The sequence below is a fragment of the Microcaecilia unicolor genome, chromosome 5 (genome assembly GCF_901765095.1).
Source record: "Microcaecilia unicolor chromosome 5, aMicUni1.1, whole genome shotgun sequence".
Classification (NCBI taxonomy): domain Eukaryota; kingdom Metazoa; phylum Chordata; class Amphibia; order Gymnophiona; family Siphonopidae; genus Microcaecilia; species Microcaecilia unicolor.
Genome location: NC_044035.1, coordinates 159,683,198 through 160,683,734, shown reverse-complemented (window position 1 = coordinate 160,683,734; position 1,000,537 = coordinate 159,683,198). Strand labels below are relative to the sequence as shown.

General features: G+C 43.7%; 3 protein-coding genes across 7 annotated transcripts in view; all 3 read right to left on the bottom strand.

The window, feature by feature from the left end:
* The window catches only part of ADAMTS14 (ADAM metallopeptidase with thrombospondin type 1 motif 14), a 372,712-nt gene extending 189,939 nt beyond the window's left edge, over positions 1–182,773 (bottom strand). The window contains exons 1-8 of the mRNA XM_030204905.1: positions 182,515–182,773; positions 179,655–180,040; position 179,176; positions 143,213–143,333; positions 119,337–119,363; positions 68,268–68,289; positions 49,980–50,003; positions 5,128–5,147 (exon numbers count right to left, since the gene is read on the bottom strand). Coding sequence (XP_030060765.1) covers positions 5,128–5,147; positions 49,980–50,003; positions 68,268–68,289; positions 119,337–119,363; positions 143,213–143,333; position 179,176; positions 179,655–180,040; positions 182,515–182,602 — 689 coding nt within the window. The 5' untranslated portion in view covers positions 182,603–182,773. The remainder of the gene's footprint in view (positions 1–5,127; positions 5,148–49,979; positions 50,004–68,267; positions 68,290–119,336; positions 119,364–143,212; positions 143,334–179,175; positions 179,177–179,654; positions 180,041–182,514) is intronic.
* A 152,341-nt stretch (positions 182,774–335,114) lies between these two features.
* PALD1 (phosphatase domain containing paladin 1) lies at positions 335,115–849,854 on the bottom strand. Of its 5 annotated transcripts, none has more exons than XM_030203509.1 (20): positions 849,728–849,854; positions 588,063–588,278; positions 572,111–572,213; positions 571,402–571,581; positions 536,931–537,095; positions 535,396–535,556; positions 524,941–525,016; positions 522,387–522,538; positions 508,167–508,263; positions 505,765–505,869; positions 483,322–483,417; positions 474,264–474,398; positions 468,615–468,731; positions 466,123–466,302; positions 461,716–461,913; positions 458,481–458,621; positions 453,914–453,985; positions 447,322–447,462; positions 384,978–385,133; positions 335,115–335,786 (listed from the first exon to the last, which is right to left on the bottom strand). In XM_030203509.1, exons 1-20 carry the CDS (start codon positions 849,739–849,741, stop codon positions 335,637–335,639), a joined length of 2,655 nt encoding a protein of 884 aa, XP_030059369.1. In that variant the 5' UTR covers positions 849,742–849,854; the 3' UTR covers positions 335,115–335,636. The 5 variants fall into 5 exon arrangements, with proteins under 5 accessions (XP_030059369.1, XP_030059370.1, XP_030059372.1 ...); XM_030203510.1 differs by lacking the exon at positions 849,728–849,854 and adding an exon at positions 757,419–757,466; XM_030203512.1 differs by lacking the exon at positions 849,728–849,854 and adding an exon at positions 720,127–720,296.
* Positions 849,855–922,973: 73,119 nt separating this feature from the next.
* Positions 922,974–962,953, bottom strand: EIF4EBP2 (eukaryotic translation initiation factor 4E binding protein 2). Its single transcript, XM_030203506.1, has 3 exons — positions 962,673–962,953; positions 939,251–939,427; positions 922,974–925,429 (listed from the first exon to the last, which is right to left on the bottom strand). Exons 1-3 carry the CDS (start codon positions 962,803–962,805, stop codon positions 925,398–925,400), a joined length of 342 nt encoding a protein of 113 aa, XP_030059366.1. The 5' UTR covers positions 962,806–962,953; the 3' UTR covers positions 922,974–925,397.
* Positions 962,954–1,000,537: the final 37,584 nt, after the last annotated feature.

Sequence of the window (1,000,537 nt, the reverse complement as noted above, 5' to 3'; positions counted from 1 at the left end):
GAGCACTTTTAGTGGGTACCGCAGTGCACTTAAGGCAGGCGGACCCAGGCCCATCCCCCCCCACCTGTAACACTTGTGCTGGTAAATGGGAGCCCTCCAAAACCCACTGTACCCACATGTAGTTGCCCCCTTCACCCCTAAGTACATTTGTGGGTAGTGGGTTTGGGGGGGGGGAGTTGGGGGGGCTCAGCACCCAAAGTAAGGGAGCTATGCATGTGGGAGGTTTTTCTGAAGTCCACCGCACTGACCAGGTGCCCAGCTGGTGTCCTGGCATGTCAGGAGGGCCAGTGCACTATGAATGCTGGCTCCTCCCATGACCAAATGCCTTGCATTTCGCCGGGTTTGAGATGGCCGGCAGTTTTTTTTCATTATCACTGAAAAACAAAACCGGCGAACTCTGGCATTTGGCCGAGCTAAACCGTATTATCGAAAAAAAAGATGGCCGGCCATCTTTTTCGAAAATATGGTTCCGGCCAGCTGTTGCACCGCTGCCAAAATAGATCGCCGGCGACGTTTGATTATGCCCCTCTAAGCGATATTCTACAAACAGGCACTCAAACAGCATAGCACATATTTATAATGAAGGGGGGGGCATGGTCAGGCCATAGGCAGGGTAGATACTTAGGGGCCATTTTACTATGGTAGTGTTGGTATGTGGAATTGCCACGCACTGAGGCCACTTTTTACAGCAGCAGGGAAAAGGCATTTATTGTATTGGAGTCATTAATGGCCATGTGCTAATATCAAAATTAGCATCCGACCATTTACTGCCCGAGCCCTTACCATCACCTATCTAGTAGGTAGTAAGGGTTCATGTGCTAACCTGGAGGTAATGTGCCTACGCTGCCAAATTACCACCAGGAATGCCTATTCCCTGCCCCCCTGCGCTAGCACATGGCGAACTCAGAACTATCGCCAGGCACCTGGCCAAGCCTGGCAGTAATGCTGTTTTGCCATGCACTATCCATGTGGTAGCTCTACCGCCGCTTGGTAAAAAGGCTCCTAAGGCAGGCAACTTACAAAATACAGTAAGTTGCCCACTTGCATGCCATGTTCAGGAGCCCTCATTTACGCCTATGGCAGGTGTAAATGGCGGGGCAGGACATACAAATGTACGTGCTAGAATTTAATAAGGATTTTTGGGCTATGTTAGTTACCTGAAAGCTCAATTATATGCTGCTTGAATAAAAAATATTCTACAATCTGTTTTCAGTCTTCTGGTTATTAGTTTCATGGACTGCCCTCTTATATTTTTTAAAGCTGTCTTGCCATTAACTGACAAGGAGCATTTGTAAAGGTGGTTTGCTATTAGTTAATCCCTATGGTCTCCTGATTACTCTGTTTCCTGCCTACTTTACTATTGAGTAAAAAAAAAAAATTCTCAAGTGTTTGATGGAGCACTTATTACACAAAAACTTATATAATGAAAAGTGGCGTACCTACCTTATATGCCACCTGAGATGGGGCACAGCCCAACCCCCCGGACACTGCACGTATGCACCCCCAACCCAGGCTGAGCGCACCCCCACTTCCAAGCAGGGGGTGTGCGGAGCAGGCACATGGCTGTTGGCTATGCTGGTCTCCTGCCTGGAACAGAAAGTTGACCTCAGAGGGAGCAGGGATCCAGCAAAGCCGACAGCCGTGCACCTGTTCCATGCACTCCCCTGCTGCTGGCACCTAGGGCGGACCACCCTGCCCCGCCCTAGGAATGCTAGATATAATGAATACCATTATAACCACGTGTAAATTTCTGTATCAAAGAAGGAAACCAGTCATGAAATGTTCACACATCTTGTTTTCAGTTTGTTGTCCCTCTTCCCTTATAAAAGTCTGTTCACAAGCACTATGTGGTCCACATGTTAAATGCAGTGCTGCATGTACCTTTGCTGAGGCGCATTCTGTCCCATCCAGTGGAGGACCCTTTTTGGTTTTGCAAAAGTATGGGTTATCTGGGTGGCTGCACCATAGTTGCTTGCAAGGGTCAAAGGTCCTGAACTGCAGAACAAAGAATGGTTTTGTCATTTCAGTAGTAGAAATTGTTACTGGCACTCTCCTTCCTCCCCATTCACTGAGAGAATGTACTGCTTTGTGAATAAACATGTCTAATTGTAGATTTCATGCAGATGTACCCATGCATATATGATAGAGAAATTCATAGATCAGAAGTGATAGTGGTACTGGGGAAGATATAGGAATGTACAGAGATAAATGGAAAACAATACATTATCAGGTTAAGAATTCACAGTTCTATTAATAAGCAGGAGATTATGGGGCTCATTTTCAAAAACAAAAAACAAACAAAAAGAAAAGTCCAGAAAACATGATAAGGTTGCAGTTGCAGATGGGTGTTTTCTCTCAATAATGTCCAAATTACAATTTTCGACATGCTGATTTTAGATGTTTTCTCCACAGTTCATCCAAATTTCAAGAGGGTTGTGTTGGGGCATGTTTTGGGTGAGACATGGGGGACACTACAAGAGCATATGTTTTTTCTGCAATAACCAAATAAAATGAAAATATCTAGGTCCAAATTAAGACATTTTGGGCTAGACCTGTTTCAGTCAAAACTAAGTGATCAAAAGGTGCCCTAAATGACCATTGGAGGGAAGTAGGCGAACTCTTCCTTACTCCCCCAATGGTTCAGAGACGCCTTCCCGCCCCCCCCCCTAATTTGTTACCGTGAAGTACATATCAGCTCTATGACAGCTTCAGATAAAATGGCCATTCTATTAGAGCAGCAGGCAGGTCCCAGGAGTAGCTAGTAGTCGATGCAGTGAACTGTAGCGAAGGGGACTCAGGCCCATATCTCACTCTAACTAAATACCTACTGTAACTACATATAGGTGACACCTGCAAATTTGAGAGCTATTCTAGAGGTGTAAGTTGGGTACAGTAGGTATTTTTCTGACTCCTTGAGATCTCACAACATGCAACATAGGTGGTTTATACTGAGATGGGTACCTTCTTATGGTGAAGTCCCTGAGTGCCCCCTAGGCTTGCTCCCACTGCTCTGCTAGGATGTCTGGTAGCCAATCTACTAAGAATGATGCCGCCAAGACATCCCAATGCTGTCTTTTGGACGTTTTTCTCTTGGTAAGGGGGAGGGGTGATGGGGAGGGGAGTGACGGGGTGTGCGACGGGGGAGGGGGAAATGTAGACAGGGGGTCCGGAGGGGCGAGGGCGTTGGAAGGGGTGGGGCGGATGATAAGTGCAAGGGGGTGGTGTGGGGTGTGAAAGGAGTGGGGCATAAATGTGTCCTCCTTTGGTGGGGACAATAATATGGTAACCCTACCTCTACTCCCTCTCACTGTTCCTGTGTCTGTTTTTTCAGTGTGATTTCACTTTTGTTTCACTGAGTACAATTGCAGAGCTGCCAACGTTCCCCATTCCAGGAGGGAGACCTTTTGCCCCCGCCCACTTGTCCTGGATTTCTGTCAACCTTCATCCTGGTGCATTATGGGACCTGCAGCACTGATTTCAATGGATAGAATCATGGACTTCAATACTACACTGCTTTGGGATGCAAGTTTAAAATCAGGACTGGCCAATAATCTCCCTCCTGGAATGGGTACTTGGCAGCTGTGGTACATATCTGTATGTGGGAAGCTTTCAAATAAATAAAAAAGCTGTCAAATAAATTTAAAAAAAATCGTTTATCCTCCACCTTTTAAGGTACTGCCTATCCAACTACAATAGCTTTAGACTTTTTACAGATGCACCATATAGGCAGTCATAAGCGCTTGTTATTGTTTTTATGTAGAAATATCTTTATTGTCATAAGCAAAAATAAAGCCATATAGCATAGAACTGAAATCTACAATACAGCATTGCAAATAACAAAGCAAGGACTTGAGCAATGTCAAAAACATTTTGACTATAATCCTACCCCCTTTCACAGACCCCTCTCCAAGCCCCCCCCCCCAAACTCCTTTTACACCTCCCCTGATCCCCTCCTAAAAGAAAGAATGCAAAACAATATAAACCTCACAAGTTTGCTAATTTTTTCAGTAGCATTAGCTATTGTTTTGGACTAATCAATATGGTGGCAAGCTGCACCTACTGGCTTCAGCCCAGATAATGGACCAGATAGGCTCATGTCATTTCCAGTCATCACATCTCCTTGTCCTATGTGGATCCAACCTCTAAGAGTACTACCCCACCCTGGGGTCCACTGTGTACTAATCAAGGCCAAGGAGGGAGGGTCTTACAGTTCCCAAGCTGGGGAGCATAACTTCCTACCAGGAATAGCTGAGTGTGGAAGGTGCAGCTGTTCTTGCCTGAGCCAGCTCTGCCTGAACTTGAGACCAGAGACTGAGGGACAAAACTGAGGGACCTGAACAGCCTCCTGAGTTATGTACAACCCTATGTATGAACTTATGAGAAATAATAAAAGAAAAAGTACAGCAATGACTTATATTCAAGGCACAAATACTTACTGCAGTCTAGGGAGCTCTGGAGAATACTTGCAAATACACCTATTACAAACCAAAAGGACCCCTTTTATCACCCAGCGGTAGAGCTAACCGCTGGGTTTCGCATGGCAAATCGGCCCTACCACCAGGCTCGCCCAGGAGCCTGGCAGTAGTTACGGGTTTGCCGAGCACCATTTCCGGGTAGCGGGTGTGCCCAGCAGTAATCAGTCAGTGCTGCATGCTGCCCGATTACTGCCGGGTTACTGCCGGAGCCCTCACAGCCTCCTAAATAGAAGGCAGCAAGGGTTCCAGCAGTAGTACATAACCGTGTGGCAATTTTTTTAATTACTTCACAGTTATTTATTGCCTCCTTAAGAAAAACACTTTATTGTGCGGCGTGTGGCCTTGGCACACAGCAATCCCATGTACCGACACCAGAATGGCCACATTTTATCACTGCTTGGTATAAAGGCCCCAAAATGTAACAAAATCCTAATTTTGCTGTAGTCTTTTTTCAGTTCAAACAAGCCTTTTTCTTGTATATTTCCCTTCATTTCAAAACAAACATATACCCTCAGTATCTCAGACTCACTAAACTACAGTGCAGATGCCCTTCAGTTCTTCTTAAGAGAGGCTGTCTGCCACCTTGTCAGAGATCGATACTGCCTGCAGTTCTACTTCATCTTCATGTATTTGCTTGTGGATATCCACCAACTGGTTATGGAAATTCCCTAGCTGTTTAATAACCTGCACTGCAACAATAATAAGAGCATTGCTACAGCCCTGCAGGGTGCTTGATATCCTCAAACCATCCCACTTACATTTCTAGCAATCAGGAGGTCATACTCACAGCGGTACACATTTTTGTAGCCCACCCCAAAATCAAAGCGGCACTGCTCATCCATGGGGTAGTTGACTTCCAGGCAGCTCAGGCAATTTGGGCCACTTGTGTCAAAAGGATCATCCAGAAGACAGTCATAGGAACTGCAGCAACACAGGACAGCAAACAAGCAGGTTCAGAAGGTAGCAGCCACTTCTTCATAAATTCATAATTTTACTCTGTGAAAACCTTGCACTACCAGGTTAACACATTACAGGCAATGCAAAATGGAATAATCATAGTGATACGGAGGGTATACGATCTAACAAGGAAGTGAGATAAAGGGCTAGATTCTGTCAATGGCACCCTAAGATAGGAACCGAAATTCTGTGCTTTAAGGGGTCTTTTTACAAAGCTGCGGTAAAGGGGGCCTGTGCTAGCATCAACATGTGTTTTTGACGCATGCCGAGGCCTTATTTACCACAGAGGGTAAAAGGCTGGCCATTTTTGAGGAAAAGAAATGGCTGTACACCCCTGTAAAAATTCCTGGCTACGCCACTGATAGTGACTGATCTGGTTCAGGGGTGCCCTGATCATTAAGCCACCTGAGGCGGGGGCCTCAGATGGCACTCTTCAGGCATGGCATCTCAGGGGTGGCTTTGCGGCGTTTTACCTTGTCATGGTGATGTTTCAAACCCAGCAGTGGAAGTGATTTCCATTTGCTGCCCTGCCACCATTGGAACCCGCCTCTTCCTTTACTGCAGCCACCTGAAGTAACTTCCTATTTTGCTTAGGCAGTTGCAGTAAAGGGAAGAGGCGGGTGCCAGCGGTGGCAGGGCAGTGTATGGGAACCGCTGCTGCTGCTGCTGGGTTTTGAACGTCACCATGATGAGGTACAACACTTCAGAGAGAGGGGCCGCATCTCGGCCCGGGAGGACGGCATGTTAGCTCTGCCTCAGGCGGCATCTTGCCTTGGGCCAGCCATGATCTGGTTCTTCTATATTCACATCCTTACATACTGTTACATATATGTGCAGGATACCTTCATAACGGCACATACAAAATCCATACTTATGTGCACTCCCATACATCCAATGCACGTATGGGGGCAATTTAATAATAAGATGCCAATGTGAGAAGTCCATAAAGGACTATTTTAAGCTTATTTTATAAAGGCAACACCAGAACCTGCCCCAGCAGCACACCAGTGCCACACGTAACTTTTACCTGCTGTAAAAAAGATATAAATATGCATGTCCATTGCACACCAGTGCCCCCACGTAACTTTTTACCTGCTCTAAAAAAGATATAAATATGCATGTACATTGCAGCTCTACCCCCACTCCACAAAAACTGCACCTCTGGGAACATCAATACACAGACTGTAAAAAGGCAGATGCAATCTGTGTGCATATTTTTATACACAAATGCAATCGTGCAACATTATAAAGGCCCTTTTCTGGTGTAAACAGTCTTTCTTGTTTCTGGAATGCTGTGCAGTATGCTCAAAATATCATATTGTATTATTTGACACAGCACTCCCAATTTCAAATACTTTTAGAGCACTGTATTGTGTTCTATGGACTTCTGATGAAGGTGGTAAAGCCGAAACACGATTCAAGTCGAGTCCTGTTTACAAGGTTTCTACAATAAAGAGCTGTTTAATTTTGGACCCATTGCTTGTCTGCCTAGTGTTTCCAACAGTATATTGCTACCGGTTTGTGACCTGTGGGATCCTTTTTGGTTTTCTCTTTTTGTGCTTTGTAAAACAGGCTTTATAGGCAGAAGAAGCTTATAAAATTGCCTCCACCTTGTATAAAACCAATTTCTATACACAGGCAAAATAGGTTATATTACAGAAATACTGAATATGATACAGTACTAATTTCTGTAAAAATTAATGATCACCCTAGAACATGAAGACATGACCAACAGGGGTTTACAATGCAAGAAGATAAAAAATGAATGTTTTATTGTTCTTTTCACTTCTTACATTTGTTCCAAAGTTCCCAAGTTCAACACTTTATAGGGCTTTATTTCTCCAATCACAGGTACTCTCGGCTGCTCTACAAATGTGCAAGATGTGAATTTTTTTGTGTTCAGAATTACTGCATTCCTTATTTTCACTTTATCATTTTGTCACTCACTATTAAAATTCACAGCAGAATACCACAGCATAAAAAGAATGAAGCCACCAAACGGCAAAGACAAAAAATGTTACTTATCTCCTTAACCAGTCTGTATAAAAATGTTTTTCTGATGCCATTCTTTGTCCCTCTATCACCTGACTGTGCACCGGTTTTGACAGTACTGTGTCAAGGACTTAAGCTGAACAGTGACAAACTTTTGAAGCTACAATAGCACGAGACTACCACTAGGGGTGCCATTTTGGATACAGCACCGGATAGGGCAGGAGCAACTGGGGATCGCTCCTGCCTGATCACCACTGGACCACCATGGAATCCATTTAATAGGTCCTGTCAGGAGGTGGGGGACTCTTTGGGGTGGTGGAGGGCTTGGGAATCAATCGAGGGGGTGGGGATGTGCTCCAGGAGGGTGGGGGAATTTAATCAGGGGGGAGATGTGCTCAGGGAGGGGGGAAAGCTCTGAAAGCTCTCAGTCTCCAGCCTGGAAACTATACGGCCTAATGCTCCCAGGCAGTAAAATAACCCTCATGATTCCCTACACTCTCACCACTTTATGATCAATCACTGACCACGGCCTTGTTCGGCCAGTTCCAGCCCAAGCTAAATGGGAATCCACTCATAAGTCAGCTTTTTTCTACCTAGCCCTTCCCTGTGGAAGGTACGTGGAAGTCCTTACCACAATCACAATTGGGTAGTATATATTTATTGAAGGAGACCTTTCCATGATGCAACCTTGAGTGAAAATATCTCCGGTTGAGTTTGAATTACTCTTTGGTTCCTATGAAATGGACTATTGAAAGTTGCTTTGCGATAGTTAAGTAGAATTAATCCTATGAAAATAAATATTGAAATTCAGTTTACTGATATTGATGATATTGAAACTTATTGAAGAATATTGATAAGTATTGATAAGTATTGGAGAAATGTTGTTAGAAATTTTTTTTTTAATTTTCATAGTTTGACCTGATGAAAACTGATAGTGTTCACCTTTTTTGAGGAGTCAGAACTGTTTGACAAATACCTCTGAAAGTCCACCTCTGAAGGTCCATATTGAAAATTTGGTTTATCTGGATAGCTAGGTATAAGTTGCTGACCTTCATAAATATATATAAAATAGGCACATTTTGTTTCTTCGACACATTCGCTTTCTTATGAAATCAGCCATGTGATGGGGAGGCACTTCTCTTACCTGCTCTTCCTGTTACCAGTGATACTTCCCATTTATTCAAAACCCTCTGAACCACCCAGTGCACTGTAGAGATCTATGGAACACCACTGCAGGCCAAACAACTGATATGAGTTGACTGCATGGGCAGGAGAGACACCATGGAGAGCAAGAGTGGATTAGAGAAGCCCTGGACCCACTGTGCTGCCATCTCTACTCTCCTGCTGTCAGTTAAGATTTGGTTACCCTGGGGTAGGAGTGTAAATACAAAACTGGCTCCTGGACAGCAGAGGAACTCACTATGCCACTGGTGCTAAGGCTCACAGGAAGAGTTTTCTGGCATCCAGGACATGGACTGCATTAGGGAATAGGAGTATTTCACTGGAGGATTCAGAGGTGGATTAGTGGTGATAAGGGTGAAAGATAAGCTATTCCCATATTCCTTGATTTCATTGAAGAGTTATCTAAAATGTCTAAAATAGTAGATTTATTAGCTGAAAGAACAAAGGACTTTTAGAACGGTGGCACTGCTACAGATCTGCTGCCTAACAGAGATTGCTATAGGTTCTCATCTGTGCTGAGTTTCTTGAGAAGTATCTCAAGTGTTCTATTGAAAAAAAGAGTCTGCATCAATTTATATCAAGGGTTCTTGCCTTAGTCTTGAGACACATCAAGATAGGTTTTTAAGATATGTACAATAAATATGCACAAGATATATTTGCATGCAATGGTGCAGTATATGCAGACTTACCTCATATATATTCATTGTAGGTATCCTGAAAACCTGACTGGCTTGCAGTATCCTGAGGACCAGCTGAGAACCCCTGAGCTATATTGATACCAATACATGGAAGACACAGGGTACTCCCTCTCCAAGCAGTGCCTTTGCTAGGAAGTGGCTAGTGAAGAAAATCTCTGTGTGTGCATATTTCCAATGATTACTATTGTGAATCATACAGACAATTGCTGTCTGTATGGACTGCACCAGACTTACATGTAGCTTTCACTCAAATATCTGCATCGAAGTACTCTAGTACAGTGTTTAATGCCAGAACTTCATCCAGAGTGATTGTGTGGCTTTTGCGATTTCACTGGGAGATGGTCAGTAGATTTCCGCAAGCTTAGAGAATCTTGAAAGACTATTTCCCCCTACTGCCAGAAAGACCCAGACACATGGCTTGTCAGATGATCCCTAAGTTCCAAGATGATGGAGTATAGATTGGATTTGTACACTGTATTTTCAGAAATGTTGAGGCCCTTTTTCTAAAGGGTTGACACATGGCAATAGGCTTGCCAAAGGCCAATCCAGGAACTACTGCCGGGCTACCGCAGGAGCCCGGCGGTAGTTCCCACCCCCAGCAAATGCCATTTCTGGCACTATTTTGTAGAGCTAGAGCTTACTTGGCAGTAATTGGGCAGTGCCGCGCGCTGCCTGGTTATCGCTGGGTTAGCACAGTGGTTCACTTACCGCACATCCATTTCTTTTTTTTTTTAAACCCAGCCTTTTACCCACTGCGGTAAAAGGGGGCCTCAGCATGTGTCAAAAACACGCACTGACAATAGTGCAGGCCCCCCTTTTACTGCAGCTTAGTAAAAGGGCTCCTATCTGCATAAGCATGGAACAATAGTGTGCATATACACTTATAGGGCCCAATATTCGAAAAAAGCTCAGTTCCTAAGTATATGCTCCTAAGCTAGGCTCCTAAATTTGTGCCCTATTTTCAGCTAAACTTAGCATAAGTCTTCAGCAGAAAATTCATCTTAAAGTAGGATCTTAAAAGAGAGGCTCTTATCTAATTAAGTCTCGCTGAACGGGCCCCAGATACTGCTGCTGAATATCCCCTCTAACTGCTAAAGTTGAAACCAGCTATTATCGTTTATTCATTTTACTATACCGTCTCAAATTGTAGTTACAAAACAAAACGGTTACATATTAATATAAAAGTAGTAATAAAAACATAAAAGAACTCCATCAAATTGATAGGAAAGCAAACTAAAACAGCCATTCTTAAAAGATAAAACACCATTTTGCTAAACAGCCATTCATAACAAATACATGGCTAACATAAATTTTTACTGCATAATCAATTCTACCTAGTGTTGCCGTTTTATCACAGATTATTTTCGACCGTCTCCTGGAATAAATACGTTTTCAAAAATTTTCGAAATTGAATGTAGGACTCTTCCAATCTAAGATGTTTTGGGAGACAATTCCAGAGAGAGGGGGCCAAGAAAAAAAAAATGCTGAATTTCTATTAGACTCCTATCTAGCCTTCTGTGGTGATGGGATAATCAATCTGTTATCTGTAAGTGAACGAAGAGTTCGCCTGGGCGAATATGGCAGGATAAGATTTGATAGATACGATGGAATTAGTGAATATAGTGCTTTGTGAATCAATGTAAAGATTTTAAATTTTATTCTGGATTCAACTGGAAGCCAGTGAAGTTGATATAAAAGTGGCATCATTCTGTCGTATTTTGAGGCCCTGCAGATGACACGAGCTGCAGTGTTCTGTATCATCTGTAAATGTTTTATATTATCTTTGTAAGTCCTGCATAAACACTATTACAATAGTCCAGGCGTGTTGTGATATATGCATGTGTTAGTGTACATAATGAAGCTTTGTCAATTGAGTTTCTAATTGAGCGTAGTTTTCGGAGATGTGTGGCTTATCCGGGGCAGAGCTGGGGCACAGTCAGCACTTGGCTTGAATATTCAGATAAGCTAACCAGGCATAAATAGCAGTCCTATTTTTGTCTAGTTTAACTTATCCAGTTAAGGGCTGAAAACTGGCACTTATCTGGTTAAGTGCCGGCTGGTCACACATACTCAGATATTTAATACTAACTACCACTAGCTACTGCCCCCTACATATATAGTCTTGCCATTCATTTGCCTAGATTTATGAGCCTAGTGCTGAAAATTAGTGCTAAGCTCCTAACTTGTCCTAAACACGCCTGTTGCCTCCCACTTTTTATGCTCCTAATTTAGGAGTTTAGGGCTAGATTCTATATATGGTGACTGAAAATTCCACATGGAAAAAAATATATGCCTAGGCGTATTCTGTAAAGTACTCCTAAATTTTATAGAATAGGCTTAAATATCCATGCAGTAGGCGCAGAATGGGTGTATTCTATAACAACGTGCATAGATTTTAGAAATGCCAATGTCCCACCCATGGCCACGCCCCTTTTCAACTACATGACTTACAATTTATGCATACCACATTACAGAATACGCTTAGCGAGTTGTGTGCGTAAATCTTAATGCCAATTAGTGCTAATTGCTTTTTAACATCCAATTAACAGTGCTGATTAGCTAACCAATTACTTTACGTGCATTGTTATAGAATGAGCTTCGATGTCCACACAGAAATTAAGGTGCCATATATAGAATCTCGGGGTTAGTGACATTTTAAGTATAATTTTAGGCACTGTGCCCTAGTACATTTTCAGATGCCAATTTAGGAACTTACCCCTTCATTGTATAACTTGGTGCCTAAATTAAGTGCCAACTGCACATGTTGGTATAGAATAATAGCACTCATACATGTCAGAGGTGCCAATAAGCGGCCGTTACACATGTTGTAGCGCTATAAAAATGCTAAATAGTAGTAGTAGTAGTAGTAAATGCTAGGCACTATTCTATAACATATAAACCAGTCACTTAGCGCACAACTGTGAGGGAGTATATACAGGAGTGAAGCATGAGCAGGCCACATGCATGTTGCAAAGCGACACAAATAAGAACATAAGAATAGCCATATTGGGTCAGACCAGTGTTTGCATCTAGCCCAGTATCCTGTTTCCAAAAGTGGCCAATCCAGGTCACAAGTACATGACAGAATCCCACATAGTAGCAACATTCCCTGCTACTGATCCCAGGGCAAGTAGTGGCTTCCCCATGTCTATCTCAACAGCAGACTATAGACTTTTCCTCCAGGAACTTGTCCAAACCTTTTTTAAACGCAGATACGCTAACCACTGATACCACATCCTCCGACAATGAGTTCCAGAGCTTAACTATTCTTTGAGTGAAAAAATATTTCCTCCTATTTGTTTTAAAAGTATTTCCATGTAACTTCATTGAGCGCCCCTGGTCATTGAACTTTTTGAAAGAGTGAAAAAATCGATTCACTTCTACCCGTCCTACACCACGTCAGAATGTTGTATACCTCCCCTCAGCTGTCTCTTTTCCAAGCTGAAGAGCCCTAACCTCTTTAGCCTTTCTTCACATCGAGAAGAGTTACATCCCATTTGTCATTTTGGTCGCTCTTCTTTGAACCTTTTTTAATTCCAATATATCTTTTTGAGATATGGTGATCGAACTGAACAAAATACTCAAGGTGAGGTCGTACCATGGAGTGATTCAGAGGCATTATAGCAGGGGCGTAGCCACGGGTGGGCCTGGATGGGCCTAGGCCCACCCAGTTTGGGTTCAGGCCCACCCAGCAGCGGAGCGGAGGGAGCAGGCAGCGCTGATCCTGCATCTGCCTCCTTCTCTCTGACGGCAGCGCTTCCCAGAAGCTGCCTACCACCGCCACGATCTACCTCCTCCCTCTGTCACTCTCAACAGCAGCAGTAGCGTCGCGATTCAAACACGCTGCCTCCTGCTTCTAACCCGGAAGCGTCTCCTCTGCTGAGGAGATGCTTCGGGTTAGAAGCAGGAGGTAGCGTGTTTGAATCGCTATCGCTGCTGTTGAGAGTGAGACAGAGGGAGGAGGTAGATCGTGGCGGTGGTAGGCAGCGTCTGGGAAGCGCTGCCGTCAGAAAGAGGGCGGGCAGGTGGAATGGGAGGAAAGGATGCATGGGGGTGAAGGAGAATCGGCTGGACACATGGATGGGAGGGAGAGAGGAGAGTCATGGGATGGATGGATGGAGGTGGGGGTCAGGGGAGAGAGGAGAATTGCTGGGGATGGATGGATGGAGGTGGGGAGGCAGGGGAGAGAGGGAGAATTGCTGGGGATGGATGGATGGAGGTGGGGCAGGGGAGAGAGGAGAATTGCTAGGGATGGATGGAGGTGGGGGCAGGGGAGAGAGGATAATTTCTGGGGATGGATGGATGGAGGTGGGGGCAGGGGAGAGAGGAGAATTGCTGGGAATGGATGGATGGAGGGAGGGGACAGGGGCAAGAACAGAATTGCTGGGATGGATGGATGGATAGGGGCAGGGGAGAGAAGAGAATTGCTGGGTATGGATGGATGGAGGGGAGAGGAGAGTTGCTGGACATGGGTGGATGGAGGGGAGGGAAGAGGAGAGAGGAAGGTTGCTGGACATGGTGGATGGAGGGGAGGGCAGGGGGCAGAGGAAGGTTGCTGGACATGGATGAATGGAGGGAAAGGGCAGGAGAGAGGAGGCTGCTGGATATGGATGGAGGAGAGGGAAGGGAGAGAGAAGAAATGCTGAACATGGATGGAGGGGGAGGGAAGCGTGAGGAAGGAGATGAGATGAGGGAAAAGGAAGAGAGGAGAAAATTGCACATGGATGAAGAAAATAGGCAGAAGCTGGATGCACGGACAGTCAAGTCTGCGGAGGACCCAGAGCAAGAAAAGAAGAAGAAAGGCAGAAAGTAAAGAAATAAATGGAAAGGAAGCCCTGGAAACGGAGTAAAGAGGACAGATAGCAGCAGAATCAGATACTGGGCAGTATGATCAGAAAAACAAAGTCACCAGACAGCAAAGGTAGAAAAAAATCATTTTATTTTCATTATAATGATTGGAACATGTCCACTTGAGAGTCAGGTGCTCAACATTAAAAGTTTATATTTATTTACTTATTTATGGCATTTTATCCCACATTAAACATGAATTAGATTGGAACCTGGGATCAGTTAATGTTTTTTTTCCTGGAGAGAGTAATGCATTGCCTCCTCCACCCCCCGGTTCTCTCCCCAGCTATAGCCAGCTCTGCAATTTTGAGGGGAGGTGCACAGGTGGACGCGGGGGGGGGGGGGGGGGGGGGGGGGGCGCAGAGGAGGGCCGGGGAGAGAGCCTGTTGTTAAACATTTACCAGCACACCACTGTCTAGTGCCCACCCATCCAACCTGTTGGCCCACCCAAAAATTGACTTCTGGCTACGCCACTGCATTATAGTATTCTCGATCTATTTACCATCCCTTTCCTAATAATTCCTAGCTTCCTCTTTGCTTTTTTATAGAATACTATCAGTTGCATACATTGCATGGTGCTCTTAGGAGTGCCAGCTTAATTCAGCCATTAACTTGTCGCAAGTGCACCTGTATTTTGGTGTGCCAACATGGCTTTGTGCTATTATTCTACAATGGCTTAGGTGTACCATGAAACCATAGGTGTTCTTCAATGCAAGGCCTGGGGGCCAATGGTGGTCCCTGGAGACCTCTGGGGCAGCTCCCATCATCATTATGGTTTCAGTTGTGTTTCTTTTGTTTTTTGCTGATACTCTGTCTCTTCTCCATAGCTCATGACCAAAAGGAAAAAGAGTTGTATGCTTAGAGTACAAGGCATTTCTCACTACTGTACGTGAAAAGATGCATTTGGAAATGCTCACCTCTGTAAGGATACCCCAGTGCAAAGTTTGAAGGGAGCTGGTTGGGTTGGATGGTGTTGACATGCATTGATCAGCTGTGTCATGGCCCTGTATGAAAGATACTTGGTGGCTCTGCTTCAGCTCATGTTGATCCAGAGCGGCCCTGACATAAAAGTTACTGAGACCACTGCATTATACAATTGGTACTAAGCGTGCCCTATTGTGGCACCTACATCTTGGTGCCAAGTTATAAAATTGCTCCCTTAACTCTCAAAAGAAGAATAAATCCTTTGAATATGGGGCCCATAGGTTTTTATTGTCTGCATGCAAACAATACACACACTCTTAAATGAGAATAAAATGTTTGGAGAATACTTACTGTATATATCGGTTGAGCTCCTGTTTGCTGCAGCGGGACCAATGATAGCGATGGAATGCAGCCTGCACTAGAGGTGCCATAATGCTGCCCATGCTGGTCTCATCAGCACAGCGGTTCCCTTGGCCATCGTGTTCCATACCTAGCCTGTTAAAAAAAATAAGTCCGAATTTTAAACTAAAGTGATTCCCTGACAGTCAAAACATTTACACATATGTACAGGTTATCAGCTGATTGCTGAAGAGAGTACCATTATATTCTCTACACTCCACATCTGGTTGTACTTATATTAATAGCTTCACCCAATCCTCCATCCTCCAAAGCCAGCACTGCACCAAGACCATTATTCTACTCAGAAGAAGCCAAGTGAAACAGACATGCAGCCTCCCCATTTGGGCCATTATTTATTTATTTATTTATTAACTACTATTCTTATGGAGATGGTTTGAAACATTCACTCATCTGTGCCCTAGTAAAGAATGGATTTTCAAGGGCTTCAAAAATGCTACAAGTTTCTTCCTGTCTCAGAACTATATGATAACAGGAAGAGAGTACAGTCTTCCTGCCAGCAGAAGGAGTGGGAATGAAAGAGCTGCATAACCCAGTCTTTGTCATACAAAGACCTCCTTTCTACCTTTCTCCCAGTTCATATGGTCTTTCATGTATCCTCTTTCCTCTCATTCTTCCATCTCTGCAGCTTCATACCACCTTCCTCTTCCCCTGTGGCAATGCCACTTCCTCCCCTCTTCTTAGCCTCTCAACTTCCTCTGGAGCAATGGAAGCCCAACCCTTCATAATAGTGGCATCTGCTTTGGCTCTGCTGGTACAAGGTGCTCGGACTTGCTAGTTTTTCAAAGTTGTATACCGTATTCTACCTACATTATTCACCAGCAAGTGGTAAGCAGCTTTGAAAAGCAGTAGTCATGAATTACTGCAATTGAACTATCAGAGTGATGGCCAGTGCAAGGGTATTAAACTCCCTAGCAGGCTTATTTTCGAAAGAGAAGGGCGCCCATCTTTCGACACAAATCGGGAGATGGGCATCCTTCCTCAGGGTCGCCCAAATCGGCATAATCGAAAGCCGATTTTGGGCGTCCTCAACTGCTTTCCGTCGTGGGGACGACCAAAGTTCACGGGGGCGTGTCGACACCATAGCAAGTCAGGACTGGGACGTGATTAAGAGATGGGCGTCCTCGGCCAATAATGAAAAAAAGAAGGGCGTCCCTGATGAGCACTTGGCCGACTTGGTCCATTTTTTCTTGCGACCAAGGCTCAAAAAGGTGCCCACAACTGACCAGAAGACCACTGGAGGGAATCGGGGATGACCTCCCCTTACTCCCCCAATGGTCACCAAACTCCTCCCACCCTAAAATAAAACTTACATTTTTTTTTTTGCCAGCCTCTAATGTCATACCCAGCTCCATGACAGCAGTATGCAGGTCCCTGGAGCAGTTTTAGTAGGTGCAGTGCACTCCAGCCAGGCGGACCCAGCCCATCCCCCACTACCTGTTACACTTGTGGTGGTAAATGTGAGCCCTCCAAAACCCACCTGAAACCCACTGTACCCACATGTAGGTGCCCCCCTTCACCATTAGGGCTATGGTAGTGGTGTACAGTTGTGGGGAGTGGTTTTGGGGGGGCTCAGCACCCAAGGTAAGGGAGCTATGCACCTGGGAGCAATTTGTAAAGTCCACTGCAGTGCCCCCTAGGGTGCCCAGTTGGTGTCCTAGCATGTCAAGGGGACCAGTGCACTACGAATTCTGGCTCCTCCCACGACCAAAGGGCTTGGATTTGGTCATTTATGAGATGGGCACCACCTATTTTGTAGACGGTATGCGCTTATGTGCTGATCCTGCACTAATCAGTTAGTGCACGGTAATGTAGATGTGGTAACTGATTAATGCAGAAACACCTACTCTCTGCCCCAGACATGCCCCTTCTGCGCTATTTTCTAGCACGTGGTTTGCTCATGCAAATCCAAAATTACCACAGGACGCCTGAGTGCGTCCCATGGTAAGCCATTTTAAGCTGCGTTAAGCGCATGGCAGTACTTACCGCAGCTTAGTAAAAGGGCCCCTGAGTGGTTGAGTGAGGAAGAAAAGAGGTTGTTGGGAGGAAGTGAGGGAGAGAGGTTGGGAGAGAGAGAAATTGGGAGAAGGGAAAAAGAAGTTGAAGCTGGGAAAGAAATCAGGCAGGTGATATTTTTCCCCCCCACTTAGTAAGCTTTGGGTATAGCTGTCAAGCACTGCTCATGGACACAGCAAAACATTGCTACAAACCGCACATCCCTATCACATTCAGCATATTTGATTGCTACAGCACCTTGAACAATTAGGGACCCTTTTACCAAACCGTGGTAAAAAGTGACCTAGACATCCTTACACAGGTCATTTCCGCGTGCTAAGGCCATTTTTACCGCTGAGGTAAATGGCTGATATTTCTATTTCTGTATTCATAGCCATGTGCTAATTTTCCCCAATAGAGTGTGACCATTAGTGTGTAAGCCCTTACTGCCACCCTTTATGTAGGCGATAAGGGCTCACACACTAAGCATGCGCTAATTTGATAGCACACAGCAATGTAGCTGCGCTAACTGATTGGTGTAGAACACACCCACTCTCCACCCCCAGACATGTCCCGCAGCACTAAAAAGTAAACGTTTTAGCACACGGGTAGTGCCGCATATCCAAAACTTACCATGGGACATCTCAGTGTGCCCCATAGTAAGCCATTTTTACTGAGTTATGCACACATTAGTGCTACCACAGCTTAGTAAAAGGGATCCGTGAAAGGGCATTTTCAATATGACATCCAAACTGTAGACATTTTGGTAAAAACATCTAATTTTCTCATCCTGAACATAGCAATTTTTCGAACAGGATGTTTGTGTGCTTAGTACATATTTCTTTAGGTACTATTTAAAAAAAATCCTAGAGAAAAATGCACAAAAAGAAGCCGTAGGGATGGCTGTGTGGCACCATTCCTTGTAATCTGGCCATACCGACATCCCAGCAGAGCAGAGGGGCAGCTTAGTGGTCAGTACAGAGGACTTCACATAAAGGGACCCAGGTACAAATCCCATCTTAACACCCTTATTTTGTATTGCGAGCCCTCCAGAAACACCTAAAAACCTACAGTACCTAACTGTACACCACTACAAAAGCCTTCAGGTCTGCAGGTGTTTCTTATCTGTAGATACAGTTGGTATTGGAAGGCTCACAATTTCCATCACCAGTTTACTAGTTACAGTAGGATATGGACCTGGATCCCTTTCTCTACAGTCCACTGTACTGACCATTAGCCTACTCTTGGGATCAGCTCTATGCTCTACTAGGAATGGCCATAATATCTGAACTTGTCACAGAACCTGGTATGTTCTGTCACTGTCACATTTTGGGGGGGGGGGGGGGGGGGTCAGTGACACTAACGGATTAAGGGAGGGTCATGACTTAATCCCTTCAGTGGACAGTGGGTCAATTAGGGCACCCTTTTGTGACTTAGTTGTGACTGAAACAGGTTCCAGAGAAAAAGTCCTGATTTTTGCCCTAGACATTTTTATCTTGTTCCATTCCTGGGAAAATGTTTAAATTCTGGCTCACCTAAAATCCCGCTGAAACACGCCCCCTTTTGATTTAAATGAACTGCAGAGAAAACCATTTTGAATCTGAGTTTCAAAATGGCAACCTGGGACATTTTCCATGAAAAACTCCATCTGGTGCTTTATGCCTTTTTTTGAGATGTTTTCCTCTTTTAAAAATTAGCACCATAATATTTTCAAAGCACTTTGGGAGGCTAAGTTCCATAGGTTTCTATGGAACTTTGGGAGGCTAAGTGCTTTGAAAATATGCCTCTTACCTGCTTATAATCGAACGAAAAAAAACGCCCAAGAGTCGACCTAAATCGGGAGATGGACGTTAATCTCACAAAACGAGTAAATCCATATAATTGAAAGCAATGTTTCAGTGCGCCCGTGTCGCTCGTACGTGGACGTAAAAACGTCCAAATAAGAGGCGTGTCGGGGGCGTGTTAGGGGCGGTGATACGACGTGGCCGGGTACAACGTATAACGAATAGCGAAAGGGCTCTGGTTGAGCGGGAAGATGGGCGTAATATGATGGACCCGAAATAAAAGCGACCAGAGCAAGGGGGAAAGCTTCTTTAGACCCATTAGCGATTGTGTGTAGTTGGAGAGTGGCGATATTGTTGGTGGAAGAGCTGAAGTGGTGGTTGCAGAGAGAAAGCCGAGCGTGTTGAGTACCTGTGACGGTCGTCTGTGTGCCCTGCCTCTTTTGTGTCATACCCTTTCACCGTTCCTTACTCCTACTCCTTTGCTCCATCGCCCCCTTCCCCTCCCCCTATCCCTCCCCATTCACTCCTCCCACGTGTATACTCTATTCCCTGACCTCCGTTTGTCTCTGTGTTCCTGTACTGTTTGGCGAGTGAGTGGCCAGAGGGCGTGGTGGCTGGAAGTGACAGATCTGTGTGTGTTGCTGTTTGTTTGACTACTAGTCCTAATACTTGCACTGGTGGTGGGGATATGGATGCACTTAATGCACTTGTGGCATGCATGCTACACGAAGAGGCCACCCACCGCAGGAGGTATTCACGGCCCCGAGTGTTTAGGCCCCGCACCACCTTCCTACACCTCACTGACCAGCAGTGTCTAACAAGGTTTTTGATAGGGCCACCATTCGTCAGCTGTGTGAGCAGCTGACACCCCTCCTTCAGCCCCAGACACGTAGGAATAACCCCATCCCTGCCCACCTCAAAATCACTTCCGCTCTCTCTGTCCTGGCCACTGGCAGTTTTCAATCCGTATTAGCTGCTAACACAGGCCTCACCCAGGCTTCTATTTCACACTGTCTCACCCAGTTCCTGGATGCCTTCATGACTCACACCTCACACTACATCACTTTCCCCCCCCCCCCCCCCCCAGGCCCTGCACAACAACATGGCCGCCTTCTATGCTGTTGCTAGATTCCCCTCGGTCATTGGTGTGATAGACTGCACACACGTAGCCCTCAGACCCCCCCCCGGGCACACGAAGCCACCTACAGAAATAGGAAGGCATTTCATTCTATGAACATGCAAGTTGTATGTGATGCCCAGGGGGAGATATTAGACGTGTGTGCCAGGTACCCCGGCTCCAGCCACGATGCCTACATCCTACAGCACTCGGGCATCTTCCGCAGGTTCGAGTGAGGGGAGTTCATTGGTGGATGGCTACTAGGTAAGTGCAACATACATGTACCACCCATACTAGACCTCCTCCACTGGGCAACCCTCCGCCCTGGCTTCCTCCACCACAACCCACTATCCAAATCCCCCCGCCCCCCCTGTACCTGCTCCAAGCGATACACACTCATCTATCTCATTCTGCTTTTCTGCAAAGGTGACCGAGGCTACCCGCAGAGGACATGGCTTATGACCCCCTGATCCACCCACAACCAGGGCCAGAAGAAACCTACAACAGGAAACATCACAGCACCCGGGGGATCATTGAGCGCACCTTTGGTTATATTGAAAAACCGCTTCCGCTGTCTGGACCGGTCTGGAGGAGAGCTGCTCTACAGTCCAGAAAAGGTGGCCAAGATCTTTGTGGCGTGCTGTATGTTACACAATTTGGCCCAGCGCAGAGGACAGCCTCTCCCAGAGGAGCCACAGCCACCACCAGAAGAGGCCCCAGATGAGCTGGAAGAGGAGCCCCCTCCACCCCCAGCCCACAGAGCAGAGCTCAATGCCTACCAGCTTGGCGTAAGAGCAAGACAAAGACTCATTGAAACAAGTTTTAGGTGAATGTAAGTGAACATTTATTTTGTACATACAGTGCATATGTGTTTGGTCAACCCCACCACCACCACCACCACCACCCCCCTCCCACATCCACCCCCCTCCCACCAACCCTCACCCTACAGCATGTCCCATCATTTTCCCCTTCCCTTCCCCCGTCCCCTCCTACCCCTCCCACGCCCTTCCTTTGCAGCTGGTGCTGCATGGGAAGTCTCTTCTGAGCTGCTGCTCCCAGTGTCCTCCTCCCTATCCCCACGGCAGCCTGCGGCTTCGGCTGCACCGTGGAAATCGGGCCACCTTCTTGCTTCTAGTGGTCTGGGCACAGGACCCAGAATGGGAGCAGATTTCGCGGGTGCTGCAGGAGTGGGTGCGGAGGCTGAGGAGCGCAATGCCCACCTCTTAGCTGGTGGTTGCTGGTGGTCAGTGGAGGAGGATGTTGATGGCAGGGGCTGCTCCAGCAGCACGGGGGCTGGAGTAGGCGCGGTGCCCTGAGGGCACAGGTGTTGGATGCTCTGCTCCAGCCGTCTCAGTTGCTGGAGCACCTCCTGGTGGCCTTCACGGTGCGCCTGGAGGAGTTCCTGGTGTGCTCGCTGCTGTGCCTCCAGTGCTTGGCGCTGCAGCTCCAGTTTCTGCTGGCGGTACTCCTCCAAGCGCACGTTGTGGCGGAGTAGCTCCGTGGCCAGCCGCAGGAGTTGCCTCCTTTGGCCAGATGGCCTCTGGCGGGGAGCTGGGCCCTCCTCCTCCTCAACAAAGTCCTCCGGTGCTGGAGGTGCGGCCTCTGCTGGTGCAGGTGGTGGTGTGGTGGCAGAGGCTGGACAGCTGGTGCAGGTGGTGGTGGACGCGGAGGATGCACAGCTGGTGCAGGTGGTAGAGGCTGGACAGCTGGTGCAGGTGGTGGTGGACGCGGAGGATGCACAGCTGGTGCAGGTGGTGGAGGTTGGACTGCTGGTGCTGCAGGCTGTGGAGGTTGAGGCTGGACGGATGGTGTAGGGCGTTGGCCTTGCAGGCCACTAGGGCCAGCCTCCTCTGAGTCTTCACCTGTATAGCACAGAGTGAGGAATAGTGTTGGTGCAAATAACCCACTTTTGTCTTTCAGCATTCATATACATTGGTATGTCCCCCAACCTGATGACCCAGCAAAGAGATGGTGAGGAGGAATGGAATTGACACGGGTACGAAAGAGAGAGGCCCGCAGGCAGCTGGGTAGAGGTGGTGGATGAGCAGCCAAGAGAAGGACACCACTCACAACGTTATGCTCAGCTGTTAGTTTGTATAATTGTTAAATTGAACAACATTGCAGCATGTGTTGTGTTACTACTGACTTGCTAAACTGCATAGAACTGCTTTATGACCCCCATTACAGGCTCCTTCAGTTGAATGCATGTGGCCCCACACTCAGTAGAGCACAGAGGTCACAGGAGGAACTAGGCACAGTTTGGTAATGGGAAAATAGGAGGGAGAAGTAGGGAAGGACGGCCCCCAGAGTTCTGCCACAGTAGTAACCTACACACACCCATAGGAGCCAACTGAAAAGTAGTATTGGGGGTGCTAAGCCCAGTGACCAACACTCCTCCCTGCACAGCTACATGATCTTTCCTCAATATTGGGGGTGCTCACACACACACACAGCACCCACCCTGTCTGCTTGCTCCTATAACACACATGACCACTACCACTACTCAAATAGAGCTTACAATTAATTCTATAAATATGGGCACACAGGACAAGTAAGAGGAAACCCAATGACAACGGTAGGGATAGGGAGTAAGAGTAGACAGCTAGTGAGTAGGGGTTACCAGGTCACAACAGCATCATAAAGGTGGCATGTTAATATACATAAAGACAGCCAGAGATACTTCCCCCCCCCCCACCCACCTATCTCCCTCCCCCTCCTGCCCCCCACTCCTCACCTCCCTCCCCCTGACCCCAACTTCTATAACACAAGTGTACTGCAGCACAACAGATACCCCAACTGCATAATGAAACACCTACCTGAGTCCTCAGCCTGGCCCGAGGTGTCCATGGAGCCAATCCCGTGGATGCCCTCCTGGGGTAGGAGGGAGTACACCATCAGCTCCATGGGTGTAAGGTTGGCAGTGTCATTGCCTGGGGGATTGGCCCCCGCCTTCCTCCGAACATCCCTCCTCAGCTTCCGCCACTTCCTCTTGCAGTCCTCCACGTCTCTCCCAGCATGGAAGACAGCATTCAGGCTGTCCCGTACTGCCTCCCATTCCCGCTGCTTTACTGTTGCTGCCAGCCTCTGCCCTGTGGGAGCAAACAGACTCCGGTGCCGCTGTACAATTTCTTGCACCAGGAGCTCCACCTCTGCCTCGAGAAAATTACCCTTCCGGGTCGGCGGCATGCGTGGTGGCATTATACCAATGGGGTTTTCGAAAATACGGAGTGGGCGTTTATATAGGCGCCAAGAACGCCCATTGAGACGGGGGAATAGGCGTTTCTGATTTGGGCGCTACTTTTTCAATTATCACATAATTCCTAAGCGTGCCCAGCTCAGATAGCGATTAGGAACACATGGTTTCGATTATGAGTAGATAAGTATGGGCGTCTCCACCTGCCTTCCCTTTCTTCATTGCCATTTTACCTGCCATTTCCTGCACTTAGACCTTGCCCGATGTTCGTAATAATCAGTTACAGGGTTTTACCCTCACTTATATGAAGGGATGTGTTTAGCTAAGTATGCTTGGGTACACCTGTGTATTTAGGGGGGGGGGGGGAAATTATTGTTGGCCCTCAGCCACCACGCCTTCCGTTTCCTGTCTTCCACATCCCTGATGCTCCCTTTCTTCTCCCATTCTCTCTGCCTAGTTGTAGCAGGCAGTGTGTGGGGGCGAACAATTTAGTACAGTCGGCCCAAATCAAACACCCCTCGGTGAGGGTCATTTCAATCAGGGAGATGTGCAGCTAATGTTCCAGAAGATAAAAGGCGCACTACACAGTCTTGAAACAGACGTTCATGGTAAGCTCTCATTTGTCTGCCACCTCTTCTCTTTGTGCTCATAGTCAAGGAGTGTGCATTCACTGTATGTATGTAGTCTGGAGTCAGATGTTAGGTAGGTCTCTTTTCACCAGGTTCCTGTGCACTGTACTGTGGGGGTTGGCAGGTTCTCAGTGGTGTGGGCCAGCTGTTGGAGGTGCTGTATTGGTTCCCGGTAGCTTCCATCTTCCTTGTTTATGTGGTGTACCCCAGTCCCCATTTATGAAGTGGCCACCCATTCTCAAGGTCCATAGGCGGGGGAGGGGAGAATGATTAATGCAATGGATGTGTATAGCACATTATGGAACACCTTCCTAAATTGCTCCATAGGTAGTAGGGTAGGGAACATGCACATTACATTGTTTTTAATCGGTAGCCTGGACAAAATGATCGAGGTGGCTACAGGTAGTGCCACTGAGGCCTATGACGTGGTGGTGAGGGAAAGGGGTGTGTGTACAGGTACCAACCCAAAGTACTGGTGGTGGCTAAAGCCTGGTGGCTGCTGTGGCCTAGTGGTTAGAGCACCAGCCTTATAATCATAAGGTTGCTGGTTCAAATCCCACCTAAGGCAAGTCAGTTCAGGGACAAAGTTTGACACAAACCCAGAATACTTGAATGTAACACACCTTGATCGACTAGTGGAGAAAGTGTGATCACACGTGCAAATAATGAGCACCATTTTTATTTGTGCCCTTCCCTAACACAAGTATTACATTGCAACTGTGATGAAGTAACCATCCATCTATTGGGTTTCCCATTGTTTCCCTTTTGCTCCTCAGCATTATATACCATAGCTGATGTATTCAATGTGAAAATATGAGCCAGCTGTTTGTAGGTCCTTCTTGGGCCCCCCCCCCCCCCCCACCAATGTGGATTGTGGGTAAGGATATGTGTCCATCAGACAGCAAACACTGTGTATGTGGTACCTGGAGTTATGTGGAAGTGTGTACCTGGCAGATCACACGTGGTACACTATTAATCTCTTATTGATGGCACTCTGTATTGTGGGTCAGTATGGTGGAGGGGTGGGAGGGAGAGAGAGATGCTGGCTGGCCATTTTTATTAATGAACACAAATATCCATCCAGCCTCCCTGGCCCAACCCCCCTGCACATATGGGCATGCAGGTTGGAATGAACAGGTGACGTTCTGTATGGCCAACATTCTCAGACATACATCACCTTCTCATTCACACAGCACATTTAATGCTATGCATATTGCTGCCTCCTTCCTCTCAACTCAACAGCACCATTTGGTGATATGTAATGCACAAGGGAGACAAACACACACACACACACTGATAGTTATATTGTAACAAAACATTTATTTCCCCCCACCCCCACCCCTACAAAATAAGCCCCAACAATGCCCTCCTCCCCCCCACAACTCCCCACACAACCCCAACAATTCCCTCCCCCACCCCCCACAGAACCCCCAACATTTCCCTCCCCCCACACACACAACCCCAACATTTCCCTCCCCCACCCCCCACAGAACCCCCAACAATTCCCTCCCCCCACACACACAACCCCAACATTTCCCTCCCACCCACACAACCCCAACACTTCCCTCCCCCACACACTCCCCACACCCCCAACAGGCCCCCCCTATTTCAATTAAGGGCGGCCACGCCCTCTTAGCAGGCCCTCTGTAGCAGGCAATGAGCAGCCCCAGCAGTACCCTTAGTGGGCCCTGGAGCTGCTCATTGCCCTGCCGTAGGGCTCTCACCTCCTGCAGCAGCTGGTGCTGGCCAACTATAAGCTGCTGCTGGCCATCTACCAGCTGCTGCAGGAGGCGGACCACAGTAGCTGGCCCAAAGGCTGGAGGTGGGCCAGGGGACACGGAAGATGGCCCAGGGGACACGGAAGCTGGCCCAGGGGATGGAGGTGGGCCAGGGGAAACGGACGCTGGCCCAGGGGATGGAGGTGGGCCAGGCGATGGCGCTGCCTGAGGGGAGGGAGAGGCCTCACACGGAGCTGCAGGTGGGGAGGGGTCCTCATGATTGTCCTCATCTATGATGAGGACTCCCTCCTCCGAGTCCTCCTCCTCCTCCTGGTGGGCCGCCTCCTGGCCTGGCTGCTACTCCTCCTCCTCCTCCTCCTCATCCATGTGCTCCTGCTCCTCCTGCTCCTCCTGCTCCTCCTCCTGGAGGTGGTGGCCCTCCTCATCCTGCCGCTCAGCTTCCTGCTGGTGGAGCCCTGTGTATGTAAAAAGGAGTGTGATTGAGATCAGTGCATACACCATGGCTTGCATAGTGCAGTAGCTGGGTGGCGTGAGGCAGGGGATGGGGCAGGGTGTGGTAAGGCGTAGCCTATGCCCATGGGGAATGAGCTGCATCAGATGACATGAAACAGAACCCTGGACCCTCCTCTGACACACACCACGCAGGACATGTGGCCATACCAAATTCATTGCTGACCAGCATGTTTGCATTGTGAGATGCAACGAGGGGTTGATGGGCAGTTGTTGTAGGAGTTATTGGGGGGGGGGGGGCAGTGGGAAGGGTGTTGAGCACAATTCTTTTATGTGATTTAGGCCATAACATGCAGTAAAAGTAGGGCCTCAGGCAGCTGTACCAGGACACAGTAATCAGCCACCACAATAAGGGGAATAGTAAAGTGGGGCATATCATCTCATTCATCTCGGGGGGATGGTCGGACGTTGCAAGCACGCTCATGGGAGAACCCCTGCAACCTGCATCCTTGATCTGGGACAGATATGGTATTACTAGGTGGCTATTAGGCACATGGGAAATGATATTGTACAACACATTTGCTTTATTCATGAAATGTATGTAGTAATGTGTACAGGGTTCCTGTTTTGAATACTTACGGCGAGCCCTGAGGTGCCTTCGCACCGCCCGGATGAGGTCGGGCCTCTCCCGCCTCACCCGGCGGAACCGCCTCCTTAGGGACTCGAGGTCCCGGTGGACTCCAAAGCGTCTGTAAGATATAAGTTTGTAGAGCAGGGGTCAGGGGTGTTGGTCCTTTTTGTCCTCTGCACACATTCATTTGCTATTCACATACCAGAGAGAGAGGGTCTACAGTGTTGGGGGGGGGGGGGCACCTCCATTGGTAGTAAATCATAGGAGCCACCTTTTTACCATTTTGGGGGGTGGAACCCCCAGTGGAGATGACCCCTCCCTCCATACATATTTGATATTGATTGGGGGTGGGGTGGTGAAGCACCCACAGCAGCCACCGAGTTGGTTCCTATGCAGATGATGCCAGAGAGGTGGGCATGAGGCCAGACAATACCGTTTGTATACATTATAATGTATGCTTGTTAAACTACTTTATATGTGTTATCATGACCATGTTATAAAGTATGGTATAGGTTTCATTGGTCTCATGCTTCCACTATTCGGAGGCGTTGTAACCCACTGGCTGCAAAGAGGGGTTGGAAAATGTGGCCTTCACATAACTAACGATATTTTCACATAACACTAATAGCATAGTCACGATACTAACCTAACGAAATACATTCTTGTAGGTAGGGATGTGGGAATGGTGGTCGTTTAAATAACATACAAATTATTAGTGATTGTGCATATTCCTATATTACTCATGATCCTTGCATGGACACTCCAGTTACTGCTGGTAACATTGATGACGGAGCTGTTATGTGTGTAGGTACAGGAGGGGAAGGGGGTTGGGCCATAACCTTACCTTTGTAACCTTTCCTGGATGCGGGACCAGGCTCGCATGGCCTGCAGCCTGGGGGGCAGGTGGTGGTGCTGTATGAAGAGGGTGTGGCGGTGCCTTAGGCACAGCCTGACGAGGAGCAAACTCTCCTCCTCTCCGAAATTCGGCTCTCGCCGTTGTGCCATTTTTCCACGTGTTGGAAAAGAAGTGCCTTATATAGACGACCTTGCGTGAGGGACGTCGTTTCATGCACAGCTCCATATATGGATGACCATTCCATATATGGCCCCTATCAGCACGTGGACGCCCTCGTAAGCATAGACGTCTTTGACGTGCACATGCCTGCAGGAGTGTGAAACGTGCCTTATATAGATGAGTATGACGCACCCCACCCGACCCTTTTCACATATACACAATATGCATTTACTGCATGTTCAGTAGGTGTACAGTGCATGCAGATCTGGACATTCAGATGGGCACATATGATGAAAGTATGGGTGGAGCAGCATGATATGTCTGTAGTTGACACATATATGCGTTCCTCATATATTTCCGTACCCGGATGGCCTGAACAACATGTACTGTACTTGCGATACACCTTTGTACATTATTTTACACACCACGTGATTTGGTCATTTGCACCTGCAATAATCGACCATCTTAGGGCGCCCAATTTAGTCACGCTTATGCGCTCGTCATTTGATTGTTTTCTTACAGGGATAATCGATTATCGAAAAACGCCCATACTATTTTTCCATTATACAGGTCTATTTTTGGATGTTATCGTAAGAACGCCCTAATTCGTACTTGGACGATCTTTCCATTTTGCCCCTCTTAGTGTGCTAGATCAATTAGTATGCATTAAAAAGTTTTAACCTCAAGTCACCGAAACCAAAATCTCACAAATTAATATTGCATAAACAAAAAGCAAGCAATAATATTTAGAAATACAAATGTGAAATATACCACTAATTTATATTTAATATTTCACAGACCACAATTTAATAAATTTTCTTAAACAAAATTGAATAAAAAGAGAAGTGAGGGCTCAAAAGCTTTGATGCCTCACAAAGCTCATTTACAATGTCGGCATCCAGCCAAAACCATTTTCATCACTGCCTCTAAATTTCCCAAGTCTTTTACAATCCTTTGACATGCATCCCATTGTGACCAAAATATCACTATTTCCAACCTTCCAAAAACATTTAAGTTAAAAAAAATACAGCCATCTTATGATGAGATTCGCCATCCTCTCATATGAAAATTCAAGTACACAAACACTTATCCAATATGTGCAGTTCTTTATCTCCACTTGGACTCAATTCTGAAAGACAGTGGCAGTGTTCCTTTGATTGGACTATTTGACAGATGAATGTAAAATGCATCAGTATGCTTTTAAAAGCTATGGGCCATAGGGTGCATGAACTCACATTTTTTATCTTTTCTGTCTACTATAAGAGTTGTTTTTTGGAAGTAAGTGAGAAATTGATGATGCATGCTTTAATTTATATGTTTGAAACTTTAATTTTTATTTTTTGAATTTTTAATCGGTAGCTCCCTGAGGAAGCCAATTGAAGGGTAAAACCACTGAACCGGTCAAAGCAGTACACCTGTATACATGATCATATTGATGCCTGTGAAGGAACAGCTCTTTGGGTTCCTTTTATGATAGCAGAGCAACCTCATGGGAAGATCTGCACATATAGGATATGTGTTTGTGCATTTCAATTTTGATATGGGAGGATGAGAAATCTAATAAGATTGTTGCATTTTTGAACTTAAATGTTTTTGGAAGATTGGAAATGCATGATATTTTGGACAAAATGGGATTAGTGTCAAAGGATTGAAAAAGACTATTGGGATATTGAGTGGCAGTGATGAAATGCATTTTCGCTTCATGCCTGCAATATAAATGAGCTTCTTGAGGCACCAATGCTTCTGAGCCCTCATTTCTGAATTATCTTTAGATATTCAAGCAGACATTTGGAATGCCTCTCTAAAACATTTTCTTGATCACCTAGCCCCCTTGCAGTTTATAGTATCCTCCTCACGTTGAAAACAACTATGGTATCATCACAGTCTTCAACTATTGAATGACACATATTGAAAGTTGAGTGTGATTGGCGTAAGTTCAAAACACCTGATCATCTCCAGCATTATAGGGTCCAAAAGAAACATTATGAGTTCCAGTTAACAAAAGCCAAAAATAATTATTAATCTAATCTATTTGGGAAGTCACCTAACCCCACTAAACAACTATTTGATTTATTTGCTAAATCGACACATCCTAGAACCTCCCTCCCCTCTGGGATTCCAACAGCACGAACCTAGCGAGGCACTTTCAATATGACATCTAAATCTGTTTTCCGCAAAACATCCAAAAATCCAGTAGCGAACATGGTTATTTTCAAACCTGAAAAATGATTTTTCTAGATGTTGTTGTGCTCAGTTCATCTATCTTTTTGGATCATCTTTGAAAAAAAAAAAAAAAAAGGTACAAGTGAAAAATGCACAAAATCAAGCCTTTGGGATATAGGAGGAGCCAGCATTCTTAAGAGACTGGCCACACAGACATCCCAGCAGAGCAGTGGGGTATCCTAGGGAGCAGTGCAGTGGACTTCACATAAAAGATCCCAGGTACACATCTCACCATTACCACCTTATATTGTATAGCGAGCCCTCCAAAACCCACCAAAAACCTATGGTACCCAACTGTACACCACTATAATTGCCCTTATGCCCTCATATATAATTGCCCTTATATATAGGTACCATAGGTTTTTGGTGAGTTTTGGAGGGCTCACACATTCCACCATGTGTACTAGTTACAGTGGGATATGGGCCTGGGTCCCCTTCTCTACAATGCACTGCACTGATCACTAGGCTACTCTAGGGACCTGCTTGCTTCTCTAATAGGCCTGGCCATAACATCTGAAGCTGTCATAGAACTGGGTATGTACTGTTTCTTTTACATCTTTGGGGGGTGGGGGGTGGGAGGGAGTCAGGAATCACTGGGGGAGTAAGGGGGGCCAGTGGTCATTTAGTTATTTGGGGCACTTTTTTGTGACTTAGTCATTATTAAAATAGGTCTAGCCCAAAACATAGGTTTTAGCCCTGGACATTTTTGCTTTGTTCCATTATTGCAGAAAAAGATGCAAGTGTTTGGAATGCCCAAATCCCATCTCCAAGATGCCCCTGACATGTCCCCTTGTGATTTGGACAACTTCAGATGAACTTCATAGAAAAACATCTTAAAATGGGTTTTGAAAATAGCGATTTGGATGTTTTGAGAATAAAACCATCCAAATGTTGCTTTCTGCCACTTTTTAGATATTTTTCTATTTCATAAATGAGCCTCCTAGTATCATATTTATCTTTCAAAATTACTAAGAGTCATCTTTCCCTACCCTTGAGAAACCTTTTCTTTCTCGCCTCTCTCCTCCATTGTTCCAGTCTCGACATGGTGTCATTTTCATCTTCTGACTTCTATGTCATTAAAGAAACTTATTTTCTCCATGAATTGACTGGATCTAATTCCTCCAAATTGGTTAAAGGTCTCTTCCTTGGGTCTTTTGCCAATTATTTTACAAATTGTTTTCTTAAGTCTGTCATCAGGACAGGTGCCAGTACCATGGAAAGCTGCAGCTGTCCAGCAAATATTGAAGAAACCATCACTTGATGTTACACTCCCAGCTAATTACCGTCCAGTCTCTACTATTCCTTTTCTCTCAAAGATACCAGTACCAACCCATACTTCTGCCACCCTCCCCTAAAAAGGGTCCCGTGTAGTTTACAACATTTCAAACAATTCAATTTAAATAAAAGAAAATACAATCAAAAATATAAACTAAAATACAGAAAATTCAATTAAAACTACCCATCTTTAGACTAAAATTGGCATTTCAACAACTTCTCTCCCATGTGGAATTGATTCATTGCTTACATCTGAGACAATTAGGCTTTTGTATGGGTCACAGTATGCAGACCACTTTGGATTCTCTTTTGAGTGAAATATACAGAAGTCTAGATAAAGGTTTGATTACCTTCTCGGTTTCCATAGACTTATTGGCAGCCTTTGATTTAGTTATTCATTCCCTTCCTTTCCAGAGGCTGCCATCAATAGGGGTATCAGGTATAGTTCTTGACTGGTTCAATTCTTTTCTTAAAGATCAAACCTTTTCAGCAACTGTTACAAGTATTACCTCAAGAAAACAACAAATCAAGCGGAAGATATCCAGAAAGACCAGACTGAAGTGATAGATGTTAAAGCCAAAATGATTTATTAAGACCCTAATAGATCATTTTGGCTTTTAACATCTAAGACTTCAGTCTGGTCTTTCTGGATATCTTCTGCTTGATTTGTTGTTTGGATTTGTGGGAGATTTGGACTCTCCTTGTTGTTTTTGGACAAGTATTACCTCTTCATCTTTTCCGATAACATGCAGAGTTCTGCAGGGATCTATTCTGTCACCTAGTCTATTTAACATCTTTTTAGATCCATTAGGAATGCTTATTCAGTCTTTTATTATTTCTACATACCTTTATGGTGATGACATCCCTTTGGTGTATCATACTAACCCTACGGCCATAGACCTTCACCCTTTACAGTCATGTCTGCAGGCTGTAGCAATGTGGCTGAAATATCTTTAACTGTTGCATGCTGGGTTTCTAACCATTTACCTCCACCTGCTATTGTTCCTCCTCTTTTTGGTCTACCCCAACCACCGGTTGACTCTTTTAGATATTTGGGCGTTATTATCGACTATCATTTGATTTTCGCTATGCAAATTTCCTCTGTACCTTTGAGCTGGCTTTAATGCATTAAAGTAACTGTATTCAGGTTATCCTTTCCTTACCTCAGACGTTCTATAGCATACATCTAATAGCTCTATAGAAATGATAAGTAGTAGTAGTAGACTATATACCTTATACCATGCTCATGTGAACTCGTGATTAGACTACTGTAATGTGATCTTTGTGGGCAATTTACCTTAAAAAGATTGTAATCATTACAAAATCATTACAGAAGTAACTCATTTTTTTTGTCAAGCCAAATGTAGGGATCATGTTACTTCACTACATTGGACATGTACATTGGGCTTCCTGTTTGTTCCAGGATTCAGTTTAAAATCATGTTACTAACTTTCAGAGAGCTTTGGATTGGTACCCCACCCCAGACTATCTGTTTAATCTTACTATACCTTACGTATCATTGTGGATTTTGTGGCCATTAACCCTGGAATTCTATATATCGTGCTGAGATTTCCATGCAAAAATCGAAACATATTCCATAACAATGTGCAGAAGCTAATTGGTTAACAAGCTAATCAGCACTGATAATTGGATGTTAATAACCAATTATCAGCACTAATTGGGATTAATTAGAATTTATGCACACTACTTGCTAAGCATATTCTGTAATATGGTGCACGTAAATTCTTAGTCACATAGTTGAAAAGGAGACATGGCCATAAGTGTGGAATGGGCAGATTGTGGGCATATCTAAAATCTAGGAACATTATTATAGAATACACCCACTCCATGCCTAATTTAGGCGTCAAGACTTACACCAGGTTTTACTTGGCATAATTGGCCGTGACTAAATTTAGTTGCGTTAACTGGCACTCAGTGCATGTAAAGTTTGACTTATTCTACAAAGTACAACTAAATTAGGGCTTACTTTATAAAATACACTTAACCGAATTTCATTTTGGCGCTGAATGTCTAGGCATGATATATAGAATCTAGTCCTAAATGACCATTGATTAGTTCTCCCATCCCCTTTACAAGTACATTGGGAGTCTACTAGAGCCAGTGCATTTTCTTTATGGTACCTACTCTCTGGAATGCTTTGACCTTGGGACTTCGCTCTGAAATGTCTTACAAACAATTTAAAGTTGATCTGAAAACTTACATTTTTGCTGATATTTTTAACTCTCATTCAGGAATGCTGGGTGGGGAATGATAGGAGTAACCACTATGCTATGTTCTCTCTCTTTGTTGGGATGTATGTATGCCTTTCCTATTTTTATTGGAGTTAATTTTCTGTGCTGTTGTTGATTTTATTTTGTACATCACCTAGACTTGGCTAGTCCAAACTTGGCGATTAATCAAATGTTGTCAATGCTCAACAAATGAACAATTAAAATAATTGAATGTTTGGACAATTCATAACATAGGAAGAAATGTACATATTCCAAAATAAGCATGACTATATCAACGTGGTGTTAAAACATTTCACTGCTGAGTTGAGCTTATTTTTGCTTAAATATTCTTATAAAAACTTAAATGTACAAGCATATACTTTAAGACATTAATGTCATAACAGTATTAATGAACATATGCATAGATACAATGGGAAAACCACATTATAAGTAAAATATGCCACTGTGCTTAATAAAAATTTAAATTACAAATAAAACTAAAACATTCATATTTATCAGAGGAACTACAATTCCAATTCCAAATAAAACTAAAACATTCATATTTGTCAGAGAAACTAAAATTTCATCAAAAAATAGACACACTGAAAGAGGTAAAAAATAAAGATATAATACACTGATAAACTAAACCACTTAATATTTGCCAAGCACCTCATGAGCACATTAAATTATAAAAAAATTATAAAAAGGTTGCAACATTATTCTGGTTGACTGCAATTTAACTAGAAGACAGATAAATCTATTTTGTCATTAAGACCTGCAGGAGAAACAGTGTTCATCTCAAAAATACAGCTCTGTTCTTTCTGTAACAGCAATGAATCCACATCATCTCCACGCCATGGGGTATTAACAACTTGATAAATAAAGAATCTGAGATCGGAAAAAGAGTGTGAGAAGTCCGTGCAGTGTTGGACAAGTGGGGCAGTAAGGTTACTTCTATGTTCTATCATGCGTGTTTTGATTTTCCTTTTTGTCTTTCCCACATAAAGTAGTGAGAATGGACAAATGATGATGTAAACAACTTGTTCTGTATTGCAGTCTGTATGATTTTTTTTAACAAATAAGTCTTACCAGAGTGTGGATGTTGAAATTCTGTAATATCCAATGATGAAGAACAAACTGAACAACCACCACACGGATGATGGCCTACCTCTGAATGGCTCTCCTCTGAGTTCAGCTGAGCAATAGGATCATGTAGTGTTGACGGAGCAATAATTTCTTTGATGTTTCTTCCATGGATAAATGCTACAGTCACTTTCTTATTGTGAAAACATTGATGGCCTTTGAGAATATGCCAGTTCTTGCTTAATATCTTCTTAATATCACCAGAAAGGTTCGAAAATCTTAAGCTGCATATAATGTCAGGTGAATCCTTGTCAGTGCATGGTGAAAATAAGCCTTCTCTGTCTACTGCCCTTGCTTTGAAGAAACCCTTCTTAATACAGCGCAAAGGATAACCTCTATCTTGAAACCTTTTCATCAATAGTTTGGATTGTGATTCAAATTCTTCAAAATTACTGCAAAGTCACCTTAAGTGCAAAAATTGAAAATAGGGGAGGTTTTCCTTGAGGCTTCTGTTATGGAAACTACTGAAGTGGGTTTTTTAAATAAATTGATGTGTCAAAACCATATCTATTTTTCTTGATGCTTATATCTAAAAATGGAATGAATTCCTGATGGTAATGCATAGTAAATTTGAGATTTGAATCCAATGTATTGAGCCAAGCATGGAATTCATCTCCAAAACATCAAAATATCATCAATATAGCATTTTCATAGACTTCCTCTTTAAAGGAATGTGATTCTAAAAATTGTTGTTCAAAATGTGCAACATACAGAATTGCAATGTCGGGAGCCATGGTTGCTCCCATAGCGATATCAGTACTTATTAGCTTGTTAAGCCAATTAAGTTATGAACAGTGTTACAGAATCTGCACCAATTTTGGCGCCTAAACCTAAGCGCGCTATATGGAATCTAGGGGAAAGAGTGCAACTAAATCAACCCAATCTATTACTCAGGAACTTATATGCAATTACCATAATGTATTCTTCTCTACCATGTATGTACGCACCTTAATGCAATACCACTTTAATCATTATGCCGAAAATGACCTATCTATAATTGATGACCTAACATATGTTACAATCCTATCTATCACTCAGGAACCTATATGCAATACCATAATGTATTCATCTTTACCATGTATGCACGCACCTTAATAAAATACCATTTGTAATTTCTGTTAACCGGAAATGGCAATCGCCACTACGGCAAATGTAGGCCACATTGAGCCTTTAAATTGGTGGGAAAATGTGGGATACAAATGCTACAAATAAATAAATAAACTATAAGGGGGGGGGGCATACATCTAGTCAGGGCATGGGTGTATCCCACACTTAAATGCATAACTTATGGAATACTTAAATTACACACTAAAGTGCAACATTTATGTGCTAACTTTTATGCCTGCCTTTTACATGGCATAAGTGATAGCATCTAAATATTGACAGACTAATGCCAAATTATGCTTAATTCTGTAACATAGTCTTGGTGCCCTGCCCAGACTCTATAGAATTCATACTATTCACTGGCCCCTTCAATTTGGAATTAACAGAAAATTATGGCCTCCGTGTCATGTTGGCAGCATCTCTATCTGTAGTTTTCAAAATGGCTGACATACACATGTTTGTGCCAACACTTATACATGTAAGTTGGTACTTTTCAATTTATATATGTACATGTTGGCACTTACACATGTATGTACCCAGATATGTATGTGTTGGCACTTACACATGTATGTACTCATATAATCTCCATTGGTATTTTCCATGTTTAGAGTTGAAAGGTGGATAATGCTGCCACACATATCACCACAATAAGTGTATTTCTGCTTGTATTTCAGAACAGGCTGTATGTCAGATCCTGTTCTAACATACTACCAAAACTGCATACATCCAGACTTGGACATGTCAATTCCAATTTCCACATTCTATCTAAAATGGGGCTTCCTTATGTGTTGGCTCCAAATAATGGGATTAGGAAATAAAGTTTTATAGTGCAGGAAAATGTTATTTGTGTGTACAGGGGAGGGGAAGGGGGCTGTATTCACAATCAAAACAGATGCAGAAAGTTTTACTATAAATCAGAGGCATGAACAGGATCAGTTCCAGGCTTCAAAGCAACAGCTGTCATCACTGTAGACAGCCTATTCTAGCCTCCTATCCCTGGGGTTAGATGAAAATATAATCCAAGAATATGACCAGATAATTACAGGTCATCAAGGACAGATTGAACTATTTAGGATGTTGGCTCACAGCATATGAGGATTTGTAGTCCTGATTTACTAAAGAAAAGTCATTCATCAAGTGAGATGGACGCTTCAAACCAAGCCTGGCTCAGTCTGCTGTGGTGAACCTCCACTCAACTGGTAACGTGATCCAAAGTATGGTTTAGGCCTGCAGAACTTCAGGATAGGCATGGAAGAAGTCTAAGGTACTTATTTCCTGAAATGTGGTAAGATTTGACAGTTTGTGTGGGCTAACGGCCTTTGTTAACAAGGGGTAACTGCAAAGCCTTTATGTAAACTGTTAGAGGTGTTCCCAACATTTTGCCATTCAATAAATGATGAAGAAAGTTCTTTACCATAAGTTAATTGAATGGTGGATAATAATGTAGGTAGCTACACCTATTCAGGTGACATTAACTGCACCACGTTATCTGCCACTGTGGCAGTGTGGCTCACAGCTGGCTGCAGGATCTTATAGAAGTGTGGCACAAACATACACAGATTGCAGATAAAAGTAAAAAGTAGTTTATTTATGTACACAAAAGGGGTTGTAGTCAGCTCTGTTACTTCATAGGCTTAGTCCTTTAAAGTAGAGTCTCTCTCAATACAGTCCCAATCCCTTCAGAACACACATTAAATGTATACACTTTAGGAATACCCTTCATGATTCTCTCCTACCTTGGCAGTCTTCTTTCCATATAGATAATGAACTCCTGCAGACTGACTGGACAGATACAGGAAAACCAGGAGAACCCTTAGGCGCAGGCTACTCCTCTTCCCTGGCACGGGTCTCGGGTACTGTAGCCTACTCTCTCTCTCTCTCTCTCTCTGTATTGATGCTAGAAAGTCTTCTCTCAGGGCTGCTCCCTAGAGGCATCTTGACTCAGGCCTCTCTTGCTACTTCCTTGGAGACATCTTGCCTTGCGGCCTCCCTGATCTGTTCTACCTCAGGGCATTTAACCCAGGGGCATAGCCAGCCTTCCGTGGGAGAGGGGTCCGAGCCCGGGGGGAGGGGGCACATTTTAGCCCTCCCCCCGGCGCCGCCCCCCCACCGCCGACATTGCCGCCCCCCCTCCCGCCGCGAACCCGCCGCCGCTGCAGCCTACCTTTACTTTTGCTGACGGGGGATCCCACTCCCCGCCAGCCGACGTCTTCTTCTTAGTCGCTTCCCGCTCTTCAATTTGTTTGCTGACGTCCTGCACGAACGTGCAGGACGTCAGACTCAGAGAACAGAACTGTTCTCTGAGTCTGACGTCCTGCACGTATACGTGCAGGACGTCAGCAAACAAATTGAAGTGCAGGAAGGACTGAGAAGACGTCGGCTGGCGGGGAGTGGGATCCCCCGCCAGCAAAAGTAAAGGTAGGCGGCGGCGGGGGCGGGTTCGCCGGGAGGGGGGTCCTGGGGTGAATCTGCGGGGGCCCCGGCCCCCTCAGGCCCCACATAGCTACGCCACTGATTTAACCACCTCCCTGCCTGAGCTCCACCCCTCTGACTCAGCAAGCGTAATTCCACCTACCCTAAGGTGGCTAAGTCTCTGTCTCCATGAGAGAGTGATCCTATGGGACCCAGCCATGCACCACCTACTCCCTCACAGCCACATTAACAGTTAATGCAGAGCAACTACTTCTGTGTTAATTATAAGGCACATTCCCTTCCCATTCCACACCCCTCTTCCCATTAGGCAGTCACATGCTAAAATTAGTGGCAATAAGGGGGCATGGGCATAAATATTTGGAATAGTACTTCGTGTACACTTACTTGTGCACATACCATGCACAGATGTCAAATTTCCACTTAAGCACTATGCTGTAAATATGTCTCTATCTTGCATAGCATGTATTTACACGAGAGGCATACACATGGACAGAGCCTGGGTGGGACTCACACTTAACGCACTAGGGCCGCACATTAATCATGACTAATGCCACAATTAATGCATTAATTATTAATTGCAATTTAAACATTTAATCATGACTAATAATTAACCACCCTCCCTCCGTCCCCCGCATGGACATGCGGTCGGTCCAGCATCTCTCCCTCCTATCCCAGACTGCTGTCGGCTATCTCTCTCCTCCCTTTCCCTCTCGGTTTACCTTTCATTTTTGCCCTGCAGCGACAGCTGTATTGAAACACTGCCTCGGCCTGCACTGGGTCTTTCTCTCTGACCCAGCCTGCCCCCTTCTGATGCAACTTCCCATTTCAGAAGGGGGCAGGATAGGTCAGAAAGAAAGGTCAGATGAAGGCCAAGGCAGCGTTTCAATACAGCTACAGGGCGGAGACTTATTCAAAATGAAAAGGTTAAACCGGTAGGAAATGGAAAGAAAGGGGAAGGGAAAGTCGCCAGTAGTCCTGGAGGGGAGAGAGAGATGCCGGACCGACCAAGCATACTTGTGTGCAGGCAGACAAATGGCAAATAGTCCAAAGATAAGAAAAACATGGTCTCACTACATAACTCAACTGCCTCTGCATCAGGGGCGTAGCCACGGGCGGGTCCGGGTGGGCCTGGGCCCACTCAATTTCGGGTCAGGCCCGCCCAGCAGCAAAGTTCCTGACAGCGATTCTACTCGCAGGCTCCGCTCGCAGTCGCAGCGATTCCCACACGCTGCCTGCCAGTGCCGGCTGCCACTCAATCTCCTTGCGCTACTAAGCGCTAACCCGGAAGTCTCTCCTCTGCAGGACAGACTTCCGGGTTAGCGCTTAGTAGCGCAAGGAGATTGTTGAGTGGCAGCCGGCAGGGAATCGCTGCGACTGCGAGCGGAGCCTACGAGTAGAATCGCCATCAGGAACACTGCTGCTGGGCGGGCGGGTGAGATGCTGCAGGTGCACGGGGGGGGGGGGGAGGGATGATGGGGGAAAGATGTCGCATGGGGGAGGGAAGACGGGGGACACAGCAGCTGCACAGGGGGAAGGGAAGATGGAAAGAAAGATGCTGCACAGGGGGGAGGGAAGATGGAAAGATGAGGCTTGGTTGGTGGGTGAGGGAGATGCACAGGGAAAAAGGGAGAGATGCAGCAAAGGGGTGGAGGAGTGAGGAAGGGAGAAGTCTTGGCTGTGTATGAGGTGGAGGGGAGGGACACATGCTGCATACAGAGGGGATAGGTGGGGAGGGGGAGAAATGGTAGGCATAGGGGTGGAGAGGAGGGAGAAATGGTGGGTATAGTGGTGGAGGGAGGGCGGAGCAGAGAAAATTTTGTGCCCACCCACTTTGGGCTCAGGCCCACCCAAAACTGGCTGTCTGGCTACACCACTGCTCTGCATACTCAAAAGCAAGTCCAACCAGTCTCCTAAAACCTTACACCCCTACTCTCATTTCTGAGTAGCATTGACATACAGATGATTTTTTTCACCTATGCAGCATCATTCAAACTTCTTTATCCTTTAAACAGAAATTCAGGTTTGCAATAATCTTATCCCATTTATCATCTATCATCAACTGTTGCAGTCTTCCTGTTAAACAAGACTGAAACCAGGACAGGGCTTCTCTCCAATCCCCCAAGCAGATAATCTACCCAGTGGTCTTCATTAATTTTTAAGTAGGGGCCACGTTGGATTTTAATGAGCTGAAGGAGAGCTACCAAAAATCTTCCCAGGTGGGGCTACCACACTGCAGACCAGTGTGTGTCAATGAAATCCATACCCACCAACCCACCCTCAAACTTCACTGGGGGGTATCCTCAATGTTGTGAGCATTTCCAAATGATTTCTCTTTTATCTATTGAGAAATGCCTTGTCCTTCAAGCATGCGGCTCTTCCCCCATCCATCTTCCCCTTTCTCCCCTGAACAATCAACAGAAAGATAATGGGGGACACCCCAGATGTCCCGCGGGCCACTATGAAAGAACACTGATCTAGCCTGTCATGGTCTACATTGTCAAAGTCAGTGGTAAGATCTAAGGACACCTCTATATTTCCATGCCCTTATCCGTTCATCTAAGCAGGAAATCAACCAGGAACATACGTGCTGCCTCTGCACTATGATCTACAGGAAACCAAACTGACCACCTAAAACAATTTTATGCTCTTCCAGATAATCAGATAACTGGCTCAGTACAACCTTCTTATGTAAGTTACCTAAAAAAGGTAGATGCAAAATCGGCCTATAACAATTAAGATCAGAGGTCCCTTATTTTTTATTGAGGCTGGATCACTGCTTCTTAAAATAAAACCCAAAATAACTGATTATTACTGCCTGTTGCAATAGACACCTTCCTGGGTTCACAGAGTATTAACGTTCCAATTTTACCAGTCATCTTAATAAATAAATAAACACAGGGCACACCACTATATTCTTGAAAGTGTCACTAGCCCAGATTATCGCTTAAATATGGAAGAGCTCCACGTTACCCTTGCTGAACTGCTCAACACCCAGCTTTCAAGCATACAGACTTACACATGCCCAGTCTCGTGTGCAATCACAAATGCAGAAGAGAATCCATCCTCATGGTTTAGAGTACAGCTGCGAAGTGGGTGGCACATGCCTGTCACAGGGGCATAACCTGAGAAAATAAAGAAATGAAAAAAAAAACATTAAAAACAAAAGTCCTAGAAAGAGTGAAAAAGAAAGGGTGAAGATATCAGATAGAAAAATGAGAACAAATATCAGAGGAAGTAAAAGATAAAAGAAAAAAACATCTTAAAAATGGGTTTCGAAAATAGTGATTTGGATGTTTTGGCAAAAACAAATGTCCATCTGCTGCTCTGTGCTGCTTTTTGGATGTTTTTCTGTTTCAAAAATGAGCTCCTTAATGTGGTAGAAGATGAACACCTTAATTCTGAACACAATGGTTAATCTAACGGAATATAAAATTCTATATTCTTAGAAAATCACATGATCTGCTGTGAGATAAATTCTTCATATTTGAAATGCTTGGTTTAAATTCTTGAGAGAGGAGTTTGCTATACATACAGATTCTGTTAAATGTTTTGGGAATTTTTATTTTGGGAGGTTTATGGGCAAATCAGGAAGAAGAACTACAATCATTGTATAAGATGCCTAGTTTCAGTTTTCTTCCATGTTGTATTTTCTTAATCTTACTGGCTAAATAGCATATCTACACGGAAAGAGTGTAGCAGTTTCTATGTTTATAACCCTGGATAATTAACAGGTTCCTGGTGTGGCGGTATAATTGGTGGATCTGACAGTTCAGAAAAGCTTTTCAGATAGGCAGGTATTCCCCTTCCTGAGCCAGAGGACCGCACATACCTGATCGGGGAGACACCCTGTACAGTACCTTGCATACCTGCAGGACCAAAATCTTGCCTAGTCAGGAACACAGCGTGATCATGGTGTTCAGCATGGGCTGGGTCTGAGTGCTGTTGAGAGTTGGCCCAACGACACACCTGCTCCAAACTCCGAGATGGGTTTCCTCGCTCTATCAAGCCAACTGACTGTAGAAGGAACATTACATGGAGTTAATGGAGAATATACAATTTGTGATATACACATTTTAGCTGCTTTAAAGAATGCATACTTCCATAATGGACCCTATTTACTGACATGTGTTAGGCATTTAACACGGGTTTTAACGTGCGTTATGCCGTTAACTCATGTTAAAAAAAATGATTGTCAAATACCAGAAATGCACGTTAACCCCCTGATTCTATATATGACACCCTAATTTGCACACCTAAATTTGGGTGCATGCCCAAGATGCATGCATAAGTTAACCGATTAACAAGCCCTTAACTAGCAATAATTAGGTGCTAACAACCCATTATTGCAGTTAATTGGCATCAATCAGGATTGTGTGCGCTTCTGCCTGCACTCTATTCTATAAAGCGCAGTGCCTAAATCCCATGGCATGTATCTTTAAAGGGGGTGTGACCAGGGTGTGTCAGGGCATTTCAAAAAGTTATATGCGCAATTACAGAATACTGCCTGAGCGCGTCTAACTTGTGTGCCAGCATTTGCACTTGGTTTCAGCAAGCGTAAGTCTGGTGCTCAAAGTTAGGCACAAGATCAGGGCTTAAGTACCCTTTACAGAATCGTGCTTAGCGCCAACTTTTTCTCCATACCCATTTTTGAGCGCCATTTACTGAATCTAACCCTAAATCCCATGTTATGTACCCAACTCCTGATTTTATGTTAACAAAAGGAAAGGGGTGGAAAGGGTGGAACAGATGATAATGTGCCATAATATATGCTGATAGCATGGCAAGCTGTTAGCATTACTGTATCGTTTGTACTATTTATCATATTTTGGTTATATGATTGTTCTACAGTAATGTTAAATGTATATATTTTTTTGCAGTGTATCATGTATGGTGCTAAGATGGTGGATTGGTGATATTACTAGTAGATGACTTCGGTTAGTGTAATACACTAAAAACTGAGCACTTATCACGATATTTAACATATATTTAGTTTTAATTTTAATTAAGGCAATATATATATAAAAAATACAATCAAGGTTTCTTTTTTTTGGTAGACTAGAAGACAATAGGAATTGAAAAGGACTATAACCCAGGATAATTTTATGAGCTTTAATAAGGCGCCACAATGGCATCACAGAGTGCCAGTTCCATACCAACTAAGTCGTTATAGAAATACTACCACAGAGCAGCTCTGGCATGCCAATGTTTAGGTGCGACCACTTATACCAGGTCAGTTCTAGCATAAGTGAGCATGCCTACGAGCACCACAAACCATCAAGAAACTCCAGACAGCCCAGAACACTGCAGCCAGATTGATATTTGGAAAGGCGAAATATGAAAGTGCCAGACCCCTTAGAGAAAAACTGCATTGGCTCCCACTGAAGGATCGAATTGCATTCAAAATCTGTACCTTAGTTCATAAAATTATTTATGGAGATGCCCCATCTTACATGTCAGACCTAATAGACTTACCAGAGAGAAACAACAAAAGTTCATCACGCACTTGCTTAAACCTTCACTATCCCAGCTGTAGAGGACTTAAATACAAATCTATACATACATCTAGTTTCTCATACATCTGCACACAATTATGGAATGAATTACCGATCAACATAAAAACAACACACGACACCCTTCCGAAAATTACTGAAGACCTACTTATTCATAAAGACATACAAAAAAGATCCCCCATAACGATCTGACTCCCAAATTACCCCAATACATCTATTATGGAACTCTCCAATTTGTTTATTTGAAATACATCCTCATTACTGAATATTATTATTGAATACTATATCTTGTCTTGATATCATTATGTTATGTTTTATCTAATTACCCACTTCCATTCCTACATGATATACCTATGCACCTTTATTTGTAATGATTCTGAAATTATTATTCCGTTAATATGATTGCTATGATATTTTTATGCACCTTTTCTGTATTTATATTCTGAAATTCTTATTCTATTAATGTGAATGTCGTAACATTTTGTAAGCCACATTGAGCCTGCAAATGGGTGGGAAAATGTGGGATACAAGCGCAGCAAATAAATAAATAAATGAGGCGAGCACTGCTTAGAGCATTCTACAAATTACTTGCATATATTGGTGCCACGCCTATGTTTACACTCCCCTGCAGTTACTTACCATAAATTGCACTACCTTATAGAAAGTGCCTAGTGCACTTTGGTAACGTGAGTGAGGGCAGGGACAGAACCCGGCTTAAATGGATCCACACAGCATGGCTAAGGTGAAAGAAAACAATATTTATTAAAAGTATCAAGTAGGGGATCCTGTTCCATTCACAAGTGGAGGGAGAAATAAACCCCAAAATATTCCTTAGACATAACAATGTTCTCCAGTGACCTGCTCCTGCAGGGCCTCAGTATATATTACTGTTTCTCAGCATGGCAGCACACTACTTGTCTCTGGCCTGGTTCCCCAGAGTTACTAATGTAGTCTCTAGCAATTACTCGTATCAAAATTAAAATCCAAATCTGCAAGGTTCCAATTTGAACTTGGCCTATCTGACTGTAGCAGTTTCAGTTCACAAATAGGTGGTGGAGGCATATGCCATGGGCGTAGTTCTTTCCCTCTGGGCCTCCCTCAACCTAGCTGTGGCCTTATCTTTTATACTTCCTGGACCATACTAGCTCCTGTCCTCATCTCACTTCCCCCTGGGCAGAAGTCTTAAGGTGGTTCTGAAACTGTGAGGGAGTGTTATCAAGGGGAAGTGGCAGCGTCCAATAGACTCCCTCACATACACATACAAGTTAACATACAAATGTTAGAACCAATTAAAGTGGCATTTAGTTTTGTAGGTCTAGGTGCCAGTGTACCCTTCATGTCCTTTATTAATTCATAGAATGGATACAGAACAGGCAATAGCATTGCATGTTTTCCTATATTGCCCTACCCAGTGCTGCCTAAGCCATTAAAGGGTAAAAGTGTAATTCAAATTCTAGGCCCGCTCAGTCATAAGTACATAAGTATTCCCATACTGGGACAGATGAAAGGTCCATCAAGCCCAGCATCCTGTTTCCAACAGTGGCCAATCCAGATCACAAATATCTGGCAACATCCCAAAAAGGTTCAATACATTTTATGCTGCTTATCCCAGAAATAGCAGTGGATTTTCCCCAAGTCAATTTTATAATGGTCTATGGACTTTTCCTTTTGGAAGCCGTCCAGACCTTTTTTAAACCCTACTAAGCTAACCGTCTTTACCACATTCTCTGGCAATGAATTTCAGAGTTTAATTTCACACTGAGTGAAGAAACATTTTCGCTGATTCGTATTAAATTTACTGCTTTGTAGCTTCATCGCATGCCCCCTAGTCCTAGTATTTTTGGAAAGAGTAAACAAACTATTCACGTCTACCCGTTCCACTCCACTCATTGTTTTATAGACCTCTATCATATCTCCCCTCAGCCGTCTTTTCTCTAAGCTGAAGAGCCCTAGACGCTTCAGCATTTCCTCATAGGGAAGTCATCCCATTCCCTTTATCATTTTCGTCACCCTTCTCTGTACCTCTTCTAATTCCACTATATCTTTTTTGAGAAGCGGCAACCAAGAATTGAACACTGGCCTTAATGCAGAGACTATCAATAACAGTGCCAACCAGCAGCACCAAATAGTGATGGCAGGTTGTTAGCACTGTGGACTACCAATTCAGTTCACATAGGCCAAGGCATGGCTTTCAGATCACAACCTGAGCTAGATTTGAAATGGTGACCTCCTGCAGTCCTAGGACAATCCACTCCTCTTTCAATTCATGTTTTTGAACACTCAGCACTTTCAAGCTGCTTCTCTGCAAAAATCGTCAAACTGTCCCAGAACTGTTTCTAAAATATTTATATAATTCTGGGATCAATTTTTAAGGGTTTAGGGATCCTTTTACTAAGCCATGGTAAAAGTGGCCTGCAGTAGTGTGAGCGCATCTTTCGGGCACGCACTGGGCCACTTTTTACTGGGAAAAGGGCCTTTTTTTAAGGGGCCAGAAAATGGACATATGCTAAAATTGAAACCAGCACGTGTCCACTTTCGGCTTGAAACTGTACCACTACCCACTGACCTAGCGGTAACGTCTCACGTGCTACCCACGCGGTAAGCATGCAGCACGCACCAACTGCTGCTTACCGCCAGGTATGCAGACAGCAGTAGAAAATAGAAAATTCTTTTCTGCCGCGGGGTCCAGCTCGTGCCAAATTCGGAATTACCGTATGACTTATGCGCTAGCCGGGTGGTAGTGCTGATTTAGCGCACACTGCACGTGCGTAGGCCCTTACACAGCTTAGTAAAAGGGCACCTAAGTGTCCTAAGTTAGACTCCTAAATGAGTCTCTGAAAATTCATTAGAGCTGAGTACCTAAACTTATGCTGAAAAGTTCATTAAACTACTAAATTTAGGAGCTTAAAAGGTGGGTGGCAACAGGGATGAATTCAGAGCAAAGAACAAAAGTTAGGAGCTTAGTAGTGATTTTCAGCATTAAATACCTAAATTACCCACTCCCACTCAGAAACATTTACAAGGAAATTATAGGAAAAAAGTAGCCCGCAGAGCTACCACCTGTGGCCACAAAGCTAAAAAGAGCTTGTGCCTGACCTGTGGGGGTCTAGAGAAATCAGGAAATATAAATAAACGTTGACTAACAAACAAAGCAGCTCTACAGTTGAAATGACGTCTCAAAATCCAATTGCGATCAGGTTCAAGGGCTTTATTTTTTTGTTAAACCCCAATGTGGTATTGATGTTTACCTGCCGGTATCCCAGTATGATCATTCGGACTAACACAATGTTGATGTGGACCCCCAAGGATTCATCATGGTAAATTTCATCTACCTAGGATGAAAATAAAACTGGTTTAAACAGAATCAGAAAAGCCTTGTTGCACAATATCTAGTGACAGAGTGGCAGAAAACAGAGCACTTCTTTCCAAAAGCTGCACATGCAAATATATTATCAATATAATGTACTTATATGTTACAATAAATGGGCACACATGTATATCATTGTACATCTATAATCAATAACAAATACATCCCAGAGAGAGCAGACATATAGTAAAAAAATATGCAGGCACATGACAGCTGTATTGTATGTTAGACCAGTGGTTCCCAAACCTGATCCTGGAGGCACCCCAGCCAGTCACGTTTTTGGGATATCCACAATGACTATTCATGACAGAGATCTGCAGGAGTGTATGCAAATATCTCTCATGAATATTCATTGTGGATATCCCAAAAACCTGTCTGGCTGGGGTTCCTCCAGCACCAGGTTTGGGAACCACTGCGTTAGACAAATGCTCTCTTTCATGTCTCACTCTTGTCTCATTCAGATCAGTTGAGTAGCTGTCCAGTGGCCTCTTCTTTATACATCTGGCGCATCGCACAACAAAAGCTCTCGTGCCCAATTTTGAGTAATTTTAAAAGGCATTTACACAAGTAAACCAGTGTTTTATGCCCAGATGGCCATAAAACAACTTGGAGTTTATGCCCCTAAACGTATGCACATAATGGCAGTTCTAAAAAGGGCATTCATTTAAATAGGGAAATAAATAAAAATAAAACAAAACATAAAAAAGAAAATAAGATGATACCTTTTTATTGGACTAACTTAATACATTTTTGATTAGCTTTCAAAGGTAACCCTTCTTCTTCAGATCGGAAATAAGCAAATGTTGACAGATATCAGAATATAAAAGTGAAACACAAAAGCATTCCAATGACACTCTCACAGGAAGAGGGTTGGGTGGGTTAAGTTAGTCCAATAAAAAAGGTATCATCTTATTTTCTTTTCTATGTTTTGTTTTATTTCTATTTATTACCTTTAAAAGTGGACCAACACGGCTACCACATCACTTTAATCAGTTAAATAGGGGAATGCGTAAATAATGGCAGCATCAAAAAGTAAGTCTGTATTCCATAGAGGTCACACATCTGGGCATGACCTTTATAGAATAGGTCCATATACTGTAAAAAAAAATGTAAACATCCATAGGCAGTGGGGCATCCAGTGATCTGTGCATGAATGTATGTGACATATGCGTTGATGTCACAGGTGTGAAGAATCTCACAAATGACTGCAATTGCTTGACTACCAAATTCTGGACCCACTGACACCGTTCTCTTGGTCAGGTTGTTCCTGTGACTGGAACACACATTGTTCCCTGTACTGGCCAGAGCAGGGACCATTTTAGAATGAGAAGGTCCTGGAAGAAGGTGAGCATCAGATACAACAGAGACAAGCATCATTCTGCAGAGAGATAAGCTGCAACAGAGGCGCAGGGCTTGGAGCCCTAGATAAGATATATAAGGGAAATAGATGTGTCTGGAACTGAATTCATGTGAAAAATTGGTACAAGTGGGTTTGATTGGCAGATACACCAGAGACAACACCAGTACATACTCACAGCAGGATAGGACTGGGGCTGGGAAAGGGAGAGAGGGGACATCACATGTGGACAGGACACATATGACCCAACAGCACTCACAACTCTGACAAACACCATCAAAAGACATCTTTTGATGGTGCTCACCAGAGTTGGCGACATACATTCGAGTCAAGTTTATAATTGTATTGTTATTCCAATCTGATACACAATTCTGAGGAACAGTGGTGCTTCTAGAAATCACCATAGATACAAACTACAGGGACTCCTGAGGCAGGCCTGAGCAGCCCCGAAACACGACGAGTCCAGTTTTTAGCAATAAACTTTTGATGTGAACTCTTTGAATCCATTAGAGGTTGTCGTCATCATCCTTCTTGTCTCCTTCGCTTTGCCTGTTTGCTTGACCTGTGCGAAGTTCTTCTGTATTTGTCACTTGCCATCTAATGTTACACAGTGGCAGAATTTAATATATGCCACCATGGTCCTGGAATGTCAGAAAGCCAGCTGGGCTTGCCCTTTATGATGGAGAACATTCCAGAAGATCTGGGAACCAGTTTGGACAGCGATGCTGCCATCCTACCTACAGTTGGATTTTAAATTGTTGATTGACTTTGTTTAATTCACTCTTGAACACACCACTTCATTATTTGTTCCAGATTTGGATAAGAGCTACCAAGTTTGGAAATATAGTTAGGTTTCAGGAACAGAGCCTGGGAGAGGGGGAGACTTATAAAACTGTTGGATTGTTGTTAAGGGAGTTCAGAATTATGTAAGGACCATAACATATTTTTGTATCTGTTTTGGTTTGAAAGTATGCTTGTTTTCATTAAAGAAAACATATTTTAAAAAGTTAACCAAATTATGTTTACTGGAGAACCATATACACTATAAATAAATACCCCACATTCAGAACTTCCATGTGTGTATTTAAATATACATTTTGATGCGTGGTATTTCTCTTTGACAGGAGTGCTTTTCATGAGCTAAAGAGACACATACACATGAGGTAAAGCTTTCTCATTTTATATTTTAGAATTGATACCCCATTTTGAGCAGTCACTGCTTTAATTGAATGCTTTAGACAGATGTTTAAAAACACAGGGAATGAGACTGAGACCTGCAGAAGCAGAAACTACTGTGCCCAAGTTTTCAACATTCTGGGGCCCTTCTACTAAATTAAGTTTTGCACTGACTGCACCTTAACAGCAAACACGTGGAAAATTCAAAGGCAGGGTGGCAACTGTTGGGGGTGTGTCCAGCATGTCCTCTGCAGTTCTCACACAGAAATGTTCATTAGCGCATATTATCTCTGATAGAATTAGTGCATACACACTTAGCACCTAGTATTAAGAAGGCATTAAGTGAACCCACACTAACTGCACAAGTGACAGTGTGTGGTATGTACCCTGCATCGACTACAACATGCTATCCATGTCCATTCTTCACCTATGTCCCACCTGGTTCACAAACAGTTACAGTTATTTTTCTTATATTCCACTAATTCCATTTGCATAGTTCATAGCAGATTACAGAAAAACTCTAGTCCACAAAATGCCTAGGATGTAACATATTTAAAGAAAACATAACAAAGCTGACACCCACTATTTCCTATCCATATATTGAGAAAACAATGAAGTCTTAAGGCCCCCTTCTTAAACATATCATAAGATAATTAAAACCATAAATTGATAGGCAAAGATTTCCAAAGCTTGGCTACCCGGTACACAAACAGACATATAAAATGTTTCTTCCCAGGGATACCCTTGGGACTCGGAAAATCAAACAGAAGGGAATTATGAGTATTATATATCTTTCTTCCTAATATGTAGTGTACGAAAGATATTAAATATTGCAGTACTAATCCCTGTGCAATTTTCCACAACATACATCCTAGTTTAAAAATTGTTTTGGCCTCAACAGGAAACCAATGCAGTTTTCTGTAGCAAGTTGTAATTCTGTCTGATTTTCTAAGGGAATAAATCAAATGAACCGCCACATTCTGGATTGTTTGTAGCTTTTTCAATAAATATTTTGGCAGTCCCAAATAGATAATATTACAGTACTCCAGTCTACTAAGAATTAGGGACTGAACTACAAGTCTGAACTGATCAATTGATAAAAATTTGCGAATAACTCTTAGCCTTCTCATAATAGGAGTGGAGGAGTAGCCTAGTGGTTAGTGCAGTGGACTTTGATCTTGGGGAACTGAGTTCAATTCTCACTGCAGCTCCTTTTGACTCTGGGCAAGTCACTTAACCCTCCATTGCCCCTGGTACAAAAAAATAAGTACCCGAATATATGTAAACTGCTTTGAATGTAGTTGCAAAAACCGCAGAAAGGTGGTATATCAAGTCCCATTTCCATACAAAAAGGATTCTTAACAAGGGAATTTATTTGAGGTTCCAAAGTTAAACTGCTATCCAACATAGTACCCAAAATATCTTTATAGATTGATTGAGAGTAAAGCTTTCCCCATCAATGATCAGGTTAGATTTTAGTTCCTGAATCGGCATCGTTTGTATTAACAGAAACTTAGTTTTGTCTTTATTTAATGTCTAATAATGGGAAGACATCCAATTGCAAATAAGTGAAAAACATAGAATGCACTTGACATACAAATTCGTATTGTGCTAATTGCTCAACCACCATGGGAACAGTTAACACGCTTGTGTGGTAGTAGTTAACGTACGCTAATTGGCATGTTAACTGCTTAACACACTTCAGTAAAACATCTCCTCTCTGGTTAATGCCTACTTGTTTCACAGTCCTGCCACCTCTAAAGAGTTTGAAGACCTCATCTGACCTGGAGGCAAAGGGTTAAAATTAAGTGACTTGGCAAACTTTGAAGAAACTGCAATTGGCAAAGAAAGAAAAAAGATCAAGGTGGTATTCCCATCCTTCTGAGCCTGCTATCATATATCCCATTTGCAACTACCTTTCATGCCAAGAACATAGTGTTGATTGTCCCAGCAATGCTCTAGGGACAAGATGCATTTCATACGGAATTAGCACCAAATAAAGAAACAAAGATCAAAACTCAGTTTAGGTAGTCTCCATGGTTGCACTTATATACAATTCCAAAGCGCTCACACAGTGTGTCCTTCACCCCTTCCTGCAAACTCATATTCAATTGACGTTAGAAACTTCTCAAGATTAGCTTCAGACTAGCTGAGCAGAGTTGTTTACGAAAGAAGAAAATAGAGTGTGAGAAAAAGAGAGAAATAAAAGAATTACATGGAAATTTGTATGAGCATTTTTTTTTTGTTACTAAAGGGTGTTAAGCTCTTAACATGACTTTAGCACAGGAAAACAGGCTATCACATTAAAGCATTTTGCAATATTCTGTCTGTTTTCGAATGCTAAGGGGTGAATTCTATATATGGATGGAATGGAGGCGTGGCCTAATGGTTAGGGTGGTGGACTCTGGTCCTGGGGAACTGAGTTCGATTCCCACTTCAGGCACAGACAGCTCCTTGTGACTCTGGGCAAGTCACTTAACCCTCCATTGCCCCAGGTACAAATAAGTACCTGTATAAGTAAGCCGCATTGAGCCTGCCATGAGTGGGAAAGCGCGGGGTGCAAATGTAACAAAAAATTAAAAAAAATAAAAAATATGACACCAAAAAAATCAGTGCAGTAAAAGTGATATTCTATAAACCAAGCTTAAAGTTAGGCACAGTTTACAGAATAGCACTTACACCCAGGAATCAAGGCTAACTTTAGGTACGGCCAGTTACACCAACTGAAATGTAGTGTAAACATACATGCCTAAATCAGGCGCATATCCCCCCTCATTCTATAACAGCACGCATAAATGTTACGAACATCCGTGCTGCGCTCACGACCCTCCAATTTTTGCACCCCATTTTTGAACTCACATGTAAAATTTACGCGTATATTCCAATTAATTCTAATTAGTTCCAATAATTGCTTAACAAGCCAATTATCAGCACAAATTAGCTCATTATTCAATTAAATTGCGCACACACATTGGACACGCGCCGAAATTTGCGTGTGTAATTTTTAGAATCTTTTATAGAATTAGGGTTTAAGCATGCATTAACTATTTTTAAAAACTATTCTTCTAGAGGGGATGTGTCATATGCAGAGAGAGGGCATTCTGTCATGTTCCCTGTCTTTGCAGAGTATGGGCATCGGAGGATCAGACGGCCATCTTGGATTTGGGCATATTCCGGGGTTTGGCGGCCATCTTAGAAGAGGGCCTATTAGGCCAGGGCAGCCATCTTGGAGTGTGGCAGCTTCAGGAAGGAAGCCCTTATTTGGTCATAGGGTGTTTCTGATGGGGGCTGCCATCTTGTTTTCAGCTGTGCTTGGTTGAGCCTAATTCCTTCTCTATTTAAGGCTCTGCCCTCAGTCCATCTGTGCTTCGGCTTCTACTCAGTTCGCTGGATAGTTGCAGTGCTTCTGGATCTACTTCTGACTGCTGCCTGGTACTGACCGCTGCCTGTTCCTGGACCTGCTATTAACCGGTGCCTGGTACTGACCTTTGCCTAGCCCTGGGTTTGCTGTAATCTGCTGCTTGGTCTAACCCTGTGGACTTTGTGCTGGACTTTGTTCTCTCTGCTGCTGGCTACTCGCACTCAGGAGCTCAACTCCTGGGGAACGGTGGGAGGCACAGGGAGGACTCAGGGTTTTGGCCGACAGCCTGGTGAGGGATTTTCTTCATCGAGTACAAGGGCTCACCTCTCCTGGAAAATACATTACACATTCCTGCATTATCTGGCAAGTGCATTCAGATTAGCGCATGCTAACTGGATAACGCAGGGTTAATGTGGGAGGCGGTAAGTGCTCCTGAGTTAACTTTTTGCAGGTCTCGCATGGTGCTGATAACATTAATGCAAGACTTAAAATTATTTTTTTTAAAAGGCCTTAAAAAGTGGAACATTAAATCTGGGCTTAGTGCATGAGAAAGTCCTATGTTAGAATATGTTAAGTTCAAATTTCAGCACACTTTAGTAAAACGGCCCCTATGATTGAAAAGCATCTTATAAGTTGGTTTATAAGGAGATCATGTGATGCAGTGAGCTCAGCAGCTGGGTTATTCTGCAGCTCCGGGAGCCCTCCTCTTCTATTTGTGCTATCTTATGCTATTTTTTGACAAGCAAACTTGACCCACTTACCGCTAATTCTCCATGGACTGTGTCAGGCACACCAAGTAGAGATGTGAGCCCTTGTGCCCGATGGAGGAAGAATTCCCACCGAGCTGTCGGCCAACCCAGAGTTCCCCCTGTGTCTCCCTCCGTTCCCCAGGGGTTGAGCCCCTAGGTGCAGGAAGCCAACAGCAGGAAAAACTGAGTCCAGAACAGAGTCCATGGGGCACAGCCAGGCAGCGGGCATAGAAGATCCAGGCACAAACAGTGGTCAATACCAGGCAGCAGACAGAAAATCCAGGATCAGGCAAAGGTCAATACCAGGCAGCAAACAGTAGAAAAACCAGAAGCACTGCAACTACCCAGAGAACTGAATAGAAGCCGAAACGTGGGAGGACTGGTGGCCTGGCTTTAAATAGTGAAGGAATTAGGCCCAAACATGCACAGCTGTCTTCAAGATGGCTGCCCCAAACGGAGATGCCCTCAAGCCCAAACATGGGCTTCCTTCTTGCGGCTGCCCAACACCAAGATGGCCGCCCCTTCCTAAGACGCCCACCTCTGAGATGGCCGCCCTCTCCTGGATATGCCCAAATCCAAGATGGCTGCCATCTCTTCAGATGCCCATATCTTGCGCAGGCAGGGAACATGACAGACTGCATGGAAAAATTGGGGAGAAATGCTACGGCCAATAAACCAGTGAAGCAGGAAAAGGGACGCACACACAGCAGTGAACCAAAGATGGTGGAGACCCTGCTCTCAGTTCCTGCAGCTTTTTCTGACACACAGTTAGCGCAACTTACGTTGGTAGTGGACAAAGCTCTTGAGCCCAGACTGGGTGCACTATCCCACAAAAAGGACTCATTCCAGGCTGCCTTGGATGGCATTGCATCCTATGCTGGCGTGCTCGAGACACGACTTTGTACCCTGGAGGATGATGCGAATGAACTGAGCTCCATAATGGCGCACCTTGAACAGCATGTCTGGGATCAGGAAGCTAAATTGGAACCTAGAGAACCATTCCCCCAGGAATGATCTCCATACTATTAGGCTGCCAGAGCAAGTCCCAGAGCATAATCTCACCACCTGGCTCGATGACTGGCTGACAAAAGAATTGTTGCTCGCTGACCATATCCTGGAACAACTCCCTTATTTATTAAAAGGACAAAAAAACACCATTGAAAAAAAACAGCACAGACTCAAAACTCCTAAAAGCAAAGTATCCATTTAACTCAGTTCCGTAAGTCACTAATTTTACAGTTCCTTGAAAAAAGCCAAAAAACGGGACTCAATCAGTACTTAGCTTTGCCTATAACAGCTATTTGACATTGCTTGTAGGATCCACAAAAATCTTCATAACGTCCCTTCTCTCCAGGCTTGACTTCATAAATCCTTTTAATAAATAAGGGAGTTGTTTTCCACCATTGTTTTTTTCAGACGGACTGAAGCCAGTCCCCATTGAGGATTGTTAAAAGGTCTATGACTTTCCACGGGGTGGTTGAGGCTTCTGTTTGTTTAAATTATTAATCCTAACCAAAGGTCCACTTTAAAAATTCTAGAAGCAAAGGTATTGGGATTTACTGAGTGGTACAGGTAAAATGAACTCATTTGGAGACTGCTCCACAGAGCTATTTAACTGCCAATGCACAGAGGTGAACATGTGGGTGGCAGCAGTACCAGCTCTGTATGGGGTGGGCTGTCAAAAGAGACCTTACATGGCCTGGAGATGGATACCCTGCATGGGTCATCCCGAGAAGCCCTGAGTAAGATAGATGAAGCTTCTGAGCAAGCCACTAAGCTTTTAAGTTTGTACTCTTATTTAATTCTCTGTAAGCCACATTGCGCCTGCATGAGTGGGAAAATGTGGGATATAAGTAACAAATAAATAAATAAATAAGAGGCTCTACACAGGCTGAAGCTGCATTAGGCATGATGGCTGTCAGAAGAGGCACTGCATGAGTCATCAGAAAAGTAGGTGGAGCTTATTTAACCTAGTTCCTGAAAACTCCAGATTCCGTGGCCTTTACAGTGACCACACAATTACAGGAAAACGGGGCACAATTAATAACTGTAAATCATTAAAGCCGCTAGCTGCTGCCTTCTGGGTTTTCTGAGCCATAAAACTGGAGTCTTGTTTTTATTTCCTCCATATAAATTTGCCAAAGGCCTTGTTTAAATAATTAATATCCACTGCCATGTGATAGTGCTCATGTTGCTATGTAGAAGACATGTGTTCAGTTGCATGCCCAGTTTCTGCTCCATATATTTTGGCAAATAGAGAATTCCTATTATTATTTAAAGTTTTCATCTCCAATAGCTAAAATAACCACATCTATGGACACTACATCTCACCCCACAGAGAAGTCATCGGAAAAAAGAGTGAAAGATTAGAATGACTTCAATAAATCATGAATTCTTTCAAACATAACTAGACCTCTGGTTACACTTTCATTCCTTCAATTGACTCTTCTACATTGCTTTCTCTCAGGAGATGGGAACTAACTAGCTCTTTGAATACTCATCTGGAGCATGCACACTAGTCCTCTCATGGTCTTACCTTTTTCTAATTTTCCATGCTGAATGGGTGTAAAGTTTGAGGATACACCTCAACAGAACTAAGATATACTATTCAGAAGAAATGAATGCAGTGACTCTACATCCATGTGTGATGGAAACCACTGAGCTATAAAATGTAGCCAGACTTTCTGCTAGCTTACATGGATTTCAGTCAAAATTTAAAAAGCCACAACTTTTGATCCAAGGTAATCTTATAAGCCCTGGATGCTACAGTAAGGCTTTAATGACTTAATTCAAGGAAGTTGAATGGAGGCATTACTGCAAATAATAGATTTATAACTATGGTGACTTAACAAGTCAGAAATGCTATAGTGAGGCTTGACCTTATCATCTTGATTATGTATCCATAGTGTTTTTTAAAGCTAGGGATGTTATAGGCACATTCACATTGTTCGCAATGAATAAATGTTCATCATGACTTTATGAACCAGAAAGGTAACGGGGGGGGGGGGGGGGGGGGGGGGGGAGGGAAGGAACATGAGTATTTACAGGGTAATTGTGAATAGCCCGCATTGCTTGCAATGTATGCCAACACTTTTTGCCCATGCAGGTTGTAAAAACCTTTCAAAGGGAAACTATGCATTATTTCTCTGAAAAGTTGTAGATGTAAAGCATATACTCTAAAAGTGGCCATACACTTTACACTTATTTTATGTGTCTTGTTTTCCCCTCCTGACTTAAATATGCCTACAGGAATTCAACTATTTAACCAGGAACCTAATTATCATCCAAGCAATTTTATCCAGGCAAATACCTATTTACCTGGAATTTTCAAAATTATCCTCACAATTATTTATGCATCAGTTAAATTTGTAAATCAAGAATATGGGTTTTTAGAAATTATCTATATAATAATTTGTAACTCTGCTTCCCTGAATGGTTGGCTGGCTGGGTTCGTAACAGCATGCTGATGTCAAATCGCCTCCAGTGCTCCCTTCCCTCTCAGTGTCCCGCCCTCACGTAAAGATGAAATGACGTCAGAGGAGGGTGGGACACTGAGAGGGATGGCAAGGGAAGGCTGGAGGCGATGCGAGCCCAACCTGCCGCCACTGCGACCTCAGGTAAGATGAACGGCTTAAAGGCAGGGCGGCAGGAAGGACAGAGTCACTGGCCATGAAGGGGAGGGGAGAATCGCTGGACATGGATGGGATGGGATGGGAGGGCAGGGCAGAGGAGAATCGCTGGACATGGAGGAGATGGGAGGTGAGAGAAGAATCGCGAGACATGGATAGGAGGGCAGGGCAGAGGAGAATCGCAGAAATGGAGGGGAGGCCAGAATCGCGGGACACAGAGGGGATGGCAGGGCAGAGGAGAATCGCTGGACATGGAGGGGAGGCCAGAATCGCGGGACACAGAGGGGACGGCAAGGCACAGGAGAATTGCTGGCTATGGAGGGAAGGGGAGAATCGCAGGACATGGATGGGATGGGAGGAGAGGAGAGGAGAGAATCGCGGGACATGGATAGGAGGGCAGGGCAGAGGAGAATTGCTGGACATGGAGGGGATGCCAGAATCACGGGACACGGAGGGGAGGGCAGGGCAGAGGAAAATCGCTGCACATGGAGGGTGGCCAGAATTGCGGGACACGGAGGGGAGGGCAGGGCACAGGAGAATCGATGGATATGGAGGGGAGGCCAGAATCGCGGGACACAGAGGGGAAGGCAGGGCACAGGAGAACTGCTGGACATGGAGGGGAGGCCAGAATCACGGGACACAGAGGGCAGTGTTGCCAGGTGGGCGGTTTTACCGCCCAATTGGGCGGTTTTCCGCGACCCGCCGCGAGAAATTTTTGCCCGCGGCGGGTTGCGGTTTTTTGGGCTGGTTTTTGTGCTTCGGGCGGTTTTTTTAGGTGGCTTTTTCGGCCGCGGTGGGCGGGGTTAGTGACATTTTTGGGCGGGGTTAGTGACGTGGGAGGCGGGGTTAGTGATGTGGGAGGCGGGGTTAGTGACGTGGGAGGCGGGGTTAGTGACGGGGAAGGCGGGGTTAGTGACGGGGAAGGCGGGGCCGATGACGGTGGCGGCGGGGTTGATGACGGCGGGGGCGGGGGTGATGACGCGGGGGCGGGGGTGTCAGGGGCGGGGTTTGAGTTTGGGCGGGTTTTGGGCTGGATTTTGGGCTCCTTAGGCTGGAAAAATATTTTCCACCTGGCAACCCTGACAGAGGGGACTGCAGGGCAGAGGAGAATTGCTGGACATGGAGGGGAGGGCAGGGGAGAGAGGAGAAATCGCTTAGACAACAGCCTTCCTACGGCCCATTTCATTTTTCACGAAACGGGCTTTGTTGCTTGAATAAAAATTGTATATCCATGGTGACTTTTCAGACTTAAAGAGTAGATAATATCCAAGAAGAGGAGAAGGTTGGTAAAAGTTTATTAACACCATATTTTAGTTCCATTCTAAACCACCCTGAATCCCATATGCTCCTCCTGAGCTGATACAAGTAGAGCTATTCTGTGTGGAGGCCCAGACTTTCTCATTCTGAAACAGCATTTATATTTTAATGAGAATTCACTAATCCGGAAAGTAGGGTTTTAGAAGAAATAATTAAATATTCCCTTCTTCCTGAAAAATGGCTGTAAATGCTTTCTGTTATACAACCAAGGGCTATTATGTCTTCACAAGGAACCTGATCACCCCACCCCTGACCCCTCTTCAGAATGCTGCAAAGAGCCCACCACATTCATCTCTTTCACACCCATCTCTGAACTTCATGAGCAGCCCAAATAAAATCACCATGTTTGTTTTACTTTCTTCCCCTTATGGCCTCTCCAAACTCTGAAACTCAAAGAACCTAACTACTCTCCCATACCTCCACAGACCCATCAAACTCTGCAAGGAGTACAAATGGGTGGTGATGGGGAGGGGGAGAAGGAAGAATCCTCTCTTTCTTTTTCTATCCTGATTATCAACAATGGTGAGCTTGCTCTCATGTCTCTTTTTTCTAAAGGAACCTGCAACAGAGGTTTCTCATTTACTCATCCCTGACCTTCCTTGAACTCTGATATCTGCAAGGAGCCCTAACCATATCGAGTACTAAATTTAAAATGAATCGGAGAAAATATTTCTTCACTCAATATGTACAGTGGGGGAAATAAGTATTTGATCCCTTGCTGATTTTGTAAGTGTGCCCACTGACAAAGACATGAGCAGCCCATAATTGAAGGGTAGGTTATTGGTAACAGTGAGAGATAGCACATCACAAATTAAATCCGGAAAATCACATTGTGGAAAGTATATGAATTATTTGCATTCTGCAGAGGGAAATAAGTATTTGATCCCCCACCAACCAGTAAGAGATCTGGCCCCTACAGACCAGGTAGATGCTCCAAATCAACTCGTTACCTGCATGACAGACAGCTGTCGGCAATGGTCACCTGTATGAAAGACACCTGTCCACAGACTCAGTGAATCAGTCAGACTCTAACCTCTACAAAATGGCCAAGAGCAAGGAGCTGTCTAAGGATGTCAGGGACAAGATCATACACCTGCACAAGGCTGGAATGGGCTACAAAACCATCAGCAAGACGCTGGGCGAGAAGGAGACAACTGTTGGTGCCATAGTAAGAAAATGGAAGAAGTACAAAATGACTGTCAATCGACAAAGATCTGGGGCTCCACGCAAAATCTCACCTCGTGGGGTATCCTTGATCATGAGGAAGGTTAGAAATCAGCCTACAACTACAAGGGGGAACTTGTCAATGATCTCAAGGCAGCTGGGACCACTGTCACCACGAAAACCATTGGTAACACATTACGACATAACGGATTGCAATCCTGCAGTGCCCGCAAGGTCCCCCTGCTCCGGAAGGCACATGTGACGGCCCGTCTGAAGTTTGCCAGTGAACACCTGGATGATGCCGAGAGTGATTGGGAGAAGGTGCTGTGGTCAGATGAGACAAAAATTGAGCTCTTTGGCATGAACTCAACTCGCCGTGTTTGGAGGAAGAGAAATGCTGCCTATGACCCAAAGAACACCGTCCCCACTGTCAAGCATGGAGGTGGAAATGTTATGTTTTGGGGGTGTTTCTCTGCTAAGGGCACAGGACTACTTCACCGCATCAATGGGAGAATGGATGGGGCCATGTACCGTACAATTCTGAGTGACAACCTCCTTCCCTCCGCCAGGGCCTTAAAAATGGGTCGTGGCTGGGTCTTCCAGCACGACAATGACCCAAAACATACAGCCAAGGCAACAAAGGAGTGGCTCAGGAAGAAGCACATTAGGGTCATGGAGTGGCCTAGCCAGTCACCAGACCTTAATCCCATTGAAAACTTATGGAGGGAGCTGAAGCTGCGAGTTGCCAAGCGACAGCCCAGAACTCTTAATGATTTAGAGATGATCTGCAAAGAGGAGTGGACCAAAATTCCTCCTGACATGTGTGCAAACCTCATCATCAACTACAGAAGACGTCTGACCGCTGTGCTTGCCAACAAGGGTTTTGCCACCAAGTATTAGGTCTTGTTTGCCAGAGGGATCAAATACTTATTTCCCTCTGCAGAATGCAAATAAATTCATATACTTTCCACAATGTGATTTTCCGGATTTAATTTGTGATGTGCTATCTCTCACTGTTACCAATAACCTACCCTTCAATTATGGGCTGCTCATGTCTTTGTCAGTGGGCACACTTACAAAATCAGCAAGGGATCAAATACTTATTTCCCCCACTGTAATTAAACTCTGGAATTCGTTGTAGAGAATATAGTAAAAGCGGTTAGCTTAGTGGGGTTTAAAAAATGTTTGGCTAACTTCCTAAAAGAAAAGTCCATAAGCCATAATTAAAATGGACTTGGGAAAAATCCACTGCTTATTTCTAGGATAAACAACATAAAATGTATTGTACTGTTTTAGGATCTTGCCAGGTACTTGTAACCAGGATTGGCCACTGTTGGGAACAGGATGCTGGGCTTGATGGACCTTCGGTCTGTCCCAGTATGGGAATACTAATGTACTTAGTTCTTATCCCCTCACTTTTCCTTCTCCTTTCGTAAAAGTTACAAGGAACTCAAGAAGGATGAACTCTCTCCCACTCCTCCGCCAGCCCTTATATTTCACAAGTAAATACCTGCAACAAATCCCTTTCTCCCTCACAGGTCAACATCATAAATGCTTCCAGAATCCCAGTGATAGCAATTTCTTCACACATCCTTTTTCCCAAAAGGGATTGACACAGTTCCAAGAGAATTACAGAGCCAGGCATTGTGGATCCTGCCAGCTCTGATTTAAACTGCCAAAAGAACTCTAAGTTACCTCACCATCTCAGCTGAGAGGATTTGTGAATGAGAGTGAGAGAGGTCAGAGCAGGTAAATGACAGAAATCTAGCAAGGGCTGGTTATTCGTATTTAACTAGACTTGTCTGAACAAATCAAAAGATTAATCCATTTTCATGTATTTACTTTCTGCACGTTTTAACTTCAGTAGAAGTCAAGAGAGGAAAAATTACAAAACATAACAACCATGTGTTTAGCTTGCTAAAGTCTGTGGCACCTTCCTTTCTGGCTATTACACACAAACAGAAAGATACTCATTGGTGCGGCTCAGGGATACACTGAATTCCTGATTCCATTTATGTGGTGGTTTGATTGATTACTTCTGAAATACCTTAGTGTTTTTTTCAGTGTTCCCAGTAAGATAGACAGTCTCTACATCACACACAAAAAATAAATAAATAAATAATGACCAAAATCCTGATTAGCCAGCAGCAGTGAGCAGATAGAATTAGTCTTGGACAGTCAAAGCCAAGCCATGTCCAGGCACTGGATTTGAAGATCTGGGGCCATGCCAGCATATACTGGCTGCCAGTATAAGAAACTTATGCGGGCTCCAGCTGAATATCAACCAGGACCCACATAAGGAAAGAAGGTGCCCTCACCATCTCCAAGTCCCCATCCTTCCCATGATATGGCTCTCCCTTCCCACCCCCAACAACAGAAGGCCCTGACCAAGCCCCCAACCCCCTGTACCCTCATTGGCCCTCCTGGGCCTACCTTGTATAACCCTGGTAGTCTGGGGGAGGGTGCTCCTACAGGCAGAAGCGATGCACACTCACTCCTGCCCATCAGGCTTCAATCACAAAATGGCCATTGCAACGTCCAGATCTTGAGAAGGGAGAGGAAACCAGAAATTCTGATGCTGCTACCCGCAAGTAAACTGAGCACCGGCCAAAATTCAGACTGGTGTCTGGTTAGCTTGGAGGCTAAAGTTAGGCAGCCTTTTTGCTGTCCTAACTTTAGTCACTTACTTAATCAGTTAGTGGTCTGAATATCATGCTGACTGGTAATGTATCGTCCAAGCTCTGGCCAAGGACCATTCTAGTTCTCCTGCTATGTTAAATTGCTTTGAATATTGACCAGAGTGTGAATACTAGTTTCCTTTGTTATCCCTAGAGGTAATCTGACAACAGCAGGGTTGAAGATGGTTTCTGATGGTCAGGATAGCCATGGTAAGCTTCAATACCTAGTTCCCCTATCCAAAACAACATTGTGTTTAGTTAATTTTGCACCAATTGCCTTATTCAAAAACACACTGAAGCTGCTTGACATTTTGGTTATTCCTGCAGGAGACAGATATTTTTTTATCCTTGACTTAACTCATTGCCCTGCTACCAACGTGCTCTTATCCTATATAATACAAATTATGGGGCCCTTTTACCAAGCTGCAGTAAAAGGGGGCCTGTGCTGGCGTCAGCGTGAGTTTTTGATATGCACTGAGGCCCCTTTTACTGGAAAAAAGAAGCATAAAAGATTTAGCGTCCAAACAAGGAACTGTTTTCTGCGAAACCTGGTCCCCTTTTTGGGATACACTCACCCCAGTGGCCCGAAGTAGAATCTTGAATTTATGAGGGGGGCTATGGGAAGGGTAGATAGGTAGGGTAGACGGGTAGGGATTGGGGTGGGGAGGGGAGGGGAAAACAAAGGAAAGAAATAAGAAAATGTTTGCTAACATTGTTACATGTTAAACTTGATGTTGATTTCCTCGGTGGTATATGTGAACATGGCAATCTAATATGTTATCTGTTGATCTATCAATAAAGATGATTAAAAAAAAAAAAAGAAAAGAAATAGCTGTGCAGCAAGTGAACTACTTGCCGAGCGGCCATTTTGGGGGGGCATTGAGGGAGCAGTAAGGACTCCTGCACTAACCTGGCGGTAACCGTGCAGCAGGCAGTACTGCACAATTGCTGCTGGGTACACACTGATGCTACAGAAATAAAAATATTTTTGTTGCGCCGGAAGTAGCATATGCTGAGGTGAGAACTACCGCCGGGCTGCTGCGGTAGTTCTGGATTAGCGAGCAGTAGGCTCCACAGCTATCTGCTACATACTAGACGGTTCTGTTTCCAGCAGAAAGCCACTTATCTGTATGTGTGGCGGGGGAGGGGGTAAAAGCAAGCATAAGGCTAGTGGAAGCAGTGGGACATAAAACACATTTGAAAAAAATGTTCCAAGTGTGATCATCGCATTTCCAATTAGATTTATTAGACCACAGTGAACCAGCATAATTTTGTAATGGATCATTTTTAGCTGAACGAGATTTATAAAATAATGAAGTGGTATAACCTTGTGAAAAGCCAAGAGAACAAAGTTTCACCAAATCAGAACTCTTAGGGCAGGTACTAGGGAATCTAAAAATTGAGGAAAATCAATGATGAAGTTAATACCAGCAAAAAAATTCTGATTGAGGCAAACGATATTTCTCCATGAGTTGAGCACATTTACAATGCCCAATTGAGGTTCATCTCAAACCTTGCTGAATATAGTTCTGTACACTTTAATGCCAACTTATCCCTCTTCAGGTAGCTACTAGTTGTCCTGCTGATCAAAAGTTCATTCCAACATACAGTTTTACTTTCCAGCTCCCTTAATGCTCTGGGTTACTCGCTGCCACAGATTCTTTCCCAGCTGCCTCAATTCTCTCCTTCCAATTTTAATCAGTTGAGGAAATACAGCAGCCAGTAAACCCCTCACCTTAGCACCGGCAGCCTGGGCGAATGCAGACACCTTCATCCTCTCCTCCTTACTCCCTTCTGCCTTCTCCCATTTTATCCCATTCCATCTCTTCCTCCTCCACCCAGGGCTCCCTCAGCTGCTCCTTATCCCCCTGATCAGAAACCATCTCCCAATCCTGCCCCTTCCCCCTCTACTTCCTGTATTGGGTCAGGTGCATTGTGGGGATGGTAGTCCCTAGCCTTACTCCTCATTCTAATCAATCTCTTACCCACCAGGGGGCGAGCTTCCTGCCTATAAGGGATGTGTGCCTGCCTCTTTAGCTCCTTCCAGGGCTGCTCTTGCTTTCTTTGAGGTCATCCTCTCAGCAGCCCCTTACACCAGCTTTGTTGCAAGTAGAGTATTGTCCTGATTTTTGGATTAGAATATTCTGTTGAACCCTATGACTGCAGTTTGTTAAATTCAAATGTAAGGGAAAGTAGTTGTGGAGGAACTGAACGTGAACCTGATGAAATATGATCTTTTTCCAGTTTATAGACTTCTCTCTCAAGCAAGGAGAGACAAGCTTGAACTTGTTTCTTTTTCAAAGCAGAGTAACTAAGGATTTCTCCCTGTAGACAGGATTTAAAAGCTTCCCAAGTAGTATTAATTGAGGGAATTGAAGAAGCATAAGTACCAAAGAAGTATTTAATGAAAAGATTAATTTTTTCTATAAAAGCAACATCAGAAAGGAGTGATGTATTCAATCTCCATCTGCCAGTTGGTTTAGTGTGTTGAATATTTAGGTGCAAAGATACTAGAGAGTGGTCCGAGATAGTGATAGGAAATATATGAGCAGAAACAGTCAATAGTAGAAGGGACTTGGATATGAGGAAAAAGCCAATCTTGGAGTAAGATTGATGTGGGGAGGAAAAAAAAGTGAAGTCTTTGTTAGTGGAGTACATTGATCCCATGAGTCACATAATGCCACATTTTAGGAGGTCTGTAGGAGCATGTAGATTGCCTGTTTAGAATGATGTCTAGGGGCATAATAAAGTCACCTCTGTTGAACTATATTCCATAAGGATTTCATGAATAGATATTAAAAAAAGAAGAATCAATATTTGGTGCATATAAGTTCAGGAGAGCAAAGGATAAAGAGCCAATCTGAATTACTGCAATGATCCATCTGCCATCGATATCACACACATTGTTGGAGACGCCTCTCTTTTTAGAGGTGGCTGCAGAAAAAAGATGAATACCAGCCAAGGAAAAAGATGTTTTCCAACAGTCCTCCAAGTTTAGATGAGTCTCTTGAAGAAACAGAATGTCAATCTTTTTATTATGAACATAATCTTTCTCCCCGATTCTATATAGTGCGCCAAAATCCAAACATATTCAATGCATGCAACTTAATTGGCTTAACAAGCCAATCAGCATTCTTAACAGTACTTAACAAGTAATAATGAGCATATTCTGTAACACACTGCCTAAATAATGCATGCAGGCAAAAAGGGGCATGGGCATTTTGTGAGCATTCCAAAATTTACGTGTGTTGTTATAGAGTATGACCCTCTGCACCTAAATCTATGCACCGGGATTTATGCCACATTTTCGCTGGTGTAAATGAAGGCATGTGGTTTTAGGCACTAGAATATTAACTCAGTGTATTCTATTTACCACATCTAAATGTAGGCACCACTTATAGAATACACTTAGATGGAAATGTTTTCTGCGCAGATTTTCTAGGGACCATATATAGAATCTGGCCCTTTATGTCTCTTTATTGGATGATTAAGGCCATTGACATTCCACGTGGCAAATTGTAAAGAAGTCATGTAGTACTATTGATATGACAATGATATAAAAAATTATTGAGATTTGAATCTGTGAAAGAAAAAGATTAATGGGCATTGAACACAAAACCTGTGAAAAAAGGGGTTAGAATAGTACACATTGGAACCTGGTACATAAATAAATCCATTATGAAAACCTCCCAAAAGGACTTTAGAAAAAAGTGAGTACTAACCAGAGGCACAAACATATAAGCAGCCCAAAACAAAGAGCAACCGCATTTAAATGGGGTTTGAATTATTTCCCTCTTAATAGTATTAGAACCGACTGAGAAATAGTACATAAAAGAAAAAGATATTATATTTCTAACAAACCACGATAGGCATCTTCACAGTATTCGTAACTGTAGATGAAGTTTCAAGGAAAAAAGGCTAGCGAGTAAGGAGCATTTGATAGGAGAAACCTCTAGAATCCATTTGCAGAGTAGGTCCGGATCAATGTAGGTTACTGTGTGATTATGATGAGTAATTTTCATTTTGCAGGGAAAAAGAAGTCCGAATTGTGCATCAAGATCTTCCAGATCTTGTCGCTGAGTGAGGAAAGATTTCCTTTTCACTGCGATGTTAGCAACTAAATCAGGCACAAGATTTGCCGACCTTGGTGTAGAAGAGATTGCTTTTGGCCTCAAGAAGAATCTGAAGAATGTGGGGATAATGAAGAAGGCACACCGCAATAGGCCTCAGGCATTTGGCGCCTTGTTGCAGTCTTGATGGCATACGGTGCACTTTCTCAATCTCCAGAGCAGTTGAAAATTCTAGGTCTAAGAATTTCAGAAGCCAGGTTTCAAGGAAGGAGGAAACATCTGAACCCTAGGCCCCTTCAGGTAGATGTTATCGGCCAAATCCTCCAAGTCATCCCTGAGTCTGGCGATCAGGGTTGAGTTGTTAGTAACTTGAGGGATCACTAATTCAAGCCTCATGGTATGAAAGATCCTCAATGGATTGCTGTGAGGAGGCGATCTGGGAATACAAGGTCTCTAGTTCTTGGCACATGCCATGCAAAATCGCCATATGGTTGTGCATGAGCTCCTTGATACTGCATTGTTCAGTGACAACCGGGTCTTCTGTTGACTAGGCCCAATTGACTTGTCTGGAGATGGTGGATTTGACTTAACATAGTAACACAGTAACATAGTAGATGACGGCAGAAAAAGACCTGCACGGTCCATCCTGTCTGCCCAACAAGACAAACTCATATGTGCTAGTTTTTGAGTATATCTTACCTTGATTTGTAACTGTCATTTTCAGGGCACAGACCGTACAAGTCTGCCCAGCACTATCCCCGCCTCCCACCACCGGCTCTGGCACAGACCGTATAAGTCTGGCCAGCACTATCCCCGCCTCCCAACCACCAGCCCCGCCGGAATACAAGGTCTCTAGTTCTTGGCACTTGTCACGCAAAATCGCCATATGGTTGTGCATGAGCTCCTTGATACTGCATTGTTCAGTGACAACCAGGTCTTCTGTTGAAGAAGTGTGACTAGGCCCAATTGACTTGTCTGGAGATGGTGGATTTGACTTCAGTCTTTTAAGGTTGGAATTCATGTTGAAACTGCTGTCCGATTAGGTTTTTATTTCATTCTGAATATGTTGATAGAGCACTATAAAGTGTTGAGTTAGAGATTGATGTTTGTGAGGGGAGGATATAGTTGAGAAATGCAGACCTGGTGTGGAAGCATGAATATCAGGCAGCCATTTTGTGCAAACCGGAAGTCCGGAATTTATCTGTTAAATTTAAGGAGATGTGATGAAACTCTGATGAAGGTTAAATAGAAGAGGTCAAAGTATTAAATGATGATTGAACGAAGGTGAATTGTTACATGAGAGAGGTTTTGTATGTAGTTGTTTGCTTTAAATTCTTTTATTGTATTATATATATGAAAAATTGTAATCTGCCTAGAACATTTACAATAAGTGCAAAATAAGAATTTTGTATAAATAAATAAAGCAGGATACACTTGCAAGGGAGCACCCCTATAGCTAAATTAAGTACTTCAATGTAAGCAGAAGGTCTGGGCAACACATCAAGTTAAGTGCTAGCATTTACTTTTATGTGTGTTCAGTTTCTGCCAAAACCGAATCTGCAACTGAAACTGACCGGTCGGTTTCAGCAGAAACTGAAACCGTAAAAAACCCGCCCCTACTCCCCCACACCTGACCAAAAAAGCTCCCTCCCAATCCACTCCCCCTTCCCCCCCCCCCCCCCCCCCCCCGGCAGTGACCCCCTTCTCTCTCCACCTCCCTCCTCTCTGTACTGGTTCCATTTGTAAAATAGATGCTGGGACCTCCTGCAGCAGTCTCATAAGGCTGCTGCAGGAAGTTTCAGCAGCCACTGCGATGGAGCAGCAGCATGAGGCAGGAATGAGTGGGGTTTGTTCCTGCCCCTGAAGATACCACCATCCCACTGTGCCTTCCTAGGTGGGATGGTGGGGGGGGGGGGGGGTGATCGTGAGAGGGAAGGAGTTTCGGATTTCAGCCAAAAATGCACAGGCATTTTAGGTCAAAACACGAAACCGGATTTTGGTTTGGTTTCGGTGTCGAAACAGAAATTCGGTTGGCCTCTAATGTGTGTATATTCAGTGGAGGTGGCTGTTTTAATATCATTGCTGAATAAACATGTATGCTGCATCTCCACATATATTAGATTTGCATTTTCTGTGTCTAACTTATGCTTAGAGGTTATATGCAGACTAGCTGAATTTTGCCATTCTACATTGCAACTCTTCTATCAGCTCCCAGTACATCCCTCACGCCACTCTTTTTGTATACAGACAAATGTAAGAGCAGATTAATTTATGAGGTGGCACTTATCTGTATTACCATCAAGGATATTTTTTTAAAGTTGCTTATTTATTTATTTACTGTATTTGTATCCCACATTTTCCCACCCATTTGCAGGCTGTGTGACTTACATTGTTCCGTCATGGCGATCGCCATTCCGGGGTATCCACTCACAACTCAACTACTGTATTTGCATTTCTTTTCGGTTCAATCATATGAAATTCTGTTGTCATGAAACCAAAAACTTATAAAGTAATATCTAGCGTGCTTATATTTACTGAACACTTATGCAGTCAGCACTGCCAGTTGTCTTCTTCATAATGGGTTTGGAATATCGGGGCCACAGATTTGTACATTCTTGCTAATTTCTGCTTTATTAGTGAGAAAAAAGCAAAAGAAACAGGAGCTCTGGTAAAAGTGAGATGTTTGACAGAACTCATGGAGAGAAACTGCTGTCTCCTGGCACAACAATGACTCATTGTGACACATCCATGACAACCCCTAAACAATGGGTAAAAACACAGGCTCTGAATAACAACACTGATGCACTGGGGAGGGAATACTGAACACTCTCCCACCCCAGGCTTTAACCACAACTTAAGCATAGCAGGGGTGGGAAGGGAGAACAGAGCATGTCAGAAAATGCCTAAACAGAATCACAATTAACTTCAGACCGAGGTATTATATCCTACAGGAAACTGCTGGGATTTCTGCTAAGTAAGTAGATGACATTAAAGATTCACAGCTAAGGTTAAGGATTAGGGGGATAAAAGCAAGGCAAAAAGAACTCATAGACACAGTTACTCTTTCCTTGGTGCCAAATGTAAAACTAAAAAAATAATCCCATGCTTCTACAATAAATTTGCATCATATGTGTCAAACCAAAGGACAGCTCTTTTTCTAAATCATGCTAACAGTTCCTGGCACAGCTAATGCATTGCAACCCATTCATTTTGAATGGGCTTTGTCGAATTTGCTGCGTGTTTTAGTAAAAAAGACCCTAAGTTATTTCAATGCAAATTCCAAGACAAATCAATTCTGCAGTCTCTTGGATTTTCATATATCTTTTCCTTAGCCTATAGAAACTATCCTAAAGGTTCCTTTTCCGTTATGGATGTTTCTTTCATGTAGCGTAAGAGGTGTTTTTTTTAAGGATTAAGCACATAGGTAGTGATTTGGGAAAAGCTATCACAAATATGTGTATGGCTGCTCCCATTCTATGTGCCACTAAATCTAATATAATAAAACGCACCCTCAACGTTCTGAAGCCACGTTCTGTGAAGCCGGAAGCTTGAAGCCGGAAGTCTGAAGCCTGAAGCCTGAAGCCTTGAAGCCGTGAAGCCATCTGACGTCACTCCCAGGCTGAGGCTGAAGGGTTCGGGGATTCGTGGTGTGAAGCCTTCAAGCCAGCCAGCCGTCTCTGCCCCGCCCTCGCGACAAAACAAACAAATCCGGAAGCGAAACGTCAGGGAAGGAGGCGGCGCTCCCGACGTCTAGCCTTCCCTTCGCTGTGTTCCGCCTTCAAAACAAGGCGGAACACAGCGAAGGGAAAGCTAGACGTCGGGAGCGCCGCCTCCTTCCCTGACGCTTCGCTGCACGAACCGCCACGGAGGTAAAGTTAAAAAGAATTAAAAAAAAAAAGGGATGCATGGATGCGAAGGGGTGGGGGGGCATGGATGCGAGGGGGGGCATGGATGCGAGGCATGGATGCGAAGGGGGGGGGCATGGATGCGAAGGGGGGGGGAGAAGAGGGCGGGCCAGGCTGGGACATGGGAGAGAGCGTAGCATGGATGCGAGGGGGGGGGGGTCATGGAAGGGCGAGAGGGGACTTGCTGGAAAAGGATGAATGGAGGCGGCAGGGGACAGAGGAGCATGGATGGGTATGGATTAGGAGGGCAGGGCACAGGGAGAGAGGGGAATTACTGGAAATGGGTGAATGGAGGGGGCAGGGGACAGAGGAGCATGGATTACAGAGCAGGCCTCAGGCAGAGAGGGGAAATGCTGGATAGGGAAAAATGGAGGGGCCAGGTGACAGATGAGCATGGATGGGCATGGATTGGAAGGGCAGGACTCAGGGAGAGGGGAATTGCTGGATAGGGATGAATGGAGGGGACAGATGGGCATGGATGGATATGGATTACAGAGCAGGCCTCAGGCAGAGAGGGGAAATGCTGGATAGGGAAAAATGGAGGGGCCAGGTGACAGAGGAGCATGGATGGGCATGGATTGGAAGGGCAGGACTCAGGGAGAGGGGAATTGCTGGGTAGGGATGAATGGAGGGGACAGATGGGCATGGATGGATATGGATTGCAGAGCAGGCCTCAGGCAGAGAGGGGAAATGCTGGATAGAGAAAAATGGAGGGGCCAGTTGACAGAGGAGCATGGATGGGCATGGATTGGAAGGGCAGGACTCAGGGAGAGGGGAATTGCTGCATAGGGATGAATGGAGGGGACAGATGGGCATGGATGGATATGGATTGCAGGGCAGGCCTCAGGCAGAGAGGGGAAATGCTGGATAGGGAAAAATGGAGGGGCCAGGTGACAGAGGAGCATGGATGGGCATGGATTGGAAGGGCAGGACTCAGGGAGAGGGGAATTGCTGCATAGGGATTAATGGAGGGGACAGATGGGCATGGATGGATATGGATTGCAGGGCAGGCCTCAAGCAGAGAGGGGAAATGCTGGATAGGGATGAATGGAGGGGGCAGGTGACAGACAAACATGGATGGCCATGGATTGGGAGGGCAGGGCTCAGGGACAGAGGGGAATTGCTGGAAAAGGATGAATGGAGGGGGCAGGGGACAGATGGCCATGGATTGGAAGGGCACGGCTCACACTCTCTCTCTCATATACAATGTCTTTCTCACTCTCACACACTCTGTCTCACACTGTATCACATTCACTCTCTATGTGCCACACAGTCACTCACACACTCGCTTGGTCTCATACACTCACTCAAACAGAGAATCTGTGTCTCACACACACTCTCTCTCTCGCCCACACACACACACTCTCACTCACACTGTGTCTCACATACACACTTGCACACACTCTCATTCTCACACACACACTCTCTCACAAACACACTCACACCCAGACTCACGCTCTCTCTCACACAATCACACTTTCACTCCGACTCTCAAACAGTCACTCTCACATACACTCTCCCAAACATACACACTCCGAGGAAAACCTTGCTAGCGCCCGTTTCATTTGTGTCAGAAACGGGCCTTTTTTACTAGTACATGTATATTTTCCATGGCCTTATATTTATTTTATAAAAGGCTTCAACGACCCTTTTAATAAACTACACTGCAACTTTAGAAGACCCCAACATAGATGTCCTAATTTAGAACATAGGAATAGCCATACTAGGTCAGACCAATGGTCTATCTAGCTCAGTATCCTTCCAACAGTCACAAGTACCTGGCAGAAACCCAAATAGTAGCGACATTCCAAGCTATTGATCCCAGAGTAAGCAGTGGCTTCCCCCATGTCTATCTCAATAGCAGATTATAGACTTTTCCTCCAGGAACTTGTCCAAACCTTTTTTTAAACCCAGATATGTTAATCACTGTTACCACATCCTCTGGCAACAAGTTCCACAGCTTAACTATTCATTGAATGAAAAAGTATTTCCTCCTATTTATTTTACAATTATTTCCATGTAACATCATTGAGTGTCTCCATTGTACTTTTTGAAAGAGTAAAAAATTGATTCACTTTTACTCGTTCTACACCACTCAGGATTTTATAGACCTTAATCATATGCCCCCTCAGCCATCTCTCTTCCAAGTTGAAGAGCCTTAACCTCTTTAGCCTTTCCTCATATGAGAGGAGTTCCATCCCCTTGTCATTTGGTCACTCTTCTTTGAATCTTTTCTAATTCTGCTATAATTGAATGCAATACTTAAGGTGAGGTCGCACCATGGAGCAATAAAGATGTATTATAATATTCTTGGCCTTATTTTCCATCCCTTTCCTAATAATTCCTAGGATCTTATTTGCTTTTTTGGGTGCGGCTGCACACTGGGCAGAAGATTTCAGCATATTGTCTACATGACACCTAGGTCTTTTTCTTGGGTACTGATCAGGTAACTATGATTTGGATTATTCTTCCCATTGTGCATCACTTTGCATTTGTCCACATTAAATTTAATCTGCCTTTTGGATGCCCAGTCTTTCAATTTCCTAAGGTCATCCTGCAATTTTTCACAGTCCCCATGTGTTTTACAACTTTGAATAGTTATCTGCAAATTTAATCACCTCACTTGTCATTCTCATTTCCAGATCATTTATAAATATGATAAATAGCACTGGTTCAACTACAGAGCCATGCAGCACTCCACTATTCACCTTCCTCCCTCTGTTTTCTGTCGAATAACAAATTCCTAATTCCATGACTTTAATTTTCTCAGGAGTCTCTCATGAGGAATTTTGTCAAAAGCTTTTTAAAAATCTGGATACACTACGTCAACCGGCTCACCTTCATACACATGTTTATTCATGCCTTCAATGAAATGAAGCAAATTGGTGAGGCAAGACTTCCCTTGGCTAAATCCATGCTGACTCTGTCCCATTAAACCATGTTTGTCCATGTGTTCTATAATTTTATTCTTTATAATAGTTTCCATTATTATGCCCAGAACTGAAGTCAGGCTTAACAGTCTGTAATTTCCCGGATCACCCTAGAACCCTTTCTAAAAATCATTGCTTTGGCCACCCATCAATCATCAGGTGCTATGGACAATATTAATGACAGGTTACAGATCACTAACAGCAGATTAGCAATTTTATGTTTGAGTTCTTTCAGTTCCCTAGAGTACATACCATCTGGTCCAGGTGATTTCCTACTCTTTAATTTTGCAAATTTTTTTCAATGTATAATTTTTATTAGTAAAATACAAAAAGTAAATAACATGCCTATTCTTCAGCAAAAAATACAACAGTACTAATCCCTCCAATTCTCGATTTGGTTCAATACGTCTTCCCGGTTCACAGGATTTCTTTCAGTTTCTCCGCATCGTCACCCTTGAAAACCTTTTCTGGTACAGGTAGATCTCTTACATCTTATTCCATAAAGACCAAAGTAAATAATTCATTCAGTCTCTCCGCTATGGACATCTTCCCTGAGTGCCCTTTTGCTCCTTGATGATCTAACAATGTGTCTTTTCACATTCTCTTTTAGCCTTCTTTATCAATGCCTTGCATCTATATTGCCAGTGCTTATGCTGCTTCTTATTTTCTTCATTTGGATCTTTTTTCCATTCTTTGAAAGATGTTCTTTTGGCTCTAAAAGCCTCTTTCACTTCACCTTTTAACCATGCTGACTGTTGTTTGCTCTTTGCACCTTTGTTAATACGTGGAATACATCTGGTCTGGGCTTCCAAGATAGTATTTTTAAACAGTGTCCATGCCTGATTTAAAGTCCTAACCTTTGCAGCCAATCCTTTTAGCTTCTTTTTAATCATTTTCCTCTTTTTATCATAGTCACCCTTTTGAAAATTAAATGCTGTCACAATAGATTTCCTTAGTGATTTCACTCCAGCTATCAGCTCTAATTTGATCACTGTTTCCCAGTGAACCAACATTGTTACCTCTTGTACTATGCCCTGCATTCCACTAAGGACTAAATCTAAAATGGCTCCCGCTCTTGTCGGATCCTGCATGAGTTGCTCCAAGAAGCAGTCATTTGTTACATCTAGGAATTTTACCTCCCTAGTTTTCCGTGATGTAACATTTATCCAGTCAATATTGGGGAAATTGAAATCACCCATTATTATAGTGTTGCCCAATTTGCCAGCTTTCTTAATTTCTGTAAACATTTCCTCATCTTTACAATACATGTCAATAATTGAAGTATAAAAGAGGAAAAAGAAAAGAGATCAAGCCATGTGTTTATCTGACGTGAAGCTGATTTGACTATGGGGGATGATGTCTGGGAGATGTTTCTAACTTGTACCAGTGGGCCCTTTAATTTTCTCTTGGCAGTGTGGCACTGCACTCTGCCAAGGCTCTAGCCTGATATATTCAGTAGCAGGAGCTGAGGACTTCATATTCATTTACTCAGCACATATATGTCTGTTTGTATATGCGTAAGCAAACAGACATGTATGGACAGACAGACAGACAAGACTGACTGATGCAAAACACACTTTAAAAACTATACGGATTGTATCAGACTGTTTAAATTGCTAAACAGCCCAGTACTATCCATATAATTGTGAACTGGGTTGAAGGAAGAGTGAAGGTGTCCCTAAAAATTATCTGGATAGGAGTGATATTCAGCAGATCTAAACTACATGGATGGTGCAGGCACCATGTTGCATATACTGACTAAATTAAACACCAGTGCCAGCACTGAATGCAATGCAGTGACTGTGCCAATTGAATACTGACCCCTTGGGACAGGGTATGATACATACCTGTAGCAGGTGTTCTCCGAGGACAGCAGGCTGATTGTTCTCACGACTGGGTGAAGTCCGCGGCAGCCCCCACCAACCGGAAAAAAGCTTCGTGGGACGGTCGGGACGCAGGGCACGCCCACCGCGCATGCGCAGCCGTCTTCCCGCCCGTGCGCGACCGCTCCCGCCAGTTGAATAACTAGCAAAAGATGAAACACACAACTCCAAAGGGGAGGAGGGAGGGTAGGTGAGAACAATCAGCCTGCTGTCCTCGGAGAACACCTGCTACAGGTATGTATCATACCCTTTCTCCGAGGACAAGCAGGCTGCTTGTTCTCACGACTGGGGTATCCCTAGCTTTCAGGCTCACTCAAAACAAGAACCCAGGTCAATTGAACCTCGCAACGGCGAGTGTACAACAGAAATTGACCTACGAAGAACAACTAACTGAGAGTGCAGCCTGACCAGAATAAATTCGGGTCCTGGAGGGTGGAGTTGGATTTACACCCCAAACAGATTCTGCAGCACCGACTGCCCGAACCGACTGTCGCGTCGGGTATCCTGCTGGAGGCAGTAATGTGATGTGAATGTGTGGACAGATGACCACGTCGCAGCCTTGCAAATCTCTTCAATAGTGGCTGACTTCAAGTGGGCCACTGACGCTGCCATGGCTCTGACACTATGAGCCGTGACATGACCCTCAAGAGCCAGCCCAGCCTGGGCGTAAGTGAAGGAAATGCAATCTGCTAGCCAATTGGAGATGGTGCGTTTCCCGACAGCGACCCCTAGCCTGTTAGGGTCGAAAGAAACAAACAATTGGGCGGACTGTCTGTGGGGCTGTGTCCGCTCCAAGTAGAAGGCCAATGCTCTCTTGCAGTCCAATGTGTGCAACTGACGTTCAGCAGGGCGGGTATGCGGCCTGGGGAAGAATGTTGGCAAGACAATTGACTGGTTAAGATGGAACTCCGACACCACCTTCGGCAGGAACTTTGGGTGGGTGCGAAGCACTACTCTGTTGTGATGAAATTTGGTATATGGAGCATGAGCTACTAGGGCTTGAAGCTCACTGACCCTACGAGCTGAAGTAACTGCCACCAAGAAAATGACCTTCCAGGTCAAGTACTTCAGATGGCAGGTATTCAGTGGCTCAAAAGGAGGTTTCATCAGCTGGGTGAGGACGACGTTGAGATCCCATGACACAGTAGGAGGCTTGATAGGGGGCTTTGACAAAAGCAAGCCTCGCATGAATCGAACGACTAAAGGCTCTCCAGAGATGGCTTTACCTTCCACACGATAATGGTAGGCACTAATCGCACTAAGGTGATTCCTTACTGAGTTGGTCTTGAGGCCAGACTCTGATAAGTGCAGAAGGTATTCAAGCAGGTTCTGTGCAGGGCAAGAACGAGGTTCTAGGGCCTTGCTCTCACACCAAACGACAAACCTCCTCCACTTGAAAAAGTAACTCTTTTTAGTGGAATCCTTCCTAGAGGCAAGCAAGACCCGGGAGACACCCTCAGACAGACCCAACGCAGCGAAGTCTACGCCCTCAACATCCAGGCCGTGAGAGCCAGGGATTGAAGGTTGGGGTGCAGCAACGCTCCGTCGTTCTGCGAAATGAGAGTCGGAAAACACTCCAATCTCCACGGTTCTTCTGAGGACAACTCCAGAAGAAGAGGGAACCAGATCTGACGGGGCCAAAAGGGTGCTATCAGAATCATGGTGCCGCGGTCTTGCTTGAGCTTCAGTAAGGTCTTCCCCACCAAAGGTATGGGAGGATAAGCATACAGGAGGCCGGTCCCCCAATGAAGGAGAAAGGCGTCCGACGCTAGCCTGCCGTGTGCCTGAAGTCTGGAACAGAACAGAGGCAGCTTGTGGTTGGTCTGAGAGGCGAAAAGGTCCACCGAGGGGGTGCCCCACGCTCGGAAGATCTTGCGTACCACTCTGGCATGGAGAGACCACTCGTGCGGTTGCAATACTCTGCTCAGTCTGTCGGCCAGACTGTTGTTTACGCCTGCCAGGTACGTGGCTTGGAGGAGCATGCCGAACTGACACGCCCAACGCCACATCCCGACGGCCTCCTGACACAGGGGGCGAGATCCGGTGCCCCCCTGCTTGTTGACGTAATACATTGCAACCTGATTGTCTGTCCGAATTTGGATAATTTGGCAGGACAGCCGATCTCTGAAAGCCTTCAGTGCGTTCCAGATCGCTCGGAGCTCCAGGAGGTTGATCTGCAGATCCTTTTCCTGGAGGGACCACAGACCCTGGGTGTGAAGCCCATCGACATGGGCTCCCCACCCCAGGCGAGATGCATCCGTCGTCAGCACTTTCGTGGGCTGCGGAATTTGGAATGGACGTCCCAGGGTCAAATTGGTCCGGATGGTCCACCAGAGCAGTGAAGTGCGGCAACTGGTGGAGAGGCGGATGACATCTTCTAGATTCCCGGTGGCTTGAAACCACTGGGAAGCTAGGGTCCATTGAGCAGATCTCATGTGAAGACGAGCCATGGGAGTCACATGAACTGTGGAGGCCATATGACCCAGAAGTCTCAACATCTGCCGAGCTGTGATCTGCTGAGACGCTCTGGTCTGCGAAGCCAGGGCCAAGAGATTGGTAGCCCTCGCTTCGGGAAGATAGGCCTGAGCCGTCTGGGTATTCAGCAGCGCTCCTATGAATTCCAGAGACTGAGTAGGCTGGAGATGGGACTTTGGGTAATTGATCACAAACCCCAGCAGCTCCAGAAGTTGAATAGTGCACTGCATGGACCGGAGGGCTCCTGCCTCCGAGGTGCTCTTGACCAGCCAATCGTCGAGATATGGGAACACGTGCACTCCCAGCTTGCGTAGATACGCCGCCACCACCACGAGGCACTTTGTAAACACTCGTGGGGCAGAGGCGAGCCCAAAGGGCAGCACACAATACTGAAAGTGCCGTGCGCCCAGGCGGAATCTGAGATACTGTCTGTGAGCTGGCAGTATCGGGATGTGAGTGTATGCGTCCTTTAAATCCAGGGAACATAGCCAATCGTTTTTCTGAATCATTGGCAGAAGGGTGCCCAAGGAAAGCATCCTGAACTTTTCTTTGACCAGGAATTTGTTCAGGCCTCTCAGGTCTAGGATAGGACGCATCCCCCCTGTTTTCTTTTCCACAAGGAAGTACCTGGAATAGAATCCCTGCCCTTCCTGCCCGGGTGGTACGGGCTCGACCGCATTGGCGCTGAGAAGGGCGGAGAGTTCCTCTGCAAGTACCTGCTTGTGGCGGGAGCTGAAAGACTGAGCTCCCGGAGGGCAATTTGGAGGCAGGGAGGCCAAATTCAGGGCGTATCCGCACCGCACTATTTGGAGAACCCACTGGTCGGAGGTTATGAGAGGCCACCTTTGGTGAAAAAATTTTAACCTCCCTCCGACCGGCAGATCGTCCGGTACGGACACTTGTAGGGCGGCTATGTTCCCATGGATCCAGTCAAAAGCCCGTCCCCGGCTTTTGCTGTGGAGGCGCAGGGGGCTGCTTAGGCGCACGCTGTTGACGAGAACGAGCGCGCTGGGGCTGTCCCTGTGCCTGACGAGGCCTTCGGGCCGGCTGGTTGTACCTACGCTTCGCAAAAGAATAGGGTGCAGCCTGCCGGGCCCGGGAAAAACGTCCACCTGTGGAGGTGGATGCTGAAGGCGCCCGGTGGGAGAGCTTGTCGAGAGCGGTTTCCCGCTGATGCAGTTGGTCCACCATCTGCTCGACCTTCTCACCAAAAATGTTATCCCCCCGGCAAGGGACGTCGGCCAGCCTCTGCTGGGTGCGGTTGTCCAGGTCAGAGGCGCGCAGCCATGAGAGCCTGCGCATCACTATACCTTGGGCCGCAGCACGAGATGCCACGTCACAGGTGTCATAAATACCCCTGGACAGGAACTTTCTGCACGCCTTCAGCTGCCTGACCACCTCCTGATAAGGCCTGGACTGCTCCGGCGGGAGCTTCTCGACCAGGTCCGCCAGTTGTTGCACATAGGTCCGCATGTGAAAGCTCATATAGAGCAGGTATGATTGGATGCGGGTCACGAGCATGGAGGATTGGTAGGCCTTCCTCCCAAACGAGTCCAGAGTGCGAGACTCCCGCCCCGGGGGCGCCGAGGCGGTATCCCTCGAACTCCGTGCCCTCTTGAGAGCAGAATCCACGACCGCTGAGTCATGGGGCAATTGGGGCCGCATGAGCTCTGGGTCAGAGTGGATCCTGTACTGGGACTCTGCTTTCTTGGGAATGGTGGGGTTAGTTAATGGTCGCACCCAGTTCCGAAGCAGCGTCTCCTTTAGGACATTGTGCAGCGGCACCGTGGAGGACTCTCTAGGTGGTGATGGATAGTCGAGGACCTCGAGCATCTCGGCCCTCGGCTCTTCCACAGAGACCACGGGGAAGGGAATGCTGATAGACATATCCCGCACAAAGGAGGCAAAAGAGAGACTCTCAGGAGGTGAGAGCTTCCTCTCCGGTGAAGGCGTGGGGTCCGAGGGAAGGCCCGTAGACTCCTCTGAGGAGAAATATCTAGGGTCCTCCTCTTCCCCCCACGAGTCCTCATCCTCGGTATCGGACATTAGCTCATGTAGCTGAGTCCTGAACCGTGCCCGGCTCGACGTCGAGGCACCGAGGTCTCGGTGTCGTCGAGCGGTGGACTCCCACGCCGGCGGGGACGGAGCTCCCTCCATCGACGTCGACGGGGACTCCACCTGCGTGGCGGTCGAGACCGGCGCCGCAAGCGGCGGCGGTGTCGACGGCCCCGGCGCCGGGCTAGAGCTCACCGGTGCCACAGTCATCGGCGCCGAGGGCGCAAGCACCCCCGGCGCCGGCACAGCCTGGCGCATCAGTCCTTCCAGGATCCCCGGAAGGATGGCTCTGAGGCACTCGTCTAGGCCCGTTGCCGGGAAAGGCGGTGGGGCCGGTAAGGGTGTCGGTGCCGGAAGCTGCTGGGGGCCAGGAGACGGCACCGAGGTGCCGGAACCCCGACGCGTCGGTACCTCCACAACCGACGGAGACCTCTCCTCTCGACGATGACGCTTCGGCGTCGCCTCCTCTCCGACATCCGGATGCACCGAGGGCGACCGGTGACGGCGCTTCTTATCTTTCTTCCGATGCCCGTCACCGGTGCCGGAAGGCATGGAGGAGGAGGAGGTCGATCCCCCTCGGTCTCGAGGTACCGGGTCAGACAGGGTTCGGTCCCGTGGCCCACGAGCTGAGGGAGTGACCGGGGCCGATTGCCCACGCGGCCTCTCCCCCCCACTCTCACCGGCGGACCGGCGGGCCGACGGGACCTGTTCTCCTGGGGTCGCTGCCATCGGTGCCGATGTCTCGGGCATCGATACCGGTACCGAAGGGCCGGCCGTCGATACCGATGCCGTCGAGGTCGACGTCGAGGGGCCGGCGCAAGTTCCAAAAAGACGGTCCCGCAGAACTTGCCTCGCAACCTGAGTCCGTTTCCGGAGACCTAGACACAAAGAACACAACTTGAGATTGTGCTCCGGCCCGAGGCACTGGAGGCACCAAGCGTGGGTGTCGGTCTGCGAGATCGGCCGGCCGCAGCGACCACACTTTTTAAATCCACTCGGGACCTTCGCGGACATCGACGGAAAAATCGCGTCGGCGAAGTCAAAGTCGTCAATGGTGGCTGGAATCACACCACGGAAAAAGAAACGACCGAGCGACCACTAGGCCGCAACGTGGCGTCCCCGCTAGAAGCGAGGGAAAAAGGGGAGCGCGTGCTCCACACGCGCAGGTTTTTTTTTTTTTTAAACAAAAAGGGAAACCGTAACCAGAAGCAAAGCGACGATCCGCGTAAACGCGATCGAGAAAATCCGGCGGCTGAAAACAGAGAGAGCGGCAAAAGCACAACTCTCTCCAGTCGCGGAAAAAAAGGAACTGGCGGGAGCGGTCGCGCACGGGCGGGAAGACGGCCGCGCATGCGCGGTGGGCGTGCCCTGCGTCCCGACCGTCCCGCGAAGCTTTTTTCCGGTTGGTGGGGGCTGCCGCGGACGTCACCCAGTCGTGAGAACAAGCAGCCTGCTTGTCCTCGGAGAATGCAATTATTTCTCCTGAGAAATAAATAAATTGTGTGTGAGGCCTTCTCCTGTCCCTTGAATTGCTTTCATGGTGAAAAAAAATGTTTCTAAAGCTGAATAGAGACTCTCAAATTTTAACATCTTTTCAAAAGTACAAAGCATCTGTTTGGTATTAAGAAAGAAGCCTTGGAAAGGTATAGCATATGATATTGTAATTTTAACTACTTCAAAGGTCATGAAAGCCTGTTTTGGTTATATGCTGTATAAAGGCAACTCCAAGCAAAAATTGCTGAAACAAAAAATAAATATAAAAAGAATACAATCCAGGTTTCTTGACTGTGCTCAAAGCTTAAATTTTATTTAAATGCTTACTTTGGCAAAAACTGCACCTGAATTACTACTTTTTAAATGACCAGAATATGTAACATAGGCCTTCCTTAAAACTACACCCAAATGCCACAATTTGGCAATGTTTAAAGAGTGCAAATCTTGTGCTTGACATCAATTCTGCTACCAGGCAAAAACCTCAGCATAACATATTGAGGTAGCTCAAGAGCTCAAGATGTGACTTTGGCTTAATCTTAAATCTAGATCTTTATTTCTGGGGAAGGAGGAGGGAGACTGAGGATTGCAAATGAAGTGAAAAGCAGTAACTAGTTGCTCTTTTCACAATGACACTTCCTGGCCCTTCAAAGAGCAGCACTGGAATTAACTCAATTTATTTAATCTACAGGTATAACAAGCATGTTGGTTCTATGATAAGAGGCAGAGCTGAATGGACAATGACTATGCATGATGGCTCCCTGATGATAGCCAGACAGAAAGCAATAAGGGGCCCTTTTACTAAGCTGTAGTAAAAGGGGCCTGCACTAGAGTCAGCATTTTTGATGCGTTTTGCGGACCCCTTTTACCGCAGCAGATAAAAAGCTATTTTTGAGGGAAATAAATGGCTGCACAGTAAGTGAAACACCACGTACGACCATTTCAGGGAAGAGAGCCCTTACCACCACTCATATTCATACCCTTAGGAGGAAGGGAGACAGGGCCCTTGTTTAAATGGTCAGATTCCAGAATCATGATTGAAGGGTTCCAGAAGGAGCCTGGTGTATGGCCTGTGGCCCAGGAAAGTCAATGCAAGGACTGGACAAGGTATATTGGGAGGATATGAAATACCAGAAAAATCCCGGGGTAATTTTAAATAAAGATTCCTGACGTCTGGATCTCAGCCCTGGTTTCAGTTCAGCTGGATGCCCAATGGAACAGGATGAGAACAACTAAGTTAAAAAAAATTAGCAGGAAGCCAAATAAAGGGAAATTTTAAAGAATTCTAGTAAATGCACTTGACCCACATCACCTTCTTTGCCCATATTGCTGCTTATCAGTCTTCTCTTGGTTTTGAGGACCACAGGACTCAGAGGAAACAACTTCTGTGAAATCCCCTTACAGGGATTAAAGAGATGAAAAGAATAGCCAAAGTGCATTGAAAAGGGAGAGAGCTGATGTCCCTGCATGAGGACACTCTGGAAAGATGGTAACTGAGGCAGGAAAGTACCAGCTTCCCATCCTGTTTCATCTCCCACTGTGGTCATCTGTAGGGAAGTTTATTTCCTTCCATGTGCCAGTGTTCCATAGGCTCTTGGGGAACAGCCAAACTCCATGTCCAGAGCTTTAGGCTGTGAACAATGGGACAGAAACAGAGCACAGAAAAGAACCAGAGGAGGGCATGTGTTCAGGAAAAAAAAATTTTGCCTCTATAACTCTGGCTGGGAATTCTGCCGTCAGCTACAAAAAAAAGACTGCAGAAGGAGACATCTTCCACCCTGTTTCCTACATCTGAAGCATTTCCTACACTTAGATTCGGCCATAGACCGTGCGGCCGTTGCAGCGTTTGCTCACATGCAATGACAAGCTCGGCATTCCACCATCCACTCACTTTGAAGGAATACAAGTTAAACCATTCCTCGGACTGCAACACCAGTGGAGTGGTTTACATCATCATATGCCCCTGCCCGATGATATATGTAGGGAAGACTACGCAAGTGATTAAAACACGCTTTATTGAGCACAGAAGCTGCATTGGCCGTCAAGTCATCAGTGCCCCTTTAGTCCAACATTGGAAAGAAGAATATCACGCAATTGCAGCAGTGGTGTAGCTACAGGTGGGCCTGGGTGGTCCGTGGCCCACTCAGGCCCACCCAACAGTAGCGCACGTTTAGCGGTAGCTGATGGGGATCCCAAGCTCCATCAGCTGAAGACTTCCCCCTGGTGGTAACGAAAATGCTACTCTCCATAATACTGGCATCTGTGCCTGCTCAGTTTTCAGCACATGCCTGCTGCAGACTGCCAAGGTGGAATGAAATGTTTTCCTGCCAGCTGAGATATATTTTTGGGTGGGGGGGGGGGGGGGGGGGGAAAGGAGAACACTTGGTGCCCACCCACTTCTTGCCTAGGCCCACCCAAAATCTGTTGTTTGCCTACGCCCCTGAATTGCAGATTTAAAATTCTTGGTGTTTAAAGTTCTAAAAAGATCATGGAGAGGTGGAGATTTCAACAACCAGTTACTAAGGGAGAAACAGAGAGCTATTTTTGAATTGAATTCATTGAGCCCACGAGGGCTAAATGCAGCTTTAGAATTAGTACACTTTCTTTAATCATCCAGTCATTTTAAAAGCAAGATTTGTCAAAAGGATTTCAACAATAATATTTTTATATTTTTATACATATTTTTTCATAGTTTTTATGCATAGTAATCAAGTTTAATTGTCTGTTTTTATAGAGATACTTCCTTAGATGAACCCAACAACCTAATTCATTTTATATTATTGGCTCACTTTCGTATTCAATTCTAATGACATATTTTTATTGTTTCATTTCATTGGCACATACAATCTTTTACATTACCACTGACCCATACGTTCTCCTTTTACAATCAGCCAATTTGCACTCTGTATTGATATTTATTCGCTTAGACCATTATAATTACTTTATAATTCATGATGCTTCCGAAAATTTTATATCATGTATTTAGTGTAATGTCCTTTTTCAATACCAATTACACCATCATATGATGACAATATATACATTCAGTTCCATGTCAGCATCATTTAGATTATCCTTTTATTTTTATTTTTTTTATTATTATTAGTAGTAGTAGTAGTATTTATTATTTATTATTATTATTATTGGTCTATAATGGAAACCTCTGTAGTTCTCCATATTATTGTTCATAATGTTTACCTGAATAATTGCCATGCATGATGCATTTTTCTGACATTAACAAAAATCAAGTTTTCACATGTATTTGTGGGTTAGTTCATACCAGTTATACATCTTTTAATTTTTTTTTAAATCTTATTCTCATTCATTATGTATTTATATGGGATATAACTTCTTATTGATATGCTTTACAACAATTTAGTAGTTTTTTTTACATGTACTTGTTGTGTATTGTCGAAATGTAGTGTTACAGATTCAATTTAGTGATATTTTTCACATCAGATCATGATCCAATGTGCATTGAAGATGATTTTATTTGTACAAATCAATGATGTTTAATATGAGTTTATCTATTCAGGCATGAATGGAATGTGAGGTGACTCCCTGTCTCCAAGTTCATAACATTTGCATCATTGCAATATATACATATATTTTGTATGCATATATTTTTTTTTCCATTTTTTATTTTTTTATTTTCCATTTTTCTATTTTTTCTATTTTTCTATATTTTATTGTTAATATCTTTGTTATTTACTTTTTCACAAACCCACATAGGCTATTAATTCCCCTTTTTTTTAACAGCAAGAGATATTGATTGACAAATATTTCTCTATTTTCAATCCGGGTCTCATAGGAAGTAAGACTATGCATTATTCATCAGTTGCTCATGTTACCAACACCTGAAGACTTCTTGAAATGATTTCTATTAGAAAGATTTCTATTTTCAAGTTATGAACTTCATGGGTGCAATGCCCAGAGATTCATAAAAAGATTTTATTAGCGAAGCGAGCATCAAATTTAGGTCCCATGGCATAGAGGGTTCCATAGTGGGGGGCATTACATGAAGCATGTCTTTCATGAATGAACCACTATATAGGCTTGTGATGCTGGAAGGTTATCCACCAAACCATGATAAATTGACAGTACTCGGAAGAGTGTTCTAACAGAAGAGGTCTGATGTGAAGAAGTTATAAGCGGTATGAGCACTGCAGTTTATTTGTAGAAAGACCCATAACAGGGTCATGGACATTAGTAAGGAATCAGACTGAAAGGTTTCCAAGCCCCTATTAAGATGTCCTAAATGTGCTGTGGAACCTTAAGAGCAGAAACTAGAGACTGTTCAATTTCCAGGCTCGGAGGGCTAGAGACTTTAGGTGTGAATGAAGAAGGCAGCCCTCCTGTTAAATCAGTAGTGATAGGAACTGAAGCAACTCACAAGGAGGTAGAATGGTGCTCCATCACCTCTGGAACTTGTGCAGAGCTCTTAGTATGAGAGGAATTGGAGAATAAGCATAGAGGAATGAGCAAGTTTATAGAGTTACCAGAAGACAAGTGGAGAGGTACCAAAAATCTAACCAATAGTGCCAGGAAGTACTCTCCAGAAAACATAAATTGAGTTCACCAGCAGAGGTCCCAACTAGCTACTCTGCAGGTGAGCATGATTTCTTTCCTGGAGACTGTTGTATTTCATGAATTAATCCTTGTGATATTTCACCTGCTTGTTTTGTTTATTACTTCTGATGCAGTCATTTGGATAAAACATTGCCATTTTGGATGTTTTATTCTCTTAAATTTTAATAACCTGTTCACAGAATAATTACAGTGTTTTTTGTTTTTTGGAACTATTCTGTTTGTCTTCTGTTTTATTTGTGGTCCATTGCATCTACATTTTTTCATATAGGGCATCTGGACCTAGATGTTATTGGGGGGAAGGGAGAAGAGAACAATAGCAGAGACGTTTTATATTCCGTTTTTTGGAAGAAATCTCAATCTGACATTTTTCCTAATCCTAAAAGAAAGAACTCAAAAGTCACTGCATCCAGGGACCACTTAAGGACAAAGCACTCTGGTGAGTTTCTCGTGTAACTGATTCTGTAGCCCAGATATAGGAGTGGCCTAGTGGTTAGGGTGGTGGACTTTGGTCCTGAGGAACTAAGTTCAATTCCCACTTCAGGCATAGGCAGCTCCTTGTGACTCTGGGCAAGTCACTTAACCCTCCATTGCCCCATGTAAGCTGCATTGAGCCTGCCATGAGTGGGAAAGCGCGGGGTACAAATGTAACAAAAAATATATATATATAAGCAGCCTGTATCTCTACCTGGTTGGCTACAGCAGAATCCAAGACTCTGACTGCTTCTCTGCAAAAGCGCAGGAAGTCTTTGTCCCCTGGCTTGTACATATAAAGCATTGCCTTTTAAGTGTCTTTTTGAATAAGTACAGAGGAATTGTGATGGTGGAGAAGGAACATCCGTAAGACATAGAAGAATGCCTTGAGTTCCAACTGGTTCATATGAAGAGTTGTCTCATATTTTGACCACATTCCATACAACTGTTGACTGTCAAGATGAGCTGAAGAGCTGAGGAAGATGCTGGGCATGGGAAGAGCTAAATATATGTTCCTAACATTTCACTAAATTCTGAGCTCTGAGACAGCATTTCCATCTCAGCATCGTCAGATGATGTCACCCACTTGTGTGTTGATTCAGTTCGACTTATGGTTGGAAAATCAACTTTATATGCATTCATGTGGAGGTTTTATGAGCATAAAGTCAATTTAGTGCCCACATTCTTTATATATATATATATATATATATATATATATATATATATATATATATATATATATATATATTGTAAAGGTGCTGAGCGTCTCTCCGCCTCTGGGACTATTCGCCTTTCTCAGCCTCCTCTATCATACATTTCTTCTCCAAAAAAAAACAGGAAAACCACAGGATCAAACAATAACTTTCCTTTTATTTTTTATCCTTCAGCTAGGTAGAACCCAGCCCGGGCTTCCGCCGCTGATTCCCCTCTTCCCCCTTTAGTCTTGGGAGAAGCAGCGGACCCTTCCAGAAAACCTATCCGGGCCGGTCAGGTTTATCAGAACACTGCCCCCCCTACAGCCTGGTTTCCTTAAGCCTAGTTCCGGCAAGTACGGCTGGCCCAAAACAGCTCAATATAACTTGGCTTTAAATCCACAGTTCCTGTAACCAAGCTCTCAAAACAGTTCAATATACTTTGGGCTTTTAAATCCACAGTTCATGTATCCAAGCTCTCAAAACAGTGCAATATAACTTGGCTTTTAAATCCACAGTTCATGTAGCCAAGCTCTCAAAACAGTGCAATATAACTTGGCTTTTAAATCCACAGTCCATGTAGCCAAGCTCTCAAAACAGTTCAATATAACTTGGCTTTTAAATCCACAGTTCATGTAGCCATTGTGGACTCAAAGCCTGGGGTCCCTCCCTCTTGGTCAGTCTCTCTTTCTCACCTGACCTCCTCCCGCTTTGACCCCTCTTTCTTTGGCCCGGATCCTCTCTTTTCCAGGGCCCTTCTTACTTCTATGCCCTCCTCTGGGCCAGGGCAGAAATGTCCATGGGCTCCTCCAGGGCCTGCTCCTGGGCGGTTACCTCCATCTCCCAAGGCCCCCCTTCCCTCTCCTCTTTCTCAGGAGCCCAGTCCATGCTCTCTTCGCCCCACCTTTCTCCCAGCTGCTCCTCCTTTTCCTCATTAACCTTTTCCCACCTGTTCCCCCTCCCCCAGGTTGTAGAATTAGTATTTCTCCTTCCCTGGCAGCCCCCCTCTGGCGCCTCATGGGAGTACGCCCTGGTTTGTCTCCCTTGTACCCAAAGTGGATGCTGGGAGTTGTAGTTTCTAATTTGAAGTCTTCTCCTGGGTAAAATCTGCCTGTAAGTGCGAGACTCCTCTGGGGCTTTTTGGGGTTTGCAGGGTCGTTCTCCCCCCTTTTCTTCCTGCTCTCTACTGTTCTCCACATATTCTTTACAATATATACTTTTCCAAATGAAAAGTGCAAACCAAATAGATATCCTCCAGTGAAATGACATACTTTAAGCATCCTCATCATTCTTTCTGATTTACAGCATTGTTGAAAAGCTGTTCAGGTAATCCTGCCAATGTATGAGGACCTATTCCTATGTATTTATTATTATTATTATTATTATTTTCTTGATGATCTTGCCTTTCTCTGAAATTATTCCCCAGTTCTCTAGATCATTATGGTTAGTCAGAAACCTCTTCTGCACCAAACTGTAATTCCTAAGCAGTGAGGCTGGCAGGCCATGAAATTGGTTGGGGAGGATTTTCCAGTTCTAATCAGATTAAAGTGGCAGGAGATAATGGCTCATGAAAAAAGAAACTGATAAGCAGATGGGAACATGGGAATGACACTTTTAGGCTTATTTTTGAAAGAGAAGGGCGCCCATCTTTCGACACAAATTGGAAGATGGGCGTCCTTCTCCCAGGGTCGCCCAAATTGGCATAATTGAAAGCCGATTTTGAGCGTCCCCAACTTTCCATCGTGGGGATAACCAAAGTTCCCGGGGGCGTGTCGGAAGTGTAGCTTAAATGGGGCATGCTTAACACATGGGCGTCCTCTGCCAATAATGGAAAAAAGAAGGGCAGCCCTGACGAACACTTGGCTGACTTTACTTGGTCCATTTTTTCTTGCGACCAAGCCTCAAAAAGGTGCCTGAAGTGACCAGATGACCACCGGAGGGAATCGGGGATGACCTCCCCTTACTCCCCTAGTGGTCACTAGCCCCCTCCAACCCTAAAAAAAAACTTTAAAAATATTTTTTGCCAGCCTCAAATATCATACCCAGTTCCATCACAGCAGTATGCAGGTCCCTGGAGCAGTTTTAGTGGGTACTGCAGTGCACTTCAGGCAGGTGGACCCAGGCCCATCCCCCCCCCCACCTGTTAAACTTGTGGTGGTAAATGTGAGCCCTTCAAAACCCACCACAAACCCACTGTACCCACATGTAGGTGCCCCCCCCCCCCATCACCCCTTAGGGCTATGGTAGTGTTGTACAGTTGTACAGTTGTGGGGAGTGGGTTTTGGCGGGGTTTTGGGGGGGCTCAGCACACAAGGCAAGGGAACTATGCACCTGGGAGCAATCTAGGAAGTCCACTGCAGTGCCCCCTAGGGTGCCCGGTTGGTGTCCTGGCATGTCAGGGGGACCAGTGCACTATGAATACTGGCTCCTCCCACGATTAAAGGGCTTGGATTTGGTTGTTTCTGAGATGGGCATCCTTGGTTTCCATTATCGCTGAAAACCAGGGACAATCATCTCTAAGGTTGACCTAAATGTTAAGATTTGGGCTTCCCCGACTGTATTATCAAAACGAAAGATGGAAGCCCATCTTGTTTCGATAATTCCGGGTTTCCCCGCCCCTTCCCGAGGATGTCCTGCGAGGATGCCTCAGGAAAACCTGGGCGCCACGTTTGATTATGCCCCTCTTTGTGAAGCTGCTGAACAAAATCTAGACTCTTTCATGTTATTTGGAAAATACTGTGCATCTTTTTTTTTGTTACATTTGTACCCTGCGCTTTCCCACTCATGGCAGGCTCAATGCGGCTTACATGGGGCAATGGAGGGTTAAGTGACTTGCCCAGAGTCACAAGGAGCTGCCTGTGCCTGAAGTGGGAATTGAACTCAGTTCCTCAGTTCCCTAGGACCAAAGTCCACCACCCTAACCACTAGGCCAGTCCTCTTAAGTAATTTTTGTGACAGTCCCTATCCCCTTTTCCAAAATATAGCCCATCACAATTTGGATAGTTTGATTTAGGCTGCTATTTGTGAGGATGGGGTAAGGTGATTAAACTCCGGGGATTAGTGTTGAAAAAAGCAGTGCTAACCATCTAAGTCATAAACACACTCCAGAGATGCCTAGTTTATATCAGGCTAAATTTAAGCACTTTGGGAGTTATTCTATCTAGAAAGTGTCAACATAAAGGTACTTGTCTCTAGGTATGGGAATTCCAGTATATGTATCAATACTGTATAACCTTTCGTGCAAAACATTATGATTGCGTTTCTCCACTGTTGCAACATCTTCATTGGTTACCTATCGAGTTTCAAATAAAATATAAGATTCTTGCAATGACAGATAAAATCCTGCACACTTCTACTCCTTCCTACTTGGTCTCTTTGATTGTTCCCTACACTCCTTCTCATACCCTTCGTTCACTTATGGATAATAGGCTTGTGATACCTCACCCTTCTAAGGCACGATGGGAGTGTACTCGATCATCTGTTTTTTTCTTTCTTGCACCTGCCCTCTGGAACTCGCTTCCCCAATATTTAAGGTTAGATGACTCTTATACCTCTTTCCGAGCCTCCTTGAAAACCTATTTTTTTCAGGCTGGCTCTTGGACTGTAATGTCCTTACTGGTTAGATTTCTGAAGATTTAAAACATTTTCTGTTTCAGAGCTCTAGATAAGCTTATAGGCTGCAGGGGATAACTTTAAAACAGAGACTAGGGATACGCATTTGTTTTTGGACAAACAGTACAGCCCAATAAATCAGGACATTGGGTTCATATACCTTTAAAGAACAAATTAATGAAGGGCTAGTTAGAGCTAATTCCTCATTCCTCCCATTCATTTTCAGGGACAAGTTGTGCTCACAGGGAAGGGAGAAGGCAGACAAACCAGAGCAACTTTGGGAGGAGAAGGCAGAAGTATGAGGCACTTCACCAATCATGCTGAAATCTCTGGCAAGCAAACAAACCTATCCCTGCTACCATTCTCCCAAATCATACGGCTGATGATGTCATCAACACCTGACTAGAAAAGTGGAACAAAGCCACAGCACAGCATCTTTTTCTACCTTGTATTCAGACAGAGAGAAATGTGCTGGATAGAAACTTGAAAAAAATATATTAAGGCCTCGATGCTCAAAAGTCCCTGTTAAATACTGCAGCTGTAGTTGAACTTACTGATTTCTAAACAGCAACCAATGCTCAAAGGAAATCGCACACAAATGAGATGCACGGAAAATCTGCAAGTGGCTCGGTAGAGAAAGCACCTAGAACATGCACAGAACAGCCTCTCGATAAGAATCTATGTTCTGCGCGTGCCCAGGTATCATTTTGACCCGCTGCTCCGTTCCCCTGCAGTGTTCAACTTACTTGCTTTCCCTCTGGCTGCCTCCACGATTTTGTCTGTGTGCTCGGGAATCTCCTCCTTGCTTAAGGCTCACAGCTGACATCATAGGGGCTTTCCTCAGCCGATAGGCTGTCTGCTTTTGTTTCTCCGCCCCTCTATTCTGTTCTCTGCTTTCTTGCTCCTCCTGCTATTGAAAAACGCAAGCAGACTACACCAAACGACAGCTCCAGACCTGCTGTAAATTCTAGCACATTAAAGGTAGGTGCTCCTTTATTTATTTATTTATTGCATTTGTATCCCACATTTTCCCACCTATTTGCGGGCTCAGTGTGGCTTACAATACATTGTGAATGATGGAAATACAATTTGTTACAGTGCGATTATGGGTTACATTGTGAGGAGTTTTGGGAAGACAAAGTCAAAACATCATTTGGGGAATAGAACAATGGAATGTAACAATGGGGAGATGATAAGGCGATAGAACAATAGCAAGAGAACATAGGGTATGATAATTTTTTATCTGTGGGTAGAGTTTTAAGTGTGGTGAAAATATGGGGGAAGAGAATTCTGAAGAGAGTGTATTGGTGCATTTCTATTAGTGTGTATGGTCTTCATGTGTTTTGATCCTTGCAGTAAATTTTCTCAAAGAGATGAGTTTTCAAAAGTTTGCGGAAGTCGGTTAATTCGTAGATTGTCCTCAGGTTCCGTGGCAGTGTATTCCAGAATTGCGTGCTCATATAAGAGAAGGTTGATGCATGCAGTACTTTGTATTTTATGCCCTTGCACTTAGGGAAGTGCAGATTGAGGAAAGTTCGGGAAGATCTTTTAGCGTTTCTGGGTGGCAGGTCTATTAAATCAGACATGTATGCAGGGGCTTCACCGTGAATGATTTTGTGAACCAAGGTGCATACTTTAAAGGTGATGTGTTCCTTGAGTGGGAGCCAGTGTAATTTCTCACGTAAGGGTTTTGCACTTTTGTATTTTGATTTTCCGAAGATGAGTCTGGCTGCTGTATTCTGTCTGGGCTGTTTGAAGTTTCCTCGGTATTTGCTCTTTGCAGCCTGCGTATAGTGAGTTGCAGTAATCCAGATGACTGAGTACGAGTGATTGCACTAGGCTGCAGAAGACAGATCTTGGAAAGAATGGTCTTATTCTTTTCAGTTTCCTCATGGAGTAGAACATCTTTTTGGTTGTGTTGTTCGCATGAGTCTCAAGTGTTAGGTGGCGGTCAATGGTGACTCCAAGGATTTTTAAAGTTTCTGAGATTGGCAGATTTAGTTTAGGTGTGTTTACAGCGGTAAATTTATTCGTGTTGTATTGGGAGGTAAGTATGAGGCATTGAGTTTTTTCTGCGTTCAGTTTCAATCGGAATGCATCTGCCCAGGTGTTCATGATGTATAGACTTTGGTTGATTTCGTTGGATATTTCGTTAATGTCTTGTTTGAAAGGGATATATATCGTTACATCATCGGCATATATGTAAGGGTTGAGGTTATGGTTTGATAGAAGTTTTGCCAAGGGGATCATCATTAGGTTGAAAATAGTTGGTGAGAGGGGGGATCCCTGCGGTACATGGTGCACTACACGGAATACTCATTATAATATTAATGAGCTTGTTGTAATGCATGTGCATAGCATTCTCTGTAGCTGCTACGGCAAATGGTTAAAGCCCCGCAAAACCCCTTTGTGCATTAGATGCTACATAATGTTTGCTTTACACCAGCTACAACTGGTCTAAAGCAAACATTGCAAGCATGGTAAGCTTTGTGCATTGGCCAAAATCTCACAACAGCACAGAGAAATCCCTGAAATAAACAGGCACTAGCACACTGGTTTTCCCTCAATGTCACAGCAAAGTGATTCCTGTAAGAATCTCTAAGGCTGTCTGGCTGTGGGTCTACTCTATAGGCAGTGGTGTGCTGGAGCTGGCTCGCACCGGCTTGCAAGAGCCGGTTGTTAATTTTTTCTGAATTTTGCGAGCCGGTTGTTAAGCCCGCTCCAATGCAGTGCAGCAAGAGGAGAAAAAGATCCATAGCACAGCGGGTCACTTCCACCTCCTGCACAAGCTTAGACCAGGTCTAAGTTTGCTCAGGAGGAGTGATCCGCTGGGCCGTGGTTCACTTCCTCCTTGATGGGGGGGCTTAGCAGGGGAGAGGAAGAGAGAGTGAAGCAGAGCCTCTGCAGTGGCTGAAAACGAGAAGAGGCAGAGAAAAGGTGAGTGTTTTCTCATGCAGTTCCTCCAAACTGCTAAAAGCAACCTTATTATTCAGATTCTCAAATTGTGTTACATTTACAGACTCCACTTGGCTTCAGTGTTGATTATGAGATCACAAATGACATCACACACACGGCATGAAACATTTCAATTGCATCCCATGGTTCCAAACATGGCTGCTCTCTTAGGGATTTGGTGGAGTGGCAGGGAATCAGGTATTAAAGATTTAAAATACAATGTTTGTTGGTAAAGGATAAGTATTAGGGTTGAGATGATGTAACGTTGTATATTTTTGGGTCTGCGCAGGTCTCTTCTTCAGGTGCTGAAGAAGCCTGAGGAAAGCACCTACTGTAAATAGTTCCACATCTTCACTTCATCATCATCATCACTTTAAAACTGGTCAGTTTTGCTGATAATAATTATATGTTTTCCTTCCACAACAGATTTTTTCTTGGTAGTTAAAAGTTCTCTTGAAACAGTCTGTGTAGAGGGTGGACGTGGCTGCAGCAAAGGAATGCTCAGAGGAAGTAATTGGTCAACGGGTCAAATGAGTCGAAAATGTGCTGGTTAGATGGGTCATGAGTCTAATTTTGAAAGCTGGATCACATTTTTAATACACAAAGACCTATATACTGAAGCTCAATTTCAAATATTACCTCACAAAGTATCTATTACAGTAGTCATTTCTAAGTGAGAACATTTGGGAATAGCATTCTCCTTCTTAAATAGCTACAGAATTAATTGTCATTGATTATATTCAATATATTGTGGGTGAGTCATGGATAACAGGTCATGTAATTGGTGAGTCATGAGTGGGAGATTGGGGGCAGAGTAAAGGGATGAATCATAAGCAGGGGAGTGGATACTGGGGACAGAGTGAAGGGTGTTTGGGGCAGACAAAAAGGGAGAGTGTGCCATGGGGGGGGGGGGGGGGGGTCATGGGGTTTTCTTCCTGCTGAGCACAGTAAGGGAAGTGCAGTGACGCTTTGGGTGCACCAGGGTTTTTATTTCTTTTTTTTTGGGGGGGGGGGGGGAGAGAGAGCCTGTTGTTAAACATTTATCAGCACACCACTGCCTATAGGCACACACTGCAAAATGTGTGCACTGCAAAATGAGAGGAGGAGAACATTTTAAAAACAGGGTGACTGGCCCAAAGAGAAGCCAAATCAAAATTTTGCCATGCACATCCCTATTGGGCATCTTTTTCAGCTGATCTTAGATACTTATATTATGGGTGGTAACTTAATACATTTCTTGATTAGCTTTCGAAGGTTGCCCTTTCTTCCTCAGATCTAATCAAGAAATGTATTAAGTTATGTCCAATAAAAAAGGTATCATCTTATTTCTTTTCCATGTTTTATTTTGTTTGATTTCTATTGATAACCTTTAAGAGTGGACTAACACGGCTACCACACCTCTCTACTTATTATGGGTGGAAAATAGGCTCTTAATACACATTTAGGTGCCTAAAACTGAGGCTCCTAAATTTAGGACAGGATTTTTTATGCTTAGATACCAAAGAAGCCCTTTTACTAAAATGCTCTAAGCCCTATTTTTGGGCCATAATAAATATGGGCTTAGCAAATGGAAAAAATCCCATGTTACAACATGGTCAACCTATTTCTCAACATGTTTTAGTAAAAGGGACCTAAGTTAGATGCCAAGGGCTTTAAATCAGTACTATTTATTTAGATTTTGCTCACACCTTTTTCAGTAGTAGCTCAAGGTGAGTTACATTCAGGTACTCTGGATATTTCTCTGTCCCAGGAGGGCTCACAATCTAAGTTTGTACCTGAGGCAATGGAGGGTTAAGTGACTTGCCCAAGATCACAAGGAGAAGCAGTGGGAATTGAACTGGCCACCTCTGGATTGCAAGACTAGTGCTTTCACCACCAGGCCACTCCTCCACTAACATCCCCCCCATCCTGGCCCTGCCCATTTTTAAACTTAGCAGCTCTGCAAGGAACATTTTTTTATTCTGGAAGATCTCAGCACCTAGACCTTTTGAATATTGACCTTATTAGTATTTTATCTGCTTATCCAAAAAGAATGGGGGACATTGGAGTTGGAAGTGGTAACCCCATTTGCTTTGAGGAGCATTGTTTTTCCTTAATACCATATAGATCTGCTCCTATGGCTTGGCAATAATATATGTTAAGTAGGTAGTGATTTTCTATATCTTAAAGCTGAAGAAATTAAGGTACAGCTGATTTTGGTCTCACAAAAGGAAAAAGCATTATAGCATTCAGGATTGGCAGGGGCCCCCCTTCCAGCCCCAAAGCCAAGCACATACCTTAATCACTTAACACAATAATCCAAGAATGGAGACATACAGAAATGTGGAAAATACTATGAGAGAATGTTGATTTCACCTAAGGCCAGATAGATGATCCAGCAGCTAATGTTGTGTGCTGGCTTCCATGCTTGTCACAGTTTATATACCTAGTGCTTGTCCAAACAACAGTAAGCACAGTTCAAAACTTAAACCTTTGAGCCAGAGGATCAAGAGCCAATTTCTACTCTTATGGCAACACTTACAGTAATTGTGGTCTAGAAAGTACCAGTGAAAGCAGCGGCACCCTGCACGGCAGTTTTCTCTCTCAAAAACAGGAGACTGCGGGAGTATTTGGCTTAGGGGATGTGTGATGAGAGTTAGTCTGCTCTGGTATTCTTACAGGATTCATCAGAAGACTCTAGATTTTATAGTTATTACCAAAATATGATCCTGCTTTTCCATCATTATTTTTTTCTCAGTGCTTTTCTTTCTAATCAACTGAAAGGTGCTACATGAACATTACTATAAATGGGGGTTGCTTTGATTAACCACAAGTGCAAGTCACCTCCACACTGCTTCACTTAAGGAAAAGGTAGACACACTGGGGTGAACTGTCCTATCTAGAGATCAGTCTTTCCCCTCGTTGGGCCACTGATGTAAACAAAGAATATGCCCCCTCTGAGTCTGTCCTCTTATAGACACAGGTTCTTGCAGGCCAGCAACATAGAAATAAGTGCTAGCTCCTGAGCGCGTGTGTATTTAAAAAGGGCACCCCTCATAGTACATCGGGATGCACACTAGGGATCAATTTGTCAAATAAGTCTAGACTAGCCAAATAAGGAAATCACTCCCTTATTGGTCAGACTGTGTGTCCTGATGCAGTGTTAGAAGAGGTCAGGCACTATAATTTTCCAAGATGGTGGAATAAAGAGAGGAACACCACTGGATAACTCCCCATACCAGGTATGTATAATTGTTCTGGGGTGAGGGGAGGGGGGCAGTGTCTAGTCTACCACTCTAGGGGCTCTGTGGTGCCCAGGGTGCCTGGAGCAGGGGTGGCCCAAACCAGATATACTGGGGTAGGGGTCACAGGAGTCCAGTGACCACTGAGGCACCAGGGAATTTTTGGGAAGCGGAGCAGGGGTCTGGGTCTCAATGTGCCACTACAGAATCTTTGTGAGGTAGGGGACTGGGGGTGCAGGTTAGGTAGTCTGGCTAGCCTTGTTGTTTAAAATGTTTCCTTTCCTGTCAGTGTGTGAGCCAAATCGCACATGGGGAGCCAAATTTTCTAATAGTGTAACTTTTTAACATCACTGTAATTTGAATGCAATTGAAGAGGTAAGTTCCAAAACAGGTATATTTTTTTTTCAAAAATGAATTCATACCAGAAACAGACTGACTCTATAGATAGCCATAGGATGAGTGAAATTTGCACTAAAAGGCCTTTTTCAAAAAGTATATGATAATCAGTGAAAAAAAAAAGTACTTATGTTGGATAGAATTCTTGAAAATAAAAACTTGCATTTGTCAGATTTTGGAATTCACCTCTTCAATTAGTTTACTGTATGCATGTGTAGCATGTGTAGTGTGTGCATTAAAACACTACATTGAAGGGCAGAACCCATTTTGCTAATGCATCGCTTACTGCATCAAGGCCCAGGGTTCTAAGAAAACTGAACATAATTTGCAGGACATGCCAGCTGTGATCTTTCATATACTGGGCGCAAAGGGTGGCACATATGTTAGTCTATGTACAAATGTAAACTACAAGCTGTTTACAGTTAACAGTAAATAAAACATGATGCACAACTAATCAAAAGAAGCAAATCCACATTCTTTCTCCTTCCCCCCAACAGCTTTTCACATCTACCACCTCAGAAAGAGGAAAGAGGAACTGTGCTGTCGGCCGAATCACGGTGCTGAGTATGCAGGGCAGTTTGAATCTTTCCCTGTCAGTAATGTAGTGCAATTTTGACCATCCCCCACAGCAAGGTCTTGTGCCAAGGATATGCTTGGAAGGAAATTCCAGGAGTCTTTCCAGCCAGACACTCTTATTTTAATCCCTCACACTTTTGAGTTATTCAACCTTCAGCTCACTACAGCACTGCATCAGTCTGAATTATAGTTACGTAATGCAAGGTTCCACATTAAGAGTCACTGACCAAGAAAGGATCTAGGCATCATCGTTGATGATACGTTGAAACCCTCTGCTCACTGTGTGGCAGCGGTGGCTAAGAAAGCAAATAGAATGTTAGTTATTATTAGGAAAGGAATAGAAAACAAAAATGAGGACGTTATAATGCCTTTGTATCGCTTCATGGAGTGACCGCACCTCAAATATTGTGTGCAATTCTGGTCACCGCATCTCAAAAAAGATATAGTGGAATTAGAAAAGGTACAGAGAAGGGTGATGAAAATGATAAAGGGGATGGGACAACTTCCTTATGAGGAAAGGCTAAAGCAGCTAGGACTCTTCAGCCTGGAGAAAAGACGGCTGAGGGGAGATATGATAGAGGTCTATAAAATAATGAATGGAGTGGAACAGGTAGACGTGAATTGTTTATTCTTTACAAAAATACTAGGACTAGGGGGCATGCAATGAAGCTACAAAGTAGTACATTTAAAATGAATCAGAGAAAATATTTCTTCACTCAATGTGTAATTAAACTCTGGAATCTGTTGCCAGATAATGTAGTAAAAGCAGTTAGCTTAGTGGGGTTTAAAAAAGGTTTGGATGGCTTCCTAAAAGAAAAGTCCATAGACCATTATTAAAATGGACTTGGGGAAAATCCACTGCTTATTACTAGAATAAGCAGCATAAAATGTATTGTACTGTTTTGGGATCTTGCCAGGTACTTATGACCTGGATTGGCCACTGTTGGAAACAGGATGCTGGACTTGATGGACTTTTGGTCTTTCCCAGTATGGCAATACTTATGTACTTTATCCTTCTTTGTCAACACTAGAACCACCTCAGTCAGGTCTGTCGTGACTGATGGGATAAGAACTAATGTTTAGGTGTTGCCGGAGGAGGAGGTGTCTTGTTGGCATCATGGCTGCAGAAGTTTTGGTGAATCAGGGGGTGGAGCCAGGAACCAGAGTGGTTGGTGCTGGGGGCAGCTTAAGCAGATTTTTAAATCTTCCTCTCAAATATCAGGCCTTTTGGCAGCTCTGTGCTGAGGTCTGCTGGCCTGCAGCCTTCTTGCTGATGCTCTCAGCCTCTGCTCTATAAATCCTTTATACCACTGCTAGTATTTCATTTCCATCAACTTTTTAGTCAGAAAATGCAAACAATAAGTGGCATTGGGAAAATGCAGACAACAAAATTATGCTAAAGTGGGGAGTGATGGAGGCAAGGAATGGGATTTGAAGTTCAAGATTCCACAACATCCAAGTTCTGGTGCATAAGCTGATCCCTTCTGCAAAGTCCTGTTATTTCACAGTAGTTTGGACACTGCCTTACAGAAATTGCTGATGCTATGGCAGATTCATTAACTGGAATGCTCAAGTCTCCTAAAGAGCTGCTGCAAATTCAGGGAAGATATTTATTTATTTCTCTCATTTACTATCCTGCATGGTCCAAAGTGTTCTTGGCACATCACAATAGCAATATACACAATTTAAAAACACAATTGAAATGGAAAATAAAAACATACCAATAACATAGCATCAAACCCACATTTCATCAGACCTTATGCAATTAAGATAATTACTTCATTGGTCATAGGCACACACTAAATTGCACCTGACAGTATATTCTCACACAGTCCATGTTAGATGTCAGATAATTGCTCACTCTATCCACAGCCACATCATTACTATGTCCTGGCTATTACAGAAATATTGAAGCACCCTGTAAAATCTTCACTACAGTCATTGTTGGGGCAGGTGGCTTAAATTGGGCTCCAGGGCTTTATCCACTGCCGCAGTGACTTGTGCTAATTGACTGTCAATAAATGCAACTGCGGAGGTTGATGCCCCATCCACCATTTTGTCTTCACTTCCCCTGGCCGTCTCCTTATTTTTTTATCACGGCTTTACCAACCATCTCTTTCCCAGGCCACACTAAAAATTTGTCCATAAAGTCCAAAGAGCAGGGAAGAAACTTTTAGATAATATCCCAATGTTATAAAACCCCAATAAATAGGAAGAAAAGAGTGAGGCTCCCAGAGCATGAGATAACACAGCCGCTGTGCTCTATGCATCACATGGTCTCCGGGTCCAACTTTTATAATTCCTTCAGTTTAAATTTTTGGCAAGTTGTACTGGATTGGAGAAAACACAGGAACATGAGTATCAACAATCTTTGGATACTGGTACATGGCTGAAATTGTGGAATGGGAAACTGCATATCACACGATCGCCAATAATATTGTGTCAGTATTTCTTGCACACAAGACTTATTGGAGTCCTTATGGTACAGCCAAAATATAGAAAGACTCTGATAACAAATGTTGGACATGCAGGTCTGTCATAGAAACGCTTTCTCGTATGATATATTACTGAGATAGTATCTGGAATAAATTACTCAAGTTTTGAATCTCCAGGAACCCTTTACTTTTAAGATTGTAATATGGAAGTTGACAGGTATGATAACTTCTTTGTCTTATGCTGATGCTTGATTACTGGATTTTCTGATTGCTACTGCGCTGAAGTTAATAGTAATGAATTGGAAGAATACCAGTGTCTTGACAGAAAATCAGTGGTGGAATACTATTTCTTTGCATCATAAATATGAGGGAGCGGCACACAAAAAATAAAGATTAAGTATGGGTCCAAGTCAACAACCACGGGAAAAATTAGATGCTTCTGTTGCTGTTGTTGATGAAACTGTACCTGTTTTGATTGTACTCTGGCTCGTATTTATTGCTGTCAGTGTTTTACTTTATTTTATATAGGTAATAAATACAAATAAAACAAAACATAGAAAGAAAATAAGAGACCTTTTTTATTGTACTATCTTAATACATTTTTTGATTAGCTTTCGAAGGCAATACCTTCTTCAGATCAGAAATAAGCAGATGTTTTTTTTGTTAAAACAATAAAAGATATTTGAACTAAATAAAATAAAAACTTTCCCTCCCTTGCATTCCCTGGTATTACATTTACTCAGTCAATCTTGAGGTTGCTGAAATTACTCATTATCTTTACATTGCCAACTTTGTCGACTCTCCTAACTTTTGTTAGCATTTCATCATCTGTTCATTCCAGTCAGCCAGATAGCATTTATCACCCAGTTATTCTCTTCCCCTTCACACTGGGAATTTCTATCCATAAAGATTTTGAGTGCAATCTGTTCCCTGAAGAACTTTAATCCTGTTTGACTCAACGCCCTCTTTAACATACAGTATCATCCCTCCACTAATTTGATCCACCCTTTCATTGGGATATAATCTGCACCCCGGAATTATAGTGTCCCACTGATTATCCTGCTTCCACCAGGTTTCTGAGATGCCAATTATATCTACCTCTCCATTCAGCAATATACAATCAGACTCTCCTGCCTTACTTTTTAGACTTCTAGGATTCGCATACAGGCATTTCAAAGTATGTTTTTTGTTTTTTTTTTTATAATCTGCCCAGCAGCTGACAGGGATAATTTAGAATTTTTCAACTCTGTTTGCTCTTTACTAAAATACCTAAACTACTTTTCACTTTATTGCATCCTCGCTGTTGTGATCTCTAACTTCTCTGTTTTGTTAGTATCCTTCAATGATATTGTAACCTCACTCCAAATGCTGCTTAGCGACTGTCAGCCCCCCCCCCCCCCATGTACTAAATTAAAAGCTGTTCTATCTTTTTTTGAAATGTTAGCACCAGCAGTTTTGTTCCACCCTGGTTAAAGTATAGCCCATTCTTTCAGAATAGGCTTTCTCTTCCTAAAATGCCATTCAGCTTCTAGCAAATCTAAAGTTGTCTTCCCTACACCATCATCTTATCCATGCATTGAGACTGCAGAGTGCTGCTTCTCTCTAAGGTCCTGTGTGTGAATAGGGATTATTACTGAGAATTCCACCCTGGAGTTTTGAATTTCAATTTTCTTACTAAAAGCCTAAATTTGGCTTCTGGAACCTCCCTCTCTTCCTATGTCATTGGTCATCTTATGTACCACAACAGCCAGCTCCTTCCCAGCAACATTTAAAATCTTATGAAGATGACGTGTAAGGTCCACCACCCTCACACCAGATGGACAAGTTACCAAGCAATTCTCGCATCCATAAGCCACCCAGCTATCTACATTCCTAATGATTGAAACAACAACTACAATAGCAATCCTAGCCCTTCTTTATTCCTGATCTGAGGGACTAGGTTCTGCCTTGTACTTTTTGAAAAAGTGAAAAATTGATTCATTTTTACCCATTCTACACTACTCAGGATTTTGTAGGCCTCAATCATATCTCCCCTCAGCTGTCTCTTTTCCAAGCTGAAGAGCTGTAACCTCTTTAGCCTTTCTTCATTTGAGAGGAGTTTCATCCTCCTTTATCATTTTGGTCACTCTTCTTTGTACCTTTTCTAATTCCGCTATATCTTTTTTGAGATACGGTGACCAGAATTAAATGCAACACTCAAGGTGAGGTTGCACCATTGAGTGATACAGAGTGATATACATGTTGGTGAGAGTGAGATAAAACTTTCAGAAATGCAATCACTGGCAGGTAGATTCTTTCTCTAACCAAGATGTGTATAGGTGAGTTTCAAGCCAAGGGAAAAAAATTGCCTGCATAGAAGGTGAAGTTATACATATTCTATATATTTTCCCTCTTGGTTCTGGGCCTTGTGGTTGGTGAAAGCTTAACTGGAGGCCTTGGGCTTAGCTGGCTAGAATCACTAAGCTCTCGCCTTGGAGACATAGCTCCTGGAATTGTTATTTGCATTCCCCCTAATGCAATGTCTGTGTTCAAATTGCCTCGCTTTCCCCCCCCCCCCCCCCCACCCCTCGGATCAGACATCAGTGCTACTGGAGTTGGCAGGAGTCAGGCAGTAGCCACAAACTAGAATACTTGGAGTGTTGGCATGTACTTCCTGAAATGCAGGAACGCACAAAGCCATAATGAGCTAGGTGAGAAGTTGAGGACTGTCACCATGCTAACTTCTCTTTTCCCATTTCATGTAAGGTTTTAGGTAAACCCAACAATTTTATGGCTCATTTGCCAGACGTGGCTTTTATTTTGAACATTTTTCATGAAGTGCCCCCCCCTTCCACCTAGGGATTTTACAGAGATAAAAGATTATTTTGCTGGAGTAAACTGTTTTTTGTAGGAAGAAAATGAAGGGGCTATCACTGGAAGTAAGTTTCAAGTTTATTTATGTTTTGATATACTGCTCAAGAGAGAAGTATCTGAGCAGTTTACAATTAAGAATTAACAAAATCCAGTAGGAGAATATGAAAATGAATTGATAAGAAAGAGGCAGTCAAGGACAGTGTTATAGCATAAGAGACAGAAAAGACACACACACACTTTCAGTAGTGGCTGATACCCTGATCACCAAGAGAGGCAAAACTAGGAAGAGAATTTACCAAGTCCATATAGAGTGCAGTTTAGTTATGGAATGCATCACGGAATAGAAAAGTTTTTAGTTCCAGTTTGAAGGTTGAGTGAGAGGGTTCTGGCCTCAAGGATATTGGCAGGGAGTTCCAAAGTGTAGGGGCTATTATGCTGAAGGTTCTTGTTTGAATGGTATATAGACCTATAGTGCGGAAACAAAGAATTGTTAAACAGTTGTGCTGTGATGACCTAAGAGATCGTGAAGGGGTATAGGGAGTCAGTAAGCGAGAAAGATACAGTGGTTGTCCTGAGTGATGAATTTTATGGGTGAGAGCAAGAATCTTGTAGGTTATCCTGTGGGCAACTGGCAGTCAGTGTTCATGGTGCAGTAAAGGAGTTACGTGGTCAAATTTGCGTGAAATAGTAATAAGTTTAACAGCTGAGTTTTACACAATCTGTAGGCATCGGACGTAAGAAGAATGGGCACCATTCAGGAGGATGTTGAAATAGTCATGTTTACTGATAACGAAAGCATGAGTTAGTACTCAAAGAGCTCCCTGAGAGAATACACATTTTACGGAATGAAGCATCAGTAGTTTATAAAAACAAGAGTGTACAATATTAGATATTTATGGTCTGAAGTTAAGGTGCTGATCCAAAATGACACCCAGAACTTTGATGGTTGATTGAAATACAATTTCAGATCCTGCAGTAGTAATGGGAATTACTGGTGCAGGGTCACCTTTCATATAAAACATGACACTATGGGGCTCATTTTCAAAGAACTTAGACTTACAAAGTTCTATAGGTTACTGTGTAAACTTGTAAGTTTGTAAGTCTAAGTGCTTTGAAAATACGCCTCATTGTGTCTTGTTGGGATTGAGTTTTAGTTTATGAGATGACAGCCAAACAGCAATGAGATCAATCTTATTATTTACTGCAGTAACATATGAAGTTGAGTTATAGTCAAGAGTGCCAAAGATCTATATGTCATATGTGTAAACATAAGGGGTCAGATCCAATGATTGGATGAAGGCAAGTAATGGGGGCATAAATATTTTGAAGAGTGTGGGAGTGAGTATAGCACCTTGTGCCAGGGGCCACATAACTAGTTAGCATGGAGGAGTCTCATTCGTTATCGGAATTAACCAGACAAATTGCTCCAACAACTAAGAACGGTCAAGCATCACTACCCACAGAATTGAGAAAGAGCTATCACCATGTCAGTCCTTTCCACGTCCGGCAGCTGGAATAAACTGCCAGCACAGGAGAGCAGACGATACAAGCTATAATCTGATACCTCAGTAAGTAAATAAACAATTGTTGTGCCCAAATTAGAGGGGACAGCAGGGGCAGAACATGCAAATTGTTGGCTCTCACTGCTGTGAGAAAAATCACATTCCACTATTATTTAAGCACATAAATGATATCCTTCAAAGCTGAAGAATGAAAATGTATGTATTGGAATATGTACATAGTGCAAGGAGATGGCAGGAATGTGTTCAGTGGAGAAGACAAAGTTCACCACAACCAGAAAGGACTAAGGTTTTGTCTCATTATTTGGCTTCAGAGCTACTTGTGTGTTCACCAGAACAGAACAAATTTCAGGTGAGACCTCGTGTTATTGTTTCTATCTAATTCTTGGCCTTTAGGGTGAGAGGGGAGGGGTGTCTGAACTGCAGTCCATAGGCTCTATGAACTGGAATAATAAAGAGCTGAAATTTAAAAAAACACAAACGGATCTAGCAGGTATACTACCCATGTAAATAGAGACAATAAAGGCATGCAAAATTTTGAGGAAGAGAGGCAGCACCCATAGAACGCAGCCCAGAAGTGGAGCTGTACTGGCAGAAAGGTGCTAGCTAGAGGACACAGATTGAAGGTGAGACAGCAGCAGAGAAGCAGCACACAATGGACACAGCCTGCAGGCAGGATAGCAGTGAAGAGGCAGCACAGAAGACACAGCATAGAGGTCAGGTGGACACAGGAAGACAGTGCTCAGAAGACACAGCCCAAAGGGAGATGGCAGCAGCAGATGGAACTAGGCAGCTCAGGTGGAGTTGTGGGGTCCAGTGGTGGAAGAAGCAGAGGTGGCAGAGAAGCAACCCCTCCAGGCAGGAGGCAGACCCAGCAGTTGAGAGGTGACAGAACAGCACCCCCTCCAGACAAGAGGGAGGTCCAACAGCTCACAGACAGCAAAGTCACAAATCAGGAGAGTAGGATCTTTGAGAGGTGGAGTTTTGGGACCAGACAGAAGAACAACAGAGGCAAGCCAGGCGCCACAGATCTTCCCAGCACTTTCAGCAGCCACTAATCCAATTGTACTCCAGCCTAAGGGTGGGTCTTGGGGCATAGTGGGGAAAGAGAATGGGGAGAATAACTAGTAATGGGATACGGAGCGGGGGGGCAATGTCACTATTCCTTATTTAGCTGATAATGTTACGCTAGGATAGGTACCACAAATAGTCTGAATGGTTAACTGATGTCTTCTAGGAACGTCTCCTATTATATAGGAGATATGTATTGTTCTTTAAATTGTTTTATTTCACAGAGTTTAATATAGAGCTGTACTGAATAGCATATTTTACTATTTGGCTGAATACGACTAATGGAATTGAGCTTTAACATAACAAATAATAAAAGAAGCAACGTGAAATCAGAGATCAATTGTTTTATTTAGTAGGATTTAGCATAGTACAGCCCCAGATTGTTCATATTCAAATTTAAATCACTATTCGGACGGATACAAATAATGTATTCGGGGCACTATTCGGGGCTGAATTGAATTGAATATGAATATAAGGTACAGACCTAGTTTAATATTTCCACTATTTCATTGCCCTATCAGTACTCACCATAAACATAGGATTGTCTAAACTGAATAAACATTTAAATATTTCTATCCAGCCTTGTTCACAGTCACACAAGTCTGAATTTTTCTCAGGAGGAAAGGAGGGAAATCCCACCAGGGAGGCCCCAGACCCAGGGATGCCCTCAAAGAGGAACTATGATCATATTCAGAAAGGGCAGGATAGGTAGAGCTGGCTGTTATGCGCAGAGATCGATGTCTCATGCCTTTTGTCTTTTTATTGTTGCTGCTGGTCCCAGAAAGCAGCAGTGGCCAGGGTGTGAGGGGTTGGAAAGGGAATGTCAGGGACCTGGGGAAGGGGCAGAAGATGTCAAGAGTGGATAGGGGAGGGAGAGTAGACACACTGCATGGAAGGGGGGAGAGAGATAGAGAAGGGATGGAGATGTTGGATGGAAGAGGCTGATGCTGTGGAAGGGAAGAGACAAGGGAGATGCTAGATGGAAGGGGGAGAAATGCTGGATGTAGGGGGAGAAAGGAGAAATGCTGGATGAAAGGGGTGAAGAGAGTGGATGGAGGAAGGAAAGGGAGGGGAAATGCTGGATGGAGGAAGGAAAGGGAGGGGAGATGCTGAATGGAAGGTAGAGACAGAGAGTGGAGAGAGAGAAGGGATATTCTGGATGGAAGGGGAAGAAAGAAAAGGGGGAGTTGCTGGAAGGGAGAAGAGAATAGAGTTAGTGAAAGACTGGGGAATAAGAGGAATTCAATTTAGGTCTTATATACCACTAATATCCCCTGTTTAGGGTTCAATGCAGTTTACAACATTAGTAGAACAACAGTTACAGTTTTATAAATAACACAAGAACAGTGCTAGACAGACTTCTACGGTCTGTTCCCTGAAAATGGCAAGGACAAACCAAACGCGGGTATACATATAAAGTATCACATACCCAGGGGAATTCAGACTCGTTAACCTACACTCTGAGTATTATACTGAGGGGAGAGGTAGAGGGACGCCATGAAGTTAAAAGTTGGTTTAAGAGGATAGAGGGGAGGGGGGTGGGGGAGGGAGGAAGGGGATATAGTTTTGGAAAAGAAAGATTCTATGTAAATTGAAGAGTTACATACAATAATAGCTTGGAGAAGTTTGTTTATTGAAGAAAATATTCAGTAGTCGCGTCTGTAAACCTGGTTGGGTCTTAAACGAGGTAATAATACACAGAGCAAAATACGAGACACAATGTTTGGAGTTTAATATGGAAGTTTATGGGTTAAGATAGAACTATTTGTTATCAGACTTTTATTGTTTAATAAAGGATTGCTAGTAATGAGTATTCATCCATAACAATAGATAATACATAAATGTTAAATACAGAAGAGGGTTTGGGGGGAGGGAGGGATAAGTGTTATATTACAAAATTTGATGGCTGTACGTAAAGTTGCATGTTTGAAATGTTGTTCCACTGAGCTCTGTACAACTGTTTTGAGACTGCTATGTTAAGGTGGATTTGTATTCTTGGAGTTGTCATCAATAAAAACTGTTGAAATATAAAGTATCACATACCATGTAAAATGAGTTTATCTTGTTGGGCAGACTGGATGGACTGTACAGATGTTTATCTGCCGTCATTTACTTTGTTACTATGTTATATTGCTACTGCCACTGGAAAGCTGCATATGTACACAGTAACATTTATTACTGGAAGAACTTTTCCAAATTACTTGGAGCCATTTTACGAAGCCACGCTAGAGGCGCGCTTTTTAGTTTGCGCTAACTGTGTAGATGCCCATAATATTGCTATGGGTGTCTACACTGTTACAGCGTGCTAAGTTTTAGCACGCACTAAAAATGCTAGCACACCGTAGTAAACAGGGCCCTTGGTTGGATCTGACTGATGACTCAGTTGTTTTTTCTTTTAATTTTTTATTTATTTTACTTAATTACATTCACATTTATCAAGTAAATGTAAGGAAAAACAGAAATTAATATAAGGAAAAAAAAATATTTTCTCTCAACAATATATATATAATTGTCCACAATTGGGGGATCCAAGATCAGGAAAACAATCTCAAAGAAAATAAGAAAAACACCAAGTGGTTAATCTTACAAATTCATATTTTCTGAGGGAGGAAGGTTAATCGGTAATTGCAGCCGGTACAGTGGTAACTAAAGGAAGTTGCTGCAGAGGGTTCTTCATCTGTTCTTTTAACTCCACAAACTCTTGTAATTTCTTGGGTTCAACAAATAAGTAATAAGGAAATAAAACACTTACAAGGGAATCGCTCTAGGAAGGTCCCACCTAGGGCAATGATTCTTGGCTTAAAAGCCAAGAGTTCACACCTCCTAGTCTGCGATTCCCTTGATATATCAGGAAATATATTTATCTTTGAACCCAAAAAACTATCAGCCATGTATCAGAAATACAATTTCAAAGCATTGTTCCTATCTAAACCAAAGGCAAAAGTCACTAGTAATATAACTCTCTATATAGGGTATTTTAGGAAGATTTATCATTCTCAAGTTATTTTTCCTTAATTGGTTCTGCAGAAGTTCCACTTTTTTACAAGAAACATGACTGTCCTTCATTACCAGATTAACTGATTTTCGTAGAGAAACCATTTCCGTAATCAAAGTCTCTATTTTTATATCTTGGACTTGCACTTTGTTAGGTAAGTGTTGATATAATCACATATTTATTCCTGAAAAATGTTTGACATCTGAAGAAGAGAATTATTCACACTCTGCAGCACTTCCCATAGTGCGTCCATTATGACATTTTTTTGGCTTCACCAGGTCCAATTTCTCCACAGAAACCACTCCAGATATCTTCGGGGGGGAAGAGCTCACTCTCCAATCCCCCAGCTGGTTTATTATCTGGAGTTAATGCTGCGCCAGGACCTCCTCGGATCGCGTGAGAATCCTAACCCACTTCAGGCGTTTCCACTGTTGACCTCCATAGCGAAGCGTTACTGTTTCCGGGTCTTGGAGAGGTCATGCCAACAGGGGGACTCAAAGTCACTCCCTCTCCACTGAGATTCGGCGATAAAGCCTTGCTGTTCCCCGAAGCAGGAACCGATATCCCCGACGTAATGACCCCGGATCTCTCCAAAGTAGACTGAGAAGTGGTGGGAACCCCAGCCGTGTTCGAGAAGGACAACATCACGGCTTTGCCTTTTTTCTTCCCCATTCTCTGGGGAGCGTGCCTACTTCTTCAGGTATTCTGGTGTAAAACGGGAACTCAACTAACGTACATCCTCCCTCGACACCATCTTGGATTCTCCAGTTTGGGACACTCTTTGTCTGGTTTCTCCTCAGAGGCCTGTCTGATATGGGTAACCCTTCAGCGTAGCCCTCTAAGTCATTGAAACACGGAAGCCCCTCCACCACTTACAAGGTGGTGTCCCTTCGGAGGGGTGATGACTCAGTTTTTAAAAGACTGCAGCTAGCTGTCTTCAGGGTAAATGCAGTTCTGACTGACCATGACCCATATTCTATTTATCTGAATTAGAGTTGTGAGTGGGAGCTGACTAGTTCTGTCCTTTGCATGCTGACTCAGTGCTCCAGATTCTCCCAACAATCAATGAGAGGCGGGAGGGGCAATAAGGTTGAAGGAATGTCTTAGAAGGCAACATCTGGTGCCCAGATAGAGGTTATATCCCACCAGCCTGGCTGTGGCATTTTAATGAAAACTACAACTCTCGGGAGGGGGGGGGGGGGAATATTCCAAGGAAAGGAGAAAACCTGCACTAATGGCAGCTCTAGCACTGAGAACCCGAATGCAAAGTCAAATGAATCATAGACCTTTAACGAGTGCTGAAGTAAGCTCAGCTATTACAAAATTAAAACAGAACAAGGTGACGGGTCCTGATAGGCTTCCAGCTGAATTATATGAAAGTCTAGCAACTCACTTTGCTCCTTTTTTAACGTAAGTGTTTAATAAGGTCACTGAAGCCCACCGTTTACCTGAGACTTTTTACTCTGTGACTATAACAGTTATCCCAAAAGATCAGAGAGATCCCACTAACTGTACCAATTATAAGCTTGCACAAAAATGGGAAAACTCTATATTACCTTCCCAGCATTTTTGCCAGATAAAGTTTGTAAAGAATGGGAAAAGGTTATTTTGGCTACAAAAGCGACAACCTTGGAGATGTACTCATTTCTGGTCACCCCTTTTTCAGTTTTCTCTACCTTCTTAAAATAATCTGCATGGATGATTTAGTCCTCACTAAAGTCATTGTGTACATCCTTTCCCTATATAGTTTATATTAGCAGCTCAAATACGTAGGGCCTTGTTTACTAAAATGTGTTAGTGTTTTAGTGTGCCTACACTTATGGGCTCATTTTTGAAAGAGAAGGGCGCCCAACAAATCGGAAGATGGGCGTCCTTCTCCCAGGGTCACCCAAATTGGCATAATCGAAAGCCGATTTTGGGCGCCCTCAACTGCTTTCCATCGCGGGGACGACCAAAGTTCCCGGGGGCGTGTTAGAAGCATAGCGAAGGCGGGATTGTGGCGTGCTTAACACATGGGCATCCTCGGCCGATAATGGAAAAAAGAAGGGCGTCCCTGATGAACACTTGGCCGACTTACTTGGTCCATTTTGTTATAGAACCAAGCCACAAAAATGTGCCCTAAATGACCAGATGACCACCGGAGGGAATCGGGGATGACCTCCCCCTACTCCCTCAGTGGTCACTAACCCCCTCCCACCCTAAACAAATGTTAAAATATTTTTCCAGCCTCTATGCTAGCCTCAAATATCATACCAGCTCTATGACAACAGTATGCAGGTCCCTGGAGCAGTTTTACTGGTACTGCAGTGCACTTCAGGCAGGCGGACCCAGGCCCATCCCCCCCCCCCCCCCACCTGTTAAACTTGTGGTGGTAAATGTGAGCCCTTCAAAACCCACCACAAACCCACTGTACCCACATGTAGGTGCCCCTCTTCACCCTTACGGCTATGGTACTGTTGTACAGTTGTGGGAGTGGGTTTTGGCGGGGTTTTGGGGGGCTCAGCACACAAGGCAAGGGAGCTATGCATCTGGGAGCTTTTTCTGACGTCCACTGCAGTGCCCCCTAGGGTGCCTGGTTGGTATCCTGACATGTCAGGGGGACCAGTGCACTACGAATGCTGGCTCCTCCCACGACCAAAGGGCTTGGATTTGGTCATTTCTGAGATGGGTGTCCTTGGGTTCCATTAATTCCGAAAATCGGGGATGACCATCTCTAAGGTTGACCTAATGTGGAGATTTGGGCGTCCCCGACCGTATTATCGAAACGAAAGATGGACGCCCGTCTTGCTTTGATAATATGGGTTTCCCCGCCCCCTTCGCCTAGGAAACTTGGGCGCCCCGTTCGATTATGCCCCTCTTAGTGTATGCGCTAAACATGTAGGTGTCTATAGGGATATTGTAGGCTTGTACAAGGTTAACGCATGTACATGGTTAACGCACATTAAAAATGTTAACGAGCCTATAACATTGCTTAGTAAACAGGACCCTTGAGGACTTAGTGGATTGAGATAGCATTTCCCTTCCTGGTGTACTGGAAACTCTCTCTGGGATTTGTTTCTTTTTGTCTCTGGTTCACCTTTATTGTTGGTTCCTTTACATATAACAAGTTTCTGCTCTTATATTGAAGCTTTACTTTATAATTCATGTATATTTTTTTACAAAGCTATTTGGTTGATGTACCCATATCTTAATGCATTGTTTATTATGTTTCTAATAACAATAAAAATTATTTGAAATAATAAAATAAATACCACTCTTTAGGTTTCACTAACTCCTTAGCAAAATATTTAAAAACTTGAGCAGCTGTTAAAATAATTTCAAAAGGAAAATGAGGTTTATGAAATTGCTATGTCTGTGTGCCCCCTAATAACTTTGGCATCTGGTGTACTCCCCACACAAAAGTTTCAGGGTACATCGGAGGAAGATGAGGACTGACAGTGTATTTTTCTTCAGCTCCACATGCAGCATGAAACTTTATTTATTTAGAACATTTCTTATAACCCCATTTGATAAAAACATCAAGAGGCTTTCGGGATGGTGATTGATCAGTGGTGTGTCACCTCAAGTACACTGACCCACTTTCTCCTCTTATTTTATTTTTTAAGTCTATTTTAGTCTATCTATGCAACTAAAACTCAAATCAGAAAAAACACACTCTCATCATCTCATCCCAATACAATACATACAAACCCACAAACCTCAACACCCCAGGATACACCCTCCCTATCTCAGACAGCCTGAAAATTCTCGGAGTAACAATCGACCGAAACCTATCACTTGAGACCCAAGCTAAATCCACCATAAAGAAAATGTTTCTCTCAATTTGGAAACTCAAACTTGTGAAACCATTCTTCCCGAGGGAAATATTTCGCAACTTGGTACAGTCCATGGTACTAAGCCACACAGACTACTGTAATGGTATCTATGCGGGATGCAAAGAACAAATTATAAAGAAACTTCAGACCGCCCAAAACACAGCAGCAAGGCTTATATTTGGAAAACCGCATTTTGACAGTGCCAAACCACTCCAAGAAAAACTGCACTGGCTTCCATTAAGGAACGCATTGTTTTCAAAATCTGCACGACAGTTCATAAAATCATTTACGGCGAGGCACCGGGATACATGACAGACCTCATCGACCTGCCAATCAGAAACACCACAAAATCAGCACGATCATACCTAAACCTCCACTACCCAAGCAACAAAGGCCTCAAATACAAATCCACTTATGCATCTAGCTTTTCCTACTTGAGCACACAACTGTGGAACACACTACCAAAAGTAATGAAAACTACGCTCGACCACCTGAATTTCCAGAAAGCATTAAAAACAGATCTATTCAGAAGGGCATATCCCACTGACCCAACATAAAAAACCTGGACACTTGCGACACAACGTAAGCAAAGACCATAACGGACATATCCTAACTCTTCCTCGCCATCTCTAAGTTCTCCCCAATTGTCTCTAGCATACATGTAAGCTCATTCTACCATGAAATCACCTTGTAATTGTTCTTACATTGTATTTGTTCATACCGGAATCGGTTAACGCCGTTTATGGTACTATGTAAGCCACAATGAGCCTGCAAAGAGGTGGGAAAATGTGGGATACAAATGCAACAAATAAATAAATAAAATATTGTGAGTGTTTTCTTTTTCTTTTTCAATTCTCTGTTGTTTTATGAATGACTCCTTTCCTATAAAATTTGCCGTCCCCCCCTCTTCTCGTGCACCTCCTGGGTCCTGAAATGTTCCCACAGCCGCACTGATTCAAGCAAGCAGCTTCTATTTGCATTCAGAGCCTTCCCTTGGTCACATCCTGCCTGTGCAGCAACAGAAAGTTGCATCATAGGAAGCAGGACACGGCCAAGTGAATGCCCCAAATGCAGGCAGAAGCTGCTTGCTTGAATCACTGTGGCTGTCGCTTGTCAGTGAAGGCATGTTTCGGGACCCGGGAGGTGCAGAGGGAGAGGGAGAGATGCTGGAAGGACCTAGGGGGAGGGGTAGGGAGACAGAGACAGCAAGAGAAATGCTGTCTGGACCAGGAGAAGAAGGGAGAGGGACTCAAGAGCTGATGAACTCATCCATGGAGAAAAGACAGAGAAAGAGAGATGCTGGATCTGCTTGAGAACAGGAAGGAGAGAGAGGGGAGAAAAAAATTCCGTATCTGCCAGGAGGAACTCAAGAAATGCTGAACTTATCAGGAGGAGAGATGCTGGATCCAACTGAGAAGGGCGGGGGGAAGAGATGCTGAATCTGTCAGGCGGAGGGAGGGGAGAGAAAGAACCAGACTAGTCCTGGGGGTGGAAAGGGAGTGAGACACAGGACCCATGGAGGGAGGGAGAGATGCCAGACCAAGAGGGGATCAGGGGAGAGACAGCAAGAGAGGGTGGATTGTGCAGGAGGAAGGGAAGAGAGAAGGGATGGACAGGGACAGGCACACAGAAAAGAGATGCTGGGCATGGAGGTAGTATAGGGACAAGGACATAGAAGGACATTGAATCGTGTGCAGCTCCAGTGCCAGTGAGGGCAGTGCCATCCTATTACAGTACATTCTCAAGCTTTCTAAAAGCAGTTCTCTGTATCAGCAAACACCCGATATCAAGAGAGAGCACTCACAGTGCAAACCAGCAAAATATCGCCGATTCATGCAAGCATCCCACAGCCCACACCACTACTGAATATGGAGATGCCCACAGATATCACCAGTTCTGTAACAGGCTGTGATGAGTCTCTGCACTCTGTACTTAAGTAAGAATACACAGCTGGTATTTGAGGTGCTACTGCTCTCATCATGGCTCTCCTGTGCCACAAAGTTTTTACTACAGTAGAAAACAGAATGGAACTAGAATTTCAAACAACAAGAAATGTTCTTATTCTGCATTGTGTGGTATTTCAATAATATACATGGCACATGATAACAATTCACTCTTTCTAACATCTTTTAACATTCTTCCTGCCATTCCGCATCCTGGAAAAGCTGCCAAGTTAGCCCGAGGTTCCACAGATGCATAAGAACCAGTTCTGTGGGTGCCAGTGGGTGCTGAGCACCCTCAATATTGAGCAAGTTCCCACATAATGTCCAGGGAGGGGTCATTTGTATTCTCTGCATCCCCAACCATATTGAAACATAGGTGCCTATATTTACATGAAACAAATGTTTCATGTATATTGGATAGAGTGCTAATCATTATTTATTATTTATTTATTTATTGCATTTGTATCCCACCTGTTCCCACCTATTTGCAGGCTCAAAGTGGCTTACAGAATGTGGATATGACATAATCATTTCGTGATAACAGGTACAATTCTTATAGTTTGAATGTTGGTAAGATAAGATAGGCATAGTCGTTTCATGATAACAAGTACAATTATTACTGTTTAAAGATTAGGTAAGGGAGGATAGACGGAAAGTGTTAGGTAAGTTAGAGGTGAGCTGCAGTAACTGTGTGGATTGTTGAAGTAGTTTTGTAGGCTATGTATTTTCCTTATAGGCCTTTTGGAAGAGATGAGCCTTCAGAGATTTGCGGAAGTTAATTATTTCGTAAATAGCTTTCAGGTCTGTAGGTAGAGCAGTCCACAGCTGCGTGCTCAAGTAGGAGAAGGTGGTGGCGTGTGTCAGCTTGTATTTTAGTCCTTTGCAGCTGGGGAAGTGCAGGTTGAGATATTTGCGGGATGATCTTACAGCGTTTCTGGGAGGCAAGTCCACAAGGTTTAGCATGTAGATTGGGGCGTCTGTGTGTATAATTTTGTGTACTATCATGCAGATCTTGAACTCAACGCGTTCTTTGAGTGGGAGCCAATGGAGTGTCTCTCTTAGGGGTTTAGCACTTTCATATTTATTTTTTCCAAATATGAGTCTGGTGGCTGTATTCTGGGCTGTTTGGAGTTTTTTGATAGTTTGTTCTTTGCAGCCGGCGTATAGTGCATTACAGTAGTCCAGGTGACTTATTACTATTGACTGTACCAGGGTGCGGAAGATATGTCTCGGGAAGAAAGGTTTTAATCTTTTACTTATTAAGGGGTCCTTTTACTAAGCTGCTGTAAAAAATGGCCTTAGCACACCCTTGCGCAGGTTTTTCCTCACGTGATAAAGCCATATTTACCACAGTAGTAAAATGGCCAAATTTCCAGTTTTTGTGTTAATGTCCAAGCGCTAATGTTGCACATGCAAAAAGAGAGTACATCCACATCCAATATGTAAATGATGCCTTTATTTTTAAAATACTTGACGTGGTTCCATGTTTCACCCATGCATGGGCTGCATCAGGGGTTACACTACACCAGAGAGGAGCGCCTGGGATATACACTCCAAATCTAAGGGCCCTTTGCAAAGGCATGACAAGCCTACCACGGGCTTGCCGTGTGCCCATTCGGCTCTACCGTTGGAAGTAGTTCCCACCCCCACCCTGTGCCATTTCCTACATGACAGAATTTTTTTTTCAGTGGCATGGACACCCGAAGGTAATCAGCGCTGCCCGGTTACCACCAGGTTAGCACAGGAGCCCTTACCCACCTCCTAAATAAGACGTAGTTAAGGACTCCCCCAGGAAATGGCTGTGTGGCAAGTGTTTAACTTACCACACAACCATTTCCTTCCTCTATCTGGAAATGTCCTTCTACCAGGCAGCAGTAATAGGAGGCTTCGGCGTACAGCAAACCCATGTGCTGATGCCACCACAGAGCCCCTTTTACCACCGCTTGGTAAAAGGAGCCCTAAATGTGTTAGAGCACAGCACAACAGCTTGAAGCACAACTAAGTTCAGGCTGTTTCCTTCACAGCTGTTAGAGCAGAGACCAGTATGTCTACTGCTGCGGCTGTGAAAGAAACAGCCTGTGCTGAGCACTAACAGATTTAAATTAGGAGTGTGTATCCCAGGCACTCCTTCCTGGTGTAGGGTAACCCCTGATGCAGCCTATGCATGGGCGAAACGTGGACCTTGTCAGGTATTTTTAAATAAAGGCATGATTTTTATATCTTGGATTTGGGATCTGCTCTCTTTTTGCGTCTGCTCTGTTGCAGATCTTGTGGCTTCTTTGTGGACTCCAAGCGCTAATGTTGCCATTACGGCTCAGCCATTAAAAAATGTGTGCATTTGTACTTACCAACATCCATTTTGTAGGCAGTAAGGCTCACATACTAGTCCTGCACTAACCAGTTAGTGCACTGTAACATAGATGAACTGAATAGCACAGGAATGCCCACTCTCCACCCCAGGGTGTGTAGCTGCTATGGGGCCACAGGGCCAGGGCCCCGTAGATTTGGCCCTGGACCCCCTGCCAACGACCCTATCAACCCCCCCCCCCCCCCACCGCCAACCCGTCGTCAACTTGCCGTCGCCGTCTGCTACCTTTGCTGGTGGGGGGCCCCAACCCCCGCCAGCCGAAGTCTTCTTGCTTTGTTTGGTTTCTGAGTCTGTCTGACATCCTGCACGTACACAACATGCAGGACGTCAGACTCACAGAACAGAATGAAGCCTTGCGATCTGCAGGGCTTCATTCTGTTTCTGTGAGTCTGACGTCCTGCACGTTGTACGTGGAGGATGTCAGAGACTCAGAAACCAAACAAAGCAGGAAGACTTCGGCTGGCGGGGGGTTGGGGGTTCCCCGCCAGCAAAGGTAGGTGACATCACGGCAGGCGGGCCACAGTTGTTGGAGGTGGTTCTGGCAGCGGCGGGGGGGGGGGGGGGGTCGGCAGTGGCGCCGGGGGGAGGGGGCTAAAATGTGCCCCCTTACCTTGGCTCTGGACCCCCCTAACGGCGGTCCAGATACGCCCCTGCTCCACACACAGACATTCCCCCTTCAACAAAAGTTTTAAATAGTTTTAGCATGCAGTTGGTGTGCCAATTTTTTAATTTACTGAAGGAAGCCTGAGCGCATCCACATTAAGCTATTTTAAGCTGCGGTAAGCTCATGTTAGCGTTTATCACAGCTTAGTAAAAGGGCCCCTAAAAGAAAATCTAAGCAGTTTACAAATTATAAATTGCAATGAGGAGATATTAACTAAACAAAGACAAGAGGACAAGTAGTGAAGGAACACAGGACGAGGGACTGAACAATAGGAACTAAACTAGTGGATATGAAGGGTGAAGAGGGAAGCTACAAGGACATGCCATAGCACACCAAGAATAGTTCGGCCCTAAGGATGAATAACCTCATTTACTCCTGAGGAAATGCCAGACCAAAATGAACTTCTTAAAAGAGGATCATTTCCGAGGTCAAAGGGCAAAACGTTCCACAGACCTGGAGCCAGCACACTGAAGCATGACTTCAGGTGAAGTCTAATTTTAAAGTGAAAGGGATGGTCAGAAGGTTATGCAGGGAAGAACGAAATATTCTATGTGGCAAAAAAAGTATCAATATGCAAAACAAACAGAGGGAAACCAATAAAATGCTGCTGGTGGGTAACAGTATCGTAAACGGATCTGGTATATGGCTACCATTCCACCAATGATATCATACACACTGGCTATAATTGGACCATCACTGGCTATGGTGTCACCAATGACACATGAATTGATTACTCTTTTCCGATCACAGTTATTCCAAAGTATACAGGAACTAGCAAGGAAGCAGCTTCCAGAAATATATTTGGTAGAGGGACAGTATTAAAGGATTTGCACTTTTGAAATATTAAGTGGACACACAGAAAAGGCATTTTAGTTTTATAAATAACAAATATAACATGTGAAGGTGACCTATGGAGACAACTTGCTCCAGAAGTGGCTCCCTCAACAATTAAAGCCAAAGGACTAAGTGCCACCACTTCTTCACACTGAATTTTAGTTTATGAATGAAAACAGATGAGTTCCCAGGCATAATTATTTTTTAAACAATCAGACTGGAACCAAAATGTAACCTTCTTACTGTTTGTTATGTTTGTATAAATAATAATTTTTTAAAGGAAAACTATAAAACTCTTTAAAAACCTTACTATGTTCATAAGGGTTAGGACGTAGTTCTGCACATGCTCCTTCCCATGGAAACGCACGATTGAATCATCTACCGCCAGCAGCACCTCCATGTTGTAATCCTCCTTTGTGGCATGCCTCTTTCTGCGCTCTGCTTCCCCAAGCCTGCTCTCAATCAGGTCTAGTGAATTTGGGAGCTCGCCCAGGTCAAAGCTGGAGACTGGAGGGAGGAAAAGAGGTGTTAGGATGCTTTTTAGATCCTCCATTTTTATTTTTAGGTTTATTTTTATGCAACACCACAGTGGTTCTCTCTCAGCAAATAATTCAATGCCTAACCTCTACAGCAAAACATGTAATAGGAAGAAAGGATATTACCAATGGTGACATCTAAAATCAGGTAGAGTCTGCACTGCCTTGGCAGTACGAAGGAAACCTGAAGAAATAACATAAACCTGGAGATCTTATCTACTGTATGTTCTTTAGAATATCAATTTGCCTCTTTCTCTCCTACTGATGAATTTAGGAAAGTTTGGATTACACAGCACCCTTTATCCACAGAAATTCCAACATACTTGTACAATTCAGTAACATACTGCAGTCATCGTAGTTGTCTATCAGTACCCTGGACTGAAGAATGAGCAACAGAGGCTGACATTCAAAAGATTGTCTGGTACACAGACAAATCTCGGCCTTTCAAAATTCTGCTCTGCTGACCAGGTAAATTTTGTCTGGTCTACTCGTGGGCCACACCAAACTTATCTAGTTAAGAGACAGCACTTTGCATGTTCTGGGCTGGGGTTTTAATTTAGCTGAGTAGTGCTGTATATCAGTACTACCAAGCTAAGGGGCATGGGCTAATGTTAAGATGTCCCATGTTATGCAATGAGATCCAGTTACTAATTGCTCTTGTTAACAGTAAAATAACACAAAACTAGAAGAACCAAATAAACCACAAGTACCAGGCAAAGCCAAAAGGAGTGGGAATGACCAGATGGATGAATGGGATGGTCTATCAATGATTTGCTAGTAGATGACTTTTTCAGGAGAATCAGTGATAGACCATCCGTTCATCCATCTGATCATTCCTACTCCTTTTGCTTTGCCTTTAACAGTAAAATAACACACGTTAATGTAGTCCTTGTTGATAACAGGTCTATAGCAAGCTAGGTGCAGCCGATGCGGCCGAACAAGGTGCAAGGGAAGCCATCTAACCGGCTTCCCTTGCACTGATGTCCCCAAAGTAGGCTGGGCACGAGCACACTGCATCAGTTGGGGGCATGTTGCACAGGGCGCGTTTGATGCTTGCAATGCTCCTGTTGATAACTACTCCCTCCCCCCCCCAAAAAAATGTAATTAGGTAAATCAGGCCACCAAAACAACTATCCTGTAAGTTTACAGATAAACCTATCTGGATAACTTTAACTGGTAATATTCAATTGTTGGACTTATCAGGTTAAGTTCACTGAATATCTTGTTAAAAATATCCTGATAGTTTATAGGGATAAATTTGACAAGTACCAATCCACCTTATATCAGTCCATATATATCATTTAATTTGAGCATTTATATTACACTTTGCCCAAAAGAGTTCCAAGCAGATTATAATTATTATTGTTATTATACCCAGTCAAAGAAGGAAATAAAACTGTGGCAAAACGTTTAAAGAAATGGGTTTCGAAAATAGCGAGTTGAACATTTTGGAAAGCAAACATCCAAATGCCAATTTATGCCACTTTTTAAAAGTTTTTATCTTTCGAAAACGAGCCCCAAAATAATTTGCCCAAGGTCATACAGAGTCAGTGGTCATACAGTGATTTCAGATCAGAAAATTTATGCACATAAAGAATGTACACTAAATTATGTCTATACATATAAAACCTCTGAATTATTGTGTATGAAGCTGATTTATACATATTAAAACATTTTATGAGCTTGAAGCAAATTTTACACACATTCTTTTCTGAAAGGGCTTGAAAAAAATGTCCAAATTTCAGTAAAAACTAAGGGGGGTCTTTTACTAAAGCTTAGCTTGAGTAATCTGCAGCAGGGCCCTTTTATTCCTATGGGCCCTGCTGAAGATAACTCGAGCTAAGCTTTAGTAAACATCCCCTAAATAAATAAATTCATAAAAATGAAATGAAAACAAATTACAATTTCTTCCATGCATAGAGAAGAGTATTGAAAAAAGACAGGAACTAAGTAGCTTCCGCAGAAATAAAATAGAAATTCAGCTCCTCCTACGAAGAAACAAGGGGTAAAAGCATGCAGAGCATGGCTTATGGAATTCTTTCTAAGCCCCTCTGCATGTATATGTGCTAGAGCTGTACCGAATATTCGTATTCAAACCAATTTGGCCCTGAAAACATTATTTGAATATGAATAATCCAGGTCTCTACTGTGCACACTCTCCCACCCGCTGCTCTGGACTCAGGTCTGTTTTCTACCGCTGATACTAAATGTCATTATCAATCTGGCCGATGCTCAGTTTGCCCCAATTCATTCAATACTGATATTTTCAAACATCCAACTACAGGTCAACAATATTTTATTAATCATCTCTCTGTTATTTACAAAATGTGGTTATGTCATTATATGTCTGTGTAAGTTATTATATATTGGTCAAATTATGAGGCAAATTCATATTAGAATGCTGGAGCACAAAATTAATTTAAAAAGACAGAACCTTGCCTGTCCTTAACTATAGTTTTAATGACTTGAAATCTTTGGGATTAAGGATGATTCATACCTCATGGTAGGGGAGGCAATTTAGATAGAAATTGTTACAAGAAAAACATTTAATTTTTGAATTAAATACTCGGCGGTCCTTTTACTACAGAGCGCCAATGGATTTAGCGTACGCTAATGATTAGTATGCGCTAAATGATAAGATGCCCATTACATTCCTATGGGCGTCTTATCATTTAGGGGTCCTTTTACTAAGCAGTGGTAGGGCTAACGTGCGGGTACCGCTAGCGCCCTGTGGTAGTTTCTAAGCTGGCGCACGCTGTTTCCCGCAGTAGAAAATATGTTTCTATTTTCTACCGTGGGGGGGGGGGAGGGGCATTCCTGGTGGTAATCAGCAGCGTGTTTAATAGTAGTAGTAGTAGCCACATTGGTGCACACTGCATGAATACCGCGCTGATAATTCAATGTGGAAGTAGCACCTAACGTTCAGTGCCATATATAAAATTTCCCCCATGCCACTTATGCGCACTATCACAGAACAGAATATCACAGAATATATACTATATTTAAATGTTTTATCCATTTTGTGCTATCTTGTAAATTTTTGTTTTATTGTAGCCGAATTGAGCCTGCTAACAAGTGGGAAAGCGCGGGTTGTACTGGTGTAGGCACATGTTTGGGATGTGCGCAGGTCCATTTCCAGCACGCCTGTAAAAAAAAGACCTTTTTTTGGCCTAAAATGCACGTGCGACAAAATAAAAATTAGTGAGCGTCCATTTTGGGCCTGAGACCTTACTGCTACCCATTGACTTAGCAGTAAGGTCTCACATGTTAACTGGGCTGGTAATCGTCAGCGTACATACACTGCCGATTACCACCCGGTTAGCGCCATGCGGTAGAAAATAAAAAAAAATATTTTCTTCCGCATGTATCGGACACATGTAAAAAATTGGAATTAACGCCCGGGGCACAAGGTAGCCAGGTGGGTAGTTCCAAATTGATGTGCATTGGACGCGCGTAGCTGCCTACGCGCCTTAATAAAGGGCCCTTAAGTGTCCACTTACCCATGAGCATGTAGGTCATCTGTAAGTTCACATGAGCAAGTGGCGCTGAAATATGAGCACCCAATTGTGCAATTTTGCAAAGCATTCTTTGCTACTTTTGGATTCTATCATATATACACAGATTCTTGAGGCAGGCGCTTTAGCTGAAACAAGGTGCCACGTCGAATCAACATTTTTAGTACCATCTCATTCATGTAATAAAGTGTATATGACATTTTCCAGCTCCCTGGTATTATTCAGTTGCGTACCAAGGGCAGGGCGGTGGGGGCAGTCCGCCCCAGGTGCACACTGCAGGAGGTGCAGGGAGCAGCCGCGTGGCTCCACCGGTTCCCTGCTCTTTCTGATATTACTCCCTGTTCCAGGGCGCAGAACCGGCAGAGCCAACAGCCGCGCAACTGCTCCCTGCACCCCCAGATGGTTAAGAGCGATGCACTTGGGGGAGGAGGTGGAGGTGATGCGCTGGGGGGTGTCATTATTTGTGAAGGGGTGATTTCACTGGGGGTGAAAACACCGGGGGGGGGGGGGGGCACAGCGTTCATCTGCCCCATGTGGCAGCCAACCTAGGAACACCACTGGTATTATTGGAAGAGCTGTGTTGATCACGCTACTCTTCTGTCTGACCAAGTACTTCTAGTGGATCCTGTTACATTATGGATACTAGCATAATTCCTCAGTTTTCGCGCATAACTTTAGGCACGAGAATTATGTTGGCTCATGGCTGGTGTAGAGTGCATACCTAACTCTAGGAAGTGTAGATTGCTTAGATGCAAGTTCTATATCAGACTGGGTTGTGAAGCACTGATCTATACTATGTGGAGGGAATGGCTATAAATGGCATTCAAAAATTCATGACTGGAAAAAATTGGCACCAAGCACGATTCTATAAAGAGAGAGCACCCTTTATAGATTTGTGGCTTAGCTCTGAATCCTGTTGCCTAACTTTAGGAACCAACAAAAAAACAAAAACCCAGAACAAAACTACAGTACAACACAAAACAAAAATTTTCCTTGCTCATAAAGAAGCTCTAACGGATGAGAACTGCTAAAATTTTCAATTTATTGAAAAAAATATTTTGTATATAAAATGGAGCTCTCATCCAGCCCCCCTCCCACATCCAATGAGTGGTAACAGTTGAAAAGCATAATAAAGCCCGAAGGGCACAACTGTCTCTTTTCGCCCCCCCCCCCGCCACCGCCCCTCCCCCGCCACATTTGACCCCCCCCCCTCCCGCCGCCGCCAACCCTCCCCCGCCGCCACTGTCATGTACCTTTGCTGGCAGGGATCCCCAACCCCCGCCAGCAGAAGTCCTCTTCAGCACCGGTCTCCGGTGCGTTGCTGATCTGGATTCTGTTTCTGTGAGTCCTGACGTCCTGCACGTTCCTACGTGCAGGACGTCAGGACTCACAGAAACAGAATCCAGATCAGCGAACGCACCGGACTCAGAGACTGGCGCTGAAGGGGACTTCGGCTGGCGGGGGTTGGGGACCCCCACCAGCAAAGGTACCTGGTGGGGGGAGGGTTGGAGACGGCGGGAGGGGGGGTCGAAAAAGGACGGGGTCAAAAGTGGCAGGGTCGGTGGTGCAGGGGGGGGGGTGGCTAAAATGTGCCCCCTCACTTGGGCTCTGGTCTCCCCTCCCGCCAAAGTCTGGCTACGCCCTGAGTGCAACGCTGTGCAATAACGGGTATAACCAAAAAAATAACAATAATGGTTCTCTATCTCATGAGCGCCTACTCAAAGGTAATAATCGTTCTCTTATATAATAGTCCAACCAGTCTGCTGTAGAGTTCCAATTTAAATCTTTACTCCTGAAAACTAATAGTCCGTGTACTTCTTCAATAGTTTTCAAAAAAATATTTGAAAGGATAGTACTCATCTCAATAAAATTCATTTATTGGTTGTTAGCACACAATTGTTGACAGTTAAGGGCTCGTTACTCAATTAATTGCGGATGTATCTTTGGTGTGTGCACAAATTTGGGCGTGCAAATATGGATGCCATATGTTCATTTATTTACTGTCTTTTTAAGGAATTCACTCAGGTGGGGTACAGTAAGAATAAATCAAACATAAGCAATAGGCAATTAAAGGAGTAAAAATATTCAGATAACAATACAAAGGCATAGTATGCTACTTATAATGTCAACACAATACGTAATAAAACATTTTAATAGACAGCACAGGGTATGAAATGGAACATATAGGGGCCATTTTACAAAGCCGACAGGCGGGCTGAGTGGGGATCACGTGCCAAATCGGCACTACCATCAGGTAGTGCATGCACCCAGTGGTAATCCCAAGTTTGGTGAATGCCGAATCCCGCAGTAGAAAATATTTTTTCTATTTTCGACTGCAGGAGCATTCCTGCCAGTAATTGGCAGCGCAGCCATGTTGGCACACGTGCATGGTTACCACACGGGTAGTGCGTGAGCCCTTACCGCTAAGTCAATGACCGGCAGTAAGGGCTCATGCCGTAAATAGGCGTGTGCTAGTTTTAATTTTTGTGCACCCAATTTCCGGCCCATTAAAAATGGCCTTTTTCCCATCCACGGTAAAAAGTGACCCAGCGTGAACCCAAACACGTACCCACACTACCGCAGGCCACTTTTTACTGTGGCTTTGTGAAAGGACCCCATAGATAGGTAAGAGAATAAGAGGAGTTAGAAAATAAGAGGGTTAAAGTTGCACATGAAGTCAGAGAGGTGCTTAAATATGATCTCAGCTAGGATAGGCGTGGATAAATATGTCCTGTTGCAGTATGTGCAGCCCACTTCACTTCTTGTGTATGTGTGTGAGAGTAACAAGTTAGTTACTTCTTCCATTTAAGGCTTGGTTGAACAGTCAAGCTTTCACCTGCTTCCTGAAGCAGAGATAGTCTTGTGTTAAGCAAAGCCTTTCAGCGAATGCATTCCAGAGTGTGGGGCTTCTCCGGAGAAGGCTCGCTTGCGGGTATCACATCAATGTAATGTCCTTTGGAGAGGGTGTGGTTAGGGATACTCCTTGGGAACCTTAGTGTACTTGGAAGTGTATAGAGGATGATCCTGTTCTTCAAGTACTCTGGGCCATTCCTTTAAGGGGCCTTGAAGACAGTGGCGTATCAAGGGGGGGGGCGGTGGGGGCGGTCTGCCCCGGGTGCATGCCGCTGGGGGGGGGGGTGCCGCACGCCTGCCGGCTCTTTGTTTTCATGCTCCCTTTGCCCCAGAACAGGTTACTTCCTGTTCCGGGGCAGAGGGAGCATGAAACGAAAAGCCGGCAGGCACGTGGCACCCTCCCCCACCGGCGTGCACCCGGGGGGGGGGGGTTCTTTCCGCGGGGATCGGGAATTCTTTCGCCGGGGGGATGGGCATCATGCTGTTCCGGGGGGGGGGGGGCGCTGCACCCGGGGGGCGGGGCGCATCGGCGATCCGCCCCGGGTGTCAGCCCCCCCTAGGAACACCACTGCTTGAAGATCAGACATAGAGTTTTAAAACTTAGCCCTGTATAGTACTGGTAGCCACAGAAATTTTTGCAAAGATTGTGTGATGTTGTCACATTGTTAGTCTTGCTGCAACATTCTGAATCAATTGGAACTGGTGCAGACTCTTTGAAGTCAGACCAGCATTACAGTAACCCAGTCTTGATGTTATCATGGCATGCACAATATAGAGAATCCAGGGATAAGTGCTAACATGCCAAGCATGTCCCCGATCCACCCATGCCGCTCCTAGGTCCATGCCCTCTTGCAGTTGCACACTATGGAAATTGCACACATATTTTGTAGAATACCGACTAAGGTCAGTTACGTAACTGCTAATTAATGCCAATTAACCAATTAGAGCTAATAATTAGTTGATACAGCCAATTTGCTTCTAATTATTCAATTATGTTACATGCATAACTAACATTATTATATAACGTGGGTACAGAATTTTGCACGCTATGCATCAAGTTGGGTGCACAACTTTATAGAATGAGGAGGTTCTGTGTTTAAATGCTACAACTTACATGTGGGTTTTTTTCCCCCCAAACAGGTGCCATTTACAGAATTACCCTATATGTTTTCTGAGAACCTGATTTTATGCATGAATATTCCTTGGGCAATTTTCTAAGACCATAAACACTGTTCTGTACATTTAAATCACTTCTAAAAAGCATTCAAGAAGGTACTACAGCAAATTATGATAGAGTAGATTTATCTTTCAAGAACACCATTGGGAGTAGTTAAAATATTTTATAAACAGAACATTGCTAGAACAGAAATTAATTCCATAGCCAGGAACATGTTGCAAATTGGAATTACAGTTGTGCATCCCAGTTTTCCACTGGTCTGTATTTTTTTGCAGAGGACAAGTATGCACTGGTACCCAGAACACAAAGCGCACACAGCAGATTCCCTTTCCATGTCTGTTCCTGAAAAGCCATTGGGTTGGAAGAGAAGTATTTCTAAATCCTTCTCTTTTGGCAGAATGAAATCCAGCTGTCAAGAGACGCCACTGTCATTATCCCTCAAACGAATACAATGCCCATCATACATTCCAACTGACTGCAAAGCCAGCCAAAGCCCTGGAGGCACCAGCAGCTGGGAAAAAGCTTTTGTTTGCTCCTGGTAAAGGCAGGCTGACTACATAAAGCCACAGACCCACCAACATTTCAGAAGCCACAATAAACACAGTCATGGCATTTTAAGGTAGTGAATAAAGAGTGCAGGTGCCTCTTAGGACAAAAACAGCATGGGAATAGGGGAAAGGATTTATTTTATTTATTTATTATATTTGTATTCCGCACGTTCCCACTAAAAGCAGGCTCAATGCGGCTTACATAGTAATAGGTAAACAGAATTTGTTATGTAAAGTAGGAAATTAAGTATAACATAATAGAAGGATGGATGGGTAGTAAATGGATGGGTATGCAGGTACAGACAGGTGATAGAGAGAGGAGGGTAAGGTGGAGATAGATTCTGGGTCAATGTCGTTTTCCCTCTTCAGTATATGTAAGGTAGATGGGTTCATGAGATTAATCTGGGTCTTTGGGTAGGCTTTGTTTGAATGAGTGGGTTTTTAGTGCTTTTCTGAATGGTAGGTGGTCATGGATCTGCTCGATAGATCTAGGAGAGCGTGTCCCATAGACGGCTGCCCAGGAAGGAGAAATTGGATCCATAAGTTTTGTACTTGAGACCTTTACAGCTGGGGTAGTGCAGGCTGAGGTACTTTCATGAGGATACAGAACATTTTCTTGCTGGAAGGTCGACCAGATTATCTTATAGTTCAGAGATTCTCCGTGTATTATCTTGTGGATTAAAGTCTGGGCTTTGAAATTGATACGTTCTTTGATTGGGAGCCAGTGCAGTCTTGCTCGGAGAGGAGTTGCACTCTCAAAACGTGATCTGCCAAAGATTAGACTTGCTGCTGATAAGAAGTAAGTATTTTGAGCGGTCTGAAGTTTTTTTAGGATATAGGCTTTGCAGCCTAAGAAAATACTGTTGCAGTAAATCAGCATGGGTAAGTACCGTGGATTGCACTAAATCCTGGAATGTTTTCTGGGGTAGATCTAGTTTTACGCATTTCAATATCCACATCATTGTGAACATTTTCTTTGTGGTGGATGTGGCGTGATTGTTGAGGGAGATGTGGCTGTCTAGTGTCACCTCCAAGGATTTCAGGTTTTCAGAAATGGGGATTGTAGTGCCGTAGATGGTGAGATTCGATGGGGGAATTGTGGAGTGCTGAGATGAAAGGCTTCCATCACTCTGACCCCTTCCTTGAGGACCCCGAGCTGGAAGGTGGTTTCTGGTCCCTCGGGTTGTCCAATCCAGCCTTTTCTCTTTTCATCCCAGGAGTCCCAGCTCGCTTCTTTTTCCTGGTAGAGTTCAGACTCTGGCTGTACTTGGCAGAAGGTTTGGCCGCTTCTACAGCACTCTCTGGGGTCAGTTTAGGGTGCCACCTCACCCACTGTGTTTTTTCTTTGTTCAATTTCATCCTAAAGGCGTTGGCCCAGGAGGTTAAGATGTTCATGCCCATGGATATTCTATCAGAGATTTCTGTTAGGTTTGATTTAAAGGGAATGAATAAAGTAACATCATCAGCATAAATGAAAGGGTTTTAGACCATGTCTGAATAGGGCTTTGGCTAGTGGGATCATCATTAGATTGAAGAGTATCAGCAATAAAGGGGATCCTTGAGGTACTCTGCAGATAGGTGACCAGGGGGATGAGATATCAGTGGGTGATTTAATTTGATAGGATCTTGAGGTGATGAATCCTTTTATCCAGTTAATACTGTTACCGCCGATTCCAGTTTGTCCAATAATTTGGTTAGTATGTTGTGATCTACCATGTCAAATGCACTGGATAAGTCAAATTGTAGAAGGAGGATGCTGTTTCCAATGCAATTTCTTGTCTGAATTAGGATGTTAGGGTGAGTAGGACAGTTTTCTGTGCTGTGGGCTGGACGGAAGCCCGATTGTGACTCATGTAGAATGGAGAATTTTTGTATGTAGTCGTTGATGGGAAGGAAGGGCCAGGAACAATCACATAAATAGTGTGAAGGGCAATTCTATATCTGGGTGTGTGCACTTATGTGTTTCTTGCACAGCTAAGTGGCACCTTAATTGGCATTTTTGCATGCAAATGTACTAGGCACTCTTTTATAAGGTAGCGTTTATGCTAACAGGTATCTGTGGGCTAATTTCATGACCTGCCTAAGATAGGGATGCAGGACTAACAGTTTGCTCTACCTCCTCCTCCTACTCCAGGGTTCCCTTGATCACCGCAAGTCATTCTTTATTGTGAAATACGGGAAGGTCATCTTAGAGGGGTCTTGGTTGCCCATGGGATTCCAATCTACTGTCACAGCCCTAGCTTGTGCTGCTCTAAGGGGCTTATTCTCTGACTGGGCTCTTTTAAAGTTCTCTTTGGTTCATTCGCTACTCCACTTGAGCAGACTATCTAATAGGTCTGGGGTGTCCAGATTGCTGTCTTCACCTGGCTCTGGATCTCCATCCACTGAAGCTTCTAAATTCAGAGAACAATGCAGTTTTCTCCAACCGCCACTGACAGCGAGATTTTGGCAGTTTCTGGGCTTTCGATATACAAGTCAGGATCTTCCAGTGGGAAGATCTCAGGGAAAGACTCCTCCTCCTTCTTTGGGCCAGTGATCAGCTGGGCCCAGATGGCTCCAAACTTTGAAAAATCTCGACCCAGAACTACTGGGTAGGATAGCAAGGGCAAGACTGCTACTTCCAGCAGAGCTTGCCCTACTGGTACTTTAAAGGATATTTGAGCTGTAGGATACTGCCTCTGGTCACCATGTACACATGCCAATGTCACATTCTGCTCACAGTTCAATTGCAGTCGGGGGGAGTATTTTTCTCCAAACGAGCATCTTGAAATTGCCAGAGTCTACTAGTGCCCTTACAACTCAATTTATAATACACAGTTTCTGCTCTCTGGATGAAAAGCATCCACATTGCAACTGTGTGTAGATACTATATTCATATCCATGGTTTCTTCAGCTAGATCCTAGAAGTCCCTGGCTATATGACGCCTTCCCCCCACACCTGAAACAGATGGAGGAGTAAGGATCCTGCAACCGGGTCAGAGGTGTGCAGTGTGTTAATGGGGATGAGGGCTTCCATCACTCTGACCCCTTCCTTGAGGACCCCGAGCTGGAAGGTGGTTTCTGGTCCCTCGGGTTGTCCAATCCAGCCTTTTCTCTTTCATCCCAGGAGTCCCAGCTCGCTTCTTTTCCTGGTAGAGTTCAGACTCTGGCTGTACTTGGCAGAAGGTTTTGGCCGCTTCTACAGCACTCTCTGGGGTCAGTTTAGGGTGCCACCTCACCCACTGTGTTTTTTCTTTGTTCAATTTCATCCTAAAGGCGTTGGCCCAGGAGGTTAAGATGTTCATGCCCATGGATATTCTATCAGAGATTTCTGTTAGGTTTGATTTAAAGGGAATGATAAAGTAACATCATCAGCATAAATGAAAGGGTTTAGACCATGTCTGAATAGGGCTTTGGCTAGTGGGATCATCATTAGATTGAAGAGTATCAGCAATAAAGGGGATCCTTGAGGTACTCTGCAGATAGGTGACCAGGGGATGAGATATCAGTGGGTGATTTAATTTGATAGGATCTTGAGGTGATGAATCCTTTTATCCAGTTAATACTGTTACCGCCGATTCCAAGTTTGTCCAATAATTTGGTTAGTATGTTGTGATCTACCATGTCAAATGCACTGGATAAGTCAAATTGTAGAAGGAGGATGCTGTTTCCAAATGCAATTTCTTGTCTGAATTAGGATGTTAGGGTGAGTAGGACAGTTTCTGTGCTGTGGGCTGGACGGAAGCCCGATTGTGACTCATGTAGAATGGAGAATTTTTGTATGTAGTCGTTGATGGGAAGGAAGGGCCAGGAACAATCACATAAATAGTGTGAAGGGCAATTCTATATCTGGGTGTGTGCACTTATGTGTTTCTTGCACAGCTAAGTGGCACCTTAATTGGCATTTTTGCATGCAAATGTACTAGGCACTCTTTTATAAGGTAGCGTTTATGCTAACAGGTATCTGTGGGCTAATTTCATGACCTGCCTAAGATAGGGATGCAGGACTAACAGTTTGCTCTACCTCCTCCTCCTACTCCAGGGTTCCCTTGATCACCGCAAGTCATTCTTTATTGTGAAATACGGGAAGGTCATCTTAGAGGGGTCTTGGTTGCCCATGGGATTCCAATCTACTGTCACAGCCCTAGCTTGTGCTGCTCTAAGGGGCTTATTCTCTGACTGGGCTCTTTTAAAGTTCTCTTTGGTTCATTCGCTACTCCACTCGAGCAGACTATCTAATAGGTCTGGGGTGTCCAGATTGCTGTCTTCACCTGGCTCTGGATCTCCATCCACTGAAGCTTCTAAATTCAGAGAACAATGCAGTTTCTCCAACCGCCACTGACAGCGAGATTTTGGCAGTTTCTGGGCTTTCGATATACAAGTCAGGATCTTCCAGTGGGAAGATCTCAGGGAAAGACTCCTCCTCCTTCTTTGGGCCAGTGACAGCTGGGCCCAGATGGCTCCAAACTTTGAAAAATCTCGACCCAGAACTACTGGGTAGGATAGCAAGGGCAAGACTGCTACTTCCAGCAGAGCTTGCCCTACTGGTACTTTAAAGGATATTGAGCTGTAGGATATGCCTCTGGTCACCATGTACACATGCCAATGTCACATTCTGCTCACAGTTCAATTGCAGTCGGGGGAGTATTTTTCTCCAAACGAGCATCTTGAAATTGCCAGAGTCTACTAGTGCCCTTACAACTCAATTATAATACACAGTTTCTGCTCTCTGGATGAAAAGCATCCACATTGCAACTGTGTGTAGATACTATATTCATATCCATGGGTTTTCTTCAGCTAGATCCTAGAAGTCCCTGGCTATATGACGCCTTCCCCCCACACCTGAAACAGATGGAGGAGTAAGGATCCTGCAACCGGGTCAGAGGTGTGCAGTGTGTTAATGGGGATGAGGGCTTCCATCACTCTGACCCCTTCCTTGAGGACCCCGAGCTGGAAGGTGGTTTTCTGGTCCCTCGGGTTGTCCAATCCAGCCTTTTCTCTTTTCATCCCAGGAGTCCCAGCTCGCTTCTTTTCCTGGTAGAGTTCAGACTCTGGCTGTACTTGGCAGAAGGTTTTGGCCGCTTCTACAGCACTCTCTGGGGTCAGTTTAGGGTGCCACCTCACCCACTGTTTAATAAACAGGAGTAGCCCTTCAAGGAACTACGCCTGGAAGATGTCTCTTGCTATCTCCGGGCCCGTCTTGCCTTCCAGTTGCAGTTATCTCCACATCACTTCCTTAAGAAGAAACTCCGGGGGGAGGGGGTGTCTCTTTAACTTGCAGAGACCCCTTCCAAAACTGCTGCCAGTAGGCCTCTTGGATGCAGCCTGCCCACTCCAGAACGGCGGCCTTTACTTCTGCATAGGGTGGCCGTCCCACCGGAATTGACATCTTGAAATGCAGTTTGGCTGTTGCTGGTTAATAGATTCCCCCAAATAAGCTGTCCATGATGCTTCTGGTCAACCACCAGGTAGACGGTTCTTTCAAAATTGATCAGGAAATAGTCCAGGTCACCTCTGGTACCATCTTTGGTAACACCAGGAACAGAGCATGTAACCTGGAAGTGCGAAAGGCATGAATCACTTGGGTCAGAGAGTTCTGTTGGGCTTCTAGAGATCTCTGGGACACCTGCTGGTGCTTCCATTGCCTCTTACTACTTGTTGCAGATGCTGCTAACCTTCCACTAAGGTCTGGAGTAGCCTTTTCAAGTTTTTGCTGTGCTGGCACTAGCTATAATCCCCCCCCCCCCCCCCCACCAACTAGCCCATTTTGCTCAATGTTCCAGCACAGTACAGCATCTGTATAAGGCCAGAGCTCAGGATCCTGGCTTCCCTCTTGCAGGATAAGCTCCAATCCCACCACTGCCACAACATGTGATAACGTGAGCGAGGGTTGAGGGTTGGCATTCAGATTATACAGTCAGACAAGGTTACAAAAGTAAAGCAAACTCTATTAACTCAAAATCTGAGGCCTGCTACACTAGTGTGAAAAAGTCCTGCATCACATGTTCAGAAAATCATGTTTTCATTTATTCTCTTTCTGCTATGAGTTAATGAAACCAAATTCATATACAGTATTAAGTTCAGAAGTGAGTGTAAATTCAATTTTGCATGTACTTAGCATTGAAATGTTTTATTTAGCGCCATCTATCCTATTTTTTGAGCCATGTATAGTATGATGCTAAGTGTATTATGTACATCACAAGGTCAAGCGTTAGAGTACCACTGTTAAATTTATTTTTACTTTTTATTATTTTTTTATTAATTCTGTGGCCCTGAAAAGGAGCATTTGAAACAATTATCAATTTTAATACTTGGTTAAAAACTAAACCATATTCATTGGTCAGAAAACTCTCAACACCACCGGTTCATTTTGATCCGAAATGCATCAAATTTAGAAGCTCCTAATGGAACACCTAATGGAACACCAACGGAAGGGACAAAAACCATTACGGATGCTGAAAATATCAGAAAAACACATACAACTGATGCAAAATTGAATTCTGAAAATGGCATATGATATGCAACATTTTCTACCTTACACTTGGGCAGAAAGCTGGTCTGAGATGAAAGTTATCATTATTGCACAGGTGATGCAGGACTTTTTCACACTACTGTATTTCACAGGCACAGAAAATGAGGGGTACATTGTCTTGCAATTCAGAGAAATCTTTACATAGGACTGCAGCTGACAGGCCCCATAACATGCTTATACAGTCTCTCTTGGGTTGCACCAATGCTGGTCTGGCTCCAGCCAGGCCTCAATGATTCAAGGTAAGGTTGGCCTACCTGAGCCAGGTTATGGTGGCTACAGATAGGTAGTGAAGCATACACTGTGGGCCCACTTCTCCCTTCCCTGGGCCTTCTTAACACAACTCTGGCCCCACCTTTTATACTTCCAGGCAGCTGTCCTCCTAGGTCCACCTCTCCTGTGTAACTTCCTCTTTGGGCAGATCTATGGGGCTGAAGGTGGTCCTGACTCGTGACGGAGTATTCTTAAGGGATAGTGGCAGCGTTCTATAGACACCCTCAGAGGGGGTATAACTGTTAGAGGGGCATTCACAGGGGAGGAACCAGTAATGTTAGAGGGGTGTTCATAGGGGAGGAGTGAATAGGAGCCAACTCTGTGGATGCCAGTGGGTGCTGAGCACCCCCAATATTGAGCAGACTTCTTCATTATGTATAGGGAAGGGCAATTTGTATTTGGTTTGGCACCCCCAATAATTCTGAAATGTCGGCACCTATGTAGGAGCAGCAAAAATGTTAGAGAGATATTCACAGGGGAGGAGTGTGTAGCTGTTAGAAGGGTGTTCACAGGAAGGGAGAAAGTTTCTTTACAGGGGTGTTCATAGGAGAAGAATGTTTTACTGTTAGTGGAGTTTTCACAGGGGAGGAGCTTGCAACTGTTAGAGGGGTGTTCACAAGAAAGGAGCATGTTACTTTTACAGGGATGTTCACAAGGGAGGAACGTGTTACTTTTAGAGGAGTGTTCACAGGAGAGGAGCATGTTACTTTACAGGGGTGTTCAGAGAGGAGGAACGTGTTACTTTTACAGGGCTGTTCACAGGGGAGGAGCTTGTAACTGTTAAAAGGGTTTTCACAGGAATGAAGTGTGATACTGTTAAAGGTGTGTTCACGGGGAGGAGCGTGTAACAAAGGGGTGTTCACAGGAAAGGAGCGTGTTACTTTTACAGAGGTGTTTATAGAGGAGGTGAGTGTTACTGTTAGAGGGATGTTCACAGGGGAGGAGCATATAACAGAGGGGTGTTCACGGGGAAGGAGCATGTAAATGTTAGAAGAGTGTTCACAGGAGAGGAGTGTGTGACAGACAAACAAGACAACAGAAGGCTACATTGGCTAGGCAACTAACCTGGATCACATGCTTGGAGGGCAGCTATGCTCACCACTAATCTCACCCTTCCCTACCCCATCTCCACCCCAAAGTATCTATCATCTGCCCACCCTTTCCCTACCCCTTCTCCCAACAGTTTCAGCATCTCCCCATCTCCCTGCTTCCCTTCCCCCTTCTGAGCCTACCTGATCCCTTTTTTTCCACTCACTGTCATTGCTGCATCTGCACTGCCACCAAGTCCACTCCATCCTGTACCACTAAACAAGAGTCCGCTCAGCCAGTGTGGAGCCTTGAGAATGCTTAAGTACTGTACATTTATCCCCTAGGAACTTCCTGTTTCAGAAGGCGTGGCTGCAGGGGCGTATCTGGACTCCGGCGGTAGGGGGGGCCAGAGCCAGAGGGAGGGGGCACATTTTAGCCCCCCCCCGCCCGCCGCCGCCGAGCCACCCACCGCCCACCAATGACTCTCCTCCACCCCCTCCCGCCGCCAACCCTCCCCCGCTGCTGTTCTTACTTTTGCTGGCGGGGGACCCCAACCCCAGCCAGCCGAGGTCTGCTTCCACCTGCCGCTGCCGTAAAAACTTCTTCTTCAGCCGGCGGGGGGACCCCAAACCCCCGCCAGCCGCCCCGCGGTGTTTAAAATTCATCTTCGGCCTCCGTGGCCGTGCTGCTGTGATAGGCGCTGTTGAATCCACTTCGGAGTCTGACGTCGCAGCACGTACAACGTACAACGACGTCAGACTCCGAAGTGGATTTCAACAGCGCCTATCACAGCAGCACGGCCACGGAGGCCGAAGATGAATTTTAACACCGCGGGGCGGCTGGCGGGGGTTTGGGGTCCCCCGCCGGCTGAAGAAGAAGGTTTTACGGCAGCGGCAGGTGGAAGCAGACCTCGGCTGGCGGGGGTTGGGGTCCCCCGCCAGCAAAAGTAAGAACGGCAGCGGGGAGGGTTGATAGCGGTAGGGGGGTCCAGGGCAAAATCTGCGGGGGCCCCAGGCCCCTGAGGCCCCACGCAGATACGCCCCTGCGTGGCAGGCAGCAGGCCTTGAGCGTGAGTGGATGCTCAAGGCCCCTTGCTGGCAGTACTGACTTTTGTTAAACGATGATGACTGCCATGCTGGTGCTATCTCCAAATTGTGCCGTTCCTAGGAAAACATCTAGACCACCTAGTAGTCAGGCTGGCCCTGCTTATATTTTTTCCTCTCTCGTCTGAAATCACAAGTAGAGACCCAGCATAAGACTGAGATTCTTCTCACTCCTGTGGCGCTCCACTGAGAATCCTCTGGCAGTTCACACTGATAGGAATCCTGAGGTCACAGAAGCTCTCCAGCTGCAGATTAACATTCTTGGGAAACTGCTATGCTTCTGAAAACCAATCTACTTCTATCACAGATTTCAGTGTGGAGGTTATACTGGAATGAGGAGTATGATGACTCCCTTCCTCTAGGAATCAAGATCCGACTCCTGCCTAGAGCTGCTTATTTATTCTCCAAGCATTTTGCTCCCTCTCTGTCAGACTTGTGAGTTCTTGTACCAAGTAGAGCACTGCTGAGCCCGGTACTCGGACCAGGTTCTGCTTGGCGGCCGGACAACCCCCGGATTTCACCTGCGCTGACCACCGTTCCCCAGAGATTGAGCCCCTAGATGTGGACGGCCTGCAGGACTTACGAGACTGAGCTGGAAGCGGGGTGGTGAACGTATCAGCCAGGCAGGCAGCAGGTCAAGAGAGTAATCCAGGTACAGGCAAAGTCAGTAGGCAGGCAGCAGGTCAAGAGAGTAATCCAGGGACAGGCAAAGTCAGTAGGCAGGCAGCAGGCAAGAGAGTAATCCAAGTAGAGGCAAAGTCAGTAGGCAGGCAGCAGATCAAGAGAGTAATCCAGGTACAGGCAAAGTCAGTAGGCAGGCAGCAGGTCAAGAGAGTAATCCAGTTATAGGTAAAGTCAGTAGGCAGGCAGGGCAAGACAGTAATCCAGGCACAGGTAAAGTCAGCAGGCAGACGCAGGCAAGAGAGTAATCCAGGCACAGGTAAAGTCAATAGGCAGGCAGCAGGCAAGAGAGTAATCCAGGCACAGGTAAAGTCAATAGGCAGGCAGCAGGCAAGAGAGTAATCCAGGCACAGGTAAAGTCAATAGGCAGGCAGCAAGCAAGAGAGTAAGTCAGCAACGAGGGTCAAAGTAGAGAAGAAGCAAACTACTGAGCAAGTAGCACCTACCAAAGTAGAAGCCGAAGCATGGAGTTCAGGAAGAGCTCAGCTCAGTGGCGATCCTAGGTCGGCTGCCACCCGGGGCGGATCGCCGCTGCGAACCTCCCCTCCTCGGGTGCAGCGGCGTCCGTCCCCCCCCCAGGGTGCAGCATGACCCCCCCCCCCCGGTGCAATGACACCCCCCTCCCCGGCACATCAAGCCCCCCCCTGCGCAATGACACCCCCCTCCCCAGTGCATCAAGCTCCCCCCCCACACACATTTTTGGCTGCTGGAGGGTGCAGAGAGCAGCCGCGTGCCTGTCAGCTCAACTGGCTCCTGCTCCCTCTGCCCGGAATAGGAAGTAACCTGTTCTGGGGCAGAGGGAGCAGGGAACCAGCGGAGCCGACAGGCGCGTGGCTGCTCTCTGCACCCTCCAGCAATGTGCGCCCGGGGCGGACCGCCCCCACCGCCCTTGCTACTCCACTGGCTCAGCTGATAAAGTGCTGGCGTCTGACATCAGCAGGAACCAGCAGGGAGAAGGAGCACAGCCATAGGACAAAGAGCAGGGGAAGGAGGACCGGAAGACCAATAGGAGAGAAGCAAGGGAAGCCAGGCAGAGGGAGAGCAGACACAGGTGGGTGGGAACAAAGCAATCAAGGAGCCTGGATGCAGGCAGAAAGAGAGTAGACACAGGTGGGTGGAAGCAAAGCAATTAAGGAGCCTGCAAGCACCCGCTCTCTGAACAAACCCAGAGAAGAACTACATACACATGGCTCAGGGCTGTGCCAGTCAGTGTGCGTGTCGACGGAACCCCACGCAGCCCGAGAACGCCGCTTGCGTTGAGGTAGGGGACATGACACTCTCCTGCAGCTCCCGGGACCCAAACTTTGGGCTCTGGACTGCATCCACAGAGCAGAGATTCTGGGTTACATCACTTTAGTCAGTCCTCTCAACCAGTATCCGAAAACCATTATACCTCCTTTCCAAAATTAAATATCTGTGAGACGCACATACCTGCAAGTAATGGACAGGGATTTTTAGGACCTCTTGTATGTTTGTTGCAGTAGGACCCCAATTACAGGGAACAGAAATAGTATGACAGGATCCAGGGCCAAGGAAGAGAAGCTAGAATTTTCTACGCTCTGTTAGGTTTGAGCGAATTTCAACCACGTGGGTTTAAAGCCCATTTTGCATAAGTAGGAACAGGGACATCCAAGTTGAGATGTTCATAATTTACAAGCATTTTACAAAAGGCTCCACTGAATGAGGAGCTTTTTGTAAAATACATATAAGGTCATGGGAAACCGTGTGTATTTGGTGGCACCTACAACAAGAACAGCCATTTTACAAAATAGAAATTCAAAGAACAGCATCAACTGAGGCTTTGTTCTTGATAATGCTGGCTCTTACACATATAGAAGGCAGGTTTTGCAAACTGCACTTATAAGTGCTAATATTTACACATGTAAGCAGCATATTTTACTGAGTATCCATGGAGAGAAAATTAAGGGGCCAAGTTCCAAAGCTCAATTTTTTGTTATATTTGAAGTGGAGTACTGTGACACTGCTACTAGGTAATGCAGCAGCCATTTTGAGGCCGGACCTATGAAGGGCAGGAGCGAATGAGCATTGCTCCTATTCATATGCCCCCTGGATCACCAGGGAGCTTTAAGGTAGGCCTGGGGGAGGCCTAACAGGGTAAGGGGTGGGGGCTTTGTTTCAGGAGGTGAGGGCTCCGGATGGAATTACCCATTTGTTTTGTGGGGGGAGGAAGGGAGAAGATTAGGATGGGGATTGGGACAGAGGGCACCAGACAGCAATCTGGCGTTACCTGGAAGATAACTGAGTACCGACCAATATTTAAGACTGGTGCCCGGTTACCCCTGTGGTTAAAGTTAGCACAGTTTTTTTGTGGCCTAACTTTAGCTGCTTACTTAACCAGCTAGAGGCTCATCCGTGGTAAAACCCTTTGAAAATTAGGCAAACTCATATAAATCAGCTTTTTACAGGTCTAAGTGGTGCCTAACACTTCCCAAATGACATCTTTATATTATCTGGCTTAAACAGGAGCTGCCCAAGGTACTGAACATTGTACCCACAAAGGTTTCAAACTGCCTATTTAAAAATGGTAATATTGAGCCTCCACACAGGTCTTGCAGATTGTTAGGTACGTTATACCTATTGGACTGCAGGCTGAATTTCCAAGGGGAAACCCTTTTGAGTAAGTATTTGTACTCTAAGTGAAGACAGATCATTTTTAGATCTGCAATGGCAAATTCATTATTTTTTTTTCAATTAAACATTTCTAATATTTTTGTATATCCAGAGATGACTGAAATTTTGCTCTCAGCCCTAAAATGTTTGTGATCCTACAACTCTGATCAATTATAACATACTGTATCTCATACATAAAGTTCTTTTTTCTGGTCTCTCTTTTGTATCTTAGTTCTCTGCTAGTTCCTTGTCAGCCACAGGGGTCCTCATATTCTGCAAATACTAACCAACCTTTTATTCCTTCTCTGTGAAATCATTTTTTTTCCTTTCTGTAGGGAATCAGCTTCTTGCTATGTCGCACCTTCTCTTTGGAACTCACTCCCTGTGGACATTCATTGTGAAACCTCACTGCCAAAGTTTAAAGTGCTTTTAAAAACGTGACTATTCCAACAGGCTTTTTCAGAATTTGAAGTCTGAGATTCCTTCTTCTCCTCCCCATTCTATGTTCTGGTATATGTTGTTTATGGTAATTACTGTTGTGCTACTGCACATTTCCACATCTTAATGTTTAGGCCCAAATAGCAGGCCTATCTTTGGCTGTATATTGGCTTGGCCGGTTAAGTTTCAACTAGTCAAAGAAATCCAGATATCAATGCTGGTCACCGGAAGTGGCCCAATATTGAATATCCAGGGTCAGCGCCAAGCAAGGGACTTAGGTGACCTACCTCCCGCAGACTGAATATCAGCCAGTTTGTGAATAGTGCACTCGTTTCCTGGAATAATGCACAATCTTTGTGAATAATGAACTATTTGGCTCTGCATTCTACTTCTGGTGTGGCATTCTTCTGTATATATGAGTCAAATAGACGAACAGTGGATCAAAAAAAGAAGTCCTCTCACAAATGGTGTTCCTAAACAAGGTCTTTATTCAAACCAATAAAAAATGGCCCGACATGAATCGTGTTTCGGCTGTAGTGGCCTGCTTCAGGGGTCTATTAATCTTTGATGCAAAAAAACTGGTAAAACAGATGGCTCACAATCAATTGTATTCAAACAGAGATATCAGACATCCTTGCCACAATCAATGCAAGAAAGGCATTGACAATGTTTGCATATATTGACATGCTTTTCAACTTGTGCTTTCTTCAGAGATTCTCCACATGCGTTGCAGGTAAAAAAAACATTATTGCAACAGAATAATCAAATCTTTTCCACCTGAAAGCTGGTTGATTCTTCAGCTGCTCATGTTATTTCCAGATTAGGACCTTCAGACACCACCACAGAATACCGTTACACTGGCGCATTGATTGTGGCAAGGATTTCTGATATCTCGTTTGAATACAATTGATTGTGAGCCATCTGTTTTACCAGTTTTTTTGCATCAAAGATTAATAGACCCTGAAGCAGGCTGCTACAGCCGAAACACGATTCGTGTCGGGCCGTTTTTATGATTTGAATAAAGACCTTGTTTAGGAAACACCATTTGTGAGAGGACTTCTTTTTTTGATCCACTGTTCGTCTATTTTGACTCTCATTTCTCCTGGGAGAGATCACCTTCTGTAGGTATTTTATTCTTCTGTATATCCTGTTCCAATTCCAGTAGTTGCCTTCGATAGTATCCACATGGGTGATACTCGATTGAAACCGTTCCACTCTAGTAACAACAGAGTTCACTACTTCTACTTTTGCGGCTCTCATCTCAGCAGGTGCACATATTTTCTCCTTCTGTTCCGCTGGAGAATCTGTCACACTCACATTAGGCCCAGGGAAGTACATTTGTCTTCAGATTCACCTGCCCGTAAAACCTTCGCTGGACATATTTCATTAGTGATCCTTAATAGTTGAAGGGGCAGAAACCACAGATTGCCTTTAACTTGTTTAGGCATAATTGTGAAGTGCTTTCTGCTGATCTCTAGCCCTGAGAACAAAAAGTTCTAAATCAGATTTATCTGCTTCAAAGTCTGTGATGGTAAATTCAATCAAATTCTATCGAACGCTGCAGTGCTATTATTCCCCACTAATGGTATTCCACTCCTAAGTGTGCTGGCCACTTATGGAGGTTCACTGCTCCCCCCAACAAGGAGAGAGGTTGCACAAATAGCTAGTGACCATCTGATGGAGACAATGGGAACAAAAGCTCCAGGTCCAGTCCTTCTTGCCCTGTTGGGATGTTTCCTATGACAGCAAAAGTAGAGCGTTTTACAGTTGAGCTCTTTGTTCTTCTATTTCAAGGAAGCCATATAGCTATATTTCTCTTGGTTCATTACTCAGCGACAACATAAGAGATTTGTTTGACCCTGATGCAGGCTTTGATGCCGTAACACGGCCATGTCGGGTCTTTATTTAGCCACAGTGGCGTAGGAAGGGGGGCGGTGGGCGGTCCGCCCGGGTGCACGCCGCTGGGGGGGTGTCATCTCCGTTGGTTCCTTGCTCCCTCTGCCCCGGAACAGGTTACTTCCTGTTCCAGGGCAGAGAGAGCAAGGAACCAATGGCGCCGACGCAGCTCCCAGCGACGTGGACTCGGGGGAGGATCGGTCCTCCCGCCTGCCCCTCGCTTCTAAACTAAGTAAGAATGCGCTCCGGGGGAGGGATGCGCGCCGAGGGGGGGTGCCGTGCTGCACCCGGGGGTGGGGGGGTGCGCAGCGGCGACCCACCCTGGGTGTCAGCCGCCCTCACTACGGCACTGTTTAACCCTTAACAAAGACTTCCTGATTTCCTCTTCAACGCTCCTCCCGCTCTTGCGTCCAATATAATATTTGCTCCAGTTTATTTTGGTTACCCCCCCACTCCTAAACTGTCTGGGGCTCTCCAGGACAGATTTGGAAACCACTGCTTTAGTAATTTCAAAAATATATATGTGTGTGTCATTTTTGTTGGCGCAAAGTACCATATGACAAAGAAGGTGCAAACTGACTGCTGTAGATACCTTTCTTTCATAGGCAAGAGAGCATTTGTGCTCTTGTTTTGAAAATTAGTGCAAGGTTTGCACGTAAAAAATGCCCACAGACTTTATAATATGCAGGTAGCTTCAAATTACCCCCAAAGTTATTATAACTTATACAAAGCATTTCCCATGAAATACATCCCCGTTTGCAATCCAGAGGAACGTGTAGCCACCTAAAGGAAATAAGTCCCACTGGACCAGACTGCATAAATACTGATTTTCTAACACAAAATTAAGGACCTGTGAAACATTTTTTCACCGTTGTTTTTTTAAAATCCTATGTTCTGTTTTGGAATCAGAATTCTGCAGTAATGAGTCAAGGATAACATGAAAGGGTAGAATGAACACTCCCTAGAACACCAGAAAGGCAGATTCATTCATCTAGCACCCATGTAATGAGCATTGAGAAGCAAGTTTTGAGGCCATTATTACATTTGGAAAAGCAAATTACCTCATTGTTAATACACAGAATACGAGCACCTCCTGAGAAAGCTGCTACAGCTTATCTGGGGGTATGCAGAAACACAGACTTCCTTTTTTTGCTTTCCTGAGATAGACTACATGGCAGCTGCTTTATAAAATAAGTCGAATCTGCTAACACTCACACCGAGATCTGACAGTGCAGAACGTAACTCAACACTATCCGATCCACAAGTCTCCTTCTGCAGAGTGCTTGGTAATTCAGACTTTCTATTTGTGCAGACCTTTGCCATGAACATTTGTACCATTCAAGCACTGCTGGCATAGGGCAAAGACTTAATGTGCCAGCTGCAGCTAGTCACAATCACAATACCTTCGCTGTGTCAGTCCTGAGGGACTCCTAGTCTCTCTTGCGCCTGCTGAAGGCTGGTTCTCCGGTACACCACATGTTCTCGGCCACTCTCCTCTTTCTCCTGCTGCCCCCTCTCCAGAGGTTCGATGAAAAACTCGCTGCTGTCTGTCCGAATCAGGCCAGCTAGAACCCACCAAATAAGTACGTTAAATGAGGCAAAGGTTTGAATGATGCATTATAAGAACATAGAGTAGCCATACTGAGTCAGACCAATGGTCATGTAGCCCAGTATCCTGTTTCCAACAGCGGCCAAGCTAGGTCACAGTACCTGGCAGAAACCAAATCATGGCAATATTCCATGCTACAATCCCAGGGCAAGCAGTTGCTTCCCATGTCAGTCTCAATAGCAGGACTATGGACGCTTCCTCCAGGAACTTGTCCAAACCTTTTTTAAACCCCGATATGCTAACCACTGTTGTCACATCTTCCAGCAAAGAGTTCCAGAGCTAACTGGTGCTGATGTTGCTGCTCTGGGAGAACTGTGCTTCTTTTGTACTGGATATGGCCATGTGAAAATATCTAGCATTATGTTCCACATGCTATTCTATAGCTAGCTATCACATATCTCTAATAGTGCATAGTTTGCATATGGGCATATACTCATGGTGGAGTCTGGGTGGAGTGTGGGCAGTGATGCAATGTTAACACATAACACAAAATACCATATCCTCCTCGATATTAGTGCTATTTTACCAGCAGGAATGGCCTCCTGGCCAGGTTACAAAGCGCTTAACTGGCTATCCAAGAATACTGAGAGGGAAATAGCCAGTTATCTCCTGCTGAATATTGCTGGTTAAGTGCTTAGCGGATAACTGGTTATATTGTGCAATATAATGGCTATCTGCTAATATTCAGCGCATCAACCAGCTAAGTTGGCAGCCAAATCAGGGCCGCAGCCACAGCAGGCCTATCTTTGGCTGGTTTTAACTTAAACAGCCAGCACTGAATATTGATTTGGCCGGTTAAACTGCCAAAAATAAAACAAGCCCGTGATTCAATATCCAACTCCACCGCTGAATGCCGGAGATAGCCCTGCGGTTCTGAATATTCAGTTACACACATATCTCTGGAACACAGGCACATATATTTAAGCCAGCTCTATGGCTGCCATACATGCTCATGCCTAAGAGAATGCAAGAGTATCTACCCAGCTACACTAGTATTCTATGAAGGAAAGTAGGTGTCTACATTCCTTTATAGAAAATGGACCCATCAGGTGCTCTCTGAGCACCTATTATAGGTGCACAGTTATAGAAGTACACCCCATATGTATGTTAAAACATTTTAATGTGCGTTTAAAATTGTTTTATTTAAAACAAGTGTATGCAAAGAGCTGAAAGAGTCCAAAAACTGGGGGGAAAGTCCAAACACACTGGAAACAAATTAAAAACTTTTGCCCTGGGTACATCCCTAATACCTACAAGAGAGGTTAATTTGGATAAAGAGCTCTGATTAGCTCTTTCACTTTGCATAGCCATTAAACAGATGACCAATTTGAGCCAGGCCTGATTTGTCCATTTCACAGCTGCACTCATGACTCCCAAGTTCTTAGTAAGAAGTGACACTAGATGTCCATAGACAGAATGGGGCAATATTAAGACTTGTTCAGCTGATCTCCGACTGCCTGAAGCCATGTTCTAGCCCTGCCATAACAAGGACTATTCACAGCCTTAGTAGTGGGCACCAGCCAAACTAGGGTCTTTGCCTAACACAGACCTTATTGGGGAAACAAAGCGGCCTAGAGGGTGCTGCCAGTCAGAAACACATGCACTGGAAATTCATAAACAGTAGCTCATTTTGAAGACGTGTTTTAAGACAGATAGAAATACAAGAATAATTTGTGATTGTTTTCTAAAGATCCATCAAAAGCCAAAAAGTAGATGAACAGAAACGCCAATGAGCTGTACAAATGCTTCTTTACTAAGTTCACGGAGGAAAGGCCTAGCAAAATATGCCCATGGGTACTAAAGTCTATGGAATTGAATGATACTACTAATCATTTCTATAGTGCTACTAGATGTATGCAGCATTGTATACATTATAGGCAGGTACTTTCTCCATCCCTAGAGAGTTCACAATCTAAGTTTCTATACCTGGGGCAATGGAGGGTTAGTGACTTGCCCAAGGAATCAAACCCACGTTGCCGAGATCAAAGCCTACTGCACTAACCATTAGGCCACTACTCCACTTAGCTTAACATTCCAACTGTTTTCCAATGACAGTGTCTTACTTACAGTAAAGGATAATTCAAAGGTATAACATAACATGCATCACATTCAAGGCACTAAAAAGCCAACACTTCACCGGGCTTTGATCTTTCAACAAAATATATTCTTCCATTAACAAGCATTGGCCCATCCATTCTACATTTCACTAAAATACTTAAGAGGGGAAGTTACCAATGTGGACTAAGGGAACAATGCACATTTTTCCCTAAATATAGCAAGTTAAATGGCAAAATTGGGAATTATCTCCCATATTCTATATATGGCACTCAGATTTGAGCACCTAAATTCGTGTGCGCACCCAAGATGAGTGCTCAGTGTAATTAACGAGCCCTTAACTACCAACAGATTGGGTGCTAGCAACCAATTATTGAGCTTAATTGGCACATTAAAATTTGCATGCGTATCTGAGTGGCGCATTATCTATAGGCTTAGCATCTAACTCTACTGGTGCATGACTCAAAAGAGGGTGTGGCCATGGGCATCAGGGGCTTTCTGAAAAGTTGTGCACGTAGCTATAGAATACAGTCCTCAAGTGCAACTTGGGCGGCACATTTACACCAAGTTTCAGTAAATAGTCTGGTTCCTAAAGTTAGGCTCAGGATTTGGCACTAAACACAATTCTATAAATGGTGCTCACCCTTTATAGAATCATGCTTAGTACTGATTTTATTTGGTATCCAATTTGTCCTTAACATGTGATTTGTTTTTAAATTTAGATTTTGCTCACACCTTTTCAGTAGTAGCTCAAGGTGAGTTACATTCAGGTACTCTGGATATTTCTCTGTCCCAGGAGGGCTCACAATCTAGTTTGTACCTGAGGCAATGGAGGGTTAAGTGACTTGCCCAAGATCACAAGGAAACAGCAGTGGGATTTGAACTGGCCACCTCTGGATTGCAAGACCGGTGCTCTAACCACCAGGCCACTCCTCCACTCACTCCTCTAGTGCAAATGGAGGAGTGGCCTAGTGGTTAGGGTGGTGGACCTTTGGTCTTTGGACTTTGGTGGACTTTGGTCCTAGTGAACTGAGTTCGAGTCCCACTTCAGGCACAGGCAGCTCCTTGTGACTCTGGGCAAGTCACTTAACCCTCCATTGCCCCATGTAAGCCGCATTGAGCCTGCCATGAGTGGGAAAGCGCGGGGTACAAATGTAACAAACAAAAAACAAAAAAAACAAAAAACAAGTACTAATGAGATGCCAAGCATACAAATGCATGTAAAGGAGCTCACTATTATACAACATGAATAACACAGGTTGCATTTGATCTCATAGCATTTGGCCTGATGCTCTGAAGGTGCAACTTAAAGAGGCCAGTGTTGAAATCAAAACCCTCTCAGTCCTTGATCCAAACCCTCCCAACCGCTCTGATCCAAGACCCTCCCACTCTCCAAAATTAGTCCTACAACCTTCACCTATGATTCCCCACCACCTGCAAGAGCTTCAATGGGAAGGGGCCTGTGTAATGTCTTTTGGAGAGGGGTGTGGTTAGTGAAGTCTTTGGGAGGACCTTAGTGTCCTTGGAGGTGTGTAGAGTGTCACCCTGTTCTTCAAGTACTCGGGGGTCATTTCCTTCAGGCCTTGAAGATAAGAGAAATACTTTATCATGGAAAGGTCACTTCGCCTTCATAAAAGGGCTAAACCAAGGGTCTCCCAAAATAACAAGCACTATAAAATAAATACAGTAAAAAATCTTTCCCCTAGTTAATAAAAAAGTAAAAACCATCCTCGATCCTCTGTGTGACCTGTATCATACAAAATTACGTGCAATCAATTGAAACTGCGTGAAATGTTGCGTAAAATACTTATCTTATTTGAGATCACTTGGGATCTAGTTAGGGACCTGTAGGGAATTCACGATCATGTCTGATGGATTAGGTAATATTTTGTCTGCATTTTTTGGCAGCTTTTCCTCTGTCATAGGCAGTAAATCTCTGTGCTATAGACTGTAAAAAATTGATTCAGTTGTTATCCAATCTGTGTTATTTTGTAAACCATGTTATATATGTAAGCCGCATTGAACCTGCTAATAAGTGGGAAAGCGCGGGGTATAAATGTTACAAATAAATAAATAAATAATAAATATCAGACCTAATACAGGAGCACTTAGCATCTCCTAAACAGGAATCAGTAACCTCTCCTGCATTCATTTTTTTTTGCAAGTCCTGTGCACTAATGGAAAAATTAGCGCAGGACCTGCAAAAAAATATATATTTTAAAAGCCCTACATACCAGTGCATTAAATCTGGGCTTAGCACACAGGAAACTCATGCATTAAAATGTGTTAACCCCAGATTTTAATGCATTTTAGTAAAAGGGCCCCAAAAGGAATAATAATAAAAGGCTTGTCTTGTACAATCCTGTTGGCACTGATGTTGCTATATACATAGCATGCAGGATTATTATCATGGTAAAATAAAAACTTCCTCAGTATTTATTTATTTTATTTATTTATTGCATTTGTATCTCACATTCCCCCACCTATTTGCAGGCTCAATGTGGCTTACATAGTTTTGTTAACATTGTCATTACAGGATAACAGATACATTTAGTTTTGTGCAGAGATTAAGTAAGGGAAGAAAGAAGAAGGAAGGGAGTGATTAGGGTAATTATAGAAGTGGGCTTTCTTATCTGATTGGGTTGGTGAGGTGGATTAGTGTGGCTAAAGGTTCTCATTGTAGGCCTTGTGAAGAAATATGTCTTCAGAGATTTGCGAAAGATAGTTGTTTCGTCGATTGCTCTCAGGTCTGTGGGCAATGCATTCCATAATGGCATGCTTATGTAAGAGAAGGTGGTGGCATGCATCAGCTTGTATTTTAGTCCTTTACAACTGGGAAGTGTAGGTTGAGAAATTTGTGGGATGATCTTGTGGCATTTCTTGGAGGTAGGTCCACAAGGTTTAGCATGTAGATTGGGGCGTCTGCATGAATGAATTTGTGTACAATCGTGCAGATCTTGAAAGTAATGTGTTTCCCTCAGTGGGAGCCAGTGGAGCTTCTCTCTTAAGGGTTTTGCACTTTCATATTTAGTTTTTCCAAATATGAGTCTGGCAGCAGTGTTCTGGGCAGTTTGGAGTTTTTTGATAGTCTGTTCTTTGCAGCCCGCATATAGTGCGTTGCAGTAATCCAGATGACTTATTACCATCGACTGTACTAGGGTACGGAAGATGTATCTCGGAAGAAAGGTTTTACTCTTTTTAGTTTCCACATGGAGTAGAACATCTTTTTCGTCGTGTTTTTCACGTGGGCATCGAGAGTGAGGTTTCAATCAATGGCGACTCCAAGAATTTTCAAGTTTTGTGAAACAGGAAGAGAACAGTATGGTGTAATTATGGTGAAGAAGTTTTTTTGTGTTATGTTGTGAGGTGAGTACAAGACATTGTGTTTTTTCTGCATTAAGTTTTAGTTGAAATGCATCTGCCCAGGTGTGCATTATTTGGAGACTTTGGTTGATCTCGTTGGTGATTTCATTAGATCATGTTTGAACGGGATGTAATTGTGATGTCATCTGCATATATGTAGGGATTGAGGTTTTGATTGGCTAGCAGTTTGGCTAAAGGTATCATCATCAGGTTGAATAAGGTTGGCGAGATGGGGGATCCTTGGGGTACTCCACATTCAGGTGTCCATGGGGGTGATCTGTCTGTGTTCGTTGTTACTTGGTATGATCTTGTGGTCAGGAATCCTTTGAACCATTTGAGAACTGTGCCTCCTATTCCGAAGTATTCTAGTATATGTAATAATATTTCATGATTAACCATGTCAAAGGCACTGGACATGTCGAATTGTAGGAGGAGTATGTTGTTACCAGTTGCAATTGCTTGTTTAAATGAGTTCATTGCGGACACTAGAACAGTTTTGGTGCTGTGATTTGACCGAAATCCTGATTGAGACGCGTGCAGAATTGAGTGTTTATTTAGGTATTCAGTAAGTTGTTTCGTCACTATGCCTTCCATGAGTTTGGTTAAAAGTGGAATAGATGCTACTGGGCGATAGTTGGTTAGGTCCATTGTGCTTTTCTTAGCATCTTTCGGTAGCGGAGTAAGTAGGATGTTTCCTTTATCCTTCGGAAAGAGCCCATTTTGAAGCCTGTGATTACGTGGTTCGTGAGGTCTGTTTTGAAATGTTTGGGTGCGGATCTTATTACACTATTAGGGCAAATGTCTAATTTGCATTGCGATTTGGCGTATTTTCCGAGCCAATGTGAGATTTCATTTGATGAGAGCGTGTCAAAGTTGGTCCATGATCGATCTGATGGGCATTCCCGGATTTTGGGTCTAGACATTCAAGGATATTTGTGTACTCTGTTATATTAGTAGGTATCATGAGTCAAAGCTTTATGATTTTTTCCTTGAAGTATTTTGCGAGATTGCTTGCTGATGGGGTATCTGTGTTGTTGGAGGTAACCGTAGTAGTATTTAGGAGATTGTTTATGAGTGAGAAGAGTTTGTGTGTATCCTTGTAGTTTGGTCCTATTTTGGTTTTGTAATAAGTCCTTTTATTTTGTCTGATAGTGTATTTGTATTTTCTTTGTAGTTGTTTCAGTCTTTAAGTGTGTTTTCGTCTTTTTCTGACCATGCTCTTTCTAGTCTTCTGACCTGTGTTGTTAGTACTTTCAGTTCTTCGTGAACCATGGTATTGAGTTTTTTTCTATGTGAGGTTCTGGTTTTGAAATGGCACTACAGTATTGTTCTGCATCTGTTATCCCATTTCTTGAAGAAATGGGCGTGAGTCTGTGGGTGTTGTCCATTCGGCGGTGTAGAATTGTTGCCAGAATATAGTGGTTCTATTTTGCCTCTCTTAGTATAGGTTTGTTGTTTTTGTTTTGTTCTTTTTTGTTCTACATGGAGGGAGCGGTTTGCACTGTAGTATCGGACCATGGCCTGGCTGTCCATTTATCTCTTGGCAGTTATCTCACTTTAAATGGCAGCCTCCCAAAACAGGCACCAGACCATTTGACCTTGTGTTCAAGTGAGGCATCTTTCTCAGAAATTATCTCACCCAGTGCCCAGTCCTCACTGAAAATGCTTTGCCCTCCTGTTCATCTGATCAGGTGGTTCATGGGCTTCAGTCTTCGACTCCTATATTTTACAGAAGCTTGGTATGTTCAGAACCCTACATTTTGCTTTCGGTCAGTGTTCCCACCATTTTAAGCTCCTATTTTTGCTTGTCGCTGGTGTCTCCAATATTTTAGCCTCTGGATTTGCATTATTAGAATTTACCACCTTTTGAAGAAATTCACCCAAGGTGGAGTACAGCAAGAATAAGTAAAGGGTTCCTTTTACTAAGCCACGGAAGTGATTCTTGACCAGCAAATGCAAAGAAGCTTATATATATATTTTTTTTTTTTTCTGTAAGCTGTTACAGCTCCAGTATACCCAGTGCAAAAAAAGACAGCAGATGTAAATTCTCAAATTGGACATATTCCAAACACTAAAATTAAAATAAAATGATTTTTTCTACCTTTGTTGTCTGGTGACTTTGTTTTTTCTGATCATGTTGGTCCCAGTCTCTGATTCTGCTGCTCTCTATCTGTTCCCTTAACTCTATTTCCAGGGCTTCCTTTCCATTTATTTCTTTACTTTTCTCCTTTCTTCTTCATTTCTTGCTCTACATCCATAGGTAAAAGATGGGTCCTCTGCAGACTTGACTGGAGGAGGTATAGAGTGGATCCGTTTTTGTCTATTTTCTCCATCCATTTGCAGTTTTCTCCTCTTTTCCCTTTCCCTCATCTCTGTCAGTATGCATCTCCTTCCTCTTTCTCCCTCTCATGCCATCCCCCACCCATGTCCAGCTATTTCTTCCCTCTCTCCTCCCCTACATCCATGTCATACTCAACATCCTCTCTCTTCCCTCTCGCTCCTACATGTTCATCTCACTTTCCTCACTCTTCCTCCCTTCCATCCATGTCCAGCATTTCACTCTCTCCCTTTCCCTCCATCCGTGTCCAGAATTCTCACTCTCCCTAAATCCATGTGCATCTCCTCCTCTATCTTTCTTCTCCCCTCACCATCCATGTACAGCATTTCTCCTCTCTCTCATCCCTCCAATCCAGGTTCATCCACTTCCCTCCTCTCCATCCATGTCCTGCTTTCAACTCTGTCCCCTGCCCCTCCATCCATGTGCATCTCCTTCATGTCTTCCCTCTCCTCATCCCATGTCCAGCATTTCTCCTCTCTCCCTTCCCACTCCATGCGTGTGCCTCTCCTTCCTGTCTTTCCCTCTCCTCAATCCATGTCCAGCATTTCTCGTGCCCCAATTACCCTCCATCAATCCATGGTCAGCATACTCTCCTCTCTCCCCTCCCATCCATGTCCAGCGATTCTCCTTGGTCTTATCCTTCCCTCTCATCCATGTCCAGTGAGTCTCCCTCTCTCCTCTTCCCTCCCATCCCATCCATGTCCAGCGCTTCTCTCTGGCCTCCCCTCTCATCCATGTCCAGCGATTACCTTTGCCCTATCCTTCCCTCTCATCCATATCCAGTGATTCCCCTGCTCTTCCCTCCCCTCCATGTCCAGCGATTCTCCTTTGCCCCCTATCCTCCCCCTCCCTTCCATGTCCATGTCCCAGCCTCCATCTGCCCCCGAGATCGTTCCAACCCCCAGCCCCAACCTGCTGCACTCAGCTCCCCGACTTCCGTTTGTGACCCCTGCGTTGAAATCTTCTACTTTTTACCTGACGTCACAGTGGCGAACCGGTAGTGAAAGCAGCAGGTAGGCTCACCTCCTCGTCGCTTCCCTTCCCTCTTAGCGTCCTGCCCTCACGGAAAGGAAATTACATCAGAGGAAGGCGGGACACTGAGAGGGAAGGAAGCAACAAGGAGGCGAGCCTGCCTGCTGCTTTCACTGCCGGTTCACGCTGCAACCATCGGGTAAAAAAGTAGAAGATCTCACATAGGGGGCACGAACGGAAAGTCAGGGAGCTGAAGGCAGGCAGGTGCCGGTACACAATACCACTGCGTACCAGCACAAAAAAGCACTGTATGTGTGTATATATATATATATTTTTTTTTTTTTTTTTGCTAAGCATGGCCTGTTTTTTTCCTTGTGTAACAGGGATGAGGGATTCAATTCATATGAGGTTCTGGATAGAAATCTGTAGCAGTCCATCTTTTCCGGCTGAAAAAGAGCTTTTCACCCCCTACGCTTAATAAAAGACAGACACCCTTGATCCCTGGAGGTATGCTGGTGCTGTAGAGCATTTGTAATATTAACTTTCGTAGGTAGGTTTGGTGCTGGTATAGCATGGTAAGCTTCTGAAGATCTATGTGCAAGGTTTTGTCTTATATCACACAGTGTCTGGTAGTAGAGGGATTTGTTTTGCTATCACTGATTTGATACCAGAGTTGTATGTTGAGTGCAGGGGCGTATCTGGCCTCCGGCAGTAGGGGGGGCCACAGCCAGAGGGAGGGGTACATTTTAACCCCCCACCCCCGCCGACCCCCCCCAGCCGCCACCATTACCGGACCCCCCACCGCCACCAACGACTCTCTCCCACCCCCCCCCGCCAGCCCTCCCCTGCTGCCGTTTCTTACTTTTGCGCGTGCGACGTCAGACTCCGAACTGGATTCAGCCGCTCAACTCCAGCACGTCGGCCACGGCGGACGAAGAACTTGAAAGACGTCACCTCGGGTTGGCTGGCGGGGGTTGGGGTCCCCCGCCAGTTGAAGAAATATTTTTAAAGGCCCAGGAGGAAGCGGACCTCGGCGCAAAAGTAAGAAACGGCAGCAGGGGAGGGCTGGCAGCGGGAGGGGGCCAGGGCGAAATCTGCGGGGGCCCAGGCCCCTATGGCCCCACGCAGATACGCCCCTGGTTGAGTGTAAAGTGACGGCAAACACAGAAGAACAAAAGACCCTCTTTGGTCAATGCAAACAAGCACACTCAGTGAAGGTAACAATAAAGATGATAGAAAAACGTCCAACGGACTCAAGGAGTTCACATCAGAGGTTTTATTCAAAGTAAAAAAAATGGACTCGACACGAATCGTGTTTCGGCCACAAAGGTCTGCTTCAGGAGTCCCTGTGATATGCAAGTATGAAACTTCCAGTGCTCTGCAACGTCTGAAAGCAATAACCTAATCACTGGAGTATCATAAATCTGAAGCGCAGTCTTCAACAACGCATGTCAAATCCATTTTTTACTTTGAATAAAACCTCTGATGTGAACTCCTTGAGTCCATTGTACGTTTTCCCATCATCTTTGTTGTCACCTTCGCTGTGTTGCCTGTTTGAGTTGTAAAATGAAACATTCTACTTCTGCTCTGCATGCCTTATGGGGAGAATTTGTTTGATCTGGGAAGACCCATATGAATGAATAATAATAGCCATGTGAATGAATAATTATGTACAATTGACTTCTGTGTGAGTACTTGTGCACCTCACTCCTGCCTTGGAAGTGTGCAGCTAGGTGCTGGCGGTTGCCAGCACAGGAGGGCTCAACCTGGTGGAACGAATTGGACAGTTTTCTTTGTGTGTGGCTTGACTCAATTAGGTTGTTGACTTTGGTTTTATGTGTATATAATATATAAATATATGTAGTTTATGTATTTTCATGATTTTATAATAACTTAATTGCTTGGCTCCTGTCAGTTTGCTGTCTCTATCACTCACAACTTTACTCCCTGATTGTAGCTCTGAGGAGTGAGGGGGGCGCCATTTCATCCTTCACCTCAGGCAGCAGATTGGCTTTAGCTGCCCCTGAGGACACCTATAGGAATAGAAATATATATCTGCTATTTTGGAACAATCGATAAAAACGCTACGGAGAGAGCCACATTACTAGTCTCCTTTGTATTCAAACAAGACCTTAATGCTACTTTAAGACTCTATTTTAAACACTCCAAAGAACTCTTTGGGGGGTGCAAAAATTTGGGTCTATCCAGACGTTACTAAAACAACTCAAGAAAGGAGAAAGATTTTCTTGTCTATGAAGCATGAAGTATTGGAACTCGGGGGTACATTCTTCCTTGCCTATCCATATACATGTTTGATACGATTTGGAGAGACAAAGTACATATTTTACACACCTGAACAATTGAAAGCATTCTAGATTTGAAAAAGTTAAAATAATGTTGGATAAAGTAAGATTAGAGGCACCACACGTAGCCTTTAAACCTATTCAATTTTTTCCTATATACTCCTATGTTATTTTTTATTTCACGTCCCCCACTGTATGTGGTCTACGAAAGCTGATGTAACTTAATTTCTGTGATAATTATTTTTCTTACTGATATTTATTTACAGCTGTGTTCTGTTAACAAGTGAATGACATTGTAAAAATGTTGTTAAAAACTACAATAAATAAAGAATTTAAAAAAAAGGAATAGAAAATCATTTCATTCCATGGACATGCAGGTCGTGTGTGATACCCAGGGGGAGATTGTGGGATGTGTGTGCTTACTACCTATATACTCCAGCATTCAGTAGTCTACCACAAGTTTGACCAAGGGGAGAGCACCAGCAGCTGGCTCCTAGGTAAGCAGTACAGGGATTCCCAACCCCCATACCCACTCCCCCCTCATAACTTTCCCCACACTGCCTTCCTCAAGATGTCCCATAACCCACACTCCTATCCCCAAATCCCAAGGTCCCCATATCAGCCAATACACACCCATGTCTATGATTCCTGTTCCCCTCACAAGTGACAGAGCCTACCCCCAGCGAACCTGCCTATGATTCCCATTGTCCACCCCTCAAATGAGGCAGAGAAGGAATACAATAAGAGCCATAAGAACACCCACACCATCATCAAACGGACTTTTGGCCAGCTCAAAATAGATTCAGATGTTTCGACATTACAGAGGGGAGCTCCTCTACAGCCCAGAAAGGTCACTAAGATCTTCATGGCCTGCTGCATACTGCACAATTGTGGACAGCAAAGTAGACAGCACCTGCTAGAGGACACATAGCAGCATCCAGAACAAGAGGATGATGCTCCCCTCCTTGCCTGCCTACAGAGGACCACACCAGCTGGGGGTCCACGCCAGACAAAGACTAGTAGGTAGAAATTTCAGTATTTATTGTGTGCTCACCATACTTTTTATATCCCCCAACATCACCACCGCTTCCAACTCTCCCCTCCACCCTCCTCCCCTCAGCACACCCCCCAGAGCTCCCTCGCCCCAGCACACCCCCACTCCTTTCCCCTCAGCATACACTACCATATCATGGTAATAGGTCCTCACATCCCTAACTCATCCTCCCCCTCCCTAGGGGGTCCATCTCTCTCTCTAGCTGCTGAGGATGGTCCAGGCGTTGCAGCAGTGCAGGCAGTGTCAGAGGCCTCCCCTGTGAAGTGCCACTGCCCTCAGAGCTGTCAGTAGATGCAGCTGCCACTGCTGTCCCTTGAAAATCTAGCCATCTGGTTGGCTCTGTGGCTGAACTGCTGAGCCCAGCACCCAGCAAAGCAGCATGTGATGGCCCTGATGGACCTGGCCTCAAAGTTTACCCACTGGCCTAGGGTCCAGTGAGTCCCATCTAGGGCGCTTGGATGGCGGTTGCTTCTCAGCAGCTGAGGCAGTTGCTGTGAAGCTGGGCTGGGTAGTATAGACTCTGGTGTCACTTGCTGCTGATGTGGACAGTGCTACCACAGAAATGGTGGCCTCCCCGGTTCCACTGGGAGACAGGCACCTACTGGATGGGTAGTGTGCTGGACAAGACCTGAGTGTAATCATGGAGATCTCACTGGATCCCCAGAAACTGCTGCCAGAAATTTTGGCTAGCATCCCGGCTCTCCTGCTGCATAGAACACAGCACATGCAGGCAGTCCTCTTGGGCCTAGAGCCTCTGCCGCTGAACTTCCACACCTTCATGCAGCAGCTGTAGCTTCTGGAACTGCTAGTCATCCAGCTGCACATTTTGCCCCAGCAGTTTGGTGACCAGCCACACCTCTATGGATCAGCTGTGGCTTCCCATCTATCTCCTCAGCCTTTACAGGGACATGTGGCAATTCCAGCCAGGGGGATGGGCTCCACTAGTAATTGTTCCTGCTCTTCCTCCCCTGCATGCGACCCCTGGCTGGTGTGCTCAGCGTGCTGTTCTGCTACCATAGTGCCCTCCTATGACCCTTCTGCTGCCACTGGCTTCCCCTCCTCCTGATGAGCCTGTGCTGGCTGCTGGTTTCTGGCCTCTCCTGTGGACTCTGAGTCCTCAGCTGCATATGGAAAGTAGAAGAAAGGTGTCTGTTGAACTAGCTAACCAGAATATCTGTTACAGCCTTCCTGAACATACTCCACCATCTGCACCCATATACCACAGATGATGAGGACTACCATTGTCATATCACCACACGATGTATGACTCCACATCCCACAATGTAGGAACCAAGGGTTATGGTGCACAGTGTACCTCGGAAGCCAGGATGACAGACAGCCACACAGCCAGATGGGTAAAGGAGGAAGGCTAGTGAGAGTGGTCTTGAGGGCACAGTGAGAGGGCCAAAGATGCCTTGAATGCACAAATAGCCACTGGTTGGTGATAGTCCAAGAAGGAAGGGGGTGGGGGAAGGCACCCAAATATGACAGATATAGGGGCCCTACACGCAGTGAGCTGAATGCTCCCAAACCTAGGCAATAACCACTAGTCCTTGCAGAATTGTTAGGATATGGGCCCTGATAACCAGCCTTTCACCTTCCCCTCACCTATCTGAAAACCTCTAGTACAGTTGGGTTTCCTATCAGCCCCCCAACACTGTCTAAGATGGATGGAGCAGACTTAAATAGAAAGAGCAGCCTGCACATCTTAATTCCCCAAAACGTACCTGACTCCTCAGCCTGTGTGGAGGTGTCTTGGGTTCCCAGACCATGAATGCTCTCCCTGGGAAGGCGCCTGTGCACCATGCGCTGCATAGGGATGAGGTTCACAGTGTCCGCATCCAACGGGTTATCTCCAGCCTTGTGCTTTATCTCCCTGTTCAACTGTCTCCATTTTTTTTTTCAGTCCTCCACATCTCGATTTGCATAGTAGACCGCATTAAGACTCTGGAATATTGTTACCCATTCTCTTTGGTATAAGCACAGATTGTTTGCCCCTTTGAAGCAACTATATTGGAATGGCATGCCGTGATCTTCTTCACCAGGAGCTGAATCTTAGCATTGTTCAAGTTGAATTTCCTGCTAGGGTGATTCGTTTTGGATGCCATAGCAAGTGTGGGATGTGGAGGTTTGAAAATCCCTAGATGCACATTTTTATAGGGCAATATAGAAGGTTCAGCTTGCAGCCACTTAAACATTTTCAGGATAAACTTTTTTTTTATAATGACCCACACTTGAAAACATTTTGGGGAGAATGACATCTACATAAAGCAAGTTAGATGCCATATTTGACCCTCAAAATTGCTCTAATTTTGCTGCGGGAGGTGGCTTATCATCAGCCTGGAATTTTCAAGACTTGGGAAACTAACTCATTTGCTCTCCATTCTGTCTCCCCAGCATCAGGCAGCTGAACCCTAGAAGCCATGAGCCAGCTGGAGTCTCCATTTACTGCTGTCTCCAAGCAAGCAGAGACCTCAGAACCTACCCATCCCTTTCTGGTACTGGGATGAGCTGAGACATAGTCTGCCTTATGTTTCTGCTAACAAAGAACTCCTTGCTTTTGGCAGGACCTGGCTACAGGACAAGATAGAGCACAGGCATTGCTCTGCAGGAGCACAAGGGATAGCAGTGGACTTTGAAATACACCATTTATGGCAATTGATGTATTTATTGCTTTAATGTGAAACTATGAAACTGTGGGGATATGTGCAGATTCTCCTACTGTCGAGACACCTATTTGTGGCTATCTCCCTGTGAAGCTGGGGGGGAGGGGGGATTGAGTCCTTGGGAATGGGTCTGTGCACCATGTGCTTCGCAGGGCTGAGGTTTCAGAGGGTCCACATCTGGCAGCTTGTCTCCAGCTCTGCGCTTCATATCCCTCTTCAGCTGGGTCTCTTCTTTTATTTTTTGGCAGTCCTCCACATCTCCATCTGTGCAGTAGACCATATTTAGCTTGTGGCAAGTGGCCACTAATTCCTTGGGTTGAGCTTGACAACGTCCAGCATCCTTTGTTTGAATTCCTGTCCTGGCCCTCATGTTCAGTAGACCCTGAGGCCTGGGCCATTGTCCTAGCTGTTGGATTCCTTACAGCTGCTGTCGGTGGTAACAATAACCTCTGGGGGCTTGAATGGTTCCAGTGGGAGGGTCATGCACCTGCTGGGGGGGATAGTATTCTTGACAAGGCCTCAGTGTCTCCTCAGCCTCTACAGGAGCATCTGGCAAATCCAGCCAGGGGGAAGGGGTGGATTCTACCAGTATCTGTTCCTGATCTTCCTCCCCTGCAGCAGCTCTTGGCTGATGCCTATACTATACCCTTGCCCTCAGGCCTGCTGAACACAGAGTAAACTCTAGTCTGTGCAATGGCCAAGCATACCTGCTGATTTCTACATGACTGGTTGCTATTATGAAGCAACAGACATGTCTATAACAGTTTCTTCCTCTCCTCAGGTATATATCCACCATATTTGTATATAGCTATTTTCCCCTTCCCTCGCCTGCATTTTATATGTTATTTTAAATATGTAGCTAGGAAGCATGCAGGTTGTGGACAAGGCAACATGCTGAACAGAGAATAAACTCTAGTCTGGGCACTGCCTAGGCACACAGGCTGGTTGGTACCAGACTTTTGGCTAGTGGGAGGCAACACACCTTTACTTTGATCGGCTGTATGTAGTCTGCAAAATGGGTGTAGGTTTGCAGGGCAAAGGGGGCATATAGGGCTTGACCCCTGCTGCAAGCCATCAGGCACAGACAGAGAAATGCTTAGAGTGTGTCAAATGTGGCCAATATCAGTAGCTACTGTCCCCTTCCTGGGGGCACCAGTGCAAATGTCTACCTATCATCTTTGTCAAAGGACACCTGTGATGGGAACTTAGTTCCAGGCTCCAGCACAGCATGCTAGTTTGCTACACATGGTTATGTCATGTACCAGCCATCCCCGTTAATGCCAACTGTCCTGCAGACCTGATATCTGTTGTCAGCATTGGTATAGTTTTATGCATTTATTGTGAACCACCCCAGGGGACATATGGCTACAGGATGCAGTGGTGTGTAGGTGGGCAGGCAGCCCTATACTGTGATCCTCAATGCTGTTTCTCTTAATTGCTTTGCTTTCTCATGTCTAGGTTACTATAGCTACATAAGAGCAGAATAGCATTGGTCAGATCAGCTGGGCACCCTCCCCCCCCCAACTCCCCAGAGGGATACTGGCTTTGCTCTGAGTGTTGGGCATCTGTGAGTGGGGCTTTTCCTGAGCTGAGACGTTAGGCAAGATAGTCACCTGCCAGCTTCTTGGGGCATCCCAGCCCCTCAGGTGTTGAGGAGATGCTCAAGGAATCTGCCCGAGAGAGAAGTGCAGGAACTGGCAACATTGCCTGCACATCTCTCTCAGACAGATTCCTTGAGCATCTCCTCAACACCTGAGGACCAGGTGACCAAATGGCATGAAATGTATCCCCCTGTTTACTAAGCTGCACTAGCAGCTGCCACGCAGCAATGTTGACATGACCCATTCACTTCGAATGGGCTGTGTCAACATTAGCATGCAGTAGTCACTAGCGTGGCTTAAACAGGGCAGTTAACGTAGACAAATACTAAGTGATGCACATTGGGAAGAAAATGCTGAAATCTTTTGCCCAGTGTGTGACAATCACCAAAAACGCAAACAGGATGCTAGGCATTATTACAAGAGGGATGGTAAATAAGATGAAGAATACTACAGTGCCACTGTATTGTTCCCTGGTGCAACCTCACCTTGAGTATTGCTTTCAATTCTGGTTGCCATATCTAAAAAAAAAAAAGCTAAATTAGAAAAGGTTCAAAGAGCAATCAAATGATAAAGGGGATGGAACTCCTCTCATATGAGGAAAGGCTAAAGAGGTTAGGGCTCTTCAGCTTGAAAAGAGATGGCCAAGGGGAGATACGGTTAAGGTCTACAAATCCTGAATGGTGTAGAATGAGTAGAAGTGACTAGATTATTTACTCTTTCAAAAAGTACAAAGACTAGGGACACTCAATGAAGTTACATGGAAATACTTTTAAAACAAATAGGAGGAAATATGTTTTCACTCAATGAATAGTTAAGCTCTGGAACTCATTGCCGGAGGATGTGGTAACAGCGGTTAGTGTATCTGGGTTTAAGAAAGATTTGGACAACTTCCTGGAGGAAAAGTCCATAGTTTGCTATTGAGATAGACATGGGGAAGCCACTGCTTACCCTGGGATTGGTAGCATGGAATCTTGCTACTATTTGAGCTTCTGCCAGGTACTTGTGACCTGGATTGTTCACTGTTGGAAACAGGATACTGGACTAGATGAACCACTGGGTAGTTCAATGTACTTAGTGAGCTGCTGCCAACATTCCCATCAGTATGTAGACGTGGGGCAGCATACTGGTGCGGGGGGGGGGGGGGGGTAGATATATGCAGCCCCTCATTTCAGCATGGAAGAGTTAGTGGAGGGGGCTCCATAATTAATTGTCATTGGAAATTCTGCACATTTTGAGTTTAGCAATGTTGTGTTATTCTTTCATATAAAAATTCAATAACGTGTATATCAAAAACAAAAGGAACTCACTGTATTTGACTCTGCCTATGTATTGTGCTTGCATATGAGTGTTGCTATGATCCAGGGGTGCACTACTTCACTCTCCTTTTCAGGCTGCTCCTTATCGATATCTAAGCCCTCATAGAGACATTATGAGGTAGCAGGTGGTGTGGAGCTTGAAATCTCTCAGGAGTTCTAACTCCAGCACAGAAACTTTGGCTCCTTGTGCAGAGAGCAGGGTTATATATGTGCAGAGGTATATGCACTTTTTGCAAGTGAATGGAACGTGTTGCTATTGCAGCGAACGTTTTCTCAATGTGGGGATCAATACCACCATTGCACGTTTTGTGTAGTGTATTTCCGATTGGCGATGATGTTCATCTCTAAATGTTTATAACATTTGCAGTATATCTTCTTATTAAACATTTTTAGTGTATTTTTGAATATCAGAAAATGTTTATTTACTTCTTCATGTTTTCTATAAGCGTGCCCTTTACAGAACTTATATGCTCCCTTACAGAATAGAGCATAGTGCACTTGTGTGCTTAAGCACCACTTAAGGTGCCACTTAAAATCTGCATGTGCCCAGTTATAGAACTGCCTTTCACATGTATAGTGGCCAGGGCTTTTTTGAGGGGGGGGGGGGGGTATTGAGTACCGGCGGCACCTTTTCCATTGTCTGCTAAAATTGACCCATGGATCCCAAGTTTTAATGAAAGAGCTCAGGCTCTACACACCAATTCTGCCTTGTCATAGATTCTGTGATTGGTTGCAGGGGGTCTGGCTATTGTGGCAGGGGCGTAGCCAGAAAACAGATTTTGGGTGGGCCTAGGCAAGAACTAGGTGGGCACCAAGTGTTCTCCCCCACCCCCACCACCAAAAAAAAAATCTCAGCTAGCGGGAAAATGCTTCTTTCCACCATGTGCAGATACTGGTATCGTGGAGAGTAGCGTTTTTGTTACCATCAGGGGGAAGCCTTCAGCTGGCAGAGCTTGGGATACCCACCAGCTACCACTAAATATGTGCTACTGTTGGGTGGGCCTGAGCCCTAAGTGGGTGGGGCCCACCTGTGGCTACGCCACTGTATTGTGGGGTGGGTCCCTCAGTGATCACCCCACCCCCAAAGGGTGGCCTGGCATTTGAGTACTGGCACCTTTTTTGCTAGAAAAAATGCACTGATAGTGGCTGAAATTTACAGTCCTCCCAATATTTGAAAGCATTTAACCGGCCAGGATCAGCACCTGGCCTGTTAAATGTCCCATAACCGGCTATCCGGCAATATTCAGCGAAGGATATCCGGCCATCTCCCGCTGAATATCGCTGGTTAGCGGCTAGTAGATAGCCGGTTATATTGGGTGACGTGGAGGGGCATAATCGAATAAAAACGTCTATCTCCATGGGCGTTTATCTCCGAGAATGGGTCCGTGAAGGGGCGGACCGAACCGTATTTTCGCAAAAAATAGATGTCCATGTTTTATTCGACAATTTGTGAGCTGGGCGTTTTTGTTTTTCAGCGATAATGGAAAATGAAAGCGCCCAGCTCAAAAACGAATAAATCCAAGGCATTTGTCGTGGGAGGGGCCAGGATTCGTAGTGCACTGGTCCCCCTCACATGCCAGGACACCAACCGGGCACCCTAGGGGGCACTTTTACAAAAACAAAAAAAAAGGTAAAAGAGCTCCCAGGTGCATAGCACCCTTCCCTTGTGTGTTGAGCCCCTCAAAACCCACTGCCCACAAGTCTACACCATTACTATAGCCCTAAGGGATGAAGGGGGGCACCTACATGTGGGTACAGTGGGTTTGGGGGGTTGGACGACTAATAAGCATTAGCTGTTACAATTGTAACAGGTAGGGGGGGGATGGGCCTGGGTCCACCTGCCTGAAGTCACTGCACCCCCTAACAACTGCTCCAGGGACCTGCATACTGCTGCCAGGGAGGTGGGTATGACATTTGATGGTGAAAATAAAAAGTTGTGAAACATCATTTTTTTGTGGTGGGAGGGGGTTAATGACCACTGGGGGAGTCAGGGGAGGTCATCCCCGATTCCCTCTGGGGGTAATTTGGTCATTTAGGGCACTTTTTGGGGCCTTATTCGTGAAAAAACAGGGTCCAGGAAAAGTGCCCTAAATTCTAGCTACAAATGCATACTTTTTTTCCATTATCGGCGAAAGGCGCCCATCTCTGTTCGGGTGATAACCATGCCCCAGTCCCGCCTTCACCACGCCTCCGACACGCCCCCGTCAACTTTGTACGCTTCCGCGATGGAGTGCAGTTGAAAACGTCCAAGTTCGGCTTTCAATTATACCGCATTATTCGTTTTTGTGAGATAAACGTCCATCTCCCGATTTAGGTCGGAACTTGGGCGTTTTTCTCGTTCGATTATAAGCAGGATAACCACCTATCTGCCGATTATCTGCCCCACTTTAGCAGCTATATTTGGTCGCGTGAATACATGGGATTTCTTTGGCCAGTTAGACGATAACTGGCTAAGTATGACTATCAACATAGCCAGTTATCTTCTAAGCAGCCAAAAATTAACCCGATATTTAATGCCTGTCCCTGGAAATGGCCCGGCATTGAATATCCAGGTTTAGCAGTGACCGCAAGAGTTAGCCGGGCTAACTCCCACGGTTTGAATATCAGCCCCCATTGTCCTCACACCTCCAGTGACCTTGACTGATCTTCCCTTCACCTATCCCCCCCACTCACCCCTCCTCTCCTCCCCCCTTCCCGCCTCACATTCACACTCGTTCCCCCATCCTTTCCTGCTGTTGCACTACCTTTGCCTAATCCATTGTAAATCCCATTTCTTCTATCTGCTGCCTCTGTTTTTGCTGTAACCTAGGCTATTATTAAAACAATACTTCAGCATATCCCATCTGATATCCTATGCTTCCCCAATTTAACATCTAAGCATTCCACTAGCATTACTTGTATCATAGCCCCCTCCCATTGTCTAATTATGGGAGGGTGTTATGTTATGCCAAGTTCTTGTATTCTGACTATACCTATTCAGTTCAATGACGGATTACAGTAATCAAGAGCTGGACCAGAATATCCAGGAGCTCCAAATACAGTAGTTAAAACAAAGACTGAGCAGTGGATAAACCCGCCTTGCAGAATAAAAAAAGCTTTTAAATGTTTTCTAAATTGAAGATAATGAGTAGAAAACCTCAAAAACAACAGAAGCTGGTTCCATACGTTAGCCAACTGATACTGAATAGACAATGTGAGATGTTTAATTGATTTTAAATTCTTATACATTGTAAATCTTAGTTGAAAAAGATTACAAGTATTGTATCTAGTGTGGTTCTATCCAGTGAACTAAAATACATTTCACACCAATTCCACAAACATTTTCTAATAATATCTATTGACGTCACAAAAATTAAAATAATAATAATAAACAGGATTTTTCTGGCAGCACTATATGCTGACCATGGCTGCTGGATTTTTTTTAAGTAGTTATATCTTTGGCATACTACTGAATATATAACTCCTTTATGAATATCAGGTCCTTTGCTACTACATGGATGGTTCAACTATTGCTCCCAAAAATGATTCATTTAATTTATCAAAACATAAAGCCACAAAGTTCTAGTGAATTATATATGCCCCATCCCTGGTTGTGCTGCATGAACTCAGCTCTCTGTTCTATTTGTCTACTCAGCAAATGGATAGAGCATTTAACCTTACAGACTATTCACCCCTGGGAATGTCTGCCATCATCATTACATTCACTGGGATCATTGTTGTTTGGTGGTCTCAGCTCAGCCCCCTGGAGTAGAAATGAACAAGAGGATAAGATCTCTATTCATAATTCAAGACCCTGGTAGGTAGTCTCTGCTCAGAAAGAAACAGCATGGTCTGAGCCAGTGAGGACCCTGAACTCGCCCTTAGGGACAGCCATGTCTAGAGATCAGGGTCAAGGTCTCTGATAGGTGGGGGGTGGGGGTGGGAAGGAAAGCTTGTATCACAACTTCTGGAATGTCATCTGAATACTGCACATCTTGCAATGTTAAACAAAACTACCAACCATACTTAGCAAAGCATTCTATAAAATCTCTGAGTTTATCACTGAAGAAAGGGAACAATTTGCCTCCCTTCGCTCCTCTCCCTCCCAACCTTCCCTACTGATTGGGCAGCTAATTGTGTCCCTTTGCTGACATAAGCAAGGATAGAAGAGAGATTGATGAGATTAAGGGAACTGATTCATGAAGGTACCAACATTTCAAAATGACTTAATGCCAAACACAATGTACATTACCCCTACATGTACATAAGTACATAAGCACCGCCATACTGGGAAAAGACCAAGGGTCCATAAAGCCCAGCATCCTGTCTCCAACAGCAGCCAATCCAGGCTTCAAGAACCCGGCAACCTCCCCCCCCCCCCCCCCCAAAAAAAAAAAAAAAAAATTAAAATTAATAATGTTCAATGGACTTTTCCCTCAGGAATCTGTCCAAACCCCCTTTAAATTCCGTAAGGCCAGCTGCTGTCACTACATTCTCCGGCAACGAGTTCCAGAGTCTAACTACATGCTGAGTGAACACAGTGAAGCTCGCTCAATACTGGGGGTGCTCAGCCCTGAGTGAGGCCCCGATGCTCACAGCTTACTGGACCTGTAACATTTGATTTGATTTGACTGGTTTTAGCCAGTTTTCTGCACACGTTATTCAGCGTCTAATGCACAAAGGGGTTCTGTATCACTTTTACAGTTCGTGATAGCAGCTAGGGATAATTCTATGCAAATATACTACAACAAGTTCATCTGTAGTAAAGTGAGCATTCTGTGTGATGCATAGATGTTTCCGAGCAACAAGTGCCTACCTTTAACGTCCAAAATTTTACGGCAGGTCTGGAGCTGTCGTTGCCTGAGGGTGACTTCTCGGTGGAGCAGTCTGCTTGCATTTTAATAGTATTTGCATGTGTGTGTGAAACATGCCATATGCATGTGTGTCCAGTGTGTAAAAGTAGTGTTAAAAGCTGTCATGGAACAAAATAAAAAAAAAGGAAACTCTGAATGTGATGTTGCTGGATGCACTCTTTTTTTCCTGGGCATGCCCAGAACATCAGCGCTTACCAGGAGACTGTCCTGCACATCTGCTAGGCCCTTTCCCTACCAAGCCGCTCGAAGAATTTCCATGCATCTCATTTGCATGAGATTTCCTTTGTGCATCGGTCACTGTTCAAAATCACTAAGTTCAACCACAGATGTGAACGTACATGGTGTTTAACGGTGACTTTTGTGCATCGGGGTCTGAGCTGACTGCTATGCTCGAGACACAAAAATAGTTGATAAACCTGAATAAATCAGGCCCTAAATCCTGTTCTCTCTTGAACATCAGACACCATCCCTGCATCAGGAAGCCTCTCCTTTCTCTTTGAGGATAAAGTATGTAAATTCCTTGTGGGGTCTGAACTAGGGAAGGGCAGCCCAAAAACATACATCCCATGTCACTTGCAGCATTATTTGTTTTGATTTGTTTTGGATAGTCTTCATGTTCATTTCAGGGGCAATGTCGTTAAGAGTGCACCCTTTTTACAACTAGTGTACACTATTACTGGCAAACCCCCAAATTCTATATATGGTGCTCAAAACTTTGAGTGCAATTTGGGCATGTGTCCAATTTGCACATGCAATTTAGTACATAAGTACATAAGTAATGCCACACTGAGAAAAGACCAAGGGTCCATCGAGCCCAGCATCCTATCCACGACAGCGACCAATGCAGGCCAAGGGCACCTGGCAAGCTTCCCAAACATACAAACATTCTATACATGTTATTCCTGGAATTGTGGATTTTTCCCAAGTCCATTTAGTAGCGGTTTATGAACTTGTCCTTTAGGAAACCGTCTAACCCTTTTTTAAACTCTGCCAAGCTAACCGCCTTCACCACGTTCTCCGGCAACGAATTCCAGAGTTTAATTATGTGTTGGGTGAAGAAAGATTTTCTCCGATTTGTTTTAAATTTACTACACTGTAGTTTCATCGCATGCCCCTAGTCCTAGTATTTTTGGAAAGCGTGAACAGACACTTCACATCCACCTGTTCCACTCCATTCATTATTTTATATACCTCTATCATTAATTGATCAACGAGCCAATCAGTGCCAATAATTGGGCGCTAACAATCAATTATTGGTGTTAATTGGCAACAATTAGAACTTTACGTGCGATTCTTCCTAGTTGGGGTTCTATAAAGATAAAGATGCATGCATAAACTTTCCATGCAGATCTGAAAAGGGGGCATGGCCATGGGAGGGGCATGGGCGGATCATGGGCGTTCCTAGAATTAGGCGCAGATCCTGACGCTAAGCACTATTCTACAAATAGTGCCAGACTTAGAGCGCCACTTATAGAATAGCGCTTAGCACTCATTTTTATCAGTGCCCAATTTAGGAAACCATTTACAGAAACTATTCCAAAATGTCATGTGTCGCTGACATTTCCTATAAGTTTTTGCAAATGACAGAGCAGAAAAAAGTGGGGTCGAACCACAAAAAACCCTTCAGCCAAAGTGATGAGCCCACAAGGTCTTCATTAGGCACCACAAATAAAAGAGAGACCCGACACAGAGCCGTGTTTCGGTGGGAAAAACACAACCTGCTTCAGGGGTCACAAGCACACTGAAATAAAAAAACAAATAAAAGTGTATAATACAAATTTAAACAACATATTATACAAATATAAATTTAAAAAAATAGTCTGAACAACCATGACAGACGTAAGATCCACAAGTAAGTCTCCTGAGCGGAAGTACTGCTATTAATGGCCTGCTTTCTCAAGGCCTTTTCGCGCAGACACAGAATAGGAATAAAGCCTTAATGAATGAAGTGGTAGGTTGCAGAGATGGCATTTCTTTAGAATTTTAAATAAAATATTCTAGCATAGCACAGCCAAAAATAGCAATGAAACCTCCATCACCTATAAAGACGACTGTGGGTATTTATCGTGGAAAAATAAAGCTGAATTTAATAATATTCTATTAGTACTCAACAGGGCCTATGCACATGTATATGAGGAATTATTCAAGATGCATGAAGCTAGTGGAAACAAAACACATAGAGGAAAATATTCAGTCAGCGGCAGTCAATGTTTCTTTAAATGCTGGCTGCTGCTAGATAAATCAGACCCACTTATCTGGTTACTGCCACTGAATTCTGGCTCTGGGGTGGCCAGAAGAAGTTACCCAGGTACTGCTGAAATCCAGCGTTGGCACCCAAATAAGAAGATAAGAACAGCCATACTGAGTCAGACCAATGGACCATGTAGCCCAGTATCCTGCTTCCAACAATGGCCAATTCAGGTCACAAGTACCTGACAGAATCCCAATTAGTAGCAACATTCCATGCTACCAATCCCAGGGCAAGCAGTGGCTTCCCCCATATCTATCTCAATATTTTGACAAGTGAAGTTCAAAGTTACAAAGTTATCTATGTAGAGGTAAGCAGATACTTTTTTTGAGGGGATACTGAGTACCGGCACCTTTTCTATTGTCTGCTAAAATTGACCCATGGTCCCCAAGTGTTAATGAAAGAGCTCAGGCTCTACACACCAATTCTGCCTTGTCATTAATTCTGTGACTGGTTGCAGGGGGCCTGGCTATTGTGGGGTGAGTCCCTCAGTGATCACCCCACCCCTGAAGGGTGGCCTGGCATTTGAGTACCGACACCTTTTTTGCTAGAAAAAACGCACTGCTTATCCTACAGTATGGTATTTCTGCTGCATTTGATTCTGTAGATCAAGGATTATTACTGAGAAAATTTAGTGAATTTGGTCTGGTGGGTCCAGTCCTGAATCAGTTTAGGGGAATTCTTATGTAATCATCTTATAGTGTCTGAAAAGGTGGTGTGGTTGTGGGGTGCCTCAGAGCTCCCACTGTCACCCATGCTATACAATCTTTTTATGAGCTCTCTTGGATCCATCCCTCTTAGTGGCAGAGAGAACGAGTTTTCCTGTGCAGACAGTATTTTATGTTAGTGCCAATAAGTTCTACTCTGGATGATACTTTCATCCGAGTTTCTTGCTGTATGGACAAAATTCAGAAATGAGCTTTAGAAAATATGCTTAAATTAAATCCAAATAAAACCAAAGTGTTTTGATTTTCTAAATCTCTGCTACCTATTCCTACTACTATATTGTTGGCAAGTGGTAAAGCTCTAAAGGTGGATAAAGAATCCAGGATTTGGAAGTAATTTTAGATTCCTCACTTAGTCTTGAATCACAGATTAATAATCTGTGGAGTCGAACACTTTTCTGTATGCAACAACCACGTCTCATCAGCTCTTACTGTTTTGAATCGTACTTTGCATTACTTGTCCAGATGCTGGTGCTGTCCCATTTGGTCTATCATAATTCTATTTATGTTGGAGTAAATGTCAAATGTTTGTATAAATTACTACTGATACAAAATACAGTTGTACGGTTAGTTTTCCGCTTGAAAAAATATGATAGTATCTCACAATATGCGATAAGACTTCATTACTTCCTCTTAAGGCATGTATTGTTTTTACAACTGTGTTTTTTTGTTACATTTGTACCCCGCACTTTCCCACTCATGGCAGGCTCAATGCGGCTTACATATACAGGTACTTATTTGTACCTGGGGCAATGGAGGGTTAAGTGACTTGCCCAGAGTCACAAGGAGCTGCCTGTGCCTGAAGTGGGAATCAAACTCAGTTCCCCAGGACCAGAGTCCACCACCCTAAACACTAGACCATGTTCTGTATAGCAGTAATTCAGTATTGCTTATTCAATTCTTTTCAGATTCCTTTTTTATCTCCTCTCAAGTGTGTGATAGCCTTCTATTAAAATTTCCAGCAGTTAATGACGTATGGTTAAAGTGTCAATTGGATGCTATGTTTCCTGTTCAGGCAGTTGCCATTTGGAATGCTCTTCCTTTGTGCATTCAGTTAGAGGTGAATTATATGCAAATGGATAGGAAGTTGAAAACTCTTTTGTTTGATAACTTTTAAGAAGCTTTTTTGAATTATTTGTAATTCCTCATGTTATTTTGAGCTTATTACTTTGTGAACCATCTTGAACTTCACATTGGGATTAGTGTGGTGTACAAATTGCAGATTACATTAGATTAGCAGGATTCACTTTACGGTGTACAATGAAGTTTGATTTCTGCTGCCTCAAGTATTATTGTGTGAGCAAAACTAACCCATTTGGAGATATTACCCTTTGTAAAATAACAGGGTCCAGATATTCAAAAGGGGCGGACAGGATTGACAAAAGGCAGTCCTATCTTTGCCTACTTAGCTATGTGAATACTGGCACTTTCAATGTATATACTTTTAGCCAGCTTGAGGGAGAATAATTTTTAGATAGCCAATGTATGTGGGTGAATTTCCTCTATACTGTGTACATGTTTTGCATGCCATCAATTTAGTGAATCATCAACAAATGCTTAATCTTATCATGCAAACTATATATTTTTTAGCACTCACATTAAAATATTTGGTGCTCCTTATTGTCTTGCATCCCCCTCTATAAACCAGATACATTTTGCCTTGGTGATTACTACTATTCGTCATGGAGTTATTGTTCATCATGGAGTCCTAAACAGTTGTCAAACTAAAATTTCTTAATAAAGTTTTCAATCCTCCCTCTTTTTTTAACTTACAGAACTTCTAAAGAATATCCCATCCAGAAAGGAGCACTTCTTCTGAGATATTATTTTGGACAACCATCTGGATGAATAGCAAGAAATAACATTTCTATTTCATGCAATCCATTTTATATTTTCCCTAGTAGCATATTTTTTATTTTATTTTAGAAAATTGGATATGCTGTGTTATGATACGCTTGGATGAACCTGAAGTAAAAAGAGCAGCAGATCATATAACTTCGGCACCTCAATCCTGTTTTCTCTTGCAATTTGCTGATGGAAAGTGATGATCAGGGTTTGGAATATTTGGGTGAATTCCTAGAATTCTGCTTAACAAGTCAGAAATTTACCAAAGCTAGAAGAGAAGGATGATGGAAGCTGATTAATTCAACCTGTCACCCCAAAGGAATGAATGGAGCTAGTAAAAGAACTACCCAGTAACCAAGTTTCATACAAGGCTGCCCCTACACAATGCGTTTTCTTGCATTGAGAATTTAGCAGTGAGAATGGGAATTACAACAGTACAATTGCGTTAGTAAGGTATACACAGAGTCAGGCAAAGTGAAGAAATAGCTGGAAAGTTATCAACACAAATGCTCATAGTCTAGGCAATCAAATTTCAGATCTGAAATTGTTCCTAGCAGATGTACACCCAGATATTGTTGCTATCACAGAAATGTGGTTCGATGTGTCCTATGAATAGGAAATGGGATATACCAGGCTATCATCTGTTCATAACGGATAAGGATAGCAGAAAAGCAAGATAAGCAGCTTTTTATGTGGAGAAAATTAATATCCAAACTATATAAATGCAGGGGATGTACAGGAAGAAAGAGACATTGTGGGCTATCTTAGGATTGTGTAATATTATATCCATCTACACTGGTGTGATCTTTAACATGGATGGAAGAGCTGGACAAAGGTCTGGCTGAAGACATCAAAAATGTAACATATATAGTAACATAGTAAATAACGGCAGACATAAAAACTGGATGTTGACAAATACATAGGACAAGATGGGATATATCCTAAGATATTATAGGGAGCTCACAAGGCTCCTGGTAGGTCCACTGAAGGACCTTTTCAACCACAGATATGAGTCTTTAAGAATGGAAAAAGATGGATGTTGTCCCTCTATAAAATTGGTAATGGACAGGATGCTAGAAATTATAGTTAAACTTTAAGAAAACAGGAACTTTCCTCTCCTCCTCCTCTTATTTATATTTGTAAGTTTAGAGCATGGATAAGAAGCTTTAGCATTCGGTAAAGAACTTGCTACTAATTCACACTCTTCTGTATTGTATTTTTCAGTTGGAACAAAGTATTTCTCCATTCTTCCTCCACAGAAGGAAGACTAAGAACACCTCTAAGATCTATAAGAAAGCCTCAGTTCCTCTAGAGATTGTCTTTTGCAAGAAAGACCCTGGTAGTAATCTATTTTTTTAATGAGGGGGAGGGGCTATAGTTAAAAGTAGAACTCAGGTTTTGTGGAATTTTTTAGTAACCTTGTGCCCCTTAACTCAAGAAATACAGTTTCCCAACTGGTAGAGGAGGAAGTGAAGGAGTGGATATACGTCCGGTTCTATATGGGGATTGAGAAAGGAGAAGAAAACCCAACAAGGATGTGCCTATGAGGTACACAGGAAGAGGAAATGAGTAACTTAAAGAGTTCAAGACCAAGCAATGGATCTCAGATACAGAGAGAAATCCAATTCATATAACAGGAATTTTATCATTTTGTCCAAGGCCAGCAAGAAACATATAGGACAATAACATACCGAATCAGGGAATATAAATTCATTAGTTCACTGATTAGACTTACATTATGGATGTTACCAGTGAGAACTGTACCAAGTGCTATATTATTTCTGTTGAACAAATACTTCAGTACAGTTTTTATACTAAAACACCACACTGGGGTTTAGACCATGTATTTCTAATCTTTTGGGCTGTAAGTAGAAATATTATCAGAAATTAGGGAGGCTAACAAACTGGGCAAGTCAAAAATAATGGGTGATTTCAATTACCCTGATATTGACTTATGTCAGGCCTGGCAAACACTTGATGGAGCTCTGCAGAGAAGACCAAGAGGCTGTGGGTTATAAAAGATTATGGTAAATCTCTGCAATTCTGCCAAGAAAAGGTCATAGGCACCATGTGAAGTACTTTTGTGCATGAAAGAGAAGTGGGACTTGGGTGTGATCGTATGTGATGATCTTAAGGTAGGCAAACCATAGAAAAGGTGACGGCAAAAGCCAAAACGATATGTGGGTGTATAGGGAGTGGAATGGCAAGTAGGAAAAAGGAGGTGATGATGCCCCTGTATGAGACTCTGGTGAGACCTCATTTAGAATATTGTATACAATTCTGGAGACCACACCTTCAAAAAGATATAAACAAGATGGAGTCGGTCCAAAGGGCAGCTACTAAAATGATCAGTGGTCTTCATCATAAAGCATATGAGGACCAACTTGAAAGTTCTCAATATGTATACTTTGGAAGAAAGGCAGGAGAGAACAGATATGATAAAGATTCTTAAATACCTACGTGGCATAAATGCACAGGAAGCGAGTATCTTTCAGTTGAAAGGAAGCTCTGGAATGAGGAGGTATAGGGCGAAGATGAAAAGAGATAAACTCAGGTGTAATCTAGGGAAATACTTCTTCATGTGAATTTATGGAATTGCCTCCTGGTGGAGGTGATAAAGATGAAGACTGTATCTGAATTTAAGAAAGTTTGGGATAAGTACATAGGATAGGAAAGGATAGTAGATGGCATTGATGGGCAGACTGGATAGGCCATATGGTCTTTATTTGCCTTCATTTTTCTCTGTTTCTATGATTCAACTCTCAACACCCAGTGCTGGACAGAAAGAGGAGAAGAAAAGAACAAGCGGTAACATATTTAATAGTATATGTATGAGTAATCATAGACAGTTCTAGTGGTATGCCCTTCACTGTTCAAGGTGCCACAAACCATTTAAGTACAAGCAAAATAAGTTATAGGGTTTGCTTGAGATCACATGAAGGCAATTCTATAACAGGACACCTGAATTTACACACCTCTTGCATCCCTAAATGAACAGAATACTAGCACTTACACATGTTAAGTGCAAGCACGCACCTAATCACTTTGTAACAGTGTGTGTAAATGCAAGGATGGTACACGCATGGGTGGAGCATGGGCGTGCCTCCCACACACACCTGTGATTACATAAAACTGTAAATTCCATGCATCCCTGCTGCATTTATACGACCACAGATCTATGCTGATGCAACTCTGGGCATGGAACTGTGAGATTTCTATTCCGCGTGATTATTATTATTATTATTACATTTGTACCCCGCACTTTCCCACTCAAAGCAAAACAAATCAAACAATGCTAAACAATGATCTAAACAATGCTCAGCGGATAACAACATAAAACGTATATAATAAAATACAAAATATATGTAGGTGCCCAGATGCCATCAGAGAATAGGTGCCCATTTACAGACTTGCCCCCCCCCCTCCACAGTATCACATTTTGCAAGGCTAAAGAGTCAGAGAGCCTGATTTTCAAAGTGAGTTATGCATTTGCCATTTTTTAAAGTTATATAAATACCAGGAAAAAAAGGCCCGTTTCTGTCACAAATGAAACGGGCGCTAGCAAGGTTTTCCTCAGAGTGTGTGTGTTTTACAGAGTGTGTGTGAGAGTGAGTGTGTGATACAGAAAGAGTGAATGTGTGAGTGTGTGTGACAGAGAGAGTGAGACTGTGTGTGAGAGTGTGTGTGTGTGAGAGAATGAGAGTGTGTGCCAGGGGCCCCCTCCCACCCAGTTTCAGGGTCCGCCTGCAACCAATCCCTCCCAGTTTCAGAGTCCAGCACCCCTCCAAGTTCCAGGGTCCGTTCTCCCTCCCTCCCTCCCTCCCTCCCACCCACCCAGTTCCAGGGTCTTTTCCCCCCCCCCCCCCCTCCCTCCCAGTTTCTGGGTCTCTTCCCCTCCCTCCATCCATCCCAGTTTCTGGGTGTGCCTGGCCCCCCAAGTTCCAGGGTCTGGTCGGCCACCCTCCAAGTTGCAGGGGCCGGCCACCCTCCCACCCAGTTCCAGGATCGTTGCCCCCCTCTCTCCCTCCCTCCCAGTTCCAGGGTAGTTGCCCCATCTCTTTCCCTCCCCTCCCCTCCAGCCACCCACCTGCAACGTTGTGAAGCGGACTCCGTGGCTTCATTGAAGGGCTCGTAATTTTCGTCAGGTTCGTCGCTCTGTAACCATCTGTCAGCCCCGTCCTCACGCCTCTGATAGGTACGCCGCCCTTAATGTCAAAACGTGATGATGTCAAGGATGTCAAAACGTGATGATGTCAAGGATGTCAAAACGTGATGACATAGAGGGCGGCGGACCTATCAGAGGTGTGAGGGCGGGGCCGAGATGGTTACAGAGCGACGAACCTAACGATCCTTACGAACCCTTCACTTGAAGCCACGGAGTCAGCATCAGAATGTTGAAGGTGCCTTTTATTATAGTAGAGAATACTGGGCTAACACACTCATATAATAAAGCGCCAGCTGGCTTTTGGGAGGAGCCAAGGGAGAGCTGGCACTTACCATTAAACACACAGAGGCTACAGCTTATACACATGGAGGAGTGGCCTAGTGGTTACATCACTGCAGGGGCGTAGCTACGGGTGGGCCTGGATGGGCCCAGGCCCACCCAGTTTAGCCTCAGGCCCGCCCAGAAGCAGATCCAGTTGCCGTGACCGTCTCCCACCCCTGCCGCAGCGCTTCATTTAATGTTGTCGGCGCTGCTGTTAGTTTCCCACCCCCGCGGCGGCGCTTTACACTTTACCTGATGGCAACGCTACAGATGCAGCGCTGACGTCCGACGTCCTGCTCCGGGCCTTCCACGCTGATGTAACTTCCTGTTACGGAGGCGGGACGCGGAAGGCCCCGGAGCAGGACGTCGGACGTCAGCGCTGCATCTGTAGCGTTGCCGTCAGGTAAAGTGTAAAGCGCCACCGCGGGGGTGGGAAACTGTAACAGCAGCGCCGACAACAACATTAAATGAAGCGCTGCGGCAGGGGTGGGAGAGGGTGAGGAAGTCAGTGGGGTGCTGCGTGCTGGCCCAGTAAGGGGAGGGAACAGAAGGGTGCTGGACTTGCAAGGGGCAGAGGGTTGGAGGGAAGGGAGAGAGGTTTTGGGATTTGCAGAAGGGAGGTTGGAAGGAAGGGGAGAGGTTTTGGAATTTGCAGAAGGGAGGTTGGAGGGAAGGGAAGAGGTTTTGGATTTGCAGAGGGGAGGTTGGAAGGAAGGGAGAGAAGTTTTGGGATTTGCAGAGGGGAGGTTGGAAGGAAGGAGAGAGGTTTTGGGATTTGCAGAGGGGAGGTTGGAAGGAAGGGGAGAGGTTTGGGGATTTGCAGAGGGGAGGTTGGAGGGAAGGGAGAGGTTTTGGATATATAGGGGGGTGGAAGGAAGGGGAGAGGTGCTGGATATGCAGGGAGGTGGAGGGAAAGGGGAGAAGTGCTGGATATGCAGAGGGTTGAAGTGAAGGGGAGAGGTGCTGGACATGTATGGGAGTTGGATGAAAGGGAAAGAGGTGCTGAACATGTAGGGGGGCTGGATGAAAGGGAGAGATGCTGGACGTGTGTGTGTGGGGGGGGGGGGGCTGAAGGAGAGGTGCTGGATATGCAGATGATGATATGCAGAGGGAAGGGAGAGAGATGCAGGGAGAAAGAGCCAGATGCATAAGGGGAAGGAAAGAGAGGAAGAGAAGCTGGTTGGGGGTGGGATCTGAGAGGAGAGGAACACATTGGTGTGGAGGAGGGAGAAAGGGGACCTAGGGAAGTATACAGATACAGAAGGGAGATGATGGGCATTAGGTGGGAGCATGGGGACAGGGACACAAATGTGAGATGCTGTATGGGGATGGCACATGGGCACAGAGGGGTAATGCCTGACCAAGGGGGGGGGTATAGAATAGAGATAAAATGCTGGACACTGGAGAGGGGGGTATATGGACACGGGGGGGGGGGGGGGGGGGGGAGATACCAGACAAGGGAGAGAATAGGAATGCAGAAGGGATATGCTGGGCATGGGGTGCATAGGTGCACAGAGGAATGATGATGGATGAGGGGATATGAACACAGGGGAGATACTGAACAAGGAAATATAGGAAAACAGAGATGAGAGATGGATGATGGACATGAAGAAAGAAGAAATATCAAATAGGAGACCCTGGCAAGTGAGTTAAGAGAAGACAGAGGGAAGCAGAAACCAGAGACTGGGACCAATATGATTTGAGAAAAAATGACCAGACAACAAAAAGGTATAAAAAATATTTTTTTTTTCAATGTTGTGAATATAATATGTTGGATTTGGAATGTACATCTTGCCAAAGTTGATGGTAAACATGGCTGGGGTCCAGGACAGAAATCTAGGAAAGGACCCCAAAGTAGGGTTACCATATGGCTCCAGAAAAAGGAGGACGGATTGAGCCAGCCGGGTTTTACTTCCATTGCTTTCCAAGCAATGGAAGTAAAACCCGGCTGGCTCAATCCGTCCTCCTTTTTCTGGAGCCATATGGTAACCCTACCCCAAAGTCCATTACCAGGCTGCTCCTTCAGCTTCCAGCATGCAGGCTTTCTCTGGCCAAGGAACCAAGCACAATTGCCCTAGTTCCATCCCCTAACACCACCCCTGGCATGTGCCATCTTTATATTTTGCACAGGAGCAAGTGCCTTTCTTTCTTGTTTCTCTGGTGTTGTACTACATGCAAGGTCTAGTTTCTTGGGGTTTCCGTTTAATTTATATTTCTAGAGTTTGTGGTCACTTATTCTGTATTTGGCATTTGTGTCTTGTGTGTGTGACTGAGGTATTCTGTTAGCATGAAGTTTCCATGTAGCATTCTGTAGTAATTTGGCTTGTTCAGCTTTCCTGATAAATGTATTTGTATTTTAGGGCCCTACTATAATATTTAAGGCACTTCTTTTTCATAGGTAGGATCTTTGTTTTTGGAAGTTAGTGTTGGCATGGTAGATTTGCTCTAGGTTCTGAGTGACTTTTGTTTTATAGATTTTTTTAAAGTTAATTTATAATATGTCTGTAATTGAGATTACACTAGAAAACAAAATTTCTTTATATGATGAGTTTTATGGAGAATTGTCCTTGCTGTGCTCTGTATCCATTGTTGGTGGACGGCCAGGAGGTTCTCTGGATGCAGAATGTGTTTGGCTTCAATACCATATATGTGTTGGAGGACCATGGCTCAGTGGGGCTGAATAGTGCAGTCTATTGTACTTCCCTTAGCTCTCAATTGGCCTGCAGCCACTGAAGCCTGCACTGCAACCCTCATTGAAGTTATGGGGAGTGGGGTAGGGACAGAGCATGGGTTCATCAGGTTTGCTGTTTTTTTCTTTTTCAAAAAAGTTGGCAACTCTAGTGCCCACCCATCCAACCTGTTGGCCCACCCAAAAATTGCCTTCTGGCTACGCCACTGCATCACTGGTCTTGATATCCAGATGTGCCCAGTTCAAATCCCAGTGCTGCTCCTTGTGATCTTGGGTAAGTCACTCAACTCTCTACTGCCTCAGGTACAGACTCAGGGGCCCTTTTACTAAGCCACGTAAGCATCTACGTGCGCCCAACGCATGCCAAAACCAACGCATGCCAAAATGGAGTTACCGCCCGACTACCGCATGACTCTTGCACTAATTTCATTTTTGGTGCACGTCTGAAAAATATTTTTTATTTTCGGGCACGCGTAACGGACATGCACTTGGCGCGCATAGGTCTTTACCGCCCGGTTACCGCGCGAGTCTTTACCACTAGGCCAATGGCTGGCGGTAAGGTCTCAGACCCAAAATGGATGCGTGGCAATTTTGATTTTGCCACATGTCCATTTTCGGCAACAAAAGAGGCCTTTTTTACAGGAATACCAAAAATTGGGTCAGCAAGCGCCCAAAACCCACACCTACACTACTGCAAGCCATTTTCAGCGCGCCTTTGTAAAAGGACCCCTCAGATTGTAAGCCCTTCAGGGAGAGGGAAATATCAAGCATACCCAAATGTAACTCACCTTAAGCTACTAGTGACAAAAGTGTGAGCTAAATCCAATAAATATTTTTTTTAAACAACATTTCAACACCACTGATTTAAATAGAAAGCACCTGTGCTGGGTTGAAGAGCAGGCCCTGAACTGCTGAGTTTGCAGTTCTGTACTCTTCTCATATATCACAGTTCCCACCCAAATTGTGGAAATTTCTTTCACTGTTTTCTTAAATATGTACACACATTCCCAGACTCTCATTTCTTAAAATTAAACTGCAATGTCTCTATGTGCAATTAATTCGACATTCTTATACACAGAAAGCATTAAAAGAGGCAATTTGTTGCAAATACGACAAGATCCAGCTTCAGGCACTGAACTGCCTTTATTCAGGTCAGTCAACTCCGGTGGCAAATCTCTTGGTCTGGAAGCTCTGTTTGGTCCAGTCTTAGGGAACCACATCAAGCAACCAGAGGCCTGAAGTTGTGTGTGTCCAGGCCAAGCAAAATGCAAGTTACTATGAAACCCTTGGCAAGCACTTGCCTGAGCTAAGAGAGCCCAGCTAGGTTAGACACTGGAAAAATACTTTCTCCGCTTTTGTGCTTCCTCCTGTGCTGAAAATAAACCTCACATTGTGAAGATGACTGTATTTCTGGCAGCAGGAGGGCTCAGCTTGGAGGGCAGGGACAGCAGGATGAACAGGGCAAGAGGGAAAATGATGTCAATCCCAGTTCAAGCTATATAGGGTAAACAATAACCTATGTACTTATGTCCCTCATACCCACCTCCTATAAAAGCTGGCACAAATAGGTGAAGTTTGCAACTACTGCAAGAGCTTGGCTGGAGTAGGATAGAATATGCTTTAATACATAATATAAAACAGGCACAAAGTAATTTGTTCCTGACTCTTATTTACTAATCAGAAGGATTCAAGAGGAGCATAAGGGGATGTAAAGCTACCAAATGCATGAAGTAAAGGAGGAAACAGTGGCTGCCTTATCTTACCAGTCCGTCACAGTTGCTGATGGCTACAGCAGTCCCTGGCATGCCGGTTATGTTTCCGGTGAACAGGCATTCCCTCCGAATCGGCTGCCGGAAGAGCTCCCGAAAGTCCTCCTGCCACTCAGCTGAGGCGCTGGGGGCCACCAGGCGTTGATTGGGCCTCAGACACAGATGCACTTCCTTGCCAAAGACTGTCAGATTGAAGTACACCCGCTGCTCCTCTGCGGGAGTAGCCATCCGGTCCGGGGCGCTGCGAGCAGCTCTTTTCCCAGAGTGCTGGGAGCTCCGTGCGTCTCCGACAGAGACCACGTGAGACAGGTACCGTCCCTGGTGATCTGTGCTAAATGGGACAATCACGTCGTATTCACTGAGCTTGCCAGAAAAGCGTCCTATTAGGAATAAACAAATACAAAAGAGACCTTTATCAGGGTTTGCAAGGAAAAGGCCTCTTCAACAATTTACAGTCAGTCAGTAGCATCCTAAGTTGGGAACAGGGTGTTTTAAGAAGCGCTATTGTCTGCAGCACTAGGTGTAATAAATCCTGACACATTGTGCAGTGGTGGATACCTCTTACAATCAGGCTTATGGCAAAATACACTGAAAAACTCTCCCTAGAACAGAAATGGCTTTTTAAAATAGATGCTCATACAAGGCTCTTGTAATGGCGTTTACTTCTGTAGGAAGAGGAAATTCTTTTAGTACATATGGGAAAGGTCTATGGCTGCAGATAATAATCACCATCATTATCATCTCATATCTGAATGTCTGATGCTCACAATAAAATATCAACTGTTCCATTTGCAAGCAGCATTATTTAAAATAAATAAAGTAAATAAAGTTTATTTGAGAGGAAACATTTTGCGAAACTAGGTTCTCTTCTATTTCTGGCAGTGTGCAAAAAGGATGTCTGTTACAGTATTGTTGGCTGACATCACCTGCAGTCAGCGCCTGGATTCTGTACTGATCTTGTGTTATTCTGCAACGTTCACTAAAATGTACAATAACTTCAGAAGGGGAAAAAAACTGGACTCAGCGTTAGGCTTTCACAAGTGAGTCGCGATAGGAGGCTCAGCAACCAAATCCTGTGCCCGACAAAACGAGCATGTTGCAGGTCTGCCACTGTGCATACAGGCAAAATCCAGTCGCATGATAGATAGATAGATAGATAGATAGATAGATAGATAGATAGATAGATAACCTGGCAGCAATCAAAAGACAAAACAGTGAGCCAGGCTTCCATAAACCAAAACAGAAAAGAAACATAACAACTTCCTATTAGAAAGTGGTTCCAAAGTGCCTATTAGGACAATCTGAGTTTCCCCTTCCCAGCGCAGCCGTCATCCCCGTTTGGCCATCTGTATTGTATACAGTGTATTTATTTAGTTTTTAGTGTAGAAAAATGAGCACAAAATACAGAGTTTAAAATTGCTGTTTCTACCAGCTATAATAATTTTAAGCTGTTTTAGTGATATTCAATTGTTATTTCATGATATTTATATCTACACATGGGAAGCTTTCAAATAAATTAAAAAAAAACTGTCCAATAAGTAAAAAACTACTAGTACTACTACTATTTAGCATTTCTATAGCGCTACAAGGCGTACGCAGCGCTGCACAAACACAGAAGAAAGACAGTCCCTGCAAAAAAAACAACAACTTTTGTCCTCCACTTTTTAAGGCACTGCTGCTTGAAACAGCTTTAGACTTGTTACAGATGGATCAACAATATAAAAAAAAAAAACGACAATGTGGATGCAGCAGCTCATAGGTTTGCTTGCTTTGTTTTGAGTAAACGGGGATGACAGCTGCGCTGGGAAGGGGAAAGTCAGACTGTCCTAATTGGCTTCATTGCTTACAATGGACTAGATAGGCTCACTCCCACTCCTGTCTATTAAACCTCCTTGGTGCAGACCTGCACAGGAAAAGTCCCAAACAAGCGCTGGAATCAGGCTATCAACAACCTTTGATTTCAGCTCCCCTTATGCTCACAGAAATACCTCCTCTCTGACAGGAATCCAGAACAAATATGGTATTAGGCGAGATGTTTCACTTGATCGTGTGCTCGTGTGTGTTTTAAGTTGTACTTTGACGTGCATGCTGGAATCCGCTCAAACTATGAGAGGGGCGGACTAGAAATAAATAAGATGGGTTTAAAAAAATGTTTGAGGCAGGGTCGCCTGGGAGCAATGTGGGGATACCATGTAGTCTCTCTGTCTCGTCTTAAGAGAGTAATCAAGATATAAGAGAAAACGAGAAAAAAAAAACATTCCTGCACACAGAAGTAAAAGAATTCCTCAGTACTTGCCAGACCAGAGGAGGTTCCTTTTTATTTAAACAAGAATTAAAAGCAAAACTTTGCAATGATAACCTAAGCTTGTGCTGAAAGCTGAAGTATCTGATGCATGTACTCTGCATACAGAGGGAGAAAGAGAAAGTGTGTGTTTTTGAGAAATCTTTCACTGTATAATATGCCATATGATGACTGTTGTGTGTGTGTTTGTGAAATATCTTTCTCTGTATATTGTGTGTTTGTGTTTAACGATATAGTAGAACGATACAGTGTGTATAACGATCCCGTAGAATATCACATAGTTGCATAATATGTATAGAATATATATACTATAAGATAAGATAAACATGCATACATAAAAACATACAGTCTCTCTCTCCCTGTACAATTTATTATCTCCCAGTTAAAACTCTTCCACAAGCCTAAGGGCAGCTTTGTTGGAAAGAAGAGGGCAGTGTTTGCCCTGCTTAAAACTGAACTTTTCTATTATTTCCTTCACTGACGAAGCTGAGTCACGGACCTTTGCAGGTTTTAAGTCTCTAGTAGTGCCAAAGCAACATTTTAAGCCCATACCTTCTGTCCCAGCAGCAGCTGCTGCAGCCAGCCAGCGACTGCACGTTAAGAAGCAGGAGACAGCTCCATACATGTAGAAAAACTCCATTGGGTGCTGATGAACAAAAAAAACAACTTTGCGCCGTATACAGTATTCTTCCCGGTCAAATAACAAGAAACCCCGTTAGCTGTCCAGGAGGTGGGGTGGACTCCCTTCCCCCTTATTGCTCTTTCCTCCCGGTTAGCTCTGGGAGAGAGAGACAGATCTTTCAAACACTAAGCGGAGGCAGCCGGGCGTCTAGGAATCAGCTATCCTCCTACTGCTGCTGCTGCTGCTGCAGACTGACAGAGCCAAAGAGGCACAGACTCAGGGAAGGAGCGAGAGAGGCTGAGACTGACTTTGATGTAGGCTTTTTGGCCCCAGTGAACTGTGTTGACCCGGGCCAACCCTCAAGTATACAGAAGCTCGGCAAAAGGAAGGAGAAGAGGGTGGGAACAGGAAGTTGGACAAGGATGGAAGGGAAGCCTCTGGGTAGCAAGGTCACTTCTAAGGTCTTTAGCTTGCATTTCACTGGGTTTGGGGGGAGGGGAAGGCGAATGTAGAGTGTGATATGTGAAAAAACAGACTATATACAGACATGTCATAAGCATGTTATCTTGCCAATCACTGTAAAACACAGCATCATACAACCTTGTAAATGTAATTGAATCAATATAATCTCTAACAGCTGTTAAATTTAAGCCACATGGAACCAAAACTCGTTTTTGGATAATTGTAGGATACAAGCATGAATAAATAAATAAATAAATAAATAAATATTAATTAAAAAAATCTCTCCCCCCCCCCCCCCCCCCCAAGCACACAAAGTCTGGACTGAGGGGTTTTTTCTTTAGGTAGAATTGCCAGTCACTTAACTACCTCTTGAGGCTCCCAGCCCCCAGAATAAAGATGTAAAATTGAAAACTGCTCATAGCTTCCAAATTCAGATCTCCTGATGTCTCTCTTCTCTCAGCTCATGACCTCATATATGACTATGGCCTACAATAGCTCAGCATGTTTCCAATGATAACTCCTTTAGAGATGGCAAAGAATAGACCACTAAGCTATTTATTTATTTATTGCATTTGTATCCCACATTATCCCACCCATTTGCAGGCTCAATGTGGCTTACATAGTTTTGTTATGACATTGTCATTCCAGAATATCAGATACAGTTAGTAGTGTGTAGAGATTAAGTAGGGAAAAAAGAGGAAATGATTGGGCGGGTGATAGTAGAAGTGGATTTTCATAACTGGTTGGGTTGGGAAAGTGAATTAGTGAAGCTGTTGGTTCTCGTTGTAGGCCTTGTTGAAAAAGTGTGTCTTCAGAGATTTGCAAAAGTTATTTGTTTCGACAATTGATTTCAGGTCTGTGGGTAGAGCATTCCATATTTGCGTGCTCGTGTAGGAGAAGGTGGTGGCATGCATCAGCTTGTATTTTAGTCCTTTACAGCTGGGGAAGTTCAAATTCAGAAATTTGCGGGATGTTCTTGTGGCGTTTCTGGGAGGTAGGTCCACTAGGTTCAGCATGTAGATCGGGGCATCTGCATGGATAATTTTGTGTACAATCGTACATATCTTGAACGCAATGCGTTCTTTAAGTGGGAGCCAGTGCAGTTTCTCTCTTAGGGGTTTTGCACTTTCATATTTCGTTTTTCCAAATATGAGTCTGGCGGCAGTATTCTGGGCTGTTTGGAGTTTTTTGATAGTCTGTTCTTTGCAGCCCGCATATAGTGCGTTGCAGTAATCCAGATGGCTTATTACCATTGACTGTACCAGGGTGCGGAAGACGTATCTTGGGAAGAATGGTTTTACTCTTTTGAGTTTCCACATGGTGTGGAACATCTTTTTCATTGTGTTCTTCACATGGGTATCGAGAGTGAGGTTTCGATCAATAGTAACTCCAAGAATTTTCAGGTTTTGTGAGACTGGAAGAGAGCAGTATGGTGTGATTATGGTAGAGAAGTTTTTTGTGTTATGTTGGGAGGTGAGTACAAGACATTGTGTTTTTTCTGCGTTAAGTTTTAGTTGGAATACATCCGCCCAGGTGTGCATGATTTGGAGGCTTTGGTTGATCTTGTTGGTGATTTCATTTAGATCATGTTTGAACGGGATGTAGATTGTGACATCTTCTGCATATATGTAAGGATTGAGGTTTTGATTGGCTAGCAGTTTGGCTAATTAGGTCATCATTAGGTTGAATAAGGTTGGTGATAGAGGGGATCCTTGGGGTACTCCACATTCGGGTGTCCATGGGGGTGATCTGTCCGCATTCGTTGTTACTTGGTATGATCTCGTGGTTAGGAATCCTTTAAACCATTTGATTACTGTGCCTCCTACTCCGAAGTATTCTAGTATATGTAATAGTATTTCATGATTAACCATGTCGAAGGCACTGGACATGTCGAATTGTAGGACGAGTATGTTGTTACCAGTTGCGATTGCTTGTTTGAATGAGTTCATTGCTGAAAATCAGAGACAACCATGTCTAGGGACGTCCATCTCTAAGGACGACCAAATTTAAGGATTTGGACATCCCTGACGGTATTTTCAAAAGAAAGATGGACGTCCATCTTGTTTCAAAAATATGGGTTTCCCCGCCCTTGGATCGGGATGTTTTGCGAGGACGTTCAAATCGAAACGTGGACATCCCTTTCGAAAATGCCCCTCCAGATGATGTTAAAGAATAGGCTGTCACTGCACAGGGAATTCTGCACAAGTTCTGCTCTGTATAATTGCACAGAATTTCCCCAGTAGCACAATTATAATGCAGGGCATACAATAGTTTCATTTAAACACAGCAAAGCCATACACAGGCACAGATCCCATATTGTGCAACTAGTCTGGAGATCTGAATAAGCAATAGGCAGTGTAGGATTGTTTATACATTTGAGCAAAAGCAGAACAAAATAAGTGTCAACAAAATCCCTGTTCGTTTGCTTGCACAAGTTTGAAATAGCATAACTTTTGTCCATGTACCAAAATGCAAAATCACTTCATAGAAGTCCAGTTTGTGTGAAACATAGCACAAAACACCTGGAAACATGTAAAAACATTAAACATTGAGTGATGCACTCTATTTTTCACAGGAAGTGGACTTTTGTGGCATCACTTCGCAGTAGCAAACTTAACTTTAGTTTGAAGTTCACGTCACATGAAAATGTTAATTTGGTATTAATGAGTGGGATACGATGCAAATTCATGAGACGTGTAGCAGGATGCCAAAATGTGCCTTCCCTTGGCTTAACAAGAGGAATGTTCTGGGTCCCTGCTCCAGAAGAGTATTCCCTGGAAGATGATGCAACGTGGGGTGGTCTTGTATGTCAAACTCTCGAGTGTTCCCTATGAGTTTGGAGGCAATAATATGAAGCAGTGGAAGGAGGGGTTCAGGGGCCTTCTGCCCCAGGATAAATTAAGAGAATGTGAGAGGTAAACAGGAGTCTCCATTCACATTTGACCACAGGAGACAAAAGAGTTTTCCTATTCAAGAGCTCACCAGAGACGAGGATGAGTGAAGGTTAGAGACAGGGTCTTCCGGATCCAAGATGGCGACTTGTTGAACAGCCTAAACGGACGCACTCCTGACCTGCTCGTGAGCTAACCTGGTGGTGAACCTTACCCGATTGTAAATGGGTAAGAGGAGAGGCAAAGTCCGAGAGGCTCCCCATGTATCGGGCGGGATGCCCCAGTCACGCCAGACGACGCTGGAGCAGTTCTGTGTCGGGTCTGGTCCCATGTCGGCATCGACTCCTTCTCCCCGTACTGGCACTTCGGCGCTAGACAACAGCGTAGACGGGGCTTCCTTGAGCCCCGTCGAGCGTGCAGCACCCCCGCAACCCGGAAGTGAAGCGTTCGAAGCAAGTCCTGGAGCCAGGGCCACAGAAAGAGAGCCGGGCGAACAGGGAGGGAGCCTGCACGAACCGACAACTGGAGCCCAAGCTCGTCCAAGATTAACAGCTGCTCAGATGTTAGAAAAAACAGTGAGTACCTTGGAGCAAGCTTCTAAGGCCCCTCTTCCGGATTTTTTGGTTGGGAATATCAAAAAACCTGCTGTAGTGACATTAGAGTCACTGTGGGACTTAACTTCGACTACTCAATCAGCTTTAGAAAATTTAATTCGGAAAAATATGGAGACCATAAAAGTCCTTTCAGAGACAGCATTAAATCAGATACAAACTAATATAACCCAAGCTTCTGAGGTTAAAAAATTGACAGAGAAAACTGAAAAATTTGAACTTTTGGGCCAATCCTTGATTAAAGACAAGAATTTTACCTCACGACGCCTGGAGTATTTGGAGAATCAATCCAAAAGATTGACTTTGCGTTTTATAAATTTTCCTCGGTCTCCTTTGGTGGTACCAATTCAAATGGTTAGAAAATACTTTATGGAGACTCTGGGAATGCCGGAGACTTCGTTGCCACCTATAACACGTGCCTATTATATTCAAACTGGTGGGAAACCACCAGAAAATTTACAACAAGGTGCAATGAATCTTACGGCATTCCTAGAGTCCTCTTTAGAGGTTATTACTCAACGAACCACATTATTGGTAACTTTTGCGATGGAAATGGATAGGGACGCAGTCCTTAAGCTTTCTTTGAGGCATTTAGACTCCATGTTTTTGGGTTCAAAGATTAGAGTTTTCCCTGATTTAGCTAGAGATACTCAACAGAGACGTAAGATTTTTTTATCTTTACGTCCTAGAGTTAATGCTATAGGCGCAGATTTTCTTTTACGATTCCCATGTGTATGTAGGATAAAACTTCAGTCTAAGCAATATCAATTTTTTGACCCAAAACAGTTGGAAGATTTTTTGATAAGCAGAGAAGAGGTAAATGTACAAGTTTAGTCACATATGCAACACTGTATGGTAGAGCTGAGTCACCCGATTGGGAAATAAGCTGTTCTTTTGGATTTAATATATTTTGGTATTATATTGTATTTCTTAATGTCTTGGATCGATTACCTAAATTGTGGACGTTAGTATGAATATTATTTTCGCAATGTTCATTTGCAGACTCTATTTGTTTCTTTGTAATTTTCATACTTGTGTATTATCACTCATAAGTAAATATTATGAATGTTAAAATTGATAAATAAAGAATTAAAAAAAGAGAGACAGGGTCTTCCAGTAAGGAAAGACAACACTCTAGGGTCTTTGTGCCAGAAGAAGGAGCACATCTGGACCGATTCACTTTGAAAAGCTGGCTGCAGCCTCAGAGGAAAGGTTGATACTCTGGAAGACTCAAAGCTGATCTGCATTGTTTTGTCTAGTTCAGTCCCAGTTAATATTCCAGATTCATTTCTAATTGATGACATCAAGCTTCTGCTCAGTAAGGAAATTCAATCTTTGGGTGTCCTGATAGATTCATTGTTGAATATGAAATCACAGGTAGCAAAGATGATTAGTACTGTCTTCTTCAAACTAAGACTTGTATGAAGGCTGAAGGACTATTTATCCCCCAAGAATTTTCACCTAGTGGTTCAAAGCATAGTTATGCCTTTGATTTCTGGAATGCCTTATTGTTAGGTTCACCAAAATACATTCTACAACCATTACAAATTGCCCAAAACACTGCAGCGGGTACCCTTCTAGGAATGAACCATTCAGATCATATTACAACTGCTCTATTTTCTTTGCACTGGTTGCCTATTGCTTACAGAGTACAATATAAGATTGTACTGTTAGTATTTAAGGTGATAACCAACAAAATCTCTCCAGTAATCTCAGCAAGATTACATTTACATCAGCCCTCTAGGTCCCTGAGATCTGCATCATCTACTCTGCTTGATGTTCCCTCCTTTAAGACTGTTTTTCAAGAAAAATACAGGAATTCAATTTTCTATATTGCTGGACCTAGATCGTGGAGTTCCCTGCCGAACCATCTCCAAACCATACACAATTTAGGCAAATTTTTAAAAAGTTCTATCAATAGAAATCAAACAAAATAAAACATGGAAAAGAAAACTTAATACATTTCTTGATTAGCTTTCGAAGGTTGCCCTTCTTCATCAGATCGGAAATAAGCAAATGTGTTAGTTGATAGTATATTATATAAGTGAAGCTTCAAAGCATTTCAATGACAGTCTAGCAAGGTGGGGGTGGGTGGGAGGAATGCAAGGTACATCAAAGCATTTCATTTCATTGATAGTCTAACAGGATGGGTGTGGGTAGTTGAGAGGAGAGTGATAAATAGAGAAATACAACTTTATGGTTTATAATGGGCTAGAAAACCCAGATCCTTGTTAAGTCCTGTCTGTTGGGTGTCAAAATATTCAATCATTCTGACTTCAATGGTCTTACGTTCCTGTATTGTTTTGAAGTTACCTTTCAGGATTCTTACTGTGACATCACTGGTGCAGTGTCCTGGTCCTGTAAAGTGTTGTCCCACAGGGGTGGGAATCTGACTGGCACCAACTTTCTTCATGTTGTGTCTTCGTCAGATCGGAAATAAGCAAATGTGTTAGTTGATAGTATATATAAGTGAAGCTTCAAAGCATTTCAATGACAGTCTTGCAAGGTGGGGGTGGGTGGGAGGTATGCGTGCTAACCTAGTAGAGTTAGACTCCATGCTTTAAACAGTAGCACGCAGCCAGATGAGTGTGCAAATTTTAACAGGTGCCAATTAACGTCAATAAATCTGCACCCTAGTTCACAAAATCTGCACCCTGGTTCACAAAATCATTCACGGCGAGGCCCCGATCTACATGGCAGACCTCATATACCTACCAACCAGAAATGCAAAAAGGTCATCATGCACATACCTAAATCTCCACTACCCAAGCTGCAAAGGACTAATATATAAATCAACATATGCATCCAGCTTCTCCTACATAAGCACTCAACTATGGAATGCACTACCAAACATCATGAAAACAAAGCATGACCTAACAATCTTTTGGAAATTATTAAAAACCAATTTGTTCAAAAAGGCATACCATAACGACCCAACCTAAACACCGGAACCCCACAACACAATGAAACTCATACAAGAACTGGACAAAACTTAACCCTTCCTCTTTGACTACCCAATGTACCCATCACTTATTGATCCTTAATGCAATTACCACTCTGTATTTCATACCCAATGTACTCTATCACTTATTGATCCTTAATGCAATTACCACTCTGTATTTCTCATACCGATATTGGCAATCACCATCACACTATTATGTAAGCCACATTGAGCCTGCAAATAGGTGGGAAAATGTGGGATACAAATGCAACAAATAAAAAAAATAAAAATAAATAACTGGTTGTTAGCATCCAATTATTGACATTAATTGGCTCCTTAGCCAATTAATTTGCACGTGCAAATCCAGGTGCCATATATAGAATCTGGGGGAAACATGCCAGCTCAATGGCTGACGTAAGTGCTCACATCTCTTGGCTCTTTTGTAATGGAGTGGAGAAGCAGCCTAGTGGTTAGTGCAGTGGACTTTGATCCTGGGGACTGGGTTCATAGGCGGTCGGTGACTGAGCTGTTTGGGGAGACTAAAGTGGGTGGGGTTAGATGAAGTTATAGGGCGGGGCTAAGATCAGGGTATGGGACAGATGGAATAGAACAGAGTACGTTAAAATGCTTGCAGTGAGGGGAAACACCTATGTCAGCAGTAAAACGATAGTGGAGAACATTTGAAAACTGCTAAGAACTAATCCTTCACTGTGTGGTTCTGGTGCAGCTCTATCAGCTGTCTCCCCAGGACCGCTGTAATATGCATACTGAATTCAATCCAGGAATTATGTGCCAAAAAAATGAATACAGTGAACCAAACAATACAACCTATTAAACAGGACAATACTTGCAGTATTCTGGAAATATATACAATTATTTATCACAGATTTGTAAGTCCTCCAGAGATAGGAAAATACCTAATGCATCTTAATATAACTCTCACTGAGCTACAATTGAAAAAGGCATGAAGTAAATCCAAATCCAAAATCCAGTACCAGGCATACTGTGAAGTAATACAAAACCCAACAAAAAATCACTTAGGACCCATAAAGCAATTCTACCATAACACTAACCTTCAGGAGTCATCGTAAATTGCAGAGGGCAGAACATCATCAATATACCTATTAGAAAGCTAAACAAGCTGGATTAGTACAGATCAGTCCTACACAGACACTCAATGCTAACAGAATACTCAGCCTTTTTCATACATGATCACAAGTAGACCCTAATCAAGTATAGAATAAGTAACCACAAACTAAAAATTGAAATATGTAGACAAAAATTAAACTGAACCTCAAGAAGCCATACTCTGCATACAATGCAAAACCAAAGAAATAGAAACAGTGACACACCCCTTTGTACTGTGGAAAATCTAGAGAGCAGATGTAAATTTCAAAAAACTAACACATTTCAATTGCTACATTAAAAATTAGCAAATAAAACAAAACCAAAAAATAAGGTGATATCTTCTTATTCAACTAACAACATTTTTGGCTAGTTTTCAGAGGCCAAAAACTCCTTCTTAAAGTCAGGATGAGCATACTGTTATAGCAGTATACTGTCCTAACCTGTGGGATTAGGTTTCGGTCTCCAAAAGCAAGTCACAATAATGTATTTAGCCACCTTTTTTTATTTTTTTATTTTATAACTATTTATTAACTTTTAAAGTGGACTAACATGGCTGTCACATTACTTCATCCTAAATTAAAAATAAAATTATTTTTTCTACCTTTGATGTCTGCCCATTTAATGTTTCTAATTGTGTTGGTCCTGGTTTCTGGTTACTGCTTCCAAGTTTTCTTTTAACTCTCTTTCCATGGGTCTCCTGTCCATGTGTCATTTTTTTCTCTTCTTCTGTCTTCTTCACCTCTTCCATAACAACTATCATCAACACTAATCTGTTCCTTTCAGCTTTCTTCCATTTTTTTGTTACCTAGCCATTCAGATTTCATTCATATTATCCAGTCTTCCTCTTTTTACTGCATCTACCTACAGCTTTTAATCTCTTTTCCTCACTCTGGCCCTCCGATTTTCCTTTCTCTTATTTCCCAGTCTTTCACTAGCTTTTTCCTCTCTCCCACTGCCATTCAGCATCTGCTCTCTCTCTACCTCTGCCATCTAGCATCTCCTCCTTTTCTGTATCTATCACCTGCTATCCAGCATTTCTCTGTCTCTCTCCCACCACCACCATTGCATCTCCTCTCTCTACCCCTTTCATCCAGCAACTCCTCCCTTTCTGTTTCTATTATCTGCAATCCAGTATCTTCTCTCTCACTCTCCCACCACCATCTAGCATTACCTCTCATCTTTCTCTCCCACCTGCCATCCTGCATCCCCTCTCGTCTCTTTCTTTCTCACCCCCCTCCCGCCAGCTAGCATCCCTTCTTGTCTCTCTGCCCCTACCACCATAAAGTATCTTGTCTCTGTCTCTTTCCCTTACCCCCACCATCCAGCATTGTCCCTTCTCTCCCCCCCCCCCCATGCAGTATTGCTTCTGTCTCTCTCACCTCCTGTCTCTTCCTGAAACCAGCATCTCCTCTATGTTCCTCCACATACCCCATACCCCTGTCATCTAGCAGTGCCTGTCTGTCTCTCTCTCTCCCCCAGCATGCAGCAATGCCCATTGTCTCTCTCTCTCTCTCCTCTACTCCCCACACCTGCCATCCTGCATCCCCTCTCTTGTCTCTTTCTTTCTCACCACCTGGTTCTCATGGGATGGTTCTCCTGGACCCAGAAGCACATGACCCCCATTAAGAGCAGCAGACAGGGAAGCGCTAGGCGCAGGCATCCCCCGAACACAGCCATCTGCTCGCACAGTGTACACCGAAGAGGAGGAAACGTTCCAGCGGGCAGCGGGATGAGGCAGCAGAGAATTCAAGGGGGTGCGTGCAGGCTGGGGGGGGGGGGGAGGCAGGCCTTGTTGTACCTCTGCAAGCTGCCACCGGTCCCGCGCTAAGCAATGATAGAAGAGCGCGGGATCAGACTCTACAGCACCGCTAGCACTTCCTGTGATGGTTCTGCCTCTTCCAATATAAACTTCCGGGACCAGCACAAGAAGCGCTAGCGGCGTTGCAGAGAGCCGGGTCCTACGCTCTTCTATCATTGTTTATGAGCGCGGCGGGTCCGGTAGCAGCAGTGCAAGGAGCCAAACTCTGTTGCAGAACAGGGGTGGATGGGAGGAGAGACGCAGCGGGTCCGACAGGCAGGGAAGGTTGCGGTTCAGGTTGGCCCAAGCCTCTTATATGGGGCACCTATGACTGGGTTCAATCCCGATGCAGCTCCTTGTGACTCTGGGCAAGTCACTTCACCTTCCATTGCCTCACGTACAAATAAATACCTGTATATACCATGTAAACTGCTCCATAGGGCCCTTTTACTAAGCCACACAAGCGTCTATGCACGCCAATTATAGAGTTACTGCTTGGCTACTGCATGGCTCTTGCGGTAATTTCATTTTTGGTGCACATCTAAAAAAATAATTTTTATTTTCTGGTGCGCGTCCGCTAAGTGTGCCAAGTGGCATTTGGTGCGTGTAGGTCATTACCGCCCGGTTAATGCGTGAGACCTTACAGATAAGTCAATGGCTGGTGGTAAGGTCTCAGACCCAAAATGGACACGCGCCAATTTTTATTTTGCCACACATCCATTTTCAGCAAAAAATTTTAAAAAGGCATTTTTTGCAGGCATGCTGAAAAATGGATCTGCGTGTGCCCAAAACATGTGCGTACACTACCGCAGGCCATTTTTCAGCGCACCTTAGTAAAAGGACTCCTATGTTACCTAAATGAAAGGCATATATTTTTGCTATTACATTAGCATTTGATAAAGGGGAAATGGGACTTGATATATTGCCTGTCTGAGGTTTTTTTTTTGCAACTACATCCAAAGTGGTTTACATATATTCAGGTACTTAATTTGTACCAGGGGCAATGGAGAGTTAAGTGACTTGCCCAGAGTCACAAGGAGCTGCAGTGGGAATTGCACTCAGTTCCCCAGGATCAAAGTCCATTGCACTAACCACTAGGCCACCCCTCCACACATAAAGAAAAGAAGGCACCTAAGTTGCTTTATAGAATAGGCTCCTACCAGGCACCCAGTTTTAGATTTGCCCCTGAAAGTGCCCAAATCTATGAGTGCTTGCAAAGGGTGCAACAAGCAGTGAAGTGAACTGTCTTTCCAGGAGATCCCTAAAAGAAGGAGAGAAAGTTACAGCAGAGTTGATATTTATGACCCCAACACAAGGATCAATGGAACAAGCAGATCCAGTGCAAGGACCATTAATTGTATTTACTTTGGCTACATAAAGGACTTTATTTCTTTTTGCTTTTTCCTGCTGGCTGTATATACTTATTTTTATGGGAATTACAGATTAAAGGATATTTTTATATAATAAAGAGCCACAGTGTTATTCTGAGTTTTTGCATGGTCTGTTGTTTTGGTTAGCAGCCAACATCTTGACAGTAATATTCGCCTGCCCATTGGGACTCTTTTGGTTTCTCGCTTTCTGTGCTGGGAATGTGTTTGTGCAGGAGTTGGTCCACTGCGGCCACAGACAACTAGACACCTTTTATAAATCTTTTGTAGCGGCTTTGGGGCAACTCTTACACCAATCAGAAGAAGACCAATTGAATGAGTGCAGAAAGCATGCTTTGCAGCCCATTTTCACAGCAAAGAAAATTACACCTTGAATTCTGTTGAAAAATCATAATGATCAGGTGGGGCCAGAGTTGATGAATATATGAAGTTCGATAAGCAAGTCCTAAGCCTTTCAAAACCTTAAAGACAATCACAATTAGTTTGAATGAATTCTCAGCTGTACAGGCAGCCAGTGCAGGGTTATTTACATTGCACCACTCAGAATAATTTTAGCTGCTCTGTTTTGTAAAATACCAGCTGCTTTTCTAGCAATCCATGTGCACTATTAATGTGATTAATTTGTTGTTTTTTTTCCAAAATATTTTATTGGTTTTCCAAATATAATAATAACACAGTACAATAATGGAAAGGATTTAGGAGCAAAGCAAAATAAGGGGGGAAAGAAAAATAGAAAAGAAATGTCTAGGTGTCTGATATATAAGTTCCTTACGTGGGGCATACGTTAAATCTGAAAAGTCTGAAGGTAGTTTTCTACTGGAGACTAGACCTTTTTTGTACAGATTGCTGTTTGAAACTTCTCTGCCATGGGAAACTCAAATTTTTGATGTTGTAGAATTGTATTCCACCAAAAGTGAACATTCAATAGTTGTGCAGATTTCCAGTTTTGTAAAATATGTCTTTGAGCAATGGAAAGGAGAATATCTAGTAATTTTTGTTGTGACATTGACAAGTCAGAAGTTTTAGAGGCAGATCTAAGGAAGATTAATTTGTTTTTTAATTTTAACTACAATTACATTTTTTAATCATGATCTAAATTTTGGACTCCCATCTGTTGTCCAGTATTGCTTTCTCTTCCCTGCCAATCCTATTTCACCTTGCTATGACATAGCAGATAGAAGTAGCATGGACATTCGCTGCCAGAAACCATATGACGAGCCAGATATATGTTAAGATAAATGCAGGTGGGGATGCTGGACCTGTGTGCTGGGAGGTGAGGGGGGGGGGGGGTCAGCAGCAGGAGAGGAGAGAAGCGGGTGTCTGTGTGTCAGAGGTAACCTGTTTAATAGCAGAAGGGGAGACACTTGGGTGTATGTACAGGGGAAGGATGCAGCAGGAGAGGAGAAAGGTAGGAACCCATATGGAGGGGAGAGGGAGCAATGTGCAGTGGGAAGGGAGTATGTGTATGCCACTTTTCATTATACTCAGCAGGCTTGAAAAATTTCCGTGCAGTCATCCAGCCCAGAGACAGACTAATCATATGATTAAAATTTTTAATATCACGATTAATTTTGATTAAAAGTTTTCATCGTTGTCCACCCTTAATTGAATAGTATGTTGTGAAGGATAATCAGCCACGCTGAGCATCTGTTCAAATGGATGTTTTAGGTCAACGGAAAAGCATGTGCCCGAAATGCATACTATGATTAATCATGATTAATCGTACGATTAAAAATGTTTTAGCACACTATTAATTGCAATTAAAATTTGTAATCGTTGCTGACTCCTAATTATTTCACAATCACCAAGTTAGGATAGAACCACTGTCTGCTTTACTTGCCTAACATCTGATTAAGAAATAAAAGAAAATAAAGGAAACCCCCTCACAAACCTTTCTAATCATCATCCCAAAATGTTCTCCCATATTAATCCCAGAGCCAGTCTGGATTACCAAACTATAAACATCTCTATGCAATGGGAGAATAGCACTCTCAGCATTCTCATTATTGAGTCTAACGGTAGGGAGAGACTGGCCTAATCCCTGCACTCAGAATATCTCAGTATTATTTGGGTTGATCTTCTACAGTTTGACCCTATCAGAACATGTCTTCATCTGATGACTGGCCTTTTCCTTTCACAATATCCCTCACAAAGATATCCAACATTCTACTCATTACCTTTTTTAATTCAGCATTAAAATTTATCACTACATTTTATTGGTTATTATTTATTTTCAGCTCATGCCTTTTTTTCAGCTGTAGCTCAAGGCCAGTTACATTCAGGTAGTTTCCTGTCCTTCAGGGCATAAATCTAACCCCCTGTTTACCAGGGGCGTAGCTAGATGAGACCACGGGGGCATGGGCCCCCGTAGATTTGGCCCTGCCCCCAACCCCTTCGACCACCCCTCCCGCTGCCAACTCTTTCCCGCCGCCGTCGGGTACCTTTGCTGGCGGGGGTTCCCAAGTCCTCTTCTCCGGTGCGGCCGCAAGATGGCATGATCCTATCTGGCCCATTATACGGGCTGAAGCCAGTGGGTGGAGCTTGCCGCCTTGTTGCTTTGTTATGAATCACATTTGTCCACATACACTATGTGTTAACATTTACCTCACCACATTTTATGACGACAAGCTTACAGTTTATTTTGGAAGAATTATATCATATTATGTTGTTTTGTCATTTTACTGGACATGTTTTCATGATCTTTCATGCTCACTCATTCCTAGTACTCTTATGCTTTTATGTTTGATAACTTTCTATGGATATTTAGATTGTACATTTTTATCGAATAATAATAATTATGATTTAATTATTTTTTTGCATGTCACTATGCATGTATGAATACATTTGTGTTTATGTACTTTTTCATGATTTTGTTTTAACTCATTTATTCTGTATGTCTGGTTTGACAGTGTAAAACCCCTGATACAGCCTTGGGCGAACCATGGCCATGTCGGTTATTCTTTTAATAAATTATTTCTCTCCACATCTTTTGGTCTGCTTCTTGCTGTTTGATGTCAAACCTGTCTTTGGACAACTCCCAGCCCGTCAGGTTTTCAGGATATCCACAATGAAAATGCATGAGATAAATTAGTATAACTGTGTTTCCAACGTATACAAGTTCAATGCATGGAAAATCAATGTGGATACCTTGGAGGCAGCCTGGCTAACTCCTGCAATTGGTGATGAGACTGAGTATTCAATGCTGGGCTGTTTCCGGTGACCGGCATTGAATATCTGGTTTATTTTTGGCCGGTTTAAACATACCAGCCAAGCCAATAATCAGTGCTGGCCAGTTAAGTTTAAAGCAGCTACAGATAGGCCTGCCGTTTTGGTGGTCAAATTTGGCTGGTGATACTCTAAATATTAGCAGATAGCCAGTTATATTGCATGATACAACTGGTAAACTGCTAATTGCCAGATTCTATACATCGCACCTAGCGTTCCGCATCTAAATCTAAGCACATTCCATAACAATGCATGCAACTTAATTGGCTTAACAAGTCAATAAGCGTTAACAGCATTTAACAAGCAATAATGAGAATTTACACGCATAACTCACCAAGCGTATGCTATAATGAACTGCGCCCAAATTCTAAAGCATGCAATTCAAAAGCCATAACAGAATATTGTAAGCCACAATGAGCCTGCAAATAAGTGGGAAAATGTGGGATACAAATACAACAAATAAAAAATAAAAAAATAAAATAAAAAGGGGCATGGCTATGGGTGGGAAAATGGGCTTTTGTGTGCATTCCCAAATTTAGGTGCGTTGTTATAGAATATGGCCCATTCCACGTAAATCTATGTGCAGGGATTTATGTCATTCTTTTGCTGGTATAAATGGATGTGCGCAGTTTTAGGTGCTGGGATATCAACTAAGTGTATTCTATATACCACGCCTAAATCTTATAGAATACACTCAGGCGAAAATGATTTCCACATGGATTATTCAGGCGCCATATATAGAATCTCTCTCGAAGTGCTGACCGGGAATATTCAGTGGGAGATAACCGGCTATCTCCCACTGAAAATTCACAGATAGCTGGTTAAGCGCTATTTAACCAGCCAGGAGCTTGAAATCCCAACTGACTGTGGAACAATATCGCAGGGATATTTTTTACTTCTCCCTTTTAGCTTTAATTTAGGAAGCAAAAAGTTTTTGATAATATTATTTGACTTATGTGGAGGGGGCGTTTTCGATCGGGGATGCCCATCTCTAAGGGCGCCCATCTCCAAGGACGGCGCTGCGAAGGGGCAGGCCCGACCGTATTTTCGAACGAGATGGGCGTCCATCTTTCATTTCGATAATACGGTTGGGGCCAGCCAAATGCCAGAGATGGCCGGATTTGAGATGGCTGGCCTCGGTTTTCACCGATAATGGAAACAGAGGCCAGCCATCTTAAACCCGGCCAAATCCAAGGCATTTGGTCGTGGGAGGAGCCAGCATTTGTAGTGCACTGGTCCCCCTGACATGCCAGGACACCAACCGGGCACCCTAGGAGGCACTTCTAAAAATTAAAAAAATAATAAAAATAGCTCCCAGGTGCATAGCTCCCTTACCTTGGGTGCTGAGCCCCCCAAACCCCAATCCCCACAACTATACATACCTATCATAGCCCTAAGGGGTGAAGGGGGGCACCTACATGTGGGTACAGTGGGTTTGTGGTGGGTTTTGAAGGGCTCACATTTACCACCACAAGTTTAACAGGTGGGGGGATGGGCTTGGGTCCACCTGCCTGAAGTGCACTGCAGTACCCACTAAAACTGCTACAGGGACCTGTATACTGCTGCGATGGACCTGAGTATGACATTTGAGGCTGGCATAGAGGCAGGCAAAAAAAAATTTTTAAGCTGTTTTTTTTGAGGGTGGGAGGGGGTTAGTGACCACTGGGGGAGTCAGGGGAGGTGATCCCTGATTCCCTCCGATGGTCATCTGGTCAGTTCAGGCACTGTTTTGGGACTTGGACCTGAAAAAAAAGGGACCAAATAAATTGGACCAAATTCTCGTCAGGGACGCCCTTCTTTTTTCCATTATCAGCCGAGAGCGCCCATCTCTTAAGCACGCCCCGGCACGCCCCTGTCCCGCCTTCACTACCCTTCCAACACGCCCCCGGGAACTTTGGCCGTCCCGGCGACGGAAAGCTGTTGGAGCCGACCAAAAGTGGCTTTCGATTATACCGATTTGGCCGGCTTCAGGAGATGGATGGCCATCTCCCGATTTGGGTCGGAAGATGGCCGGCGATCTCTTTTGAAAATAAGCTGGTCAGTGTAATTCCCAGATGATTGTTCTGGCTTCTTGTTGACTGGTATTTGCTTAGAGCTGTAAAGTGGTAGCGGGATAAAAGCCGTGACGTTAATGTTAATCTATTTGTATACAGTGGAGGCAGTTCATGCAAATAGATCTCATGCATATTCATTGGAGAAATCCTGAAAACCCAACTGGATTGTGGCCCTCGAGGACCGAGGTTGGACAACCCTGGTCTATAACAACTTTAGGCTGTTTCTTTTCTGGCTGTTGAAAATTATGGATTGAGGAAGGATAAGAATAAGATCTGTCGCTGGATCAGTTTGGTGGTGGGGGAGGAGGGCTGCACGACAAGTAGTGGGGTCAAATTTCTGCTGAATCCACCATTTCATTTGTCCTTCTCAGCATGACAGCCTCAAATTTCTCATAAATCTTTGCTATCAGAAAACCCTTACATGATTAAAGTTATATAATACTGGAAGTTTATCTTGGCCAAGGATTTGCTGATGAGTACAGAAAGGCAATGTTTTGGCCCGGTTCCATTCACTCATTCTGTCATGCCTTTGTTAAGCAAAAGAAACTCTTAAAGTTTAAATTATGCTCCACTTATCTTATGCAAAGCAGTGTGACATTCAAGCTCTTATTTCACAGTACTGCTCTGTAAAAAAAAAAAATGTAAAAAAGCTGAAAAACATACAGGTCTGGTGCCACTGCTGATGTCTACGAAAAACCCACAGAGTTCTGTGAGGCAGTTTCCTTGATTTTCAGAGGACAGTGGCTCTCTGCCCAAAACCTCACTACTAACAGTGGGAAAAAATCCAAACAAACCAAAATCCTTCAGTTCACCCAATGCCAAAATAGCTCCACAATCCAGTCAAGGCAAATCTGTTCCAAAAGTCAGTCATGCTTGGCAGATCGTACATAGGAGAAGTAACAAGAAGGTGCTAACAATTTGAAAACTGGAAAGCTCATATACTCTCCCCACAATACATCACTTTTGTTCTTCCGTGTTAAGTGAAAAGAGGGTCCTTTCTAGGACATGAGGCATCTAAAAGACAATAAGAAGAGTTCTAATGAACAGAACAGTGATGATCCTTGGTCGGTTGCCACCTGGGGTGGATCGCCGTTTGGCCCCCCCCCCCCCCCCCCCCCCCCCCCCCCCCCCCACCACCACCACCAGGTGCAGAGTCATCCGTCCCTCCCGGGTGCAGCACGAAACCACCCGGCGCATCAACCCCCCCTCCCCGGCTTATTACCTGGGAGCATTTTATGAAGTCCACTGCAGTGCCCCCTAGGGTGCCCGATTGCTGTCCTGGCATGTCAGGGGGACCAGTGTACTACAAATGCTGGCTCCTCCCACGTCCAAATGGCTTGCATTTGGACATGTTAGACTTGGACGTCTTTGGTTTTGAAAATCGCCGAAAATCAAAGACGTCCAAATCCAAGGACGTCCATGGTATTTTCGAAACCAAAGATGGATGTCCATCTTTTTTCGAAAATGACCTTCTCTCCGCCTCCGAATTTGGATGTTTTACAAAGATGTCCAAATTCCAACTTTGATGTTTCTTTCAAAAATGCCCCTCTAAATGTATTTTTCTCTACTGGAGAGAAGAAGCAGTTGTGTCTTTACTTCATTAAGGGGCACTTTTACCAAGGAGCAGGAGGACTAATGCACGGATAGTGCGTGCCCAATCGTTACTACCACTGGGGTAGTGTGTGCGCCCAGTGGTAATTCCAATTTTGGCAGATGCCGAATCCCACGGTAGAAAATAATTTTCTATTTTCTACCGCAGGGGGCGTTCCTGGTGGTAACTGTCAGCCCACATTGGCACACACTGTATATTTACCACGTGGGTAGCACACGAGCCTTTACTGCTAAGTCAGTGGTGGTAAGGGCTCAGGTCGTAAATAGGCGCACACTAGTTTTAATATTAGCACAGGCCCTGTTCCCGGCCCATTAAAAATTTGCCTTTTTCCAGCTGCGGTAAAAAGTAGCCCAGCGGGCACCTAAAAGATGTGCCCACACTATCACAGGCCACTTTTTACCGAGGTTTGTAAAAGGACTCCTAAGGAAATATTATGTTCTTACCTGATAATTTTCTTTCCTTTAATCATACCAGACCAGTCCAGACTAATGGGTTGTGTCCATCTACCAGCGGAAGGAGACAGAGAAAATAGTTCCAATTAAACTGCCCCTTAAGGGTATCGTGCAGCCTGGAATGTTCAGTATTTCAAATAGCCAAGCAATGGTGCTCTGAAGGTTAGAAGAAAACACAGTTAATACCAAACAGGCAAACTCTTGGAGCCAATATGCAGAACCTCACTGTTCCTGCTTGGCCAAAGGCAACTGCAACCTCCCCTCACAGTAAAGTAAGCAGGAGAGAATGGTTCATACTGAGCTTGCCCAAGCACATAGAGATCTACCCCTGAATCCGGGGAAAGAACTCTGTGATCCTAAGTAACAGGAGTCATACAGAGCTGGCACAACAACAAGTGGCAGGAGATTGAATAGAGAAGATGAAGTAGGCAGTGCTGTAGGACATCCCACCGTATTGAAGTCGTGGAACAGCCTGGGATACCTAAAGGAAACAACACTCTGACAGACTTTAGCCAGGGAGGGCATCTGGACTGGTCTGGTATGATTAAAGGAAAGAAAATTATCAGGTAAGAACTTAATTTTTCCTTCCTTGTCATCTATACCAGACCAGTCCAGACTAATGGGATGTAGCAAAGCAGTTTCCATAAGATGGGGGGGGGAGGGGAGAAAAGAAGAATGCAGAAGGTTGAAAAATCAGTAAAGCTATACACACAGCAAAAAAAAGATCAGCAGAAAAGGATTCGAATATCCGAACCACCAGGCTACCAAAATGGAACAGTTACACGCTAGAAAAGGAACTGAAGCCGTAGGACGTAAAACAAATGTCCTGGGCAAAAGAAAAATTATGTACCCCTGTCCCGAGAGCAGCAAAAGAAGCAGCAAGAGATACTCATGACAAAGGACCCCCCCCCCCCCTTGGAAGGAAGACAACAGTCATATCCGAGCAACAAGGAGAAGAACTGTCTATCCTAGACCAGGATCCACTTCTCCAAACCCCGGAAGGAGAAAGACTAACTCCCAAACCTGCCGGTCTGCCTTGAGTCCAAGATGGTGGGATGAAGCGACCCTAAGAAGTACTAGGAGTACGCAACCCCAAACAGTGTGCCACATTTCATAGAAGAAAGGAAGCAAGGCCCAGGAACCACCCAGACCCGCGCCTAGTGAGAGAATCAAACTCCACAGAACAAGAAGAGACTCCAGAGTCGAGAGAACCAACTAACTGGAGCACTAGTCTCTCCAGGAGAACCATAAAGAAAAGGGCAGCAGCATACCAGGTTACAACCATAGAAAGAGAGTACTCAACTAGCTTGCTCTGGACTTAGGGATGGAAAAACAGAGCCAAGAGAACAAAAGGCGACAAAAGGAAAGAGAGTTGAGAGCCACACTGTGGGGAAAAGACCCCCAAGGTGCCAAGTAGCCACAAAAGGAGCAGAGAAGAATTCAAACTCCAGCAATGGAGAACCTTCTTGCCAGCCACCAAGAAGCTACGGCAAGAAAAGATGCCACAGGAATGGTAGCTAACAGGATAACTAAACTGCGGTATGCCACACCTGCCAAGAAGTTACTGTATCCAACCCACAGAAAAGAGCTGGGGTTGACTGACAAAGTGAAACAGTGCCCAACAGGCAAAGGTGAAAATACGCTCCACAGTCAGAGACTGAACTGTGCCCAAGGGACAGAAACGAAGCTGTGTTCATCAGGCAGAGTAGGATCCATGCTCAACTTGAACAAACGGATTTGCACTCAAAGCACACAAACTGAGCCACGCACCACGGGCAAAGAAAGAGTTGCATACCTCTGGCAAAGATAGAAGTGCACTGAACATGCAGAGAAGAAGCTGAGAGTAATAGACAGAGGATGAGCAGTGCCCTACTGAAAGAGCTGGATGTTAGAGGTACCTGCAGAACTGAAGCTGCGATAGTGATGGAACTGTGTATAAAACGCAGACAAGGAACTCCTTTCCACATGCAAATGAGGAGCTGCACTCCGGATGCTAGCAAGGAGGTGCGCTCCTGACACTGGTGAGGAGCTGTGCGCCAGACACTGGCAAGGAACTGCGCTCCACACGCCGACATAAAGCTGTGTAGCACCTGCAGTTACAGAGCTGTACTCCACATACCACCCTGGAACTTCATCCAATTTGCAGAGAAGAGTTGTGCTAAACACACAGAGATGGAGCTACACTCAACAGGCGGTGAAGCTGCACTCTGCACGCAGACAGGAAGCCGCATTCCATTCACAAAGAGAGAGCTGCATGCCACACACAAAAAAGGAGCTGTGTTCCACAGGCACACACAGAGCCGTGTTCTACACACAGACACAGGACTGCGCCCCACACTGAGACCTGCAGAGAAAGAACTACACTCAACATGTGACAATGGAGCTGAAATTACATACCCCTGAGCTAAAGCCAACCTGGAACTGTGGAACTGTGTCCAACATGCAGCGATGGAGCCATGCCCAACATGGAATGGTGGAACTGCATGGAATAATGAAACTGTGCTCGACATGCAACGATGGAGCTGCGCTCAACATGCAGCGATGGAGCTGCGCTCAACATGCAGCGATGGAACTGTGCTCAACATGCGGCGATGGAACTGTGCTCAACATGCGGCGATGGAGCTGTGCTCAACATGCGGCGATGGAGCTGTGTCCAACAAGCAAAATGCATAGATGGAGCCCTGGGGAAACAGTCAGAGAAGAAAGTGCTGCCAGGAGGCCAACAGGAAAGGAGCACAACTTGTGAAAATGCAGACCTGGCGCTACACTCCCCTGGCCCAGAGGGACTAAAACTACAAGAAGAGAAAGCCCCATGCCCCAAGAGACACTCTCGGCCCCCAAGTGGTCTCTGAGCCACAATAACTGCCCTCCTAGGCAACCGATACGGAAGAGCAGTCAACGTAGAGAAAGAACTCCCGCCAAAAGGGAGGTAAGCATCACAGATCTGGAATCCTCAGACTATAGGGAGCAAAATGCAGCCGTAAGGCAGTGAGGAAGAAACAATTCTCGCCAGGCCAGGAACAAAGAGGAAGCTGGCCACTAACACCAAACTGAGGAAAAACCAGCTAAGGGAGAATCAAACTCCACACCTAGAACAGAGCCACATCCCTGCAGAAAAGTAGAGAAAAGCAAAGAGCTAAGAGGCAATAATCCAGATGCGCAGCAATAGATCTGCTTCTGGGGCAAAGTATGTTGAGAACTGGATACCTTTTCACATATGTGTTGTAACTCATATGACTGTAATCATATGACAAGGGAATCCACATGATGGCTCCATGAATCCTCCAATGTCATTGCTAAAACAGCTGTTTTTGAAAGTGTGTGTGTGAGCTTTGATTCCACTGATATTAGATTCAGTAAAAGCAAAATAAATGGACAGTTATTGAAAATGATTTAACTGGGCAGGGCTTATAGACCTGAACAAAAAGGTATATACCTAGTGGAGTGAATTGCCGTTTAAAGCTATTATTGGGTGAGTTTTGTTTCCTATGCCAAGTACATGCAGGGTAATTCTATAAGGGGCACCTGATTGGTGCATATTCTATAAAGGAAAATAGGAGCCTGCTTTCCTTTATAGAGTACTAGTATAACTGGTTATATATAAGCTGAGTGGGAGTCCTTCAGTGGGGATGCTGCTTCATTACTATAGTTTCAATAGTGATGGACAGACAAGCTCTGCAGGACTCAGGGAACCTGCCTGTCTCTAGCAGTTGAAAACACAATATTGAAGCAGCATCCCTCCCCCCCCCCCCACCCCCCCCCCCCACCCCCACCCCCAGGCAGCAATGCAGTTGGAGGACTCCCGCTCAGCTTATAGGAAACAGTTTATAAGCATGTATACATCAGTGGCGTACCAAGGGTGGGGCGGTGGGGGCGGTATGCCTCAGGTGCACGCTGCAGGGGGGGGGGGTGCAGGAAGCAGCCGCATGGCTGTTGGCTCCGCCGGTTCCCAGCTCCCTCTGATGTTACTTCCTGTTCTGGGGCAGAGGGAGCAGGGAAGCGGTGGAGCTGACAGCCATGCAGCTTCTCCCACCATCCCAGAAGGTAAGAGCAATGCAGGAGGGGAAGGTTTGGAGGTGATGCACTGGGAAGTGGGGATGACGCTGCACCCGGGGGGTGCGCAGCGGCGATCCGCCCTGGGTGGCAGCCAACCAAGGAAAAACCACTGGTATACACTTAGATGTGAGCACCTTTGCCAGCCATACAGCTGGAGTAAATTTGTGCACCTAGTTTCGGGAAACACATGCATGTAATTTATGTGTGGAAATGTGTGCTCCATCCACACTGCTCCAATGCTCCATCCATGTGTATACTCACCTTGCAAAAAGATGCATGCTGTCGCACATATGCATGTATTTATAGAATCAAATAGGACAAAATCTTAACGTGCAGGGGCCTTAAACCATGTCCAGAACTGTTCCCAGCATCATTATTTGAAGCTGCTTATGAAGTGAGAAGACTTAAATTGAACCTCTTCCCTGAAGAAGAAAAATGAAATCTGGCCATGTCGGCAGAGGACCTGACTGTTTTTGAAGCTTGAAGCTAAGTAGTTTTATTTTTTATTGCAATGCTATTCAAACAAAAAGTTCTTGAAAAATCATTTCGGATCAATGATGATTTACACTCTGCTGTTTAAGATAAGTTGATTCTGCAGCATTTGTGTTGTTATTTCTGAAGATCCATACTACATGTGTTACAAATGTATTTACAGAATAGCACATAGCTAGGTATCTAACACGTATGTTCATATGTGTGCACAAACATGCATCTATGCTGGTATCTAAACATTTATGCATATAACTGGTATGTAAATGTTAGGTCCTGCTTTATAGGTTTATCCCGATATTCTTTTTGAAGATGCTCTGAGTATTTTTTCCAAGCTTTAAAGCAACCCAGACAACAGCTGAATATATGTTTTATGGAAAGAAATATTTAGAAAAACTTGCCTTACTGTCACTATTTGACAAGTGGAGGCTGAAGCATCTCGGAGCTGAATTGAGCCCCGTATGAACAGAAATGCATTTAAATACTTGAAACAACTATCTTTCGAAAATCTCTGAAGACATTCTTCTTCAACAAGGCCTACAATGAGAACCTACAGCCTCACTAAATCACCTCACCAACCCACTCAATTATGAGCGCCTACCTTCTATAACTACCCTAATCACTCTCTTCCTTCTTTCTCCCCTTCCTAATCGCTACACATTACTAACTGTATCTGATCTGATATCCTGAAATGACAATGTTAACAAATCTATGTAAGCCACATTGAGCCTGCAAATAGGTGGGAGAATGTGGGATACCAATGCAATAAATAATAATAATAATAATAATTCACCTATTCACACGTACAAAACACAGACCCTCAACAAACACAGAATAAGTGACCGCAAAATAGAAACAGAAATATAGACAAAAACTGAACTGGAAATCCCAAGAAGCCAGATTCTGCATGCAAAGCAAAACTGGAGAAATAGAAATAGAAATGGATTTCCTATTTGCAATGTACAAAATATAAAGACATCAGAGACACATTTATTTATTTATTTATTAGGATTTGTTTACCGCTTTATTTGAAGGAATTCACTCAAGGCAGTGTACAGCAAGAATAAGACAAACATAAGCAATAGACAATTACAGCTGTAAAAATATTCAAATTATGGGATAGTATGCTACATTACAATTCCAACACAATACACAATAAAACAATTTAATAGACAGCATAGAGTGTAAGCAAAGATGGAACATATAGATAGATAAGATAGAGTAACAGGAGTAAGATAATAAGGGACATGTTAAAGAGAGTCGCAAATGAGATCAGAAAGGTGTTTGAACATTATCTTCCAGAAATTAAAAGAGGCACTCAAAGACTCCTCCCCCCAAAAAAGAAACGAGTAGGAAAACCTTGCACAATTCTGGGGTAAACAGGTGAAACAGCAACTATAGCAGTAAAATATTTTATAACCTGTCATCGAGCAAGAAATATGACCTGACCAGGGCCAATATGGACCCGAACCAGAATCTGGGACTTGTCATTATTATCCTCCCCTATACACTGTTGAGTCAATATTCAGACACTTTATTGCAGACATACTACCTTTGTTTTTACAGACATTTCAATTAAAGGCCCTTTTACTAATGCATTAAAGCATTTTGCAGTATTTTGCCTGACAGCGGGCAGTAACCCGCACGTTACTAATTTTTGGAACATATTATTCGAGGGGTGTGTCATGGGTGGAGGCGGTATCCAAGAGGCGGTTAGTGCTCACGTGTTAACTGTATGCAAATATTGTATGCTAATGACAACATTAAAATATTTTTTAAAATCCCCCCATGAGTGCAGAGTTAAATCTGGGCTTAGCACATGGGAAAGAACACACTACCCAGATTTTACCGTAGCTTAGTAAAAGGACCCCTTTTTTTATTTGGGGCCCCTCCCATCCTCAAAGTGGACTATAGATTATAGATGGACTTGTTACTCATGCATGTCTTGATTATAATTACTTTACCATTGTTTACCTTTTCTTGGTTGTTCTTGAAACTTCAATTAAATAAATGTTATATCTATTCAGTGCTGAATCCAGATAGTGAGCAGCCCTGAATATAGGTAGAGAATGGTGACTACTACTGATTCAATGGATAGTTGACAATATTGAGTCACTGTCTGAACAGCCATGCAGTTAAAGTTAGAACAGCATTACTGACTATCTGTAGTCTATAAAACAATGTGGAGTGGAACAGGTAGACATGAGTCGCTTGTTTACTCTTTCCAAAAATATTAGGACTACGGGGCTTGCAATGAAGCTACAAATTAGTAAATTTAAAACAAATTGGAGAAAATATTTATTCACTCAGGGCCCCTTTTACCAAGCTGTGGCAAAAGGGGCCTGTGCTGGCAATGGCGCATGTTTTTCATGCTCGCCGAGGCCCCCTTTTACCGCAATGGGTAAAAGGAAAGTCTTTCTTTCCTGCAGGAAATGTCTGCGCAGCAAGTAAAGCACTTACCATGCAGCTATTTCGGGAGGAGAGCCCTTACCGCCACCCATTGTGGTGGTAAGGGCTCCTGCGCTAACCCAGGGGTAACCGGGTAGCGTGTGGCACTGCCCGATTACTGTCGGGTAAACCCCGGTGCTACAAAAATAAATATTTTTGTAATGCCGGATATGACGGAGCACTTGAGATGGGAAGAACCAGTTTACAGAGGACACAATGCATTATTCACTATCTTCCAGAAAATTTCCAGGCCCACCTTTGCCTTTTGTCTTTTTAAAAGTTATTTCACGTGAACCCTTTTCTAGTAAGTTTCCTGGTGATGGCCATCTCTTCCAGACATTCTATTTCCTCACAACATTTTTCAGAGGTGCAAGAGCTCCCGTCACAGAGAAGTGAATGAAATGCCTGTTACACTGAATGAGTCTTTTCTTTGTGCTGTGAAGAACTGCAGCACAGTGTAGTCTAAACGACACATTATTCTAAGACTTGGTCTGTTTCACAGTATAATTCCTGAATGCAAAAAAAAAAATCATCTCAGAGTAAGGCAGGCTTTAAAAGCCTCTGACTCCTGTGTATTCCATGCTGCATGGGCCTGGTATGTTTTAAAACATTTGCTGAAGGTCAGTTGGAAATATTTTATTTATTCAGGATCACTTATATGCTCCCTACATCGATCATCTAGGTGGCTTACAATCAAAATTCATAACAAAATACTGTGCATTAAAATAGTACTAACAAAGGTGTCCTTTTACTAAGCTGCAGTAAAAAGTGGCATTAGCACATTCTTTTAAAATTAAAAAGGAGGAAAAAGACCTCTAATGTTCCAGTGTGGCAGCAAGCAATCAAATTTTTGTGCCGGCATATATTGGACTCCAATCATATCATTGTACATAAGTACATAAGTATTGCCATACTGGGACAGACCAAAGGTCCATCAAGCCCAGCATCCTGTTTCCAACAGTGGCTAATCCAGGTCACAAATACCTGGCAAGATCCCAATATTTTTATCATTGATCTAAAAAAAAACCTCCTTAAATTTTTTTTATTCTAATTTCTTGTAATGTTCCTTTATATATTGTGCACTCAAACTTCTTCCTATGTTATAGTAATTTACTCAAACATTAAATAGTGCATATAGAGCACTTAGCTTTTGATTCTTGTGCCCAACGGGTGTAGTGGAAATGAATTTTAAAGATTGTTTTTCAACTCTGCCTTGACCGACCAGTGCATTCAAGGTCTGTATTTTTGATTAGAAGTAATTCTGTTTAAAGATGATTAACTTTGATTGTGTGAAAATAAGTTGGAATGTAGAAGATAAGACACAGCTCTAATTAATTTGGTATGTGAAGGGGGAGGTGGAGCCTATTTTCGAGTTCAGATTGGCCACCTGGACGGAAATATGTGACCACATTCCCACAGTATGGCTTGTTTCTCAAGCATTCTGTAATTTTCCTTAGCTCTGAACATGAGTTCTAAACCTAATAAAAAAGGGGGGCCTCTGGCAGTGAAGTGGGAAGCCCATCTGTGGGCGGATGCACTGCGTAGAACCAGACTCCTGGTCAAAGAAGCTCCTGGTTTTCACTGTGAACAGGGCCCCCCAGCTGATGATAAGAGCCTGGATGATATAAGGATCAGTGATGATTGTTTTATTGCTTCTTTTCCTGGTCTAGGAACTCCTAGCATTGCTTAGATGTAGGGACCAGTGATGTAATGATTGTTTATAGATAGATTTTCTTTAATTATAGATAGAATGATTATAGTTATTGTTTCTTTTCAGTTATATAGCTAATAATTGTATATATATCTTAATCATTGTAGATTTTGGCACCTCTAATAAAAGTCTCATTTACCTAATACTAATCCAAAAGAATCCACAGTAATTACTGAGTAGTCTGTGTTAGTGAAACAGGCTATAAATCAATAGCAGTATAATGGGGCTCTCCGTTTCACTTTCAAATAAGCTTCATCAGGGGACTAAGGGCCCCTTTTTTTAATGGCAACATGTTATTGGACTCAAACCAATAATTAGGCAAAACTTCAGCAAAATATCAAATGTATACACAATCTTTAAAGTTGAAGACTCATAAATGTTTGTAGATCTTATAATAGATATCTAATTCAATATCCCACTAAATTAAAAAGGAGGAAAAAGACATCAATGATTAAGTCTGCAGGTTGATCCCCTTTTTATTATTTTTATGACATACAAATTCTGTATGTTGTTCCTTTAAGGGGTCTTTTACTTAGGCACTCTGGCGTTTTTAGCATGCATTAAAATAGGCATGCACTAAACGCTAAAGACGCCAATGTTATCCTATGGGTGTCTTTAGCGTTTAGCACGCACCTATTTTTAATGCGTGCTAAAAACGCCAGCGTGCCTAAGTAGAGGACCCCCTCAGTTTCCACTGATGTCTCATCCTTAACAGTCTTGTTTGCATGAGATGGAGACTGGCTCACTAGCAACTGGTTAGTTTTGAACACCAGTAAATGCAAAGTTGTTCACTTCCTCCCCCTTCAATCAGCAACTGTTTCACCTCCAGTTATTGAAGATGCCACCTTGCATTTTCAGGAAACTGCATCGGTCTTAGGGGTTACTTTTGATCACAGGCTTTCCTTTCAATTGCGTATTAACCCTGTGGTCTCTCAGCTTTCCTCGTACTGCATAGGATTAGATCCTTTCAGTCTTTTCTATCTATGGGGAAATTAAGAACATTGCTTTTGTCACTGGTTATATTCAGGATCAATTATTGTAATTCCTTCTGTAATGGGTTCCCTCAATCATCACTTCATCTCCTATAAATTTCTTCACTATAAATAAACTGCTTCATAATGCAAGCAGATATGATCATGTATCCCCCTTTTTACAAATGGAACACTGGCTTCCAGTTTTGGTGCATATACAATTAAAACTACTGATAGTTTATAGTTTATTAAAACTTGCTATACCGCCCAACTGACTCGCAGATCAGGGCAGTTTACAATCTAAAATAAAACAGTTGAAAATTAAAGAAAATGAAAAGAACTACTACAATATATGGACAGGACAGGTTTTTACAGTCAACAAGAAAAACATACACCCAGTTTGCAAAGGAAAGAAATCAAAAGAAATTAGTGGAGCAAATGGTGGGAAACACACTGCATACCATATCCCGTGACCCAGAGCTAAATTAACTTAAATGCTTGTTCAAATAACCAGGTTTTAAAGCTTTTTAAAATTTTTTGAAAGATGATTCTGATCAGATGCCAAGTGGAAGAGAATTCCATTGGAAAGGGGCCTAAAAATAAAATGCTCGATGGCGAGTAAATTCCAATTGGGCTTGTTTCAGATTTGGAAGGACTAACCGGTGATCATTTATGGAGCGTAACAAACATACCAGAGAGTATGGAATAGTGAAGGTGGACAAATAGTCAGGGATGCCGATTCTATATGTTTTAAAGTGAGAGTGTCAACAGTTTGAAAAAAAAGCATTATTCTACTGGAAGCCAATGCAGGTCTTGAAACAGAGGGGAAACGTGATAGAACTTGTGGGCATGGTAGATGAGTTTAGCAGCTGCATTCTGTATTAATTGAAGTCTTTTGATATTGATACGTGAGCCGTCTAGATAAATTATATTACAGTAGTCGAGCCTTGAAATAAGTAGTGATAGAACAAGGGAGTGAAAAGTTTTCCTGTCAAAAAATCTACGGATGGATCGTAAATGGTGTAGAAAAAAAGAAGCTAGATTTACAGAGTGCAGAGCTTTGTGGGGTGAATGTTAAATGAGAATCCAGAATAACACCCGGGTATTTGAAGGATTCAACCGGGTTGATGGGTGCATCATAAAGTTTTAAGAAAGTAAAAGGAACAGATAAACCACCAGAAAACCAACATGCAACCATTTTGTCTTTATTCAGCACTAATTGGTGGTGTGTTGACCAGTCCTATATTCAAGTAAGACAAGCCTGCAGTGGACCTAAGTTTGGATTATGTGGAGGGGCATAATCTTCATGGGCGTCTATGTCCGAAAACGGGTATGTGAAGAGGTGGGACAGACCGTATTATCGAAAAAGATGGGCGTCCATCTTTCGTTTCGAAAATACGGTTTGGACGGACCAGATGCCATGGATTTGGTCCCTTCTGAGATGGGCGTTTTTTTTTTTTTTTTTTTGCGATAATGGAAACTAAAAACGCCCAGCTCAGAAACGTCCCAATCCAAGCCATTTGGTCGTGGGAGGGACAAATGTACAACACTACCATAGCTCTTAGGGGTGAAGGGGGCAACTACATGTGGGTACAGTGGGTTTTAGAGGCCTCCCATTTACCACCACAAGTGTTATGGGTGGGGGGGGGGGGGGGGGGATGGGCCTGGGTCTGCCTGCCTGAAGTGCACTGCAGTACCCACTAAAAGTGCTCCAGGGACAGGACTTGTTGCTGGTGTATAACCTTGGCACAGCAGTTGACACCTGAAGACTAATCTCGCTGAAAACGTCCTTTATTTGAATAAACACCTTTACTCACAGTTAACTGCAGATCAGAGGTTGTGCCCCACTGGCAACGAGTCTTGCTGGTACTGAGATTAGCAGTAGGTCTGAGCTGGCAGAATGGTGTACAATGTCCTCTTTCAGCAACATTCAAGGTAAGAACTAAGTTCTGTAATGTGGCTAACACATGAAAGGGATCTAAAAGTGTCTTACACAAATGGTCACTACCTCATGGACTACCGGAAACAAAACAGGGCACACTCTGACCCAGTAAGCAGAGGGAAAAGCACCATGGGAGTAGAGCCTACCAACTACCAACATCGTGAGCATTTAACACAAGCTAGTGGAATCACGGAGCCCAATACCCTACACCCACCACAATGATGTGACTCTGCAGTGCCCTTAACAGAAAAGGTGTCACACTCACCCAAGACCCACATCAGAACCAGGGAAAGGCTGTCAGATGATAGAACACATTTTGCTGTCATGGAGGTGGGTATGGCATTTGAGGCTGGCATACAGGCTGGGAAAAAAAGTTTGTAAAGTGGGTTTTTGTTGGTAGGAGGGGGTTAGTGGCCACTGGGGGAGTCAGGGGAGGTCATCCCCGATTTCCTCCAGTGGTCATCTGATCAGTTGGGGCACTTTTTTGGGACTTGTTCGTGAGAAAAAATGGTCCAAATAAAGCGGACCAAATTCTCGTCAAAAACGCCCTTCTTGTTTCGATTATCAGCTAAAGACGGCCATCTCGCCTCGGCCAATAACCACGCCCCAGTCCCGCCTTCACCACGCCTCCGACACGCCCCAGTGATCTTTGTTCGACTCCGTGACGGACTGCAGTTGAGGCCGCCAAAAATTGGGTTTTGATAATACCGATTTGGGCCCCCACGGGAAACGGATGCCCATCTCCCAATTTGGGTCGAAATATGAGCGTCTTTCTCTTTCGAAAATAAGCTGGATAGTCTTACTTCTTGTGAGACCCGGATTGGAAACAGAGAAACGCCACTGAATATCCATGGTTAGCTCCGTAAAAACTATTTAAACAACCAGGAACCTTTCCTGCCAATTTAAATTGCTTTGAATATTGACCCCCCCCCCCCCCCCCCCCCCCCTTGTTTTTTGAGAAAGATTTTTCTATCCCTTGATGTGTAGGGTCTGGCACCTGACCCTTCCTCTTCTTACCCTCCCATTCCCATGCACCCTATTTACTGCACTATGTCCCCGCTCCCTGTTTTTCTAATCCCTTGGTCTTCCCTCATGATTCCCTGTCTTTGTGTTTGTTTTTAACCCTTGCTGTGCTTTTAGTTTTGTAAGCTGCTATGTTATGCACGTATGAGCATTTATAGGAGTATAGCAAGTATTTGTAATAAATAAATAAAGCCCAACTGCTAAGGGGAAAAGGCACAAAGTAAACAACCACTGGTGATGCCAAATGACTTGAACTCTTATTCCACTGCATTATATGGATTTATAGTCTTGCTTCTCCTAGAGAAATCTTTAACTCAAAATCACCATGCTGAGACTGACCCAGCCTGTATCTGATGACCTAAAATTATATACATTCACCTTCATCTAAAGGTTGCATAGGGCTGAAGTTATTGTCAGATGAATGGATAGTGGAGTGTGGAAATTGTTCTGGAAGAGGAAGAAAGCCATAAATTAAATAGAGACTTGAAGGGGAAGCTGGTTTGTGTGTAACACACGTGCAAACTTAAAAATAGCAGGCCACAAAACCAACCAGTTCACATAAATGTCATACTGTTCTCATTACAGCCAAATCGAAAGAGCGGATGAAGCTGCCATGAAACGCCAGGTCAGAGAGGAGAGAGTGCAGGAAATACTCCTGGCCTCAGTGCAACCTCGGATTTTCTTCCAAAGTCACAGCTGGTTCATTACAAACCTGGTGTACATATAATAGGAAAATGCATATATCATCAGTTCAAAAGACCTGCCTGCTTGGAAAATATGGGAAAAAGAAACCTTGGAAAATTATGTACTGCCCAGACGGGGAATGAAACCACTAAAAGATGCATGATAATTAGGACAAGATCTGTAATGAATACAAGATCGGATGTCCCCTACTACAATGCATGCTTAACTTAGCATAAACACACAATAGGGAATAATTTACTTTGCCATTATAGCAGATCAAAGCACAATGAACTCACTCAATAATAAACTCTTTATTTCTCATTAAAAACAAATATTTATTATGTCAGGAAAGAAGTTAGAAGACATTTAAGCATGTCAGATATGTGCTGGGTGGTATAGAAAATGGATATGGAATATTTAGCACTTCTTACTGCATGATGTACTGAGAGCACATGCTGGCTGCTGGTGGGAAACAGGACTTTGGACTGCTGCTTTGCTGAGAAATTGTGTGCCCTAAACTTTAAAAGAAACAGAAAGACTGTTTATTTCTGCACATGGTTGAAAGCTTCAAAACGGGGAGAAAGATTGTGAGTTAGATTAATTATTGCAGAGATGCCAAGATACCTAGTTCTAGGTTGAAAAATTTGGGGCAGTCCTGGATTTCTGACCACCCCAGGCACTACAAATCCCACACTGCTTTGGGATGTAAGTTCAAAACCAGGACTAGTCAAAAAGTCTCCAGCCTGGAACTGGGTAACTTTGCATCTCTGGGAGTATAGTTTACTTATTTATTGGTATTTATATCCCACATTATCTGAAATAAGATTTTCAGTTCAATGTGGCTAACATACAACTAAAGTATTACAGTGAAAAAAATATTAATGAACATGTAGTTTACAAGCGTAATTAGTCATGACAGGCAAACGAAAAAGTTATAGGAGCAGTCATTATGGGTTAGATTCTATGAGGAGTAATTTCAAAGCACTTAGGCTTACAAAGTTGCATAGTAACCTATGGAACATTGTAAGTCCAAGTGCTTTGAAAATGAGCCCCTATATATCACACCTAAAAAAATCAACACCAAAAACAAATATGCCCCCTTTTCAACTCTACAGGGTCCTTTTATGAAGCTGGGCAAAAGGGGCTCCAGTCACTAAGGTCTTCCCAAGAAGTATCCCTAATCACACTCTCTGTCAAGGACATCACATGATGTGACACCCACCCATGAGCATAGCAGCCAACTTTTAAAAATTATTAGGGTGCTAAACCAAATAGAAATTACCTCTCCCTGGACACAGTCAATGGGTTTGATCAGTACTGGGGGTGCTAAAGCACCCACAGAGCTGGCTCCTATGCCCATGAGCCTTCTCTGGAGTAGCCCACACACTCTAAAATGCATTGCCAGAAAGGCTTCACTCAGTGCAAGACTCTACTTCAGGAAGCAGGTCAAATCCTAGCTCTTTACCCAAGCCTATAGCGAACAACAAAATCAACTAACTTGCTAGTCACACACACACACAGACATACAATGGCAGAACTTGCTTATCCACTCTTTACCTAGATCATATTCATGCACCTTTCTGACTTCATGTGCAACTTTCTTTAAGTTTAGTCCCCTTATGTTCTGTCCAATTTATCAGTCTAGCGCCTAAGGGGGCGTTAGTGGTTTTAACACGCGTAAATGGTTTATGCGCGTTAAACGCTAACACGCCCATACAAATGTATAGGCGCAATAGCATTTAACGTGCCTTAATTTTACAGGCACATTAGAAATGCTAATGCACCTTAGTAAACATACCCCCCCTATATGTTCCACCTCTGTTTACACCCTATGCTGTCTATTAAGATGTTTTATTGTGTACTGTTTTGACATTGTAATTAGCATGTTATGCTATAATATGTATTGTTATTTGAATATATTTGTCTTCAGTAATTTTCTATTACCTATGTTCAGCTTATTCTTGCCGTACACTGCCTTGAATGAATTTCTTAAAAAAAGGCTGTAAATAAATCAATTAATTTGAAATAGATCCTTTCTGTGTACTCAGTTCTCATTTCTCCAAAAACAGAATTTCTTGGTACTTACTATATTCAGTGCTTACTATACCCTCTTTAACAGGGAGAGTGGTCTTTTTAGTGACCGCCGTCACTAGCGCATCTACCTTAGGAAAGGCAAACAGTGAAAGATGAGGCTCCCCCACAGGGTAAAGACGAGACATAGCCTGGGAAACATTCAGGGCCCCATCCGGCTCCATCCACTGCACTGTAATGAGATCATTAATAGCCTCATGCAACGGAAATGTCTGGGAGGGTTTTCTAGTGCTGGACATCTTAACGTTAACAGAAGCGGCCGCTACTGCCTCCGGGTCTTCAATATTGTGAACCTGCAAGGCATCAGTAATAAGAGAGGGAAGCTCTTCCCTATGAAAAATCCATACTACGGATTGATCATCCTGTTCCTCTTGCATAATCTTTTCCTCTTCTAGTTCCTCCACCCCAGAAGGTCTGGAGGAACCCTCCGCTGCCCCCGCCAGGGACCGCGCAGGAGAACGCGCTCTCAGCGAATCTGCCGTCGATATAGAGTGGGCCCTCATACGCTTCAGCAGGGGGGCGTCCCCCGCAAGCGAAGACAAGGCTTCTTCCTCCTCATCAGGAACTGTAAAATCATGAGCTGCTACAACTGCAGACTGCAAAGGTAATTTCCCAGTCAGTAAGAGAGGCCTGCCTCATTAAAAAGGCTTGGTGCTGAATTCCTTCAAAAAGGCGGTAAATAAATCCTAATAAATAATTCAGGGAAAAAAGTACTCCCCTGTTCCCCAACAGTGGCAAATGTGGCAGTTGGAGCCCCTCGATGCTCTCTGAGCAACAAAACCCCCTCAGAGACACTGGTTGGCATTCTGCCTACGGGCTCCGCTGGAGGAACCGCATGGTCGGGCTGATCCGGCGCTTCCAAAATGGCGCCCGCATCACCATTGGGAGCGTGGGAAAATTCCGTATCATCCACCGCCACCCCCAGAGCCGCCAAGCCTTCCAGGCATGACGAGCTACACAGCCCTGCCGCATTATGGCGCTTGCCATAGCGCGAGCAGCGCTTCACAGTTTCTGCTGCCAGAACTGCAACGAAACAGCGCTAACCCTAGGGGAAGAGGAAAAATGGCGTGACTCACCCATCCGTTGCTACGCCCTCAGCTGAGCTCCCCAGAGGAGCCAAGCAGCAGCTCAGCGCTCCAACATCCGGTCCAAGGAGCTCAGGTCTGGCAACGTACTGTGCTCTTTTTTTTTTTTTTTTTGCTGTGAGGAAGGTCCGGGCAAACAGCAAGCACAGCACAGAAAGACAGCAGAAGAAACAGAATTTCTGGGTAAGGCAGGGACTTACAAATAGGTATGCTTCATAGTGGGTACCAGAAGCCACACAACCCAAGCTCAACTGGACAGACCAGGAGCCTACAACTTCCCAGGAGCTGGTAAGATCCGTCTAACACCTGCTGGAGATAGAGATATACTAAAGAGGGAAGGACCTGGGATCTCTGGGTCAGTGCCTTCTTTTAATGTTCTCTATCTCCACCTGCTGGTAGATGGATACAACCCACCAGTTCCTGGATTCATCTGCTGCTGAAGCTAAAGAATTGAGTTTACGTGTCTATCATGGGGAAAATTATAACTGGGGCCCAGGAAGGTGGAGCTATTGATCCTACACTTGACCAGCTCAAGGCTGGCACTGCTGAGTTCACTGAAGAGGACAGTCGGGGCCCTGAACTTTGTCTGGGTGGGGAAACATTTGCCCATAAATATCAGGAACTTCTTGAAAGTTTATTTTGTGAACTGGCCACCAACAGACTGACTAGACTTTCTGGTAGCAAGGGAGACCTCACTATCATACTAGCCCCACCAGAGTATCTCAGGGACCAGTGTTTGGAGCCGGGATGGGGAGGAGAGAGAAAAATGTCGTGCCTAAGCTGCTCTAGTATTGGATTTGGGCTCCAGTACCTGGCAATGGTTGAAGCCAGGAGAGATGTTTGGGTTAGAGATGGACAGACCTAGGTGCAAAATTCAGAATCTTGAATTGAATTTGGAAGAGAATGGGAAGCCAGTGATGCTGAAGGAATAACAGAGTGATTTGATCATACATGCTTGCAAGGCAAAAAGTCCTGAAGGCCACATTTTGGAAGGACTGCAATCATTTGAGATGAGTACAGGAATTTCCCACATAGACAGCATTGAAATAATCTAGTCTAGATTATATAAATGCATATAAGAATGAGTTGGGTTAGTGCATCACGTTCAAAATATGCTCCCTAGTTCACAAAATCATTCACAGAGATGCACCAGCATACATGTTAGACCTGATAGACTTACCACCCAGGAATGCCAAAAGATCATCCCGCACATTCCTTAATCTGCACTTCCCTAACTGCAAAGGTCTGAAATACAAACTAACGCACGCGTCAAACTTTACCTACTTGAGCACACAGATATGGAACGCATTGCCGCACAACTTAAAAACGATTTACGAATTAACGAACTTCCGCAAACTACTGAAGACCCATCTCTTTAATAAGGTATACCACAAAGATCAACCAATGTAAATATACACAACTTCTCCACATATATTCAGAACTGTCTCACAATATCTGCTTGCTATACTACTATCTTGTTTTTTCATTATCATGATGCCCAAGAGCCTTCTGTAACACTAAATGTCTATTTTCTAATTTATTTCCACTATTCATGATTATTGTAAGCCACATTTAGCCTGCAAAGAGGTGGGAAAATGTGGGATACAAATGCAATAAATAAATAAATAAATATTCAAAATTCATGAAAAGCAAGAAAACAGGTTTTCACAACAATAAAGATCTATCATCAAAGCACAATTCATGGTCAATAGTTAACTCCAGGTATCAATAGAAGTCTACCGTGGTTATAGAGGAGCCCATTAACAGGGTACTAACTGAAGGAAAGAAGGGTTTCCAGTAATCCATGAGACTATGATTTTGAGAACCAGCTTATTTAAAGTCAACCAGTAAGTGACAGCTTCAATAAAGAATGTAATTGGGTGAGATCTGGATTAGGTTTATAAAGGAATTGACTAAAATGATTTGTTTCTAAGGAACAGAGGAGCCCAAGCCTGGTCCTAGAGCACTGCAATCTTGGTCATTTTATTACTGTTATGATGTTAACAAAATTGTAATCTCTATGTTAAACTGTACCTGGTGTACACCACTTCGGGTGAATTTATTTATTTAAAAACTTATATTCTGCACTATAACAACATTGTAGGTGGATTACACATATTACATACATAGTCCCAAATTATGCACATATATTATCCATATAAATACAAAAACATCTCTAAATAAATCTTTTCATAAAGGCGGTTAATAAATCCCAATACATAAAATATAGTGCCAGCCCTCCATCAATTTGATTAGCTCTATCGTTTCAATATCACAGTGTCCCATTGTTCATCTTCCTTCCACCAGGTCTCCAAGATGCCTGTCATGTCAATACCTTCATGTGGTGTCTTACATTCCTACTCTCCAATCTTATTTTTAAAGGCTGCCATTGACATGGAGACAGTTTAAAGTAATCTCTTTATTTGTATTCACAACTTGACTAGCAGTTGATGGGGGTAATGAACAGAACATCAGAATGAGGAACTGCAATACAATGGAGTCTTTAATACGTTCCGTGATTCCCAGCATCTTAACATTTGATTACCGGAGTTACAATGGTTCTGTTGCATTCTTTTGCATCTAATCTTTTAATTTTCAAAGACAGAACAAGATTCTTTGAAGCAAATAAGCCAGACATTATGAAACATTCTTGCTATCCCTTTGTTCACTGACGAATGATTTGCGGTTTATTGGCTTTTGTTTGACACTGGCAGGGATGAATAAGATTAAATGTGGTTTCTTGGAACGAGGAAGATGTAACTATTGCTCATAAGTGTGCCCAAACTCAGTCATAAAGTTCACTGCTAAGGCATGATGTCACTGACCTTTCATTAGCAGTGTATAGGAAAGCAGCAGCCTTTTATTTCCAACAGAGAACATAAGCTGGTTTCTTTATCAACTGAATAATTAATATTATGCAACTCTTTTTTTTCCACACTTTGATTGGAAAAGGGAGCACATCTGGGAGCTGTCAGGCCACCATACACCTCGTAGGACTCCCAAGCTTTTTTCTGACAGGAGGGAAAACTTACCTCAAGGTCATTAAGGGTTGGGACCTTCTTTTTGGTTTCAGAATCAAAGACTTACTCCAGTTTGGGCTGTTCCAAAATTTAAATATTTTACTGGTGCATTTGTTAAATTATAATCACTGAAGTCTTTGCACACACTGCCTCATTATTAACGATGAATAGTGGTCAATCAAATGCAATTACATTCTAAATATTACTAGCAAACAACCCTGACCTGTTACTGAAGATGTTGCAAGGGCACGAAGGGGTGAAAGACTACTTGCTAAGAATCTTTTTTTTTTTCACTAGAAAAGCAAATCTTCAGCTTTATCATAAATAACCAAACACTGAGTAAAGGTCTAGACAAACCGCTGGCAGCCAGAGGAATTGAATCTGTGGCTTCTTGACATTCCATCTTAGCTCCTCACCACAGATAGTCTTCTTCCCTTTATCTGCCTCCCCACAACATCGCTCTCCCTTCCCCCTCATCTTTGTCATTTGCCTTGTGAGGTTCCTTATCTTTCCTCTTCATCACTCCCTTGCCTGTTCTTTTTTCCCATTACCCGTCTGCAAGCATTTTTTTTTAATAATAAAGAGACAGGCTAAAGGGTCTGAAGTGTTGAGCTGGGCTTTCAGTTTTTGCTCTCTAGTAGGCAGATGATCAAAAGCAAACGCAGGCGCTAGAGGTCAATAGTGCCCTACTAGAGCCTGCATTTTCTCCCGTCCTATGGTCACAGCTGGTCAGCACGTGTAACAATGCACTGGCCAACTCTGAACGCAATGAGCATACAAATGCGTGCTAAACAGGACATTACCTTTTCCTCCCCAATGCTCAGCGTGCAGTGCACCAAACATGTCAGAGTAAATATAAAAAAGAGATTAGTCTTATTACTTGTCTGCTGCCGATTTGGAAGCACAAATCAGGACATGTGCTGATGTCATTAGCCATCTTTGCTTTTAGTACGTCATAGCACTTATCTAGAACAGGGTTCTGAACCAAGTCCTCGGGATCTACCTAGCCAGTCAGGTTATCAAGATGCCCATGCTTAATATGTGTAAGATAGATTTGCATACAATGGAGGTAGGGCATGCACATTTAACTTGTGAATATTCCTTGTGGATATTCTGAAAACCTGACCGCCTGTGTATGCCCTGAGAAGTGGGTTGATCTAGAAGCATCATAATTCTGTGCTTTGATTGTTTGACAGCAATTTGTTTTAAGGAATGCAAACCGAAGTGAGAGAAAAAAATTCTCAGATATAGGAGGTGATTTTAGAATGTTTAATAAATTATCATATGAATTTGCAGATTTAGAAAAGTTATTGCATAGATTTAAAGGAGGAACATTCAGGACGTGGTTTGGGTACTCCTTGAAGGTATATATGTATTCTATATTTTCAATGGCACTGCACATATACCTGGGAAATTTTCAATGCTTACCAGTATGTGCAGGCACAAAGGGCTAGATTCTATATATGGTGCCTGAAAAATCCACATGGAAAAAAAGTACGCCTAGGTATATTCTCTAAAGTACACTGTGACCACCTACTACTACTACTACTTATCATTTCTATAGCGCTACTAGACGTACGCAGCGCTGTACACTTGAACAAGAAGAGACAGTCCCTGCTCGACAGAGCTTACAATCTAATTAGGACAGACAAACAGGACAAATAAAGGATAAGGACAAAGAGTAGCAAGATTCCAGAACCCCAAAGAGTAGTAAGATTCCACCTGCTGCTAGTAACTCTCCTCTGCTGACTCCCCCACAAGGTCTTCCTCATCCTCCACCTCCTCTTCCTCTGATGTCATTTCCTCTGGATATTCTGCTACTGATGCGCTCTCTTTGCCTTTTCAATATGATTGTCCTTCTTTTCAGGTTCCTCTGCAAGGCCTTCAGGTGCTGCTCCCTCCTTGCCTTGGGACATCTTGATGTTGTGATGGTGTGTGCTGCTGACATCAGAAACATAGTAGGAACTGGACCCTTTCTCCTGTTGAGCAGACTACTTCTTGTGAGTATGGTCACAGATCTCCATTTTTTCTTCAGGTCCTTAGCATCATGATTTTGATGGTACACTGTACTGAGGCACTGGCATATGCCAGTCCAGAAACAGACATGATATCACATGCGTTAGGCATGTAACACACTAATTTGGCCCCTTCTTCAGCACACATGCCAAACTGCCCTCCTGTCATACATTAGCTGCTTGCCCCACCCTTCCACTTGCAAGCTGGCATTTCTCTCTCTCTCTCTCTTGCTTTCTTTCCTTCCTCCTGTCCCCTTCCTGGGAATCCATCAAGTCTCCCTCTCTCCTGTTTCCCCCACAGGTCCAGAATCTCTCCTTCTTCCTCCTTCCCTCACAGGTCCCAGCAATATTTCCTCTCCACCTTCTGGTCCCATCACTTTCTCCCCCCCCCCCCCCAATCCCCAGGTGGTACTACTACTACTACTTATCATTTCTATAGTGCTACTAGACATACGTAGCGCTCTACACTTTAAACTTGCCATAGGTCACCGGTAGTGGCAGCGTTCAAGACAGGCTGCCTCTGGCTGGACTTCAGGGCTTTCTCTCTGTGGCATCCTGCCCACTGGAAACAGGAATTTGAGTCAGTGAGGCAGAACATGGCAAAAGGAAGGCCCCATGGGTAACCTGTCTTGAGCACTGCCACTACACATGACCTATGGAAAGTTTAAATAACCACCTGCGGAGGGGGGTTGAGGAAATGATGTTGGGACTCAGAGGGAGGCAGAGAGTAAATGATGCACATAACCCCACTCTAGAAACTGCCCCAGCTCCGCTCCCGATAATACCATTGATTTTAATGTCATATACGGAACATAGATAGATCCTCACCAAATAAGAAATAATTTTCATCCCACAATCCTGCACTCCCATTCCCCACTGATTTCACATTCCTTACTAGCTCCCTCTTTATCTCCTTTCCTCCCTCCTCCTCCCATGCCCATTATCTCCCCCTTCCTCCTCCCCAGGTCCAACATCTCTTTCCTTTTTCTCTCCCCCCCCCCCCCCAATCCAGCTATATTCAGCATTCCCTCTATATCTCCCTAGTTCTCCCTGTACAGACATTGTTCTTTGCTGGCATCTCTCACTACCCTCCCCCCCATGACTCGCCAACCCCCTTGCTATTGTGGGCAGCAGCACTGAACCACACTGCAGGGCCAATATAGAAAGCTGGCTCTACCATGAAATTCTCACTGCAAAATTACTGCAGTGTACTATAATGAATGAGCATGCAAATTATTGCTGCATTAAAATCCCTTATATGGCAGAATGATCCTGCACAGTGCATTGCGCTGCCATTTTTCAAGATGGTGGAACCAGAGGCAGGAGTGAGTGGTCATCACTCTTGTCTATGACACACAAATTATTTTGTTGAGTTGGTGGAGGAAAAGGAGAAAAGCCACTAAACACCAGGGAGTAGGGGATATTTTGAGCCAGTGGGGGTCAGAGGTACCTGGAGGGGTGGGGTGTGTAGAGGTGGTACCACTAGACACCAGGATTTAATTATTATTAGTCAAAAAAAGGGAGTTGGGTCAGGGGAAGGGATAGGCAGAAGGTTTTTGGTATGCAGATAGGGGGGATTAGATTATTGTGTCAGGGGGAGGAAGCAGGGGGGGCAATGTAAAAAGGTGTCCAGGACAGGTGGTTGGTCTGGGAAGAGAAAGGGGGTCCCAGTATACACCCAATCCTCTTAACCAATCCTTCTACGCTGCTCTGAACCTGGAAAAAAATTTTATGTTAGTCGTACAGCCAAAACCTTTAAAAAATGTATATCATATAGTCCATGTATTTAAAAAAGGAGGAAGGAAGGCCAAATGACAGCTGACATGGTTAAAAAGTTGGTGAAGGAAGCTATTAGAGCTGAAAGAAAATCCTTCAGAAAATGGAAGAAGAATCTGACTGAAAATAATAGGAAACAGCATAAGGAATGTCAAGTCAAATGCAAAGCGCTGATAAGGAAGGCAAAGAGAGACTTTGCTTCAGTCTTCACCGAGGAATATGTGGGAGAGATAATAGTGCCAGAAATGATATTCAATGCTGATGAGTCAGAGAAACTGAAACAAATTTCTGTAAACCTGGAAGATGTAATGGGGCAATTTGACAAACTGAAGAGTAGAAAATCACCTGGACTGGATAGTATACATCCAAGAGTATTGATAAAATTGAAAAGTGAACTCGCAGAGCTATTGTGGGTAATATGTAATTTATCTTTAAAATCAAGCATGGTACCGGGAGATTGGAGGGTGGCCAATTTAACACCAATTTTTTAAAAGGGTTCCAGAGGTGATCTGGGAAATTATAGACTGGTGAGCTTAATGTTGGTGTCAGGCAAAATGATAGACAATGTTATGAAGAACAAAATTACAGAGCATATATATAAGCATGGATTAATGAGACAAAGCCAACATGGATATAGTCAAAGGAAGGCTTGCCTCACCAATCTACTATATTTCTTTGAAGGGGTGAATAAACATGTGGCTAAAGGTGAGCTGGTCAATATTGTATGTCTCGATTTTCAAAAGGCATTTGACAAAGTACCTCATGGAAGACTCCTGGGAAATTAGAAAGTCATGGGACAGGAGGTAATGTCCTATTATGGATTAAACTGTTTAAAAGATAGAGAGTAGGGTTAAATAGTCAGTGTTCTCAATGGAGAAGAGTGGATAGTGGAGTTCTGCAGGGGTCTATGCTGCTGCTTTTAGCATATTTATAAATGATCTAGAGATGGGAATAATTAGTGAGGTAATTACATTTGCTGATGACACAAAGTTATTCAAATTTGTTCAGTTGCAAGAGGATTGTAAGAGGACCTTATGAGATTGGGAGAGTGAGCATCCAAATGGCAGATAATGTTTAATGTGAGCAAGTGCAAAGTAATGCATATGGGAAAGCAGAACCCAAAATATAGTTACGTGATGCAAGGTTCCACATTAGGAGTCACCACCCAGGAAAAGAACCTAGGTGTCATCGTAGATGATATGTTGAAACCCTCTGCTCAATGAGCAGTAGCATCTGAAAGCAAATAGAATGTTAGGAATTATTAGGACATGAATGGAAAACAAAAATGAGGACGTTATAATGCCTTTGTATCACTCCATGGTGTGACCAAACGTCAAATACTGTGTTCAATTCTGATCACCACATCTCAAAGATACAACAGAATTATAAAAGGTACAGAGAAGGGCGACGAAAATGATAAAGGGGATAGGACGACTTCCCTATGAAGAATGGCTAAAGCAGCTAGGGCTCTTCAGCTTGGAGAAGAGATGGCTGAGGGGAGCTATGATAGAGGTATATAAAATAATGAGTGGAGAAGAACAGGTAGACGTGAATCACTTGTTTACTCTTTCCAATGGTACTAGGACTAGGGGGCACGCAATGAAGCTAATTAGAGCTGTACTGACTAGCATATTTTACTATTCAGCCGAATACAAATAATGAAAAATATTATTTAGCTGACTATTAATACCAAATGGGCATTGAGCTTTAAATAACAAATAATAAAAGAAGCAAAGTGAAATCAGAGATCAAGTGTTTATTTCAGTTACATTTAGCCCCGGACTATTCATATTTGAATTTATATCACTATTCGGCTGAACATGAATAAAGTATTTGGGCACGAATCGAAACGAATATAAATGCAGTACATTTGCTCCATTACACAGAAAAAAACTGGAAATAAAATAAAATACAAAACAAGACAAAATAAAAACAGAACCAGACTTGAAAAATGGCAACAACTGCTCTTTGGACCCTGCTGTAAAGGTGTGCGTACATTCATGCATGATTCTTTTTATTGTGTTTTTATTGTTATTTTTTTCTTTGAATTGAATTAGGATAATGAGCCATATACCAATAACATATATACATGGAATAATTTCAAAAAATTAAACGTAATTTATTTATTGGGATTTATTAACCGCCTTTATGAAGAGAATCACCCAAAGTGGTGTACAGTAGGTACAGTTTAACATCAAACTTACAATTCTGTTAACAGCATAACAATAGCAAAATGTACAAGTATAAACATAAATACAATGAAAGATGAAACTTGAAAACAGCAAATTTAAACCTAATAAGATGACTACCTTGAAACAGGATCAAAAATTAACACACTTAACAGCACTGAAATTCAAATAACAAAGATATGATGCAAGTATAATAGTGATGGAAATCTAATAAGCACACAATTAGAACATTCAAGTAATATGCTATGACACTAATGCTCAATATAATCCACTATGAGAGGGGGACAAGAATCCCAATTATTCCAAGGAAGCAGAAATTTAAAGAAGCAACATAAAATAATAAATCAACAGGATGAACATCCAGTAATTATTAGAGCTCTCAAAAACAGAGATAACTGAAACTCCACTAACAGCAGCTCTTTTGCCTTCTAAGAAAACATGCCGTTGAGATGCTTCATAAAATACAAACTATACATTTACAAGGATATCTCAACTGAAACTTAGTACCCAATTCTGCAACATTTTGATGAAGGTTCAAGAACTGCTGACACCTGGCTTGGGTATTTTGTGTATGGTAACCAGAACACCTTTCTTTTTTATTTTTTAAGCTTACACTCTGGTGGAACACACACACATATGATACACACACAAGTGTAGATACTATTTAAAAATGCAGACCACCGAGAAGCTGTGCTTTCACATGTAACGCCACCTTGGACCTGAGGGAAAATTTTGAACTTTACAGGTAGGCGCTCCCTTCTGTGCATTGTATGAATATGTCTGTGCATAGCACAGAATGCTTGTTTTAATATTAATGATTCCGTTTTAATACATTTGCATCCTAGTTTTCAGCCACTGCTTTCATAAATGCCGTAAGCAATGAAAATGGTATGGGGTTTGCATCATAAGACGTAGAGAGACTTGAGGACCTGAGCATGTATACCCTGGAGGAAAGGAGAGACAGGGGTGATATGATACAGACATTCAAATATTTGAAAGGTATTAATCTACAAACTTTTTCCAGAGACAGGAAGGTGATAGAACTAGAGGACATGAATCGAGGTTGCAGGGGTGCCAACTCAGGAATAACGTTTGAAAGCACTTTTTCATGGAGAAGGTTCATTTATACCTGGAATGCTCCTTCAGGAGGTGGTAGAGATGAAAACAGTAACAGAATTCAAAAATGTGTGGGATATAGCACAAAGGAATCCTGTATAAAAGGCATGGAACCAAACAAGCTTAGCAGTGGTTAGATGGCAAACACCAGCAACTGGGAAGCAAAGCCAGTGCTGAACAGATTTCTATAGTCTGTACCCTGATCATGGTGGAAAGATTTGGATGGGCTGGAGCGGTGCTTCGATGACAACATCAGAAGTTGGAGAACAAAGCCAGTGTTGGGGAGGCTTCTACGGTCTATGCCCTAAAAATGGCAAGGTCAAATCAGTATCAAGTAAACATATATAGTATCACAGCATACCTTATGCTATGAGTTTATCTAGTTGGGTAAACTGGATGGACTGTACAGGTCTTTATCTGCCACCATTTACTATATTACCATGAAGCCCATTCCATCCGGCTATTCTACCCGCTACCACTCAGAGTGGCAGTCATTTACCGCCCCCCTGATAAATCCTTCCCTTCCTTCCTTACCGACTTTGATGCTTGGCTCTCTGTCTTTCTTGACCCCTCATCTCCGTCCCTCATTCTCGGAGACTTTAACGTACATGCTGATGACCTATCCGACCCCCATGCTTCTAAGTTCCTCACCCTAACATCCTCCTTCAACCTCCAGCTGTGCTCCACCACCCCTACTCATCGTGACGGCCATTGTCTTGACCTCGTCCTCTCCTCCTCCAGCTCACCCTCCAATTTCCACGTCTCAGCTCTTCCTCTCTCCGACCATCACCTGATCACATTCACACTTCTTCACCCCCCCCCCTCCACCCCGTCCAACTTTAACCACCACCTCCAGGAACCTCCAGGCTATTGACCCCTCCACCTTATCATCTACTATCTCTAATCTCCTCCCCTCCATCATGTCCTCCGAAACTGTCGACAAAGCGGTCTCCGCCTACAATACCGCTCTCTCCTCTGCTTTGAACACCCTTGCGCCATCCATCTCCCGTCCCACAAAGCGCACCAATCCCCAGCCCTGGCTGACTCCTTGCATCCGTTACCTTCGCTCCTGCACCCGATCCGCTGAGCGCCTCTGGAGGAAATCTCGTACCCTTCCAGACTTCCTCCACTACAAATTCATGCTATCCTCCCTCCACTCCTCCCTATTCCGTGCAAAACAGGACTATTACACCCAATTGACCAATTCTCTCAGCTCCAACCCTCGTCGTCTCTTCACCACCCTTAACTCCCTCCTAAAAGTGCCCCCCGCTCCTACTCCCCCTTCTCTCTCTCCTCAATCACTGGCCGACTATTTCCGCGACAAAGTGCAAAAGATCAACCTTGAGTTCACGACCAAGCCACCACCTCCTCTTCACCCTTTAACCCTCTCCATCAACCAACCTACCCAGGTCTCTTTCTCCTCTTTTCCTGAGATCACCGAGGATGAAACTTCCCGCCTTCTTTCCTCCTCGAAATGCACCACCTGTTCCTCTGATCCCATCCCCACCAACCTACTCAACACCATCTCCCATACTGTCACCCCCGCCATCTGTCGCATCCTCAACCTCTCTTTCTCCACTGCAACTGTCCCTGACACCTTCAAGCACGCCGTTGTCACACCTCTCCTCAAAAAACCTTCACTTGACCCTACCTGCCCCTCCAACTACCGCCCCATCTCTCTTTTACCCTTCCTTTCCAAAATACTTGAGCGCGCTGTTCACAGCCGCTGCCTTGACTTTCTCTCCTCTCATGCCATCCTCGATCCACTTCAATCCGGCTTTCGCCCTCTGCACTCGACAGAAACAGCACTCTCTAAAGTTTGCAACGACCTGCTCCTGGCCAAATCCAGAGGTCACTACTCCATCCTCATCCTCCTCGATCTTTCCGCCGCATTTGACACTGTCAACCATGATTTACTTCTTGCCATGCTGTCCTCTTTTGGGTTCCAAGGCCCTGTCCTCTCCTGGTTCTCCTCTTATCTCTCCCACCGCACCTTCAGGGTACACTCCCATGGATCTTCCTCCACTCCCATCCCACTATCTGTTGGAGTTCCCCAGGGATCTGTCCTTGGACCCCTTCTCTTCTCAATCTACACCTCTTCCCTGGGCTCGCTGATCTCGTCTCATGGTTTTCAGTATCATCTTTATGCTGATGACACCCAGCTATACCTCTCCACACCTGACATCACCGTGGAGACCCAGGCCAAGGTATCGGCCTGTTTATCCGACATTGCGGCATGGATGTCCAACCGCCACCTGAAGCTGAACATGTCCAAGACCGAGCTCCTCGTCTTTCCTCCTAAACCCACTTCTCCTCTTCCTCCACTCTCTATCTCTGTTGATAACACCCTTATCCTCCCTGTCCCATCTGCCCGCAACCTCGGAGTCATTTTCGACTCCTCCCTCTCCTTCTCTGCGCATATCCAACAGACTGCCAAGACCTGTCGCTTCTTCCTCTTCAACATCAGCAAAATTCGCCCTTTCCTCTCTGAGCACACCACCAGAACTCTCGTCCACGCTCTCATTACCTCTCGCCTTGATTACTGCAACTTACTCCTCACCGGCCTCCCACTCAGCCATCTATCCCCCCTTCATTCAGTTCAGAACGCTGCTGCACGTCTTATATTCCGCCAAAACCGATATACTCATATCACCCCTCTCCTCAAATCACTTCACTGGCTTCCGATCAGTTATCGCATACAATTCAAGCTCCTCCTCCTTACCTACAAATGCACTCAGTCTGCGGCTCCTCACTACCTCTCCACCCTCATCTCCACCTATGTTCCCGCCCGTAACCTCCGCTCACAGGACAAAGCCCTTCTCTCAGTACCCTTCTCCACCACTGCCAACTCCAGACTCCGCCCATTCTGCCTTGCCTCACCCCATGCCTGGAACAATCTTCCTTTACCCATACGCCATGCCCCCTCCCTACCCATCTTCAAATCTCTGCTTAAAACTCACCTCTTCAATGCTGCCTTCGGCGCCTAACCACTCGAGATATATAAAATACCCCAATCTATCCACCCTATCAGACTAACTGTTCACTCGTCCTCTAGATTGTTCACTTGTCTTTAGATTGTTTTCTTGTCTTTTAGATTGTAAGCTCTTTGAGCAGGGACTGTCCTTCTATGTTTAAATTGTACAGCGCTGCGTAACCCTAGTAGCGCTTTAGAAATGCTAGTTAGTAGTTAGTAGTAGTAGTAGAGCTCAGATTTGAAAGAGAAAAATGTATAAAAAGTGGCATAAATTGGCAGATGGACATTTTTCTCGCCAAAACATCCAAATCAGTATTTTCAAAACCCATTTTCCAGATGATTTCTATGCTGTTCATCTGCAGTGCATCCAAATCTCAAGGGGATATGTCAGGGGCATGTTAAGGGTAGGATTTGGGCGTTCCTAAGTCTTGGACATAACGGAACAAAGTGAAAATGTCCAGGACTAAAACTAAGGTGTTTTGAGCTAGACCTGTTTTAATTAATTTATTTATTTGTAGTATTTATACCCCGCTCTTTCCCGCTCGATAGCAGGTTCAGTGCGGCTTACAATGTATGGGTACAAAGTATCACAGAGATAACATAATGTATGGGTACAAAGTATCAAAGAGGTAATACAATGTATGGGTAAGAAGTATCACAGAGATAATACAATTGTATAGAGAAGGACAAGAGGAAGAGATGTGAGGGGAAGGATTTAGTAATGACTAAGCTACAAAAAAGTGTCCTAAATGGAGGAATAAAGGAATGACCTTCGAACTCCCCTAGTGGTCACTGACCCCCTCCCACCCTTCAAAGATGTGAAAGAAACAGTACGTACCAACCTCTATGACAGCCTCAGATGTTATGGCCAGTCCTATTAGAGCAACAAGCAGGTCCCTGGAGTAGTCTAGTGGCCAGTGATGTGCACTTTGGAGAAGGGGATCCAGGCCAATTATCCACTCTAACTGTTACACTTGTGGTGTAAAGTGTGAGCCATGCAAAACCCACCAAAAATCTACTGTACCCAGATATAAGTGACACCTGCAGGCATAAGGGATATTGTAGTGGTATATAGTAGGTTTTTGGTGGGTTTTAGAGGGCTCACTATACAATATAAGGGAGCAATAGTGAGATGTGTACCTGGAAGCTTTTAAATGAAGTCTACTGAAGCCCTAGGGTGTCCAACTGCTCTGCTGGGATGTTTGTGTGGCCAGTTTACTAAGAATGCTAGCTCCTCCTATATCCCCAATAGCTCATTTATGGTGTACAGTGAGAAGTGAGAAGTAGTAGCTTGATTTTGTGTGCTTTTCACTTGGATGGGCTTTTTTTTAATGAAAATGGTCAAAAAAGATAAACATATTTAGTACAGCGATGTCTAGAAGAAGGCCATTTTCAAAACAAAAAGATAAACATTTTGCCAGTTCAAAAATGGTAATGTTCTGTATTCAATTTCTGGATGTTCTCAGCAAAACGTTCAAAGTTGGATTTAGACATCATATTGAAAATGCCCCTCTATATGTTACTATTGGGCTCATTTTTGAAAGAGAAGGATGCCCATCTTTCGACCTAAATCAGAAGATGGACATCCTTCTCACAGAAACGTCCAAATCGGTATAATCGAAAGCTGATTTTGGACGTCCCCAACTGCACTCCGTTGCAGGGACGGACAAAGTCCAAGGGGGTGTGTCGGAGGTGTAGCGAAGGAGGGACTTGGGTGTGCCTAACACTTGGACCTCCTTGACCCATAATCGAAAAAAACAAGGATGTCCCTGATGAGCACATGGACGTTTTCACCCGGAAGAATCCACAATTCCAGGAATAACATGTATAGAATGTTTGTACGTTTGGGAAGCTTGCCAGGTGCCCTTGGCCTGGATTGGCCGCTGTCGTGGACAGGATGCTGGGCTCGATGGACCCTTGGTCTTTTCCCAGTGTGGCATTACTTATGTACTTCTTACGACTAAGGCACAAAAAGATGCCCAAAATGACCAGATGACCACTGGAGAGAATCAGGGATGACCTCCCGTTACTCCCCCAGTGGTCACTAACCCCCTCCCACACTCAAAGAACATCTGTAAAAATATGTCGTGCCAGCCTCAGATGTCATACTTGGGGTCATGACAGCAGTTTGCAGGTCCCAGGAGCAGTTTTAGTGGGTGAGTGCACTTCAGACAGGCGGACCAATCCCCACCCCCCAACCTCTTACGTTTATGGAGGAAACAGCAAGCCCCCCAAAACCCACCACAAACCCACTGCACCCACATCTAGGTGCCCCCCTTCACCCGTAAGGACTATGGTAGTGGTGTACAGTTAGGGTTACTGGGTTTTAAGGGAGGTTTGGGGGGGGCTCAGCACACAAGGTAAGGGAGCTATGTTCCTGGGAGCATTTTATGAAGTCTACTGGAGTGCCCCCTAGGGTGCCCAGTTGGTGTCCTGGCATGTCAGGGGGACCAGTGCACTACAAATGCTGGCTCCTCCCACGACCAAATGGCTTGCATTTGGTCGTTTCTGACATGGGATGTCTTTGGTTTCGAAAATCATCGAAAATCAGAAACGTCCACGTCTAGGGACGTCCAAACCTAGGGACGGCAAAATTTAAGGATTTGGACATCCCTGACAGTATTTTCGAAACGAAAGATGGACATTCATCTTGTTTCGAAAATATGGGTTTCCCTGTCCCTGGATTGTGACATTTTGCAAGGATGTCCAAATCAAAACTTGGACGTCTCCTTCGAAAATGTCCCTCCACGTAAAAGCAGCGCTGAAACCATTTCAGCATTAGGCACACAATAATGTATGGGCAAAACTGGCTAAAACTGGGCAAAATGGAATGTTACAAGTCTGGTAAGCTTTGAGCATTGGCCCCAGAGAGAATGTGTCTTGTAAATATTGTGTTACTTAGCTCTCGACATAATCGGTTCCTCTATTTAGAATAAAAGACAAATCCATCAGAACAGTAAGCATTTGTGCGAAGACCACATTTGTGAGAAAATCAGAGTAAAAAAGTGTGTCATTCTCCACCAGAGGGCCTTGAAGATTATTCTTCCCACTTACATCAAAGAACCTCTAAGCCTGTACATAGACTGACATGGTAGACCAGAGATTCTTTTGTTAATGCATTGAAATTTCACTTTTGCTGAGGGAAACTACTTGTTTTGTTTAATGTGGTTGATATAATGCATACCACAGTCCTAGACTCCAAGTATGGTTTTTTGGAGAAAGAATAATGAAAACTATGTTTCAGTTGTTAAGAGATTTTATTAATTGTATGAGTCAATCAGTATGTTGGGTATTGTACTGTGTGCATTTAAGACAAAAAGAACGTTGACTGCACTCAGTGATGTACCAAAGGGGGGGGCGGTCCTCCCCGGGTGCACGCCGCTGGGGGGTGCCGCGGCGCGCGCCTGTCGGCTCCGAGTTTGCTAACTTCGCTCGTTCCCTGCAGCTCCCTCTGCCCTGGAACAGGTTACTTCCTGTTCCAGGGCAGAGGGAGCTGCAGCGAACGAGCGAAATTAGCGGACTCAGAGCTGACAGGCGCGCGCCGCGGCACCCCCCCAGCGGCGTGCACCCGGGGGGGGAGGTGTCATTTCACTGGGAGGGGCGCGCTGCACCTGGGGGGGGCGCATCGGCGATCCGCCACAGGTGCCATCCAGGCTAGGAACGCCACTGACTGCACTGCTAGACAACTGAAGGTTTTTGTTAAGGAACATCATTAGAGAGTCATGGGATAGGAGGCAGTGTCCTATTGTGGATTAAAAACTGGTTAAAAGATAGAAAACACAGAGTAGAGTTAAATGGTCAGTATTCTCAATGAAGAAGGGTAGATAGTGGGGTTCCCCAGGGATCTGTGCTGGGCCTGCTGCTTTTTAACATATTTATAAATGATCTAGAGATGGGAGTAACTAGTGAAGTAATTAAATTTGCTAACGACACAAAGTTATGGAGAAATTGGGTCCTACCTGCTAATTTGCTTTCCTTTAGTCCCTCCGGACCAGCCCAGCTGAACTGATGGGTTGCCTTCCAGCAGGTGGAGAATGAGAACAATGATTCTTGAGAGAGCCAACAGGAGCCCAGCACAGCCCTCTCAAGTCTCAGTATACCAGTAACAAAGCAGAGAAAAAAAGAGAGCATATCTGTTCACCGCTGGGTTATACAGCCACCCATACACAAAGAGCAATGTGCATAGTGGCAATAGGCCACCGTATGAGAGTTAATAAATATAACTTTGTGCATGTACAGAACTGATTAATACAGAACTTTTATTTTTTAACAGATATAATATTGTTGATCCCCGAAAGAGAGATGAATGAATAAGAAAAAGCCATCAAAGAAAATAGAAACAGCTAAATACAAACAGCTAAGGGTGGGAGCTGGGCCACTCCAGAGGGACTAAAGGAAAGCAAATTAGCAGGTAGGACCTAATTTCTCCTTCTTTATTATCCCTCTAGACTGGCCCAGCTGAACTGATGGGAAGTACCAAAGCAGTCCATTAAGGGCTAAGAGCCCCACCCAATGCACCTGAACATCCATTCTGAAATTCTTAACAAAGGAATGAATGAGGACCATGTAGCTGCTTTGCAAATATCCACCGGGAAGACTAAGGAAAACTCTGCCCATGATTCTGCCTGGCCCCTCATAGAATGAACTTTAATTCCCTCTGGAATTGATTTATTGTTAAGAATATAAGCGGAGCAAATTGTCTTCTTAATCCATCTGTAAAGTGTAGTCTTAGATGCAGCAAAACCTCTACGATCACCATCAAGCAAAACAAACAAGTGGTCGGATTGATGAAAATCATCTGTTTGCCTTACATACTCTTTCAACACCCTACGGACATCTAACATATGCAAAGATCCCTGTTCCACTGGTCCTTTGTAAGATCCCAAGGTTGGTAAAACCAAGGACTGGTTGACATGAAAAGCCATCCAAACCTTTGGTAAAAATGAGGGAACTGGCCTCAAAAGCACTCAATCTGGCAAAAACTGCAAAAGAGGATCCCTGCAGGATAAGGCCTGCAACTCTGACACTCACCTTGCAGACGAAATGGCCACAAGAAACACAGATTTTAAAGTAAGATCCTTCAGAGAAGAAGAAACTAACGGTTCAAAAGGAAAATGAACCAAAGCAGAGAGAACCAGATTAAGTTTCCAAGAAGGAAAAGAGGGACACCTGGGATGACGCATAACATTAACTCCTCTCAGGAATCTAAGGATATCCAGATGACTACACAAAGACTTGCCCTTTACTGTTCCCAAAAAGGAAGCTAAGGCCGCAAGCTAAACTTTAATTGACTCTAAGGCCAAACCTCTATACAAACCATCTTGAAGGAAATCCAAAACTTGAGGAATGGAAGCCTTTAAAGAATGAATTCCACAATCTTCACACCAGTCCTCAAAAATCCTCCATATTTTAATATAAGCCAGGGAAGTACTACTACTACTATTTAACATTTCTAAAGCGCTACTAGGGTTATGCAGCGCTGTACAATTTAACATGGAAGGACAGGAAGTAGATCATCAATGGGAACGTAGCATAGTGTCTATGACTTGCACCGAATAACCACGCCTCCTTAACCTAGCCCTTTCAAGAGCCAAGCCATAAGACAAAATCATTCCAGATTTGGCATGACCAGTGGCCCTTGGTATAAAAGTCTACCCTCCTCTGGAAGCCGAAGCTTGGGCTCTATGGGAAGGCGCCTTAGATCTGTGTACCAGGGCCGTCTCGGCCTATCCAGAGCTATCAAGATCACTAGACCCGGATGACTCTCTATCCTGTGTAGAATTCACCCTATTAGTGGCCAAGGAGGAGATACATAGAGAAGGTCCATTGGTCATCAATACAGTATCCAGATCTTCCGAGTTCCGTTCCTTTCTGTGACTGAAGAAACATGGAACCTTGGCATTCTGGAGAGTCATCATCAAATCCATCACAGGGCAGCCCCACTTGTGAACTATTACATTAAAGGCTTGTGAGCTTAAAGATCATTCCCCGGATCCAGGGATTGGCAGCTGAGGAAATCCGCCTGCATAGTGAGGACTCCTGCCATGTGAGGTTTTCAGATCTAGGATATGAATCTCTGCCCACTGCATAATGACTTGGGTCTCTTGCGCTAGGGTGGGACTCTTTGTATCTCCCTGTCGGTTGATGTATGCTACTGCTGTAGCATTGTCTGATAATAATCATACTGCTTTGCCCTCAATGAGGTCCTGAAAGTGGATCAGAGCCAGGCAAATTGCTCTGATCTCCAACAGCCTCTCAGACTGGCATCTGTGATTACTTCGATCCACTGAGGAGAGTCTAGCAAGCACCCCTGAGATAAATTGCTCGGCCGAAGCTACCAGCGAAGATCCTGACGTACCTTGAAAGGCAAGGGCAACCTGACATACAAAGAATCTGTCTGAGGAGACCATCTGGAGAGAAGAGGGTTCTGAAGACTTCTCATGTGTGCTCTGGCCCACTGCACTGCTTCTATAGATGCCACCATATACCCTAGAACTTGAAGATAAAGTCGAACACAGAGAGAAGGTAATCTGCGGAGAGCAATCACCTGCTTCTGAACCTTGAGAATGTGTTGTACTGGAAGAAACACCCATCCCTGAAGGGTGTGAACATGACCCCCAGATAGTTGAGAGTCTGTGAAGGCACCAAACTGCTCTGGAGCGGATTGATTACCCAACTTACAGATTGTAAGAATTGTAAGACCTCCACGGTGGTCTGACTTGACAGAATAAGAACTTCACGCTGGTCTTTGTTTTTTTTTTAAACCGCTGCAGTGCTCTGACAGGAAATCTTCTCCCCTCTTTCTTTTCTTTTTTTTAAAGAAACATGGCCCTTCCCCACGGTTCTATAGAACCCTTCCCACAAAGGGGAGTAGACAAGCCTTCTGATTTTAAAGTTTAAATTTACCAGAGCACGGAAGAAGGCTTGGGGTGAGAATAAGGAGGAGAGACTTGAATTCGGGGCTAATTTTCACCCAAGTGTACACTCCAGAGGCAATAGAAAAAAAAACCCATGGGTCTTCAGCCTCGACCAGAAAATGCTTATAACAGTGCACAGATAATTTAGAAGTATCTTAAAAAATAAAGAAAGATAAACAATACAGTGAAAGAGAGACTGAAGGGCTCACCACATCTTCCACCTGCTGGAGACTGAGAATACTGAGGACTTGAGAGGGCTGTGCTGGGCTCCTATTGGGTCTCTCAAGAATCATTGTTCTCAACCTGCTGGAAGGTGAGCACAACCCATCAATTCAACTGGGCCGGTTCGGAGGGATGATAAGGAATTGTAATTTTTCACAATCGTCTTGCGATTTAACAAGAGGATCTTATGAGACTGGGAGACTGGGCATCTAAATGGCAGATGACATTTAATGTGAGCAAGTGCAAAGTAATGCATGTGGGAAAGGAGAACCCGAATTATAGCTATGTAATGCAAGGTTCCACATTAGGAGTCACCGACCAGGAAAGGGATCTACGCGTCGTCGTTGATGATATGTTGAAACCCTCTGCTCAGTGTGCGGCGATGGCTAAGAAAGCAAATAGAATGTTAGGTATTATTAGGAAAGAAATGGAAAACAAAAATGAGGATGTTATAATGCCTTTGCATTGCTCCATAGTGCAACCACACCTTGCATATTGCGTTCAATTCTGGTCACCATATCTCAAAAAAGATATAATGGAATTAGAAAAGGTACAGAGAAGGGCGACGAAAATGATAAAGGGGATGGGACGGCTGGAGTGGCTAGGGCTTGTCAATTTGAAGAAAAGACAGCTGAGGGGAGATATGATAGAGGTCTATAAAATAATGAGTGGAGTGAAATGGGTAGACTTAAATCGTTTGTTTACGCTTTCCAAAATACTAGGACTAGGGGACACGAAATGAAGCTACAAAGTAGTAATTTTAATATAAATCGAAGAAAATTTTTATTCATTCAACTAGTAAAAAAGGCCCGTTTCTGCCTTTGATGAAACGGGCCCTAGCCGGCACCAGTCTCCCTTCCCCTCCCCTTACGGTTGTGTCCCTGGTGGTCTAGAGGTACCTGTTCGGTCGGGGCAGGAAACAAAGACCCCCTCTTTCCTGCCCGTAGCGGTGCTGGTAGGTGCCTTGCTGCATCGTGTTGGATTCCGGCTCTCGGCGTTTCAAAATGGCCGCCGAGAGTTGAAGTCTCGCGAGGCAGCTTCAACTCTCGGTGGCCATTTTGAATCGCTGAGAGCCGGACTCAGACACATTGTTGCCGGGCAGCTAGCAGCAGCTCTCTGGACCAGGAAACCAGGGGTTCCTTCGTTCCTGGCCGTGCGAACAGGTACCGCTAGACCACCAGGGATACTGGCGTAAGGGGAGGGGAGGTAACAGGGGGGAGGGAAGATGATGAGTGGAAGATTTTGCTATCGGGTGCGGGGCGGTATGTTGAAAGGGGCAGTGCGATGGGGCGAAAGGGGGCGGGGTGATGGGCACGTCATCGGCTGCAGGTATGTTTTGGAAGGGGAGGAGTAGGGATACTGCTCCCCTTGCGTTGTTTTGCCACGCCCTCAACGTCATCACGTGTGACGCGAGGGCGGGGCATGCAGACATGGTGAGTGTTGTGGCTTCACCAACATGAAGTTACGAACCGGTGTGTGAGTGCCTGCAGTGACGTCAGTGTCCTCAGAACATTGAGGGTGCGTTTTATTATAGTAGATGTGTAATTAAACTCTGGAATTGTTGCCAGAGAATGTAGTAAAAGCAGTTAACTTAGCGGAGTTAAGAAAGGTTTGGATGGCTTCCTAAAGGAAAAGTCCATAGACCATTATTAGAATGGACTTGGGGAAAATCCATTGCTTATTTCTAGGATAAGTAGCATAAAATGTATTGTACTTTTTTGGGATCTTGCCAGATACTTGTGACCTGGATTGTTCATTGTTGGAAACAGGTTGCTGAGCTTGATGGACCTTCGATCTGTCCCAGTATGGCATTAGTTATGTTCTTAAGTACTTATAGTATCATTAGATATGGTGAGTCTCCACTAGCTAAACATTTTTGGTTTTGCCTTTTTAGGTGCCCTTTTACTAAGCTGTGGTAAAAAGTGGCCTGTGGTTGAACAAGTGAAATTGGCACACGCTGGGCCATTTTTCTTACCGCAGCTGGGGAAAAAGGCTTTTTTAATTGGGGCAGTAAATGGCCGTGCGCTAAAATGAGAAGTAGCATGTGGCTATGCTACTCGTGCAGTAATCATGTAATGTGTGCTAATGTGGCTGCGCTGCCGATTACTGCCAGGAACGCCCCTGTTCTGACCTGGTTGTACAGCCTGCCTCATCAATCACAGCACTAACACAGTCTACTCAACAATTACTGTGGATTCTTTTGGATTCATATTAGGTAATGATTGTTTATTTTTAACTATAGATAGGCATTTTTTCTTTTCAATTATATAGCTTAATCATTGTGTATCTTAGACTCTCCATTTGAAGTGAACCTCTAATAAAAGTCTCATTTACATCACTGGTCACTACATCCAAGCAAAGCTAGGAGTTTCTAGACCAAGAAAAGAAGCAATAATACATCATAATATACATACATCACTGGTCACTACATCGCCCAGGCTTTTTACATCAGCTGAGAGAAGCCCCTTTTTCAGTGAAGCCGGAGTCTTGTGACCAGGAGTTTCTATGCAATACATCTACCCATAGATGAGCTTCTAGCTTCACTGTTCAGAGCTCCCCTTTTTTTATTAGGCTTAGAACTCATTTTCAGAGTTAAGGAAAATTACAGAATGCTTGAGAATTTCTCTGTTTTGGTAAACAAGCCATACAAAATATTCTTGAATATGGGATTGTGGTCACATGTTTCTCTGTTCAAGTGGCCAGCCTGAACTCGAAAACATGCTCCGCCTCCCCCTTCACATAGAGCCGTGTCTTCTTCCACATTTCAAATCATTTTCACACAAGCAGAATTTTAAACAATCATTTTAATGAGAGAGTGCACTGTCAGTCACGAGTTGAAAAGCAATCTTTAAAATCCTTTACAGCCCCCCATGGTAGAAATTGAAAAATATTTTTTACCGTTGGAAGCAGCACATGCCAACTTCAAAATTTCCGCCAGGTGCCCATGCTACCCAGGCAGTAGTGTTGATTTGGCACGCACTACCCACACATTAGCCCTACCACAGCTTAGCAAATGGGAAACAGCGCACGCTAACTTTGAAATTATCTCTGGGTGCCCATGTTACTTGGGTGGTAGTCGTCGATTTGGCGCATGCTACCCAAATGTTAGCCCTACCACAGCTTAGTAAAAGGGCCCCTTAGTGTATAAACCTTTTTATTGAAATTTGGTAACACAATATGACAAAGAAGTATAAATGAGCCATGGAACACATTGTGACAAATCTAATCAACTGCCATGCTTAACACCCTCCCCCCCCCCCCCCCCCCCCCCCATGCACTGGTGATAGAACATTGTAATATAATTGTTTATACATAAACCGTAACTCTCTGAAATACACTGTATGCAGAAAAGAAAGTTATCAATGAAAACTTCTGAATCTTCTCCAAGTGTTGTTTTCTTACTTTTCCTTTTCATTTCTTATTTATTTACCGCCTTTTTGAAGGAATTCACTCAAGGCGGTGTACAGTAAGAATAGATCAAACATGAGCAGTAGGCAATTAGAGCAGTAAAAATATTCGAACAATACAAAGTATGGCATGGTATACTACTTGCAATGACAACACAATATGTACTTATCCTTTTCAGAGAAACCTTAACAAATCCTCCTTTCCCTATTCAAATATTTATTTATAGCACTTTGATACACCACAATTGATCCCTGAGGTGACTACTTTGCACTGTCTCTAATGGGCTCACAAGCTATGTTATGCATTGTACCTGGGGCAATAGAGAGCTGTGGGGTCCTTTTACCAAACTGCAGGAAAAAGGGCCCCCACTCCTAGCGCAGGGCCCTTTTTCATACACGCCAAGGCCCTTTTTAGCACAGCAGGTAAAAAAGCCCCCAGACACACATGGCCATGCGGTAAGAAAACTTTTACCATCCACTGAGGTGGCGATAAGGGCTCCCACACTAACCCGGCGGTAACCGGGCAACACATGGCGATGCTCGATTAGTGCTGGGTTACCACCATGCAAGACATTTCCAGAGGTTTTCTCTGAAACTAATACCCCTGATATTATGACTTTTTTGAATGGTTCCTGATGAAGCCCTGCTGTGGGTGAAACGAATCGGGCCCCGTTGAAAGAGAAAGAAAGTCAGCAGTTATGCTGCGGGGTAGTCAAGCCAGCATTTATTGAGCTAAGTAAAAGTAGACCATGCTGTTGCTTGAAATGTTTTTGACTCAGTTATCTTAAGAATAATGTTTGAAATTTGAAATTAAACAAATAGGGAATATATACCCCATGAAAGAAATCAGATCACGGACACAAAATCTTTCTTAGATAACAGTGTATCGTTGATCAGACCTTGGTGGGAGCCTTGGTTTCTGAGGGTATTTCCCATTTTTGTCACATTTATTCTACACAACCTGTTGGATTGTGTTGGGCTGTTGTTCAGTTTTGTATTGTATTAGCTTACCTATTTTTGATCAACAGCTTGTACTGTTGTTCTTTTGAGTACTTTATATCTACCCACTTTTTAGCATATCAGAATCAAGATCTTTTCTTCCTAAGCAGTTTAAGAGAGTTAAGTACCAAGCTCCTAGTTCTGGATGACAGAGATTGTATATATGTCTCCCAAACTGAAATAATTTTTTTTTTCATCTGTTAGAAAGTCTAGCCCATTTCTTTCCATTAACATTAGATTATGTAATCTATTGTGCCAACTCCAAAATGAAGGAGGATCTGCACTCACCCACACACTAAGAATAACTTTTTTACCAATCAACCCGGCCTTCCCCTGCTCTATAAAGTCCCTGTCTGGCTCAAGGAAAGAAAATGGTAGTTGGGTTCCCTAATTAATACTCCTGGTTCCCTTTCAAATCTGGTCATTCATATACTCTCAAATTCACAGACTGGCTATTCTCCTCACAGAATGACTTCACCAATTACTAGTCAGTTATTAAAATCTCTGCAGGGATGCAGTAATTCCTCTACTAAATAAAGTAACTGTGATATCCCTTTAAAAAAGGGGGAGCAGTGGTACTTCAGGATCGCTCAGCTTATGAACAAGAGATCTACAGACAATTGAATAATACAATTGAATAATACAAGAGATTATGTATATCTTGATAATGATCCCACTGATATGTTGAAAACTTTTATTTTTCAGTTGACAGGGGCGGCTTATGCGGCGAATTTAATTACTCAAAAAGAATTCCAGTTCCTTAATACGAACACTCCCAGTGTCCCAGTGTTCTATACGTTACCAAAGTACACAAGACTTTACAGAGTCCACCGGGACGTCCGATAGTCTCGGGAAGAGGCTCTTTACTCGAACCTCTTTCCATTTACATTGACACTTTTTTGTTTTACAACAGATAGCAATTTCCCCAGTAAGGATTGGAGTCAATAGGAAGCGGATTCTGTTCCAGTGTGTCACGTACCCGGGAACCTAGGCACACTGTCAGGCTTCTTCCCCGGGAGCACTGGTTTCGTGAGTCCTTGGACCACTACCGTGGAGCGGCAGTGGCAGGCAAGATCACCTACAAGGTAGAGATAAGACAAGACTGGACCGGAACTCCGGACTGGAGTTCTACACTGGAACACTCGGAACTGGAACGCACCGGACAGGTGCGCACTGGAGTGGGGCCCGCTGGACTGGACACACTGGAGTGGCCCCACTGGACAGGAACATACAGGAGTGAAACCCGCTGGACTGGAACACACTGGAACGGAACTGGAACACCCTGGACCTAGGCTTCACCTACACTTGACTGCCTCCCCCTCGGGTTGAGCCCTCAGGTTCTGGCAGCCGGTAGGACTTACAGGAACAACAGGAAGGAAGGTCCAGGGGTGCCCCCTGGCACCTAGGCGAAGGCAAGGCAGACAAGCAGGAACTGTCCGGGTTCTGGCAGTCAGCAGGAATCAACACAATGACTAGTAGACTGTACCCAGGCTAATAGGAACGCTATACCCAGGCAACCAGTCATACACAGGTACATACACAGAGCAAAACTCAGGAGACTTAGAAAAGCTATACACCAGCTAACAACAAAGCTGTGCCCAAGCTAACAAGTCATACACTGGAAACATGCACAGAGCAAACTCAGGGGACTTAGTAAAGCTATACACCAGCTAACCACAAAGCTGTGCCCAAGCTAACAAGTCATACACAGGAAACAAACACAGAGAACTAGCAGAGCTAGGCACAGGCTACAAACCAGACGGAGCTAAGCTGGCTAATCTAACACTAGGAACAAACACAGAGAGCTAGCAGAGCTAGACACAGAAGGGTAGGAAACCCATAGAGCAAAAAACACAGAAGGGCTGAAACCCTACAGAGCTATACACACAGAAGGGCTGGAAACCCACAAGCGATAAACACAGAAGGGCTAAAACCCTACAGAGCTATAAACACAGAAGGGCTGAAACCCTACAGAGCTATAAACACAGAAGGGCTGGAAACCCACAAGCGATAAACACAGAAGGGCTGAAAACCCACAGAAGGGTAGGAGACCCACAGAGCAAATAACACAGAAGGGCTGGAAGCCCACAGAACAATAAACACAGAAGGGCAGAAAACCCACAGAGCACAAGACTTAACAGCACACTAACCTCGGGACCTAAGGCACTGCGGAGGAAATGGCAATGCAAAGGCCAGGACTGTAGTTTCCAAATGACTAATAAAGCCCAACACCAGAGCCACAGGTGCCGCAATCACCTTGCAACCAAACAGAGGCTTGACACTCAGAGCAGGCATCCCATAGAAAGTGACAGCGGAAGCCATCTTGGATACTGGCAGAGAGGAAGAGGCGGCAGCCATCTTGGAAGAGGCAAAGCCCACACAGGTGAGGTTCAGTAGTGCAATCAGCACACAGAGCCAGAGAGAAACTAAGACAGAGACAGACACAGAGACAAGCAGAAGCCAGCACAGCCACTGACTCCCAGAAACAGGGTGAGTATGAGGGTGGTCACGGCCACAGACGTGACAGTACCCCCTCCTCAAGACCCCCCTCTCGGTCTCCCTGAGGAGGTCAGGTGTCCAGGGGTAACTGTGGTGAAACCTTCTGATCGGTTTCAACCCCCAGACATGGATCACTGGACTGGAAGTCACAAAGAAGTTCAAAACTGGCAGACAGGGGCGGAACTTGTCAACAGGAGGCTCCTTCCAATCACCGCTGGGCCAACTCAGGAACTTGGATGCATCAAGAGGAACCATGTTCAAAAGGGACCCTTCTCTGAGGGAACACAGACTGAACTCAGGAAGCAAACCGGGACTGGGACCCGGACTAGAGTCAAGAAGCAAACCGGAACTGGGACCCAGGCGGGCGTCAGAAGCTTGACTGGAACTGGAACTCAGAGCAGGCTCAGCATCTTGGCTGGAAGTGGAACTAGGAACAGACTCAGCATCTTGGCTGGAACTGGAGCTCGGAGCAGGGTCAGCATCTTGGCCGGAACTGGAACTTGGAACTGGCTCAGCATCTTGGCTGGAACTGGAGCTCGGAGCAGGGTCAGCATCTTGGCTGGAAGTGGAACTTGGAACGGACTCAGCATCTTGGCTGGAACTGGAGCTCGGAGCAGGGTCAGCATCGTGGCTGGAACTGGAACTTGGAGCAGGTGCAGCATCTTGGCTGGAACTGGAACTCGGAGCAGGCTCAGCATCTTGGCTGGAACTGGAACTTGGAGCAGGTGCAGCATCTTGGCTGGAACTGGAACTCGGAGCAGGCTCAGCATCTTGGCTGGAACTGGAGCTCGGAGCAGGGTCAGCATCTTGGCTGGAAGTGGAACTTGGAACGGACTCAGCATCTTGGCTGGAACTGGAGCTCGGAGCAGGGTCAGCATCGTGGCTGGAACTGGAACTTGGAGCAGGTGCAGCATCTTGGCTGGAACTGGAACTTGGAACTGGCTCAGCATCTTGGCTGGAACTGGAGCTCGGAGCAGGGTCAGCATCTTGGCTGGAAGTGGAACTTGGAACGGACTCAGCATCTTGGCTGGAACTGGAGCTCGGAGCAGGGTCAGCATCATGGCTGGAACTGGAACTTGGAGCAGGTGCAGCATCTTGGCTGGAACTGGAACTCGGAGCAGGCTCAGCATCTTGGCTGGAACTGGAACTTGGAGCAGGTGCAGCATCTTGGCTGGAACTGGAACTCGGAGCAGGCTCAGCATCTTGGCTGGAACTGGAACTCGGAGCAGGCTCAGCATCTTGGCTGGAACTGGAACTTGGAGCAGGTGCAGCATCTTGGCTGGAACTGGAACTCGGAGCAGGCTCAGCATCTTGGCTGGAACTGGAACTCGGAGGAGATTCAGCTGCAAGGCTGGGCGCCCCCCTCTGGCCGGACTGGGACGTCTCTCTAACATTAGCTTCAGGCAGCGTCTGCCGAGCAGGGTTCAAGAGGAGACGGCCCTGGGATCCCCAGAGCATGCTAGCAGGCTGAAATGCAGAAAATGGGTTTCTCCGGGCCCCAAGCCGTTGAACACATCTTCTCTCAGCTATTGCTTCGGACTGAACAGGAGCTGAACCGGGACTGGGACCCGGACTACAATCAGAGTCTTGACTGGAGCGGGAACTCTGGACAGGAGCTGAACCGGGACCGGGACCCGGACTGGTATCAAAAGCTTGACTGGCAGGGCCCCTCAAACTGGACTCAGGAGCTTGGCTGGGAGCGCCCCGCGAACTGGACTTTAACTGAGGCTTGACAGAACACACCCTTTGGACAGGGATCGGAGGCTCGAGCGGAAGCGCCACTCGAACTGGCCTTCGGAGCTTGATTGGAGGTACCCTCCAGACTGGAAGCGGAGGTGCCACCTGAACCACCCTGTGGACTGGCATCGGAGGCTTGGTTAGAAGCCCCCCTCGAACTGGACTTAGTGGCTTGACTGGACGGGTCACTTGAACAAGAACCGGAGACTTGACCCGAAGCGCCACTTGCAAAGGAATCTGAGGCTCCATCGAAGGCTTCCCTCGGACTGGACTGGGAGACTTCAAAGGGCGTGCCACTTGAACGAGGACTGGAGGCTCGACCTGGAGCGCCACTTGCATAGGAATCTGAGGCTCCGTCAGAAGCACCCCACGGACTGGACTCAGAGGTTTCAGAGGGCGTGCCAGTTGAACGAGGACTGGAGGCTCGACCTGGAGCACCACTCGAACAGGAATCCGAGGCTCCATCGAAAGCCTCCCTCGGACTGGACTCGGAGCCTTAAGTGGCATCGTTACTTGGACTTGAATTGGAGGTTCAGTATGAAGCATCCCCTGGACTGGACTCAGGCTTTTAAGCGGCCGCGCTACTTGAACTGGGGTCAGGGGCTTGGTCCGACGCCTCACTCGGCCTGACCTCAGAGACTTGGTCAGGACCGTCCCTCGGACGAACTCAGAGGCTTAACTGGTGGCTTCACTCGAACAGAATTCGAAGGCTCTGCTTGAAACCCTCCTCGGACTGGACTCAGCGCTGGTGGACTGTAATCCTGAATAGGAACTAACCCGCTATGGTACCGCAGGCTGCTCTGCTGAGGAGGCCTGAGCGGAGGAATTCCCCGGCGTCTTCTTTCGGCCTCAGCTTCCGGAGTATCCCGCAGAGCTGGCTCCTCCAGAAGTCTGAGGCGGTAATCCCAGAGCGAGATAGCAGGATTCATGTCAGAAACTGGGCTATGGCGGACCAGACGCCACCAGAGACGCTTTCTTTCAGCTGCTGCTTCAGGAGTATCCTTCAGGGCAGGATCAGACAAAAGTATTTCCCGGTAATCATGGAGCGTCAAAACAGGGTTCAGAGAAAAAATTGGGTTGGAGGAATCCACACCATAATCAGGAACTGCACTGGGGCTGGACCCTAGATTGTCCATTGGAACCAAAGTCATGGGCAGGAAGCCCAGCTGGACGGATGATTTTGCCGGACTCATGGCCTTTGCATTCTGTCACGTACCCGGGAACCTAGGCACACTGTCAGGCTTCTTCCCCGGGAGCACTGGTTTCGTGAGTCCTTGGACCACTACCGTGGAGCGGCAGTGGCAGGCAAGATCACCTACAAGGTAGAGATAAGACAAGACTGGACCGGAACTCCGGACTGGAGTTCTACACTGGAACACTCGGAACTGGAACGCACCGGACAGGTGCGCACTGGAGTGGGGCCCGCTGGACTGGACACACTGGAGTGGCCCCACTGGACAGGAACATACAGGAGTGAAACCCGCTGGACTGGAACACACTGGAACGGAACTGGAACACCCTGGACCTAGGCTTCACCTACACTTGACTGCCTCCCCCTCGGGTTGAGCCCTCAGGTTCTGGCAGCCGGTAGGACTTACAGGAACAACAGGAAGGAAGGTCCAGGGGTGCCCCCTGGCACCTAGGCGAAGGCAAGGCAGACAAGCAGGAACTGTCCGGGTTCTGGCAGTCAGCAGGAATCAACACAATGACTAGTAGACTGTACCCAGGCTAATAGGAACGCTATACCCAGGCAACCAGTCATACACAGGTACATACACAGAGCAAAACTCAGGAGACTTAGAAAAGCTATACACCAGCTAACAACAAAGCTGTGCCCAAGCTAACAAGTCATACACTGGAAACATGCACAGAGCAAACTCAGGGGACTTAGTAAAGCTATACACCAGCTAACCACAAAGCTGTGCCCAAGCTAACAAGTCATACACAGGAAACAAACACAGAGAACTAGCAGAGCTAGGCACAGGCTACAAACCAGACGGAGCTAAGCTGGCTAATCTAACACTAGGAACAAACACAGAGAGCTAGCAGAGCTAGACACAGAAGGGTAGGAAACCCATAGAGCAAAAAACACAGAAGGGCTGAAACCCTACAGAGCTATACACACAGAAGGGCTGGAAACCCACAAGCGATAAACACAGAAGGGCTAAAACCCTACAGAGCTATAAACACAGAAGGGCTGAAACCCTACAGAGCTATAAACACAGAAGGGCTGGAAACCCACAAGCGATAAACACAGAAGGGCTGAAAACCCACAGAAGGGTAGGAGACCCACAGAGCAAATAACACAGAAGGGCTGGAAGCCCACAGAACAATAAACACAGAAGGGCAGAAAACCCACAGAGCACAAGACTTAACAGCACACTAACCTCGGGACCTAAGGCACTGCGGAGGAAATGGCAATGCAAAGGCCAGGACTGTAGTTTCCAAATGACTAATAAAGCCCAACACCAGAGCCACAGGTGCCGCAATCACCTTGCAACCAAACAGAGGCTTGACACTCAGAGCAGGCATCCCATAGAAAGTGACAGCGGAAGCCATCTTGGATACTGGCAGAGAGGAAGAGGCGGCAGCCATCTTGGAAGAGGCAAAGCCCACACAGGTGAGGTTCAGTAGTGCAATCAGCACACAGAGCCAGAGAGAAACTAAGACAGAGACAGACACAGAGACAAGCAGAAGCCAGCACAGCCACTGACTCCCAGAAACAGGGTGAGTATGAGGGTGGTCACGGCCACAGACGTGACACAGTGTGAGCAGAAATGGATACACCGCTTGAACTCATTGGCTCCAGCGGGTCTCAATGGAAAAATTGAATGGGGCCACTTCTTTTAGTTATAGAGACCTGGTCCCTTTAAATATAAAAGACTAAAAGTTTTTTCGGTTGTGGGAGTGACTGTCTACAAGCTGATTGGTCAAGTCTTACCCTGGCGTCTGACGCAACTATACATTTAAGCCATAACGGCCATTTTTTTCTTTTACTGGCTCGCCGAAGTTAAAGGTTTTTTAGAGTTAAGGTTCTAAAAGAAAATTGTTTGTTAGTTAGGAGGAGTGTTAAATTGTAAGGTTAGGAGTTTTCACTATATTCCTTTCTTTATAGATCAACGCAGACCACGTGACCCTGAGGCAGATAACGAAACGCTGGCCACCGTTGGTCGTGGTCAAATTCAGCGTCTTGATTTGAGCTAAGTGTTTTGTAAAGTGATAATTTATAAGCAAAGGACAAGTAAAAGAAAAGAAAAGTATTAAAGAATAATTTGTATAGGTGACTGCCTATGATGAAGCAGCCCAGCCCCTGTGAGCTTTCAAATTGTGTAGCCGGGGGCTTCGTGAGGCGTCACCTGTATTATTTATAAATTTAAAATTTAAAATAAGGTCAACTTAATCACCAGTAGATGTTTTGACTGTTCCTTTCCATCAATTCATAGTGTTGTTCAAACAGAAAAATTGGAGGGATTTACCTTCATTCTATGTATTAATTGTTGATTATATCCCTTTAATATGGCATCACCATCAACTTCAGTGTTCTGGCACCAGCCTTCAAACAACAGCAGTGCACATGAGCTGCCTCATCCCACAACTCATAAACTGCAGTAACAAATGGACAGGCCCCTTCTGTATGGTTCCGACTCCGCTTCAACTATTTGAGTTAGTCTGCTCTTTTAAAAATATTTCTTCGCAAACACTCTAAGAGTGAGGTTCCTTCAGTATATTCCCTGTCTCAGTTCAGCCCCAATAGGAACTCTTTAAGAGTCAGAAATTATTCAGAGTGTTTCTGGACTGATATCACTGAAACAGAATTTTCCCTGGAGTGTGAAACTTGTCAGGGCTTTGTTCTCTCACACACAACCGCTTGAGAGCTCACTAAACCACCAAGAGGCTCTCCACAGTCTCACACAGTTCTAGCTGCTCTTCTCATGCACTTACCAGTCTGGAACAGCTAAACTAAACCTCACTCTCACTCACACCCGTGCCTTGGTATCTTCTGTCAACCGCTGATACCAATATAATCAAGTTTAAAGGTATTTTTTGGCGTGACAGGAAACCTCAAAGAGGCATATTTTCAAAGCACTTAGCCTTCCAAAGTTCCATAGGTTTCTATGGAACTTTGGAAGGCTAAGTGCTTTGAAAATATGCCTCAAAGTGTACACATCCAGTCAGTACCTTGCTTCCCTCCTAACTGTCCACAGCTCCTAACAGAATGTTTTACCTTCGGTTACCAGGGCAACGCAGAGAGACTCAGCAAGCAGGTGTGACATCCACAACATTCAGCAGTCTCTGTACTACATTTACTTTCACATATTAGCAAAAAAACAAAACAAAACAAAACAACTTCCATGATGAACCTACAATTACTTTTCTTTTTAACAAATTATTTTTTAAAGTCCCTTTACACTTTAGTGAAACTGGTGTGGTAAGCCACCCCATAGCGATGCCTAAGGATGGCCTTTCAATGGGGTGTCAAAGGGGGGAGGAACTATGATTTGGAGGGAGCATATGCCCCCCTTGCCCCACATAGCAATGCCTATGAATCTAACCCATACCCACATTCCATTCCCACCCATCCCCACAATTAATCTCCTCCATCTCCATCCGTACCCACAAGAGTTGACTTTATTGTGTTCTTGCTCACAGCCCTCTGTTTCCTCTCAACCCAAAAGCCGACCCTGTGGTTTTTTGGATGGCGTTCACTATTCAACCAATGAGTGTTTCAAGCCTCAGTCTGAAGTCAACAGAGATTATGACTAAACTCCCATGACAACTTCTTCCATTCCCATAGAAATCCCATGATAACTTCTTCTGTCCCCGTGGGATTCCCACAATCCCCATTCCTGTGAAGCTCTCTAATTCTGACTTCCAGGTAGCTGCCAAGGTAAGCAGGGCTGCATTAAGACAATGGAAAACTAAGCGGGTCCCAAGGATTTGAGAGCCCCAGCCAAGTCTGAAGTCTATATTGTACTGCTTTCTAGTATGCCCAAACTATAGGACAGAGCAGCTAAACATTTTTGGAAAGTCATAACTAGAGCCGTAGCGAGGGGAGCTGACACCCGGGGCGGGTCGCCCCTGCGCACCCCCCCCCCCCCCGGGTGCAGCACGGCGCACCCTCCTCCCGCTGGAGCGCACCCCCCCCCCCCGGAGCGCATACCTGCAGCGAGGGACGGGCGGGAGGGCCGATCCGCCCCGACTGCACGTTGCTGGGATATGTCGGCTCCACGCTGGTTCACTGCTCTCTCTGTCCCGGAACAGGAAGTAACCTGTTCCGGGGCAGAAAGGGCAGTGCACCAGCGCGGAGCCGACACCCCCCAGCGGCGTGCACCCGGGGCGGACCCCCCCCCCCCCCCCCCTTCCTAAGCCACTGGTCATAACAAAGCTCTCCAATCACAGAAACAGAGGAAATGATGGCAAATAAAGATCATATGGCCTACTCAATCCCTTTGCATCTTCACCCTATGTCCCTTCTTTTCACAGCTTCCTTTCAATTGAAAGAGGCCTGCCTCCTGTCCATGTATGCCATAGAAGTATTTAAATGTCTCCCCTTTCTCACGTCACTTAAAAGTATGTATATTGACAGTGCTTCTTTTTTCCTAGCAAAAAGAAGTGAATCTCTCATGAATATTCATTGTGGATATCCTGAAAACCTGACTGGAGTCTCAAATGTAGCTCAGTCATGTCGTTGGTGACTAGTGGAGGCAGGAGCTATCCCCACTCATAGGAGCCGACTCTGTGGGTGCTGTGGGTGCTTGAGCACCCCCAATATTGAGAAAATTCCTTGTATGTGTCCTGCCTCCACTAGTCACCAACAACATAACTGAGCTACATTTGAGACTCCAGTCAGGTTTTCAGGATATCCACAATGAATATTCATGAGAGATTCACATGCAATAGAGGCAGTGCATGCAAATCTCTTCCATGAATATTCGTTGTGGATATCCTGAACACCTGACTAGCTGGGGTGCCTCCAGGACTAGATTTAGTAACCAGGGGCATTGAAAACTGCCTTCACAACATGCAGAGTCAAACCCAGCTCCTGTGCCTGTGAGCCACCAGGCCATCCCTTTATTTTCCAATCTTTTAGAGGATGCTTGTCTCCAGGTAGTTCCTGTTGTCTCCCAGAGCATTCCTGGTAACTGGATGCCTTTGATGAAATGACTGTGGGTGAGCACACAATGAGAATACATTGCTTCCTGACAACCAGTTATCCCTGTCCTCAGCTTCCTTTCATCCCAGATGGTTACACTTAACTGTCTTAAGCTTTTAACCTTTGCCATAATACTCACTGCCCCCAAGCATGAGCTTTCTTCTGTGCACAGGGAAATCTTTCACAGCAGTGCATCTTGCACATTTAAGGCTCTTGAAAACCAAGATAGTCACGTCAGCCTACTATTACTTTCATTGAGCTTTACGTTTTTATTTGTAGCAGAGCCCCAGAAATTATTCCTATGTGTTTAGAATGAGGAAACTTCTAGAATCCCTGCTGCTGATGTCATCTGTATTTAACTGCTGTTATATTCTATCTTTCATTATTCTTGTATTACTATAGGGGGAAGTCTCATATTTATAGTCACCGGGTAATCTTATCTTTTTGCTCACTCAATGGTGAGAGCCCTTTTGTGACAATTTGTAATCATTGACAAGACCCCCTTCCACCCTTTAAATGCTGATAATCTGAAATAAATTCTTCTTTTTTTTTGTTTTTTTTGTTAAACTTATCTTCTTTTTTCTGTTTTTTCATATATATTTAAGATTGTCAGCTCAGCTGCTGTTATTGGCAGTTCCTACTGCCGTTCTTATGTGTATCAATCTGCTCACATAACAGCGCATGCATATATATCTGCTCATATATTCACATAAATAATGGCAGGCTCTTTCTGGTGCGGGTAAATATCTTCACACCATATTATAGAGTCTTGACTTCCCGAATCTTCGTACACCGATAGGAGCCTGTTTCCCTATCCAGCTTTGTCAAGGGGGATACTTGAATCTCGGGTCTCACTCCTGCACTTCCTTACAAGTATTTTACAAAAAGTTCCGCATTCAGTAGGACCTTTTCTAAAATACTGTTGGAACTGAGGATGGCCTTTACTTGTCAAAGTTTCAAACTTAGCTACTGACTATTTGTCATAAATATTCATAATTAAATAATTAAATCACATTCTTAAAATGAGGAGTGGCCCTAGTGGTTAGAGCACTGGTCTTGCAATCCAGAGGTGGCCAGTTCAAATCCTGCTGCTGCTCCTTGTGATCTTGGGCAAGTCACTTAACCCTCCATTGCCTCAGGTACAAACTTAGATTGTGAGCCCTCCTGGGACAGAGAAATATCCAGAGTACCTGAATGTAACTCACCTTGAGCTACTACTGAAAAAGGTGTGAGCAAAAATCTAAATAAAAGATGACTACTTATTCACTTATCTTAGGATGACAACAGAGACTTGGATTTGTAAGGAGATCTGAGAATGCCAGCTCTGTGGTTTTAAAGACTACCTAATGGAATTTAAATCTCACTAAGGGGTTCTCTTACAAAGCCACGGTATTGTGGGCACATCTTTTAGGCATGCGCTGGGCCATCTTTTACCACAGCTGGGAAAAAAGCTATTTTTTAATGGGCCTGCGCTAATGTTAAAACTAGCATGCACCTATTTATGGCCTGAGCCCTTACCGCCACCCATTGATCTAGCAGTAACAGCTCACACAATACCCATGCGGTAACCATAGAAACGTGACAGCAGATAAAGGCCATATGACCCATCCAGTCTGCCCATCCTCTGTAACCCCTAATTCTTCCTGTTCCTAAGTGATCCCACATGCTTATCCCATGCCTTTTAAAATTCTGGAACAGTCCTCGACTCCACCACCTCCACCGGGAGGCCATTCCATGCCTCCACCACCCTTTCTGTGAAATAATACTTCCTTAGGTTACTCCTAAGCCTATTCCCTCTTAACTTTGTCATATGCCCCCTCATTCCAGAGCTCTCCTTCATTTGAAAAAGGCTCTCTTCCTGTACATAAATGCCCTTGAGCATGCTGGCGGTTACCACTGGGAACGACCCCCATGATAGAAAATAGAAAATTATTTTCTACAATGGGGTTCAGCGCACACCAAACTCGACCCCAGTGGGAGTGCCAATTGGGCGCATGCTACCCATGCATTAGCCCTCCTGTTCCTTTGTAAAAGGGTCCCTAAGGAATGTGAATTTAGAGAGAAAAGCAATAGCCCAGAGAAGGGGAGATGGAGAGATTTGGAGGTGTAGGGGGAACCAAAGGCTTCCAGCAACTTAGAAATGCACTTGGAGAGAAAAAAAAACTATCGCATTGTGAAGTTGGCAACCATTTCATCTCATATACATGCCACTTTTATGGTAATCCTACTTAAACATTGTCTGAAAATGAACTCCTTTGCATATGTCTGATTTATGGTTCCCTGAATATCCTTTTCTCCTTGGGAGCCTTCCATCTCTCCCTATATTCTGGACCTAATTTGAAATGCCTGAGCCATCCCCAGTTCCCAACACACTATCATTCTTGTATTATGTGGGTCAGCAGCTAATTCTTATGACACCATTGGACCCCAAAGGTGATTCAAAAGTTGTTGTTGTTGTTGTTTTTTTTAAATAAATGATAATAATAAACTAGTGAGCAGGCACTGTAAATATAAATGATGTAAAGCAGAAAAATCCTGCATATATTTCCTTACTAGAATGCTGTCCCCCTCAATCTATCAGTGCTAGATGGGTGCTAAGCAATATTCCATCATCTTAGTGTGGAATTTGCATTATGTGCAAATGTAAAGGGGGCGTCATGTGGACAGGGCATGAGCATCTCCGACAATTATGTGCAAATATCATAGAATAGTGTCATTTGTGTGCAAACCTCCTAATTCTATAAAGGTCGCCAAAAATGAGTGTGCAAATTCAGGCATGTGCCCAATTTGCATGTGCAATTTAATTGAATGAGCTAATTAGTGCCAATAATTGGCTTTTTAACAAGCAACTATTGGCACTAATTAGATTTAATCGGAATTTATGTGCCTAAATTTTATGTGTGAGTAAAAAAGGGAGCACGGAAATGAGAGGGTCATTGGTAGAATGGAAGTGTTCCTAGCGTTTACCGTGTTGTTATAGCATAAGGGGGGATATGCACAGTGGTGTGCTGGTAATTTTTAACAACAGGCTCTCTCCCCGGTCCACCTCGGCGCCCCCCATCTACCACTGCGCCCCCCCCCATCCACCTCTGCGCCCCCCCATCCACCTCTGCGCTCCCCCAAAATTGCAGAGCTGGCTATAGCCGGGGGGGGGGGGGGGGGGCAATGCATTACTCTCTCCAGGAAAAAAAATTAAATGTTCCCTGGTTCCAATCTAATTCATGTTTAATATGGGATAAAATGCCATAAATAAGTAAATAAATATAAACTTTTAACGTTCAGCACCTGATTCTCAAAGTGGACATATTCCAAACAATATAATGAAAATAAAATTATTTTTTTCTACCTTTGTTGTCTGGTGACTTTGTTTCTCTGATCATGCTGGCCCAGTATCTGATTCTGCTGCTCTCTATCTGTTCCCTTGACTCCATTTCCAGGGCTTCCTTTCCATTTATTTATTTTCTTTCCTCCTTTCTTCTTCATTTCTGGTCCTCCGCAGACTTGCTTACCTCGTGCAATGGAGCCGGCTCACCCCGAACAACAACCGGCTCACAAGAGCTGTCAAAATTTAACAAGCGGCTATTGCGAGCCGGTGCGAGCCGGCTCCAGCACACCACTGGATATGCACCAAATTTAGGTGCATACATTTGCAGCATGTTTCAATTGGTGGAAATCACCACGCCCAAAGTTAGGTGCGATTCCTGGGTGTAAGTACTATTCTATAAACTGCGCGTAACTTTAAGCACGGCTTAGAGAATAGCACCTTTTTCAGCACCATGTGTAGAATTCATCCCTGAAGGGCCACATTTAGGCACATGCATTTATGCCTGCCATAGACATGGTGTAACGGGAAACACCTAAATATTGAAGCATAAATTCTGACTTAAGCTCGCATTCTATAATGGAATCTGGTCACCCAGATCATGTTATGGAATTTGCACTTCCATCTTGATGCCTAACTTTTGACGCACTTTGCAGAATTGACCCCTATAAGTACAGCTTTGCAGAGAAAACTTAAGAGCATGCTTTTCAAAATGTTAGGTTTTTTTTGTACTAAGCTGCATTAATTTATTAACGTGTGTTAACTCGAGTTAAGCACATTTTTAGTAAATAGAGAGTGGAGGAGTAGCCTGGTTAAAGCAGTGGGCTGAGAACCACTGCTGCTCCTTGTGATCTTGGGCAGGTCACCTAACCCTCGATTGCCTCAGGTACAGACAGATTGTGAGCTCTCCAGGGACAGAGAAATAGTGACTGTATCCGAGTGTAACTCATTTTGAGCTATAAAAAATATCCTCTCTCTTCACATTGACAATAATGGGACTTGCATTAATTAAATTCACAAAAAGAATAAAGAAACATATAACCAGAAAATGTTTCTCTTAGACTTTTAGAAGTCGGTCATCATCAGATATTGCTATAAAATCAGTGGGAAAGAAAATACCTCAGATTTACCATATGGAACCCTAATAAAAGGGTAACCAACAATTCATCACAGGTCATTAAAAAAACTCCTCAGTTAAACAACATCAGATGTAATGGCTTAAATCATGTGAACACTGACAACCAATACTTGTGCTAAGAAAAAACAAAATCTTAGTTTCATGACTATTTGACCATTTAAATTGTATAGTTCATGTATTTTTTATTTATTTGGATTTTGCTCACACCTTTTCAGTAGTAGCTCAAGGTGAGTTACATTCAGATACACTGGGTGTTTCCCTGACCTTGGAGGGCTCACAATCTAAGTTTGTCCATGGGGCAATGGAGAGTTAAGTGACTTGCCCGAGATTGCAAGAAGCAGCAGTGGGATTTGAAATGGCCACCTCTGGATGTCAAGACCAGTGCTCTAACCACTAAGCTAATCCTCCAATCCAACTATTCAATCAATATACTTAGCTCTGGCAATTTGTCCCGACAGGGTTCCCTGTTTTGCCGATCTGGCTGCCGCAGGAGAGTGATCACACTTCTACAGCACTGCTTACAATAAAATAGCCAGTATGGTAAACAGAGCCATAAAAGTATACATACAAATTTTAACTGTGTCCAAATCCCACCCCCTCAAACAGTTCTCTGAATCTAGATAAAAGTACCCTTTTACCCAGAAATGGCATGTAAAAGCACTCTTTTTTTTAATACTGTTTTTATTAACAAGAGTAACAGACAAACATTTCCAACCGTCCATGGCAACGCAGTTTCCAACCTTTAACACAACTCCCATGAAAGAGGGAAACCAAAAGCACTCTTTATGGAGGTAATTTACCATATTTATTTATTTTTTTTAATTTATTACATTTGTATCTCACTTTTTCCCGCCTATTTGCAGGCTCAATATGGCTTACATAGTTCCAGAGAGGTGGTTACAGACTCCGTATATGTTACAGATTCCATATGCTGTCAGAAGTTCCAGGGATTTTTTATTATTACGTTTTCCCTCTTGTAAGAAGGTGTTTTATAAATCCATATATTCATCAAATTTTCCTTATTTAGCAACAAAATGGTGGAACTCTCTTCCTTTATAAAACAGTTTTTATAGCTTTTGTAGAATGCTGAAAAACTTTTTATTTAGTAAATTTTAATGTGATAAGATGTGATTGTACTGCTATATAAATTGGACCAAATTCTATAAATGGTGCCTTAAAAATCAGTGTAGAAAAACCATACAGTTAGCGTGATTATATAAATTATGCCTAAAGTTAGGCATAGTTTATAGAATATGCTTACATGCCATTCTTGTGACTAAATTTTAGACACACCCATTAGGCCACCTAAAACCAGGCCTAAATACCTGCGCCTAAGTTAGGCGCAGATCAGGTATATTCTACAATAGTGTGCATAGTTTTTTGAAACGCCCACAACCCACCCATTCCATGCTCATGGCCATGCCCCCTTTTTGATTGTGTGCATTATTTATGTGCACCGTATTATAGAATATGCCTCGAAAGTTGTACATATAAATTCTAATTAAAGCCTATTAGTGCCACTAATTGGTTGAGTACTAATTATCAACACTGATTGGCTTGTTAATCAATTAAGTTGTGTGCATAATTTGGCTGTACAGCCAAATTAATGTGCACAACTTAAGACACCATGGGGTCCTTTTACTAAGGTGACTGAAAAATGGTCTGTGCTAGCGTAGGTGCGTGTTTTGGACTTTTTTGGCTGAAAATGGACATGCGGCAAAATAAAAATTGGCGCGCTCATTTTGGGTGTGAGACTTTACCGATAAGGTCTCATGCATTAACCGGGTGGTAATTCTCAGCGTGCGTACACTGCCAATTGCCGCCCATTTAGTTCTGCGCGTCATAAAATAAAAAATATTATTTTCTGACGCACATAGCGGATGTGCATAAAAAATGGAATTACTGCCTGGGGCATGCAGTAGTTCCAAATTGACACACATTGGACACACGTAGGTGCCTATGTGCCTTAGTAAAAGGGCCCCCATATACAGAATTTGGGGGATTGTGATTGCTTATGCTTTGATGTTCTTACGTAAGTCAAATTGAACTTATGATATATATGTGGGGTATAAATATCAAAGTAAAGTCATTCTCTAAGGAGCCACCTAGATTTACACACATAAATGCTGCCATTTTAATCATTTACATGTATAAATGACCATTTCCCAGCTTTGCGCTAGTCTGTAAAATTGCAGAGCGAAGCAATAGTGCATACTTTGCAGGTGGGCATTCCTATGGGCAGAGTTTGGGTGGAGCATAGGTGGGGTGTATATTTACATGTGTAGATAATAAAAAAATGCATGTAGATTGTAATATCTTAACAATCAAGGCATGAGCGTTTACAGCAGCTCTATGGTCATACCTAAAATATAGGTGCATTTTTGACCTATTATGGTAGCATTCTATTAAAAAGTAAGTGCCTTGTTTTATGTATAGCAGGGGTTCTCAACCCAGTCCTAGGGATATATCTAACCAGTCAGATTTTCAGATACTCTCAATGAATATGCATGAGATAAATTTGCCTGCACTACTTCCATTGTATGCAAATCTCTCTCATGCATATTCATTGTTGGTATCCTGAATACCTGGCTGTATAGGAATGGCTCCATGTAGGAGCATTCTTGGCATCTAAAAATAGATGTCCCTTTATAGAATTATCCCTTGCCCCCCCTCCTAGTTCTATACATGGCGCTCAAAATTGCGCAGACAAATTTGGGCTCTAGCACAATTTAATTGCTGAACAAGCCAATTAGTACCGATAATTGGACACTAACAATCTATTATTGGTGCTAATTGGCAATAATTACAATTTACACATGTATCTTAATAGTTACTATTCTATAAAGATGCCTGCATAATTTTTTACATGTGGATCTGAAAAGTAGGTGTGGCCATGGGCAGGTCAGGGGCATTCATGGAATTTGCGTGCAGTATTACAAAAAGAGACCGATCCATGCCTAATATAGTTACAAGGATTTACATTTGGTGTAAATTCTTGCTCCTACAATTCAGCGTAGTTCCCAGCGCCAAACTCTATTCTATAATTCAGAGTGCCCTTATAGAATAAGGCTTAGTGCTCATTTTTTTTCAGTGCTATATACAGAATCTAGCCCCACATGTCAGGAACCATTTCATAGATCAGTGGTTCTCCTCCCAGTTTTCAGGATATCCACAATGAATAAATATGAGATATATCTATATGTAGATTTATCTTATACATATTCATTGTGGATATCCTAACAACCAGAGTCTCTGAGGATTGGGTTACGAGCCGCTGTTACAAGACATTCCAAAGTTAGGACCAGTGTAAAGGTGAAAGGGTCCTTGGCAAATATTCAGCCTACTTTACATCCACTTTAGTCCCCTAGATTCTTCCGGTTCTCCCCCCCCCCCCCCCCCCCCCCCCCCCCACTCTTATGATCACTCAATAACACTTATGCATTTTTAGAGGATGGTTTTAGAAGAAAAGTGGTTCTTTGAGTTTGAGTGGCTGTCAGGGCCTATTGTTTTACTTTCACTGCAGCTGATCTTTGCTGTCCTACCCACCCCCCCCCCCAAAAAAAAAAAAAAACCTGCCACTTTAGGTGACTGCTTAGTCTGCTTAATGGTTAAACCAGCCCTCTCCAAAGTAACCCAGGGGTCAATACTGAAAAGCAGTCATCTGGATAGCAGCCCCTGATATCAGGATGAATGCAACTGACAGATTAATAGATAAAGGGAAACCTTGTTCTCAGCATAGGTAAAAGCGGTTAGCATAGCATAGCAGGGTTTAAAAAGGGTTTGGACAAGTTCCTAAAAGAAAAGTACATAAGCCATTATTAAGATGGACATGAGAAAATTCACTGCTCATTCCTGGGATAAGCAGCATGTTTTGGGATCTCGCCAAGTACTTGTAACCTCGATTGGCCACTGTTGGAAACTGAATACTGGGCTTGGTGGACCATTGGTCTGTCCCAGTATGACAATGCCTTCAATTCTGCCTCTTCTTGCAAATTAACTTTTGACCACACATTGAGTTGTCCAGCCAAAAACTAGCCAATCACTAGGCCCAAATTTTTAAATGGCAAACTGTATTCAATTATCTCCGGAACCTAAACAGATAAATCATTTTGGTTATTGACCTCTGATATTATTTGTCCAGAGAAGCAGGTACAGATTACCCTTGGTTTCCAAAATTACCATCTTCTCAATTGCCCTCTTAAGCATGGAGATGGTAATAATTGTCCCACCATAACCAAATTCATACCATAGACACATTTATAAATTTGCCAAGCAATTTTAAACTGAATATGCGGTTCCACTCTCAACAAATGTAAATTTTCCAAAAGAGGACTGACTTCGCTAAATTTTCCTAAACCATAGATCAGTCAAGCAGCAGTATTTTGCAAAAGCTGAAGATGACGCAGTTGCTGTTTACTAATATTACAATATAATGAATTGCAATAATCAAGTAATGAAATTAAAATTGCCTGTGCAATTATTCAAAATCCTCATGAACTCAGAGATGCTCTAACAGGCTACCACAAAAATGCATTAAGGGCTTATACTGTGGGGGGGGGGGGGGGGGGAAGTCACGTGATGCCGTGCTAGGAGAGTGGGGAGCTCCCAGGTCCAGATTGCAAAACACACCCTCCACGAGCAGCAGTTTGATATCTGAGCCAGTATTTTAGAAGTATAGACTGGGTAAAGCAGCGGGGCACTGAAAATCAACTTACTCTGAGCTATATCCATGTCCGCAAAGTCACAACAGTGAGAGAAAGAAAAAGTGCAACACAGCGATTCCAAGATGGCGGCGGGAGAGGACCCCTGTAGTTCCTCTGTAAGCTCTGCATGGGTGGCTGAAGTTGTCTCGGAGGTGAAAAAGGCTATTGCGGAGTCCTTGGATAAGCATTTACAAGAGGTGGAGGACAAGTTGGATACCGTGGAAGGGAAATTAGAATCCTTAAAAGGTGAATTTTCTACACATTGTCAACATGTCTCTGACCTTGAAGACCAAGTGCAGCAGCTCTCTACATTGAATAACATGTTGCAAGACAGAATGAAATCACTGGAGGACAAGGTGGATGACATAGAGAACCGTTCCTGGAGGGGGAATTTATGCTTGGTTGGCCTCCCAGAGAGCATTGCAGAAGCGGAATTGAGGCAGTTTTTGGAGTCTTGGCTGGTTTCTACTCACTCTGGGGCTGTGGTCGGAGGTGGGCCCTCTCCGCATAGAGCGGGCGCATCGACTAGGCCCTAAGAGGCAAGGGGAAGCGCGACCACGGGTGGTCATATTTAAGATCTTAAACTTTGTACATAAAACTGAAATTCTGCAGGCCATAAGAAGGAAGGGCACTCTTTCCTACGACAACAAAATGGTATTATGCTTTCAGGACTTTTCGACTCGGGTCTCGGGCCTGAGACGAGCATACACCCCTGTTTGTGCTGAATTACATCATAGACATATGCAGTTTGCTTTGTTATACCCAGCCCGATTTAAGATCTTCACAGAGGGAAGGCCTCAATTCTTTGATACACCCGAGGCAGCCCAGGCCTTTTTAAAGGATCTGCCTACCTCTATGGATATGGCTTGATGGGGAAAACTGCCAGCTGCAAGCAGAAGAGCGGAGTCTGAGTGTTTTTCGAATTGGACCTTTGAGGACTCATTGTGCTGGTTTGCATACCCTACGAATGGAAATGTTAAACAAGATTGTTCCTTTGGACGGTGAGATATGTGTGGCTTCAGATGGGTGGATTTACATATTTTACTTAAACCTAAATTATGGACGAGGACAATGCAAAATGATGTGGTCATGTATATTGCACAGTCACAGTCACGTAAGGGAGTTGAGCTTTGGATTTTTCTTGTAAGCGAATTGTTGAGGCTATGTTTATTAGGACCTAAAGCCCAGTTGAAAGGTTCTGCTGATTGAACGCTCTGGTGTCCCGAGTGGGTGACTAAGAATGCTGAGGATGAGATATGCTGTGAGGTTGGAAGCACCGGTGACCCGAGCTGCTGAACAAAACGGCAGCTTACGAGGATCAAACCTGTTTTGTGTTTGCTAAGTGGACTCACCTGTTATACTTGTACTCATATCACAACTTAAGGGTACTGACTGTAGAAGCTGGAGTGCATATCGCACAGACCAGATTAAAAAGTTTTTTTTTTTTTTTTTAAATATAATCTGGAAGTTTGAGTCCTGCTTTACCTCGTAGGTTTAAATTTATTTATTTATAACATTTATACCCCACATTTTCCCACCCATTGGCAGGCTCAATGTGGCTAACATCAGTCCGTAAGGCATTTGCCAATCCGGTAAATAAACAAACGAAGTATGGTAAGGTGAATAGGTAGGAAAGTAATTACAAGGGGAAAGGGAAAAGGGGGAAGGGTAATAGAGCCTATAAGGTCCATAAAGTAATTGTAATCCAGGAGTTATGGATTTGGGACGGGACCATTAGGATAAGCCTTTCCAAATGCCTATTGTGTCTATGTTAATGCTGATTCAAGTTGTAATAGTTTCTAAGAAGGGTGGGTTGGGGATCCGGGGGGTGGGGGGGTTTCTCACATGGGACCCTGTCCAACAGTTGATTGGACACTATCGGTAAATGAGGTATGAAGGGGTTGAAAATGGGATTGGGAGAGTAGTGCTTTGTGGGGGTTTAGGTAGGGGGAGGGGAACTCTGGACGTGGTGTGGTTGTTTGAGCGGGGTTTTTTTCTCCTTGGAGTTTTTTTGGGAGGGTATGCATGAATGTGGGGTGTGTGCTGCCGTGTCCAATGAATGTGTTCAGTTATGTGCTAATCGGGGAGTTGCTGGCTGGGACGACCACCCGATTGTAAAGTTATTAGGTTCATTCATGCATGCTTTTTTTTTTTCGGATCACATTACTTGATGCCGGTCAAACTGGTGTCGTGGAATGTGAATGGAGGCTCCTCGCCCATTAAAAGGCAGAAAATTCTGCAAACTCTGAATCGTCAAAAGGCTGATATCGTTTTTTTACAAGAGACCCACCTGTTGTCTTTAGAGCACGCCCAATTTAAGTGCTGGTGGGTTAGCCATGTGGTAGAGGCCCCAGCAGTAGGCCGTAAAGCTGGTCTCCTGGTTCTCTTTTGGAGAGGTTTGGATCTAGTGACACATCAAACATGGAGAGACCCTCAGGGTAGATCTGTTGGTGAAGGTTTCTGTTAACAAAAAATCCCTTTTACTTTGTAATGTATATGGACACAATGTCTATGACCACAGCTGGGTGAAGTCCATATTACGTGAGGTAGCTGGAGTTGTGGACATACGCATCATTATGGGGGGTGATTTCAACATAGTTCACGGCCCTGCTTTGGACAGGTCTAAGGAGCTTGGGGGAGAGGCTGGTTCGGTAACAAAAGGCATTCCATTGTTGTGCTCTAGTTTAGATTTATTGGATGTTTGGAGAACATTGCACCCTCTGGATAGAGACTATACGCATCTATCGAGGGCACATGGTTCGCAATCCAGGATTGACTATTGACTTTTGTCCTCAGGGCTGTTTTCCTCTGTAGTCTCGGCTGGAATTGGAGTGTACGGTGTCTCAGACCATGCCTACATCTGGTGCTCAGTAGATCTGAAGGGTCCAGATGGCAATCGGTATGTATGGCACTTCCCACCTAAATTATATTGGGACCCAGCTTTTCGAGACTTTTTGATGCAAAAATGGATGGATTATCAGCTTCACAATGAAGGTTATAGGGACCAACCAATCATATACTGGGAAGCGGCTAAAGCTGTGTTGTAGGGAGAGAGAATGGCCCATTCTTCCTTTAAATGCAAGGCAGCAGACAGAGAAATATTGAGATTAGAAAAACAGTTGGTGCAGACGCGTCGTCAGTACGTAGAAACATCGACAGTGGGGTTGAGAAACTCGCTACTTGCACTTCAATCCTCTCTCCAGGAGCTCCTTCATGAGAGGGCGATGAAGTCAATTCGGTATTATAAATATCAGCTATATCGTCACGGGAATAATGCTGGGAAACTTATGTCCCATTTGATTAAGCAGGCCGGGGGCTCCCGTTCCATTGCTCAGATAGATAGGGGAGATGGTACTAAAGTACGAATGGATTGAGACATTGCTGTAAGTTTTCAAAAGGTTTTATCAACAATTATATGCTTAACCGGGGATATAGCTTTAGATGGGGAGATATACTTGAACAGTTTGGATTTACCTCAGTGTGGGGTGGAGGCCTTAGCTCGGCTCAATGCCCGAATTGGGGAACATGAGGTTGCTTTTGTGATCCAGCAAAGTGCCTTGACCAAGACTCCGGAGCCTAAAATACTTACCAGTACATTGATGACATTTTTATGATTTGGACTGAGGGGGAAGAAACTCTGAAACAATTTTACAATTCCTTCAATACATACCATCCTACAATCAGATTCAAAATTGACTACTCCCCAGAAGAGTCAATTTTTTGGACACCACAGTCTCAATCAGAGATGGATACTGTAAATGGGACCGCTGCGCCAGTAGAGGGAGGAAGGAAGTCTCCTCCCCAAGATTAATCCAAGCCCCACAAATTGCCACCAGCAGATACTTTCAATTTCTTTTCTTTTTATTTTTGTTTCCAAGTTACAAACAAAAGCTTCAGTCCAGCCCTGGGTTAGGGCTGCCCCAGGCAGGGTAGTGCTGCCCCTCACCCAGCAATCCAAAATCTCTGACCTTTCTTGAGGGCTGCAATAGTCCCCTTTGGAAATACTTCCTTTTCACCGTACGTATCACAAGCAGTGCTGGCCCAAAGTACGTATCACAAGCAGTGCTGGCCTTCCAGCAAAATTGTTCCCTCCTGTCCAACCAGGGTTTCCAGCTCCCATAGTTCTTACACAACAAACAGGAGCAGCTGGGGAACCAGGCTTATAACTCTTCCAGTCCTCTGCCCTTCCCCCCACAGCAAACAGTTCAAATCAAAACAGGCTTCTTCCTTACAACAGGTTTTAAATCAAAACTTTTAAACACATAGCTTTCCCCCTTTAGGTGCTACCTTCCTCAGGGCTCTCCAGCTACCATTCCATCCTCCTTCTGCTTCTGGCTCAGCAGCCTTAACCCCCTCCTCCACCTGCTTCTCACCCCACCCTTCCCTCTACAGGTGGGAGGCATCATGTATTGATTACGGAGCCAGGGAACTGGGCTTCTTCCTTTTCCCTCCCTCTTGTGGTCAGAGTTGGTATATACCCATCTTGTCTATCCCTGGGGCTCCCTTTGCTGGGACGATCAATGCATTCTGGGAGACGTAGTTCAGGATTTTGTTGTTTCATTTTGTACCTCTGGGCTGTAGCCTTGTCACAATATATGCAAACATCCATATACAAGAAACCCACAGACAAATGCAGCTACCTCCACAACTCCAGCTTCCTCCCTTCACATATACAAAGATCCATTATTTACAGCCAAGCCACAAGATACCACCGTATCTGCTCTGACCCAGGGGACAGAGACAGACACCTTGAAATCCTGATTGCATCCTTCAAACAGAAAGGCTATAACCCCCAAATAATCTCCAAGAATATTGCCTTCTCCCCTCAAAACACCCAGGGAAAATCTGCTACAGTACAAAGAAAAAAAAGCCACAGACAGAATCCCCCCTTATAGTGACATACAACCCAGAGCTGGAAAAATTAAGAAAAATCATAAAAGATCCGCAGCCTCTACTCCAGGAGGATGAATTACTGAAAGAGATATTCCCATCCCCACCAGTGCTGGCCTTCCGACAGCCACCCAACTTAAAAACACAAGCTAATTAGAAGTAAGCTCCCAACACAGACTCAAAAATAAAAGAATGGCACACATCCTTGCAATATATCCAGCTACAAACTATGTCAAAACATTTCGCAGGATCCCCATGGTCATTCACAAAGGAAAAATATTCAACATTAAGGAATCTTTCAAGTGCTCATCTTCCAATGTGGTATATATCATTCAGTGTAAAAAAATGCAACAAAGGCTGCTACATTGGAGAACCAGTCAGATGTTAAAGAAGAGATTTAATTTACATAGACACCATATGAAAAATGCCAGTACCAATAAAGATGTCATGCCTGTGGGGCAGCACTTTACAAAACTAGAACACAGTACCAGTGACTTCATGGTAAGAATCTTAAAAGGGAACTTTAACACAATACAGGAACGTAAGACCTTTGAAGTCAGAATGATTAAATATTTTGACACCCACCAGACAGGACTTAACAAAGATCTGGGTTTTCTAGCCCATTATAAACCATAAAATTGTACTGCTTTGAAAATTGTACTGCTTTGTCACCCTCCTGTCTCCATGCATATCTCCCTGTCCCTCTTCCTGTCTCTCACCTATCCACCCCCATCCTGTTAGATTGTCACTGGAATGCTTTGATGTTTCACTTATATATACTGTCATCTACCAACATTTGCTTATTTCCGATCTGACGAAGAAGGGCAACCTTCAAAAGATAATCAAGAAATGTATTAAGTTATGTCCAATAAAAAAGGTATCATCTTATTTTCTTTTCCATGTTTTATTTTGTTTTATTTCTATTGATTACCTTTAAAAGTGGACTAACACGGGTACCACACCTCTCTACTCGAGCTGAATTTTATAAACTTTTGTCACCATCAATTGTGCCAACCTTGCAATCTTTCTTTTCCCAATTTGTCTCCTCGGGGGAGCTCCCATAATCTCTACAGTTGGCCCAAATTATTTTATTGCCAAAGCCGGACCGGGACCCCACACAACATTCCTCCTATAGGCCTATTTCTCTGTTGAATACGGAAACAAAATTATTTGCAAAAATACTGGCAAATAGGTTGATCCAGGTGCTGCTGGATGTGATAGCGGGGCCGCAAGTGGGATTTGTTCGTGTAAGGACTATAATTCAAAATATGCGAAAGCTTCTCCTGTCGATGGAGCATATAGAAAGGACGAGTCAACCTTCCCTGTTGGTTAGCTTTGATGCGGAAAAGGCATTTTACTGAGTGGTTTGAGGATTCCTTTTTGCGGTATTGCATCATTATGGTATATCTGGAGGGTTTTTGGAGGTGGTTAGTACTCTTTATAAGTAACCTAGGGCAAGGCTACAGGTTAACGCAGTATTTTCCTTGGAATTTGAGATTTGTGGCGGCATTCGTCAAGACTGCCCATTGTCACCCCTGCTCTTTGTCTTATCGTTAGATCCATTGATTAGGGAGATTGGTAATAATCAGGATATCAAAGGAGTTCATATAGGTTCTCAGGAGTTTAAACTCTCCACTTTTGCGGATGACTTATTAGTACATATTGTTGAGCCTCAGGCGTCCTTGGAGGTGCTGATGGAGAGCATTGGTGAATATGGAGATTTCACGGGCCTTAAGCTGAATCCGGATAAATCCTTGGCGATGCCCACCAAGGGCTGGGTGGGACCCTTTCCCTTGCAATGGGAAGTTCGCTCCTTTCGTTATTTGGGTATCCAATTACCAAAAATTACAGCCTCACTATATCAGGTCAATCTCTCCGCATTAATGGATTATACGCGCGCGTCATTGACTAAATGGGCACACTTCTCTTTGACGATTCATGGTAGAATCCAACTTTTTAATATGGTACTATTTCCTAAGTGGCTGTATGTCCTTCAGTTATTGCCTATTAAATTACTAAAGAGGGATTTGGCTGCTTTGCAGAAGTTGCTCTCTCGTTTTTGTTGGGCGGGAAGGAAACCGAAGGTGTCTTTTAAATACCTAATTGGCTCTTGGAGATATGGTGGTCTGGGTCTCCCAAATTTATGTCTTGTTCATTGTCCATTAACAAACAACAACATCCCAATACCATCATGTTTAGGGACATGATGTTTGTTTATTCTTTGTCCATTTCAATATTATTAGTTCGTCGAATATCTGATAAATGTATCCAAGAAGTATGACCTTCCAGACGGGCAGCGGTCTGAGTAAGGGCCGTGATAGCAAAAGGCCCTACATACACAGGATCCTTCCATGTTTTATGTGTAAAGTTCTTTCGTAGTACTAGATCACCTACTTTAAAAGCACAAACATCATTAGTAGTCCCTGCCTGTGATGCTACATTTGTTCGGATCATATCACTTGTCAGGTTCAACATTGGTTGTAGCTTTTGCCAGTACTGAGCTGTGCTATCAGTACTTGCTGTCTGCATCGGGAAGAAATGACGTCCTGTCTGAATTTGGAATGGGGACAATTTAGTACGCCCATTAGGTTGGGCCCTTATTGTCATCAATGCTAATGGCAATACATCAAGCCATGTATATAATTTTCCCACCATTTCTTTAATGAGAGATTTTAATAAGACTCTCAATTTTGTTTTTAAAATGCCATTGTAGCGCTCCACCAAACCATTGGAGGTGGGGCGATACACTGATACTTTCCTGTGTGTTAAACCCATAATCGTTTCCATTTCTTTCAAAACACTGTTATTAAAATGTGTCCCGTTATCAGAAATTATTCTAGACGGACACCCATGGCTTGGCATAATGTGAGTTACCAGGCATTGTACCACCTCATGTGCTGTCTCCCTTTTACATGGAAATGCTTCTATCCACCTTGAAAAAGTATCCACCCAAACTAACAAATATCTTTTTCCCTGCACTGGAACAATCATATCAGTAAAATCAATATACCATTCTTTTGCTGGGCCTTCTGGTATTGGAAGTGTCCCAGGCGATATTTTAGGACCTCTTTTAGGTATGTTAATATTACAGTCTTTATAATTATGCCTGCCTGCTCCGACATCTGGGAGATTGGATATTAGAAGAGCAAAGTTACACGCCGCGCAGTTATGAGGCAGCATATTATTCTCCATGGCATGTTAATTTCCTTCTGCATTGTTCAACGGGCCTTTTACCGCCAGAGGTTCATTGTAGTGTAATACTTCGATCGCTGAGACAGGTGTAGCGTTATTTGGTACCACTTCTGGGGGGGTCATCCTGAAGTTTCGGATCAGTTACTGATTGTGGGTAATTTGCATTTTTCCCCAGGGCAGGAAAATGGGAGCTTCAAACGTTGTGAGAAGAGGGGTTGTTTTTGTTGCAACATGTGCTGGGTAGCCAGGGCAAGATGCTTGCTTGGAACACTTTGTGTACGTGGAAGGTTGCAGAGAATAAGGATTTTCTTGCATATAATCAACTGAGGCACTATATTCGATCCTTGGACTTGCCTGCTTTGGCTTCTGCTCTAAGTAAGGGTTTATAGATGTTTTTTGACAAGTTTAGGGAGGGGGGATTGTCGGTGTCTGCCCTATATAAGGTGGTGTGGGCTGTTTTGCCTTCTCGGAACTACGGGGACCTTAGTGCTAAATGGTGTAGAGATTTGGAGATACCGGGTGCCTCGGTGGAACCGTTGACTCTTGTTAAGCGTATTCCAGAGATCTCGGTAAGTGCGGAATTGAGGGAGTGTCAGTTTCGTACTTTACATAGAGCATATCTTATGCAGGACCAACTCTTTAAGATGGGTGTGTTAGACTCCCCAACATGCCAGAAGTGTAGGCAAGATCAAAACTCATTTTTCCATGCATTTTGGGGTTGTCAGATAAGGCAGTTCTGGCAGGGTGTCTCTGGCTATCTTGCCAAGTTGCTGGGACGAGTAGTACCCCTCTCTTCTGTAGGATTTTTATTAGATAAATATGAAGTTTTCCATATTCCAAAGCGTTCACAGGCTTTGTTTGTCCGTAAAGCAAGAGTTATGGGTAAGAGAATTAATCTAGGGGTATGGGTAGGGGAGGAGGCCCCTTTCTTTTGGGCTTGGAAGAATCATATGCATGCTTTGATGCTCCTGGAGCGTCAAGATGTCCGGGCTCCCCCATACGCTTGAAGATGTTTCGTGAAGTGTGGGATGTGTACATTCATTCCCTGCCACATAGGGCCAGGAGCTTGATTCTTAATTCAGATTGACTATATATGCTTTGTTGCAGGGGTGCGAGGAGACTCTTTTCAGAATGGGTTGAATATTTTTGAGGTTTTGGATGTAAGCAGTGAAGTATGGTTGAGTAACGCACTCCCCCCCCTTTTTTTTAAACTTGATCTGCTTGAGTAATAGTGCATAGAAGAGGGGATGGGTAGTAAGTTGGGGAGGGGGGGGGAAGAAATCTGTCAAACAGCGCTTGATGACAAGCTTAGTGCTTCGTTTGTACTTAGCTTATGCTGTCTCTTACCCACTGTATCTTGAATTGGTTGGCGATTTATTATGCTGTGTCATCAATAAAATTGTTTACAACTAGAAGTTGAGGGAAGGGAGGGTTAGGGGAGGGGTAAGGGTGGGAAGGAAAAGGTTAAACTGTTGATGGTATGATTGCTATTCTGTTAATATTTGGAAGATCTGGCTCTGTAATATGTGATTTGTAGAGCTTGTTGGCTATCATCAATAAAAAATGTTGAAACATAAGGGCTTATACAGTAATTTGCCTGTTACCATGTGTTAAATTGGACATTATAGCATTTTTGCATTTTATACTTAGCGTGCATTGAGTAACACAGAATCAACACAGGAATGATTAGCGACTCCTAAACAGGAGGTAGATACCCTCATTAACTTCCAGCAGGTACTTGTGCACTAATGGGGGCATTAATACACAACCTGCAATAGAAAAATAAGGGATAGAACAGAGGCTGTCTAGAATGTCAGTTTCCACTTACTGAAAACATTGACATTATTTTATACCTCTAATTCAGAGTTGCACATAACCAAGGAGCAGAGAGAGTAAATCAGAAAACAGCATAAATTGTAGATGGAAGAATTTCATAAATGAAGACCAAATGTCTTCAAAGTACTAAGCAGTTTCTTTGGAGGAATGACTGATTTAAGGTCTTCGACATAAGACTGGAAATTTGGTGCTCAGTCAAGTTTCAAATGTAATGCAATCGAGTTATATTTTAAACCAGAACCAAAATTGAACTGAATGGAGTTAAAAAGTTCCACATTCCAAATGTAGGGAAGGCAGAACTGAACTGAAATTTGGACGTGAACTTCTGATGTTCTTCTTAGAGTCTGCTGTACATCAGGCGAGAAGGTTGAAATATGGCTGTGCCAAACTCGATCTATAAAAAAGTCACTCTTGCTTTGACCATAAATTTGGAAAAGCATCTGTTTATCATGTGTAATCTTGAAGCTATAGATGGCTGGCCTTTTTATACTATGAGTAATATGTGAACTACAACAAAGTTGGATTTTTGGGGGGAAGGGGGAGGAGGAGTGATTTTCAAACTGTCCGCATTGGGCCATAACCTGCACGTCCACTCACTTTTAAATTTTCACAGATGCTTATTCAGAAAAGACGGCATATGTAGATTTGAAAAAAACAATTTCTGGATGTTATTACCTTTCCCTGCATTAAACATACCTCTAGGAGGCAGGAGGGAGGTTGCATATGCAGAAGGCTACATCTATAGGCATGCACAATGATAAAACCTAGAATTTACGTTTGCAACTTTCTAAGCATATTCTGTGAAGTGGTGCGTGTAAATTCTAATGTGTGGATCTCATAAGCTCCATCTCTGGCCGTCTTCAAATCTAAGCTAAAAGCCCACCTTTTTGATGCTGCTTTTAGCTCTTAACCCTTACTCACTTGTTCAGAACCCTTATTTTATCACCCTCACTTTAATATTCTCTTGTCTCTTGTTTGTCCTATTTGCCCTAATTAGATTGTAAGCTCTGTCGAACAGGGACTGTCTCTTCATGTTCAAGTGTACAGTGCTGCGTACATCTAGTAGCGCTATAGAAATGATAAGTAGTACTAGGAGGAGGAGGAGTGTGGCCATGGTGGGGGACGGGCATTTCTAGAAACTACAAGTACTGTTATGGAATACACCCAATCTGCGCCTAAATTAGGCACGGGCATTTACACCAGGTTTTAGTTGGCACAAATGGTTGCACCTAAATTTAGTAATGGGTCCAGGTGCTACATGTATTCTATAAACTGCGCTTAGCATTAGGCATGAGTTATAGAATACTGCTAAGCATGTTCTTTTTCTGCACTGATTTTTTTTTTTGCGCCATATATAGAATCTAGTCCCTTGAGGGCAATTTGAGTGGCCTAGTGGTTAGGGTGGTGGACTTTGGTCCTGGGGAACTGAGGAACTGAATTCAATTCCCACTTCAGGCACAGGCAGCTCCTTGTGACTCTGGGCAAGTCACTTAACCCTCCATTGCCCCATGTAAGCCGCATTGAGCCTGCCATGAGTGGGAAAGCGCGGGGTACAAATGTAACAAAACAAAAAAAAATTTCATAAAGTGGCACCTATCTTGAGCCCATTCTATAAAGGAAAGTAGTCGCTTCCCTTCCTTCATAGAATATTAGTGTAACCGGATATATCATGTGCATATTTAGGCACAAGCACTTATGGCAGTCCTAGAGCTAGTGTACATGCTCTTATCTAGATCCAGGATATATGTGTGTAACTTATAGTAGTCAATAAGATAAGCATGTAAGTATATGCACCGCCCACACTCCAATTAGACTTCTCCAATATGAACACTCACTTGCATACTACACACCACCAAAGATATACATAGAATATTGGGTAACTGGATTATTGTTAGTAATATGCATATGTGTACAAATACGTGCAATGTAACAGAGAGAGAGAGCAAAGCACAAAAAAGCCAAGAAACAAAACAAAAAGCACCAAGGGCCTTCAAGAAAAGGGGAATTAAAGTCTTTAATCATATATGTCGATGATTATGGTTCCACTATGTATGTATATGCATGTGTACAAAAACATTTTTTTTTTTAAATTTTTTATAAATTATTGTTTTTATGTTCAATATAGACCCCTGACGCAGGCGCTGTGCGCCGAAACACGTATCATGTCGGGTCCATTCAAGCAGTGTTTCATCAACATATATGATTAAAAACTTTAATTCCCCTTTTCTTGAAGGCCCCTGGTGTTTTTTGTTTTGTTACAAATATGTGCATACATGACTAGAATACCGGCATTTACATGCATACTTGCCAGTTAACTTTAGGTAGCTCCTTGTGGAATGACCCACTTTGAGGGTAGTTTTATAACAAAGCGTCTGGTTTAAAAGGGAGTAGGCGCCTACTTAGGGAGTATTTTGTAATGACACTTAGGTGTCTATGCATCTTAATCACACTCACCATACAGATGCAGACAGTTACACCTCCTCAAGAGCAGGTGCAACTGTCATAAGAACATAAGTGTTGCCATACTAGGACAGACCGAAGGTCCATCAAGCCCAGCATCCTGTTTCCAACAGTGGCCAATCCAGGTTACAAGTACCTGGCAAAAGCCCAAAACAGTACAATACATTTTATGCTGCTTATCCTAGAAATAAGCAGTGGATTTTCCCTAAGTCCATTTTAATAATGGCTTATGGACTTTTCTTTTAGGAAGTTATCCAAACCATTTTTAAACCTCGCTAAGCTAGCTGCTTTTACCACATTCCTTGGCAATGAATTCCAGAGTTTAATTACACATTGAGCGAAGAAATATTTTCTCGAATTTGTTTTAAAATTTACTACTTTGTAGCTTCATTGTGTGCCCCCTAGTCCTAGTATTTTTGGAAAGAGTAAATAAGAGATTCACGTCTACAGATTCCACTCCACTCATTATTTTATAGACCTTTAGCATATCTCCCCTTAGACGTCTTTTTTCCCAAGCTAAAGAGCCCTAGCCACATTAACCTACTACTACTACTACTACTTAACATTTCTAGAGCGCTACTAGGGTTACGCAGCGCTGTACAAATTAATAACTAAGGACGGTCCCTGCTCCGAAGAGCTTACAATCTAAAGGACGAAATGTCAAGTTGGGGTAGTCTAGATTTCGTGAGTAGAGGTGTTGTGATTAGGTGCCAAAAGCGACATTGAAGAGGTGGGCTTTGAGCAATGATTTGAAGATGGGTAGGGAGGGGGCCTGGCGTATGGGCTCAGGGAGTTTGTTCCAAGCATGGGGTGAGGCGAGGCAGAAAGGGCAGAGCTTAGAGTTGGCGGTGGTGGAGAAGAGTACTGAAAGGAGGGATTTGTCTTGAGAGCGGAGGTTACGGGAAGGGACGTAAGGGGAGATGAGGTTAGAGAGGTAAGGAGGGGCTGCAGATCGAGTGCATTTGTAGGTTAGTAGGAGAAGCTTGAACTGTATGTGGTATCTGATCGGAAGCCAGTGAAGTGACTTGAGGAGAGGGGTGATATGAGTATATCGGTCAAGGCGGAAGATAAGACATGCGGCTGAAGGGGGGATAGGTGGCTAAGTGGGAGGCCGGTGAGGAGTAGGTTACAGGCGTCAAGGCGAGAGGTAATGAGAGAGTGGATGAGAGTTCGGGTGGTGTGCTCAGAGAGGAAGGGGCGAATTTTGCTAATGTTGTAGAGGAAGAAGCGACAGGTCTTGGCTATCTGCTGGATATGCGCAGAGAAGGAGAGGGAGGAGTCGAAGATGACACCGAGGTTGCGGGCAGATGAGACGGGGATGATGAGGGTGTTATCAACTGAGAGAGAGAGTGAAGGGAGAGGAGAAGTGGGTTTGGGTGGGAAAACAATAAGTTCAGTCTTGGCCATGTTCAGTTTCAGGTGGCGGTTGGACATCCAGGCAGCAATGTCGGATAAGCAGGCCGATACTTTGGCCTGGGTTTCCGCAGTGATGTCTGGTGTGGAGAGATACAGCTGGGTGTCGTCAGCATAAAGATGATAGTGGAAACCATGAGATGAGATCAGGAAGCCTAAGGAAGAGGTGTAGATTGAAAAAAGGAGGGGCCCAAGGACAGATCCCTGAGGAACTCCAACAGAGAGCGGGATAGGGGAGGAGGATGAACCATGAGAGTGTACTCTGAAGGTACGATGGGAGCGATAAGAGGAGAACCAGGAGAGGACAGAGCACTGGAACCCAAAGGAGGACAGTGTGTCAAGAAGTAGGTTGTGATTGACAGTGTCAAAAGTGGCGGATAGGTCGAGGAGGATGAGGATGGAGTAGTGACCTTTGGATTTGGCGAGGAACAGGTCATTGCAGACTTTAGATAGTGCCGTTTCCTGTTGAGTGTAGGGGGCAAAAGCCAGATTGAAGCGGATCGAGGATGGCATGAGAGGAGAGAAAATCAATGCAGCGACTGTGAACGGCGTGTTCAAGTATCTTGGAGAGGAAGGGTAGGAGGGAAATGGGGCGGTAGTTGGAGGGACAGGTAGGGTCAAGAGATGGTTTTTTGAGGAGTGGTGTGATAACAGCATACTTGAAGGTGTCCGGGACAGTTGCAGTGGAGAGAGAGAGGTTGAGGATATGACAGATGGTGGGGGTGATAGTAGGAGCGATGGTGCTAAGTAGGTTGGTGGGGATGGGGTCTGAGGAACAGGTGGTGGATTTCGAGGAGGAGAGGAGATGGGCAGTTTCCTCTCGGTGATATCAGGAAAAGAGGAGAAGGAGGCCTGGGTTGGTTGGTTGAGAGAGTGGGTTATAGGATGAAAAGGAGGAGAAGGTTTGGTGGTGAATTCGAGGTTGATCTTCTGGACCTTGTCACGGAAGTAGTCGGCCAGAGATTGAGGAGAGAGTGAGGGGGGGTGGGAGCAGAGGGCACTTTGAGGAGGGAGTTGAGGGTGGCGAAGAGACAACGAGGGTTAGAGCTGAGGGAATTAGTCAATTGGGTGTAATAGTCCTGTTTGGCGAGGAATAGGGAGGATTGGAAGGAGGATAGCCTGAATTTGAAGTGAATGAAATCAGTATGGGTGCGAGATTTCCTCCAGAGGTGCTCAGCCAAACAGGCGCAGGAGCGAAGGTATCGGGTGCAAGGGGTCAGCCAGGGCTGGGGATTGGTACGCCTTGTGGGATGGGAGATGGACGGTGCAAGGGTGTCTAGAGCAGAGGAGAGAGTGGCATTGTAAGTGGAGACAGCTTTGTCAACAGATTCGTAGGACATCAATCCTTTCTTAATAGGGAAGTTACTATCCCCTTTATCATTTTTGTTGCCCTTCTCTGTACCTTTTCTAATTCCACTATTTTTTTTGAGATGCAGTGACTAGAATTGCAAACAGTATTCGAGATGGAATCGCGCCATTCCTTTTCTAATAATACCTAATGTTCTATTTGCTTTCTTAGCCACCACTGCACACTGAATTATTCATACGCACATATCGATTACCACAGTGGTTCCCAAATCTGGTCCTGGAGGTACCCAAGCCAATCAGGTTTTCAGGATATCCATAATGAATACTCAGGGGAAAGATTTGCATACCAAGGAGATAGTGCATGCAAATCTCTCTTATGAATATTAATCGGTCCATGGTGCGACTGCACCTCGAATATTGTGTTCAATTCTGGTCACTGCATCTCAAAAAAGATATAGTGGAATTAGAAAAGGTACAGAGAAGGGTGACGAAAATGATAAAGGGGATGGGACAACTTCCCTATGAAGAAAGGCTGAAGCATCTAGGGCTCTTCAGCTTGGAGAAAAGACAGCTGAGGGGAGATATCATAGAGGTGTATAAAATAATGAGTGGAGTGGAACGGGTAGATGTGACTCGTTTGTTTACTCTTTCCAAAAATGCTAGGCCTAGGGAGCATGCGCTGAAGCTCAAACTAGTAAATTTAATACGAATTGGAGAAAATTAATTACACTTAATGTGTAATTAAACTCTGGAATTTGTTGCTAGAGAATGTGGTAAAGGCGATTTGCTTAGCGGGGTTTTAAAAAGGTCTGGATGGCTTCCTAAATGAAAAGTCTATTGACCATTATCAAATTGACTTAGGGAAAATCCACTGCTTATTTCTGGGGTAAGCAGCATAAAATGTATTGAACCTTTTTGGGATCTTGCCAGGTATTTGTGACCTGGATTGGCCACTGTTGGAAACAGGATGCTGGGCTTGATGGACCTTTGGTCTGTCCCAGTGTGGCAATACTTATGTACTTATTTTGGATATCCTGAAAACCTGACTTGCTGGGGGTGCCTCCAGGACCAGGATTGGGAACTACTGGATTAGCATATTTTATAATATATGCACATACTTGCAAACTCTATCTTCAACCCAAACTCCATCCCTCTACATCAGTGGTTCCCAATCCTGGTCCTGGAGACTCCCCAGCCAGTAAGGTTTTCAGGTGATCCACAATGAATGTCCATGAGAGAGATTTGCATGCAATGGAAGCAGTGCATGCAAATCTCTCTCATGAATATTCATTGTGGATGTCCTGAAAACTTGACTGGCTGGAGTACCTCCAGGACCAGTCTGGAAACCACTGCTCTACATACTTACCAGCAAAGTATGCACCATCATGCCATGGAATACAGCAAGAACAATGATGGCAGCCAAAAGTGGGATGAAGGAAGCACTTTACTGGAGCTACTTAAATGACCCGACACAGGCCGTTTTCGGCAAATTTGCCTGCGTCAGGGGTTGTTTTGAGCACAGAATCAAAATCAAGTAAAAATCACTGCAGTATCAATTGAATCTCCCCAAAATCATTGTAGAGCGGTGAAGGAGACATTGAAAAACACTGTATTGCTCATCCCCTTTGTTCCTGTTCTTTGGATTCTTCGATATTATGTTGCTCAATTCCATTATTCCTTCATACGAATGTAAGAACATAAGAATAGCCAAACTGAGTCAGACCAATGGTCTATCTAGCCCAGTATTCTGTTTACAGCAGTGGCCAATCCAGGTCACAAGTACCTGGCAGAAATCCAATTATCTTGGTTACCTTTTTGTTTAATATTTATTTATTTATTTATTTATTGGGATTTATTTACCACCTTTTTGAAGGAATTCACTCAAGGCGGTGTACAGTAAGAATAAATCAAACATAAGCAACAGACAATTACATCAAGTCATGGTGCATACATTTACACTGGTTGGTATTTGATAAGAAGCTGCTTACATGCTTATATATGGCCACATGCACGTAAAACAAATTTATAAAATTACCATTACTCAATGTATGTCACAGATATAAACAACCTCTCACCTTACACAGTAGCTCTGAGAAGTTGACAATAAATATTAAAATGCACAGAGGAAAAAGCCTCAGTTAACCCAGACCTGCTAACAAAGCTATTATTGGTCTATATGGGTTTAATGTCTCTTTCCTGGCATAAAAAACCTCTTGCTATTTATTGTCAATAAATGTGAAAATCCTAATTCCAAATTAAACAAAGCAGTGCTTAGCTTAATATCTTTTACCATTGCTCCAGTCGAATAGTGGCCAGTGTTTCGAGATCTGCGTCAGAGACTTGAGATGTTCAAAAAACAAGAGGTATGAATATTGAAAATTAAGGGAGCTCAGTCTACACTGCTGCTCTCACTTCTCTCCATATGGTCACTGTGATCTTTTTTTCTTTTGCGTAAATTTGTTTAATTATATTTCTCAAATGACAAAATACAAAATAATAACAGTATTTCATAAGCATATGACATCTGAGAAAAGAAAATGAAGGAACAATTTCAATACCAATCACACCTGGTTGGTCACGACCTACAGTGGGGGAAATAAGTATTTGATCCCTTGCTGATTTTGTAAGTTTGCCCACTGACAAAGACATGAGCAGCCCATAATTGAAGGGTAGGTTATTGGTAACAGTGAGAGATAGCACATCACAAATTAAATCCGGAAAATCACATTGTGGAAAGTATATGAATTTATTTGCATTCTGCAGAGGGAAATAAGTATTTAATCCCTCTGGCAAACAAGACCTAATACTTGGTGGCAAAACCCTTGTTGGCAAGCACAGCGGTCAGACGTCTTCTGTAGTTGATGATGAGGTTTGCACACATGTCAGGAGGAATTTTGGTCCACTCCTCTTTGCAGATCATCTCTAAATCATTAAGAGTTCTGGGCTGTCGCTTGGCAACTCGCAGCTTCAGCTCCCTCCATAAGTTTTCAATGGGATTAAGGTCTGGTGACTGGCTAGGCCACTCCATGACCCTAATGTGCTTCTTCCTGAGCCACTCCTTTGTTGCCTTGGCTGTATGTTTTGGGTCATTGTCGTGCTGGAAGACCCAGCCACGACCCATTTTTAAGGCCCTGGCGGAGGGAAGGAGGTTGTCACTCAGAATTGTACGGTACATGGCCCCATCCATTCTCCCATTGATGCGGTGAAGTAGTCCTGTGCCCTTAGCAGAGAAACACCCCCAAAACATAACATTTCCACCTCCATGCTTGACAGTGGGGACGGTGTTCTTTGGGTCATAGGCAGCATTTCTCTTCCTCCAAACACGGCGAGTTGAGTTCATGCCAAAGAGCTCAATTTTTGTCTCATCTGACCACAGCACCTTCTCCCAATCACTCTCGGCATCATCCAGGTGTTCACTGGCAAACTTCAGACGGGCCGTCACATGTGCCTTCCGGAGCAGGGGGACCTTGCGGGCACTGCAGGATTGCAATCCGTTATGTCGTAATGTGTTACCAATGGTTTTCGTGGTGACAGTGGTCCCAGCTGCCTTGAGATCATTGACAAGTTCCCCCCTTGTAGTTGTAGGCTGATTTCTAACCTTCCTCATGATCAAGGATACCCCACGAGGTGAGATTTTGCGTGGAGCCCCAGATCTTTGTCGATTGACAGTCATTTTGTACTTCTTCCATTTTCTTACTATGGCACCAACAGTTGTCTCCTTCTCGCCCAGCGTCTTACTAATGGTTTTGTAGCCCATTCCAGCCTTGTGCAGGTGTATGATCTTGTCCCTGACATCCTTAGACAGCTCCTTGCTCTTGGCCATTTTGTAGAGGTTAGAGTCTGACTGATTCACTGAGTCTGTGGACAGGTGTCTTTCATACAGGTGACCATTGCCGACAGCTGTCTGTCATGCAGGTAACGAGTTGATTTGGAGCATCTACCTGGTCTGTAGGGGCCAGATCTCTTACTGGTTGGTGGGGGATCAAATACTTATTTCCCTCTGCAGAATGCAAATAAATTCATATACTTTCCACAATGTGATTTTCCGGATTTAATTTGTGATGTGCTATCTCTCACTGTTACCAATAACCTACCCTTCAATTATGGGCTGCTCATGTCTTTGTCAGTGGGCAAACTTACAAAATCAGCAAGGGATCAAATACTTATTTCCCCCACTGTATATAACTTCAGTGCTGCCAATTTTAATTCCATCTTGTGGTGAGATCTTTTAGAGAGCATTACAAAGGAAGAAACAAAAAAAAACCCAAAATAATCTCCAAGAATATTGCCTCCTCCCTCAAAACACCCAGGGAAAATCTGCTACAGTACAAGGGGAAAAAAACCACAGACAGAATCCCCCTTATAGTGACATACAACCCAGAGCTGGAAAAATTAAGAAAAATCATAAAGGATCTGCAGCCTCTACTCCAGGAGGATGAATTACTGAAAGAGATATTCCCATCCCCACCAGTGCTGGCTTTCCAACAGCCACCCAACTTAAAGCACAAGCTAATTAGAAGTAAGCTCCCAACACAGACTCAAAAAGAAGAAAATGGCACACATCCTTGCAATACATCCAGCGGCAGACTATGCCAAAACATTCCACAGGACCCCACAGTCATGCACAAAAGAAAACTATGTAAAGGAATCCTTTACATGCTCATCTTCCAATGTGGTTTACATCATTCAATGTAAAAAATGTGACGAAGGATGCTATATTGGAGAAACGAGCCAGATGCTAAAGACAAGATTTAATTTACATTGACATCACATGAAAAATGCCAGTGCCAGCCAAGATGCCACGCCTGTGGGGCAGCACTTTACAAAACCAGAACACTGTACCAGTGACTTCATAGTAAGAATCCTGAAAGGTAACTGTAAATCAATACAGGAACGTAAGACCTTTGAAGTCAGAATGATCAAATATTTTGACACCCACCAGACGGGACTTAACAAAGATCTGAGTTTTCTAGCCCATTATAAACCATAAAGTTGTAATGCTCTGTTTGTCTCCATGCATATCTGCCTGTCTCTCACCCATCCACCTCCATCCTGTTAGACTGTCACTGAAATGCTTTGATGTTTCACTTATATATACTATCATCTACCTACTACTAGTACTACTACTACTACTACTTAGCATTTCTATAGCGCTGCCAGGGTTACGCAGCGCTGTACAAGTTTAAACATGGGGAAGGACAGTCCCTGCTCAAGAGATACCAACATTTGTTTATTTCTGATCTGATGAAGAAGGGCAACCTTCGAAAGCTAATCAAGAAATGTATTAAGTTATGTCCAATAAAAAATATATCATCTTATTTTCTTTTCCATGTTTTATTTTGTTGTATTTCTATTGATTATTTTCTGATAAAACTTTGATGGACCCTTGGATCCACTGCAGGAGATCAAGGATACCCATATTACTCTACAAAAAATAGAGCAGTTAATGGCTGTCCAGAAACAACTAAAGATATGTTTGTTTAAAAGAGCTTTCACTTAAAAATAAGATATAATGAAAGTTTTGTTTGGGTACAATGTTAGATGACTTTACGAAGGAATGGTAATGTTCATGTAAAGGCAAACAAACCAGAGTGGAGAAATCTGGTTCTTATAAAATGTCTTCATTGAGGTAGGCAAAAGAGTCTTGAAACATCAGGCCTAAGCAGACTCAACACAGGCAGTGTTTTGGCTCTACTGCCTGCATGAGGAGTCCAATAATTCTGTGAGAGCAACAAGAGTGATATTAAATGAATGCTATGATATTCCAAATCACCTGATGAGGAAAATAAATTACTGCAACTGTGAAGAGAATAGTTTTGTTATTGGTTTTATTAATCAGTTATTATGTGTGTTTTATTTTGTAAGCTGCTTAGAACTGATAGATTTTGCGGAATATAAATTTAAAAAATAAATAATTAAAATACATTTAGTGGAAGCAGATGTGGACCTCCTGACACAGCCAATTGCAGCTTTATTTCACTGTATGAGGGATGCCTGACTTAAAAGCAACTCCTTACCCCGCAACAAATAGTCCAAAGAGGTTCCCATACAGTTTATGACAGGAATAATCAGGGGTTCTTTTGAGGGGGTACTTGTACATAAGTACATAAGTATTGCCATACTGGGAAAGACCAAAGGTCCATCAAGCCCAGTATCCTGTTCCCAACAGTGGCCAATCCAGGTCACAGATACCCAGCAAGATCCCAAAAATGTACAAAACATTTTATACTGCTTATCCCAGAAATAGTGGATTTTCCCCAAGTCCATTTAATAACAGTCTATGGACTTTTCCTTTAGGAAGCTGTCCAAACCTTTTTAAAACTCTGCTAAGCTAACCGTCTTTACCACATTCTCTGGCAACGAATTCCAGAGTTTAATTACACGTTGAATAAAGAAAAATTTCTCCGATTCGTTTTAAATTTACTACACTGTAGCTTCATCACATGCCCCCTAGTCCTAGTATTTTTGGAAAGCATGAACAGACGCTTCACATCTACCCGTTCAACTCCACTCATTATTTTATAGACCTACTGAGTACTGGCATCTTTTCCATTGTCTGTAAATTGACCCATGTATCCCATGTTTCAATGAAAGAGCTCAGGCTCTACATACCAATTCTCCCTTGTCATAGATTCTGTGACCTGTTTCAGGGGGCTTGGCTATTGTGGGGTGAGTCCCTCAGTGATCACCCCACCCCTGAAGGGTGGTCTAGCATTTGAGTACCGGCACCTTTTTTGCTAGGAAAAACAAACTGGGAATAATAGCTAACTTATGGGAATTTATCATGGGACTGTGCTCATTTTTTGGGACAGAATTACCCCTCTATGCCTTTTGAAAACCCTTAGGTCAAAATCTTTTCTTTGGTATACAATGAAGGTGCTGAAAAAAAGAGAGGGGATGTAGGAAATTGGAGGGAAGTTGGCAGAAGCTTAAAGATGTCTCTTCTAGAATCATTAGGGGTAAGCAGATTAGGGAATATAAAAATGATGATAAGGGAAAAGAAGAAAATATTCTTTTCTAAGCTGGTTATTGATAGCTAAAATTCCATAGTGAAACTCTTTAAGGTACTGAAAAGTTTAACTTGTGCTCCCAAAGTGGTGTTAGGTAAGAACCTCCAGGCGGAAGATTTTGCTAGTTTTTTTAAAACAGAAAATTGCATCTGTTTTAAATAGTATACAGAACAGAGTTTCTTTGCCAAACAACTATTAAGAATTTAGTCAGAGGGAGCTGATTTTGTTGGGGAGAAAGAATTCTCTGTTTTCTATCCTTTATAGCAATTAAAACTCTGATTTAGAAATACCGGTATGCTAAGGGTAGTTGTCCATTAGATCCACGTCCAGTTTCCTGAGAAATTAATTGAATGGATAGCTCAGTTTGTCATCCAGTTTCTAAAGGAAGATTGTTATTGTATTCAGCTGGGTTAGCTTTTGTTGAGTCCTCTTTTGAAGAGGGATGGATTAGATGACAAACTATATTTATATTATTGCCCTATGACAAACATTCCTATTTTTAGTAAGATTGTGGAGGCAGCAATGGCTGTACAGCAACAATATATTATGGATTTTAGAGCTCATGCAGTCAAATTTTGCAGTCTGCACAGTACAAAGACTGTGCTGGCTGCTTTGTTGTCAGATCTAAAGAATTATTTAGATAAAGGCCTCCAAGCTCTGTAATGTAGCTGGATCTATAAGCAGCTTTAGACTCGGTGACTCATGACTTGATAATTTACAGTTTTGCTGGGGCTGCTGGTGCTGTCCTGAATTGGTTCTCAGGATTCTTGTAAAATAAAACATTACAAGTTAGCTGACATGGGTTATTATCAGCAGCTCAGTTGATGTCACAAGGTGTTTCACAAAGTTCGCCTTTACCATCTATTTTGTTTGATTGTTACTTCATTTCATTGAGAACTATTTTGAGATCTTTTCAAATTCTTTACTACTCTTTTGCCGACAATATTCTCCTGATTTTCCCTTTTCAAACTACTTTGCCAAGGTACATATGATTTTTATGTATAGGTAAGAACTTCTCAACCCAGTCCTCAGGGCCAGGCCATCGGGTTTTCAGGATATTCATAATAAATATGCAGGAGATAGATTTTCATGTACAGCCTCCTTGGTATGTAAATCTACCTTATGCCTATTTACTATAGATATCCTGAAAACCTGACTGGCTGGGTGTGCCTCGAGAACTGGGTTGAGAACCCCTGCTCTAGATCATTTGAGTAGTTGGACGAAAGAGCATCCTCTGAAAATAAACCCAGAAAAAAATGAAGGTTTTATGTGTAGAAGGCTGAAATATTGAATGTCCTGATATTAATCCAAGTTTGATCAGTGTCAGAATTCATAAGGATAGCCATACTGGGTCAGACCAATGGGCAATCTAGCACAATATCCAGCTTCCAACAGTGGCCAATCCTGATCACAAGTACCTGGCAGAAACCCAAATAGTAGCAACATTCCATACTACCAAATCCAGGGCAAGCAATGGCTTCCCCTATGTCTATCTCAATAGCAGACTATGGACTTTTCCTCCAGGAACTTGTCCAAACCATTTTTAAACCCAGATACACTAACAGGTGTTACCACATCCTCTGGCAATGAGTCCCAGAGCTTAACTATTTATTAAGAGGCCCTTTTACAAAGGCGCTGTTTGGGCCTGTTGGTGCTGGGTCTCAGAACCAGAAACCCACCACCTCACCCATACAAATTCCCCAACTGATTTCTTAGCACCACCGGCCTGGTAAGTAACAAAAACAACTACAAACAAGAGAAGCTTCTCACATTACCAAAATGTATTCTTACCCAAGAACATGAAAAATAAGAAATAATAGAAAGTTAGGAGTAGCACATAAGAAGCAGGGTAGTGAGGGAACATAAAAAGGGGGGGGGGGGGGGGAGCCATGGAAATGGTCGCATATTCCTTAATCTATTGAGATAGACTTAAGGAAGATTTTCATCGACCACCTTTGTCTTCCAGACCATGCAGTTATATAGGGTTTCTCAGCCCAAAATACAAAGAACTGTTTTTTTTCAGGACCACATCATATGTCATGCAGGATATGTCATTTGTTTCTTACAAAAGGCACATAAAAATATATATTGCATTTCCTTAAAAGGCACATCCTCAATAAAAGCAATCTTTACTTCAAAGGATTCAGGACTCCGTTCCCACCGACCCCCCCCCCCCCCCCCCCTGCAATTGTCCCATCCTGTCCTGACTACAGGATTCTTGTCTCTCTCTGCTCTGCCAGGTACCCCGCCCCCTGACACTTGGAAATAGTTCTGCCACCTAAAAGTCTCCAGAGGCTCCTTTGAACACACTCATCAAACAGTGAATGGCATTACTCATTGTCTCTCAATTACCTGCTCAGAGGAAGCTAGGGAGGAGGTGGGGTATTTGCTTGATACCTGGCCTTGCTTAATATCATTGTAATTCACAGAAAAAAAAGAAGCCACCTCTTATTGTCTATAGACTACTTCTTAGATATTAGATATTTAGCAGTACTGAAACTGATTTGTCTAGGCCTTCATAAGTATGCCTCCACCAACAGCGCATAAGTGCCTTTGCACGTCCAGCGTGCATCAAATTGGCATTACCGCCTAGCTACCACGTGCCCTGGACAGTAATTCTGAATTCTGCATACACCGAAATCACGTGGTAGAAAATTGCCTACCACCTGGGTAGCACATGAGACCTTACCTCTAAGTCAATGGGTGGCGGAAAGGTCTCAGGCCAAAAATGGATGCACACTGGTTTTTAATTTTGCCGAACGTCCATTTTCCAGCCCCTTAAAAAAAAGGCCGTTTTTTTCAGGATGCAGTAAAATCTGGCCCAGCATGTGCCCAGAAGATGCACTCACACTGCCACAGGTCACTTTGTGCCGTGGCTTAGTAAAAGGGCCCCTTAGTGAAAAAGTATTTCCTTCTATTTGCTTTAAAAGTATTTATATGTAACTTCATTGAGTGTCCCCTAGTCTTTGAAAAAGTAAAAAAACAAACAATGGATTAACTTTTACCTGTTCTACTCTACTCAAGATTTTGCAAACATCAAATCCCCCCTCAGCCATCTCTTTTCCAAGCTGAAGAGCCTTAACCGCTTTACTCTTTCCTAATATGAGAGAAGATTCATCCCCTTTATTATTTTAGTCATCCTTCTTTGAACCTTCTCTAATTCCACTATATCTTTTTTGAGATACAGCGATCATAATTGAATGCAATACTCAAGGTGAAGTTGCATCATGAAGCAGCATTATAATGTCCTTGGTCTTATTTACCATCCCTTTCCTAATAATTCCTAGCGCCCTGTTTGTTTTCTTGGCCACCACCACACACTGGTCTAAAGAATTTGGCATATTGTCTAAAATGACACCTAGATCTTTTTCTAGAGTGCTGACTCCTACAGTGGCCCCTAGCATCAGGTGACTATGATTTGGATCATTCTTCCTAATGTACATCACTTTGCATTTCCACATTACATTTCATCTGCCATTTGGATGCCCAGTCTTCCAATTTCCTAAGTTATTCCTGCAATTTTTCACAGCCCGTATAGGTTTTAACAACTTTGGATAGTTTTGTGTCATTTGCAACTTTAATCACCTCACTTGTTCCAATTTCCAGATCATTATACTGAGGTCTTTTTCTCCACTATATTCTTTAACATTGATGCATGACTGACCTTGAGATACAGAACAATATTGATGTAGAAATTATTTGGGTGCATGTTATGAAATAGATTTCTACAGATTCCATCAAATAGAATCACCCATTATTATACTGTTGCCCAACTCCCCAGCTTTTCTAATTTCTGTAAACATGTCTTCATCTATCTGTTCGTTCTGTCCTGGCAGACTGTAGTACAGCCCTACCATTATACTCTTTCCCTTCACAAATGGAATTTCTATCCATAAGGATACCATGCTGCTACCTGTTTTATGTAGAATGTTTATTTTGTTTGACTCAATTCCCTCTTCAACATATAGCACAACACCCACTCCAAGTTGATTCATTCTATCATTGCAATATAATTTGTACCCTGATAACACACTGTCCCATTGATTGTCCTCCTTCTTCTCTGAGATGCCTATTATATCTACCACTCCATTTAGTGCCATAACTCTCCCATCTATTTTTTAAGCTTCTGACATTTGTATACAGACACTTCAAATTGTGTTTTTTCCTTGCATCTACAAACTGCTTAGAAGTCAACAAGGATAATTTGGATCCTTTTAATCTGCTCTCCCCTTAAACACTCCTGGCTTTCTGTCACCATTGTTGAAACCTCTTTTTTGGGATTCCCTAAATGTTCTGTTTCAATAGTATCCCTCAAGGATATCCTATACTGAACCATCCACTCCTGGGTGACTGTCAGCTTTATCTCCAGCAGCCTGGTTCCATCCTGATTAAGGTGGAATCCATCCTTTCAGAATAGGTTCCCCCTTTTCCAGAATGTTGTCCAGTTCCTAACAAATCTAAATTCCTCATCCCTGCACCATCATCTCAAACATGCACTGAGACTTCAGAGTTCTGCACGTCTCTTGGGCCCTGCATGTGGAGCAGAGAGCATTTCCAAAAATGCTACTCTGTAGGATCTAGATTTCAGCTTTCAACCTAAGAGCCTAAATTTGGCTTCCAGAACCTTCCTCCCACATTTTTCTATGTCATTGGTACTCCGTGTACCAAGATAACTGGCTCCTCCCCAGCACCATCTGAAATCCTAGCTAGGTTATGCGTGAGGTCCACCACCTTCGCATCAAGCAGACAAGTGACCAGGTGATCCTCATGTCCACCAGTCAGTCAGCTGTCCACATGCCTAATGATCGAATCACCTTCTACACAGCTGTCCTAACCCTTTGTGTGCAGTGAATCCAAAATTGTAGTGGTGTTATTGGACTCCAAATTGAATATGGAGTATGATAATGAAGACAATCTTTTATACATTGAAATTAGTTTGTCATATTAGACCTTATTCAGAGAATAGGCAATTGCAGTTAATCATTCAATTGACTGTTTTGACACATTGTGATTACTATAATTTCACCTTATTGGAGCTGCCAAATAAATATTTATCCAGACTGCAAAATGTGGAAAGGAAATTGATTGGGGGGGGGGGGAGAAGGGTTCAGAGCTGATAGAGCCAAGACTTATTTGGCTGCATTACATTGGTTCCCAATAAGAGAACGGATCATGCTTAAATTGTTATGGCTTGTATTTAAAATATTACACGGGTTGGCACCTGTGTATATTAGTTTCTCTATATATTTATATGTACTGCTGACTGAATTTGTTTAAGTTTACTTTCCGTAAAGGACTTCAGATTACAGGATACCAGAAATAAAACTATCTCAGGACAGGGTCCAGTGGTTTGGAATGCCTTGTTTATCATCTTTAAGGATTTCAGACATATCTTGCAAACATGGCTACTTCAAGAATTTTTATGTAATTAGGTCATTTATTGATGTCTACATTTTATGTTTTTTTTAAACTTTATTCCTGTATGTGAATTAGGAATGAGATTTACTTGTATAGAATATTTATTATGTGTAATCCACATTGAACTATTCATGGTAAAGCAGACTAAAATGCTCATATCAAATTAATTTAAATAATAATTTACTTATTTCATGCATTTGTTATACTATCTATAATTTTGCTAACTGTGAATATCTGCCATGTCAAATAAATTGCATAACCTCTCCCCCATCCAAGGTCTCTGTCCTCCCACTTTATCCCATTGTGCTTTACATAAATACATTCACTGGAGGCTTAACATATGCTTTATATACTACCAGTAGACAGTTCAATCATTACACATCACGTCACAGAACTATCTCAAATCTACTGCTTCATACCCTGCCCCTCTCCCAAGGTTTTGAAGGAAGAATAAACAGGAAGGAGCTTAGATTCATGCAAAACAACAAAAAGGTTTCTCTTAACATAAATTTTCTGTAAATGCTTGAGACAGCTTCAATAAGACGGAAACACTTCTTCCCTTAGATAAGTCACATGACACCACCATACACATCTTTTCTAGAGATCTGTTAGGCAGAGAACATTAAACAGGATTAGGATAAAAGCTTTGGTTGTGAACATATATTTACAAATTTTTATGTTGTTTATTCATATTAATAGCAACTTTATAACTTCATGGACTCCAGGGATAGCCAAAAATGAAGGAATCCCTGCAGCTGTGGCCACAGTTGTACAAGAATACTGGAATGGAGTCCAAATTCTCTGCATGCCAAACTGAAAATAACAGTGTAAAAACTATAGACATTGAGAAACGGAGAACTAAATTCCTAGTTCTTCCAACATAGCACTATAATATTATTTTGTCTTTCAACCAAAGAGGATTCTACTATTTAAGTATTTTGAGGCCGAAAATATTGAAAATGTCATGTTCACAGTCTTTGGGATGTGAATATCTCATGAATAAACGTATAGTATCTTCAGTTGCCTCAGGAACACATTTAGTACAATATCTGGCTACTACTGTGATGCTTCCTTGTATTTTGGCGCTTTTTGGAAACTCATATTAGTTTTTACATGTGTGCGTTGTGTACTATCACTTGCTATTGCATTAACAGCGAGCTTCTAGAAGGCACAGCAGAGCCTAGCTCAGTCTTCATTGATGTCTACATTGATGTCTACACTCCTAGCACATCTCTTCATTTATGGTCTTAATTTTGTCACAGCTCTGCCATTCATTTTTCTCTGATGCACCTTTTCTCCTGGCAGGGCCCGCATCGGATGGTGTGGCTGCCTCTGGTGTCCTGTGATGAGGTGCTTCCGGATTACTCCCCTAGGGCGTGCACACACACTGAAGAGCTGCCCTTAAAGGGGCAGCATGCTGCTGCTCCAGGGAGGCAGCTGAGGATCTACTTCCATCCTCTGGGGTATTTAAGGGTGGATCCACCTTCCCTCAGATGCCTTTGCAATGAGGTCTTCAGCCCTAGCCTTGCATCATGTGTCTGCCTTGTTTGGATCCTGCTTTGTCTCCGAGTTCCTACCAAGCTACAGCTCTGCCTTATCTTTGAGTTTGTGCCAAGCTCCAGCCCTGCCTTGTCTCCAAGTTCCTGCCTCTTTCCAGCTTTGTTGTGTCCTCAGTGACTTGTTTCAGTCTAGTTTGTCTTGCTTGTTGCCTTGTCCAGTCCTGTCTGGATACAGTTCTTAACTTGCCCTTGTACTGCCTGTCTGGACCCGTTTTTAGCCTAGTTCCCTGTCTTGCTTTGTAATATCTGGGTTCCAGTTCTAGCCCCACTGTCTTGCTTTCCTTACCCTGTCTGGATCTAGTCCTTGTCCTATCTAGCCTTGCCCTGTCTTGTGTTGCTATTTGTGTCCAGATCCAGTTCTTGTTCTGCCTTTGCAGGCATTGTCTGGACCCAGTTTTAACCCAGTTCCATGTCTTGCCTTGTTCTGGCTGGGTTCCAGTGCTATCCCTGTTGCCCTGCTTTTCCTTGCCTCGTCTGGATCCAGTTCTTGTCTGTCTTGCCTTGTCTAGCTGAACCTAGCCTTGTCCTGCCGTGTCTAGTTCTGCCTTGCCCTGCCTAATCTTGTCCAATATAGCCTTGTCTTGTCTTGTCCTGCCTAGTCCTGTCTGCCCTTGTTCCAGTCTTGCTTCAGTTCCTGCCTTGTGTAAGCCCCAGGGTACTTGTCTGCCGCAGCTCTGGTTGCAGTCCAAGGGCTCACTGTTCCTTGAGTTCATGACAAATTTATAGTCAACTAGTAAAACATGCCCGTTTCTGACACAAATGAAACGGGCGCTAGCAAGGTTATCCGAGTTCCAGCTTGGCCCCCTCCCTCCCCCCTCCATGCCCCCATCCCTCCCTCTCCTCCGAGTTCCAGACCCCCGCACCTCCCTCCCTCTCTCTCCCCTCTGAGTGGCAGCCCGACCTGCGTTGCCCGCCCTCTTCTCCCAGTCCTCCGCCTGCCCCTCGCCTTCCTGCATGCCGATCTAAATTTTAAAGTTCTTACGTCGGGGTCCGCCAGCAGCAGTAAAAGGCAAGCAGGCACAGCGCTTCAGCCTGCCTTCCCTTCTGTCTCAGTTCGGCCTCTGGTCCCGCCCTCATTTCCTGTTTCTGCCCTCACAAGTGTTGCCCCTACAGAATTCTTTTGCTCCATTACAGCACTGTGATGTTCCCAAAAATAAAACTGAGGTGGAAGAAAAAGCAATGAAGGTGGAACAAAAAGATATGAAGAGAGGGGAAGGGGAGAGAAGAGAATCGCTGGGGATGGATGGATGGAGGGGGGCAGGGGAGAGAAGAGAATTGCTGGGGATGGATGGATGGAGGGTCCAAGAAAGCAAAAGGGCAGACGGTCTGCAAACTCCAAGACGGAAAATCAACAAAGCAGATTGTAATGAGAAAAATGAAATTTATTAATGAATATTAAAAATTATATACAAAACAGCCTGACACAGGCCTGCAGATATATAAAAAAAATAGTAATTTGTAAGAATTACTATATACAAATACATATGTGTTTCTATATTGTATATCAATTACATAAAGTAAATATAACATGAAATAAATATAACACAAATATCTCACACATATAAATGACTAAAAATATATAATAATGGTGTACTTTTGCATATGTTATACTAATTATATTAAATAAGTATAACACAAATATATCTCACACATATAATAACTAAAAAAGTGTACAAAACAGTTTTTTGTATCAATTTTTAAATAAAAAAGAGCAATGTAATTAATTTATCATAAATAAGAAACCATTTCACAAATATGTCGCACACATATAATAAATAACTAAAAAGATAATAAAAAGATATACAGTGGGGGAAATAAGTATTTGATCCCTTGCTGATTTTGTAAGTTTGCCCACTGACAAAGACATGAGCAGCCCATAATTGAAGGGTAGGTTATTGGTAACAGTGAGAGATAGCACATCACAAATTAAATCCGGAAAATCACATTGTGGAAAGTATATGAATTTATTTGCATTCTGCAGAGGGAAATAAGTATTTGATCCCCCACCAACCAGTAAGAGATCTGGCCCCTACAGACCAGGTAGATGCTCCAAATCAACTCGTTACCTGCATGACAGACAGCTGTCGGCAATGGTCACCTGTATGAAAGACACCTGTCCACAGACTCAGTGAATCAGTCAGACTCTAACCTCTACAAAATGGCCAAGAGCAAGGAGCTGTCTAAGGATGTCAGGGACAAGATCATACACCTGCACAAGGCTGGAATGGGCTACAAAACCATCAGTAAGACGCTGGGCGAGAAGGAGACAACTGTTGGTGCCATAGTAAGAAAATGGAAGAAGTACAAAATGACTGTCAATCGACAAAGATCTGGGGCTCCACGCAAAATCTCACCTCGTGGGGTATCCTTGATCATGAGGAAGGTTAGAAATCAGCCTACAACTACAAGGGGGGAACTTGTCAATGATCTCAAGGCAGCTGGGACCACTGTCACCACGAAAACCATTGGTAACACATTACGACATAACGGATTGCAATCCTGCAGTGCCCGCAAGGTCCCCCTGCTCCGGAAGGCACATGTGACGGCCCGTCTGAAGTTTGCCAGTGAACACCTGGATGATGCCGAGAGTGATTGGGAGAAGGTGCTGTGGTCAGATGAGACAAAAATTGAGCTCTTTGGCATGAACTCAACTCGCCGTGTTTGGAGGAAGAGAAATGCTGCCTATGACCCAAAGAACACCGTCCCCACTGTCAAGCATGGAGGTGGAAATGTTATGTTTTGGGGGTGTTTCTCTGCTAAGGGCACAGGACTACTTCACCGCATCAATGGGAGAATGGATGGGGCCATGTACCGTACAATTCTGAGTGACAACCTCCTTCCCTCCGCCAGGGCCTTAAAAATGGGTCGTGGCTGGGTCTTCCAGCACGACAATGACCCAAAACATACAGCCAAGGCAACAAAGGAGTGGCTCAGGAAGAAGCACATTAGGGTCATGGAGTGGCCTAGCCAGTCACCAGACCTTAATCCCATTGAAAACTTATGGAGGGAGCTGAAGCTGCGAGTTGCCAAGCGACAGCCCAGAACTCTTAATGATTTAGAGATGATCTGCAAAGAGGAGTGGACCAAAATTCCTCCTGACATGTGTGCAAACCTCATCATCAACTACAGAAGACGTCTGACCGCTGTGCTTGCCAACAAGGGTTTTGCCACCAAGTATTAGGTCTTGTTTGCCAGAGGGATTAAATACTTATTTCCCTCTGCAGAATGCAAATAAATTCATATACTTTCCACAATGTGATTTTCCGGATTTAATTTGTGATGTGCTATCTCTCACTGTTACCAATAACCTACCCTTCAATTATGGGCTGCTCATGTCTTTGTCAGTGGGCAAACTTACAAAATCAGCAAGGGATCAATACTTATTTCCCCCACTGTATATATATATAAACTGCTGTTTATATCAACTATAAATGATCATAAATAAGGAGCCATGGAGGGGCATAATCGAACGTCGCCGGCCAAATAGATCGCTGGCGATCTATGTTGGCTGCGGCGCTACAGCTGGTCGGAACCGTATTATTGAAAAAGATGGCCGGCCATCTCTTTTTTTCGATAATACAGTTTAGCCCGGCCAAATACCGTGGAGTTCGCCGGGTTTGAGATGGCCGGGTTTGTTTTTCAGCGATAATGGAAAGTTATGTCGGCCATCTCAAACCCCGGCCAAATTCAAGGCATTTGGCCGTGGGAGGACCCAGCATTTTTAGTGCACTGGCCCCCCTGACATGCCAGGACACCAACCAGCCACCCTAGGGGTCACTGCGCTGGACTTCAGAAAAGCTCCCACGTGCATAGCTCCCTTACTTTGGGAGCTGAGCCCCCCCAACCCCCCCCCCCCAAACCCACTACCCACAAATGTACTGCACCCACTAAAATTGTTCCAGGGACCTGCATACAGCCTCTAGGACTTATTGCTGCTGTATAACTTTGGCATACCAGTTCACACCTGAAGACTAATCTCTCTGAAAAAGTCCTTTCTTGAAATAAGCACGTTTACTCACAGTTAACTGCAGATCAGAGGTTGTGCCCCACTGCCAAAGAGTCCCCTGGTACTAAGATTAGCAGTAGGTCAGAGCTGGCACAATGGTGTACAATGCCCTCTTTCAGCACCATGCAAGGTAAGAACTACGTTCTTTAACGTGGGTAACACAGGAAAGGGATCTAAAAGTGGCTTACAAAAATGGCCACTACCGCATGGACTACAACAGGAAACAAAACAGGGCACACTCTGACCCAGTTAGCAGGGGGGGAAAAGCACCATGGGAGTAGAGCCCAGTACCCTACACCCACCACAATGCATTGCTAATGTGACTCTGCAGGGCACCTAACAGAAAAGGTGTCACACTCACCCGAGAGCCACATCGCAACCAGGGAAAGGCTGTCGGAGGATACAACACATTCTGCTGTCATGGAGGTGGGTACGGCATTTGAGGCTGGCATACAGGCTGGCAAAAAAGGTTTTTAGTTTTATTTTTTTAGTTTGGAAGGGGATTGGTGACCCATTCCCCATTCCCTCCAGTGGTCATCTGGTCAGTTGGGGCATCTTTTTGAGGCTTCGTCGTGAAAATAAAAGGACCAAGTAAAGCCGGCGAAATACTGCTTAACGCTGCTTTTTTTTTTCCATTATCAGTGAAAGCCGGCCATCTGGTAGCCACGCCCATGCCCGCCCATGTCCCGCCTTCGCTAATCTACCGACACGCTCCCTTGAACTTTCGCCGGCGAAGCAACAGGAAAGCGGCGATGCAGTCAAAAATGCCGCTTTCGATTATACTGATTTCGCCGCTTTTAAAAAATCGCCGGCCATCTCCCGATTTATGTCGGAAGATGGCCGGCGATCACTTTCGATTATAAGCTGGATAGCTACTTAATCAAACGTAATATGTCCAAATTCAGAACTAAATTCAAGGCAAAACAAGACACCCACCTACACAACGATCCTCTACTGTCAAAGTATGTCAGATTTGATGAAACCAACTAGAAAATATAAAAAATATATATAAAAAATATTTTAAAAAATGAATCACAAACTTTAAGATTGAATCATTAACAAAAATAATAATAATAGTTAAAAATAATAGTTAAAAAAAATAAAAATAATAAAAATAAAAATATAAATGAATAATGATCTAAGTATCCAATGAACTCACATGTACTGAAGACCGCAATCATGAATCTTCTAGTATATATATTGAAATAAACAGCTCAACCGCATAAATCAGAAAAATGTGCTGACCTAAACATAAACATATTATTTTAAAGACATGTGGTATCACCGTATTTAAATGTACTATTATATATTAATATAATGTGTGTATATATGATAATTTTCCAAGCAGTACTGAAGTTATAAAAAACGTTATGTGTCAATCAAGTGCTTTGTAACAACGTTGATAACTAGAATACTATGGTGTTGCACAAACATTATAATGTATCGTTGCTATGTGTCACGATGGTGACTGTTTCCTTGTCGGTGCTCACCTCACCCTCTGGTGGCCAGAACTGGTGGCTGCTATGGACTGTCTCATGTTCCAGATTTCAGCCCACTCTACCCACATGTAGATGCCCCCCTTCACCCATAAGGACTATGATAGTGGTGAAGAGTTGTGGGGAGGGGGATTTGGGGGGGGGGGGTCAGCACCCAAGGGAAGGGAGCTATGCACCTGGGAGGTATTTGTATATATATATATATTTTAGAAGTGCCCCCTAGGGTGCTCGGTTGGTGTCTTGGCATGTGAGGGGGACCAGTGCAGTACAAATGCTGGCTCCTCCCATGACCAAATGCCTTGGATGTCGCCGGGTTGGAGATCGCCGGCATATTTTTCCATTATCGCTGAAAAACAAAACCAGCCATCTCAAACCCGGCAAACTCTGGCATTTGGCCGGGCTAAACCGTATTATATAAAAAAAAAGATGGCCGGTCACCTTTTTCGATAATACGGTTCCAGCCAGCTGTAGCGCTGCCGCCAAAATAGATCGCCGGCGACGTTCAATTATGCCCCTCTGTGTTACTGACTGCCATAGAGACGAGCGAGAAGTGTAAAAGGTCATTTGATACTGCAATTGTACTCACCTGCCTGTGCCTACAGCTCGTCTCACACCTCCCAGGAAGAAATCCTATTTGTCCCGCTGCAGGTACCTGCTCCATTTCCTCGTCCTCCATTTGTATGGAGAGAAGAGATGGAAAGGGAGAGGGAGGCTGAGTGCCAGATACATGATAGATATTTCATACTGCTGTTTGACATGCTATGACTGCTCCCGTCTCCACCTCCACCGCCTTATGACATGGATAGAGAGGCTGTTGTGATGGCTTCAGTAATCCTATTGCAGGTCATGACACATATGTCCATATACACCCATTTATGGAATGCCTTACCTTTTACTTTAAGGAAAATTAGTTTGTATTTTCTGTTTAGGAAGCACCTAAAGACTTTCCTTTTTAAGAAATAATTGAATTAAGAAATGTAATATTTTTTTAAATTTTTACTTTTATTTTTTATTTTAATTTTGTTTTTTAAATTATTATATGTAATTCCCGAAAATTGGCCGATCTCTTATATTGTCAATCCACATTGAACTTCGCAGTATTTGTAGACTATATAAGACTAATCTGTATTTGTATTTGACAATCGTACAATCTGACATGAACATGCTCCCCTCCTAGTGGATCAGTAAAGATACCGGACACATTGCAGAGGAGGTGGGGGCAGGAGGTAGCCTATTGGTTAGAACACTTGACTTATCATTCAGGAGTGGCTGGTTCAAATCACATCACAAGCACCCATCACACCCTGAGCTGTCCACCTCACCTGCTTACATTTTGCACTTAGCTCCTTAGGGAAGGAGGCCTCCCCATTCTAAGAGGCATCCCTATGCAGGGGAGGAGGTAGCCTTATGGTTGGAACTAGAGACCTACATGGGAACGGGGATTCCCACAGGAACGGAAACAGTTCTGTGGGGATCCTTTGGGGATGGAAGCAGTTCCTGCGGGGTTCCCGTGGGGATGGAAGCAGTTCCTGCATGGTTCTTGTGGAAGTGTATGCTGCACTTGAGCCAGCCTTTCACCTACCGAGTACCAAGTTCTTTGAGTGCTGTCTCCTCCTCCTCCTCCTCGCTTTAACAGCATAGATGTGGAAAGTCTCCATTAAGGAGGTGGTAGAAATACAAATGGTGATGAAATTCAAAAAGGCATGGGATGAACACAGAGGATCTCTATTTATTTATTTATTTATTTGTTGTATTTGTATCCCACATTTTCCCACCTATTTGCAGGCTCAATGTGGCTTACATTGTTCCGTCACGGCAATCGCCATTCCAGAGTGAGAAATGTAAGTGATATTACATAGAGAACATGAATAACAAAATAAAATTAAGCAAACAGGTATAAAGAGATCATATTCGGAATAATAGATAAAGTGGTAATGCGTTAAAGTTCATATGAAGGATTGTTGTGGTATGCCTTGTTGAAGAGGCAGGTTTCCAGTGATTTCCGAAAGTTGGTTAGGTCGCGCTGGTTTTTCACATCAAGTAGTAATGCATTCCATAGCTGCGTGTCTATGTAGGAAAAGCTGGATGCATGTGATAATTTGTATTTTAGTCCTTTGCAGCTGGGGAAATGGAGATTTAGGAATGTGCGTGCTGATCTTTTAGTATTCCTGGGTGGCAAGTCTATGAGGTCTGACATGTAAACCGGGGCATCACCGTAAATGATTTTATGAACCAAGGTGCAGATCTTGAAGGTAATACGTTCTTTGAGTGGAAGCCAATGCAGTTTTTCTCTTAGGGGTTTGGCACTCTCGTATTTTGTCTTACCAAATATGAGTCTGGGTGCAGTATTTTGGGCTGTTTGAAGCTTCTTGATGATTTGTTCTCTACAACCAGCATAGAGTGCATTGCAGTAACCTATACTTGACACTTAGATGATGACTCTGGCTGTGATGAACTAGGGCAGATACCGGGAGACCTGTACAGTCTGTGTCTCATATATGGCAATCTGGTTTAGGATGGGCTGCAAAAGGTTTAGACAGCTACTTTAGTGGCTGGAACATGAGGACAGTGCTGGTCAGGAACCCTTGACTGATCATACAGGGGTGGTGGGCTCAAATCCCACCACCAATTCCTGTCACCTTGACCCATTCACTTCACCCTGCACTGCTCCAGGTACAGCTGACCAACACAATCAGGAGCTTAACGTGTGTGCATAGTACACTGCTTACTTTTTGTACTTACATTTATTTATTTCATTTCATTTGTATCCCACATTATCCCACCTATTTGCAGGCTCAATGTGGCTTACGTAGTTTTGTTATGACATTGTCATTACAGAATATCAGATACAGTTAGTAGTGTGTAGAGATTAAGTAGGGAAGAAAGAGGAAGTGATTAGGCGGGTGATAGTAGAAGTGGATTTTCCTAACTGGTTGGGTTGGGAAAGTGAATTAGTGAAGCTGTTGGCTCTCGTTGTAGGTCTTGTTGAAGAAGTATGTCTTCAGAGATTTGCGAAAGTTATTTGTTTCGACAATTGATTTCAGGTCTGTGGGTAGAGCATTCCATATCTCTGGGGAAGGAGGCATAAGCATTATATTGTACTGTCAAATGCTCCCAGACCTCCTGTATTTTAGGTAGGATCTCTTCCTGTGGTTTGGGAGGATGAAGTACCACTTTTCCTTCTTTAGGAAGAGCCTGGCCTACAGCAAGGTATCAGTATAGCTGAAGTTTGGCTGCTGACATCTGGATGCTATTTTTCATACTGTCTCCTAGCATATGACATCATTACACACCGACATCAAATCAGTACTGAAAGATAAGCGCCAATATTTTAGCGATTCCATAAACAGCATGGAAATTTAGGTGGATTCTATAAATGGCACAGAAGCTGCCTAAGCGTATTCTGTACATGGTGCGGAAATTTAGCTGGGTTCTATGAAACTGCCGTTAAGCATAATTCTATAAATTTTTATTTTTATTTTTATTTTATTATATTTGTATCCCACATTATCCCACCTCTTTGCAGGCTCAATGTGGCTTACAATTCATCGTGGATACTGGAAATAGAAAAGAATGTACATTTGGTTTTACAGAAAGTGTGCAGCCTTTAAAGAGTTATATTTAGTGGCTATTTTTTTCCATGCCAATTTTTCAGCGACTTTAGAGCCGGTGGTTGGGAGGCGAGGATAGTGCTGGGCAGACTTATACGGTCTGTGCCCTGAAGAGCACAGGTACAAATCAAAGTAGGGTATACACAAAAAGTAGCAAATATGAGTTATCTTGTTGGGCAGACTGAATGGACCGTGCAGGTCTTTTTCTGCCGTCATCTACTATGTATGTTTATGTTACTAGTCCATATTGTGAATTTTCCTTTTCTTCCCAGAGACAGTATGTGATGTTACTAAGGGTTTGGAGGTTCTTGACTGAGTCCTAGTCCTAAAGAAGAGAACCAGAAAAACTACAGGAGTCAGGGGAAACTCTGTAAAATGTTGGCAAAAACTGTGGAAATTCTCTGTGGCCTTCAGGAAAATACATTAGCTGCTGCTCCTCTGGTATCAGAAAGAAATGGGAAAAGATCTCCCATGACATCAGGCAGTACTGAGAGCAAACAACTTGCAGTGTATAAATACAACATATATTTCAGTTCTTCTGGTTTGCATAGCACCTACTCAACTCAAGACAGATTACAAATCAAGAAGCTGGAACAGTCCATATAAACCATATAAAACCAGTAATTTTAAAGTAGTAAAACTGAAACAGGTGGGAAATCAGGAGACGAAAGGCAAATTTTGGTTCCAAACAAGGCAACTTTATTGCTAGCAAGTGAACAGCACCGAGTAGCCTCGGGACACTGTGTGTCATAAATCATCTGACACTTACATTTATACTTCCCTACTGGGCCTGCGCATTTGGCCCCTTACACGTCACCACTATCATGCGCAGTAAACATTTGTAGTTCTTACAGTACAAAATTGTAGTCCCAGTACGTACACACGTCATAACACTGAAATGATACTGGCAAGAAAAACGAAACTCAGCAGCTTATTCTGTACACACACAATGCTCCTTTCTAGCACAGGAGATAAGGTGCGGCTCAGGAATGCAGGGGGGTGTCAGCACCCTCCAAGGTCGCCTATTCAGATGGCGTTGCTACGTGCAAGCTGGTCTTGTATAGGCCTTGCAAACTACCGTTACAAGCTATATATCTAATAGCCCTGCATTCTGTCTGTACATTAGTAAACAGCAAACTTGTCTTGTTAGTAAACAGTAAAACTGGATAAGGCACAAATGTCCAGTGCAGTAATAAGGTGTGGCCAAATAGCCAAAAGCAGAGGTAGAGTGCATAAGTAAAAGTCCATCAGTAGGCACAAAACATGAGGTTGTCCTGTTGCTCAGTAGTATTCAGGTAGTACCGGCGTTCCACTCCTTCATTCCCCCCTTTTGATACTTGAACATCCATTCTGGTGGAGAGTATCACCTCCATGAACCCTAAAAAGGAAAGAAAGGACAAGGATAGTTAGCGAGGGAGGCAACAAGCGAGCCCTAAGCCCTTGCGCAGCCGTTGGTTGCTTCGCCGGGGTTGAGACGGAGGGCCCCTAGTGGAATCCCCCCCCCTTTGTAGCCGGTCTTTTGCTGGCACAAGGGTGATGGCCCATTGAGTGACTCAAGGGGTTCAAAGTGCACATCAGCCACAAGGTGCTTCATCGTCAGCTTCATCAGACTGGGGAATGGGGGAGTACATCTGGAGAGCCATAAGTTGGGCAGCAGCACGGCGGTCAGCGATGCTTTCCATGGTGGAGCGGAGACACCTGAAAACTAAGGGGAGAGACAAAGGTATTATTAGGCAAGACAGCAAGAACAGGCCACCCATGACGAGGAGGCCTTGCAGGCTCCCGGAGGTTGGGAGCCAGCTGGTGAGGGAGGAAGTCCAATCCCACGCACTGTTCCAGGTCTGGACGGGGACGTGGGCTAGTTTGACCATCCGGTCAGTTATCTCCCTGATGACATGGCTCTGGTCATCAATCTGTAAGCAGCAATTACTGAGGTTAAACTTGCCACACACCCCGCCCTCCTGGGCTAAGAGGTAGTCAAGAGCCAAGCGATTTTGGTAGACGGCGGTAATGAGCTTAGTGTTCTGTCGAGCTAGGATATTGAGGGCCAGGGCAGAATCGTTAGTGAGGATTTCGAGTACGGCCTGTAGGCGAATAATGCGATTCAGCATGTAGATAGGGGTGCGGTACCCGTATGTACCATCTTCAGCCCATGTGGCCGGTCCATAGTAGTGAATGATACGTTCAGGCGGCCACTCGTTGTCCTTCCAGTCTCCAATCTGGACTTTGGGCTTGATGATTGGGAAAGACCGTTTTCGTCGGGTAGGGTTATCAGGCCCCTTTTCCACGTATAGGGGGATACCCAAAGTTTCGCCGACTTGTATGGGCAGAAGGAAAAAACTAGGTCGGACCGTGCCCAAGAGGCAGGTACCGTACCAGAGGGTCGGGAGTTGCTCATAGGCCCTGCGTCCGCAGATATAGTAGTAGCCCGCCGGGGCTACCCACTTGAGGGAGGCGTTCCCTCCGTATGTCCATGTCGTGTTCAAGGTGGGTTCTGTCCAGATAGGCTCCGGGGCGGGCAGGTTGTCCGTTTGCCACCAGGTCGTCCGGCTGCCATTATACTGAAGAACCCCCGTACAAGCAGAGTCTCCCACTGGTACAGAGTAACGCTTCGATGGCGCTCGACTAGCGCAGAGGGTACCTATGATATTTGTTCTCAGGGCCCATTCGTATGGCTTCGGCCGTTGGGGAAAGGTAATGTTAGTGGTGTTGAGTGCATCCCATGTGTGTTGTCGAATCTCTCTCGCTTCCCAGGGCCATTGTTCACCCATGTCGGTGCCTCCACAGACGAAACAGTTGGCAATTCCGAGGGAGAGGGCGATGTTTTCAGCCAAATTGAGGAACATATTTCGGGCTTCTGGGGAAATGGGGAATTTAGTCTCGGTCTGCTCAGCACGAGCAATTTCATCAAATACGTCTTGGTAACCGACAACAGTAGTCTGGTAGTGCGTAGGAGGCTTCGTTTCGAGACTCTGATATATGGTAATATATGTCAACGGATCCATTCCTCCGCCGTCAATGCCGAGGCCCCACGTTCCTCTCCAGGGCATGTCGTGTCCTCGGATGGGCCAGTCTAGGGACACATAGTTACCAGAACCTCGACGAAATTCACCCAGGCCGGCGCATCCGGCATATCCTCCTCCCGTATAAGCACATACTCGGTCCCAGCCCGAGGCTCGAGTGTCGCCGGCGCATGGGAGCCACACCCACGGGGAGCAGCATCTCATGTCTGGACTGAAGGGGCAGACATACTTGTGGTCCTTAACGTATGCCTCTCGCCAACTCTGGCTACCACACTTGCGAGACCAAGGGTGCTTGTCCATGGCGGCACAGACGTCGAAGGTGAGGGTTGCTACAGTTTGGATGCCACCGACAAGGATACGAGTGGAATTAATGTAATACAGAATGCCATCTCCCTCGACTCCCGGAGGTCCGGCCACATACGCAGGGAGTCCTACGCTGAGGGTGACATTGTAGTATCTTGGTTTGGTAGGGCTGTGGCAGATAGTGAGATTTCCTTGGAGGCATCTGTGGAACTGTTGGAGGCCATTCGGAGTGATGAGGGCACAAGTCGGGAGAAACTGGCAATCGCCTTCCGGGGGCTGCGTCTGGTGAATGAGGGTAGTGACTAGGTGATATCCTCCCTCTATACGGTGGCGCACGAGGCGCAAACATTCAGTGCAATTCAGGCTCAAGGGGTAATAGCTCGGGACTGAGCAAAGGAGGAGTAGTAGGCTCAGCATCATATATGCGGTGGAAGGTATCCGAGCCTTTGCAGCAAGAAGATGATTAGGCCCACGATTATGGCTGCGATAAAGAGAGAGCCAAAAACGCAGTGGGTCCAGAAACTGAGTTCCTGTTGCTGGGCAGGCATGAATCTGGTGGTCACGTCTTTCTTAGAGTCAGCCGTAATGGAGCGTCAGGATGTTGGTGCGCAGTCCAACGCTTCAGGGAGCTGCTAGTGGGAGCAGCAGGCTTCAATCGGGTCCAATGTATCCACACTGGGCTTCCTGCAATTTTAACAGCGGTGGAGGTCGTTAGGAGAACAAGGGAGGGCCCCTTCCATTTTGGCTTTAGGCAGTCAGATTCATCCCACTCTTTTACCCAGACCTCGTCTCCCACCCTGAACCTGTGCGTAGGATTGGTGAGGACCAAGGGAGCTACTCTTTCAGTGTACTGCTGGATGTCTTGCACTACCTGGTGTAAGGCTCTCATCTGTTTCACTAAGGAACTCTCACCCTGTATCTGCAAGGAGTCGGGAAAGGAGGGTAGTGGTGGTGGCCTAGCATACATCATCTCGTAGGGAGTAAGGCCGGTAGCCTTGGGGGTACACCTAAGATGCAGCAAGGCCAATGGAAGCAGGTCGGGCCATTTGGCTTTTGCTTCTTGGCATAGCTTGGCTAGCTGGTTCTTCAGGGATCGGTTAGCCCTCTCCACTACTCCACTGCTTTGGGGTCTCCAGGCACAATGCAACTTCCAGTCGAGACCCAGTCTGGTACTGAGCTGTTGTGTTACTTCGCTGGCGAAGGCGGGACCGTTGTCAGAGTTTATCTGCTTGGGGAGACCGTATCTGGGTAGGATTTGATGCAGCAGTAGGGAGGTGACTTCTTTAGCCATTTCCGTTCTAGTAGGCTGGGCTTCAATCCATCCGGTGTAGGTACACACGGCGACGAGGATAGCTTTGTAGCCTTGTGCCGGGGGCATGTGTGTGAAGTCAATCTGGCACACGTGGAAAGGGCTGGTGCCTCGGAGAACATGTCCTGGCATAGGGCCGGGCCCCGTTCGAGGGTTGTTGCGGGCACAAGTCGCGCATCGGCTGGAAGCGTTTTTGGTCCACAGGGATAGTTTGTTGATGTAATAGGTCTTCTCAAGTAAGCGCCCCAGGGCGTCCCTTCCCAGGTGGGTGCGGTCGTGAGCCTCCTTGGCCACCGTCCAGGCCAAGGCTTCGGGTATCCATATGCGCCCATCCTGTAGTATCCACCAGCCATTGCGTGACTGTAGACCCTCTTGTTGGGCCCATTCCGTTTCTTGGGGGGTGTAAATAGGGGTCTCCGTAGGGAGCTGGACGACGAGTACGGGGTCAGGAGGGTGAGAGGAGTAGGGGAGCTGACTTGCCCTTTTTGCAGCGTCGTCTGCCCGCTGATTTCCCCGGGCGATAGGGTCTGTTCTTCCAGTGTGGGCCCTGCAGTGCATCACAGCCACCTTCTTCGGCTTCCATACCGACTCGAGTAATTGGCAGATCTCAGCGGCATTTGCAAGTCCTTTCCCTTCTGCTGTCAAAAATCCCCTCTCCTTGTACAAGGCTCCGTGCACCTGGAGGGTGAGGAAAGCGTATTTGGAGTCGGTGTAAATGTTAACAACTTTTCCTTCAGCCCACAGGAGGGCTCTGGTGAGGGCGATTAGCTCCGCTTTCTGGGCTGATGTTCCGGGTGTCAGAGCCATAGCCTCGATCACATGGTCCTCAGATACCACCGCATAGCCAGCTCTTCGAATTCCCTCTATCACCTGGCTGCTTCCATCGGTAAAAAGGGTGATGCCCCCTTGCCAGGGTTGATCCTTCAGGTCAGGTCTGCTCGAGTGCACAGTGGCCATTACCTCTTCGCAGTCGTGGAGTGGTGGTTCAGGGGCCGGAAGGAGGGTGGCAGGATTGAGGTTGGTCGTGTCCAGGATCCGCACCTCCGGATTTTCGCACAGGAGGGCTTGGTATTTGACCAATCGGGAGTTGGTCATCCATCTGGGTCCGTGGCTCTCGAGTAGGCCGCGGATGGTGTGGGGTGTGGTCACAAAAAGTGTTTGGCCGAATGTGAGTTTATTGGCCTCGTGTATCAGGAGACAAGCAGCCGCAATGCTTCGTAGGCAGCCCGGCCATCCTCGTGCCACGTTGTCCATGCTCTTGGAGAGGTATGCTACAGGGCGTTGCCAGGTACCGACCAGTTGGGTAAGGACTCCAAGTGCCAATCCCTTCTTTTCGTCGATGAACAAGTAGAACGGCTTAGTCACATCTGGCAGTCCGAGCGCTGGTGGGGCCACAAGGGCCTCCCTGAGGTCCTGAAGGGCTTTCAGTTCGTGTTTCTCCCACTGGAGATTTTGGCCCTCGAGTTCAGGTCCTTTCAGTTTGGCGTACAAACTGTGGGTCAGGATGGCAAAATTGATGATCCAAATGCGGCAATATCCAGCGGCTCCGAGGAGTGCCCGTAGTTCCTTCTTATTTGCAGGAGTGGGTTGGTTGCGGATGGCTTGGGTCCGGGGGATACCGAGCCTTCGGGTGCCTTCTCGGAGGCGAAACCCCAGATACTCGACTTCGATCTCGCATATCTGTGCCTTCTTGCGACTGGCCCGGTACCCCTGGGCTTCCAGGGTTTTCAAGAGGTAAAGGGTGGCTTCTGCACAGTCCGTGTACGTCTCACGGGCCACCAACAGGTCATCCACGTATTGGACGACCGGCCCGTACTCGTCTTGGTACGTTTTCAGGTCCTGGGCAAGCTGGTCACCAAAGAGGGTGGGGGAGTTCTTGAACCCCTGAGGAAGCCGGGTCCATGTATATTGCTGCTTGGTTCCCGTCTGTAAGTCTTCCCACGTGAAGGCAAACAACTTTTGGCTGTCAACAGCAAGAGGGATGGAGAAGAAGGCGTCCTTCAAATCAATGACACTGTACCACTTGGTCTGAGATGGCACTTGGGCCAGGATGGAGTATGGGTTTGGTACGAGGGCAACTATGTCGGCTACCTGGTTGTTGACTTTCCTCAGGTCCTGGACGGGTCTGTACTCGGATGTTCCTGGCTTCTTAACGGGCAACAATGGGGTATTCCATGCGGATCTGATTGGTTTAAGGACTCCCTGTTGAAGGAGTTTCTATAGATGTGTGTGCATACTATGCCGGGCTGCATAGGGGATGTGGTATTGTCCTTGGTTGACAACTTGAGCATTTGGTTTGAGCTCAATCCAGATGGGGATAGCGTTTACGGCCAGTCCGCCGGGGTTCAATTCCGCCCATACATCAGGCACTTCATCCATTATGGCCCGCCTCTGCTGGGCGAAAGGGGTGTTCTGGTCGTAACGGCAGTCGCCGGGTCCCACAGTTGGGGGAGCGTGTAGTCTCCATTCTTCTCTTACTGGACAGATAAGTGTTACTGGCCGATCTTCAAAGCGAGCTTCCACTTCACCCGTAGTCTTGAACTTCAGGGTGGCCTGGAGCTTACAGAGTAGGTCTCGACCAATCAAGGGGACCGGGCATCCAGGGATGTGTATGAACTGATGGGACACCATCGTCCCTCCGATCTGGACTTGGCGCTCTTTGAGGAGGGGGGCCGCAAGGGATTTCCCGGAGGCTCCCACAATTGGTATAGTTTCTTTCGTGGCTGGGGCTATGGCAGTGGTGATAACAGATCGCTGGGCCCCTGTGTCTAGTAAGGCCTTCATAGATTCTGTCCCCACCCGAATTTCCACCAGAGGGTCAGTGGGGACTTTGCCCTCCCGGTTTCTTCATGCTGTGCCGTCTCGGGTAGCGTCCACAGCCATCTGCCATTCCCTCCGGTCATCCCGTCCTCTCTCTCTTCGGCCCCTTCCCCGGCCTCGCCTAGGGGCCCCCGTGCGGTCGCCGGTCTCCTCCTCTCTCTGCCGGTCCCATGATTCCTCTACTCTCGGGTTGTCCCGTATCTCCTCTGGACAATCAGCCCACCAGTGTCCTTCTTGTCGGCAATTTGCACACTGGTTACGCCCTATGGGGGACCGCGTTCCTCTTGTTCTCCTGCCCCTCCCCTTTGGTCTAGACCTCATTCGTTCTTCCAACACCGTAGCCAATACATCTGCCTTCTCCCGCATCCGTCTGGTCGATTCCTTCCGGGCCTCCACCTTCTCCTCCTGGTCGCGATATCCGAACACGCGATCAGCTATAGCTTTCAGTTGGCTTAGGCTCATCCCTTCGAACCCCTCCGTTCTCTGTAGCTTTCTTCGTATATCCGGTGCTGACTGGCTAACAAAACTCATAACCACGGTTGGGAGGTTCTTAGGGTCCTCGGGATTTATCGGGCTGTGCCTCCTAAATGCTTCCATAAGTCGTTCAAGGAAGTCCCCTGGACTCTCCTCCTTTTGTTGGACTACACTGTGGATTTTTCCCATGTTGGTAACCTTCTGCTTCCCCTTCTTTAAGGCGGCCAGGTACGCCTGTTGGTATCGGCGGATAAAGGTTTGGCCTTCGGCAGTTCGGTAATCCCACGTGGGGGCAGCGATGGGTGCCTCCGTTTCTAGTAGGTTCTGTAAATTGGCATGGGCCGGATTCGCATCCCGGATGGCTTGCTCCATATTTTGTTGTAAAAGTCGGCGTTCTTCAGAGGTCAGGATGTGGGCGCTCAACTGCCTAAGGTCGGCCCAAGTTGGATTGTAGCTGTATATAATGTCTTCCACCAGCTCTATCAGCTGCTCGGGTTTCTGGTCGTAGGACGGCCCATGGAATTTCCAGTTATACAAATCGGCACTTGAGAAGGGAACGTGACTATAGACTGTTGATTCGATGGGCTGGCCCCCCCCCTCTGCCGGGTTAGGGGTATAGGTGGTGGACTGTCGGACTGGGAATAAGTGAGAGGTTCCCCCTTTTCGGCTGGACGGAAGGGCCTGTTGCGGACTCGATTGGGGGAACCGAGTAATGTTCTTCACAACCCGTGTACTCTTCCGTGTGGTTGCGAGGCCAGGTGACTCAGGTGAGGCTGGGCGGGACGTCTCCCCGGCATCCGACTCTGACCCGGAAGTCTCGGCGTCAGCGGGGCCTTCTGCTAGGCCCGTAAGGTCAGGGTACATAGGAGCATAGGGCGGCGGCGCGATGTCGTCTTCGTATGCTTCCGCCGTAGCAAGTATCGGGGCTTTTGGAGGCTTCTTCTCGGCCAAACCCTGAACTTTCCCTGCGGTCTTCTTTGGGGGTTTTTTTCTAGAAAGTGTGTTGGTAGTACTGGGCGTAGTTCCTGCCTTAACTCTGGTAGCAGGGGGCGTGGTCTCAGTGGCTTCAGTGCTAGGGGCGGTAGGCCGTATGGGGGCGGTCCCTGCGGCCTTCGGGACGGCAGCGGTTGCCGAGCTTTGGAGAGCGAAGGCATGGGTCGGCAGGGTTCTAAGTTTGGTTTTCCGGCCTTTTCTCTGCTTTACCAACATAAGGGCGGCCTTTTCTACCTTCCGTTGGGCCCAGGCCGGCGGATCCCGGACTACGTCCAACCACGCTTCTATGTATGGAATGTCCTCGGGACAGCCTGGGTTTCCCTCAATTATAACAATATTCATGACCGCCGCCACTTTTTCATACTCGAATGACCCTTCCGGGGGCCATCCAGCAATTCCTAGCCCTGGCCACATAAATTGACATCTCTGTATCATCCCGGCCCTGCTACATTTATCTAGGTCGAACACTTCGCTAAAGTGTTCCGTCATTAAATCTAACGGTGAAGACCCACCCCCGCCCATCCTAACCTGAGTGCCAAAGGACAGGTGACGGACAAAGGGGGAAAGGGGAGGTGGAGGAGTAAGGGGTCTCGTTCCACCAGACACAGAAGGGTCAACACTCGGCCTGACCAGGACGCGGTCGCCCGGCCTGGAACTGCAAGCCCACTCACACACTTTCATACGCCACAAGAAACCCCCCCGTTCGTTCGCCGCTCGGTTTCGTCGCCGGAGCCTAGTGAGTTTCGGGACCTAGTCGGATACCAATAGTCCGTATTAGTCACTGGCTAAAAGAGGGTGATCACGCCTCTTCTTCGGTCCTTACTGGGCCGGTCACTACGTAGAGTATACTCGCCTGTCCGCCGGGGTCGCAGGCCGCGCCGTCGTGCGCTTCTCCCTGAAATGGAAAAAGGTGCCTTGTCGGAACCACACAGCCCCCTTTACAGTCAGGCGGAGTGGATCGGCCCTCCTCCGGGAGATGGACGCTGAAATCAGCGGTGGCCACTCACCACCTCCTCGGGTGGGAATCGATGACCCGATCCGACTGCAGTGGGGGAGGGGAAGAATATAATCCGATTCCCCTTTCTACTTCTGTCCCATCTGGGTCGCCAATGAAACAGGTGGGAAATCAGGAGACGAAAGGCAAATTTTGGTTCCAAACAAGGCAACTTTATTGCTAGCAAGTGAACAGCACCGAGTAGCCTCGGGACACTGTGTGTCATAAATCATCTGACACTTACATTTATACTTCCCTACTGGGCCTGCGCATTTGGCCCCTTACACGTCACCACTATCATGCGCAGTAAACATTTGTAGTTCTTACAGTACAAAATTGTAGTCCCAGTACGTACACACGTCATAACACTGAAATGATACTGGCAAGAAAAACGAAACTCAGCAGCTTATTCTGTACACACACAATGCTCCTTTCTAGCACAGGAGATAAGGTGCGGCTCAGGAATGCAGGGGGGTGTCAGCACCCTCCAAGGTCGCCTATTCAGATGGCGTTGCTACGTGCAAGCTGGTCTTGTATAGGCCTTGCAAACTACCGTTACAAGCTATATATCTAATAGCCCTGCATTCTGTCTGTACATTAGTAAACAGCAAACTTGTCTTGTTAGTAAACAGTAAAACTGGATAAGGCACAAATGTCCAGTGCAGTAATAAGGTGTGGCCAAATAGCCAAAAGCAGAGGTAGAGTGCATAAGTAAAAGTCCATCAGTAGGCACAAAACATGAGGTTGTCCTGTTGCTCAGTAGTATTCAGGTAGTACCGGCGTTCCACTCCTTCAAAACGAATAAAAGTTCAGGGTGAAATTTGCAAAAGCTCTCTAAACAAGATAGTTAAGATAGCTATCACAGTCTTTCTAAAAGCTGAATAATCCTGCTTCTGTCTTAAGGACATTGAGAGTGCATTCCATGCCAGCGCAGCCTGATATAAAAATGAAAAAGTGGCAGCTTTAAAAGACTTAAATCTATTAACAGCTGGGAAACTTAATTTGGCCTGATTTTGCAATGTGGGAGAGTAAAGGGACAGCAGCAGCAGTTCATGAAATTTACTTGGACATGCAAAGTTACCAAATCTGTCAGACTAGGAATGCCCCTGAATTATAGCATGGCCCCATCATCATCCAGCACTGCCAATATTATTCTAAAAACAATTTTGTACTAGATCTATAAATTTAATGGGAAATAAGTTATTTTTTTCAATTTTAGGCTAGCTCCATAAGCAGGTAACTCTGGCATCCGATAACAGCTGAGTCAAACCTACAGAATTTTAAAGATTATCGCCTGCATCTCGAATCAGGTAGAAAACATCCTCCCGTTTCTTGATCCCTCTGAAAAGATTATGGCAATGTCCTTCAGGAAGTATAGATGAGAATGTGGGACTTCCCCCTATCTCTCCCACTTAATAACAGGTAGGCAGATATAATATATCATGTCCCGAAGGCTCCTATATTCAGAAAGCAGCGCCTGCATCATCAGTCTGTGATTGCTAAATCCACTATCAACAGTGCCAATAAGGGCCAAATTTTATAATTTCCAGGGTTTCTTTATTTAAAAAAAAGGTACAATATAGTGGTCCCTATATTCAAAAGGGTTTAATCAGGCAGGAGAGGCTCCTGCCCTTTTACACCCCGCTGAGCAGGCCACTCAACAATATTTGGTGGCATTAAAGCAGTTAGTGGAACAGCCACAGAACAACAATACTGTGCAATATCTCAAACAGAAAATAACAATGGAGAAGACAAACCAACAAGATGTGATCAAAGTGTTTTATTACCAACCTTCACACAATTCGACTCAACACGGGCTGTGTTTCAGTTAAGCAGTCTGCATCGGGAGTCTGAACAAATGATGATTCTAAAATAAAACAAAGCGTAATCGCACTTAAAGGCAAGAAGCCAATGCATACTGTTGCAGAAACTTGATCTATATCAGCAACTGTGCTGAAAATAAATGGGAATGATAGCAATACGTGTGCCAGGGCACTTTTTACCACAGCGGGTAAAAATCACCCCCAAAAATGGTCATGCGGTAAGATAATCCTTACTGCATGGCCATGCAATAGGGAGCACTTACTGCCACTTACTGAGGTTACAGAGTGTTAGAAATGACATGCGCTCTAGCTAGAACCACCACCAGCGGCCGCGTTGGGCCAGTGGTAGTTCTGGGTTATAAACATAGAAACATGACAGATAAAGGCCATATGATCCATCCAGTCTGCCCATCCTCTGTAACCCCTAATTCTTCCTGTTCCTAAGCGATCTCACATGCTTATCCCATGCCTTTTAAATTCTGGAACAGTCCTAGACTCCACCACCTCCACCGGGAGGCCATTCCATGCCTCCACCACCCTTTCTGTGAAATAATACTTCCTTAGGTTACTCCTAAACCTATTCCCTCTTAACTTTGTCGTATGCCCCCTCATTCCAGAGCTCTCCTTCATTTGAAAAAGGCTCTCTTCCTGTACATAAATGCCCTTGAGATATTTAAACGTTTCTATCATGTCTCCTGTCTCCCAGCTTATACATGTTGAGGTTCATAAGCCTGTCCCTATAATTTTTGTATTCAAGACCGCTTATAATTTCATAGCCGCCCTCTGGACCGACTCCATCCTGCTTATATCTTTCCGTTAGCAATCGGTAAGCCTTCTTTGGGCTTACCACCGCTTTGTAAAAGACCCCCTTAATTGCCAAGGTCATATTTTATCAATAACTCAAAAACATTTCTTTAAATTAAAACAAATTCACTCCATCAAAAGGCTCGACCAAAATGCCATCAGAAAACTGTCTCATGCCTTCATACTGTAGTGCTCTTTTCATGGGTCTCAGACAAAAACATATGAAAAGCCTTCAGATTAATCCAAAACACAGCTGTTATATTAATGGGTTTTGGACGCTCAGGAGACAAGACAAGGGAGCAGAGGTGAGATATGTACCTGGGAGCTTTTTTATGCAGAGAAGTGCCCTCTAGGGTGCCCCATTGCTCTCCTGGGATGTCTGGGGGACCAGTCTTCTAAAAATGCAGGCTCCTCCTACATCTAAATGGCATGGACTACATCTAAATGGCATGGATCTCTACATTTTGTACATTCATTTTTTTTCCGAAAATGGACCAAAAAACAAAACATCCAAAGCACTAAACCTAGTTCGAAACAGTATTTTCAAAAAAAAGAAAAAAAAAAAAAAGATAGTGTTCTTTTTTGAAAATGACCTTCTTTCCTATTTGGATTTTAGATGTTTTGTACAAAACGTTAGATGTCATATCAAAAATGCCCCTTTATGTAACTTTGTAAGTCTAAGTGCTTTGAAAATAAGCTTAATATATAATGAGTTGTTAACCATTCTGATTGGATATCCAGATAGGATGGTATATCAGATCTAATAAATAAAATAAATTTCTCCTCCCATCAACACCTGCAGCCCAGCATTTTCCTTCTGTCTCCACCATGCTCCAGCATCTCCTCTCCCTTCAAAACTTTGAGTTGCACCGCTGAGGTCTATTTAGGATTCTTAAGAGAGTATGGTGATTGAACAACAATTTGGACTCTGAAATAAATTTGCATGCACTGCCTCATTGGTATGCAAATGTGCACCATGCATATTCAATGTGGGTATCCTGAAAACCTGACTGGTTGTGTCTTGAAGACTGGGTTGAGAACCCCTGCTCCAGGGCATGCAGGTAGTGTTTTTAAAATTTCTGCAGTTGTGGGCCCAGTGAGATGTGGTAGCAGTGGGAAGGTTAAAATCTGAAAGCATTGGTGTGGTATCAGGATGACAAGGAAGGCTGAGGAAAATGTATCCATAGTTCAGTTTTGGCCTCTGAGCTGTAGTTTGGTGACCCTTATTATAGAGCTTTCTTTCCTCCAAACAATGTTTCTGTCTTCCACATTATTTATATTCCTTCCAGGGCCAGTGCTACGGAGCAGCTATGGACACTGTTTGATGAAGACTAATTACGTGTATTTGTTAGCAGGCAATTGGGGGTCCTTTTACTAAGGCACACTGAAAAATGGCCTACGCTGGTGTGGGCACATGTATTGGATGCGCGCAGGTCCATTTTTCAGCCTGTCTGCAAAAAAAAAAAGGCCTTTTTTGGGCCGAAAATGGACATGGTGCAAAATAAAAATTGCCGTGCGTCCATTTTGGGCCTGAGCCCTTACCACCACCCATTCACATACACTGCTGATTACCGCCCAGTTAGTGCCACCCGGTAGAAAATAGAAACTATTTTCTGCTGCACATTTTGGATATGTGTAAAAATTAGAATTACTGCCCGGGGCATGCAGTAGCTGGGCGGTAGTTCTAATTTGATGCGCATAGGTGCCTACGTGCCTTAGTAAAAGAGTCCCTCAGTTCCTTATGTACCTTAAACATGTTTGTGCATGGAAAACTGATTTCACATATATTAACTTACAAATTAACATGCATTAACTTCAATTTGCATATATTAAAATGTTTTAATGCATGTTTAAAAAATTGCATGGGTAAAACCACCACAAAATTCACAGAGGGAGCAGTCATTGGGATGGGACTTTTGTTCAGGGCATGGATATTTAGGTCAGGAGGTAGAGTTCCTCTTTTGTTGGGTGCCACAGCAGGCCAGACTACTGTAGGCAGCTTTCACTTTAAGAAAAATAATTGGTACATTTCCACTGCTCTTCCTGTCCATATTGAGGCAAAGAGATAGGCAAACGTCTTGAAGAGAGATCAGCAAACAGTTCAACATCTCAAGAAAAAAATTTGGAAGATTCATGACACCTTTGAATCCTTTCTTCCTTTCCAATCCTGTTGATGCTCTCATTCCCACCCCCCAGCCCCCTAACTTTTCCACTCTGTGACATTATTGTCTATGACCCATCCTTATTACCCTGCAGAATCCCACAGCGTTCTCCCACTTGCTGATGATGTCAAACGATGTCTCCTTATTCCCCTTACTTCGGTATCAACAGTTGTATGGAATAGAAGAGAGAAGAAGTGGATTTGTTTGCATCATCGGAGGCTGGAGGTGGAAGGAAAAGGAATTTGATGGCATCCATAGGCATAGTAAAAGGGAAGACACATCTGAACTGCATTTTCTGCAGTTCATTTGAGAATCTAATTAATTTACCTAGCAACTCTGGGGGAAAAAATAGGAATTCTGCCAAGCTGAAATTCACCTGGTTAGAGATTTGCTTTCAGAATATTTGCATACCTTTACTATGGTATGTCCTGGGACAGAATGCCATGCCATGCCATGCTGATTTCAAGAACTGCAGTATGAAATGCAATGGTGACAGATTCTGCCCATTGGGTCTTTCTTATGGCCATCATGTCAATATTATTATTTGTTGTATTTTTATCCCACATTTTCCCACCTATTTGCAGGCTAGGGGCCCTTTTACTAAGGTGCGCTACAAGGTGGCCTGCACTGCTACTAGTGTGTGGATTTTCCATGTGCTGAGGCCACCTTTTAATGCGGTGGTAAATAGGCTGAATTTGTATATCGCCAATAATGGCCACATGCTAATTTTTCCATTAGCACACAGACATTAGCACGTGAGCCCTTCACTAGACCCATTTTCCAGGCCAGTGGTTCCCAAACCTTTTCAGTTCATGGCACCCTTTCTGTCCGAGCAACTTCGCGGCACCCCCCACAACTTCTGCCCCCCCCCCCCCCAAGCCACACAGGTCTCCATCTTTTTATCTGCACAAATATTTCAGTGCTAGGGTGTCCCTATAACCAGCCCATGCAAATAACACACGGATTACGATTTATAACAAATTACTATTCTACCTATAAAAAGTTATTCCATTATTATACTTCCTATTTGTACATCTGTATGCTGCACAAGCCAGCATGTTTAAAAATATAAGTCAGATTAAATAAAAAATGCTACCAACAATAAAGAATGACATGTGCTGTCGGCTCTGTTGGTCCTCTGTCCCCGCTGACATCAACTTCAAGTTCGGGGGGGGGGGGGTAGAGGACCAGCAGAACTGACAGCACACATTTGAAGGCTGCTGCAAGTCCTGCGTTTGCTTTTTTGTTGTTGTTGTTTTTCTGCTGCTGCTGCACTGCTGTGTGAAGCAGGAGCGTAGCCAGACCTCGGCGGGAGGGGGGCGGTCCAGAGCCCGAGGTGGGGGGCACAGTTTAGCCCACCTCCCCCAGCCGCCGACCCCCCTGTCACTTTGGATCCCCCCATCGCCGACCCCCCCGCCGCTGCCGCCGGTGGTGGGGGGATCAGCAGCAGGAGGGGGGGTCCAAAGTAGAGGGGGCCAGGGCTTAATCTGTGGGGGCCCATGCCCCTGTGGCCCCACCTAGCTACACCCCTGGTGTGAAGTAGCAGTCCGGGTGGGAGGGAAGTCAGGATTTTTCTGCGGCACCCCAGAGAGGTCGCTGCGGCGCACAGTTTGGGAAATGCTGTTCTAGGCAGTAAGGGCTCAGATGCTAATCACAAGCTAATGGGTTAGCACACGGCAATGCCCACATGCTAACCCATTAGTTCTGAACTCGCCCACTCTCCGCCCCCAAATACGCCCCCAGTGCTAAAAATGATCTTTTAACTTGTAGGAAGAGCGCGTACATGCCAAAACTTCCGTGGGATGCCTCAGCCCACCCACAGTAGGTGTTTTTAACCTGCGGTAAACAAGTAGTAGTGCTTGCCGCAGCTTAATATAAGGGCCCCTTAGTATCTTAAAGAAAAATAAATTCATACAGTGGGCTAAAAAATGGAAACTGACTAATTTAATATCATCCTAAGGGCCCTGTTTACTAAGCAGCGTTATAGCCACGTTAACATTTTTAACACGCGTTAACCATGCACGTGCCTACAATATCCCTATAGGCGCTTACATGGTTAGTGTTGGAATGTATTGTATTTTACATGCATTGCCTGTCACCTATTATTTCTCTGTGATTACTCTGTGACCTCTGATGTGAATTACTTAGAGAGGTCACACAGCTATGCAACTTCCTGTGGGGGTTAGATGCAGCACATGCAGCACATGGAGCACATGGAGCTCATGATCTCTCCTAACCTGAGAGGATCTATGGTGGTGTGAGCATCCATTACCATCTAAGCACATGGAAGGAGCTGATAATACAAATGTATAGTAATATGTATATATAAGCCTGTCTGATTATAATCTAACTACAAACTGTGAGTAAACAGATGTTTTGTTACTTCAACTTTAAAGTGACTCAGCAGTGAATTATTCAGGGGTGAATGAGAGAGAGATGAAGAAAGAAATTAACATTTCTAAAGCTGAAGCTGTGTGTATAAAATCTGCTAATTATTTACTACAAATAATCCAACAAAAGGGTTATGGGCCCAGGGTCCAGGAATTGAAAAAGAAGAGAAATATTACCAGGCAGAAAAAAAGGCCACATTTTTCTCTTAAGTTTTAAAGGAAAGATTCAGTCTGTCTCTCTCTCCCCCCACACAGCAGACAGAAGGCTAAGAAAATGGCTGAGGGAGGAAATTCACCATTTTTCTATTCTCTCAAGGTGCCTAGATTAACTGAGTTTAATTATCAGCAGTGGGAACTAAGATTCATATGTCTCCTTCGAGCAAAAAGATTAAATATATGCTTAGACCAAGACAGAACAGATGAAAATATGGCTGAATGGGACAATGCAAACTATTATGTGAAGTGCATGCTTTTGGAAGCTCTCTCAGAGAAACAAGCCATATTAGTGGAGGGAAAAGATACACCAAAGGACATTTTATATAAACTGAGAACTATGTATGCAACTACATATGCAAAGCAGCAACCAATTTGGTTGGCAGAGTTGAATGAAACCAAATTAAGGGATAAAAGTAAATGTAATGATCACATTATGCATCTTATGTCTTCATTTCAAAAGCTAGAACTTTCTGGAATTCCCATGTGTGATGCATTGAAAAGAGCATTTCTTTTTACCTCACTATCAAAGAAGTTTGATGTTTTTAGGTCTGTAAATGAGGCCATTGAAGGGCAATCTTTTGAACAGACAACATCAAAACTAAGGCAGGAATGCATAATAAATGATTCTGAGGAGATGTGTTCTCAAAGCAAGTCAGAGAGAAATGAAACAAATTTCTTGGCAAAGAACAGAGGAAGGCGGAGCTATGGGAAAACTCCACCCAAGGGCAAGCTGATTTGCTACTCATGTGGAAAGGAGGGACATGTATCTAAATGGTGTAAGGAAACACAAAACACTCCCTCTAGCTCACCTAAGCCAATGGAACTAAAGAATTTTCAAACCAGGAAATGTATGAAGGACAAAGATAAACACAAGGGCTTTCTAATGGCAGAAAAATCTTTGACTATGGTAAATAATAATTCAAATGAAAGTACTTGGATTTTGGATTCAGGGAGCACATGCCATTTAACCAATTGTAAGGATTTCTTTCAGGAAATGTGTCCAGAGGAAGGTATTCTTAAAACTGCAAACGCAGGGACTGCTAAGATCCAAGCAAAAGGTATTGGATTCTTAAAATGCAAAGTGTCTAACGAAGTTAAAGAAATTCCTGTAAGTGATGTCTTGTATATTCCCCAAGCAGTTTGCAATATGCTTAGTGTATCTACATTAGATAAGAAGGGATTTGTGATTCATTTTGAAAACAGTAAGTGCACAATCTCTAAAAATGATGAAGTGTATGCTGAAGCTTTTATGCATAATGATGTTTATAAACTGAGCATTTCAGGTGAAGCCTCACATATGGCGCAAGTAAGGAAGAATGATGGTAAATGTAGTCTGGAAATCTGGCACCGCCGCCTGGGACATCGTGATTCTAAGGTGATCCAGGATCTTCACAGTGGGCAACTAGCCACCGGCATTCAGATAAGTGCAGATGCTGGTAAAATGGAGAAATGCATAGACTGTGTTACTCAAAAAGGTGTGAGACCCTCATTTCCTGCATACACAGGAAATAGGAGTAATAAAGTGCTGGACTTAATACACAGTGACTTATGTGGACCGTTTAATATCCCATCATTGGGAAATAACAGATTTGTGCTAATATTCTTGGATGATTTCTCTAGATATTGTGTGGCCTATTTGCTGAAAGAGAAAAGTCAAGTCACAGACATGCTGAAGAAATACGTAGCCATGGTGAGCAATAAATTTGAAAGAAAACCAAAGGTTCTTCAGACCGACAATGGTGGTGAGTTCACTTCACAAAGCATGCGCACATTTCTAGAACAAGAAGGCATTCAGCATATCACAACAGTAGCTTATACACCAGAGCAAAATTCTGTTGCAGAGAGAAAATTTAGGTCACTTGTGGAAATGACCAGATGTATGCTGTCAGATAGCAATCTCCCTAAAAGACTATGGGGGGAAGCCATTCTCACAGCAGTGTACCTACAAAACAGAATGCCAACTAAAGGCGCTGAGCGCACACCACATGAGACATGGCATGGTAGGAAGCCAAACCTGTCACACATAAGAACATTTGGAAGTACAGCATATGCTCATGTACCAAAGCAAAGAAGGCATAAGCTGGATTCCACAACAGAAAGGGGCATTTTAGTTGGCTATGCTCCAGGACACAAAGGATATAGAATTTTGAATCTGAAAACTGGCATTGTTGGCATAAGACACGTTACATATTTTGATGAAAACAAAAGGGTTGATAAAGGCTGGATTATCCCAGATGAGCCTTATCATCCAGAATATGAAACTAGAACCATAATAGACATGCCAGTGTATATAAATGCCATACCAAGGCAGATGTCTGAAAGCAACTCATCTGTATCTAACGAGGAACAGGCAGAGGAAGCAGACACAGAAAGGATCATTGAAGAAGACAGTACAGTTGGAGAAGGGGAATCAATTGGAGAAGGACTCTCAGATTTAGAGGATGCGGAAAGGTCAGACCAACCTGTTGTCAGACGCTCATCCAGGGAAAACAAAGGTGTTCCACCCCTAAGACTGTCTTACCTAACAAAGTCAGCAGAAGCTCAAGAGCCCTTAACATGGGATGAGATTGAGAAAATGTCAGCAGAAGAAGCTGCTGAATGGCATAAAGCTGCACAAGAAGAAATTGATGCATTGGATAAAAATAATACTTGGATTCTTACAGAATTACCTCCTGGCAAGAAAGCTATAGGATGCAAATGGGTATTCAAGTTAAAAAGGAATGCACAAGGAAAAGTGGAAAGGTATAAAGCCAGATTAGTCGCAAAGGGATATCTTCAAAAATATGGAGAAGATTTTGATGAAGTGTTTGCACCTGTAGTGAAACACACGACAATCAGAACACTTCTGAGCATTGCAGTCTCAAAAGGCATGCAAGTCAACCACATTGATGTGAAAACAGCATTTCTTCACGGAGATATAACTGAAGACTTGTACATGGAACAGCCAACAGGTTTCATAAATACAAAACAAAGACAGCTAGTGTGTAAATTAAACAAAGGTCTTTATGGATTAAAGCAAAGTGCAAAATGTTGGAATGATAAATTGCATGAAATATTGACAAATTTAGGATTTAAGCAAGGTGAAGCAGATAAATGCTTGTACACTAGGTGCACAAATGGACAATATGCATACATTTTAGCTTTTGTTGATGATCTGCTCATTGCAAGCAAAAGTGAGCAAGAGTACAAGGACATTGTAAAATATTTAAACCTCAATGTTGAGATAAAAGAACTTGGTAATGTGTCATACTATCTTGGTATAGAAATTGAGAAACAAAATGATGGTTCTTATCTTCTAAGCCAGAAGCAGAAAATAAATGAGCTTATTGAAAGTTTAGGTATGCAAGATGCCCAAGTTGTAAGCACTCCCATGATCACTGATTTTCTGAAGGATGAAACAGTAAGAGAACCTTTACCAGATAACATCCAATATAGATCAGCCATAGGTAAGCTTTTATATCTAACTACCACATACAGGGCTGATATAGCAAATGCAGTAGGAATTTTGAGCAAAAGGGTCAGCTCACCTACCAAATCAGATTGGACTGCAGTTAAAAGGATGGTAAGGTATTTAAAGGGTACCATTGATTGTAAATTAAAGATTTCAGCCAATAGTAATCCAAAACTAATATGTTACTGTGATTCAGATTGGGCAGGGGATCATTCTGATTATAAATCCACAAGTGGATATGTGTTTATGTATGGAAATGTACAAATTTCATGGGCCAGTCATAAACAAAGTATTGTGAGTTTGTCTTCTACAGAAGCTGAATATGTGGCCGTATCGGAAGCGTGCAGAGAACTGATGTGGATTGAAAAACTTTTGCTGGATTTTGGAATAGCTGAAAAGAGACCAATCCAGATAATGGAAGATAATCAGAGCTGCATCCGACTGTCACAGAATGACAAGGTTCAGTCACGCACCAAGCACATCGCAACGAAATACCACAACGTGCGAGAGTTGGCGAAAGAAGGGGTCATCAGTCTACACTATTGTCACACCAGTGAGATGACAGCTGACATCATGACCAAACCGTTACCCAGAGAACATTTTGTGAATCTGCGTATAAAGCTTGGACTTTGTATGAATAAATAATTGCATGACAGTTATGCATGAGAAGGGGTTTGTTGGAATGTATTGTATTTTACATGCATTGCCTGTCACCTATTATTTCTCTGTGATTACTCTGTGACCTCTGATGTGAATTACTTAGAGAGGTCACACAGCTATGCAACTTCCTGTGGGGGTTAGATGCAGCACATGCAGCACATGGAGCACATGGAGCTCATGATCTCTCCTAACCTGAGAGGATCTATGGTGGTGTGAGCATCCATTACCATCTAAGCACATGGAAGGAGCTGATAATACAAATGTATAGTAATATGTATATATAAGCCTGTCTGATTATAATCTAACTACAAACTGTGAGTAAACAGATGTTTTGTTACTTCAACTTTAAAGTGACTCAGCAGTGAATTATTCAGGGGTGAATGAGAGAGAGATGAAGAAAGAAATTAAGATTTCTAAAGCTGAAGCTGTGTGTATAAAATCTGCTAATTATTTACTACAAATAATCCAACAGTTAGCGCACATGCTAAGTGTAGGCGCGCTAAAAACACTAACTTACCTTAGTAAACAAGGCCGTAAATCTCTTATAGAAACAGCTATTTTATTACTGTAGTTAGGCCAACAAATATTTCAAAGATTGATTATCCTCTCTAAAAGCTACCTTTACAAAGCCCTGCTAGCGATTTCTGGTGTGGATATAGAATGAAGCCCATGGGAATTGAATGGACTTCGTCGCATCTGCCGCATCAGAATCGCTAGCGCAGCTTTGTAAAAAGAGCCCTACAGGACTTGTCAAATCAAAAAGCTGCAAAGAGTGGTCTGTGTTTTATGCAGCACAGCAGCAGGCCATGTGTGGAATACATTTTGGAAGCTATATTATGGTTGAGTTCAACAAGAATAAAAAAAAAAAAACATATGGAATCTGCCAGATTTGTTTTTTAATTAAAACAATTTTAATTTCTGGTGTTAATTCACTTAAGGGCCTGATATACAAAGATTTTCCCATGTTCGCTCCATGGGAAAAATGCTTAGAACACAGGGCCCTTTAATGCAAAGTTGGCACTTGATGAAAGTAGACTGTAAGAGACAGGAGGACAAAATCTTTCTGCTTTAATAAGCTCTCACCACTTCCATGCTCAAGAAAAATCAATACAATACTATTTCCCCCCATTGATCTTTGCCTTTCTTCTCTTTCCCACTATTTCAGTTGTCTAAGACACTTGCATGAAACAGAAGCTCCTTTCTTCACCTTTGCCTGGGCCTTCCTGCCAGGTTTTCTGGTGTGGTTTTGAGAAAGTGAAAGTTAGTGCCACTCTGACAACAAAAAATTATTATTTTTGAGAAAACAAAACATTGGGCTGGTATGGCATAGCTTGGGCAAATGCTCAACATATATAGAACATTATATTAACCCTTTCTCTATCTAAAAGAAGGTTTCAAAGTCTGCAGCTTCATACAGAAACAGCAAGACACAGAAGACTGGAGTCAAGGGGAAAGTGGAGGTGTGTAAGATCATGGAATCAAAAACAAAAAACTTGGAGAATGAAAAAGAATTTGGAGTAGGCTTTAGGGGTTAGAGGGTGGAGATGAGGGGAACAGTAGATAGAAAAGAAAGGCCAAAGAAGAAACTGAAAAAAGGAAGAAAACAAAAAAGCACACAGATGGAGAAGGGAGAATTGGGAAATTGTGTCGAGGCAGTCTTTAAGGATTTTTAGTGGTAATATCTGTCAGCCCCGGATTAACCATTAAGCAAAATAAGCATATGCTTAGGGCACCAAGGGACGGAGGGTACCACAGAGTGTTTTCCCTACCTATCATGTCCTTAACTCTTTCACTGCTCTCTGCCTCGCCCATTATCCAACAATAATGTAAACAGATCTGAAGCTGATGGACCCAGGTCCTAGATAACTTTCTGACAATCTTTGTCTCAACATATACCTAGAGTTCAATATGTTTGATTGTCTTACCAACCTTTTTCTTCATGAATTTCAGTGTTTTTCTAATCATTATAAACAAGCCTTGACAAATTATTATTAAATCTAGGAGCCAGCAACTAAGACCTTTCTTGCTTCTCCTTCCTCACCCTTCCAGCATTGTCCCCAATGAAGTTTGGGGGTGGGGGGGTGAATGGAATCCCCTCCCAGATTAGCAGTAGCTTGTCTAGAATTGTCTTACTAAGGTTTTTTGTTCTCATATTTTGTCTCTGTGGGCAAAAGAAACTTTAGTAAATCAGTTCTGTAAGGTGCTCTGCTAATCATTGCAGAGTCAACAGTCTCCCTTCCCAAAGCATGTTGTCAGCTGTGTGACAGCACCCTCTAGGCAGTTGCCTCTTTGATTCACTTATCACCATAGGCTGCCTCCCCATCAGTTTCTCTCTCATACCACCTTCCCCAGCCTTTCCGTCTGTCTGTCTCATACATCCTTCCCACAGCCTTTACCCTGTCGCACCCCCCCCCCCACACACAGCCATCATTTAGTCTGCCTCCTTCTTGCTCCCCCTCCCACAGCCTTCACTCCATTTCTTTAGTGCCCCCCCCCCCAAAGGCTTTTACCAGTTCCTCTATGGTTCTCTGTCTTATAGGAGCAACCATCTCTTGCCTCATAGGACTTGAAACTGCAAGACTACCCAAACTTCCTGCACTGCGTGGCTCAAATATCTGAAGAGCTCAATCGCTGTGCACTGCGTGGCTCAAATATCTGAAGAGCTCAATCGCTGTGCAGAGCCTAGAGAAGCAGTTTGAGGCAGCGAATGAGGCAAGAGCTGGTAGCTGTTTTAAGACAGAGAGGCAGAGAGAAATGGGTAAAGGCTGGAGGAGTGAAGGTGAAAGGGGATAGACTTAGGGGGTAGAGATGGAAGCAGTGGAGACCAAGACTGTATCTGGATTCCAAAAAGCATGGGACAAACACATAGTACCTCTAAGGGGAAAGAAGAAATAGTGGATGGTAAAAGACCTCTAAAGGAGAGGAACATATAGTGGATAGGCAGACTGGCTAGGCCATATGGTCTTTATCTGCTATCATTTTCTATGTTTGTCTCACTCATAGGCAGGCGTACAACTGGGCCAGTGGTTGCTGGAAATCCCTGGAGGATCTGCATTGCCTGATGCAGCCTATCTCCACAGCGTCTAATCTGCTGCTCCTTCCTCCCACCTGGAGGGGTTGCAGGTCTTCCACCTCTGTGCTGCTAGACTGTGCTGCCTGAGGCTATCTATAGTTGGTCTGTCTGTGTTGCTGGACTTCTTTTTCACTTGGAAGGTCAATATTCCAGGTGCCTCTCAACTACAGGACTGCACAGCTTCACCTGAGCTCCCCCGAGGCTGTTCTTTCTCTGTCTGCCTCTGAGCCACAGCAGTCTCTCCTTCTGGACTGTCTGCTGTCTGGCAGGGCACTCTAGGCCTTTGTGACAAACTATTACAGGCTGATGCCCAGAACTCCCGCGGTAAAGCCAACAGCGCAGAACCCATACCACTGGAACAGGGCAGAAAACTAACTCGCTTATTCTCAAGTGAAAAAGGTTTTATAAGAACATAAGTGCTGCCATACTGGGACAGACCAAAGGTCCTTCAAGCCCAGTATCCTGTTTCCAACAGTGGCTAATTGAGGTTACAAGTAGCTGGCAAGATCCCAGAACAGTAAAATAGATTTTATGTTGCTCATCCTAGGAAATAAGCAGTGGATTTTCCCAAATCCATCTTAATAATGGCTTATGGACTTTTTTTTTTTTAGGAAATTATCCCAACCTTGTTTTTAAACCCTGCTAAGCTAACTGCTTTTACCACATTCTCTGGCAGTGAATTCTGGAGTTTAATTACATGGTGAGAGAAGAAATATTTTCTCTGGTTTGTTTTAAATTTTCTACTTAGTCACTTCATTAATTTACTACTTAGTAAAATTACACAGCAGTATGCGTGCATGTAAACATGAGTACCAATAAGGTGGCATATATTTATAGACATTGGTGTATCCCCCATTGGCATTCCCCCCATCCAAGCAGTTCCTCCTCCTGAATACCAACAGTGTTTCACCTAACGCTACCTTCATCAACCCCAGCGTTTTCCCTCTGTTGCGCCTCTGTGGAAACATGAAGTTATGTCAAAGGAGGGGTGGGGCGCGGCAGAAGGAAGACAACCGGGCTGATGCGGTAATGTTAGGTGAAATGCTGTCTGTGTTTTGGAGGGGAAAACTGCCTTTAAAGATAGATGGGGGAAGGTGGCCTGAGACAGAAAGAGGAATGGAGCTGCCGGCTCTTCTTTTTTCCCTGCACACGCACCGCCAGATAAGCTGTGGGCCAGCATAACCAATAGGGTCAGTGACATCACAGGCTCAAGCTTCTGGCGTCCTTTATCTCCAGCGCCTTGGGCCAGATCCTCACCTGGTCCATAGGTTAAGCTGGCCCTGGCCGAAAAGCGTTTTAACGGATGCAAGGCACCAAAACGGGGAAGAAATGGCATATCTGCGTGGAACTGAGTTTAATACATTTTTAGAAAGGGCTTAAAAAAGATTTTTATAGTTATGGCCCAGCTATCTTATATCCTGCCGATACTCCAAGAACAGGGGGTTCTCAACCCAGTCCTCAGGACTCACCAATCCACTCTGGTTTTCTTGATATCGACAATGAATATCCATACAATGGAGACAGTGAATGCAAATTTATCTCATGAATATTGTGGGTATCCTGAAAACCTGACGGGCTTGGTGTGTCCTGAGAACTGGGTTAAGAATCCTGTCCTAGAGTAAGTACTCTGCAAGCGTTTACTCCCAGCAGGGCTATATCTAACTTGAGACTACCTCTTCTTCAGGAAGCAGCTACAAACCTTGTGTGAGTGATTACTGCACTGTCCCTCAGTCTCCCCCTCTCCATGGATTCCAATGGAGGACCCTAGAGCATGACTTCAAAAGACTGGAGCAATCATCCACTCTTTTTAACCATGAGTAACAGTTTACCAAGACAAAGGACCCTTTTTACTAGAGTGTGTTAAGCAGTTCACACAGGAATTAGCACATACTTGTTAGTGCACATTCACACCAATAGTTAATGCAACGACTTCACACTAAGGGGGGACATTTTCAAAGTGAGCTTCTGTGAAGGTGGGTTATATTTTACTGTTCATCCTGGTTATTAGTAACTAGGTGCACTTTTACTAAGAACATAACTACTGCCATACTGGGAAAGACCAAAGGTCCAATAAGTCCAGCATCCTGTTTCCAACAGTGGCCAATCCAACAGGCAGATGATCAAAAGCAAATGCTGGCGCTAGAGGCTGTTAGCACCATACTAGTGCCGGCGTTTGCTATCGCCCCATGATCAGAGCCCTCGAGCGTGTGAAACAACGCGCTCGAGGGCTCTTTGCGCAAGTAGCATGCTAATGCATGCTAAACAGGGCTTAGCGCATTCATCGCCAATGATCAGCAGTCAGCGTGCCAAAATTTGGGTCGCTGGCTGCGGCAAACCCTATGCCAGCTCCGAGCTGGCGTTAGGGTTTGCAGATCATTGGGGAGGAATGGTGAGCCCTGTCCAGCATATAAGGGAGCATATATATGGTCTGTAGCCCCGCCCAGCGCATCCCAGGATGCACTTGGAGGGGCTGGGCACTGCCATTTTGCGGCGGCGTCAACCCCCCCGTTGCTCCGGGTAGGGGTAGTCGGGGCCTGGTGGTCCCATGGACCTCAGCCCCCTGTGTTTGACAGGTTTGGGCTTTTGACAGCCCAGACCTGTCAAACAAGTGCGGGAGGATTGTGCTGAGCGCATGCTCAGGCACAATTCGCCCACACTTCTACCCCATGATCAGAGATAATTGCGCTGCTTAAATTTGCATGCATTATCTCTGATCATAGGTCTAATAGTGCCCCACGCTGTTCCAGCGCTATTTTAGAGCGCTGTTTGGAACAGCGCGGGGCTTTTGATCATCTGCCTGCAAGTCACAAATACCTGGCAAGATCCCAAAAAAGTACACAACATTTTATTCTGCTTATCCCAGAAATAGTGAATTTTCCCTAAGTCCATTTAATAATGGTCTATGGACTTTTCCTTTAGGAAGCCATCCAAACCTTTTTAAAACTCCGCTAAGCTAACCGCCTTTACCACATTCTCTGGCAACGAATTCCAGAGTTTAATTACACTTTGAGTGAAGAAAACTTTTCTCCGATTCGTTTTAAATTTACTACATTGTAGCCTCATCACATGCCCCCTATATATGGTTAGAGCATGAGAAAAAAAAACTCACCACAAAGCACATTGCAGCATTTTGCCTGTTTTCATGCGCTAATCGTATGTTACCTATTTTTAAAGGGGGCATGACACGGGCAGAGAGTGGGTGTTCCTGAGTTATCCACCTAACACATTCTGGCTAGCGCATGCTAACTGAATAATGCAGTTAATGCTGAAGCACACAATGCCCCCTAAATAGGAAGTGGAAAAACCCCAGCACTAATTTTTTGCAGGTCTCAGATGCTAATGGGAACATTCACATGACATCTGCAAATTAAAAAAAAAAATAGCCCCATTAAGTGACATATTAATCTCCCTGTTTACTAAGCCTCGCTAGCGGCTGCCGTGTGCTAATGTCGACACAGACAATTCACTCTGAATGGGCTGTCGGCATTACTGCGTGGCTTAGTAAATGGGGGGGGGGGGGAGGGAGGGGGTAAATCTGGACTCAGCGCTCAAGAAAATTCCAGATTTCAGGACACTTTAGTAAAAGGGCCCCTAGGTCTCATTACAGAAAATGGGACCTGTGCTAAAGTATCACGAGTTAGTACTTAAAATGACCTATCTTAACAGTAGCCTATACTGATAACTTCCTTCCTAAAGAGGAAATTTTATGAAGTTATGTTCACATCTATATGGCCACATACTATGTAAATGGATTCTTATAAAAGAGGTGAGCACCAAGGCATGACAGCACTTCCTCTGCCGGTTAAGTGCATACAGAGGTAGAGTTTGAAAGCATTAAACAGAATATAAATATGCTAATCTAAGTGCACATTTAAGCAGAGGCTCTGCAGTTGTTGCAAGAGGGAAATAAAGGGGTCCTTTTACAAAGGCACCCTAAAAATAAGCACATGCTAAATGCAGGAGATGCTCATATATTCCTATGGGTGTCTCTAGCATTTAGTGCATGCTAATGATTAGCACGCGTTAAAAATGCTACTGTGCCTCAGTAAAAGGACCCCAAAGAGAGGTGAAGACTGCAGGGACCGAGAGCTAATGAGATGTTGCTCGAAGACTAGCTTGAACAGGCAAGTTTTAAATAGTGAAAGCTCAGTGATAGGAAGAAAGTATGAGACGCACCGTGAAAACAGTAACTGATCTTTAAACAGAATGCCTATATGAAATGTTCCAAAAAGTGTCTGAGGCCTATTTTATAAAGACAACATAGGTCCAGAACCAGTCACTGTAGTGTGCAAATGCCAATGAACACATTTGCATCTGCTCTGAATCGGCTATAAATGTGTACGTGCATGCTAAGCATTTATCAAATATTAAGTACATTACAATGCCATCCCTGCTTTTTCCAAACAGTGATCCTGAGAATGCCTACATATGACATGCCTATAAATATATGCCACCTTGTTTGTGCTCATGCTTTGATGCACGCATACTGCCGTGTAATTTTACTAAGTAGTAAATTAATGAAGTGACTAAGTAGTAAATTTAAAACAAACCAGAGAAAATATTTCTTCTCTCACCATGTAATTAAACTCACTGCCAGAGAATGTGGTAAAAGCAGTTAGCTTAGCAGGGTTTAAAAAAGGTTTGGATAATTTCCTTTAAAAAAAAGTCCATAAGCCATTATTAAGATGGATTTGGGAAAATACACAGCTTATCTCCTAGGATGAGCAACATAAAATCCGTTTTACTGTTCTGGGATCTTGCCAGCTACTTGTGACCTGGATTGGCCACTGGTGGAAACAGGATACTGGGCTTGAAGGACCTTTGGTCTATTCAAGTACGGCAGCACTTATGTTCTTATAAAGCCTTTTTCACTTGCAATACAGGCTTTGCATGCATAGAAACCTTTATAAAAGGACTCTGGTAAAGGGCAATTCAATAAATGGATGCCTACTACATTTAAATCTGATATCTGAAATTCATAGGCTGCCTGGCATCTGATTGAAATATTTTAATTTTGTTGTCCAATTTTGTTACATTTGTGTTGAGTTTATTTTACTACTAGTAAAAAAGGCCCGTTTCTGAAAGAAATGAAACGGGCGCTAGTAAGATTGTCCACTAATGGTAATTATGTTTTAAGTGAACTGTTAGGAGAATGTGTGAGAGAGAGAGAGAGAGAGAGAGAGAGAGAGAGAGAGAGAGAGAGAGAGAGAGAGAGAGAGAGAGAGAGACAGTGTGTGATTTAGAGAGAGACAGAAAGTGTGTGTCTGTCTATGTGAGAGTGTAGTGTGTGTCCCGTGTGCACCAATTATGTTCTCCCCCCTGCATTCATCCATATGCAGCAAACGTCCTCTGTGCCCTGCCCCCTCCATCCATCCATGTGCAGCATCTCTCCCCTGCCGCCTCCATCCATTGTGGTGCAGCAATTCTCCTCTGTCCCTTGCCCTCCCCCCCACATGTGCATCTCATCTCTCCCCTGCACCTCCCTCTGAGTTGCAGGCCCCCTTCCCTCCCTCCCATTTCCAGTCCCCCCTCCCTCCCCTCTCTCTCTCCTTTCCCTCCCCCCCTCCGAGTTCAAGGGTCGCCCCTTCCCTCCGAGTTCCAGAGTCGTCCCCTCCCTCCCAGGTCCAGGGACCCCCTCCCTTCCAGTTCCAGGTTGTGGAGGAAGGGCTGAAGTAGCTCCCGCGTTCTTTGTTAAGGAAGGGCTCAGTGGCGAGCTAGAGGTAAAGCGCCTCCCACGTAGCGTGTGGAGGAAGGACAGAGCTAAACCAGCTCCCACATTGCGTGTGGAGGAAGGGCTGAAGTAGCTCCCGCGTTCTGTGTGCAGGAAGGGCTCAGCGGTGAGCGAGAGGTAAAGCGGCTCCCGCGTTGTGTGTGGAGGAAGGGCTGAGAGCTAAACTGGCTCCTTTTCTTTGCACGTTTCTCGCCTCCCTGCTTCGAACAGTAACATCTCCTGACGTCAGGCAAGCAGGCTTCTACTGCGGGAGAGTGACGTTAGGAGGTGGTTACGGACGCAGGCAGACACTTTGGAACGTTGCAGGAGCAAATTATTATATTAGATATTGATGTTTTATGTTATTGAAGGGATTGTGTATGCATATTTTGTAATCTACCTAGAAGTTTAGATAGTGTGGAATATAAATTTAAATAAATAAATAACTCAGGGGCCCTTTTACTAAGCCATGGTAAGCACTAATGCATGCTTATCGCTGCAAAAAAGTGGTTACTGCGTGGTTGCGCTCAAGTATCCCACATTAATTTTTGCATGTGCGTGTGCGTCCATGTGCTAAAAAATAAACTATTTTTAGTGCTGGGGGAAGGTTGTGGGGTGAGAGTAGGCATGTTGTGCGCTAACAGGAAGATCATTGTAGAAATAGAAATATTGCCCATTTCACCCACAAGTAAAAATGGTCTTAGCACTCGGAATGACACATGTAAAGGTGCACTAAGGCCACTTTTTACTGACGCTTAGCAAAAAGGCCCTTAAATAAATGCTTAAAAGCTGCCTATTGGGAACCTATTCTATAAAGGAAAGTAGGTGCGAATAGATCAGAGAGTGCCTGCCACTGACAGCTACAGCTACCATCAACCAGGGCTTCTTAACATCACAGCTTGCCTTTAACAGCAATTACAGCACTGCTTCAGTGAGTTATTGAACCTTTGGATGCTTTTCCATTTTAAATCGCTATAGCATTTAGTAACACCATCAAACAGTGAGTAGATCAGTGTGAATGCCACTAAGGTGCGGTGCCTAAGGGGTGAGCCAAAGGGGCAAGTCATTCCCCTTTATGTGCAACTTTGAAAGCAACGCTGAGGAGTTTATCTATTTAGGATTGTCTGGATTATAACATCGAAAAAATTCATCTAGATTCCTTTATTCAAGGTAAATTTAAAGAATACTACCCTATATGTTTAACATGTTTTAGGTTCTGATCTAGCTTGCTCAGATACACCTCAAGCTTAACAACTTACTGCATTTATAATCCTGCCTTTAGTTTTAACTCAGAAAACTTTACTGAATAATTAATGTGTATGTTAACTTTATCTCAATTTCTGCAACTTCATTTGTCACTTTCAATCTCAACCAGCCTCACAGAAAATGGTTCTACTTGAGAAATGGTTCACATGTTTCATATTCTGTATTTGGCTCTTCAGTTCTCTAACAACTGCCACCTCAGAATTTCTGAGGTAAAGGTGAGATCCCCCAAGAGACAAGTTATCCAGCAGTAACTTACAATCAAAGAATCATAGGGATGACCTCTATCTCTACACTCAACAAAAAATGATCAACATCATCACATTTCTAATACACAAACCTAATGATCAACATTATCACACTTCTAATACACATAAACCCAATCGTCAAATAATACATACTAAACCACATATAACATGAACAAAATCTTATGTTCCCATCCCCATAGGATGCGTTAACGCGAGATCTGTTGTAAACAAAACAGACATTATTTTAGATCAAGAAAGAACTAGGGCTTGCACTAATAACAGAAACATGATTACATTTTACAGACAACCCAACTCTACTTGACATCTACATCTTACTAGACATAAAAGAAGACCGGGGGGGGGGGGGATAGAAATTATATATAAATCATTTTTTAAATTCAAATATCCCAAAGTCTAACTTCCAATGTAGAAATCCTTGCCTTATTATATCTTCAGCCAGGAAATTGGAATGATGCTGCAGAGGCATTCTCAGACTTCATATCTAATCAATAACATTTTATTAATAGGCAACATTAATCTACATTTAGAGAAATCATACGACACTAAAACAAAAGATCTGTCAGAACCCCTTGAATTATGGAACTTTGTCCAACCTAAAAGGGCCATGTACTCATAACAAAGGTCATATACTCGATTTACTAGCTTAAAACAAATTTGTAAATCCTATTAACCTCTTTATATTTGTGAGAGACTGGGAGCCAATAATTTAGTCAGATCATAGTAGATTACTGTTTAAAATCAATTGGAAAGAAGCTAAGAATAACATAAATACCAGACATAAACCTATTACATGCAACACTAGAGGCAAAATCAATATTCTAGAATTTTGGTCCAAGTTTAATGAACATCACACCAACTCAGCCCTGACATAGACTCTGACAATTGTTTTACTAAATTGGGATGAACTCAGCAAAACTATTCTAGATGATATAGCTCCTATTAAAACAAAATTCAGACTGAATAAAAAGTTATCTAACTGGTTTAAACAAGACATATTAGACATGAAAATACAATGTAGAATACTGGAGAGAAAATGGATGAAATTAGAAAACAAAATTATTTGGAGAAATGAAATCAGAGCTTATAAAAATAAGCTAAAACTGATTATTATGAAAAATTGATAGGAGGTGAATGTATAAATACCAAAAAACTATATGCCTTGGTCAAAAACCTGTTGAATACTCAATTAGTATCCCCCGAATCAATCTATCCCTTCTGCATCTCAATTGGCTACATACTTTGAACAAAAAATTTGTAAGCGTAGACAAAATGTATTCCAGTTGACTAGGGAGTTTGACAAGTTTTTAGAAGAACCTACTGATTTGTCCTCTGCAGCAGATAGAATATGGTCTGACTTTTCCAAACCAACTCTTCAGAAAACCAAATCCCTCCTCAAATATTCCTCCTCACATTACATCCTGGACTCATGCCCAAGTTATATTCTAAAATCTGCCCCTGATTCCTTTATAGAGTGCCCAAGATTACACTTATCTTACTTGTTTACGTATTGCATCTTTCCTCAATCGAAGGGTAATATCATGTTAACTCCCATTCCTAAAAACCCATCTGGAAATAAAAATGATGTGTCCAGTTATAGACCAGTGGCATCCATCCCACTGACTGTCAAATGAATGGTGAGAATGGTAGCCCAACAACTTATGGAATTTTTATATTCCTTCTCATTATTATACAACTCACAGTCTGGCTTTAGACCATGCTATAGAACAGACAGTTCTAACAACTCTAATATCAAACTTTAGGAAGGAAAAAGAGCAGGAAAATATTCATTTTACAATTTGACATGTCTAGCGCACTCGATATGGTAGACTATGATATTCTACTAAGCATTCTAGACAACAAGGACATTGGTAGAAAAGTGCTTCAATGGTTCAACGGCTTCCTCAAGTTGAGATCTTATTAAGTGAAATTTGCAGTTTCCATCTCCCCGCCGTGGTCTCCTATATGTGGAGTACCTCAAGGTTCTCCTCTATCCCCTATTCTCTTTAACATCATTATGGCACCACTGGGAAGGAATCTAGAAGCAAGTGGCTTTAACACCTTTATTTACACTGATGAAGTAACCACTTACTTACCATTTAATAATGATATTAATAAAATTCTGAACAGCATTAAATCAGGAGTGGACGTAATGGAATCATGGGCATCAGCATTCAAACTTAAAATTAAACAGGGAAAAAAAAATTTCTAGTCTTAACAGATCCGTTTCATTCCTACCTTACTAAAGAGTCTTTTGGTGTTATTTCAATAAATCCTTACTTACTAGTACTTTGGCATCTCTCTTGTTCTTTGGCAGAGCCAATCCACCCTACTCTTTGATTCGTATTACTAAAGTATTCACCACAGGCAAATGCAAATATCCATTAGAATATGAAAATCCTGGGTATAATGCTCGATCAACACCTTTCTTTTTTGAGCCTCAAGCATCAGCAGTAGTAACGAAAGTCTTTAAAGCTTTATGGCAACTGAAAAAACAAAAAAAAAATCAGACCTCTTTTCTCTAAAGAATTATTCAGAAACCTAGTTCAAAGTACTGTCCGTTTTTGACTATTGCAACGCAGTTTATGCGGGCTGCAAAATAGTGAAATTACAAACTGCTCAAAACATAGCAGCAACACTTGCTTGTAATGTTTCATGATTTAATAAAGCCTCACCGTTGCTTCATTCATTAAACTGGCTTCCGATTAAAGCGAGGGTAGCATATAAATTATATGTATTTGCCTTCCAAATCATTTATAGATTGACACAGATTACATGCTTCCCTTAAATGAACTTTCCGATTGTAATTCCATCCGAGGATCCAGGGACTTCCTACTTCACTAACCCAACTGTAAGAAAATTATATATAAATTGGTGCTCTCAGTTGATTTTTCATATCAATGTACTAAGTGATGGAATTCACGACCAAAAAACATCAAGGGCATCCCAGATTATATGAGATTCTGGAAATTACTTAAAAAAAAACTTTCATTTTAAAAAGTTCTTACAACAAAAAGATGAATTCTAATCCAATCTTATATGGTCCTAGAATATTTCTGTATATCTTTCTTAACACTAAACTGAAGTTTAATCATTCCGTAACACTGTGAAAATTTGCATGTTTTCTGTTTTGACATAAGATTTATTGTAAAATACATTATGCTTAATTGCAGTCAACTATTGTATCTGTAAGCCACATTGAACAAACATTGTTTGGGAAAATGCGAGATATAAATGTCAAAATAAATAAATAAATGTATTTAGGTGTGAGCACTTACTCTGGCAACAGAGCTAGTGTAAATGCTCATACCTAGATTTGGGAGATATACACATAAGTTACAGTAGTCAAAGTTACGTGCATTCATGTGCGCCCTGTCTGCATGAACACCTACCTGAAAAGTACATGCTATCGAAGATATGTATGCACTTACTGAATAGTGCATAGCTGAATTATTGTCATTTACACATGTGCTCACACGACAATACTGGCACTTATGCATGTATTTGCCACCTCACTTTAGGCAGCTCTTTAGAGAATTACCTCCATAACGGTTTTATTAATCTGCAATGGAATACTCCAAAAGATTTCTGGTTTTCTATTTTTTATTTTTTAAAGGTGAACAGAAAAATCTCAGCAACGAGAAACATTTCCTAATATGGCATTTTAATTTACAGTTCATGTTTTTTTAAATTCAAAAGAATTCTACAAGTTGTTTTTTCTTTTTTCATATATTATATATAAAAAGGCAGTCTGTTTAATTTTTCTTTTGTGACCTGTCTTTTAAGGCAGTCGTTTCTCTTGTAAAAGCAAGAGAGACATTCGGCATGAAGCGTGTGTGGTGCTTTCAAGGTGGGGTGGCATGTGGGTCTCAAACAAACTCTCCACGGAAAGGAAGTGAGGTTGTGTTTTGCTGCTGCCAGCGCTTGCGCAGTCTGGATAGAGGCTGATCCTCGAGGTTCTCAAACTCAGCAAACCCTAGCCGATTCAGGATCTCATAGATTCCAGCTCTGGAGGCAACCTGAAGAGAAAGAGAATGAGGAATAAAAGCTTAGTGAACATTCTGAGGAATAATTCAACATTTTCTTATCCTCCCCTCTGCAAATCCAGGGGTCCTTTTACTAAGGTGCACTGAAAAATTGCCTGCAGTAGTGTAGGCGCATGTTTTGGCCGCTTGCAGGATAATTTTTCAGCGCACCTGTAAAAAAATGCCTTTTTATTTTTTGGGCCAAAAATGGAAAGTGTGGCAAAATGAAAATTGGTGTACATCCATTTTGGGTCTGAGACCTTACTGCCAACCACTGATTTAGTGGTAAGGACTCACACGTTAACCGAGCGGTAATGGTCAACATGTGTACAAATAGCAATTACCACCCACGTGCCAGAAAATACAAATATTTTCTGATGCACGTAAGGAACGCACGTCAAAAATGAAATTTTCGCTCGGGCCGCGCAGTAGATGGGTGGTACCACGTGACCTGAACAATAATTTCATTTTGGGCACTGTTAGGCGTGTTGGGCACTTGTAAGCACTTACGCGGCTTAGTAAAAGGACCCACGAATTCCCCATTTTTCAGCTTGCTCTCATCAGGGAGCCATTGTGCATAATTACTCTACTTACTACTTCTACTACTACTTATTTCTATAGAGATACAAGGCATACGCAGCGCTGCACACCATACACAAAAAGACAGTCCCTGCTCAAAGAGCTTACAATCTAGATAAGACATGAGACTGACACAACAATTAAGGGTAGGGGAATAAAGAGGTGAAGATAAAGGATAGGGCAAGTGAGCAGTGGTTAGGAGTCAAAAGCAGTGGTAAAGAGGTGGGCTTTAAGTTTGGACTTGAAAATGGCCAAAGAGGGGGCTAGACGTACAGGCTCAGGAAGTTTATTCCAGGCGTGAGGTGCAGCAAGAAAAAAGGAAAGGAGTCTGGAATTAGCAGTAGAGGAGAAGGGAACAGATAAGAGAGATTTATCAACAGAACGGAGTACCCGAGGGGGGGCGTAGGGAGAGACAAGAGTGGAGAGGTACTGGGGAGCGGTAGAGTGAAAGCACTTATAGGTCAATAAGAGAAGTTTGAATTGAATGCGGAAACGGATAGGGAGCCAGTGAAGTGACTTAAGGAGAGGGCTAATGTGAGCATAGCGACTTTGGCGGAAAATGAGTCGCGCAACAGAGTTTTGGACTGATTGAAGAGGAGAGAGATGGCTAAGAGGGAGGCCGGTAAGAAGCAGGTTACAATAATCTAGACGAGAGGTGACAAGAGTGTGGACAAGGGTTCTGGTAGAGTGCTCAGAGATGAAGGGACGGATTTTGCTGATGTTATAGAGAAAGAAATGACAGGTTTTGGCAATCTGCTGAATGTGAGCAGAGAAGGAGAGAGAGGAATCAAAGATGACCCCAAGGTTACGAGCAGATGATACAGGGAGAATGAGAGTGCCATCCACAGAAATAGAGAAAGGGGGGCGAGGAGAGGTAGGTTTAGGGGGAACTTCTCACCCAGCTCTTATCACTCTACTTACTGCATAGCTTCTCTCCTTATTCTTTCCCATAGGTCACTTTCATTAGAACATCAACATACACAGCCCCTCTCATTATTTTTCCTTCTGTCTCCCACGTTGACTGGTTATACTAAAATGTTCCTCTTGCAGGTGTCAGGGCTGGCATTAAAGGGTGGCAAACCAAGCAACTGCCCTGGGCCCACATGCCACAGGGGGCCCCAAGCCTTCCTCAAGTTGAAGGAGGCACAGCTTTGTCACCCTCTGATCACCATGCATATCTCTCTGTCCCCCATCCTCTCAGCCCTCTCTGTTTCTCACCTAGCCCACCCCTCCCTCATCCCTTCAGACTGTCACTGAAATACTTTGATGTTCCACTTATATATGCTGTTACTTATCAAAATTTGCTTATTTCTGATCTGATGAAGAAGAGCTATCTTTGAAAGCTAATCTAAAAATGTATTAAGTTAGTCCAATAAAAAAGGTATCATCTTATTTTCTTTTCTATATTTTATTTTATTTTATTCTATTTCTATTGATTAAGATTATTATAGTAGGCAATACATAATTTAAAATGTAAACTTAACAATTCTCTTTTCTAACCTTTCTATGTTCCTTTGGTGAGGGGGCAGGAGGGGAGCAAATGGGGAGGTTACATTTTATTTATTTATTTGTAGCATTTGTATCCCACATTTTCCCACCAATTTGCAGGCTCAATGTGGCATACATTTGCCGTAATGGCGGTTGCCATTTCCAGGTAACAGAATCACAAATGGTATTGCGTTAAGGTGCATACATACATGGTAACATACATGGGACATAATATAAATGGAACAAATCATGGTGTGTGTATATATATATATATATATATACCATGTGTATACATGCATGTTAAAGAAGAATACATTATGGTATTGCGTGAAGGTTCCTGAGTAATACATTGGATTGTAACATACATTAGGTCATCGACTATAGAGAGACCCTATTCGACATAAGGTTTAAAGTGGTAATGCTTGATCATTAATAGCAGAGTGTTTAGTCAGTCATGTGATAAAAGTTTGGTTTTGTATAGGTCATATTTAATGTTATTACTTAGTATTTAAGATGAGTATTTATGGTATGCCTTCTTGAAAAGATCTGTTTTCAGTAGCCGTCGGAAGATGGTTAGGTCTTGCGCTGTTTTTATGGCCTTCAGTAGTGCGTTCCATAGCTGCGTGCAGATGTATGTGAAACTGGTCGCATATGTGGATTTATATTTTAGCCCTTTACAGTTAGGATAGTGGAGATTGAGGAATGTGCATGGTGATCTTTTTGCTTTCCTAGTAGGCAAGTCTATAAGGTCTGACATGTAGGTCGGGGCTTCCCCGTAGATGATTTTGTGGACCAGGGTGCAGACTTTGAATGCAATTCGTTCTTTTAGTGGGAGCCAGTGTAGTTTTTCTCTTAGGGGTTTGGCGCTTTCATATCTCGCTTTCCCAAATATGAGTCTGGCTGCTGTGTTCTGAGTGGTTTGAAGCTTCTTAATGATTTGTTCTTTGCATCCAGCATAAATGGCATTGCAGTAGTCTAGATGACTTAGCACCATTCATTGTACTTGGCTGCGGAATACTTCCCTTGGGAAGAAAGGTTTGATTCTTTTAAGTTTCCACATTGAGAACATTTTCTTTGCTGTATTTTTCGCATGGTCTTCAAGTGTGAGATTGCGGTCAATTGTGACTCCCAGAATTTTCAGGCTCTCTGAGACCGGAAGTGTGTAGTCTGGGGTGTTTATGGTATCGGGTTTGTTTGTGTTGTATTGTGAGGACAGGATGAGACATTGTGTTTTTTCTGCGTTTAGCTTTAGTTGGAATGCGTCCGCCCATGAGTTCATTATTTGGAGGCTGTGTGTGATTTCATTTGTTATTTCGGTTAAGTCTTGTTTGAACGGGATGTATATCGTGACATCATCAGCATAGATGTACGGATTGAGTCCTTCGTTGGATAGCGATTTGGCTAAAGGTGTCATCATTAAGTTAAAAAGGGTTGGTGATAGCAGTGATCCTTGTGGTATTCCACATTCAGGTTTCCATGGTGTTGACGTTTTTGAGTTTGAAATCACTTGATAAGATGTTGCTGTTAAGAAACCTTTAAACCACCTTAGTATGTTTCCTCTAATCCCGAAGTAGTCTAGGATGTTCGGGAGTATTTGGTGGCTGACCATGTCGAACGCACTGGACATATCAAATTGTAGGATTAGCACATTGTTTCTGGTTGCAATTAGTTGTTTAAATTTGGTTATGAGAGTGGTTAGCACTGTTTCAGTACTATGGTTGGATTGAAATCCTGATTGTGATTCATGTAGTATTGTGAATTTGTCTAGGTAATTGGTGAGTTGTTTGGTTACCATACTTTCCATTTGTTTTATTATCAGGGGGATGGATGCTACTGGTTGATAGTTGGTTTTTTCATTTAATTTTTTCTTTGTCTTTGGGTGTGAGTAATATATTTCCTTTGTCCTTGGGGAAAAGTCTGTGTTGTAGCATGTAGTTCAGGTGTGATGTAAGGTCTGTTATAAAGCGTTTGGGGGCGAATCTTATTAGGCTACTGGGGCAAATATTCAGTTTGGAGTGGTTTTGGAGAATTTGTTGAGTGCTTGAATGATGGTTTCTTCGGTTAGAAGTTCGAAGTCATTCCAGGTTCGGTCTGCTGGGTATTCACCGGGAGTAGGGTGCAGGCAATCCATGAATTTTTCGTGATCAGTGGTATTGAGTGGTAATGTGGATCGGAGTTTTATAATTTTCTCATTGAAGTATTTGGCAAGTTGGTCTGCCGATGGGGTGTCTGTGCTGGTTGTGGTGACCGGTATGGTGTCTATTAGTTTATTCATGTTGGTAGAGTTTATGTGCGTCTTTGTAATCTGTTCCTATTTTGATTTTGTAGTATTCTCTTTTGGTTTGTCTTATTGTATATTTGTATTTTCTTTGCATTTGTTTCCAGGCTTTGAGTGTATGTTCATTTCTTGTTTTTTGCCATGCGCGTTCGAATCTCCTGACTTGTGTTTTTAGTTTTTTCAGTTCTTCATTGAATCAAGGTATTGAGCTATGTCTTCGTGTGGTTCTTGTTTGTAGTGGTGCAATTTCATCTAGTATGTTCCTGCATCTGTCGTCCCAGTTTTGGAGATAGTGTTTGGAGTCTGATTAGTAGTATATCAACTTTACTTGATATACTACTAATCAAAAGTTATACCAAGGCGGTCTACAAGAGAAACAAAGGCAAATAAAACAAAATATATGGAAAAAAAGTCAAGCAGATAAGCAAAGTCAAGTATATAACCAAAGGTCCATTAAGACCAGTATTCGGTTTCCAAAAGTGGTCAATCCAAGTCACAAGTACCTGGCAAGATGCCAAAAGAGTAAAACAGATTTCATGCTGCTTATCCCAGGAATAAGCAGTGGATTCAAAGTCCATTTTAATAATAGTTTATGGATTTTTCTTTTAGGAATTTATCCAAACCTTTTTTAAACACTGCTAACTGCTTTTAACACATTCTCTACCAATGAATTCCAGGTTGTGACATTAATGTATTACCATCTAATAATTTAAATTAACATAGGGGCCCTTTTACTAAGCTCATGCAAGTGGAGATTGGGCAAGGCGCTACGTTACATGCATACCCCTGGAACACAGACGCACGCACCGATGTGCTTGTGCCTAAGTTACAGGTGTGTCTCTCCAGCTGGTACATTAGCACTTTATAAAGGGAAAAAAACCCTTTCCTTTAGAGAAAGGTGCTTACATATACTGTAGCTGCCCAGTTCTAGAATCACCCTCTGCAAGAGACTCTAAAAAGAGATATATTTCTCAATATAATAAAAAGCTAAAGCGCAACTACTTAATGAATACAGCCCAGCTTTTCCTCTCCTACATATGCTTCTTAGATGTTTAGAAGCCACTATTGAACCAGTTGTGTTAGCTTTGGCACAATACTGAAAAAGCTACAATGGCTTCTTATTTTGCAGGAATAAAAAAGCAGCACTTTGTACTTTTTGAAAGAGTGAAAGGAGTCTCACATCTTATCAGTCTCAAGTTCATAAAGACCTGGGGACACTCAATGAAATTACGTGGAAACACTTTTAAAACAAATAGGAGGAAATATTTTTTTCACTCAAAGAATAGTTAAGTTTTGGAATTTGTTGCTGAAGGATGTGGTAACAGCAATTAGCGTATCTGGGTTTAAAAAGGGTTTGGACAAGGTCCTGGAGGAAAAGTCCATAGTCTGCTATTGACAGACATGGGGAAGCCACTGCTTACCCCGGGATTGGTAGCATGGAATCTCGCTTCTCTTTGGGATTCCGGAATTTTGCGAATCTGAAATTCTAGAATCTCGCTACTATTTGGGATTCTGCCAGGTACTTGTGACCTGGATTGGCCACTGCTAGAAGCAGGATACTGGGCTGGATGGACCATTGGTCTAACCCAATATGGCTATTCTTATGTTCTTAGAATTCAGACACTTTTTCTATAAAAGAAAAAGGCAGTAGTCATCAATCAGCCTTTACGTGGCCTGTGCGCCACCCTCTTTTTTTTCTGGACACAAACAGTAACTAACGAACCACGTTAAGTATTTTGCAAGTGGAAGAAAAATGTAGAGAATTTTATAGTGCTACTTCTTTGCACAGTGTATGGTATAATCCTTTTCAACTGGAACCCATGTACTTGAATTTAATAAGCTCATGTTAAAAGCGGACGTCACTTGTTTTTATACATTATTTTCTCTTGTTTTAGAAAACAACTTGTGTCTGGATGCCTTACTGTTTACATATCAGATTCACAAGGGATGGGTGGATTTGGACTGAGTGTAAGCTAGCTGTGATATATTGTTTGTATCTCCCATGGAAACAAGTTAAGCTTTTAGCCACAAGCTATGTTTTCTGAAAGCTCTCATTTGTTTTTTCATCATTGTATATTCTCTCTGCCTGTTACAAAGAACAGGGACTGACCATGAGGAAAATGTCTTACAAAATTGTTCAGGTAAAAAAGTATGTTTTTTCTTTTAAATAACTAATGTTTATGTGGGCCTTGTAATTGATGTGTAATTTGGGTAGAATGGGGGTAGAGTTGAAATGGATGTATACACTTTATACAATAACAGGGGAATTCTATATATGGCACCGAAAGTTAGGCCAAAAACAGGGCTGGCTCAAGGGACTGTGGCGCCCTCCCATTGGTGTGTTCCCCATTGGTACATCCCCCATTGGCATTCCCCCCAGCCAAGCAGTTCCTCCTCCTGAATACCAGCAGCGTTTCACCTAATGCTACCTTCATCAGCCCCAGCGTTTTTCCTCTGTTGCGCCCCTGTGGAAACATGAAGTTATGTCAAAGGAGGGGTGAGGCGCGGCAGAAGGAAGACAACGGGGCTGATGTGGTAATGTTAGGTGAAATGCTGTCTGTGTTTGGGAGGGGAAAACTGCCTTTAAAGGTAGATTGGGGAAGGTGGCCTGAGACAGAAAGAGGAACGGAGTTGCCGGCTCTTCTTTTTTCCCTGCACACGCAACACCGCCAGATAAGCTGCGGGCCAGCGTAACTAATAGGGTCAGTGACATCACAGGCTCAGGCTTCTGGCATCCTTTATCTCCAGCGCCTTGGGCCAGATCCTCGCCTGGTCCATAGGTTAATATGGCCCTGGCCGAAAAGCGTTTTAACGGATGCAAGGAACCAAAACGGGGCAGAAGTGGCATATCTGTGTGGAACTGGGTTTAATACATTTTTAGAAAGGGATTTTTATAGTTATGGCCCAGCTATCTTATATCCTGCCAATGCTCCTAGAGCAAGGGGTTCTCAACCCAGTCCCCGGGACTCACCAATCCACTCTGGTTTTCATGATATCGACAATGAATATCCACACAATGGAGGCAGTGAATGCAAATTTATCTCATGAATATTCATTGTGGGTATCCTGAAAACCTGACGAGCTTGGTGTGTCCTGAGAACTGGGTTGAGAATCCTGTCCTGGAGTAAGTACTCCGCAAGCGTTTACTCCCAGCAGGGCTATGTCTAACTTGAGACTGCCTCTTCTTCAGGAAGCAGCTACAAGCCTGGCTCTTCTCCCCCAAGCATTTAATACATAGGGTGACTGACTATATACCACACTGTAATATAGTCCACTTCTTTATATCTTGTTTAACTGCACAAAGAACTTGCCTTCCTACTATTTTCCAAAAAATAGTTTCGGTTCAAAGTGGCTTACAATTTTACAGTTACACTTTTACAACTATTTATCCCAACTGACTCTACAGGGCCGTCGAGAGACAGAGATGGGCCACTGCCGCCCCCTTACCTTCCTGTGTCTTCTCCTCCCTCGGTCTGTCACTGTAGTGCTCATGTGTGCCGAGATCTAGGTTACTGCGTTAAGCCAATCACCCAGGTCCCGACACACAGGAGCAGGAGAGAGAGACCCTGCTGCCAGGCCCCCCTTGGAGCATGGGCCCAGGGAATCTTGCCCCTCTTTCTCAGTGGACCTGTACCATCCACCTTGACCCCATCTATATATCTGCACTTGGCCCCTCGGCTACATGATAAGCTGTATTGTAGAAAAGCATTAGCTTTATACAGTGCATTTTTTCTAGTGAAAAAGGTGTCGGTACTCAAATGCCATACCACCCTTCAGGGGTGGGGTGATCACTGAGGGACTCACCCCACAATAGCCAGGCCCCCTGAAACCAGTCACAGAATCTATGACAAGGCAGAATTAGTGTGTAGAGCCTGAGACCTTTCATTAAAACTTGGGGACCATGGGTCAATTTTAGCAGACAATGGAAAAGGTGCCGGTACTCAGTACCCCCAAGTATCCCCTCAAAAAAGCCCTGGCTTTATATCTATGTTATACGAATGTTCTAATGCAAACTTATTAGATGTTTCATTAGTATTATGCTAAAATAGTATCTCTCTGTTATTTGAATTTCAGTGCTGCTAAAAGTGTTTATTTTTGACACTGTTTCATAGTAATCCTACTATTAAGTTTTAATTTGCTTTTTTAAAGTTTACCTCATTTATTGTATTTATGTTTATATTTGGTCACTTTTACTATTGCTATGTTGTTAACAAAATCATAAGTTTTATGTTCAACTGTACCTGCTATACACCTTAGGTGAATCTTTATAAAGGCGGTTAATCCCAATAAATAAATAAATACACTTACGTGCCCATTTATAGAATAGCGCCTAAGTATTTTGCATGGATATGTGAAGGGGGCGTGACCATGGGTGGGTCAGGGGCATTCCTTTAAAATATACACAGTGTTATACAATAGTGCAGATCAAAATTTACACCTGGTTTCAACTGGTATAACTCCTTGTGCCCAAAATTGGGCGTGGATCCCTGCACTATGCTCTATTCTATAAAGGGCGCTGATCCTGGACCATTATGTTATATTCAGTGCTGAATTTTTTGGTGTTGAGCGCCATTTATTGAATGGAGACCTTTGCAAGTACATGCCTAGAATATATGAATAAAAATGCACACTATTTTTGGAGCAGTTTTAATTTGGTACCTCTGAATTTACATGCTATTCCAGCTGGTTTACAAAGGTCACACAGGTAGATGTAATGGGGCAATTTCACAAATTCAAAGCAGCAAACTGCTTGGACCAGATGATATACATCCCAGAGTATGGAGAGAATTGAAAAATTAAATTGAAGAGCTATTGTTAATAATATGTAATTTATTTCTAAAATCAAGCATGGTACCGGAAGATTGGAAGATGACCAATTTATGCCAAATTTTAAAAAGGGTTCAGAGGTGATCCGAGAAATTATAGACCAGTGAGTCTGATGTCAGTTCCAGGCAAAATAGTAGAGACCATTATAAATAAGAAAATTACAGAGGAAATACATAAGCACAGATTAATGAGACAAGCCAACAGATTTAGTCAAGGGAAATCTTGCCTCACCAATGTACTACATTTCTTTGAAGGGGGTGAGTAAATATGTGGATAAAGGTGAGCCGGTCGATATTGTGTATCTGGATTTTCAAAAGGAATTTGTCAAAGTACCTCATGAAAAATTACTGAAGAAATTAGAAAGTCATGGGATAGGAGGTAATGTCCTATTGTGGATTAAAAACTGGTTAAAAGAGAGAAAACAAAGAGTAGGGTTAAATGGTCTGTATTCTCAATGGAGGAGGGTAGATAGTGGAGTTCCCCAGGGGTCTGTGCCCAGACCGCTGCTTTTTAACATATTTATAGATGACCTAGAGATGGGAATAACTAGTGAGGTAATTAAATCTGCTGATGACACAAAGAGGGGCATAATCGAACGGGGCGCCCAAGTTTTCCTGAGGACGTCCTTACAGGACATTCCCGCGAAGGGGCGGGGAAACCCTTATTATCGAAGCAAGATGGGTGGTCATCCTTTCGTTTCGATAATACGGTAGGGGACGCCCAAATCTCAACATTTAGGTCGACCTTAAAGATGGTAGTCCTTAGAGATGGTCGTCCCCGGTTTTCAGCGATAATGGAAACCGAGGACGCTCATTTCAGAAACGACCAAATCCAAGCTATTTGGTCGTGGGAGGAGCCAGCATTCGTAGTGCAATGGTTCCCTTCACATGCCAGGACACCAACCGGGCAACCTAGGGGGCACAGCAGTGGACTTCAGAAATTGCTCCCAGGTGCACAGCTCCCTTACCTTGTGTGCTGAGCCCCCAACCACCCCCAAAACCCACTCCCCACAACTGTACAACACTACCATAGCCCTAAGGGGTGAAGGGGGGCACCTACATGTGGGTACAGTGGGTTTGTGGTGGGTTTTGAAGGGTTCACATTTAACATCACAAGTGTAACAGGTAGGGGGGGATGGGCCTGAGTCCGCCTGCCTGAAGTGCACTGCACCCACTAAAACTGCTCCATGGATCTGCATACTGCTGTCATGGAGCTGGGTATGACATTTGAGGCTGGCAAAAAATATTTTTAAAGTTTTTCTTAGGGTGGGAGGGGGTTAGTGACCACTGGGGGAGTATGGGGAGGTCATCCATTATTCCCTCTGGTGGTCATCTGGTCAGTTCGGGCACCTTTTTGAGGTTTGGTCACAAGAAAAAATGGACCAAGTCGGCCAAGTGCTCGTCAGGGATGCCCTTCTTTTTTCCATTATCGACCAAGGACCCCATGTGTTAAGCACGCCCCAGTCCCGCCTTTGCTATGCTTCTGACACGCCCCCGTGAACTTTGGTCGTCCCAGCGATGGAAAGCAGTTGAGGACGCCCAAAATCGGCTTTCGATTATGCCGATTTAGATGACCCTGGGAGAAAGACGCCCATCTTCCGATTTGTGTCGAAAGATGGACGTCCTTCTCTTTCAAAAATAAGCCTGAAAGTTATTCAAAGTTGTTAAATTGCAAGAGGATTGTGAAAAATTGCAAGAGGACATTATGAGACTGGGAAATTCAGAATCCAAATGGCAGATGATGATTATGTTTTAAATGTTTATTAAATTTCATATCATACTTCAAGAAAAGAATCTTAAATATAAATTTTTCAAATAGTGGGATAAATCCAAGTGAAGAAAAAGGATATAATTTTGGAAATTATAACAAAGCCTAGTTCAGAAAATGAAAAATTCAGACCACAATTGGAGAGAGCCCAAGAACAGAAAATATAGAGAAACCTTTAAAAAAATAACAAAAAACTTCCTAGAAAGTTTAAGGCACTGAGAACCCAACCCAATAATAACAGAATTCTCTGTAAGTTCACATATTCACACTGATCGCTCCTACGCCTGATTTCCTGCTCGGAATGAAGATTTGCAATTGTACATAAACTACATACGAAGCCTAATGCAGCTGTATCTTACATATGCATAGAAATCTAAGAAAACATTTAGCACCAAGAGCCTCCTGCTTCATAACAAGAAACTGTTTCCTATGCGCCTGAATTTACATACATCTGGAAAAAGTCTAATCTTATGTCCAAGAAAATTCACATTTTGAAAGCAAAAATGCAAACGCACCACTAAGTCTTTGTCTTGAGCAAACACAAATGACACAATTAAAGTTACAATCCCAGCCACAAAATCTCTAGAAGTTGCAAAAGGCCTGAAACATCAAGTGTAGAAACCTCAGATTGTATAGGCCTCACTTGAATTTTCACTACTTTTCAAGGTACCCCCTGATTTCTTTTCTAACTCTCTAAATGATCAAGCCAACACAGCACTCCATTCTACAGTAAGGTCTTGACACTTGCCCTCAAGACCTTTCACATTTATCCCTCCTCCAACCACCATGCATGGTTCATCCCTGGTTTCGACTCTGTAAATCATTCTATGCTACTTTCTCATCTTATGGTTCTCGCTCTATCAGGCACAGTTATATAATGGTTCACTTCATTTCTGTCTCACTGGTCTTTCCAGGTAAATATCTCAAATTCCATCTCTTCTAAACAGGAATTGCATTGTGGTGTCCATCAAGGATCCATTCTCTTACCTCTTCTTTTCATTCTTTTCCTTAGCCCATTAGTTTCTTTGATTCAATCTTTTGGCATTTCAGTCCATATTTACGTGAACAATATTCTTTTGCTTTTCCCTATAGCCCTACTATCCCTTTCTCTCACAACCTGCAAACTTGTCGGGATTCAGTTGCCTTGTGGTTAAAAGATCATCATCTAGTGCTTAATACTGCTGGTTTTCTGGTGCATTTACACTACCATTCACACCCATCCAGCTGCTCGGAGCTCCTATTACCCTTGTACCCAGTTTTAGTTACTTAGGTGTCATTCTTGACTCATTCTTGTGTTTCTTACCACCAATTTCTTATCTGTCAAAGGTTAGTTTTCTAAATTTCCGGAAAGTACGGGCCACTTTGAACTGCTTAAAGGAGATGGTACTATGGAGTGACAGTGGAGATTGTGAGCAAGAGAAAAAAAGAAAGCACAGTGTCTGGTGGATTCTATGTAGGCAAATTTCGGACTTGGGAGAATCAGGCGATGATCTTTGACCGAACTGTGGAAAAACACCATCAGACAATGGTTTATTTATAATCTGGCAAATAGACGGTCACATTCATAGCAACATATAGTAAATGATGGCAGATAAAGACCTGTACGGTTGCTAAGTTAGCTTAAAAGTGAAAGGAATGGATCCACGGAATATTAGTGGAGATTAGGTGCTGACGCTGGTAATTTGGAAACAAAACCGGTGCTTGGCAGACTTCTATGGTCTATGCCCTGATCGTGACTGAATAGATAGGGATGGGCTGGATTTTAAGAGGTTTCAACATTAGCTTCACAATTTATTACAAGAAGAGTGCTGTGCAGACTTCTATGGTCTGTGCCATGTGAATGGCAAGGACAAATCAAACTCAGGAATACATATAAAATATCACATACCATGCAAAATGAGTTTATCTTGTTGGGCAGATTGGATGGACCGTACAGGTCTTTATCTGCCATCATTTACTATATGTTGCTATGAATGTGACCACACGAGTAGAATGGAGAAAGGTACAGCTTCTTGATGATGGGGTTGATATATGGAATGAATTTGAATTGGTGCATGATAAGGAGATTGAAATAATAACTTGCTCGATTACTCCAACACTGTCCGTGCGTGATCCTTGTTCAAATGGAGTGCTGTGTGTGATGTCCCAAGAGGTTGCACCATCTATTTGCCAGATTATAAATAAATCATTGTCTGATGGTGTTTTTCCACAGTTTTGTGAACAAGCTACCATAAAGCCATTTTTGAAACATACAGGGCTTGATCCTGCAGAATTATCTAATTATTGACCGATTTCAACTATTCCATTTCTGGGAAAAATTGTGGAGAAAATAGTTGGATGAATTTGTGGAGACAGTTGATGGATTAGATCCTTTCCAATACGGATTTAAACATGCTCATAATGTTGAGACACTGTTGATCTCTACTGTATATTATTTAAAGTGAAACATGGATGTGCTATTGTCTAGTATCCCTGGATGTTTCTGGTGCGTTCGATTCTGTTATTTTGGAATTGATGCTTGATATGTTACAAGGTTTAGGGGTTGCAAGATGAGTATTGTAGTGGTTTGCTTCATATTTGATGGGAAGGTTAATGATAGTGAGGAGCAGATTGCAGGTTTCAACATCTGTACAGGTTGAATGTGGAGTTCTACAGGGATCAGCCCTGTCAGCACCGTTATTCAATATATATTTAGCACCTTTAGGTAAAATGTTTCAGTCACTAGGGGTTAACCATCGAATTATGCAGATGGTGTTCAATTTTTCTTTCAATATTGAAGTGGGGAGAAAGTTTAAATTTGCAGCTGAGTAGATATATGGTAGGACTGAAACAGTGGATAGAAGAGAATGGTTTAGTTTTAAATATGGCGAAAACAGAGATAATGATTGTGGGATGGGAAGAATAGAAAGAGTGGCCTGCGACTGTTTGCTTGGGAGATATGAGTGTTTTGGTTAAGAAAGAGATGAAACTGTTGGGGGGTAATGCTGGATCATAAGCTTACAGTGAAATCCCAGGTTGCTAATGTTGTTCAGACAGCCTTTAGACAACTACATAGGATTTTTAGATTAAAATCTTTGCTTACTTTTTATGATTACTGTTGTATGGTTTAAAGTATGATTTTGATGCGACTGGACTACTGCAATGCCTTGTATGTTGGTATGGCTGCTTCAGGAGTTAAGGGCATTGCAAATACTCTAGTATGCTGCTGTGAGAACAACTGTGGGTTTATCTAGATTTTTACATGTGACACCTGCTCTTAAGCAACTACACTGGCTTCCAGTGGCACAAAGGATTCACAGTAAGGTGCTGACAATTGTTCATCAGGCGTTTTTTTTTGCTTCCGCCCCATCTTATCTGAAACAAGCACTGCAGGTGTACCATCCCAGACGTATGTTAAGATCAGAATCAACTATGCGTATTTCTGTCGATGTAGTAATGCAATTGCGATATGCTGAAACAAGACTATGGCTTTTGTGTCAGCTGGAATTTCCTTGTGAACGAACTATCTGTCCAGCTTCAGCGATGCTCTGACCTTAAGCAGTTTAAAAACTTTTGAACACAAAACTGTGCTTCTGCGTTTTGGCAATTATATACAAGTCTGCAGTTTGATGCCGAGTAATGTTTTTGTATTTGTGGTTGAATATGAATGTTTTTATGGAAACCACCTAGTTATAGGCGGTATGCAAGTTTTTTAAAATAATAAACTAAACTACTGGTACAACATAACATATATTATTTAAGAGCGGCATAGTGTTTTCTGGAAAGTTCAGGAAATTTTTTATGCACTTGTGAAAAACTTCCCTAGGTGGCAGAGAATAGACATGTGCAAAATTTGAAATGTAATGTAAATATGCCCGATGGCAGATCGACTCGCTATTAAACAAAAACCAAAAGATCTGCTGTCTGCTATATAAATCATAGTTGATCATTAATAGAATATAAACATAAGTATAGTAGTGGTTTTTTATGCCAGTGTTGACAGTGAGGTTATTTGACCCGTCATAGCTTCTTCAAGTCAATTCAAGATTTAGAAGCTTTTTGAGGCTTTTTCCACTACCTTAGCGTGTAATCAGTGATTAGTCATTTTTTGACAGCAAAATTTTAAATGAGCAAATTCAAAGACCTAGCCTTGTTTTTCATAAGTTCCAATCTCCAGTGAATCGCCATTTTGTCTACCACTAGAGAAGACTGAGTACTTTTAATAGTTTTTACCTTTTGATCCAAATTTCAGTCCATATTTACGTGAACAATATTCTTTTGCTTTTCCCTATAGCCCTACTATCCCTTTCTCTCACAACCTGCAAACTTGTCGGGATTCAGTTGCCTTGTGGTTAAAAGATCATCATCTAGTGCTTAATACTGCTGGTTTTCTGGTGCATTTACACTACCATTCACACCCATCCAGCTGCTCGGAGCTCCTATTACCCTTGTACCCAGTTTTAGTTACTTAGGTGTCATTCTTGACTCATTCTTGTGTTTCTTACCACCAATTTCTTATCTGTCAAAGGTTAGTTTTCTAAATTTCCGGAAAGTACGGGCCACTTTGAACTGCTTAAAGGAGATGGTACTATGGAGTGACAGTGGAGATTGTGAGCAAGAGAAAAAAAGAAAGCACAGTGTCTGGTGGATTCTATGTAGGCAAATTTCGGACTTGGGAGAATCAGGCGATGATCTTTGACCGAACTGTGGAAAAACACCATCAGACAATGGTTTATTTATAATCTGGCAAATAGACGGTCACATTCATAGCAACATATAGTAAATGATGGCAGATAAAGACCTGTACGGTTGCTAAGTTAGCTTAAAAGTGAAAGGAATGGATCCACGGAATATTAGTGGAGATTAGGTGCTGACGCTGGTAATTTGGAAACAAAACCGGTGCTTGGCAGACTTCTATGGTCTATGCCCTGATCGTGACTGAATAGATAGGGATGGGCTGGATTTTAAGAGGTTTCAACATTAGCTTCACAATTTATTACAAGAAGAGTGCTGTGCAGACTTCTATGGTCTGTGCCATGTGAATGGCAAGGACAAATCAAACTCAGGAATACATATAAAATATCACATACCATGCAAAATGAGTTTATCTTGTTGGGCAGATTGGATGGACCGTACAGGTCTTTATCTGCCATCATTTACTATATGTTGCTATGAATGTGACCACACGAGTAGAATGGAGAAAGGTACAGCTTCTTGATGATGGGGTTGATATATGGAATGAATTTGAATTGGTGCATGATAAGGAGATTGAAATAATAACTTGCTCGATTACTCCAACACTGTCCGTGCGTGATCCTTGTTCAAATGGAGTGCTGTGTGTGATGTCCCAAGAGGTTGCACCATCTATTTGCCAGATTATAAATAAATCATTGTCTGATGGTGTTTTTCCACAGTTTTGTGAACAAGCTACCATAAAGCCATTTTTGAAACATACAGGGCTTGATCCTGCAGAATTATCTAATTATTGACCGATTTCAACTATTCCATTTCTGGGAAAAATTGTGGAGAAAATAGTTGGATGAATTTGTGGAGACAGTTGATGGATTAGATCCTTTCCAATACGGATTTAAACATGCTCATAATGTTGAGACACTGTTGATCTCTACTGTATATTATTTAAAGTGAAACATGGATGTGCTATTGTCTAGTATCCCTGGATGTTTCTGGTGCGTTCGATTCTGTTATTTTGGAATTGATGCTTGATATGTTACAAGGTTTAGGGGTTGCAAGATGAGTATTGTAGTGGTTTGCTTCATATTTGATGGGAAGGTTAATGATAGTGAGGAGCAGATTGCAGGTTTCAACATCTGTACAGGTTGAATGTGGAGTTCTACAGGGATCAGCCCTGTCAGCACCGTTATTCAATATATATTTAGCACCTTTAGGTAAAATGTTTCAGTCACTAGGGGTTAACCATCGAATTATGCAGATGGTGTTCAATTTTTCTTTCAATATTGAAGTGGGGAGAAAGTTTAAATTTGCAGCTGAGTAGATATATGGTAGGACTGAAACAGTGGATAGAAGAGAATGGTTTAGTTTTAAATATGGCGAAAACAGAGATAATGATTGTGGGATGGGAAGAATAGAAAGAGTGGCCTGCGACTGTTTGCTTGGGAGATATGAGTGTTTTGGTTAAGAAAGAGATGAAACTGTTGGGGGGTAATGCTGGATCATAAGCTTACAGTGAAATCCCAGGTTGCTAATGTTGTTCAGACAGCCTTTAGACAACTACATAGGATTTTTAGATTAAAATCTTTGCTTACTTTTTATGATTACTGTTGTATGGTTTAAAGTATGATTTTGATGCGACTGGACTACTGCAATGCCTTGTATGTTGGTATGGCTGCTTCAGGAGTTAAGGGCATTGCAAATACTCTAGTATGCTGCTGTGAGAACAACTGTGGGTTTATCTAGATTTTTACATGTGACACCTGCTCTTAAGCAACTACACTGGCTTCCAGTGGCACAAAGGATTCACAGTAAGGTGCTGACAATTGTTCATCAGGCGTTTTTTTTTGCTTCCGCCCCATCTTATCTGAAACAAGCACTGCAGGTGTACCATCCCAGACGTATGTTAAGATCAGAATCAACTATGCGTATTTCTGTCGATGTAGTAATGCAATTGCGATATGCTGAAACAAGACTATGGCTTTTGTGTCAGCTGGAATTTCCTTGTGAACGAACTATCTGTCCAGCTTCAGCGATGCTCTGACCTTAAGCAGTTTAAAAACTTTTGAACACAAAACTGTGCTTCTGCGTTTTGGCAATTATATACAAGTCTGCAGTTTGATGCCGAGTAATGTTTTTGTATTTGTGGTTGAATATGAATGTTTTTATGGAAACCACCTAGTTATAGGCGGTATGCAAGTTTTTTAAAATAATAAACTAAACTACTGGTACAACATAACATATATTATTTAAGAGCGGCATAGTGTTTTCTGGAAAGTTCAGGAAATTTTTTATGCACTTGTGAAAAACTTCCCTAGGTGGCAGAGAATAGACATGTGCAAAATTTGAAATGTAATGTAAATATGCCCGATGGCAGATCGACTCGCTATTAAACAAAAACCAAAAGATCTGCTGTCTGCTATATAAATCATAGTTGATCATTAATAGAATATAAACATAAGTATAGTAGTGGTTTTTTATGCCAGTGTTGACAGTGAGGTTATTTGACCCGTCATAGCTTCTTCAAGTCAATTCAAGATTTAGAAGCTTTTTGAGGCTTTTTCCACTACCTTAGCGTGTAATCAGTGATTAGTCATTTTTTGACAGCAAAATTTTAAATGAGCAAATTCAAAGACCTAGCCTTGTTTTTCATAAGTTCCAATCTCCAGTGAATCGCCATTTTGTCTACCACTAGAGAAGACTGAGTACTTTTAATAGTTTTTACCTTTTGATCCAAATTTGCAATTTTTTCCTTTAGTATACTTGCCTCAGATTCTATCGCCTGTGATTTAGCTAAGGATTGAGAGGCAAATTGTACAAGAACTCCACAGAACTTATGCACAGATTCCATTATATGCCAAATTTCTTCCAAGGTGACAACTGAAGGCTTGACCAAGGTAGTAAAAGATGGCAAAGAAGCCTCAACAAGTCCGTCAACTCTCAGTATAGGGTGATCTCCAGATTTCCCTGTTCCTTGAGGCTCAAACACCGTTTCACCAAGATCAATCACCTGAGTACTCCCCCCAAAGCTGGGACCATCATTCCAGGCCTCTCCTGCACCTGACTCCCAGCCAGAAAATTCATGGAGCACAGCTACAGCATGTCAGTGTTGGCAGCCATCTTGGATCTCAGCAAATGTTGTTTAATGTGAGCAAGTGCAAAACGATGCATGTGGAAAAGAGGAACCAAACTATAGCTATGTGATGCAAGGTTCCACATTAGGAGTCACCACCCAGGAAAAGGATCTAGGTATCGTCACTGATAAGTTGAAACCCTCTGCTCAGCGTGCAGCGACGTCTAAGAAAGCAAACAATGTTAGGAATTATTAGGAAAGGAATAGAAAAAAATGAGAATGTTATAATGCCATTGCATCGCTCCATGGTGCGACCGCACCTCGAAAACTGTATGCAATTCTAGTCACTGCATCTAAAAAAAACAAACAAAAAAAACTATAGCGGAATTTAAAAAGGTACAGAGAAGGGCGACAAAAATGATAAAGGGGATGGGATGACTTCTCTATGAGGAAAGGCTAAAGCAGCTAAGGCTCTTCAGCTTGGAGAAGGCTAAGGGGAGATATGATAGAGGACTATAAAATACTGAGTGGAGTGGAACAGCTAGGTTTGAATCATTTGTTTACTCTTTCCAATAATACTCTAGGGGGCACGCAATGAAGCTACTAAATAGTAAGTTTCAAATAAATCCAACAAAATACTTCTTCACTCAACGTATAATTGAACTCTGGATTTCATTTCCAGAGAATGTGGTAAAAGCAGTCAGCTTAGAAGTTTTAAAAAGGTTTGGATAATTTCCTAAAAGAAAAGTCCATAAGCCATTATTAAGATGGACTTGGGAAAATTCACTGCTTATTTCTAGGATAAACAGCACAAAATCTGTTTTACTGTTTTGGAATCTTGCCAGATACATATGACCTGGATTGACCATTGTAGGAAACAAGATACTGGGATTGATGTACCTTCGGTCTGTCTCAGTATGGCAACACTCATGTTCTTATGTAGGTACCTTTTTAAAATAGTTGACATTTTGGACTTATACCTAGGTGACCTCTTATAAAATTATCCTAAATAGGGATTTTATAAAGGGTGTTTTATACGTAAATTCTGTTTATACATATAAAGGACCGAGTTCTATAAATGTTGCCAAAAAATCGGTGCCGACTAAAAAAAAATGCTCAATGTTAGGCATAGTTTAAAGAACAGCGCTTACACTGGAAAGCACACCTAACTTAAGATATGATAATTTACACCAACTAAACCCTGGTCTAAATCCTTGTGCTAAATTAAGCGCAGATCCCCCTTATTCCATAACAGTGTGCATAAATTATAAGAAGAATTTTCATTTAAAAAAAGCTTTTTTTTTTTTTTTTTTTTTTTAACTTAGCTTAAATAGCTTTTCTTCTTTTCAAAAAACAATTGATCATCTCGGAGACTTTTAATCCGACATTAACTCATTTTTAAATGAAAATTTGTTTTGAATATTAAATAAATTGACTGTTGGTTTAAATGGATTAAAATATGGATCAAGTGACGAATACATGTCCACCATAAGACTGTGCATGGCTCACAATTATAGCCAAAATGGTGGTATCATAAATATCTGATTGATCCTAAATCAATAATACCTTTGAAGTATGTAAAGTAGTATTGTTGAAGATACACATGGAGTTGGGTAATTTGAAGTAAAAAATATATGAAGAACCCCCCTCCTATGAAATATTTTGGATACCGTGAAATTGGATAAATTATAAGAAGGCCACTGATCCACCCATGGCCACGCCCCCTTTTTGATGCCTCGCATAATGAAGCACATAAATGTGTGCATCAATTTTAATTGATGCCAATTAGCACTGATGAATGTTAGAGCTCAATTATCAGTGCTAATTGGCCCATTGTTCAATTACATTTGCACACACAATTGTTAGCGCCACTTACAGAATTTGGAAGAAAAGGCTTATTATAACCTTACCTATGGGTTATGTGCATAAAAGTGCATGAACACGTGTCCTATTACTGGATCTTTAGAAAAGCAGTTAAGACTGTCCTATTTTGCAAGCATCTGTTCAACAAATCTTGATTTTATTTTATACTGTTAATTGTCTTAACTGTGAAAATTTTGCTTATTATGGTTTTATTATAATTCCTGGTTTGTCCCAGTTTTCTTAATTGTTATCCACATAGAGCTGAATACGTTAATTGTGAACCACAAAAGCTGAGATGCTAAGTTATGTAATGATGTGCTACTTTTACACAATTCAGGTGTATGCATGCTTGAGGGTGAAGTGTGGATGAAGTTGTGGTTTATGCGTGAACATCTAGACCTGCTTCTGTACAGGTCTATGGCTTCTTTTTAACCACAATTTCTGCAGGTTTGGAAGGATAAACAGAATTGAAATAGGCTTCTATTTGGCCTTCACACTGAGGCAACCTGTTATTAAATTACCCTCCACGTGTCTCTACAATGCTGCATACACATCTGGCATGGATAAAAGTCCTGTTCCCTGTAAAGCAATTTTAATCATTACTTCCATAAATAAGAGCCGTATTACTGAAAAGTAGAGTTCCAAATACTTATTCCAGATCACATGGGCCTAGGGCTAAAAGGGATTACAATAATGGAGGAGCAGTCTAGTGGTTAGAGCACTAGGCTGGCCACAAGGGAAGGCTGGATCAAATCTTGCTGCTGCTGCCTGTGATCGTGTGTCAGTTACCTCCATTGCCTCAGGAAGAAAATTATATTGTGAGCCCTTCAGGGATAGAGAAATACCTAGTGTACCTGAATATAACTCACCTGAGCCACTACTAAAAAATTACTGCGCTAAATCCAAATAGCTTAAAATTAAATGAAAATAAAATATCTAAAAATTAACTGCCATCACAATCTCTTATTAAAAATGTTCTACCCCCTAAGCATCCTGATGACTAAGAGAGCCCTGAAGCACTTACTGTGAACGAGCTCTTCCCTTTAATTATAGCATCCTCCTAGTTGATAAAAAAAAATCAGGGTTTTATAAATTTATAAAACAAGCTTTACCATGAGAGAAATGTAAAGCTTTCAGGCTTGCATGGGCTTCCTTCTGCTTGCAAAGCAAATGAAAACCAGCCGATTTTAAAGAGAAAAATCACAAGAAATCCTCTCTTCAAACTCCCCCCCCCCCCCCCAATGCCAAAGCAGAGTTTGTTTGTGCACCATTCTCTGAGCATTGGGAGGGCATAGCAAATGACCTCATTATAATATCCGTTTGACTACATTTAAATACAATTTGCGGCCATCTCTGGTACATACGTTGTTTCCTGCGCTAAAGTTCTCTGAACGTTCTGCTCAGTTTAATGTTGCCAAATGATCTTAAGATATCAAGGTGGTTTACAACAGTAAATAGTAAAATTAACAGGACACAAAAACCCCAAATATATATGACAGAGATTGATAATAGGGAATATGGGAGGGGTATGCATAGCACAACAAAGTTCAGACCTATGACATCATTGTAGGTGAAACAGAAATAATTGAACACATAAGGAGAAATGGTAAGGAGAAAAAGGGAAGCATTAAAACTAGAAAAACAGAACAATAAAATTTAGCTGCAAGTAGTAAGGGCCAGATTCTATATGTGGAGCAATAAGTAGCACACATTAAATACTGTATGCAGCCAATTTATGTGTGCTACTGAATAGAGTAATAAGCCCACAACCAATTATCATCACTAATTGGGAATTGGAATTTATGCGTGCTTCATTTTAGGTGTATTCTAAAACGAGGCACATGTAAATTCCAACGTGCGTGGCTGAAAAGGGGGCACAGCCATGGGAGGAGTATAGGCATGTCAGGGACGTCAAACAGATTTCTGTGTGTTGTAGAATTCGGGGAATGCACGTACATTTAGGCGTGGGTATTTCCGCCAGGTTTTCAGTGGCCCCTGGCCTATGCGCTACTCTATAAACCGTGGCTTACTGTAGACCCGGTTTACATAATAGCACTATGCGTGTAATTCCGACGCCTTATAGAATCCGGCCCTAAATGTGTAAGAGGCGACTTTGCAATCTAGCAGGCCGATGCTCAAAATGTAACACCAGTGCTAGAGACGATTAGCACTGCGCTGGCATTAGTGAGCACAGAATGCTCAGAGGGCTCTAGCGTGGGAGACAATATGTGTACCAAAGATTAGCGCAAATAGCATCCAAATGTAGTCAAACGGATGTTAATGAGGTCATTTCCTATTCCTTCCCATTGCTCAGAGAGCAGCGCACAAAACAGAGCCAAAACCTAATGCCAGCTTAGAGCAGGCATTAGGTTGTTTGAAGAGGATTTCTCACTCTTAAAATCTGCCAGTTTTGATTTCTTTTGGAAGGGGAAGAGAGCCTGTGCAAGCCTATTTATTTAAGATTTTGCTCACACCTTTTTCAGTAGTAGCTCAAGATGAGTTACATTTGGGTACTCTGGATATTTCTCTGTCCCAGGAGGGCTCACAATCTAAGTTTGTACCTGAGGCAATGGAGGGTTAAGTGACTTGCCCAAGATCACAAGGAGCAGCAGTGGGATTTGAACTGACCACCTCTGGATTGTAAGACCAGTGCTCTAACCACTAGGCCACTCCTCCACTCCTATAAGCATCGGTACTAGGAGATAAATGCGAGCAATCATGAAAGTGCAAGCACACATTGGCGCCCATTTCCTGTGTTTGAATATAAGCCTCCCATGTGTAAAAAAAAAAAAAAAAAATTGAAAAGCTTCCATTCCATTCCTGGCATTAAGTCCTACTTATTTCCAGTTGGAATCAGAGCGGGTTATAAAACAAACACAGTTAAGAAAATTACTTAGATCATGTGTATTTGCTACACAAATAAGTTTACAATACTTTCTGAAAATTCAAGTATATATCTATACTTCAAATATGAACTGGAATCGAATTCAACCATTTGGTAGCAAAATAGGTAAAAGAGCTGTCATGAAAGTGCTTGAAACGAACGTTACTAACAGCCGGAAGACCTAAATTTTAAAGGTAAGTTAGATCGAGTTGAAGAGCTAGTTGAGTATGGGTCTCATTTTCAAAGCACTTAGACTTATAAAGTTCCATAGGTTACAATCCAGCTTATAATTGAAAAAGAAAAACGCCTATACTTCAACCCAAATCGGGAGATGGGCGTTTTTCTCGCAAAGGCGCCCAAATCGGTATAATCGAAAGCCGATTTTGGGCGTTTCCAACTGCACTCCGTCGCGGAAACGAATAAAGTTGATGGGGGCATGTCGGAGGTGTGGTGGAGGCGGGACTGGGGCGTGGTTATCAGCTGAGGAGAGATGGGCGTTTTGACCGCTATTTTGGGTCACTTTTTTTGGACCCTTTTTTCTCACGAACAAGTCCCAAAAAAGTGCCCCAACTGCCCAGATGATCACTGGAGGGAATCGGGGATGACCTCCCCGGACTCCCCCAGTGGTCACTAACTACCTCCCACCCAAAAAAAAAAAAACACTTTAAAAACTTTTTTTACAGCCTGTATGCCAGCCTCAAATGCCTTACCCACCTCCATGACAGCAGAATGTGTTCGATCCTGTCACAGCCTTTCCCTGGGTCAGATGTGGCTCTTGGGAGCAGTACAGGGTCACATCAGCATTGCATTGTGGTGGGTGTAGGGTATTGGGCTCCGTGATTTCATTAGCTTGTGTTACAGTCTCACGATGTTGGTAGTTGGTAGGCTCTTCTCCCATGGTGCTTTTCCCCCTGCTTACTGGGTCAGAGTGTGCCCTGTTGTGTTTCCTGTTGTAGTCCATGCGGTAGTGGCCATTTTTGTAAGCCAGTTTTAGTTCCCTTTCCTGTGTTAGCCACGTTAGAGAATTTAGTTCTTACCTTGAATGTGGCTGAAAGAGGGCACTGTACAGCATTCTGCCAGCTCTGACCTACTGCTAATCTCAGTACCAGGGAGACTCGTTGCCAGTGGGGCACAACCTCTGATCTGCAGTTAACTGTGAGTAAACGCGGTTATTCCAATAAAAGACGTTTTCGGAGAGATTAGTCTTCAGGTGTCAACTGGTGTGCCAATGTTATACAGCAGCAACAAGTCCTAGAGGCCTGCGTTTATGCTGGTCCCTGGAGCACTTTTAGTGGGTACCGCAGTGCCCTTCAGCCAGGTGGCCCCAGGCCCATCCCCCCACCTGTAACACTTGTGCTGGTAAATGGGAGGCCTCCAAAATCCACTGTACCCACATATAGGTGCCCCCTTCACCCCTAAGAGCTATGGTAGTGTTGTACATTTGTGGGTAGTGGGTTTTGGGGGAGGGGGGTTGGGAGCTCAGCACCCATGGTAAGGGAGCTATGCATGTGGGAGCTTTTTCTGAAGTCCACCGCACTGACCTAGGGTGCCCAGTTGGTGTCCTGGCATATCAGGGGGGCCAGTGTACTACGAATCCTGGCCCCTCCATCGACCAAATGGCTCAGATTAGGACGTTTTTGAGCTGGGCGTTTTTGTTTCCATTATCGCTAAAAAAAAAAAAAAAAACGCCCAGCTCAAAAACGTCCATTTTTTCAAAAATACGGTTCGGTCTGCCCCTTCACAGACCCGTTCTTGGAGATAAACGCCCATGGAGATAGGCGTTTGCATTCGATTATGCCCCTCCACGTAACTTTGTAAGCCTAAGTGCTTTGAAAATACGCCTCCACGTCACTAAAGATATATGATCCCGAGGGCAATAACCATAAATAATTTTCAGTATCAATCAAGTCACCTTAAAATCTATATGGGCACAAATAGGCAGCAAACGCAACTCTTTCAACAAGGGAGTGGCATGATCAAACTTCTTACAGCAAAATATTAATTTAGCAGCACAATTATGGATGCTTACATACAAGGCGTTACAATAATCAACCTGAGGCATAATAATTGCTTGGACCAGTACTCTAAATTGGTCAGGAAAAAAAAAAAGGACCTCACTACCCTCAGCTGCTGCAACTTAAAAAAGATCTTTCTACTTAGACTTTTAATCTGACATTCCATCGTTAATTGCGAATCCAGTAAGAAAACTAGAACCCTAGATGAGGTCTCAAAACCCAGATGTTCCCCTGTCATAAGCGTGATGACTTTGGGTTTATTTGAAGGAGGAGGCCTAGTGGAGGAGTGGCCTAGTGGTTAGGGTGGTGGACTTTGGTCCTGGGGAACTGAGGAACTGAGTTCGATTCCTGGCACAGGCAGCTCCTTGTGACTCTGGGCAAGTCACTTAACCCTCCATTGCCTGCCACATAGAGCCTGCCATGAGTGGGATAGCACGGGGTACAAATGTAACAAAAATAAAATAAAAATAAAATTTCTTGAAGAAGTGCTAAAATATAGAAACTTAGTTTTGCAGTATTAAGTTTTAACAAATTTGTAAATGCCCATAAAATGTGTTTTTTCTATACAGTCTACAATTAGACTATCCACAGCAGAACACCCAAACAGCAATGGCACCAGAATAAAAATGTCATCTGCATAGGAAGAGTCGTATTACTGAGAAGAATTCAACAAATTTCCCAAAGAGCTCAATTTAAACAATATAGGTGACAAAGATGAGCCCTGGGGGTCTCCATAAATTGGACTCCAGATATTAGAGATTCCTGGTTCTTCTTAGCACAGTACCTTCTATTTTTAAGAAATTCCATAAACCAATTCAGGACAACTCCTGAAAAACCAAGCTCATTCAATTTATTTAATAAAAGGGTATGGTCTACTGTATCGAAGCTCCAGATACGTCGAATTGTAGTAGAACTGATGTAACATTTTGGATCACTTTTTAACCTTGGTAACTAATGTTATAAGCAGGGATTCAGCACTGTGCATTGGCCTAAAATCATACTGAGAACAATGAAGACATTGAAACAAATCCAGAAATGACATTACTTGGGATGCAACCAAGAATTCCACTAGTTTGACTAACCATGGTATACTGGATATGGGACGGAGGTTGGACACAGCAGACAAGTCAGCACCTGCAGATTTTGGAATTGGCGTTAATATGATTTTTCCTAATTCTGAAGGAAAATGACCTTCACTAAGCCTGTTATTTATCAATAATGTCAACCACAATCAGCTCTATAGGAATATTTCTCAGCAAATAAGAGGGACAGTGATCTAATAGGCAGTATTTGCAGGCCAGCATTTTTAACTTTGATTGAACCTTTCTCACCTGAGCTCTATTAAAAAAGGTCCAGATACGATCAGCAAAAATATTACTACCATAATTCTCACCATTTCCAAAAATTCCTTCTGAAAAATCAAGAGGCTCTTTTACTAAGCCGTGTAAGCGTCTATGCGCGCCCCACACGCGCCAAAATGGAGTTACTGCCTGGCTACCACGTGGCTCTTGCGGTAATTTCATTTTTTGCACCCATCCGAAAAATAATTTTTATTTTCAGACGCACATATTTTAAGCGCGCCAAGTGGCATTTGGCGCAGGTAAGTCATCACCGCCCAGTTACCAAGTGAGACTCTACAGCTAGGTCAATTGCTGGCAGTAAGGTCGCAGATCCAAAATGGACGCGCGGCAATTTTGATTTTGCCGCACATCCATTTTTGGGAAACATTTTAAAAAGGCCGTTTTTACAGGCGTGTTGAAAAATGGATTGGCGCACGCCCAAAACCCACGCCTACACTACCGCAAGCCATTTTTCAGCGCACCTTAGTAAAAGGACCCCCAAATCCTGGATACAATAAGGCTGACCTTAAAATTCTCAACTTTGTCTACAAAATACCTAGCCAGCTCTCCCGCAGAAGGCTGCTGTTTGTCAGATAACTGGGTAATTACAGAGGAATTTGTTCAAGTATTAAATATTCTAAACAATCTCTTCTGATCCAAATGATCTTCACCAATTAATTTATGTTGGAATAATTTTTTGGCCTCGGACACTGCAGACTTGTAAGTTTTTATCATTAATTGCCAAGTTTTCTTAATTTGTGGATCAGAAGAGTTCCTCCACGCCCTTTCTAATTTTCTGCAAGATCTCCTCATTTCCCTATGCGAATCTGTATACCAAACAGATCTTTTACCGTGGGGTTTTTCTTTGCCTCTTCTTCAGGAGACTGATCTAAGGGATGGTGTAAAAGCCAGATCTGCGGGATCCCTGGGAGCTTCTGGATCTGTTAAGAACTACCTTAAGACTGGAACGGTTCTTTGATTTGACGTCCACCACTGCTTTATGCAGCGATCAGTAGTCATAACCCAGCGCTTTGGCTCTCTAGTCCTCTATTTCCAGGTTCTCCTGGGCCCCTTGTCGTGCACTATCAAGGAGGTTTAATAGACTGGAGTGAAAGTGAGCCTATCTAGCCCATTGTAAGCCTTTTGGTTAAACTCTAGTTGTAAGCTCCAACCTTCACCTGGAGGAGGAAGGATGGAGAAAACTAGCCTGAACCTCTTTTTCCTTACATGGGTTTGGTACTATAGAACTCAATTCCCATTAGGGCAGGAGCTTGACTTTTCTCCTGCATTCTGAGCCTTCTGCAAATTGGCAGAAAAGAGCAAAAATATGTGTGTGTTTATTTGAATTTGCTATACTGTAAACATGGCATCATCACCTTTCTCTATCTCATGGCTTTCCAAATAGGGAAAGCCAGCTGCATAAGTATTCACACAGAGTATTCTGCTACCAGAGATAAGTGGCATTCCTGCAGCACACAAACACCATCATGACTTCCAACACTAAGTTGATCTCTATGGCTTTGGTACAATAACTCTTAGGGCCTTTAGTAACCTAGGTCACAACTGCCTTTTTGGAGGCATTCGGAGCGGGATCTTAAACAATATGTGTACTTTTATGTTTTCAAAAGTTCATGCGTTGTTTTATTCACATATATGTACCAACAGAAAAGGAGATGTGACCGTGTGTGTGTTATTTTCTCTTGGCAGAATATGCTTACTGGGTCTCCCCTGAAATAATTTTGTGCCAATTGGATTACATGCTCCTTGGCAGGGACTGTTTGCTGGGTATCAGCTGGTCTCAGTGCTGTACTATGAGACTGGGTTCTCTGCTCCCTGGCACAGATTATTGAGTTTTCACATTGGTTCTGTTGGGTGTCCTAAGCCATTATAGAATACTAGAGTTAATACTTTGGAATGCCTGATGCTAGGCGCAGTCACTTATGTCATAAGTGGGTCTGTATGCCTAAGGGCACCTTCTAACACTCTTACCACTGCTTGTTAGACTATTGCAACTTGCTTCTCACAGGTCTCTCACTAAGCCATCTCTCTCCCCTTCAATCTGTTCAAAATTCTGCTGCACAACTTATATTCCGCCATTGTCGCTATGCTCATATTAGCTAGCACTCTCCTCAAGTCACTTCATTGGCTCCCTATCTATTTCCACATACAGTTCAAACTCCTACAACTGCATTCACTCTGCAGTTCCTCAGTACCTCTCCCCTCTTATCTCTCCCTTGGAACTCTGTTTATCAGGTAAATCTCTTTTATGTATACCCTTCTCCTCCACTGCCAACTCCAGACTCCGTGCCTTTTATGTTCCTACACCATACACCTGGAATAGACTTCCTGAATCAGATCTGGCTGCATTTAACTCCTAACCCCTATTCACTTGTTCAGTATCATGTCTGTTTTATCATTCCCACCTCAAGTAATTCCCTAATCCCTTATTTGTCCTGTTTGTCTGTCCCGATTAGATTGTAAGCTCTGTTGAGCAGGGACTGTCTCTTCATGTTCAAGTGTACAATGCTGCGTACATCTAGTAGAAGTATAGAAATAAATAGATGCCATATAGAAGTTGTAAACATTGCTCGGTGAACTGCCCCTGACATGCCCATGCTCCACTCACAGCAATGCCCTCCTTGCAGTTGCACACTATGGACTAGGGTCTATTTATGGCGCCTGAAAAATCGACACTGAAACAATTTCCACCTAGGTGTATTCCATAAACTGCACCTAAATCTAGGCATGGCTTATAGAACATGCCTAGCGGCTATGACAGCGCATAACTCTGGGTGCATCCATACCAGTGCCTAAATTAGACACGGAGAAGGCATATTTTATAACCCTGCACGTAGTCTTTCGGTATGCCCATGGCCTGCCCATTCCATTCCCATAGCCACGTCCCCTTTTCATCAGCACGCATTAGAATTTATGTGGGCTACTTTACAGAATGCGCTTAGCAAGTAGTGCGCATAAATTCTAATTAATGTCAATTAGTGCTAATTGCTTCATCTAATTTTTGGCACCGATTAGCTCATTAACCAATTACCGTATTTTTCGGACTATAAGACGCACCGGACCATAAGACGCACCTAGGTTTTAGAGGAGGGAAATAGGAAAAAATTTTTTTTTCCTTTTTCCCTCCTCTAAAACCTAGGTGCACCGGTGCGTCTTGTCCGAGTTTGGGATCGCCCTCCCCTACTCACGTCAGCGATGTTCCCTGGTGGTCTAGTGACGTCGGGGCAGGAAAGAGCCCCCTCTTTCCTGCCCAGCGTGCTGCTCTCCGTCCTCCTCCGTCCTCCTGTATGCTGCCTGATGGTCTCGGCGAGATTCAAAATGGCCGCTGACGTGAGTAGGGGAGGGCGATCCGGAATCGCTACCTTCGGACTATAAGAAGCACCCCCCATTTTCCTCCCAAATTTTGGGGGAAAAAAGTGCATCTTATAGTCTGAAAAATATGGTAGGTTATGCATGTTGTTACAGAATACGCTTCGATTTCCATGTGGAACTCTCAGCACGATATATAGAATCCGGGGATATGCGACATAGGTGCATTTTCTTTTGTAGAAGAGCACCTAGCACTTACCCAACATAACATCCAATTTGTCACATCATTCATGCGCGTAAGTGCGTCTATTCTATAAATCAGTGCGGACAACTTACATCCTTTACAGAGCTGCACAGATCTCAAAGAATTCCACGAACATTTCAACAATTTCTACCCCTAAGAACAGTCTTCACTACAAAACTGAACTTCTTAGATACTACCATGTGCACCAAAAACGGACATATAAAATTGCCTCCTATAACAAAGCCCATCGGCTGTCACAAATGTCCATACAACTCCAAACTTCCAGGCCAGTCGCACTCAAAAATCAGCAACTGATAGTCAAACTATCCAATACCATCACATCCGTCCAGATATGGACTGCTCACTTTGCCCCATTTATGGAGAATTGAAACTAAAACAAACTGGACATGGCTTATTCGAACCTGAAAACAGCACCACTCAAAAAGCCAATGTTTTCACCATTTCAGCTTATGATCCAAACATCAAGAATTTTCAATTTAATGTTGCTGCAAATGAAACACTAAAAGACATTCACTAAACCATCTATTAAAGACTCCAGAGCCTAGTAAAAGTTTGTGACCTCCCAAATGTAATAATGAGAATTACAAGTTCTTACCATGGCACCCATACTTAATTGAAACCAGTCTTTTCTCATTCAATAAAAGGGCATACATTAAACAATTTTATGATTCTTGAGACACAAAAATCAACAGCATAGGAACAGTAAGTATTTCTTGCTCTAATTCTGAATTAGTCTAAGTGAACCCTTTGTTTCTTGGCTAATTAGAATCAGGTGCTTAAATAATTAGGTAACAAATCAACCATTGCAGATTAACTCTGCAGGACTGAGTCCGAATATCCTGTCCTATAAGAAAATCTAAAAGGTTTTGAATTTGATCGTCAGCATAAAAGTCAGGTGACAGGAAAGCTCTATCAAAAGACACAGGCATTGTCAAATAAGCTATTATGGAGCGGAGGAAGAAGAGACAGATGCCTGTTTATTATGTATTAACAACAGGGCAAAGAGGGAATTGTTTTCTACCACATTCAGCTGGCTTTTTGTAAAATACCCATGATATTGAGAAGGTCCTGACTTTTTCTGGCTTAAATGTCCTAAATAAAATGGGGCTTCACATCTACAAACAGAAAAAGGCCTGACCAGACACTTGACACAATTAGAAAGATAAAATATAGGTCAGATTGTTACTAATATGCTGGAAGGACAACTGCTGACATATTCTGATATTACAATTTTCCATGATTCTGCTGAACTTTCACAAAAAAGGTAATGAATAATGTTTTCCTTCTGATGCTGATAACTTGTGATTGGTTCCTGAATCTAATGATGATGTGGCATTGATTGCTTATCAATAAAAAGAAGAGGGCAGAAGTGTATGCTGCTTTTGACACTGTTGATCACAGCCTACTCCTTGATACAGTGTCCTCACTTGGATTTCAGGGCTCTGTTCTTTCCTGGTTTTCTTCTTATCTCTCCCAGCGTACCTTTAGTGTATACTCTAGTGGATTCTATCCCACTGTCAGTTGGTGTACCTCAGGGATCTGTCCTGGGACCTCTTCTTTTCTCCATCTATACTTCTTCCCTTGGTACTCTGATCTCATCTCACGGTTTTCAGTATCATCTTTTACGCTGACTCCCCCCAGATTTACCTCTCCACACCAGAAATTACAGCCGAAATCAAGGCCAAAGTATCAGCCTGCCTGTCTGACATTGCTGCCTGGATGTCTCAGCGCCATCTGAAACTAAACATGACCAAGACTGAGCTTCTCATCTTTCCCCCTAAACCAACCTCTCCTCCTCCCCCATTCTCTATTTCTGTGGATAACACTCTCATCCTTCCTGTCTCATCAGCTCGTAACCTTGGGGTCATCTTCGACTCCTCCCTCTCCTTCTCTGCACATATTCAGCAGACTGCTAAAACCTGTCGTTTCTTTCTCTATAATATCAACAAAATTCGCCCTTTCCTTTCTGAGCACACTACCAGAACCCTCATCCACACTCTTATCACCTCTCGCTTAGACTATTGCAACTTGCTCCTCACAGGTCTCCCACTTAGCCATCTATCTCCTCTTCAATCTGTTCAAAATTCTGCTGCACGACTAATATTCCGCCAGGGTCATTAAGCTCATATTAGCTCTCTCCTCAAGTCACTTCACTAGCTTCCTATCCATTTCCGCATATAGTTCAAACTTCTCTTTTTGACCTATAAGTGCATTCACTCTGCAGCTCCACAGTACCTCTCCACTCTCATCTCTCCCTACATTCCTCCCCGGGAACTCCGTTCACAGGGTAAATCTCTCTTATCTGCACCCTTCTCCTCCACTGCTAACTCCAGACTCTGTTCCTTTTATCTTGCTGCACCGTATGCCTGGAATAAACTTCCTGAGCCAGTACGTCAAGCTCCATCTCTGGCAGTCTCAAATCTAAGCTAAAAGCCCACCTTTTTGATGCAGCTTTTAACTCCTAACCCTTATTCACTTGTTCAGAACACTTATTTTATCATCCTCACTTTAATATTCACTTATCTCTTGTTTGACCTGCTTGTCTGTCCTAATTAGATTGTAAGCTCTGTTGAGCAGGGACTGTCTCTTCATGTTCAAGTGTACAGTGCTGCGTACGTCTAGTAGTGCTTTAGAAATAAGTAGTAGTACTAAGTGTATCTTTGAGCCAGCCCTGTAGAATCTCTGTATGTGTGTGTATGTATGTGTGTGTGTGTGTGTGTGTGTGTGTGTGTATATATATATATCTATTGTATGTGCTTTATTGCCATTTCACTTGACCTCTTCAGGGGAATTTAGGATAAAGAACTGACAGGTTCCCTGGTGGGGGAGGGCATATAAAGATCAGCCTAACCCAGAACATTTTCACCTTCTTCCTTACCCCCCCCCCCCCCCCCAAGTCCATCCTCCAACCTTCAGCTATGTTGTCAGCAGTGTCAGCCACTGAAGCAAGTCACTGCCGGCCGGCTCCAGAAGTGATTACTGTGCTGCCTCCCACCTCCTCTGACACAACTTCTTGTTGCTGCGAAGGTGGGATGCAGCACAACAATCACTTCTGGAGCTGGCCGGCAGTGACTTGCTTCAGAGGCTAATGCTGGTGACAACATAGCTGATGGCTGAAGTACCGAACCGGGGGGGGGGGGGAGGTAGGAAGAAGGGAATAGTTACCAGACTGCATGGGGGGGGGGGGGAATAGTGAGGAAGAGGGGAAGAACTGCCCCAGACTTGGGGTGTAGGGTGGGTGGAGGAACCATTTGCGTGATAAAAATTGGGGTGGCAAGCCATTTTTCTGGGGTGCCACTTGTCACCCCGTAGTTTACGTTTATTTATTTTATGTCACTTTATGGTAGTGTTTATAGTTTCACACACCATACAGAGCTGTGTATGGAGAGTACCACATGATGTATACAGCTATATAGTGAGCCGCACTATAGCGGCAAGTCTCACTGATTCAAATGCTCGGCTATGGTTGCAGCCTATACTGAACTCTCCAGGCTCTAAACAAATAAATTTAAAGATTTAAATATATATCTTTTTATTATTAAACGAGTGCTTCTTCAGTAAATATTGTTTTGTTATCATAGAGATGGACCTTTCTGATAGACTGGAAGTCTTCATGGCACCATAAGCCAACAGAGGCATAACTGGGTTAAAAGCTCAAAGAAGAAAGGGATAATTATAAGACCAAAAATCGAAGTAGGACAGTACCCCTCCTCAAACCATACCCATGGAAGATGTTCAGTATTATGTTTGCAGTAGTAACTGGGGAGAGTGGCCAGTGTATAGATGAGGTAGATTTTGTATTTGTGATCAAAGATATGTATGTCTGATTATATATATATATATATATATATATATATATATATATATATACATATATATATATATATACACACACACACACACCGCTAGTTTACTCAAGCTTTTGTGATTAATGTATTTTAATGAAAATAAGGCCTGCCCCTCATTTCTCTTCTATAATATCCCACATCAGAGCTTTCAAAACTTGTCAGGTGTAACCCTATAATCCATTTAAACTGGTACCTGCTAAAGAAACCCAAGAATTATTATTTTAAGGCTGGCTCACTGAAAATACTACTCAGCCCAGCGGCATTCTAGGTCAATTTCCCCGTGACCAATTTTGGGGGAAATTTCCCCCAAGTCGTGTCACAGACTTCCTAGAAGTTAGTAAACAAATTGGCCACCGTAAGCAACTTCGAATTTAATGAAAAATGTAGCTGGACTCATTTCATGGATGGGAAGAAATAATGAGTGCAGCCAAATGAAAGCTTGAAGGAAGAGAGACATATTGGCAAAGACAGATGTGACCCAATCAAGCTGTAATTTGGAAACAATGTATACAAATTCCAGTCTCCCCTGTTTTAAATCCAGCTAACTAAACCGCAAAGCAAGGGCACGTGCACCAGTACACAGATCAAGAAGCCAGATGTAATGAAGTCTGAGGTGCAGAATCAGCCAGCTGACTTTTAAAAAACTTGGAATGGACATCATTCTAGGAGAAATTGCCCAATGGAACCACTGGTTAATGTACAGAGTCTGGACAAAGTAGAGTGCTTGATAGGAGCTATGCAAAGTTCACATTCTTAAGCCTGGGTTTACATAGTCCAGCTGTTTACATCCAACAGCTGTCAGCTTGCAGATTCTGACGGCATTGAATAACAAGATAACACAGATCCCTGCAACATACGAGGAGCAGGAATCCAACTGCCATGAGGAGAGAAAAATTGGGGCAGCACTTTAATGTGCATTTTTTAACAAAATTTTTTTTATTCTTTTCAATCTCCAAGTTAATAGTTATGAAGAACAGAATGCTCTTTAGCTACTGACTAAATATTGCTAAATCAGCTATGCTTTATAAAAAACCAAAAGCAAAAACAAAATAAAAAAAAATTGGGGGAAGTGCATGCTTGGAGTGTAGCAAAAAGACAAATTTATGTCTCCTCCAATTCCTTACTTTCCATTTCCAGCGGACCTCCAGACCCCTCCTATCCCTCTATCCTGTGAGCTTCTAATCTTTTCTTTCTCCCTTGCACCTCATAGCCAAGGTGGGATCAAGTGCAGGAAGTGAGCCGGAAGACTGAGCCAGTGTGTTCCTATGGGTACCACAGTGGCCACGCCCCTGGCTTCCTGGAGGAGGCGGAGCCTATGAATGCACATTGGCTTGCCCTCCTGCTGTTAATACTACTACTAGATACTTGGAGCAATTGAGTGTATCAGTAGTTTGGGGCCAGAGAAAAGTGATTGTAGGTCCCATGGTCTCCTTCCCAGTCGGACCATTCTCTCAGCACATATACAATGGTGTTCTGTATGAACAGAATTGCATGAAGTTTGTTAGGAGAAATTTCATTCACATTTGTTCACAGAGAATGCCCCTGATACACATGCCCATACAGACACATGATATGACTGCAATAGATGCTTTTAACATTGAGGAAAAAGCAGACTTAAAAAAGGCATTAAATACAAGGTGACATTATTTGAGAAGTTTGAATGTGAAGGGGAGAGGGAACACTATTTCATGATAAATATCCTATGGAATGTATTGCTGCTTTTATGAAATGCATATTGGATGCAGTGTTTTTGGTTTTGTTTTTAAATGCCTTTATTTCTTCAAACCACCGTTAGGAACAGTTCGAAACAATTCAATATTCAGCCCCCATGGTCAGCATCTTTTTAAAACACTGGCTGAAGCAGTCAAAAAATATTCTTACATATTTAGCGCCAGTATGTGGATAGTGACCAGTGCGGACTACTATATAATAATTCTTACCTCCAACGTTCTATGGGTCTTGCTGCCTGTGTTCGCGACTTCTTCGAAGTTGGTGTGCTAGGCTTCGTAGCACAGGCTGATGTTACCGTAGCCATTATGATGTAACCCGCGAAAAAAGAAAAAAGAAAAAAAAACACATGCATGCCTCACAGCTGATCCACCCCCCCCAAACTGGCTCACGCATATTTGAACCACCATACAGCTCGACAGCAAAAGAAAAAAAAGTGGTTCGAGCCTGCCTGACGCCACTGATGCGCTCAACAGCCGCCCTCCCGACTTACCACAGTGGCTCAAGCCTGCCTGCCTCGTGAATTAGCCGCCCTCCTGGTTAATGAGTGACGAGTCACGACCCGACGAGGTAAGTGAAGAAGACTTTTAAAATTTGTAGGGAGGGGGCCTGGAACTGGAAGGGAGGGACAACGATCCTGGAACTGGCAGGGAGGGGGGACCCTGGAACAGGGAGGGAGGGGACGACCCTGAAACTCGGAGGGAGGGAGGGGACGACCCTGAAACTCGGAGGGAGGGAGGGGATGACCCTGAAACTCGGAGGGAGGGAGGGAGGGAGGGAGGGGGGCCCCTGGCACACACTCTCTCTCACACACCCTCTCTCTCTCACAGACACACTCGCACCCAGTCTCACTCTCTCTCTTTCACACACACAGGCACATTCACTCTCTCTCTCTCACACAGAGTCACTCTCACACACACTCTCTCAAACATACACACTCCGAGGAAAACCTTGCTAGTGCCCGTTTCATGTGTGTCAGAAATGGGCCTTTTTACTACTATCCAGATAAGGCACTCCATTCTAGAACTTATCCAGCAACGATAACATGCAGTCTGCTATCCAAATAATGTAAGCTATCTGTCTTGTTATCCAGGCAGAAGAATGAATGCTGCCACTATCTGGATAAGTTCTGAGATTGTCCTGGCTCCACCCCAGCACTATCTGGATAGCACAGAGATGGTCTGTAAGGATATTCAGAGGAACTATCTGGATAGTCTGTAACAGGGACGGACTGACAGTGATCTGGGCCCCTGGGCAATAAGGATCATTGCCCCCCCCTCCCCACCACCATCCCCATCAGATCACTGGTTCCGCATCTGTTCTTTTTGTTACTATGTACTTCCTCTATGAATATACAACATACTTGTAAGGTCTCCATATTTTGTAAACCTGCACTATATACATTTTTTTTTTTAAATTAAAGATGTTATGAGTTTTCTCAAAAGTTAGATGGTTAGCTCCTACATATCAGCTTTCAACACACACACAGCCTTCTTTGACTTCCTCCATTTATAGCACTGACTGGAAGGGGACATTACAAAACAACTTCATGCACAGTTTTGAACAGGCAGCCATGAAATAGACTATTAGCTTCTTAGAATTCTCACTCCCCCCCTCCACATCTTCTGATTTCTACATTACTAAGTTATTTTTAGTGTAAATAGAGAGGAACGTTTCAGGAGAGATGGAAAAGAAACTGGAGGGAGCACAAGAGTGGAGGGAAAGCAGAAGGATGGGAGGAGGGGGTGATCATCAGGTGAAGATGGAATGAGCAGGAGAAAATGGGAGGGTGTAAGTAGAAAGGAACCTTTCAGGGGCGATTGAAAGGACTGGAAACTGGACAAAGCACAAGAGTGGAGGGAAAGCAGAAGGATGGGAAGAGGGGTGATCAGCTGGTGAAGGAAGCGGGAATGAGCTGCAGAAAAGGAGAGAAACCTTTCAGGGGAGATGGAAATGAAACTGAACAGAGCACAAGTGGAAGGAGGGGTGATCACAGAATAGGAGCTACAATGAATTGTGCACAATGCAAATGGAGAAGGGTCTTTTTTTTCTGACCTAGTTGAAGAACGAGAAGTCAAGCTGCTGGCAAGTTCACCACAATTACTGTCCTCAAGGCTCAAGCTTGGTCCACTAATGCTGGAACTTCTCTCTGCTGCGGCCCGCCTTCGTGGAAGAAGGAAGTTACCTCAGAAGGTTGCGGGACAGAGAAGTTCTGAAGCCAGCAACATCAGCCAATGCATCTCAAGGAGGTTAGATGTATCTGCTGGTGCTGCCCTGCCTGCACAGAGGAAACAAGACAGAAGGGGGGTTCGGAGATGAGAACGGAGCATCGAGCATGGGAGAGGGAGAGAGAGCGATGGATCATCTCGGTTGAGAGAGAGAGGGGTGTGGGCATGTAGCATGTTATGTGGGAGGTTAGCACTGGGCTCCCCATTGCTGTGGGCCCTTAGGCACTGCCCGGTTACCCAAATGGTCAGTCTGCTCCTGGTCTGTAAGGATATTCAGAAGCACTATCTGGATAGGGCAGAGGTGGTCTGTTAAGCTATTCAGAGGGGCACACAGTGCAGAGATAGTGTAAGTCAGTGATCCCCAAACTTTTTATTATGGTGTAACCCCTAACATATTTTTCCATGGTTTCAGTCCTCTTAATATCAGACTCCCATGTATGCACACATTAGTTCCTACATTGTTGGGAGACTAACAGATAGCAAACAAAATACCACTAAAAGCCAATGCTTTCATTCTGCAGATCCTGGAAACTGAACTGGCTGAGAAGACCCTAGGATAAGTTGTAAGGCCCTGCCCCCAAAACAAATGTTCCCAAGTAACATTGGGAGCATTGCTCACTGATGCCCCAATGCTCAAAACTCCGATGCTATACAGAACAGCGTTGGAAATATAGCGTTGGGACAACTGCCTAATGCTCAATGATAATGGTATGCAAATACAGGCACACTGTTAGCGTTGGGCATTGGAAAGTTAAGGGTGGGAGGGCCATTTTTGCCTGGTGCTTGCATTCAAGAGTGGTGTATTGAGCACAGCTCTTTTGCGCATGCCCAGTCAAACCGAAGAGCAGGAGCCTGCACCGAGAAGTGGAGATAGGCAGGGAGGAGAGCTCCTGTGCTGCTTTTGGGTGTTCCTCCTCAGGGCTCCAGCATTCTGCTGCCATGTTGCCCATATAACAGATAGCTCTCTCGCCCCCTCTCACACTTTGGGGGTGTTTCCCAGCTACTTCACAAAGGATTTTTGGCTTTGGAGATCAGCACAGGCTGAGGACAATACAAATGAGCCATGGTTATCTCTGATCGTGCGACTGCAGGGTACGCAGGTATCCAAACGTGGGAGAGAGGGAAAGAACACACGAGGACCAGTGTCACTGCTTTAGGGCAGTTGATCTGCCAACTTTGTGTGAGGGGGCAAAGGCCAGCTGGGCTGCTTCTGGGCACTACACTGGCTCAGCACAAACACCCTAACGCCAGTTCCGAGCTGGCATAGGGTTTGCATAATTAAGGGTGCCCTTGTTCAGCGCGCTGTCCTTCAAGCATCAGTGGGCATAGGAAATGGCTTCATTTGCCTACATTAGCTTGCTATTTGCATTGTTGTCCTGCGAGCTCATTGTTTCCCGCAGTAAGGGCCTTTGAGCATTGTGTGCCGGTAAACATGGGCGATCGTCTGGCACTAATGGCCTCTAGCGCTCGTGTTTACTTCTGAGCATCAGCCTGTGAATTCTTTCCGATGGATGTGTATATGGGTTGCCTCTGGGTGTATCTGTGTTGTCTCTGACCTGGAGGGGAGGGGCAGTTTTAACTGAATGGAATCCAAACATTCCGCCAGTTTGGAATAAACAACAAGACACGTAAAGGGCACCTAAATGTGGGCGCCAACTAATTATAGAAGTAAACATACTCGCATGAATCATTTCACAAATTGGCACTCCCGCGTGTATGTGTTAGGCACTATTCTATTATATTGACGCCATAGTCGCATGGCGCATAGCAGCAAATGGGCTGTACCAGTAGGTGGAGCATGAGCATGTCATGGGTGTTCCGCTAAGCAATACGTGCACTTTCTATATCAGATGTGCACATTGCAAGGCACACAAGTGTGCCAGCTTATGCCCGTCATTGACCCGGTGTAAGCTGTCACACCTAAGTTTCAGCATGCCAAAGTGTTATGATTGTGGTCGTGACCCCTCTCAAACTTACCTTATTTCTGGTGGTCAGCTTCTTAGCTGGCTTTTGTCTGTTCTTCCTGAGTCAGCTCTGTCTCTGTGTGCTGGCTGCTTCCAGCGTGGCTCTAATTACTCCACTAGACTGCACCTGTGTGTGTTGCCTGAGTTAGCTCTGTCTCTGTGTGCTGGCTGCTTCCAGCGTGGCTCTAATTACTTCACTATACTGCACCTGTGTGTGTTAAGCCTCTCTGTGCTTCAGTATGCTCTCTGCCTGTGTCCTGTAGTGGTGACATCATCAGTCAGGGCCTTGATAAGGAAGTGGTGTTCTTCCATTCAGGGCCTTTGCAAACGCAAAAGGTCCAGGTTAGTGTTTGTGCAGTTTGCACTTCTGCCTTGTCTTGCTTGCCTTGAATCCTATCCTTATTCCAGTCCTGTTGACTCCCTTTCCTTCCTGTCTGAGAACCCTGTATTCCTGGTGCAGTTAGCACTTCTGCCTTGCTCTTGTCTGGGTGCCTGGTGGCACTTCTGAATCCAGTCTGCTTTTGGCTTCCTTTCCCTCCTGTCTGAGTACCCTGAACCCCTGTCTGCCCTGCTTTTGTCTAGGTGCCTGTGGGCACTTCTGAATCCTGATTCCTGGTGTTCCAGCCTGCTAGTTCCAGTAACGGTTTCCCTCCAAGTCCTGCCGGCTGCCTGTACTCAGGGGCTCAACTCCTGGGGAATGGCGGCTATGTGTAGGTGAAGCCTGGTTCTAGTCCCGTGTGTTCCTGTCCAGTGCGTTCCTGTCCAGTGTGTTCCACATCAGTGCGTACCAGTCCCGTGCGTACCAGTCCAGTGCGTTCTAGGCCAGTGTTGGTTGGTGGGTTTTGCCTGCTGCTGCCTCTCCTTGTCAGCAGCCCAAGGGCTCACGATTACTCCAGAGTGGAGGTTTAGATATGATCGTGCAGATTTTGTGGAGTTTCTGGTTGGCAGGTCGATGGGGTCGGTCATGTATCCCAGTACCGTGCCGTAACTAATTTTGTGAACAGTCGTGCAGATTTTGAAAGTGATGCTTTCTTTCATTGGTAGCCAGTGCAGTTTTTCTCTGAGTGGTTTGGCGCTGTCAAAACATGTTTTTCCAAATATAAGCCTGGCTGCTGTATTTTGGGCAGTCTGAAGTTTCTTTATGATTTGATCCTTGCATCCCGCATAGATTCTATTACAGTAATCTGCGTGGCTTAATACCATGGACTGTGCCAGGTTACGAAATATTTCCCTTGGGAAGAATGGTTTTACGCGTTTGAGTTTCCACATTGAGAAAAACATTTTCTTTATGGTGGACTTCGCTTGGATCTCTAGTGATAGGTTACGGTCGATTGTTACTTTGAGAATTTTCAGGCTGTCTGAGAAAGGGAGGGTATATCCTGGGGTGTTAATGTTTGTGGGTTTGTATGTATTGTATTGGGATGAGATAATGAGACAGTGTGTGTTTTCTGTATTGAGTTTTAGTTGGAATGCATTTGCCCATGAGTTCATGATGTTTAAAGCTTAGTTTGATTTCGTTGGTGATTTCCGCCAGATCATGTTTGTATGGAATGTATACTGTAACGTCATCAGCGTAGATAAATGGGTTGATAGGGTGGATAGGGTCTTGGCTAGTGGAGTCATCATGAGGTTGGAAGAGGATTGGTGATAGTGGTGATCCTTGCGGTACTCCGCAGCCTGGTTTCCATGCTGACGATATGTTTGTTTTTGATTTCACTTGATTATGTCCTTGTGGTTAGAAAGCCCTTAATCCAATTCAGAGTGCCACCACTGATTCCAAAGTATTCTAGGATTCCTAGCAGTATGTTATGGTTAACCATGTCAAATGCACTTGACATATGAAATTGGAGGAGGAGAATGCTCTTGGCCTATTGCTATTTCCTGCTTGAATTTGGTTAGGAGAGTGAGTAGTACTGTTTCGGTGCTGTGTAGGGGTTGAAATCCTGATTGTGACTCATGTAGTATAGTGAATTTGTTTATGTAGTCATTGAGTTGTTTGGTCACCAGTCCTTCCATGAGTTTGACTACTAATGGGATAGAATATGATAGATAATGTGTATTGTGCATGATTCAGTTATTATTATGCCTATTAGTCTACCCTTTGGGGGGGTAGATATTAATAGATCTTTGCAAGTAAAGAACTTAGGGGTTCTACTGGATAGTATGTTTTCTTTTAGAACCCAAGTGCAAGTGTCAGCCCACAATGCGTATTTCAAGATGTGCACGCTCTGTAAATTGAAACCTTTGTCATGGAGTGATTTTAGGAAAGTAGTTCAAGCCATGATTGTTAATATGATCTATCTAGAGCTGCCAAATCATTGTATTCAGGCACTTCAAGTAGCACAAAATTCAGCAGTGTTTTTTGTTATTTGGGTTGGCCAGGTCAGAGCATGTGACTGTTTACCTTACACACTTAAAGTAGTTGCCTGTAAAGTATCGTCTCCTGTATAAACTGTTGCTGCTTACACACTGCACTGTACCAAAATTCATCTGCCTACTTGAAGGAGGCTGTAGCACGATATGTGCCAGTACGTGGATTAAAGTTGCAGGAGCAATGTACTCTTGATGTGCCTGCTTTTCCACACTTCTGCCTGGACTTGACTAGGGCTGGTGCGTTTTCTGTAGTGGCACTTCAAACTGCCCTTGAAGTCTGACTCTCAACTTATTTCTTTTAAGAAGAATTTGAGAAATTACTTGTTTTATTTGGCATATTTTGTACCTGCCTGATTTCTGTTACCAGTTTGAGCCTTAGGACTTATCTTTTGTATTTTCTTAGAGATTTTTCTTTGATGATGACCTTGCTTATTTGTCTGTTTTTATTATGTATGTTTTTTTGTACTCCTGCCTTGGATAAAGGCAGTCTATAAGTAAATATTCTTATATATATATATATATATATATATATATATATATATATATATACATACACATACATACACACACAGTGAAACCTCGGTTTTCGTTGAAAACAATCAGCGAAATCCGAAACCGATGAAAACTGAGGCAATTAACGAGGATGGCCAAAATCGGGAGAAGGACGGCCAAAATTGGGAGAAGGACATCCATCTTCTAATACAAATTGGGAGATGGACGCCCTTCTTTTTTGACGAAATCCGAGGCAACCAACGAAAACCGAGACAAATTTCTCGTCGAAAAATCAACGAAATCCAAAACCGACGTCAACGAAAACCGAGGTACTACTGTACATACACACACGTCTTTGTCTTTATGTGCATCAGTACAAGCTCCCTGGCTCTTCTAATTTGATTACAATATAGAGAACTTTTTTCAAGCCTCCTTTGGATTTAAAGGGCCTGATATCCAAAGCTACTTCTCCTGCTACCCAAGGTAAGTAGTGCTGACTGAGGCCATATCTGGATTTTGAGCAGCATTATTTGGATAGTGCTGTTGAAAATTCCTGCAGTCCACCCCAGCACTATCCACTTAGTGCCAGGCTGGATCTTAGGACAGAGCTGGAATGCATCAGAGGACCGGCAATATTCAGCCTAGTATCAAGAGAGGAAAAATGCTCTTCTAAATTGCCTGGGTAGTGGCGATGAATATGTGCCGGTGGCCATCACTATAACAGCTGAAATAAATATTTGAATATCTGTTTAAATGCTGATGGGTGTTTAAAAGAAACAAACTCTAAAACTGCTAGCTGACTGCTTTCTTTTTGTAAATTATGTGAAGCCTGGCTTTCTGAGAAAGCCTTTGGCTAATTTACTGTTTGTATGCTTTATTAATATGTTATTCATTTTCTCTATTTCTTTTTTTTTTATTATTAACTTAAAATGTTTTTATTGGTATCAAAAACAGAAATAGTACAATCCAACAAGCCAGAAACAAATAAGTAAAGAAAAAAGACGAGATATGAAGACTCTGATACAATGTTATACCAAAATATCATCAACCCTCCCCAATTCACCAGCCCCCTCCTTATCCCCCTCCCATTGCCCTGTCATTTTTTCTATTTCTTGTTTTTTTATTTGCTTTCTGCATCATCTTGTAGCTGAAATTAATTGGTGATACATACATTTTGCAAAGTCTATACATAAAATATATGTGTGTGCATGTCTTTGAATAGGTCTGTGTATGCATGTGCTTCAGTGAATGTATATCTGTGTTTTTCTGTATATGTGTCTGTGTGTATATTTGTGTATCAGTGCTATTTCTGTGTGTGACTGTGACAGAGGATGGGAAAAGTGAAGGGCAGTTTGAATGCATCAATTCTCTATCCATTATGTTCCAATGTATCAGTGTTTGTATGCTAAAGGTGCTGAACTGCCTCTTCTGTCGAGACGCATTGGGACATTTTCTAGGGGACTATTTCTATGGAACCCCATGTCCAATCTGGAGTGGAAGAGTTACCTAGAGGTTAGAGCACCAGTCTTGACATCCAGAGGTGGCTGGATCAAACCCCACCGCTGCTCCTTGTTAACTTGGGCAAGTTACTTAACCCTCCATTATCTCAGATACAAAATTAGATTGTGAGCTCTCCAGGGACAGGGAAATACCCACTGTACCTAAATATAACTCACCTTGAGCTACTACTGAAAAATGTGTGAGCAAAATACAAATTAAAAAATATATATATGTTTTCCAGCTCAATGTGTCTTTTCCTCAGCACCAAATTTAGGGCCCCTTTTACTAATCCCTAGCGCACCATCATATCCATATACTTTTGTAGCGCCAGAGTGTACCCGGAAGTAATCGGGCAGTGCAACACACTTCCCAGTTACAGTCGGGTGTTAGCGCGGGAGCCCCTACCACCACCTCAATGGGTGGCGGTAAGGGATCTTCCACGAAATGGCCATGCGACAAGTGCTTTATTTGCCACACAGCCATTTCCTGAAGGAGAGAGAGACTTCCCTTTTACCTGCTGCAGTAAAAGGGGGCCTTGGGGCACATGAAAAGTGTGCCAACGCCAGCGCAGGCCCCCTTTGCTGCAGCTTGGTAAAAGGGGCCCTTAGTTCTTTTACATTAAGTTTTCAGACAGTTGTTTTCTCCTAGTTCTCCTATGTATAATTTATTTCCAAATTTCTGTTCTGTTTGAAAGAGGAGGATGCCAAAAAAAGTTGGGTTTTATTCTTCCTAAGTATAGGTACAGTGGCAGTCCGCTTTTCTAAGAAAAATCTAGAGCAAAGTTGATAGGCCTCAAATATCTCCAGGTTACCCTGTAATTTACTAAATTAAGAAAAGCGTTGAACAAGACTCATCCAGGCTGCATCATTATCTCTAGACTCTGCCTTCCTTTTTCTGGTATAGATATTTAAAAAGTCAAACAAGGACAGGGCCAGGTCCTCTCCACACCCTTAACACCGTTGTTGCTTTTCAAAACACATTGTGATGAGAAAGAAGGTTACAAGTAAAGTTACATTATTTACTGAAGGAGTAGTGAAAACTGCAGCTGGGAAGAGTTGTTTTTCTTAAGCCCCTGCAGAAGTTGCTAGACAGGAAGCACACTGTTCAAAAAGATCACCTATTGCTCCTTAATAAAGCAGTTTCAATGTGTGGAGGGAATGTAAAAAGGCATGAGAGTTAACACACACAATAACTATGAAAATATAGGCAGGTTGTAGGACCCAAGACTAATCCAATTGTTAGCATAGTGGTTTATAACACTTTTTAAAAACTTCTTTCCAAACTAAACAGATGTTGGAAAGATGTCACAGACCATTTTACATAGAATGTACAAATCAGAGTTGAGACATCCAGGTTGAGATGTGCTCAGCCTCAATTCCAGCGGTATGTTAAAAAAGGCTCTACCAATGTAGAGCCTTTTCTAAAATACCCGCAAGAGTACACATTTGTTAGCATGTCCAGCAGGAGCAGCCATTTTGGATAAAATGAGTGGCACAAACCCAGAAGTTTCCACATGGAGGTGCTGGCACTTCCACACAGAAGTCATGATTTTGCAACTTCCATGTCTATATGGCACTGCCTCTATATATAGTGACTCCATTTTATAAACCTACAAGTAAGTACCTCCAATTAAATAGCGAGACTGCAATTTTAATTTGGTTACATGATTATTAATCTGATAAACCTCAACGGTGAAGCTTGGCGCTTTTACAGCATCAAGCATCATCCACCGACCTCCTCATTGGCTCTTTCAAATACCATTTATTTTTGCTTACAACAAAATATCTTTTTCTTTTTAATTATCTTTAAAGATAAAAATTTAAAGATATCTTGAAGAATGTCAGCTTAGGGGGGGGTCCGAAAAAGGGTGTTGGATTAGTCTACAAGTTTAGGTGGTTACAGGCAGCAGAATGGAGAAGGCCACTGGGACCATGGCCCTCCCAGTATTGTGTCCCTCCCCCACAATTAGAGAGCTTGGGGGAGGGGGGCAAGAGACTGGTTTGCTTGGCCTTTCCAACCAAAAAGGTGATCTGCTTGAAGAAGAGATTTAGCTATTGAACATATATGTACAGTGGAACCCCGATATAATGTGCCCTGCAAGAACACAAATCTGCATATAACATGATCATATCTTGGCTCCCCTTTTCTTACATACAGCTCCCTCTGTTGTCAACATTGTCTAGCTACACCATGCCTGTATGAAAAACACTCCAATCACTGTTTAGGTTCGCCTTGAGCTCTGTCTATGCAGTGTCGGTGTGAAAACTACTTCAGGTGAACACCGTCTACGTGGCTGAAGGCCACTCCCATGGAGAAACCCATCTTGTAAGCGGAAGTCTTTCATTACTCAAGAGAAGTTATCTGCACTCAATCAACTGAAATCTGGTAAGCAAGAAACTCAGCTGGCCAGAGAGCTTGGCATCAGTGGTTCAATTGAGTTATTTTTCTAGTGACCCCATTATAATGCGATTCCACATTTAATGAGATGATTTTTATGAATCCCAATCATCGCGTTATAATCGGGGTTCCACTGTAAACGTTATCCATCTAGGTGGTCCGCACAAATAGATGTTTCAAGTTACACAGAGATAGCATCACTGAATGTATATATCTGACAGCATGTAAGATAGATGTTTCAAATTATACATTCTCCATGTAGCTGAGCAGCTTCATACTTGTGTACATTTTTCACATTTTTCTGTCTAAAAATACAATTAAACATGCATTAAAGTAGGAGTTTGTTTCACTATCTACACACCATACTCTACATTTTTTAGGTGAAAGAACTGTACAAGTATTCAAAAATAAGCTAAAAATCCATAAGTAGACAAGAAATGCATAAACTCCACACCCCCTCATACTTTCCTACACCTCAATCCAGAGATTTTCAACCTTTTTCATCTCACAGCACACTGACAAGGCGCTAAAATTGTCAAGGAACACCATGAGTTTTTTTAAGGATATGTGTCCACTCCACCCCCTTCTCACTCTATCTTGCCCCCATGAGTTGCTCCCTCCTCTAATCACACTTAACTTAAAAAAAAAACAAAAAACACTAGTCTATAATATTATTTGATAATGGAAAGATAAAAATTTAAGAGCTCCTAAGAAATGAGAAAAAAAATCCAGGAAGAAAAATCCAGTAGGGAACTGCAGGAGAAAGAGGTTTCAACAGCAGCTTTGATTGACACTTCAGTTACCTTGACCCCAAGAAGAAAAACAATTTTGGATGTCCCTGACGCTGGTAGTCTATGAATATGCGAAAACTGAGCATGCGCAGAGTACCTATATTGGTGGCTCAGGAAGCAGTTGCTGACTTCCAAGCTGTGCTTAGGAGCAACTTGGCACCTTCGGGGATATCTTCAGCTGGCAGGGTTTAGGGATTCACGCCAGCCACCACAGCCACTGAGAGTCCCACGGCACACCTGCAGACCATCCATGGCACACCGGTTGGAAATCGCTGCCCCAATCAAACACACACACACACACACACACACACACACACACACACACTCTCTCTCTATGTAAAGCCACACACACCTACACCCACTACAAACCCTTTCTATATATGGACACTGATGCACAAATCCCGCATACACACTTACCACAAATTCCCACACATCTCCACTCACCAGCCTCCACAAACACACACCCTATGCTCCTACACACCTCCACCTACCTGTCCCCCTACTTCTCACACATTTATCATACACTCTCTCACAACCACATCCCCACATCTTTTTACATCCATCACACACACAAATACTCTTATCCATAGCTATCAACTCTCATACCTCCTTAAGAACCCTCACCCCCCCCCCCCCAATCCCACCAAGGCTGTGGAGTTGGAGTTAAAAGCAATCTTGGGCAGAGTCAGTCAGTAAAAATGTACCTACTATGACTCCAGCTTCAAAACAAAAACTTGCAACATTATAATACATGGTAAATTTATCATTTTATACTCAAGTATATATATTTTTATCCTGGATCTAGAGTACAACTCTGCCCACCCTGACAAAAAACAAAATCCTGCACATACCCTACCTAAATCCCCTGCACCGTTTGAACATGACATCCACCCCAAACTCTCCCACACCATTTGTACATATCTATGTTTGTTTGTTTTTTAATTTATAGAAGTTTATATATTGCCCTAGGGGTCATATTTGTGTTGTCAAAGCTAGGCCTCTGCATGCTTTCCCTACTTGTCTATATTTTCAGCTGAAGCTCTGCCTATGTTCTGTCTGTGAAAGACACCAACAGATAATGGCTAACGTGCAGACCTGCCAAAGGACGGCATGAAAAACAGATCACAGATAAACTGTTTATACTCTGGAACAGCAAGCACAGAAGAGCGGTAAAGGTGTTTCATTTTTTTTAAGCAAACTTCAAACAAGATTTATCTAGAAATAAGAAAGCCCAGTTGCATTACATCCTCTAGCCTCCTTTTAATAAGTGGAAGAGTAGCCTGGTTAGTGCAGTGGCCTGGGAACCAGGGCAACTGGAATCGAGTCCCACTGCAGCTCCTTGTGACTCTGGGCAACTCTTAAACCCCCACTACCCCAGGTACAAAATAAGTACATAAGTAAATCATATGCAACCACAGAATGGAAGTATGCCAAATCTTATCCCCCTTCTCTTTCCCTCTTAGGTCAGAGCCAGAAGCACAGTTCCTTACCTCTTGCATCCAGACGCTAAAAGGTCTCTGCCAGGAGGTCTTCTTCTCTAGATGCAGATAGGCATTGAAAAGGATCAGGTAGATATAGCGCTCTAAGTACTGAAGACTCCTCAGCTGCAGCAGACACATCTCCTCTTCGCTCTTGGCACTCTTTACCTGGCAGGAACAAAGAACTCATCAGCAAATGCATGAAAGATACACTCAGTTTCTTTTCTCATTTTCCTGTAGGAAGATTTTTATTAAAATCCAAAATTAGTACAGCAGCTGTCTACCCATTTATCACCCTTACTATACTAAACTGGGGGGAGGGTCATCAATGCTGTCCTCGGGACCCACCCAGCCAATCAGGTTTTCAAGGTATCCACAATGAATATGCAGGAATAACTTTGCAAGTACGCCTCCGTCATATGCAAATGTATCTCGTGCATATTCATTGTGGATATCTCAAAAACCTGACTGGCTGGATGTGTCCTGAGGACTGGGTTGAGAACCACTGCACTAAATAGAAATGGGAAAAAAATATCAGCCCTAACAATCAAAGGCATTTATGTAGTACAAAGGTTTCCTAAATGTATTCAGACATTGGACTGAATATCACCGCTGCTGCTGACCTGCTGTACACATAAAATCGATGCCAGTTGCTACCCAAATAGCGGTGATGAATAATTGAAACACTGTGGCTGGTGCTTAAAACAAATGGGCTAATCAAATATAGGACTAGATTTATTACATAGTAACATAGTAAATGACAGCAGATAAAGACCTCTATGGTCCATCCAGTCTGCCCAACAAGATAAACTCGTACGTACTACTTTATATGTATACCAGACCTTGATTTGTCCTTGCCATTTTCAGGGCACAGACCGTAGAAATCTGCCCAGCACTAGCTTTGCTTCCCAATTACCCGGTGTTGCCACCCAATCTCCGCTAAGCTTCTGTGGATCCATTCCTTCTGAACAGGATTCCTGTTTAACCCACACATTTTTGAATTCCGTTACCGTTCAAAAAAGTGTGAGATAAACACAAAGGATTCCTGTTTAGAAGGATGAATCCACAGAAGGCATAACAACCTTTATTAATGCAAGTTATTAGAAAATATGTCCCACTGACAATAACAGGACCTATTTTAAATAGCATAGCTGCATCAATGCAGTAACACAAGTATTACATCTAGCCCTTGCCTAAATAACTGGCTCTTTTTAAAAGAATACAAAACAGCTAAATATACTCAGAACGCAGAGTAGAGTGTAGAGATAAAGTACAAAGAGAGGCAAGTATAAAGGATAGGAAAAACAACCAGAGTCAGTTAAAGTAGGGCCAGCGCTAGGGTCTTTGGCGTCCCCCGCCCTGGTCCAGCCCAGCATCTCCTTTCTCACGTCTCCCTCCCCACTTCTCCCATCCACCCCCTTTTTCAGCCCCAGCATGCTCCCGTAATCCAATGCTCTGGTTACCTGGACAAAGAAAGACTCAAATGGTGGAACTCCTTACCACCCAAAATAAGAAATATACAGGAATATGCTAGATTCCACAAAATCCTCAAATCGTTCCTATTCAAACAAACACTCAAAGAAAAACCATATCTCAATAACTATTTATTACCTGAATTGGTTATTACTCTATTTACCATTCACCTTCTCTTTGCTTCATACACAATTTCTCATTCATAATAGATTTTCTAAATGTTAAACATCCATAGCTATCCCAGTACGTTTATGACATTGTATTGTAAAACTGGATTCTTACAAATAACTTTCTTATGCATTATTCTTTGTTATGTATCCTATACTGTTTATTGTAAGCCACATTGAACTCAAACTTGTTTGGTATAATGTGGGATATAAACGTCACAAATAAATAAACACTGTCACAACCACGTTCAAATTTCTGTATTAGAGAAAGAAACTATGGATCAGGCAATGTTCATGCATTTAAATATTTTTATTTCCTGGATTTAATAGATTTTGGATAAACTATGCCCCGAAGTACTGGAGAAAATGTCAAGAAAGGCTATATAACATGGCAACTGTAATACTATAGGCTTATAGGTGTAATGGGCACCATAGGGTTAATGGGCAATTTTAAAAAGCCAGTTCTGTGCGTAAAACAGATTTGCAGAACTTGCTTCTTTCGAAAAGGCATGGACTCTGTGTGCCAAAAAAATATATACACACAGCTTCCACATACATACGTTTCCCCAAATTTGAATAAAGGTACTCCAATGGGCAGGGATGTGGATGGGTTAGCATTTATACATATACTTTGCAAAATGTATGCGCACATAAAATAAGCTGAGATATCTGTGCATACTGAATAGCAAGTGTAAATATGTGCATGTACTTTCCAAGGGGTACCTTAATGGCTGTTATTGCAGAAGCCCTATTTGTGATTCACACATGTAAATACCAGTATTTACATATGGGCATTATTTATATACGTAAAGCCCAATTTTAGAAAGTCAGTATTTACACTTGTATAACTGCACTAACGTAGACTGAAAGGGGCTGTAATCTGTGTGGAATCAAAATCTATAGGTGCATTTCCTATTTCAGATAAGAGATGCATGTGCATGTCCCAATATATCAATGTTGGGATGCATAGCTGCTCTTGCATGTGTAGGTTTGTAAAAAGTGCTTCTTTGTATCAGCCCTTTGCATAAGGGATAAAACCCTCCAATGCCCCATTGCTTATTTCCCCTTCTAAAATGAAAATAAATAAGGATTGTAGCCTCTAGAATTAAATGCATACATATGCAACTTAGCTGGTGTTTCACAACCAGGGCTTTTTTTATGCTGGTACACACTGGTACGGCGTACTGGCACCTTTTTTCCTCCTGGCGAGTCCTGCACCCTTCCTCTCACTCCCCTACTTACTACTACGTTGGACTCGGCAGCGCGAAAGGTACAGGCAGCGATCGAGAGAGGCTGGCTGCAAGTCCCGCCTATGTTGTTTCAACTTCCTGTTTCCGCATAGGCGGGACTCGCAGAGGGAAGCTCTGATGCTGCCAGCCTCTCTTAATCGCTGCACCATTTGCATTGCTGAGTCCGCTGGCAGCCATTCTATCGCTTTGCAGTGGAGGAGGAGGACGGGCTAGGAGAAGGAAGATGGGCTGGGGGAAGAAGAATCGCTGGACATGGATGTGAGGGGAGGGCAGGGAAGAGAGGAGAATCGCTGGACATGGATGGCAGAGGACGACAGAGGGCAGAGAAGAATTGCTGGACATGGATGGCAGGGGACGACAGAGGGCAGAGAAGAATCGCTGGACATGGATGGCAGGGGACGACAGAGGGCAGAGAAGAATTGCTGGACATGGATGGCAGGGGACGACAGAGGGCAGAGAAGAATCGCTGGACATGGATGGGAGGGGAGGTCAGGGAAGAGAGGAGAATCGCTGGACATGGATGGCAGGGGAGGACAGAGGTCAGAAGAGAATCGCTGGACATGGGAGGGGAGAGCAGGGGAGAGAGGAGATGCTGGACATGGATGGAGACGAGATCATGAGATAGAGGAGAATTGCTGGACATGGATGGATGGAGGGGTTGGCGGGGAGAGAGGAGAAATGCTGGACTTGGATGGAGGAGGGAGAGAAAATGTATTGCTTTATATGGATACAGGGGAGGGAAGAGGAGAAATGCTGGACATGGATGGAGGAGGGAGAGAAAATGTATTGCTTTATATGGATACAGGGGAGGGAAGAGGAGAAATGCTGGACATGGATGGAGGGGAGGAAAGAAAAAAGAAGAAGATGCATATGGATGGAGATGAGGGAAAGGGAAGAGAGAAGAAAAACTGCACATGGATAGAGAAAATAGGTAAAAGCTGGATCCACGTTAATTCCATGGAGGAGGACCCAGCTTTTACTTATGGATGTATGGCAAGAAATGAAGAAGAAAGGAGGAATGTAAAGAAATAAATGGAAAGGAAGCCCTGGAAACGGAGTTAAGGGAACGGAGAGCAGCAGAATCAGAGCCTGGGACCAATATGGATAGAAAAGTAAAGTCCAAACAAAAAAACAGCACCACAGGCCTTTACAAATGGAACACAGTTCTTTAATGAATGAGCCTTGACAAAAAGACCCGACACGGGCCGTGTTTCGGTGACTAGCACCTTTGTCAGGGGTCACAGTGATGACATGGAAAACTTGGGGAATAACTCGAATATATTCCTCTACAATATATTATTCCGTTTGGATACAGAAAGTGAAAGTGCCTTGTTGCTTTGTAGCTTTTACTATATGAGACGTGGGGACCCCTGACGCAGGTGCTAGTCACCGAAACATGGCCCGTGTCGGGTCTTTTTGTCAAGGCTCATTCATTAAAGAACTGTGTTCCATTTTTAAAGGCCCGTGGTGCTGTTTTTTTGTTTGGACTTTAGTTTGTACTTCGTTCCCTCTCTTTTGTTATATAAAAAATAACGTCACCAGACAACAGAGGTAGAAAAATTCATTTTATTTTCATTTTAGTGTTGGAATATGTCCAATTTGAGAATTTACATCTGCTGTCTTATTTTGCACTGGGTATACTGGAGCTGTAACAGCTTACTGAAATTATTTATAATGAAAAAAAAAAAATCACTATTTTTTTCTCCTATACTAGTATAATATTTTCAATGATGTCTGTTTATATGCACCATGGCTGGTATAAGGGGTGTGGCTATCACAGGGGTGGAGCCATATGTGGTGACCCCGCCCATGAGTACCGGCACCTTTTTTTCTACAAATAAAAGCACTGTTCACCAGTGGCGTACCAAGGGGGGGGGGGGGGGGGGGGCGGTCCGCCCCGGGTGCCAGTGGGTGCTCCGCTCCCGCCGCCTCCCGTGGTCGTTCCCGTGGCGCCGCACATTTAAAAAACCGGCGAAGCAGCGTCGCAGGCAGCGCCTCGTGCCCTGCTTGTAAAAAAAAAAAAAAAAAATCAAATCTCCTTCTCCTCCTTGTCTTGACGTCGACTCGGGCCTTCCAATCAATTTGATTGGAAGGCCCGAGTCGACGTCAAGACGAGGAGAAGTAAGGAGATTTGATTTTTTTTTACAAGCAGGGCACGAGGCGCTGCCTGCGACGCTGCTTCGCCGGTTTTAACGGGACTGAGGTAGGGAAGGAGAGGGGCGGAAGGGACTCGGGTGGGGGTGTTCAGAGGGGAGAAGGGGACTGGGGTGGGGATCTCAGAGGGGAGAAGGGAAGGGGAAAGGAGAAGGGGACTGGGATGGGGGTGTTCAGAGGAGAGAAGGGGACTGGGGTGGGGGTCTCAGACAGGGGAGGGGAGAAGGGGACTGTGGTGGGGGTCTCAGACAGGAGAAGGGGACTGGGGTGGGGGTGTTTAGAGGGCTGGAACTGGGGGCTGAAAAAAGGGGCAGAGAGAGGGGACAGATCCTAGATGGAAGGGGGAGCGAGAGGGAGGGCAAATGGTGGATTGAAGGGGCAGAGAGAAAGGGCAGGCAGTGGATGGAAGGGACGACAGAGAGGGCAGACACTGGATGGCAGAGAGAGAGAGAGTGAAGACAGATGCTGGATGGAAGGAAGACGGTGAAAAGAAGATGAGGAAAGCAGAAACCAGAGACAACAAACTGTAAATAAAATATATTTTTTTATTTTTTTTGCTTTAGGATAAAGTATTGTAGATGTGTTAAATGTTTATAATAGAACATGTAAATAAGGTAATCTTTTTATTGGACTAATTTTAATACATTTTGACTAACTTTCGGAGAACAAAACCCCCTTCCTCAGGTCAGGATAGGATACTGTAACAGCACTATACTGTACTGACCCGAGGACGGAGGTTTTGGCCTCTGAAAGCTAAACGTATTAGTCCAATAAAATGGTATTATTTTACTTTCTATATTTGTTTTATTTCTATTTGTTAATTTGTAAAGTGGTGATTGGTACTTGTTAGGTTTTTTTTTTCAAATTTACATCTGCTGTCTTTATATTTTGCACAGTACTAGGGGACAGTTTCTGTTTCTGTGGTGTTGCATTGTATGCAGAGTCTGGCATTGGGGGTTCAGTTTAATTTTTGTCTAAATAGAAAGTTTATGATTACTTATTCTATAGTGGATTAGGGTGTATCTGTGTTTGTGAAAAAGACATGGCTTTCAGTTGGCATTGACTGTGCAGGATCTACGATCTGTACTATTCTGTCTGGTTTCGTTTTACAATAGGTGAATTGATGTTCTAGTGCTCACTGTAGTGTTTAAGATGCTTTCCTTTTCCTTGTGTGACTCGTAGAAATGACTGCTTATGGTATGGTAGAATTGCTCTATAGGTCCTGAGTGTTTTGTATTCTCGGCATGCCTAGTACTGGATTGGGGGGGGGGGGGGTGTTAAAAAATGACCGGCCCCGGGTGTCAACTACCCTAGGTACGCCACTGCTGTTCACAACATACATGTGTAAGTTCTGATTATACCTACTTGCATGTGTAATTTACACATGTAAGTTGCCAAGTTCCTCTGTTTAGTTTTTCAACACTTATCTTTGCAAAATGACTGCTCTCCCTGTATGCACAAGAACATTCACTTTGACTAAACAGTGCTTTGCAGTGGTTTAAGGAGCAATTTCCAGATTTTGGACACATCACAGATCTCATATGAGAACACCTACTGATCTCACTCAAAAAGTGTTTGAATAAATTTTCTGACAGATACCCCTGAGGCAGGCAGCTGTGCACCATAACAGCTTTGAATAAAGTGAAGTTACTTTTATGGGTACAATCAAATAAATTGGCATTTCTTTTTTTCTTTCAGTTTGATAAGATTCCAACTGAAAAAAAAAAAAAAAAGAAATGGCTTCTTTTTGCATTGTTTGGCTTGTGCTATTGTGGGAACCCTTGCCTCCTTCCTTTTATGCCTTTGCAGCTTCAAGACTTCTGCTGGGTGCATCCAAACTGACAAGAAGCACAGCCACTCCATTACAGCCACTGAATGCCAAACTCACTTGCTCAACTGGACAGCCTTTCTGCCACTGAAGAGGGTAAATATTGGTTTGTGAACCTCCCCAGGGAAAAAAATGTTGGTTTGTGAGCCTCCCTGCTCATTCTGTTTGGAAAGTGACAACTTTCTCACTTTTCAAAAGCAACAGAAAGCAGAAAAGGCAGAGGTCAGTGCCTTGTTTTACTTCGCAACATTACAACTTGCTGTTTTCCTGGGAAACACAAATATAACCAGTGATTAAGCAAAGTTCTTCATGAAAACAATGAAAGAAAACAAAATCCCCTTCTTTAGTAACTTCAGTAAAATATACAGACCTCTGACCCTCTCCGAACGCATGAGCACACCACACACCCTACCAGGCATATAATGAACAATATCATCTCTGGGCTCTTGCTGTCCAGCCCCTCCTCTATAATTTAGTACCAAGGAGGTCTAATGACAGGAGATGGCAAAGTCTATCTGGCTCATTATCTAGGCTGAAGGCAGCAAGCGGAGCTTGCCACCATATTAGTCATAGCAAAACAATAGCAATCTTGTGAGGTTTATATTGTTTTATAAAAACTCCTAGGTTTTGCATTCTCTGTTAAGAGGAGATCTAGGGAATGCGATGTAAGGGGAGTGTGTGTGTGTGTGGGGGGGGGGGGGGGGGGGGGGTTAGGGAGTTTTCAAGGGGTCTGTGAAGGGAGGAGGGTTATATTCAAAATGTGTTTGTCAGTGCTCCAGATCCTGCTTTGTTATTTGCAATGCTGTATTGTGGATTTCAGTGCTGAGCTATATGCATTTATTTTTACACATGATGACAATAAAGATATTTTTATATAAGAAGAATAGAAAACGCTTATGATTGCCTATGTGTGTGTGTGTGTGGTTTTTTTTATTTGACAGCTATTTTTAATTATTTGAAAGCTTCCCATATGTAGATATATATCATTAAAAAAATTGAAAATCACTTAGGGACCCTTTTACTATGCTGCAGTTGTCCTTGGCGTGTAGATTTGCCATGCACCAAGGCCACTTTTACCGTAGAAGGAGGGGGGAGTTTAAAAAAAAAAAAAAAAAAAAAAAAAAAAAGGAAATGGCTGTGCAGGAAATATATACTTGCTGTGTGACCATGTCCTGGGGGAGCCTTTACTGCTTCCTATTTAGGACAAGATAGGGGATCCTGCACTAACCGGGTAAGCCCCCAGCGGAAAAAATAATTTACAGTGCACCGGAAATGGTGCACAGTGGGGGCGACACTACCACTGACTCCAGCGGTGAGCCGGCAGTAGCTCTACCACCACTTTGTAAAAGGGCCCCTAAAACAGCATTAAAAATTACTGTAGCTGGTAGAAACAGTAATAAACTCTGTATTTTCTGCTCATTTTAATACACTGTTCTATACAATACAGTAAAACCTGGCCAAATCTCAGTGAGGATATCCTGTTTCCTAATGGGTTCATCTTAACTGTTGTTGTAATCTGCCTTGGGAAGCTTGGTGTTATTAAGATGGAATATATTGAAAGTAAAATTAAACTCTCTTTTCATCGGGGCACATGGAATATCTTTACTTCATCTCTTTTGTAAAAGTTTACATTTTAGAAACATAAATGGATTATTCTGTTTTGAGTATGTGTCAGGGACAAGTGGTTTTATAAGTCAAAATAATAAAAATAAATATTTTGTTTCATGCGTCTCTCTCATTTGTTTAAACATAACTAAATGGGCTATAAGCCCCTAATGCAGTACATTGCTTTTCTTGTATTTTGTTCTTGTGATGACACATACTGTGCCAAAACTGAAAACGCTTATCTCTTCTTTCTGGTGGATAATAAAAGGAGCTTACTGTGAACACTATCCACCCTAAAAGGTTGTTGTGGGGATGTACATGAAGAATTGTGATACTGCATAAATAAATGTGTATTTTTGTTCCTAATCATGCATCCAAAGGTTATAAAATTCTTTCAAGAAAGGCAGTTAATTGTTTAACTTATAGTGGAACATAACCACAAAGGTATGGTATGGTCGCATTCAATATGGTAATACTAAAGCCCAGCTAAGGAACAGGTTATTTTGAGTTAGACTTCACTGGACCAAACTTAATTTTCTTGTGCCATCACCATCCAGTTGGATAGGCAGTGCCTTAAAAAATGGAGGATAAAGGATTTTTTTTTTTACATTTATATCTCACATTATCCCAAGCAAACTCATGTTCAATGTGGCTTACATTTAAAAATACAGTAAGACAGAATAACAGAATTCAGTAACACCATGGGAACAAGTAGATGGATAAGTCTGAAACATTTAACAAACTTGAGATTAGCATGTATACCCAACTGGGCACTTAAAAGTCTGTCCTTTAATGATGCCACATGTTCAGAACTCATAGCTATAAGTATAGACAGCTATTCAAACATTATCACATGCACACTCCCCAACAGGCATCCATACACACATTGCAAAAGTAAAAAACTTCAACTGAGTACATCCAAATTTATTTTGTTATTTCCTCTTTTCCATCTTCCAAAATTACAGACAGCAGATATATAGATCAGTAGGACCCAAAGCAGTCCAAAACAAATGAAGTCAGAAAACACAGTTTATACCTAAGTGTTCAACCACCCTTAGGTTTCATCTTTGGGTTTAACAAGCGATACCATGTGCATGTAAGGGATGGATAAACAAATTAAAACCAAAGTTTTAAGCAAATGCCCAAAATATGTAATATTTAGTAGCAATAATGAAACAGTGATGGAATAATCACATAGCAGGCAGCCAACAGATTTATTTTCCACTGAAAATAATTCGCTTTTTTTTTTTTTTTTTAACTTGGAGGCTAATAGTGTGCTACTTGCATTTACATCCAGACTTTACATAGAAATAAATATATACAACAGAACTGGCACATTTAGACTGACTTTAGACTTCTGCATGAAAGTAGCACTTTATACAAGGTTTACAAGGTCATGGATACACATTAAAGCTCATATAGCAGTGATCTAAAGTTTCCTTTTTTCAACTTGCTTCCTTTCAGCTGGATGTTACTTAGCAGACAGGCCCATGGGTTAAAAATAAAATCACTAAAGGACAGGATGAGCTAAATAAATCTAAAATAAACAAACACAAAATAGCTTTCTTTGCTGACAATGTCTTAACTTAGTACATGAACCTCTTTCTTTCCTGAATTTTGTTACAAAATAAATTACATAGTAATATGATCATAACAGTAGAAGTTCCCATACTGGATCAGACCAATGTCCATCAACCCCAGCATCTAGTTTCTAACAGTGACCAATCCGGGTCACAAATACCTGACAGAGTCCTAAAAAGTGTCATGATTCAATGCTACTTAACCTCAGGAAAACGCAGTGGCTTTACCCTGGTTTACTTTAATAATGATGATTTATAGACTTTTCTTCCAGGAACTTGTCCAAACCTTACTTTAAACCCAGCTACGCTAGCTGATTTTACCACTTCCTCCAGCAATGAGTTCCACAGCTTAACTATGCATTGAGTGAAAAAATATTTTCTCTTAGAGTCTTACTTATCCGACCTACACTTATCCAATGTACTGGATTATCATTTAGATATGCACCAGTTTCACCCCCCCCCCTTTCCTGGCATCTTGTTTAGTTCAACAGCAGCAGTGCTTAGGTAAGATTCTTGGGCCCAATAAATTTGAAAGTTCTTGATACTGCTTCCTTTATTGAAACACACATTTGGTATGCCTCTCTTTTATCCCTCATCCACTTTATCTGTATCATCTGACTTTTCAATTATTTGACAACCGGTCAGTCCCATTTACGCTGGATAATCAAAACTCTACTATATTTGTTTTAAATGTACTACTAATTGGAGTGTCCCCTAGTTTTTGTACTTTTTGAAAGAATAAACAATCAGTTTGCATTTACCTGTTCCACTCAACTCAGGATTTTGTAGACCTCTATTGTAGTCCCTTGTTAGCGTCTCTTCTCCAAACTGAAGAGCCCTAACCTCTCTAGCTTTTCCTCATGAGAGTTGGTCCATCCCTTAATCATTTTGGTAGCTGTTCTCTCTGCCTTTTCTAATTCTGCTATACATCAGCACAGCCAGGGCAGGAGCAACTGGGGATCATTCCTGCCCGACCACGACTGGACCACTCGGGAATTGCATGGTAGGCCTTTTCATGGGGTTGGGCCTGCTTCAGAGGGGGAGTTGGGGGACATGATGGGGGTGGGAAATTTGCTTCGTGGGGGGGGGGGGGGGGAGGAATAGATCTGACAGCCCTGTTAGATTTGCCTGGGAGCGTTGGCTCACAGCTTTGAGGCCCAATGGTCCCTGGCCACTGGAATAACACTACTTGTGAGCTACTTTGCAAGCAGCGTTATTGTTTTACCACAGGATTCAACAACCTGCAGGACTGCTGAATCCCATGGCAACTTAAGCTCACCTTTTACCATACCTCAATAACTTTCCCGCTCAGTATTTTATGTTTCAACAATTTTTATTGATGATTTAGCATATTATCATTACCAACAAGGTCCACCAATAAACTATTTGTCAATACATACTGAACAAAGCAAGGTGGAATTCTATCATCAAAATTTTTAACATTTTCTCCCCTCCCCAACTTAAGCTATTAAACTCCCTTCCAGATTATACACATATCAATTAGTTGAAACATTTTGGTAGTCCCTCAAATGATAACCATGTTATGTCGAATTACACTGCTCCCACTTAAGTATGTGGTGGGGAATGGAGGGGTCTGGGTATGTGCTTCAGGGTGTTCTCCTCCTCCCCATTGAATCCCCTCCTTTCCTCCTCTCTCCTCTTTTTAACTTTTTATTCTGTCAATGGGGCTTGGCTCCCTGTGACACCTGGTTCTGACAGTGGTAGTGTGCTTCTTCATATGCTGGGAGAGTTGGGTACTGTGGGGCAAAAGTTGCTTCTTCTCAGCACTAGCTTTCTTCCTGATGGTGAAGCCTGACTACCCACTACCACTTTGCTCCCTAATGGTGCCTATTCTGCAAATAAACCTATGTGTACAGATGGACAGCTGGATCGACCCTCCCCAATGACACTATAGATGTAGCAAATCAGGCCTAAAAAGGTAGCCTGATGAAGCCAGATGCTTGGAATATTACAAGTAGCCTGTCATCTTGATTGAATAAAGAGTGGTATGGGGAATGGCCCATGCTTAAGGCATTCAGGCCCAGCTGTCAAAGTGTGGTGGAAAGGAACATGAGATCCACAATTTGTTCCAAGGAAACATCTAATACTAGGGAGAAATCGACACTCATTGTTGACTCTCCAGAGCTTCATAAAGGCTTGGTCAGACCACAGGAGCCCCAGAAAGGGAAGCAATTGCATTCCGTGTTGATCCTAACAAGGGGCTCCATTCTATTTATTGCCTGGGTAACTTCATGACATCTCCCAGATGTCAGCCCACAATGGCAGAGGGCATTGGTTATGTCATGATAAATACAGGCTGCAGTAAGGAGCAGCAGCAGACAGGAAGGAAGAGAGGGTGGCGGAAACGGACCAGAATTGCTGTGAATGCTTCTGGATGCCAAACTGTTCCTCAGTTTCAAACTTAGAACCAGTATTTCTGATTGTCCATCCAACATTTCGAACTCATCAGTTCAAGAATGGAACTCTTCAATTTCTTTATCGTACCATCAATCATGCCATCCTTTGGGTTAATGGCGCATTCCATGATCAGTTTAGTGAATTTGGTGCCACTGCAGCACTGTGGTCCAGCAACCCACAGCAAAACTATGGGATGACTACAAATTGTGTAGAAGTCGTCATATCATAGCATGTACTTTTGTGCCATCAGTACAAGAGGGCATTTATATGTGGCTGTGGCCCCATAAGCACAAGAATGGCTACACAATTACCTTAAAGTAACCTGCACTTGAATGGATTCAGTGCTGGCAGAGGGTCTTTAAATTTAGGGGGTAAATATTTAGCCACCGGCATTATTCCCAGATAGTCAATGCCAGGCTACGTGTGGGCTTTGGAACTTATCTGATTTAGGTGGTACCGGCTAACACATGGCCGGGTAAGTCGATATTTATAACTTAACCAACCATGGGTTAGGACTGTGTTTTATACAGTTACCATGGCTGGTTAAGTGCTGAATACTGGCACTTAACTGGCCAAGAGCCGACCACACCCAGAATGCCCCCAAAATAGCCGGCTTTCACTTGGGCACCGATTTTCAGTGGCGATAACCAGTTAAGTGCCGCTGAAAATCAGCAGATAGCCTCAAACACGCAAATTAACTGGGCAGCGGCCGCTTCTGGCTGGTTAAATCGTTTTCAATATCAACCTGTAGGTTCCTAAGGGCCCCTTTTACAAAGCGGCGGTAAGTCGAATGCAGGCTTACCGCTTGCTAAAAAGGAAGTACTGCCAGGATACCACAGCAGCCCAGTGGTAGTGCTCATCTCCAGCGCACCATCATATCTGGCACTACAGAAATATATTTATTTTTGTAGCGCCAGTGTGTACCCAGCAGTAATCGGGCATGCCACGTGCTACCGGGTTAGCGCGGGAGCCCTTACTGCCACCTCAATGTTTGGTGGTAAGGGATCCCCCCCCCCCCCCGAAATGGTCGTGTGGCAAGTGCTTCACTTGCCACATGGTCATTTCCTCAAAAAAAGAAAGATCTATTACCAGCTGTGGTAAAACGGGGCCTTGGCACGCATCAAAAACATGAGCCGACACCAGCGCAGGCCCCTTTTTGCTGCAGCTTGGTAAGAAGAGCCCTGAGTTTGGCTGAAAATGGGGTGCAAATTTTGAGGCCTAATTTAGGAGCATAAATTAGAAGCTCAGGGTTTTTTTGAATATCGGACGACCCCCTTGGTAATCAGATAAGGAACAGGATCTGGATGTTAGATCGAGTGTTGGCTTTGTGAGAATCAGAGAGAAAATGGCATGGCCTGAAATGACCTACCAGTGGAGATGTAGAGATCAATATTCTTGAATGAATTCTGAGCATGTATGTAAAAAAAACCTGCTTCAAGTTCAGGCAAATTACACAGGAGCTGGGAAATTGGTGTTGGATTGAATAGAAGAACTCATATACTCATGTACTAAAAATGACACTTTCACAGAGAAGTCAATTTGATCTTTCTCTGCCATCATGTACTGTGCTACTATATCATCACAAGAGGTTGACCTTCTATAAATACTGCATATAGAAAATATATTTAGTTTGATTACACAGATGTGCTACTATTCTATTCCAGGGCCCCCATAATTACATCCTGAGTAGGTGGCAGGTCTCGGAAAAACGCTCCTGCACTTTTTTTTCTAACAATAATCAGGAGTAGTGGTGTTTTTCTTCTGCTGCTATCCTAGCCACTGTGACCTTGCTTTGAATTTGAAACGAATAATATAACCTGCATCATCAAACTCAATCCTCTTCCTAAATAAGGAGGATCAGCGTCTCAGACCAATGACATCATTTTGTATCATATGAAATGAATCAACATCATTAGTTACGCGAGTTTCCTTTAGGATCTCAAATTCAGAATCATGAAGGTCAAAGGTAAGTGCCATCAGATAAATATACCACAGGTAATCTGAAAATCAGACTGACCTGTAGTTCCTGAGCATTGGCACTTGAAAACCAACTGCCTCTGAGATGAAACAGAATTCATCATGACAGACCCAAAACTGCTGAGCCTGCTACGTTGATTGTAACCTTTGTACTGAAATCTGATAGGGACTGGGGTCTTCGATTATTTTTCACAAAAAAAAGATGGTTTACTCTTGAATAATAAACAATATTTCCATATGTACAAAAGATACGTAGAAGTGCAGAAGAGATTCTTTGAGGTTGAGACTTGCGGTATTACAGCTGAGCACTCTTTTCTTTCTTAAATTTCTTTGCAAGTCTGTTATTAAGTATAAGTCTGTTAAATATACCTTCTTTCAACCAGCACAACTGACCACTTTTCTGGCAGCAAATTGATCCACAGGTACAGTGGGTGTCATGAGTACGGTACCTAATGTGTCATTATACTTCCTGTGAGAAGATTATTTTTGAGTTTTGCTTATTTAATTTCTATTTTTCATTTTACTAAGTTTCTTGACTTGAGTGCCTTATATTTGATGATTTCCTAATTGGTTTGTTCTTGGGGTTTTTTTTTTTCTTTGAACCATGCTACTTTTCTTTACAAGTGTTCTTGCTTAGTTGTTCATAAATTTGCACGTTCATAAATAAGTAAATTATTATTCATCATGACTACAATTCATGGTGTATCATGGCTCATACCTCTCCCTTCCTCACTGAAAAAAGTGGAGAACTACCAACCAGAAGATGTAAAGGAAGGAACTTTCCTGCGGAAGAAACAAAGCAGCTAAGACTTCCTCAAAGCTGTACATCTCCTATGATTGCTCTCGAACAGAACAACCCTGAGTAGTGACCAGTTTCCCTCAGGATAAACTTTTGACCTTGACAAACATGCTAAGGCAACTTCTTTAATGAAAAGCTAAGGAAAACAGAAAATACAAAAAACCCTCTCTGACAGAAGATTGCAATATAAAAGGACCTCAGCAGGAAGGAAATATCCAGCAGCAGCAGAAGGGGCCTTTTTACTAAGCCGTGTTAGACATTAACACATGCCTAATGCAGAAAAAAATAGACTACTGCGAGACACACTACAGCATCATGTGGTAGTTGTTCAATGTGCACGCACTAAATAATTTTTTGTATTTTTTTTTTAGGGACCGTGTCAGGGGTGGAGAGTGGGCATCCCTGCATTAACCAGTTAGTGCCTCTACAGAACCATGCGTTAACTGCTTAGCGCATGAATAACGCATGAGCCCTTACCGCCTAAAAAAAATAGGTGGCAGTGCTGCTGCGTTAGGTTTTTAAAATGGCAACATTAGCGCATGTCTATACAAATATAAATAGTAGGGATACTTGTTTGGGGTCTGACTGAAAAAATCTGCCAATGATGAAGCAGTCCTGCTCCCGTTGCCTAATGTAGCCAGGAGCTTCTTGAGACTTTTTCCTCCTTGTATACTCACAACACTCCGCAGTTTTTTTTTTAGTCAGACCCCAAACGAGTATTCCTATATTTGGAGGAGTGGCCTAGTGGTTAGGGTGGTGGACTTTGGTCCTGGGGAACTGAGGAACTGAGTTCGATTCCCGGCACAGGCAGCTCCTTGTGACTCTGGGCAAGTCACTTGACCCTCCATTGCCTGCCACATTGAGCCTGCCATGAGTGGGAAAGCGCGGGGTACAAATGTAACAAAAATAAAATAAAAATAAATATTTGTATAGATTTGGACCATAGGAGCCAACTTTTCAAAATGATTGGGGGTGCTGAATTTCTTTTTTTTTTTCCACAGGTGGTGCATTCCCCTCCCCCTCCTCTCCCCCTCCCTCTGAGTTCCAGGCCCCCTCCCTCCCCTCCGAGTTCCAGGCCCCCTTCCCTCTCCTCCAAGTTCCAGCCTGGCCCCCCTCCCTCCTCTCCGAGTTCCAGCTCCCCTCCCTCCCCTCCAAGTTCCAGGCCCCCTCCCTCTCCTCTGAGTTCCAGTCCCCCCTCCCCTTCCCTCCAAGTTCCAGCCTCCCTCTCCTCCGAGTTCCAGGACCCCCGCGGCCTCCCTCCCTCTCCTCCGAGTGCCAGCCCGACCTGTGCTGCCCACCCTCTTCTCCCACAACAGTCCTCCGCCTGCCCCTTGTCTTCCTGCGTGCCACCCAGAATTGAAAAGTCATCTTACCTCGGGGTCCGGCGGCAGCAGTGAAAGGTGAGCAGGCTCTGCGCTTTAGCCTGCCTTCCCTTCTCTCTCAGCTCTGCCTCTGGTCCCGCCCTTGCGGAAACAGGAAATGAGGGCAGGACCAGAGGCAGAGCTGAGAGAGAAGGGAAGGCAGGCTGAAGCGCCGAGCCTGCTCACCTTTCACTGCTGCCACCGGACCCCGAGGTAATTTGACAAATTCTGAGCGGCACACAGGAAGGCGAGAGGCAGGCGGAGGACTAGGAGAAGAGGGTGGGCAGCACAGGTCGGGCTGGCTGGGAACTTCCGTTCTGGGCTTCCGGCGGGTCAAATATTGGGGGTGCTCGAGCACCCACAGCACCCACAAAGTCGGCACCTATGATTTGGACTACTTTGGGGGGGGGGGATCTCTCCCTTGTTTATTGGTGTAGTTAACATTAGCACATGGCTATTAATATAAAAAAGAGAAACTGAACTGCTGAGAAAAGAAAAACCATGCCTAAATGGAAAAGGGTCTGGGAACCCTTTTTAAACAGATGTTCTGGATAAAAGAGACAACATTGGAGAGGAAGGACAGATGAGGGGGGAGGGGGGGAGGGATTTGGGATAGGAAGTAGGTGAGATTATCCTGTTTATAATAAAAAAAAAAAAAAGAAGTTTGAAGTAGTATAAGGTATGGTTTCAGCATGGTTCTGATGTACAGGGGGGTGTTTATGTGGCACTCTACCTTGGATTTAGTAAATGTGTGGCATATTATACTATTTTCATTGTTATTTGTTTTGTATTTGGATGCCTATGCAATGTTGTGCTTATTCATGCTCAATAAAGACTTCTATAAATTAAAAAAAAAAAAGAGAAACTGAAGTTTTTATGGCCATGGTAAAAAATGGCCTTAGCACATAGGAAAGACCAGCAAAAGGGCATGCTAAGGCCTTATGTGGTGGATGTTAACAGATGTATTTTGTTGATTGCTCTTTTATGTCTCCATTGTTAACTGTGTTGTTTGCTCTTGGGAATTAATAAAGATTTAGTCTTCTGTAGTGTTCTTTGTTGAGCTTTTCTCTTAGGGGTCCTTTTACTAAGCTGCGGTAAAAATAGGCCTTAGCACAGTGAAGTGATGAGGAGAGGGCTAATATGAGCATAACGATACTGGCGGAATATTAGTCGTGCAGCAGAATTTTGAACAGATTGAATAGGAGAGAGATGGCTAAGTGGGAGACCTGTGAGAAGCAACTTGCAATAATCTAAGCGAGAGGTGATAAGAGTGTGGATGAAGGTTCTGGTAGTGTGCTCAGAAAGGAAAGGGTGAATTTTGGTGATATTATAGAGAAAGAAACGACAGGTTTTAGCAGTCTGCTGAATATGTGCAGAGAAGGAGAGAGAGGGAGTCGAAGATGACCCTAAGGTTACGAGCTGATGAGACAGGAAGGATGAGAGTGTTATCCACAGAAATAGAGAATGGGGGAGGAGGAGAGGTTGGTTTAGGGGGAAAGATGGCGCTGAGACATCCAGGCAGCAATGTCAGACAGGCAGGCTGATACTTTGGCCTGGATTTCAGCTGAGATTTCTGGTGTGGAGAGGTAAATCTGGGAGTCATCAGCATAAAGATGATACTAAAAACCATGGGATGAGATCAGAGTATCAAGGGAAGAAGTATAGATGGAGAAAAGAAGAGGTCCCAGGACAGATCCCTGAGGTACACCAACTGACAGTGGGATACAAGTAGAGGAGGATCCACTAGAGTATACACTAAAGGTACGCTGGGAGAGATGAAAACTAGGAAAGAACAGAGCTCTGAAATCCAAGTGAGGACAGCGTATCAAGGAGTAGGCTGTGATCAACAATGTCAAAAGCAGCAGATAGAATAGAGACCTTTGGATCTGACCAGGAACAGATCATTAGAGACTTTAGCAGATTGAAGTGGATCAAGAATAGCTTGAGATGAAAGAAAGTCAAGGCAACGGCGGTGAACAGCACGTCCAAGTATCTTGGATAGGAAAGGGAGGAGGGAGATGGGGTGATAGTTGGAAGGACAGGTAGGGTCCAATGAAGGTTTTTTTAAGGAGTGGTGTGACTACGGCATGTTTGAAGGCATCAGGAACAGTGAAGTGGAGTGTACTGCCTTGCTGAGAGAATGCAAATTGTGGCCTTGCAGGAGCAGGCCCAAAGAGGAGGTTCCTAGATCTAAGAACTGGTTTTACGTTTATGTTCTCCCATACCTGTGAACCTATTGTATGGTTCCATTTATCAGGGCTCTGGCCGCTCTCTTTCACATTATCACGAGGAAGAATATGTAATAGAAAGGTAGAAAAGCAAGAACAGTATTAGGAAGAGCTTATAGACAAATCCACTAGTAAAAAGTACTATATTCTTAGAGTTTCACCAGATCAAAATTAAAAAAACAAAACTCTAGTCAAGGATGGCATTTAAAAATGACAAATCTATGGGTGCTGTCCTTTCATCACTCTGACTTCACATAATTTCCTTACTCACTCTTTCAGTTTTGTAGTGTTGGTGGCCTATGTAGAATGGGAATGCTGACCTAGTGCTTTGTAGACTATCTGGAATGAATTTCTAGCACTCTTTACCGCCTGCCTCCCTGCCAACTCTGCTGACATCTTTGCCTCTAGAGGCCCATTCTGCTACAGAAATGTTTATCATGGCAAGATTGCATTCTTCTGCAGTACACACAGTCAGCCAGCCGGCCTGCCAAAGTAACCACAGGGCTGCCTGCAGGGCAATGTGTAATATTTAAAAGAGAGGGAGTGGGGTAAGGAGGTGCGATGCTTCTAATTGCATTGGGATGGCAGCACACAGCGGCCAGCGTACATAGCTCTCATCACAGCAGGATGGGAACAGAGTTATAACCACTGTGACTAAGTTTCTATCACAAGCAGGCTTAAAATATTTGCACAGAAGACTTTAGCTTGTTATAAAGAGGGATTACTATCCTGTATGATATTCTTATATCTTCTTAACGAGATAAAGGTGTGATCATTTTCAAAGCACACAGACTTACAAAGTTACATAGGGGCTTGTTTCATAGGTTACTATGGTACTTTTGTATGTCTAAGTGCTTTGAAAATAAGCCCCATAAGATAAAGCACAATCACAGAAAAGTCTTAGAAAGACTAAAATTAGCCACTATAAAAGCCTTTCCCCACTCTAGCTATCTCTGTCAAGTTGAGTGACCTAATTTGATTGTCTTACCCTCTTTATTGAATTTTGTAGTTCTTTTTCCATACTGTTTATTTTATGGTTTTTTATTGTTTTTTTGATTAGAGTGTAAACAGTCTAGTTCTGCGAGTCAGCTTGGGAGGTATAGCAAGTTTTAATAAACTATAAACTTAATAAACTATATATGTGTGAATGAGCTATAACTGTGAAAGCTGATGAGAGAAGAAATGGCCTAGTGCAATGCTTCTCGAAACCCTCCCTGCCAGTCATTTTCAGGTCAGTCACAACAAATATGCATGAGACAGATTTGCATAGAATGGGTCTCTGCTATATCCAAATTTCTCTCATACATATTCTTTGTGATAATCCTGAAAATCCAAATGGCTTGGCGTGCCTTCAGGAGACAGTTGAGAAGAACTGGGCTCACTGTCGATGTTAAACAACCTAGGGCCAGGGCAGAAAGGTAAGACAGGTCCTAAAGCCCACCCAAAATAGCTGGATTGATACCATGCTGCTGCTTCTGATATATATGTTGCATCTTCAAGTAGGTCCTTCTAAGGCAGAGGTTTTCAACCCAGTCCTTGGGGCACACCCAACCAGTTGAGGTTTTCAGGATATCCCCCCAATGGTAAGTAAGCCCGTATGTTACCTTTATTTATTTATTACATTTGTATCCCACATTTTCCCACCTATTTGTAGGCTCAATGTGGCTTACATAGTACCGGAGAGGCGTTTGCAGACTCCGGTGTAAACAAATACAAAGTGATATTGTGGTAAGCTAAAGTTCATGTGGCACAACCACATTAGGGCATCGTCTAATGGAAGATTTGTGTTATGTCCATTACGTTCTTTAGTTTTGTTGTGTTGAGAGATCAGGCATTTATGTCGGCTCGGTAGGGTATGCCTTTTTAAACAGGTTGGTTTTTAGTGTTTTCCGGAAGTTTAGGTGGCTGTATGTAGATTTCAAGGTTCTTGGTAAATCGTTCCACAGTTGTGTGCTTACGTAGGAAAAACTGGATGCGTAGGTTGATTTGTATTTGAGTCCTTTGCAGCTTGGGTAGTGCAGATTTAGGGACAGGGAAGGTACATATGATGCACCTGTTTTAAAATGACACCCTTTGGGCCAGATTCAGTAAATGGCACCCAAAGTTAGACACTGCAATAATCCGTGCTAAAATAGTATTCTGTGCAGCACGCCTTTCACGGAATATTAGCTTGACGTGCTTCTGAAACATAACTGGGCGCAAGCACTTGTGCCTGCCAAAAGCTGGTGTAAATGCTTGCATTAAACTGATGCAAATGCAGGTATTCTATAATACTGTACCTTATTTATTTTTTTTAAATGTATATTCCGCCTACAACTAAGCGGATTACAACAGCACATACATACATAATCCAGTTTAAACAAATAAAATTCAAATCAATACAAAACAAAAATATAACAGATTGACCTCATACTAACACATACAAATGTGGTCTCAGCAAATTAAATTAAAAAAAAAAACTATTTTACTGCAGCAATGCACAAAGTTTAACACATTAGCTCCATGTCTGCACACACACAGATGTCTCTTCAGTAATTTATGAAAAGATGTCATACTACTACACAAAATAATAACTCTCAGGTAGTGCTATTCCAAAACTGCAGACCAGCAAGTGAGGACACTGAATTCCAAGTACAAACATATTTTGCAGAATACAAATCTCTGGTTACTAGCAGCATCGCATGGTCTGACCTCAAGGTCCTTAATTTCTGGCAACACCCTTGACACGCCCATGCCCCTCCCATGATGAGCTGCTCGCTATGAAATTTAGACACACATTATAGAACAGGGCAAAGGGCAGATCTTTACATAACTAAGTACTCCCAATTAAGTGCTTGTTAACACCATTTATTGTTAGCAATTAATAAGTTTATGCGTGGATCTGGGATCGATGCCCAAAATTTGGGTAATCTATTCAGAATCCGGAGGTTTGTGTCTCACTGCCTCAGTCAACCATTTAGGTTGGAAGTTCTCTGGGTCAGGGACTCTGCACTAAAGTTTCAGTCCGCAGAAATGTGCCAAAAGATGTTTATTGCTACATAATGTCGTATTCCAAGCAGACACAAGAGAATTTGATATAGCACCAAGAAGCCATATGTGAAGAACAAAAACCTGAGTGTATTCTGGATGAATACATTAGTGCTCTATGCACACCAGAGGTGTGCACAGGGATGGGGACAACGGGAAACTCGCAGGAATCCACGGGGATGGGACAAAAAAAGTCATTACTATTGAGGAGATGGAAGGAGATGGATCAAAAGTGGGAGGAAATGGATTGCAAATGAATGGGGGTGGGAGAGAATGGGGGACCAAATTATGTCCCTGTGCATACCTCTGCACTCGAAAACTTGACACCAACACCTCGGCTAAAAAAAATTTAAAAATGAAATATGAGCTCACCTTGATGAAAACAGGTGTGTGTGTTCAGCAATTTTGGCAACAAGGGAGATCACTGATAAACTAGTGAGAATATTTTTGAGCATTTTGGCAGATATAGAGGTGTATTTTCAAAGCAAAGCACTTAGCCTTACAAAGTTCCATAATAACCTACAGAACTTGTTAAGTCTCAGTGCTTTCAAAATGAGCCCTATAATCTCCACTGAGCTAGTCTCATCTATGTGAGAATGCAGCTGAAACGAAAGCAGCATTTCAAGATGATGTTTGCATTGGTTGTACAGGTCATAATCACAACCAAAACTGAAACTGATTAAAAAAAAAAACCTTAAAAAGTCTTTATTGGAAAACAGCTAAAAGATGACTATCAGGGGCATTTTCGAAAGAGAAGTGCCCATCTCCCAACACAAATCGGGAGATGGGCATCCTTCTCTAAGGGTCGCCCAAATCGGCATAATCGAAAGCCGATTTTGGGCACCCTCAACTGCAGTCCATCGCGGGGATGACCAAAGTTCACGGGGGGGGGGTGTCGGAGCCGTAGCGAAGGCGGGACTGGGGCGTGCTTAAGAGATGGGTGTCCTCAGACGATAATGGAAAAAAGAAGGGCATCCAGATGAGCATTTGGTCGACTTTACTTGGTCCATTTTTTTTCACGACCAAGCCTCAAAAAGGTGCCCAAACTGACCAGATAACCACCGGAGAGAATTGGGGATGACCTTCCGTTACTCCCCCAGTGGTCATTAACCCCCTCCCACCCTCAAAAAACATCTTTCAAAATATGTCATGCCAGCCTCAGATGTCATACTCAGGTCCATGACAGCGCATGCAGGTCCCTGGAGCAGCTTTAGTGGGTACTGCAGTGTACTTCAGACAGGCGGACCCAGGCCCATACCCCCCCTACCTGTTACATTTGTGGAGGAAACAGCGAGCCCTCTAAAACCCACTTTACACACATATAAATAAACAGGTGCCCCCCTTCACCCGTAAGGGCTATGGCAGTGGTGTACAGTTGTGGGTAGTGAGTTTTGGGGGGCTCAGCACACAAGGTAAGGTAGCTATGTTCCTGGGAGCAATTTATGAAGTCCACTGCTGTGCCCCTAGGGTACCCGGTTGCTGTCCTTCCTGCCCTGCACTGAAGCCTAATCACACAGCAATAGCACAGCTGTGGGTGGGAACCAACCAGATTGCACACATCGGGAAACACTTTTCTACTCAGAGTGGTTAAAGTTTGGACATGCCTACTGGGTATATGACATAACTAGACTACGGGTGTAACATAAGATGCAATTAAATGTCATCCCATGAGGAAAAAGCTATTAAACTCTCGGAGCAGCTTAAAGCAGGCAAGCTGTCCCACTCCTCGGTGCTAGTAGTTCTGACATTCTTATATTCAAAGGCTGCCAAAGAAGCAAGGGGAGCTCAGAAACAGATTCCCCTAAAACATTATCCTTTGGCAGTCCATTGTGAGGTCTTTGAGCAGGGACTGTCTTTCTTATATATTTGTGCAGTGCTGCGTACGCTTTGTAGCGCTATATAAATGCTAAATAGTAGTAGTAGTAGCAGTATGACAAGGAGATTTGATGAAGACTTTGTGCACATTTAATGGTATTCACATTTTAGAGGTGAGAGTCACTACATCCAGAAGAAGAAATGAAGAATTCCATGCATTCGTATTTGTACCCCATAGCACTCTCCTAAACCATATTATTAAACATTTTCCTGCTTTGTGCTTCTATCATTCCCATTTGTTCCTTTGTGTTTCTAGCATATGACACGTTACATTTTAGTTCTTTGCAGAGAATGACACGTGGACAAGGTCCTGCAGTAACCGTGGGGCAGGGACAGAGCATGAGAGGACGGGGTGAGGATGGGGAGATATCCCGCAGGGACAAGGCGGGGATGAGGACAAACTTTGTCCCCGTTTCATTCTCTACTTTGAAGGCTGATAATGAATTGGACAGTTATTTATGTTCGAGTGATACAGGCGATGTTTCCATTTTTTGGAAAAGCAAGCAAAAGTGCTGGCCACAACTGGCAAAATTTGAATGGAGGATCCTGTACATCCCTCCTACCAGACCATCTTCTGAGAAGACATTTTTTTTAAAATTTATTGATTGATTTTAAATTACAAGTACATCAACTTGCAAAGGAAAAACAGAAAGCAACAATCTCATGTAACATTATAATGCACATATCTACCTAAAATGATAGAAATACATTCTTCCTTAGACCTCTATTACTGAGAGACGTTAAGAAACATGAGGAGACATCTGAATCAAATAATATTTTGTATAACTCGGCTTGCCTTTAAACCCACACATACTATTAGTTGATAAGTGATGTTATTACAAAACAGGTGCCTGGACCTTTTTCATTTCTAGGAAAGATCGTAGCTGTGAAGGATCAGAGAAAACATATTTATTCCCCTGAAAGTTAATCCTACACTTACAGGGGTAAGCTAGCAAAAACGATGCACCCAAAGCTCTAATATCATTTCTTAAGTCCAAAAATTGTTTCCTTCTGTCCTGGGTTGCCTTCGCAACATCTGGGTAGATCCATATTTTCTGTCCATAGAACATTTTAGTGGAATTTTTGAAGTATAATTTAAAGACATGGTTTAAATCTTGCTCAAACACAAATTGAACCAATAATGTTCCTCTATCGGTTATCTCCATATTGGAATCTTCCAGGAATGCAGTCAGATCATGGGGTTCCTGAGGGTCCCCTTGTAAATTTCTTACAGGACCTGTATTCAAACCTTTTTTCAGAGGTAAATAATAAATCTTATTATATGGGGGTAAATTTGAAGCTGGTATCTGCAGAATTTCCTTCAAATACATTTTGAATAACTCATCTGATTTTATCAATGAAGAAATAGGGAAGTTCAAGAGTCTCAAATTCAAACGTCTATTATTATTCTCCATTAATTCAATTTTCCAGTGAATTATTTGTTTGTCTTTGATTAGAGCTTCTACTGAAGATTTTAAACTATTAACTTCAATTTGTGTCTGTTGAGTTTGAGTGTTAGTATCGTTTTTTACTTTTTCCAATGAGGCATCAAATTTTTCTAGTTTACTCACGATTGTGGCAAATTCATTAGTGGATTTAGTCACTGCTACCGTCAAAGCTTGAACCGCTTTCCAGACTTCCGTTAATGTGACCTCTCCTGGATTTTCCTGGGACTTTGAGTCCTCCCCGTCGGAACTCCGAGGTAGCTTGCCGAGCGAAATCCCCCTAGCAGCGCCTTCCGCATCCAGCGGGGTTTCCCCACCTCGGGTTGAAGCAGGGCAGGGAGGCGGGATCAACTCCGGCGGCGTGAGAGAAGCCTCATAGCCCAGAAGCGCCGACGCTCCTCCATCAGGGCTTAACATCGGGCTCGCCAAACCAGTCTCTGGTGGGATATTCTGCAAGAAGTGATCGAGAGTTTGCTGAATTGGGGTCGAGGTTATTGCCTTCGGCAATAGGCTTTTCGTCGCACCCTTCCTTTTGGTATGTGGCATATTTCAAAGAGGAAAAAGTTTTCAGCGTTCTCAATCAACCTCGCGCAGCATTCAGGCGGCCATCTTGTAACGCCCTGAGAAGACATTTTCTATTGCAGGAAGGACTGGCGAAGACAGGAGAACTAGACTGAATCCTGAGATTGTTGATGACTTATTATTCATCCACAGATTAAAAAATCGTCAGTGCTTCACAGGGCATATTTCTCCGCCACTAGGGCATACAGAATGGGTTGTATTTTGTACCCATGGACATTTTAACTGGGTGGATTAGAGTTCCTTAGGGTAATAGAAGTCAGCTATTGTTGGGGTTAGAAGGGTAGAGGGTGGGGGTTATTATAGCTGCTCACTGTTACTATTGCTTTCTATTTGTGATCTATAAACAACAGTGGCACAGCATATTGTTCTTTTTTTATACTTTAATACAAAAATTTAAATATAAAATCATAAGTGTTTGAGGCTTCTTCAGATGAGGACAGAGCCCGCGGGAACGGGGCGGTGATGGAAACAGGGACGGGGACAAAACCTGCGGGGACAGGATGGAGCTGGAGACAGAACATGCGAGGATGGGGTGGGGACAGAGAGAGAATCTCCCTGTCCTCTACACTATGTTATCTGTATAGTTACCGGGGTGGGTTTGATGTTAGCCACATTGAGCCTGCAAATTGGTGGGAAAATGTGGGGTACAAATGTGTTAAATAAAAATAAAAAATAAACCCACGGGGACAACCTTTGTCCCCATGTCATTCTTGAGTTCTTTGTTAATATTTTAGCTTTTCTATCAATGTTTCAGCCATGTAATTTTCAGGGGTTAATTTTATAAAGCCTTTTCAAAGTATAAAACCTGTTTTGCACAACGAAATGGGCTTTTACAAAACTGTGTGTAAAAGTAGGTGCACAATTCTTTTATGTGTATAGACATTCTCAGGGACATAGCTTAAGTGAAACTTTGGAAGAGCAATGATGTACATGCATATTTTATAATATATGGAAGTGCAGGCTAAGAATGCATGCACACATTTACACCTTTCTCAGAGTAGGTGTACATTTGTGCAAGTGAATTTATGCACTATTGATTCTGGGAACACGGGTGTTTACACTGCCTTTATAAAATAGGCTTTAAAAAGTGCCTTTCTGGACTTCTCACAGAAGTATCTGGTTGTAAAATGACCCCTATTATGTCTCAATTAAGAATGTGATCGGCGTATTACTGTACCCATCAGCCGAACTTTACCAGCTGAATACATGCTACATGAGCAAGAGGTAAAAGGCTGCTGGGTCTACAAGGCTTATGCACAAGATCTGGCACCCTTATGACTTCCAAACCTCTGCTAGTCCACAAAATGGCAATAGATGATTTGAAAATAAAATCTACAATCAGATTTAACAGTCGCCCATCAGATCTTAATGAGGCACCTTCCAAATGAGATATCAATAGTAACCAAACGTTTCACAGGCTGTCAGCACCAAAGGCTGTAACAGGGTCATAATGGGCATCTAGAAACCCTAATCAACAGGATGAACAAACAACTGTATCTAAAAATGATGTCTTGCTACTGAAGACAAACAGAAGTTTTAGAAGCAGATCATTGCTTGCCTTTGAGAAAGTGTTTGACTGCAGTTGAGTGAAATTCCACTCACTGCCACTGGAAGCACAGCTCTACACTCACAGCAAGTCATTTTAGGAAATTGCAACTCAATAAATTAGAAAGGACGGGTTGACAGGTTTAGCACGTAATTGTGGCTAACATTAATTTAATAATCCTAAACCTTTAACTTTCCTTTTTTCCTGTTTACTAAGCCACGTGGCGACACAGCCCGTTCAAAGTGTCGGCATTAGTGCACCACCACCCGCTAGCACAGCTTAGTAAACATGGGTACTTGTGTACAATTTCTCTGGAATGTTTGATCCTGGTTTCCTGCAACCTATTCCACCACCTGTGAGGCTTCAGGAAGGGCAGGTGGCACAAAGCCTTACCCCCATACACACAGTTCAAACCTGCCATAGATGTGACCACAACATGCTAGATAGAGCAAAATTTAAAAACAGAAAGAAAAATGTTGGAGCACTATATTGTTGTTCATGCAGTTTTGCTAAAGGCATGGAAATGACTTGGAAAACTCAATGCACACACCCACACACATACCATACGCACAACCCTAAAAACTCACTTTCACACAATGGAACATCAGAGCTTAGTGCCAAGCATCTTGCAGACCAACAGTTAAATGATCCTTGTGGAATTATGATACTTCTCCCACCCAGTCCATTTAAGGTAATTTCTTCTGGTTATCCCTTAAGCCATGTTCATCTTCTGATCTATTCCAGCTGGTCTGCACCCTCTTTGAGGATTTCCTGTAAATATCGCTGAGGGTTCTAACAATGTGGTCACACAATGCATCCACAAGGGTGGAAAATTAAAAAAACAAAAAAACTGAGAAGAGATGAGACTTCAGATCCACAATGTCTGTTTCTTCCACCATATGGCAAAAGTACGCCAAATATAGGCCACATGGCATGCTGCCGAACAACCGAGGGAGGCACACGCATAGTTTGTAAACCTATAATTCAGAGGGGAAAAAACACGCCTATGGCGGAAAACCCTGGAATTCCAAGGCCCCAATCAACCTCTTCCTCCCAGACATCTTAGGAAGACAGTGACCCATGGAAAGAATGCGTTCAACTGCAAAACAAATTGAAGCTAGAGGTCTTATTGGTACTGAGATGATATACTGCCTTACTATAGCTCAGAACACAAATACTGATTGCAGACACCAGCACATCAATAACAGCTGCTTTATGACATCACAGAGCTCATTCTACAAATAAAAGGACCTTAGCAGTCCCACAAGCTTGCACCTTGAAGTGTCTATCAGCCCTCTAAAGGGACGTTCTCTACCCAGCTAAGCTGCTGACTTTTTTCCAACTCATTCTATACAACTGTAAATAAAAAAAAAAAAAAAAAACAGTAGCCTGTGTTCAAAATTACTAATTGCTTTATTAATATATCGATATATGACATACAAGTCTTAATGACAGACAAGGTATGTTCTAAATTCTGGAAAAAGGCCAGCTCTTTATATAGGGAATTTGGCATGATGTCAAAATGTACATCACGTACAAAGCACATCGTTTCGTGTCAGTAGGTGGTTCACCTCCATTAGACATGAAAATTGATGTGATGCTGAATGTGCAACCTTTACCAAATTAAGTGTACCATGGGGGCACTTGGTACCCTTTATAGAATTGCCTTGATAGAGATTATTTGTAAAGGAGTTTATACATGGGCAAAGCTCAAACTTGTGCATCATCTACCCCTCCCTCCAATGCTCACCTACCCTTGCTCATACCTCTCCTACTCCCTTCACTCTTGCCCATCTCTACCTACCTATTTCTTTTTATTATTCTGATATTACTCAACTTATTTTTCCTCTTCAATACTCTGTAATCCTTGTTACTGTGTAAGCTGCATTGAACCTGCTTTGAGTGGGAAAGTGCGGGGTACAAATGTAATAAATAAATACATCTTAAGCACAAAAGAATCAAAGAAATACATAAAAGAAAGATTCATCATTACAGGAGCATAGGCTAGTTTACTAATGACTATATACATATACAATTTATAGTCTCTGGGATAGACTCTTTCGCCCCTTGACCATCAGATTACAAATTATATATTGGAATCATAAATTGCTCCCTAAGTAAAGATACAAATTACATACAATGTTTTACCATTTCTAAAGGTCCCTAGCAGGCTTATTTTCGAAAGTGATCGCCGGCCATTTTCCGACATAAATCTGGAGATGGCCGGCGATCTCTCAAAAGCGGTGAAATCGGTATAATCGAAAGGTGCTTTTTTGACACCTTCTCCGCTTTCCCGTTGCCGAGCCGGCAAAAGTTCAAGGGGGCGTGTTGGTGGCGTAGTGAAGGCGGGGCATGGGTGGGCACGGCTTTCGCGGATAATGGAAAAAAAAAAAAGCAGCGTTAATCAATATTTCACCGGGTTTACTTGGTCCTTTTATTTTCACAACCAAGCCTCAAAAAGGTGCCCCAACTCACCAGATGACCACCGGAGGGAATGGGGGATGACCTCCCCGTACTCCCCCAGTGGTCACCAACCCCCTCCCACACTAAAAAAAATAAAAATAAACACCTTTTTGCCAGCCTGTATGCCAGCCTCAAATGTCATACCCAGCTCCATGACAGCAGTATGCAAGTCCCTGGAACAGTTTTTGTTGGTTGCAGTGAACTTCAGGCAGGCGGACCCAGGCCCATCCCCCCTACCTGTTACACTTGTGGTGGTAAATGTTAAGCCCTCCAAACCCCCCCCCCCCAAACCCACTGTACCCACATGTAGATGCCCCCCTTCACCCATAAGGACTATGGTAGTGGTGTAGAGTTGTGGGGAGTGGGTTTGGGGGGGGGGGGATTTGGGGGGCTCAGCACCCAAGGTAAGGGAGCTATGCACCTGGGAGGTATTTGTATATTTATTTGTTTTAAATTTTTTAGACGTGCCCCCTAGGGTGCCCGGTTGGTGTCCTGGCATGTCAGGGGGACCAGTGCACTACAAATGCTGGCTCCTCCCATGACCAAATGCCTTGGATTTTGCCGGGTTTGAGATGGCCGGCAAAACAAAACCAGCGATGTCAAACCCGGCAAACTCTGGCATTTGGCCACGCCAAACCGTATTTTCGATAATACAATTACGGTCAGCTGTTGCGTCGCCACCAAAATAGATTGCCAGCGATCTATTTCGCCAGCACCGTTCCATTATGCCCCTCTAGGTCACTTAACACTCTAGTCACTCTGGGGCCCTTTTACATAGCGACGGTAAGCTCAACGTGGGCTTACCGCTCGCTCTTTCGGGAATGCCACTGGCCCAAAGCGGCCACCGATGGTAGTCCCGTCCAGAGCATGTGCCATTTCCAGAGAAAAAGAAATCCCTAGAAATGACCTGCACGGTGCTAACCTGGCAGTAATCGGGCATCATTGCGCACTGCCCGGTTACTGCGGGAGCCCTTAACGCCACCTCAAAGGATGGAGGTAAGGGCTCCCCGTCGCATGGCCATGTCTATGTGTGCTCGGGGCTTTCTTACCCATTGCCCTGGAGCGCAGGAAAAATGGCCCCTGCTGCTAGTGAAGGGCCATTTTCCCGCAGCTTGGTAAAAGGGCCCCTCTGTTATTTAGAGTTAAACGGTGAGTTAATACACATTCAGAAAGTGGTCATACTTACTAAATTCTAACCTACTATTAAAATATATTTCTAAGGTAGAATTTTTTCCACTATTCCATCTCTAGGCAGACTTACATGGAGCTCTCCTTCTGTTCTCTCAGCTGCAGCACGTCACCTAAACAGATTATAAAATGGTAGAAGAATTCCTCTTCCATGACTAGCTGCTAAAGGCGTCAACCATATAATTAACACCATAGCACAATGGCGTATATTCAAGAATAGACACGGAAAATCAGGCAGCGGGATGATGCACGCTAAGGGTTAGATTCTATATATGGTGCCTGAAAATTCTGCACGGAAAAAAAAATACGCCTAGATGTATTCTCTAAAATACGCCTACATTTTATAGAATAGGCTTAAATTTCTGCGTGGTGCCTTTCCATGCGACCAAATGTAGTTGTGGCCATTTATGCCACGTTTTCCTTGATGTAAATCCCGACACCTAATTTAGGCACAGAGCCCACGACCGCCCATGGATATGCCCCCTTTTCAACTATGCGACTTAGAATTTACGCGCACATTACAGATTACGCTTAGCGAGTTCTGTGCATAAATCTTAATACAAATTAGTGCTGATAATTGCTTGTTAACATCCAATTGACAGCACTGATTAGCTAGTTGATCAATAAAGTTACACACATTGTTATAGAATACGCTTTGATTTCCACGTGGAAATTAAGGCGCCATATATAGAATCCGGCAGTAAGTACAAAATCTCTATCAGTAGTTCCGCGCAGAACTACCATTATAGAATACTAGAATAAGTCCGCAGTTCCGCGCCTGATCCCCAAAAGGCTGGTGTAAACGCTTGTGCCTACTGGTAGGTAGTTAGGCATGTAAGAGATAATATTCTATAAACTGCGTGGTTAACTCCTAGTCATGCTCCTGACCTGCTCATGGTCCTTCCAGGTCCACACTCCCTTGCAGTTCCATGCTATGGAAATAGCATACCCACTCTATAGAATGCCAACTAAGGTCAGGCTGCCAAGTAGTGCCCAGTAACACCAATAATTGGCAATATTTCGTCTTAAAACCAATTAGCATTTTATTACACCATTAAGTTAGGCAGGTAATAGACCTTATTCTATTATCAAATTGTTACTGAACCAACAATCCAGTAGTATTATTACAACATTTTATTCACAGAGTTCCACTTTATGATGTTTTCCCCTCTTCTCGCTGAAATATACAGCACCGCATTTAAAGCATATGGAGAAATAAGAAACAAATGCTGCAAGAAAGCAAGAAGATCCAAAGAGCACAAAGATAGAGCCCTAGAGTAGCCAGAAAAGGTAAAATGACTGCTGAAACTTGTTTTTTGAAACTTAAATATTGCCAAGAGCTTACTGATGCATTAGTAAAATTTTCACTTAAACAAAACAAAAAAATCCCAGCTAATTCTAGGGTGGACAGTGAATTTGTTGTCCCTATATGGTATGTTTGTTCTGATCCTAAGTTATTGTTTCCAGGTCTCAACAGGCCCAAAGGAAGACCCTTACCTTCATTTACAGTGTTGAAGTTTGCACGAGTATGGATCCAACTCGTTTCTTGGAGCGGAAAAAGAACCACACATGCTTTTGTTACCTAATCTCAGGCTATCAATTAGCACCCCCAGATGTCAGCCTCACACAAAATGCTCACTGTGGTGCAATGTACATCCAAAAGGTAAACTTTTCAAGGCTCGCAAGTAACATTGCACTATATGTAATTTTATAATAGGACAACAAGTATAAAAATTATTATATGCAGGTACTTAAAAAAACTATACATGCAAATGCTGACCCCCTCACCCAACCTCGTCCCCTGGAACGCCTCTGCTCACTTCGGATACACTCATGCGTATGCAGGCTGCGTACACACACTTTTACTCACTTATTTTAAACAAAAGAAGGTGGCGGAAGAAGAAAACACTCTGTTTTCTGTACATAAATGACATTTAGAATGACTTCCAACCCCTATCCTCTATAAATATCTGCCCGCACAGCTTGGTTCACTTTTAATTTAATTTTGATTCTCTTGCCTTCACTTAGTTACCAAACACAGATAGGATCTGATAGGTCTTTTCTATGGAACCCTCTGTTAGAAAAACAATCTGTATGTCCCCTAAATAGCTGTAATAAGCGCACATAAATCTCTTTGCAATGACGTCCAAAAGATGCAACGAAACAGGCTCAAAAGGATAGGTGAACGTGTTACGTGGTGACCTTTGTGCAACCCCATACAGTCAAAGGATGGAAGCTGTGTAAACCCGGTTTGATTCCCTACTAGATAAGAAAGTAGCAAGAAAGTTCATTCCAGGGGAGCAGAGATGGAATTGTCTGAGCTTGCAGGGACAGAGAGACCAAGAACAACAGCCACAAGGCCAGAGAGTGAGGTGAAGGGACCAACAGGGAAAGAGCCTGAGACAGGGTTACAGAGGAGGTCATAGAGGGTAGTCCTTGACTGGAGAGGGAGGTCATACCCTAGCTGACCCCTCAGAGCAAAGATAGTAGAGATAATCAGGAAATAACAGCAGGTAGACAAAGGACTCCAGCTCAGCTGAGAGAAAGAGGAGCAGTGTTGCCAGGTGGGCGGTTTTACCGCCCAATTGGGCAGTTTTTTGGGCTTCTTTTTTGTTTTTTGGGTGTTTTTTTGGCGGTTTTTTCGGCTGCGGGGGGCGGGGTTAGTGACGTTTTGGGTGGGGCCGATGACGTTCTGGGCGGGGCCGATGACGGGGGAGGCGGGGGCGGGGTTTGAGTTTGGGCGGGTTTTGGGCTGGATTTAGGCTGGTTTGGGTGGGAAAAAAATTTTCCACCTGGTAACATTGAAGAGGAGGTCTTTGCAGGAGAAAAGAACAGTAGTAGTAAAGCTTACACAGATAAGCAGGGGTGACTGCAGTACATGTGAGACATTACACGCAATGCTTTGTTCACATATCATGGCAGAAAGTGAGTGGAGCACTAAAAATCCTAAGACATGAGAGCAGCATTCAACACATTTTAGAGCTACGCTATAAAGCCCAGTATAAGGCTGCCGGGGGCAGGACATGCAAAGGTTAAGTGTCTGGAGTTATACTGCTGAGCCCTCTTGCTACTCTTATTGGAGTCAGAACATGTTTCCAAGAGAAGCTGCCCAATGCAACTCTTTTCTACATGGGAATACTATAGTCATCATCACATACAATACGTCTTTACTGAGGATAACAAAGGAAAATATGTTCAACATATTCACATTTCTGTGTCCTTATTTTTCTTAACATAACACAGCAGCTGTTTAACATGATGGAGAAATAAGCTGCCAAGTCACACAGAACTGCATGTGAACCAGTGGCGACATCTGGTGGTCAGTTAGATACATTATTTATTTATTTTATTTATTTATTTGTTACATTTATACCTCACATTTTCCCACCTATTTGCAGGCTCAATGTGGCTTACAAAGTATCGTAAAGGCATTTGCCATTACGGTTGATAACAAATACAAGATTGTGATGTAGTCACATGAGGTAGAAGTGTATCAGGCGTCATGGGGTCGAGGGGGAAGAGGCCAGTAAATTGTCCAGTACGATCATTGATTATGTTGTGTTGCTAGATGTGGGGATTTATGTTGAATCGGTGGGATAAGCTTTTTTGAAGAGGTGGGTTTTCATTGATTTCTTGAAGTTTAAGTGGTCATGTATTGTTTTCACTGCATACGGGAGTCCATTCCATAGTTGTGTGCTTATGTAGGAGAAGCTAGATGCGTGAGTTGTTTTGTATTTTAGCCCTTTACAGTTTGGGTAATGTAGGTTTAGGTATGATTGTGCTGATTCGAGTCTGTCATGTATCCTGGGACTATGCTGTAAATGATTTTGTGGCCTAAAGTGCACATTTTGAAGATGATCCGTTCTTTGATTGGGAGCCAGTTCAGCTTTTTTCGAAGGGGTTTAGTGCTTTCGAATCGTGTTTTACCATATATCAGTCTGGCTGCTGTGTTTTGGGCAGTCTGGAGTTTTTTTGTGAGTTCTTTGCATCCCGCATAGATTCCGTTGCAGTAATCTGCATGGCTTAGGACCATTGATTGTATTAGTTTACGAAAGGTATCCCTCGGGAAGAAAGGTTTTATTCGTTTGAGTTTCCACAATGAGTAGAACATTTTCTTTATTACAGTTACTTGGCTCTCGAGGGTGAGGTTGTGGTCGATAGTTACTCCGAGTATTTTTAGACTATCTGAAATAGGGAGTGTGTGTCCTGGGGTGTTCAAGGTTGCGGGTTTGTAGTTATGTTGAGTTGAGAGGATAAGGCAGTGTGTTTTTTCTGTGTTCAGTTTCAGTTGGAATGAGTTTGCCCAGGAGATCATGATGTTCAGGCCATCATTTATTTCATTGGTTATTTCAGTCAAGTCATGTCTGAAGGGAATGTAGAGATTGTAACATCATCTGCATAGATGAATGGGTTAAGGCCTCGTTTGGATAAGGACTTTGCCAATGGGATCATCATCATGTTGAAGAGTATTGGTGATAATGGTGATCCTTGGAGTACTCCACAGGCTGCTTTCCACGGTGGTGATATGTTTGAATTTGATTTTACTTGGTATGTTCTGGTGGTTAGAAAGCCCTTGATCCAATTGTGTACGTTTCCAACAATCCCGAAGTGGCTGAGGAGTCTTAGTAGTATATTATGGTTTACCATGTCGAATGCGCTCGACATGTCAAATTGAAGGAGAAGTATGCTTTTACCTATGGCTATTTCCTGTTTGAATTTGGCCAGGAGAGTGACTAGGACAGTTTCGGTACTATGGTGGAAGTGGAATCCTGATTGTGAGTTGTGTAGTATTGAGTGCTTGTCCAGGTATTCCGTAAGCTGTTTGGTCACCAAACTCTCCAGCAATTTTACTACTAGAGGGATGGACGCAACTGGGCAGTAGTTGGTGAGGTTGTTTGTCTTTTTCTTGGTATCTTTTGGTATTGGGGTAAGTAGTATATTACCTTATTCCTCAGGGAAGAGACCTTGTTGTAGCGTGAAGTTTAGGTGGAGTGTGAGGTCTTCTGTGAATTGGCTTGGGGCAGATTTAAGTAGATGACTGGGACATGTGTCCAGTTTGCAGTGGGTGTTGGCGAATCTGTGAGTCGCTTGTGTAACTGATTCAATGGTGAGTAGATTGAATGTAGACCAGATACGGTCAGCTGGATATCCAACCGGGATTAGGTCTAGGTCGTCGAAGAAGTTTTCGATGTCAGTGTTGTGATGAGGAAGAGTGCTGCGTAGTTTTGTTATTTTGTCCTTGAAGTAGGTAGCCAGTTTGTCTGCAGATTGGATGTATGTGTTGGATGTAGTGACCGGGGTGGTGTCTAGTAACTTATTTACGAGTTGAAATAGCTTCTTAAGATCATTATTATCCAGTCCAAGTTTAGTCTTATAGTAGGACCTTTTGATTTTTCTAATTGCATAGTTGTATTTTCTGTGTATTTGTTTCCATGCATTGAGTGCATTTTTGTTTTTTCCCATGCTCGTTCAAGTTTTCTGGATTGTGTTTTGAGTTTTTTTTAGTTCATCATTGAACCATGGTAACAAGTTTTGTCTTTTTGATATTCTTGTCTTTAAGGGTGCTATTTCGTTTAGTACACTTCTGCATCTAGCCTCCCAGTGGTTGAGGTAGTGTATGGAGTTGGTTCGTGTTGTCCATTCGTTGTCATATCTGTTGCCAGAATATTTGTGGATCTATTTGCCCTCTTGTAGTATAAGTTGTTTGTTCTAGTGTACGATTTGAGTCCTTCTTTCGCCAGTTTAGGGTTAGGTTCAGTTTGTAATGATCAGTCCAAGGTGCTTCTGACCATTTGATATCTGTTATTGATAGGTTTTGATCTGTGGACAATTTGTGTGATAAAAGGTCCAGTGTGTGACCTTTGGTGTGGGTAGCTTGCATGTGAGGCCATGTGAGATCCCAAGACTGTAGGAAGTCTTTGCATTCGCGTGCATTGGCTGAGTTGGGATCTTCTAGGTGAAGGTTTATGTCGCCTAGTATTAGTGTATTGGAGTAGTTTACGCAAGATTTTGAGATAAAATCCGTGAAGATAGACTGGCTTTCGTTCCAGTTGCCGGGCAGTCTGTAAAACAGGACACAGGTCAGTTGATCAATCAGGGATTTGTTTTGGATTATGAATGAAGCAATTTCTAGTTGGGGTGTTATGGACTTGGCGATGGTTTCGATAGTGAATTGTTCTCGGTAGATTAACACGATGCCTCCACCTCTCTTTTCCAGTCTGGTCCAGTGAGTGATTTTGTAACCTGGAGGGGCATAGTTCGAGGATTATAGGGTCCTTTTGATTGTGGATCCATGTTTCGCTGATGAAGATAAGATCGAGGTTTTCTGATTTAATCCAGTCTGATATTATTGCTGTTTTGTTAACTACGGACCTAGCATTAATGTAACCCACTTGAATATTTTGGTATTCGGTTGCAAGGTTAGGTGTTGTGTGGATTCTTATAAGTTGTCGTTTGTTGGATGGTGTCTGTTTGTTGTGATATTTCCTTCCATTGCTTTGGTGGTGACCGTAATTGGATAATCTTCCTTCACTTTGGTGAGTATCAGGTACTTCCTGACATTATTCCTGAGTCACCTTCCCTACAGCCTGAAGCCATGTACTCTAGTTCTACCACTTTCCCGTCTCTGGAAATTGTCTACTAAACTTTTAGGGGGAAAATAGGTTTTCCTCCTTCACAGATAATCTCTGGACAAGTACCTATCAGAGAGGATCTCCATAAATCTGAAAATGCTGCAACAGTATAAACTTCCAGGACTCTGCGCAGGCTATTCTTTTACAAGGTCTGCTCTGTGGTTCAGTTTGTCTCGGGTAGTATCATACACTGCAAGTCAACCAGCCTCCACATAATGAATGCTGCTAGCTCTCCATCCCCTTAACATGCCCAGATAACGCCTTGCTCCAGATGTCAGCACATCTGCAACCCACTCCTTGAGAGGCGCCGATTAGACCACAGTCTCCTCAAAACTCATTCAATTCAATGTGTAAGGAAAAACAAGGTTCCCACTTTAGCTTGGTCAGCTTCTGATCATTATTTCCACTTTTCACGCTCTTTGCTTTCTTGGTTAGCTTTCTCTGAGCTTATCCCAGATGTTTTTATCTTCCTTGAAGCATGAAGCTTGAAATGATGCATAATGGTCTTACTAGGGTCATTTAAACAAACAGTAATTTCCATCTGTATACAATTTAACATAAGAGTAGCCATACTGGGTCAGACCAATGGTCCATCTAGCCCAGTATTCTGTTTTCCAAACAGTGGAAAAGCCAGGTCACAAGTATCTGACAGAAACCCAATTAGCAGCCAGATTCCATGCTACCAATCCTGGGGCAAGCAGTTGCTTCTCCTTGTCTGTCTCATAGCAGACTATGGACTTTTCTTCCAGGAGTTTCACCAAACCTTTTTTAAACCCACATACGCTAACCACTGTTACTACGTCCTCTAGCAAAGAGTTCCTGAGCTTAACTATTTGTTGAGTGAAAAACATATTTCCTCTTATTTGTTTTAAAAGTATTTCCATGTAACTTCCTTGAGTGTCCCCTAGTCTTTGTACTTTTGGAACAAGTAAAAAATTGATTTACTTCTACTCGTTCTACACTACTTAGGATTTTGTAGGCCTCAATCATATCGCCCCTCATCCGTCTCTTTTCCAAGCTGAAGAGCCCTAACCTCTTTAGCCTTTCCTCATACGAGAGGAGTTCCATCCCTTTTATAATTTTGATTGCTCTTCTTTGAACATTTTCTAATTCTGCTATATGTTTTTTGAGATATGGTGAGAAGAACTGAACGCACCAAGGAGTTATAAAAAGGCATTATATTATTTTCAGTCTTATTCACCATCCCTTTCCTAATAATTCCTAGCATCCTATTTGCTTTTTTGGCCACCGCTGCACACTGAGCAGAAGATTTCAGCATATTTTCTACAACAATACCAAGATCTTTTTCTTGAGTGCTGACCCCCAAGGTGGACCCTAGCATCAGGTAACTATGATTCAGATTATTCTTTCCAATGTGCATCACCTTGCATTTGTCCACATTAAATTTCATCTGCCATTTGGATGCCCAGTCTTCCAATTTCCTAAGGTCTTCCTGCAATATTTCTCAGTCCACAAGTGTTTTAACACATGCGAGTACACAGAAAGCTTTGCCAAGGATCAACCTAGAACTCACCTCTCATTTTTAACAAGCAGGCCATATACAGCACTTAGGTCTGTTCAACACATAACCTGACTGCCTGCTCCTCGAGAGAACACCTGGTCACAATCATTGGTGGAAGTTTAGAGAGGCCCCATGAGACTTACAAGGGAGTCACAGGGCAATTCCTCATTAGGAAAATCTATAGCAAAACCAAGGATAGATGTTCCCTATCCATAAGGAAACCAGCAGCAGCTATGATAATATAGCATTACAATATTCATAGCGGAACAGTAAAAATAAACTAGTAGAAGAAAACAGCCCCAGGGGAAGGCATCTCTGACCCTTGAACTTGTCCAAACCTTTTTAAACCTAGATACAATAACCACTGATACCACATCCCCTGGCAACGAGTTCCAGAGGTTAACTATTAGTTGCATAAAAACATTTCCTTCTGTTCATTTTAATAGTACCACCATGTAACTTCAAGTGTCCTCTGGTCTTTGTGCTTTTTGAAAGAGTAAAAAATCGATTTTATGTTTACTCATTCTACAACACTAAGTATTTTGAAGACCTCTATCATATCCCCCTCAGCTGTCTCTTTTCCAATCTGAAACATCCTAACCCTCTTATGCCTTTTTTCATATGAGAGGAATTCCATCCCTTTATCATTTTGGTCACTCTACTTTGAGCCCTTTCTAATTCTGCTATATCTTTTAGTGTGATAGCAATTGTGTGCTTGGAAGCCATGAAACTAAGCCTCTGTTTACCAAGAAGCACAGTCTGTTCGATTGCAAAACTCATTCGTGATTTCCAGGTATCTAATGAGGACTCTATGCACATTGAGAAGCTTCAAGGAAGAATACTGAGCCTCTTTGTACTCTCTGTGAAAGGACTGAAGCTCCACAGATTGCTTGAGATGACATACTGATACCACTTTCAGAAGAAAATGAGACCCCTACCTACGAAATGCTGAGAAAGGGACCCAGATGGAACAGCCACCAAGAACACTGTCTTCACCATAAGATCTTTCAAAGAGGCTCTCTGGAGTGGCTCAAAAGGAGGCTTCTGAAAAGCCCAAATGACTACATTAAGGTTCCACTCTGGACACCATGTATGAAAGGGAGGCTGCAAGCAGCCTGCTCCCCGCAAGAATCGAATGATATCCGGGTGAGCTGCAAGAGTCATATTCTGTACTAGGCCTGTGAAACAGGCCAAAGCCACAACCTGAACTTTTAGAAAACCCAACAACAATCCTTTCTGAAGACCTGCCTGTAGAAACACTAGGATATGTGAGATCTGAGCAAAGAAGGGAAAAAGTCCATGCTCAGGACATCAGTCCCCTAAGATCCCCCACACCCTCACATACACTATGGATGCAAAGTATTTCTAAGCCTGACGCAAGGTAGCAACAATCGAATCAGAATAACCTTTTAATCTCAACTGAGCTATTTCAATGGCCAAGCTGTAAGACCTAAGGGGCACGGATCCTTCATGAGCACCGAACCTTACTTCACTAGGCCGAGTACCTGCGGAAGATAGAGAGGATCCCAGCAGTTGAATGAGGTCCACATAGCACAGCCTCTGCAGCCAATCCAGGGCTATAAGAATTATTGAACCCCGGAGCAATGCAATCCTTTTCAACATGCAGCTTACCATGGGCCAAGGAGGGAAGACATATAGAAGATGTGTATCTGACCAGGGTTATAGTAGGGCATTGATCCCCATCGAGCCCGGTTCTTTCCAACAGCTGAAGAACTTGGGTACTTTGGCATGCCTTTTTGTCACCATCAAGTCCACAAGCGGAGAACCCCATTGTTCCACTATCAGCTGAAAACCCTGGCTGGATAGTTCCCATTCTCCTGGGTCCAAGAAGGGTGAATAGTGGAGTGTCGCAGGGATCTGTACTGGGACCTTTGCCTGCTGAGAAGGTTCACCTCCACCTTCAAGGACCCAACGATGTGAGCTGCTGAGAAGCAAAGATTTTTATCCACCCAACTCAAGAGGGAGGCCACATCCACCACCATTGGAAGGCTCCAGGTTCCGCCTTGCTCATTGATATAAATCACCGCCATTGCATTATTAAAGAAAACTTGGACCAGGCCTCCCGCCAGAAACGCAGCAAAGTTGTGTAAGGCAGTAAGGCACTTCACACTGCCCTGAGCTCCAAGCAATTTATCAAACACCGATACTCCTGTTCCATCCAGGTGCCCTGTGCCTGATGGAACTTGTAATGAGCTCCCCAACCTGAATTTCTGGCGTTTGTTGTCACTACCTCCCATTGTGTTATCGGGAAAGGGAATTCCAATGGTCAAATTCCTGGGTGGGAAGGATGACAGAATGGGGTGGAATAGTTCAAAAAACCCCTGGTGGTACTGCAAGTAGGGGACAGGTTTCCTAGGGAGGAGCAAGAGCATATAAAGACTCACATTGAAGCAGAAGAGGGGAAGGGGATGAGTGAGCCCATGAAGGTCCAGGAGTATCCCAGAACAGAGGAGGTTCAAGGCCATGAAGAATGTGTACCAAATGCCCAAAGCACAGAGGAGGAGATGGAAGTTCAATATATTTAACTTCCTATAAAGGGCATGGCTGTTTTCCTTCCTTCTCATGGGGATAAGGAAAGGAGATGAACTAGAAAAGTAACAGCCCTGTAATCACTGAACAGAAAAGAGGACCAAAGCATTGTTTAGAGAACCACTCACCCTGAAGGAAAAATGGACTCTCTAGCTTGACTGTGGGAGTGAAAAGGCAGCTTTGTGGTCAGTGACCAATTTCCTTGAGGACTTTTTTCTGGGGGGGGGGGGGGGGGGGGGGAGTTCTTAACTCTCTAGCACCTACTGCTGGAAGGAGAAGGCAGCAGAAAGCTATTTCCTAGAGAGAAGGAAAAGTAGCTGGTGACAGTTCCCCACTTGGAAACTTAGGATAGAGGGGAGAGTCCATGGAGGAACCCAGATGTAATTTTCTGATCAGTGGGGAGTACGTCACTTCCTGGCTAGCAAGGAATACATCACAGCTAATATTCTACAAAGAAATGTGGGCACCCATGTTCCTTTATAGAACAGCTCCTACAAGTTGCCCTGCTGTAGTACTGCCCCCCTAAAAGGAGAAAAAGAAGTAACTATCTCCTTTTTCAAAACACACAATCTCTTCCTTCAATCAGCAAAGCTGTCTGCATGTGTCTGAGTGGCTAATGTTTAGCAGCTAAAGGTGCACAACATGGGTGTGGTGCTCTGAAATCAACCAAAGAGTAGGGCAGAGATGGCATTAGAGAATGACGCGGGGATGGGGACTGAGCCCACGGGAACGGGGATGGGGACAGAGCCCGTGAGGACGGGGGACAAACTTTTGCCATGTGCCTGTTAATGAACTGGATTGTTATTTATGTTTGATTGATGCAGACGACAATATTTTGATTTTTTGGAAAAACAAACATGCTGGCCACAGCTAGCAAAATTTGCATGAGGTATCCTGTACATCCTGCTACCAGCACATCTTCTAAGAAGACATCTTCTATTGTAGGAGGGACTGTGGAAGACAGGAGAGCTAGACTTAATCTTGAGACTATTGATGACTTATTCAGCCACAGATTAAAAATCGTAACAGTGCTTCATAGAGCATATTTCTCCTCTCTAAGGCATACAGAATGGGTTGTATTTTGTACCCCTGGACATTTTAACAGGGTGGATTAGGACTCTTCAGGGTAGCAAAAGTCTATTGTTGGCGTTGGAAGGGTAGAGGGTAGTGGTGGTGGGAGGGTTATTATAGCTGCTCATTGTTATTATTGTTTTCTATTTGTAATTTATATACAACAGTTGCACAGCATATTGTTCATTTTTATACTTTAATAAAAAAAAGATTTAAATATAAAATCATAAGTGTTCAAGGCTTCTGCAGATAAGAACAGAGACCACAGGGATAGGGCGGGGTCAGAGACAGGGCCCACGGGGACGGAAACAGGGCCTGCGGAGTTGGGGCAGGGACGGAGACAGAACCTATGGGGATATTTGGGGACGGCGACAAATTTGTTCCCATGTCATTCTCTAGATGGCACTTCCAAAAGCCATGAGGAAGACACAGAAGACTTATGAATGGCATTTATTGGGGATACACCAAAAGGACTTAACACAGCAGCCACATTTCGGCACCTGCCTCAGTAGTCTGACCAATATGGTGTAAACAAGGTCAAATGAGCTTCTGTGTGGCTGAATAAAACGTAGCGAGAATATCTCCGAAAATTAAGGGTTTCACTGCCGCCAACTCTTCTTACTTTGCGGACATATTCTCGCTGCGATATAAGCTATCCTTGGCAGGAGGTAGTCCAGATAATCATAAATCCGGATGACTGGACAAACCTATGACATATTAAAATTGCTCACCAGGAGGATAAGGGACTTTCTGGAACTGGACAGAAAGAAGGCCCCACGAAGCTCTGAGTACCCTGTGCCTCATACTGACACGCATGCACTTAACTGTGACCACACATGGCACGCAGGCACTCGTGATACAATGGAGCTTCGCGAGGCCTTTTTTCTATTCACCTCCTTCTGGTCAGTAATTTAATTTTTCAACTATCTGTGGGAAATGGAGACTTGGTTGGGGGGGGGGGGGGGGGGCTTGATGCTGGTCCACATAATTGGACATCCGGATAATTGGTGTTGTACTGTAGTACATTGTAAACAGTATGATTCAGGAGGCTGTGGTTTTCAATCAGTTTGAAGACCTCATTCTTTGAGATGTGATGTATGGATCTCTTTCTATGTTAATATATGATTTTTGATGTTCTAAATAGAACTTTAGGTGGAGATCTTTTTCTGACCTATGATTGTCATATGCCGGTCCAACGTTGTGCTGGTTGTAAGGCAATTTTGTACCAAGGTCTTTTTTTCTTCAGTTTTTCCACATTATTTTTTTTTCTTTTCTAAATGCATTATTATTTTGAGTAATTTGATACTGTGAATAATTAGTAGGATAAAGATGGACACAGTATAACTGGAGCAGTGATTATTGATTAGTTGTTTTTTTTTAAATATATTTTCTGCTCTAAAGTTCCTATTTTGGGGCAACTGAATCAACCCCCATGCCAACAAAACCAAGACTACCCAAAACTTCTACTTCCCAGTCCACCCTCCCCTAAACACAATCCTCAAAAAAAAAATAAAACCAAGCAATCGTACCAATCCACTTTGTCATCTCATATTTCCCTACCCCAACATTTTATACTACCCTTTTACACATCTCAACACACTTCATTCATAATCATACCACAACCACATTAAAATCCCTCCCCCTCCACCCCTCAACTTGATGTTTTCAATCAAAATTAGTTTTGAAGATATATGTTTATGCAATGTGTCACCAGTTTGATGCGGAATAGAGAAATTGTGCCATACAATTTACTCCTGCGCTGCTATTTTGCTCATATCTTCCTGGGGAGTATTGTTCCATTTGTCCTCTCCCAGTAACTCCCATGAAATCTCTGTGCACTGAACAAACTGACTGCAGATTTCTTTAGCACCCTGATTTCCTAATTTTGCTGCATGGAACTATGGATTAGTTTCTGATAAGCACATAAATTGAAATGAAATGAATCTGTAAACCTATTCTAGGTGGTACTGGAATGGAAACTGTCAAGGATAGGATCCATCAAACAGAGCTACTTAGGATAAGTGGCTTAACCAGAGGATATGGAATTTTAAAAACTACTGATTTCTAACTGTGCCTTCACAAATCATTTTTTGTTTAATGACCTGTAATTATTGGGTGACATTAAACATGTTTCTTTCTGGCCTCCACACAACTAAAAAGACTGCTTTTAAGGCCTCTCGTTTCAGGAGTGGCTGCATTTATGTATTTCTGAAGTGCTATTTCCACAGCATGCAGTGGGATCCAAGTTGGACAAAAGATCCCCTAACAAATGCAAAATTATCCCAGGAAATGTCTTCCAGTGCTCAGTCAACATTGCATGGTGTCATTCAGTCCACTGTGCTGCCATTATATATCTAATACAGCCCCCCTTGCTCATGTTATACTGTATGAAAATGTGTAATCTGCAGTCCAATATAGGGCATCTATCGTTTGTCAGATCTTACTTTCTGTTCTCCTGTCCAGCCACTGATCCCCAAATTGATCTATCACACAGAAGGTCAGAGCATAAACTCCTCCCTACTTATTTAAATAAAGTCCACAAATCCGTAGGAATGGAAGGGGAACAGAGGGAGGGTGAAACTGGAATGTTATGCTAAGATGATAGGGCAGCTCTTCTGGGACCTTCCTTTTCCCTTGTAGCGTTATAGAAGTGATAAGTAGTAGTAGTATTAGTATTTTTTTTAAACCCTCCTCTCATCCAGAAATAAGATTTCCATATTCACAATCCCAGGTCCACTGGAAGATATCTTATAGACTGACGTCCAACAGCCCAAATCCCTCAGGTAGACCTCTAAAGAGGTTGGCACAAGGTTTGCCTGCTATGGTTTTATTTCAGATCAGTCATTTACAGTGGCTCAGATTCTGTGCTGGCTTTCCCTCCCTCTTCTTCCCCCAACTCCAATTTGCATTAAAGCTCCTTCCAAGTGAAGTTGGCAGGGCTGCCAAGGAGGGCTCACAAACCACAACCCACAGGAAGGAGACAGGGTTTTTGTTAGTGTTTGTAGCATCTGAGGCTTGGCTAAAAAGATTAACTCAAAGTTTGAAGCTCTGCATCAATCTTTCTGCCCTTGCTTCTATGCTTTTCTAACATATATTTTTAAAGTTTACAAAAACTCTCCTCTCTTCCTCTCCCTCATTTTGCTCTCATTTGATTCCCCCTTTCCTCTCCATTTTTACCCTTTATCCTCCTTTCCACCCTCTTTATCCCATTTAAGCCACATTGAACTTGAGTCTATTTCGGGCTAATGTGGGGTATAAATGTCATGAATAAATACATTTCTACCCTTTTATTACATTTTTAAAATGCTGTATTTCCAACGTATCTTATTCTTTACCAATTTCATCCACTTTATCATGCCAAGCAATTTTAAACAAGTGGGGAAGCATGTGGAGAATGACTCATTGAATGATTTCCAGTCACGCAGCGTTTATATGTCTGTGTGTGCACCTGTTTGTATCTATATTACTTCTTTATATATGTTTGCCTGTGTGTGTGTGTCTGACTATAGGTGAGAGGGAAGAAGAGGTTTGAATGAAGCAGTACCCAAACATTCTGTTGGAATGAAGAGAATAATAAAATGAAACTAAGTGTGATGATATATCTAACCACTAGATGTCACTGTTCACCAACGTCAAAGGATGTATTTTGCATTTAAACTGCAGGGTGTCACTGTACAAAGGCAACAAAAACTGCCTTGTTTATCCACCAAGAGGCCATACACATAGCAACCATTAAGAAAGCTCTACGGTTCAGTCAAGATTTTACAGTAAAATTTACAATGAAAAAAGTGAAATACATGCAATTTTTGCAGCTGAATTTCCACTGGCAAAAAGTTCCAAAGTGATGGAACTAAGACTGAAAAGACGCATTCCCGGGATCCCTCCATTTTAACACTCCTTTTGGTGACTCTTTCAAAAGACCACCTGGACCTGGATTCAAAATACAGTTCTGCTGTACAAGCCAGGCTCAGTAAGAAGTTCCATCTGAGTACAACATAAAGGATGGCCTGGAACATACCAAGGGGCCCTTTTACTAAGGTGCGCTGAAAAATGGCCTGTGCTGGTGTAGACACATGTCTTGGATGCACACAGGTCCATTTTTCAGCGAGCCTGCAAAAAAGGCCATTTTTTTTTGTTGCCAAAAATGGATGTGCGGCAAAATAAAAATCAGCACGCATCCATTTTGAGCATGAGACCTTACCACTACCCACTAACTTAGCGGTAAGGTCTCGCACGTTAACCAGGTGGTATCGTCAGCATGCGTACACTGCCGATTACCGCCCGGTTAGTGCCATGCAGTAGAAAATAGAAATTATTTTCTGCCGCGCATTTTGGACGCGCGTCAAAATTAGAGTTGCCACCCGGGGCATGTGGTAGCCGGGCAGCAGTTCTAATTTGATGCACGTTGTACACGCATAGGCGCCTACGCGTCTTAGTAAAAGGGCCTCTAAAAAAAGTCTGCAGCAAAGACATCTTAGTCCCATACAATTTAAAACCTTAAAAATGAGGGTATTCATCTTAAACATTACACATGCATTGACCGGCAGCCAATGTAAAGCCTTCAACACAAGAAAGATACAATCATAAATAAATGAATATTCTCGCTGCAGTAGTCATAAATTGGAGTTGCTTGGTCTGCCAATGTGGTGGGCCAATCTAATTTGGGCATCAACAATGCCTGTAGCCACCTTTGTTAGATCAGAAAGAACAAAATATGTTTGAAGCTGCCACAACATCCACAATATTTCAAAAGCTGACCTAACCACAGATGAAACCTGTGAAATCCAAACTCACTCCCTCATCTAATCTCCAAATGATTTATTTAATAGAGAGTGTAACAATCTAACTTCCAGTTCTAAAGTGGGGCTATACAAAAGGTCTCGGCTTTCTGATGGTTCATTTTCAGCTAATGTTTCAAAACCTGGGTAGCAATATAAGTCTGATGGAATTCACAGTATTCAATTTCTTAAGGCCAAATGCCCCCAAAAAGATCCAAACATCTGCAAAGACGATATTTTAAACCCAATAAATGGTTTTGCGGCTGTTTTAGTCAGAGGGAGCTGGTGTGTAGTGTGATGGTCCCTTCAGCCTCCAGACTAAGGTGCTCCTCAGGCAACACTTCAACTCCCTCTACTGGCCACAATTTATGTTAGGGGGCACTGCTCTGGTGCTAAAAACCTCTGTATCCCGGACCCAAATTTCCCTCAGACCTGACAGTCCGCACTTCTTTAAGCCAATTAACGCTTTTTATTATTTAGAGCAACAGGACCAAAATGAGACTAGAAAATTTCCTGCTGCTCACTCCCCCCCCCCCCCCCAACAATCCTGCTCTGATTCTCCAAAACTGCCACTCCTATGTGCATAATCCAGTGCAGATGAGCTGCAGAGGCAGACCACAGACACAACCATTTAATTACAAGGCATCTTCAGAGAAGACTAATTAGTAGAGAAGAATATCTCTAAAATGTGCTGGGATTTGTGAACATCACAGGCATTTTTGAAAAATTCATCATATTGGAAAAACACATTCTGGGCTTCACAAAATTTGAGCTTGGAATGTTTTAGTTTTTTTTTTTAACTGAAATTTCGGTGGTCAAATATGGCTGTGTCAATAGGTGAAATATCTCTGGCCGGTTCCAACTTAACTGGCCAGCGCTGAATATCGGCTTGGCCCGTTAAGTTGAAACCGGCCAAAAATAAACTGGATATTCAATGCCGGTCACTAGAAAGCTAACTCCTGCGGTCTGAATATCATGCCTTATCTGTATCCAGAGGTTTATTGTTTATTATGATTTGCTACACTGCTCTAGCTGCCAAGGCAGAGCACAGCAGTGTACAGGCTAAAAACACATTAAAAAAATGGAAAAGAACTCCATTAAAAAAAGAGAAAGATATCCAGTCACACAAAGACAAAGATGGAGACTGACAGAGACTAAGGATGCTAACCCCCCCCCCCCCCCAAAAAAAAACCCCTCAAAATTCTCAAGCTGGAGGTAAGTACTGGCTATACTATCTCGCTAAAGGTTTGTCCGAGAAGCCACGCTTTTATATTGGATTTGAAAGTCTTTAAAGAGTCACTGTGAAGAGAAAGGGGGAGATTATTCCAGGTTTGGTGGGGGGGGGGGGGGGGGGGGGAGGAAGAAAAAAGCGTTTAGTGGATTCCAGATGTGCAAGTTTAGGACTAGGCAGTACTAAGCAATAACCATTTATGGAGCGGAGTACCTTAGTAGGAGAATAAGGTATAGTAAGAAAAGACAAATAATTAGGGACACATTCCGTAAGCCTTGAAAATCAGAAGTGCTATTTTATAAATGATCTGGTATTTAATGGTTAACCAGTGTTGTTTCAATAAGGAGGCTGTGTGTTCTGAGTGATGGGCGTCACAAAGTAGTTTAATAGCTGTGTAACGGACAGTCTGTAATTTCTTCAGGGTAGAACAAGGGAGATCTGCATAGATATATTACAAAAGCCCAAGCGAGATGTGAAGAAAGAAAAAATAAGTGAATGGAAAGTTTGTGGTTAAAAAGGTGACGGATGGTCCTTGGTTGACGAAAGGAGAAAAAAAAACCAGAACTTTGTCAGAGAAGAAATGTGAGGTACAGGAGAAAGAGGAGTCAAGAATCACAACTAAATAACGAAGCTGAGATACTGGAGAAATTGAGGTACCAAATAGCGAGTGAGGATCTGTGGGAGAAGTTGTGGACCTGGAGAACCAACAGGTGACAGTTTTACCAGAGATGAGTTAATGTTCAAATAACGAAATTGCAACTGAATTCAAACAGGTCTGGAGGCGGGTAATTGAAATAAGGCTGTCGTTAATGACATGGTCACACATTGTTTAGAAACAAAAACAGAAACACATGACATTTTGTGGGGGGTTTTTGTTTGCCAATAAAAGGATGCACTATTTGCAGAGAGGACAACACTCTTAATAACTCTGCTCCCTTAATGACAAAATGGTCAAGAAAAGGCAAATGAAACAAAAATTCCCGAAAACGATACAGGAAACAACACAAAACAAAACTTTTCTGATTGCACATCCCTAATATCCAGATAAGTAGCAATGGCCAAAGTTATACCCAGATACTCGGCATCACCCAATTCTCCTATACTAGTACTGAATATTGGGGTATAAAGAAACTGGGGTGGGCTGTGTTTACAAAAACACTGACTGCTGTGGATGGAATACGAGGTGGTACATATCCTTGTGCAATTATTTACCAAATATAAAAAGAAATATGCACCACTGAACTCAATTTACTATCGTAACTGTCCTCTTCTATGATTTTTTTTGTGTGATCATGTGCTTTCTCTGCCAATGATGTGATCCCAACTCAGCTTCATACAGTTTAGACCCAAATTTATTTATTTATTAACCACCTTTATGAAGACATTCACCCAAGGCAGTGTACAGCAGGAAAAGTTCAACACAAAACTTACAATTTGGTTAACAGAATAACAATAGTAAAAAGAGACCAATAAATGAGGTAAACTTGAAATCACCAAATTGAAACCTAATAATAGGACTACTGTGAAACAATATAAACATTTTAACAACACTGAAATTCAAATAACACAGATATAATACAATCAGGCTTATTTTCGAAAGAGAAGGGCGCCCATCTTCCAACACAAATCGGGAGATGGGTGTTCTTCTCTCAGAGTTGCCCAAATCGGCATAATCGAAAGCCGATTTTGGGCGTCCTCAACTGCTTCCCGTCACGGGGACGACCAAAGTTCACAGGGGCATGTCGGCACTGTAGCGAAGGTGGGACTGGGGCATGATTAAGAGATGGGCGTCCTCGGCCGATAATGGAAAAAAGAAGGGCGTCCCTGAAGAGCACTTGGCCGATTTTACTTGGTCCATTTTTTCTTGCGACCAAGCCGTGAAAAGGTGCCCGAACTGACCAGATAGCCACCAGAGGGAATCGGGGATGACCTCCCCTTACTCCCCCCAGTGGTCACCAACCCCCTCCCACCCTTAAAAAAAAACCAAAAAAAAAAAAACTTTAAAATTTTTTTTGCCAGCCTCTAATGTCATACCCAGCTCCATGACAGCATTATGCAGGTCCCTGGAGCAGTTTTAGTGGGTGCAGTGCACTTCAGGCAGGCGGACTCAGGCCCATTCCCCCCTACCTTACACTTGTGGTGGTAAATTTGAGCCCTCCAAAACCCGCCCGAAACCCACTGTACCCACATGTAGGTGCCCCCCTTCACCCCTTAGGGCTATGGTAGTGGTGTACAGTTATGGGGAGTGGGTTTTGGGGGGGGGCTCAGCACCCAAGGTAAGGGAGCTATGCACCTGGGAGCAATTTGTGAAGTCCACTGCAGTGCCCCCTAGGGTGCCCGGTTGGTGTCCTGGCATGTCAGGGGGTACAGTGCACCACGAATTCTGGCTCCTCCCACGAACAAATGGCTTGGATTTGGTCGTTTTTGAGATGGGCGTCCTCGGTTCCCATTATGGCCGAAAACCGGGGACGACCATCTCTAAGGTCGACCATCTCAACATTTAGGTCGATTATCTCTAAGGTCGACCTAAATGTTGAGATTTGGGCGTCCCCAACTGTATTATCGAAACAAAAGATGGACGCCCATCTTGTTTCGATAATACGGGTTTCCCCACCCCTTCGCGGGGTTGTCCTGTGAGGACGCCTTCATGAAAACTTGGGCGCCCCGTTCAATTATGCCCCTCAATGTCAGCATAACACTAATGAAACATCTAATAAGCATGTATTAGAACATGCAAATAACACAGATATAATGTTAGTGCTTTTCTACAATACAGCTTACCGTGTAGCTGAGGGGCCAACTGCAGATATATAGATGGGGACAAGATGGATGGTACAGAGTCAGTTGGGATAAATAGATGTGTGACTAAACTAAAGGCAAGTTCTTTGTATAGTTAAACAAGATATAAGGAACCGGTCTAAGTTACAGTGTGTGTAGCAAGCTAGACCACATGCAGAGTCGTGTATAGTCAGTCACTCTGAGGCATATTTTCAAAGCACTTAGCCGTACAAAGTTCCATAGGTTACTATGGAACTTTGTAAGGCTAAGTGCTTTGAAAATGAGCCCCTCTATGTATTAAAGGCTTAGGAGAAGAACCAGGTTTTCACCTGCTTCCTGAAGTAGAGATAGTCTAGAGTTAGGACACAGCCCCTCAGGTAGTAAATCCCAGAGCACGGGGGTTACTCCTGAGAATGCTCACTAGTGGGTATCACATCGTACATTTTCTTTTGATGAGGGTACGGATAGTGATGTTCCATGAGACGACCTTAGAAGTTTCAAAGGTGTGTAAAGAGCTAACTTATTCTTTAATTACTCTGGCCAATTTTTCTGAGGATCCTGAAAATCAAACATGGAGTTTTAAATTTAGCCGTGTAAGGTACTGGTAGCCAGTGTAGGTTTTGCAGGAAGAGTGTGATGTGGTCACGCTGTCTCAGCATGGGCCTGCAGATTCTGGAATCTGCCTTCAGGTTTTCTAGCAGAAAATGTCATGTTGGACCTAGGTAACAGCGTACGTCACGTGCAATGCCACATGGCAGTCATCTGACAACCTGTTTGTGTGAGATGGTGGCACTCTCTCGTGTGTATAGGGTAACAAATGGTTTTTACAAAACTCAAGAGAACAAATTCTGGCCTCATGAAATGCTTATCCTTTAAACAATCTAACAATGAATGAAGTTGAATTATTTTCTTTAATACTGGTGAATTACGCTCAAAGCAGGATTTTAGCATTTGTTTACACTGGGTTCACTGGCTCATGGTGTTTCTGTGTCTATAATAAAAGGTGCTAATGCCACCTGCTGGTCAATTGTAGCAAGAACCTCTGCTTGTCTGGATAATCTGCTCCAATTAGGGAATGAGGGTAGAAGTCATCAATGTAGACTAACCTTAAATTGTGTTATTTTTACCACAAGTCAATATTTTAAGCTTTGCTTAAGCATTAGGGAGAGGTGTTCCTTTGAGAAGAGAGTCTAAGAAAGTATCTGGGTTTTGACTGATTTCTAAAGTGCTAGTTGGTGTGTTAATAGACAGAAACATAGAAACATGACGGCAGATATGACCCATCCAGTCTGCCCAGCCTTTGTAACTCCTAATTCTTCCTCTTCCTAAGCGATCCCACATGCTAATCCCATGCCTTTTAAAATTCTGGAACAATCCTTGACTCTACCACCTCCACCGGGAGGCCATTCCACGCCTTCACCACCCTTTCTGTGAAATACTTCCTTAGGTTACTCCTAAGCCTATTCCCTCTTAATTTTGTCGTATGCCCCCTCATTCCAGAGCTCTCCTTCATTTGAAAAAGGCTCTCTTCCTGTACATAAATGCCCTTGAGATATTTAAACGTTTCTATCATGTCTCCTCTCTCCCTCCTCTCTTCCAGCGTATACATGTTGAGGTTCATAAGCCTGTCCCTATAATTTTTGCATTCAAGACCACTTACTAATTTCGTAGCCACCCTCTGGACCGACTCCATCCTGTTTATATCTTTCCGTAGGTGCGGTCTCCAGAACTGCACGCAGTACTCCAAATGAGGCCTCACAATAGACTTATACAACGGCACTATCACCTCCTTTTTCCTGTTGGTCATGCCTCTTTTATGCACCCAAGCATCCTTCTGGCTTTGGCCGTTGCTTTTTCTACCTGTTTGAAAGTTTTACGGTCGTCAGACACAATCACCCCCAAGTCCCGCTCTTCCTTCGCACACTGAAGCACTACATCCCCTATACTGTACCGTTCCCTCAGATTTTTGCGACCCAAGTGCATGACCCTGCATTTTTTGGGGTTAAACCTTAGTTGCCAAATGTCGGTTCATTCCTTCAGCTTCACTAGGTTCTTCCTCATGTCATTCACACCCTCCAGGGTGTCTACCCTGTTGCAGAGTTTAGTATCATCCGCAAAGAGACAAACCTTACCAGACAGCCCTTCCGCAATATCGCTCACAAAGACATTAAAAAGAGCCAGCCCTAGGACCAATCCCTGTGGTACTCCACTGACGACCTCCTTTTCTTCAGAGCAAGCTCCATTTACCACCACCCTCTGTCTCCTACCATTCAACCAATTTCTTACCCACTCAGTTACTCTAGGTCCCGCACCTTGATGGGCAGAGTAAAACTGTATATGGTCACTCAGCTGCACAGTATTTTGTGGGGTTTTTGAATCCTAAATATATGCAAATTTTAAATACACAGATATAATCGCTTGATGTATTGCAGGGTTTTCACCTACAGTAAATCACTGCCAAATAGCCCAGCCATTAGCATGCAGGAACAAACAATTGGGCCACTTTGGGGCTCATTTTCGAAAGAGAAAAATGTCTAAAAAGTGGCATAAAGCAGCATTTAGATGTTTTTCTCACAAAAATGTCCAAATCAGTATTTTCAAAACCTACTTTTAGACGTTTTTCTATGAACTCCTTCAGAAGTGCATTCAGATCACAAGGGGGCATGTCAGGGGTATTTTGATGGCGGGATTAGGGCATGCCTAACACTTGGGACGGTTTACAGCCATAATGGAACAAAACAAAAACGTCCAGGTCTAGACCTGTTTTTAGAATGAATAAGGCACAAAAAAGTGCCCTAAATGACCAGATGACCACTGGAGGGAATCAGGGGTGATCCCCTCAATATCCCCCTACCCCCCAAAAATGTGAACAAAAATATGACAGCTGCAGATGTTAAAGTCAGGTCTATCAGAGAAGCATGCAGGCCCCTGGAGTAGTGTAGTGGTCGGTGTAGTAAACAGTGGGGGACCCAGGTGCCCTATCTCCCGCTACCTGTCCCATTTGTGGTGGAAACTGTGACCTCTTCCAAGGTCACCAAAACCCTACTGTACTCATATATAGGCGCCCCATTCACCCACAAGGGCTACTGTAGTGGTGTACAGTGGGGGGGGGGGGGGGGCAGTGGATTTTGGGTGGGTTTTGGAGGGCTCAGGGGACAAGAAAAGGGAGCAAAGGTAAGATGCGTACCTGGAAGCATTTTTATGAAGTGCACAGAAGTGCCCTCTAGGGTGCCCCATTGCTCTTCTGGATTGTCTGGGGGACAAGTCTACTAAAAATGCTGACTCCTCCTACATCCCAATGGCATCAATCTCTACATTTTGCACCTATTCGTTCTGGGGGGGGGGGGGGGGGGTCCAAAAATGGACCAAAAAACAAAACGTCCAAATCACAAAACCTTGATCAAAACAATATTTTTGAAAAAAAAAAACCCTTCTTTCCTATTTGGATTTAATCGGACTTGGATGTCATATCAAAAATGCCCCTCCACATACTCAGTTTAAATGTTCATCAAATTTGGGAACTCTGCACTATACAAAATACAGCATTAATGGATGACAAGTAGATACACTAAGCAGGATTTAGACAACTTAACAATACTGAGAATGTAGGGAACAGTGCCCGATCCATTCTACCAGAACAGAGGCTAAACTTAGTTCCCCAATTCATCCCAGAGTATTAATAGAACTAAAAAATGAACTTGCGGAGCTACTGTTAGAAATATGCAATCTGTCCCTAAAATCGAGTGTAGTACCGGAAGACTGGAGGGTAGCCAATGTTACTCCGATTTTTAAGAAGGGTTCCAGAGGAGATCCGGGAAATTATAGACCGGTGAGTCTGACGTCGGTGCCGGGCAAGATGGTGGAGGCTATTATTAAGAATAAAATTGCAGAGCATATACAAAAACATGGACTGATGAGACAAAGTCAGCACGGATTTAGTGAAGGGAAGTCTTGCCTCACCAATCTAATGCATTTTTTTGAGGGGGTAAGCAAACATGTGGACAATGGGGAGCCGGTTGATATTGTATATCTGGATTTTCAGAAGGCGTTTGACAAAGTGCCGCACGAAAGACTCCTGAAGAAATTGCTGAGTCATGGAATCGGAGGTAGGGTATTATTATGGATTAAGAACTGGTTGAAAGATAGGAAGCAGAGAGTAGGATTGCGTGGCCAGTATTCTCAGTGGAGGAGGGTAGTTAGTGGGGTCCCGCAGGGGTCTGTGCTGGGTCCGTTGCTTTTTAATGTATTTATAAATGACCTAGAGATGGGAATAACTAGTGAGGTAATTAAATTCGCCGATGACACAAAATTATTCAGGGTCGTCAAGTCGCAGGAGGAATGTGAACGATTACAGGAGGACCTTGCGAGACTGGGAGAATGGGCGTGCAAGTGGCAGATGAAGTTCAATGTTGACAAGTGCAAAGTGATGCATGTGGGTAAGAGGAACCCGAATTATAGCTACGTCTTGCAAGGTTCCGCGTTAGGAGTTACGGATCAAGAAAGGGATCTGGGTGTCGTCGTCGATGATACGCTGAAACCTTCTGCTCAGTGTGCTGCTGCGGCTAGGAAAGCGAATAGAATGTTGGGTGTTATTAGGAAGGGTATGGAGTCCAGGTGTGCGGATGTTATAATGCCGTTGTATCGCTCCATGGTGCGACCGCACCTGGAGTATTGTGTTCAGTACTGGTCTCCGTATCTCAAAAAAGATATAGTAGAATTGGAAAAGGTACAGCGAAGGGCGACGAAAATGATAGTGGGGATGGGACGACTTTCCTATGAAGAGAGGCTGAGAAGGCTAGGGCTTTTCAGCTTGGAGAAGAGACGGCTGAGGGGAGATATGATAGAAGTGTATAAAATAATGAGTGGAATGGATCGGGTGGATGTGAAGCGACTGTTCACGCTATCCAAAAATACTAGGACTAGAGGGCATGAGTTGAAGCTACAGTGTGGTAAATTTAAAACGAATCGGAGAAAATTTTTCTTCACCCAACGTGTAATTAGACTCTGGAATTCGTTGCCGGAGAACGTGGTACGGGCGGTTAGCTTGACGGAGTTTAAAAAGGGGTTAGATAGATTCCTAAAGGACAAGTCCATAGACCGCTATTAAATGGACTTGGAAAAATTCCGCATTTTTAGGTATAACTTGTCTGGAATGTTTTTACGTTTGGGGAGCGTGCCAGGTGCCCTTGACCTGGATTGGCCACTGTCGGTGACAGGATGCTGGGCTAGATGGACCTTTGGTCTTTCCCAGTATGGCACTACTTATGTACTTATGTTCAATGCTAATGGTATGAAAATGGTATGCGTGCTGTCAGATCGAAAGTAAGGAGTAGGAACGTGCCTGGCACATGTGCAGAAGAGTTTTGGAATAAGCACAAATCTCGTGGGCATGCCCAGGCAAACCAGCAAGTGAAACACACATCAGTGCTATTCTTATGCGCCTTTAAATATAAGATTTTCAATGGTTTTTTTCACTTGAAAGGCTTATATTTATAGTACAGAAAACAGACACCAATGTGTGCTTTCACTTTAGGGTTTGCTCGAACTCACAAATTTTCACTCCCAGCGTTTAGAGGCTTGCACCGGCTTCCTTCTCCTTCTGAAAGAAATCAAAAACTGGCAGATTTTAAGCTGAAAAAAAATTAGAAATCCTCTCTTCAAACACGCCCAAGGCCAGCTCTGATCTGACATTAGGCTTCCAGTGGTAAGGGCAGCATTTGTGCGCCGTTTTCTCATTTTACATTCATTTGACTACATTTAAATATAATTTGCACTAATCTTTGGCGTGGCCATTGTTGCCTGAGCTGCAGCCCTCTGATTATTCTGTGCAGATTAACGCTGGATATAGTGCCAGCGTAGGCTCTGAGCACTGGATCATTAGTGATTTGCATTCATATTTGGATAGGGTGAAATCTGTTCTATTGGTTTATGTGGTACAGTTCTTTCTTGGTTTTCCTCATTTCTACAGGGTCGCTCCTTCACAGTTAGCACTTCTGCTGGTTGCTGCTTCCCACTCTCTCTCTCTTGTGGTGTCCCATCAGGGTTCTATCCTATCTCCCCTCCTGCTCAATATCTTTTCCAGCCTCCTTGCAACCCTTATTCAAACATTTGATATCAGATATTTTTACGCAGACAATATCCTAATACTGTTCCCTACTTCCCCTCTTAACATCGGTCTCCACCAGTTACGAGTCTGCTTAAAGTAATTTCCAAATTGGATGGCACGACACAAGCTAGTTTTGAATCCTGACAAAACGGTCGCTCACTGGATAACTGGGTCATTACCACCACCAAAAGTCACACTTTATTTGATCTTCTCATTACAGTCCCTCAATATTTGACTCTATTATTTTGTGAACAGATCTCTGAGGTGCTAAAAAAGGGATTTAATGTGCTCCACCAATTTCAGTATCTACACAGGGTACTAGATTTTCCATCTTTGCAGTGTCTCATGCATGCTTTGTTTTCCCTCAAGATTCGATTACTACAACACTGTATATGCTGATTTACCCAGGTCTCAACTTAAAAAAGCTTCAGATGCTACAAGTCTGCAGCAAGATCGCTCTGGAAAGCGTGAAAATTTGATCACGCTAAACCTCTCTTGATTAAACTGTACTGGATTCCACTAACGTATACAATATTTTTCTAAATATCTGTATTTAACACATAAGGTATATTACACCTTGGTTTATTTATCATATTTGACTATTGCTTATACGCCCATACGTTCCTCAAGATCTGTTGATGCACACCAACCGGTTCCTCCAAACCCTAAACAGGAATGTTATACATCCACCTGCTAATCTGCATTCTTCTTTCTAGCTCTGAGGTTATGAAATGAAGTTCCACCTCCTATTTACACTGAACAGTACAAAACATCTTTTTTCTGTAGTAAATAATCTACTTGATTCTGATGAAGTAACTGTATTATCCTGTGACTCTGCACCGACTGCTGATCACGTGGCACATCATTTTAAAGATAAGCGCCCTGATATTCAAAACTATTTAACCAACCAGAAAGGGCTAATGACCAGTTAAAATAGTGTTTCACTGCCTAATCGTGAACATTCAACACAAGATAGCCAGTTATCTCCATAAAACATTTGCACTCAATGCCAAAATGTTAACTGGCTATCTTGTGCAATAACCGGCAATCAGGGCCGGTCTTAGGCAGAGGCGACCAAGGCGATCGCATAGGGCCCTGCACAGCGCCTCAACTGCCTCGCTCGTGCCTCCACTCCGACCTCCGCCGCTGCACGCCAGTCGCCTGAGATGATTCCCATTCCTGTGGCTTGGCCACTCCGCTCCCGCCACCACCGGCGCGGCACCCACCCCTGGCTTGGGCCCGCTGAGCCCGCCGTCAGCTCCTGAGTCCCCGGACCCCGGCGACTAACTGAGCGATGCCAGCGAGCCAGCCCAGGCAGCGACGGCCCTGCCCCCGACGAAAGACAGTTGCAGTGCGACGGCTCACCTCCAGGCTCCAGCTTTCCGCTCAATGTCCCACCTTCTGATGTATTTCCTGTTTCCGGACACGAGGGCGGGAATCACTGAGCGGGAAAAGCTGGAGCCTGGTCGGAGGTGGTGAGGACGTGAGGTGAGCCATCGTTGCTGACGCCAACAGTTGTTGGCCAACAGATTTGTTAGGAACTGGGCAACATTCTGGGGAAGGGGGAGCCTATTCTGAAAGGATGGGCTCCACCTTAACCAGGGTGGGACCAGGCTGCTGGCGTTGGCATTTAAAAAGGAGATACAGCAAAAGCGCATGGTTCAGGATGAGGTATCTTTCAAAGATATCACCAAAACAGGGAAGATAGGGTATCCTGATAGTGAGGTTGTAAAAGAGACCGTAGTAGATCAGGTGTCCTTAAATAAAAATAAAAATCAGACAAAAGACTGCAAATTAATACTGCCAAGTACTAAGCATGATGTAAATAGGAACAACAAACATAGTTTGAAATGTCTATATGCGAATGCCAGGAGCATAAGAAATAAGATGGAAGAGTTAGAATATATTGCACTAAATGAAAATTTAGATATAATAGGCATCTCTGAGACCCGGTGGAAGGAGGATAACCAGTAGGACACTGTCATACCGGGGTACAAATTATATCATAGTGATAGGGTGGATCGAATTGGTGGAGGGGTAGCACTGTATATTAACGAGAGCCTTGAATCAAATAGATTGAAACTTCTGCAGGAAACAAAACACTTCTTGGAATCACTGTGGATTGAAATTCCATGTGTAAAAGGGAAAAGGATAGTGATAGGAGTGTACTACCATCCGCCTGGCCAGGATGAACAGACGGATGCAGAAATGTTTAAGGAAATTAGGGACGCAAACAAACTGGGCAATACAATAATAATGGGTGATTTCAATTACCCCGTTATCTACTGGGTAAATGTAACATCGGAGGTAAAATTCCTTGATGAAATCAAGGACAACTTTATGGAGCAGCTAGTACATCAGGCATGGATGCTGTTCAAAAACACCACCCTGGAAGCCCAGGCCAAATATATTCCACGTATTAAAAAAGGAGGACGGAAGACAAAACCACAGCTGGCGTGGTTAAAAAGTGAGGTGAAGGAAGCTATTAGAGCTAAAAGAAAATCCTTCAGAAAATGGAAGAAGGAGCCGACTGAAAATAATAAGAAATAGCATAAGGAATGTCAAGTCAAATGCAAAGCGCTGGTAAGGAAGGCTAAGAGGGACTTCGAAAAAAAAAAATTGCGTTGGAGGCAAAAACACATAGTAACATTTTTTTTTAGGTATATTAAAAGCAGGGAACTGGCAAAAGAATCGGTTGGACCGCTAGATGACCAAGGAGTAAAAGGGGCGATCAGGGAAAACAAAGCTGTAGCGGAGAGATTAAATGAATTCTTTGCTTCGGTATTCACGGAGGAAGATTTGGGTGGGATACCGGTACCGGAAATGAATTCTCTGTAAACCTGGAGAATGTAATGGGACAGTTCTACAAGCTGAAGAGTAGCAAATCTCCTGGACCAGATGGTATTCATCCCAGAGTACTGATAGAACTGAAAAATGAGCTCGCAGAGCTATTGCTAGTAATATGTAATTTATCCTTAAAATCGAGCGTGGTACCGGACGATTGGAGGGTGGCCAATGTAATGCCAATTTTTTAAAAAGGTTCCAGAGGAGATCTGGGAAATTATAGACCAGTGAGTCTGATGTCGGTGCCGGGCAAAATGATAGAGACTATTATTAAGAACAAAATTATAGAGCACATTCAAAAGCATGGATTAATGAGACAAAGTCAACATGGATTTAGTGAAGGGAAGTCTTGCCTCACCAATCTACTGCATTTCTTTGAAGGGGTGAACAAACATGTGGATAAAGGTGGGCCGGTTGATATTGTGTATCTGTATTTTCAGAAGGCATTTGACAAAGTACCTCATGAAAGACTCCAGAGGAAATTGGAGAGTCATGGGATAGGAGATAGTGTTCTATAGTGGATTAAAAACTGTTTAAAAGATAGAAAACAGACAGTAGGGTTAAATGGTCAGCATTCTCAATGGAAAAGGGTAGTTAGTGGGGTTCTCCAGGGGTCTGTGCTGGGACCGCTGCTTTTTAACATATTTATAAATTACCTAGAGATGGGAGTAACTAGTGAGGTAATTAAATTTGCTGATGACACAAAGTTATTCAAAGTCATTAAATCGCAGGAGGATTGTGAAAAATTATAAGAGGACCTTACGAGACTGGTAGACTGGGCGTCTAAATGGCAGATGACGTTTAATGTGAGCAAGTGCAAATTGATGCATGTGGGAAAGAGGAACCCAAGTTATAGCTATGTCATGCAAGGTTCCACGTTAGGAGCCACAGACCAAGAAAGGGATCTAGATGTCGTCGATGATACGTTGAAACCTTCTGCTCAGTGTGCTGCTGCGGTTAAGAAATCAAACAGAATGTTAGGTATTATTAGGAAAGGAATGGAAAACAAAAATGAGAATGTTATAATGCCTTTGTAACGCTCCATGGTGCAACCGCACCTCAAATATTGTGTTCAATTCTGGTCGCCGCATCTCAAAAAAGACACAGTGGAATTAGAAAAGGTGGAGAGAAGGGCGACGAAAATGATAAAAGGAATGGGACGACTTCCCTGTGAGGAAAGGCTAAAGCAGCTAGGGCTCTTCAGCATGGAGAAAAGGCGGCTGAGGGGAGATATGATAGAGGTCTATAAAATAATGAGTGGAGTTGAACGGGTAGATGTGAAGCGTCTGTTTACATTTTCCAAAAATACTAGGACTAGGGGGCATGCGACGGAAGCTACAATGTAGTAAATTTAAAACAAATCAGAGAAAATTTTTCTTCACTCAACGTGTAATTAAACTCTGGAATTCGTTACCACATTCTCTGGCAACGAATTCCAGAGCTTAATTACATGTTGAGTAAAATGTATTGAACTATCCTTGGTTTCTGACTCCTGCCAGACATCAGTCACTTGTTCACCTCCAACTCAAGAAAGGAGACAGAAGACTGTACTCGTCACAGGAAGTCAACTTACTTTTGGTAAAAAAAAAAAAAACCACTGGCCAACTGTATCAAATATAAAATCACAACCCTCAAAATCAGTGTTTTCACTGTCAGCCATACTACTACTAACCTCACATAGATAGGCCTACTCTACAGTTACTTCTTGGGCTTAATTAACTATACTGTCAGTGGGTAGAACTGTACTCACCTATCTGTAAAAGCAGAAAATGTGACAAGAAAAAGAAGGTGAGCATTCACTTCCCTCAGGCATGTGAGATACATAGAGAGGGGCTCTGTAAGGGGGTCCGGCTTGAGGAGCCTTGAACAGATGCTCACCTGTCTGTAGGTGCTGATAATGATCTCTCGCAGGTGATAGTGCATAGGGGTCATCGTCTCACTCACACAGTCCAGTGCCATATCCACTTCCTTCTTCATTCTGTGCCCATCTGGCAGCAGCAGCACGACCTTCATTACTACCTGCACAATAGAATGCACAGATCAGAGGCTACATTCACACGGCTGCCATCACATTATATTGTTACCCGAGTTGTTCCATGTCTTTTTCTCACCTCTCTTCCTACTCATCTGAGGGTTCTCACATTTCCACCTTAACTGCCCAAGCTGAGTTAACTAGAAGATTTTTACCTACATTATTGGCCTTAGAACTCACTATCCTCCCTCAACTCTGCAACATTTTAGATCAGTAGTCCAAAGTTTTGTAATGCCATGTTTTGACTACTCTTTAACAGTTTATTGCTTGGAATATCTAAATCTCATTTGAAAGCTCTACAAACCACACGAAACTCTATTGCTAGAGTATTAGTAGGTGCCAATAGATATGAGCATATTTCACCAGTCCTGAAAGCCTTGCATTGGCTGCCTACTGAATATTGTATTAAGTTTAAAATCTTTTATTTAGTATTTAATATTTTAACTGGTCAAGTACCAGACGTGCTGGCAGCAATATTGAGGTCTTTGAAATCTGCAAAACAGTTGTACTTAGATGTATCATCACATCAGGTTGTAAAACTGAATGAATATAAAGCAACTAATTGTTATGTAACAGGCCACATTATGTAGAACAGCCTACCATTAAGGATTTTAAAAATTCAGAAAGTAAAACAGTTTACACGAGAGTTAAAAACTTCTCTCTTCATACAATTGTAGGGGGTAGCAGAAGATCAAGATTAAGCTGACAGAAATAATTAGATTGGAGTAATTAGACTGAAGCCTGGGCTCATTAATTAATAAATAAATGACGACTCAAAACCAAAGGTATGGGGCAGCCATGCTGCAAAAGTATATTTGTCCTACATAATACCCCCAAGGACTTGCAACAATTCCCCTAACAATTAAAATTTATCTTAATTTTCAAATCAAGGGTTAGAACAATGTATTCCTATCTTGATGTCACTGGAACACAATGATGCATTATTATGTATATGCATTTCAGGCTGGTGTCTGTTGCATTCCAGTGCTTTTAAACCCCCTTTTCTTCTAATTTCACCAGCATTTGTAATTGAACAACAGGACACTGTGAAGCCAATGGGCCATATAGCAAAGCTACTTACCTGTAGCAGGTGTTCTCTGAGGACAGCAGGACATGTATTTTCAAATATATGGTGACGTCATCCAACGGAGCTTGATGCAGACACTGCCAAGCATAATATATTTTTAAGAGGCATTTGGTAGCGTCCACCATGCATGTGTGGGTGCAAGCACAGGACCAGTAGTACAATACTATAGCTGAAGGGATACAACTCTAAGGGGAGGTGGGAGGGGATGTGAGAATATATGTCCTGCTGTCCTCAGAGAACACCTGCTACATGTAACTTTGCTTTCTCTGAGGTCAAGCAGGACATTGTTTCTCACATATGGGACTCCCTAGCTACTAGGCTCACCAAAGCAATAACATTAGGCCAATAGAATCTTGCAACTACGAGTCCCTGTAAAAGCAGATAAACCAAAACTATATACATATTGGTAGTGAAGGTGTAGCCTGGGACAGAAGAAAATGGGCCTAGGAGGGTGGAGTTGGATTCCAGACACCAAACAAACTGCAAAACTGTCTGTTCAATCTAGTCATCACACCAGGAACTCTGCTCATGGCAGAAGTGAGATGTGAATGTTTAGACAGAGCTTAAGCCACAGCCTTGTAGATCTAATCTATTTGACCTCAACAGGGTTAGCTACATAACCATGGCTTCTACAATCTCAGCCATATGACCCTCTAGAATCATCCCAGCCTGTGCAGAAGCAAAATAAATGCAGTTCGCAAGCCAGTTGGACAGCTTGCATTTATTAATGTCTGCCCCAATCTGTTTGGATTAAGAGAGACAAAAAATATGGGTGGACTGCCAAAAGGTCTTAGTCCTCTCTTGCATGGAGTGCATTTTCACCAGAATAGGAACGAGGTTTGGGTCAGAATGTTAGTAGGACAAATAACTGATTAAGTTGGAAGTCCAACAGCAGCCTAGAAAGAAATTTAGGGTGCATACATACAAAGAATTACCCTATTTTTATGAAATTTCATCTATGGCGGATCCACCACTAGGGCCTAAAGCTCACTGACTTTGCGAGCTGAAGAGACTGCCACAAAAAAAATTGAGACCTTCCAGGTCAGGTACTCCAGGTGACGGGAATCTAATGGCTCAAAAGTGCTTTGATCAGCTGGGTAAGAACGACACCGAGGTCTCTCTTTCACCTAGTTTCCACAAGAGGTTATATTTCCTCATTTTATCAACAGAATGGAGAGTCTGGACATTAACGTCAAAACATCAAAGATGCTTCTGGTCAGATATGGTGTAGAAATCTGCTTCTGGTTCAGCTTGCAAACTCAGCAGCCTTATTCACAGGGAGACATTCTGTGAACATGAGCGCAGTCTGCTCCTCAATAGATGGTAGTGCAGAGCTGACAGGTCCAAATGCAGTTGACCAGCATAGACACCTGATAAAGCTGCCTCCCAGAGAAGTTTAGGGTTTGGGCCACCTTGCCCAGAAGAGCAGAAGTATGAGACATTAATCTCTGCACTCCCTCGAGGACAGACTCAATCACCAAGGAGTGGTGTGGTAACTGAACCTTTTTGGCTTTTGTACAACTTGTCTATTTTATGAGGTGCCATTTGGACCGTCAGACAGAGGTGCCTAGGTAGAGATTCATAGTCCTTAACAGTGAACAATGTAGCCCTTGAGTACCTTATGGGAAATACAAGTCTGCACTTTTATGCCAAACTGACAGCCAGAGAAATGTCTCCCAGCTATTGAGGGCTGCAGCGGATGGCTGTGTGCTGACCCTGACATGGGACCAGCATCTAGGACTTCTCTCTTGACTGAGACTGCTTGAGCACCTGGGATTGTGCTGTGGCTGGTGCAAATGCCCTTGATGCTTGAGAACTTTGGTGTCCAGGACCCTTTGCCAGACTGAGCCCCCTTGGGCAGTTGGGGCTGTGCTGTGGCTGGCGCAAGTGCCCTTGAAGTCAAAGCACTCTGCATTTGCAGAAGCCCTAAAGTTCCTTCTTGAGCATGGTTCGGATATCCTCATGAAGGGCAGGCATGACTGGAGAGTTGGCGTGCAGAAAGCCTGCAAATTTGTCGAGCCAGATCACGGTTAGATGGCATCAGGCAGCTCAGCACCATCACCAAAGAAGACTAACCATTCTTTCAATGCCAACAGCTTTCAGAGACCAACGATGTTGAGGCTCCAGAGCACTCGGCACCAGGCGCAGAGAATTAGCGATGTCGATGCTTCTTTGCTGCTGCATGGTGCCAGTCATTGTAAACATGTGGTACTGATGAGGAAGTGGAATGCGCACACCTCTACAGTGTTGAGCCCGACGCCAGCTGGTCTCGGGGCGCCAGTTCAGCAACCAATGCCTGCAGTCCCTATGTCTGGAATAGACTCAACAGCTATTGGACCCAATGCCACCAATGCCATGTCAAAAGACCGGTCTGAGACACAACAAAGACCCTCGTGGTTTGGCTTCCAAGCAGTGGACATACCAGAAATGGGTGTCACTGCGCAAAATAATTCTGATGCACTACGCACAACGCTTTAATAAGCTCAGTGCCCTCTATGACATGTAATAAAAAATGGTCCACATCAAAGGGATCAATGGGTGAGTGTAAATTTAAACTACGCCCGAAAACTATCGATGCAATTCGGCTTGGGCCTAAAAAGGCCTTAGGGTCAAAATTTTTTTTTTAAAAATCAGAAATCGCACAAACCATGCTAGGACAAATACTGGAGTAGAGAAAATAAAAGATGCGAGGAAGGAGTGCAAAACCCCAGAAAGGAAGGCTCCAAAAAACGAAAACCTTTGACATGCTGAGGAGAGATCAAAGACACAACCTCTATTCCGCAGAAAATGAAAGACTGGTTGTCCCAAAATCCCGCGCTAGACGGGAAGGCACCTGTGCTTGCACGGTGAGAAGCTGCCAAAGACCTCTTAGAGACATTATAATGGACAGCATCCTCACTTGGCTCCATTGGATGACGTCACCCCATATATGAGAAACAATATCCTGTGTGTCCTTGGAGAATACATATATTTGTATTTTTTATTGCGATTTTTGGGTGTCACTTCTTTTCTTCCTCCCTGTTTTTTGAAGGTTTGGAAATGAATACACTTATGATTTTTTTTTTAAACATCTTTTTTAAGTTTTAGCCTTTGACCCTAAGAGAGGAAGTACATATAAGCAACTTATGAACAACAGTGTACGTTAGACATTGCCTGCTTCTAGCTGGTGCTGCCATCTGGGTGAGTTTTGTCTTCTTTATTTTATGCTTTAGTTCTTTGCTTATGACTATTCTGTTGGCTTCTTAGTCTCACAATGTGCTCCTGTGAGGTTTGACTTATGTTTGTTTTTATATGTTTTGCAGTTGATTACGAGTGTTCCTGGTTATTTATGTTCTCTTTAAGAACAAGTATTATAATGATTGACTGGATCACTAACCAGCTTGTTCTCGAAAGAGGCCGGCCATCTCACGAGAATGCTGCCAGAAGTCTCAGCAACCATTTTTTAAACACAGCGGCACGACCCGCGGCACAGAAGAGCAAAACAGAGACGGACTAGCAGCAGCAGGCAGGAAAGAGTAGGATTTTTTTCTGCCCCTGCAGCCGCAGGGGCCACTACACCACCAGGGCAGGCAGGCCCTTCAAGGTAGGTCTGCGTAGAGTGTGGGGGTAGTGGTATGCGGGACGGGGATGACGACAATGGCAACAACTGCAGTGGTGGGGGGGGGGGGGGGGGGGGGGAAGGGGGGGGAGGGGAATGGGGGGGGGGGGGGGGGGGAAGGCCCGGCAGGTTTTGGCACAGTATAAGACAAATCAATGGACTGTAATATAGGCTTATAGCCCATTTAGTTATGTTTAAGCAAATGAGAGATCTGCAAGAAATAAAAATTCTTTTATTATTTTGAATTATGAAAATAATTCCCTGAAACATGCTCAAAACAGAATAATCCATTTGTACAAAAGAGATGAGGTGAAGATGTGATTCCATATGCCCCAATGAAAGGAGAGTTTAATTTTACTTCCAATCTTTGTAACACCAGGCTTCCCAAGGCAGATTACAGCAACAGTTAAGATGGACCCATCAGTAAACAGGATATCCTCACAAAAATTTGGCCATTGCTGTATTTTATAGAACAGTGTAGAAAAAGGAGCACAAAATATAGCCTTTATTAGTGCTGTTTCCATCAGCTACAATAATTTTTAAGCAGTTTTAGTGATATTCAATTTTATTTCACATATGGGAAGCTTTCAAATTAAAAAGCTGTCAAGTAAAAAAAAAAAACCAAACTTTTGCTCTTCAACTTTTAAGGCACTGGGCTGAAAAAGGGGGTGAGGTGGGAGAAGGGTGGAGGGAGAAAAGAGAAAGGAGACGCTGGATGGGAGGTGGGGTGGGGGGGGGGGGCAAACTCAGTTTACAGGGCACCGGCACTGCTCATACCTCCTATGTGTCTTCCTTTTCTTTGAAGAAGGGGTCCCACTTACGTCATCTACCTAGTCATTCAACGTATCGCTGTTCTAAAGGATGTGTGTTTATCCAGTAAACAAAAAATATTGACTACGGGCAGTGAGAGATCTGGACTTTTCTGTGGAAATCTCTAATGAAGTCCCTGTGGATACCCAATAAAATCCAGAAACTCATCAATATTTGCACCATATGTCAGCAAGAACAAGACACTTGACACACTGACATTAAATAAGGCTGCTCTAAAGAGAAAGTAACTAAATAGACTATTGGGACAATCTAATAACTTGGTGCCTCCAGTTAGGTACGCCTCTGCCACGCACCAATTCTATACTGGCACCTATGTGCCAAGATGTAATTATAGAATACTACTACCCAACTTGGAGCTCTTAATTTAGATGCAACCATTTATGTCAGCTCTGTGGCAGGTGTGAAAGGGCACAACTAAGTATGCTGTGCAAAGCGTAACTTCCATGTCCACACATGCCACCCACATAAGCTCCACCTATCTTGCAGTTACATGTTATAACAGCATTTCCCCAAGTCTGGTCCTGGAGTACCCTTTGCCAGTCAGGTTTTCAAAATATCCACAATGAATATGTATGAACTTGATTTGCATACACTGCCTCCATTATATGCAAATCTCTTTCATGCACAGTCATTGTGGATATCCTGAAAACCTGACTGGCAAGGGGTACTCCAGGACCGGACTTGGGAAACACTGTTACAGCACGTAGGCGCGATCTTATTTAATGGCACCTAGTGCATGTAACTGCCACTTTTACCACCTCTGAAGCTCATATGTGGTGCGCAAGTGTAGATGCTAAATTAGAGAATTTGCCTTCATATACTTCACCCTAATCTACTCTGTAATGTTTGGCTTTTTTTTTTTAGTTTTAGCTTTGTACCTCTCAAAAACCTCGGGACAAGGATAACAGCGGAAGGTGTTTACCTCAAACTCCCCTTTGGTGTATTTGGCATCAGGCACACTCACAATCTCATCCTCGCTGACTTTGGGCATGCCCTGTAATCACCAGAAACATGCATCAGTTAGACAGGTGGAAGATGAACTGGACGCATAACAGGTTTCAATACTTTCTTTGCTTTTTACATAGAGTGCATGCACATACTTGCACCTTCTTTGTGACTAGTTAAATTTTCACATTAGAATGTGTGTGCTACTGGGGGTCATTAAAGAAGACTGTTTGATAAATGTGCACAGAAGCCCATAGTGAAAATTCTATTATGTGGTGCCACAAAGGGAGGGAGGGAGGGAGGAGTAGCCTAGTGGTTAGTGCAGTGGACTTTGATCCTGGGGAACTGAGTTCGATTCCCACTGCAACTCCTTGTGACTCTGGGCAAGTCACTTAATAACCCTCCATTGCCCCTGGTACAAAATAAGTACCTGAATATATGTAAACCGCTTTGAATGTAGTTGCAAAAACCTCAGAAAGGCGGTATATCAAGTCCCATTTCCCTTTCCATAACCACATTATAAAATACTAGCACAAATTCAGAGCACTGTTTACTAAGCTGCGCTAGAGCTGCATTAGCATTATTAGAACATGCTAACCGTGTAGACGCCCATAATATCACTATGGACGTCTACACGGTTAACATACATTAATTTTTATCACGAGTTAAAAAATGCTAGCGCACCTTAGTAAAAACAGGGCCCTCAAAATTTTGCTTGATGAAAGTTAGATGCGACCACTTATGTAAGGTCAATGGCTGGCATAGGTTGACATCTACAGTGGGGGAAATAAGTATTTGATCCCTTGCTGATTTTGTAAGTTTGCCCACTGACAAAGACATGAGCAGCCCATAATTGAAGGGTAGGTTATTGGTAACAGTGAGAGATAGCACATCACAAATTAAATCCGGAAAATCACATTGTGGAAAGTATATGAATTTATTTGCATTCTGCAGAGGGAAATAAGTATTTGATCCCCCACCAACCAGTAAGAGATCTGGCCCCTACAGACCAGGTAGATGCTCCAAATCAACTCGTTACCTGCATGACAGACAGCTGTCGGCAATGGTCACCTGTATGAAAGACACCTGTCCACAGACTCAGTCAGACTCTAACCTCTACAAAATGGCCAAGAGCAAGGAGCTGTCTAAGGATGTCAGGGACAAGATCATACACCTGCACAAGGCTGGAATGGGCTACAAACCATCAGTAAGACGCTGGGCGAGAAGGAGACAACTGTTGGTGCCATAGTAAGAAAATGGAAGAAGTACAAAATGACTGTCAATCGACAAAGATCTGGGGCTCCACGCAAAATCTCACCTCGTGGGGTATCCTTGATCATGAGGAAGGTTAGAAATCAGCCTACAACTACAAGGGGGGAACTTGTCAATGATCTCAAGGCAGCTGGGACCACTGTCACCACGAAAACCATTGGTAACACATTACGACATAACGGATTGCAATCCTGCAGTGCCCGCAAGGTCCCCCTGCTCCGGAAGGCACATGTGACGGCCCGTCTGAAGTTTGCCAGTGAACACCTGGATGATGCCGAGAGTGATTGGGAGAAGGTGCTGTGGTCAGATGAGACAAAAATTGAGCTCTTTGGCATGAACTCAACTCGCCGTGTTTGGAGGAAGAGAAATGCTGCCTATGACCCAAAGAACACCGTCCCCACTGTCAAGCATGGAGGTGGAAATGTTATGTTTTGGGGGTGTTTCTCTGCTAAGGGCACAGGACTACTTCACCGCATCAATGGGAGAATGGATGGGGCCATGTACCGTACAATTCTGAGTGACAACCTCCTTTCCTCCGCCAGGGCCTTAAAAATGGGTCGTGGCTGGGTCTTCCAGCACGACAATGACCAAAACATACAGCCAAGGCAACAAAGGAGTGGATCAGGAAGAAGCACATTAGGGTCATGGAGTGGCCTAGCCAGTCACCAGACCTTAATCCCATTGAAAACTTATGGAGGGAGCTGAAGCTGCGAGTTGCCAAGCGACAGCCCAGAACTCTTAATGATTTAGAGATGATCTGCAAAGAGGAGTGGACCAAAATTCCTCCTGACATGTGTGCAAACCTCATCATCAACTACAGAAGACGTCTGACCGCTGTGCTTGCCAACAAGGGTTTTGCCACCAAGTATTAGGTCTTGTTTGCCAGAGGGATTAAATACTTATTTCCCTCTGCAGAATGCAAATAAATTCATATACTTTCCACAATGTGATTTTCCGGATTTAATTTGTGATGTGCTATCTCTCACTGTTACCAATAACCTACCCTTCAATTATGGGCTGCTCATGTCTTTGTCAGTGGGCAAACTTACAAAATCAGCAAGGGATCAAATACTTATTTCCCCCACTGTATAAGTACCTTCGAATTGTGCACATTACTAGGCAGAACGGCCATGATACCCTCATGCTTCGCTCATAGGTATGGTCCACTTGCGATTACATGCTAAGCAACAAATGTGCCAAATTTATAGAACAGTGTCCCAGCACTTCCGCACGTAACTGCCAATATATGGCGCCAATCACGCATTAAAAGCGGCCAGAGGTGGCACAAGGCAAGATGCCAGCTGAGGCAGGCCTGTGATGCCAACACCACCCCCCTGCCACAGTCTGGCACCTTCCGCCTTCCCCGAGTTTACCTTCTTTTCCCATTTTCCAAAAGGAAACAGTGACAGCGATTCCCATAAGCTGCCCTTCCGCCGGAACCGGCCTCTTCACTACTGCAGCCTGCCTCTGAGGAAACAGGAAGTTACATCAAAGAAGCAGGCCACAGTAAAGAGAAGAGGCCGGTGCCAGCTGCAGGGCAGCATACGGGAATCGCTGCTGCCGCCGCCTTTTCAAAAATGAGAAAAGAAAGTAAACTCGGGGAAGGGGGTGGAGGAAGGAAGGGAGAGATACCGCTCCAGGAAGAGTGCTGCCTGAGGACCCTCTCAGGTGGCCTAATGGTAAGGCTGCCACTGAGAGCACTGATTCTATGAACTGTGTATGCAATTTGACACCTTATGTTAGGTGTGCCTTATAGAATTGCCTTTCACATCATCTTTATTAAACAGACATAAAATAAGTGCTTTTTTGGACATTTCTTGTAGGTACCCTGTTATGAAATTAGCCTGCAAACTGTATTAGAATCAGGTGCTTAAATAACTGGGTAAAGGAAATGGGATTTTTCTGTGGTTACAATCAAAGCAGTTTACTTTCGTTAGAATCATTGTTAAAAAGTGATTTTTTTTTTTTTATGAAAAGACTTCAAGCTATAAGGAAATATTTTGAATAATCAATATGAATGATTAGTCCATTCTATATTGCTATCTACTCTTGACTATTATAATCTATTTAGGTTGTCCAAAGGGTTTGTTAAGGTGCACAAATTGGCCATTAGACTGATTTTTGGTTTGTCCAAGTATGACCACGGACTTCCTTTTTTACTTGAAACTTCACTGGTTGCTGATTGCAGCTAGTGTTTTGTTTAAATTTGCTTGTATTCTTTATAAAATGTTGCATGGGCAAATTCCTGTTTACATGTTGAATCACTTTTGTTTTGCATCTCTTAATAGCAGTGGTGTAGCTACTGGGGGGGGGGGGGGGCACGTGGGCCTGGGCCCCCCAAAATGGATCCAGGGCCACTGGTTTGACTGGCTGGGGTCCCCAACCCCCGCCAGCTGAAGCATTTCTCCAGCGATGCTCTCCTTGACTGCCCTGCTTCCCCTCATATTGCACGTGTTCAATTTCATTAAATTTGAGCATCACAACATGAGGGGAAGCAGGGCAGGCAATGTAAGGAGGGCATAGCTGGAGAAACGCTTCAGCTGGCGGGGGTTGAGGATCACCGCCAGCTAAGGTATGTGGCATTGCGGCAGGTGGTGGGAAGTGGACAGCCAAAATGTGCCCCCCTCACCTCCCCCCTTCCCCCCCAAACACTTCCAAATCTGGCTATACTCCTGCTTAATATAGTTAGGACGCATTCGACGGCCATTTTTTTTTAAACATTTCCATATCTTTAAAGGAAGGAAAAGGCTAGGCCTTTTCGACCTGCTATTAGCAGTTCAGGGAGTACGTTTATGGAAAGAAGTAGCAGAGCTATTTTCTTTATCTCAGTCTTATTTGCCATTCAGGAAGTTCTTAACAACACATCTCTTTAGAAAATTTTGCAACTAAAATGTTATTGATATTTTGACAAAACACGTGTCGGTATGCAGCCCCACCTTTCAGCTTGACATGATATCAAGGTTTATAAAGCTAAGTAAAAGAATTATATATACAAGAGATTTTTGAAAATAGAAAAATTTGTCAAAATATATGAATGCTATGAATATATAAACATCAGCGACCGATGTCGAGAAGGATATGAACCCTGTCACCATATATAAATAGTGATATGGTGAATAACAAGTGACTTTGGGTCTACTTATACTTCTGATGGCCTGAAGAAAAATAAAAAAAATATATAATACAGTAATCATTCACTAAGCTGTGTATTACGTAGGAATATTGGATTACTGATAATACGTTGTATTTAGTGGCCATTTTCTGAACCTTACATTAAAATGCCAGAAGATGAGCAAGGAGATGACCATGGCAGTGGTGGTCCTTCCCTTACCACTGTGGCAACTGAACACAAAGGCTGCTTGGGAATCTTCAGCTAGAACATTCTTCATTGCTTCCAGCAGCTTATCAAACTCCTGAGAGACAGACAGAAAATACATAACAGAAATTAATTTTTCTCAGGAAGGTATTCACATGTCAATATTCAAAACCATTTAACCAGCCAGGAATGGAACCTGGCGGAAATGGCACTTAACAGGCTACCTAGTGATATTCAAGGAGGGATAGCCGATTATCCCACGCTGAATATCCACAGCACATAGGAGATAACCAGCTATATTATGCGATATAGCTGGCTATCCCTGAATATTTAATTCATATCCGGCTACTGTAAGCAGCCATATCAATATCAGGCCACTTAAATAGCTGGTATATCTTTGGCCGGTTTAAATTTAACTGGCTATCTTCGAATATTGACTTATCCGGTTAACTTTACACAGACTAAAAATAAACCAGATATTCAAATCTGGTCACAAAAACGGCTAGGCATTGAATATCCGAGCTGACTGCCGACCGCTGGAGTTAGCTGGGCTCCCTCGCGCGGTCTGAATTTTGGCCCCATGGTTTCCGTGTCTCAATTTAAGGGAAAGGACTGAAAATATTATTCTGTGCCTCCCAAACTCCCAATGATCTCCAAAATGGGCTACTGAGAAAGCTTATGAGCCCAACTGTCAAACATAAGGCCCAATATTCAAAACAAGCTATGCACTTGCTAGCAGGCAGTGAATGCATAACTCACTTATCCAGATAAAACTGGGCCATTTTAACTCACTAAACATCCATATTTTATTCAGATGAGGGACCAGGTTTAGGGAGGGCAGAGGTGGAGCCTTCATTTGTTTGTTTAGTGATAATATTCATTCATTAGACAAAAAAAGTTATATCATTGGGGCAGTTACTGCTCGCATATATATATTCAGTGGCATGACTTTTAACAATATCTCTGATTGTATGCAAAGGAGAATGCCCCTGCCCCATTATCTGTTCCCAAGATTGCTTTCCCAAGAAGGGCAAAGGTTCTTGAAACACCGAGTACAACAGGGGACAAGGAATTCCGGGCTGGAAGGCAGGAGAGGTTACAGATGCCCAGGAAACTTTGCAGGGGTAGGATTAGTGAAGAGAGAAGCCCTAAAGGAAGATGAGCCTCCCTGGATCTGCAACCAGTATGTAATGGTTCCCAGGAGGTTCAAGGGAGTGGAGTTCCTAACAAGACCCAAAAGGCTGGAGGAACCTATAGAGGTGGAGAGAGGCCTGTGTTAAAGGGGAAGATCAAATGTCAGAAGTGGAATTTATGGACTGCTCTGATACAGCCAATTGGGTAGAACCCCAAAGTAAGGAGATACGAGTGAGAAAAGGGGATTCCCAGTTACCTGCTACAACCAGTGGCGTAGCCAAGGGTGGGCGCAGGCCTACCCAGTAGCAGCATACCTATGATGTGGCTGGCAGGGCCAAGCCCCATCAGCTGAAAACTCCCAACAACTGTCCCTCTTGGATACCTTGTAAATAGCAGATTTTTGCCTGCAGTGAGCAGCGATTGATACATACTGCTCGCACCGGCCCGACAGCCTTCTCTCTGATGTATTCCTGCCTAGGTGGAAACAGGAAGATGCATCAGAGGGAAGGATGTGGGGCCAACATGAGCAGTGTTTGAGAGACCATATGGCATGCAGGCAAGAGAGGGAGAGACCAAATCACTTGTGGGACAAGGCACAGTTCTTCTGCCCACCTATCTTGGGCCCAGGCCCACCCAAAATTGGATGTCTGGCTACGCCCCTGGCTACAACTGACAGCTTTTTAATTTACAGCTATGGAGCTGGGGATAATGCCTGTTTTGTAAGAAAACTATCCCAAGGGGAGGAGCTCTCAGGGATTCCCCAGAAATCATAAAGCTGGGACAGCCCAAACCAGAAAAAGAGATAGGTACTGGATTTTTCCAGACCTCATTTGCATACGACTTGTCAACAGTTAAAATCCCTGGAATATAAATTGCTAGGGAAGGAATCCAGGGCTTGGAACTTTTATCTTGTGGACTTTAAAAACTAATCTTATAGCAGTGTCTTATTGATGACTGGATAATTTGTTTGTTCACCCTGAGTTGGAAGGCAACCCAGAATCAGGGACCTGGGAGCAGTCAGCAGGATACAACAGATACTGGACCATTTGGGCCATCCAAAGTTGTGGACTTGTCCTAAAGGGAAAAGAACCTCTTTTTCTTGGTGGAACCCTGGCACCTTATTGTGACTACCACATGGACCTTAGAAGTGTGTGGACCTGAAGTGTTGGTGGAGAACTTGAAGACCGGATAGATCACACTAGTGGCCTAGTGGTTAGGGTGGTGGACTTTGGTCCTGGGGAACTGAGAAACTGAGTTCGATTCCCGGCACAGGCAGCTCCTTGTGACTCTGGGCAAGTCACTTAACCCTCCATTGCCTGCCGCATTGAGCCTGCCATGAGTGGGAAAACGTGCGGGGTACAAATGTAACAAAAAATTAAAAAAAATGTATGTACTATAAAATTAGGTGCCTTATATCAGCTGAACTTATGGACCATAATTTTCAGTGAAAAAACAAACATATAAATTTAGCTTTAGGATTCTAGAACTGAGGCACTTGACTTGTCACTTGGTATAAGATTTTGTAAAGCACCTAACTTAAAGTGCATAGGGCTGGTACACCTTACTTTGAATAATTTCATGAAATGAGTGCCTATCTGAAAAATCAAGTGCCTAACTCTTAAATCTAGGCACACAGATCTTTTGAAATTCAGTCTATACAGCTTCACAGCAACAGTAGTTCTCAGTCTGACAACTCTCTGCATGGGTGGGCAACCTGCGGACCACCATTGAATTATATGCATTCTGCAAGACCATGACAAGTACATACATTAACCAGAATTTTGGCGATTTTAAATACTGTATTTTGCAAATATTTTCAGAATAGCCACTCTAGTAGTTTATTGTTTATGACAGAAGATCTATGGAGCTCTGTGCATCTCCAGTTCTGAGTATAAAAGTTGTCTAACACAGTATGGGCAAATAATGTAAGTGCACGAGTGTGCTCTGCCTGCAACACACACACTGTGAATATGGATGAGTCCCTCTTACACATCCCCTAGGGGTGCAATACACATGTATTAGTAGCAGCATAAACACAGGAAGTGTTACGCATTCACCTGCTCTCTGGGTGCACAGAAGTCCGGAATGGGGATGCGCTGGTACACCAGCCTCTGACAGCTGCTTTTGTGCTGGTTGAAGATTTCCTGCATAGTCAGACACGTCTTGAACATTTTCACCTGTTTCTCTTGCTCTAGGTAGACTTCCAGCCACTTCTGCGAGGCAAGGAGCTCCTCCTTCATAGAGGCCTCAAGTTTCTGTATAAGACAGGGATACATGAGTTCATACTAAGTGTTCTCTTCTGGAGCAATTTCTCCAAAATGGTTAGTTTTGCACATACCGTGACAGGAATGAACCTCACGCCTAAGCCAACTTCATTTTCCCTCTTTGCACTGCAACTTTACATGCTTCCAACTAATGAAAATCCACTGGATTATGTCTACTCACACACTCGCATAGATATCTTAATGTTAGCTCATAAAGCTTTCTATCTTAGGTTCCACAATGTTTGGAAAAACTTTTGATTCCCTATTCTTTGGGCGTAGTTTTCGTTCACAAATGCAGAATTGACTAGCAATTCCATCTTTTTCAAAAGCAAAACTAGATTCGACAAGGGAATTCCATTTTTTTTTAATTTGGCACCCTCCTTATGGGAGTACTCTACTAAAGTATTTGAGATTAAAAACAAATGCTATCCATATTAAAAAGGGACTTAAGGCTTTTTTTTTTCACTATGGCTTTTTCCAGGGCTTGTAAGAGGCCGAGGGAACTGCACAGTCATGCACGGCAGAATTTCCGTCTTATGGAGGATTTCATTTTATTTTTTACGGATTTTATTTTTATTATGTATTAGTTTTGATATTATTTCTAATAGATTTTAGAGGTATGTTATTTGGAGACTAAACACTATTGTAAATTGCTTTCATTGACTTTAGAAAGGTGGTATATCAAATGAAGTAAATAAACTGCAAAGACAGTTCAGCTACGAGCTGGAACTGGTAATAAAATGCCAGAATGCTGTGCAAGAAGATGCTTTCAATTTTGCAATCTTACAAGAAACTAAGAGGCCCTTTTATTCAAGCTTAGCATACGCTACAGTGCCATGTGGCCCACAGGTATAAAATCTGACATGCAGCATTTAGTGCATGCTAAGCTTTAGTGAAAGGACCCCCGATTTCTTCTACAATGGTTATCCATAAGGAGAGACTTTGGAATGCTTTTACATGACAAAGGTGAAGAACGGAAAACACATTTTACATTCTTAACAAAAATTGCAGTCTTTCCTTAAAACCACGGGCCCAATATTCAGCCCCATTTAACTGACCACTAACCAGGTAAGTTTAGCGCTTAAGATAGGCTGCATAAATAGCAGGCCTATCTTTAACCGCTAAGCACTTCACCGGTTAACAGTGACTATCGGCTTAATTAAGTTGCCGTGGACAAAACTGACACCAGATATTCAATGCCGGTCTCTGGAGATAGCCGGGGTCATTACCCGCAGCAGCAGCTAACTGTGCTATCTGCCGCCGTATGAATATCGGGGGCATCCGTTTAAAGGGTTTAGTGCTGCCCTCTTTCTTGAAGAGTTTTCTTGCCATTTAGTTGTTTGGTATTAGCTCCAAGAGTGATGTCTGATGGAATCTCGTTCAAGTATAATTCAGGATGGGGATGGATGCTCTGCCATCAAAATCCACCTCTGCTCCCTACTTTAACAGAGGAAAACCTTAAATTTGTATGCTCCTGTGGTAACGTCACTCTGCGGAAAGACAGGGAGCACTCAAAGACACAGGCAGACAAGGGATAAGGACAAAAGAAATTACTGTGTTCCAATATACTAAAGCCTGTTGCATCACAGCTCAGTGCTATCAGTGTTCTTGTCAAATTCTAAGGAAGCAGTCTTACTAGGCTTGGCTTCTGGCCACAACCCAAACACAGTGTTACCGTTTCAAATAAACACAGTCCAACACAGGCTTGCCTTCAGCCTGGACACACAACATGCGAGTCTTCCTATGTTGTTTTTCCCACACAAACACTGCAGAAACAAGCTTGAGGGCCACTCTGCTTCCCTGAGCCTCCCCCAGGTACTGTAGCCCAGCCAACTTCCTGGAAGGATTCTCTCTCACAGTCTTTCACCAGGAGACCTCTGTATGCGGGTTTTGTTCCTGGAGAGCTCTTGTCACAGGGCCTCCCTAAACTACTGATGACTGTGAGATAAAGGAACTAGAACAGGAAAGTGTGTATAAATATCTAGGAGTTGAGGAAGAAGCAATAATGAAGCAGAAATTACCGAGAGAAAAAATAAGTAAAGAAGATTATAGGAGATTTAAAATTGATATTGAAGAGTACATTAACATCACGCAATAAGATAGAAGCCATTAATCAGCTGACAATTCCTGCGCTCTCATACAGCTTTGGAACTGTAGGAACTGGCCTCTTAAAAACCTTGAAAAACTGGATGTGCAAACAAGAAAACTCCATGCCTACTAGGTCATTTATCAGAATCAATGTATGCCAATGTATGCTGGAGCTGAAGGAGTAATGGGTCTCATAGATATAGATTACTCCTACTGAGCTACTATCATAGGCCTCCAGGCTTATTTAACAGCATCATCAAATCCAAATGCATAAAAGACGCTTAAAAATGAAGGAAAACTTCCAGAATCCATTTCCATCATTAAACATGGACAAGCATTCCAACAAGTGGAATCTACTAGAACCAAAAGGAAAGGAAGCAGTAGAATTTGCGAAGGAAGAGAAAAAAAAAACTCATCAAGGAATTAGATCAGCAGGTGAGGAACAACACATGGCAAATGTATAAGTACAGCAGGAGATACAAAGAGGAGCATTTTCAACCGGGGACGCCCATCTCTGAGGACAGCGCCCCGAAGGGGCGGGGCCAACCGTATTTTCGAACGATATGGGCGTCTATCTTTCGTTTCGATAATACAGTTGGGGCCGACCAAATGTCAGAGATGGCCGGGTTTGAGATGGATGGCCTCGGTTTTCGCCGATAATGGAAACCGAGGCCAACCATCTCAAACCCGGCCAAATCCAAGGCATTTGGTCATGGGAGGGGCTAGCATTTGTAGTGCACGGTCCTCCTCATATGCGAGGACACCAACCGGGCACCCTAGAGGGCACTTCTAAAAATTAAAAAAAAAAAAAAAAAAAAATAGCTCCCAGGTGCATAGCTCCCTTACCTTGGGTGCTGAGCCCCCCAAAACCCACTCCCCGTAACTATACACCACTACCATAGCCCTAAGGGGTGAAGAGGGGCACCTACATGTGGGTACAGTGGGTTTCGGGTGGGTTTTGAAGGGCTCCCATTTTCCACCACAAGTGTAACAGGTACGGGGGGATGGGCCTGGGTCCGCCTGCCTGAAGTCCACTGCACCCACTAAAACTGCTCCAGGGACCTGTATACTGCTGCGATGGACCTGAGTATGACATTTGAGGCTGGCATAGAGGCTGGCAAAAAAAGTTTTTAAAGTTGTTTTTTTGAGGGTGGGAGGGGGTTAGTGATCACTGGGGGAGTCAGGGGAGGTCATCCCCGATTCCCTCTGGTGATCATCTGGTCAGTTTGGGCACTTTTTGGGTCTTGGACCTGAAAATAAAGGAACCAAATAAAGTGGACCAAATTCTCGCCAGGGACGCCCTTCTTTTTTCCATTATTGGCCGAGGGCACCCATCTCTTAAGCACTCCCCAGCACGCCCCTGTCCCACCTTCAGTACCCTTCCGACACGCTGCCTTGAAGTTTGGCCGGCTCCGCGATGGACTGTAGTTGCGGCCGGCCAAAATCGGCTTTCGATTATGCCGATTTCACCGGCCTTGAGAGATGGCCAGCCTTCTCTTTCGAAAATAAGCTGGATTGTCTTACAGTCCAGGAACCCAACATTGGACAACATGAATGGTTAAGGAAAGGTGAACTGAAACCTAAGGATGATCTACAGTTGCAGCCCAGGACAGTGGATTATGGACGAGATGGTTTACAACAAGCATTGAAAAAACTGGTGCCACAGACATCTGTAGAGTCTGTAAGAAAAAGATGGAAAGAATCACTCATCTTGCAGCTTGGTGTGAAGTTTTGATGACTGAAAATCACTATACAGAAAGGCACAACAAGGTTGAGTCTCTCATCCATGGGAAACTTTGTAAAAACTACAATATCATTGAGCTGAAAAAGCATTGGAATCAAGACCTAAGAAAATCATGAAGAATGAAAACGTTATAATCACCTGGGCTATCCTCATCTGACAGATAAAAAGTTGAGTGCCAGGAAACCAGACATAGTGGTGAAAGAGAAAAAACTCCAGAACAGTATTGATTATAGAGGTGTCTTATTAAATACGTTTAGATGGAATTATCAGGAAATGTAGCAGCATTCCTGAGCTTTCCCTCCATACCAGTCTCTAAATCTTCAAATACAACAGAAGAATCAGCAATTATTCAAAGCCCACATCCTCACCTCTAACTGCTCTGTAGCTGTCACTGGGACCCGGATCTGTTCTTCCAAGCTACTGGGCTCCCGTGGAGCATAGACTTGTTCATTGGCTTCCAGCACCACTTCTTCACGCAGGTTCACCCACAGAATGTTAGAATACTTCCGCTTGGCATCAGTCAGGTAGTTTAGGACACAACCAATAGCCTGTGTAGGGTGATGCATTACATCATTTTGAGGAACTATAATGAAAAGGCAGAAGCTAATGCAGTGTTTCCCAAGTCAGTCCTGGAGAATCCCCTCATTACTCCAGAACATAGAACATGAATGAGATAGACTGACATGCACTTCTTCCATTGTATGCAAATCTACCTCATGTATATTCTTTATGAATATCCTTAAAACCAGACTGGCTACTGGGTACTCCAGGTCCAGCTGGATAAACGCCAGTCTAACACACTCACCTTTTCACATTGGATCCTTTTTTAAGGAAAGTCTGGATCATGAACGTAAGCCAATGGTATACAGTGACTAGAATGCTTTAAGGGGCAGCAGAATGGAATGTAAGTCAAGTCCCTACTACTACTACTATTTAGCATTTCTATAGCGCTACAAGGCGTACGCAGCGCTGCACAAACATAGAAGAAAGACAGTCCCTGCTCAAAGAGCTTACAATCTAATAGACAAAAAATAAAGTAAGCAAATCAAATCAATTAATGTGTACAGGAAGGAGGAGAAGAGGGTAGGTGGCGGCGAGTGGTTACGAGTTAAAAGCAATGTTAAAGAGGTGGGCTTTCAGTCTAGATTTAAAGGTGGCCAAGGATGGGGCAAGACGTAGGGGCTCAGGAAGTTTATTCCAGGCGTAGGGTGCAGCGAAGTCTGGAGTTGGCAGTAGTGGAGAAGGGAACAGATAAGAAGGATTTATCCATGGAACGGAGTGCATGGGAAGGGGTGTAGGGAAGGACGAGTGTGGAGAGATACTGGGGAGCAGCAGAGTGAGTACATTTATAGGTTAGTAGAAGAAGTTTGAACAGGATGCGAAAACAGATAGAGAGCCAGTGAAGCGACTTGAGGAGAGGGGTAGTATGAGTAAAGCGACCCTGGCGGAAGACGAGACAGGCAGCAGAGTTTTGAACCGATTGGAGAGGGGAGAGATGACTAAGTGGGAGGCCAGCAAGAAGCAAATTGCAGTAGTCTAAACAAGAGGTGACAAGGGTGTGGACGAGGGTTTTGGTAGAGTGCTCGGAAAGAAAGGGGCGGATTTTACGGATGTTGTAAAGAAAGAAACGACAGGTCTTGGCAATCTGCTGGATATGAGCAGAGAAGGAGAGAGAAGAGTCAAAGATGACCCCAAGGTTTCGAGCTGAGGAGACAGGGAGAATGAGAGAGCCATCAACAGAAATAGAAAACGGAGGGAGTGGGGAGGTGGGTTTGGGGGGAAAAATGAGAAGCTCGGTTTTGGTCACGTTTAATTTCAGGTGGCGTTGAGACATCCAGACAGCAATGTCAGACAAGCATGCTGAAACTTTGGTTTGGATGCAAGGTGAGATATCAGGGGTAGAAAGGTAGATTTGGGAGTCATCAGCATAGAGATGGTAGGAAAAGCCATGGGATGAAATTAATGAACCAAGGGAAGAAGTGTAGATAGAAAAGAGGAGGGGACCAAGACAGAACCCTGAGGTACGCCGACAGGCAGAGGGATAGAAGTAGAAGAGGATCCACCAGAGTGAACACTGAAGGTGTGGAGGGAGAGGTAGGAAGAGAACCAGGAAAGGACAGAGCCCTGGAATCCAAGTGAGGACAGGGTATCGAGGAGTATGCTGTGATTGACAGTGTCAAAAGCAGCGGAAAGATCAAGAAGAATGAGGATGGAAGAGACACCTCTGGATTTAGCCAGTAATAGGTCATTGGAGTCCCAGTATAAAGGCAGATGATTCTCTCCATGCATGTTCAAAAAGAGCATTTTTCCTTGTCCACATCTCAAGGGAGATCCATCCCAGTCCAAAGAGGGAGGATCTCCCCTCAGTCATGAAAGAAGTCATCTAACAACCTTTGTCATCTAAAGGGTAGTTCTGTAACAGGGCACCTAGCATAAATGGGTAAGAAACCTATTTTGAACCTATTCTATAAAGAAAAGTACATGTCTACTTTTCATGGCAGAAAACATGCTTACATTTATAGCATGATCCCTTACACCATCCCTATAGTGATGTAAATGGCCGCACCTAGATATTAGCCAGAACACATATAAAGTATAGAATACTATAATATATGCAGGCTTCACCCATATGGACGCCCATCTGCAAAGTACACACCATCAAAACACAGCGCATACTTTCCCACAAGTCAGTATTCTATAAGAGGTCACAGATAGAATACCGCCATTTACCCTGACTTTTGTCACCTAGAACTTGACAGCTCCTTATAAAATTACCCAACAGCTCTGAAGTCCCTGGATGACCTAGGAAGAGAGAAAACATGTGATTATGCCTTCCCTTGACTGCATATCCCTTTCTCACCTTTGAGTTTGGTTGTGCCATACCATAGACTGGCATCTTGGGGACACGTCGGAAGTTGGCAACACTCATCTCTTTCACAGTGCTAAGCACATCAGGTGAGAAGCGTTCATCTACCACCTGCAGAGAGAATCCAGAAGAAACATTAATGCTCAACTAAAATAGAATAGAATTTTTATTTATACACCACCTTTATCCAAAATGGATATACAAAAAACCCCACACATAATAAAAACACAAAGCCTAGAAAGTGGGCGTGAGGCGCCCCGACTGCTTAGGACCTCTAGAGAAACACATTAGAAACATGACAGCAGATAAAGGCCATATGACCCATCCAGTTTGCCCATCCTCTGTAACCCCTAATTCTTCCTGTTCCTAAGCGATCCCACATGCTTATCCCATGCCTTTTTAAATTCTGAAACAGTCCTCGACTCCACAGCCTCCACCGGGAGGCCGTTCCACGCCTCCACCACCCCTTCTGTGAAATAATACTTCCTTAGATTACTCCTAAGCCTATTCCCTTCATAACTTTGTTATATGCCCCCTCATTCCAGAGCTCTCCATTTGAAAAAGGCTCTCTTCCTGTAGATAAATGCCCTTGAGATATTTAAACGTCTCTATCCTGTCTCCTCTCTCCCTTCTCTCTTCCAGCGTATACATGTTGAGGTTCATAAGTCTGCCCTATAATTTTTGTATTCAAGACCGATTACTAATTCTGTAGCCATCCTCTGGACCGACTCCATCCTGTTTATATCTTTCCGTAGGTTCGGTCTGCAGAACTGCACGCAGTACTCCAAATGGGGCCTCACCAGAGACTTATACAACAGCACTATCACCTCCTTTTTCCTGCTGGACATACCTCTCTTTATGCACCCAAGCATCCTTCTGGCTTTGACCGTCACTTTTTCTACCTGTTTGGAAGCTTTAAGGTCATCAGACACAATCACCCCCAAGTCCCACTCTTCCTTCTACACTGAAGCACTTCGCCCCTATACTGTACCGTTCCCTTGGATTCTTGCGACCCAAGTGCATGACTCTGCATTTTTTGGGATTAAACCTTAGTTGCCAAACATCGGTCCATTCCTCCAGCTTCGCTAGGTCCTTCCTCATGTCATTCACACCCTCCAGGGTGTCCACCCTGTTGCAGAGTTTAGTATCATCCGCAAAGAGACAAACCTTACCAGACAGCCCTTCCATAATATCGCTCACAAAAAACGTTAAAAAGAGCTGGCCCTAGGACTGATCCCTGAGGTACTCCACTGACGACATCCTTTTCCTCAGAGCAAGCTCCATTTACCACCACCCTCTGTCTCCTACCATTCAACCAATTTTTTACCCAATCAGTTACTCTAGGTCCCGCATCGAGGGCACTCAATTTATTTATCAGTCGCCTGTGCAGAACCGTGTCAAAGGCTTTGCTGAAATCCAAGTATACCACATCAAGTGCCCCTCCCACATCCAACTGTTTGGTCACCCAGTCGAAGACGACAGTCAGATTCGTCTGACACGACCTGCCACTAGTGAAGCCATGCTACCTCGGGTTCCGCATTCCATTTAGTTCAAGAAATCTCACAATCCTCCTCTTTAGAAGCATTTCCATTAGCTTACTCACCACCAAGGTCAGACTGACAGGTCTGTAATTCCCAACTTCCTCCTTACTTCCACTCTTGTGCAAAGGAACTACAACCGCCCTTCTCCAGTCCACCGGGACCACTCCAGTTTCTAAGGTAGCATTGAAGAGGTCCGTCAGCGGAGCCGACAGAACTTCTCAGAGTTCCTTAAGCATCCTAGGGTGTATCCCATCTGGCCCCATCGCTCTACTTTTAGTTTAGCAAGCTCCTCACGAACACAGTCCTCCGTAAACGGGTCTTGGTCTACCATACATCCATTCCCTTTAGCCTTTGTTTTCTGCAGTCTTTCATTTATGAACAAAGAGCGAGAATAATTGTTAAGCAGTTCAGCTTTATCCTTATCTTCCACATATTTCTCTCCCTCAGCTTTGAGCCTCACAATGCTATTATGGCACTTCCTCTTGTCACTTACATTTCTGAAAAATGTCTTATCCCCCAATTTTACCATATTAGCTATCTTTTCCTCCATTTGCCACTTCGCTTTCCTGATAGCTTTTCCAGCTTCTCTTCGATTATTCAGGTTCTCTCTCCTGTCATCTTTCTGAGTCGTCTTATAACGTGTGAAGGCTAGCCTCCTTACCCTTATCTTTTCAGCTACTACATTCGAGTACCAGAGAGGCCTTCTTTTCCTCTTACTTTTATGTAATTTTCTAACACAAAGGTTAGTTTCCTTTAATATAGCTCCTTTCAGTCTTGTCCATTGCTGTTCTCATCCTAACTGTTCCTTGAGAAATTCCCCCACCTCGGCAAAGTTAGTTCCTTTGAAATCCAGGAGTTTCAGTCTTGAATGCGCCCCTCTCTTCTGTTTTAATATTGAACCACACCATACGATGATCACTAGATGCCAAATGGTCTGCCACCTTGACGTCAGAAACGTCCTCTCCATTAGTAAGCACCAGATCCAGAATAGCTCCATCCCGCGTCAGTTCCATGACCCACTGCTGGAACAATTCTTCCTGTAGGGAATCTAAGATCTCTTTGCATCTAGACGACCCCGCAGCTGGGACACCCCAAGGAAGGTAGGGGCATATTGAAGGTATCCGGCATATTGAAGTCACCTATCAGTAGTACTTCCCCTTTCCTAGCTATCTTGCGGATGTCTTCAATTAAGTCCCTGTCCATTTCTTCCAACTGTGAGGATAGTCTGTATATCACTCCGATATAGATACATTTTCCTTTCCCTCTTTCTTGTTTAACCCACAGCGCTTCTTCCATACTCCACGTGTCCTGCAGTTCTGACACTTGGATATCACTCTTAGCATATAATGCCACACCTCCACCCTTTTTTCCTATTTTGTCCTTCCTGAATAGATTATAGCCAGGTATAGCAACATCCCAGTCATGGTTCTCTGTGAACCAGGTCTCCGTGACCGCTACGAAATCCAAGTCTGCTTCCATCATTGTAGCCTCAAGTTTGTTTCCCATACTACAGGCATTGGTATACAAGGCTCTCCAGATTTTACTCTTTTTATTCTCTTCTACAGAGGCATTAGATGTCCTACCTTCCTTGGGGTCAATTATGGCTTTGTGGCCTTTTATACCCATCCCCATCAATTTTAGTTTAAAGCCCTCTTTAGTACTTTAGCCAGCCTGTTGCTGAAGACACTCCTTCCCTTCCTTGACAGATGGACACCATCACTGCTCAATACCTCTTGGAAAATCATCCCATGGTCTATGAAACCAAAGCACTCTCGTCGGCACCAACCACGCAGCCATGCATTTATCTCCAAGATGTGAGCTTCTCTCATTCGACCTTTACCTTGGACAGGGAGGATCGATGAGAGCACTGCCTGCGTACCTAGATGCTTCACTCTCTGACCCAAAGCCACAAAGTCTCGTATGATATGTTCAGTAGGATATTTAGCTGTATCATTTGTGCCAACATGGATGAGTAGCATAGAGCGTGGTCCGTAGGCTTGATGAGTCTAGTCAATCTTTCCGCAATATCGCAAATCTTGGCACCAGGGAGACAGCACACCTCTCTGGACACCCCACATCTGGCCGGCAGATGTGCGCTTTGGTACCCCTGAGAAGTGAATCTCCAACCACCACTACCTTTCGCTTTTTTTGGCCCAGTTGTTCAGTCGTGATGGCATTTTTGGTCTTTGTACCCTCCTGTTTTGTTTTGTTTTTTTAGATGTTTCTAGCTTTTCTACCTCCAGGGCTGTGAACCGATTCTTTAGTTGAATAGAAGGTGGAATTTGAGGATTGATCTTGTGGGTCTTGGTGACCTGCTTCCAGCTGTGCTCTGTCTGCCCAAGATCTTCTCTCCCTTTGCTGGAAGTCCTCAATGTTTTGACCTGCGTCTCTGGGATAAATTTCTGGTTGTCCCAGATGTTTTAGTCTTGCCACTTCTTCTCTTAGTTCTTGTACTTCTAAACCCCATTGAGTGAGCTGGCACCCGATATTCAGGAGTAATCAACTGGTTGGTGCCGCTGAATATGTCCACTAATCAGCCATCCCCTAACCAGATAAGTTAGGGGTGGACCAGGGGCAGAATTAAGGCGGAAAGTAAACTTAGCCAGTTAGCAGCGATTTTCAGACCGCTAACCAGCTAAGTAACTGCATAAAATTAGGCCAGCAAAATGGCTGTCTTATGAGGCAGGTTAATCATGCATCAGTCTGACAGTCAACAAACATACCTGGCAGACATTCCCGGATATTCAAAGCCGGACGCCAGGCATGCTAAAGCTTTGAATATCCAGGGTTAACTCAGTCCACATCTGGGAGTGGTTTATTAGCTGATCACTGCCAGGGGCTGAATATCAACACCTAAGTTACTCTGATTCGCTTTCCTTGCCAGAATATCCATAGAGAACAGGAACAAATAGAAAAAAAAACAACCAAGAAAGGAATAGAATGCAGAAGAACCTATCCCACTCAGGCACAAAGCAGAAAGACAAAAAGACACTTTACACACATAATTACACAGTTAAGTCCACTTATTCTCTGTAAACCTCCTTTGAAGGATATCTTTTTGAGGATGGGTACCGAAAACTGAATCCCATGTCCACATACGTTCTGACAAATGCCTTTTATAGTAGAAGGGTGAAAATCTCATTCCTTGTTTTACCTCCCAATCACTCCAACATGCTCCCAGCTGTCTGTCTCACCTCTCCAGTCTCTTCCTGCTCTTATCCCTCTCTGCCCCTTAATTCTTTTTCTTCCTACTCCCCCAACAAGATTTACAGCTTTCTCTCTCCCCACTCCCAGCAAACCCCCAGTCCTCCTTTTCTTACCACAGTTCTCTCCCCCCTACCCAGCACAGACCCCTGGATGTATTTCTTCCCTCCTCCAATACATCCTCCAACAGTCTTCCCCTCCACCCTTCATGTTCTCTTCCCCCCCCCCCCCCCACCACTTTGCAGTAACTTAGCCTCTATCGGTACCCAATAAACTCATCCTCTGCGAGTATGTATGCTGTCCAGTAACCATGTGTCTGAAGAGTGCAGCCTGGTAAGCTAGTCGGCACAAAATTGAGTATGTAAAGTGTTACCCAGTACTGCGTCTCTACAAATGTGCGTACATACTGTTCTTTCCTGCTGGAGTAGGCTGAGATTATGCTGCTACACTGAGTTTTTCAGCAAAGAGCTTTGCCTTGTAATCTCTTCTGGCTCTGCATGCCTTCCAAAGACTCCCCAATGGAGTCTTACATCGGCCAACCATCTGGATCTGCAGAAGTTAACTAAGATTGGCTGTAATATATAGGATTGTGTCTGATTTCTTTTCCTACTAGTACCCGAGATCCCCTTGCATTCTGCTCCACTTCTGACTCGAGGGCCAGTTTTATTCTGCTCCTGCATCCTGCCTTAGACCGACTTCAGTCATGGCTTTTCATTCACGCTTTTCTTCTTTCACTCTCGGCTTATGCCACGGATATTAACTTATAACAACCAATGTTGCGGCCTTAGCCATTAGATGTGTTCGCTGTGTGCTCACAGGGCATGTTCTAGCCAGAGACTTGTGTGTGGGTCTGTGCGAAGATGGCACAGTCAGAAGATAATCTACTGTCCATACTCACCAGTACTCGGGTCCCCTTTGTGATCAGTTCCCCAGAAACAGTAAGCTCAGAGAAATTCATGCTTGCTTGGAGCCTGTAGATCCAGGGGTGCATGCACATCCAGCGACTGAAAGTCAGGGAGAAGGCCAAAGGGTACTAAGGACAGAGCCACAGAACGGGAGGAACTCAGTAAAACACCAGAACTGCACACCAGGGGAAAAACATCTAACATCATATGTACTTGAAGACAATTTTTTTAAAAAGATGAGATGATTATTTTGTAAGTACCAGGCTGTAAAATACACACACTGGTGAGTATGGCCTTCTCCTCTTTCTACAAATCAGATTTGAAAATTTTGTAAAAAAAACTAACTTTAAAAATGTTTAATTTTTTAGATCAGTATTGACTCAGGGGACAGGTTAGCCATACCAGATATGTTCTGTCTCACGGAAAGCTGATTAATAGATGCAGAATTTACCTTGACCAAGTGGCTCCATCTGGATATTCTTATAAATTCTTTAATCAGAAGAAGAGGGGGAGGTTTCATAGTTATCTCTAGTGAATTTGACATTCAGAGCCTAGAGATACCGTAGGGCTCGTAGACTGAAAACCTAAGGGATGATAGCCTGCAGTGGACAGTGCTTTTTAAGCCACTGACAATCACAGGCTGAAGTCTGGATAGTCAATGCAGGCTATGTCTGCGCACAGGCATTGAATATTTGGGTCAACATGGCTACCTGGGAAATTACCCAGGCACCAACCAATATTCAGATTGGTGCTCAGGTAGGTTCAGCAGATAAACTCTGGACAGGCTTTTTGCTGTCCTAAATTTACCCACTTAACCTGATTAGCAGACTGAATATAGAGACTAAGGGGGAGATTCTATATATGGCGCCTAAAAAAATTGGCGCTGAAATCAGTGCCGACTAAGCCTATTCTATAATTGGTGCCTAGATTTAGGTAGCATACGACTGGTAGCGCTATAAAAGTGATTTATAGTAGTACGTAAAGTCTAGTGCATGGATTCAAAAAGGGGCATGGCAATGGGAGGGACGTTCCTAAAATGTATGCGTATTATAGAATTATAGGGATCTGTGCCTAATTTATGCATGGGAATTTACAACAAATTTTCATTGGTGTAAATGGTTGCGTTTAAATGTATCACAGCTCCTGGTGCTAAGTATTTTTCTATAAACTGTGCCAAGCTGTAAGCATGGTTTATAGAATAGGGCTAAGCGCTACTTTTTTGGTGCCAAGTTTTTAGACATCATTTATAGAATCTAGTCCTATGTAAGTTACACAGGTATTTGAATAACAGCACTTAGTAGGTGCCCTGCAGGCACTTATAGAGGCACATGCACAAATCCATGCATAAGGGCTAGTATTCTACACATGGGGCATGTAAATGCAGGTGCCTAGACTACAGAGCTGCTTTTTATAGTACTACTGAAAATCTAGACAGCAGACCTAGGTAGATATACAGCACAACTGTTTTCTACCAAATATGTCTGGGCAAAAGTTATCCTGACTCGCCCAGGCAGTGCTGATATGCAGCACTGCCTTGACAAAGAAAAACCATACCCTAGGAATATCTCCATCTTTCTACCCAGCTATTGACTTTGTCCGACAGAGATTTGCATTCGTTAGTGCACCTTAAAAAATTTAGTGTATGCTAAGTCGAATTGACACATGTCAGCCTACAAATTAATGCATTTATCAAATTTATATCCCCCATCCATGGTTCTGGGCAGGTTACAAAAGAAACATAAGCAATAATTACAAAAAAAAAATATTACACACATTAAACATCATGATAAAACTAACAAATTTTAAACAAAAGCTAACAAAGTTAAAATATCATGCTGATTACAATAAATGTACTAATTATTAAATCTCATTGCCATATGTCTTGTGAAATAACAATATGTATGTTAACTCAATTTGAGTGCATTAAAAAGTTCTACCACAGCTTTAAAAATTATATTACATTACATCCAGGTCCTATATTCTGCTATTATCTCATCAGTTCTAAGGGGGTTACACGACTAAAAGAAGATGAAATTAACAAAGTTCAGGCATCTATATTAATAAATCCCACCTTGAACGTTCTGAAGCTCACTCCAAGGCAGAGAAGCTCACTCCAAGGCAGAGAAGCACAAAAATCCTGTAGTATTCATAGGCTAGGACCAGTCACCCTCACTCATAGACCCGCCCTCAGCCACGCCCCATCTGTACATTAAACGCTACCTCAGCATTCTGAAGACAACCTGCTGAAGCCATCTGCAAAATCCCTAAACAGTTCGTAAGTTCATGGTGGTGAAGCCATCCAACTCACCATGTCTCTCTGCCCCGCCCTCGAGGGCGGAACACAGAGAGTAAATGGATCCATAAAGGCACCCCTACCAACTGGCAACCCCCTCCAACAAACAACGACCCAGGCAGGGGGAGTGTTTCCGTACTCCTCCCCCTGCCTAGGAATAGCTACAGACTGCTGGCAAACTCCCCAACCACACGACCACAAAAGCCACCCGCAACCCCCCCCCCCCCCCCCACACACACACACACAAACACCCACACACACAAACACACACACACAGCCTCGATGGTGCACCTCTAAGTGCCCCCCCGCCGCATCGCCACAACAACCCGTGCAACGGGGCATCAGAAAGCCCCTACCCCCTTCCCTCCTCGCCGCATCACCCAACCCCTCCCCCGCTGCTTCACCAAGCCCCTCCCCCACACACATAGACCGCCTCGCCAGCCGCGACCGCTAATACAAACTCTGTCCGGCGGCTGCTGCTGCTTCTATTCAGCAGCAGCAGCAGCCCGTACATAAAGAAAACAAACAAACAAACAAAAAAACAACCTCCTAAAACGCACCTCCGTGGAGAACCATCTCACATTGGCTGACGTCTCTGCAGCCGCTCCTCCTCTCCCCTCAACGTCAGTGCCCCTGCCGGAAGACCCCGGAGAAACGCCGAGACGTCAGAGGGGAGAGGAGGAGCGCATGCTGAGACTTCAGCCAATGTGAGATGCTTCTCAACGGAGGTGCGTTTTAGTAGGATTTTTATTTTGTTTTCTTTATGTACGGGCAGCTGCTGCTGAATAGCAGAAGCAGCAGCCGCCAGACACAGTTTGTATTAGCGGTTGCGGGTGGCGAGGGGGTTGAATGGGGGGAGGGGCTTGGTGATGTGCCACGGTGGGGGGGGGGGGGGTCAGGTGATGCGCGAAGGGGGGGGGACAAGGGGCTTTCTTTGGGTGCTGCGCCGGCTGGGGAGGGGAAGGGGGGGTCTCGCTGGACATGGGTGGCTGGAAGGAAGCAGGGGGAGGGGAGGGGAGGATCGCTGCACATGGGGGGCTGCAGGGGGGGCAGGGAACAGGGAGATAGGGATGGGGCTCCACACACCACATGGGTGCCTGCAAGGGGGACAGGTGGGTCGATGGACATGGCTGGCCACAGGGGAGGAACAGGGAAAAAGTAGAGGAGTGTCCTCAGACATGGGTGGCTGCACAGGAGAGGAGGGTCGCTGGACATGGGTAGCTGCAGGGGGGGGCAGGGGGACAGAAGGGTCGCTGGACATGGCTGGCTGCAGGTGGGACAGGGGAGACAGGAAGGACGCATCAGGGGGAGAGGAGGGTTGATGGGCATGGGTGGCTGCAGGGGGATGCTGGACATGGGTGGCTGCAGGGGGAACACGGGGAGAGGAGGGTCGCTGCACATGCCTGGCTGCAAGGGGGCAGGGGAGAGGGAGGGGGTTCCTCACACCACACACGCAGTCACTCATTCTCTGTCTGCCACATACACTCTCACTCAACACACTCACTGTCTTTGTCCCTCTCTCTCACACAGTGTCACACAGAAACACAAACACTGTCTCTCACACACTCTCTCGCACAAACACATACACTCTGTCTCTCTCTCTCACATTCTCTCTCTGACACACACACACTCCATCTCTCACACACTCTCTTTCTGAAACATACACTCCAAGGAAAACCTTGCTAGCGCCCGTTTCATTTCTAACAGAAACTGGCCTTTTTTTACTAGTTTTACAATAAAAAAGAAAATGAACCCTACTACTACAACTTATCATTAATCACTTCTTTTTTTAAATTATATTTTTATTAAAGATTTTGCCTTACATAGAATGCAAAAGTAAACACATAATCAAACAAAACCCCCCTTAAAAAAAAAAAAAAAAAAAAATTCGTTATTAATAGGCAATACCTGGAGACAAATTGCAGAGTTACACAAGTTCAAGTTCAAGGCGTGCTATGTGGCTCCTGACAAAAAAGGTCTAAACGAGCCCAGGTCTTCAAAAGAGACCTAATATTTCGGCGTCTATGAGCCAAAATTATTTCATATTTTCTGATCACGCATACATAACTCCACCATTCATTATAATTCAGGTACACATTATTTTTCCAATTGGAGACAATTAAATGTAAGGCAACAGCTAGCAGTATGTTATACAATTTCTTATCAGACTCCAAAAGAGGGATAGTAGGACAAGAAGCTCGTAAGATCACAACCTCATACGAGATCGCAGTGGTCTCAGGCAAATGAAAGATACGACACATTTTTGCCCAAATTAATTGCCAGTAAGCTCTGACATTTTTACAGTAGAAAACCATATGTACCAGTGAGCCATCTCTTTCCTGACAAGACCAGCAGTTGAAGTTGATACTCTTAGTGATTCTGGCCACTCGAGCAGGAGTCCAATAAGCTTTATGAAAGATGAAATATGAGGATTGAGATATTGCTGCTGACTTCGTGGGACGTATGGAGTTAAGCCAGAAGGTAGACCAATCAAATTCAGACGCATCCAAACCAAACTCCGCTTCCCAAGATATCCTCAATGGAGCAACTGTATCAGCATGTAGATTCTGAAGTTTTTTTATATAGCAAAGAAGCCTTCTTATGACCTGATGTAATGGTGTGACAAAAGGAGATAAACTCTGAAGGGTTCGAGCTAAGTAAATTGGAGACCTGAAAGGTTGCAAAACATGTAGAGATTTCCTTCCATGTGTCGGAATCTAGCAAAGAAACATTATACAATGCAGACATAGTAGCAGGCGATAACAGGGTACCAGCAATATACAGTTGCGACAGCTGCCATACACCCCTTTCTTGCCATTCCGCTGTTTGAGACTGCAGGAGACCAGCTGGAAAACCAGAGTTATACCAGAGAGATATATCTTCCAAAGAGATAGCACGGATTCCAAGGCCAGCCCTAAACGTACGGATATCAGAGGCAGAGGCCTTTAACAGCCGAATGCGTCTGGTATAGGGGTACAAATCTGCATACGGGAGTAGAGATAAAGGGCACGGGTGCACCAACGCTGCCTCAAATCTCTGCCATCGAGGCGTGAGGTGAGATAATTCTCTTTGGAACCACCTTAAAGACTGGGCAAGCCGGAAAGCCTTGTGATAGTACTTAAAATCAGGAACATTAAGACCTCCCAGATCTTTTGGTAATTTAAGCTTCTTGAGCGCAATACGGGGAGGCTTCTGCCTCCATAAAAACTTAATTAGGAGGGAATCAAGTTTGTTGTAGAATGAGTTGGGAAAGGAGAGGGGAGTCATACTAAAAATGTAATTTAGTTTTGGAGCCAGAACCATCCTGATAGCCTCTACCCTCCCCCACCACGTTAGATATAGCGGAGACCAGACATTTAGAATGGAAGCAGTTAAAGATAAGATTTGGTCCTTAATGAGGGACAAACTTTGATCAACCGATTTGGAATACCATACTCCCAAATACTTAATTTTGTGAGGCTCCCAGGAAAATGGGTATTGAGATACCTGAGCTCTATGCACGAAGGAATTGAGCGGCATTATGGCTGACTTAGACCAGTTTATCTTATAACCAGACAGAGAAGAAAAAGAATTGATTACTTCCAATACACTGGGAAGAGAATTTGGTGTGGTATATAGCAATATATCATCAGCATAGATGGAAAGTTTAAACATCTCCCCTCCAACAGAGACACCAGAAATATGCGAATGAGCTCTAATAGCTATAGCTAATGGCTCCAAGGCAATGTTGAAAAGGAGAGGTGACAGTGGACAGCCTTGTTTTGTGCCTCTTTTTAGAGGAAAAAAGTGAGAATTATTACCATTCACTGAGATTGAGGCCTTTGGATTAGTATACAATATTTTAATCATTTTAATAAAGGATGGGCTAAAATTAAACCAAGCCAAGATGTGAAACAAGTACTGCCATTCAATTCTATCAAAAGCTTTCTCAGCATCAAGTGAAACCGCTAGAAAAGGCTCCCGAGAGCCCTCAACATGCGCCAGAATATTCCAGAAAAGTCTAGAGTTATCGCTAGCCAGTCTATCTACTGTAAATCCATTCTGATCCCTATGGATTATGTCTGGGACAATATGTTGAAGGCGGAGTGCCAGGATTTTTGCATAAATTTTGTTATCTATGTTAATCAGAGAAATAGGTCTATAATTCTCAACTTTGGCCGGGTCTCTGTCTGGTTTAGGTATAACAACAATCGTGGACTGGTGGAAGGAGCCAGTTTGACCCTCATGTAATAAGAGAGAATTATAGAGGGCTTGCAGCTTGGGCGCCAGAAACTCCGCAAACCTCTGATAAAATTCTACAGTGAAACCATCATTCCCTGGCGACTTACCTGGCGAAAGAGAGTGAATGGCCTCTAGGATCTCCTTATGTGAGATTGATTGTTCTAAAGCTTGATTTTGAGAGACATCTATAAGAGGCCTATCAAGATGGTTCCCAAATTCCTCAAAAGGCCCCTCAGAAAATTGAACTTCAGAGTCATATAATTTGTTGTAGTACAATTGGAATTGCTGGGCAATGGCATCTTTGACGTGTATGACCCCCGAGGAATCAACAATTTGCGAAATCCTATTCCTACTTTTTTTAGTTTTCAAGTACTGCGCAAGAAGGTGGCTTGCTTTATTACTCTCAGCATACAATGTGGATTTGTGAGCATGAATGATGTTCAACGCCTCCCTTGAGAGAGTGGTATTTAAATCATATTTTAATTTCTGCAAGCTCATAAGAGTAGCTGGTTCATTATCTACAATGAACTGATTTTCCAACAACTTAAGTTTGGCAGTTTTCTCTAGCAGGTCCATTCTGCGCCTACGATTGGCCATGGCAGAATAACTAATGATATGACCTCTGACAGTAGCCTTAAAGGCATCCCACCACAAGAGAGCTTTATGTTCCTCTAAGAGATTAAATTGAAAAAACTCTTCCATTTTGGACTGTATAAATTGAATAAAAACATCATCCTGCAACAGCATGGATTGAAATCTCCAATACGATTTATTCTGAACTGGTAAGATATCAGCTAACTGAAGAGATACTGGCGAGTGATCAGAGAGAACTCTACTAAGTATCTCAGAATTACATACATGAGGTAGTAAATTAGAGGAGATTAAAAAGTAGTCAATCCGTGAAAAACTTCCATGAGGAGGTGAGTAAAAAGTGAAACCCAGGTCTGTGGGATGGAAAACACGCCAAGGATCTAAAAGACCTAGAATCGTCTTGAGATCCTGTATCTTATGGAGAGCTTTCGATCCCCTAGAGGGGCACTTGGATTTTCTGTCCAGAATAGGATCTTGTACCTGATTGAAATCACCACCAAGGAGAATAAGGTCAGCTCCAAAGGAAACAATCTCAGAGATTACACTGTGAAAAAACGAGGGGGAGTCAGAGTTAGGGGCATACAAGTTTCCTATTAACAACTGGAAATCCCGTATTTGTAAGTGCACCAATATCCATCTTCCCTCATTATCAGAACATTGTTTTATAATGGAAAAGGAAAGTGATTTCCACACTAGAATTGCAACCCCATTCTTTTTAAATGCAGCAGAAGAAGCAGCAACAAGACATAACATAGGGGCCTTTTACAAATCGGCGGTAGGGAAAGCTACCGCTCAAGTAGCGCGTGCCAAATTGACACCAGCAAAAGAATCGGTTGGACTGCTAAATGACCGAGTAAAAGGGGCGATCAGGGAAGACAAAGCCGTAGTGGACAGATTAAATGAATTCTTTGCTTCGGTCTTCACCGAGGAAGATTTGGGTGGGATACCGGTGCCAGAAATGGTATTTGAAGCTGACGAGTCGGAGAAACTTAATGAATTCTCTGTAAACCTGGAGGATGTAATGGGGCAGTTCTACAAACTGAAGAGTAGCAAATCTCCTGGACCAGATGGTATTCATCACAGAGTATTGATAGAACTGAAAAATGAACTTGCGGAGCTATTGTTAGAAATATGTAATTACCACCCGGTTAACGCGTGATATCTTACACTAAGTAAATGGGTGGAAGTAAGGTCTCAGACCCAAAATGGACGTGCGCCAATTTTCATTTTGTCACACGTCCATTTTCAGCCAAAAAAGGCATCTTTTACAGGCGCACTGAAAAATGGATTTGCGCGTGTCCAAAACACGCGCCTACACTAGCACAGGCCATTTTTCAGCACACCTTAGTAAAAGGACCCCTTAGTGATGGTTAGATGGCAATTCCAGTAATTGGGAAGCAAAGCCAGTGACAGGCAGACTTCTGCGGCAAAAGAGGGCCTGCGCTGGTGTTGGCCCGTGTTTTTTTTACACATGCTGAGGCCCCTTTTACTGCAGCAGGTAAAAGGGAAGTCTCTCTTTCCTGTAGGAAATGGCCATGCGGCAAGTAAAGCACTTGCTGCGCAGCCATTTCATTTCGGGAGGAGCCCTTACCTCCACCCATTGAGGTGGCGGTAAGGGCTTCTGTGATAACCCAGCGGTAACTGGGCAGCATGTGGCACTACTCGATTACTGTCGGGTACATTCCGGCGCTACAAAAATTATTTTTGTAGCGCTGGATATGACGGTGCGCTAGGGGTGGGAAGTACCGCTGGGATGCTGCGGTAGCCCAGAAGCACTTCCTGTTTAGCGAGCAGTAAGCCTGCATTGGGCTTACCGCCGCTTAGTAAAAGGGGCCCTTCGTCTTCGCCTGTACTCACCCCTTCAGGAACAGCAATGAACTCTGGTCTCTGGAAGTTTCTGGATGGGGATAAGAATGGATGGGATGGGGAGTGTGCATGTAGGTTACCTGCTCATGAAGATAGTAATTGAAAGCGATCAGGTAAAAATAACGCTCCAAACTCTGCAAGGTCCTCTGCAAGAAGTATTCTTTGGTGCTATTTCCCTGCAGTAGAATGAAACAGAAAAGAAAACCAAACATAAGGTCAGGACAAACAAAAAAAAGGATAATTGTAAACTCTCCAACTGTGCACCTGTCAGACCCAGTAATTAATTTCTCCCACTTGCAACTGATCCACTTTGTCCCGATTCTCTGTGTTCTGAGGATGAACTGCAATTTAGCTTGACGAGCCTTTGCAGAAGCTGCTGTTTGTCTCCCAGTCACTCTGACTCTGGCTCTCTCATGTTTTCCTACTCTTGTTACACTGCTGTAGGCCCTCACCTGCAACTGTTACCATCTCCAGCCCTACTGCTTTCTCTTGTTCTCCTCCCCTGCTGGCCCTCTGTCTGTTCTCTTCCCCAATTTCTATATCTACCTAGGATAGAAACAGAGAAAATTACAGTAAAGACCACATAGCCTATCCAGTCTGCCATCCATTCTATCTACTGTCTCTTCCTCCCGTGGTCATCTCATGCTTTCTTGAATTCAGATACAGTCCTTGTGTCTACCACCTCCACCAGGATGCCATTCCATGCATCCACCACCCTTTCCATGATGAAGTTATTTCCTTAGATTACTTCTATCCCCTTTGAACTGTATCCTATGCCTTCTCATTCCAGAGTTTCCATTCAGTTGAAAGGGACTTACCTCCTGTGCATTTATGCCATGGAGATATTTAAATGTCTTTCATATCTCCCCTCTCTCATTTTGCTCTATGATTTCAAACTTTTCAGGGTTTCCCTCATCTAACAGTAAGTATTAACTTGTACATTCTAATGTATTGAAAAGGCAGAATTTACATTTTGAATTAAACTAACTTCCCTTAATAGTCTTTATTAAGCCATACCGCTTACCAATTGTCAAATGTGCCACTGGATCACACATATATTTGTTGAGTTGATCAGACTATAATTCTGATACCAGTGCGTCCCAAATTTTGAACCTATCTGACCCCATTTTGAACACTTAAAATGTCACATGACCCCAGATGAAAACAAAAGCGCAGGCTTCCATCCCCCTCCCTGTCTCATTCACTTCCTCTCCCACCCCTCCATCCTACGCTTTTAAGTGATGGCAACAGTAGCAGATGTCAGCACAGGACCCTGTGTGTGCACTCACAGACCCCAGTACTCTGCATAAGTTTCCAGTGTAACAGGAAGCCCGTACTGGAAAAGAAGAAGGAAGAGAAAGCAGGATGTGTGAACTTTCATTGATTCACAGGACACATGCTGATGGTCACTCCTGGGCACAGGTCGAAGCATGGGTTGAGAGGGAGAAGCACAGCCCTGTTTCTATGACCCCATTCACTTATGGCATGACCTCATTTGGGGTCCTGGCCCATATATTAGGTCTTATACTCTCCTTTTGGCCTCACTTGCATTCTCATTTCCATCACAATCTAATTGTTCATGGCCACTCCCTTCACTCCTTCCCAACTAGTTTTCACCAGGAAGTCATTATGAAAAGGCCTTTCATACATCCTTGCATACGGATCTCATCAGGGAGTCACAAAGCACCACCTTCCATAGTTCCTGGGTATTTTGATCCCACCATCTCCCCCTACATACTGAAACAATTGCCTATACTTCTGTATCAGGATGCAGCTCCTGGAAAGAACTATTTCCAATGCTATTCATAAGTCAACAATTAGATACGGCTGTAAAAACAGTCAAGGCTCACCATCTCCTCGGTTTTCCAGACCTTAAATAGCAGAGAACATGATAGAAAGCAGAACCAGGTCTCTCACAGGATTTTTTTAGCAGGGGGTTGTCAACCCAGTCCTCGAGGCACACTCAGACAGTCGAGTTTTCAGTATACCCACAATGAATATGTATGATATAATTTGCATGTGCTATCTCCATTGTATGCAAATCTATTTCGTGCATATTCATTGTAGATATCCTAAAAACCTGACTGGTTGGTTGTGTCCCAAGGACTGGGTTGACAACCCCTGCTCCAGAGTGTCACATTCTAAACAGCACATTAATGTGTATGGGGAGATGACATGTTACCAGTGTATTCACATGAGTATAATAACTCACAAAGCACACTACACTAGAACGACTCCTTAGATGACTAGTTCTGCATTGCGAGGGTAATCTTATAAATCATTTTCATGCATAAAATGCTGATTTATGCACCTATCTATATGGGAACTATATACCAATTTCAATATTGCCTGTCTTGACTAAGATCTACTGAAAGACTTCATTGCTAAAAATCTTTTGCTAAATGAATTTCAATATGGTTTTAGAGACAGACTGCTGAATTTCTGCTGTTGTAATTGATGGACGAGATGAGACTAGCTATTGACCAGAATGTATGTTTTTGTCTGGTAACATGGGATATAACATCCGCTTCTGATATGGTAGATCATTCCATCTTATTACAAGATCTATATGAGATGGGAATTTGTGATAAAGTTTTACAGTGGTTCGAATCTTATTTATTGAACCACTCATTTGCAGCGAAAATTGTGGATGCTACTTCTGAAAGATATTCTATAAATCGTGGCGTCCCACAAGGATCTGCCTTATCAGCACTAGTGTGTTTGAAGATCTGAGAATATTATTCAAAATGTATGCGGATGATATCCAATTTTTCTTTCCGTTACCAAACGACTTGAAGGACTTGCCCCATACTTTGGCTATGTATTTGGACAAGATTAGTGATTAGATGCAGCATCACAAGTTATCACTGAATTTTTCAAAACCAGAAATTATGTACATTGGTAGAAGTCAAGATCCTTCGCTGCTTCTTACATTGAATGATTAAGCCATTTCCCGTAATTTACGAGTGAAGTTTGATTCTTTTTTTTTCTATGCAAAAACAGGTGGATCATATTTCTACCTCCTTTTCCAACTTCGTGTCCTTAACAAATTGAAAGGGACAACTGTTGCTTATGATTTTCAGACAATTTTGCAAAGCCTAGCTTTAATGAAATTGGATTTTTGTAATGCCCTTTTATTTGGGCATGTCTTGACCAGAGTACAGGCACTGCAAGTTGTCCAAAACACTGCTGCTCGATCATTTATTGGCATTCCAAGATTTGAGTATGTCATTCCTATTTTAAAGAAATTACACTGGCTACCAGTAAAATTCCAAACTGAGTAAGGATCTAGTCTTTATCCATCAACGGGTCTATAGTGTAGTTCCATTTTGCAGACACGTAATCAAACTTTTGCTATCTGTAGGGCAAATTTATGGAACAATTCATCTGGATATTTGAGACTTTGTTCCAACCAACAGCAATTTAAGGGAAATCTGAAGAGATATTTACGAAAGCCTTCCTTGAATGACTAATTTTTTTAACTTTGGGCAATTTTATTCTTGAAGAACCTTGTTGTTTGTGTTATGAATTTCTGTATGTATACTGTAACCTGTTTTGAAATAAAGTGGGATATAAGTACGTGAAATAAATGGGTTCTTATAAAATTAGGCCTCTCCTAAATTTATCAGCAAGCACATATTGTACAGTAGGTGTGCTCAGGGGCAGAGTCATATTTAAACACATATGTTCTAAAACATGTGCATACACACATGGAATATCTGGATATTTACACCTGCTCTGGAACAGGCATAATTTCTGCATCTTCAATCTAGGCATGGTTTATGCAGGTTTTGTACTAGTCTTTTAAAATAACACATAAAGGCTCATTTTAAAAGCACAAAGACTTGCAAATTACATAGGTTACTACAGGGCTCATTTTCAAAGCACTTAGGCTTACAAAGTTCCATACAAAGTCTTTGAAAATATGCCTCTATGTAACTTTGCAAGTCCATGTGCTTTGAAAATGAGCACCTCAGGCACCTATAAGTCTTTACAAAATTGAGCCAAAATAGGTACCTTCTTGCCCTCTAAACCTAAGCACCGTGTTTCAAAATTGTGTACGTGTCTAGAGAGGAAGAGAGCAGATACTGATCATAGGATGGGAGTATAATATGAAAAATGATACCAACCAGTATACAATTACAAAAATTATAAAGCAGACAAGGTCTCTCTCATTAACACATACATGGGTATTTGCCAGAGTCCTTATACTTATCTTACAAAAGACTACACATTCAGCAGATCCTTTTGTAAAATACAGGGAGAACTGTGAATGTCCCAATCGCTATCTAGACGTCTTATACAAAATGGGGTTTGACATATCACATACCATATATAGTGAGTTTATCTTGTTGGTCAGACTAGACTGTACAGGTCTTTATCTGCCGTCATCTACTATGCTATACTATGTGCAAATAATGCAGAATTGTAGATATCTTTGTTGTAGAATCTGTCCTGAGCTTTGTTAGACAACTAGAAGCTGTACCAAAAATACATATACATATGTGAATACCATCTCCTATAACCGCAGTGACTGTGTTAAAACTTCACTCCCCGAGAGCCTTCTTCAAGTATGTTTGAGGGATTGTCTATAGGATGCTGCTTTCTACTCCTTTGAAGTCCCCTTTCAGGGCTTGCTGCTATATTCCAGTTCTGAATATACCAGAGTGACACTTGCAAAGGTTCCTAGTAACACCCACCTAGCCCATTTTGCTAGATGGTTTGGTGGTGTGCAAAAGCTTCAGATGTCTTTCCTCTCCAGAATAAAATAGAGAAGAGCACCCGGGAGGGTTTGCAAATATTTTTGTTTGTCATTTAAGCGAATTATGACAAATATCCTGGATCTGCTCTCCTTGTTTGATCATCTCCAGCCACCTGATCCACATGGGAGGCATTTTTCCTTTCAGTGTAAACATTACTGTCAGAGTGTTAATACTACATCCAGTCTCTGCATAAACATCTCGACAGCCCAATTTAAAGTTCTGTCAGAAATTATTAACCAGCATCACTAATATTGACCACTTTTGGCTTGGTAAATGAAACAGATGAAAGCTGCCAGCCAGGGCCTCAGACAAGAGCACCTAAAGCAGATTCCTGTTACCAAATAAATGCTTGTGCGTACCTTGGAAAGGGAAGGGAAATGGGCCTTGATATACCATCTTTCTGTGGTTTTTGCAACTACATTCAGAGAGGTTTACATAGTGTATACAGGTTGTACCAGGGAAATGGAGGGTTAGGTAACTTGCCCAGCGTCACAAGGAGCTGTAGTGGGAATCGAACCCAGTTCCCCAGGATCAAAGTCTGCTGCACTAACAACTAGGCTACTCCTCCTCGTGCACACATCTACAGCAGCTACCGTCTGTACACATATACAGCATGCGTACTGTGTGTGATCTTTGTTATTCTGAATACTGTCACTTTATAGGGTCAATTCTATAAAGGGCACTAAAAATTAGGCACAAAAAATTTGCAGGGTAAGACTGCATATAAATACTATCATATAAACCAAAACGAGCACCGAGGTCCGAGACGTCCTATCAGCTGTGTTTACCTTCTGTGAATTCCTATAACTACGTAGAGGCAAAACTACGGGACTTCTCTGTCACTGCCCCATCCTTGTCAAATGCTCTACCTCGATATCTGAGATCATATGAAGATATTCAACAATTGAAGTGGTTGCTAAAAACGCATCTGTTTGTAAAAGCCTTTTTGGCTACACGAGGACTTATCCGTTTGCCTTTTTTTTAATGGTTACAGCCATTTTATTGATCATGTTTCATCATCATATGCTTAGCGATTGTTACTTGTCCAGGACCATGTATGTGTCTATTGTTTAAGCCTATGTAAGTAACTATTGTTACCTGCCTTGGATAAAGGTGGGATAAAAATGTAGTAAATAAATAAATCAAAAAGATACCGCACTAGGAGGCAGATGCAGCAACCAAACGTAAAAAAATCAAAATCGTTAAAGTCCCTAACGATTTTTAAAAAACGAAGAATGCACCAAAAAAAAAAGTCACACATGCTCAGATCGGTATTCAAACGTACAATGTATCAAAGAATCACAATACACATCGGTAATCGGCCCCTAAATCATGCGCAGAGCAGCCAAGCGTTTTGCTGGCTGCTCTGCGCATGCTGCAAACGTAAAAACAAACAAAAAAAAAAGCCAGAACAAATACACGTGGCTACCCGGTCAGCAAAATCCAAAAACAAAGGATCGGGAGGGGGCAAGGGCGCTCATCAGGAGCGTCCTGTATGGACGGCCTTGCCCCCCCCCCCCCCCGCTCCCCCCCACTTTCCGCTGCTCCCCCCCCCCCCCCCCCCCCCGAAAAAGCAAAATGCTAGCTGCCCCGGTCCCCCTCCCTTCCTGTTCCTGTGTTCTACAGAGCTAACTCCGCCTCCCGTCATTCTTCTGCCCCGTGCCCCGCCCCCGCTGCCCCCCCTGAGGTCGACTACGCCGCTCCCCCCCTCCACCGAGACCCCCCTCCCTATTAACGACCCGAGCAGCGCCTCTCACCTCTTTCAGAAGCGCTGCACGGGCAGGAAGATCTATTGTGTTGGTTGTAGTCTCCATGACGTCTCTTCTTCCCTGGCCTAGGCCCCGCCTCCTTCTGACGTAAGTAACCTACGTCAGAAGGAGGCGGGGCCTGGGCCAGGGAAGAAGAGACGTCATGGAGACTCTACAACCAACACAATAGATCTTCCTGCCCGTGCAGCGCTTCTGAAAGAGGTGAGAGGCGCTGCTCGGGTCGTTAATAGGGAGGGGGGTCTCGGTGGAGGGGGGGAGCGGCGTAGTCGACCTCAGGGGGGGGCAGCGGGGGCGGGGCACGGGGCAGAAGAATGACGGGAGGCGGAGTTAGCTCTGCAGAACACAGGAACAGGAAGGGAGGGGGACCGGGGCAGCTAGCATTTTGCTTTTTCGGGGGGGGGGGGGGGGCAAGGCCGTCCATACAAGACGCTCCTGATGAGCGCCCTTGCCCCCTCCCGATCCTTTTTTTTTTTTTTATGTGTTTTCTGACGTCCTTTGGACCAATCACAGCGCTTTTAGCTCTGCTAATGCGCTGGGATTGGCTCAAAGTTTGTTTATTTTTTCACTTAATGATTTTTCCTGGCACAGAGCTGTCCTAACGAGAGGTCCAGACCTCTCGTTAGTTTTCCTGCCTTTTTCCTGCGTAAAGGCAATCGGAAAAGGTTAGTGCATGTCGTTTCAATGGGGTTTTCACACTAATTGCTCATCTCCATTCCATTTTCGTTAGCTGCTGGCTTCCTCGGTAAAAGCCCTTTGATGCATGCAACGGATCAAATTTTCCTCGTTGGAGGGTCATTAAAGGCTCATTTAGCTTTAGTGCATCTGCCTCTAGGTGTGGAGATACCACACAGAGTGTGGCGGTGCACTTAATCCCCACGAAACAAAGTAAAAGGAAGCAGAGGAGGGGTGTGGAAGATAGGCTCTTTCCAAACAATGGAGAAGATGTATGATTGTAAGTAAAAAGTAATGTTTATTACAACAATTTGACTCAACACAGCCGTGTTTCGGTGCCGTAGCGCCTTCTTCAGGAGTCTTCCAGAGGTTTTGATCGGTGCTTTGATAGTTAACATATCAAAAGTTTAAACAGTGCTTGAACAGTTAAAATATCAAAAAGCTATGCACTGAAGAGTACACAATTCCTTCTCTCCAAAGAACATAACAGTACAACATATGAGCAAAAGGAGTCGTGATTACACGTCCAAAATTTCCAAGTTTAATGCTGACAGTGGTCAGCAAAACCTTGATCCTTGTTGGTCAGGGGCAGCCCAACCATTAGGCCACCTGAGGTGGGGGCTTCAGGTGGCACCTCTTTCGGGAGCAGAATCTTTCCCTTCCTTCCTCCACCCCATTCCCTGAGTGTACCTTCTTCATGTTCGAAAAAACAGCATAAGCAGGCACAATTCCCATCCACTGCCCTGCTGCCGGCTCTCACATCTTCTACTACTACTTAACATTTCTAGAGCGCTACTAGGGTTACGCAGCACTGTACAGTTTAACAAAGAAGGACAGTCCCTGTTCGAAGGAGCTTACAATCTAAAGGATGAAATGTCAAGTTGGGGCAGTCACCTCTCTGATGTAACTTTGTTTCCTCAGAGACGGATGCAGTTGAGAAGAGGCCGGTGCCGGCTGCAGGGCAGCACATGGGAATCACTGCCGCCGCTGGCTTCTGAAACATCAATAAAGAAAGTAAACTTGGGGAACGGAATGGAGGAAGGAAGGGGGAGATGCCAGAACTTGGCCAGTGGGGGGGTGGAGGACAGCATCTTGCCCCTGCCTCAGATGGAATTTTTCCTTAGGCTGCCCCTGCTGCCAGCTGAATACTGGGCCCTTAGGTGCTAACTTATAGAATAGTGCTTAAGTGCAGTTAGGTGACTACCATTCACTCCCATTTGGGCAACTAATTTGTGGCACACTATATAGAGTTAGGGGGTATGTGTGTTTATACAGGCGTTTCTAACAGGTGTAGAACTTACATCCACAGAAAATGCTATTGCCTCCTTACACACTTCCAAGGCCCAATCCCAAACTGTCCTCACATTTAACAATCCTCCTTGAAGCTTCAGCATTCATTCCTGACATTATTTCTGTTCCTCGCTCTCCTTGTTCCATCTTCTCTCCTAATACAAAATTATCTTACCTCCATGTTAAAAGCATCTCCTTTCCTTTCCCACATTCCGCAAACCTAAGTGCCAGAAGAAGAGGCAGAAAGCCTGGGGAGCACAATCGGTGGGCCCTACCTCCTGAGCTCACTACCGTGTTTAAACAGTTGCTGATACATAGAAGAGAAGAAAGCAAACACTGTCAGCACTAGGATAACTGGAAAGGAAAGAGAGGCTTCCATGAGAACAGACAATGAAAAAAAAGACTACTGGACAGGAGACAGAAGCTGCCCATGCAGTGGAGGAGTAGCCTAATGGTTAGAGCAGTGGACTGAGAACCAGGGGAGGCCAGTTCAACCCTCACTGAAGCTCCTTATGATCTTGGGGAAGTCACTTAATCCTCCATTGCCACAAATACATTTAATACTGCAAGCCTTCTGGGGACAGAAAAATACCTAGTGTGCCTGAATGTAACTCACCTTGAGCTACTACCGAGAAAGGTGTGAGCCAAAATCCAAATAAAATGAAATTTTAAATTATAGGGACAGTCATCAAGAGAGATGAGAGAACCAAGCACTAAGCGGGGAGATCTAGAGGCATATTTTCAAAGCACTTTGGGAGGCTAAGTTCCATAGGTTTCTATGGAACTTTGGGAGGCTAAGTGCTTTGAAAATATGCCTCCTAGTCACTATGAAGGGAAGAAGGAACAGCAAATCACCATGCAAGGGATAAAGGAGAAACAATCATTATAGGAAGGGTGGAAGAGCACCCATCAAAGCCTGAAGTTAGCAGAGAAAGCTGAAGCTCAAGGATGGTCTGCGGTATTGCAGCAAGGAGGAGTAACAGGCAGGTTGGGCAAGTGATGCAGTCTTTACTGTTGCCACACTCTGTGAAGGGCAATTCTGTAACTGCATTCCTCCAGCACACAATAGGAGCTTATTCTATAAGAGAGTATATGTACCTACTTTAATAGAACACTAATATAACCTGGGACGAACTTTCTAGGTGCATTCTATACACGCTGCACGTAAATTCTTATGTGACCAACCAAAAAAGGGGGCATGGAATGGGCAGGTTGTGGGCATTTCAAAAAATTTACATACACTATAACAGAATAAACCAGATGTGCGCCTAACTTAGGCCCAGCTATTTAGGCCTGGTTTTAGGTGGCCTAAATGGGAGTGCCTAAATTTTAGTAGCAAGAATGGCATGTGCACATATTCTATAAACTACGCCTTACTTTAGGCGTAGTTTATAGAATCATGCTAACGGCATTGTTTTTTCAGCACCAATTTTTAAGGCGCCATTTATAGAATTTGGCCCATTATGTAGTTAAGCAGCTATTTACAGAATATCATTTAGGCACCATGTTAGCATTTACACATGCAAATATTAACACCTATAATTGCCCCCTGTGAACTAGATCTAATAAATGGCAACTAAAATGTAAGTTCATTGTAATAACGCGCTATTCTATAAACCTCATCTACAATTTCCAGAACAGTGCACAGGCCAGGGGAATGTGCGTACATCTAGGTGCTGCCATTTAGGCTACTACCCGCACCTAAGTGTACATGCATTTCTCTGAATTCTATAACGCAAGCAAATTTGATTGACACCTTCACTTCTCCCATGGCTGGGGCCCCCTTTTCAGCTGTGCGCGTTAGAATTTTCTCATGCCTCTTTTTAGAATACGCCTAAAAAGAAGGGCGTATAAATTCCAATTATTGCCAGTGATATTTGGTTATCAGCCAATTATCACTAATTGGCTTGTTAATTGAGTAGCATGCATAAATTGGTCATGCACACAATTTAACATGCGCTACTCGCCACGTCTTTTATAGAATCCTGGGGTGTATGGCTACAGAAGGAAGAATAATGAAAGAGAGACACAGAAGAAGGAAAGCAAGAGAGAAACATGAAGAACACTTAAAATATTTTTCCATCTTTATTCAGTTATTCCCACAGTTCATCACTTTTTCTGGCAGCTTGAGAAAGCCAAGGTGTTTCTCCTGAAGCCACTCTGTACTCTCTGGCAAAACCTCATTTTGGTGTTTCTATGCTGCACTTAGTCAACTTAAAAGGAGAATGGCTGTCAACTGAAAATGTAATTACATATTCTGTGGAAGTTAACAGCTGCAAAACTATGCAACAGAAGTATTCATTCTTGCTCCTGTCTTCTTGCTGCAGTCTGCTATGAATCCTGCAATACAGTGGCTTCAAACTAGTGCACTGGTACATCCTTCAGTGGGGGTTGTATCACTCTGGAATGTGTCAGGCACTAAAGTCTGTTGTTTTTCATTGCTCCTTGTTACCATACTTGACATTTGCTCTCATCATCTTCACAGAAACACAAAGGCAGATAATGACCATATAGCCTATCCAGTCTACCCATTCATGCCATCTTCTATCCCTTCCTCTCTCTTAGAGATCCTATGTACCCTGTCCCAAACTTGTCTCCACCACATCATTCAGGACATCACCACCCTTTCAATGAAGAAGTATTTCCTCAGGTTACTCCTGTCTATCCCCTTTCACCTTCATCCTATGCCTCTTCATTCCTAAACGTCCTTTCAATTGAAAAAGACTTGCCTCCTGTGCCTTTATGCTATGGAGGTATTTAAATGTCTCTATCATATCTCTCCTCTCCACCAAAGTATACATATTGAGATCTTTTAGTCTGTCCCCAAACATCTTATGATGAAGATCACTGGTCATTTTAGTAGCCACCCTCTGGACCGACTCTATTCTGTTTATATTACATTAGAATTTGTATTCCGCTTGTACCTAATTAATTCTAAGTGGCGTACGATAATAGCAAACCAGACAATCACTGGAAAACACATTACATCAACAATTCAATCTTAAGGGGGAGCAGAGCCTGCAGCATATGGGATAGCAGCTAGATCCTCATGCTCTCCTTCCCCATGACTGAGTATAGTTGATATACCTCACATACATTTCTAGAACAGCTCAGTATCGATTGTTGAAGGGCTCTGGATATGGCATTGTCGAAACAGAATAAAATACTTTTGGGGCACAAAGTGGCGGCAAGCGTCCAAAACAAGACTTACCTATGCCATAATGGCATAGCCGCGAGACATACAAGATCTGCTAGACCCTATAATGAAGGAACTAGCTGAGATTAAAGGTATGCTTCGTGAAAATGTGACTAGCATAGCAGAACTGCAGCAGGAATTAACTAAAGTATCTGCTCAGATTTCACCTTGTGCAGAACATGCCATGGAACTAGAACAAGGCATCTCTGGCCTTGAGAAATCAGCCCTTCAGTGGAACGAGCAGCAGAATGTCAATCAGATTGCCACAGGGCGGCCAAGAGGGGGAGACAGGGGGTCAAGACTCACCCAGACCTGGCCTCCAAGGGGGGGTCTGGCATCATCAAGGATTCTGATGGCAGGCAGGCAGGTACACAGGCAGAAAGTTCTGCTCCCTCAGTTTGTCTCTCCTGCTACTGTGTGCCGGGACTCAGGTTATAACAAAATACAAACCAGAGTGGTAACTTAAAGAGATCTATGAGAAGACTGACTGAATAATAGAAGGCAAATGCCCCAAGTAATGAAATATAAATCTTTAAAGAAAGATTTGTAAAGTGAAGGAGAGAGTCTCAGAGTGTTAACTCACCCTTAGGAGCAGTACCCGAAGGTAAATGTCTGCTCCTAAGGGTGGACAAGTTTCTCGATTATCGAACGTCTCCAAATTTTTCAATATAATGTGAGCAAACAAAACCAGTGCTCCCAAATTCGTTGTGATAAAAAAAAAATCACCAAAATAAATTTCACAAATATTAACTTCAAACATTTCAGCAAAACGTCCAAAATCAGATTTAGACGTTATATCAAAAATGCCCCTCCACGTATTATTTTATTTTTTTAATTTATTTTATTTGTATCCCACCTTTAAGATGGCTAACAAAAAATAAAACATACATAATCAATAAAAAGAAAATTAAGCAACAATAAAAACAATAAGGGTCCTGTTTACTAAGGCGCGCTAGCGTTTTTAGAGCACGCTAACACTAGAGACACCCATATATTCCTATTAGGGCTATTCATCAATTAAAATTTTTAATCACATGATCAACTGATTAAAATTTTTGATTGCGCCATTAGTCACATAAAACATTCCCACTCACATTTCCTCCTGTTCAGTACAAAATATAGTCAGCAAGAAGTAAATTCTCAGAAGTGAGATGTTTCAATTAATAAACTGAAAATAAAATCATTTTCTTACCTTTGTGTTCTGGTGATTTTATTTTTCTAATCATCTTGTTCCCTGTCTCTGGTTCTGCTTCCCTGTTCCCAAGACCTCCTGTCCATTCACTATATCTTTTCTCTCCTCCTTTCTTCTTCACCCCCTGCCCTATATCCATCTTTCACATCTTTCTTCCATTGTTTCTGCATCCTTCTCATGTCTATCTAGTTTCCAGCTCTTCCCTTTCCCTTCTTCCATGGGCTGCAAATCTTTCCTTCTCTATTCTCTTTCTTTCCCTGCCATCTATGTGCATTTCCCCTTCTCCTACCTTCTGTTCATGTCCACCATCTCCCTTCCTTCTTTCATCCCCCATTTCCACATCTATCCCTCTCTTCCCCTGCCATCCAGCATCACCCCTTTCTCTCCCTCTTTTCCTGCACCATCATCTACCATTGACCCATCTCTCTTTTCTCTCACCATCCAGCATCACCTCTCTCCCCCCCCCCCCCACTATTTAATATAACCCATCTCTTCCCTCTCATACACCATCAATTACTGTTTCTCAGTCCCCCCCCCCTCAACCATCTACCATCACTCCGTCTCTTCTCCTTTTCCCACCACTACCAAAAAACAAAACCCTCATCCATCACTGCCACAACTCTCTCTCTCTCCACCACCACCAATCATCTATTATTGCCTTGTCTCCTCTATATCCTCCTTGCCCCATCTTTTCCCCTACCCATAGTGTGCATTGCTATCTCTCTTCACTCCCCCATATTGTGCACTGACCCATCTCACCTCATCCCCATAGCCTGCATTGCCCTGTCTTTCCTCATTCTCCATATCCTGAATTCTTCTGACTCTTCCCAGTTCCCGTATCCAGCTTTGCCCAGTCTTGTCTCCCTGTCCTCTCCCCTTGCCACTGGCTTACTCATTTTTGATAGTCTGGAGCTCGTGCGATGATCCCTTGCTTCTCTCTTCATTGTGGCTGTAGCAGCAGCAAGCAAAAGACAGACGCAGTGAAATTCCCCTCTGTGTGCTGCCACTGGCTCTGTCGGACCCAGAAACAGGAAGTTAGTTATAGATGGTCTGGAGTTTGTGCGCCGATCCCTTGCTTCTCTCTTCACTGTGGCTGTAGATCGGCGCACAAGCTCTAGACCACCTAAAATGAGTAAGCAAATGGGAAGGGGAGAGGACAGGGAGACAAGACAGGGCAAAACAGGATTCGGGGGATGGGGAGACAGAGGAATGCGTTCTGCATTAAAATGTTTAGCCTAGTTAAGCATTTAGCTCATTAACTGTGTTATTAACACGTTAAATGTACAGCCCTAATTTCTATGGATGTCTCTAGCATTAGCGCACGCTAATTTTTAACGCATGCTAAAAATGTTAGCATGCCTATAACGCAGCTTAGTAAACAGGGCCCTAATTAAGTTTTAAGTCTATGTCCTTTGAAAACGAGCACCATTATGTCTATACCTTCAACATAGGTGTGTTTTCTGCAGGGTTTGTGCTAGTATTTTATAAAGACGCACAGGTGCCTATACTTTCTTTATGATGTAGGCAAACAATACATATCTTTGGATCCAAGATGACGACTAAGTAGGGTGTGCATGCTAAAGTTCTCTGTTTAAACTCAAATTCTTTAATATTTTGCTTCTTCTTAGCTATGAGCAGTGTTGGATAGTAATATAATTACTAAGTAATATATTACTGGTAATATATTTCTTTTAAAAGTAACAAAAGTAATTGTAATGATTACTTTTGTGCAAATGTAATGTAATAGCTCAAATGTTTACTTTTTTCACTGAGTAATATAATGTCTCATTACTTTATATAGTTATTTTTAGTGACACCTATCAGATTTTCTTTGTATTACTAGGTCCATTATTGAACTGCCTCCAGTTTCTGGCAAACTTCTTTTTGAGTGAAATTATTTAATCTTGCAGCACAAAGGTGGCTGGGGTCTGATATTTAAGTGCTCTGTGTATGTCAAATTTTTTGATTTACTAATCAAAAAGGATTACAATATTTACATTAAGTGCAAGTTGTGTCCAATAAGCCACAAACCTTTGAGCACATCGAGAACCAGCACTTCAAATTTAAAGAAACACATGCAGGTATGCAAGATCAATTTTTCTGTCTTCCTATCTCCAATTTGCTGTAAGCAGTTATACTAACTGCATCATCCCTGTTTTGGATTTTCTGAGTCACATGTGATGTTTTGGAACCCAACACACGTGTAAGTCTACGTGTATGTGCACATTTGGTACAGTCCTTAAATATGACAACTCTGGTTCATGCACTTCAATGTGGGATTGATGAGAGTTTTGGACATTGTATTGACGCAAAGATTTGATTCTGGCTGCAATTATACTGCCATAGTTTCATCCTCATGAAGCTGTCATCAGAACAAACTGCACCAGCTTCATCAATCAGTGATTGTGGTGATGAAGATGACTTCTATTTTCAGAATGTTGACAGCAGTGATAGCTTGCTGCTGAACTGGACTTATTTCTAAATGACAATTCTCATGACGTAATCACTATCACAACTTCTTATCACGGCACGGTTTTTGAAGTAGAACATGGGATTACCTTCAAGTGCTCCTTCTGAAAGACTTTTTTTTGCATAGGTACACAAATTATTACTCAAAGAATATGCAGACTGACAAACACTTTGAAATGCAATTGCTCCTTCATTGTAATAGGAAACTGTTTAAAGAATTAGCAGGTGAAGATGTGCCTTATGACCTGATTATACAGACTAGAGTTGAATTTAATAAGAACAATGACTTGATTTTGAAGTTAACAAAATCAAGTCTCCCAAGACATACTGGTGTTACTTCGATCTTGAGAATTCTGTTAGAGGACTGAGATACTCAATTTCCAATGTTCAAAAAATTTTGACACCAAAAGATATGTTTTACAAACTCTACCTCTATTGCCAGAAATCTATTATATGCCCTTATCTTCAAAGTTATCACAGAAGATGGATGAACATGGGCCAGTAGAGGTGCCCATAGATAGACTGGATATATCAGCTCTTCTGAAGATATCAAAGAAGAGATAACAAAACAAGCAATGTAGATCTACAAGTTTTGGTTTTCTTCAAGATGAGGAAATTTTATTGTTTGTGCTTCAGATTGTCTCGTGAACTTTATGGGAGAAAAGATTCAAATCTTTCCCAATGTGTCCCATTGGCTGCAGGAAAAACAGTAAAAAATTCGGCAATGCGTCAAGTATCATCGCTGGGTGCTCACTTTCAACTGAAAACCCACGCATTTAGTGCAATTCTACGGTGTAGTTTACAGAATACACCTAAGCGGCCATTCTTGCCACTAAAATTTAGGTGAACCCATTTAGGTCACCTAAAACCAGGCCTAAATACCTGCACCTAATGTAGGCGTATTATCGGGTAGATTCACGACTTGCACATTCCACGGTCCCTTTTTGGCTGTGCACATTAGAATTTACGCATACCGCATTATAGAATGTGCCTAGAAAGTTGTGCATGTAAATTCTCATTAAAGCCAATTAGTGCCGCTAATTAAGTACCAATTATCGGTGCCGATTGGCTTGTTAATTAAGTTATGCTCACAATTTAGCCTTGTGGCCAAATCAGAATGCACAACTTAAGGCGCCATTTATAGAATTTGGGGGTTAAGGGATTATGGCTTTTCTCTTTTGCTTTTATTTATTTTTTTAAACTGCTAGTTTCTTTTGGATTATAACTTGGATCGCCCAATATTGTGGATTATGGTCTAACCCTGTCCAAAGCTATAATTTTTTCATTTTTTAAAATATTATTGCTGTTAATATATATTTATAGGGAGTGGACAATTTCTGCACAATTTTTTTCTTTGCAATTATGCTTTGTGTAATCTGTTTACAGGATATGTCATATACAATTTACAAGATTCAGTAGAGAAAGGGGCTGATGGACACAGGAAACTGCATCTTTGTGGGTTCCCTTGATTGACCTTCCGCCCAGAAATGCCAACCCTGCTGCAAGGTCCTATCTCCACCTCCATTTTCCTAATTGTAAGGGAGTCAAGTATAAGAAAATCTTCGCCTCGTCTTTCTGTTATTGGAGTCCCAAATACTGGAATACGTTACCTCGTCACCTTAAAATTCAAGAGGACCATGCCCTTTTTAAGAAGTTATTAAAGACATTCCTCTTTGCTAAGACTTACCCCTCATCTTACCATGTTGATTAAAGTATCCCTTGTACCCAACCCTATTTAGTTCACTTTGTTAGTTTCTTCCCTCCTATTTACCTCTTTATGCTTGCCTAAGCTGTTAAGATTGTACTCTTATGTAATTCTCTGTAAGCCACATTGCGCCTGCATGTGTGGGAAAATGTGGGATATAAGTAACAAATAAATAAATAAATAAATAAATAACAGAATCCAAGGAAGCATGGTACAAGCACAAACGGTGCTTAACAATAGCAAAAAGAAGGACAAGGCAGAACACCACACAAGGTCTCCAACTTTCTAGGAGTATGTCAAATGGGCACGCTAAATGAGCCTTGTTGGAAGGAGAGGGAGCAATAATGATGAGGATGCTCGCTTTACCCTGTGCAGTTTAGGAAGATTCTTCTACATAATTCCTGTTTCACATCCTCATTGACCTTCTCAAACCTCACTCGGCAAGGTGATGATAATGAACTGCGGGGGTGTCACACGGCCATCATACACTCAGTGCATAAGCACAACACGTCCCTGACAGCTGTATCAACAGAAGTGTGGCTGGACAGAAACCCGTGTCCCTCGGAGTGTGCTCCTGGAAAGCAAACAGCATTCTTTCCATTTTCACAAGGACAAACACTCTGCAAGAGAAACGTTCCATGCATGGGCTGCCTGGCTGTTCCCGGGGTCCTGTCACTCTGACATTCTCCTTGCAAACAAGTGAGATGGGCGGTGCAAGCTACCTCACTGACAGTGTTTACAGCAGACCTATCCTGTTTACATTCTTCCCCAGGCACGGAGGCTTCCTTCCTTCTAAAAAGCTTCCATCCCATCAGAAGCCCAGATCAGAACAGAATTACCACAGCAACACTGCCTATATTCAGGGCTGTCCAGAGGTCTGTGATAGTGCAACTGCATAGGGTGTAAAAAAAGATAGGGATGCAAATATTGCCCCCATCCATTATCTCCCATGCAGTGGCCATGGTGCAGTGGGTGGGGTGGGGGATGTAGGAGATGTGTTGCACAGGGCACAATTCTAGCTTGGGACCCCACCAGAACTTAAAATGCCATGTTGAGTCAGCTTAGTGGTGAAACTGAACCCAGCATACTGTCTAACAGTGGCCATTTCAGATCACCTGAAAGGATCCAGTAGATGTTAATGAGGCGATCCATTCCACACTGATCACGCCTAGTCATAAGAGATAATGACCTCAAGCCAATCTGGATATTAATATATATTGGAGCTGCCTTCAAGACTCCTGTTCAACCTCTATCAACAACCTCCAGAGCTTTATTATGCCCCGACTGAAGAAATGCTGTATTCTCTGTCCCCCAACACATAAACCTTTGGGCAGCCACTGCTGATGACAGAGCATGCACAACTAAGTACTTAAATTCTACGGCAGAGGTGTCCAACCTCAGCCCTTGCTCAGTTGGGTTTTCAGGATTTCTACAATGAATACGCATGAGATTTATTAGTATACAATGGAGGTAGTGTGTGCAAATAGATCCTCACGTATATTCATTGGGGAGATCCAGAACACCTGTCTAGGTTGTGGCCCTCAAGGACCGAGGATGGACATCCCAGAGCTACAGCCACCCCCTTCTCACAGTGTGTGTGTGGGGAGGGGCAGGGAGAGGGAATCAGGGGTGGGGGAAGGGGCTGGCACAAGTAGGGTTGTCACACACTTGCCTATCCTCCTTCAGGTTATATCAACTCTTATGCTAACAATGAAACATACATAAAAACATCTATTACAGCTAAATCACAGACAGACACGACCCTGCATGTTCAAATATTTACTAACAGTCTTTATATTGTGTCATTGTTCTACTCATTTGGTACTTCCAAAATGTTACTAGACATCCCCTCTGCGCCCCATATTGGAGGTTCTCCTGTCTTAGAAAGACTTCTCTTTGGTTGCTGGAATAAGCTGCCTCCTGAACTCTATATGATTGACATTATGAAAGACTCTGAAAAGTCTTAAAAACCTAGGCGTTCCCTGGAGGGCATGGCAGTGGTTGAGGAAGAGTTTGATTACGCTGTTAGTAGGAGGGGGAATGAGGAACTGAATAATTTATGATTTTTAATTTGGGGGATATAATTTTGTACGGTATGTTATATTGGATATTGAAAGATGGAGGTTAACGGTGAGTTATTTTTTTGTTTGTACACCACTTCAATTGTTTTGATTAACTCATAAGTAGTATATGAAAATATTATAAGATACATTAGTTCCACCTGCCCCCCCCCCCCCCCGGAATGGGCCCCCATTTACTTGAAACCTGAAACTCATTCCAAAGTTTAAATACACACTGGCTTTCCTAGTTGCATCGTTACTCTTTATACTGTGTCAGTTATTAATATAGCTATGCAGGACAAGTCAAACTGATTAATTCTCTCAGATTATAAAGGCTTCAGTAATAGAGCCTTCAGCTGCCAGTCAGAGTATGGGTGCAGTATATGTCACACTCATGGGCAGATCAAAAGCCCCGCGCTGTTTGGAACAGCGCGGGGCTTTACCGCACCTATGATCGGAGATAGCTGCATGCAAATTTAAGCATGGGGTAGAAGTGCGGGAGGATTGTGCCTCAGCGTGCACTCAGGCACAATCCTCCCACATTTGTTTCACAGGTCTGGGCTGTCAAAAGCCCAGACCTGTCAAACACAGGGGCTGGAGGTCCACGGGACCACCAGACCCCAACTACCCACGCCACTTCTGTTGTGATGATGGTGAACCACATAGACATCTGTGCGGCCATTTTATAATGTAGATGTTTCTATGCTGCCACAAAGATGTCTATGTTCCTTGTTTTACCCTGTTCATAGTTTTGCCTGGCACTGTACATCCAGGGCCCTAGCTATATACACACATATGGATGTAAACAAAGAACAGTATTTACATTTGTGAGGAAGAGGAAGAATGGGTGGGCAAAAAATATAAATAGGGGGGGGGGGGGGAGACAGGGGATGAGGATGAAGGCAATCAGGGGGGGTCCATGTGCATAGTTAGGGGATTGGTATGCCACCTTCAAAGGGATAGGCAATGTGCTTAACTGGCATAACAGGTTAATAATAGCTTAATATGACGATAAAGATTTGGTATAGTGGTCTGAGTGATAGGCTTAAATACACTATTGAAAACCCACTTCCACCACTGATGCTTCTTGGGTCCTTGGGTACACTATTTTATTCCTGCTGTCTTGGGTACCAACTTAAATTTATAATTGCTTTTGGGCTGAGATTTGTTATACCATGGGAATCCTTTGAAAATAATGGGCTAAAATTTAAGAAAAATGGGTGTTAGTCCTTGTAGGAAAAATCCATTTAATACCTCTGGCCTAAACAGAGAGAAAAGAAAGCAATAAATAAGATGTTGGTCAGTATCTTGTCTATCTGCTCCAGAAGCAGAAAGACTGTGGCTCTAGCTTCTGGGTTTAACTCAGGAGAAGATGCAGCAGATGGGTTCATAATAGTTGGATAGGTAACAGGGGTGTGTGCATGTCCCTTCCTGGTTTGTAGCCGGCAAAGGGTTCCTCTCCCCTCAAAAGAACAAGCGAAACACTAACGTATTGTGACTGCAATGCAATGTTTATGCAAGAACCCCGCATGTATCTAGGACAGTGGTTCCCAAATCTGGTCATGAAGGCATCCCAGCTAGGCAGGTTTCCAGGCTCCACACAATGAATATTCATGAGACAGATTTCCATCCACTTCCTCCACTGCATGCAAATCTATCTCATGAATATTCATTGTGGATATACTGAATACCTGACTGGCTGGGGTGCCTCCAGGACCAGGTTTGGGAACCTGATCTAGGATTTGCAGTGAGATTGCTGACTCTCTCTCATTGCAAGCGGTCCCTCTTCATGAGTCTCCTCAGATGCAGAGGGACACATGGTTCTTACCCATCCATAGCCCTTTCAAAGCTAAAGGGCTGAATGACATGGCATCTGCAACCTATAAATCATCCAATTTTCAGTGAAACAGCATGGGAATATTTGGAAATGTCTCATCTAGACATCTCAAATTATTCCTACATTCAGCAATCTTGCTCACCCAATTTAATGCTTAGAGTGTGAAACTGCGCACACGGGTTATAGATGCAATGATTCTGGTGTATAATATTTTATTAAAACACCAAAAGTCTCAACACAGCAACTGTGTTTCGGCGCATAGGCACCTGCCTCAGGAGTCTGAAATTATGGTGTATGTTAATGTATACTGTTCATCCGATCCTACACAATGGAAAACGGATGGTGTTGCAAAGCAGCAATATATTAGGTGAAGAAACAAGTTCAATTGTTTAGGTAAACACAGAGAATAACCTTCTGAGCGGTTATTCTCTGTTTACTTTGAGAATTAAAGGTTGGTGTTAGCAGAGGCTACAGCCTAGTTAAGGTGAAGCCCATCCATTTGGAATATGCTTTCCCTTCCCCAGGTTACTGCCCAGTTCTTGAGACAGAGCCATGCACCAAAGCTCCCTTCAGGCGTGTATCATGAGCTAAAAGCCTAGCTTCCAGGGGTCACCCTTAGCAACACCCATGACTCCCTTTAAGACAGGGTCTGTGACCAGTGCCTCCACACCATCCGAAGGCCACCCAGGGTATAGAAGACCCAATCTGGAAAATGAACAGAGGATCCTCTGCAGGGCAGCATTCATCTACTAAAGGTGTATCTAGATGAACAAACACAGCAACCACACTCCTCTACTGATTTACAAACTGGAAACACCAGAATACAGGCTGGCTGTGCCAAGTATATAAAAACTGCTTGAAATGTTGAAACATTTTAACTGCCTTGGGCTGCCACCTAACCTGAAGTATCTGGCCAGGATGGAAATATTACCAAGAATTTAAAAGCTTATGTACTGCATGCGTATCTGAAAACAAGCAATGGAGGTGACGTACATCTAAAATACTGATACTTCATAAATTATTATAATCAAATAAAATAATAAAGAAACAGTAGCCATCAATACAGCTTTTAAAATGCAATCACAGTTGTATTTACTAAGACAAAATGGTTTCAGACAGTAAACTGCATACCATATTTTACTAAACTGCATTTCAGAAACAAATCTGAGATATGATCCTATAGTACATGGCTCTACTCCTCTTCCTTAGCCACATCCTCCATTTAAATCCCCTACCCTCACTATGAGTTCTGACTGCACCTCATTCTCTCTGTAGACTAGTAGGCCCCAGGTTCTCTTATCTAGTTCAGGGGGCTCTCAATCCAATCCCCAGGGCACACCCAGGGTTTCAAGATATCCACAATGCATGAGATAAATTTGCACACCAAGGAGGTAGTGCATGCAAATTTATCTCATGCTTATGCATTGTGGATACCCTGAAAACCTGATTGGATGGTATGCCCCGAGGATTGAGTTCAGAAGCACTGATCTAGTTGATAGTCTTTTATTCTGTAAACCACTGTGATCTTGTTTCAAACAGCATTATAGTAAGAACCGTAAAACAAAGATACCTGAATCTGGTAATCCTGTCCAATACCTTCCAGTTTCTTCTTGTATTCATAGATCGCTTCCTTGATGTCATGCATTTCTGAGCAGAGTGCAATGGCGTTATCTACCTGTCAAAACACCAGTCAAAATAAGAATCAATCAGCTTTTGTATCATCCCCATCTATATTAACTCCAGCACCACCTTCAGTGCCCCCACGAGCAGCAGCAGTAGCAGGCACCAATGCCAGCCATGCCACAATCTGTGTTCCCACTTACCAGCACTACCACAGTGTCACAGCAAACAAAACATCTTAGACCAGCATCACCAACCACAAAACTCACATCAGCATTAACAGCAGCACCAGCTGGTCCACTAGCACCAGCACAAGGATGAGCCATGCATTCAGAACCATTGGCACTACAACAGCAAAATCACACCAAACACAAAAGTCGTGCCATACATAGAGCTACTTACCACATACATCTTGCATGCACACAATGGGGTAGATTCAGCAAAGGGTGCCTAAAGGAGGGCCTAGGATTATTCTAATTGTGAATTCTATAATGGTAATGCCGCATAGAACTGTCATTATAGAATACTAGCTCAAGTCCACATTGTGGCGCCTAACTTTAAATGTAAGCATTTACGCCAACTCACACAGACCTGCTCCCACTTAAAGCTCTCTAATTAAAACGTCCTCCTACTTAAAGGGCAATTGTCTACACCTATTATTTTTTAAATATGTAGGGTCCTCACTAAACAGCGCAACTATAAACACACCAGTGCTCCAATGATATTTCGGCAAGCTTTGGACTTGTATTATAATCTAGATGAAGAAGCTTTTTAACAGAATATTTATAATTTGTTAGAAAAATGTTAGAAAAATAAAAACTGTCTTAAGGTTTTAGATTTTTTTTTTTTAGTTAATTTTATATGTGATTTTACTTTGAGTTCTTTTACATTTGGAGGCCTAAGTTTTCCATGGGCCCCATATCCAAAAGTAATTTTCTGGCTAGCAGCAGCTGCTATCCAGATAAATGCCCTATTCAGGCCCTATCTGTGAATTTTCAGTGGTAGTGTCCAGACAGGGTTCAATGACAAAGTAAAGAGAAGAAAACATATCTCTGGTCAGTCACGCCTCATAACATATCGCACAAAAAGACCACACTATACCCAAAGTTTTCTGTTTTCAAGCACCCTTGAAAAAGAGTTGAACTGAAAATGTTCACTTTTAAGCATAATCTACCTCAATTCTTTTATCCTCATGTTTGTGAAATACTCAAAAGGCCTTTCTGTAAGACTGTCGTAGAGGACAGAGTGCTAAGTATCTGGACTCGCACAGCCTCAGTACTCTCCTCTGAAGCGTTTTTATTCAGTCACACCAATGACTGCACAACTAGATGGCATGAAAGCCCCGAGATACATTAGTGCGATGTCACCAATCACTTTACACTCATTACTATAATTCTCAAGTGAGATCAACGAAGAAAGGTTTCTTCTCAAAACTAATTGCAGTAAAATTGGCTTGTTTTAAACATTAATAAAACAAACATGCTGGATAACAGGAAATAATATTTGTCCAACTATGATATCCAATTTATTTGATAAACCAATTACACCGGTTACTATCTTTAAATATTTGGGGGTGATAATTGATTCTACTCTTTCAGGTATCAAATATCCTCAGTTACTAAAAAGGCTTTCTATCTCTTGAGGCAGGTATGAGCAATTAAAGGGTACTTTGATGAAATAGTCTTGCAGACATTAACACATGCCCTGTTTAACTCTAGATTGGACTATGGGCTTACCAAGCTTTCAGACTAGACAATTGCAAATATTACAGAATACTGCAATTAGGCTCCTTGGAAATGCCTGGATCTTTGATCATGCGAATTCCTTTGTTACATATCATTGGTTACCCATACCTTTTAGGAGTAGGTTTAAGATCCTGTGTATAGCACAGAAATCATTATGGGAGCAGAAACCACCATATCTAAGTAGGTGAACAATCCTGATACACCTGCAAGATGTCTTAGATCAATGCAGTATTATAGGATATTGATGCCTTCTCTGTCTAAGGCACACTGGACTGTCACAAGGGAAAGGACCTTCTTTGGGATGGCTCCAACAACAGAAGATAACTACAGAAGGTTTAAGATGTTATTGAAAACCCATTTCTTTAAGCTGGCTTTTAACCTGTAGCCTGAGGTGTAGGGAAGTCTGATGTGTTCTCTGGTTTATACAGAGTTTGCTTGTTAAAAGAATGTGTTGGGAGAAAGAATGTAATCATTGGAAGCAAGCATCAGGTCTGTCCTTTTGTTTTATGGTCTATCTAATTTTGATCTTATTTTGTAATCCATTCTGATCTGGTAAAGGTGAGTGGTATATCAAGCTTTTTAATACTCATAAACATACAAAACTTACCTCCTCCAGTATCTGCTGCCCATTTGGTATCATGTCAATAAAGCTCTGAATAACTTGAAACTGTTCCCTGGGTGGCGAACTGGTATGTTGAGCAACACTAGGAAAACAGACACAGAGCACAATATAAATATTAGATTCATTCACTTTATATACATCTTAGCACAGCAAGGCATTAAAGCACTTTATAATAATACAAATTTCAATAATTAAAAGAGAAAATATATCACAATATATTGTAAAACAAACCTAAATAACACAATCATAAAATCAAATCAAATAATTTTTTAAAAACTGTCATAGTTACAATATAGGCATAGCCCTATTTAAAAAGTCAAATCTTCAAATGTAACAAGTAGTGAGTGAGTGAGTGGGAAAACTTCCTGCGGCACAGCAAATAATACAAACCAGCACAGTGAAGAAAATCTAGCTAATTTCAGCAGGGTCCATCATATCATGTCTCCGACAGCAGCCAATTCAGGTCACTTGTGAGTACCCAGTAGATCCTAATGGGAACTACAAGCTGGTTGAGACATGAGCATTGTACCTGTACCAACCAGAAGTAGTAGAAACGACCAAAGAGTAAAAGGGTTATAGACTTGATATACTGCCCTTTTCTGTACCACAGCCAAAGCAGTTTGCATTTATTACATGCAAGTATTTTCTCTGTCCCTAGTGGGCTCAGAAGCTAAGGGCCCTGTTTACCAAGCCACGCTGTAGGCACGCAAACATTTTAGCACATGCTAACGCTAGAGACACCCATAGGAATATAATAGATGTCTCTATCGTTAGCACACGTTAATTTTTAGCGCACCTACAGCACGGCTTAGTAAACAGGGCCCTAAGTTTTGTACCTGAGGCAATAGAGGGTTAAGTGACTTGTCTAGTGTCACAAGGAGCTGCAGTGGGAATTGAACCCACTTTCCTACATTCTCAGCTCACTTCACTAACCATTAGGCTAGAGTTGAGGACCAATGGAATGATCAAAGTGAACATTTATTGAGAACCAACAACCCAACATGGCCATGTTTCAGCTAATGCCTGCATCAAGGGTCCTTAAACTCTGTATGAATAAGGTTCATGAATTGTGTAGCATCTATCAAGCAATACAACTAAAACATTCAGGCTTGCAAGCTTGAACAGCAAAATCAAGCAAGACTGCAGAGTTCTCTTCTCAAAAAACTGTACAGCAGCATATCTGGAAGGGATAGGTTGACTGGTGCCGCGTTTACTATGTGTGCTATGACTGCTTAGAGGGTCTTATATTCCAGTCTTCTACCCTTCATCCACTCCTCCATCTTGAACACTGGTTACCCCTTTCTGCTCGTATTCAGTTTAAGCTTTTAATTCTTGTATTCAAGTCTCACCATTCCTCAGTCCCAGATTCCTTACACCCCCTTCTCACTCGCTTCGCTCTGCTATGGCTGGTTTTCTCCACCTCCCTCCCACTTCTACTGTCCGTCTCGACTCCAGTAGTGCCTCTGCCATCAGCTCTGCTGGTCCCAAGCTCTGGAATTCCTTGCCTGCTCACCTCCGATCTGAATCCTCTTATGATAAGTTTAAAGCAGCCCTGAAAACTCACCTATTCAGACTTGCCTAGGCTGCTTATCTCTAATCTTTCCTTCCTTCTCCTTCTGGTAATTAACTTTGTTTTATGTAAACCGCTTAGAAGTCAGTTCTTGGCATATGCGGTATATCAAGTCCTTGTAAATAAATAAGCTATAGAAAACTTTAAATGCCTGCTCCTTATATCACCTGTTTCAGTGTGGTGAGACAGGAGAGTGGAAGAGGCCATCAGCCTATTCAGATCTCATGTGTTACAAAGGGCTACAGCAGTGCAAATTTCTGAATGTACAAATGGAACATAGGAAAAGTGAGGTAATGATGCCCCTGTAAATGAGGGAGGAGGAGAAACCCCAGTGAATGTAGGACCATGGAGCTGTAGCCCAGTAGAGACCAGTTCTGACCGAGCAGGAGGATCAAAGAAGCAAGTGGAAAACTGCTGGGCCAAAATAAACAACCTGTTTCTCCTAGACATAGGAGTAAAACACCAGAAGTATTTATTCCAGTAGCCCTTCTTTGCTGAAACAGGTATAATGATACATTGTATGTATGCACTAATAATATTTACTTGGAGGTTGGGGGAAGAGAGGGAGCAGTGGCTATATTAGTAATTTCCCAGTTATCTACCATAGATGGAATCTTTCCTCATGCCTTCCTGCTCTCATCACTGTAATGCTATGGGGACATCAGGCCTGCAGTTTGTCTAGCTTTATGGCTACAGCCTCATTAGTTGGGGTAATTTATCATTTTCTAGGCTGCCTTCCTAATCACAAAGGAACAGCCAAAAGAAATGTACAGTTAAAAATCTGATGAATACAAAAAAAATACAATAAAAAGTAAAATAATATAAAACCAACATCCATAAAACATGAGAAAAAAAAAATCAAACAGGCCAACAGCAGATGTTCAGATAATTTAAAAACTGTTCAATCTTAAAACAATTTTGAGTACCAGCATGAGATAGGATTATATATGTGTTAGGAATTCACGAAGAGCTCCACTATAAGGCGGTTGTTTTATGAGTGGTTGCTTTATCTCATTTATTAAGTGGTCCTTTTACTAAGGCGAACTAACAGATTTAGTGCATGCTATATGATAAGATACCTATAGGAATATAATGGGCATCTCATCGTTTAGTGCACACTAATCATTAGCGCGCACTAAATCTGTTTCATGCCTTAGTAAAAGGACCCCTAAGTAAGAAACAGGCAGAACTATTTGATTTACTTATGGCCATAACTATATGGTCTATATAGTCTGAGCGGAAAGAAAAAGTCTTGTCTATGTATGCGTAGTGGAATACTGTGCCTCTCACTAGGAAATACAAAGAAATTGCCAGTGTTGTAAACTAACTAAGTAAATGTAACTAGTTACTGTACTTAAGTAAAAGTTTTGTCACTTTTATTTGTAAAGAAGAACAGGAAAGATCTGTTAAACATTTACCAAAGTAATAATTTCATCAAGTTTTACTACTTTTACTCAGTTAAATCTGATGCTTGCAGTTAAAAGTAAAAGCAAAACATAAATCTTCTGTAAACCAAATTAAGGAGCAAAATCTGGAACAGGGTTTTGCTATTGCAACCCTCATCAGGCAAACAGTGGATCATAAATTTTGCTGTTCACTGAATAGAACAGTGGAGTTGCCTGTGTTTGTTGAACTGGTTACTGGTCTCCAGCCAGACAGACATAAAACAGAAGAACTAAGTTCCTTGCAGAAAACAATAACACAAAACGTTCAGGCGAATAGACAGTGAAGTCTATCAGTGAAATAACCAGTGCATTTTAGAAGGTGTGTTAGGTTGTGGAGGAGTGGCCTAGTGGTTAGGGTGGTGGACTTTGGTCCTGGGGAACTGAGTTCGATTCCCACTTCAGGCACAGGCAGCTCCTTGTGACTCTGGGCAAGTCGCTTAACCCTCCATTGCCTCATGTAAGCCGCATTGAGCCTGCCATGAGTGGGAAAGCGCGGGGTACAAATGTAACAAAAAAAAAAAATATCATGCTAGATTCTCAGGGATAAAGTGTTAAAGGACATCCAGTTGTAAGACTCCTGAAGCAGGTCACTGTGGCCAAAACACGATTCGTGTCGGGTCTTTGGCTGTTTCAAATAAACCTGAGTTTTGTACGTGATCTAGCCTTATCCTTTTTTGGTGTCACCCTTGCAGTATTTGTTATACTCCAGCCAAACAGTGATGAATTGGGTCACTTTGAAGTGGAGAAGAAGCTGAAGTTGGTTGCAATTCTTGGTGAACAGAAATATGTCTCTACCATAACAGACTGCTGGTCATCTGATGGAAAATTTTACATTGGGGTGACTGTCCACTGAATTGAGAGAGGTTTTTTTTTGAGAAATCTGCTTGTCTGGCCATAAGACTGAAAGGTTTCCACACATTTAACATCAGTTCTCGTACACATTCAAACAGAGTTTACCATAAGATGAAAAATTGTTAGAACAACAACAGACAGCGATTCCAACTTTGTGAAAGCCTTCTCTATAATTTCACAGCATGATGATGATAATGAAGATGAAGATGCAAGTGATGAATTAGGCTGCATTACTTCTAATGTAGATGATAATGATATAGTGTTCTTTGCTATATGGAAGTCAAGTGTTTCAGAGATTCCCTTGATCAATACCTGCAGACCCAGCCAGAAGACATCAGTAATACTGCAGCCTAGCCTGATCTGAAGGAACTTTTTATCAGACTGAACAATCCACTTTCTGCCAGTGCGGTTGTTGAACACCTTTTTAACTGTGCTGGTTTAATAATAACTCACAAGCACATTTGTATGATTGACAGTCATTTTCAAAATCTAGTTTTCCTACAAGGAAAGTGGATTGAATTGTAGAGCAATAAAGTTGTTTGGATAAAAATGTTAATAGTTGCATTGACAGCCATGGTATCACCCTGGTTTAAGACTATGTAAACAACAGGTACGTCAAGCAGAACGGAAGTAGAGAATAAGAAAAACTGAAGAGTTGAAAAATAAATGCAAACAATGCCAACGGTACTTCTTAACACAGATTAGAATTACAAAGACTTCATACTATTCCAAACAGATCCAACAGGCTTCCAACTCACCTAAGAAACTTTTTTTCTATAGTAAAACAACTAACAGCAAAACTGCAGACTTGTGAAACTACATCCCATGTAGATGCAGAAATCTTAGCTAGTTTCTTTATATCAAAGATAGTTACACTACTAACATATTAAATGACAAACCTTTCTCAAGTCTCTCGGGATCATGGCATTCATTTGAGTTTCCCTCATTCACATCATTTCAAAAGATAGTGTCTAGTCTCTCTGTTACTTATTGCTCTCTTGATCCTACTCCTTAAGATTGGCTTAAAATCTCATCTTTGGGTTTTTTAACTTATCTACATGCAATGATAGTAAAGAGTCTCACAGAAGGAGTTGTACCAATAGCTTTGAACAGATACAAGTCTTAAGGCATTCTGAAGCAGGGTTGGTCCTATCAATAGCAAAACTAGAGCGTCGCTTAATATGGTTGAATTTGGAGGGACAGTAAAAGAGGAAGCAAAGCCAGCCGAGTGGAGCAATATGCCTGGTGTGTTTTCCCAGGTCCCACCAGCAAAAGAGAGAAGTGAATCAGGGATAGGAGCCATGGGAGCCTCTGCTGGGGCTTCTCATGCTTTTCTTTAAAGATGGCATCGCGAGCACCTTCAAAATATGTGGTCACGGGGCCAGCACTTCCTGATCTAATCTTGTGCACCACGAGAGCAGAATCAGGAAGTGCTGGCTGTGAAACCATGGATTTTGAACGTGATTGCAATGCTGTTCTTAAGGAGGTGGGGAGCTGCAAGTAAGTCTGGGGGGAGGGCAGCTACGCAGGCATAAGGCCCTGTTCAAGAGAACACACATACGAGGGAGAAACTAATGGGAGCATAAAAAAATGTGCATTTATTGCATGCATGCATTTTTTTTTTTAATTAAAGGTACATGCACAGTTTCTCCTTCCCCCCAACACATTTCAGTTTCTTCCTGTGGTTAAAAGTAGGTGCACACTTTTAAGCTGATTCAGCTGTTGCATAGGGAGAGGAATAGCCAATAGGAAAAGGGAGGTGATGATGCTCCTGTATAAGACTCTGGTGAGATCTCATTAAGAATATTGTGTACAATTCTGGAGACCACACCTTCAAAAAGATATAAATAGGAGAGAGTTGTTCTAGAGGACAGCTACTAAAATTGCCAGTGGTCTCCATCATATTCAGCCCACGGGAGGCAGTTGGCTAAATCCCCTGATCAGTGCTGAGCCTAGACATTCGATGCCGGGCCATTTCCGGTGTCCGGCATTGAATATCAGGGTATTTTTGGATGTTTAAACTTAACCAGCCAATATTCAGCGCTGGCCAGTAATGTTTGTAGCGGCCAAAGATAGGCCTGCTGTTTGGGTGGCCAGATTTGGTCGCCAAACTTAGCTGGTGATGTGCTGAATATTCACGGCTAGCCAGTTATATCGTGCGATTTAGCCGGTTAGCCACTATATGCTAAGCATTAATATTCAGCGGAAATAACCAGCTCTCTTGCACTGAATATTAGCGCTTAGCTGGTGAAGTGTTATTTAACAGGCCAGGAGTCATTCCTGGCCAGTTAAACAGTACTGAATATCGGCTGGAATATGTATACTTTGAAAGAAATGTGGGAGACGGGAGATTTTATTTTTATTTATTTTTGTTACATTTGTACCCCGTGCTTTCCCACTCATGGCAGGCTCAATGCGGCTTACATGGGGCAATGGAGGGTTAAGGGACTTGCCCAGAGTCACAAGGAGCTGCCTGTGCCTGAAGTGGGAATCGAACTCAGTTCCTCAGTTCCCCAGGACCAAAGTCCACCATCCTAACCACTAGGCCACTCCTCCACTCCATGATACAGGGACATTTAAAACCCTCTGTGGCACAAATCCACTGGAGGAGAGTCTCTTTCAATTGAAAGGAAGCCCCGGGATGAAGGGCATAGAATGAAAGTGAAAGAGGACCGACTCAGAAGTAACCTGAGGAAATACTTCTTCACGGAAAGGGTGGTGAATTCGTGGAACGAACGAACTGGTGGAGGTGGTGGAGACCAAGACTATCTGAATTCAAAAAAGCTTGGGAGAAGTACAATGGATCTTTAAGGGAGAGGAAGGGAGAGTAGATGGTATGGATGGGCAGAATGGATAGGCCACATGGGGGCTGATATTCAGACCACAGGAGGGAGCCCAGCTAACTCCCCAGTCAGCCCAGATATTCAATTCCAGGCTGTTTCCGGTGACCACCATTGAATAACCAATTTAAACTTAACCAGCTAAGTTAATATTCTGAGATAGCCGGTTAAGTTTAAACTGGCCAAAGATATACCAGCTATTTACGTAGCCTGACGTGCCCACTTACAATAGCCAGATATGCCCTGAATATTTGGGGATAGCCAACTATATTGAGCAATATTGCCTGTTATCTTTTAGCTGCTAATCAAGGATATTCAACATCTATATCAAAATTAAAGCTCGTACATACTTGAGGACAACTAAAAAAAGTACACAAAACTGAAAATACAAGTATAAAAATCACTAAGGGGTCCTTTTACAAAAGGCCCTGAAAAATAGCTTGCAGTAGTGTAGGTGTGGGTTTTGGGCGTGCGCAGAATCATTTTTCAGCGCACCTGTAAAAAAGGTCTTTTTCCCGAAAATGGACGTTCGACAAAATAAAAATTGCCGCGCGTCTATTTTCGGTCTGAGACCTCACCACCAGCCATAGACATAGCGGTACAAAATTTGGACAGTAATGACCTACGTTCGTCAGATGCCACTTGGCCTATGTCTGCTATGTGCCAAATGCGGACAAATGCCAAAATTGAAATTATCGCAAGGGTCACACGGTAACCGGGTGGCAACTCCAATTTAGCGCACGTAGACGCCTACGCGGCTTAGTAAAAGGGGCCCTAAAAGAAAGATGGGGAGAGGCTTATCCAGCTGGTGTAAAGCTACAGACTTCACCTTGGCTGTGCCAACAGATAAAATGAAGCAAGCATTGTATTATAGAAATAAAATTGTCCACCATATTGTTAAAACAATCAGTAGCTAAAAAGTATTAAAAATTTAAAAAAAATATCAACAAAACAAATCTACTCATATGCGCCTGTTCCTAGATGCATTTGTATAAATAGGGCCAAATTCTATATATGGCTACTAAATTATCTGTGCGGAATTAAGCATATTCTATATGATTTAGGCGTGGTGTATAGAATACACTTAGTCGATACCGTAATGCCTAAATCTATATGCGTCCATTTATGCCAATAAAAACCAGGTGTGAATCTGTGAGTGTAGATTTAGGTGCACTTACCCGTATTCTGTAATTACATAAGGAAATTTTGGAACGCCCACGAAACGTTCAAACATGCTGCTTTTAAGCTACACACTTATTTTAAATTGCGCGCTTTGCAATTTAGGCGTAGTTCTTTATAGAATATGTTTAGCGATTTTTGTGCATAAATTGTAAGTATTGCCAATTAGTGCTCATTATTGCTTGTTAAATGCTGATTAACTTTTTACAGCAATTAAGTTACATGCGCATCTCCGCAAAGAATCTAGGCACCATATATAGAATCTGGGGGATAGTGAGACAAACTTGCTATGACAACCTAACTTATACACACTAGGATGTCATGCATACATAATATCTGAAATTGAAAAAAAGAAAAATCTCATAAAGCGCTTTTAAATAGACCAATAGAGTTAAAGAGAGATCGATTTCAACTTAAAACTGTGGTAAGAATGCATAAATATGATGTAAAATGGTACTGATAAGCCTTAAAAAGGTCCGTGGTGTAAAATAGTAGTGCACCACACTAAACTCCAACTTATATATGCAAATATCTCTTTATTATAAATACTTGTGCCTTATACCAGCTATTAACTTTAAACATTAAAACACTCATTCATCACCTTTTAACCACCACTCACCCTATGTACTAGTTATCTAAAATGTCTTTAGAAATTTAAATATCAAACCATTATACGTGAAAAAAATTCTGCTTCATCACTTTAGTGAGGCAGACAGTTCATAGCACTCAACAATGTCCACTGCTGTAATGTGCTGTATAAGGACATCCACTGTGTGATCCTTTGTTAGTTAATTTTCAGCAGCTGATTACCTCGGTCCTCCTTAACTTATAGGAACTGTTGCACACAGGAATTGTCAGTACTCCTGTTTTCATTGTATAGGTTTCACTAGTATGAGGTGAATGGACAAGCCCTCCACAGGGAAGTTACAAACAACTTGATTCGCCAATGCTGCACCGCATTACATTTTTCTCTCTTAAATGCTGGACCGCATTTCGCTTCCCTTCTTCAGGGGGAACCACCCGAACATTTTAAATGTTATACACAGTGAAGCGATCTTAGAGGCAGATGCACTAAAGCTTAATGAGCCTTTAATGACCCTCCAATGAGGAAATTTTGATCTGTTGCATGCATCAAAGGGCTTTTACCGAGGAAGCTAGCAGCTAACGAAAACGGAATGGAAATGAGCAATTAGTGTAAAAACCCCATTGAAACGAGATGCAGTAACCTTTTCTGATTGCCTTTACGCAGGAAAAAGGCAGGAAATCTAACGAGAGGTCTGGACCTCTCGTTAGGACAGCTCTGTGCCAAGAAAAATCGTAAAGTGAAAAAATAAACAAACTTTGAGCCAATCCCAGCGCATTAGCAGAGCTAAAAGCGCTGTGATTGGTCAAAAGGACGTTGCATTACATATGTCCAAAAGAGCTGTGTTTGAGCTTAAAGAAAACGTGTCATAAAACACATCAAATTAAAAAAATAAAAAAAGGATCGGGAGGGGGCAAGGGCGCTCATCAGGAGCGTCCTGTATGGACGGCCATGCCCCCCCCTGCTGCTCCCCCCCGTCCGCCCCCCCCCCCCCCCCCCCACACACAAGAAAGCGAAATTCTAGCAGCCCCGGTCCCCCTCCCTTCCTGTTCTTCTGTTTTGCAAAAGCTAACTCCGCCTCCCATCATTCCTCCGCCCCGTGCACCCCCCCCCCCCGCTGCTCCCCACTTTCCACCGCTTTCCCACCCACCACGAAAAAGCGAAATTCTAGCAGCCCCAGTCCCCCTCCCTTCCTGTTCTTGTGTTTTGCAAAGCTAACTCCGCCTCCCGTCATTCTTCCGCCCCGTGCCCCGCCCCCGCTGCCCCCCTGAGGTCGACTTCGCCGCTCCCCCCTCCACCGAGACCCCCCTCCCTATTACCGACCCAAGCAGCGCCTCTCACCTATTTCTAAAGCGCTGCACGGGCAGGAAGATCTGTTGTGTTGGTCGCAGAGTCTCCATGACGTCTCTTCTTCCCTGGCCTAGGCCCCGCCTCCTTCTGACGTAACCTACATTAGCTTTGCAAAACACAAGAACAGGAAGGGAGGGGGACCGGGGCTGCTAGAATTTCGCTTTTTCGGGGGGGGGGGGGGGGGGAGAAGCGGCGGAAAGTAGGGAGCAGCGGGGGGGGGGGGGGGCAAGGCCGTCCATACAGGACGTTCTGGACGAGCGCCCTTGCCCCCTCCTGATCCTTTGTTTTTGTATTTTGCTGATGGGTAGCCACGTGTATGTGTTGTGGCTTTTTTTGTTTGTTTGTTTTGACATTTGCAGCATGCGAAGAGCAGCCAGCAAAACGCTTGGCTGCTCTGCGCATGATTTAGGGGCCGATTACCGACATGTATTGTGATTCCTTGATACATTGTACGTTTCAATACCGATCTGAGCATGTGTGACTTTTTTTTGGTGCATTCTTCGTTTTTTAAAAATCGTTAGGGACTTTAACGATTTAGATTTTTTAACGTTTGGTTGATGCATCTGCCTCTTAGGGTCTTAGCCCTTTGCTGGTGTGAGCACTATTCAGGCAAGCAGTCCTGTGTGCAATAGTTCCTATAAGTTAAGGAGGACCAAGGTAATCAGCTGATGAAAATTAACTAACAAAAGGTCACACAGTGGATGTCTGTAAACAGGAATGCTGACAATTTCTGTGTGTATAAGCCAAGGAGGAGCGACTAATCAGCTACTGAAAATTGACTAACAAAGGATCACACAGTGGATGTCCTTATACAGCACATTACAGCAGTGGACATTATTGAGTGCTATGAACTGTCTGCCTCACTAACGTGATGAAGCAGAATTTTTTTCATGTATAATAGTTTGATATTTAAATTTCTAAACACATTTTAGATAACTAGTACATAGGGTGAGTGGTGGTTAAAAGGTGATGAACGAGTGTTTTAATGTTTAAAGTTAATCGCTGGAATAAGGCACAAGTATTTATAATAAAGAGATATTTGCATATATAAGTTGGAGTTTAGTGTGGTGCAATGTTGTTTATATACTCCGACTGAATTGGGTTTTTTCCCCCCTTTTTTTGTAAGATAGTAAAATAGTAGTGCCAACAACGGGTTTAAAACGACAAAAAAAAAAAAAAAAAAAAAAAAAACAGATCCAAAGTGTTCAAAACCTATCTAGAGATGTTCTAAAACCCATAACTACAAAAAATGTTGCAAAAATATCTTTAAAGTTTTCAAAAATGAAAAAAAAAAAGGTTAAAATCATGGGGGAATGCACTGAAGGCAATTATATGCATTTCAATGATGTCAGTCTGTTCCACTGACATCATCCATGTGTTCCAACCACAGAAGAAACCTCAGAGTTTAAAACAAATCCTCTAAAACACATGAGGAACATCTGAAAATGTACTAGAACTTCTAAAAACAGAGTTAAATGATCAATTATGGATTCTAACAACCCATAAAATAAAAAAAGTAAAAAAAAAAAATCTAAATAATCCAGGTAAGCCAATCCCAATAAAAAGCATATAAAAGTATCTCTCAGCACAAAACAGTCCTAAACAGTATAGCTATATAAAACCCACAAGGAAATCACCATAAAATATCTCCATATACTGATATTAAAATGCAAAATCCAGAAGCTGTCATAATACTGCAGAAGCAATCAAAAACATCAAAGAAACATAGAAAAGTCAATTTCTTGATTCAGACCATGGGGTGTTACTGTGTTGAATCTGTTAAAAAAAGAAAAAAAAAACCTTTGTTCTGTCTGTAAAAGGAGTCTGTCAAGGTCACCCCCCTCCATGAGGGATGTGGCATACTTAGAACAAAAATAGTAATCCTCAAATGCATGGTTGTGTTCTATGGAACGCTGTACAAGTGGTTTCTCCAGTGTCTCTCTCGAGTGCACTTTTGTGCTGAATGGTCAAATAGTCTTTCCTATGTAAAGCAACCCACATAGGCACATTGCAATATAAACAAACTCTGAGCTCTTGCAATTTGTGAAGCATCTAAGTTCATATTTTTCACCGGAACAAGGGTGAACAAAGGTCTTAAAGTTAATATTCACCTTGCATACAGAGCACTTAACACATTTATGCTGCCCTGCAGATCTCTGATTGAATTGATGATTAGATCCAGGGAGGGCAGAATGCACCAGCACGTCCTTTAAATGTCTTCCTTTTTTGTGGGCAATCATAATGTCCTTCCTCTGAAAATGGTCTATCCCCTGGATGATGTGCCAGTGTTTATGCAAAATCTTAATGATATCTTTTGATTAATGTGTAAATGGCAGAGCATATACTACTTTATTGTTAGGTTCTCATTTTCAGCTGGAGTAGCACATCTCTATCTGTATTAACAGCTCTATTATACCCTTTAGTGATGGCTTCAAAAGGGTATCATTTGGACTGAAACCTAAGCGACATCTCAGTTGCCTGCTTCTTGAAAAAAAAAAAAAAAGTCCTTGGAGCACAGTCGTTTGCAGCTCAAAAACTGGCTGTATGGTAGGTTCACCTTCAATGTGAAATTATGACAGCTTCTAAAATCCTTGTTGACATCCATTGGTTTCCTATATAGATCACTGTGAAAAGTTCCATCTTCATAAATACAAATGTCTAAAAAAGTAATACATGTTTGTCAAAAGACATTTGAAACGAGGTTAATATGAAATCCATTCAGGATTGTAAAAACCTTTTGAAGTTCCTCCACTGACCCTTTCCAGATCATGTTGATGTCATCAATATATCATCTAACTAGTGTAGGAGAAAGCAAACCCAATGTAATATATATAAACCCAAATAGAGGAGTTTGACTCTTATATATCCTGATAGTGTGGAGGTGTTCCTTTAAATTGGTGAAAAACAGATAGATTCACCCTTAAAGCTATTAAATCTTAACAAAACGAACCTCAAATCTCCCAGCAAAGAACTCTGCAACAATATTGTCAATCCCCTGCATAAATGGGAGTGGAATACTATCATAGGTTCTGTTCAAGAGAGAATAGAGAAAAAACCCCCAACGTAAAAACTCATCAACTAGATGAGAAAACCGAAAGGGATAAAAAACTCTCTTTCTCTCTTGAGCTTTGTATATAACTAATATATTTAAACGAACACCAGTATACCCAAACTATCCCAAAATAACTGACTTCAGCCAGTAAAGGACTGCCTACCTAAGTCCCATACGGGGGGGGGAAAACTAGAAGTTGAATTGTTATACAGCTTTAAATGATTTTAAACAGTATTTACAGCAGTATTGAGGAAAACCCTCTTTCAAATGCCAAAGAAATACTAATTACAGCAGTTTACTAAGCTGTGCTAGTGTGGCTTAGTAAACAGGGGGGGGGATTATCTGTGGCACCAGCCAAGATGAGGTTTGTAGTTTTACACCAGCTGGATAAGCCTCTCCCCATCTTTTAGAGGTTTTTACACTTGTATTTTCAGTTTTGTGTACTTTTTAGTTGTCCTGAAGTATGTTTGAGTTTTAATTTTGATACAGATGTTGAATACTTTTAGTCCTATTTAATTTTAAAGTGTATTTATGTTATATGTAGCTCCTATATGAAGGAGTTCCGATTTTAACATTATTTGCATATGGTTTTTTTACAATAGTATCTGAATGTTTTTATGCTTGTCCTTCTAGTAATCTTGTCCCCTCACGCAGCGAAACATGGCCATGTCTGGAATAGATGTTTAAATTCCTGGGAGCTTTTAGTTAACAAATAACTGTTTTTCTCATAAGGTCTGGCCATTAAAAAAATTTCTATGGAAGCACTTACCGACACCTCTTTTGTAGGCATTAAGGGCTCCCATGGTAATCCTGATCTAATCAGTTATCCTACTCTCTGCTCTCCAGACACGTACCCTCCACTCTAAAATAATTTATTTTTCAGCACGTGGGTAGTGAGCGCTGTTGGGAACTTACCACAGAATGCCTGAATGCATCCATTGGTAAGCCATTTTAAGTTACAATAAGCGTGTGCTAGTGCTTACTGCGGCTTAGTAAAAGGACCCCAAAGTGACATAAAAATATGTATTACAAATACATTTTGTAAGTTAGAAAACCATTTAAGTGATCAGCAGGGTGAAATATATTGTGCAAATGGCATAAGTTTTGCCTTGGCTTTTGCAGATCAATTGCCCTGCTGTTTTCTGGACCCTCTTATAAATTCCATACAGATACTCCCCACTATTGTAGGCAGTTGTCAACCATCTAGTAACGTTATCATACTCCTAGCATTTCATTAACATTGTACAATAGAGTCTATTAAGATGGAGAACATTCTACCTGCATCTTTGCCTTCCTTCATGTAATTTAGTCGTATCTTCCACTGGAATACTCACTTCTGCTTCTGCAGGGTTCCCTTACGGTGGCACAGCACAAGAATGCCAAGAACCATGGCTAAGTTGGTCCTGCCAACTCCAGTCTGGCAGCTGAAAAGCAGAGCAGGGGGAGCAGAGCTGGACTTCGTGTGTAGTAATAGATCCGGGCTCTCCTGAAGATAGCAGTAAAGAGAGGTTAGCACTGACACCCTTTCACGCTAAAAGGGCCATTTTGAAAGGTCACTGCCATGGAAATGGAGTTATATACAGTTAACCATTCTATATGCAGCTGAACATAGAGAACAATTCTATAATACTTACCCCTTCTTACTCAATTGCACTGGTTACCAATTTCCTTCCGCATCCATTATAAAATTCTGGTTCTGTCCTATAAGGGTTTTTACTCAGGTCACCCATCCTACTTCTCTGCTTCTTTAATTTCATACACTGCTCCCAGACATCTGTGTTCACTTGATAATTGCCTCCGAATTCCAGCTCTAAAAGAGGCTCACCTTGATTCAACTCGCTCCCGTGCCTTTTACTGGCTTGCTCCTTTCCTGTGGAACTCTTCCTGCCTCTACTCGCCTTGAGCCTTTCTACCCTACTACTACTACTACTATTTAGCATTTCTATAGCGCTACAAGGCATACGCAGCGCTGCACAATCATAGAAGAAAGACAGTCCCTGCTCAAAGAGCTTACAATCTAATAGACAAAAGTAAGCAAATCAAATCAATTATTGTGTACAGGAAGGAGGAGGGTAGGTGGAGGCAAGTGGTTACGAGTCAAAAGCAATGTTAAAGAGGTGGGCTTTCAGTCTAGATTTAAAGGTGGCCAAGGAAGGGGCAAGACGTAGGGGCTCAGGAAGTTTATTCCAGGCGTAGGGTGCAGCGAGACAAAAGGCGCGAAGTCTGGAGTTGGCAGTAGTGGAGAAGGGAACAGATAAGAAGGATTTATCCATGGAGCGGAGTGCACGGGAAGGGGTGTAGGGAAGGACGAGTGTGGAGAGATACTGGGGAGCAGCAGAGTGAGTACATTTATAGGTTAGTAGAAGAAGTTTGAACAGGATGCGAAAACGGATAGGGAGCTAGTGAAGCGACTTGAGGAGAGGAGTAGTATGAGTAAAGCGACCCTGGCGGAAGACGAGATGGGCAGCAGAGTTTTGAACCGATTGGAGAGGGGAGAGGTGACTAAGTGGGAGGCCAGCAAGAAGCAGATTGTAGTAGTCTAAACGAGAGGTGACAAGGGTGTGGATGAGGGTTTTGGTAGAGTGCTCGGAAAGAAAGACTCAACTATTCAAAATGGCCTTTTCCACTTGTCCAGGCACAGATGGTTCCCACCGAATCCGTAAGCCTTCTGCCCAAAATCTGCCCCCCCCTTTTTTTTCTCTTTCCTTTTATTTACTGGCGATCCTTTCTAACCTATATTACTTTATTTATTGCATACATTGCTTTGTTATCCTTGTGACGAAAGGCGATTATCAATAAATCAAATCAAAATAACATAGGTGCTACATTTACATGTGCATTACGCTTGTAAATGTTTATAATACTATCATATACATGCATATACGCCAGCATAGCACCCAAGCACTATTCTGAAACATCTATAGTGCATATTTGCAAGGAGGTATACAGAGAGCATGTGCAGGACATAGGCATGGCTTCCACTTACACACAAACCTTACAGATTACTGTGATTATGCACATCCCTGCCACACTTAGGCACTCGCAGTTACACCAGCTCTATGGCTGATTTAACTGCGAGCAACTAAATATTAGGCCTATCTATACTAGGTTATGCTAGTATTCTACAAAGGAAAGTAGGTGCCTACCGTGGCCCCCAGTCAGCAAAGTCAGGCAGTATGGCATCATTTAGAGTCATCAACACTAGCTTCACAGACATGCCCAGGTCATATGCGAGAATTCAGCATGCCTGCTGTGTTTCAGCAGCACAAAATGCTTCTACTGTCTGCCTGCCTTTCTTAATGGGAGGGGGGGGGGGCAGCAAACTCAAGATGTATTTAGCTGGCATGATTTGGGGATTTCCACCAGCTAAATATAATTGTTTGGTAGGGGAGTGGGGGAGGAGGGGAGAAGAAATGGATGCCCATCCATGTTACCTGTTGGTCTTCCCTAAAATTTCATTTCTGACTATGCTACTGTTCTAAGGTTTCTAGATTATTCCAAAAAATTGCTTTCTTCTGCCTAAACAAGTGAACAGGAATGATAAAACATGATAAGATGTGCAGGAAATACAAAATAAAACACAACAAGAAAAATGTGTGAAGATTTGAAAATGCCAGCTATGTGTGCTTTTCCTCCCACAACCTAAACACACTCCTGGAACGCTACCTTTTAATGTGGCTAAAAGTCCGACCCCCGAAAGAAAAGTTGTTTTCAGACAACCTATTAACTTGAGTAAAATCCTTTTTACATGTCTAAATCAATTCAAAAATTGCATATACACAATGTTTTTGTGCACCAGGCTTAAGTTTTGCTGTACATTTGTGCAAGGCAGCAAATCCAGCAACTAAATTTGTGCACAGGCTGCCTGGTTTTATCCGCAACACTTACCCTGAGAAAACTAACAAATGCATCAAACTGCTGCTCCAAAGGGGCTCCATCCCCGGGCAAAGGCAGCCGCTGGTACCTGCAGTGTAGGGAAAGAAGAAGTTGTCAGGCACTCCATTGCTGAAGGCCTTATTCTCTAGACCAGCTATTTCCAACCCAGTCCTCAGGGCACACCTTGTCCCTTCGGTTTTCGGGATATCCACAATGAATAGATTAGAATGCACTGCCTCAACTGAATACAAATCTAACTCATGAACGTTCATTGTGGATACCCTGAAATGGCTGCTTTAAACAATATTTTGGACGATGACCTGGAACTGTTTTTTCCCCCTCAGTCTGGAGGGTTTTTAATATCGGCTGTTTAGTCAGGGTGGGGGGAGGAGAGTTTATCGTTTTTGTCTCCTTTTTAATGTTAATGCATTTTATGATTTACATGTGGAATGTACTTTTTCTAAGTTTATTTTATTGCAAACTGGGCTGTATAACAAGTCAATAAATGAAGTGAAATACAGGGGGAAGCTGCTCCAACATTTCTCCAGAAAAAAGTTGACCTACACCCTTTTTACTAGCAACTATGCTCAAAGACTGGAATTTATTTTAGTTTTAGCTTTTTGTTTCAAGTCCATAAATATTCCTCCTATTGGCCCTGACAGCTTTGGAAAGAGAAAGTGGGGCTTGCCAAAATGAACTCATTACACAGCTATACTCTAATGGAGCCCAGTCCTAATGATTTTGGAGGGGATTAGCCTCTCTGCGCATCTCTGTTCTTCCTCCGATTACTATTTTGTGGGCCCAACAACGTATTCATCCTACACTTCATGTTCAAATAGCATCAGCAATATGTCAGCTTCCAATATGGCATAGTGAGTTTTCTCTTGAAACTAGCTGCACTGCTTTAGACTCCCTCCCAACGCAACTAACCAGTTATGGCAATGAAGGCCTTCGGGTGGGCTCTGAATCTGGCCATTCGCTTTCACTGTTACACAATGATTGTTGCTCATTTGTATCAATAATAGTGTTTGCAGTTTGATTTGTGTAGCGTTTTTTAAGCGCTTGTGTCTTTTTTTTTTTAAGTCTTTGAACTTTTCAGAGTTATGTGCATACTATGATTATGATAGATGTATGGATGTTAAGATTTTTTCTTTATTTTTTTTTTTAGATATTGTAATTTGTATATTATATATTTTTTTATTTAATTGAAATTTGTTACTGTAAACTGCTTTAATGCCTTGTTGTGCTAGGCAGTACATAAAATAAATAAATCAGATCAAATTAAATCACAGCAACTCCAGTCACAGCTGAATGAGAGGGGTGGGGGAGGAGACCTGACATAGAAATGAAATGCAGGTCTTCCAAATGACAGCACAGCACTGCTGCTGAGTCATCAGGCTGGCCCTGGATTATAAGAGGCGAGACAACAAAAGTAGAAAAAATCATTTTATTTTCATTTTAGTGTTTGGAATATGTCCACTTTGAGAATTTACATCTGCTATCTTATTTTGCAATATATAGTAATGTGTTTCTTTCTGTGTTTCTGGTATTGTGCTGCAGGCAGAGTAAGAATTAAATCAGGGATGTGATATAGATGGATGTGATATAGACGTAATCTACCTAAATTTCAGCAAGGCTTTTGACACGGTTCCCCCACAGGAGGCTCTTGAACAAACTAGACGGGCTGAAGATAGGACCCGAAGTGGTGAACTGGATTAGGAACCGGTTGACGGACAGACACCAGAGGGTGGTGGTAAATGGAATTCGCTCGAAGGAGGGAAAGGTGAGTAGTGGAAGGTTGCTAGGCTGTATAGAGAGGGGAGTGACCAGCAGAAGAAAAGAGGTTTTAATGCCCCTGTATAAGTCGTTGGTGAGGCCCCACCTGGAGTACTGTGTTCAGTTCTGGAGGCCGTATCTTGCTAAGGATGTAAAAAGAATTGAAGCGGTGCAAAGAAAAGCTACGAGAATGGTACGGGATTTGCATTACAAGACGTATGAGGAGAGACTTGCTGACCTGAACATATATACCATGGAGGAAAGGAGAAACAGGGGTGATATGATACAGACGTTCCAATATCTGAAAGGTATTAATCCGCAAACGAACCTTTTCCGGAGATGGGAAGGCGGTAGAACTAGAGGGCACGATATGAGATTGAAGGGGGGCAGACTCGAAAAATGTCGAAGTATTTTTTCACGGAGAGAGTGGTGGATGCTTGGAATGCTCTCCCACAGGAGGTGGTGGAGAGGAAAACGGTAACGGAATTCAAACATGCGTGGGATAAACATAAAGGAATCCTGTTCCAAGGGAATGGATCCTCAGAAGCTTAGCTGAGATCAGGTGGCAGAGCCGGTGGTGGGAGGCGGGGCTGGTGGTTGGGAGGCAAGGATATTGCTGGGCAGACATACAGTCTGTGCCCTGAAAATGACAGATACAAATCAAGGTAAGGTATACACAAAAAGTAGCACATATGAGTTTATCTTGTTGGGCAGACTGGATGGACCATGCAGGTCTTTTTCTACCGTCATCTACTATGTAAGGGGAAGATGCACTAAAACAATCGTTAATGCCCGTTGCTTACCGATTCCTTAGTGAATCGCTAAGCAACGGGAATGCATCAAGGAAAGGGAATGCAAATGAGCTCGTTGTAGCTCACTTGCATTCTCTATTCCCTCAGAAGCCAGTCGGCCAGTCGAGCATGCGCAGAGAAGCCAAGCGTTATGCTGGCTGCTCTGTGCATGCCAAATACGTCCAAAAAGCACTTAACACCCATCTCAAAAAAAAAAAAAAAAACGAACAAGCTGCGTGTCCCAAGTGCTCGTGAGGGACTTAAAAAAATTTTTTTTTGTAAAAAAGTTATGGCACCTTCGCAATGCCTGCAGCCGTACCTGCGCCTCCCTGTGCCGCCCGGGAAAAGGAAGACGCCGCACCGCTCACCCGCTCCACGGCCTGCTGCAGGAAGGCTCCGATGTTCCTCCCTTCCGTGATCCCGGCTCAGCCGCCACTCGAGAGCCCACCCCAGGCAAGAAAAGTGCAGGAGAGCGCAGTTGAGGACGTCCATCATCCACATCTTCAACTCCCGTCCATCTTCCGCCCCTAGGTCTCCCTCAGCCAATCACAGCGCGTTTAGCTCTCACTGGTGTCAGCTAAACGCTCTGTGATTGGCTGAGAGGCCGTGGGGGGCCTCACAATCGTTCATTAGCCCTCTCTTCAGCTGCCAATGAGGAAGGGAAAAATGTCTCAAAGGAAGATTTAAAACAGAAGAGCAAGAGTAAAAATGAAGAAATACGACGTCCTTTTTTTTTTTGTTTTGTTGTTTTGCGTGAAGGACGTCCATAAAGGACATCCCGGATGAGCACTTGGATGGTTGGGGTTTTTATTATTAAGTGAAGGACGTCCAAAAAGAACGTCTTTGGAGTGAGGGGGGGGGGGGGGGGGGGTTCAGGTGAAGGACGTCCAAAAAGGACATCCCTGATATTTTTTTTCTTCCGATTCTTTCCTTTGCCCCAATGAGAGAGGTGTAGACCTTCCATTAGGTTTTCCACGGTAAGGGGATCGGAAAATGGTAGTGCATCTCATTATAATAGCCTTGCAATGGTAGTGCAGCTCATTATAATAGCCTTTGGATCATCTGCATTCTGTTTTCGTTAGCTGCTACCGTGATCGGAAAATGGCTCGGTGAAACCTTTAGTGCATGCCACGGTTTACTACTTGCTCATTAATGGCTCGTTAAGTTTAGTCCATCTGGCCCTAACTTCTTAGGATTTCAGGTTAATTTTTGAAGAATATGAAGAGGGGCTATCTCAGTTCTACATGTGTGACTGCAAGGCCAAGTGTCTGAATAGAGATGTTTGTTAGGTTCTGAGATTTTGATAACACATTGTTTTTCAGAGTTGCCAAGACTGTCTATTCTCCTAATTCCTGGTCTGTAAGCTAATTTGGTTTGTGTCATTTTTGGTATACTGGAGCTGTAACAGCTTATAGAAATTATTTATAATGAAAACAAAAAAAAAAAAGTTATTTTTCTTCTATACTGGTGTAATATTTTCAATGATGCCATGGCTGGTAAAAGGGGTGTGGCTACCATGGGTGTGACTACTGTAGGGGCAGAGCCATAGTGATCCCACCCCTGGATGGGTAGGGGTGCCAACTAATAGGCTGCAGTATAATTCTGAATGATGGAATCCCAAATTACTGTAATTATACCATAAACACCGATGAATCCGGGTAACCCTACTATAGAGAAAACTTGAATAAAATTATATTTCATAATGCATTTTTAGCAAAAAAAAAAAAAAAAAAAAAAAACAAACATACATTAAGGTAAAGTTGTACCTTAAATCATAGAATTAACAGAGGGTAAAAAAACCTCAGTGGCTCTCACGGCTTTACTTACAAAGCCCGTGGAAGAACCAAAGGGCCCCTTTTACTCAGCTGCGTAGGTGTCTTCGTGCACCCAATGCACACCAAATTGGAGTTACTGCCCAGTTACCGCGTGCCCATGCGGTAATTTGAATTTTGGCACGCGTCCACTACATGCATCTGAAAAATAATTTTTATTTTCTGGTGCGCATAGCGGACATGCGCCAAATGGCATCTGACGCACATAGGTCATGATCGCCCAAATTATTTACCACTAGGTCTATGGCTGGCAGTAAGGTCTCAGACCCAAAATGGATGCACAGCAATTTTGATTTTGCCAAACGACCATTTATGACAAAAAAAAAAAAAAAAAAGAGGCATTTTTTGCAGGCGCGCTGAAAAATGGATGTGTGCGCACAAAACCCGCGCCTATACTACCGCAAGACATTTTTCAGTGCGCCTTTTTAAAAGGACCCCTTACATTGTTATTACCATCATTGGTCCAAAAACCCTCTTTATTTTTTACTATTGCTTTCCCTTCCACCGTGTCAATTAAAGTACCTTTCTAAATATTACCAACACAAATCTTATTCAAATATTTATGCTGCATAAATTAATTTCTCACATAACTTCACGATCCATACAAGGCAATTTTACTTATGTTTTTAAAAACTTAAGGAATGTTTTCTGGCTCCCAGCTTCTACAGGAGCCTATTTATTTATTTATTACATTTGTACCCCGCGCTTTCCCACGCATGGCAGGCTCAATGCGGCTTACATAGTAACAATATAAAGAATTACATGCCTAAGACCCTTGTTATCAGGGCTACAGAAAAAGTATCTTATTGCTCAATGAGGCAATAAGGCAAACATTGGCATGTTGACTTGCAGGACAATACCGCTTGTAGTCCTGATAACAAGGGACTTAGCCATAGGCTCCTGAAGAAGCTGGGAGCCAGAAACATGCCTTAAGTTTAAAAGGTAAGCAAAATTGCCTTGTGCAGATCATGAAGTTGTGAAAGATTAATTTATTCAACACAAATATTTGAATAATAAGATTTGTGCTGGTAATATTGGGAAAGGTGCTTTAATTGACACAGTAGAAGGGAACTGAGGAACTAAGTTCGATTCCCGGCACAGGCAGCTCCTTGTGACTCTGGGCAAGTCACTTAACCCTCCATTGCCCGCCGCATTGAGCCTGCCATGAGTGGGAAAGCGAGGGGTACAAATGTAACAAAAATAAATAAATAAATAAAAATAAAGAGCGTTTTTTTAGACCAATGATGGTGGTAACAATGTAAGGCTCTTCCATGAGCTTTATAAATAAAGTCGTGAAAGCCACTGAGGCCTTTTTCTCTTTGTTAAATCTATGATTTAAGGTACAACTTTACCTCAATGTTTTTTTCTGCTAAAAATGCATTATGAAAGCAAGCCCCCTGGTGACGGAGCAAGGTATTACAATGATATCAAATATACAGCGTTTTCCCAAAATGACAACGCCAACCAGGGAGTTTTAACAATGAAAATAAATGATTTGCAAACATTTAAGCAAAAAAAAAAAAAACCAACAACAACAGATTTTATCCATCTTCTCTTTTACAGATTTCTCAGAACATCTCAACAAATCATACCCAGACTCTACAAAAACATCAGATAAGTATTTGTACTTATTTTTCTTTAACAGTATAATGACAAGTCAACAAATTAACCCTCTCCTTTCTGAGGTGATTCTTTGTGAATATTTTTTTCCTTACAGGTTCTGCAGACTATACATAAAGATGGAAGCTCCGAAATCAGATAAGTTCTGCTTTTCTTCTCTATCTTTCTTCCTCTGTTTCTCTATAAATCTTTAAACATTTCTATTCAGATGTCATTTAGCTTTTGGTTCAAAATCCCCTTGACATTTTCTCTTGCTTGCGTTGGCCGGCATCAAACTCAGATTATGCAGGTACCTCTTCCCCTTACTATCCTTTTCTTTAAAAACTCAACAAAACTCTCTCCCTGAGTGTGTGCTCCCCTCCTAAATGTGCTCTGCTTCAATACATAACTTTTTTGTGTTTTTTCTAACTATTCTTTGAAATAAACAAGTGGTCCTTTTACTAAGGTGCGCTGAAAAATGGCCTGCGGTAGTATAGGCGCATGTTTTGGGCGCACGTAGAATCATTTTTTGCAGGTGCGCTGAAAAATACCTTTTTAACATTTTCCCGAAAATGGACTCACAGCAAAATGAAAATTGCCGCACATCCATTTTGGGTCTGAGACCTTACCACCAGCCATTGACCTAGCGGTAAAGTCTCATGCAGCAACCGGGTGGTAATGACCTACATATGTCAAATGCCACTTGGCGCGCATCCGAGAATAAAAATTATTTTTCGGATGTGCGCCATAAATGAAATTACTGCACGATCCACATGGTAGCCAGGCAGGAACTCCATTTTGGCGCGCATAGACGCTTATGCGGCTTAGTAAAAGGGCCCCTATGAATCCTAACTGATTCCAACCCACAATTCTGAAGTTGTTCATAGTTCCCAAGCACCCCATTTCTATAGTTAAAATCCCAGATATTTAACCCTTGACCCAACCTATTCACCCCCTTTATTTACTTAAACCCCAAAATATCACATTCCTCTTAGTCAAAGGAATTTTCACACTCCATCTTCATGCACACAATCTATTTTAGAGCCTTTTGGCGTCATGCTGGCTCTATAATGCAAAACAGTGACTAACACTCCACACAGCATGTCACATAAATTCATTAACATTAATCTGATCACTCCTCACATTACACAAATCCAAATCTACTAATTGGGCTTCCCCCAGTCACACTCATCAATTTATCCTTTCACTTCCCCATTCATCACTCAACCTTGAGCCTTAACTACCTCAGGCTCACACCTGTAAGAAGATATAACTTACCTTAAATTACTCTCAAGCAGTCTCAGTCACATTCATTCCTTACACAGATCCCTCCTAATCGCCAGCCTGAGCTGTCTGTAAGTCTCCTGAGAGTTCTATCAGCATGCAGAACACTCAGCGCATGTGCACAGATTACTCAGTTTCACTGCACTGCTCACTGCCTCTACACCAAATCTAGAAGGAGCCAGGTAATCCTTTAAAATTTATCCCACAGGGTTATGCTAAGTATAATTTTATTCAATAGCTGTCTCTATAGAAGGGTTACCCGGATTTATTAGTGTTTATGGTACTCTTATAAATTAGGTCATGACTAATGCTAAGGGGCCCTTTTACTAAGCCTCAGCAGGGCTAACTCTTGGGTAGAGTGTGCCAAATCGACACTACCGCAGGGGTAGCGCAGGTGCCCGACAGTAATTCCAAAGTTAGCGCGCACTGTTTCCCACAGTAGAAAATAATTTTCTATTGCCGAGGGGGGGGGGGGGGGGCATTCCCAGCGGTAATCTGCAGCACGGACACGTTGCTACACGCTGCCTGATTACTGCACGAGTAGCAAGTGAGCCCTTACCACAGAGTAAATAGGTGGTGGTAAGGACTCAAGCAGTAAACAGCCGTGCATTACTTTTAATATTAGCACACGGCCATTTACCGCCCCACTAAAAAAAGGCCTTCTTACCCGCTGCGGCAAAAAATGGCCCAGCGCGCTAATTTCACGCGTCCAAACTAGCACAGGCCGATTTTTACTGCAGCTTAGTAAACAGGGCCCCTCAGTCAAGTGCAAACTGGCACATACTTGTACAATAGGCATAGAGAGGGGTGCAGTTGGGTGGATCATGGGCAGAATCGCAATTTACTTACAGACCTTCCCATTCTATATAGTGTGCCAAAAGGTAAGTGCCAATTCAGTACATAACCTCCATGCTACAATGGCAGTTACGCACCAAAACAGGGGCTGACACAGCAGGTAGGCATGTAAGCACAGCAGGTAGGCATGTAAGCACACTCGGATGTTTATCCACTCCTACCCTAGCTGCCTCATGTGCAACTTTCTTTAAATCAGTCACCTTACTTACTCTCTTACCCATCTATATGTCTTTACCCTTCACAATCAAGTAAAATGTTCTATTATGTATTGGGTTGACATTGTAAGTAGTATACCATGCCATATTTTGTATTTGAATATTTTTACTGCTCTAATTGCCTATTGCTCATGTTTGATCTATTCTTACTGTACATCGCCTTGAGTGAATTATTTCACAAAGGCAGTACATAAATCTTAATAAATAAAAATAAATAAAAATTCTGTAACTTGGTGCCCAAGTGTTCTAGAGCATAACTGGGGAGAGGCATGGATGGGCCATGGGTATGTCAGCAAGGCGCGCAACTTATAGAATACTCAATTTTAAACAGCACAAATAATCTCAATGTGGGGGTCATTATTTTATATAACCACAAAGAACCCAGCACCTCATAACCATATACGGTGTTTGATCCAGACCTCAGCAGTGACCCTTTTCACACCAAGACTCAGCCTGGTGATTTCACTGACATCGTCATCAGTCTTCCCCTTTAATCATTTTATTCAAACTTTTTAAATGTTTTCTTTTTTTTTTTTAATAGTGTATGTGTTAGAAATGTATAAAGCCACTCAGCTTATTCTGTAGTGTGCTGAAACATCATAGGACCCTCACCAACATGGCCCATGCTTTTCAGTATGCTGCATAACAGTTTGGTCCTAGTGTTTGATTCAGCTTCTTCTTACTCATGAAATTTCATAGATGCCACAAAAAGGCACTGGCATTTACACCTGCTATAGACATGGCATGTTGGTATAATATGCTGCCTTATGCCAGGGGCGTAGCTACTTGGGGCCACGGGGGCATGGGCCCCCATAGATTTGGCCCTGGCCCCCATCGCCAACCCCTTCGACCCCCCCCCCATCCCACCGCCAACCCTCCCCCGCTGCCGTGCAGGACGTCAGACTCACAGAAACAGAAGCCTGCCCTTGCAGATCAGCAACGCGGCCACGCCGGAGAAGAGGACTTCTGCTGGCGGGGGGATTGGGGACCCCTGCCAGCAAAGGTACCCAATGGCGGGGGAGGGTGGGCGGCGGCGGGAAGAAGGGGTCGAAAGGGTAGGCGCTGGGGATGGGGGTCAAAGGTGGTGGTGGCGGCGGGGTAAAAAATGGCGGGGGGAGGGGTCGGCAGCACCGGGGGGGGGGGGCTAAAATGTGCCCCCTCACCTTGGGCTCTGGACCCCCTTTCCTGCCGAAGTCTGGCTATGTCCCTGCCTTATGTTAATATTGTATAACAGAATCTGGGTGCCCACATGCCATTATAGAATTTGCACTCAGCACCCATCATTTTGGCACATAACGTTTTGGAGCATTTTATAGAGTAGCCCATTAAATGCCCATGCCTTCAGTCTGGGGCATAGCCAGACACCCAATTTTGGGGGGCCTGGGCTGGGCAGGTCCCCACCCCACAGGCGATTCAGTCTCTCCCTCTCCCACCTACCTGCATGCCATATGGTCTCTCAACCCCCCGCCCCAAAGAGCATACCTTTTAAACAGCTGATATTCAGCAGCAGCAAGCAGCGACTGATACATACTGCTCGCACGAGCCCCACAGCCGTCCTTCTGACGCAAGTTTCTGTTTCTGCATAGGCTGGAGTACATCAGAGGGAACACTGTGCTGCTCGCTGCTGGTGAAGATTCTGCTATTAAAAAGGTACGCAGGAGGGAGAGTTGTTGGGAGTTTTCGGGTGGGGCTTGGGGATCCCGACCAGCCACATCACAGGTGTGTAGATACAGGTTGGGCCTGACCCCACCCATGTCTACGCCACTGCACACATTAGATGCAAATTTAGTGCTAACATTTTATAAGGACACAATCTTTGAAGTGTCTTTTAAAAATAGGATATAATGAGGCACCTTCCTTCCCAATTAACCTAAGCACCCCTGTGATAAAATTACCCTTTATACTGATAGTGCCAGGGCAGTTGGAGGGATTTTTGGCAGGTGTGCTACTGAAAATCCTTGGAGAAAGGACTTGTACATTTAGCAGTTGTTACTGAACATAAGTCCCTTTGAATATCAGGCCCAAACATGAGACACGGCACACTTTCTTAGTATTCCCACTAAAAGCAGAAAAGATGGGTATGGCACCTAGCTTCAGTCTATCATTTGACTGTACCTGAATGCAGGAAGTAAGAAGACGGGTCTGTTGTACACCTCCTTGGTAACCTGGATGTCCTCCTCACAGTGAATCCGGATGGCATGAGGTTCATCTTTAAAATTTTCAATGTCATTATAGACATAGTAACTGTTGTCACTCAACTGGGCAAAGTCATGCAGCTAAGCCAAGACAGAAAAACAGAGACTAACTCTTATGTACACCTCCCCCTAACCAATAACATTTGAGTATGGTCTTGTGGCTCTGATAGACTCATCCACATCCACAGTACAAATAAAAAAGGGGATTTATAGTAGAACCTCCACACAGCTCTTCCAGTGCACCCCCTTCTCATCAAGTCATTTATCCCCGCCATAAGGCAATGGAGAAATTAGGTCTTACCTGATCATTTTATTTCTATTAGTCCTTCCCACTATTCCAGAACCTGTGGGGATAATTGTGTCCAACCACCAGCTGGTGGCGCTAGAGAACTGAAAACTGAGCTGAGACCTATCTTTCTTGGCATCCAGTCCAGCTCCTCAGTATTTACGTAGAAAAGCAATATGGATAAACTCAGAAAAAACAAACAACAACCCGTGGCATTCCTGGCTTTTGCACATACTGCAATTTCCCAATGCCGGCTGGTGGGTCCCAGAGCAAGAAAACTGTTTAACTGCCTCAGTGGAAGTCACCATTCACCCCAACTCACACAAGCGCAGAACTCAGTCCCAAACAGTGAGACAGGATCCCTTTCCTGCACAAAGTAAAGCTTGCAGCCCTTCAAGCGGTTCTGAGTCAAACTTTAGTTGGACTTACCATTGCCGGCTGATCCCCCCAAGCTCACAGTATCCACAAGTCTTACCACAGATGAGAAAGAATCAGTAAACCTCTTTCCTTTTTTTTTTTTTTTTTTTTTTTTTTTTTTTTTTTAAGGTTGTTGGGCTGGAAAAGGAGAGCACCACAGAAAACAGGGGAGAGGTGAAAGAAGGGAAGTAGTAAATTTGCAGGGCACTAGAGACAGGGATCTGAAGACTTCCAGATATGACTCTGCAGACTCAAGCCACCTGCAAAGCTCAGCTGGGGACCAGTTGACCAACTGAACCAGCAGCAAATCACTCGGAAACAAAGGCTGAAAAGTGTATCCATCCACTTGCTGGAAATAGAAAATACTGAGAAGCTGGACTGGATGCCAAGAGAGATACGTCTCAGCTCAGTTTTCTATCTCCACTTGCTGGTTGATGGACAGAACTATCCCCACAGGTACATAATGAAAAAGTACATTTCCAGGTTTTCAACTAACTTGACTGGTAATGACATGCTCCTGAAGTCCCTGAGGCACAACTGGGCACTACTTATAAGATCATAAAACTCCCTTTGCTTCCTATACTGTAGGGATAACTTGTATACTGAAGTAACTCACCCTCCACCAGCTGCCACCTTTCAATCCCCAGCCGCATAGCCCGCATTCCCTGGTAGCCTATTAGTGGCCTAATCTACTATTGGCCTCTCTACCTGCATTCTTCCCTCACCCAGATGTTATTTCTTCTAGGTCTTACCTCTTTGCGGATGGTGAGCTCCAGCTTTTCTATGCAGACACCCTTGCCCAGACTGTGCAGGTTCTCATGAAGGTTCTCTTTCCTTCTGGGGGTATAGGGTACAAAGTCGTTTTCAAAACGGAGGAACACAACTGGCTCTTCACGTACACAGAAGAAGAGGCACTCCTGCAGCGAGACAATGTGGTAAGCCAAGGGTGGAAGGAGGGAAAAAAAAAAGTGTGGATACTTTTCCAGTCCCCATTCCTCCTCCTACTCTGTCATCTCTTCGAGCCCAACCACACTTTCTCTCCATTCCCATTACCTCCTCACATGTTCATCATTGGTTTACATCTCCCTTCCCTACCTTGCCCTCCAATTACTTGACCCTTTCCAACCCCACCCTCACTCTTTCCCATCCCCTCTACCTTTTTTTCTTTCCTTAAAGCCACTTATGTGCCTTCATTTCCTTCCGAGACCAGAAGACACACTGAAGATATCAGAACTCCAGACAACACATTAGCTTTAGTATTTTAGCTAACCAACCTTTAGTAAACCCATCAAAGTAGTTTACAATTTAAAAAAAAAACCTTAAAAAGAAAATTAATAGAAAAAATATCATTAACAGAGTGCCATTCGTAGAGCGGACAAAAAGAAAATAGAAAACAGTGTAACAATATCAAAGAATATATAGAAGTAACAGTAAAGGATAGGCCAAGCATGGGGGTAGAGAGATCTGTGTCTATATTGCTAGACAGAAACTGCAATATGTCTAATCACAAGTAGGTCTTAAGCAAGGTCTTCAGCTTAACGTAGATCATGTGGTAGGGGACTTCCACATTACCAGAGCAAGACAAAAATATACTGAGTTAGGGGTAGACTCAAGGTGTGATAGTGACAACTCAGTAGAAGAACAGAAATGTTGGGATGCCCATAGGGAGCCAACAGGGATGATAAATAAGGCGGAACATCTTTATGAAGGGAACTATATGTGAGAAGTTTCAACTAACAGTGAAAATCAAAGGGAAGCCTGTGATGCTGATACAGCAATGGCAATACACGGTCAAACTTTTGTGCCTACCAAAAGACTTGTCATATTTTGAAACAAGCAAAAATGCATTAACAAATATTATGGAAGGCTGACCAGAACCACATTACATTAATGCAAACAAACACTTGACTAGGTCATGGAGAAATGTTTTCCTGGTCTCACTTCAGGCACTAACAACAAATCTGAACAACTGCTGATGTATCAATTTTTCTAACATCTTTGAGAGGAATATTAAGTTGGATGGTTAGTGGAACTAAGTGACATATCCAAGCCTTGTTTTTTGTGGGGGGGGGGGGGGGGGGGGTTTAGGAGACAAACATAGGCTTGCTTCCACACAAAAGCAAACACACCAGAAGATAATCTTGCCACAAAAATCTGCAAGATAAATGGGAGTAGGCTTAATTCTCGTACCTAGATCCAGGCTGAAGGGAAGGTGTCCGAAAGATACATATTTGCTCCTGAATTGGTTCCAGTCTTTGCAACCAAGGTTAAGAGATGGTTACTCAAAAGAAGACCAGGTAGATGTCTTAAGGGTAGAGGCTGAGTGAATGACCTGATCCTTACAGGAAATTGTAGAAGAAAGAGGTAACTGATGTGTCAGAGTCAGAAAGTAATATAGACCTTAAGGAAGAAATCTTACAGTCAAAAAATTGGCAATCTTTGCCCAAGGCCACAAGGAATGTCAGTAGGATTCAAACCCTAGTCTCTCTGGATCATAGCCTACTGTTTTAACCATTACGCTATTCCTCCCCTCTTTTAAAACAGGTAGTGTACAGGGAAGGAGAGATGCAGCAGCAGTAGTGACTCTGTTCACAAGCTGTTGACAGCCAATTGCAGGGGATGGAGACATGTCACAATAGCTGAGGCTTCAGTGATACTCCAGGCTATAGTAGTTGTCCCTCTTTCACGAGAGTCAAAATGGTGCAAAGATATGTGTCAGTAGAAACTGCTGGTATGTCAAACTCTGTCAGCCTGTATGTCACTATACAGCCCAGTCAATTCCCAGAGTCAGCATAGCTGAAGTGCTCCTACTTCAATACGAGTCATTACACAGCACCCTTTGTACAGGCCAAAGAGTAGTTTATAATAATTCATATAAAATATTCAGGAAGATCAATTACAGATTAAAATCCAAATCAAGATGATGTCAGCTACAAAACAGGCTGAGATTAGTAGTACAGTTTCTCATGAACAGATTTCAAATAGGTTACAAACACTATGGGGCCAATTCTATGAAATGGCACCTAAATGCAGGTGTGACAAAGAAGCGCGCTTAGTGCCAATTCTATAACAGCGTCAAGGTGAACCCAACACGTTATAGAATCAGGTTTATTAAAATTTGATATTCCACCCCATGGCAGGGCCTTCCGAGTGGTTTATATAGTATAAATGATTACCCAATAATGAGAAAAGAGAGAACATAATATAGAAGAAATGAAGGAAGAGAGAGGTAATTAGGAACTCCAAAAGGACAGGGATTGGATTAGACAGAGTGCTGATATATGCAGTTCCATGATGCACACCAGAGATCGACATTCATGGGCTGCAAAGAGAAAAAAAATAGAATAGATTAAGGGGATTAGAAATTATAGGCATCATTAAAAAGAAAGGTTCTGGGGGTGGTCACGTGACCTTAACCGGCATGGACGCATAGGGCTACTTCTCTTGCCAGCTTTAGTGTTAAAGGATTCATAGCAGCCAGCGTTTTACCTCTTTTTCACCCCAGCTTTAGCGCTTTTGATGTCTGAACGGATGGTATCTAAAACAAATAGAAATGATGGCTCTTTCCCTCCCCATCCAGCCTCCAAACGGAACAAATTGGATGCCTCCGCGCCTGGCAAGGCCCTCCAGACGCCATTGCCTCATGAAAAAGCGGAATCTCTCGCTGAAGATATCAAAGCGTTACGTGCTATGATGCAACAAAACCTCACTACTACAGCTGAAATCAAGTCGCAGCTAGTTGGGATCTCTACTCAGCTCGTTCAGTTTAATGCCCGCATTGAATTCCTCGAGGATCGCATGTCAGCCCATGACGCTCTTCAGCAAGAGACGTCATGTAAACTGAACAAAATTGACCTGATGCAATGGGAGATTGAGGATCTCTCCAATCGCCTGAGAAGAAACAACATCCGGGTACTGGAGATTCCCGAGCAGTCCAAGAGTAATGACATAGTTCAATTTTTAAAAGCGCTCTTCATAAAAATTGCAGTGCTTCCAACTGACTCCATTATTGATATAGAATGTGCTCACCACATTGCACTGCGACCTACCCCTGGGAAATACTACCCCCGCCCAATAATTGTCAAGTTTATGACCAGATGATGTTAATTCTAAATGCTGTTAGATCTAAATCCCCTGTGTTTCATGCAGGGGCAAAACTTCTGCTGGCTCCTGACTTCTCTAAAGCCACTGCTAAAAAACGAAAACTGTTCTTGGCAATGCGCCCTAAGCTGAAGGCTCTGGGAGCTCAATATGGTCTTCTGTACCCTGCAACCATGTGTGTAACTCTTCAAAATAGCACTAAGCACTACAATGACCCTGCTGACTAGCAGAAATTTCTTGATAGCAACTCTCGTTCTACAAACTGATATTTTGAAGTTGAGTCTTGTTCTCATGGCTGCTATGTGAATGTTTTTCCAACTAATAGAAGATTTTATGCTGACTTAAGCCCTTTTTGCTGTCTGTACTGGATTCAGGTGCCCCTTAATGGGCTATCTTTTTTTGTTCTCTTCTCCTCATTGGAGCATGTTTTCCTTTTCTAATTGTTTTTGTCTATTGAAGTCCCACATTGTATCATTTTGGTTTTTCTTTCCTTTTTTGGAGGACTTTAACCTTGTTTGTTATCTCCTTTTTTTCTTTTCATGCATATGCTTTTTGGGCTGGCACGACATGGCTTGCTTCATATCAACTGCCTCTGCGATGTAATTGCAAATACGCTCCCTTAATATAAAAAAAAACTCCAATCCCATTAAAAGAAAGAAGCTGATAATATATCTGGAATAAAAATGGCGGATATCTGTTTTTTTACAAGAAACCCATCTGGATGCACAAGAAAGCTATAACCTTTTGGGTAAATGGTTTGATCAATGTTATGTCAGCCCTGAAAAAGGCAGGAAAAATGGAGTCATTATTCTCCTTAGAAAGTCCCTGCCTTTCCAGTTAGTCTCTCAATCTAATGATACTGAAGGGAGATGGTCTCGATTAGAAGGAATCCTTTAAGACAATCCCATAATATTAATCAATGTTTATGCTCCTAACTCTGATGATCCCAATTTTTTTCATAAAGTTAATACATCTGGTCTGAATGCTCTCATCTGCCACACTATCATTGGAGGTGATTTCAATTTTCCAATTGATCCCTATTTGGATAGGTCTTCAAAGTGAGGAACACGATAAATGACTTCATGCGTTCCAATGGATGGTCTGATCTTTGGAGATTACTTCATCCAGCATCCAGAGATTATTCTTTCTTCTCAGCCCCTCATTGCACATACTCAAGATTAGACTATTTTCTGGGTACCAAGGATTTGATCCCTATGTTATCATCTGCTAAGATTCACGAAATATCGATTTCTGATCATGCAGCAATATCTTGTGACTTCAATTGGTCTCCTACTAAAGCCAAATCCTCCCACTGGAGACTTAACCACTCTGTTGTCAGATGCCCTATTTCTTCAACACATTTCTCAAAATTCTACTGAATTTTTTGACAACAACAAAGACTCTGTACCTTCTTTCATAACAGTTTGGGAAGCATATAAATCCTGGTTGATCAGTTACTCGTCTCATCTTCGTAAGACTAATAATGCTAAAATCTCTAATCTTGAAAAGGAAATCCACCAGCTTGAAGTCACTTTATATCCTCGTCTAAATCTACACTTCAAAAGCTCAGGTCGCTTAAAATGCAGCATAATTCACTGCTGTCAAACATCTCTAATGCAATCACTTTCAAGCAAAATGCTGTATACTAGTCGGAAGCTAACAAAGCTGGTAAATTGCTTGCATCTCATCTTAAAGGCAAGAGAATAAAACAGCGTATAGCTGCTGTTCGGTCATCCACGGGTTCCTCTCTGACCTCCTCTCTCCTAATTCTTGAGGCTTTTGAGTCTTTCTTCAAGTCACTGTATTCTTCAGAAGCTGTAGCTCAAGATTTTGAAATCACCAATTTCCTTTCGTCATTGCATCTGCCTCATCTCTGGGAGCACCACATTAAACAACTTAATCATCCTATTTCTCATGATGAGATCATTTCTGCAATCAAAAAGCTACCTCTAGCTAAAGCGCCAGGTCCAGATGGTCTATCTGCAGAGTTCTACAAGTCCTTTTCATCCTCCATATCAGCTCATCTATTGTCCTACTTCCAAGCTTTATTTGAGTCATCCTCTTCAGGCCGATTCCTGGATGCTAACATTGTAGTGTTGCCTAAGCCTAATAGAGACTGCACTCTTGTACAGAACTATAGACCAATCTCACTCTTAAATACAGACTATAAAATTTATGCAAAACTTCTATGCTGTACACTTGAGAACATCATCCACTCGCTCATACACAGAGACCAGGCTGGCTTCATTAAGTTTAGATATGGTGCTGATAAATACTAGGTTATTATGTCATGTTATCCACTTTGCCTGGTCACAGGACTGTCCTATACTGTCTCTCTAGATGCTGATAAAGCTTTTGACCAGGTAGAGTGGAAATACCTGTTTATTGTCCTTAGACAATTTGGACTTCCTGAACCTTTCATCCGCATGCTGCAGTTATTATACTCATCACCTTCTGCACGAATTGTAGCTAATGGTGAATCATTAGTGTTACCCATAAGCTATTGTCATCTTTTGATAAGTCTCTAGGTACTCCTTGGTCCACAACATCACTTGCACCCATTTGGAATAACTCCAGTTCAAAATTGATAAAAAGCAGGTTTCTTGGGCTCAATGGCAGCGCATAGGAATATGGACCCTCAAAGATTTCATTGATTTAAAAACCCAAGCATGGAAATCTCTCTCAGATATGAAAGCAGAATTCTCATTATTAGATTCTCAGTTTTATCAATGGCTGCAGATAAGTTCCATGCTGAAAAAAAGTAATTTTCAAATTCAGCAAATGCCTCAAATCCCTGAACTTATCGCCATAAATCTCCGGCTTCAGCACACAAGTCACGCTGCTTCTCACATTTACAAGTTTATTTTAAGTAAACCCCTTACTAAGTGCACAAGTTTACGTAAATGTTGGGAAGAAGACATTCAGAAGTCTATTCCAGATAAGCTATGGGAGCGGATTTGGAGTTCCTTATTTAAGTGTTCCAAATCTTCGTCAACATTGCCATCTATGTACTTCTTCATGCACAGGTCTTTGTGGACACCCCTTAAATTGCATACGATTGACCCCTCCAATTCCAGCCTTTGCTGGTCCTGCCAATCTCAACGAGGCAATATTAAGCACCTTATATTTGATTGTGCATGTATTCAAAAATATTGGAAAGATAGCTGGTCAATAATGGTAGATGTTTTCCACCTTCCTGGTTCAATAACTTATAAATATGTGATACTTAAAGACCAATGCTTTCAGAGTATCCTAAAATCTAGTGAATGTACAATTGTTAACACCATGCTCTCTTTAGCTTTGAAAGTAATTTTTTTGCATTGGAAATCCTTGGATCAGGCCACCTACCAAGAATGGTGGAACTTATTGCTTCAAACTTATAAATATGAAGCATACCTTGCTAAAAAAAATCATTTCAATTTGCTCTGCATGAGGAGAAATGGTTTCCACTTTTATCTTACTTTAAAGTTACCTAGTGTGATAAGTTGTGCTAATATCACTAGCCGCTGCTCTTTGGGTATCTATGGCTTATGCATGAAATGTACTTTGTTATGTATCCTCCACTTTTTTTTTTCTTTCCCTTTCCTTCTCTTTGATTTCTTACCAATTTTGTACAATTGTTCATTGTTTCATAGTTGTTATTTCTTGATTTACCTTAGTATTGAAAACCAATAAAAAAATACTAAGACAAAAAGAAAGGTTCTGAAGGCTAAACAGAATTCTGGTTGAAGGCTCATCATTCTTAATTGGGAAAGTAGAGAATTATAGAGCATTGGGCCTCTAATACGAAGGCTTTAGTACGGATTGAGTCACAACGAATTTACCGGATGGAGGGGACATGTAATAAGTTGGAAAGAGACCAGTCTAAGGTTCTAGAGGAGGTATAAGGAATTAAGTGTCAGGAAAGATATAGTGGGGTACCTGAGTGATGAATTTATGAATCAAGATGAGGTGTTTTGAAAACAATTCGATACATCCCTCCTCAAAGAAGAGCATTGGCTTCCTATTTTGTAACATGATCATACTTTTTTGAGCCTGATGAATACCCGAACAGCTTGTTTCGTAAAGAGGTGGTGAATAGATGAGATCACTTAGAGTTTGTAGAAGCAGCGTTGCACAACAGTTGAGATATGTGTATGGTAAGAGAAGGATGAGTGAAATGTAATTCCTAGGATTTTCAAGGTTGGTTGGAACAGTATTGGTGATCCAGCTAGGTTGATTGAAGACTCCAGTTCGGGTAAGAAGTACAGTATGTATTTTTTCAGGATTTAGTTTTAATTTCACTGACAGAATTGTAGCACAAAGCCGCTTTAGTATGCTGAAACTTTTAAGCGCAACAGCTAATGCCAGGTCAAAGGCAGGCATAAGAAGGCATGCCAAAGTTCACCTTGTAATGCATACATCTGATATTATTTTATTAGGTGCATGCATTGCTAGGTGGAACATCCATGACATACCCATGGCTCCACTCACTGGTACAGCCCATTTGCTGTTATGTGCCATCCTCCAGATTCTATAAAGTGCGCCTAGAGATCTACACCAAAATATGTTTTAGAAATGATAAGTAGTAGTAGTAGTAGTAGTAGTAACACAAGTAACTTAATTGGCTCAACAAGCTAATCAGCATTGTTAACAGCACTTAAGCAATAATGAGCACTAATTGGCAATAATTAGAATTTACGCACGCAACTCCCTAAGCGTATTCTATAATGCACTGTGCCTAAATTTTAACGCTTGCAGGCAAAAAGGGGCATGGTCAGGAGGCAAGGAAATGGGAGTTTCATGGGTGTTTCAAAAGTTATGCGCATTGTTATAGAATATGGCCCTCTGCACCTAAAATTAATACACAGAGATTTATGCCACATTTTCATTGGTGTAAATGGAGGAATGTAGTTTTAGGTACTAGAATATCAACTAAGCGGATTATATATACCACGCCTAAATCTAGGCGCCGCTTATAGAATATGCTTAGATGGAAATGTTTTCCATGCAGATTTTCTAGGCGCTATATATAGAATCTGGCCCCATGTGACTAGCGTGCCAATTTTCTAGAATAGCACCTAGCACATACTCATGTAAATGCCAATCTGTGATATCATTTGGATGTGTTAAGTGTATCTATTCTATAAATTAGAACACACAACTGGCACCTATATTTAGGCTCCCTTTATAGACCTGCCCGTCACAAAACTCCAATCACAGCATTAAACCTCAGGATTTGAACATAAATCTATGGGCCAGAGTCAAAGAAGTTAAATACGTCTAAGAACAACTCTAAGGGGGGCAATTCTATAAAGGGCACTAAAAATTAGGCGCCCAAAATTTGTGCACTAAGATAGTATTCTATAACAGCATCTAGAACAGAACCTAAGTTGGCTTTGGGTGCCTAACTTTAGGCTCCAACATTATACCATTTTTAAAAGGCAGGTGTAAATGTTGGCTCCTAGCACGCAATTTACAGTAGTCTATAAACTTGGCAGGTAAGTTTATGTTTATTTAAAATTTAATATACTGCTTAACTTAAGACCAAAGCGGTTTACAATTCAATAAGCTCCCAAGTAAAACTATTACCTAATTATCAGGGGAGGTATTAAATGTTGAAGATCATGCTATTGGGAGTTATACTGGATTTGATTTTATCTTTTAGAAACAGATTAATATGTTTAGCAGAAGGTTCTATTTTAAGCTTAGACAGCTTCGGGCAATAAGATCCACTTTAATAAAAGAGGATTTTAGATCAGTTGCTCAGGCTGTTTTTGTAGCTGTTGGATTACTGTAACTCTTTCTATTCTGGTATCTCAGGAAAGCAGATGACAAGGTTACAGTTAATGCAGAATACTGCTATTAAGATGATCTGTGATCTCAGAAATTTGGATAGCTGTTTCTCTAATCTACCAAGTTTTTCATTGGCTCAAGACAAATAAGCGCTTTGAGTTCAAAATCTTGTCTCATTTATAAATCACTTTCTTAAGGTGTAATTGAATCAGTTCTTAAGGTGTAATTGAATTACTGAATTTTCTGTCAATGGAAAGAACGTTAGGGTTTGTGAGAACTCGTAAATTGTGATTTCCCTCTCTGAAAATGTTTTGGTCCAAATCCATTGTTGCTACCTCATGTGCTGGAGCAAGACTGTGGAATGCACTCCCTCAGGATCTGAGATTTGTATCTTCCTTTTCCTCATTCAGGATGCAGTTAAAAACATATTTGTTTGCTTGATATGTTTTAGAAATTATTCTTAAATATTTTTGTTTTATATTGATTGAATAGCTGTGATGTTTGTATTCTTTCCATTATTGTTGGGGTTCTCTTTTTATATGTAAACCACTATGAATTCTTATGGAATTTCAGTAGTTTAGAAAACTCCTAGAAAAAAAAATACCTAAAAATAACTCCATAGTGCGCTAGGAAAGACCTATACATTCATGCAGACAACTTTCACTCCAATTATGAAGTGTGTAAGTTTTATATTTCACAGAAATATTAATATACTCATTCATTAAAATCACGATCCATGTTATTTAGAACGTCAGGTTGACCAATGTAAAAGGGAGTGGATTAGGTGTCCTTCTACGATAGCCAAAGACAATCTACAAGCAGCTAGGGTGACCTTCAATTCTCTTGTGCATGACCAAACCGTTAAGTCCCTTGTGTATTATAAACATAAGCCATATAGACATGGGAATCGGGCTGGGAGACTGCTAGCCCACTCTTCCCTGGGAGGGTCCCCGGTTTTGTAAAGGTATACATCATCAAGGAAAATTTGAGTCTAATAAGGACCAGCTGATACATTTGTTTTCCCAATATCTTGCTCACTTCTATCTGTAAGATTCTGTCTCACTTGAAACTGTTTAGTCATATGTTTCTACTCTGGCTTTGCCTAGAATAATCCCATAGGTTGCTGGGAGTCTGCATTTCAACTTTGGAGATCCTTCAGGCCATAAAACAGGCCCCATTGGCAAAGACTAAATGCCCTGATGGACTAAGTGCTGAATTTTATAAGCTTCTCCAGGATTATGTTTCGTTACCACTGGATGCATATCTTACTACTACTACTACTTATTTCTATAGCGCACTAGACGTACGCAGCGCTGTACACTTGAATATGAAGAGACAGTCCCTGCTTGACGGAGTTTACAATCTAATATCGTGGACGAGTTTATGATACTGCTGCTTTTCTGGCTCATGCAAACCATTCAATTATAGTGGTATTGGATAAGCCTGGTCGCAATTCCATTCAGCCGGACTCATACAGACCTATCTCTTTGCTGAATTTTGAGGTGAAGCTGATGGCTAAGATCTTAGCGACTCAGGTGTCTGGTCTGCTGCCAGATCTTATGCATCTGGATCAGGTGGGCTTTGTACAATCCTGTCAGGCAGTTTGGAATGTCTATAAGGTTATGGCGGCTATGGGACATTGCGCTACTGAAAAAGTTCCTGCTCTTTTAATTAGCCTAGATGCCCAAAAGGCATTTGACTGTGTAAATTAGGACTTTTGTTTCTTTTATTGGATAAATATGGATTTGGGGGTCCATTTTTGAACATGACAAAACTTACGTACTAATCTTCTCTCGACAGTGCTAGTCAATGGGGGACTCTCATATTATTTCCCTTTGGCGCGAGGCACCCATCAAGTGTGTCCAGTGTCACCCTTGCTTTTTGTGTTAGCTTTGTACCCTTGTTGATTGCACTGTGGGCAGACTCAGAAGTCAGCAGTCTTACTATTGGGAGGGAAGTGGTAAAGTGTATGGCATTTGTTGTTGACTTGTGTGTTCTTACACACCCAGCCTGATCACTGAAGAGGCTTTTACACCTGGTACACTCTTCATGGCATGGTGTCTGGTTTCTCTCTTAATCTTAGCAAATCTGAGGCCATGGCCCTGGGAGGGTATAAATATGCTGATTGGGGTGACCTATTTCCATTGAAGATAATGCAGCACAAAATGAAATATTTGGGAGTTTATTTGACCAGTAAGGTGACAGAGGCCTATTGGGAAAACTACACTGTTTTGCTCAAAAAGACTTTGGATGTTTTTGCTCTATGGGCACCACTGCCACTGTCCCTCATGGGTCAAATAGTCTTATATAAAATGGTGTTGTTCCCGCAATGTTCTATGTCTTGCAGACCTTTTCTATGTACCTTACTAACCAGGATGTAGCTCTCTTTCAGAAGAGTCTTGATAAATTTCTTTGGCATAATAGAAGACCTAGAGTCTCTATATCAATTAAAACTGCATTGTGAGGCATCTAGTGGACTAGATAAATGGAACAGCTCAATTTACTCTTATTCAATTGGAACAGTTGCTGGCGCCAGCACACCTATTGTGCTATCTTCATACTGCACACCCTATGCGATTGATGACTACTACAGCACATCCTATTTTAAAAACTAGGCATCAAGGTTGGAAATGGATTTGTAAGCAGCTGAAACTTCCCTCTTCCTCTACCGTGTTGCTCCCTCTCTGGGGTAATAAGGATTTGGATCCTGACGGGACCAAATTGTAATGAAAACATTGATCATGTTATGGTTTGACTTATGTTTGCAACCTTGGTGATGAATGAAGGACCTATAAAGTCCTTTGAACAGCTCCAAGAAGAAGGGGATCTGCAATCTAGTGATTGGCTCGCTTACCATCAGGCGCACCCACTATGCACGTGCGCTGGATGATTCAACCTTAAACGAAGATGCTGCAGACTCACTTTCTGAAACTTTGCTTTGAAATTTCTAAAGCAAGTTTATCACTTTATCAGATCAGCTTACACAGTCTGGATCCTGCCTTTGACTACGACTCTTTGGCCGATGTTTGGAACAGGACTTTATTGATGGAAGAATGATTTACAAATGATCAGCTGCGGATGCTTATGAAGCATCTGAAGTGTCTTACACGTTCATCAGCTTTTCAAGAACAACAATATAAGTCTTTGCTCCATTTCTACGTTTCCCCTCGTCGGGCCTTTTTGGCGTGCATTGTGGCAACGGCAGAATGCCGCATTGTAGAACTGAGTCAGCTACATTAGTGCATATGTTCTGGACCTGCCCCTCAATAAGACCTTTTTTGGCATAGGTGCAGACCCACCTTTTCAGCAATACTTATCCTGGCGAACATTCAACTGTTTTCGAACTTTGTTTCCTTGTGTCTGAGATCAGGGCCTAATCTTTTGCTGCATAAGGCATTTTTTTTTTTTTTAGCCAGAAAGACTATCTTGATTTGTTGGAGACAGGCTACAACACCATCAGTTACTGCTTGGAGTAATGAACTATTCAATTTAATGAAGATGGAGAGATTAGATGCAAGTCGGTGGTCGCCTAGAGCTTGGAAGTCCTGTCAACAAACTTGGCCCCCAGTGTGGGATCATTTACCACACCATGCTCGTAGCTATCCGTTGAAATTTATAAATCGAAGTACTGACTTTGGAGAATGGAAGAGGATGCTAAGGTTCTACTACTCTATTGTTATATCTTCTTTTACGGACGTTATTGTTCTTCCTATTGTGTGGTTCTAATAAAGATAAATATATATATATTTTTAAATCACAATCCATATTAAAAGCCCCTTTTAAAAACATCTTTAATAAAATTTTATTAAACTTCCTAAAATATTTCTCTTGAGGAACAATTTGGGAGTTGATTCCATTGAGAAGGAGCTAAACAAAAGAAAGCTCGAGACCTAGTTGAGTTTAACCTTGCTCTTTTGTAAAGGAGGAACTACTAGTAAAGATCTTAAAGCCCGCAAGGGAGTATATGCAATTGTTAGTGAATTTAGATACCCTGGCTATAATGTATAATGGGTCAGATTCTATATTTGGCACCTAAAAAATCCGTGCGAAAAACATTTCTTTCTAAGTGTACTCTATATGCGGCACCTAGACTTAGGAACAGCATATAGAATACACTTAGTTGATATCCTAGCGCCTAAAACTATGCGCCTCCATTTACACCAACGAAAACATGACGTAAATCCTGAAAAGTAGATTTCAGCACAGAGGGTCATATTCTATAACAGTGCATGTAAATATTAGAACGCCCTCAAAACGCCCCATGTCCCCACCCATAACCACGAACCTTTTTACCTGTGCACATTAGAATTTAGGCACAGTGCTTTACAGAATATGCTTAGGGAGTTATGTGCATAAATTCTAATTATTGCCAATTAATGCTCATTATAGCTTATTAAGTGCTGTTAATGCTGATTAGCTTAAGCCAATTAAGTTACGTGAATACACTTGGATTTCAGCATGGAATGCTAGGCGTGATATATAGAATCCGGGGGACTATGCCTTATGAGAAAGTTAGTAATTTAAATTTTATTCTATATATAACTGTGACCAGCCCATGCCCCACCCACATGCATGCCCCCCCCCCCCCCTTTGCAGTTATGCGCTAAAGCACTTAGGTGCTCACTTATAGAATAGCACCTAAGTGCAGTTAGGCGACTAATTGCCGTTTACCCCCCCATTTTGGTGTCTAACTTGTAGCGCACTATATAGAATTAGGGGGTAAATCTATAAACCCCTTCTCCATGAATTTTGAGTGACACTATACAGACAGTGCCACCGAAAATTCTCTCTGACTGCCATAACAATATGTTTACTGCTGAGGCAGAGTGAGGGTGTTTAGCCCAGCTATACAGATACTGACAATATTCCACTGTTTACACAGCTAAGTGGTTTAAGTTAAGAAGGCAAAACCATGATCAGTATAGTGGTGGTGGTAAGCACTGTTCATGTATATCCAGCACAGTCACTTACAATATCAGGAGAGAAGCACTTAATACCTGTGGTTTATTTAAATACCACAGCTGAGATTTTAAACAAACACTGGCTGCAGTGTTTAAATACTGACCCGAGTGTTTTGAAAAAGAGCCACAGAGCCAGCAATATGGGGCATGTAGGTTAATAAGGTTCAACACAGCTATGCAAGCAAATAAAATGTATTTGTCTTAATTTTCAAGAAGTCCCCTTGACAATAACACTATTTATTCAAAAGCAGTCATCTCTAGCCACTATACACTATAGGATAAATTCTATAAAGAAGGCAATAACATTTACATACACGCCACATACAGGCATAAATGATTACAATGCTGGCAAGGATATCAGAACCAGAAAGTACAATCTGTGAGTTGAAATTTTATTTTAACTACACAACTATTTTTAAAATTCTGATTCTGCTGAAACTAGTCTTTCATCAACTCCCTCTTCATTAAGTCTCCAAAGAAATTTATACAGAAGTGCAAAGTACAGTCATTTGATTCTCTATTACTGGAACCCTTTGATCTCCCAGGTCTGGTCTGAATTTACAACTTTAAAAGGTTTATTCTCTCAAACCCTGTTGACTTACTACTACTACTACTACTACTATTAAACATTTCTATAGTGTTACTAGACTTACGCAGCACTGTACAAATTAACATGAAAAGACAGTCCCTGCTCAACAGAGCTTACAATCTAAATTGGACAGACGAATAGACAGCTAGGGGTGGGGAAATTGCAGTGGTAGGGATGATAAGTGAGGGTGTTGAGTAAGAGAGTCATGGTTAGGAGTCGAAAGCAGTAGCAAAGAGGTGGGCTTTAAGCCTAGACTTGAAGACAGCCAGAGACTGAGCCTGACGTACTGGCTCAGGGAGTCTATTCCAGGCATAGGGAGCAGCGAGATAGAAGGAACGGAGCCAGGAGTTAGCAGTGGGGGAGAAGGGGGACGACAGGAGACATTTACCCAGCGGAGTTCACAGGGAGGAGTGTAGGGAGAGATGAGAGCGGAAAGGTACTGAGGAGCTGCGGAGTGGATGCACTTGTAGGTCAAAAGGAGAAGTTTGAACCGTATGCGGAAGCGGATAGGGAGCCAGTGAAGCGACTTGAGGAGAGGGCTAACGTGAGTATAGCAACTCTGGCGGAATATAAGACGCGCAGCAGAGTTTTAAAGCAATTAATCCTACAGTGCCAATTGGTAACACTGCTGATCCACAGACTCATTCAGAATTGTAGTGCCACCTAGTGAAATTTGATTAAGGAGCTTCTGACACAAAGAATGTGCCTTGGCCCAGCAGAATGAGAAACCTCGGGGAACCCAGTGGTGTGTGGGAGAGGAAACTATAATCCCCATCAACTGAAGAGAAGAATAAAGTGCAAGAGGTCAAACACCTACATAACAGTACTTTCGATCACCTCACTGCCATACCAAAGCTACCCCAATCACCCCCAGACCACCCTTTGGAAACACAGGCCTGGTGAATGCAAGATCAGCTACTAAGAAAAGACAACCACAGTGTCAGAACACATTGATATTTGGAATACACACTTATTTAAGACCTTAGAAAAAATTACACCACTAAAAAAGGTCTTATGCTCTACTCATAAATACTCATCTTGGTTTTCTCCAGAACTTCAGACCCTTAAGCCTGAAGGGCAGAAACTGGAAAGGAGATGGCGTAAATCTTGTCTGGATGAGGATAGGCTAAACTGTAGGAAATACATGGCAAAGCACCGCCAAGCCCCCCCCAAAAAAAACAATATTTCTCTCAATGCATTAAACAGGCTGCCAATTCAAACAAATACCTGATCAGCATAGTAAACAGCCTACTGCAACCCAAACAGAACCAGTCTGCCCAGTCAAAACCGAACTGCAATGATTTTTCTGCATACTTTGCCAACAAAATTAAAAGTCTCCACGAGGATTTACAAGCAGTACCACCCAGTCTCCAATCAACTAACCAGGAGCACACAAATACAAACCCTCCTGACACAGACATATGGGACTCTTAAGCCAATAACAGAGAAGAGCCTTGACAAAATCCTAAGAGACCTTCGACCAAGTACCTGCTCCTTCGACCCCTGCCCATCAAAGACAGTGCAACAGGGCCTCACAGAAGGCGCCACAAAATTCGTGAACTCCTCTCTTTCTAATTGGCAACTACCAGCAGCATTAAAAAGGCAGAGGTGCGTCTTTTGCAGGACAAACTTGAAATTTACCGGCCAGTATCTAACATCCAATTTCTGGGAACACTTATAGCACAGTCTGTGTTCAACTCAATAATTAGCTACCTGGCTAGATCCATGTCAATCTAGATTCAGAACAGGTTATGGAACAGAAACAGTCCTTGTATCCCTACTAGACCTTCACAGAAACTGAGACAGGGATTTGCTTCCGTATTAGTAGCTCTAGATTTCTCAGCAGCTTTTGACAATGTGGATTATGATATGCTAGCATGACAGGCAGAAATAGGTATCAATGGATCAGTACTTGCTTGGTTCAGATCCTATCAGACAGGCGACAGTCCATACTTTTCAGCAGTACCTCATCACCACCAGGGGTACTGACCTGTGGGGTACCACAAGCATTGATACTATCACCTATTCTGTTCAACATCTACCTCAAGACACTAGCCGAGCTGATTCAGTTGACGGACACTCAGTTCTACATCTATAGGAATAACGTGCAGTTACTCCTACCCATTGAACCTGACTTGCATACAGCCATGAATAAACTGACTACCCATCTAACATCAATTCAAGAATGGGCTATAAACATCAAACTTTGCCTGAACCCAAGAAAAACTGAGCTTCTTATGGGTCTCTAACACAAGTGGGCACATACCTGACATCAAAATCTCTTTTGGAAAATACAAACTCCCTCTGAAATCACAAATCAGGAAACTTGGAATACAGCTAGGCTCAACATTTAAGCTGATCCCTCAAATCCAAGCAACCTTCAAGAGCTGCTTCTATCATTTGTGACAACTACGCTGCCTTACATTGTGAAGGCAAGTCTTGTCACAGTTGTGCATGCCATGACAACATCAAGACTGGATTACTGTAATGCACTCTACACTGATCTGACTACAAAGGGTCTGTACGAGCTCTAATTGATTCAGAATGCTGCAGCAAGACTAATAGAAGGTTGTAAGTGACGTGACCACATCACACTATTTTACAAAAGCTTCACTGGCTACCAACACAATACAGGGCTAAATTTAAAACTCTATGTCTGATCTAGAGTACTTGAAGAACAGGATCTCCCTCTACACACCTCCAAGGTCACTAAAAACAGCGAACCTTCTCTGGAGTAGCCTCCACACTCTGGAATGCACTCCCTGAAAGGCTTCACCTAATGCAAGACTTTCTCCACTTCAGGATTCAGGTGAAAGCTTGGTTCTTCATCTGGGCCTATAATGGAAGAACTAACTAACTTGCTAGTCACACACAAAACAAGGACTAACACTGGCTGCACATACTGTAGCAGGACTTCCACTTCTACCCCAGCTAATATTCAAGCACCTTTCTAACCTCATTTACAAATTTCTTTAAACTACTCCCTCATTTTCTTACTCCTGTAACTTATCTTATCTACTAGTAAAAAAGGCCCAATTCTTAACGCAATGAAATGGGCACTAGCAATGTAATGAGTTCCTGCCATTAATGTTTCCACCGTTGTATTTTGAATATAATTGTTGTTTACATGTGCAAGATTTCTTTATATACAATATTTTTTGTGTAAACTGTGTTACAATGTGGTAAAAGTTTTCCTTGTTCAGGCCCTTCAATCAGTTTAACAATCACATCAGAAGAGCTTCTTACTCATGAGAATGCAACATACAGTTGCCCATGTGAGAGACTGAGAGTGACTGTGTTTTACAGACAGTGTAAGAGAGAGATACACAGAGTGATTGTGTGTGTGTGTGTGTGTGTGTGTGTGATGTGTGTGAGTGACAAAGTGATTAAATGTTTGTCTTCCCTTCCGTTCTGTGCACTTGCCTCCACTGATGTTCGTAGCTCCCTGTATATGATTGTTTGTTAGAGATTCAATCCGCTCCACTTCCCTCCTCCAAGTTCCATTCTGTCTGATTGGTTCTTCGTTCCTATGACATCGCGTTTGTTTGCTTAGCAACTATGCAGCGTTCCGTTTCCTCGACGTGAGGGCGGGGACAATGAGAGGCAATGAAACGCTGAACTACAGTCTTACGAACCCTACACTGCCACAGTGCCACAGAGTCCGCTTCAGAATGTTGGAGGTGCTTTTTATTATATAGGATATGTTTCATCTTTGTTTACACCCTATGCTATTAAAATTTCTTCTTGTGTATTGTATTGACACTGTAATGTAGAATACTATGCTATAATTTTGTATTATTTGAATATTTTTACTGCTGCAATTGTCTATTACCTATATTTGCCTTTTTTTTTTTTGCTGTACACTGCCGTGAGTGAAATTTCTTTGAAAAGGCGGTAAATAAATCGTAATAAATAAATGTATTAAAAAAAATCTGCCAAAGGGCTAATCTGTACATATGGGCATATCTTGCGTAGCACATATTTGACAGAGAGACACGATGGAGATCTGAGCGGAGTGTGGGAAAGGCATAAACTTATAAGCATCTCTCACTCAATCAGGCATGAGCATTTGTACGAGCTGTATGGTTGAAGAAAGTGCCCGCGCCTATCAGTCTCCCATTAGGTGCCCCTTTATGCAGCTGCCCTTTCCGAGGCTAATTCTATAACAGAGTGCTGTTATATCCTACTTTCTTTTAAAGAATACTAACATAACTTAGTTATGTACGTGCATATGCGCTCAGCCATAGAGCAGCATAAATGAGTGCCTATATTCTGGAGCTATGCATGGAACTTACAGTAATACCTCGGTTTTCGTTAACTTCGGTTATCATCGGTTTCGGTTTTCGTTGATCTTTTCCGCAAAAAATTTGTCTTGGATTTCGTTGGTTGCCTCGAATTTCATCGGCGTGCCCACGCGACCTCGCTGCTAATTTTGCAAAAACAAAGGGCGACCCACGCGTTCTCCTGCTCATTGTGGCATTGTTTCTCATTGTGTGAGCATCACCCCGCACGTCTAACGCCAGAAGACCAAGAAGGGAAGTGACCCCAGATAGTGCCTCGGTTTTCGTCAGTTTCATATTTCGCAGATTGTTTTCAGACGGATTATCGACGAAAACCGAGGTATCACTGTATAGCATTCTATAAGTTACTACACATGCATGTGCACTCCATCCCAAGTCTGCCTATGCAGCCTATTCACGTCATGCATGTAGTTACAAAATAGCGCTTAGGCGGAATTTAGGCACTGCCTGGGACAGGGCAGATATCTCTTCTGCTCCTAGGACCGACACCTGAGGGAAGATTCAAAAGTCCTGCTTGCTCACCAGCGCTCCCTGTCTATTCCCAACTGAAGGTCAATGTAGGGGAGGGAGGGGCAGAAGCAGGGAGAGAAATTTTAGACACGGCCATTTGGACAACCAAAATTCTGGTGCCAATGTTTATATTTAATAGATTTCTTGATACCCCACCAATACTTCAAACAGGTCGTAGCGGCTTACAATTAAACAATCAATAAAACCTAAGAAAGGAACGCCATTCTAAATAGGACAGTAAAACCAGTCATACAGCAGACATTAAAAGAACTATAGCCCATAAGAAACCAAGCCCTCCTGCGATTTATGCTTGCATGTATTCTTCACGCCCTGATTTAAGTGTGCTGGCTTGTTTATGGTATTTGTTATGTTAGAATTTTCAATAAAAGGATTTAAACATAAAATAATGCCTACTAAAAAGCTAAAAACTTTACAGTTTACATCCCTTAATAAAAAATAGTTTGCAGCTCAAATAACAAAAAAACAAAAACTCCAAACTACATCCATAATACCATATCCTGATAACTGGGGTACCACAGACCCACTAACAACTGGTGTTAACTGAATGCCTGCTAAAAGAAAAAAAAAAAAAAAAAAAAAAAAAACTTTCAAAAAGGGCTTCAAATTTAGAAAAAGATAATTCAGACCCGAGGTGCAGAGGCAAGGCAACCCTGCTCCACAGGAAGGGTGACAGAAAGAAAAAAAGCGGAATTCTGAGTAGATTCATAATGAGCAAGTCTAAGTGATGGAAGAATCAAATGGTGTGGATCGAGAGAGTGCAGTGAACAGGAAGGTGTGTAGGGGATAGTGAATGAAGAGAGACGTAATGTGTGAGTACGACAAGACCTTGAACCAACATCTGAACCGGGGACGAAGCCCATGCAACTGCAGAAGAGGAGAAACAGGATCCCAGCGCTTCACATTACACAAATATTGTGCAGCAGAGTTATGGAGAGTTTGAAGACAACAAAGAAGATAGGAAGAAATACCAGAATAGACAGTGTTACAGTAAACTATATGGTACACGTCCTCCGATGACTGTTGTCACTTTAATTGACAATCTTTATTAAATACTTTACTCATTAACAACATTACCATTCACATATTCTTAAAACTTTTCACACATACCAACATAAACAACACACTCTTCCACACACTCACACCTGCTAACAAAATCTCTTCTTATAGTTGTTAATATTCTGAAGTTTCTAATAAAAATATCACTTCACGTTCCTCAAAAATCACTTCTAGAAAATGAAGTTCAATAATTACTCTTCTTTAGAGAGACGCTCTGTTTTCCAAGGAATAGTTCACTTCAAATTGTGCTCCACACAGATCTATTGTTTAATGCTCCCATATACCGGAGCTAGTGAAACTGTTCTTCTCCATCAAGTTGTCTTCAATAACTTCATTTTCTGGAAGTGATTTTTGAGGAATGTGAAGTGATATTTGTATTAGAAACTTCAGAATATTTAACAAGTATAAGAAGTGATTTTGTTAGTGGGTGTGAGTGTGTGGAAGAGAGTGTTGTGTATGTTGGTATGTGTGAAAAGTTTTAAGAACATGTGAATGGTAATCAAACATATAAACAGCGAGTGACCGACTCACTCGCAAATGCGCAGTAGAGACTTCCCTCTCTGTCCCGCCCCCGCGTCAATACGTGATGACGGGGGGGGGGGGATAGAGAGGTAAACTGCGCCACCGAGGTTGCTACCGCCCCCTCCCCCACTCGGAGTCGCCGCCGCCGCCCCTACACCCGGCCCGGGCCCTCTCTTCCCTTCTGAACTTACACATCCATTCGCCGAACGCAGCAACGCACATCAGCTGAGCTACCCCTTCCTTCTCTGCCTGTGTCCCGCCCTCGATGATGTTACATCACAGGCGGGCGGGGCCACAGGCAGAGAAGGAAGGGCCCATGGCAGCTCAGCTGATGTGCCTTGCTGCGTTCGGCAAATGGATGTGTAAGTTCAGAAGGGAAGAGAGGGCCCGGGCCGGGTGGAGGGGTGGCGGCAGCGGCGACTCCGAGGGGGGGGGGAAGGAAAACCCAAATACCAGCCCGTTTTTACGGGCTCAACGGCTAGTGTTATTAATTAGTAAAGTATTTAATAAAGATTGACAATTAAAGTGACAACAGTTTTCGGAGAACGTGTATGATATACAGATTACAACTAATTATTGAGTGTGTACCTAGAGTAGAACGCTATTTGAGTAAACTATATGGGAGATGACTGCATGAATAGGAGTGTGTATATGCACTCAAATGGCAGCACCCAGAAGTCCTGCTTTGGATAACTTGGAGGAATACTGTAAATACACAGCATGCAGGCTTTTCAACAGAAAGGAAACTTTAGAACATGGAACCATAGAAAGAGGATGTAAGAGGGAAGACTCAGAAGTGAGCTAAGGAAATACGTTTTTAAACTTTTTTTTCTTTATAACAAATTGTACATTATTTATGTATCATTTATTAGGAAATATTTACCGCCTTTTTGAAGAAATTCACTCAAAGGTGGTGTACAGCAAGAATAAGCCACAAGGCAAGAGAAAAAAAAACCCCAACAAACTTTGCACAGAAACACCTAAAGTAAAGAAACATATCATAAACCACAAAAATTATCAGCAGGCTCAAGTAGACCACAATAGAAGAGGGGGGAGAAGACTCCAAAGGAAGGAAATATATATATAAAGTAACAGAAACATAGAATCAAAAATTGAAAGACAAGAAACACTATCATAACCATTTCAATTCCTGGATCAACTAAATGTGGACCCTCAAGTTGCTCCCCAATTGTCCACAAAAACTCTACAACTGAGTAAGCTCAATAAAATGTCACATTATTCAGATAAATAACAGATTACATGAGTATCACAGTTGCAATCTAGTCCCGAAGGATGCAACCTCTTGTAACATGAGCAAATTTTTTTTCCTGCAGTCTTGTGTCGTCCAAGAAACATCTGGAAAAATTAAAACTCTTTCTCACAAGAAAGACCTCATTAGATCTATAAACAAACAAAATAAAGGTTCATTATTCTGCAAAAATACAAATGAAACTACTAGTGTAGTTCTATGAGACATGTCCTCTTGCAATCATTCCAACACTGCTGCTAAGTCCAAAGTATCAGAAGCAATATCTTGTACACAAAGATGCTTGCCTAGAAGCAACTGGCAAGCATTACAGTTTCTATGGTGGTGGAAATCCTGAGTGAATAATTAAATATCTCTTTCAGAAATACCTCTATCAGGAGCTTATAAAACGTTTCATGGGGTGAATTATATTTTACATACTGTAAAGTGGATCCTCTTTTCTCAGCGGTTGCAGCTCTCCACAGCCTGAAGAACCCCTTTCAGTACTGCTCCTTTTCCCCTCAGAAACAATGACTTTCTTTTATGGCCTAGGAGGGGCTTCCCTCCTTCCCTTGGTTGTGGCCCCAAAACACAAAACAAAGCACAGTTATCATTCCCCTTTTTCAAACCGGTCAATTGCCCAGTCCAGGCTTCCACAGCTGCTTCCTCTCCCTCCCTCCTGGGGAAGAGTAGCAGCAAATAATAAAAGAAAAAAAAAATACCCGGTTCAGTGTAGCGGGATTTTCCAAAACACAGTTCAGTTCTAGCCAACCTTTCAAAATACAGCTTAGTTTAGCCCGGCTTTCAAAACACAGTTCAGGTCTAGCCAAGCTTTCAAAATACAGTTCAGTTCTAGCCAAGCTTTCCAAAACACAGCTCAATTTAGCCAGGCTTTCAAAAACACATTTCAGTTCTAGCCAAGCTTTCCAAAACACAGCTCAATTTAGCCAGGCTTTCAAAAACACATTTCAGTTCTAGCCAAGCTTTCCAAAACACAGCTCAATTTAGCCAGGCTTTCAAAAACACAGTTCAGTTCTAGCCAAGCTTTCCAAAACACAGCTCAATTTAGCCAGGCCTTCAAAAACACAGTTCAGTTCTAGCCAAGCTTTCAAAACACAGCTCAGTTTAGCCAGGCTTTCAAAACACAGTTCAGTAATGGCTTTGCGTGGGCTCAAAGCCTAGGGTCCCACCCTCTTGGTCAGTCATACTCCTACCTGACCTCCTCCCGCTTGACCCGGCTTGGCCCCGCTACTTCCTTGGCTTTCGCTGAGCCAGAGCTGAAAAGTCCATCGGCTCTTCCAGGGTGTTCTCCGGTTCAGTCAACTCTATAGGGCAAGGCTCACTCTCTCCTTCTCTCTCCTCAGGAGCCCAATCCATATTCTCCTCGCCCCGCCCTTCTCCCAGCTGCTCACCCTTTCTTTCATTAAAGCTCTTTGGTGGCTCTTCTTTCTCCACCCACCTGTTCCACCACCTCTTCCACCAGGTTGGAGAATCAGCCTTATTCCTTCCCCTGCGGCCCTCCTCTGGAGACTCCTGGGAATGCACATAGTTTCTCTTATCCCCGGTCTCCCTTGGGGCATGCTGGGAGTTGTAGTTCTTTATTTCTAGTTTTTTCCTGGGGAATGCCTGCCTATAACGGGGGTATTCTGGCCTATCCCAGGGTTCCTTTGGGGCCTGTCCTACATACTCTTTACAATACGGAAAACTCAGAAGTCTCATATTTCTTCCCGAGATCTATCTTCCGTAACCTGGTACAGTCAATGGTACTGAGTCACCTGGACTATTGCAACGCACTGTACGCTGGCTGCAAAGAACAGACTATCAAGAAACTCCAAACAGCCCAGAATACTGCCGCCAGACTCATATTTGGAAAAACAAAATATGAAAGTGCAAAACCCCTAAGAGAGAAACTTCACTGGCTCCCACTTAAGGAACGTATCGCATTTAAGCTCTGCACGATTGTACACAAATCATCCACGGAGACGCCCCGACCTACGTGCTAGACCTCATGGACCTGCCTCCCAGAAACGCCAAAAGATCATCCCGCAAATTTCTTAATCTACACTTCCCCAGCTGTAAAGGACTAAAATATAAGTTAATACATGCGACTACCTTCTCTTACATGAGCACGCAGCTGTGGAATGCACTACCAACTAACTTGAAAACAATCAATGAAATAACTAACTTTCGTAAATCTCTGTAGGCCTTGTTGAAGAGATACGTTTTCAAAGAGAATCTATAGCTTAACTATGCCATCTCGCCAATCCACTCCAGTTCTGAAAGTCATCTTTCTATAACTATCTGCTTAGATCTTTTTTCTCATCCTTAATCGTTTTGTAATACCAATTGTATATGATATCCTGGAATGGCGATGTCATAACAAACTCTGTAAGCCACATTGAGCCTGCAAATAGGTGGGAAAATGTGGGATACAAATGCAATAAATAAATAAATTTAAGGCATGAGCCCCATTTTTTTTTAGGATTTCAATCTTCAATTTAATTTTGCAAAACCTGTTCCTGGATCCCCTTAATCTGGGAAACAAGATTTTTCTATATCTGAAATTTTCCTTTCCTGGGCACCCATCTGAATATTTAGTCACCCGCAGAGGCAGACATAACAGTGACACAAACCTTGTGGAGAAATTCAACCGCAGTTCAGAAAAAGTCAAGTGTAATCTCTAGCAGCATCATCAATGGTTGCAGCAAACTAACATCCAAAGCCCAACCCACTAGAAGGCCCAGTTCTTTGTATATATTTCCGCAACTGTTGGTATGAGAGATACCAGTTCTAGGTGGGGCCAGAACTATCGGTGAATCAAATGCAGGGCTGGAGGTATGCTGCCCTCATCAACAAGCTCAGGACCTGCACGTCCTCACAAATCTATCAACTCGGTCCAGGAAGTCATCTTGGTCACTCACCCCTAACTGAAATATTTGTACACAGACGGGCAGGGGATGAACAGAATGGTCTCATGATAGAGGTGGTAAAGATAATAACGGTGTCAGAGTTCATGAAGCCATGGGCTAAGCCCAGAGTTTCTGTCAGGGAGGGGAAGGGAAGGGATAATAATGAGTGAGAGGAGAGGATGGGCAGACTAAATGGGCCTTATATTCTTATCTACTGGAATATTCACTATATCTATGTATATTTACTTCACTTTATTATGGTTTATTGGTCTATGTTCCTGTACAAAATACAATCCTAGATTCAGCCCCCAAAGTGGACAGATGCTGATGCAAATATTTAACATTGCTCCAAGGTTAAGAGAAAATGTCTATGTGTCTATGCGCACATTCAAACTCCACCTGCTCTGCCCAAACTCCATCCCCAGGAACACCTATATGTGATATGTGCAGGTAATGTACCATCTTGTTTCTGCACATATAATGTTACACCATTTTACTCATGGACTTTCAGCCATTTTCAAAGGGAAGGACCCTGTAACAGCTTTTTCGGCGAAAAACAAAAGCTCATTGGTTACCCAATTACTTCACCCAAGGAAAGGATGGGCAATTTTCTGACAACAGGTAAAAAGCTTCTGAAAATTGTCCTCACCATCTGTGGTAGCATCTCATCCATTTCTCCAGTAATGCCTAATGCTTCCACAAGTCCTTGTGGTTGTTCTTTCTGACATGTGTCTAACTGACTCCTGCCACTCTTCCCTGCATAGTATAGCATCAATTGAACAAGGCCCATGAGTACACCTGATAAAAAATGTATTAGGATGGGAGCTGGACAACCAAAGCTGGCCAAATACTGAAAGGAGCTCTTATAAACTACATGAGCTCACAATAAAAAGGGTGACCAACCAAGTCTATCACAAGAAGGGGAGTCTGTCATTTCTTTTATAAGCTTCTCTTTCAATACTTCCTAACTTCCTTGCCCACACAATTATATAAGCTATACAAGTCTTGTCAAAGATAAGTCTTCAAAGGCTGCAAAACAGGCCAGCTTTTCAGTATATCCCTAATAAATACCGGGTATGCATAGGAGCCGACTCTGTGGGTGCTGTGGGTGCTCCAGCACCCCCAATATTGAGAAAATTCCTTGCATGTGTCCAGGGAGGGGTTATGTCCATTGGGCTTAGCACCCCCAATAATTACGAAAAGTTGGCTCCTATGTAAATATGCATACTATTAATCCAGTAACTACCTTACTCTTTTTAATTTTTATTACTTTTGTTTATTGAAACCTTTGAACATTAAACTTACAAAAAAAATGTTATACAATATTGACTACAAATTGTTTTATAAGTTTAATGTTCAAAGGTTTCAATAAAGGAAAGTAATAAAAATTAAAAACAGTAAGGTAATGGATTAATATTTACATTGTTACTAGATTGAAATAGTGATACTCAGAGAGTGATCTGTATAATAAATAGGCATGAGAAAGATCTGCATGCCCATTACCTCCACAGTATGAAAATCTGTCTCTTGCATTTTATTAGAAATATCCTCAAAATGACTACTGCACTTGGATAATAGCATAGTACCAAAAATCCCTCTAACCGGACCGACACTATTTATATAACAATCAGGTGGAAGGAGAGCGGAGAAGCAAAATTATTCAGATACAGCCACTCTCTGGATAAGCTATGTGTTTAGTGTACATGTGCTGATAGTAGTAGCAGAGACCGAACATTATTTTACTGTTAACCCGGGTTACTAGTAACTAGGTCTCATTGTATAAAATGGTATCTGTACTAAAATAAAATAAATTAGTGCTAAAATAGCACATCTTAATGGTAGCCCATGTTGATAAACTCCCCCTTAGTGAGAGGAGTTTCAGCCTTTGGTAACCAGTCATAATGCCTCATGTCATAATGCCTCATTCCACCAATGTTAATAGCCAACCTCATCAGTGATGTCACAATGACTTGTGGCCCTATACTTGGCTCACTTTTATTACATATAGCAGTGATTTTGATTTCTAGAGACATTTCATTTTCCTTCATTTAAGGGGGGAAGTTTATCAACATGGGCTATCGTTAATTTCAGTTATTAGTAACTAGGTCTCACTGCATAAGACAGAACCCGTGCTAAAATAGCATGAGTTCTGGTAAAATAACCTGTGTTAATGGTAGCCCATTTTGATAACTTTCCCCCTTACCGTGAGGAGTTTCAGTCTCTGGTAACCAGAGATGATATTGTGATGTCATAATGCCTCATTCCAATAAGAGTCAACCTCATCAGTGATGTCACAATCGCCTGATTTCCTATTCTTGGTTCACTTTTTTTTCTTTTTTTTACTTTATTTATTGATTTTAAAGCAACATAATATTTATAAAAACATATAACAGCATATAATATGGAACAATGAAGAAAAAAACAACAAAAAAACAACAAAAAAACATACAGGTCAGTGAGCTGATAAAAATAAAACAGGACAGTATGTGCACCATACTTTAGAGAGCTAATTCCCTTCACAAGTCACATAGTTGTCTAGCAGCGACCATGCTCTATGGAAAGAGGAGATGCAACCAAATCTTGGCTCACTTTTATTATATATAGAGGAATCTATTGTTAAGACAGGTTATTTTACTATTAAGTCAGGTTATTAGTATCTAGGTCTCATTGGCATAAAATGGTTACGATGCTAAAATAGCACAAGTTGTGGTAAAATAACCCATCCAAACAGTAGCCCATGTTGACAACTTCCCCCCAATGGGAGCAATTCTATAAAGGTCGCTCAAATTCTATGACAGCATCTGGGTGCCCAAATTCCATTACAGAATAGAAAATATAAGTGGTAGCACCTAAATGTTGGCACACAAATCCTGATGTCATGTAAAAAGCTACACAACTAAGTGTGGGACCTGCCCATGCTTCGCCCCATGTGTGCTCTCCTTGCAGTTATGCGCTATGTGGGTTTTCCAATAAGGTTTTAGAATAGCACCCAACCAGCACCTACATGTGTGAATGATACATTTATATGTGAAAGTGCTCATCTATATATATAAAACTCACCCTCAGAGGATCACGTGACGCCATGAACAGGAGCGGCTGCTGAAACTCCCGCTCCTGCCGGATTACCCGCTAAACCCTCAAAAACTGGGGAATTAGCTTGCAACGAACCACCAAACCTACGCCTACAGCACAGGAACTTACGGTGAAGAATTTAAGTTGTCCAAAACGCAGCGAAATCTTATGGCGGCAAAGAGTCTTCGAAGAGACAAAGAAAAGACGCGAGGCGGCGAGGAGAAAATGGCGGCTCCGCCGAGCCCGCCCACGCACACTGTGAGTTCAGTGTGGGTGGCAGAGGTGGTAGCGGAGGTGACGAACGCCATGGAACCGCTGCTGGATAAGCGCCTGGGGCCCATTGACAACAAATTATCTCTGGTCCAGGAAAATTTGGGACAGTTAAACAAGGAGCTGGCAGAATTTCAGCAGAGACACGGGGCCCTGGAGGATAAGGTGCAAAAAATAGAGGAAGACAACAAGAAACTCAGAACCCAAGTGGAGGCATACGAAGAGAAGCTGGAGGACCCTGAACAGGTCTCGCAGAAACAATCTAAGATTCGTGGGGTTGCCTGAGGCTATAGAAACTACTAACCTAAGAGTTTTCATAGAAACCTGGCTATCGGAACAGCTGCAACTCCCGGAGGATCTCGGAGCCATTCAGGTGGAAAGAGCGCACCGGGTGGGACCCAAGCAATCAGACAATGCGAGGCCGAGAGTGGTGATCTGCCGTTTGCTGAACTTCGTACATAAAGAGGCCATAGTGCAGGCCTTGAGGAAGGATCGGGAGCTACACTATGGAAACAAAAAAGTGCTATGCTTTCAGGACTACTCTGCGGCAGTGGCGATTCAACGAAGGAAGTTTTCCCCGATTTGCACGAAGCTGTTTGAAAAGAAGATCAGATTTGCCTTACAGTATCCGGCGAAACTGCGTGTAACTTATCAGGCAGAGGTAAAGACCTTCACTGCCGTGGAACAAGCGCAGGCCTTTTTGAGCTCTCTAGAGGAGCGCTGATCGTGAAGGTATAAATGACCTATGAAGAAGTGAGGAAGGCCCAACAGCCTTCCAGGGCAAGGATTACAAATTGTTTCTGTTAAAAGTTGGATTACTATTGACTGTTTTAGAAGCAGAATAATGCATGTTAACTGTTGGTTCCAATATGCAGATTTAGCAGTTACTTATACATTAAGAGAGAGAGAGCAGTGCACCACTGATTACAGAGGACCCACCATAAGATCGTCTCCGGGAGGAGTTAGTATGGAAAATGAGAGTCATGAGGTGTCCATGACTGGGCCTCGCCAAAGAGAGGGGACTGCCAGTTCTGTGGAGGGCAGATGAGACGACTATTGCTCAAGAAATACGGGATCAGACGGACTGAGACTGCTAGTGGGGACGCAGGATTTTCAAGATACCCGAAGGAAGTGATTGCTGCCCTACAGAACAGCGGAGATCTGCTGAGGACTCAGATGCAGAGGTTTTGTGGTTTACAAGTTATTAATATATAGGTTATGTGAGCACCTTTTTATCTTTATATGTTAATGTTATAACAGTAAAGGAATACTAAGGTTGGGTGGTGGAGGTGGTAATGGCTTACAGGAGGGGGAGGGGGTAAGGGGCGTTATATGTGATGGTCCCGTTTTGGGGCTGGGGAAGTTTAAAAGGGGGGAGGGGGGTTGGGGGAGGTAGGGACCTGGAGGTTTCGTTTAATAAGGTTTTGGAGAGAAAGAAGAGGGAGCATGTTAGAAAAGGGAGGGGGGTGGTGGCTGGGACACCCCTCTTCAAGACAAGAGAGGTATAGAGCTCAAGGACTGGTATCTCATGTGAATTGGGCACCCTGAAAGTTGTGACGTGGAATGTAGGAGGGATCTCGTCTCCCGTTAAACGTACTAAAATATTACAACATTTGCAGAGACACAAAGTAGATATAGCTCTGTTGCAGGAAACCCACTTATCAGCTGTGGAGCATGCCAAACTGCGTACCTGGTGGGTGGGGGAGTGTGTCTCAGCAGAGGCTCAGGGGAAAAAAGGAGGGGTTGCCATCTTGTTCAGAAAGGGGATAATAGACAAATTGGAAGTGCGATTCACTGACCCGGGAGGGAGATTTTTGATCTGTGAGGCTACCATAAACCGACAAACGGTGCTGTTTGGGAATGTATATGCCCCAAACCAATATGACAGGAAGTTTTATAGGATGCTTGCCTTAAGATTGCTACGACATAACTCATTGCCCATGATACTGGATGGAGATTTTAACACAGTGATGGATCCTTTGATGGACAGTACAGGGGCCCGGAGGCAGAATCTTGGCCAGGAGAATAGGGGGCTGCCTAATCTTTGTCGACAGATGGGGCTAGTGGATGTTTGGCGGACCCTTGACCCACAGGGGAGAGATTATACGCATCTATCCCGAGTACATGGAACGCAAGCGCGAATTGATTATTTGCTGATCTCAGAGCAGCTTTTTGGCTCAGTGGTGAGCTCGGTCATAGGCGCCACTGTGATCTCGGATCACGCCTGGGTGGAAATGTGCTGGGTACCCCGGGGGGAGCAGAGAGGATATGGTAGATGGGCGTTCCCAGTGGAGCTCTATCGGGATCCAGCTTTTAGGGCGTCCATACTTCAAAGTTGGCGGGATTATAAACTACATAATGGAATACATGCTGATGATCCAGTTCTCTACTGGGAGTCAGCCAAGGCAGTACTCCGTGGAGAAATCATCAGCTACATGGCGCATAAACGTAAAGCCCGACTTAAGGAAATATTACGACTCAGTCAGCTAGTGTGCAAGGCTCGGAGATGTTATGGTCGTCAGCCCTCCCTAGAGAATAAACAACATTTACTGTCCCTGCAAACGGCATTAAACGAAGCCCTTCATCAAAAAGCTGTGAAATCACAGAATTATTACAAGTATCAGCTTTATAAGCATGGCAACAAAGGGGGGCGGCTGTTAGCACGGTTGATAGAGACTAAGCAAGGGAAAGCTAGGGTTCTCACTATGAAGGGAGGGCAGGATACAAGAGTCTCCACGGATCAAGGAATTAGTGAGATCTTCTATAATTATTATAAAGAGCTTTATGGAATCCCACCGGATGAGGGTTTGTCGGGAGACATGTATTTAGAGCAGTTACAGCTGCCAAGTCTATCTCCACAAGAGGAGCAGAAGTTTAACAATCCCATCACATCAGAGGAGGTGTTGCTGGCTATTAATCAAAGCCAGCTGTTTAAAGCACCGGGGGTGGACGGTTACAGGGCGGAATTTTACAAAATAATGGGGGAAGAGATAATAGACCCTTTAACTGCAATGTTCAACACTTTAATAGATCAAGAACAGGTGCCTCCAGATCTAAACACTGCCTGCATTATCGTAATCCCCAAGAAAGGAAGAGATCCGGAATTAGCAGCATCATATAGGCCTATTTCACTCCTGAATTTTGAGATCAAACTAATGGCTAAGATCATGGCGAACAGATTAGCGAGGATTCTACCGGACTTAATACATGATACCCAAGTAGGGTTTGTAAAGGGACGGACAATCGCAAAAAATGTCCGCTCTGAGCCCCGCCCTTGCGTCAAACGTCATAACTTTGAGGGCGGAGCAATGGCAGAACAATGACGGGGTTGGCGACGAAAACCTTGATGGCAGAACAACGAAGGAGTTGACAGGGAGGGAGGCGGGGGGAGGGGGGTGTTGGGAAATCGCTCTGGGCCCCGCCCTTGCGTCAAACGTCATGACGTTGAGGGCGGAGCAATAGCAGAATAACGAAGGGGTTGGGCGGGGGGGGGGGGGTGTTGGCGACGAAAACCTTGCTAGCACCCATTTCATTTTCTCAGAAACGGGCCTCTTTTACTAGTATTCTATAATCTTCACATGCAAATGGCACTTACATTTAGGCTCTAACCAGCTGATATTCAGCCCGCAAGAGGCAGGCTGGTTAAGTCCTAAGATCGACGCTGAGTCCGAATATTCAATGATGGACCACTTCCAGTGACCGCCATTGAATATCCTTTTTTTTTGGCCGGTTTAAACTTGACCAGCTATGTCAATAGTCAGCACTGGATGGTTAAGTTTATAGTAGACAAAGATTGGACTGCTATTTAGGCAGGCCACTTTGGTCGCTAAACTTAATCGGCAAAGCGCTGAATATTTACGGCTAGCCGGTTGTATCACACGATATAGCCGGTTAGCCCCTGTGTGTTAACTAGGAATATTCAGTGGAGATACCTGGCTATCTCTCACTGAATATTAGCGCTTAGCCAGTTAAGTGCTAGTTAACAGGCCAGGAGCCATTCCCGGCAAGTTAAATAACACTAAATATTGACTACAGAATTAGGGGGGAATAAATGTTAAGTGATAACTGCTTAAAACACTTTACTAAAAGGCACCAGTACATATAGAGGGGCATAATCGAAAGGGGCGCCCAAGTTTTCCTCAGGACGTCCTCGCAGGACGTCCCGGTGAAGGGGCAAGAAAACACGTATTATCGAAACAAGATGGGCGTCCATCTTTCGTTTCGATGATATGGTCGGGGACGCCCAAATAGCGAAATTTAAGTCGACCTTAGAGATGGTCGACCCTGATTTTTGGCCATAATGGAAACTGAGGACACGCATTTCAGAAACGACCAAATCCAAGCCATTTGGTCATGGGAGGAGCCAGCATTCGAAGTGCACTGGTCCCCCTGACATGCCAAGACACCAACTGGGCACCCTAAGGGGCACTGCAGTGGACTTCAGAAATTACTCCCAGGTGCATAGCTCCCTTACCTTGGGTGCTGAGCCCCCCAACCCCCCTCCCCAAAACCCACTCCCCACAACTGTACAACACTACCATAGCCATAAGGGGTGAAGGGGGGGGCACCTAGATGTGGGTACAGTGGGTTTCGGGTGGGTTTTGAAGAGCTCACATTTACCACCACAAGTGTAACAGGTGGGGGGGGGGGGGGGGGGTGGGCCTGGGTCCGCCTGCCTGAATTGCACTGCACTCACTAAAACTGCTCCAGGGACCTGCATACTGCTGTCATGGAGCTCGGTATGATATTTGAGGCAGGCGTAGAGGCTGGAAAAAATATTTTTTTTAAATTTATTGAGGGTGGGAGGGGGTTAGTGACCACTGGCGGAGTAAGGGGAAGTCATCCTCAATTCCCTCCGGTGGTCATCTGGTCATTTAGAGCACATTTCTGTGGCTTGATCATAAATAAAAAAGGACCAGGTAAAATCGTCCAAGTGTTTGTCAGGGATGCCCTTTTTCCTCATTATCGGTCGAGGATGCCCATGTGTTAGGCACGCCCCAGTCCCGCCTTCACTACACTTCCAACACGCCCCCGTGAACTTTGGTCGTCCCCGCAACGGAAAGCAGTTGAGGACTCCCAAAATCGGCTTTTGATTATGTCAATTTGAGCAACCCTGAGAGAAGGACGTCCATCTTACATTTATGTCGAAAAATGGGCGCCCTTCTCTTTTGAAAATAAGCCTGCTAGTCAGCACATTGTTGCAGCTATGGGTGGGCTGGGGTGGCACAGGTCTACCCAGCAGCGGCACAGCTGTGATGTGGCTCACGGGGATCCCCAAACCACGCCAGTTCAAAACTCTTGGCATCTTCTCCCTCCCTTCCTCTAGGCGATTTGTGGATCTCTTAAATGCACTCACTTAACCCACTCCCCCCACCAGCCTTCCCTCTGATGCAACTTCTTGTTTGCGGGACCAGGATGTTGAGTTAGAGAGATGAGTTGGGACCAGCACAACCAGCAAGCATGAATCGCTGCTCACTGCCAGTGAAGAACTAAAGGACTTAGAAGATACATCCACTCCCCCAATTCTCTGGTAAGAGACCTCCCCAATCACCTGGGGGGGAAAGGGAAGGGTGAGATGCTGGGCGAGAGGTTGGGTTCTTGTGCCCACTCACTTTGGGCTTAAGCTTGCCCAAAATTGGGTGTTTGGCTACGCCCCTCACTCAACGTACAAATAGCAGCACTGAATATGCAAATTAATTAAAATGCTGGTGCTGGTATATGAATTAAGCCACTCATCACCACTGAATATCAATCAATTTCTGGGATTCTTTCTGTTCAAATACACAAAAAAAGTACCTTGCAAAAGGAAGAGAAAGCCAAGGACTTTGAAATAGCTTAGGACCCCCAAAAAACATGCCTACATGAGGTTTATCTCCTTGGTTGCACATACCTTGTGTCCCTCGATCTGTAGCTTCTGCAGCACCTGCTGGAACCCGGCCAGGCTGGGCTGGCCCATTCCAAACACAGGGTGACCTCCTTTAGCTTGACGAAAGTTTGGAGCGCCACAGCTGCCTGTAGTGTTCAACACATCCAACTTGCTGTACACATCGCGGACCATAAAATATTTACCCTGTAAGTGACAGTACAAAACGAGGGATTAGAAGAAATAGGTATGCTCCCCCTCAACTTGCTGAGGAGATGTTCTCATACAACACATTTATGGGTAATAAGGCCCCTTCAAATAACATTGGAGAGAATGGAAGAAGTACAGGGGACGAGAGACTGATGTACTATTGCTTGACCACTAGGACAACCATATTTTGTTTGCTGGTAGATCAATGATGCTGTGATAGTTTTTTCAAGTCCTAGCTAAGAAATAAACCAGGTAGGAAGTGTATGTTTAATAAAAAATGTGATCTTTAATTAATACAGTGTTCAAAACAACTCAACCACAGAAAGTAATGCAATCTATTTATTTATTTTTATTTCTGCATTTGTACCCCACATTTCACTGTAAAGTAGATGATCACATTAGCCAAGTCCTTCTCAACTACTGAGAGACTCTATGGTAAAGTAGGAAGGGACATAGTAAGATACCAGCAAATGAGGACAGCATTTGAATGGGAGAATGATTGAAGCAGGTTATCTTTTATTATTACCTGTACTAGGTAGTGGTCAGGCATTGTGTCCGACATCTTTCCCATAGAATAATTGGCCTTAAGCAAGTCATCGTGAATCTGGAACTCTTCTTTGCAGTTGTACCTGAACACCATGATACACCAAGCAAAATAAGAAGAGAGAACATTATCCTAACTGTGAAATGAGAGGCTGACATGTTTAGCCCTATGACAAGAGTCTACTCTCTAAAAAGAGACACTGAAATAAGTAAAACTGCTTTATTTGATAGAAAACAAGGAACATTATTCATGGAAGGAGCTACATGGTGAAGGGGAGGGGGGACGTTCTCGATTTATCTCCTGCTTAGCATAGCCCACTGGCAGGCTAACAGAGTGGTTCAACCCTGCTCTGGAGGAAACGGTCTGGGTCAAGAAGGCTGAACCATTTCTCTGCCCAACCCATGTTTTGCCCTGCTACTAGTACTGATACCACAGAACAAACAGATACAATGCTAGACCTCAATCCACCAGAAGCTGGCCTATGATAACCATTTTGGATTTAGATTGGATTATTCATCTTCTTAAATCTGCATTCAGATGAGTTACAGAAAAGTAAAGTACATTCTTCCCTGACATTAATACACTATTTTTTGTTATTTAATACAGGCCCATTGTTCTCAATCACTTGTTTAAATTAAAATAATATGAGTGGTAACTGACAGCATACTGCTGTATACTCACTGTGATCTCTGATGTCACCATGCAATGCACAGCACATGCAGCAGGTGATTGGCTTAACCAAGCTGCCTCAGAACCACTCCTCAGATTACCCTACCTCAGAAGCCCAATTCAGGTAGACTCATGAGCTCTCAGTTATACATCCCGCTTTGGATCCCAGGAACATATGTCCACCCCTGAACATGAGTGAGGTGCGTATGAGAGAGGAGAGAAGGATGAAGATCAGCAGTACTTTGCAGAATAGGAGAGTAGTCTAATGGTTAGAACAGCAGGCTGAGAACCAGGGAGGCCCAGTTCAAATCCCAATGCAGCTCCTTGGGATCTTGTCATGTCACTTAACCCCTCTGTTGCCTCCGGTACAAAATTAGATTGCAAGTCTTCAGGGGACAGGATATATCTACTGAACCAGAATGTAACTCACTTGAACTACATCCAAATAAAAATTTATTTATTTATGGTTCATTTATATCCCACATTTTCCCACACATGCAGGCACAATGTGGCTTACAGAAAATTAGGAGGAATTACAAATTATGAAGATACAGATAAAGCGAAAAAAAAAAAAAAGGTTAACAAGGGGTGCATTGACTAACAGTGGAAAACTAAGCAGGATGGGGAACGTAAAGGGGAATATTAATCAGCAGGGGAACAAGGAGAGTAGGTTGCAACAAAGTAGTAAGTCTTCAGCAATTTCTTGAAGAAGGTGTGGTCCATTTGCATTTTGAGGTGCCTCGGCAGAGCATTCCACATTTTTGGGCAGCAATAGCGAAAAGAGGAGGGAAAAAATCATCTTGTATTTGACGCCCTTGCAGTTTGGAAAGTGGAGTTGAAGATATGACCGGGCATCAGGCACAGAATTCCTGAGTGGAAGATCAATCAAGTTGAGCATGTAGTCCGGGGCACGCCCATAGATAATTTTATGGGTTAAAGCACAGATTTTAAAGGTGATACGTTCCTGTACAGGTAGCCAATGAAGGTTGTAGCGCAGAGGCTGAGCATGTGCGAATCGATTCTTACCCAAAATCAGTCTCGCAGCTGTGTTCTGGACTGTCTGGAACTTTTTTTAAGAGAGAGACTTTGCAGCCCGCATAAATCCCACTGCAGTAATCAAGATGGGACAGTACTAGCCAGTACACAAGGGTACAAAACAGTTCTCTTGGAAGGAAATGTCTTATGCGCTGGAGCCTCCACATAGCATTAAACATTCTTTTGCAGACCAGTTGCACGTGATTGGCTAACTGTAGGTGTACATCCAGATTCACTCCTAAAAGACGCAAACTGTTGGAAATTGGTGGAACAGACTTGAACTGGAAGAGTAGTTTCAGTGAATGGGCTATGGGGGACGAGAGTATGATACACTGGGTTTTGTCCTTGTTGAGTTTAAACCGAAACAACTGAGCTCAGTGTTCGATTGTGGAGAAGCTAGCTTCAATGAGATCAGCTATTTTGGATACGGTGGTATGAAAGGGGATGTAGATGGTTATGTCGTTGGTGTAGATGAATGGATTGAGGCCTAGGTTTGCTAGAGCTGTGGCTAACGGTACCAGAATGATGTTAAATAATGTTGGAGAAAGGGGTGAACCCTGGGGTACCCCGCAAGAGGCAGTCCATGGAGCAGAGATGGTTGAATTCGTGTTGCCCCAATAGGATCTGTCACGTCTGTGGCCGTGACCACCCTCAGCCTTACCTTCTTTCTGGGGGTCAACAGCTCTGCTGGCTTCTGTCTGTCTTTGTGTTAGTTTTGGCTCTGGCTTTGTGTGCTGATTGCTCCACTAGACCTCACCTGTGTGGGCTCTGCTTTTCTAGGGAGCCAGCATATAAGATGGCTGCCACCGGCTCTATGCCAGCTTCCAAGATGGCTCCTGCTTGTCTTTCCTCTGGGCTCACTTCCTATGTGTGTCAAGCCTCTCTTTGGTGTCAGTGTACTTCCTGCTTCTGTCCTGCTGGTGGTGACTCATCAGTGAGAGCCTTCATAAGGAAGTGCTGTGCTTGCATTCAGGGCCTTTGCATGGTGTCATGCCTAAAAGTCAGCAGGTTAGTGAGAGTTCTGTTGCGCTGCTACTAAGCGTGTCTCTGGGTTCCTACCCATCTGCTTTCTGTACCTGTGGACTGCTAGTCCTTCGGGGTGGGCTCTGCCTCTCTGAGTGTCTGGGGACTGCTAGTCTTTCTAGTGCTTTCCTCAGTGTTTGTAGCCTCAGTCTTTGTTTGTTCTCAGCTTGGGTTGGAGATACTCAGCTACAGCCTGGGGTTATTTCTCTGGCTGTGTGTGGAGCTGCTGTAGCTTCAGCCCAAGACCTTTGGCCTGTTATTCCTGGTTTGCTCTCTTTAACCTGAGCCCTGCTTTGCCCAGCTTCTATGTTTACCCTGAGCCCTGCTTTGCCCAGCTTGTGTGTCAACCCTTAAGCCTGTTTCTGCCTAGCTAGTGTTATCCGGTTTCCCACTCTGCCTAGCTAATGTATATCCTGAGTGTATATCCTGAACCCTGCTTGTATATCTTCAGTGTATATCCTGAATCCTGTCTCTGTCTAGCTAGTGTGTATTTCCGGGGTGATTATCCTGTATCCTGCCTCTACCTAGCTAGTCAGTTTACCCTGTGGGTATTCCCTGAACCCCCTTCTGCCTAGCTTGCATGTTGCCCTAGTCCTTGCTCCTGCTAAGCTCTTGTATGTCTTGTCTTCATAGTCTGTCTTGTGTTTCTGGCTTAGCGGTTGCGTGCAGCGCTCAGTGCAGTCTAGTATTTAGTATTGCTTCCTCGTGTTTCCTAGACCCAGGGTGGGTCCTCTGGATCTCCAGTTCTGGCCTTGTCCTGCAAGCCCTGCCGGCCACCCGCACGCTGGAGCTCAACTCCAGCGGAACGGTGGCTAAATGCAGGTGAAATGGTTCCTGTTCTGCCGGCTCCAGTTGCCTACTTCCAATCCAGAGTTCCAGTCCTGTCCTTCTGTATGTCCAGTTCCAGGGTGGTCTTGCCTGCCTCTGCCGCTCCTCAGCAGGGGTCCAAGGGCTCACGATTCCCGGTTCTGCCTCGAGGACCTGACAGAATGCAAAGGCCCTCGAGAACGCGACAGGATCTGGAGGTTAAGAAGCCCTTGAACCAGAGTAGAACAGACCCACCTATGCCGAAAGAGTCTAGAAGATGAAGTAGTATGTCATGGTCCACCATATCGAAGACACTTGACATGTCAAATTGAAGCAAAAGTACTTTCAGACCAATGGATAGCTCTTGTTTGAAGTTTGATAAGCTGGTGACTAGTACTGTCTCAGTGCTATAATGGGTACGGAAACCTGACTCTGAATGGTGAAGGATGTTAAAATTAGTCAGGAATTCATTCAACTGGACGTTCCCCATACTCTCCATTAATTTGATAACCAATGGTATGGAAGCCACTGGACCATAATTGGAAACATCATCGGATTTAATCTTAAGGCTCTGTAGTATGGAAGTGAGTAGAATATTACCATGCTCCAGCAGGAAAGTCCCAGATCCTAGCACATAGTTTAGATAGGAAGTCAGATCTTCAACAAAACATGAATAAGATGCAGTGGGCTTATATGAGTAAGACTGATCAGATAAAACTTTCAGGGAGTCAGTGGCTCTGCTGCAGTCAACACTCCCTCAGATGTTACTTGGTCAAACATGACTTACGATAAAAGTGACATAAACAGACTGTGTAAGTGTACATTTCTTCACCTCTGTTTTACTTATCAGAACGTGTTCACTTAATTCCTGACCTAATATCAACATTTGGAAGCTCTCTCAAAATTTTTGTACTAGTATTCTTGGAAAGAGGAGATTCACGTCTACTCATTCCACTCCACTCAGTATTTTAGAGACCTCTACCTCCCTTCAGTCATCTCTTCTCCAAGCTGAAGAGCCCTGGCTACTTTAGCCTTTCCTCATAGAGAAGTCATCCCATCCCCTTTATCATTTCTGTTGCCCTTCTCTGTACCTTTTCTAATTCCATTATGTCTTTTTTTGAGATGCGATGACCAGAATTGCATCACTTTGCACTTGTTCACATTAAATGTCATCTACCATTTGGATTCCAGCCTCCCAGTCTCATAAGATCCTCTTATAATTTTTCACAGTCCTCTTGTGATTTAACAACTTTCAACAACTTTGTGTCGTCAGCAAATTTAATTACCTCACTAGTTATTCCCATCTCTAGATAATTTATAAATATATTAAAAAGCTTTCACACATACAATAATGCATTAAAATGGTTCACAACTGGTACTGCTCCACCATTAGTAGAGATGTCCATTTCTCTTGAGTCATTTAAATACCTTGGCATTTATATATTGATAGTCAATTTTCTTTCAATACTCAAGTTTCCCATGTAGTTCACACCCATTTCTGGTCTTTATGTCAATTTAGATCTAGCCGTTCCTTCCACAATCTTGACTCTCAAGAAAACACTATTACTCAAGACTTGATCACTGTAACATGGTTTATACAGGCCTTCTGTTATCTCCTGAAATGCTGATACAGTTGGTTCTAAATATGTCAGTCCGTCTTGTCATAAATAAACACTGCTCAACTTCAATCCTATTTTGCGATATATATACTCCTAGCTTACTGAGTTCAAAATCACAAAAGTATATATATGTCTATATATAAGGATCTTCTCAGACCGGCGTACCTTCCCTTAATAAGTCCGTCTTGTCATGCCATGTGATCAGACCATGTTACTCTACTTCTCAAGCAACTTCATTGTGTTCATATTAAATTTCAAATTCAATTTAAGATATTAGTCCTGGTTCATAAAGCCTTCTACACTGGATGACCCCCTTACTTGGCCTCCCGTCTCCACCATTCATCAAACATATTTCAACTGCATCACTGGCTGGTCTGAAAAGCACCAGACAATTCAGCCTTTTTCTTTCTGGTGCCCATCTATTGAATCTGCTATACCTAGCATCCAGCTTGAATCATCGCTTCCAAAATGTAAGTCTGCTCTGAAGACCCAGTTTTCTGATCAGGCCTTTGGTTGTCAAGGTACATGGTGGGAATGAGCAGTGTGGACAAGTTCAATGCCCTCCTCTCACCTTTTGCTTTCCTATCAATGAACTGGTGTTCCTTTCCATTATCATGATTTTATTTATTAGGATATAGTGTAAACTGCCTTGTTTTTGACAAAGAAAGGTGGCATATTAAAGCAATATACAAAAACATAAGGGAAAGGGAAATGGGACTTATATACCGTCTTTCTGAGGTTTTTTGCAACTACATTCAAAGCGGTTTACACATATTCAGGTACTTATTTTGTACCTGGGGCAATGGAGGGTTAAGTGACTTGCCCAGAGTCACAAGGAGCTGCAGTGGGAATCGAACTCAGTTCTCCAGGATCAAAGTCCACTGCACTAACCACTAGGCTACTCCTCCTCCAAAGGTACAAGGCATTTTGCCCAGAGAATTGGGGCCTTTGAATAGCTCTCTGAGGGGTAAAAGAGCCGTGTTGTTATACAATGCACCCACTTTTATCTGGAGACACTAGAGGTGCTCCCGACGTTGAGAAGAGGAACTATACATGCAAGCGGATTTGACCATTCAGACCTACTTATGTTGAAGCCAATCAAAAAATGACCCACAGAGAAAGCAGGCAAAAATCTCTGTGGATAATTTTTTGCTGGGTAGTAACTGAAGGAAAACTACCTGTGCGACTTACTTTCTTCATTTGGCACAAAAACCTCTGGATAAAAACTGCCCCCAGTGTTTACAACATTGCAGTTTGATTACGTACTTCAAATTGATTTGCTTATAGCCAAGACCTCAAATTTCCATGCTATTGGAGAATGTGGGGAAAGGATAGTTTATAAAATACATTCATGCTTGTTCTCACCTGCTTCCCACTCCTATGCCACTTTCATTCTTTGTATAGTCTCTTTCCCCTCTCCCACCAGCACACCTGTAACTATCTCCTCCTCTAATCCTCCACCCCAAGTCAACCACTTTCTTCCTCCAAGTCATCATCTTCTCCCATTTTTCACCCCTCTTTCCGACCCCATGAGATCAGAGCATCAGAACTAACTGGGTGCTGTGCAGCTATGGGGCCGCCACAATCTTCAGAGTAGCAGTTATAGCCTCCAACACAGGTATTTAGGCCTGGTTTTAGGTGGCCTAAATGGCTGCGCCTAAATTTTAGTCGCCAAGAATGGCGCATGAGTGTATTCTATGAACTATGCGCAAGTTTAGACATAGTTTATAGAATCACGCTAACCACATGGTTTTATGGCACTGATTTTTAAGGCGCCATATGTAGAAATTCACCCTTAGTGCACAAAGAAGAATGTGTAAGTTTTACAACACTGTCAGTTGTACGTGTAACTTAACTTACAACTTACGCAAGCAACTTTGTGCACTAAGTGTAAAACCTAACCTTGACTCCACTTTAGTCTCCAACTACAGACAAATTTCTAACCTCCCTTTCCTCTCTAAAGTAGCTGAGCGTGTTTTCTTTTACCAACTTTCCCAACATATTGAATCTTCTCATCGCCTACAACCTGTTCAGTCAGGATTCTTTTCAGTCAGGATTCCATTGAGGCCATTCTACCAAAACCATTATGACAGCCCTTAAGAATGACCTTTATACCACCTTTGACCGCGGCCACTTCATCCTCTTGATTTCCTTTGACTTAGTGCCACCTTCGATCTTGTTAGTCACTCACTCCTTTTGGAAAGACTTGCCTCCTTGGGAATTATCGGGTCAGTACTTCCCTGGTTTTCCTCATTTCTTACTGGTCATACTTTCTCAGTGGCCATCCCTATCTCTAATTCCTCCCCATGCCCTCTGTGCTGTGGAGTACCCCAGGGCTCCCTCCTCTCTCCAGTTCTCTTCAACATTTTAACTCCCCTAGCAATGTTAGTTCAATCCACTACTATTAAGCTCTAGGTTTATGCCAACATCTTACTAGGTTTTCCCCAGAACCCATTCAATATTGATCTCTCCCCCCTTCAGTTGTTTAGATAAAACTGATCACTGATTAGCTTCTCACCGCTTAATCCTCAACCCCTCCAAATCTACACCAGTTGGTCGTCTTCTCCTACCTTGGTATGCTCCTTACAAGGTACTCCACTTCAACTGGAACAATCCCCACCATGCTGTTCCCCACCTCCTGGTGAGCCTGCGCAGACTGCGCCATAGCCTTCATCAGCCTGCATGTTTTGATGAAACACTTATCCCTGCTATCCTGCTTTTTTTCCTGCAGATATGGTCATGACCCCAAATGGGTATTCTGTGACACCATTTGGGGTCACGATCCACAGGATCATATTTGATCCAATTTTTATGAAAGATCACTAAAGACTATTGCTTCAACTGCTGATATTACTCCAATTAGAATATTATAATTCTTTGTATTTGTGAATTTCATCAAAATTATTTAACAGATCTCAGCTTCTACAAAACACCACCACCAAATTAATATTTGGAGCTTGGAGATATGAGTGGACTCCCTCTCTTCTACTTAGACATCATTGGTTACCAGTTCAAGCTCACATGTCTTCTAAAATAGCAAGTATAATTTTCAAAACATTACAAGGTTTATCCCAGATTATTTTTAAGGGGCTCTTTTAGAAAGCTGCATTAGGCGCTAATGCAGAAAATACTAAAGCATCCCATGTAATGTTTTGCATGTGAACACACTAACCATGTGGTAAATATTTTTTTTTTTTTTTAATTTTTAGGGGGAGGGGTGTCGGGGCAGAGAGTGGGTATTCCTGTGCTAACCAATTCGCGAATCTAAATTATCACACACATGGATCAAGTGGGAGCCCTTACTGCCTCTAAAAAATGCTACTGCAGTAATTTTTAAAACTGGCCATGCAGTAATGGCAAGCTTAGCACATGGCTATTAATGACATACATATACATTTTTATGGCTATAGTAAAAATAGCTTTAGCACGCAGGAATGGCCCACGTCAGGTATGCAAACGCCAAATTACTATTACAGATGTAAAAGAACTCTTCTTTATTAGCTGTTCTCAATTAGACTCTCTACTAGGGAACAGAATTGCTATGTGCTCAAATTCCCTTCAGTTAGAGGAATCAGATTCAAATGGGTGTCTGATTTTTCTTTTTCCTTCAATGCTGTTAAATTTTGGAATGGTCTTCCATTACAAATTAGACAGCTCTCATCTTATTTTACTTTTCCTCAAACTTTAAAAAACATTTTAAAGCATTATTTGAATTGTCATGGGGGTAATGAAGAGAATAGCACTGGGGTTCTTGTCCCCCTTGGGTAACCAGTTAAATCTGTTCCACAGTTCAGTCCACTTGAGGTTTCACTTCAATCCATCTTTTAGATTTTGCTTTCTGAGCATTATATTTGAGTACTAATAAACTTCTACAGAATTAACTTTATTCAAGCTCAAAACAACCACAAAATAATATGCAACCTTACATTTCAGGGCAAGACTTGGACATCTTTCTTCCGTCACCTTATCAGGCATTGGATAACTTCTCAAACAGTCCCAGCTTACACTTGCAGACTTCCTTGGCTTTTGGGGCATTTACATAAGTACATAAGCATCGCCATGCTGGGATAGACCAAGGGTCCATCGAGCCCAGCACCCTGTCACCGACAGCGGCCAAAAGAACAAGCAATTTGTCCCGCCCATCCTAGAAATACTGTATTCCCTCGTCCATTCAATAACATTCTATGGCTTTTTCCTCCAGGAAGCTGTCCAACCCTTTTTTGAAGTCTGCTAAGTTAACCGCCTTAACCACCTTTTCCGGCAGCAAATTCCAGAGTTTAACTATGCGTTGAGTGAAGAAAGATTTCCTCTGATTCGTTTTAAATTTACCACACTGCAGCTTCATCGCATGCCCCCTTGTCCTAGTATTTTTGGAAAGAGTAAACAGACGCTCCATATCGACCCGTTTCATTCCACTCATTATCTTATAGACCTCTATCATATCTCTCCTCAACCGCCTTTTCTCCAAGCTGAAGAGTCCCAGCCTCTTCAGCCTATCCTGATAGGGAAGCCGTCCCATCCCCTATCATCTTTGTTGCCCTTTTCTGCACAGTACTAAGAATTTCCAAAGTAAACTCCTCGATTAAACAAATCTTTAAACACCATCATTCCAGTGGGAAAACAATCTTCCATCCACTCGGGGATTTTCTGTTCAGGATTCCAGGCAGCAAATATAAACTTTCAGTTTCAATGCAGCACAAGTCTCACAAAGTTCCAGCAGTTTCCCCAAACCCCTTGCACACAGCTGAGTCAATTAGCTCTGGCTGTAAGGAAAACTTGGCAGTCACTACAGTTTGCTTTCTTCCGAATCTCTGATTTCAGACCTTCAGATAACAGAAAAACCTCATCATTGTAGCCTCCTAGTATCCAGGCTAAACAAACACCAGGTACCTTTTCCTTTTTCCTGTCCACATATGCCAACAGACATCCCGCTCCTGCAACCTTTCGGTTCTGAGCTCCTCTGGCGTTTGTCCCAGAGAGAAAAGGGAAGTCAGCTGACTGGAGAATGTCAGCTTCTTTCCAAGAACCCCGGGGCTAAGGGGTCCTCCCTTCCTCGCACTCAGGCTAGGCTTGGCCACATTCCTGGCTTCTCCATACTCTATACCTTATTCCTGATTTCACCATACTCCATTTTCAAGGACCTCCTTACCCTGGGAATGGGCAACCCGTACCTTATTCCTGGCCAGCATTTACTTTGGGGTCTTTATTGCCCTGGGTTGGGTAGCCTGTTTGCTCCAGCTGGCCAGCTCTGAGGGAACTCCTTACTCTCTCTTCTCTGCCTTTCTTACACAGTCATATACTGACTTGAAAGCCTGAGGGATAGTGCCTGCTCTTCGCCACTCCCCCTTTTCTCCAGTTTTCCTCCCTATAGGATTCTCTCTCTCAGGGCTTTGGAATCCTCTCCTTTCTGTGGGATACCAGTTCAGGTTTTCCCTGCCACCAAGGTTCTAGTCTCATTTTGCTTTTTTTTACTAGGGTACGTGTGTGGTGAGGGGGCACAATTAGTCTCACTCACCACAGAATGTATAATAGGAGTTATTATAGTCTTTCTTTCTTAACTCATTAATTTGTATTCTCCTGTTTGTTCTAGCCTTTTCTTAGTTGTAAATCACTTAGAACCTGGGAGTCAATGATTAACAAATGCACAGAACGCAACTCAATAGAACAGAATAGGGTGGGAACTGCTGGGTTACTGGGTCTCTCTGTAAAGTGTTGGGTACACCTGGGAGCACAAAAGCCAGGTGTGCTCTATGGGCACAGCACGAGCACTTGGGTGCTGAAATTGAGAATGTATATAAAACAGGATGTTACCATCCTGCCACTCAACTCCACCGAGGATCCAATAACTTCTCCTACCTCTTTCTCCAAGCTGGAGACCTCTAACCTGTTCAGGCTTTCTACAAAGGGGAACCATTCCATCCCTATTTTATGTCAGGTTAAGGAGAAAAACCAACAGCTAAAAAAATATGTTTTTTTTAAATCCCTCCTCGACAAAATGTAAAGGAGAGAGCTACACAGGGGATACTGCCAAAGCAGTATTCTAAGTCGGCTTCTCATTAACAAGACTGTAGATTAGACCAGAGGGCCCACACACTCTGTTCTCCTGTATTTGTTAACTAAGTTCTGCTTTAGATTTCCCCTCTGTAAATATTTGCAATGACATTTATCAAAAGAAACATTTCAGAATGGAAGTCCAGAAGTCAGTCAGGTAGAAAGCCAGCTGTTCCATCTGGAGGGGCAATATCCCAGTCTGCTCACAAAAATAGAGCCCTTACCCCAATCCCCTACAAATTCAGCCAGCTTTTTCTAGCAACCCTTCCTCAGGGCGCAGTTTTTTTTTTTTGTGGGGTTGCTGAAGATCACAAAATTCCATGTCAGCAGCTTCCAGCATCCCTCTGCAAAAACACAGGGAGTTCTGCTGCATCCAAATAACCCCTATTTCCCTTTTTATCTATTCATAATTTTATAGAAGTCTATCAACTATCTCCTCTCTCTCTCTGAGCTAAATAACCTATTTAGGGGCAATGCACAAAAGTCCCCAGAAAGAACCACTCGCTATTTCTACCTCGGTAGCGAGCAATTCTCAAAAGAAATCTCATGCAAATGAGCTGCTCACAAAGAGAGTAGCACGGCAGGGAGAAAGCCAATCGCTAAGCGTGGCTGCTCTGCGCATGTTCAGAAACTTGCTCCGGTAAGTTTTGTGCATCGGGACCTCAGTCTTTTTACACAGAGGAGCTGTTCTGCCCTACTTTTAGAAATATGGAGGAACAAAAAACAAAACAAAAAAAAAACTTACTCCCAAGCCCACTGTCCTCTCATTGACAGTGGCAAAGATAACAGGACAGGGCAGGGAGGGGTGCAGTGAGCGCATAAACAGCAGATATATAGTATGGAGCCACTTTTAGCATGTACATACCCTGTGGCTGCTAATTTTCACAGTGAAACAATGTGAGTGAATTTCTTTTAAAAACGGCTGAGGGAAGATATGATAGAGGTCTATAAAATAATGAGTGGAGTGGAGTGGAATGGGTAGATGTGGATAGCTTGTTTACTCTTTCCAAAAATACTGGAACTAGGGGGCATGCAATGAAGCTACAAAGTAATAAATTTAAAATGAACTGGAGAAAATTTTTCTTCACTTGATGTGTAATTAAACTCTGGAATTCGTTGCCAGAGAATGTAGTAAAAGCAGTTAGCATAGCAGGGTATAAAAAAAGGTTTGCATGGCTTCCTAAAGGAAAAGTCCATAGACCGTTATTAAAATGGATTTAGGGAAAATCCACTGCTTATTTTTAGGATGATCAGCATAAAATGTACTGTACTTTTTGGGGAGCTTGCCAGGTACTTGTGACCTGGATTGGCCACTGTTTGGAAACAGGACGCTGGCCTTGATGGACCTTCGGTCTGTCCCAGTATGGCAATACTTATGTACTTATGTAACGGTTAGTGCAGTGGGCTGAGAACCTGGGGAACTGGGTTTAATTTCCACTCTAGCTGTTTGTGAACCTGGGCAAGTCACTTAACCCTTCACTGCCCCAGGTACAAAGAGCCACTTTTACCAAGCTGCAGTAAAAAGGGCCCTACAGTAGTGTCGGCGTGTGGCAATGCTGTGGGCTGAAGCCCCTTTTACAGCAGCAGGTAAAAGGCATAAAATAAGGAAATGGCTGTGCATTAAGTGCACACTTGCCACACGGCCATTTCCGGGCAAAGCCCTTACCACCACCTATTTAGGAGACAGTAAGTAAGAGCTCTGGCGCTGCCCGATTAATGCCAGATAAGCCATTAGTGCAAAAAAAAAAATTATTTTCTATCATGCTGGAAATGACGTGCGCTGGGCAAAGCACTACCGCTGGCTCTCGCAGTAGGCCAGCAGTAGTGTCGGATTGGCGAGCGTCAACGTCTCAGTAGCTGTATCGCGGAGTTGTAAACGGACTCAAGATTGTGAGCCCACAAGGGACAGAGTCTGCACACAATATATATAAACTGCATTGGTTGCAGCACAGAAAGGCAGTATATCAAGACAAACAAAATATGCACAGCATACCTCCCCCCAAAAAGAGCCTGAAAAATCAAGCAAAAAAGCTAAATGAACAAACATTCAAGCCTCTGCACAACCCTATGTCACAGTTTTCTGGGTTGCTTCATCAAACAGTGCATACAAATTACTTTGGAGAGAAAGGGCTCTTCAACTGGCCCAACCAAGGTTCACTATTTAGAAAAGAATAATGGAGTAACCTTTCGGTTCTATTTTTTCATCACAAACTGATTTAGCTCTGGCATGTATGCGCTTCCAGATCTGGATTTTCTTTTATTGAGAATTGAAAACTGTAAATCAATGGAAGTAGTGTTTTCTTAAAACACAAACAGGCTCATTTTCGAAAGAGGAGGACACCCATCTTTCCACACAAATCGGAAGATGGGCGTCCTTCTCACAGGGTTGCCCAAATTGGCATAATCAAAAGCCGATTTTGGGCATCCCCAACTGCTTTCCGTCGCGGGGACGACCAAAGTTCACGGGGGCATGTCGCAGGCATAGCGAAGGAGGGACTTGGGCATACCTAACACATGGGCGTCCTCGACCCATAATGGAAAAAAAAAAAGGGCGTCTCTGACGCGCACTTGGACGACTTTACCTGGTCCTGTTTTTCTTATGACCAAGCCATAAAAAAGGTGCCCGAACTGACCAGATAACCACCGGAGAGTCGGGGATGACTGCCCCTTACTCCCCCAGTGGTCACTAACCCCTCCCACCCTCAAATAACATCTTAAAAAATATTTTGTGCCAGCCTCAAATGTCATACTCAGGTCCATCACAGCAGTATGCAGATCCCTGGAGCAGTTTTAGTAGGTGCAGTGCACTTCAGGCAGGCGGACCCAGGCCCACCCCCCTCCCCCCACGTGTTACATTTGTGGTGGTAAATGTCAGTCCTCCAAAACCCACCAGAAACCCACTGTACGCACATCTAGGTGCCCCCCTTCACCCGTAAGGGCTAATGTAGTGGTGTACAGTAGTGGGTAGTGAGGCTCAGCACACAAGGTAAGGGAGCTATGTACCTGGAAGCAATTTATGAAGTCCACTGCAGTGCCCCCTACAGAACGCTATTCAGTCGACCGTCGATACAACGGACTCTAATTTAACAGATTTTGGAAACAACGGACCAAAAATTTACAACATTTTAATATTTATTTTACATTTACTTTTATGTTTAATCATGTACACATGGAGGGGCATAATTGAAAAAAACGTCTATCTCCATGGGCGTTTATCTCTGAGAACGGGTCCGTGAAGGGGCGGACCGAACCGTATTTTCGAAAAAAATAAATAGACGTCCATGTTTTATTCGACAATATGTGAGCTGAGCGTTTTTGTTTTTCAGTGATAATGGAAAATGAAAGCGCCCAGCTCAAAAACGAATAAATCCAAGGCATTTGTTCGTGGGAGGGGCCAGGATTCGTAGTGCACATGCCAGGACACCAACCGGGCACCCTAGGGGGCACTTTTACAAAAAAAAAAAAAAAAAAGGTAAAAGAGCTCCCAGGTGCATAGCACCTTTCCCTTGGGTGTTGAGCCCCCCAAATCCCCCTCAAAACCCACCACCCACAAGTCTACACCATTACTATAGCCCTAAGGGGTGAAGGGGGGCACCTACATGTGGGTACAGTGGGTTTTGGGGGCGGTGTGGAGGGCTCCCATTTACCAGCACAAGTGTAACAGGTGGGGGGGGGGGGGGGGATGAGCCTGGGTCTACCTGCCTGACGTCCACTGCACCCCCTAATAACTGCTCCAGTGACCTGCATACTGCTGCCTGGGAGGTGGGTATGACATTTGAGGGTGAACATAAAAAGTTGTGAAACGGCATATTTTTGTGGTGGGAGGGGGGTTTGTGACCACTGGGGGAGTCAGGGGAGGTCATCCCCGACTCCCTCCAGTGGTCATCTGGTCATTTAGGGCACTTTTTGGGGCCCTATTCGTGGAAAAACAGGGTCCAGGAAAAGTGCCCTAAATTCTCGCTAAAAACGCATATTTTTTTTCCATTATCGGCGAAAGGCGCCCATCTCTGATCGGCCGATAACCACGCCCCAGTTCCGCCTTCACCACGCCTTTGACACGCCCCCATCAACTTTGTCCGCATCAGAGTGCAGTTGAAAACGTCCAAATTCGGCTTTCAATTATACCACTTTATTCGTTTTTGTGAGATAAACGTCTATCTCCCGATTTGGGTCGCAATATAGGCATTTTTCTTTTTCAATTATAAGCTGGATAGTAATGTCATTACTTACATACTAATTTATTGGTATTTCATGACTTTTGCATTTATTAATTTAGATGTCCTCCAGAAAGTACGGACAATTGGCAATTACAGACACCAGATCTCCCCTATTGGTCCACTGAATTGAGAGTCGAATATATTTAAATTTTTTATGTTGGAGGGAGAATAGTACACTCATGCAAGGCATAAATGAAGACATTTGCTGACAAGAGGAGTGCTACCTGTGGGCTGCAGTAGAACATTGGCACAGGCCCAGTACCCAAGCCGTGGCCTGCTGACAAATGTAGTCAGGGAGGGGACTGTGCTCTCCAGGGATGGATTTAGTTGAAATTTGGTAGACTGGAATCTCATTAAGACTCTCACCTTCCAAATAATAGTCCAAACCCATTCACACTGAGGATCTCTGATGCATGCAGACAGATGTATAGTGTGTGTAAACAAATATATCTAAAGTTCAAGAATACATCCTTCTCTCCCCCCTCTTCCTCCACCAGTTTGCAGAGGACTTACGTGATGACAACAGGCGCCACCTTGTTGGTGATGATGGACTTGGCCTTGCTGTTGTGGATGTTCACCATAGGGAAGGAGTGGAGGCTGAACGAGTGCCGCTCGTCCACGCTGCTGTTGGCGCTGCTGCTGCCACTTCCTAGCGCACTGTCGCAAGCAGGCGCTGCCGGCACGGTCTGCTGAGCTGCACTGGCAGTTGTGCCCATGCTCCACAGGCGGCTTCACCACACAGTCAAGAGAAGGGGGAACAAAACAGAAGGAAGAGGAAACATTAAGTGAAGCATGTACCACAAAGAGAAACTTTACAGCAGCAGAACAAGATCAGATTTTACCCTGGACAGTTTTTCTATTCCAGGCTTGTCCAGGTTCTGTCTTCGAGAGGTGCAAACCAGCCAGATGTTCAGGATTCCTTAATGAATGTGCATGAGAAAGATCTGCACACTGCGGAGGTAGTTATCATGCAAATCTCTCACATGCTTTTTCACTAGGATAATCTGGCCAGTTTGCAGCCCTCGAGGACCGAATATGGACAAGCCTGTTCTGTTCCTTCCTCTGAGATCTCATGCTCATGCCTCATTTCAGCCGCCATTTCGAATGGCTGGTGGGCGGAACCGCTGAGACAGAGAGCTGAAATTTTGGCAGTGAGTAAGAGTAATTGCGCTGTGACACAACTCTCGCTAAGGCTAGATGGGAATCTACACGGAGATCGGCTTTTTTCTACCTGTCCCCTTTTCTTTGGAACGGCCTTCCAAAAGAGATCAGACTAGAGAATTCTTATATCCATTTTCAGAACTCTTGAAAACCTTTTTCGTTATAAATTATGTAGAACAGAACTTAGAATAAGAGATAAGGTCAAATAAAAGGGTAGCCTCACTGTATATTAAATATAATCCATTTGGTTTGTACTATGTAGTTAATTCTGATTTGCTGTGCTTTCCTGTCATGAATGGAGTTCCTTGTCTGTCTATTTGTATATACAAATTGTATTTTTAATATATGTAAACCGTTCTGGTTTGCAGTTGCAATAAGATACAGTATATAAATTGATATAAATAAAAATAAAATAAAGCAATATTGAATGAAGGTTCACTTGGAGCCTTTTATTGCAGAATGTGTGGCACTTTAAGCACAGATAAGTGCTTTTCCTTTGATTTAAGAATGGGTTCCATGCTTTAAGAAAAATTCTGTAGAAGCACAGTGAATATGCGTGAAAATGGCAAAATTGAATAATTTAAACAGTGGACAATTTCAGAAGAAGCAAATATCGGGAGTTCTTTTTTTTTTTTTTTTACCTATGATTGATGATAACTGAGTATCTGATAACCGAGTATCTGAAACAGCAGTGATAAAGTTGAGCAGTCTCAGTCTCTGAAGTCTTTTCCCTCCCATTTTGTTCTGAATGTTCTATTTTTACAGAGTTAAGTATAAATTCCACTATTCCTTTTTGTTTGTGGGTTTTTCACATTTGATTATAGTGGATTGGGTCCCATTTTTCTGGTTATAAAAAGTACACTTTATGGGAATAAATATGTGCATGTTTTATTATAGTTACACTCATTTTTAAGTAAAGCTCGTCCTTCTCAATTCACTGTTCAAGCTAGTTATGCTTTCCATACATTGGCCTGATGCTGCCTGAGAGGCAGGAGTGCGGGGGCGGGGAGGTTTCTGATGATGGAACAGCACAAAAGCAGCATCTTTATTACAATTCATCACACAGGAGAGTCATTAAGTAACAAGAGCATTCGGCACCTATTATCTCCTCTGGAATAAAATACAATTTAGAACAAAAACAGAGGGCATTCAGTACTCCCAGAATCCCCCTACAGCTCTGGCTAGTATTACTGCTGGAAAGGCAACTTTGCAGTGCTCTGCAAGTTGTCTATCCATGCAGGGTTTCTCTACCCAGTCCTCTGGGAACCCTAACCAAGTCTGGTGTTACAGATATCCGCAGAGAATAAGCATGAAATATATTTGATTGCACTGTCGCCATTGTATGCAAATATATCTCACGCATAGTCACTGTGGATACCCTAAAAACCAGACAGGCTTGGGGGTTCCCTGAGGACTGGGCTGAGAAACCCTGATCCATGCATTAGTGGTGCTCAAGCTTAGTACATCAGTTGTTCTCAAACCTGTCCTTTGGGCCCACCAGCCAGTCAGATTTTCAGGATATCCCTAATGAATATGAACAAGACCGACTTGCAAGGTACTACCTCCATTATAAACAAGTCTCTCTCATGCATATTCATTCTACTGTTCCCCAAAATGAGTTCCCCTTATTTCACTCTAGTTACAAATCTAAATTATTTCCCCCCCCCCCCCATTAAGTTTTTTTTACTATAAATTCTTTATTAGTATCAAAATCTGTATGTAAAACCAACTACTGAATATTATCAGGTCCTTCTAATCCTCTACGTCTTCCTCATACCTTCCTTCCATCCATACATACTAAATCATAACCTTCCTCATTCATACTATTACCTACCACATCACTTTTTCCCTTAAGGAGATATGAAGCTAATATTTCAATATAACATTTCTTATCACTGCACAAATACGTGATGTTTGTTATTACAAACTGATATTCTATATATTGAGTCCAAATGTTATAAGAAATCCTGATATTTTGTTGAATAGCAATAATTTAGATAACTTTGGGGAGATGGTGAGGAGAGGTGAAAGAGGAGAACAGAGGGGCAAGCTGGGTAGAAAAATAAGTGTGATGAGCAAAAAATAAACTCTTAGCAAAGATCTAACATTTGATCCAGGTCTGCTGAACGCCAAACCTCTGACTGCTTCAACACCACTGTTCCTTCAGACAACCTAACGCCAGCTCCGAGCTGGCATAGGATTTCCCGCAGTAAGGGCACTCTAGTTCACAGAATGTTCTCTGAGGATGGGGGGGGGGGGGGGGGGAGAGAGAGAGAGAAGAGACAATGACCTCATCTGAATCTCCTTAGCATGCGATTAGTGGCAATCGTTCCCAGGCTCCTTGATTCCCATGGTAAGGTAAGGGCCTCTGATCCCTGCGTGCTGGCAAATGCAGGTGCTAGTCCGGCGCTAATGGCATCAAGCACCCGTGTTTATTTCCGTGCATCGGGGCCTAAATTCAATAGCTCGGGTTTTGTATGGATTGTCAAGGTTTGATCATACATCACTTTTGCGGTTACATTGGTTACCTGTGGAGTACAGAATCTGTTATAAAATTTTATTGCTTATGTTTAAAGTGATAAATAATATTTCACCGTCTCAGTTAGTTTGCAAATACATCAGCCCTCAGGACTGTTGCGTTCTTCTACAGCATATCTATTTGATGTTCCACCATTTCAACTGATTAGGTTTAAGGAATATTGAGCAATGATTTTTTATTTAGCAGGACCATAGGTGGAGTGACCTACCACTTCAGGTTTGCACTATGAGATCGATGTCAGGCTTTACAAAGAAATCTACTCTTAAAACAAGCATTTGGTGCTGAACTTATTGTGGTTAAGATATGAGGTTTAGATATGGAACCTGTTGGATGCTATGATTGCTATGATTAGCAGTTATGTTAATCTGTCTTAATTTTTTTTTTTTTTTTGAGATGTTTGATTGTCTTCTGTATTTTATTATTTTGGTTTACTTTTTGAATTGTGTATGTTAATTTTGTAATCAACTTAGAATTTATGTGGAATATAAGCTTTACCATAAACAAGACAATAAACTTAACTGACCCTATTCTATAAATTGAGTACACAACTTTATATTAGCAAGTAACTGCTTAGAGCAGTTTAGCAAACATGACCCTAAGTCAAGACTTGTCCAACCTTTATTTTTCTTAATGGGGGGCTACATTTTATATTATGTAACTTTCAGAGGACCAAGACACATGTGTACGTGCACGCTCACACTTCTCTCCCTCATGTACCCTCCAGTCTTCAACCCAATTTCTCTCTCTCATGCCCCCCACCACCACCACCACCCCCGCCTTCACTCAGTTTTTTTTCCCTCACCTGGCTTCAGCAAAAGAAGAAACAGCAGGATTCCCGCTTCCCTGCCGTGACTCAGCTCCCTGCAAGTTTGAGCCACACAGTGCTGGAAGTTTGGGTTGTCTTGCAGTTTGAAATCTTGCAAGACCATCCCCAATTTCTGGCACCCTTCAACTCAAGCTTTCAGACAGCCGAGTCACGGTGAGGAAGATTCTGAGAACTGCCAAGCTTCTGAAGGTCAAGAAGAATCACTTCGCCAAAGAGTCGGTTGGGCCGCTGGACAAAAATGGTGTTAAAGGGGCGATCAAGGAGGACAAAGCCGTAGCGGAGAAATTAAATGAATTCTTTGCTTCGGTCTTCACCGAGGAGGATTTGGGGGGGACACCGGTGCCGGAAAGAATATTTGAAGCGGGGGAGTCGGAGAAACTAAACAAATTCTCTGTAACCTTGGAGGATGTAATGGGTCAGTTCAGCAAGCTGAAGAGTAGTAAATCACCGGGACCTGATGGTATTCATCCCAGAGTATTAATAGAACTAAAAAATGAACTTGCGGAGCTACTGTTAGAAATATGCAATCTGTCCCTAAAATCGAGTGTAGTACCGGAAGACTGGAGGGTAGCCAATGTTACTCCGATTTTTAAAAAGGGTTCCAGAGGAGATCCGGGAAATTATAGACCGGTGAGTCTGACGTCGGTGCCGGGCAAGATGGTGGAGGCTATTATTAAGAATAAAATTGCAGAGCATATACAAAAACATGGACTGATGAGACAAAGTCAGCACGGATTTAGTGAAGGGAAGTCTTGCCTCACCAATCTAATGCATTTTTTTGAGGGGGTAAGCAAACATGTGGACAATGGGTAGCCGGTTGATATTGTATATCTGGATTTTCAGAAGGTGTTTGACAAAGTGCCGCACGAAAGACTCCTGAAGAAATTGCAGAGTCATGGAATCGGAGGTAGGGTATTATTATGGATTAAGAACTGGTTGAAAGATAGGAAGCAGAGAGTAGGATTGCGTGGCCAGTATTCTCAGTGGAGGAGGGTAGTTAGTGGGGTCCCGCAGGGGTCTGTGCTGGGTCCGTTGCTTTTTAATGTATTTATAAATGACCTAGAGATGGGAATAACTAGTGAGGTAATTAAATTCGCCGATGACACAAAATTATTCAGGGTCGTCAAGTCGCAGGAGGAATGTGAACGATTACAGGAGGACCTTGCGAGACTGGGAGAATGGGCGTGCAAGTGGCAGATGAAGTTCAATGTTGACAAGTGCAAAGTGATGCATGTGGGTAAGAGGAACCCGAATTATAGCTACGTCTTGCAAGGTTCCGCGTTAGGAGTTACGGATCAAGAAAGGGATCTGGGTGTCGTCGTCGATGATACGCTGAAACCTTCTGCTCAGTGTGCTGCTGCGGCTAGGAAAGCGAATAGAATGTTGGGTGTTATTAGGAAGGGTATGGAGTCCAGGTGTGCGGATGTTATAATGCCGTTGTATCGCTCCATGGTGCGACCGCACCTGGAGTATTGTGTTCAGTACTGGTCTCCGTATCTCAAAAAAGATATAGTAGAATTGGAAAAGGTACAGCGAAGGGCGACGAAAATGATAGTGGGGATGGGACGACTTTCCTATGAAGAGAGGCTGAGAAGGCTAGGGCTTTTCAGCTTGGAGAAGAGACGGCTGAGGGGAGATATGATAGAAGTGTATAAAATAATGAGTGGAATGGATCGGGTGGATGTGAAGCGACTGTTCACGCTATCCAAAAATACTAGGACTAGAGGGCATGAGTTGAAGCTACAGTGTGGTAAATTTAAAACGAATCGGAGAAAATTTTTCTTCACCCAACGTGTAATTAGACTCTGGAATTCGTTGCCGGAGAACGTGGTACGGGCGGTTAGCTTGACGGAGTTTAAAAAGGGGTTAGATAGATTCCTAAAGGACAAGTCCATAGACCGCTATTAAATGGACTTGGAAAAATTCCACATTTTTAGGTATAACTTGTCTGGAATGTTTTTACGTTTGGGGAGCGTGCCAGGTGCCCTTGACCTGGATTGGCCACTGTCGGTAACAGGATGCTGGGCTAGATGGACCTTTGGTCTTTCCCAGTATGGCACTACTTATGTACTTATGGCCCACAGCCCCTAGGATGGCCAAGCCTGCCCTAGGCAAATGAGTCAATACCCAATTTAATACTAAAAAAACAAATGAATCCTGAGAAACATTTCATGGATAAACTGAAGGGGAAATGATTCACTTATACTTTTTGGTAAATGACATATTTTGCTCATTCATAGGGCCTTTTATTAAGCCGCATTAGCATTTTTGGCACACGCTAAACGCTAGAGACGCCCATATATTCCTATGGACGTCTCTATCGTTTAGCGCGTACTAATCATTAATGCGTGCTAAAAATGCTACCGTGGCTTAGTAAGACACCCTCAGTTATTTTTCCACTTCTTATTATAAATAAATTTCCTTGCACCTTATCTGCAACAATGCTGAAATTCTCACTCCGTTAATATGGTTGCCATGATATATTTTTTTGCACCTTATCTGTTATCTATATTCTGATTTTCTTATTCCATCAATGTGATTGTTGTTGTTGTATTATATTGTAAGCCACATTGAGCCTGCAAATAGGTGGGAAAATGCGGGATATAAATGCAGCAAATAAATAAAATAGTGGGAGTCTGAAAGCAGATCAAGAAGGGTGTAATTTTATAAAGCATTCTCTGCGTGTAAACCAGGTTAGGGCTAGATTCTATATACGGCACCTGAAAAATCATTGTGGTAAAAAAAATATGCCTAGGCGTATTCTCTAAAGTACACCTAAATGATATAGAATAGCCTTAAATTTCCACATGGTATATAGAATACACCGAGTGCTTCTCCAAGCAACCAAATTTGGTCATGTCTCTTTAGGCCATTTTTTACTTGGCGTAAATCCCAACGCCTATATAGGTGCAGAGCAGATGTATTCTATAATAATGCACATAGATTTTAGGATTGCCCATTCCACACCCATAACCATGCGTCTTGGAATTTACGCACACCACGTTACAGAATATCATTAGCGAGCGTGCACGTAAATCAGAATACCAACTAGTGCTATAATTGCTTGTTAACATCCAACTGACATCAATGATTAGCTAACCAATTAAGTTATGCTCATTGTTATAGAATACGCTTAGATTTGCATATGGAAATTAAAGCGCAATACATAGAATTTGGGGGTTAGTGCTGAATTTTTCCAGCACCTAAATTTCGGCGCCATTTACTGAATACGTTTGTCTTTTCAATACATATGACAATAATATAAGGACCCACTTATCCAAGGGTACAATTTTTGCACTGTGGAGGTAAATAACCCAAAACAAATACACAAAAATAATAATTGTGAATTCGAGGCACTGGAAGATATGAAGCTAACAGGAGCAGACTTATCTGTATTTTCAGCTTAGTCGCTAATACACAAAGTTTCCAACGTCCTACAGGAGCTCCACGGGGCAAAAATTGTACCCTTGGATAAATGAGTCCATATATTATTGTCATATTTATTTCTGTGTAATTGGGTTGATTTCACGTCACTTTAATGTAATGTTATTTTACACATATTTAGAGTCCTATTAGAGCAGCAAGTAGGTCCATTGAGTAGCCTAGTGTTCACTGCAGTTCACTGTAGAGAAGGGAACCCAGGCCCATATCCCACTCTGTTACACTTGTGGTTGAAAGTGTGAGCCCTCCAAAACCTACTGTACCCACATATAGGCAAAACCTGCGGAAATAAGGGCTATTGCAGTGATGTATAGTTAGGTACAGTAGGTTTTGGGTTTGTTTTGGAGGGCTCCCCATACAATATAAGGGGGTAACAGGTGAGATGTGTACCTGGGACATTTTATGTGAAGTCCACTGCAGTGCTCCCTAGGGTACCCCGCTGCTCTGCTGTGATGTCTGTAGGGCTAGTAAACTAAGAATGCTGGCCCCTCATACATTCCAACAGCTTTTTTTTCTTTTTTTGCGTTTCTCCTTTCAACTTCTTTTTTTCCCCAAAAAATGGTCACAAAGAAAAAAAACGTACTGAGCACAAAGCATCTAGGAAATGGGCATTTAAAAAAAAAAAAAAAAAGTTAGACATTTTCTGGTTTGAAAACAGCTTTATTTGTCACTTCATTTTTGGACGTTTTCAGTAAAATGTGCATAATCGGATTTACACGTCATACCGAAAATGCCCCTTTTAATATCCCAAGTATTACAAAGTCAGTGTACCCACCCAACAGCATATCTCCATAGTAATCACTCACAACAGAATAAACTCGCAGATAAAAGCTACTACATACATACATACATACATAGTAGGTGATGGCAGATAAAGACCTGAATGGTCCATCCAGTCTGCCCAACAGTTACATTCATTCTCAACTGAAGACTAAATCAACAATGATCGAGAAATTATATACTTGATCATGGTCTTTCTTTGTTGTTTCTGGGACACAGACCGTAGAAATCCACCTGGCTCTGTCATTATGGTCCACCTACTGGAGGTGCTGTCAAAGCCCACTCCAGCCTATCCGACTATTAGACTTCAATTAACTCTCCACATCTGTTTAACAGTATCACATAGTGACTATATCATGCTTTCTCATGTCTAATATTCCCCCTTACTCAACCACTAATAAAATATTTCAAGCCAGGACAATGAAAACAACTTCTGTGATGTCCACTTCCTTTGCACATTTCCAGGAAGAACACAAACGCTGCCGTTGTTCTGCATAGAGGTTGCATGAATGAGAGAGCAGAACGTAGTGTGCCTACAAAGGGTTTCCTGGCTGCTGACAATGAACGAGTGCCTGGTTGAAACCTGCCTCACAGAGTCGAGTGCTACCACTCGCCCCTCATCACAAAGCGGAGACTGCAGAGCACAGCTATTCCAAGCACCAAAATTACAAAAATATTTAGCACTTTGTTCATTTTTCTGGCACCACCAACACCTCCTCACTGCGGCCATACTCATAGAGGGTCTGGGGTTTTTCTTTTTCACGGAATTGGTGTATAACTTTTGTAATAAATACACCCTTGGTTTTGGAAAATTTCCAACTTTTGATCAGATCCATGTTGAGCGAGTCTGGCTGACCACAATATCCTGTCTCAGAGGAAGTGGTTCCTATAAGGGGAGATGTGTAGAGTTGTCGTGTGCTTCAAGATTATAGCAGTCATGATATGGGGATACTGTGAACACAGGGTAACATCTCTCCACTCTTATAGAAACAGAGAAAATGATGGTAGATATGAACCATTCAGCCTACCCATACCAACTATTAAACTCTATAATCTTCTTCTCCCTCAGCTTTCCCAAATTCAGATACAGTCTCTCTCTTCACCACCTCCACTGGGAGGTTATTCCACACATCCACCACCCTTTTCTTATAAAAGGGTGGCGGATGCATGGCCAACGTAATGCCAATTTTTTAAAAGGGTTCCAGGGGTGATCTGGGAAATTACAGACCAAAAAGCCTAACTTCAGTGCTGGGCAAAATAACTATTCTAAAGAATAAAATTATGGAACACATAACATGATTTCATAGGACAGAGTCTTGCCTCCCCAATTTGCTTCATTTCTTTGAAGGCATAAACAAACATGTGGATAAAGGTGAGCAAGTTTATGTATTTTCAGAAAGCTTTTGACAAAGTTCCTCATGAGAGGCTCTTGGTAAAATTAAAAAGTAATGATAGCGGAGGCAATGTTCTGTTGTGGATTAGGAATTGGTTACTGGACAGAAACCAGAGGGTAGGATTAAATGGCCATTCTTCTTAATAGAGGAGAGTGAATAGTGGAGTGTCGCACTGGGTTCCGTACTGGAATCTGTTTTATTTAACATATTTATAAATGATCTGGAAATCAGAACGAGTGAGGTGATTAAGTTTGCAGATGACACACAACTATTCAAAGTTGTCAAAACACATGCAGATTGTGAAAAATTGCAGGAAGACCTTAGGAAACTGGAAGACTGGGCATCCAAGACAAATGCTGAGATCTAATGCCTAGTATGCAGTGGTGGCCAAAAAAGCAAACAGGATGCTAGGAATTATTAGGAAAGGGATGCAAAATAAGACCAAGAATATTATAATGCCTCTATATCGCTTCATGATGCAACCTCACCTTGAGTATTGCATTCAATTCCGGTTGCCATATCTCAAAAAGGATATAGCGGAATTAGAAAGTGTCAAAGAAAAGCAACCAAAATGATAAAGGGGATGGAACGCCTCCTATATGAGGAAAGGCTAAAGAGGTTAGGGCTCTTCAGCTTGGAAACAAGATGACTGAAGAGGGATATGATTGAGGTCTATAAAATCCTGAGCAGTGTGGAATGGTTAAGAGTGAATCGATTTTTCACTCTTTCAAAAAGTACAAAGACCAGAGGTCACTCAATGAGACAAATGGGAATGGATTTTTTTACTTGTTCCAAAAGTACAAAGACTAGGGAACACTCAAGTTAAATGGAAATACTACAAATAGGAGGAAATATTTTTTCACAAGAATAGTTAAGCTCTGGAACTCATTGCTGGAGGATGTGGTAACAGCGGTTAGCATATCTGGGTATAAAAAAAGGTTGGGACAAGTTCCTACAGGAAAAGTCCATAGTTCATTATTGAGATGGATATAGGGGAAGCCACTGCTTGCCCTAGGACTGGTAGCATGGAATGTTGCTACTATTTGGGTTTCTGCCAGTTACTTGTGACCTGGATTGGCACTTTTGGAAGCAGAATACTGGGCTAGATGGACCATTGGTCTGACCCAGTGTGTTCTTACTCTTGAGTCTATTCCCTTTTATCTTAACCCAATGACGCCTCATTCCCAAGCTTCCTTTCAATTGAAAGACACCTGCCTCCTGTACATTTATTCCACAGAGGTAATTAACCATCTCTAAACGCCTCGCTCTCACTTTTCCACCATACTAGATCTTTAAGTCTGTCCCCATACACTTTATGACAAAGATCACTAACCATTTTATCAGTTGTCCTCTGGATTGACCTCATCCTTTTTGTATCTTTTTGAAGGTGTTAGACATCCATCAAAATCCATGAACTCACTACACTGTAGAAAGACATTTCCTTTCATTTTGAGCCTGCCGCTAGGCAGAAGAACTAGGCGGAACCTGATAAAACTATTGTAAAACACAAAGGGGTCAAATTCTGCTCGGTGTTTCCAACAGTGGCCAATCCAGGTCACAAATACCTGGCAAGATCCCCAAAAAAGTACAAAACATTTTATGCTGCTTATCCCAGAAATAGTGGATTTTCCCCAAGTCCAATTTAATAATGGTCTATGGACTTTTCCTTTAGGAAGCTGTCAAAACCTTTTTTAAACTCTGATAAGCTAACCGCCTTTATCACATTTTCTGGCAACGAATTCCAGAGTTGAATTGTAACCCAAAAAGTCCTTTACTAGGCGATAAAGAGCACGTGGTCCGTTTACTAAGCTTTCCAACCCCATCCCTTAAAGATCCTCTGTGCTAGTCCCATGCTTTCTTGAATTTAGATACAGTCCTCATATCTCCACGGGGAGGTCATTCACGCTTGTGTCTGTGAGTTCCATAGACTACGTCTGCCAGACGGTAAAAACTGTCATAGCACTGACTATCCAGTGGCCTCCAGATAGGCCCACACGGTGTTGAGATTCTCCAGCACTCTTGCAAAAGTGCAGGAGGTTGTTGAATTTCGTCAGCATATACCTCGCTGCTCATTTCATCATCTGTTTAATCATCAGCCATTGCCTGCGTGTAGGCGTATATCTGGACATCAGTGCTGTCGTCAGCTGTTTGTAGATCATAATCAACAGCTACGTAGTGATGAAACTCTTCAGTAACACAGGCTGGGATGTCAATAGCCTGTTCATCTGATGCGTTTGCAACAGCTGCATCTGTTTCATCCCTCTCCACATCCCTAACAAAGCTTGCCTGCTTGTAGCAGTTCACAATGGTTGCCTGTGTAACATGATTCCAGATTTCTTTCTGCATATGTAGGGAATCCAACAGTGATAGATTACGAGCCAGTTCAACAGCACGTTTATCCTTGCCAGTCTGGTCATCCTTAACGCTCATCAGAGGACGTAGCACAAGAGCCTGATAATGTTGTTTGAAATTGGCTATTATGCCCTGATCCATAGGTTGGATCAGAGAGGTAGTGTCTGATGGCTGAAAGACCACCTTGACGTTAGACAGCCTGACATCATCACTGTGTGCAGCACAATTATCACAAAGAACAAAATCTGACGCTTTTGTGCCCGCATTCTAGTGTCTAACTTCTTTAGCCACTGCTTCCAAATTTCCCCAGTCATCCATGAATTTGCGTTAGCCTCGTATGACTCAGGAAGTCGCTTAACATTCTTGAAGCAACGGGGCTGTTTGCTCTTTCCAATGATGAGTGGTTCCAACTTCTTACTCCCATCCATATTGCAGCAAAGGAAGATCGTCAGTCGGTCCTTCAACGTTTTACTTCCTGTAGTTTTGGTTTGTTTGAATGCAAGTGTTCCATCAGGAATCGCTCGCCAGTAGAGACCGTTTTTGTCAGCACTGAAAATGTCACGAGGTGCAAACTCATTCAAGATGGTAGGAAGAACTGAAACAACCCAATTTTCAGCACCAAAGTCATCAGCGTCTTGTTTCTCACCATGCTGTTCCTTTCCTTCCATCTTTCCAACCATCCAACAGTGGCTTTGAATTCAGTTAGTCCAAGACTTTCAGCTAGCTGATTAGTTTTCTCCATAAGCAGTGGACCACTGACAGGAAGCTGTCTGCTCCTGACTTGAGAAAACCACTGACGAAGAGCATCTTCTACCTCCTCAGCTTTTCCCACCCGTTTTCGTTTCCGGTGTGGATTTTTATTGTTTTGCCAGTCTTCCAGAAGCTGGACTTTCTGCTTCAAGATACGTGAAATTTGACTGGGATTGACACCATATTCTTTAGCAATAGATGCTTGACTGTTTGTTTTCTAATTTAAGAACTTCTATTCGTTCAGCCAGTGTTAAAGTCTTACAGTTGCACGACGACGACGACTCCAGTGTACACTCTAACAACATTCTTTCGCTTATTCTGCCTGTGGCAGTTAACCAACAAGATTTCAAATTTACCACCCCTTTGTCACACGCCAATCGGCTTCCATATTGCACTTATCAGTGGTGCGCTAAACCGGTTTGTCCCCATAGAAATTGATGGCGCCAAAAATGTGACCGAAGTACGGCATGCAGTTAAACATAGCATGCACTTATCAGATGTGCACTTAAATGGAGTGCACTATATAATATATATATATATAAAATATAGAAATTACTACCCCCACCCTCCAAACTTAGGAACATCACCCAAGTCGGTTCACAGAATACATGAAACAGCAATACATTGGGCAAATTACTATGTAAGCCGCATTGAGCCTGCATTGTATGGGAAAGCGCGGGGTAAAAATGTAATAACTAAATAAAGGCTAAACATAAGCAAAAAATAATACAATCATCTAAACAACACAAAAACACCACCCCCAAACATATACTGCAGTAGCAGTAATGTATTACACAGTGAGAACTTAACAGTAACCCTGTCCATCAGACAAGCCCTTTGAATTCTTTACAAGGAACAAACATGACTACCTATTTTTGAAGGTCAAATAATCTGCCTCTTGTGGCTGCTAGTGAGGTATTATACCAGTTTGGGCCACAATACTAAAGGTTTACAGAGTATTTACTGTCTTCCTTACCTCACAAAGGAACTGATGCAGAAAGCTTAGTGGAAGAACTGTGTGTGGATGTCCGAGCATATGACTTCTACTGCAAGCATAATACCACACCATGCAAAAAGCTGATGGCATGCAAATTTTCTGTATAGAAAATCTGTAGCTAATGGGGGGGGGGGGGGGGGGGGGGGGGGGGGGAGTGTGCCAGACATATGCATACAAAGGCTTTGCGGTAAGCACGAATGCTTGAGTGCACGTTCAAACAAAAACCAAGAATGTCGGCACACATCAGCACCTGTTCTGCACCTAAATATGAGTCTCACATAAAATGCTTACACAAACATTTTTGCAGGCTCACATTTAGGTGCAGAAGAACAGGCAAGATGTGTGCTTTCACTTTTGGCTTTGTTCAGAAACACGCTCACGTCTGTTACCTCCTGTCTGCCTTTGAACCTTGCAGGGGTTTCCTTCTGGTTGGAAAAAGACCAAACTGGCAGTTAAAATGGGCAGGAAATCCTCTCTGCAAACCCTCCAGACCCGGCAAAAAAATTGTTGCAATAACGGCACATCAAAAACCCCTGTTTACCTTTCTGTATTGCCGTGGAATACTCAATGACCTCACTAGCCTTCATTTTAATGTAATGTGCAACCATGTATTCCACACGAGTTAACACCTGCACTCAATCCATTTCTGCACTGTTCAGTGCGTACAACCTGCATTCAGCTCACAGTAGCCTTCTGCACCGGCCTCAGAATGGAGCCTGTAGTAATCCTGCTCAGCTTGGTCTCAATCCCCTGTTCAGCAGATAACAATTTAAATGTTCCCTCAGGTAATCTAATGCACTCCTCTCCCACTATACCCTAAAGCAAGGACACACCCAGCTAGTCAGGACCTCAGGATATCCAAAATGAACATGTATAAGGTACATTTGCATGTATTACCACCACTGTAAGCAAATCTCTCTCATGCATATTCATTGTGGGTATCCTGAAAACCTAGCCGGTATATCCCAAGGCCTTATCTCTCTCTACACCCCTCCTCACAGTGGCATATTTATACAAGGTACGTGTGGTATGCACGCACCCCCTGTCAAACCTGGCCCCCCGCCCACAGCTTAAAATAATCTCTGCTCCAGTCTTCGTCTAGGCAGTGGCACTCACACTCCTAGGCTGCCTGCAGCCTGCACTGGAACTTCTTCTCTGAACTACCTCGCTCTTCACAAAACAGGAAGTTGCGTCAAAAGGGGCAGGATGGTTCAGGGAGGAAGTCCTGGTGCAGGTTGCAAGCAGCCTATGAGTGCCACTGCTGCCCAAACACTGGAGCAGAGATGATTTTAAGGTATCGGGGGTGGGGGCATACGGGAGACACACACTCTGTAAAAAAAATTCCTGGCTACGCCACTGCCTCCTTGGGAACTCTGTTCACAGGTAAAACTCTCTTATCCGTACCTTTCTCCTCCACTGACAACTCCAGACTCTATGTTCCTTTACCTTGCTACACCATATGCCTGGAAAAGACCGAGTCGGTACATCAAGCTGTCTCTGGCTGTATTCAAATCTAGGCTAAAAGCCCATCACTTTAAGGCTGCTCTTAACTCCTACTCACCTATTCAGTACCCATGTCTGTTTTAAACTTTTTCACAATAAATAATTCCCTAATCCTTTATTTGTCCTTTTTGTCTGTCTTAAATAAGACTGTAAGCTCTGTCAAGCAGGGACTGTCTCATACGTGTTTAGTGTACAGCGCTGCATACCTCTAATAGCGCTACAGAAATGATATGTCGCAGTAGTAGAGCTCCTGTCCTAAAGGTAAGGGTTGGAATCTTAAACTTTGTTCAAGCCTGAATGGATAACCTATGTAGAAAGCAAAAGCAGGTCTCCTAAACTCTTTCAGGAAAACATTCTTGCTTCTAAATTTTTCATCTTCTGCAATCTCCTTATCAACCGAAGTAGTAAGGCAATCAGAAATCCACTGTAAGAGTCCAGACAAGATAGTACACAGGCTGGAATTACAGCCCTAAAGGATCAAGTACTGAAAAATGAGCAGTTTTTCAACCCTCCTTAGTTAAAAAAAAATGATCAAATCATGGTGGTCACCTGCTCACATTGGGGCTGCTCTTTATAACGATATTGTCTACCGGTAGTCACTGCAGAATTAAGGCATAGTAACAAATTACAGCAGATAAAGACCTGAACAGTCCCATCCAGTCTGTCCAACAGTCACATTCATTATGAATTCATGATTACATCAACAATGAATGAATTTTTATCATACATTTGATTACGGTCTTTCTATGGTGTTTCTGGGACATAGACCGTAGAAGTCCACCTGGCTCTGTCCTTATGTTCCAACTACTGGAGTTGCCGTCAAAGCCCACTCCAGCCTATCTGAATCAGTCTTGTCATTTGCAGGACCCAGACTGTAAAAGGACCCAACACTGTGATTGGTTCTGTCAACTGAAGTTGCCATTGAAGCTCTTTCCAGCCCATCCTAAACTGGATTGCCATATACAGACACAGATCTACGAAGTTTGCATAGCATCAGCCTTCATTCTTCACAGCCGGAGTCAACATTCAAGTGTCACTCACACATCCACACACCTGCAGCCATTTAAGTTTCGTTGTTGTTGTTGTTGTTAATACCATGTCTTTTGAGTTCCATTACTGTTTTTGTCTCTACCACCTCCCTCGGAAGGGCATTTCAGGCATCGAGCACCCTCTCCATGAAAAAGAATTTCCTGACATTACTCCTGAGTCTACCACCCCGCAATCTCAGCTCATGTCCTCTAGTTTTACCATTTCCCCTTCTCTGGAAGAGATTTGTTTCTATATTAAATACCTTTCAAGTATTTAAACATCTGTATATCACCCCTGTCCCTTCTTTGTTCTAGGTTATACATATTTAGGGCTTCAAGTCTCTTCTCATACATCTTCTGGAGCAAGCCCCATATCATTTTTGTCCCCTTCCACTGGACTGCTTCTGGTCTTTTTACATCCTTAGCAAGCTATGGCCTCCAAAACTGAACACAATATTCCAGGTGGGGCCTCACTAGTGACTTGTACAGGGGCATCAACACCTCCTTTCTTCTGCTGAATACACCTCTCTCTATACAGCCTAGCATCCTTCTGGCTATGGCCACCGCCTTGTCACACTGTTTTGTTGCTTTAAGGTTCTCTGGTACCATCACACTAAGGTCCCTCTCCCTGTCTGTGCATATAAGCCTCTCACCTCCTAGGACATATGGCTCCCTTGGATTTCTACTCCCCAAAAGCATCATATGCAAACCAGGAATGCACCTAGGGCCCAAATGTTCAGGAGGGGCCCCTCATAGATGTGGTAATTCAATGGCTCCAAAGGCAGGGGCTGTAGGTTTTTACACTTACCATGCTTCATGTGCAAAAATGAATGCACAGTAACTGTTAAGCCTGGGTGGTAAATGCAGGGGCAGACATTCGCTCTCCACAGGGCACTGTGTTACATACAGTGGCAGAAAGCACAAGAACACCCATTCCGTGCAGTAGAAGCCCAGTCCAGATAGAAAATGAAAACTGAAAAGCCTTAGTGATGCATCCCACCCCTAGAACATATTCCTCCTATCCTACTCTGATCCCTCTTTCCAATCGAATCTGTCCAGATCCATTCTCCCCCCCCCCCCCCCAATCACTCTTCTGAGGAGTTATCTCCCATCTGCACGTTAACCATCCCCCCAACCAGACACAACAGAATAGATGCAGCACCTCAACCCAACAAACCCTGCCCCTGACAAAAATACTCCATCCCCCCAGCCAATCCTCTCCCACAAGGACCTAACCTGGGGGTCATTCATTATTGGCGGTTCAGGGTCCAGAACAGCAGTGTTTCCCCTCTGCTGCCACAAAGGTTTGCACTTGCATTCAAAATGGCACTAAAGACTCCTAGTGATATTCTTGTAAGACAACTTCTAGGGGTCATCAGTGCCATTCTGGATGCAGGCACCAAACTAGCGGGCAGCAGAGGAGAACTGCTGCTGGCCTGGACCTTGAACCACCAATGAAGACCAGGAGATGGCTCGGAGAGGGCGTTTCTATCAGGGGCAGGATATGTTGTGTTGGGCGGGGGAGCCAACCAACCTGCGGGACAGGAACTGCTTATTGTGGGAAGGATCGGAAGGCCAGAGGAGTGTACCACCACAGCACTTCATCTGTCAGCAACAGTGCTACCGGATCGCCAGTAGCACAGCTGTACTCATTCCCTCCTCCGAAGGTGGTGGTGAGTTCAATTGCACTATCAGTATACTGTGAAAGCTGGTGTGTGGCACAGACTCTTGTGCTAGCTGTCACAGCCGGCCATGCCTCTAACCCGCCAAAGTCATGCTTGGTTCCTGCTCCAACCTGCATTAAGCAGATAGTGCAAGGTTTTTTTACAATACTAACGTCTACTGTGCAGTAAAACCCATACTAGCTGCTTAACACAGCTTAGTAAACATGTCCTGCATATATTTGTTCAGGAAGTCAACACCTACCACCTCTGCAATGTCTTCCAGCTGGCAGGAGGAGTTAATGAGCAATAATCCTTACCGGCTACTTCCCCTTTACTAGTTTTCCTCTGCAGGTAGAACCATCTGGTGCCCCATTTGTGGGAGTTTTGAACTATTTCTATATTATGATGGGAAGGCCCAATCACATAAGGCCCGCAAAAGGGTTAACCGTTCCCTCTGTCTGTGGTACCACTGCATATCAGGACTCATGTGCATTGGTAGAGATGCATGTGGGTATCTCAGTACTGGAACAGCAGGAGTACTACAGGTCAGGCACGAGGTACATTGGCAGAGCTGTGTGTGGGAAAGTTTCTGTGTCGACACTGCTGTCTCTCAGTCTCGCACACAGACTCACCCATGAAAAAAAAAAACCAACTGTGCGATACACAATCTCAAATGTTTTTCAAGGTTTCTGCCCATCTCTGGGGATGTGCTGCTCAGCAGCTCTCAAGAGAAGATAAAGTGAATACTACCTATTATGGTACTCTCTGCAAAGACCAGAGAGTGAGAGGCTTTTAGACTGCTTAGCTGGGAATCCCAACAGTGCCAGAGACCCTTTCCCATTACACCTCCATACTCATTTCTCTTTTTAGCGATTTTAATTTACAGCCTCTTTTCTGACCCACAGCAAGCCCAAAGCATTTATCAGAGTCTAAACATAAAACTAATATGGGAAAAAAACTGACAAGGTAATTTCAGAACACAAAGAGGCATATTTTCAAAGCACTTTGGGAGGCTAAGTTCCATAGGTTTCTATGGAACTTTGGGAGGCTAAGTGCTTTGAAAATGAGCCTCAAAGAGATATATTTTCAAAGCACTTAGACTTATAAAGTTCCATAGTAAACCTATGAAATTTTGTAAGTCTAAGTGCTTTGAAAATATGTCTCATAGTAACCGATGGAACCTTGTAAGTCTAAGTGCTTTGAAAATGAGCCAAAGACAGATACAAATCAAGGTAAGGTATACACAAAAAGTAGCACATACGAGTTATCTTGTTGGGCAGACTGGATGGACCATGCAGGTCTTTTTCTGCCGTCATCTACTATGTATATATTTTTAGATAATCAGTCGGTAAATAAAATTATTGATCAACTTTATCATCCTGAGGACATTTTACTGTTGAATTTCTTTGACAGTGTTACTTGAGTTTTCCCAAAATAAATAATCTAAATGGAGGTTCCTAAATCTGGCTGAGAATACTAATGGTTAGGGCAGTGGGCTGAGAACCAGGCAGACCCAGTGCCAATCTCACTGCCACTCGTCACTTTGGATAAGTCACTTATGGGTCCCTTTACTAAGCCATGCTGGAAAGTGGCTGGCACTGCGATTAGCAAATGGGTTTGCCCCATGCTCCAGTCACTTTCTAGCATGGCTGAAAACTGGCCGTGTTCATTTTAATTTTTTTTTTTTTTAACGGCCATGCACTAATTTCCCCATTAGTGCATAGCCATTACTGCCGGGAGTCCTTACTGCCACCTATTTAGGAGGCAGTAAGGGCTCCTGCGCTACTCCTACGCTAACCAGGTAGTGCGCAGTAATGTGCCTGCGCTACTCGATTAGCACAGAGCATACTTACTCCCTGCCGCAGAAAATAACACAGGGATTGGCATGCGCTGATCACAGAAATGCCACACTCAGCATGCCCTGCGGTAGTGCTGTTTTGGCGTGTGCTGCCTGCCAAAGTAAAAGGGCCCCTTAACCCTCCATTGCCAAGTTAGACTGTAAGCCCTCAAGAGATATAGAAATAACTACCCATCCCTGAACGTAATCACCCTCACCTATAACTATAAAAGATCCCAGATAAAACCAAAATCCCTTCCCTGGTCCTCAAATATCCACAACAGATCCAATTTCCAGGATACTGATAATAAACAATCCACCCAATATTCAGTACCGCGAGTTGCCATGAGAGGTCACAGCAGCCATTTTGTGAAAGCACCGCAAGAGACAGGAACGAGTGAGCTTCACATCCGCCCCCATTGTACCCACTGGACCACCACAGATATCAGTTGGGCTCGGGAGGTGGGGGGGGGGGGGGGGGAGACGTTCCATCACCGAATGGGGGGAGGCTGCATCAGGGAGCATGAGGGGGATTGCGGAGGCTTAAAAAACAAACAAAAAAAGTTATGCTGGTCCCAGCAGATATTCAGCCAAGGACAGCATAATTGTCTTATGTAGGCCTGGCTGAATATCGGCCGGGACCCACATAAGCTCCAGAGGCCAGACCCACCAAAATTAGCCCCCAGTATTCAATGCCAATTGCCCGGAACTGAATATATGGGGCTAATTCTGGCCACAGCTGTTATTGTTTAAAAAGTGCTGCCACTGTGGGTTGAATATCAGCTGGAATATATCTGACAAAAGCGGACTGTGGTCCTCAAAAGCTCATACCTCAAATTGTTTCGTCTATAAAGGTTCCGCCTGTCTCTGACTTTTTGTTATCGCATACTAACATGGAAACCCCTTGGAAAGGTTTTACCCTAACAAACATTAGAAAGATATATCTGCACAGTGTGCAGTACACACATGGTTAAAAGGAGGTATAATCAGCAAATGTTGGCTACCCTGAAAGCCAGATCCTTTGAAGGCTCTCAAGGATCAGGTCTGAGAACCAATGATATTTATTTTTATTATTTATAACGTCATTTATATCCCGCATTATCTAGAGAAGTCTGGTTCAATGCGGCTTACAAAGACAGATGGTTACAAGGTCACAGAGATGGCTGTGCCATGAGTAGATGGTTACAAGGTTATAGAGATGTCAGTTCCGTTATGTGATAATACAGATAAGGTGACATTGAGGCATATTTTCAAAGCACTTTGGGAGGCTAAGTTCCATATGTTTCTATGGAACTTTGGGAGGCTAAGTGCTTTGAAAATAAGCCTCATTGTGTACAGAAAGTCATACATGAAAAAGGTGAAGTATACAAAGGAAGACTTCGTTGAGGACGATAATAGTGATTGGACTCGAAGGGCTGATGATGATCGAGGCATTGTGGTGAAGGATGATATATCTAGGCCATGAGTAGGTAGGTAGGTGGTGTCCAGGGTGTATGATCATTGTATGGGTGTGTGGTTACTAGCCTTTGTCCTTCTCAAGATAGAATTTTCCCGAACAGGAAGGTCTTGAGTTGTTTGCTGAAGTCTGTGTAGGTGCTCAGTGTTCCAATGGTTTGGAGTAAAGAATTCCACCATCTGGTGCTTTGATATAGAAAGCTCACTTGTATATAAATATAATTATTTCAAAACATTTAGGGCCAGATTCAATAAATGGCACTCATTTAGGCAGGACAGAAGATGTATCAAACCAGTTTATTTCATGAAAAGGACTCGACACAACATTGTTTTGGCTAGTGTGCCTGCCTCAGGAGTCTCATGAAATCAGCATTCAAAAGTCTTTAAGACTACTTTATACAACTTGATCTTCAAGCTACTGTCATAACCATTAATGATTTCATGAGACTCCTGAGGCAAGCACACTAGCTGAAACTCGGTGCCATGTCGAGTCCTTTTCATGAAAAAAACTTGTGTTTGATACATCTTCATCTCCCATGTGTTTTTTTTCTGGAAGTGTCCTGTTGACTACACTACTCCTTCTGTCCCGACCACTTTTCGTAGTGTTCAACATTCTTCCACTTAGTGCAGATTTTTTGTGGTGCCTAAATATGAGTAAAGTCAGTCACCAAGCGCTATTCCAGAAAGAGTGATCCAGGCCAAATGCCCTTTAGAGAACAGTGCTTAGCTCAGATTCTTGCGCCCAACTTGGGGCACGAGGATTTATGCCTGCTCAAACCTGGTGTAAATCCTGGTGCACAAGATGGGCGTGTAACCCCAGTATTCTGTAACATTGTGCCTAAATTTTGTGAAAGCCCCTGACCCACCCATACCCCTCCTATGGCCATGCCCCCCTATGGCCCTGCCCCCTTTTGGATTGTGTGCAAGACAATTTAGGCGCACAGTTTTTTTAGAATAGCGTGAAGAGAAATGCACGCACAAATCCAAATTAATGCCAACAATAGTCAATACTTAATTGTTGACACCTTGTTTACTCATTAATTTGCGTGAGCATCTGCCTTGAACACCCAGCTTTGGGTGACCTATATAGAATCCAGGAGTTAATGCAAATATTCAGAACAAGAGACATACATGGCAGCGAAAAATTGGTGCAGAAAAAATGGATTGTTAAGCGTTATTCTATAAACGACATTTCAAGTTGGGCCATTTATATAACAGCATCTAGCACCAGAATCTGTGTCCAATTTTACATGCAAGAATTTACACCAACTGAAACCTGCTCTGCCGTATTCTGTAACACTGCATGCAAATTCTTGGAACGCCCATGCCCCTTTTATCAGATCCATGTGGAAGAATTTACATGCACACCTTTATAGAATACAGACTACAAAGATGCATGCATAAATTCTAATTATTGTCAAAATTCTAATTGTCAATTAGCACCAATTATCAGTGCTGACTCGTTACTCAAATTATGTGCACCTAGAGATACGCGCCAAAATCCAAGAGGATTCTTGCACAGTGTGCGTAACTTAACAAGCTGAGTGCTAACAGCATTTAACAAGCAATAATGAGCACTAATTAGAATTTACCGCACAACTCACTAAGCGTATTCTGTAATGAAGTGTGCCGAACTTCTAATGTGCACAGGCAAAAAGGGACAAGGTTATGGGTAGAGAAATGGGTGATTCATGGGTGTTCTAAATTTACGTGCGTAGTTATAGAATATGGCCCAGTGCATGTAAATCTACATGCCAGGATCTGATGAACGATAAGCCACATTTTCGTTGGTGTAAATGGATTCACGTAGTTTTAGGTGCTAAGATAACAACTAAGCGTATTCTATATACCACGCCTAAATCTAGGCACCGATTATAGCATACGCTTAAGTTGGCACTGATTTCAGTACCGATTTTTAGGCACCATATATAGAATCTCCTTGGGGTCCTTTTTATTAAACAGCGTTAAGTGCTAATGTGTGCTTAACACAGCAAAAAGAGATTAAGGTGGGACACGCTAAAGCATTCCACGTTAGTTTTGGTTATGTCCACTACTGCGGGCCGCCTCTGAGGAAACAGGATGTCAGAGGCGTGCCGCACTAGAGAGAAGAGGCCGGTGCTGGCAGCAGGGCAGTCAATGGGAATCGCTGCCACTGCAGTGTTTTAATAAACAGAGGTAGGCTCGGGGAAGGGGATTGAAGAAGGAAGGGGGGGGGATGCCAGACTGCAGCCAGTGTAGGGGACATGCCATTCCTGGAAGACTGCCGCCTGAGGCTCCCGCCTTAGGTGGCTTAACGGTAGGACCGCCACTGCACTCAATGGCACTCAATAGACTGAAGCTGCAGACATGAGTCAACTCCACACATACATGCATATTTTATAAATCTGCATAAATTATGACTCTCCCCATGCTCTGCCCTCCAACACACCTACATAGGATTCACATAAAAGCACATGCCTTCTTGGTACCGCAAGTTCTATTACACCCATAACCTTTGGAGTAATTTATAAGAGCCCTCTTATATGTGAAAATCTTTATAAAATTACCTCCATAGGAACAGAAAGGACAGAGAATCATAGATTATTTCAAGTACAAAGTAGGTTTGGTTGTTTGCTTAAAAGGGGCCTTTAGAAAAGTGCACATACCCAAAACAGAATGAATTCCCATAAATCAGCTTTTGTTCAAATGTTAGCTATTCAGAGATGCATAGTACTGTACAGCCTGTCAAGGACACAAAAGAACTGTAAGGAACTTGAGCTTATGAGAAATAAATGATACCAGTATGCTAAAGTAATTAGTTACTTGTGGTGAGCTTCAGCAACCATATAACTGCTTACTTTTTGTCAAGCTTGGAGTCTTCGAATGAGTTTGTTTTGCACACATCCTGGCTCATTCTCCATTACCAGAAACTGTCCATGCTCCAATGCAAGACACTAAATGGGTAGTGTCTCGCTGTGGAGAACATAACTTACGTTCCCCACAGCGAGACTGTGCCCGTTCAGGCCACATTTCGCTCTGCGACTATACCATCACCACTGGGCTCCAGAAGAAAGATGAGGTGTCAACATTAAACAAGAGTTGCTTATGTTTACAAAATATCCATGACCTCGCTAAGTGCCAGGTAAATGGATGGTTTTTCATTATTACAATTTATTTATTTCATATGTTATCATAGTTCACTAACCCAAAAATATATTTCTCTGAATCGACAAAATCAAATATCAAATCATATGAAACGTATGAATGCAAAATAAAATAGCAAAAAAAAACTAAACGCAAAACATTAAACCCAGGAACACTAAAATATCAGCACGCATATTCCTGAATCTACACTTCCCCAGCTGCAAAGGACTAAAATACAAATTAACATATGCATCTAGCTTTTCCTACATAAGTATGCAGCTATGGAATGCATTACCACTGGACGTGAAAAAAATGGGCGACAACCAACTTTCAGAAATTACTGAAGACTTACCTTTTCAACAAGGCATAACGCATCGACCCATTTTTTGAACTTTAATGTATTATATGAACTGTAACGCATTGCCACTGTATCTATTATCCCAAATTTGATCTCTTTATACCTGTTTGCTTAATTCTACTATATCACTTATGTTCTTTATGTAATACCACTTGTATCTTTCACTCTGGAATGGCGATCGCCATGACGGATCAATGTAAGCCACATTGAGCCTGCAAATAGGTGGGAAAATGTGGGATACAAATGCAACAAATAAATAAACTAGAACAAAGACGGTAAGAGGGTACGCTAAGATGTGCAAATCAACGTGTGCAATGTCAAATATTCTCTAAACTGTGTGTATTGATGGCTGACATGCCCAAGTTCCACCCGTGCTCATCCCATGTGTACTCATCTTTCACAGTTACATGCTATCTTCCAGATTCTATATAGCGCGCCTAGAGATCCGTGCCAAAATCCAAGTGTATTAACAACGAGCATAACTTAATTGGCTTAACAAGCTAATCAGTGTTAACAGCACTTAACAAGCAATACTGAGCACTCTGGCAATAATTAGAATTTATGAGCATAATTCGCTAATCGTATTCTGTAATGAACTGCACCTAAATTCTAATGCGTGCAGTTCAAAAGGGGTGTGGCTATGGGTGGGGAAATGGGCATTCTGTGGGCATTCCAAAATTTACACAAGTAGTTATATAACATGGTCCAGTGTGCGTAAATCTACATGCATTTACGCCACATTTTCATAAATGTAAATGGAAAAGCATAGTTTTAGGTGCCGGTATATACCACTTCTAAATCTAAGTGCCACTTAAAGAATATGCTTAAGCAGAAATATTTTCCACGTGGACTTTTTAGGCTCCATATATAAAATCTGGCCCTATATCACTTAAGCGCAAGCTTATAGAATAGAATTTCCCCCCACATTCTATACATGGCACCCAGATCTGCACACCCAAACTTGGATGCACACCCAAGATGTGTGCACAAATTGATATTTATTTTTATTTGTAGCATTTGTATCCCACATTTTCTCACCTATTTGCAGGCTCAATATGGCTTACATATGCCGTAATGGCGTATTTATTTTATTTATTTATTTTTGTTACATTTGTACCCCGCACTTTCCCACTCATGGCAGGCTCAATGCGGCGGGCAATGGAGGACTACAAATATGCACTTGGTTTTGCAATCAAGTGCGTACATACATGGTAGAAGAATACATTGTGATCTTGTGTAGATGTCGGCATTATATAGTTGCTCAGGTGAGGACTTTAGGGTGAGAATATTGGTGTATGGCGATGAGGTTAGTCGGCATTTTGTGGTTGCATAGTAGTCGATATTAGATTAGAAGTGGTCTTATTTGTTCATTAAGGTCATTGAGTTTGCTCGGTCGCGTGATTAAGGTCGGTCCAATCTTAATCTTCATTCTTATTGTTTGGTAATTAGGACGGCTGTTTGTTGTATGCCTTCTTGAATAAGTCAGTATTCAGTAGTTTTCTGAAGATGGTTAACTCTTGCGTTGTCTTTATGGTCTTCGGAAGCGCGTTCCATAGCTGCGTGCAAATGTAGGAGAAGCTGGTTGTGTAAGTGGACTTGTATTTTAATCCTTTGCATTTGGGGTAATGGAGGTTGAGGAACGTACGTGCTGATCTTTTTGCGTTCCTAGCAGGCAAGTCTATAAGGTCTGTCATATAGGCTGGAGCATCCCCATGTATAATTTTGTGGACCATGGTACATACTTTGAACGCAATTCGTTCTTTTAGAGGGAGCCAGTGTAGTTCTTCTCTTAGGGGTTTGGCGCTTTCGTATTTTGCTTTCCTGAATATGAGTCTAGCTGCTGTATTTTGGGCTGTTTGCAGCTTCTTAATGATTTGTTCTTTACAACCTGCGTAAATTGCGTTACAGTAGTCTAAGTGGCTCAGCACCATTGATTGTACTAGGCTGCGGAATATGTCCCTTGGGAAATAAGGTTTGATTCTTTAAAGTTTCCACATGGCGAAGAACATTTTCTTTGTTGTATTTTTCGCATGGTCTTCTAGTGTGAGATTACCGTCAATCGTAACTCCCAGAATTTTCAGGCTGTCAGAGACCGGGAGAGTATAGCTTAGAGTGTTTATAGTATTGTTTTTATTTGAGTTGTATTGTGAAGATAAGATGAGATATTGTGTCTTTTCTGCGTTTAGTTTCAATTGAAATGCATCCGCCCATGAATTCATTATTTGGAGGCTATGTTGGATTTCTTTTGTAATTTCTGTTAGGTCATGCTTGAACGGGATATATATTGTGACACCATCTGCATAGATGTACGGGTTAAGGCCTTGGTTGGATAGCGATTTAGCTAGAGGTGTCATCATTAGGTTGAATAAGGTTGGTGACAACGGTGATCCTTGTGGAACTCCACATTCTGGTATCCATGGTATTGACGTTTTTGATTTTGAGATCACTTGGTTGGTTCTAGCTTCTAGGAATCCTTGGAACAATTTTAGTACGTTTCCTCCAATCCCAAAGTAGTCTAGGATGTTCGAGAGTATTTGGTGGCTAACCATATCAAACGCGCTGGACATGTCGAATTGAAGGAGCAGCACACTGTCCGGTTGCTATTAGTTGTTTGAATTTGGTTATGAGGGTAGTTATCACTGTTTCCGTACTATGGTTGGATTGGAATCCTGATTGTGATTCATGTAATATTTTGAATTTGTCTAAGTAGTTGGCAAGTTGTTGCGTTACCATACTTTCCATTATTTTGACAATCAGGGGGATGGATGCCACTGGTCGATAATTGGTCGTGTCGTTTAATTTTTTCTTTAGATACACCCAAGAAGTGTGTGCAAATTGATTAACGAGCTAACATAAGTAGGTGCTAACAACCAATTGCTTAAGTTAATTGGCACTCGTTAAAATTTGCACGTACAACTAGCTGCTCGCTATTCTATAAGGCATGGTGCCTAACTCTACTAGTGTGGAACTCAAAAGGAGGAGTGGCCATGGGCATGTCGGGCATTCCGAAACGTTGCGCATGTAGTTACAGAATATGGCCTCACCGGAACTAACTTGGACGCCAGCATTTACCCAGAATTCAGCAGGCATAAACACCAGTGCCAAGCGCTATTCTATAAAGGGCTCCAATATTTTTCCAGCACTGAATTTAAGCGCTATTTATAGAATTTCCTCCTTTAAGCAGAAGCTCACATTAATGGCACCTAGTCTGCACGCCTTATATGGAATTGCCCTTCAAAGCTTTAGCTTCTTTATGAAATACTAAAAAAATCCTGTTCTAACTGGATTTCGACCAGCAATGTTTTCCACAAATACGGGCCAGCAAATGGCAAGGGCCAATCCCACACGATGATAAATGAGCCTGCTGTACTGCAGGAATGGATAAAAAGCCTGCGTTTCTCAACCACAAAGACCTCACTGATGTATAAGGGATAAAAAGACCTTAATGTTTCCGCCAGTGCGAAGAGTTCAACATCATGATTCCGAAAGTATAATCATCTCTTTCTACAGTTTCTTTTAAATCTACAAATAAATGCTACAGAATATAATTGTTTACATCATCTCGCCACGAATAAGAGTGATGTAACAATTTTGGGGGGGGAACTGTGATATAGTACTTGTTACTGCAATATTTCAAAATGTTTAATCCACAAAAGTTAATTTGATTATTTTAAAAAAATAGAACCTCAGAGTAGATTTGCTGTAATTGCAGGCTCTCAAATTTATGACTGTTGCTCTAATTTTAATCCTTGTATTGCACCCAAGGGAACTTCTTTCTGGCACGTGTAAGTTATATTAACAGATGACATACTGAGTGTGCTTAGAAGTTCTGTTTAGCCAGGCTGCTGATGTCTAAGACAAACGGGGACTATTTCTGTATCATTCGGACACATTTTCTTGGTCTGATTACGTCTTTTTTTTCTCTCCCCTTCATAACTATACGGAATCTGGTTTTCTGGCATTGAGCTTGTCATGTACTGGTTTCATGAGAACTTCTCCATCTTTTTTCTAAGCTTGCTATAAATCATGTTCTGTACTGAAATTATCAATTTGTATCTTTAAGTTTAAATTCATTTCTCCATTCTTGAGTCAGGTTTAGATCTGCGTGCAGTTTCTGAAGTAACTCTTTGTATTTTGTATGGTATTGGTGCTCTTGCATTTGTATTTCCTTGTTTGCTGGTCCAGTGCTTTAAAGACTTTTTTCTATTTTGCAAATTTTCCTGCTGCATTCTCTACATGTGCTGACAAATATTCAAGTTTGATCATGAAAACTACTATAGTCATTTACTTCCATACTTTTAGCACCTGCTAAGCATTTGGGGCAGAGGATTGTGTTTTATATTTTGTTTTATTTTTTAATTTGACACCTCACTCTTCTCAAAAACACATCAGAATGGTTTACAATAAAAACATTTTTTTTTAAACTCAGGCCCAGATGCACAAAGCTTACCGTGCTTCCAATGTTTGCTTTAGATCAGTTGTAACCGGTCTAAAGCAAATGTTATTTTGGGTGCAATGAATAAAGGGGTTAAGCATAGCTTTTACAGTTTGCCTTACCAGCTACCGATCAGCCAATGCAAATGTATTAAAATCAGCTCATTACTATTTGAATGAGCTGTATGAGCGATGCACAAGTGTTTTCCCAGCAATGCACAGAAAGGATCGCCTGCTGGAGCATGTAAAATTTTCTGACAGGTCTTAGAGCTGTCGGTGCAGTAGGGTTTGTAACAAAAATTGTCATTCCCGGCTGCTCCCCGCTTACCTTGGGCAGCTCATGCTGCTGGATTCCATCCCCTCCTGCCATGGCAGAGGGTTTCCAGGCTTGAACTGCATGTTAGGGCTGACTGGAAACACAATACTCCCCTCCTTCCAGCCTAACTTCAGCACTCCCTAGTCACCTTCACTGCTGCGCCAGGGACAGAAAGAAGGGGTGTAATAAACGCTGTCCCCAGAGCCCTCAACAGTAAGCAGAGCAATCTGGCTGCCATTCCCCCACTGCCGATGTCATCACTGGAGAAGGTGGAGTGTCCCATGACACAGATCTGTTACATGGTTTTCATACATACCAGCTGATTCTGGCGTATAAAGCTGGCGCGCACGAAAGCAGTGTAGCAGTGAAGGCTGTTTGGCTGTCTTGGGTATGCGCACAGCAGCTGCGCTTAGTGAGTGGCTGCTGTACGCATGCGCTGGGCTTTCCCCTATAGAGCTGCTGGCTGGTTTTGCGAGTAGCTCATTTGCATGCAATTTTATTTGGGAATCGCTCACTATTTTACCGAGGTAGAAATAGCGAGCGGTTGTCTCCAGGGACTTTAGTGAATCGGCCCCTCAGTAATAAACACTAAAAACAACCATATAAAGGGGGAATTCCGTAACATAGGCCGCCCAAAGACGAGTGTGCAAATCTGGGTACAGATCACAGATCCATGCGCAAACTAATTAGTGAGGTGTTAATCAATAATTGGTGTCAACTGGCAGTCATTTGGAGTTACGCGCAGATCTACCCCACACCCTATAACATGCATGCTTAAATTTCATAGCACAGAACTGCAAAGGGGGCATGGACCGGAGAGGGCCATGGGCAGGTCAGGGGCGTTCCCAGAAAGTCGGTGCAATGTTACAGAATACCTGAATTTGCGTGCATGCATTTTTACACCAGCTTTTGGCAGGCCTTAAGTGCTCGTGCCCAAAGGTAGGCACAGGAAGTGTGCTAAGCAGAGTGCCCTTTACAGAATACTAGCTAGCACAGATCATAACAGCACCTAACTTTGGGCCCCGTGTGGGTACATACCAACCTTTCACCTAACACATCAAAAGAAGTAAAGTGGACCACAAGAAGGGATGTGAAGAGCTGATTTTATTGGGTCTATGATAAATTTATTTATTTCATTTGATATACCGCCAATCACCGAAAGGCAGCTAAGCGGTTAACAATAAAAGCCCAAGAGGAACGTGAATAAAGAAGCAAAAGAGAAAAATAAAGGGGGCCAAGTTGTTTGACAGAAGTAGTCTAAATCAGGAAGGAATGCTTGGATAAAAAGCCAAGATTTTAAGAGGTATTTTGCAAAAGCAAGGTATGATGGTTCAGATTTAAGGTAGGGCGGTAGAGCAGTGGTTCCCAAACCTGGTCCTGTAGGCACCCCAGCCAGTAAGGTTTTCAGAATGTCCACAATGAATATTCATGAGAGAGTTTGCATGCAGTGGAGGCAGTGCATAGAAATCTCTCATGAATATTCATTGTGGCTATCCTGAAAACCTGACTGGCTAGGGTGTCTCCAGGATCAGGTTTGGGAACCACTGCAGTATAATGTTCCAGAATTTTGGACCAGCATAGGCAAAGCAGTGGCTGTATCTGAATTCAAGAAAGCTTGAGACAAAGTACATAGGATCTCTAAAGGAGAGAAAAGGATAGTAGATGGCATGGATAGGCAGACTGGAAAGGCCATATGGTCTTTATCAATCTTCATTTTTCTCTGTTTCTATGTGAATATGGTACATTTCCTTTTGTGTATTTTTTTTTTTATTAAGCAATTTTCTGTATACATTGAAAAGGGATATAGAAAGGGCAACAACCGAAAAACAAAAATAAAATAGAAGTATTTCTATATCATTAAGTAGCCAATATGATATGAACCCACATTAAATGGGGAAAGCTTATAGTGTGATCATTGGAAATTCCAAGGTAAACAAGAAAGTCATAACTCTTACCCTTATACACTAACTTAAGCCTATCCATATAAGCCTATATATATATATATATATATATATAGGTTCTCCTGGTATCCAACAATTCCCTTACAGGGGGAAACAAATTAAAAAGGAAGCTCCTATAGCTAAAACTGCAAAAAAATAAATAAATAAAAAAAGTGTGTCTCCTCAGTTTTGTTGTCCTAGAGGCATCTGGAAATCCCTAAAATTTGCGGACCATAAATCATATTTCTTCTAAAAAAAAATAAGATCAGAAAATCAACACTTTATCATCCTCAGACTGAAACTAAAGTAGATCTTGTAGATACCTCCTGCTGCGATAGTCTCCAAAAATTCAATGTTAAGACTCTCTGGAGAGGAAATATGGTCCAATTCACCTCCCTTCACAGGGGAGCAGTATTTTTAGGAACTTCACGTTAATATAACCGTAAATCTTCTGAATAAGCAACGTGTGATATATCTTTCAGATCTCGTTTCCTAAACGTTACAAGCGAAAATAAACGTACAACTAGAACAGTCAAAAAATGCTAATTTTTTTTTTATCCTGATCAAATTTTCTAAGGCTTTCAATTTATGATGAGCAACTAGACTATCTTTAAGGCCCGAGGAGCCTGCAACGTGGTGTAGGAGATTCCACAGCAACTCAACGAGGCTCAGTGGAAGACAATCCAGAATCAATGTCCTCAAATTTAGGAGTCCTTTTACTAAGTGGCGGAAAGCACTGACGCATACTTTCCTCGAGCACTACCATGGGGTATGTTTAGGCGTCCTGCAGCAGTTCTGGCATCTGCGCACGCTTCCCCGATGCTAAAAAATGCTAGGGGCGTGTTTGGGGGGGCAGAGAGGAGGCGTGCCCAGAGCTAATTGGTTAGCACGGCTAACTTCTGCACGCCAACTGATCAGCGCATGGTTAGCACACGAGATCTTTCCACCTAATAAATAGGTGTGAGTAAGGGCTCATGCACTAATGGCCACGCAGTAATTGGGAAATTAGCACCTGGCTGGAAATGCAGCTGCGCTAACAGTGGCCTCAGCATGCAGGGAAACCCAGCTGTGTAGGCCATCTTTTAGCGCAGCTTAGTGAAAGGACCCCTTAGTTATTGCTTGTTTAGAAAAATCACAAAATTGACTCACAGAACTCTGGAATAATAATTCCAAATATCAGGTAGTAGTATTTTCATCAACAGAAACACCAGATTGTATGTTAGTATTTGTTATATATTTTTTTTTAATGTAACCCATCTTGGCCTTTATTTCTGGGGTTCCTTTTGTTTTGTTTTTTTTTGAACGGTGTGTTATAAAATCACCAAATAGGTAACAAAACCATCTATTTTACAAAGTGCTCTCATCACATTGAAAAAGCTGCAAATTGTTTTGCTTTTTTTTTTCTTGCCTATCCAGTGTTTTATTTTATTACCTATCCAGTTATTTATTTATAAAACTTTCTGGCTAAAACTTGCCTCAGAATCAGCAACCTTACCAGTACTTTGCCTTTTCTAGGCCTACGTCAGAATATATTATTCCAAGATATGTCTCTCTCAGAGATAGCACTGCTGATTCTTTTGAAGTAGTTGGAAATTAGCAAATCGGAATCAGAAAAGTTAAAGGGGCATATTCCATGTTCCAAATACTTCCCCCCTTCACCAATACTGCACTTAAAGGTGATCAAACTTTTCACTAATACTTAATAAGTAGATCTATAATATAAATACAGAAAGGAGTGTAAAGACTTGTCCGTTTGGGTCATAAAGGTGAGTCAGGGTTTGAGCATGTCTGCTGGGGAAATGGTGGGGTGCCAGTAAACGCACAGTCTGCTGCTGTCTGTTGGTTGTGATGTGACTTGTCATTCATTTTCCCAGAAAACAGCCCTCAGGCAAAGGGGACCCCTGCACACAGGGCTGGAATTACCATGAAGCAGACTAGGCAGTCACCTAGTGTGCCCGCTTCTAGGAGGGAGGGGGGACAGCAAAGAGCAGTGCACAATAACAATACAATTTATATTCTGCCAATTACCTTGCGGTTCTATGCTGATAACATCATTAAGAAGCTGGACATAACCAGAAGAATACATCAGATAATAATAATTACACACATGATAACCTCTTGTTACTTGTTCACATGCGATACATATTTTCTAAACAAGTGTGTCTTAAAAAGACTGAAAATGAGCCCTATGGTCCTTTTTGCTTACAGCTAAAAGTTAAGTCATTTTAGAAAAGCACTTAGACTTACAAAGTTTCATAGGTTACTATGGAACTTTGTAAGTCTAAGTGATTTGTTAATCTTTTTTTCATTTCAAGCAGTTAAACTGGATAAAGAGATATGAGGAGTATTATCTAACAGTTTAGATCTTTTCAAATGCCTTAATGTTAGGAAAGTAAATGGAATTACCGATCTAGTCGTCCTAATTTTCTTCTGAGAAACAAAATGATCCAAAACAATAGATCCCAATGGTCACACACACTCAAAGGACCATCAAGGAGTACTAACAAACCATCTACACAACACAGGCAAACTTCATTTGCCTATCAGCATTTGGATGCCCAAGTCACAGGGGATTATGAGTAAACACACGCAGAGCAAGAAAATAGCTTTAGAGGGGGAGGGGGGAATTCTGTACAAGCTCTTTTGTCTTTGTGCAAAATCTTTAACTTGTGACTGGACATACTTACAGAAACTGACAGGAACAGATGGCAAGATTTCAAATGCAGTGAAAAACAAACAATTCCTCTCATCCAACACAGACTGAACATTTTATCGAACAGTCATTAGTTCTGTATATGAACCAAATCAGATCCAATGTTCTCGTAACATAGTAGATGACGGCAGAGTAAGACCCGCACAGTCCATCCAGTCTGCCCAACAAGATAGATACAAATCAAGGTCAGGTATACACATAAAGTAGCACGTATGAGTTTGTCATTTTCAGGGCACAGACCGTAGAAGTCTGCCCAGCACTAGCTCCGCCTCCCAACCACTAGCCCCGCCTCCCACCACCAGCTCTGCCACCCAATCTTGGCTAAGCTTCTAAGGATCCTTTCCTACTGAACAGAATTCCTTTATGTTTATCCCACGCATTTTTGAATTCCGTTACCGTTTTCATCTCCACCACCTCCCGTGGGAGGGCATTCCAAGTATCCACCACTCTCTCCGTGAAAAAATACTTTCTGACATTTTTCTTGAGTCTCCCCCCCTTCAATCTCATTTCATGTCCTCTAGTTCTACCGCCTTCCCATCTATGGAAAAGGTTCGTTTGCGGATTAATACCTTTCAAATATTTGAACGTCTGTATCACATCACCCCTGTTTCTCCTTTCCTCCAGGATATATATGTTCAGGTCAGCAAGTCTCTCCTCATACGTCTTGTAACGCAAATCCCATACCATTCTTGTAACTTTTCTTTGCAACGCCTCAATTCTTTTTAAATCTTTAGCAACACAATACTCCAGGTGGGGCCTCACCAATGACTTATACAGGGGCATCAACACCTCCTTTCTTCTGCTAGTCACATCTCTCTCTATACAGCCTAGCAACCTTCTAGCTACAGTCACCGCCTTGTCACACTGTTTCGTCGCCTTCAGATCCTATCACCCCAAGATCTCTCTCCCCGACTGTACATATCAGACTCTCACCGCCTGACACATACGTCTCCCATGGATTTCTACTCCCTAAGTGCATCACTTTGCATTTCTTCGCATTGTATTTTAATTGCCAAACCTTAGACCATTCTTTTAGCTTCTGCATATCCTTTTTCATGTTTTCCACTTCCTCCTGGGTGTCCACTCTGTGCAGGGTCATTTGTGATAATTATCCAGACTCTATGGCTGCCAAGGAACTGTCCAGAGGTGTGTAAAGAAATATGCAAAGCAGAATAAGACAGCTTCCCTATGTGCTACAATACTGCGAAATATCCAAATAAGCCCTAGCAAGTTACCTTCTCTCACCTGGCTCAGATTCTCAACTTAAGGGAGAAGGGGGAACTTTTACCACACCTTTATTTGCCACAGCATTCACCAACCTGTAGTACTGCTGTACTACAAGTTGCTGACTCCTGTGGCAAATGACAAACATTGCTAGTCCATCAGCCCAGGAGCATCGAGCCACCAAGCCACAACTTGATGCTTCTAGGCCATCTCATAGAGGGGCACCACCCAAAGAAATAGTCCCCCTCATGCCCCCCAATACCCCACCATGTGCACACCCCATTCTAAAAGGTCACCCCCCCTTCAAGTTCAGAAACACTTATAAAGAAAGATGACCCCCCCCCAAGAGGTAGTATTGAAGACAACCACTGGGGGTCACCAGCACCATTATGAATCCTGGTGCCAGCAGGGCAGGGCAAGAGCAACTGGGAATTGGTCCTGCTCACCCCCTAGACCACCACTGATATTTGAAAGTATGGGTGAGGGGGTACCTTCTGAACATGAAGGGGAAACCTTCAGGGTGGGAGGCATTGTTGGGAGAGGGAATAACGGGGAGGGGAAGGGCCATGCGGGGACTATTTCTACAGGTGCCACCCCTTAGAGCTTAGCAGCCCAATGCTTAAGAGTGGGAAAATAACCCCAGAAAAAAGCTGAGGTTATTTTACCATAATTCTAGAGCCAAAACATGATTTGTAGTGTGCACTCACTGTTCACTGTAACTACTTTATGGAATTTATACAATAATGAACTGCTTTACTGTTTTGCGTCTCATTACTATGTAACCTGCGGTGACTTAAAAACCGCCAAGTTAGTGCAAGGCAAACTGCATTTGTGCCCTGTAAGTCATTTTAAGTGGCAAATAAATTAACAAAGCCCTAACGCAGCTTCAACCCCCCAGCCGCTAAATTCTTTACCACAGGGATTCACCGCACATGGTCAGTGGTGTTAAGTTAAAATATGGGGTTACCCTTTCCCTTCTCTCTCATAACCCTCTACTGAAGCTAGCAGGAAATGCTGAACCTCCTTACACCAGTGCTACCATGTCACCTCCTGATCTTTTTCTTCAATTGAATTATCCAGTTCGGTCCAGCAGTAGAAGCAGCACTTAGGTGCATCATCTCCTGCTGTTGGTGGCCAAGTCTCTTGACATCACACAACTTCTATAAAGACAGTTGTCCCAGCAGCAGGAGAGGATGCGCTTAATCACTTCTGCTGCCAGTCCAGCTCAGGTAATTCCACTGAAGAAAAAGAGGTTTCACGGTGTTTACCGCCCTCTGCCTCTGTCTCTGGATTCCCTGTGTTTGTGAGCTACCGAGGCCTTTGACTGGGTGAAAATGGATATATAAAGGCCAAAGCACAAGATAGGGAAGACTTAACTCAGCATAAGGAGAAAAGAAAGGCATCCGAGATATCGTGTGTACACTTTGGTTCTCCCATCTGGCAAGCCAAATCCAAAAGAGCATACGGCGCCACTGACATATCCTTGAAGGACATGACAGTTTTAAGGACAAATGGTGAATCGTAGCCTATTCAAGAGAGAAAATTTTAAAAGAAAAAAAAAAAACAACTTGTACCATCCTGCCTTCCTGACCTGCTCACCTCAAATCCAAAAGAGATCTCCCTGGGGCACTCAAAATGCGCTTCTTGCAGCGTGTGCAAACACGCACTAGAGAGAGCTTCCTTCACGCATCCTTGAACCAATAACTACAGGCTTTTTCACACATCCAACTGTAACACGGCCAATGTTATTTATATCATTCAGGGCCCATGCCATCTATTATACATAGGGAAAACAAGGAGGATGATAAAAACTAGAACATCGCAGCAATATCAACAAAAACAATGAATCGGCCCCCCCCGGTAGCCCATTGGAAGTCAGTTGGCCATGCTGTGGACGACTTAAAATTTTTCATCTTCAAAGTTCTCAAAGGAAACTGGCGTAGAAAGAATTTGGACAATCTACTGCTTATCTATAACTTTCAGACACTCACTCCCATTGGTTTAATTTTAGACATAGACTATAGACCCTACCTCTAACAGAAATCAGTAGGAACAAGGGAGACTAAGCTAGATTGCTGAAGAGCCGTCAACACATCAAAATATCTCCAGACAAAAGGTGTGGTTCTTACCCTCATTTTGGATTTATTTTCATGGTCACACACACAAAAAAATAATGGGTCTTAGACTACAGACTTTTCCTGAAAACACCTTTTTGAACCTTTCCTTTCCATTATTTATAAAGACACCAGTGTTTCCTTGGGACCAATATCCCCATTACTATTCCCTCTTAATATACTGCATTTTTTAGGGATACATTTTTGTCTTTCTCCAGGTTCAATCCCAGAAGCCCCTCACAATATTGCCCCCTCTTTATATTTCACATGATTAGGGATATTATCCTCCTAAGATGAGGCATGTGCTTAATTTGTTTTAATGTTGAGTTTTACTGTTGTGCTTTTATGTTGACTTAATTTCTAATCAATATTGAGGCCCCGATGCACAAAGGCAGCCGTAAAATACAGCTGCCTTGCTAAAATTTAGTGACTCGGTAACAGACCACCCCAATCTTTTTTTCAAGTGGACCACAACCTCCCCCATGACCCCACAAACCTTTTTTTATAATTTCCATGGTGGTCCAATGGATAGAACCATTCCCCTGTGAGTGCACAAACAACCCCTCCCGTACCTGACCCCCACCCTATACCTTTGCAACAAGGTGGAGGCAGGAGGGCAGGAGCAACAGCTCCTCCCTTGGGCCCACCTGGAACAAAATGGCAGTGCCCAGGCTAAACACCATATAAGGAGTTTTTTCCCCCCTTATATGGTGTTTAGTCATGCCCAGAGCAGGGTCTGAGCAGTGTCATTCTGATCCGGGCAGGCCTGAGCTCCTGCCTCCACCTTGTTGTAGACGTACAGGGAAGGGTGGGGGTGTGGGTCGGGTGCAGAAGGGAGAGGTGTGTGCCTGCTCAGGGGAAGGGGTTTGGTCCACTGGACCACCAGAATTTTTTTTTAAGATTCCGGGGTCACGGGGGGGGGGGGGGGGGGGGGCATGGTCCACTGCACCACCAGGAAGTTTAAAAAAAAAGACTGGTGGGGGGGGGGGGGGGGTTGTGGTCCACTGACCCACCAGGGACATAGGCTGGGCTCCCACTTACATAACTTATAGAACAGTTTACATTACACATATCCTTGCCACACTTAAAGCTGGTGTAAGTGTGTGCACCTATGGCTAGTATTAAGGGCTAAATTCAATAAATGGTGATAAAAATTAGGCACCGGGAAAAATCGTCATTCAGCGCTATTCTGTAAAGGGTGCTCTGAGATGAGGGCTCTTTACAGAATCATGCGCAGAGTCAATTCCTGTGCCTAACTTTGGACATGAGGCCTTACACCAGCTCAAACCTGGTGTAAATCCCGACACTAAAGTATTCTATAACACTGTGCCCAAATTATCGGAATATCTCTACCTGCCCATGCCCCTCCCATGGCTGTGCCCCCTTTTGGGGTTGTGCACCCACTGTGACAGAATCATGCGCATGTAACTTCTAATTGGTGCCAATTAATGGTAATAATTGATCATTAGCATTAGCAAATTTTGGTGCCCTTTACAGAATCTGGGAGTAAGTGTGAGAGCATACATTTTTGGCAGGTTGACAGCCGGTCAAGCTAAGATTCTATGATGGAGCCAATTGTAACACGGCCAATGTCATTTATACCATTCAGGGCCCATGTCATCTATTATATATATATATATATATATATATATATATATATATATATATATATATATAGGGAAGACAAGGTGGATGATAAAAACTAGGATAACTGAACACTGCAGCAATTATCAACAGAAACAACAAATTGGCCCCCTGGTAGCCCATTGGAAGTCAGTTGGCCATGCTTTATAGAAAAGGCTCCTATCACATGCCCTCCAGATGCCTAATTGGAGGCAAACAGTTGTAATAAGGCAGAGGGCCTGAGAGCACGGAGCTGACCTTAACATGGCACAGTGCAGCAGCATACCATGCCCCAGCTGCAAATAGTCAGGGAGTCCTGATGGCCAAAACAGAGCTTTTGTGCCAAATCCGGGTTCCCTGCTGGAAAGCGAGGCGCCGGTCATGGGCTTAAAGCCCACAAGTTTGACGAAGTGCCCTCTTTGTCCCCGAGGACAAGAATGAGAGCAGCCTACCTGCCCTCCACCCCATGCTTTGCTTGCTGTTTTTTTTCTATTCCATGCATGTCGCAACTCAGAGGGCAGGAATACCAGAACCTGGGTGATTGGAGCAGCTCTAATTCATCAAGTTATGGTTTGGTGCAGATGGGTACATTGTACCTGGTTGGACGCACCCTGCTCTGTGGCAGGAGCATCCTGGGTACAGCATCTAGCTCACTGGTCAGTCTTGCTTCTGCTAGCAGACTGGATACATTACTTGTAGCTTTTAAGAGCTTACAGTCTGAGTATCCTGTTTTGGCTGAGTTAAAAACAGCCATATCTTTTCAATAAAGATGTGGCCAAGTTGTTCCCATTTTATTAAAGTATACACATTGTTATTTATTAATTTGAGTTCAGAGTGCAAAAGGGAATGGGTCAGGGTGTCCCATTCTATGTTAATAGAATAACTCCCAAAGGAACCAGCGTCTAGTCTGCCCATGCCACCAATATAGTTTTTTTTAAAGTAGATCCCCAGAAAAACTAAGCAAAGGTCTTCTCAATTTCCAGCCTGGAGCAGGATTCTCATAGCACAGGTTTCAAAAGGCAAAAACCTTGCTGCTTGCATTTGCATGTACGAAAAAATTTGGTAGAAGGGAGAGAATACAGAGAACTGGAGCCAGCATCAAGAGAAAGAGCTCATTTACAAGGGAAATGCATATACAAATTCTGACAGGGAACAGCACATCCCAACAAATATCGTTATCACTTCAACGTTTGCACAAGGCCCCACTTTTCAACCCCCAGTGACTTGAGTAAATGAGGCCCCACAATATGAGAGACGTAAGACGTCTCACTGAAAGACTGGATGAAGGTGTGTGTGTGGGGGGGGGGGGGGGGGGGGTTAAGTATAAAAGAGAAACCTGCAAGAAAAATTCAAGCGTAACTGGAGCAGGTATGAGAGATGGGTGCCAAACAATGTGCTTTCAACAATAGGAAATTTGTATAGGAAGGATGACTGGTCAGAAGAGTCAGTGGTGGAATTATATAGCAGAGTGAGTTGATGGGCCTAGCACAAGGGATAGGGGGTGGGGGGCTCAGGGATGAAGGACAGGGCATTTAAATTAATTTTGAAAGGTGATTTATTTGCATTATGAAAACGCATTGTGATACTAGGGTTTGTGTTTTAAGTTTGTTTCTGACAAATGTGAAAAAAATAAATAAAATTATTTAAAAAAAAACAGAGAGAGGGAAAGACCAGAGGAAGGTCTTCAAGGGTGGAGACAGTATAAGAGATAGACTGGTGGTGACTTTGGCCATGGTGATACATAAATCAAATTGCCTCTTAGCTTCAGCCAGTCAAGGGGAGCCGTCACACAGTTGACAGCATGCTTTGGGAAGGGAGACTGCTGGCTTCTGCCAGTGCTGTGCGGAAGCACTTTTACTAAAGCTTCTTTGCCCATGTACACAAAATAGGAAGAGAGCCCTAGTAAACAGTGACTACAGATCTTGGAGGGGATTCTTATCCCTCCCCTTCAAACTTCACTGGGGACAATGTTGGAGGGGCTGGAAAGCAAGAGAGGTCTCAGCTGCTGACTCCTAAGTTTTGGGGCTTGATTTAATGAGAATTTGTTGAGGCCTGCTATAATTTACATGCTAACTTTTACATGCCAAAATTCAGCCTAAGCACTCTTCTATAAATACGCATATATCTTACATAAGCTTTTACTAAAGCTTAGCATGCGTTAAAATTATCATGCACAAATTCTGTTAAGATGCCTATACTACTACTAATCATTTCTATAGCACTACTAGATGTATGCTGTGCTGTACACATATACAGGTACTTTCTCTGTCTCTATGAGGCTCACAATCTAAGTTTTTGTGCCTGGGGAAATGGAGGGTTTAAGTGAGTTGCCCAAGGTCACAAGGAGCTGCAGTGAACATTGAACCCAGGTCACCAGGATCAAAGCCTGCTGCACTAATCATTAGGCTTCTTAGCCTTTACTGTGCACTAATTACTTTAGTGCATGCTAAACTTTAGCAAAATGGCCCCCAACATGTATTCTCACAGGTAAGCATGCATACAGATGCAGCCAAAAGATCGAGGTCCAACTTGGATTGCAAAAAGGGAAAAGGACATCCATGTTCAAAAAGATGGACATCTGTATTTAGACCTGGTACTTGGCATCTCCAGGTTACAGAAAGGAGCTCTGATTGAGCACTTCTCCAAGGGAAATCACTGTAGGTATTTATATTCCTGTCCCTAGTGGGCTCACAATTAAAAGAAACAAAAACAACAAAAAGCTGTACTAGGACTTTAATCTGCACCCTCTGGTCTTCTATGCTAGTTCTCAGCAGGCCGCTCTAACCACCAGGCTACTCCTCTATACTGATATCTTTGTGGCCATTTTATCACTTGTGTGCTCCTCTGCTACCACACAAACATCTGTGTCCCTTGTTGGGCTTTTCAGTTTGTAAAATTAACATTCGTGTTGGATGTAGCTAAAACGTGGACGTCCATTTCCCATATATTTTAGAACAGGCTGTATATCAGCAGATCTGGTTTTAAAATATATGAGCCTGGACGCCCATCTTCTCAGTTGTACGTCCTTTCTAAAATTCTGCTCCACGTCAATATTCTGTACGTTTAGGTGCACAGTTGGCGGGAAAGTGTAAGCAATCAAAAACAGTGAAGATGACTCAACAAAAATCAGAAGACGACGCTTCCAATATAAAGTCAATAAAATCAAATTTATTAAACTTAAAAGAATAAAGTACTAATATATAAAAGATGGGTGAGACTCGACACAGCTGTGTTTTGGCCTATCTGGCCTGCATCAGGAGTCTATCAAAAGAACATATGCATCACATTTAAAAATATGAAAATCAAATGCTAATAGCATATATAGACAGTAAGTCGACATATTGTATCTATAGCAAATCTAATAGATTACATAAAGAGATATCAAAAGAATGTATATATGGAACAGTCATATCAAAGGTGCATATATAAACATACAAAACGTACACATGATTTAAAATTAAAAACGAAAAGAATGTATAATGCATACAGAACTATCATCTAAATCTTATAGTCAAATAAAACAATCTTATAGAAATATATATGTATATTGTCAAATGATCTAGTATAATAAATTGAAATAAGTGAAAATGTATAGAAAAGATAATACACACAGTAATTCCAATGGTAAAGAACTATTATAATTTTATAAAAAAATATATGTAAAAAGTATTTCTTTTAAATGGATCTAGCCATAGATGCAAATGGTACAGATTGATTTGATGTTACGTTCTCTAAAACCATTGATAATTATACGGAAAATAAAAGAGCGATCAAAGTAAAACCTCATAGTGGAAAAGGTGGCAAAAAAATGTATATTATGTATGGAAAATGCATGGACATTGCTTGTGCATTAAAAGTACTATAGTTCATTATTTATAAACAGGTCAACTATCCGTTACATATTAAATTTTTCATACATTGATAGATCGTAAGTAATAATGTACAATCAAATATACAAATACATAATAAAAACAGTTTCCAATTTTACCTCGTCACCGTGGGATAGCTCAATTCCTAAATTTAATCATTTAATCCAGAGGGCTTTATCACTATAAAATATAGTGTAAGCGACATTATAGAATTGATTTTATGTGTCCTGCCAAATAATACCTGCTGCCATGGGACAGCAACTGAAAAATCTATCTTCAATCTATTGACAATAACAGTTATTTCATATACCATCACACTAGGTTCATTAATCTTTCCAAACCAAAAGAATGTTCCACTCTCCCTGCTATCCTCCAGCTCAAAGACACACTTTAGAGACAACACAAAGGCACATACGCACAGGTTTGAACAATCTCCGTGAGCCGTGCTGCACATGCTCTCCCCATTTGAGTTACTTACCTATCAGGCTCCAATCCCTGCCTCCTCACCAACATCCCCCTCACCCTCTTTTACTTAGTGCACGATCCCATTTACTCTGTTCATATTTTTTTCAGTTGCATCTCTTCCTTTCATAGTCACTTCTCCCCATCATGCCCACTCATGGCCTAGCCTTATCTAAACCTTCCCCACCCGTCTCTCTCAGCCTACTCTTTAGTCACTTAAATTCCACCCTATTAGCTAATAACCATAACATAAGAACATAAGTGTTGCCATACTGAGACAGAGCAAAGGTCCACCAAGCCTAGTATCCTATTTCTAACAGTGGCCAATCCAGATTACAAGTACCTGGCAAGATCACAAAACAGTAAAATACATTTTATGCTGTTTATCCTAGAAATAAGCAGTGGATTTTCCCCAAGTCCATAATGGTTTATGGACTTTTCTTTTATGAAGTGACCCAAACCTTTTTTTTTAAACCCTGCTAAGCTAACAGCTTTTACCACATTCTCTGGCAACAGATTCCAGAGTTTAATCACACGTTGAATGAAAAAATATTTTCTCCGATTTGTTTTAAATTTACTACTTAATAGCTTCACTGCGTGTCCCCTAGTCCTAGTATTTTTGGAAAGAGTAAACAAGTGATTCACGTCCATTCTTTTCCATTCATTTTATAAACATATCTACTCTCTGCAGTCTCTTCTCTAAGCTGAAAAGCCCTAGCCAATTTAGCCTTTCCTCATAGGGAAGTTGTTCCATTCTCTTTATCATTTGTCACCCCCTTCTCTGTACCTTTTCTAATTCCACTAAATTTTTTTTCTAGATGCGGTGACCAGAATTGCACCCATCATTCAAGGTCACATCATGGAGCAAATCAAATACATTATAACATCCTCATTTTTGCTTTCCATTCCTTTCCTAATAGGTAACATTCTATTTGCTTTCTTAGCCACCACTGCACACTGAGCAGAGGGTTTCAAAGTATCATCAACAATGACACCTAGCTCCTTTTCCTGGTCGGTGTCTCCTAAAATGGAACAATGCATAACGTAGCTATAGCTTGGGTTCCTCTTTCCCCACATGCATCACTTTGCACTTGCTCACATTAAATGTCATCTGCCATTTGGATGCAGTCTCCCAGTCTTGTAAGGTCCTCTTGCAATGTTTCACAATCTTCTTGAGATTTAACAACTTTGAATAACTTTGTGTCATCAGCAAATGTAATTACCTCACCCTTTACTCCCATCTCTAGCCCATTTATAAATATGTTTAAAAGCAGCGGTCCAAGCACAGTCCCCCGAGGAACCCTACTGTCTATCCTTCTCCATTGAGAATATTGACTATTTAACCCTACTCTATGTTTTCTAGCTTTTAAACAGTATTTAATCCATAATAGGACACTACCTCCTCTCTCATGACTCTAATTTCCTCTGGAGTCTCTTTCATGAGGTACTTTGTCAAATGTCTTTTGAAAAGCCAGATGCACAACAGCTCACCTTTATCCACATGTTTGCTCACCCGTTCAAAAAACTGTAGTAGATTTGGTGAGGCAAGATTTCCCTTGACTGAATCCATGTTGGCTTTGTGTCACTAATCCATGCTTACGTATATGCTCAGTAATTTTGTTCTATATAATAGTATCTACCATTTTGCCCGGCACTAACATCAGGCTCACCGGTCTATAATTTCCCAGATCACCTCTGGAACCCTTTTTAAACATTGGCGTTACACTGGCCACCCTCCAATCTTTGGCACAATTCTTGATTTTAAAGATAAATTACATATTACGAACAATAGGGAAAAGGAAAGGGAAAGGGGACTTGATATAACCACTTTTCTGTGGTTTTTGCAACTACATTCAAAACAGTTTACATAGTATATACAGGTACTTATTTGTACCTGGGATAATGGAGGGTTAAGTGACTTGACCAGAGTCACAAGAAACTGCAGTGGGAATCAAACCCAGTTCCCCAGGATCAAAGTCTGCTGAACTAACCCACTAGGCTACTCCTCCACCTCCACTCTCCAAGTTCATTTTTTAATTCTATCAATACTCTGGGATGTATAGCATCCGGTCCAGGCAATTTGCTACTTTTCAATTTTTCAAATTGCTCCATTACATCTTCCAGGTTTACAGAGATTTTAATCAGTTTCTCTGACTCGTCAGCATTGAATACCATTTCTGGCACTGATATCTCTCCCACATCAACCTCGGTGAAGACCAAAGCAAATAATTTATTTATTCTCTCTGCTATGGCCTTGTCTTCTTTGATTTCTCCTTTTATCCCTCAGTCAACTAGGGGTCCAACTAATTCTTTTGCTGGCTTCTTGCTTCTAATATACCTAAAAAAAAGTATGTGTTTTTGCCTCCAACACAATATTTCAAAATCTCTTTGCCTTATCAGCCGCAATCACCCAGAAAGGAAGAGACTGCCAGCCCGAGACGGGTCATCCCGCCCGAAGGCAGTTCTGATGGCTTGCAACTTAGCAGAGACGGCTTCATCTGCGCATGCAACAAAGACAAGCTGAGAGGAAAAGAAACCCCCATCGGAGCAGACGTGGACAAAAGCTGCGCTCCAAAATAACCCCTGGAAAGCAAGCGGTCCACGGAACTCCTGGCGGGTAAGCATGCACGAGGTTCACAGAGTTCCGAATCTAAAAATTACTGACCGCAGAAGACCAAAAACGGAAGCGCCAGCATAGCAACAAAGAACCCTGCTGCCTAAAAGAAAGAAACGCTCCGGTCGTACAAAACAGAAAAAACCAGATGGAAACAGCTTACTCAAAAGCCCGCCAAAAACACAGGGGAAGGGAAAGAAAAAGAAAAAGATAAGTCGCCAAGAAGAGCCAGAACACTGAGCTGAATAAGGCCAGGGAAGGGAAGAAATAAGAAGAAAGAAGCCAGGTAAGTCATTTTCCTTTTTTAAATTTTTTAAAAAACTTATTTAAACCATTATACTCCAGGAAAAAAAGGGAATAATCATCCTCTCAAACAAAAAACTAAAAATGGAGCTTACCTTACAGGCAGACCAAGTCATACATGTACCCAGAAAAGAGCAATGAAATATGCTCCAAGTCACCAACAACCATCGCCACGCCATAAAGGCTGCCAGGTGAGGTAGTGGGAGCAGAGAGGAGGGAACCAAGAACACTGGATATCCTCTTGCTGGAAGATGAGGGACCCAGGATCACTGAGTATCATCACAAACAACCCAACACTGGATTACCAGCACACCCCTGGCTCCACTGTTCTCTAGGACAAGCTGGGACAGGAGCCAACAACCAGTCACCAAAAGAAGCTGCACAATCCATTCACCATCCGCTAGGAGACAGAGATACTGAGAATTCCAGGCTGCACGATACACTTGAGGGGCAAAGTGCTTGGAACTATTTCTTTTCTGTCTCCTTCCGCTGGTGGATGGACATAACCCATTGGTCTGGACTGGTCTGGTATTGATGACAAGGAAGTACCTGTATATACTATGTAAACCGCTTTGAATGTACTTGCAAAAAACCACAGAAAGTCCCATTTCCTTTCCTTTTCACTTGCCTGGTGCTGACAGACTTTTCCACATCTCTTCCTTATGCTCGCACAGGACAGGAACGCTGGCCATGAACAGTTAGCACTATTTTCTTTGCCATGCTGCTGAGCCAGACACCTCTCCCACCCATGCAGCTTGGATGAAGTTCCTTTTAGCAGTCTGCAGGGAATGGGCCCTACCAAGCTTGGTGCCTGCTCACAGATGAGGGGTGAGGCACAAGGGAGTCTTTAGAGAACTTATTTCTTCTCTTTCTCCTAGGACTTGAGACATATCATTTCCAGATGGCACTGGTTCTTCTTCAATTCTTCATGCATGCTTACATATACTTCCAAGTCCAGAGCATCACACAAGTTTCCACCTAACATATTCCATTTGTTTCAACAGAACTGAACAACATCTATTTCTTATTTTTGTTTTAACACAACTTTTCCCCTTCTAGTCCTTTCAGTCAGTCACTTGAGTCCCTTTTCTTCTGGCCCTCTCCAGTCACTCCTCACAAAAATTCTCAGAGTTCTCCCTCATAAGGTAGTATTATGTAATTCACACTTTTTCAGTAGTAGCTCAAGGTGGTTTAAACTAAAGTACTATAGGTATTTCTTTGTGTCAAGAAAAAGACAATCTAAGCTGCCTTCTATTCTTGGTTTATATACTGCCTTTTCACCTCAAAGGGGACAAACTGTTTATGTGAAAAGGCATTACACCATGGGGCTCATTTTCAAAGCACTTAAGACTTACAAAGTTCCACAGGCTACTATGTAATTTTATAAGTCTAAGTGCTTTGAAAATATACCTCTAATACACACATCAATATAAATACATTTATAAACCAATCTTTTAATACAACCAAGTATATCCCTTACTTTCACTAAGGGGATGAAAGGCTCTATCACATCGCTAAAAGAAAAAAATATTCCCTTCCAAAAAATCCCACTTGTCATCTCATACCAAATATTAAGATGCAGAATTCTTAAGACAAACAATTACAGTATAAAGGCCTTCATCCCTTGTCATCTACAACACTGCCGCAAGAAGCCAATTCCATTTCCCCTTCTCACAACTGCTGAAACAGTAGTGGTCCTTCTTTACATGGAGTCAATCCCATCCAGCCCCATCAAGCCCTGGTTCCCAGACAAACAAAGCAGGAACAGAGTTTCTCAAATACATGCTCTGCCTGCCCCCTACAACTTTCAGCACACACAAATAGACCAGATTGCCCTGAAGTGTGGTCAAAAGAGAACCGTCTGACTTGATAGTGATGTTTCTTTATTATTTTTCTTGTTAAGGAGTGGAGGAGTGGCCTAGTGGTTAGAGCACCGGTCCTGCGATCCAGAGGTGGCCGGCTCAAATCCCACTGTTGCTCCTTGTGATCTTGGGCAAGTCACTTAACCTTCCATTGCCTCAGGTACAAACTTAGATTGTGAGCCCTCCTGGGACAGAGAAATATCCAGAGTACCTGAATGTAACTCACCTTGAGCTACTACTGAAAAAGGTGTGAGCAAAATCTAAATAAATAAAATAATTATGATGTACTGGGTGTGGACAAAATTCTATGTAAAAGAGTAGCCTAGTGGTTAGAATACTGGGCTTGACATCCAGGGGTGCCCAGTTCAAATCCCACTGCTGCTCCTTGTGTTCTTGGGCAAGTCACTATAAATAAAGTATTTGAACAGCTACAATTAAAGAAGAAGAAGAAAAAAAAAGGCTGACCATATTGCAATGTTTCATTGTAGAAAACAGTAACAGCTTCCTAGCAATAAGGTTATTAATGCAATAACAAGATATGTCAGAATTGTTTGCAAGTTTACTTTAATTTGCATGACAGCTTCTTTAGCGGTTAAAAAAGGGGGCCCCCTCAGATCATTTTCCATCAGTCAGCAGGATGTTTATAGAACACTGTATACACCACATACACAGAGAGTTGAGGTGAAGAGTGCAAGACAGACACTTCCCGAACAGTCTGCAGACTACTCGACAGCACTGACAACCCATTATGTTGTTGTGATCTTTTAGCAGCAAGGTTGCACACGCTTATACAGTAAACCTTATCTAGCCAAGATCTACCATAGAAATACAATCTCACCACAGCTGAGAGTGACACACGCTGGGAAGATGAGACGTGAAGAAAGATTCTACTGCTGCCTGGGCAAAACATATTGGGGAAGATTCAGTAAATAGCAACCAAAGTTAAGCGCCAGGACAATGTGCACGATGCACAAATTCTATAAAGGCAGTCCCGCATGGAACTGTTTTTATTGAGTACTAGCTTAAGTCATTTTCATGCCCAACTTTAGGCCAGTGGCGTAGCGGCCGCTCCCCCAAACGGAGTTCTGCCAGCTCTGGCGCCTATTTTTTTCTCAATGTGTTGCATTGAAAATGTGTGCCAGTGCCGGCGGAAGTCCACTCTCGTGCCGCTCTCGCTCCCCCCGTGCCGTCAACCTGGCTCCGCTTCTGCTTTAGGCGTGAGCATTATGCCTGCCAAAGGCTGGTCTAAATGACCACACCTAACTACTGTCAGGCAGACATGGAAATGGAAGTATTCCATAACTCCCATGACCTGTCCATGCCCCTCCCTTGGCCACGCCCCTTTGAAGTTGTGCATGAGAGAAGTTAGGTGCTCAGTTTACAGAATAGGGGCGTAGTCCGTTACGTACACCACTACTAATTTGGGCCCTATTTGTACTTAAGGCCAATTATTGGTACTTATCTCCAATTAAGAGACATTTAGTGCCAATTAGTTATTTATATTATGTGCACCATTTAAAGAATGTAGGGGATTCTGTCTACACTGAAACTAATGCATCTGTTCATGAGGTATTTGCTCTGTGCTGGGACAGTATGTGCTGCTGGGGAAAAGGGGAGCCTGATGCTCCCAGGCCACTAGCTGAGGGTCCCCCCAGACTTCCTCCCACTAAGCACCTCCCCCAGAGTTGACGCCCCCACTCCCCCTTCCCCACCTGAAAGGCTGGTGGTCCAGCGAGTCCAGTGAGTCGCTCCTGCCCTGTCTAGCGCTGCCTTCAAAATGATGCCCCTAGAGGTAATCTCGCACTACTACCTCTAGGGGGGATGGGTCATGGGAGGGGTCATATTTGATAATACCACTAGGGGCACCATTTGAAGTTAGTGCTAGAGAACAGGGCAGGAGAGAATGGGAATCGCTCCTGCCCAAACAGCACCTAGGACCACGGAAACCCCCCACCCTGAATCACCAACCTTTCAGGTGGGGAAGGGGGAGTGGGGAGCTTCAACTCTGGCAGGGTGCTTAGTGGGGGGGGCTGAGTGTCTGGGGTGACCCTCAGCTAGTGGCCTGGGAACATTTGGCTGCAAAACAATGGCCTGATACTTCTGGGCTGCTGAAATAACACTGCTTGAGAGATGGCTCACAAGCAGTGTTATTCCTCTAAGACAGGATTCAGCAACCTGCAGTACTGGGATTCCACAGGTTGCTGAATCCCATGGGAAATCAAGGTGCGGTAAAATGCAAACTTTTACCGCACCTTGATGAATCCTTCTCTTACTGGCTAGTAAACTAAAGATGAATACTACAGGCCATAACACTCCATGATGGAATTATTCAGTAAACAAGGACAGAACTTGAGACTGGGTACACAAATTCACTGGTGAGATTCAGATGTGATCCATTGGAATATGACCCCATAGAGTTAGTACCGCGATACTACTGCTAGGTGCACCATTTTGAAGGCGGCACTGGACAGGGCAGGAGCGACTGGGCATTGCTCCTTCTTGAAGAGCCCCCGGATCCCGTTAGACCCCCATCCTGGATCACCAACCTTTCAGGTGGGGGAGGGGAGCTTCAACTCTGGGGGGGGGGGGGGTGCTTAGTGGGGGGCAGAAGTCTAGGGGGACACTCTGCTAGTAGCCCGTAACCATCACGCTGCACAAATGGTAAAATATTTTACCGTGGTTTTTGGGCCCTAAGACAACTTGTGATGTATCACTGAAAGTCGTGTTAGGGTATTTGCATAGTAATGAGATGCAAAACATGAATTTGCATCTCATTACTAACCCGTGACGACTTAAATATTGCTGCCATATTTTTGGAAAAGCGAGGTTAGGGCTATTTAAGTCACATTAAGGGCCAATTAACTTTAACTTAAAAGCTCTAACACTACTTGATGAATCCCCCCCCCCCCCCCCCCCCTTTACTGTAATGGCTTCTCTCACACTTCAGCAACACTCACATCCCCATTCCCACAGGCAATTCACGGTCAAAACTCTACCCAGAGTCAGGAATAGTCCCCAAATCCCCAGATTAGTCATGCAAAGTATTAACCTTTGAACTAGAAAGTTAGTGTCAAGGAATGTTGGTCTTACAGGTCTCTCTTCACACAAAGCTCAACATGAATGGTTTTCCTAGTCATGAGCAGCTGGTACAGTCAGAGAGAAAAGCTAAAGAAAGGGACAAGGGAAAGCATCAGTGCACTAAACAGACTGGCTCACAGCATGAGTCAGTGTCATACAAATGAGCTGATCCCAGTAGTGGACATCCAGGCTCTCTTTGTTGCACAACTCCATTTCATCTCCAGAAAGAAGCAACACACAAGCACCTATTATATATTTTCTTTTTTTGCCTGCTATCCTATAATTTTAAGCCCTCCCTGTCCAAACCCATAATTAAAGGATTTAAATGGCAAGTCGAAAAACCAGCCGCTATTTTAGCTTTTGCAAATGTTTATGTATAGTGTTTTATATCTTATGATCTTCTTTTATGCTATTACATTTTTTTTAATTATTGTTCAAATTAACAGAAGAAATCTTAAAGGTGTTTGAAGAGAAAACCGACCCTGCAACTCCTTTTAGTGACTCTTAAAAGCTCTTTGAGTTATTTACAGTCTTAACTGATCATTTCTCTCTGAGACATCAACCCTGCATAGAAGAAATGCCCTCTTAAGAAATAAAAGTGTTCCTTGGCTGTTATTTTCTTTTCTTAATCTTTCAGGCTGCTCCAAGACCGATCCCTCGAACCCTGCTATGTTTGGAGTAAAAGCAATCAGTAAAAATAGGAAAAACAAATTCTACAATAAAGTAGAACCAATTTTAAGACCACCACTTATGTTCTAAATGACACTTCTAGCTATTAATAAAATACCCTCAGGTATAATAGTGGGGTATCATTGAGTTAGAATGAGGCTCTCAGAGGATATTTACATGTAGAAACTATCACAGTCCTAAATAGCTGTGAAGCCCCATTTTAGGTAGAACGTAGAGATCAAAACTGAGGTCGGGACATGTTAAATTCTGATGCCAAAGCCTTTTCTACAATACCTGCAGGAGTGCACATATATCTGCCAGCATATTTTATTCATTTATTTTCAAAATTTCTATTCTGCAACATATTTACAATTCTAGGTGGACTACAGAACATACACAATTTATAAAACAGGTCATACCAACTAAAAATAAAAAATCCAGATATCACTATAGCATCACAAGTCTCCCACTAAACCATCTCTCTCCCCTTCGATCTGTTCAAAATTCTGCTGCATGACATATTCCGCCGGTGTCGCTATGCTCATATTAGCCCTCTCCTCAAGTCACTTCATTGGCTTCCTATCTGTTTCTGCATACAGTTCAAACTCATCTTATTGACTTACAACTGCATTCACTCTGCAGCTCCTCAGTATCTCTCCACTCTTATCTCTCCCTACACTCCTTGCTGGGAACTCCTTTCACTGGGTAAATCTCTTCTCCTCCACTGCTAACTCCAGACTCCGTTCCTTTTATCTTGCTGCACCATATGCCTGAAATAGACTTCCTGAGCCGGTAGGTCAAGCTCCATCTCTGGCCGTCTTCAAATCTAAGCTAAAAACCCACTTTTTTGATGCTACCTTTGACTCCTAACCTTACTCACTTGTTCAGTACCCATGTTTTATCATTCTCACCTAAGAAATTCCCTTATCTGTCCTGTTTGTCCTAATTAGATTATAAGCTCTATTGAGCAGGGACTCTCTCTTCATGTCCAGTATACAGCGCTGTGTACATCTGGTAGCGCTAAAGAAATTAGTAGTAGTAGCAGCATCATGAAGTCCCTTTATCAAACATATATTCATACTGAAAGGCCCGAGCAACAAAAAGGTCTTTAATGCAACGTTAACTTCTTTCAAGTCCCTCAGAGAGGAACTTAGCTGGAAAAACTGTTCCACAACTTCCTGCAACATAAAATATTGATGTCCTGCTTGCCTCAAAGCATATCATATGAAAAGTTGGCACATCCAACAAATCAGAAGATGCCAATCGTAAAGACCACAAAGGTTGATGTAAATGCAGTGTAGAAGATACTACAGATGAGATTTTATCAAAACTTTACAATAACTTAGACTATGAGCCCTCTATGGACAGAGAAATACCCAGTGTACTTGAATGTAACTCACCTTGAGCTACTACTGAAAAAAGGTGTGAGCAAAATGCAAATAAATAAGTAATAAGATCCTACAACGAATCCGGTACTCGACTGACAGCCAATGAAGTGCAATCAAAACAGGAATAATATGTTCTCTTCTCGAATGACCAAAAATTAACCATGCAGTAGCATTCTGTCAAATTTGCAAAGATTTAAAGGACCGTTTAGAAATGCCTATTAATAAACTATTGTGGTTTCATGTCAGAGCTGGACATAAACTACATGGAATTAAGAAGAATGACTCCCTTAATCCCTTTTATAAAACCTTGGCCCACACGAGCACTTTTTTTAAACCTATATGTGCCCTTGAGTAGGTATAAAAGCCAATGTGAAACTTTTCTCCATACATGTATTCCTTTTGAATAACCAGGAGCCCATATTTAGCTTTCAATCCTCCATGGAGTGGGCAGATCGTGGGTAGTCCTATAAATAATGCACGCTGTTACAGAATACACCCACTCAGTGTCTAACTTAGCTGCCAGCATTTATACCTAGCTTTAGGCATAATTTATAAATACGCCTAGGCGTATTGTTTTCAGCACTGATTTTTAAAGCGCTATATATAGAATCCAGCCCAACATTTTGTTCACACTTGACAATAGAAGAACAAAATACAGAAATCAAAGGGGAGAGGAAATGTAACAAAAGTAACAATGAACACAGAAGAGAGAATAAATATGACATATCAATAAAAGGAAAAAAAAAAACATATGAAGGAAACAAAAAAATGTGATTAGAAAAAAGGGGGAAAAGAAAAACAAAAAATATATCCAAAACTAAACAAAGGTTTGAAAATATCGTATTTATACAAAAACAGAGAAAACGAAGGCAGGTGAAGACCATATGGCCTATCCAGTCTGCCTATCTGTGCCATCTATCTCTGCCTCTCCCTTAGAGATCCTATGTATTTATCCCCAAGATTTCTTGAATTCCGATACGGTTTTCATCTCCACCATTTCCACAGGGAGGCCCATTCCACGAATTCACCACCCTTCCCGTGAAAAAGTATTTCCTTAGGTTAATCCTGTGTCTGAATCTATCCCTTTTCATCTTCATCCTATGCCTCCTCATTCCAGAGCTTCCTTTCAACTGATTCACCTCCTGTGCATTTATGGCACATAGCTATTTAAATGTCTATCATATCTCCCCTCTCACGCCTTTCTTCCAAAGTATAAATATTGAGATCTTTAAGTCAATCTCTATATGCTTTATGACAAAGACCACAAAACATTTTAGTAGCCGCCCTCTGGACCGACTCCATCTTTTTGAAGGTGTGGTCTTACAATCTAGGCAGGTTCCAAAAGATACACACACAAAAATATAACAAACGTAACATATAATCATCAAATAAATATATATTAACGCCCAATCCAAGACGTGTGCCCAACTAAGGGCCCCTTTTACTAAGTGGCAGTAAGCTCAATGCGGGCTTACCGCTCGCTAAACAGGAAGTACTGCCGGGCTACCGCAACAGCCCAGTTGTACGTCCCACCCCTAGTGCACTGTCACATCGGCAACACAAAAATATATTTATTTTTGTAGTGCTGGAGTGTCCCCGGCAGTAATCGAGCAGTGCGGTGCGCTGCCTGGTTACCACCAGGTTAGTACATGAGCCCTTACCGCCACCTCAATGAATGGCGATAAGGGCTCCCCCTCCCTCCCCCCCCCAAAATGGCCATTCCCTGCAGGAGAGACTTCCCTTTTCCCTGCTACGGTAAAAGGGGGCCTCGGCACACGTGAAAAACACATGTCAATGCCAGTGCAGGCCTCCCTTTGCCGCAGCTTGGTAAAAGGGTTCCTAAATTAGCAGCAATAATTGGGTGCTAACTGGCACCAATTTGAACGTGTGTGCACATCTCACTACGTGCTATTCTATAAAAATGTGAGCCCAAAAGAGGGTGTGGCCATGGGAGGTGCATGGGCAGGTCAGAGGCATCCTAAAATTTGCGTGCAGTGTTACAGAATACCAGGGAGGTGAGCCGGGAATTACACCTGGTTTCAGCAGGCATAAGTCCTGGTGCCCAAATTTGGGCACTGAAATCGGAACTCAATGCTATTCATCTCTGAGTGCGCACTACAGAATAGCACTGAACGCCGATTTCTTTTGGCGTCAATCTTAAAGTGCCATTTACTGAATCTAGCCCTAAATACGTACAAAAACCTTGACTATTTATTTATATATTTGGATTTTGCACACACCTTTTTCAGAAGTAGCTCAAGGCGAGTTACATTCAGGTACACTGGGTATTTCTCTGTCCCAGGAGGGCTCACAATCTAAGTTTGTACCTGAGGCAATGAAGGGTTAAGTGACTTGCCCGAGACTATACTGCTAAATAGTAAAATATATTTCTGAAACAACTCATACTGGGGCCCTTTAACTAAAACAGGCTTAGAGCATTTTAACATCGGATTTTCTTTTCTTCTTCACAGGTCCTGCGCTAATTTTTCCATTACTACACTAAGCACTCCTGCATTACCCAGTTAGCGGACGCTAATGTGATCGTGCTAGCTAGATAACGCTTCCACACCCATTCCCCGTCCCTACTGGAAAAAATTACAAAAACAAACACGCAATTAGCGCACACTGACAGGTGAATTACTGCAAACCGCAAAGCGGATATATTCTATAACAACGCGCACAGATTTTAGAAACACCCACGACTTGCCCATAACCATGCCCACTTTTCAACTATGCGACTTATAATACGATTAACAAGTAGTGCGCGTAAATTCTAATGCCAATTAGTGCTAATAATTGCTTAACATCTAATTATCAACGCTGATTAGTTATGCGCATTGTTATGGAATGCGTTTTGATTTCCACGCGGAAATCTCAGCACAATATATAGAATCCCAGGGTAAGCACCTGTTAGCACTTAACGTGGTTTGGTAAAAAGGTCCCATCACGTCAGAGAAACTAATTATCAGCATACGTCCACAGCATCCGCTCCCAAATAAAACCAAAACAACCAGAAAATAATTACTTCACAACATAATATAACTACCTACCAAAACAGGAGGTGCAGTATCTTGAGTAGCTTAGTGGTTAGTGCAGCGGACTTTGATCCTGGGGAACTGGGTTCAATTCTCACTGTAGCTCCTTGTGACTCTGGGCAAGTCACTTAACCCTCCCACTGCCCCAGGTACAAATAAGTACCTGCATATACTATGTAAACCGCTTTGAATGTAGTTGCAAAAACCACAGAAACAGAAAGGCGATATATCAAATCCCATTCCCTTAATACAGATACAAACAAGAAATAGACCTTTAACTGTTTCATAAACAGAAGGGGCTGATTCAATGTAAGCAAATCAGCTGGCAATGAATGCCACTGCTATACTGATTTGAATATGTCAACTCTGGGAAAATTAATGTGTAACAGAAAAACAGAAGAAAAGCACAGAAGAGGCCTCAAGAATTGGTATGAGGAATAATCTTTATTCACACCATGTTTCAGCAAATCACCTGTGTCAGGGGGTCTATAATAAAAAAATACTATGTAAAATGCGAACAAACCATCAACATAAAATAATTTGTCTAAAACATACTTATAAAAACATACGAATATAAATAAACAAAATAAAAATATTTATGTCAAACATGCTTTTATTTTGGTTGTGAAGAAAGATTGTTCCTCATACCAATTCTTGGGACCCTTGTGCTTTTCTTCTGCTTTTGGTTTGTTCATGTATAACATAGTAACATAGTGCATTACAGCCGATAAAGACCTGCTTGCCCTGGGTTAGTAACATGGAATGTTGCTAATATTTGGGTTTCTGTCAGGTACTTGGGACTTGGATTGCCCAACTTGGAAACCGGATACAGGGCTAGATGGACCATTGGTCTGACCCAGTATGGTTATTCTTATGTTCTTATGACATTTCCTATGTCGCTTCATGTCATTAGCAAACAAAAATAAGCAAGAAAAAAAATGCATTTTACGGGTTTTCCTGTCAATTGTGCACACTCTTAACTTTGCTCCTGTGATGACATAAGGGGAAATACCCCCGAACAAAACGAAGATTCCCAGAAGCAACTCAGGAAAATTATTCAAAAACAAAAAACAATTTAGTGACTGTACACCACTAAAACCATCTGGGTCAGCTTCCACTGGGGGGGGGGGGGGGGGGGGGAGGGATCCTCCCTCACACACAAAACTTAGTATGGGCCCCCATGCAAACCCATGGATAAGCACACAGACCTTCAAAAAAGACTTCAGTCCCAGAGACAGATTAATCATAGTTCTCAGAGAATAAGCCCAAAGGGAGGATAAGGCAGGAGGGAAACTGTATTCCTTATTCCACACTTGACACAACCTCGAAGGGAGGGTGGATACCGATCAGGAAGTCACATACCTTGATCCATTAACATGGGCGCTGAGGGCACTGGGCAAAGATCCAAAACAAAAAGCGCAACAATAGCACTAAATATAAGCAAGGTGACCCGCGGAAGGAAGAAATGCCCGGCTGCAGGATGCATCTGTCTGGAACTTTGCTAACTAGAGAGGAAGCTAAGCTGTGGAGCAGCTAGGTGTATTGGAGCAAATTAATCTCTTTCCAGTTCAAATCTTTCCCTTAAAATGCTTTCTAATGCTGCCTCAATTTATGCCACAACCCACTGCCTTGAAAACAGAGGACCTCTGCTGTTCTAGCAGCACACAGCAACTCTGCGCAGCATTCCTGAAACATTTTCACAGTACAGCAGCCTCCTCTCCCACCAGAGGAGCAGCTCCCTGCCACTCCAGACCATAGGCTGTGCTGACCAGACAGGGCTGACTCAGAACACCATGACTGACTAAGGGCAACACTGCTGGAGTTTAACCAGACAACACATCACAGAACAAGCAGAGGACAGTGTCCATCGGCCACATTAGAGCTTTCAGCATAAAACTCTCTGAAACCACCAGTGAATTCAGGCAATTGCAGCCACAAGATGATTTCTTGCATGTGGAGGGTAATTCTTCAAGACAGCATCTATGTGACGCCTATTCTATAAAGCAAAGTAGGCACCGTCTACTTCCCTATGAGGAAAGGCTAAAGCGGCTAGGGCTCTTCAGCTTGGAGAAAAGGCGGCTGAGGGGAGATATGTTAGAGGTCTATAAAATAATGAGTGGAGTTGAATGGGTAGATGTGAAGCGTCTGTTTACACTTTCCAAAAATACTAGCACCAGGGGGCATGCGATGAAGCTACAATGTAGTAAATTTAAAACGAATCAGAGAAAATCTTTCACTCAACGTGTAATTAAACTCTGGAATTCGTTGCCAGAGAATGTGGTAAAGGTGGTTAGCTTAGCGGAGTTTTAAAAAGGTTTGGACGGCTTCCTAAAGGAAAAGTCCATAGACCATTATTAAATGGACTTGGGGAAAATCCACTATTTCTGGGATAAGCAGTATAAATGTTTTGTACTTTTTGGGGACCTTGCCAGGTATTTGTGGCCTGGATTGGCCACTGTTGGAAACAGGATACTGGGCTTGATGGATCTTTGGTCTTTCCCAGTATGGCAATACTTATGTACTTATGACTTTCCATTACAGAATACTAGCATAAATGGGTGCAAATGCGCATATGCCATTAGGTGCGAGCAGTTACGTCTGCTATAGGGCTGGAATAAATGCTCAATTTATAGGATTCCTTTAAGTTATGGGTCCTTTTAATAAGCCGCAGTAAAAAGTGGCCTGTGGTAGTGTGGGTGTGTGTTTTTGGTGTGCACTGGGCCAATTTTAACTGCAGCTGGGAAAAAAGGCTTTTTTTCAATGGGGGCAGTAAATGGTTGTGCACTAGAATTAAAAGTAGCGTGTGGCTTCTTACTGCCTGAGCCCTTACCGTCACCCACTAACCTAGTTAATGAACTGGACTGTTATTTATGTTTGAATTAGATTGTAAGATCTGTTGAGCAGGGACTGTCTCTTCATGTTCAAGTGTACAGTGCTGCGTACGTCTAGTAGCGCTATAGAAATTATAAGTAGTAGAGTGATGCAGATGACAATATTTTTATTTTTTGGAAAAAACAAGCAAGCATGCTGGCCACAGCTAGTAAAATTAGCATGGAGGATCGTGTACATCTTGCTACCAGCACATCTTCTAAGAAGACATCATCTGTTGCAGGAAGGACTGTGGAAGACAGGAGAGCTAGACTGAATTCTGAGATTGTTGATGACTTCTAATTCATCCACAGATTAAAAAATCATAACAGTGCTTCATGGGGCATATTTCTCCTCTCTAGGGCATACAGAACGTGTTGTATTTTGTACCCCTGGACATTTTAACAGGGTGGATTAGGATTCCTTGGGGTAGTAAAAGTCAGCTATTGTTGGGTTTGGAAGGGTAGAGGGTGGTGGTGGTGGCAGCCAGGGTTTATTATAGCTGCTCATTATTGTTTTCTATTTGTAATTTATACACAACAGTTGCACAACATATTGTTCCTTTTTATACTTTAATAAAAAGATCTATATAAATAATTCTCACCTCCAATTCTGAAGCTCACTGTGTGCCACGGAAACACTGAAGCCCTGTACTGTTGTAGCCTGTCAGCACCACTCACTCTCACTCATACACTCGCCCTCAGCCACACCCCATCCGGACATAATTCGCAACCCCAACGTTCTAATGAAGGGTTCGTTGCTTCGTGGTGAAGCCTCTCCACTGACTATGTCTCTCTGTCATGCCCTCTCATCGAACGTAATGATGTCCAGGGTGCAACAATTTCCATCAACGACAGGAACGCTACAGAAAGGGAGGAGTAGGGAAACACGCTGAGCATGTTTCCCCACTCCTCCCCCTACGTGACAATCACCTGCCAGTGCGCCGACGAAAACAAAATGGCGCTGAAAACGAGCGCACACGCCCGCCACAAAACCGTTTCGGGGGGGGGGGGGGCAGGCAGGCAGTCAGAGAGACAACGTCGGAGGATGCGACGGAGGGACTTACACTCTTGCCGTCCCGCCAACACCTCAATGACAACGTGGATGCAGCACCTCACAGGTTTGCTTTCTTTTGAGTGTATGGCGATGACGGCTGCACGGCGCAGGGGAACCAGATTAACCAAATTGCCTTCCTTCCCTACACAGCACTACATAGCCTTATCTCCACTCCTGTCTACAAACAGAGGGGAGGGAGAACCGCATGCAACTTGGAGGGGACACAGGGAGAGACCGGGGGAGGGGGGAACCTTGCTAGCACCCGTTTCATTTCATACAGAAACGGGCCTTTACTATTTTAAATATAAAATCATGTGTTCAAGGCTTCTGCAGATGAGAACAGAACCTGCGGGGATAGGGCAAGGACAGAGACAGGGCCTGCGGGGACGAAGACAGAGCCCACGAGACGGGGTAGGGGCAGAGCCAAATTTTATCCCCATGTCATTCTCTACTACTCAGCTCTGTATCTTCTGTGATTGAAATAGTGCAATATAAGCACTGATAGTAAATTAAAATGAAATACAGTTTTATACCACCTTTCAGTTCAACATCAGAGTGGTTTGCAACGGTAATAAGCCCCATAAAATCAAAATTTATAGTAAATCACTTAACCCTTCACTGCCCCACGTACAAAAACAAGACTGTGAGCCCACTAGGGACAGAAAAAGTACTGAATATAATATGCAAACCTCTTTGGTTCTACCAAAGAAAGGTGGTATATCAAACGTAATACCATTATTTTTAAATTAAATAAAATCAAGTGGCTATAATCTAAAATAAGAGTTCACAAACCAGTCAAGGGAATTCTCATCCAGTCGGGTTTTTAGGATATCTGCAATGAACACGCATGAGACAAATTTACATAAATTGGTGTGGTTGCCAAGTTAGCCCACCTGATACTGTTACCAACCTGAGAAAGGAGGTTTTAACTCCTAAATGCTAGTCAAAAATGTATTGTTAGTCCAACAACAAGAGGGGAAAGTCAATGTTATAAGCCCATGTATCAGAACAGTGCACTGAGCACCAGCATACAGTGTTCTAATGCATATGCTGAAAAAACCCCCATTTAATTCTGTGCAGTAAACTGTTAGAAAATTTGTGCTAGCCAAAACAGTACACGGAACTGAAGTAACCTGCGCCATTTACTTCCATCAGGTGGAAGGGGTTTCTCTTCCCCCCCCCCCCCTCTCCTTTCCTGTCAGTGTGTGCACCAGTCCCAATTTAGGAATAGGAGAAAAATAAAATGCTTCTTCCTGAAGCTATCTGGGACCAGGCACCTGCCTCAAAGACAAGGCCAGTACAAGGATATTGGGTGCCCCTAAGTACTGGTGGTTCTATCAGGCACTGATGGTTCTTTGAGTCTGTATAGATGTCGGATGCTATTGTTTTGCTTTGACTGCATCCGATCGCTGCTGCCCCCAAGAAGCTGCTGCCCTAAGTGACCACCTAGTCTTGACTAATGGTTGGGCCGGTCCTGCAAGGGAGGCTCTTGACCACAGAGCCCCCCAAAGCTGTAGCAACGCCCACAGACCAATAATAATTATTTGGTCCCAAAAAGGCATCCTGACACATCATCTTCCTCCTGCCACCATCTTGGAACATGGCAGTGCCCGACGCCTAGCAGAATGTCCCACACTTCTCACATCCCTTATTTGGCAGACTGACCCCTAGCACTGTGTCCTGATATAAGTATAGGGGTCAGACACAAGCCATTTTTCAAGATGGCAGTGCCCCAGGAAGGCATGAATGGGCATTGCTCTGGCCTCCCTACATGGGCGTAGTTTGTGGGGGCAAGTTGGGGCAGTGCCCCCCTAAACGAGCTGCCACCCCATCCTCCAATCCCCGAGCTGCCGGCAGCCTCTGCGAGAAAGCAGCATGCACGCTGCTTTAGACCTGCCCCAGGAAGCCTTTCTCTTTCAACTTCCTGTTCCCGTGCAGGCGGGAAGCAGTAGGAGAGAGAAGGGCCTCAGGAGCAGGTCTAAAGCAGCGTGCGTGCTTCTTTCGCTGAGGCTGCCGGTGGCTTGGGGGATTGGAAGATGGGGGGAGGGTGATACCGGGCGCAACTGGAAGACTCCGGGGGAAGGTGGAGGGAAAGAGACATGCCCCACCCTTTGCCCCTCCCCAAATGAACTGTCAAACTACGCCCATGCCTCCCTATCCAAAATAAGTGGGGAGGGTCCAGGAGGGCAGAAGGTCCATAGCCCACTGGGCCATCACAGAGCTATTTTTTTTCTTGGGGAAGGGGTTAAAGGGCCCACTAGGCCACAAGGGATCACTGCCAAAAGGGTCATCACATATTAAGTGTTACTTCTCCTCAGATGATCCTCTGCTCCTGAGCCGACATTTTTTACCACATTTAAATTTATTTGATATTTGTATCACACATTATCCGAATTCCAATATTCAGTTCAATGTGGCTTATTTTTCCTCTAACCCAATATTTTAATTTAACTACTGGAAAAACTTTTTGAGATGTAGCTTGGGAAATTAATATGGTTTTTAATGTTGTGGCAGCTGAGGGCCAGTCCTCCAGAGTTTATCTACAAATCAAATACCAAGTCAGAACAGATCACAGATCTACTTAAGGCATCAGGAAAATCTGCATAGTACAATTTTAGAAAATAAGCTGCAGGTGTATTTTATGCAAATGAGAAAAACTGCAAGGGAAAATGTTCCAGAAAATTTTCCAGTTCAAAATATTCTACAAGCTCGATTTCTGTCCACTTGTGTTTGTACAGTCCAATGCAACACAGGGGAAAGTGTAGATTCTCTTGTTAACTACTACTGCTTATTTTAACTACAAACATTTGTTACCAAGCTTAAATTCGCTCTGAAATCTGGCATGGGGAGCTGTCACGCTGTACCAGAAAAGAAGACAAAGAATTACATGTCCTACACTGTAAGGATCCACTACTTCTCTGTTCATTTTCAAATTCATGTATTAGTTCAATGTGTTCTGGCTAATACAGATAAACACCTCCGTCCTCCACCATCAGGGAACTGAAGTTATCATTCAAGAAGGTGGCAGCAAGTTCAAGAGAGAACAAGAGCACAAACAGGAAGTTTCTGGCCTGTCTCCATAGGAAATGGTTTTCAGCAATGTACAAAAGAAAATCCCTCTAGACCTTCAACAATGTGTAAAAGGAGGACAAACATCTGCTGTGACCTGGGTCATAACAGCAGAAAGCGATGGAAAGGAATGACTGTTAGACAAGAATGAGATACTGTAAAAGAAATTTTAATAATCTGAAAAAGTGAAGCTGCAGCAATGAAGTGGATGGGGGGAGGGTGGGGGGTGCCTGGAAGGACATGATCTCACAGAACAGGAAGTCCTCTGCCACTTCCTGCACCACATCCTGACAAACCCCCACAAGCTGACCACAGGCAAAGCCAGCAACAGCACATGAGAAAACATACTAAAAATATGAACGTGCGGATGTACAAAAATCTATCATATTAGTGCCCTCACTGTTTGTCTGTTTCACAGCATGCTAGCTAATATAAAGTTCTACTGCAGACACTGAAAAAAAGAAAACCTATTATGTTTAATTCTGTTTCTATGTACTACCTTGGACTCTTTTTGACTTACCTTTCAAAACTAGTATACGTATTTAAGAAAGTAAACACTATGGAGTGAGGGAAAAAGTCAGAGAAAAGAAGCCCAGAAGCACAGCAACAAAAAGGGAAATGGGCAGGCCAGATGGGCCCCATGGCTTTGCCGTGATGTCATATTCTGTGTTTATTTGCAAAATGTCTTTATAGAAATTTTTTTCCATTTTTGAATTTGGGGGTAAATATGACATCTGAGTGACGCGTGTAGAGCGTGCTCTGCAGTTTCTCTCCAGCTACCTTGGCCTACTAGGTTCCCTGTTGGCTAGATGGGGAAGAGGAGGAAGGGTAAATCTCAGGTGCTTCCCTCTGTATTTGCTTGTCCTCCATAATTGGTACAGGTGATGCCATCCGAATTCAGATGTAAATGCAGTTTTGGGCTATTTCAGGGTTTCCTCCTCTGGACAGAGAATAGAAGGGGCCTCGTTAAACCCAGAGTACCACCCCTCTTGGCCTGGAAGTGAGTCAACTGGCAGACATGGAGACATGAGAAGTTAACAATAGAGTTTGGGAGCTCTCTCTGTTTCGGTGGGGTACCCGGCTGGCTGTTTCTTCCCCTGTAGAAAAGTCTTTGATGGATAGAACATTAGGTGTGGAGAAACCTGGAATTGGAATAGAACTGAGTCAATCTTCCAAAGTCCTGAAGGATGAGTCATCAAAACCTGCTAAAGTGACCATGGATAGTCTCCGAGAAGCACTTTAGTCTTTGGATCATTTTATTAAAACGATAACAGAACAGTTTTCACAAAAAAGTAGATGTTATTTCTTTACTGTTGCAAAGGTCAGGAACACAGAGTGGTGTGAATTCTATAAATGGGTCATAATTTAGTTGCTGGGATGATGTATGGAATTCTATAATGGCAGTTCTGCACAGAACTGTCATTATAGAATACTAGCATATGTTCGCAGTTTCGCACCTAGGTTATAGAATCTGTCATCTAGATGCTTAGGTGCCACATTTAGGTGCAAGCACGTACTCCTGCTATACACATGGCATCAGTGAGCGGCCTGAACACTGACACCCTAAATGCCAACTTGCACTAATATTCTATAATGGAATCTGGGCACCTAGATACCGTTATAGGATTCACGCTGAGTGCGTTGCATTTTGGTGCCCTTTATTGAATTACTCCCCCATCCCCTGGATTCTATATAGGTTGCGCTGGGCGGGGCTTCACACCATATAAGGGCACATCCCAGGATACACTGGGCAGGGCTAGGCGCCGCCATTTTGCAGGCGTCATCGTAGAAAGGAAGAGGAGGGAGGCAGACTACCTCCCCTCCTCCAACTCAAGGTAGGGTATGGTGGGGGTAGGGGATTGACACTGGACCACCAGGGACCCCTTGTTAATGCTAGGGGTTGGGGGGGCTGGAGACCCAAAGGATCTCCAGCCCTTCCTGAACTGTGTTGGGGGGGGGGGGGGGGGTCGGTCCACCGGATCACCAGCCTTCCTTGAACCTTGGGGGGAGGCATCTGTTCCTAGGGGGGGGGGGGTTGCTTCGTTGGGGGGAATGGAGGCATGCTAGAATGCAAATGCATGCTGGACAGGGCTCACTATTCCTCCCCAATGGTCTGCAAACCCTAACGCCAGCTCAGAGCTGGCATAGGGTTTGCCGCAGCCAGCGACCCAATCTTTGGCGCGCTGGTCACTGATCATTGGGGATGAATAGGTTTAGCATGCATTTGCAAGCTATTTGCATTAAGAGCCCCTGTTTTGCATGTATTTGCATGCAGAGCCTGCGAGCACTCATGGACTCTGATCATGGGGCGTAAACTAACGCAGGCACTAGTATGGCGCTAACAGCCTCTAGAGCTGGCGTCTGCTTCTGATCATCCCCCTGTAAGCTATTTTATAAAGGGTGCTCTGCACGGAGTGCCCTTTACACAATACTAGCTTAGAGCAGATCATCCCAGTGCCTATTGTTGGGTGCCATTTACTGAATTCCACCCTATGTGTTTTTACAGGATCATTTTAGGAGGGGTGGTATTATGGTGATCATGATAGGGCCTGGAAGACAATTTGGGGATGGGAGTGCTCAAGAGTGAAGGTTTGCCAAGAGCACCAAATACCCTTGCAACGGGCTTAGGTGCAGACAGTGTGGTGGGGGTGTGGAGGGAGAGAACTGCCCACAGCTCAAGGTTTAGTACTAATGCATGATGGAATAAACTAGAGGTCGACGCAGATGGCCAATGCGGGCAGAAATGCGCAGTTAGCAAGATGCCTGCATGCAGTTTTATGGCTGTGTAATGCAGAGAAGTGTTTCAAACAGAAGATAACGATGTGCGAATCCATGCATAGCACACTAGCACACAACAGATTAACATGAACGGTAGTGAAGCTATTAGCTTCTCTGCCACAATGTAGAGAAGTATGTAGAAGACATTAAGGTAAGTACAACACTAGAACACCAGGTAGAAGGGTTAGTTTATTCTTCTGCACTAGGAACTAAGAGGATTTAATGCCAGTTTTTCCTTTTTGCTACGAGTATAATACCCACGAATTTCAAGACGGAACAGGGGGTGACAGTTGTGCATATGAACTGGAATGATGTTCTGCGCTTAAATATCAGCAATGCAAAAATGTTCTGCACAAGACATTTTTGTGAGGCTGATATTTATCTGCAGAATAACAACATTTCAGCACATCCTTTCATTTAGCTTGGACATGTACACAGTACTAGCTCTTGATGCAGAACCTTCTGCACATACATTCAGTATATTTGTCCTGATTAACATACAAGTTCTGCATGCTTCAGATTTGCATATGATTAGTTTACTGTGTTAGCAGGCAAAACTCCTCTCATTATGTTTCTGTTAGAAGTTGTGCACTCAGCCATTGGCACATGGCTCTAATATCTGGTTTTCTGCATCAGCCCCCCCCCCCCCCCCCCCAGGATTTATTTTCACTTCCACCATCTGCAGGACACCCACTTCTGTATCACTATCAACCGTGCCCATTATAAGCATATACCATCCTTCTGTCAATTTCTGTATTAACACTAAAACCTGAGAAGAGATTTCTGCAGAGCAGAGAGAATAAAAATCAGAAAAGTGATTGGTGACACTGGCACAGCAAGACAAGAAGCATCTGATCTACAGAAACATTTGGTTGGTCTGATCTCAGGAGAAAAGGGAAAGGGAAATGGGACTTGATATATCACCTTTCTGTGGTATTTTCCAACTACATTCAAAACGGTTTACATATATACAGATATTTATTTTGTACCTGGGGCAATGGAGGGTTAGGTGAAAAAACAAGGGGCCAGATGCACTAAACTAACGACCCTTTTACAACCCTTTAACTGAAGTTTTAAACCGTGACATGCATTAAAGACCTTTTTCCGAAAACGACAGCAACTAACGAAAACAGAATGCAGATGAGCAAATTGTTTAGAAACCCTATTGGAATGAGATGCACTAAAGTTTTCCGCTTGCCCTAACGCAGGAAAACTCCGGGAAAGCTAACGAGAGGTCTGTACCTCTCGTTAGGGCTGCCTGGCCTAAAAAAGTAAAACGTTAAAAAAAGAAAATCGCGGGGTGACAAAACGCTCATCAGGAGCATCTTTAAATGTAAAAACAAGAAAAAAAAAAATCGGGAGAGGGTAAAAACGCTTGCCAGGGGAGTCTTTACTGACGTCCTTGCCCCCCCCCCAGGTCGCCGCTGCTCCCCGCTCCCCCCTGCATCAAAATCACAAGTTGAGGTAGCCCGGCTCCCCTCCTCCCTCCCTCGACAGCTCCCGCCATCTTCCGCCCCGTGCCCCATCCCCGCTGCCCCCCCTCCGTCTTACCAGGCCTGTGCAGTGCCTCTCACCTCTGTGTGAAGGCACTGCACGGGCAAGAACAGCTGATCGGCGATCAGTGAGGCCTCCTCCGACGTCCCTGGGCCCGCCCTCCTCTGACGTAAGTAACCTACGAAGGTAACTTATGTCAGAGGAGGGCGGGCCCAAGAAGAACGGAGGGATGTCGGAGGAGGCCTCACTGATCACCGATCAGCTGTTCTTGCCCGTGCAGCGCCTTCACACAGAGGTGAGAGGCGCTGCACGGGCCCAGTTAAGATGGAGGGGGGCGAGGCAGTAAAAGACGCTCCTGACGAGCGGGGAGCAGCGGCAACTTCGGGCAGGCAAGGACGTCGGTAAGAGACATTTTGGGGGGTTTTTTGACGTTTTTTGGCATGCGCAGAGCAGCTAGCATAACGCTTGGCTGCTCTGTGCATGCTTTATGGGCAGATTAACGATGGGGATTACACCTCTTTAATGCATTCGACTTTAGAATACTGCACCGAACACGTGCGACTTGTTTTTTTAGTGCATTCTTCGTTTTTTCAACTTCGGTGTAGGACTTTTACGTTTTAGATTTTTTTTTACGTTTGGTTGATGCATCTGGCCCAAGGTCTCAATTGTTAGGCACCTAAAATGCCTGAGAAACCCACTTTACATGCAGGTGAACAGATTTCCTCCATTAATAGAGCAGCAATCATTGAGGGATCTATACCAACCAGCTTTAAAACAGGCTTGGTGAGAGGAAGTGATGTCATTGCTACTGATGGCAGCTTTGGATTTTAGCTCCCCTAGGTAGGGGGAGGGAAAACAATCCAGTCTAATCTGTGATTCATAGCATTTGTTCTGGGCTATTTTTGACTTACACAGAATTGCCAGCGAGGATGTTTTGCCGGCAAAAAAAAAAAAAAAAAAGGTAAAAACAAAATTCTCAGAATTAGAACATTTTAAAGTTGCCAACTGAAGCCTAGCAAATGCAGTGCCCATCCTGCTGACTCAATATCCGAGTGTGTCTGTTTCTGAAAAACTGAAAGCATCGGAGGGAGGTCTGAATTTAGGCACAGGCAATTGCCTAGGGCACCAAAGACACTTGCCACTTTAGGGTCACCATTGCTGCTTCAAAGAGGCATCACCAAGGCTCTCGGGGCCCAATACCTCCGAGCCTGCTTTCCATTGTCCAGGGGAACCCCCCCCCTCGACTCTCCAATACTCAAGGAAGGACCCCTTCCCTCCCCCTCTGGTTCTGCCTATGGGTCCTGGAGAAGGGCATGGATTAGAGGTACCAGTTACTTTTATTATTTAAATTTTAAGCTGTTACAAAGAAGAAAAATCTTTACAACAAAAAACACCAATAAAAAAATGAAAAAAGGAAAACAAAAATACAGAGCAAAGGTCTCAGTTCAACAGTATCTGGAAGACCCTTCCAAATATCAATTTAAGGGGAGGGAGGGGGAAGCTGTAATGCATAGCAAAAGGAAGCAATGGACAAACACTGCAGCTGTTGACATTCCAGACATGTGTAGGTGTTTAGACATACCAAAGTGTACAACGAGAAGAGAGGGGAACACTGGATTAATTTATCTGCCAAAAATAGGGTGAGCTGACCGACACCCTAAAGAAATACACATATTTCACATTCCTGTATGATCACACATTTACAGGGGAAAAATTAGCCAGAAGGCTGCTCCCAACTGCAAAACTCCAGCTCCATCAAAAGACACAGCTTTCTTCTACTTAGAGTTGCCTCAATCATGTCAGGGAACACCCTCACTTTCATATTATACAATATATCATTTTTATGACCATCCAAGTATGAAAAGAAGTCCCTACACAAGTCCACGTACCTCTCCCTGACAGCTTTCCAAAAGTTCTGTAAGATCACTCAAAAGCAGAGGATTCTTGTGGTTGAAGCAAATGTTCTGCACCGCTGTCTTGTTTCTTTAAAGGTGGTAGATAATAGGAGTATGTTTTTGAAAATCACTGGGGCAGTGTTTACTGCTGGTTTTTTTTTTGTAACATTTGTACCCCGCGCTTTCCCACTCATGGCAGGCTCAATGCGGCTTACGTGGGGCAATGGAGGGTTAAGTGACTTGCCCAGAGTCACAAGGAGCTGCCTGTGCCTTTAGTGGGAATCGAACTCAGTTCCCCAGGACCAAAGTCCACCACCCTAACCACTAGGCCACTCCTTTTAACAACCTCCTGCAAATACTCCCCAAACATTTCCAAAAGCACCAAATTAAGCTTAGGTAAATTAGACAAATATTTTGCTTCCCAAGCACATTTTATTTATTTACTTGTTGCATTTGTATCCCACATTTTCCCACCTATTTGCAGGCTCAATGTGGCTTACATAGTGCCGTGATGGCGATCGCCAGTTCCGGTATAACAAATACAGAGTAGTATTATGGTAAAAGTTCATAAGTGACAAACACATTTTACAAAATCCCACACATATTCTGAAGATATACCTGTCCTGTAAAAAAAAAAAAAAACTATAGCTCACTTGAACCTTCTTTAATACTGCTGCCTGCATTTTATCATTTTTAGTTCTCACATTTTGGAATTATCCATACACATTTGTACTTGTCTAGAACGATGGGCTACTTGTTGTGACAATGCAGCAATAGCTTCCCATATGGGACTAGATTCTATATATCATGCCTAAAAAATCAGAACTGAAATACACCTAAGTGTATTCTATAAAGTACACTTTAATTTAGTCGTACTTGATAGAATAAGCCTAAATTTCTGTGCAGATCATAGAATACGCTGAGCACCTAACTGTATGACTAAAATTTAGCTGTGGGCAGTTATGCCAAGTAAAATTAGGCACAGACCGGGTGTGTTCTGTAACAATGGGCATAGGATTTTAGAAATGCCCATGACCCGCCCATTCCACACCCTTGGCCACACCCCCTTTTCAACGACACAACAGAATTTAAACGCTTCACATTATAGAATAAGCTTACAGTTCTGTGCGTAAATTTTAATGCCAATTAGTGTCAATAATTGCTTGTTAATTAGTTAAGCCAGTCAGTGTTGATATAATTGCCACTTAAGCTGCATGTGCAAATACAGAATATGACTGATTTCCATGCACAACTTAAGTCACACTATATAGAATCCGGGGGGATAATTTCCAAACTTCACTTATAAATGACTTTTCTAGCAACTGCTGCTATGCCACTGTCGAGTCACCTGAAGCAACAAGGCAAGCCAGGTTCTGGCCGCTCCTCTTGTCCACCTCACTGCCTCCTTACATATACTTTCATATCTGCAGGACAGCAAATTTTGCACAATGTGCTTTTCATGGGGTCCTTTTACTAACCCACACTAAAAAGTGGCCAGTGCTGTGGGGGATCCAAGATGGAGACGGTCAGAACAGCCTAAACCAGTGATGGGCAACCTTTTGAGCTTGGTGTGTCAAAATTCGCCAAAAAACCGAGCAAAACTCGGGTGGTGTGTCACTTCGAGAAAAAAAACAAAACATAATTTCGCGATATTTATAGTTTAAATAACAAAAATGTATAATTGTAATATATAACTGTATTTAATAAACCAAAAACTAATTATTTAACTTACCTGCTTAGTGACTTCTTTGTTCATCTGTCAGTCGATTTCTTTTGTTGGTCTTGATATTATTTAACTTGTGTGGGGTGCCGTGAACTAAGATAAGTGAGGGGGAGGGGGAATTCTTTAACTAATCTGCCTATTAGTGACTTTTTTGTTGCTGAATTTCATTGGCTAAATCTTCAATTGATATTTCTACTGAGTGGTAACTCAGATATTCTCTTAATAATTGCATCTTTATTCTGCATATCGTGAAATAGAACTGGTGCACATCTTAGGAGAGTTTCTTTAATAAATTCTCCCTCACTGAGTGCTTTTCCATGCTGAGCTATGGAGTGAGCAATGCTCAAACTTGCAGATGTTAAATTTGTAGAACCTTTTACAAATTTAAGGATGGAATTAGATTGGCTCTTATAAAAGTGTAGCTGCCTGGAAATGTATCCCTTCCTTTCATCCTCACTTTTTTTCAAGAGCTGGGAATGATTAGTTTCAAAATGTCTATTTATATTCCACGTTCTGCTTACTACCGTTTCAGTACATAGAACGTAAAATGATCTGCCATTTTTTTCTATAATGCCATACATCTCGGTCCATGTCTCTTGAAAGGGTCGGCTACTGCTACTACCACTTCCTTTACTTAACCTTGGTTTTTTATTTTTTGGGTTCTCCATCAGGGGGGCAGTGACAGAAGATAGAATTATAGATAGCCTGTTAGCCCTGCAGGCAATTAGGGGTTAACTAGCCTAACTGACCACCTTATGTAAATTAAGATGGCTGCCGCTATTTCTAATGGCGGGAAACGGCACCCATAGCACATGCCCTCGCCTCTCCCTCACCTATCTCAGTAATGATGGTCAATTAGAAATCCACGACACCCCAGAACAGTAGATTGGATGATGGTTGCTGTGGTTTTGTGGTAATGGCGATCACAGGGCCCCCAGAGATGTGTCCCCCACGGCATTCCGCTGCTCTCTGCTCCGCCGGCCGGAAGTGAGGTCAAAGATCCCCTAATGGCCGTGCAGGAGCCGGGGCAGAGGGAGCAGCAGGGAGGGAACAAGCGGAGGACTCGGAGGGAGCCAATAGGAGTGCACACGGCACCCCCCAGCGAGTAAACATGCACTGGGGGGGGGTGATTTTGCCAGGGGGGGGAGGTCGCGCTGCACCTGGGGGGGGCGCATCGGCGATCCGCCCCGGGGAACGCCGCTGCTTCTCTGTATGCGGCCACGTGTCACCGAAAATGGCTACGCGTGTCATAGGTTCGCCATCAGGGGCCTAAACGGATGCGCTCTGAATCTGTGGACAGCCTAACCTTGCGCGAGTGCCTTACCAGTCTTCTGATGGGCAAGAGAAGAGGTAATGTCCGGGAGGCTCCCCTTGTCCTGGGCGGAATGCCCCAACCGTGCCAGACAACGCTGGACCATTTTCGAGCTGGATCCGGTCCCGAGCTGGCGTCGACTCCCTCTGCCGGAGCTGGCGTTTTGACGCTAGACGGCAGTGTAGACGGGGCTTCCCTAAGCCCCGTCGAGCGTGCAGTACCCCCACAACCCGGAAGGGAAGCTTTCGATGCAAGTCCTGGCGCCATGGCCTCTGGAGGAGAGCAAGGTGAACAGGGAGGGAGCCTGCACGAGCTGACAACTGGAGCCAACTCAAGCTGAAACGGGACTAACACCAGCTCAGGTTTTGGAAAAAACAGTGAGCACCCTGGAACAAGCTTCTAAGGCCCCCCTCCCAGATTTTTCATTGGGAAAGGTAGAAAAACCTGCTGTAGTGACACTAGAGTCACTTCATCTACCCAATCTGCTTTACAAAACTTAATTTTGAAAAATACAGACACAATTAAAATACTTTCAGAGACTGCGCTGAATCAGATTCAAACTAGTGCAATCCAAGCCTCTGAGGTTAGAAAGCTGTCTGAAAAAGTTGAGAAACTTTAACTTGTGGGACAAACTTTAAAGACAAAACTTTCACTTCAAGACGTTTGGAATACTTGGAAAACCAATCTAAGAGACTGACTTTGAGGTTTATAAATTTTCCTAGGTCCCCCTTGGTTGTGCCAATTCAAATGGTTAGAAAATATTTAATGGAGACACTGGGAATGCCGGAGAACTCTTTGCCACCAATAACTCGTGCTTATTATATTCAAACGGATGTGAAACCATCAGATAACCAACAAATGCATGGTGCGATGAATCTTACGGCATTCCTCGAGTCTTCCCTAGAGGTTATAACTCAGAGAACTACATTACTGGTAACCTTTGCACTGGAGTTAGATAGAGACGCAGTTCTTAAACTTTCCTTGAGACATCTGGATTCTTTGTTTATGGGTTCAAAAGTTAGAGTATTTCCTGATTTGGCTAGGGATACCCAACAAAGACGTAGGATGTTTTTATCCCTACGTCCTAGAGTAACAGCAATAGGTCCAGATTTCCTTTTGAGATTTCCATGTGTATGTAGAATAAAATTTCAGTCTAAGAAATATCAATTTTTTGATCCAAAACAGTTGGAAGATTTTTTTAATAAAACAGGGAAGGGGTTAATGTACAAGTCTAGTCACATATGCAACACTGTATGGCAGATTAGAGTTAACCGCTCAGGAACTAAGCTGCTCTTTTGATTTAATTGCTTTGTGAATGTGCTTTATATATAAGTACTGAAATTTCTTAAGTCTTGGATCAGTTACTTAAATTTGTGGACGATAGTTGGAAACCGTAGAGGAATATATAATTCTTTTATTTTCTGTTAAATGATTTCCAGATTTGTGTATTATCACTCATAAGTATATATTATGATTGTTAAAACTGATAAAGAATTTTAAAAAAAGTGGCCAGTGCTGCAGTTAGCAAGTGGGTTTCCCAAGCGCTCCGACCACTTTTAGTGCAGCAATAAAATGGCCTTTTGTTTGGTTATTTTTGTAATGGCCACGCACTAATTTCCCCATTAGCATATGGCCATTACCGCAGTAAGGGCTCCCACGTTGCTGCTCACACACTAATAGGGTAGCGTGCCGTAATGTGCCCGCTCTATCCAATTAGCACAGGCACGCCTACACTCTGCCCCCCGACATGCCTACCGCACCAAAATATATATTTTTTGACAGGTGATTAGTGCGTGCCAACCCAAAAACTACCACAGGATGCCTCAGCGTGTCCTGTGGTAGTGCCCTTTTACCATGCGGTAGGCCCACATTAGGCCTACCATGCCTTAGTAAAAAGAACCCCATGTCTAAAACCAGGTTTTACATGATATTTATTAAAAATGTACTATACTGCCAACCCAGTAAAGGGGTTATTAACTTAATAAAATAAATCAAGACAAGAAAAGAACTCCATAAAATAACAGAAATACATTCAAACCAAGACTATTATACAGTGCCAAAAAAATTAAGACAAACTTACTGGATCAATGTTTACAGAAATGCTAATATACTTTTCCCTCATCCTTCAACCAGATATCAAATACTAATTTAAGAAATAAAAAGTTTTTAACAGCATTTTAAACTTTTTGAAATTTTCTTCAGCTCCAATAAATTTACGTAGTCCATTCCAAAGGGGCTAACTAAAAAAAAGCACTCTCACATCTAACCTCCCAACGTGCTTTTGCTACATGAGGAATTACCTTTCTGAAATCCTCCAATCTTTAAATTTTCCTAGGGGTGTAATGAACAGCCTAACTACAATTATCCTGTATGTGATAGAACCTGGAATGACGATATCGATCTGAGACCTGCTCATTTCCAACCTTCATGCTCAGTAAGATAAAGAGGTAACATACTTAGGGCCCCTTTTACAAAGTGGCAGTAAGCCCAACGTGGGCTTACCGTTCACTAAAAAGGAAGTACTGCCAGCCTACCACAGCACTCAGTGGTACTTCCCATCCCCAGCATGCTGTCATATCCGGAACTGCTTTATTTTTGTAGCGCGGTGTGTACCCGGTGGTAATCGAGCAGTGCTGGGCACTGCCCGATTACTGCCAGGTAATCACGGGAGCCCTTACCGCCACCTCAATGGGATAATTGATCGGGACAGGAGTACTATCATAAAGCTGAACAGTACTGGAGAGAGAGTGGTGAGCTCAGGGGGACTCCGCGCTCCACTTTCCACAGGGAAGAAATTTATGAGTTTGATTTCACTTGGTGAGCTGGGCGAAGGTTGTCCATGTCCTGTCCGCTGGGGATTCTCCTGCGGAGTAGTCAAGTTCATCTATAAAGGTTTCGAGATTGGTACCATCCTGAGGTAGGTTTACATGTGTGATTGGTGCCAATAATTGAAAGTTACACACATAACCAGCACACACGTCGCTTAGCATGGAACTGCAAGGGGGATGTGCATATGGGCTTAACATGGGAATGTCATTGGAGTGTCACCAAGCGACACGTGCAACTTATTGAATATTATCAGTTGCGCACATTGCATGGCACACAGGCACGCCAACTTTACACCTGCCATAAGCATAAGCAGGCACACTAAACTTTCAGCACACCTCAGCACTGGCGTTCTGTAACTGCTTAGACATGCCTAAAAGCTGTTATCGAATTGCTGCTAAGTGAGCCCCATTGTGGAACTTACATCTTGACGCCAATTTATAGAATTGCCCTTAAACGCTTGCCATTGTTTTTTATATGTATAGTGGTGACGATCAGTATTTTTTCTGTTTGAAAGGACACATTAACAATAAATTTATATTCCACCACATACCTTACAGTTCAACGTAGATTACATGATTAAAGAATCAGGATATTACCTGGAAATACAATCCACTTAGCAAAACAGGTAGCGGCTGAAGATCGCCACTATCCATATAGTTAGGTGAAACAACCTCATTCTACCCTCACTCTGTCTAGTCCTTTAGGGGGAATTTTTCCCAGCACTATACATATACCCTTGCATTCTATATATGGCACCAAGAAATGCATGGCCAAGATGCATGTGCAATTTGACTAACAAGCTCTTAACTATCAATAACTGGATCCTGACAACCAGTTCTTGAAGTTAATTGGCACTTATTAAAACTTATGCGCACATATGAATGCTCGCTATTCTTTAAAGCATGGCGCCCAATTCAAAAGGGGAAGTGGCCATGGGTGTGTCAGGGGCATTCCAAAAAGTTGCACATGTAGCTATAGAATACGGCCTCAGTGCGCCTAACCTTAGCGCCAGCATTTACACCAGGGTTCAGCAGGCGGAGGTCCAGAAGCACTTTACAAAATCACACAGCGCCGATTTTTTTCCGGTGCTGAATTTTGAGCACCATTTATAGAATTCCCTCCTTAAGGAACAATTCTCTAAAGGGGTGCTTAGAATTAGGCGCCTCGATGCCACACGGGGAGTACCTATTCTAAAATGGCAACTGGGTGCCCAGATTCCATTACAGAATACTAGAATGCATCAGCATGCCTAAATTTAGGTACACCTACTTGTACCAGGTCTATGGCAGGCATAAATGGCCATGACTTAACTGTGGCAAGAAACAAGTGCAACTTACTAGTAGTCTGTCATTTTTGTGCATAACTGGGAGACAAACCCATGTCCAGCCCATGCTCTACCCACAAGTATGCCCTCCTGACAGTTACTTGCTATACCACTTATACAGACCTTGTAAATAGTGCTTAGGGATCCTGCGCATGCCAGTGGCACTTTTAACTGCATTTATGCATACAAGACTCGCGTCTAACTGCAGGCACGCGTCACACCCCTCACCTGGGTCAGGAAACCACTAGAGTCCTGCAACATTCTGTGTCTAGAGTCTTGCGAGTTTTTACTTCCTGGACGCTGTACTGCACTTCCCCATTATAGCCCTGGATGGGGCACTGACAGATGATCTCACTTCCTGGATAAGGGATACTTAAGTGTTTACACTCCACCAGTGCTTCAGCAACAGGCTTCTACAGTTTTGCTACTCCAGTGTCCATTGTCCTATCTTCCAGATTAGCTTGTTCCTGCTTCCAGCCCTGCTTGTTCCAGTCCCCCAGCCCTGTGATTTCAGTGTTCCTGCCTTCTTCCATTCCTGGCTTCCTGCCTTGTCCCGTTCCTGAGGCCTGTACCCATCTTGTCTGGTCCTGCGTGCCCTTCTGTCCTCCTCCTACCCAAGGGCTCTTTTAAGAGCCAACTTTCTGTGGGCTCCGTCCTGTCTGAATACTAGCTGGTCAGGGTCGGTATCCTATTTCTGGTATTTGCCGCTACCAAAGGGAACCTGCGCTGCACTAGCACTGCATAGGCAGCCTCCACCCCCCCCCCCCCCCCCCCCCCCGCTGTCCCCAAGGGCTCTTTTAAGAACCAACCTCTCACTGTTCCAGTCATTTTCCAGCCCGTCTGCTAGGCACTGCCTAGTCCTACGCTGCAGTCAATCCAAGTCAGATCATCCCTTCTCCAGCTCCTGAACTCTGCCAGGCAGTCCCATCAGAAACCGCTGAGGGCCTGCGCAGCACCTATGACACACAGATAGAGCCAACTTTGTCGCATTCCAAGGGCTAATTTTTCCAACCGTGACAGCATGCAATTATAGAATTGCCCTGACAATGCTGCTGAAAAAAACAGATAGAGGACTTATATGTTTAGTGATGGCTGTTAAATGTAGAAGTCCCTTTGAATACTGGCCTGCTTGAAAACTGACCCTTCCGCTTTTACAGTATTGTAAGGCAAAGGTACCACCACTGAATGCGTAAGTTGACATTCCTCCTCACAGCAATCAAGTAACAGACAAAACAGCACAGTCGTGACTGTTACTTGATTGCAACAGTCAAAACAGCACAGGCCAAACTCCTGAAACTCCAGAAGCTGTGCCACACCTTCTGATGCCCGTCTGAATCAGGAAAGATTCAGCTGGCTTCTCATCCCACTTATAGCCTGAAAAGGAAATCCTTGCAGGATACATAAATATTTAGGTTATCACCACATGCTGAAAATGTGGGCTGAACACACATACACACACACAACCATACTCACTGAACCTTTCCCAGGCACCAGGATCACAATCCCTGTCATTAGCCTAGCAACGGATTATGATGTTACAAATAACCAGCGTGGAAAGTACAAATGATGGGGGATTGCAGTTCTGAATGCTTCCCGTTGCAGATAAGAGAACAGCATTAAAGAACACAGAAGAGCATTTGGGACATCCTGCAAAGTATGCTAGAGGTTCCTGGAAGGAAATGAGCACACCAGCACTGCTGTCTCCTGAGAGTCTTAGCCACCGGGGAAAGAACACCAATTCAAATTCGGTCTACTACAGCGACCCGATCATGAAGTGGGTGTCTCCCTCTTTTCCTTTAAATAGGAAAGGCACCACTCTCCCAAAAGGGAGTTTTATTAACACATCAAGCCGGAGACCTTACCAACACCTATTTTTTTAAGGCAGTAAGGGTTCCCGTGCTAACCACACGCTAATCGGTTAGTACACGATAATGCAGCTGCAGCAACCAATTAATGCTGGGCATCCTACTCTCCGCCCCTCAAACATGCTCCCAGTGCTAATAAATAAAAAGTATTTTTTAGCGCGTGGGAAGCACGCATACAGATACCAAAACTACCGTGAGACACCCAAGCACGACCAAGCACGAGCTTCTCATCTTTCCCCCTAAACCTACCTCTCCTCTCCCCCCTTTCTCTGTTTCTGTGGATGGCACTCTCATTCTTCCTGTCTCATCAGCTCGTAACCTTGGGGTCATCTTTGACTCCTCTCTCTCCTTCTCTGCTCATATTCAACAGATTGCCAAAACCTGTCGTTTCTCTCTCTATAACATTAGCAAAATCCGTCCCTTCATCTCTGAGCACTCTACCAGAACCCTTATCCACACTCTTATCACCTCTCCTCTTGATTATTGTAACCTACTTCTCACCAGCCTCCCTCTTAGCCATCTCTCTCCTCTTCAGTCCAAAATTCTGCTGCGCGGCTCAGTTTCCGCCAAAGTCGCTAAGCCCTCTCCTTAAGTCACTTCACTGGCTCCCTATCCGTATTCAGTTCAAGCTTCTCTTATTGGCCTGTAAGTGCATTCACTCTGCCGCTCCCCAGTACCTCTCCACTCTCGTCTCTCCCTACGCTCCCCTTCGGGTACTCTGTTCTGTAGATAAATCTCTCTTACCCGTCCCCTTCTCCTCTACTGCTAATTCCAGACTCCGTTCCTTTTATCTTGCTGCACCTCACGCCTGGAATAGACTTACCGAGCCTGTACGTCTAGCCCCGTCTTTGGCCATTTTCAAGTCCAAACTTAAAGCCCACCTCTTTACCACTGCTTTTGACTCCTAACCACTACTCACTTGCCCTGTCCATATCCTCACCTCCTTATTCCCTTACCCTTAATTGTTCTGTTTACCTGTCTTAACTAGATTGTAAGCTCTTTGAGCAGGGACTGTCTTTTTGTGTATGGTGTACAGCGCTGCGTATGCCTTGTAGCGCTATAGAAATGATATATAGTAGTAGTAGAGTTAGTGCTTACCGCAGCTTAGTAAAAGGGCCCCTTATTTTTATTAGGATTTTTTTTTACTCAAGAGCTCACCAAGCAGCATATATCAAGTTGGGGGGGGGGGGGTTATTAGCTTGGGCTAATGTTAAGACGTGTTATTTTACTGTTAACTCGGGTTATTACTAACTACGTCTCATTGCATAAAATGGGACCTGGACTAAAATAACACATCCTAATGGCAGCCCACATTGATAAGTTCCCCCCTTAAAATGGAAAGCTGATCACAACGGTATGAAAGGTCTCAGTCACGGGGGCTATGATAGGCCACCTAAGTAAACATATCACATAGCGCAAAGGCCAGCACATGTGTAAAGACCTTCAAAGTAGCTCAAATAATAATTATTGTCTGAAATGGGGAACTAAAATGAAACTTCACGTTTTAACTGTTGTAAAATAGTGTCCACTCTTTCTGAATGAGTGCATGGTAATAACATTGCTTCCAAAATGAAAACATTTAAAAAAAATCAAAATAAAAAAAATTTGAGAATTTGCATAAATGATGCAGGAAACTAAACAAAATGAAAATTTTGGGATATACAACCTATAAATAAGCAGCACACACATACCATACTCATAGACATTCCATACCCATAAGCACTAACACCAGACAAGAATGGGCAGTGGGAACTGAACAAAGAATTTTGGTCGCCATGTTAATCCACTTGGATATCTGGAAATTAGAGCCAACAACTTGTAAGTAAAGCCTTTTTATTTAACTTAATATACCTCTGACAGGCTTTTCAAAATTACCTTCATAGGTTGGTGTAGAAGTAGCACAGTCAAACTGGGATTAAACAGTTACACCCCAGGGAATTATCTGTCAACCTTTTCAAAATCATGTGGCAAAAATGTCAAAATTATGCAGAAGAAAGTTGATTTAAAAAAACCTCCATTGAGGAATAAAGTGTCTTACATACCCTTGTGGTGTGGTAAATGTGTGCCTTTTTAATAGTTCTAGTTTTACCTTGTGTGACGCAAGAGTACTATACCTTAAGGATATGTAAGACACACCTTGTCTAGTTCCAAAACACTTTGTGTACAATATATGTGTTTATCTTTTTTATATTTACAATTACTCTTAACATTTTTATATTATATTAATGAATAGTGTTTAGTGTGTTCTTACATTGGTTTGCATTTTTATGTTTCTAAGAGTTAATTTTAAATTACACTAATCAATAATGGCTGAAGATAGGTCCCGAAATGGTGAACTGGATTAGGAACTGGTTGACTGACAGACGACAGAGGGTGGTGGTAAATGGAGTTCGCTCGGAGGGAAAGGTGAGTAGCGGAGTGCCTCAGGGATCAGTGCTGGGGCCGATTCTGTTCAATATATTTGTGAGTGACATTGCCGAAGGGTTAGAAGGTAAAGTTTGCCTATTTGCGGATGATACTAAGATTTGCAACAGAGTGGACGCCCGGGAGGGAGTGGAAAGCATGAAAAGGGATCTGAGGAAGCTAGAAGAATGGTCTGAGGTTTGGCAATTAAAATTCAATGCGAAGAAATGCAAAGTGATGCATTTAGGGAGTAGAAACCCACGAGAGACGTATGTGTTAGGCGGGGAGAGTCTGATAGGTACTGAGGGGGAGAGGGATCTTGGGGTGATAGTATCCGAGGATCTGAAGGCGACGAAACAGTGTGACAGGGCGGTGGCCGTAGCAAGAAGGTTGCTAGGCTGTATAGAGAGAGGTGTGATCAGCAGAAGAAAGGAAGTGTTGATGCCCCTGTACAAGTCGTTGGTGAGGCCCCACCTGGAGTATTGTGTTCAGTTTTGGAGGCCGTACCTTGCGAAGGATGCGGTGCAAAGAAAAGCTACGAGAATGGTATGGGATTTGCGTTCCAAGACGTATGACCAAAGACTTGCTGACCTGAACATGTATACCCTGGAGGAAAGGAGGAACAGGGGTGATATGATACAGACGTTCAAATACTTGAAAGGTATTAATCCGCAAAAAAATCTTTTCCGGAGATGGGAAGGCGGTAGAACGAGAGGACATGAAATGAGATTGAAGGGGGGCAGACTCAAAAAAGATGTCAGGAAGTATTTTTTCACGGAGAGGGTGGTGGATGCTTGGAATGCCCTCCCGTGGAAGAGGGTGGAGATGAAAACGGTAACGGAATTCAAACATGCGTGGGATATGCATAAAGGAATCCTGTACAGCAGGAATGGATCCTCAGAAGCTTAGCTGAAATTGGGTGGCGGAGCAGGTGGGGGGAAGAGGGGTTGGTGGTTGGGAGGCTAGGATAGGGGAGGGCAGACTTATACGGTCTGTACCAGAGCCGGTGATGGGAGATGGGACTGGTGGTTGGGAGACGGGAAATACTGCTGGGCAGACTTATACAGTCTGTGCCCTGAAAAAGACAGGTACAAATTCAAGATATGAGTTTATCTTGGGCAGACTAGATGGACCATGCAGGTCTTTTTCTGCCGTCATCTACTATGTTACTGTTACTATGGTAACAGTTTTTACAGTGGCTTATGCTTATAATGTTGTGTTATCTTGTCTACCTCTTCATCAATTCTATTGGGACTAGCAGACTGCTTGCCCATCTTTTTCCTGTGTATATACATCCACCAGGTGCTGTCTCTTTCTGTCCCCCACCCCCTAAATACTCTCTCTTTTTTCCTCCCTCTCCCTGCACTCCCTACCCTCCTAATACACTCCCCCATCACCCTCCTGTTCCCCTCCCACCAGGTTTAGCATCTATCTCCTCCACCCCCACCAGGTTCAGCACCCCCCTCTAACTCCCCAACTTCCCTCCCACCAGGTCCAGTATCTCTATCCCTCCCTTCCACCAGATCCAGCATCTCTCTCTCTCCTCCTCCCATCCTAGTTCAGCATCTCTCTATCTTCCCTTCTCTCCCACCCCACCTTCTCTCCCCCCAACCAGGTCCAAAATATCTCTCTTCCCCTTCCCTCCTTCATCCCACCTCTTCATGTCCAGCATCACTTCCAGCATTTCTCCCTCCCTCCCTCCCCAGCAGGGCCGGTCTTAGGCAGAGGCGACCGAGGCGGCCGCATAGGGCCCCGCGCCTAAGGGGGCCCCGCGCGGCCCGCCTCAAGTCTGCCTCGCCTCTCCTACCACCGCCAATGCTCGCCTGCCCTCCATGTCCAGCGACGCGACTCTCCAGTCCTCGTTCCCCTGCTCCCCCTCCCTCCAGCCGTCTGAGCTCCTCCCCCGTCTGAGCCCCCCTTGCCCGACCCGCCAAACGACCCTCGTCTACCACCCGACCCGCCGGCACCTCACCCAGCATTTTTTTTAAAAACTCCAAGCGGCAGTGCGCCTCCTCGCGTCTGTGAAAGAAGAAAAGTCGCTTCGTCCATTGGCCGGCCTTCCCTCATGTCCCGCCCTCTGATGTAACTTCCGCAAGGGCGGGACATGAGGGAAGGCCGGCCAATGGACGAAGCGACTTTTCTTCTTTCACAGACGCGAGGAGGCACTGCCGCTTGGAGTTTTTTTTTTAAATGCTGGGTCAGGTGAGGTGCCGGCGGGTCGGGTGGTAGACGAGGGTCGTTTGGCGGGTCGGGGGGCTCAAACGGCTGGAGGGAGGGGATCAGGAGAACGAGGAGAGTCACGACGCTGGACATGAGTGGAGGGCAGGGGACACAGGAGGGTCGCTGGACATGGGGGGGATAGCAGGGGAGGGGGGCTTCTGGACATAGGGGGAGGACAGGGGGCACAGGAGGGTCACTGGACATGGGTGGATGGCAGGGGAGGGGGCTTCTGGACATAGGTGGATGGCAGGGGAGGGCAGGGGGCACAGGAGGGTCACTGGACATGGGTGGATGGCAGGGGAGGGGGCTTCTGGACATAGGTTGAGGGCAGGGGGCACAGGAGGGTCGCTGGACATGGGTGGATGCCAGGGGAGGGGGTTTCTGGACATAGGTTGAGGGCAGGGGGCACAGGAGGGTCGCTGGACATGGGGGGAGGGCAGGGGGCACAGGAGGGTCACTGGACATGGGTGGATGGCAGGGGAGGGGGTTTCTGGACATAGGTTGAGGGCAGGGGGCACAGGAGAGTCACTGGACATGGGTGGATGGCAGGGGAGGGGGCTTCTGGACATAGGTGGATGGCAGGGGAGGGCAGGGGGCACAGGAGGGTCACTGGACATGGGTGGATGGCAGGGGAGGGGGCTTCTGGACATAGGTTGAGGGCAGGGGCACAGGAGGGTCGCTGGACATGGGTGGATGCCAGGGGAGGGGGTTTCTGGACATAGGTTGAGGACAGGGGGCACAGGAGGGTCGCTGGACATGGGTGGATGGCAGGGGAGAGGGGCTTCTGGACATAGGTGGATGGCAGGGGAGGGTAGGGGGCACAGGAGAGTCACTGGACATGGGTGGATGGCAGGGGAGAGGGCTTCTGGACATAGGTTGAGGGCAGGGGGCACAGGAGGGTCGCTGGACATGGGTGGATGGCAGGGGAGGGGGGTTTCTGGACATAGGTTGAGGGCAGGGGCACAGGAGGGTCGCTGGACATGGGTGGATGGCAGGGGAGGGGGGCTTCTGGACATAGGTGGATGGCAGGGTAAGGGGGTTTCTGGACATGGGTAGATGGCATGGGAGGGGGGCTTCTGGACATAGGTGGATGGCAGGGTAAGGGGGTTTCTGGACATGGGTAGATGGCATGGGAGGGGGGGTTCTGGACATAGGTGGATGGCAGGGGGGACAGGAGGGTCGCTGGACATGGGTGGATGGAGGAGAGAGAAGAAATGCTGGACATGGATGGAGGCGAGGGAAGAGTGAGGAAGGAGATGAGGTGAGGGAAAAGGAAGAGAGGAGAAAAAGTGCACATGGATATAGAAAATAGGCAGAAGCTGGATCCACTGGACAGTCAAGTCTGCAGAGGACCCAGCTTTTACTTATGGATGTAGGGCAAGAAATGAAGAAGAAAGGCAGAAAGTAAAGAAATAAATGGAAAGGAAGCCCTGGAAACGGAGTTAAGAGGACAGATAGCAGCACTATCTGATACTGAGCCAGCATGATCAGAAAAACAAAGTCACCAGACAACAAAGGTAGAAAAAACTATTTTATTCAGGATTTATTAATTTTGAATATGTCAGTTTTTGGAAATGTGCATCTGTGATATTTTTCATGTACGTTTCAATTTTTGTAGTATTGCTGCATGCTGAGTCTGACTTCTTGAGGTAACTTTCCATTTCAGTATTTTGCCTTCATGTGTTTTTCAGGTGTGATCAAGGAAGGTGCAGTATTCTGCTAGCGTATAGTTTGAATCCCTTTTTGTTTGTTTTTTTTCACTAGGTTGTGCACTGGTGTTTTAGAGCCAGGTGTAATTACAGTTGCCTTTCCACGCCACGCATAAGGTTGTAGCTCGTTCTATCCTTGGAATTAGTGCTGTTTATGGTTTGTTAAGGTTATGAGTGTGTTTTTGCACAAGTTTGTGTATAGTGTTTTGCAGTGGAGAGATTGTGTGTTGGCCTTACTTAGGTGGCACCAAACATCAGAAAGGGTGTAGAGCCTAAATCATGACACACTACCTCTAAAAGGGTGTTTTGTGGCTCTGCATGAGAATTGTGATATTATGATCCCTTGCTAGCTTCATATTGTTGACGGTCTGCATTTTCCATAAGGCTGGTGTATTGGTGTATAAGGTATTAATTGTGACAATTTGTTTTTACTTATTTTTTTTCTGTGTGTTGTCAGACAGTTATGGATGACAGACAGAGTCGGAATCTTCTTGAGTCAGAGAGCTGTGGTATATATTTTAAAACAATTTTAATACCTTGGTGGTCTATATGTTTTTATATTGTACATTATATTTCACACATCACTTTATTTTATTGTATATCTTTTCATTTCATTTTTATTTTATTGCATATATGGGTTACAGAGTAACAGGGGAATTTGAAAGTACTGAATCTTTTCTTAATATTTTTCCTTTATTCTCCTTTGTTATGAGAATTAGAACTACTAATTGTAGTGGACTTGAACTGAATAATTTCTGGGGAGGGGAGGTTTCATGATAGCATTGTGCTTATTATTTCAATCAGTTTTTTGTACGTTTAGCTTCATTTGTCTTTTTTGAAATTTCATAAATAAAGTTCTAAAAATGGAATAATCTTATCAATGGGGTGGAGGTAGGGGCGGGGCTAGGATGGGGCCCCACCAAATTGGTCTGCATAGGGCCCCGCACTTGCTAAGACCGGCCCTGCTCCCCAGATATATCTCCCTGGCTCCCTGACCAATGCCAAATCTCTCCTAACTTCAGCATCTGACCCCTAGCAGTATGTTTCAGCCTGCCACTAGGAGTTTGCCAATGCCAAATAAGGCAATGCTTCTGATTTGGATCCCAGGTGCTATCAGGAATAATTAGGAGTTATAAAACTGAAGCAAAAAGAAAACAAAGCAACTCTGCCATTTTATAAAACCAAGGTGCAGACACCTCAAACAAGAAGCATGCAATTTTTCTGGAGATGGGAAAGAACAGAAAAGCTTTAAGGCCTTATAACAAATGTTTGCTGAAACTAGTAATAGTCTTCTCTGATCAGGGTCTTAACCTCTTGGTTAATGCCCTGTTTGGGTTACAGGTCCGAGGCCATCCTCCCCTCAATGTATTAGCCATCAATAAAATGCACCCGAGAGGTGCTGAAAGCCACTGATTTAAAAGCTAGTAAGACAAGTTGGCCACTCTCGCAGCTCATGTCCATGAGCGACAGCTGTGAAGCACATCTGGGTTTCATTAGAAGCTGCAGCCGTAGTTTCCATGGAATGCCGCTATAGTCAGCAGCTGTTCCCTCCCAGACATGTGCAGACCAGCCTCAGCCACATTAAAACACTAAAGAGAAGAGAGGAAAAGGGCATCTGGTCTGCGGCCAAATGATAACCACAGCACAAAAAAAAAAGCCACTAAACAGCCAAGGGCAATCCATCTATTATTACTCACAGACAACACTCTGTCCCCTGTACTCCCAAATCATAATACAGCTTGGCTTAAACACCCCAATTCACTCTGTAGAGTCTAAGCACTGTTAACCTATCTCAGCAGCAAACCAGCCTCAAGAATCAGCAGGCTGAAAAAGGGTGCTATGGGAGTGGTGGAGAAAAGTGTATTTCTGCAGAACCTGTGCATAGATAGCTTCCAAATTAAGAGTGAAATCCCAACACTATATTCAAAATTTTCTCCAAATGTATCTGTTGCTTCAATAACGGTTTGCTCCCAGAGCTTCAGCGAGCAACTCACCACCGCGATTTGCACAACTTTCCATCGACTGTCCCAAAATACCTCAAACGACTCATTGTATTATCATTAAATCTTATAATTTTAGAGTAAAACTCTTAATAACTTATCTTTAAACTGTCTTGCCAATAACGCCGGCATGGGCCATGTTTCGCAGAATAGGCTGCATCAGGGCAAGCCCTCTAATGCAACTGTTGGTACATACTGTTCTCTCTCAATGGCGTACTGTTGATATTTAAGACCCGCTAAAGTGACAGACTATATTGAATTTTGAACATTAGGAGTGAAAAACAATTACAAATCATAAAAGAATGGTCTAAGGCTGGTCTGATGGTTCAGGTAGCAAATGCTATGCAGAGCCCTGCCTAATGTCCTTGGTTCAATCCCCTGAGCTGAGTCTTCCACGCCGTTGGTCGGCTGGGCTGGAGATGCGACAGAGGTAGTGTTCTTGGAGAAAGAGGGAATCATAGTCGTAGCTTAAGGGTAACACCTAAACAATGTTCCCTCTAAGCTGTGCGGGAGTCCTCCACTACATTCCTGTGAGTGGCGGTGCTCTTTCTATATCGTATTTTCAATAGCAAAGGACTGGCAAGTTCTGCAGGACCAGAGGACCTGCCTTTCCCAAGTGATTATAAGCGCGATAAAGTATCACCCCCTACTGATAGAAATGCAGTTGGAGGACTCAGACACAGTTAGAAGGAACATTGGTTCAGAGCCCATGATTCTAGGGTTCCACAATTCTGATTAAGCCGAGGAAACTGCAAGGTCAAAACTATCCAAAAAGGCATTTCTAAAGCAGTGCTTCTCAACCCAGCCCTTGGGCACACCCAGTCAGCACAGTTTTCAAGGTATGAACAATGAATATGCATGAGAGAAATCTGCTTACTATGGAGGCACTGCCTGTAAATCTATTTTATGCGTATGCACTGTGGATATCCTGAAAATCTGACTGGCTGAACGTGTCCCAAGAACTGGGCTGCGAAGCTCTGCTCTAAACATTCGGGTATATAAGGGGTAGGAATCTATTATCTAAAGGTCAACCTTGAAATGTCACCGAAAGCAGCATCTGGGCCAAGGTCTGGTGTGTTCCTAGTTATCGACAGGTGCTACCAGGCAAGAAATTGGAATCCAGCGTCCACTTCCTGGGTGCACAGCCGTCTCTGCACCTGCAGCAGCACTGGCAGCAATTCTCAGGAATTTGCATGCTTCTCTCTTACTTACAAGACTTTGTTACTGCACAGAACCTAGAGACAGCAGCATAAGTCATATGAAAAAGTAGAAAAGCTATGGAGGGTGGCACTCGGCTGAGAAACAGAGGAGTTGGAGAAAAGAGGAAAAAAAGCACAAAGATTCCCTGAGAAGGCAAAGTGGAAAGCTCACGCCATAAGGTATTGAGAAGTTAATGCCATTTTTAAAACTTTATTTTTTCATAAATGATTACAATAAGTAAAAAGATTACCAATACAAAAGGGAAAATACAACTTTTCAAAAAGTAAATCAAATTTTAACAAACTTAAACAATGTAGGCATTGAGAGTAATTTTAGCGAAGGCACATAGGAGCATATTAACTATATGTGCCTTTACAAAAAAGCACCCAGAAGTTAAACATTTACACCAGCAAATGGTCCACCTAAGTTTTTGCAGATACCTGCATATTTTGTAAGATATGCACATATCTCACCACTCCACCTCTCCTCCAAATCCAGGACCACTATGCTCATTCTGCATACAAGCATGCACTATGCATCACTGGTGCATATGCCTGGGAAATTTTAAAAGCACCTATCTCTGTGGGTAAAATGCGGTTTTACCAGCTTTATAAATTACCCCCATTGTGTTTGAAAGCTTCTGACAAGAGCTATATGAGAAGGAATAAGGGGAGAAGCCATGCAAAGGGTTCTGATTTTATCACACTTCTCTGTTAATGTCACAGGATGCGGGGGTATTTTACACATTTTATCATCTCCTGTGTCCTCCTGCACCCCAACAAAATCAGCAGCAGAAATCACCCTTCCTATTCTTCCTACTATGTGGCTGGTACTCCCTCTGCCCATCAACCTTGCATTTCCAGGTCAAACTGAAAGACAGCGACGCTTCATACCTGTGTCTGGTGCCTCCACCTGCCGGCTTGAATCTGAAAGTTTGAACCACAGGATGCAAATAGGTCTTATTATGGAGCATAGTGAGTTCAAACTGCCAGACAGAAACCAGATATTAGGAGGAGGCAGATGCAAGCAGGAAGTGATACTGGTCTCCTGACTGCCAGGGGGAGGGAGACTAGAGATCAAGTGCAGGGCTGAGTAAGGAAAGTGGTAAAGCAGGGTCCAGAGATCTGTGGATCCACGAAAAAGATGCCCCATACCCAACTCAATTTTTGCACAGATATATGCCTGCATTCCTGTTCAGCCTCCTGATTCCTTCAGAAACCCTCATGTTCTTCGGCTATTTCTATATTGTAATTTGAAAATGGAGGGGAAGTGCAGTGAGTTCTCATTCTTCCTTCGGGCCCTCAGACCTGAGTTTTTCAGAATTGTTTGTTCTGTATATTTTTCTTCTCATAAATAAACAATTTAATTTAAAAAAAAAAAAAAACCTTCATGTTCTCTTCATTCTCCTCACCAAAATCTACCATGTATCTCCTCTCGTCTCAAGGTGGGTTCAAGTGAGGCATGCCACAGTTGCTTCAGTGTAGCAGCCCCTTCTTTGTGGAATGGTGTCCCAATTCACATTCAACAGGAACATCCTACTCAAATATAAAAAGCCTTAGAAACATATGGGGCCAATAAACAAAGTGATTTAAACAGCCTTTAAATCGATTGTCCAGGGCTAACCGAGAATATTCAGCAGCACTTAACCAGATAGTGCCACTGAATATGCCATGTTAGCATCTAACCTGAAACTATTTTGTGGGACGTCCGGGGGCAGAGTTGGCACTATGCAGTTAAGAGCTAATATTCAACACTTTGGGGCCCCTTTACTAAATGGTTCCCAACCTCCTAATAACAGCTCAAAAAATTATTCATCAATTTGCAAAAATCCACTTAATTTTATTCTTAATTATATAATACAGTACATCCAAATTTCCACGCGTCCAAACACTCATTCATTCTTCCCTATATCACAGTATTCAATCAGTGCGCTGAAACATCGAACACACACTTATCTTCAACCCCGTAGTTTGTACTGAAACACAGAAAGGTAAACTAAGTCAACTTCCTGTCTGCATGGCAAACTTCTCGAATTGTCCGTGCTCGAACCGTTATCTTACAATAAATGTCCGCTTCCAAAAAAAGGACTTTCAGTCTTCTTATACTATTCACTCAGAAAAACAGTGAAACCTTGTCCCAAGAATCAATCTTATCAGCGTGTCCACTCATTGAATGCTGGCTACATACGGGTAGCTGTTGACGTCATCAATAGTGCCCAACTAGCTTAAATGCTCTGAATAAAGTTCTTTCTTTACGCAGTTCAGTGCTCAATACTGCAGTTAATCACGTATGTGTTAGCCGGCCACGGACATGGCTCAACACTGAATACCTGGTTATAAAGGCAGCTGCGACCAAAATACACTGACCGCCGCCAGTTCAATATCTAACTCTATGTTATTTCACATGACTATGTGTTACTTACCTCCTTCCCACGTTTTTGCTGCGTTTGCTGCCACTTTGGCCACAGTCCCTGCACACTTTCCTTGTGGCGTTACAGGATTCTCTCCACTCTCCTCCCTTCCTGTTGGTGTGTTCTATATATGGTGCCAAAAAAGGCGCTATTCTATAAGCCACGCTTAAAGTTTGGCACAGTTTATGGAATAGTGTACACACCCGGGGACTGCACCGAACTTTACGAATGGCCATTTGCACCAACTGAAACATGGTGCAAATGTGCATGCCTAAATTGGGAGTGTATCCCCTGTATTCTGTAACAATGTCCGTAAATGCTAGGAACACCCCCCGGTTCCACCCATGAACCTCATTTCCACGCCCCCTTTTGTTTTTTTAAATCACTCGTGAAATTTAGGCATGGATCCTATGCCTAAATTTACACAGGTAAGTTCTAATTAAATCTAATTAGTGCCAATAATTGCTTGTTAAAAAGCCAATTGGCACTAATTATCACGTTATTCAAAGAAATTAAGCACACAATTTTTGGTGACTTATAGAATTAGGCTATGCTAATTATATCCTTTTGAATTTTAACTCTAAATTATTGTAACCAAGGCCTTTTGCAGCCTTTGTTATATATTATTGTACACCAAGTAATTATATTTTATAGGGAGCATATCAAATAAAAAGTAAACCAATCTACAGGTTTTTTTTCAGGACCCTGATACAGTCAGAGTCCTAGATAATTAGATTTTGGGTTTTTTTGTCTAACTTGATTACTCACTTCAGATATTTCTAGGTAAGGTATTGTGGTGGTTGTTTTAGTCCATTTGTACATGTGGAGATAAGGGTCAAGAAGCAATTAGTAGGTGAGATTTATATAAGACTATTTAATACATCTGTGAGAAGCTTTCATCAGCTCAGTGAATCAACAATGCAGTTACATGAAGTTTAAATAATACTGTCTCATCTAAGTCTTAGACGTCTGCATATTCCACTACAGCTCAGTAAGAGGAAGTGGAGGGATAGTCAGAAGTGATGAGACAATAACAGGTTGGTTGAAAAGGTTCTAAATCTGATAGGGGCAGATGATCTAAAGCAAACACCGGCACTAGAGGCTGTTAGCATCGTACTAGCGCCGGCATTGCTATCGCCCCATGATCAGAGCCCTCGAGCACATGAAACAATGCGCTTGAGGGCTCTTAGCGCAAGTAGCATGCAAATGCATGCTAAACAGGGCTTAACGCATTCATCCCCAATGATCAGCGACCAGCGCGCCAAAGATTGAGTCACTGGCCACAACAAACCCTACGCCAGCTCAGAGCTGGCGTTAGGGTTTGCAGATCATTGGGGAGAAATGGTGAGCCTTGTCCAGCATGCATTTGCATGCTGGCAGGCCCCCATTCCCCCCAACGATGCAAAGCACCCCCCAACGACAGGGGAGTGGAGGTCCGGCGCACCTCCGGTCCCCTCCCCCCTGACGATCCCACCCCTCCAGGTTCAGGGAGGGCTGGAGATCCGGTGGGTCTCCAGCCCCCCAAACCCCCAGAAAACGGTCCCTGGTGGTCCAGTGGCCGCCGGCCAACCCCCCCTCCCAGCGAACGACAGGGGTGGGTGGACCTCCAGCCCACCCGTCGCTTGCTGGGAGGCTGGGAGGGAGGGGGGTTGGCCGGCGGCCACTGGACCACCAGGGACTATTTTCTGGGGGGTTCGGGGGGGGGGGGGGCTGGAGACCCACCGGATCTCCAGCCCTCCCCTGAACCTAGGGGGGGTGGGATTATCAGGGGGACCAGAGGTCCACCGGACCTCCAGTCCCGTCGCTGGGTGTAGTATCCTTCCTTCACATTTCTGGCACTGGATCATGCATGGTACACTGACAGGGAAGTCTGAATATAAGCCTTCTGGTTGAAATTCTTCCCTGTGTGGATAGCAGTAGGGTCACAAATCAAAGTACAAATTAAAATGTCAACATAAAATATTCTAAATACAAAACAATAATCCACAAGGTATTACCCTAATAAACTAAAATCAGTCACGCCTTCAAGTTATTTTGCAAAAGTGAAGAAACTATTCTCGTCACGTAACTCCATGCGAACTGAATTTCAAAGCTTAGGCCCCAAATGACAAGATACCTCCCCACTTTACAAACACTGGAATTGTAATTGAAGCAGTCTTAGGAGACAGACAATTTGGGCTACATTACTTGTGTATCAACACGCTTAAAAATGGTGAATACTATTTTAAAATGCAATCATTTTTGAATCGGCCACCAGCATCTAAGACTAGGGAGATACATTCTCTCCTTTCTATATATACCGCTTCAACAGCTTAAATAAAATGATCTGGCTGCCTTGTTCTGTAAAAGCTGTAGGCAGTGCAGAAAGAAGGCCTGACTCTTCCATAATGGAACAACTAGTTTGCTAGTCACACACAAGGACTAACAGCTGCACATACCATAGTAGGACTACTTACCACACATACTCTAGCTGAGAACAGTTTTCTAATTGCACATGTAATCTTTCCTTAAATTAGTCACCCTTATCAGCTATCCAAACTCCTGTTACTCTATCATCTTTGTCTTATGTTCCACCTCTGCTTGTCCCCTTTGCTATTAAGATGTCTCAATGTGTATTGTATTAACACTGTAAACAGCATATTCCCCCCCCCCCAACTCTATATACTGCGACCTGAGTTGCGCAACTTAATTAACTTAAGTCAATCAGCGCCAATAATTGCCAATGAACAAACTAATTGGCTTTAATTGGGGGATGCGGAATGCAAGGAACAACTCAAAGAAACGTCAAACCGCTCAAAACACAGCAGCCAAGTTAATATTTGGGAAAACGCGATTCGAAAGTGCCAAACCCCTCCGAGAAAAACTACACTGGCTACCAATCAAAGAACGTATTGCTTTCAAAATCTGCACCATGGTCCATAAAATCATTTATGGTGAAGCCCCGGGCTACATGACAGACCTCATAGACCTACCAAGAAGAAACACAATCAGATCAGCACGAATATACCTTAATCTCCACTACCCAAGCTGCAAAGGACTCAAATATAAACTAACATATGCATCCAGCTTCTCCTACATCAGCACACAACTGTGGAACGAACTACCAAAAGCTGTGAAAACAACGAACGACCACCTAAACTTCCCGAAATCACTAAAAACTCACCTGTTCAAAAAGACACACCCCGCCGACCCAACTTAGATGCCTAATCCTTGCAACACAACGAAACCAAAGCCTGAAACAGACATTGCATAACTCTTCCTCTCTACGAACCCCAGCGTGTCTATAACATGTGAACCTTCTTTGACTACTATAACTCTTTGTACTTATTTTGTCTGCTGGAGATGGCGAACGCCTCTACAGCATTATGTAAGCCACATTGAGCCTGCAAATAAGTGGGAAAATGTGGGATACAAATGTAATAAATAAATAAAATAATTATAATTTACGTGCACAACTTGCTAAGCATATTCTATAAAGTGATGCTCATAAATTCTAATGTGTGCTGCTAAAAAGGGGGCATGGCCACAGGCATGGAATGGGCAGATCATGGGTGTATCTATAAATTATGCACGCCGTTATAGATTTACACCTGCTCCACTCCTAACCTGGTCGCCAGCATTTACACCAAGTTTTACCTGGCGTGAATTCCTGCGACTAGATTTAGTCATACAGATGGGCCCCTAGGTGCATCCTATAAACCACACCTAAAGTTAGGCACAGTTTATAGAATACGCCTAGGCGTATTTGTTTCAGCGCCGATTTTTACAGCACCATATATTGAATCTAGCCTCATTATGCTACAATGTGTACTGTTATTTCATGTTTTACTGTTGGAACTCTTTATTGCCTATGTCCAATTTATACTAGCTGTACACTGTTTTGAGACAACTTCAAAAAGCTGATGAATAAAATAGTTATATATAATCCCTCACAATAGCTCACCACCACCCTGCAAAGCGCACAAAGGAGCGCACTCCTTTGACAGCGCCTTCATTAGTAGGCCTTCTCTGCTCTTCACCTGCGCTAGCCCAGTGATTTCACTGGGAAGGCAAGGTCAGCATATGCCCCAGTTGACAGACCCAAATGGTAGGGAGAAAAAGGACAGGACAGAAGAACCTGGACCCCAATAAGCCCAGGTTCACCTCTGCAGCAACAGGAAAAGAAGGAGCTGTACCTAAAACAGCTCTGAATCAGGTAGAACCTAGCAGTAAGACCCATTTGCATTATGGCTTCTTGAGGAGAGTCATATTGAAAAGTAAAGAGGTTGTGAATGACCACAACTTAATTGTAAAGATTAGGATGAAAAGCTTTTTATTATTTCAACGCTAATTTAAAAGTATAAGCAGTTGGCAGCCATGCAAACCCATTACAAAGAGCAGCATTTCTCACTGTTTCACAACAGGTAAAAATGAAAACCCACAACAGGTAAAATAGCTTTGATGACTTCAGGTTGTTTCCTCAGAGAAATGACAAGAGGAAGAGAATTAGGCCTAGATGCACAAAACTTTAACGACCTTTTAACGAAAAAATTTTCAAACGTAGCAAACATTAAAGGCCATTTTCCAACGACGCTAGCAGCTAACGAAAACGGAATGCAAACGAGTCACTTCCAATTGAAATGTGAACAATTCGCAATGCACTAACCATACCGACGATTGCAACGAATCATTTACCGTGATATATTTAACATGAAGTCAGACCTGTCGTTAAGGCCTGAGCTGTCATACAGACACTGCTCCCCGCTTCTCCCTGCAGCATAAAAATCCAAGCTGGCATAAAAAACCCAAAAAGCAAAAAAGGATTGGGATGGGGCAAAGGCGCTCGTCATGAGCGTCCTGTATGGATGCCCTTGCCCACCCCCCACCCGAGGTCAACGCTGCTCCCCGCTTTCTCCTGTATTAAATTTTTAAAAAATCACTCTGCTCTCCTCTGAAGCCAATTTCCCGGTTCTGTAAACAACTTTAAGCTGCCCCAGTCCCCCTCCCTTCCTCTGTTTCCCCCAGCCGGGGGTGGGCCCAGGTCTCTCTGCTAAGGTAAAGGGGATCACAGTGAAAGAGGTCTTTTGTTAGAAAGGGGGGTTTGTGAAGGACGTCCTTTTTGGAGTCTTGAGGAGGACGTCTTGAACTGCACTCTCCTGCTAGGATCACAGAGCTAAACGCTCGCACGTCCCAATCCCCCCCCTCGCACGCCCCCGACTGATGTAAGCAACGTACGTAAGTTTAATACGTAGGTTGTTTTAATTTTTTATTTAACACAGGGAGAAGCGGGGAGCAGGGGCGCTCATGACGAGCGCCTTTGCCCCATCCCGATCCTTATTTGCTTTATGCAGGGGAAAGCGGGGAGCCACATGTTTGGGGTTTTTTTTGTTTTGTTTTTACGTTTGTGGCATGTGCAGAGCAGCCAGCATAACGCTTGGCTGCTCTGCGCATGCTTTAGGGGCCGATTACCGACGGGGATTACACCAATTTAATGAATCTTTAATGCATTGTACTTTACAATACCGTACCGAACATTAAAGACGTTTTTTGGGTGCATTCTTCGTTTTTTAAAATTCGTTAAGGACTTTTACGTTTTACATTTTTTTTACGTTTGGTTGATGCATCTGGGTCTTAGTCCTTTAACACACCGAGTTAACAGGAAAGAGAACAACCAGGCAGCCATGTAATTAGTCCTGATTGAAGTATGAAGTGTGTTCAATTATCAACCAATAATTGTCAACTGCCAGTAATTACTACAAAAAGGGCTCAGTTTTTTTTTTAAACTACCAATTTTCTAAAAAACGGATCTCATTAAATCATAAAAATATAAGCCTTCAGAAATGATATACAGAAATCTGAGAACATGTGCAAACAAATATAAAAATAGATATATCTCTGGGGATAGTTTTTGTTGCCGGTGATGCATCTAGTAAATCATGGTTGTTTGCTTTTATACATCATTTTCCATTCAAGCAGAATTCAAATTCATTTTACAATTTAATATTTCAGAACCCTACATGCAGCCCCTCAGGAACAGCATGCAAAAATGTATTATTTTCTAAATTAAAGAGAGGAGAACAAATGATCCAGGGACATGCTCAAGGTCAGACATATTTAGCGGCATAAAATGGGTTTCAACTTGTATCCTATAGCACTGCACAGACACATAAAAGGCTCTTTGCACTATGGAGTTTACAATCTTGTCAGGACACACAGACAAGACAAATACGAGGTTTCAAGAAATGTATTTATTATAATAAACATGGCTGGGAATAGGATGAAACAGAGTTAAGGGGCCCTTTTACTAAGCCACGTAAGCGTCAACGCGCGTCCAACATGTCCCAAAATGGAGTTACCACATGGCCCTTGTGGTAATTTCATTTTTGGCGCGCATCCGCTACGCATGCCCGAAAAATATTTTTTTTTACTGTCTGGCACACATCAGCTACATGGGCCAAGTGGCATTTGATGCGAGTAGGTCATTACTGCCCGGTTACCGCATGAGACTTTACTGTTAGGTCAATGGCTGGTGATAAAGGTTTCAGACCCAAAATGGGCACACGGCAATTTTGATTTTGCCGCATATCCATTTTCGGCAAAAATTTTGAAAAGGCCTTTTTTTTACAGGCACGCTGAAAAATGGATTGGTGCACGTCCAAAACCCATGCAAGCCATTTTTCAGCGCATCTTAGTAAAAAGACCCTTAAGAGTTTTAAAAGCACACCCAAAAAAGGGTAGGCTTTCAGGTGTAACACTTAAATATGAACACAGATGGGCCATGAGAATGGAAGAGGGAGTAGCTATAACAAGAATAACGTGCAAAAAGGTAGAAAGCATTCTGCTGCCTGCTCTAAACTTTACGCCCCCTATCCATCCCAGTACAATGAATCCTATTCATCCATGTACTGCTTTTTCTTTATAATACAACAAACACAGCTGCATCTGAGCAGAGAAATACCAATGAAATATACTGACTGCTAAACCAAGAGACTGTAGAAAGAGACAGTGATGTAGTAATCTATGCAATGAGGTATCTGCAAGCCACCCTGACTTCAACGAATGAACTCATCTCTCAACCCCATTCCCACCTGATATGTGCACTCCTGTCGCTTAGGCCTCTGAAGAAGTTGATACCATACCATCTATATCATCAATAGTCTTATATTCCACATATTTCCTTAAAAGAATCTAAGCGGATTACAAAAGAAGCCTCAAGAATAGAGGGAACAACAAAATATGGCTAACACTACCAATAATTTAAACAGATCAATGTGATTTTGAATACAAATATGCCTCAAGAAATTTCCAAAACAGGAAGTAAGAAGATACATCTCTAACTTGCCTCAGAAGATAATTCCACAGCCTGGCCCCTAACCACCTAATTTTACCAACTTTAGGCTGAAAAAACAAGCCACTGCTTCTGCATCAGGTTGAATTGATATAGGAGGAGAAATAATATCATGTATTTTAGTCAACAAAGTAAAAATCCTAAACCAGCAGTTCCCAAACTGTGTACTGTGGCACCCTGGTGCACCACGGCAAATCCTAAACTCCCTCCCACTGCCACATGACCCGCTACTGCTCCCCCAATCCCCCCCCCCCCACACACACACACATCCCCTGCTGCTTCTCTAGATGAGCATCAGCATCAGCAAAACAAGCTGCAGCCACACAGTACCAGACTCTACATACATGCGGCTGATGATTCTGCCTCCTCGAACATCACCCTGTTCTGAAGCACAACCAGCAGCCATGTGTATGGCCAGCCTGGTCCAGCATAGCGCCAACTTGTTTTGCCGCCGCTGCTGCTCATCTAGAAAAGCAGCAGAGGCAGGGATGGGTGTGTGGTGGGAGTGGGGGCAGAGAGAAGGCAGACGCTAGATTGAGGGAAGAGAAGGGGCTTAGGCTGGATGGAAGGTGGAGCGCGAGGAAGGGTAGAGGCTGGATGAAAATGACGAGAGAGGGCGGGCAGAGGCTGGATGGAAAGAGAGAGAAGGAGTGCAGACGCTGGATGGAAGGAAGAGAGAAGGAGTGCAGACGCTGGATGGAAGGGCAGAGAAGGAGAGCACGGATGGCAATGCAGGTGTTGGTGGCTGAAGAATGCTATCAATTTGCTTGCAGAAGCAGCATGGAGCTCAGATCTCAGGCAGTGGGGCTTGAGCATCCCCCACCACCAAATGTAGGACTCAGTGCTGTTGGGGGCGGGGGTGGCAGCAGGGCGGGGAGACGAGTTTGGAAACCACTGTCTTAAACACTTTTCACAGGATTCTCCGATTTCTATATCTTATCCTCATAATATATCTTTGTAGACTCCTGAATAGCAGATTTACAATTTTTAATCTACAATTAATATAAAACTTTGATTACCTCTGCTCTTCCTCCAAACCCTAATTTCCTACAAATTTACCTTTAACAATTTCAAGCTCTCCATATACCATAGATTAATAACTTGACCAACTTTCCTCTCTAACTGGAGCTACCTTAGCCAAGTTTTTGTTTTAACTAACTCATTCCATACACTAGAATCAATAACCTGATAATTCAGGGCACAGCCCACTTCCTGCCAAAATAACCCTTCATCCAGTTTACATGACTCGGGCTGGCATTTTTAGCTACAAACCAAGCAGCGATTAGGCAGGAAATCTTAAGCAATCTTCTCATCCCAATAGGTGGTCTTCTCAAACAGGAATGAGGCATATTATGAAGATTGTGAGAGAGAAGCTTGAATTCTTGCACTCTACCATCCTGGGCCACATATTTATGAGGAATGTATTTTGACTTCCTAGCCATCACTTATCAAATAACACTATCAACCTGGTGGTCACACAATTTTTACCCAGTAGCCAAGCATACTCTTAGCTTTTACCACTATATTATCACCTTACTTGGCAACCCAGGCTACCATAGATCAGTGTTTCTCAACTTCTTCAAAGTATCCCCCTAAGTTGAACAAATTTCAATCAAGTACCCCCAAACTCCAATCAGCAGAGACTTTGAAATGGACATTCCAAAAACTAACATTCTAACCTTGAAATAGAAAGTTTCCTTTTCTACCTTCATTGTCTGGTCATTTTATTTTTCTAATTGTGTCAGTCCAAGCTCTGGTTTCTGCTTTCCTCCATCTTCTCTCATTTTTCTCTTTCTTCATTATCCTTTCATATTCCCTCAAGCTAGAATAGACTAAAAATTAGTGTGCACTAACCGTGTAGATACCCTATAAAATGTTATGGGCATCTACACTGCTAGAACAAATTAATTTTTAGACCACACTAAAAACGCTACAGCGCTTTTGTAAACAGGCCCTTATTTAATTTCTTACATACCACCTGAAAGCTATCAAAGCAGTGTTCAGGATAAGGCAAAAAAAAAAGTAACCCCCTAGAGTTTTTTTTGCCATTTTCTCAGCAAAGTAAAACATCATCATTCAAACGATACAATTAACAATGGGACTATTTCGCACTGTGAATGCTCAGTGTCCACCCCCAGCTTTAATACAGGCCATCAGTCAATTTGGGAAGTTCTTAAGAGCCTTGTCCATTGATCCCTGTGGCAGGCTGTCTCAGATCATATGAAGTGTTTCCTTGAGCCTGGCGATTGTTTGTGGCTTTGGGTGGAGCTTGTGATTGGCCTCCAACATCGCTCCTCAGACAAGGAAGTCTACATCACTGTAACATCATTAACAGTTAAGCTGGTACCCCCCTGCCCCCCCTTTTTATTTCAAATAATGGTAGTTTTACAGTGCAAGCATTTTTGAATGCGCAAAAATCACTGGGTGGCCATGCTAAAAAGTTTGTAACTTCGCCATATTTAAAGATAATATCATTCCACTCAACATATAAATATAGATAGTGAGAAACAGATAAAGCAGCAGAATTTCATACTGAAATTCCAAGTGGCTGCTGAGAATACAACCAAAAAATTCCAGGGAATTACTTTTTTTTTTTTTGCCTCACCTGGATGTCTTTTTAACCTCCCCCCCATCCCCCATTCTCTCAAATGCAGTGAATGCCTGAGGGGGGAAAAGGCAATTAAAAAAAAGACACAAATGTACAGTAATGCAACACAGCACGAGGGGTATATAACACTAACATAGGCAGCGCACTACCCCATGCAATGGATATGCACATTTTGAAACCAAACGCTGTAATTTATTTCTATTCATAGAAAACCACAGACTCCTGAACAGAGCATCTTGAAATGACATACTACTTCAGCTCCAAGCCACAGGCACTGCCTTTCCACCACTACAGGAAGTGGATCAACAGCACAGCCTTCCCGAATCAGGCTTTCCCAAATGAATTTCTTCGCAGACTAAATATGCTCTTTTTACCTACACAAGAAAAACTGTTATTCCTATTAGCTACATAAAAAAGGTCAACAAGTTACAAAGAACATGTTTTTTTTCTGCAGTAACTTAACACACCTTCTCATGGGTAAGCCAGACTTCTGCACTTGTCGCCACATCCAAATTGGACAGACTCTGAGGCAGATGCTCCAAACCGGGCACTAAAACGCATAACGTAAAAGCCTATAATGCAGGATGAATGCAAAATCCATAGCGAAGCAATGCTAGGAAGAAATTCTATGCAAATGATATGCACACTTAATTCGTACTAGTAAACAAAGTAGGGGGGAGAGGAACTGCCTGGCACATGTGCACAAAGATTTTCTAGCACGCATGGCTCTCGTGTGCATTCCCAGACAAAAGAAACCCAGATGTTCAAGCACACACAGGCGCTGTTCTTCTGTTCCCGAAAATAATAGCCTTTCAAAAATTATATGCACTTCAATTTTTTGCACGCATTCGTTTCTCACTACGGCACTTAAAACTTGCACGGGCTTTCTTTCTCTTACAAAAGGGGGCAAACAAACCCCGCAGTTTGATGTGACAAAGTGACAAGAAAGCTTCTTCCCCAAATCCTTCAAAAGCCACCCCTGGGCTGGCATTAAGGTTTCAAAGTTAAAGCCAGCATTCGCTTCTGCTGCGCATTGCAGTGCTTCCGTATGAGCATTGGGAAAGATTTATTAGTGAACTCATTTATGTTTTCAATATCATTTGCAGCCATCTTTGGCATGCAGGTTAATACCCACGCTAGAAATCTATGAACATCCTGTGCACATTTAAGTGTGTGCTACTCTGGTGCTGCTTTAACATCGGCCTTAGGCTTTGATCACCAGCCCCTGAGACAGAAGAATCAAACATATAAACGGCACGTGACCGACTCACCTGCAAATGCACAGTAGAGTCGGAACGCTGAGAGTGTAGAAGTCCAAGCTCCGCCTCCACCAGCAGTACAGCCCAATAGGGAGGAGGGCTTGGACACGGGCGTGGAAATCGGAAGAGGAGGGAGCAGGGAGGGAAGGAGGGGCGAAACTGAGGGAAACAGACGCAGCAATGGAGAACTGATGACACGACGACGGCGGAAAGAGTGGGGACGGCGAAATGACGGCGGCGGGGACAGCAAGGCACAGGATGTCACAATCGCGGTGGATGGGAGCCCGAGGATGGAGGGTAAGGGAGAGAACAGTTGATGGACACGGGTGGATGGAGCGGCTGGGAGGGGGAGAGAGCAGGGTTGGAGGACGGGGGGGGGGGGGGGGGGGGAAGCCACAAGAAAACAAAAAACTAGCCCATTGTTACGGGCTTAACGGCTAGCGTGTTATAAAATAAAAACCATTCAAAAACAGAGGGAGTTTTTTGGGGTGCATGCATCTACTTTTACATAATGTACCCTAATAGCTGGAGGCCCAAACCGAGAACCAGCAAAGCCAGGGTTCAAATTTCACGGATGCTCCTTGTGAATACAGGCAGGTCCGTTCACCCTCTGTTGCCTCGGGTACAAACTTAGTAGTCCTCCTGTCTCAGAGAGCATACATACTACACCTAAATGTAACTCACCTTGAACTACTACTGAAGGGCAGGGGTGCGAGCTAAATCTTAACAAGTAGCCACTACAAGCAGTGCTTCTCAAACTTTTCTCCGACATGAACCCACCATTGCAACACTTCAAACTTCACATGACCCCAGATGATGAAGACAAAAATAGACCTCCACCCACCTCCCCTCCCTCATTCACTCAGCTGCCATCTTTCAAAGGCATCAACCCAAGTATAAAGGAAAGAAGAGATACACTTACCCCCAGATTCTATAAAGATCACTCATATTTGGGTGCAATCCTGAGATGTGCACGCAACTTAATTGGGTAACAAGCCATTAGCACTCAATATTTGGGAGCAAACTGATTATTGATGTTAACTGGCATTAATTAGGATTTGCGCACATGTCTACCTACCAGCTATTCTGTGACAATGGGCACCCAGCTTTCACTGCGCATATCCCAAAAGAGGGCAAGGATCTGCTCAGGGGCCTTCTGAATATTTGGATGCAGAATTACAGATAATGGGGGATGTGAACCCAACTTGCATACCACTAAGTTTCAGTTACTGTAAGTCCTAGGTGCGGGAATCCACGCTAAGCACTAGTCTATAAACAGTGATCAGCCCGGAGTGCTCTTTATAGAATACTGCTGAGCACAAATTCTTCCCGACGTCCAGGGCCAGCCCAAGGCAAGATGCCGCCTGAGGTGGAGCTAGGATGCCTCCCCCACCTGGCCAGGATGCCACCCCCTTCCTACCTTCAGCCCGTTCGCGGCATTGCCCTGCCGCCAGCACCCGCCTCTTCCCTCCACTGCGGCTGCCTGAGCCTCTGACAAAACAGGAAGTTACATCAGGGAGGCGGCCGAAGAAAAGGGAAGAAGAGGCGGGTGCTGGCGGCAGGGCAGCGTATGGGAATTGCTGCCGCTGTCGAGTAATACTGCGAACAGGAGATGCCAGGTGCCGGCGGCGGGTAACACCGCGAAGGGGAGATCAGATGCCACTCTTGAAGAGTGCCTGTGGCCCCCACCTCAGGTGGCCTAATGGTCAGGCCGCCCTTTTTTTTTGTGCCATTTACTGAATCCAGCCCTTAACGTATTCCCTAGAACAGTGGTTCCCAAACCTGGTCCTGAAGGCACCCTAGCCAGTCACGTTTTCAGAATACCCACAATGAATATTCATCAGATAGATCTGCATGCAGTGGAGGGAGTGCATGCAAATATCTCTCATGAATATTCATTGCGGGTATCCTGAAAACCTGACTGACTGGGGGTGCCTCCAGGACCAGGTGCCTAGAATAATCATAGTATGTCTGAGGTGTTTGAAACACTGCTGAAAGATCCCTTCTTTGGGACTTTCCCTGTACCGAGGTTTTAGAATCCCAGAATCACTAGCAGTGCTTCCCATACATTTCTATCCTTGAAAGCTGAAATGCACAGCCTTCACATCTCAGGAAGCTGTAACTGTTCCTATTCCGTTCAGAACGTAATCAGTTTCACCTTGACTATTTGCTCACAAATGTTCAAGCAGCAATTACATTTGGATAAGAAGTGTGGTCTGGGTATTATAGCATGGGGAAACTGGTTAAGAAGCCTTGGGACAAATTCTCTGTGTAACCATGGCCAAAGAACTTCAGGTCACACTGTAATTGAAAAAAGACATTTGTCTGAATCTGGCTTTCCCTGTCAACAAATTTAAAGATCATATTCCTTTTCCTAGAAAGTGACCTACTCTAGAATACTATTTGGTAAGAATGATGGCTGAAATGGTTCCATATTTCCGAAGGGTAAACACAAGCTAATCACAGGAGATTTCTTAAGTTCCAAAGTGTTTTATTATAGGCATTTAATGGAAGAAAGCTTCTGGAACATGCTCTGTACTGAAAAGCAGCTACATGTATGAGAACAGAGAAAATGTCACACTGCAGCTGCACAGCAGCTGAAGTAAAAATACCAAGTGGGGAAAGCATGCAGAGCATGGCTCATGGAATTCTTTCCAATCCTTCTGCACATGGATGTGTGTCTGACCCGTAAGGGAGTGGCGTAGGGCTGTTTGAATGGGTCAATACCCAAACATTCTGTTGGGCTGGAAAAATAATTAAAGCATAATATTAAACCATTACATGTCACCGTCAACAGATTTCAACACATAGATTTTACAAGGTACCACCATGTATGCACTTTGTGTGCTGGCTATGTGTGTGGAGACTAGAGAAGGCAGGAGAAATGATAAGTAGTAGTAGAGGCAGTTTTGAAAGAAGCAATCTCTAATGGTTGTATTTCAGTTTAACACTGTTTCTACACTGCAGAAGCTGGAACTGTTTCTCACACAGAAATGCACTGGCCCTATTCCTCTGGAATCCCCCAATTCAATCTGGCCCATTTTTTTTTTTAACCTCAGTGTGTCTTTTCACCAGTTTATCCCTGTGCCAAATTTGGTACCATTCCATTAAATTTTCAGAGAGTTACTTTGCTCCTTGATAGACATTCTCTATCCCTTATGTATAACTTGTTTTCAACATCTGTATGGTGGTAAAAAAAAAACGAATTTGTCATTATGTTAGTTTTCCTCAAAGAAACAAAATGTTTCCATAAAACAAATCCTACCATAAACTGTCACTTAGAAAAGTAATAAAGTGATCAGTTAGTTTACTTAACAGCCGTGCATAAAACATGTCTATAGAACAAGCAACACCAAAGCTGTCAAAACAAGGGATTAGCAATGGCAGACTCCTGCTAGTCTTCTGTCACACACCAACCTCTTTCTCTAGAAATATTTCATGAACCTAATTATTTTTTGGTTAAACTAATTTCCAGGAAGGAAGACATCTACACAATTCCTTTTTCTCTCCCCCAATTTGGCTGCACATTCCCATGGGAGATTGCTTCAAAGTATTGCTGGATCAGCTCAGTTCCACCTATCTACTCCCACCTACAATTAGAGGAACTGCAAAGAAAAAATAAGCCTTTCGAACAAGGTGCTGCTCCCCAGGCCTGTTTCCCATCTCTCTCGAGAAAGTAAGGAGACCCAACTAGACAGAGCATCTTTCTAAAAAACATTTTACATGGACCACCATTTAATGTAGCTATTCAGATACATCCATGACTCTGGTCTAAAGGCACTCTCTGCCCTCATCCTCAGCACACACAAGTCGTATATACTTATCTTTAACAATATACACCGTGTTGTGTATTGCAGTTATAGAGTATGTTCTGCATAACAGATGCTACAAAAAATGGTAAAAAAAAAAAAAAAAAAAAAAAAAAAAAGTCTTTGTGCTCAACTATATCACAGAACTATGAATAAAGTTTAACCCTTTAGTGTCCAATGTTCCCGTAATAAGCCATATGGGACCAGATTGATAGGAACATTGGACACTAAAGGGTAATCAGTTTGACACTGTGCCAGCCAGGTAAAAAGGCCAATTGCTTACCTACTGTAGATCCAGACAATAGTACAATAAGCCACATTACTGGATCAGGTGACCTGCATCATGTCAGACGCCTAGGAACCCTTCCAGATCTTTCTGGAAAAGCTTTAGACCACTCTCCCACAAACCTGTAGATCGGCTACTACTACTTATTTCTATAGTGCTACTAGACGTACGTAGCACTGTACACTTGAACGTGAAGAGACAGTCCCTGCTCGACAGAGCTTACAATCTAATTAGGACAAACAAACAGGACAAACAAGAGATAAGGGAATATTAAAGTGAGGATGATAAAATAAGGGTTCTGAACAAGTAAAGCTAGACAAGTAACAGAAAACTCATTCAAACAAAATGAAGATGTGAGTGGGCAGCATGGCTTACTATACTGTTCTCGTCGCATCACAGAAAAACTATATATATAAAGATTTGGGTGAAGGGGTAGGTGCTTCCAAAAGCCACAGGAAAGACAAAAAGGATCTTGTACATAAAATTTAAGATAACACTGTCAGACGTTGTCTCATAATGAGATATTGTTTGGCTTGTGAATCTGCTTTACAGCTGGTTTTAACACGATACTCCTGAACCACTATTTTAACTGTTTTACATCTGACTCGAGCTGTGCAGAGCTCTTGCATATTGAATTACACTGTAGCTCAAGACTCCTGAAGCAGGCGCTGCCGCGCTGAAACACAGCAATTGTGTCGAGTCTTGAGTCTTTTTGGTGTATCGTAAAAGGAATTTTATATACAAGATCCTTGTCATCTTTCCTGTGGCTTTTGGAAGAATCTACCCCTTCACCCTTCTGGCTTGCTTACAATGGTTAAAAGGATTACTGTTCCTCCACTTCCTGTGGTTCTTCCTTTCAGGGTCTGCAGTGTTGGTCACCCTTCTCTAGGCTACTCAGTCAAATGCAGCTCTCTTGATTACAACATGGGCCTTAATACTCTGATGAACAGTACCAATCTACGCCTTTGTAGGTCTAGCACTGGGCTTTTATCCCTCCCATCTGCAGTTCCAATGCCATCATTCTAAGTTGCTAGTTATTGGTAGTCACTTCGGGCCAGATTCAGTAAATGCCGCTCAAAACAGGGAGCTTAAAAAAATTAACGCTGAGCATCATTCTAAATAGCATGGTTAGTGATAGCAGTGGCGTAGCCAGAAGTCGATTTTTGGGTGGGCCAACAGGTTGGATGGGTGGGCACTAGACAGTGGTGTGCTGGTAAATGTTTAACAACAGGCTCTCTCCCCGGTCCACCTGTGCACCCCTCCCCCCCCCCCCCCCCCCCCATCCACCTGTGCACCTCCCCTCAAAATTGCAGAGCTGGCTATAGCCGGGGAGAGAGCCTGGGGGGGGGGGGGGGGGGGGCAATGCATTACTGTCTCCAGGAAAAAAAAATTAAATGATCCCAGGTTCCAATTTAATTCATGTTTAATGTAGGATAAAATGCCATAAATAAGTAAATAAATATAAACTTTTAATGTTGAGCACCTGATTCTCAAAGTGGACATATTCCAAACACTATAATGAAAATAAAATGATTTTTTTCTACCTTTGTTGTCTGGTGACTGTTTTTCTGATCATGCTGGCCCAGTATCCGATTCTGCTGCTATCTGTCCTCTTAACTCCGTTTCCAGGGCTTCCTTTACATTTCTTTCCTCCTTTCTTCTTCATTTCTGGTCCTCAGTTTCTGCCTATTTTCTTCATCCATGTGCAGTTTTTCTCCTCTCTTCCTTTTCCCTCATCTCATCTCATCCTCATTCTTCCATCCCCTCCATCCATGTCCAGCATTTCTTCTCTCTCCCTTCCCTCTCTTCCATCCATGTCCAGCAACCCTCCTCTCCCCTTCTTCCACCATGTCCAGCAACCCTCCTTTCCCCTTCCCTCCATCCAGCAACCCTCCTCTCCCCTTCTTCCACCATGTCCAGCAACCCTCCTCTCCCCTTCCCTCCATCCAGCAACCCTCCTCTCCCCTGCCCTCTCCTCTCCCCTTCTTCCACCATGTCCAGCAACCCTCCTCTCCCCTTCCCTCCATCCAGCAACCCTCCTCTCCCCTTCTTCCACCATGTCCAGCAACCCTCCTCTCCTTCCCTTCATCCAGCAACCCTCCTCTCCCCTGCCCTCTCCTCTCCCCTTCTTCCACCATGTCCAGCAACCCTCCCCTCCCCTTCCCTCCATCCAGCAACCCTCCTCTCTCCTGCCCTCTCCTCTCCCCTTCTTCCACCATGTCCAGCAACCCTCCTCTCCCTTCTTCCACCATATCCAGCAACCCTCCTCTCCCCTTCCCTCCATCCAGCAACCCTCCTCTCCCCTTCTTCCACCATGTCCAGCAACCCTCCTCTCTCCTTCCCTTCATCCAGCAACCCTCCTCTCCCCTGCCCTCTCCTCTCCCCTTCTTCCACCATGTCCAGCAACCCTCCTCTCTCCTTCCCTTCATCCAGCAACCCTCCTCTCCCCTGCCCTCTCCTCTCCCCTTCTTCCACCATGTCCAGCAACCCTCCTCTCCCCTTCCCTCCATCCAGCAACCCTCCTGCCCTCTCCTCTCCCCTTCTTCCACCATGTCCAGCAACCCTCCTCTCCCCTTCTTCCACCATGTCCAGCACCCCTCCTCTCCCCTTCTTCCACCATGTCCAGCAACCCTCCTCTCCCCTTCCCTCCATCCAGCAACCCTCCTCTCCCCTTCTTCCACCATGTCCAGCAACCCTCCTCTCCCCTTCCCTCCATCCAGCAACCCTCCTCTCCCCTTCTTCCACCATGTGCAGCAACCCTCCTCTCCTCTCCCGTCTGCCCTGTTTCCTTCCTGCCCCCCCCCCCGTACCTTTAAATATTACAGTTTATCTGGAGTCGCAGGCAGCCGGCATTGAAGACATCGGCAGGCTTACGCCGGTTCCAGCAGCCTTCCCTTCCCTCGTTGCAAGTCGGATGATGGCTCCGCCCTCGTAGATACAGGAAATACGTCAGAAGAGGGCGGAGCCATCATCCGACTTGCAACGAGGGAAGGGAAGGCTGCTGGAACCGGCGTAAGCCTGCCGATGTCTTCAATGCCGGCTGCCCGCGACTCCAGATAAACTGTAATATTTAAAGGTACGGCGGGCGGGCGGGGCAGTGGCGGGCTGAGGAGGCAGATGCGGGATCGGAGCTCAGCCTGCTCCCTCCGCTCCGCTGCCTCCACTGCTGGGTGGGCCTGGGCCCACCCAGGCCCACCCGTGGCTACGCCCCTGAGTGATAGGCACCATTTACACAAGTACATAAGTACTACCATACTGGGACTGACTGAAGGTCCATCAAGCCCAACATCCTGTTTCCAACAGTGGCCAATCCAGGTCACAAGTACCTGGCAAGATCCCCAAAAAGTACAATACATTTTATGCTGCTTATCCTAGAAATAAGCAGTGGATTTTCCCCAAGTCCATATTAATGATGATGATCTATGGCCTTTTCCTTTAGGAAGCCAGCCAAACCTTTTTTTTAAACCCTGCTATGCTAACCACCTTTACCACATTCTCTGGCAACCAATTCCAGAGGTTAATTACACATTAAGTGAAGAAAAATTCTCTCTGATTCATTTTAAATTTACTACTTTGTAGCTTCATTGCGTGCCCCCCTAGTCCTAGTATTTTTGGAAAGAGTAAACAAGCGATTCATGTCTACCTGTTCCACTCTACTCAATTTTATAGACCTCTATCATATCTCCCCTCAGCTGTCTTTTTACCAACCAGTAACAACTAGCCACTTCAGCCTTTCCTCATAGGGAAGTTGTCCCATCCCCTTTATCATTTTCATTGCCCTTCTATATACCTTTTCTAATTTCACTCTATCTTTTTTTAGATGCAGCAACCAGAATTGAACACAATATTTGAGGTGCAGTCGAAGCCATGGAGTGATACAAAGGCATTATAACATCCTCATTTTTGTTTTCCATTCCTTTCCTAATAATACCTAACATTCTATTCGCTTTCTTAGCCGCTGCTGCACACTGAGCAGAGGGTTTCAACATATTGCCTAGATCCCTTTCCTGGTCAGTGACTGCTAATGTGGAACCCTGCATTATGTAGCTAAATTCAAGTTCCTCTTTCCCACATGCGTCACTTTGCACTTGCTCACATTAAATGTCATCAGCCATTTAGACGCACAGTCTCCCAGTCTTGTAAGGTCCTCTTGTAATTTTTCACTATCTTCTTGTGATTTAACAACTTTGAATAACTTTGTCATCAGCAAATTTAATTACCTCACTAGTTACTCCCATCTACAGATCATTTATAAATATGTTAAAAAGCAGCAGTCCCAGCTCAGACCCCTTGGGGAACCCCACCACCTACCCTTCTCCATTGAGAATACTGACCATTTAACCCTACTCTGTTTTCTATCATTTAAATAGTTTTTAATCCACAATAGGACACTATTTCCTATATCATGACTTTCCAATTTCCTCTGGAGACTTTTTTTTTTGTTACATTTGTACCTGGGGCAATGGAGGGTTAAGTGACTTGCCCAGAGTCACAAGGAGCTGCCTGTGCCTGGTGGGAATTGAACTCAGTCCCTCAGTTCCCCAGGACCAAAGTCCACCACCCTAACCACTAGGCCACTCCTCCACTCCATTTTCATGAGGTACTTTGTCAAACGCCTTTTGAAAATCCAGATATACAATATCAACCGGCTCACCTTTATCCATATTTATAGAATATATGTAACAGGTAGGAGGCAGACCAAGTTGTCTAAAGATGACATGCTCCTGCTTGCCAGGCTTATGATGGCCAGGGAAAGAACATACTTCATTGTCCCTGGCTACAGGAGAAATTATAATAGTTGGATATCGAAGGGCCTGGACCTGAACACTGTTGATAGCCATCACTAAATTGTTGTTCTGTTTGGGCCTCTACTGTACAGCTTCCACACAGGTCTCAAGAGACTACCAGGAGACCAGCACAATGAAGGAAAGGAAATAGCTGTTCACTGGTGCAGGCACAGGCTGTAGAAGGAGCACCAGAAGCCTAGAACTAATGACAACCAGTAACAACTAGCAGGGTGAGAGGGAGGAGTGGCTAGCTCAGACTAGCTAGGGGATGAATGTGGTTGGCTAGCTGGGGGAGGCACTGAGAAATCTGGAGGGTGGAGCAATGGCACATTAAAGAGCCTTATTTACTAAGCCTCCACACCTCAGACTAGAATGGGAAAAAATTTTAGTAAATTAGGACCCCCAAAATAAGCTGCAGCAGACCTTGGAGGGGGAACCCTAAAATAGAAAGGCCAGCAGATGGAGAGCTCTCTGAACTTCCTTGTCATCTCATCTCCCAATTCCCCCCTCTCATCTCTTCAATGTCAGTGGGACATCAAGTAATTTGACAGAGCTCTCAGCCACTGGCTCCTAGGTTTTCAGAGCTTCGAAAATTTATCAAGGCCTGCTATAAAGCCTAAAGTCCACCTGTAAGTGCATTTTGCAGACAGCTATTTAATTTAAGCTATTAGACTTAAGGGGATGTGGTTTCAAAACTGCAAAGGCACAGAGTTTCACTACCAGCACACACCCAAGTATCAGAAGAGCTTATAAAATGTTTTCACTCTATAATTAACATTATTTTCTCTTTCAGATAGACTGTGGGAACGAAGCATATGTAACATAGGTGCTACCAATTCCAAATAGCTGGGTTGCTAAACTCAATGCAAATTACGCCTCCATGAATCCATGGAAGAAGTCCGCTCAATACTGGGGGTACTCAAGCACCCACTGCACCCATACAGCTGGCATCTGTGGCATCTCACCCTCATATACTCCCAGTCAGCGCGTGACTTAGCATACTTGAACCATTCCAAGAGGTGCTCTCAGTCTCCCACTTCTCTTGGGTGAACAGACCAAGAACGTCACTCCTCCAGTGTCCTTTCGTGTACTGAAACAGCAAAGGATACTGAACTGGCAGGCAGGATGCTGAGTTTTCCCTATCTGGTTATGAAGCAGGTATAAAGCAGCGGCACACATGGAACTTGCACGTGATGTATGAAACTCATGCAGCATAAAAAAAAATAACGTAGCATTAGACTATTAAGAACATAAGCAAATCCATTCTGAGGCAGACTAAGGTCCATCAAGCCCAGGCATCCTGTCTCTAACAGTGGTCCGTCCAGATCACAAGTAGCTGTCAGATCCCAAAAAAGTAGATTAGATTTCTCGTAACTAATTTAAAGGATAAGCAATGGCTTTCCCAAGCCTACTTGATTAATAACTAGCTATGAACCTTTCCTCCAGGAACATTTTTAATCCTCTTTTAAATCCTGCTATGTTAGTCACCTTCACCACATCCTCCAGCAAGAAATTCAACAGCTTAATTATGTGCTGCATGAAAGTAAACTTTCTACAATTTGTTTTCAATCTGCTGGTCACTATTTTTATGGAGCATCCTCTTATTTTAGTGATCTTTGAAAGATTAACAATCATTCCCTATCTAAACACTCCATATCACAAAGTCCTATCATATCCCCTCTTAGGTTTTTTTTTTTCTCCACCTGTTCAGCCTCTCTTCATATCAGAGGTTCTCCATCCACTTTATCATTTGTCACCCTTCTCTGAACCTTTTCTAGTTCCTCTAGATGAGTCACGCAACTTTTATCACATGTCAAGATTCTTCCAGAACTTTCTAAGAAAACTTGAGTGTCCTAATGTACCTGCTGCTCTTCAGTTTCATTCTCATCTGGAGGAAGAGGATGAAGCCTTATTGGGCTGCTGTTATTTTGGGATCTTAAATATATATTTTTTTACTTTTATGCCTCTTGAACAAGTTAAACTTTTCTTTCTAGCTGAGCTTTTCTTGTTTTAGATTTCTTGGTCTCACTAATTAAGCTTTTTTTTTTCTTTTTAGCTGTTGCTGTTTCCACTCAGTACATGACTGCAGTGTCAGCTCTGCTGAACCATGTTTGATGTCAATGGCTCAGTTGCACCTTTTCTTTGAAAACTGCCATCTTTCAATTTTACATCTATCTGTTGTTTTGAAGCATGTCTGTCAAAACGGTGGCTTAAAAAAAAAAAAAAACCTCAAAGTGATTCCAGAAAATGTCTTACACAGATATGTAACACGTGCTACAGAGGTTTGAGCGAAAGTCACAATGTCAAGACATGTGGTTTTAGCATGAAGATTTTACAGGCTAGTCTCAATAAATCAAGATGAAATCTGTTTTTAAAAATTGGAAATTTTATCACATCACATTTGAGATTTTAATTGAATTTTAAAATGGTCTTAAAATGTTTTATTAAAAATATATATTAACTAGTCAAGGATATCATGTGTTAAGGATACTTGCAGGACTCTCACTTATCCTGTTCCTGTACCATACCAAGTTCAGAACAGAGAGGAGGTATATACAATCTGGTTACAGCATCCCCCTCCTGGGATGGCTGCAATGATATCACTTCCCCCCCCCCCCCCATATAGGTTAGAGCCCTTAATGTGTTTGTCCGTCCTAATTAGATTGTAAGCTCTGTCGAGCAGGGACTGTCTCTTCATGTTCAAGTGTACAGTGCTGCGTACGTCTAGTAACATAGTAACATAGTAGATGACGGCAGAAAAAGACCTGCACGGTCCATCTAGTCTGCCCACGATAAACTCATGTGTATACCTTACCTTGATTTGTACCTGTCTCTTTCAGGGCACAGACCATATAAGTCTGTGCAGCAGTATTTCCCGCCTCCCATCACCGGCTCCGGCACAGACCCCGTATAAGTCTGCCCTCCCCCATCCTAGCCTCTCAACCACCAACCCCTCTTCCACATTTCTAGTAGTGCTTTAGAAATGATAAGTAGTAGTAGTACATGTGGTGTGGTTTCTTGCTATGAAAAGTTCAGCTCACAGTTCACATTTAATATACTGCAAATCTACAACAAGGCAATGTAAGGAGGGATCCCTCATTGGAACCCGAGTGTGTATTCGGGCTCAGTCCTTGAGCCTTCTTTATGTTTTGTCTTGGGAGCATGCACATACCATGCACTCCTAACCCAGGGTACATATGATCTCTCTTGTGAAGACTCCCTTGACTTTTTTTTAGCTTCTGTCCAGTGTCAAGTGAATGCAACAGGACATACGTTTTACCACTCCTTGGTCTGCTATTTATGAGGAGTAGAGAAGAAAGTTGCCCCTCAATTCGACAAGACCAAGGAGAGAAAAGCCCCACTTAGACTACAGAGGAAATACAATCTACAAGATTATTCCTCTTAGGAAGGGTCGGACTAGAAGTGGATCCCATGGAGGAAAGACTGTACGTGTTGGACTCTGAAAGGGATAGATTGCCCAGAACTCAAGAAACATGTTACCAAAAGACTGATTACAAAAAAAAAAGAGTTTGGAGCTTTATAGGAGTTTACCCAATGCTGTACAACCACCTCAAGCTAAAATTACTACCCAGAGCTGTAAAGTTTTGCACTTAAGTTCAGTAAAAGGAGCTGTAACTCAAAGGCAGATGTAGGGTGTTCCATTTGGTAGAACTTTTATGTCAGGACTTAAAGGAAATCCCTTTTTGCCTCTCCCTCCCCACCACCACACACAAGAGACCTGTTCCCTTGGAGAACAGCATGCATGCAGAGAAAGAAGTGGGGAAAGGGCAGGGAAGAAGTAGGTGTACTGTGGTGTGTGAATCTAGTAATAGACCACCCTACGACTGGGACACCTTCCTTACACATGAATGGTAATCGCAACTTTTAAAAGATAACAGATCTGATCAGCCCTTGAAAGTAGGGTACAAACACACACAAGTCTTCTCTCTCTAAACATGCAGATACAAAGAAGGTCAACAATATTTTGACAGATGGGAATAGATCTGGGTAAGGAACAGGAGTCTAGATAAAGCAAAGGAATAGAAAATGAAACAAAAAGTAAAGCTACAAAGTATATTCCTGAAGTCTCGATGTGCTTCCTACGTGCCGAACATGCCCATCATTGATGTTTGAGATAGACGGAGAGAAAACTGTAGATGGGAAAAGCTATCATGATCTCAAGCCTTAAAAGAAACCCATTTGGCAATATTTTAGTGATGTTTCTGTACTCATAGATAAGATAAGCATCTTGCAAAATGGAAATAAAGAAATTAAATACCTGATTGCCTAAACAAAGCATCAAGAGAACTATTCCTGTTTTTAAGATATTAAAGTGAGTTTGGATAAGCATGAAGGATCTTTAAGTTAATAAATATTCTTAGGTCATACTGTTTTTACTTAAGGACTGCCTCTCTTAGCGTTCATGTGAGCCGTTATTTACAGCGTGGTTCACTGGAAACAGTGCTCTGATGCAGGTGCAGCCTATACCGAGTTCTCCCTCAACACTCTGTATCATCAAGTTGACGTAGTATTTGAAGCTTGTGCTATATACTGGGGATTGTTTCTTTTCAATGGGTATTCTATGATGGCTATTACATATGTAATTGCAGATACTGAATTCACACTTTGCACACATAGTAACATAGTAGATGACGGCAGAAAAAGACCTGCACGGTCCATCCAGTCTGCCCAAGAAGATAAATTCATATGTGCTACTTTTTTATTTGTACTGTCCTCTTCAGTGCAGACCGTATAAGTCTGGCCAGCCCTATCCCCACCTCCCAACCACCAGCTCTGGCACAGACCCTATAAGTCTGCCCAGCACTATCCCTGCCTCCCACCACCGGCTCTGGCACAGACCGTATAAGTCTGCCCAGCACTATCCCCACCGCCCAACCACCAGCCCCGGCACAGACCGTATAAGTCTGCCCAGCACTAGTCCCGCCTCCCAACCACTAGCCCAAGCACAGACCGTATAAGTCTGCCACCAGCTCTGGCACAGACCCTATAAGTCTGCCCAGCACTATCCCCGCCTCCCAACTACCAGTCCCGCCTCCCACCACCAGCTCTGGCACAGACCGTATAAGTCTGCCCAGCACTATCCCTGTCTCCCACCACCGGCTCTGGCACAGACCGTATAAGTCTGCCCAGCACTAGCCCCGCCTCCCAACCACCAGCTCTGCCACCCATTCTAGGCTAAGTTCCTGAGGGTCCCTTCCTTCTGCACAGGATTCCTTTATGTTTATCCCACGCATGTTTGAATTCCGTTACCGTTTTCATCTCCACCACCTCCAGCGGGAGGGCATTCCAAGCATCCACCACCCTCTCCGTGAAAAAATACTTCCTGACAATCTGAGTCTGCCCACCTTCAATCTCATTTCATGCCCTCTCGTTCTACCGCCTCCCCATCTCCGGAAAAGGTTTGTTTGCGGATTAATACCTTTCAAATATTTGAACGTCTGTATCATATCACCCCTGTTTCTCCTTTCCTCCAGGGTATACATGTTCAAGTCCACAAGTCTCTCCTCATACGTCTTGTAACGCAAATCCCATACCATCCTCGTAGCTTTTCTTTGCACCGCTTCAATTCTTTTTACATCCTTAGCAAGATACGGCCTTCAAAACTGAACACAATACTCCAGGTGGGGCCTCACCAACGACTTGTACAGGGGCATCAACACCTCTTTTCTTCTGCTGGTCACACTTCTCTCTATACAGCGTAGTAACCTTCTAGCTACGGCCACCGCCTTGTCACACTGTTTCATCGCCTTCAGATCCTCAGATACTATCACCCCAAGATCCCTCTCCCCATCCGTACCTAGCAGACTCTCACCGCCTAACACATATGCACATCATTCCAGTGCTTAACTTTAGAGGACCTGTAGAGAATTATTCCATATGAGACCTAGCCTGACATTGTTGCTTAATATTTTTTCAGCAGTGATGAGCAGGTCTATTCTTGATATGTTCAATCACCTCAAGGACACCGAGGTGCTTGGGTCTGGCTGGCACTTTAACTAAACTAAGTGATTTCTTTATAGTTGCCGAGTATGTTAGCTTTAAATCCATTCTGGACAACCACATCAGGGTCTGGGTTGGCCACCTCTATGCAGTTAGCTGTATCCTTATTCCCATTCAGATGTATTATTAAACCAGTGCTGCTTTCCAAGGCAACTGCTCCAAGTCTAAACTCTTCTTTCCAATCAATCAAGAATCAGAATTGGAGGCACAGGTTCCCATTATCTATGGGGTATGGCTCTGAATAAAACCAGTCTCCCTCAAGTCCTGCTAGTTCAGCTATAGTTCTAGTGATCAAATGCTGAACTGTCTTCATCTTTTCCTGCTTTTACCTAAAGAAAGAGGTGGAGCTCATTGTGTCCAAATTTCAAGTTTGGTTAAGATTGCTACCCCGATCACCAACTCAATATCTGGGCAGCTTACATGTTAGAACTAAATGAAAGAAAGACAAAATAAAAAATGAAAACCCAGGAAAGGCAAACAGGTAGAGAGTGGGGGAATGGGGTCAAACTACAATAACTGACAGGAAAGCAGGAGGGAGGGGGAATACATCAGGCAAGAAAATGTGCCCTTATTATTGGCTGACAAATTTCTCCCACCCACAAACCTTGCTTCGTGTATTTTTTTATCGTCTTTTCTCAATGAAGGTGCAGCTCTTTCGGTTACCTCTCTCACTAAGGTCCCTAAACGATCACGGTTTGCAAATTCCCACCTTACAGGATGCTAGATTGGCCACAATACAAATGTGCTTTTTATTGCACTTCTTCCTTGTGAAACTCTGCCAGTCAACATTCGACTGGAACTCTCCAATCCCAAGTTTAGAACAGCTTTGAAGACCTACTTATTTTGCAAGGCTTTCAGTGATCAAATCCTCACTAGCAATGCAGCAACTCATGTTCACTGACTCCATCTTTGTATGTTTTTTTTTTTATTATTATTATTTATAGGTCCTCTGTATTAGCGTTTTCCTTCCTGTTTTAATTGGTGTTCCCTAGTGTTGCTTTGTACATAAACATGATGCTCGATTTCTTATAGTTGTACTTTCCATTTTACTTAAACAAGTGGATACTTGTGTAAAAATTTGTTTTCAAATAATAAAAATTTAAATTAAAAAGAATTTGTGTTCAATTTCTATTTTTAATTTGTTTGTAACTGTAAACTGCTTTGTAATGTTTTTCAGAAAAAAAAACAGTATCAAACATATAAATGGCAAGTGACCGACTCACCTACAAATGCGCAGTAGAGACTTCCCTCTCTGTCCTGCCCTCGCGTCAAGACGTGATGACGTCAGAGGGCGGAACAGAGAGGGAAACGGAGTCAGACGGTCGGACGCTGCAGCCTGGAAACGAACATCGCGCGCCCCCCCCCCCCTCTGTATCAGGCCCCCTGCACGGAGAGGGGAGGGAGTGGCGGCGAGGAGGGTAGCTGGAGATCTCGCCCGTTTTAACGGGCTTAACAGCTAGTATGATAAATAAACCATACTCAAATCTGGTATTCAAAGACACTACTGCTTGACTAAGGAACAATTAGAAAAGAATAATTTAGAAAAACACTGGATTCAATTGTATTTAAACACAAAGTAGAAATGATGCAAGTAGTGCATGCAATAACTGTGGGGCAGCTGTCTACAGAGAGACCTTCGAAGGCTGTAGTGTTGTTCTATCTGTATCCAACTCTCTGGACAAGAGAACTAAGCATAGTTATTGCTCAGCTCACAACAGAACTGACCAAAATGTAAGAGCACTCCCCCCATAAATCGGAGTACACCAAGTCTGCCAGCGCTCACATAAAGGATCAAAATATCGGGGATTGAGACAAGATGGCGGCGATAATGGTTGTGTGATCCCGGAGCTCCTCAGAATCTTCTCTGTACGACCTCGAGAACTTCTTTCCCTGACTGCCTAGATGGGGAAAAGAAAGGTGAAAACGCTGGTACCTACCTCCGTGGCACCAACGTCGACACCAATCTCCAGGCAATCGACATTGGAGAACTTTGGTATCGGGATCCTTGGCGAACTGACCTCTACTTCGACGGTCTCAACCCCCCCCCCCCCCCCCCGGAAGATGAGTGCAGCACTGAGGGAGCGACGTTGAGTCCTCCCGTTCTCACCGCGCCTCCACAACCCGGAAGTGAATTGCTAGCGGTGGGGTCACTGCAGCTGGAAGCGTGTGCTCCATTGCCTGTGGTAGGAGGACCCACCGCCGGATTAACCTCGTGTTTGGAAACAGCAAAGCAGGGGCAGATGCAGGTCGTCACCCCTGTTACCCGAGATCCAACTTCCGAGAGCAGTGGAGGAAGAAAAAGACCAGTATCGGTGACTATGGATAGTTTGTGGGATGCAATACAGGAGGTAAATGGAATGTTACTGCAGATGAATGCTTCTATCAATGGCGAGATATATTGAGTAGTCTGTTTCAATTCAACTATCTTTAAATGTATCTTTAAATGTTCAAGAACATAAGGAAAAGATTTCTGAGATGGAAAATGAGGTTAAACAACTAAAGAATTTAACTGTAACTTTGGTTAAGGAAAAAGAAATTCAGGAAAGAAAATTAGAATATTTGGAAAATAACATTCGGAAGAATAACCTGAGGCTGTTGAATTTCCCCAAATCTCCTTTAATACCAGCAGGTGAAATGCTTAAAAAATATCTCGGTGAGGTATTGGGGATTCCAAAGGAGGGGTTTCCCCCTATAACACGGCTCCAGTTTATTACTGGAACTGTGAAACCATCGAAGGAACAATCCCAGGCCACTTCAAGTTTGAACTTGACTGAATTTCTTGAAAACTCTCTGGAATGTATTACAGAGAGAACAACATTGCTTGTGACTTTTGCTCTTGAACTAGATAGACATAATATTCTATGATTATATTTTCGCCATTTAAATGATTTATTTTGGGGGCAAAAAATACAGATTTTCCCCGACTTAGCAAGGAACACGCAAAAGAGAAGAAAGGAATTTTTACTTTACAAACCTAGAGTTTTAAAATTGGGTGCTACATTTTTGCTGACGTTCCCATGCAAATGTCATATAATGTTTGGTTTAAATAATTACATATTTTTTACCCCTCAAAAATTATTACAATTCATTTCATCTAAGGAAAATGTTCAAGTACCTAATGTGTTGCCTCCCTAATCAAAGCGTTGTTACGTCGGCTGTAGAAATCAGCTATGTCCCTACCGTTATAAATAATTGGCTTATTTTTATAGGCATGTTTTTCCTTTCTATTTCCTAGTATCTTGTCTCAATTTATTGGGGACTAATAATAATCTGATATTCTTTACTTGGAACCAAATTTGGTAATAAGTAATTTTGTTTTGCTTGTTAAGTTGTATTTCTGATATTTCCTGGTTTATCTCATGAGATGGTTATCAATAGAAATCAAACAAAATAAAACATGGAAAAGAAAATAAGATGATACCTTTTTTATTGGACATAACTTAATACATTTCTTGATTAGCTTTCGAAGGTTGCCCTTCTTCGTCAGATCGGAAATAAGCAAATGTCTGACGAAGAAGGGCAACCTTCGAAAGCTAATCAAGAAATGTATTAAGTTATGTCCAATAAAAAAGGTATCATCTTATTTTCTTTTCCATGTTTTATTTTGTTTGATTTCTATTGATAACCTTAAGAGTGGACTAACACGGCTACCACACTCCACTTCTCATGGGATGTAAATGTGAAAATTTATAAATAATTAAAAAAAAAAAAAAGGATCAAAATATCAAGAAGCAGATGGATTATAATGGCTGTAGGTAGAATAAGTACATCCCCCTAATGATACGTCTACTCAACTCCATCACGACATCAAAAATGAAACTGCCATAAAAACGTCTGTTGTGGACATAGACGTTCAAGGTGGAAGCCCACTATAGAAACAGAGTCAGAAGACTTTAAAGACAAAAACTCTGTCTAGTAATGGACTTAAATCAGCAGACAAACAGATTTGCAACTGGGATCTTGGGCTAGTTGAAATAAAATGCATGTTATTAGCAGAAGGAAGGTGAGCTAGATACAGTATCAAAGGCATGGTGTATGTGTGTGTGTGTGTGTGTGGGGGGGGGGGGGGTTACCTGCGAATGGTAGTTATAACCCTAACCATCTTGCTAGGAAGGCTTGGATGGGTCAATTAGTCTTTATCTACCATCATCTACTGTTTCTTTGTTTATAGTTCATTTGGGAGGATCTGGTTAGGAACCAAGTTCATGTACTTAGGTGAGGGTCTTTTAGCAATTGCCACTGACATTATTGGGTTGGGGGGGTGGTAATTACCAACTGTATAGCAAAGGTGAAGACAACAAAAGCAGCCAACAGAACTTCACTGCTGCAAGAAATCAGGGTTTAGATTTCCGGGAAATGGAGGCTTTTCTTGGAGGGATAAAAGAGTTCACAGCAATGATGGCTTACATCTGTCTGAGAAGGTACCTAGATCCTCACCAAACTGTTCACATCAGACACTGACCAGAGATTAAACTATACGAGCAGATTCACATATGGAAGCTGACTGAATCAGGCATCACCCCAACAAACAAATTATGCAAGTGGAGAAATACACAAAAGTGTGAATTTCACAGCTACCTGTAAAGGCCAGGGAGGCAAAAGGCAGGTGGGAATAGATCCAGAGGGGAAAAAACAACATCTGGAAGGCTATGTTCACAAATGCTCAGTGTCTGAGTGATAAAGATCCCAGACTCTGAAGCAGAGGCAAATTTAAATATTGTTACTGTCACACAGCTGTGGCTTATTATCCATTCAGGAAGGACCAGGTACGCGAAACAAATTTGGTAGAAATGTAGTTCAAAACACACACAAGACTTCAATGAAGGATAAGGGTAAATGTTGTAGATGGGACACCACAAAACTTTACTGTCCGTTCTTAAGTGATCACACATCTCTTGTAGTCTAGAGATTTTATTTTCAACCTGTGTCACCCTCTTCACATTTTTGCACCTCTTTATCGACATAATAATTCACATTTAATAGCAGTGATATCACCCAGGAAGCTTTCCATCCCAGCCAAAACTGCTTTATCTACATGCAGTCTATCCATCCATAACATTTCCATTGGAATTTCTTTGCTCCCTCTATGTACCCCCTCCTCCCCCCCCCCCCAAAAAAAAAAAACCACATACAACAAGAAATCAAAAGACAAATCTTACTTTACCACCTGAACCAACACAATCTGAAGAGGCAAAATATGGTATCCTCCAAATGTTGAACTACAGCTCCCCCCACCCCCCCACTAGCATCCAAAAAAACAAAACAAAACAAAACCTCATGACTCTACCTCAGAGCACCAAGCGTTCTCCTCAGTCAGGCTAAATTGCAGACACACCTCCTTCTGTCAATTCTGCAGCTCCTAAAGAGAGTTCTAGAGCTGCACAGTTAGAGTCAGAAGCCATTCTGGGTAGAGTCAAAGTCGGAGTCAGAACTGGTAAAAAAAACGTATCAACTCCAGCTTCAAAATAAAAACCTAACACATTATGGTAAATTTATCATTTCACACTAATATTTTTTTGTTCAGGCTCTTTGTTTCAAAACTTCAAATAAATGTATTTTGTGGTCTATTAGTCCTAATTCTGTACATCAAGAAATATCCTATGTATCTGTAATTAAATCAAATTTCTCTTAGATTTACTATACATAGTAAGAGTCAGAGTCAGATCTGCACAGTCTAAAAGTAGAAGAGTCAGAGTAGGTTTGGTATACTGACTTCACAGCCCTGCATGATCCCACCGCGGATCCATATGGCCCTCCCCGAAATGAAACCAAGGTGGAAAAGACAACAGTTCTCAGGCACTTTGCTGCATGCACACATCCCAGCGCATGCAGACACACCAAAGTCAGAAACTACTGAAGACATTCACAGATAAGAGATGTCGCTGCTCCATGGAGCTTACAGTATGTGAAGACAGACAAGCACAATGTATCTGTACATCTGGTAGCACTGAACAAACGCTTAGTAGCAGCTGAGGTCCTGGCAAGACCCACTCTACTTCAACCACAAATAAATGAGTTCATAGAGCTGACCAGTTAAGGGGAAACTACAAGGTAGACAGGCTCCCCCTCCCAAAAACTATTCTTTTTTTATTTATTACATTTGTACCCCACATTTTCCCACCTATTTGCCAGCTCAATGTGGCTTACACAGTACCGTCAAGTTGTCCGCCAAGTCGGTTGAGAACAAATACAAGGTTGTATAGTGATCAAATGAGGTAGTTGTGAAGGGTCAGGAGGGATGAAAATTGTATGCTGTCCAGTACGATCGTTGGTCATGCTGTGTTGCTGGGTGAAGAAGTTACGCTGGGGTAGGCCTTTTTTGAATTGGTTGGTTTTTTAGTGATTTTCTGAAGTTCAGGTGGTTATGGATTGTTCTCACAGCTTTTAAAGCAAATTAAGCAAATAAAAAGGCAAAATATTCCCAAGCAGCATAATTATGTGGAACTTGTACCACTCCAGATTATGTAAAGGGTCATGGATTTGATATACCACCTTCTCGTGGTACAACTAAAGCAGTTTCAGGGCCTGTCTCTGTCCCTAGTGGGCTCATAATCTATGTTTCTGTACCTGGGGCAATGGAGGGTTAAGTAACTCTTCCAAGGTCACAAGGAGCTGCAGTGTGATTCTTGTTGACTTTCTCAATCTAATCCTGTCTTCGTGTGCTTTCATACATACCTAATACTCTTAGGTATGATGCCGTTTGTCTAAAGCCCTTTACAAATGGTCCTCTTACTTTTCTGTATTTCTTCACAAACATCTTGTTGAATGCCCTCCCAGTACCTTCCTTAAAGATGACCCCTAAACCAGGATTAGCGACCTCAGAATGGCCCCATGCGGTCCCAATTGCTGTGAACTGCTATGTTTGATCTGGTCACATCACCAGCACCCACAAGGGCTGTATGAACTCTCTACAGCAGAGAAACCCTGATCTGGGACTCAGTGTGCTCTGACCAGTAGAGGCCTGTGCTGGGAGGGAGACCCACTGCTTTGCAGTGTGGCAATATGAAAACGGACAAAATTAAATTCCTTCTGCTAGTAACCCATCTCCACAATTCCCATGCTAGCACTGCTAAAACATAGACAAGTACCATCAGGTCAACCCAGCTAGTCGCATAAGGCAGGGAGGGCGATTATGACACAAACTAAAAATCACTAAAACAGGGCTGTGTAGTCAGAGGACTTACTGTTTCTAAGCACCATCAAGGTACACAAGTCTGAACGCAATGAATACTATAAACTAGAGAAATACGAATCTTAAGAATAGTCATACTGGGTAAGACAAATGGGTCCATTTAGCCCAGTATCCTGCTTCCAACAGTAGCCAATCCAGGTCACAAGTACCTGGCAGAAACCCAATTAGTAGCAACATTCCATGCTACTAATCCCAGGGCAAGCAGTGGCTTCCCCCATATCCATCTCAATAGCAGACTATTCCTCCAGGAACTTGTCCAAACCTTTTTTAAACCCAGATACGATTATCACTGTTATCACATCCTCTGGCAGCAAGTTCCAGAGTTTAACTATTCTTAGAGCGAAAAGATATTTCCTCCTATTTGTTTTAAAAGTATTTCTATGTAATTTCATTGAGTGTGCCCTGGTCTTTGTAATTTTTGAAAGAGTGAAAAAATCAATTTACTATTATCCGTTCTACACCACTCAGGATTTTATAGATCTCAATTACATCCCCCCTCAGTTGTCTCTTAGGTACAAATAAGTACCTGTATATACTATGAGGGGCATAATCGAACGCCTATCTCCATGGGCATCTATGTCCGAAAACGGGTACGTGAAGAGGCGGGACAGACCGTATTTTCAAAAAAAAAATGGACGTTTTTCAGCTGGCCAGTTTGGTTTTTTAGCGATAATGGAAACTAAAAACGCCCAGCTCAAAAACGTCCTAATCCGAGCCATTTGGTCATGGGAGGGGCCATGATTCGTAGTACACTCGCCCCCCTGATATGCCAGGACACCAACTGGGCACCCTAGAGGTCAGTGCGGTGGACTTCAGACAACACTCCCACATGCATAGCTCCCTTACCACGGGTGCTGAGCACCCAACCCCCCCCTCCCCCAAAACCCACTACCCACAAATGTACAACACTACCATAGCTCTTAGGGGGAAAGGGGGCACCTACATGTGGGTACAGTGGGTTTTGGAGGCCTCCCATTTACCAGCACAAGTGTTACAGGTAGGGGGGATGGGCCTGGGTCCACCTGGCTGAAGTGCACTGCAGTACCAACTAAAAGTGCTCCAGGGACCTGCATACACGCTGGCCTCTAGGACTTGTTGCTGCTATATAACATTGGCACACCAGTTGACACCTGAAGACTAATCTCTCCGAAAATGTCCTTTATTGGAATAAGCACACTTACTCACAGTTAACTGTGAATCAGAGGCTGTGCCCCACTGGCAATGAGTCTCCCTGGTACTGAGATTAGCAGTAGGTCAGAGCTGGCAGAATGGTGTGCAATGCCCTCTTTCAGCCACATTCAAGGCGTGAAAGGGATCTAAAACTGGCTTACAAAAATGGCCACTACCTCATGGACTACCGGAAACAAAACAGGGCACACTCTGACCCAGTAAGCAGGGGGAAAAGCACCAAGGGAGTAGAGCCTACCAACTACCAACATCGTGAGCATTTAACACAAGCTACTGGAATCACGGAGCCCAATACCCTACACCCACCACAATGCATTGCTGATGTGACTCTGCAGTGCGCATAACAGAAAAGGTGTCACACTCACCCGATAGCCACATCAGAACCAGGGAAAGGCTGTCACAGGATAGAACACATTCTGCTGTCATGGAGGTGGGTACGGCATTTGAGGCTGGCAAAAAAGTTTTTAAAGTGGGTTTTTTTTTTGGTGGGAGGGGATTAGTGACCACTGGGGGAGTCCGGGGAGGTCATCCCCGATTCCCTCCAGTGGTCATCTGGTCAGTTGGGGCACTTTTTTAGGACTTGTTTGTGGAAAAAAAAGGGTCCACAAAAAGTGACCCAAAATCGCGGTAAAAAACGCCTTTTTTGCAATTATCAGCTAAAGACGCCCATCTCTCCTCGGCCGATAACGCCCCAGTTCCGCTTTCACCACGCCTCCGACACGCTCCCGTCAACTTTACCTGTTTCCGCGACAGATTGCAGTTGGAAACGCCCAAAATCGGCTTTCAATTATACCGATTTGGACGCCCATCTCCCGATTTGGGTCGCAATATAGGTGTTTTTCTCTTTCGATTATAAGCAGGTATGTAAACCAAAGAAAGATGGTATATCAAGTTCCATTCCCCTTTCCCAAGCTGAAGAGCCCTAACCTCTTTAGCCTTTCCTCATACAGGAGGAGTTGATCCCCTTTATCATTTTGGTCGCTCTTCTTTGAATCTTTTCTAATTCTATTTTTTTTTTTTTTTTTTTTTTTTAAAGATACGGCAACCAGAATTGAACACAATACTCAAGGTGAGGTTGCACCATGGAGCAATACAGAGGCATTATAATATTTTTGGTCTTATTTTGCATCCCTTTCCTCATAATTCCTTGCATCCTGTTTACTTTTTTGGCAGTCACTGCACACCAGGCAGAAAATTTCAGCGTATTGTCTATTTTATTTTCAGCACTTGATATACCACAAGTGATCCCTGAGGTGACTATGCGGTTGTCACGTTTCACACAAAACACTGGATAGTGAGCCCTTGGGCCACTGCCGAGGGACAGCAGCGGCAGGAGGAACACTCACCCCACACCAGCACAGGCAGAGCTGACGTACCTGGATTTGGCAAGGTCTCTTGGGCAGGCAGCAAGACGAAGCAGAAGTCAGGTCCAGGCAAAAGTTCCAAAGGCAGGCAGCAAACAAAAGCAAAGTCAGGTCCAGGCAGAAGTCTCTATGCAGGCGGCAAGCAAAAGCAGTAGTCAGGTCCAGACAAAAGTTCAAAAGGCAGGCAGCGAGCAAGAGCAAAGTCAGATCCAGGCAAAAGTTCCAAAGGCAGGCAGCGAGCAAGAGCAAAGTCAGATCCAGGCAAAAGTTCCAAAGGCTGGCGGCAAGCAAAGTCTAAGTCCAAGTCCAGGCAAAGTTCCAAAAGCAGAATACTGAGGGTAGCAAAGGGAGTGCAGCAACAAACACTCGCAGAAGAAACACCTCTGAAGACCTCTGTTGCAAGGCAAACTAGGGAAGCTTCCAGGAGGTGAATAAAGGCCAACAGCCAGGGAGTACACCAGGTACTGAAACAGCTCAGTTCCAAAAAGTCTCAAGACCAACTGGCAGGCTAGAAAATCCGGACCAGACCGACATGACTTCTGAAAGCAGGGAAGCCACAAACAGCCAGTCCATTGCACCCACCAGGTCTGACCACTAGGGGGCGAGCTGAATGAGAGCATGCCACCGAGGCAGAGACATAACAGCGGTTTACAATTTCTATTACAGGTACTTTAGATTGTAAGCTCCTTTGAGCAGGGACCGTCCTTCTTTGTTAACTTGTACAGCACTGCAAAACCCTAGTAGCGCTCTAGAAATGTTAAGTAGTAGTAGTACTTTGCACTGTCCCTAAAGGACTCACAAAAGTTATATATTGTACCTGGGCCAACGGAGGGCTAAGTGACTTGCCCAGGGTCACACGGAGCTACAGAAGGAATTGAACCTGGTTCCCCAGGATTTCAACCCACTACTGTCAGGCTGCAGCAGAAATCGCACCCAGTTCCCCAGATCTACCACCTACTGCTCTAATCATTAAGCCACTCCTCTGCTCAATGACGCCTAGATCTTTTTCTTGAGTACTGACTCTTAAGGTGGACCCTACCATCAGATAACCATGATTCAGATTATTCTTCCCAATGTGCATCACTTTGCATTTGTCCACTTTAAAATTTCAGCTGCCATTTGGAATCCCATTCTTGCAGTTTCCTAAGGTCTTCCAGCAATTTTTCCACAGTCCACATGCATTTGGAGAACTTTGAATAGCTTTGTCTCATCTGCAAATTTAATCACTTCACTCATCATTCCGATTTCCATATTATTTATAAATATGTTAAATAGCACCAGTCTCAGTACAGATTTTGCTAGTTATGGCCAGTATGTTTGCTTGTTTTTCAAAAAAAAAAAAAAATCAAAATATCTTTGTAGGCATCACTTAAACATAAATAACAGTCCAGTTCATTAACAGGCTTCAAAGTAGAAAATGACATGAGGACAAAGTTTGTCCCCTGTCCCTATGGGCTCTGTCCCCATCGCCGCCCCATCCCCGTTACTACGGTTCCCCGTCCCCATGTCATTCTCTAGTATAGTATATCAAGAGGTGTTTTAGATGCAGTCTTCTTGGTCATGGAAAAATTATAGTTCTTGATGTCTGCGGCATAAGTTATCGTAGAAAATTATGTTTAAGGCATGGTTAACTATCTTTTTTTTTAGAATAGAAGATTTTTTTTTAGTACACCACTAAATTTTTTTTTTTTTTAGAGACAGATCCTTGATAAAGCCATGGGGCAAAACACTGCATGTGTTGGGTTAACACCCTTGCCATTTATTGATTAAAGAATACTACTAGAGATGAGTTTACATTTATAAAGTTTAAAGTTTAAAACATTTATGAGATACTGGTGTTAGGCACAGTTTGATGAAAGACAGATGACGAGTGAGAACAAAGCATGGATCAAAGAAAGTTTTGAGCCTGGAGGTGTGCTGCTGAGGTCTATAAGTGAATAACAGAGTGAGAATTTATTTGGATCCTAAGTAGCTGTGGATATATTTGACTTTTGTGAGAAGACTACTTGGGATATATCACAGCCTGAGAGTGGTGGTTTATATTACTAAAATTAAGCGTGAGCATTTACACCAGCTTTTCATTGGTGTAAATGACTGCGCCTAAATTTTAGTCTCGTGGACGGTGATGCGCATATTCTGTAAACCACAACTAACTTTGGACATGATTTATAGAATACGCTTAGGGGCGTGCTAATTTTTTCAGCACCAAATATAGAATTTGGCCCTTTGTGTTCAGTGCATTTTCCTTTTGTTACCATTAAAAAAAAAAAAAAAGTCAAAGTGAAAAATACACAAAAGCAAGCCATTGGGATGTAGAAGCCAGCATTCTTAGTAGACTGGCCACACAGACATCCTAGCAGGGCAGTGAGACACCCTAAGGGGCACTGCAGTGGACTTCACATAAAAGGTCCCAGGTATACATTTCACCACTACCCCTTATATTATGGCAAGTCCTCTAAAACCCACAAAATACCAACTATACCCAACAGTACACCACTACAATAGCCTTATGGCCTCAGGTGTCGCCTATATGTAGGTACAGTAGGTTTTTGATGGATCTTGGCGGGCTCACACTTTCCACCACAAGTGTACCAGTTTGAGTGAGATGTAGGCCTGGGTCCCCTTCTGTACAGTGCACTGCACCAACCACTAGGCTACTCCAGGGGCCTGCTTGCTGCTCTAATAGGACTGGCTATAACATCTGATGCTGTCATAGAGGCTGGAATGTACTGTTTCTTTCACAACTTTGGGGGGTGGGAGGGGGTCAGTGACCACTGGAGGAGTAAGGGTGGGGTCATGTCATAACCCCTCCAATAGTCATCTGGTCATTTAGGGCACCTTTTTATGATTTAGTCACTACTGAAACAGGTCCAGACCAAAATGTCCAACCTTTTAGCCCTGTTCATTTTTGGTTTGTTCCATTATGGCAGAAAAACGTCCGTTGTGGGAACGCTCAAATCCCACCCTAATACGCTGACAGGCCTCCTTGTGATTTGGACACAATGCAAACTGCATAGGAAAATGTGTTTCAAAAACAGCGATGTGGACGTTTTTGAACTGCTTTATGCCACTTTTTAGACATTTTCTCTTTCAAAAATATGCCCGATAGCATCTAATTGTCAATTAATGACACCTTTGATGTACATAGGTGACGCTTACTCCAGGCATCAGTTTTTAGAATTACCATGTCCATTCGGGGTTTTTTGCCAAGTTTAAGCTGTCACAAGACTGCCAAGTTTCCCAGGTCAAGGAAGGAGATTTTACACCAGTCCTGGATTTTTGACAACCCCATCCTAATGCATTGTGGAAGCTACAGCACTGCTTTCAATGGGCAGGATCCCACATTCAAAACCAGGGCAGACCAAAACTTCACACCAGAGTACATAGATGCCTCTGGGGAAACACAGTTTAAAAACACCCCCCCCCCCCCACACACACACACACCACAAGAGTTCATTTCTCATGCTTGATCTCCTGTCATGTTCTGAAAGCCCAGCAGCAACCTACAGGGAGGTAATTCAACAGTGCAAACAACCAATACAACAAAACTAATAACATAATAAAAAGTATATGTCAAATTTAACCTTTTCATATAAAATAACCACAGTATAAGTGCTGTCTTTGGAGGATGTGTTTCAGAAGTGATTGGCTTTAGAAAGAGATTGAATCCTTCTTCAAAAGTAGGAGGGACACTTCAGTGGTTGGTCAGGTAGAACTGCTGAGAAGTACATAGTTTTAAAACAGGCTTTTCTCCCTAATAGGGGCCCACAAGGAAGACCTGCTGGGCACTGGAATGCCATCAATCCAGGCACAAAAATACCCTTAGCAATTACTAAGCCCATAGCTATGGAGATACACAACACTTCAGGGCTAAACACACTGGGCATTAAAACCTTCAATCTGCTAACTGAAGCACAAGAAGCAGAACACCATTTTTGGTTTTCGTTTTTTTTTTTTGGGGGGGGGGCAAACTAAGCCACTGTCACTGCCTTTTTAAGCTCCTAGTTGCTAACACTGCGTGGGACCATCACAGTGGTGCACTCCATTCTAATGCCTATGGACTGAAGGTTTTTAAAATTGTTCAACCACAGGCACACCCCCACATCTATGAAAAATATACAATGCAAAAAAAAAAAATATATATATATATATATATATATATATATATATATATATATATATAATATCCCACTTAAAAATAAAAGAAATATCCCAGTTAAAAACTCCACTACTATTTTCACTATGCCTCTGCTCCCTAACACTATCCCACACCCAGAGCACTTGGGTGGATGTGGACGGAGAAAATGAAGATGTTCTACACATAACCATCCCTCATAAGAACGGCACAAGCACCACTTTTAGAAGCTGCTCTTTCCTTTGTTAATTTTTGGAGCGCTAGCCCCGCAGTTGCTTCGGGCTGGATTCCTGTGTAGTTTGCAGAAACCGCTTAATAAAGCCTCATCCCTTCCTAAAGTCCGGAGGAGCACGGCGATTAGTGGCCGCGTTAAAGAAACGAGTGTGTGTGGCTGAAACACCCGGTCACACATCCTGACTTCTGTAAAGGTCATTCATATATACATACCACTTTTCCCTAGAAAAATAAGTGTCAAAAGCGCTGCACAGCAGATGCTATTACAAAATCAGTACACTATCTTATAATCAAAACAATAAAAATATATAGATAATTTAAGAGAAAAAAAAACAAATGAAATTTGCTTAAACTTGTGTATCTCGCCTACTTTTTCTTCTTCAAAGTCTTTCCCATTTGCTCTTGTCTTCCAACCTCAATCCTCTGTTCCATCCAATAATCCAGGATCATGAGTCCAAAAACATTACATAAAAACTTAAGAGCAGAGCCTTAAGTTAAACCAACACATACCAGCTCGATTGCAAAATTACCACGAAAACCGTATCTTCCAAAGTTTTAAGCAGCAGCCTCTGCTTTTCAGCACACCCCTAACACCGCCCGCATCCTGTCGCCACCTCTGCCTGCCCTCCGATCTGCCAACCTAGCCTTTCACTATTTCGGATGATCACGAGTCAAAAATAAAGAATTCAAACTGCATACTACTTTTACTTGAAATAGCCTCCACCAGAGAGAGATGGCACCGTTGCCTCTATCGATGTTCTGTCATTAAAAAGTCATATCTGACGCAAGTGTGCAGACTAGAGGAAATCTTTCTAGGCTGTGCTACTTTTTAATAACCTAACAGAGATGTAAATACGTGAGCTTTACACACCTCTAGGTCTACTGACACAAGATGGGGGGGGGGGGGGGGACCAGAGTGATCTGGAACTCTCAACTAAACTATACTTTTCTTATTGGACAGAAAAAAAAAGAAAGATTATTTAAAACCTCCAGATTTTGGAGGCCAAGCGTGTAACATACAGAGCCTCCTCACTTTGCAGGTTCACTCCTGTTCCCACACAATTCCAGGGCGCACAAGTGACCTGCTTTTCCCCGAGTACCGAGATTCCTAAGAACAGCACTGTGAAAACACAACCCACGTGCGTTTCTGCCACACCAAATCTTAGGACCACGCTCGCCCCCAGGTGGGATCGGATGCAAGGCGGAAGAGTGGCACTGCAGCCCACCCCCGGATCTGACCCGATCTAATCCCTCTCCGACACTCCTCCCGGGTCTCGAGCAAACATCCAACTTGATCCCCACTCCCACAATGCGCGCGCCCGCCGACTAAGCCCAGAGTGGGGCTCTCCCCTCCCGGTACCTGGTCTCCGGAAGCACAGGCGGAGGCGGGAGTCCCGAGCGCGCCCCAAGAGATCCTGTGGCGAGAAACGGCTGGCAGAATCCATGCACGCTCACACTGGGACGGGGGAGGACGGGAAGGAGGGAGGGGGTCGCTAGAGCATCGGCGGAACCGCCCGAGCGGCCGCGGCGCAGGAGGATGTGCTGGGCTGGCAGGCGGGAGGGAGGGGGACGGTGCACGCGGCCAACCACACAGAACAGTGGCGCGCGCACCCGCGACAGAGGCAAGGATTTCTCTAATCAACCTTTCCTCTGCCTGTCAAAACTGAGTGTACTGAGAGAGTTGGGGGAGTGGGTAAGAAAGTGGTGATTTGATGATATTTGTTCTGCTAGTTGGCCCCTCATTGGGCAAGCCTCAAAGTGGAGGAGTAGCCTAGTGGTTAGTGCAGCCGACTCTGATCCAGGGGAACTGGGTTCAATTCCCACTGCAGCTCCTTGTGACTCTGGGCAAGTCACTTAACCCTCTGTTGGCCCCCCAGGTACAAACAAGTACCGTAATATAATATGTAAACCACTTTGAATGTAGTTGGAAAAACCACAGAAAGTCCCATTCCCTTTCCCCCAGTGCAAGAGTGCAGAGGACTTAGCCCCGATACTCAAAAGTCACAGTGAAATAGCCCTGTTTACTAAAGTGCTTTAGCATTTTTAACATGCCTACAATTAGCGCGCATGCTAACAGTGCAGGCGCCTATAGGGATAGAGTAGGTGCGTACACAGTTAACGCACATACTTGGTTAACGAGTATTAAAAATGTTAACGCATCTATAACGTGGCTATGTAAACAGGGCCCCAAGTGCGTCTACCGATTTTTGAAACCGCATCCGTGCTCAAAGGAAATCACATGCAAATGAGATGTAAAAATTCTGCAAGTGGCTCAGTAGGGAAAACGCCTAGCACATGCGCAGAACAGTTTCGTGGTATGTTAAGCATCAATATTCTACGAGTGCCCAGGAAAAAAAAAAGGGGGGGGGCCCAACCATGTCATAGGCATGTGTCCAGTAACATAACATGGAGTTTCCTTTTTTTTTCCCACAACTCTAAAACTGCTGTTACATGCACACACCCACATATAATACACACATAGCATTTCACACATGTGGAGATACTATTTAAAAATGTGCCATAACAACTTTAACACTACTGCTATGTGTGGGACACACACGCATGTAAAAAATGAACACAACACATTTCACACACACACATGCAGTATTAAAAATGCAAGCAAACTGCTCCACCAAGAAGTTGCCCTTATGCAACAGCAGCTCCAGACCTGTCATAAAAGTTTGAACGTTAAAAGGTAGGTGCTCCTTTCTGTGCATTGCATAGAAAGCTCATTTTAATACATTTGCATAGGATTAATCGGTAACTGTTACCGCAAACAGTAAAAGTGACACAGAACCCCTTTGTGCATTAGATGCTGGAATAACATGCGCACTAGACTGACTACAACCAGTCTAAATCAAAAGTTGCAAATTTAGTAAGCTTTGAGCATCAGGGCCTTAATGTTCCTAAGGTGAAATAGGAAAAGTAGACTGAAGTTCAAATTAAAGCCCTCCCAAGAAGAAATATTAGAAAGGGACTCCAAAGCAGGAGAACCTGGGGCTGTAAGTGGGCTCCCTTCTTCCCTGGGTCGCACTGCACTACAGGGGTTACTTAGTAGAATTTTGGCTATTGAGTTGGATGTCCTGTCTTGCATTACCAACTATGGTCTCTTCCCCTTAGAGCAAAGTGAAAGAATCCAGAGGAAATTGGAGAGTCATGGGATAGGAGGTAGTGTTCTATTGTGGATTAAAAACTGGTTAAAAGATAGAAAACAAGAGAGTAGGGTTAAATGGACAGTATTCTCAATGGAGAAGGGTAGTCAGTGGGGTTCCCCAAGGCTCTGTGCTGGGACCGCTGCTTTTTAACATATTTATAAATGACCTAGAGATGGGAGTAACTAGTGAGGTAATTAAATTTGCTGATGACACAAAGTTATTCAAAGTCGTTAAATCGCGGGAGGGCTGTGAAAAATTACAAGAGGACCTTACAAGACTGGGAGACTGGGCGTCTAAATGGCAGATGACGTTTAATGTGAGCAAGTGCAAAGTGATGCATGTGGGAAAGAGGAACCCGAATTACAGGTACTTCATGCAAGGTTCCACGTTAGGAGTCACGGACCAAGAAAGGGATCTAGGTGTCATCGATGATACATTGAAACCTTCTGCTGTGGCTAAGAAAGCAAATAGAATGTTAGGTATTATTAGGAAAGGAATGGAAAACAAGAATGAGGATGTTATAATGCAATCGCACCTCGAATATTGTGTTCAATTCTGGTTGCCGCATCTCAAAAAAGATATAGTGGAATTACAAAAGGTGCAGAGAAGGGTGATAAAAATGATAACGGGGATGGGACGACTTCCCCTATGAGGAAAGGCTAAAGTGGCTAGGGCTCTTCAGCTTGGAGAAAAGGCAGCTGAGGGGAGATATGATAGAGGTCTATAAAATAATGAGTGGAGTTGAACGGGTAGATGTGAAGCGTCTGTCTGTTCATGCTTTCCAAAAATACTAGGACTAGGGGGCATGCGATGAAGGTACAATGTAGTAAATTTAAAACGAATCTGAGAAAATATTTCTTCGCTTAACGTGTAATTAAACTCTGGAATGTGGTAAAGGTGGTTAGCTTAGCGGAGTTTAAAAAAGGTTTGGGCAGCTTCCAAGTCCATAGACCGTTATTAAATGGACTTGGGGAATGTCCACTATTTCTGGGATAAGCAGTATAAAATGATTTCTACATTTTTGGGATCTTGCCGGGTATTTGTGACCTGGATTGGCCACTGTTGGAAACAGGATGCTGGGCTCAATGGACCTATGGTCTTTCCCAGTATGGCAATACTTATGCACAGTTGGAGAAGCTCCACAAAGCTGATCCCTCTGATCTCAAGTGAACCGAAGCATTACATCAGCTTAGATTAAAGCTTAATAAGGTTCAAATGGCTGAGCTTTCAGCTCAATTGCAAGGGGTACAGCAGGAGCACTTTGAATTTGGTAACAAAGCTAGTAGATTATAAGCTTGCAAATTAAAGAAACAAGCCCAACATAATCATATCTATAACATTAAAAACACCTCGGGGGTACAGTGTAGCCAATCAGAGCAAATTCAGGAGGCTTTCTATGATTATTATGCAGAGCTCTATCTACCTGAAGTAACTCCATCTCCATCGGCCATAGAAGCCTACCTCCAGGAGGTCAGTCTTCCACAGCTATCGCAGGGAGAGACAGCGTTGCTATCTGCACCCATAATATTAGATGATATTGAATGGGCAATGTCAGACCTACCCAGTGGTGTGCTGGAGCCGGCTCGCAAGAGCCGTTTGTTAAATTTTTTACCGACTTGCGAGCCAGTTGTTCGAGGACGAGCCGGTTCTCCTTCCTTCCTTCCAGCTACAGGGTCCGGTCCCGCCCCTCCCTTGTCCAGTGAATTCTTCGTGGCAGGCAGTCTTGCCTGCCCGCTGCTGGTGCTGACCCTCCCCCGCTGCCGGATCGCTCTTTAAAAATGGCCACCAAGACTTCTGCTGAAGTCTTGGAGGCCGCCCTTGTAAGTCTCGGTGGCCATTTTGAAGAGCAATCCAGCAGCGGGGGAGCATCAGCACTGGGGATCTTTCCTGCCTGCCCCAAAGCATCCACTGGACAACCTCGGTGGCTGGACGGGGGGCAGGGGAGAGAGAAGAAATGCTGGAGATGGATGGAGGGGAGGGAAGAGTGAGGAAGGAGATGAGATGAGGGAAAAGGAAGAGAGGAGAAAAACTGCACATGGATGAAGAACATAGGCAGAAGCTTGATCCACTGGACAGTCAAGTCTGTGGAGGACCAGAAATGAAGAAGAAAGGAGGAAAGGAAAGAAATAAATGGAAAGGAAGCCCTGGAAATGGAGTTAAGAGGACAGATAGCAGCAGAATCGGATACTGGGCCAGCATGATCAGAAAAACAAAGTCACCAGACAAAGGTAGAAAAAAATCATTTTATTTTCATTATAGTGCTTGGAATATGTTCACTTTGAGAATCAGGTACTCAACATTAAAAGTTTGTATTTATTTACTTATTTATGGCATTTTATCGCACATGAAACATGAATTAGATTGGAACCTGCGATCATTTAATTTTTCTTCCTGGAGTAATACATTGCCTGCCCCCCCCCCCCCACCCAGGCTCTCTCCCCGGCTATAGCCAACTCTGCAATTTGGGGGGGGGGGGGGCGCAGAGAGGGACCAGGGAGAGAGCCTGTTAAACATTTACCAGCACACCACTGGACCTACCCCATAATAAGGCCCCTGGCCCAGATGGCTTCCCCACTAGGTTTTATAAACTATTTGCTAAGCGATTGGCTCCTATATTGCTGAGAGTCTTCACCTCCTTCGAAACTGCACAGGAACTGCCCCATTCCTGGAGATTGGCAGCGGTCACATTGTTGTTGAAACCGGGGAACGATCCCCAGCAGTGTGGCCCCTATAGACTAATTTCCCTCTTAAATACAGACTATAAAATCTTTACAAAGATCCTAGTATGTAGACTTCAGCTGGTACTGCCTCGGCTGATACACGAGGACCAGGCAGGGTTTATTACTGGTCGCCAGACTCATGATAACATTAGATGCTTGCCACACACAGAATTCAACAGGCAAGAGATGATCGGACACAAGCACTGTTGCACTCTGTTGATGCTGAAAAAGCATTCAACCGGGTGAACTGGTCATTCTTGTTTGCTGAGCTGAAACATGTTGGGATCAGGGGGGGGGGGGGGGGGCGCTATATGGCGTTGCTCAAATTGCTGTATACAAACCGTTAGCAACTCTAAAAATAAATGGCACATATACTAACCTTTGGAGCTCCATAGGGGAACCAGACAGGGTATAAGTGGACTACTTATACCAAATGTCGAAACTTACTGCAATGAGAAGAGGCCACATGGTGACTTTTAAAAAGCTTTGGCAACCCTATGAACGGTCGAAGGCACAGTTGTCAGCGCCACCATGATGTCCAGGGGGGAGGGGGGAAACTAAATGACTAACCACCTTATAATCGAAAGAGAAAAACGCCTAGTTTTCGACCCAAATTGGGAGATAGACGTTTATCTCACAAAAACGAATAAATCGGTATAATCAAAAGCCGATTTTGGACGTTTTCAACTGCACTCTGTCGCGGATGCGGACAAAGTTGATGAGGGCGTGTCAGAGGTGTGGCGAAGGTGGAACTGGGGCGTGGTTATCGGCCGAGGAGAGATGTACGTGTTAGGGCGATAATCGAAAAAATAAAGGCGTTTTTAGTGAACATTTAGGCCCCTTTTGTTGGACCCTTTTTTCACACGAACAGGTCCCAAAAAAGTGCTCTAAATGACCAGATGACCATCGGAGGGAATGGGGGATGACCTCCCCTGACTCCCCCAGTGGTCAATAACCCCCTCCCACCACAAAAAAATGATGTTCCACAACTTTTTATTTTCACCATCAAATGTCATACCCACCTCCCTGGCAGCAGTATGCAAGTCCCTGAAGCAGTTGTTAGGGGGTGCAGTGGACTTCAGACAGGTGGACCCAGGCCCATCCCCCCCTACCTGTTACAATTGTGCTGCTTAATGCTTATTAGTCGTCCAACCCCCCCAAACCCACTGTACCCACATGTAGGTGCCCCCCTTCACCCCTTAGGGCTATAATAATGGTGTAGACTTGTGGGCAGTGGGTTTTGAGGGGGATTTGGGGGGGGCTCAACACACAAGGGAAGGGTGCTATGCACCTGGGAGCTCTTTTACCTTTTTTTTGTTTTTGTAAAAGTGCCCCCTAGGGTGCCCGGTTGGTGTCCTGGCATGCGAGGGGGACCAGTGCACTACGAATCCTGGCCCCTCCCACGAACAAATGCCTTGGATTTATTCGTTTTTGAGCTGGGCGCTTTCATTTTCCATTATCGCTGAAAAACAAAAACGCCCAGCTCACAAATTGTCGAATAAAACATGGACGTCTATTTTTTCGAAAATACGGTTCGGTCCGCCCCTTCATGGACCCGTTCTCAGAGATAAACGCCCATGGAGATAGACGTTTTCGTTCAATTATGCCCCTCTAAGTGTATTAGCTTCTGTATGTGGTAACAGTTTTTCAGTTATATTATGTATGGCATTGCAGAATTTTCAATAACACCGACACGGGCCGTGTTTCGGTGACTAGCACTTGCGTCAGGGGTCACAGTGATGGCGTGGAAAACTTGGGGAATAACTCGAATATATTCCTCTACAATATATTATTCCTTACCCCACGTCTCATATAGTAAAAGCTACAAAGCACCAAGGCACTTTCACTTTTTGTATCCATTTTACTATATGAGACGTGGGTTAAGGAATAATATATTGTAGAGGAATATATTCGAGTTATTCCCCAAGTTTTCCACGCCATCACTGTGACCCCTGACGCAGGTGCTAGTCACCGAAACACGGCCCGTGTCGGGTCTTTTTGTCAAGGCTCATTCATTAAAGAACTGTGTTCCATTTTTAAAGGCCCGTGGTGCTGTTTTTGTTTGGACTTTAGTTTGTACTTCGTTCCCTCTCTTTTGTTATATCAGAATTTTCAATAAAAAATCTTTCAATTAAAAAAAACAAACTGTGTTTAGTATTGCTGGAATGCACAATGGATAATCATGAGCTGTGTTGAAGGTAAGGAAGAATGAACTGTTTATTTTGAATCAAGTTGCACAATAAATTCAGTTTCTCTTTGGAACACCACTTGTAGGTCTAGACAGTTTCCTTGACAACACATATAAAACTGTCACGACAAACAACATTATCTGAATCTGTGCCTAGGAGAGCTTTAAAGAGGTGGAGCTCTTCCCTCTGAAATGCACGACAGGTTGTCCAATGGTGAAGGAAAGGATTGAAACCTCAGTTTGTAAGTCTTTTACATTACAGCTCTGCTTGGGGGGGGGGGGGGGGGGGGGGGGGGGGGGAGAGCTTTCATAAGACTTCACCTCTCTCTTCTTTCTGTTTTTACCTGATAATTTTTTCTTTGTTAAATCCAGAACTCACTGAAGCTGGGTTCTATACAGGGTGTAGACAACTGCTAATGCAGCTCAATTCCAATTAGCCATACACACTGTCATTCCTCAATACGATCCACTCACAGCTCTACTAATGCACCTCCATCCTCATATCACACAACTCTTACTGTTTTAGTCCAGTGCATGCCCTAAAACTTGTTTCTGAGGAGGTTTAGGAGCATGACTGATTATTGGGTTTGGCTTTCATATTTTATAGATGCATAGGTATTATTATCCTATATAATAATTCTCACCTCCAACGTTCTATGCTTGGGACCGTGGCTCCCTGGCTGCAAGTGGTCTGCGAGGCAGACACGCACGGACGTCACTGACGTCAACACAGCTGATTCCAAGGCAAGGGGTGCGCGTGTTTCCCTACTCCTCCTACTGCCTCGGAATCAGCTGTCACCCCCCCCCCCCCCCGCGCTATGGCCCCCTCGAAACCCACCCCCTCCCGCGAACCTGTCGATCCCCCCCCGGAACGCCGAAAACTGCCGCCACCGCCGCCGTTATTGTGCTACCTTCCCTTCCCGTAGGTTCTTCAATCATCTTCTTTGAAAGTTTAACTCCGTGCGTCTGACGTCAGACGCACGGAGTTAAACTTTCAAAGAAGATGATTGAAGAACCTACGGGAAGGGAAGGTAGCACAACAACGGCGGCGGTGGTGGCAGTTTTCACTGGCACGGGGAGGGGGGGGGGGGAACTGCCTGCCTAAGGCCCGTTTCCTTGCCTACAGAAACGGGCCTTTTTTTACTAGTCTGTAATAATACAAACTATCGCCCAGTTGCATCTATCCCACTGGTGGTTAAGCTAATGGAAAGCATGGTGACTAAACAAACTTACGAACTATCTAACCAAGTTTTCTATACTTCACGACTCACAATCAGGATTTCACTCCCTTTATAGTACCAAAACTGTGTTAATTACTCTTCTGAACAAATTTAAGCAAGAAATAGATGTAGGAAAAAGTATACTTCTCCTACAATTTGATATATGTCTAGCATATTTCACATGGTTAACCATGATATTTTACTAAATCTCCTGGACTACTATGGGATTGGCGGTAATATACTTAGATGGATTAAGGGTTTCTTATCCTATAGATCATACCAAGTCAAATTAAATTCTAACACATCATCTTCCTGGAAAGCAGTTTGCAGACTCCCTCAGGGTTCACTACTATCACCAACACAATGATGATTCCTCTAGCCAAATCTTTATCCAATTTAGGCCTTAACCCTTTTATTTATGCTGATGACGTCAGAATTTATATACCTTTCAGACACGATCTATCAGAAATATCCAACACAATTAAGACAGGTTTGAACACAATGGATGCATGGGCAAACTCATTCCAAGTGAAACTAAATTTTGAAAAGACTCATTGTCTCATCCTTTCATCCATACACAATAAGTACAAATCTTCAACATTAAACATCCCAAACCACTCTCTCCCTATCTCAGATAGCCTAAAACTGCTTGGCGTCATACTTGACCGCAATTTGACAGTGGAAAGTCAACTAAATTCCACTACAAAGAAAATGTTAAATTCAATGTGGAAACTCAAACACATAAAACATTTTTTCCCACGAGACGTATTTCGCAAACTAATACAATCATTGGTATTAAGCCATTTAGATTACTGTAATGGAATCTATGCGGGCTGTATGGAACAACTAGCAAAGAAACTTCAGACTGCACAGAATACAGCAGCCAAATTGATATTTGGAAAACCTAAATTTGAAAGTGCCAATCCCCTTCGCGAAAAACTGCATTGGCTCCCCACTAAGGAACGTATTGCCTTCAAGGTTTGCACTCTTGTCCACAGGATTATTTACGGTGAAGTTCCTAGAAACAGTGTCAGCCTATCCCATACTTATTTAAACCTGCATTATCCAAACTGCAATGGACTTAAATACAAATCATCTTATGCATCCAGTTTTTCTTACATAAGTACTCAACTGTGGAACGCACTGCCTAAAACCGCGAGATCCATCCATAACCATCTTAACTTCAGGAAACTACTGAAAACCATCCTGTTTAAGAAGGCCTACCCTCCTGACCCAAATTAACATTATTCTTCCTGCGACATAGCAAAATATGGACCGTATTTGACTTCTTTCACCATTTCCTTTCTATTTCTTTGTTGCTTATACTATGTATTTGTATTATTGAACCAGAGTCTACTTCTTCGGTATTGTGTAAGCCACATTGAGCCTGCAACTAAGTGGGAAAAAGTGGGATATAAATGTGTATTAAATAAATAAATAAATAAATTTGGAGGGTTGAGTTTTAACATGTTTACTGTTAGGATGTCTGCATTATTACTTATGATGGGATGTCTGGTACATTTGACTATTTTGAAGTGTGTCCTCAAATGCAACAGAAAACTCCCCCTCCCCCCTATTATTGCATGTATGTCACACTGAATAGTTTTTGAAGGTGGATACTTGGAATGCCCTCCTGTGGGAGGTGGAGATGATAAATACAAAGGAATCTTGTTCAGAAGGAATGGATCCACAGAAGCTTAGCGGAGAATGGGTGGCAACACCAGTAATTGGGAAGCAAAGCTAGTGCTGGGCAGACTTCTACGGTCTGTGCCTGCCCTAAAAATGGCAAGGACAAATCAAGGCCAGATATATATATACATATATATAGAGAGAGATACATAAATAAAACCTTGATTTATCCTTGCCATTTTTAGGGCACAGACCGCTACTATATAGTAGCATTTATCTTGTTGGACAGACTGGATGGACCGTACAGGCCTTTATCTGCCATCATCTACTATGTTACTATTAGACAAGGGGAACCCAAGTTAAACACAACACAATATTTACATGATTACATCATTTTTTTTTCAAAGAACAAATGGACCTTTTTACTAAAGGGTTGCCAATACCGCCAGTCCAACATGGCCACAAGCAGTAGTTTCCAGCACAACAGAAAATAATTTTTTAATTTCTAGAGCAGCACTAACCTGGCGGTAATCAGACAGCGCCATGAACTGCACAGTTACCATAGGAGCCATTCCTGCCACCTCAATGGGTGGTGGTAAGTGCTCCTCACCGCATGGCCATGTAGTAAGAATAATCTAACCATATGGCCATGTCTTGTTTAGGGGCTTTTTACCCGCTGCTACCGTAGGACCCTTTTTACTTGCTTGGTAAAAGGACCCCAAAAGGTATCCAACATCCATATCGTCCGTGTCAAAAAAAAATAGCTATCTCCTAAACTTAATAATAACTGGTTGCACCACCTGTAGCTGCAATAATTGGAACCACTGGAAAACAGTGACTAGTTGTGTGCTTATGTAGGAGAAGCTGGATGCGGAAGTTGATTTGTATTTGAGTCCTTTGCAGCTTGGATAGTGCAGATTTAGGTACGTTCGTGTTTCAGATGCGTTTCTAGTTGGTAGGTCAATCAGGTCTGTCATGTATCCCGGGGCTTCACCGTAGATAATTTTGTGAACCAGAGTGCAGATTTTGAAAGCAATGCGTTCTTTGATTGGGAGCCAGTGTAGTTTTTCACGGAAGGGTTTTGCGCTTTCAAATCGCGTTTTTCCAAAGATAAGTCTAGCTGCCGTGTTTTGAGCGGTCTGAAGTTTCTTTAATGTTTGTTCTTTGCACCAGAAACCAAAAAATGAGTGGGGGGGGGGGGGGGTCAATATTCAAAGCAATTTAACAGGCCAACAATGGCTCCTAGCTGGTTAAATCGCTTGTTCAGAGCTATCCGTGATAATTCAGCGGCACGTAACCAATTAGCGCCACAGACTGCCAAACTCAAAGCTAGCTATTTTCTGATCTGATGAAGATGGGTTACCTTCAAAAGCTAATCGGAAAAGGTTATTTAGTCCAATAAAAAAGGTATCTTATTTTCTTTTCTCTGTTTGATTTCTATATATTACCTTTAAAAGTGGACTAACGTATCCTATAGGAAGACTCTTAAGGGGGGAATTCTTTAAAGATCGCCTGAAGTTAAGTGCCGGGATGAGCGCTGGTCCCCCGATTCCAAATATCGTGCAGAAATCCAAGCATATTCCGTAACCAATTAGGTTATGCACTTTAACAAGCCAATTAGCACTGTTAATTGGATGTTAAGCAATCAGCAGTAATTGGCATTAATCAGAACTTTAGTGCAGAACTGGCTAAGCACACTCTATAACGTGGTCTGTGTAATTTCTAATGCACGTTGTCAAAAAAGGGAGCATGGCCATGGGTGTGGAATGGGTGGGTCGTGGGAACTCTAAAAATGTACCTGCAGGGTTATGGAATACACCTGCTCTGCGTCTAACTTAGGCGCCTGTATTTATACCAGGTTTTAATTGGCGTAATTGCTCACGACTAAACAGTCAAGCAGATGTGTATTCTTTAAACCATGAGGAAATGTTATAGAATACGCTTAGGCGGAAATTATTTCCACATGGATTTTCCAGGCGCCATATACAGAATCTAGCCCTAGGTGTGAAATCTATAATGGCAATTGCGTGCATAAATGTTGTTATAAAATAGAGCATGTCCACACTTATGCGCCTAACTTTAGCCATGAGCACGTACCGCTTGCTCAATTACTGAAGTGCTACTATTCTACAACCCATTTGGAAAGGTTCAATAATCTTTCTAAGCAGTGTTGGGAAAATTCAGTCCTTCTCCTATTAATCCTGGCAGAGGGCAGCGCAAATACTTTCAAACTTCAAGCTTATGCAGCCTTCTTTCCTAATTTTTCATAGTGCACTGTAAGATTTTGTTATAAGTACATAAGTAATGCCACACTGGGAAAAGACCAAGAGTCCATCGAGCCCAGCATCCTGTCCACGGCAGCGGCCAATCCAGGCCAAGGGCACCTGGCGAGCTTCCCAAACATACAAACATTCTATGCATGTTGTTCCTGGAATTGTGGATTTTTCCCAAGTCCATTTAGTAGTGGTTTATGGACTTGTCCTTTAGGAAACCGTCTAACCCCTTTTTAAACTTTGCTAAGCTAACCGCCTTCACCATGTTCTCCGGCAACGAATTCCAGAGTTTAATTATGCGTTGGGTGAAGAAAACTTTTCTCCGATTTGTTTTAAATTTACTACACTGTAGTTTCATCGCATGCCCCCTAGTCCTAGTATTTTTGGAAAGCGTGAATAGACGCTTCACACCCACCATCAGAGGTGGCATACTTCTAGCAAATGTAATAAATTTTCATTCACCACACACCTTAATTCATCCCCAGTCCTATCATTTTCTTTAAAATTGCAATTTCCAGCTTTACTATAATAAATCTTCAAAACTTCAAAATCCAACTTTAGAAAATATTTAGAAAGTTAGAAGACTAGACCAGTTTCCAACATGGACCATGTTTTGTCAGCCTCATCGTGGAGTTGGTCCGCTAAACATTCTGTACTAGTATCTCAATCATAGTTTGTTGTTTTGAAGAGAAACAGGGAAGATAGAGCACCCAATAGTGAGGTTGCAACAGAGACCATTGTAGACCGGGGGCTCATTTTTGAAAGAGAAAAACATCTAAAATGTGGCATAAAGCAGCATTTGGATGTTTTTCCTCACCACAACGTTCAAATTGGTGTTTTCGAAACCCATTTTCCAGATGTTTTTCTATGCAGTTCATCTGCAGTGCATTCAAATCTCAAGGGGGCATGTCGGGGGCATGTTAAAGCCTGGAATTTGGGTAGTCCTAAGACCTGGCCATTTTTCAGTCATAATGCAACAAAACAAAAATGTCCGGGACAAAAACTAAGAAATTTTGAGCTACACCTGTTTTAATAACGATTAAGTAAAAAAAACATGCCCTAAATGACCAGATGACCACTGGAGGAATAAAGGAGTGACCCCCACCCCCCCAAATATGTGAAAGAAACAGTACATACCATCCTCTATTACAGCCTCAGATGTTATATAACCAGTCCTACTAGAGCAGCAAGCTGTCGGTGCAGTACACTATGGAATAGGGGACCCAGGCCCATAATCCACTCTAACCATTACACTTGTGGTGGAAAGCATGAGTCCTCCAAAACCTCCATCAAAAACCTACTATACCCACAAACAGGTGGCACCTGCAGACATAAAGGCTATTTTTGTGGTGTATAGTTGTGTGCAGGAGGTTTTTGGTGGGGTTTGGAGGGTACACATACAATATGAGGAAGAAACAGTGAGATGTGTACCTAGGAGCTTTTAGGTGGAGTCCCTAGGGCAGTGATGGCAAACCTTGGGCACGCGTGCCAGACAGGGCACGCAGAGCCCTCTCTGTTGGCATGCGCACCGTCGCCTCAGCCAGTTCCAGCCCCCCTCCGAATAAAAGTCATACCTGCTCGGGGTTAAGGCGGCGTCGGCAGCGGCAGTGAAAAGCGCTGGCTCGGCGCGCCTTCAGCCTTCCCTTCTGTCTCTCAAGCTCTGATCCCGCCCTCATTTCCTGTTTGTGCAAGGGCGGGACCAGAGCTTGAGAGACAGAAGGGAAGGCTGAAAGCACGCCGAGCCAGTGCTTTTCACTGCCGCTGCCGACACCGCCTTAACCCCGAGCAGATATGACTTTTAAATTTCGGAGGGGGGCCCTGGTGCTCGGAGGGAGGGAGGGCAGGCAGGCAGCCTTGTGCTCGGAGGGAGCGTGTCCTGCCTAGTGCTGGGAGGGATGCAGGGAGGCAGGCCTGCCTGGTGCTGGGAGGGAGGGAGGGCAGCAGCCCCAACGAGAAAACCTTAACGGAAGGTGCAGACCTCCCGTCCACGGTGACTTCCTCGGAAAACGGTAGTGCATCGCATCGGATTAGTATTTTAATACTAATTTGCTCATTTGCATACTATTTTCGTTGGCTGCTACTGTGACAGGAAAATGCCCTGTCCACGGTTTACTACTTGCGTTCTAAACTGGCTGAAACCAGTTTAAAACCCACGTTGCTGTTATTCAGGTTAAATTGCCCTGTTGGCACTTTGCGATAAATAATTAGATTTTGGGTTGCTTTTTGGGCACTCTGTCTCTGAAAGGTTCGCCATCACTGCCCTAGGGAGTCCCAATGCTCTGCTGGGATGTCTGTGTGGCAGTCCACTAAGAATGCTGGCTCCCATTTTTCACTTGGACTTTTTTTTTTTTTTTTTTTAATGGACCTATAAGATAAAACGCACAGAACACAAAACCATCTAGCAATTAGCTATTTAAAAAAAAAACAAACAAAAAAAAAAAAAACACATTTTGCTACTTTGACAACGGTTATATTTGGTATTCAGATTCCGGACGTTTTGAGCAAAACATCCAAAGTCGCACTCAGACGTCATATTGAAAATGCCCCTCCAAGAGCACACAGATTTTCAAGATAGCAAATTGTTACAGTCAACTGCTACTACTACTATTACTTAACATTTCTAGAGCGCTACTAGGGTTACGCAGCGCTGTACAAGTTGTACAAGCTGCTGAGCAAGTTGTAAATAGGAACAACAAACATTGAAGTGTCAGTATGCAAACATCAGAAGTCCCAAGAAATAACATGGGAGAGTTAGAATATATTGCACTAAATGAAAAGATAGATATAATAGGCATCTTTGAGACCTGGTGGAAGGAAGATGAGCAACGCGACACTGTCATACCAGGGTACAAATTATATAGCAGTGATAGGGTGGATTGAATTGGTGGAGGGGTAGCACTGAATGTTAAGAAGGGCCTTGATTTGAATATACCAGAAGTTCTGCAGGAAAAAAAAAACTAATCTTGGAATCCCTATAGATAGAAATTCCATGGAAAAAGGATAGTGATAGGAATGTTCTACCGTCCACCTGGCCAGAATGAACAGATGAAGAAATGTTATCAGAAATTAGGGAAGTTAAACTGAGGAACAAAATAATAATGGCTGATTTCAATTACCACGATATTGACTGGGTAAATGTAACATCAGACATGCTGGGGGGGGGGGGGGGGGGTAAAATTCCTTGATACAATCAAGGGCTGCTTTATGGAGCAGCTGGTTCAGGAGTCAACAAAAGGAGGAATAATTCTAGACCTAGTCCTTAGTGGAGCACATGATTTGGTGCAGGAGGTAATATGCTGGGGCCACTTGATAAATCTAATCATGTTATGATCACTGTTAATATAATCTCCGGAGTAAATACACACAGGAAATCCAACACTCTAGCATTTAACTTTCAAAAAAAAAAAAAAAAAAAAAAAGAGACTGATAAAATGCATAGAATGGTAAAAAAAAAAATAAAAAAAAAAGAGCTACAAAGGTCAAAAATTAATATCGGGTGCTCAAAAATGCTGTCCTGGAAACCCAAACCAAATGTATTTCTTGTATTAAAAAAGGAAGGAAGGAAGGCCAAATGACAGCAGAATGGTTGAAAAGTGAGGTGAAGGACGCTATTAGAGCTAAAAGAAAATCCTTCAGAAAATGGAAACAGGATCTAACTGAAAATAATAGGAAACAGCATAAGGAATGGCAAGTCAAGCGTAGAGTGCCGATAAGGAAGGCAAAGAAAGACTGTTTAGTTCTCTGCACCAGTTGAAGCGGCATAGTAAATGTAAATTGATCTGGAGATGGGAATAACTAGTGAGGTAATTATATTTGCTGATGATAACAAAGTTATTTCCAAAGTTGTTCAATTGCAACAGGATTATATAAATATTGCAAGAGGACCTTATGAGACTGGGAGACTGGGCATCCAAATGGCAGATGACATTTAATGTGAGCAAGTGTAAAATGATGCATGTAGGAAAGAGGAACCCAACTATAGCTTTGTGATGCAAGGTTCCACATTAGGAGTCATCGACCAGGAAAAGGATCTAGTTGTCACCGTTGATACTTTGAAAGTGCAGCGGCATCTAAGAAAGCAAATAGAATGTTAGGTATTATTAGGAAAGGAATGAAAAGCAAAAATGAGAATGTTATAATGCCTTTGTATTGCTCCATGGTGTGACCGCACCTCAAATATCATGTACAATTCTGGTTACCACATCTCAAAAAATTTGAATTAGAAAAGGTACAGAGAAGGGCGATGAAAATAATAAAGGGGATGGGACAACTTCCCTATGAGGAAAAGCTAAAGCGGCTAGGGCTCTTCAGCTTAGAGAAAAGACTGAGGGGAGATGTGATAGAGGTCTAATATAATACTGAGTGGAGTGGAACAGGTAGACACTAATTGTTTGTTTACTCTTTCCAAAAATGCTAGGACTAAGGGACACGCAAAGAAGCTACTGAGTAGTAAATTTAAAACAAATCTGAGAAAATATTTCTTCACTAACATGATTAAATTCTGGAATTCGTTGCCAGAGAATGTAGTAAAAGCAGTTACTGTGGCAGGGTTTACAAAAGGTTTGGATAATTTCCTAAAAGAAAAGTCCATAAGCCACTATGAAGATGGACTTGGGAAAAGCCACTGCTTATTTCTATGTTAAACGGAATAAAATCTGTTTTATTGTTCTGGGATCTTGCCAGGTACTTGTGACCCGGATTGGCCACAGGACACTGGGCTTGATGGACCTTTGGTCTGTCTCAGTAAGGCAACGCTTATGTTCTTATTTCACAATTTTATTATAGGAAAGCTGGAAATTGCAATTTTAAAGAAAATGACAGGACTGAAGGCGAATTTAGGTCTCCCGCACTAACCTGGTGGTAACTGGGCAACACGCAGCACTGCCCAATTACCGCCCCTCCCTCCCTAACCCCCTTCCCCAAAATTACCTTTTTCTTTTCTTGTTTTTATAAAGGAAGGAGGCAGCAGCGAATCCCATAGGCTGCCCTGCTGCAGGTCCTGGCCCCTTCTCTCTACTGCGAGGGGCCTGCCTGTGAGGAAACAGGAAATTACATCAGAGAGGTGGGCCACCCGCAATAGAAAGAAGGAGCGGAGACCGGCGGCAAGACAGCCTATGGGAGCTGCCACCACTGCCTTCTTTTGAAAAATAAGAATAGAAAAAGGAAATTTCGGGAAAGAGGTGGCAGCGAAGGAGCTGAGGCGCCAGCTCATTTTCTGCCTCAAGCAGCAGATTGGCTTGGGCTGCCCCTGGCATGGTAACTGCAAAAATACCACAAAGCCCCATAAAACAGTGTACACCAGCAGTTACCACATGGTTAAACTAACTGCACGCCATTCCCCGGATTCTATATAAAAAAAGTGTGACCAATGTATGTGCGCACCTTAACTGAGTAATGAGCCAATGATAATTGGCCATCAATTATCACTAATTGGCAATTGGAATTTACGTGTGGTTCTTTTTAGGCCTAGTCTAAAAAGAGGCACGGCCAGAGAAGGAGTGTGGGCATGTTGGGGGCGTTACTCAAATTTACGCACATTGTTATAGAATTCGGGGAAACATATCTACATTTAGACGCGGTTATTTACATCAGGTTTTCAGTGGCATAAATGGCCACGTCTAAATGTAGGCGCATTCCCAGGTCCTATGCTCTATTCTACATAATGCGCCTAACTTTTGGCACGCTATACAGAATAGCGTTAGGCATTTTCACCGGACACATCTAGACTTTAGACACCATTTATAGAATCTAGCCCTATGAGCTTAACACAATTTAGTAAAAGGGCCTCTTAAGGGTGGAAGGGAATAATAAAAAAAAAAAACACCAGAACAAAATCCACCAAAACAACTGTAACAGACTGAACGCACAAAGGGGGAATTTACAATATAACAAGACAGGGTATAAAATAACATGTACGGAGAATACAATACTTAACGCACAGTAGGCAGGGTCAATGCCAAGAAAAGATGGCTAGAGTGAAGACTGGAGCTATGCCTGGGGGACATCGACGCAGAACTTTTTTTTTTTGCTCAACCAAATAGCACAACCTCCAAGCAGCCTACTCTTTCTGGGTCCAGAACAAACAATGGGATATTCTAATTGAAAAACTTCTAAAAATATAGTTTTAAAAAAAGTCCTAATTCATAAATACAGAGCTACCTAGAAACTGTTTAGCAGGGAGTGACATATTCCCCCTCCTTCCTTTAAAAAAAAAAAAGAAAGAAATCAAATGTGATTTAATGTACAGCAGGATGTCTTTTTATCAGTGAGTCACTTCCTGACTTCAGACCATCTGCTGCTGTAAAAGCAATGATATACTCTCCTGCCTGTGCCTCCTCCTGATGGCAGGGAAGCAAGGCCAAGCAGGGCAAGGGACAGGAAACACCATTGTGGTGTGGCGGTGCCCCGCTTCAATCCTGTACCTTTTCAAACCAACTCTGCACCCTGCGTTCTCGGGCAGGATTCAGCCAGACTCCATCACTACAAATGTTTCTCTGAACTTGAACTCTTCTGCAGTACCTTTTCTTTACTGAAGCATGAACTCTGGAAACTGTGCTGACAAAGAACAAACCTTTATCGCTCAATCCAGTTAAATCATATTTCAGGAAAAGAACCAAAATGAATATGGATACACAGAAAAAATAAGGAGGGATATCCCTAATGTAGATATTTCCAGGCCAGTTAGTAAATACCAGAGTTCAATGAGAAGACCTGTGTAAACAGATTTTTCTTCATTTACTCTCCCTTTCTGTATACAGTTCAAATTCCTCTTACTGACTTGCAATTACATTTATTCTGCAGCTCCTCAGAATCTTTCCATACTCTCCTCCCCAGGAACTCTATTCATCAGATAAGTCACTCTTATCTGTACCCTTCTCTACCCAACTTAACTCCAGACCCGTTTCTTTCTTCTTGCTGGTGCCCTCTGCCTGGAACAGACTTCCTGAGTCAGTAGGTCATGTTATCTCTGGCCCTATTCAAATCTAGGCTAAAAGCCCACCTCTTTGAGGCTGCTTTTAACTCTTAATTCCCTATTCACTTGTTCTGTACCCATGTCTGTTTTAATCATTTCCATAGTAAATAACTCCCTAATCCCTTATTTGTCCTGAGTAGGATCATAAGCTCCGTCGAGCAGGGACTGTCTCTTACATGTTTTGTGTGCAGTGCTGCAGAAGTGACAAGTAGTAGTAGTAGTAGTGAAATAAATGCCCTAAGCTGAAGAAGGAAGAATAACTTTCAGAAGCTGCTTTCAAATGTATTAAGATAACGCAAGGTAAAGCACATCACATGCAACTTGCGCTCTGATCATTGTCTGTTTATGAAAGCAATTAAAGGCCAAAATATTTCAAAATAGTTATGAGCGCTTTCATTTATGAATATATTCATTTTAGCAAGCACTTAATTGGTAGTAATTAGGAGGTACGCAGGAATCTGCCCTACACCCTATTCTGTAACATGTGCAATGTCAAAGGGGGCGTGGTCATAAGTAAGTATTGCCATATTGGGAAAGATCAAAGGTCCATCAAGTCCAGCATCCTGTTTCCAACAGTGGCCAATCAACGTCACAAATACCTGGCAAGATCCCAAAAAAGTACAAAACATTTTATACTGCTTACCCCAGAAATAGTGGATTTTCCCCAAGTCCATTTAACAATGGTCTATGGACTATTCCTTTTTTAAACTCCGCTAAGCTAACTGCCTTTACCACATTCTCTGGCAACGAATTCCAGAGTTTAATTACATGTTGAGTGAAGAAAACTTTCTCCGATTCATTTTAAATTTACTACATTGTAGCTTCATCGCATGCCCCCTAGTCCTAGTATTTTTGGAAAACGTAAACAGATGCTTCACATCTACCCGTTCAACTCCACTCATTATGTTATAGACCTCTATCATATCTCCCCTCAGCCGCCTTTTCTCCAAGCTGAAGAACGCTAGCCGCTTTAACCTTTCCTCATAGGGAAGTCGTCCCATCCCCTTTATCATTTTCAGCACCCTTCTCTGCACCTTTTCATGGGAGGAACATTAGAAGATAGGGGATGGGTTGGGTTTAAGCATGATGTTATAGAATACCTGCATTTGTGCACCTAACTGCCATGAGTTGGGCGCCAGTAAATGCTTTCACCTGAAGTTAAATGTAAAAACAGGGGGCTTTTATAAACAGTGTCTAAAATTACATGTGTAAATTTGGGCATGTGCCCAATTTGCACATGCAATTTAAGCAACAAGGCTACTAGTGCCAATAACTGGGTGTTAATTGGCGCCGACAACAATTTTGATTTACATGCACATTTTGCTAAGTGCAATCCTATAAAGATGCACGCTTAACTCCTTTAGCATGGAACTGAAAAAGGAGCATAGCCATGGAAGGGGCATGGGTGAGTTGGGGGTGTTAAGATGCATGCACTATTACAGAAGTTGGAGGATCCCAGAGTTCAGCTGGTCTAAATCCTCATGCCTAAAAGTTGAACGCAGATCCCAGCACTATGCGCTACTGCGTAAACGGTGCCCAACTCAGAGCACTGTTTACAGAATAGTGAATTTATACATGCGCTAAGCTAGTGTTCTATAAAGGATGCTCTATGGAGAGCACCCTTTACAGAATACAAGCTTAGCATGGATCATCCTGGCACCTAACTTTGGGCACCATTTATTGAATCTAGCCCTATGTCAAGTTGCAACCAAGTGACAGGCTTCCTCTAGTCTAAGCTCTCAGGGAGGGTTGTCAGATTGTCTATCAGAGGTTGCCTAGATACTACCCAGCTAACAGCGAAAAAGAATAAGTAGAAACCTCCTGCAGTTAGCTAAACTGCTAAGTGAAAGTGGTAAGTTCAAGGTAAGGTGGTGAACTGACAGACAGCAAGAGGGGAGGGGGGACAACTTAGCAGACAGGTTGATACAAAAAGCCCTTGTCTGTCAATACCTTGCTACTATGAGGTAGACATTTAAAAGGGGTAGGAAGGCTCCTAGTCAGTTAAATAGTATAGAGTTTATTACATCTTGCTATACCACTGTAACAGTATAGGAAAATATACAGCATATGGCAGTATGTATTTATCCCCTTGCTGTTCATCAGTGTCTGTATCTAGCTAGTGGCTGGCAGACATCTTTTCTGTCTGCTCTTAGGCAAGGAGGTTTAATAGATAGGAGAGCCTATCTAGTCCACTGTAAGCAAGGAAGCCAATTTGGTTAATCTCCGTTTCCACTTTCCACTCCCCCCCCCCCCCCCCCCCACGCAGCTGTCATTGTCATTCACTCAAAACAAAGCAAGCAAACAAAGCTGCTGCATCCACATTGTGGTTCTTTATTGTTGGTCCATCTGTAACAAGTCTAAAGATGTTTCAGTTAGATAGGCAGTGCCTTAAAAGATGGAGAAAATTTAATATCACTAAACAGCTTCACAAATTATTGTAGCTGGTAGAAACAGCAATTATAAACTCAGTAGTTTGTGCTCATTATTCTTCACTGTTCTATACAATACAGATGGCCAGATTTCAGTGAGGATATCCTGTTTCCTGATGGGTTCATCTTAACTGTTATAAAGATGATGGAATATATTGAAATAAAATGGAAGTAGAATTAAACTCTCCTTTCACTGGGGCACATGGAAATCACATCTTCATCTGTTTTATAGAAGTTTACCTTTTAGATACACAAATGGATTATTCTGTTTAGAACACGTTTCAGGGGCAAGTGGTTTTATAAGTCAAAATAAAAATAAATATTTTGTTTCATGTAGTTCTCTTTTGTTTGGTTTAACCATAAATAGGCTATAAGCCCCTAATGCAGTAAATTGGTTACTTATATTTTATTCTTGTGATGACTTATACTGTGCCAAAACTGAAAACTGTTATCTGGTCGATAATAAAAGGAACATTATCCACCTAAAAAATTGTTTTGTGGCTGTACATGAGGAATTGTGATATTGAATCAATAAATGTATGTTTGTGTCGGTAGTTATGCATCCTATATTTATATTTACTACCCATCCATCCTTTTATTATGTTATACTTAATTTCCTACTTTACATAACAAAATTCTGTGTTATCTATTACTATGTAAGCCGCATTGAGCCTGCTTTTAGTGGGAAAGTGCGGGATACAAATATAATAAATAAATAATAAATATAATCCTTTCAAAAATATATAATCGTTTAACTTATTAGTGAAACATAACCACAGAGGCATATAATCACATTTTTAATATGATAATACTAGGGCCCAGCTAAGGAACAGGTTATTTTGAGTTAGTCTTCACTGGACCAAACTTGCTTTCCTTGTGCCATCACTATCCAGCAGGTAGGCAGTGTCTTAAAAAGGTGGAGGATAAAGGATTTTTTTTTTACATTTGTATCACACATTATCCCAAGCAAAGTCGGATTCAATGTGGCTTACATTTGAAAATATAGCGAGACAGAATAATAGAATTCAGTTATAACATGGGAACAAATAGATGGGTATGTCTGAAACATTTAACAAAGCTGAGATTAGCATATATACCCAACTAGCCATTTAAAAGTTTGTCCTTTAATGATACCACATGTTTAGAAATCATAGCCATAAGTATAGACAAGTTATGCAAAGATTATCACATGCACACACCAGAACAGGCATACATCACATTGCAAAAGTAAACACCACCTTCCACAGAGTATATCCAAAATTTAATTTTTATTTCCTTATTTCCATCTTCCAAAATTCCAGACAACAGATGCACAGATCAGCAGGACCCAAAGCACTCCAAAACAAGTCAAACAATACCGTTTATACCTAATTGTTCAACCACCCTTAGGGTTCACCTTTGGGTTTAAAGAGCAAACCATATGTATGTAAGGTCTGAATAAACAAATTAACACAATCAAAGTTTAAAGCAAATGCCCATATGTTATATATAGTAGCAATAATGAAACAATGATGGAATATTCACAGAGCAGGCAGCCTGAACCAACAGATTTATTTTCCATAATTAACTGTGTATGAACTTGGTGGCTAATAGTGTGCTGAACTGGACAATGCTGGCACATTTAGACTGACAACTTCTGCATGAAGGTAGTAGCTCTGCCCTTATGATTCAATATCTGTCTTAAATAATTGTAATAAAAATATCAAGTGCATTTTTATAAGATACCTCTGCAATCCACAAAACAAAAGCAGCAAGTTCCCACATGCTATCTTTTTCTTTTGATGTAAGCACAGAGAGAAAAAAAAATAAAGATTTAAAATGCTCCCAGGTTTCAACCTAATTCAAGTTTAATGTGGGATATAAATGTCATAAATAGATAGAAACTCTGAATGTTGAGCATTTGATTCTCATAACATATCTATTTTAGTGGCCCTTTACCAGGAGAAAAAAAATCTCTGCACAAACATAACACATGCTAAGGTGTCCCTATAACTAGCTCCTCCAAATGACACACTGGTTACGATTTATAACAAATTACTACTCTACCTATGAAAAGTTATTCCGTTATTATACTTATTCTGTGTACATCAGTATACTGCACAAGTCGGCATGTTTGAAAATATAAGCGAGATTAAATACAAAACGCTACCAACAATAAAGAGCAACAACGTGGATGCAGCAGCTCATAGGTTTGCTTGCTTGTTTTGAGTGAATGACAATGACGGCTGCGCACGGAAGGGGAAACTGAGACTGACCTCATTGGTTTCAACATTTTGAAGTCACTTGGTCTTCTGTCTATTAAACCTCCTTGATTGGTGGCTTTTTCTTTTTTTAATCTGCAGACCTAGGGTCTCTCAGCTGCACGTCTGGCCTGCTATTTTTCCTGTGTGCCTCCTGCACCTGTTCTATTGCAGGAGGTACTCGGACCTTCAGGCTCCAGATCCTGCCAGAAGATGAAAGCAATTCCTAGTAGTTTCTGGAAAGGAAGCCTAGAATCAGGGAGAAGTTGGACCTTCTAAAGTGGAGTTGCTAATGGCAGTAGTTAGTATACTCCTTGGAAGATTTAAACTCTGGCTTTGCCGCCGAAAAATTGACCTTGGAACCTCTCACGCTGCTAACCATATCTGTCAAGGGAGAGTTCCACTTCTGCCAATGCCTGCAGCTGGCTCCCGATGAGAGAGAGAGAATTAACCCGTCTATACCCAACCAGTTAGATATAGTGACACTTGCAGAAGCAAGGATTCAGAAACTAGAGACGTGACAGATCCGAAACTACATGCTGGCTTGCTATAGTGAGGAAGTGAGGTGGCCCTTCTCAGCCCATATATTCCTAAGTGGAAGGAGTAGGTAGAAGGTAATCAGGACATTTAGCCCCAACACCCGGGCAGCCCACACACCACCTTCTTGAGACCCTACACCTATGGCAGAGTGGAAGGAAATTTAAGAGAACAAGGGTAACGTCTTTCACTGTATCAGGCTACAGCAGAAAAGGTATCTGTTAATGTGTATGACCATCAGCTTGTTCAAGTATGACATCTTACTGAACTGTGCAAATAATTATCTGAATATCATCAGCCTACACTGAGTAGCACTGAATTTTAAGAAGTGAGTAGGAGAAAAGGATTGCCAATTAATATAAGTTACTGTTTGAATTAACTGCAAGTTTTCATCTGTGCCTTATTTACTGAGAGTGCAGTAAAGTTCTAGCTTGTTTTAAGTTACTTCATATGTGGTCTGGATTTGTGTGTGAATAGAAGTCTGATGCCTTGCTTGCCGGGCCCTCCAGCCTTAATCTTGGCCCTGGCCCTACCAAAAATATTCTTTATTTAGGCAGTCGCCTAGCTCACCTATACAACAAAGGGGCTTACACCACCATTACTGCAGAAGGAGGTCATAGCAGTGCACATAGTAAAATGAAATAAAAAGATAACACCATTTTATAAAATAGGATAGGATCCACTCAAATTCAGGCAAAATTTAAAAAAACAGAGAATCATCATCAACTGGTTCAGAAGACACATCCAACAACAAATCCAAACCTAATAAAATTAAACCCCTGTTAACATATAGTGTCCAAATAAATCACATAAAAATAGCCACCACGGCACATCCCAACAAACACCCCTGAAGCACATATTCAGTGCAGGGGAGAGCAGGCTGAATATATGCCCCCTGGCAGTAAAGGTTATTGAGGCCCCCATGGCCATTGCCCGCCCCCCCCACCGCAACAGTTGCTGCCCCCTCCCATACACTACAGACCCCTGAGCCAAAGTGGGCCCTCCTCGGTCCTACTTTGAACAGCCCTGGTGGTCCAGTGGCTTCTTCAGGGGCAGGAAAGTACCCCACTTTTTCTTGCTCGCTATCGCTACCATGCCCAGCGCCGCCGTGTTTTCAAAATATTCAGCGGAGATAACTGGCTATCTTGTGCTGAATATTAGCACTTAGTCAGCTTAGCACTATTTAACAGTCCAGAAGCCGTTCCTGGCTTCTTAAATAGCACTAAATATTGGCCGTCTTGATTAATTATGCCAACAAAATCTTTCCTAAACTTTTTCCAAAAAGGGGTCACAGTTCCAGTACATACTGAGAATAATTTTCAGAAGAAGTAAACATTTTTATTTTAACTGCCACGTACAGTGCTGCATATACTATATGTGAAAACTGCCAATCACTGCCACTACTGTTCAACAGGCTCAAATTAAATGTGTGAAGGGCAATTCTATAAAGGGCATCTAACTTCAGGCACCAATTGCACTCACAAATTTGTAAAACAGGCACACTGCGCATGAATGACATCAGAAATATATGTATGTTTGCTGGGCACTTTGTTTTAAAATTGGCATGGTGAGCGGGACTTCGGTGTGATCATATGTGATGACCTTAAGGTGGTCAAACGGGTAGAAAAGGCGACGGCAAAAGCTGGAAGGATGTTTGGGTGCACAGGGAGAGGAATGGACAGTAGTTAAAAGGAGGTGATGATGCTCCTGTATAGAAGAGTAAGCCAGGTTGTGATGACAGTGGCAGCAGAGTGTGGACTATGTAGGTGTACTGGACCGCCTGAAAAATAGGCACAGGCGCTGACAGAAGTCAGTTTGGGTAGTTGCTCCCCTGGCGTCCCACCTAGCTATGCCTCTGCCCTGTAAGACTCTGGCGAGACCTCATTTAAAATATTGTGTACAATTCTGGAGACCGGTATCTTCAATAAAATCTTTGTTGTGACATTGATCTGCTGGCTTTCTTTCCCATAAAGCATATGGGGACAGACAAAGATCTTTGGAAAAAAGGCAGGAGAGGGGAGAGATAAGAGAGACATTTAAATACCTATGTGGCGAGGTCACGTGACGCTATGTTCGGGAGAGGACGCTGATAGCTTCGCTCCCGCTCTCTACCCGCCAAATCGGCAATTATCGGCCTTGAAAACAGCGTGAAATTCACCCAATTTGAAAGACAAATAAAGCGGAAACCGCAACCAAACGCCGAAAAGAATTCCACAGATGGCAGCGAAGAATTTGAGAAAAGATAAAAGCAAAGTAACGGAGGACAAGATGGCGGCTCCGGCAAGCCCGGCGGCCTCGCAGGTAGGATCCGCCTGGGCAGCCGAAATTGTCGGCGAGGTCACGAGCGCCATGGAAGTGATCCTGGAGACAAAACTGGGCACTTTGGCTACGAAGTTGGAGACTTTAAATAATAATGTAGCCCAAATAGGAGTGGATATGGCAGCATACCAGCAGCGAGCTAGTGATGTGGAAGACCGCATGGTGAAATTAGAAGAGGCACAAACCAAGCTCACAAAGCAGGTTGAAAGTTTTGTGGCTAAAATAGAGGATTTAGAAAATAGATCTAGGCGCAATAATTTGCGTCTAGTGGGAATCCCTGAAAATCAGGGAGAACGCGACTTAAAAAGTTATCTGGAAACTTGGTTGGCGAAGGAACTGGAGCTCCCTGCAACACTGGGACCTTTGCGGATTGAAAGGGCACACCGCTTGGGATTAAAACAGGCAAATGTGATAAGGCCCAGAGTGATAATCTGCAAAGTCCTCAATTTCGCTCATAAAACAGCAATTTTACAGGCGATTAGAAGTGGTAAGGAGCTGATAAGCGGAGACCAGAAAATATTATGTTTTCAAGACTATTCAGCAGGGGTCTCAGCTCAACGGAAGCTGTTCTCCCCCATCTGCACAGAATTAGTGAAACGTAAGATTCGCTTCGCGTTGATGTACCCAGCAAGGCTCCGGATTACATATAAGTCATCTACAGAGATTTATTCATCAGTGGAGGAGGCGCAAAGGTTTTTACACCAACTGGATTGTGAGCGCTGAGATGGAAGTAAAAATCATAATCGATTTGGCAATTGGAAGGCGCAGTGGCGCAGACGGAATTTATCTGTTAAGAGGATTCGTTTAAAAGAGTTTCAGTTTTGGATTTTAATACTTCACCAAAAGAAAGAAAAAAGAAAAAGAAAAAAGAAAGAAAGAAAAGGTCATTGAGAAACTGTACAAGACCATAAACTGGAAAAGTGGAAAACTTTGAGCGGCATTAAAACTAACTAACGGAGACTTTATCATGGTTTGGTTAAAGTTAATCAGGGACACCAGATCTTGGAATGTATAAGCAGCATTGAAATGAGACAAATAGAAGGGTAAGATTGGTTGCAGAAAGAACACTAATGTTTTACAATAATATGATAAGAGATAGAAAGACTTGAGTAAGATCTTGGGTGGCTACAGAGAATCATAAAAGGGTAAACAAGGAGAATGGGTTTTAAGATTTAAGGTTTGGGGTGGAGGGGGCGTTAGAGGTGACCTAACTCCTTCGGGGGACATCGGGGAAAAGGAAGGGCAGGGTAACTTTAGGGGAAGGAACAGGGGAGGGAGGGGAAGAAGGGGAAGGGGTTCAAACAGGGGGATTACACTGTGGATAATGGAAATAAAAGTTGTTATATATGGGTATATGGAAAATAGGTCAACATCAAAACAAAGGATCTGGGGGAAGAGGAGAAGGAGGGGCCGGAGGCTGGGCTGGCTTTTCCAAGCGGAAACGGATGTGACATGGCACATTGCCTATGAGCAATTAAGAGAACATGGTTAAAATAGTAACATGGAATGTTGGAGGTATAAACTCCCCAATAAAGAGATCCAAAATATTACATTATTTACAACGAATAAGAGCAGATATAGTATATCTGCAAGAAACACATCTAACTGACAGTGAACATGCTAAATTAGAGAGATGGTGGGTGGGCGACTGTATTGCCTCTGCAGCTGTTGGGCGTAAGGGGGGAGTGGCTGTGCTTATCAGGAAAGGAGTGGCCTCTCAACTCACGAATATCGTGAAAGACCCAGAGGAACGCTTTATTTTTGCTTCAGCGATGGTGGCCCGTCAGCAGGTTGTGCTGGGCAGTATATATGCTCCAAACCAGTTGGACCTAAATTTTTATAAAAGGTTAGTGGCAGTGTTGGTTAAAGTAGACGCATCCCCCTTGTTGTTGAGAGGGGATTTTAACATGACGTGGGACCCAATAGTGGATAAGTCTAACCCTCCTTTGGGACAGAGAAGACCTGTGACTAAGGGATTACCTAATTTCTGTACATTACTCAACCTTATAGATGTTTGGAGGACACTTCACCCCACAGAAAGGGAATACACCCATCAATCTAGGACCCATAACACACATTCTAGAATAGATTATCTGTTGTTCTCGCGATCGCTTTTCTCGGAGGTTTCAGAGGCTGAAATTGGCCCCTGCGTAATATCGGATCATGCTGCGGTATGGTCAGTTTGGAATCCGGGGTCGCAAAATATCATGGCAAAGACCTGGGCATTCCCCAGTTACTTGTATAACGATGGGCAGTTTAAAGAATATTTATTAGGGAAGTGGACAGAATACCTGCGACATAACGAGGGGCCCACAACAGATGACGCGCTACTATGGGAGGCGGCCAAATCAGTGCTGCGCGGCGATATAATCAGCTATGTTAGCCATTATAAAAAGGCCAGGGACAGAGAGATCTTACGGTTGGAAAGGCAGTTAAGACAACTGCGACAGCTGTTTGGCCAACGCCCCTCGTCTGGAGTCCAGCGGGACATCCTGGCGGTCCAAACTACTTTAAATTCGTTAATTCATGAACGAGCGGTCAAATCACAACAGTATTATAAATATCATCTCTATAAATATGGGAATAAAGGCGGAAAAAATGTTGGCGAGATTGGCATCCCCAAAGAAAATTAAGAGACAAATACTGACACTTCGACAGGGGGGGCAACTTCTTCACACCGATGAGGAAATTAGGGAAGTATTTAAAACTTTTTATGAACAATTATACGATACAGAGGACGAGGAAGGCCTAGCAAGTGATTTGTATTTGGGTAATATTATAACACCTACCATAACACAATTAGACAACAAAAGACTGAATGGGCCTGTTACCACGGATGAGGTTAGCTGGGCTATTGCTAAGAGTAAGATGGGGAAAACACCGGGCCCGGATGGACTTAAGGCAGAATTTTACAAAATGATGGGAGACCCTATAGTGCCAGTGCTGACTAAAGCATTTAATTCCTGGGTAACACAGGGCCGTTTGCCGAGTCACCTTAACCTAGCTCAAATTATAGTATTGCCAAAACCACAACGAGACCCTACACTAGTGACATCATATAGACCTATATCCCTTCTAAATCAAGAGGTAAAATTATTGGCGAAAATACTTGCCAATAGATTGAGTGGAGTGCTCCCAGATATAGTACATGAAGCACAAGTGGGGTTCGTGCAGGGAAGATCGGTGACAAGGAATTTAAGACGTATTTTAGCTTCCTTAGAAAGAATAGAGAGGACAGGTAAGGCCTCAATTATGATAAGTTTTGATGCGGAAAAGGCGTTTGACCTGCGTGGAGTGGCCTTTTTTGTTTTCTGTCCTACATACATATGGATTTCAGGGATGGTTTATACAGGCGATTAAAACTTTATACTTTGACCCAAGGGCTAGAGTGATGGTGAATGGGGTAAACTCTGGAGAATTTGAGATACGAAGGGGGACCAGGCAGGGGTGCCCTTTGTCTCCCCTGCTATTTGCCCTGTATCTGGACCCCTTGATCCGAGATATATGCTCATGTCGGGCGATACACAGGGTGCCGTTTGGGACTCAAGAGTTTAAGGTTGCGGCGTTCGCTGATGACCTCCTGGTATTACTTACGGAACCGCAGGAGTCCCTGGCAGCTCTCTTGGAACTTTTTCAGGAGTTTGGGACTTTCTCGGGGTTCAAATTGAATTTTGAAAAATCAGAAGCATTAGCGATACCGGAAAACACGAAGCGATTATGGGCAGACCAATTCCCGCTGAGGTGGGAGGTGGAATCGTTTAGGTACCTGGGGGTCTTACTTACCACACAGACAAAGAACCTTTATAGTTTAAATGTTAAAAGACTTCTGGACAAAACAGAGCAGCAATTGGAAATATGGCGCCCACTGACACTGTCCCTATCGGGAAGGATATGTCTCATTAGAATGGTAATCCTACCCAGATGGTTATATACGTTACAAATCTTACCATTAGCTTTGTTAAAAAAGGACTTAAGACTTTTCTATCGCTTAGTTTCGAAATTCTGCTGGGCACACAAAAAGGCCAAAATATGTTTAACGCGTCTATGGGGAGGGTGGCAGCAGGGAGGGCTGGGGTTACCTAATATGCAATATTATAACATAGCATGTCTCTCACGTCATGTTAGGGACTGGGCGCTTTCCACTGATTATCATACACCCATCGATGTGGAGGAAGATCTTTTTAAACCATATACATTGGTATCTTTATTGCATACAAATAGACCAACACTGCCAAGGGCTATTCGGCAGTCAACGCTTTTAGGACCACTGCAGACTGCATGGAAGTTCCTGGGGAAGTGTTTGGGGGGAGACGTACACACAACAGGGCTTCTCACTATTGTGGGGAACCCAGGATTTCAACCTGGATTAGAGAATCAGGCTTTTGTGAGGTGGGCACAGGCAGGTATTAGGAACATAGGACAGGTGGTTAATTCAGAGGGTCAGATCAAACAATTAGGGCAAATATTCCAACAGGGGGAATTAGCATGGGGCGATATATATGCTCACTGTCAGTTGAAACACTATATCAAGACCCTAGATATTGAAGCACTAAAAAATGGTTTAGGTAAAAAGATTCAGGAGCTGTTTATAGAGATCTCAGAAGAAGCCCCATCCGTTTCTGCCATTCAAGGGAAGATATGGTTGTTAAGACCTGGGGCAGAGTTAGCCCAGCTTAGACAAAGATGGGAAGCTGATGTGGGGACAAGTCTTGCAAATTGGGATATTGTAGCTCATATAAAAGGAATACCTAAACTGATAAGTGGGGCACTTTATCGAGAATGCGCTTTCCGGGTTTTATACAGGGCATACTTCACGCAAGTACAACTATTTAGAGCAGGAGGTATACATACGCCCATATGTTTGAAATGTAATAGCACTGAAAATACTTACTATCATGCATTTTGGGAATGTATAAGAATACAACAGTTCTGGAGAAGAGTGGAGAACTTTGTGTCCCTTGTGGTGTCACGGCGGGTCCGAGGAACAGTTATACAATTGGTCCTGGATTGCCCGGACTCTTTTAGGGGAGTGAGGGCAGATGAAAAGCTACTTTGCCGCAAATTGTATTTACTTGCAAGGAAATGTATCTTGCAGTCATGGACTACATCTGATCCTCCTGAGTACTGGCATTGGAGAAATCAAATACACCAATTGTTGATGTGGGAGCTGAAAGAGGCTAAAAGCTCCTACAAAAGGAAAAATCGATTTTTAAAGATTTGGGGACCCTTTATAAGTACTCTTACACATCGTGGTAGAAGTCTTGTACTTAACAAGCTATGATGGGCCAGAATGATGTCATATGATAGGAATTTGTAATAAACGCAGTGTAATCCTTGGGGGAGGGGAGGGGGGAAGGGGGAAAAGGGGGGGGGAGGGGGGAAGATAGGAGGAGAGGAAAATACAAATTTGAAGATGAAGCAATGTATAATAAGGTATTACAGAGTGTAACAGGATACAGTATTTCTGATTATCAGGTACATCCTATTGTGAAGTGTAAGTTCAGTTTGTCTTCAATAAAAATTGTTGAAACATAAATACCTATGTGGCATAAATGCACAGGAAGTGAGTCTATTTCAGTTGAAAGCAAGCTCTAGAATGAGGGTGCATAGGATGAAGGTGAAAGGGAACTGACAGAGTAACCTGAGAAAATACTTCTTCACGGAAAGGGTGGTGAATTCGTGGAACGGAAGTGGTAGAGACTAAACCAATATCTGAATTCAAGAGAGCTTTGGACATAGGATCTCCAATAGGGAAGAGAGTAGATGGCATGGTTGGGCAGACTGGATAGGCCATATGGTCTCTACGTTTCTCTGTTTTTATAGCAGCAAATGGCTGTTCCAGTGTGTGGCAAAGGACACAGAAGATGACAGGAATAAAAAGTCTTGGGATGATATAGTAAAAGTCCAAGTTTATTATATGGCTCAAACCACACGATGAATCCAAGTCAATATTGTAAAAGACTCGACAGCCATGTTTCAGCCAACTGGCCTGCCTCACGAGTCTATACTATCTTTTAAGATTGTTCGTTGAGGCAATCTGTGTCTGTAGGTCTGCTATCGGTAAAAACGTTGTATATAAAGCACAATACTCACAAAGTAGCATGGTGCAGGGTCAGCAGTCGCCTCTCCAAAACGTCAAACATCAACGTTTTTACCAATGCAGACCTACAGACACAGATTGCCTCAATGGACAATCTTAAAAGACAGCAGAATGTGAAAAGTGCAAGAGGCTGTGAAGACTTTTGCAAGACACTGTGGGAGGAATTTGATAAATAGCACCCAAAGTTTAGTGCTGGGAAGACCCACGCTAAACTGGTACTCCAGAAAGTGCAAAATGACTTGAGAGCTGCAAACGACATCTGTTACAAAGAAATGATCTGCCCCCCAAGACTTGAGCATAAGCCATTATGGGGTTGACATTTAAAATGATTTAACCAAACAGGAGAGTCTCCTGCCTAGTTAAATCACACTGGCTGGCCCTAGGGCAATATTCAACAGCACTTAACTGGACCATCGCAGCATTATTCAAATAGTGCTGGGGTGGACTTAGGACAGAGCATCTAAGCACCACAAATATTCAGTTCTGCTGCCCTGATACCACACCAGTCATATGGGACCACATATAATCTTGTCCTAATTATGGCCAGATAGCTATCCAAGTACGGTACTGAATATCGGCCACATCTCCACAAGTCCTGGGCACCATCAAACACCTGAATATTCAGTGATGGTACCTTGATAGCCAGCAGTGGTCAGCATTTAAAGTAACACTAACTGCTACAAATGAATAGTGCCCCCTATGTATTGCATTGTACTGAGAGCCTGTAAGCTAAAGCCAGCAGCTTTTTGCTAGGGCACAACCTTTGTTTTTATAGGCTAAATGGTGTAAGTGGCCCATTCTCTCCGAGATCTACCTGGCTTGTCTTAACTCAAGGTATAACCTTTGACCATACTGGTCATCTCTAGAGACCCAAGTCCTTATCTGAGGATAAAAATCCCCATCTTGATATCAGAAAGCAAGGTACTCCACAGCCCCTCTCCTCAGGAAACTGCATTATCTTTTTATCATGATCAGCATCCATCTCTTCAGTCACAATCAACCATCCATCTGTGTAGTCAATCAATATCCACTCCTTTATTCACTTAATTCAACAATCTATCCAGTTAGCAATTATAAGAATAGCCATCCTGGGTCAGACCAATGGACCCTCTAGACCAGTATCCTGCTTCCAACAGTGGCCAATCCAGGTCACAAGTACCTGGCAGAAACCCAAATAGTTCCAATAGTCCATGCTACCAGTCCCGGGGCAAGTAGTGGCTTCCCCATGTCCATCTCAATATCAGTCTATAGACTTTTCCTCCAGGAACTTGTCCAAACCTTTTCAAAATCCAGATATGCTAATCACTGTTATCACATCCTCCGGCAACAAGTTCCAGGGCTTAACTATTCTTTTGAGTGAAAAAATATTTCCTCCTATGTACTCAAAGTATTTCCATGCAATTTCATTGAGTGTGCCCTGCTCTTTGTACTTTTTGAAAGAGTGAAAAATTAATTCACTTTTACCTGTTCTACACCACTCTGGATTTTGTAGACCTCAATCATCTTTTTTCCAAGCTGAAGAGCCCTAACCTCTTTAACCTTTCCTTGTATGGGAGGAGTTCCATCCCTTTATCATTTTGGTCGCTCTTCTTTGAACTTTTTCTAAATTCCACTATATTTTTTTTAGATATGGCGGCCAAAATGGAACGCAATACTCAAGGTGAGGTCGCACCATGGAGCGATACAGAGGCATTATTAATATTCTTGGTCTTATTTTGCATCCCTTTCCTAATTCCTAAAATCTCATTTGCTATTTTGGCCGCCGCCGCACACAGGGCGGAAGATTTCAAAGTATTGTCTACAATGACACCTAGATCTTTTTCTTGAGTGCCGACTCTAAGGTGGACCCTAACATCAGACAACTTTGCATTTGTCCACATTAAATTTCTTCTGCCATTTGGATACCCAGACTCCAGTTTCTTAAGGTCCTCCTGCAATTACTTACAGTTTTGTCTCATCTGCAAATTGAAACAACTGAAGCAGCTGCAGAAATACCTATCCTGTATGTACTGAACCAGAATCAGTGCAACCTTTTTGGTTTTAACTATCTAGAGTAAGTTGTTTCCAACATTTTATTACAAATAAGCAAAATGAGTTTCCTCTTTGTGTTAGGTAGTGCACTGAAGTATGCATTATAAGAACAGGACACATTCTTAAGAGGTGTGGATTTCCATAACCAACCAGTGGGCTTTATAACTCAAGAGTTACAAAACCACTTCCTCTCCATTCATGTGCAATTTTTTCAAAGTTGCTCAGATACATTTATTGTTCTTTCTGACCCAACAGAAGTTGGAAAGAATTATACAAAAAAAAAAAAAAAATGTTGAGAATATCTGTCTAAAGACAAAATAACTCTTTCAAAATTTAATGAGATGCGACGAAACCTGGCAGTGGGTAAAAGCAGTAAAAAAAAAAAAAAGACATCAAGTTTGAAAATGTGCCAAATTGGACTAGAGGTACCAGAGAAGTGAGCCCCTCCCCCCCCCCACCCAACCAAAAAAAGAAAAATGGCCCACTGTATGTCTATAGGGCGTTCCAGATTCTGTACGGTAGAAGCTTACACACAATAATACACAGCAGTTAGATTATTGTTCTTTTCATACTTCATTATTGCATAAATCAAATATTGCAACTTGCATTGAACTTCGGAAGTTGTGCTATTTATGGAAAAATAATGCCAGCTCTGAACTGGTGTTTTTTTTCTTTCGCCCTTGAGCATCAGGCCACTAACATGTGTTCCAGTGCCACTGGGTGCCATCTTAAAGGGGCCAGAACAGTATATATATATATATATATATATATATATATATATCACGCACAGCCTTTCCCACCCCAAACAGAATCCCACCCCCAAAGACACTTTGAAAACTCCCATTACAAGGCCTTCCCTCACTGCCCAAATCTCCCCAAACCAGCAGTCAATGACTCCCATCCCCAATTCCCTGTAAGCCCACTGCATAGGCCTACCTTGCTAATCCCTGTGTATGGGGCAGCAGCAAGGGTAGTATCGTAAGACTATTACTAAAGGTCACAAAAAGCCACTTTGAACTCAGAGCCACAAGGACAGTAGCAATTATTATTAGCATTTGTATAGCACTACCAGACGCACGCAGCGCTGAACACCTGATACAAAGACACAGTCCCTGCTCAAAAGAGCTTACAATCTAAATAATACAGACAGACAAGACAGTTACGGGTGAGGGAAGTAATGGGAGCTAAAAAGCAGCAGTGAAAAGGTGGGTTTACAGCAGAGATTTGAAAACAGGTATAGATGGAGCTAGACGTATAGGTCCAGGAAGTCTATTCCAGGCATAAGGTGCCACGAGAGAAAAGGAGCGAAGCCTGGAGTTAGCAGTGGAGGAGAAGGGGGACGACAAGAGAGATTTGTCCAGTGAGCGGAGTTCACTGGAATCATTCCTGCCCCATACCACTAGACCACTAGGGACTAGCAAGGTAGGCCCAGGAGGGGGTTTTGGCAGGGGAGAGGTTATTGTCTTAAGGGATTGAGGGGTCCAGGGTGGGGGGGCACAGCAGTGTGAGGGGAGGGTTTAGACTTGAGGTTTTCAAAATGGCTTGGGGAATGGAGTTGACTGTTTAGTGGCAGTGCGGGATGAGTTTCTTTTTCAGAGGGGTCTTTGCTGGGGGAAATGGTGATAGCAGGAGCTGGGTCCACATTTGATATGTATACAGCTCCAGTCCCTTTACAAAGACTCCCCAGTAATACTGGGCCAACCGATGCCCCCAGGGAACAGAATAAACCATCTTGCAATGCTGACTGTAAATCACATTATTCCTTTACTGTGGGAGTGGCTAATCTGCGGTACTGAGTTACCACAAGTAACTCATACACTAAATTGAGCTGTGGTAAAATCCAATATTTTACCACAGTAACTCCCCTCCCCCCACCTCAAAATCAAGATGTTGGTTCAAAAACAAACTAGCCAAAAAACTTTCCTTCTGGAATTGATTAATTTGGCAGTTCTGGAGCAGCGGGCAGAGAATCAGAGAAGTAAGGCAAGTTATCTTCCCCTTTCATTGCCTTTAATACAAACCAGAGATGGCAAGAGTGAACTGCTCCGAGAGCGAGATTTACAGTTGATGTGACTGAGAAACAAACTTACAAATTTATAAAGTGTGAAAATAGCTTCACAAATTGAAGAAGCATAAGAAATTACATTTAGCCAAAGGTTTTCAATCCAGTCCTTAGGGCACATCCTGCCAGTCAGGGTTTTCAGGATATCACTACTGAATTCAATGGAGATATCCTTAAAACCCCGACTGGCTGGGTGTGCCCCGAGGACTGGGTTGAAAATCCCTGCATTAGCCATCTCTGCCTGGTACTTTTGAAAGAGTAGAGGCAGTATGAGGATAGTTTTCAAAGGAATTTGCCCAGGTAACAATATTTAGACAAGTAAATTCCCCGGGCAGAAAATATTCCTTCACTTAGTATGTGCACAGCAGGTACGTTTATATCAATGGACTTCTCCACTACAGTCCAAATTTTCAAAGGGAAATTCTAGATACATCAGACTGTCCCTGCCAGAAACAGATAGATCTCATTGCTATTCAGACACTTGTGCACACATCCACTCTTCAATCACACATATATGCATACACTCTTATTCTTCAGGCACACATGCATGCTCTCATTTTTCCAGACATACACACACACACATTCTCACTTTTCAGGCACAAATATGTATACATATAAACAAACACTCTCTCTTCTAGGGTTGCCCTGCTGTTCATGTGTTCACTCAATCAATGCAGCCCCATCGACCAGTTCTGCCTATCATCCTGAAAGGTTATTGCACTTCCCACCAGCTGCAAATCCCTCACACATTCCCCCCATTCCTTTTACAATCCTACCTTTCTCAACACTCCTTTCCCCAAGGACAATTACTGGTTGTACTTGCTCTCTCCAAAGCTCCAACCATACAGAGCTCAGTCTCCCTTGTAGATCATCCCCTCCTTCCCATTGGCTGGATCCTACCACAGTCTGAAAGGGGGGAGGATTGCAGAATTATAGAGAATAAAACTCTGAAAAATATCAAGACACTTCAGCCATCATTCAGGCTTCAAGACAGTTAGTTTTAAAATCTGTACAATCTTAAAAATTCCAGATTCTGTAGTTCTTAATCCCTAACCTCCTAACTCCTTAACATATCAGACAGGCCCTCCCCACACACCCCCACCCCTTAACCTTCTGGGCCCTAGGTAAGTGCCTAATTTGCTTGTACCTTAATCTGGCCTGGGCTATCAACGTGTTCTAGTAGCAAATAATGCAAAATAAGAGCCTCCAAAATAGGAGTTGGTCTATTTATTTTGATAGTAATTGTCACTGAACCTGTTAATGGCCTAATGGAATTCCTGTAGCCCTGTACATTCTTCAACAACATTGGCCATGCTTTGAAGTTTATCACAGCTGCAGTCTGAGTGTGCCATAAGATCCCAACATTATTGCAATAAGAACATAAGAATAGCCATTCTGGGTCAGACCAATGATCCATCTAGCCCAGTATCCTGTTTCCAACAGTGGCCAATTCAAGTCACAAGTACCTGGCAGAAACCCAAATAGTATCATCCCAGGGATAAGTAGTGGTTTTCTCCATGTCTATCTCAATAGCAGATTATGGACTTTTCCTCCAGGAACTTGTCCAAACCTTTTTACACCCAGATACACTAACCGCTGTTACCATATCTTCTGGCAATGAATTCCAGAGCTTAACTATTCATTGAGTGAAAAAATATTTCCTCTTATTCATTTCAAAAGATCTACTATGTAACTTTATTGTGTCCCCTAGTCTTTCTAGTTTTTGAAAGAGTAAAAAAATTCACTTTTACCCATTCTACACCACTAAGGGGCCAAGGATCAGAAGCAAACATGGGCACTAGAGGCTACTAGTGCCATACTAGCTCCCACGTTTGCTCTCGCCCCATAATCAGAGCCCACGAGCTTGTGAAACAAAATGCTTGCAGGCTCTGAATGCAAGTAGCATGCAAATGCATGCTAAATAGGGCATTAATTATTTCTCCCCAATGCTCAGCAGGTAGCATGCCAAACATTGGTGCTGCTCCCACGGCAAACTACACCAACTTGGAGCTGCCGTTAGGGTTTGATGAGCATTGGGGAGTAAGAGGAAGCCCTGTCCAGCATGCATTTGCATGCTTACAAGCACCCCCTTAAATGCAAGGAGCTGTAGTCCAATGGACCTCCAACCCCCCTAACCCCCCCCAGACAAGTGTCCCTGGTGGTCCACTGGCCTTCTCCCTCCCCCATCCCCCAACACAGGGACACAGGGGAGCTGGAAGTCCGGTTGACCTCTAGCCCCCCTAACACCCCTGACAGCAAAAACATTTCCTGGTATCACAGTGGGCAACTCTACCCCCAAACCCCCACAACCCCTGGTGGTCTGGTGCCCCCAAACCTTTCCCCTGTACATCCTGGGATGCACTGGGTGGGGCTTCCCTACCATATAAGGGAGCATCCCAGGATCCACTGGGCAGGGTAGGGCACCACCACTTTAGAGGCAGCACTGAAAGAAGGAGGCAGTGCTACTTCCTCCTCCATTATTGCAAGGTACAGGGGGGGAAGTAATCAGGGAGCACTAGACTCTATAGTCAATAAAAAAGAATTTTTTTAAAGTCTGCGCTTCGCTTGGATAGCACTATGAGATTGTCTCAATTTGTGAGAACCTTTGGAAGAATATCTGTATATGCCAATCTGTAGACCCCTGAAGAAGGCCTTTTTGGCCGAAACACGGACCGTGTAGGGTCATAATAAAATACTTTGGCTTTTCTACACCCGTGATTTTAGTTTGGTCTTTCTGGATTCCTTCCGCTTGTTTTTGTTGTTTTACTGAAGGACACCTCTACATCCCTATGGATGGTGTGGTTTACTGGTTTGTGACTGATACCTCAAATTTATTTTGAAGATCAGTTGAGATGGTCAGAAGGGAGAGGGGTGGGAAGATCAGTTGAGGTAGTCAGAAGGGAGACAGAGGGGTGGGTAGGGAGGGTGGGATTGCACTGTTTGATACAAGTTTCATACTATATTAGTAACACGCTCACCCTTGTTTACAAAACCGCACTAGCGGCTGCCTCGCAACAATGCCGACACAGCCCATTCAAAGTGAATAGGCTGTGTCAGTAGTATTGCACCACAGCTTTATAAACCGGGGCCTATCTGTCTTAGTATTGAGACCCATGTTTTGTTGTGAATGTCTTTTTCTATGCTAAAATCTAAATAACTTTTATTTGGAACTAAAAAAAAAATAAAAGGTTGGGAACCACAGCTATAGGGCAGTGTTTCCCAACCTCCTTGCCAGTCAGGTTTTCAGGATATCCACAATGAATATGCATGAAAGAGATTTGCATATAATGGAGGCAGTTTATGCAAATCAAATGTCATGCATATTCATTGTGGATATCCTGAAAACCTGACTGGCAAGGGGGTACTCAAGGACCAATTTGGGAACCACTGCTATAGGGTACCCAGCATCCCTCTGATTCCGCAGTGGATTGCAGAAAGGAGGCATCGTGCAGGAATGTGGAGGAGCTTTTGAGAAGGGAAATGTAGGGAAGGAACACACCCTTGAAAAAGTAAAACTAAAATCTTATCTGGCAAGCATATTTCAACATTGTAAGTACAAGCAACTAACTGTCTCTTAACCAGTGGTGGTTTTCTGTCAGGTCACCAATTTCTTTTTGAACTTTCTTCCTTTTCTCCATCACAGCAAGGATGGAAGTGGAGGCCGCCGACGGCCCAAACTGCTACCATTTCCTTTTCTTCTTTATTTGTTTTCTTGGAAAAATTACCATTGCTCACAATAAATAAAAAAATAGATAGAAAAGTTACTGCTGAGTATGTAATCAGCATTTACAAGGTCAGGTTAGCTTGCGCCTCAGGCTTCCCATTGTTAAACTCCTCTATTATACTCATAAGCCTCTGCTGGATGGAAGCTGTGCTAATTCCAATAATTATGATGTATTTACTCTGCTGTAACTGCAGGTGATGCAAACAGAGACTTGGTGGTCAGGAGAGGCATACTGTTTTAAAGCCCTGCAGACAGTAACAGATTCTTCCAAACTACTAAATGGCTATTTTTATCCTTTCTTAGAGACTAATTAGTGCAACTGTTAGCATACACATTAATTATCATGTTAATTGCTAATTTACATCAACTGAGAGCAGCCACACTGAGCGTGGCTGTGTATTTTAATTATGCAGATGGTGGATATTACCTCATTTTCCCCTTTACCACAGAAACAACATTTTGCACAGCTAAGATGCCACACAAACGTTTGCGCCACTTGATGAGTTAGTGCAAAAGAACTAGCACATCAGATTGGCCTGCAAACCCATTTGCCAAGAAGACATCCTCTTATCAAAACACCCGCCTCCCACTCTGGACCCCCTCCCCATGATGTAAACGCAACAATCTCTCCCCCCTTCTAGACCCTAAGTGAATCAGACCCTCATACTCACTTTCATCAATGTTTATAGAGTTTAAATACAGTGTACTATAGACATTGTTGTCAGATGGGCGTTTTTCCCGCCCAATTGGGCGGCTTTCCGCGACCCGCTGCGGGAAATTTTCGACCGCTGCGGGTTGCGGTTTTTTGGGCGGCTTCGCTTTCGGTTGGGCGGGTTTTTTTTCTTCTCTGGCTGCGGTTTTCACCCCGCAGGGGGGCATGGTTAATGATGTAGGGGGAGGAGCTGTTGACATAGGGGGAGGGGCAGTTGACGTAGGGGGAGGAGCTGTTGACATAGGGGTGGGGCTGTTGACGTAGGGGGTGGAGCTGTTAACATAGGGGGTGGAGCTGATGATGGCGGGGGCGGGGTTGATGACGGCGGGGGCAGGGCTGTGTGGTTTTGGGCGGCTTTACCACTGGTTTGGGGTGGGAAAAATTATTTAAATCTGGCAACCCTGACTGTAGACACCTTTGCAGTGGATTTGCAGTTAATTTTTTGGAGCTGTGCTTCTTTCATCAAGTCAGCGCATCAACAGTTGATGCTGGCCAAGGGTCGGTATGAGATCTTCAGAACTGGAAACCCATGATCATAGTTTTGTGGGAAGTGTGGAGGGCAATGCCCCCTAAAGGCTGTGGGCATGGACAGAAGAGTGAGGAAAGCAGAGCAGCATGTGCCGCAGAGAATCAGGGCACACATAGTGCTGCTAGTCAGGCAAACCCTCCCTCTACTCACATGCCTTCACTTTGAAACAGGAAGTACACAGATAAAAGAAGGAAGAGAGCCATGATGACAGCAGTACTATATGTGCTCCATGTTCCCATGGCTTACACCAAGGGGATTTGATTGACAGGAGATGGTGTCACATGACAAAGCCGAAGCCATCTCGACCCATACGAAATCGCCATCTTGATACACTCAAAATACATTACTGTGTATGGCAGCAAGCTCCACCAACTGGCTTCAGGCCAGATAATGGGCATCCTCCTGTCAATTAAACCTGCTTGGCTTACACTGCTGTCTAAGAGGAAGAGAGAAGAAAAACAATCGAAAAATGAAGGTAGAGGGAAGGGAGTGGGGAGATGGAGTAAAGAAGTAGGGAAGGGAAGCAATGGGAGGGAGGGTGATTGAGATAGTAAGAGGTTGGGAGAAAGGGAAGGGGAAGCTGAGATATGGGGTATGCAGAAGGAGTAGATCAGAAAGGAAAGAGATGGGGAAGGAAAAAGTGAGAAGAAGGTAGAAGAGAGACATGGGAGAAGGCAAAACGAAAGTGGTTATGAAGGGGCAAAGGACAGAGATGAGGGGGAGGACTATGAAAGAATGGTGGGGAGGGGAGATGAGTGTGATGGAGAGGAAGTGGTAAGGGAAAAGGAGAGAGATGGCAGGGTGAAGGGAATCAACGATAGAGATGAGAGATGTTAAAATGTCTTTGAAATATTTTGTAAAAAGAAGCACCTAAGTCAAATGCATCAACATGAAGAGTGCAGTAGGCTGAAAACCAATAAAGCCAGGGTTAAAATCCTGATTTCCATAGAAGTTGTTCTGTTTGAGCAATTGTTATTTCAGTGTTTATAAAGATATCGCAGACAATAACATAACACAACATCCAATATTTCAATACTGCAAAATACCTCTGAAAGAACTTCACTGTGGTTTACAGATACAAGAGAATGGAAACAAATCTTCCAAAAATATAGTTACAAACTACAGTCAAGAACAATGCTACAACGTTTAGGCAATCATCTGGTAGAAAAAGGTTTTCAAGTTATTTCTAAAAGAGTAATAATAATCCTTAGTTTGGCGTGTACTATCAAACAATAATTTCCAAAGTTTAGCAGCCTGAAATGCCCAGGTTGAGTTGAATATACTCTTGTATCTTTTACCTTTAAAACTAGAGATGTCAAATGATAACTGTGTTCTTAACTTTGGAGCTTTTGAAAGAGAAGAAATGAGAACCAAAGGATACATATACTGCAGTGCATTACTATTTAAAACAATACAATTTAAACAAAATTCTACTTTCGATTCGCAACCAATGAAGGTGTATTAAATATGGGGTAATTCTATCTGAAATAGATAAAGAGAATATCAAACTGCAGTTTTTTCAAAACTGCTTTTGGACAATCCAAATGGATGACATTGTAGTAATCAATCTGAGACAATATCAAAGCCTGGACCAGAAGACGATAATCCTGCAAGGAACTGGTGTTGGATAAGTTATAAAATAATTTTTTTAAACCCATATCTCTCAATGCCACTCTTTGTGACACTGGGCAAGCCACTCGGAGTTGATGTACTAACCCACATCCATTTTCTGTATAAGCTTGCTACATATGCAAAACAGCACTGTAGTAAACTTTTGCAAAAAAAAAAATGTATGCATGTAAATGTTTTCAAACCAAGCCCTAGTTTTTAAAGTTTTTAATCAGCTTACTGATTACATGGACAAGTTCTCAATACTACATGAATCACAATCAGGATTTCGCTTCCTCCATAGTACCGAAACTGTGCTAGTCACTCTCCTGGCCAAATTCAAGCAGGAAATAGCTACAGGTAAAAGCATGTCGAGTGCATTCGACATGGTAAACCACAATATACTACTAAGACTCCTAGACTACATCGGGATTGGTGGAAATATACTCAGCTGAATCAAGGGTTTTCTAACCACCAGAACATACCAATTGAAATCAAATTCAAACATATCACCACCGTGGAAAGCAGACTGCGGAGTACCTCAAGGATCACCACTATCACCAATACTTTTCAATATAATGATGATCCCGCTGGCTAACTCCTTATCTAATCAAGGTCTCAACCCATTCATCTACGCAGACGATGTCACAATATACATTCCCTTCAGACATGATCTGACAGAAATCACCAATGAAATCAAGCTCGGTATGAACACTATGGACTCATGGGCAAACTTATTTCAACTGAAACTGAACACTGACAAAACACACTGCCTCATCCTCTCATCTCAACACAATACGTACAAACCCACCACCATAAACACTCCAGACCACACCCTCCCTATCTCAGATAGCCTGAAAATACTCAGCGTTACAATCGACCACAACCTTACACTTGAGAGCCAAGTGAACTCCACAACAAAGAAAATGTTCCACTCAAGGTGGAAACTTAAACGCGTAAAACCTTTCTTCCCGAGGGAAATATTCTGTAACCTAATACAATCAATGGTACTAAGCCATGCAGACTATTGCAACGGAATCTATGGGGGATGTAAAGAACAACTCACAAAGAAACTCCACTCAAAATACAGCAGCCAGGCTGATATTTGGTAAAACATGATTCGAAAGTGCCAAATCCCTCCGAGAAAAACTGCATTGGCTCCCAATCAAAGAACGTATTACCTTCAAAATCTGCACCCTGGTCCACAAAAGTATCTACGGCGAAGTCCCAGGCTACATGACAGACCTCATAGATCTACCAACCAGAAACACAACCAGATCATCACGAACATACCTAAACCTCCACTACCCAAACTGCAAAGGACTCAAATACAAAGCAACCTACGCATCCAGCTTCTCCTATACAAGCACACACTGCCAAAAGCTGTGAAAACAACCTACAACCATCTAAACTTCAGGAAATCACTAAAAACCAACCTGTTCAAAAAGACATACCCTACTGACCCAACATAAATGCCTACACTCTGCAACACAGCAAAACCAAAGCTCGTAATGGACACTATATAACCTATCCTCTCTTCGATCCCCATTGTGCCTGAACCTTAATCGACCACAACATCACCATGTATTTGTTTCTCTACCGGACTTGGCGAACACCTTTACGGTACTATGTAAGCCACATTGAGCCTGCAAATAGGTGGGAAAATGTGGGATACAAATGTAACAAATAAATAAATAAAGGGACAACATGGCCCTCAGTGACAACCTTCCTCTCCCTATCAGTGGCGTAGCCACAGGTGGGCCTGGGTGGGCTGAGGCCCACCCACTTAGGGCTCAGGCCCACCCAACAGCAGCACACATTTAGTGTAGCTGGTGGGGATCCCAAGCTCTGCTAGCTGAAGACCTCCTCCTGATGGTTCTGAAAACATTGCTCTCCACTTCAGAAGTCTGAGCTTCCTAAGCTGCCGATACTGGCAACTGCGCATGCTCAGTTTTCAATGCATGCCTGCAGCAGGCTGCCAAGGTAGAGAGCAGTGTTTTCCTGCCAGCTGAGATATTTTTTAAGTTGGTGGGGGAAGGGGGGAGAACACTTGTGCCCACCCAATTCTTGTCTAAGCCCACCCAAAATCTGCTGTCTGGCTACGTCTCTGCTCCCTACAGTGCCCAATCCAGGGTTGCTCCATGGATTGTCAGCAGGCTCTGAGCAGGCTAAAAATGACAAAAGAGTACAGGTAGACTCTCCACCAATCTCTGCCCCTTAAGATACTCCACCCCCTTAAATAAATAGGGGTCAAAGTCCCTCTAAAGGGTCACTCTACTATTCCAGTTTACTTCATAGTTGTTTTAGTAATTAATGTGCATGAGTGATCCACACATGCCAGGGGCTAGCCAGAAGTTGATTTAGGGGGAGGGTGGAGGTGGATGGGGGCCAAGCATTTCCTCTCAGTCCCCTCCCTCTGCTACAGCAATGGTCATGCGCCCGCCCCCCCCCCCCCCCCCCCCCCGATCATACTTTTGCTGGCAGGGATGCTTAAGCCCTGCCAGTTGAAGTTTCACTGCCAGAGCCCTGCACGTACTATCTGAGAAGCAGGAAAGCAGGCAGGCTGCTCCAGCCTCCAATGCCAGCACTTCTGCACATGCTCAGTTGAAATGAATTAAGCATGCACAGACGTGCAGGCATTGGCGGCAATGGCACCCTGCTGACTTCCTGCTGCTGAGGCAGCATGGACTGAGGTCTGGAAGCAAAACGCTTTGGCTGGAGCCTGGAAGGACTTGAGTACCCACACCAGCAATGTATTGGCTGCTATAAAATTGGAGGGAGTTTGAGCTTGAAGTGGGGGGACTCAGGCCCCTAAGGCTGCACCATGGTTATGCCACTGCTGAATGCTCATGTCCAGCTGTCACTATTTTGGAAAATGCTATCAGCTATATGCCCCTCCCCCCGTGATCCTTTGCTATACATTTTCCAAGTTGCCACTATGAGGCAGGAATGGATTGTTCTAGCACCCTTATGACTAAGACAAATCTGGGGTAAGACTGAGGGAGTAAAAGGTGACAAGGGGCTAGAAGGCTTTCATGGCTATTTACACAGGAAAAAGTTTATCTAAGAGGCAGGGCTTGGCAGCAGGTTTACCATTTTTAAGCCAGGTGGGTCTGCAGGTGTTGCCAACACTTACTCCAATACACCACCATGCATTAAGAACACTGTTGGTGGAGGGAGGCAAGACGAATTCTCACAGGTATTGTGTAGCCCCTCGTAGAAACAGGAAACTACGTCAGAGGAAGGCGGGACACACTGAGAGGGAACAAAGGAAAGGCTGGAGGAGGCGAGCCTGGTCTTTTCACTAACACCAGTGCTGTGACTTCAAGTAAAAAAAAAAAAAAGATTTAAATGAGTCGCGGGCGGCAGGAACAGAAAGCAGGGTTGGGGAGCTAAGGGCAGGCAGGTGAGCTGGCCCTAGGAAAAAAAGGTACCGGTACGCTGTACCGGCACAAAAAAAGCACTGACTACAGTGCACACTTCTAAGTACAGCAGGAACACACATAACTGTATTCTGTAAACTACATGCATAAGTGGGAGCCCTGCCTATGTTTTGTCCATGCTCCATCCCTGTATATGTCCCTCCCCCTCCCCCACAAATACGTGCTATGTAAGTTAAGCAGGTATTCACAGAACAGTGTTTAGGTGCCATACTACATTTAGACATGCAAGTGTGCACATATGTATAAATTTGAGCATAAATAGGAGTGGAGGAGTAGCCTAGTGGTTAGTGCAGTGGCCTATGGGTTCAGCTCCATATGCTCTGGGCAAGTCACTTAACCCTCCATTGCCCCAGGTACAAAATAAATACCTGTATATAACATGTAAACCACTTTGATTGTATGAAAGGTGGGTATATCAAATCTCATTCTATTTCCCTTTAATCATATAGGTTTCTTCAGCAATGGCCTTCTTGCTACCCACCCCCATATGAAATAGTCTTGAAACTGTCAAATTGATCGTGACTGAATAGATAGGGATGGGCTAGAGTGTAAATTTTAAGGGGCTTCGAGGTTAGCTTCAGAACTTTTAGTACAGGATCAGTGCTGGGCAGACTTTTATGGTCTGTGCCCTGAGAAAGGCAGGGACAAATCAATCTCGGGTATACATATAAAGTATCACATACCATGTAAAATGAATTTATCTTGTTGGGCAGACTGGATGGACCGTTCAGGTCTTTATCTGCCGTCATTTACTATGTTACTATCCAGCTCATTTTCTAAAGAGAAGGGCGCCCATCTTTCGACACAAATCGGGAGATGGGCAGCCTTCTCTCAAGGTCGGCCAAATCACCATAATCGAAAGCCGACTTGGCCATTTCTCAACTGCTTTCCATCGCGGGGATGACCAAAGTTCACGGGGGCGTCAGCAGAGTACCGAAGGCGGGACGGGGGCGTGGTTAACAGATGGCCGTCCTAGGCCGATAATGGAAAAAAGAAGGGCGTCCCTGACGAGCATTTGGCCGACTTTACTTGGTCCCTTTTTTTTCAAGACCAAGCCTCAAAAAGGTGCCCGAACTACCAGATGACCACCGGAGGGAATTGGGGATGACCTCTCCTTACTCCCCCAGTGGTCACCAACCCCCTCCCACCCAGAAAAAAAAAATTTAAACATTTTTTGCCAGCCTCAAATGTCATACCCAGCTCCATGACAGCAGTATGCAGGTCCCTGGAGCAGTTTTTAGTGGGTACTGCAGTGCACTTCAGGCAGGCGGACCCAGGCCCATCCCTCCCCTACCTGTTACACTTGTGGTGGTAAATGGGAGCCCTCCAAAACCCACCCAAAACCCACTGTACCCACATGTAGGTGCCCCCCTTTACCCTTTAAGGACTATGGTACTATTGTACAGTTGTTGGTAGTGGGTTTTGGGGAGGCTTGGGGGGCTCAGCACCCAAGGTAAGGGAGCTATGCACCTGGGAGCAATTTCTGAAGTCCACTGCAGTGCCCCCTAGGGTGCCCGGTTGGTATCCTGGCATATGAGGGGGGATCAGTGCACTAGGAATGCTGGCTCCTCCCACGCTCCCACGACCAAATGGCTTGAATTTGGTCGTTTTTGAGATGACCGGCCTTGGTTTCCATTATCGGCGAAAACTCAGCCATCTCTAAGTCCGGCGATCTCAAAATTTAGGTCAACCATCTCTAAGGTTGACCTAAATGTTGAGATTTGGGCATCCCCAACCTTATTATCGAAATGAAAGATGGCCACCCATCTTGTTTCGATAATACGGTTTTCCCCGCCACTTCGCCTGCCCGTCCTTACAGATGGACGCCCTTAGAGATGGGCGGCCCCATTCGATTATGCCCCTCCACGTTACTATGTTACACGGCTTAGTAAAAGGGCCCCTTAGTCAGCCAAGACAGCACGTCTGCATGGTGCACTGGCTCTGCTAGCCAAAGACAGAAAGCTACCCTTGGGCCTGTTGTTTATATTAGTTAATAAATCTCAATAAATAAACACTTGTCAGTTTTCCCTTCAATTCAAGGTTTCCTCCTACAATTACCTCACTAGTAAGGAGAACCCTGGCAAGAGTGGCATACAAAGTCATATACTAAAATTTACAGAACCACTAGAGGTCTCTACCTCCATAGCTATAGGAGGTCTCTACACACATAAATGTATGTACTGATATTTATGGGACATTTGTTTACATGTGACCCTCATCAAAATTTATTATCTTTCAGTCAGTTGTGAATTAGGTGTCTGATACAACTCTCATGCATTTAGACTGAAACTTGTATTTTTAAGTGTAACAGTAAGGGAAAATATACAGTATATGGCTGTATGTAATTTTTCCTTTGCTGTTCCTTATAGTGTGCATCAGTGTCTGTATCTAGCTGGTGGGTGGCAGTCATCTTTTCTGTCAGCTCATAAGAGTGAATGGTTGTTGACTTTTTTTTTTAATTTGCAGACCTAGAATCTCTAGGCTACACTTTTGACCTGATGTTTTTTCCTGTGTTCTTCCTGCACCTGTTCTAGTCAAGGAGGTTTTTATGAAAGGAGACTGAATGAGCCTATCTGGCTCATTATCTGAGCTGAAGGCACAGGGCAGAGCTTGCAGCCATATTGGTCAGAACAAAACAATAGCAATCGCTATTGAAAACAATAACAAACTTGTGAGGTTTATATTGTTATTAAACCTCCTAGGTTTTGCATTCTTTCTGTTAGGAGAGGATGAGGGGGGGGGGATATAAAGGAAGTTGGGGGGTTAGGGAGTTTCTGAGGGGTCTGTGAAGCAGGGAGGTTTATATTCAAAATGTATCTGTTAGTGCTCCAGAGGTTGCTTTGTTATTTGCAATGCTGTATTGCGGATTTCAGTGCTCTGCTATATGCCTTTATTTTAGCTTATGATGACAATAAAGCTATTTCTATATAAAAACAATAGCAAATGCTTATGTGGGTTTTTATTTCACAGCTTTTTTATTTATTTGAAAGCTTCTGATATGTAGATATATATCATGAAATAAAATTGAAAATCACTAAAACAGCTGGTAGAAACAGAAGTAATAATCTCTCTGTATTTTGTGCTCATTTTTCTACACTGTTCTATACAATACAGTAATACATGGCCAAATCTCAGTGAGGATATCCTGTTTCCTGATGATTTCATCTTAACTGTTGTTGTAATCTGCCTTGGGAAGCCTGGTATTATTAAGATGGAATATATTTAATATATATTCTTTCTGGATGATAATGACATCAAGGAAGCAAATCGATGGATATATCTGAAACATTTAACAATGTTGAGATTAGCATATATACCCAACCGGGCATTTAAAAGTCTCTCCTTTAATGATGCTGCATGTTCAGAAATCATAGCCATAAGTATAGAGAGTTATTCAAACATTATCACATGCACTCATCAGAAAAGGCATCCATACACACACTGCAAAAGTAAATAACTTCAACAGAGTACATCCAAAATTTATTTTTTATTTCCTCTTTTCCATCTTCCAAAATTTCAGATGGCAGATGTACAGACCAGTAGGACCCAAAGCAGTCCAAAACAAGTAAAGTCAGAAACAACACAGTTTATACTTAATTGTTCAACCACCCTTAGGTTTCACCTTTGGGTTTAAAAAGCAATACCATATGCATGTAAGAGCTGGATAAATGAATTAAAACCATCCAAGTTTTAAACAAATGCCCCAAATATGTAATACTTGGTAGCAATAATGAAACACTGATGGAATATTCACATAGCAGGCAGCCAACAGATTATTTTCAACTGAAAATAACTTTGTATGAACTTGACGGTTAATAGTGTGCTGCTTGCCTTTACATCCAAACAGACTTTTAGAAATAAATATATACAACAGAAATGGCACATTTAGGGCCCTGTTTACTAAGGTGTGTTAAGTATTTTTAGCGCACCTACATGTAGCCCTTGTGCTAACCATGTAGGCACCTATAGGGATCTTGTAGGCACACACATAGTTAACGCGCATTAAAAACATTAATGCGCCTATTACGCTGCTTAGTAAACAGAGCCCTTTTAGACTGACTCTGGACTTCTGCATGACGGTAAAACTTCCCTCATTATTCAATGCCTCTCTTTTACATAGTAGTAATAAAAAAAATACAGTGTATTTTTTATAATATACTACTACATTCCACAAAACAAAAGGAGGAAGTTCCCACATACCATCTTTCTCTTTTGATCTAGGCACAGGAAAAAAAATATATTTTAAATGCTCTCAGGTTTCAACCTAATTAAGGTTTAAAACAACCTTTCTTTTTTTTTTTAAATATATTTATTAATGGTAGGATGTAGGAGCTCCTATACAACTGCATTTTACATTGCTTGGTGCTAGTATGTTGTTGCAAGCATATCTGACTGAAAATATCGCCATTGACAACCTTTCTAGTTAAAAATAAAATGTGAATGTTGAGCACCTGATTCTCAGAACATGATCTCTGTTTTGGTGGCGCTTTACAAGGTGAAAAAATCTCAGCACCAATACCATGCATGCTAAGGTGTTCCTAAAACGGAAAAATTAATTCTTACCTGATAATTTTCTTTCCAATAGTCCCAATAGATCAATGCAGAGACTTGTGGGTTGTGTCCCTCTACCAGCAGGTGGAGATAGAGAGAACCTCTGAGGTTTGCTATATGTGGACCTGTGCAGCCAAGTAAACCTCAGTATGAACGATACCAAAGAAGGAATGGAAACAATAGAAAACTCTCCTGACATTGTCAGACCAAATGCCCAACATACTTCCACCACTTTCAAATGTATTTGTTTTTATTATGTAATCAAACGAAGGAACATTCAGAACAACGAAACCCGAAAAAACTAACCAACTGAAACAAAACCACAGACAGTAAATCCAGGAGGGGCCTCTGGATTGATGTGTTGGGACTAATGGAAAGAAAATTATCAGGTAAGAATTAATTTTTCCTTCCATAGCATCCCAGAGATCAATCCAGAGACTTGTGGGATGTACCCAAGCAGTCCTCAAGTAGGGCGGGACACCCCAACCCAGCAGAAATCACCGACGAGCCAAACACCGCATCCTGCCGAGCTGCCACATCCACCCGATAATGACAAGTGAACGTATGGACCGAAGCCCATGTAGCGGCTCTGCAGATATCTTCCAGAGAAACCAAATGGGACTCTGCATAGGGGGAAGACTGAGCTCGCATAGAATGAGCACAAATTTGCGCAGGGGCTTGCTTGTCCAATGCCACGTAGGCCGAAATGATGGCCTCCCGCACCCAACGGGCTATGGTGGCCTTGGAAGCCATACGACCCTTCTTACTGCCTCCAAAAAGGACGAAGAGATGGTCAGAAAGACAAAATTCATTCATCACCTCCAAATACCTGAGAAGAGCCGGTCTCACGTCGAGGCAGCAAAGAGCCCGGAATTGCTCGGAGTAATCTTCCTGGTGAAAAGTCGGCAAATGCAGAGACTGCCCCAAATGGAAACGACAAACCACCTTGGGCAAAAACAAAGGAACTGTCCTAATCGATACCCCCGCCTATGTAAAACGCAGTAAGGGGTCTCTGCAAAAAAGAGCCTGCAACTCTGAAATTCTCCGAGCTGAAGTAATGGTTACTAGGAAAATTGCCTTCAAGGTAAGATCCTTAACCATAATCTCCGATAAGGGTTCGAAAGGAGGACACTGAAGCACTTTGAGAACTAGATTAAGGTTCCAGGGTGGCAGGACTGGCACGTGCAGAGGACGCAACCGATTTACACCCCTCAAAAAATGAACCACATCTGAGTGGGAGGCGATCGACGCCCCCTGAAGCCAGCCTCTAAAGCATGCCAGAGCTGCCACCTGCACCTTAAGAGAACTCAACGAAAATGGTTTCTGTACACCCTCTTGAAGAAACACGAGGATAACCAATACCGAAGCCAAAGCCGCTGACAATCCCGAACTCGCACACCACGAATTGAAGGTACGCCACACCCTAGCATAAGCTATCGAGGTGGATCTTTTCCGAGCCTGAAGCATCGTAGTGATAACCGCGTCCGGATACCCTTTCCTTCTCAACTTTGCCCTTTCAAGGGCCAGGTGTAAGACCAAAGGGGGAGGGATCCTCCATCATGACTGGCCCCTGCATCAAGAGACCGTCCTGCGCCTGGAGCCAGAGAGGACAATCAAACAGGAGCCTGACCATATCCACGTACCAGGGACGTCTGGGCCAATCCGGGGCCACTAGGATCACTCGACTGGGATGACTGGTAATGCGAGTCAGTAATCTGCCCACCATAGGCCACGGGAGAAAGGCATAGAGCAGGCCCCTGGGCCAAGGTTGTAGAAGAGCATCGATGCCTTCCGAGCCCAGCTCTCTTCCCCTGCTGAAGAAACGGGGAACCTTCGCATTGAATGCGATGGCTATTAAGTCCATCACCAGCATCCCCCAATGGGCAGCTATCTGATCGAAGGCCAGAGGAGAGAGTGTCCACTCCCCTGGCTCCAACTGGTGGCGACTGAAAAAGTCCACTTGCACATTCTGGGACCCCGCTATATGAGCCGCCGTCAAGAGAGAGAGAGATGAGTCTCTGCCCAACGGCAGATCAGGGCCGCCTCATGCGCTAGTGGTACACTCCTGGTGCCCCCTGACGGTTCAAGTAGGCAACCTCCGTCGCATTGTCCAAAAGAACTCGAACTGGGCAACCACGGAGAAGAGACAGAAACTCCAGAAGGGCCAGACGAATCGCCCGCAACTCCAAGCAGTTGATGGACCAAGATGCCTCCGTCGAGATCCAAATGCCCTGGGCCGTCTGTTGGAGGCAATGAGCCCCCCAACCAGACAGCAACGCATCTGTGGTCACAATCTTCCATTCCGGTGTTTGCAGAGGAATGCCCAACACCAGATTCTTTTGAATGAACCACCAGTGCATGATTGTGTGAAGACGGGTCGAACATGGCACCCGAACCTCGTAATCCTCCGAGAGAGGAGACCAACGGCTCAGAAGGTGCCACTGCAGGGGGCGCATGTGAGCTCTGGCCCACTTTACGACATCCAAGGTGGAGGCCATGGAACCCAGAATTTGTACATAGTCCCAAGCCCGCGGGTTCAGAGTTTGGAACAGAGCTCGCAACTGATCCTGCAACCGCTGTGCTCGAGCTGAAGGAAGAGAAACTATCCCTGTTCGGGTATCGAAGCACACTCCCAAGTATTCCAGCGTCTGGGAGGGCTTAAGGCTGCACTTTGGGAAGTTGATCGCCCAACCAAGCGATTGAAGCAGCCCGACCACTCTGTCGGTTGCCCGTCGACTCTCCTCGAAAGAAGACGCCCGCACAAGCCAGTCGTCTAGATAAGGATGGACTTGAATCCCTTCCTTTCTGAGATAGACCGCCACTATGACAAGGACCTTGGAAAAAGTCCGAGGTGCTGTGGCTAGGCCGAAGGGCATCGCTTTGAATTGAAAATGACAACCGAACACTGCAAAGTGAAGAAAACGCCTGTGGGGAGGCCAAATTGGAATGTGTACGTAGGCCTCTTTGAGATCGAGAGACGTCAAAAACTCCCCTGGCTGCACCGCTGCGATCACTGAGCAGAGGGTTTCCATGCAGAAATGCTGAACCCGTAAGGACCTGTTGACACACTTTGTCCCGTCTGTGGCCGTGCCAACCCTCAGACTTACCCTGTTTCTGGGAGTCAGTGTCTGTGCTGGCTTCTGCTTGTCTCTGTGTCTGTGTCTGTCTTAGGTTCTCTCTGGCTCTGTGTGCTGATTGCCCTACTGAACCTCACCTGTGTGGGCTATGCCTCTTCCAAGATGGCTGCCGCCTCTTCCTCTTTGCCAGTATCCAAGATGGCTCCCGCTGTTCCTTCCTATGGGATGACTGCTCTGTGTGTCAAGCCTCTGTTTGGTTGCAAGGTGATTGCTGCAGCTGTGGCTCTGGTGTTGAAGGGCTTTATTAATCACTTGGAGACTACAGTCCTGGCCTTTGCATCTCATCTAAAGGTCCTGGTGTATAGAGTGCTCTGTACACAGTTTCAGTGTTTGCTCTGTGTGAGTTTCTATGTTTGTTTAGACTAGCTAGCTTAGGACCGTGTGGCTTGTAGCCTGTGTATAGCTTTGCTAGTACTCTGTGTTTGTGTAGACTAGCTAGCTTAGGCACCGTGTGGCTTGTAGCCTGTGTATAGCTTTGCTAGTACTCTGTGTTTGTGTAGACTAGCTAGCTTAGGCACCGTGTGGCTTGTAGCCTGTGTATAGCTTTGCTAGTGCTCTGTGTTTGTGTAGACTAGCTAGCTTAGGCACCGTGTGGCTTGTAGCCTGTGTATAGCTTTGCTAGTGCTCTGTGTTTGTGTAGACTAGCTAGCTTAGGCACCGTGTGGCTTGTAGCCTGTGCATAGCTCTGCTAGTTCTCTGTGTTTGTTTCCAGTGCATGACTAGCTAGCTTAGGCACCGTGTGGCTTGTAGCCTGTGTATAGCTTTGCTAGTGCTCTGTGTTTGTGTAGACTAGCTAGCTTAGGCACCGTGTGGCTTGTAGCCTGTGCATAGCTCTGCTAGTTCTCTGTGTTTGTTTCCAGAGCATGACTAGCCAGCTTAGGCACCGTCTGGCTTGTAGCCTGTGCGTAGCTCTGCTAGTTCTCTGCGGTTGTTCCTAGGGTTAGACTAGCCGCCCTTGCTAGCCACTATCCCAAGACTGTGTTTGTTCCTAGTGTTAGACTAGCCGCCCTTGCTAGCCACTATCCCAAGACTGTGTTTGTTCCTAGTGTTAGACTAGCCGCCCTTGCTAGCCACTATCCCAAGACTGTGTTTGTTCCTAGTGTTAGACTAGCCGCCCTTGCTAGCCACTATCCCAAGACTGTGATTGTTCCTAGTGTAGACTAGCCAGCTTAGGCACCGTCTGGCTTGTAGCCTGTGCATAGCTCTGCTAGTTCTCTGTGTCTGTTCCTAGTGTTAGACTAGCCGCCCTTGCTAGCCACTATCCCAAGACTGTGATTGTTCCTAGTGTAGACTAGCCAGCTTAGGCACCGTCTGGCTTGTAGCCTGTGCATAGCTCTGCTAGTTCTCTGTGTTTGTTCCTAGTGCAGACTAGCCAGCTTAGGCACCGTCTGGCTTGTAGCCTGTGTAAAGCTTTGCTAGTGTTCTGCGTTTGTTTCCAGGGCATGACTTGTTAGCTTGGGCACAGCTTAGTTGTTAGCTGGTGTATAGCCTTCCAAGTCTCCTGAGTTTGCTCTGTGTATGTTCCTGTGTATGACTGGTTTGCCTAGGTATAGCGTTCCTATTAGCCTGGGTACAGTTTACTAGTCATTGTGTTGATTCCTGCCGACTGTCAGAACCCGGACAGTCCCTGCTTGTCTGCCTTGCCTTCGCCTAGGGGCCAGGGGGCACTCCTGGATCTTCATTCCTGCTGTTCCTGTAAGTCCTACCGGCTGCCAGAACCTTAGGGCTCAACCCTCGGGGAAAGGCAGTCAAGTGTAGGTGAAGCCTAGGTCCAGGGTGTTCCAGTTCCGCGGGTTCCGCTCCAGTGTGTTCCAGTCCAGTGGGGCCACTCCAGTGTGTCCAGTCCAGCGGGCCCCACTCCAGTGCGCACCCGTCCGGTGCGTTCCAGTTCCGAGTGTTCCGGTGTAGAACTCCAGTCCGGAGTTCCGGTCCAGTCTTGTTTCCTCTCTACCTGGAAGGTGATTTTGCCTGCCACTGCCGCTCCACGGTAGTGGCCTATGGACTCACAAACCCCGCGCTCCCGGGGAAGAAGCCTGAAGGTATGCCAAGGTCCTCGAGAGCGCAGCAAGCGCGAGAGACGTGACAGGATGCAAAGGCCATGAGTTCGGCGAGATCATCGGTCCAGGTGGGCTTCATGCCCATAAGTTCGTGCCCTATGGACAATCCGAGGGGAACTTCTGATTTTTTTTTTGATTCCAAGGACAGCCTAGTTTCTTTTTTGGATCCCTATTTAAGGCTATGGGAGTACCGAGAGGAACTTCTGTCGAATCCAGCCTTTAAGGCTACTCCTGAAGCAGCAGCGGAAAGAAAGTGTGTCTACTGGAGTCTGGTCCACTATAACCCAGTTTCTGACATGGATTCGGCTATCACGCTCTGCGAGTACCGCCTCAGACTTCTGGAAAACCCAGCTCTGCGGGATACTCCGGAGGCTGAGATCGAAAGAACACGCCGGGGACTTCCTCCACTCGAGCCACCTCAGCCGAGCAGTCGGTCGTCCTATGGTGGGTTGGCTCTTCTTTACGACCCCAGTCCACCTGTGTCGAGTCCAGTTCGAGGAGGGAGTCCAGTGGAACCTCCAGCTAAGCCGCTGAGTTCGGGCCGAGGGACGGTCCTGATCATGTCTGTGAAGACGGGCCGAGTGAGGCGTCGGACCAAGCCCCTGACCCCAGTTCAAGTAGCGCTGCCTCCGAAGCCACTGAGTCCAGTCCAGGGGATGCTTCATACTGAACCTCCAATTCCAGTCCAAGTAACGAGGAAGCTTAAGTCTCCGAGGCCAGTCCGAGGAAGGCGTTCGATGGAGCCTCGGATTCCTATGCAAGTGGCGCTCCAGGTCGAGCCTCCAGTCCTCGTTCAAGTGGCACGCCCTTTGAAGTCTCCGAGGCCAGTCCGAGGGAAGCTTTCGATGGAGCCTCGGATTCCTATGCAAGTGGCGCTCCAGGTCGAGCCTCCAGTCCTCGTCCAGGTGGCACGCCCTTTGAAGTCTCCGAGTCTAGTCCGAGGGAAGCTTTCGATGGAGCCTCAGATTCCTGTGCAAGTGGCGCTTCGGGTCGAGCCTCCTGTCCTCCTTCAAATGGCACGCCCCTTGAAGTCTCCGAGGCCAGTCCGAGGGAAGCTTTCGATAAAGCCTCAGTTAAAGTTCCGTCCCTGCCAGGAGGCAGAGGGTGTCCTGAATTGCAGTTCCAGTCAAGATGCTGAGTCTGGACCGAGTTGCAAGTCCAGTCAAGATGCTGAGTCTGGATCGAGTTGCAAGTCCAGTCAAGATGCTGAGTCTGGATCGAGTTGTAGTTCCAGTCAAGATGCTGAGTCTGCACAGAGTGCAGAGGCCAGCCAAGATATTGAGAGTGTTTTTGAGGATGAGATGACGTTCCAAGGGCACCGTGATAAACTTTGTTCTGATCCTGCCCTGGGGAATATTCCTGAAGCTAAGGCTAGAGAGACGTCCCAGTCCGGTCAGAGGGGTGCGTCCAGCCTTGCAGCTGAATCTCTTCCCAGATCCAAGTCCGACCAAGATGTTGAGGTCGTCCTAAGTTCCAGTGTTCGTCAGGAGGCTGACCTTCTGCTGAGTGCCCGTGCCAGTCAGGCTCCTGAATCCAGTTCCAGTCAAGAGGTTGAGGCCAGTCCGGGTCCCTATCCCGGCTCCGTGTGGGATGCCAACCCGGGGGCTAGTTCCAGATCCATTTCTGTGCAGACTTCTAGCTCCTGTCAAGATGAGAATGCCACTTCGAGCCTCAGCCCAGCTTCTGATGTCAGCTGGGGTAGTGACTCCAGCTCTGTTCCTGTCATTTCATGGATTTGCCAAGAGGTTCAGGACATTGTGGGTTCCCTCAGGGGAGGGTTACTTTTGAATTGTGTTCCTCTTGATGCATCCATGTTCCTGAGGTTGCCCCGTGGTGACTCGAAGGAGCTTCCTGGTCACAAGTTCTACTTTTGTCTGCCAGTTTTGAACTTCTTTGTGACTTCCAGCCCAGTGATTTATGTCTGACTTTTGAGACCTATCAGGAAGTTTCACCATAGTTACCCCTGGATACCGGACCGTCTCCGGGGGACCGAGAGGGGGGTCTTGAGGAGGGGATACTGTCCCGTCTGAGGCCGTGCCAACCCTCAGACTTACCCTGTTTCTGGGAGTCAGTGTCTGTGCTGGCTTCTGCTTGTCTCTGTGTCTGTGTCTGTCTTAGGTTCTCTCTGGCTCTGTGTGCTGATTGCCCTACTGAACCTCACCTGTGTGGGCTATGCCTCTTCCAAGATGGCTGCCGCCTCTTCCTCTTTGCCAGTATCCAAGATGGCTCCCGCTGTTCCTTCCTATGGGATGACTGCTCTGTGTGTCAAGCCTCTGTTTGGTTGCAAGGTGATTGCTGCAGCTGTGGCTCTGGTGTTGAAGGGCTTTATTAATCACTTGGAGACTACAGTCCTGGCCTTTGCATCTCATCTAAAGGTCCTGGTGTATAGAGTGCTCTGTACACAGTTTCAGTGTTTGCTCTGTGTGAGTTTCTATGTTTGTTTAGACTAGCTAGCTTAGGCACCGTGTGGCTTGTAGCCTGTGTATAGCTTTGCTAGTACTCTGTGTTTGTGTAGACTAGCTAGCTTAGGCACCGTGTGGCTTGTAGCCTGTGTATAGCTTTGCTAGTGCTCTGTGTTTGTGTAGACTAGCTAGCTTAGGCACCGTGTGGCTTGTAGCCTGTGTATAGCTTTGCTAGTGCTCTGTGTTTGTGTAGACTAGCTAGCTTAGGCACCGTGTGGCTTGTAGCCTGTGCATAGCTCTGCTAGTTCTCTGTGTTTGTTTCCAGTACATGACTAGCTAGCTTAGGCACCGTGTGGCTTGTAGCCTGTGTATAGCTTTGCTAGTGCTCTGTGTTTGTGTAGACTAGCTAGCTTAGGCACCGTGTGGCTTGTAGCCTGTGCATAGCTCTGCTAGTTCTCTGTGTTTGTTTCCAGAGCATGACTAGCCAGCTTAGGCACCGTCTGGCTTGTAGCCTGTGCGTAGCTCTGCTAGTTCTCTGCGGTTGTTCCTAGTGTTAGACTAGCCGCCCTTGCTAGCCACTATCCCAAGACTGTGTTTGTTCCTAGTGTTAGACTAGCCGCCCTTGCTAGCCACTATCCCAAGACTGTGTTTGTTCCTAGTGTTAGACTAGCCGCCCTTGCTAGCCACTATCCCAAGACTGTGTTTGTTCCTAGTGTTAGACTAGCCGCCCTTGCTAGCCACTATCCCAAGACTGTGATTGTTCCTAGTGTAGACTAGCCAGCTTAGGCACCGTCTGGCTTGTAGCCTGTGCATAGCTCTGCTAGTTCTCTGTGTTTGTTCCTAGTGCAGACTAGCCAGCTTAGGCACCGTCTGGCTTGTAGCCTGTGTAAAGCTTTGCTAGTGTTCTGCGTTTGTTTCCAGGGCATGACTTGTTAGCTTGGGCACAGCTTAGTTGTTAGCTGGTGTATAGCCTTCCAAGTCTCCTGAGTTTGCTCTGTGTATGTTCCTGTGTATGACTGGTTTGCCTAGGTATAGCGTTCCTATTAGCCTGGGTACAGTTTACTAGTCATTGTGTTGATTCCTGCCGACTGTCAGAACCCGGACAGTCCCTGCTTGTCTGCCTTGCCTTCGCCTAGGGGCCAGGGGGCACTCCTGGATCTTCATTCCTGCTGTTCCTGTAAGTCCTACCGGCTGCCAGAACCTTAGGGCTCAACCCTCGGGGAAAGGCAGTCAAGTGTAGGTGAAGCCTAGGTCCAGGGTGTTCCAGTTCCGCGGGTTCCGCTCCAGTGTGTTCCAGTCCAGCGGGTTTCACTCCTGTATGTTCCAGTCCAGTGGGGCCACTCCAGTGTGTCCAGTCCAGCGGGCCCCACTCCAGTGCGCACCCGTCCGGTGCGTTCCAGTTCCGAGTGTTCCGGTGTAGAACTCCAGTCCGGAGTTCCGGTCCAGTCTTGTTTCCTCTCTACCTGGAAGGTGATTTTGCCTTCCACTGCCGCTCCACGGTAGTGGCCTATGGACTCACAAACCCCGCGCTCCCGGGGAAGAAGCCTGAAGGTATGCCAAGGTCCTCGAGAGCGCGGCAAGCACGAGAGACACGACACACTTGAGATCTAGGACGGGTCGCCAAGAACCGCCCTTTTTTGGCACCACAAAATAAATGGAGTATCGACCACATCCTCTTTCTGCTGGGGGTACAGGCTGGACAGCTCCCAGTCATTGTAAGTTGAGGAGGGTGTGACAAACTGCCCGCACCTTGGTGGGAGATTTGCAAGGAGATTCCAGAAACGAGTCTACTATCGGACGAGCCAATTCCAACTTGTAGCCATCTCTGATAAACTCCAAGACCCATCTGTCGGATGTTACCCTGGTCCACTCCACCAGGAATAGGGCCAGCCTGCCCCCAGCAACCGGCTGGAGATGGACCAGGGCCTCATCATTGGGCGGACCTGGCTGCGGGCTGGTTTCTGTTACCGGAAAAGAAGGCCCGCCTGTCACCTCAAAAGGGCTGAGGTCTCTGAGAAGATCTTGCTCTCTGAAAAGAGGCCCCACAACCTGGACGGTAATGACGTGTATTCCTAAATGTAGGTCTAGGTCCCGCTGGTCGCAAAAATTTGGACCTGTCCTCCGGGAGGCGCTGGCCATTAGAATTACCGAGGTCCTTCACAATCTGTTCTAGGTCTATCTCAAACAAAAGCTTTCCCCTAAAAGGAAGCCTTGCTAAACGTGACTTAGAGGCCACGTCTGCAGCCCAATGTCGCAACCACAGCTAGTGAAGCGCGGTGACTGCTAGGAAAACCTCCTTCGCCGAAGCCCTCAAAAGATCATAAAGAAGATCCACAAGGAAGGCTAAACCGGACTTTAAGGCCGGCAAAACAGCCACAAGGTCCTCCGGAGAGGAGGCTTTCTGTACCCACGATAAGCATGCCCGTGCCGCATAGGAGCCACAAACTGAAGCTTGCAGGGAAAGGGCCGCTACTTCAAAGGACAGCTTCAAGCAAGTCTCCAACTTACGATCATGAGGGTCCTTGAGTGCCGTGCCACCCTCCACAGGGAGAGTGGTTTTCTTAGTGACCGCTGTGATTAATGAATCCACCGTAGGAACCTTCAGCAAGTTTAAGTCAGCAGCAGGCAGCGCGTAAAGACGCGACATAGCTCTAGCGACCTGAAGCCCACTGTCCGGCGTATCCTACTGCACTGAAATAAGGATTTTCATGGCCTCATGCACATAAAAGGAACGAGGTAAGCATTTGGTTCCAGACATAATAGAGGGCACCAGACCTGTTCCCCCTGATGATTCAGGGAGTGAAATGGCCAAAACCTCAAAAGCCCTAATAATCAGGGAGGGAAGCTCTTCCCTGCGAAAAAGTCGGGCAGCCGTCTGGTCATCCCCCTCCTCAGAAGGCAGGGTGACCTCATCTACCAAATCCAATGATTCTGAGGGAGAGCCCGGAGACAAAAACCAGTCCATCTGTGTCAGATAGCTCCTTGGGATCCAAAATCTTCACCCGGGGATGTTTTGGCAGGAAAGACTGAGAGGCGGCAGCAACCGAAGCTTGCTGAGGAAGAGACGGGGCTGCCTGAAGAGAAGCTCCTGACTTCTTCAGAAGAAAGGCAGTGTGCATTAATAAAACAAAATCTGGGGGAAAAGGAACTGAAAGGGATTCCCCTGTTCCCTCTAAATTGCTTTCCTCCATCGGAGCCTGTGCCACAGAAGCACGCGGTGCCTCCTGTCAATCGCCATGTGCGGAGCTGGTCGCACCTGAGAGGAAAAAATGGCGCCCGCCAACACACGCTGCACTAACTGCCCCGAGGAAACCGCCAAAAGTATCCCATGAGCTTCCGATTCACCGGACGCCTGAAGTAGTAGTAGTAGTAGGGGAACCCCCGTTGCGCTGAACACCCACTGTGGGCTGACAGTGGCACGACTCACATTCCCCCGATGCTGCTCTCCGGCCCCCACACTGGGAGCAGCGCTTCGCTGCCTCAGAAGGCACTGACATGCTCCACAAACGCCTGCCCCTCAAACAGACTTGGCAGCCTGTCCAGCTCCTCCGTATGATTAAACAAATACAAAGTCTCTTAAAGAGATGCTTACCTTTTTTTTCCCCCAGGAAAGGCAACACCCGATCAGGCCTACAGCCCCGGGCGACGGAGGAAAGGTAGGGGGAGACCGGGAGGGACCTGGCACCATCAGGTGTACACCAGAAGCTACAAACAACCACTCAACCCCTGACTGTGCTAAACTAGGCCCAAAGGACACCAGTAGCCAGATCAAACCAGAGCTGCACAGAGATGTCCCTCCACCTGCTAGATAGAGAGAATACTGGGGTTTACTTGGCTGCACAGGTCCACATATAGCAAACCTCGGAGGTTCTCTCTATCTCCACCTGCTGGTAGAGGGACATGACCCACAAATCTCTGGATTGATCTGTGGGACGCTATGGAACAGCCCCTTGAAATGACACAATGATTACGATTTAGAACTAATTACTACTCTAACTGATGAACTGATACTTCCTCTGTGTACATCCATATGCTGCACAAGCTGGCATGTTTCTAAGTATAACTGAGATAAAATAACGAACGACAGCATGGATACAGCAGCTGATAGTTTATTTTGTTCTGACCAATATGGTGGCTGTGTGGCAAGGGAGTCAGCTTCACCCTTTTAACGTCATGCCAGCTCATGTCTTATTAAATCTTCTTGGTTCTAGAGCACGAGGTACTTACACTTTCTGCCACCAGATGCTGCCAGAGAATTAGCACAGTTTCTGGCAGGAGTGTAGCCAGACCTTATGGTAGGAGTTGGCCAGAGCCCAAGGTTGGGGGCACATTTTGAGTGCCCCCCACCACCATGCCTTGCCTCGCCTCCTCAGCCCCCCCCCCCCCCACCGCCTTGCCTCACAAACAAATACCTTTGCTGACGGGGGACCCCAACCTCCGCCAGCCGAAGCCTTCTTCAGTGCCGGTCTCCGGCGCAGCCGCGTTCGCTGCCCTGCTCTTCTTTCTTCTTGCTCCTCCTGTCCTGTGCACGCTGACGCTCCTTCTCAGTTTCACGTAAAGGAGCATCAGCGTGCACAGACTATAGCAGCAAAGGTATCTGTTTAATGTGTGTGACCATCACCTTGTTCAAATGTGACATCTTACTGAATTGTGCTATTAACTATCTGAATATCATCAGCCTACCCTGAGTAGCTTTATATTCAAGAAGTGTGAGCAAGAGAGATAGATATCTGCTATAAATAAGTTGATGTTTGAATGGACTTTTAGAGGTTTTTTTCAATATTCCTGTGCTTCATCAACTGACAGTGCAGTAAAGGTTTCAGTATTACTTCATGGTGTGGTCTGGATTTTTATATGAATGGACGTCTGATGCCTTGTTTGCCCGGTCCTCCAGCCTTAAGGTTGGTCCTGGCCCTGGTCCCACCAAATAACTTCTTTATGTGCCCGTTCTCCCACCATCCTGGGCAATGACTAGGCAGCAGCCTAGCTCAACTATAAAACCAAAGGGAGCTTACATAAGTATTGTGTTTACTGGGTGATCTGGGGCTTTGTAGTGTCAGCTTTTTCATCTCTCAGAGTCACCAACCTAAAGCAAAAATACATTAAAAATAACAAGCACAAGTCAAGACTCAAGTCAAATTAACCTTGTGCACAAGATACCTATTTCACATTCAACCACAAGACAGGAAATAATTATTTTCCTCCGTAGACTGACAGTTACTTTTCTTTTCCTCTGTAGGTTGACAGTTACTTTTGGGAAGCTTGGGCGCTCTGCTTTATTTCCTCATTAGTGCACCAAGAAGCACAAATGATACCATGGAGTTCAGTTTGGGGTTTGTTATTATTAGTAATATTTGACTTCTGCTTAAATAAAAACAGATAGAATTTGAGGCAGTAAGAAGTCATTTCTTGTTCTTGGGGTACGAAAAAAAAAAAAAATCCCTGGACTGTGGTATTTATACAGCATCTGAAACAGCTGCTATAATGTTTCCAAGCCCTAGGTAATATATTACCTCCGGCCGTCTGAGGCTGTTTATACAGTGTATATACACAGAGAGAAGGTCCCCCCTAGATCTGCACTCTTGTGACAGACAATGTAACATCTGTGACAGTGTTCAGAAGGGAAAATTTAGGAGGAAAGAATGAGCAAAAAGTGATTACAAACCAAATACACTCAGAACCCCTCCTTCTCGTGTATTTTGAAGCAATGCGAATGGGGAGCATGGTATTTGGTGACAAAGTGCCTCTGATGCGCAGCCCACTCCTTCATGCATCCACGGCATGAGCCAGAAATGACCAGCTTCTCACAATGCAGCCTGCAGGATGCTAATCGCTAGGTAAACTTTCCAGGGTTTTAAATAGTGTAGGCCTGTTCCTAGGCAACCCATGGCTTTCCTCCCCCTCACAGGGATGTGTCTCTCTATTAATTACAGGGCTAGAGAGGAGAACAGAGCTAGAAGGAACAAGACAGGTGGAGGAGTAGAGGAAGCAAGAGAGAGCATGACAGAAAGCAATAAAGCCAGAGGGAGGGAGGAAGATTAGGCAGAGGCAACAGGAATGAGTACATGGCCAATCTTTTATTAAAGCTTAAACTCCATTTCTTCTGGGAATTTTAGATAAAATTTAAGTTTATGATTCTCCTGGGCGGAGAGAGGGAAAAAGAGACTGGCTCACACTGTATTAAATATGTTTTAATCAGGACACATCTGTCTAGGGCAGTGGTTCTCAGACCAATCCTTGGGACACATTCAGCCTGTCTGGTTTTCAGACAGCATACTGCTGTCATGGAGCTGGGTATGACATTTGAGGTTGGCATAGAGGCCGGCAAAAAATATTTAAATAGCTTTTTTTTTTAGGGTGGGAGGGGGTTGGTGACTACTGGGGGAGTAAGGGGAGGTCATCCACGATTCCCTCCAGTGGTCATCTGGTCAGTTCGGGCACCTTTTTGAGGCTTGGTCGTAGCAAAAAATGGACCAAGTAAAGTCGCCCAAGTGCTCATCAGGGACGCCCTTCTTTTTTCGATTATGGGTCGAGGACACCCATGTGTTAGGCACGCCCCAGTCCCGCCTTCGCTACGCTTCCGACACTCCCCCATGAACTTTGGTCGGTCCCGCGACGGAAAGCAGTTGAGGACGCCCAAAATCGGCTTTCAATTATGACGATTTGGGCGACCCTTGGAGAAGGACACCCATCTCCCGATTTGTGTCGAAAGATGGGCGCCCTTTTCTTTCGAAAATAAGCCTGTAAGTGTATTCCATATTCCGTGCCTAAATCTATGTGCACCTTATAGAATATGCTTACACGGAGATGTTTTACGCACAATTTTTTTTAAGCGCCACATATAGAATCCCCCCCACAGCGGCTAATCAGCTATACTGCATGATATAGCTGACTATCCATGAATATTCAAGCACTGGGCTGCTAAGTTTAGCAGCCAAATCAGGCTGCATAAATAGTAGACCTATCTTTGGAAACTATAAACTTAACTGGCCAGCTTAGGAGCCCTTTTACTAAAGCGTGCCGAAAAATGGCCTGTGCTGGTGTAGGTTTGTGTTTTAGAAGCGTGCAGGTCCATTTTTCAGCGTGTCTGGGAAAAAAAAACCTTATTTTTGTGGCAAAAAATGGACGTGCGGTAAAATTAAAACCAGCGCGCATCCATTTTTGACCTGAGACCTTACCGCCACCCATTGAATTAGTGGTAAGGTCTCACGCACTAACCGGAAGGTAATCGTCAGTACGCATAAATTACCACTGGGTAAGCACCATGCGGTAGAAAATAGAAAATATTTTCTACTGTTTGGACTCGCATCAAAAATGGAAGTACCACCCAGGGCACGTGGTAGCCGGGCGTTAGTTCCAATTTGACATGTGTGGATACACATAGACGCCTACGTGCCTTAGTAAAAGGACCCCTTAGCTGGCTAAGTTTGAACTGGCCAAAAAAAACCAGATGTTCAATGCTGATCACCTGAAACGGCCCGGCATTGTATATCCAAGGTCAGCGCTGATCGCGGCACTTATGTAGGCTGCCTCCCGCAGTCTGAATATCGGGCCTAGTATATATACACTGTGAATCAAAACAAAAAAGAGACTAAGAGCATAACTTCAACTGAACTGGTTAAGTATCAATAATTTTTGGCATAGAGAAACTTTGTTATATGCTTAGTTGGCTTGTAGTTGCAAAATGTGAAAGGCAGTGAACCAGCTTCATTGATTTACATTGCAACAACAACAGCAGCAACATCATTAGCAGACAACAACACTACGTAAACAAAAATAGCATTGAGTGAATCATTGTTGATGAGGCCATTGATGAGTGGAGGAAACAACTCAGGGCCTGCATCCCTGCCAAAGGAAACACTTCTAGTGACTTGATGTTTTTGATTTTCCTCTTAAAGTCATGTTTTCACGCTGCAACGTAAACAACTGAACATTTTTCATTTAATGTTGTAATGCGTAGTTACAGATCACAACCTAGTTGTATCGTTGCTATGGAAACCACTTAAACCACCTTCAAGACTGAAAATATTTTGAAGTGCTGTTCAGTATACAATGAAGTTTCTCTATGCCAAAAAAATGATTGATATTTGACCAGCTTTGTAGAAGTTATGCTGACCATAACAGGGGTCTGTTTTTTTATAGAATAAAGTCAGTTTCACACTAGTGCTGTCTAATTCAGTCAAATTTTTTCAATTCAATTCAATTTGCTCCTGTGAACTGGTTTTTCAATTTGATTTGATTCAGCATAATTGAAATAGAGGGGCCAACAGCTTCAGGCCTAGGCTAATATTATAACAGGAAGAATAACACAAACAGGCAGCAGCAACTGAACAATGAGAGGCCACTAAAATTGTTAACTCCTCTTGTGGAAGGGCAGCTGGCAACAACACTAAAAAGAGCTGTGCACCCCTTACTGAAAACGAGCTCCCTTGACCAGGACAAGCTCGAAAACTACCAACCAGCTTCTAACATTCCTTTCTTGGCAGCTAACTCTCTCTCTCTTCCTCTAGCCTCTATCCAGCCTAGCACCACTATTGGCACATAACTTTTCCAAGTGGGTAGAAGAGAGAGGGGGTTCCCTCAGCTTGTGACGTTGTACACTCCTTCCCCCATGAAGAGCTTCTAACTTGGTGCTTCACCATTGCCACCATCTTAACCTTTCTCACTTACTCCACTCACTCCATCTTCTGCTCTCCTACTCTTCCATTCCTTTCTGTCTCCCAGCTCCTTATTGTCTTTTGCACCAACCCTCCATTTCTCTCACCTCCTGCTTCTCCCCCCCCCCCCCCCCCAGCAATCTAAATAAGCAATGGAAGCCCATTCTGCTGCTCTCCACCACTTTTCTTCTGTACGAGCATTGAAAACATGTCTACGACTCACATGCCAGTATTTCCTGTTGCTGATCTTGTGATGTGTAAAAGTATGTGTATGTGTATATATGTGTGTGTGTGTGTGTGTCAGGGCAGCCAAGAGGGGGGGCAGGGGGGATGGGGGCCAAGATTCCCTGAGCCTGCCCTCCAAGGGGGGCCCAGCACCTGCAAGGCTTCCGGAGGCAGAAGGTTCTGCTTCCTCTGTCTGTCTCTCCTGCTCCTGTGTTAACGTGATAAATCGGATCCCAGTACACAAGAACAAAAGAGTGACAGACCAGAGGAGCACATGCAAGAAGGTAAGGTGGCGGCAGTGGCCCAAGTGGAGGGGGTGGCGGCAGTGGCCCAAATGGGGGAGGATGGCCCAAGTGGAGGGGTGTGGTGATGACCTCAGCAAAGGGGACAGTGTTGGTTGTGGCTCGAGTGGGGGGGGGCAGCGGCCCAGCTCTGTCCCCCAGAAGCCCTGATGTGTATGTACTAACAACAGCAAGCGTTCTATTATGTGGATCTTGAGCTGACACTGTTGAAGGTATAGTTTAGGAGGAGCAGAGGCAGATTTGTGAGGTTTTTACGTATCTGCTGCACATCGTACAACTGGAACGTGGCTCTTGCCTCGATGTAGAAGTAACAATATGCAAGTGTATTTGTGTGCTACTGGAGATTACTGTGGGGGCCTCTATTAAGTGATAGTGGTTTGTTGATGTTTCTCATAAACCCTTGCCAGTGACAGAATTTATACAAAGTACTGATCTATGAACTGTGAGGTGAAGAAGTGTATTCTTTGAGAACATTATGTCTTACAGAGTTCACTAGGAGGAGGCTGGGGTGCCCATCTTAGGTTCCTGAAGGCCTAAAGAAGAGGGGGAGCTCTACCCGTTGCCCCTGAAGAGTAAGAAGAGGAGAGGAGTTTACCTAATGAGAGGCATTTTCATGCCTAAGGCTGGATACAAGGACTGTCCTTTGGATTTTGTGTTTTATTCCTTTGTTTTGCCCAAGTTTTACCTTATATGTACTTATTTTTAGGGAACTGTCAATAAAAATACTTTCCTCAATGATACCTCAGCAGTGCGGGCTACTTATGACTCCAGGGTTTTCAGTGTTTCTAGGTTTTTTCACTTTGAGGTAGTCTCTCTAGGGTTGCCATCACCCCCTGGGCGAGTGGCAGGCTACATATCTGATCACCTTCCCTCCTCTCCCTCCCCATTCCCTGGCATAATCACTTTCCTTTCTCCCTCCTCTACATCTTGGCATAATCAATATCCCTTGTCTTCTCCTTGGCCCCCAAGCATGGTATAACAAACTAAGGGATCCTTTTACTAAGGTGCGCCGAAAAGTGGCCTGCGCTGGCGTAGATGCGTGTATCGGACGTGCGCAGGTTCATTTTTCAAGACACCTGCAAAAGAGGCCTTTTTTGAGGGGGCCAAAAATGGACGTGCGGCAAAATAAAAATTGGCGTGCGTCCATTTTGGGCCTGAGACCTTACCGCCACCCATTGACTTACCAGTAAGGTCTCACACGTTAACTAGGCGGTAATCATCAGCACGAGTACAATACCAATTACTGCCTGGTTAGCACTGCACGCCAGAAAATTTCCAGTGCACCTACTGGACATGTGTACAAAATGAAATTACTGCCCAGGCCACGCATGTGTTGGGCACACATAGGCACCTACGAGGCTTAGTAAAAGGCCCCTATAGCATTTGAAAGCATTTCTTTTTACCCAAGCTTTTCCTGCTGGTTAGTGATGATTTTTTTCTAACATTTTGTGCAAGAGTCCATTATGTAGAGTGTGTGTATGTTTTGTTATTATTTTGTATTGTATATGTAATGTTATGATGTGCCAAAAGTTGTAGGATTGTGCGGAATAGGTTTTTTTTTTTTATAAATAAATAAAGCAAATACCAACTCCCACATTCCATTCCACTTAATATTATAAAGTGAAATCAGTGTAACGGTTTCCCTGGGAATCAAAACCACAGCCTTGAAGGTTAAAGACTGGAAATATTCAACTGAGTCAAAGAGGCTGCTTAGCTGCAAACTGAGTTCCAAGATATGTGGCCAAGAGAGGCAGGAGGAGAAGCCCGCTTCCCTGAGAAGCCCACTGGACCAGCAAAAGGCATGTCTTATCAATGGCAGTATAAAAGGAAGCCCAGGCAGACACACCCTCCGACCTTGCTGGTTCAACAGATTCTGTTTGGCCTGTATCTACTGCTATCCCAGCTCCTTGCTTCAGTGTAAGTTCTTCCCTGTTTGTTTTCCATTTGATTCAGTAGTGTAGCCAGAAGTTAATTTCCTCTCTTCTCCCCTCCTCCACCCCACCCCCATTTCCAAGATCTGCAATTCTGATTGCTGCTTCTCACGGAAGAGTGGAGGTTAGAGCACTGGTCCTTGTAATCCTGGGCAGTCGTGTAATCCTTCAGTGCCTCAACTACAAAATTAGATTGTAAGCCCTTCAGGGACAGAAATACCCAGTGTTAGAGAATGGGCCAGGGATCAGGGCATGGGCATAAACAGGGACAGATCCCATAAGGATGGGGACAGAGGACAGGGACAAACCTTGTCCCCATGTCACTTTCTACTTTGAACTGGACTGTTAATTAAAGTTTGAATGATGCAAAACGACAATATATATATATTTTTTGTTTGTTTGTTTTGGAAAAACAAGCAAACATGCTGGCCACAGCTAGCAAAATTTGCATAGGGGATCCTGTACATCCTGGTACCAGCATATCTTCTAAGAAGACATCTTTTATTACAGGAGGGACTGTGGAAGACAGGAGAGCTAGACTGAATGCTGAGATTGTTGATGACTTCTTATTCGTCCACAGATTAAGAAATCATAACAGAGCTTCACAGGGCATATTTCTCCCCTCTAGGGCATACAGAACGGGTTGTATTTTGTACCCCTTGACATTTTAACAGGGTGGATTAGGATTCTTTGGAGTAGTAGAAGTCAGTTATTGTTGGGGTTGGAAGGGTAGAGGGTAGTGGTGGTGGGAGGGTTATTATAGCTGCTCATTGTTATTATTGTTTTCTATTTGTAATTTATACACAACAGTTGCACAGCATATTGTTCCTTTAATAAAAAGATTTAAATACAAAATCATAAGTGTTCAAGGCTTCTGCAAATGAGAACAGAGCCCACGGGGACAGAACCTGAGGGGACAGGACAGGGATGGAGACGGGGCCTGCAGGGACAGGATGGGAATAGAGACGGGGCCTGCAGGGATAGGGTGGGGATGGAGACAGAACCCACAGAGATGGGGTGGGGACGGGGACAAATTTTATCCCCATGTCATTCTCTACCCACTGTACCTGATTGTAACTCACCTTGAGCTACTACTAATGAAAAAGGTGTGAGCAAAATCTAAATAAATACAGCAGAACTGGAAAAGGTACAAAGAAGGGTGGCCAAAATGATTAAGGGGATGGAACAACTCACATATGAGGAAGGAAAGGCTAAAGAGTATAAGACTCTTCAGCGTTGAGAAGAGGGGGCAGTGTGATAGAGGTCTACAAAATCCTGACTGGAGGTGAATGGATTGTTTACTTTTTCAAAAAGTACAAACACTAAGGGACACCCCATGAAGTTACATAGTAATACATTTAAAACAAATAGGAGAAACATATTTTCACTCAATATATAGTTAAGCTGTGGAACTTGTTGCTGGAGGATGTGGTAAAAGCAGTTAATGTAGCTGTGTTTTAAAACGGTTAGGACAAATTCCTGGAAGAAAAGCCCATAAACCATTATTAAAGTAGAGCTGGAAAAAGTCACTGCTGATCCCGGGCTCAGTAGGATGGAAACTATCTACTCCACAGGATTCTGCCAGGTACTTGTGACCTGGATTGGCCACTGTTAGAACCAGGATACTAAGCTAAATGGACCTTTCGTCTGACCCAGCATGGCAATATTTATGTTCTTATGTGGTTAATCAAGTTGAATAAAGTATAAAGAATAAATAAACCTTATTCTCCTAGCGGGCATGCAAGATCTCTATGCCCTTGTTTATAAACCAGGTGGAATTATGAGTCCTTCTGTTACTGATACAGTACATCCACTGGTTTTAATTTTATTCCTTTTTGCTTATATCTAGCTATCAACAGCACCTGCCTTTTTTCAAACAGAAGATGTGGGGTGGGTGGGAGGGGGGATAAGGGGAGGCTTGTCTCTAAATGTTTTCTTTAGAGACTCATTTCCCTGGATTAAGTCCCAGCGTTTGAATACAGCCCTAGCAATATGTAGTGACTCTGGGCAAGTCACTTAACCCTCCACTGCCCCATGTACAAAAACCTAGATTGTGAGCCTACTAGGACAAAGTATCTGTACTTAATATATGTAAACCACTTTGGCTGTGCTACAGAAAGGTGGTAGATTTAAATTTATTATTATTTATAACTCACCCTTATAAGGGTGGCAAGCAAAAGACACATGCATAAAATTTACAGACATAACACCCAGGTGCATGGAAGCAAAGCAATCAAGGAGCCTGGAAGCCAGGAAGAGAGAGAGAGAGCAGAAACAGGTGCATGGAAACAAAGCAATTAAGGAGCCTCCAACCACCGCTCTCTGAACAAACCCAGAGAGGACTACACACACATGGCTCAGGCAGTGTGCATGTCGACAGGACCCCGCGCAGCCTGAGGACGCCGCTTGCGTTGAGGTAGGGGACATGACACTGCTTTAGCACCTCCTGTTGGTCAAAGAGTGGTGCTGAGGGTGTATCTCAGAGAAAGCATTCCTCCAGTTCACAGGCCAACATGGGCTAAATAAGCTACCAAGGGATGGGAGTGAGGGATACTGCTGAGGGAGAAAAGGGGAAAAACAAGTAAAAAATATTTTTAAAAAAAAACAAAGTTGACCTTGTCCAAATCAAGCAAGAGTAATGCAAGCTGTCTCCACCCTGTCCAGAACAAAAATGGTATAGCACAGAGAAGGCAGAACACAGTGCTCACATACCAAATGGAAATTAATCAGAATTTATTATCTTCTGAGTGCAGCATCTCTTCTCAAAGTCACCATGAGGCGTCAAAGTCACCAGAAGGTGTCATCCAGTTTCATCACCTGATGTGCTAATATTCCTCTGATAAGCAAGAGGAAAAATAGCTCTTTGATAAGTGAAACTCTTTCCGCTATTCAGTCCTCTGGTATGTCTTTACCCTGGCACACAGACCGTACTGCAGATCCACACAAGCACTGCAATGTTGAGGTGCAGTTAGGCAGTCCCTATGACTGTAAGGGTGAGGAACCGATGTCAGCTTTGCCTAAGACAGGCTGTTTTATGGGGAGGGGGCAAAGAAAGATTTCTGTGGAATTAAATCGGAACTGAGAAAAACAGCTCCCAGGTTTTCCCTCCTCTTCTCTTCATTATGTGCGGTGCTGTGGGCATGATTTAAATTAATAAAAGATTCCTATTCCATAGTATCCATAGTGGGGCTGATATTCAGACTGCGGGAGGTAGCCAGGCTGCCTCCCACAGTTGACACTGATCCCCGATATTCAATGCCAGGCCATTTCCAGTGACCAGCATTGAATATCCAGGTGTTTTTTGGCCAGTTTAAATTTAACTGGCGAAGCCAATATTCAGCGCTGGCTGGTTAAGTTTAAACTTCCCAAAGATATTCCAGCTATTTTGGCAGCCTAATTTGGCCGCCAAACTTAGCTAGCGATGCGCTGAATATTGGCAGATAGTCAGTTATATTGCGTGAAATAACCGGCTATCTGCTAAACGCTAACCGATAATATTCAGAGGGAGATAGCTGGATATCTCTCACTGAATATTGCTGGATAGCCAGTTAAGTGCCATTTAACTGGCCAGAAGCTATTCCTGGCTGGTTAAATGATTTAAAAAATTGGCCGGAGTATGTTTATGTTTATTCGATCTTTATACACTGGTTTTGCACCCTATGGCGTCAAAGTGGTTTACAAATGTAAAATTAAAACTAAAAGCAGGATAGAAAGGAACTACAACAATCTGATAAGAAAGCACAGGAGAGGCTTACAGTACAAGAACACAGGGAAAAAGAAAAGGAATACAGAAAAAGGAGAAACAAAAGAAAACATGACAGCTGGTAAGAGTTAAATTCCAAAACGATAAAGCTGAGAAACCCCACTGCTGACTGTCATTGCCAAAAACTAGTATAAAAAGATGAGTCTTAAGGGTGGCCCTAAAGCGTATGAGACGTGTTCAATGCAGATTACAATTGTAAAAAAAAAAAAATCAAATGAATTAATATAGATTACTACCCTAAAATAACAAAAATAATAAAACCAACACCTGTCCCATACCACACCTCTGAGATCTGTCCTGGGCCTTCTTCTTTTCTCCATCTATACTTCTTCCCTTGGTACTCTGATCTCATCCCATGGTTTTCAGTATCATCTTTACGCTGGTGACTCCCAGATCTACCTCTCCACACCAGAAATCTCAGCAGGAATCCAGGCCAAAGTATCAGCCTGCCTGTCTGACATTGCCGCCTGGATGTCTTGCCGCCATCTTAAACTAAACATGACCAAGACTGAGCTTCTTATTTTTCCCCCTAAACCAACCTCTCCTCTTCCCCCATTCTCTATTTCTGTGGATAACACTCTCATCCTCCCTGTCTCATCAGCTCGTAACCTTGGGGTCATCTTCGACTCCTCTCTATCCTTCTCTGTACATATTCAGCAGACTGCTAAAACCTGTCATTTCTTTCTCTATAATATCACCAAAATTCACCCTTTCCTTTCTGAGCACACTACCAGAACCCTTATCCACACTCTTAGCACCTCTCGCTTAGACTATTGCAACTTAGCCAAGATTGGGTGGCAGAACCGGTGGCGGGAGGTCGAGATGGTGCTGGGCAGACTTATACGGTCTGTGCCAGAGCCGGTGGTGGGAGGCGGGACTGGTGGTTGGGAGGCGGGGATAGTGCTGGGCAGACTTATACAGTCTGTGCCCTGAAAAGGACAGGTACAAATCAAGGTAAGGTATACACAAAAAGTAGCACATGTGAGTTTATCTTGTTGGGCAGACTGGATGGACCGTGCAGGTCTTTTTCTGCCGTCATCTACTATGTTACTATGTTACTATTGCAACTTGCTTCTCACAGGTCTCCCACTTAGCCTTCTCTCTCCTCTTCAATCTGTTCAAAATTCTGCTGCATGACTTATATCCACCAGTGTCGCTATGCTCATATTAGCCCTCTCCTCAAGTCACTTCACTGGCTCCCTATCCGTTTCCGCATACAGTTCAAACTCCTCTTATTGACCTATAAGTGCATTCACTCTGCAGCTCCTCAGTACCTCTCCACTCTCATCTCTCCCTACATTCCTCCCAGGGACCTCCGTTCACTGGGTAAATCTCTCTTATCTGCACCCTTCTCAACCACCGCTAACGCCAGACTCCATTCCTTTTATCTTGCTGCACCATATGCCTGGAATAGACTTCCTGAGCCGGTACGTCAAGCTCCATCTCTGGCCGTCTTCAAATCTAGGCTAAAAGCCCACCTTTTTGATGCTGCTTTTAACTCCTAACCCTTATTCACTTGTTCAGTACCCTTATTTTATCATCCCCACCTTAGTAATTCCCTTATCTCTAATTTGTCCTGTTTGTCCTAATTAGATTGTAAGCTCTGTTGAGCAGGGACTGTCTCTTCATGTTCAAGTGTACAGAGCTGCGTACGTCTAGTAGTGCTATAGAAATGATAAGTAGTAGTAGTACTTCACTGATAGAATTTAGATGCTACCATCACAGAATTGCGTCTTAATGCAGTTATGCACTTAACTGCCAATCTGGGTCAACTGGCACCAGTTATTGGTTGTTACTAATTTACCAATTAAGTTATGCACATAACTACCAGTATTCTATAACCTATGTGCCCAATTTTGCGCACTTGCAAGGGAATTCTATATATGGCACTGAAAGGTAGACACTACTTCCGAGCCAAATTTTCAGTACAGAAAAGCCTTCTAATGGATACAAGGCACCAAAACGGGGCACAAACAGAAGATCTGTGTGGAAACACACTTACATAGTAACATAGTAAGTGACGGCAGATAAAGACCTGAATGGTCCGTCCAGTCTGCTCAACAGTCACATTCATTCTCAATTCAAGACTAAATCAACAATGAGCGTGGTCTTTCTTTATTGTTTCTGGGACACAGACCATAGAAGTCCGCCTGGCTCTGTCATTATGTTCCAACTACCGGAGCTGCTGTCAAAGCCCACTCCAGCCTATCCGAATCTGTCTTGTCATTTGCGGGACACAGACTGTAAAAGTCCGCCCGGTACTGTCCTCATGTTCCAAATTACTACTACTACTACTCATCATTTCTATAGCGCTACTAGACATACGCAGCACTGTACACCTGAACATGAAGAGACAGTCCCTGCTCAACAGAGCTTACAATCTAATTAGGACAGACAAACAGGACAAATAAGAGGTAAGGAAATATTAAAGTGAGGATGATGAAATAAGGGTTCTGAAAAAGTGAATAAGGGTTAGGAGTTAAAAGCAGCATAAAGTGTATTATACTGTTTTGGGATCTTCCCAGGTACTTGCGACCTGGATTGGCCACTGTTGGAAACAGGGTGCTGGGCTTGATGGACCTTCGGTCTGTCCCAGTATGGCAATATTTATGTACTTGTGTAACTTTCCCACCAAAAATCTAATTCATGACCAATACATTTTCCTGCTGCCAAAATTCAAATTTGTGACCAACGGACTTTCCTGCCTCAATTTCACACCAAAATCACCTCAAACCCCAGCCAATCAAGTTTGAGAACCCACTATATATAACGATCTCGTAGTGTACCCTGAAAAAAAGCTACAGCATGATGGCTGAAATGTCGGTTCCACTTAATCGGACAACTGCATCAATCACAGAGGAAATCTAAGAGAACAAGAAAGTGTGTCAGCACTGGTGGAGGAAATTTATGGAGTATACCTCATGGACTTACTTCCAGTCCCTCTGTGTATATCTATGTAGGTATGTATATTTGAGATACTGTGTGTCAGTATTTGTGTGTGTATGTAAGTGTGTGTGTATCTGTTTTCCCATGTTTTCAGTTTGTGTGGGTGTACAGTATGTGTTTTATGTGTGTGTGTTGGCTCTGTGTGTGTCTGTGACTGGAAGAGCAGAAGAGAGGGGAGAGGCAATTTGAAAGGAACAATTCCCTAACTGCTGTGTTTCACTATATCAAAGTTTCTATCCAGCAGAAGTTGAAAATGCTTCTTTCACAGAAATTCACTGGACCCTGTTTTAGGATTTGTGGGCAGATACTTCTCAGGTTGGGGAGGAATCGGAAGGGGGGGATAAGATCAGTTTGAAGGAGATGCTTCTTTGGTTGGGGGGGGTCAGGAAGAGGGTCAGAATGGTTTGGGGAGTGCTTCTCTGTTTGAGGGGGATTAGGGGGACTGGGTCGTGTGAGGTGGGGGAGGGAGGGGAGCATGTTCAGGACTGCAGGCCAGTACCTGGAAGCTATGCTGGTGCTGGTCAGTATTGAGTGCTGGCATAGCTAAGTGGGCAAAGTTAGGACTGCCTTTTCTGTTGTCTTATCTGCCCACATAACTGCCAGCTCCTCTCCATCTCCACCTTCATAACACCCCTCTCTTGCCCAGAGTTGAGATGTCCAGTTAGTCAGGGCCGGTCCTAGGGTCTCTGGCATAGGCGCCCGGTATAAGAGGCTTGGGGAGCCAGAAGTGCAGCAAGGGCAGGGCGGTGGGCGGACAATGCGATCTTTACCCACCCTCCCCCCCATCTAGTGCGGTATCGCTTCTCCCCCTCCGCTCCTGTCCTGTCACGTCGTCTTTCAACTTCGAGGCTTCCTTCCGGTAGCAGCAGCAGCAATGATGTAAGCGCTGCTTTCAGCCTGCCCCGGAAGCCTTCTCTGGACAGCGTCCCTCCTATGCGGAAAGCTGTATAGAGTGCTTCCGGGGCAGGCTGAAAGCAGCGCTTACATCATTGCTGCTGCTGCTGCTACCGGAAGCCTCAAAATTGAAAGATGACGTGACAGGAGCGGAGGGAGAGAGCGATACCACACTAGTCCAGTGGGGAGGTGGGGGGGGGGGAAGTGATGCCAGCCAGCCAGCTGCCAGACCAAAGGGAAAGGGGGGTGGAGAGGAGGATGTGAGATGCCACATCTAAAGGGAAGAGGGAGGAAGGAAAGCAATGGCAGGGCATGGGAATGGAAAAAAAGGGGGTGTGGCGAAAGGAGTGAGAGTGATGGAAGCAAGAAGGGGAGGCAAGAGAAAGGTGGGATGCATGAGGGAGAGGAGAGATGCATGAGGATGCTGGAGGAGAGAGAGAGAAAGTGGAAAAGTGCAGGGGAGAGTCAGGGACATGCAAAAGAGCAGGGAAGAGCCAGAGAGAGATGGAGAGAGAAAGAGGGGACATGGAAGAGAGCAGGGGAGAGCCAGAGAGAGATGGGGAGAGAAACAGGGGACATGGAAGAGAGCAGGGGAGAGCCAGAGAGAGATGGGGAGAGAATGAGGGGACATGAAAGAGAGCAGGGGAGAGTCAGAGAGAGATGGGGAGAGAAAAAGGGGACACGGAAGAGAGCAGGGGAAAGCCAGGGACATGGAAAAGAGCAGGGAAGAGCCAGAGAGAGATGGGGAGAGAAAGAGGGGCCATGGAAAAGAGCAGGGGAGAGCCAGAGAGAAGATGCTGGTTGGAAGAGGGATATAGAGAGAGAGATTAGTGGAAAGATGGGGAGAGAAAGAGGGGACATGGGCAGGAGAGAGAGAGACAGAAGCTGCTGGGGAGAAACTGGGGGAGACCCTAGCTGTCAGATGGAGAAATGCTAAATGAAAGGAGGGAGAAAGAGGGAAAATGATGGAAAGAGGGAGCAGAAAGAGGGAAGACACTGGACGTAAGGGTAGGGAGTGAAAGAAGAAAGACACTGGAAGGATGGGGATAGAGAGGACATGCTGAACGGAAAAGGGTCAAGAGAGAGAACTGTTTAGAAGGAAGGGGAGATACAATAGACGAAAGGATTGGGAGAGGGTAATGGGTAGAAGGATGGAGAGAGAAAGAGGGATGACACTGGATAGAAGGGTAGAAGAGAAAGAGGGAAGGTGCTGGACATGGATGGATGGAGGGGAGGGAAGAGAGGAGAAATCTGGACATGGATGGAGTGGAGGGCAGGAAAGACAGGAGAAATGTTGGATAAGGATGGAGGGAAGGAATGACAAAGGAAGGAGATGCACACGGATGGAGTGGAAGGGAGAGAGGAGAAATGCTGGACATGGATGGAGGGAAGGGAAGACAGAGGAAGTACATGCACATGGATGGAGGGGAGGGGAGATATGCTGGATATGGATGGAGGGCAAATTGCTGAATTTAAGGGCTGGATTGGAACACTTTGAGGGCAAATGCTGAAACTGGAGAAAGGATAGGGACAGGGCTACAGATGGTAGACAGGACGCATAAGGACACAAGAGGATGGTGGACATGTTGAGAGAAAAAATATCAAATGGAAAGAAGACACTGGGACCAAAGTGAATAGAAAAACTAAGTGATCAGACAACAAAGGTAGAAAAAAGTATTTTATTCAGAATTTATTAACTGGAATATGTCAGCTTTTGGAAATGTGCATCTGTGATATTTTGCATGTAAGTTTCAATTTTTCTAGTATTGCTGCATGCTGAGTCTGACTTCTTGAGGTAACTTTCCAGTTTTGCCTTCATATCTGTTGTGTCATGTGTTTTTCATGTGTAATCAAGGTGCAGTATTCTACTAGTGTGTAGTATTTACAGCCCTTTTTGGTTTTTTTTTGTTTCACTAGGTTGTGTACTGGTGTTTTAGAGCCCGGTGTAATTAAAGTGCTGCGTTTCCACGCATAAGATTGTAGCTCGTCCTGTCCTTGGAATTAGTGCTGTTATGGTTTGCTAAGGTTATGAGTGTGTTTTTGCACAAGTTTGTGTATAGTGTTTTGCAATGGAGAGATTGTTGGGCCACCGACCGCCTATGTCCCAGATCTACCTCTCCACACCAGAAATCTCAGCAGGAATCCAGGCCAAAGTATCAGCCTGCCTGTCTGACACCGACCGCCTATGGTCTCTGGCACCCCCCTGCAGACTATGAGTTGGCGCCCGCGCGCGCCCCGCCCCCCCAGCATCTCCTTTCTCTCTTCTCCCACCCTGCCCCTGTCCAGCGATTCTCCTTCGCCCCGTCGCCTGCCTTCAAGGGCGCCGCTGCGCCGCCATACCGCGCCACCCTTGGTGCTTTAAATCTTTAATTTACCTCTGTTCCAGCAGCCGCGTCATTTGAAAGCCCTGCCCCGTCTCTAGCCTTCTCTCCTTTTGTGAGTTCGTTCCGCAGTCCCGCCCTCGAGGAAATGATGTCAGAAGGCGGGACTGCGGAACGAACTCACGAAGGGAGGGAAGGCTAGAGACGGGGCAGGGCATTCAAATGACGCAGCTGCTGGAACGGAGGTAAATTAAAGATTTAAAGCACCAAGGGCGGCGCGGTATGGCGGCACAGTGGCGCCCTTGAAGGCAGGCGCCCCCCCTGTGGTGCTTACCCCGCTTACCGGGTTTGACCGGCCCTGCAGTTAGTGCTAATATTTAGCAGCATTGACCAGGTAAGTGCTACTGAATATCGGTGGCTGGCTTGCTGAGTGTGATTTAAGAAGCAGGAGTTTCTCTTGCCCACTTAAATTGCATTGAATGTTGGCCATTTAGTTCTCTAAGCCTTTGGAATCATTCCAACATAACCAACCTATGAGTCCTTTAAGGTGAATTTGCATCTTTAAACTAAACCTGAAACTTTGGTGGATAAAGACACATACCTATAACCCAGATCTCTCATCGTAATTTATTACCTAGTTTAAAGTCAGAGGTCGCCACAGAGAATTTGGAAGAGGAACTCAATCGCATCTAAAGGGCAAAGGCACAGCATCAACCCGCAGCTCTCTTCCTCCTCTGTGACTGATGAGCACTGACCCTTCCCTCAAGCATGACACTTCGCTACCTCCATTCTTATCTTTTTCTCTGTTCTGTCTCTCAGCAAAAGCAATTCTACAGTAGGAAGTTAAAAAACCACATTTCAGACAGTCAGCCAAACTGAACAGAAATTGCTTCAGCTCAGTAGTTTGCAGGCACTTATTCTCCAACCGTGATTACAGCAATCCAGACATCATAGCACCAGCCCAGCTCAGCCACAACCTCAGAGCCCTTCTCCTCTGCAAGATTAACCTTTAAAAAAAATTACTATTTATGACACCCCCTCCCCCCCCCAGGATGTCTTGGCCTGCAAGGGGACACAAAGCAGTGACTCTTCACACTACAGCCTCTCACACACCTTATCCTTTTTTCCACTTTTCAGACTTTTACAATAAACATAGGTGCTAAAGGTCTGTTGGCATAAACATGAACAGCAGGGGGCAGAAAAGAGCAGCACAGCACAGAATGCAAGATCAGGAGAGCCAGATAAAATACATTTATGGCTTCTATTCTTAGGTGTTTATAAAATATAAAAATAGGTGTTGATTTCTAAGCTACTTAGGGGCATTTTAAAGGTACAAAAAGTGTGTTTTTGGTGTTTTTGTGGCACAGGTACCATTAATGTGTATCTTTTCAGGTTAATTCAAGTGTATACATTTGTGCAGGCAAGGAGTGATCAGTATGGAAATGTCACAAAAACAAGGCACAGCATCCAAGCCCAGCAAGTGGAGCAGTAAGCGGGTACTAGGAGACGTGGCATTTTTCTGGTGGTTATCCAAGAAATATTTTTTTGGCATCAAGAAACAATGTTTACCTGTTTAATCCTAAAATTAGAATACCTAAATATATTCCATGCATTAAAAAAAAAAAAAGCTTAAAAGAAGACCAAGCAATTGCCAGTCCAGCTTATAATCGAAAGTAATCGCCGGCTATTTCCCGACACAAATCGGGATATGGCCGGCGATTTCACAAAAGCGGCGAAAAGCGTATAATCGAAAGCTACATTTGTGATAGCTTCGCCGCTTTCCCTTCGCCTCGCCGGCGAAAGTTCAAAAGGGCATGTTGGCGGCTGTCAGGTTCTCAGGTTCAGAGCCCGCGGGGCTGGGCTCTGGAGCAAACGTGAGCCCTTGGGCTGCTGACGAGGAGCGACAGCAGCAGGCAAAACCCACCAACCAACACTGGGCAAGCACACCGACAGGGACTGCAGGCACCGCCCAGCGAGCCGGAACACATGGACTGGAACACTGGACTGGAATTCCCCGGACTGAAGGACATAGGACTGGAACTCCCCCGGCCTGGAACACTGGACTGGAATCCCCCGGACTGGAGGACACAGGACTGGAACACCGGACTGGAGCACACCGGACTGGTCCACACAGCTTCACCTGCACTTAGCTACTAAGCCCCCCAGGAGTTGAGCTCCTGGGTTCGAGTAGCCGGCAGGACTTACTGGATACCGGATGACACAGGGACCAGGACTGGAAACAGAAGTGCTCCTAAACCTAAACTGATCTACGTGCTCCCAAGCCCTAAACCAGCAGGAGTGTTCCTAACAGTAAACTGACAAAAGGACTTCCTAAGCCCTATACTAAACAGGAGCTCCTAAGCCCTGCTCAAGAAAGGGACTTCCTAAGCCCTAAACTAACAGAGCAGGGAACTAAACACAAAGCTAACACAGGTGCTACTAAGCACCAAGCTACAAGCAGAGCTCTACACTAACAAGCTAAACACAAAACTAACAAGCTACCTAAGCACTGCTCTAGCAAGCTAGATACAAAACTAACAAGGTGCTTCCTAAGCACTACTCTGGCAAGCAACCAGAAGAGCTCCTAGCACTAAAAGGGAAGACAGGGGAGCCACAAGGAAAAAGCAGGGAAGCTAACACATAAGCCAAAAGTGCTTCTAAAGCACCAAACACCAAAAACAAAGACTGCAATGCTCCCAATAGCAGAAACACCAGAAGTACTTCTAACAGCAAACTCTGCAGTGTTCCTAACAACACCAAACCCTGAAGTACTTCTATCAGCAACAGAGCTTCCAAAGCCCTACACACAGCAATGCTTCCAAAACCAAGAGGGAAAAGCAGGGGAACCAAAGGAAAAGCAGGAAAGCTAAACACACAGACACCAGTGCACACTGCACTAACACTAACCTGGCCCTTAGCAAAAGCAAGCGGGGAAACTAGACACAAAGTCAGAAGTGCACACTGCACCACCCTACCTAAAGCAAACACCACCGTTGCAAAGGCTCTGAAGGAAACAACACCACTTCCTTATCAAGGCCCTCCCTGATGATGTCACACTCCCTAGACCTAGGCAAAAGCACACTGACCCAGAGAGGCCCAACCCACACCAATGCAACACCGTGAAGCACTTGAAGCCAGTACACCCAAAGAGAGGTAGAGCTAACTCAGTCCACCCACACAGCTGTAGTAAAGTAAAACAATTAACCCCATGCTGCTGGAAGCTGCCAGCACAGAGAGACAGAGCCAGCTCAGAAAGGACAGAGAAAAGAAACAGAAGCCAGCTAAGAAGCTGACCCCCAGGAAAGAGGTAAGTTTGATAGGGGTTCTGACCCCAATCATAACAGCGGCAAAGCGAAGGCGGGACATGGGCAGGCTTGGGCGTGGCTACCAGATAGCCGGCTTTCGCGGATAATGGAAAAATAAAACCCGGCGATAAGCAGTATTTCGCCGGGTTTACTTGGTCCTTTTATTTTCATGGCCAAGCCTCAAAAAGGTGCCCCAACTGGCCAGATGACCACCGGAGGGAATGGGGGATGACCTCCCCTTACTCCCCCAGTGGTCGCCAACCCCCTCCCACACTAAAATTATTAAAATACAAACCTTTTTTGCCAACCTGTATGCCAGCCTCAAATGTCATACCCAGCACCCTGACAGCAGTATGCAGGTCCCTGGAACAGTTGTTGTTGGTTGCAGTGGACTGCAGAAAGGCAGAGCCAGACCCATCCCCCCCTATCTGTTCCACTTGTGGTGGGTAATGTTGAGCCCTCCCAAACCCCCCAAAACCCACTGTACCCACATGTAGGTGCCCCCCTTCAGCCCTTAGGACTAGGGTAATGGTGCACACTTGTGGGCAGTGGGTTTTGGGGGGGATTTGGGGGACTCAGCACACAAGGGAAGGGTGCTATGCACCTGGAAGCTAATTTGGTTGTTTATAAAAGATGTTTGAAGTGCCCCCTAGGGTGCCCGGTTGGTGTCCTGTCATGTGAGAGGGACCATTGCACTACAAATGCTGGCTCCTCCCACGGCCAAATGCCTTGGATTTCGCCGGGTTTGAGATCGCCGGCAGTTTTTTCCATTATCGCAGAAAAACAAAACTGGCGATCTCAAACCCGGCGAAATCCAAGGCATTTCGCCGGCCCACACCGTATTATCGAAAAAAAAGATGGCCGGCCATCTTTTTTGAAAATACGGTTCCGGCCAGCTGTTGCGCTGCCGCCAAAATAGATCGCCAGCGACCTATTTCGCCGGCGACGTTCAATTATTCCCCTCCATGTGGTTTAACGGTGACATGAAAAAAAGATTTAAAGCCAAAAGGGCATCTTCAACATTTGGAAAGCAGATCCAACTGAGAAAAATAGCAATCAGCATAAGCGCTGACTGGCAAGTTAGAAGTTAAACAGTAATAAGACAGGCCAAGAAAGTATTTAAGAAGCTTGCCAAAGAGACAAATCTAATCATAAAAACTTTGAGGATGTCAGCTGGACCACTAGATGACACAGGGAGAAAAGAGCACTCAGGAGGACAAGGTAACAGCAGAAAAACTAAGGGACCCTTTTACTAAGCTGCTTTAACTAGCACATGGTTTCCCTGTGTACTTAGGTCATTTTTAATGAAGCTGTAAAATGGACAATTCTTAATTTCCTCAATTAATGGCCACACACTAGTTTCCCAATTAGCACGTGAGCCCTTACCGACACCTATTTAGTAGGTGAAAGGGCTCATGCACTAACCATGTGTTAGGCGCATAGCAATGTAGCTTTGCTAACCGATCAGCACTGGGCACGCCTACTCTCCGCCCCCACAAACATGCCCCCAGCACATTGTAAAGGGGACAACTTCCTCCGCTCTGGGTTGGGGCCGGCAGCCCGGTTAGGCTCACAGGTTTCCAGCAAAGAACCAGACTGCCATACGGACTTAGGACTAAAGTGCTTTATTCTCAATTCAGTTCCACTCTCAAAATTGAAATGCAGTTCATAAAGAGGGTTCAGGCTGAGTTCAAAACTCCAGCCAACATTCAGTTCCTTAACAGTTCAGACCCACTTCCTTGGCACTACCTCCCCTCTCCCTCAGAAGGGCTCAGTCAAAGTTCAGCATGCTCTTCTATATATCCCAATAATTCAACCCTTTCACAAACAGTCTCTTCAAAGGAAACCACTACTTAATGCCCCTGTCCTCTTCACAGCACCCAGGAGGACCCGGTACTAAACAGGGCTGGCAGCTTTCCTCCTACCTCACAGCACCACACCCCTGTGGCCTCTCATACTGCCTTCATGTGCTGGTCAGGGTTACATCTACATTCTCACACTCCATGGCAGCTTACTCTTTCCCCCCAGGGAAGCTCCAGTGACAGGCCCTTTCCATCCTCCACCTACTCCATGGCAGCTTCTCTCTCAATCAGTTAAATCTCTCCCCCTCTCACAGCTGGAGGGAATTATATACCGGCGATGCAGCTAAGGGACTGAGCTTCACCTCCCCTTCTCCCTCTAGTAGAGAACGGAGTAACTGGCTCCCCTAGCACTGAGCCACTGCTCCCCCTGCTGGGTTGGCAATCCGTTCCACCCTTTTGGGGCTACCCTCCTCTCTCCTGCTTGCAAGGGCTTCTGGGAACCGTAGTTCAGGGATTAGCTGCTTCTCTGTGGGACCCTGAGTGCTAGCTTTGTCACAACATGTATTTTTTAGCACATGGGAAGTGTGGGCAGATACCAACACTACCACAGGGCACCAGAGCACGTCCTACTGTAGTGCATTTTCCCACATGGTAAGCTTACCGCCGCTTAGTAAAAGGACCCCTGAATAAATTCCTTGCCTCTGGCGTTACTGAAGATGATGTTGGGGTCAGAAACATTCTTGGATGGTGATGATTCGGAGCAACAAAAGAAAATCATCGTAATTCTAGAAGATTCAATAGAGCAAAATGATATACTAAAGAGTAACAAATCCCCAAGGCTGGATGGTATTCAGCATTCTGAATGCCAAACATGAAACTGCTAACCTGCTATTGGTTTATTATGTAAAACCACCACACTACTTAAGGACTGGATGGAGACCAATATAATGCTGATTTTCAAAAAGGATTCAGGCATGATTCAGGATACTATAGGCCAGTAAGCCTGATGTTGTTTCCAGACAAAATGGAATAAGCTATTCTAATAAATAAATAAATAACATTTCTTACCATATGACAGAGCTTAGTGGCAATGAGACAGCATGGGTTTAGCAAAGGCAATCCTTGGCTTACTAATATATTAGATTTTTTTTAAGGTGTAAAAAACATGTGAATAAAGATGAGCCAATTGATATACAGCGCCATTGTAGAAGTAAGAATTGAGATGTGCAGATCTCATGCTTCACCAGTATTTTAGAACAGAATCTGCTGGTGTAAAGGTTGTTCTAAAATACAGCAGAAATGAACATTTATGCTGCACGTATCCAGCGCTTAAATAGCCATTCTATAAAAATAAACATATATTATATCGACGAGTACAAAACCAGCACATAACTGGTTATCTTTGTGATCTTAAAATCATAACCGGTTATTATCCTGACATGGTCACAGTGACTTGTTTCCCTTGCCAGTCTGGATCTGGGGGGAACAAAAACCACTGGGAGATTAAGAGTGCCCCAAAGGATCTGTACTATGACTGGTGACATTTCACAAATTCATAAATGATCTGGAAAAAGAAACAAGTCAGTTCTCACATGGACAAGTACAGACTGCTACACCCAGGGAAAAATAATCCCAACCACAGGTACACAATTTTGGGTTTTGCTTTCGGAGTCACTAGTTGCATAGCTACAACTGATTTTTTAGTGGAACCAAGGTTACCATAAGTAGGCACCGGCCAGTGTTCTTCAGCGTAAGGCAGTAGTAGTAGTAAGGCCCAAGAGCCAATGGCAGCCTTTAGAGACCTCTAGGGTGGCCCTTGTCATTATACTGGCTCTTTTCCTGCTACTCTCTGCCTCTCTATCCGTTCATCACAGAAAGGGGGAAGTGGATGAGGAAGAGCTGCATGCTTGAAGGACAAAGCATTTCTCAATAAAAGGAGAGAATGCATTTGGAAAAGCCCACCTCAATGATGATACGCCCAATAAAAAGTTTGAAGACAGGCGGGCTGGTGAGGTGGATCTCATTTACACACACCAATCAGCAGTGTGGGAAGATATTTGTTGGCTCACCTTCAGCTCATTTGGATCCAAAGTGAAATTAGTGAAGGCTACCACACTAGGCAGAAAACAATTCAACTGCTTGCCCCAGGATAGGCAGTATGGAATGTTGTTGCTAATTTGGTTTCTGTCCGGTGCTTGTAACCTGGCTTGGCCACTGTTGGAAACAGGATACTGGGCTAGATGGACCATTGGTCTGACCCAGAATGGCTACACTTATGTTCTTAATTTACATTGTTTTCTGTGTTGTTTCCGGGAATGTTCATTTCCTCGGTGTTCTTTTCATTTTGTCGTCACAGGAGCGATGTTGTTAAGAGTGTATGTTCGTTCTGAAAGACTGAGCACTCTTCAGCTCCAATCAGCGTTTTATGTTAGGGGGAGATGGTACACAGTCTGAGAGTGAGGGGCAGACAGGAAGAAGAGGATGTGAGAGGGGATGGGAAGGTAAAATGAGGGGAGTGACGGAGAGTGAGGTGGAGCCAGAGATGACAGTGAGAGGTGCTGCACTGTGATGAAGGAGGAGGAAGTAGAAGGTAGGAGCACATAGCAAGTAAGTCTGACCATGTCATTCCTGCGTATTTCACAAAAACTCATATATCCAATTCCACAAAAATTCTTAACATTAATCCATTTTACTTTACCTTTAGAGGGTGAGGCATCACCAGTGAGCAAGCTGTGAATTGAAAACCAAAAAGCGGCCACTGTCCTTCTAACATCTCAGACCTGTACCAAGTCACCTGACCTTTGTGATGATAGAGTAATCTAACTGGTTTTCTTGCCGAGTTCTATTTAGTTAAGAGATATTAATTTGACAAGACCTAAAAGTGAGCACTTTTTTCTTCCAAACAAAACCCCTTTTTACTACACAGATCTTACATCTGACAGCAATCAAAAGATTCAGAAGCGATGTGCTGCCTGAGGTTTTCCTTTAAATAATTTAATTACTACTTCGCAAATGGACCCAGAACAATAATCAATCATTCTTTTGTCATGCTTTTCACTCACATGTGGGCTTTTATCTATCGAGCCCAACTGTGGTTTCACAGTAGGCTTTTTCTTCATTCTGCCTGCATTTTTATAAAACTTCCAATCTTCCTCAACAATTGTTCACCTACTTCACAAAAATGTAAAGTGAGCAACTGTCCTTTACTAAAATGAACCAAGGTATAGATTACACAGATCAGATGGATTACACAGATCAGCTGCATTGCACCTGTGCCCCCTTATTCTAAAAGCTTACGCACCCAAATTTACGCTTAGCATGCAAATTTGTGTGAGCAATTAAGATAGTGACAGTTGAATGTGTTAATTAATTTAATAATTAGGTGCCAATTAGCAATTGGCATTAAATACATAAATAATTAACAGTTACACGAGTAACTGCCATTAGTTGGTATTCAATAAATTGTGTGCGCAAAATCCTTCACGCACAACTGCAAGAGGGGCATGGAACTGGGAGGGGAATTGGTGGGTCAGGGGAGTGCCTAGCACTTGAGCGTGTGGGTTGTACAATTAGGCGCAGCCATTTACACCAGCTATTGAGCTAGCACAAGCAGCCATGCCTAAAGCTGGGTGCATAAATGTGTACTTATGCTAATATTCTAACAGTTATTGAACTAGCTCAGCGGGTTTTGAACATGGATTACACTATAACCATGCTGTTTCTTTACTAACTTGATAACAGATGCACAGTTCTTGAAAGCTAGTCATACATGTATCCAGTTGACTCAATCGACGAGAACAGAAGAACAAAGACTCTCGCACAAGTCGAACAAGTCGGCAAAACACAACGAAGGTGACATAAAAGATGATGTCAAAGCAAAACGTCCAATGGACTCAGGTAGTTCATATCAGAAGTTTTATCCAAAATATGCAACAGACTCAACATGAATCATGTTTCGGCCACAAAAGCCTGCCTCAGGAGTCCCTGTGGTGTGGAAGTATTCAGCTCTTTAGCACTCTGTTTTGCTGTGCATCTGATGCGATGTTGGCCGTGAGAGCTCCAGTTTTGGCACCTTCGTGATTGGTGTGTTGATTTCAGACATTATAGAGCGCTAAAGAGTTGAATACTTCCACACCACAGGGACTCCTGAGACAGGCCTTGGTGGCCGAAACACGATTTGTGCCAAGTCCATTGTATATTTTGAATAAAACCTCTAATGTGAACTACCTTAGTCCATTGGACGTTTTCCAGTTGACCCAACGCATAGGTCTCACCCACAGCTCCTTTTTTTCTTAACCCTATGCAGATTCTCTCCTATCAGAGCACTTCATGTGAAGCTCCACTTTACACAGAATGTAGATATTGGAATTTTAGTAAACAGCCCTCACCTTCCTCCTCGTGACTGCACCAGTTTCACCACCGACTGCATCTACCTCGTCTTGCATCCTTATATTATCTTCATGTTCTAACCGTTTTTCTGTCTTTTTGTATTACTACCCTCATTGAATTGTAACCTTATGTAACCCTGTAAGCCGCGTTGTGCCCGCACTAGTGGGGAAATGCGGGGTATAAATGTACTAAAAATAAAAATAAAAAAAAAATAAAATTGAGATGTCCAGGTCAGGATGTGCTCATTTTCAGTGGTATTTTAGAAAAATATCTGCAGTGTACATCCTTTTCTAAAATGCCTGCAGGAGAGCACATATATGTGTCAGTATGGGCAGCAGGAGCAGCTATATTACAATGGCTCTTCTCCCAAGACTTTACTAAATAAGTGACTGACTATACCAGAGATTTTCAACCTTTTTTTGTCTCATGGCACACTTATAGAACGCTAAAATTGTCAAGGCACACCCCCATACATGGTCCAGCATTTTACCTTCTACCCTGCCCCTACACCCACACATGGTCCAGCATCTTACCTTATTCCCCTCTCACCCACATATAGTCCACTATTTTACCTTCCCACCCACACCCTCACGGAGTCCAGCATTTACCTTCTCTTCTCCCACCCTCACAAATAGTCCAACACTTACCTTCTCTTCCCCCCACCTCTACAAAAAAAGTCCTACATCTTTCCCTCCTATCCCCTCTCCATCTGGCATATCCCCTTGTCTCCCCTGACCCTCACTTCTCCCATGTATCTGTTTAAAGGCTTCTTGTCTGTAGCAGTTGGCGACAGCGAGCAGTGATTCATACAGCCTGCTCACCCCAACCTTGGAGTCTTCTATCTGATGCTTCCGGCCTATGTGGAAGCAAGAAGTTGCATCAAAGAGAAGGATCCGGGGTTGGTCCGAGCAGGCTGTATGAATCGCTGCTCCCTGCCACTAACTGCTAAAGACAAGAAGGCTTACTCCATTCTGGCAGAAATTAAGCTGGTCCAACATCCATGGCACACCTGGGGATCAGCCGCGGCACACTGGTTGAAAAGTGCTGGACTATTCACTCATTCTACACCTGGACTAGCTTACAACACATACTGTTAGATCAGTTCATTATCTCTTGCTTAACTGTACAAAGAACATGCCTTAAGTTTAGCCAACCATCTATATATCTGCAATTGGTCCCTCATGAACTATACAAGACTGAACTCATTTTACCTAAATGACTACCTCGTTGATACCAATATAAGATACGAACAACACACCACCACTTTATTTCTCATGCTGGAAATGTTCTTCTATAATTGACAATTTAACCTATGTTATAACCTATTCTATCAAGTAGGGACTTCTATGTAATACCACTTTATTTTCCACTTTACCATGTATGTGCCTTAATTGCAATATCATTTGTAATCCTTCACCCGGTAATGGCGATCGCCATTACGGCATAATGCAAGCCACATTGAGCCTGCAAACTGGTGGGAAAATGTGGGATACAAATACTACAAATAAATAATAAAATAAATAAATAAATTGTATTGTAGAAAAGCATTAGCATCATATCTATGTTATATGAATGTTCTAATGTGTGCTTATTTGGTATTTCATTAGTATTATTCTGACATCGTATCCATATCTTTGTCATTTGGAATTTAGTGCTGTCAAATCTGTTTATTTTTGATCCTGTTTCATGGTAGTCCTATTGTTAGGTTTCAATTTACTGTTTTCACGTTTACCTCATTTATTGTATTTATGTTTATATTTGGTCATTTTTACTATGATTATGTTGTTAATAAAATTGTAAGTTTTATGTTAAACTGTACTTGCTGTACACCACCTTGGGTGAATCTCTTCATAAAGGCAGTGGATAAATCCCAATAAATAAATAAATAATGGCAATTGCACACACACACACACACACACAATTGCTGTTATAGAATTCACACTTAGCGTGCATTATTCCAGCACATAACTTTAGACGGTCTATATAGAATTGCCCCACGGTGTGCCATACTGGCAATCTAGGTCCATTACAAACTTTTTTTTTCAATTGCTATACACTGATACTTCGTTTTGCGGTGCAGTCCTATTGCAGGCAGCTGCTTGAAGATAAGTATATAAGTATTGTCATACTGGGACAGTCAGGCCAAGTCCATCAAACCCAGCATCCTGTTTCCAACAGTGGCCAATCCAGGTCACAAGTACCTGGCAAGATCCCAAAAAAGTGCAATACATTTTAGGCTGCTTATACTAGAAATAAGCAGTGGATTTTCCTCAAGTCCATTTTAATAATAGTCTATGGACTTTTCCTTTAGGAAGCCATCCAAACCTTTTTTAAACCCCACTAAGCTAACCGCCTTTACCACAGTCTCTGGCAACAAATTCCAAAGTTTAATTACATGTTGACTGAAGAAACATTTTCTCTGATTTGTATTAAATTTACTACTTTGTAGCTTCATTGCATGCCCCCTAGTCCTAGTATTTTTGGAAAGAGTAAACAAACGATTCACGTCTACCCGTTCCACTTCACTCTGTTATAATTCTGCTAGACGGGCAGGGGAATGACTGGGACTCACTTCTGATTGGCCTGTTAGGGATTGAGCTGACATCTGAGGCAGGTGCTAATGATAGAGACATCCATCTATCATTAGCATGCTAATTTTTAGCGCGTGTTAAAAAGTTAGCGCACCAACAATGCAGCTTAGTACTACTACTACTACTACTAACTAGCATTTCTAAAGCGCTACTAGGGTTACGCAGCGCTGTACAATTTAAACATAGAAGGATGGTCCCTGCTCAAAGAGCTTACAATCTAAAGACAATAGAGCAATCTAAAGACAAGTGAACAATCTAGAGGACGAGTGAACAGTTAATCTGATAGGGTGGATAGATTGGGGCATTCTATCTATCTCGAGCGGTTAGGCGCCGAAGGCAGCCTTGAAGAGGTGAGTTTTAAGCAGAGATTTGAAGATGGGTAGGGAGGGGGCATGGCGTATGGGTAAAGGAAGACTGTTCCAGGCATAGAGTGAAGCAAGGCAGAATGAGCGGAGCCTGGAGTTGGCAGTGGTGGAGAAGGGTACTGAGAGAAGGGCTTTGTCCTGTGAGCGGAGGTTACGGGCGGGAACATAGGGGGAGATGAGGGTGGAGAGGTAGTGAGGAGCCGCAGACTGAGTGCACTTGTAGGTAAGGAGGAGGAGCTTGAATTGTATACGATATCTGATCGGAAGCCAATGAAGTGATTTGAGGAGAGGGGTGATATGAGTATATCGGTTTTGGCGGAATATAAGACATGCCGCAGCGTGCTGAACTGATTGAAGGGGGGATAGATGGCTGAGTGGGAGGCCGGAGAGGAGTAAGTTGCAGTAATCAAGGTGAGAGGTAATGAGAGCGTGGACGAGAGTTCTGGTGGTGTGCTCAGAGAGGAAAGGGCGAATTTTGCTGATGTTGAAGAGGAAGAAGCGACAGGTCTTGGCAGTCTGTTGGATATGCGCAGAGAAGGAGAGGGAGGAGTCGAAGACGACTCCGAGGTTGCGGGCAGATGGGACGGGGAGGATGAGGGTGTTATCAACAGAGATAGAGAGTGGAAGAAGAGGAGAAGTGGGTTTGGGAGGAAAGACGAGGAGCTCGGTCTTGGACATGTTCAGCTTCAGGTGGCGGTTGGACATCCATGCCGCGATGTCGGATAAACAGGCCGATACCTTGGTCTGGGTCACCGCGGTGATGTTAGGTGTGGAGAGGTATAGCTGGGTGTCGTCAGCATAAAGATGATACTGAAAACCATGAGACGAGATCAGCAAGCCCAGGGAAAAGGTGTAGATTGAGAAGAGAAGGGGTCCAAGGACAGATCCCTGGGGAACTCCAACAGATAGTGGGATGGGAGTGGAGGAAGATCCATGGGAGTGTACCCTGAAGGTGCAGTGGGAGAGATAAGAGGAGAACCAGGAGAGGACAGGGCCTTGGAACCCAAAAGAGGATAGCGTGGCAAGAAGTAAATCATGGTTGACAGTGTCAAACGCGGCGGAAAGATCGAGGAGGATGAGGATGGAGTAATGACCTCTGGATTTGGCCAGGAGCAGGTCATTGCAAACTTTAGAGAGTGCTGTTTCTGTCGAGTGCAGAGGGCGAAAACCGGATTGAAGTGGATCGAGGATGTCATGAGAGGAGAGAAAATCAAGGCAGCGGCTGTGAACGGCGCGCTCAAGTAATTTGGAAAGGAAGGGTAAGAGAGAGATGGGGCGGTAGTTGGAGGGGCAGGTAGGGTCAAGTGAAGGTTTTTTGAGGAGAGGTGTAACAACGGCGTGCTTGAAGGTGTCAGGGACTGTTGCAGTGGAGAGAGAGAGGTTGAGGATGCGACAGATGGCGGGGGTGACAGTATGGAAGATAGTGTTGAGTAGGTTGGTGGGGATGGGATCAGAGGAACAGGTGGTGCATTTCGAGGAGGAAAGAAGGCGGGAAGTTTCATCCTCGGTGATCTCAGGAAAGGAGGAGAAGGAGACCTGGGTAGGTTGGTTGAGGGAGGGGGTTAAAGGGTGAAGGGGAGGTGGTGGTTTGGTCGTGAACTCAAGGTTGATCTTTTGCACTTTGTCGCGGAAATAGTCGGCCAGTGATTGAGGAGAGAGAGAAGGGGGAGTAGGAGCGGGGGGCACTTTTAGGAGGGAGTTAAGAGTGGTGAAGAGATGACGAGGGTTGGAGCTGAGAGAATTGGTCAATTGGGTGTAATAGTCCTGTTTTGCACGGAATAGGGAGGAGTGGAGGGAGGATAGCATGAATTTGTAGTGGAGGAAGTCTGAAAGGGACGAGATTTCCTCCAGAGGCGCTCAGCGGATCGGGTGCAGGAGCGAAGGTAACGGATGCAAGGAGTCAGCCAGGGCTGGGGATTGGTGCGCTTTGTGGGACGGGAGATGGATGGCGCGAGGGTGTCCAAAGCAGAGGAGAGAGCGGTATTGTAAGCGGAGACCGCTTTGTCGACAGTTACGAAGGACGTAATGGAGGGGAGGAGATTAGAGATAGTAGATGATAGGGTGGAGGGGTCAATAGCCTGGAGGTTCCTGGAGGTGGTGGTTAAAGTTGGACGGGGTGGAGGGGGGGGTGAAGAAGTGTGAATGTGATCAGGTGATGGTCGGAGAGAGGAAGAGCTGAGACGTGGAAATTGGAGGGTGAGCCGGAAGAGGAGAGGACGAGGTCAAGACAATGTCCGTCACGGTGAGTAGGGGTGGTGGAGCACAGCTGGAGGTTGAAGGAGGATGTTAGGGTGAGGAACTTAGAAGTATGGGGGTCGGATAGGTCATCAGCATGTACGTTAAAGTCTCCGAGAATGAGGGACGGAGATGAGGGGTCAAGAAAGACAGAGAGCCAAGCATCAAAGTCGGTAAGGAAGGAAGGGAAGGATTTATCCGGGGGGGCGGTAAATGACTGCCACTCTGAGTGGTAGCGGGTAGAATAGCCGGATGGAATGGGCTTCAAAGGATGGGAAGCAGTGAGATTGCGGTAGGTGGAGGGGTTGGAAACTACAGGAGGGTGATAGTAGTAGCCCAACGCCTCCGCCGTGGCCGATTGGGCGGGGCGTGTGGGAGAAGAGATAGCCTCCATGGCAGAGGGCTGCAACTGAGGCAGAGTAAACAGGGCCCCTAGACTGCAAGCACTTCAGGGACAAGAAAATACCTACTGTTGCTGAATGGAACTCACATGAGAAAGGCATGACCTAAATCCAAATCCAAAATCCAGTACCAGGCAACATTTGTCACTCAAAACATATAAAAAAATTCATTCTATGATATCACAAACAAACTTCCAGGAGTAACACAACAAGGGCCTACCTAGGAAAAGGTACAGTGTAAACATTGCAATGGGCACTAGAACATCAATACACCTATTGAGAAAACTAAATAAGCCAGATCAGTACAAATCAATCCTATATGGGCATTCAATGCTAACAAATAATGTGGCCTTTTCACACATGCGGAATACAGATTGACTCTCACCAAGTTTAGAATAAGCCTGCACTGAATTTTTATTTTTTTCTCTACCCCACTCATTCCTCACAGTCAACCATCTCTCTATCCACACCAAACCTGCAGCAGCCAAACCCCAGACACCTCCACCCTTTCATACCCAAGCCCTACCTATTCTCCCCCTCCTTATCCCCCCCTCTATCTCCCCTTAGGTTGTCAATTGTAAATAGCCTGTCCAGAGTCTTGAGTACTGTTAATTTTCTAACTTTAGGGATCTGGAGTAAATACGACTCTCATACCTTCCCACTGTTCTCATTTTTGTATGCCATACCTCACTTGGGATACTGTCGGAGGATATCCAAAATTGTAAAATTGTTTTCTTAATCAGCAATAATGAAATGTAAAGGAATCTCCTATATGGTTGAGTAAGGCCTTGAGCTACTAGAAGTGTCTGATCCCCCAAAAGCAGAGTTGCATAATTCCATTCAATCTGTTTCTGTGTAACCGTGTTCAGCACTTGAAAAGCTGTATTCCACAGAGACAGAGCAGGGCACTCCAAGACGGAATGGAGGAAAGTTCCCCCTCCCTGCTGACATCTTGAACAGCGATCATCCTCCCAAAGTCCCATGACTGTCTCCCTCGCCCTAGTGATGTATGCTCGATGTAGTTCCACATATTGTGTTTTGAGAGTGTCACGGGATCTCATATTACTTTTCTTTGTTACAATGTATGGGAATTGAGCGTGCCACGGAGTACTGTGTATGATCACAGCTGTAATGTGTTTATATTAAAAAAAAAGAATAAGCATCCAAAATACAGAAATACACAGACAAACATTAAACTGAACCCCCAATAAACCAGACTCTGTAAAAGATTCCACTAGGGAAAGGATTTGATATACCCCCTTTCTGTGTTTACAAAGTGATTTACATATTCTGCCCTGCAATGACAAAAAGAACTTCAATACAGATAAGCACTTGCTTCTTTTTGCCACTGGGGGGCAGTATTATATACAGGGACTTATTTTGTACCTGGGGCAATGGAGGGTTAAGGGGCCCTTTTACAAAGGCGCGTAAGGCCCTATGCGCATCCAGCGCATGCCAAATCAGCATTACCGCTCAGCTACCGTGTGCCCCAGGCGGCAATTCTGAATTTGGCACGTATCAAAAACACACAGTAGAAAATATTTTCTAATTTTCTACCGCATGGCGCTTACATGGCAGTAAACAGAAGTGTGTGTGTGCTGCATGCCTACTGCCCGGGTAGCATGTGAGATCTTACCACTAAGTCAATGGGCGGTGGTAAGGTCTCAGGCTGAAAATGGGTGCACGCTGGTTTTTATTTTGCCGCATTTCCATTTTCCAGCCACTTAAAAGAGGCCCTTTTCCAGGATGTGGCAAAAACTGGCCCGGTGCAAACCAAAAAGACACACTCATACTGCCGCAGGCCACTTTTCACCGCGGCTTACTAAAAGGGCCCCTAAGTGACTTGCCCAGAGTCACAAGGAGCTGCAGTGGGAATTGAACCCGGTTCTCAGGCCACTATACTAATCATTAGGCTACTCCTCCACAAAAATATAAAGGTGGCAGATCTAAATTCCAAAACTCAACGTATTCCTCTCACTGCATTAAACATTAATAAATACTAATAAAACAAAAAATGGAAAATTAAGGTGATATCATTTTATTGTACTCATTTAGTACATTTTTTTTTATGCTTTTAAAGGGAAAAATATCCTTCCTCGGTTCAGGTTATTTTTTTCTGGAGGAGGCATGTCAAGGGCAGGGAATGGGCACAGAAGCATTATCCAGGTAGCGCGTTTGCATTAGCGTTCAGTAACTGGATAATGCAGACTTAATGTAGAAACATTTGGCACCTCCTAAATAGGAAGCGGAAAATACTCCCATGTTTATATTTTTGCAGGCTTTGCACTCTAATGGAAAAATTAGTGCAGGACCTGCAACAAGAAATACCCCAAATTCACAAGTCAATGTTAATCAATTAAATGATGTCACCTGGTATCATCTATATGACAAACAGCAATGCAACAAAATATGTTTTAAAGCAACAGTACCTCATAATCAGTCATTTTTTCCCAAATTTGGCAAAACCATCTTTTATCCCTCCAGCTAAATAATCTTACCAATGTCTTAATTTCCCTGTTACGAGTAATTTGAATTTCTTTTTTTATTATCCTATATAATAATTTGCACCTCCAACATTCCATGTCTGGCTGCCTGGGTTCGTAACATCTCCTGACGTCAGCTAGCCTCCAGTGTTCCATTCCCCCTCACTGTCCCGCCCTCACGTCAAGATGTAATGACGTCAGAGGGCGGAACAGTGAGAGGGAATGGAATGCTGGAGGCTGGCTGACGTCAGGAGATGTTATGAATGAAACGGAAGCCAGTGCCAGCCAGCCAGAGAACGTTCAGGTACAAATCAAGGGGAGGAGAGAATCGCGGGACATCGAGGGGAGGGAGGGAAGAAGGGGAGGGCACGGCAGAGGAGAATTGATGGACATGGAAGGGATGGGAGGACAGTAGAGGAGAGAATTGGGGGACCCGGATGGGAGGGCAGGGAAGAGGAGAATCGCTGGACATGGAGGGGAGGGGAGGGCAGAATCGCTGGACATGGAGGGGAGGGCAGGGGAGAGAGAAAAAAAAAGCTTACATGACAGCCTTCCTAGGGCCCGTTTCATTGTTGAGGAAACGGGCATGGTTCTACTAGTTTAAAAATAAAAATCCACTTAGCATTACTTTTGAGGATCCGATTTTAGCATAGGTGCCAGTATCCTAGACAGTTCCGGACTGTGTTGATACCCACTACAGTTATGCCTCTTCTCCTGCATTAGAGCTCCTATTATCTAAAGAATGAGGATGAAGAGAAAGGTCCTGGAATATTAAAGACGCAGTGGACAGAATGAGCAAACAGTATGGCAGTTCTCATCTTCCCCCAGTGATTTATCACTAGAGGGACACTTCTTGCTACAACAATGGCCCCAGGAGTGTCAGCCTAGGAGACGGACGGCCCTCATGAGACAACAACAAGACAAGCTAGTGGGGGGGGGGGGGGGATAAAAATAGATGAAGAGCAGGGTACCATCTGCATAACGAAACTGCTTAAACTTTTATAAAAGTGCACCTGAAGAAGAAGGTATTGCCTTCAACAACTTGTCAAAAAAAATATTGTTAGTCCAACAAAAAAGGAATCATTTTATCTTCTTTCTTTGTTTTCTTTTATTTCTGTTTATTACTTTTTACTCCTAAATTATTGCTTTCCCTAATGTACTGCAACTAAGTGTTTTTCCCTTTTTTATGTTTGAATTATTCTGCAACTACAAGCTCTTCCCTTGGCACTCACATACATAGGTTGACATCAGACGCTCTCAGTAGCAAATAACCTATCATAGCCGGCTCTTTAAACCCATCTGTAAATTATAGCAAAAAACCTGCACCTAAATTCAATTATAGACGTCTGAAATGCAAAATAACCAAAACATCAAAATTCTTAGTAAAATCGCACCATTCTATCTTTGAATTCAAACCTTCAGATTCTAATGTCCTCAGATGGAAAATCCATTTTTGTTCTAATTGTAATAAAATACGTCTTCTGTCTCCTCCTCTCCGTCTCGATTCCACTCTCTGTAACAAAATGCAGCGTTAGGATTCAAATGTATGTTGTTCTACATCGCAGTGCATTGCCAATGGCGAAGACACCTTCTTGGTGTTAATTATACTTTTATGTTCAATCAGATGTGTTAATAATCTTCTTGATGTTTGCCCAATGTATAATTTGTCACATGGACACTGTATACAATAAATCACACAGTCTGACTGACAGGACATATTAGACCGAAGAATAATATTTCTACCAGATTGCAGGTCTGTAAATGTTGAAGTTGTTATCATCAGACTGCACCTTCGACATGCACCACAACTACTATGTCCACTGTCTTCTGTTGTAGAGAAATCTTGTGTTATATTGGTTCTCAGCTCTGAGGTGCTTAAGATTTCTTTAAGATTTTTACCCTACTATAAGAAAAATGCAGAGTACTTTCCAAAAACACTGGCATTGTCTGCAATACATGCCAGTGTTTTTGAATAGTTGCTTTTTACTACGTGCCAGTCAACCTTTTTACTACATGACGTCAATCTATATATGTGAGCAGCATTTTTTTGTGTCTTGACATTGCGAGAAGCTGAGCTAAACAGCCACAGAGTGGAGTGAGGTATTCGAGTATCTTTACGTCAAAACGTTTTAAGTAAAGCAATGATTTCATTCTTTTTTTCTTTTGTTTAACAGCCTATGTTCCATGGACCCTGACGAAGGTTGCGAAACTTTGGCCATTGTTGGCCATGGAATAGAGATATCTGGAGAGACGAAAAGTCAATACATCTCAAAAAGCTCAAAAAGCAAAGTAAATCACTTGCTTGGACGTTATATATAAATTTAATAAAAATTGGAGGGGGGGGGGTTAGCCAATGATGACTGCATGAATTCCTAGAAGTGATCGGCTCTGCAGCCAAGAAGGAGTCAGTTGAGGCTTTTCCTCCTGTTTTTAGTAAAATTAACAAAACTGTTAAAAAGTGATAAGATTTGATAAGTCTGATCTATTAAAAAGTTGACATATACTTATTTCAAGAGGATTATTTTGAAGTTGTATAAGAAACTAGTGTGTGGTCATTACAATAAAATATAGCATGGCAGCCATTTTACCGCCACACTAAAAGTGGCCTCAGTGTGTGGAAAACCCACATGCTGACACCAGCATCGGCCACTTTTTAACGTGACTTGGTAAAAGTACCCCTTTATGTCTTATCCTGTCTGTCTGAGATGAGCTTTTGGGGGTGGGATTTTTACCAAATCCTGTATTTATCTTTCTGTTTTTAATTTTGGTTAGTAAACCACCCTGATATTAATGTGAAGACAAACGTCTTCAAGTAAGTAAGTAAGTAAATAAATAAATATAGAAATTCTTTAAGGAAGTACATAAATATAGACATTCTCAGGACAGAAAAGGCACAAAAACTGAAAGGATAGAAATAGTAGATGATGATGGCAGAAAAAGACCTGCACGGTCCATCCAGTCTGCCCAACAAGATAAACTCACATGTGCCATTTTTTGTGTATACCTAACCCATTTTTTGTGTATACCTAACAAAAATCTGAGAAACAGCAGCCTTTGATGAAATAGTGTGTTTGTATTCTCCAACCATACACGTGTACTAGTAAAAGTCTGACATGTTTCGGCAGCAGACTGACTGCATCAGGGGCTCTTTAGGTCCTTATCACATCAACAAGAAACACAGCTCACAATAGGACATTCGAAACATAAAGGTTGCTTGCACTGGACTTCTCGAGGCCAGTATGAGTAGCTTTTTAAAACAGTGAAAAACGCTTGCCGAAACATGTTGGGATTTTACTAACACGTCTGTATGGTAGGACAATATAAACACACTGTTTCATCAAAGGTTGCTTTTCTAATAAACTCTTATCGAACTGTTCAGCCACTGTTTGGTTTGTTGGCTGCTCTTTCTTGGATTTTTGGATTGCTGCTGCAGCTTTTCCATGCCTCTCTTTCTCCGGATACAAGACAAGCCAGCAGAGGGGAAGCATGAGAGAGTACTAGAGGAAGTGGTTCTTTCCCAGTGTTTATCCAATAAGGACTAAGGGGCTGATGCTCAAAAGTCGCCATTAAATATGACAGTCGGTGTTGAACTTTGCGATTTCTAAACAGTGATCAATGCTCAAAGGGAATTGCATGCAAATGAGATGCACGGAAATTTAGCAAGCGGCTCGGTAGGGAAAGCACCTAGCACATGCACAGAACAGTCTCTCGATAAGTGTCCATGTTCTGCACATACCCAGGAATCATTTTGTCCCACTGCTGCACTCTTCCCCTGCAGTGCTCTCAATTGGGCTCCATTGTCCCAACTCCTCTCTCCTTTCCCCTATGGTGCTCTCCTGCACCATTCTCCTAAAACTTACGTGCTTTCCCTCTGGCTGCCCCCCCCCCCCCCCCCGACTGATTTTGCTGGCGTACTTGGGAATCTCCTCCTTGCTGAAAGCCACCCAGCTGACATCATAGGGGCTTTCCCCAGCCAATTGGCTGTCTGCTTTGGTTTCTCTGCCCCTCTAAGCTGTTCTCTGCTCCTCCCACTATTGAAAAACGCAAGCAAACTGCTCCTCCCAGAAGTTGCCCTCACATTACAACAGCTCCAGACCTGCCAGAAAATTTTGCACTTAAAAAGCAGGCACTCCTTTCTGTACATCGCACAGAATGCTCATTTTAATACTAATGAGCTCATTATAATACATTTGATTTGGATTATCGGTAGCTGCTATGGTGAACGGTTAAAGCCACTCAGAACCCGTTTGTGCATCAGACACTAAATAACATTTGCTTTAGACCGGCTACAACCAGTCTAAAGCAAACGCTGCAAGCACGATAAGCTTTGTGCATCGGGCCCTAAATTCTATAAATGGCGCCAAAAGATTGGTGCTGAAAAAAATGAGCACTTAGAGCTATTCTATAAATGTTGCTCAAAGTTAGGCACCATTTACAGAACAGCACTTAGCGCTGGGATCCGCGATTATTTTTAAGCATGACCATTTACACCAACTGAACCCTGGTGTAAATCCTCACGCCTAAATTAGGAACGGATCCCCTTTATTCTATATCAATGCACATAAATTGTGAGAATGCCCATTATCTGCTCATAAGCCTCCCATGGCCGTGCCCCAAGTGCATAAATTTGTTTGCGTGAATTCAATTAATGCTAATTAGCACTGATAATTGATTGTTAGGGCCTAATTATTGCTGCTAATTGTCTCCTTAATTAAATTGCATGTGCTTGCTCTTTAGGGGGTCCTTTTACAAAGGCGCACTGAAATATGGGCTGCGGTAGTGTAGGCATGTGTTATGGACGTGCACAGATCCATTTTTCAGCGCACCTGTAAAAAAGGCCTTTTTTCATTTTTGCCAAAAATGGACGTGCAGCAAAACAAAAACTGGCATGCATCCATTTTGGATCTGAGACCTTACCGCCAGCCATTGACTTAGTGGTAAGGTCTCTTGCATTAACTGTGCAGTAATCACCTATGCACGTCAAGTTGGAGTTACCACCCGATTTTCAGTTTGCGCCAGAATTTTTCTGGCACGCGTAGCAGACACACATAAAAAATTAAATTACTGCGAGGGCCATGCGGTAGCCGGGTGGTAACTCCAAATTGACAAGCGTTGGGCGCAAGTAGGCGCCTAAGCAGCTTAGTAAAAGGGCCCCTAAATATCTCAATTACTGAGATCCATGCATTCATCCATGTATCTTTTTATACATCGATAACCGAATATATAGAGATTTCTTACCGCCCATAATAAGGCTCGGTCCCTTCTTTCGTGCACCAGAAATAGACCTTTTAGCCAGATATCAGGCTTAGAGTTATACATGTGACCCCTGAGGCAGGTGGCTGTGCCCACCAAAACACGGCCCGTGGTGGGTCCCATTGCACTGGTGCTTTCAATAAAGACTTGAATACCTCATCCCCAAGGCTGATCATCATTGGTTTCATCTTCTACTCTCTTCTTGACTGTGGTTACATACATAGATACTCTGCTCCTGGTTTTCTGCTTTTGCCCCCGCAAGTTAAAGCACCATCTATAGAATTTTGGAGTACACATCAATTGTAATTTTATTGCACGTGGGCTGTTTTATCCATGTTTAACAGTTAACACCTAACATCAGAAGATCCAAATATATTTCATAAGACTTTAAGGGAACAATGCTCAAAACTAATATTATGGCTGAAAAGGAAACCCTAAAGGATCCTTTTACTAAACTGCATTAGATGGTAAAGTGCTGCCAATGTAGCCTAAAATGGCATACCAAGGGGTACACTCAGGTGTTCCACCGTAAGTGCCAAATGTGCATTCACTAACTGCGCGATAAAAGATATATTTTTCAGGAGGAATGTCTGGGGGTAGAGAGTATGCATTCCTGTGCTATTCAGTTATCACAGCTACATTATTGTGTAATAACCCCCAAATTCTATATATGATAGCGCCTTAATTTCCATGCGGAAATCAAAGCGTACTCTATAACAATAAGTGTACCTTAATTGGTTAACTAGCTAATTAATGCATTGGTTAACTAGCTAATGGATGTTAACAAGAAATTATCAGTACTAACTGGCATTAAGATTTACACGCATAACTCGCTAAGCGAATTCTGTAATGCGGTGCGCCTAAATTCTAAGTCAAATAGTTGACAAGGGGATGTAGACATGGGCGGGGCATGGGCATTTCTAAAATCTATGCATATTATTATAGAATACACCCGCTCTGCGCCTAATTTAGGCACCAGGATTTACGTCAAGTAAAACATGGCCTAAATGGACATGACCAAATTTGGTTGCGTGGAGAGGCGCTCAGCGCATTCTATATACTGCGTGGCTATTCTATAAAATTTAGGCGTACTTTAGAGAATACACTTAGAGGCTCATTTTCAAAGCACTTAGCCTCCCAAAGTTCCATAGAAACCTATGGAACTTAGCCTCCCAAAGTGCTTTGAAAATATGCCCTTTAGGCATCTTTTTTTACTGCGCAGATTTTTCTGGTGCCATATATAGAATCTAGCCCTAACTGATTAGCATAGGATTAGCAAAACTGGTGGCGGTAAGTACACCCATGCCAATTTTTGTAATGGCATGGTCCAAACAAAACAGGGCAGACCATTGTCTTGTAGAAAATGTGTATATTGATCAAAAGTGCCCAACGTGGCCACGTTTTGCCTTCCTAGAGGCTGCATCAGGGACTTACACTATTAGGGTCCGAAAGGGCATTTACATCTAATTAGAGAATGACATGGGGACAAAGTTTGTCACCATCCCTGCCCCGTCCCCGTAGGTTGTCTCCATCCACGTCCCGTCCCCGCAGGTCCTGTCTCCGTTCCCGTCCCGCCCCCGCAAGTTCTGTCCCCGTCCCCACTCTGTCTCCATGGGCTCTGACTTCATCTGCAGATGCCTCGAACAATTATGATTTTATATTTAAATCTTTTCCTTAAAGTATAAAAAGGAACAATACGCTGTGCAACTATTGTGTATAAATTACAAATAGAAAACAATAACAGCAAGCAGCTATAATAACCCTCATCACCACCACCCTCTACCCTTCCAACCACAACAACAGCTTATTTCTACTACCCCAAGGAATCCTAATTCACACTGTTAAAATGTCCAGGGTATAAAATACAACCTATTCTGTATGCCCTAGAGGGGAGAAAGGTGCCTTATGAAGCACTGTTATGATTTTTTAATCTGTGGATGAATAAGAAGTCATCAACAATCTCAGGATTCAGTCTAGCTCTCCTGACTTCCACAGTCCTTCCTGCAGCAGAAGATGTCTTCTTAGAAGATGTGATGGTAGCAGGATGTACAGGATCCCTCATGTAAATGTTGCTAATTGTGGCCAGTATGTTTACTTGCTTTTCCAAAAAATCAAAATATCGTTGTCTGCATCACTGAAACATAAATAACAGTCCAGTTCATTAACAGGCTTCAAAGTAGAAAATGACACAGAGACAAAGTTTGTCCCTGTCCTCATGGGCTCTGTATCCGTCCCTGCTCCATCCCCATGGGCCCTGCCCCATCCCCGCCCCATCCCCATGGGATCTGTGTCATTCTCTACACTTAATAGTGAGTTCAAAAACAAACAGTACCAGTGTCATAGTAAAGCAAGCTGTAGTACCAGATCTCTGACTCCCAGAGCTCTTTCCTCCTCAGTCTGCATCGTTTTTGAACTCACTATTAGGTGTAAATGACCTTTGGAACTCTAATAATGTAAGCCCCTGACGCAGTCTCTAGGAATGCGAAACTTGGCCACATCTGACACTCTTGATCGATAAAATCGTCTTCTACAAAACAGCGGTCTACCCTGTTTTGTTTGGACTATCTGCGTACAGATCACCACCTCTGTTTTGTTCTAACATTAGCACGTGGCCATTAGTACAGAAAATAGAAAAAGACCATTTTAATTGCCACGGTAAAAATGTCGTTAGCGTGTGGGAAAAAACCCATGCAAGTGCATACTAAGGCCTCTTTTTGTCGCAGCTTAGTAAAAGGACCCCTACTGAGGCAGGGTTGCTCTGGGTGTGCTGACCCAGATGATGGGATCCTGGCAGAGGCCTGTTGCATACCTGTCTAAACAGCTGGATGGAGTGGCTAAAGGATGGCCAGCCTGCATGAGGGCCATTGCAGCAACAGCCTTACTGGTCCAGGAAGCTGATAAGTTCTTACCCTCATGGAGTATAAGGGCAACCACTGGTTTACAAATAACCGCATGGTTAAGTACCAAGCTAGTTTGTGTGAGAATCCACGGATACACCTGGAAACAGTGGCTACATTCAATCCCGCCACTCTTTTGCCAGCATCTGAGGGACCTCCGGATCATGACTGCATCCAAACCATGGATGAAGTGTACTCCAGTCGACCAGATCTTAAAGATGTTCCGTGGAGGGACCCAGATGTAATTTATTTCACAGATGGAAGCAGTTACGTGGAGAACTCCAAGCGATTGGCAGGCTATGCTGTGGTGACAGAAGACAAGGTGATAGAAGCAAGAGCCCTGCCCCAAGGAACTTCAGCCCAGAAAGCAGAACTTGTGGCCCTCATACGAGCTCTGGAGCTAGCAGCAGGACTGGTAACCAACATTTATACTGATTCCAAGTATGCCTTCACAACTTTACATGCTCATGGAGCTTTGTATAAGGAAAAGGGACTCATAAATGCCGCAGGCCAACCTGTTAAGTATGGACCCGAAATACTTCAGCTGCTAGAGGCTGTGTGGGCCCCTAAGAAGGTAGCTGTTATTCACTGCAGGGGACACCAAAGGGTAGATACTCCAGTGGCCCGAGGGAACCGCCATGCTGATCGGGTGGCCAAGGAAGCTGCTCGAGGACCCCCAGCAAGTACTGTGACTCCCCTGTTCCAAATTCGACTGCAAGAATGGACGCCTATGTATACCCAAATGGAAGAGAAATGGGCTCAAGAGGAAGGTGCAGTAAGGAGACCTGATGGCTGGTTACATCTCCCTGATACTAGAGTTCTGGTGCCACGCCACCTAGCTTGGCCTGTAGTGTCTCAAGCTCATGACCTATCACACTTAGGGAAAACAGCACTAGCCCGCCTACTCAGTCGAGTAGTGGTGCTGGAAGGATTGGATAGTCTGGTTGCCACTGCCTCTGCCCGATGTACTCTCTGTGCCCAGAATAATGCTCGTCAGGGACCCCGTATTCCACCAGGAGTTCAGTCTAGAGGACTAACACCCTTTGAGTCCCTAGTTATAGACTTCACAGAAATGCCCAGGAGCGGTAGGCTCCGATACCTCTTGGTCATGGTCTGTACCTTTTCTGGGTGGGTGGAAGCATATCCTACAGTTACTGAGAAAGCCACAGAAGTAGCTCGAGCCCTCCTTAGGGATGTCATCCCCAGGTATGGACTGCCCCTTGCCATAGGTTCAGATAATGGGCCCGCCTTTGTTGAAGCTACACTCCAGGCCCTGTCCCGCGCATTGCGCATTACCTGGAAATTGCATTGTGCTTATCGTCCCCAGAGTTCAGGGCAGGTTGAGCGGGCAAACAGAACCTTGAAAAATAGCCTAGCAAAGATTTGTCAGGAAACCCAACTGAAATGGCCACAGGCACTGCCACTAGCCCTCTTCCGCCTCCGATGCACTCCAACTAAAGGAACAGCCCTCTCTCCCTTTGAAATTGTGTATGGGAAGCCCCCAGCCATTTTGCAGGGAATTAAGGGAGACATAGGGATTTTAGGGTCTGCCCAGGTGCAGGAGCAGGTAGCCCTCTTGGGCAAGATAATTTCTGAGCTTCAGTCTTATGTGAGAGAAATAAACCCTGTCCCCTTCCAGGCTCAGGTACATTCCTTCCTGCCAGGGGATAGAGTTTGGGTGAAAGACTGGAGGCTCCAGCCTTTGGGGCCCCGATGGAAAGGACCTTTTACTGTTTTGCTTTCTACCCCTGCAGCTGTGAAGGTCGCAGGGATTACTCCATGGGTCCATTGGTCTCGAATTAAGTCTGCTGACCAGACTGAGCCCAGCACGGATCAGACGGAGCCTAGACAGTGGAGAGCAGAAAGTGATCCAGCGGAGCCATTGAAGTTGCGCTTGACCCGAACCAAAGAATCTACTAGCTGAAAAGAAGGGTCAACTGCATACTGCAGGAGCTGCTGAACTTCGGCTTCACACTGAGACTCTTTCTGTCCAGATTCTGGCTTTCTTGGAATTTGAGAGCTTGATCCTTGTCAGTTGAGGGTCTATCCCAACTGGTATAAGAACTCAAAGACTGAGAACATTATATGACAGTAATCTGTGATTAGCACAGACTGTTGAAATATTATTGCTTAATTAGTTTGCTGTATTTGTTTTAGATTAGGAAGAAAGAAAATGTTAGTAATTTGGATGCTTTTGTTGTTTTCTACTCCTTGCCTCCTTGTTCCTAATACCCCAACTCGTTCTAACCTTTGGTTACACTCAGTCCAGGAACTAATTAGCCAGGCAAAGATTACTTCCCCTTGTATTGTGTGTTCCCGATTTTCTCCTTATACTACAGATGTCCCAGCTGTTCCTGTCCCTGTGCAGCTCCCAGCTCTTATACCTCCCTACTTTTCGAGTTCAGGCCCTTGGAGCCAGGATTATACTTGGTGGTCCTTTTATAATGCTACTTCCCCCTCTGACTCTTCTCTAAGGCCAGTTTTTACGTCTCCCTATCCAGCTTCTGGAGTGTTTTGTTTAACAAGAGACATCTCAACTGTTCTTCCCATTCCCTGTAACTATACTAATGTTCTCCCAGAGAAGGAGGAACCTGTGTGGGTAGTTTCTCCAGGTACTCCTATGTGCCCTACTACCATACCTGCAGATTATGACCAAGGTGATTATCTGGCTCCTAACTATACTACTGAGAAGACTATAGTGTCCCATCCTATTTTCTACTTTCATAAGTCCCCGGGGTATGAAGGGGTTGCATCATATGAGCGGTCTGTTACAATTGGGGATTGGCACCTATGGTGTACAAAGTCTCCATTTCTTCTTCGTTCCCCCTGGGATAGGGGCTCGCATTATGGGCATCCTAATCTCCATCCTGTGCCTACATTTATTGGGAACTTTCGTCGCCCTCTCCTTGGTCATTACTGGCTCTGTGATAATGTCCTCCACATGATTCTTCCCCCCACATATGATTTTTGTGTATTGGTAACCTTGAATTATTTTCCTAAAGTTATTCCTCTTCTCAAACCACCATCCCCGCACCGCTCTAAGCGAGAGGCCTTGTCCTTACCCTCCTCCGTTGCCACAGAGGATGAGGCGATTGAATTAGCCCTCCAGTATATTAACTCTACTTATCCTCTGACTAAAAAGAGACTTGTAGCCCTTTCTGCCACGGCCTGGATTCCAATTGGGGGCCCGGTAGCGGGTATTACTGAACTAGGTATGGCCACCCGGAGACTTCAATCCCTACTTCATGTTCTAGTTCATGAGCTGAACGTGGTAGTCAATGCATTGCAGGATCAAATTAATGAATTAAGTATAGTTTCTCGGTATAACCGTATGGGTCTTGACTATCTCTTTGCAGCCCAGGGTGGCCTCTGCACAGTGCTAAATTCTTCAGAGTGCTGTACTATTGTCATAAATAGGACGCATGTAGTTAGGCATGCTATGGATAAAGTCCTACAGTTGGCCAGCCTTAATGTGGAGGATTACCGAGGAGGATTAGACCTTACCTCCTGGTGGTGGTCATTGACCTCCTGGATACGTCCTTTGTTTATTTCCCTAATAGTCTTAGTTCTAGCAGGGTTGTTGTTTTGTTTCCTGGCCTCATGTGCTTCGGCAGTATGCCGTCGGACCTTAACAAGTAGGGTAATGGTGGTTCATAAGTCTATTCCTAGTTAGGACCACTATAATCTCCAGAGTTTGAGTTGTGAGACTTATCTCTGCATAAGCTGATTTTAGTCTCAAAGGGGGGAATGAGGCAGTGGGCAAAGAATAATTCTAAGAAATCATATTAAGGGTTAATTTTGTTTAAAGGTGCTCAAAATACTATTTTAAATTCTCAGTCCTGCAAATGAAGGGATGCAAGCTGGAGTTAATTATTTCAATGTCTAGCTTGCCGAGCCAAAGGTTAGAAAGGTCAGAGACAGGAATTTCTTTCACCCTTGTGATTGATGGATTGCTAAGCAAACACATATGTATTCTATTATGAGCCAGCATATTGCAGGCAGTTTGTTTAGGATTAAATTGAACACTGCTTAGAAGGAAATAGTTAGATTCTAAATAATTCTAGATATAAATGAGTTAGAATTTAGAAGTTCTTGATATGTAGAATATGTTTTATAAGGATGCTTACTTTAGAATATGCTGTATTCTGTGTAAACTAATAATTCTGTGTGGAATGTTTGTTCAACTCTCTGTCTGACGTTCTGAGTAGGGCTGCAGTGAAGAGGCCAACATGTGTTTTAAGTTATCTGCAGTTCTGGCTGGTTCAATGTATAAGCTGATAGGTGAAAGAGGTCAGGACTAGTCAGCTCTCTTCTCCTTGATTAATTATAGGTAAAATGTAGAAATGGTCTTGAAAGTAATAACCTGATATGTATGCTATTAAGTAAGACTGGCCCTTGACCCCTTTAATGAATGCCAGAGTTTAGTTAGCAGTTAGTACTAGGAATATGAGAAATCAATCATAATAACATGTAAGAGACTGGAGCCCAAATGTCTGGTGTAAGGGGCCCCAGGTCACAGGTCAGTTTAGGATGTCTGGAACCTATGTAACTGATATTTGTATAGAACTGATTGGTTGAGGCAAGGTAATCAATCTATTCCTTAACCAATTGGAGAGTAAGGGGGCTAGGCTAGGCTAGATAGAACTGTATTTAAGTGGGAGAAGAAGCAGTTTACGTCAGAAGGAGCTCAGAAGAACGAGAAGGACAGAAGGAACAGACAGAAGAAGGAGAAGACAGCATAAGAAGAGAAGCAGCTGAGACAGAGAGCTGAGAGAAAGACACAGAGAGCTGAGAGAGAGACAAAGAGAGCTGAGAAAGAGAAGAAGAGACTTAATGCTGATGTTCTACTTTGTTTGCTGGCAAATAAAGAAGATTTCTCTCTCATTCTGGTGTGTGCTGTCTGACTTCTGAAGTATCATAAATTTATGCATCAATTCCTGCAACACTACGTCTTCTCGGCAATACTATGAAAAATGAAAATATCACCATCATATAACCACAGGAAGAAAAAAACAAATACCATCAGCACAAATTACAACAATAAATATTTGTTCCCAGCCGATTCAGTTTCAAACGCATCTGTAAGGGAAAAAATTATTTCAGTATTTCCAATGTCTGTTGCTGCCGATATTCCATTTTTACAGTATAATGTATTCATACAGCATGAAACCAGAGAGTAACCAACATCCTGTGACAAAGTGGTGAGACAGAGTCATCCTAGCTACCCAACAAACCAAGAACAGCAAAAATATGGAATAAAAGTCCTGTCAAGGCTAAAAATATATTTTTCCAGTATCTTTCTAGAATTGTACTACCTTGCCAACCATGCCACATGTAATCCACTGTTCACTATACATTTGTATTAGTGAAATATACGTTTCTTCAGTCAATAAATGTGTACCCCCCCCCCAGAGGTGTATTTAGGGGGGGGTGCAAAGGGAGCAGCCGCTCCCTAAAAAGGACTTCCAATGAAAACGGTGCCTATGTGGTTTTATAAACCTACTCATGTTGGTTTTTTTTTTTTGCACTGTTCACTCCCCCGACGCCAAAACCTGGCTATGCTTCTGCTCCCCTTCCCATCACCATAATTCTTTAAACTACTATTCTAAGGTCCTGGAACATCTTCACACAGTAATACAGCTATCTGGAAGTGGAAATATATTTAGAGGGCTCGATATTCAGCTGGCAGTGATCAGTGTTCAACTGACTGATTGAAGCGTTACACCCGCAAATTCAATGACAGTAAACATCCAGGCTCTAGCATTGAATTTCCAGGTATACGGAGTTGGCAAAAACATAGCCGGTTAAGTGCGAAATTCAACACTTACAGGCAGATGATCAAAAGCCCCGCGCTGTTCCAAACAGTGCTCTAAAATAGCGCTGGAACAACGCGGGGCGCTATTACACCTATGATCAGAGATAATGCATGCAAATTTAAGCAGCGCAATTATCTCTGATCATGGGGTAGAAGTGCAAGTGAACTGTGGCTGAGCATGCGCTCAGCACAATCCTTCCGCACTTGTTTGACAGGTCTGGGCTGTCAAAAGCCCAAACCTGTCAAACACAGGGCTGGAGGTCCATGGTACCACCAGGCCCTGACTACCCCTGCCCTGAGCAACGGGGGCTGGAGGTCCGGCGGACCTCCGGTGCCCCCAACGATCCCACCCCCCCCCCCCACACGGTCAGGGAGGGCTGGAGATCCGGTGGGTCTCCAGCCCCCCCCCCAAACCCCCAGAAAATGGTCCCTGGTGGTCTAGTGGCCACCGGCCAAACCCCCTCCCATCCTCCCACCCAGAGAGCGACGGGGGGGGGGGGGCTGGAGGTCCAGCAGACCTCCAGCCCACCCCAACTCCCCCCCCCCACCAGCGTTGTCCGACCAATCCCTGGTGGTCCAGCGTAAAGGACAACCCCCCTGGCCCCCCTACTTTAGTTGGAGGAGGGACGCAGCCTGCCTCCCTCCTCTTCCTTGGGTTGACGCCGCCGCAAAATGGCCCAGCCCCGCTATTTATGCAGTTATCTTTTTTTTTTTTTTTAATCTTTATTTATAGTTTTTTAACAAACATAGTAAATTATATGAGTGTTAATACACAAAAAGAAAATGTCTTCACTTGTAAATAACAACTAATATCTAAGTTCCCTTTTACTATCGTCCACAATATTACATCAAATAAATGATCCAAGATAAGGAAAATAAAATAGTCCAGTTTATATTAAACAGTCATTCGTCAATATAACTATAACTAAAGAAGCGTCTTTCCTAAGTGGTTAACTCTAGCCTGCTATACAGTGGTACATATGGGATTAAACTTGTACACTAACCTCTTCTTTACTACTCAGAAATTCTTCTAACTGCTTTGGGTCAAAGAATTGATATAGTTTAGATTGAAATTTAACTCTACAAATGCAGGGAAACCGCAGAAGAAATTCGGCTCCCACTGCTACTGTCCTAGACCGCAGCATTAGGAACCTCTTACGTCTCCTCTGCGTTTCCCTGGAAAGATCCGGAAAAACTCTTATCTTTGAAACCAAAAACTCAGTATCTAAATGCCTTAGAGATAGTTTAAGTACTGCATCTCTATCCATTTCTAACGCAAACGTTGCAAGCAAGGTAGTTCTCTGTGTAATTACTTCAAGAGATGTTTCCAGGAATTCAGTTAAGTTCATTGCCCCCTGTAAAGGTACATTTTCAGATGATTTAACATCTAATTGAAGGTAAAAGGCTCTAGTAATAGGGGGTAATGATGTCTCCTGCATTCCTAGTATCTCAACTAAATATTTTTTAAGCATTTGGACTGGAGAAATCAAAGGTGATCTGGGAAAATTCAAAAAACGAAGAGACAATCTTTTAGATTGATTTTCCAGATATTCCAAACGTCTAAGAGTATAGTTTCTCTCCTTAATTGAAGCCTGTTCAAAAAGTTCCAGTTTTTCAGTTCTTTCAGTCAGTTTTTTTACTTCAGAGGCTTGAGAAACATTAATTTGTAGTTGGTTCAATGCAGTCTCAGACAGTGCTTTAATTGTCTCTATATTTTGAAAAATTAAAGTTTTTAAAGCAGTTCGAGTATTAAATGTCAAGTCCCAGAGTGACTCTAATGTCACTACGGCTGGTTTTTCTATCTCTCCCAACAAAACCTCCGATTGAGGGGCTTTCACAGCTTGCTCCAGAATACTCACAGTTTTAGATAAAACTGCATGAGTTGATGGCGCTTCCGAGGCTCTTTGGCTGTCAGCTCCAGATCTTCTCTCCGGTAGGCTCCCTCCCTGAACGCTCAGTACTCCGCTTCGGTCCAAGATGTCAGGGCTCACCAAGAGAGATTCTCTTCCGGGTTGAGGGGGCGCCGCATGTTCGACGGGGCTTAGGGAAGCCCCGTCTCCACTGCTGTTCAGTGACAAAGCACTGACTTGAGCAGAAGGAGTGGAAACCATCGTGGGAACGGGCACTGCTCCAAAGCGATCCAAAGTCGTCTGTTTGAGCTGGGGCATTCCGCCCGGGGTGAGGGGAGCCTCCCGAACTTTGCCTCGTCTTTTCCCCATTAGGCAGACGGGGTAAGATGCTCGCTTCAGCGAGATTCGATCGATCTCAAAAGCGTGTCCGTTGACGCTTCCTACGCAATCGCCATCTTGGATCTCTTTAGGTTTATGCAGTTATCTTAGACGGTTAAGTGCTGAAGCTCGGCACTTAACCGGCTAATTTATTTATTTATTTATTTATTTATTGCTGGCTCCACCCCCGGAACGCCCTCAAAATATCCAGTTTCGGATTGGGCACTACCTGGGCATTTTCAGCAGCACTATCCAGTTATGTGTCACTGAAAATGCCGGGTTAGCCCTGGCCAAGCAATTTCAACAGCCAGGAGCTTCTCCAGGCCTTTTAAAACATTTTGAATATCAGACCCAGAAAACTTAAATCCCAGCCAAAACCGTCTAAGAGACTGGGGTCTAGATGCACTAAAAAATCGTTAGAGCCCTTCCCTTACCGATTCCCTTAGTGAATTGGTAAGGAATGGGCATGCATTAATGAAAGAGAATGCAAATGAGCTGCTCATTGTAGCTCACTTGCATTCTCTATACCATCGTTAAACAGTTGGCCAATCGGCCGGCCGAGCATGCGCAGAGCAGCCAAGCGTTATGCTGGCTGCTCTGCACATGCCAAATACGCCTCCTTGTGCCACCGAAAAGGAAGATGCCGCGCCGCTCACCTCCTCCACGGCGTGCTACAAGAAGGCTCCGATCCTAAGGAGAGTGCAGTTCAGGACGCCCATCGAAAAAGACGTCCTTTTTGGCCATCATTCCCCCCCGCAATAATAAAAACGTCCTTTTTGGAAGTGCTTCACTCAGTTGAGAGACCTGGAAGTCTCTGAGCCAATCATAGGGGAAACTGAGTGACTATCTGCTTGGGGCAAAATAACTCTCTGAAAATTTAACAGAATGAGACCCAACTTGAAACCAGAAACATTCTCGAACCCCTATATATAAGTTTCATTACAATAGCTGTTGGGTTTTGAAAGATTAAAAAGAATCTTGCAGATGTGCTCCAGCCTTCCTCTCCAAGAGAAGCTCTGAGGACGTCCTCACCTCTAGCACAGCAGGTACAAGCCTCTTATGTAGCCCTTTTCAAAAAAACAAAAACTTTTCCAACCTCTGGACTACCAGTAAATCAAAAAGCAAAGATGAGGACAGACAACCTAGTCTTATTCTACACAAAACAGTGCTGAAAAGTGTAAAAAATGAATGTGTTACTATGTGAGCACATGGCTATGCAATAAAATCCTGACGCAGTTGAATTTTCATCAAAACCCAAATAAAAGGCGCCATGGAAGTCTAGCGAAGATCTTATTTACATGTAATGACACTGCAAGACTAACAGTGTTAACTTTTGTTTGACAAATGTCTGATGATGAATAACCTTCTAGTATCATTTATTTATTGGGATTTATTAACCGCCTTTATGAAGAGATTCACCCAAGGCAGTGTACAGCAGGTACAGTTTAACATAAAACTTACAATTTTTTTTAACAACATAACAATAGTAAAATGACCAAATATAAACATAGATACAATCAATAAGGTAAACTTGTAAACAGCAGACTGAAACCTAGTAATAGGACTAACATAAAACAGTATGAGAAATATAAATATTTAACAGCGCTGTAGAACAATTATATAACAGAAATATAATAAATGTCAGTACAATACAAACAGTAATAAATAAATAAATAATAGACAGCATGGAATAACATTAAAATAGCATTTTACAAAGGAGCGCTGAAAAATGGCCTGTGGTAGTGTAAAAGGAGGTTTATCATTTTCAGCGCACCTACAAAAAATTGCCTTTTTAAAATTTTTGCCGAAAATGGACGTGCGGCAAAGAGACTGACCTAGAGGTGAAGTCTCATGCGGTAACCGGGTGCTAGTGACCTACATGTGCCAAATGCCACTTGGCATGCGTCCGATAGGTGCGTCCAAAAATAAAAATTATTTTCCAGACGCGCATATCGGATATGTGCCAAAAAGGAAATTACCACACGAGCCACAAAGTAGCCAGGTGGTAACTCCATTTTCGCACGCATTGGGCGCGCATAGATGCTTACACGGCTTAGTAAAAGGGACCCTTAATAAGCATGCATTCGAAAATTAGATGATGCTAATACTGGGGGTCCTTTACGTAGGGGCGCTGGCGTTAAAAATAGGCACATGCTAAATGCTAAAAATGTCAATCCTGCTTATTTTTGAAAGAGATCGCCGGCCATCTTCCGACACAAATCCCAAAGCCGGCCAAATTGGTATAATGGAAAACCGATTTTGGCCGGCTCCAACTGCTTTCCGTCGCAGAGCCGGCCAAAGTTAAAGGCAGCGTTTCGGAAGGGTATGGGAGGCGGGATGGGGGCGTGGTTATCAGATGGCCGGTTTCAGCCGATAATGGAAAAAAGATGGCCGGCTCTGACGAGCATTTCGCCGGCTTCACTTGGTCCATTTATTTTTAGGACCAAGCCTCAAAAAAGTGCTCCAATTGACCAGATGACCACCGGAGGGAATCGGGGATCACCTCCCCTTACTCCCCCAGTGGTCACCAACCCCCTCCCACCTCCCCCACAAAAATTTAAAAACATTTTTTGCCACCCTCTATGCCAGCCTCAAATGTCATACCCAGCTCCATGACAGCAGTATGCAGGTCCCTGGAGCAGTTTTTAGTGGGTGCAGTGCACTTCAGGCAGGTGGACCCAGGCTCACCCACCCCCCTACCTGTTACACCTGTGGTGGTAAATGTTGAGCCCTCCATACCCCCCCAAAACCCACTGTGCCCACATGTAGGTGCTCCCCTTCACCCATAAGGGCTATGGTAATGGTGTAGAGCTGTGGGGAGTGGGTTTTGGGGGGGATTGGGGGGGGCTCAGCACCCAAGGTAAGGGAGCTATGCACCTGGGACCAATTTTTGAAGTCCACTGCAGTGCCCCCTAGGGTGCCCAGTTGGTGTCCTGGCATGTCAGGGGGACCAGTGCACTACAAATGCTGACCCCTTCCACGACCAAATGGCTTGGATTTGGCCGGGTTTGAGATGGCCGGCATCGGTTTCCATCATAGGCGAAAACTGATGCCGGCCATCTCAAACCCGGCCATCTCTGACATTTGGCCGGCCCCAACCGTATTATCGAAACGGAAGATGGCCGGCCAATACTGTTTGGGACCGCCCTTTGCGGCACCGGCCATATAGATGGCCGGCGCCGTTCGATTATGCCCCTCAATGTACTCCTATGGGCATCTTTAGCGTTTAGCGCACGCCTATTTTTAATGCACACTAGTGGAGGAGTGTGGTAGCCGTGTTAGTCCACTCTTAAGGTTATCAATAGAAATCAAACAAAATAAAACATGGAAAAGAAAATAAGATGATACCTTTTTTATTGGACATAACTTAATACATTTCTTGATTAGCTTTCGAAGGTTGCCCTTCTTCATCAGATCGGAAAAATGCACACTAAAAACACCAGCGCTCCTATGTAAAGGACCCCCAGTATTAGCATCATCTAATTTTCGAATGTGTGCTTATTAAGGGTCCCTTTTACTAAGCCGTGTAAGCATCTATGAGCGCCCAATGCCAGCGCCCCTACGTAAATGACCCCCCACTGTTCCTACAATACAATGAGACATCTTACTATGAGGCCAGGGGCCGTGCAGATATACAGATGGTGTCAAGAAGGGTAGTACAAAGTCAACTGGGATAAAAAGATGGGCGACCAAACTCAAGGCATGTTCTATGTACAGTTAAACAAGATATAAGGAAATGGTCTAAGTTACAGGTATGCAGCAAGCTAGTCCAGCTGCGGAGTGAGTGTATGGTCAAATCACCATATGTATTAAAGGCTTGGGAGAAGAGCCAGGCTTTCATGAATTGAAACCTGATCTTTTACAAATCCCACTGGGTTCCAGTAAACCAGGAAAAGAAGAACTCCTTCAAATCTCGACCAAAAAATTTCAGGGGTCCTTTTACTAAACTTTGCTACAAAATGGTTTTTTAGCACGCCCTTACACGAGCCTTTCCTGCTCACTAAAGGCCCATTTCTAGAGTATCCATCGAAAAGGGCTTTATGATAAAGTCAGAATTAGCAGATGACCATTTTTTTAAAAATTACCACGGGAGCACTTACTGCCTCTTATTTAGGTGGTGTTAAGGGCTCCCGCGTTATAGACACACTAACCAGTTACCGTGGCGGTAATGTGCATGTGATTAGCGGATTAGTGTTCTCTGCCCCCTGACATCCCCCCCCCCAGCCAAAACAAAAATACGTACATACTACTACTACTGCTGCTACTACTACTTATCATTTCTATAGCGGTACCAAACCATGTTAAGACACAGTCTCTGCTCGACAGACCTTATAATCTAATCAAGACAGACAAACACGACAAATAAGGGATAAAGACAAACAGTAGCAGGATTCCGGAATCCTAAATAGTAATAAGATTCTGTGCAGAATCTCAAAGAGTAGCAAGATTCCGGAAGCCCGAAGACTACTACTACTTATCATTTCTATAGCGCTACTAGACGTATGCAGCGCTGTACACTTGAACATGAAGAGACAGTCCCTGCTCGACAGAGCTTACAATCTAATCAAGACAAATCTAATCAGGCCAAATAAGGGATAAGGGAATTACTTAAGGTGGGAATGATAGACAAGGGTACTGAACAAGTGAATAGGGGTTAGGGGTTAAAAGCATTCTCAAAAGTGGGCTCAAAACACAGCAGCTAGACTTATCTTTGGAAAAATGCGATTTGAAAGCGCAAAACCCCTCCGCGAAAAACTACACTGGCTCCCAATCAAAGAACGCATTGCTTTCAAAATCTGCACTCTGGTTCACAAAATTATCTACGGTGAAGCCCCAGGATACATGACAGACCTGATCGACCTACCAACTAGAAACACATCTGAATCAACACGAACGTACCTAAATCTGGATTACCCAAGCTGCAAAGGACTCAAATACAAATCAACTTCCGCATCCAGTTTCTCCTACATAAGCACACAACTGTGGAACGCATTACCAAAGACTTGAAAACTACGTACGACCACCTAAACTTCCGGAAAAAAACAAAAAACTAACCTGTTTAAAAAGGCATATCCTACCGATCCAACATAAATGCCTGATCTCTGCAACACAACAAAACTAAAGTACGTAATGGCCATAACACAACTCTTCCGTTGTATGATTCCCAAGTGTGGCTGTGCCACATGAACTTTATCTTACCACAATATCACTTTGTATTTGTTTACACCAGAGTCTGCAAAACACCTCTCCGCAGCGGCATACCAAGGGCAGGGCGGTGGGGGCAGTCCGTCCCAGGTGCACGCCGCTGGAGGGGTGCAGAAAGCAGCCGCGCACCTGTCGGCGCCACTGTTTCCCTGCTCCCTCTGCCCTGGAACAGGGAGCCAGCGTAGCCGAGAGCCGGGCGGCTGCTCCCAGCAGCCAAGAATGCACCCGGGGGAGGGGGGGTTGATGCGCTGGGGTGGTGTCATTGCGCCGGGGGGGGGGGGGGGTGTCGTGCTGCCCCCGGGGGGGTGCGCATCGGCAATCCGCCCCGGGTGGCAGCCGACCTAGGATCGTCACTGCCTCTCTGGTACTATGTAAGCCACACTGAGCCTGCAAATAGGTGGGAAAATATGGGATACAAATGTAACAAATAATTAAAATAAATAAGATTTGAAGACAGCCAGAGCTGGAGCTTGAGGTACTGACTACTACTACTACTACTCAGGAAGTCTATTCCAGGTGTACGGTGCACGTACGGTTAGCATGTGCAGATGGCAGAACTATAGCAGAACATTCAGTGCATTCTGCGGTAGGCCAGTTTTGCCGCATTAGGTGCACATTAGCACCTAACGCAGCTTAGTAAAAGGGCCCCTTAATTATTAAGGAAAGGAAGGCTGTAGAGAAGGCAGTTTTATTAGCAACACCCTGACCCTATCTGTACTATGAAAACATCTACCAATTCACCAGACGATGACTCATAATATCTTCCAGAAATAGGTGTAAGTTCCCAAACAACTATTTGATACAAATCATTGGAATGTCTTTCAGAGCCAGGACACTTGCTCTTAGGCAGCGCATTCCCGGCCCTCCAAATCTTCACAGCAGTAACTGCTTTTCATTTACGACCAGAAGATTTAGTTCAGCCTAAACAAGATTTATGTCCCCCAAGACAGCAGCAGAGTGTTCATGATAAAGAGAAGCAAAATGCCTATTAAATACTATTAATATCAGAAATGTCATGAATCATTGTCCACAAGCTCTAATTCCAGTGATGATGATATATCTGCTCTCCACGCTCATAAAATGTGAAGCTTACAACTCAGCTAGGGTTACAGCACATGAAAACATTTTTTTCTGTAGTCTTGTTTATATCTGGCCTTATCAGTCCACAGATTAGCCATCAAAATGTCCTATTAAGCCATTCTAAGGAAGTAGATTAGCAGCAGGTGTAAATAGCTACAGTCGGGTTGCCAAAATTTAAAGGGGTGTGTCAAAGGCACAGACTGGGCGGTCATGTATATTCCAATTAATTAATTTCCCCATCGGATTTTGGACCTCCTCCAATTTTATAAAAGTGCTTCTTTGACCAGGACTTTCAACCCCAGTCTATTATTCTTGCATTTAAGTTTCCCTTAATAATTGGCTCCACTTATATGTATATTTTGGTTAAGTCAGGCAACTATATGTATAATTCCAGCACTTATACATAGAGGTTACAAAATTGGTGACCCTGCTCTTTCTACTTTTGCCAGCAAATACACATGAATTTTCCCATATTCTTATACATATTTTACAAAAGAGTCTGTATACAGCAGAGCCTTTGCAAAATACTGGGCATATGTGCACATTCTGACCTGGAGGTCCTATTTCTCACTTTCAGCCCCTAAACAAACTGGAGCTTTGGACATATTAAAATAATGGCCAGAAAGAATTCTTTTAATCCTTAACACCATCTTCAGCATTTCCCATCTTAAACAAGGGAAAGAAGAATTTCAATATCTAAAATCTATTATAGCCTCGGAAATAGGACTCCAAAATTTGTGTGGAAAGAAGGTGATGGTTTCCGTCGGGGGCAATTTCTCCAGCTGGGTTAGTTTTGCGCATGCCGTGACAGGAATGAACCTCACTCCTAAGCCAGGGTATGTGGAGTGGAGTATGTACTCAGTCTCTCAAATTTACTGCCAGTAGTACTTGCATCATGCCAAAAAGAGCTTCTTTCTGGTTTATAAGATGCAATATGTATAGGTAAACTTATCCAGCTACGCTTGGAAGTTCTTTTTGATCAAGCCTGCGGCACCCAAAACGCCTGATGGTCTGTGTGAGGGAGTGAGTGGTATAGCGGTTGGATTCCCTAATAACATTCACTCACTGGTGTTGAGCCATCCTACGGCAGGTGATGATAACCTGCTGAGTAGAGAATGACACAGGGACGGGGAACCGTAGTAACCACGGGGATGGGGACAGGGACAGATCCCACGGGGACAAGGCGGGGATGGGGAAAATCCTTGTCCCCGTATCATTTTCTAGTTGGAAGGGTAGAGGGAAGGAGGGTTATTATAGCTGCTCACTGTTATTACTGTTTTCTAATTGTAATTTATACACAACAGTTGCACAGCATATTGTTCCTTTTTATCTACTATAATAAAACTCACCCTCAACGTTCTGAGGACACTGACGTCAGTGAAGCCAAGCCCTGACTTCCTTCAAAAAGGTTCGAAGGTTCGTGGTGGTGAAGCCACCAAAATTGCTCCGGGCCCCGCCCTCGAGGGCGGAGCAATGGCAGAACAACGAAGGGGTTGGCAGGGAGGGAGGCAGGGAGGCGGGGGTGGGAAATCGCTCCGGGCCCCGCCCTCGCGTCAAACGTCATGACGTTGGGGGCGGAGCAATGGCAGAACAACGAAGGGGTTGGCCAGGGAGGGAGGGAGGGGGGGGTGTTGGTGACGAAAACCTTGCTAGCGCCCGTTTCATTTGCTCTGAAACGGGCCTCTTTTACTAGTACTTTAATAAAAAGATTTAAACATAAACATAAAATTGTAAGAGTTCATGGCTTCTGCAGATGAGGACAGAGCCCACAGGGGCGGGGATGGAGACAGGGCCTGCGGGGGCGGGGTGGGGATAAACTTTGTCCCCGTGTCATTCTCTACTGTTGAGTCAGAGGGATGGGGCACAGTCAGGGAGGTGTTAAATGCCCTGGGGCAGAACAGATCAGGGAGGCCCTCGGGGAGGTGGTCTCCCTAAAGCAACAGGTCTCCTTGAGGGAGGTCCTGAGTGAAGGAATCTTCCCAGGGTGTTGGCTGGGCTGCAGTACCTGAGGGGAGTCCCTGGAAAGCGAGAAGCGGCGCTAAGTCAGAGATTTGCACCCTGTGTTAAGAAGCTGATCCCCAGGGATTGCATGAGAACAAATAGAAGTCTGCCAAGGTAAAAGGTTGCCTTTATTTATCTGTGAAGACCTTGGTCCTGGGAGTCCCAGCTGGAACCTGGCCTGGATTTATGTGTAATCTGAACTGTGCTGAAGATAGGGGCGTAGCCAGACAACAGATTTTGGGTGGGCCTAGGCAAGAAATGGGTGGGCACCAAGTGTTCTTCCCAACCCCCACCAGAAAAATATCTGAGCTGGCGGGAAAACGCTTCTTTCCACCTTGGCAGTCTGCAGTAGGCATTCACTGAAAACTGAGCATGCACAAGTGCCAGTATTGTGGAGAGCAGCATTTTAATTACTATCAGGGGGATGTCTTCAGCTGGCGGAGCTTGGGATCCCCACCAGCTACCGCTAAACGTGTGCTACTGCTGGGTGGGCCTGAGCCCTAAGTGGGTGGGCCCTGGCCCACCCAAGCCCACCAGTGGCTACGCCACTGGCTGAAGAAGCCTGGCAAGACAGAACTGTTAAGAGATGTGGAGATAATTATTAATGTGGCTGTTGCCCATGTTTGAGCCTTAGTCAATGGCAGGAACAGTCTGTGCTACTTTGGTTTTTTGTTCAATAAGAAAGCTCTTCTTTTGACTTACACTACACTCTGCCTGTGTCTGTGAGGGCTCCATATCTGTCCATCAGCCATGTTGCCACAGTCTGAAATAGCGCAAACCAGAATACAATCTAAGCGTGAAGCGCTATGTTTGCTAAATCTAATAAATAATCAATCCATTTTACACACTCAGGTAGTCTCTTAAAAAACTATACGCACATTAAAGCAGATGTTTATCAAGGTTCTCCGCGCACTCACGGATCTGTAGAGCAACCTTGAATGGGGTAAGGGGGGAAGGGGGGGCTAATAGTATGCTAAAGGGGGGGGAAGCTAAAAATTTGAGAATGGTTATATGTTTGTATTCCACAATGGTTGGTTTATACTGGTGGTTTAAGCTGTGAAAATGAGATTGTCTACTCTGTGATGTTCTCAATAAAAATGTTTGAAATTAAAGCAGATGTTTAGAAAAAGAACAACATAACTCTACTTTTGTGCAATGTTCAAGCAAGCTTTCCCAGGTGTAGCATTTGTCACGGCCACCACCACACTTGCCACTTACCCGGATCCCGGCAACAGGAGCAGGAGTGTGACAGACCGAGGGAGGAGCAGATGCAGGAAGAAAAGGGAGCAGGGCGATGAGATTGATCTGAGTGGGAGGACAGGGGGGCGGCCCAGGTGGGGAGGGGGAGGTGGCAGCGGCTGTGGCCCAAGTTGGGGAGGGGCGGCGGTGGCTGCAGTGGCCCTGCCCCAGGCTCGGCTCTGTCTCTCGGTGGCCCTGCTCAGAACTATCCCAAGTAGTTTACAAATGCTCTCACAAAAATTTACACTGCTCTGAGGCGGGTGCAAACATGTGAGCGTACTGTATGGGAGTACTTCAATAAGGATAGCACCAACGTTTAGGTGCTAAGAACGCATGTAAATGACCAGCATATATACTTCCGTAAATGTCGATATTCTGGTTACGCTCTAGTCTATAAAATGGCACCTAAATATGATGGAGTGGATACACATGGGTGGAGCTTGGGAAGGGGCATAATTACTGATGTAAATCACAGAAAATGGTATCTAGACACAAGCATTACACCACTCTATGGCTGGAATAAGTGAATGCACCTACTTGCACCACTAAGCTAGGATTTGTAAGGAAAGGGAGATCAGCAGAAATGATCAGGTAATGGTTCACAGAGCCACCTTTAGTTAAGACTTTTCAGAGTGATACATGACCAAAAGCATCACACTTAAACCAATCAGAAAGAGACACAAACTCCTATTAATGTACAACTAACCTAAAAATCAGAGCTCCACACCCAGAAGTGTGAAATTCACCTCAGACTCACCAAGAAGTGCCAGGACCAAAGTGATTATCGCTTCGGGGACCAGGAGAAGCACTCCTGGTCATGGGGCTTCACTGATTATGTATAGAAAAGAAGATGTTTGCATTTTTGCTACTAAATAAAGCTAAGTGAATCTTTTCATTACCTCCATAATTCATTGTGCATGTTTAAGTTTTTTTTTTTTTCCTTTTTGGGGCGGCAAACTGGAAGATTTATCTTGTTACCTGCTAAATTTTTTCGATATACCTGTAATATTGCTGGAGTGATTCCTTTGTTACTTTTTTTTTCTCTTGCTTTCAATTGACGCTGTGAGCAGAGCTAATCATTTAAGTTCACATAGAAACTGTGGGTGAATCTGATTGTCAGGAACATAGTAACATAGTAGATGATGGCAGATAAAAAGCTGTACGGTCCATCCAGTCTGCCCAACAAGATAAATTCATACCAAATGGTATGATGTGATACTTCATATGTATGTATATGACCACTTGCACATTACCTGTTCTACTTGATAATTAACCAGCTCATTTTCGAAAGAGAAGGGTGCCCATCTTCCGACACAAATGAAGTAGGGGTTGCTGGAACAATTGATATGCTGGTTATATGTGAGTTCCCGCACTGTAACTGAAGCCCTTTAAAACTGAGTTATTGCTTTCTTACTAGCAGCTTTGCTGCTACTTTCATGGTCCTGATCAAAAGCAAGGCTGCCACCATCTCCTCCACTCTTTTCCCTTCTTCTCCCCCTTCAGGTCCTGGTCAGAGTTGAAGATGCTTCTACCTTCTCCTCCTGGTCCACCTGCTGGACCCCAAGCAGGGTGAAGACACCTCTGCTGCCATGTTCTCCTCCCACACCTGAAGACAACTCCACCACTACCTCCTTACTGGTTCCAGCTGCCTCGTCTCTCCAGGTTGTTTCAGTGGCCAAGAAGAAATTCACTTGGGGCATGTGCATTTCCAGAACCTGGCTCAAAGAAAGCGGGATTATCACAAGTGATATGTAGAGAAATTTATAGGGAAGGCTTGTACTTTTCAGGGTGACATTAAGATCTCCAAACGACTGGACATCCCTGAGAGAAGAGACATTAGGAGCTGTTTAAGAAAGCTTGCAGTCTGGCTAAGTCCCTGGAAGTTAAGATTCAATACAAAATAGATACAGCAATCAAAAAGGAGCAGAACATAACGGGATGGGGATAATCAGATGTTACTTTCTACTACTTGAGTGTGAAACGTTCAGGCCATCCTGACAGATAATCTCAAGGCAGCAAAACAGTACAGCAGGACTGTTTCACATAGGCAGCAGAATGGGGACGTTCACCAGCTCAGTTAATATGCTGCTCCACACAGAATCAGCACCTAGGGAGGTTCAGTGCAACAGTGGCAAAAGCTGATTTGTTTGCACTCTCTCTACCAAAGCCAAAAAAGATGCAACCTGCAGACAGTGCACAAAGCCATAAGAATGCTAGAATACATAAGGAAAGGCATAGCCAGTAGAAAAAAAGTTGTGATAACGCCTCTGAACAAGTTATTGGTGTAACCTCATATAGAGTTCTGAATTCAGTTCTGAAGCAGTATCTCCAAAGGAATATAAATAGGATGCTTCTAAAAAGTGTTAAAAAGGCAAAAGAAACAAAAATGTTTCAGTGGCGGGAAACATCTAGAACAAGAGATCAAAGGGTACCAGGTTCAAAATGTAGACTTGAGAGTAACACTAGAAAATATTTCTTCACTGAAAATGTGATGGATGCATGGGACAGACTCTCAGTGGAGATTAAAAAAAAACAACAGTTTACAAAATTCAAGACAAGCCTGGGACAAGCACAGATAATTAACAGCTGCAAAGAGGTGAGAGGAAAGGGTTCAAGGGTGTTAGATGCGTGGAACAGCCTCCCAGCAGAGGTGGTGGAAACAAGGACTGTATCTGAATTGAAGAAAGTATGGGACAAGCTCATTGGAAGGCAGCTTAGAGCTTAGTACAATTTACAGTTTATTCAGATTTTCTATACCGCCCGTACTAATATGAAGAACTGGGCGGTGTACAATCTAATATCAAGAAAAAGAAACAGAAAAGGAACTACAATATCCAAAGGACAGAGAAAGCATTCGCACAAAAAGGACAGATCCAATCGACAACCACAAAAAGTAGCAAGTGCAAATTTCAGCAGAAAAAAAAACATCTTAAAATTCATGGAAGGATGAAGCCAATTGAGAGAGTGACACTGTACCCTAGATATTTACGAAGCAAGCGCTCACTCAAATAGTCATGTTTTTATAGCTATCTTAAATTCCTTAATAAAGGAAATACTGCAGACAGGGAGTGGTAAATTGTTCCAAGAAGCAAGGGCAGTAAAATAAAAAGCACTATCGGGCTCATTTTCAAAGAGAAGGGCACCCATCTTCCGACACAAATCGGGAGATGGGCGTCCTTCTCTCGGGCTGCCCAAATTGGCATAATCGAAAGCTGATTTTGGCCGTCCCCAACTGCTTTCTGTCACGGGGATGAACAAGGTTCAAGGGGCCGTGTCGGCAGTGTACCGAAGGCGGGACGGTTAAGAGATGACCGTCCACGGCCGATAATGAACAAAAGAAGGGCGTCCCTGACGAGCATTTGGCCGACTTTACTTGGTCCCTTTTCATTCACGACCAAGCCTCAAAAAGGTGCCCAAACTGACCAGATGACCACCGGAGGGAATCGGGGATCACCTGCCCTTACTCCCCCAGTGGTCACCAACCCCCTCCCACCCAAAAAAAACAAATTAAAAAACATTTTTTTCCAGCCTCTATGCCAGCCTCAAATGTCATACCCAGCTCCATCACAGCAGTATACAGGTCCCTGGAGCAGTTTTTAGTGGGTACTGCAGTGCACTTCAGGCAGGCGGACCCAGGCCCATCCCCCCCCCCCCCCCCCACCTGTTACACTTGTGGTGGTAAATGGGAGCCCTCCAAAACTCACCTGGAATCCACTGTACCTACATCTAGGTGCCCCCCATTACCCTTTAAGGGCTATGGTAGTGTTGTACAGTTGTGGGTAGTGGGTTTTGGGGGGGGGGTTGGGTGGCTCAGCACTCAAGGTAAGGGAGCTATGCACCTGGGAGCAATTTGTGAAGTCCACTGCATTGCCCCCTAGGGTGCTCGGTTGGTGTCCTGGCATGTAAGAGGGGACCAGTGCACTACAAATGCTGGCTCCTCCCACAACCAAATGGCTTGGATTTGGTCGTTTTTGAGATGGCCGTCCTCGGTTTCCATTATAGGCGAAAACCGAGGTCAGCCATCTCTAAAGTTGACCTAAATGTTGAGATTTGACCGTCCCCGACCGTATTATCGAAACGAAAGATGGCCGCCCATCTTTTTTCGATAATACAGGATGCCCCGCCCCTTCGCTGGGCCGTCCTTAGAGATGGGCGCCCAGTTCGATTATGCTCCTCCACGTCTCATAGATTCAAGGTGTGCCTGTTTGGGTCAGGAAGGACCAATCCATAATCGTTTATAGAACGTAGGACTCATGAAGGAGTGTAAAGGATTGTAACAGTGGCGAAATAAGCCAGGAAGTCCACTTTAAATGCCTTAAAGGTGAGTAGCAATATCTTGTAAGTGATTGGTATGGATGGGAAAACTGGAGAAGCTAGATGGTCTTTATATGCTATCATTTTTTATGATTTTATATGCTAGAGTTTTTCTTTGTTTCCTTTTATTTTTTATTGAGTTTAATGCATCTTCTCTTATTATTTGTGTTATTTTACTGAAATTGTGAGAGACAGTTAAAGTACAGCCTTCTTAGTAGATATCTTCCAGTTATCAACCCATCATGGCCATCAGAAGTGCCAGAGGGCTTTGATATCCAGAGTCAGTCCAAAGGGCAGCTACTAAAATGGTCAGTGGTCACTGCCATAAAGCGTATTGGGACAGAATTAAAAGATCTCAGTAGGCACACTTCGGCAGAAAGGAAGGAAAGGGAAGTTATTACAGAGACATTGAAATATTTCCAAGGTATAAATTATCAGGAGGCGGCCTCTTTCAATTAAAAGGACGCTCAAGAATGAAGCACAGGATGAAGGTAAAAGGGGGTAGACTTGGGAGTAATCTAAAGAAATACTTCTTCACAGAAAGGGTGGTGGAGGCCTCCCAGTGGAGGTGGTGGAGATGAAAACTGTATCTGAATTTAAGAAAGCTTGCGACAAGGACACAGGATCTCTAAGGGAGAGAAAGAGATGACAGTAGATGGAATGGATGGGCAGACTGGATAGCCATATGGTCTTTATCTGTCTCATTTTTCTCTGTTTCTATGAATAGTCTCCAGGTAGCAGCCAGGGTAAAAAGAGGGAACAGCAGCGATTCCACTGACTAGTTCCAAAATTATTTTTGGCAGCAAACAGACAGTGCTCACAGCAGACAAAAAAAAAAAAAGTATTTCTGCAAAGAACAAAAGCTTCAGTTTTGACCTGTTTGAATGTTTTTCTGAGCAATCCTGCCTTCATCAACACTAAACCTAAGGAGCTGGAGCCTGGGGAACAGGGAGCATAGCAATTATTCTCGCACCATCAGCTAAGGATATCCATTACAAATCCAGAGTCCTGCTTACGGCTTACATCCTTGCAAACTTTTTCCACGCTCCTGCACAGGCAGCCCTGCGTTCACAGGCCTCACCGGAAACTTTCAGGATTGGGCAGGAGCAGTCAGGAAAAAAAAAATTGATTTCTTTCTTTAACCTTCTGCCAAAACTGCACAAGCAGCAAACTGTAGCTCCTCAGTGCACAGTGTCAGATCTGAAGGACGGGCTTCAGGAATGGCCACAGAAATGGGTGGGTTTCGTCTGCTGCATTGTGCATCCAAGGCTTGTTCTGCATACCAATTAGGCGGATAATAATGTCCAGCATCTCAACCAGATTCCCTTGGAACCAGAGACGCTGTCAGAAAACTGACTGAGACTCAGTTAAAAAAAAAAAGTCAGGCTGTGTGAAGCTTCAGTGTTCAGGAAATGGGGACTCAAATTAATGGGCACAATTTTAGAACAGGGCCCCAAGAAAGTTGTTCAGAAAAAGTGAATTATTTTATAAAGGCAACCGGGGGCTTATCTGTCTTTATAAAACAGGCTCATACAATAACCCCACCCCCCACCCCCACTAGGACACAAAATTCTCCCACACGTCTTTTCTATACTTTGACACTGCAACCCTGCCCCAGGTCCATGCAAACTATGCCTAGTCCAGTGCACATCCTTATCCGCATGTACATGGACGCATACATTTTTAAGAGCTATTTTCCATGTGTAAAACTCATCCTTTAAACTCCAACAACGTTTTCAAAGTCCGGATGTAGGCAACACGGGAACAGTAAACCGTGTGTGCAACAAAGCGATGCTGTCAGCAAACGAAATGAATCAATTAATTCAAGAGTTTAGTTGAGAGAACCTTACTTAGGACTGGGACGCTTTGGCTACGCAAGATCTTGCAGATTTCGCATCTCATATCTGCAAAGTTTATGGCACAGTCCTGTTGCAACGAACGCTAAGCCCCCTGCCGTCTCCGAACTCCCCGTGTTTACAGGAAAAGGGAAGTTTTAACAGTTCAGGCTTTTAAGTCCTGCTATAAATAATTTGCCTGTGCTGGTCTCTCTCCTCCAGTGCAGAAAGTGAGCGGGAATGCAGAAGACACACAACAGCTCGGGCAGGAATCTTCCCGCTCCATAACGAGGGCAAACTCCCGATCTGGCTCCGGATCAGCCCCAGTGTCCCGCCAGTTCCCTGGCCTTCCCTCCATGCTTTGCAAGCCGCAGGTACCCTCTGCCCAACACCCTCAGATCCCCCCTCCAGGGCCCTCCCCAGCCGGCGAATCAGCGGTACTCACCGGGGCTGCTGCATGGCTCGGGCTTGTGCTCCGGGCTCTGTTCCCGGGCTGCTCTGCTGCTGCTCCGGTGCTGACTCGGGCGGCCCGTTCGCTCTCCGGCTTTGCCTCTCGGCGATCTCTCACTGTCTCCTCTCCATCCCCTGAGACGGGAGAGGAGGAGGGGAGGGCTCTCAACTGTAGCTCCTCCCCGGCCACCATCCTGCAACCTCTCCACCCCCCCCCCCCCCTTTCTTTCCCTCCAGTGCGCTCCCGGGGGCTGCATTGCACTACTCGGTCCTGCTGCTGCACCCAGCCTGTGGGGTAAAAGCAAGGGGGCAAAGGGACAGGCAGCAAGCCTCAAATCAACTCCAAACCACACTCCCCCAGTTAAAGTACAGAAGCCAATTCACCTGACCAGAGTTCAGAAAACAGCAGCATCTTTTATACTTGATGGCTCCGCCTTTCTGTGGTACAACCAAGACGGTTTACATATTTAGATTTTGCTCAGGCCTTTTTCAGTAGCAGCTCAAAGTGAGTTACATTCAGGTACTCTGAATATTTCTCTGTCTCAGGAGGGCTCACAATCTAAGTTTGTACCTGAGGCAATGGAGAGTTAAGTGACTTGTGCAAGATCAGAAGGAACAGTAGTGGGATTTGAACTGGCCACCTCTGGATTGCAAGACCAGTGCTCTAACCACTAGGCCACTCCTCTATACATACATTACATGTAGGTACTTTGTGTGACCCTAGATGTTTCCAATCGACAGAAGTCTTCAGTTCCCTGTCTACGGAATTGTACCCCTGTCTGCCAGTGCTGGAGTCCTGAATGCTATATGGGAAGATGTTTAATAGGGCCTTCATGGGAAAGGAGGTTTCCTAGGTGTGAACTATATACTATATAAGGAAGAGAAATCAAAGTATGTCTTTTAGATTGTAAGCTCTATCGAGCAGGGACTGTCTCTCCATGTTCAAGTGTGAAGCACTGCGTACATCCGGTAGCACTATAGAAATGATAAGTAGTAGTAGTAGTATAACAAAAATCAAAAAGATCCTCTATACAACAACAACAGAGCAGTAAATGAACTTTAAACAAGAAATAATAAGGAGGAAAAAGCCTCAAGAAGCTCCCAGCAGGAGCAGGATTGCTTGATCATCGGCAAAAAAACCTCCTTAAAACAAATGATAGTCTTACTCAAAATTATTTTTAGCAATTCCTTTAGAAAGTACTTCACAACAAATAAATGAGCTGGTAGAACTTAGCTATAAAGTCCTTTCGTCCCCCAAAGACAGACCGTGACCAACAGTGGCCGGCATTTCGTCTGGAGTAATGTCAAATTTTGAACAGCATTGAAATATTTGGCCTTTTGACCGTGATGCAGCTAGACGAAACGCTGGCCACCGTTGGTCACGGTCTGTCTTTGGGGGACGAAAGGACTTTATAGCTAAGTACTACCAGCTGATTTATTTGTTTTGAAGTACTTTCTAAAGGAATTGCTAAAAATAATTTTGAGTAAGACTATCATTTGTTTTAAGGAGGTTTTTTGCCGATGATCAAGCAATCCTGCTCCTGCTGGGAGCTTCTTGAGGCTTTTTCCTCCTTGTTATTTCTTGATTAAGTCCATTTACTGCTCTATTTTTGTTGTATAGAGAATCCTTTTGATTTTTGTTAAAGGAGGTTTCCTACCATGCATTCACATAAAAGGCTAGCAGATCAAGCAGCCACAAATTGGCAGCCTTCTTCCCCCACCAGGTTTGTAACAAGGGCTGGGCGAGAAGAATGAACAGACCGAAGGGAATGTGCCACACAGCTCTGTCTAGTCAATGTGTCAGTCTACTACCATCTGAGTTCAAAGGGGAAGGGGGCTCCCAAACGCAGCTCTTCCTTGGGGTTCCCATGTGTCAATCAACTGCCTTTGGAGGAGGGTAGTCTTATTAAATAGAGGACAGTAATGTGACCCCCCCCCCTTTAAATATACTTTACACATTTTAAAAGGATTTAACAATATATTCTCTGTAGGTTTTGATTTCATACATCTCATAGGGAAATTGGTTTTGTTTTACTTTTCTACTTATACAAAATTTAAAAAGGACTAAACTGCTAGATGTTCATTTTTCCTATCAGGCAGCTCATTTGGATAAGTATGATCAAAGTTTACTACTTTCGATGATGAACTATAGTCAGTTTCGGAAATATATAAAAATGTATCTATTCTGGACATTTGTATTGAATTGTAAGGAGTAATAAGTTGCCATTTGGTAGTTAAATTATTATTTGACTTTGTATTTCCGGGAACTGACCAGCTTCTTTTATGTGATCCGCACTGAACTGAAAGATATATGGCGGAATATAAGTTTTATTGTCACATTATGTTATAAAGAACTTTCATATATCCATTTTTATTAAAAAAAACTTTAATACAAGACGTATGAGGAGAGATTTGCTGACCTGAACACGTATACCCTGGAGGAAAGGAGAAACAGGGGTGATATGATACAGATGTTCAAATATTTGAAAGGTATTAATCCGCAAACGAACCTTTTCTGGAGATGGGAAGGCAGTAGAACTAGAGGACATGAAATGAGATTGAAGGGGGGCAGACTCAAGAAAAACGTCAGGAAGTATTTTTTCATGGAGAGAGTGGTGGATACTTGGAATGCCCTCCCGCGGGAGGTGGTGGAGATGAAAACGGTAACGGAATTAAAAAATGCGTGGGATAAATATGAAGGAATCCTGTTCAGAAGGAATGGATCCTCAGAAGCTTAGCGGAGATTGGGTGGCAGAGCTAGTGGTGGGAGGCGGGGCTAGTGGTTGGGAGGCGGGGCTAGTGCTGGGCAGACTTCTACGGTCTGTGCCCTGAAAATGGCAGATACAAATCAAAGTCAGGTATACACATAAAGTGGCACATATGGGTTTATCTTGTTGGGCAGACTGGATGCACTGTACAGGTCTTTCTCTGCCATCATCTACTATGTTATCTAATGCCTCCTATCTTCCCCTTTCCTACATTTTCTCTCTAATAAATTGCAAGTTAAGGTGCCTTTTCCATCCTCTAACTCTCTGAAAATAAATCTTTAAAGGACAAATTAAGGAGGAGATTTTAGAACTGGAGGTATAAGTGGACTGGATCCAGTGAGAATAAAACTAAAAGTCAGCGGTTTTAGAATCAGAAAGTAATGGTTTATTTTCCCTTCTAAAATTACCACTTATATAGGGAACCAGTGACAGCACTGAAGGCAGATAAAGACCATATGGCCTGCCCAGTCTGCCCATCCATGCCATCTACTCCCCCTATCACTCTCTTAGAGATCCTATAATGTATGTGTCCCAAGCTCTCTTGAATTCAGATACTGTTTTCGTCTCCACCACTTCCACCGGGAGGCCGTTCTATGAATTCACCATCCTTTACATGAAGAAATATTTCCTCAATTCACACCGGAATGTCTGTGGGGTTAAACGTGTATAATTTGAATTTGACAAACTATGGGATCCTTTTACTAAACTGCACTAAAATTTCCAGTTTAACACCAGATTTTACTGCACGATACCTGTACATTTCACGTGTTACTTTGTACCAATTTGTGCTTTATTGTCATTAGTGTGTATATCTGCTTAGAGTTAACGCGGGGGCACTTCTGTATTCATGCTTCATTAGCAGAGCAGAGGAGTGCTCTAGTGGTTAGAGCACCAGTCTTGACATCCAGAGATGGCCAGTTCAAGTCCCAGTACTGCTCCTTGTGATCTTGGACAAGTCACTTAACCCTCCATTGCCTTCAGTACAAAATTAGATTATGAGCCCTCCAGAAACAGAGAAATACCCAGTGTAACTGATTATAACTCACCTCAAGCTACTACTGAAAAAGCTGTGAACATAATCCAAATAAATAAATTAGCCAGTTAGAGCACACCTCCCTAAAATACTTTTTTTTTAAATCTATAAATGTGCAAACAGGCAAATATACCACAAAATGATTTAACTCATTTCTGTAAATTGTGCCAAAAGACAAATGAGAAGAGACTGGAAGACTTGAATATATATACCCTAGAGGAGGAGGGACAGGGAAGATATGATACAGATGTTGAAATACTTGAAAAGCATTAATATAGAAACAAATCTTTTCCAGAGAATGGAGAATGGTAAAACTAGAGGACATAATTTGAGGTTGTGGGGTGATAGACTTAGGAGTAATGTCAGAAATTCTTTTTCACAGAGAGGGTGGTTGATGCCTGGAATTCCCCCCCTCCCCCCAAGGGAGCTGGTGGAGAAAAAAATGGTGGCAGAATTCAAAAAGGTATGGGATGAACACAGAGGATCTCTAATTAGAAAATGAATGGTATAAAAAAAAAAAAAAAATTTAAAGGGTTGCATATGTATTTGCATGTCAAATGGTGCTTAGATGGCAACTCTGGCTGTAAAAACTAAGGGGTAGATGCACTAAAAACAAGCCAGCAATGTGGCTTTTAAACTGGTTCTAGCCAGTTTAACATGCAAGTAGTAAACCAGGGCATGCACAAAAGGGCATTGTCCTGTCACAATAGCAGCTAATGAAAACGGAATGCAGATGAGCAAATTAGTATTATAATGTGTATAATTCGTATTCTAATGAGATGCACTACCGTTTTCCGATCCCCTTATGGTGGCAAACCTAAACCTAACGGGAGGTCTGTACCTCTCATTGGGGCTGCTGTGAGGGAATCGGAAGGCGCAGCTCGTGGGACTGCTCTCTACTCTATAGGGATAGGCGGTGAGGATGTGTGTTTATATTTCATACCTTTAAAAATAATGTCAGCAAAGTGGGTAAAAAAAATGTTATAGTTGCTGGTGCAGTTTGGTTATTCCTCATCTCATATACAACGGAGATTACACGCGTGTCTGTGTGTGAAGGGGGTTGCATGTGTGTGCTGGATTTAACTACAATTGATGGTATTATTAAAGATGTAAGGATTGGAAATTAATAACAAAAAAATGAAACACAACGACTAACAGCAGTTCCTTCTTTAAAAAAAAATCTTTTCAATAGAACCCACAAAGCGATCCGCTCGGCACTTACGCTCCAGCTCCGGGAGTGTCTTGTGGACGGGTAGGGCAGGGGTAATACGAGGGATGGTGACAGCTGGTCTGGATCCAAGGCGAAGACTTTATTCTTTGCTTTCTGTCTCTCCCGGCGCTGGCAGGCAGCTAAGCCCTAGTAACACCCCTGTTGTTTTTTGAGTGAAGGACGTCCATAAAGTACGTCCTCAGCATGCGCAGAGCAGCCAGCATAACACTTGGCTGCTCTGCGCATGCTCAGCTGGCCGACTGGCTTGGAAGGAAATCGCATGCAAATGAGCTAGCAGCGAGCAGCTCATTTGCATGCGATTTCCTTGATGCATGCCCGTTTCTTATCGATTCGCTAAGGAATCGGTAAGGGAAGGGCTTTAACGTTTTTGTTAGTGCATCTACTCCTAAGGCCGGTGCTGGGCTGGCTTGTACGGTCTACGTCCCGCATATAGCAATCCAGTTTAGGATGGCCTGGAGAGAGTTTTGACGAAGACTCAAGTAATTTAGAATGTGAGGACAGTGACGGGCAGACTTTTACAGTCTGTGTCCTGCAAATGACAAGTCAGAGCCGGGTGGACTTCTGTGTCCCAGAAACAACAAAAATGCCCAATGAAATGAAAGCACACATTGGCTTCTGTTTCCTGCATTTAAATATAAGCGTCTAAGCTTAAAAAAAAAATTATGCTTTATATTTAGGCCACAGAAAGCAGACATCAATGTATGCTTCACGTTTGAGTTTTACCAGGCTCATGCGCACAGGAGCAGAGCTTACCGTGGAATTCTTCTGCGCATGTGAAAAGCACAATCCTCTCACCAAACTCAATACTACAAGCGTACCTATATTTGCATCTCTTTAACATTGAGCATATACTGCCAGCTAAATGCCCCTTCTTATCTCATCTCTAATGCTATAATTAACTATCTCTGCCTAGAACTGAATCAGTGCTTTTATGTATTTACTAGTAGAAAAGGCCCGTTTCAAACACAAATGAAACGGGCGCTAGCAAGGTTTTCCTCAGAGTGTGTATGTTTGAGAGAGTGTATGTGAGAGTGACTGTGTGTGAGAGAGAGAGTGAATTTGCGAGTGTGTGTGCGTGACACAGTGAGTGAGACTGTGTGCGAGTGTGTGTCTGTGAGAGAGAGTGTGTGTGCCTGGGGCCCCTCCCACCCAGTTCCAGTGTCCCCCCTTCCTCCGTGTTCCAGGGTCGTCGTCCCTCCCTCCCTCCCTCCCTCCCTCCGTTCCTCTGAGTTCCAGGGTCATCCCCGTTTTTTTTAAAGTTTTTGTACAGGTGGTGCATTCCTCCCCTCTCGTCCCCTCCTCCAAATTCCAGACCCCCGTCCCCCCAGTTCCAGACCCCCCCTCCGAGTTCCAGATCCCTCCCCCCCGCAGGTCCGGACCCCCTCCCTCCAAATTCCAGACCCCCCTCTGAGTTCCAGACCCTTCCCTCCCACTCTCCGAGTTCCAGACCCCACCTCCCTGCCTCCCTCCCTCCGATTTGCAGACCCCCCTCTCTCCGAGTTCCAGACCCCACCTCCCTGCCTTCCTCCCTCCGATTTGCAGACTCCCCTCCCTCCGATTTACAGACCCCCTCGGAGTTCCTGACCCCTGGACCCCCCTGCCGCGACCCTCTTAAGCCCCCCTTCCTGCCGCCAACCCTCCCCTGCCACCGTCGCAAACCTGTGCTGGCAGGGGACCCCAACCCCCGTCAGCCGAAGTCCTCTTCTCAGCCGTGCAGTGTGGACGAATGATGTGATTAAGTTTGAAGCAGTTTGGGTTCGTGCATCTGACGTCAGACGCACGCACACAAACAGATTCCCTACTCCTCCCCCTGCCTGGGAATCAGCTGTGAGTGACGTCAGCCTGGCTACGGAGCCTAGCTCAGGAGCCGCGGACACAGGCAGCTACTTTAGAACGTTGATGGTGAGAATTATTATATAGGATTATTTGCATTTAGTTTACACCTTTTTCAGTAGTAGCTCAAGATGAGTTACATTCAGGTACACTCAGTATTTCCCTGTCTCTGCAGGGCTCACAGTCGTAGACAGTAATTCTGTAACTGGGTGATGACCTTACACATACACTACATTTGTTAAGTGGAGTCCAAATTGGCACTTTACATGCATGACAATGTTGCTGCACTAACCAATTAGCGCAGAACACACCTACTGTCCACCCCCCAGACCTGCCCCAGCACTAAAAAATGTTTAACACATGGGTAGCGTGTGCACACGGTAGTCCATTTAATCTATGGTAAGAACACATTAGTGCTTACCGCAGCTTAGTAAAAGGAGCCCTAAGTTTGTACCTGAGGCAATGAAAGGATAAGGTACCCTTTTACTAAAGGGTTGCCGTGTGTTGCCCGGTGGTAACTCCCGCCCCCAGCGTGCGCCATTTCTGGCGCTACAAAAATATCTTCTATTTTTGTAGCACCAAGGCTTACTCAGCAACAATTGACGTTGCCCAGTTACCATCAGGTTAGCACGGGAGTCCCTACCCCCGTCTCAATGGTTGACGATAAGGGTTCCCCTCCCCCCCCCCGACAGGGCGTAGTTAGATGGCCAGTTTTGGGTGGGCCAGAGCCCAAGCTGGGTGGGAATGGAATTCACCGCCCCCCCCCCCCCCAGTCCCCCTCCGGTTTGCTCCTCTCTCCACCCCTCTCTGCCCAAAAAAACAAAATATTAAATACTTGAGCTGGCGGGGATCCCCAAACCCTGTCAGCTGAAGATTTCCTCCTTCTCCTCAAGCAGCCAGCACTCTTCCAAATGGCAGCCGGCAGCACTTTCCTGAAACTGATGCTGCTGCTGGCAGGCAGGCCGTGCATGCTCAGTGCTTTTGTATGTGCGAAAACTGAGCATGTGCAGAAGGGCCAGTCTGTGTCAGCTCAAGGCAAGTGCTGCTGGCTGACATTTGGAAGAGCGCTGGCTGCCCAAGGAGAGAACATTTTCAGCATGGCAAGGTTTGGGGCTCCCCACCAGCCACAGCAAGTGTCACAATTTTGGGTGGGCCTGAGTCCAAAGTGGGTGGGCTAAGCCACTGCCCCCCCCCCCCCGATATGGCCATGCGGTAAGTGGTTCACTAACCACATGTCCATTCCCTTTGGACAAAATAAGGCAGCCTTTTACCCACTGCGGTAAAAGGGGGCCACGGTGCGCGTCAAAAACATGCGCTGGCACTAGCGCAGGCCCCCTTATACCACAGCTTAGTAAAAGGGCCCCTAAGTGACTTTTCCAAGATCAGAAGGAGCAGCAGCAGGATTTGAACCAGGCTTCTCTGGTTGTCAAGACATATTCCCTTGCCAAAGTGTTTTATCAGTTTCCTTGGAAATTGTAAGAAAATAAGATATTCCCATAGGCAGAGCCTGAGGACAGAGCCGTCAAAACTCACTCCTTAGACTCTGGGTCTTGGGAGACAAGTCACAGTTAACATGTATTTGATGACCATGAAAAGGCTTTAGACATTCTTTAAAAAAAAAAACAAAATTGTTAAAGTATCTGTGTATTTTTGCTTTGTAAATTATTATTTATTATTTGTGGTACATTTATAGCCCACATTTGCCCACTAGAGCGAGCACAATGTGGCTTACGTTACAAAAAGTTACAATGCAAGGAGGGTAAGGACACGACAGGTCAGAAAGACGGGAAAGAACAGTAGGATTACACAAAGATGCATGACTAGATTGAAGTAGCAACGGGTATAGTCTATTTGAGGTAGGCGGGGATTAAGCGTTACGGTTGGTAGGATAAGCTTTCTCAAAAAGCCCTGGAAAACTATGTACACATATGTATGTATGTCTATTTAATGGGCATAGTTTATCCATGAAAAATGAAGCACATAATTCAATGATTTAAATTGCAGCAAGAGTATACTGATGTATTAAATATATGAACATATATATAATATATTAAATATAAGAGTGACATAGGTGCTCATATTCAAAGCACAGACTATACAAAGTTATTTGGATGGGCCTTTTCGATCTGATGTTTCAATCCGACTTTGAACGTTTTGCTGAAAACATCCAAAAATCAAGAGTGAAAATTGCCATTTTCAAACTAGAAAAACATCTATCTTTTTTTCTTTGAAAATGACCATTTCCTAGATGTTGTTGTGCTTAGTACATCTATCTTTTTGGACCATTTAAAACAAAAATGTCCAAGTGAAAAACGCACAAAGTCAAGCCATTGGGACATCAGAGGAGACAGCTTTCCTAGTAGACTGGCCACACAGGCATCCTAGCAGAACAGTGGGGCACCCTAGGGGGTACCAGTGGCGTAGCTAAGGGTGGGCCTGGGTAGGCACAGGCCCACCCATTCTTGCCTCAGGCCCACCCAGTTAGCAGCCCATGAAACCCCCAAAACTCTTCAGTGGCAGCGCCTCACTACTCTCTCTCCCTCTTCTCCACTCGTGGCCTGGCATCTGCCCGTCTCTCTACCCCCCCCTCCCAGTCTACCTCAGAGCTACTGCCGGCGGCATCCTGCGCCGGCCCTGCAGGCATCTCTTTGTCATGTCCTGCCCTCAATGATGCCACTTCTTGTTTTTTTTTTGGTGGGAATGTGGTAGAGAGAAGCCTGCAGTGCCGGCGCAGGTTTCCTATAGGAATTGCAATGGGCAACAGCTCTGAGGTAGGACCAGAGGAGGGGGTTCAGAGAGAAATGGGCAGACGTCAGGTCATTTAAAAAAAAAAAAAAAAAGCACTATATTGTATGTATGTACAGGGGTAGGGGTGGGGGTGGGAAAGGCCCACCCAGGTTAACTCTGGGCCCACCCAAAATGGCAGGTCTGGCTACGCCCCTGGAGGGTACTGCAGTGGACTTCACATAAAAGGTCCTAGGTACACATCTCACCATTACCCTCTTATATTGTACGGTGAGCCCTTCAAAACCCATGAAAAAAAATCTACTGTACCCAACTATACACCACTACAATAGCCCTCATGGCTGCAGATGTCACCTATATTTGGGTACAGTATGTTTTTTTTTGTAGGGGGCTGACACTTTCCACCGCAAATGTAATAGTTAGAGTTGATTATGGGCCTGGGTCCCCTTCTTTACAGTAAACTACACCCACCACTAGGCTATTCCAGGAACCTGCGTGCTGCTCTAATAGGCCTGGCCATAACATCTGAAGCTGTCATAGAAGCTTGTATATACTGTTTCATTTACATCTTTGCAGGGTGGGAGGGGGTTAGTGACCACCGAAGGAGTAAGGGGGTGTCATTCCTTTATTCCTGCAGTGATCATCTGGTCATTTAGGGCACTTTTTTGTGACTTATTCTTAATAAAACAGATCTAGACCAAAACGTCCAACTTATAGCCCTGGATGTTTTTATTTTGTTCCATTATGGCAAAAAAATGTCCAAGTGTAAGGAAGGCCCAGACCCCATCATTAACATGCCCTTGATATGCCCCTTGTGATTTGAACAGCTTCTGACGGACTTCATAGAAAAAACATGTAAAAATTGTTTTTGAAAATACCAATGTGGACGGTTTTGTGAGAAATATGTTCAAATACAGATTTATGCCACTTTTTGGATGTTTTTCTCTTTTGAAAATGAGCCCGTTTGCAAGTCTTTGTGTTTTGAAAATGAGCCTCCACATGTATTGAGTATTCTTGATATATATGCAAGGTTATATGATTTTGCTTTATATGTTTATTGTAGTTTTTTTGTGATGTTATTGTGATTATTTTGTTGTTACCAGCCAAGCATTGTAGATTATTGGGCTATCATTTTTTTTAAAATAAATATATGTAAAAGTCTCCTTAATTCCACCTGTACTTGTTGCTTGTTGTGTGTGATGTACATGCATACAGAGGGCACTTTCATAAAAGCTCATTTTTGCAGATAAAGTATTGCTTTCCTCCTGGAACAGGTTTTGACAATCACACTCTTAAAAGTTAGGAAGTTTCTTATAAATTCCATTGGCCATTTTTGGGGGGAGGGGGTGGTAATGAGAGGCTGCACTTGTGGAATGGAAAGATGATTCCTAAGAATCGATTTTAGCTATGTAAAAAGTACAACTTTCAAGTCTAGTTTCACTGGGTAGTTCAACCTTGCTGGGAATGTTCCGCACTCCACAGTGTGCAACAAACTGGGGAATAGAATGAGCACATCACAACTCTGCTGAGATGCTGAGATGAGGGAAAACAAACATGACCGACTGTTGTTAATTACCAGCATAAAGCATATATTTTTGCTAATGAGCTGAGCTGGATCTAAACAGACCTTGTGCTCCAGGGACCAGTATATGGTTATAGTTAATCAGACCAATATGGAAAGTGATTAGGTTCCTAACTTTCAGAGTTAAGCTCCTTAATTGGCCTCTTAAAAAATGTACTAAGGCTAAGTGCCTAAATTTAGCTCTTATTTTCACTAGTCTTCTGAATTTAGGAGCATAAAAAGTGGGTGACAACAGGGCAGTTTTAGGGCAGGGAAAAAAGATATTCAAAGCGAGTTAACTGGCCAGGAATGGCCACCGATCAATTAGCTTGCTTGTCTGTGGCTATACAACAGGGGCATAGATACGTGGGGCCACAGGGGCCTGGGCCCCCGTAGATTTGGTCCTGGACCCCCCTGCCGACGACCCTCTCGATCCCCCTCCTGCCGCAAACCCTCTCCCGCCGTCGCCGTGGGCTACCTTTGCTGGCGGGGGATCAAGGCTTTGTTCTGTTTCAGTGAGTCTGACGTCCTGCACGTACAACGTGCAGAACGTCAGAAACAGAATGAAGCTTTGCACGGGAAGCAAGAGGACCTCGGCTGGCGGGGATTGGGGTCCCTTGCCAGCAAAGGTAGGCGACGACGGCGGCAGCGGGGGAGGGTTGGTGGCAGGAGGGGGGGTCGAGAGGGTCGTCAGCAGGGAGCAGCAAAGATGGTGGTGGTGGCAGCGGGGGGGGGGGCTAAAATGTGCCCCCTTACCTGGGCTTTGGACCGCCCTCCCGCTGAAGTCTGGCTACGCCCCTGCTATCCAGTCATTTTCAGTGGCACTTAACTGGTTAGCGGTGGTGAAAATGACCAGTTAGTGCCAAAGCGGGGCATTCTGGGGACATTTCAGGGGCAGAGTCCAGTTAGCTCCCAATATTCAGAGATAACCACCCACGTTTTGGGGTCCTTTTATGAAGCTGCGGCAAAAGAAGGTCTGTGCTGGCTTCGGCACGTGCTTTTGATGAGCGCCGAGGCCCCCTTTTACCGTAGTTGGCAAAAGACATGTTTACAAAAAAAAAAGAAATGGACGTGTGGCAAGTGAAGCACTTAGCGTGTGCCCATTTTGAGTGGGAGCACTTACCGCCACCCATTGAAGTGCAATATTGTTTATCACGTGGGTCAGGTGTATTAATTAGATATAGCCCCATATTTGTTTTCCCAATGAATATTCATGACAGAGATTTGCATGCATTGCCTCCTTGGTATGCAAATCTCTCTCATGAATATTCATTGTGGAGATCATGAAAACCTGACTAGCTGGGGTGCCTCCAGGACCAGGTTTGGAAACCACTGGCTTAGCGCATACTAAATGCTGTGCATCATACTTTATAGCTATGGGCTATGTGGCACTTAGGGGTTCATTTACTAAGGTTCGCTGAAAAGTGGCCTGCGCTGGAGTAGACGAGTGTATTGGACGCGCGCAGGTCCATTTTTCAGCACACAGGCAAAAAAGGCCTTTTAAAAAAAATTTTGGCTGAAAATGGACGTATGGCAAAATGAAAATTGGTGTACGTCCATTTTGGGCCTGAGACCTTACCGCCACCCATTCACTTTAGCGATAAGGTCTCACGCTTTAACTAAGCGGTAATCGTCAGCACGCGTACAATGCCGATTACTGCCCGGTTAATGCTGCGTGCTGGAAAAGAAAATATATTTTCCAGTGTGTGTAGTGAACGTGCGTAAAGTGTGAAATTACCGCCCGGGTCACGTGGTAGCCAGGCGGTAGTTATGAATTGACACACGTAGGCGCCTACACGGCTTAGTAAAAGGGCCCCTTAATGTTCGCTAAGCTTTAGTAAAAGGGCCTCTAAATTAGGTACCTACATTTAGGAGCTGAATTTTGTATTCTTTCCAACCCAACATGTTGGAAAGAACTGTATATATGGGATCACACTCAGTAAATAACACCCAACACTATTCTATACAGGGCACTCTGGGTTGAGCACCTATATAGAATAACACCAATTCCATGCCACATTTGGGCATCAGGGCTTACTGTTCTGTCCTCTAACAGCCTTTCCCTGATTGTGATGTGGCTCTGGGGTGAGTGTGACACTTTTTCTGTCATTCTTACTGCAGAGCCAACTGAGCGATGCATTGTGTATGTGTGTGTGTGGGGGGGGGGGGGGGGGGGGGGGTAGTTATCAAGCAATGTGACTTCACTAGCCTGTCTGTATAGCACTGTTATAAGATTTGTTATGCTGTTACTAGTTGGCAGGCTATGTTCCCATTGGTGGATTTCCCCCCTGCTCACTGGGTCAGAATTCTGCCCTTTTCTGTTTCCCTCTAGTCTGAGGTAGGCTCCATTTGTTAGACAGTACAGAACCCTTTCCTGCATTACCCTCTGTTAAAGTACTTAGTTTTTACCTTGAATATATCTTGCTCAAAAAGATATTGTACACCATTCAACCAGCTCTGAGCTAATGTTGTTCTCAGTACCACGGAGACTCTTTGCCATTGGGGCAGAACCTCTGATCTACAGTTGACTGTGAGTAAACATTGTGTTATTCAAATAAAGGACTTTCAGAGAGATAGAGTCTTCAGGAGTGAACTGGTGTACCGAGGTTATATCTCAGGATATAAGACTTAGAAGCTACAAGTCTTAGAGACCTGAACACTTACACCTGCTGAAACCAGGTGTACTTCCTGATGCCCAATTTGGACACACATCCCCAGTATGCTATATCACTGAGTGCAAAATACTGGAACACCCCGACCTGCCCATGTCCCTCCCATGGCTATGCCCCCTTTTGGGTTGCGTGCATGGGATTTGGGTGCGCAGTGTGATAGAATAGCGTGTAGGAAGATGCCCATGCAAATCCACGGGTCCTGTTTACTAAAAATACTAAAGAATAGCCCAATACATTGCTATGGGAGAAGCAGTTCCTGCTTGTACATCAAAGGAACTTTGATATAATTAAACTGAGGGGTCAATATTTAAAGTGATTTAAATGGACTGGAGAGGCTTCTGGCCAGTTAAATAGCTTGCGCTTGCCCCGAGATTTGTAGCATGGAATATTGCTACTAATTGGTGGCTCCTTTCACTAAGCCCAACGTGGGTTTACCGCTCGCTATACAGGAAATACCACCAGGCTACCACAGCAGCCTGGCAGTACTTCCCACCCCTAGCGCACTGTCATTATTTTTGTAGCGCCGGAGTGTACCTGGCAGTAATCAGGCAGTGATGTGTGCTGCCTGGTTACCGCCAGTTTAATGCAGGAGCCCTTACCGCCACCTCAATGGGTGGCGGTAAGGGCCCCCCCTGCAGGAAGGTAAGACTTCCCTTTTACCAGCTGTGGTAAAAGGGGGCCTTGGCACGTGTGTAAAACACTTGCTGACAGCAGCGCTGGCCCCCTTTTGCCGCAACTTGGTAAAAGGGGCCCTAGGTTTCTGCCAGGTATTGTGACCTGGATTGGCCATTGCTGGAAACAGGATACTAAGCTAGATGGACCATTGGTCTGATCCAGTACGGCTGTTCTTATGTTCTTATCTGCTGATAGTCAATCACACTTAATCAGCACCATTGAATGGCACTAACCGCTAAAACACAGCTGACGATTTTGCAGGCAGTCCAAAGGCAGAGTCGTCACTTATGTCACTGATATTGAGCACTTAACCCTCTAAGTTATCCAAATTGGACTGCATAAAACTCAGTTCTATCTTTATCTGGTTTCACTTAAGCGGTTAGGTGCTGAATATTCCACTTAACCGCATAATGGATAGCCAGCCGCCTATAACGTTTTGTTTTAGTGTTTTGCACAGTTGTTTAAACAGTATACTGCTTTGGTGTCTAGAAATTCCTATTCCTTTTAGAGTATTTTACATCGCAGTCCAGGCAGAACACAACTTTGGCGCTTTTGGGATTGATAGTCTTTGTAAAGACTTTATCCACTCTTATGGAGCATCATTTGAAACTGAATCAGATAATCACAATCATACCTAACCTACATTATCCAAATTGTAAAGGACTAAAATACAAAACAACTTACGCATCCAGCGTCTCCTACATAAGCGCACAACTATGGAACGGACTCCCAAATGCTGTGAGAACAATCCATGACCACTTAACCTTCAGGAAATCACTCAAAACTCACCTCTTCAAAAAAGCCTATCCCACCATCCAACATAAATCCCAGCACCCAGCAACACAGCATAACTAATGACCGTACTGGACAATTTATAATCTTCACTTCCTTCGACCCCTTGATGCCTGATCCACACCTACCTCATCCAACCACAATATAACTTTGTATCTGTTATCAACCAAATTTGCAACAGCCTCTACGGTACTATGTAAGCCACATTGAGCCTGCAAATAGGTGGGAAAATGTGGGGTACAAATGTAACAAATAAAAAATAAATAAATATTTGCACTCTATCATATATACACAGACTACTGAAGCAGGCAGTTTACCCTAAACATGGTGCTGTGTCAAGTCATCATTTTTTAACATCATCTTATTTATGGAATAAAGTGTATATGACATCATTCGTCTTCCTGGTATCATTCGAAGAGCTCTGTTGATCACGCTACTCCTCTGTCTGACATGTTTTGTTTGTAGTGGATCCTGTTCCTCCACCTTGGTGGTTGACGTATACACTTTTCAAGCAAACGACTGTATTCTGAATATATGTTTCCTGATCTGCATCACTTAGCATTTATCCACATTAAATTTCACGTCATTTAGGGGTTCTTTTGCTAAGTTGCCCTGAGAAATGCGTTTAGCACACTCTTACAAAGGCCTTTCTCACAAGATAAGCCCATTTCTAGTGGTGGCCATCAAAAAGGCTTTTTACTTTTTATTTCCTTTTATGTGTGGCTGTGTGCTAATGTTAGCATTAGCGCGTGACCATTTTTTCAGTATAATGGAAGAATGCTGCTAAAGATCAGCTGTGATTTTTTTGTGTAGTCTATGAAAGATTGGCACGCAGACCTCTGGCAGAAGAGTAGCCAGGTGTGAGGGCACGAAGGGAGCAGAGAACAGACTGCTGATGGCACTGGTGCCTATTTTAAACATAACATGGACACACTAATTATTCTCGGTGGAGAAGTCACTGCTTTAATTTTACGACTTGGGGCGGTCTCTTCTCAGGGACCTTCTTTGTTCTGTACATGTTGGAGGCTGCACTATTCCAGACTCCTGGCATGCGCTTTGTGTTGGATCTCAGAGGTGTGTTCCATTTGAATGGACTTTTGCAATTTGGACTCCTCGTCTTCTCTGGTTTTAGTTGGGGATGTCGTCAGATGTCCTACTCTTTTGGTTCTCCTTGCGACTTTTCGTAGTAGTGTCCCTGTTCCTCCACCTTTGGTGGTTTCCCTCTACTTAGACCAATTCCTCACAGTGGCGTAGCCAGACTGCCTGTTTTGGATGGGCCTAAACCTAAAGTGGGTGGGCACAAAATTTTCTCTCTACCCCCTTCCCCAGCAAAATTTAGTCACACTAATCAGATGCATTTGTCACACAGGGGTAAAGTGCTGCTTTTCAGTGCATCAGGTTTCAGAAAATAATTTATTTAATAGCCTAACACCCTTTTCCATGAGCTTTCAGAGGCCAAAACCTCCTGCCTCAGGTCAGTATAATGCTGTTATGGTATTCTCTCCTGACCTAAGTAAGGAAGTATTGGTCTCTGAAACTTTATTAACACAGGTACCATATTACTTTATCCTAAATTAAAAATAAAATTATTTTCTTTACCTTTGTTGTATGGCCATTTACTTTTTCTCATTGTGTTGCTCCCAGTCTCTAGATTCTGCTTTCCTTCATCTTTCTCTTGCCAGGGTTTCCTGTCCATTCATCACCTATGGCTTTTCATCTTTTCCTCACCCTTGTTCTCCAAATGCCCCTTCCTCTTATTCTCCAGTCTTTCCCTACTCTGTCCTCTCCCTCTTTCCATCCAGCAGCTCCCCTCTTTCTCTCCCCATCCTTCCAGTGTCTCCCCTCTTTCTTTTGCAGAGTGTCTCCTTTTTCTCCCTACCCTTCCATCCAGTGTCTTCCCTCTTTCTCTCCTCATCCTCCCACCCATCTACCCTCTCTCCTGATCTTTCCATCTAGTGTCTCTATCTCCCCTCTCCTTCTATCCAGTGTCTCTCTATCTCTCTACCCTTTTCTGTTCAGTCTCCCCTCTCTCTCTTCACATCCTTCCAGTCTCTCCCTTTTCTCTCTGCATCCTTTCATCCCTCCCCTCTTTCTCTCCCTATCCTCCCATGTCCAGCAGCTCTCTCCCTTCCTTCCAGTTCCTTCTTCCTCTTCTTCCCTTGTCCAGCAGCTCTCCAGCCCCTTCCTCCTCTCCCTCCCATGTCCAGCAGCTCTCTCCCTTCCATCCAATCCCCTCCTCCTCTCCCTCCCATGTCCAGCAGCTCTCTCCCTTCCCTCTAGTCTTCTTCTCCTCTTCCTCCCTTGTCCAGCAGCTCTCCAGCCCCTTCCTCCTCTCCCTCCTATGTCCAGTAGCTCTCTCCCTTCCAGCCAGTCCCTTGTTCCTCTCCCTCCCATGTCCTAGCAGCTTTCGCCCTTCCCTCCAGTCCCTTCTTCCTCTCCCTCCCATGTCCAGTAGCTCTCTCCCTTCCAACCAGCACCTGTCCCTTCCTACTTTTCATTCAGTAACTGTCTCTTCCAAATCTTCCTCCTCCCCTTCTTTCTGACTCTTTCTTTCAGGATCCCATCCAGCCCCTCTCTTCCTCCTTCCAACCAGCACGTGTCCCTTCCTTGTCTCACTCTGACCCTCCCATCCAGCTCCTGTCCCCTCTGCCATCTTTCCCTTTCCTTCCAGCATCTGACCTCTTTCCCTTCCCCTCCCTCTGACACCCCACTGCTGCTAATGCTCCATCTTAAGCGCCTTGCGTCTGCTGCTCTCTCTGCCCTGCTCTGCCTGCAGCTGTAAGCGATTTGCTCGTCGGCCCTTCCTTCACCGTGTCCCCCCCTCGCAGAAATAGGAAGTTACATCAGAGGGTGGGACACGGTGAAGGAAGGGCCGATGAGCAAATCGCTTTACAGCTGCAGCAGCGCAGAGCAGGGCAGAGAGAGCAGCTGACGCGAGGCGCTTCACCGTCCGATTCTTCTTTTAAGGTTGGGTTCCGGGTGGTCTGCTCCTCGACGGAGCTGCGACGCCGGCGGGGCGGATCGCCCTGCCTTGGTACGACGATATTGGGGTGGGCCTGGAGGGAAAGTGGCTGGGCCTGGGCCCGTCCAGGCCCACCCGTGGCTACGCCCCTGATTCCTCATATCTTGTTTAACTGTACAAAGATTTTGCCTTGAGTTTAGCAACCCATCTATTTATCCCAATTGACTCTGTGCTACCCATCTTGTCCCCATCTATATATCTGCACTTGGCCCCTCAGCTATAGAGAAAAGCATTAACATCATATCTATGTTATTTTGAATGTACTGTTGCTTGCTTATTAGGTGTTTCATTTGTATTATGCTGACATCATATTATATCTATGTTAGTTGAATATTCTACCATGCTATCTACTCTGGCACTGTTTGTAACTTTACTGAATTGTGTGCAATTCTGGTCACCACATCTCAAAAAAGATATAGTTGAATTAGAAAAGGTACAGAGAAGGGTGACAAAAATAATAAAGAGAATGGGATGACTTTTTTATGAGGAAAGGCTAAAGCGGCTAGGGCTCTTCAGCTTGGAGAAAAGATGGCTGAGGGGAGATATGATAGAGGTTTATGTTTAAATCTTCTTTATTCAAGTAACCAACAATCAGAATACAATGCCAAATGCAATATTTTCAAACAAAACGATACTCACATTATCAAACCCCCTCCCCCTCCCTCCTCTTACTTCCCCGTCCCTCCCTTCCCCAACTTCTAACCCCTCTCACCCTTCCCCCTCCCACCCTTCAGCACAAGAATTCCAGTCTGCCAACTTATCACTGCCCATGACCGGTGATCTCTAATTTATGATTCTACTCCTCGCTGCTGCTTGTAGAGTGTCCCAAACGTTCGCCCAAGTTTTTTGCAGCTGCTCTCCCTCCCGAGAGGATAGATCCTGAATGCCACGTCTTTCCAGCTTCAATAATTCAATCATTTGCATTCTCCATGCTCCTACGGAGGGCGCCATGCTTTCTCTCCAAAACAGCAGTATGGTTCTCTTCCCCATCAGCATAGCCCTCCGCAGGAAGGGGCGGAAGCCCGCAGGGACCGGCCCCGCGCATTTGTACTCTCCAAAAAGGATCAAAGGCTGACTCTGAATTATACGGCCCCAGTACTTCAGGATATGTGTCCAAAGCTGTGTTACATGTTGACAGGACCAGAACATGTGTCCTAGCGGAGCCGGAGCCTGGCCACACCACGGACATGCATCTGAGTCACCAAAGCCAGCCTTGAAAGCTTGTGCTGGTGAGATGTATATTCTGAGGGTAAATTTGTACTGCATCTCCCAATAACGAGTGAAGACGGACGTGCGTTGTATGGAGGACAAGAAACTGCATATAATCTCTCCTGTTACATCAGGCGTCAAGTCTTTTGCCCAGCGGTGTGCTGCAGTGAGGAAATCTATGTCCTCTGTCGAGTCTTGTAAGAATCTGTGATGGTATTTCAGGGGCACCGGATTCTGAGCTCCCAGTGTCAATGCTGTGTTTAGAGTATCCTGCACGTCCTCACTCAAATTGATCCATCCCAATGCTGTTATGTAGTGGTGCACTTGAAGGTATGCAAAGCGGTCCCCCTCCGTAAGCTTACAGTATACTCCAGCTGTAATTCTGTGAAGGGCCTCACTTTGCCCTCCTCTGTCACCAATTGAAAGACATACTGTATTCCAAGATGTTGCCAGCAGCGGAAAGCCGCCGAGGAAGACCCCTCCGGAAAGTCAGGGTTGTGAAACAAGGGCAAAAAGGGGGTTGCTCTCCAATCAAATTTGTGTCGCCTGCAGAGCCACCTCCAGGCTGCTCTCGCTGATGCAATGAAGGGGTTCTTCCCTTTCCCCGTTTCCAGCCCTCCTCCCGTTGCATGTAACCTCCATCCTAAGTGTGTATTGGGACTTGATGCTTTCTCTATGTCTAACACTGAAAAGTCTGATTTCCCAACCAGCCAGTCCCTGATATGTCTCATGGAGCATGCTATCGTTAGGTACCGTATGTTGAGCAGCCCCATCCCACCCTGCGATCTAGGTTTCTGTATAATGTTTATTGGAAGTCTGGGTCTCTTCCCATTCCACAAAAAGTTCTGTGTTAGTCTATGGAGCGCCTGATCCTCACCCCTCCTCAGGTAGAGCGGCAACATCTGGAACGTATAAAGCCACTTTGGGGCTATCATCATATTAAATAAGCTTATGCGGCCCGAGAGGGAAAGAGGGCAGGCACCCCACAATTTCAGTAACTGCCTGGTAGTGGTCATCAAAGGTTGTATATTGATCTCATACAAGGATTCCAGTGTAGATGGAATGATAACCCCAAGATATTTAAGCTGGTGTTCCGCCCACTGCAAGGGGAGTGGGCCATTCCAATTTTGTTTCAGCGACTCTTCTAGGGGCAAGGCCAGAGATTTAGTCTGGTTGAGCTTATATCCTGAAAGCTGGCCATAGTCAGCTACGGTCTTAAGAAGACTTTCCAATGAGGCCTTCGGGTCACTCAGTAGCACCATCACATCATCAGCATAAGCAAGCACCTTGAGTTCCCTCCCGCCCACCCTGATACCCTTTATGCTCTCTTGTGCTCATATCTCTGTCAATAATGGTTCCAAGGTAAGCAGGAAAAGCAGTGGGGACAATGGGTAGCCCTGCCGCGTGCCTTTTCCAATGTCAAAGCTCTCTGTGTTGACCCCATTCACCCGAATCACGGCTCATGGGTATGTGTAGAGTGTTTCTACAGCTTGGAGGAACCACCTGATTAATCCTATGTCCCTCAGGGTTTCGAACATGAATGGCCGCTTCACCTGATCGAAAGCACGTTCCGCATCTAAGCTCACCACCATCCTTTCAACTTCGGGGCTCGCCTTAATTACCATGGCTAAGATTAGCTTGCGCACATTAAATACAGATTGGCAGCCCCGTACAAATCCCACCTGGTCCTCTTTAATTAGGTGTGGCATCAATGGTGCCAATCTTTCTGCCAAGATGCGGGACAGGATTTTAGTTTCTACATTAATTAAAGAGATGGGTCTATACGAGCTAGGTTCTAGTGGGTCTCTATCTTTTTTGGGGATCAAACTTATTGAGGCCATGTTAGCGTGTGATGGGAATTGTCCTGCTTCAACTACCATGTTAAAATATTCCGTCAGGGGCCCTAAGATCTGGATATTTAGCATTTTGTAAAATTCTCCTGAGAGACCGTCTGGCCCCGGCGCTGAGTGAAGTTTCAGCTTAGCAATAGTTTTCTGCAGCTCTTTGGCCGTGATCGGGGTATTGAGGGGGCCCAACTGATCCACTGATAATTTCTCCAGACCTACATCCTTCAGATAGTTCTGTATTGCTTCACGGGTTCCTACGCCTTCTTGGTCCTGTGTATACAGGGCGGTGAAATGCTGAAATAATATCTGTGATATTTCGTGTAAGTTGTTTGTGATGCCCCCCATCGTGTTACGCATGGTCGATATAAAGTGGGGTCTTCGGGTGTCTTTCACTATTCTGGCCACCATCCCCCCCCCCCCCCTGCCATGTCTCCAAATTTGTGCAGTTTATGTTTCAATTATCTTTATTAAAGCAGGTAAATATACAATGTACATATTTGCTCCGTTCTTTTCAAGTTAACATCTTAACACTATTAACCAGGATGTGCTCCAAACATAACCCACTACCCCCTCCCTCTTCCAAACCCCCCTTCCCCCCCCTCCCCTTTCCCTCCCCGATCTTAAGAACCTATGAACCTATGAACCTTATACTACCACAGGTATTAAGTCTCACTCATCATCCTACACAGTTCCTCAATTTAAAATTCTACTTCGTGCTGCTGGTTGTAATGTGTCCCAAAAATTCGCCCAGGTTTTTACTAGCTTTTTCCCCTCAGCAGAGGAGAAATCTGTAATTCCACACCGCTCCAGTTTCAAGAGTTCGATCATGTTTGTCCTCCAGGCTCCAAAAGAGGGGCCCACGCTCTCTCTCCAGGTCAGCAAGATAATCTTCTTTCCAATCAAGACCGCTCTGTGAAGAAAGGAATTAAGTCCTGGTGGGGCGAGCCCTGTACACTCATATTTGCCAAAGAGTAACAGTGGTTGTCTCTGTATTGTGCTGCAGCCCCAGTACCGTTTGACTTCGTCTAGCATTTGAGACCAAAATCTCACCACTCGGGGACAAGACCAGAACATGTGTCCCAGCCCCGCCTGTGTCTGGTCACATCGGGGGCAGGCTCCAGTGCCACCAAACCCCGCTTTTGATGCTCTGGCTGGTGATATATAAAGCCGCAGTGCAAACTTATATTGTAATTCCCAATGTCGAGTGTAGACAGAGGTCTTTAAGGCAAAGGCCAAAAAGGTCTGGAATACCTCGTCCGAAACCTCTGCTGCCAAGTCTGACGCCCATTTCTGCGCCCTGCCTCGATAGTCAATGTCCTCAGTGGAGTCTTGGAGGTATCTATGGTGAAACCGCAGGGGCACTGTATTTTGTGCCCCCAGTGTCAATGCTGTGTTCAACGTGTCCTGCACATCTTCACTCAAGTTCATCCATCCCAGTTCTGTCATATAATGCTGGATCTGCAGGTGTGCCAATTGGTCTGTCCCTGGCAGTTGAAATTCTCTTTGCAAATCCTGGAAAGGTCTCACTTTACCTTCATCTGTCAGCAGTTGGTACAAGTAATGTATTCCTTTCCTCCGCCATCGAGCAAATATCACTGAAGATGTGCCTTCTGGGAAATCTGGATTGTGGAACAGAGGCAGGAAGGGCGTTGCAGTCCATTTAAACCAGTGTCTTTTACACAGCCACTTCCAAGCTGCTCTTGTTGACAGTAAAAATGGGTTATTTCCAAGTTTGTGTGTGATTCCCGTGCCTGATGCGTGTAACCACCACCCCAGATGCTCTGTGGGAGAGAGTGTCTGCTCTATTTGTGTATTTGAGAAGTCCTGCTGCCCCGTGAGCCAGTCTCTAATGTGCCTCATTGAACATGCAACTGTCAGGTATCTTATGTTGAGTAGACCCATCCCCCCGTGCCCTCTTGGTTTTTGTATTATGTGCAGAGGAAGCCTAGGCCGTTGTCCTCTCCACAGAAACACCTGAATCGCTTTGTTGAGTGCCAGTTCCTCTTTCTTTCTTAGGTATAAGGGAAGCATCTGGAATGTGTAAAGCCATTTGGGGACTATCAACATGTTAACCAGCCCTATGCGTCCTGACAGGGGAAGTGGACAGTTACCCCAAAGATGCAGCAAGCGCCTGGTCTCTCTCAGAACCGGGATCACATTTTTATCATACAGTCGCCCTATGTCTGATGGAATGACTACCCCCAAGTACTGAATCTGATCCTCTGCCCACTGCAACGGGAATGCACTCCTCCAACCCCGCCGCAGCTCCGGGTCCAGAGGCAGCGCCAGTGACTTGTCCAGATTTAATTTAAAGCCCGAGAGTCTGCCATATTTATGCACTGTATGCAGGAGATGCATTAGAGATGTCTGAGGGTTATTCAGTAATAACAACAGGTCATCAGCGTACGCCAACACCTTAATCTCGTGTTGCTGGAGCCTAATGCCCTGTATTTGTTCGTGTGCCCTGATCTCATTCAACAACGGCTCTAAGGACAACAAGAACAACAGTGGAGAGAGCGGGCAACCCTGTCGTGTCCCCTTCTCAATGTCAAACCCCTCTGTTCTTATCCCATTAACTAATAACATGGCTCGGGGGTCAGTGTATAGTGTGGTGATAGCCTTCAAAAGCCATCCGGTAATACCTATCCACTGCAGGGTTTCAAACAGAAAGTGCCATTGTACCCGGTCGAATGCCCGTTCAGCGTCAAGGCTCACCGCCAGCCTGTGTGATTTTGTGTTTGGGTCTGCTAATGTGGCTAGAATGAATTTGCGCACGTTAAGGACAGATTGGCGCCCTCTGATAAATCCGGCCTGATCTTCCTTCACTAGCTGTGGCAGCAGTGGTGCCAGTCTATCCGCTAAGATCCGAGACAGCAGTTTTGCCTCCACGTTAATCAGTGAAATTGGTCTGTAGGAACTGGGTTGCAGTAAATCTTTTCCTTTTTTTGGTATTAAACTGATGAGAGCCGTGTTGGCATGTAGTGGGAATCGGCCTTTCTCTACTACTTCATTGAGGTAATCTAATAGGGGTCCCAAGATCTGCAATTTCATCATCTTGTAAAACTCACCGGAGAGACCATCAGGTCCCGGTGCAGAGTGCATCTTCAATGTGCCTATAGCTTTCTGAAGCTCTTTTGCCTCTATCGGTTTATTGAGGGGGTCTAGTTGCTCAGGATGTATCTTCCCCATATTAACTGTGGCTAGGTACTCTGCTGCAGCCTTCCTGACGTCTCTCTCTCCCTCCTCTCCTTTGTAGAGATTAGCAAAATGCTGTTGAAATACCTGCGCTATCTCGTCTGGATTGGTGGTAATCCCCCCCGAATGTCTGCATATCGCAGCAATATAATGGGACTTCCTTGTGCCTTTCACCAGCCTCGCTAGCATCCCTCCCGCCTTATCTCCAAATTTATGCAACCTGTATTTCCTGAATAGCAGGGATCGCATCGTGCGTTCCTGAAGTAGGCTGTTCAGCGCCGCTCTAGTGGATGTAAGGAGTTCATAATTTTGCTGTGTGGGGTGTCTGCCATATTGCCGCCTTGTAACCCGGATCTTCCGTTCCAGCTCCACTATATCCTGCGTTATTTGCCTGTTCCGTCTGCTTACGTATGCTATAATCTCTCCTCTGAGTACTGCTTTAGCAGCAGACCAGAACAGAATGGGGTCATCCACGTGTGCCTGATTATGTGTTTGGTACTCCTCCCATTTCTTATGCATGTGCTCTGTGAATGTTTTTGAGGGGTACAGATATGCAGGGAACCTCCACCCAGGGGATTGCTGAAAATATGTTGCCATCTCTAAATCCACCCATATAATGGAGTGGTCCGATATCTCTTCAGGGCCTATGACCGCTCTCGTTATTTTCTGAAATATATCAGGGGAGGTCAATATATAGTCCAAGCGGGACTGTGAGTGATGTGCCCTGGAGATGTGCGTGTAATCTCTTTCATCTCCATGTAATATCCTCCAGGAATCAAGCAGGCCCGCCTTCTGACAAAAGGAATCTAGGAGGGACACCTCCGATCGAGTGTCAGGGCGTGCTTGCCTTGATCTGTCTAACACTGGGTCTATCACTTGATTCATATCTCCAGCAATTACTATTGGGAGGGATGCATGTGTGTGGCAAAGGGTCAGCAGCTGAGCGTAAAAGTGTGTAGCTGAGGTGTTAGGGCCGTACGCTGATACCAGCAGCATCTCTTTTCCTTGTAAATTGAGCTGAATTCCAACATATCTCCCCTCTCCATCTTTGAACAACATTTTTGCCGCGCCCATCAGTGATTTGTGCAGCAGAATTGCTGTCCCACCTCTCCTGCCTGTTGCTGGGGAATAGAATACCTCCCCCACCCATCCTCTTTTTAGTTTGTCGCTTTCCTCTTTGGATAGCCTCGTTTCCTGCAGGCATGCAATGCCTACCCCATGACGTTTTAGAGCTGATAGGATTTTGGTTCTCTTTATTGGGGATGTGATGCCGCCTACATTCCAAGAGATCAAACGTGTTTTAACCACCTTCCCCTTGGTGTCTTGGAACTTGCACCGTTAAATACCTCTGAGGTCTTTGTCTCCCAGGCTCCCAGCCTAGCCCCGAAGACATCTCTCTCCCCTGTTGTGTCAACGTGTATGTCTCCCTCCAGTTTGCTTTCTTCCACTTCCGCCACCCTAGACTTTTTTGTGTAGGTTCTCTCTCCATTTTACCATACCTGTGGATACTTCTTTTGCCTTTTGCTAATCCCCCCCTCCCAAACTCCCCTCCCCCCCTGTTAATCTCTACACTCCCAATCATGCCCTTGGCAACAAATTATGTGGGAGCCCCTGCCATGCCCGAGGCCCCCCCACCCGATCCACCACTTGTGTTGTGAACCCTCTCTTTACTGTGTGCAATACAGAACAACCATTTTATAGTTCTCACCCACTTTGGGTCTTAGAATCGTCCTTATTTCCAGTCTGTCCTGCCGCCTGTTGTTGTTCCCTCTGTTCCAACGCTGTTATGTATTCTTTGGCAGCTGCCTCTGAATCATAAGATCTCCATTTGCCGTCTTGTCGGATTTTTAAAATTGCTGGGTAAATCAGCATGAACTTGATCTGCAAATCCTGAAGTCGTCTGCACAGGGGAGTGAATTTCTTTCGACGGTCCTGTAATGATACTGAAAAGTCCTGAAAGATTCTTATTGTCTTCCCCTCAAACTTTGTATCGTCTCGTTTTAATCGGTAGCCTCGCAAAATCTCCATCTTATGCAGGTAGTTGTGTACTTTCAGTATGACTGCACGCGGGCTCTGGCGGCCATCTTGGATGCGGCCCACTCGGTGTATTCGTTCTAAGCACAGTGCTCCTGCGTGGTCCGACAGCGCAAATTCTGCCTTCAGCCATTTTTCTATCACCGTGGCCAGCACCGGGTCACTCACCGATTCTGGGATGCCGATCAGGCGTAAGTTGCTCCTTCTGGCCCTGTTTTCTAAGTCATCCACTTTCTGTTGCAACGCTTCGACCGTGGACTGCGTGCTCTGGAGCCGACCATGCACTGGGGAAAGCGCATCCTCAATCTCTGACACCCGCCTCTCTAGCTCCCCAGCCCGTTGTGTTACATCTGTCAGGCGCGATTCATATTGCTCTAGCTGTGCCGAAATTTTTCCCAATCGCGGCTCCAGTGCTTGCGTTACCGCGGCGGTCAGTTGCGCCAGCTGCGTGGGAGTGAAGTTCTGCTCGCTTCGCTGCACGGCCTTCTCCTCGATGGTATCCGCCGTCTTTGCCTTCTCCTTCTCCTTTTTAGCGTTGCGTGGCGGCATTGATTTAGTTGCTGTTTCTACGAACTTATCCATTGGTTGTACTGCTTCTGTTATTTTATTAGTTCGCTGGTCAGCCGTTTTCTGCAATTTATATGGTTAAATCAGGCGTGGGGGCCCCGGAGAGCAAAGACACACGTCCTACTCTCTCAACGCATCACGTGACTCCCCCATTTGTGCAGTTTATATTTCCTACAAAGTAGGGATCTCATAGCTCTCTCATGTAATAGGCCGTTTAATGCTATTCTGGTAGACATAAGGGTTTCATAATGGGCCTGAGTCAGTTCCCTGGCGTGTGCTCTCCTTGCCACCCGCAGCTTTTTTTCCAGGTCTACCACTCCCTGAGTAATCTGTCGATTGCGTTTGCTAATGTAGGCTATGATCTCGCCTCGGAGCACGGCCTTGGCCGTGGACCAAAACAATACCATGTCCTCGAGATGCTCCTTATTGTGCGCTACAAACTCTTCCCATTTCCTATGTAGATAGGTTATGAATTCTTTGGAGGAAAACAGATAGGCCGGGAATCACCACCCAGGGGGTTGTTGGAGGAATGGGGCTGACTCCAGGTCCGCCCAGATTAGGGAGTGATCTGAGATTTCTTCCGGGCCGATCGAGGCGTCTAGTACTTTACTAAATAGGGCTTGTGATATTAGAATATAATCTATTGTGTCTGATGAGCTCTGGAGGTGTGAGTATAATCCTTCTCTTCGCTGTGTAAAACTCTCCAAGAGTCCACCAAGTCCAACTCCCTACTGAAAGACTCCAACACCGATGGAACAGGTGTCGATCTCAGGTGTGATTGGGATCAGTCTAACTCAGTATCCATCACTTGATTCATGTCTCCCACTACAATTAATGGGAGTTTCGAGTATCTCTGAAGGCGGGCCAGGAGCTGGGCATAGAAGCTTTGTGCTGCTGTATTGGTGCCATAAGCTGATACTAAAAACAGCTCTCTCCCCTGCATGTTAAGTTGAGCCCCTACTAACCTCCCATCTCCATCCTTAAACTCCAGCTTAGCCGTGCACATGAGTGCCATATGGATCAATATGGCCACCCCCCCCCCCCCTTCCGACCTCTCACTGGAGAGCATAACACCTCCCCAACCCAGGCTCACTTCAGTTTCTCGTGTTCTTCCTGAGAAAGGCGGGTCTCCTGCAAACAGGCTATCCCAACCCCGTGTCGATTTAAGGCTGCTAGGATCTTAGTCCTTTTGATTGGGGAGGTGATGCCACCCACATTCCAGGACACCAAACACACCTTACTCAACGGAGCACTGGGACCTGGAATGTGTGTGCTACTAGATGCTCATCATAATAGTATCTCCCGGGCACCCAGCCTTACCCCGGAGAAAGTCAGTCACCCCTACAGCCCTATCTTGTAATTGTCCTCTCTTGAACTCTAATGTAAGGTGTCTGATATTGGGCCTTTCGTCACTGTGTGTTCCAATTCCTAGTGGAGTACCTTGTGCTCCCACCCTCCCACTCTGACTACCCTCCCCCCACCCCAGTCTGTCTCCCCCCCCCCCCCCTGTGATTCCGAACTAAATCCTGTGCCCTATACATCTTATCTCTACCAAAAGATGAAGATCCCCTACAATGCCTGAAGCCCTCACGTCCTTAAGGTGATACATTACATGCAAACCTAATCTCTTACTTCACTGGAGAGCAGTAGTAGTTGTAGAATTTAACAGTCTCACTCTCCCCTTGCTTGGGCGCTCGCATGTACTTGCTGTTGTTCTAGCTCTGTGATGTAGTCTTTCGCTGCTGCCTCTGTATCAAAGGCCTTCCAGTGGCCCTCATGACGAATCTTCAGGACTGCGGGGTAGATGAACATGAACCTTGCGTTGAGGTCTTGAAGCCTGCGGCACAGCGGAGTGAATCTCTTCCAGGGTTCCTGGAGCGGCACCGAATAATCCTGGAAAATTCGGATTACGTGGCCATCATATTTTATATCATTCTGCTTCATCCGATATCCCCCCAAGATTTCTTGCTTGTGGAGATAATTGTGTACTTTCAAGATGACAGCACGCGGGGCCCGGCGGCCATCTTGGGTGTGGCCTATCCGATGTACTCTCTCCAGGCACAAGGCCCCCGCATGGTCTGACAAAGCAAATTCCGACTGCAGCCACTTCTCCACAACTATTGCGAGGACAGAGTCACTTACAGATTCAGGCAGTCCGATCAGCCGTAAGTTGCTACGCCTGGCTTGGTTCTCAAGCTCATCCACTTTGTCGTTCAGCGCTGTCAATGTGGTCTGAAGCTGGCGTAATTGTTGCTGCGTCGGGGAGCGTGCATCTTCTAGCTCCGAGATTCTGTGCTCCAACTCCCCGGTCCGCCGAGCCACTTCCGCTAGTCTAGTGTCAAAATTTTTAATCTGGGCTGAAATTCGCTCCAGCCGGGGTTCCATTGCCTGTGCGACCGCCGCAGTCAGCTGGGAAAGTTGCTCGTCCGAGAACGTCGGCCCGCTCCTCTGAATCAGCTGTTCCGTGCCTGCATCCGCCTTTCGTGGCTTTTCTTTTTCTTTTTTAGCGGCTGCGAGCTGGCATTGTTTTAGCAGGCGCGTCGAGGAACTTCTCCGTCGGGGTTTGGGCGAGCAGAATCAGGTCTCTGATTATCGGATGCTGAGGTTAAATCGTGGTTTAATGCCGATTTCGGACATTGGGCCTCGGAGAGTAGGGACACGCGTCCTACCCTCTCAGCGCATCATGTGACTCCATTATAGAGGTTTATAAAATAATGAGTGGAGTAGAACAGGTAGACGTGAATCACTTGTTTGCTGTCTCCAAAAATACTAGGACTAGGGGGCATGCAATGAAGCTACAAAATCTGAGAAAATATTTCTTCACTCAACATGTAATTAAACTCTGGAATTCATTGCCAGAGAATGTAAAAGCAGTTAGCTTAGCGGGGTTTAAAAATGGTTTGGACAGCTTCTTGAAAGAAAAGTCCCAAAGTCATTATTAAAACGGACTTGGGGAAAATCCACTGCTTATTTCTAGGATAAGCAACAAAAAATGTATTGCACTGTTTTGGGATCTTGCCAGGTACTTGTAACATGGATTGGCCACTGTTGGAAACAGGATGCTGGGCTTGAGGGACCTTTGATCTATCCCAGTATGGCAATACTTATGTACTTATGACATCATATTTCCAAGTTTACCTCATTTATTGTATTTATGTTTATACTTGGTCATTTTACTATTGTTACACTAGTAACAAAATTGTAAGTTTTATGTTAAACTGGACATGCTGTACACCGCCTTGGGTGAATCTGTTCATAAAAGCTGTTAATAAATCCCAATAAATAAATGAGGGGTTCTATTACTAAGCCGTGGTAGTGTTTTTAGCACACGCTTATGATTAGCACACACTAAATGCTAGAGATGTCCATAGGAATATAGGGCAATGCCATCAAAGCGATTTACATATTAAGTATTCAATACCGCGGCATAGTAAAAGACCCCCTAAATAAATAAATAACCAGTTAGCACACCGGTGACATCACCACGCTGGCTGGTTAGTGCATTCACACTCATTCTCCGCACGACACACCCCCTGCAAAATAAACAATTCATAGCATGCAGTTAGGGCTCCTTTTACCAAGCTGCAGCAAAAGGGGGGGCCTGTGCTGGCATTGGCGCATGTTTTTCACGCGCGCCAAGGCCTCCTTTTACTGCACCGTGTAAAAGGGAAGTCTCTCTTTCCTGCAGGAAATGGCTGTGCATCAAGTAAAGCACTTGCCATGTGGCTATTTCAGGGGGAAGCTCTTACTGTCACTCATTGAGGTGGCGGTAAGGGCTCCCATGCTGACCCAGCGGTAACGATTACCGCTGGGTACATTCCAGTGCTACAAAAATTAATATTTTTGTAGCGCTGGATATGACAGTGCACTAGGGGTGGGAAGTACCACCGGACTGCTGCAGTAGCCTGGTGGTACTTCCTGTTTAATGAGCAGTAAGCCTGCGTTGGGCTTACCGCCGCTTAGTAAAAGGGGTCCTTAATGTGCGCAGATGATAAAACTAATGCGGAACTTTTTAGTGCGTCTTACATTAGGCCATTTTTTATGCAGTAGATGTGTGTTAGTGTCTAACACAGCTTACTAAAAGGGCCCTTTTGATTCCTATTCACTCAGTCTGGCAAGCTCCTCCTGCAGTTTCTCACTCTCTGTGTTACACTGAAACATGTTTTGGTTTTCCACAAACTTGCTTTAGCAGTGTCCCAGGGTGTTTTAGAAATTAGGACACATTTACTAACACACATGATGTTTCCTTCCTTTGCTTGTGTGGACCTTAGACTTTTGGCAGCTTAGTGGTGCTATTCCAAAACCTGGAATGTAAACAGAACTGAAGAAACCCTGAGCACGCTAACATCTTTCTCATCAGGACATTATTAGCTCTCCTTTTCTTAAAAAAAAAAACCTAAACTACACAACCAGAGCATGTAACTCAAACAAGTGAGAGCTGCCTAATGGATCAAAACACATCCCTGAATAAATTAAGAATTTAGTCTCAGGAAAGCAGAAGGTTTTCCCTCCAGCCTTCTCTGTAACCTCATCGCCTCATCAGAAGGTTATAACATCTTTTACCGCCCCTGACTCCCTGCTGATTTGGGCGGATCCACTGCCAGGCTTGAGAAAGAATTGTTTTATATTACTAGTCTTTTTACTACCTCCCAAAATTAGCACTTACCAACCACCCACAATTTAGAGAGATAAAAGACTAGGAAGGCCACACATATGAGAAAAGCAATTCTTTAATTACTTACCAAGAGAAAGTTACAATTTACAAATGCTAGTTTCTCATGTGGAGAGCAGGAGACACAAACATGTGGTCTGCCACTGCCTCTCCAACGTAATGCTCTGGTTCAATTGTTTATATACCTTTTGTGTTAAGCAATGCTTCACATTACTTCAGCACTTATCTTCCCCAGAGATCATTCTGTTCTCTACCACCATCTATTTTCCCTTAAGTTGTGGAGTGTTAGTCCACTCTTAAGGTTATCAATAGAAATCAAACAAAATAAAACATGGAAAAGAAAATAAGATGATACTTTTTTTATTGGACATAACTTAATACATTTCTTGATTAGCTTTCGAAGGTTGCCCTTCTTTGTCAGATCGGAAATAAGCAAATGTGCTAGCTGACAGTGTATATAAGTGAAAACATTCAAGCATTACTATGACTGTCTGACAGGGTGGGAGGATGGGGATGGGTAGGAGGTATGCATGGGGACATCAAAGCATATCATTGATATTCTAACAGGATGGGTGTGGATAGGTGAGGGGTGGGGTGATCAACAGAGAAATACAGCTTTATGGTTTATAATGGGCTAGGAACCCCAGATCCTTGTTAAGTCCTTTCTGTTGGGTGTTAAAATAGTCAATCATTCTGACTTCAAAGGTCTTACGTTCTTGTATGGTTTTAAAGTTACCTTTCAGGATTCTCACTGTGAAGTCACTGGTACAGTGTCCTGGTCCTGTAAAATGCTGACCAACAGGCGTGGGAGCCCTACTGGCACCAGTATTGTTCATGTAATGTCTATGTAAATTGAATCTTGTCTTAAGCATCTGGCCTGTTTCTCCAATATAGCATCCTTCGTTACATTTTTTACACTGAATGATATATACCACATTGGAAGATGAGCAAGTGAAAGATTCCTTTATGTTGAATATCTTTCCTTTGTGGATGACTGTGGTGTCCTGTGAAATATTTTGGCATAGTTTGCAACTGGATAAATTACAGGGAAGTGTGCCCTTCTGTTCCTTTTCAGTCTGTGATGGAAGTTTACTTCTGATTAGCTTGTGTTTTAAGTTGGGTGGCTGTCGGAAGGCCAGTACTGGTGGGGATGGGAATATCTCTTCGAGTAATTCATCCTCCTGGAGTATAGGTTGTAGATCTCTTATGACTTTCCTCAGTTTTTCCAGCTCTGGATTGTATGTCACTACAAGGGGGATTCTGTCTGTGGAGTTTTTCTCCTTGTACTGTAGCAGATTCTCCCTGGGTGTTTTGAGGGAGGAGGCAATATTCTTGGAGATTATTTTGGGGTTGTAGCCTTTCTGTTTGAAGGATGCAGTCAGGCTTTTAAGATGTCTGTCTCTGTCCCCTGGGTCAGAGCAGATACGGTGGTATCTTGTGGCTTGGCTGTAAATGATGGATCTTTTTGTATGTGAAGGATGGAAGCTGGAGTTGTGAAGATAGCTGAATCTATCTGTGGGTTTCTTGTATATAGATGTTTGTATACAGCCATCACTGATTGAGACCGTGGTGTCCAAAAAATTGACTTTTTCTGGGGAGTAGTCAATTTTGAATCTGATTGTAGGATGATTGAATATTAATTTAATCTGTCATTTGGATGCCCAGTTTTCCAGTTTGCTAAGGTCATCTGCAATTTTTCACACTCCTCATGTGTTTTAACAACCTTGAATAGTTTAGTGTCATTTGCAAATTTAATCACCTCACTTGTCGTTCCGATTTCCAGATCATTTATAAATATATTAAATAGCACCAGTCCCAGTATAGATCCCTGTGGCACTCCACTATTCACGCTCATCTATTGAGAAAAATGGCCATTTGACCTTACCCTTTGTTTTTTTGTCAAATAACCAATTCCTAATCCACAACAGAACATTGCCTCCTATCCCATGACTCCTTAATTTTCTCAGGAGTCTCTCATGAGAAACTTTGTCAAAAGCTTTCTGAAAATCTAAATACACTACATCAAGTGGCTCACCTTTATCCACATGTTTATTCATGTCTTTATAGAAATAAAGCAAATTGGTGAGACAAGACTTCCCTTGGCAGAAACTATGCTGACTCTGTCCCATTACACCATGTTTTTTTATGTGTTCCATCATTTTATTCTTTATAATTGTTTCTACTATTTTACCTGGCACTGATGTCAGGCTTACCAGTCTGTAATTTCCCGGATCACCCCTGGAATCCTTTTCAAAAATCGGCATCACATTGGCCTCCCTCTAATCTTCAGGTACTATGGATGACTTTAATGACAGGTTACAGTACCCTCAAATGCATGCCATCTGGTCCAGGTGATTTACTACTCTTTGTCGATTTAGCTCAGTACATCTTCCAGATTCACAGAGATTTCTTTCAGTTCCTCCACATCATCACCCTTGAAAACCATTTCTAGTACAGGTAGATCTCTTACATCTTCTTCCGTAAGACCGAAGCAAGCTATTCATTCAGTTTCTCCGCTATGGCCTTGTCCTCCCTGGGTGCCCCTTTTGCTCCTTCATGATCTAATGGTCCCATGGATTCCCTCGCAATCTTTCTGCTTCTGATGTATCTGAAAATGTTGTTACTGTGAGTTTTTGCCTCTGTGGCAAGTTTCTCTTCATATTCTCTTTTAGCCTTCTTTATCAATGCGTTGCATCTAGCTTGACAGTGCTTATGTTGCTTCTTATTTTCTTCATTTGGGTCCTTTTAACATTTTTTGAAGGACATTCTGCTTTAATAGCATCTTTCACTTCACCTTTTAACCATGCTGGTTGTTGTTTTTAATTCTTTCCACCTTTGTAAATATGTGGAATGTGTCACGTCTGTGGCCGTGACCCCTCTCAGACTCACCTTGTTTCCGGCGGTCAGCTTCTGAGCTGGCTCCTGTCTCTTCCTGTGTTAGTTCTGTCTCTGTGTGCTGGCTGCATTGGATTGTCTGTGTGCTGTTTCCCGTTCCAGACTTCAGCCCAGTCCAGTCCGGATCTTCCAGACTGCCAGACTTGCTCTTTCTGTTTGAACCTTCACAGCACCTGTAGTTTCCTGGTGATTGCTGCAGCTGAGCCTCAGCTGCTGCTGGGCTTATTAGCTAGTTTGAAACCTTTCTGCTTTGCCTTTGCATCGCCTAAGGCCCTGAGGTTTGTTGGGGTGCTGTTTGCACTTCTGCTCAGTCTGGTTTCTTGCCTTGATTCTTGTCTGTTTCTAGTTAGACTGTGTGTAGTTTAGTTTAGGTTTTATTGCTTATTTCCTTGTCTGGTTTCTGGTCTGTATTCTGTGTCTAGTTCTTGGATCTCTGTGTTTCCTGTTTAGTGGCTGCCGGGCAGCTTTCAGTCCTAATCCTTATCTGTTTGTGTTTCTTGCTTTGTGGCTGCGTTGGCAGCTGTTGTGTGTTGCCTGTTGGTATCCAGCCCCTGCCCTGTCCTGCAAAGCCCTGCTGGCCGCCTGCACCCAGGGGCTCAACTCCTGGGGAAAAGCAGCTAAGCGAAGGTGAAGACTAGGGTTCCTGCTCTGCCTGTTCCAGCTTGTTTGCCTCTGCTGCAACCCCAGTCCGGGGTTCCAGTCCTGTTCTGCCCTGTCCCTGGTTTGAGGGTGGTTTTGCCTGCTGCTGCCGCTCCTCGGCAGTGGCTCAAGGGCTCACAAACCCAGTTTCCAGCTTTGAAAACGTGACAGAATGCAAAGGCTATGAGCTTGGCAAGATCATCCTTCCAGCTGGGGTTCCAGCCTAAGACTTTTTCCTTTGTTGGTAATCCGGGTCTAAGCCCAGGTCCAGTCTGTAGTTCCAAGTTGAAGTTCGGTCTCAATCCAGTTTCTGTTCTTGATGAATTGATGACGCTCCGAGATTACCATGATAAACTTTTTCTTGATCCAGCCTTGAGGAATACTCCTGAAGCTGCAGCTGAGATGATGCTGAGTCGACTCCGAGTTTGAGTTCCGGCCAAGATGCTGCTGTCCACTCCGAGTTTGAGTTCCAGCCAAGATGCTGCTGAGTCCACTCTGAGTTTGAGTTCCGGTCAAGATGACACCAAGTCCACTCCGAGTTTGAGTTCCAGCCAAGATGATGCGGAGTCCACTCCGAGTTTGAGTTCCAGCCAAGCTGCTGAGTCCAGGCCGAGTTTTGGCCCTAGCCAAGCTGCTGAGTTCAAGCCGAGTTCTAGTTCCAGCCAAGATGCTGAGTCCAGACCGAGTCACAGTTCTAGCCTAGATGCTGAGCCTAAGCCAAGCTCCAGTTCCAGTCAAGCTGCTGAGTCCAGGCCGAGTTCCAGGTCCAGCCAAGATGCTGAGTCCAAGTCAAGTTTCAGTTCTAGCCAAGTTGCTCAGTCCCACCCGAGTTCAAGTTCTAGTCCAGCTAACCATGGTCCTGTTTTGAAGTTCCTCCGTAGGTTTTACCATTGCTACCCATGGAAACCTGAAAGCTCCCGTGGGGACACGGGAGCCTTGAGGGGGGGGGGGGTCTGTCACGTCTGTGGCTGTGACCTCTCCAGATTCACCTTATTTCCGGCTGTCAGCTTCTGAGCTGGCTCCTGTCTGTTCTTCCTGTGTTAGTTATGTCTCTGTCTCTGTGTGCTGGCTGCATTGGATTGTCTGTGTGCTGTTTCCTGTTCCAGACTTCAGCCCAGTCCAGTCCGGATCTTCCAGACTGCCAAACTTGCTCTTTCTGTTTGAACCTTCACAGCACCCGTAGTTTCCTGGTGATTGCTGCAGTGAGCCTCAGCTGCTGCTGGGCTTATTAGCTAGTTTGAAACCTTTCTGCTTTGCCTTTGCATCGCCTAAGGCCCTGAGGTTTGTTGGGGTGCTGTTTGCACTTCTGCTCAGTCTGATTTCTTGCCTTGATTCTTGTTTGTTTCTAGTTAGTCTGTGTGTAGTTTAGTTTAGGTTTTATTGCTTATTTCCTTGTCTGGTTTCTGGTCTGTATTCTGTGTCTAGTTCTTGGTTCTCTGTGTTTCCTGTTTAGTGGCTTCCGGGCAGCTTTCAGTCCTAATCCTTATCTGTTTGTGTTTCTTGCTTTGTGGCTGCGTTGGCAGCTGTTGTGTGTTGCCTGTTGGTATCCAGCCCCTGCCCTGTCCTGCAAAGCCCTGCCGGCCGCCTGCACCCAGGGGCTCAACTCCTGGGGAAAAGCGGCTAAGCGCAGGTGAAGACTAGGGTTCCTGCTCTGCCTGTTCCAGCTTGTTTGCCTCTGCTGCAACCCCAGTCCGGGGTTCCAGTCCTGTTCTGCCCTGTCCCTGGTTTGAGGGTGGTTTTGCCTGCCACTGCCGCTCTTCGGCAGTGGCTCAAGGGCTCACAAACCCAGTTTCCAGCTTTGAAAACGTGACAGCCTAGTGGTTAGTGCAGCAGACTTTGATCCTGGGGAACTGGGTTCAATTCCCACTGCAGCTCTTTGTGACTGTGGGCAAATCGCTTAACCCTCCATTGCCCCAGGTACAAAATAAGTACCTGTATATATGTAAACTACTTTGAATGTAGTTTCAAAAATCTCAGAAAGGCAGTATATCAAGTTGCATTTCCCTTTCCCTTTAGTAAAAGGGTCCCTACATTTCTAGGCATTGTGATAGACTCTACCTTGCTGTTTCAGTCACATATAAAAATCTTGGTAAAAAAGATTTTTTCAAGTTAAAAGTACACATAGGTTGAAGGATTTGCTTTCTAGTGCAAATTTTAGAACAGTATTGCAGTCATTGGTGATCTCGTTATTTGATTACTGCAACTCATTGTTTTAGGGCCTGCCTTTATATTTGTTGAGACCTTTACAGATGGCCCAAAATGTTGCAACTCGACTTATCTCTGGAGTGTTTAGGTCTGAACACATTTCTCCAGGATTGCAAAAACGTCACTGGTTACCTGTAAAATAGAGAATAGAATTTAAGATACTGGGGCCGATGGGGCCGATATTCAGACTGTAGTAGTTAGCCCGACTAATTCCCACAGTCACCACTAAAACTGGAAATTCAATGCTGAACCATTTCTGGTGACCGACATTGAATATCCGGTTTATTTTTGGGTGGTTAGAAGATAACCGGCTCTGTTAATAGTCAGACTTAGCCGGCTATCGTCTAGCCAGCCAAAGATATCCCATGAACTCATGCAACTAAATATAGCTGCTAAAGTGGGTCTGAAAATCAGTGGATAGCTGGTTATGTCAGCTGATATCACCGGCTACCTTCTAGACGCTAACCGGTGATATTCAGTGAGAGAGCCAGCTATTCCCCACTGAATATCGCCAGATAACCAGTTATGGGGCATTTAACTGGCCTGGTGCCGATCTTGGCCAGTTAAATGCTTTTAAATATCGGGGGGGGGGGGGGGGGGGGGGACTGAGTTTGATTTATAGAACTATAAAGGGGGAGATTCTTCTTCCCTTAGCTACTGCTTTAAGAATGTATTGTCCACCACAGCCACTGAGATCTGCGGATAAAATGCTGTTAAATGTTCCTTCTTATAAACAGATTAATTAGGATGATACTAGGTAAAAATTTTGTATATAGAATTAGGCCCGTTTGTTGAATGGTTTTCCTGATGAACTGCAAAACCTCATGAGCTACCTTCAGTTTAGAAAACTGCATAAGGCTTACGTGTTTTCTCAGGCTTTTTCTTGATGAGATGTCTATTTTTGCACTGATTTTACTGTATTGTTTGTATAGTCATAATTTTATTGTGAATGTTTTTTGACCTAGGATAGTGCGATCTATAAATTGTGTTATAAATAAATTAAAATTAAATTTAAAAACTCCCAAATATAGGTTCAAAATGGATAACATCAAGATCAAATTCTACAATGATAACATGTGAAAAGAGAAGGAACATCAATAAAACAACCAGACTAATAAAATAATTTCTTAAATAAATATACTTTAGTGTGCTATTCAGATAGACATGGGGAAGCCCCTACTTGCCCTGGGATTGGTAGCATAGAATCTTGCTACTCATTGAGATTCTACATGGAATCCTGCTGCTCTTTGAGATTTGAGAAATGCAGAAGAGGGAATCTGAAATACACTCAACACAGGAGCAAAAACTAAAGCACAAGGAGCCTTCATGGGTGGAGTGACTCTGCTGATTTCCTGGCAGGTTTTCCTTATATGGATTATTTATCACAAAGTTTTTCATTGTACCTGCGTTTTTTTGGGTGTCTCTTTACCGCCTTGAGATTACCATTCCAGACATTTGGGTTTTTTTGGATTTCTTTGACAAAATTGAACATCATCTATCCTGATAGATCCCTGATGCAGTCAGTTTTGCTGAAACATGGACCATGTCGGGTCTGATTAATACAATTTTGAATTGACACCTCAATCTTTAAAGGCTCTTTGTACTTTTATTTTTGCTCCTGTTTTTACTCTTTGAGATTCTAAATGGAATCTTGCTACTATTTAGGATTCTGCCAGGTACTTGTGACCTGAATTGGTCACTGCTGGAAGCAGGATACTGGGCTAGATGGATCACTGATCTGACCCAGCATGGCTATTCTTATGTTCTTAGTTGCTTGCAAAAAAGCAAATAAGAGGGAATCTTTTTAAGATCAGCAGGTAAAGAACACCATGCAGAAACTGCTTGATAAAGAAATTAAGTTGATAAAGACTTTTTTGAACTTTTACAAAAGATGGAAAGTAAATAAGACAAGAATCAATAGTTCAAGGTGAAGAAGCTGACAATGGAAACAAAAATAAGGAAAATAAATATTCTGGACATATGCCATTAAACATCTTATACACCCAGCATAATAATTTCAAAATAAGACGTGCTTTAATAGGTAACCAATGTAATTGCATCAAAATAGGCGTAACATGATCTGACCGCTTCTGCTAGAAAATAATTATTTCAGATTCTGAAAGCCAGTCAAAGATTGGCTCTTTTCCCAGGCTTTCAGTAAAATGCCTATTTATTTATTGTTACTTTGAGTTTGGCTGTCATCCCTCATTGTAGTTTTCACTTTGCATCCTGACGATTATTATGAAATGTTTATTGTAGAGTTCCTCTGTTTGTTTATACTATGTTATAAGTGGCGACTCATTTTCAAAGCACATAGACTTACAAAGTTACATGGGTTACTATGGGGTTCATTTTCAAAACAGAAAAATATCCAAAAAATGGCATAACAGGCAGATATACATATTTCTTACAGAAAAACATCCCATAGCGTATATCAAACAAAAACAAAATGTCCAAGTCTGATAGCCGCTGAAAAGAAGACGTTCCCAGAGGAGGCGTTTCATGGGTGTGTCATGGACGGTGTTTTCGTGGTAAATGTTTATTGCCAATAACAGACAGCAAAATTACTTCTGGGGGGGGGGACATCCAGGCTACGCCTGTCTTAAGACTCATTTGGACTATATTACCTTTCCTACTACCACTCAGGCCCTCCAGAACAACATGGCTCAGTTCTACTCCATAGACTGCTTCCCCTCAGTCACAGGCATCATAGACTGTACATATGTCACACTCAGACCTCCCCCCCCTCCCAGGGCACACAAGGACACCTACAGAAATAGAAAATCATATCACTCCATGAACATGGCTCCTAGGTAAGTACAGGGATTCCAAAAACCCATACCCCCTCCTCCTCCTAACCTTCAACACACTCCCTTCCTCTAGATGCCTCCAGAACCTCCAGCCATTACCCCACCTCCACAAGATCACCATACCAGCCAATATACAGCCATGTCTGTGATTCTGCTTCCCCTCACAAGTGACAGAGGCTACTCCCAGTGAACCTGGCTCATGACTCTCATAGTCCACCCCTAAAATGAGGTGGAGGAGGAGTACAACAAGAGGCATAAGAGCACCCACACCATCATAGAAAGGTGCGTGACCTTTGGCAACCTTTCCACGGCTGTACAGGAGCTCCCCCCTGGAACAGTCCAGACACCTGAAGCGATTCTTCAGCTGGCCAAAGGTCAAGCACCTTTCTATGATGGTGTGGGTGCTCTTATGCCTCTTGTTGTACTCCTCCTCCACCTCATTTTAGGGGTGGACTATGAGAGTCATGAGCCAGCAATCACAGCAACAGCCATCAGACCCAGAGGATGAGGAAACCTCCCTACTGCACCAGACAGAGCTGACCAGGAGCATACCAGCGGGGGGTCCGCGCCAGACAAAGAATCATTCTAATCATTTTTCAGTAAAGGTAAGTGCACTATTTATTTGTGTGCAGCACCTCTGTAACCCCCTCCACCATCCCCTCTCCCCACAGCACACCCCTTACTCCCTCCCCTCAGCACACAACCCCCTCCCTCTGCATAAACTCCCAACCCCCCTCTCCCCAGCACATTACTTTCACCAGAGCTTGGCAATTAGGTGACTCACAGCCCTAGCCAGTGGTGTGCTGGAGCCGGCTCGCACCGGCATTAATCTTTCAACCGACTTGCGAGCCGGTTGTTAAATATAGCTAGCTGGCTCTGGCTCTCCTCCCTCCCTCCGGATCCTTACCGACGCCGTTCTTCTAATTCTTCGGGGCAGGCAGTTTTGCCTGCCCGCTGCCGATTCGTGCTTTAAAAATGGCCGACTTCCAGAGGCGGCCTTGCGAGACTTCTGAAGTCTCGGCGGCCATTTTGAAACGCGAATCGGATGGCAGCGGGGGAGAGTCAGCTGGCAGCGGGCAGGCAAGACTGCCTGCCCCGAAGAATTAGAAGGACGAGGCAGGTAGACCCGAAGCATACTTGGGGTGAGAGTGAGGGTGCTGTCTATGTTTGGGGGGGGGGGAAGTTGGGTGGAGGAATTGGAAGGGATTTTTGTGACGTTTGGAGGGTAGGGGGGATTAGAAAGGGTTTGCATGATGTTTCTGGGTGTGGGAGAGAGGGAGATTGGAATCTTGGGGGAGGGGGACGTTAGGTGGAGGAATTGGAAGGGATTTTTGTGATGTTTGGAGGGTAGGGGGGATTAGAAGGGGTTTGCATGATGTTTCTGGGTGTGGGAGAGAGGGAGATTGGAATCTTGGGGGAGGGGGACGTTGGGACCCGGGGGGGGTGGGAGTTGGGTGGAGGAATTGGAAGGGATTTTTGTGATGTTTGGAGGGTAGGGGGGATTAGATGGGGTTTGCATGATGTTTCTGGGTGTGGGAGAGAGGGAGATTGGAATCTTGGGGGAGGGGGACCTTGGGATCCAGCCAGATACTCTTAACAGGTCCCGACTGAATATCAGATGGTCAGTATTAAAAAAAAAAAGTGCTAACTGCTGCAGGCTCAATATTGACTTTGAGCTTTTGGAAGTAGAAGTAAATAGCAGACAGAGTGATCCCAGGGGCCCATGGAGGGCATGGGAGAGGAGGGTCGCTGGGTATGGGTGGATGGAGGGAGGGCAGGGGAGAGGAGGGGAGAGAGAAGAAATGCTGGACAAAGATGGAGGGGAGGGAAGAGTGAGGAAGGAGATGAGTTGAGGGGAAAGGAAGAGAGGAGAAAAACTGCACATGGATGAAGAAAATAGGCAGAAGCTGAGGACCAGAAATGAAGAAGAAAGGAAAGGAAGCCCTGGAAATGGAGTTAAGACAGGGGTGTGCTGGTAAATTGTTAACAGGGGGCTCTCTCTCGCCAGCAAAGTAAAAGAGAATTCAGGAGGGGCCCAAGCCCACATTTTGGGATCCATTTGTTAAAGTAGCCATGGAGAACCGGCTCCCAAAATTCTTAAAAACTTAACAAACGGCTCTCGAGAGCCTGTGAGAGCCTGCTCCAGCACACCACTGAGTTAAGAGGACAGATAACAGCAGAATCGGATACTGGGCCAGCATGATCAGAAAAACAGTCACCAGACAAAAAAGGTAGAAAAAAATCATTTTATTTTAATTATAGTGTTTGGAATATGTTCACTTTGAGAATCAGGTGCTCAACATTAAAAGTTTATATTTATTTACGGCATTTATGGCATTTTATCGCACATTAAACATGAATTAGATTGGAACCTGGGATCATTTAAAATTTTTTTCCTGGAGGAATGCATTGCCACCCCCTCCCCCCCCCCAGCTCTCTCCCTGGCTATAGCCAGCTCTGCAATTTGGGGGGGGACACAGAGGGGGACAGGGGGCGCAGAGGGGGACCGGGGAGAGGGCCTGTTGTTAAACATTTACCAGCACACCACTGGCCCTAGCTGATCCTCCCCCTCCCCCTCTCTGTCCCCTCTGGGAGCCACCTCTCCCACCCTGTCCCCAAGCTGCTAGCAATGGCCCAGGTCTTGCAGGAGCTGAAAGTGTGTGGGGCACCCACTGTCCTCACAATCATCAGTCCATCCTGCTGCCTCTGCTGCACCCTGGAAATCTGGCCACCTGATTGGCCGGGTGACTGATCTGCTGCTGGGCCCAGCACCCAGCAAGGGTGCATCTGCTGCCCCCGAGAAACCTGGCCAGGGGTGCTGTGGGTCCTATCCTCGGACGCTTGGATGGCGGTTGCAGCTCTGCAGCTGAGGCGAATGCTGTGATGCTTGGCTGGGTGGTGTGGCCACTGGTGCCACTTGCAGCTGGTGTGGTGGGTGTTGCTGCAGGACTGGTGTTCTCACTGATTTCAGTTGCAGGCTCAGGTGCTTGCTGTGTGGACAATGTGCTCACCAAGGCTGCTGTGTAATCCTGGAGATGTTTATGTCTATGTTTATTAAGGAATTGATTTACCACCTTTACTTCCACGAAGGCTAAAGCGGTTAACAAATATCAATTAAAACCAAAATACACGCGAAAGGATGCCACAGAATAAGTGCCACAGAAAAGAGTACACTACTACTACTATTTAGCATTTCTATAGCGCTACAAGGCATACGCAGCGCTGCACAAACATAGAAGAAAGACAGTCCCTGCTCAAAGAGCTTACAATCTAATAGACAAAAAATAAATAAAGTAAGCAAATCAAATCAATTAATGTGAACGGGAAGGAAGAGAGGAGGGTAGGTGGAGGCGAGTGGTTACAAGTGGTTACGAGTCAAAAGCAATGTTAAAGAGGTGGGCTTTCAGTCTAGATTTAAAGGTGGCCAAGGATGGGGCAAGACGTAGGGGCTCAGGAAGTTTATTCCAGGCGTAGGATACAGCGAGACAGAAGGCGCGAAGTCTGGAGTTGGCAGTAGTGGAGAAGGGAACAGATAAGAAGGATTTATCCATGGAGCGGAGTGCACGGGAAGGGGTGTTGGGAAGGACGAGTGTGGAGAGATACTGGGGAGCAGCCAGAGTGAGTACATTATAGGTTAGTAGAAGAAGTTTGAACAGGATGCGAAAACGGATAGGGAGCCAGTGAAGGGTCTTGAGGAGAGGGGTAGTATGAGTAAAGCGACCCTGGCGGAAGATGAGACGGGCAGCAGAGTTTTGAACCGACTGGAGGGGGGAGAGGTGACTAAGTGGGAGGCCAGCAGGGGCGTAGCTACATGGGGCCACGGGGGCATAGGCCCCCATAGATTTGGCCCTGCCCCCCTGCTGCCAACCCTCCCCTACCACCGCCGCCGTTGGGTACCTTTGCTGGTGGGGGCGGGTGTCCCCAACCCCAGCCAGCCGAAGTCCTCTTCTCCAGCGCGGTCGCGTTGCTGATCTGTTTCTGTGAGGCTGACGTGCAGGACTCAAAGAAATAGAAGCCTTGCAGATCAGCAACGTGGCTGTGCCAGAGAAGAGGACTTCGGCTGGCGGGGGTTGGGAACCCCCGCCAGCAAAGGTACCTGATGGTGGCGGCGGCGGAAAGGGAGGGTCGAAAGGGTTGGCGCTGGGGGGGAGTCAAAGGTGGTGGTGGCAGCGGTGGGCCTGGGGATCCCCTCCAGCAAAGGTATGTGAAGTTGTAGTGGGGGTGGGGGTGGCGGTAGCGGCGATCCTGGGGGGGGGGGGCGGCAGCGATCCTGGGGAGTGCAGCAGTGGCGGCCCTGCCCTGGGCCTGGCTCAGTCTTTCTGTGTCCCTGGCTGTGGCTCCTCATCAGCCTTCTCTGCCTCTATTGAGCCTTCCTCAAATGCCGCTGGGGGTAGGGGGTGGGTTCCAACACTAATTGCTCCTGCTCCTCATCCCCTGCAGGCGGCACCTGGCTGGTGTCCTCAGCATGCTCTTCCTCTCCCACAGTGCCCTCCTGTGAGCCCTCAGCTGCCACTAATTCATCCTCCTCCTCCTGGAATGCCTGCACTGGCTACAGGCTACAGCTCATTGGACTCCGTGTCTTCACCTGCATAAGGGAAGTAGAAGAAATGTGTCTGTTGCACTAGCTAACCTGGCAGTCTGCTGCAACCTTCCTGAACATACCTATCCATGTGCACTTCTAGACCACAGCTGTTGAGGAATGGCATTGTCATGCAGCAGAAAGATGTATGCCTTTATATCCAAAACTGCAGAAGCCAAGGGGTATGGTGCTCTGTGTACCTAAGAGGCCAGGGTGCTGGACAGTCACGCAGCCAGGTGAGCATAGAATGAAGGATTGTGGAAGTGGCGTGGAGGGCACACTGAGAGGAACACAAAGGCGTAGAAAGCGGAAATAGACACTGGTTGGTGATGGGCCTAGGTAGGGGGGTGGAGGGAAAAGAAAGCATCTAACATTATAGATAGAGGAGCCCTCTACCCGGTCAGTTGAGTAGCCCCTGATCTCAGGGGCGTAGCCACGGGCGGGCCTGGGACGGGCCCAGGCCCAGCCACTTTTCCTCCAGGCCCACCCATCAAACATCCTTCGCTCACTGACACTGTCTTTTCTCCTGCGGCTCTGGGTACGGCCATCTGGGAGGCAGCATTCAGCGTTGCCTGCCTGCCTGCCCTGAAATTCTTCTCCCCAGGCTCCGTCTGCTGCCTCAGTCCCTGCATTCTTTTTTTCGCTCGTCGCGCAGCGCTGCCATTCACACAGGCAGCTCCGCTCCCCCCCTGCCGTGTCCATCTGGGCACTCAGTGCGGGTGGGGGGGGGGGGGGTCTCTCTGTCTCTTTCTTTGTGGGGCTTCTTCCCTTTCCGAAGAGGCCTCTTCTTACAGGGCAGGCAGTCACACGGCCGGCTTTCTCTTCTCTCTGTCTGAAGAATGGCCTCTGTGGCTACTGCTACAGCTCCTCTTCTGCCCCCGGCTCGCTCCAGACCCCCTTCTACTCCTCCTCTGCTCCTGTCTGCTTTAGTGCCCAGCCCCTTACAAGACTCACCAGTTCTCTCTCTTCATCTGGGGCTCATCAGTGGGTCCTTCTCTTTCAGCCTGCAGCTCACTCCTGCTTGGGTTTGATCTACTTCTCATCCAGCCTGCAGCTGCCTCTTCTTGCCTGAAACATGCCCTTCTCTGCCCCAGCTTGCACACTGCTGCCGGGATCTGATCTTCCCCTCTCAGAGCATGCTTGCAGCCTCCATTCTTTTTTTTTTTTTGTCTGGGCTCGTCTTTCTCTTTCCCAGGCTGCCTCTGGACCAGGGTTGCCAGGTGGAAAATTTTTTCCCCACCCAAACAAGCCCAAAACCCGCCCAAAGTCAAACCCCGCCCCTGACACCCCCACCCCCGCCGTCATCAACCCCGCCCTGCCGTCATCGGCCCTGCCTCCCCGTCATTGACCCCGCCTCCCCCATCATCGGCCCCGCCCAGAACGTCACTAACCCGCCCAAAATGCCACTAGCCCTGCCCCCGCGGCCCGAAAAACCACTAAAAAAACCGCTGAAAGACCCCAAAACAAGGCCAAAAAACCGCAACCCGCCGCAAGCAAAAATTTCCTGCGGCGGGTCGCGGAAAAACGCCCAATTGGGCGGGAAAACCGCTCACCTGGCAACACTGCTCTGGACTGCAAAGCTTTTCTTTGCTCCACCCCTCCTGTCCCCTGGATTGGCTTGAAATTCGCGCCAATCTATGGGTCAGACTGCCTCCTGCCACCTCATTGGTCCAAATTCGTGCCCTTTAGCAGATCCTGGCTCCTATTGGCTGCCTTCCACACTGCCCCTCAAGATTTCCAAACTCTCCCTGGGGTCTCAGACAGCCAATCAGAAGCCTTGTAACAGGCTCCATTTTTCTGCACATCTCCCCACAGTTACAAACTAGTAAAATTTTAAACACACCTCTAGCATCTATGGGCACCTGAGTTATTTGTTTTATAACAGTGCTGGAGCATTTTAAAAACTTTAAACATTTTAACTAAAAGGTGTCAGTGCTGTTGCTGGGCTGCCCTGAGACCTCTGCACCTCCCTGTCCTCTGCAAGATGCCCCTCCCAGAGAAATGGGAGGGGGGGGGGACAAGTTAAAGGCTTCTTTTCTTTTCTATATTTACAGAGGTATGAGTGTATCAAGAGTTTGGCCCTAGTTGCCTTCCCCACTCCCATGGCCAGGGCTTTTTTTGAGGGGGTACTTGGGGGTACTGAGTACCGGCACCTTTTTCATTGTCTGCTAAAATTGACCCATGGTCCCCAAGTTTTAATGAAAGAGCTCAGGCTCTACACACCAATTCTGCCTTCTCATTGATTCTGTGACTGGTTGCAGGGGGCCTGGCTATTGTGGGGTGGGTCCCTCAGTGATCACCCCACCTCTGAAGAGTGGCCTAGCATTTACAGTAAGTACCGGCACCTTTTTTGCTAAAAGAAATGCACTGCCCATGGCTAACACTGCCTTTGCAGCAGCAGCAGCCTTGGTCTGATCTTTAAAATCACCTTTCATTGAAACTCCATCTCTCCACCAATTCTACTCAATTCTTCCTTTCTTCACCCCTTCTCAACTCCTACGCCCTATCCCCTGACTCCTGTTGCTGAAGACTTGAAGCTACAGCCACTGGACTGAGATAGAAAGGTAGTACACTGCCTCAATGCATATTCCCTTCCTGCTGCACCACCTACTGGCAGCAAGACTACAGTGCCCTGAATCAGATGAATTTCATGTCACTGAGGGCCAGATGCACTAAACTAAACAAGCCTTTAATGAGCCTTTAACGAACAAGTTTCTAACCGTGGCATGCACTAAAGGCCATTTTCCGACGACGGTAGCAGCTAACGAAAACGGAATGCAGATGAGCAAAATTGTGTAGAAACCCCATTGTAACGAGATGCACTAAGCTTTTCTGCTTACCTTAACGCTGGAAAACGGCGGAAAATGTAACGAGAGGTCTGTACCTCTCATTGGGGCTGCGCTGGATTGGAAAACTTCATAAGGTGAAAAACAAAAATCGGGGGGGGGGGGGGGGGGGGGGGGGAACGGCCAAGTGCTCGTCATGGACGGCCATTATGGGAGTGCTCCAGCAGAAAAACAGCCCCCAGTGTTCGTCAGGAGTGTCCTTTATAGTCGTTCTTCACTATCTCTCTATATAAAAGGCAACACCAACGTTCTATGAAGCCTCCAGCCGGAAGTGTGAAGGGGGAGAGATATCCGGTTTCCCCATGAATGTCTGCCCCGCCCTCTCTGTAACACAAACAGTCAGTGAAGGAAAACACAGCAAAGCAGTGAAGGACTCAGAGGGGGGAGGGGAGAGAGGGCAGAGGGCAGGGACACACACACTCCCACATGCACACAGAAGAAAACCTTGCTAGCCCCCGTTTCATTTGCATCAGAAACGGGGCTTTTTTACTAGTATTAAAATAAAAAAAGAATCAAACAGGCTCCGATGCTGCAGGCTCTTTTTTGGACCCCGGAATAATAAAAACATCTTTTTTGCCTGTGCTTCACTCAGCAGCTGAGACCTGGAAGTCTCTGAGTCAATCACAGCGCGTTTAACCGAGCTAACCGCACTGTGATTGGCTCAGGGACTTCCTGGTCTCAGCTGAGTGAAGCACTGCCAAAAAAGATGTTTTTATTATTAAGGGGGCCAACATGGATGTTATTTTTGGATGGGCACCCATTTTGGCCGCCTTCCCCCTTTGCAATAATAAAAACGTCTTTTTTGTCCGTGCTTTACTCAGCTGAGAGACCAGGAAGTCTCTGAGCCAATCACAGCACGTTTAGCTCGACTTCAATGCGTTTGTGATTGGCTCAGAGACTTCCAGGTTTCTCAGCTGAGTGAAGCACGGACAAAAAAGACGTTTTTTATTATTGCGGAGGTGAATGATGGCCAAAACGGACGGCTTTTTTCGATGGCTGGTTTCAACTGCACTTTTGTTTTTATTATTGCGGTGTGACATGCAGTACAACAGCTACGGTGATATCATAGGTTTGGCGATTGTGCGCATGCATTTCCTATACCGCTGGCGGAGATTACACCAGATTAATGATACTTTCATGCATCTCACATTTGAATACCGCGCCGAACATGTGCGTCTTTTTTTTTTTTAGTGCATCCTTCGTTTTTTCTAAAACGGTAATGACTTTTACGTTTTCGGTTGTTTTACGTTTTGTTGATGCATCTGGGCCTCAGTGCAGAGCACTGTTTCTCCCTTTCACTGAGGTCAGTGTTGGAGCAGTCACCAGTCAAAACTATATTTCAATATTGGATGGAGTTGGAACCCATGATCTAGACATGAAAGACTATATCCATCCCTTCCATTTAAACATACAAATGTGCTTCAAACAGCAACTCCATCCAGTGATCAGAGTACCTGTGATTCACTAATTGCACACTCCATGAGGGAAGAAATCCACCTTCTATTGGTGCTATAGAGTGGCAATACCACCCCAAAATATGGCTTGCCATCCCAATTTCAGACATCCAATCAGGCCTTGGGTAACCAATATCTTTGCCTGATCTGATTCCATGCTGTGCTGACCTCTTCTGCCCTTAGCTTTTTTTTTTTTCCTCAGTGCGTTTTTCTCAACCTTCCCTAGGCTGACAGAAGTGGATGCATTTGGTCTGACAGCATCTCCTGATGCTGTGGAACTAGTCTTGTCAGGAGCATCCCGAGCTGAAATCCTGCCCTGCGTGATACACCGTCTAGTACTCCCACCTCGCCCACTGCACCATGGCCAAGCAGGGGAGACAATGGATGAGGAGTGAATTTTGTGCCCCCACCTCCTGCCTACTTTGTGCTGCTGCATCTCACCGCTTGCACAGCCCTTGGGACAGCTCTGAGTCTCATGATAAGAGATTTGACCCTGCAACTTCATGAGATGAAAGACCTCAGAGTGTCTCCTACTGCTGTCCCAGGGATCATCAAGAAAGCTGTGAAAGAGAAGATTAGAATGGGGACTTTGGTGCCTCCTTCAATTCCAGTCATAAAGGGAAAGGGAAATGGGACTTCATATACTGCCTTTTTGAGTTTTTTGCAACTACATTCAAAGCGGTTTACATATATTCAGGTACTTATTTTTGTACCAGGGGCAATGGAGGGTTAAGTGACTTGCCCAGAGTCACAAAGAGCTGCAGTGGGAATTGAACTCAGTTCCCCAGGATCAAAACCCACTGCACTAACCACTAGGCTACTCCTCAACATGAAACTAGGACAGTCCTAGAGTCTCATCCCCAAGCATACCTCCATATTTTTTTATTTTTGTTACATTTGTACCCCGCGCTTTCCCACTCATGGCAGGCTCTATGCGGCGGGCAATGGAGGGTTAAGTGACTTGCCCAGGGTCACGAGGAGCTGCCTGTGCCAGGAATCAAACTCAGTTCCTCAGTTCCCCAGGACCAAAGTCCACCACCCTAACCACTAGGCCACTGGGGCCCTCACTGGAAACCTCACCCTCAGCATTTCTGGCAGCTTGCAGTATCCCACTTGATGCCATAGAGAACGCTGGACCCAGAGGAGTGTTGGAAATTAGGGGCAAAAGCTTTGCGTCAGGCCCCAGTGAATACAATGCTCCTTCGACTATCTTTGCAGCAGGGCTCGACTCCCCAACATCTGGTAGGTGGGCTCCAGACAAGAAATGATCAAGTTTATACTGTATGGGGGCAAAGTTGAGGCAGGCGAGGGAACCGTCCTCACTACCCTCTTCCTCTTCATATGTGGTATCATGCCTGGAGTCATGCCGCTATATTGCCATACCCCCTCCTTGGGTTCCATCTATGTTGCATGAAATACAGAGATTGAGTGATTGAGACAGAAAGAGAGAATCATGGACCTCAAAACCAGAAAGTATTCCTTGCTTCTGTAGGAAGAGTTTCTTTTACGTCTTGTTCCCATACTTTCTATATACCCTGACAAAAGTGTCTCTTAGTACAGTGGAAGGTTTTGTAAACAAAACAAAAAAAAAAGAGAGGCTCTGTGAGCAGCCATGATGATTTTTGTAACAAAATTGTCTAATAAACAAGTATCAAATATATCAACCAGATTTAAGTGTGATGCTTTAAGGGCATGTTGAAGTTGAAACCAGGAATAAAATTGATAGGTAGGTAAATTAAAGTCTGTTTTCAAATGAGTAAAGATCTTAAAGAAACCATTGTGTAAAAGTTCATTAACATACCAGATGCCACATGATTGCCTAATTGACGAGGATATGGGTTTACGATCTATCAAAATGTTGGAAATATTCCATATGACAAAGTTAGATTTGTCTTTTTTGGTATTGGGCAATAAAAATTATAATTTATGGAAGGCCAGGACTGAGGATGATAGGAGAAGGAGATCTTAATGACATTGCTCCTGTGATTACAGAATAATAATAATAATAATAATAATAAAAATCCTAGAGCCTTCCCGAAAATGACACAGGGAACAATCTGAAACAAACATTTTATGGCCTCACATTCCTAGTAAAGAATATTTAAAGAGGGAGAAAGCGAGAAGGGTGGAAAAGCCTTTAGAGCGGGGATGGCTAAAGAGGGGAGAGTGTCTAAATGGGGGGACTGGGAAGGGGGCAGAAAAGTGTCTGGATGAAGTGTGACAAAAGTATTTGGAGGGAGAAAGAAAGGGAACAGGTGCAAATAGAGGAAGAGTGTCCAGAGTGAGTGGGTGGGAAAAGGAAACACGTGTTTGAAAGAAGGGATGGGAGGGGGGTCATTCTCAGGAAGGAGATGGGGTAATGAGGGGTAAAGAATATCTGAAAGGAGGAAAGAAGAATGGGGAGATCTTTAATATGGAGGAAGAAAGGGAGTGAGAAAGGTGGAAAAGTGGATGAGGTGGTGATAAAGGAGGAAGAATTGAGGAAGGGAAAGAGGGTTCCAAGACGTATGAAGAGAGACTTGCTGACCTGAACATGTATACCCTGGAGGAAAGGAGGAACAGGGGTGATATGATACAGACGTTCAAATATTTGAAAGGTATTAATCCGCAAACAAATCTTTTCCGGAGATGGGAAGGCGGTAAAACGAGAGGACATGAAATAAGATTGAAGGGGGGCAGACTCAGGAAAGATGTCAGGAAGTATTTTTTCACGGAGAGGGTGGTGGATGCTTGGAATGCCCTCCCGCGGGAGGTGGTAGAGATGAAAACAATAACGGAATTCAAACATGCGTGGGATATGCATAAAGGAATCCTGTGCAGAAGGAATGGATCCTCAGAACCTTAGCTAAAATTGGGTGGCAGAGCAGGTGGAGGGAAGAGGGGTTGGTGGTTGGGAGATGTGGATAGTGGAGGGCAGACTTATACGGTCTGTGCCAGAGTCGGTGATGGGAGACGGGACTGGTGGTTGGGAGGCGGGGAATACCGCTGGGCAGACTTATACGGCCTGTGCCATGAAAAAGACAGGTACAAATCAAGGTAAGGTATACACATATGAGTTTATCTTGGGCAGACTGGATGGACCGTGTAGGTCTTTTTCTGCTGTCATCTACTATGTTACTATGTTAGAAGGAATGGATCCTAAGGAGCTTAGCCGAGATTGGGTGGCAGAGCCAGCCGGTGGTGGGAGGCGAGGATAGTGCTGGGCAGACTTATACGGTCTGTGCCAGAGCCAGTGGTGGGAGGCGGGGCTAGTGGTTGGGAGGCGGGGATAGTGCTGGACAGACTTATACGGTCTGTGCCCTGAAGAGGACAGGTACAAATCAAAGTAGGGTATACACAAAAAGTAGCACATATGAGTTTGTCTTGTTGGGCAGACTGGATGGACCATGCAGGTCTTTTTCTGCCGTCATTTACTATGTTACTATGATGTCAAGGTGTGGGAATAGTGCTTGAAGACTGTATTTTTATTATTTATTTATTTTTTAAATAGGGGGTTCCATTTCAGCTTTTGTCTACATGTTTGTATCGGAAGATGGGCGTCCTTCTCTTTCGAAAATTCACCTGCAAGTGTGTCTTGAGGACTGAGTTGAGAACTCCGGAGGTGGAGATATTCCTCCCTGTTGTAAGTCCTACAGGCCTTGCTGTGCGGTCAAAGTGCCAGTTATTTACCTTCCATTCAATTACTCTTTCTATTAATACCACATTTTCCACTTATTTATGAATAAACCCTACATCAACCCACATGATTGGTGACAAATATCTTTGCCAGGCATGTGCATTGTAAGGAGGTCATATATGTCTTCTTTGAAGCTTACTTTGACTGGCAAGGCTTGTGACCATAATGACAAGGATCTTTATCTGTCCCTGGACTGTAGTGTGACAAGATGAGCCTCAAATTCATCTGCACCATGGCATAAGCCATGGAGCCAGCATCAGTTCACTTATTTTTTAGAATGCCAGAATTCACCAGAAAATCATATGGTAGGAGAAAGAAACTAAGATGCACGTTATAATATGCCTATGGGCATATTAGCTTTTAATGCATATGTATTTTTAGCACATGCTAAAAATGCTAGCACATCTTTGTAAAAGACCCCCTAAGTAAGAGGCACAAGTGAAGCCTTGTTTTGCATATGTCCTCTAAGTAGGAAAAGACATCCAATACTGACACTCACAATTTGAAGTGTATTTTACAAAAGGTTCACTGAACATGGAACCTTTTGTAAAATACCTATAGAGATGTGGGGGAAAGTCTTATATTTTGTACCATGTACAGTGATAACAGCCATTTTACAAAGAAACACATTAAAGAGTGGCGTCACTTTAGGCTTTGAACGTATAAGTATCAATTTCGCTACCTATCCACAATTGCCTGATTTTACAAAACCAGCTGCCAGTTAAGAAGCAAAACTACACCCTGTTTAAATTTCCCAGTTTTGAGGTGGTTTTTGATGCCAGAAGATAAACAATTGCTCCCATCACATCTCCAATACCGAAGTCCAAAGAAGTATTTAGCTGACTCATGTGAGATGTAAATACCAGCATCTAGATTTTAGGAAGTGGATGTGTTTCTTTTGCTAAATTTGAAATATATGCATACTTCTCATGCTTACCCACAATGCATCCCTTTGAAGACTGCATGTCATGGATTCACTTGTGTAAGAAGTGGATTTTCTACAATTACTGTTTGGATGTGTTGAGCTGGTTACATGCATAAACCCATTATTTACATATGTAAATGAGCAGAGGAGTAGTCTAACACAGGAGTTTTCAACCCAGTCCTACCAGGATTAGGCTGAGCCAGTGGTTCCCAAACCTGGTCCTGGAGGCACCCCAGCCAGCCAGGTTTTCTGGATATCCACAATGAACATTCACGAGAGATTTACATGCAGTAAAGCCAGCACATGCAAATCTCTCTCATGAATACTCATTGTGGATATCCGGAAAACCTGACTGGCTGGGGTGCTTCCAGGACCAGGTTTGGGAACCACTGGGCTGAGCATTCCGTTTTCCAATGACACCAAGGAGTGACAAATGATGTCACAGCAGATACTGGAGCTGGTTACACAGAAATGTCAACTCTGGTAGTCTTTTGCCGGCTCAACAGCCTCTTTTTTTACCCATTACAGCTGGAGTGAAAAGTGGAAACCACCACTGGCACCTTTTCTTTTCAGGGGTGTGTGTGTATGAGCGAAATTAACACTAATCATCAAGTGATGCCAATTTATATGGATCATCGTTACACTAAGAGCAACATCTGCCTTGCCCCAAGGTGAGCATCTTTCCTCAAATTGGACACAAACCACCCATATCTACAGAGCTCTGCAGTGACAGTCTAACAGCTGGGGAGGGGGGTGTGGAGAGAAATGCAGACACCACACTCTGATATACTCCAGATCTTTTATTGATTGCAATATAGTCAAGATCAGCAAGATACCTTTGTGCAAACACCTGTCTGTTTCCATGCAATTGTCAAGATGCTGCTGAAAGTCCCCTTCCCCCCCCCCCCCCCCCACCCATACCCTCTCCCCTGAACTGCATCAACACCAGGGGCGAATGGTAAGCCAAGAGATTTTAGAAGTTGAATCTTAATTTTCATTCTAATAAAAACATCATGAGGTTCAGAAAAGGTCATGAAGTTTGCCACGGCGTGAGGTGTGAACTTGTGGTCAGCTCACAGTTGATTTCTGTGTGTGAGAATGAAGGCATTCCATTGCAGTCTAGGGGATGAGAGAGTGTGTGCAAACACAAGATTAACTTTTGCTTCCTGAGCTGGTTTCTTCTGAGGTGAGAAGCAAGGGTTAGAGCTGTTTCAAGGGTAGCACTCATCACTGTGACATGGGAGGAAAAGAACATTAGTCTTTACATACCAGCACCCCTTATTGGAGGGGCTCAAAGTGTACATGTGCCAGATTCAAAAGGGAGCCAGACTTTGTGACCCTCAAGTGAGGACGGTTTGGGATGTAGAGTTTGGTTGACATGGGGTGAGGAGGCAATCCTAACAGTGTGATTCGGGCCTGGGTTTTCTCACTGCATGCATGAATTTAAGTTCTCATTTTCCCCTTTGCTGTCCACAGGAAAATCAGAACATCAAATCCATCCTTGGAGTAGGGCAAAGGCAGGACTGGATCAGCCTGTTTCACTGAATGGGTTGAAGCTGAAACCCTAAACTGAGGGTGTGACCTGATCAGAGAAAAACCTCTGGTGGCAATGACCGAAGCCTCAAGATGCCTCAGCTTCTGCTCCTAGTCCTTCCCCTCTCCCACCAGTGGCAGTGAGATGGGTGGAGGAGGAATCAGATTGAGAACAGCTCTGATGCTGGGGAAGGAGAGTTAGACTAAAACAACCCCTAAAACTACAGGCAGAAATATTTGTTGAATGGTATGATCCCACTTAAGGCGCATTGGCCTGGCTCCCAGGACACAAAAGACATAGAGAACCTTAAGTCTATCACATTCTACATTGGCTTAAATAAGAAAAATGTTCTTGTGATCTTCTGATTGTTTTCCACACAGAGTGAAACAATAGCATGAACATTTGTGATGGGACAAATTTCTACTCAAACATGCAGAAACACCTTTTAGGATACCAGAGTGCTAGCAACAATCTCCACTTTCTTTGCTGTTCAGTTTACTAAAAATATCCTTTCCCCACCTCTGAAAACAGACACCAGGTATTGTGATATGACAATGGCAGAGGAAGGTGAGAGTGTTAATTTCATGTTATCCCAAAGGATGAGTCTAGGACAGAAATGACCCCAGCATTGCTCTTAAGGGAAGACAAAATGCATTCTATCATACATAGAGAGAGCATTATTTTGTTTAAAACTGTCATTTTAGTCCACCTCCTAAATCAAACTGGCGACACATGTTCTGATCTTTCTTGGTTACCTGTGTACAAGTCTGCTTACAGATACATACGGTGATATGGCACAGGGAATCAGGGCACAGAAAGTTTAGGTGGTGTTTGGGAAGATCACACAGGCAATAGATCGTTTATGGTTCAAAGCTGGTGACAAATGATCTGATATTATCTAAAGAAGAAGCCCCTGCACTTTGTAGTCTGTTTTCTCTGCACCGAGTCAGGAAATGGTATTAACCAGTTAGGTAAGCAAAAAACACATGTGATATCTCAACGTGTACGTACACAAGAAAGCAGTCAACCTTTTGATGGTCTGACTTTGTGGGAAGCAGCTGCCTCAGTGGAGGGTTACAGGTCACACAACTGCTACTATGAACACACATTTATTTCTCCTTGCATTACAACCCCGTAGTAGAGATGTAGAAAAACCCTAGTACGCCACAAAATGTTTTGGTTTTTCACTCAGTAAGGGGAAGGGATGGTTGATTCTGTAAAGAAATGCTGAGGGTCGCTTAAGTGGAAAGGTTCCGAGGAGCAGGGCTGTGCACTGCCCTCTGCAGGACAGCAGCAGTACAAGCACAGAGAAGAATGAATCAACTACAGTGGAAACTTTTCTTCAGCTGTTTGTGCTGACTGTGTTCTTTGGTCTGCACATAAACCACTGGGCCTGTTTTTAGTGGCTTTAGCATGTGCATGCAGGAAGCTAAAGAACAAATGACCCTTGCAGAGGGGGGCATGAAAAATTAATTTTGAGAACTACATGAGATTTGCTTCTATAACTTTTAAAGTATTACTCTAGAGTTTGAAATTGAGTGATGGGGCAACTTCTCTAACAAGTCCACACACTGTAACCGATGTTTCAAGAATGGCTTTTATATATGATATTGCAACTACACAAATTAGGATTTGCTCTGATGCAGTGCGTATCAATCATTTTGCAGCTGTGACTCTATGATCACATCCAAATAAAAGTGTGTGACCTGAGGCCCCCCCCCCCCCCCCAGGAGCAAAATAATGATGCACCTATGGAAAGCCAATACAGGTTGTTTTCCCAAATGCTGGTTTTGAGACCCCATTTGGGGCACTGATCTAGTTTGGGAAGCTCTGCTCTAATGTTTCATATGAATTTAAGTTATGGGGCAGTTTGGCATTTGGTTATTCACCGTACTCTCATGAGGGGAGGGATTTCTAAAGCTTATGGTTTCATGTCGCTGGAGCCACTCCATCCCCCACCCCACTTTTGTAACCAATCAGCATGAAAATTCTCACGCAGTGTCACAATAGCTTTATTGTGTCATTGAAGACTGTTTCACTTTCCTTGGGGTACTGCCTACAATGATTGGTCAGAGATGGGCTGCTCCATCACCATATTCCATAGCTGCTCTTAAAACAAATAGCTTGTTTAAAAATTGGTCGAGCATTTTTCTCCATGGCATTAAAGAACAGGAGGCAGGTCTCTTTCAACTGAAAGGAAGCTCTGGAAGTAGAGGGCATAAGATGAAGTTGAAGGGGTGTAGCCTCTGAAGTAATCTAAGGAAACAGTTCTTTACAGAAAGGGTGGTCGATGCATGGAACAACCTCCCCATGGAGGTTGTAAAGATAAGGACTGTGTCTGAATTAAAGAAAAAATGGAATGGGTATGTGGGATCTTTTAGGGGGAGGAAGAGATAGCAGATGATATGGATGGGCAGACTGGATGGGCCATATGGTCTTTATCTGCCATCATTTTCTATGTTTTTATGTTTAAATAACACTGCACTAATTCTCCAGAATATTGCTTCAAGGAGGGGGAACAGCATTTAAAGGACCTTTACATGTCTTTACACTGCCAGCTGCTCGTTACATCACAACGTGCCACACATGGATCACGACCGAGGTCAAAGACAGTGGATCCAAGACATAGGCCTGGGACAGGCAGCAAAACCAGAATAAAACCAGGAGAAACTACTAGAATAATTTTTTTCTCCATATTATGGGTCGCAACCCTAAATGGGTTTCACAAAACCCACATTTGGGGTCATGACCTGGGTGGGATCTCCATAAGTGCTTCATTATTCTACAGCTCCAGGGGTTCACTCAGGCGTCCTTTTACTTAAACTTGTTAGGAAATGGGCTTTGCATGTTTTAACGTGGAACTTTCCAAGATTTAATGTTGTTCTAGGAATACCAGCCCTCCATTGCCCCTGGTACAAAATAAGCACCTGAATATATGTAAACCGCTTTGAATGTAGTTGCAAAAACCTCAGAAAAGGTGGTATATTACTACTACTACTACTACTACTACTACTATTTAGCATTTCTATAGCGCTACAAGGTGTACGCAGCGCTGCACAAACATAGAAGAAAGACAGTCCCTGCTCAAAGAGCTTACAATCTAATAGACAAAAAATAAATAAAGTAAGCAAATCAAATCAATTAATATGAACGGGAAGGAAGAGAGGAGGGTAGGTGGAGGCAAGTGGTTACAAGTGGTTACGAGTCAAAAGCAATGTTAAAGAGGTGGGCTTTCAGTATAGATTTAAAGGTGGCCAAGGATGGGGCAAGACGTAGGGGCTCAGGAAGTTTATTCCAGGCGTAGGGTGCAGCGAGACAGAAGGCGCGAAGTCTGGAGTTGGCAGTAGTGGAGAAGGGAACAGATAAGAAGGATTTATCCATGGAGCGGAGTGCACGGGAAGGGGTGTAGGGAAGGACAAGTGTGGAGAGATACTGGGGAGCAGCAGAGTGAGTACATTTATAGGTTAGTAGAAGAAGTTTGAACAGGATGCGAAAACAGATAGGGAGCCAGTGAAGGGTCTTGAGGAGAGGGGTAGTATGAGTAAAGCGACCCTGGCAGAAGATGAGACGGGCAGCAGAGTTTTGAACTGACTGGAGAGGTGACTAAGTGGGAGGCCAGCAAGAAGCAGATTGCAGTAGTCTAAACGAGAGGTGACAAGGGTGTGGATGAGGGTTTTGGTACAGTGCTCGGAAAGAAAGGGGCGGATTTTACGGATGTTGTAAAGAAAGAAACGACAGGTTTGGCAATCTGCTGGATATGAGCAGAGAAGGAGAGAGAAGAGTCAAAGATGACCCCAAGGTTTCGAGCTGAGGAGACAGAGAATGAGAGAGCCATCAACAGAAATAGAAAACGGGGGGAGCGGGGAAGTGGGTTTGGGGGGGAAAATGAGAAGCTTGGTTTTGGTCATATTTAATTTCAGGTGGCGTTGAGACATCCAGACAGCAATGTCAGACAAGCACGCTGAAACTTTGGTTTGGATGCAAGGTGAGATATCAGGGGTAGAAAGGTAGATTTGGGAGTCATCAGCATAGAGATGGTAGGAAAAGCCATGGGATGAGATTAATGAACCAAAGGAAGAAGTGTAGATAGAAAAGAGGAGGGGACCAAGAACAGAACCCTGAGGTACGCCGACAGGCAGAGGGATAGAAGTAGAAGAGGATCCACCAGAGTGAACACTAAAGGTGCGGAGGGAGAGGTAGGAAGAGAACCAGGAAAGGACAGAGCCCTGGAATCCAAGTGAGGACAGGGTATCGAGAAGTATGCTGTGATCGACAGTGTCAAAAGCAGCGGAAAGATCAAGAAGAATGAGGATGGAATATTGACCTCTGAATTTAGCCAGTAATAGGTCATTGGAGACTTTAGTAAGCGCAGTTTCGGTTGAGTGGAGAGGGCGAAAACCAGATTGTAGTGGGTCAAGAATAGCATGTGAGGAGAGAAAATCAAGGCAGCGGCGGTGAACAGCACGCTCAAGTAATTTGGAGAGAAAAGGAAGGAGGGAGATGGGTCGGTAATTAGAGGGACAAGCAGGGTCGAGTGAAGGCTTCTTAAGGAGAGGTGTGACCACAGCATGTTTAAAGGCAGCAGGGACAGTCGCAGTGGAAAGTGCGAGGTTGAGAATGTGACAGATAAAAGGAATAAGAGCAGGAGAGATGGCATTAAGAAGGTGGGTGGGAATGGGATCAGAGGAACAGGTGGTACATTTTGAGGAAGAAAGGAGAAGTGTAGTTTCCTCAATAGTAACTTCAGGAAAGGAGGAAAGGGAATGAGGGGAAGGAGAGAGAGGGGAACGGACTAGTGGAGGGAGAGGTGGTGAGGTAGAGAAAGCAAGGTTTATCTTTTGAACCTTGTTGTGAAAGAATTCAGCAAGGGTCTGAGGAGATAATGAAGGGGGAGTTGGGGGAAGGGGCACCTTGAGGAGAGAGTTCAATGTGGTGAAGAGAATCGAGGATTAGAGCCAAGAGAGTTGGTCAGTTGGATATAATAATCCTGTTTGGCACTTAAAAGAGCAGATTGGAAGGAGGTCAGCATGAACTTAACGTGTAAGAAATCAGCAAGGGCCCGAGATTTCCACCAGAGGCGTTCGGCGGAGTGGGTACAGGAACGTAGGTAGTGGATATTAGAAGTCAGCCAAGGTTGGGGTTTTGTACGCCTTACAGGGCGGGTCATCAAAGGTGCAAGAGTGTCTAAGGCAGAGGATAGAGTATTGTTGTAAGAAGAAACAGCCTCATTGACAGACGTGGATATCAAGTCCCATTTCCCTTTCCGTATTTGAGATTCTACATGGAATGTTGCTATTCCACTAGCAACATTCCATGTAGAAGAAGTCTGCCCTTGCAGATTAGCAACGCGGCCGCGCAGGCTTCTGTTTCTGCGAGTCTGACGTCCTGCACATACAGATCAGCAACGCAGACGCGCAGGCTTCTGTTTCTGTGAGCCTGACATCCTGCACGTACGTGCAGGACATCAGACTCACAGAAACAGAAGCCTGCGCAGCCGTGTTGCTGATCTGCAAGGGCAGGCTTCTACATGGAATGTAGCCTAGTGGTTAGTGCAGTGGACTTTGATCCTGGGAAACTGAGTTCAATTCTCACCGCAGCTCCTTGTGACTCTGGGCAAGTCACTTAACCCTCCATTGCCCCTGGTACAAAATAAGTACCTGAATATATGTAAACCGCTTTGAATGTAGTTGCAAAAACTGCAGAAAGGCAGTATATCAAGTCCCATTTCCCTTTCTTTATCATAGGTGCGGGTCAAGGTTTTGTGCTGGTTTAGACTAGGAGTCTAATTCAGCACACAGGGCAAGTCTGGAAAGTAAGATACACCAATAACATATGTACAATATTAACAACAGGAAGTAATGCTTTAGGAACACAGAAGTGGTGGTGAAGATGAAGGATACAAGACAGCTGAATAAAATGGTTAGACAAGTAATGCATATTCACTATCACTAGAAAACAAGATTATATGAATGAAACCAAAGTGAAAGAAGATGTTTGCTAAAACATTTAAAAAAAAATGAATACCTGCCTCAGAGGAGTATTTTAAAACACAGCAGAATATTAATCAAAAATTATTTATTTTTTTATTTTTAACATATTGGTCAATGACAGCCAACTGGAAACACTTTTCTTCACTTGTCAGGAGATAATATTCAGCTGTGGTATAAAACAGCTCAAATATACCTAGGAACAATCACTACAGATCTGTTGTAACCAAGACTAAGAAACATTGTGGTATTGTTCCAAAGAGGCCACTACCAAGCAGATATGAGGCCCATTGAAATACATTTACCAAACAAGGCCTAAGAAAGACCTGCCAATACTATCAGCGGCCTACTGTTTGCATTCCTTGGTAAGAAACAATTTTAAAGAGTATAGCCATGTCTCCTGCTCACAGGCGAAGATTAATTCACCTTGACACAAGGCCTGAGGGGACCTGGAGCTGCTTCTTTTTTCCTGTTCATGCTAATTTGTTTCATTAGCAAGTCTGTCTCTGCTCCTAAATCATACCCACAGTCTTTTTGGCATGTTCTGTGACAACGCTAGGAACAATGGAACTCCACTGTTACAGTCCTCCACAGATTGTTCCTGGGTATCATGGAACAGCTTTGCACCACTGTTCCATATGTACTACCAACAACACTCTTAAAAGAAGAGAAGTACCTTTGATTGACTGTCACGGAGCATGCATATGTGCTTTTTATCTTTGAAAAATATTCTATTTTTTTTTTGTTTTAAAAATATTCCTTTGAAGCACACTTTCATACTGTAGCATGCCCATGCCAAGACTCTTCATGTTTTTCTAAACCAGTTCTTTGATATTTAATCATTTTATATTAATATTTTTTAAAATAGTATTTCTCTAAATGCTATGTTGTCATATATTTATAGATTTTTAAAAAACATTTGGTTGGATTTAGCTCTAACGGTTTTCAATAGAAGCTCAAAGGGAGTTACATTCAGGTGCGTTAGGTTATTTCCCTGTCCCCACAGGACTTACAATCTAATTTTTGTACCTAGTCCATGAGCACTGAATTCTGAAACCTCTGTCTGTTTTTCTCCTTTACTATTCCCATTACTTCTTGTGCCTGTGATAGTGCTCTGTGCCTCTGCTTTGGTTTTCAGTAGCAACAATATTTCACCTACATAAAATTAAAGTTACAGTTCTTTTATTTTTCATATCTGCTTCCCTGCTATTTGCCAGTATGCAATAGAACAGATATATTTCAAAGTGTCTCACTTTATTTCATGCACTGCGGATCTGAGTGGCTCTACTACCTTTGTCATCATGGATAAGATCGTACACTGTATGAATCAATCTGACCCCAAAATACACAGCACTTGCAAACATTTCAGCTGACCAGGAGCAAACACAGCAAGACCGCCATCTAAAGGATTTCAACAAGAGCAAACAAAGTAATGGTTACGAGGTAGGTTATGTGCTTTGAAAAACACGTAATTCCTTATTCTCTTAAACTGTTCCCTCCTGATCACTTGTAACTTGGTGTAGCGATGTACAAAAGGTGTGCTGTCTTATCCTACCCAGATTTAGGGACAAGCAACATAGGCAACAGCCCAGGGCAGTGATTCTCAAACCTATCCTGGAGGACCACCAGAAGTTGAATTTTCAGGATATCTCTAATGAATATGCATGAGAGATTTGCATGTCTAGTACCTCCATCATATGCAAATCTTTCTCATTCATATTCATTATATAATCATCTACTGAGTAAATATATTGTTTTAGTTACAACTGGTATCAATTAATACTAGTACTCTCTGCTTGATGTATCAAAATCTCTTTATTCAAAAAGTCAAATTTACATAATAATACCTTCCCACAATCTTAATCACACACTCCACCAGTCTAATAAAACCATGTATTAGTATCTCTCTATCCCTAGAGTTTCACAATCCAGCCGTTGTAATAAACAGTCACATGTACTTTATGAAGACTTATAGTGGAGTTCATAAAACTTCAATGGATATTCCTCCACATATCTTCTATAATGTAGTTGTCAATATATACATAAACAGTACTAAGGATCCTCCTTCGATGGCACACACCACTATAGGTATTATTTCAAAATGTCTGTACAGTTTTTTTGTCAACTCCAGCTGACGAGGGCGCTGTTACATCCTGCAATTGCTTCTTCCCTCTTTTATTCGGGCAAACTATGTTGCCTCAATAATATCTTAGTATGCTCTCAACATTCTTGTACTACTGCATCAACTCCGATTTTCTTGTTTTGCAGTCACTCCCTTCTTTGTGAAACCTGACACAGTGACTGCGTTTCGCTAAGCGCCGTCAGGTGTTCAACTCCAAAGTGCAGATTAGCATTGTGAAAATCATATACATATCCTACTTAAGCCTAAACTTTCATACTCCAAAACAACTGAACATACCTGAAAAAAGTTTTTTGAACGCATAATCAGAGCAGACCTCCACTGGAACTGGGAGAAAATGGCGTCATACTCATTCAGAGGGATACTAATACATGGTTTAGTTAGATTGGTGTGAATGAGAGGAGTGTGTGGTTAAGACTGTGGGAAGGTATTTTTATGTAAATTTGAGTTTTTGACTAAAGAGATTTTGATACATCAAACAGAGATGCATATTCATTAGGGATATCATGAAAATGCAATTGGCTGGTGGTCCCCAGGAAAGGTTTGAGAACCTCTGGCCTAGGGCACCAAAAGTTAAAGTGCCAAAAAAGAGCTTTCTCCCCTTTCAATGCTATCCACCTATGCCGATTCAAAGAGATACTATCATGGCACTCTAGCTCGTTACCCCAAATCCTGCTTTACCGTCTCCAAGTGACCCTCCTCAGCTCTCATCCTTCATTCCTGCATACAGGTTCCAAGTCTTAAATCCTGTGCTTGAGATTGTAACTGGGCAATAGCACGGTGCATCTTTGAACTAAGGTACTGAACGCAGAGGCAGTAGCTAGGCTGAATCTTGAGTACAGCCAGTCAAATTTGCATTGGCCAGGTCTGAAACACAAAATGTCTTGGCCCAGCTGAAGCTGATATCACCAAACAACTGCTGGTCAAAAAAAAAAAATGACTTCATTAGTGCCGGAGATGCCTCATGAATTAACACCCAGACCCAGCACAAGGCATAAGCAGACTAAATAACTGCTTAGGCCTCCAAACAACTTCAGGGTGGGGGTGAGAGGTGTAACGTCTTTATGCCCAATGACTTCTAAGGTGGGAGGGGAGAAAGAGTGGCTGCCACAACATTCCTGACCCCTATAGCTATCACCACTTCTAGCTAAACAGAACAGTAATGGGGAGTATCAGGGTGCAGCAGAATGAATGATGTGTGCATGATACAGCCATCCTTTATTCTAATGAAATACAGAAGTCAGTTGGTGGAGACTGCATGAGAAGTGCTCCTTAACAAATCCAGCACCTTCCCAGTTTGAGCCAGGCCTGTGGCTCTGATTGCAGTCCTGTGTATTGTGGCATGGGAGATCCAAATAGGGGCAAGTCAGGCATATGCCCATCATGGATGTGGCATGCTCTGGCCTGGAGAGGGAAGATGGTTGCAGGCCAGCAATGGGTTTCTGCCATTCTGCAGTGTGAGAGAGAAATCGAAGATGGAAGTCTATTAAGAAGAAAATTCAATCTCCATCCCCCCAGAAAGAAAACCAAAATCTACTGGATCGGTGTTTTTCTAGAAATTAAATTTTAAAAGGTGACTCTGCATCTGTGACAACAGAGACCCACAAGACAAGGAATACTCAGAAGGACGAGACAAATGATAGGAAGATAAAAGTCCATTTGTTCAGGACAAGTTGTTCCTGGATGGAGAGGATATTTCTTATGTTTGGGCCTTCCATGGGATTTCTCCCCCCCCCCCCCTGCTTTAGTAACCCTCTCTACTCCCTCATTTTCCAGACATCTTCAGACAAGAGTCTCTATAAAACCAACCACCAACGCCCTCCAAGGTCTACAACCCCACCCTCCTATTTCCCATATCACCCTGCCTCCCGCTTGGACAGTACAATCAGTGGAGCAGAGAAAGCCCTTAACTATTCTATGTGTATGACGTGCAATCTCTCAGTTCCTTATACTCCACTGATTTACCTAACTTCACATACTATCAAGTCAAGAAATTATCATCAGATGGAATATACTGGATCAAAACTGAGGTACTAATAAAATGCCTGATCAGAGGCTGAGTTGGTAGACTATGATTTCACTAGACTAATACCACAAAACCCCATCGGTCAATAAAGAAGGGGTAAGGGTTTTATAATGCACCAAAAATTACCATCATCTGGCTCCTCTCTGCTTTTGAACACCCACACCTTAAACAGTGTGAACTACAAAGAACAAGGGTGTCCATCATCCTGAATAGACACCACCAGCAAGTCAACCAATATGACAAGTCAAGATGCACCAAGTCATAATCAGTGACAAACTACTGAAAGAGAACATGCACTGCTTCAGACACCACTGAAGTAACTGCATGTGCAAAAAAACCCCTCCAACACCCCAAATCCTGCTTTACCTCTCCAAGGGACCCTTCCTCAGCTCTCTGAGCTACAAAGGAGAATCTATGCCCTCATCGTTCATTCCTGCATATAGGTGCCAAATCTTAAATCCTATGCTTGAGACTGTAAGTGGCCAATGGCACGGTGCTTCTTTGAACTAAGGTAGTGAATGCAAAAATGGGAGTAGACACCACCTGGTCACGTGCAGCTTGAATTTCTCATTTTTCACAGTGATGGAGTTTAGATATTAGGGGGCAATTCTAGCACTGCGCACCTCCAATTCGGTGCACAGAGGGCCCATGCTAGGAGCCTATTTGCCTAGGTTCTGTTACAGAATACGAATGGTACCAGTTATCAGCACGACTAAAATTTAGACACTCACATTTATGCCAGCCATAGTAAGTGTGTAAGTGGGACCTGCCTATTTAGACCAAACAAGAGATATCACAAAATGTACCAAAAGATCTGAATGGGATAGCAACTGCTGAATAATCTGCTTATAGGAGGAAAATACCCCAGAAACCTTTAAACCCAACTACTTGAACATCAGTGTTTATACAGGTTAAGGTATCGATCACAGGTCTTAAAAACCTCCGAAGTTCAGAAAGACTGAAAACAGTAACCCCACTTAGTGATTGGGAGCTGTTTGGCACTCGATATAATTAATTTTCTCGACGGCGCAATGAACTGCTGAAGAAGCCACGGTAGTTGGTGAAAACAGGCTCTGCTGAGTATTTAAAAGATAAAGTGCCTTCTGAGATTGGCAGTTTGCACAATGTAAACAGTCGACTTGTGTTTTGCTAAATTTGACAAAACTTAAAATTTAAAAAAAAGTCTTTAAAATAAAAAACCTTTCTAAGCTTCGGAGGGTTTTTAGACCCTGTATATGTGCTGACATTCAAGAAGTCAGGCTTAAAGGTGTCTGAGGTCTATTCCTCCAATACCTATCTCCCACCCCTGTATATGTCCCCTTTCCAAATAGACACTATGGGCTCTGTTTACTAAGGTGTGCTACAGTTTTTAGCATGCACTAAAATTAGCGCATGCTAAACGCTAGCGACACCCATAAATTCCGATGGGTGTCTCTAGCGTTTAGCATGCGCTAAAAACGCTAGCATGCCTATAGCACTGCTTAGTAAACAGGGCCCTTAGTCAGTTAAATGACTATTTGCAGAACAGCACTTAGGGACCAAACTAGCATATGTGACCACATGCTAGTGTTCTAAACATTTATGTGCATAATGCATGCGTTAATATGAGCGCCTAGATTATACAATTGCCCCCGGGCCTTGCGAGCACAACTGCGCTTTTCTGTACCTGCACACGGGGCTCATGCATGTATAACTCACAGAATACTGTAAATTACATGCTCTCTTCCGAATCTACAGCAGCTCTATGGCTAGCGTAAGCACTTACACTCGACTGTGTACATGTGTATATTCCCGGTTATGCTAGGATTCTATAAAGGAAAGTAAGCATCTACTCCCTCTAGGTCCTAAATATAAGCACCTCTTTATAGATTTGCCCTCTTTGGGGATAATTTTCTAAAGCTTTTTTTTAATTTTACAGATGGAAAAGACAGTTTTATAAAGTTATACAACTGCACGTGTATGTAAGAAGGAGGAACAAGGAAAGTGTGCCCACTTGTCTGCGATCCGCACACAGGAATTCCAGGGGCGGCATTTAGACAAGGCAGCGCGTCCAGCGTCTGTGCAGAAAGATGCACTTTGGAGCAGGCGTTCCTTTGTGCTGGAGCATTACTGCATTACGAGGCATTAGTCTGAGGCCTCTTCTATCAAGCCGTGCTAGCAGCTCCCGGCACGGTAATGCCAACAAAGCCCATTCACTTTGATTGGGCTTGCTGTGCGGGAACTGTTAACGCGGCTTGATAAAAGCCCAAGGAGTCTACATCCTAAAAAGGCATCTACAATATATATGTCCCCTTTATAAAATACCCCACTATGGGGGAAATTCTATATATGCGACAAATGTTAGGTGCTACCTTCTATGCTAAATATTTGGGGTGGAAAAGCGTTCTAATAGATGAAAGGCACCACAACGGAGCAGAAACGGCAGATCCATGCGAAACTATATATACGTGCCGACTTATAGAATAGAATGTATTTCTGTGGGGGCGTGCCCATGGGAGGGGTGTGGATGGGTCGGGGCATTCCTTTAAAATGCATGCAGTGTTATAGAATAGTGTGAATCTGCAGCCAACTTACAAAGCAGGATTTACACCTGGTTTCAGTTGGTGTAACTCCTTGTGGGCGTAGATCCTGGCGTCATCCCCAAGATTCTATTTAGAGTGCATGAGAGTTCCACGTCGAAATCCAAGCGTACTCTAAACCAGGGGTGTAGCTACGTGGGGCAATGGGGGCCTGGGCCCCTGTAGATTTGGCCCTGGACCCCCCCTGCTGACGACCCTCTCGACCCCCCCTCCCATCACCAACCCACCGTCGCCGTCTGCTACCTTTACTGGCGGGGGACCCCAACCCCTGCCAGCCAAGGTCCTCTTCTTCCTTCGTTCTGTTTCGGACTCTGACGTCCTGCACAACGTGACGTTTCTGAGTCTGACGTGCAGGACGTCAGACTCAGAAACGGAACGAAGGAAGAAGAGGACCTCAGCTGGCGAGGGTTGGGGTCCCCCGCCTGCAAAGGTAGGCGATGACGACGGAGGGTTGGTGGCGAGAGGGGGGGTCAACAGGGTTGTCGTTGGGGGGGGGGGGGCTAAAATTTGCCCCCTCACCTCGGGCTCTAGACCCCTCTCCCGCCGAAGTCTGGCTACGCCCCTGCTCTAAATGAGCATAACATAATTGACTTAACAAGCCAAATGGAGTGGAGGAGTGGCCTAGTGGTTAGAGCACCAGTCTTGCAATCCAGAGGTGGCCAGTTCAAATCCCAGTGCTGCTCCTTGTGATCTTGGGCAAGTCACTTAACCCTCCATTGCCTCAGGTACAAACTTAGATTGTGAGCCCTCCTGGGACAGAGAACTAACCAGAGTACTTGACTGTAACTCACCTTGAGCTACTACTGAAAAAGGTGTGGGCAAAATCTAAATAAATAATAATAAAAATAATAACCTGCACTGTTAACAGCACTTAACAACAAGCACTGACAATAATTAGAATTTTTGCATGCAAATCACTAAGTGCATTCTGTAACAAACTGCACTTAAATTTTAATGTGCACAGGCAAAAGGGTATGGTTATGGGCAAGGAAATGGGCGTTTCAAAATTTACAGACACTGTTACAGAATATGGCCCTCTGCGCCTAAATCTACATGCCAGGATTTACGCCATGCTCTTGGTGTAAATGGAGGCGCATAGATTTAGGTGCTGGGGTGTCAGCTAAGCGTATTTTATATACCTCGCCAAAATCTATGCGCTGGTTACAGAATACGCTTAAACAGAAATGTTTTCTGCATGAATTTTTTACGCACCATATATAGAATCCCCCTATGCGCTATTCTATAAAGGGAGCCAATCCTTGGCAATGAATTCTAAGCGCCCTTTACTGAATCCAGCACTATATGTTCTCTCTCAATTTCAATTAAATTTTTTGCAGAACTTCAGGTGAATCAATTCGGATCTAAAGTTTAATCCAATATCAAACACCTTAAATCTTCATTGGTCCATTATTAAATACAAAGCAAGAACTAATCTGATAAAGTTTTTTCCAAAATTTAAATGTAAATTTGCACTGATCTATGAATATATTTAAATTCACGTCTTATCAACACAGTGAATAGCCTTCCAACACAGCGCATGTTTTGCTTCAGCTGCATCAGTGAAGACATTCATTATTTAATCATCTTCAGGAACCGTATCAACATTCATTTTCAGTATTGTCTGTCTTCACAATGGCCTTCAGGATCATTAAATAATGAACATCTATCCTGACGCAGCTGAAGCGAAACTTAGCGCTATGTTGGAAGGTTATTCAATGAGACATGAATTTAAATATATTCTTCAAAGATAAATGTAAACTTAAATATTCATTTTGAAATCCTTAACAATGCTTTATCCTTAACAATGGACCAATGAAAATGTAAGGTGTTTGATATTGGATTAAACTTTAGATTCGAATTGATCCACTTTCTGAAGGTCCGGAAAAAAATTAAATTGAAAACGAGAGAGAGAACATACAGTGAGGTGCAATATTACTCTCTCACAGATATTGAAATATCTACCACATCTGGTCTTTATAAAATAGTTATAAAAATAACCCTCACAGCATTATACTGGAAGGCTACTTTGACAAAGTTGACCCATGCCCCCTGTAAACCATGTTCCACCTCCAACAAACTGCACCAAGGAGTAATGTTTCCAAAGAGACGTTATACATCACTGTGCCTCAAAGTTCATTTGTAAGATTTTATTACATTAAAAAAAAAGCCAATTTATAAAAGAGAACTTTGACAGCAGAGATGGATTACAGAGAGACGTCTGCCAATTAATCACTGCTCCCCTGCAACCACATGGTCTCCGAGGAGTGGGGAGAGGATCTCCTTCTCCCCTACAACATTCAAAGAAATGCCAAGACCTACGAATAGTGCCATTTATCAAATTAAAGTGCTCTTGCTGAAACACCCTTACATTTCACGTGTGGTATGTTATATGCTTTGGATGTTTAAAAAAAATACACTTCCTAAAAACCAAAAACCATAACAAAAAAATAATAAACTTTACCAGTCTCAGGAAAAGATCTTGTGCCAAACTTTGGTATATCCCCTACACCTCCATGAGAACATCCCAAGCTTTCTTGATCACTGTATGTTTCTCTGTGTGCAAGGGAGCTCTCATTCTTTTCAATCTATTCCACAATATCAAATGCCAGGCTAGTTCCGTCATATCAGACTGCATCACACCTGGACAGAAGAGTGTGACATCAAATACTGGCCTATGACATCAGTGGAACTTCGGCATTAAGTCCATTTGCGCAACAGATTTTCAAAGTATTCTCAATAGCCAGCAATAGCAGGATTGGGAAACCAGTGATCTCAGTGGCAGAGGGAGGAATTTCTCCAAGGGGGGAAAGGGGCAAAGTAATTTTTTTGCATTACCCAACAGAATGTGCAAGAGGAGGGGAATAGTAGCAGGCAGAACTGAGTGGGTAAGAAACCTGGGGGTGGGGGGGATATCCCCTTGACCTCGCCGCCCTATACCCATGAAGGTCACAATGAAGGACCAGATGTCCCACACTACCTTTGCACAAGTTTTTCCTATAGAAAGGTGTCTCTTTCCAGACACTGCCTAGGGCAAAACTTAAGCCACATTAAAACCAGCTTTAAGTTGGGCCAAAAGTTACTTCTATGTATGTAGCTTAAGTATGCTGGTTTATTACATTTCTTACAAGTTGCTGCAGTGTAGGAAAGAAACTTGTCAAACATACAGCTCATGGATAAAGCAGCTTGTTAGCCCTTTGTAGACAGAAGCTAGCATGCTTATACAATCACTTTCTTTTCTGTAATACCTCTCTGCCACCATTAAGAGCAAATTAAAAAAAAAAAAGTCCTGAGCTACTCATTCAGTCATGAAAAAAACTGTCAGAAACTATCAAAAATGGCAAAGGTATGATAAGCTCCTTCCCTAATAATCACACTGCCAAGCAGTACTTAATATAAAGATTTTGATTCCAAGAATAATGTAAAAAAATCAAAATGAAAAGAAAATCATTTGATTGGGTCATCTAACACTAATAAAAACTATACAAAAGGTTTTACTTTTGAATTTATAGGTCAGTTCTGCAATCACCCCATTTACAATCCTGAACAGTTAATTAAAAGCAGAGACCCACGATTCAGAGTATAACCCTTCAGCTATGCCTGGGATCAAATCTTCTTAACAAGATTTAACTCACTGCTTCTCTGTGATTACTTGTTCTACCGATGACTGTGGCCATTGAAATGTTCTGATTTTTTAAAATCTTTTAGTAGTATATGACATTTGCCTGTAGGACAAAAGGTTTCAAAAATATCACAGTTAAAAAAAAAAGCAACTTGAAATTATTTGTGCCCACATCTCCACACCCATATTTGAGGGTTAAGAATTCCCCAAACTACCAGTAAAAGGCATAACAATGACACTTGACATGGAATGCGGTAAATGTTTTGCAGCAGGAAGCTAGCTAAAGGTGTGTGTACAATACTGAGAATTTCTACAAAACTGCAGGGCTCGGTGCTATCAGCCATTCTGTCTCACTACTGCCTCCTGTCTGATCCTCCTATCTCTGCCCTTAGAAGTCAAAGCCAGGCTTCAAAGTGATGGCCCTGCTCCCCAGTGATATAGAGGTTCCACTGGAACAGCTGTAATTACTGAGGATGTGCATTTGTTGGAATGGATATAAGAAATGACAAACAACATCTACTGTGTCATTTCATATCATTGGAAAATGAAAATGAGAATAAGAACACACTATGGGGCTCATTTTCAAATGAGAAAAACATCCAAAAAGTGGCATAAACCTGCATTCGGACCTTTTTCTCACAAAAACGTCCAAATTGGATTTTCAAAACCAATTTTTAGACATTTTTCTATGAAGTCCATCAGAAGTGAAGGGAAGGAGACTTGATATACCACCTTTCTGTGGTTTTGCAACTACACTCAAAGCGGTTTACATAGTATATACAGGTACTTATTTGTACCTGGGGCAATGGAGGGTTAAATGACTTGCCCAGAGTCACAAGAAGCTGCAGTGGGAATTGAACTCAGTTCCCCAGGATTAAAGTCCGCTACACTAACCATTAGGCTACTCCTCCACTAGTGCGTTCAAATCACAAGGGGGCATGTCAGGGGCGGGATCTGGGCATTCCTAACACTTGGACGTTTTTCTGCCATAATCCACTCTATTACACTTGTGGTGGAAAGTGTCAGTTCCCCCCCCCCCCCCCCAAAAAAAAAAACAAACAAACCCAAAAACCTACTGTATCCACATGTAGGTGACACCTACAGCTATAAGGGCTATTGTAGTGGTGTTGGGAACAGTAGGTTTTTTGTGGGTTTTGAAGGGCTTACCAAACAATATAAGGGGGTATTGGTGAGATGTGTACCTGGGACCTTTTATATGAAATCCACTGCAGTGCCCCCTAGGGTGCCCCATTGCTCTGCTGGGATGCTTGTGTAGCCAGTCTACTAGGAAAGCTGGTTCCTCCTACATCCCAATGGCTTGATTTTGTGCGTTTTTTCACTTGGACGATTTTGTTTTGAAAATGGTCCAAAAAGATAAGACGACCTAAGCACAACACCATCTAGGAAATGGTCATTTTCAAAGAAAAAAGATAAGATGTTTTTCTGGTTTGAAAATGGTCATTTTTACTACTTGAGTTCTGGACGTTTTCAGCAAAACTTCCAAAGTTGCATTTAGACATCATATCAAAAATGCCCCTCCACATTTAGTGTTTGTGTGTCGTCAATAGTGTACACGCTTTCCTGGTAGTAAGCAGACACATGATGGTTTGCACAACTACGCATTACCTGGAAAGCGCATACACTCTTTATGAATAGTGTGTGCACCCATGATGACAAAATGAAAAAAAAAAAAAAAGAAAAGATGGGAAAAATACCCGAACATTCCTAGAAATGACGGGGGGAAACAACAAACGACTATTTTCTGACCTTCAGGATGATTAAATAATGAATATCTCTCTCCTGACACTACCCCTAGTAACTACCAGGTCACCAGAGACAGGCTAAGTCACTCCCAGTATCATTTCAATTTCTCTAGGAAAAGCGGGATTTCACATCCATAGATACAGTGTGGCAAAACCAAAACTGGTACAGCCTCTCTCTGCCTGGTGGCATGGAGCGATTTGGTTACATAGTCTAGCAGCCAAGAACTATCAACTACTTAAGACCAGGAAATCTCTCGAGCAGATTAATGGCAAACACCACAAAGAAGGTCATTTCTCAGCAATTCGCCTTCCTCCCCCAAACCTCTGATTTTCCGAGGGTTTGTACCATTAACAGCATTATTGGAGATTTTCCCATAAGAGCAGCCCCACATCGTCAACTATACTCTTTTGTGCTTCAACATGGGGGACAAGGACTCGTACTTGTATTAATAGATCTCTTCCAGGCAGCACATAAGAGCACAATCAGATGTATACACACAACCTACAAAATGAGAAGGAAACCCCACAAATAAATGTGGAGCAGAACCAGTGTACAAGGTCTCAGATTAAATCAACAGGCAGAGCCAAAATTCCAGGAAGCAATTTGTTTTCAAGGACCCGACATGGCCCGTGTTTCAGCAAAAGCCGGTGTCAGGGGTCAAATTGAAGTTAGACTGTGTTGTGTCCTTCCTATAGGAGTCTACAAACAGCCTGCAAGGTGTGCTGGAGAAAGCTATACACTGATATGCTACTCCCTACACTGGTTCTGCTCTACAAGTATCATAAACTGAACTGTCACTTCACTTCTGCAACACTTGTACTGTGACAGCTATTACACACAGCAACACTGGTAAACTTATTACAACAGTAGCCATGACATCATGTTCCTGGATGCTTTATAGAAGGCATTACAATGCTGAAGAAGGTTGAAAAACCACCTTCACTCCCAGCAATGTACACTGGAACTTTCTAACGCCAGCTCTAGTAATCCATGGGGACAGGACTGTATCTGCCAAAACTGTACAACCTAAATGGCCAACTGCACCACCGTCTGCCTCGGTTATATAACCAGAAGAGAATCTCCAATAGTGCTGCTAAACCCATAGTCTAGGTAGCATATCATTACTCAGGACAGTCTATCACAGACTGCTACTGTGGATGCTGCTTCCCTGGTACCTCTGGTGCTAAAGTATAAAGGATGAACATCAGGGAAGGGGGGTACCAGGGCAGAGGAACACGGGTAATCCCCATGGGAGACAAATAAAGGTGTCCAAAAGGAGTGGGGAACCTCTGGTGCTAATCCATCAATGGCAAAAATTTACATTGCATCCTGCATTGGTTTAATTCTTCCACTGAAAACTTTTCCACCTGCTCATGGAATCCCATACAGCTGCTAAGCCATATTTTTGATTTTCATATATAACCCTCCCAAAAAGAAAAACAAGAACCTGCACTGCTGAACCACATTACCTTCATAACACCACTCCCCCTCAACCCCCCCTCCCCTGAAGTTTGCACTGCAATGACAATGTGTATGAAACCAAGACCATGACTTCTGACAAATTATGGAGCAATGGTAGGGGGAGGGGGGGAATGCCAGAGGGAGTGATGTTCAGGTCCTCAAGATTCCAATACCCAACACTATCACCAGCTGGACAAGTGCCTGGAAGACCAAGCGCTGTCAAGATGTGTGGGCTCAGCCCAGGAGAGGGAAAGAGAGAAGAGGGTGAGAGCAGCAGAGGGAGCACATCACATCAACCTGTCACAGTGTCATACGCCACATGCCACTCTGACAGCATGGCTACAGTATGCATCAGTGATTTCCCCATCATGCACTGGATGCAAGAGGCACCATTGGTGCTTCCCGTCCACCACCTTCCACTGTCTGTGTGAGAAGGACCTGGTTCTGTTGTAGGAGGTGGAAAAGCAAAGCAGATACTGATAGTCTATAGATGGAACTTGCTCTGGTTGACCTTTGGCATCTAGATGGGAGCAGAATATAGGGGTGGAGACTGCCTTGCTAGCCGCCCTCTCATTAGCAGATTCTGGGGTGGGGTCCCATCAGTTGAGTCAGGTGTATGCAGAAAGTGGCAGTGGAATCTTCCACCTCTCTTGCTGTCCCTCTGGAGATATTAGATGTCCATCTCAAACTGAGCATCATCCCCTGTAAGACAGAAAGGTGCAAATGAATCTTAGAGCCAGATCTGTATGAAAATACTCTTATGGGACATGGAAGAAGAGAGAAGCACTGGCTTAGTGCTGCAAGGCTTACAGAAAGCCAAGATGTAAAAACCTGGACACCACCATTTTGGTGTGAGGGGTTGGGGAGAATAGGACAAGGAGACCTAGATATAGGGCGTAACAGCAATCAACACTGCCAAGAAACACTTCATTTTACTTATTTCATTTATTGATATTTGTATCCCACATTATCCAAAATTTCTTCAGCTCTATGGGGCTTACATTTATCTTCAAATAAAGAAAAAAACCCATAATCATAAAAGATACTACAAAAAAGTTCCTATTAAATGATCATCATGTACTTCAAATAAGAGCTTATAAAGCACCATTACTGCCCACCTCTTAGAAAGAAATTTTTGAAAGAGAAGTATTTTCAGAAGTTTCTGAAAAATAATTTACCATCTGTCTTAATCCCTTAGACAGGGAAATTCCACCATTTGGTAATCAAATATGCAAAGCTGTCTGAACAGACCGATTAGTAAACGAAGAGGTCCTTTTACCAAGCTGTGGTAAAAGGACTCCTGCGGTGGCATCGGTGCACGGGTTTGCCACTTGCCGAGGTCCCTTTTACTGCAGTGGATAAAATGATTTTTTAAAATGTAAATGGCCATGCAGTAAGTTAAACACTTGCTGCACGGCCATTTCCTGAAGCAGTACTGGGCAGTGCGTGAGGCTGCCTGATTACCGCTGGGTAAGCCCCCAGTGCTAAAAAAAAATTATTTTTTTTGAGTGCCGGAAACGGCGAGCGGCACACACCAGCACTGCCGCCAGGCTCCTGTAGTAGCTCAGCGGTAGAGCTGATTTGCTGTGTACAATTGCTGCGGTAGCTCAAAGCCCACCTCTTCAATGTTGCTTTCGGCACCTAACCTTTATACCTTTCAGGAAATCTAGACTGCCCCTATTTGACTGACTGTACATTTGTCCTTTAGATTGTAAGCTCCTTTGAGCAGGGACTGTCCTTCTATGTTAAATTGTACAGCGCTGCGTAACCCTAGTAGCGCTTTAGAAATGTCAAGTAGTAGTAATAGTAGCCCTATCGCAGCTCTGTAAAAGGGCCTCTAAGTTCTTATAACTGGGATAACGCAAAATAAAATAGTCTCTTGATCCCATTATGACATTTCTTAGTGGAAGCGTTAATAATTCCTGCACGTATCCTGGCACCTGACCATAAAATATTTGATGAGTTAAAATACATAACTTAAAAACAATACACATTATAATCGTGAGCCAGTGAAGTGCTTGCAATAAAGAGCTTGCTTTTTCCTATTGTGATAACTCTACAGATCAGCCTTGTAGCTGTATTCTGTGCAGTCTGTAGTTTTTTTTTTTCAAAACCTGCTCTTTACAACCAGCATATACCCCATTACAGTAATCTACCTGCGCTAGTACCAAAGACTGCACTACCATAAGAAAAGTCTCTCTCAAAAAAATACCCCCCAATTGTCTTCAACTTCCATAACATCTTGGTTACAACACCAACTGCTTGTTCAAAAGTCAACTTACGATCAATTATTATGCTTAATATTTTCAATTTATCCTCTGTGATATCCTGAGCAGGGGTTTGAGGGTGGGCCTGCGAAATAACACAGCTGTACAAATGTATATAAACAAAAATAAGTGGCTTATTGATTGAATTCTAAGGCCTGTTATATCACAGGGCCAGGAACACATGTTGAAACGCCTCTGTAGTTCAGTAAATACAGTCTCAAGCAGGCCTCTGGCTGGGAGGCCCAAAACACAGTCTGTGGCTGGTGGGGCTGCTATGCGCCCCAAACACAGCCTGTAAGTTCTTTTTGGTTCTTCTCCAAGTTCCAGGTCGGGCTCCAGCCAGACCTCAGAGCAAAGTTTGCTAATCTCAAATCTGGAAACAAAAACAGCTTACCTCAGCCAGGTCACAATCATTAGACATAAACTGTAGCTGAATATGCTGGGGCTCCCAATCTTCCTTCCCTGGGCCTCCTTAACCTCTGGCCCTGCCTTTTATACTTCTTGGTTCTGACTCCACCCTCACTTTCTCCTGGGGCGGGACTATGATCTTAAGGTGGCTCAGATTATTTGAGGGACTATTCTTATGGGTGAGGAGAAGGGTTCTATAAATCTTTTCACATCCTCCAAGTGATATGTAACATGATCTACTGTTATACTGGTGAAAGAACTATGGCAATAAGGCTAGTTATAACCAAAAACATTTAATTTTAACTTAAAAGCCGCAGTTCAGGACTCCATAATATTCACTCCCTGTTTAATTATTTCCATTATATCATTTATCTCGTTATCAAAGGGAATGGAAATTGTCACATCATCTGTGTAGATGTATAGATTAAACCCTTTATCACTAAATTTTAGTGGTTTCATCAATGAAATAGAGGAAATCTATTATGCAAACACACACAAGTTAATACAAACCGAGGAGAAAAAAAAAATAAAAAGTTTCTTTCAAATGATCAAAACATCATAAAATGTTTTTTAGCCCATCATATTATAGAACAGTACCCATCCTCACAACCTCATGCTCTCTATATGAACCCATCCAGCCTGGCATTCTACTGGCAAATTTGAACCAAATAACTACCATAATTAATGAGCATGTTAACTTCTGATTTAAGCAAAAAATTGTGGAACAGACATGCCATCTTTCATTCCATCTATAAGCACTTCACAAGAAGCAACTACAGATATTAGGCCTCACATTTCTTTAAGCACATCGTGATCTGACAATTTCTTTCAACAGCACAAGAAACCAAGGACAGGCTAATCCTGCACCATTTTTTCAAGATTATTCCAAATGCTATTCTCACAGATTGCCCCTAAGGTACCTTTCCTATGTATGTCAATTTCTATCACTCTTTCCATAATGGATATTACTTAAAACCAAAAATCCCTAATTGGAAAGCAGTACCACAACGTTTGGCCCTCAAGTTCCATACACCCTCTAATTTTTATATATATATTACTATTTATTAAGTTGTTTTGTGTCTCTTGCCCCATTCACCCACATATTTTGTTCTAGGACTGCATCAATGTTTTTTTTCTCTCTCAGGGTTTCTTCCACTTGAGACATCTCATAGAATTCCATTCTGAAAAATATTATAGCTCACAGAGACCACTGTTCACTGTTAGTCACTGATCCATAACTAGAGGGTTCCCTGGTACAGAATGCATTGCCTCCAATTACTCACAAGAATTCTTGTAGATATTTCTAGATGTCTCCTCTGATTGTCGTTCCTCCAAAATCTCTATTTAATTACTTCCATTTGGCAACCTCTCTCACAGAGGTATTTTCAAAGCACTTAGACTTACAAAGTTGCTATTTATAAAATTTACTTAAACATTCTGTGAGACCCCCGAGCAAGAGTGGCCAGTGGAATAACACAGCCGAACAACAGGCATGAATGCAAATTAAAGGGTCCTTTTACTAAGCCGTGACAAAAAGCGGTCTGCTGTAGTGTGGGCATGCCCTGGGCCGGTTTTTACCGCGTCTGGGAAAAAGGGCTTTTTTTCAATGGGCTGGGAAAAGGGCCTGCAGTAAAACTGAAACCAGCGCCTGCCTATTTACGGCCTGAGCCCTTAATGCCACCCATTGATCTTCTATCATTTTAATTATTGTATTTTTAATGTTATTTGAATGAAATTTCTATTTTGTCGAAGGCCTTGGATGCGGAAACACGACCCGTGTTGGGTTCAGTTTGTCAACACTGGATGAATAAATGTCTTTGTGATCCACTTGAGAAATGTGGATGGCTTCTTCCACTCCTGTGTTGTGCTGTCCAAATTCTCTGAGTCATGCATGCTTGATGTTTAAGTAACAAGCAATGCTGAAATATTACTGAAATTCAAGGAAGATCCTTTTTTGAACAACACTAAGTCTAAGGTGTGACCAGCCACACGTTTAGGAAAACAAATATGCTGTTTAAGGTCACGACAGGATAGCAGGGAGACAAAGAAATGATTGAGATATCGTGGGTTATCTAGATATATAAATCACCCAGGATAAGAGGATTGATATAATTAATCACTGCCTCTGAAACTGTGCAACAGCAAGCATCCCAATTTTTGTGATCCAAAGCTGGTGGATAGTAGAGAAGGAGATGAAAACAAGGCCTCAAATCTATTTATGAAAAATTGCCTCAGGATAGGAGAAAGTTTGAAGGAATTTCCCGCACAGGCAAAAAGTTAGTATGAATGATCACCAATCCTCCATGCTTCAAGGCCCTGGTAACCAAAAGTACTGAATAATTCGGGGGCAGGCTATGTGCAAGAACAAGATGTTCACCTCAGCTCAACCACATCTCAAGGAGGCAGAGGTGTCAATACTAGCGTTGAGTATAATATCAGTGCAGAATAGGAGTTGTGCTGTCCTTAACTGCTTAGGACAGCACAACTCCTATTCTGCACTGGGCCAGCAAGGAGATAAACTTGTGGGGAGGCCTGAAAGGCTGGTAAAATCAATGAGGCATCTTACCTGACAAGGAGAAAAACAGTGGACTTATTGCAGTGGGAAGCAGTCCCAGAAAACTGGTATTCACCAAGAAGTGACCATTAGGACATACCTGACAAGATCCAAAGAGCATACACTGAACTGGTGGCCCATTCCTGGGAGCTGGAGGAGGCCAAGGCCCAGAACATAGCCAATTACCCAGGAAAGGTGAGCTATGTGTTCTCTTCACAGATGCTGAATTCAGCATAGTAGAATGGAAATCTCATTGTGTACTATCTGAAGTAGGAGGTCTCTCCAAATTCCCAAATAGCATCCAGAGACACAATCTCAGGTCTTCTGTAGCGCAATCTAGGTGAGGGAGTTCAAGCCACCTGTGCCACTACTCCCACGTCTTCGCTACCTTGAGCGCTCCTCACTAAGTGCTTACGCCATGTGATAGTTCCCAGTGAGATCTCAGTTGCATTTACTAGACCCACACTTGTCTCAAAAGTCAAATCTGAGAGGAGCACCGCCTTCCACTTCCTAATCTGGGAAACTGTGACCTGCAGTTGCACTTCTTGCTCATGTGGCATCCAGGACTGGGGTGCTTGTCCCTTTCAACAGCTGCAGCAAGGACTTAAAGGGACTCAAAGAAGGACCTTCTCCCAGCTGCATGTGCCCTCCCTTAGCACTCGCAGTAGCTAAAGCAGCTCGACTGAACTCGGGCTGGGAAAACATCTTTTATCCCCCCTGTTTCAGTGGCATACCAAAGACACAATGCAGAACAATCTAGTAAGGAAAACAAGAAGGGAGAAACTCAGCACGGCTGCTGCTACAGCAACATCTTGGCTTCTCCACTCTTGTTTTTTCATTCTTTATAGTATCCTTACAAGGCAGCTCACTCTGAACCATGCACTACTGAGCTTTCCTCCATAATCTAGTTTAAAACCTGTTCTATAGTCTTTTGAATGTTAGTGCCAGCACAGTTGGGTTCCCCTCTGGTTCTCTGGTTAATGTGGAGCCATTCTATTGAAACAATATTTATCAGTTCCTCACCAATCTGAATTCCTCTTCCCTGCACTATTGTTCTGATCTACTTATTTAGACTGGAGCTTAGCTTACCTCAGATGTCTAGAACAAGGAACTAGAAGCATTTCTCAGAATGTGACTTTGGATTTCACTAGGTTCTGGATATCATTTTTGCCTAAAAGCTTCTTTTTTTGTATCTTCCTCATTAGTAACCACACGAATTAGAAAAAAACTGGCTCCCATCCTGTACACTCTAGAATGTTTCTGTCAAAACACCCTCTCCACCAGTGAACTAGTCCAGTGATACTTCTCAATATCTACTTAGTTGGGTCTATTAGTACCTTGAATATTTGCTTTTCTTGCAATCAAAATTTTTGTTCTTCTTGCTTTCTAAATATAAGCATATTTTGCAGACCCTTCATAAATTAACACAACTAAGGAATTCATCTTATCTACAAGTTTACCACAATGGACCCATGCTGTCATCTCTGCCATTGTAGGAATTCTGTAGGTTTCTTCAAATGATGTCTCATGGTAGATGAGACCTTGCCATAGTAAATAAAGTGTCTCTCTTTAACACTGAAAGATCCAGAGAGACAGGGATTCCCAGGGAACCTTCCACTTCTCAGGGATCCTGTTGCCATTGCAACTAGCAAACATGAAACTCTGCTTGTTTTCCAGCTGTGTAACAGCTTCCAGCCACTGTTAACTATAGAATAAATAGAAACAAAAATGATAAGTCTTGAGTACACACCATCTCTATTATCAATGCCTCCAATTTAGACCAATTAACTCCCATCCATCAAATGCCTCCCATGGCTCCGCCCTCCCTCCACCCCCCCATCCTAGTAGAGGTTCACAAATCCCTTAGAATCCACAGGTCATCTTCCTCAATAGCAGCTTGTATTACCATTGCCTTACCTTACCCTACTCCACCCCCTCCTCAACAGTACCCCTGATCTGCTTAGTCTCTTTAACAGTAAGGGGTTCAACAGCTAATTCAAGCTGGAATAAAAAAGAAAGAACACTCAGAACATGTACACCCAACTAATCCATTATTGTTTTTGTAATCCCCCATTATAATAGGGATTACTGACCTAATGAGAGATCCCTCCTTCAGAATCACCAGTGGGGAGGAGTGAGTTAAGGGAGAAAGAAGCTCAGCCCCAAGGCTGTTTTTTTTCTTCCTTATGGGGGGGGGGGGGGGGGGGGTGTTTTCCACTACTGCTTTTTCAGTTTTGTTTTGGAAGCCTATGATAGTAAATTCCACTCAGGTTTATTAAAAAGTCTACGACTTTCCTTGGGTCAGTTGAGGCTTCATTTTTATTTAAAATTCCTTGTAGCCACATTTAAGGTGACTTCTATAACAGTTTTTTGAGCAAATGTTATATTGTTAGTTAATAGAGTAAAAATAGTTTGCTCTCCAAAGGTTTTCTGGTTACAGTAGGGGAGGAGCTTAAAGTTAATAAATATTACTGTTGGGGAGAGTACATGGTCTTTGGCTGCCTCTACTCCCGCTGGGACCTTCAAGGAGAGGAGGCGGCCTGGATGGTTTCAACAAACTAAGGCTGAACTAAGTGGAGGTTTCTGCCAGTAAAAGCATTAACAGTGGAGGAATGCTCCATGTGGGAAGCAGTGGAACACAGCTTGGGAGCAGGAACAGGGAAGGAACCTGTTCGGAGCCAAAGGCAATAGCTCCGAGAGAGTATGGACAGACAAGAAGATCTGGTCTATAGTGGAGATCACAGTGCTGCAAGCACAGACTTAAACTGTTTTATCCAAAAACGATGGGCAATGGACTGGAGGAGTTGTAAATATGTACATACTTTCGGATTTACAAACGGACTACTAATCTAACCCAAAGTCTTGAACTGACACTTAACTTATTCAAATTGAGGTTATCTGTTGGACTATAAATTGACTTGTTGATACTAAAAAAGATTGTTTGCCTTCAGAATACCTGAAGTTTGGATGAACTGCTCGTTGCAGAGTTAAGTAAAGTTCATGTTTGGTTTAAAAAACCTGGACTGGACTATTTCTTTATGTGAGAGTGAAGTTTATTTACTCTCAGACTAACCAACGGTGAATAAAAAGGTAAAAGAGTAAAAGCTCGGCTTAACACCCTACAACCTACCAGATTTTATTTGGCCCCTGCCTGCGCCCAGCAAGTCAGAAGTGATTAAGAACTTTTGGTTTTGTGGCTCTGGTCTCAAGTGCTGACCTGTGAACTGCTAGCTGGTGCCCGAACTGTATGGTGAGACAAGGGTTACACTTTTGTTCCTAGTTTCTTGTAAAGGTTACCGAAATCTACTTTCAAAATGTAGAATTAAAATTCCAAGACATCTCCTAAAAAATGTTCATGCCAACCTATCCAAAGCTTCTATAGGAAGGCACACTTTCCCTCTGGGGGGTGGGATGGGGGAACCCTCTTAATCAATTGCAAGAGTTACTTCTCGGATGATGTGCTGGGCACCTTCCTTCAATACATCTTACTTGATCAGAGAGAATAATTATCTTAATCACATTTTGAAGCCCTTCAATCAGAATCTTTTGTCAAAGTCTTAAGACATACTAAGGAGAGAAATATATCTGTAATTTGTGAGTTTCTTCCATTCTTCTGTAGCAATATTACAACTATAATGTCAAGCACGGACCCTTCTTCCAAGCAGCCTTAAGGTGAGAAATTAATATACATATCTATCCACTACACCATTGGTAAATCACTATTTCCAGGGACCTTATAATTAGGAAGTTTCCTAACAGTATCAGACACTCTCCTTACAGTGACCAGGACAATAAGCAATACAAGATAAGGAAAGACATTCCTCCACATGAACTCTTAGTGTTTACCTTAAGATTGGAAATCTCAGAGGAACAAAAATACTTTAAAGATGTAGTGATCTTGGAACAATTATAGGACCTAAGGAGACAATTTCACTTCCATATCTTGTAATGCGGACATCGATTTCCAAATCATCCAGGGACCATAGGCAGAAACAAACAGCAGATCTCAGAGAACAAGATGAGTATTGGGGGTGGGAACAAAAATGTGTCAGATCCCAAACATTGGAAAGCCAAAAGAATAGTAGAAGGCGGCCATATTGGCACCCCTTTGAAGCAGCATATTCACATGGCCCTAAAGTGGGGGCATGCTCCTATTTAGTCTGGCTATTTGGCACATTCAAAATCTGGTGTCCAGGCCAGCAGCTGTAAACCCAGTTGGAGACCCTATGGCCAGTTGGGTTTTCGGGAAATCCACAATGAATATGCATGAAAGATATGTGCCTATTGCAATAGATATCTTGAAAACTCAACTGGCCAAGCATTCCCCATGAACTGGGTTGAGAACCACTGCCTTAGGCTGTTGCCTATTTTACATAAGTCTTAATCCAGAACTGAAACTTTCTCGGAGAAAGGTGGGCAACCTGCCATTGAATTTTATTTGGCCCGTGGGAATTTTGACAATTTTAAATACTGTATTTTGCAAATATTTTCAGAATAGCTACTCTAGCAGTTTGTTTTAGTTTTAAGTTAAACTTTTACTTATTTAACTATCAGAGGTGTTCTGTTGAGCTCTATGCATTTCTGGTTCCGACATTACATAACCTTGCAGCCCACGAGGGGTAGTACTGACATTCATGTGGCCCTCTGTGTATAGGGTAGTCTTCCCCCTGTCCTAGGACCTAATCAAATGGGCCAGCACTCTACCACTTTTTACCATATGCATATTTCATATTTTGAACCTTTACTAGTCCTGATACTTTAAACAAAATGTATTTCTTGAGCTTGCTACTAATTCCATGAAGCCGTTCACGAAAACAATTTTTTGTAGTGATGAGGATAGGCACTCTATACATAAACACATACACCTTCTGCAAAAGATGACTGACACACATAATGAAAGCTAATGGATACTCTGCTGTGCAGGGTCTGTACATTTTCATGAACAAAAGCAATCCATGAAAGAACATTAGGGATGATGTGGTTAGATCACAGGTCTTAACATCCAGAGGTGACCGGTTCACTGCTGCTCCTTGTGATCTTGGGAAAGTCACTCTTAGGGGCCCTTTTACAGAGCGGTGGTAAGCCCAACGCTGGCTTACCGTTCGCTCTTCTGGGACTACTGCCGGCCCAACGCAGCAAAATGGCTTGCGTGGCGATAAAGTGCAGGAGCCCTTATCGTCATCTCAATGGGTGGCAGCAAGGGCTCCCTGCCGCATGGCCACGTGGTAAGAGTTCTTTCACCATGTGGTCATTTTTTTTATTTTTTGGTCTTTTACCGGCTGTGGAAAAAAGGGCCCTGGCGTGCAGGAAAAATGGCCCCCGCCGCTATTGCATGGCCCTTTTTCCCGCAGCTTAGAAGAAGGGTTCCTTAACCCTCCATTGCTTCAGGTACAAAATTAGATTGTAAGCCCTCCAGGGACAAGAAAATAGCCAGTGTACCTGAATGTAACTCACCTTGAGCTACTACTGAAAAATGTGTGAGCAAAATCCAAATAAATAAATTAACATTCATTAATTGCTTTTACTTTATTAACACACAAGCCAGCAACGAAACTGAACACAGACAAACTTGTTACATGCAAAACATCATATTTCATACTATATGTTTATAGAGAGAGAGACATGTCAGCCATCTCTGAGCCATGGTGCTCTGGCCTGCAATATGTTGCCTGCAGGAGTATTCACAGCTATTATTTACCTCAAACGTATTTCAGCTTTTCACTATTCTTGATAGCTGCTGAAACAAATACTGCCAAAGGAAGGTGTACACAAACAATAAAATGCAGTCTGAGGAGTGGTAGCGTAGTTAAGAGGGCATAATTGGGGGGGGGGGGGGGATTTCAGAGGTGGTAGGGCAGTTATGGGGAGCATATTTCTGGGGGATGGGGCAGTATGAGTTGTGCTGAAGAACTTGTTGGGGGCTGCTTTGAGGGGGATGGGTTAGTTGGAGGGATGGATCTGGGGGATGGGGGCAGTTCAGTGGTGGGGAGAGATAGCTTGAAAGGAGCAGTTCCCCAACTGTTGTGTTTCACTTTAACAAGAGGTGATGGTCTGTAACTAAGCATAGCAATAAACCAAGAAGCAGACCAGCAGTTCTATAACGCCATATTGTTTATTAAAACAGTCACTGGATGTGGCCACGTTTTACTCACAGGCTACGTCAGGGGCAAAAACTAGTACATAAATAATTACATAATTTAAAATCATATAAATCATAAATAGCTCAGATAAAAACAATGCAAATTAATAAGAATAAAATCAATTACTAATAAAACACAAATCTAAAATGAAAAAAACCTGCATTACAATCTTAACATGTTAACGTTCAAAGTGTCTGCCACATGCATTCAACAGATAAATAAAACCAAATCAGTATAAATATGACTATAAAATAATATGAATAAAAGCATCCACCAGTGAGACATGACATGCAGAGGAAAAGTGTTCTTTTTGCAAAAGATTCATTAGATTTGCCATATGAAGAATCACAGAAATGAGCAAGTTAAAAATTAGTGATTCCAGGTGGGCACAACTAGCTCTATCTAATCTATTCCCACCCTCCTTTTTAAGCAACAAGTATTTTTGTTTGATCAATTTTTAAGCTGTTTTTGATGATTTGGGTAAAGAGGAACACCTTAGAACAATTTATTTTTAGTTTTATGTCATAAGGAAAAATGTTAATACTGAACAGGGTCAAATATTTTTGAAGAAATGTGTGTGCAGTCTGACCTCTGACCTTTGAAGGAGCACATAAAGCTAGCTGTAAAAACAAGATAGCAGTTTCAGTGTTTTGCAGTAGAGTGGTAGGAAAGCTGTCTCGAGCTGTGAAATGCTGATTTAAGTAAATATATTTTTTATTCCCTTTTTTAAAAAGTTTGGTTCTTAAATGAACCTATATAATGGTTTTATTATAAAAAGAGTTTTACCCTTTTTTTTTTTTTTACTTCCTCCAGGCTATTTGGATTGTATTTGACTATTTGGGGAAGGTTTTGTTTTATTCACCTATAGGTATGTGACCCTTCTGGTTTCCAAGGGGGTCTAGAACCAGCTGATTTTTAGTGTAAGCTAAAAACGCTAGCACACCATCGTACACAACCCCCTAAGTTTGTTAAACATCAAATACTCACTGTTGTGCATGAATAATTTTGCATTCGTCTGCTGACCCTGAATTTTGTGTTCACTCATTTCTGTGATTCTGCATGTGGCAAGTCTTTTTTGCAAATGATTCATGAGAACACTGTCACCATTACTGAACACTATATATGTCAATATTCCACATTTCACTGTCTTATTGGTGGATGCTTTTATTCATACCGGTTTTTATTCATATTTATATTGATTGGATTTTATTTATCTTTTGAATGCATGTGGCAGACACTTTGAACAGTCACATATTAGGACACCTTTTGCAACTTTGTGTTTTATTAGTAATTGATTTTATTCATATTAATTTGCACTGTTTTTATCTGAACTATTTATGATTTATATGATTTTAATTTATATAATTATTTATGTACAAGTATTTACCCCTGATGTAGCCTGTGGTCGAAACGTGGTCATGGCAGGTGACTGTTTTAATAAATGATATGGCGCTTCAGAACTGCTGGTCTGCTTGTTGGTTTATTGTTAACTTACCATACCTCCATCTCAATCTCAGTCTCTAGCAGGATCACCTTACAGAAGGCACAGTCAGAGGCTGAGATACACAGAACCTACAGCCACAGTCTTCTCCTTTCATACCCTTCAAAGCTGCATGACAGGTGCCACATGCAAACCACTGTATTAAATCAGCAGCACAACTCTCAGTATCTGACCACCTCTAGAGATTTTCAACAGTGTCTCCAGTCCCCATAGCTAAGGAGGAGAAATATCAAATGCCTGGGTCTACGGCCTACACACAATAGACCAGATTCAGTAAATGGCGCCGGGGGTGGGGGGAGGGAGAGCATTTAGGGGTCCTTTTACAAAGGTGTGCTAGTGTTTTTAGCGCATGATAAAAATATGCATGCGCTAAATGCTAGAGATGTCCATAGAGCCCATTCACATACCTAAATTTGGGTGCCGTTATTTATGCCAGCTGAAACCTGGTACGAATGCTGGTGCCCAACTCTTGGTATTTGAGAATGGGAATGGTACTATTTTATAACTTAGACTGCAATTTTTGGAACACCCCCTCTTTTTGAGTTGCACGTTAGGGGAGTGCCTGGAAAGATGCAAACACAGTTATTCAATAATGCCAATTAACTGCAGTAATTGTCATCAATTTATTACAATTAATTGGTTCTTAAGCCAATTAATTTGCACATGCATCTTCAATATGTCTGGGGGAATGTTTGTCACTCAGCGAGATGAGCCTCTGAAACACACATTAAATTGCTACCTTATAGGGTCCTTAAAGTATTTCTGCTGACCAGTAAGTATTATGTTCTGTTCCTTTCATACTGAGGATATATTATTGCCTTGAGAATGAATTGTGCTGGCTTTTTATTTCAGCTCTTGTAAGGTTCTGAGCCCTAAGTATGGCTCCTATAATGTTTGTCTTGTTCCCTTTTGTCTTCTAATTTGTATTTTAAATTTGTGTTTTTAACAACATTTGTATTTTGGTTGTATCCCACCTAGAATAGTAGATGGTGTGGGATATTTATTTGGATTCAGCTCACACCTTTTACTGTAATAGTTTAAGGTGAGGGGCTTATAATAAGTTTGTACCTAAGACAATATAGATTTAAGTCATTTGCCCAAGATCACAAGGAGCAGCAGCGGGTTATATGCTTTTTTTTTTTTTAATTAATTTCAATGTGGCTGACAGTGAGGATAAAAGGCTCCACTAAAGCATGAGAGCCTTTCACAGATCTGAACAGTTCACCCAATAAAGTGCCAGGATTAGATGGGCTTCACAGTAATATTTAAAAAAAATGTGGAGGGGAAATTGACAAAATCTTGATTAGAGTGGGAAAAAGTTTATTACTAAGATTGAGCCTTGCCACCTTTCATGAGGGAGGCAAGAATTACCGTTTGATTTGATTTATTAATTTTATATACCGCCTTTTACCAAAGAATAACATTGATACTGTACTGCTCAAATCCTATATGCCGATCTCCTCCTTGCTCTTCTTGAACAAGAAAACTATTTAGCTTCAGATCAGATCACAGTGGTGGAAGCCTCACCATCTCATCTGTCTGTACTGCCTCTCAGCATCTCAAGCCCAAGCATTAACAACCTCCCCCCCCCCCCCCCCCCCACAAACACTTTGTCACAAAATTCATCTTTCTGTTCTGCCCACATCTGCTTACCTGCTGCTGGCTTCCGCTCATGATTATTTAAGTTGTTTCTTTCCACCTTGGGCTCATCAGTGGCCACGCCAGGACTTGTGACTCCTGGAATATCAGGCAGGCGATGAGGTGGGGTCTGGGCTAGTGGGGAATTGCGGCGATCCAGCAGGAACTTGCGGTCATAGATGATTCGGGTTCCTGGACCGAGCGTCAGATGTTGGGACAAAAAACAAAACAAAACAAAACAGGAAACATGAAATAACTATACGATAGATGCTAGTGGAAGCCACTGTGTGAATGCTTATTTATTTAAATTTATGAGGTTGCTGCCCCCCCCCCCCCCCAAATGTAACAAGTGACTTGCAGCCAACACATATAATAGAAACAAAACAATTTAATAATAAAGCCACTTCCATAAAAATACAAAATATCATAAAATCATAAATAACACACACACATACAAAAAAAAAACCCAGATTAAATACTTTTGAATATCAGAGATGTTACTGCAAAAAACTCTACCTGAAACTGAATGCCTTGGGGGTCATCATGCTTAATCATATGACAAACTCATCACATACTCCCATATATGAATGGTGCACATAACAGTGTTACAAAACAGCCTACTTGCACAAGGAAAACAAGCCAAACGTTACATCTAAATTGCAAACCCTACAGGGAACCTCCTCATTACTATTAAATATGACTCAAGGTAGTTCCTTAAATATTGTTTCAAATATTAGCAAATTTATATCAAATTTCCTGAACTGTGTGGTTTATGTATAGACAACTTGTGAACTCTTTCACGAAAGGAGTTACTATAAGAAAAATAGAGACTTTTACTGAAACATTTTGTTATGGAGCAAAGTAAGGATTACCTATTTTCCACACTGCCAGTTCCCCAAAATGAGGCTGTACACGAGAACCCGAGTGCTGTCTGGTAAGAGGACCTTCATACTGGGATTTCCTTCTCTTGTATGGAAGACATATGGGCTAATAGTCTGAAGGAAAATTTCTTACCTGATCATTTTGTCTCTTTGAATCATAACAAATTAATCCAGAGACAAGTGAATCATGACCATCTACCAGGAGCTGAAGATAGAGGACATGTACTGAGCTCTGATATAGGATGGCAAGCAGCCTTGGTCAGTGTTTCAGATGACAAAGATAAAGGATAGAACATGCCAACAGGAACCTTCTCCCTCCTCACAGCAAGAGAACATGACCCAAGAAGAACCCAAATCAATATATACTTATAGCAATAATCCTAAACAGAACAATCTTAGAACACAGAATGAAAAATTCACTGAAGGAGGGCCTCTAGATTCATCTATGACTCAAGGAAAGAAAATTTATCAGGTAAGACATAATTTTTCCTTCCTTATCGGGCAGATGAATCCAGAGGCAAGTGGAATGTAGAAAAGCAAATACGGTGGGTGACAAGCACCAGCAGAAAGCACTGATGATCCAAAAGATGCTTTTGATCTGGCAGCAATATATCACAGTGATAATGCATGGAAAAAGTACGCAGAGAGGACCACATGGCAGACCTACAAATTTCATCCAGCAAAAAGGCACGAGACTCTGCCCAGGAAGTAGAAAGAGGCCTGGTTGAGCGAACTTGTAGGGCAGTCATAGGTTGTTTACCTGCAAGAATATTGGCAGCTGAAACAGATTCTGTGATCCAACACGCAATGGTCGCTTTAGAGGCCACTTCTCCTTTCTTTGGGCCCCAAACAGCACAAAAATATGGTCCGAACGGTGAAATTCATTAGTAACCTCCAGGTACTGCCTCAGAACCTGGTGAACGTCTAGAAGGTGTAATGAGGCAAATCCGCTGCATAGTCCTCCTTCTTGAATGAGGGAAGGCACAAAGGCTGATTAATATGAAAGGGAGTGACAACCTTCGGTAAGAGAGGGCACAGTTCTAATAGTCACCTCAGCTTCTGAGAAGGAAAGAAAGAAGTTTCTGCAGGATAAGGCTTGGAGCTCTGAGATGTGCCTAGTTGATGAGACTGCTACCAAAAACACAGTCTTCAACGTGTGATCTTTCATAGTTGCCTTCTTCAAAGGCTTAAAGGGCAGATTCTGAAGAGCCCTGAAGACCAGGTTAAGATTCCAGAGGGCACAAAGCTTGCACAGGGGATTTAAGATGGATGACCCCTTTAAGAAAACCGACTGGATGAGTGGCCAAATGCTCTCGATAGCCAGCCAAGACAGCCACTTGGATCCGTAAAGAGTTGTATACCAGACCCTTTTTGAAACTCTTGCAAAAAGACCAAAACGTGAAGCAAGGTAGACTGAACATGGAAAATAGCCCGATCCAACACCAAGCCTCAAACACTCTCCAGTCTTGAACATAAGCTGAAGATGTGGATCACTTCCGGATCTACAGCAAAGTCTTAATCATGTCCTATGAATAATCTTTATTCCTCAGCTTTGATCTTTCAAGAGCCAAGCCATAAGACCAAAGTGAGAGAAGAGATCTGGGAGAAGGGAAAGGAGCTAAATCAGGTCCACATGCACGGACTGCGCAGGCAATCTGGAGCTATCAATATCACCTCCCTAGGTAAAGAAGGATTTTGTGAAGAACTCTGCCTATCACTGGTCATGGGGGAAAGATGTAAAGCAAGTCCAATTCTGGCCACTGCTGTAAAGCTCATAGATCTTCTTGCAACCAAATTCTCTTCTGCTGAAGAACTGAGGAACCTTTGCATTGCAACGCGATGCCATCAGCTCTATGGCTGGAGTCTCCCATCTTTCTGCTAGGGGTTGCAACACGTTTGGTGACAGCTCCCATCCCCCTGACCGATAGAGTTTCTGCTCAGAAAGTCCATCTACATGTTTAGTTCTCTGGAAATGTGAGTCGTGAAGAATGATGGAAATGTTTTGTTCTAACCACTGAATCAGGAGGTGGGTTCTATTGCTAACTGCGCACTGTGAGTTCCCCCTTGCCTGTTTAATATAAGCAACTACCATCACATTGTCCAACAGGATGCGAACTGGATGTCCCTTGAGAACATCCTGAAAGGCCATCACAGCTTTCTGGATGGCTCAGAATTCCGATTGATCGACCACTGCGCCTCCTCCTGTGACTACAGGCTCTATGAGTAATTTTGTTGACAGTGAACACCCTAACCTAAGAGGCTGACATCTGTTACTACTACTATCCACTGATGGGATGCCAACAGAGCTCCCTGTAGCAAAAATGTGGACTGAAGTCGTCATTGCATGCTAAGCTTTGCCTGCAGGAGCCAAGGGAGACGTCATTGGTAATCTTGAGACACTGGAGACCACTGTGATAGATGGAAGGACTGAAGAAGCCTTGTATGCACCCTGGCCCAAGGCACACCTAGAATATGAACATAATCCCATACCCAAGGACTGGGAATCCAGAGCACCTGATGAATCTGAACCTGAGGTTTGTCCCTCTGGAGGTCCAGCAGAAAAACCTAACCTTGAAGGGTGTCAAAACCCTCCCCCCAAAATACTCCAGATTCTGAGATGGGGTCAATTGACTCTTGGCAAAAACTGATGATCCAGCCTAGAGGTTGCAAAAGGGAGACAACTTGGGTGGTTACTCGAGCGTTTTACCGATAGGAGGATGCTCTGGTCAGTCAATCGTCCAAGTAAGGGTGCACTTTGATTCCCTTTCGACTGAGGAAGGCTGCCACAACCACCATGACCTTGAAAAAGGTACAGGCAAAAGGACAAGGCTCAAAATTGGAAGTGTCTTTCTAGGATAGCAAGTTAAAGGAAACATTTGTGAAAAGGCCAAATAAGGATGTGAAGGTAGGCCTCTGAGATTTAACGTTGAGAAATTCCCATGGATGGACTGCCAATAAAACGGAGCACACCTTCTGCATACGGAAATTTGACTTGGAGAGATCTGACGACTCACTTTAGGTGGAGAACCGACTGGAAGAAGTCCCATTTCTTGGGGACCACAAAGTAGATTGAGTAAATGGCCCAGGCTTTGTTCATGAGCATGAACAAGAACCACCGTTCCAAGGTCTTACAAGGCTTACAGAGTGAAAGTACCGCCTGTTACTTTAGTGAAGACTTGCATGGGGATTAAAAAAAAAAATCTGTGATTGGAGAGGAGAATTCTAACCTGCAACTTTCTCTAATAATGTCCAGAACCCACTGGTCAGACGTGATCTTGGTCTACTTTTCGTAAAAGTCTGAAAGCTGACCCCTGACCAGCGGGTGGGAAAAGTTAACTGGAAACCTGTCATTACAACTGGGAGGCTGGAGAGGATCTGGTAGCCTGAGCGGAGTTGCACTTGTCCAAGCAAAAGGATGGCTTCTGCTGGGTCTCCAATAGGCTGGGGTGCGTCCAGGCCTATACTTTTGATATCCTTAAGGCACAAACGCAACTGGTTAGCCCGAAAGGAACCCCTGGGTTTATCCTCTGGCAGCTATTGGGACTTAAAAGTCTCCCAAATCCTTAACCAGCTTTTCAAGATCCTTCCCAAAGAAAAGTTTACCCCTAATGGTAGCTTAGTGAGCCGCTGCTTGGAAGCGGCATTTAAATCCCAGTGGTGGAGCCACAATAAACGCCTGGCTATCACTGTCAAGGCCATTTGTTTAGCGGAAGCCCAGACCAAATCATACAAAGAATCAGCCTCAGAGGGCAAACCTGTTTCGATAGAAGGAAAATCCTTAGAAGCCTCATGCATAGGGCTAGAAGGCTTTTTAGTACTAGCTATCATAGGATTCAAAGCCAAGGTACACTGGGAGGGTGGAGAATAAATATTCAACACCTCCAAGGCCTTTTTAATAAAGACAGGCAATTCTTTGTTTATGGAACATCCTAACAGCCATAAGAATATCAGCCTCATCCAGAGGTAATTCCCCCTCCTCCAGACCCTCAGGCAACAAAGAATGCTGTTACAATATTTCTATATTAGCTTGTACTATAATATTTTTCTCTGTATTTTGGGGGGGGGGGGGGTGTTCTTGTGTGTATGTGTCTAGGTCTACCCTATAATTTTATGGCGCTCCTTTCTTGTTTTAGTTATATTTTATCTTTGTAAGCTGCTGCAATTTTTGAAGTGGCAGTCTAGAAAACCTTAATCTTCTCTATATATAAAAGGCACCACCAATGTTCTAAATGAAGCCTCCAGCCGGAAGTGTGAAGGGGGAGAGATATCCGGTTTTCCCATGAGTGTCTGCCCCGCCCTTGCTCTCTCTGTAACACAAACAGTGAAGGAAAACACAGCAAAGCACGAAATCAAATTGCTCTCTCTAACAGTGAAGGACTCAGAGTGGGGAGGGGAGAGAGGGCAGAAGCCCTCACTATCTCTGTAACACAAACACAGCACAGCAGGAAACAACACTGAAGGACTCGACTCTGAGGGGGGAGGGGACAGAGAGGACAGACAGCACAGGGGAAGGGAAAGAGGGCAGAGGGCAGGGACACACACACTCCCACATGCACACAGAAGAAAACCTTGCTAGCCCCCGTTTCATTTGCATCAGAAACGGGGCTTTTTTACTAGTGAATAATAAATAGTAAACAAATGCAGGGAGGCAGCAAAAAAACCCTCTCTCCGAAGGCACCGGAGATGGAGGAAAAATGGAAGCCATGTTAGAGAGGGAGTTTAAACTTCTTTTGGCAGAATCCATCAGAGGGGCACTGGACCCTTGACTCGGACCCCCTAAAGCCTGAAAATACTTCAGCAAGAAGGCTTGATGGAGGAGAACAAATTCAGGGGGAAAAGGTCCTGAGAACCCAAGTCAGGAGAAACAGAAGTTGGTTGCACCCCTGAATCAATCCCTGAAAGGAAAACCCAAGAAGGAACCAATAATGAAGGAGCCTCTGCCCTGTGGGAATCTAAAATAAGCCCTGCATAGGAATCAAAGGAGCTCATTATTGGCAAGGACTCTAGACCCAAAATTCACCCCAAGCTCTGCCTCAACGCCACTAAGTGTTCTTCCAAGCACCAGGAGCAGCTGTACACAAAGTGCAGTAGCAAATAAATAAATAAATAAATAAAACTTGACTGGCTGGAATGCCTCCAGGATCAGGTTTGGGAACCACTGTTCTAGAGCATTTTAACCTTTTCTTAGAGACTCATTTTAAAGGCTTTTTAAAAAGATAACATCATGTAATTAAATACGCACTTTTTGAGTATGCTCAAGTTTTGATGATTTCTTTGGTTTTTAAGCTTATTTTACATTTTTAAGTTTGTCCAGCTGTTTTTAGGTTCTGGAGTATTTTTACCCTTCTTTTAGATGGAGTTTGTAAGTGAAATCTGACCTGTAACAAGAAGTTAAATTCAGCCTCTTGGCACAGCTGCACTCTGTATTCTATTCAGAAAGGAAGAGACATTTTTTTTGTGTGCGAGTCCTGCTGCTAGCTGTGAGTACTTTGTGCTTCCACATTTGTCTTTTGACATGGCTCTCTTATTTGATTCTTACATTGATGTCCTTTACCGTCCTAAGGGCCTTGTTTACTAAGCCACATTATAGGCACCTTAACATTTTTAAACACGTTAACCATATACACATAACTGTGTGCGTGCCTACAATACAGGCGCCTAATTGTAGGCGTGTTAAAAACGTTAACACACCTTAGTAAACAGAGCCCTTAGGCTGAGCTGTTCTCTTTGCTGCTTGTGGTTTGGACTAATCTACTATTAGGAGTTTGTCCCCTTTGGGTCCCTAATAGGTATAAGTCCCTTTTAATGTTTTAATAATTAATTTGAAAAATAAAAAAGGTGGGAATATAAGCCAGGCTATCCAAATAATGGAACCAAACTATCGTTAAAATAAGCAGAATTTAATAATTTTCAAACAAATGATAATAAAACAATCACACATTAAAAAATTCTGCTTATTTTAACGATAGTTTGGTTCCATTATTTGGAGAGCCTGGCTTATATTCCCACCTTTTTTATTTTTCACTTCACGCCTCGTGGGATCTATTGAGTTCTCCACTTTTGTGGATTCTCTCTAGACATTAATAATTAATTTGACATTTTACATTTTACCTTTTAAAATTGACTGAGTTTTATTTAGATATCATTTGGATTTTAATGTTCAGATGTTTATGAGCTGATTAACATATTTGTGTGCCTTGCTTTTTATTCTGTGCCTTTGAATTCATAAGTGTTGAGAGTTTGTGCTTTTAAATATTATTATCAATTATATATGTACTAATACTTTGAAGTATATTAGTTATTAGTATGTCTATTAAAAATTGATAATCTTGTCTTTAGTATGTATGCTAATTTAATTATGAGAAAGTATTTTATTTTATGGTTTAGTTGTTATTAATTTTTAATAAATGTATGTTTATGTTTCACCACACAGTTAACCCCTGATGCAACCTTTAAAGAGACGAAACATGGCCACGTCGGGTTGTGTTTTAAAGTGGCAAGAATAAAAAAGCCTTTTAACTTTTGAAGATGTGTGTTCTGCATTGGAGGGAAGATTTTGAATTTCTTTTTCAGATGTTGTATTTTTCCTGTGCTTTATCACCAAGGCACAAAATTGAGGGAAAAGTGTAATTTATGGGATTCACTGAAAACAGGTCTACAGTGCACAGACAGCCAAGTACTGTACTTAAAAGTACTGTAATGTTACTGAGACTACTGCAGAGAAGCATTTGGCTATCTTTCAGACAAAGATTAAAGAGCATGTGCACACCAAGTGACCTAATGGAATAAGCAAGGAGGAGAGTGGAAAGAGCAACCAGTCTGTACTGTGGCTGACCAAATGACCCAGGATATAGCCTGTCTGGTTATGACAGAGAGAGGATAGAATTAGATCAATAAACAAAGGACTGTTATAGTTTATTTATTTACATTTATTGCATTTGTATCCCACATTTTCCCACCTCTTTGCAGGCTCAATGTGGCTTACAATAAATCATGGATGGTGGAAATGTGAGGAGAGTAGACATTAGGTGTTATAGAAGGATTTGGATTGCATAGTAATGTAATACATAATAGTAGGAAAAAAAAGAAAGAACAGAAGGCATTAATTTAATTTATTTGCTGCATTTGTATCCCACATTTTCCCACCTATTTGCAGGCTCAATGTGGCTTACATTATGCCGTAATGGCGATCGCCATTCCGGAATGAGAAATACAGAGTATTATTATATTTAAGTACAGAAAATATAGGATAAGTTATAAGAAGTAGATATACAGTTCACTTCAGGCATTAAAGATCAAGGGTAGATGTAAAAACATTCAACAGTAGTCATGTGAATAAAGTAAACAAATAAAAAGAGTTCAATGTTTACTTGAATTGGTAAGGTTCTTAAACTGATCCTCCTTGTTCCAGTTTTACCCCGGATGTATTTTTCTCTTCTGTAACATTATCTTAAAAACACTGATCAATGTGATTTTTCTTTTAAATAAAAAAGGTACAACTGACTGGAATTTTTTTTTTTTTTTGGACTAGAAGAACATGTGTTTTTCAGGTCAGGCAGGGAGGACCGTGGGGAAGCTGCTTTCTTCCATCCACCAAGACCCACAATTTTCAGAAAAAGGACCCCCCCCCCCCCACTACGTGGCCCCAAAATACCATTTATGGGACCAAGGATTACAAATATATAAATGCTAGCACTCATTAGAGTATTGCCTCCTATGCCAGTAGTTAATATTACAAGTGGTCTTGGACTTTTGTGTCTTCCAAGCTGAAATGAAATGTTAAGGCATTGGTTCTCAATGTTTCTGGGGTCATAGACTGCTTTGAGAATCTAATGAAAGCTATGGACCCCCTCTTCAGAAAAACACCCCCCCCCCCCCCTCCTCCCTGGAGCCTGTTAACAGGTAAATGCTTACACGGCATGATCTTCCTGTTGCCAAGGTAACCAGTGCAAGGGGCATGATGCAGGCCTTGGTGAGCTGGTGACTACGAAAGGGTCCCATCCCAATTTTCCCTTCTGTTATTGCTTCTGCTGCACTGCAACTACTAGTTACACACCAACTTTCATTTCTCTATATGTGTAAATACATGCTATTTCCTTGTCCAAGTAACATCAAGCATCCAGAAATACTGAACAATATAATTAGTCCGGAGTGAAAGAAATTACAATGAACCCACGAAAAGACTAATCCCCGGAATCTATATAGCGCGTCTAGAGATCCGTGCTGAAATCCAAGTGTATTCTATAACAACGTGCATAATTTAATTGGATTAACAAGCCAATCAGCGTTGATAACAGCTCTTAACAAGCAATAATGAGCACTACTTGGCAAAAATTAGACTTTACGTACACAACTCACTAAGCGCTTTCTGTAATGCAGTGCATCTAACTTCTAATACGTGCAGGCAAAAAGGGGCATGTTTATGGGTATTTTGTGGGCGTTCTGAAATTTATGTGCCTAGTTACAGAATATGGCCCATGCGCTGGTTTTAATTTTGCCACACGTCCATTTTCCAGCACCAAAAAAGATGCCATTTTTCCAGGCGCACTGAGGAAATGGACCTGCATGTGTCCAAAAACGTGCCTACACTAGCGCAGACCACTTTTAGGAGTGCCTTAGTAAAAGGGCCCCTAAGTGCAGAATATCAACATTTAACCACGTAAGTGCTGACTCTGTATCCAGACCACCCACAAATTAGCCAGTTTTGGCTTAGATGTTAACCGCAGATATTAACAGGTTAGTGCCTCAGACGAGCAACTTAAAAGGCCAGGAGCCTCTCCTGGTTGTTTAAATTGCTTTAAATATCAATCTCTAAATTTTTACCTTAAAATTCACTGTGACCTGATGTAAATAAAAACAGGCATCCATAACCATAATGGCAGGGTACATTTTTTTTCTCATTCTTGTCAACAGGAAACTATGGGGCCCTTTTTACTAAAGCTCAGCGAGTGCTAATGGACCTTAGTGTGTGCTAAATACTAGGCAACCCATTTTACACCTATGGACCATGTGGCACTTAGCAAACACTATCCTTTAGAAAAGGGCCCCTATATCAGATGTCATAACCCAGCAACTGCATGTTACCTAAGTACAGTGGCATCCCATGCTGCTCTACACTTGTTTGAAAATGGAAAAAAAAAAAAAAACCTTAACATGAGACAAATACTTTTTTTTTAATTTTCAAAATAACTGGAAGGAAACTGAAGAAAAATAATTCTTGTGCCTAGTTCACAGATCTCAGGGGTTCTTTTGTACCAATCCATTGGGTAAAATATTGTGGGGCCCTTTTACTAAGCTGCGGTAGGCTCTATGCGCGTGCAGTGTGAGCCCAAATGAGACTACCGCCGGGCCAGCGCACCCCCCCTGGCAGTAATTTCAGATTTGGCGCGTGCCCATAACGCTTGGATGAATTATTTCCTCCCACACACGCCATTTCCGGCAGTAATTGGCAGTTGGCTCACGTCAACCAGTCACCATGCGTACAGAGCATGAGCCCGTACCGCTATATGAATGGGTGGCGTTAATGGCTCATGCCAGTTTTAGAAGCACACTGGTTTCACTTACTGCATGCCCTTTCACCATCACATTAAAATAAATCTCTTTTTTGCAGACGTGGCAAAAACTGGCCCAGTGCGCGCCTAATACACACGCCCACACTGCTGCAGGCCACTTTTTACCGTGGCTTAGTAAATGGGCCCCTTAGTACCCTCCATTAGCATGTTCGATGCCCTACACTGTGCTTTTCACATCAGAAAAATCAGAGATAGCTACCGAATAATCCACCCTGTGAATAAGTTCTAAGAAATATGATTTGTCTGGTTAATATTCCTTGGTGGCATCTAAAGTGGATCTGTGTTTCTACTGGCAACTTCAAGTTCTACTAAATGTGGCTTAGATGTGTCAAGATGATTTCAGATTACTAAAGTCCTGTGCCCACTTCTGTCAAAACATGATACAGTATTTACCAAAGTTAGGAGTCTTTGTACTAAGCAGTTAAGTTCTTGCGTTTACTGCACCTTTACTACAACAGCCAAGGAGAATTGCTCCTCACATGGACGATGATTCCCTAGAAGCAGTACTGCAAGACTACCACTAGGAGTTATCACCACCATTTTGAACCCAGGCTTGTTCTGGAATGGGAGCAGATGGTGATTGCTCCTGTCTCAGAACAGTAGACCACCAGGGAGATGCCAGTTATGTCCTGGGGAGGTTAGAGTATGGGTGGGGGGGTTATTTTGGGGGGGTTACCAATCGAGTTGTGGCCTTTCAAGGAGAGGGGAGGAGGGTGAAAAATAGGGGAATGCCCCATCTCAGCCTACTGGCTTGATTATTTGGACTGGGACTGTGCTACTAGACTGCCAGTAGCCATCAGCAGCCATGGGAGCTAACACGTGGCAAATGACCTCCACACTAGCTACCAAAGCCAAACCATGCTATGGTCCTGTCATGCCACGCATTAAGCAGCCAGCACAGATTTTTTTTTTTTTTTACCATGCTAGATGTTTTAGGCATGGTAGCTGTTAATACCGGTCCTAGTACGTTGAATTCAGCTTGGAAGTATAAAAATCACAAGGCCAAAAGAAAAAAAAAGTTAACACAGTTTTACAGCTCAAATTATGGTGCACCATTCAGTCCACAAGACATGCTTCTAAAATCATTTACAGCTTAATACAGTTGTCCCACTCTTCCTGTTTTTATTACAGATCGCTGCTCTAATCTGCCTGCAAATATTCCACAATCCACTGCTCAGGGACAATTAGCTTACTGTTTATATATTTGCATCACATCCAATTCCTGCACAGAGAAAATGGATTAGTAAACACAGGATTCTTCTAGGAAGTGACACTGTATAATGATCACTACATTGTCTGGTCGTCTTTGCTGAATAAGAACAGTTACGGGGAACAATTAATCAAACAGCATTGTGGAGTGATCTCTCATAGGATTAATAACTGGGGCAAAATATTTTATTTACTTCAAAGGTATGCTAAATATTATATACAGCTTACAATTTCTTAACATTTACTATTCTACCTTATCTGAACAAGCAGGCCAAAGTGACATACAGACTAAAACCAAAAAGAGAAAAGAATTCCAAATATTGATCAGAAAAGTCCAAACAGACAAGAATCAATCATCCTTGATCAATAAAAACACTAAGTTCAAACAAAACAATCATAATCACTATATAGTAGATCCATACATTCATAATCCATCTTAACTACAACAATCATACATAAAAAAGAAGGCACTATGCTGAGCAGATTCATATTTTTCCATTGCAGGTCTAGGAAATACTAACCGTAATCATTTAAATGAACATAGACTACGTACAGAAGAATAAGAGATAGTAAGTGCAGACAAATCCTGCGTAACACTCATACAAACTGCCTTAAAACGTAAAAACTGTATTCTATCTCGTGTCATATGCTCATATTTACCAGCTCAACAAAGTAAACAAAGAGCTGTATTTTGCAATGTTATGCAACATTTGAAAATTAAGTTTTATTGTCCTGTGCCTCTAGCCTAATCCAAGTTTTGTCACCGGTTCTCTGGGAAGGTTTGCTTTTGTGGCTTCCTCCCTTCCCTTTCTCCCCCAGTCCTATCCCTGCATGGATCTGAGTAAAATAGTGCCCTGTAAGCTTCAAGTGACCAAGTATAATTCATCACCATTACTGCTACTTCCAATATCTCCTCTTCTGAAACCTTCCTGCCAGTCTATCAGCAGAAACATACTACCTGAATATCCACCCCTAAAAGCGACTTCACTGGTGAACTCAAAATTCACCAGCAATTGACATCTGTAAGAATGGGCTGGTTACTGATTTTTAGCTAAATGGCCATCAGCCCTACTACGACTTATTTCTATAGCACTATCAGATGTATGCAATGCTCTAGAAAAACACCTAAGAAATGATCTCTGCTCCACACAGCTTACAATCTATTTAAGACAGACAAACAGGATAAATATGAGATTAGGGAATGTAATTTATTACAGGAAAGATTAAAATAAGATATGTATTGAATAAGGGGCCCTTTTATTAAGCCGCATAGGCTCCCAACGCACATCAATTTGGAGTTGCCTGGCTCCGTGTGGTAATTTCATTTTTGACACGCGTCCGGTAACTCTGACTTGATGTGCGTAGGCGATTACTGCACGGTTAACACGAGACCTTACCGCTAAGTCAATGGCTGGCGATAAGGTCTCAGACCCAAAATGGACACGCACCAATTTTTATTTTGCCGCATGTCCATTTTCAGCAAAAATTTAAAAAGGGCCTTTTTTACAGGCACGCTGAAAAATGGATCTGCGCACAGCCAAAGCACGCACCTACACTAGCGCAGTCCATTTTTCAGCACACCTTAGTAAAAGGACCCCTAAGTTAATGGGGTGGGGTTAAGAGTTAAAAGCAGCCTCAAAAAGATAGGCCTGAGCAGATCCTTCTGCCACACATTTGTTTCTTGTTTGAAAGGTGCAAACTGCTGGTCTTGAATTTTTACAGATAAGCAACAGTTTTGCTACTCACCTATGACAAAGCTCCAAAATCTCAAATCTGTTGCCAACATATTCCTTCTTACAAGTTACTAAGGGGCCCTTTTACTAAGTAGCGGTAGTGCTAACGTGCGGTTAGCGCACGCCAAATTGACACTACTGCTGGTGTAGTGCGGGCGTCCGGCAGTAATTCTGAAGTTGGTGTGCGCTCTTTCCCGCAGTAGAAAATATTTTTCTATTTTCTACCACAGGAGGCGTTCACAGCGGTTAGTGGTAGCGCGGCCACATTGGCACATGCTGCAAGATTACCACGCAAGCCCTTTCTGCTAGGTCAATGGGTAGCGGTAAGGGCTCATGCAATAAACAGCCGTGCGCTTTTAATTTTAGTGCACGGCCATTTACTGCCCCATTAAAAAAAAAAAAAAAAAGCCTTTTTTCCCAGCCACGGTAAAGAAATGAGCCAGCGCATGCCAATTTCATGTGTCGAAACTACCACAGGCCACTCTTTATCGCAGCTTGGTAAAAGGGCCCCTAAATACACAGCGCCTCACCGTGGAAGCACCGGCCTCTAAATTTCCATCCCAAAGAAACATCTCTAGCTACAATTCAAACCTAGGCAGCCCTGACTGGGTCTCTAGCACATGACCCCACAAAGCTTGTCAAAAATTTACAGAACTGATTCTCTTGGGAGGCACTGCTGTGCGAGGGGTGGTGTCAAGATGGTGGCAGCAGCTTTGTAGTTTGCTCTCCCGTGCTGATTCCCTATGACTAAGAAGGGAAAAGTGAGGGTTTTCCCCTCAGACCCCTCACAGCCTTCCTCCTTAGGTCTGATGGATGCGTTTGTGTTGCAAGGGAGTACTAAGCCTCCATTTACTGAGGGTCAGCCTGCTGTTCTGCATGAACTCCAGGAGGGGCTTCCCTAGACATCAGCTCGGTTTTATTATTGACCCCGGATATGCACTCACCTCCGTCTCAGCCTATGCATGGGACGCCACCAGAGATCGTAGGATTCAGTCTGCACGTGTCATAAGAGACAATGCATACTAGAAGGGGAATATCTGATGTAGAAGTGGGGATGAGCCGCCTCCCCCCACCAGAACATCTTAGCTGTCGGAAGACTCATGGTGGATTCGGTGAGAGAGTGACCAAGCTGCGAGACAGAGACAGACTGAGTCAGTTTCAGTTTTGAAGGTTTCAGTAATTACTTTACAGAAGCCCTTCCACTTTAGAAATTTTGTGGACTGCAATTTCCCAGTTGGGAAAAGCCGTATCTTTGCAGCTGGTTGGGATGTCTGAGGTCCTTCAAGGTAACACTTCAAAGATTACTCTTTGTCAACAACAATTACTACAAGCTAATTTGACCTTGGGAGATTACGTTACGCAAATTAATAATTTACAAACTTTAAACTTTGCTCTAATGAAGGACAACAGTGACTTTAGAAGGAAAGTTGAACATTTAGAAAATATGGCAAGATTTTCCAACTTGCGTCTTTTAAATTTTCCCAAGGTTTTATATATTACTCCAAGAGACATGTTTAAACAGTATTTAATTGAGACTTTACTTCTCACTGGTCTTCCACTCAATCATCTTTCTCCTCTCCAATCTGTCTAGAATTCTGCAGCTCGACTTATTTTTCGCCAAAATTGCTATGCCCACACTAGCCCACTCCTCAAGTCACTTCACTGGCTCCCTATCCGCTTCCGTATACAATTCAAACTCCTCTTACTGACCTTTAAATGCATCCACTCTATGACCCCTCACTACCTCTCCTCTCTCATTTCTCCCTACACTCCTCCCCCGTCACCTCCGCTCTCTGAACAAATCTCTTGTCGTCCCCCTTCTCCTCCACCGCTAACTCCAGACTTCGTTCCTTTTATCTTGCGGCACCTTATGCCTGGAACTGTCTTCCTGAATCCATATGTCTAGCTCCATCTCTACCTGTCTTTAAATCTATGTTGAAAGCTCACCTTTTCACTACTGCCTTTGGCCCCTAACCGTTACTCATTTGCCCTCCTCCTTCCCTGTTCCTCTTTACCCTGTAATTCCCTTGCCCGTAATGTCTTGTCTGTCTGTTTTACTTAGATTGTAAGCTCTTTGAGCAGGGACTGTCTCTCTATGTCAAGTGTTCAGCGCTGCGTGCGGCTGGTAGCGCTATACAAATGTTAGTAGTAGTAGTAGTAGTACTCGTGGAAAGCAATGCCTTCGGTTTCTTGAGTATATTATTTACCATTAGGGGAAAAAAACCTCTGCTAAGCCTTAAGAAGAAATTAATCAAGACATGAATGTATTAAATATTCCAGGTTTATTGGAAGCTTCTGAAGAAAAAAAGTGTGACATTGGCAACTTTGCTTGGGACTCTTGCTTTGCCATCAGGTAAAGAAAAGGCAAAGGAGCCAGTCTCTAAGGAACATGATGTTCCCTTTGTGGGTTGTACAGTCAGGATTTATGCCGACTTAACTAAGGAGACGCAGAAAAGAAGGAAGAGCTCATTTTGCTTAGGCCGGCAGTGCTCCAATTAGGGCACTCTTTTCTTAAATATCCATGTAAATGTATAATTAAGTATAAATCTGTCAAGTATATATTTTTTGAACCATCTCAGCAGCAAGATATTATTAGCTTGCCGGATAGAGTAGAAGTCATGTAGTGCGCATAGATATAATTTGGAACTTTCTACCACTGTATGTAGGCCCTAAATTTGATTTCTAGATGGAATTCCCTTTGAATTTTCCTCTTGTAATCCACCCCACATTGTCACCGATTCTGGTATTGGTTAGTATTTCCTTAGAAATGAGCCCAACTCTATTTGGAGGAAGGGCTTTATAATTTGGCTGAGCCATTCCATAATTAAATATTTATTTGGGTGCCATTAATTTGGTTGGGGAGCACTGTTTGGTGCAGTGTGCAAAGCTGAGGGATGTGATTGCTGGGAAAGAAGGGCTGATTTGAGTGGGAAGGAGAGCTTTAGATTTGTTTGGAGCGTGAAATATGGTGTTGAATGCGGCTGAAGAGGAAGAGAGCGTCGGGTTTTTTGTAATTTAAAAAATATTTAAACTTCCACCCTCCCTCTGCGTGGGTTTAGGGTTGAAGGGATTTGGGGGTTATTTTAGTTGAAGGATGTCGCAGCTTTTAGGCCCCTTTTACAAACCAGCAGTAAGCCCAACGTGGGCTTACCGCTCACTAAAAAGGAACTACTATCAGGCTACTACAGCAGACCAGCGGTAGTTCCCATCCCCAGCGCTACAAAAATATATTTATTTTTGTAGCGGTGGTGTGTGCCCGGCGGTAATCGGGCAGTGAAGGTTACTGCTGCGTTAGCGTGGGACCCACCACCTCAATGGGTAGCCGTAAGGGCTCCCCCCCCCCTCCAAAATGTCCAGTGCTTTACTTGCCAAACAGCCATTTCACGCAGAAAAGAAAGACCTACCTTTTACTTGGCTGCGGTAAAAGGGGGCCTCGGCACACGTCAAAAACATGTGCCGACACCAGTGCAAGCCCCTTTTTGCCGCAGCTTGGTAAAAGAGCCCTTACTTAGTAACATATAACAGTAGATTGGTGCAGATAAAGACCTATATGGTCCATCCAGTCCGCCCAACAATATAAACTCATTACGTATGATGTGAAGGGTTACATCCAATGTATACCTGTTCTTGATTTATCCTTGCCATTTTTAGGGCATAGACCGTAGAAGTCTGCCTGGCATTTTATTTATTTACTAGTAAAAAAGGCCCGTTTCCGAAACCAATGAAACGGGCGCTAGCATGTGGCTTTTTGTGTGTGTGTGTGTGTGTGTGTGTGTATGTATCACAGAGTTATTTTTTGTGTGTGTGTGTGTGTGTGAGGGTGCGGTGTGTGTGCAGGTTGTTGATGTGTGTCTTTTTTTGTTTTGTTTTTTGCTTGGGGGTTGGGGGATGTGCTGTGCTGTCCTTGGTCGCTGTTTGCCGCTGGCTGGGTTGCGGGTAATCCTTTCAGCTGGGCCGCAGCTTGTCCTGTTCGCCCACGTCCCAGATGGTGACGGGCACGTTGTTTTCCGGCTCCTCTGACTCCATGTCAAGCGATCCCAAATATAGTCTGTGCTATAGGCCCTCTGGCACTCTTCAGTACTGGCATTAGGCATTTAAAAATTTCTCCCCCCCCCCCCGGTCTATTTTTGCACATACCCACAGCAGGAATATTCTTCTCTCGTTCCAGCGGTGGTTCTGTGCTCTCCGTGCTGCACAGATAATGAGCCATTCTGCTGGGGAATGCTCCTCCCTTATTGTCACGTAGTTTCCTCTGATTGGTCCGTCTTACGTTGCCTAGTGTTGCCTGGGAACGGTGTTGTGATGGTCCTTTGTGTTTCAGAATGTTGAGGGTGTTTTTTCTGATTGGTCCGTCATGTGAGGGCGGGGCAGAGAGACATGGTCAGTGTTGTGGCTTCACCACCATGAATCCATGAACCCTTCAGGGAGTGACTGAGTGACTTCAGAATGTTGTCTTCAGAACGTTGAGGGTGAGTTTTATTATAGTAGATTTTTTATTTTTGTTACATTTGTACCCCGCGCTTTCCCACTCATGGCAGGCTCAATGCGGTTTACATGGGGCAACGGAGGGTTAAGTGACTTGCCCAGAGTCACAAGGAGCTGCCTGTGCCTGAAGTAGGAATCAAACTCAGTTCCTCAGTTCCCCAGGACCAAAGTCCACCACCCTAACCACTAGGCCACTCCTCCACGCCAGGCATTGGCCTTGTTCTAAAATTTCTGAAGTTGTTGTCAAAGCACCTGAAAAGCTCCATTCCAGCCCATCTAAATACTACTACTACTACTTATCTAAAGCGCTACTAGACGTACGCAGAGCTGTACACTTGAACAAGAAGAGACAGTTCCTGCTCGACAGAGCTTACAATCTAATTAGGACAGACAAACAGGACAAACAAGAGATAAGGGAATATTAAAGTGAGGATGATAAAATAAGGGTTCTGAACAAGTGAATAAGGGTTAGGAGCTAAAAGCAGCATCAAAAAGGTAGGCTTTAGCTTAGATTTGAAGACAGCCAGAGATGGAGCTTGACGTACCGGCTCAAAAAGTCTATTCCAGGCATATGGTGCAGCAAGATAAACGGAACGGAGTCTGGAGTTAGCAGTGGAGGAGAAAGGTGCAGATAAGAGAGATTTACCCAGTGAACGGCGTTCCCGGGGAGGACTGTAGGTCCGACCGTAGAAGTCAGCCCAGCACCAGTTTTCCTTAGGCTTGGTTTCAAAAAGCATGACACTGTGGATTTTTAATATTGGCAGAAAGGCGAATGCCTTTTACTAAGCTGCAGTAAAAAGGGCCCTGTGCTAGCGGGGGGGGGTTGCCATGTGCTGAGGCCCTTTTTACCACAACGGGTTTAAAGGCTGAAAAAAGACATGGCCATGCGGTAAGACTGCAGATTGCTCTTACCACATGGCCGTGTGGGGGGGGGGGGGGGGGGGGGGAGCACTTACCGCCACCCACTGAGGTGGTGGTAAGGGCTCCCTGCACTAACCCAGCAGTAACTAGGTAGCATACAGCACTGCTCGATTACCACTGCGGAAATGCAGCACGCTGGGGGTGGATCTACCGCTGGCGCCCGCACTGGGCTGGCAGGCAGTAGCTCCAGATTGGCATGCAGTAAGTCCGCTATGTGCTTACAATCGCTTAATAAAAGGGCCCATATGTTATAGTTTTCTGCTTTAGAAGATGTTTATTTTTTTGTTTTCTGTACAAGTGATTGGTTGCTTGGAAAACTTTTTTAAATGCATACATTTAAATAAAGAAACTGGTCCTCCTCTTATCTCTAAGTGATTTCTCAACTGAGTTCTTCAGGAACACAAAGGGCATACTAGGCCCATTTCTTGATTTTTCTTCTGGGCTGTTTTCACATCTGACTACAAAGATAACAAGTTCCTCATTTATATTTTTCTTCATTGTTCTATGCTTGCTTGGTTGAACTCAGGGCTACAAAAGTTTCAAATCTGAGCACCAATCAAAAATATTTTAGGAGCTGGGGACATTTTTGTGCTTATTTTACCTTTATTATTCTTTCCAACCCAATGGATATTAAAAAAAGAAATTATTTATAAGAGGTTGAACATGTCTTTCTATTTGGGACCAACTCACTCTCCCCAAATTTACCGGAATGGTCCAGATTTGGCATGGGCGGGGGGGGGGGGGGGGGGATGGAGAAAAGACAAGTCTGAAGAGAGGCCAGACTGGACTGGAGGTTCCACTAGAATAAGTGCCCCCTCCAAAAAAAATGGGAGAAGCAATGCCATCTTAGACAGTACAAAAACACCGATACACTGAATTAGACCAGTTAAGAAACTGCTGCTCCTGGTCAAAGACACACACACAGTCAAAAAACAAAAAACTAACACACAGACACACAAAACCATACATATAGATACACACACACAAAGGGACTGGAAACATGCTTTTTGCTACCATGTAGACTGTCAGGGGTCCTTTTACAAAGCCGTGGTAAAATGGAGCCTGTGCCAATGTCAGCAAATGTTTTTGATACACACTGAGGCTCCCTTTTACCGCAGCAGGTAAAAGGCTGGTCATGTCAGGTGGGGGGGGGGGGGGGGGCACTTACTACCACTCACTGAGGCGGTGGTAAGGGCTCCCATGCTAACCCAGTAGTAACTGGGCAGTGCACAGCACTGCCTGATTACCGCTAAGTAAGAACCAGCACTACAAAAATAGAAAATATTTTTGTAGCGCTGGAAATGGCACGTGCTGGGGAGGAACTACCGCTGGGCTCCTACGGTAGTTCCGGACTGGCACGCGACAAGATTGTAGCGGCGCACCAACCCTTTAGTAAAAGGACCCCATTGTGATTCAGATGTGTATTTGGCTTTCTTTAATGTAAACTATTGTGAAACCTTCTGACTGAACCCTGCACCTTTCTTAATAATTGCTATGTATGGTGACATCGAGGGCCCTTTTTACTAAGCCCTGCTATAGGCGTGCTAGCATTTTTAGTGCACGCTAACGCTAGAGACACTCATAGGAATATATGGGTGTCTCTAGTGCACCCTAAAAAAACTAGCACACCTTAGTAAACAGGGCCCCTTTTACTAAGCCACATAAGGCTCTACATGCAACAAATGAACTTACTGCCTGACTACTGCGTGCCTCTTGCGATAATTTCATTTTTGGCGCACGTCCATTTGGGGGGAGGGGGGATGCATTTTTTGTACGTGCACTGAAAAATATTTCTGCAGGCGCCTACACTACCGCAAGCCACTTTTCACCACAGCTTAGTAAAAGGACCCCCTAGTGACTAAACAGTGTAGTCTGCTACTAGTTGCTAAGTGTACTGCCAACTAGTGGTCAAACATGGCATACCCGTGGAAGTGGGACAGTGGCACCCTAAGGTTTTACTGTACTGTAAATTCATCCTTTGAACTCTGTTGACAGTAACCTCTAATAGTTAAATGCATAATCAGACTTGGTTTTAAAAGAATAATAAAATGAAACCTACAGAATATTTGGGTATCGCTCCATTCAAACCACTTTGTTTCCTTTCCAAGTCAAAAACAACAGAGAGGGGTCAGAATAAATTCCATGAGCCACGTTTTCCCCATTTGCCTGCTTTTATTTTGTTTCCCTCCCCTCCAGCCTCTTTTCTCCAGTATAGTCTCCTTAATGCAGGCCAGTGGGAACCATTCAACCAATTTTAGGCCCCAAAGATCTCCTTTCTCTCTGTGGTTGCTAAAACAGAGAAAATGATTTATTTGTGACATTTATATCACACATTATCCCAAACAAGTTTGAGTTCAATGTGGCTTACAATAAACAGTATAGGCTACATAACAAAGAATAATGCATAAGAAAGTAATTTGTTTAAAAATCCAATTTTACAATATAGTATCATAAACATACTCAGATAGCTATGGATGTTTAAAATTTAGAAAATCTATTATGAATGAAAAATTGTACATGAAGCAAAGAGAAGGTTAATGGTAAATAGAGTAATAACCAATTCAAGTAATAATTAGTTGTTTGAGATGTGGTTTGTGAGGGTTTGTTTGAATAGGAACAGTTTGAGGATTTTGTTGTATTTAATTTACTTTGAATTTCAATAAATGTGATTCCTTATCACTAGTAACCACATTATATCAAAATGCTTTTGAAAAATACTTCCCTGGATTAATCATACAGCTCAAGCCATACCACTGCTTCCCCCCACCCCATCATACCTGTAGCTGTGGGTCAGTGGCACCCTATGGTTATACTGGACTGTACTGTAAATCCATCCTTTGAACTCTGTTCACAGTAACATCTAATAGTTAAATATATAATCAGGCTTGCTTTTGAAAGAATAATAAACCAACAGAATATCTGGGTACTGCTCCATTCAAACCACTTTGTTTCCTTTCCGGGTCAAAGACATACTGAGAATGGTTAGAATAAATTCCTTGAGCCATGTTTTTCCCATTAGATTGTGAGCCCTATAGGGCCAGGGAAATACCCAGTGTACCTGAATGTAATTCACCTTGAGGTACTACTGAAAAAGGTGTAACCTAAATCCAAATAAATAAATAAAATAAATACGAGAGCAGATTCCAAAAATCGTTACCCAGATAAATGAACTATTTGAAAACTGCCCACCCTTCCCACTGATTGAAGTAGGTACTGATGGTTCTTTGAGTTTGTGTAGCTGTTAGAATCTACTGTTTTGCATTGACTGGAGCTGCTAGTTCCTCCTCCCCCCCTCCCCCCAGAAACTGCTGCCCTAGCTGACTGCCTAGACCTGTCTAATGGTTGCTCGATGGTTTGGCTGACCCTGCCATAGAAACTAGTCAAGCCGATGGAGGGAAGACACTGTAGGAATCCCCAATCAGCTATTCAATGGTAGTGAGACTTAAGACCACGTTCACTAAGTATTTTCTCACATTTTACCTGGCAGCCTGAAAAATATCTGTGTTATATCAGGCATATCTTAAATGAAAAAACAACATGATAGAGAAAGGAAAGAAGCTCATTTATCTTTGGGTCGCAAAAACTATTTGAACTGTCTGTGTAATTTAGATTAATGAGAGATTTCTCCTATAATCTGTATGGCGCAACAACCCCAACCCCATTTCCTGAAATGTGAGGAGGAAGGGAAGTGATCAAGTACTGTATTTAAAGCTATTTCAAACTCTTTTTAGGCCTAAAATTGTTTTTTGAAGAGCCTGTATCTGCCCATAACTACAGGCACGGTAACGGGATCTAGAAGTGCTTTTGGGGTACTAATTGCAAGTGGGCGGGAGGGCATTTTTTTTTTCTTGCTGTTTTTAATCCAGGACCGATCATAGAAAATGAGAAAGGCGCAGAGGAATCGTATGGATTTGCTTTGCCACCTAAACTTTTCTTTCCAATACAGATCCCCGTTAAAAACAAGCACCAAAGCCTTCTTGATGCCAGGGGGAGGCGCCGGCGGAGGCCTGGTACTTAATATTCATTAGGTCAGTCATTCTGGGCGAGCTCGCCTTCCCGCCGCTTCGTTCTCTGGTTCCTGGAACGCGGCACCATGTGATCCACTTAAGTGCAAAACAAATGTCTAAAGCGGACTGGCTAGCCTTTCCCCAGTCAGCAGCCATATCTGAGCCTTTAGTCGCGGGGCTCATTATCTGTATACTCCCTGATCTCCGTTACCTACAACTCTGCCTGCCAAGTGAACTCAAATCCCCGGGGCTCATTATCTGTATACTCCCTGATCTCCGTTACCTACAACTCTGCCTGCCAAGTGAACTCAAATCCCCGGCCGTGAACCCTCCGGTAGCGGGATCCCCCTTCCCCTTCGAGCTTAACTCGAAAGGCAACTATTCGGACTCTAGCTATGCGGAAAGTTTGTTTCCTCCTCCCTTACCCGTGCAAACCCTGCCCCCCCCCCCCCCCTTTATAAGCTGTATGCATTTTATATTTCCCTCCAGCCAGTGCGTATTTCCACCCCTCTTCCTTAGGATCTCGCTCTCTCCCTAGCTCTGTATATATTTTGCAATCGTCTATATCTGGCTGATCCAGATTCCTCTTCCACTTCCTTTCCCCAGCAGAACAGCCGCCCCGCGCTCACCTCCTGGGGTGGTGGAGAAGAGGGTGCCTCCGGGCGTGGTGCAATAGTCGTGAGGTAGCTGCGTGGAGTCGCTGATCGCGATAGTTCTAGTGGGGATGGCCCGGCTCTGGCTGTGCTGGTGTCCGGCTGACATTGCCCCGGCCTGCTGGTGGCTGAGGTAGAGGCAACGGTGGAGGTGCTTGGGGAGGGAAGGTTAAGGCTCAGCGTCCTGCTGCCGTGCCTCTCCTCGAGCGGCCCTTCCTCGTCCGCCTTGCAGCACGCTCCCTGCGCCAGCAAACAGGATGGGGCAGGCGGCCGAGGAAGGGAAGAGGCAGCAGGGGCGGGAGCAGCGACTTAACCCTTGCGCTGCCGCCGCGGCCGTGTAGGAAACTTGCAAGTGTCTGCTTCCAGCATCTGAGTTGGCCGACTGGTGCAGGGCATGAAAGGCACAAAGCGGGGTGTGTACTGTCATTTGGCACCCAGAATTCAGAAATAGCAGGCGCCCTACACGCCCCAGTTTTCATGCCCTACAGTACAGCCCCCCCCCCCCCCCAATCACACAAAATTCTAATAAAATGTATCTTACGGTTCTTAAGGATGGTTCTTTGAGCGTGTGTGGCTGTCAATGCAATGATCTATTGTTTTACTAGACTGAAGCTGCTCTTTGGTGACCTTAAGGAGTTGCAGCCATAGGCTACCACCAAGTTTTGCCTAAGGGTTGGGCAGGCTCTGTTGGAACCCTACTTTTGCTCTAGATCATCTGTGAACAATAGTAAGTCAGCCACATGCATAGGAGCCAACTTTTCAAAATTATTGGGGGTGCTAAGCCCAATGGAAATAACCCCTCCCTGGACACATACAAGGAATTTTCTCAATATTGGGGGTGCTCAAGCACCCACAGAGTCGGCTCCAATGGCCACATGTTGGTGATATCATCAGACAACTCACCAATAGAGCAAACTTTTTATTTTTACGGCCATTACCAGGCAACCCTATCTCCTCCTTTTGCCTGAAGGAGGTAGGCAGATTGTGTGGCTGACTTATTCTGCTGAATACAAAAACTGAGTATGAGGGGTGGCTTGGCAACAGCCCATGAAAAGAGCCCCTGACTGCCAGCGTAGAGGAGTTTCTAGCCACTGAAGGAGGACCTATTCTGTTGGCTGGGACTGGGTTTGAGGATTTAAGTTGGGTGTTGCAAGGTCATGGAGAGTAGAACGGGAGGCAGGGCAAACATTCCCCCCCCCCCCCGCCTACACGCCTTTGGGCTCAGGCACCCCCACAAAACATTGCATATCCAGACAAATATTTGGGGTGGCAACAGGGGGCAACCTCCGTTCACAGGACAAATCCCTCCTCTCTGTACCCTTCTCCACCACCGCCAACTCCAGGCTCCGCTCATTCTGCCTCGCCTCACCCTATGCTTGGAACAACCTTCCTGAGCCCTTACGCCAAGCCCCCTCCCTGCCCATCTTCAAGTCTTTGCTTAAAACCCACCTCTTCAATGCTGCATTCGGCACCTAACTCTTACCGCTCAGTAAATCCAATTTGACCGCCCCTATCGGACTGACCGTTCACTTGTCTCTTAGATTGTAAGCTCTTTGAGCAGGGACCGTCCCTCTATGTTAAATTGTACAGCGCTGTGTAACCCTAGTAGCGCTTTAGAAATGTTAAGTAGTAGTAGTAGTATAGGGGGGGCAAGCCAAAGCAAAATTTCTGCACATCATGCCCAGTACATCAAACACCCCTCCTCCCATCCACCTCTTTTAAATTAGCAAAATAAGACACCATGGCCTTCTATGCATCAAGTAAACCTCTCGCTCCAGCTAGTTTTAGCTCTCAGGTAAAACCACCATTATAATTGATAACATCATTTAACAAATTCTTCTGTGTGGCGTGAAAGCTGAATTCTTTACAGGATTGGACAGAATCTCAATATAAATCCTACACCTCCAGTTCTGTATCACAAACTCCATATTCTCCAACAATGGAGCTATCCCTCTTATAACACATCATACAAAAATATTCAAATTGCAGTTATCACCTCAGGACCAGCATGAGCTCCTTCCACTGCCAGACACTGTTTAAATCAGATGGGATTTTGTTTATGTGGTGACCAATAAGACAAAACCCTACAAACACACATTCAAAACCTATATAGCAAACTTACCAAACAGTCAGCCCTAATCCACCTATGAAAAGACAGAGTTCTATACATATCACACTGGACCCTAGAGCAGAAATATACCCACTACTGGGAAAGTAGAACAAGCTGTACTGTTACAGATTCCTACACAGACACTCAGTGGCGTACCAAGGGGGGGCGGTGGGGGCGGTCCGCCCCGGGTGCCAGTGGGTGGGTGGGGGGGGGGTGCTCCGCTCCCGCCGCCTCCTTTAAACAAAAATCGGCGAAGCAGCGTCGCAGGCAGCGCCTCGCCTGCCTTGCTTGTGAAAAAATCAAATCTCCTTCTCCTCGTCTTGACGTTGACTCGGGCCTTCCAATCAATCACTATGTCCCGCCCTACTCTAAGGTAAATTCCGCGAGGGCAGGCGGGACATAGTGATTGATTGGAAGGCCCGAGTCGACGTCAAGACGAGGAGAAGGAGATTTGATTTTTACAAGCAGGGCAGACGAGGCGCTGCCTGCGATGCTGCTTCGCCGATTCAGGCAGTAATGAGAACGGGACTGAAGTGGGGAAGGAGAGGGGCGAAAGGGACGGGTGGGGGTGTACAGAGGGGAAAAGGGGAGGGGAGAAAGGGACTGGGGTGGGGGTCTCAGACAGGGGAGGGGAGAAGGAGACTGGAGTGGGAATCTCAGATGGGGGAAGGGGAGGGGAGAAGGGGACTGGGGTGGGGGTGTTCAGAGGGGAGGGGAGTGGGGTGGGGGTCTCAGACAGGGGAGGGGAGAAGGGGACTGGAGTGGGGATCAGACGGGAGAAGGAAGGGGAGGGGAGAAGGGGACTGGGGTGGGGATCTCAGATGGGAGACGGGGAGGGGAGAAGGGGACTGGGGTGGGGGTGTTCAGAGGGGAGAAGAGGACTGGGGTGGGGGTCACAGACAGGAGAAGGGGAGAAGGGGACTGGAACTGGGGGCTGAAAAAAGGGGCAGAGAGAGAGGGGACAAATCCTAGATGGAAGGGGGAGCGAGAGGGAGGGCAGACCCTGGATGGATGGGAGAGGGAGGGCAAATGGTGGATTGAGGGGGCAGAGAGAAAGGGCAGACAGTGGAATGGATGGAAGGGAAAGGGCAGACAGTGAATGGAAGGGGCAGAGATAGAGGGCAGATGTGGATGGAAGGAGCAGGGAGAGAGGGCAGACATTGGATGGAGGGGACAGCAGAGAGGGCTGACACTGGATGGCAGAGAACAAAGACAGATGCTGGATGGAAGGAAGATGGTGAAAAGAAGATGAGGAAAGCAGAAACCAGAGACAACTGTAAATAAAATATATATTTTTGTTTTTTTGCTTTAGGATAAAGTAGTATTGTAGCTGTGTTAATAAATGTTTATAATAGAACATGTAAACAAGGTAATCTTTTTATTGGACTAATTTTAATACATTTTGACTAACTTTCGGAGAACAAAACCCCCTTCCTCAGGTCAGGATAGGATACTGTAACAGCACTATACTGTACTGACCTGAGGACGGAGGTTTTGGCCTCTGAAAGCTAAATGTATTAGTCCAATAAAATGGTATTATTTTATTTTCTATATTTGTTTTATTTCTATTTGTTAATTTGTAAAGTGGTGATTGGTACTTGTTAGTTTTTTTCAAATTTACATCTGCTGTCTTTATATTTTGCACAGTAGTAGGGGACAGTTTCTGTTTCTGTGGTGTTGCATTGTATGCAGAGTCTGGCATTGGGGGTTCAGTTTAATTTTTGTCTAAATAGAAAGTTTATGATTACTTATCCTATAGTGGATTAGGGTGTATCTGTGTTTGTGAAAAAGACATGGCTTTCAGTTGGCATTGACTGTGCAGGATCTACGATCTGTACTATCTGTCTGGTTTCGTTTTACAATAGGTGAATTGATGTTCTAGTGCTCACTGTAGTGTTTAAGATGCTTTCCTTTTCCTTGTGTGACTCGTAGAAATGACTGCTTATGGTATGGTAGAATTGCTCTAAAGGTCCTGAGTGTTTTGTATTCTCGGCATGCCTAGTACTGGATTTTTTTTTTTGGGGGGGGGTGTTAAAAAAATGACCGGCCCCGGGTGTCAACTACCCTAGGTACGCCACTGCAGACACTACATGCTAGTAGAATCCTTTACCTTAGTTGCAGATGCAGAACATGGACTGATCCTCACCTGATACACCACAAAAGACATGCATACAAATCTGAAATGGAGACCTCCCTCCCCTCTGCCCAAGAAAATCAAACCCTATAAGCAGGGCAATACTGGTAAAAGTGAAACAAACATGTATTTTCTCCTGTACTCTACAAAATAGAAAAAAAATATACAGTTTCCCAAAGCAGACATATCTCAATCATTAAAGAGTATTAAATAATATTTTTTATTTCTACTTTTGTTGTCTGGGCATTTTTCTGATTGGGCTGGTCCCAGTCTCTTCTACATGCGTTTTTATCCACTTTTCTCTCTGTTTATATCTGCCCATTTGATTTTACTCTAATTCTCCCTTTCTCACCCTCTTCTTAGTCTCCTCCTTTTCACCTCATCTACTGGCTTTTCTTCTGACATTACTTCCTGTTCTGGGGCAGGGGACCAGCAGAGCTGACAGCCGCGTGACTGCTCCGTGCACCCCTTTGCTAGGAGGAAGGGTTGTGGGGGTGATGCTCCTCAAGGGAGTGATGCACCTCGGGGGGATGAAGTGGTGACCCACCCTGGGTGGCAACCAAGCTTGGTACGCCACTGACCCAAGTCTCTTCCATCTTCTCTTTCCAGGATTTCTGTTTGATATTTTTTCTCTTTGTCCCTATCATTCCCTCTGTATCCCTGTCCTTATTCCTCCCCCATGTTCAGCACCTGCCCTCTTTGTCCCTAGCCGTGTCTAGCATTACCCCTTTGTGACCCTGTCTCTCCCAGCTTCTCTCCCTTTTCTTCCTGTTTTCCTGCACCGCCCATCCCAAGGCCAGGATCTCTCCCGCTCCCCTCCCTCCTCCCTGCAGGCCAGCAACTCTGTCCCTCTCTTCATCTTTGGGTTCGGCGTCTCTTCTACTCTTCCCCCTCTCTCTTTTCCCTCAGCTCACCCCACCTCCCATCCCAGCAACTCTCTCTCTCTCTATGCGACTTAGAATTTATGAGCATCACAATATAGAATACATTTAGGGCCCTGTTTACTAAGGTGTGTTAGTGTTTTTAGCGTGATTACACTTAGCGTGCGTGCTAACCATGTAGACATCTATAGAGATATTGTAGGCATGTACATGGTTAACGTGCATTAAAAATGTTAATACACCTATAACGTTGCTTAGTAAACAGGGCCCTTATACAGTTGTGCCCATAAACTCTAATTAATGGCAATTTGTGTCAATTGCTTGTTAATTGGCAATTATCAGCACTGATTGGCTTGTTAACTAAATTGTGAGCACAAATACAGAATACGAATGGATTTGTGAGTGCAACTTAAGTCGTGATATATAGAATCTGGGGGAAAGTGTCTTTCAAATCATATACCCACATCTTCTGGGTACCAATACAGTTACTCTGATTAGAAAATTGAAGAAGTTTGTAAAACGAAGATGCATTTTTGGATGAAGCCATACTTGGAATGCCCTCCTGCGGGAGGTGGTGGAGATGAAAACGGTAACGGGATTCAAAAATGTGTGGGATAAACATAAAGGAATCCTGTTCAGAAGGAATGGATCTTCAGAAGTTTAGCGGAGATTGGGTGGCAGAGCTGGTGGGGGGAGGCGGGGCTAATGCTGGGCAGACTTCTATAGTCTGTGCCCTGAAAATGGCAGATACAAATCAAGGTCAGGTAACACAAAAAAGTAACACATATGAGTTTATCTTCTTGGGCAGACTGGATGGACCGTGCAGGTCTTTTTCTGCCGTCATCTACTATGTTACTATGTATGTTACTATGTTTATGAGTAACTGATTCCAAAGTCCAGTCTTTTAATAGATTGTGGAAATCAAGTGAATGCTGTACTTGGTACCAAGCATAGAACTGTGTATCTGGGAACCCAAAATCTTGCTGTAGCATATGGAATGTTTTAAAGTGTCCATCTTGTAGTAGTTGACCTAAGTATCATATTTGTTTGTTGTCCCAGATAGGCCAGTTGATAGAGTGTTTTCCAATCAGGATATGAAGTTATTCCATAAAATCATTTTGGAGGAGTTTTTCATTGTCTTTCAGTAATTTAGTATATTGAAAGCAGTGAGAGTTACAAGAAGAAGAAAATTGGATCTATTTTTGTGAAAATCTGGCATCCCAGGTTTGCCACTCCTCAGTTACACCCGGCCATTTCCAAAAGTATAATCCTTGCAGGTCTCTTTAGAGTTCAATCCACAGCCTTAAAATAATCTGGTCCAGGTTTTCTGCTTTTATTCATACCCCAAAACAGCAGCAGTTTATAGCAAACAAAAGTTACTGGACTAGAGTTCCTTTACCTTGACATGTCCACAAGGTGTGCAAATGTTTGGGTTCAGGCTTCAAAACAGTCTTACTGCTGTAATCCTCTCCACTCTTGTGGGGCTGGCAGTGGCACCTCCCACTTAGATCCACTTCCACTGTAACCTCCCACCACTGCCCTTTAGCACTACCTTGTTTTGTCTTTTATCAAGCTTCCCATTCCATTTCTCCTGTAGAGTATGGTACTCCCTCCTCCAAATACTTCATGATCTCGGCATCCTGGAGGAGGTTCTCACCCTGCCCCTGTGTCCTCTTCTCAACAGTTTAATCTCCTTTGTTTTCAGCTGCTCTGGGGATAGCCCCTCCCCCAGCTTCCCTTTGGATAAAGCTTCATCCCTCTCGCTTCCCCTGGCTACCTAGCAGGGTAACTTGGTCCCCAGCTCAGTGGAAGGCAGCTGGTGGAAGCACTAGGCACCTGGAGCAGAGGACCTGGGTAGATTGGGGTGGACCTGGGAGTTACCCTGGAGAAGGCTGGGAGGATATGCATATGGGCTGGAAGTCCACCACAGCACCTGGAAGGCAGCTGGTGGAAACACTAGACACCTGGAACAGATGCCCTAGGTGGATCAGGATGGACCCGGGAGTCACCCCAGAGAAGGCTGGGAGGATAAGCAAATGCTCGATGCACTATGTACCTGGAGATGCCCTGGGTGGATCGGGGTGTGTCAGGTTCAGAGCCCGCGGGGCTGGGCTCTGGAGCAAACGTGAGCCCTTGGGCTGCTGACGAGGAGCGACAGCAGCAGGCAAAACCCACCAACCAACGCTGGGCAAGCACACCGACACCGGCAGGGACTGCAGGCACCGCCCAGCGAGCCGGAACACACGGACTGGAACACTGGACTGGAATTCCCCGGACCGGAGGACACAGGACTAGAACCCTGGACGGGAATCCCCCGGACTGGAATACTGGACTGGAATCCCCCGGACTGGTCCACACAGCTTCACCTGCACTTAGCTACTAAGCCCCCCAGGAGTTGAGCTCCTGGGTTCGAGTAGCCGGCAGGACTTACTGGACGACACAGGGACCAGGACTAGAACAAGCTGTAACTGAAGTGCACATAACTCCTAAAGTGACCAAAAGTGTTCCTAAGCCCAGCACCAACAGAAGTGTTCCTAACAGTAAACTGACAAAAGGACTTCCTAAGCCCTATACTAAACAGGAGCTCCTAAGCCCTGCTCCACAAAGGGACTTCCTAAGCCCTAAACTAACAGAGCAGGGAACTAAACACAAAGCGAACACAGGTGCTACTAAGCACTACTCTGGCAAGCAACCAGAAGAGCTCCTAGCACTAAAAGGGAAGACAAGGGAGCCACAAGGAAAAAGCAGGGAAGCTAACACATATAAGCCAAAAGTGATCATAAATCACCAAACACCAACAGCAAAGACTGCAATGCTCCCAATAGCACAAACCCAGAAGTACTTCTAACAGCAAACTCTGCAGTGTTTCTAACAACACCAAACCCTGAAGTACTTCTATCAACAACAGAGCTTCTAAAGCCCTACACACAGCAATGCTTCCAAAACCAAGAGGGAAAAGCAGGGGAACCATAAGGGAAAAGCAGGAAAGCTAAACATACACACAGTCACCAGTGCACACTGCACTAACACTAACCTGGCCCTTAGCAAAAGCAAGCAGGGAAACTAGACACAAAGTCAGAAGTGCACACTGCACCACCCTACCTAAAGCAAACACCACTGTTGCAAAGGCTCTGAAGGAAACAACACCACTTCCTTATCAAGGCCCTCTCTGATGATGTCACACTCCCTAGACCCAGGCAACAGCACACTGGCCCAGAGAGCACACTGAAACCCAGAGAGGCCCAACCCACACCAATGCAGCACCATGAAACACTTGGCCAGTACACCCAAAGAGAGGTAGAGCAACTCAGGCAACACACACAGGTGCAGTATAGTGAAACAATTAGAGCCATGCCGCTGGAAGCTGCCAGCACAGAGAGACAGAGCCAGCTCAAACAGGACAGACAAAAGAAATAGAAGCCAGCTAAGAAGCTGACCCCCAGGAAAGAGGTAAGTTTGAGAGGGGTTCTGACCCCAATCATAACAGGGTGGACCTGAGGCTGAGAGTTACCCCAGAGAAAGCTGGCAGGATATGCATATGGGCTGCAAGTCCACCACAGCACCTGGAAGGCAGCTGGTGGAAACACTAGACACCTGGAACAGATGCCCTAGGTGGATCAGGATGGACCCGGGAGTCACCCCAGAGAAGGCTGGGAGGATATGCAGATGGACTGCAAGTTCTCCACAGCACCTATAAGGCTGCTGGTGGAAACGCTAGGCAGCTGGAGCAGAGGCCCTGGGTGGCTCAGGATGGACCTGGGAGTCACCCTGGAGAAGGCTGGAAGGATATGCAGATGAGCTGCAAGTCCACCACTGCACCTGGAAGGCAGCTGGTGGAAACACTAGGCACCTGGAGTGGAGGCCCTGGGTGGTGTATTGGAGAGCTGAGCTGTTCAGAGCACATGACTGTACACTAAGGGCTGCTAGAACTATGCACAAATTTGAGCAGAAAAAATATTGTATCCACACATATCTGCATGGAATTCTGTTTTACTGTATCCACACACATCTGCATGGAATGCTGCTCTGTGCATATCAGCATTAGAAGCATTGGTTTAGATTCTGTATATCACATCTAAAAATTCCATGCCAAAATGAAATTTATAAGCGCATTCTGTAAAGTATGCCTTAATTTAGGTGTATTTTATAGAAGAAGCCTACATTTTCATGCTGTTTATAGAATACGCTGAGCACCTGTATGCGCAACTAAATTTAGTCATGGGCAGTTACGCCAAGTAAAACCTGGTATAAATGCTGATGCCTATAACAACGTGCATAGATTTTAGAAACACCTATGGCCACGTCTTCTTTTCAACTATATGACTTAGACTTTATTTATTTAAGACATTTATGTCCCACATTTATATATTTATGTGCAGTACATTATAGAATATACCTAGACTGTTCTATGCATACATTCTAATTAATGCCTATCTATATATACAGTATATATATATATAAAAGGCACTACCAACGTTCTAATAAAGCCTCACTTCCGTTTTGTATGGTGGTGTAGATAGAGTTTCACGAATCACAACCACATCCACACACTAGAGGGGCAGGAGTAGGGAAACACATGGAGCGTGTTTCCCTACTCCTCCCCCAGCCTACAAAGCAACACTTACTGCCCCCCCAAATGAAACACCCCGAACCCAAGCCCCTACCCCCCATCACACAACCCCCTACCCCAAATACCCCCCTCGCAGCATCACAAAAGCCCCTCCCCCGCCACATCAACAAACCCCCTAGGAGCGCCTCCAGAGACGACAGTTCCCCCTACACCCCCTCTCCCAAGTCGCCGCCGCTCCCCCTCTCCCTCCGCCCAGCAACTTTCCCTCCAGTCCCGCCCACACACCCTCCCAACAGACCTGCCGTGCCGCTCTGATCTCTGCCCGAAGCTGCAGTACCGGAACAACAAAAACAACAGTTTTGTGTAAACAGCTCTGCAGCCGCTCCTCTCGCCTCACGTTGCTCCTACAGGGTCCTTCTCTAGGGGCACTGACGTCCAGGCGCGAGGACTGGCTGCACAGCCAACTGCCAGTCCTGATGGCCTCCTGCAGTGCCTCACCTGCTTCGTTCAAACACCTGATGCTGATTTTGTACTGCCGCGCTGCCTCTGTGGATGGAGAGAGTTGCTGGCCGCACGGAGAGGGGGGAGCAGCGGCAGCGACTTAGTGAGGGCGAGGGGGACAGTGGCAGCACAGACATCGGGGGGGGGGGGGGGGGAAGCGGTGCTAGCACCCGTTTCATTCCTCTCTGAAACGGGCCTTTCACACTAGTTGTCAATAATTGCTTAAGTGGCAATTATCAATGCTGATTGGCTTGTTAACCAGTTAGGCCATGCACATAATATGGAATATGCTTCGATTTCCATGTGGAAATCTTAGCACAATATATAGAATCCAGTGGGTTATGCACAAAATAGAATTTCAACACAAGTACAGTGTCAACCACTGTAGAAGGAGTGGAATCAGGCCACCAACTGTCCTCTGAAATGCTATATCCATCAGTAAAAGGCAAATAAAGGTTTATTCTCAATGCAAATGGGAAGAAAATCTCCTGGTTGAAGGGTCCCTCCTCTTTGGCCCTAGTCTACTCAAGATGAGATATCCAACTGTTCCATAATTCTTAATAAACTTTATTATAAACTTTATGTGGTTCAGTTTAATCCTTAGTTCATTTCCTTTAAGCTTAGAAAGTTTGTAAAGCCCAGAAACTGTTTCCCATCAACACTGATGCTATTATATGCAAACGAGTTGTAAGAAATGGCTTATTTCACTTTGTGCTGAAAGCCCAAGCCTCCCAACAGGGCTAGGCAAGTAATTAGTGTGACCAGCTCCCCAACCTAATGGTCTGGGAGATTTAAAAAACAAAACACAACCCAGACATATAAATCAGTTAAAGTTCAGTTTCTTGGCTCTTTGAAAAGGCAAACTAAAAGCTTCAATTCCTTACATTCTAGTGCATGAAATGAGACTTCAGCCCTTTTCCCTTTTTAACCATCCAGAGCAATCTGCTGTATTACGTTTGTTGCCACCCTTCCACAATGTCAAAAGAGTCAACACAAGAGTAGAGGGTGACAAACTGACTCCAAGCCTGGGTGATGATATGCAAAAATCCTTTATTCAGTAGCTCCAGACGAGTGATCCAATACGGGTCCGTGTTTTTAATACTTATGTGTTTTTAATTCAATAGTATTTCTTATTGTAATCTTTAAAAAATGTTGTAATATTTAATTGCTTTTTAATGTAATATATTTATAATATGTTTGTTCTTATGGTCATGTTACTTTCATACACAGTTACTCTGTTGATCCCTGAAACTGAGCCAATGAGGGGCTAATTTAGGTGCTTTGCTGAAAATGTGTTGTTACACATGTATTGGGAACATAGGCGGTCGGTGGCCCAACTGTTTGGGGAGGCTAAAGGGGGCGGGGTTAGGGGTGGGCCAGGGGTGGAGCTTAAGTCCATAATTGTCTGAAAACACACAGAAAAAAATAAAAATAAAAGTCACAATTAATACCTTTTATTAAATTTAGATATTAGATATGTATCAGATGTCAAAGAATAAAGTGGTTGCTTAAAGCATATACTAACCACAATTGCTCAACTGCAAAACACTATGCACAACTTTGTGCAAAAACACACTCAGAACCTTACTGTACCATAAATATTACACTGGGCAGAACCTAATACACCATTAGGGGCTTATAGCCCATTTAGTTATGTTTAAACAAAAGAGACCTGCATTAAAAATATATATTTTTTTATTTTGACTAATTGACTTGTTTTAAAACCTTCAGTCTCAGAGTCAGTCAGCAGCACCTTTTTGCCTAATAGTTGAGATCACAGACAGTCTAAGTCATCAAATAGGAAAAACCAAAAGCATTAGGGGCTTATAGCCCATTTAGTTATGTTTAAACAAAAGAGATGTGAATGAAACAAAATATTTATTTTTATTTTTGACTTTTTTTAAAAAACAGAGTCAGTCAACTCAGCACCTACCTCTGTCTCCTGAAATCCAATGCGCTGCACCTACGTGCGAATTTGGAAGGAAGGAAGTGGGAGGGAACATCTCTCAGACACTCTGTCTCTGACTCTCTTCTTGTTCTTCAGCCTTCCCTACGTGAAGCCCCTCCCACGCGTTCCCACCTATGCGGAACAGGAAGTACATGACTGCACAGGAGTGAGCGCTCGTAGAGAGGGCGATGCGACGGCGAAGCGAAGAAGTACTGCAGGCACAGGAGGACCACGGCGCACCAGTGTGAGAGCCCGAGCAGGCGAGCGGAATTCATCTGGGCTGATGTCTGATTGGGATGGCGTGTCGTCAGCGTCGTGTCGCGTCGTTGGTCTGAAACAGATCCTGCAGCTGGGCCGAGCCGCAAGCCCCAGGCGGACGGAACTGGGTCGTGTCAGTTGGCGTCGTCGCGGGTGACGTCATCAGGATCCGATCCTGAGGCTGAGGAGGCTTAGCCTCCCCAAGCCTCTTATACTGGGCGCCTATGATTGGGAAGCTATGCACTAAGCCATTAGTGCATAGCTCTAATGCAAGCTTACTGCATTGGTTCCTAGGTGTTTCATGCTCTTTATTTGCATGAAACATCAGATGCAGCTTGGTACCCCCTATATTTTAAGTTTGAATGACTGGCTTTGTGAGAATGTTGAGAACATTAAATAGAAGGTAACAGCTCCTTATTACTCATTAAGAAAATGTTACTTGACAACTGAATGACAGACACTGGTGAGGGGGTCTTAAATCACATGATATCTAGGTTAAGCACTTCTATCCGTAAGCAAAATTATTCCAGTGAGTTGGAAGAAATTAATGCCCATGCTGTGAAAACCGTCACACACTAACATCAGTTTAGTGCCTGTTAAGTTATTGTTATTTTAATTAGTATACAGTGAAATACTGACTCAGACTGTTACAATCAGTTTAGAATGCTGCTGTTCAACTCCATTCTTATGGAAAGAGACATGATCGTGTCACTCCATTATTAATGCACCATCACTGGCTACCTGTTACCTTCCGACTGCAGTTGAAAATTCTTGCCGGCCCAGAAGGTCCTCTTTGCAAGCACCTCTCCTTATCTTGCAACACTCATTATGCCTTATGCCTCTGGTAGAACCTTACAGTCGGCTCAGACTTTTCAACCACATCTCTTCTCCAGGACAAGCAGGACTGGAATAAACCAGACACTTTGCTTTCTTTCATTCTGCACCATTGCTTTGGAATATTATCCCTACATCTTTGCACACTGAACCTTCCCACATCAAATTTAGAGTGGTCCTAAAGACTTGGTTATTTATCAAAGCCTATGGACAACTTTTGGATGCTGTGGGCTGCCAGATCGGATATCCTGTGATTTTCCTTTCTAAATACTGGGCTAACTTTGCTTCCTATTTTCTTCTGCCTTATTTTTGATTGGTGTTCCTTTCCTTTTATTAATGATTTTATGTAAACTGTCTTGCTTGGCTTGCCAGAAGGGCAGTATATTAAATGGGAATAAACATAGAAAAATATAAATCGCAAATGTAAACGTATATTCAAGGCACAATTTCGCACAGAAAACAACCCAGCAGAAGTATTTTGATATGGCCAGGCATAGAAAGGGTCCCTCTTTTATTTATGATATGTAGGTCACTGGAGTGAGCTTAGGCTGTTTTGTTGATAACCAAAGTCATACTGAGACAACACAGTGTGGACAGAACATTGCTGAGGAGTGCGAATATCACATATTTACCCTTCCCTCCCCTCGCATAAGAAGTGAGCTGTGGCCTCTTCCTGCCTTTTATAATACTTCTTGACACAGTTTGATGATGTAGGTTGCCCTGATTGACCCACTGAGGATGCAGTCTGGCTTGATTGGTTCTTAGGAATGCATCTTCTCCGATTGGCTCTCTATCTACACATATGTAAACTCTGGAACTCCCATTTTACCTTGCCCTCTGTTAGGTCATACTTGTGAAATCCTGAGTGCTATACTATACATTGTTGAAAAAGTCCATAGACCATTATTAAATGACTTGGGGAAAATCCACTATTTCTGGGATAAGCAGTATAGAATGTTTTGTACTTTTTTGGGATCTTGTCAGGTATATGTGACCTGGATTGGCCACTGTTGGAAACAGGATGCTGGGCTTGATGGACCTTTGGTCTTTCCCAGTATGGCAATACTTATGTACTTCAGTTGTGATCTTTGCCTGCCTCTGCATATGAACCTGCTCTGCCAGCTCTGACCTTAACCTGTTATCTGACCACTCTTTTGTCTGCCATGTTGGTAGTGTTCTTGTACCCCAGCCTATCTCCTGCCTCCTTCTGTCTGGCACTGGAGTCTACTCTGTCTCTGCAGGGAGTACATCCTAGTCCTGACAGCCTCTGAATACTAGAACAGCACTTCTCAACCCAGTTCTTGGGGCAGAACTAGCCAGTCAGGTTTTCAGGATATCCACAATGAATATGCATTACTACTTAATCGAGGGTTAAAGAAATCTATCATTTGGTCAATAGTAGCTTAACACCAATTTGCATATGACCTTAGTCAAAATCACATAACTTTCATACATATATTCACACTCCATGAACTCAATATATATTTCAATACATTTATTCCTGCTTTAGAAACATGAACAGATTAAACCTTGCAGAAAATTCTTAATCGAAATAATACCTCTCGACCTCCGTCGAGCAGAACCAACACCATTTAAATGTCCATTCAGATGTCAAAGTGTCCGATTACTGACAGCTGATGCCAAATTTTTATTCATTATGGAAGCCCAAACGATACCCCAATTCTTCTACCACTTTCGTGGTTAACTGTCAGCAGGCTCAGATGAAAGTTCCAATTAAAGATGAAATGCTGTTCCCTCCGAACCAATTCTGCTTCAACATTACCATACCCTCCCTGTATACTGTCAATGACCACAAATCACAAATCTTTTACTGCGTGACCTAATTGTAGCCAATGGCTTACTAAAGGTGTATCAACTTTCTGTAATCTAATATTACTCAACTGCTGAGCAGTACATAATTTAACCTTGCTTGTAGTCTCCCCTATATACCATAGTTGACAAGGGCAACATATGGCATATACTGCATTTGAAGTATTGCAGTCAGTGCGAGATCTTAAATAAAAATATTTATTTATAGCTGATATCCAAATGCGAGTAGTGCTCAAAGCATGTATACAATATACACAAGAATTGCATGGCATATAACAACCTTTTTCTTGATGACCCTATAAAACTTTATAACGTTTGTGAGATAAAATCTCACCCATATTCTTGCCACGATTACAAGCAAAACGTGGTCTCGCCTCTAAACTTGGATGTATAGATAAAGTTGGCCGATGCTTCAAAATAATTTGCTGTATTGCACATGTTTGATTGCAGTAAGGGAGTATACAGTTGACTTGGGTGTTACAAATTTTAACTGGATCTTGTCTGCGGAGGCTTTACAGTTTGCGAAGCAGGCAGTGAGCACTTTGGATCAGACATGACTTGTTCTATTGTGGACAGAATTATGAAGTTCAGTATTTGCCCGGATAGGAATATGCCTATATTAGACAGAGTTTCAATGTTTTAAACCCATGCAGTTAGCCTGTGGATTATGGAAGATTTTTTTTTTGTTTTTGTGGCAGCTGAAAGAGCATTCCAGTTTGGGCAGCAAGATGTGGACACACTGGGGCGGGTGTGACTCCTTTTACTTTGGGTAGCCTAATGGTGTTCAGTGTTTGCCCTGATGGGAATATACATATCTTGGACAGAATTCAATACTTAAGCCTGATGCAGTTCACCGGGGAAGTATGTTTGCATACATGATGCACACTTGATCTATATTTTTAAACTAGACTGAAGATTTGATACAGTGGAAGAGGGTGTTACTTTGCTAACATTTGAGGAAGCTTTCTGCTTTGTGAAACAAGAAGTGAACATGTTGGAGCTGAAGTACCTTTTTCATTTTGGACTGAGTTATGGTGATCTACACGTGCCCCGAGGGAGATGTGCACACATTGGGCAGAGTTTTGATGTTTTCTATATAGGGGGTCAATTTGGGAATATGTATGCATGACTGGTTGATTTTTTTTTTGCATGTGTGGGCGGGGGAGAGAGCCCACGTGATCTAACTCCGAAAGAGGGTATGATGGGAATACAGGGAGGTTGGGGTAGGGGGGAGGGGGGAGGGGGACTAATTGGTTGCGGCTGTGGGGTGTGTGTGTGAAATACCTTTTGGTTTGCTATGCGAAGGTAACTAGAACGTTGTCAGAAGACTTAGTTTGGTGGGAGGTGGGAGGGAACCCAGGGGTTGGGGGGCGTCCCTTCTTGCTTTTTGAAAAACAGTGTTTTGCAATGGTTTTGTGGGATTTTTGGGTCTCTGGGATCACTTAAGATAATTTCGTGGAATGTGTGTGTGTGTGTGTGTGGGGGGGGGGTTCTTCCCCTATTAAAAGAACTAAGGTATTTCAGGCTCTACAACGACATAAAGCAGATATTGCCTTTGTACAGGAAACACATTTATCCTCAGTGGAACATGCTTAGGAGAGGATGGGTTGGTTCTTTGGTAGCACCTACAGTTGGTCGTAAAGCGGGAGTGATGATTCTCTTCCGGAAGGGGTTACAGATTATGGTTAAGTCCACGGTGGCAGGCCCAGAAAGCAGCTATATCTTAACCTCAATGGAGGTAGCGGGTCGCCCCTTGGTGCTCTGTAATGTATATGCCCCAAATGTTTTTGACAAGGTCTTTTATCAAGGGTTGATTGCTTATAATGATGGGAATCTTATTCTTGGAGGAGATTTCAATTTGGTATTTGACCCTTCTATAGATAGGTCAGGCTCTGGTGCGGGGAGTGCTGGAGGGGATCTTGGTGCCTTATCACTGCTCTGCAATGCTTTAGATCTAGTGGATGTGTGACGCGTTTTGCATCCTTTGGAAAGGGATTACACTCATCTTTCTAGAGCCCATGCTTCTCAATCCTGTATAGATTATCTTTTTATCTCGGGTCCCCTTTTTTCTCAGATCTCTCAAGCGGAGATTGGCCTTTATGTGGTGTCAGATCATGCCCTAATTTGGTTGTTGTTAGGTTGCCCCCCAGGTGCAGGTGGAGGTTGTTCCTGGAGATACCCTTTGGATTTGGTAGGAGACCAAACGTTTTTGGCTTATTTTTCCGAATGTTGGGATGACTATGAGATTCAAAATGGCATTCATAAACATCAGCCTGCTCTTTTTTTGGGAAATGGTGAAAGCTGTGTTGCGGGGAGATATCATCTCTTATCGAGTGAGAGACCGGAAACTTAGGGATAAAGAAATCCTTCGTCTAGAGAAATTGGTCAGGAGCCATAGAATTAAATATGGAGGTTCTCCCTCTGGAACGCAAAGAGAGTCTTTGTTGGTAGCAGAAGGAATTGAATGAACTGTTACATCAAAGAGCGGTTCAGTCCCAACTATATTATAAATATCAATTATTTCATTATGGTAATAAGACTGGGCAACTGATGGCCTGGATGGTCGGTAGGAAGGATGGGTCCTCTCGGATCCTTCAGGTGAAGGCCTTAGACAGTAGAATGTTACGTTTGGATAGAGAGATAGCTGATCGTTTTTGCCAGTTCTATGAGAGTCTATGCGACTCCAGACGAGGATGGGTTAGACAGTGATTTGTACTTAGATAATCTAGAGTTGCCCAGACTTTCTCCCCAACAGCTGAGCTTCTTGAATAGGCCATTTACAGAAGGAGACTATATGTTAGCTTTGCAACAGAGCATGTAACATAAAACGCCTGGTCCAGATGGATATCGAATAGAATTTTATAAGCAGCTTTATGATCAGGTTAAATCTCCGTTATTGGCTATGTTTAATTCGATGGTGACCGGTCAGACTATTCCAGAGACTTTTAAGTTGGCTCAGATAGTTGTGATACCTAAAGAGGGGAAAAATCTAGAAGATCCAGGCTCTTATATCTCTCCTTATTGTTGATGTCAAATTATATTCAAAGATTTTAGCAAATAGATTGGCTACTGTACTTCCCGATCTGGTTGATGTGGCCCAGTTGGGGTTTGTGAAGGGACGGGGGGCAGTCAAAAATATTCGTTCCATCTTGACATCTTTGGAAGTGGTGGCTCAGAAATGCTTGTCCTCCCTTTTAGTTAGATTTGATGCAGAAAAGGCGTTTGATCGGGTAAGATGGCCCTATCTGTTCGCAGTTTTGCGGCATTATGATTTTGAGGGCTTTTTTGTAGATGCAGTACGGACTCTATATTTAGAGCCACAGGCTTGTGTGTGGGTGAACGGGGTGTGTTTGTAACAGTTTTGGATTTATAAGGGTACGAGACATGGGTGTCTGCTATCTCCTCTTTTATTTGTGTTATCTTTAGATCCTCTGGTTAGAGAGATAGCTCACCATCCGGACATTATGGGAGCCCCTGTTGGTTCCTCAAGTTTTATTTTGTCGGCCTTTGCAGATGACCTGTTGGTACACCTTACAGACCCCTTTAGATCACTGCCAGCGCTGTTGGAACTCTTCCAAGAGTTTGGGGATTTTGCTGGTTTTAAGCTTAATTATTCTAAGTCCCTGGCGTTGGCCTCTACAGAGGACAGAAGAAGGAAGTGGGGATCGGATTTTCCTCTTTGTTGGGCAAATGGTTATTAACTTTATTTGGGTCTCTGTTTATCCATGAAATTGTCGGACTTATATCATTTAAATGTTACTCGATTAATGTAGGCTATGGAGACATGGTTGAGAGCATGGGTGTCATTGCCTCTTACGTTATATGGTAGAATTCAGTTGTTCCGCATGGTGGAGTTTCCAAGATGGTCATACTTGTTACAACTTATGCCCTTTTATATTCGTCAGAAAGATCTTAAACTGCTTTATAGTTTGCTAAGGCGTTATTGTTGGGGAGGGAAGAAATCCAAGCTCCCGTTATCCTTCTATTAGGATCCTAGGGTGAGAGTGGGTTGGGCCTGCCTGATTTAAGGCGGTGGTATCAGGCATGTCTTCTCCATCATTTAGGTGATTGTTTTTTTTTTTGACAGGGAAGATTATACGCCTTGGCAGTTGGAGCATCACTATTTTGCTCCTTGTCATTTTTATTTTTTGCTACAAGCTCCGAGTCCTGTTATCCAGGTTCATTTGTGAACTACTGTTATCTTCATTAAACGTGCTTTGGAGGGACATGGCGAGGTCTTGGGGATTAGACTCCTGCACGTCTGACTTGCTACCAATCTGCGGAAACTTGCTGTTCAAGCCTGGGAATGATAACAACACCTTTCGGTGTTGGTCATAGATGGGTATAACTTGCTTGGAACATGTTTTAACAGAGTGGGGTTCTTTGTTGAGTCTGGGAACCTTGGGAATTGGATAGGAGATCAATAATATCTTTGCTTATAATCAGCTTGCATACTACATCAATTCTTTATGTGTCGCCGCTTTACGTTCTAGACGTAGCCATCAAGTGAGGCAGTTTTTTCAGTTGGTACGGGGGGATCGGGTGTCGGTCTCGGGCTTCTATAAGGCCTTGGGAACTCTACCTCTTCATAAAGAAAGGGAGTTGATTAGTCAGCGATGGGCCCAAGACCTATCTAGGCCTAACCTTTCCTTAGACTTTAATGTTTTGACCTCTAGGATTCCTCAGTTAACTGGTAATGCTGATTTGTGGGAGTGTCAATATTGTATTCTGCATAGAGCATATATTACAAAAGCGCAGATTTTCAAAATGGGGGGGGGGGGGGGGGGGGTGGATAGTCCCTTATGTGGGAAATGTGGACGGGCTCTGGGCTCTTTCTATCACTCTTTATAGGATTGTTTTCTGGTGCAGAACGTTTGGGCCTCTATTCTTCGATGCCTGATGTTTCTGCTAGGTTCTAGGATTTGTGTACCCCTTCTGGAATTCTTTTAGACAAGTATGAGCTTTTTCATTGCAGAGTGGCCCTACTAGACAACTGATTCGTAAGTCTTGTTTGACTGGCAAAAGGCTCATTTTGAGTCTATGGACCAGTGACTCTCCTCTGGACTTCTGGCACTAGAGGAATAAATTCCATGAGTTCATGCTTCTTGAGCGTTGGGGAGTATGGAGATCTCCTAAACAAAGGAAACAGTTTCTTGACATTTGGGGACCATATATACAATCCTTGCAAACTCGGGGAAGAAGCTTATTGGTTAATTCTCTTTAATGCCCCTGGGGAGGTGGGGCTCATTTGTTTTCTAGTTAAGATGGTGATTACATAGAGTTACCTCTATACAAGGTTTTGAGGGGTGAGGCTGTGGGGAGGGGAGGGGTTTATTGAGGAGTTTTGTTCCATTTACAGTCGATGCATACTTACTGCTTGAGATGGGTTGTTTGGCTAGGTTCCTAGCTCTCGCTCCTAAATGAGTTTAGGTGAGTGAGAAGTTATGTATTCAGATAATTGAGGGATATGCTAAGACTACTTCTGTAGCCTATGAGTGTGAGGCGTTATGATGCCAGGTATTAGTGAGATGCACCGAAGTTAAGTCCTGTGTTTTGGGGATGTGGAGGGGGGGGGGAGGGAAGGGATTGACAAATAGATTGAGGGGAATTTGATGTTTTTACATTGGACATGTCTTTGGGGGCTTAGTTTTATGCATGCTTTCTGTTAATGATTATGAGTATGTGAGTAACAACATCTTACCCCCAGGAAACTTGTTATATGCTAACCAATTAGGGGGGGGGGGGGGATAAATGGTTAAAAGTTTGATAACAAATGATATTCTTGAATAATATTTTGTGCATTCTGTTTTTATATCTGTGTGAATTCTTTGAATCCTCATCTTTGTAAAAGTGTTTACATTGATTTGTCATCAATAAAAAATGTTGAAACATAAAATAAAAACATCAACGGCCCAAGAGATCCTTTACCTGGTTCCCCTAGTGCTGGCAATGCCCCCTCTCCCTTCAAATCTGGTCGGAATGGACCTCCACGGCTCCAAGGAAACAACCACGATTTTCCGCAGAGCTCTGCTGGGCAACCTAAAAATTGAGGCCCCGGCTTGAGTTTGGGCTTCCCCTGGGTTCCAGAGCTGCACTAAGCATGCGCAACAATCCACACATGCTAAGTTTGCTCTGGCCCAGCAGGCTAGGTCTCAGACCAGCCATTTTCCTGCCGGCCTGCCTCCTCTTAATTTATGGGCAGTGTTTCACCAGCTCCTGGTCCTGGACCCCCTCCAGAGCTCACTTTGACCCTGGAACATGCCATTGGCCACCAAGCCACCCCCTGGATCCAACTTGCCCTGCCAGACCTGTGGCACCAGCAGTCTCCCCTCCCCCCCAAGCAAGTAAAAACTTTTATTTATTTACATGTGGAGTGGAGGAGTGGCCTAGTGGTTAGAGCACTGGTCTTGCAATCCAGAGGTGGCCAGTTCAAACCCCACTGCTGCTCCTTGTGATCTTGGGCAAGTCACTTAACCCTCCATCGCCTCAGGTACAAACTTTGATTGTGAGCCCTCTTGGGACAGAGAAATATCCAGTGTACCTGAAAGTAACTCACCTTGAGCTACTACTGAAAAAGGTGTGAGCAAAATCTAAAAAATAAATAAATGTGCATTGCAGCCAGCTTGAAAGGGAAACCACAGCATTATTATCTTTTGGAACTTCACAGTTGCAAAGTACATCTATACATATCTCCCAGAATACACAGCTTCCTCTTCTAGGCTTAACTAAGGGCAGCAAAGCTTACAATTTGTGCCATCAATCAGATACACATACTAAAGCTGTGAACATAATTTTCCACATAACCATTAGGTGGCAACATAATACACAAAAAAGTCTAAAACAAAGGGTTTGGTGGCATCTTACAGACTAACTGATTTATTGAGACATAAACTTTGAAGCGTCTCTTTGATCTGATGTTGTGTATTTAAATGACATTGGACACAAGATGTTGTGCATGCAGATAATGCCTTTTACGTGCCACATTATAGAAAAGGGCAGCTGATGGTCAGAAAGTGTGTGTCCTACAGCCCAACTGAATCCAGAATCTTTGGTTTCTACTGAAACCAAATCTGTGACTGAAATTGGCCACTTGGTTTTAATAGAAACTCAAACTGTAAATGAAAATGCCCCCCACTCCCTCCCCCACACTGGACCAAAAAAGCTCCCTCCAGAGTCACCCTCTCTCTCTCTCTCCCTCCTCCCATCCCATTCCTCCCATCCCACCCAAACACCTGTAGTCCCTCCCTGGGTCTACCCCATTCATTCCTGCCCTGTGCCGTTGCCCCCGATGCAATGGCTGCTGAGGTTTACTGTGGCAATCTCTTAAGACTGCCTTGGGAGGTCCCAGCAGACATTTTGCAATTGGAACCAGCATGGACAGGAAGGGGAGATGTTGAGCTGGGGGTGGGTGGGGAGGGAGGACATACGGCCTCGAGCTGCCCCTGGGAGGCACACAGCTGAAGGTTTACTGAAGGCACTGGATACCCTTGGACCAGCCATGAATAACACATGCTTGTGTGATCTAATCTAGTTACAGTTTGTCCAGCATGGGTCAAATACTCTGATATTAAATTTATGAAATATTAACAGGGCCTGATACATCCTATGCAACTCTGTAAAACCAATAAGTTGGGTACTGCAACCTTTCTCATACGATGCGCATTGACTTAATTCTCCCATTCTACTCTTCCCATATTTGAGAAGATTTGCTGCTTCCACTGCCATCAGGACCAGAAATAGGTTTGCAAGGGAGGGGAGGGGGGGGGGGGGGAGGAGGGAAGTCCGAAAAATTTGCTGTGTCAAACTTTTCTCTCCAGACAGTCTCAGCCACCTCACCCCCAACAGGAATAGGCATGTACCTTGGTTTTAATGGCATTGGGACTGCCGATATTTAATACTGGTGCCAGATTACTAACTGGGCATGTTAGACTGTATTAAAAGCAGTTCTAACTATACAGAGTTAGCTATGTGAGTTCAATATTGGCTGTATCTAGATAGCTTCTGGGCGCCAACACCTGGATATTTATTTATTTATTTGTAGCATTTGTATCCCACATTTTCCCACCTATTTGCAGGCTCAATGTGGCTTACATTTTCCACAATGGTGATCACCAATTCCGGAAGAGAAATACATATTTAAGGTGAAGGAGACAGAGAGGATTAGGTATACAGTTACAGAAAGTACATTTTCATAATCAGAAATAAAGGTGTTGGATTAACTTCAATTGTGAATAGATTAACTTGGACAATCAGGAATATTAAACTTCAATCTTATTGATTAGTATGGACAATCGGGAAGTACAGAATTATGTTCAGTGAAGATACGGTGTAAAATTTTGATTAACTGGTATTTAGGATGGATTATTGTAGTATGCTTTGTTGAAAAGGTTGGTTTTCAATAATTTACGGAAATTATTTATGTTGTGTGTTGTTTTTATTGATTTAGGTAGTTCGTTCCATATTTGCGTACCTATATAGGAGAAACTGGATGCATATGTTAATTTATATTTCACTCCTCTGCAGTTGGGGTAGTGAAGGTTCAGGAACGTGCGTGATGATTTAGTAGAGTTCCTGTTTGGTAAGTCTATAAGGTCTGACATATAACCTGGAACTTCACCGTGTATGATCTTATGAACCAGAGTGCAGACCTTGAACGTAATGCGCTCTCAGTGGAAGCCAGTAATTCTTAATTGACTTAATTCTCCCATTCTACTCTTCCCATATTTGAGAAGATTTGCTGCTTCCACTACCATCAGGACCAGAAATAGGTTTGCAAGGGAGGGGGGGAGGGAAGTCCGAAAAATTTGCTCTGTCAAACTTTTCGCTCCAGACAGTCTCAGCCACCCCACCCCCATCAGGATATTCAGTGCTGCATGGCCAGTAGCTCAACATTTTGGGGATCCTGAAACAAAGAGATGAGGGGGACAGGCAGCCTAGGTTTCACAGAATTTGTCCTCCCCCCCCCCCCCCACCCAAGACTCTCAGACTCACAATCTGCTGCCTTTTTTTCTGTGCCTTAGGCCTACTGCTTAAGCTGGTGGTATACCATAAAATTTGCTGCTGCTATGTGACTGAGGACCAAATTAAGCACATGTTAATTATTTAAATAAAGAGGAATATGAGCTTCTAAGTTCACATCGCTCAGGCACTGAAGGGCATTAACTTTCTCATAGCCATGTAATTGTGAAAAAATTAATGCTATTAGGGCAGGACAGTGGTAGGGAAATGGCTAGTATGCAAACTCTGTTATATATAAATCTTATTCAGTTTTTCACTCTTTCAAATATAGAAGACATAATAAAACTGGTCATGTGTGTGTGTGGGAGGGGGGGGGGGGGAGATGGGGAGGACACTTCAGAAGCTCAGCCTTGTATTTGAATCAATTATTAAGCTGAGCAATACCATCACCAGTAAAAAAAAAAAAAAATCCTCCCCTTGTCCCAGATCCTCTTCTTATTTATTTATTTTTTTGTTATTCAAATGTTCTTGAATTTTTCTTGGTTACTACCCCTCTGATATAAATGCAATTCAACTTGCTTAGGCAGTATAAAATTATGAACTGGCAACTTAACTTAAAGTGGCTTCTGCTCGACAGAGTTGTTCCATTTCACTCATGCTTCTTCACAAATGCTGCATCACAGGATCACTGTATTAACCTAAAACAGTCCCCCAGACCAACGTTGGCCAGCGTTTCACTTAAGCTCAAATAAACAATGTTGCTTCAGGGTCTTGAAGATCTGGGCTGCAAAGAAAGGAAAAAAAATCAGCATATCAGTGTCACCTAAATATAGATGCTGCTTATAGAATACACTTAGCCGGTACTGATTTCCAATGCCGATGTGTTAGGCATCATATATAGAATCTATTCCCATGTGCCTAATTTAGGTATCGGGATTTACACCAAGTAAAACATGGCATAAATGGCCATGACTAAATTTCATCACATGGAGAGGCGATCAGTCTATTCTATATACCGCGCAGAAATTTAAGCCTATTCTATAAAATACTAGTATAAAAGGCCCATTTCAGGCAGAAAGGAAACGGGAGCTAGCAAGGCTCCCCCTCCCCCAGTTCCAGACCACTCCATCACTCCCCCCCCCAGGTCCAGGCCAAGGCCCGTCCCTCCCGGTCCGAGTTCCAGATCCCACCTCCCTGCCTTCCTCCCTCCGATTTCTGGCCCCCCTGGAGTTCCCGACCTGTGGCCCCTCCCCTGTCGCGACCGTCTGGAGCCCCCCTTCCTGCCAGCAAACCTCCCCATTCGCCCTTCGCATACCTGTGCTGGCGGGGGACTTCAACCCCCACCAGTCGAAGTCTCCTTTTGTCTGCCGGACAGCTTGAATGAGGACCTGCGTTGGAATCAGTTTGTGCTCGTGCGTCTGACGTCTGACACACGCACACAAACAGATTCCACGGCGTAATGCGTCGTGACGTCAGGGAGGCTTCAGAGACCCAAAGTTACGGACACAGGCAGCCAGGTTTTCGATCGTTGGAGGTGAGAATTATTATATAGGATTGGCGTGCTTTAGAGAATATGCCTAGGCATATTTTTTTCTGTGCGGAATTTTCAGGTGCCATATATAGAATGTAGCTCTTTGTGTGCTGAGAGTGTCCGTATTTGAAAAATATTCAGCAAAATGAAGCCACTGGAGACTCAGAACCTCTAGAAATTCTTTAGAACAACTACCACAAATAAGACGGAGCGCAGAGCATGTCCAGGGCTTTTTTTGAGGGGGTACTTGGAGGTACTGAGTACCAGCACCTTTTCCACTGTCTGCTAAAACTGACCCATGGAACCCAAGTTTTAATGAAAGAGCTCAGGCTCTACACACCAATTCTGCCTTGTCAAAGATTCTGTGACTGGTTGCAGGGGGCCTGGCTATTGTGGGGTGGGTCCCTCAGTGATCACCTCACTCCTGAAGGGTGGCCTAGCATTTGAGTACCGGCACCTTTTTTGCTAGAGAAAACACACTGAGCATAGCACAATATTCACAGCAAAAACAGCGTGTCAAAATAGTAACATAAGGCAGGATTTCCCACAACTGTCCTGGTGACCCCACAGTGGATCAGGTTCTCAGAATAATCAGCATGCATATGCATGAAATAACTCTGCACACATTGGCTGCCCAGTAGGTAAGAATTTATCTCACGGCTATCCTGAGAACTTGATTGGCTGTGGGTGTCACCAGGACAGGTTTGGGAAACACTGCCATGAGGAGATGTATCTTAGCAAACCCAGCAATACATCAAAGCCATGAACCTCGGGGGAATGTTGAATCCAAAAGCAGCCCATGATGGTGGAAACCCTATGGCTATTTTCACTTGGGCTGGTTGATACCAATAACCAAAGTTATGTGCAGAACTTGTACCTGCTTTTTCTGTGCGTAATTTGCCATTGGTAAATATGCATATAGTTTTGATTAGAGAGATGTAGTTTTGTGTAGCCTCTGTCCTTGTTCTGCCTCTTCACACAGTGTTTAAAAGTATGCATCTCATCAAGCCTTTGTCAGTAGTAACTCATGGTGAGTTATATTCAGTTTCCTGTCCTTAGAGGGCTTACAGTCTAAGGGGGCAAGTTATCAACATGGGTTACTGTTGATTAGTTATGATCTTTTATGGTTGGTTTGCTGTGCTTTCCTATCAAGTACTGGATTTCCTAGATGTTATTATATGTGTTTTATATGTTTTATTTCTTTTATGTAAACCATTCTGTTTTGCTATAGCAATAAGTAATAGTATAGTAAATAAATAAATAAATGATGATGATGATGAAGATGGGTTATTTGAACACAAGTTGTGATATTTTAGCATAGGGTATCATTGCATAAAATGGGACCTTGTGCTAAAATAACATGACTTGTAGTAAAATAACCTGAATAAACAGTAGCCCTCATTGATAATTGTCCCTAAATGTGTATTTGGGGCAGTGGAAGCTTAAATGATTTGGCCAGGATCACAAGGAATTGCAGTGGGATGAATCTGTCTTTCTTGGCTTGCAGCCTGCAGCTGTAACCATTAGGCTACTCCTCCACTCCAGCTGCTGAGTATTTGCTGGTGTCTTTCCCTTTGGTGGAAGTGGGCTTGAAAGCACACTTAATTCCCCCTTCAAAAGGAAACACAGAAGAACCAGTAGTAGCCTCCTAGCAAACATTGGAGAAGGCTCCCAAGTAGTGGGAGATCCAGTTTGGAAGATTCATGAGTGGCTACAAATGGGTCACCTTCTCTAGGCCCCTGTGCACTGCAGGCAGTATTGTGTGATACAGAGTTACTAGTAATTAGTTACTGTAGTTAATTACTTGCAGTTAACTACTTATTCACTATCCCAGTAACTGTAATTAATTACTTTTGAAGAGTAATGAGCACAATATGACATGACAGAGGATGTGGTTGGCATGAGTAGGTCAAACCTCCTTGAAATAAGCATCAAGAGATTAAGTTATGCAATATTCACATTGGGGTTGTGTATAAGATGGATATTTTAACTGAAGAATTAATTAACTTTTTAGTCTCACTCAGACACACAAGGATTGACTCAGGCTGCACATACTGCAGCGAGACATGTTTATCCACTCCTACCCTAGCTGAGATAATATTTAACCATCTCTATGACGTCATGTGCAACTTTCTTCAAATCAATCACCTTACTTTCTAATTCTTCCTACTTTCTTACTCATCTATATGTTACAACTTTTCCTTACCCTTCACTACCAATTATAATGTTCTAGTACATATTGTGTTGTCATTGCAAGTAGTATACCATGCCATACTTTGTATTGTTGTTCAAATATTTTTACTGCTCTAATTGCCTCCTGCTCATGTTTGATCTGTTCTTACTGTACACCGCCTTGAGTGAATTCCTTCAAAAAGGCAGTAAATAAATCCTAATAAAATAAATAAAATTTTACCTCTTCACATACCATAAGGCTTTTACCATACGTATTCTTGGATGTGGTATCAGTAAAAGAAGAGCAGTCAGTTACTCTAAGCAAGTAACTGTAATCAGTAATCGATTACATTCCTATATGAATAATATAATTACTGTAATTAATTACTTTAAGCTGAAAAGTAGCCATAACTGTAATTAATTACTCTTGAAGAGTAACTAGAACAGCACTGACTGCAGGGATTGCTTTGGTGGATTTAGATTGCTGAGAATCAGCCTAAAGACATGAGATGAAACCCAGTGGTAACATGTCTATAAAGGCTTAACAAATCCATGCACACCTGCAAACTCAAACCAGTACCGTATTGACGTGCTGAAAAAATGGAGCAAATCAGCATGCCTTTGTGCTTAATTAACTACACCCATGCAATTAAAATGCCCATTGTTATATCTGGGCAGACAAGAAATCCAGGGTGTGACAAATTAAATATACAACAAATTCTGGGAAGGTTCAAACTACTAAGAAAATCCTCCCTACCAAGCTTAGAAAAAGTATTATTTTAGTGAATTTCCCTGCCTTTTTTTCTGAGCTCATGAAATGCATAAGTATGGGCTGAAGAATTGTCTCTTTACTACTGACATCACATCCAACCAAGGAAGTGAGTTGCCAGAAGAGACCGGTTGCTGTCATAAAATTCAGTTTTAACAGAAAAATTTAGGGTCTATCACATCTTGGCCCTTATTCAAATACTGTTTTTAGTTAATGTTCTGAACAGCATCACTGGCTCCCAGTTCTTTCAGATTCCAATACAAACTCCTGACAATAGCTCATAAAGTCTTCCATTCAGGGACTTCGTTGTACATTTATCATTCCATATAGGCCATCATGCTCATTCCTCTTCTAGTAATCACTAAACCCTGACCCCTGAGGCAGGCGTTGTTTCACGCCGAAACATGGCAGTGTCTGGTCAATTGTCAATAAAATACTCAGTCTTGAAGGCCCAGTGTTGCTTTTTTTGTTTGTATACTTTCTATGTATGCTGTTTACCCTCTCTGTTTGGCTTATATCTACTTTGAAGTCCATCTTGCTCAGAACATGGATAAAGCAGAATATCAACTATGACTAAATGAAGGAGGGCACCCAACAGATGAAGTCAATCCTATTGGTAGTCACAGTTGAGATGGGAAAGCAATGATGCCATATGCATCAGGCACTGATGCAAGGCTCTTGTATATGGTACTACTGTCATCACTATGATTGGGAGCTCATAAACAACTCTAAACCAAATCTTAAAATGGAAATGAAATGCGCATCAGGCCTTGAGTTGGACTGGTGAGTGCATGCAGGAGCACTGCGCAGTTTCCACAGCGATCACTGCGCCTCCTTTCTCCTGGTATTGCCTATACTTAGGGGGGCCTTTTACTAAAGATTAGTGCATGTTATCTACACCAGGGCCCACAGGAATAAAATGGGTCCTCTGGCTGATAGCATAAGCTAACCGTTAGTAAAAGACCTCCTATGTGAGTGAGCTTTTAGCTTTTTATGTTGTAAATATGTGTGTTGTGAATTTTTTTGTTCTGGAGACTTGCAGGCTTATTTTCGAAAGTGATTGCCGGCCATTTCCCGACATAAATCGAGAGATGGCCGGCGATCTCTCAAAAGCAGCGAAATCAGTATAATCGAAAGCGGATTTTTTGACAGCATCGTCGCTTTCCTGTCGCCTCACTGGAGAAAGTTCAAGGGAACGTGTTGGTGGTGCAGCGAAGGCGGGACATGGGCGGGCATGGGCGTGGCTACCAGATGGCCGGCTTTCGCAGATAATGGAAAAAAAAGTGGCATTAAGTAGTATTTCACCGGGTTTACTTGGTCCTTTTATTTTCACGACCAAGCCTCAAAAAGGTGCCCCAACTGACCAGATAACCACTGGAGGGAATGGGGGATGACCTCCCCGTATTCCCCCAGTGGTCACCAACCCCCTCCCACACTAAAAAAAATACAAATCAAAACCTTTTTTTACCAGCCTGTATGACAGCCTCAAATATCATACCCAACTCCCTGACAGCAGTATGCAGGTCCCTGGAGCAGTTTTTAATGGGTGCAGTGCACTTCAGGCAGGCAGAACAAGGTCCATCCCCCCCCCCACCTGTTACACTTGTGGTGGTAAATGTTAAGCCCTCCAACCCCCCCAAAACCCACTCTATCCACATGTAGGTGCCCCCCTTCACCCATAAGGGCTATGGTAATGGTGTAGAGTTGTGGGGAGTTGGTTTGGGGGGGCTCAGCACCCAAGGTAAGGGAGCTATGCACCTGGGAGCTTTTTTGGTATTTTAAAAATATTTTTAGAAATGCCCCCCCTAGGGTGCGCGGTTGGTGTCCTGGCATGAGAGGGGGACCAGTGCACTACAAATGCTGGCTCCTCCCATGACCAAATGCCTTGGATTTCGCTGGGTTTGAGACAGCCAGCATTTTTTTCCATTATCGCTGAAAAACAAAACCGGCGATCTCAAACTTGGCGAACTCTGGCATTTGGCCGGGCTAAACCGTATTATCGAAAAAAAAGATGGCCGGCCATCTTTTTCAATAATACGGTTCCGGCCAGCTGTTGTGCCGCCGCCAAAATACATCGCCGGCGATCTATTTCGCCGGCGACATTCGCCTCTTGGGGACTGAGGCGTGAAATGAGGACTTGGGAGGAGAAGAGAGTAGGGATTCAGTAGGGAATGGGAAGGGGGTGTGCTAGGAGGGCATAGGATTTGACATTGGTATAAAAGGAGGCTGAAGGATGGAGAGTTGGCAGTCTGGGGGGGGGGGGGGTGAGGAAAGTTGATGGAAAGGGGGTCTAAACTGGGACAGGGCAGGAAATAGGAAGATAGAAGAGCAGAGGAGGGAAAAGAGCACAGACAGGTAGGAGGAGGTGAGACACTGGGCAGAGGAAAGTAAAGTTGGGTAAGGTTGGAGTGAGTAAAGACTGCAAATGGAGACTAAGGAAATGGAGACAGAGAATAAGAGAGAGACAAAACTGAAGGTAAAGGGACTGGCAAGAGAGCTGTGAAGTCTGATGAGTGAAGACAAGAATCAAGACACAGAAAAACCAGCATAACTGGTGTAGGGAAGGAAGTGGAGAAGACAGGAGGCATCAAGAAATGATAAATGGGAAAGATACCCTGTAGAAGAAGGTAGAAGATAGAGGACAGCAGGACCAGCCTTGTGGTTTTGGTATTGGGTCTCCCATGATTTTGTGAACTAATTCTGTTTTCCTTTTAATAGTCTGTTATTGAATTTGAAAAAAAAAATGTATGAATAATTGTAAAAAATATTCAGACAAGAATAATATATACAAAACCTTTTTGGTTTAGATTTTTCTGGTTGTAATTGGAATGTGCATCTCTTCCCTCATATTTTCCACAGTATAGAAGAAAATGCATTTCTGTTTTCTATTTGTCCAGTGTTCTACTGCATAGAAGGTTTGTCTTCTTGGGGGTTTCCAGTTCAGTTTTTGTTTGCATATTTGTATTTCTAATTTGTGGTTACTTATTCTGTATTTGTTGGGAATCTCTGTTCAGTGTGTGACCAAGGTGCTGTATTCAACTAACTTGTAGTTTTGGTAGCAGTGCAGCTTATTCTGTTTTTCCCATAGGAGGGTTATTGGTGTTCTAGATCTTGTGTGACAATTGACGAGCTGCTGCTTCATAAACAGGATTGCTGTTTGAGCTCTTTCAGTTCTGTAATAGCATGACAAGTGTGTTTTTGCAAGATTTTGTAGTTGGGTAAGTGGAATGAAAGAAAAAAGAGAGAGAGAGAGAGAGAGACTGTGGGCAAGTGGGATGTGTAAGAGAGAGGCAGACTGGCTGCAAGCCTCTATGGAGGGGCTGGCATCATCTACAAACACTTTTTTCATTGCACTTTAATTAAGTTGTCTAGGAGAAATATTTATCTATCTATCTATCTATTGAAGTTTTCACTATTTAATGTTCTTGCCACTTTATTCTTTGAGATATGATACATATCTAATATCTAAATTTAATAAAAGGTATTACTTGCAATTATTTTACTTACTTTTGTCAGAAAATTATGGATATAGGCCCTGCCCCTGCCCCCTTTAGCCTCCCCAAACAGTTGGACCACCGATTGCCTATGCTAATTGGGCATGATCAGACCACACAAAAAGTCTTAACTATATCCAGTTAACTATTAAGGTACAACACTGAACATCCACCATACGTGAACAGCTTCTGTGCACCCCAAACACCTGGATATTCAGTACTTGTGCCCAGTTAGGACATGAACTGGATATACAGGTCTAATTTAACTGGCAGCAGTCAACCTTTAAAGAAACGCTAATTTTTATTTGTTAACTTTGGGCCCAATATTTAACCAGCGGCGAACAGCGTTAAAGCCGGAAATTCAATTCTGGGCCACATCCAGGCTTCCGGCATTGAATTTCCAAGTTTGTGGAGCTCGCTAATACAGAGCTGGTTAAGTCCAATATTTAGCACTTATCCAGCTATGGATTACAGCATAGTCTTTTTTACTAAAAAGGGCCCTGTGCTAGCGGCGGTGGCTGTTTTTGCCGCACGCCAGGGCCCCTTGTTACCACAGTGGGTAAAAAGTCCAAAAGATAAAATGGCCATATGGTAGGTTTGCACTTGCTGCGTGGCCATTTCAGGGGGAGCACTTACCGGCACCCATTGAGGTTAACCTAGCGTTAACCGGGCAGTATGAGATGTAATTACTGCTGGGTAACCTCCCCCTCCCAGAAATGGCATGCGCTAGGGGTGGAATTACCGCTGGCACCTGTGTTTAGCCAGTGGTAATTCTGGATTGCCAAGCGGCAACTCTTTAGTAAAAGGGCCCCAAATATTTATTTATTTATTTAGATTTTGCTCACACATTTTTCAGTAGTAGCTCAAGGTGAGTTACTTTCAGGTACACTGGATATTTCTCTGTCCCAGGAGGGCTCACAATCTAAGTTTCTACCTGAGGCAATGGAGGGTTAAGTGACTTGCCCAAGATCACAAGGAGCAGCAGCGGGATCTGAACCAGCCACCTCTGGATTGCAAGACCAGTGCTCTAACCACTAGGCCACTCCTCCACTATTTATCCTGTCCTATTTACAGGGCCACCGAGAGGGGGGGGCAGGGGGGCAAAATTCCCTGGGCCCGGGCCTCCAAGGTGGACCCGGCACTGGGGTCAGGCCACCAGCGCTGCAGTCCCCAGTCTCACCTGCCTGCCTCCACGGCTCCAGGCCCCCTTCATTCAAAGCGGCAGTTGCAGATCGCCTCTCTTCTGGCCTTCCCTCCCTGTGTCTCGCCCTCACGGAAACCAGAAGTTACATCAGATGAGGGCAGGACACAGGGAGGGAAGGCCAGAAGAGACGCGATCTGCGACTGCCGCTTTGAATGAAGGGGGCCCAGAGCCATGGAGGCAGGTAGGTGAGACCGCAGACTGCAGCGGCGGGGGGAGCGATGGAGGGCAGCGGCGTAGGCGGGGCAGCGGGGGGTGGAGGCGGGACGGCCTTGCCCCGGGCCCGGCCTAGTCTCTTGGCGGCCCTGCCTATTTATGCAGTTAACCTGGCTGGTTAAGTTCTGAATATCAGAATTTAATCGGCCAAGTGCTGCCTCCTTCCCTGGAATGCCCCCAAAATAGCTGGCTTTGAATTCAGCACTAACCAGTTAAGTGCCACTGAAAATTAGCGGTTAACCCCAGTGGCGATCCTAGGTCGGCTGCCACCTGGGGCGGATCGCCGCTGCGCACCCCCCCCCCCACGGGTGCAGCGGCATCCATCCCCCCAGGGTGCAGCATGGCCCCCCCCCCCCCCGGTGCAATGACACCCCCCTCCCCGGTGCATCAAGCCCCCCCCCCTCGGGTGCATTCTTGGCTGCTGGAGGGTGCAGAGAGCAGTCGCGCGCTTGTCGGGCTCCACTGGCTCCCTGCTCCCTCTGCCCCGGAACGAGAAGTAACCTGTTCCGGGGCAGAGGGAGCAGGGAACCAGCGGAGCCGACAGGTGCGCGGCTGCTCTCTGCACCCTCCAGCAGTGTGCACCCGGGGCGGACCGCCCCCACCGCCCCACCCTTACTATGCCACTGGTTAACCCCAAACAGGAGCCATTTCTGTCCGGATAAATTGCTTTGAATATTAACCTCTTTGTTTTTGTACACTGAAGTGGACTGAGATGGCAAGCACACTACTTTATCCAAAGCAAATAAAGTAAGGATTCAAATGCAACGTAGTATCTAGGTGCCAATCGTACAAGAACAATGCAAATTCTAGCTAAGATGTGTAACATCGACACTAGCAATTTCATTGGTTACAGCTCATTCCTTTGGACCCAGCCATGAAATGTATTTAGAGCAGCCAGAGAGAGCACAGCTCATTCAATCTTCCTAATTGCTGAGTTTCTAATGAGGGGGCAGTTTGTGATTCTTTTCAGACATCAAATGACGGAGTCATTATCATATTAAAAAAGGGAGTTGTGTTATTTGGTTTTACTTTGGCAGTGAGCCCATCAAAATGACCTAGTTTCAGAGCAGAAACACCTTACTCTCTTTTCCTCTGTGTGCTCCTAAGAGCAAAATTAAAATGGTGGGGTGATAAGATGTTTTATTTCCCTAAGGAAATGTATCAGAGTGATGGAAAGGAAGATGTGAAAAAAAGGGGATACATTGACGGCTAAAGGGGTTGGTGTTAAATTTCTCCTCGTACAATGGACACACAAGGAGGATTAAGGGGTTGTATTACTAAAGGGCAATGCAGGGCCGCCGAGAGGGATGGGTGGGTGGGGCTAAATTCCCCAGCCCTGGGCCCCCCTTGGAGGCTGGGAAGGACCCGTAGCTTCCTCCAGCGCTGCTCTTCTGCCCATTGCTGAGTGACTGCTTTTCCTCTCAGGCGTGCATGCTCGGTTTTGAAACCGAGCATGTCCTGAGAGGAAAAGCAGCCACAAGGGCAGGTAGTCAGAGCTGGAGGAAGACGTCTTAAGCTGATGGGGCCTTGGGATCCCCACCAGCCAAGGTATTTAAATTCTATTGCGGCAGCAGCAGCGGTGGGGGGAGGTGGCAGCAATGGGGGGGGGGGCGGCAGTGGATAATGATTGGGGGGGCAGTGGTGGCCCTACCCCGGGCCCGGTTCAGTCTCTTGGTGGCCATGGTGCAAGGAGCCATAACTTGTGTCTGCACGTGGAAAACAGGCTATGGAGTCCTTTTACTAAGAAGCAGTGAGTACTAATGCGTGCTCCCCATAGCGGGAGGGGGGTCCAGAGCCCGAGCTGAGGGGGCACATTTTAGCCCCCCCAGCACCGCCGACCCCCACCCCCCGCCATTGCCGACCCCACCGCCGCCGCCACCATTAACTTTGCCCCCAATGCCGACGCCCCTCTCGACCCCCAACCCGCCGTCGCCTACCTTTGCTGGCGGGGGACCCCAACCCCCACCAGCCGAGGTCCTCTTCTTCCCGCAAAAGGCTTACTTCTGTTTCTGACGTCCTGCACGTTGCACATACAACGTGCAGGACATCAGACTCACAGAATGAAGCCTTGCAGATCAGCTGATCTGCAAGGCTTCGTTCTGTGAGTCTGACGTCCTGCACATTGTATGTGCAGGATGTCAGAAACAGTAGGAAACCTTTTGCGGGAAGAAGAGGACCTCGGCTGGCGGGGGTTGGGGTCCCCCGCCAGCAAAGGCAAGCACTGGCGCCGGCGGGAGAGGGGGTCGAGAGGGTCATTGGCAGGGGGGTCCAGGGCCAAATCTACGGGGGCCCAGGCCCCCCATAGCTATGCCACTGCTCCATAGGCCAAAATATACTACCATGTGGTGCAGTAGTTCAGGCATCTGTGCACACTTCCCAGGCACTAACAAATACTGGTGGAGAGTAGGCATGTCCGGTGCTAATCAGCGCAGCTACAGTGCCACACGTCAATTAATTAGAGCGTGGTAGCTCACGAGCCCTTTCCACCTACTAAATAGGTGTCGATATGGGCTCACATGCTAATTTGGAAATTAGCGCCTGGCCATTAATAGGAAAAATGGAAATGTGGACATTTTACAGCCACGCTACAAGTGGCCTCAACGCATGGGGAAACCCACATGCTAATCATAGCGCAGACCACCTTTTAGCGCAGCTTAGTAACAAGGCCCCTATGTGTTGTGTGGTATTTTGCCTGTAAGCGTGTGCTAAGCATGCATTAAGGGGCCTTTTTACTAAGCCACGGTAAAAAGTGGCCTGCGGCAGTGTGAACACATCTTTTGGACGCAAGCTGGGCCATTTTTTACCACATCTAGGAAAAAGGGCCTTTTTTTTAAGGGGCCTTAAAATGGACATGTGCTAAATTTGAAACCAGAACACGTCCATTTTTGGCCTGAGACCTTAACCGACACCCATTGACCATGCGGTCAGGTCTCATGTGCTACCCAGGCGGTAAGCATGCAGTGCGCGCCAACTGCTGTTTACTGCTGGGTAGGTGCCCCGTGCTAGAAAATAGAAAATATTTTCTATCGCGTGTTGTGTACCAAATTCAGAATTACCACCCGGGGCACTCGGTAGCTGGGCGGCAATGCCATTTTTTCTGAATTGAAAACATATTGTATTTAATAACAATAAAAAAGATAAATAACGGTAAACTGGGAATCAATTTTACTGTGCTATTTGCATTTACTGTGCTGTTTACAAAAATGACAGCTTACGTAACCACCCTGCATAGCAGAGAACATACAACTCTATACTGAAATGCAAATAATTAAAAAAATATTCACTTCTAATCTTCCTCCTGTTCAGGCAAGCAATCCACAGGGCCAGCCCAAGCCTTTCTGAGGTCCTTGGTGCTAGCAGAATCCTTCACCTCAGAATATGGACAGACTCTCACCTGATACAAAATAGAGGACCACATAAAAACCCATGCAGACGAAATCTGAAATGGAGACCCCCCGTCCCCCAAGAAAGCCGTTAAGCAGGGCAATATTGGTAAAAGAGAAACAGAAAAGAATTTTCCCCTGCAAAACTAAAAATAGAAATAATGCACATCTAATAAAGCAGGCACATCTCAGTCCTTAAAAAGTATTAAATAAAAATATATCTTCTTTCTTTTCTACCTTTGTTGTCTGGGAATTTTATTTTTCTAACTGAACTGGTCTCTGTCTTTTTCCCACTTTCTATGAGTCAATCTTCTCCCAAATTCTTTTCCAGGTTCACCTTTCCATTTCTTCTCTCTCCTACTTTTCCTTCTGTCTGCAACTGATCTTTTATTTTGTTTTTATTACCCTCACACTTCTCTTCTTTGCATTTATATCTATCCATTTGATTTTACTCTCATTATCTCATAGTCCTTAGTTTCCTTTTCATTTCTCATTTACCAATTGGCTTTTCCCATCTCCCGCATTCCCTCTCTAGCACTTATTTATTTATTTTTATTTATTGCATTTGTACCCCACATTATCCCACCTTTTTGCAGGCTCAATGTGGCTTACAGAGTAGGGTTATGCTAAAGTCAGTACATGATTAAAATACAGTTGATCATGGGTTGAGGTAAACAAGGAGTTAGCTAAAGTCAGTACATGATTAAAAGATAGTTGATCATGAGCTGAGGTAAAAAAGGCGTTAGATGGACAGATGTTGGGTCGGTTATGTGAAGTGTTTTAGGTGTGCTTGGGTGGTTTGGGGACAATTTGTATTATTGAGGGTGACTTTTGTAAGCTTTGTTAAAGAGGTGTGTTTTCAGAGCTTTGCAGAAGCTGGTTAGATTGTTCATGGATTTCAGGGCCTTGGGTAGCGCATTCCAAGACTGTGTGCTTTTGTATGCAAAGGTCGTAGCATAAGCCTGTTTGTATTTCACTCCTTTGCAGCTGGGGAAATTCAGATTGAGGAATTTGTGGGCTGATCTTTTGGCGTTTCTGGGCGGTAGGTCCA

Coding starts and splice junctions, on each gene's coding strand:
- PALD1 (XM_030203508.1), bottom strand. CDS start 719,216: ATGATCCTGGATTATTGGATGGAACAGAGGATTGAGGTTGGAAGACAA. Junction 588,279..719,136: donor AAGACTTTGAAGAAGAAAAA/GTAGGCGAGATA, acceptor TGTGTGGTGAAG/CCGCCTGTGGAGCATGGGCA. Junction 335,787..384,977: donor TTAGCGTCTGGATGCAAGAG/GTAAGGAACTGT, acceptor CTTTCTCTTCAG/GTTGCCTCCAGAGCTGGAAT.
- EIF4EBP2 (XM_030203506.1), bottom strand. CDS start 962,805: ATGTCAGCCGGACACCAGCACAGCCAGAGCCGGGCCATCCCCACTAGA. Junction 939,428..962,672: donor CTTCTCCACCACCCCAGGAG/GTGAGCGCGGGG, acceptor CGCTCGGTCCAG/GAACCCGAATCATCTATGAC. Junction 925,430..939,250: donor TGAGCGGAAGCCAGCAGCAG/GTAAGCAGATGT, acceptor TCTGTCTTACAG/GGGATGATGCTCAGTTTGAG.